Consider the following 1,050,390-nt stretch of genomic DNA (forward strand, 5'->3'; position numbering starts at 1 on the left):
CGGGCCCTCCACCCCCTCCTCTTTGCCTGTGGAACACACACTTCACGCTGGGCATGCAAAATGCAAGTCGAATACAATGCAAAATGCAAAACGCCAACCCAAAAAGAAAAAAAAAAAGGGAAGAAAAATACAAATAAAAAAAGGTTTGCCTCCTCTCACATACAAACACGAAAAACAGGAAATTGAATTTTCGACTTTGGCAAGTGTGCGTGCCAGGAAAGAGGAACCAAAGGACCTCCTAGCAGTACACACACACACACAAACACAAGTGTCGAGGAGGCACAAGTTGTTCCTGGGCTGCTGCTGCTACGGATCCTCCTGCTGTGGCAACTATTACGAACGCAGGACGAGAACTCCTGACACTGGCAGTGCCTCGTTTTGCATACCAAGCAACCAGGAGGAGCCATGAGGAGCCATGAGGAGCCATGAGGAGCCATGAGGAGCCAGGAGCAGCCAGGAGCAACCAGGAGTCCTGCCAACTTGTGCCAAACGGAAACGAAATATTTAACAACAATGCAAACACATGCAAACGTGCATTTTGTGTGCCTGTGTGCGTGTCTGTGTGTGCGTTGCATAATTGAGTGGGCGTGGCTATCCTCCCAAAGTTTAACTTTAATTTGCCAGCTTTCATCTGACTTTGTTGCCGGGGAGCGCGACCGAAACTAAGCTCAAATTAATGGCAAGCGCTGGCTGTGCCCCCCCGACCATTGCATGCCCCGAGGCAGCAACCGCTTAGAAGCCAGCTCAATGACTTATCATATACAAATTACAAGACTCCTCGCCCCCCCCGGTTCAGACTCTCTGCCACGCCCCTCTGTGAACGCAACGCCATTGGAGATGGCAGCTGCCTGAAATGCCAAGCGATTAGAGATGGGACGCAGAGAGTCGAAGGCGATGGCGATGTCGTGCCTTTGGAGATGGGTTTGAAGGGGGTTGAGAGGGATTTAAGTCTTCCTAAGCAGCTGCAGAAAGCCATTAGAGATGGGAGAAAGAGAGTCTTTCAATCGAAAAAGCCTTCCTAAGCAGCTGTAGGAATGTCAAACAATTAGGGATGGGAGGAAGAGAGACTATGGCGATGTCCTGCGTTTAGAGATGGGACTAAAGGAGATTTTGAGGGAATTTAGAGAGAATTTAGAGGGAATTTAGAGGGAATTTAGAGGGAATTTAGCCTTCCTAAGCATCTGCAGAAATGTCAAGCCTTTAGAGATGAAAGGAAGAGAGTCGATGGCGATGCCGTGCCTTTGGAGATGGCACTGAAAGAGTTTTGGAGGGAATTTTGAATGTTTTTCAATCAAAGAAGCCTTCCTTTCCTTTTTATGGAAGCTATAAAGAGGAAAGAGATCATTTCGTGCCTTTCTCTCTCTTATATAAAGCAGTTTTAGGTATCGTTCGATATTTTACTCGTATCGGCACGAAGCGAGTGAGGAGCGGGGGGTCTTCAGGGGCTTGCCCTTAGTATACATATATTTTTCTAGATTAATCATTCATGTTTAACCCTCCACAATCCTAGCTCTAAATATTCAAATAAACTAAGTTCCGATCACGCCAAATCCGAATCGCTCACGCTCGTATCTCTAATCCAAAAGAGAGACAGGGACACAGAGACAGTCAGACAAAAGTCAAAAAGTTACAATTTACAATTTACAATTTACGCTTGTAAATTGCTTTAAAAACTTCTTCCATTCGGTTGCTATCTGAAGCTACAATTTTACTAATTAACTCAACGCTCAAGTTTTTGGGTAAAGCCACGCCCACCCTCACCCTCACCCCTCACTGTGACCCCAGACATCCCCCTCGAGAAAATCGCGTCTGTTGCTAATTTCGCTAATCAAAGCGGGGAACCCCGCCCACCACCCCCCACAAAAAAGAAAAGCGATGAGGGAAAACATTACTTCGATTTTATTAAATGGGAAAACATGGGAAACACTCGAAGGAGGAAGTAGGAGACGGGGGTAGGGGTAGGGGAAAATTTCGAAAAAGGAAAAGCAATAATTTGCCAAAAAGGAAAACAACAATCATAACAGCAACAACAATAAATGTTTAACTTTTGTTAATGGAAAAGCGAACCGAAATGCTGAAAGGAAATGAGTTTTTCTTTGGGGTGATAATTAGCAGTGCTGTTTAAAGAACCCCCCCTCGCCCCCCCTGCCACCAAGCCCCTTCATACCACAACAAAAAAATAGGCAAGTAGGAAAGGAAAGAAGTTAATATCTCTGAAGGTCTCCCCTCCCCCACCCCTCCCGGTTATGGTTATTGCCAGGCCACGTGGCACCCTTGCCCCAAACCCACACACACATTCGTGTTCGTATAGCCGCACGCATCGGTGGCAAATGAAGAGCTCGCGGCATCAACTACCAAAAAGTCGATAATGTCGCGGCATGGCCACAGGAGCAACGGGCACAATACAGCCGGGGTCACAGGGCCAAAAAAAACCCAAGGCAGATGAAAAGCAGAGACCAAGAATGGCAAAAAAAAAAACAACAAGGGCAAAGCCACGACTTGGGGATACCCGGTATTTGGATGGGAAAAATATCAGAGGGGAGTAAAAAATACTTAAAGGAAATTTGGAGCTACTGCAGAGGGAAATTTTGGTAGAAAGGCATGACATAGGATCTTTCATGTCTGAGAATAAATTACTGAATATTTTTCCCGATTTTTTAAATATTTATAGCCCTATTTATAGCCTGCACTTCTTGTAGATTTTTAGTTTGCGGAATAAACACCTTTTTCAAGAATTTTCAGGACACCCAAAACAGAGGCTTTTCCGCAACAAAACTCTAATCAAATACAACACTCCCTCAAAATCCACGACTACACGGTATAAAGGGGGGGAGGCAAGGGGCAGGCAGGGCGCTACAACCTTCTGTGGAAAAACTAATAACCAAAAATTGGGTTCGCAACCGGAGGAAGCGTAGGATTCCGTATCGGACACTCTGGGGGGAGGGAGGGAGGTAGCTCCGGGTCGCTGGGTGGCTGGAAGCTGGCGACGAGCGCCAAAACTCATAAAATTCAAGCCATTGAGTTTTTGAAATCGCTTCGGGCTTCATTTCGATTGCCCCATTGCCAGTGCCATTCCACCACTCCTCCACTCCTCCACACCTCCGCTCTCCCCTTGGCCCATGTCTAACCATTCCGGTCGGTCTTTTGGCCTCTTGACTTTTTGTCCCTCTTGCTCGTTGTTTGGCCATTTAAATTCGTTACGTTTCGATTGCCGTGAATATGCAGTCAACTTTATAAAATTTATAGTTTAATCTGATAGATAGGAAATTGCTTTGTTTTGGCCCGGCCCAGCGGAAAGGGGATGGGGATGGGCAAGAGACAGTCGTCGCAAAAATATGAATGGGTGGTGGGTGGCTGGGTGGCTGGCAGCAACACTTTAAAGCTTTCGTCTGATCCGATAAAAAGATAAGAGTGCAAATTTATGCACGCAAATAAAGGGCCAACGAAGGCGCCGTGACATCAGACTTAGGCGCATTTCGAGGGCTGTCAATGGTTTCTGAGGGTAAGGGGATATATATTATAAAGGTTCTTCTATAAGAAAGTAGGGACTGGGATTAAAGACTTAACAATAGGAATTTCCCTAGAGTACATCCCTTTATCCAGGCTTTCCTGAGATGTGGCATAAAATGAAGATATTTCATAAACACTTAACCCCCCCCCCCCTAATCGATGGGGGGATAGCCCATGTGCTTTCCAGGCAATTGCCTAATTAAATTTTATATCGAATGTCGTAAAAGGAAATTTCAATAAGCACAGAAAGCCAGGAAGATTTGCATCTCTTGGGCTGCCCAGCGAGGCTTTAATAATATTTTGGGGGGGGCGATGGGGGGGCCAGACTCAGCAGTTAATAACACGGTCAAATGTTTGGCTTGGGACCAGGTCGGCATTAATATCATGCGGTTCATTGAACGGTGAGGGTGGGGGAGGGGGAGGAGGGGGAGGTAGACCGCTGTTCGCTTTCAATATCAAAAGTGGAAGTGGAAGTGCAGGAAAAACAGTGAACGCCACAGGACTCATCCAGTCGTAGGCAGTCGTCTTTGGCTGTTGACTTTTGCACCGGACACTGGAGGGTGGCGCGCGGGGGGGCGGGGGGGGGATGGACAGTTTGACAAGTGGCTTCGATGTTTGCTTAGCCTGCTCCTCGGTGCCAGTACAGGTTCAGGTCGGAGCGGAGCGGAACTGGACTTGTGACGACTCAACTTGTCATCGTCATCATTGGACTGGCCGTAGGTACATACATATACATATATACATATACTCTTTATGTATCTGTATATGTGGACATATATATGTCAATGACGCTGCTGCCAGTGCAGTGCTGTTTGTTCTTATCCTTTGGCACTCATATAAAGTTTGTTTGCGGATTTGTGCAGCGCAATATGTCATTGCTGGCTCTGGAGTCGGGTCTGGGGTAGGGGTAGGGTCTGGGGCTGGGTCTGGGGCTAGGGCTGGGGCTTGGCAAGTGGTGGAGAGACCAGCATCGACCACGCTTAATGGCAATGTACGTTCAAGTAAACACACAGGCACACAGACGACGACACACTTGTGCGGCTAAGAGGGTGGATCCAACAGAACACAATTTAGGGATAAGAAATTTGGAAAGTACAAAGTTTACAGTCTCATATGGATGGGACTCTTCCTGCGGATCAGGAATATATATATGCACCCTAGAATGCCATGGTCTCTGTCTTTGAAACACACCAAATTCGTAGCACCCTTCGTTTTAAATATCTTTTAAAATTATATAGACCTTTTGAAGGCTCTAGTCACAGAATATTTACTAGTAATTTACCTAGTAAAGCCTAGGAATATCTAGAATAAATACTAGTACTTTTCCTTACCCCTAAAAACCTTCGATACTTTCCTGGCAACCCTCGCCTGTGTACATATGCAGTTCAGTGTGCAGCGTCGACTAACAAATCCTTTTGGCATTATAAACATTATTAAAATTTCATGTTTCCTGCTACAAGCGACAGCCTCGCCATGCCCCCTGCCCCCCGCACCCCTCCCCCTCCCCGCCCACTCAAAACGCAAACGTAACGAAACATGAAACTCGAGGCAGGAAGGACGAGGCAGGCACATGAGTAGACGAGGCCAGGCTCTGAGCTTATGTGGCACACACAGATCCATCCTGACCATCATCTCATCTACTACCTCCCTCCCGCCCGCTCCACTCCCCCCCCCCTTGCCCTGTATGGCTGGTAAGACTGTCTAGCCTTACTTATTTGCAGCATGCTTCATGCTTTATGGTTACTTGGTCAAGGGCCTTTCATGCTCCCAAACACACACACACACACACACACACACACACCCGCACGCATCTTTACTTAAGCTCACACAGATACTAACAAACACACACACACATGAAATGCATGAAAATGTTGCGCCGTAAATCGTTAAAATGGTTTTTATTCAAGTAAATATATGCAAAAATGCTTTTGTTGGACTTTCGTGGAGCATTATGACGGAGGGGGGCTGGGGTGGAGGTCAGGCACTGTCTTTGGTAATATCCGGAATTTAATTTGCAAAATTTAACAATCCTCATAAAAGTTAAGAGAGAGACAGGAGAGAGAGAGTGAGTAAGAGAGAGAGAGCGGTAGAGGGAAGGTAAATATTTAATACCCGACTTTGTTTCATTTTATGACTCGTCTTCATCTGCGGCCTCAAATGGACCACATGGCGTATGAGGATGTGATATCCGAACGAGGGCTGTAGAGAGGAAACACAGTGAAGACTGTGATTAAGGGAAAAATGGGGGTTTAAGCAAATCAACAAATATTCTGGGGCCCATAGCCTTTTATTCAGGACATACCTTTAAAAAAATATAGTAGAAAATTCTTAGAAAATGTCCCTTCCCAAGTCCCCCCCAGGACTTCCCCTGTACTCCTTTTCCTGTGAATTATGAAATATTTTTACCAACGAAATCTAATATTTGAGCTCACAGAACTGGACCACGATCAAACAACTGTTTTTGGGTTCGCGTTGAAAGCCGTTTGACCTTTTGCGCTGCCTGGGGAGGGAGGGAGGGAGGGAGGAGTGGGGTTGCAAAACTTGGGCCAGAAACCTTTTAAACAGTTGGGGAAACTCCTCGGGTCATTGTTATGGCAACTTCTTCCATGCAATAGCTTTGCAATTTTCTTGCCAAACCCAAAGTTCAGCTGCGGCACCGACTCTGGGGCTAACTAGCTGGAGGGGGGGGGACAGGGGACGGGGGCTGGGAGCCTGGCTAAACCCAAACGCACTTAACACTTGCGACTGAGTTTTGCGTAACTTTTGCACCGGGAATCCAGCGAACTACTTTCCTACCTGAGCGAACAGGGAAAGGAGAAAGGAGCAGAGAGAAGTGGGGAACGGAGAAGAGAGAAGCGGGAGAGAGAGAGAGGCACTGAGAAATCTGCTTCAGTGCGTCACGTAGGCGCTTCAAAGTTTTCATTTTTGCAAAATTTACGATTTAACGTTAAAGTGGAGCAAAACAAAACCCAAACCCCACCCCACCCCACCCCACCCAGAGGTAAAAACTCCCTTATGTACTCGAAACAGAGATATATGTATATGCACTCGTATGTACGATGTACGATGTATATGTAAAGATGTACCATGTACTACTTAAAAGAATGGCAAACTTTGAACACGACCGAAATCCCACTAAGTAAGTGTTCGCCCAGCCCAGCCCAGGCCGATACCCAAACCCACTCCGGGAGGCGGGTTCTCTTTCCCGGGTCTGGATTGGGTTCAGCTGCACGTACTTTGGATTTTGTTGCGTCTCCTTCTTTATTGCACTTAAGATTTACTCATCAGCAGGTGTGCCCGTGTCGGATTCGGTTCGGTTGGGGTCGGTTATCCTCATGATGGCAAGCCGAAAACCAGAATCTACGATTGAATTTTCGACTGACTCTGAGCCCAGCAGCCCAGCAGCCCAGCGCCCGCTCCTCCTCCACTCTGCCCGGGTCTCGCAACGGCTTTTGCAATTTTTATGTGCAATTTTTTACATGTGAACCAAAGGCGGAATGAGAGTGTCGCTTGTGGCTCGTTAAAGACTGGGATGAGGCACGGGGTGCGGTCTTGCTCGGTAGCCAGAGAGTGGATTAGTTATTGGGCAACGTTTTCCACGGGATAGGAGGTGTATTTTGAGCTGAATATGATACACAATAGCCCAATTCCCTTTCTGCGATTTCTATGCCAAGGTTGGGATTCAGAGATTACGCTGTGCAACAGTGACTTTGTTTTTGGCAAGAAACAAAAATTGCGTTGTAGGTCTGAATGAGTAGATCATATCCTCATACTTGGAATTTACCATTTAACCCAAAAATTATTTTTAAAAATTCAAAGACCATGATTAAATGCATTTAATGGATCAAAAATAATATCGTAAGACCTTTCATATGATTTTCGTACACATTTCAATACAATGGCTGTACCAGAAGATACATATATACCATAGATATGTACCAAGATGAGTTTCCACCATTTTTAATCCCTCTCCAACTTTCCTTTTAATTTCTCCTTTAATTCCAAAAAATCTTTTACCCTCCCAATCCCCAAAATTCCCCTTTTTGCAAACCCAATACCTTACCTGAGAGAATGTCTCGAGGGTATCCCATGGTGCCACTCCCCGCCCCCCTTGGGGGCACACTTCGCCTATGATTTAGTGTGCACCACCTGCCGACTCATCGTGTTCCAGCCAGTTCCAAATCCGAACTCCTGAAATTCCAAGCTTCCGCAAATACAATTTAAATTTTTAAGCGGCATCTACTTTGGACACGCCTTGGCCTGCCCCGGGATTCGTGTCACGCAGCAGCCTCGACGGGTGGTGGCGTCATCAGCATGCCCCCTCCTCCTCGCGCCCATCTTCCCCAAATCATCTCCATCAGGACACATCCCCACATCAGCATTGAAGCATCAGCATGTTGTCCTTTGGCTTCGTTTTTCCCATTTTTTGTGGGTGTTGGAGTGGGAGGGGGGGAGCGCCCTTTGTTGAATGTTGCAATTTCAACCCGTTGATGGATTTGATGGTTTTTTCCCAGCACTCCCGCCCTCCTCCACGTGCCCTACATGCGCCCTGGCAGCGGCTGCAAAATCAGCGCAAATCAGTGACAAAAAGTGGGCCGCCGGTGGCCGGTGGGCGGGGGGCCAGGGGCCGGGGGCCGGGGGCCGGAACAAACGCAAATTGATGACACCCGCAGCGCTGTTGCTGCCTGTCTGCCTGTCTGTCATTGATACTTGCAAAAATGCTCCTTTACATGCCGCACGCACCCGCCGGCTCTCGAATGGCACTAAATTTGGTTGATTAGATGCCCGCAAAGAGCGAAACGGAAGGATTTCGATGGTCTCCAGTTTCAGCTCCAGCTCAGGGATATCACCATTTCCCTGTACCATGCATTCCGCATTTGGTTTGGCATTCCCCTTTACCCCAAATGCTGCATGCCACTCCGAACTCTCTGCAGAAATTTGTAAACTTATAAAATTCGATTTAATTGGTCGTTAAAACATGGTTCAAGTAATGTTCTTGTGGCCCTGTTCCTAACTTAATTCGTATATATAAGGAATTATTTGGCTTGGTTCTATCAGATATCCTATCAGATCACTCCATTAGCTCTGTTTCTTCGTTTGGAAGAAGAGTTTATAGACATGCACTTATGGACCACTCGGTGGTCTTGGTGGAAGGATCCCTAAGAGTTTCTTCTTTAAGGTATACGGATTGGGGAGGCTGTAGGCGAAAAGCTTGCAATTTTCTAATGATATCTCTTTCCACTAGCCTCCTTCTCCCTCTAGGACTTGTTTTTTTGAGCACAAACGTCATCGTTGGATCCCACCATCGAAACGAATGGAAAGACAAGCGTGGAACTCAAACAGTTGGAAAATTCCATCCAAAATTGATGCTCAAAACCGAAGAAACTAAACCTTAACGTATACAAAATCCATCCTGATCACTGTCCCACACCAATAGCTTTTTTTTTACATTTTTTCAAACGAAGCCTTCGTTTGTTTTTTAAGAATATAAACCCAAACGATCTAGACCCTCTCTAGACCATCATATTTTCCCATTTCTTTTTCATTTTTTATGGGAGCCCCAAAAATTAATACGTTACCCTATAGACTACCCTGTTTTTTGCTGTGTGTCCTGCCATCACAGGTCCTTTTTTTTGGGTCGAGCCTAATTGACAAATCTACGCTTAACAAGCAAACGCAGTCTGCTGCAGCACTCACACAGATACAAGCCGCACACAGATACAAACGCACACAGAAAGTTTGAGGGGGAGGAGGGGGGGAGGAGGTGGTGTGGTGGTGGGGTGGCAAATGCAAATTTCGAAACGACTGTGGGGCCTATAAATTAACACAAGTATTTTTACCTATGCCACACCCACCGATCCACCGATCCAAAATGCATGCTAACAACCACTTAGGGGGGTGCACACCCCCCCCCCCCTCCCCCCACCCCTCCAGGCCAGACCACATCCACACTTTTTGCGCCCCGTTTCCCACCGATGATGAACAACTATTAAAGAAATTACGAGCTGATTCAGTGCGAGAGGAGTTTTGGGAATTAAGGGTTGTGGCACGTGGAGGGGGAATGGGGGGGGGGGGGCTACGTTTTATTTGCAACAATTTGAGGCAAGTGGAAAATGCATGCGGGTGCGTTAAAAGTTGCCGAATGTCGAATTTTGTGTGTCTGTGTGTCTGATCCCAGATCCCAGTTGCCAGATCCCCAGGACTCCCGCATGCACAAAACTTTGCTGCGCGACAGCCTGTGTAAATAGTTGTCTACCGAGAGAGAGGTAGAGCGATGCCTAAAGAATGATATATACAGAGAGGGGGGTGGTAAGAGGGGGGTTGGCATGGAGGCTTAATAACCCCCCAGTGAGTCAGCCCCAATCAAAGTTGGGCGTATAATGATTGTGCCCACAAAAAGAGCCCCCGAAAAAGGAGGATAAAGTTTCTCGCACAAGCGGTTGCATTTTGCTTTGCCATCTTTGCATCTCCTTAACCAGCAGTTTTAATTTCGCCACAAGGCGGGGTGGGGCAGGGCGGGGCGGGGCGAGGCGAGCGCATCTTCAATGAAATTTTCAACAAATAAAATGCCTTCGTCTTCGACTTAATGATGTGGCGGCTAGCACTCCTTCGAGCCCCTCCATTCCTGACTTGCACTTAAATTAGTTTCAGCCAAAAGGAAAAAAAAAACGGAGGGGGGCAACAAGGAGGCCTCAACAAGGAGAGGAATGTCTACGGTGCGAGGGCCACAGACTGAATGATTCTCCGCTTAGGGATGGCAAAACGTATCGATATACAATATATATGTACGAGTAAGTCCAAGAATACAAAGGTAAAATTTATTGGAAAAAAGGTTAAATGACGCTACGTTTAAATCAGAAATTAAACGAGTCGTTGTTGGGTCGTAGGAAAAACCTGGCATTAAATAAAAAAAATAAAAATCGTACATTCTTTTTCTTGAGATTTAACCAGCAACTAAGCTTCGAATTGTAATCATTTTCGAATTACCTGTTTACATTTTCCCACTATTCCAATAGTGTATTCCATTCGCCGTATTCCTTCTTGCCGGTAGGAGGCATCTCCAGCACATTTTCATCTGGAATCAAAACCGAAATTTAGTTTTAGTCGAGTGCTTTGGAGAGCATTACGAAACATCCTTAGCCCATGCATCTTTAATAAATATCTTTTTCACTCCGAATGGTATATAAAATTATTACAAAATATACCACTCCTATATAGTATTTGCTACTAAATATTATTTTTATATTAATCTAAAGAGGCATTTTTTGTAATGTTTTTGAAAAAATTAATAAATAGCCTTTAAAAACGTGTCCTGGAAACCACAAACTTTCTTGCTATATTAACAATAAATCAATCTATGCAAAAAAAAAATTAGCGGTTTGATTTTTGAAAATTGTTGAACCTATTCAGTTGAGCGGCACTGTATATCAGAATAAGGTCTCTTTGCTAACATTGGTGATCCTTCTTATTATTTTCCCTCTCCCTCAGCTACACCACACGTAAATTTAACAATTTACTGCAATTCATAATAGTAAATGAGCGCTGAACAGCTAATGAGCTTTTTCACAAGCTTTGTCTAAAGAAGCTTCAACATAGTCGTATATATGTAGTACATATGTACATATGTATGTGTACATTTATGTTAAGCGAAAGCGAAAGCACGAGCAGGTCTGTTGTTTGTATGCCGATCGGCGCGCAAGACTAAAATGCAAGAGCTGTCGGACCGAAGAAGAAGAGCATCTGCTGCTAAGCCGAGCACGAATGAACATGATAGATAAGAGACAGAGCGCGAGCGCGGGAGAGCAACGAAATGCAATGCTTTAGCTGTAGAAACGAAACGAAGAAGGCTGGATAGAAAGAAGAACGAAAGAACGGTCGCTGCCGCACGTAAGCATAGCAATGCTTATCTACAGTGGGCAGTGCAAAGAGCGAACAATTAAAGGGATTTACGGTATTTGCACATAATCAGGGAAGGGGGAGGATATGTGGTGGGAGAGATATGAACAGTATGTTCAAAGTTCATGTCTGGAGTACTGTAAAAGTGCCACCAGCTGCTTATTGTAGTTCCCTGGTGGGATTCGGTTTATTATTATCTGTTTTCTTTTCCCTGACGCATATTTTTGGGATTATTTCGATGCAGCAAGCGCCTCACCGGTGCGTGCCTTGACTGCACCTTATAAATGCCAGAGTTCCTTCGAGATGGAATTCCCCATTTCGATTTCTTTTCTCATCCGAATCGAATGAACTTTGGCTTGCACTCCTGATGGGCATTGGAATTCGAGTATCTTTCGACTTTCCCCAATCTCCTGGTTGAGTCAGCTTAATGAATGCAAGCAGCCCTTTGGCCCAGCCCAATTCCAGTGTTCAGGCCAGAGCCAGAGCCAGCTCCGACCCCGTCCTGACCTGACCTGGCCTGGCCTGGCCTGGCCTAGCCCATGGCTGCAACTTAAATTGGAACTGCTTCCGGCGCGGCGGCTTTAAATACCGTTAGTCACGCACATAAGTTCGTTCTTCCGAAAAGCGAAAAGGTGTCTTTAACAGAAGTCCGCTTACATTGTCTCAGCGGCGGCGGCGGCGGCTATCATGCAATTGGCAAGAGGTCGAAAGGTTCATGGGGGTCGTGGGGCTCCTCCTTATCTCAGCCCCCCCCACACACCCCCCGCCCAGGGTACGATCCAATATGTCTGACTAACTGACTCAGCGCTTTGATTGCCGCCGTGCCGCCTCCATGTGGAGAGGAAGCAACTTTTCTTTTTGCCGCTGCTGGCCTGGCTGTTTGCTTCCGTTTGGCTGCCTCCTCCATCCTCCGTCCCGCAACTCATTCCGAAAACTTCAACTTTGGCTTAATTTCGCGCACGAAGTAATACGGAGAAAGACAGAGGAGAGACGGGAGAGGCCGTGCGGCACACGTGCGGCATGGCATCCCCAACACATTCCAACAACTGAAACTACATAATAAAACACTTGGTGCTAAGGTTAAATTCCTTTCGTGGTGCCAGGGAGTGTCCTCCCAGAGAAATTAAAACTAAAACGTTGCAACATTTTCGCGCGTTGTTTTCACTTTGTAGGGCTCCGTGTCTGTGTCCTGGCTGGCCTCGTCAATTATGGAGGAACCAGCTTGGCGGTGGTGTCCCCGCTCCCCTCTCCCTCCTCCCTCCACCCACCACCCTCCTGACTGCTGCTAAAGGTATGCTTTTAATTGTCCTCATCGTCATCGTCGTCGTCGCTCTAGTTGTTGTCGATATATTTAGCACAGACGCCTGCCCCCCCCCTCAAGATACTCCTGGCACAAATTGTTCTTGTTGTTGACTGCTTGTTTTGTAATAATTTAGAAACTTTCGCTGAATGTGTGCTTTTGCTTTTGTGGCATGTCTGCGAGTGGGTGCAAGCTCAGCGCAGTGGCACAGTGGTTGGGGCCCAGGCACTTGAATGGAGATCGAGGCAAGCCAAAGAGCTCTGGCCAAAGCCGATTAAAAGAGTTCAAAGAGTAGGATATAAGGCAGAGATACAGATATTTTCTTTATTAAATCATTAAAAAAAAACCCCCCTTCTTTCCATAAATTTGTCTACATCTCTTATTTTGCTCACGCTCTCTCGACAAGGTAATCCCCTTGCCATTTATAACCTCCTTCTTCCCCCCAGTTAAATCTCATTTGCCCTGCCCTGCCCCCAGTGTCAGCCCTTTTCCTTTGAGTGAATGCCTGCCAACTTATGGCACCCACTGTGGGGCTGTGGTGTTCCAGCATTCCTTTCCATCACTCATTTAATTCCGAAAGCCTTTTCCTTTTCCCTTTGCCTGTGCCTTTGCCTTTGAGATTTGCGTGTTTCGCTTAATGAAGAAGACAAATAATCGCGCAATTAAAGCCTTTTAGCTTTAAGCGCAAGTAAATAATTGCTGTGAGTGCAGAACGAGAACACGCACACCCACCCGCACACCCACCCACAGATAGAGCTACAGCTGAGGGCAGAGACAGTGTGGCACAGCTAAAGATACACCTACAGATACAGATACACTCCGTGTGCGCTGCACTAACAAATGGTAAATGTATTCAAACAACAAATCTTAATGGCACGCTAGAATGAATAGTAAACGAGCACAAGCCGTGGGTGGAGCATGGGGCAGGTGGCAGGTGGGCAGGAAGATAGCACAGAGTACCCCCCACACCCCCACTCCACCCCCCACCACCCTCCTGTTGACTTGACTCGGCTTCCGTGCAAAATTCTTAATTGCACCTGGTGTACGGCGCTTTCCGCTGACTGGAATATCTGGATAGCTGGTTGGATCCCGGATGGTGGGATGGTGGGATGGCGGACTCTTGATGGGTTAGATTAACTGCCTGACAAGTAAACCCACTTACACATACAGCTATACCACACACGCACACACACACACACACACACACACACACACACACACACACACACACACTCACACTTTGTAGCCGTTTCCGGCTGACTGTCAGTTGTACGAAGCAGTCCGTCAGTCAGAGATTCAGAGCTCGGGAGTTGGTGTAATTTTTTCACGGCTTATCCGGCCACCCCCCCGTCCTTGTCAGGCAGGGCAGGGTGCCCTCAAGTGCTCTCGACTCACGTGCTCAGCACTCGTAATTATTTTTCTTATTGTTCGAATTAAATGCTCAAGGATTTATAGGGCTTTTCCTTTTGCTGCTCCAGTCAAGATTTCTGCCAGACACACACACACACACATACACACACACATTGAAATAGTTATTAATTGTGGTCGGTCTGACGGCTAAAGGGTGTGTGTGCCCCCCCCACCCCCACGACCAATGAAAGATAGTTTTTCGTCTGCTTTCCTCTTGATTCTGTTTTGTGTTTGGGGATTTCTGGGCTCTTCGGTTTTTTGCATTGACACTTGGCATAATTATTGCATTCGGAAATTGAATTGCTCGAAAGGGAAATTGATTTTATAACCGAGGGAGAAGCCAGGCCGCCGCTAAGGAGAGCGACCCTAAGGATACCCTGGGAGAGGCCTCCGCAGAAGACTTTCCTCCTGGTGTTACCAACCCCCCCTGAGTGCCCCATATACCCCTGCACTCACCGAGGTATCCTGTGACAGGGAGCCCACTTATCAACGTCCCGTTGCGGGCGGAATTTTCGCATGCCAAAATATTGATAAATAAAATACAATTGGCAGGCAGGAATATTAATTATTTCAATGATTGCCAATTAAAGTGGACCCAAAGAATGTCCTGCGTTACCCGATCCGGCGGGTAACCCGTGGCCATAATTCAGAGCGGCTGGCGCCTACTTCTTTGTGTTAAAATTCAAATTTATTTCTGTTGCTCCCGAAATTGATAACAGAACTTTCTTCAGGTTTCCACATCGTTAGCTCGTTATGCAGCGGAAAGTTTTATATTTCAGCGCCGCACACACACACACACAAACACACACACACACACACTTGTACGTTCCACGCTCCACAAGAAAAGCGCGAAAATTGTTCCGAAAATTGTCATTGGGTTCTGGGAGTGCAGCTTCTGGTTTTGTGGTTGCTCCAGCGTCAAGTCATAAATTACAAAGCGAGTCATTGGAAAAGCAGTAGAGGGAGGAGCAGCAGGACCATCCAAGGAATAGGCAAAAGATTGCGCCAGCGAGAGAGAGAGAGAGAGAGACAGAGTCGAGTTTTCAGCTACTTTGCCGGCTACTTGTGGAAATTGTTAAATTTATGCATGCATTACTTGATTTGTTGTTCTTAGTTGCTGGCGACGTAATTTATTTGTTTGCTCTCGCTATCCTTCCAACCCCAAAACCCACAGCCGCTATCCCCCATCCCCCCAACCACCACTACATCCCCCTTAAAGTCTGCAGCACTTAACCAAAAGTCATATAAATGTTTATTAAAGCAAACAAATGTGTGTCCTCCTCCTCCTCCTCCTCTAGTGCTCTGGCGAAAGTTTAGTGAAAGCACTTGTACACTCAATTTGAAAATATGACAATGCTGTCTCTTTAGATATTCAATGCTTTTAACCCCAAGTGGAAGTCCAACAAAAGGCAGCTGCACACAAAGAACGGAGGATATGGGGGCACGGTGGGTGGTGGCCAGTTAGTAGCTCAACCCGAAAAAAGGCACAAGGTTAGCACTTTTCCTCGCCCCCCCAGCAAATAAAAGGGAAAAACTGAAGCTTGTCGAAGGAAACTTGTCATAAAAACCACACGGCGGCGACATCTGACTTTGGCTTCCATATGTGCGTAAATATCAACACGTCACTAAAACACACCGATAGGGCGGACCGCCATAGCCCCTTCCCCCCCGAAAGCCACCTGCCACCCAGCCAAATCCATGTTCATTTCAATTGAACGAAAGCGAAAAAGAACGACACAAAAGAAACACAAAGTCGAAGGTGGGAATACACTATTTATGGGTGGAGGGGGTATGTAAAATGGGGAAGCAAAGTACCTGTTCAGATATGTAGAGGAGCTTGAGTACTAGAAGAGGAACTACAGTACTCCTCTCTTCGCAGAGAAGAATTTTTGGCACTGATTTACCCTTCAGATGTTCGCCAGATTTCAAATGCAAGATTGTACCTTTCAGGACTATATTCTATGGCTATACCTTTCAGACATTGTTGCAGATAATATTTCATTCGAATAGAGCCATAATTTGAAGGAAGAGTGTCTATAGATATATCTTATCTAACAGATAAGTTGCTATCCAAGAATATGCGTATACTAAAGGGCAGAGCTCTTGCCCTCCGCATTTGCTTCGCTTGTGCGCCAACCCCCGGCTCACTCGCTTTACTCGTTTACGCCGATTTGAATAAAATATTGGAAATGTTGAGTATAAAGAGTATACATATTATAGTATAGAGAGATATGGGGTTTATGGGAGGTATGAGGTACAGACCCCAGAATTCCCATGCAGTATTTTTAGAATTTTGATATTGATTTCTTCAGATGTTCCCAAGATTTCAAATGCAAGACCATATTCTATGGATGTACACTTGTAACATTGGTTTGAGTGCACTGCACTGGTGCAGATAATTATGCGTCAACCCCTGGCTCACTCGCACACGCCGATTTCAATAAAATATCGGGAATAACGACTAAAATTTGTATAGAGAGTATATATAGTATAAAGAGTATATTTATTACATTATGTTATAGTGAGTCAAGGGGGTATAGGGGGGCTCCCCTTGGGGCCCCTTCCCTTCGTTGCCAACACCCGCTCTTTAGCGAAAGTACCCTCTTCGGAAGTGTATGCGCAAAAATGGAAATGAAATGCCAAAAATCGTGGCATCCAGTTTCATTTCAATGCCACAACTAATTCGCACACCATCGCATAACCGAACATGTGCTCTGTCAGGACTGTGCAGGACTATAGTTCTCCGCGTGTGTGTGTGTGTGTGTGTGTGTGTGGGGCTATTTGCAAGTGTGTGTGCATAAACATGAAGTAAACAGGATAATAGCAATAAAATATAAGCGCGCTCCCCTTCGGTGCTCTGCTCTGTGTGTCCCAGCATAAGTTTGAATGCCTTTGGCCTCAGCCATTTTTATGGCTCACTGGCGCGCTACTTCCCCTCTCCGCCCCTCCCCCTAGTGACTGGGGGCGGGGGGCGGGGTTCCTCCCCTGTTTTTGTGGCTGATTTTTGTTTATTTGCCCCTTCGCTTCGGTTAGTGGGAGCGGCAGCCAGCTTGTTGTTTTCTTTTGGCCATCATTTGATGTAGCGACTCCTTTTTTGACAGCAAAACTATGACGTAATATGGGAAATATGTTTACAGTTGGGTTTTGCTGGTTTGTGGGGTGGTTTGGGGGTTGGTGGTTGGGGATGCCAAATATTGATAGAGTGGGAAAATATTCTGTGCTTTGGTTATGGAAATTTATTAAAAATCTATGCCTGGCGGAAGTTAGTTTGGTTTTTTTTTTTTGTTCTGGTGTTATTGGTTTTCTTTCTATTGACTTTTGCTTTATGGAACAATGATTTAAGCTTCATTTGGGATTTATGTGTATTTGTTAGAACAGGACGGAGGGGCGGAGGGGGAAAATCCACAAAATCTCGAAGATTGGGGCTTAGATACATTTTGGCATGGCATTAATGCGTATCTATGATATATTATGCCCTGGAAAAATGCCACAAAATTAATTCCCCATTAAGATTTATGAATTTTTCAGTTTAATTAAATTCCTCAAAGGCTCTAACAATGGCCCAATAAAAAAGAGGGGGAGAGATCGTATATAATTGATCAAAAATAAATAGCCTTAATTGTTGTGTGGGACAAACAATAATGGAGCGGCTCATTTAGCACAAACTATAATTAATTGGCAATTAATTTAACAGTCCTCGTGCTGGTCCTGTTCCTTGTCCTTTCTGCTGCTGAAAGCTTATGCCATAATTTATGTTGTTAAATCTACACGAAAATTTATAATCAATAATGAATATTTAATTTCATCGAAAATGCACAAAAATACAATACAAAAATTTGTATATATTTCAAAATTGCGATTGAAAGCAGATGACTCATATAATTCAATATATAAATTTGTGGATATTCCCCAAGGGCCAAAAGGGCAAAAGGGGGGGCCATGAATTACGCTCTGCAGTGGGCACCATAAAAAAAGGGGGAACGAATGAGGGCCCAGAGAGCAAGGGTCGACGTTTTTGATACCCTTACAGATGGGCCTATGAAAAGGGCTTCAAACGGGCGGCAACTCTTTCAGAAATATTCCGGGCCCATCTAGTACCTCCTCCAAGTCCTGATACTCTCCTGCTCGAAGGGTATTTGCCACAACTGGGTGGCAAGGGCCAGCTGCATATGAAGCGGCAATATTTACTTTGGCTACATTTGCAAATGGAGCATTACGAAAATAAACAAATTTTCATAAATGACAAGTACAAAGGGGAGCTCTTGGCAGTGCCACAAAAGGATGCCCCACAATACACACACACACACATACACAGACACACACACAAGAGTGTCTGCGAATCTACGAAAAAAAATTTCAATTTAAACGATGTGCCAGGCCAATTGGTGGAATGGGAAAGCCATTCGAGTGGGGCCAGGCGAGCAGCTAGGTATTAGAGAGTACACTGAGAGAAATGCCCATCGAAATCCTTGGATTCCTTAGGGCCATAACCCACTTTATCCCCGCCAAGAGATCGCTTGCTGGTTTTTCTTTCTTAGTGTGTAGGGCGGGCGGGTTCAGAGGAGGCGTGGCTGGCTGCAATTGGGCCATGTAAATTGTCACAGCAGCCAGCAGCCAGCAGCCACCAGCAGGAGGCCACCTGACCAGGACGAATGGCAACTGGAAATCCTTGATAGTCGATATTATTTTTCTTACGGCGCTCCATTTGTTCCTTGCCTCCCATTTGTCAACTTTGCTCCGCACTCGAGTCCCGCCTTGGACCACCTTGCAGCATCCCCCGCCCAAATCGATTTCCATTTTATTGCCAAATAATGTTTTTGCCATAGATTGTGTCATGTTATTTATAGAGCCACACCCACAGCCCCTCAGCCCCCAGCCCCCAGACCAGACCAGACAAAAGGTATGAATCGCACGTCAGAAATGTTTTATTGGCTAACCATTTTTTATGCAATTCTATAATCAGACGCGCGATAAATTCGGCCTCACCTTCGCTTCCCTCCACTCCTCAAGGCGCCTCTTTAAGCCTTTCCGTCTGACTTATCACTACGACTTTGACTAATAGCGCCTGCCTGTAGCCCGAGACCTTTGGCTTTACGGACCCAAACACCTGGTTCAAACTAATTAAGCCTCTCGGCCCCCTGGTCTCCTGCCCGATTCCCGAACAATGGGCTCAGGAACATAAATCAATCAGGCACAAAACAACGGGCAAACTTGACGAGTTCCAAGGCGACCCTCAAAACAATCCAACGGACAATGATTAATCGCATTACGAGAAGCGCAATGGAATGCTCTATGCAATACCCTTTTACGTGGGAGGTATCTGAGAGGACTCAAGGGTCCTGAAAGAGAGCTCCCTAAGAGCAAGGAAAGAGCTTTGTAGATGTGATTCCTAGACCAAGAATTTTTGGAATTATTTCTGATAAAGATATCTGCTTGAATGCCTTAGAAACATTAAAATACAAATAGTTATAGAGTGTTTTCTCAGAGGGAAAGGTTCTTCCCAGGACTACCATTTCGCTCTAAGAATATCCAGGAATGATCCCTAGACATATCCCCTCATTTATCGGTATAATTCCTCTCCATTCTCTTGGCATATTTTTATTTCTTCAATAGCTTCCAAATATCTCAGAGTATCTGCAGTTCTCCAAGCTCTTCTCTCTCTCTCTCCCTTTCCCTCTCTCTCATTACGCTGATCCCTTTCCCCCCCCTCCGCATAGACCCTTTCAGATGTCATTCCGCTTTTTTGGCGCAGTCACGCTAATTAGTCCCAGACAAGGACGAGCTATCAAGCGGCCACGCCTAGGCCATTCCACTCCCAGCCCCAGTCCCAGCCCCTACCAGGCCACGCCCACTGTAAACATTTTAAAAATACATTTTACGAATTGTAAATAGCTTTAGTGCGCATAATTTTGTGGATTATGCTCACGCCCAGTGCTCAATCGCAGGACCCAGCCCATCCTTCGGCCACCGGCGATGCTGTGCAACGCCCAGGACTTGTTTACTCCTTTGCGCCCATGATAAATGCCTTGACATAAATCTCAGACAGAGCTGCAGTCGGGGGAAGGGCCACACGGCCGCAAGGAGAAACTTAAACTTGGCTCCAAGGATGGCTGAAAGGCTGAAAGGCTCACTGGCTGCCTGACTGGCTGCCTGACTGGCTGCCTGGCTGGCAAAAGTTAATCAACATTTCATTAATTAATTTCTTTAAAGATGTCGTTGGGCGATGGGACGATGTTGGCCAAAGAAAAATGGCCCGGCCAGACGATTTGGACGCTTCTTGGCGGCCGGGAAGGAGGCAGCGAGGGAGGGGGCAAATTATGTAAATTGGTTAAAAGCTTTTCCGGTTTTGAATTAGCAGCCTCATCAGTGGCCCAGGATATTCAGGATTCATTATTCGCCCCATTCACAGGCGTCGAGCTATACGACGAGTATTCCCCATTTAAGTTTGCTCCTTGGCTAATTAAATTGCAAGTGTCCGCAGTCCGGAGTCCGGAGTCCCAAGTCCGACTGTCGACTGCCGACTGCAGTTTCTCTCCGGTATCGATGCGGATGCCATGCTCTGCCGGCCTCTTCTCGCTTCTCTCTGCGGCATAAATGCAGTGGGATTTCATTAAATTTCATTAGGGAATGTGATTAGAGAAAGACATGACACAAAGGCCTAGGGGGCCCCGAGGCCAGTGCGGAGATCGGAGACACGAGACAAGGACATTCAAAGTGCATTTAATTAAGCAGCAGCCGGACAAGCGGAAGGTGGGCTGGCCGGACTCTGGGGGGCGGGGCAGGGGGGGGAGCCCGAACAAGAAATGAATCAAAACAATTGTAAATACTGCAACACAAAAGCAATTAGTGGCACACAAAGCGGAAGTGCAAAAAGTGAAGCTGTTGAAAATAACTCGACAGAAATACACAGAGAGAGAGAGAGAGAGAGAGAGAGAGAGCCGAAAAAAAGGAGTACGAAAAGGATGCTAGTCGGTAATGCGACTAGGGGATATCCTTTTCTAAAGGACATCAGGAAAATATCAGGGACGTGGCCATAAAGATCATCTATGAAGGATGATTATCTTGAAGATTCCATCTCTAATTTAGAGGAGATTTTTCAGACAATTTAGATTTATTGATCATTAAAAAAAATTAACTAATTTCTTAATTATTATTATTATTATTATGAATTATTATTATTTCCCGGATCACTCGCCCTTCTCCTTGCTTTTCACTGTAAAGAGAGATGTACGATGTGTAGGATTCTTAAATATAATGTAATAATAATAAAAATAATAATAATAATAATAATATTAAATAAAATAATAATTTGGGTGTAGGATTTTTAAAGGTATATTTAATAATTTTTTATTATTAGATATATTTATTAACAAATATTTAATAATAATAATTTTGGGGTAGGATTCTAAAAGATATATTTAATAATCCATAATTAATAATGATAAAAATAATAGTTTTGGTTTAGGTTTCTTGTATATAAATTAAATAATAAATATCTATTTAATATATAATTAAATATATAATAAATAATTATTTATAAAGGGGGGTATTTATCTTGAATAAATAATTATTTATTATACATTAAATTTAAAATTATAAAATTTAAATTTATCTTTTTTTTATTATTAAATATATCTACACCAAAATTATTATTATCATTAATAAATTATTATTAAATATATCTTTAAGAATCCTACACCAAAAAAATCCTGTAAATTATCGCATTATCACTAATTTCTATACCACTTAATGGTATTCCTTTTGTAGTCCTGTACTCCCCGTTACAAAAGCTCGTTTGGAATAACATGTACCATTGTTTCCCCTAATTCCAGGACATTCAAAAGACAACCAGAAACTGAGTGGGACACAGAGCAATGAGACAGGAATACAGCGAACTGCGGACAAGGAGAGGAGAGGGCCAGGCCAGGCCGGGGTCCACTGCAGAAGGCGCCAAAATAAACAAAGCGCATTGCCAGTCACCAGAGTTGATGAAAGACCCCACCACCACCACCACCCCCACCCAGACCCCGAACCGTGGAGCGGAGCGGAGGAGTGGTGTGGAGTGGCGCCTAGGCCGAACTGGATCCACAACTGAAAAGTGGCCAATGTAAATCTAATTAAAAGCAAAACAAAAGCCACTCTCAACATGCCACTCAAATTATAATGCATATAGCGTGGGCCCACTGCACTGGAACAGAGAGAGAGGGAGAGAGAGAGGGAGAGGGGGAGAGACCGGAAATGGCTGTGTGCGAGAGACACTGAGTGGATGCGGCCGCATCGTTTTCGTTAACCAAAATGAACAGTGGAACCAGTAGGACAGGCTTTTGGAAAAGTGTGAAAATCCAACACCAAGAGAGTCCTTGGAACTACAAGAATCGTCATCGTGGCGCCCCACCCACTGTGCCTTGTGCCTTGTGCAGTCGTGCCCTCTACCGACCCGAGTTCACACAATGAACCAGCGACAAATGCCAACACGGAAATGCATAGAATTTCACGGAGCGAGAGACGAGAGGCCTAGAAAGAAGTCCAGTGTCGGGGGGGGGATCCCCCCTCGATCCCCTGAAAGAACTTGGCACACGGAGCCAACGTTGTCGCATCGTTTGCCAAAATCCGCATTAAATTTATGCACTTTTGTTGTTACGAAGAAACGTAGCTATGTCCTTCCGTCCGTACGGGTATTTTTCCGTTAGTTCCGCAGCAATGTGGTGCCAAGCTTCAGTCCCTGCCCCTCCCCCAGCCACCCCATCCACGGATGATGATTGCATTGACGATGATGCTGCTGGCATCGCTGGCCGCCGCTCATCCGGCTCAGGTTTCTGGCACGGAGCCGTAGCCGGAGCCAAGAACTGAAATCAGCCAAAAGAAAAACAAACCCACACCCAGCCAAAGACATCCGGGCGTTGGCCATTTTGGCTGTGATTTTGCAATTAAATAGATTTCAACGGGGCGTGCCCCGACAGATACTTCTCCTTGCTGGATCCTGCATCCTGCATTCTCCTTTCGAGTTCAATGACAAATTCTTGGGCACATCTGCAAAGGACCATGGCTACGGAAACATTTCTGTTTGCAGTTCATTTGGCTTCTTTTTTTTCTCTCAACAAAATCTGATGTCATTTCGGGGCAATTTATTTGCAAGAAAACTACTTAAAATATTCATATGTACGTATTTTTCTTAATAGTTTTGCACTTTTCTTTCAGATTTGTTAACCCGCATTATATCTAAATATCTATGTAGAGAGGGGGGGCATAATTTATTAGCACTTTAATGCGACTTTTGAGACTTGGCAGAGGGACAAGAAATGTTTTGCAAAGATTACGTCTGCCTCTGACCAATAATAATTCATTGATGGGGCAAGTCCCTGTTCCTGTGCCTCTCTCTGGGTTCCCTCCCCAACCCTGGGTGGGCTCCTTGCCTGTCAATGGCTTGTGCGTGCCTTGATTGGCTTGTTTCCGATTGACAGTGGAATGAATACTCGTCTGTTGGTAATTTAAGATTCATTTGAGGCAAGAAAAGGGCACCCCCAAAGTGATTTAATATTTCATTCTGGCTCCCCCCAGCAGCCTGCCGTCTTATGTCGCCATGGAATCGCTGTTTGTCAGTGTCTTTGCTGGGGTTTGGTGTGCGGGGGTGGTGTGGGGGCTTTTTATTATGCTGCCAGGCGTATTGAAACATTTGAGTGAATTTATTAGCGACACACATATGACAGTTGACACATTGTGCAACTTCCTTCGGGGATGCCACTGCCTCCACTCTCCACCCTCCCTCTCTCTCCCTCTCCCCCTCTCCCTGTGTGTGTGTAGGTGCTTGTCGGTGGCATTAGATGACGCATAGCACGTGTTGGACGAGGCTGTTGTTTGCCATTTCCCCTCTCTGTCGCACCCTGTCAACATGGCTCACATAAATCGCAAATTATACACGCAGCCACGCCCACGCAACTGGGGGCGGATGGGCGGGGGCTTGGCTTTTGTGCAGTTTCTTTGTTTCGGTCTCCAATCCCCCGCCACCACCACCCCCCTCCCCCTCGTGTGCTGCATCAATGCGGCGGCTCTTTGGAAAATGCATTCGGAAATTCGAACGCTCAGCTTCACACATTGTCTGCGTTTTATTGCATTAGTCAGGCACCCCCCCTCCCACAGGCACCCTATGCTCCTGGGGGGGGGGCCCATATGATCTGGCGGCCCATTGTTGCGGCTTCTATTTCTGTTTTGCATTTGGGAGCCTCTGAAGAAGAAACAATTTAATGAACAAAACATGTTTGGCATGGCAAATCTTCTCATCTTTTTCCCCGAAAGGTATGACAGATGCGTGCACGATTCTGGTATTCAATAAGCCCACCCCCCCTTCCCCCCTCCTCCGAAAAACCCTTGCTTAAAATTCATTGTTTCATTTTTGCATAGTTTCCAGTTGGAGCAGGTCTTTGATGCCTTCTGTGGGGGGGCATAAAGCATGCCACAGATGACAGCGTCGCACAGTGCGTATGCGCAATATGGAATTGGCTTTATTGAAATTCACATGGAAAAAAGGGGGGAAAGGACAGCCAGTAGTACTTGGCTTACAGCTAGGAGCCATAAAAAGCAAAAAGGCAAAACAAAAAAGGAATAGAACCAACGAAAGCCGAAGCAAGAGGTACCCTAGAAGAGCCTTTGGCACCGAGGATATAGACATGGGATCGGTTCTGTGCCAAAAGCTATAGAATATACACGTTTCCGACTTCTATAATGGAAAGATCATCGCTTCCTGGAGTCCTTTAAGGAAGGTGCCATGGATAAATCTCCAATAGACACCGAATCTCTACCCTTTCCTTCGTTCCCAAAGGCACCACCACACAGCGACGGGCCCCTTGGCCATGGCCCTGCCCTGTGCCAAGCCCCAGTCCCGGGGTACATAGAGTGGGGGCTAAAATTGAGCACTTGAAATGCGTTGCAGCAGCGATTTGCTATCAATTTTAATATCACATAAAACTAGGGGCAATCCCGAAAGGCAACGCGAGCGTAAAACAACAGACCTAGACCAAGGGGGGGAGGTACTTGTGCCAGGGGTGGGGGCGGTTGCTTTCAACTATTGAAATTGTATCAAGTGCACATAAAACTCAAAAAGCCATGATGATGTAGCCAGGGTCTCCCTGCGGGAGGGGGGAGAGGGGGTAGGGCGAAGGCGACTGTGCAAGAGGGATCTCTGTGTCTCTGTGTCTGTGTGTGTGTGTGTGTGTGTGTGTGTGTGTGTGTGCAACTATTGTAAAACATTGACAATTTCCGTCACATCTCGGGGGGTAGTGCAAAATGGCAAATCAATAAAAACAAATTGAACTCGAATTCAATAAAAATGGTGGACAATTTTCAAAGAACGAAGCCAGTGGTACCCCCTCTTTGAGGGCGGGGAGATAAAGATATTTTGGGGATAAAGATATACATATGGGGAGGTTGTTGTAGTATCTACAAGATGGCATAAGATGTATCCCTTTTGTCTGGGCCCTGGCAAACTCTCTGCAAAAACCTATATACCCTTTGGACACTCCTTTGGATATCCCTGGGATAAAGCATAGGTTGAAGGGTTGCCAATCAGCAGCCAAAAGCAGCAGCAGCCATGGAGCGGCTACGTGGCACAAGGGTGGAGGATGGAGGATGGAGGATGGAGGCTGAACTAAGGCAAAACTTTAACAATGTTTTAAAAAGATATACTCCGCTGGACGTGATCCCCGCCAAAGCCAGCTCTCTCAATGGATTACGGCAATTGCAGTGGAAGTTCTCCAGCCACCCGAACCCGGAATGGCAGCGATGTCGATTCGAGGCGAGTCAAGTGCGACGCTGGCACAGACCTTTTCCGCCCACGCCCACACCCACGCCCACCCATTTCCTTCCGCCTTGTTGTGTGCAGCTAATAAAAGCCAAAATCAATGCCAGGCCCCAATGTGTGTGTCTCTGTGTCTCTGTGTGTGTGTGTGTGTCAAATGCGATAAAATTCGGTCAGCATAAGGTTCAAATACTTTTATAAGGTGCTGTTGAAATGTATTTGTTGATTGCTTGGGTTTGCTTGGCTTTTATTTGCCCTCTCCATCTCCATCTCCAACGTTGGGGCTCTTTGTATTTGCTTTTTGGCTCTCACTGTGGCTCAGGCTTTTTTGCGGTCAACTCGTTCGTAGCCAGGAAATTGCCAAACACATGCCCTGCTACTGCTCCATAACTAGCTCTAGAGCCAGCCTTCAATCCAAACAAACAAAAAAAAAAGGTCAAGTTAAGCGAATTGTGCTACCAAAGAAGGACCAAAGGACCCTCCTTTCCATAGGTGCCAGGCTGGGGCCAAACGAAAGGCTGAAGCATCAGATACCCTAGGACTAAGACAAAGCTTCAAAGAGAAGGATCCGTAGGGATCTAGGACCTCCCCCTATCCCAGCATACCCTTCTCTTGTAGGGTAGCATCAAAAACCCAAACCGCCGCCACTCATAAAAGGCAAAACCAGAGAGAAAAAAAGGATATGTAAAAACCACATCAATAAAGCACAATTTTTAATATAAATAACTAAAGTTTAATTTGGTTCAGGGGAGCCCCACCCCCCTCGCCCCCTCGCCACCCGTGTGGCCCACCACAAACCCAATTTCTGGTTTGATGAAATTTTTGGCCTGGTCAAAATAATTATTATTTCATTTGAATTTCAGCCCTGCATTACAACAGTCCCGGCAGCCGCTCCAGCCCTGAAATTAAGTAATTATGAATTACTCTACAAATCACTGAGAGTGGTCGATAAAATCGTACTTAGCGGATGACACGGACGACGCGACGTTGAAGCGAATTTGGTTTGTATTTTTAATTAGTAAATAGTTGTATAATTATTGAAATGGCAGGGCTCTGTGTGTGTTTTTAAATTGCAATTAGTCGAAATCGGAGAGCTATGGGGGATTCCAAAATGGAGGAGGAATTTCGAAATTGAGCATCATAGAAATTTAGGCATAAAAATGGGAAAAGCTTTGGATATTTCCTGTTTTAATAAAACTAGTAATTAGTAAATAAATCTTAGTCATAGGAACATTTTCCATAGCTCTTCTGAGCAGTGGGGGAAAACCCTTAAGAGCTTAAGATAGATCGGCCTTCATTGGTTGAAATCCTCCCCTTGATCCACCGATTGTGTACAGATAGCACAGCTTTAAGTGATCCCTTCCCCGTACTGTTTATGTGCCTCCTCCAGATAGTTAACTTTCCCTTTCCGCCTCCTCCCCCCCCAACCAATCACCACAAAAACTTTTGATTTATTCTCCCGTCCTCCATCTGCCAGCTCTTAAAGCAGCTCCATCCTATAGCCATATCCATAGCCATATCTCTCTCCTTACTTCACCTACATATTCTCTCTCTCTCTCTCTCTCTCTCGCACACACACACCCGCGCAAAAAATTCTGCGGGAAATGTCTTTTAAGTTTCATCTTCCCTTTGGTTTTTTTTTCTATATTTTTTTTGGGGGGGGGGGGGAGACTGAGCCCCGCAGACACATAAATAAAGTTGTCACACACACACACGCACACACACGCGCACAGTCAAGAGATAAAAAGCCAAAAAACTTGCTTAGCTTTTGACTGTATGTATATGTGTGTGTGTGTGTGTGTGTGTGTGTGTGTGTGTGTGTGTGTGTGTGTCTCCTTCTCTTTCTATGGCTCTGCCTCTGTCAGCCATCCGCTTTGGTCCCGCTCATTAAGTGCAGAAAAACGCCTTTTCACTGTCATTGATGTCATTCACGTGCTGCGTGCAAAGAAACCAACAAAAAAAAAAGCACAAGAAGAAAAAGGATCTAACCGAAACATAAGATACACTTTTGGTTTGGAATTTTAGAGGGAAGATGTATGATATTTCGAAGGAAAGACATTTTAAGCTGAAATTTTGAAGGCTGGGAGGGATCTCTTTCTTTAGAAACAAACAACAGTCTTTCCACTAGTACTTTTCCTATGGCAATTAGAAGATATAGGGGTTCCTATATACGGGGTACGAACATGGACTACATCTATACCTACTCCTCGTTTGATTCTTCTTTGGAATAAAACCCTGGAAATTCGACTTTTCCTTTCTGCTTTACAAAAACCTGAAAGTCTTTTCCCAAGGCCGCTATAAGATATAGGGGTTCCGATCTAGTTAGGAGACAGATATACGGACATGGCTATATCTACATCTAGTCTTCGATTGATTCTCCTTTTCTTTTCTTTTTTACAAATATCTGAATCTCTTCTCCCATGGCTGCTATAAGATATAGGGGTTCCGATCTCTTGATTGCTTCTCGATTCTAGAAATTCTTCCTTGCTCTTCCGCTTTCTACAAAAACCTAAACCCCCCCCCCAACAGTAAGGGTATCCAAGCTTGGAAAAAGAAAAGCCAGCAAAACCAAATGTCGCATGCATGAAAGAGACAGCCAGCCACAGAAGGTGGGTGGGCGCGAAAGAGACGGCCGTATAGAAGTAGAAGGAGCTGGGGATGGGGTGGGGTGGGGGAGGGGGGAGCGAGGGAGAGTCGCGACTTGCGACAGACATTCGAGTTTCTCGCTCATTAACCGCGCGCGTTGCTGACACGCTTGAGTTATTTTCAATTAAATGTCGATGAAAAACTCGCAACGCACACACATACACCCGCACACACGCATACATATACGGCTATCGAGGACATGGCTTTCTATATGCCGTGTGCGTGTGTATGGGTGAATGTGCATAAATTAAAACTCAACATCGTTCGCGCCATGTCCTCGATGGCCTGGCACTCATAACACACCCACTCAACGCCACGCCACGCCACGCCACAAAACTAGCACCACCGTGGCACCACAGCCCCACCATTGGGGAGCCCCACCATTGGGGAGCCACCGCCAAAACATTATTAAGAGCAATTGTCTCATCGCGAGACATGTGCAAATGAAACATTAATTAAATACAAATTTAAAGTCGTTCTGGCAGCTGCCTTTTGCCACGATTCCCGTTGGGAATGGAATGCACAAAAGGCAGGCTAATTGTTCTGCGGAAAATTCAATGGAAAATCGCAATAAATTTAAATTTAAATAAGGAAAACAACAAAAATATTAATGAAAAAAGTAATTAAGAGAATTTCTTAAACAGTTTTAGTTGGGAATTGGTTCTCATCCTTGCAGGACGGCCGCCTAATCGCCTGGGAACAAGGAGCCTGCCGTGACCATGCCCCCCCCACCTGGATCATGGTCTGTGGATACGCCCCGTCAGGCCACACAAGTCACATATCGTTCTGCATTTGTACCATTTTCTTGAATTTCTTGAGCTTGAAGTTCTGTGGCCTTAGATCAAGCTTCACTCTTTCAGCCCTTTCTGGTATCTCACGCTTAGACCTGCTTGTCCCCAAGAGGATGGTTCCATCTTGTCCATTGAGGATGGTTCGAATTCTTTAAAGTATTCCTTATGAAACGATAGCGATTCTAACGAGGATTCATAGCCACCCAGAGTCGCCTTTTCGGTGTTTCTAACACAACTTCCGATTGACTTTTACCTTCTAACAATTTCCCCAAACAAATCTTCTCAGTGCTTCTTGGCCGTGCCAGGCATTCGACTGCTAAAAGGTGTTCTATAGGCATGACCCCCATTGATCTACAGTCGGTGGGCATCTCCCTTGACTTACCTTAACTATTTGCTGAGCATTTTTTAATTATTTCAACATTTTTCAGGCCTTGCCTACAAGGCCATGGGCCTCTGCATTCACTAGAGTCTGATTTGAAGCCTCAAATCTTTCACGAATTCGATCACAATGAAATTCCAATTAATTTTGAATATAATTCCTCTGTCTTTGTATCTATTCTGTATCTGTTCGATTCCTAACCATTGATTGAGTCTCTCTGGCAGCAGTCCTCCAAAGACTTTTCAAGTCTTGAAAAAACAGAACCCCAACCGAAAAAAAAACAAATAAATCCTCTTCTACAATTATTTAACAACTCCCCCCTTCCCTCTTTGCAAGTTATGAATATCCCGAGTAGGTCAAAGAGCCTGTCAAAGACTTTTTTTTGGTCCACTTCCGCGATATTTCTGCACGTAATCGCTTTGCTGACAAGCTCTCTAATTGTAAAATTAACTACTTTAACTAGTTTCGCTTTTAGTTAGAATGCCACGCCCCTAACAAGCTGTAAATTATGAAATTAGCCAGAACACGTCCGTTATGGAGGAGAATACAAAAATAAAGTAATGGAGGGAGCGAGAGAGAGAGAGAGAGAGAGAAACCTGAACTGTGGCCGCCTTTTGCATGCGCGTAATTTATTTGTAAATTTCATGTAATATATGCCACGCACACAGCCATATAGATCTGCCATATACATATACATATATACAGATTATAATTGTGTGGGGGACAATCTCTGAGGGGGGCTTTTGTGTGGCGTGTAAGCCAATTAAATGGCCGTCGACGTGTTTTGTTTGTTTTACGAATTTTGATTTCGGCGGCATGCAACCAGCAACCAGCAACCAGGGACTAAAGTTCATTTTGTTTGCCATTTTACGTGGGGGCGCGTCTTTGCAACACACACACACAGGGACACACAGGGACACACACACACACACATAAGCAGTACCAAGAAAACAGGTTCAATTTAACGCTTGAGCTCCGTTTTTTTTTTTTTGACTTTTTGCTTTTTTTTTTGATACCCTCGAAAGGGGGGGCATACCAGTTTTTTAGGAGGATATCCCTTGGGTAGCTTTCGGTGATACCCTCTATGGGGCATCTATAGTTTTTTCTGTGGCTTCAAAAAGGTACTTAAACTTCGGCTTGCCGCATTTCTCTCTTTTTTTGGCTTTTTGGTTTGCGTTGATTTATGCAAAGCTCGGCCAGAGATAACGCGTTGCGGCTCAGGAGTGAGTGCCCCTGTGCCTGGCAGCTGGCTGGGTGCAGGGGGGGGGCAGGCATGGAGTGTGTGTGTGGGGGGGGGGGGGGGGGGGGGGGAGTGTGGAGAGGCCTTAAAGTCCTGAGCCTGCTGTTTGTTTGACCATGTTGTTAGGCTGTTGTGTTGTTTGGTGTGTGTTTGGCTTTTGTTTCCCGTGGAGCTGCCTCTGCGGCTGTCTTGATTGTTATCAGGGGCCTCCCGTTGGAGATTCGCGTTTTGTTTGTCCTGGTTTACGTATCTGTGTGTGTGTGTGTGTGTGTGTGTGTGTGTGTGTGTGTGAGTACTCGTGTTACCTTGTAAACAGAACCCTCATCATCATCATCCTCATCTTTGTTTAACATTCTGCCAGCCCTCAAGTGATCTTCCCACAGAGGGAGCGAGAAGTGATAAGATAATAGGAATTCCAAGGGTGTGGCAGTCTGGCGGCGGCGGAGTTTTGTTTGACTTGTCATTTCCCCAACGACGGACAGGACACCGCAGGAGCTGGAGGTGGAGCTGGCGATGGAGCTGGTTCTGATGGGCTCATGATTTCATTTAAATTTAAATCAGTCTAAAATTTCGGGGCATATTTTGTGAGTGGCATTCCCTGGGACTAAGCGGGGAAAAGGCTTCTTTAGGTAGATCTCCATCCCTCTTTGAAGGTATTTTCTTAGTCCTCTCGCACCTTTCCACCATCTCTAACAGATCATTCCTCACCTGGACCCTTTTTGCAGAGGGGGTTATAATAAAATCAAGTGGTGCTGTCGGTGCTGTGAGTGCTGTGAGTGCTGTGAGTGCTGTGCTTGCCCTTTATAAATGAGTGTGTTGAGTGCACTTTTGGAGCCCGGCTTCGGGGTAATTAAAAGTGCAACAAATGAAACAATTTATGGGCATTAAATCAATGCCAGCGCGTAATTATCTAGCACGTGGTTCCAGGCTCCAGGCTCCAGGAACGAAACAAAACCGAAAATAAAGCTGCCACAAAAGTGGCATAAATAAAAATAAAGCCCCGAAAACCACATTTTGGTATTATTTTTATTTTTGCCCTGGAAATTAAATGCCCAAAATAAAATGTACCACAGTGGTGGAGGGGTGGAGGGGAGGAGGGGAGGAGGGGAGACCTCCACTCGAGGCGGCATAATAGAAAGTAAGGCACAAAGTAGTAAAGGAAGCAATGTCGGTCGCTGGATGGCGCTGCTGGCTCTTCTGCTGGCTCTGCTTCGGGCTCTGTCTCTGGCTCGAGCACATTCTGTGTAAGTAATTTGCATACCGGATCAATCTTGAAAAATTAATGGCTTCCCAGACAGATAATGGTAGACCGCACACACACACACACTAACACATGGCAAAGGGAACAGCAACGAAGCGTGAGGCAAATGCTGAAATATTACGTATACGCAACGGGGCTGTCGCTGCCGCTGCCACAGCCACTGCCACTGCCACTGCCGCCCTTGCGGTTTTCAGCAATATTACATAGCGACCACAATGCAGCGTCGTCGTCGTCGTCGTTGTTCTCTCTAGGAGGCAGCCACCTCCTCCTCCTCCTCGTCGTCGTCGTCGTCGTCAACGTCACAGACGACAGACGAGAATGTCGAGTGCCATACCAACGTATTACTTGCCCCATACCCACCCCCACCCCCACCACTACCCCCACACCCTATTCCTTCCTGCGTTCGTGGTTCCTAGGTTTTGCCCCCGAAATTTCGAAATTTGTGGGTGCGTGGCGCGGCGTTGCCTTTGCATTTTGGTGGAATTGTCGGAAATGAGGCACCCATGTGTCACAGTTGGCACACACACGCCCCCCCATGCCTTCCTTCCTTCCTTCCTCGGGCACAACACTGCGTAAATCTTAATCCTTACACGCCTGGCAACACCCTGCCATCGCGATAATAGCCACAGAAACAGCAACAGCATTAAATGATACAGAGCGGAGCACAACATCATTCTAAATGAAGCCCCAAAAACGATGATAAGCAAATGTTTCACAGCAATTAGTTTAACAGAATTTTAGAGACCAAAGAAAGGCAAACCATCGAAAAGGAGCCAAAGATGGAAACAGTTCTAGATATTCCCCCCTTCGAGGGGGAAACTCCACCTAATTTGATCAACAACTTTCGCATATGAAACTTGGAATTTTCGTATTCCAATTGTCTTGGCCTCCAGGGGCTCAAGTTTGGCGGAGAAAAACCTGGGCTCCCCGTGCATTTCTGGCCCTCAACTTTGACGTGGCAAACTTTGGCAGGCCGATACCCAGAGCCCAGTTGCTCAATTAACATTGCAGCCATCAATTCTGCAACTGCCTAGCCCTGCCCCGCCCCGCCCTGCCACGTACTCCTCCGGGCTGCATTTACGCAGATAACTCATCAGACTAAGCCAAACAGATTCATCTAAAACTCCGCTAGCCACTTTCCTCCAAGGCGGGGCGGGGTGGGGCCCCTTACCAAACTTTGCACATAAATTCTGCGCAATTTATTCATGAAAAAAAAGGAAAGGAAAGGAAAATGGAAAATGGAGAGAGCGACTTCCAAAAGGTGCGTCACCCTCGCCTGCAGTGTCGAAAGTTTTTCCAAGTCCAAGTCCGAGACGAAGACGAAGACGAACAAGGACAACGACAACGACAGGACTGAAAAAAGGGACATCGCAGCAGTAGACAAGATTGATATAAGACTTTTTATATTGCGACATTTCAAAGCTCATTTCAGGACGGCAGCCTAAACAGGATAAAAGTTAAATATGCTAATGTGTTCAGCCTGTTTCAGCTCCTTGAGCAGATAGGACTCGCACAGAGAGACCTGCTCTGCTGGCGATTAGCGTGCTCTAAGCCAGGGGACGGGCAATTAGCCAGGCCAGGCCAGGCCAGGCCAGGCCAGGCCAGGTCGTAAAAACCAGTCCAAGGCTTTCAATTTGCAGAAAAACTGCACATCAAACAGGAACGGAAAGGACACATCCGCAGAGCCAGGAGAGCCAGGAGAGCCAGGAGAGCCAGGAACGCCGGAGAGCAGAGCAGTCAACCTAGCAACCACTTCACCTACTTCACGCTTGTTGGATTTAATTTTATTGTGGCATAACCTTTTGCTGACACAACTGCAAGCCGGATGGGGGGCAGGGCAAAGCATGGCTGAAGGGTTTTGCCAAGATGCCGGATGGATAGATGGATGCTCGGAGTCTCATCCACGGGGCGCGTGCTGGCAGCTGTTGCGCTTCGACCTCGCGACTGTTGCTCGCTTTGTTGTCGCCTTTCCACTGTAGCCGCCTTCACTCGCCTTCCTGTAGTAAAACTTATTTTATTGCGCTCTTATCATTAATTTTATGGGAAAGCGGCAACTGTGCAACATTAGCGGTAATTGGCAACAACGATTTGCCAGACAGGCAACAAAATGGCCCCGACCCCAAGACCCCCACGACCCCCACGACCCCGAGACACTCTTAACTCTATTTGTCACTTTCTCAAATGCCACGAATTATTAATTGAAATTAATGCCTGGAAGATGGCAAATCGCTGCTTATTTGGGCGAAATGGAGAATAAAAAATGGACAAAGAATGGCCTCTGGGAAGAGGCCTGAAAAATGGGGAAAAGATAGACCTGTGGCACCTGCCCCTCAATGTATCTCAATTGTGATTCGAATTCCATAAAAAATATAACATATTTTCATAGCAAAGCCTCCTGTTTAATCTTTCGTGGCGCAAATATTATTTTGGTGGAATTTTTCTGTATAAAATTCCATTTTTTGCAATTGAAATTCTTGTAAATTGCTGATTTTTTAGGAGAAATATGAAATAAATAATTGTCAAAGAATGGTTGTTAGAAACAACCCGGAAAAATTAGAAAAATATACAGAACAGAATACAAAATGGACAAAGAATGGACTTTGGGACAGCCCTGTAAATTGATGAAAAAATATACCTTTAGCACCTACCCCTCAATGTATCTCAATTGTGATTTGAATTCCCTTAAAAATATAAACTATTTTCATTACAAATCCTTCTTTTATATGCAGAAAACGTATTGAAATAATATCCTTCAATTATGTGTAATCTTTCGTATCGCAAATATTATTTTCGTGTGATTTTTCTGTATAAAATTCCACTTTTTTGCATTTGAAATTCTTGAAAATTTCTGCTTGTTTAGGAGAAATATGGAATAAATAATTGTCAAAGAATGGCCCTTAGAAACAGCCCGAAAAAATTAGAAAAAATATATACCTTTAGCACCTGCCCCTCAATGTTTCTTAACTGTGATTTAAATCCCCTAAGAAAGATATTCCATTTTCATTAAAAATCCTCTTCTTCTATTAAAATAATACCCATCAATTATCTTTAAACATTCGTGGTGCAAATATTAATTTCTTTCATTTTTTTTTATATAAAATTCCATTTTTTGCTATGGAAATTCTTGTAAATCTCTGGCCAAGAATTTATTAATTTCTCATTGGATTTCATAAAATGTAGATTTTTGTTTCATTTTGGCTGCAGCTCGAATTTTTTCAAGTATTCGCATATTCGTTTTAATTGAATCGCCTGCAAATTGGCCCAAAAACTGCCTCCGCATTGTTCGAATCGTTGCGAGGTTGCGAGGGCCTGCGGAAATTGCATTTCACTCGAACCGCCAGTCAGGCAGGAGGCTGCTGCAGGAAGGGTAACACGCGGCTGGTTTGTCCAGTGGGAGAGTACTGTGTGAGGGCCAGAAGGAGTGGAAGGAGCACTGGACTGCTGGTCCAGGCTCTGTTCGAGTGATGCTCATTAAGGAATTTCAATAAACGGGCAGCGCAGCGGCGGCGGCGGCATAGATCACTCAACGGTGGCACCAGCCCCAGGACATCCAAACCGAGTCCGAGCCCGAGCCCGAACCGAACCCAATCCAATCCCATGCTAATGCTACTGGTATCGGCTTCTATTACTGCCCTCTCTGCTGGTCTAGTCCTGCCAGTTGGCCATCTCCCGGTGTTGACGTTGATTGGCGTGTGTGCTTGGCGCGCGTTGTGGTTGCGGCGGTCCTGGCGTGTCGGATTCCATCCTTAAATTTCGTGGAAATTTTCGTTAGTTTATGACAAATGCGTTGGACAGTGAGGGATCCCCCACTCCTCCATGGGGATCCCGAAACAGTTTCGGTTTTTGTTGCTAATGACATCACGTGCTGGGGCATCCATCGTTTCCCCATCCATATATAGACGGCCCCGAATGGCAGCCGGCTGTCATCAATGGTGTACGCACATAAACAAAATACGTCAACTGTATACAATGTTCCACTTCTGGGATTTGCCCCAAAGCCCCACAGCCCCCCACCCCCCTCCATTCCACCCGTCTTCATTCCTGGGATGTCTGGCGATGCTGTTGACAGGCCGCTGCTTGCTCAAATGTTTGTTTAGACAGGGACATGGACATCCCTCGCTTCGCCCATCCTTTCGGACAGTTGAGCATCTGGTATGAGATTTTTTCATTAGTCCGTATCAGTCGCGTGTCGATATAATATCGTTCAAGTATTGAACATCTTCTTGGCGGCGAATATAAACAATGAGAGACAGTTGGAGAGAGTCTCTTCAGAGCTGACATCCACGATGAGTTGCAATCGAGTGCGGAAGCCAAGAATAGATTTTATTTTCGTAAAAGTCTGTAACTGAGAGGAGGAGGAGGAGGTCCTTGAGCCCTTATGGTACGGACCATCATATGTATCGGGTTTTCATTTAGTTCTTGGATCCATGGCCAGGTTTTCATTTGATTTTCGATTCATTTCAGTCCATAATTAGAGCGGGAGTATGGCCAAACCATAAGGAACTAACGCAAGGTGGTCCGCCCCCGCAAAGCGCTCTCTTTTCGGGTCTTATTTTTCTCAGAACTTCGTACTTTTCTCTCGCATCAAACAAGGCCTCAAAGCGCTCTCAGTAGAGCTCAGTAAATCGTAAAAAAGGCAACGAAAGAGAGCATTTCGTGGTGTAAAGCTCAGAAAACACTGAGAATAATACAAGGATCGATTGGCTCTGGGAGAGCTCTGAAAGTTTTTAGTTTTTAGTCGAATAAAATCCGGGAGAAACCAACAAAAACCATTGTCAACCGATAAGAATCAGCTGCTCCCTGATTGGATATACTTTCCCGCCTGTTTAGCTTTCTCCTGGCAGCCATCTTCCCGGAAAAAAACCTCCTCATTTGTTCCCATTCCCTGCAGGTGATGAAGCAGTTACGTTTCCACTTTAGGCCAGTTAAAACCTCTGCCAAAAATAACACCAGCCCCCCAGCCTTTCAACCTTTCAACCATTCAACCCTCCAACCACTCAATAACTCAATTTCTCAATTTTCTATAGAAAAAGGCACTGAGATTGCTTTGCTGCTGCCGTTGAAAGGCAGAAATCAATTTCTTTATCGGCCAGAACTAATATGTCAAATGTATAATTCGAAATGGGGGGACAGGCAGGACAGGCAGGACAGATATGAGGCTGGGTATGTCCTTAGCACAAAGGCGGGCAAACAAAGCAAAACAAATCGAACCTTGGAAAAAATCTCTTAGGTCAACGATTTCTTTCCTCCTCCTTGATCAGCTGATTGATTGGCAAAGGTCCTTGACGAGGCTGACGAGAGCCGTCTAAACATTTTGGGGTTTTCCTTTTTTTGAAGTGAGATTTCCTTATTCATTAGTTGCGCTTTTGGCACAAATTCATTTTTAATGACAGTCCGGGCCCGGCCTTCGCCTTGGCTTTTTACAACTCGACAGATTTTTGGTGGTCCAACCCACCCCCCACCACCATTCCATTGGCCATCTTTGGGAATCTGCCTTTGAGGAAGAACCTTTGGGCTCTCTTTAATGTATTTTTCATGAGTTTGTAAAGTGAAAAACTTTCGGATGCGTGTAAATAACTCATATTCATTGATATTCTGTCGTGTCTGAGGTTTCTCCTCCTCCGTCTCCGCCTCCTTTCTTCCGACTGGTCTTTTCTATAATTCATAGGCGGCCCTTGCTTCGTCCTCCACCGAGTCAATGACTTTGGTAATATTTCGCCGCAAGTCGCGTAATTGCCGGCGCAATGATAGAAGCGCCCAGCAACGTCCTGCTGTCGTGTCCTTAAAAATTACCCGGAGAGACCCACGTGCAGGCCTCATAAATATTTTCTAGGCAAAAGGAATTACAAAAAATACACAAAAATTACTGGGCACGGGGATACCCTCTAACCACCAAAAAGTCGAGCAGATAGCAGGCTGTGGAATTACCAAAACAAAGGATCTAAAAGCTGAGCATATAGCAGGCTCTGAAATCGAATAAAAGCATGTGTGAAAAATTTCGGCCGATGTGAGTACGGAAAAATTTATATATTTTCATTGTTTCTCGGAACCTCGACTGGGTAGCATCAATTTTTATTTTTGGAGAAAAAACTTGTTAGTGTTTTTTCAAAATTTTTACAAGTTAACTATGTGAGCTGCGGGCCGAAACAAACCGGGGTAAGTTGTCAAATTCCAATCGAAATGAACGCTCTAATAAAACAATTTTTTTCAGGGCGATTTGGTGGTACAAGCAGCAAATGCTGACAGGATTTGTTGCGGGACACTTGACACATCAACACTACAATCCATGGGCCATTATTGAAGAACAACCTTAGGCACAGCACTCTTCACACAAAACTAAGGCCAGCTTAGGCCATCAGAAGCAAAGTGAGTGGTAATTGGCGGAGAAGGGGTGTATTGGGTGTTAATTATGGGCTACTTACAGGTTGGACTTCTCCGATGGGACCCGTCTCCACGTGGCACGTGGAACGTGGCACGTGTCTTGAGATGAACGGATAGCATCCACACATAATTCAACCTGTTCTTGTCAGACGTTTAAATGTTTTAAAAATATAGAAACTTCCAACAATTTTATTAGCTTTTTTCTATGGGCTTGTGGGAGGGGACAGGTGGAACAGAAGGTCTTCCGCTGTCAGCGAAGAGCATTTCTGGTCTTTTTCTTAAGAAAAAAAATATATCAAGGGGCTGTAAAAATCCCATTTTCTCGGAATTTACACAAAAAACAAAGGCAATTCCAAAGGCAACTCAGTTTTTATTTTTTCAAAGAAATATTTTTGAAAGAAAGCCCAGTTTTCAGAGCCATCTAGATTGACTTTTGTACAACCAATGGTTCATCGAAAACGATAGAATTCCAGGCTGCTGTATAGAGTTCCAGGCCCTTGCTTGTGCTCTAAACGCGTGGCAGGCCTCATAAATATTTTCTAGGCAAAAGGAATTACAAAAAATACACAAAAAATGACTGGGCACGGGGATACCCTCTAACCACCAAAAAGTCGAGCAGATAGCAGGCTGTGGAATTACCAAAACAAAGGATCTAAAAGCTGAGCATATAGCAGGCTCTGAAATCGAATAAAAGCATGTGTGAAAAATTTCGGCCGATGTGAGTACGGAAAAATTTATATATTTTCATTGTTTCTCGGAACCTCGACTGGGTAGCATCAATTTTTATTTTTGGAGAAAAAACTTGTTAGTGTTTTTTCAAAATTTTTACAAGTTAACTATGTGAGCTGCGGGCCGAAACAAACACGGGGTAAGTTGTCAAATTCCAATCGAAATGAACGCTCTAATAAAACAATTTTTTTCAGGGCGATTTGGTGGTACAAGCAGCAAATGCTGACAGGATTTGTTGCGGGACACTTGACACATCAACACTACAATCCATGGGCCATTATTGAAGAACAACCTTAGGCACAGCACTCTTCACACAAAACTAAGGCCAGCTTAGGCCATCAGAAGCAAAGTGAGTGGTAATTGGCGGAGAAGGGGTGTATTGGGTGTTAATTATGGGCTACTTACAGGTTGGACTTCTCCGATGGGACCCGTCTCCACGTGGCACGTGTCTTGAGATGAGCGGATAGCATCCACACATAATTCAACCTGTTCTTGTCAGACGTTTAAATGTTTTAAAAATATAGAAACTTCCAACAATTTTATTAGCTTTTTTTCTATGGGCTTGTGGGAGGGGACAGGTGGAACAGAAGGTCTTCCGCTGTCAGCGAAGAGCATTTCTGGTCTTTTTCTTAAGAAAAAAAATATATCAAGGGGCTGTAAAAATCCCATTTTCTCGGAATTTACACAAAAAACAAAGGCAATTCCAAAGGCAACTCAGTTTTTATTTTTTCAAAGAAATATTTTTGAAAGAAAGCCCAGTTTTCAGAGCCATCTAGATTGACTTTTGTACAACCAATGGTTCATCCAAAACGATAGAATTCCAGGCTGCTGTATAGAGTTCCAGGCCCTTGCTTGTGCTCTAAACGCGTGGCAGGCCTCATAAATATTTTCTAGGCAAAAGGAACTACAAAAAATAGACAAAAAATGACTGGCCACGGGGATACCCTCTAACCCCCAAAAAGTCGAGCAGATAGCAGGCTGTGGAATTACCAAAACAAAGGATCTAAAAGCTGAGCATATAGCAGGCTCTGAAATCGAATAAAAGCATGTGTGAAAAATTTCGGCCGATGTGAGTACGGAAAAATTTATATATTTTCATTGTTTCTCGGAACCTCGACTGGGTAGCATCAATTTTTATTTTTGGAGAAAAAACTTGTTAGTGTTTTTTCAAAATTTTTACAAGTTAACTATGTGAGCTGCGGGCCGAAACAAACACGGGGTAAGTTGTCAAATTCCAATCGAAATGAACGCTCTAATAAAACAATTTTTTTCAGGGCGATTTGGTGGTACAAGCAGCAAATGCTGACAGGATTTGTTGCGGGACACTTGACACATCAACACTACAATCCATGGGCCATTATTGAAGAACAACCTTAGGCACAGCACTCTTCACACAAAACTAAGGCCAGCTTAGGCCATCAGAAGCAAAGTGAGTGGTAATTGGCGGAGAAGGGGTGTATTGGGTGTTAATTATGGGCTACTTACAGGTTGGACTTCTCCGATGGGACCCGTCTCCACGTGGCACGTGTCTTGAGATGAGCGGATAGCATCCACACATAATTCAACCTGTTCTTGTCAGACGTTTAAATGTTTTAAAAATATAGAAACTTCCAACAATTTTATTAGCTTTTTTTCTATGGGCTTGTGGGAGGGGACAGGTGGAACAGAAGGTCTTCCGCTGTCAGCGAAGAGCATTACTGGTCTTTTTCTTAAAGAATATATTCCAACCGGCTGTAAAAATCCCATTTTCTCGGAATTTACACAAAAAAACAAAGGCAATTCCAAAGGCAACTCAGTTTTTATTTTTTCAAAGAAATATTTTTGAAAGAAAGCCCAGTTTTCAGAGCCATCTAGATTGACTTTTGTACAACCAATGGTTCATCGAAAACGATAGAATTCCAGGCTGCTGTATAGAGTTCCAGGCCCTTGCTTGTGCTCTAAACGCGTGGCAGGCCTCATAAATATTTTCTAGGCAAAAGGAATTACAAAAAATACACAAAAATGACTGGGCACGGGGATACCCTCTAACCCCCAAAAAGTCGAGCAGATAGCAGGCTGTGGAATTACCAAAACAAAGGATCTAAAAGCTGAGCATATAGCAGGCTCTGAAATCGAATAAAAGCATGTGTGAAAAATTTCGGCCGATGTGAGTACGGAAAAATTTATATATTTTCATTGTTTCTCGGAACCTCGACTGGGTAGCATCAATTTTTATTTTTGGAGAAAAAACTTGTTAGTGTTTTTTCAAAATTTTTACAAGTAAACTATGTGAGCTGCGGGCCGAAACAAACACGGGGTAAGTTGTCAAATTCCAATCGAAATGAACGCTCTAATAAAACAATTTTTTTCAGGGCGATTTGGTGGTACAAGCAGCAAATGCTGACAGGATTTGTTGCGGGACACTTGACACATCAACACTACAATCCATGGGCCATTATTGAAGAACAACCTTAGGCACAGCACTCTTCACACAAAACTAAGGCCAGCTTAGGCCATCAGAAGCAAAGTGAGTGGTAATTGGCGGAGAAGGGCTGTATTGGGTGTTAATTATGGGCTACTTACAGGTTGGACTTCTCCGATGGGACCCGTCTCCACGTGGCACGTGGAACGTGGCACGTGTCTTGAGATGAGCGGATAGCATCCACACATAATTCAACCTGTTCTTGTCAGACGTTTAAATGTTTTAAAAATATAGAAACTTCCAACAATTTTATTAGCTTTTTTTCTATGGGCTTGTGGGAGGGGACAGGTGGAACAGAAGGTCTTCCGCTGTCAGCGAAGAGCATTACTGGTCTTTTTCTTAAAGAATATATTCCAACCGGCTGTAAAAATCCCATTTTCTCGGAATTTACACAAAAAAACAAAGGCAATTCCAAAGGCAACTCAGTTTTTATTTTTTCAAAGAAATATTTTTGAAAGAAAGCCCAGTTTTCAGAGCCATCTAGATTGACTTTTGTACAACCAATGGTTCATCCAAAACGATAGAACTCCAGGCTGCTGTATAGAGTTCCAGGCCCTTGCTTGTGCTCTAAACCAATATACCCTGTGGCCCCCCAAGTACTGCGCATAAATACAAAAAAAAAAATAAGTCAGAAATCTGTACGTCGCGTCGTTTGATATTTTTATGTGGCCCGCCCCTGGGGTGGCGTTTACCGTTTGTGCACACTCACTCCCCACTCCCCCACTCCACCCGGAGTCCTGCCCTGTGAGTTATTTATGAAAGTTCTGCCCTCTGCCAATGATCGTTAATCATAATCGACGCATAATATTCCGCCAGAGAGACGAAGCCAACGGAAATCGGAACTAATTTATGTGGAAATGAGTTAATTTCCTCTGGCTGAATTGTGATTTTGTAGCGATTTCATCGCTGCCCTGCCCTGCCAAAACTAATTACCAAGCACTTCTCTGGGCCCAAAATAGTCTTAAGATGAGGTTCTTGTTGATTCCGGGCAGATTTCAAGCAAAATTAAGTGGTAAGTGGCAAATAAGCAAATATCTGGCTGCCACATGGAGCTGGAGCCATGACTAATCAGAAATTCGGGCGCATTTGTCCATAACTAAACTAAAACAAACTCAACCGCCCTCACCTCAAAATCCCCTTTTTGAGGGATTATTATTATTTTTTTAGCTGAATATTTAATGTGTGTAATCCGCTTTACACTTTCGGCCATATTTGGCAGCAAACCAAACATTTACAGAATTATTCAAAAAAAAAAAAAACGTGAATATAAAAATGAAATAAAAATAAGTGACGTTTGTAAATAATTGACGAAAAAATGACAGCGACTGTTTCAAGAGAAAGTACAACGAAAATTGTACATATATACATATGAAAAGGTTGACAAATTTTCTAACGAAATCGAAAGAACAAATTGGTGAATAATTTCAACAAAACAAAAGACAATTCAGGTGAGTTCTAAGGCAGGATATATGGCAAATATTTCTTGCTATAAACAAAGAAATTTAATAAAAATATTCCAGACAGACAAAGTTTCAGGCCAGACAATAATTAAATGAAAACACACAAAATATATGTGGCAAGGATTTAATTAGAACAAAAATTTCATGTAAGATTTGTATTGAAAAAGGGTTAAAATAAAACATGCAAAGTTATGTTTTTGCCAATAAAAATAATTGGCTAAAATATATATCAAAAGGCTTGAGGAAGAATACAAATTTATTTACATAAAATAAGCAAAAACAAAAATAGTTGAATAAAAGAAAATTTAAGAAATTTTCCCATAAAAGAATTTTGTAGATAAAATATTTCGAAAAATAGAATTTAAGAAAGAAAATAAATTTATGAAAACTTTTCATGAATTAGGGAAAGATAAAAATTTATAAAAATTCCACCAGAAATGTTTAAAGCTTATTTGCGGGAATTCGGAAAAGTTTCTGCATTCTCATCCACAACCGCCTCCACCTCCACCTCCAGGACTCCGTCTGACGGATGTCCAAGGCCCAAGGTGTCCGAGGAGGCCAAAAGCTGTCAAAATAAAGTTTTACAATTCACGCGCATTACCACAGGCATCACCTCTGTCTCTGTCTCTGTCTTTGTCTCTGTCTCCGTCTCCTTCCCTCTGCTGCCTAATTTGTGCTGTTTGTTTGACATTTCAGGCGGAAACAGCCGCAACATGAGGCACTTGAACACAACAACAAGCGTCGCCTGTCAGTTGCCGGTCAGGTGAAAATGATGCCGTGAGCGAGTACATGAAAAATGTATAAAAAAAAAAGAAGATGGAGGGGAGCATGAGAGTGAGCATCCCTCCCCTAATGGAAATGTAATTGGCAATTGTAAAATTAAGCACGAAACAGCTTGAAGCTTGGGAATACAGGGAGTGCCCGGCCCAGCCCCAAAAAGGGACTTTAAAATGAAATCCTCCCCAGCCATTGAACCGGACTCTCGATTGACAGGGGATGGATCGAAAATCCTTTCCTGGATTTGTAATAAAAAAGTTTCCATAAACACCTGAGTCTCCATCCAAGTCGATGGCCAATTTTCAATTGATTTTCTTGGGCTCCAACGGCAGCGCCGTCTGGGCCTTGGCCTGGGGCTGGGGCTGGGGGGAGGCTCCTGCTTTACGTTGACAGATTGTATGCCATTTTTTGTGCCTGCAACAATATCGAAGGGGCAAAGTTTTTCGGGGCGAAAGCAGCTGAAACAAGCAGCTGAAAAAGTGCTAAAGAACTTTCGACAACTTGCTGGGGAAACTTTTTTTAGCCAGCCGTGTGACATTAGGTGAGAGGTGGCCGCGTTCTGTGGGCAGTCCTGGCCTGGCTCCTGCCACGCGGCTATAAATCACAATGTAATCATAAATCGCTGCCTGCCCATAAATTACAATAAGTAGAAACCGAATAAACAAATGACAAGCCAACAGGGAAAGAGTAATTTTTCTGTGAAACACTCGCCACAGGACATTCGCCAGCGCCATTTTCCGAGTGTCCTGCGGCGAGCAAATTGTTCTGAGGGCAACATCAATCTGCGAAATGGTGGGGCATTCACATGTGGGGAGCACGAGAGTCCCGCTAAAAGCCTTTCCTCTTGGATTTAGACGATTCATTCTCCCAAGAGTCTGCGAGGAGACGAGGTTTCATCAGGAATTTGTACTTTTAGGAGGTACTTTTCTACTGACCGTAGAAAACGTGTCGTGTAACCCCAACTTTAAGCAGCTTTCTGCCCCCAAAACATGACGGCTCTTTCCCACTCACTTAACCAAATTTAAGCAAAATAACAGAATGGCCAGCAACAATAAGAGACTGTGTGTGGCGGAACAGTTATTTTATTTTTTGCATAAACTAAGACACAGCAGGGCACAGCAGAGTCCCGCCCCCATCGTTTAGACCACTAGTCAACGCCTCGGGGCGAGGAGGGAGGGCGAGAGAGATTTCGGGGCCTGGCCTGGCCTTTCTCCTTGAAGTTTTCCAAGTGGCACTTTTGCTTTGTAATTTATGCAGCCTAAATGAAAAGCGTTTTTCCCCCTCAACATTTAATTAAGTTGAGGGGTGGGGCAGTAACCTGAAGGTGATGGAGAAGCTCAAGTAGTGCGGGCAGGGGGGAGGGGCAGGGGCAGGGGCTGGGTACGTGGAAAATGTTCAAAGTTAAACATGAGAATTAAAATGGGCAGGAATGTTCATTTTCTTTTCCTTTTTGCTGTTGTTGTTGGTAGTAGCTGTTTATTTAAATCGTTTTTCCGTTTGGCAAGTTATTTAGAAAGGCTCCCCAAATACACAGACACAGACAGAGAAGGCAGAGAAGGAGGACTCCGCAGGGGACACTTAAGAGATTGCTTCTGCTGATGCGCTGAGGCGATAAGCAACATCCAAGACTAATGGAAAGACCAATACAGGTCTTCTCTAAAATATAACTATGATTCAGCTTCCATCCAAGGATATCCCCCTCCATAAGAGGTAATAAATATTCGATGTGTAATTCTAGAAAATTATTGTCTGTTCTATGGTCCAGCCTAGAGTTGTCCCTGCCTGCCAGCAGATTCCCTGTGCGTTCAAAGGACTCTTCTCCGCCCAGGCCTACCCTGTACATTCCTTTAGTGGAAAACCAATCGAAATACCTTTGTAAAACCCTCGGGAATCCCCAAAAGTAAGGCCAATGACCACCTCAGGGGATTATCGTCGGGAGGAGCAGCAAAGAGCAACAAAAAATTGGGTCGTTGTTGCTGGTTTTAATGTGCCTCCATTGGCACACTCTGCCACACGCTTTGCTGTTATCAGCAGCGGCGTCAATGTTTGGTGATAACAGCTGAAGGCAGCGCAGCAGCAGCAGAATAAACAACAAAAAAGCCCTCGACTGCGACGCGGGCAGAACAATGAGCAGCGCTGCCGCGATGGGCATCAGCTAATGGGCAACGCCGCACAGTAATCTAACGGTATGCATGTAAGTGTGCGGGTGTTCGAGTGTTCGAGTGTGCGTTTGCGGGGGTGTATCTCTGTGTGTGCGTGCGTGTGTGTGTAAGTAGGGCTAAAGAATATGTGGAGCACGCTGCGCTTTGTCCAAGCTGCCGCGCTGTTCTTTCACGAGTTCCACCGTATTCCGGGTCCCCGTATCCGTGTCCGGGCAGCATCGGAATTTGACTTCGTTTCGGCTTGGTTCGTAGCAGCGCAGGCGCCTGAGCCGCGGCAGAGAAAGAGAGCCGGCACGTGAGAGATTGCATCTGGAGAGTGCCGGAACGTGCGAGATTGCACGCCAAGGGAGAGAGAGAGAGAGAGAGAGGAATGTACTGTTCTGATTCCATTTTTAGGTCTAACGGCAAGTGATGCTGCTTTTGGGGACTCTGTTAAGGCTTAACAGTGCTGAAACCCAGTGGCGGCGTACAGGCAAGGGGGGTTTAAGGGCATAGTACCCCTTAAGATTTTTAGAGAGTTTTGTATCTCATACAAGCTGGGTTTCTCTTCAGTTAGGCAGATAACTTCCCAGTAATTGGCCCAGTAAAATGTATTCCAAGACCAATTCCTTCTCCCCAATCTATGAAGCCTTTTCTATCACATTCCTTTACACAGCAACAAGCAGTGCACTCCTATCCGTGTTACAATTCCACAATTCCATTTCCCTAGCGCCCGACTGGAACAATGGCAATGGCAGCTCTCAGTTTCAACAGCACCACAAGAATCCATGGACAGTGCCGTCCGCCTGTGCATTCTACAAACAATTTTACACCCATTGCAGCAGCAGCAGCAGCGGCAGCGATGGCGGCAGAGGAAACAACAAAACTTCGGCCGACAAAATACCGATGCGCTACGCAAATTGCAGGCATCGACAACAAAAACGATGTTCGTCTCGCTTCGGGTGCGTCGTGGCCCGGCTGCTCTTTCTCTTTCTCTCACTCCCACTACGACTTTCAGTTCGCACGCTCTCCTTCTCTCTCTGGTTCGTTGGTGCTCGCGCTCTCTCTCTCGTTTAGCCGAGATTTTGAAGTTCGGCTGTTGTTGTTGTTGTTGCTGCTGCTTTTGGCTTATGCTGCTGCTTTGCTGCTGCTGCTTTTGCCTCTGCTCTGCTGCTGCTCTGCTCTGCTCTGCTGCTGCTGGTTCTGTTATGCTGCTGTTATGCCGCTGTTCGCCCTCTGCCGTTGCTGCTGTTGGTATTTCTTTCACTGCTGCTGCTGCTGCTGCTTCTTCCTCTGCTTCTTTGCCTCTGCCACGGGCACTGGCAATGCCACTGACTGCGAGTCCTGATGTTGGTCCTTTCGCCAGGCGCTCGTTTCAGTCGTCGTTGCGTGTTGTAGGTGGACTGGTCTGCTCTGCTCCGCTCTGCTCTGCCCAGCACTGCTGTTGCTCCACTGCATCTCTCTCCTACACACACACACACGCACACACACAAGCACACAACAGCAAAAATCTCGCGACGCGTGTCAGTCTTCGTTCTTCAGTTTACCGTTGTGTTAGCATGTGACGCGTAGTGCCACCACCACCACCATCGCCGCCGCCGCCGCCGCCATTCGGCAAGAGGCCTGCAGCAGAGGGCACTGAACCGATCCTGAAGGACAATCAAGCCTGATAGAATGACAAAAATCAGCATCAGCGATAGTTTTGCGAGAGGACCATCGACCATCCCGGAAATCCAGCCAGAAAATCAGTGTCAAAGTCGTCTCCTCCATCGGATCCACAGCCAAAAATCACCTCGAGGCTCATTTTTGATCCTGGAAAAGCCTCCATCCCAACTTCAACTCCAGCTTCAGCCAGCAGCATCCCCACACTCATAAATTTCCAACTCCAACTGCAACGCCAGGTGTCAAGTGCCATCGTGGATGTGTGTCAATTAAAATGTCTCGTCTCAGTGAGTCGCGTGCATGACCGTGTTTAATTTGCTGTACCTCTCATACATACACACTTGAAGAGATAACCCCCCCCCACCCAACCCAACACCCCACCACGCATAATGAACCACCAACAACCAACAACCAACAGAAATTTAATTACAAAAAAAAAAAACGCCCCAGAAGAGACCCACAATAAATATATTTAAACGAAAAAACAACCAACCAAAAACCAAACTAAACCAAAAACTACAAAAAAGAACTACTAGACTGGTAAGCTCATTAAATTACAAGAAATTACATTAAATTATCATAGAGATACATAGATATAGATAAAAAGTACCATCAATCTGTAGAGGTTGTTCTCATTTACGCCTACGAAATTTATGCGATTTAGTGCTTCGAAATAAGACCAATATAAATACGCCCAAAGCTCTAGAACTACAGGAGATTCTGTGTAGAAAACTTCCTATTAAAATACAATATATTTTTGAAGATTCCAAGATCCTCGCTCCAATTTGCTTCACACTGTTGTGGAGCGCTGAACGCTAAACGCTCTTCGGAGATAGTACACAAATCCCATGAAAACTGTTCTCCAACTCTAGATTTAGAGTCTTACAAGACTCTATTTAACCAAAGCAGAGCTGCACCAGAGTTAAAGACTCCAAATGAAAGCCTCATCCCAACATATTCACTACTCAAGACTCCTCGACTTCCTAGACCCTCTAGAAAAATCTCCCAAACCCTTTCAAACCTCCACTTTCCATCAAATGCCTTGAATTTGCGTTCCAGAACATCATCGGAAATCGCAGCTTGTTTGTTTTCCATCAAAATTGCATTTTATTAGCTGTGAATTGCACGTTACTGATGGATTTTATGGCTGCGGTTATGGCCTTTGGGCACCAAAATGCAAATTGCATTTTAATTAATTACGTTTACACTTTGGTCGGCAAATTCAATGAATTTTCCTCCAATTTTTTGCACAGCTTTTGTGTATGGATTTGGTTGTAGTTTTTCACTGAGAGCTTTGTTTAATGATTCGTACATTTTATGTATTTTTTGTGGCTGTCATTTTGTGGCAGACCAAACTTCCAGTTGGCTGATTTGTCCAGGACAAATGTGTCGATAGTTGGTTTGGATTTTAGAGAATATTAGAAAAATATTAAAAGCTTTAACTAATAATACATTAGGAGATACATCTAAAAATCAATAACGCCATTTAGGGAATTTACTAGATTTTTGTTGCCTTTTTTTATATTAATTTTAATTACTGTAAATTTTTACGGATATTGAGGAATATCTATGCAAACTTTCCATGTTTAGCCCCAAAGATACTCATCCGATTACTTCTACGAGTACCTTCCCGAACAAATTATTTCAAAATAAAACTCAAAAATCTACTCGAGCGCACGAATTACATTTCCTTCGCTGCACAGGAGACAGATTTCATTAGGCAGCAGACGCGCATATAAATCAGCTTAGAATGTGGCAATAAAAAGCGCGGAAAACTCCCATCTATCGCTGCTAGGATAAAAATTACAATGCATTACGCATACGCCAGGTGGGACAAATGGCCCAACGAGCATTGTTTTAAGGGGGTAACAAATGGACGACCGACTTTAATCAGTTGCCAGATCCTTGGCAGACATTTAATTGGGAAAATCAACGACATTGAATGTGGCAGCTCTCGAGTGTGACACATTCCACGGTAGGTTGAGCGCCTCGTCTATTTCTGTCAGTCTGTCTGTCATTTTATATAAAGAGAATTAGATGGGGCCTGGGTTCTGGCTGACAGACGGAAAGTCTGGCTCTGACGCTCTACAAGCGCGTGTTGAAATGTAAATAAAACAAAAGCCCAGAGAGATCCCTAAGAAATAGCTGGAGAGTGGAAAAACCAGTGGGAAAGCGGTAGGGAAAAAGCCCTATCTCAAACACACAAGAATGTATGTAAAATAATAAAAAGCGACATTTACGACATAACATGGCAGCATATTACACGGAAAACAGACTGCGAGTCCCCACTCCATGGAATGGAGCTCTAAAGTCCTGTCTTTTCATACGGGGAACACACTGCGTATACGTAACATTACAATGTTTCGCACTGATTGTTCTCTGTCGCTCTCGATCTCTCTCTCCCTCTCCCTCCCTGGGTTGCCATGCAAATGTACACAAAGTAATTATGTCTGTGTGAGGGTGCATCTGTGTGAGGGTGTATCTTGTAGTACTACTCAAATAATTGCCAAACCACACACAGACAGACACTCGCACACACACGCAGCTCTGCCCTGCGCTGCCTGCCAGGCAACAGAATGCCTTTTAAAAAGCATAAAAACAACAGGCTGGAAAAGTGTAGAACGAAAAGAGCGAATGGAAAATGCACTACCAAGAGATTCGGGATGAAACGATCCACACCTAAGTGGTATCTATCCCTCTAACCCTTGATCTAGGCCTCCCTTCGCTCCACGCCCTTGGTATCCAACGAATATCAAGGATATCTAGCGCTAGCCCGAGGCCAAAGCCAACATCATTTTCCAACGCATGGACACTCTTTGAGTGTATCCTGCTGCTGGTTTTGCAGCAACATTGTATCTTATTAACAAAACAACTTTGTAACGGCATGTGTTTCACACACACACACATCCATCCATAGCTGTGTGTGTGTGTGTGCCGCCTTGTTGCAAAAATATTCAAAGTATTGTCGGGTGTAATTTTGGGGATACTTTTCAGGACGATAGACAGCAGACGGGCAAATAACATGGAAAAGTTCCGTCAGGGCATACGCCATGAATTTTCATTTAATTAGGGCGTGCTTTCACATCCTCCAACCGCTCCGCCTCTCATCCTTTTGATGGCAAGGCAAACTTTGCTGGCAAAAAAAAAAGGAATATGCGTAAAGGAGAGTAAAAACCCTTTTTGCTTTATTGTTTGCTTGGGCCAACGGGGAGGCAAACACTTTCAAATGATTTCATTTTGCGTACAAACCACATAGACACAGACATTAGACGAGAGAGCCAGGCAAAAAGGGGGAAAGCCTGGGAAGCTGACCAATTTGTAGACGCTTCAAGGCTCCTTCTGCTTCTGGTCCGAGGGCTTCCTTTTCCATCATCGCCAACGCCGGCAAACGTCGGCTTCGACCACATCCTGGACAGACATTGGAACCAATTAATTTTAAATTGTTTTCGGGTCTGAAAGCTGTGGAGCTTTCCCCCCGGCCTTAGACTATTAATTTCCCAGGGTTTTCTGCTGCTTAAGTCCACTGTGGGACTTCTCTCCCCCCGTCCCGTGGGCTATCATAGACTCCTCCATTGGTGATTCCTTCATTTATTCTGCTATATTGACTCGTTCCTTGTCTGTACTTTTTATTATTTGATTATGCAGCTGCTTTTGTCTTAATAACGAGCGTTCAATTTCCAAAAGGTGTCGATGGGGCAAGCCTTTCTCTTTCTGCCTTCCCTTTTGGTTGTCTATTTTCAGGGCTAATTGAAGTCTGCAAGCCGCAAAAGGTCGTTACAAGTCTGGGGCCCTTACCGAAGACCCATAAAAGTAGGCAATACAATTTGCAACTTTCTTTTTTCCCTCACGTTACGCTCTTTGAAATTTTCACACATGATTTTTTCATAGACCAATTTGCACACATTATAAGTTTTTGGACCGCAAATTGCCACCAGGCCGCCAGGCCCTTGAGGGCCAAACAGCAGACAACAAGAAAAGTGCAGAAAACAGAGGAAACTTTTCGGCAATTTTCCCTTTGTGTGGAAAACGAAGGAGAGCGCAGAGGCTTTTCTTCTACTTTTTGTACAACCTAAATTTCTATTATGGCGTAAACAATTCCGCAAACAATTTTCTGTGCCACCACCAGCCACCCACACGGCCATAAGTCCATCAGGAAAAACTAACTAGATGGGAAATCCTTTTCTGCCATCAACGGTTTTAGAGAGGGACAGAGAGAGCCAGCAATTATTTGCTACTTTTGGCAGGGTTGCGTAAATGAAAGCTGGGAATTATCAGCAAACAAGCAGGACCTCAAAGGGAGACCAGATTAGGGAAAGCTCCACACACCCCACACACACCCACACACACTCAACGTAAATGTCTTTATATACTTTTCATGCTAGGGGGGGGGGGGGGGATGGGGGGGTAGCCCCAAACCACAAGACCATAAAATTAAACTAGTGCATAATTAAACACTCGCAATTAGGCGTAATTTACTTTGTCTGTGTGGGGTCCAAGGGTCTCTGTATTGGGGTTGTATCTTCCCCGAACCCTCTTCCCCACCCTTAGACCCTCTCAGACTTTCGCCACATTAGTTTTTAATTAAAAAATTTCCATCACACAAATTTGTGAGAACCTTTCGGAGGCCACTGCCACTGGCTCTGGCATTTTATTCGAGTATTTAATTGTGCCCCCCCCCCCCCCCCCCCCCCCTTCCCCAAACATAATTGTTTTTGGGGGCCAGAGCATCTATTTGGCTGTTGATTTTTGCGCTTAGATAAAAACCAAAACAAGGCGTTTCCCCGGGATAATCAGCAAAAGTCTAGTGAAAATTCCGGCCAAACAATTCCGGGGGAGTTGTAATAATTAATCCAACAGATTTACAGAACACAACTTTTGCCGGAGACTAGAATGCGGTTTCATTACTCAAAAAACTTGACTGCCAGCGAGAGGATCCGCCGGGGACTGGGGGGGGCGTTGAGGGAAAGAAAAGCTGGGGATTTTCTCAACCGACTTTGTTGTTCTTATTGCTTAATGCAAAGACAGCTTATTTTTTATGCAATGCTGCCACAAGAGCAAACAGCGCGGCATCTCGGCAGCTCGGCGAATCCTTGCCACAAAAAACAAACACGAAAACACACAGATACACACAGACACACACAGACACCGACTCTAATTGTAGTTGGTATGCAGACAGATCTCTCTCTGTCTTTCATTCATTCCAATTTCCAAGAAAATAAATCTCATTTCTGTGGCATCAGCGATGCCAAAAGCTGCTCCAAAGTCAAATATTTATGCACTGCACAGCACAGCACTGAGAGGGGTGGGGAGAGGGGAGGGGAGAGGGCGGGGTTGCCACGTAAACTAATTAATGGAAAAACAGCGCTGCAAAATGCGGAAAACATCTTGAGGTGCCTGAGCGCATCTAAGCCGATTTTCACATTGCAAAAACGGGGCTAAGCCTTTTGGGGCTTGGGCCTGGTCTGCGGACTACGGACTACGGACTGGGGCCTCTGGTGGCTTGACATTTTGCATTTTGCATAGCGAATTGTTTTTGGTCCAGCCTAATTGACAGCTGACAAGTTAATTAAGGTTAATTAGGATGCTAATTGATACGAATGGGTTGGGCTTGGGCCGATAGCCAGTTTAAGACTTGAATTAGGGACATCCGAGAGAGAGAGAGAGACGAAGAAATATGCGATTTAAGGATGAGAAATGTGTATAAAAAGGTTAAGATATCGATTTATAAATGACCTTTGGATGTATTTGCATATAAGATGTACGTTAGAGGGAGGAAAACCTGGGAAAATCGTTGCGTCAATGGAAGAGTATGCGGGCAACAAAATTTTGGGGCGGAAATGAGTAAAAAAAATATAAAGAACAAAATTTATAATAAAAAAAAAAAATCTTAAAAAAAAATATGTATACAAATCTTAAAAAAAAATATTTAGATTGCAAATAATCTCAAAAATCTTAAAAAAAAAAATATTTAGATTGAAAATAATCTCAAAAAAGATACGATTAAGGGCTTTAAATTAAAGAAAAAACGTATTTAAATTCAGGAACATGAATATAATTCTATATTTTTGTATAAAGTATCAAAAGTCGCAAGGATTGATGTATTTTTAAAGATTTTACAGGTGTTTAAGCTGAAAAGGGATGAACAAGTGCTCTCCACTGTATATATCGCCCTTATATCAGTCAATACGGCATCCCTAGATTATATTAATAAGCCATAATCCATGTACAGTCATCCTAGAATAATACCGAATATACGGCCACTGAGAAGAGGATGACGTACCGACTATATCGGCTCATGCTCCAAAAATAAAATATAATGTTGCGATTATATTCATTATCGCGATTAAGTGGCTGAAGTTTAGGCACTCGAATGATCATTCGAAAAGGCACCTCTAAGAAAAAAAGAAAGGAATTCGCGTTCGTAGAAATAAAGAGTACATCCAAGTAATACCTTCGTTTCCCTCTCACAGAATGAAGAGCTACGTTTTCCAAAGAAACACTCCTTAAGAGGAACATATATACGTATATATTCCCCTATTTTGTTGTACACAGAAACATTCAGAAAACTCTCTAAAAGCCGTTGGATTAAAAGCTTTTTCCCCCAGCAATAACTTTCCACAGACTGCATTTTAAATGCCAACTACTCCAAGAATTTTCAATTAAAATGTTTAACACAGCTTGCAACACTCAAAGGCAGCAGAAGGTTTCTCTTTTTTTTGGGGTGGGCGTAGGGGGGGTGCCCTGAGTGATGGCAGAGAGGTGGGAAATAAATAAGACCCCATTAGAGCCATCGATCAAGTGTGTGCTTATCACGATTGCCGCCATCGCTCGTTGGCATTTTATTTAAAGGATGTCTGTCGCTGTCGCTGTCTGTGTGTCGGTGTGTGTGTGTGGGTTTCGTGTTCCTGGCCATTTGTATTCGTGTTAAAATCGAATATTTTATCATTGGGCCAAACCTCAGAAAATGTAAATATTTGGCATAAACATTTAAAAGGCAATACGGCGGCGCAAGGATTTTCTTGAACACACCCAAAAAAAAAAAAGAAAAACGGAAGCCCCAAAACGTAACGAAAAAAAAAAAAAAATGTGTGTCTGCCTTTTTGGAATTTCAAAGCCCCCGCAGGCCTCACGGGCTAATAATCGAGCAGACGCCCCAGGGTCTTATGTACCACATAAAGGATGTGGTATATAGGCAGAAAAAAAAGGGAGAAAGGAGAAGCAACAGCAGGTTCAAAAGGTGGCCTGCCACCACCTGAGGGGCGGGTGGGGCTTGGGGGCTGTTCGGAGAAATTCAAACCTAATTTTCCGCATTTCTCTTTTTCACTGTCGCTACTTTTGTTTCTTCATTTTTCCCCGACCTGAATAAAAATGTCCTGGTTGTCGCTCTAGGCCACAGGCCCTCGCTCCCTCTCTCTTTCAGGGTTCGACGGGGTCGAGGGTCCAGAATTTTAACATAAATCACATAAATATGCAGCGCATGGAAATGGAACTTTGGGAGGGCGGTGGGGGGTTGAGGTAAAAAGAAATGGGATAAACAGGAAACATTGACGTGGATTTGTGCCAGAGCCACATCCTGTGCGGCGCCGTAAACGTGTTCTGCTTCTGGCTCAAACGGGATTAGCTTTTAATGCTTTTCGGTTATGTTATTTACAAATGGCTTTTCCACTGATTTTCTCCCTCTCTCCCCTCCCTTTTGCGGTAGAATTTAATATCCCCGCAAAAGTAGTGGCCATTAATCAAATTTGCTGCCCTGCTGGAATTTATTCAACAGCTTAGTGGTTATTTAATTTGATTTGTTAATCCGCGACGCGGGGCCCCACATAGGCTCCCCATGGAACGTCCTAGAATAATCTACCGTCGGTGAAAATATGGCCCCAATCAAGGCATAAACCCGGCCCCGACGTGTGCGAAATTCGAAAATTTATTTTTGTGCCTTAAGCCCGGCAATCGGATCGGCAGCTGTAGCAATCCTCTTTGACTCGCTTTTAAATATATATTTCCTTGCGAAATATCATAACATAAATATTTCCTGGGATTATTTCCACAATATTTCCCAACGAGTTGAACTTTATTTTTTCTATATGCCAGCGGGCATGCCGTGCAGGGGATGTCGTTGATGTCTTCATATATGTGCAGTCTGCAGTGTGTGCTGTCTGTCAGTTGCCTTCCTGCTTGACTGCATGTCCTGCGTCCTGTGTCCTTGCCACGCTTCAGCTGTCAGTCAAGCATTCAGCACACGCGACACAGCGCGAGATTCATAATTGTTGCGCAGACCCATTCTCATTCTCATTTCCATTCCCCATTCTGATGCCCATTCCCAGGACATCATCATCATCATCATCGTCGTTGTCGTCGTTGTCGTCGTCTCTCAGAGCAGCCATCATCATAACTTTAATACATTGTAATTATGTCAGCGTTTGTCTAGCAGCTGCAACGGCAATGGCAACGATGTTACGTATACGCAGTGCTGTGCAGTGCCGTGCCGTGCAGTGTAGGACAACAATTTGTGCCGCAATCTGTGCCAGAGAGCGGTGCCAGCTTCTCCGTCGTTGCCTCACTTAACGGCTTAATATATTGTTCCGGCAGATGCGATGCAATGCCCTGCCCTACCCTGCCCTGCCCTGCCCTGCCCTGCCATAATATCCATCCTCCACACAATGCCACCTCTCTCTCTCTCTCTCTCTCTCTCTCTCTCTCTCTCTCTCTCTCTCTCTCTCTCTCTCTCTCGCATGAGTGCACATGGCACATGGCACTCGCATGAGTTTTGAGAAAAATCATATAGACAGGGCCCGGATACGTTTTTTAGTGCGGAACACACTACCACTTTTATTTGGCCCCATTTCACATTACGATCCCTTCGAAGCCGCATCGGTGGAAAAGGTATCGTGGCCGCGTGTGTGCGACTATTCCTTCCGTAATTTAATTACAAACTTTACGCCATTAATTTAAAACTTTAGGCAAACTATCGAGCGCAGCTGCCGGCCCCATAGAGGACTCTCCGGCAGTCTTTAGTGCACCAAAAACAGGGTGCCACGCCACCCAGTCCATCCCGGACAACCACATGCTGTCACAGGCAGGACAATGGATGTGCCGCCTTGTCTGGTTTATGCTCGCAACATATTGAAAAGCCAACTGGCCATTTGTCAGCCAGGAAAAGCGCGCTTTCAACTTTTGTAATTAGATAGAGTGTGTGTGAGTGTGAGTGTGCGTGTGCGTGTGTGTGCCTGTGAGGTGGGGCGGTCGAGGGTCGCGGTCTCCTCCAAACAAACACCAAAGTTGCTCATATGTTGGGCGACCCGCTGCTGCTTATTAACCATCAAATTGAATTGAGGGGCGTTTCATTATTGAAATTGAAAAGTTTCCACAAACTTGCGGAAAATAACAGCCACCTCGAGTGCGTCTCTGAGTTAAAGGGCAACATTTTTAATAGATTTTAGTTGGGGAGGAGATACAGGTGATTGTGGTGGAGTGGCACAAGTATCCTATAGATATTTTTACGTTTGAAAGAGAGAGCAGTGGCGTAGTCATAGGAAGGACACCCATATTATTGTTGAATATTTTCACATAGAAAACATATTAAAATTAAATAAAATTAACTTCGATTTAAACATAAATGATTTTAAAAGTCTTTTTAGAAGGGCCCATATTTGATTTTACTATAAAAATACTTGGAAATATATATGTACATATATGTATTTATGTAATAAATTTGTAGGATTTAACTAAAATATGAAATATATTTCATTAAAATATGAACAATATTGAATTAAAATATGAAATATATTTAATACAAAAATAAATAAAATTAGAATATAAGATATATCGACTTAAAATATAAAATATATTAACATTAAATATGAAATCTATCTTATTTAAATATGAAATCATTTTAATCAAAAAATGAGCAATATTGAATTAAAATATAAAATATATTTAATTTAAATATAAAACATATTTAATTTATATATGAAATATATTTAATAAAAAAATAAATTAAATTAGAATATAATATATATTAAAATTAAATATGAAATAAATCTAAATAATATATGAAATATGTTTTATTTAAATATGAAATTAATTTTATTTATATATGAAATAAATGTATTTAAAATATGAAATAAATTTTGATGAAAATATGAAAAATATTTCGCGCCGCTTTCTCGACTTCGGGCTAACATTTTTCGGAATGAGTCGAGAAACCGGACCTTAGATGAAATATTTTCCCATTAATCTCCAAATACAAAAAAAAAAAACTTTAATCTGAATATTTTTCAATCTAGGGGCACAAATATTGCCATAAATATGAAATTATTCGGATCTCATTGCTTTTTTGTCTGTCTATAAAGAAACCTAGATCTTTCTCTCTCTCATCGATGGACATTCAAATCCCCCACAAAACGCAAAGCAAAAGCCTTGAAATTTCGATTATCCCCATTAACATTTCGACAACTTTTCTCTCAAGACCGCGCCTCTATTGGTTCTTGGCTTCTGGCATTCCAATCACATAATTTTGCACTTGAATAAATCCGTGTAGATGGTATCCCCTGGCCTGCTATTGCTTCCCCTTTTTTTTCATCAGCTAAAATCGCCTTGGCATCATTTTTCATATTCCCAGCAACGAATGTCAACTGGCGAAAAAAAAGTGCTTGAAATATGCAACAAGGAGTGGGGGGGGGGGAAACCCGGGCTAAGCGGAGGAGAAGCCAGTGCTGAAACGCTGCCGCTGGGAGTGCATTTTCCTCGGCTGTTATCAGAGGCAGCCGCCCGCCACCTGAGCGCACAATATTAATGGACTCTGGCTCCCAGGGCAGGGCAGGGCGGGGCAGGGCGGGGTCCTTGCAACCTCGTACTCCCACAAAATACGAGTATATATATGCATTTACCCGGAGAGTCTTCAGTTTTTTTCGGGTCTTGCTTATTATGTAAATTTAAAGTTCATATTTTTTGCCTGATTTATGTCTCTCTTTCGCTCGTTGGCTGGCAGTCGCTGGCTGGGAAAAATTTCATTAAAACTGCAAGGAAGCCACTCAGCCTGATTAAGTCTCCCTGCCCTCCCTGCCCTTCCACTCCGGCTGCTGCTCCTCCTTAAAAGCTCTCTCCTTGCCGTCTATATCTTTTATCTTGCCATAATGCCTGCCAATTGCATTTGCTTGTTATACGGCCAGGACCAAGTTGAAGCCAATGCGGCTTATCTACCTCTGGGCCCTCCCGCCCCCTCCTACGGCCTTCTGCCACTTTTCCTTATCGACATTCGCATCGGGGTCTTGTAATAAATCAACTCCAACTCCTACTCCTCCTACTCCCCGCTCTCCCTACATCTATCTGCTGTTAACCTTAGACGCATCATCTTGTCAATGTCGCTGGCAGGCAGACAACGCCATCTCTGAGCCATTTCTTGGATCCTTGGGCCCGACACATTTTCGACACATCATTTTCCATGTTCTAGGTGTCGACAGCGTAAAGGAGAAAAACGAGAAAACGGAGAAATTTCCATTATTTTTCCCCGTCACTGAGGACGGCTCCTCCTGCCCCTGCCCCTGCGACTTTCGTTTGAAGTGCAATATCATCAACTTAAGTAGACGGAATAGAGTTCATAAGTTGATGGCTGACATTGTTGGGGGCTTCGCTGTGGGGCTGCAACATTTGGCTAATGCTGCAACTTGTCGTACAAGAAACTTGATTAGCTTCCAAACTTCCCAAGAAACTTTGCCACTGCTGGAAAAAAAGAAAACTTTTTCGCAGCGATTCGCTTGGGCAATTAATTAAGCTCAAATAAAAAGATGAAAGACGAAAGACTGGGCACAAACTTTTGCCATTCTGCATTGATTAGAGGCCAATGGAGTTTAAATAAAAGACATCTTCTGCTTGGAATACCTTTCAAGGCATTTAAAGAATTAATAATTACCCTCCTCTGGGAAAGATGTGTGAAAGATGCTCTGTTTCGAAAGGAAAACCCCGGCCCTGCCTCCCGACTGATGAAGAAATGTCCCGGGAAAAGGCCTGCCGAGTGTCCCGGCATTGATAAGACCCCCTCAGAGCGCACCCATTCAGAGCTGGCCGAGCAGACAAACTAATTAAGGTTAGCAAAACTAATTAAGGCCTTAGTCGGACTCTACAGTCTCCCTTCTGCTATGCATATTAATAAGCCAGCTCTAATCGCATTAGAGGCTCTGTCTTGGCTCTGCATTTTGCAGTTTTCGGCAAATCAATCAGATAGAACGTTCCTTCTCCACTGCTGCAAGTTTTATGCCTGGCCTCGGACGAGGACCTCCACTGCTGATGCATTTAGCATGTTGTCAACTGTCCCTCTCTCCCTCTCTCTTCCTGCCTCTGCCTCGTGGACAGCTTTCTCGTCTCCAACGTAGGACTCCATCTGTCTCTGGCACTGCTCTACTCTACTCTACTCTACTCGTTTATTTAACACTGATTGCCAATGCAGACTGAGATTTTGGCAACATTGGGTCCCCGACCTCCTCCCTTTCAAGCCCTCTTGCCGTCTGTCTGTGTGGTCTCCCATGGAGTGCCACCGATATGGCCTCCACCCACAAGGGGGTGAGCACTTCTTGTGCCGTCTGGCCAATGAAAATATTATCTTTAAACGCTTTTGGCAGGGCAGAGTTCTCGAAGAGAGTTTTCAATTAAATTGAAATCCCTCAAAAAAGGAGAGGGAAACCCCCCCCTGCCCCATCAAACAACTGCCTAATTGACAGTCAGACATTTGAGAATATTAACTTTGATTTTTGTGGCTTTCGAAATACATGAATTTCCATTTAAAATAGAGTGGAAATTTAATAGGTTTTTTATTTGCATTTGGCAAATATTTCCAGGCCAAAAACAAAGGACACACTCCACGTCTGTCGACTATGGGCTACCCTGTGGCACACCCAAGCCCCCTGCTCCATTGGCATAATATTTCATCAAACAATGAGCCCAAAGCGAAACAGAATATTAATTAAAAGCTGCACAAAATGCATCGCATTAATTAACGTAATTTATAGGCCAGGTGCGGAATAAATTGCGTGTCCAAAAAAATATACATCAAGTATTTTATGCCATTTAAAGTAGAAATTTCAACCAGCCACAAACAAAAAAAAAAAACGATTGCATAATTTATGGAGAGTTCAAGCCACATTCCATCCATCGGATATGGCAAAAAACTTCCATTTAGAGGCGGAAAAAACTCAACTGTCAGATGTGTCTGGGCTATTAAATGGCAAAACCCCTCAAAGGTGGTGAAAAAGTAACTTTTCAATCAAGTTGATCCGGGTTCAGGTTCACGCCAGGCGGTCGTTTCTTCAGAGAGAGAGAGAGAGCGAAAAAAAGGACTTTGGAGGGGTTCAAATTACTGGCAGTTTCTGGGGCTTAAAGCGAAAGGGATGGATACCCTCTCAAGCTCCTGGAAAACATCTATTTGGAGAGCATAAATTTGTGCCAACTAATTGGGATCCCTTGGATCTCTAGGTGATGGGGTTTTCTGCTTCCTGGGGATCCCCCTCTTGCTGATGGAGTTTTCCTGGGGCTTCCTGGTTAATCGTAATAATCAATTGGCTCTGGCTCTGGCTCAAATCAAACTAAAAATGTTTGCACTTTTGGCCATGGCTGTCTTGCTGTTTCTTTTTGGCCAATTGTTATGCAAATAGCCAAATGCTTTTTCCACCTTTCGAGCACACAAAGGAGCACCCCAGGAGCCGGGGATAATGGAAAAGGAAACCAAAGTCCTGCTGATGAGATGGCGATGGACCAAATGCATAGAGACCGCACTAAATCAATATGGTCGTCGTGGCTGGTGGTCGGTGGTCGGCGGTCCTTTTGCATTATGCTCTCTGCTCTCTGCACTCCGCTCCTGCTCCTTCTTGGGGCTCCTGCTTCTGGTTCCGGTCCTTGTGGTCTCTCTCTCTCTGGTTCTCTTCCCAGGCAGGTAGTCGTTGTCGTCCTGGGGTCCTGGGGTCCTGCGGTCCTGTGGTCCTGGGCCACAAATCAACATTTGACTTTTGCATAAATTGCAAGAAGCAACAAAATTGCTGAAAAGAAGAAAAGTAATTTTCTCGCTTTCGTTTGCAGCTGCAGCACCACCCCCCCTCCCCCCGTCACCACCCTCCCCCCTTGTTGATGATACCACCAGCAGCAGCAGCAGCAGTCGATGCCCCTGGGAGCCTCCAGTGGTACAGTGCTCCAGCCTCCATCTGCGGCTTCTGCGGCTGTCTTGGCCACCTGCACATTTCGTTGTTTACTCATTTTTCCCCCTCACCCCACCCCACCCCGCATCTTAATAAGATGGGGCAGACTTCTAGGTAGCTGGGGGTCTGGGGATCCACCCCCCGCACCTTGGCCCAAGGATTGTTGATGCGGCTGCTGCTTCAATTCTGATGGAAAAGGGATCCGAAGGGCGTGGCAGGATAATGCGTATATGCTTCGATTTGCATTTCATTACCAGAGCCAGAGCCAGAGCCAGTTCCACTTCGGGTTCGATTTCGAGTTGATTGCAAGAAAATAAGGGAAAACAAAGGAGACAGACAGAGAGAGGGAGAGGGAGAAAGAAGATACTTAAGGTATCTACGGGTTTAAATGCTTTCAAGGCAAGGATATGCTGGGCATTGCTTCATTTACAACGATTTTTTGGCCTTTTTTGCACCTGTTGTATTCCTCTCGGAAAAACCCGAAAATAAAACCCCATAGCTGGTAGGGTGTGGAGTGGGGGGGCGGCGGCCCCCTTGGTAACCAGAGCCCAGCGATGCCCAACGAAAAGTCCGAGCACAATCTGTGCCAAAAAGCCGCTGCAAATGGAGCTGAAGCGATTCTGAATCGATGCGATGTGCAAATGGGCAGGGACAACAAGGAAAACAAGGACAACAAGGACACCAAGGACAAACAGAAAACAGGAAATGGACGTTGTGTGCTCAAGTTTGTTTCCGCTTTTCCTTCTTTTGAAATTCAATGCGATGCAATGGCCTGTTTTCCTTTTTTTTCTTTTTTTTTTTGCCTTTTGTCTTCTCTTCCGTGCAACCCAAAAAGGACAAAACGCATTGTGTGTGTGTAGGTGTGGGTGGGTGTGTGGGTGTCGAGGCGACTGTCCTGGCCAGAGCTCGAAACGAGTCCCCACTTCCACGTGCTTTTTGTTGTAGCTGCAAATGCAAATTTGTTCAAAGTTTATTGAGTGCACGTGACGGCAAACAAAAGTGCAAAAGTCCCCACCTCCCCCCCCATGGCCCCCTCCCCTGCTCTTTGGCCGCCTTTTTCGTTGTTGGCACCTCGAAAATTTTGAATTGCAAATTTCTTGAATTTTATTCCTTAAAAATTTCAAACTTTAATTTTTTTTAAACCTGTTTTTTTTTATGGCCGCTGTTTTAATGGCGGCCAATTTGCATAAATGAGGGGCCAGAAATATTCCTCATAAATTTAATTAGGGGTTTTCAGCTAATTCTGCAGGAAAATTCATAGAAAAATAAAAGCCAAAGGTTGAAAATTTATTGTTTTTTATGATATAATCACAGCAATTAAAAGAAAAACCATAGCTAATCCTTGAGCAATTTCTAAGAATAAAATTTCATTTAATTGGCTTAAGAAATCAATAGTTCGAACATCCTTTGCACAAAGTTTCCATTAAATTACACAAAAATTGTGGCAAAAATTGAATCTTGCAACCAACAAATCTATTTGCAGCGCTGCAGACCGAAAATCCCAATGGACAGGCAGGACAGAGCACTCACCAGAGATGGAGAAGGAGATGGAGGCCAAAACCTAACCCTGAAAATCAATAAAATGGTAAGTACTCGCTCAGAGTCTTTTTTTGGACTGCTTTTACGACTCAATACTTGGCCATTGACAACCCAACGACGAGGACGAGGACGACTTTTAACCCAGAGCTGCTCGAAATATGGAATATTATACTGGCTGGATGGCATCCTTGCGAGTCAAAGCAAGTATAATTTTAAAGCCACAAAGTCCTTGAATGCAGCAGGGAATGGGGAGTGGTGGGGGCGAAGTGCATCTGCGGCTGGGAATCCAAATTGCGCACAAGTCGAGCTGGAATTTGGGAATGGAGGAGGCAAAGGAGGAGGCGGTTGAGGACTCGGTGGAGTATTCGGCGGAGAAGGCATAGATAGAGCCCTGTAAATATGGCTAAAAGCGTACTAGAGAAAAATCGAATCGAGCAAGTGGAAAATCGAACAAATTCAGCTCCTACAACTCGTTGTTCCTCCCTCTCCCTCCTCCCTCTCCCACTCCCTCCTCCTGCTCTGCCCACCCCCTGACAGGGGTTTATCTTCTCTATTTTTGAAAGCTTAGTTCCTGCCTCTATTTTCGGTTGATTTCTGTTGAAATTTAATTACCAGCACCGATCCGATCCGCTCCGCTCCGCTCCGATCCGAGCCATTGACTCTGTCTGGAAAAATTTGTTGTAATTCAATTGCTGTGCCCCGATGTGGCCCCGGAAGTTGAAATTTCAATCAGCTGGGGCACAAAACGAAAATAATCTGCAATAAAAATGTTTTCCTTTAATAAAAATTCAATTTCCTTCAAGCGACACATGTTGCAAGAGTAGCAGTGGCAGCAGTGGCAGGATCTGGGTTCTATGGGGATTGTGGGAGGAAGTCCTGCTGCTGAAGCCACTGGCAGCCGGATGCAGTTAGGTAAAGGCAACGCAGCAGCAGCAGCAGCAGCAGACAGTCGGGATGGCAGGAGGCTAGCCCCCTCCCTGCTCTATGGGGCCACCCCTCCCCCCCGCCACCCTGTCTAGCCTTGGGGCTGGACCTTTGGCGCGGTTCGAGGGAAATGCGCGACTAGAAATGTCTTTCAATTTATAATGACAAAGTCGTCTTTCCTTTACCTCCAGCCCCCCCCCCCCCCCCTCTGTACGTCCCTCTCTCCTTTCGTGTGTTGTCTGTTGCATTCGCAATTCCGCATTAGTAACGGAAACGCTTGAGGCACAGTGGGTCCTGGGGATTGGAAAGTAGAGAAAACCTGCTAAAATCCAGAGCTTCGTTGGCTTCTTCCCGGCCCTGCCGTGGCGCCCTACTGCCCACTGTGCCCCTACCTTGTGCTGCACAGACATTGCGGAAATGCGGCTCACATTTTGCCATCGCTGGGGCCCGACAGTCAGAGATCGAGGCACGGTTCAGGGGGGGGGCGGCGCCCTGGCAGCAGACACATCGATGATTGCACATGGCTTAAAGAGCAACCAGGGCCCTGCCCTCCAACGTCGGCAGATACATCAATTGAAAATGAGGCAGGGGGAAGGGGGCAAGGACCAAGTCGAGGCGCATCTGCTGCAGACAGCAGGAAGCAGTCCTGAGAGAGAGAGAGAGAGAGAGAGATCCGCACAGGTCTGCTGGTCAACGGGGGGTCCTGCCTGAGTCCCATGCTCGCCTGGTCCTGACAGCAACTAAGCTCCAGCTGAGCAGGACTTTGGGCGACGAGCGAACATCTGTTGCGCAAAGTTTTCAATTTGTTCCGAGCGGAAAACCCCGTTTGGTGGCCATTAAAGAATACAAAATTTGTAGGGCCTTTGAAGGCCTGCAAAATGCGGTATCTTTCACCCGTTGAAGCCCTTGTGCTCTCCATTTTCTCGGTTTCCCAAGGACTTGTGCCATCAAGTTATCAAAGTTTCCATTTTCTGTAGAATCATCAGCATTTTTCTTGCCTTTCGGACTCTCCACTCCGCCGATAACTCAATTCTGTTGCGCAAATTTAGCTGAGACTGCAGATTATCTGCAGAATGTGTTCAATCTATGGCCAGCATCTGTCGGGCCATATGTCTCGACCATATATCACGTTCCTTGGCCTGTCCTCGAGGCGAAGGCAAACAAATAGCGCAATTTTCATTTGCTTTATCGCCGGCTGGAGTGGCTGTGTGGCACAGTGGACGAGCGTCCAATCATCCAAGCTCTAATACGTTTAGGCTGCTCATAATCACGCTCCAGCTATTCGAGATGGATTGGTGGAGGGATGGCCAAGGGAGAAGGGAGAAGGGGCTGCTGCTCCATCTTCATCGGTTTCATGGGACACCATCGTTTCAGTGATCCAGTCTTTGTTCTTATCGCATTATTACATTTCTATTTACTTTAGAGGCAATCAGGGGAGAGCTTTATCCCCTGCCTGTCCTCCTCTCTGGCTTATTTATAAGCGTTATTTGTCTTAGTGGCCCGCCAAACTAATAACTTTTTCCCCCATCCACCCCATTTCCCCCCTCCACCCTCCTTGTGGGTTTGTGGCCTCCGTTCTTTGGTTTATGCTTTCCGGCTGCTGCTGCACTTGGCAGACCGCCGTCCTGGCACTATCGCTGCTGTCCCGAGTCCTTATCAATGAGCAGGAACCACTTCCGCTCCACGTACACAAATCACACGTTCAACTTGAGTCCGGCCCCAGCTCCGGCCCCTGGCTTCCGGCTATTTAAATTGACATCCTGCTGCAGGTGGCTGTCTTCAGTTTCCTGTCCTTGGTCCTTGTTCCTTGGCGAATTCAATTTTCAGTATCATTAACACATTTAGTCAATAAGCTCTTGTCAATGGCCCTTGAGACGTTGTCGTCGTTGCTGGCTTTCACTGGCAGATTATTATTCATTTTTATGTAATTATCTGCTTACACAAGTGCCCCAGGGATCTGGGCCACAGTCCTCGGTCCAAGCGAAGCAAAAGAATGTACATTGTCTTGGGCAGCTTTTCCTGGTTCCCTTTTCTTTCTTTTTTGGGCAAAGGGCAACCCCCTGCTGGCGCTGTGTGTCCTGCACATGAAATTATCTATAACTGGCATTGGATAAAAGCATCCTGTTGTCCACACACACACACACACACTCGAGCCATGAATTATGGCCACAACGTGTGAGCCTCACTGTGGGCTCCTGTAGTTACACTTAAGAGCGTTTGCTTTGGTCCCGGGGCTTTGGGGTGGAGAGGATATAATAGGGTTCATGCTCGGTGGCACAGTGGTACAGAGATTTTGAGGACATTTTTAGAGCTCCTTTTGGCCACATTTATCTCGATTCGAGGGCCACTGTGCTCCATCAGGAGCAGCTGCAAAAAAAAAAAAAAAAAAGGGACAAACCATTTAAGTCCTCCGTATAGCTCTGTGTGTGTGTGTGTCCGTGTGTGTGTGTGTGTTAGTTTCATAATGTAACCGGATGTGCCAACACAATGCTCGCACATCCGCTTTGCCCCCACAACAGCACAACAGCTGTCACACACACACACACACACACACACACACACACACACACAGATATATACTCCTTGATATATGTACTAGATATATAGTTAAACGTGGCTGCGCTTTTGTTTGCACATCTTGAATCGTCGGACAGCAGGCGGGTGGTGGGGGGGGGGGGGCCTTTGTCCTGGGCCAGCCCAGATGATGACAGCAACGGGCGCATTATTAGAAGCACCAGAGCATATAATAGGGGCATTTCATAACAAGGAGGCGTGAGTCCACACAGACAAAGCCTCTGACATAATTATTAACTGCATGGATACGAGTCCGAGTAAATATCAGGCCACCCGCCTCCCCCCAAATGGCCAAAGATAACGAGGCCATTGTGTGGGGGAGTGGAGGAGTGGCACTGTGGGCACATTTGGCAGACATGTCACGTGCGAGGCGCATCATTTGGGTTTTAGGTTTTAGTTTTTGGGGGCGTCCCTGACCAAAACTTAATTGATTAAAAATAATATTCCAACAGCTTTCATCCTCCGTCTTCCATCTGTTCTTCGGCTCCTACATGAACCGCATTTTGATGAGCCTCATAATTATTGATGAAGGCCGCAGAGGAAAAGCAATTGTTTTCTCTATGTGTGGGGGGAGGGTGTGTGGGGGGGTGTGTGTGGGTGGAAAAGTTTCCATTTTAGTTGCCGGCTCTTTCATTAAGCTTTCTTCAGTTTTCTTCAGTTTTTTTTCTTCCTGTTTCCTCATCAACAACAATTTTTTAATTTACTGCAACATTTTGCTCGCTTTTTCCTCGCTTTTTCCTCGCTTTTTTCGTTAGCTGTTGCTAATTATAAACTTTTTTAAGTGGCTTATTGGGACTGTTGCGGTCCCGCCCGGCGGCAACTGCTCGTCAAGTGCTGTTCAAGTTCCGTTTTCTTTTTCCTTCTTTCCCCCAAGATGTTGCCGCTTTTCCCGTTTGCCTTGTGCCGAGAATTTCCCCCGGGGGGGGGCGGTAGCTGGCAAAAGACTTGGGCTTGGGGAAAATGTATTATTTAAAATGCGTGCTCTTGGGTGGTCCGATTCCCTCTTCTAGTAGTTTGTGGATTAGGGGGGGGGGGGGGGGAGGGTGGAAGGGGGGTGCCTCTTAGTATGCACACAGCGATAGCGATGGCGATAGCGATAGCGATAGCGACAGCCCAAGACGTTTATGTGCATTGATAATGAGCTGCGCTGGAAAGCAGGCAACGATTTTTGTATTCCTTTTGCGCTCGAAAGTAGGCAACGTTTTTAGGTATTCGGTATTTCAGGCAGGGAAAAGGGCTTGATGGTTGTAACAGGTAGAGGAATAGGGCTTAATGTTCCAAAAGATATAGTGATTCGATAGGCACTGACATAAGAGGCGCTGGTTCTAGGCTCTAAGTTTCCTCGAGGCACCAAATATTGCAGAAAGACTTCTGTTGAGCCACTGAGCTTCTTCAGAGGCTTCAATCGATTGAATCTAGTAATCAAAGCCACAAAAAGATCTCAATAAAGAACCTTGTTTGTTTTTATTTTCATTTGTAATGCCAGGGAGACAGGGCCCCTGTGCCAGACGAAGGAACGTTGAGAAAAAGGGGGTGACAGCGATTAAGGGCGTGGGGAGAAGCAACCAAGCTACAAGCTTCGCCTAGGCTTAGAGATCTGTTCTCTGCCAAGGCCAGACGCTTCGCCAAAACACTTCTATCACTGAAACCCTTGCCTCAAAGATATATTCCTTAAAAAATCAGATAAAATACTCCCTGTTCTCCTCTGCTCCCAACCCACCTATGATCTCCCCTTTTCCACCGAGTTACTCCTTTGTTTAAAGGGCATCCCTTAGTCGCAATACCAGCCATGGGCCCCATGTGCCCCTCCCCCGTTTCTTTTTGAGATCCTTTAAGCTGACATAAAAGTTTGATTAATGTTTTGGCAGACAGAAATTTATACAAATTCCGGTTTCTGTTCCATTTTTATGCATATGCTTCTCGCTGGGAGCTACTTGCCGTTGCCATTTCCGTTTTCGACTGCCATAAAAAGGCATTAAAAGCATAAACACATCCCCATGGTGGCAGGATCCCAGCCATCGTCTGGCTTCCACCGTTGGCCATTTTTAACAGGCAGCTCATAAATATAAAATTATACACAAATGGGCAACAAAAATCACATCAGGCATCAGACAGGGATGGGCGGGGGTGGAGTGCATTTTCCGGCTAAAAGTCAAAGCCAGGGTTGACCTTGCAACTTGTGTTCTTCTGCCAAAAGTGGTGGAGGAGGAGGAGGACGACGACAGACATAGTTGATTTGATGGATCACAATTCGATTTTTAGTAGACATTAAGCTGGATCGCGTGTGCACGCGCCACGCCCACAAGCACACACACACGGCGCGCACCTTTCCGCAGGGAGAGAGAGGGCGGGGGGTAAAATCAAACATGAAGGGGCGCCCCAGCATGTAGCAGGGACAGGGAGCAGCTGTCTTTGGCAGACGGCAAGATGGGGTGCGTCAAAGGAAATTTATGATGATAGATGGGGGCAGGATCCAGGGGATCCACGGGTGTTAACACTTCTCCTAAGCAAAAAAGACGAACGCTTAAAGCTGCATCAATAAATGAATTGTTTTTAGGGGGCATCGCATCGGATGGCATCAATATTCCACATGAAATATTCCATCATCGGGGAAATCCCAACTGGGGCGCCGGTTGCTGTAAATATTTAATATCCTTTTTGCACACGTTGATAAAGTGCGTGGCGTTGGCCAGATTAATCATATCCTGGCTCAGGATACCTGCAGCTGCTCCTGCCACTGCCACTGCCACTGCCTTTGTTCTTGGCCACATTTCCTTTTGCACATTATCAGCATAAATTCAAATAAAAAAAACAAGAGTAGCTGCTGTCTGTCGTCTGTCGTCCTCTGTGTAGCTAAATAAATGATGTTATAACAAAGACAGAGACAAGGAGAGAGTCCTGACAGGACACAGGGGCAGTGGCAGGAGCCTGGGCTTGGGCTTGGGCACCCAATCATATACATATATATATATATTGCCAGCATTGTCTCAACTTTGGCAATTTTTCTTTGGTTTCCCCGCCCCCCCCCCCCCCCCCCAGGATGACAACAGGACACGTACTCGTATCTTTCGGGGAGCAGCTGTCTGTCTATCTGTCGGAGACCAGACAACATGATGAAGCTCATCAAGGGCATAAAATTCCGACGGGTCTTAGGCAAATGGAGCAACAAAATGGCCGCCACAGCAGCAGCAACAGCAGCAAAGTCCTGCCGTGCCTGACGAAAATCCTGAGGCGTGATTGATTAATATTATTCTCGGCTAATCTAACTTAAATGGGAGGCCACAAGCACAGGCCCAGTCCCAGTCCCAGCCCCAGCAAGGCTTTTTTTCGGCTAAAAGAATGACTGACTGGCTGGCTGGCTGGAAATGTGCGTGAGTGCGACTCGTTGACTACGCTTCATACATAATAAACGCGCGGCGTGTTAAGTGCCCCGGCAGCAACAGCAAACAATCCTGCAGGAGTACATATATAATTTCATCTCATATTTATATGCACGAAAGGTAGACAATGTACGACTGTACGACTGCCCGAAATAACCTTGTTAGAATCAAATTTGTTATGCATAAAGGAATGGTAAGAGCCACAAGATGGGGCCTGGGACTGGGGCCGAAAGTTTTCTTTTGTCATCTTGTCAGAGAGAGAGAGAGAAAAAAAAGAGGCAAATTTTTGACATGAAAGTTAAGTGAATGTCCGTCGGTGACTCCTGGATGGAACTTAAAGAGTGGGACTTTCTGTGGCATCCAGAGGCGTTGCATCCACGGTCTCATGGGCTCATTGGCTCAATGGCTCTTTTCTGAGGGAAATAAATTTAATTAATCAATTTGCACGCGCACAAATTGCGGCTGACAGCGTTTGTCCCGAAGGCGACTGATTGGTTGCTTCATCGACCCGTGGCCTCGTTATTAATTAATGCAGAAAATGTTGGCCAAAAGGACTTCTCTTTTATTTTTGCTGTTTGCGAATTGAACAACTGTCAGCAACATGTTGCTGTTGTGGCAACCACCCACCGCCACACCCACCGCCACACCCACCGCCACACCCACCGCCTGTCTGCCCGCCTTCAAGGCCTGGCATTTGACAGTTGCCTCATTTACAATATTACTGCAATTTTCCACCTGAAGTTGTTGACTTAATTAAAATAATAAATAATGATTTTGGTTACGGCCAGCCGACCTCTCGGCTCGGGTCACTCAGATTAATCAAAGCCCTTTTTTCGGCTCTGCGGCGGCATCCATAATTCATTTTTGGGGGACATATGGCGTACCAAAATATTGTATATATATGGTAATATATAATATAATTAGGCAGCCAATTATTCCACCAAAAACTACATATATATATACAAATATTGTACAAAGGAATATATCAATAACGCCGAATAATTATTGAATGATTTCACATTTATTAATTGGCAAAAATAACTGGAACAAATGACTCCATAAATTCCAAGGTTTAATATTTTTAAATATAACTAACAACAAAAATAAATTCTATAAACAAATGTTTTCTCTTTTCATTATTTTTAGGTGCTAAAACCTATGAAAGTCGTTTCAACTGAATATTTGAAAGATAATTGAACAGAACACCCATCATTGGATTCAAAATTGGTGAGTTATCAATTAAATTCAATATATTTCCTCTATCTGTATAAATATCTAAATAAGCATCAAATAAACTGGTAAAAGGTATCGCTTGGCATCTTAATTTCTTGGGAAGTTTCCCTGGAAATGCAATACAAAGAAACAGCTTCGAGATTTAGCAGCTCCCGAAAATTCCCAAAAATATAACAAAAATTCCTAAATTTAAAGAAATTCCCAAAAATTGTTAAAACTACCAAAAATTTCCAAAAAACTCCCCAAAACCTCAACACCTCAAACCGAAAATATCTCAAAAATTCAAAAAGTTACCAAAAAGTGTCAAAACCATACCAAAAAATTTCCTAAAACACCCCGAAAAATCCAGAAAATTACAAAAATTATCAAAAAATGTCCAAACATTTCAAAAATTTCCAAAAACTCTCAAAAAAATCACAAAAATTCCTAGAACTAAAATTTCCAAAATTGGTAAAAGCAGTACCAAAAATTGTCAAGCATTTTCAAAAATCTCCCCAAAACTTCCTTAAAAATTTCAAAAATATCTCAAAATTCAAAAAGTTCCCGAAATTGTCAAAACTTACCAAAAATTTCCAAAAACTCCCCAAAAATTGCCAACAAATTTAAATAAATTCCCAAAAATTGTCAAATCTTGTCAAAACATTACCAAAAATTCTCAAAACTTACCAAAAACATGCCCAAGAAATCCCAAATATTACAAAAAATTGTCATAATAAAATAGTCAACTCAAATTTATATCTGAAATATCCCAAAACTATTCTCTTACTCCTATTTGATTAAACCCGAAGCACTGATAAATCGAATGTCCTTCGAATGTCTGCAAATTTGGAGGTCCACACACATGCCTTTTGGCTCACTTTTTGGGCTTTATTTGGCCAAATTATGGATGTGCTGTGGATTCCATATGAACAAATTAATCATTAATCCTCAATCACCAATTCCTCTCAATCGCCATACTGAAAGAACTCTTTTGCCACAAGATTCTCCCTTCACTGCACCAAAAATTCATTCCATTCAACTCGTGCCAACAATTTCTCTTCTCATCTTTATTTACTATAATTACGCTGGCCAAATATTGTCCAGAGATGCCGAAGAGCCGCCTCAATGGGGCATACCCCATCTCTCTTTGGGGATTTGGCAATGCAAATTTAATTCTGAATTCCTTTGGTGGGACCTCGCGCTCTCTCTCTCTCTCTCCCCCTCGTTCTGTTTTCAGGAATTTTTCAATTAATTTTCGCCACGAATACAGCCCAAGTCTGGCCTCTGATAAGCGTGGGGGGGCGTGGCAAGTATCTGCCACAGAAAAGTTATGATTCTTGCAACACCCCAAAGCCCCCTTCCCCCTGCCTTTGCCACCGCCTGCGCCTTCTCTTGGCCATAATTATTGTTTGCATTTGCTCGATGCGAAGTTTTTCATTAGTGACGCGAACAAACGAACCAGCAAGAAACGCAAGAAAAAGAGAAGAAAACAACACAACAGCAGAGCGGAGAAATAACAAGAAAGGAAGGGTAGATTCGAGGAGTCGAAGAAGGAGATACTCTTACAGATCGATCGGTGGTATGGGATGGTAAGGGATGATATGGGGCTGCCAGATCCCAGATCTTCTACGGTTCTTGCTCTCAAAAGGCATGGAAAACCCGTCCCTTAATCCCCCATCCAGCCTTTATACACCATAAAAGATCACAGAGGCTTACTTTCCCGCATGGCATTCATCTTGTGAGTCCCGTAAGACCCGTAAGACCCGTAAGACCCGTAATACCCACCGTAGAAGCCACCCCTCTGAAAATGGTACACAAATAATAATAAAGAAATGAAAATCGCACAAAGTTGAAAATCGTTGCTGAAAGGAGGGCGAGACGGGGGTGTGGCATGGATGAAGGCGTGCTCGGATCCGTGTTGCCGGTGGATCCGGGGCGCATTTGCAAACGTGCTGGTGGCATGCTTCATTGGCTTGTGCATTATTTGTGCAACCTGGGTTGCATCGTAAAAAATGCACGAGCAGCGCCTGAAAGTGCAGCTGCTTCCTCGCCCATCCACCAAAGGGCAAAGGGTACAGAGGTGGGGGTTCGGGAGGGCATGCTACGTGGCAGGGCGTGCCGACATGGACATGCGAGAACAAGCCACAGTATTTATGGTCCTGTGGCTGCCAGGGACACGGGCAACGAGTAATGTGTGTGTGTGCCCCCCTCCCCGCTCCAAGGGGGGGGGCTGAAGTTGGGTGGGAACTATGTGGAGGGCCTCGTCTGCCCATAAAACACAATCAAGCGTAAAAATACTGGGCGGGCACTTAACCCAGACAACACCAACAACGACAACCGCGACACGTCAACTTTTTGTACCTTTTTTTTTGTGTGTATAAATACCCTGTAATGGCTGGGTTCTAGGGTGTATTGGATGCTGCTCAACAGCCATGTCTTTGCTTCCCACCCATTACAGGGTATCCCCTTAGTTCGAATCCCTTAATCCACCTCTCTTCTAGTTGTTTTTCTTGGTTCCTGCTGGTGTTATGCCTGCTGCTGTCTCTGGGACGCCTTCGCTGATGTTTAAATATTTTAAAATGTTTGCTTAGCTCCGGGACTCCGGGCTGCCGTTGTTGTCGCTTATTTACTTATGCCAGTGTTGGCATTGCGTATTAAAATTGCATGATTTTAATTGCAATGCTTTTCCGCAGCGGCTGCAGTTAATGTTGCGCATACGCAGCGTTGGCCCGCCCGATTATCTGCGAGTCTGCACATAATGTTTGCCTTTGTAATTGAAAGAGGAGCACGAATGACCACGCCCACTCATGCACATATACATATACATATACATATCTGCTGTAAATCCATAGCTCTCCCTTTGCCCCTCCCTATGCCTCTTTCTGGTTAAATATTATCTTTGCCATTAGCCATGCTCTCAGCCTCCAATATAGCACTCATTTCCCCCACATTTTCATTTCGCGTACTGTTTATTTATTTGTTCTCTGAATGCAGCTGCTGCTGACGCTGACGCTGCCTCTAATCTACGTTATTTTCCCCATTTTCCCCACAAGGAAAAAGCTAAACAGCAACACGCATGGGGTGGAAAATAATTATCGATAGGAAGATGATATTAGGGTTGGTTTGGGCTTGTGAAGGAAATTCTGACTGGAATTAAATGGAGATTACAAATTCCTAAATAAATGATGATTATTTCCCTATTCATTTCCTGAGTCTTCTATTAATTAAAGGGTTCCCTAAAGTCAACCTTCCTTCTTCATTGATTTCCCAGCATTTAAGCCCCTGTATGACCTTTGAATAAATGTTTATATATATATATATATATATATATATTCTTTTTTTGTACGCCAAAGTCTATCCATAAATTCACCCCAATAAATGCCTGCCATTTATATGGGATTTCCTCTTTTTTTCCAATACCTTTTGACATTCTCCTTTGTGACTTTTCCATGCTCTGGCACATTGAATTTTCCATATAATTTTATGAAATTCGTTTCCAGAACATTTGCCTGGGAAACGCGCTTGACATTTGCCCGGGATTTTGAAAGCAATTAAATAATGTTTGCCTTCATTTTGGTCGGAAATGGCGAAAGACCCGCAACCAAAAAAACATTTAATTTAATTAAATAACAAACAAGATCAAACTCCACAGCAGGGGGGGTCAAAGAGCAGGGGAGGGGCAACGAGCAACCGAGTTAAGGAAGATGAAATAACAACAACAACCACAACAGAAAAAGGTATATGTTGATACCGATGTTTAGATGCCCTCTTCGTTGCAGGATAATTTCTTTGAAATTCTTAAGAAATCACAAAAAAACCCAAGAAATCGCAAAGAATCCTAAAAAAAAATTCCAAGAAATCCCAAGATCATATTATACTACTTTGCGGGTCCATAAAGAAAGACGTGAAGCTACAGATTCTTGAATTTGTTTGGCAAATCTTTCTCTGCGAAATTCATTCTTTTTTACGGATGTTTTCTTTAGCAGCTTTATGATAATCCGCTGTGGATGTTAAGGTATAATTTTTAATGAAAATTCAAGGTCAAAAGTTTGTTAGAAATATATTTCGAATATCTAGAAATATATTTAGAGTATCCAGAAATATGTTTAGAATATCCAGAAATATATTTAGAACATCTAGAAATATTTTTAGAATATCTAGAAATATATTTAGAATATCCAGAAATATATATTTATTACTAGTCTGCCGTTTGGACTGGAAATAGTCAGTCGGCGGAGCTCAAAGTTTGTCCGGAACGGCACCCAAATTCGCTCAGAAATAAAGCCTTCCTAAAATATATAAAAAAACTCCCAGTCTACGTTTCTCAATGCGGAATACCAACTTTAGAAATATAACAATATTTATTACCATGTCTTTTCCTTCGACGGATCCCTGATAGGCTTCGATCTTGGCAGATCCAAAGCAAAGAATCTGAATTTCCAAATCAGGAATATATATCTGCACCTCCTTAAGACTCCCTTCGCTTCCCTGCTCAAAATCCCCGAATACCCTTCTCCCAGTAGAGAGTAGAGCACCAAAGCCCCAGAGAAAGCAAACGAGACGTCGCTAATGGTAACTTTAAGGCTTTAAGGCTTACCGGAGAGTGTGTGTGTGTGGTGCGTGTGTGGAAAAGAGAGGACAACACTGGGAAGCTGGACGGGCATAAGGATGCGCATAATGTGCAAAGTTTGCGACGCAAACTAATTTCAAAGTAATTACGAAGCACAAAAGTGTTGATATTAGACTGCAGGCACCACTCGACTCGTCGCGGGTTGGGGCACGGGGTGGGGAGGGGGAGGGGGTACGGGCCAGCTGCAAAAACAACATGACAAAATGTCGTCAGCAGGCAGACAACAAAATCAACAAACGACGAACACCGACCAAAAAAAGAAAAAAAACCCAAAAAAAAAAAGAGAGGAAAACTTGCCGGCAAAACAGCTGCACAAATGCCCGCCCCTCCCCGCTCCCCACCCACCCCTTAAACAAGCAACGAATGCGCCCCGTCAGCGCAGCATCATCAAGTGCCGTTAGCCGACTTTTTGGCGCTGCCAACTTAACAGAAAGGAGAGCAAAAACCACCCAAAAAAAGAGAAGAGTGCAATGAAAACAGTACAGTGGCTATTCGGAAAGAGGGATGCCCACTGTGATCGTGGGATAAACTCCTATTTGGACACCCCCCCCCAAGCCCACAGTAAAGCGGGGTATCTGTGGGCCGTTAAAGAACCCCAAAATGCTGTCACAACTTTGGACTTTAATGTGCGGTTGGGGAGAAATTAAAGACAGCATTAGGGAGCCCCCATGGCAAGCCCCTGGCGATAGCCTAAGTAGCTTCTATGCGCCGCGGCCGGGCACAACAATTTTCTATTTATTTGTGTAATATTTTACAATTTCATAAAGTAAACGAAAAATTGCTGCCATCGGGAGGAGGAGGAGGAGTTGCTCCCCAAAGGCGCTAACAGGAAGACACAAATACACACACACACACACAGACACAGACACAGACTTGGCGGAAACGGAAGCTGGCAGAACAAGAAACGCCGAACGGGGGCAAAAACAAAAGGAAAATGTGGAAAAGCTTCAGCTGCAGAAAACAAAAGCTAGAACTCCGGCAACAGAAGTTGAAACAAGCAGCAGAAAATACACACCAACACACACACAGAGAAGCCCATACAAGGACTCACACACTTGTCGTCCTTTAATGCACTGTTTTTAAGTACATTTTGCTGTAGTTAATGTTTTTGTCCAAGTTTTACACGGTTTAGAGCTTCGACCAGCTGCCGCTTTATAGAGTGGATTCCTCAAACCAACTGCCCATCGATAAACCCACTCCATGTAGACCACAAAAACCTCTAAAACAAGATCTCCATCACACCTCAGGTGTGTGTCTCAGGTGTTCCTTGTGTAATTATTTAAAATCATCCATAAATATTTAGCAAAAAATTATTACACCACTTAGGAGGCCAAGCCAGGAACATATTCTGATTATTTTAGACAGCCCAACAGGACTCTGAGGACATCAGCAGCACATCTCTGGGCATTCTGGTCACGTTCATAAACAGGCATTTTATGTGAGGTCTGGAGGCAGCTGTTGCTGCTGTCTGTCCTTCGAGGGGCACAAAACCATAATGAAAATATTTACAAGATGAAAACTTGTTTTGGGGTTCGAGATCGTTGTGTGTGTGCACTAGTAGGACATAAAATTAGCATTTTTATGCCGGCCAGCACACAATTAGAAACAGTTGCTCTTCCGCCCAGCCTCTGGCCATTCGAAAGTTGATGTGCAACTCATGAGCGCTGTAAAACGGTCTACATAAAGTGAACTTTAATGGCAGTCGAGCAGGTGGACACAGGTTGCTTGCCTCACATTTACAAGGACATTAAATGGGCACCCAGACAGACTCCTCCACCATCTCCTGCAGGGCATTGCCAAAAAAAGGACCACGAGGGAGGAGACAACGAGGCTGGGCTTCCCTCCCCCCTTTTTGGACGTGTCAAACACCTCCTTAAACCAATAGTACCCTCCCCTGCTCTGTAGCTGCTTTTTAATGGCTTCGACTGCGCACACTTGGAGTGCCGTTAAGAGGGGGGCGATAAAATTCAGAGCGAGGCGTGGCAACGGCCACGGATGCTGCCGGAATGGACACGGAATGGTTACGGCCATGGTTACGGTTGTGTCTGACTGACCAAAGCCTGCAATTAAACTCACACCAGAGCGCACCACAGCGCACCACAGCACACACACAGATACACAGATACATATCCCATTTCATCCTGGTCGAAGCCGCTGCATTGAACTGCATCGCCCCCACCTGCCACGCCCCAGCTGGTGTGTTAATTGAGGTAAATTACGCCATTTTTATTCCTCTCTCTCTCTCTCTCGCTCTGTTTCTCCTCCCTTTTTTTGGCAGGAAACTCCAGGGCGCACCCCCCCTCCCTCCCAGGTTTATTCGGAAATTTATTTGTTTAATTGCATTATTTTTTTTGGCGCGTATAAAAAAAAAACATCTGCCATAAAATTGTTTTTATGGCCCTGGCATAAGCTGGAAATTTATTATTGTTGTTTGGCAACGCCATGAAACGGCTACGAGCCGCGGCGCTTAATGAAATTTCGTGATATATATACAAATATATATATTTTTTATTCTATGGCCATTATTTAGCACAATTTTCTAGGAATTTATTCAACAAATAAAAGACATTTTTGTGCGGCTTCAAGTCTCAATCAAGCCACACACAAAAGGCAGTAACTACTCGTAAATTCTACTCATTTCATTTGGCTTTGGCTTTGGTCTAAGGTTTCAATTGGTGCTGGGAAAAACTAGTTCAAAGCCTGGTAATCTCTGGCAGAGCTTAGCTCTCGTTTGGACAGATTTTTGGCGTGGCATGGAGCACCCAATCGGAATCGAAATCAGAATGCCAAAGCCCCGCAAAAACCATCTGAGCCACCCCCCAATCGGAGAGGATAAGATACGATAGGAGAGGCTCCTGCTGTCTCAAGCATTTAAGCCTAATTTCCAGGGGGTGGGGGTGGCTGAAGGATGCACAAAGAGAATGGGTAGCAGAGCAGGCCTCCAGGCAGGTCCTGGCAATTACAGTTAAGGCAATTTTCGCAACGTGTCGCTAGCTCTTTCAATCTCCCCCCGCCCTCCCCCTCCCCCACACAATCTACACTGGAAAAAAATGTACTAAATATAGATATTTCCATAGATCGAAATAAGTTCTTATATTTCTGATGGGAATTGTTGTTTTTTTGCACCTTTTTCCCCTTGAAACGTATGCCTGGTTTCCCCTCTTTTTTTGTGCCTTTTGCTGAGTGTAGAGGAAAGCCCCTAGAACAGACTCTAATCACATACCGACTGCAATCGGCTTTTGTGCTCGTGATGCTTTTGGGGCACAGATCCCCAGTCCGTGCCGCATCCTGTTGATGGCCTCGTTAGTTGCGACTTAGAACGAGCCGCAATACAATCAAACGGGCAGGCTCCAGCCCCCCCCCCGCAACACACACACACGGCAATAAAAATGAATGTCCTGGCCGAAAAAAGGAGGCCAACCAAATGCCATCAAGCCAAGGCTTTCAAGTTTTAGCTGCCATTTGCATTTAATGTGCAGTTTTTTTCCCCAAAAAAAAAGACGAAGAAAATTGAAAACTTTTTCCGGCAGACAAAAACTTTGGCAATTTAATTAAAGCGAAGCGAGAGGCAAGTCCTGATCAAGTCAAGACACCTTTTCGCGTGAACTTTGGCGTCGTTTATGGGGGGGGGGGGGTCCTCCTGGTGGCATGCAACTGGTTGCACGACATTTTATGGACCATTCAAAAGCGCTACAAAAATGAATCACTAGCGATAACAGTTAGGGGCGAAAACTTGCAGTTTCCTTGATTACAGACAAGTTGCAAGGAAGGGGCCAAAACGGTGGGGGGGGGGGGCGCAACGATTACTCATTCACATGACAACAAGAGGGATACGACGAGCGGGATACCCTCTAAAGAAAGGGTAGATGTCCCAGAAGTAGAAGAAGGACCTGTTCCAGGGTACACCCAGGACCTGGAGAAGGAGCCACCCAATGCTTGGATAGGATTTAAATCTTAACTGTCATTAGTGCCGCAGCAGAAGAGAGCACTCGGAAGCGTTTAAGTGCACTTGAGTGGATTTTAATGGACTCAACTGGTTAAGAGGCGAAGCAGGAGGCGAAGGATGCGAAGGAGGCGAAGCAGAAGGAGCTTCTCTTGTCACTCTAATCAAGCCTTTTGTCCCTGTATCTGCGATGTAGTGCGTAATGAGCAGAAGGCAGCACCCTCGCTGTCCCTCTGTGGCCTGCCACTTTGTGTGCAATCAAGTCGGAGATTGCAGCTCTCTCTCAGCCGTACAGTGTACAGTGTTTCATGGACCATTTAATAACCAAAAACATGGCTAATTAGGACGGGGTACTTGAGTGGCCAGGAGCCATTTCCATTTCCATTTCCATTCAGGAAATCAAAGCGCTGATGCGTGAGCCCCACCCTCCGTCCCAGGGATGGGATTCTCATGCAAATAAACAACAACTGGAACTGAAAGGAGGGGGGAGCACAACAATGACTGGCAAAAGTTGTAAATAGGCCAGGATTTCTTGTTACAAATGCTCCATTCAATACAGCAGAGCAGAGCAGAGCAGAACCCCGACTCGCCTCGACTCTCGCACTTCTATGGCCTACTTCATTAATATTTATACAAAAGCGAGACGAGACGAGAAGAGAAGTTTCCTTTCCTCAACGCACAACACAACAAAACACAAACACATCCCGATACGGCCCCATGCCCCCCCCCCTTCCCTTGCCCCACTTGTACTTCTGTAAATGGTTTCGCCCTGTGAATCTGTAATGGCCGTAAGGGAGGGGGAGGGGGAGGTGGAGGCGGTGGCGGCTTGGGGTTTGGCGTTTGTTAACTTCTGGCATCGTTTTCACTGTAATTGAACTATAAATAGGCAGAGCTGAACATTCATATCCTTGTTTGTTCGGGACTACAGTCGGCACTTTGCATACGATTCACGAGAAAAAACGAAGGAAGGGATTCGGGAGGGATTCGGAAAGCCGAATGTCTGCTAGTCGGATAAGTATAACAGATGCAAAAGATAAGATATAATATAATAATATATAGATTATTAATAATAATAATATTATTGGTAATAATAAAATAAAAATAATACAATAATACAATAATATAATAATATTACTATAATGATAATACAATAATAAATAGATAAATAAATAATAATAAAAATAATAATAAAATAATAATAAAAGTAATAATGATAATACAAAAAAAAAATAAAAATATAATGATAATAATATAATTATAATTTAAATATAATTATTAATATGATAATAATAATATAATAATAATAATATAATAATAATACTATAATGATAATAATAATAAATAGATAAATAAATAAATAATAATAAAATAAATAATAATATAATAAGAGTGACTATAATAATAAAATAAAAAATAATAATGATAATAATAATAAAATAATAATAAAGATAATAATAATAAAATAATAAAATGATAATAATAATATAAGAATAATAACTATTTTAATATAATAAAAATAATAATAATATATGTATATTGGATATAATATATCCAAATATTCTTTCCTAAAGAGAGTATAATTTTTTGCAGGATTTTTCCTCTATTCGAGGCCCATAGATTATGGCTTTTTTTTATAAAAAATTACAAATATGGCCAGTTCCTAGAGAGAAAATATCACTAATATAATTAAAAATGTACTTTAAATATAAATCAAAACATTAATCCATCTCCGAACCCCCCAATTAATGGCTCAACGAACGGGGAAAAATAAAATTAATCATTAAAGAATTGTAAATCAAATAAATAAATCAAAATTTTCGAATTAAGATTGTGTTTAGTTTGTATATATTTATATTTATATGCCAATTATTGGCACTTATTTATGGCCCATTGATACAATGCCATTATAGCCGGATGCGGCCCTGAAATGGAGACCTGCTTTAATCGAGGTCTTTTTGCTCTTCTTCTACCATATTTGCAGAGTCCTTCAAACACAGCCGCTCGGAATGGAATCAAAATGGAAATTTACCAATTTTTGGGGTAAGTTGACACAACGGCAACATGCAACAAACAAAGGCGAGAGCCTTTGCTCTCGAACAACAAACCACAAAATTTCAAATGCAGAAAATCGCTTTTCCAGCACACACAAAAGTTTCAAGTTGGCTGCACTTGTGTGTTTCGGAAAATTGATATATTTTTTGACTCAATGGAAATGGAAATGGAAATGTAATTAAAGCAGCTTATAAGTAACTTGCAACAGCCATCAGGCTGCCCCAAATATTTGCCCTGTCTGGCATCGGGGTTGTCCCCCCGCTCCGCCCCCTCCCCCTCCCTTCTTCGTGTCATTCAAATAAACAAACTTGCAAAATTTGTCCAAGCAGAAAATTAATTTCCAAAATTTCCATTAGGCGAACGGTGGAAATCGGGGGGAAAATCAAATCAATTTTGAAATGCTTAAATGCTTGTCCTTTCGTCCCCAAAATATACATACTATACGTCACAAAGGCTTAATCCTTCTCAAGGGACTTTCCAGATCTACTTCCCACTGCCTTAAACCCTTTGATGAGTGCTCTAGTGGTGCTCCTCTTGCCGCAAACTTCATTTTCCGGAGCCATTTGTGTCTCCGAGAGAAAGGGGGACCCCTCTCCCCCTCTGGTAGTGCTCCGAAAATGAAGTAAAAGCTCTTTTTATGGCGGGGCATGTTATCCTGTTGCTGTCCCGTTATCCTTTGGCTGTTTGCTCTATGCTCCGCTTCTAGCTATCCTTCTGGCCCCCCCTTGTTGTTGCAGCTGTACATCTTTGTTGATTTAGCCCCCATGTCGCCCTGCCCCCCTGCCACCGTGCCAAGCGCGTTGGAATTTTATTTGCCTGCAAATTGCCGCCCAGGACACTCGCTGCAAACTTTGTTTACATTTTTGCAGGTACCTTTTGCTCCTTGTAATATTATGCAATTAATTCGTTAGACGTTGCACATTTTTGGGGGGAAAAAAGAGCTTCCTTAAAGTATTTATTTGTATTCCCCTTCGCTTGGGGGGGTTTTTGCGGGCAAAGTAATATATTAACAAAAGCCGAAAGCCTGCATATGCTGCCCAGCATCAGAGAGTCCCTTCTTTATACCATTTCGAGAGCTGACCAGCTTGACTTTTTCCTACCATTTCCGTGTGCTGTTTGCTCAAGGATTTCCTTGTGGCTGGCCGCACAGCAAGGACATGCACAAATATGCATGAGCAGGTTTTTTGCACTCAAATGAGAGATCAGGAGCGGGGCAAAACTCTGATGGAAAGGCAATATTTTACAAGCCGAAAAAGAAGCCACAGCTAATCCTTTTACAAGGCGGCCAAGGACTGTAAATCCTCAGGAAAAAGTGCTCATGCATATTGCATAATAAACACACACGCAAGGACAAGGGACGAAGGACTATGCATATTTATACAGATTTATATCTGTGATTAAACAAAACAAAAGAGGATTTGGGGATCGTAGGTTAAATACCCTTCGAAAAAGGGTATTTCCTTGAATATCAATAGAAATAAATGTTAAAAGACTTTCCACAAGAACCCGACAACCGAAAACAAATACCAACAAGCCAGTGGCTCAATGGCGTTGCAGTTGCAGTTGCAGATACAGATACCGAGATACTGAGATACATTTACATCTAGAATTACATGCAGGGATTTGCATCCTTTTTTCTGGTCAGAATATTTGCATACAAAGCATTTGGATTTGACTTTTGCTGCCAGCAAACAAAAAATAAATGACAAATAAAATAAATTATATACAATGCAAATGGACAGATGGTCACAGGATAAGCTCCAGACAGCAGCCCCGGAGTCGGCATAGAAGGACACAACACAAAACAGCCCTCTACGTGACTACGACACGACCAATTAGTGTTTTGGCCTGTCCTGGGGGCAAATTAAAGACTTAAAGCATATGTAACCCCATGATAGAACGCCCCGCACGCCCTGCACGCCCTGTACTGGGCTCCCTGGCATGTCTGTAATTCAAAGCAGGCATTGAATTCAACACCTTTTATGAAGAGCCGTCCTGCCCGGCCCAACGATGCCCCTACAAAATCCAACCCGGGAGGATGGGGCACAAAGGAGCTGTGTGTGCCATTGTGGCAGCCTGTTTGTTATTTGATGACTATTTTAAGGACACTTTGCTGGGCGTCGTTTGGCCTAAGTGCCGGCTCACACAACAGCAGACACTCAGTCGCTCGTCGCTCGTCGCTGGCATAGAGGATGAAATGATAACAGGACTAGACACGGTAAAAGGAGTACGCAAATTTGATGAAACTCCCAAGAAAACTGCATTCGAGGAGGGGCGCTGAATGGGGGTTGTGTGTGGCTGATTGGAGAACACTTTAAGGGCCGTGCAATTTTCAGAAATATGAAGTCTTTTTATGGATGATCTGTACTCCAAAGAGCACAACTATAGCTTCCATCTCTATCGATCCAGCCTTCATTTCCATAGCTGTCTCTCTCTCTCTCTCTGAACACTTAATCACTCCATTAGGGTCTTACTGCCGTCCATCGGCAGGGGGTACGACAAATGAAATTTGCTCAACAGAAGCCCCAATGACAGGGGGGCCCGACTTCAAAGTGAATGAGAATCGCAACAACAACAAAAAAAAAAACTGATGAGGAAAATCCAACTTTTTGCAGAGACAGAAAGGAGGAAGAGTGACAGAGCAGGGGGAGGAAAGAGGTGGGGGTGGGAGCCAGGGAGAAGGTTAAAAAGTAAACAACCATTATGCACTCTACATAAATGGTGGGTGGCTGGGGGGTTGGGTGGTATGCTATCGAGAGGGTAAACGGCAGTTGGGCAGCATAAACACATTTTACGAGCCCACTCACACACACACACACACACACACACACACACACACACACACAAAGCGAGAAAAATAAACAATTTCATAAGATATGCGCAAAAAAAAAAAAGTGAAAGAAAAAAAAAACAGCCAGAAGAAAATGTTGGTAAAATATCTGAATATATATGGGAGAGCCCAAGGGGGGGGTAAAAGGACAACCGCAGGGAAAGAAAAAATGCAAAACAAACAGAAAAAAATATAGAGGAAGAAGGGGAAGGTGAGAGGGGCAGAGAGGGGGGCAGAGAGATAGAGCGGGAAAGGAGACCCAGGCGACGAGACACTTTGCCGCCAACGCAAACAAACCCCCACTCCAGTCCCCTGTCTCCAGTCCTTCAAAAGGAAAAGGTGGTGGCGGAGTCGCCTGAAAGCTCGGGGGGGTTGGGTGGGGGGGGCCACCGGAAACTGCCGGCGACGGCGACGGCAAAGGCGACATCGTTGGCCACTCAGCAACGTTTGACACTTGAAGCAAATGACAATGTGGCAAGGACAACGTAAGGACACTGCCAAAAAGGGGACAACAGGAGTCACCAAAAGAAAAAGAAGTACTACAAAAAATAAAAAAAAGTGAAAGCCTCGACCAGGGGGTACCCTACATATTCTTCGACTGTTTTTGTCTTTGATTTTGGGGAATTTATGGCATAATTTTTACCATAAATACATATAAATATATGTATATTTATAATGAATATAGTCTGAATGAGTTATTATTCATTAAAATATAATTTATTAAAAATATTTAAGAATCCCCAAAATATTCTGTATTCTGTAGATATCTCTTTTCCCGCCTGAAAGACTATTAAATAATTTTAAAAATAGTTCTGCCTGTTACATAAATCCCCAAAAATACCACATACCCCTCTACCCTCTCCACCACTTTCCCTTCTACTCACTAAAGGGTACACAAAAAGGACGAACTGGTATAAATATTTCAATTTTTATGCAAAAATTTCACTTATGTATATTACGCATACATTCTGTAGATACATTTATGTTCGTTAAGTAAAGATGAAATATTGAGCGACCATAAAATTAAGCACACACACACACATGCAAGCAAAAAGGCAAAAAAGAGTAAAAGGGAGGGTGGCAAATGATAGAAAGAGGGAGGGAGAGGACAGTTGGCATAACAAACTGCTGATAAAGCGGAAAACTCGCACGCGAACAGCGAGGAAAAACACTGGAAAAAGAAAAACATCTGCGGGAACAAACAGTCGTAAATAAATGGAAATACTGTCCAAGAGTTGTCGCCAAAGGGCGAAAATAAATTTTCAGTTTCAATTTCAATTCGATTTCGATTCTGTTTGGGCTTCCGTTTTTGGGTCTACGGTTATCTGAAGATACAATATATACTATATATCTATCGATAGAGGGCTAATTTACAGAAGGAATGCAGAGAGAGGGAGAGAGAGAGAGAGTGCCGCCAGCTTTTAAGGAATTAGGGGCATTCATTAGACCCCTCAATGCCTCCAATGGCGGGCCCTTTTTCTTCGAAAAAGAATATACTTTTACTCTTCCACTCCTATAGTACACCTCTGGCCTTCCAAAAGGCCCATCTGTGGGGATGAAACATCTCAGTATAGACTCGGAAAAGGTTTATTTGCCCTCCAGAAAGTAAATCATGGAAATGTCAGCTTTGGATCCGCTAATGTTCGGTATCTTTTCAGGTATTTGCATCAGTTGTTCGATTGGTGGTATTTTCCATATTCTTAGCCCCTCATTTACCGTATCAGCATTTGGCCACGCCGTTTGCTAGTCCTCGTCATGGCCACACCCACTCATATGCCATGCAATTGCCAATTCCCCTGTCAATCAGGACTCTAATACTGGAAGTTTTGCTTCTTTCTTTTGTTGAGCCTCAGCTGATGGTGGCCCTGCCCCAGTCCATGCCTCAGTCTTTGCGCCAGTCCCTGCCCCAGTCCCTGCTCCAGTCCCTGCTCCAGTCCCTGCTCCAGTCTTCGCGCCAGTCTTCCCGCCAGTCCCTGCCCCAGTCCTTGCCACCACTGCTTATCAATGAAGGCGCCAACTAAGACGCGCACTGAGTGGCCCTCTGCCCGGGAAGGACTGCCAGCCAGCCAGCCATCCAGCTAGACATTTGCAAGTGTATTTGGTTGTTGGCTCTTTGTTGTAACATTGACATTTACGCAACATGTCCCTGTTGCATGTTTGCAATTTGCATTTGCAAATAGTTGCAAAAACGAACATCAAATGTGGCCCTTGACGGGGGGATAGGGGGTGCGAATATCTATGGGTTTTTGGGTGCCACAGAGTGTGGCAGTGGCAGCTGTGGCACTTGGTTTAGCTGGCATTATTTCTCCTGACTTTCCCTTCGAAAGTTTGTAAATATGCATGCAAATTTTCCTCCATTTCTACCCCTCCACGCCCACCCCCACCCCCTTTTGTGTTTTTTTCGAGGATTTTCAATTTTGAATGCCTAGGGTCTGGAAAATGGTGGGTGGCACACCCACACACACATACAGACACAGACACACAGAGCAGTTTTAGTTACAGTTTCGGTTTCATGTTTGGCATGTTGCGGCAGCTCTTGTTGTTTGCCTCATGGCATGCATTTTGATAGTTTCGGTTGCCCCTTCAGACCATAGACGATCCCCCTCCCCTCCACCCCTTGTTGCATAATCAAAATGGGGATTTTTCATAAATGCAGATACAATATGGGGGCACGGGGCAGGGGGCAGGGAGGGGCGATATGTGGATACTGCAAGAGCTCTCAGATGAATTGGAATATTGGAATATTGGTTAGAGATTGTTATCTCTCGTGTAGTCTCTCCTGTAGTGCGTTTTTCTCGTATTTCTTGCTTGTGGCATTTTCCATTTTCCAATTTTTCATTCGAATCCCATCTGAACGTGGCGTTAATTTGCATTCTCATGTCTCCCCCACCCCCGCCCTCCCCCTCCTTTATTCTCTATTTCACTCCTGAATTAGCATATTGATCCCCAGTGCTGTGTGGCTGTGGCTGTGTGTGGCATGCCACACATTGTTTGCACTTCAATTAATGCCCACATTTTTCCAGGAAATATTATATATTTTGTTTGCTTTGTTCTGGTTTCTCTCTCAAACGGGAATATGTTTCGAAATGCCATTAGAAATGTTTGTTATGGTAATGGCATCTGCCTGAAATTGGTTGAAAATCGAGAAGAATGAATGAAGAAGAATATCTAGAAGAGCTCTGAAATATTTTCACTATTTTTTAGAGACAGATCATTAAACTAAAATTCTTATTTTAGCCGGAAAAATTGTATTAATTTGTAAGACTATTTCTTTGCATTTAATTATTATTAATTTATTATTAAATTTGTTTGGCTTGAAATTATCTTTTATCACTAAACATTTTCTGTTCAACGCATTGGAAAATTAAGAAATAAAAACTGTCCTTTTTAAGCAGGAAAAATTTAATTAATTTGTAAGACTTCCTTTAATTACAAATTTTTGGCTTCGAAATTATCTCCTTTTTAATAGACATTTTCTGTTCAACGAATTGGAAAATTAACAAATAAAAACTGTATTAGAAATCTGAATTTTGCTGACTCAAAATGGGTCTTATTTTAGGAAAAATTTTATTAATTTGTAGTACTATTTCTTTGCCTTTTCGAGTTCGAAATTATCTCCTTTTTGAATAGAAATTTTCCGTTCAACGAATTGGAAAATTAAAAAATAAAAGCTGCACTATTTTTGCTGACCCAAAATCATGGAAATCGTTTTTTAAATTCACAAGCTTTTCATTTAGAAATTCGCCAGCACTCACCCTCAATCAAGTGTTTCCACTTTTGCTAAATATTCTCAAAAATCAGAGTCAATCTCTCTCTCGCCCGACGATGACTGCAATTAAAAAACGGTTTGCCATCATTTTGGCGAATCACTTAAAATTATTAACAAACAAAGTTTCGAGACGGCTTGGCCTAAAAGCCTCGAGCCTGGTCCATTCAATATACAGGCCATGACGGTAGACGAAAATGAGGGAAAAAATCCAAGAAAGGCAGGAGAAAATCCAGATAAGAAAATCAGGAAAACCATCAGGGGGTTGGTGCTTGGGGTGGGGGTTGGTTTGGGGGGGGGGCAAAAGTGCAAATCAGGCAAGTTTTTCCGTCTCTCCTTCTTTTTGCTGACTTAACCACATACAAATGATGAAAATGAATGACTACATACACGAATGAATGAGTGAGTGAATGAATGAATGAGTGGGGCGAGTGAGTGTATGAGCGAGTGCATGAATAAATGTATGAAGTGATGTTTGCATGTGGAACGCGATGCTGAAAGCAGCTTACTCACGTTTGTGTAATCAGTGGGAATACCCAGGACCAAGCCCGAATCCGAACCCGAAAAGAAAAACCAAAACCAGGGGGGGCAAGGCTGAAGGAAAAGCGATGTTCATTTTGTCAGGGAAAGGCGGGCGGAAAGCCAGAAGGAAAGAGGGAAAGCAAGGCGAAATGGGAAGAGCAAAAGAATGCTTCAAGTTCAATATATAGACATGATGACATGGAAGCAGTCCAGTCATGCCTCCAGCTCCCTGCCCCGGCTCCCCCTGCTCCTCCTACCCATGCTCCTTCTGCTCCTGCTCCTCCTCCCTGCCCGTGCTCCTCTTTCTCTCTACCTTTGACTGACACGCCGTCGTTTGGCTGATGAAAATTCCATGTGACAATCGCTGTAAGCCATGTGGGTGGTGGTGGGGGGTGGGGGTGGCTCCCCTTGCTTAGGGCGTGGCCAGGCAAATACCTTCATTGTATGTCAACGTGTCAAAGTCAATTCGACTTGCGGTTGTCTTCCTTGTCGTTGACAATTTTCTTTCCTGCAATCCTGCAATCCGTCCACAGGACTTGCGCCAGGAGCTGTCTTAGATTGGCTTAACTTTTGGCCACAATGTTATGGTCGGGGCTTTAAGGCTTTTGCTCTCTAACTGCATTAGCCATGACTCAACAACAGGCACCCCCCGCTCACACACCCAAAGGCATTAAAACTACTTAACGAGCAATTAAAATCAAACCATTAAAAAACACAAAAAAAAAAAGAACAGAAAAAAAATGCAAGTCAATTGCATTTATCAAATGCTGCCAATTAGAGCAAGAGAAAGCGAACAAAAGAGCTGCAAAACTGAAGAATGGCAGGGGGGGGGGGGGGGGGGAGTGGGTCCTGGACTGGGTCTGGGCCAAAAACAAAAGGCTAGTCAGGGCACTAAAAATTTATGACAGCAACTAACCTCAAAAAGTGAATGGCAGGGGGAGGGAGGGGCACATTACGACCAGAAGCTCGGCCAAAGTTTGGGGGGGGGTACCCTTATCCTTACCCTCACTCGAAGGCCAATCCACACAGAGCTTTAATCTGGGGGGTACGATTAGAGTACGCTTTCGTGGGGAGTTATGGAAAGGTTAGGGTATTGGATAGTACGCTTTTTAATCGAGATCAATGAACAGGAGAGCAGAATCGAAAGGCAACAGAAACCCACGCTGTGACAGCTTACAGAAGGAAAGAGCGAGAAAGAGAAGGGCCGAGAATCTTGAGCCGAAGTAAGCGGCGAAGTCGAAGATAAGAAAAAGCCGAAGCCGACGACTTTAATCAAAGGTAGAGAGGGAGCAATAAAAGATTAGATTGTTTTTTGGTATTACGCATATTCCCGATAAGAAAATAACCGGAGAGCAGAATAGAGGCGGCAGCAGAAGACCAGAAAGGGAGTGGAAGCAAGAGAAAGATGAGATGAGCCATACAAAATATATATAAGCCGATCTCAAACGAAAGCTAGACCCGAATTGCCGAGTGTGATAAAGTTATACCTCAAATGGATAAAACATACTCCTGTGTCGTATAGTAAATATGTATGAATGTATATGCAATCACAGTAATCAAATCTTATCGAATCAGTAACCAGGAGAGCAGCAAGCCGTAGAAAGCTTTCATATGTCGACAGAGGGAGAGCTGAGAAAAGCTTTGATCAACAGAATGCAAGACACGAAGACATCTCTCGGCCGAAGGCCACAAGCCGAAGTACTCAGCCTCGTTTTAATGAAAGATGAGCCGAAATTTGTTTATCGTGAGCCGAGCACGAGCTAGAATTGAAGAGAGGACAAGGCAAGCCGAAGCTTAACAGGGGAAAAGCTTTTAGCTAGGGAGAGGGAGAGAGCGATAGAGATTGTGTTTGTTGGGAGAGTCAGAGTCAAAGCGCGCCACGTAGCCAGCAACCGAAAGCTTTTTAAGATAAGAAAGCAACAAAGCAAAGAATCTGCACGAAGGTTCTAGCTGAGGGGGGGGAGCATCAGGTGTGATAGAGGAAGGCAGGAAAAAATTCTGAGCACCGAGTATTTAATAATTTTTTGTTAGTATTTTGTATACTTATTTGTTTACATTGCCTTGTTTATCAGGAAATATTTACCAATTCGATTTATGTACGACACTATAAAACGATCATATGTGATGCTTACCCAAACAGCCAGAGGAAAAAGCCCTGAAAACAGAATAAATATACATTGATTTAAATATTTATGCCATTACATTTGCACCGAGAGTGCACATTTTTAAATATTTTGACACCAGTATACAAATATTTGATCTAAATACAATATTCAACATTTTAAATAATTTTCTTTTATCCTTAAATTAAATATATTTCATATTTAAATTAATATATATCCAATATATAATACATATTTAATAGAAAAGGTATATTTTTTTTGAAAGTGTTTTATATTTATATTAAATATGTATTATATTATTATTACATTAAATATTTATTATAGTATTATTATATTAAATATTTACTATATTATTATTAAATTAAATACTTGTTTTATTATTATTATATTAAATATTAATTATATTTAACATTATTCAATATTTATCATATTATTATTATATTCAATATTTAACATATTATTACTATATTTATATTAAAAGATATTAAATATAATTGTATATATTACATTTAATTTCTTTAGTTTGTATTTAAAACCCGAATATTTAATTTAAATGCGGGTGCTATATTTTTTCCAGTGTAGAAACTGTTTCCATTGTTGTATTTCTTTTGAAGCGAAAAAAAACCTTGTCACCCAAAAAGAGTATTTAAGCTTCTGCTGATGCGAAAATAATTTACAATTCTCGCCGGGTTTTTGTGGCTTTTGCCGTTGGCGCCAATGATGTCGAAAGTTGATTACGGTTTAATGGCCAAGGCGTTGCACAAAGTTTTTTGCCCCGCCATCAGGCAGGCATCTCTGCCCCCAAAAACACTCGCTCTCCCTCTCTCCCTCTATCCCCCCCTCTCTTTCGAGGAATAAAGCACATTTCTAATTATTTAATGGCTGCACTGCATGCAGTTTTGTTATGCAAATGGCCTCATGGCCTGCCAAATATTTACGACCTGGGGCGTTGCTGGTTGCAGTACATTTCCATAGATTTTTCTGTGCTTCTCTCTTGTTTTTTTGTTTATTTTGGAACGCAACTGCAAAGCGAAACTTTCCAATCATTATTGCAGCAAAAGAAGAGAGAGAGAGAGAGAGAAAGAGAGAGACGGCCACACACTTGGCTAGGCACGTAATGGCCTGCCTTTGTGCAGTGATACGTGCGAGGCAACCAACAATAAAAGAGAGAAAAAGGGAAAGAGAGACCGACGGAAACAAAGGGGCGCTAAAAAAGACCAAGCCACAGCCCATAACGGGTCTTAAAGTGCTCTGAAAGTAGGTGAAGAGCCATACAGGGGACGTGGGGGTGGGGGTGGTGGGGGGTTGTATATTACGACAAAGGCCAAAGGTTCCTCTCACTCTGTCTCTGTCTCTCTCTTCGCCCGGTAATCTCCATTGTTTTGCACTCGTTTCGGATTTTGTTTTATTGTTGTGCAAATTTTACACCCATTTTACTCGGCATTTGATCAGATTTGCACAAAAACTCCATATAAAATGGTATTTCCGTTCACGAAAGAACCTTAAACATTCGATTCGTTGAATTGCATGAAATATTCGTACAAATATATGTTTTCGTAGCGCACTTTTGTGGGCGGATCTGTCCCGTCAAAGCCAAACGCTAATTGAAATTCCTCCTCCTGAAAGCCGCACACAAAAAGAGCTTGTGGCACATGAGTACACACACACACACACACACACACACACACACACACACACAGCCACTCTTATGCTCGTCACATTCCCTCGTAAATGGTTATCGATGCATCCGGCAGCTGTGGCTACTTCCGCTCGACTGGACCCGCTTTCGATTCCGATTCGGATTCGGATTCCGATTCCGATTCCTCTGTGGGGCAGCCAGCATTCAATGAGCGCGACGGATTAGCTTCTCGCCGACCACAAAAAAGGAGAGGCGGAAAGGACATGAAGGGCGAAATGAGCCTGACAAAAGCGGCATGCGACAGAGTCCGTAATGATGCGGAAGTGGACAAAAGGCCAGGCCCCGCACAAAAGGCAGTGGCCTCGATGCCAATGGCAATGCGGGGGGGGTGGAGGGGGGAAAGGCATTCTAAAACTGCGGTCAATTGAAATGGCAATCAAGTTAGTGGGCACGTCCTCATCAAAAGGCCACAAGGACAGACAGACAGACAGACAGACAGACGGACGGATGGACAGCAAGGAAGAAAGAGACACCGCCACACAATGGCCGCATGGAGGACGAGGTACAGTGCCACAATTTGTGGAAAGTCACACCAGCCGAACAAAAGCCAAAGATTTGTCATCAATAAATACAAAGGACACGAAATTAGCGTTTGAGGAATGAGAAATGGAAATAAAATAAGGGAATCAGGACTTAAAAAAAGAAATTTAACCCAAAAACAATACTGAAGATGGGAGGATATGCTTTAAATATCCTGCAAATACTTTGCATCGCTGTTTGAAGCATTTACCCTCCACCAATTGAGTCTCTCTTCAAAAAAAAAACAAAACCACAAATAAAATTGAAGCCCAACCGAGAGAAAAATAGCATTAAATAAAATACTCTGTAGAGCAAAAGACTCAAATTAATAGTGTCTAGAGAGTGACTACTCTCCCGCACTCGAGGGGAGAGGGAATGGCCCCCCCCCCCCCTCTCGAGGGAAGAGCAGTGGAGGGGCACCCATTTTCCCGGCCAGACATCCTGGCATTTTGGAAAACGAGCGCCGGAAATGTCCAGCGGCAGCAGCACAAAAAAAAAAAAGAGAGAAAAACATAGAAAGCCAGAGGGGGGGAAAAACATCCCATTTGCGGTGAAACGTAGCCAGCTGTGGGGGTCAGAAACCATTGCCTACTTTCGGGCGTTTAGCACTGCTCAGCACTTTTCAATTTAGTTGCCATCGCCGTGGCAATTGCAACCCCGGACTTGCAACAGTGAAGAAGCTTCCTCCGTTTAGCCACCATTTGATGGCCCCTTTAAAGCTGTTTCAAGCCATTGCAGACAAATCCTTTGGCCATGACACACCCCCACCGCCCCCACCGCCCCCAGCACCGCCACCACCGCCACCGCCAAAAACAGCAAAAGACCAAAAACGCTTTGCGGTTTTCCAGCTGCCACTTCTTCTGCTTCTGCTTCGTCTTCTTCGCCGTCTTCTGGTTTTTCTCTGGTGTTCTGGTATTCTGGGAGGGGGGGGGGCTCTGCGGTGCCTGCCGCAGTTTTGTGGCAAACTTGCCAGCCAGCCCACCCGCTGCCACCATTCAAAGTGGTTTTGCTCGCCCCACGGACTCGGCTGTGTCTGTTCATGATTTATGTTGTCCCTGCTGCTCCGAGCTTCAAAATCTTTTGCTGCAAGTTTTTGTGAAGCGCGAAGAGTGCGGCAGCCGACAAGAAAGAGATGAAAACTCGACTTGTCAGTCAATGCAGTTTGCGGTAGTTGTTAGGGAGTTAACCTTTCACTGAGCCAACAACAGAAAAGTCAGCGCCAAAGCCAAGGATGTTCCGACTTGGGAATGCCCTTCAAAAAATATTCCAAAGGTAATTCAGGGGCTGTTAAAGATGTGTCTTATGCAGGGCTATAGATTGTTGGCCTCCTACGATCCAGCACGAAACGTGTAGCGTTTTCCCCAAAAAATCCCGAAAAATCCTAAACTTAAACTCTTCAACTCCTTGCCTCTTATGGCAGTCTCTTGTGGCTGTCCCTCTCCAGCCCACCAGACACCTTGAGACCTCTCTCCCTCCCCCAACCCCCAACTATTCCCACATTTGTTTGCCCAACTACTTTGAGCCAACCTAATGGGCTGGTGTCTTCGATGAGTTTATTTGTTTGCACAACTTTTGTCTTTGGCAAATTGTTTGCCTAGTCCTGGACAATTTAGTTACGAGAATTATCGTTCGGTTGTCAAGTGTGTGGACATGGCTTTCAGGACAACAAATTTGCCCAGGAGAAGTTTTTGAGACAGAGAGAGAGAGAGAGTGCTTGACACGCGGCCTACGAAAGTTGGTTAATTGAATTGACGCCCAGAAGGTGGTCCAAAATGTATTCCAGTGTATTTTTCTCTTTAATTGAATTAATCTGATATGCTCATTCGTCTAGGAAAGGCTTGAGATATTCCACACAACCCACACTGCGTATACGCAATGCACTCCTAAACTAATCCACATTTTACTCATTCCGCTCTGTTTCTTGCAGGACATCAGGCAAAAAAAAACCCCCTAGAAAAACCCCGGGAAAAAATAATCTGCAACTGGGGAAACTTTGCGGGCCACTTGGTATGTTAAATCTGCGTGAATTTATCAACTTTTCTAATTAAGCAGCACTGGAGGAGCACTGGAGGAGCACTCCACACGGGAGTACTTCCCCGTCTGGTCCTAAAATCTGTTTACATTTTGCCACATGAGAAATTGTTGGCCATGGAGGCCCCGGGCGGGGCACAGTCGGACATAACTTGTTAACGGTTTCACTTATGTAAGTTCATTAGCTGGCCAAACAGGTGGAGGAGGAGGAGGAGGAGGAGGAGGTAGCTGGCATCTGGCAATCAATCAAATCAGCAAATGACCGACGTTCTGGTGGATTTTGCGGCTCGCCTCTCGAGTGGAAATAAAGAGAAAATTAGAATGCACACACACACGGACACACACACACTGACACACAGTGCACCTGATGGGTTGGTCGATTGGCTGGTTGCACAGAGGTGTTGCATGAACAGATAGCCAACCGCAGGTCGGTTGCTTGGACAATGCCCGAGAGGGCTGAGCGCTGTCACGTGAGCGCCCGAGCAGGGCAATCAACGAATCAGGCAACCAATCAAGCGGCGTGTGACATGCAACTGAAGCGTGTACGTGCCCCAAGACCCCCGTTGCACAGTGGTGCATTCCACGAAGATTCCCCACAAGATCCCACAATCAAAGACTGATTATTCCACGGTGCTGCAATATAATGAAGAATGCAAGTGGTGGTCTCTTTTCCGGCACCACTGTGCCTCGTGTCTCCCACAGCTGGACACAGCTCTCTCTCTCTCTCTCCCTCTCTCTCTGGCATTGCATTATGGACTCAGTGAACGTGCGTCTGTCAAGTTGCCAGCTAGCAAGTTGCCACCTCCCTGGCTTACAGACCAGTCCTTGCCGGTCCATGCCATTCCGTCTATCCTGCAGTTTCACTTGGTTTCGCATGTCAGCACTCCTGGCCTGCCTCCTCCTGTCGGTTGTCCGTTTAGTGCTTGCGACACGTCAATGCTTTCATCATTTAATTAACTGTTTCGTGTGGCTAAATGGCCAGGTGAAGTTGGTAGGGATGGCTGCCTGAACGTGCCCGCAAGATGCAGGAGCCAGCAGGGGGTCCTTGGTGGCACACTTTGCATGTCAAATTTGATTGATCGCTCATCTGTGTGGCAGAGCGCCAGAGAGGGGTAGTTAAACGGGAAATTTAACTGTCAGTTATGCTCAGTCGTCCGAGCAAAGGATGCTCCATCGATGGATGCTAGTTGGTATTTCTTCTAAGGACTAAAAGTATATCTTTTGGGGGATTGTTTACTTGTTTAAATCCCTTCCCAAAGACCTCCTTCTGATATCCTCTTAAACTTTTTTCCCAAAGCCGAAAACTCCGAGAGAGAAAACCACTAAAAGCAAACCAGCAGACTATCAAATTAGTTGGATAAACTTGTTTGGCAAATAATTTATGGTTTCCGAACAAGTCTGAACAACAAAAGGAGGAGGTATCTGCCGTGTCCTTCCTGCCAGGCTCCTCCCTTACCTCTGGCCATATCCGTATCTTCTTTTGTACGGATTGAAAAGAAATCCAAAGCTGATTTATGTTTTTATTTTGTGCATTATTTGGGAGTTTATATTTAAAACATTAGACAACGTCAACGTCCACAGAGACAGAGACAGCGGCAGCGACAGCGACACTGAAGAGATAAAAAGAGCTGAAAGCAGCACAAATAAAACTGCAACTGCAGCAACAAAAATCCAAATAAATGTAGGTGGAAAAGCACTGCAAAACAGGGGGGGGAGAGGGGAGGGAGAGGTATGGGGTTTCATAGATAAAGCGTCGGGCAGCAAAGGGCAGACAGACAAATAAAGCGGAAATGTTAACATCAACGAATGGCGCCGGCAACAGAGATGGCGAGAGGGAGGAAGGGGGGGAAGGTAGAGAGGGAGGAAAAGACAAAGCGAGAAAACAGCAAGAGATGTATTTTTCAATTTTTGTTCAAAGAACTCGTGGAGTACACACTTATACCCTATAGATCGTATGGGGCCTAAAGATAGAGGTTTATATATCACATAAATCGGGGAGCGGGTCGTGAAGGAGCAGCTCCAAGGAGCCCTAGGAAACGAGCAAATCGAGTGGCAGGAATGGAGACTCAATGTAGGCCCTAGAAAGTGTCAAAAGGCTGCCCAAAAAGTGAGTAATAATGATGGAAATGGCATAGGTAAATGATAGGAAAGAAAAGGTGGAAATAAAGTGGAAAATTCTAGAGAAAAATGAAGAAAGAAGAAAGCAAAAGAGGTACAAAAACCATGAAAAAAGAGTGACAAATATCAAAAGAAATCAGAAAAAAATCCTGGAAGATCGGCGAGGAATTAGGCCTAAAACGAGTGCCTAGATTGGGTCAGATCTTGCCCCTTTTTTGGCACACTGCCAGTAAAGAAAACCCACAAAAAAGAAAGGGAATAAATCCTTAAACAACTAATAAAATTCTTGAAAAAAAGCCGAAAATACTTTCATCAAGATGCTCTTTGGCAAAATGTCACCTGCTTCGGCACACAATATCTCGGCTTCAGCTACAGAAAAATCTATAAATTTTTGTCTTTGCAAAATTTGAATCTGAGTGAAAATGATCGACTATTTTTTGTACCCAGAAGAACGCAAGTCGCTCGACAGTTGGCTCCTGAAACGAGGCATCAGACTGAACAGCCGCACTCGTAGCCTGTTCCGGGATCCACGACCCGTGGCCGGATTGGTGGCCAAGATATACAAGGATCTGGTGGATCTGAGCGTGTACAAGGCCTGCAGCAGCCATTCGATGTTCCTGAACAGCTGGAAAATATTCGAAATTCAAGTGTTGGACAAACTGAACATAGGGTTATCCGATGTGGATCTGGAGAACCTGGCACTGGGCACCAAGGGAGCCATCGATCAACTTCTCTATTGCATAATGTACACCGAAACCGAAACCCTCTGAAATGATCCGGCGCCGCATTTGAAAACTCGTATTAAAGCGTTTTCCATCATCAATTCTTTTGGGGTTCTTTTTGGCAGATTGGCAGAAAATTCCATTAATTCTTGTCTGGCCCGATCCCCCTCATTCCTCGCGAAAATCCTTTCCCTTCTCTAGTTTCCACCGACTACTGGGTATCCAAAGGTCGAGGCCCTGCTATTTGTTGTTTGTTGACTCCATTTCCGGGCAAGCACATGGGAGCAGATTTCCCCACTCGATTAGGCGTATAATTTATGTTGCAATTTACAGATATTTTCGGGAATTCCAATTGACTGCCACTCAGGCAGAGAGATTTATGTTGCACGAACAGCTCAAGAGGCAGGTGAGAAGTTGTTGCAAGTTGTTCTGTTGACACTAATGCCCCGGAGAGTGGCATAAGAAAGAGCAACTGCCTCTGCTCGGAGGCAGGAAAATGGTGAGAGGTGGCCAGGACAATGGCGCAGGACCCGAATGAAAGGAAAAGAATAGCAGTCTAGTTGGTGGGGTTGTGGGGGTCGTGGGGGGTGGGGTACAACACAAATGTCAAGTAAATAGTTGTTTGCTCAACAATTGGCAACAGGCTGCCTGAGAGAGATGCCCTTCAAGCAGAACAATTCCCTCCTCGAGGAATACAAATGTTCCTTTCATCCTGAATCTTGAATGTTGAGCGTTGAACGGTTCTCAGGCTCGTAAACGAAAACTTAGGACATTACCAGCAGAATAGGAAAACAATGAGCCACTGAAAGAAGCTGGTCTATGAAACAAAGGACAGGGAGAAGCAGTTAAGCTTTTTATAGAAATATTAAATATTTAGGGAACGACTTTGGGCAAATCCCCACTACAGAAAATGAAATGTAATAGTTTAATCTGTAATCCTTAATATTGCTATGGATATAGATACACTTTTGTAGGATTGGATGCCTTTTAATCGGCTGATTATTAACAATCTATCGACAGAAATATCCAACAGTCCAGGGTAGGCCAAGAAGGTATATCGATTGATAAAAAGATATGAATAAACCTGACTTGAAACTACTTTTGAAGAATTAATATCATGGTGCATTTATTTATGGAGTTACTTGTAAGGAAATCACTAAAGATCTCTACATGTACATATTTATAATCAAAGAACATATGAAAATATTTGTAAGATAGTCTGGAGCCAGCTCAAAAGATGCCCTATTGAAATTTATGTGTGTTGTTATTAACATTTTTATTTATTTTTGTATTTATATTTATATTTTTATTTATATTTGTATTCATGTGTTTATTTATATGAGTAGAAATATTTTTTTATATTTTTATTCATATTTTTATTCATTTATTTATTTATATTTTTTTGTATATTTGTATATTTCTTTTTGCACAAAATGGCCTATTTTACCAATACGAAAGCTCATTTAATTTTCTCTCGACTCTTCGTTGAACTAAAAAAAACCCCCAGAAACCCATCGAGTGTTCAGCGTTGGTATCCCATCAGCGGAAATGTCCAAACTTGTGACATGTCCATAAAGTCCTTGCCTTTAATCAGTTGTTCCTTCAGTGGAGGCGACAGTCGCTGTTAAAATTGACTTTTAATCCAATTATATATAGGATTTTGCAGCCCGTTCTGTTTGTCACAAACTTTTTCCATTTCAAATATACATCCAGCAAATGTCAGTGGAGATTTTTACTTTGTGTGTTTCAGGCATTTCTCTCCTTGTGTTCCGCTGAAGCGTGGCTATTTTAATACCGTTATCAGGTAACATGTATCTCTGATAGATTGTCCGCCGCCTGCTAGAACCCGATCTCCAATCCCCAATTCCTACCCGAATCCGAAACCATCCATTCAGCTTTAATTTGCCTGTCATTTCGCATTCCCTGCGAGGGTCTAAGCTGACATTTGGCCCAGCCAGCTGCCCCCCGCCGCCCCACCGCTTATAACCTTTTTCCCCTTCAGTTGGCTACATCTTCACACACCCCCTGGCCATCCCCCCTAGCCCCCCTGCCCAACAACTTTTAGCCAAGCTGCGCACAAAATTTCTGAAATGTAAGCGAAAAAGGGGCGAAAAAAAACTCCGTCACAGGTCGCCCAAGAAGGGGGGCGACGGGACCTGGGAGTCCACCGTGGAATGAAACTAATTACGTGGACGACTTTACACCCAGATAAGACTCGAATCACCAAAAATGAAATGAAATTTCTTTCGCCCTTCGAGCGGCGAAAAAAAATGCAGAAAAAAACACGATAAAATGGCGACTGCTGCCTCCATCCTGGAGGCATGCAAAATGTAATGTATCTAACGTCATTAGGCAGCAGAAAAGTGTGAAAGCCATCCACGCTACGACCACGACCACGAGGCAGGTTAATTACGCAACAAACAATAAATTACTGGCTCCACGGAAATGCACAAAAAAAAAGGGGGGAAAAAAAAGGAGAAGAACCAAAAAAGAAATAAATGATTTATAGGGTAGCGGACGTTTAGATACGCTTTCGTTTAAGGGACATTCCGAATGTTAAAGGCAAAAATTCTGTGGGCTAATCTGCGGGGCAATAAACGATGGGGAAAAAAAGTAAAATTCAATTTAATCTAAAATAAATTAGCATTATAAATTAATATTACAATTATTATTTTTGATTTTTATTGAACAATTATTATTATAATTATTATTTTTGATTTTTATTGTATAATTATTATTCTTGATTTTTATTGAATAATTATTATTTTTGGATCAAAACATTTATTTTATAATTGATGCTGATCAAGAATATATATAATTTAAGCGGGTCGGAAACGATTCCTTCTGGACGTTACACACATCCATTTTCACCACAAATCGAATATGCCCCAATACTCATTTTGAGTATCGGGTATAAAAAACATTCCTTTGATTCAGAATATGCTATGGTTTATGGCTATGGCTTCCTATACGCCCCACTCAATGCAGCGCAAATACCCTCTACAAAAAAAAGAAAAAAAAATATATATCTAATGGGAGATAAAAAAAATCTAGAAAAAGAAGAAATTAGCGAATCCCTTCGTTAACCCTAATCAGCTTAGAGGCACCCCCCACCGCCCCCTCTCTGTGTGCTCCCGTGCCCTGAAAGGATAATTAAATTTCTGTTTTCTCGTCAAATTCCAGGCAACATTGCGCATTCGCCATGTGTTGCATTTAGTTCCTGCAGCAGCCCCCCCCCTCCCCGCCCAGCCCCTCTACCATCTGCCAGTCTTGGCTGTCAGTCTTCTAAGCTGCGTCCTGCCTGTCGTCACTCAGTCGCCTCGTGTCCTGCTCCTTTCAGTCTGTCTGTCCTTTCTCTCTTTCTCTCTCTCTTTGCCTGTTTTCACTTAATTTCTTTTGCTATTTCTTTTTGCTTCATTCCTCCGCTGTCTTTGTTTTTGTGAACTCGTCAAGAAACGAAAGGAATTTTTTAATTATAAAATGTGTTTATCCGGAATTAATTGTTATTTTCCCTTTTTTTTTGTATTTATTTTTTATTTTTTACCAGCTGTCCGAAAAAAAAAGTAATTCAGCAAAATAACTCTCTCTCTATCGCGCTCTCTGGATCTCTCTTTCTCGTTTCGCTTTTGTTAAATTACCCACTTTTTAAGCTTTGACTTTTTGTCGTTTGGTGGCGGAAAATAACGGGAAACGCAAAAGGACTTTATATCTAAGAGGATTATAAACCTTTTGCTTGGGTACAAATTCTTTTGTGTATTATATTTTTTTAAATCCTGGAATGCAAAACTCGAGAAAGCATATTTTTCTTTTTTTTTCTGTAAATTTTAATTGAATTATTTTTAGAAGAAATTCCTTTGCATTTCTCATCAGATGTTTTTGCCTTTCGGCTGTGAAATTCTCAGTTGATTTTCTGATTTCCATAGAATAATTTGTTCAAAAATTCCATAATATTTCGAAATAGTTTTCTCTTCAAAAAGTATTGTTCTCTCCAGAAACATGGCGCAGAACCTAGCGACACGCAAGCCGTCGGTGCCGGGAAAACCCAAGACTCCGAAGATCAGCGACTTCTCGAAGACGGTGGCCGAATCGACTGCAGCCAAGGACAAGGTGCCCCAGAGCCAGAGCCAGAGCCAGTCGCTACAGCGGCAGCTGGTCTTTCGCAAGCCGACCCCGGAGACGGTCCAGGGCAAGAGCAAGCCCCAGGACTTCCAGGATCCCATGCAGTCGATCAGATTGACGCGATTGAAGCCTTCCGGGCACTGGCACTATCAAGACCTAGACGTAGCCACATACCAAAGCTCTGGTCTGCCCACTCCACTCAAGGCCCCAAGGAGCGCGACACCCGTGCCCAAGCCCCAAATTGTTTCGCCCAAAAAGTCCAAGGAATCAAAGGAGCCCCCGGTCCTGCCCCAGCCCAGGTCCAAGTCTCCCCATCGCGAACGGAACAACAAGACCAAGAACTTCTTCGACAAGTACCTGAAGTTTGCCTACGATCTGAGCACCCCCGAGGGTGTGCGCCAGCTGGAGGCGCACTTCTTCCCCGACCAATTGGCGGTGGAGCCCAGCACCAGCAAGGCCGTGGCCCCCGCTGCGACCCCCCCGGGCAATATCGTCGTCACCAAGCAACTGAATGCCACAAAGGCGGATCCACGTCCTGGCAGGGAGGAGCCGACCAAGTGCGACCATGCCATTGAGACGATTCTCGAGAAGAGCAAATTCTACTAGAAGTCGATTGCAAAATTTCCCAGTCACTAATGTTATTCTATAGAAAATTAAAGCCAACAAATTCAAGATTCGATTGGGCAGGGATTTGTGTGGGGGAAATACGTTTCATTACCCGGCGGTATTACGTACTCCACCAAAGGACTAATAAGCGTTAATAACAGCTTTAGTGAGTGTGTGGGAATTAAGAGAAAACAACAGCAAAGTAATTAAGGATTAGGCTGGCCGAATATGTAGATACCCCTTAAAGGAAATATAGGATATACGAGGGATAGGCCTGGGCTTTGATCTTATAAAAAACTTAAAAATAGAAGAAAATTCCTCCTTTTTTTTTGGGTTACAAATATCCGATCAAAATCATTATACCCCTTGCATACCCTCTACTCTCGCAAAAGACCATTTTGGCACACAGCTTAAATGCAATTTATTGTGTGGCATACAGCCATCCCGCTCTCTCTCGCACTCCCCCACTCGCTCTTTGTCTCTTTTCGCTGTATGCAAATGCTGTATGTATTATGCTTTGTTCAACACAAATGCACACCCACACACACACAAGCGCGCGTGAAAAAGTACCGCAAGCAAGCAGGCGGGCAACAAAAGCAACAAAAGCCACGCATTGGGCATTGTAAATCATAATCAAAACAATAGAACAAATGAAGCTAATGTGGCGCAAGCAGCAGCACCAGAATGAAAGCCATAGAGAGAGAGAGAGAGCGGAAGAGAGAGAGACGAAGAGAGATTGTGTGGGAGAAGGCGTGAATGAATGGAATAAGCCAGAGATAGTGGAGTGGGTGGCTAGGGTGTGGTCAGTAAAAAACCTTTAAAGTTGGCAAATTAAAATGCAGAAAATCTGTACAAATCAGACGAAATTTGGTGTAAATTTCCATATCGTTGTAGACTAGGAAATACCTGGGAAACAGGGGGTTTGATGGGTTTTATAGCAAATATATATACACTGCTTGTCAATAGGTTAGACGCACTTATGAAAAAATTCTTGAATTAATATGCAAAAATCTTCCTTTTTTAACGATTCATCAAGATTCTTCGAAAAAATAGAAAAAAAAAAATGTTCTTTGTCTAACCTATGACCTATGAGTGTATGTATTAATAAACCCCGAATAAACCAATCAAACAATCCACAAGGATCCACATTTAGAGTACCCAAAGAGTGATTTAAAAATCTATATATTTATAGACAGGGTAGCCTGTCATTTCTCTGTGTCGTGATTGTTAAATTGATTTACTGCATGCATATTTTATTCAATTAATATTGTTTAACAAAAATAAAATAATACCCGCCCACAACAATGGCCTGTAATTAGTGGGAATGGAATTGATTTATGCGTTTGCAGTCGGTATATTGATGCGATGCTGTCCGGCAGGCAGGGCAGCCGGCAACAAAACGTGCTTAATGAAATGCAAACAATATTCAATTTAATTCAATTCTGTGTATGTGTATGTGTATTTGTATGTGACGAGTGTGTGCTTATGTACAACGGCTGTATGTAGCTGGTTGACATCGGGTCAGATCTATTTTATCAAGTATTTGGTCCCCTTCAACCAGCTGTATCAGCGGTTGATTCCAACAAAAAACAAAAGGCGCCAACAAATAATAATAAGTGAAAAAACAATGATTTTTTTATACGAAAAAAAAAAAAAGAAAAATAAATTAATTAGTGAGCTGAATGCAAAATATTTTGGACTGCATTTAATCTTGGAAAATATTCATGGATCGAACAACAAAAAGAACAGAAAAACTTTCCGTTTAAAAAGCCAAGCGCCGCTGAATTCCTTCCCTATTTACATGGACCCCATTGTCATTTCCCGCTATTCGCAGGCATCGCCGTGCCGTGCCGTGCATTGCAGAGCCGCTCGCTGCTATGCAAAAAATCCACTCTCTCTCTCTCTCTCTCTCTCTCTCTCTTACAGCAGCTCCGAACGAGTGCAAAAGAGGGCTTCCTTTTTCCAAGGGGCTAGAATTTCCCTCCGCTGGTCCTTGGCATTGTGAAAGGAAAGGAATCCAAGGTGAAAGAATGTCGTTGAAGCGATTTTTGTACGAGACAGAAATGTGTTTTAATAGAAATTTCTAATGCCTTGATTTTATTCAGATCAAAGTTTAACAAGAGTTTAGGGCATATCCTGTTAATTTTACGACATGGGGACACTTGTAGGGCGGCAAGCGTTCCTGGAAATATGTCGCGATGGTCTCCAGCTCAATCTGGACGTCGGGCGAGGCAATGCAAACGACACAGAGTCGATTGCCCCACACCGAATCCGGGATGGCCATGCGAGAGGAGCACCTTCTCCACTTCCGAGGCGTTGACCTGGAGACCGCCGACGGTTATCACATCGCATCGTTGTAGTAGGCGCATATGTCGCCGGTGGGAATGAAGATCCCCTCCTGTGCATGTGCACCATCGGCAGGACCGGCAGCAAGGTGTCGCTGGGCCCCAGGCGCCAGGTGTTGATCAGGCAGTGGATCTGGGCGTCGACATTGCGGTGGCTGAGCAGCACCGGCTTGGGGCTGTGGCTCTCGTTGGACGTGGACGTGGACTTGTACAGCAGCATGGCTATGCTGTTCTCGTAGAAGTCATTGGGCAGCATGGCCTCTGGCATCAGAACGCCCGACTCTCCGCTGACCACCAGCTGCTGGGCGTACATCGATGTGGAGGAGATTTCCTTCACTGGAGGCACAAAGTCATGGTCCAGTACAATGGTGGCCGCCTTCAGGGTCTGGGCCAGTTCGTCGACAATGCTCGCGTTTTCGGGAGTGCCAAGGAACAGCTTTGCCTTACAGTCGATTGCCTGGAGACGCAACATCTCCAGGCTTGGGCTCGTACGCAGGGGCACTGCTACTTGGCCGGACATCCAGCAGCTCCACAGCATCACAATCCACATGGCATCGTTTGCACAGAAAAGTCCGACAGGCAACGAAGCGCCGCTGCCTGAAAGAACAAACTTTGAGGTGTGAGTGACCCACTCTTTAGGGGTCAGGGGTTCAATGTTCAATATCTACCGCATATATTGGAGATCTGTATGGATAGTCGCTTGGCCGCCATATACAGCTGGAAGTAGGTGTACTCGCCCACATTATCTCTAATGGCCAGATCGTCCGGATAGAGCATGGCCATCTTGAACGTTGGCAACAGCAATTTGCTGCCGCGCTTGAAGCTCTTTCGCAGAAGGAGGAAGTGTGTGGGAACTGGGAATATCGCTTGTGGAGCCACTCACGGGCGCCATCCCACACGCTGGCGGCAATCCCGCAACAAATTTGCGAACATTTTCCAAAAGTCCTTCACTCACAGCATTGTCTCGCGTTTCACACGATGTTCGAGATGTTGAAAAGGGTTAAAGCTACTATATAAACTTTTACGAATTTTTGTAATTTTCTGTTTTTTTTTTGTGTTTCATCTTAGATTATACCGATTTTGTAAATTGTATGTTTTGTGATTCGTTGCAAGTGTTTTACTACCCGACTATGGGAAATGATGGAGCTATTCTAGCAAACTGATGTATTGTAAATTCATGGCATACAATTTTGTTCTTTTTTTCGATTCCTAGAATTTGAAAATTAAAAAAAAATAAACGTAAAAGTAGGCTTTTCGTAGGATTTCTAAAGCACTGGCCCTGAGGGATGAGATAAACATAGAGGGAAGGAGAGGAGGGTCCACAGCCGCCAGTTATGATCTAATTTCAGTTCTTACCCGACTCTGCCTGTGAGCCTTTTCAAGCGCCCTTCGAGTACCGGCTGGAAAATGCAGCTAATTCGATGAAATTCAGCCGCCCAATACCCCCATTTCGATGTCGAATGCATTAAGACTAAGCGAATTAAGTATTTAATGTTTAAATACGTGAAATAGAGTGCATGTTGCACATTGTATTCTATGCAAATATTTGTGAGAATTTCTGGCAAAAGCAAATACAAGTAAATCAAACATTTTGCATTATTGAAAGGCATTCGACTCCTGGCCAGGAGCCAGGATGGCCAATATGAGCCTGGACATTGCTTGTGCTTTCAGTTGCAGTTCTATGAACGCGGCCATATCAAACAAAATGAATTTAATTAATTTTATAGCCTGAGAGGGGGGCTGGTTGGGGGGGCTGGGTGGGGAGGCTGGTTGGGGGGTCGGGGGCTGGGTGCCAACGGCCACTCAATTAGTTAACAAGCTGCGTTGGAATTTTCACTCTAATCAACTCGATTGGAGTCCGCTCAAGAGCTGCCCAGAAAATTTGGCAAATCAAGTGATATGTAAATATCGAACCAGAATTCATTCTCTTTTAAACAACAATTAATAAAATGAATCGGGGATAACAACGAATCGAATCGGAGCAGGAGAGGGTATATTTTAGGGGTCCAACATGGTTTGGCATATGGTAGGGTCCTGGTCTGGTCTGCTTTTAGCTGGTGCTACCCCACCCGCCGAAAAGGGTATTCCTGTAAACTGCATAATCCAATTGAAAATGTAAAGTTAAAGCCATGGGAGATAGAGTAGCAGCCAAAGGAGAAGAAAGAGAGAGAGAGAGAGAGAGAGAGAGAGCCGCTTGGAAAAACTTGATCAAAGACAACTTTGGCCTCGGGTCCATAAATTATTCAATTATGCGCAACCCGAAAGCAATCGAATCCAAATGAAACGAATCGAATCGAATCGAGCTGAATTGAAAGTTCAAATTGCATTGAATTTCAAAATGGTCAGGCGCTTAATCAAGGCCCCAACGAAATGGAGCAGAAGCACCAGGAAAAAAAAAAAACAAAAGTTGCTTTCTCTCTCGCAAGCGGAATTCAATTTAATGTAGATTTACATGCAGGCGAGGTCGAGGCAGTTTTTCTTTATTTTTCAATGAGAACGCTTGACAAATCACCGCACAGGAGGAGGGGACTGGCGGGGAGTGGCGGGGAGTGGAGGGGAGTGGCATGGAGGTGAGGGAGTCTGCCTGCCTGCGGCCGTGTCATGAAATGAAATCGACATGAAACCAACGTGACCAACGTCATTAATTATCGCCGGCAACGCTGTACCCTGCTAATTACGACATGGCCAGGCGCCTGGCCCCCCACCACCCCTCTAGCTCTCTGACCTCCCTGCCCTCCCCTCCCCCACCCGACACTGAGGTGAGTTTAAGTGCGCAATGGCGATGGCACGGAGATGGGTTCAGGATGTAGCCGTGCCCTGTCGCTGCCTGGCAACATGACGGCGCACATTTTGCATTTCGACCACGAATAAAAAGTGTGTGCGGCCTGCCGCAAATAAGTACAGTGTGCAATGGCCCCGCAGGGGGTCGGGGAGGCCTCAATGGGGTCCGAAAAACCAAAGTTAATTCGATGGAGGGGGCATACAGCCGCCGTTACTCACATTATTATGCATACGTTTCACCTTAAAAAGTGTCTGACTTCCTGTCCGTATTCCAGTCGGACAGCCCCAATGGTCTCCCTAATGGCTTTTCATTTTTTTACGTTCATCAGAGATGAAATAAAATTTTAAAATATTTAAATACACCCATGGCTCAAGGATGTTGGACAGAATAAAATAAATGTATTTATTAAAGGATTTATTGAAGGACCTATTTCATATTCAAAAAGTCAAGTTATTATTCATTTACTTATCACAACACTTGTACCCTCAAAGTGTGTCCTTATTGTCCTGCATTGCCTCTCAATTTGTTTAGGAAAATGCGGTGGAAGGAAGTGAAATTTGATGGAATGCTCAGGAACTCAATGGAGCGGGACAAAGACGACGAGCTGCTGACCGCACCATTCATTTTGTCATTTTACAAACGAGTCGCCGTAAAAGATAAGTTCCACCAAGTCCTTACGCTTCTTGAGCCACTGAAAAGCGAAAGGATACACACAACAGGCACTGCAGGAGCAGCAGTAAATGGGACAGCAACAGAGCTAGAAGAGAGGAAGAGAGTCCGAGACTTGGGATACCCTAAAAGAGTCACCCTTTCTTTAGGAGTTATATGATGAAGTCCTCCGATTTTCCAACAATTTCAGCCCATAATTCTCAGGGAAGATGTCTGGATGATCATCCAAGGTATAAGGAAAAAGTTTCATAAGTTCTTTGCTGATCAGGGAAAACTTCCTCCTCTGCCTTGCCCTGTAGTACCCTGTAGGGCAGGACGCACACAAATAGCAACAACTGGCAGTCGCTTTCCTCTCCGAGTGCGAGCAAGCGACCGCAGTGAAAGGCACAAAGGAGCCCCAGCCAGAGTTATTTCGCTGAAAAAGCCCTAAGCAAAAGCATCAAGAGGAAGAAGAAGAAGAAGAAGAAGAAGAAAGGGAGAGGATTATTTTTGGGGTTGGGTGGCGATTCTGATGGTTCTGCGGTTATGTCAATATGACGACAATAGGATTTGCTACGATAAGCTTCTCCTTGTGGTCCTTGATTCCTTAGTGGAGTGTGATAGGGACAGCGACTGTCGTCCATTCCCATCCAAGTGACGGTCCTGCACTGTACTGCTCTCCTGCCCAGCTCTGACGTCTGTGGAGCTCGTGGCTGATAAATGAAATTCGCAAAATAAATGCATTGAAGTGAGCTTAACTCGGCCTCAACTCAGTCAGTCGTCCCCCACGGCACCCCCACACTCCATCCTGAGTGTCGACGTCAGCAGTTCATAAATATTTTGCCTCATTTTGCCGAGAGTATTATTTTATTCCCACTTGTCAAAGCAAAGTGGAACACAATCCACACAATCCATACAATCCAACTACGAGTATAGCCTCCAGTTTGTTGTTCAAGGCCTGAACGGCACGGTACGGGATGGGACAGGGGAGCCTGGCTATTGCAGATATCGAGATGCGATAGAGACGATACAGATTGGCTTCAGATGTTTGCACGGCTTTTCTGTGGCTGTGACTCCACTTGTGCGATATTAATTACTTGTTCTTCAGTGGCCTTTTGCTTTCAGATATCATCGAAAGATTTGTTCCAAGTCCATTAGGGAAAGACCTATAGAGCGCACATTCACATCCATTTAACACATCACTTAATCAAGCTTAATGTTTCCTACAGTTCCTCTACATTGTCTAAAATTCAATTATCTAAATGAGCTTAAGGCCTCAGTAGCTATAGCTCCAACTTCTGTTAATATTTAGTTTTAACTAGCTATTATCATTATTTAATAATAATAATAATTATCTAAATAGAGCACAAAATAATAACAACCACAAGTTGTTTGTGTTTAAGTTGGGGTCAAATAAAAATCTCATTAATATTTCCAAATGGCTACAGATGACACTTTTTTTTATAATAAATTGCAAATCAAAAGATTCATCTTTTATGGTTGAATTTGTATATCCGATTCCGATTTCCGTTCCGCTCTCTCGCACAGATCAATTGATGGAATTTCAAGTATCCTTGAGTTTAATCCGATCAACTGTATTTCAAGAATGAGTGCACTTCCATTAAACAAATTTATAGAGAATTTTCAACAATTATCCTATGTGATACAGTGCGTTTCAAAGGTGTATCTACACTTATCTGCTATTAGTGCAGGTCTCTATTTATAGCACCATTCAAATAAAAAAAAAAACGAGCCATTAAATGGTTTCAAAAAAAAAAATAGTTCAAGAGGCCAATTAAAGTTATTAAAAGAACAAAGTTTAGCCTTAATTTCTTGTCCTAACATTTGAACCATATGGCAAGGAATTCCATCATCTTTATATTCATAGATCCTACTGTACCGATGGGTCATTAAAAGTGATGCTCGTCCACGTTTTACCGCTCACACGTACATATATGAATATCCGATAATTATCGTTTGTTTTGTCACTGGCAACATTCGCATTAATTGAAGTGCAGCATGAAATATTCCCCATTTAATGGCGAGCATTTAAAATAATTTTAAATGAACCGAACGCCGGCCATTCCAGCGTGCCAGAGCCATTAAAGAAATAATAAGTGGATGTAATTTATGGATTGAAGTTTTACACCACAAAATAAACATTACAAAAAAAATAATAGGGGGAACGTTGGGATTCGCAGCCACTGCCGCGACTCTACACTTATACCCGATACTCAGACAGTATGGCTCCCATTAACCAGAGGGCGTCTCTGAGATTTAGGCGCTCATCGGACAGACATGGTTATTAATGCTAATCAAGAATATAAATAATTTATGGGGTCAGAAAGGCTTGCTTCTGCATAAATCTAATAAAACCATACAATCGGGTACATACAAGTATCGGGTTTTAAAATCAAGTGCATATTCTCTTAAAATCATTGATAAGAAAAGAAAGGTATCAACAGTGGATAACGACATGATTTCTTTCGTATTTTTTCTCACTTACCCATAATCTTGTCCGTTTTTTACGATTCTGATGAAGAGAGTTGCAAAGCTTCGACAAAACCGCGCAGAAGCCGCAAGCGAAACGCACAAAATGATTTCCAATATGAGCGCAAAATTTAGTCATTTTATTAACATGTGGTGAGGTACAAGAGGGCCGAAGTTCGTGTAGACACACTAGACAGGAGAGAGTCAGATCAGCAGTCTTGGGAATGCCTCACCCTATTACGAACTTCACTTGGAACGAGTGCACTCATTCCTCTTTCGTTCTCTTCTTCATTGCATCACACTACAACTCTCCAATAATGGGAGTAGGAAAGGGACAAAACTTGACGAATTTTCAAGCACACACACACACCATAACGGAACAAAAACGCATTTTAGATTTTTACACATAAAAAAAAGAATTTATGTTTAAATAATATAATTATTTACATATACATATGTATGTATGTTATCAAACATTGCACATATATATCACACATTGCTGCACTTCTCCTTCGTAGATCTGCATCTTTGCCGCCATTTTGCCTCTATTGCGCCCCCGACCTTTATTAAACACATTTTCTTGCTCAAAAACACACTTTCTTATATAACCACAGAATCACTACACTAAACTTCACTTCACACACCTGCCCAACGTTTTTCCGGTAGGACTTTTCACCATTTTCCCAATTTCCACGGATAGAAACGCGGAGCTGACTTACAAACGCACGCTTGGGCCGGGTGAAAAAATTAAAGTGAGAGCGTCGCAAATGCGTTCATTCTTTGATCTCTCATTCTGCTGCCAAAGGCGTAGCTAGTATTTCGCAAAGGGGGACGTTATTGTTACGCGTTAGATAATGATGTTTCATTTAAATAGAAAAATTAATTCGGAATATCATATCAAATCAATTAAGCAAGAAACTTTTTTTTAAATATGCAGCGAAAATTATATACACATTTGTTTGCTACTATTAAGCATGCTGAAGGGTGGGCCGGCTTCTCCCTTCCACCCCCTTGGGTGCGCCATTGCCAGCTTTGAGTGAGAGCGATGCAAATGCGTTCATTCTATGCTCACCTACTCCTCTTCCTAATTGCCTTACTCCTCCCACGCTCTCTGCAGCAGCTTAGGCTCATGATGAAATTACACTCGCTCCAAACTTGAAACTCATTCTCTTCTCGGGTCTTTTTTTGCTCAGTACAACAGCTAGCTTGGTGCTTCTCTCTCCAACTCTTGGTGCTCTTAGCAGTGTAGAGCGTAATATAAAACTCAAAAGAAAACTAGCGGATAATATGATCAAAGAGTGACCAAAAGAGTGTGGGAGTGGGAGTGAGATGGAGAGATACAATGCGCGGTGTAGGTGCTGCTTATGGTGAAGTTAATTAATTGAATTAAATTAACTGAACTCTCTTTGCAGTAGCAGAGGAATAAGTTTAAACATCTGAAATATATTATGGTTTCGTTGTCTCCCTTTTTTCCATTTTGTTTTCGCCAAAGTAGCTAACAAGAGAGTGGGAGAGAGCGCAAATAGGAAGAGGAGGAGGAGATCGAAGAATGAATGCATTGCTGCGCTCTCACTTTCATTTTACCGTCGGTAAAACCGTGCGTTTGTAACTCAGCTCCGCGTTTAAATTCGAGAAAATGCGGAAAATAGTGAAAAATTCGAAGGGAAAATGTCGCACAGTTGTGTAAAGTGAAGTTTAGTGTAGTGATGCAGTGATTATATGATAAAATGTACAAAAAATGTGTTTAAGTGCAAGAAAATGTGTTGAACCAAGGGCGGGGCGGAGAAATAGGAAAAATGGCCACACAAATGCAGCTCAACGAAGGAGAAGTTCGGCAATGTGTGATATTTATATGTATTGTTTGTATATGTAGACAAGCACATAATTTTTGCATAATTTTGTTTTTCATTTGCCAAAATCTTTATTTATTGGTCTATTGGTCGTTTCGTTTTTTTTTTCGTTCGATCACGTGAGCTCCAGCAATGTGTGTGTGTGCGTGCTTGAAAATTCGTCAAGTTTTGTCCCTTTTCCACTCCCATTACTGGAGAGTAGTAGTGTGATGCAGTAAGGAAGAGAATCACAAGGGAATGAGTGCTCTCGTTTCAAGTGAAGTTTATGAAAGGGTGAGGCTTGAGTGAGAGAGAAGAAAGGAATTTGTTTTCTTTACTATTTATAATTTTTGTCTTTAAATTTAGTATAGGCACTTGATTTTTTGTTTGTTGCATATATTTTTTACGGCTATAATATTGCCTGGACATCTACATTCTTGCTGAGTTTGGCGAAGTCAAAGTCGGTCACTATGGCAATCTTCTCTAGTAAGTTAAATCCCGAAAATATTCCCTTGGGCTAGGGGTTTGAAGCTCTTCATCAGAGCAGCACAGCCCATTAGCTTGGAGTGCAATACCCATACGACGGCTCCTGAGAGCAAAGCCAAAATGGAGGGCTAACTTGAGTTTATGGCAGGATGTTCTTCGCAGGCGATTGCAATCTACGACATAAAGCTTCTGTTTCACATCCTACAGAAGCAGGTGTCCGGTCTGGCAGCTTTTAGACGTTTCCAAACCGATCAGCGGTTCCTGGGCAAGGACTTGCCGGATCCTGGCTGTGAATTCCAACAAAAAAAGGACTGCCCTTCACAGCCCAGGTCTTCGTTTTTCATGGTTCTTTCCTGGCCAAGCCAATCCCCCAGAAAACGGGGGAGTTGAGTGCCTTTTTACATCTGGGAAGAGTCCAAAAAGTCTAATGAATCCTTTTCTTTCGGGTGGGCTTGAGCATAGAAGAGAAATAAGAAAATATTTCCCATTTAAAGGGACAATTTCAGTTGATTTTAATTCAGATTTCCCCTTGTTTTTTTCCCAAGTGGAAAATCTCGGGCAAATAACTCACGGAAAGGACTTTGAAGAAATCTCTGCTCTCATGTCGTTTGCTTTTGCTTTTGCAGGTGATTTGGTTGTGGGAGTCCGGGCCTTAGGCTGGGAGTCTTCTAATATGGCCATATATCTTCTGCTGACATAACTTTTTATGCCCAAAAAGGACTAAAAGGACTAAGCGTCAGATGAGTGCGATGTCTCTGTCTTTGTCCCTGTCGCTGTCGCATTCCCTGTCGTGCCTGTCGCCAGGGGAGTGGGAGGGTGGGCGTTTCTGGGGCGAGAAGGACTTCCGGAAATACGCTTCACGTTTTACTGAATTTGAAAATTTGAAAATTATTCATGAGCATGTGGAAATTAAATTCAGGTCCACACAAAAGAGATTTATTTGCGCGCCTTTCTCCAGCTCTTCTATCCCATCTCTCTCTCTCTCTCTCTCTCTCTCTCTCTCTCTAGTTCGCTGTATATTTGTCTCTTTTGGTCTATGAAATGGAATGAAATGAAAAGGCACTAAGACCAGGGCCAACTGGCTATTTATCTGCCTGAAGCACTGTCTCCAGCTCCACCTCTGGGGCTCTTCTTTGTCGTTTCTTCGCCATCTTCATCTATTGCCTTCAATTTCTTGCTGGCCTTTTGTAATTTTTTTTCATACTCTTTCAAGGGCGAGTAATGGAAGATTTCGTGGCAGGGTAAAGTCTTCTAAAACTATTGCGACTTTAAGATCTAGTTTTTGAGTTAGAAAGTTATCGGTTAGCCATAGAAACTGGTTGGAAACTCCCAATAATATATTGTCCAGCATACTCCCAATTCTTTATCTAATAATTTCCATTTGAATTTCTTCTAGCCATCCCTTATGTGTACCCCAATCCACTGAACATCCATCTACTATTTCCAAAGCATCTAATATTTTTCCATACATTATATGCCCTAATCTGCTCAGCATCCATATATTATTCGCCCCACCCCAAGGGTATTCCAAACTTCGGCCAACCGCATCGAAACTCCGCCCCCCACTTACTATTTTTTTTTGGTATTTGTCCGACTTATCGCAAGTTTTCCATTATAAAATTAGGTCAGCTGCAAAAATAACTCAACTCAACTATTTTACCAGTCGGCTTTCCTTTTTTTTTCTACATTAAATATATAAGTTTTTTTTTTCTGCTGCGGTCGCCAGACAAATATTTAGTTGGCGGGGGGTGGGGGGCAAGGAAACGGGATCCGGAAAATGGAAAAAATGCTAATTTGTCAGTTTTACGCTGACATTGGTCCGAGTCGGAGTCCGAGTGGGATAGGACTCCCGGGTCTCAGATGGGACTGCCAAAGGAGGATGCCATCCTCAGGGCCATGGCCATTTGTTGTTGTTGTCACCCAATGCCATGCCCTGCCATACAATACCATTCCATACCGTTTTTGGGTGGGTTCCTTTGGTCTGTTGTCATAAAAATTGTTTCCATTACATTATGCTGATTTCGTGCATTTATTCGGGCCGACTGCCTGGCATGTCTCTTGGAGGGTATCTGCTTTGTGGCAACTTAATTTCCATTTTTTTGTAGATTCCGCTCTGGCCAGGCCAACTCCCATTCGTGTGTGTCCACTGTAGCCTGTGTGTTTGTGTACTTTGACCAAAAAGCAATTTTTATTTTCCTCATATCGGACACAGGAAAGTTCAGTTCAGATAGCGGGAGAAAGAAAACCCTGGTCAAACAATATAAATACGTTTTCTTTAAGCTTTTCATATTTTCCACTTGGACATGGATACCCTCTGATAGTTTATCCTGCTTGTCGATAATGGAGTGGTTTTTATACAGGTACAAATATGGCCAGCTAAGCATTTGATTTGATTTGTTTTGATTTAAGTGGCGGCCACTTATTTTTAGTTCAATCAAGTTCTCTGAAAACAAAAAATAAAAAAAATTTCAGAGACGTATCTATAATTAAGATCTGTTGAAAATAAAAGAAATTCGCAGAGAGAGACGTTTAAATATTATAAATAAACATTTTATGGGTCTTAAAATATTCGAAATAAATTTATAAGATACATATTAGTAGTTTGTGTTTGCAAATATAAATTATTCATGTTAAAAATATTGTTTATTTTTTTCAGGTCAAATAAAACTCTGGTCTTTCTGGAATAACTTTAAAATCTATGGAGCCAAGATATTAAAGGCAAAAAGGAGCTTGAAATATTCCTAATAAATTCTGTAAAAATGTAGCTGTAACCCCTTTGAACCGTTCAACCAGATTTTCCTTCATTGAAGTTTTCCCATACACACCTCTATCTTCAAAAAAAGACACATCGAACCGAACTCATCAACCGCCAGTCAAATAACCAGAGAGGAGCCACACGAGCAGCAACAACTAGGCGACAGCCGAAGGACGCGCGACATATCAATGCAACAGCCACAACAACAATAACAATAACCGTTAGAAGATGGGGAAACAGAGAGCGAACCACCAAGCACCGACGTTTTAGATACTCAGACATGGGTACGCCTGAGATATACGAAAACGGAGTGAGGCATTGTAAATGTGTAAATAGTCATCAGATTTCGTTAAAATAATATCAGAGATCACTAATAGGAGCTTACAAAAATTAAAAGTAGAAAAAATACATCTATACCTTGTTTTCAAGAGGTGTCCTGGACCAGGATATACTTTTATGAGCAATATTTTGAAAAAAATTGTTTTAAAATTTTTATTTATTTTCTTTTATAATAAAAATTGAAAATAAAAAGCATTTAACACACAGCTCCTGAATTATCATCAAAATCTACCCAAAAATTTTCGTAATTGTCTTTTTCTGAACCTCTTTTTGGACCTCATGAGACCTATTTATATACCCACCTACACAAATACTACAAGGTATATGCCAACAAAAGACTAACCTCAAGGGTATTATAGAGCTAACTTTAAAATTAAGGTATAACCAAACGGAAGAAGAAAAGAACTTGTTACTATCTTATCATCCCGATCAAGAAAAAGCCTTGTTATGTCGGAGAGTGTGCTGTTCTGCGTTAAAAAATCGAAGTACTCTACCTGCCAGGGTAAACAACAAGAACAAAAAAAAAACTGTCACTTTACGCTGATTGCATCAATTGAAGCTCCACTGTGGCGCACGTCCATTCATCATCCGGTTGCTTCATCAACATGAGATGACATGACAGCGTCGGTTGGGACGGCCCACGCCCCCTTCCCTAGATCCACGCATGGCCCAACTAAACGAAGGTTTCAACCAAGGCCTATTCGTATGAGGTGGGGGGATCCCAAGCGGGTAACCACCAAGGCAGATCGGATAAGGAAAGGGACAAAGGAACAGCTTGGCTACGGCGTAAATGCCTCACCTTACAAAAAATGCACCCTGGCTTCTACCAACTAAAAAAAAAAGTAGAAGAGAAATAAGAAAATAGGGGGGCAGGGAGTGGGAGTGGGCGTGGGCGTGGGCAAAAGTTTTCAACTTCATTTCGTGCTTGGGATGGACCGAGCGTTCGGGGGAGGGAGTGTGGGGGGGGGGGGGCGGGCACACACAAAGAAAAATAACGGATTCTTGGGCAAACAGAGGACTAAACGAATTTCGAAAATAAAATTACAACTTTTTCGTCCTGGACCGAAAGGGTGCGAGAGAATTTCAGTTCGTTTGCTGGTTTCCCCTCGTCCACCGACCGAAAAATAGAAGGAATCCTGAAATTAGTGCCCAAATGAATGGCGGCAGCGGATGCGCGCACGTCTCACTCGTGCCCCAATCCGCTTTCCCCTTCCCCATTTTTGTGACCATGGGTGTCAGTTCCTAGCAAAAGCTGGTTGTTACACGATGCGTTTTTTGCCGATGGTTCAGGCATCGGCACCAAGGCGATTCCGATGGCATAAACTCCAGACTATTCAATCTGTTTCATCTATTAGATAATGAAAAACATGCCCTAGAAAAAGGTATCGTGTGGGCACACCTTAAGGTGGAGTGAGAGCGACTGAGATTGGCCTGAGATTTTTTTGTGAAGCTAATTCCTGCATTACGATTCGTTAGAGCGGACTTTGGTGCAGGCTTTCAGACCAACAACAACACCAACAATTGGCCAAAAGTAATCAGGCAGGCGAAAATGAATGTGCCAGGAGTGGGCTAGCAAGCTCCTTTGCCCAGGGTCGTGATCCTTTTCGTTAGGGATGGCAAAATCTATCGATATTGAACGGATTTATAGATAGTATCTCCTCTAGGAACCTACAAAAGATTTTTTGTGCCAAATTAGATGCCCTTACAGCTTTTAGCATCTAAACGGCACACCCTTAACCGATCCTGTATCCTCTGAGAGATCTTCCTAGTTCTTCCTTTGGCCCCGCATGTGGGCCCATCTCTAATTAGCAGTCGAAAAGTTGAGCAGCTTAATTGCTTTCATTTGGCCTGGGCAACGACGCATCAATATGACGCTGATTTTTAATACAGTCGAGAAGGATACCTACCCTAAGGAGAGCGGCAGGGGAGGGGAGGAGTACACAAAAGTACAGACGAGAGGAGTGGAGCAGAGAGGAGTGGAGCAGTAGAGAGGACACCGGCGCTTTGATGGCTAGGAAGAAATTTTCCAGTGCACTTCACTTGGCAAACAATGATGCAAGAAATTGATTTTCAACAAGCTCAAGCTCAAGTGCGCTTCAACCAGCCACGCCCACACAAATGCAGCCCGCCTCTAGCCCCACACACAGCCCCATACACCCCCCGCACCACCCGCTCTGTGTACATTTGGCACTTGGGGGCGATGGCGGCAAAAGGCGGCTCCCTGACTCGTCTGACTTGATGATGAAACGTTGTCTAAGACAATTGCTTTTTGGTCCAAAGTGCAAGAAATAGATAAAATTAGTGAGGGGCGTGGCAGGGCAGCTCCTGCCCCAAGTGCTCCTTGACAATTGGAATGGAATGGAAAAAGGAGCAGCTCTCTGTCTCTCCGTCGAGTGGTGCTGCAATCTCGGTCTCAAGCCAAATCCCCAAGGGCCGAAATGAGAAAATCTTTTTTAAGATTATTTTCCAAATTTGATTAATTTTCTTTAAGGCGGCAAGAAATTAGCAAAAGGCTTCATGTGTGGCCGGCTCAAGGGACTCCCCTTAGGTCTTGGCCTGGGACTCTTTGGGAGATTGTGGATTGGGATCGAGGATCCAGTCGGGATCGTTAGGGGCTGGCCCCTTGAATTTGGCCTTCTTAATAATGTCCATCTGGTAGGGAACCTTCTTATAAAGAAAGAGGGCAACCGCCGTGCTGGAAAAAGGGAAACTAGAACAAGAACTCTGGGTTTCCATAGCTTTAGAACAGATTAACATACACATACATTCATGTGTGTATATGCGTGTGTGTTTCGCATTTAGTTTAATTGGATTTTTCCACATTTGTTGTTTCTGCGTGGCTTCCAATTTTCCGCCTCGTCAGGATTCTTTGGACTGCCCCTGCCTGCGCCTCCGCCTCCGCCCCCTTGTTTCTTCTTTGAGGAGCTCCATTTGCATAATGTGCAATTATTTATAAAAAAAAATTCTGTCTCGCTCTCTGCACTGCCTGCTCTCTCTCTCTCTGGCATTTACACGACTGCAACCCCTCTGGCGATGTTAATTAAAAATTATTGTAATTTTTTAACGCGAAATTATGCTCGAGCACTCGGCCCTGGCTCGGCATTTATTTATTGAAAGTGCACTTTTCTACCACGCAAGAAAAACAAAGCCACATGCCAGAGGTGCTGCTACCACACATTAAAATACCTCTAAAATGGTATAAAATGCCCAACCGATGAAAACTAATTTGAAACGGATGAAAATCCGCATGAAATGTGCTCCAGGAAGGTCTCACAGGACGAACCCGTGAAGAGGAAGAGAGCGAGAGAGATATTTGCTATTAAAAATCATACATAAAATAAAACACCACCTCCCTGAATTGAAAAGATATTAATGAACGAATCCTTGATACATATTTCAGAGCCTGAAATGGCCTGACGTACTAGAGCCCATGATTTCGCATGACATGCCAAAAAACATAGACTTAAATGACAGGCCAAAGCCTTGAAATGCCATCAAATTACAAACCCAACGAAAAGCTATGAATTATCATTTTCATATGGTGGAGAAAGCCAGCAAAATGTGCCGACAATCCACTTTGATCTGCCATAAATCTGATCAATTTTCAAACTTTAAACCCTAGAAATGGAAGTTGTGGCCTATTGTAGATCCCGCACCGGGCGGCCACTAATTAAAGGAGTCTGTGGGCTGTGGGAGTCCGGGTTGTACTCCAGGTGGCTGCTTTATGTCGGAAGCATTTTCGAATGCTTCAGAAAATATACACAAAGGCCTGCAGGGCAACAAAGGGTGCACACATCCACATCCACTCGCACATTTGCATCCACACTCTCGTTCATGGAAATTGTCATTATACAATGCAGCCGTGAATAATAGGCCCGACCCAGATGAGGTGCATTAACCAAATGAACCGCATCGCAAGCAATAACAATAACACACACACACACACACACACGGAAAACATCCGCCCAGAGATACACATCAGGCCCACACACAGATACAGCATTATATCCAGCATCTTGTATCAACAGCCGCCCACAAGGCGTATGCGTAATGCGAGCCTTCTGAAAGGAAAGGGGGAGGGTGCGCCCCAGAGAGATGGGAGATAAGAAGTGACGGATAATTAAAATAAATCAATTAAAACATTTGCTAATCGAATAAACCAAAGATAGACATTCAGTGTTTTATGAACTACTTTATTTATGGTTTTAAAAACAAAAATACACTCCACTTACGCCAAAAAGCATCGGCAATCGGTGCCCAATGGATGCTCCCTGCAGTCGTAGTGCATGCCCTTTGGGCAGCTGCGCTTGATCCTTTGAAGATGGAAAGGCTTGCACTCGCACAGTTTCTCGTCCTTCGTGTGGACGCATCTGAGCAGCGTGCTGCCCGGACATGTGCTCGGCCCATACCGCCTTATGCCGCTCCCCGAGGAGCAGCACAAGATGATGATAAGCCACACAACAACCGAATGCATTTCCCTCAACGATAATGGAAACACTGAAGTGCGAATCCGGCCATGGGGGCCCCCGTCTAATCCGCAACGAATTCGACCTCAAATGTGGCAAATGGGTGGAATTCCTGAATGCAGCTTCAAGCGGAAAGAGCTGGCCCAAAAGCCAAATTGGGCATGGGGCATTTCTTCTACACTTGACAAATATTTGGAGTCCTCCGAGTCCTCCATTTCAGACCAACAAAGGAAGGCTTCTGTCCTCTTTCTATGTATATTTTCTGCGAGTGTATCAAGTCAAGACCAATTAGTCCCGGCCGCCAGGCCTCTAGTTGGAAAATGAATACGCAAAAGCCTTGCAGATCGAGTCTGGCGTTGGGGTTGGGTCTGGGGCTGGGCTGCACTCGTTGCTGGTCAGATTGGGACATGCACAAATCGCATTTGATTCAATTGAAGCTCAAAATTATTGATTGAAAGGCAGCAGCTTGCAGCACCGACCACCGACCCCAGCCGCAGCGGAGTTTTCTTCCTGGCGGCTGCGGAAAATTGCTCGTTTGCACATGAGCTCAGCTGAAAATTGCAACGCGAGACACGTAGAAACGAACCCTAGCCAAATGATTGGCCGTGTCAGAAAAACTTATCACGAATCTCTGGAACGTCCGTTGCTGCTTTTCTCTCTCTCTCTCTCTCGCTTTCCCCCTGCCTGGCTGTTTATCAGACGAACTCTGCGTTTTCAATTACGCTGCAAGGATAATATGCCATAAACCAGAAACAGAGAGAACTTTGCCCCCATCTCTCGTGAAGTCTTCTGGAATTGACTGCCAGTTGAAGCGGTTATGGAGAGCAATCAAATAAAATCACAAAAAGTAGATGGATACCACAAAACTCTTTAAATAGGAGTCTAGGAGAATAATCTGGGAATAGAAGAGGGTATGCCTGGGAGGGAAATATATACATACTTCTTTGTTCCTGAAAGATGTTTGAATTTTTTAAATGTATTTTTTGGAATTTGGGAATTTTACAGAACCCACATTGTAGAGGCAATCGCTGCCACACATATCAAATACACGCCTCCTTCTATGCCCTCCCTCAATAGGAACGATCCACCGCCTAAGCCAGGCTCCTCTTGGACCGACTGAAAGACCCACAGAGAGCCTTAGAATACCAGAGACTCCCAAGTCCTCATTGGATTGTAAGTTACTTGTTAAATTCAATTGATCTTCGTTGAACTGCTTTAGATAACGCCTTTTAAAACCAAACCAAACGAAAAATAGCCCCCGTCATTACATCAAGTTCAAATCCATTTAGAGTCTTGAAAATCTCTCAAAAGCTGCTCACAATGGCATCGTTAATGGATCAATGGCTGCAATCAGCATCCCCATCCAGCAATCAATACCCGATGACTCCGATTGCAGGCAATCCAAGCTAAACCACAAACGGAGGCCACTCGACAGTCATCAAAGCTGTTATCTAATGGAATTCTTAAACTTCTGACCACCAGACGCACTCCACAGGGGGGTGGGAATGGGGTGCAAGGGGTGCAGGGGGTGCCATGGACGCTGCACAGCTTGGGCCATAATTAAACATGAAACGCATTATGGCGCTCTAATGGCTAATGATGGCGGGGTTGGCGGGTGAGAGAAGCCAATTTGCATTTTTGTTCCAAGGACTCAGAAGGGGAACGAGGGGTGTATTCCAGCAGGAGTTATACCGAAACTTAGCCCACAATAAGGGCTATTATTGCTTGTTTTATTTAGGTTTTTTTCTCTATAAATTCCCACCATATTTACTATATTTATCGGCTCTAGTATATAGCATCGATAGTCCCTTTCCGCCTGGACTGCAGCCTGCAATGGAATTGAAAATTAAGTCATTAAACTGGGAGGGAGTCCAGGCCAGCAGGAAGGAGATCCCGTCCAAAGATTAATGATTCTCAAAAGGAGGGAGATGGACAGCTGGACAGTTGGACAGCTGGACAGAGAGATCTGTGTGGTGTCCGGTTGGGGTGAGAATTTCCATGCAATTATTTCCATATCAACTTGAATGCTCCGTGAAAAGTCGCGCGCGGCGGAGAGCAATGAAAAACCGATTTGTTGCTGTGACAATTGTAATTTTTCACTCGCTTGATTTCATTGTTTGAGGGAAACTGATGCTGCCACAGCCACAGGACCACTTCCTCATCAGTGGCTTTCCGCGGCTCCGCAGATAATCAGAGGTTCGTTTCCTTCGGCTGTCCCTCCAGAACCCCTGGTTCTTTTCGTTGTGCATTTCATTTAAATGATTACGGTTTTTCATTTTCCCTTTTGCCCATTTATTTCCCCTCTCACTGTGTTTTCTTTCTTTGTTTTTTGCGACCGCCTGGCGACGCATCACGTGGAGGCATACATTTTTCATTGGCCGTCTTTTGGGTATATTTTTGGCACTCCATTGGCAGTCGGCGGGGCGGGGTTCCTGGGGATGACCAATTGGTTTTATGGGACGCCCATCCTCCACACTTTATGCCTCCCGTTAGCCTGTTTACGAGCCTTTTCTTTCCACTTCATTTTGTTAATCAATTTGTGTGTGTGTGTGTGTGTGTGTGTGTGTGTGTGTTGGTGGCTGACTAAAACAACATTTGCCTGCCCTCAAATGAAAGGGAAAAAGGCTGGGTTGCCGTCCCCCCCTCCCACAGAAGATAACTCAAACACAAAACTCTTTGTTTAAAGTAAAAGTTTCGAGTTAAATTTATAAAGTACTATTCTCCATAAAAGACAAAGGCACTGTTGGATATTATTTTAAAAATAATGATGCTGCTCGGAGCAGCTTTAGAAATGTAAAGATACTTTTGTGCCGAAGCTATCTAGTTTCAGAGTCTTTTTTTTATAGCAAAAAAAGGGGAAACTAAAGTTGTGTTATTATGCCATTTCTTCGGGTATGGAATTACACTTCAATAAATTCTAAATAATGATGGAACTTGCCTCAAAAATTCAACAAAAAGCTGGAAGGAAATTTAAGGGATCCACGCACATTTTTCTCCACCAAAACAGCCTCAGTTTAGGCCCGTCTACACATATTATTATAACAAAAAAAACTCTAAACTCAAAGTTTAATAAGAGCTTAATAAGTTGAACTATGTTTAAGCCACAAGTTTGATGGTGGGGAAAACTGTTTTATGCATGCAAAATAGTTGAATAGTTTTTCATTTTGCCACTAAAATTAGCTCTCCGCAAATTGAATACATCTAACCAGAATGGGAGTATATATATATATACATATATGGTAGCCCATGTAAAAAATAATTCGAGGATGCGGTCCAGTCCAGCCGCTGCACATGTCAATTATGCAAATTCGTTTTTCGCTTTTATGGCCACCACGAAATGTTCCCGAAAATGTTTTTATAAATTCATTAGAAAACTAGTCCTCCACTTCAGCTCTCCCTCTCCCTCTCTCTCTAGAGCTTTTCCTCTTGGTCACAAAAATGTTTACCTAATTTGATTTTCTTCTCAACAAAAAAAAAAAAGGGAAAAGGAGAAGCTGAAAAGATAGTTGCAGTTGGGGGAAAACTACAAAATGATAAGTTGAAAGTTTAGTTTGATTAGGCGGAAGACGAGAGTGTGTGTGTGTGTGTACACACGAATAAATGTAAGTAAAATTGAATAAAAACGGAGAGAGAGAGAGAAATATAAATATGGAAAATGGTAAATAGCAAGAAGACAGAATATGACACTTTATATCCTGTTTCCTCAGGACATATGCTATACAACCAGGGCGTAATGATATTCAAGGAAAAGGCTCATGGAAAAGGCTTTAAGAAAAATAGCTGGAACCCTCTGAATTTTATGGGCCATCTCCTGCTGCCCGAATTCATAGTTTTGTGAGTACAAAACCACCCCACAATAAGCCTTGGGATCTTTTATTAAGCCCGATCTAAATCGGTCAAGTTTTGCCTCCTAAATATTCCAAAATTTCAATTATTTAAACACCATCAGCATGCGCAAATAATGAATTAAATTTCAAATAAATTTCAATTACCAAAAAAGAGAAATAAAACAGCGACACCACAGCGTTGCAGGCCACCGACATGATCCAAAAATAATCTGCAAATGCAACATTTTTAAAATACTATCTTTTGCCCCCTCCACGCCTCCACGGCGGTCCCAGAGCCCAGAAGCCAGAAGCCCAGAACCCATCCAGAAAGAGAGTGCGGTCCCACTGATGGGGCATAGAGTAATATTTATTATCACAAAACATTTGTGCAAATGTCCTTCTCGCATAAGCAACGACGATGTCGGCCGGTCCTTCGAGAACATTTATCTTATTATCTTTGCAACAACAGCAACAATGTCGCATAAATAAGACTCAGTACAGTCCGGAACAAGAAGAGCAACAACAGCAACAATGAGATGATGAGCAACATTAGGCAAGGTCAAACAAAAGCCAGAGAAGGCTTCACCGAGGCTCAGACAAAAACCAAAAGTCAAGTCAGGCCAACAGACCGCAGAACAGAAACAGAAACAACAACAGCACGATACCCGTAAAAGGGCAACAGAAACAATAAAATACGAGTAAGAGAGCTATAGCCGATATTCAAGGGGCTATTTGGGATATAGGATACCCCTTTGTCAGATATATTTTCAGATGCAATCAATCTTTTGGTACGAGAGCAAAAGATACGCAATATTTGCATTTTACCTTGGAAAAGATTTACGTACATGTCTAAATAAATGCAATATGCATATACTTTTTTGCTTAGATTACAGGGCAGAACAAGTCGAAATTTTTGGCTAAAGCCTTGCTACCATGACAGCCAAGGCAGGGCCTTAGGCTGAGGCAGAGCCAGAGACAGGCCACAAAAGTTTCTCATTCGCCCCGTGTGCCTCTGGCCTCTCGCTCTCTTTCTCTTTCTCACTATTTGTGTGTGTGTTTTTCACACACAGATGGAAACTTTTTGCATGTGGAAAATTTTTTAATTGATTAAAGCCGCATTTGCATTGCGGCTTACAAGCAGCTTAACATTTTGCGTGCTCGTCCCCGTATTATTTTTGGGGCTTTCTCTACTTCAACCTTCTGTGTGCCGCCGGCCAACTTGCAATTGAAATTTGTTTGAATTGTGCATTTGGCATTTTGGCCAAATGGAACCATATAGTAATTAAAAATCTACCGAAAGTGTGCAGCGTCCCCTAAGCAAATGGATCAACAGAAAAAAATGTATACAATATTTACACAATTGTGGAAATGCTGAAAGTGATATTGTTAAGCCCATGACAGTGTTTTTGGCCATCAAAAATGGCGAGCATCTGTAAAAATAATGGATTATATTCGGGGATTTGCCGTGCGGTTTTTTGTATCCCTTTCGAAAGAATTTTCCGTTTCTATATGGTTTTATTTTGTGAGAAATTTGATATGCGCGTAAATTATTCAGAACAATTCATAATTCCATGAAAAACTATTAAATATCTCTTTGATTATTTACAGAAATTTATTCTCTTATTACAGACAAAAACTAAGAAAAAATGTTACGCTTTACTAATTTTATTCATCTGAATATCTGTATTTTTTTTAAAGAAATTCCTTTCATTTTCTTTCTTTAAATGTTTTAAAAATGCGAAAAATGTTTCGCTTCTCAAATAACTTTTCCATCAAATACTCGTATATTTTTGGTGGTAGCCAAATGTATCCTGAAACAGAACAAAACAGAAAAAAAGGGCAGGAAAAGGTAAAAGGGACAACAACAAAAATGGCAACCAAATTGCCCACGGGGATTGCAGTTAAGCAGGAGGGCAGATCCAGGGCGTGGAGTGCGGGGAGCACTCTCCCGGGTCCTCTGAACTGGGCCTAAGCCAATCTGCTGCAAATGGAAAAATAATAAAATCAAAAGGCCAGAAACCAAAGCCAACGCAAAACCAAAACCAATGCAAAACCCCAGCCAACGAGGCCGCCAGAGCCAGAAACTTTAGCAATAAGCCAAACAGAAAACTTGGACTCATAATCAGGCGGTAAAGGTCGAACATTTTCTTGCGGCTGCCAAAAATGGCTGGGAAAATTTAGCAAATAACAAAATAAGGGAAGACAGCAGGGAATGAGTCCTTTCCTTAACGATTTGCATTGATTTCTTTGAGCCTTTTGGGCTTGAGTACAGGAAAGGAATTGGGAGTACGTATATCATACATAATATGCGTAGGTAGAAAAGAAGAATAGGAATTATATGTGAGAATTATGTACATATGTATATTCGTGACGAAATCATCGCGATATCGCCCGAGATGTTCGAAAAAGTGCTGGAAAACGCAGCAAAAAGGGCACTTTTTATTGTGTCCCATAATGGCGGCCACTTGGTTGGCATTGGGTTTAAAAATTAGTCTGAATAAATTCGAAAAGACCAAATTAAATAAAAGTAACTCATATTCAAAAATCTGTTGTTTTCTTTCGGAGCTAGTTGACGTATAAGTAGGCCATATAATCTCGTATTTGGGCTGTTTGAGAAGGTATAAGTTTGGAAAAACCATATTATAATCCTACTTCCATACCTCTAATTAATCCACATTTAATCCAACTAATTCTTATAGCTATCATAAGATTGATTACATTTTTTGGTAGTGTAATAAAAAGTATCTCAGTCCTTTGAAGTTTCCTTTTCTTTATTTGCTGCTTGCTTGTGGAAAATTATTTAAAGTTTTGCTTGCCACATCATTAAAGTTGGCCAGAAATTGAAATGCTGTCTGGCAGCTATTTTGCTGTTGTTTTGTGCAAAAGTGGATCCTGCCAATGTTTATGCAATCCTGTGGCCCCACAGCGGCAACTGCAACCGCAACAGCAACAGCAACAACTAAAGCAGCAACAACATTAGCAACTGGAACAACAGGAATAACAACAACCAAGTCATTTTCTTGTAAAACATACAAAACATTTGGCCATTTTTGACTGCGCCTGTGCTCCACTTTATTCTGGTGCACAGCCCGATAGGGTATTACGATTTTGCACAGATATATGTCACGCAGAAATGAAGGTATAACCGATACTATCGGGCATAGGTATTGAAAAAAGACACTCGTTATGGAGAGTTTCTTTGGCTTCAGGGTTTGGACAGATTTTCAATTGGATTTTGGCTTGGATCGAATCCATATCGTCTCCCATTCGTAAAACATGGGGAGCCATTGGACCTGTAAGGGTATCGAAAGCCCTGCCCCACGTTGCTGTTTAACTTTGCTTTCTTGTTGTTGCTTTTGGCCATTGTTGTTGTTGGGCAATTTTGGTAGACAAGTTTTTGGCAGTTGTTGTTTTTCAATATTTGCTGCTGCTGGTATCGCCCTTGTTGTTGTATTTGTTGTATCTGCGGCTGCTTTGGCTGTCTGTGCTCCTTATCGACTGGGTCGAAGGGGTATATCCGGTTGTAACTGATGGCGGAAAAAAAACACAGATGTGCCATCAAAGGTGCACACAAAAACAGAGGGATATTTTACAACCAGTTAAAGTGTTTTATATTATTATTAAATTCTCCTATAAAAGATACTTATTAGTCGATTCCCCCGGGGTGCTCTTTCCTACTCTTTCCTATTACCCATTTCTTGTGTATTTTTTCTGGCGTCGATTTTTCCCCATTCAGCATTCGCACAATTTCCGCTGCCTGTCGTGTGTTTTGTGTTTTGCTCGCTTCGCTACTAATTTTTGCCGCATGTTCATGAACCAAAAAATGGCTGTTGCTCCCATTGCCCCAGGCCACTTCCTGTCCCCACTCCCCGGGAGCCAGTTTCCCAGTGCCTCGCATACACGGCGTATGCGTGTTGTTGAAGGTTGTTTCGTGTGGAAACCATAAAGAGGGGATTACGCGTCGATAGTAGCTTAGTTTTAATGCCCCTTTTTTCTGGCTGTATCTTTTCAAAGAAAGATGCATCTGCCAGGGTATCCAAAGCTTTGGATCATCCACCTGGCCTTCTATCTTGTTGTTGAAGTTTTTTCTCTTCTTGTTGGTGTTGTTGTGGAATTTTCTGGGTTTTTTTTCGTTGGTCGTTGTCCTGACAGTTGGCAGGGAAAATATTAACGATGCCAGACACACATACATTTAGATTTGTGCCTTTATGCTTTTCCTCTGCTTTCTTTCTTTTTCTTTTTTTTTTTTTTTTGTTGTGTTGTGAAAAATATTTACTATAGTTTTACCGTTATTCTCGGTTGGTTATGTTCCTGTTTTTTCCGTTGCCGTTCGCACAGTTTTCCAACTATTTTTCCGTAATTGCGGCGCATTGTCATTGCCATTAGCTCTCTCTCTCTCTCTCTCTCTCGTTCACATAGCACTGTCTCTTTCTGTATTTTTTTGTATGCATGATACACTCGTATATCCGTAGTTTTTTCTCCCACAATTTAAGAACTTTTGCTCATCTTTTTACAATATAATTGAATTTATTTTTGGGCAACGTGCGTTTCAAGTTAATTGGAAGCGAAATTGACGTAATGAAATTTGTTGGTTTTTAATTGAATGCGAATAAAATAAATAATAGATGGGAATATCATATCTCTTTTGTTTATAGATGTATGTTTTTTAATAAATACTAGACAAAAAATAACAGCATTTCCCTTCAATATAAAGAGAAGTCTTCAACAATCGTTTAGCATGACAAGAATATGTTCCATCTGACATCTTTTATATGGTCTGAATTTGTAGATATCCAGGTCTGAAATCTATGAAGACTTTAGTTAAGATTAAAACACACCTACAGGAACTGATTTAGGTCAATTTTTCCCCTTAAAAGGACGATGGAAATGCTCCTCTTTAAACTTTTTAACTTCCTTAAAACTCTCGGACCTTTCAAGAGATCTCCTATGACATCCTCGCTCATTAAAGGAAAATACTGAGTAACACTCTACCGCTCTGTCCCCCTCCCCCTCCCCCTGACCGCCATGTGCAGCTTCATCAGACAACGCACAGGAAGCTTCCAAGTAATTAAAAAATATACCCAAATTACAGGGAACAATGAGTGAGAACAACAAGGGGAAACGGCAACTGGCAAACGGCAATCATAATGATTGCACGAACGTAATGCAATTTAATGGCCAACAATGGAGGCGAGGACAGTGCCAACTGATGGGCGTAACCACACTCGGACGGGGCTTCAAGTGTTGCAGATATTGGTCAAAAGTGCCGCCAATACTGGGCCGGACATTGAACTGCAGTCGGAGGCGGAGGTGGGACAACAAAAGCCACAGCAGTGCCGAACCCGTTGAGAGATAAACGCCCACATGGACAGCAATCCAGTCCGGTTCGGTTCGGTCCAGTCCGGTCCGGACAGGATGAACTGATGGACGGACGGCGACAGAGTGCGTTCACATAATAATAATGGAAATAATTTAACTTATTGGATTTTAATGGGATTACACATGCGCAACATGCCCGCTGCGGGTATTAAAAGTTGGTCAGCTTCCCGGACACGGACACGGACCCGGAACGGGTCCTGGACCGGACTGTAATGGCCCTTGGCCAACTCCCGCCCAACGGAAATTCCGGCCAACCCATGATGATAATGATAATGATGATGTTGATGGGCCTCATCCACCCACAGAAGCGGGAGGGCTCTGATGCTGATTTCTGTGATTGCATCCTATTGATTTTTCGTTTGCAATTCAAAAATAAGTATATAATTTGAGCATAAAACATGGTAGTGCCTTCATTCATAGTCCATTTGAAAGCCTCACACCAAACTTTCACTCTCTGCTTTCACCCTTCACTTTCCTTTAAGAATCGTATTGTAAGAGCCTTTGGGAATGCCTCCTCAAAGACTGTTTTAAAATACCACAAACCAAAAACAGAATATCCTATAGGCTGCGTGATGTTAATCTCTGATTTCTGTGTGTGAAAAAAGGCCTTGAGTTTTTCCAACTACGTTTCATTTAAGCCCGGAGGCCCTTAGTCTGTTGGCTGACCTACTCCTGGCGGGCGGCTTTTCAAGCGTTTTCAGTTACCGTTCATTCGCCCTGGACCGAAAAAAGTTTTCCCCCCAGTCGGACGGATAGACAGACAGACAGTCAGTCAGTCGTCATCGGGAACACCACAGAGCAACAACTACAACTGTAATAACAACTGAAGCATCAGTACAGCACACCGCAGGAGCCACAGCTAACCACATCATTTCCAGGCGCAAACTGCCGCCGAGAGCCATGTCCGTGTCCGTGTCCGTGTTTCCCTGTCCATGTTCGCTGTCCTGTCCTGTGCGGCGTAGGATATTGCTGTTGATGACTTTGATATGTATACTCCTTGTATCTGTCTGTCTATGCTTCTGGCTCTCTTTCTCCTCTCCCCCCGTACTTTGCTCATTCTCCCGGATATAGACACACTATATCGGAGTGTGTGAGGATTTCGATTTCCATCTTAGGAAGTGCCATCCAAAGGTATCCGGAACACAAAAACAGGATGGAAACAGTATTGGGAAGTATCTAGGAAGGTATTTGCACCTATAGGTCTTTAGGTTTTGCGGATAATACCATACGGTACGAGGAATACCTCCCATTCTCTTCTTTCACCTCTAAAAAATATACAAATTTATTGATACAAATATATCTTGTAAATTTTGATGAAATTCAACACAGCCTTGGAGCAACATTCAATAGGTAATCTCTATCCGGATAGATACAAAAAACGATCACTACTCCGATCATTTAAAGTTGGCCAGGTCCTCGGACAACTCCTTCGTGTCCTTCGACTCTATGAGATGGCAGCCTAGACGACATTACTGCCATCATTTCCAGTGATAAAGGAATCCATGAAAATAGTGGCATCTGTGCCGCCTCGACTATCATCTTGCAGGACCAGAGGATGTGTCAAAGGATCTGCCAAACTTTAAAATGGCCATTCCGTCCAGCAAGAGGATGTTTCATACAAAAAAACAGAAGCAATGAGTTCCTGGAGGAACATGGGTTTGATTGCATTTTACCTACCTATTGAATACCCGTACACACCTGTACAAGCCCGACAAATTAATGTTGCTGTTCTGCAACTCGAAGATACTTAATAGCCATAAGGTTCCCAGTACAAAGGATGGACCGGCACCGTCTGCTAGTTGGTGGATAGTCTTTCCCTTCATGAATATATTTCAGGAGCACCTCTAGTCGAAAGATCCGACCCATGATGCAATTATACAAGGTGGTCTCGTCGGGAGCCGAAGTTCCTTCGTGTTGTCCCTTATCGTCAGTGCAGGCTTGCTTGTTGATGATGAAGGTTGTTCACGGACGAATTTTTTGATATATTCTTAACCCTTATGTCCCGACAACAACAAAATTATAAAAAGCATATAAAAAAAATACCACAGAATTAGAAGTACTCTTTATATATTATGTAAAAGAACATTTTAATATAACTAAAAATGTTGAAGAAAAATTATTAATGGCTGCATAAAATTTAAATATTAGTATATCAGTAAAATCATTTTATTTTAAAATTTTAAAACCCACGGGCCTGTTAAGGGTTAATCAACATCAACATATACCGTCTCACTCACACTCACTATACTACATATGTGCCCTTCACTCGCACTTATTGCTAGCATACGTTAAGGGACTAACTTTTGCCGACGAGACCACCTTGTATAATTGCATCATGATCCGACCTAGACCCGAGGCCTATCCAGGCTCAACTAAATAAATATTTATTTCCAAATAAATCTCAACAAAATGTCACTTTGAAAAGCATTCTATTCTCCCTCGAATTTGGATTTTATGTTTTGTTTTTGAATATAGCAACCCACTCTCACATCCCTGTCGGAATTTATATTCACGTCAAAGGAATGGGCATATTCCCACGAAATGATGTGTACAATCATCGAATGCATAATCCTATCATATCAATTTGTGTTCTGTGTGGAAAAGGGTAGTTGTTGTAGGTAATTCTCCCCCGTCCGCTGTTCATTATCAATCTGACCGACTTTTGTTTCTGGTTCCCCCTCCGGCGCCAATATATGTACATACGCACTGTTGGCTGCAGGCTCCAGTAAGCACTTGCCCATTATTTTTATTGCCTTGCCATTTTCTGACCGCATTTTAGCTTCATTTACAGTTATTTGCATTGCCCCACCTGCACGCGGGCCCACAATCCACACCACCACGCCCTGGGGCGTGCAACCGCAAATTCAATTTTGGTTTTAGAGCCGGCAAACATTTTGCAGCATGTTTATGTCCGTATGTCCGTGTGTCCGCTCTTCCATTGTTAGTTTGTTTGGCGCTGCCCCAAACCCACGCAGTGAGGACAGTGGAGCACCATCCTACGCGTTTTAATGCAATTTATGTGAAGTGTTTGGCCCCGGCCCCGACCCCGGCTCCAGCTCCGGTTGCCAATGTGACCACAAAACGATCTTTTGTGATATACATGTATAAAGTGCGCCGAGTGGGCCGTGCACCGTGCACCGTGGAGCGGGCAGACACTCGTCCAGCCGCAGGGGCAGTGCAGAAATTGGACTCTAGTTCGGTTTTCATTTAAACATGACCAGGCAGGCGCCAGCTGTCAGTCCGCCCGTGGCCATGTCCATGTCCGTGTCACAGTCGGGCAGATAATCATCGGGTCCAAGCGACAAACAATTTTGCAGTTTTGCATTGGGTCCTGTACACGTGGACTCGTATCCGATTTCATTAATAAGTGTCTGGCATTGGCGTACGAAAGGAAGGAAGAGCACGTTTTGAACTCCAAATTGTGGGAACTCCTTTGTGATTTTCCTTGTGGCTTTCCCTTAAACAATAATACATTTCTATTTGCCAATATATTTGCATATTTGATAATCTGCAGGAAAATCTACAAACCTCAGCAGACAGCGGTGTGGCTCTCGTGGCGCCATCGGATGTTCCACCAATCCGCCTACATTATGGGTAAATAGGGATTGTTTTAGGGTCTGTCTATTAATTAATTAATGGAAGTATTCTTCCGCTGGGGTTGGTATCTTGCATCTTCAACTCCTCCACCTCTTCTTACCGTTGTCTGAAGCAGGGGGGGCCCTGTATGTACACCTTTTGTTGGTATACAGATCCAGATTCTTGGTGGCCAGCAGCTGCTGACCTGAATGCATACCCTGTACCCCGACGCCCATGGGCGTCGTCAGGTTGCTGAAGGGTATGATGTCGTTTAATAAGCTGAAGTCTCCTCCAGGAATGATTGAAATGAAGCGGCAGACGCAGAGCGCCCTTTAGCAGCCGAATGTCAGCGTTTACATTGTTCTGGTGGATCATCGTTCTTCTACAAATCGAGACTATTCCACGTACTTGTCGGATCCTAGCATTATTCTCATTGTATTTTGTTTTGCTGTCCACGCATTCACTACAAGATTGTTCGCATTATCTTCCGTTGCCTTCTCTACTATTAACCGTTTGTTCACTGGCTGACCAACTGCTTTGTATGCTCATTCACGTCCCATTGCGGTGTAGGTGTCAGTGAGAGAGCGCTTAGGGAGAGAGACGACACGCTCAGAGAGGATCAAAAGCGACAAGATGAAGAGAGCGTTGAGCTTGTTCCTCTCCGACAATGTGCGTGGGCTAGAAAGAGAAAGAGCGATATGATAATTGCGTCGCAGAAAATGATTGTATTTGAAGAATGGTTCGGCAATGCTGTAAGAGTAGTATTTTATTGCATAGTTATAGTATACATATGTATGTATATTATTGGAGTCTGCCCACACAGTTGCCTCACGGAGCATCTCGCTGTTTTGCAATGGAAATAGATCCAATTTCGAATGAGAACCCGACATAATCTTATAAGCAAATTGGGATGATAGCTGCTGTCCCGAACATGGTAGATAATTGCACTGCAAGTACATGCTTCTAAATTAGATACATATATCTAATATATCTTTGTATACCTAAAGAAGTTTTGATAATAAAATGCCCTCAAATTACGCTGATTAACTGATTCTTTATTATTGTAGTGATAGTGCCGGCCGGCAATTGCATTGTTTGATGCGTGACTTTGTTAAGGGAGAAATATTGTTGGCTAAGTATTGAACAAGTGTGGGCGTGTGGATCAAGCGGTTGGATCCAAGAACTCGTGTAGCAGGGAATCTATGAATCCCTACTTTTTGTCAAATTTAATGATGCGCATGTCATCGGCGAGGGTCTCCAGATCCTCGGCATCGCGGCGGAAGCGATAGGTGCCAATGTCCTGGGAAGCGGACTCTGGCAGCTTTACGGTTATCCCCTTATATGAGAACTTGGCTTCACGGGTCTCCGGTACCTTGAGTCCCATCTCGTCATTGTATTCGTCGTCGTCGCCGATTTCGATGTGAGTGCTGTTCTGGACAGTGGGATCGCTCTCACCGTCCTGATTCCAACCATCGATCTCAATAGGCTGAACTCGATTGCCGTCCAAATCCAGCACAGAGCTGCTGTTGACAGTTGAATCAGAAGGACCTTCACCATCGCTAGCTGTGGGAGCCTGTGTCCCCTCGGCATCACCAGTGGCCTCAGGCGATGACTTTCCCTTGGCGTCCTCCGTGGTCACCGGATTTTTTGGGACAAAGGGGTGCTCCTTCTCGAGCAGCGTCTGCGATGTCAGAAAGCTGCGACGGAGCTGCAGGTCAGCTGGGAGACCTTGGTCCGACTGCTTGTGGCTCAGGAGGCCAGTGGCCAAGCGGGACATGGTGGCACGGTGCACGAGTATCTTGTTCCTCAATTTCAATAGATTGGCCTCCACATCCAACACAGAGCTGAATTTGGTGGTTGAATCAGAAGGGCCATCATCATCGCTAGCTGTGGGAGCCTGTGTCCCCTCGGCATCAGCAGTGGCCTCAGGCGATGACTTTCCCTTGGCGTCCTCCGTGGTCACCGGATTTTTTGGGACAAAGGGGTGCTCCTTCTCGAGCAGCGTCTGCGATGTCAGAAAGCTGCGACGGAGCTGCAGGTCAGCTGGGAGAGCTTGGTCCGACTGCTTGTGGCTCAGGAGGCCAGTGGCCAAGCGGGACATGGTGGCACGGTGCACGAGTATCTTGTTCCTCAATTTCAATAGATTGGCCTCCACATCCAACACAGAGCTGAATTTGGTGGTTGAATCAGAAGGGCCATCATCATCGCTAGCTGTAGGAGCCTGTGTCCCCTCGGCATCAGCAGTGGCCTCAGGCGATGACTGTCCCTTCGTCTCCGGCTTTTTTGGGACAAAAGGGTGCTCCTTCTCAAGCAGCATCTGCGACGTCACGAAGCTGCGTTGGAACTCCATGTTAGCCGTGCCAAGATCGTGAATGTTGAGAGCGTGGCCCGACTGGTTGCGGCTCAGGAAGCTAGTGGCCAAGCGGGACACGGAGAATTTGGTGGTAGAATCAGAAGGACCATCACCATCGCTAGCTGTGGGAGCCTGTGTCCCCTCGGCATCAGCAGTGGTCTCAGACGATGACTGTCCCTTGGTCTCTGGCTTTTTGGGGACAAAAGGGTGCTCCTTCTCAAGCAGCATCTGCGATGTGACGAAGCTGCGTCGGGAATCCAGACGAACCTTGCCAAGATTCTGCATTTTGATGGCAGCGACGGCGACACCGTCTGACAGCACCTGCGGCTTCTTGCGGCACATCAGGCCAGTGGCCATGCCACATTGCGAGTTCAAGCGGTTTATGACGGCCCGGTTAATGAGCATCTTGCATCTCAAATCGGGAAAATTACGAATCATTTCAAGCGTAACTATTTTCGACCGTTTCCAACTTTACAGGGACACAAAAAAAATGAGATATAAAATTTACTCGTTTTTTTACAAACAAAAATTGGAATCGGAAAGGGTCTTGACTTGCCGAAAATTAGGTTTAGACTGAGATTCTGTGGAAACTACAAACCAGTTCCCACAAAAATCGTGCGGAAAGTCGATTTCAAGGCCAAGTTGTTTTGAAAATTTACACAAATCTGAAACCAACAAAATGCAAGTCACAAAACCAAAGCAATCTTTGAAAAAGTATTCGTTTACATCGTAACTTAACAGAACAGACATTCCCTTGGGCTGGAACATGGTGATAGCTGACCACTCGGGATGCTTTTGTCGATTTCCCAAGCATCCACTGCACCTAAATTAATAAAACTTAGCTGAATAAATAAACATTTAAATGAATTCATTCATATGCAGCTTCAATATATACAATTTCTAGTCATAGTTCAATTCCATTCACAGAGATTCTGCAATCACATTATAGATTCGTATAGAATAATACAAAACATTATGTACCCCTAATTGGGGTAGCATAACAGTTGTTAGATGGTCATCATCGTTTGCGTTTGGCGGCATTTCCTATGGTCTTTGCCACCTTCCGCTTGCCTGTGGCCTCAGGCGAGTCCTCCTCCTTGCCGGTGCGCACTTCCCGATTCACTTTGTAGGCAGCACTCATCCGCTTGATGTTCTCCTTGTGCACCAGCTCGTGCTTAACGATGCGATGCGGATAGTCAACGCCCAGAACGCAGCCGTATTCCCGCTGGTCGGCCAGCGTGGCTTTCCAGGGTTCGTAGATGCAGCCATTCGGATACTTGGCCAGCTCTGGCACATACTTGCGTATGTAGTGGCCCTGGGGATCGGTTTTCTTGCCAAATGCAACGGGACTGTAGACCCGGAAATATTGGTGAAAGAAGGCCGATGCCGAGAGCCACATCCAGTTGCCGGCATTGAGGGCCCAGTCCTGATCCAACAGCAGCTGCTCGAACACACGCTGCCCTTCCTCCCAACTGATCCAGAGATCGCCGCGCGTCAGGAAGCAGGCCACTGCGTGTCGGGCCAGGTGGTGTATCCAGCCCTCCTGTCGCAACTGCCGCATAATGGCATCGATGAACGGGTAGCCCGTGCGTCCATGGGTCCAGGCCTCCAGATGGTCGGCCTGCTCCTGCCAGGGTATTTGCAGGCAGTACACATTCCCGAGCATTCGGTCGAAGTTGGGCTCGGCGGCAGCCACCGTGTAGTAGAACTCACGCCACAGGAGCTGTCCGATGAGGGAGACGGGCGGCTGAGAGTGCTTGGACTGCCTCTTGAGAATCGCCTTCAACTGCTGATGGAAGAGCCGCGCACTGAGGCACCCGAACTTCAGATACGGACTGAGCACTGTGGTGCTGGGCTCCAAAGAGTTGGGAGCCGTGTTCGGCTTCTCGAAGCGAGCCACCCAAAGCTCATCCCTCAGCGATTCTTTCATGCGCCTTAGACCCTCGGTTTCACCTGGATAATGTTTATCAAAATTGCGTTACTCTTCGTGAAATATAATGGTTTTCTTACCGCCAGGAAATTTATTGGGTCCCAGATCCTCTGGCCTCTTCACCAACTGCTCTAAAGTAGGACAATCGTAGGCATTGTCGTCCTGCTGCTCCACTTCATCCTTGGGTGGCAGAGCTTTCTTTGCCAATTGCTCCGGCAGCTCCAGAACCTTGGGAACCTTTAGCTGGTCCACCACACTCAAAAACTTTTGATATGTTATCGGAGCCTTGCCCATATTCTTTGCAATGACCAGCTCTGGATTGTAGATCGTATGGGAACAGTGAGTGTCCACCTTGATGCCCTCGGCCTTGGCCAACTTCTGGACAGCTGCATCGCGTTGTAGGGCGTAGGGCTCTATGTCTGTCTCAAAGGTCAGCAGTTCAACTCGCCAGCTTTTAAAGACACGGGGAAAAACATCCACGGGCTTGCCCCGCACTACAAACAAACGCGAGTTGAGCTTCCTTAGCTGCTGGTCCAGGTCGTGGAGAGTCTGTTGAAGGAAACGCCAGCGGTTGGCGCCCACCTGCATCCAATCGAGAATACCAGGATCCAGTATGAAAATGGGTCGCACATGGAATTTCTCAGGCGCAGCGTTGGCCGCCGAAAATATTTGCGTCAAGGCGGGATTATCGTGGACGCGGAGACCTTTGCGGAACCAGTGGACAAGTGTGGCATGCTTCGCATCCATGACAGCACGTCCCCAATGCTCTATAAGCGTATTTATCTGGATTTATTCTGAAAATTCAAACACACGGCCCGCGCCAGCTGTGAGAGAGAGCTGCCAACCTAACCCAATTTTAGTTATTTACACTAAAAAATCCTAACAAGTGCATAAATCGCATTTAAACTGTCATGAAAAATAAAATAAATTCATATTTAACCAAGGCATGAGAGACTATTAATTTAAAGTCGGTTGTAAGACATCTTGAAATAATTATATTCTGTAATCAGCTGTTGTTTAATAAAAATACAAAATTTCATAATACCCAACGTGTTGGCAGCTCCGTAAATTATTTGGTGCACAAGCACCGGTTGCCAATACAATTTATAAATATTTTTACACCAATAAAACAACTAAACTAGCTTTAATCGAACAGTTTGATAAGCTCTTAATAGTCGCCGGAGAGTGGTAAGTAGTGAAGTAATATTCAGACGAGGAGAGCATGCTCAATCAACACAAATTTCTCTGTTTTTGTTTGCGGCGTCAGGCAGTAGCCCCCTCGAAGAACACACAACACAAATAGGGGCAAAATGGATCTCCTCGACTCAATACTGAACGCCATGGATGCCCCTCCATCGGCAAGTGAGCAGCAGAAGACGCTTATCAAGAAGCAGCGGGAGCTGATGGAGCGCATGCAAAATAAACAGAAGGAGGAGCTGTCGAGATTCCGCAAGTATGTGGACGAGCGAATGGCCCGTTTTGCCAAGGACGATCGGGTGTGCATCGAGTTCCAGCCCCTGGATAAAGTGCACCGATCTGTCATTCACGAAATTGCGGAGAACGGTGGCTTCATAGCGATGAGCTTCGGCCAGGAGGATGTCGATCGCCATTCGGTGGTGTACAAGAAGGAGCATGCCCCCGGCGAGGATGAGGTGACGGCGCGTCGCAATGGCGATGGCTGGAACAAGGAGATAGCCAAAGAATACGCAGAACAAAGAAAAGAGCGCCTGGCTCAAGAGCAAAGCAACAAAAGGGCTTCCACAGCAGCAGCAGCAGCAGAGGCGGGCTGCTCCACAGACCCCGACAATACAGCGGGCGAGGTGAAGCCCATGACCAATTACAAAGCAAAGTATGCCCATCTGATAGGGGAATCGGCGGGCCTGCAGGCGGCAGGCAAAACAGAAACAAACCAAAGCTATGGCTTTGTGCCCAGTAAGAACAAGAAGGACATGCGCTCCATCGAACAAACTCTTGCCGACATACAGGCCAAGAAACGCCTAAAACTCCAGCAACAGCAACAGGAGCAGCAACAGCAGCAGCAACTAGAAGAAGAGGCCTTAGAAGTCAGCCAGTCAACGACGGAGGACCCACCTGCTGTTGATCATCAATGAAAGCAATACGATTACGTTTTAGTTCTGTTGGTTTTGATTAGTCACATGCAATGTCTCATCGACTGCCATGTAATAATAAGTAATAAGCAATGTAATTTGTTGGCTGATTAGGACGCAATAACTGAATGTTTTTAACGTTGTATATCAAGTGCAGAGTGTCCAATTCGCATTATCTATTTATATAATAAAAGCAACATTTTTAACTGTAGATCTATGAAATCTGTGTAGCGGCCGCTAAGGCTTAAAAAAGTATCAATTTTCAAGGAACTGATTTCGTTTTTGAGATCTATTCGTATCATTCAACTTGATTGATTGCCAATATTTTGAGAGGCTCTATCTCTCTCTTCTGTAAATCCTCTCGGACACCGTGGAGCATATAGAAATGCATAATGTTGGAAACATTCCTTCGAAATCGGTATGGTTCTGAAAATAGATAAAATATCTAAGCGGGTCTGAAGAAGAACCTAATAATATTCCAAGTATAGCCAATTGATTGTAATTCAAATTTAGTTTCGAGGCTAATTAAACTTCGATTCCCAACAACGGACTCGATGTTTTTAAATCGATATTGGCATTGACTTGATTGTATGGCTAGTGTTTCAACTATAGTGACTGAAACACGGTCCAGGTTGTGTAGGAAATTTACAGAAAAAATTAAATGTCTAAGGATCCTAACACTCCTTTTAAATCGAATAACAGAATCGAGGAATATGATTTCCGATTATGGAGAGAGACCACTTAACCCATTGTAGACCAGTGGATATTAAATATACTCCACGAAAATTATGAATTTTGTAAAATTTTAGCGCAGGTGAAGGATATCAAGGCCATCATTTTTTTAAGTAAAGAGAAAGGATGGATATACAACAAAAATTTACATAAGGCTTTATTATACGAAGTTAAATTCAAGTTGATAACCTGTTTAAAAAGCGGGGGTTAAGTAGGCTAAGTTTATTCAATGTATTGTTATCGAGCGGTCACACTGCACACCACGTGTCGGCACTCGGCGAAAAAAGATATGAATTTCAAAAATGAAATGTTTCATTTTAAGCATGGTTTAAAACCTTGGTGAAAGAAAGAAAAGGTAAGTTTTATGTAAAGAAGAGCATTCCTTGAAGACACCTTTAGATTGAGATATCTGACGTCCATGATGTTAGTTGGGAATACAAAAATTACTGTGCCATGCGGACAATTCTGTTTAACCACAACTAATCAAACATTAATTCTGTTTTGCAGATGTGTCAACCATTACAATCCAACGATTGAAGGAAATACTGCTGCAGTACCTGCGATTCCATTTGTAAGTGAACATTTTTAAGGACTGCACCACATCACGTTTTGATGTGATGATAAACTATGATAGGGACATCTGATGTCCATGACTGATTTATCTTGATAGTAGAACTGATTACTCAATCCATTTAGTCCATGCTGCTTTTTATAAACAAATTCTAATCCCAATAAATATTTATTTTACAGAGGAAAGTGTGATTTTCAATGGACACATCGTATCTTCCCTGTAAGTATTGCCCTATTTACACAATTTACTCCACTCTCTCTCTGATGATACCTTTGATAGGGACATCTGATGTCCATGATTGATTTATCATGATAGTAGAACTGATTGCACCATTATTTCTCTACACATGTACCCCTGTCATGAGATAATTCTCACTTATCCATATATTTCTTTTTTTACAGAGAACCGTGGCTGGACACATCCGCAGAACCGTCATATGCTTTGTAAGCAATTACATTTTAATAAATATATATTGATAACTTTTTGTGATGATACCTTTGATAGGGACATCTGATGTCTATGATTGATTTATCATGATAGTAGAACTGATTGTTCCACTCTTTATCTTTCAATATCCCTTTTATGAAAGATTCTAATCGAAATTCATTTCTTTACAGAGGATGGTTCTCTTCTCCATGGACACATCCATAGACTAAGCGGCTAAATCTGACTTGTAAGTATTGCCCTAAATTTAAAATTTACTCTACTCTTTTCCGGATGATAGCTTTGATAGGGACATCTGATGTCTATGACTGATTTATCTTGATATAAGAACTGATTACTCAATCTATTTAAGGCATATTCCTTTTATAAATAATGCTAATCCGAATACTTATTTCTTTTACAGGTGAAAAATGTGATTTTCAATGGACACATCCTAAGAATAGAAGGATTATATCTGCCTTGTAAGTATTGCCTTGTGTACACAATTCACTCTATTCTTTTTCTGATGATAAACTATGATAGGGACATCTGATGTCTATGACTGATTTATCTTTGATAGTAGAACTGATTGTACCACTCTTTGGCTCTCGATTTCCCTATCATGAGCAATTTGTACTTATCCAAATACCTATTTCTTTTACAGAAGACCGTGGTTGGAAGCATCCTGAGAACAGTCTGACTCCATGTGATTTGTAAGTGCATATATTTAAATACTACATAAATTATGATACCTCATGGTGATGATACTTTTGATAGGGACATCTGATATCTATGACTGATCTATCATGGTTTAACATTCTGAATATTTGTTTTGTCCAGTCGAAATGACAGTTGAAATTACAGTATTATTATAAAAAAATGTTTGCTTTTATTACAGACGGGCCGTAAAGGGAGAGATCATTGGGACTCTATTGATAGCTTCGATACCATCTGTAGATTGATGTTCTCGAATTAAGACATTACGAATTTCCCTTTCAGATGCTACTGGGCATGCACAAATATATTTCGTACAAATCAACAAATAAGTTTCATTTTTTTGGTCTCAATCGAAACGCGGGCTGTATTTTGAGTGCTGCCAACTCGCTACAACGAACAGCTGTTTGGCCATTCCCAACAGGTTGGCAGTCTGGGCGCCATCTGTTGGCAACAAGACTGATAAGGCAGCGTGAACGTCGCCGCTAAAATTGTGATCGATCGGGAGATCAAGATCAACCAGTTCACAAAAATCCAAATATGCTGCCCACCAAAACGGACTCCCGTCGACGTCTCAACGTTGGGGGCTCCGCCTCACCGTCTGGCGACTACATCAAGGTGATCGATGGACAGACCGAAACGGATGGATTTGTGAACGAGCAGTGGATGGAACCGGAGTTGATTGAGCCGACGCCATGGAAAACGATACTCATCATCCTCATCCTGTTCATAGGCGGCACAGTGCGTTAAATTTTCGCCCAGGGGCCTCCTTGAGGGCCTGTCCGGTGACTCATAGCCCCCTTCCTCTGTAACCCTGTCTTCTTTTGTTCTCAGATATGTATTTGCTTTGCCACCAATCTATGGATGGCGGATATCAATCGAGAGCGTAGTGACCGTGTATGGGCTTTGTCCATTATTGGAGCACTGACCATTATACCCGGCGGCTACTATATGTACGTGCTCTACTGCATTCTGCTGCATCGTCGTGGCTTCACCATGGACGATATTCGTCGACTGGGATAAGGGATCACATATTTGTGTTTGTTTTTTGTCGTACGTTTTGTCAAATACAGTTTTATTGCATTTACTTTACACTACAATTATTCACACATTTCATTGGCATAATTATCTTAGATCCTTCGAAAAGGGTAGCAACAATCCTTAATGTTTAGTTCTTTCTATATAAATCCATGTGTATTGCCCCCGCGTCAATTGATTTTTGCAGTAGTTTTGCATTTGCTTTTGCTTTTTGTATAAAAATATTTGTAAATACGAATTTTTTATCAAAATGTATAATGCTTGAGTGGTTTTTTTCGTGCGCGAAACATTTGCTATCTATATAAATACACCACATTGCAAGCCTAAAGCTGCATAACTCTTGATATATATATATATATATGGACTATACGATTTATATTATGGCCATTTTTCTCTATCAAGCATTTAGTTATGGTATATATGTATACGTTTTTTGTTTATGTTTTGAGCTTAATTATATACAATTTATGCGTATTTATTACTCGGTTTATAGTTTTGTTTCTCTTTACGAACAATTGCTTTTGATATTACCACAAGCCTAGGGGTATAACAGAGCGGGGGTCAAACTATATTTTGGGGCAGACATTACATATACACACACACACAAGAGACTCACGCACATAAATACATATATGTAGTAACGAAATTAAACTAGAGACATTAACAAGTGTTGTTTCCTTTCCAACTCTTTCGCCGCCTCACTGCTCAACAACGGTCACCTCTATGGGCGGTATAAACTTCCAAACATGCGCCTGCTGCTCATCATAGCTGGACGAGAACATATCTAATTGACCTCCGACAATATTTGTGGCGCTCGGACAGGAACGTGCTGACTGTTGTTGCTGTTGTTGCGGATTGGTGGAGCAGTCAATGCTGGCCTTAAAACGTCCAGGCGTAAAGAATATCACAGAGCAAGTGTGCTGCGTCTGCTCCTGCTTCTCCAGAATGGGGATTGCAATTCTAAAAAGGGAACTCAATCAATTACAAATTGATATATATTTATGTTTTGGTACTGACCTATTCGGCCCTGAGAAGGCCACGCGTGTCTCCAGACTGTAATTCTCCATTCCATTTAAATAGTCCTGATAGAACTTGATGCTCAACACCAGGTTCTTGAGCGGCTGCAGCGAATCATTGGTCAACTGAATGCTAAGCAGCACCCGCTGCCCTACCGTACACACAAGCTCGCTGTGCGGCTGCACGGGCGTGTCCTGAAAGCTAATAGCTATAAGAAAATAAGAAAAGTCAGAGATTTCAAAAAGAAATGTAGACTCCAGTATAACTTACACCACTGCAAGGGCGAGACAGCAGTGAGATCCACCATGGACTGCGACAAGACTATGCCCCGCAAGGAGGCAATGCCCGCAATATCGGTGCCAGTCAGCAGCCAATTGATTTTCACCCGCTCGGCTATATGCTCCGAGCAGAGTTTGCTCAGAGCATCGTTAAACGACAGCAGTTGCGTTCGAAAACAGAGTTCTGCAAAGGAATTTAATTGGGTTTTAATCTCACACAAGGGATATAGCACAATATATCAAACCTCTCTCTAGATTCTCCGCAACTTCGGCTGCCCGTGCCGCACACACTTGCTCCAGGGAGCAACGATCCACCGGTATGGGCACACGGCAGCTTTCTTTGGCCTCGATGAGTATATTCTTGTTGTCTGTGTAATTGAGCGACATCTCTTGAGCGGTTAGATTGGATATATCCAGCACCAGGTAGAACTGTGAAGCTCTAAAAAGGCAACAGGAAAATTATGAAAGCTCTTTTGATCGTTCCTCCCACTTACATTTCGGCTGGCAGGACATCCCAGCTGGTGATCTGTGCACTGGGCAGTAGCTCTAAATTAAAGGACACTGCACACTGGCGGCAGTATCCCGCCGTCAGAGCCTCCCCTCCTGAGTATTTCAAGCGGATCTGCGCCTCAACGTGCTGCGAATACTGCGAGCCAAGGCTGGAGGGTCCTGGCTGCAGGCTCAGTGCCGCCAGTGAAGGCTGCCCCCCGGACATGGTCGAACGGAAGCTGGATGTTTGCGGCTCCTGCCGACGATGCTGCGGTGAGCCAACTCTCGAGGGCAGGCTGGCATGACCTGAGACGGACATCAGTGAGGAGCAATAATCACCAGCCGCAGGAGCACTCGAATGCACCGAAGACGGAGGTGGCTGGGGGCAAACGAAATCCGCCTCGGCATACACTTCCACCACAAATTCAATGGAACCCTGCGGCGGAACGGGCAGCTTGGCCTGCAAGCAAAAGGGAATTAAGAATCAATCATCAGGGACCTCTCTTTCCCACTTGAAACTCACCAGCAATGCCTCTTCATCTATCCGAAAGATCTTCTTTTGCAGCTCCTGCTCTACATTGGAATTAATGTTCACCTCCAGATGTTCCAGCGGCAGGGTGGCGCTCTCATTGGTAATGGTTATGGTGCAGCTGGAGAACTCTCCGTTGTACAGCGTGAGGCTGGCCGAGGTGACGACAATATCCGCACTATTCAAATTACTAAATGTGGCCGTCTGTGGCAGCGAGGTCTTGACGGATATCCGCGGCAGGGCTGGTATCACCTCCACCAGATAGTTGGGCGGAAAGCTACGGCCGCGCATATGCTTCAGTCGACAGTTGGACTTGACGCCCAGCGTGTGCGTACTGTAACCCTGGAGATCCAGTTGCCCCGTCTCGATGGGCGTGCCATGCAACGGCACATAGGTGGGCACATGCGGCTGCAGGACAATGGTCTGGGGCAGGGACTCGAACACCACGCCATTCGTCAGCAGTCGCATATCGGTGACCGTCAGCTCGAATGGCAGGGGATTCCGCAAGCGCACACAGACCTCGCTCAGATCGTTTTGAACCCAAAAAAAAGCTGGAACCAAAGAATAGGATTGTAAGAGATCGATTCTACATCTATAATGCTCTGGCTTACCTATTTTATTCTTATCCTTCTTCTTGTCCCTTCTATCCACGGAATTAAAGTGTATGGGCGTGAACAGAAACGGCCCGCTGTCTGCCTTGGCCACCTTGATCCGCTGCGGCCGTAAATGGGGCGGCAAATCCTTGACCTGGAAGTCCAGGCAGTAGGGCAAATCTGTGAGATTGGCGGGTGGTATCACAGTGCCATTCTCCAGCACCAGCGGCACAGGCGAGCCCTCGCACTGGGCGCTCAGATTCTAAAACGGAATTTCATTAGATTTCCCTTAAGTAATAGGTATATTTATTGGACCCACTTGCAGTTGTACAGCCATTTCGCTTTGTTCTGTGGGTGACATGTTGTCCCATTGGGTCTGCAGTAGGAACGTCATATGCCGCGTGGCCAGGGCCGAGTGTCCCAGTCGCCGGGCAGCCGTGATGAGACTCTGAACCAAATCAATCTGCAGTGCCGGCCAGCCGGCAGCATTCTCCAACACTTCCAGCGGATCCAGACACAGCCGATATCCTGTAAAGCTGCCCAACATCAGGCGATAGCTTTGATTCCAGTCCGGCGCCTGGCTGCCCTGCTGGACATGCTTCAATGCCGCCAGACGCTGAAAGAAGGCCGCCTTCCGCTGGTATCCGATCTGCTGATACAGATCCGTAATGATCTCGAATCGCTTGACGCGCTCTGGCTCGCTCATGCTCAGATTGACGTACAGAATGTTCTGCAGGAACATGGCCACATCCAACGGACGATTCTGTTCGATGCAGATGCGCGAGGCCTTGAGCGCCGCCTCCGTTTCAATGGTGGCCGCATGCCGGTATTTGCTGTAGTTGATGATCGCCTTGCGATAGTAGCTGGTGATCTCCTCGGCCTTGAGTATGTTACCGGGCAGCTCCCCGTTGCGCTGGTTGCCCAGCGGCGCTGCCGATATTGTGGATGTGGAAGAGGTGGTCGTGGATGAAGTGGTTGGCGTGTCCGAGGCCGAGGAATTGTTGGCCGTCGTCGCCAGGGAAGATACCGATGAGCAGGAAGATGAGTTCGAGGTGAGCTTCTGTTGCTGCTGAACTGCTACTTCCCCATTGGCATTGGCGGCAGCGGTCGTCGTGGAGTCGGGTGCTGTCACCTTTTTGGTGGCATCGCTGGCTCGCCATTTCTCTGGCGTGTGCCTCAGCGGGGAGGTGCCTGCAAAACCCATAAAAAGGATTATATTTCTGACCTTTTGGAGTTGATTTCTCACTTACCCGCCTCCTGCAGCGACGAGTTCCTATGCAGCGTCTCAATCTCTCGCATTTGCGGATACAACAGCATGGCTGATGCCGCACACAGACCCTCCTCGGTGGCCCCCACCCACAGGGAATCGCCTACAGATCTCAACGTCTCGTTGGCATTATGATAGAGACTCAGTGCATCATCGACGAGGCCCGCTTGCAGCGACAAGTCAGCCAGATTCTTCATCACGCGCCCAACGCAACGTTTCCGATTGTTCCGCGACTCCATGTCCAGGCCCACAAAGTCACGCTTCTCGAAGGGGGCCAGCAACAGGCTCACCTTGTCTGCCTTCTCCCGTGAACGCTCCAGCCGCCGTGACTCCAGCACCCAAAATAGAGCGCTCACAAAGTCCCCAATGCGCGACTCCAGATCCGAACATGAATCCTGCTCGCGATAGAAGAACGCCTGAGATTTGAAGTTGGAGGGCGTCGTATAATCATCCTGCAAGAGACGTGAAGCCGTGGTCTTGTCTTCGCCAATGGTCTCCAGGACATTAGGATCGTCGGGTCCAAAGAAAATGGCACGGGATTCGTAGAGAGTGCTGCTATAGCGCACCTTCAGGGACTCGTGCTGGCGGCAGAGCTCATTCAACTCCGTCTGGTTGTCAAACTTGCCAATGGTGACGAGGCCCAGCAGGCGGCGATGTGTCTGAAAGTCGCCCCAATCATTATGCTCCACGGGATGATCATGGATGAAACGCACCCAAATCGTGCGTGTGTTTCCACTGGAATCTTTAAGAGAGCAAGCATTTATATACATTTCTAAGGGGAGGAGCCCTCAAGCACTTACCATTCACTTTGATGCTGTTGACACGTCGCACTTTCTCAAAGGCCCGCTGGAGGATGCGTGCCCGCGAGGGTCCCACACCTCGGAGCAGCACCAGGAGGGAGCTGTGGTGCAGGGCATTCTGTTCGTAGTCGGGTCGTGACATAACTGGCTCCACGCTACCATGAGACAGCATAAGACCGACCGTAGCACGCATTTACACACACACGGCGCTCGCTAGCTCGCTCGCAATACACTTCGCCAGTTGGCCGGGGTCTGGAATTTCACATTTGTTCTCCTGTATACGATTCGCATGCACACCCCTCCACACCGCACTGCTGCCTGTGATTAATGTGCCTCTCCTCAATTGATTTCCATTGTTTTGCATTGATATGTGGAGCCAAGTGGAGCAGCAGCAGCAGAAGCAGAAGCAGCAGAAAGGCGCCTCCCCCTTTTGAGGTGGTTTGCTGTTCGATGATGTTTCTGCTGCTTTCACCTCGAGAATTGCCTTTCTAGCACGTTTTCTGCTTGGGGTGCATGGATTATGCAGGTGGTACACCCCAGAATCCAGCTTCAATTTCTGTATAAATTGAATTTTAGTTGTGTTTTAATTTTAATTTTACAAAGAAGTTGTCCAATCAGTGCATTGTGGCTTAGTCCGGGTGAATGGCAAATTGCAGAGATTTCTAGCGGTCTGGTCACACTATTGCTATGAAAAATCTAAAAATTACACAAAAATACCGATATTGTCTTAAAAACTACACTGTGCTTCGATAAAAATATATATATCGATACATGGATATATTTAAGCCGCCTTATTGTTTATGCATAGTTAAATTATAATTTAACAATGAATTTACTGCCGAAAACACGCGAAGAGTTCGCGCAAACCGACTACTGGAACGAGTTCTTCAAAAAGCGTGGCGAAAAGGCTTTTGAATGGTAGGCAGACGGTGTTTTCCGAGGCAACAAAAAGCAACATGTGTTTTCTTTCTATTTCCTAGGTATGGAGAATATCTGGACCTGTGCGATCATATACACAAATACATCAAGCCGGTAGATAAGATTCTGATGCTAGGATGCGGCAACTCCAAGCTGAGCATGGATATGTATGACTCGGGATACAGGTACGAAACAGCCAGTACCTCTCTCTGTAAAATTATAACCCAAAGTTGCTTTTCTTCCGCAGGGATATAACGAATATTGATATCTCCCCGGTGGCTGTGAAGAAGATGTTGGAGCAAAATGCACGTACGCGTCCAGATATGAAGTTCCTGCAAATGGATGCCACAGCCATGACGTTTCCCGATGAGAGCTTCTCCGTGGCCTTGGATAAGGGCACACTGGATGCCCTGTTTGTGGACGATGCCCCAGAAACTAAAGCTGTGGTGGAGAACTATTTCAAGGAGATTCTACGCACCATGCGGTTCGTATGCTGGGCTTTAAAGCGATTCGGATATACCATCGTTTATTCCATTTTAGAAATGGCGGTCGCTATTTTTGCGTATCCTTGCTGCAGGAGCACATTCTCAACTTTCTGGTAGAGTTCCTACCCCGTCACAACTGCATGCTGCGCATTGTCCACTGTTTGGGTGTGGAGCAGGCCAACAAGGAGAAGAACGCCGACGATGCCATGAAGCTGCCCGTTTTCGTGGTCATTGCCACCAAATTCAAGAGTCTTCCAATGCCCGTTAGTAGATCCCAAATAATTCCATAGAATATTCCGTAACTCCCTCCGTTTTGTATAGATTTTGGAATTCGGTTTAGGTAACGATAAAATGCAAAGATTCACCGAGTCTTCGGAGCTAAGCAATGCCGTGCGTTCTGTGCAAAAGGCCGCCTTGGTGTTCAACGGACTGGCCCGCTCCAGCATTGCTGGTCACGATGAGGTGACCCTGGACCTGTATCGGCCCTCGGAGAACACCCCTCGCTATAGCATATACATTTTGGATCAGGCGGCAGCCAGAGGCCTGAACAAATATGCGGCATTTATTGTGCCGCAAGGCAGGGAGATTGAGTGGCTCTTTGGCACCCCCTCTGGACGCAAGAAGCTGCAGGCATCGGCCAAGATTCAACGTCTCGCGGTGGTTACGCTGCATCGCGACCAAGTCTACAACACGCTCGAGGAGGTCAAGGCAGAGCTGGGCGATACCGTATTCAGTCTGGCTCCATACGGACATAACGAACAGATCCCCTATCTGTCGCTGGGCAGCGATGTGGGCAAGCGGGAGACCCTGATCAGTGGCTTCTCCAAGATATCCGGCGAATTTCGCATCGAGGAAGTGGAGGCCGGTGGCAAAACGTTGCGTCGCCTGATATTCCTCAGCAATCAGTTTGTTGTGCAGTCGGAGGCCTTGGTGAAAACAAGTAAAACAGAAGAATTATCCCGTTTAAGAGATTTCTAATGTTCCTTATGTTTAATTTCAGTTAAAATCAAAGGCAAAAAAGAGCGCAAGAAGATAGACTTTGGTTATTTGGCCTGCCAGCATCATTTGTACATGTCCGTGGGCGTCCAACTGGCCACAACGCTGCAGAATCCCAAGAAGGATGTGCAAAAGGATGTTCTAGTCATTGGCCTCGGAGGCGGCGGCCTGTGCAGCTTCCTTCATGCCGCTCTACCGTAGGTTGACACAGTGCACATTCTACAAATTTTATAATTGAAATCTCTTTCCAGTCAATCGCGAATTACGGCTGTGGAGATAGACCCCATAATGCTGGAGGTGGCTGAGCAATATTTCGAGCTGAAGCAGGACAAACGCTTCCATGTGGTCATTGACGATGGTCTGGCCTTTGTGGAACGCTGTCGTAATGAAGGTACCTCTGATTTCCCCTGGCAAAGACGCCTCTCTAAAAGGAATATTCCCTTTTCAGATATACACTTTGATGCAGTCCTGTTCGATGTGGACAGCAAAGATCTCAGCCTGGGCATGAGTTGTCCCCCACAGGGCTTTCTAGCCCACGATGTACTCCTGCACATCAAGGAGATCATTGGACCCAAGGGTCTGTTCATGCTCAATCTGGTGTGTCGCGATGAGACCCTCAAAACGGAGGCCATTGTCAATTTGCAAAAGGTTTTCCCGGCCGTCTGCAGCTACAAACTGGAGGAGGACATCAACGAGGTGGTTTACTGTGCCAACGATGAGAAGTACAAAACTGTGGAGCACTGGCAGAAGGCCATGGGCACTGCGGGCCGTGGCCTAAACACGACCATCAAGGAGCACAAGCTGGCCAGCGAGGACCCCCTCGAAGTGGCCGAGTTTCTCAGTGAACTGAAGCTATAGAAAATGATTCGGTTTTTAAATAAATGTTAATTGTATTTTAGTTATAAATAAAAAACTAAACTATTAACTAATTGTATTGTAGAATTGCTAATAATAACAAGAGCTAAGTGTGGCAAAAAAGTATCGCAAAATGTTTTCGCTTTCAACTTAAAGTACGCTAAATCGTTGGATTTCGGATAGCAAGAATAACGAGGCTTGGAATATATCATCATATTTCATACATTATAAACTTAAGCTGGTAATTAAATTAATTCAGTTAAACGATTTCTTTCGTATCTTTTTTCGTTAGGTTTCGGTTTCTAGCAGCAAAGGCACACGCACCCGCACATCGTTGGATGCCTGAAAGGATTACAAAATATAATAAGTACTATACTTAAATTTGTTGTTGTTTCATTACAGTCACTTGCAGTTTAGTCTGCAACACAAAAAAGGAACTCTTCTTAAATGAAATTAGGGCCATACAAATATTTATTTTTTACAAACAATTACTTTAACCATTTTCTGGCTCTCTTCGTGGGAACTTCTTGGTGAACACAATTGAAAAGGGGGCAGGGTCTAGTGGCAATAAAAAACTCACTGGGACTTATAAAAATCAAAAATAAATCAAAAGACTTTGCGAAAGATATTATTGAAGGCGCGCTGCTTCTTCTTCGCGGTGGAGGTGGTGCTGCCGCCGCTGTTGCTGCCACTGCCGCTGGCACTGCAGCTGCTGCCATTGCCATTGCCATTGGGGGTAATGATGCTCTCCCCCGAGGAGCGTATGGCCTCGCCGAGTATGCGAAATGAGTTTTGTGTCGAGTTGGAGTTCGAATTGAGTGAGAAATTCACCTCCGACAGGGAGGAACTGTCCAGACTGGAGTTGGGCAGGCTCTTGGTCTGCTTTGAATGGTGATTCGGCTGCTGTTGCTGCTTCTCGTTGCGCTTCAGGCGATACCATTCCCAGGAGGTGGACTCGTGCACCGAATGGCTGTTCTTGATCCCGCCAAAACCATTGTAGTTCCCACCCTTGTTCTTGCTTTTGCTGAACGGCGACTTGAAGAAGCCCGGCGACGAGAGGCGTCGCGACGACTTCTTTGTTGCCTGCTTCTGGAGCTGCTCCAGCGGCTTCTGTGCTCCATCAACCGCGTCCAGTACGAGATATCCGGAGGGACCCTCTGGCATAAACTCGTTGTAGGCCAGATCGCTGGTGGGTATAAAGTTGGCCAAATCATCGTCGTCCAGCATCAGACTCTCATCGAAATCGCTCTGCGATGTCGGCTCCTCCTCGGCCAGCTCATTCCGCATCATGCTGGCCGGCGCTGACTCCTGTCGCTTGAGGGCCAACTGCTGCTGCAGGGACTTCTTTCTGCCGGCCTTGCTTCCCGCCGACGACGATGGCTGCTGCTTCTGGCTTTTCAGGGTATCTGCAAGAGGTTCTATCGATTAGGATTATTCTGCCTTGGATTGGAGTGGGATTCTTTGAGCTTACCTGCATCGAAGAACGTGTCCAGCTGCTCGGCGGCACAGGATGTCATCGCCGCCGCGTCCAGGCTGTTGTGCCACGAATGTTTCGCTCCCTTTCGGCGGTGCAGCGAAGCTCGTAGATTGGGGTTCCCAGTGATCATATTGGCCGCAATGTTGTTGTTGCTGCCATAGCACACGGATATCTTTCGCTGCCTGCTGGACAGATCCTGGCAGCCCCCCACCAGCTGACTATCGCCACAGTCCTTCAGTATGAGCATCGCCTCCTCGCTGGGTCTCCGCTGCTTGGGCGTGGACTGGTTGAGCATCTGTTCGTAGGATTTGCGGCGATCCAGCTTCGGCTTGGGCACCTTAGCATGGCTGGACGGCTGCTCCTCCTTGAGCTGCTGCGTCTGGCGGCGCAGCTTGCGGTAGTAGACAGTGCCCAGGACGAGCATCAGGAAGATGCACGTGCCCACAATGATGATGACCAGAATGCAGGCCTGCACCTGATAGCTCAGGGCACGTACCTCGCCGGCCAGCTCGGCGCTCTGCTGCTGGTAGAGCTGCTCCTGCTCGATGTACCGCCTGCTCTGGTCCTCCAGCGAGCGCACCGTCAGCGTCTGTTGCGTAAGCGTCTGCTGCAGCTCCTCCACCTGCTTCTTGTAGCGGCGCGACAGCTCCTCCAGATACTGCCCGGACAACGACATGTTCCTTTCGAGCGCCTATGGAAGACAGAACAAAAGAAGGAAAGGTTTTTATCGCGGCTTTGGATTTGGATGACGTCCGTCGGCAAGGCAGCGGTGGCCTCAACTTTCTGCTAAAATGCTGTATAAGCCCTGGGGCGGAGCCCCTGAACGGGAAGTGACTCTGCTGCCACTTGTAATGAGCAGCCAACACGCAAGTGGGCCCATAAACAAGTCAGGAACTGATTGGGTCAACAGGAAACGAAATAGGGGATACTCTTTTTTATCGGGGGAAAAAACTTCTGGAAGGTGGGCCCTATTTTGTTCTAAGGCAGCGGTGTGGAAGCTTCTTGAATTTGCATTAAAACAAGAGAACCCTTAGTGTTGACTCGAGACTCGAGTTCGCAGTCTTTAATCGTCATGCACATGACATGTATTTTGCTTTTGGATGCTCGGGCATTCTCCTTTAAAGCCTTGCGCTTGTGCAGCTCAAGAGGAATGTGACTCGGTTCCAATCTCGAGTCGAGTCATTAATCTACCTCGTCATGCACAAGAAATGTATTTTGTTTTTAAATCTCACAGAAATGAGAGGAAAGAAATGAAATATCCGTCTAGGACTCGTTTGGGCAAAGACGTGATCTTTTTAGGCCAGAGAACAGCCATAGATAGAGAGAGAGAGCGACTGTGACTTGTTCAAGGAATGAAGCGCGATTATTGGAATCGAATCTTATTGATTTTGCCATTCCCTCTAGACATACCCACACCTTTCCGGCTTACATTTCTGTAGGCAAAGACATGACTAAATAATGGCCCGACCCTTCGAATGCAGTTCTTGAAAATAACCTTCCCCAAGGCCTTCTCCCTTCTATCGATTTCACCGAATTCTGTAATAAATGTCGTACCCCTTTAAAGGGTATCATTTCGCTTTTTGTTTTCCTTCTAAAGCAAGGGCCTTCCATGGTCTTCCATGGCCTGTCTGCGTGGGTGGGTGGGGTGGGTTGTTTGTTTCGTCGTTTGTTTGCAGGTGCCACGCCAACTGGTGACGCACATGCCACAGGGCCTGGCTGCAGAATGGAGCTCGCTGTGGAGTTCTTTGCACTCACCTTGATGCGATTGGAGAGGCGTATGAAGACGCTCTCCGACTGCGCGCCATTTGTTAGTTTCTGTTGCAGATTCACATTGGATCCGATGCCTCCTGCTCCTGCTCCAGCTCCAACTCCAACTCCAACTCCAGCACCAGCACCAGCTCCGCCCAAATTGTTGCCATTTACATTCCCCGCAATGGCTGCTGCAGTGGCGACGGCTGCACTGCCTCCTGCGGTTATGGAGGCCACTGTGGTGGTCAGCAGATTGTCCAAGCTTTCCCAGTTGGCGGGACTGCCGTCCTCGATGGCCAGCTCTGCATTGGCCAGCGGCATTTCGCTGGAACTGGGTGCCAGGGTAGAGGTCTCCCAGTCGCTGGGCGACTCCACCAAAGTGGGTACGACAGGAGCGGCGACAGTTGGCTGTGGGGCCGCCACAGGCACTTCCAGATCCTCCAGTTCGTCGGACACATTGAAGATATTCACATCTGCGGGAGTGGAGTTCGTTGTGGAGGCTGTTGTGGTCGTTGAAGGATCTGGTTTCTCACGGATTGAAGGCATCTCTTGGCTGGCCACAGCCTCGGGCGTCACGATTTCCCCGCTTGGCGGGGATTCTTGTAGTTCTTCCCGAATCACCTCCTGCTGGCTGCTGGCCTCTCCCGCCGCTGTGGCATTCTCCTGCTCTTGTTCTGGGGGCGGCTTCAGTTGCGGGGCCTCCATCTGCTGCTGCTCCACTGTGATGTTCTGCTCTGCTTGCAGCAGCTTGCACATGGCACCCACATGCTCTGCCGGCAGCACACTCAGAAAGTAGCTCTGACGCTTGGCCAGCCCGCTGGCAGATGGGTTGCCCCTCAGACTGATGCCGTACTCCTCCAGGCACACGCGGCTCTGCAGAAGATCGGACCTCAGCTGGCTGTGATTGAGGAGGCCCTGCAGCTGCTGGAACTGGCACGAGAGCAGACTGTTGATCCTCTCGACCAGCGTACTGTTGCAGCTGGAGCAGCTGAATGCCCCGAGGGCGGGTGTTCTGCAGAGCAACGACTCTGGTGACCATTTCAAGGCCTTTGTGGGTTTCAGCAGCACCTCGCCGGCTTTCTTGACCATCTGGATGACCGCATCGGAGGCGCTTTGAAAGATGCCACCACCACCGCCGCCGGCTGTGGCCTTGTGGCTGCTGCCCTGCTCCTGGCCGCCGCCACCAAAGTCATCGTCAAAGTCGTCCAGCTCGTCGCTGGGCCGAATCTCCGTCTCGAAGGCCTCAAACTCGGAGGTGCCGAACACCCGGAACAGGGAAAGCGGGCAGAAATGCTCCTTGGAGTAGTGCGAATGGATGTCCACGCGCACGAACTTCCCAAACAAATGCGGATGCAGCTCGAACGTCTGCACCGTGCGCTTGTCCTCGGCCGCAAAGCGACCCACATTGCTCCAGTCGCGGGTGGGAAACCGCTTTGAAACGGCCACCGTAAAGTTCTTGGGCGACGAGCTGAACAGCTCGAAGTTGGCCAGATCCACCTTTTGGGCCTGGATGGCCTCGCACAGCTCCACCACGAACCAGATGCGACTGCCGCACTTGCTCAGCATGTACTCGTCGCTCGATTGGGTCAGCACGGCCCCCGTGTTGGTGGCGTCTCCGTTCGAGGCAATGATCTTGGCCCCACAGTCGGGCGAGGCGTAGTTCTTGGAGCGCAGCTTCAGCGTCGATGGCTTCCCACTCGCCGATCCGGTGTTGTTCCTCCGCTGGGCCGAGTTATTGGCCACCTGCTGTTCCAGCTCCATGGCCTGCTCGCGACTGGCCTCGGCCTCCATCTGTTTCTGCGCCCACTCGGAGAACACCGGCATGGGCACCTCTTCATTGGCTTTTGTGAGATTCGCCTTGGCCTCGGTGTCGTTTGCAGTTCCCTCTCCCTCTCCCGCTCCTTCTCCTGCTCCGCCAGTCTGCTGCTCATCGCTGGTCACATTACCAGTGCCACCGTCTCCTGGGGCGCCTACAGCCTCGGCTGAAGCAAGCAATCCATCCAGGTCGACGCCTCCCCCGGGATCATTGATTTTCGGCATTTGTTCATCTAAAGGGAAACAAAAATCTATTAGGTTGTTTAAGGACAATCAAAAGCAAAGGAATTTCAGATACAGAAAGATCCCAAGATAGTCTTGGAAGGTTGGAACAGATAAATAAATATCTATAAAATCGGTAAATATCGAGAAATCGAAGAGAAATAGATTTAGAACACAAAAAGATAAATATCGCTGAAATCGATCAAAATCTAGGATGCAATAAAGATGCTATTAAAGATTTATACTCCTTAGGTATTTCTCTGGAATTTCCCTCTCTTTGGAGCTTAATTTTCTTCAGTTATACACTCTTGAAACGCACTATACATAGTAGATCTGCATATATCGATAAATATCGTAAAATCGATGATGAAAGTCTAAGATCTTCGCTCCTTAAAGAAGTTACAAACAGATTTGTGTGGCCTTCCGCTCTTTTGAGCTTCATTTTCACTACCAAATAAACCTCTGAAACGCACTGTACATACATACGTGTACATTACCAAGATCTATGGCCTTACCCTTCTGAGGCACTTCCTTGGCAGCTTCAAACAGTGGCAGCAACGGTTGCTCCTCCTGCTCCTGCTGATGTTGTTGCTCCTCGCTCTTGTTGCTCGTCGGCGACTGTATCTCCTCGAGAATAACAGACTCCAGACGATTCTTGATACGATCCAGAGGCAGCTCCGTAACTGTGACAGTTGGCAGCTCCGTTATGATCTCTGGAAAGCTATAGAAAAAAACAATAAAACAATTAGTTATTAATGGAATATAGTAGATATAATACATATACAATATATAAGGATATATCCCACCTCATGAACACCGTTGATATGGCTATTATTTTCGAGAACCATATAATCCAGAAGAATATTAAAAACATGGTTAAGTTCGTTTTCAGCTTTTTCAACTCACAACAAATGAACTTCACAGCGAATTGTAGCAGCATTTTGTTACATTCGATTTGTGTGGGGGGCTTCGTGTTATACAATATTTATACAGAGATTATTATAGATCAGTACGTCGAGTACATCGAGAGCAACAACAGCTGTGACCATAAGAAAGATATACGTGGCCACGTCGGAACCTTTTGGGTGGATTGTAGGCGGCAGCAACTTACCCCCCGGTTAAAACCCTACTGGCGTAGTCTGGAGGCAGTGTCTGAGGTGTCAAACAAAAAGCCTCTAAATGACAATGGATTACCCAGTACTTGGCCAGAACAATAGGTCTAGGGGATGCTCTGCTTATGATGCAGAAATGATTCCTTTCGCATTTTATTCTTGGGGTTTCACGTGCCTCTATAAGTGAGTATTTTTCTTTTGCGTTACAATTCGGTGTTATTTGGAGTAGTATTTCGATTTGCTTGAGTACTAAATACTAGGGTACTAAGTCATTCAATTCTCTTTCGGGCTAGCCTTTGCCTGTGCCTCGACATCGTCTGTTCCTCAATGCATAGGACAGCGGAGTCGGTCCCCGGAATCTAGCAACGAAATACACAGTATTCGGGTTTCGGTAGAAGGCATCCCACAGTCGTAACTCCCAGTACCAAGTATTTGCCATAAAAACTACATAAATAAATGCCAGAGAGCTTCGGTTCAGCAGTTGAAACAGCTGTGAGTGACGTTCCACAGAACTCTGAACGGCAGAGAGCGGGCACTCTCGCGGAGCACTGACACGGCCCAGGAATGGCGTTCCATATTCAACGAGAAACACACATTCGTGATAACAATCGCAAATGAATAAATGTATTCACGAGTTGGTGTTCTTGAAGGGAAATCTCTGGGGTAAAACACACACAGTTCAAAGTGCTCTCAAATCTGATTACAGAAACGGAATTCCCGCCCATATTTCAAAACAAAAACATTTTGAATAAAGAAAATTATATTTCTTAACTTTGTAAAAGTATTTTGGTGGCAAAATTTCATGTGACAGTCGGTAGATTTGACAGGCCGCAATGTGAAAGCCATCAAACTAATTAAACAGACAGAAATAAGTGCATATAAGGATATACATTATAGATCTCTGATGCATCTACCGATCTGATCTGTGTCAAGTGCAATGAAAAAGTGCGTGCTAATTGGGGGCGTTTCGAGATTATAAATAAAACATTTGCTGATTTGCTGGCGAAATAAAATTGTGTCAAGATTGTAATTAATTTTTAATGCATTTTTTTTTCTCTGTTAAAACTGAAACTGGTCAGTGACCGACCGTCTTCCGACCAGAGAGCATTCTCCTACAATTAATTGTGACTTCGTGGGGGCACGAAGAATGTATCTTACAGATGCATATTCCACAGCTTCCATTATGGGCACAAATACTGGCATACATTATGTCATGGCTGCGCTTTATTGTTGCCAATAAAAACGCCTGAGCATTTGGATTTCCTGCTTTTTTATGAACAGAGAGACACAAAGTCGCAGAGAGGGAGATCTCTCTTCCTCAAATAGCGTCTGTACTCTCTTGGGGAATTTCCCATTTCCGTCACAAGTGTTAATATTGGATTGGAGATACATACTACGGATATTTGCACAGTCTGTTTAAATCTAGTTCAGAAACAGAAGAAAGAACAAGAGAACAAGAGGTTCTGCCACCCTTTGAGGTCCAACCATCATATTGTGATCCGATTGTGCTTAAATTTAGCTTATATTTGTAAATATTCCATGTTGTTTTTCAAACGATTGTTTCCCTGCGCGCTGTCAATGCCAATGACGTTGATTCGCTGTATAAATTTCCCATAAACGAACGCACACACACCGGTACACGATTTGGTGCTTTTTACAAGGAAATCCCGAACAGATGTAGATCTTGTCGTACAAATATTGTCTTACAAAACGTATTAATTTGGGGGCATGGGTTCGGGGTTTTAGATCAGTAGAGAAAAACATCTAAAGGAGCAGTGGGATTATACGTTTTATATACTTTTACTTACAAGAAGAAACTGTGCCAAAACAGAGAAAGAGAGAGATACATTGAAAGATTCATGGGAATGGCTATATCGACTTTTTTGGGTAGGAAATGCTCTAGCTCTAACGAGCGGCAGGTCTAGTCGAGGCTCTACATTTATACCCGATATTTAGCCAGAATTTGTGAGAGAGAGATAGCGCTACTCGCTCCTTCTGGCTATAATAATGATCCGATCTAAACCAGATTCGGTAATCTGGAAGATTTGGCCATTTTATATGATTTGGTTTTCTTGTAACTTTAAAATTGTGGATGCCACAAAATTTCGACACGTAAAATGCATTCAAATTTTAAGTTTTTCAAAATAGTTTTCTAAAAAATCATCTCAACGTCTTGACATTTCAAGAGTGAGCCGATCCCCCTTTTGACTTTGGCTGGTAAGTGGTTTGTGGACATTACGTATACGTAAATTTGAACTTTGTAAACTCTGAGATGTGACTACTTTACCCACAAAAATATGATTAAATTGTACTGCCCGTTCATCTGTTGAACAGGTCATGAATCGTTTCGTTTATCGCAAAGCACTTAAGAAATATTAAGCGATCTATCAATTAACGACAATTTAACGGGCTGATAAAACACACGCAACTCGAGCCATCATAAAAAGTGCTGGGCAAACAAATCTACAACTGCCGCTAGGCAACAACAACAAAACTAGTATCTAATAAAAAATATAAAAAATGCATTGAGCAGAAAATAAATTTCACTGCAGTGCGCTTTCAAAATGGAAAAAAAATACAAAAAAAAAAAACAAAATAAAAAATTTATTTTATTTGTATACAAAAAAATTATGAACAATAAATACATTTTGAGGAATGAAATATACGAAGAGTACATACTCCTGAGAGGTCAATAAAGGGTCAGTAAAATTGATTCAATCTAAACTCAGCCTTGGCTTTGCGCCTCACGTGGGCTCCCACTGTCGCCCTCTCACAATGCGGCTTAGCAGTTAAATGAAAATTTGCTCATATTTTTAAAGAGCCACCGAGCCACAACTCTCTTCCATGCAGTAAGAAAGGCAATAATAGGCAATATTTACAGAAAAATGGTATTTTCCTCACATTTTTACTTTGAAAATTCATAAAAATACATAGATATATGTATGTGTAAACCATATTTTGGGTGGACACATTCCTGATCCCAACTGCTCCTATCCTTCCCCACTCTCCCCTACTCAAGCGAATGCACACACAGGCGTGTGCCTGATGCGGCGCTTTGATACTCGACTCTAGTCTCTATTTGGATACGTCTCTATAAGGAGTGGTATTATGTCCAGCGGTATTATAATTACATTTTCCCAAGTTTTTCAGACTCTAAAATAATGTGTAAAGTGTTTTCTTTGTGTATGAGTCCTAGTAAAGCCCTAAATCACGTAGATGACTTCAGTTACCCTTGAATTATCCGATAAACATGTAATCTCCCAATCCCAATCAATGCTCAACTACGTGAACTCATCCTCCAGCAAAGAGTGCAATCAATTCGTTCAAAACCTGCTCTATATTTTGTGAGTTATGCGTGGAGGAGATGTGTGCATTCCATTCCACCAAACTATATATATATATAGACGACTATGTAGTATTATATATGGCCCAGCAGCAACAACTATGGCCCCAGCAACACCTTTTCTGCGGCATGCAACTTGAGATGACAACAAATACAAAAAAACTGATTCAACTTTTGAGTGGTCTTGGACCTCCACTTGCACCTCACAAATCTCTCATAACGTCAACACCACTGCGCGCCGGCCAGGCAAAGTGGTTCAAAAGTGGCTTCAAAATGTCGGCAAACTGGGGGGGAGGGGAATGGAAATTGTGTAGAGACAAGAAAAATGGGTTTCGAGGGACGACATGCAACAATTAGCGCATATTTGTATTCAGTTTTATTGCATAATAAACCAAGGAGCAGCACAAGTAGCTTTTACTCGGCTCTGCTTCAGTTTCAGCTTCAGCTCCAGCTCCAGTTTTTTGAAGTTTTTCTGATGTGTGTTTTCCGTGAAAAAGGGTCTCTAGAGAGCTAATTAAACGAAAATTTACATCTGCAAATTGCAAGAGCGCGACACGTCGGTGGGTCGGGTGTTTAGTTCCTCTTTCTCCATTCTCTAAGGTGCAGTAAAAAGTGTATCAAATGGGTGTTAGCCAGCACCTAGCACTGTGACTGCAGCCAAACATGTTAAATGTGTCCAATCCGTTGAAAGCTCTCTAGACTCTAGGCTCTAGCCAGAGATACTGCCCCATTCACAAGAAGTCTCCTCCAATGGAGGGAGCCCAAACGCACACATATGTACATATGTAAATTTGGCTGTTATACAAAAGTATTCTATAATAATTATTGGCCTGCATCGCAATTCATGTCACCGAACGCCCACACCACACCACAGACAAAAAATCCCCCATCCACATCCACATCCCCATCCGCGGCATTGCACTGCACCCGAAGAAGGAAACTACCCAGCAGCTGGGACTCTATATTGTATCTATATATGTATGTATCTGTAGTCTATGCATGTATTTATGACTTGTCTGCCAACCTCAAGTCTCAAAACAACAAAAATGAATGAAAGATAGCTTCAAAATAATCATTAAGGCAATGTTTAGATACTCTTTCCACTCGGAGGGGAATATTCAAATATTTAAAAAACTAGAAATAGCTAAACGAATACTTCAACAAGCCAGAAAAGTACTAGAAAAAGCACAAGAATACTATCAAAGTATGGTGTCATATCAAAAACCAATAAGCTATCTTTAAAATACCGGAAAATACTAGAAAAGTCTACAAGAACTCGAATTAATAAGGAAAATACTAAAATAAATACCGAAAAATACTAAACATATACAACAAAAATTCTATAAAAATGTCATTACAAAAATTTTAGGAAAATACAAATAAAAACAACTTGAAAAATACCATGAAAATGCTAGACAAAGATCTAAAAGTTAAAAGATACAAGTCTCTGATAAGAACCGAACATTCAACAGACAACTTCTTCCCATGATTGCTATACGACAGATGGAGATACGTTATCTTTCTTCAAAAAAGAGCAGACCATATCGGAGCTTTTATCTGGATAGGGGTATGTAGATTTTAAGAGTAAAATCAAGATCGAAGAAAATACATTCCACAAAAACCGATGGACAGAAAAACGAATAGGTCTAGGCACAGTATCGTCTCATTTCCCGATGAAGAAGTTCATTTACTAGTAGATTCTGCATGGCAGAAGTTTCATGTAGTAGTTGCTCTAGGAAGAAGTTTGTTTCATAATCAGAGAATCTTTTCTTTCCGCCTAACACACATCTCATCAAATGCATAGTACCCCCATTCGATCAGGGTATTGAAATGCAAACTGTCTGCCTGGGCAGTAAGGCAGTAAGCAGCAGCAGCAGCAGCAGCCGTGTACCATTTTTCAATGTATCTAACTACCATGTAAGGCATATTGGGTTAACCTGGAGCTGAAGCTGAAGCTGAAGCTCTGGCCGTTCCGTTCCGTTCCGGCACTTGAATTTTGCCTACAAGTTTGTCAGGAATTTCTGGCTTTTCTTTTGCTTGCATTTTGAATAAATTAATAAATGCAAAATATTTCAACAACGATGTGAAAATTGGTTTACATATTTTTATTTTTTGTCGTCGCACAGTGTGTGTGTTCGTTCCGGTGTGTGTGTGTGTGTAAAAAGTGAAAATATTTTGCGGGGGCAAACCGCTCCACATACAAAGCTTCGATTGAGGAAATCTTACTAGACGTAAGCAGCATTAAAAATCTGAAAGCCTCAACTCAAATTAAGTATCTGTAAGATTTCTAGAAAATATTTTTCTCTATTTTAGAAAAATTTCAAATAAATATAGGTAAAAAAAAAAATAAAGATGAAGGATATTCTTCGTAAGCAAACTTGACCGAATTATTTAAAAATACCGCTACAAACATATTCCAGAAAAAATAGAAAAAATACTAGAGCATAACTTTTGCCTTTTATGAAAAAAGTTGTGGCTGTTTGTAATTTTCTTCGCCTTTCCATGAGTGCGAGCTACTTTTAGAATCCTTTTTTTTCCTTAATCCTGGAGCGTATTCTCCATAATTTCACGAATCAATCACTAAGATAATCGGACAAAATATTTATAAATATGTATATAATTGATCCATACATTAGTCGTCATGCTGACTGCAATTTCCTGGAAATTTGACTTAAAACAATATAAATCGTAGCAAAATGATTATGGGAAAAGGTCGGAACTGGCTATATTTTCATTTAAATAATCATTTTTCACGGGGATCTACACACATACAATATATATGATAAATTATCACATATATGTATTTTTAAATAAAAATATTCCATATATAATGTAACGAATATTCAATTTAAAACAGAAAGAGTTAAAGAATAAGGGAATAAAATTTATCAAATTTTTGTTTGTATATTGCGAATAAACTGAAACTTTTTCTGATGGAATTTTTAAGATTAAATAAAATATTTATTAACATTAATTGCTCTAAGCTTCAGACATAAGGAAATATATTTAGTAAAGCATTTAGGCATCGTAATAAATTTAGTTAAATTATGTCTAATTAATCGTATCTCTCCGTCAAAAATCACAAAAAATAAGTTGAAGTTCAACAAAAGTAAAAATAGTTCCCAAAAAGAAAAAAACATTAAGTATTGTGAATTCTGAATGCAGTTTTCTGTGTCTCTACTTTCAGATAGATGTTTTATCTGGATTGCAGCCAAGTATTTAAAGCACAATGATTTTTTAATGTCTTTGTTGTTATGTTATTCTCGTTTTAACATTGAAATGTCTCAAGCCCATAAAACATCACCACAAAATCATAATTTCATATATAAAGATATATTCTATGAGGTATTTAGAACTGCAAAGAATGCAAGACAGGAAAATTCCTAAAAATTTCCATCATTCAATCACAGAAACATCATCAGTTCTAAGGCAAAAATCTCGCAAAGATCCCCTATTAAATCACAGAAAATAAAAACCAATCTCGTATTTACTCCCAATTTGTTGACTTTTCTTTCGGGGAAAAATTTGCACAACTTTAAGTGGATACAAATAGTGATTAAAGTGGAGCGACAACCGTGAGCAATTCGGCTGCTTTTTGCTTTTAATTGATGGACAAACTATGGGATATAAAGATACACATTTTGCTGTGGCTGGAAGTGGAGGTGGAGGTGGCATCCGGTTGGCCAGTTCTCCCTCAAATATTAACTGAACTTCGCTAAAACCACAATCAATATTTGCTAATGATAAACATCCATTCCGTTCCATGGACGGGGAAATAATTGCAATTAAGAGCTATCATTCGTATTTGTTCAATCGACTCGAGGAAATATAGTTCGATGGGTAGTGCCTTAAGCCCCGAAAAAAGTACATATCCTTCAGAGGTCACAGCTGTCGTTGTTGTGGCATAGTTGGTTGCTTTTCCCTTCAAGGACCTTACATTACAATTTAGCAAAAACAAAGTTTTAGTGCACTGCAGGCACACATGAGAGACACTCAAAAACACTCGCGCTTATTGATTTGATGCCACAAGGATACGGCTGTTCCTTTTTGCTATTGGGTCTATCGATAAGGAGGCGGCTCCTTGGTCACACACACACGCCGTTAGGAGGAGGCCACCACCAACCAGGGAGCGAGGCGAAGCGCACGATCGCACCACTGGAAATCGAAATGAGAACTGAAACGAACGTATTACAGACTCGAACTCTAGGTAATTGCGGCTCCCACGAGTGTGTGTGCAGATATATTTGCCATCTGAGACGTAGATACAGATACAAAAGAGAGCAAAACCAGCTCTGTGGACAAAGAGAGACAGACAGAGAGAGAGAGCATTACCTCAACAATCGAGAGACATCGACATCGTCATCGGCATCGGCATCGGCATGCACTTGCCGAACCGACTGCAGCGTCCGACTGCATTTTACCGGCAAACTTGTCGCACCGCTCTCTGTGGCATGTCTCTCCGCCTCTCTGCCTCTGGAATCGTGTTTTTGTGCATGTGTGAAAAACTAACGCCATGGCTCTGCTGCTGCTGCTGCTGTCTGCAAAATAAACCCAAATTGATGACCAGAAAGGAAAGCCAACAGCTCTGGAAGCGCTTAAGCCATGCAAATGCTGCTCCCAAAAGTGCCCCAAGTGGAGCGTCCATCAAAGAACCTCCTACCCTCTCAGGGGGGAAACAGTTTTCTGCAGTGAAATTCAAGTCTGTTTGAGTTTTCAGTGCGCTGATGATCAATCAATTAATTGGTAAGGAAGTTTTTAATTTCTAACGCTTGACAGATGTCGGGGAATAAGTTTGTAATTGGTTGAGACTTTAGAAATGTTTTATGGAATTTCGAACTATAGATTACTATATTTTTGATGCAAATTCAGTGACTATTCATTAGCCATAGAATAATACACTTAACAAATAAAAGCCCATTGTCAAGATGTGTTCTAAAGTCGTATTTCATTTAACTAGTTGTTATATAATTAATTTAAATATTAGAACAAATTGTTAATCGATTGTTAGGTGCTCAAAAATATTTTAAAAACATTTTCTAACTAAAAATTTCAATTATTTGTTGTACAGCCATGCATTTTCCCCGATCTGGGTCTGGAACTTCTGAAAAAGATTTGGTTTTCAGTAGATTTGGGACCGTAACAGTTTATATTTTTTAAGAACAATTTGCTTCCCAGGGATCTTTCTGCCTAGAAAATTGATACTTGTTCTAGGTATCCCTTATTTTATATCCATTATTTTATATGGATACGATCAGGGGTAGAGTTTGCATAGATTCTTAAAGAATATTAGCAGTTAAAATTAAATTCAAAAGAAATTAAGTTTTAATTAATTCTATTCTTCGAAAAATTAGCCAAATAAATGGGAAAAAATGTCAATTATTAGCTTTAGCATACACCTCTTTTGGCAAACGAAAAAAACGACTTTAAATTCATGATTTTCGAGTAATTTCAAGGCTCTTCGTGGGCGATCTCTTTCCATAATCCTTCTCTAACCCACAGTTAATTTTACAAATTTTAACATCCCTCGATTGATATGGAAAAACCTCTTTTCAGTGGCCTGTAAGACCAGTTCCTTTCAGTTTCTCGAAATATGAATACTACTCGTATATTCCCGCACATTTGATATTGTCTGCCGTTTATATTACCTCACATTTGATGTGTCATATATTAAGCCATAACAGATGATATATGGCTGCCCGGTGTACCGAGCCCCTATAAAATGGTCTGGTAAATTCCTACAGTTTTCATTCAGACAAACTTCCAGCCAAGATTCAAAGCCAAAGAAAGAAGCAAAAACGAATGTATATATTTTATATTTTTATTGGGAAAATGCAAATCCACCATATTTCCCACCCACAACGGTAAAGAAAGAAAAGCCACGTTTTTTTTCTCTCGTTTTCCTTATGGTTTTTGCATCTTTTTCTTCTGTCTGTTTGTGTGTGTGCCTTGTGCTTTTTGTGGGTTGAATGTGTTTTTTGTGAGTGTTCCTTGCTTGGGGGCACAGCTGCATTTTGGGTGGCAAAAGGTGTCGGAAACGGCTTTAGCCCCCACAATGAATGCAACAGCCACAGGAAGCCTGTCCGTCCGTCCGTCCGTCTGTCTGTCTGTCTCTGGGTTTGGCCTGGACTTTTGCCTTGTGACAGGTTTATGTCTAAATCTGTTAGCCAGCCTTCAGCCAGGACCCAGACCATTAGCATAAGGCGTGGGCCAGGCCCAGAAAAAATACAATAAAGGAATCGGTGGCTTCTGGAGTCGTAGCTATTGATACTCTTGGAAATGCAGATACAGGCAGACAAAATACCGAATCGCTTGTTCCTCTCATTCTAAACGAATGTATCCTTTCGCTTATGAGACATTTTTAAAAGGAGGCAACGTTTTTCCTTCGCCTTTGATTTGGAACCTAAGTTTTCCTTTCCTTTGCCACCTTTTTATCCATCTTTCTTGCTTCCTCTGTACCTGTTATTTGTAACGAATGTGTCCTTTTACTTATGGGGCATTTGCACAGCCAAAAAACGTATCACCGATTGAAACAACAACTCATGGAGCTCTGTTTTGATTTTCGATCCCAATCGATCATCTGTATGCCATAAAAATAGTGATTGAACCCTTAAAAATCCAACCTTTCGTGGAGCATATTCTCAAATCCATCCTATCTGTATTCATAGATCTATCTGCAGAACTATCAATCTTCTCTTCTATCAAAAAATATATTTCATGAAATGCCTTTTTGGAAAGGGTATCAAAATGAAATAGGAAATATCTTTATATAAATAAAATGTTTATGGCGGGTACAGTCCAGGACTGTATAATATGCTTTATGGTTTAGCAGATACCGATCGATGGCTGGCGAATGAAAACAGGGAAAATTAAGTCCATAAACTTAGGCAAATATTTCGACGGGAGGATAATTGCAAGTGCAACGGAAAGTGAAATTGTTAATCGTAAAATCACAGCAGCAGCGGCGGCACCAGCGACAACATGTGGGTTGTTGCGGCATGGGAGACAGATTGCAACACCGCTCGTGGGGCAAATAGGGTCCATAAAAATCGGATTTGCCTCCTAATCTGAAGAGAGTGAGAGAAAGAGGCTTTGGGAAAGGGAGATACGAGAGGCACATGCAACAGAGCCGCCATTTGTCTTTTGATGATGTTGTGGCAATTTGTTTCGACTCCTTTTTGTGTGCAACGTGCAACAGCAACAGCAAAAAGGTTACAACGGGCCAAAAGTGTCAATTGAATTGAACGATGCCAACTGCCATCGATGGCTGCCACAGCCGCAGCCGCAGCCACAGCTACAGCCTCCGCCTTCGCCCCTCCACCTCCGCTGCATGGATGTTGCCGCTGTGGCTGTAGCTGTAGCTGTGGCTCTGTTGCAGTTGCACTTGTTGCCTCTGCGCTATTGCCCGAGACAGCAAACGCCATTGAAAGATAAACACTTGTAATGCGAAAGTGTTTTCGAAGCCCCCAAGCAGCCAGTCGAAGCGCTTGCACAATGAGAGCCATGGCTCGTAGTAATACTCGTGTGGATCAGGCAGCAGCAGGCAGCACCATTGAGCACACACACGAGTTGTTAAGTGGTTGACGGAGGCATTGCCAAAGCCTTCCCAGTGGGTGGAGTGTGGAGGCTGTGGAGATGCTGTTACACGGGACAAAGAGGGGCTACGTTCGAGAGTATCGTTTGGGAAGAAAGTTTCAGTTGCACATCGCACAGCTCTCTGGGAGATTGTTGGGCGGATTCCAGTTCAGAGTTTAGGTCAAAGTAAAGCAATTGAACTTTGTGTAAAGGCAGGTGTTAGAGATAGCCGCCAGATGCATAATTAAGATACGTATCTTTGGCCGCTATCTACCGAATGATATTAAAGATACAAGTCTTTATCTGATGGTGGTATCTTAAAGATATCTGAATAGATTGTAGTGATATCTGATTCCAGTCGTTGGCTGATTATCCCAAAAAAGATGTTTTAAGCCAGCAACATCCACACTTGGGCCTGGGATTCTGAAGAGGTTTAAACGATCTTCTGCATACGAATTATGTATGTAGATCTAGAGATTTCCGATGAATATTAAAAAAAATTTTCAATGATTGAATAAACCCAAAAATGTCTGCCATTTAGCCTCTTTATAGAGTGTCCCCCACTAGGGATTTCTGATGTACAGCGTCTCCTTTCGCACAGATTCATCCAATTCTATCCTGTTACCATGTGCCACATTTCGAGTGGTATTTAAGCAATGAAACCATGGACATTATTATCCATATGATCTATGATCTTCTATGCTTGATACTTGAGTCGTTAATTCACAATTCATAGCCGCAACTCATCCAAAACTCCTGTCAATCTCTCATTTATTGATTAACATAGAGTGGGACAACATTTTTAAAGGGTCACCAATCCATGTATTCTGCAGAATTGCATTCGAAATTTTCAATATCGAAAAGAAATCGAATTCGAATGAATTCGTTTACTATGCTTGCAGGAGACGAAGACTCACGAAGGAAATATTTTGATACATATGACGGAGATTTGTAAAAATAAAGCGTATTGGTAGTCGTTGTAGTAGAGAATCAAGAAAGAGCTTCAATAGGCAAAGACGGAAACAACGCAGTAGTGTAAGCCGTTATTCTTTCAATTCGTATTTGCTGAGAGCGTGGCCTGTGAGCAAAAGAGAGGCATCTCAGCCGAGTGTGGGTCGGTTGTGCTGGTGTCTGTGATAATGAAATAGAAGGAAGATCAGAAAGGAATTGCTGAGAGAGAGAGAGAGAGAGAGAGAGAGAGAGAGAGAAGGCAATAGGATGATGCAATACGACAGTAAGTATTGCAGAAGATAAAAAAAAAGCTGGTACAAAAAGAGAGAGATGGAGATCAAAAACAAAACAGCGACTCACTGCTGCTCCACGCACCTAAAAATGCAGGCAGAAGAGGAAGGGCAGCCCTGCTGGACGTCCCCGAAATGTAAACGAAGATTCCACAAATGAGAGTTTCAGTGAGAGAGAGAGAGAATGAAGAATGAATGAGAGTGCCGTAAGAATACCGCTTGTTTCGAGCACCCACACCCACATACACATACACATGCACATACGGATATGGGTTTTCGTTTTGTTTTGTGCCATTATTGCAATTCAATTAATTTTTGACAAAAAAGTGGATCGATCACACACTCATCCACACATTGCATGTAGTTTGTTGTACTTTTGGGCGTCCCAAGAACAAATCGTAGGAGCAGTTGGGAGCAAGGACTATCTATGGCACTTCAAAACAGATTTCTACATTGAAAACAGCCTATAAGTCCTTGTGGATTTATCTTTGCCTTAGGATTCATAGAAATCCTAGATTTCATAATTAATTGCACTTATTTAATTAAAAATTCTTAACCGCTATCAATGGTAACTGCTAACTTAAGTATTCACTGCATTTCAATTATATTTGCCCCCAATTTCACTCCGAAAACCCATTCCGTTGCCTGCCCAGCCAAAGGCAATAAAAACCCCCCAAGTGAAGTAAAGTTTTTCCACTGAAAAGTTTCATATTAATTTGTTTAACAGCAGAAAAAAACACAACAAAAAAAAAACAACAACAAACAAACAAACAGAAATGTATAATAACTCAAACAGTCTGCAGGCAGCGGCAGCAGCTGCCTTCCCCCATCACTCTCTCCCTTCCCTCCTAACACCTACGCGGAGGTAAAACATTTTTCACTCCGCACGATGCCAAAACGTCTACACGTCCATGTCTCTGTCTCTGTCTCTGTCTACGTCTCTCTTTCTCATTTTCTATATCTCCGTGGCATTTTCGCCAGATAATCATTAACAAATAACAAATGCAAAGGAGACAAAAGGAAACAACAAAACATGAGAGGAAAAAATGCCGGCAAAAATGCAACAGCAAAAAGCCATGCAAAAACAAAAAAGAGCAACAAAATATAACCGGCTTCTTTTTTGTTGTTTTTTTTTTTTGTCTCTCTCAATTCCAGAGAGTTTTATTTTTATTTTCATTTTCATTTTCATTAGAGAGGCGCCTACGACTCGTGTCTGCTGCTAAATGAATCAGGGGAAAAAAATGAGAAAAATGCGAGAGGAATGCGAATGCCTTGAAACAAAATTAAAAACAAAACAAAAGACAGAAGACAAAAGACAGAAGTGAAGGCGTACGAACAGTGTGGGGTTAATCAATGCAGTTAGACGAGATTCGCGAGATCCAGTAATCGACCGATCAACGATAGACCATCAACGATCAACGCGATCAACAATCAGCGATCAAAATTGATTGACGAAAGTCAATGGGCGCACGCTCACAATCAATTAAGTATCTGGACATTTGAGGTGAGGCTCCGCTGCACTGCTCCTGCGCTCCACCGATCCGCTGTTTTGGGGAGGGGAGGGGATAAGATCATTATGGGAGGAGAGACTGGGGACTGGAGACTGCAGACTGGAGAGTGACTCCATCAGATCTCGTTGAGCGATCATTGACAGGCGAACAAGCATTTTTCTTGGCGATTGTGGAGGAGATTTGCATAAGCGTCAATTGGTTGGATCACCGCGAGATCTGTGGCCATTTTATGGGCATGTCCATTGAGGATCGGCGTACATGATAATGGCTTTTTGCCAAGTTTGATTACACTTACACCTAAACAAGATCATGATGCATTTGAAAGCCTAAACTGTAAAATCTTTTTAGAGAGTCCTTTACATCGAAAGTGAAAGTACGAGTGAGCCGTACGAAAAGAAAGATTCGCTAGTCCCCAATCACCTGCCAAGACCCACAACACACACACACATATGGTATGGGGGTATCTCTATAGTATGTGTGTATGTCTGGAAGGCTCCTCTCTCGCGCGAAATGGATTTTGATTCTGTCTACTGCGTTAAGAAAATTTATTTATGTCTAGTCTGTCAAGAGAGGGGCTGCTTTTTTTTCTGGCTGGGAAAATCGTTTCGGGGGAAAAGGAAAATGCAAAAAAATGAAAGTAAATTTCATACTGATAAAGCCATTTTCGGAGGGGGAGCCCAGACAGACGGGAGACACAAACATGACATCGAATCGAATCCAAAAACTCTGATTCGCTGCCATTTAACACTTTTACTCCCGTGCGATAAGCAAACATCGAAACCAAACCAAAAACCGAATCGAACTCAACCGAAAACCGATATCGAGCGATGCTCTCGAAAGCCTTTAAAGGATCTCCCCCTCCCCAAACGATTGCTGGCGTTGGCGTTTAGCGTTTTTTCTAGCGTTGCCATTCGATGGGGGGCACCCACAGAGCCTTTGAATCGTTAAAACTTGGTTTATTTCATTTCTAATGGATACCCTTTCCGGGGGTTCTGTATATCAGAGAAAAGGTACTTTTCTTAACCAAGATTAGCGTTTCCTGCATGAACGGAGCACTTGAACTTCCTATCTTTGTATTTTCTTTTCGGATTCTGGGGACCGGCTCGTATGGCGGAAAGTATCCTATCCATAATACCCCTTGGTGCAAGTGTATAGCCATCATCGGCGCGTTGAAGTTAGCTTTCATTAATGCCTTTTTTTTGTTGTTCGGTTTTTGGGATGAATGAAATGGCCGGCCACCAATAGATAGGCCCAGGCAGACAGTCTGCCGGCTAACTGACTGAATGACGGACGGACCGGACCGGAGGAGGAGGCATTTAGAAAGTACGCGCATTTGCCGTTCCACACAAAGAGAGGGAGCCCAGAGAGGAGCCACGCAGAGCAAGAGACAGGGAGAGAGAGAGAGAAAGAGAGAAAAAAGCGATCGAAGGAAGGGGGAAAATAAATTGAAAAACTGTAAAGCAAATTACCGGCAAAAGGCATTGTGACAAGACATCGCGTGGGTGTCCCACCGCCGCCGCCACCGCCACAGCAGCTACTAAGCTGCGAATGCAATGGAATGGAATTGCTATTGGATGCCGTTGCAGCAGCAGTCAGATCATGTCCAGAGACAGGGTATATAAGTCATACATATATATACATATGTATATGTATGCCCCGCGGTTACGACACACATGAATTATTATTTAGGATATTTTACCACACGTCGGCTTTTAAATGCTAAATCCTCATTTGCTTAGGGCTACCCATAAAATATCGTGCATGCTCGTACTCGTTCGGGGGTGTAGAGTAATTTCTGGCTCCAAAAACACAGTCAATGTTTAGCTATCATCCACCCCCGTTTCCAATGTCAAGACCATGTTTACAAAGCAAAAGATGAGGCGGCACATTAGACAGAAAAATTAAGCGAAAACTGTTCTCATTATGGGCAACAAGAACCTCAGCTAGAGATAAGATAGCTGAGGGTTTCCAGTAGACTAGACTAGAGGACATATCGCATTGCGGATTCTGAGCTCAAAAGTATCCATTTAGAGCATGTGGAAGGGGTTCTGTCTCAACACTTTTCAGCGATCATTTAACACCTTTCAATGTCAAGATCAGGCCTAAAATGCTGTACTATACCCACTAGAAATTCGAGAACTCACTTAGATGGCGCCTGGCACCTGTCAGCATGTCCATAAATAAACCCCACAATCATAGCAAACAATCCACTGAAATTAATCAATAACAAGAGCTCAGGCAGGCAGGCTGGGGGGAACTCTATCAATGAAAATGTTTACAACAAAAGACGCATGCGGATGTTATACTATACAAAAATATACCCTATAATCTACAGGGTAATACCACGCTGTGCGGTTAACAACAACAACAGATCGCAATTAGCAACAGTTTCCCGAGCATTTCCCCGTGAGACTGGAGTGCGTCGCGTGCAAATTTGTAAATACTCGTACGAGTAGAACTTTGTGAAAGGCGAAAGGCCTGGCCTGGCCTGGTCTGAGTGAACAAATACTCGTGTTTGTGTTTTCGAAACGAAAATGAAACTCGATGAGCGCTGAGCAACAACAATCGTGGGTATCCATAATTATAATATTGGACAGTGTATATTTTTAGAAAACAAAGGCAAAAACAATGCCAATATTGACCTTGCGAGTGAGTGAAAGGCACAAACCAATTGATCTTCCACTTTTGACGAGTTGCAGCATGTGAACGAACTCGGATGTGGGCATGATCGTGCGCGTAGCTCCGAGACGTGACAACAATAACAAAAAAGGCCGATAAGCGCCAGCGGCCCCTATGGCAACGAAATAGCTTTCAGAACTGATAAGCGCTGGCATAGTAGTACTTACTAGTGCTCGTCGATGAAGGCCAATGGTATGTTTTGTAGTACACACGCTTACATCGGAAATGAATGGCGATTTAATCGCCAGTCGTTCATGCGGCGTGGGGGGCTGGCTTCGTCACGGGAGAGTGAGAGTGAGAGAGATAGCAAAGAGATAGCTCAGAAATGCAGTTAATCTTGTTTGCTTGTTCTCTTGAGTACTGGCTAAACAGGGCAGCACCTGCTTGGCAGTACACGTGTCAGGGGGTGTCTCAAAATTAAGTACGATTCCGGTTCTGGAATGTTCTATGTATCGGTATTTATTTTTAGGTGCAATTTTTGGTTTAATTGTGATTGCATCAAACTTGTAGCATCAGGCAAATCAGATATCAATTACAAAATCTTCAAAATTCTCAAATTTCGCTTGTTACACTTTGGTGGCAAACATCAGCTGCATCGTTTAAACAGTACTTGTAGTCTCTCTCTCTCTTTGTGTTCTCCTCCTTGCACTTCCATCCGTTCAAGTTCAAGCAGCTCTCTCTCTCTCTGCCTCTCTGTCACTCTGTTGCTTTTCAGTCTATCCTTTTGCTAGCCTTCCGCTTCGCTCACTCGCAAACTCTCACTCTCTGACGCGTCACGGGCTCTCTTTGGGCATTTCTCACGTTCAAGTTCAAGCAAATATGTCACGTCAATTGGGAAATTACTTTTAAATTGATAACTAGCATGATTACGCCACAGGGGGTGGAGGTGGTGGAATACCTTCCCACACAGAGCGAGCACACGTCAGTGGGTCAGAGCTTATCAATTGCAAACGCACACACACATATGCACACCGAATGTCGATTGCACTTAAATATGCATAAATCAATAGGCACTTACCTCTCTCTCCCCTGCTGTTTCTGTGTCTGCTTCAGCCGCTGTTGCTGTTGCTGCTGCTGCTTTTCCTTTGGTGGCTCTAACTGTTCAGATTCACTAACACTATGCGGATTTCCAGCATTAATATAATTATAATTATTATTATTTAATTGATTATTTGGCACTTGGGCTGCCGCTTCACCAGGTAGCTCGTGCCTTTCATTAGCAGCTAAATTCAATTCACTAACGGGAACCGCACTAACATATTCACTATGGCTATTTACACTATGCGGCGGCGCTGATGCCGCCTCCAAGACTTTGCCACCATGCACTGACGTGTCTCTGCCAGAGGTGGTCGCCGCCGCCACCCCCTTTGCTTTTTTCGGTTTTTCACTAGTTCTTGGCCGATTGCCATAATCGGACTCCACTAGAGGCTCCCTATCTGCCGCCGCTGGATGTGTGTCGGCGGTTGTGGCAGCCACCTTTTTCAGTGTTCTGTCGGGTGGGGGCTCCGGCGTCACTGTGGCTGGCTTTGGTGGCGCCTCGGGCTGATGTCGGTGCTGGGCGCTGGCTTGTTCCGCTGCCGCAGCTGTGGCTGCATCTGCATCTGCTAACCCACCACCGCTCTTTGTGTCCACATCTGCTGCAGCCACATTGTCGTATAGCCAGAAACAGCAGCTGCAATCGGAAACAGGAACTCGAATTAGAGGAACGATCTTTTATTTTCTTTGGTCTACCGCTTTCTTACCTTAGTATTAAATTGATGTACATGAAGCGCACTAAATGCAGTCGTATGTGCATTTTATAAGCTGGCTTTTCCTTGTTTTCCGATTTTTCTTAACAGTTTTCGCACATACGATTTTCACGGCCCCAATCGAAATTCCTGTATTACCTAAGTATCTTCCGTCTACGAAGGCCGCGTTTGTTGACGTTCTTTTAATATCACTTAAAAGCATTAAATTATTTTTCCTAATTTTCCGTACCCCTAAAAATAATAATAAATAAGCTGCAAAAATTTTAACGCGCACGTAAAACAACAAAAAAAATCAGCGGTGTGCAATATGTTTATTAAGGAACTATCGATTGGCTTTTTGATAGATGACTATCGATAGTTTGCTTTGATGTGCATACCTTTTTAACAAAATACTCTGCAGCCTGTTGCCAACAAAATGTTGATGGGAATAACATAGGCCAAAAGAGTCGGCAAAAGAATCAGCTCATAGGCCAGTAGGTGGATAGCGTATAGAATATACGGCTATGAACTTTAATTTTCCAAACAAAACGCCTATAAGTTTTGCTCTTCGCAAAACAGTGCCGATACCAATCAATCCTATATATCGATATATTGATATATCAACTATTTAACATCCCTATAACAGAAAATTCCGATGCAGAAAAACAAAGAAAAATTATAAAAACAATTAGCTGCAAACATGTCGTTTCTGCGTGGCTCGGTCAGCTATGTGTGGTGCACCACCAGCGTGCTGGGCAAAGGCGCCACCGGCTCCGTTTTCCAGGTAAAAAACTGTCACTGTCGCTTCCAATGACTTTCCTATTGTTGACCCTCTTTTCCGCCATCTCACGCAGGGTGTGAACAAAATTACGGGCGAGTCGGTGGCCGTGAAGACCTTCAATCCGTACAGCCATATGCGGCCGGCGGATGTCCAGATGCGAGAATTCGAGGCCCTCAAGAAGGTGAACCACGAGAACATTGTCAAGCTGCTGGCCATCGAAGAGGATCAGGAGGGACGTGGCAAGGTGATCGTCATGGAGCTGTGCACCGGCGGCAGTCTGTTCAACATTCTGGACGACCCGGAGAACTGCTACGGCCTGCCCGAGCACGAGTTTTTGCTGGTCCTGGAGCATCTCTGTGCGGGCATGAAGCATCTGCGTGACAACAAATTGGTTCATCGCGATCTCAAGCCCGGCAACATTATGAAATTCATTTCGGAAGATGGCCAAACCATCTACAAACTGACGGACTTTGGTGCTGCCCGCGAACTGGAGGATAATCAGCCCTTTGCCTCGCTTTACGGCACCGAGGAGTACCTACATCCCGATCTCTACGAGCGTGCTGTTCTGCGCAAGTCCATCCAGCGCTCGTTCACCGCCAACGTGGATCTGTGGTCGATTGGTGTGACCCTCTACCATGTGGCCACTGGAAATCTGCCTTTCCGTCCCTTTGGCGGTCGCAAGAATCGCGAGACAATGCATCAAATCACCACCAAGAAAGCCTCGGGTGTCATTTCCGGCACACAGCTCTCGGAGAACGGACCCATTGAGTGGTCCACAACCCTGCCGCCGCATGCCCATCTGTCGCAGGGTCTCAAAACCCTGGTGACGCCCCTTCTGGCTGGCCTGCTGGAGGAGAATCGCGAAAAGACTTGGTCCTTTGACAGGTTCTTTCAAGAGGTTACACTCATCCTGCGGAAGCGGGTTATTCATGTTTTCTATACGAATCGAACGAGTTCCGTGGAGGTATTCCTGGAGCCTGAAGAGCAGATTGACAACTTCCGGGAACGCATCTTCCTGCAAACAGAGGTGCCCCTGGAGAAGCAGATCCTGCTGTTCAATAACGAGCATTTGGAGAAGAAGGTCACCCCCCGCACGATTGGTAAGCACAAAACGTTTCTGGGAGTCGCGTTCCATCTGCAATAAAATAATTCTGTTCCAGCTAAAGCATTTCCCACCACAACCACAGAGCAGCCCATATTCCTCTACAGCAACGATGATAACAATGTCCAGCTGCCACAGCAATTGGATTTGCCCAAGTTCCCAGTGTTCCCCCCAAATGTATCCGTGGAGAATGATGCCAGCCTGGCCAAGGCAGCTTGTAGCGTGGGCCACGAGTGCAAGCGACGGGTGGACATCTTCACCTCAATGGATATACTCATCAAGAAGGGTGTGGAGCATTTTGTAGAGATGCTCATCACCACAATTACCCTGCTACGGAAGTGAGTACTGGGAACATTGATCTTCTGTGAGTACTCTACTAACAATTCTTTTTATCTAAATGCAGAAAAACCGAGAGCTTTGACAACCTCCTATCCACTGTGATTGATTATGCCGATGTGGTCCAGAGCACGGCCAAGGTGAAGTGATTGGTTTTTGTCTGTTTGTGAATCCATTTATAAAAATATTACATCCTTCACGCAGACAAAGGGAGATCAGGAGCTGAAAATCCTGCTGAAGACATTGAAAAATGTAAAGAACGATTTTGATGGAGCCGCTGATGTCATCTCACAAATGCATAAGCATTTTGTCCAAGACGACGAGCTCAAGTGAGTTGGAGATATCATTTATCTGGCAGATTAAGAGTGTGTCCTGGGATATTTCTCTATAAATAGCGATCAATGGACCTCGTCGATGCATGGCAAGAAGTGTCCCTGCCGGACGAGGGCCAGCGCCCAGGCTAAATATCTTGTGGAGCGGCTGCGCGACTCCTGGCAGCATTTACTCCGTGATCGTGCCACCCGTACGCTTACGTACAACGACGAGCAGTTCCATGCGCTGGAGAAGATCAAAGTGGATCATAATGGCAAGCGGCTGAAGGCGTTGCTCTTGGATAATGTGAATCCAGCGGTGGCCCAGATAGCCGAGTGCCTGGCAGATTGGTATAAGCTGGCGCAGACGGTGTACCTGAAGACACAGATCCTCGAGAAGGATGTAAGGGATTGCGAGCGGAAGCTAAATGGCATACGCGATGAGCTGTATCACATCAAGACGGAACAGAATCTGGATGGGGACACAAATACCATGCACAACAATATACAGCTGCTCAAGATGAAGGAGCGGAACACGCTACGAGAGATGCAGCAGCATCAGCAGGAGGTGATGGCTGTCATGAGGAAAAACAGCGAACTAATCACATTTCTGAACAAATTGGGTATTGCAAATGGCAGCCTGGAAACAAGTTAGCTCTAAGTATTTAACAAAAACAAAATACATAAATCATAAGATTACTTAACATACCTGCCTATAAGGCTGTACTCCATATAGAAAACCAGAAGGGATATATTGGGCAACCCAAAGGGCCGTAGGTTATTCATCTAGCCAGGCTTATAATCAAGATTTATGTGGTTATGTGGACCCCCAATATCACACAAACGTATGCGATTGTATAAAAATAGATAATTGTGAAATGTACTTTGTAAAAGGATTTCCAAGGATCCAAGGATTTGAATTCCAGCCATGCAAAAAATCGTCCTTTACAGCCGCTCCGAACGAATCCAAAAGAGTGATTTCAAAAGGATGTTGCCGAGGCCTCTTTCTAAGGACCTATAAATTCCCTCCTCCCGTCCTTGGCATTGGGAAATCTTGGTAATCTAAGCTGAAAAAATGTCGTTGTAGCCATTTTTCATAAGAGCTCGCTGCTAGCCCGAAATGTGTTCCAACAGACGTTATAAATGACTTGACTTAAAGACAATCTCATAATCAGATCAAAGTTTAAACATAAAATCATTGCATGGCAGTTCCTGTTATTATTGTTTCGAGTTTTCTTGAATTTTTATGTCATGTTTTCAAAATTATTGTTTCCCACAACTTTTGGTCCGTGCCGTGTCCCATATACACATCTACACTGGGAATCGAAACTAGTTGACGACGAGCAGCTTTACGACATGGGGACACTTGAAGGGCGGCAAGCGTTCCTGGCAATATGTCTCGATGGTCTCCAGCTCAATCTGGACGTCGGGCGAGATAATGCAAACGACACAGATTCGATTGCCCCACACCGAATCCGGGATGGCCAGTATGGCCACGTCGTTGATTTTTGGATGCGAGAGGAGCACCTTCTTCACTTCCGAGGCGTTGACCTGGAGACCGCCGACGGTTATCACATCGCACGCCTTGCTAATGAAGTGAAAGTTGTCGTTGTAGTAGGCGCATATGTCGCCGGTGGGAATGAAGATCTCCTCTACTTCCATTCCGGCCGGGAGCTCCTCCACAGAAAGACGCCTGTAGGAAATCTCCAGTCCTCCGAGAACAGCAGCTTTGGCGGGATCAAAATTACGCACTGGAATACTGGAGGCCTCACTCAAAGGCCCTGTTTTCACAGGGCCAGCGACATGGCTCTGGCACTTGAAGATCTCTTCTCCCGTTGGACCCATCAGTCGGGCAGTGACCCCCTGGAGAGGAGAACCTAGCGTGCGCGGCTTGTAGTTGGATGAAACGAATCTGGCAGTTGGCTTGGGGACACCTTTTTGGGGAACCAATTTGGGCAGCTCCTTCGGACCCTCCTCGATGGTATGGCCCAGGACGAAGCCCGTCTCCAGCGTGCCGTAGTACTCCAAGATGTGATGGCCGGTGATATCGCGCCAGTAATTGAACACTGAATCCGGCAACAGAGCAAAGCCAGTGGCCATTAAACGCATCTTCTCGCTGCAGTGCTTCTTAATGTACTCGACCATGTGTTCGTCCTTGAGGAACATCTTTTGGTATTCGGCAATCAGTTGCTTGTACACGATGGGCTTGGCCAGGAAGCAGGTGCAGCGCTTCTTGCTCGACAGGTTGACGCCCAGCAGCGAATTCCAGATGCTGCTGGCGTTGCAGCCCGGCTCGAGTACGACATTGCCGCCAACATCTAGCACTGCCCCAATGGCGATGTGCATGTGCACCATCGGCAGGACCGGCAGCAAGGTATCGCTGGGCCCCAGGCGCCAGGTGTTGATCAGGCAGTGGATCTGGGCGTCGACATTGCGGTGGCTGAGCAGCACCGGCTTGGGGCTGTGGCTCTCGTTGGACGTGGACGTGGACTTGTACAGCAGCATGGCTATGCTGTTCTCGTAGAAGTCATTGGGCAGCATGGCCTCTGGCATCAGAACGCCCGACTCTCCGCTGACCACCAGCTGCTGGGCGTACATCGATGTGGAGGAGATTTCCTTCACTGGAGGCACAAAGTCATGGTCCAGTACAATGGTGGCCGCCTTCAGGGTCTGGGCCAGTTCGTCGACAATGCTCGCGTTTTCGGGAGTGCCAAGGAACAGCTTTGCCTTACAGTCGATTGCCTGGAGACGCAACATCTCCAGGCTTGGGCTCGTACGCAGGGGCACTGCTACTTGGCCGGACATCCAGCAGCTCCACAGCATCACAATCCACATGGCATCGTTTGCACAGAAAAGTCCGACAGGCAACGAAGCGCCGCTGCCTGAAAGAACAAACTTTGAGGTGTGAGTGACCCACTCTTTAGGGGTCAGGGGTTCAATGTTCAATATCTACCGCATATATTGGAGATCTGTATGGATAGTCGCTTGGCCGCCATATACAGCTGGAAGTAGGTGTACTCGCCCACATTATCTCTAATGGCCAGATCGTCCGGATAGAGCATGGCCTTCTTGAACGTTGGCAACAGCAATTTGCTGCCGCGCTCCTCCGCGTTGAAGCTCTTCCGCAACCTCTCAACGTAATCATCCTGCGCAGAAGGAGGACGTGCGTGGGAACTGGGAATATCGCTTGTGGAGCCACTCACCTTGTAGACCAGATTTAAGCAGAAATAACGCTGTGCCATCGGCCGCCATCCCACTCGCTGGCGGCAACCCCGCAACAAATTTGCGAACATTTTGAATTTCCTTTGTATTCTTTCGTTCAAAAAGTCCTTCACTCACAGCACTGTCTCGCGTTTCACACGATGTTCGAGATGTTGAAAAGGGATAAAGCTAAATTTTTGTGTAAATTTCTCTGTTGTTTTTACTAGTTTTTTTTTTTGTGTTTCAGCACAGATTTCACCGGTTTTGTAAATTGTATGTTTTGTGATTCGTTGCAAAAGTGTTTTACTACTCGGCTATGGGAAATGATTGATCAATTCTGACAATGTGAAGGATGTACTGATGTACGTGTGATTGTATACTCATGGAATACTACTATGTTCCTTTTTTGTTTAATTTCTAGAATATTGTTTGCAGTCCCAGTGAATTAGAGTAGAATATTACCATTTCCTGAGTGCTTTAGTATTTACTGCATTAATTTTCATTCAAATTTTATAGACGAAACATTTCACATTCAGGCATCCTTTTGAAAAATGAATCAGAACTTAACAATACTGTTTTAGCTGCAAATTTGTGCGCCACCACATCTCCAAGGAGTACATGATCGTGGGACGGCTGTGGGAAGGGAGTGCTCAACAAAATTAAGGGAATGAGATGATGATCCATAATTATAATCGTTGGAATCGTTAATGGATTTGAATGCCCGCCCTACTATCGTCCACATCTATATCGACTTATATATCGCTAACTATCCACAGAGCTAAATAATATTCCTATCGATTTTCGTATTTATATTTAAATAATGGATAAAACGACATTTTCAATACAATTGTAATACTATCCTTAAGAAACCCGAATATAGCACTTCATTTAAATACTTACCCTGACAGCTAGCACTTACTTATGTAAGAACTATAAACTATACAAAAATAGTTTTGTGACGTCTTGCATCCCACCTCACACGCCTTCATCACCCTGAACACTATCGTTAAGATTATCGATTACTCACAATAGTTTGACAGTCGCTCTCCGCACATCTTCATTTAGCACCGGCGTCATTGTTTTGGCTTCGTTTTGTTTTGTAATTTGTTTCTCATGAAATGAAATGATGCTATACTTTCTGGACAAAGTTTTCAACTGCCTGGATGAAGCCCTGCTCCGGCCACTAGCTTATGTTATAAATAAGTTCGTAACCGGCGTGTACTACTTTCTGTGGGGCAGCTACTTTCTCGGCTACTGTTTGGTGGCTGGCAGTACTCGGGCCTGGCATCTGATGATATACACTGGCTGCGAGCTCCAACGCTATTATAACTTGCTGTACAACAACTTCCTGGATTTGGCGGGCTATTTCTACGGCGGCACACGTGATGGACTTATAAATACCCGAGATTTTCTCCTATCCAGTGCCTTGTTCCTTTTGGGCCTGCTCGATGACCTGGGAAAAGTTGGTCTTTGGGTGATTCTGCTGCTACCGCGGGCAATTCTCACCATATTGGACTATATACTGGCCTTTGTGGTGCACTCAAACCAGGCCCGCTGCCTGAGATTGTTTAACAGTTTGTTCCGGATCTCGATTGGCGTCGTGCTGCTGCTGGTTCTCTACATGTTCCGGCGCTACGTGTACTTGCTACTCAACTACCAGCTGCAGCGGGCCCGCACAGAGATCTCAGAGAAAACGCAGAGCGCTTATCTGTGGACAGAGCGCCAGCTAAACCGAATAATGCGGAGTGGTTCTAGCAAGGCCAACGATGAAGCCCGACCAAGTAGCTGTGTGGTGTGCATGGAGCGCCGAACCAACATTGTGATCCTGCCCTGCCGTCATCTATGCCTGTGCGCAGAGTGCTCAGTGCAGCTGCAAAGGTACATGGACATGCGGGATCGCTGTCCCATCTGCCGAGAGTCCATTGATGTCTATATGCGCGTGTATATAAATTATTAAATTACACCGGAACACGACGAGTATGCTGTTGTTAGGTATTTATTGATTATTTTAAGTGAACAATTCCTCAGAAGCGTTAGCTAGCTGAGTGGTATCAAACATTGGAGTTATGATAGTTATTGAATTCATTAGCGGTAGCTGACCGAATATTATGAATGAGAATTAATTGATCGAGGCGAGCGATACGCTGCGCTTTATTTGGATTCAAACTTAAGACTAATTATTAATGAAATTAAAATCTATGATTGCAGCCGGCTTCGCGGACAGTGCTGCCGCGGCGCTGCCTTCGCTGCAGAGCGATCGCCGCCGTTCCAAGAACTTCAACGTCGCCTTGACTTTCGCCTTGTGGGTGGTGTTGAATTACTGCAGCTGCATCCGCCAAACCTATGACTCTGGTCGTGGACCTCGCTGATATGCTAGGTCAGCACACGCCCAGTGTCGGTGGTTAACTTGTATAAAGAGCTTCACTTTTTTATACCCGATACTCAAAATGAGTATTGGGGTATACTATATTTGTGGTAAAACTGGATGTGTGTAACGTCCAGAAGGAATCGTTTCCGACCCCATAAAGTATATATATTCTTGATCAGCATCAATAGCCGAGTCGATTGAGCCATGTCTGTCTGTCCGTCCGTCCGTCCGTCCGTCTGTCCGTCTATTAGACTATTAGACTATTAGAGCTAGAGCAACGATGTTTTGGATCCAGACTTCTGTGATATGTCACTGCTACAAAAATATTTCAAAACTTCGCCCGCCCACTTCCGCCCCCACAAAGGACGAAAATCTGTGGCATCCACATTTTTAAAGATACGATAAAACCAAAAACGCAGAATCGTAGAAGATGACTATATCTTCTACAGTGCAAAATCTGAACCAGATCGTATAATGATTATATCCAGAATCAAGAAAACAATTTCATTCTTTCTCGCTCTGTCTCTCTCTAACACACAGGTTTCATGGTCGGTTTTGCCAATTGCAAAATATGAGTTCAAGGATCTCAGAACCTATAAGAGCCAGAGCAACCAAATTTGGTATCCACACTCCTGTGATATCGGACCTTGACCGTTTCGTGTCCAAATTTCGCCACACCCCCTTCCGGAACGTTGTGGGTTGCTGCGGAGACCGCAACTCTACAGTTATACCCGATACTAAGTCAGTATGGCTCTCCTCCGGCAGACGCCGCTAATATTAAACGACACGACAAGGAGTGCGTGCGAGAGAGACAGAAAATCAGTCTGAGCGTGACGTCGGGCGCTGCGTAGCCACTGCAAATTGATTTGTTCCTTTTGGCTATAAAAATGATCTGATCTGATCCAGATTCAGCAATCTGATATATATGATCATTATCTATGATTCTGCGTTTTTAGTTTTCTCGTATTTTCAATATTGTGGATGCAACAGATTTTCGTCCTTTGTGGGGGCGGAAGGGGGTGGGGCGAAATTTTGAGATATTCGTTTTATAGTGAGATCTAACAGGAGTGCGGATACCAAATTTGGTTACTCTACCCTTAATAGTCTCTGAGATTTGTGAATATCCCCAGATTTTCATCCTTTGCGGGGGCGGAAGGGGGTGTGGCGAAATTTTGAAACAAACTCGTCTCGGTCCGATATATTAGGAGTGTGGATACCAAATTTGGTTGCTCTAGCTTTTATAGTCTCTGAGATCTAGGCGCTAATGTTTTACTCTAAGCAAAGCCGGCTATGCTACGTGTGTGTTAGAGAGAGACAGGGCGAGAAAAAATGAAATTGTTTTCTTGATTCTGGCTATAATAATTATACGATCTGGTTCAGATTTTGCACTTTAGAAGATATAGTCATCTTCTACGATTCTGCGTTTTTAGTTTTCTCGTATCGTCGAAATTGTGGATGCCACAGATTTTCGCACTTTGTGGGGGCGGAAGTGGGCGGGGCAAAGTTTTGAAATATTTTTGTAGCAGTGACATATCACAGAAGTCTGGATCCAAAACATCGTTGCTCTCGCTCTTATAGTCTTTGAGCACTAGGCGCTGAAGGGGACGGACAGACGGACATACGGACTGACGGACAGACGGACAGACGGACATACAGACATGGCTCAATCGACTCGGCTATTGATGCTGATCAAGAATATATATACTTTATGGGGTCGGAAACGACTCCTTCTGGACGTTACACACATCCAGTTTTACCACAAATCTAATATACCCCAATACTCATTTTGAGTATCGGGTATAACAAAAGAGCATTCGAATCCCAGATGATACAACACGAGAACTGTTTGTAACACGTTCTCGGAAAAAAATAAATTGATTTAGTTTTTATTTCAAACCAATTAGAATATACGATTTTTGTTGTATACATTTATGTAAATACGTTTTGGTTTGTATAACTAATTTGTTTAAAAGACTGATATAGAAAAAACGTTTCATGTTTTTATGTTTAGGCTTACATCTGTATTTAAATATAAATTTAATTCGAAATGAAATGATTTGCTTTGCTTTGTATTGAATTGAAGAGTTAATTGAATTGCCCGATACATAAATACATACATACATACATATTTACCTATATATAAATATATATTATATACTATATACATATGTATCTATACCATAACATTCATATGCATATTGTTTCCGATATTTAAGAGTTAAATGAAACGTACAAATTAGAATAAAATTACACAACGGGCTACATAACCATAACGCTTCTCTGTACTCATCTATATAGCATAAAATAACTGTTACACTATATGTATACTTATAGCATCTTTAGGTATTTCTTCTGGTACCGGTCTTTGCTAGTAGTAGGCGCACAAATAGGTTGAATATAGCTTAAGTTACTATCTCTGTTGTGTGTTGTGTGGTGTGGGTGAATCTCTATCTGAGGGTGTGTTTTGTGGATATATAGTCTGATCTGCACCAATAGACGCATTATGTATAATATTATCTTTCGAAAAACATCTAACTAATGCTTTAAATTTAATTTGTGCCAATTTGTTTTTTATATAAAGCTTGAGGCGCTGCTCCTAGTCTAAATCTGAACTCTTTTATAGTAAAATATATATGTATATATATTTCAAAATATATAGTGTGTAGGTGTATATATGTATATCATTTTCATAGTATGTTTAAAAAGTTTTCTTTTAAAATCGGTTCATCGAAAAATTTCACGTTTTACGGTTGGTTGCCATTTTTTTCTTCTTTTGGTTTTCTCTTTTGTAACTTTATCTCAAAAATATGAATCCACACATGACATTCACATATAGTAGTCCCATATGTATGCGTATGTATATATAAAATTACAAAAAGAACAATGAACCCAAAAAATATGTATTTGTATTTTCCGGTTATGGCTATATAGTATGTATATATGTCGCATTTGTGCCAGAAGTAACTGGTAAAAGTTGTTGTTTTTTCTTTCTATTCAAAATATATGTATTGTATGTTTTGTGTAGGTACAAAGTAGGTTCCTTATGACTATTATATATCATATATATGTTATTATATGTAAGTGTGTCTGTGGTGCATGATTGATATACATTGTTGTAACGGCTATAAAATGGCATCGTTTTGAGGGTTTCGAACCCGAACCTAACTTACATCGCTTTCAAACTGTATTGGTCACCTGTCAACTTGTTCCTGTGTTTTTGTCCTGTTTTATTCCCGTTCCTAACCGTTACAAGTTTAGTTTGTAGTTTTAGCTTTAGTTATAGTTTATTCAAAGTGCCGTCTGCTTATGAATTATTGCTCTAAATTTCTAAATTTTTCAACTTGATCAGTGATGTAAATGTATATAATATATATATGTATATGTAAGTTTATAGCTTCAGCTTAGCCGCATGCAGATCATTGTTTTTATTCTTAGTTTATCTTGGCCTAAGTTCTTCTTAAAGATGGTACAAAATCTACTTGTCTGAACATCATCGAACATCTGTCTCTTGTGCTACATGTACTGTAATAATTTATTAATGATCTATCTAAAATGTATATTTTATATAGGCATGCCAATCGGTTTCGTTTCGTATAAATTATATAGATAATAATAACACTTAACGGTTCTGTTTTGTGCACTCGAAAGCTTGAAGAGATATGTATGTTGCTCATATTCAAACAATTTCTTTTTTCCTTTTTTCAGTTAACATTTTAGTTCTATAAAAGTCTTGAATTTTACACATAGAAAATGTTTTCCTTTAATACAAACATTAATTGGAAAGTTGCTAAAGGCTGTACTTTGAAATTTCCTCGAAATATACTATTAAATATTTTTTGCTAGCTAACGATCTTTATTTTTTGTTTTGTTTTTGTTGTTATCAAAGAAAAGTTGTACGTATAAAATAAACCATACAAAAGTTAGACATAAAAATATATATATTTATGCATGTATTGTATATGTATTATAGACATAGACATACTATATATGTATTCAGAGTTGAGTTCAATGCCAATCTATCACAAAATCACATAGAGGGGGTTTCCTATCGAAATAACACACATATAGAGAGAGTGGCAAACGGATCGATCGATCCATTTGCCTTTTCTTTGAGAACTCAGTTGGAGTGGCTAAGATTAAATAAGGTTTTTTTATGTTTTTTTTTTCTCGTTTCTCGTTTGGAACGTACACACTATACACATATGGGTTTTGGGCTACGCTACCGAAATACTTAGGTTATGTTATATTCTAGAGATTAACAGATATATCCATTCTTATCGGCTAGATTTGTGTGTGTTTGTGTGCAACAACTCTCTGTGTCAGACACAATCATCACAAAAAGGTACTTAAACTCTCATTGTGCACTGATTGAGTGCATTGTTGATACATAACTTGAACCAAAGTATACCTAGTGCTATCCTATATATCTAAACCGTAAGCCTAAATTTGGGTTATACTTATTCTAGATTTTACAGAAATACTTGGTTAGGGTAATGGATGGGAATTATCTTAGCTAGAGGGCAAGCATGGCATTTCTATGATATGATCTGATAGTTGATTTTCACAAACTGGATGTTCTATCCTAAAAGAGGAAAACATTAAGAAAGCAAAACATGGTTATTGGTTTTTGAATTTTGTGAGAATTGTTCAATGTCTCAAATTTATGGCCATTCAACTATTATTTAGTATTATTTTCACTTATTCTGGAGGGACCTTTCTAAGGGCTCATCTATATATCCTACAAATAATAATCGCATAGCTCTAATTGTGGTTTTGTAACGCTTAAAACAATTGACTAGAAGGTAGCAAAAACAAAGGCAAAAGAGTGTACTGTCCAGTCCGTGTGTCCGTTTGTCGATTTGTCGGTCGGTTAACAATGAATGTTGAGCAAGCTCAGAGCTGAGTCGGAAGGGTTGTGCTGTGAAAGTGTTTGCCATTGAAGCCATTGAAGTCCGTGGGTCTTGTGCGTGCATGCCTATTGATTTTGACAGTTGAAATTAAACAATTTGAACAATTAACGTCAACAAGTTGTAATTTCCTTTGGGCGCTGACAAGTCACGAAGGAGCCAGCAATACACTCCGCTCCGTACGAAACTCTTTCAAATATTCATGTTCGTAATTATCCGAAGGGGATGATGGCTGTCTAACCATGTATCCTCGAACTATAGATATGGCCTGGGTCTGCTGCATACTTGCACTCACTGGGTTTTTTGTTTGTTTTTTTTTTTTTTTTCTTTTCTTCGATTTTTTTATTGGGGTTTCTACTAAAGCTAGTTATGGATTACCTAGTTCTTAGTGGGTCTAACTTAGGTCTAGGTTGAAGGAAGCAATGTTGTGATGTGGATTTGGACTGCCTAGAAGGGCAATGTGGTGACGAACATGTTCTCGATGAGGGCTGGCGCTGGCACCAGATCCTCCAGCTTCAGATAGAAGATGCGCTGCAATCCCTGAACGCTGAGGGATCGCAGCTCCGGAAGTTTCCCCAGAAGGCGGCTGAAGTAGTGCTGCTTCTTCTGGGCCTCGGCATTGTAGGTGACATGATCGCGCAGACTACCAATGATCTTCATCTGCAGCTGCTCCACCTTCTTCGGCTCACGCAGGCCATGCCGCTCTAAAGGGGTATCAAGGAAGATATATTTCAGTAAAGGACGATTCTCTTTGGGATTGAGTGGATGAGTGGATGCCTACCTGTGATCAGCGTGAGGGCACAGAGACAGGCAAAAGCTGATATGTCAATCTCCAGGCTGTGAAGACTCCGACTAAAGTCCATGATGTCGTTCAGCCACTCGCCGAAAGATCGCTGGCACTGACTGCGATGGAGCACGGTGCCGTTGCAGAAGATCATCTTGGTGTCGTCGCTGCGGGCGCGATAGGACAGACGCAGGACGAACAGCTCCAGGGAGGCCGACTGGAAGAGCAGCTCCTGATCCTCCGGCGTGAGATCCAAGTAGCCGGGTATCTTCTCCGCAAACTGTTTGATCACATCCACCGAACTGGTAAGCAGATGATAGAACTGCTGCACCTTGTCCGCCTCGCTCATCGACGGCTCCTCGTAATGGGTGTAGTCCAGGCACGAGGGATCGGGCGTGGTGTCCACATGGCTCCTCACCAGAGCCGTTATCAGGGAAATGGGTGGGGATGGCGGCGACTCCTGTGGCGATTTCGGCTTTGAGGGCAGACGACCGCGGCGTCCTTTGAGGGAGTCCGTGCGAACCACTTCCTTGACCATGCCAACGACCAGACACTTCTGGAAGCGACAGAACTGACATCGATTGCGTCTCCGCTTGTCCACCGGGCACATCTTGTCCGCCAAGCAGACGTACTTGGAGCCCTTCTGCACCGTCCGCTTGAAGAATCCCTTGCAGCCCTCGCAGGTCCGCACGCCATAGTGCTGACAGGCGGCGGTGTCCCCGCAGACGGCGCACAGCTGGGAGGCCGCTTGCAGCAGTCGTCCCGCCTGGAGATCTGCCCCTGCGGCACTTGCCGGAGAACTGGCCGACGAATTGGGCGCCGAACTCAACTGCAGAGGATGGGCGTGGGCATGGGCATGGGCGTGATGCCGCTGACCCAGCGTGATCTTGGCCAGCTTGGGGCTCTGGGCGGAGGTACCGGCGGGTGAGACTGTCCGCTGCACAGGCAACGAGGATCGACGCACTGGCGTCGGCCCCACTGAAGCAGAAATGGAGGCTGCTGCCGCCGCCTCCACAGCAGCTGTGGCCGCCGCCAGTTCCGAGATGGTGGGAAAGGTGGGCAACGAGTAGCGTTCTCCATTATGGGAATTGTAGTTCTGGGGGTTAAAGATTGGGGATAAAAGATATGATATGAGCGATACATGCTTAGAAATTGTATTGAAGATCTATAGATTTTGAAGGAATACGAAAATAAAATGTGGCCTTTGTTCACTTTGGATTTACTTTCGAAGAAAATTGAATTGTACTTGTCTTATGGGATCGAATTGGATCGTTTTCATTACTATACTTTTCATACTATAGGTATAAATATGCATCTATCTCGATAGATTGTCATAGAACCCTAATAATATTTCTTTCTGATGAGCTTAGGTAAATTTAGGACCGAACATATCATGGAATTGAGGGCTTACTTTCAGTCTAGTTATATGGTTTACTTACATGATAGTTTGGCTGCTGTTGCTGCTGTCCGTAGAAATTATCGGAAGCGGAGACACCATTGTACTCGTAGAGGGAGCTGGCCGAGGAGCTGGGCGAGAGATTGGCGCTGGCATTGACGGCATTGAAGTGTCCGTGGTAGTTGTAGCCACTGCTGCCGCCGTTGTTGTTGTTGTTGCTGCCACTGCTGCTGCTGTTGGGATGCGGATGTGAGTGCGACATCTGGGACTGGGACTGGGACTGTGTCTGGAGCGTATGGAGCTGCTGGAGCTGGGCGGGAGCTGGAGCCGGGCTGGCATTCCACCCGGACATAACGTCGGCGGCACTGGTCAGGGGGAAGCAGTCCTCGTCCATTTTGAGGGTCAGGACCTGATCGGTTGGCGTGGCAGCCGCCGTCGAGGAGGAGGAGGCCTGCTGGGGACTGCTGCCGCTGCTACTGGTGTACTTTAGGGAGTAGGTCTCCTGGAAGCTGGGCAGGCTGCTGCCGCAGGACAGAGGGCCACCGATGGGCGAGATCAGCTGGATTTGGCCGGAACCGGGTTGCCGCTGTTGCTCCTGTTGCTGCTGCTGCTGGGGCTGTTGCTGCTGCTGCTGCTGCTGCTGTTGGGCGTGGAGGGCTATGGCTGGATCACTGCTGGACCGAAGGCTGAGCAGGCAGAGCTGCTGCTCCTGCTCGGAGCTGAGCTGCTGCTCGGGAATGGAGGAGAGCCGCTTGTCCCGCAGACACGTGAGCTTGGTGAGGTTCTCGATGGAGCTGGTGAGATCCTCGCCAGATGGATTATCCGGATAGCCGCTGGTCGTCGGCGAGAGCAGCGAGTTGTTCGAGTCCGAGGGGAAGAAGAGATCCGAGAAGAGCTCACTGTGCGATCCGGCCACGTCGTTCAGGTTGCTGATCAACTGATCCTCCTCATGGGAGAGCAGTGACTCGGTCTTTAGCAGGTGTTGTTGGGAGTTTAGGATCTGCTGATGATGATGTTGTTGCTGCTGCTGCTGCTGTTGCTGCTGCTGATGTTGCAGATGTTGCTGTTGGAGATGATGATGTTGCTGCTGCTGCTGCTGAAGATGATGGTGTCCAGCTGCTGCTGCGGTTACCGACGACGTTGTGGTCGTCGTCGCGGATTGCGAGGAGAAATTATCAAAGGGCGACAGTGAACTAAAGGAGCTCTGCAACGAAAGACAGTCCACAGCCGACTAAATTAGTAACTGAATGAATCGCAGCCAGATAGCTAACGGAATAGGCTATGGATATGGGTATGCTCGTATGGATTGGTGGAGTCTAACTTTCCCTCAGGACATGCGCAATTCCTTGAGCAACTGCCATTGGTTCTATGCCCTGAGCCACCCTTAGGATAGCACTGAACAACTCTTTAGAATGTTTTCCCAATTGGTTATGGTCTGGCCAAAATGTTTTCCAAACACATATTTCTCCTAACAATAGACATCTAATTGTTTGCTTGGTGTTGTGGCTGGCTTTGGGCTGCCTTTGGGGTGTGTTATGAGTAAAGACAACTTGACTCCACTTAACTCTTCGCAGCTGGCAATTAGCATTTCCATTCATCTTTGGATTTGAATTTGGCTATGCATATGGACATGGGCAATTTGCATACCATTTTTGCACACTTTATGCTCAGGATGTTTTCTTTTTTTTTTCAAATAGATATCACAGCGGGATATGAGGATTGGAAATTGGCAATATTTATGGAGTTTCTGGGAGTGTAAATAAATTTAAATATTGTTTTCTTTTCCAGATGATCCTACCATGAATAGTTATGACTTTTTCCCATGATATCCCTGGAGTATATGTATAATTATATTTTATATATGACGATCTTACATTGGGTTGCAAAAGTAACATGCTTGTTGTCGCTGGGTTATTAAGCCTCACTTGGCTGATTTTTGTTGTATGGATTGCTGCTGCTGTTGTTGCAGTTGCACTCGCTGTTGTTCCCCCTGTTGTTGCTGTTGTTGTTGTTGCTGCGCCTGCTGTTGATGTTGCAGATGTTGCTGTCGTAGCCGGAGCTTCTGTAGTTTCTGTTGCGCTGTCAGTGTTGCTGTCAGTTTTCCCGACTTTCCGCTCGACGAGGAGTTTCGACTTGCGGGGCTGACTGGCTGCTGATGTGGCTCCTCCTGCGGTTACTGCTGCTCCTGCTGTTGCTGTTGCTGTTGCTGCACCTGCAACAAGGATACAAAAGGAAAAGGTCTTTAGCAATTTAGAATACTTTCGAAGTCAAGCAGGCGTGAATGCCATTGCGGCGGGTGTCTCTGGGGTGCGCTTAATGCTAAATGGTTGGTGAAATGCCACAGAAATATATCTGCCATGACTACTGTCTCAGATATGAGAAGATTCATAAGCTGCTGTTGCCACTGTTGCCGCTGTTTCTGCTGCTGCCGTTCGTTGCCCAATTGTCTTGCGTTCCACACGCAAGCCTCCTCCGTATCGAATGTCTTAATTAGAAATGCTCAAAACTCCACCGACTGTCCACATATATAAATATATAGACGTATAGGGAGTGGGGGAGCGATGCCTGCCACGACACCTCCCCATTGTGTCGCGCGGGGTTAGCATGAGGCAAGCTCACGTTGCAACCAAGAAACGAAGATGTTGCCAAAAAAAACAACAACAAAAAACTCACCCCAACCCCCCAGTAAAAAGCAACCTAAACGAAACGAGGATCACATCTCCATCTCTCGGTTAATGCGGCACATAAAATGTAATAAATTGTGTTGTCCGTTGTTGCACGTTCCCTGGCTCTGGGTTGGCTGCCCCATTGGCTCGGCCGGGGCATCGCGTTGTTCCCTGCCACGTTGCGGGTGTTCGCTGCTTTTTTTGTTTTTGTTGTTTTTTTGATTATAATAAATATTTTGGCTTATTCGCATTGCAAAATCCTCATCGAATCTGTGTGGCAGCGCGGTTCGTTTTGTGGCTTTGTGAAATCATTTTTCATAATTTGCATAATTTTGTGAAACGAAATTATTGAAAAATTGAAGAATAATTGAAGAGTATTCTCTTGTAACGATAATAGAAAGGGAGATATGTATGAGGATTGCAATTGGGAGCAAAAGGTAACAAAGGGAAACAAAAAGGGAGCAAAATTACACATTCCATCTTATAACTATTCTTCTATAAATTGTCTTTATCCTCCATATTTATGTATGGTTTGTATACAAATTTTCCTCTGCAAGTCCGCATATACATATCTCCACCAAGTAATAAACTGTCATCAAACCCATTAATTAAGCCAACCCATAATTATAGCCAAACTTCAACAAAACTATTTTTCACACATGGCGAATATCTACATACGAGTATATTGTATACCTACAATATTTCTCACTAATCAACTTTTGCTGTGTATTTAGTTATTTTTCACTGATTTTTTACCCCCGACTTTAGTTGACTTCTTGGCCGTCTGACTCTTTTGACACTTTTTATCTGCAAGAATTAGTTATAGCCCGACAAAAAGACGTAAAGAAACAACTAAAAAAACTGAAAAATAATAATCATGGCCCACCACCAGATTGTGGATTGTGGATTTCCTAACGTGTGTCTCTTGGCTTGAATTTGACAAATTAATAAATGATTTTGGTTGCTGTTTGGCTGTCGTGTCAGTTGTCGTAGACCCAACAAACACCGAAAAACCAGCAACAAACAACACAAAAACCGAGAAAAACGTGGACGCAGTTCATGGAGGGCAGTCGTAAAAAAAATATGAAAAAAAATATAGATAAATGTGTGTATATACAATTTATAAATATTCATGATAGGTGCATTTCAGAGTATTGAAATATTGCACAAATTTATGCTTGAGAGATTTGTCCTCTTTTATGGGAACGAAAAAAATATAAAATTATTGAAATTTTAGGATATTTTTGGGAATCTGCTTTTCTCTCCATCAAAAAACTATCAATAAATCCACTAAATGCCTGTATTTCAATGGATTCCCCAAGTTTAAGACAAGATAAACAAATTTCACTTAAAATATAACAACTTCCCATTTAACTCTTTAACAAAATGAGATATTATGGCTCTACATGATGTTGGTCAAACCATTAATCATCTTTCAACCAATTGAACAATTTTCTTTTGCAAAGAAAACCAATTATTTGGCCATAAAAAGATTACATATAGTACAATAATTGGTCGAACGTTTTTCAAAATAATCAGCATGTACAAAATCTGTGTAAAAGTAAACTTTTTCTTAAGGTAATAGGATAACGATCCTCGATAAAGGGATAAACATCAGAATTTAATTACATATAAAATGGCTTCTTAACTGATTCAAAAATTTTAATTATTTAAAAAAAATTATATAGAACAAAAAATATCTAAAGTGGTTAAAAACTTGCTTCTATCTTAGCTTTTAACTTATCTCTAGATCTTTCATGATCACTCGTTATCGCAATTACATTTTTCAAATTCTTAAATTACCTAGCCCCCTTAGATTTGACCCACAAGCGAAAAAAGAGCCAGTAAATTACTTGTAACATCTTCCACACACTCTAGAAAACGTTCTCCGACTCTACCAGAATTTCAAGTTTCCACCGGCGACAAATCGAAAAGGCATAACTTGCCTTATAGATGATTAAGCGCTGCATTTGGCAACCTCAAGCCAACTTCCATATGGAAAAAAAACTAATCATAAATGTTGTTCTATTGGGGTTCTGTTGTGGGGTGCCCCGGGCCCGTTTCCCCCATTTTTGGGTATGGCTATATGAGAGATGGCAGAGGCAGGTCGGCACTTTGGCACTTTGGCAGTGACAAATATTCAGACATTGTCGGCGTCTCAATCGCTTTGTAGAATGCCATCTCAAAACTATGTCAAATGTTGGATTGAATGCAAATGTGTCCCCCTCCATCCTCTGGCCGATGATATAACAGACTCGCAGAAGAATGGAGTGGAGCGGAGTGGAGCGGATCTTCTGCTGGATGAGCAATTAACTATAGGCTAGACCTGCTAGACAATAGACGGAGGAAAGGTCTGAGATTGCATAAATCAATCAAATTGTCTCTCACTCTCTGTGGCAGGAACCCTGAGTTGAGTAATAGATCCAATTTCGATATGAAAATTTTCGATTCGAGGACGGTTACAGAAATTGGGTTTTTCTTCTCCTTCTACAGTTTTCGGAGTCTGCTTTTTTCTGCTCAACTTTAAATACCAACCCCATTACCCATTACCCATTGGCCATTAAGCATTGCCGCATCAGCCCATCCGCCGTATCCGAGTGCAACTACAATGAACAACAACAATTGATGAAAATCGACAATTAATAGTGAAAGTCTAGTCTCCAGACGAACGGCCTCCTCCTCATCATCATCATCATCATCATCCGCCGCCTCCCCAACAACAACAACATCATCATCATCATCAAAGGTACTGCAGGAAGAGACTATACCCAAAAAAAACAAGCAGGGGGAGACTGGGGACTCCTCTATGTCTATTAGGCCAAACGTCGTCGTCGTCGTCGTCGTCTTCCACTGCGACTTTTGTCGCTGTCGTGGATTTCAAAGGCGATACCATCGAAGCCGCCGCTGCCGCCGCGCAGTCGCGAACGAAAACCTGCAACAAAATGAGGAGTAAACTCCTTTGGTGCCCACAGTCCAAAAAAAAAACAAAAAAAAAAAAAACTGTAGTGAACCGAACCTGAAACCCATTTGTATACTTCTCACAGATCTTCACACGAAGTCTGGCTGTGGCTGTGGCTTGTGTTGCACCCACTGACTCAATGACTGAGTGGCCAGGCCGTGCCACGGCTATACGGTATGGGTATGGGTTCCCTCTGACCCAACCGAACCAAGAAGAAGACGATCCAGACTCGCATTACCATTTCTTTGGGTCACTGCACAAGACGAGTGTACCCCGGCACCCTCCCAGCATTCAGTCTGTCAATTTCGGCAGATGCCTACATGTCCAAGTCCATCCATTGATCAGGCCATTGGCCAAAAGCAAGCCCCAGCCAAGACTCTGCCAACTCTGGCCAATGGAGTTCGCAGTTCAAAGTACAAGACTCTACCCGGAGCATGAACAAAAGCCTTGCAAAATAATATGTATTAACGATATTATATAAAAAAACAGACTCTGTTGGAAAAACAAAAAAAAATTAGCAAACTTATGCAATGGGCCAAGAAGACACGAGAAGAGGCAGAGCCCCAGAGCGACTCTGGGGAGGAATTGTGTATCTTTTTTTTGGGGATTTCTCTCTCTCTCTCTCCATTATAATAAATTTGTTAACGATGCCTCGTCTCGCAGAAGGAGGCCGAGAGATGAAAATCCCCCTCGCTCCAAAGGAAAAACCAAATAAAACAATTAGAAAACTGCAATTTTTCAGGGAAGAAGATGTACGAAAAATGCATCCACTGGAAGAAGAAAAACCCCAAAACCCAACCCGAATTTGCAATTTTTTTACAGATACTCGTATCGTTTTTTCTGCGGTTGTAAATTTTGCTTTGGGGCCATCAAACAAACACAATGGTCTAAAATGGGCAATCTTCAATGTTTATCGCGCACTCTTCCCGGTAGCTTTTTTGGCAGTAGCCGACGGTAGTTTTATTCGGGAATCTGTTTTTTTTTTATTTCTATTTTTATTTTCTTTGTTTGCGATTCGATGCCGAGCTTCATCTTCGATGAATTGCTTTCTAAATGACCCAAGGCCATATTGGGGCGAATGATATTTCATATTGATCTGGGAACAGCCCTAGCCTCTGTCTGTCCATCTGTCTGTCTTCGGTGGCATTGTTTCTGGCTTCTTGTGGCACACAAAAAGGGTGTGTACCAAAAACATTGTGAATGTGGGAGCAACAGCAAAAAGTCTTGAATCATTTGCCTAAGGAACTTGACTTTCGACATCAAGTGAATATGAAAATCAAATCATTAGTGGGTCATTTCTGGGAATCAGCTGATTATCTATCCATGAAGGGAATATGGAATGTTTCTTCATGCCTAACACTCCATCAAACACCCAACAGCTATTCCCAAACGCCCTGAAGGCATGTCTAATTAGTAGATCCCCACCCACAAATATATATAAAGCCACACGATAATGAAACCACCCAAGCACGATCATCGGAGGCTGAGAGAGACGAGACTCTTGGCGAATCAATTATGGCACCCACTAAACCAGCCAGCCCCCAGCCCCCAGCCCCCACTCTGTGGTCTTTGGTGGGGCCAATAGCCAGTTAAGTGTTGGTCGTATAAATCAAGTTATATGGAATCTTTGGGCAATTCTTGGCCATCGGCAGACATCGGCTGCGATGCCAGTGCTAAAAAGCACACACACGGTGTAACTATTAAAATCCTATAAATCCGTACAATTAAACGTAAGCGAAACTGTGTCAGCAGTGTCTCAATACTCGTACAAGTTGCAGATACAGATGGTGATGGCGATGGAGATGTAGATACAGATACATAGTGTATATAGAACTATCCATGGCAAAAGGTCAGTCAGAGTTAAACATCGAAAGTGTTTGGCTCCTCAACTATCAAGATGGACAACAACAACAGCCACAACATCATTAAAAGACAATAACAAGATTGTGTTCAAGAATTTCAATTGAATGAATGACTCAAAGCCATATCCAACAACAACAAAATCGAGTAAAAAAAGTTGAAATTGTCGCAACAATTCGTATAAATCTCTTTGCGCCACTTTGAATGCTAAGTAAACCACGAGACATCGTCATCGGTTTTTAATCGCTGCAAAAATCATCGAAGGCCATCTTGGACATTTCATGGCACCCCACAGATCCCCACCGATCCCCCTCCAGATCCCCTCGAGAGAGACCAAAACCAGAGACGACCATCCAAACGGATTGAAGTCATTTTTTGAGCGCATCTCAACCAGTTGCCCCCCAATCATGGATCTGTCTGAATGTATCTGTATCTGTATCTGTAGCTGTGTCTGTATGGGCAGTCACCTGTGTATTGGCCAATACTCGAGCTCGAACTCTTGCGTTGGCTCTGGCTCTGGCTCTGGTGGCACTTGTCGCCAACTGCAGCCAGCCTCAGGAACTTGCCCAAAAGCCGGCAATGGGTCAGAGAGCTCCACTCAGACCCAACCCAATGTCCACTTGATCATCCATTATGCAAAAAGCGGATTCATAAAAGTAAAAGCCAACGCCAGAGGCAGCGAGTAACCAAATCCCCTACAAGTTGCGGCCACAGGCTACTCAGCTAAAGTGAGATGTGTCGCCAAAGATATTTATTTGCATGAAATTCTAATAAAAGAATTTGCCGTTAAGGTGTTAGCCGCGGGGCCCAGTTGCCTCGGATTTGCTGCTTCTACTCATTCTGTAAACTGGTTTAATTGAATTGTTATATCATCAACAAAGCATCTGCATCAGCATCATCATCTCAATCGATGTACGGCTGCCTTCTTTTAATACTAAAAGATACTTCGGAGAGAGTGTGTTTTCTAAAATGAATCAAGTCGGCAAATGTCTCTAAAAATAGTATCTGGGTAATAAAGATATATTGCTTGTTCGAATTAAAGTATGCGTTTGGGACAAGGATACCTTCAGATGGATTGGAAACAATCGGAACAATGTGGATAGCAGATATATGAATGTATTTCAAAGGATCGAAAGGATGAAGTCGAATCTGTTAAATTTGCTGTTGGATTATAAGAAGATATAAAGGAAACCCAAATTGTATAATGTATCTGTATCTATATCTGTCGTTGTTGGAATCAAATATATATTAGAAAGGTCTATGCATGAGAATAGAAAACAGGAAAAAGGTGTCACCTTACAGAATAGAAAATTGATATTGATATTCATTTCCTCATCTATGTATCTAGGATACTTTTCATTTCCAATAATCCTTGAATTATTCAATCTTCCAATGCACGTAAGCCCGTAGATTTTTCCCTCCAAATATAGTACAGTTCAATCATGACTACAATGCTCTGCCCATTTAGAAGTCTCACCCTCCATCGACACTCCACTCCCTCACCCACAACCAAACCCAATGCTCAATCCGAAAACCCAATCCTCAATTCCCAATTGCCGAGCTTCAGACTCTTTCCCCCACATTTATTATACAGATTGAAGCCGCCTAATTTGCATCTTGAGCGGCGCCCCACCAAACTTGGGCTGCAGCTCGACTGAAGCTGCTGGCGGGTCAAAGGTGCACATGATGCTGCAGTGCATCAGTGTTGCTGGCGACTGCGACGGAGTCGGAGTCACTGCCTAGGCCTGAGCCTGAGCCGCTGCCACCGACTGATTGACATGACTGAGACAAAGATAAATAAGCTGCCAGTTTTGGAACGCCGCTTACATAATTACGGGCATGGAATGGAACTTTTTTTTTTTTGCTTCCTCGGCTTTCGGTTAGACAAAAAAGGTTTCTGTCTAAGCAAAAAAAATCAAAGATTTCTTGGCTCCGTTGCCAGGCGAGCATCCGACATGGAATCGAAGCCGGCAAAGAAGGTGCAGCTGATGCGAGAGGTGGGAAGCCACCTCTTGGCCGGCCACCAGCTCCTAAAGAAATAAATAAAAACCAGTAGGCAAAGCCGAAGCTTGGGGATACCCTTGCCATTCTAATCAAACTTTTTGGAGATTTGAATTATGGAAATTTCTCACAAAGATAGGATTTGCTACTATGACAGATATAAAATAGAGTCTTATAGTCTTGTCCTTGTCTTAACTTGAGAAGGATTTTCTTAAAATCCAGGGCGTAGCCTGCATTGGGGAATGGGCTGCAACGATTTATCAATCAAATGATTCTTTGAATCTATATTTTGTAGATGAAAGATCCCTCCTTCTTTGCATTGCCAAAGTATGGTAGCAATCACCATACCTTCTCTGCAAGGGTATGCACATTTTTGGCACAATTTCTTTTTTTTTGGTTTGCCAGCATCTTTGCTTGTTGCATTGTTGCATTTTTTTTTCGCTCCTACTGACTGAAATATCAGCGAGCTATCAAAACACGCGACGTTGACGTTGGCCAAGTATCTAATGGATATATAGATACACCGTATCCGACTGGCAGTGGAAGCCCCCTTTCAACCGAAACTTTGACTGGGATTGGTGCCAGCCCATTCCCTCCGCAGAGATTCCCTCTTCCTCCTGAGATTGGTACTCCCTTCCATGTCCCAGACTGGAACTGCTACTCCCTCACTTTGGAATCGTATTAGTGTTAATTTCGAGCTGCCTTCTACTCCTACCCTTTGTCCATTGTTGCACGTTTCGGAGTTTTTTTTGGTGTTTTCGCTTTCATTGGAAAAACAAACAGTTGGAGGAGGGCCGTGCAGCAGGGTAGGGTAGGGTAGGGGCAGGGGCAGGGGGATCATTGGTTCCCAAATCGATTACCCTGCCCCTGCGATCCAAGACAGAGCTCTCCGTGTTTTCCCAGCAGGTTGCAGCAGCCGGAGCAGCAGCAGCCACAAACACCAAAGGCAACATGCATTAAAACGCCAATATTACCTTTTGTCTTGCCTTCGTATCTGTATCTGTGAGATGTACCACCAATCCCAGCCTTAGACCCACTTCTCCGCTCCACTCCACTCTCCCCGCTGCTCTATCAAGCTGCAAATTGAGCCTAACCCATATATTTGTCGTTGGGGGCCTTATGAAGATTTGATTTAGTGTGAGCGCCTCGGCTCGACGCGACTCCACTCGACTTTGGGTACGGGAAAATTGTTCGTTTGCATATCTAAATTTGAGTTTTGTATCTGCCAGATACAATAGATTTATCTTTTTGGGAATTTGCTTACCTTTGGCTCAGGCACAGACTCAGGCACTGGCACAAGGCGGCTAATGGTTAATAAAGAGATTCTTGGGAAAATGTTTTTTTTGGGGGGAAGGTCTACCAACGGAAATTATTACAAAGTGGATTTTGAAGATGGGTGTTCGATGAATGGAAAATTTATCTGAAGAAGCGGAAGAATCAAAGGAATAAACTTAAGAAATATGTGAATAATATACTGGTGTAAAAATTCATCTCTAAAAGTGTCTAAATTTGTCTTTAAATTCTTAAGCAACAATTTCTAGTAATGTAATTCTTTAAGAGTTAAAAATTCATGTTTTATGCAATTTTAAGAGGGGAAACCCCTGGCCAAAACAGCATTTCAAAATGTGATCATCAATCCGTTAAGCTAATCCGCATCACCACAAATTCAATTTCAATATGTGACTTTAATTGAGCGCAATTAAAGCGTTCAATGTTGGGGAAATGTTAGGATCATCTAAGTACCATACCAAGACCATATGAGGACTCTCCAAACGAGCACCTGATCACCTGAACCCCCAGACAAACGGAAACTGAAACCGAAACCCATCCAACGATCCGAAAGTCTTTTTATTTTGCATGCCTCAACAAATTAATTGTGTAATTAAGATTCCCCTCCAACCAAATACGAAGAAAACCCAACGCATATGGAGTTGAAGATGGCTCTGGGTCTGGCTGTGGCTTTGGCTTTGGCTTCCTCATCGTCCTGCTAAAGTCGTGACTCTTCTGCAAAAAAGCCTTTGCTGTCTTTTTTTGTGTGTTTTCTTTTGGTTGCTGGTGAAATCAGTTTGCGATCTTTTCACAGCAATAATGCATATTAAAATGCCACGCTAATTGTTATTACAGGCAGACGACTACTCCATACCCTCGACTCCTCTTCCTCCGCGTGGTACTCCTACGCTTACTTCTCAGGTATCCTCTATACCATCCCAGAGTTTTGGACTGGCAATTAAGTAATAGACAAACAGAGTTTGGCATCGCTTCTTTCATTTGGCGGGGCTTGCGTGTTGCCAGTCAGTGGCAATGCAACACCAATGGATGCGATACAACAACAACAACAACAACAGCAACAACAATCGCTACAACAACAGCCCATTGGATGGACAAATTTTTATGCACAAGTGGAGTCCATAGCCAAGGCGTTACTGTCCGTGTCTCTGTCTATTAATTACTGCCAAAAAAGTTTGCAAAAATTGTCTTAAAAAAGGTAGAAATTTAGCAATAAAAAGTGTAAGAAATGGAAATGGTTTTATTTTTTGTGCAGAAGATTTCCTCAGGACTGTGAGAACTTATCTCACACAAAAAAAAAAGAATAAGGTTTAAGAAAAAAAAAAAATAGATTTCTCCGATTGTTTTATAGCACTGAGCTATTGCGTTCGGGGGAGCGTTGTCACGATGCTGTCCCCCTTTAGTTTTTGTTTTTGGCTGCAGTTCGCTTGGTGGTGTCTCCACTCGTAATCCCTGCCCTAAAAGCGAAACACACAACAATGAAAACTGACTTTGGCGCCCCCCACAACCGAACCCGACCCACACGACCATAATAAAACAATTATGACAAAAAACAAAACAACAGCAAAAGCAAAAGCAGAAAACCCCACAAAACTCCACTCGAGGCAGAGAGTAGAGCGACCTATCGATGGCAAAAAATTTATCACACCTTAGTTAACCTCAACACCTTGCCGTGCCTGAAACACCGAACACCAAACATCGATGGAGACGAAGACGAAGACGTGGAGCTGGAGCTGGAGACAAACGTGGCTGAGTGGAATGTGCGCCAGACAGATCCCCGAGTGCCACAGAGAAATATTGCAAACGTCTCGACTTTGACTTACACTGACTGCAATAAGTTAATAGTTCGAATTCGATTTCTTTCTGGGGGGTGGTGGGACGGGGGCTTCAAGCAGGAGAAGAAGAACTTGGAGCCAAACTTGGAGTTTTTCCTCTGGCTGGAAAACAAAGCTTGTCTAATGCCAAAAAAACGACAAACGAAAAGCGAAATATCGAAACGAAAACGGAGTTTGGCTTTTGGGTGCGTTCCGTGAACTCCACGATGTTTTTTGTGTGTCAGCCGGCGTGCCACAGACGCCGACAACCAGGCGAAACACCAGGCAACATCGGTCGGCCGCAGTCACAACTGGTGCTAATGATGTAGCCCGATCATCGTCATCATGATGATGATGATGATGATGATGCTGCTGATGCTTCGGGGCGCTTCGTGTGCTTCATTATTGATTTAATAACAGACCTGAAGACACGTTTAAGCTGCAGTCAGAGGCAGAGAGAGAGAGAGAGAGAGAGAGGAGCGAGAGCGTGTGCAGCAAGTTGCACTTCAGCTCAGAGTCAAGTTGTTGCCGGGCCTGCCTGACGATCCTCATGATGATGCTGATGCTGATGATGATGATGCCATGCATTCCACACCACACCAAAAATATCCAAAGACACCCATAGAAATAAATGAGCTAAAATTTAAACCAAGCCAAAAAAGACAGAGTCATGTCAATGTGGATGGCAAGGCGCTAAGGATGGTATGATATGGTATGGGCTGTGGATAGGATATGGATGTGGATATTAAGATGGGATGGGGTTCGATATAAATGAGGTGGGTGTGGGGGCATGTATGTGCCGAAGTTCGGAATGGGATATGCTTGGGCTGGCATATGGATGGTTAAAGATGGTGTGATGATGATGTTTGATCATCATGTTTATGCTTTATATCGCGACACACATACACCAAAAGCAAAGTGTGGCGTGGAGTTCAGTTTTTCTTGTGGGCGGCATCAAATCAAGATGGGTTTGGGATGGTTTGGGATGGTTTTCGTTGGGCATGTGAAGCAAAATGAAAGTGAAAGAGTTTTTTGGGTAATACCAAAAGCAAATATCTATGTAGATTTCGATGTAATGCTTATTAAAGCATAATAAGGAAGCACCCCGAAGGTCGTTTCATGGATCGTATTTGTAATTTTATGGGTTTTTATGGGTTTAAAGATGGTAAAGATACCCAAAAGGGCAGTACGTAACATTTTGGAGAGGGAGGACATATGATTATACAATGCTTAAACGTTGAACATAATAAAATAATAAGAATATAGGAAGTCTATATAATATTCAATAAAAGTTGCTCAAAGATAGTCATCTTTTGTTGGGGTTTCGGAAAATGTTATAGAATTAAACTTGATATTAGTCTTATTCTTAATTTCAAAGCGAATATATTTAACCACAGATCTTAGTCACTTACCCTTATATTAATATTTAAATTATGCTAAAATTCGCAATAAAATTAAAACATAATTAGCGCCATTTCCGAAAGACACACAAATCAGTAAAGCAAATTCCACTCCATGTTGTTTATGCAACAAACATTTTTAGATCTGTTAATTCTTCATTTTGATTAGCTTCAATCTAGAAATAGTTGAAAGGTAACCTGACACCGAAAAATAACAAAAAAAAACATTGCTCTACAAAAGAGCTCTGGCCCTGCTCTGGCCAGAAGAAATAATGATAATCTATGCGATGACAGCTCACTGAGCACGGGGTACGCGATGGACACGCAAAAATAAAGCTGTAAGAACGTAGCACCATTTTTTTTTTCTCTGTTTCGCTGTTGGTCAAAACCTGTTGACGATGATCTGATGCTGGGATCCATCCATGGGAAGCAAGAAGCCATTAAAATTGATTACAATTTAATGCCGATGCGACTGCTGCGGCTGCGGCTGCGCCGTCTGAGGCTTAATTTAGTCAAATCAACGCTTTTGTAGAAGAATGTCTCTAAATCTTCTATTTGTTTAGCGCACTTAGCAGCAGCGACCGACTGGCCAGCGTCTCGGAGTCAAAGTCGGATCGAGCTTCAACTGAAAGCAAAAGCAAAGCAAAAGCAGACCCGCAACAAAGCACAAGCAGATCGAAAAAGAATATAAATCACTGCGAAAACACAAGAGTCACAGTTATGAAGCAGCAAAAAAAAACCCAAGAATACAAGTGAGAAGGTCGTAGAGTAGATTTGACTATGGAATACCTAGCACTGCGGGCAAGTCCCCTGGAAAATAGAGAGCGATTGCTGTCTCTTTTAAACCTGCTTGCATTTCTGGAAGTACTCCAATATAGTACTCCAATTCTAGCCCTTATAAATATCCGATCCGAGGGTTTTTGGTAAATGGGTAGATACTGACTGAATGCACAACTTTGTTAAAATATAATACCATATCTTTAAAACGCTAAATACCATAGCGTTTACCATTCAAATCAAAACTATTTCAAACTTATTAATATTATGATCTTTTCCTCAAATGGTTCGATCTCCTATACAAAAAGTCTTCTGCCAGTCACCTTACCCTCCATAAAACATACCCACATCACTGCCCAAGTACAGGGTATCAGCACCAAAGAACAAGCGGCATCAGAAGCAACAGAAATGATGCGGCGCATGCGCAAAACATTCTTTGTTTTTACTTTTTTTGCTTTTACTCTGGCGTTGCTCTGCCGTTGCCTGCCGTCTGCGCTTTATATGGCGCGATTAAAATGCTGCGTTTGATTCTAAGTCGGTTCGGCTCGGAGCGGGATGGGGGGGTTGTGAGGGTGGGTGGGTCATAAATTCAGAGACTAACTATAGAAGCGGCCCCGCACTGCGTCCGCGCTAACCGGTTGGATCACTTTTACTCTCATCGTTAGGCGGATTCAGTCGCATCGCATCCATGGGTTCGATCCACTGGCACCGGCACCTCTCTCTCTCTCTGCCTCTCTATGTCTCTCTCTGAGTGTCTCTCTGTGCGCGTATGCAGTGTGTCATCAAGCTAATGCTGGGCCGTAAACCAATTTTAATTTATGCTAATTGTTCCAACCTGGCCAACGTCAATTGGGCGACAGCACGCGAGAAGATGTGGCCAAAATCGGATTCCGAAATCGCTATAATTGTTGCTCGGACTCTACTTAATTGGAAGTCACAATTTGTTAGACCTTCGCTGGTGCGGATGGATCGATGTAACCCAAAAAGAAAAACCAAATAAATCCGAAAAAAATAAAAACCGAAACCATTTTTTTGCACGCATTTCTTTCGCTTCGATCGGATTGATGCACAAGGTCGGCATCGGCATCGGCTTCGGTGTCGGTGTCTCTCTACCGCTCTTTGGGGGAAGCGGTGATCGATGCACAATTGGCGGCAAGTGATGGCTGCTGTGACGATCTGACGATCACCGATCGATCTAACAGCCAATCCAACAATCCAACAATCCGACAATCCCTGCGATCCACCGATCACCGATTATGCTGATTGGCACACTCACACACCGACACAGAGACACAGAGACACAGAGACTGGCAAATATAAAAACTTGCCCCATAATTCATCGCATTTTATTTTTATTGTACTTAGAGTCCCGCAGTCCCACAGATTTTATACGAGTATTGTGTATATTTTTCCTTCTTTCTGTGGCGTGTTAAATGCATAACAAGGTTCTTGTTTCATCCGTTAGATCCGCAATCGAAAACGGAATGACTTTTTCCCTCTATACACACGTTGGGGTCTATTTTTCTTCGCTTCTCTCCAGCCCATAAATCATTCAATGCTGTGGGAATCGAGTGCGCTGCGCGAGTATCCATAGCAGTGTGTTGTCTCTGGAGATGGCGAAAAGTTCAATGTTAAGCGGTGGGGGCCTCTGTGCTCGCGCGGAGACAAAAGAATTTGCCACAGTTCAAAGCATCATTCATTATCCAATTGCGATCGAGCAAAGACCGTTTAGACCGTTAACAGTTAACGGGGCAAGTCAGCCAGCCAGCCAGCACCGAGAGCCAAAAAGGTCTAAACAAATTGAATATCCAAAGAGCTCGAACCGAAACTGGGCGCGTTTCGGATCTGCTATTTGTCTTTGGCCATGTTTTGTTTGCCTTGCTTTTGGGTTCGGGTCGGGTCGATGGTTAGTTGGACTCGCTATTTATTGTGTTATTTTATGTGGTTCAAGGCTCCCTCGGCTCCAAGCACAGGAGCTCTAAGGATGTGGAAGTTGTGATGGTACTGGTGTTGAGGGGAGTGTCAGTCAGCTATCATCGAGGTACTCAATGTTCACTCATAGTCACAGCATTTCAGCTGAATTTACTGGTTACAGATAAATAATCGATAAATAATCAACAAGAATCAAGTTTGTTAAATAAAGGATATGGCTTGAAAATCTATCATGAAGGAATCGATAAATGTTTGACAAACATCGATAAATATGAAATATCAAATGGGAACCTCAAAAGAAGTCTTAAAGTCAAACTACAGATGTGAAACTATTAAAAAAGTAATTGTACATAAACCTACGATTAATAATCGATAACTGTGAAAGCATAACTCTTCAATAACTATTTATTTAGCATATTCATATAATTGAATACATTTTAATGTTAGCTAATCTAAGAGCCCATTAAATTTTTATTGATAAATTCTTATCAACTGTGGAATACATAACTGTCATATGGTTAATCGATTAATGGGATTTGCTCTCCATACCGAATGCACTGATTTGTCACTAGTCAGATATTAATAGCGCCATAACTTAGGCCAAAACCTGTAGCCCCCCGACAATTATTTAACTTTCAAATGAACATTGTGTTGGGGTTGGGGGGATGTCTGAAGAGAGTTAATTAAATCGATTGCAAAATGAATGTGTTAATTGACACAAAATGTGTGTGTCTTCCCAACTGAAGATCAGAGGAGGGAAGCGCTAGAACAATGCCAGAGGGAATACCCAGTACGACCCAGTAGCCGCCACCAAAGTACACCGATGGTCATAAAAGTGAAGGCTTCCGATGGCCGAAACTGCAGCTGAAGCACATCTGCAGGGGAATAGCTTCGAAGCTGTTTGCCATTTGGTCAGTCTGTTCGTGAAGTCTGAGAACTTTCAAGTCATATACACAGATACAGATACAGATGCAGATGCAGAAATACACGATGTACATATGGGTATGCTTAAATTTTTATTTGCTGTCTGGCACATCGCAATCGAGTTCGTTGACGGCTTTTAGCATCTGCAAAATGTAACTAAGCGCCGTGTTAGCTGCTTTTTTGCTCTTCGCTTACAGCCGCTTTAATTGAGTATATGAGAATGAGAATATTAGATTTTCAAGGCCAGTGTCCGCTGGCTTACTATAGTTTCGCAACGATGCTCGGCGACTGCTCACGAATGGAGCTGGGAGCTGGAGCTCGGAGCTGGAGATGTGGTGGGCGCCTCATCAAGTATCTAGAACACAATGCGGGCATTCGGACAGAAGTCCAAGGACCAGTAGCTTAGGTCAAAGGGGGGCACACAATGTGTTCAGTGACAACATTCAATGGTGGGAAAATGGAGCGGACTCTGGTGCTGTTTTCATAACGAAATTCTGAATCATTTTGCTGTAATCTCAGTATCCCTCTTTTATGTGGCACCTCTGTAAAAGACTGCATTTAATTTAAAATAAACTTTTTGTGCACCACACAAATGGCCTGGCCATAAGTTTTATTTAATTTTTTGCTTGGTCAAGTGTGGCTCTCATTCTCCACCGAGTGTTAATTTTTTGCTAAAAGCAACTCATTAGCCAACCATATTATGATGGATATAACAAAAAATTCATTAAACATTTTTATGATGCACCAAACAGTTAGACGGGGCACCGAGCGAGTAGCCGAGGACCATAAAAATGAAGATACAAGTGCAGATCGAGCTGCCCAGATACTGCTGAAAGATACAGACACAGATACACATTTCGGTTGACTTAATGTGTTCGCATAAATTAAACGCTTAATGGTGCCTGCAGATGACGCCCGGCGGCGCCCCACCACTGTATTTAGATCCTGTTCTGAATGGTTTATAAAGAGAGTGAAAGTAATACTCATAAAGTAGGTATCTTTTTATATATGAAGGAGTATTTAGTCGTTATCCTGTCTATATATCTTAACGAGCTCAATCTTCCCCGATCCCATGCATCTTTTATCGGCTTGCAAGCCAGTTTCATGCCACATTCCACCTATATAATATCTTCTTATCGATAGCAATCTTTCAAGACTGCTTCCTACAGACATGTGCGTTCCTAATCGATTCATTTATAACTGCATTTATCAGCATCTCTCCATTCGTTATGCCTGACAAACCCCCACCCGAAAACCAGACACAAATAAGAAGCATAACAGACACCTATGATCATATATAACAATTTAATATTCTCAAAAAACCAAACCTGTTCTTCTTTTATTAGAACTGGGTTTCCAAAGTGCAGGTTTGCTCTGCTCTCCGCCCAGACTGCAGACGGGTATCGGGTATTGGACCATATCTTAGGACAGATCGGATGTCATGATCCCAGAACTCATTTTAATCACAAAAGCATCGCCATAAAGCGAAAGCTTCGATCATAAAAATAAAAACAAAATAAAATTCTTTTCTTCGTATTCTAATTTCGTTCCGAGCAGAGCAGCTAATAATTGCTCAAGGTCATCGCAAAGTTTGAGTCACTATTCATAATAAAAGATACTTTTTTGTAGCTCTTAACTTTATTTTGTTGCTGTTGCTGGTCAGGAAATGCGCGCTGAAAATTTATGAATTCAAACGCACAGATACAAGTTTTCACAGAGCTCACAAAAGACTTTATGATTATTATAAGCAAATTATGAAACGTCTTATGTGGAGAGACAGAGAGATGGAGAGAGGGTAACAGATACTTCACTCTCTCTCCACTTCGGATCCGTTATTTTAATTGCAATGTTCTAAATTTTGAGCCACAAATTTATGGCACGCTCGAACAAACACGAAAAAACCGGCTAAAAACACACACAAAAATTATGGAAATTTAAAGAAGTATTTTATACATCTTATATGGCCAGGTAGATACATATATGTATGTCCATATATATACACGATTTCGATACAAATGATTGAGGAACGCGTTTTGCATTGAATGCTTGATGTCACTGCTGCCTGCCTGCCCGCCTGCCTGAGTATTTGACAATCTTGTCACAAACTCTCTCAAACTCCGTGTCTCTCAGTCTCAGTGTGCTTCTTCGTCTCCGATTCTCAGCTTGTGTTTGACTTGGTAATGAGACACGCTCGTTGTCGCTACTTCAATTAAGCCAATCTTGATGCCGTTGATGATTGTGTGCGATGGCATCTTCACTGTGATTTTTATGCAATTTGCAAGCACATATGAGTGTGTCTTTTTTGTTGTTTAATTTTTTGTTTGCTGGTTTGTTTGTTGTGTCTTCTAATTGCCAGATATGTTGGTGGCTACTGGAATCTGCCATCTGATAAATGTTCACGGACCATTTAATTGGCCATTTAATTGCCTGACAAACTGTTGTTGTTGTTGTTGTTGTTGATGATGGTTCTCCGCTGGCTTGTGTGTGCCACACGTGGTATACTCAATATTACGCATACGCAAAGAAAAAGAGAGAGAATCGGAGGAAACAGAAAACAGATAGTTTGTATTACCGTCTCGCTTCCGCTTTGACGTCATCAGTTCTATTTGGGACTCTTGGCAACAGCCGTGAAAATCCTCAAACCCGCCTCGAAACAGTCCTGCGTGGCTTTATCGATCGAATGTGAACCCAACGTCGAGTGCAGCCGCAGTCCAAAGCCAAGGACGTCATCAGTTTCAAGTGCGTGCTCTACATATATACATACATACATACATATATAAACCACGCCACGCCACAACACACCACATACCACATCCATGTATAGTATATATAGCTATACATGTTTTCTCAGCCTGACTTTGATTTGTGTTAACTTGCAAAGTGTTTGGGGTCTTTAATTATATGACTCTGGCACGAGCCGCCCCCCCCCCTCCCTCACCAACAGACGTCTGCTTGGGGTCTCACTTCTATAATTGCATGTGTTGTATGGTTTATGTTGCATGTCGGTGGCATGCCAGAGAAACAGGCAGTTCTTTGACGCACTTCCCTCTACTTAAGGCACATTTGATTAATCTATGAATTATTGAACGAAGCTCAAGTTCTATGGTGTTTTTGTTAGTTTCTGTTCACATATTGATTGGTAATGTGTGTGGTAACTTGGAATACAACATCACACGACAATAGGGAATATTCTATCTAATAGTATCTTTAGTATCTTTTGCATAATATTAATAGTTCAGAAATTGCATGATTTGTATCTCATGAGTAAAGCAATGCTTAGAAATAGGAAGCACGTGTTGTAGAGAACACCTCCTTTTGATAAACTTCTCCCTAAATCCGACCACTTTCTTGAACCAATCTGTTTACTGGCTTTAACTCTTTTGGTCAGACGAATCAATGAAGTAACTTCTGTGTGTATCTTCCTCAAGCGAACAATACAGTAACCGCTTCAGGGTCCTATCCCGCAATTTCGAATAGTTCTCTATATTTCATAATAAATTTACAGCATTCCTTAAATCTCCATTGAAATCCTTTTTTCTTTAATTTCCCCGTATTTAAGTATCCCATTAAATCACCTATGCATTTTTACTATCCCGATTTAGTGCGGTTCTCCAATTTTACTGGTAATTTCTCCATTTATATCCAATGTCAATTCCAGTTTAAATTCAAACACTGCTCTCAAGGTCCTTTGTGCCAAAGTGCCAACCATAAAAATGAAACAAACTCAAAGTTTTGTGCTAAAAGAGGGCGTGCTATATCTACAAACTGCAGTATAACCGTAGAGTGTGGGTCTGTCCCGTTCTTATTAGGGGGTATCTACAAGTGTGAAATCATCATGGGGCCAAACAGCACCAAAGAGAGAGACAGGAAGGAAGAGAGAGAGAGAGAGAGAAGGAGAGAGAGCGCGCAACCCAGCAACGACCTTGAAAGCAACTTATGCCACGTGAGAGTCGTGAGGCACTCTCCGGGCGCACTCCGTGGGGTGGTTGGCCCATGGGTTGGGGGTTGTTTCCACTCGCTTTCCTCGCAGCTGTTATACAGAGGAACGGGCCCCGACCTACAGCAGTACCCTCTCAATGACGACACAACGCGGCAAGCATGGCCTACCACAGAGGGTGGTATCTATATCTGTATCTTTAGCTCTGTTTGTAGGTGTGTGTCCATGTGTGTGTGCATCTGTATCTTTGTGTGTGTTTTTGTGATGATTACGCCATCAAAGTTTTTCTCTCTGGAAAGAGGGGCTCGGGTGGACTTCGATTTTTTTCCCTGCTACGTTTTATTTTTGCACGTGAGCTCTGCCTCCGCTTCCACTCTGTTTTTGTTTTTTTTTTTGTGGCTAAAAGGAGGAGCTTTTGTGTTTTGTTTTTGTATTTTTGTATGGCCCAAGGGGGAGGACGGCTTAAAAATAGTTAGAGCTAAAGGGCTTCGTTTTTTCATCTCGGGCAATTTCAGTTTGCTTTTTAGTTTTGGCTACTTTTGCAATTTTCATTTGCAATGAAAAAGTTTTACTGTGTGCTTTGATTTTTTGGCTGGAGTCTGCCCCAACACCTTGGCTCCCACTTGGCTTCGCTTCGCTTCGGTCTGGCCGGGTCGGGTCTGTGTCTTTCTGTGGGCTGTCTGTCTGCCAATCAAAGCAGATGCTGCTGGTGCCCCTCCATCGGCGGGGAGCTGCTTCGAGCATTGCAATTGCAAATCTGAGTCGCAGCCTCAGACTCCAACAACGGCTATGTCTGCGGCTGCGGCTGTGGCTTCAAGTGCGCCCAAGAAAACCAACGAGCAAACAAACAAGTTACGCGCCAAAACATGAAATAAACAAGCCAATTGACAATGTAACCGAAAAACTTGGGGAACCTGGGGGAAGAACTGAGGCAACGAAATGTAGATACTCTACAAAAGGGGTCGGCTATGCGGTTTTTCGAGTGTCATGAGCCCCTGTTTGAGACCAATTAGTCAGCGAAATTGATTCTTTGAGAGATAGAATCTTGAGAGGACTTTATGCCTGGTTAGTTGAAAAGATTTAAAGAATGGCGGTACTCCATCCCAATCCCCATATACCCCTCCTGTCATAGATATCCCACACGTTAAAAATCTTTCAAATTTGAGCCTCACTTAGACACAGCAACAACAATTTGTACAACGACTTGTTGTTATTTTTTCCCCCCTATTTTGTATGCGAATTTTCCTTTTAGACAAGAACTTGCAAAAGGCAGACATCAGACGGCAGATGAATCTTCTTGGCCAGACAGGTAGCAGGCAGGCAGCAAAAAGCAACAACTATTAGCAAACAATTTCTGTCTGATTACAAAACCAAAGATACACACGCACCCAGAGGGGGTAGTGGTTGGGGTAGGGGGAGGGGTAGGGGGAGGGGGAGGGAAAACTTGTTGGCTTCTTTTTTTCTTCCATTTGGCGAACACATTCGTCAAGGTGCCACCGCATAGGAAATCCAATGCGGCGAATACACAATAATTAAAATAATAAAATAAAATTAAACAAGCAAATATTATGGACAATAAATTTTCTTGCTCGATTCGACGCATAAATGTGTGTTTCGTTTTTGTTTCTGTTTTTTTTTTTAAATGCTTATTTTTTGTTGCTTCTATGCAATTTTCCGCAGAGGTTTTTCCTTTTGGTTATAATTCTTAACTTGTTTTTGGGAATTTTCTTGACTGATTGGAATTTATTGCCCGGCCTGTTCTCTGCTGAAAATTTGTTAAATGTTGTGTAATAGTTTTTACTATTTTTTTTTATAGAGTTTAATTACAGGCCGATAATTTGAATGGGTGCGGGGATTGGAGCATCAGAAGAGGATGGCAGATGGTAGATGATGGTGTAAATGATGGCAAAATATATTTAAATTTACTGGTATAAAAGGGAAGCTCTTGGCAAAAGTAGTGCGATCTTTTCGGATATTATTCAAGCAAAAGATATATTTATACATATCTATTGTACTTTTCCTGATTAAATGCTATTCTAACAAAGACTTGGCAATGACTGAGCCAAGGCAACCCAATAAATCTAAACGCCCAACGCCCCTCAACTGGGTCTGCTGCAAATACAAAAACCTCAAAAATCAAGACAAAGCCATCAAGCTCATCAAGTGCATGGCAAAATTAAGAAATAACCAAAAAGTGTACAATAAAAAGTAAGAAAAATAAGAAAAAAAAAAAAAAAGAAAAACAAGGCACCAACAAGAGGCCAACGGCCAGGCAATCCAATCAGTTTCAAATTAAGGTTTACATATTCGTATGCGAGTGCCCCCCAGCAACCCAGGCAGGCAGGCGGACAGTCGAACATTCGGACAGCCGGACAGGCAGTCAAAATTGACCAACAGCCAACAAAGTAACCAAAAATTCAAGAAGCCAAACAGAGATGCAGAGACTCCGAGTGAAAGAGTGTGAAGAGGTGCACGGGGTAAAGAGAGAAACCGTCTAAAGGAAAAAACCTGCTGTCTGTGATGTCGGCTGTCTGAACTCTGGCGACGCCTTTGCCAATGCATTCCCATGATGCCCCATGATGCTGATCAGCAGATGATGATAATGATGATGGTGGTGGTGGTGGTGGCGGCGGTCCCGTCTTGGCTCTAGCCTCAGACGGACAGCACGTTCTTGTTGCATGCCACAGTGTGACATCGCCCAATCGCCATGTGATTTGTGGACATTGCACTCGCATCGAGGTGTGCGGAAGGAATATACTTGGTGCGAATCGAGGAAAGGAAACGCAATTGAAATCGAAATCAAAACAAATGCAAGTGAGGAATGTGTTGGGGAATAGATAACGACTGGGAGGTACCCATTGAATTGGTAGAGAAGATCCTAAACACAGGCGATGAAAGGACTGAAATATGGAGGAGTATAGAGAAATATTTTATCTATAACTTATATTTCTTTATATTTCTGAAAATAATTGACTTGGAAGTTCAATGAATCGATATCCTATTTATCTAAGAATCCACCGAATATTCATCCGCTACAGGACCCCCTCCTGCACTCAGAGAAATAACAAAGTAAAAAGAAAACACAGCCATATTCAAAGAATAATTTCCCTAGATGTAGAATCTAAAGATTCCAGTAAACCCTCCAGTCTTTCTTTCAACTTTTACACTTGGAATCTATAGCCTTATATGTACATAAATATACGAGATTTACGATATTATCAACCCATTGCATTTCATGCCCCCAAGTCACAGGCAAAACTATGCGGAATTGAAAACCACTTGAAATTATTTCATCGACCCGAACCGAGATCTATTCTTGCTTCAGATAGAAAATACCTTTCCCTCTCTCTACACTTTTGGACATCGAGAGAAGTAGAGATCGGATGGGGAGTTGCGCTGGCTAATTACGCGGCAATTGTTTAAATTTAAAATAAAACAAACGAATTTAGAAATTATTTTAGCAATGCAGAAGAAAGCACTGCCCGACAGGAATTTACGCTTTCCGTATTTATTTTAGTTCATCAACAGATCGTGGCATCGTGTGAACCAATTGAAGAGCAGCACAGCAGCCCATCGCCTCGGATCCAACGATCCAACGGATTGAATCGGACGGCAATTAATAACGAAACAAGCACACAATCAATATAATAAATACAATTAATCCAGGCAAACTATAATTATTACGTAATTGAGGTTGGTTCCCCCCATTTGCAGCTCTTTTATTATCGTCGTATTTTTCGGCCAGATTTTTGTTTTTTCTGCGGCTATCGATTGTCTTGATAAGCAGACGAAAATGGCGGGGGGACTGGAACTGGAACTAATGCTGGTCTATGGGGGGAACTGCCTCTCGTTGCGGCTCTGACGTCCCCATGTCCAATGTCTTGGCCATCGATCAGCGATGAAGACAATAATGGCAACTCCCCTACATGCCCCTACCCATACCTGCCTCTGCCCCTGCCTCTGCCTCTCTTTTCGCGTGTAGTATCTCTCTGCATTTTGTTATAAAATTCGCATAAATCAACACAAATAATTAAGCAGTCGCTGGGCAATCTCCATGAGACGCTAATATCGAGAGTTTCTGAGAGTTTCTGTCCCATCAGACGTCCCAAGACGCGGGCTCCGGCCATCATCCCCGTCAAACACAAAGCAAAAAAAAAACCACCACCACCACAGCAACAAAACAAAAAATCAAATTAACAAATTCGCTTTTTTTTTATTGTGGTTTTTACTCATTGGCATAGTGCGAAAATGAAGAGCAAAAGTGCCAGACGAATGTGAATTAAATGCAAGTTGAGATAGGTTCGAGATACATTAGAGCCTGAACTCGGGTAAGGAACTAGGAAGCGATCAGCGCCAGAGATCAGTAAAATGGAATTCATATTTATCACAGCTTAATGGAGTATCGATAAAGATGGGACTTGTGAAATGTTATGGACTGTAACTAAATTAGATATTGATTCATATATCGCTTACAGTTCTGGGTAGGCAGATTTCTTCTTAATACAATTGATTCTCACTTTAATTTACTTCTAAGCCATTAAGAAAGATTTATTGTAACTTCTGTAGCATATTTGTAGTAACTTTAACATAATATGATGTCTATTTTCTATAAGATATCTACTACAAAATTATTCCATAGCGTTTGTAAAACGAAAATCGAAGGCAGAACTGTACAAATACTGGAAAGAGTTAGTCTTGGCTCAGAGTTCAGCCCTGTAGAGAGGTAAAAACGGCTGAAATGCTACAATTTTACAGCTCAAAGAATTCGTTCCGTATGGGCTTCTACATACAAATTTTACTACTAAACCTTTTTACCTCTTCTTGTATCCCTTTTATAGGCCTTCCTTGGTTTCTTTTTACTCTCTATTCCTTCAATTACACCTGACTTGTCTAACACCTTAGCATGTCTTCTCCTAAGCCAACTCCTTTCGTCCAAAAACTCATCATCTGTTCTATCAATCAAAGTTTACCCAATCTCCTTCTGTAATTCTTATACAAAACAAAAGCCACATAGCAATGACCCTTTTAGGCCAAACGTTTTGAACCAAGCTTCGCATAAACCTCAATGATGAAACAACCAACAAAAGCATTTAATTTTTATTTATCCTCAATCTCTGTCCCAGTCCCAGTCCAAAGCAAATGACCAATTAGAGGATCCCAAATTCCCATAAAACTAAGCATCGCATACTCGCAAGAACTGTTGGGCATATACACACAGATTTAATAGCATGTTAATCATGTTAGTGGGTCTAACACCTAAACACCGATACACCTGCTGCTGCCGCGTCGGGGTCTTTCAAGATAGAAGTAACAAACACTCCAGCGACAACAAACGCAGCTCTGGGATGGCCGACCATCGACTACTGGTCTTGGTAGTAGTCTGATAGTCTGGGCTCTATGCAAACCGGTGTTCGGGGAGAGCTCTAAGAGAGTGTGTGTGTGTGTGTGTGTGTGCGATGGCCACATCCACATTGAGGAGAGACCCCGGCAAACCAGCAGCCAACAATCAACAATGGCCATCCCGACAGCTGCCACAAAGATAACTCAAAACGCACGACGGATCGTGAATACTGCCTATACAATGGACTGCGTATCGTATCGGACGCGGACTTCGGAGTCGTCGGTAGCTGTAAGTAGAGATCTTTTGTTTTTTTCGATTTGGGGTGTCATAGATACGATACGAGCATTTTTGCATCATTTATCAAGTCTCATTTGGCTGGGGGTCAATCAGACGAGGACGATCCATAATGATCCCATCCGAAAAATCTGCATTGGATGGATTGGATTGTACGAGGCGCCTCATGTTGAAATGCAATTGGTTACGCCCAAAAAGAGATGTGGCCAGAGATGTTTCGAATGAATAAATAAAATCAGAAATAATATTTTCACACGCCCCATAGAGTGGATGGAAAGATAGATACAAAGAAGAGAGATGGATATGGGGGTAAACAAAACCCACAAAAAATACAAAACAAAAACCTGCAGATGAGGCTGATGACTCGTGATTATTTTAAAAGCATTTCGGCCACCTCATCCTACGGAAAACCCATCATCCATGCCCCGAACCATCTTCTCCGAACGACGTCATCAGCACGTGGCCTGGCCCCCCCGAAAACCCATATAATATGCATAATAAAACTAATTCTGATCTAATTATGATATATATAGAGATGCATCTGTCGCTGACGCAGTTGCTGGCTGGCTGTTAAAACTATTTCGTCATATATTTTTGTTCAAAATTTCGTGGCAGATGATGACGTTGCTGCACTCGTGCCGCGTGCAGCGTGCAGCGTGCAGCGTGCACCGCGTTTTCCTTCGGTTCGCAGGGGAAAATATTGTGTAAATTTTGTCCCGTGTAATCCGTTAAACCGGCTGTAACGTATTGCATTCGATTTCATGGCGTCGCTGGCGTCATGAGACTCGTAGCGTGCCCCAGCCCTTACCCCCAATCGGAGGGCCTAGACCTCACCTGGTCATATGTTCTGTGGGGTTCTTCAACGGCAATTTGTTTCGCTTTGGTTTGTCATCCGCTGTCGGGCGATTTTTTGGCGCCCATTGCCGCTTTACGAGTGTACATAGAATATATACCAAAATGTATAAATAGAGTGCTCATTTATGTGGTTTTTGCTTTGCTACTGCTAATAGACGTCTATAAGGAGACGCTGAAGGGTTTGTATGGGGGGTTCCTTAAAATTGCAATTAATACGCTTGTTTTTGGCAACGATTTGTTAAAGACTTTACTTAAATACTGTTAGATGATACAAGTACTGGAGTTCATTGAACTGTAGGCTGGTTTTAACGAAAAATGTGTTCACACTATTATTTTCCATTAAACAAAAAAAGTTGCCCAAAAGTTCCTAACAGCAAAACCAAATTTCTCAAATGTTACAGAGTATATCCTGACTATTATAACACACATTGAATAATCCACTGCTTTAGAAGCAGCTAACAACTGTCTAACCGATTTTGGCCACAACAAATGCATTGGTAATGCTTCTCAAGCCGTTTTAGCCACACACCAACAGCGATAAAGCGAGCTCAGTAAAATGGCCAAAAAATCATCCCAACCCCTGATTTACCCCCTCTGTGTGCCACAGAAAGCTGCCTTATATCTTCCTCTTTGTGTATGATTTTATATAACCTTTTGCGGAGGCTATTACAATTTTAGACAAACATTTGCAAACGCTGGTAGTGGTAGTTCCCTAAAAAAATACGACCTGCAAGGGTATCAACTGGTTCAAACCCACAAACGCATGAATTTCTTTCCTGCGGTATGAATGTATGTATTTCTGTTTTATACGGTTCTTGGATATTAATAAAAATGCATTGGCAATGCATATCCCTCGATATCTTTCGCTCTCTCTGTGTGTGTGTTTGTGTTAGTATTTTCTCTGTTTATTGGGCAGCTTATAAATTATTTTGCGTCAGGCTGTGTCCGCTGTACTATCCGCCGTTTGCTCTTCTGTCCGCTGCCGTCTGCTGCCACTGGGACGCTTTGCTGACGCTGGTAAACATGTGTATTACAGCGGCAACAAAAGCCAACACCAACAAAAACAACATAAAACGGCAACGCGCCAAAGCAGAGAGACAGAGAGACAACCCACACAAATGCAAACACTACACTCACATTTGTATTATTTGTTGAATATTTTCACCACTTTTTTATGATGCATTTTGAGCACTGTTGATGAAAATTTATGTCGTCATTGTCGTGCGTCGTGCCACGCCCCCCATTCCTCAGCCCAGCCTGTGGGACATGCCCTCAAACCATTTGGATTGAGCAAACCGTTTACCGAACGGCTGCTTCTTCTGCTTCTACTCGTATGGGGCAATGCGTATACGTGATATTGCGTATACGCGGCGTATGCGATTAGCAAAAACCCAGCACCGAAAAATAAAGGAAAATAAAAATAAAAAAAACCAATACATACACGTGTTTCCATTGGCATAAAAACTGGTGGTGCCACTGCCACTGCCACTGCTGTTGCTGTTGTTGGTGGGACTGCAGGAGGACGAGGAGCTGGATACGGAGGTGCAGGTGGATGTGGATGTGGAGGAGGAACTGCAGCAGGCCAAATGAGTGATATCACAGCCGTCGGGAAAGAGATTGCGGCAGGGATATATCAAAGGCGGCAAGGGTGGTGGCAACAGTTGGTGTTGGTGTTGGTGTGCCTGAGAGTGGTGTTGTTGGTGGTGATGGTGGTGGTGGTGCTGCTGCGGCTGCTGGTGCTGTTGATTGTTTAGATTCTGTCTATAGCAAGAGTTATTGTTGATCTCATGGTAGAGACTGCTCTCGTAGGGGGACAGGGCGTACAGCGAGGCTTCACATTTAATGGGCGGCTGCAGCAGCATCGATGCAGGCAGATCCTGATGGCTGTTGTTGTTGTTATTATTGGTATCGTTATTGCCGCCCTCTTGCTTCACCACAATCAGCGAGGCAAGACGATCGCGCATTATAGACCCCCGAAAGTCACAAAAAACTCAAAAGATGAAGCGTTCTCAGATGAGCAAAAGGTGCGTACGATAATGATGTGAGGATGGGAGATATCCACAACACAAAAAGATAGAGACATACACAAAAACACACAGATCACATGGACAACACGTTTATATATCACATATAATGTATGGGTAGGCACCTGTCTGGCGCCCTAGGCGGCGCTTGTGATCCAGCACGTCGGCCAATGCGGTTTTTGGGCGACCACCAAATTTGCCGAAAGAACGTTCCAAAGTTTCACTTTCAATGATGCGGGTGGTGGTTCGGCTGTTTTCCAGTTCCGTTTTGGCACAGCTCCTGGTTGTTATTATTCTTGTTGTCGCTATAATCAGGCCTGACTGTAGTCGTCATTTTTTGTTGGCTTCGTCCTTGCCACAGCTGTTCTTATGGTGTGTGTGTATGTGTGTCCTTAGACTTGAACTTGCTGAACAGTTCTCTCTGCTAAATTGCTTTTTGCGTTTCCTTTATTTCTGGACGTTGTTTTTTGTTTGTTGTATTTTTTTTTGGCGTTTGCGCAAAGCCCAAAGCAAACTAACGACGTAATGACTTACGCACGTTTCGGTTGTGTGTGTGTTTGTGTGTGTATATGTAAGGCGTAGTATGTGTATATGTATAGTAGTAGGAGGCACAAGGACGTTTCAAACACACACGGATAGAGAGCTTATTGTTCTGCAGCACGTGCTGCGAAATTATTCAAAACCTTTTTCCGAAAATGTCAGCAATGAATGTCTTTCCCAAACGTATTCCGAAACTATAAAACTGTTTTTCCATCGAGGAAATTATTACACATACGCCGAGTGGTCGACCGGCTTCCGTTTCCGCATAGAACGCATAGAAATTGAATAGAAAATCGAATTTGAAATTCAATATTCGAACAAATGAGAGACGAACGAAAACACCAACAACAACTTGTTGCAATCGCGAACCAGCACTTTCTTGTGGCTTTGTTTTGTTACCGTTAAATGTTAATACTGATCGCGTTGACAGGGAGAGAGAGACAATTAGAGAGAGAGGCTTTAAGTACCGTTAGTTAGAATTTTTAGTTAATAATATTTGTTTCGAGCTGCCGCCTGCTGATGCTGCTGCTGTTTCTGTTGTGTGCTGCCACTCTGAGAGTACAGTTGTTAACAATGCGGCGTCTGTGACGCGACTGAACTTATCTTTACGGTTACACGCGACTATATTCAAAGCAGCGGCGGCGGCAGCGTCGCTCTGCCTCAGCTGGCGTCTGTACACGCCGTTGTGCTCGCTCTCGGTGCTGCGCTTTTTCGTGTGTGTTTTGAGAGAGTGTAAGGGCAAGAGTGAGAGTGAGAGAGTGAGAGTGAGATAGCGCGAGGGGACACGACCTACCTTTTGTTGCCGTTTCGTTGGCCCGAAGTCTGTCGGCCAGGCTATTACGTCATTGGCAGGCATTACCAACCAAAAATACAACAACAAAAGCTTAGCTCGTGCGAGGAAAATCGATGACGTCGTTGTTAAGGCGCCTGCGCCGGCCCCCTTGCTGATTCACTTCTCTCCTTCCTTCTCGCACCGAATGCAGTGCACTGGGACAGTTTTTCCACAAGCAAAAAGGAAAAACGGAAATTATGTGCGTCATAAACCCGACACAGGCCATCTCTTTTCCGCATACACACAGCTGTTCTTCCTCATCTGCTGTTCTGCCTTTTACCTGTTCTGTTCTGCTTTCTCTTCTGGGCTCGGCCCTTTCTCTCTCTCTCTCTCTCTCTGTACTGTTCTCACGCCCACCTGGCAGCCTCCTGGCATCAGTGTGTAACTGTTCTTATTCTATGAGTGGGCTACATATAGATGAATGCCTCTCTGCATCTCATTTCACATTCCGCCGAGGGGGTAGGCCTGGCCCAGGACTTCCGCCTTGCCTGTGTGGGTGAATCATGGCAGCATGCTTTCATGAAATAAATACGTAAAAATATGTATTTCGCAGAAGATGTGGGTGCTAGTGCTACCAGGAGATAATTATTTGCACAACTTTTTGGAGAGCAACACAATTTCAAGGAAAATAAATTAGAAAGGAGGAGGATTTAATGTTGAAATCAAGGATGTCAAAGAAAAAGGGCTTAAAGTCTGAGTGGATACTTAACCCTGAAAGATTTGATTTGTATTTAAACGCTTCTGGCGAAGCTTTAAGTTTTAAAGAGCAAGGATTTAATGTGAACGCATATTTGGTGTTATGAAGCTATTATAGCCGGCTGCTATGAAGCTATTAATGGTGGCTGCTAGGAAACTTTTAATACTGTTTTTGAATCTATGAAGGTTTTCTTATATTAAATTACTATAAATAAACGTTCCTAATGAGGATTCGAGCAGGTACGAGAGGAATTAGTAAATACTGTATTAAACAAATACATTTAAATGGCTCTCTATCGGTCTATCCTCCACTCCTACTCTCCATTCTCTGTGCAAACCATTTATTTAGTTCAACTCGAAGTCAATTGCATTTTACACCAAATCTAAACCAATTCAAGATTCGTTAACCCTTTTACCAATTTATAACAAATTTGCTCCATTAAGCAGAGCACCCCATAAACATGATCACTCTCCAACGTGATAACCATTGCCCTTCCCTTTCCCATCAACCATCCCCCTTTCTTTCTTCTGAAAAAAGCAAAAGAGGTTGCACCACAAATCTGTTTTGGGCAAAATGCCAATAAACATGATCGAATTTTTCCCCCATTCGCCCTCGGAACACTGTCTGTCTCCCAATGCCCCTAATCCCCTCTTTCTGGTTTATATTTTTTTTGATTTTGATTTTTTCCCAGATCAGCCTGACATCTTCCCCTTCCGCTGATGCCATTGAGATCATCCTCTGCCCGAGATCGGCATCATCTGTGCCCGAATATTGGCGACTTCCCCATGTATCCCTGGTCTACGCCCTTCCCCAGATCACGCTATTTTCTACGCTGCTAACGATCCTCTACTCTTTTACTCATCTCCGGATTTCCACAGATCTCTGCCTCTTCTCTAAAGCACCAACTGATCTTCCTCTTCGCCCCCTAATTCCGTACAGAAAAGCAGAGAGGGAATTATTAATGCACTTTACCATTGACACCGGCGTTTTCAGCTCGTAAACAGCAGAAGCAGCGGCACAAATGCACTCACACCATCGCACAAAGCTTCTCTTCTCTCCAAAGCTCGGCTTCAGTCTCAACGCCGACTGCGCTGCCCAGCTCCACTGCCTGTGAGAGTGAGAGTTAAAGCGCGAGTCAGACTCGTCTTTGAGGCGGCGGCGGCTTAGTAGGTGAGGCCCGACGGCAGCTAAATTTTCGTTTTCATTCGGGTCTGTCCTCTCTCTCGCTACTATGTGCTGTTGTTGTAGGTGTCGTCCATGTTCGTGCTCGGGTTCGTGTGTTTGGTTGCATTCGCTGTGGCTATTTTTAGACAGGTTCCAAAGCCACGTTTTCTAACTGTTGTTAGCGTACGGGGGATCGAGCTTCAAGCTTGGGCTCAGCATCAGCCTCCCCGACAAAACGTGAGATCGCAGTCGGCCGGGCCGGGGCAGCGACTGAGACTGTGGCAGCGACTGCGACAGAGACACCGACTGAAGTTTTGGGCGCAGTGGGCTCTTCCTTTCGTTTTAGCTAGATTTTTTTCCCATAATGCATTTGGGGCCTGAGCTTCGTTCGGATCGGTCTTGGGCCTGGGGATCTGAGTGCGGGGGATGGGGACTGTGCTGTGGTATGGTGTGGTGTGGCTTCTCGTGTACATATATATTAGGTGGATTTTGGGAGCGACGCAAGTGGAACTGGTCTGTGGCAGGCACCATGCATGTACGATAGTACTGCCACTCCGCACATTGGTTCTGGATGTGCTGGGAATGTGGAAAAAAGGGAAGTAACTTTTATATGTTGCTAGGATATTCAGAAAGAAGTTTATAAATGATGTAGTAATATAAAAAGATTAAGTTAAAGTACGAAAGTAAGTAAAGATTAATTGTAGGCTGTTATAAGAGATTTCTCCCGAAAAATTGTGTTTCATAATAAAATAATATATAACTCCATTTGTTTTCTTCGTTTGTTTATTTATGCTAGGAAAATTTGAGGTTGGGATTAAAAATTGCAAGCCTCTGTGAATTGGATAGCACTATCTCTATACAAACTGTTCTACTGAGTGTTAATATTCCAAGTTACTAACAATCAAATATTAACTATTTAATAGAATAAAACATTCACTGTGTACCACTGTGCGTGCTGCTGTTTGCTGACCCGCTCGTGGCCCCAAAAAGTGCATGCAAACAGCTTCGCGTTGGAGTTTCTGCTGGTCTTGTTGTTGTTATACCCTATGCAGGGGGTATTATTATTTTGTTCAAAGGTTTTTGAATGCTTAAAAGAAAGCATTTTATTCATAGAGAATACAATTTATAGTAATTAGACGAGTTGTTGTAGCCATGGCTATAACATATATGCCCTCATAATTGATCAGAAACCTGTAAGCCCATAGAAACCATAGAAGTAAAATTAAATATAAAGTGCCTTGAAACCGATGAATCAATCTGTCAGGGTATCAGCTGTTTCGGCAACAGAGCCTATCCTTTCTTTCTTGTTGTGTTTACTATCGTTGTTGAGTTTCCTCCGAAGAGTGCCTGTTGTTGTAGTACTGTAGTTGTTGTTGTTACTGTTGAGCTGTGGTATTGTTGTTGCTGTTGGTTTTATTGGCTGTATTAAGCATGAGATGCCAAAGCCAAGCCAAGCCAAAGCCAAGCCAAAGCCAAGAGTTGAAGCCAAGAGTCGAAGGCAACTTTTGGCACTCCTTGCTTTTGTCTCTCTGCCTTTTGTCTATTATTTATTGTTGTTGCTGTTGTTTTTGTTGTTGTTGTTGTTGTTGTTGTAATTGTTGTTGCTTTTTGGGGCACTATGATGATATTCTAAATGTGCCGAGCCAAATTTGCTTCGTTTTGGCCAAGTCTACTTTGGTTTGGCTGGGCCTTAATGCATGTATCATTTTCGCATCGTTGCGCCGCGACTTCGTGAGTTTAATTTAAGGAATTTTTGCTCTTTTTGATTGCTATTTAGGCTTTGATTTCTGCTTGGAAATCCCCTCTCTCTCCCTCTGTCTTTTCCCCCTACCCACCTGTAAATTTCAATTAGCATGCGGCACTTTGGCATTGTTGTATTTTCTGTTGCTGCCGCATTTGCAACGGCGCCTCTTGGCTCATTTGCATAAATTGCTTTTGCGGATTCGCCAACCCTTTTTTACCCAAAAAAAAACAGAAAAAAAAACACAAAAACATTACTTTCGATGCGCCTCCTGGCCCCAGCCTTGCCCAGAAATGGTTTTGGTGGATGGGGACTTCCTCTATAAAGCCCAAAAACTCCATTGACTGCTTAGCCTGCAGGTGCATTTTGTGGCGAATTATTGTCATTATTTTTGTTGGCCTTTTTTCGGCTTAGTTTCTGACTTCGTTTTGCTATTAATATTTGTAACTTTACATAAATATATATGTAGATTTTTGGTTTTGCCAATTTTGTGCTATTTTGTGCCTAAATAACATTTTTTCGGTGGGGCTTAAACATGTCATAATATCATCAAGTATACGCCCCGTTCGGCATGGAGCACTTTTCCTCGCGGACTAAAGGCGCTCAGACGATGAGGCAATGCACAACATTTGCGGTCTTAAGTGGGGTATGTTCGATGGTTAGGGAGATGATTTACGGGATCACAAGTAAATTATTGGGTTACATACATATTTACTATTCGGGGGAAGTCTATGAGAAGAGTTTCTGTGGATGAAGTGAAAAGCGATCAAAGTTGGGATAAATAGGAAATTATTTTTCGATGAAATATGACTTTATCTTGTAGGCGATTCGGGTCAAATAAATTTTTAAAAATTATGGCCACAAATTCATAAAATCTTGGGGATAATAAGAAAGAGACTCAAACGAAAGTGTGTTTAAAATTTAGTAATCAAAAAAACAGATTTGATGGGTAGTATTAATTATAAGAAAGAGGAAAGGATGAACGAAAAATATATAAATAGAAAAATATATATATAGAACAATGGCAAAAATGCATGCAAGAATTCTATTACTTCCTACAAATCTAAACCTTTTGTTAAAAGGCTCTAAATATTATTAACAAAACTGAGGAAAATATCCTACTATTCCCTAATTATGGTAAACAAACGCTTATTAATATTGCTTTTATACTTCAAAGGAATTATTTAATCAAAAAAAATGTGAAATGGCGTACACAAATGAAAAAATATCTTACATGCCCATGCATGTCTTGTACCGATTTTCTCTACCGCCGCCATTCCTGTCTAAACCAAAAGACATATCGAACGCATTCCCATTATTCCTGTCGGCCGCAATGCGACCTTGAGATGTGCCGCAACCATCCACCATCCAGCTGACTCTGCTGTAATGGAATGTGTAATACCCTACGCAACAATCGACACCGAATGGACACGCAATCGACACACGCAACCCCAAACGGGGGAGCGATTCTCGTATGGTGGCTGTGGCCGGAAGCGCGGCATTGATTTTATTGTCTGCTTCCGTTGCGTCCTAACCGCGTCACGTCCTCTAACAAGCCTCACTTTGTCCTCACTGCCTTTCCGCCATGTTCGTCACACACGCCCCTAAGTAGGCAACACTTTGTCCTCTCTTTGTTTGTTTTTGTTTTGTTTGTGTGTGTGCTATCTGTCTCCCTCTCGCGCGCTCGCTTCCTTTGTGCGTATTTTGTTTAGTCGCCCATTAAATGGGTTCCGCCGGTATCTCTGTGCGGTTGCCGGCTATCAATGGAATGGAATTAACTGACGCACCTCCTGTTCCGTTTCAAGCCATTCGCATACGTATATAAAAATGTATCTGTGTCCTCTACATGACGTCGACCAAAATATTAGTCAGATACCAGATTCAAGCCCACAGAGAGGGAGACCTAGCCGGCGTTTGGCATTGTGTGTCTTTGACCTCAACGGGACAAGCCCAAAATAATAGATACGATACTGGAATGTATACGACGAGTATTAGTAGTAGCAGATAATGCGTGAAAAATCAATACCACTAGAGGAATGGGTGGGAATGTAGGGTATACATACATATATCCATGTATGTAGGTCTGTGACGGCTCAAAAGAAGGATGGAACTTGGTTAATAACTGGTCTGTGGCCTGTGGCTTGTGTGCCTAGTCGTAATTACTTTACCTAAGCCATTTCTAAACTGAATTATAGATGAGGACTATGATTTGGTCGGGTCGTCGTTGCTCTTGCTTTGGCAGGTACTTCTTCAAAGTGTGTTCACTTGAGGAACAAAGTTTGCGTTGTTTCATATGTGACACAAGCAAAAAAGATCTTTTGATAAGGGACCACTTAACAAACTATTTAAACTATTTGACAAACATCATTTGAGAGGCAAAAATACTTTAATAAACTCTGAAAAGTATGCTAAAATGTATGTATAATCGTACTGATTTCATTCAAGAAAAGGTTAAGTATTTAAATATAATGAAAAATAAAATATAATTTTTAATTAAGTTCCAAATAGTTGCCACGGTATTTATAGTTATGCTCCTAAAATCGTTTTTTATTTTAGGAGGAAAAGGATGACAGTATCAAAAACAATAGAACTCAAATGAATGTTCCCCTGTATTTACAAATTATTGCTTTAAAGTTAAATCTTTCATTTAGTCAATTACTTAATTATATCGCCCTTAAATACATAATTTCTTTGAATCGATTTCGTTTAAACGCTTTAACCCAACCCACTTGGTTCCATGTCATTTCATTCAACACCCAATATTCATAAATAAACGAGCTCAAGCACAGAATATGAATCTCATTAGCTCCGGCTCCGGCTCCATCTCCGTCCTCATCTCGGGCTCTGTCTACGTCTCCTTCTCAGGTTCCCCAATTAACTTTGCCGATTATCAATTTCCAGCGATAATTGGCAGGAATTATTTATAGCTGGCCGCACGGCGGTCGGCCACAGGCTGCTTTGGGGCGGCACGCAGCCAATGACGTCACTGTCGAAAGCGAGCACAGAAATCGATGCGAAACAAAGACGTCATCGAAGTGGGTGGCGCGTGGCCGTGACGCGGACATGCGCAGTGGAGCAGAGCCAGACGGCCAGACGGCCAGACACCCAAAGCCATGAATGAATGAATGAACGAATGTGTGGGTGTGGGTGTGTGTGAGTGGCAGGGTAGCACACCAGGCGGGGCAGTGGGGCATGAAACAGGTGAGTAGGCAGTAAACAGAGCAGCAGCAGCAGCAGCGGTGGCAGTGGCAGAGCCGTGGCAGAGGCAAAAACACCGGCCGGCGGCGCAGCGTATATTTTATCTTTCTCCCTCTCTCTCTCTGTCCTTTTCTATCTAGCCATCTCTCTTTCGGAATGTGTGGCCTTGATGACGCCCTTGATAAAAGCCGAGTGCCAGCTAGCCATCTCGCTCTCGTCTGACGTCACTTCACTTCACAACTGTACTGGAGGGGCGAGCAGTCGCCTTTCTATTTTGAGGCCTCCCTCAGGTGACGTCACGGTATCGTTACTGTCCGCCTGTGTGTGTTTGTGTGTGTGTGTGTGTGTGTGTGTGCACTCCATTGCACCGGAAATACACGGAAATAGCCAAAGGATAACGACACGTGCATGAGGCCTGCCTGACATTCCTCTACACGACTTTTCCGACAACTTTTCTCTCCATTTTTCATTGCGTGGAGTAAAAATAGTTGGGCAAAAGCCAGAACCAGAACCAAAACAGGCACTTGGCCATAAAACTGCAGCGTGACATAAATTCCACAAGAAAGTCAAGTGGTGATGTCGGAAAAACCGAAAGGAAACTTTATAAATAGAGTTTTAAATCGGTTAAACTGCCAGTTAAGTTATGGGAAAATATATATTTAGTTGAGTGGAGTAACGAAAACGGAATGTTTTTAGATCGCATATTGGATTGTAAGTGATTAATGGAGTGTTTCCGATTTATATTTCAGTTTATTTAAAGATATATGTATAATTCCTTCTTATACACACAATTCTGAGCCCAGTTAAGGTTTTACGGATATTATTATGATTAAATCACCACATGCTCGGCATTTCATAGGTACTTATAATAATTAATCTGTATATGATATTATAGTCATGGAAGAGACTCGTATATAGAACGTTACATTTATACGAGTAGAATACATTAATATTAGGGAAATCGTTTCGATCTCTACAGATGCAGATGATATCCGCCTCATTGGAGCACCGTCTTATTTGTAAATCACAATCAGCATTTGATTTATGCAGATGGCCGATGTTCTAAAGGTTGCCCAGGCAAATGGATTGAATAACTCGAGTTACCGTCAACCCGTCAACCCGCGGCCATGCGATACCGCCATACCCATCCACATCCACATTCCCACACCCAATCCCCGAGACCCGAGATCTAACAATGTTCTGAGAGATGCTCGCGACTCGAGTCTGGTGGGAGAAGCGAGAAGCGAGTGGGGGGCTGGTGTATGTGAGAATTGCCATAAATTAAATGGCCAGCACAATCTGTCAGTGATAAAGAGCACACGATGTTCTAGACAGAGCCACAGGCAGCTCCAATTGCTGGCCCCCTAACATGGAAGAAGATGCTGCTGCACTGAAAGAAATATCGTTGAACTTGGTACCATCAAACTTATAGTTGAGAGATTGTGCAGCTGAGGATAGCTTATGGAACTTTAAATGAAAGGATACTCTTCTCTCTGTAACAAATAGTGACCAAATTTTCATATTTCGAGCTTCTATGCTGGGTAATACTGCTCTAATACTGGGTAATTAGGAAACAATTTCTCTCAGTGCATATCTAATTCCAATTGTAGAGAGGTCTAATTGCTAGCTCCTAAGATAGAAAATGAAGTGACTACACTGAGAGAAATATCTATATCTGAAACCCCTAATCCCCAATGTTGGTTGAACAAAAGGTTCTCAATGAGCGCCCCCAACAAAAATACTTTGGCCAGAAAAACGATTACAATTTTATGAAAATTATAAATGAATAAAACAAATGGAACTGAAGAATTGAGTCCAACTCCATTTCAGAGTTTATCCATCAAGACTGGACTTCTAAAGCATTACCAAGTGCTTTGTTGGCATCCCAGGCTACGAAGATCGGGTTCCCATTTGGATGATTTTGCAGAGCTATCTCAAGTCCACCTGAAACGAATATAGAGAATGAATGTGCAATATTGTGCCGGATATTCTGTGCTGCTATGGACTTTTTTATAGTACCCTCAAACTGCCAGCAGATGATGATCGTTCGTGAAAGATTGCTCCTGCAATTGCATCCAGACAAAAACTAGACGCTCGTAGCTAGCTACGCCCGCATAGCACTTGTCAATGCCAAAGATGTCTTAGAGGATGAATTCACTTCGACTACGACTTCGATATACGACAACTAATGAGCGGCAATGGCGACTGCTATGGCGTCGGCAGTATTGCGAATGGTTACGTTTCAGTCATTGCTTAATTGTCATTGCTCAAGCAATTGCTTAATTTCCTCTTCCATCTGTTATCTATCATTGGATCTATCATTTTTATTTCTTTAATTTATTTAACTTTTTTGTAATTACGAATTTCTCAGACTTCTTCCAAAAATTTCTATAACTTGTTTGCATTCTCGCCCCCAAAATAGCTCTCAGTGTATGAAAATTGTTGCAGTCTCCACAAGATGCAACTGGTTGCATGTTTGGATGCAACTAAGTGGCATCTTTTGGTCCATGTCGACTTCTATTGGCCATTTTCTCACCTGCGGCGCTTGGACGACCGACCAAAGGCGACCTCGACCTGTCTCAAGCAAAGGCAATGTGATATGTTCTAACTGTATGTACGAGAACGTACTGTACTGTCTGTACTGTACGTGTGTGTGTGTGTGTGTGTGCGCGAGAGGTTCCACTGTATTATTTATTGACATTCAGTGTGGCAATAGTTGTGGCATGTTTTTATGTCTCTATATTCGAAAATTGCATAGATTTGTATCAATTGATAGCGCAGAACAGAAACCAGAGACATAAGACCAGAGACCGGAGATCGGAGACCCGAGACCCGACAGAACCCGGCGGACTACGAGGAGTAGGAGAACTTGGTCAGCAATTGAAAGGCACAACATGCAATCGCGTTGTCTGCCAGCGGCTTTTGTCAAATTGAAGGTAGCTTCCATATAACATACAAATATCCACACATATAGCCACATATATACGTGTATACGAGTACTTACATAGGTAACATGGAGATCCGCAATCCCCTTGGACCTGGGCCAGACCGAACCGAACCGAACCGACCAGGTCGGGGGCACCTTGACAAGCCTAAGCACGTCTTCGACTGGCAATTGGCCCGAGATGTTGGCTCAAAGATGCTGGCTGGAAGCTCACTTCGTGTGGCTTGGCTGATTGTTTTTTCTCGGCTCTCGGTTTCTACTTCTTGGATTCTACTTAGACCTCTGGTACTTGTGCAGCTCAAAGGTATATGCTATTTGTGTGAGTGTATGTAACAGATTGAAGAATCTTTCATATATTTAGTGAAGGGTACTCGTACTTCCCATCTAATAAGTGCAATTATTTCTTTATCCTAAATATGCCTTCTATCTATCATAAATAAATAATAAAATCAAAAATATTCATATTAAAATTAATATAAAATAAATCTATCACGATTAAGCAAAGGTTTATTATTTCAAATCAATGAAAATGCATTTCTTAAATATAAGTAATTCTTTTAGAACTGGAATAAAAAACCAAATAAATAAATAAAAATCTGTACGAGCTGCGAGAACCCTGAGACCATGAAAAAAATGTATGATTGGTACAGCTATTTCTATGATCTTGTGATCTGACAAGCATCTCAATCTAAAGGAGAACAAATTTCCATTTATAGGCATTCTTTGCGGAGAAAACCCAGGTATCCCCATGGTCGTTAGTTGTCATACAATAAATAACCATTGAAGCTTCGTTCCTATTCTTTTATTGTACTTTTTTCATTGAATTTTTTTGGCTATTCAGAATGCGCGGAATTAATTAAACGGCTTAAATAAGATGTACTAACAATTTGTTGCTAATGTGCCAATCATTCGCTTCTCCCCCAACGACTGCACCAAAAAGTTCATCCGAAGAACTAGGGAGTGTGCATCTTTGCAAATTAACTTTTGCATCACCAGCATCATCATCATCATGATCAGAAGCAGCAGTGCAGCAGCGATGCAACTGCAGCTCTGCAACATCATCGACAAGTCCCCAAAGTCGTGCATGAAAACATCTCCGAAGAATCATACAAATGCATTTGGATCTGCCCCAAACAGCATCAGAGAGCATCAACAGGCAACAAAAAGAAACGAAAATATTGTAATTTTAATATTAAATTAATGTTGGCAACTCTTAGTGGCAGTTGTTAGTGTTGCTGTTGCTGTTGCTGTTGCTGCTGCTGCTGCTGCTGTGTTGCCTGCCTGCCGCTGTTGTTGCAGCATGTGGCGTGCCACAAAATAATTTGGCGAATACAAAACAAAGTGGGTCGTTCACTGCATGGGCTGTGGGTGTCTCATAAACATTTATTTCTTTCTTGATTTTTGAGCAGGGCAATAAATGTTAACCGAAAATTAAAGAAATTAAGAGATTTTTTGTAACCTGTTGGGAGAATGTTTAACAAGCTAAGTTAAACTGAAACTGAAAGTATTAGGTATCCTTTTTAGTAAATAGGCGTGTACTAAGGAAGGTATAAGGAAAGTTCCCAGAACTGGAAATGGAAAAATAGTTTACGTAGGTTATTCCTTAAAAATATCGACCAATAATGTTCACAGATACTTTTAAATAAAAGAAAATATTATTATAGATCATATATGTAAATATGTTACATGTATGCCAATGAGGCAAGCCACCAAGAGAGAGATTATGTGTCCACCCCCGGCTCACTCGCTTGTCAAATATGGGACGACCACGAGATTCAAATATAATGGAGATATAAAAATATGCCATCGAGCACACATAATCCCTGGATTATAATATTCCTTAATATTCTTGAGTGGATCTACAAATAATAACACTTTAAGGGCACCCAAGGCAGGCTTTAAATAATAAGGTCAATCAAAAAATGCCAAAAATGGAAAGTATTCCCTTTTTATTTGTAGCGAATGAGGCAGGAATCTCCCTTAGGCTGGTTAACAATGGTCAAATTATAAAACCAAAACCGATTAGGTTAAAGATGTATGACCAAAACCATTTATACCTCTCCCTACATGCTTTTAGTGCACTTTTCCTGAAGGCCTTTTACTGCCTTTCTACTCATCGCGAAAAAAAAACATCGTAGCAAGCGAGATTCCCGCCCCTTTTGGAGGTTCTTCTCCAGCGTTAAGCGACACTAAAAGTTCATCCATTTGAGAGGTGTGTGCTAAGCGATAGCAAAAGCCATTTCCCATAATCGCAAGGCCCCCAAACAACAACAACAACGACAACAACACGAACGAACGACAACACGAATTTCTATGGGCATCGGAGGGGTAACAATTTTAAGGCTTGTCTCTTATGAAATAGCAGCAGAGATTTTTAAATAATTCACAGGCGTGATTGGACACGCTTCGAGTATACAATCTATCTATCTAGGAGCGGACAGAAAAAAACCCTCCCTATGAAGAGGGGATAGAAAACATTCGCCGCTTAATTTGCTCTTCTCATGCAAACTCTCCGCGGATCGAATGATGGCTGGAGAAGATGGTCGATGGCCCCAAATGTCAACGATTTGGACCAGTTAAAGTACACTAATTAGTCAGCTACTCGTACTCGCTGTTGAACATGGCAGACACCTGAACATGTCAAGGCATTGGTGCTCCATCCCCCCCAACCCCTAAGATCAGAGAGTCAAAGCGATTGCTGCCGACAACCATTTAAGGAGCAAGTCGAGGTCAGAGCCACAGCCAGAGACGGCCACCAACAATGTGGAAGCACGCAAGCCAGAGCCAGCGCTAGCACAGAGAGGAGAGAGATTGGATCGATGACTAACCAACGGACTGAACTGGACTGGACTGGCCACAGGTGAGTATTGGTAGCATGATATAGCCAACTGGTCTATGCTTCCTGCTGCTAACACAGACATCATCACAGCAAAAGTTCAACAATTGAATGCGAAATTTATTGCCAGCGATCTCTGAATCGAATCGAATCGAATTGAATCGCGGATTCCACAACCAGACCAAATATCGTTGGGGTATTGTTTTAATACGATTTTGGATTTCTATTTATTATTATTAAATGCCCAAGTGCCGCAGCACACGCTTGTCCCAACAATTATCCCATTGCTAATGGAGTATTGTGTGTATGATCATAAATATTGAGCACAGCACTTCCTTGTGGATCGACTGGATCATGACTAAGAGCGGAGGGATCCCATTGTCTCTTGCAAACCGATTGTTTCTATTCATGGACAAAGTTAAGCTTTACATTGTTCAAGGGCGCCAGATACTCGATGGACTGGAAGCGAAAAAAAGATGACAATATTTATGAAAAATCTGTGATGATCACACTACCCACCGTGAGCAGACTCTCCTTGATCTTAGTGCCCAGCACATTGATCACCAAATGGCGATGTGGTGAGGGCTTGGCCAGACAACCGATGGCATTGAGTACAAAATCATTGGTGATCTGGCTGCAATCCTTCAGGTCGATCAGCTTCAGTTGTCCGCACTTTCTCAGCAGACGCATCATACCCACGTCAGTGACGCGACCGCAGAAGGACATGCCAAAGGACTCGAGCACACCAAGATCGTTGAAGAGCTTGAAATGATCATCCTCCAGGACGTCATTGCTGCTCCAGCGCAGCTCCTGCAGCGAGTGCAGTTGTCCCAGGACCCGGGCATGCTCATTGCTGATCTCAAACTGGCCGGACAAATGCAGATGAGTGAGATTGCTGCCCATTTTTTTCTCTGCCAGCGTGGTCAGGAATCCGATGTTTAACTCATTGGAGCTCCCCCAGGTCTTGAGCGTGCAACGCTTTAGCTTCGGCAGTTGGGCAATCACCTCAAAGTGGGTGTCACAGCCGGAGAAATGGAGCTCCTCGAGGTTCACACAACACTCGGCTATCTTACCATACAGGCTATCGTTCATCACCTCAAAGCTGCAGTCATCCAGGTTCAGGAGACGCAATGTCCTTAGCGGTATGCCAAATGCCCAATAGTTCCAGAGCAAACAATTGCGCAGTATCAGCGTATGGAGCTTGGGGAAACCGCACAGATGTTCGCCTGGTGGCAAAACTTAAGTTAACAAACAACATAATCATAAAAAAGAAATCCCCCCACCCGTATAACAGCCATTGATCAGCTCAAAGTACTCCAGACCCTGATTGGGCTCTAAATCGAAGCTAAGTACATCCTCCGCATCCAAACAGTTGATGGTGATCCGCTTCAGGTGCTTCATTCGTGACATGATTGTCCGAAAGTGGAAGTCGTCGGTGACATTTGTATAGTAGATCTCCTCGAGATTAAAGCAATACTCTGCTATAAATTCCACCACCAGGGACTCCTTTTCGTACCAGTCACAGTTTACATGCAGCACTTTGATGAACGGCCCTGCCCACATAAAGAAATTGATCATCTCTGGCAGCTTCATCGTCTCCAAATCCTCCACATCGAGTGTTTGTCTCTGTTTGCGGGCCCACATTCGGAAGGCCTCACCGAGCTTAGGCGCCGTACAGGCCAGACGCACCCTATCCGTCAGACCGGTCAGATAATCGTACAACCTCAACATAATGTCCTGGTTTAAGTCCAATATGTGGGTCGAGCATCGGTACACAGACCGAAGGGGTGCGAGGCCGAAGTGTAATTCAACATCACCCATTTTGCCAAATGGGTTTATAACTTAAATTTTGATTCTTGGTACATTTTTGACACATACAATTTTGTATAGTATCTCAGGGGTGCTCTGATATCTCAGGGGTATTTTGTTCATATTATGTCGTGTAGGGATCCGGAAGGTGATGTGAACAAATCAGGATAATCATAACAAAAATCGCTATACCAATTTATGTTGTTTCTTAGATTCAATCGACAGACTGAGGAAGATTACGAGCATATGGAATATGTATAGAGTACACATTTGCACTTATGTTGACCTAAAAATGTGTATTAATAGATTTGAGTCGATTTATATTTATTTTATTTTATATTTAAGATTAAGTATATTTCCTATAAATATATTAAATGTACTGTTTAAGTGTTTTTTATTTATATTTAATATGGGCCGTATACCTTTCAATACATTTAAATTTAAATCAAAGTGAATTCTATTTAATTTGTGGAGCCTAAAAGTCAGCCCAAAACACTCTACAATTATCGGGTATAGAAGTGTAGTGTTTCCCTTGATTGGCCTTGCACTTCCTATGGCTGACAGTGACCGCTAGCAGTGTGCGACCGACCGTCCAGTGTCCGTCCAGCTGTGTGGCAATTTTTCGCATTCCTCCATAAACAAGTTTTTCTTTTTGTTTGACAACAATTAATTGCATAATTGCGTGAATAAATGCATAAATCAATTGCAATGATTGAGAAGTCGCTATTGTTGTGTGTCACACACAGAATATAATATGTATTTATATATCATAGAGACAGAGTTAGAGATATGTAATGTTGCAGTACGCCTCCTCATATATATTTATTTATTTTACCGGATATGTTTGAGGAATTAATTTTTTTCGGTTTGTTACTTTCCCCTATCGGGAATGTTTGTTGTTGTTTTTAATGCTTTGTTTAAAGCTGAATTAAACGCGCCTTACAGCTAATAGCAATGCTCTACAATTAAAGCTAAAATTGATATTCCATCTGGGAAATGGTTATGGGACCCGTAAGTATCTGAAAATATGGCAATTATCCTCTGACACTGCTGTACTGTACTTTTATCGAATTCAAATCGAGGCAATGATTCTTTGTTCTTAATTTAAGGTCGACTGAAATACAACTTAAGGAAGTGGAATCAGGAATCCATTGTTTCTATAATGTTCTTTTAGTTCTGTTATACTATTTTAATGTGTTCATAGATTATTTGTTGGTATATCCAAAAAAAAGCATACATTTGCAACTAGCAGGTATTGTGCATAATTGTTGGTTCTTCGATAATAATGGAGTTTATACGATTTGCTTCTATACTGTTACAGGTTGATGCGTTCTTCTATATTTTTGTCTATCTATCGTGTCGTAGATATTATATATATGTCTTCATGGGTTCACATACATATATAAACTGTTTAAACTACACACGTCGCTTTAGGAAAATTTCAGAATTGTAATATATTCTTAAAACATCTAAATGACATATGTTTAGGCTTCACATCTTATGGAACTCTTATACCAAACTAGAGATACAAATCAAAAGCGATACAGCTGGAAACCCCTTAGGGTACTAAAAAACTACCGTAATAACTGCCAACTGTCCTCCTACAACTTAAGGACACATTTCATACCAATATTTAAGTATTATTTAAACTAAAACTACACCTGTTTCGTACTGCCTTTTTCTTTACAGCGCCTGTTTTATTTATGTAGTAGAGTTCCCTAAATCCAATGTGTTAGTTGCATGGTGCCATCATTAGTTCGCTGTGTATCCATGATGCTCATCTGACGCACCAAGCGCTTCATAGACGGCCGATGAACGGGTCGACCACTTCCACTGGCCATGCCCTCCAATGGCGTGAGCTCATCAATAGAGCTCATGGGCGCCTGCTGGCGGACGCGACGATTGTCGCGCAACTCCAGCTCCACCTCCGCCTCGGAGGCAGTGTTGGATGAACCACCCAAAACATCCAGATTCTCATACGATGTGGGTTGGGAGAGCACAGTCCTTAATAGGTTATTAAAATAAGGTTAGTTTCAATATTAGCTTAGACTTCTTTTTTCTAACACTCACTGTTTTTGAGCGCATCTACAGCAATCCTTGAGCTGCCAGTCTTTGCCGAACTCTTCCCCCTCCTCAATGGTCTGCGGCAGACGATGATGCAGGGTCTCCGGCAATCGAAGACCCGTCATTCCGCCCAGCATGGAAACAAAACCCATGATAACCAGCGGCAACTTGAGGTTCTCCTTGCCCAGATATGTCACAAAGGGTATGACAATCAGACCCAATCCTCCAATATAACTGGAAGCTCCAATGCCTATGCCACGTACTTGTGTCGGATACAGTTCGCCAGCAAATGGATAGATGATTAGAAAGGAGGCCGAGAGCAAGGCCTTGGATACCAAATACAGATATAGAGTCTCATCGACAGCCTCATCGGGCAACATCACCGTTATCACGCATGCCACACCCCTGGAAAGGGAACCAATATAAGTAGCTACGGTTAAAAATGTCCCTACACATCCAGTCTTACCCCAATATCATGGACAAACTGAGTGGCCAACGTCTGCCCCAGGTGTCCATAAAGTACCAACAGCAGAGATAGCTAGGCAGCTCCACCACAGCCGACAGAAAGAAGCTCACATACTGATTGGTGCCCAGCGAGGGACCGTAATAGCTGAGGCCCAGATAGACCGTCTCATTGGCAAACCAACTCAACGTAATCAGTATTGTTTTCAGCCGCATATTGGGCGTACGACAGAGATCTCTCAGACCCACATTAGCCACCTTTTTCTTCTCTTTCTTGAGCTTGTCGCGGCGGATTTGTGCCTCCAGCTTGCTGTGCACTGCCTCCGGAAACTGTCGTCCATTCACTCTGGCCATGCGCTCCAGTATCGTGAGGGCCTCTTCCAGGCGGCCACGCATCAGAAGCCAACGGGGTGATTCCGGCATCACAAACATATAGAGGAAATAGGCATAGAAAGGCAGCGAGGTGATGTAAGAGAGGCGCACCCAATCCCGCTCCAGATAGGTGACAACGGAGAGCAGCATAATACCCGAGGTGTAAAAGGTGCAGGTCATAACAGTTACAAAGGAACGATAGTTCTCGCCCACCAACTCCAGAGCTGAAAGATAAGTCAACTGTTAGCTAAAATAAAGCTGAGTATTCCTGCACTTACATATGATAAAAGGTATCTGATAGACAGCCGGTATAGTCAGGCCCACAATGACGCGACTGCCAGCCCAAGTCCAGAAGTCCTTGCTCAGCGAAGTCATCAAACTACCCGCCAGCAAAGTGGCCAGGCAGGTGAAGTACGAAAGTCTCCTTCCAGCGCGATCATTAAGCAATCCAAAGAGATACACCCCCACGGGTCCACCAGTATTGAGTGCCGCCAAGCCAATGGTTGGATATATATCCTGATCGCACACTAAATCAAACTGTCGATAAACTGTCGGTTAGCATGGGTTAACTGATGGTTTAGGTGTGGTATCGTGCTTGGGAAATGTTTTCAAGCTTATTCCTAAATGAATTTTAATGTGGGTTCAGTCTGGATCTGTGCTCGCACATCAATCACAATGGAGGACCACACATTTGTGGTATTATATTCCCAGCCCTGACTGCACTTAACCACCGGCCAAGTGCTGTTTGGCTCCAGTGTGGTCAGGTCATTCTCATCTTCCAATGATTCGAGCAGTTGCGTCCAATTGACTCCGTACGTATGGCATTTGCTGTAGACCAGTTCATCGTTTTCCTTAAAAGAACAAGAATAAGGTCAGAAATGTATTCTTCTGGCTGTTAAACACATTTGCACAAAACTATTACATCCCTTAACTCTTCGAGTATCGTGTATAATTCATGTTTGTCTTCTTTTGTCGGAACTTGAACCGAATGACCAACACACACTCGTTTCTGACGTTGAAAATTTGTGGGAAAAATACCTCTATTCACGTTTGCCCTATTTCGTCATATCTATTATAACCTTGATTACTCATCGAACCACCCTCGTATCGACATTTTGTCACCCGACAAACGCATAATCAATGAGAGCTCAGCTCTGGGCTTGATTGCCAGACCTTTAGCACTCATATGGCTGCTCCACTCACTCACCAGTTCCTTGGGTATGGCCAGATATTTACGCTGCTCCAGCTGCATGTCCAGCAATTCGGGTATGCGACACCAATAGTCATCCGGAGTATCAGCCATAAACAGCTGATTGAAGGCACAAAAGCCGCAAGGAATGCAGGCGGGCAGGCAAATACCAAAGACCAGAAGCTTTTGATACTTGCCAAATTCACCAATGGTCGGCAGCAAATCATCCAAATCGAAGGCCTCCTGGAAGTACCAAGAAAAGTCGAATAAGTCGCGTTTAGAATTGGAGTTTTGGAATATATGATACGAACATCCACTGAGGGTTGGGTTTGGGGCTTCTGGCGTTGACGCAGCTCCGATAACTCATCGTATTCATCCACATCGCTGTCCACAGTCTCTGACATGGCCAAACTCTGAGCTGGAAATGTCTATTCGCACACTGAGTGGGCGCTCGAGAGCTTGCAGAAGCCATAGAACGGGGTACGGTTCTGTTCTGACACTTCTCAAGGGTTGAACAAATAGCAAAACAAAAAAGAGAGAGTGCGCGAGCTTGGGTTCCATTTTATATGTTATATATTTTGTTTATTCTTTAGTCGCAAGTTTTAAATTTAAATAGTTTAAACTAAAGTATTTTTAAATATTACACACACTTGAATTCAATCCTTGCTCGAATTATAGATAAGACGAGCCACTAATTACAGTTGTTAGGCTTTGATATTACAGAATAGAAATCGGTAGAGAAAGGCGGATTCAAGTACTTTCTTACAGTAGTACTTTCCTCTGTAAAAGTACGAAATATCTGGCTCTAAATTGAATACGGTTTTTGGAATCGATCGTTTGGGGGATATTGGACATGGCTAAACTTTAGATTCAGAGAAGGTGTGAAAACTATACAACAAATGTGGGGATTTCCATCACTTACAACATCATCGGTTTTTTACTTAAAGATTATTGCGCGCTTCGTTCCACTCTACGGGATTGGTTTTTTAGCCTGATACACAAGTACATGTGTACATGGATCGATCATAAATATAATAAACAGAAAACTGTCGCGTGCAGCAAGTAGGCGCACAGCGCAGAAATCACACACACACGCACATACATTAGGCTTAAGTGTAAATTTGTGGCTACTCAATACAAAAATACATTTGCACACAATTCTCATCATCATCCTCATTGTCATCCACATGCATTTAATTTAATCCACCTTGACCACGCTGTAGATCTTCCGTATGAACCAGAAGCACGCAAAGAAACCAATTGTGCCGGTAAGCAAAAAGAACAGGAATACCATAATGGCCGTATAGCCAAAGTACAGGAACGTCGAGGCACTATCCTTGATCGAGAGCTTCGTGATGAAGTAGTGACAGCAGTAGATGAACAGATAGACAGCCGTGAAACCCGATGTGAGAAAGGAGCGCCACCACCAATGATAATCCTCGGCACATAGATGGAAATAGCACAACAAAATGGTTGTCTCCGAGCACGTGATGACCAGTATAAGAAAGACCAGGAAGAGGAAACCAAACATATAGTACATCTGACTGGACCACAGTGAGCTCAGTATGAAGAAGAGCTGTATGAAAATGCAGCCAAAAGGCAGCACGCCGCCCATAACGATGCCGGGTATCGGTTGTGTGTAAATCGATTGATCGGGTATCTGTCGTGGTATCTGATTGGTGCGCACCGGATGCTCCAAAGCCTACAAAATACATTCAGAAATTAAGAATCAAAGTTTACGGTGTCTAATGAAATACTTACGCGTTTGCGGAAACCGAAATAGGCACCAACAAATGTCAGTGGCACTGAGACGCCAAACCAGAGGGCTAGCAGGGCAACCAATGTGCTAAATGGCACAGCACCCGAGCTATTCTCAAACCATAGCACCAGATTCATCACAAAGAACAGAGAGAAGACAACACTGTATGGAATATAGCAGATAAATAAGCAAAGGCATTACAGAATATCAGCCACTACTCACCCGGGACACACAATCGAGGTTAGAATCACATTACTCTTCCACTTGAGACCGCCAAAACTCTTGTAAATGCGCGCCGAGACATAACCAGCGGGTGTGCCCAACGAAACGAACAAAACCATCGAGCAGGTCATCAAAGCACCACGATTGGCCGGCGACAAGAAGCCCAGACAGGCAAAGGCCAATGTAATCATAGACATAACGAGCACCTGAATGCCAGAGCCCAGGAATACAGACAGAAGCATGCCCTTGCGTGGCGGCCTAAAGACATCGCCATGAACCAACTTCCAGCCGAACTCCTCTTGGGCATCCTCGCCGCTGTCCATCTGATTGTATCTGGCTATGTCCTTGTGCAGAGTGCGCAGCATTATCATTGCCACCATACCGCTCAAGAAGAGCACAATCACCAGGGAATTGAGGATGGAGAACCACTGGATATTCGTATGGGGCATGGACTCTAGAATGTAATCCCAGCGTGACGACCACTTAATGGCATCGTTTTTCACAAACTTGACGCTGTACGTGTACACAATGTTCAGCTGCTCGCCGGTCTTCAGTGAGGTTTCGCTTATGGCCAGCGGCTCGGTGCTCAGGCAGTTCGGAGCCTTCGGATCGGTGTGCTTGATCGATTTGGGTGTGACCTTTACGGAAATGATACGTCCACTGTTGCCAAAACCAATGCCCCAGTCCTCGAGTTGCCCACTGTGATAGGTGATCTCCAGATCCACATGATTGAAGGGATAGTAGTGCATGGGCTGATTGTAAATAGAGTTGATGGGACAGCCCTCGCCATCGGTGCGCACGAGGCAGCCCATGGGGAAGCCAGTGCCACAGTATTGTTTACCATTCTCCAACGGATAGCACCAGGTCACCGGCATATTGTCCACAATCCAATGATGTTGATAGTTCAGGCTGATGCCTTTCTTCAGGACCATCATGCGACGATTGCTGATGGGATCACCACCCTTGTACTCCTTGGTGCAGGCCTACAGTTTACACAGAAATCCTAGAGTTATCTTTGCATTCTAGATTTACGTGTCCTGTCTACTTACCACAGAACATTGCTGATTCTCCAGGAACTGGATTTTATAGGGACCCGGGCGTATTCGCTCGCCAAAGACCACCTGTCCCAGATTCTCCACGGGGGAGTTCTCCTCTTTGCCCAGACAGAAATCAAAATGATGATATTCATAGGGTATGACCGATTCCTCAGTATTTAGGCGATTAACATACAAGATAACATCCGACTGAAAGGAGAGTGTTATAAAAAATATAAATAATACATCAATCAAGAATGTGTCCATGCGGCAATTGATGAATTTACGAGAGTTTCTATTGAATGCTATCTGGGCTCTACTTTTATCTGCATACTATTGTTTGAAAGCGTACAAATGTGTGGCATACGATTATCAAGAACATAAGGCAGTACAAATAAGGTCTAGATCATCATAATGATATCTTTGAGCAACTGAGCCAACAAGACGGGTTTGATATTAGAGCAAAAGCAACGTCAATCGTAGGAGTCGACGTCAGCAGTATCCAGCGGACACCCGCAATGTTGGGACCTTATCAGAGTGCTTCCGCCGTTTCCACTACTACTACCATTGGTTGTATATTTATCAGCATTGCACTGCCCTTTCGCTAATTGTTAAGGCATGAATTAGAAACAGAAACACAAAAACACACAACCCACACACACACACACACAGCAGCGACACGGACACAGAGTGGGGTATGAGTATGCATATGTGTACATACCTTGCATGTCGTGGACACTTCGATTGTCTTACAAAAGTTAACCGGTGCCAGGCCGGGCAAATAGAAGGCGCCTCCAAGGGTCAACGTGTGCAGCAGCAGGAACAACAGAGCCAGGCCCCGTGGCGGACCAGAATGCAGGATCATCTTTGATGTGCGGCGAATTTTTCGAGAGAATTGCTTTGCCAATTTATGCAGTGTCGTGGCTGGTTAAAACACGTTGCACACTCACAGAGGGGGCAAGTGCAGCAACTGTTTTGCGTTTATTGCTGTGTGTTTTTCCAAATATTTCCAAATAATATTAACTTTTCCACTACGTTTCTTTTTAGGTCCGAACGTCAGCAGTGACTATCGATGATGATATCGATAACATGACAAATATACCAAAAAATACCTACTTATTTTACAAATAAACCGTATATATACTGACGGGTTATTCAAGTTCCTTCCTATTCCTCGTTTTCCGTCGAATATTACTAGCTGGCAATGACCCTCAGCTCTCAACTCATAATTTTATCCGATTATCAAATCGGTTTTCTACAAGACTGCTTAAATGTAAGTTTTCATCTTTATTGCATTGCGTATAAAATAAGGTTTGAGTAAAACCGGTCAACAAAAATGTCCACAAAATTTGCTACATATTAACTACATTTTCATGTAATTAATAACGGCGACACCTGAAGGGTGTCACAAATATACCAAAATATACCGTAAATACACTGACGAACTTTAGTTCTATTAGAACTAGTGGATTTAACATCATAATTTAGCATCAGTGTGTCGAAATAACGTTTCTTATAAATATTTTGGCTAGCATTTATGTTTTATTGAGTTTTTATTCTTCGTCGGTCCAAATTCAAATACAACTGCCAGCGTGTGAATAGCGTTTAGAGTTGCCATCTATTGCGAGGCTTCCATGTGTGTGGCGATTACTCAGAACCGGCCTGTTTCGCTTTCAATTCGTTTTAAGGCAGCCAAAAAACGAGCCATCTAACCATATTAATCCCCAACTTGACCGTTCACTTAAATACAATCCTAAGTAAGTGGATAACATCATTGGCTTGCATCCGCGCGTTTTCTGACAGGTTGGGAAGGTTGCAGAAGAGACAAAGGTGAATCGCGCAAAGCAACAGAAAAAAGTGAGTTTTTACTGCGTGTGTGCGTGTGTTTCGTGTAGAGCTGAAAGCGAAAAAATCAATTCGCTGACGTTCAAGGTGTTTGTGCAACCTTCCCCCGTCTAGTGTTCCAGCTACTCGAATGGTTTAATTAATTCGCTATTTTATCCGTTTTATAGTTGCTCTCGGACAATTGTCAAAAATTACGCAAAATTCCCACACATACACCCACACCTGACATCCCCCGCCCGACCCGACCGATTGCCTAGCCTCTCTAGACGTCTGCACGAAATAGAAAGTAATAAAGAAACAAAAAAAGAACCCAAAATGACTTCCGATATAACGCTGCAATTGATTGCTATTTTGGAGAAGACAGTGTCGCCAGGTGAGTGCACCCCCTTCCAATCACAATCCCTTTGGGCATAAATTTTCCATGGCCATTTTTATTGGTCGTTTTGTCTGTCGTTTGGCGGGAGGGACGCGCGCCGCGCGTTGTATGTTGCGCAGGGTTGCAACGCGGGTCTCGATAGCATATGTGTCGTTGCTAGGTGCACATGCATACCCACACACACACAGCCATTTATGAATGTACATATATATCTGGATATGTGTGTGTGCAATGATTAAGGATTTATAAACTGCCACGAACCTAACCTCAAACAGGGATAGGGAATGCAGATCCTACAAAGAGTCGGACCCCTGCCCAATCCACCAAGAAAAGGTTTCGCTGGGTGTATCTCATACATACACACATGCATGTGGGTATTGGGTGGGGGGAACAATTTTTTTTTTTTCCTACTCTACTACCCCGATAAGTCCCACAACCAGTTCTTCCGGTTGGTGATAAAAACAAAATGCTCTGCGCGAAGCCCCAGTACCCATTGTAAGACCCCGAACTAACCTATAAATACATGCATTGCCCTTATTTATGTAGACAAAAATGAACTCTTGTCGGCAAAGAACTTCTTGGAACAGGCAGCCGCCAGCAATCTGCCGGAGTTCCTTAAGGCACTGTCGGAGATTTTGGTCAATACGACAAACAGCGCCGTGGCACGCATGGCCGCTGGTCTTCAGCTCAAAAATCACTTGACCAGCAAAGATGAGAATGTACGGCAACAGCATCAGGAGCGTTGGCATCAGTTCCCCACCGAGATCCGGGAACTGATCAAGAATAATGTGAGTAAAGGAAATGATCGCCAATCAACAAATTTTAAAAATCCTTTATCTATAGATTCTTAATGCCTTGGGTACTGAGAATACGCGTCCCTCTTGTGCCGCGCAGTGCGTGGCCTATGTGGCTGTCATAGAGCTGCCCATCAATCGCTGGGGCATGGTCATCCAGACCCTGGTCAACAAGGTGGTCAGCGAAGGATCGAGCGAAATGCATCGCGAGTCTGCCCTGGAGGCCATTGGCTACATTTGCCAGGACATACGCTTTGGCGTGATGGAGAATCAATCGAATCAGGTGCTCACGGCCATCATTCATGGCATGCGCAAGGTCGAGCCAAGCAACCATGTCCGTCTGGCCGCCACCACGGCTCTGCACAACTCGCTCGAGTTCACCAAGGCCAATTTTGAGAAGGATATGGAGCGCAACTTCATCATGGAGGTGGTCTGCGAGGCCACCCAGTCCACGGACACTCAGATCTGTGTGGCCGCCCTTCAGTGTCTGGTGAAGATTATGACTCTGTATTATCAGTTCATGGAGCCCTATATGGCCCAGGCCCTCTTCCCAATAACGCTGGAGGCCATGAAGTCGGAGAACGATGCCGTTGCCCTTCAGGGCATTGAGTTCTGGTCTAACGTCTGCGATGAGGAGATCGATCTGGCGATTGAGAGCCAGGAGGCCACCGATCAGGGTCGTGCCCCAGCGCGTGTGTCCAAGCATTATGCACGCGGTGCTCTGCAGTTCCTTACGCCTGTACTGGTCGACAAGCTAACCAAACAGGATGAGTGCGATGATGAGGATACCTGGAGTCCGGCCAAGGCTTCGTCGGTGTGCCTCATAGTGCTGGCCACTTGTTGCGAGGACGAAATAGTGCCCCATGTGTTGCCGTTCATCCAGGAGAACATTGAATCGCAGAACTGGCGCTTCAGAGATGCCGCCGTCATGACCTTTGGCTCTGTGCTCAGTGGACTGGAGACCAATACGCTGAAGCCTTTGGTGGAGCAGGCCATGCCCACGCTGATACATTTGATGTATGATTCGAGTGTCATTGTGCGTGATACCACAGCCTGGACTTTTGGACGCATTTGCGATGTAAGTTCTTGGCTCCTTGGCCCCTCCTCCAATTCCGTTTTGCCACTAAATCTTCGACTTTCTCTCTCTTCTGTAGATCATTCCAGAGGCTGCCATCGACAAGACCTATCTACAGCCGCTGCTCGAGTGCTTTGTAAAGAGCTTAAAGTCGGAGCCTCGTGTGGCCGCCAATGTTTGCTGGGCATTCATTGGCCTCTCCGATGCCGCCTACGATGCGGCCTCCACCGGAGAGCGCGAGCGCGAGACACCCGAGACGTACGCGCTGTCGCCGTACTTTGAGTTTATTATCACACAGCTGCTGGAGACCACCGATCGTTCGGATGGGGCCCAAGCCAATCTGCGTGGAGCTGCCTATGAGGCTCTCATGGATATGATCAAGAATTCGCCCCTCGATTGCTATCTGGTGGTGCAGCGCACTACCATTGTGATCCTGGAGCGTTTGAACCAAGTCATGCAGATGGAGTCGCACATCAGCAATCACAGCGATCGCCATCAGTTTAACGATCTGCAGTCGCTGCTCTGCGCCACGCTGCAGAGTGTGCTGCGAAAAGTGCACGAAGAGGATGCCCCACAGATATCCGATGCCATCATGAGTGCCCTGTTCATGATGTTCCAGTCGAGTGCTGGCAAATCGGGAGGTGTGCAGGAGGATGCCTACCTGGCCGTGTCTACACTGGTGGAGCTTTTGGGCGTACAGTTTATGAAGTACATGCCGGCCTTCAAGGATGTCCTAATCATGGGCCTCAAGAACCATCAGGAGTATCAGGTATGCTGTGCCACTGTCGGCCTCACCGGCGATATTTGCCGCGCCCTCAAGGAGCAGATGGTCCCTTATTGCGATGAGATTATGTCCGTAATGATGACCAATCTGGCGGAGCCCACGTTGCATCGCACTGTCAAGCCGCAGATACTCACTGTCTTTGGCGATATGGCTCTCAGTATTGGAAGCCATTTCCTGAAGTATCTGAACGTGGTGTTGGAAATGCTGCGTGCCGCTTCCAATCTTCAGGTGAGAATTCATCGCCAGACTTATTTGAGAATAGATATAAACAGGTATATATTTAAAGACGGATGCCAGCAACTTTGACATGAACGAGTACATTGCCCACCTGCGCGAGAGTGTTCTCGAGGCATATACGGGCATCATTCAGGGCCTCAAGGGTCTCGATCAGACAGCCCATCCCGATGTGATGCACATGGAGCCGCATCTGATGCACATTATTGGCTTCATCAAGCGCATTGCCCAGGATGGCGAAGTATCCGACTCGATGATGGCCAGTGCTGCTGGTTTCATTGGCGATCTGTGCACTTCCTTTGGACCCCGTCTTCACACGCTGTTGGACGATGTCGTAATCACACAATTCCTGTCCGAGGGCAAGCGCTCCAAGGGTCAGCGCACGAAAATGTTGTGCTCGTGGGCCCTCAAGGAGATCAAGAAGATCAATAGCCAAGTCATCACACAGTGAACGTCTAACTAGAGGTTAATGTTTCCAACAATACCCACAATACAAGAATGAACTGGTAAGTAGATTCTGATCCGAATTCTCATCATTCACACATCATCCACACTCCGATGGACGACACACACATATACACACACACCGAAAAATGATTCAAAATTTTTTTAATTTGGCCTAAATTTCAGTCCAGTCCGAATAAATCTCTTCTTAACTACTAAGTTTTGTTTGTCCGATCTACAATATATATATTGTTGCTGTGCAACGTGTAAATGCTAAGACACATTGTTTATAAAACTAAATTAATTTTAAGTTGAAAGAATGGCCCGGCCCCCTCCGCTCTCCCAACCTAAATAGTGATTACAATTTTGTTAACCTACCAAACAGATTGCCCATTGACTTATTATTATTATTATCTATTATTGTGGCCGGAAGCAAAAAATGTGACAAATCTTTTGGGCATTCTGTTTGGAATGGCCCCCGATTTTAAGCATCACCAAAAGAGCTTATCAGAAGTTGTTAATCGAAATTATGTCAAGCCTAATTTAAGTGTGAAAATCGGTAAAATCAAGAACACAAAACACACATTAACTGCATTACAAATTCCTTGGAAACATTAACTTGTTGTTAGCGGCTATCAAAACAAAGCAAAAACAAAAACACACCCTAATTTATAAGACACCTATAATTATATGTAACCCAAAAAAACACCTTAGAAAAACTTAAAATTACAGCAAAAAAAAAAACAAAAACTTATGAATGCCTGTGTGAGAGAGATTTTGTGAGATATTGAAGAAACTGAATCTGATGTACGATTATGATTAGGTGAATGACGGATGATATATGATATATGCCTGTAATCGAGAGAGAGAGCGTATGTATTTGTCTACTTACAAGAGTCTGAGTGCCTGGCCAGTGTGCGAATCTGTCAAAATGCCTTATAACCTTCCTAGATCCCCATCGAAGACAGAAAATAAACCCCCAATTGTCATATTCAAGTGTGAATCTGTGATGGATGCTTCTGCAAATGGTATTTGTGATTGGGAAAATGGCTGAAAAACCTCTCCGCCCCTCCACCCTCACATTTTCTTTGGCGCGCGTGTGTTGGCGTGTGTTGTGTGATATTAAAAAAAGTAAGCGTAAGAGTTTTTCTAGTGAATGATTTTAGTCTTAAGCAAAAAACCAAACAAAAAAGATTTTAAACGGATTTCAATTTAAAATTTACACACAAAAAAACAACAAAAACAAAAATGAAAACGAAAAACAATTGTAAGACTCAAAGACGACTGAAAACAAAAAAGTAACGTGAAAAATAACTTAGTAACAATAATGGAAAAACGAAATACAAAAATGACTTAGGGACGTACAAAGCATGGGGCGTGGCGGCTTAGAAATACCATACCCTGAAATACAACAAAAACAAAATAGAACGCAAAACGTCTCAAGATAAACCTAGTTTAAACTTAATTTTTGATCAAAGTACAGTTAACATTATTTCGCTACGCTCCAGAAAAATATACCTTAACTTAATGCAATTTTGTACTATTTTTTGCTCGCATTAATTTCAACGAATGACGCTTATTTTGCCGGAACGACTTTAATTCTAATTTTTGTATTTCAATTGTGTAAAAAAAGCAATAACAACCAAGCAACTACCTGCAGCACACACAAACATATATATATATATATATATATATATATATATATATATATATATATATATAGATTAGATAAACGAAAGATACTAAAACTCAACGAGCAACGGACCAGGGTATACAACAACAACAACAAAAGCAAAAACTAAAAACTTAACGAAAACGAAAAACCCGTACTTTATATTTTACTTTACGTGTAGAAAACGCGCTGAAAGACAAATATACATTACATTTTACATACACAATCGACTGATAGGACGAAAACTAGGAGACGGAACCAAGTCCCTGTTTTTCCCCCATACGTAAGAAATAGACTAATAAATAAATTGCAAAATTATAGCTTAATTTGATAAATAGGTTCAGTAGTTGGAAGTTGCACTATAATCCTAACTTTAGTTCTTCTATTCACTGTTTATAGCTTTTATCAATTTTTTTATACTCAAAATTTTCTAAAAAGAAATACTATCTTTAATTTTCTACCACTTTTAGTTACACATACAAATATTTTTTTAAAGAAAGCTGCATGGCTACAAAAAATTTAATGACATTTATTTACCAAATTAAATTTCAAACTTATTTAAAAAATTCAATTGTAAATAAATTTTAATTATTTAACATATTTTTTGCTGTATTTCCTTAGCCCATGCAATTTAAAACTATCCTAAACACTAATATTAAATATTAAATTTTATAAATAACACATCCCCACAAAAAAAAAGTGTCGTGCGCGACTGACCAGAGTATCCTATCCCTATGTATTTCGGTGCCCTGAACACGAATCCAAGGTCAGATTTGCTCCATCCCGGCAGGTTTTTTTCTAGCCTCAAAAAACTAATTTGGTCAAAACATGGTGGAAACTCATTTGAAAAATTTATCGGATTTGCTTGAAACTCGTCAATGGGGGGCTTTTGGGGTCGCTGATTACGAATTTGATGTCAGTTTTCTTGTTTCGAGATGTATCGAGTTCTTTTCTCTTCAAAAGATCTATTTAAAAGGGAAAGATCTAGATGCAAGGCCGGAGAATTATTCGTTTTAAGTAAGTCCGGTCTTATTGGATCCGCCATTTTGAATTTTTGAAAACTGAATTTAAATTTTTAACTATTGCCTTCGGTCAGACGCGCACGACACTTTTTTTGTGAGGATGTGTAATTTATACAGAATGTTTTGGAATATCCGCTTTGGCAATCATGCCTTTATAAAGCCCGGACCTGATTCCGTTTCTATACAAAAACAACGACACTCACATACTTAGGACCATTTACCGTAAGTTCATTTACACTTCCATACATACAAACATAACCAGAAACTACCTTACTAAAAAGACGCGACTGTGAACGAGTAGAAAAATAACGAAGGAAAAAAGAAATCAAATGAAAAACTAACCGTTTAAAATCTTTTCCAAACATTTCATTACACTTACAATTAAAACTAAGTATAAAAGTGTGTCGAAAACTGAATGTAAAGCAAACTATTGTGTGGTTATATACCGTAGATAAGCATTAAATATTATCTGATTTGTAATTATAATGTGGAATTCATTAAACAAAGCTCAACTGGAATTAAACTTGAGCTTTTTTCAATGAACTCTCCCAAACAAATTGTCATTTCAAAAAAAAAATATCTAAAAGAAAAACAATTGGTAAATTTGCAATGGAAATATCGCACAGCCGTCCAAAAGAGAGCAAAAATATTTGAAAATTAAAAAAAAATACCTTTCAACATATCAAAAAGAAATTCATTATTAAATATTGAGTTTTTGAAATGACAACTTTTAGAATAACAACGATATCAACGAGACAATTTGAATTGCCAAAATTAAATACTTTAATATGTACTAAATTTAGCTATGAATGATAGATTATGAATTATGATTAAGATAAAGTATGATGACGAATGGTGGTGTATGTCTTTGTCTGCCACTTGAATGACTTTTGGATGATTCTGAATCTATTGAAGATGAGCCTCAGCCTGAGCTGAGCGAAGGCCGCCGCCGAGAGGATCTTGCACATTATGGCTGTGGTAAACAAAATGTAAGTGATGCATAGAATTTTTAAATTAAATTTATCAAAATAAGTTAGTTACAAAAACAAACAACCGATAAAAACCTGCGCACAAGCGTCCCACACATACAAAATATTTTGCTAATAATCATATTTCTTTTTTCTTTGCACATATTTTTCACAGGTGTTTTGATTAAGTATGACTTGATGAGTACTTGAGATGATAAATGATGCTTGTGCGTGCGTTGTATGAGGAAGAATTGATGATGAGAATTATGTGATGATTGACAAATGGTTGTTATGCAAAAGTAGTGTTGGGAAAGAGAAATAGTTTCGAGTGAATGGATGGTACATCACACCCAGTACTAGAGAAGCACTCATCTAGCACAAATTTCTAACTTTTATACATTACATATTAAATCTACATGCCTGTGCATATGCATAGATCTATTATAATGTAAGAACGTGTGTGCCCGTAACTGTGACTGAGTATTTCTGTATGTTATCATTCCAAAAACGAAAAAAACAACAAAAAAAAACCCAAAAACCGAAACCTCTTCAGAATTTCAAGAAGCTTGTAAAATTTTAATTTTCCCTCATTAGGCTTAAAACATATAAGCTAGGATAAGGGTTAAATGAGGGTTAAGATGCCAGGCTGCTCCAATTTTTTTGTTTGGAGAATGGACACTTTAGCCGTTTTATTAAATGTGTGAATAGGGTGTAGGTCGCGTCGTCTGTTCTACAAAAAAATGCCAATTGTGCTACAACTATAACTGTAAACATTGCCTGTGATTTGATAAACTGTGTATGTTAAGAATGTGTGTGTGCATGTTCGTGTGCGTGTACGGGTATGATATTGTGTGCAAGTATTGAAGTAAATAAAAAAAGCACCACGCGCAGCAGAGCAAAGTGAAATGTAAAGAAATTATGATATTTTTAATGTAAAAACATAAACTAATACTAATAAACTGTACACAACGGTAATTGTAAACGAAACGAAAACAAAAAAAAAATAAATTGAAAACGTAACATATGGTACTGATTTTATACTGAGAACTGAGACTTACTATTTATACAAATACGAAACGAAACACTTACTTAAGGACTTACAATGAATTACTTTACCCAGGACTATGCGACATATACAGAACGTACTACTACATACTACAAATAACGATGAAATTATAAAAGGTATGGACAACAGGCAAAAACAGCCAAGGAAAATTGAAAGGCGCCTACGAACCATTTGGAAAATGTGGATTTCGTCTTCAAGGTATGATAAGCAAAAGAGTTGCATTTTACATAGCATTCGTTGCATCACTTTTTTTTGGTCCGTTTGGCCTATTGTCCATAACCTCTGTTTCACAGCAATTTCCCAGCGGGCGGATTTTAATGAAACTGCCTGCAGCCCAAAACCAAATCAAACTAGTGAAATTTACATGAAACATACATACATAACCACTTATGCATTACATATACATTACATACATATGAGCATTATAATAAATGAATTGTATTAAATATATATATGACGATATATATTTAAACGAAACTAAGAGAAATCGAACTACTGGTAACGCTGACGCGCGGTGCTTTTTAGAGAATATTTCTGTGCTAATTCTGTATGCTAGTATAGCGAATAAGTAGGAACAGCGAGAGAGAGCGTGTACGAAAGCGATAAACGAAAAATCGGAATTTAAACGATAAGATAGTTTCTATTAAATTATACTGTATTATCACTCCTCCTCCCCCCCCAATCCCCAATAGTTCGGCACAAACCCGTTCATGAACAAATTGTATGACTGATAGTTTGTACGCGAAAAATTTAGTAAATTTAAACTGTGTTTTGTGTGCAAGAGCGAGAATAAAAGAATTTTGAATGCAAGAGCAACAAAACAATAGTCTTTTATTTAAAACAACAATCGGCGAAATCTTGGGGCGGCTCTCAATACGGATGTTAACAATAAACGGCACTTTGAAGCTTTCAACAAGAACTGTTATACAGCAGGCTAGAGCTTTGCCCGATCTGGCAACGTCAGCACTCCCGACTCCAACAATCTTTTCAGTTCTTCGGGTTTCAACTCCAGATCCCCTATCAGTTCTTCCTGCTTTGTGCTCTCTGCCTTGGGCAGCTTTCCAGGAGTACGACTCAGTCGTGGCGCTGGACGCGGTGCCACTGCATCACCGAGCAGCCCGAAGGATTGCCGCTCCTTATTGTGGGCATGTTGGTGGACTTTTGTATAGTCCAGCACGGGATAAACGCAAGCATCTATGTCTTCAAAGATCTTCGACCATTGCGCCTGGGTTTTTGTTAGAAATGCTTCCGTTAACAGCCGCCTGCCCCGCTCTTGATGCTCGTCTCCGAACTGCGGCAGATCCTCGGGCAGTTCCAATCGCTGCCTGAGAAGCTCAAAGAACTGCGGCTCCAGCGCGCCCACAGACATGTAGAGACCGTCCTTTGTTTCGTAGTTATCGTAGAAATATGCCCCGCCATCGAGGATGTTATCGCCACGCTGCTTTCCCCAAATATGAAGATCCCGCGACAGGAACAACCAGCTGGCCACATAGGCAGCTCCTTCGACCATGGCCGCATCCACGACCTGGCCACGCCCAGAGTTATGGCGCTCCAGCAGGGCCAGGCAAATGCCCAGGGCACACATCACACTGCCGCCCGCGAAGTCGGCCAAAAGATTAATCGGTGCGGTGGGCTTCTCGTGTCTGCGTCCCAGCATGGACAGAACGCCCGAAATGGCTGCATAGTTGAGATCGTGACCAGCGCGTGCCGCCAAACGTCCCTGCTGGCCAAATCCCGTCAGTCGGGCATAGATCAAACGCGGATTCTCTCCGCACAACTCGGCGGGAGCCAAGTGGAGCTTCTCCATGACGCCCGGTCGAAAGGGTTCGATGAGTACATCGCTTTTCTTGGCCAGGCGGCGCACCAGCTGCTGCCCCTCAGGATCTTTCATATTAACGCACATTGTGCGCTTGCCATGTTGCAGTACATCCAACTGATTATCGAGGATCTTTAAAAATGTTAAGATGTAGAAAGATCAATGATCGAATTGGAGTGTTTACCTTGTCAATGCGGGTGACGGTAGCCCCAAAATCGGTCAGGATTTTGCCACAGAGTGGACCAGGGGCTAGGCCAACGAATTCCAAGACTTTGATGCCTTTCAGCGGCATTTTTTAAAGGCTACAAATCTTAATTCAAGCAAACAAGTTGATTGCACTTTGGACGCCATTACAATAGTGCTGCCAACTTGGCCTTTTAAAATCTAATAATTGCATATGAATTGTAGTATATTTAAAAATTAAAATTAAATGTTACTGTCTTATGTGCCACTTTATGTAGATCAGCATTATTCAATATTTTATAGTCGTGTTCCTTAATTTTTTTGTGTGTTTTTGTTTAAATTTCCTAGTAAAAACAACTTTTTTAAGGTGGACAGCACTGATTTTTTACACATACAAATATTTTTTTAAAGAAAGCTGCATGGCTACACAAAATTTAATGACATTTATTTACCAAATTAAATTTCAAACTTATTTAAAAAATTCAATTGTAAATAAATTTTAATTATTTAACATATTTTTTGCTGTATTTCCTTAGCCCATGCAATTTAAAACTATCCTAAACACTAATATTAAATATTAAATTTTATAAATAACACATCCCCACAAAAAAAAAGTGTCGTGCGCGACTGACCAGAGTATCCTATCCCTATGTATTTCGGTGCCCTGAACACGAATCCAAGGTCAGATTTGCTCCATCCCGGCAGGTTTTTTTCTAGCCTCAAAAAACTAATTTGGTCAAAACATGGTGGAAACTCATTTGAAAAATTTATCGGATTTGCTTGAAACTCGTCAATGGGGGCTTTTGGGGTCGCTGATTACGAATTTGATGTCAGTTTTCTTGTTTCGAGATGTATCGAGTTCTTTTCTCTTCAAAAGATCTATTTAAAAGGGAAAGATCTAGATGCAAGGCCGGAGAATTATTCGTTTTAAGTAAGTCCGGTCTTATTGGATCCGCCATTTTGAATTTTTGAAAACTGAATTTAAATTTTTAACTATTGCCTTCGGTCAGACGCGCACGACACTTTTTTTGTGAGGATGTGTAATTTATACAGAATGTTTTGGAATATCCGCTTTGGCAATCATGCCTTTATAAAGCCCGGACCTGATTCCGTTTCTATACAAAAACAACGACACTCACATACTTAGGACCATTTACCGTAAGTTCATTTACACTTCCATACATACAAACATAACCAGAAACTACCTTACTAAAAAGACGCGACTGTGAACGAGTAGAAAAATAACGAAGGAAAAAAGAAATCAAATGAAAAACTAACCGTTTAAAATCTTTTCCAAACATTTCATTACACTTACAATTAAAACTAAGTATAAAAGTGTGTCGAAAACTGAATGTAAAGCAAACTATTGTGTGGTTATATACCGTAGATAAGCATTAAATATTATCTGATTTGTAATTATAATGTGGAATTCATTAAACAAAGCTCAACTGGAATTAAACTTGAGCTTTTTTCAATGAACTCTCCCAAACAAGTTGTCATTTCAAAAAAAAAATATCTAAAAGAAAAACAATTGGTAAATTTGCAATGGAAATATCGCACAGCCGTCCAAAAGAGAGCAAAAATATTTGAAAATTAAAAAAAAATACCTTTCAACATATCAAAAAGAAATTCATTATTAAATATTGAGTTTTTGAAATGACAACTTTTAGAATAACAACGATATCAACGAGACAATTTGAATTGCCAAAATTAAATACTTTAATATGTACTAAATTTAGCTATGAATGATAGATTATGAATTATGATTAAGATAAAGTATGATGACGAATGGTGGTGTATGTCTTTGTCTGCCACTTGAATGACTTTTGGATGATTCTGAATCTATTGAAGATGAGCCTCAGCCTGAGCTGAGCGAAGGCCGCCGCCGAGAGGATCTTGCACATTATGGCTGTGGTAAACAAAATGTAAGTGATGCATAGAATTTTTAAATTAAATTTATCAAAATAAGTTAGTTACAAAAACAAACAACCGATAAAAACCTGCGCACAAGCGTCCCACACATACAAAATATTTTGCTAATAATCATATTTCTTTTTTCTTTGCACATATTTTTCACAGGTGTTTTGATTAAGTATGACTTGATGAGTACTTGAGATGATAAATGATGCTTGTGCGTGCGTTGTATGAGGAAGAATTGATGATGAGAATTATGTGATGATTGACAAATGGTTGTTATGCAAAAGTAGTGTTGGGAAAGAGAAATAGTTTCGAGTGAATGGATGGTACATCACACCCAGTACTAGAGAAGCACTCATCTAGCACAAATTTCTAACTTTTATACATTACATATTAAATCTACATGCCTGTGCATATGCATAGATCTATTATAATGTAAGAACGTGTGTGCCCGTAACTGTGACTGAGTATTTCTGTATGTTATCATTCCAAAAACGAAAAAAACAACAAAAAAAAACCCAAAAACCGAAACCTCTTCAGAATTTCAAGAAGCTTGTAAAATTTTAATTTTCCCTCATTAGGCTTAAAACATATAAGCTAGGATAAGGGTTAAATGAGGGTTAAGATGCCAGGCTGCTCCAATTTTTTTGTTTGGAGAATGGACACTTTAGCCGTTTTATTAAATGTGTGAATAGGGTGTAGGTCGCGTCGTCTGTTCTACAAAAAAATGCCAATTGTGCTACAACTATAACTGTAAACATTGCCTGTGATTTGATAAACTGTGTATGTTAAGAATGTGTGTGTGCATGTTCGTGTGCGTGTACGGGTATGATATTGTGTGCAAGTATTGAAGTAAATAAAAAAAGCACCACGCGCAGCAGAGCAAAGTGAAATGTAAAGAAATTATGATATTTTTAATGTAAAAACATAAACTAATACTAATAAACTGTACACAACGGTAATTGTAAACGAAACGAAAACAAAAAAAAAATAAATTGAAAACGTAACATATGGTACTGATTTTATACTGAGAACTGAGACTTACTATTTATACAAATACGAAACGAAACACTTACTTAAGGACTTACAATGAATTACTTTACCCAGGACTATGCGACATATACAGAACGTACTACTACATACTACAAATAACGATGAAATTATAAAAGGTATGGACAACAGGCAAAAACAGCCAAGGAAAATTGAAAGGCGCCTACGAACCATTTGGAAAATGTGGATTTCGTCTTCAAGGTATGATAAGCAAAAGAGTTGCATTTTACATAGCATTCGTTGCATCACTTTTTTTTGGTCCGTTTGGCCTATTGTCCATAACCTCTGTTTCACAGCAATTTCCCAGCGGGCGGATTTTAATGAAACTGCCTGCAGCCCAAAACCAAATCAAACTAGTGAAATTTACATGAAACATACATACATAACCACTTATGCATTACATATACATTACATACATATGAGCATTATAATAAATGAATTGTATTAAATATATATATGACGATATATATTTAAACGAAACTAAGAGAAATCGAACTACTGGTAACGCTGACGCGCGGTGCTTTTTAGAGAATATTTCTGTGCTAATTCTGTATGCTAGTATAGCGAATAAGTAGGAACAGCGAGAGAGAGCGTGTACGAAAGCGATAAACGAAAAATCGGAATTTAAACGATAAGATAGTTTCTATTAAATTATACTGTATTATCACTCCTCCTCCCCCCCAATCCCCAATAGTTCGGCACAAACCCGTTCATGAACAAATTGTATGACTGATAGTTTGTACGCGAAAAATTTAGTAAATTTAAACTGTGTTTTGTGTGCAAGAGCGAGAATAAAAGAATTTTGAATGCAAGAGCAACAAAACAATAGTCTTTTATTTAAAACAACAATCGGCGAAATCTTGGGGCGGCTCTCAATACGGATGTTAACAATAAACGGCACTTTGAAGCTTTCAACAAGAACTGTTATACAGCAGGCTAGAGCTTTGCCCGATCTGGCAACGTCAGCACTCCCGACTCCAACAATCTTTTCAGTTCTTCGGGTTTCAACTCCAGATCCCCTATCAGTTCTTCCTGCTTTGTGCTCTCTGCCTTGGGCAGCTTTCCAGGAGTACGACTCAGTCGTGGCGCTGGACGCGGTGCCACTGCATCACCGAGCAGCCCGAAGGATTGCCGCTCCTTATTGTGGGCATGTTGGTGGACTTTTGTATAGTCCAGCACGGGATAAACGCAAGCATCTATGTCTTCAAAGATCTTCGACCATTGCGCCTGGGTTTTTGTTAGAAATGCTTCCGTTAACAGCCGCCTGCCCCGCTCTTGATGCTCGTCTCCGAACTGCGGCAGATCCTCGGGCAGTTCCAATCGCTGCCTGAGAAGCTCAAAGAACTGCGGCTCCAGCGCGCCCACAGACATGTAGAGACCGTCCTTTGTTTCGTAGTTATCGTAGAAATATGCCCCGCCATCGAGGATGTTATCGCCACGCTGCTTTCCCCAAATATGAAGATCCCGCGACAGGAACAACCAGCTGGCCACATAGGCAGCTCCTTCGACCATGGCCGCATCCACGACCTGGCCACGCCCAGAGTTATGGCGCTCCAGCAGGGCCAGGCAAATGCCCAGGGCACACATCACACTGCCGCCCGCGAAGTCGGCCAAAAGATTAATCGGTGCGGTGGGCTTCTCGTGTCTGCGTCCCAGCATGGACAGAACGCCCGAAATGGCTGCATAGTTGAGATCGTGACCAGCGCGTGCCGCCAAACGTCCCTGCTGGCCAAATCCCGTCAGTCGGGCATAGATCAAACGCGGATTCTCTCCGCACAACTCGGCGGGAGCCAAGTGGAGCTTCTCCATGACGCCCGGTCGAAAGGGTTCGATGAGTACATCGCTTTTCTTGGCCAGGCGGCGCACCAGCTGCTGCCCCTCAGGATCTTTCATATTAACGCACATTGTGCGCTTGCCATGTTGCAGTACATCCAACTGATTATCGAGGATCTTTAAAAATGTTAAGATGTAGAAAGATCAATGATCGAATTGGAGTGTTTACCTTGTCAATGCGGGTGACGGTAGCCCCAAAATCGGTCAGGATTTTGCCACAGAGTGGACCAGGGGCTAGGCCAACGAATTCCAAGACTTTGATGCCTTTCAGCGGCATTTTTTAAAGGCTACAAATCTTAATTCAAGCAAACAAGTTGATTGCACTTTGGACGCCATTACAATAGTGCTGCCAACTTGACCTTTTAAAATCTAATAATTGCATATGAATTGTAGTATATTTAAAAATTAAAATTAAATGTTACTGTCTTATGTGCCACTTTATGTAGATCAGCATTATTCAATATTTTATAGTCGTGTTCCTTAATTTTTTTGTGTGTTTTTGTTTAAATTTCCTAGTAAAAACAACTTTTTTAAGGTGGACAGCACTGATTTTTTACACATACAAATATTTTTTTAAAGAAAGCTGCATGGCTACACAAAATTTAATGACATTTATTTACCAAATTAAATTTCAAACTTATTTAAAAAATTCAATTGTAAATAAATTTTAATTATTTAACATATTTTTTGCTGTATTTCCTTAGCCCATGCAATTTAAAACTATCCTAAACACTAATATTAAATATTAAATTTTATAAATAACACATCCCCACAAAAAAAAAGTGTCGTGCGCGACTGACCAGAGTATCCTATCCCTATGTATTTCGGTGCCCTGAACACGAATCCAAGGTCAGATTTGCTCCATCCCGGCAGGTTTTTTTCTAGCCTCAAAAAACTAATTTGGTCAAAACATGGTGGAAACTCATTTGAAAAATTTATCGGATTTGCTTGAAACTCGTCAATGGGGGGCTTTTGGGGTCGCTGATTACGAATTTGATGTCAGTTTTCTTGTTTCGAGATGTATCGAGTTCTTTTCTCTTCAAAAGATCTATTTAAAAGGGAAAGATCTAGATGCAAGGCCGGAGAATTATTCGTTTTAAGTAAGTCCGGTCTTATTGGATCCGCCATTTTGAATTTTTGAAAACTGAATTTAAATTTTTAACTATTGCCTTCGGTCAGACGCGCACGACACTTTTTTTGTGAGGATGTGTAATTTATACAGAATGTTTTGGAATATCCGCTTTGGCAATCATGCCTTTATAAAGCCCGGACCTGATTCCGTTTCTATACAAAAACAACGACACTCACATACTTAGGACCATTTACCGTAAGTTCATTTACACTTCCATACATACAAACATAACCAGAAACTACCTTACTAAAAAGACGCGACTGTGAACGAGTAGAAAAATAACGAAGGAAAAAAGAAATCAAATGAAAAACTAACCGTTTAAAATCTTTTCCAAACATTTCATTACACTTACAATTAAAACTAAGTATAAAAGTGTGTCGAAAACTGAATGTAAAGCAAACTATTGTGTGGTTATATACCGTAGATAAGCATTAAATATTATCTGATTTGTAATTATAATGTGGAATTCATTAAACAAAGCTCAACTGGAATTAAACTTGAGCTTTTTTCAATGAACTCTCCCAAACAAATTGTCATTTCAAAAAAAAAATATCTAAAAGAAAAACAATTGGTAAATTTGCAATGGAAATATCGCACAGCCGTCCAAAAGAGAGCAAAAATATTTGAAAATTAAAAAAAAATACCTTTCAACATATCAAAAAGAAATTCATTATTAAATATTGAGTTTTTGAAATGACAACTTTTAGAATAACAACGATATCAACGAGACAATTTGAATTGCCAAAATTAAATACTTTAATATGTACTAAATTTAGCTATGAATGATAGATTATGAATTATGATTAAGATAAAGTATGATGACGAATGGTGGTGTATGTCTTTGTCTGCCACTTGAATGACTTTTGGATGATTCTGAATCTATTGAAGATGAGCCTCAGCCTGAGCTGAGCGAAGGCCGCCGCCGAGAGGATCTTGCACATTATGGCTGTGGTAAACAAAATGTAAGTGATGCATAGAATTTTTAAATTAAATTTATCAAAATAAGTTAGTTACAAAAACAAACAACCGATAAAAACCTGCGCACAAGCGTCCCACACATACAAAATATTTTGCTAATAATCATATTTCTTTTTTCTTTGCACATATTTTTCACAGGTGTTTTGATTAAGTATGACTTGATGAGTACTTGAGATGATAAATGATGCTTGTGCGTGCGTTGTATGAGGAAGAATTGATGATGAGAATTATGTGATGATTGACAAATGGTTGTTATGCAAAAGTAGTGTTGGGAAAGAGAAATAGTTTCGAGTGAATGGATGGTACATCACACCCAGTACTAGAGAAGCACTCATCTAGCACAAATTTCTAACTTTTATACATTACATATTAAATCTACATGCCTGTGCATATGCATAGATCTATTATAATGTAAGAACGTGTGTGCCCGTAACTGTGACTGAGTATTTCTGTATGTTATCATTCCAAAAACGAAAAAAACAACAAAAAAAAACCCAAAAACCGAAACCTCTTCAGAATTTCAAGAAGCTTGTAAAATTTTAATTTTCCCTCATTAGGCTTAAAACATATAAGCTAGGATAAGGGTTAAATGAGGGTTAAGATGCCAGGCTGCTCCAATTTTTTTGTTTGGAGAATGGACACTTTAGCCGTTTTATTAAATGTGTGAATAGGGTGTAGGTCGCGTCGTCTGTTCTACAAAAAAATGCCAATTGTGCTACAACTATAACTGTAAACATTGCCTGTGATTTGATAAACTGTGTATGTTAAGAATGTGTGTGTGCATGTTCGTGTGCGTGTACGGGTATGATATTGTGTGCAAGTATTGAAGTAAATAAAAAAAGCACCACGCGCAGCAGAGCAAAGTGAAATGTAAAGAAATTATGATATTTTTAATGTAAAAACATAAACTAATACTAATAAACTGTACACAACGGTAATTGTAAACGAAACGAAAACAAAAAAAAAATAAATTGAAAACGTAACATATGGTACTGATTTTATACTGAGAACTGAGACTTACTATTTATACAAATACGAAACGAAACACTTACTTAAGGACTTACAATGAATTACTTTACCCAGGACTATGCGACATATACAGAACGTACTACTACATACTACAAATAACGATGAAATTATAAAAGGTATGGACAACAGGCAAAAACAGCCAAGGAAAATTGAAAGGCGCCTACGAACCATTTGGAAAATGTGGATTTCGTCTTCAAGGTATGATAAGCAAAAGAGTTGCATTTTACATAGCATTCGTTGCATCACTTTTTTTTGGTCCGTTTGGCCTATTGTCCATAACCTCTGTTTCACAGCAATTTCCCAGCGGGCGGATTTTAATGAAACTGCCTGCAGCCCAAAACCAAATCAAACTAGTGAAATTTACATGAAACATACATACATAACCACTTATGCATTACATATACATTACATACATATGAGCATTATAATAAATGAATTGTATTAAATATATATATGACGATATATATTTAAACGAAACTAAGAGAAATCGAACTACTGGTAACGCTGACGCGCGGTGCTTTTTAGAGAATATTTCTGTGCTAATTCTGTATGCTAGTATAGCGAATAAGTAGGAACAGCGAGAGAGAGCGTGTACGAAAGCGATAAACGAAAAATCGGAATTTAAACGATAAGATAGTTTCTATTAAATTATACTGTATTATCACTCCTCCTCCCCCCCCAATCCCCAATAGTTCGGCACAAACCCGTTCATGAACAAATTGTATGACTGATAGTTTGTACGCGAAAAATTTAGTAAATTTAAACTGTGTTTTGTGTGCAAGAGCGAGAATAAAAGAATTTTGAATGCAAGAGCAACAAAACAATAGTCTTTTATTTAAAACAACAATCGGCGAAATCTTGGGGCGGCTCTCAATACGGATGTTAACAATAAACGGCACTTTGAAGCTTTCAACAAGAACTGTTATACAGCAGGCTAGAGCTTTGCCCGATCTGGCAACGTCAGCACTCCCGACTCCAACAATCTTTTCAGTTCTTCGGGTTTCAACTCCAGATCCCCTATCAGTTCTTCCTGCTTTGTGCTCTCTGCCTTGGGCAGCTTTCCAGGAGTACGACTCAGTCGTGGCGCTGGACGCGGTGCCACTGCATCACCGAGCAGCCCGAAGGATTGCCGCTCCTTATTGTGGGCATGTTGGTGGACTTTTGTATAGTCCAGCACGGGATAAACGCAAGCATCTATGTCTTCAAAGATCTTCGACCATTGCGCCTGGGTTTTTGTTAGAAATGCTTCCGTTAACAGCCGCCTGCCCCGCTCTTGATGCTCGTCTCCGAACTGCGGCAGATCCTCGGGCAGTTCCAATCGCTGCCTGAGAAGCTCAAAGAACTGCGGCTCCAGCGCGCCCACAGACATGTAGAGACCGTCCTTTGTTTCGTAGTTATCGTAGAAATATGCCCCGCCATCGAGGATGTTATCGCCACGCTGCTTTCCCCAAATATGAAGATCCCGCGACAGGAACAACCAGCTGGCCACATAGGCAGCTCCTTCGACCATGGCCGCATCCACGACCTGGCCACGCCCAGAGTTATGGCGCTCCAGCAGGGCCAGGCAAATGCCCAGGGCACACATCACACTGCCGCCCGCGAAGTCGGCCAAAAGATTAATCGGTGCGGTGGGCTTCTCGTGTCTGCGTCCCAGCATGGACAGAACGCCCGAAATGGCTGCATAGTTGAGATCGTGACCAGCGCGTGCCGCCAAACGTCCCTGCTGGCCAAATCCCGTCAGTCGGGCATAGATCAAACGCGGATTCTCTCCGCACAACTCGGCGGGAGCCAAGTGGAGCTTCTCCATGACGCCCGGTCGAAAGGGTTCGATGAGTACATCGCTTTTCTTGGCCAGGCGGCGCACCAGCTGCTGCCCCTCAGGATCTTTCATATTAACGCACATTTTGCGCTTGCCATGTTGCAGTACATCCAACTGATTATCGAGGATCTTTAAAAATGTTAAGATGTAGAAAGATCAATGATCGAATTGGAGTGTTTACCTTGTCAATGCGGGTGACGGTAGCCCCAAAATCGGTCAGGATTTTGCCACAGAGTGGACCAGGGGCTAGGCCAACGAATTCCAAGACTTTGATGCCTTTCAGCGGCATTTTTTAAAGGCTACAAATCTTAATTCAAGCAAACAAGTTGATTGCACTTTGGACGCCATTACAATAGTGCTGCCAACTTGGCCTTTTAAAATCTAATAATTGCATATGAATTGTAGTATATTTAAAAATTAAAATTAAATGTTACTGTCTTATGTGCCACTTTATGTAGATCAGCATTATTCAATATTTTATAGTCGTGTTCCTTAATTTTTTTGTGTGTTTTTGTTTAAATTTCCTAGTAAAAACAACTTTTTTAAGGTGGACAGCACTGATTTTTTACACATACAAATATTTTTTTAAAGAAAGCTGCATGGCTACAAAAAATTTAATGACATTTATTTACCAAATTAAATTTCAAACTTATTTAAAAAATTCAATTGTAAATAAATTTTAATTATTTAACATATTTTTTGCTGTATTTCCTTAGCCCATGCAATTTAAAACTATCCTAAACACTAATATTAAATATTAAATTTTATAAATAACACATCCCCACAAAAAAAAAGTGTCGTGCGCGACTGACCAGAGTATCCTATCCCTATGTATTTCGGTGCCCTGAACACGAATCCAAGGTCAGATTTGCTCCATCCCGGCAGGTTTTTTTCTAGCCTCAAAAAACTAATTTGGTCAAAACATGGTGGAAACTCATTTGAAAAATTTATCGGATTTGCTTGAAACTCGTCAATGGGGGCTTTTGGGGTCGCTGATTACGAATTTGATGTCAGTTTTCTTGTTTCGAGATGTATCGAGTTCTTTTCTCTTCAAAAGATCTATTTAAAAGGGAAAGATCTAGATGCAAGGCCGGAGAATTATTCGTTTTAAGTAAGTCCGGTCTTATTGGATCCGCCATTTTGAATTTTTGAAAACTGAATTTAAATTTTTAACTATTGCCTTCGGTCAGACGCGCACGACACTTTTTTTGTGAGGATGTGTAATTTATACAGAATGTTTTGGAATATCCGCTTTGGCAATCATGCCTTTATAAAGCCCGGACCTGATTCCGTTTCTATACAAAAACAACGACACTCACATACTTAGGACCATTTACCGTAAGTTCATTTACACTTCCATACATACAAACATAACCAGAAACTACCTTACTAAAAAGACGCGACTGTGAACGAGTAGAAAAATAACGAAGGAAAAAAGAAATCAAATGAAAAACTAACCGTTTAAAATCTTTTCCAAACATTTCATTACACTTACAATTAAAACTAAGTATAAAAGTGTGTCGAAAACTGAATGTAAAGCAAACTATTGTGTGGTTATATACCGTAGATAAGCATTAAATATTATCTGATTTGTAATTATAATGTGGAATTCATTAAACAAAGCTCAACTGGAATTAAACTTGAGCTTTTTTCAATGAACTCTCCCAAACAAATTGTCATTTCAAAAAAAAAATATCTAAAAGAAAAACAATTGGTAAATTTGCAATGGAAATATCGCACAGCCGTCCAAAAGAGAGCAAAAATATTTGAAAATTAAAAAAAAATACCTTTCAACATATCAAAAAGAAATTCATTATTAAATATTGAGTTTTTGAAATGACAACTTTTAGAATAACAACGATATCAACGAGACAATTTGAATTGCCAAAATTAAATACTTTAATATGTACTAAATTTAGCTATGAATGATAGATTATGAATTATGATTAAGATAAAGTATGATGACGAATGGTGGTGTATGTCTTTGTCTGCCACTTGAATGACTTTTGGATGATTCTGAATCTATTGAAGATGAGCCTCAGCCTGAGCTGAGCGAAGGCCGCCGCCGAGAGGATCTTGCACATTATGGCTGTGGTAAACAAAATGTAAGTGATGCATAGAATTTTTAAATTAAATTTATCAAAATAAGTTAGTTACAAAAACAAACAACCGATAAAAACCTGCGCACAAGCGTCCCACACATACAAAATATTTTGCTAATAATCATATTTCTTTTTTCTTTGCACATATTTTTCACAGGTGTTTTGATTAAGTATGACTTGTTGAGTACTTGAGATGATAAATGATGCTTGTGCGTGCGTTGTATGAGGAAGAATTGATGATGAGAATTATGTGATGATTGACAAATGGTTGTTATGCAAAAGTAGTGTTGGGAAAGAGAAATAGTTTCGAGTGAATGGATGGTACATCACACCCAGTACTAGAGAAGCACTCATCTAGCACAAATTTCTAACTTTTATACATTACATATTAAATCTACATGCCTGTGCATATGCATAGATCTATTATAATGTAAGAACGTGTGTGCCCGTAACTGTGACTGAGTATTTCTGTATGTTATCATTCCAAAAACGAAAAAAACAACAAAAAAAAACCCAAAAACCGAAACCTCTTCAGAATTTCAAGAAGCTTGTAAAATTTTAATTTTCCCTCATTAGGCTTAAAACATATAAGCTAGGATAAGGGTTAAATGAGGGTTAAGATGCCAGGCTGCTCCAATTTTTTTGTTTGGAGAATGGACACTTTAGCCGTTTTATTAAATGTGTGAATAGGGTGTAGGTCGCGTCGTCTGTTCTACAAAAAAATGCCAATTGTGCTACAACTATAACTGTAAACATTGCCTGTGATTTCATAAACTGTGTATGTTAAGAATGTGTGTGTGCATGTTCGTGTGCGTGTACGGGTATGATATTGTGTGCAAGTATTGAAGTAAATAAAAAAAGCACCACGCGCAGCAGAGCAAAGTGAAATGTAAAGAAATTATGATATTTTTAATGTAAAAACATAAACTAATACTAATAAACTGTACACAACGGTAATTGTAAACGAAACGAAAACAAAAAAAAAACAAATTGAAAACGTAACATATGGTACTGATTTTATACTGAGAACTGAGGCTTACTATTTATACAAATACGAAACGAAACACTTACTTAAGGACTTACAATGAATTACTTTACCCAGGACTATGCGACATATACAGAACGTACTACTACATACTACAAATAACGATGAAATTATAAAAGGTATGGACAACAGGCAAAAACAGCCAAGGAAAATTGAAAGGCGCCTACGAACCATTTGGAAAATGTGGATTTCGTCTTCAAGGTATGATAAGCAAAAGAGTTGCATTTTACATAGCATTCGTTGCATCACTTTTTTTTGGTCCGTTTGGCCTATTGTCCATAACCTCTGTTTCACAGCAATTTCCCAGCGGGCGGATTTTAATGAAACTGCCTGCAGCCCAAAACCAAATCAAACTAGTGAAATTTACATGAAACATACATACATAACCACTTATGCATTACATATACATTACATACATATGAGCATTATAATAAATGAATTGTATTAAATATATATATGACGATATATATTTAAACGAAACTAAGAGAAATCGAACTACTGGTAACGCTGACGCGCGGTGCTTTTTAGAGAATATTTCTGTGCTAATTCTGTATGCTAGTATAGCGAATAAGTAGGAACAGCGAGAGAGAGCGTGTACGAAAGCGATAAACGAAAAATCGGAATTTAAACGATAAGATAGTTTCTATTAAATTATACTGTATTATCACTCCTCCTCCCCCCCCAATCCCCAATAGTTCGGCACAAACCCGTTCATGAACAAATTGTATGACTGATAGTTTGTACGCGAAAAATTTAGTAAATTTAAACTGTGTTTTGTGTGCAAGAGCGAGAATAAAAGAATTTTGAATGCAAGAGCAACAAAACAATAGTCTTTTATTTAAAACAACAATCGGCGAAATCTTGGGGCGGCTCTCAATACGGATGTTAACAATAAACGGCACTTTGAAGCTTTCAACAAGAACTGTTATACAGCAGGCTAGAGCTTTGCCCGATCTGGCAACGTCAGCACTCCCGACTCCAACAATCTTTTCAGTTCTTCGGGTTTCAACTCCAGATCCCCTATCAGTTCTTCCTGCTTTGTGCTCTCTGCCTTGGGCAGCTTTCCAGGAGTACGACTCAGTCGTGGCGCTGGACGCGGTGCCACTGCATCACCGAGCAGCCCGAAGGATTGCCGCTCCTTATTGTGGGCATGTTGGTGGACTTTTGTATAGTCCAGCACGGGATAAACGCAAGCATCTATGTCTTCAAAGATCTTCGACCATTGCGCCTGGGTTTTTGTTAGAAATGCTTCCGTTAACAGCCGCCTGCCCCGCTCTTGATGCTCGTCTCCGAACTGCGGCAGATCCTCGGGCAGTTCCAATCGCTGCCTGAGAAGCTCAAAGAACTGCGGCTCCAGCGCGCCCACAGACATGTAGAGACCGTCCTTTGTTTCGTAGTTATCGTAGAAATATGCCCCGCCATCGAGGATGTTATCGCCACGCTGCTTTCCCCAAATATGAAGATCCCGCGACAGGAACAACCAGCTGGCCACATAGGCAGCTCCTTCGACCATGGCCGCATCCACGACCTGGCCACGCCCAGAGTTATGGCGCTCCAGCAGGGCCAGGCAAATGCCCAGGGCACACATCACACTGCCGCCCGCGAAGTCGGCCAAAAGATTAATCGGTGCGGTGGGCTTCTCGTGTCTGCGTCCCAGCATGGACAGAACGCCCGAAATGGCTGCATAGTTGAGATCGTGACCAGCGCGTGCCGCCAAACGTCCCTGCTGGCCAAATCCCGTCAGTCGGGCATAGATCAAACGCGGATTCTCTCCGCACAACTCGGCGGGAGCCAAGTGGAGCTTCTCCATGACGCCCGGTCGAAAGGGTTCGATGAGTACATCGCTTTTCTTGGCCAGGCGGCGCACCAGCTGCTGCCCCTCAGGATCTTTCATATTAACGCACATTGTGCGCTTGCCATGTTGCAGTACATCCAACTGATTATCGAGGATCTTTAAAAATGTTAAGATGTAGAAAGATCAATGATCGAATTGGAGTGTTTACCTTGTCAATGCGGGTGACGGTAGCCCCAAAATCGGTCAGGATTTTGCCACAGAGTGGACCAGGGGCTAGGCCAACGAATTCCAAGACTTTGATGCCTTTCAGCGGCATTTTTTAAAGGCTACAAATCTTAATTCAAGCAAACAAGTTGATTGCACTTTGGACGCCATTACAATAGTGCTGCCAACTTGGCCTTTTAAAATCTAATAATTGCATATGAATTGTAGTATATTTAAAAATTAAAATTAAATGTTACTGTCTTATGTGCCACTTTATGTAGATCAGCATTATTCAATATTTTATAGTCGTGTTCCTTAATTTTTTTGTGTGTTTTTGTTTAAATTTCCTAGTAAAAACAACTTTTTTAAGGTGGACAGCACTGATTTTTTAGTGCCCACTTCTTCGGAGCTTCTTCTTTCGAGCAGCCTGGCAGCCCTGCCCAGACTCATCAACGGAATGTCGGCGCAAAAGAGAAGCCGCAATAACATTTAATCAGAATTAAATTAATGAAATTTAGAGAGCTAAAGAAGCATAGGAAACCAAACGAAATTAACATTCCGCAATGCCACAGCAGAGACGCAAGGTAGCCTTTAGCGGCAAGAAGAAGAAGGATCAGATGTTGCAAAAACGCAACACAAAAGGTACGTCAACAATTCCCCCCCCCCCCCCCCCCCCCCCCACTGTTATTTGGTGGAGAAAAGAAATCAAATCCCACGAGCTACACCACACTAACGATGACATTGATTGCCGGCCAGGTCCGCCCAAGTATTTACGCAGTGCCCAGGAGTCCTACGAGGACAGCGATGTGCCCGAAACGACGCGCAAGCTCATGGAGCAGCCGTTCGCTCGGGGTGGAAATCGCAACAAGAACGTGAATCGTTACAATTTACAATTCTACCAGGAGGGCAAGAAGGAACTGGAGCAGCTGAAGCTGGAGGGCTTCAAGCCCCTGCAGTCACTCAGTCCCACGGAGCGCGAAATCGATGAGCGCTACTTTGCCGGCTGTGATTTTCCCCTGCGTCCGGCCTGGAGTTTGTCGAGCACCAAAGAACAGCTGGACCGCTGTGAGAATCGTTACTTTAAGGTAGGTCATGTATACTGGGATATTTGCGGCATTTCATTAAGGATTAATCCTAGGATTATGTGGACGGGCTGCAAAAGAAGCAACGCAGTGGTGACACCAAGGAACTCTCGCTGTTCGAACTGAATCTGGAAACGTGGCGTCAGCTCTGGCGTGTTCTTGAATTCTCGGACATACTGCTCATCATTGTGGATGTGCGGTATGCCACCCTGATGTTCCCACCCTCCCTGTACGACTACATCATCAACACACTGAAAAAGCATGCTATTGTGGTCTTCAACAAGGTTGATCTCGTCGAACCGCAGGTGGTTGTGGCCTGGCGTGCGTACTTTCAGGAGCGCTATCCCCAGCTGCCGATCGTTATGTTTGCCTCGTTCTTGCCACGTTCTCGCAAGGGCTGCCAGCGTGGTCCACAGGCCCACAAGCGCAGCATGGAGGGTGTCTACAACATCTATCGCGAGTGCCAGCGCTATGTCCAGTCGGAGGTGGATCTGTCCGCCTGGGAGCAGAAGATACGCGAGGATATGCGGAGCGATCAGCTGGACATTCTGGAAGATGTGGCAGCCGCCGTGGAAGGTGAGCTGAAGATCAGCAGCAGCATCGATACCACGCCCCATGAGCATGTCAAATATCACAGTGGCGTCCTTACCATCGGCTGCATTGGTTTTCCGAATGTCGGCAAGTCCTCGCTAATCAATGCCCTCAAGGGGCGCAAGGTGGTAAGCGTTAGTCGCACTCCCGGACATACCAAACACTTTCAGACCATATTCCTGACACCACTCGTACGGCTCTGCGACTGTCCCGGCCTAGTCTTTCCCTCGACTACGCCAAAGTGCCTGCAAGTGCTGCTTGGCAGCTTTCCCATCTCCCAGCTGTCTGTGCCCTATCGCTCCCTGAAGTTTCTCGGCGAGCATGTGAATCTGCCGCAACTGTTGCGTCTCCAATTGCCCGAAGACTATGACGAGTGGTCGGCTGTGGCCATTTCCGATGCCTGGGCCTACAAACGAGGATTCCTCACGGCTAAGGCGGCCAGGCCGGATCGCTATCGGGCCGCAAATCACATTCTGCGCATGTGCCTGGCCGGACAGCAGCAGCTGGTGCTGCAGTTCTATCCGCCAGGGTATGAGGCGCGCCGCGAGCACTGGCTGCAGCATCCCGATGTGCCGGAGGTTAAGAAGTACCAGCAAGTGGAGCTGCAAGATGAGCCAGAGAGCGAGACCAATGGCGATACCTCCTCCGTTTGCTCGGATAGTGAGAGACCACGAAAAGTCTCTATATGAAACCCTTATCTAAATTTCCTCTTTTCTAGCTGCTGATAGCGAGGACGAAGACAAGGACAGCTCCAACGATGAGACCAATGCCGACGAGGACTCGTGCGCCATCGAGGAGGATGAGGCACCACGTTCGCGCAATGTGTTTGCCCTACTCGAAGACGAATAATAATCCTTCGAACACACACACATAATTTATTTTTGATTATACATATATTTTTTGGTAATATACCATTCGACTAATGAACCACAATAAAATGGAATTAAATTATGCTCTGAGCCTCTTCCGCATTCAGATATCTTCGATTTCGTCGGACGAAAACGAATCGTCATCGAATTTCTCGTCCAATGAAAGCAGCAACTCGATTGCTCTGCAAAAGAAAATGAAATTCGAATGAGAAAATTTCTACAGAAGTGTTCTTTGGCAAAGACTATAAAACATCAAGATGTTGCATGAAACGGGCACGGGAACTGGTACTTAAATTATCTTTTGGGCTATCCTTCGGGGCATCACCAAAACCCCTGACAATCCCCCTATAGCTCTTTGGTGCCTCTTGAAACATCTTAATGATTGAATAGCCTTTGTCTTAGTTAATGCCATACTTGATCAATTGCTTCTCTTCGCCATTCTCTTCGATGGGGGCCGGACAGAGAGCCTTTTTCAGCAGCAATCTACCCAGATTTGTGCGCAGCTCAAGCACCACTTTGGCAGTCTCTGGATTGCATTCAAAACTGAAAAGAAATCAACATTAAAACTAGCCATTTATATGTAAAGATATCCCCACTCACAAGTATGTATTGGCCACGGATAGGTAGGGCACTCTGTCTTTGACACCCGCCTCGACGCCATCGCCAAAAATAATGAGAGCCATGGGAAAGACCATTGTGGAATCGAGTAAATACAGCGATGAGGACTTCTGTCGCTGGTAATACACAAAATAATCCGAGTCAAAGCTGGATTCCCCGCTGTTCACGGACGAAGGATGAAAATTCACACGCTTGCCGTCATGGCATTTTATGGACATGTTATGAACAGCACGCACTGAATTCCATATGGGAAGTGTCTGGCTGTTGGATAAATATGGTAAATTATAGTACTTTTATAGGATATAATTTGTACTACGTCCAAATATTATCAAAGTATTGAGTCCCGGTTCTCGGTCTCAGTGTCATGACCAAGCAACGCATATTGCTTTTGGTTTTTGGGACCGACCCGGCTGGCCAAGAAATTGCGATCTTGCGATCCGACATATTCATCTAAAGAGACAGAGTTGGTCTGTTGATCTTACCACCTGTATGCCATATTCGGATAGAGACCGGCTCCAATAATAGCCCTCACCAGAGGAATCTTGTCCGAATTAATGTTGGATGACTTGTCCAGTAAGCCGGGTGAACTAAGAAATCTACAAAGGAGAGAGAGAATTGGTAGGGGTATGCTATGCTGAAGGATTAAACCTTTTGACCTACTTGTAGTTGCACAGCAGTTGTGCAAACTGATTCTTCATGCGCTCCAGCTGCTGCAGCGTCATGTAGCTCAAATAATTCCTATAGCAGAAGTTGCGATCACCACGACTCTTGCGATACGAACAAATGGTGCTGTGCACCATCAGATGATCGCTGCGCATGTTGTTGGCCATCTGCCGTTTCACCTGACCCACACGGCTCTCCAGCCCCAAGGGCAAGTAGAACGGCGACTTGTAGGAGAGTGCCGCTGCCACCGAGGTGATGGGATCCAGGCAACAGAATAGGGCTGACATGAGCATCATTTTGCCCATTTGCGGATCGACGGGAAGCTTCGCCAAATGCACGCCCAGCGGTGTAAGAATGCCCTCTTTGTCCAGAGCACCAATGCTGAAAAAATCATTTAAATTCTGATGATCATTTGACTAGAAATTCATTCAAACTTACCGCATCAGGAGAAGAACACCGTTTTTGATGGCCTCCTGTTCGGGGGCACTGATGAGAGTGCCCAAAAATTCATAGGGATTATCAATGTGCAGCAGTTTCAGGCTCAAAATGATTGACTCCAGCTTGGAGCGCAGTATATCCGGTGTAGGTATATCGGCCATCTGATCCTCCCTGGCCCGACTGAACAGATTGTAGCAGATGCCCGGCCTTACACGTCCTGCACGACCCTTGCGCTGCTGGGTATTTGCCTTGCTCACCCACACTTCGTCCAGGCTCTGGATGTTGCTGGCAATGTCATAGTTGCTAGCCTTGGTGCGGCCGGAATTGATGACATACACCACATCATCAATGGTCACCGATGTCTCGGCTATAATGGTGGACATAATAACCTTACGCTTGCCGGCCGGAGGACGACGGAACACCGCCTGCTGCTCGACGGAGGGCATCAGGGAGTGCAGGGGATAAAGGACTAGACTTTGGCGCCAGCGTTGGCCCTTGAACGAACCCTGGGGGTTCTCCAGAGCTTTGTTCAGTTTGGAGATCTTGTCGAAGCCGGGCAGGAAGACCAGAATGGCACCCTCTGGCTCGTTCTCGCAGATGTAGTAGACCAGATCCGCGATGAAATCAATGTCCTCGCAGCCCTCCGACTCGGGCAGGCACAATTGGTCGAGAACCCTTCGATCGTACATGTGACGGACGCGACGCACATACGGCAGGATCATGGCTTCGTGCGCTATCAAGGACTCCATACGCTCCTGATTCGGTATTTTTTGAGTTGTGCGCAAATTTTCGAACTGATAGTTGGTGAGGGAGAGGACATCCTCCAGGTAGAGCATCCGGACGGGAAACATCACCCCCTCAATGCGGAACATGGGACAATTCTCAAAGTAGTCACAGAAATCCTGCTCTCGAACGGTGGCACTCATCAGAATCACCTTCAGGCTGGGTCTGTGCGGCAGGATGACCTTCAGCAGGCCCATTAGAATGTCCGTCTCCACGCTGCGTTCGTGTATCTCGTCCAGAATGAGCACACTGAGGCTGTGCATCAGGGGATCCGACTGGAGCTGCTGCAACATCCCTTGGCCGGCGGCTCTCCAGGCGTACCTGATAGCCCACCGAGAGGCCCAGGTTCTCGCCACGCTCGTAGCTCACTCGCTTGGCAATCGTGATGGCCGAAATACGACGCGGTTGTGTGCAAATAATGCGGCAGTCTGAGGCACAGCTCTTGACAATGCTGTGATCGAGCAGCAGTTGAGGGACCTGTGTGGTCTTGCCACAGCCGGTGCTGCCGACAATGAGAATGACTTGATTCTCCTGGACGGTGCGTATAATCTCCTTGGCATGCTTCATGGCCGGCAGCTGCTCACGTGCGTGCAGGCGCTCGCGCATATTTGGTGACTGGAGGCGCTCTCGATGCTCCTCCATTAATTTCGTGTCCAAATTCTGGTTGATGTAGTTCAAAGTGTTGTTCTCCTGCTTTTTCTCGGCAATGAACTGGTGAAAATTGACGCTCAGCAAGTGACGGAACTGCAGCTCGAATTGCGCATCCACATCCGAGTGCGAGTCGGATTTCCTGGGCGTCTTGTTGAAATTCTGCATGAATTCCTTGACGCGCTCCAGCGCGCCTCGTGGCACAGTGACACTGCATCCCATGTAGGCATGGAAGTCGAAATAGTAATCAAGATCCATTCAATCAGTTTAAATTTAATTTTAATTTAACAAATTAAACAACAAATCCTAACATCCAACAACCTGAAACTCAAATAGAAGAAGGCTGCCAGCCCGTTGAAAAAGTGGGACGGCCAGATGAGCAGATGTGGTAACACTAATTTATCAGCGATGCTCGAAAGAGCGACAAAAAATGTTAACATATTCTTTAAGAGGGTTCGCTTAATTTTACTAGGCAGCAAGACATGTATATTTGAATTAGCCAGATCTCCGGCGAATACATTTTTCTAGCAATCGATATTAGAAATAGCCAAAACTAGCTAATAGGTAGCCTGATTATAATGATTCAGTGGTATATATACTATATACTATATATATATTATATACTTTTCGGCCCAGTTTGACGTCGAATTTGAATTTTCGCTCCCTCAAATCGTACTTCCGTGTGTCTAAGGCGCCATTATATGCAGAAACTAGTCAGTCTCTGTTTTTAAACTATTTCAACGATATTTTGCATCTTTTGTCTTCTTACAGAGCTTAAGAAGAGGGATCGAGATTTTTATACAAGACACTAATCATATGCATGTATATGTCTAAGATATATCAATCTGAGAAAAGGTCTTTATTAATTACGTTTTAAAACAGTATCTTAATATAATATTAACGAAATAGGGTATACAAATGCTCATACTGTGGTTGACAACAAATGAGTCTGCAAGCACCAGCAACATTGACGTTACAACACTGCGAGTGTTGAACATTTTTGTTGAATCCGTGTTTTTGTTAAAACAAAAAACATGCAAGTACTTAAAAGTAATTAATCCTGATCAAAATTGATTCATCAATCATATAAAAGTATCTGGGCAAAACTGTGAGATATATATAGCTGGGAATATTCGACGGAAGATTAAAAACAGGAATTTGTCGTAATAACTGGTTGACAACAATAATTCACGGCAACACTAATTCTCATACCCTACGGAAAAGATATTATAGAATTGAGAAAATGTTTGTCATCCCAGGCTCCGAAGGTATCAGGATCTCGATAAATATATACAAGATACTAATAATATACATGAATATGTCTACAACATACCAATTTGAGAAAAGGTCTTTATAAATTGCGTTTCATCTTCATAAAAAATGAACGAAATAGGGTGTACAAAGGCATACAAAGGGTGAACATGTCTTCAAATACCAGGAACATTGCGACTGTCTTTTTGTTGAACTATTTTGTTTAAACCTTGTTTTAGCCAAAATACAATAAAAGCAAGGACTAAAAATTAACTTATCTTGTAGAAAATGTATTCATCCACGGCTTTAAATTATGTGGGCAGAACTAAGGGTTTTAGTTAGCCAGAATTATTCAACGGAATCTCTAAATTGAGCAATATGAACGAATCCTCTCCTTAACGGAGAATGATTAACCCCTTGTAAGCTAAGGGGCTATTTTAATATTCCACCGAAAATAATGAAAATTTAATCAATTTATCGTGTTTTTCTTACGTAGTAGTAGTAGAAGTAGCTGAACTATTTAAATGGAGGGGGCTGAAGATGGCTAAGTTCGTTTTTTCATCATAACGAGATGCTATATTGTTGTTGAGGAGCAAAAACAGCAATCGCCGTAGCAGGAAAACAAGTCAAGTATTTAAAACAAGACAGTCTAGTAGAAAATTGATTTATTAATCGGATAAAATTATGTTGGCAGTGCTGAGAGTTCTATCTAGCTAGTAATATCAAATCGAATATCAAAATCGAGGAATATTGGTGCAACTTGTGTTGCACTCCCCCACTGTTATTTGGTGGAGAAAAGAAATCAAATCCCACGAGCTACACCACACTAACGATGACATTGATTGCCGGCCAGGTCCGCCCAAGTATTTACGCAGTGCCCAGGAGTCCTACGAGGACAGCGATGTGCCCGAAACGACGCGCAAGCTCATGGAGCAGCCGTTCGCTCGGGGTGGAAATCGCAACAAGAACGTGAATCGTTACAATTTACAATTCTACCAGGAGGGCAAGAAGGAACTGGAGCAGCTGAAGCTGGAGGGCTTCAAGCCCCTGCAGTCACTCAGTCCCACGGAGCGCGAAATCGATGAGCGCTACTTTGCCGGCTGTGATTTTCCCCTGCGTCCGGCCTGGAGTTTGTCGAGCACCAAAGAACAGCTGGACCGCTGTGAGAATCGTTACTTTAAGGTAGGTCATGTATACTGGGATATTTGCGGCATTTCATTAAGGATTAATCCTAGGATTATGTGGACGGGCTGCAAAAGAAGCAACGCAGTGGTGACACCAAGGAACTCTCGCTGTTCGAACTGAATCTGGAAACGTGGCGTCAGCTCTGGCGTGTTCTTGAATTCTCGGACATACTGCTCATCATTGTGGATGTGCGGTATGCCACCCTGATGTTCCCACCCTCCCTGTACGACTACATCATCAACACACTGAAAAAGCATGCTATTGTGGTCTTCAACAAGGTTGATCTCGTCGAACCGCAGGTGGTTGTGGCCTGGCGTGCGTACTTTCAGGAGCGCTATCCCCAGCTGCCGATCGTTATGTTTGCCTCGTTCTTGCCACGTTCTCGCAAGGGCTGCCAGCGTGGTCCACAGGCCCACAAGCGCAGCATGGAGGGTGTCTACAACATCTATCGCGAGTGCCAGCGCTATGTCCAGTCGGAGGTGGATCTGTCCGCCTGGGAGCAGAAGATACGCGAGGATATGCGGAGCGATCAGCTGGACATTCTGGAAGATGTGGCAGCCGCCGTGGAAGGTGAGCTGAAGATCAGCAGCAGCATCGATACCACGCCCCATGAGCATGTCAAATATCACAGTGGCGTCCTTACCATCGGCTGCATTGGTTTTCCGAATGTCGGCAAGTCCTCGCTAATCAATGCCCTCAAGGGGCGCAAGGTGGTAAGCGTTAGTCGCACTCCCGGACATACCAAACACTTTCAGACCATATTCCTGACACCACTCGTACGGCTCTGCGACTGTCCCGGCCTAGTCTTTCCCTCGACTACGCCAAAGTGCCTGCAAGTGCTGCTTGGCAGCTTTCCCATCTCCCAGCTGTCTGTGCCCTATCGCTCCCTGAAGTTTCTCGGCGAGCATGTGAATCTGCCGCAACTGTTGCGTCTCCAATTGCCCGAAGACTATGACGAGTGGTCGGCTGTGGCCATTTCCGATGCCTGGGCCTACAAACGAGGATTCCTCACGGCTAAGGCGGCCAGGCCGGATCGCTATCGGGCCGCAAATCACATTCTGCGCATGTGCCTGGCCGGACAGCAGCAGCTGGTGCTGCAGTTCTATCCGCCAGGGTATGAGGCGCGCCGCGAGCACTGGCTGCAGCATCCCGATGTGCCGGAGGTCAAGAAGTACCAGCAAGTGGAGCTGCAAGATGAGCCAGAGAGCGAGACCAATGGCGATACCTCCTCCGTTTGCTCGGATAGTGAGAGACCACGAAAAGTCTCTATATGAAACCCTTATCTAAATTTCCTCTTTTCTAGCTGCTGATAGCGAGGACGAAGACAAGGACAGCTCCAACGATGAGACCAATGCCGACGAGGACTCGTGCGCCATCGAGGAGGATGAGGCACCACGTTCGCGCAATGTGTTTGCCCTACTCGAAGACGAATAATAATCCTTCGAACACACACACATAATTTATTTTTGATTATACATATATTTTTTGGTAATATACCATTCGACTAATGAACCACAATAAAATGGAATTAAATTATGCTCTGAGCCTCTTCCGCATTCAGATATCTTCGATTTCGTCGGACGAAAACGAATCGTCATCGAATTTCTCGTCCAATGAAAGCAGCAACTCGATTGCTCTGCAAAAAGAAAATGAAATTCGAATGAGAAAATTTCTACAGAAGTGTTCTTTGGCAAAGACTATAAAACATCAAGATGTTGCATGAAACGGGCACGGGAACTGGTACTTAAATTATCTTTTGGGCTATCCTTCGGGGCATCACCAAAACCCCTGACAATCCCCCTATAGCTCTTTGGTGCCTCTTGAAACATCTTAATGATTGAATAGCCTTTGTCTTAGTTAATGCCATACTTGATCAATTGCTTCTCTTCGCCATTCTCTTCGATGGGGGCCGGACAGAGAGCCTTTTTCAGCAGCAATCTACCCAGATTTGTGCGCAGCTCAAGCACCACTTTGGCAGTCTCTGGATTGCATTTAAAACTGAAAAGAAATCAACATTAAAACTAGCCATTTATATGTAAAGATATCCCCACTCACAAGTATGTATTGGCCACGGATAGGTAGGGCACTCTGTCTTTGACACCCGCCTCGACGCCATCGCCAAAAATAATGAGAGCCATGGGAAAGACCATTGTGGAATCGAGTAAATACAGCGATGAGGACTTCTGTCGCTGGTAATACACAAAATAATCCGAGTCAAAGCTGGATTCCCCGCTGTTCACGGACGAAGGATGAAAATTCACACGCTTGCCGTCGTCCGTGGACATGTTATGAACAGCACGCACTGAATTCCGTATGCGATGTGTCTTGCTGTTGGATAAATATGGTAAATTATAGTACTTTTATAGGATATAATTTGTACTACGTCCAAATATTATCAAAGTATTGAGTCCCGGTTCTCGGTCTCAGTGTCATGACCAAGCAACGCATATTGCTTTTGGTTTTTGGGACCGACCCGGCTGGCCAAGAAATTGCGATCTTGCGATCCGACATATTCATCTAAAGAGACAGAGTTGGTCTGTTGATCTTACCGCATGTATGCCATATTCGGATAGAGACCGGCTCCAATAATAGCCCTCAGCAGAGGAATCTTGTCCGAATTAATGTTGGATGACTTGTCCAGTAAGCCGGGTGAACTAAGAAATCTACAAAGGAGAGAGAGAATTGGTAGGGGTATGCTATGCTGAAGGATTAAACCTTTTGACCTACTTGTAGTTGCACAGCAGTTGTGCAAACTGATTCTTCATGCGCTCCAGCTGCTGCAGCGTCATGTAGCTCAAATAATTCGTATAGCAGAAGTTGCGATCACCACGACTCTTGCGATACGAACAAATGGTGCTGTGCACCATCAGATGATCGCTGCGCATGTTGTTGGCCATCTGCCGTTTCACCTGATCCACACGGCTCTCCAGCCCCAAGGGCGTGTAGAACGGCGACTTGTAGGAGAGTGCCGCTGCCGCCGAGGTGATGGGATCCAGGCAACAGAATAGGGCTGACATGAGCATCATTTTGCCCATTTGCGGATCGACGGGAAGCTTCGCCAAATGCACGCCCAGCGGTGTAAGAATGCCCTCTTTGTCCAGAGCACCAATGCTGAAAAAATCATTTAAATTCTGATGATCATTTGACTAGAAATTCATTCAAACTTACCGCATCAGGAGAAGAACACCGTTTTTGATGGCCTCCTGTTCGGGGGCACTGATGAGAGTGCCCAAAAATTCATAGGGATTATCAATGTGCAGCAGTTTCAGGCTCAAAATGATTGACTCCAGCTTGGAGCGCAGTATATCCGGTGTAGGTATATCGGCCATCTGATCCTCCCTGGCCCGACTGAACAGATTGTAGCAGATGCCCGGCCTTACACGTCCTGCACGACCCTTGCGCTGCTGGGTATTTGCCTTGCTCACCCACACTTCGTCCAGGCTCTGGATGTTGCTGGCAATGTCATAGTTGCTAGCCTTGGTGCGGCCGGAATTGATGACATACACCACATCATCAATGGTCACCGATGTCTCGGCTATAATGGTGGACATAATAACCTTACGCTTGCCGGCCGGAGGACGACGGAACACCGCCTGCTGCTCGCCGGAGGGCATCAGGGAGTGCAGGGGATAAAGGACTAGACTTTGGCGCCAGCGTTGGCCCTTGAACGAACCCTGGGGGTTCTCCAGAGCTTTGTTCAGTTTGGAGATCTTGTCGAAGCCGGGCAGGAAGACCAGAATGGCACCCTCTGGCTCGTTCTCGCAGATGTAGTAGACCAGATCCGCAATGAAATCAATGTCCTCGCAGCCCTCCGACTCGGGCAGGCACAATTGGTCGAGAACCCTTCGATCGTACATGTGACGGACGCGACGCACATACGGCAGGATCATGGCTTCGTGCGCCATCAAGGACTCCTTACGCTCCTGATTCGGTATTTTTTTCGTTGTGCGCAAATTTTCGAACTGATAGTTGGTGAGGGAGAGGACATCCTCCAGGTAGAGCATCCGGACGGGAAACATCACCCCCTCAATGCGGAACATGGGACAATTCTCAAAGTAGTCACAGAAATCCTGCTCTCGAACGGTGGCACTCATCAGAATCACCTTCAGGCTGGGTCTGTGCGGCAGGATGACCTTCAGCAGGCCCATTAGAAGGTCCGTCTCCACGCTGCGTTCGTGTATCTCGTCCAGAATGAGCACACTGAGGCTGTGCATCAGGGGATCCGACTGGAGCTGCTGCAACAGCACTCCCGTTGTGCAATACGTAATGGAGGCCCGATCCCTTGGCCGGCGGCTCTCCAGGCGTATCTGATAGCCCACCGAGAGGCCCAGGTTCTCGCCACGCTCGTAGCTCACTCGCTCGGCAATCGTGATGGCCGAAATACGACGCGGTTGTGTGCAAATAATGCGGCAGTCTGAGGCACAGCTCTTGACAATGCTGTGATCGAGCAGCAGTTGAGGGACCTGTGTGGTCTTGCCACAGCCGGTGCTGCCGACAATGAGAATGACTTGATTCTCCTGGACGGTGCGTATAATCTCCTTGGCATGCTTCATGGCCGGCAGCTGCTCACGTGCGTGCAGGCGCTCGCGCATATTTGGTGACTGGAGGCGCTCTCGATGCTCCTCCATTAATTTCGTGTCCAAATTCTGGTTGATGTAGTTCAAAGTGTTGTTCTCCTGCTTTTTCTCGGCAATGAACTGGTGAAAATTGACGCTCAGCAAGTGACGGAACTGCAGCTCGAATTGCGCATCCACATCCGAGTGCGAGTCGGATTTCCTGGGCGTCTTGTTGAAATTCTGCATGAATTCCTTGACGCGCTCCAGCGCGCCTCGTGGCACAGTGACACTGCATCCCAGCCGGATTTTTGGCTGCTCAATCATGTCCGGCCCGCCATCCTTTTTCATTTTCTCGCGCTCCTTCGCGCGCTGGCGACCGAGGTCGCGGTAATACATGCCAATTGCCTTGCCCTTCAGCCCGGGCGGACGATTGCCCTTGCGGGCATGGGAGTCGGAATCGCGATCACGATCCATTCAATCAGTTTAAATTTAATTTTAATTTAACAAATTAAACAACAAATCCTAACATCCAACAACCTGAAACTCAAATAGAAGAAGGCTGCCAGCCCGTTGAAAAAGTGGGACGGCCAGATGAGCAGATGTGGCAACACTAATTTATCAGCGATGCTCGAAAGAGCGACAAAAAATGTTAACATATTCTTTAAGAGGGTTCGCTTAATTTTACTAGGCAGCAAGACATGTATATTTGAATTAGCCAGATCTCCGGCGAATACATTTTTCTAGCAATCGATATTAGAAATAGCCAAAACTAGCTAATAGGTAGCCTGATTATAATGATTCAGTGGTATATATACTATATACTATATATATATTATATACTTTTCGGCCCAGTTTGACGTCGAATTTGAATTTTCGCTCCCTCAAATCGTACTTCCGTGTGTCTAAGGCGCCATTATATGCAGAAACTAGTCAGTCTCTGTTTTTAAACTATTTCAACGATATTTTGCATCTTTTGTCTTCTTACAGAGCTTAAGAAGAGGGATCGAGATTTTTATACAAGACACTAATCATATGCATGTATATGTCTAAGATATATCAATCTGAGAAAAGGTCTTTATTAATTACGTTTTAAAACAGTATCTTAATATAATATTAACGAAATAGGGTATACAAATGCTCATACTGTGGTTGACAACAAATGAGTCTGCAAGCACCAGCAACATTGACGTTACAACACTGCGAGTGTTGAACATTTTTGTTGAATCCGTGTTTTTGTTAAAACAAAAAACATGCAAGTACTTAAAAGTAATTAATCCTGATCAAAATTGATTCATCAATCATATAAAAGTATCTGGGCAAAACTGTGAGATATATATAGCTGGGAATATTCGACGGAAGATTAAAAACAGGAATTTGTCGTAATAACTGGTTGACAACAATAATTCACGGCAACACTAATTCTCATACCCTACGGAAAAGATATTATAGAATTGAGAAAATGTTTGTCATCCCAGGCTCCGAAGGTATCAGGATCTCGATAAATATATACAAGATACTAATAATATACATGAATATGTCTACAACATACCAATTTGAGAAAAGGTCTTTATAAATTGCGTTTCATCTTCATAAAAAATGAACGAAATAGGGTGTACAAAGGCATACAAAGGGTGAACATGTCTTCAAATACCAGGAACATTGCGACTGTCTTTTTGTTGAACTATTTTGTTTAAACCTTGTTTTAGCCAAAATACAATAAAAGCAAGGACTAAAAATTAACTTATCTTGTAGAAAATGTATTCATCCACGGCTTTAAATTATGTGGGCAGAACTAAGGGTTTTAGTTAGCCAGAATTATTCAACGGAATCTCTAAATTGAGCAATATGAACGAATCCTCTCCTTAACGGAGAATGATTAACCCCTTGTAAGCTAAGGGGCTATTTTAATATTCCACCGAAAATAATGAAAATTTAATCAATTTATCGTGTTTTTCTTACGTAGTAGTAGTAGAAGTAGCTGAACTATTTAAATGGAGGGGGCTGAAGATGGCTAAGTTCGTTTTTTCATCATAACGAGATGCTATATTGTTGTTGAGGAGCAAAAACAGCAATCGCCGTAGCAGGAAAACAAGTCAAGTATTTAAAACAAGACAGTCTAGTAGAAAATTGATTTATTAATCGGATAAAATTATGTTGGCAGTGCTGAGAGTTCTATCTAGCTAGTAATATCAAATCGAATATCAAAATCGAGGAATATTGGTGCAACTTGTGTTGCACTCCCCCACTGTTATTTGGTGGAGAAAAGAAATCAAATCCCACGAGCTACACCACACTAACGATGACATTGATTGCCGGCCAGGTCCGCCCAAGTATTTACGCAGTGCCCAGGAGTCCTACGAGGACAGCGATGTGCCCGAAACGACGCGCAAGCTCATGGAGCAGCCGTTCGCTCGGGGTGGAAATCGCAACAAGAACGTGAATCGTTACAATTTACAATTCTACCAGGAGGGCAAGAAGGAACTGGAGCAGCTGAAGCTGGAGGGCTTCAAGCCCCTGCAGTCACTCAGTCCCACGGAGCGCGAAATCGATGAGCGCTACTTTGCCGGCTGTGATTTTCCCCTGCGTCCGGCCTGGAGTTTGTCGAGCACCAAAGAACAGCTGGACCGCTGTGAGAATCGTTACTTTAAGGTAGGTCATGTATACTGGGATATTTGCGGCATTTCATTAAGGATTAATCCTAGGATTATGTGGACGGGCTGCAAAAGAAGCAACGCAGTGGTGACACCAAGGAACTCTCGCTGTTCGAACTGAATCTGGAAACGTGGCGTCAGCTCTGGCGTGTTCTTGAATTCTCGGACATACTGCTCATCATTGTGGATGTGCGGTATGCCACCCTGATGTTCCCACCCTCCCTGTACGACTACATCATCAACACACTGAAAAAGCATGCTATTGTGGTCTTCAACAAGGTTGATCTCGTCGAACCGCAGGTGGTTGTGGCCTGGCGTGCGTACTTTCAGGAGCGCTATCCCCAGCTGCCGATCGTTATGTTTGCCTCGTTCTTGCCACGTTCTCGCAAGGGCTGCCAGCGTGGTCCACAGGCCCACAAGCGCAGCATGGAGGGTGTCTACAACATCTATCGCGAGTGCCAGCGCTATGTCCAGTCGGAGGTGGATCTGTCCGCCTGGGAGCAGAAGATACGCGAGGATATGCGGAGCGATCAGCTGGACATTCTGGAAGATGTGGCAGCCGCCGTGGAAGGTGAGCTGAAGATCAGCAGCAGCATCGATACCACGCCCCATGAGCATGTCAAATATCACAGTGGCGTCCTTACCATCGGCTGCATTGGTTTTCCGAATGTCGGCAAGTCCTCGCTAATCAATGCCCTCAAGGGGCGCAAGGTGGTAAGCGTTAGTCGCACTCCCGGACATACCAAACACTTTCAGACCATATTCCTGACACCACTCGTACGGCTCTGCGACTGTCCCGGCCTAGTCTTTCCCTCGACTACGCCAAAGTGCCTGCAAGTGCTGCTTGGCAGCTTTCCCATCTCCCAGCTGTCTGTGCCCTATCGCTCCCTGAAGTTTCTCGGCGAGCATGTGAATCTGCCGCAACTGTTGCGTCTCCAATTGCCCGAAGACTATGACGAGTGGTCGGCTGTGGCCATTTCCGATGCCTGGGCCTACAAACGAGGATTCCTCACGGCTAAGGCGGCCAGGCCGGATCGCTATCGGGCCGCAAATCACATTCTGCGCATGTGCCTGGCCGGACAGCAGCAGCTGGTGCTGCAGTTCTATCCGCCAGGGTATGAGGCGCGCCGCGAGCACTGGCTGCAGCATCCCGATGTGCCGGAGGTCAAGAAGTACCAGCAAGTGGAGCTGCAAGATGAGCCAGAGAGCGAGACCAATGGCGATACCTCCTCCGTTTGCTCGGATAGTGAGAGACCACGAAAAGTCTCTATATGAAACCCTTATCTAAATTTCCTCTTTTCTAGCTGCTGATAGCGAGGACGAAGACAAGGACAGCTCCAACGATGAGACCAATGCCGACGAGGACTCGTGCGCCATCGAGGAGGATGAGGCACCACGTTCGCGCAATGTGTTTGCCCTACTCGAAGACGAATAATAATCCTTCGAACACACACACATAATTTATTTTTGATTATACATATATTTTTTGGTAATATACCATTCGACTAATGAACCACAATAAAATGGAATTAAATTATGCTCTGAGCCTCTTCCGCATTCAGATATCTTCGATTTCGTCGGACGAAAACGAATCGTCATCGAATTTCTCGTCCAATGAAAGCAGCAACTCGATTGCTCTGCAAAAAGAAAATGAAATTCGAATGAGAAAATTTCTACAGAAGTGTTCTTTGGCAAAGACTATAAAACATCAAGATGTTGCATGAAACGGGCACGGGAACTGGTACTTAAATTATCTTTTGGGCTATCCTTCGGGGCATCACCAAAACCCCTGACAATCCCCCTATAGCTCTTTGGTGCCTCTTGAAACATCTTAATGATTGAATAGCCTTTGTCTTAGTTAATGCCATACTTGATCAATTGCTTCTCTTCGCCATTCTCTTCGATGGGGGCCGGACAGAGAGCCTTTTTCAGCAGCAATCTACCCAGATTTGTGCGCAGCTCAAGCACCACTTTGGCAGTCTCTGGATTGCATTTAAAACTGAAAAGAAATCAACATTAAAACTAGCCATTTATATGTAAAGATATCCCCACTCACAAGTATGTATTGGCCACGGATAGGTAGGGCACTCTGTCTTTGACACCCGCCTCGACGCCATCGCCAAAAATAATGAGAGCCATGGGAAAGACCATTGTGGAATCGAGTAAATACAGCGATGAGGACTTCTGTCGCTGGTAATACACAAAATAATCCGAGTCAAAGCTGGATTCCCCGCTGTTCACGGACGAAGGATGAAAATTCACACGCTTGCCGTCGTCCGTGGACATGTTATGAACAGCACGCACTGAATTCCGTATGCGATGTGTCTTGCTGTTGGATAAATATGGTAAATTATAGTACTTTTATAGGATATAATTTGTACTACGTCCAAATATTATCAAAGTATTGAGTCCCGGTTCTCGGTCTCAGTGTCATGACCAAGCAACGCATATTGCTTTTGGTTTTTGGGACCGACCCGGCTGGCCAAGAAATTGCGATCTTGCGATCCGACATATTCATCTAAAGAGACAGAGTTGGTCTGTTGATCTTACCGCATGTATGCCATATTCGGATAGAGACCGGCTCCAATAATAGCCCTCAGCAGAGGAATCTTGTCCGAATTAATGTTGGATGACTTGTCCAGTAAGCCGGGTGAACTAAGAAATCTACAAAGGAGAGAGAGAATTGGTAGGGGTATGCTATGCTGAAGGATTAAACCTTTTGACCTACTTGTAGTTGCACAGCAGTTGTGCAAACTGATTCTTCATGCGCTCCAGCTGCTGCAGCGTCATGTAGCTCAAATAATTCGTATAGCAGAAGTTGCGATCACCACGACTCTTGCGATACGAACAAATGGTGCTGTGCACCATCAGATGATCGCTGCGCATGTTGTTGGCCATCTGCCGTTTCACCTGATCCACACGGCTCTCCAGCCCCAAGGGCGTGTAGAACGGCGACTTGTAGGAGAGTGCCGCTGCCGCCGAGGTGATGGGATCCAGGCAACAGAATAGGGCTGACATGAGCATCATTTTGCCCATTTGCGGATCGACGGGAAGCTTCGCCAAATGCACGCCCAGCGGTGTAAGAATGCCCTCTTTGTCCAGAGCACCAATGCTGAAAAAATCATTTAAATTCTGATGATCATTTGACTAGAAATTCATTCAAACTTACCGCATCAGGAGAAGAACACCGTTTTTGATGGCCTCCTGTTCGGGGGCACTGATGAGAGTGCCCAAAAATTCATAGGGATTATCAATGTGCAGCAGTTTCAGGCTCAAAATGATTGACTCCAGCTTGGAGCGCAGTATATCCGGTGTAGGTATATCGGCCATCTGATCCTCCCTGGCCCGACTGAACAGATTGTAGCAGATGCCCGGCCTTACACGTCCTGCACGACCCTTGCGCTGCTGGGTATTTGCCTTGCTCACCCACACTTCGTCCAGGCTCTGGATGTTGCTGGCAATGTCATAGTTGCTAGCCTTGGTGCGGCCGGAATTGATGACATACACCACATCATCAATGGTCACCGATGTCTCGGCTATAATGGTGGACATAATAACCTTACGCTTGCCGGCCGGAGGACGACGGAACACCGCCTGCTGCTCGCCGGAGGGCATCAGGGAGTGCAGGGGATAAAGGACTAGACTTTGGCGCCAGCGTTGGCCCTTGAACGAACCCTGGGGGTTCTCCAGAGCTTTGTTCAGTTTGGAGATCTTGTCGAAGCCGGGCAGGAAGACCAGAATGGCACCCTCTGGCTCGTTCTCGCAGATGTAGTAGACCAGATCCGCAATGAAATCAATGTCCTCGCAGCCCTCCGACTCGGGCAGGCACAATTGGTCGAGAACCCTTCGATCGTACATGTGACGGACGCGACGCACATACGGCAGGATCATGGCTTCGTGCGCCATCAAGGACTCCTTACGCTCCTGATTCGGTATTTTTTTCGTTGTGCGCAAATTTTCGAACTGATAGTTGGTGAGGGAGAGGACATCCTCCAGGTAGAGCATCCGGACGGGAAACATCACCCCCTCAATGCGGAACATGGGACAATTCTCAAAGTAGTCACAGAAATCCTGCTCTCGAACGGTGGCACTCATCAGAATCACCTTCAGGCTGGGTCTGTGCGGCAGGATGACCTTCAGCAGGCCCATTAGAAGGTCCGTCTCCACGCTGCGTTCGTGTATCTCGTCCAGAATGAGCACACTGAGGCTGTGCATCAGGGGATCCGACTGGAGCTGCTGCAACAGCACTCCCGTTGTGCAATACGTAATGGAGGCCCGATCCCTTGGCCGGCGGCTCTCCAGGCGTATCTGATAGCCCACCGAGAGGCCCAGGTTCTCGCCACGCTCGTAGCTCACTCGCTCGGCAATCGTGATGGCCGAAATACGACGCGGTTGTGTGCAAATAATGCGGCAGTCTGAGGCACAGCTCTTGACAATGCTGTGATCGAGCAGCAGTTGAGGGACCTGTGTGGTCTTGCCACAGCCGGTGCTGCCGACAATGAGAATGACTTGATTCTCCTGGACGGTGCGTATAATCTCCTTGGCATGCTTCATGGCCGGCAGCTGCTCACGTGCGTGCAGGCGCTCGCGCATATTTGGTGACTGGAGGCGCTCTCGATGCTCCTCCATTAATTTCGTGTCCAAATTCTGGTTGATGTAGTTCAAAGTGTTGTTCTCCTGCTTTTTCTCGGCAATGAACTGGTGAAAATTGACGCTCAGCAAGTGACGGAACTGCAGCTCGAATTGCGCATCCACATCCGAGTGCGAGTCGGATTTCCTGGGCGTCTTGTTGAAATTCTGCATGAATTCCTTGACGCGCTCCAGCGCGCCTCGTGGCACAGTGACACTGCATCCCAGCCGGATTTTTGGCTGCTCAATCATGTCCGGCCCGCCATCCTTTTTCATTTTCTCGCGCTCCTTCGCGCGCTGGCGACCGAGGTCGCGGTAATACATGCCAATTGCCTTGCCCTTCAGCCCGGGCGGACGATTGCCCTTGCGGGCATGGGAGTCGGAATCGCGATCACGATCCATTCAATCAGTTTAAATTTAATTTTAATTTAACAAATTAAACAACAAATCCTAACATCCAACAACCTGAAACTCAAATAGAAGAAGGCTGCCAGCCCGTTGAAAAAGTGGGACGGCCAGATGAGCAGATGTGGCAACACTAATTTATCAGCGATGCTCGAAAGAGCGACAAAAAATGTTAACATATTCTTTAAGAGGGTTCGCTTAATTTTACTAGGCAGCAAGACATGTATATTTGAATTAGCCAGATCTCCGGCGAATACATTTTTCTAGCAATCGATATTAGAAATAGCCAAAACTAGCTAATAGGTAGCCTGATTATAATGATTCAGTGGTATATATACTATATACTATATATATATTATATACTTTTCGGCCCAGTTTGACGTCGAATTTGAATTTTCGCTCCCTCAAATCGTACTTCCGTGTGTCTAAGGCGCCATTATATGCAGAAACTAGTCAGTCTCTGTTTTTAAACTATTTCAACGATATTTTGCATCTTTTGTCTTCTTACAGAGCTTAAGAAGAGGGATCGAGATTTTTATACAAGACACTAATCATATGCATGTATATGTCTAAGATATATCAATCTGAGAAAAGGTCTTTATTAATTACGTTTTAAAACAGTATCTTAATATAATATTAACGAAATAGGGTATACAAATGCTCATACTGTGGTTGACAACAAATGAGTCTGCAAGCACCAGCAACATTGACGTTACAACACTGCGAGTGTTGAACATTTTTGTTGAATCCGTGTTTTTGTTAAAACAAAAAACATGCAAGTACTTAAAAGTAATTAATCCTGATCAAAATTGATTCATCAATCATATAAAAGTATCTGGGCAAAACTGTGAGATATATATAGCTGGGAATATTCGACGGAAGATTAAAAACAGGAATTTGTCGTAATAACTGGTTGACAACAATAATTCACGGCAACACTAATTCTCATACCCTACGGAAAAGATATTATAGAATTGAGAAAATGTTTGTCATCCCAGGCTCCGAAGGTATCAGGATCTCGATAAATATATACAAGATACTAATAATATACATGAATATGTCTACAACATACCAATTTGAGAAAAGGTCTTTATAAATTGCGTTTCATCTTCATAAAAAATGAACGAAATAGGGTGTACAAAGGCATACAAAGGGTGAACATGTCTTCAAATACCAGGAACATTGCGACTGTCTTTTTGTTGAACTATTTTGTTTAAACCTTGTTTTAGCCAAAATACAATAAAAGCAAGGACTAAAAATTAACTTATCTTGTAGAAAATGTATTCATCCACGGCTTTAAATTATGTGGGCAGAACTAAGGGTTTTAGTTAGCCAGAATTATTCAACGGAATCTCTAAATTGAGCAATATGAACGAATCCTCTCCTTAACGGAGAATGATTAACCCCTTGTAAGCTAAGGGGCTATTTTAATATTCCACCGAAAATAATGAAAATTTAATCAATTTATCGTGTTTTTCTTACGTAGTAGTAGTAGAAGTAGCTGAACTATTTAAATGGAGGGGGCTGAAGATGGCTAAGTTCGTTTTTTCATCATAACGAGATGCTATATTGTTGTTGAGGAGCAAAAACAGCAATCGCCGTAGCAGGAAAACAAGTCAAGTATTTAAAACAAGACAGTCTAGTAGAAAATTGACTTATTAATCGGATAAAATTATGTTGGCAGTGCTGAGAGTTCTATCTAGCTAGTAATATCAAATCGAATATCAAAATCGAGGAATATTGGTGCAACTTGTGTAATTCGTCAGTATATTTACGGTATATTTTTAAAATTATATGGTATATTTTGATATATTTCTGAGGTTCGATAAATCCGATGAACCAGTCACACTGATCCTCTGTATGGCGCTGGCATTTTATAAATTTTTGCGTATTGTTGAGAGTAAAGGCCAACAAATTATCTGTTAAGTTGTTTATAACGATTCGCCAAGTGTGTGTTTGATTATACGGCACAGCGGAGCCAACAGTTGGTTGTATATTTCATGTGTGAGCTAAGGCGGAACAGCAACAGTGGTGGCCTAGCGATCAAAGTAAAAGCCAGCAATAAAAAGTAAGCAAAGCAAAAGGAAAACACCACTTGGCAAACACCAAATATTTTGGGTGTAGTGTACAAAAGTTGGTTAGTAATTACCAAGCAAAAGTGTTTTTTGTGTTTGAAGCGGTTTGCGCAGCTTAACGTTAGCGTCAACGTCGGCGTCGCCGCGTACAAACAGAAAGCAGGCAAAGCCGTTTGATTGTGTCTGTATGTTAGTGTGTGTTGGTGTGTTTATGTGTATGTGTGCCCCAAGGCATTATTTTTCTGTCTTATGACGTAAACAACCGAAAAAAATCAAAAGTGAGCAGCAGGCGACACAAATATATATATAAATATATAACGAAGGTGAGCGCATATGTATTTGAATTCTCGGTTTGTAAACGCTTTTTTGAACTGGCTCTTTCTTGGAATTCCAGGCATTGCCAGGCCCGTTTCAATTTTGGAATGGAAAAGAGGCTCCCTTTATCGTGCTAGGGTTTGTTTACATTTCGTCTAATGTTAGGGTACAACAGGGTATACCCATTTGGATGATGATTTTGATGTTTGATTAAAAGTTGGGGTCGTTGCCCGTCTGTCTGTCTGTTCACTGAATCATACATGTAGTTATAGAAATTTTGGTTCCGCAAGGGTAGCAAAAGACGTTTCTTTTTATTGTGCTTTGGTTTTGTGTCTGCTGCAGCGGCCTCTGAACTATTCACACAAACAAACACACACACACCAATGCAGAAAGTGCAGCCGTGTAAACAAACTAGAGAAAGAGATTCCACAGACGGAACGCAACCCCCCCTCTGCTGGACATGAGGCAATTGCAACAGCAACCGGCTCGGTCAAATTCTTAAGCAAAAGAAACTTGTTGAAAGCATTTCCTCCGCACATGCTTAGACATGAAAAGAAATTGTGCTTTGCTTTGCTTTGCCCTGGCATGAACTTGTCGCTCCACTCTGCCATTCGACGTGGACGCTCGAGCGCTGGCTTCCCACACTCTCTCACGCACACACAAACACACAGCCACACTTTGTCAAGCACATCATTCACATTGGCATTAAATGTGATTTAAGCTTGACAATTGTGAATGATTTGCGTACGTTTTGCACGCTTATAAAAGAGGAATGGAAGACCGGAACGAAGACTGGAATCAAGGCTCTAGATACCCTTGCAGCTGTGCGTTGCAAACTTCTAATAAAAGTCATAAGACAATGCGATTCAAGGGTATAAAAAGTGGAATCCGCCAAACCTGTTGATCGTCTCTACCTTTTTCTGCTACATCGACATACTTATATTTCTGCGTCGAACTCCGGTCCGATGATGTGATTCGATTCTATTAATGATTCATTAGATGGATGTGTTGTCTAAGCATTCGTTCCCAGTCGATCCTCGGGAATGGAGGCCAGCCACTTCAAATCTTAACAGCTTGCATTTTGGCCTAACCGCATGATTCACACAATAACCCATACAGACACACACGCACAAATATCAGCCATAAACATTCATATTTACCTCTCTCTCGAGTTAACACACGGTTTGCCCTCTCTCTGTACCCTGGATTCTTAGTAAAAAAAGAGTACATTGGTTTTATGTAGAAGGTAGCCTTTTGGTATAGATTGAGATTTATTTAAATAACAATGTCCAGGCATATCTCTTAAGAATCTTGACATACGTTTCTCACATCTATTTAATCACATTAAGGTCATCTATTATTAATAAGTAATGTAATCATAGGGTAAGCCATAGCCGAATAATCAGGGTGTAGCATAGTCTCTCCTGTTGAAATTTCCTATTTTGGTTCGACACGATTCCAATCATCATCACATCATTTTGTAAAATTAGTTTGCGCGATTATTAATGTGTGTATTTATCTAATTGCTTTGGTTTATTTTCGAGTTTTTGTTTTGTTTATGATTTTAATCGGCAGTTTTCACGCTTCGAATGAGCCACCGAAAGCCTGTGCATGTGCTCTCTGGTCCCATCCTCCCTCTCATTATTTACATGCTAATTGAAAATTCCACACTGAGATGCGAGATGTTCAGAGATCGAGGATGTGGTGGTGGGGGGACTGTGCCTCCCCAGATAATTGTAAATAAACCACAAACTGATAATGATTCCACTCCATTTCTCCCACATAATCGTACTCCATCATCGACCGTCCGTGCACCATCTCTCATCATCGATTGCATTCGTCGGAGAAAACCCATCATCAATCGGTTTCTGCAGCTCGACAAATTCAGTTCTCTTCTCTCTGTCTCTCTGTAACTAACTGTAAACGAAGAACAGCTGTGGGGACCTGCGCATGTCCCAAAAAAACAAAAACAAAAAGCAATAAATCCATTTGTCGGCAAAATGCGTCTCAAGAAGCTTGGGTCTGCACACGTTTTTCCTTACCAGAAATTAAATATTAATTGGTGACTATTTTAATAATTCCAGAATGTCTCGTCATGAGAAATCAAAGTCCACAGGTGGTGGCATACTGGAGACCTGGTTTGGACGACCGTCCAAGTCGAAAGGCAATAGCTTCAATAGCGGCACTCTGACTCACGGCGGACGGCCCACCTCTCTGGACAATGAGGGCGTGTTGAGCGTCGAGGATGTGGAGCATTACATTCAGGAGCTGAGCGAGGCTCAGGTGGATGCCAAGTTCTTGGAAATCATCGAGGATATGAATATACCCATGGACAAGCGGGAACCGCTGCTGGCCAAGTCCAAGGAGGAGCGTCAAAAGATGATACTCTGGCACCTAAAAGGTAAACGAATCGACTTTTCGTTTCACCCTTCCTATCCACCTTTCTCCCTTGTGTTGTGTGTGTTTCCAAGTTTATTGCATTCCATTCTGATAAGATTAGCCAAAAGACCTAGTGGTAACGGTATCTACGGGGGTCTCTACGGGTATTTGTACGTGTGGTTATCGGAGTGCGTGTTTGTATGCAGTCTGTCTGATTCTCGTGAAATTTCTCTGCTGTCTCTGCTGTTCTCTGTTTGTTTTACCTTTGTTTTATTTGCCAATTTGCTTCGTACTTGTCTCCAGTTGAATTTGTTTTTTTTTTACGAGATATCGCTATTTAGCGGCTTTTGTGATGAATATGATGTCAACGATCTGCTATTGGGAATGGTGCAATTTTTTGTCTATACAAAATAATGTCGCAGTTTTAAAAATATCTCGCTAAAAGTTGGCACAGATTCTGTATTTGGAAGAAGGTAGTATATAGAATAGAATCAGAACAATGTATCATCGTCAGGTGTATCATATATAGCATCAATCAATATTTTCTTTTTGGATTATCGGGCATTCTCTTTTGCACTTTTCAAGGACTTTTTAAAAGAGTATCAGTAGGCAGAAAAGCGATAGAAAACGAAAAAAGGCGGAAACGAGTATGGATATTGTATGCCATGGAAGATCTTTGGTAATTTTATAAGCGTGGATTAAATTTCTAGAAAAGCAAGAAAAGTCTAAAATTTCACATTAAATATTTCACACAGAAATTAGCTTATACATTCCATTAAAGTGTGATCACAAATGTCGAAAAATCTATAGTAAAAATAGCCCTGAAAGAATATCTACAGGTTCCATTCCCTATATAAGTGTTTAATCTAAGAAAGTCGAAAGGTTCCATTCCCTATACAAGTGTTTCCTTTAATTTGTAATCTTTTTTATACTTCATTTCCACTTTGAATCAATGTTGATCTGCTGTGTTTCCTTCATCAGTTTTCCCATTCTTCCTCTAAGCCAGCACAATTATGTATAAAACAAAAGCAATTACCACTGTAACGAACTCATTTCGTATCTTGAAGATATGTTCTCAATGCCAACATCAACAGAAAACTCTTTTCGTCTCGTCGCGTCTCGCTCCAGTTAATTGCCCATGTGGTGCCCATGGCCCATGGTCCATTATCAAGTTAGAGTCTCAAAGTAAACGCTCTCGACGCAATCAAAGTTGCTCTCTCTTATCGTTTGTAACGGTTACTTGTGCGCTAACCTTCACAGTAGTGTACTTCTTCTCATTCGTTTTTCCGCTCTCTCCCTTTTTTGTTTATCAAATATTATATACATATACCAAATATAGTCGTACTTTGGTTCTCGTATAAGCATACGAGCGAATGCGTGACATAAAGTCGTATGGAAAATATACATATTTTGAGCGTACGACGAAGACATTGAAAATTAAAAATGTACCCATGCATATTATACAATTTTAATTACGTCAAGTGTCAGGCGCGTGAATGTGGCATATACACTTGCTGCCGGGGCTGCTGCTCTGTGCTCTCCATGGGTGCTCGTAATCGAATGAGCAAGTGCATCCAAAATAGAGGGAGACTGAGGGAGAGAGACCAGACCAGACCAGAACAAGGTGAACCTCGCATATGACTGAATGATTTAGCATTGTGCTGACTTCTGTCTCTCTTCTGTCATCTCTGAATTTTCTCTCTGCTTGTACCCGGTATTTGGACAGTGAAAGGGTATATTTCATTCATTTAGGTTTATGTTACAGGCCGAAGAAAGCGTTTACCCATAATCCTAAAAGTTATTACATGAAATATTTCTGTAATATCGGAAGAATATACCAGAGACAGAAACACATCGAGTTTCACCACTACATCCGTTTTCGAAAATTTAAATAAAAAAGTTCTGTGGTATACAGAGAAAATACTTAAGAAAAGAATAGGAAAAATGTTTATTGAAGAAAACAAAATCTATTTGGCAGTACTGTCATCTCCTGTCCTCTCATTGTATAGGTGTTTTTGTTGTTATCGTTTTTTTAATCCTGGTAATACAAGCAATAATTATTGCTTCCTAGTTATTCCTAGTTAGCTAGTTCCTAGTTATTATGGCTTGCAATTGCTTCTTATTTGTTCTTCAACAGCAGACGCATTAGAGAAAATTTCAGAGCAGAATGGCTGATAATCGAAAAACAAAATATAAGTCGTGTGCATGACGAAGCCTCGTCATGAGTCTGGCCAATGAGGGGGATTTTTTTTAGATTAAATACTATGTACTATGTAGTAGGGTATCTTATATTCGAGAAATGCAACCGTAACTTTCTGAAAAAGTGAATATTTTTGTAGAATTTTTCCACCATAAAAATGCTATGCATATTTGAACGAGTATATGAAAACGTTAAGTAAATTTATGACAAAATCGGCTTAAAATAAATAATGATGATGATGCCAATAATCACCAGACTTGAGGTGGAGCTGCAGATCTACATGAAGTGTGGATGTGGGGATCTACAGGTCGAAAGGGGGGGGGATGGAATATTCAAGTAAACAATAAATAACCGAATATAAAGTAAACTTTTTCTTTATGGGTCGTGTTTATCGCGGCAGAACCATACCCCCCGGCCCGTACTGCCACCTGCCAACTGCCGCTTCTAGGCAGCCTCTGCCACTTGTTTGCGAAATGAACTGAAAGCTTAAAAAAACGGATTGACTGGAGTATGATGATGGCCAACAAACAGCTGAAATCCGTTCATTAACACGCTTCGGTTGGCTCTCGGAGTTAATTAATAAAACAGTTAGTGTGCGAGTACTTCGGGGGCTCTACTGGGGCCACTTGTATCCATATCAAGTGTGTGTGCTGCTGCTTTTGCTATGGGGGAGGGCCAATTTAAATGTTTTTTTTTTCGGATATTGCATATTTAGTGGAATGGTTGCGGTGGGTGTGGTGTTTAGGAGAAGGTCCCCTCTCTTCAAGGCTGATATTGTGGATTGTTCGAGGTTTAATTTGCCTAACAAGTTTCTTGCGATAACACAGTTACACAGTGGAGCTTCCACAGATGGAAGCTCTGCTAATAAGGATTATATTCTAGGGAAGTTTTATAGATTTAGTGTTCTCGAAATAGCATAGTCTTTCATGGTTAGATTTATACAGATTTATAGCTAGCTAAAATGCTAAGAAGACTAACTGATACCCATCACGATTAGTATTTTATGGGTATAACAGCTTAAATGTGTTTACGGTATGAAATACTATACAAAAATTCCCCCAAGGTGGATTCTGAGCGATACAATGCTTTCTATTTATTGTAAGAATCAATAAAAGATTGCATTTCGCGTGCATGTCGCGTAATTACATTGTATATAAATTATGACTTTCAGTTGGAATTTTTAGATTATTTTACGAGCCATAAAAAATTCCAAGATCAAGTTATGGTCTAGGTATGTATAAATAAAGCAAACAGAAGATGTTACTAGTAAAGTAATTATGATAGTTCTTATACGTAGTGTCGCGGTCGAGGCTCGGATCCGAGTTTCCAAATACATCGTGTGCATGCCTAAATTGAAAAAGCGTATACGGAATAGATAGCTAAAAGTTCTTATTATCAAGTTTCCACTTTACTTGAAGTGTGTTAAAAAAGTATGTCGTATACATTAGAGGGGGCCAAAAGATAAGGAGGAGTGAGTCACCCTATGATTATCACAATATACGAGTATGTCCTGTGGGAACGCAGTGGATCGAACTCTAAGAAGGACCAGAGGTATCTTCTGTACAAATATAAAGTTATTGCAACACAGATATTGATGCTCTAACTAGATATACATAGGTATGCATATAGATATACTCGTATTCTTATCAAATCAGTTATGATTCGGCAAAAATTGTGTGAAAGTATGAGGTCATTCGATTAATCATCCATTCCGTGCTAATGGGATTTAATTACGAGCTTTTTCTGATAAGATACGCAACCCACTCGATATTTTCTAAAGCCATACTAAACCAATATCTCTGTATCTGCATCTGTATCTTTATTCAACCAGGCAAAAACTCACTGGAGCGCAACACGCACTCCCGCTTCGAGAAGCCCATCGACTATGTGGAGTACCTGCAGAATGGGGAGCACAGCGAGCATAAGGTGTACCAGTGCGTGGAATCGCTGCGCGTGGCCCTCACCAGCAATCCCATCTCGTGGATCAAGGAGTTTGGGGAGGCGGGCATCGGACAGATCGAACAGCTTCTGTCGAGAGCTAAGAAGGATCGCACCTACGATCGCATCGAATTCGAGGCGATACGATGCCTCAAAGCGATCATGAACAACACGTGGGGTCTCAATGTGGTGCTCGTGCCCGATCAGCACAGTGTGGTCCTGCTGCTGGCCCAATCTCTGGATCCCCGCAAGCCGCAGACCATGTGCGAGGCCCTCAAGCTGTTGGCCTCCTTTTGCATCGTTTACGAGCGGAATGGCTACGAGAAGGTGCTGCGAGCCATCACCACGATAGCAGCCACATCGTACAAGTCCAGCGAACGCTTCCGACCGATTGTTGATGCACTGTTTGCATCGGACAAGCAGGATCCCAAGCGAGAGCTGGCCTGCCACAGTCTGATCTTCATCAATACGCTGACAAACACACCCACGGATCTGAACTTTCGCCTGCATCTGAGGTGCGAGATCATGCGTATGGGACTGTACGATCGTCTCGATGAGTTCAAGAAGATCGTGGAGACCAGCAACAATGAGGCCCTGCAGCAGCACTTTAAGTTCTTCAACGAGATTCGGGAGGATGACTTTGAGGAGTTCGTGCAGCGGTTCGATAATGTGACCTTCAACATGGACGATGCCCAGGACTGCTTCGATGTGCTGAAGAACCTCATCACGGACACCAACTCGGAGCCGTACTTCCTGTCCATTCTGCAGCATCTGCTGTACATCCGCGACGACTTTTACTTCCGACCCGCCTACTATCAACTGATCGAAGAGTGCATCTCGCAGATCGTCTTCCACAAGGGCTACAGTGATCCGAACTTTGCCAATCGCGACTTTAACATTGACACCTCGCTCCTGCTGGACGATATTGTGGAGAAGGCCAAGGCCAAGGAGTCGAAGCGCTCGGAGGAGTACGAGAAGAAAATCGAGGAGCTGGAGAGCGCCAAGCAGGAGGCGGAGGCCAAGGCCGCACATCTCGAGGAGAAGGTCAAGCTGATGGAGGCCAATGGTGTGGCCGCTCCATCGCCCAATAAGCTACCGAAAGTTAATATACCAATGGCGCCGCCACCACCTGGTGGAGGAGGAGCACCGCCACCGCCACCGCCGCCGCCTCCTATGCCGGGTCAAGCGGGAGGCCCGCCGCCACCACCGCCAATGCCTGGCATGGGAGGACCCAGACCTCCACCCCCGCCGCCTATGCCCGGAATGGGTGGTGGTCCACCGCCACCGCCCATGATGCCTGGCATGATGCGACCTGGAGGTCCACCTCCGCCCCCCATGATGATGGGGCCCATGGTGCCCGTCCTGCCGCACGGCCTGAAGCCCAAAAAAAAGTGGGACGTGCAGAATCCCATGAAGCGGGCCAACTGGAAGGCCATTGTGCCGGCCAAAATGTCCGAGAAGGCGTTCTGGGTCAAGTGCCAGGAGGATAAGCTGGCCCAAGATGATTTCCTCGCAGAACTGGCCATGAAATTCTCCTCAAAGCCCGTGAAGAAAGAGCAAAAGGATGCGGTGGACAAGCCGACAACGCTGACCAAAAAGACGATCGATCTGCGTGTACTCGACTTGAAATCCGCCCAGAATCTGGCCATACTGTTAGGTGGCTCCCTCAAGCATTTGTCATACGAGCAGATCAAGATCTGTCTGCTGCGCTGCGATACGGCCATAATGTCCTCCAATATACTGCAGCAGTTGATCCAGTATCTGCCGCCGCCAGAGCAGCTTAAGCGTTTGCAGGAGATCAAAACAAAGGGAGAACCACTACCGCCCGTTGAACAGTTTGCAGCAACCATAGGTAAGTGGGGATCTGCTTTAGAAGAACACAACCATCTAAGAATCATTCCGTTTTTTTAGGTGAAATCAAACGCCTGTCGCCGCGCCTTCACAACCTGAACTTCAAGCTGACTTACGCGGACATGGTGACGGATATCAAACCCGATATTGTGGCCGGTACTGCAGCCTGCGAGGAGGTGCGCAACAGCAAAAAGTTCTCCAAGATCCTGGAACTGATACTCCTGCTGGGCAACTACATGAACTCGGGCTCCAAGAACGAAGCTGCCTTTGGCTTTGAGATCAGCTACCTGACCAAATTGACCAACACCAAGGATGCGGAAAACAAGCAGACGCTGCTCCACTATCTGGCCGATCTCGTGGAAAAAAAATTCCCCGATGCCCTCAACTTTTACAGCGATCTGTCGCATTTGGACAGGGCGTCGCGTGTGAATATGGATGCCATACAGAAGGCAATGAGGCAAATGAATTCGGCGGTAAAGAATCTGGAAACGGATTTGCAGAACAACAAAGTCCCGCAATGCGATGATGACAAGTTTAGTGAGGTGATGGGTAATTTTGCCGAGGAATGCAGACAGCAAGTCGATGTATTGGGTATGTCTTGGGATTCCCTCCAATAACTTGTTCATAGATAATACAATTTCGTTCAATTTTCAGGCAAAATGCAACTGCAAATGGAGAAGCTTTATAAAGAACTGAGCGAGTACTATTCCTTCGATCCCATCAAGTACACCATGGAGGAGTTCTTTGCCGACATCAAGACCTTCAAGGATGCCTTCAAGTCGGCCCACAACGATATTGTGCGCGCTCGCGAGGAGCAGGAGAAGAAGCAGCGCATGCAGGAGGCTCGCGAACAGTCGGCCCGCGAACAAATGGCCCGACAACAGCAGAAGCGTGCTCTGGTCGACATGGATGCGGCCCACGCGCAGGAGGGCGTCATGGACAGCCTGCTGGAGGCGCTGCAAACGGGTTCGGCATTTGGCCAGCGCAATCGACAGGCGCGCAGACAACGACCCGCGGGGGCCGAGCGACGGGCACAACTCAGTCGAAGTCGATCCCGGACGCGAGTAAATAATGGCCAGCTAATGACCCGCGAGATGATATTGAACGAGGTGCTCGGCTCGGCGTAGTTTGGACACAGACACCCACCCACACACATACATAAGCAATTCCCCCTCCTCCCTCCTTCTCTGTACATATATAAATAGACATCTGTAGCGATCTAAGGGCCTAAGACATTAGCCATGTACATCTGTATCTGTATATCTGTGTATCCGTATCCGTATCTGTGTAGCCTTGTGTACATATCAATTCGATTGACATGTGTACGGGTGGAGTTAGCTAAAGCAAAGATATCTATTTTAACAAAGCCGCAAAGTACTAAATAAGCTCTGGGCGGTAGCACTCGTTGGAGAATCGATTTAAATGATGTGAAGCATTTCTGAAAGTTTTTCAAGTCACAAAATGGAAACATTTTTCTACATTAAACTAAGGGCTTGTACAAGGGCTATCTATACACTTGATTAGATATCTCTATTTGAGGATTTTTAACGAAAAGATAAATTTGTGTATTTTTACTATTCTAAAGAATAATTTAACATTTTTGTTTGATATGTGATCCATGAGGAATAAGAAGACGAAGAACTAAAATGAAAATAGTTAATTTTTGTTTCTATATAATTTCTAAAACAAATCTAATGCCTTTTTAAGACTGTCTTTTCACTACTTTTAAATCGAGAAATCTAAAGTTACGTTTTAATCTGTATCTAAAAAGTATTGTTTGCCTACTTTATTCAGTCTTTATTATGGAATGCAATTATTATTGAATCAAAGAACTAAAATGAAATTAAAATTACTTAAATCTATTTCCATATTGGCATCATTCTTTTAAACCTTTATAAATATCAGTTTTGTATGCAAATTAAAATCCAAATTCATTTAAATAAGTTAAATAACACTTTTGAGACCTGATTGAAAAATGAATTATTCATTTATTAAAATTAAATGGCCTGCCATATTAGTCCCAAAGTCTGAATCCAATTAAAGAGCAAAAATTAAGTTTATTAATCAATCAAATCAATCACAAATGATAACCTTGTATAAGACTGTATCCTACAATTGTACACAACTTTCTCAAGAAATGTTATGCCCATTCTAGTTCACAAATCAGCAAATGCCTCAAATCAAAATCAAACCAACTTTTGACTATCCCCAAAACGACAAAAAAATTATATATTTTTATACGCTTTTACTACTGAAACTGATAAATCGGTATATGTTGCCTGTTCTTATGCTAGAAACTGAGAGACCAGTCGGGGGGAAACTATCAACTACCTATCTTTATTTTGTGGTTCTTCCTGTCGTTCTGCTGTGGCATGTTTCTCCATCATTTTGCTGTGCACTTCGTTTTCGAGGCACTCGATGTGTGATGATATTTGAAAAGATGATATCTAAATGAAATGAAATTCCTTTTGTATTTAATTTGTTTTTAAGTGGAACTTTTTAAATCGTGTTTATTTTTACCTTTCGCGCTACACTTAACAAATTGTTAATTTTTTGTGACAATGATAATCGTAGAAATACATTTTGAAAAATAAAAAATAGATTTTACCAAAATCAACTATAATCCGTAGTGCAAAGAATGTTTTAATGATTAATTAAAGTCTGCAACTACTGTCTAGGAAAACCCTATTCCATTGGCTATCATTTCGAAATCCAAAAATACCTTTTGGGTTTTCCTCACAATTGTATTTCGTCGCGTTTCGTTCTTATTCGTTTTAATTTGTTTTATTAACAAAGATATTTTATCGCTAATGTCGCGGCACCTATAAAGCTCTATGGAGGTGCTGGAGGTAGTACGATTACCTTCTACAACGCACAAAATGCACTTGCCCTGTGGTTGGTGGGGGGACGGTGAGAGATGGAAGGAGTGTGCGGAGTGTGGGGTTGGTCGTGGCCAATGGCCATAAAACTCTCCAAAAACGTTAAACGAACCGACAAACAGCAAATGCCGCACGACAAAGCTATTCCATTCCATCTGTCATCGTCCATAGTCTGGCGACGGTAAATACGTTATTCGTTATACGTTCTACATATGTATATTCGTTATAATATCTGGTTGGGCTCTGGTTCGACAGTTGTGCCCTGGTCATATCTGGCTGGGACCTGATTGCCTCTCGAGTTTTATTTTTTTGGAGTCTGCTTTATGGGACATGCTTGGACATGGCGCTTGCTTTGCTTGCTTTATGGATTTATTAACATAATTGAAGAAAAATATATAAATATTTTTTTGAGTTCTTTACAATCTGTTCATGTTCCACAAGGGACAGATTCTAATTTATGATGATTGGATAGAGATGCATTAGAGTGTTTTAGAGATCATAGATGAGTTTTTATTGGAACTGGTAAGGGTTGAGTGTGGCATAATTTCCTGTGGATCGGTTATCACTTAGGATAGATCAATAGATTGATGGACCTGCATTAAAAGGATTTTTAATTCATGGAAATGATTCATAGTGAATCTTTTGATTTTTCGGAAACTATAAACTGAATGCTAGTATTCCTTAGATAGTTGTAATGAGTTAATCAATTTTCGAGCACCCAGACAAAAAGATTATTCAAATTTAAAACTTATATTAATTTGTAAGTGTTTTATATTTAGATTAAATATGGGCCGTGTTCAATTAAAGTTTATTTAATTTCACTATGTATGTATTTAAAAACCATTTTCCTCCGATTGTCGTAATTAGGGAAGAGGATTTCATAGCTTTCTAATAAACAATAGAAGGATTCTTTGATATACATATCTTAGAGATTTGAAGAAACCATTGGTTCATTCATATCTAAACTATAAGTTTAGCTGACATTTGTACCTCACTTCAGATAGGATAGAAGATAGAAGGATAGATAGAGAAAAAGTGAAATATTAATATATAAGGGATCTGATTAATATATCTACAGATCTATGCTGAAATTAGAACCATTTTGGCCAACGTATCTTAGGGTAGATGCAGGGAGTGGTTTTGATGACCTACTAATAAACAGAGGAGAAGGATTCTTTGATATATCTTAGAGATTTGAAGTAGGAGAGAACTAAGCAGAAAAACGTCTCAGTAATCATAAGGAAAATCGGATTAATATGTATATGTTTGTTCAAATATGCCGATAGCTACAGAGCTGAAGACGACCGTATAGGTCCTTCCTTGAGATCTTAATAAGACTCTGATTTATAAAAAGAGAAGCTAAATTAGGCGCTTATGTAAAGATGGATTAAAATAAGCCAGAAAAATATAAATAGTTGTTTAATAATACAAACTTAATTTAAATGGAGATGGTTTATATTTTGACATATATTTCTTTACACATCATAAGGAAAGTATAAGCAAATGGTAGACTCTGACACTAATCTATACAAAATTGATACATTAATAAATATTTATGAAGTATATGATGCTACTTTATGTTGAATATGATCTTTCGAAACGTTTGATTCAACTAGAATGAACTGGGCATATGTTTATGTACATACATACCTCCCTTTCGGATTAGCCTTTGTAAGCCCCTAATGACTTCCAGGTAACCTTCTACCTTGTTACATGACTTGCCCGTGCCTGACACAACCCAACCGAAACCGTTTTGAACCTCACCTCACAGAACCAGGCCCCTGCCCTACCCGTTGCCTGGCCCTGCCCACGCAGTAAATTCCTTCGAATTGTTGACGATATTTGCGAAAAAAAAAAAAGAAAGCAAAAATCTGGGCTGTGGCTGTGCCTAATTGTTGTGTGAACTTTATGATCTCAGCCCGATCAGATGCGTTCCCAACCCAACCCAAACGCAGCCCATCTATCTGTATCTGTATAAGCCTTGTTTGGTGTCCCCGAAACCGTTACGATCGCGTCCTCCTGCTCTAGGTCGCGTTCGCGCAATCATAAAACTTTGTGTTTTGTTACCGGCCCTTTCAATTGTTTTACAATGTTTTGTCTTTACGGGCACTAAGGGGTTTTTTGTTTGGACACGATGATCCTCGAACCGAACCAGTTTCTGGTAGATCACATCACTCTCCTTCGCCAGCGTTAATAAGTGAATTTTAAGTACATCCCATAACTCGCGAGGCCAACGGCTGTCGATGCTGTTGCTCCTGGTCCTGCTGCTCCTGACCATAGACCATCCTTGGTTCCATTGTCACAGCTGTATTCATTTCTAATTATTTGACGCGACATTTGCAGTTTTACGATCGGGGATCTTGAATGATCAATGAATGTATTTTTTATAAAGATCCTTCTCGAATTTCTGGAATTGCTTGGGATTACTCAATCGGCGTGAGTAAGGATCTTTTTGTGTTTGGGATTAGCGAGTGAGTTGACTTTTCTGAGGAAAACGATATAAGGATTAGCGGAAAACTGGTAGATTCGGTGGGGTTTTGTAACGGTTTTCTAGATCTAGATTTCCTTTAAAAGTTTGTGTAAGGTTTGATTGTTTTATATATAATTTCTTTAAACCTGTTACAGGAGGAGTGGAGGATGATCGGTATGAAACTAGCCCAAAGCATCCTCAGAAATATCATAATATTTTGTTATTTTTCATTTATAATATGTAATATAGTTATAGCCAGAACAACAAGGCCCCCAGATGGCATCTTGATGCCTTTAAACGATGGTATAGATTTAAAGAACATCTACTTTTGATGTTATCTAAATGCATTCTAATTTCTTAATTCGAATCTTTCTCCAGAATATTGAAACTTAAGTTAAAGAAGTTGGACTTTAGATATTCAAGAATCTAATGTTTAATTCGTTATATGTATGTAATGTATTGTAATTAAAAAAAAGAATTCAGTAAAATAAATAGTTTAATATTACTTTGATAATAGAATCTAACTAAATTGTTTAAAGATAAATGAAGATCTGTTGCACGTAGAATAAAGATCTCTTCAAAATAACATACGTTATTTTGGTCGTCAATTCAAATATACCTTTTTCTAAACCTTCAGAAGCTCTGCAAGAATCAATCTACTGAGTTAGAATACAATCTGTTCGATCCTCAGGTTAAAAGCACAATAACTATCGTATATTTAGACGATTAAGAATAGCTTCTTATCGAAGCCCTTCAGTTGCAGACCACCTTAACCCCCAGACAAGTACAAACGTGCCACCTTGTCAGTATCCTAGCCGATCCATAGGCAGTTCTCTGACTATAACAATTATAGGGCAATTAGAGCCCCAGTCATATACTCGTAGAGGCGCCCATATAAACGACAATTGCTTGACAAATAACAAATATCTGGACAATGGAGCAAACACTACGCCATATCAAATACGATAATACAAAAGTACTATATATAGAGAGTACAAGTATATGCCTATAAAACTCTCAAATCTGAACAGTAAAGCATTGATTGGCACTTGGGGGAGTGGTAAAAAAGAATAGGAAATCCCTTTCATCGGAGATGTTTGTTCAAGTCAAATAAAACTACATACAGCATAAATGAAATGAAATCCCCCTGGTTATAGTCGTAGAAATATGATTTTATAGCCACTAATTGCATAATACACAGCATGCAATTACTTAATTGGCCAACGGCAATTGCAATTAAAGTACAAATCGAATGCGGCTTGTAAAGTAAAAGGTGAAGAAAACCCCTTTTTCTTGAACCCATCCACAGACATGGCTTACACTGTTTTACCTGCCTTCAACACCGAGAGGCGTGGTCTACCTGCCAGCCATCGCAGGGCCAGAGCGAGACAGCAGCTGGGCCGAAGAGAAAGAGACCAAGCGGGCAACCAAACATAAGCCATCTTGAATTTCGAATCCGCAACGGAAATGAGGGTTAAAAAAATACCACCTTATGGCACAGTGCCTGGGTGTGAGCGGGACAACTGGTGTCTGTGGGCCGAAGTGTTGGGACGACTGCCTTTCCATGGGGTTTTTTATCAGTTGCGTTTGCTTTGCTTTCAGTTGCTCTTAACGTCGCAACACGGCAGCACGCAACGGAGAAATTAAATAACCACAAAGCCTGAGATACCAACCAGCGCGAAAGTGAGTGCAAAAATACCAACATTTACGCGGAAAAAATACTTCAAACCATAATCGATTAGCTCTGCAAATTGCAAGCTTGAGTGCGCGATCAGAGTGCGTGTGTGTGTGAGAGAGCGAAAGAGAGTGCAAAGGAAGATCAGCGAAAAAGTGAGACTCAAAGTGGAAGCTAACGGAATACGGATGCTCAAATAAACTTGAGAAAATGTGCAATTACTTGTAAAACAAAAACAGAACAAAAAGCATTTAGAAAACCTTTAAGGATTAAGTCAACCATACAGCTGGAGGACTCGTGACATCACAGCCGGTCCAGAGCAAGAACAACAATTGCGTTTAACCTCAAATTAAGAGAGGTCCAGTCGCCAAAATGGTTTCACACTACTACAATACACTGCCCTACACGCAAAAGCATAGTGCCGCCAATCTGGCCTATGCCTCCGCCGCCGGCCAGCCCTGGAACTGGACGCCCAACTATCACACGCCGCCGAATCATCAGTTCCTGGGTGATGTGGACTCCTCGCATGCGGCCCATCATGCCGCCGCTGCCCATCAGATGTACTACAACTCCCATCACATGTTCCACTCGGCGGCAGCGGCCGGGGATTGGCATTCACCCGCCTCCAGCTCGGCGGCGGCGGACAATTTCGTCCAGAATGTACCCGCATCGGCACACCAACTGATGCAGCAGCATCATGCCCATGTGGGAGGCGGTCTGGCCAGTGCCGGATCCAGCAGTTCCGCCAGCTCGGGCAGCAGTTCCGCCGGTGGACCGGGACCCACTGTGGGTGGCACGCAGCTGAACGAGACGAACAGCAGTCTGGGCGCCGAGGCACCGCCCAATCACTCCCAGCAGCAGCACCAGCAGCACATAGCCGAAGGACTGCCATCGCCACCGATTACCGTTTCGGGCAGTGAGATCTCCAGTCCTGGTGCACCCACATCGGCCTCGTCGCCGCATCACCATCTTGGCCACCATCTGAGTGGTCCTTCTGGCAACAACAACAACAGTCCATCCACCCACAACAACAACAACAGTGTCTCTGTAAATAACAACAACAATCGGACATCGCCACAGAAACCGCAGTACTACGAATGGATGAAGAAGCCCGCATATCCAGCGCAACCCCAACCCGGTAAGTGTTCATCAAAAGTTCATTTTTGTTAGATATAATTTTGATTGGATCTTGCTAAAAAAAATCCAGAATTTTCCGTCGGATATTGATTCGTTGTTTGTCCCAAAAAAGGGGAAATTTTAATAGAGAACTTTTTTTCTGTAAAAGTTTCAAAGGAAATAATCATACTATAGTCGTATAGGAGATCTGGAATTTCGCTTCTATAAAACCCACCTATAAGACACCTCCATTGCTTATCCCAAATTCTTAGTCATACATTAATCAATTTCTGTGTTTTGCCCTCTGAAATTCGGATGACCTTCACTGCTTCTTGGGGTTTCTCCCAAATCTCCCGGATACTCCTCGACACATTCCGAAGCACAGAGCTGTGCATTGTCTTTATGTCAAACTCCACCTTCAGCTCGTGCGGTTCGCGCTTTTCTCCATCTCCATGTATAAGTATCTCCGTCCCACACTGAAAGATGTATAATTTTATAAGAAATCGTTTACCTGCCATAGATCCACGTCCAATGGCCAATTAGCTCATAAAAATCAAAATTTTGTTCAAGCTTCATTTTTATGATATTCCATTCGGGCTGCCCCCAAAAGTCGAGGGCGAGAGATTGATCCTAAGAGACGCCTTGATTTATGTTCCTGGCACTCACGAAATGTGTGCTGCCAGCAGCTTGCTGTTTGTTTGTTTGTTTGTCTGTGGATTCTATTGACTAATTTCGTATCGTAAATCAATTTAACTATAAAACATACATACCATACCAAATGGTTTGATCATCTTCTCAAAATCTTTTAGTATTTAATGAAAAATATAAACAAAAGTTGGAAAAGGAGAGGTGAATGATAGTGAAGGTGGAGTACGAGTGAGGGAGAGAGAGAGCAGAATAATCTCACAGCAATTAGCATTGCGGGAGCTCTCTAATTGGAGTTTTTGAAGTGTGGAGAGATGTTGTGGGGTCTGTTTGTTAGTTTAGTTATGCCTTGGGAAAAGAATACAACGAATATTTCATAATAATGCAAATATTTGGTTGGGAAGAATAGATATTTCATGGGTAGAGCTACGCTACTTCCTTTTCGAGGAAGTTCTTCCTTGGTTTGTGAAAATCTCTTTCAGACCAACAATCAGGCGATGAAGGAGCGTACGGTTCCCCTCTTATTCGATTAGGATTACACCCAATTAGTCGTTACTCTTTCTTTAGCTTAATTTCGCTTCCAATTTACATTGATAGCTTGACTTAAGCAAAGGTAAAGCTCAAGCAGAGCGTTGCCATTCGATTTTACTATGGCTTATGGTCCCCTCTAGGTCTCTGTCCTCCTCTACCCACCAGCATTCCTCAATTTATATTCAAAGCTTAACTCTAGGAAAGCTCTGGCTCTGTCTTTAGTAGCTTTCCCTATATTACCATCCCTTTTCTTTCCCCCTGCTGCCGCCTGGTGATGCAAATTTTGTGCATATGCAGTTTTTGCTGTTATCTTTTCATGTTTTGTTTGTCTCCTTGTCCTCCCCCTCTTTACGAAACTTCGCCGCAAGCCGCAAAGCCACAGAAACAACAAGAGAGAGCAATGCAAATGTCAATGCACACACACGAAAGAGTGAGAAAGACTAAATACACACAAATGGAGAGACACACTCACACACGTGAACACGCTTACGATTTATGACCCGAGAGCGCATGTCAAGACGAACGACATCGACGACGATATCGACAATATCGACGATATCCATTAAGCCCATAAAATCTGTTGGTATGCAATTAACGTTTATGGCCTTTGCCCGTTGCCGTTTTTTTGTTGTCGGTTAATCCACCTGGTCAAGCCGACAAGGCAACTTAAGTTTACTTTATTTATTATTCAAAGAGTTGGCTGGGTATTATTGTCTGGGACCCCACTCTCTTTTGGTCTGAGTAATATTTTCTGATTACTGTTAAGGAAATCAATTAAAGAACACAGTCGAGTTTCGAGTACTTAAAATTACACAATTGCAGAGCTTCATCCTAGAGGTTAAAGCCAAAAATGATAAGACGAAAGCACAAAGAGTGCGAAGCGAAAAAAAAACTGAGAATAATAGAAGAGGAGTCCTTCTACATATGTACATATGGATCTACATTACAAATCTATGAACTTTAAATCTCTTTTACTTGATAGTAAAATTCTCATGTATACAATTCTCCAACAGTACCGTTTCACTAGTTTCTGTGATCTACCATATCTCTAATCTTAAATCTCCTTTAGCTGCATTTATTTTACATATTTTAGATGCTGTTCCTAGTCAGAGGACTACAACTGTAGCTCTGTAGAGAACAGGCCTATTTATTTTGTCGGGGCATGTGCCGGGGTACGTCACAGCGCGGCCCACTTGATTTTGGGGTGTGGCAATAAAACAATTCCTCTGGCTCTGCCCCTTGGTGGGGTGGCTGGTGCTGCCTGGCCTGATGCCTTGTACTTTTGTTTCAATGGCTGGCTGGCTGGCTGGCTGGCTGGCTGTAGCTGGTGGTGGTTCGGTTCTGGCAGGTTTTTCGCGATTAGATTAGTGAGGGGGAAATCAAATAAACGCCCGCCCTGTCAATAAGTCCTGGGCTCTCCTCTCACCGATGGTTACGAGTTCTATTTTCTGTTGCTTCAATAATATTTCGAGTGATATGGAAACGTGGCTACAGCGCTACGAGCGAGCGTTCTTTTTTGTCCCCCGGTGTTATCTGGGGGGAACGTCAAAAAGCATTGGTAGATAAGCTCGATTCCGTTGGGTTTGCGGCGAGCATATTGATTAAAACAATATAGGGCCATAAACCAATAAAAATTAGTATTACTTCCAATAAAAACTAAATAGCGACATTTACCATCAAATCTATGCAATCATTATTCAACGGCAAGAAATGGCAGTTTTTTCATCAGCATTTTATTTCGAAACATTTCTGGAATTTAATTCGGAGAATTTCGTAGAGTTCTTTGAAAATTTTGATTTTTGTTAGAGATACAATTTGTTCTATATGTATGTATTAGTAGGAATTCCTATTAAATGTACCCAAAGTTCTACTGGAAATCCAAATTTACTCTCTACTTTTATGAAAAGTTCATCAATCATTTTTCTAGTTCCCGATTTATTATTATTTAAAGCTTTCAAGTAAATGAATCATTTAACAATTGCAAATCATATATGACTATAATGGGTTATTAATATCCTCTGATATGATATGATATCTTTATGACTTTCTCCAGACGTACGTATGTTCCAGACACTTCATGATAATAGAGCTTTGATATCGTTCTTTCGAAATTTGAAGGAATTTGTATATTTGCCAGACAAAGAAATGGGCACCAAAATGCGTACATTGCATTTATAAAAAATCAGTGCCCATTTTTTATTCTACAGAATTTATAAAGATGGTACATCTATCATAACAAAATTTACATCTTTTACTAATATTTCCTTCCATAATCCTTCATTATATCATTTTTTCCTTTAATTATAAAGATTATATGTACATATGTAATCGTTTTCCTTCAGAAAAATTTATGCATATGCATATGTTCATTCTTATATTCTGCCATTTACAGAAATGGTTTCCTTAGAATATACTTCTGAATAAAGCATAGAAATTCTTTAAAATATCTATCTCCTGTACTCTATCTCTCCTTCATTAGAGGTTCATTGACAAAATCAGTCTATCTCACTCATTAAAACCAAGGAGTGGAGTTCCTACTAGAATTGTCTGTTCATTTCATCGTCATTGTCCATGTTTGGGGCATATAAAACAGCCTAATGCCACATGACACATTGAGATTTAATGTGTCAATATGCACAGAAAATTTATATCGCGCCACATAAATAATCGAAACAGAGACGAGACACAGAAAAGGTGAAAGGGAGAGAACCCCCCCGAAAAGAAGAGACTGTATGCCAGAGCATAGATTTATATAGCAGTACCACGATCTACTATGACACATCTGAAATTATTACAGCACCCAGAGATATGGATAGAGGATACCTACGGGTATTTTTTAGGGCGGGATGGTCTTAGCTGTGGAGCGCACACTCGTCCCTGATAAGCCATTAAAAATGGCCACTAGCTGCAGTTAGAAATTGGTTCGATTTGGGTTCGGTTTCGGATCGTTATCAGGCACTATCAACTATCAATGTTTGCTGATGACATTTACCCTTCCAGACCAGTCCAGTCCACCCCCTGCCACCCGTGTGTGTCAAAAACTGAAGTCAAATTTCAGTTTGAGGCTCATCTAGGTCTGGTGTTTCCTCGGGCATAATACTTTATGTATGTGATTGACATGATGGGATTAGCATAGAACTCTTCACTCGAATACGTACTCGTACGTACTCAATTTCTATTTCTCTTTCTCTATATCTCTCTCTGTTTGTCACGGACTTGTTACCATTGTGTCATTTACTTTGGGCTTAGTTCTTCAAATACAACACACAAAAAAAAAAAATAGTTTTTCGTGTGGTATTTGTATTGGCTCTGCTCTCTGATATAAGTAATAACCAGAAATTCTGTTGTGTTGTCCGCCAAAGCCCTCGGGACACACACACAGACATTTGTACATATCTATCTGTATCTGTATATAGTATATACGAATATATATGATGTTCAATTTATTTTGATATACCATTCAAGTGTATCGAGTTTATATTGGAGGCGCCCGGGATTTTTTAGAGCTTATTTTTGGTTTAGAAAGGGTTTACTGAAAAGAGGTGGTAAATAATATTGGTGGACTGTTGAAAATTTCGTGATTGTTATAAATGATGTATGAAAATATTTGAGGCAACAATTGGCAGAAATTATATTTGATTGGGGGATTGATTTGGTTTCTTAGCTTTCTTTATACCCATAAATCATATATTTTTTGATCTTAAGATCTTCCTTTTGTGTTTTGAGGAGAAGAGAAGTGAAGTCTCTTATACATTTTTTGATGATCCATCTATACTTTTCTTAAGGAATTTTCTCAGAGAACTGCAGTAATAGAACATTCCCATTGATCTACTAAGTTTAATTTTTTCATCAACTATTCTTCAGTGGCGGTTTTCTCTTTTTTCTTTATTTTTTTGCTATAAATTTAGTTGCTTAATTTCTGCCACATTTTATAGAGTACTCTTCTTTAGCCTTCTCTTATTAAATAGAAATATATGTTCTTCATATTTTTTTTTTTTGCCTTTATTACCTCCTTCTATCCATCTTTCATCCCTGTCTCCTATCACAATGATTCCTTAACCCATTTCGCATTCCATGCTTCCCCCTAAATAGATCTTACCAGTTCTGCCTCAAGTTGTGTGGGGCGGGTGGGTTTATCAATGGAACAGTAAACACGAGCAAGCGAACAGAAAATAGAAACTATAAATTAGAAGCTACATTTCCTGTTCAGTCATAAACCATAATATAATAATGAAAAAACGAGACTGGCCGGCAAAAAACCTTCTCCACCAAAACGCGACATCGAAATCCGATTGTCAATCAAAAATTCGTCGAGAGCTTCATTCGAACAGCGACGACGAGGACGATGACGATGACTGCCTGGATGACACCTGTTTATATCTCAGGGCATAAGTCAGAGCTGATTGAGTGATTGACTGACTGACTGACGACTGACTGAAAACGAAACCCAAACAAATTGTGATTTCATTTGGCGATTCTTTTTATGATATTATATAGGGGTTTACGATACGGTAGCAAAAAAGCGGAAAGAAAGATTTGCCATATTCATACGCGTGTACTCCGTGTAGTACTACTATATTGTGTGTGTGGGGTGGAGAGTGGAGGGAGGGGGGCACCCGTTAATCGCTTAACAATACAATAAAGTAGCAATAATTATAAAAAACTAAAATAAATGCTGCCTCCCCCATATAAATGAAATGACCCATAACCATGAATGAAATGAGAATATATATGATTGCCATATTTGTGATTTTTATTTCCAACTTTGATTAGGATGATTATACGCTTGATGAGGGGATTACTTATGCCTAGGCTTCCCCATTCGGTTCTCTCTTTCTTTCCGGGTAATTGTTCTACAACCTGTCCCCCACCCACTCACTATTCTGTGTGTGTGTGTTTGCCATGTGCAACATTTGCTCAGTTTCACCCCAGAGTTTAAACAAATATTGTTGCACGCTGACCCGAGCCGAGCCGAGCCAAGTCGTTTGTCTTGTTTTTTAACCCACTGAGATAACACTCTGCTCTGCTCTCTGGGAAGCTGGAGAGTAGCAAAGACACTTCTACTGGCCTCAGAACATTTATAGTTTACTTCCAGAATTGAGAGAATTTATTGCATATTAATTTTTTTATTGTATTTATGAGTATATATCGGTATATTATTGATCGAACAATCACGAGGGAATCGTTCGAAGCTAATTTGTAGAAAATGATTTTCCGATTCTTAAAAAGAATTAAATATGTGGACACAACATTTGTTAGAATATTTGGTTTGTATTCAAATTCTAAAAGACTCTAAGAACTAGAGCAAGCGAATTTTGTGTACAGACTCCTATTATATCAGGATTTCAGACCCTCAAATCTTGAATTTCTGTGGCCGGCATAATTTGAAAGAAATACGAAAACACCGAATCATAGACAACGATTGATGAAACTCATTGCAATCGGATCATTATTTTCTTTGTTTTGGGACATGAACCTAGAACTATTTGTTTCTCAATATAGTAGTTCTATGATAGTTCTATCTTTAAATTAATCCACGATCTAGAAAGAAAAAATCTAGGATTAACTTTAGGGGGTAAAAAATCTTTGAAAACATAAAAAAACGAATTCTTTAAAAATACTAGTTCTGAAAAACAAAACTTTACAAAGACGAAATCAAATATCACCAGAACTCCGATACAATTCTTTATATTCAGAGTTTTTGAAAATATACATACATTTCCTTTAATATCTACAAACATTTAGTGTACTCTTTTGATGAAATAATCTTATGCTAATTATTCTATATGTAATCCTTTTGGAAAACCCCTTGCAACATTTGGCAGACCTGTGCAGCACTCCCAATTTAGAGGATCTGAGCGAATTGCTGGACGCAAGCGGTAGGAGGCGGAGGATCCATAACAAATGGATCCCCAAAAACATTTCCCTCTAATTACTAAAAAGTTAACTTTCCTTTTTGAATGGTTTTTTGTTGTTGCGGTCTAATGCGATTTTTGTGTTTTGCGTTTTGCTGCATGCGATTTTTCTTGCATTTTTGTGGTTGGGGGATATCATAAATAATGGACCCTCCCCTCCCCACCTCTCTATACCATGTAGCCCAGCCCTCTCCTCCTCCCTGGCAGTATTCCTCTATATCATATATCCATAAATTTTATGGCATGCATCGTCGTCGTCGTGGCAGTTTTTCTTTCTTTTTTTCCTTTTGTGGCAAATAATTAACGTACATTTGAAAATAATTTTGTTGTGGCCCAAAGAAACGGTCCGCCCTGTAGCCCTCTAGGCTCTACTTCTCCTCCTTCTATCCCAGTCTCTGTCCCCCATCCTTTTCTCTCTTTCTATTACTGGCCTTTGGGTATTTATGGCTTTAATGGCGACTCATTCAGGCCATAAGCAGCAGGCCAACATTTTTCTGGTACGCCGATGGCTGCCATTTTATTTTGTTGGTCCCCCTCTCACGTATGGCTGTCTCTTTCGCTCTGGCTACCCCTCTCTCTTTCCCGCTTTAAGCCATAAATAAAACGAGCTCTAGAGCTGACTCAGAGACTCAGACTTCGGTTTGGAGTTGGAGTTTGAGTCGGAGCCATCGCTGCCATTGGCGTGCCTCGTCAAATCATTCCCCAACTCCATCGGCAACCCCTTCCGCCCCTTTGTACAGCTGCTGCCTGCCTCTCTTGGTTGCGTGCCACATTTGGCCGGGGCACGTACGCGAGCGGCATTCGTTTGTTGCACGCGATCTGATAATATTATTATTTCTTTTTCCTTTTTCGTTTTTTTCTGGTTGGAATTTATAATGCTGCGTGCCAGGGCGCGGTCTGCATCCGGCCAGGGATGGAGCAGTGCTGGGAGTGGTCTTAGAGAAGGGGGTCCTACATTTGCATATGTATGTGTAGCGTACATACATATACACACACACATATATCATATATGCATGCCATATAAAGTGTTTGCATGTCGCATGTTTCATCTTGATGGAAGTCATTTTGAATTTCTTTGTTTTATACTCCTCTGTGTGTGTGTGTGCTGGTTATTTATGATCCGTTCTATAATTCAGGTTACACTTTTTTCTTGACTGTAATTTGATGCCATTTGGTTGATTACCGAGAGCTGAATGTAAATATTTAAACTTAATTATTCGAAGTCGAATTTTATGTTCATATTGTGTCATATATATTTAATGGAGGTATAATGAAATAACACTAATTATATCTAGTTAATGATAGATATATGATAAAATATAATAATTACCATCCTTCCATAAATTCTCCAGGTATTTATAAAACCACAGTCTTATAGGAACCACACTGCTATTATGGTATTCAAAGGAAAAGCCATACTAAAGTTACATTTTAAAAATTTTTGTCCATACATTCTCTAGTAACTATCTTAAATAACGATAAACATTCTTCATTTCTTATTGTAAATGCTGTTTAATTTCCAAATGGTTTTTAAATCTAACATATTTCAACAAAATCCCTATGAACACTCACAAAAAGGATAGACCCTTGATACGACCCAAATCATTTACATATTTCTTATAATATGAAATAATATATGTTATTTTTATCCTCAAAGCTGATCCTTATTATATGCTATTTCATTATTTCCTCGACCACAATTACAACAATAAATTTCTCCAAAACAATTCCCATTACAAGGAACGACCATATAGCAAATGTCAGCCTAATTTACAAACCCCCCAGAAAACTGCAGCAAAATCTTTGCCATCTAAACCCTTGCCCAAAAACCCCAACCCCAAAGGGTAATATACGATTATGGTAGGCTCTCTCGAAACCCAGGAAGGAAACGAACAAAAGCCAAGAGAAGAGCAAGGAAAAAGGAAGAAAACGAAAAAAATAAACGTCAAATCGAATCAAATGATTTTATGATGTAATTTGAGCTAATATTTACGATATAAGAGCAGCTAAAACAGCAGCAAAATGCCAAATAAATGTTATTGTTATATTGTCGCTTGGGTGGTGTTGCTGCCGAGACAAACATATACCACTTCGCACTCTCTCTCTGTTCCTCTCCCACCCACATTTATGATGCTGCAGAGAGAGAGAGAGGGGAAATAGCAAAGAAAAGAGTGCAAAATTATTTGCCAGACTTTAAGTTCGAGCCAGAGAGGGAGATCTGAAGAGGGGGTTTACCCTCCCCACCAGGGAGGAAGAAGGCAGGCAGAGTGTCAGAAAAGTCAAGTGTTGCTGTGTTGTTCTGTCAATCCTCCGGGGTGCCATAGACGAAATTGCTCTTTCGGTTCGAAACAAAAGTTTTTGCCTGCAAAAAGCTTTAACGTTTCCATCCACCCGCCCCCCAAAACGTTTAAATCCGAACAGACCAGACCAGTATCGGAATACGAATACGGAATACTGGTGTAAGTCAGGTAACAAATGTCTCCCAAAAGAATTTTCACAGATCTGTCTGGCATGGCAAACGGGACAAAGATGTCACAGGGGCTACTCAACACCAGTGCTTATCCATTGCAAGTGACAAATTAACGCTCAGCGGGGGATGGGGCGGGACAAACCACCACCACATTGAAAGACCCTTAACGGTTAGCCGTAACTAACCGCAACAGTAACTGTTACATCCGCCGTAGCGTAACTGTATCTGTAACTGCAACTGTCCTTGTCCTTGGCCCGTGATTTCTCCCCGGGGAGCAGACCACATAATTGCCCAGCAATCAACAGCTGTTCCAATAGACAGGAACAGAGGTAGGCACGGCACCAACCTGATATAATTTATGGCCCAAATGATCTTTACTTTTGCTGTACTACTATTTCTGTATTTGCCATTGGCATGGCTCTTAAGTCGTGTTCTGTGCTGTTTAAACAATTCGCCTTTGTCGGCATTTGAAGTTATTGGAAGTTATGGGAATCGATCCATAAGCAATTGGACTCGATTGTTAGGATTGTTAATGTTTAAAGATGGCCCAGGCAGGAATTATAGAATACACTGGGAGATCCTTCAAGAGACATTCAAGAGATATTCTTAGCTGAAAGGAAAAAAGGATTATTTTAGAGCTGAATGTATGAATAGGAAGAGATATATCAGAATACATATATCAAAACATATAGAAGAGCCTCAAAACGAAAACAACATAGTACAAAACTCTGTAATGGTTACAATTATAGTTTTTACATACTTATCGGAACCGCAAAGAAAACTATTCTTTTCGATCTATAACTACTTTCTTTAGATATATATCCCCAATTTTCGCACAGTGCCTCATTCTGCACTAGCAATCAATAGAGAGAACCCAATCAACTATCCGAACCCCAACCCCTATATCATATTGTACGCACTCGATGAGTGGAGAACAACCATTAAGGCTTATCTGGACAAAGTTTCACTCCCTCCGATTCCCTACACCCGATCGAAAATCTACAGTTTGTAACTCCATTGATATTGATATAGACCTCAACCGGGATTAGGATAGTGCGTGTGTCGTCTGCACCCTAGAATGGGATCCAATTGGTTTTTGAACTATGCCGACGGGCAAAGCCCAGCCAAACTAATCTATCATTATATATATATAGAGAGAGAGAGAGGGGAATATATATACAGCAAACAAACTCCAGTCAATAGTATTAGAAGTTGAAGAAAATCAAACTTTCAATTAGGCAGAGCCTCGTATGGGTGTATCGAATACAGAGCTCCATTTGATATAAATTACGAACCTTCGTACACCACGCAGGCAGGCAGACATGACGAGGCCTCCAGTGACAAAGCCATAAAAAATGTCACACCTTGACGAACAATTTTTTATTTAATTACAAATAAATATATTTGTATGGCTAAAGCCAGGCAACATACTCGTTATAAATATATATGTTGTTAAGTATATCCCCTGGATATATATCAGAAAGATTTTGAAACGAAATTTATTTGTATAAATGACGAGGTTTTCATGATGTTTTTCCCTGCTCTTCTTGTGCTTTTTTTTTGCCATTCATTCATAATCTTATCTGATAAAGCCACAGAGCGTAAGAGTGTGTAGGAGTTAGGAAGATCTGAGTCCCCAGACAGTTGGCTTTAGACTAAGTATGGTAGGGGCAGACATTAGCATTAGCTCTACTTGATCTACATTCATGCATGGTGTTTGTTTGGCTTTGTTTATGGACCCCAATAAAACACTCAGTATTGTGGGTAGGGATATAGTGACTTTATAGTTTTATATACAATATACGTATACGTATACATATACATATACAAGTTTATTAGATTATGACTGTGAAGGTCAGTGGTGCCACCCACTCCATACCCCTTCGAGAGCGTGTGCTCCAGTTTGTCTCCTTCTAATTCTGTGCGGATTCCATTGTTTGCAATGCGTGGCTCTGGCTCCGTTTCAGGTGTGAGAAATTGGGACCTCAAAGTGGTAACTAGATAAAGCTCTTGTGTGCTCGTGGCAAAGATAGAGATAACCCCGTTGTGGTACAGCTACAGCGCCTCAAAGAGGTTACTACGACAAATCCATAGTAATGGGGTCGTATTGTGGTAAAAACTAGGGTGAAATTTGATTGACTATTTAGGAGAGAAGATCTTCTATGATCAGAAGAATTGATAAAGGAAAATACATAAGAAAATAAGGGGATATTGGAAAGCATTTTTGCAATGCGACTGTTTAAAAAGAGGATCTTAAAACCAGATTTAATTTTTAGATAATTTTTTTGTCGTAAGATGATCCTTTCGATAGAATAGAAAAATTAAGTTATTTACCAACTACTTACACAGTTTAAATAACAAAAAAAAGTATTGTGTAAAGTTCCTTCAACCTTCTAGAAATTTGCAAATCCAAGTGATAAATCGTCAAGTGGAGAGAGCACTTCCTTAACTATTCTTTACACTATATGTATGTAGTTTTTCTGCTTATCTTTCACTTTGATTTCAAGATCTTCAAGATCTTGTACCTCTTACGTAATAGCCCACACAATTCTATTTCCACCTTAGCTCCTATTAGGTTGCCCTCAGATTGCGAAATCATCCAAAAATATGTTTTATTTTCTAGAATTTACCCAGTAAATCCTCACCAAGTTGATAATATTGTTGATGTGCTGGTTTTTCCTTTTATTTGTGCACACTCTTCAGATCCGTCAAGTCTGTGTCTAAACACGTTCCGTTCTTTGTTTCGGGTTACGGTGGCGTTGGTGTTATCAGCCCCAGAGCGATGCCCTGCGCCCACTCAGAGAGCCGTGCCCACTTTATCATTAGATTTGGAGTACAAGAACACGCGCTAGATGAAAAATTGCAAAGCAGACTGGAAATTCTAAATTTATTAGATACTAGATTATGAATGTTGACATAACAGGAACTAAAAGGCTTAACATTATTCGTAGTTTTTGAGGGTTTCGTTCTTTTATAGTAGTACTTTTACTAGTATGAGGTATTACCACATTAGACCAAATAAACGAGCGCCGAGGGAGAGAGAGAGAGAGCGACTGTAATAAATTCACGTCTAAGCAAAGTGTAAAGAACAAATAAAAGAGCGAGAGCGAGCAGATAAGAGAGGAACAGCCACAAGAACAGACAGAGATAGCATCAGAGGAAAACAGTTTGGAAAAAGCGCTCAATTGAATCTCAGAGCTTTAAAGCACTGGGTTAAACGTGAGAGCAGCTTTGTCTACAAAGCTTAGTGTAGAGCCAGTCGAGCCATAACTTGGAATAAAAGAAAATACCAATATTCCACATAAAAATGCAGCCAAAGAAGCTTCTGTCAGGTTTTGCCACCTCGTCTCATGAAATACATTTCCTTATAAGTAAGATGATCGTTTACTTTTATATAGTGTTGAAATGTACATAATTCTTATACAAAATAGATTTAAGATCAAATTTTAGAGCATCCCTAATGTCTCTAACACCTTTGTATATATTTCTCTACAATCTTTCACCTTGTCTCCAACAAATGCTCGTTCTAGTACCACTGTGACGTTGCCTTTTTTTGTTTTTGTTGCTGGTTGAACTTTATCATCTGTGAAAATATTTGTTTGTTTGTCTGTTTGCTCGATTTTAATTGTAAGAAGAGAAGGTACCGTACCGTACGTATCGTACATAAAAAATTAGAGCAAAATCCCCATTCCAAAAATGTTGTTTGCCCAAGAATATGCCGGTTTGCTGGTGTTGGTGGTGTGCTTATCACGTAGGCACTCTTATGGCATGATCCCGTGGCCTTTTTCATGCCTATTTCTCATCTCCTAGTCTTGTTCTTCTCTCTCTCTATCTCCCGATACCCTTGCAGAGGGTATTATGAGTTTGAGCAAATGTTTGCAACAGGTCCAAAGTTTCAGTTTTAAAAATATGAATTTCCAAAAAAAAATTACAAATATCGAAATTAGATGCTTAGATGTCCCATCATATGATCCTCAAGGGTATCAAAAGTTTCGGCCTCTAAAGCTTCTCATCTTTTTCTTTTTTATTATTTGTGTATTTTTGTGGTTAATTCTAGTCTTCTTGCTCTGTCATTTATTTGAATTTTGATTGACTAATTGCGCTCAGCTCAGCTCAGCGCCAGGTAAACCTATCCTATACAATCCCCTTTTCCATTACCCAGAACTGACTCTGATGGTTGTCGGCTCTTTGTGAAATATTTTTCATGTTTACCGCTTCGACTGGGGGGCTGGGGGGTTTGTATGGTTGTTGCTGGGGGCCATGGCATGTGACAGCTTTCTATGGCTATCATAATTTAAATATTGTCATCTATTATAACAAGATGAGCCCCCGATGAGAATGAAGCATGTTTGTCCACCTGACGCCAGTCAGTCACTCTCCCCAGTCAGCCATCCGTCCATCCCAAGTGGAGTCTCGGTTGACATAGCCCCCGGATGGGTTGGCTGTTGGATGTGCCAGAAGTCAGGCAAAAGCTGACGACAGTCTCTTTTGATCTTTCATATTTTGCATGGTTTTCATTTCACTTTATTTCGCTTGATTTTGGATCTTTAAGGAATGTTTTAGAGGAACCTATAACTCCCGCATGATTATTATATTAAATTTCGAAATGTTTCAATTTTTTCTGACCGTAGTTCTAAATATTCTTTACAGGCAAAACCCGCACCAAGGACAAATATCGCGTGGTCTACACCGATTTCCAGCGCCTGGAGTTGGAGAAGGAGTACTGCACTTCCCGTTACATCACCATCCGCCGCAAGAGCGAACTGGCCCAAACCCTATCCCTGTCCGAGCGTCAGGTGAAGATCTGGTTCCAGAACCGTCGCGCCAAGGAGCGGAAACAGAACAAAAAGGGCAGCGACCCCAATGTGATGGGCGGGGTTCAGCACACGGACTACAGCCAACTGATGGACGCCAAGGCGAAACTGGAGCCGGGCCTGCACTTGCCGCACACTCTGCACTCGATGAATCCCATGGCCATGAACATACCCGCGATGCGCCTGCATCCGCACCTGGCGGCGCACAGTCATTCGCTTGCAGCTGCAGCGGCGCATTCCCATCAGCTCCAGCACAGTGCCCAGATGTCCGCTGCGGCGGTGGCCGGCGTCGGGGCGCTGTCGATGTGACATGATTATGAGGGGGCCACTGCTGCGGCGGCCGCTGCCTCTGCTGCCGATGGACATCATCCAAGAGCAGCGACGTCGGCGTCGACAGCAATGTGCTATAGCAACAATATCATCCACAACAACAGTTATATGGATCATCATCAGGAGCAGCATCCGCTAATGGGGGTGGGTGGTGGTGGTGTGAGCGGGCGGGGAGGAGATGGAGGTGGTGCCTACAGTGCTTCTGCTCTTGCAGTGGATTTGGCTTAACCCTTACGGTTGCACAGTTAGACTGTTTGTGACCCCAAGATAATGGGCGAATGTGAATGGGAGAAGGTAGTGTGGCGCAACGATGCCTTGGAATATTGCACGTTGTTAATTTTTGTGATTGTATATTCCTGGTGTTATAACGCTGCCCCACGCACACACGCACACAAAAACCCCTCCATAGCTGCTCTCCAGTTTAGTGTAAATTTGATAAACATACCTTTCCCCCACAATACGCACTTCTTGTATGTATTATGTTTGTTTTTTGTTCAAAAGTAATTTAAAGTAAATGTTTATCGTCTAAGTTTTAAATATCTATGAATCTAGTTCTTAAGTTCTTAAGCCCAGGAAAAACAAATTCACTTTAGCCGTCCCCCCGTTTAAAAAAGAGAGTTAATGCAGCAAGGGCAAGAAGAGAAATACTTAACATAATTTAGTACAAGATCGCACAAGAGATAAACCTGCAACTAATTATAAAGAAAACTTGATTCTTCACCCCGTGTAAATATCCAAATAGAAAAAGTGTTTTAACGTTTATTACTTTTATATCGTAATAACAATTAGCTTATAGTGTAATCTAAAATATACCTACGAGTACTACATTTAATGCATTATTTGAGCACAAAAGCAAAATTAAAACAAAATACAATAACATAAAATAAACAATCTAAATAAATGTAACTTTTTTGCCCACAAACAAATACATACACATATGTATGTAATACCATGTTCATATAATTTAATTAGTTCAATTATGGCGGCAATTAATTTATATCTGATGTTTGTATGTGTGTATATGTGCTTAGCTATTTAAATAAAATATGAACAAAAAAATACCAAGACAAGAACTTCATCTTTTTATTAAGGGTTAATTTGTGGGTTAATCATTCACAATGGTCGCAACGCGACGCTCCACCTACTGCCAGCAACAACAACAACAAAAACAACAACGACTACAGAAACGTCACGTCAATTGAGCAGCTTGTCAATTATTCTCCCTCCCCCGACTCTTCGTTGACGCTCTCAGCCATTGCTTGGCTCTCTGCAGCCACGCCACTATTGCCTGCTCACTTGCACTCAGGCATAACGTATAACAGCAGGGCAAGCGAGCTGTCATGCAGCTTTGTGGCCATTGACTTCGTGTCTCTTTATTTTGTTTGCAATTAAAGTTCATAAAAAGTCAATTAAACACACGTGGATTGCAGTTAATATATGGAGAGAGACTGTGCAAGTGTTTGTTGGTGGAAAAAGATGAAGTTAAGTTTATTTTTGAATGCAAAATATGCTGGTGCATCTAAAGCTACATACATATATACATATGTATGTATGTATGTATGTGTGGCTTATGTTCTGTGCCTTTGCTGTGTTTGCAAAGCTATAGCGCTTAAAAAAGTGGTCAACTTGGTTCATTTTGGTTTCTTATACATACTTTCGACTTTTTCAAACAATTTTAGGCCAGGAAAAGGAGGTGTTCGTTTTTTGTTGCTTTTTAAAATCGACTTCTACGAAGTAGAAGTTTCATTTCAACATGGATATATATATGTACATATGTACATACATATGTATGTATGTATGTGATTCTTTTAACAAAGTTTCAAGTTGATATTTTGATCAACATTGACTGTACTGAATTTTACTGTTTAATCTTTTGAGTGCAAAAGAAAAAGCGATGATCTTTCTCTAAAATATCAATAAATTAAACATTTATTGCACTTATGTATATGAAGCAAATTTCCATGAAATACCAAATAAATATATGTATATGTACATATGTAGTATATAAAGCAAATACCTTTCAAACCCATTTAATTGGCGCCCCATCGACCTGCCGTCACAACAAACAAGACGACGATCTGAAGTGCCAGACGACAACGACACCATCGATAGGACAGGATGGGTGTAGTGTTCCATTGGGTATGGGCAGCCGGAGGCTCTCAAGCGGTTGATTTATAGAGCACACGATTAGCAAAATCGGAAATGTCAAAGCCGAAAGTTAAATATACAACCTGTCCAGATTTTGATACCCGTGCAACAAAATTCAATACGTGCACTGGCCTGGGCCTGGGCCAAAAACGTTTTAAGATTAAAAACTCTGTCAGAGGCATACCGACGTAATGGAATGAGGGAATGGGTTTTTATTTTCGCTTTGGGGGTTACTCTGTTTGTACACATGGTACCGACAATATTTTGACTTTATGTAAGAGCGATGCGATGCAAAAACCCAGGGACAAGTAACCAGAAATGGACACAGAAAAAACCCACCGATACAGATGCAGATAAAGGAAGTGGAGGACGGCAACGTTTTTCGCACCTACATGCTAAAAAAAAAAAACAGAAAAATTTGGAACCGAAATTGGGACTGCAGTCGACGGAGCCCGGAGTGTGTGTTTGCATTTGTTTGTTACGCCAAATGCACATGCCGATTCGGGTGTATATCTGTATATCTGCTCCCCCGATGCTTGGGCAGAATTTTTGAGGAACTCAACCCGTTCCCGGTGCAGTTCTTGGTCGCTGGCCTTTGGTCAGTCTGCTGGAACGAAATGTTTGACTTTTGCCGACTCCCACAGACTGTTTGATGTCCCACTCCTGCACTCCTTGCACTCCTGACAGCCCCTTGTTTCCAGCTACTGCATTACACAGCAGGGCTGTGGCAAAATTACGGTGAATTCACAGCTTATGTTCTTCAGTGACCTGTCCGCCATTTTGCAAATGCCATGACATTCTCAAAAATGGATAAAAAGCAGCATCCTCATCCTCTCACTCACTCTCAAGTGATTTATGGTCGGCTGTATCTGGTTTCATGTGAAAGCAGTTGGCCATTGGACGGACCAAGAGCAAGAGCAAGATCAAATGCAGGAGCGGGGTTAACAGAGACCGTATGTGGGGGCTATAAAATGTACGGAGTGATCTTACTCAGATCACTCACGAACGGGGAATAACTTTTATGGCACGGATTACACTAAAAGAAAATACGAAAAGTATTTTTTTTGGAGTGAAAATTTGTTCAATTTGTATAAAATTCAATTGTTTCTAATAGAAAATTGTATAATCTTAGTTTTATTCTTAAATTGTTTAAATATGAAGGATGCTTTCCATAAATATTTTGAGAAAATGGATAATTTTTAAAACAAAAATTTGCACACCTTTCCATAATATTTTCATGATATTTTCTGTATGATTTTTCTCAGTGCGTGCACCAATATGGCTGCTAATAGGGTCCAGAGCAGAGTCTCGCATCCGTCCCCCCCTCCAGGCACCGCTTCTTCGTATCTTAATTGGCACCCATGGGGGGGAGGAGGAGACGGAGGATCGTGCAAAGCAGCAGCGACGACCCCTATGAACATTAAAAAGAAAGAGACCCAGAGTCCCGGCCTGGGACTGGGACTGGGTTTTGGGTCTCGGCAGCATAATGCCCAATCATCTTGACTTCTGCTTACAGCTGCTTGCTGCTGCTGGCCGTCCCATTGTCCTCGTCTTTGGATCATAAAAGTTTATGACATCCGACAAAAACTAACGAAACGTTCGAAAATTCAAACTTTTTGCTGTTAACGAAGAAGCCCCCGGTTGCGTCTCCACGCTGGGATATGCTGCCTGCCGATCAATTCCCAGTTGGCGTTGTATGTCTCTATTAGCGCTGGACAATGGAGGACGATGTGCAGCATCCAGCGGAGTGGATGTGGCTGCTGCAAAAGATTATAAATTGAATGCCATATAAGTCAGGCATCTCCATATATAGATATCTACACATATGTTCGATCCAATCAAGCTGAAACTATCCATACCCCCTCTCTGGTTACGCCTCTGTTCCCTCTTTTGTGCACACATCTTTGACTTTTATGTATTTATTGCTGTGAAAAAATGTTAATTCTTGAACGTTATACTTTTATTTGACTTTTATATTTTGATCTCTCACCCTGAGAGATCTCTCCATTTACCCGCCTCGTACATAGTTGACTCTTTCGATTGTGCGTCGTCGTCTAATGTATGTTGTATCCAAGAAGATGTATATCTGGTCGATTCGATTCTTTTCGTACTCCTCTACTTTACTCTACTATGTATTAATTGGACGTTGACCGCATAAAACGGAAAGTAAGCACCATAAATCAATCGTTGAAAAAGATTCGATGTGGAAAGGGTTTACAGACAGTTGGAAAGGCCTTTTATGGGAGAACCATTTTGATAGAAATTTCTTTAAAAATATTCAAAGTTTTATGCCAAATTTTTAAATCTAATCAGAACTGAAACTGATTTGATTCCAAAGAATTTTTAGTAGTACTCATTAGCAGTCATAAATAATTATAGCCAGTTTCATTTTGTATTATATAATTCTAAAATTAATTTATGTTCGTATTAGGGTATGCTTTCTTTAATCGATTTACCTCGCTTATCTGGGGAAGTCTGTCAAGCCATTTTCTGACTCATTCATAAGTTCTGAATAATCTATAAAAAAAAGAGAAGATCGTTATAATTTTTGTCGACATATGTATGTACACACATCGATATTTATGGCTGCATCTGAATTAACCGAATTGCCTTATGGATGCGACAGCAGCATTAGTGGATCTACAGTCTTCTCCCTTAATTTGTGTGTTTGGGAACCCGGTAGCACCGTCGATTGCTTTTATACGGACGCAGTGAATCGTTCCAAGTTGCTATTTGCCTTAGAAGCATCACCAAGGATGGTGGGAATCTATCCCAGTTCACCAAGGCATTGTGCACCACCTAACATCGTATTTCCCTGGCTCACGATATCAGCTTACAAAGTCGTCCCTCATTGTTTCATATTCTTTCTAAAACACAAACTTACTCAAATTTAGACAAATCTGTATATTTTTGTGGTTGAAACTCACTTTATATTTGTTAAATATATTTAAATATATAATATATAATAATAATAATATATAAATTTAAAAATAGGAAAATCACAAAAAACGGTAAGTATAAGCATGAGAATTATATTAAGAGACACATCCTTCCTTCAAAAATATGGGAATTAATTAATTGTAAGCCTCAATTATTGTCTGCATTAAACAATGCTTTAAGTGAAGATTCATTTTCTTAATTCTTAATTATTTATTTATTTCTGTTATTATTTATGAATTTATTATGGAGTCAGTAAAAGTCAGACATACATATGTATAACGTTAAATGTTAAATAAATTATGTTAAATCATCGTAAAGTATGTATCAAAACAATGCACAAAACAGACGCCAATTTATAAATCATAGACCATACGAATATACATCACCTCTTCTCGAGTCAAAATTTGCATATGCCTTCATATCTTACGATTTCAAAACAATTCCCAACCTTATCCGGTTATTGTTTTGGTATTTCTGGTTTTGTTAGTTTCAAGTTCAGATCGATCAGACGACTTGAGACTGGAGAGTGGCTTAAAACCGCCCCGGAGACAGTTTGTGTCCATTGTATGCGGGAGTTTGATTAACACCAAATTCATTGTCCCAGCAACGAAATGTTTATTAGTGACCATGCACTAATTAAACTCTTTCGTGTGATTTGTCGACTGTGGTTCAGCTCGGACTATCTGTTTGTCAGTTTGTCAGATTGTCACTGCAAATGAATCGCTGCTCTGTGGAGCAGAAGATCATAAATGCCGCTAAAAGGTGTGGGCGTGAAAAAAGAAAACAACAATTTGGCGTTTGTTTTGGGGCTTTGATTTGATTTGTTGATTGAATTGATTAGAGCCGTGCCCCAGAGTCGTCATGTGTGCATGTCTGTGCGTGCCAGTGTGTGTTTTTGATATTTTTTGGTTGTGGTGTGGTTGGCGAGGGTGTAATTAATCACAACACTCAAGTTCGTCATTTGACAAAAAGTGCTAACTACGCTAATAAAAGGAATTTACATAGAAAAACGCACAAAAGTTTATCTAAATCGAAACTGAATTGTCCGAGTCAAAGCGAGTTATAACACATAAATTTCAGAATATATTACTTCGCATAAAATCAAATGAAATATCCATAATTTCAGTTTTTGTGAGTTCTTTCCCGGTTTAAATTCAAAAATGGCGCCAGCTGCAATGTAACAGTGTACCACAAGCTAGTTGCAACAACACACAGTGACAGTGAAATTAAAAGAAATTAAATAGAAAAACATATCCCCAACTAAAAACTTTCAAGTAAATTGGCTTATTAATGATAATTAATATTCTGTAATATACTATCTTTCGCGTTAAATTCAAAATCAGCATTTGGCGGCATTATTAATTGTACTCCTCATCAAAAGCTAACTGCTACAGCACTTGCGCATATCAATAAATATGCATACGTTTTTTGTTTTGACATATTTTGTCTTTTAAACATTTTCGCGCAGTTCAGGGGTAAAGAGTTAGTGGTAATTTTCGTTCGAAGTAAGGAGGAAGGACATGAATAATTTATACACAGTATTATTTTTCGCTGTTTAATATAAGCTCTTCACCTGTTTAAATTAAGCGGGCTAAGTGGGTTAAGTTCGTTTTTCCGTCAGTATATTTTCGTTATATTTAAAAAATGAGACGGTATATTTTGTTTTATTTTTGAGGGTCGGACGGTATATTTCAACGAAAAGTCCGCGGTCGCACTATTGGTAACACTGACCGTTTCTGGTATTTTTAATTCTTTTCGATTTATCGTTATATCGATATATAATATAATGGTATATTTTGTCGATTTCATCAATATATTAATTTAATTTTCAACGTTATATAAAAATCCAATAAAAGCAATTATTTAAATTAAGCCAGTTAAGTAGAAAATTGATTCATTAATCGGTTTAAATTATGTGGGCTTGGCTAAATGTTCTATATAGCTATTAATATGCGACGGAATATCAAAATTGAGGAATATGTATAATAGAACTTTAGCTCGTCAGTATATTTAGGGTATATTTTTAAGGTAAGACGGTATGTTTCGGTATATTTCTGAGGGTCGGTCACTCTGCTCTACTTTTTTGATTGTCATTCAACAAAAATTTGTAAGTTTCGTTAAATTAATATAAAAACTGTTCAAAGTGAATACAAATTATAAGCAAAATGGTGAGTATTGTGGTGCGACTATATTGGAGGTATATTAACACAGTGCGAATGCGAACCGCGTAGAATCAGCAATCGTTGAAAGTGCAGCCTAGCGAATCGACGGTGCTCCATGCATCCGGCAAAGTGGGAATGCCCACGGAGGAGAACTGCTTTAATCAACTGTCCCATGTGCATCGTCTTCGCGACTCGGAGGCCAACTACAATGAGCACCAGTATTCCCTCAATATGCAGATGCTACGCAATCGCGAGGGTCTGGGTATTCCCTTGAAGATGGGCATGGAACGTCACTCCGCTCGCCAGGTGGGACGTCTGCCCTTCTTGCCCTCCAGGTGAGTGGTTGTCATAGGAAAATATGGGTCTTGTTGTAATGTGCTGCTTCTTTTAGCAACTTCATGGATGATGTGCTGACTGGACGCAATGATAGCATCAACTTTGAGGACTTTTTGGGTCTGCCAGAATACAACGAGCACATGCGTCAGCCACACGCCGTGGTGGAGAAATCTCTCGGCATCTACTAAATCCACGTACTCTTAAAACGCTTAGCGTCTAGCAAACATTCAAAACGATATAATTCAGAAAATAAATTAAATAAGTGGTCCCCGGGCTAACAGATGAAAGAACGTGCGATTCCCTTAATTTTTGAGCCAAATTCATTTATTTCTTCATCGCTGCAAGGTCAATATTTAGCTAGTTTCTTTAAACTTATACACTTTATTCAAACAAAACTAAACGCTAACTGAAATATTGGCAGAAAGGATTGTTTCTTGTACTCAGGAGATTCGTTAAAATTATAAATTGGATATAAAAACATTAGAGAAAGTACAATTAAAGATTTTTGTATAAATTAAACAAAAATATAGATTGTAAAATGGACGAATTCGTTTCGTAAAATAAGGCTTACATTTAGGACAAACCGAAGAATAAACGGAGGGCATTTTACTTAGGGAAACTCGAAGCATTTCAAAAACGATACTAAAAATGCATACATATATACATAAAGATAATCAAATTTGAATACAACAATAACTGATCAAATCAATATAGATAGTTTAAATACTCGACTTTGTTCAATTACTGGAATATTCTTCAGAGATTTATGTTGTAATTTTTTTTCGTTTCGTTATATGTATATGCAAGAAGACAATGCTGTAGCTTAGGCTGATTTCCGATTTTAGTAGATCCAATTCACGGGCACCCACTGATCTTCGTGGCTCATCTGATCGAGGGTCTCCACCACCTGTCGGAACGTCTCATCAAAGTCCTCGTTGATAATGACCATATCGAAGTATTTCTCGTACTTTCGCTGAACAAAGCTGCTCTCCTCGACGGTGGCAACCAGGTCGTCATCCTGCGGAGAGAACCGATACAAATCGTATGTGTTAAGCAATGTCTGGGTATTCAGGCAGATATCTAAGAGGGCTACTAGTGTGGCCTAGGGGTCGAGTGTGCACAAAAGCGGATGATCGTGTGTGTGTGTGTGTAATACAAGATTAATCCATTTTGTAAAGTGCACATATCTAGGGTGGGGGACTTTACCTCATAAAGCGATGCTAACGACTCGAGCGTACGTGCCCGCCTGGAGCTGAAGCGTATGGAACTTTGACGATCAAACTGTGGAAATGGAATAGGGTAACGAACAAAATTTAAAGGAGTCTATGGGTTGGGCACTACACTAAGGACATACGGATAGATTTCTATTGGAACCGGTGGCCCGACGATCGGCATAGATTGTCTTGAGCTGATCCATGCCTGGCGCCGCAACAAATATAACAAATGGCATCAGTTCCTGGCTATTGTGAAGAATCTTGAGTGCGTTTGGTGCACAGTCCAGGATGCACATGCGACCGCTATTGATTACATCCTTGATGGACTGCAAATGGGTGCCATACAGATTGCCATTGTGTTCGCCATACTCGAGGAACTCGTTCTGTTTGACGGCCTCCTCCATTTCCTCACGATCCATAAACCAATAGCTTGTACCATTCTCCTCTAAAGCGCGCTTCGGCCGACTTGTATCTGTTAAATAGGATGATATTTAATGCATTTTCTGTGCTCATTTAAGGGGCTGTATGACTTACGAGGAATAACTGCTCCAAACTTATCCACATCGCTGTTGATCAGGCGATTTTTGAGCGTGCGTCTGCCCACACCGGAGACGCCAATCAGTACCAGGGTTTTCCTGCGGAACGGCGGCATACGGGTGACCTCCTCATAGAGGAGAAGTTCCGCCTTATCGAACTCGCAATTGGCCACGGAACGGTACATGGTCTTTCGCTTTCGTTTGGAGATCTGCAACGAGAAAAATGGGATTAGATGGGGATTACTTTTTGGCTTTAATGAAGCACTTACCCTCGTGCCACAGATTCCAATTTTGTGCACATAGTCCGCCTCTGGTGCCACAAAGGCTTTACGCCTCTCCTCCAACTCTTGTGAGGGAATCAGACCAATTTTATCCGATTCCGCGGTTATATTCTTGGCCTGCCACCAATTGGGGTCCTTGACATTGATGATCTGCAAAATGTCACCCGATTTGAAGGGCAGTCCAATATCCCTGCATGGCAGTAAAGAATCCTCTGAGGGGTTATATGCAAACAAGGCACGCATATAGCACTGTGGATAAACAGATACATCAGATATTAATATAGGTTTGTCTAGTTTGTAAGTGTAGCTGAAGCCAAGATTTACTTACTTAGTTGCAAGTGATTCGAGAATTTTGAAGTGGGACTTTGTTCTAAGATTATTATTTATTCAATTATAATTTAGGAGTGTATGAGTGGAATGCTATATCATTCCTATATGTGACTATATGTTTATATTTTGATATTGCAAAAATTTATGGAATTTATGGTTTGTTCTCAAAATGCATTCAAAAATGTTTGGGGCATAAGAAATTATAGCAAAAATTGGGAGTAACACCTAAAGCAAAAAACTTCTTCAAAGCTAATCAAAAATCCATGCAAAAAAGCAGAAAATTCTTGGAGCAATCAAAGACAATATAAATACATAGTAAGATGAGGCCCTTACATTTTAATGGTTGTATGCAGCGATGTGTTTGAGATCGTAAAAATCTAAAAACAGACTCGATCCAGGCACCAAAAATGGTATACCATTAAAATGTATAGGCTACTATTTATTTTGTCTTTGGAGCAACTCTCCAATAAAACGGTAAATATTTAAAACAAATCCAAAACTTACCGTTAACTTCTTGCCCGTCTCAAGACCCGCGATGCCATTCTGTTTTACCTGACCCCCACTCACGGTATAGCGACCACTCTTGATCTCCTCATCCACATTGGGCCCAATTTTCAGGGTCAGATTCTCCTTGGCCCGAGAGACCTCCACCTGAAGCTCGTCGGGCGAATGCACTGGTGTCCCATTCACCTCCAGTATAACATCACCGACATGCAGCATGCTCTGTTTATCGATGACACCCCCAGCCAGTATCCGAGCGATAACCAGCTGCTTGTACTCGTCCATTTCGACGGTGAGGCCCAGGGGCTTACTGGGATCCCGACGCAGACCCACCATCTTGATGGTCTCCACTGGCATCTTGCTCTTTAGTATATCCTCCGTGTAGAGATACTTCCCAGATGGGCGTTGACTGGCTAGTTCTAGTTGGGTGGTTGAGCCGCCGACAGCTTTCAAACGTTGCTCGAACAAATACCCTATCTCATCGTGGGCGCGCAAGAGAGCCTAAGAAAGAAGAGAGGAAATTGTGAAAGAGAATGTGAGTATGAGGCAAATTGAGTGGAAACAAATAAGAAAGCAAGCTTAGCTTTGGGGGCAAATGCTTTTGGTACAGTCGACCTCCTTTACATTGCAAACACTTGATTAACTTAAGAACCCCTCTTGAAGGATATAGTACAGAAGCTACGAAAACATACAGGAGAAAAAACCTTTTCTTTTACTTACACGAAAATGAGGTTGGGCCAAAAGTTTAGCGAGTTCTCGCGACTCCAATCGCCTTGAGGGTGAAAATTTACGTATGATATCGTCACAGATCGGTTTGTTGTTGAGATGAGCGGGCAGAAAGACTGGCACTGGCTGTGGCTCTGTGGGATTTAGCTGTAAGAACCAGAATAATAAACAGAATAAGCATCAAACATTTGTCATGTACATCTAATTAAATTCTGACTGAGGCTGGGGCTGGGGCGTGCCTGCCCTAGGTCAAGTCGAGTCATATCGTCTTGTCTTGAATCCATCCATCCAGCCACTCCATCCCATTCACTTTGGGTTAATTGAGTGAGTGCGTTAATTGGTAAAAGTTCTTTTTTGGAGAGGCTCTCTGGCACTGTTTCCACCCTACCCCCATTTACCCCATTTGACCTTTTGTGTGTGTTTCGCAAAAGACAACGAAATATTTCGAGTCTTAGGTCAAAAATTGGGTCGCTCTTGCCTTTAATTTGGGTCGTCTGAGGTCTACGAATAAAAAGTGAATTTTCTGCTTTAATTGCACATAATTTCAATCTTCCGGCTTTGCCATTCTTTTGTACCCCTTTTTTTGATTTTTTGTTTTGGAATTTGCTTTCGTAGTCGGCGGCGCCTCCTTCTTGTCGTGTATATATTATTTTTCCCCCTTTTGCAGTTTCCGCCCACGCGTGGGGAAGACATGACGAGACGGCTCTGAGTCAACCTCATGCAATATTTATACGAATACGTATACGTCTGTGTCTCTCTATATATATATCTTTTCTCTTTCGCTGTTTCTCTTTTTCCACTAGATGATGGAAAATACCAGAAGTGTAGGGGGAGGACGTCTATAGAGCAGTTGATTATGTGGCGAAAGCTTGGTCAATTGCACTTGCTGAAAGTACATTCTTTCCATGAACTTTTATTGATTTTGTATTGAAAGAATACTTTCGTTTCACAACCTGCTTGAAACTACTTTACCAGATATTAGAATAATAATTTTTAATTATTTTTCTTTACGTATCCAAGAATATTCCTTCAACCTTCCATTGAATGGTACTTTATTATCCATCAACTGAAACCATTCCTCTCCTCGTCCAATCACCTTCTCCTTAGCTTCAAACCGAATGTCATATCACACTCTACCGATAAGGTTTAGTAATCTAACCCTTCCTCTTCTTATTCACTTCCACACTTCCTCCCTGGGATATTGGAATTGGCTTGACACCGTCGACTGCTGTTTATTTATTTAGACATTTTTGTCTGACGAAGATCATGTTTCGGTGCCCCAGCCTTCAGTATTTCAGCTCTTTAGCTCTTCTTCCGTGTGAAAAGACTGAAGAAGCCCCACCACACACAAAGACACGCGACAGATAATCCCCATCCTCGTGAACACCCACACAAACACAAGCACACGCACAGGCGACAATTGTCATTGATACTTTTCTGCATTTGCTGTACCGTTCCTCTTTCTGTCTGTGGTACCCTTTTCAAAAAAGGGTACCATGATTTTGAGTAGATGTTACCGATTATAAGAGTCTACTATATCTATTCTTGATCATCATTTAAGGCTTTTGAAGGGCGCAGTCTCTTAGTTTTGGATTTACACTCATTCGTATCTATTGTTGGTTAGCTCAACATCGGATAACAATATCATTCTGAATACCTCATCTAGACCTGATTAGATAGATCGATCTGGAATAATCGTTAAAAATGTCTTTGTTTGTGAAGATAATTCATAGCCATACGTTACATGTGTTTAGAATCGAAGACTATACCATAAATATAAGATATATATATATCATAAAAAAATCCTATCTGATATTTCGCTTTACAGATTAACCATTGAAACGAGATAATTTTTAGTATTTTATCAATCTATAATAATATTGGAAAAACGAATCTTTATGATAAGAAGTGTGTGCTTTCTGACGCATTAAAATTTCCAGATGTTAGTTTAAATTGCAGCTCTAATAGAAATGGAAATGCCATATATCTGAAAGAGTATCTAAAGCTTCGAATACCCTGTTTTGCTTGTTGCTTTTGTGCTTGTGGCTGTCTGTGGTGCCTTTTGTTGTTGTTGTTGTTGTTGTTGTTGTTGTTCCTGTTAGCCAGTAAAGGGCTTTCACCTCACCAAATGGGGTTTGTCATGACAACGACAACAGCGCAAATTGCTTTAAACAAAAAAATACACATCTTAACCGTTTCAACAGGTGCTTACTAATTAAGCAAATTGTTAATTAAACACACACCAAACACAACACACGTAAACAACAACGCCTCTCTCTCTGTCTCTTTTGGACAAGGCTAATGCTTGGGAAATTCGATCTACAGATGGGTATTTTTTTATTGAAATTTCCCTTGGGATCGCATTATTAATTGAAACACATTTATTCCATAAGTTTAATGGTTGATTGGAAGCGCCTTTCGTTTTTCAATTACACTTTTTTCCTTGACTTTTTCTTGGTTATTTTTCGGATAGAGGTAGAGCCACTCCCAAAACGCGCGAGCGGGAGCGCTTAAAGCCAAGAAGAGCACAAAAGCGCGGAGAGAGAGAGAGCATTGTGTATGTGCGTGTTGGTGTATGTTCAGGTGTGAGTATCTGTGTGAGAGTTGGATATTATTTTTTTTGGAAATGCCAAAACACAGTTAAGACTGCTGTTTGTTGGCCAGGTTACACAATTCTTGTCGCGGGGGGGATACACAGCGCGACTACGTCATCAATGTGCAAGTAAACTTGGCTAACAGAAAAGCTCTCGTTTCCAAGGCAGTAATTTGGACACAACAAAAGCAATCCGATTTGCTCTACTTTTCTATTTTAGTCGACTAAACGACTGTTTATTATTGATCTGTTGATGGAACTTGGATGAATTAACACCTTTTTCTTGGTTAAAACGCACAAATTTTAAATGAAATGAAGTCAGGACGCGTTCACAGAGAGAGAGAGAGAGAGCGAACTAACTGTTGCATATGCCGCCCCGTTTAAGCCACGCTCACACACACACACACACACTAGCTCAGCAAATGCTCACTGAATCGAACCAGCCCGAACCGGAACCCCAACGGACCGTAGCGCGCGCGTGTTTTGTGGATCCAACCTCACCTTAGTACTGCTTAAAAGTATCTGACTCACATGAGTTTCATTTGTACGGCACAGAGCTAGGGCTAGCGCTCGCTAGTATCCAAGTATCCAAGAGAACGGGAACGAGAGCTCGCTCTTGCCGTGTGCTTCGGTTTGATGGTGTGCGTAAAGCTCATGTTATCTTAGCCTACGTTACAACTGTACGCTTAGCAGAGACTAACACTGTTGTTTAACAGAGACTTTAAACAGCGCTCTTTCTCTCTAGCTCTCTCTCTTTCTATCTTTCTGAGAACAGTTTTAAGTACATTGTTAGCTTTAACAGTGACTTACGAGTAAGAACGAACGATGTGGTCGACTTTAAGATATTTACTAATTAGAACTATAATCAGAGGTACAACAGGCACGGGTTATGCAAACAAACTTCTTAATAAGAATATTCACTGATTGCCAAAATTATAATAAGTACTCCAATGTGCTATTCTTTTTTTTTGGATAAAGTTTGTATTTGATTGCTCTTGTGCTTAATACATTAATATATTTTATGCTATACATTTTTATTAAATCAATATACCCCTGAAGAGACCTGCGTAGCGATACGATCTGAACTTCTCTGTAAACTTTCTGCATTCGTGGTTTTTTAAATGATTCAATCTCAAATATACCATTCTGGGTAGCTTTCAATGACTTTAAAGCTATTCTTCTCTGCTCTTTCGTAGTTATCTGAAGATCTCACAGATTCTCACACTCTGCTAAGCTTTTACGCTCTCTCTCTCTCTCTCTCTCCATCTATGAATCTCTCTCAGCAAGCGAGCTGCATTAGTAGGCCAACAAGTTTGGGCTTTTTGTGCATCGTTGTACCCCGTATGGAAGAAGCAGGTAACATAAAGCCACCACAGGTATGTGTTATTTACGTTGAAATATGTTTTCAAACCGGTTTTCCCTTCAAACAAATACAGATACAAAGCTTCTTTGGGACGTTGGATATTAAAGAGTTGACTCCGCGACTTGTGCCGTATTTTATGTAATCTGCATAAAATAGGGGAGTGCTCGAGGAGTGTTGAGAGAGCAGCGATGGTAGGGGGAGTATTTGGTTTGGGTTTTCGGGTAAGTGACATTTCATATTTTCTTATCCCGTGACTTGTGGTTTTAATTACTTTCACTGGCCTTTCTCAACAGCCACAAACCGCAAAAGCAAAAGCTACAGCAACAAACTATTCCACCTAGGAAAATGTGGGATTCTAATTATCCGCGTCACGCGATGTCGCTTTTGATTATTTTTGTGGTTTTCTTAAAGCTGGTTTAAGGTTATGGTGAATTTGAGTATAGGTTTGGTTAAATGAGATGAGATATACCATTAAAAACCTCATTTAAGCATTAGGTAATCTTAGGGCGAAGGATTATGGAAAAAATAATCAATAATCCAGAGTTTAAAAATTGGATTCCCAACACAGGGAAAACAGATTTCTTGGGAGAACACCTTGGGTAGACATCTTTTAATATCTTTCAACGGAATATCTACTTATCCTTCTATCAATACACAGAGAAATTCTTCGACACGCAATAGTCCTGGAACTATAGGAAAACTTGCATACATCCATCGCCTTTATAGGGCATTCCCATTTCGGTTTTAGCCTTAGAAAAACATTTCTTTTATTGTTTTTCCCAGGCAATTCGCGTGTTTGCCGCATAAACAATCCAAAAATATTTACTATTTGATTAAGCTACCATTTTTATGCAGATTTTACTACGAAACTGGAAGGCATGACATTTGTTGGGCTCAGGCAAGTCCATTATATCACAATAAAGATCTAATAAAGACCCCATTCTGTGTAGCTCTAACTCATCTTCCGCCTCAACGGGGTCAAGTTTAGTGCGAAAATAAGTGTGAAAAGAAAAGCAAAGATGGTGTTAATGTGGGGCCATAAAAATACTCCAAGAATATGCGGATAAAAGAGAAGAGCTCAGAGTTGCCCCGACGGGGGATATCATTCACCCTTTAGCAGGTTATAAAGAGTCCACTGCGTTGGGGATAAATGATTTGGTAAAGCTATCAGCCATGGATATACCCCCTAAGGAAAATGATGTAATAAAGAAAGCACAGCACAGCACACCACACGCATACACACAGAGAACATACATAATATCTAGACCGAAAATCAGCATGCATTGCCATCGATAAAGTAAACAAAGATTGCCCCTGTACGGGGGCCTGTGTATGGGTGTGGAAATTGTATGGAAAAATGTGTGTGGAAAAAGAAGAAACGTATGCGCAATTTTCTTATTGAACAGATGCTCACTGGAAAACGGGTGTAACTGGGTCAGAAATAAATGTGATTCGTGTTCTGGTCCACTTACCATCAGCTCCTTGTGGGGCGTGTTGGGATTGCTGAGCAGCAGGCCCTTCAGAAAGATCTCATCGTGGTCGGAGAGGTCCGTGGAGTGCCGAAACGCGGCTAAGAATCGTAATCGTAAACCAATCGTAAATGACAATCGTTTCGACAGCTTAATGTACCGCTAAACCTACCGTTATCGGATGTATCATCGTCGCCGGCACTGACCCTATTGTTGCTGGCCAGAAGTTCAACCTTGTCCTGACGCGCCGCCCGACGGGACCGAGCACTCCAGCGCACCATTCTGGAGTCACCAACGAAGAGACACGAAGTGGCAGAGAGAAAGGGGGGAGAGTCGAGTCCAAAATAATGGCCACAAATGAATCAATTCGAAGGTTAAGGAACTCGAATTCGATTGTGTATTACAGGTTCTTCTTCAGGGGCATTCCGGCAGATATTTTTCAGCACACAACTTATTCCATTTATAGTCACTGGATGTTATTGTTTGGGCGCCACGCATCCGCTAACAACAAGTCGAAAATTGTTTGTCTTTTAATCTGCTTCAAGAAACCACTCTGAAAGCCAAGTTACTACGACCCGACAGCTGGGCAAGAGAGCGAGCGCCCAAATGAAAAATGATTGTAGACATTTTAACATTAACATGCAGCATTTGCAGATAGCTTTTTGGCTGCTGTTAAAAAAAGCTCGATTGTAAGCTTTTAGGCTCTGTTAACTTAGCTGAATTGCTTTTCGCATCTTTTAACTTTCAAGAAAAGCTTTTCGCCTTTTTCTTTTTTTCTTAACACAATTAAAATGAATATTAATAAATAATTCAAAAAAATAATAAGATCGGGTAAATTTGAAGTCTTTTTTGGAATGTTTGCTTGAACAAAATTCGTGTAGATGGCAGTTTGCACGCGACCATACAGTATTTCCATTTGTGTAGACCTCAAAACAGACGGGATATAATATATGAAGTTAACTCCCCATCTGTACCAAATGTTCCATCCTTACTCACGTATTCCTGGGGGCTCCCGTGTCGCAAGAGCGTATGTCAAGATCCGCCAATTATCGCAGACGTATTCCACAATCGGCATCCGCACTTGTCGATCATACGCTTTGGTAACGTAGAGATGATATGATTTTGAGCGGAGCCCAACCCCAAGGAGAACAACAACCGCCCCTACAACAATTGGGGCGGAACTGGCGCTCGCCAGACTCGTGACGCCAGGCGCATCCTGGAGAGAAGTGGGCGTGGCGGCAGCAGCGACGATAGAGGTGGAATCGACAATGCTAGAGCTATGTATGTACATATGTGCAGACAGTAATTTAATGGCATTCAATAACGCCTCCGTCGCCACGCAAACTGCAAGGTGTTTTTCAGCAGCTTGAACGCATAGGTTCATCTCCTATCAGGCCCGTTGGCCTTTTTTTCAACGTCGAATTCTTTTCTAATACATCGTTCTATTTAATTTCAGCATCAATTGAAGGTCTACAAAGTCTTTAAAATATTATATCTCTGGAACCCATGACCATGGATACAATATATCGGAGTTTCAGAAATGTCGTGAGGGAAATCAGGGATAGGATTCCGGGCCGTCTCGATTACGATGTTTAGGGAGAACGCGATTCAGAGCAGCCATCAAATCAGGGCTCGTATTTATGTATAGGCGCTAAACTAAGAAATTCCATGAAATTAAGCAGTTAGAAACAGCTTTTTTCCTGAAAAAAAAAATGGAAGCACTGGCTGCGGCTGCGCTCGGGATCTGTCTGCTGCGCTGCTTCTGTATTTGGATAAGCGCATGTACCAATAACAACGGCAGCATGTAGCTGCTCTCTTCTACTAGCGGCAGCGGTACTTTCTGTTTACATATTTAAATGTATATTTATGATTATATGCATATAAGTAAATAAATATAGCTGGAATTTGACTGCGACTGCGATTGGCTTCTCCCGGCAGCTCTGCCACCACCTAAAAGTTCAGCAATGGCAACGCTCTGATGCTGCTACTGAGGAATACATACATACATACAAGAGATGGTGCAAATTTCCAACACGCACGGCTTCAAATTTTCCGAACATGGTCCAACACGAAATAATTTAAATACTTTAAATTGTTTTCTCATGTTAAATTTCCCTCTCGCTCTGGCGCGTGCTGCAGAGGCACACCAGGTTTTCCGTTACTTTGTCTGGGCCCGTGATAGTGATGGACGAACCGCTTCTGCCTCTCACGTTTTCAGGCTTTTCAGAAATATAAATTCGGACACAAAATAATGCACGTAAAAAAGTGGATAACGAAAGTTTTTATATCACATTTTAAATAAATACCAATCCTTTTAGCAATCGGGTAAAATTATGATCAGATCTGAGGGTCCTAGCTGCTTGATATCAACATTTAAAAATTGTAATCTATGATTTTTTTTCTTTATTTCAATACCTTAAACTATCGAAATACACTATCGATAAAAACTACTCAGCAACATACGCAAAAACGAGTAATTCCGTTCTCTTTCTTCGCCAACTGTGAACAATTTCTGTCTAATAAAAATGGCTGTTATCCTCTCTTAGGCTTGCTTTTTCGCTCTCTCTTATTCGGTTAAGTCTCTCTATTTAAACGGTTGGCAACAATGAGCCCCATTCCAAGCACAAAAGTTGCGGCAACACCATTCATACCCTAGGGAAAAGCATATTATAGAATTGAGAAAATGTTTGTCATCCCAGGCTCCGTAGGTATCAGGATCGAGATAAATATATACAGGATACTAATAATGTACTTGAATATGTCTAAAGAATACCAATTTGAGAAAAGGTCTTTATAAATTACGTTTCATCTTCATAGAAAATTAACGAAATAGGGTGGACAAAGGCCTATACACGCATCATTAATTCAAATACCAGCAACTTTGCGACTGTTTCTTTTGTTGAACTATTTTGTTGAAACCGTATTTTAGTCAAAATAAAATACATTAAGGTAATTAAAAGAAACAATCTTGTAAAAAATGCATTTATCTATGGGCATCTATAGCTTGAAATATAGGCAATACCCGATTCGCCGCAGTTTCGCTTTTGCAACAATAAGTCTCATTCCATACACAAACATGTTGCTAATTCCATGCACACATACCCTGGGGGAAATGGATGATATAGAATTGCGGAAATGTGTGTCATTCCAGGCTCTAATTAATGCAGAAACTAGATAGTCTCTGTTTTAAACGATATTTTGCAGCTCATCGTCTGTCTACAGAGACCAAGAATTGGTATAGGGATCAGGATTTATTTACAAACACCTAATCGAATGCATGAATAGACCAAAAAAATGCAATCTAAGACAAAGTCTTTACTAATTACATTTGAAAGCAGGTTGGAAAACAGTATCTTTATATAATATTCACGAAATAGGGTATACAAACGCCCATACCCTGGTTGACATCAAATGAGTCTGCAAATACCAGCAACATTGACGTCACAACCTGCGACTATTGAACATTTTTGTTGAAATCGGGTTTTTGTCAAAATAAAAGATTTTCGAGTACTTAAAAGTAGTTAATCTTGATCAAAATTGATTCAGCAATCATATAAAATTATCTGGGCAAAACTGAGATATCTATATAGCTGGGAATATTCGACGGAAGAAAGATTAACCAAGAAATAGTCGTCATAACCGGTTGACAACAATGAGTCCCATTCCATGCACACATACCCTGGGGGAAATGGACGCCCGCCAATAACAACAACAGCTTCCTCCGATTGTTGTTTTGTGTCTCTCTCTTACCGTTACCGTGCAGTCGCGATGTAATAAATTGTAAAGCAGAATGTAAATATTGTGGAGACGAACATAAATCTTATGTTTCTCAAGCTCTGCTACCGCCTCGAATTTTTTTCTGACTTTAGAAAATTCCGTTGATACGCCACAAATTATATTGCTGTTTGAGCAAAAAAAAAAACTATTTTCAATATTATCAAATAAAATCGAATCTCGTTAAAACGCGTACACAGTCGTTTGTTTACGTTTAGACAAGAAAGGTGGACGACAATTTTGAAAACACGCGGGCAAATCGTTGTGGCCAAAAAAAACACATTTATCTCATTGTTTCAAATATTGCGTCTTTAATTGTGATTTCGTCAACAGAAATCAAAAGTCACAAAAATTAAAAAAAAAAAAATATATTCGCAAGCTCCACCATCAGCATCTTGGGGAAGCAAAAGACGCCCGCCAACAATAACAGCTTCCTCCGATTGTTGTTTTGTGTCTCTCTCTGTGTGTGTGCGTGTCGGCGTCGATGCTGCGAAACGTGAAATGCAAATTATTGCAATAGCAACAAACAACAATCACTGCAACAACAACGAAAACAAAACGGTTTCGCGTGTGCTGGAAAAATATTGAATTTGCAACAACAACAACAAGCAGAACAGCGTGGGAGAGGGAGACACGAAAATATTGCGCGCCAAAAGCGAGAGAAGTATTACACAAAAACAATATAAACCCAGAGAAGACCAATAGGGTAAAGCAACAACCAACAACAGGCAATAAAGAAGAAGAGAAGCTGTGCAGAGGGAGAACCTGAAAAGAAGAAAAACGCAGAAGCTGAGCAGAGCCCTGGAGCAGCGAGGTTAAAGAAAAAGCAAAATCTGGAAGCAGAAGCTGCGAAAAAAAAAAAACAGCTACAAACAGCGGGAAGTTGGAGCAGGACAGCATCAAAAGCAGCTGAGAGGACAAACAGCCACAACAAAAACGGGAAAACAAATCAAAACATCAGCAAGAGAGAGCGCAGGAATTCCATTCCAGTATCTCTCCCTTCCACCCATCGTAATTTATTTTATCCACCAGAGCACAAAAGGGAGGCGGAGAGGAGCCAAACACTTGAAGCATTTGGGCTCTGTGGTGAGTTTTTCCAATGGTTTTTCAATTATGGACCCTATCCTATCCTCCAGCTATTAGTCTCTCCACCCATACGTCCGTCTATCCCTTCAACCGTACGACCTTTCCATCTATCGGAACTTCAATTTATCCGTACACCCCATCCTTCTATCCGAAAGTCCATACATTCTTCCATATTCCCGCCCTGTTCCGTTCGTTTATTCAATGGCCTCCGGGCAAAAACATTTGGCAAAGTGCAAAAGTCAAGGCTCCTATTCAGGGTTTTTGATTTGCGCCGTTTTGACCTTTGGCAAAGCAGAAAGAGTGTAAAAAGAAATATAAAATTGAGTGTGCACAGACGACATCCCGAGTCCTTGACTGGCGACAGCGCTCCTGAAAATGCTGCACAGTGGTTGGTGTTGCACACAAAAATTGAGTAATTCCCAAGGCCCATATAATCAGCTGCACTTCCATGAGGAAATAGCAGGCATTACTTATGGGATTGGATTGTGCTTGGAAAAAATAGCGAAACAATGGGGTAACACAATGCTGATTAATGCACTGTGACGAAATTGGAAGAAATGTCGAATGAAGTCAGGTAGAAAACGGCCGAGATTTCCAGCAACCCCGAACGAGATTACGTGCCTTTTTTCCTGTTTATGTGACTGGCGGGGATCTTGATCGAATTACCTTGAGAATTGATCGTGTGTGGCGAAATGGAATGCGATTTTAGGCAGAACTTTGTTTTGGAAACCGGCTTGAACCAGGCATTTTTATTTCTTAGGAACTGCAAAAACCTGATGGATGGAAAGATCACAGCTTGTTGAGAAACCAAGAAGCATGATGCTGAATAATGAGGTTTGAGTCTTTTTCGTGAAATATGTAATTATTAAAGAATGCCAAAGTGCTTGAAAACGATATTCAAATATATTTGTTCTTATTTTCTAATACTTCTTAATAGGCTTTTCTTCTTTAAACCGGATTGATCTAATAATTCCAAACTTCTTGAAAATGCAGAACAGAAAAAAGATTATCCTAACAATCCTTAAACGGAGTGAGAAGAGATTTCCTGTTTCAAACCAGATTTTTTAAGAGTTTCCCATTCCTTAAAGGTTCCAAAACGGGTTGAACAAGGAATTCCCTATAGTCGCCGCATTTACTACTGAACCATGCCACAATGTATTTATCCTCCCTAATTGTCTGGCCTGCCTGTGTTGACACTTATACCATTATCAGCCATATACCACGCCATGTCGTCATCGTGCGCACTGCATGTGAAAGTAAAAGCTGATAAGAGAACACTTTATGAGTCGTCCGCATGTCCAAGCCCAGCCCGAAAAAAACCAATAAAATGGTATAAGAAATCGGGCAATTATGATTAGAGGCGAGACCCCATCCCCATTGCACAGATTAAATGGCAGCTTGGGGCACACTGTGCGGGGCAACGTCTGCTGCTTGTGACTCTCTGCTGCGCCCCGGTAATCAAACGTCTAGACAGTGTCCCATCGTTGTTGCAGCTTCTTTAGGAGACGTTCCCCGTTACCCCTTCTCCGTTCAATGTGCAGCCGTCGGCACGCCTCGCTATTCGACAGGCTGCTGCTGCACCCTTCATTCCCTTCATTCTGAAGCCTGCATCCTTTTTTCGCCCCTTTTCGCATCTCTGGCTCCTGCATACTTTTCCCCTCTCTCCATCCTGCTTCCAGCAACCGAAGCAACCCCCTACCAACAACAACAAACAACACCAGCAGCAAAAAGGGCTCCCTACTCCCGACTGTGCTCTCTCTCTCTCTCTCTTTCGCATATCTCTCTGTATACTCGCAAGACAAATACAACATACTCGTACATAATCCCGTTTTTATTGCGGCTGAGTGAGAAAAAGAAGCAAAGGATAAATAAGAAATAAAGGTATAGGGGTTTGATGAATTTGATACCCTTTCAAATGCATTTCGTATAAATTTTAGTTTTTTGGGAGATCTGCTCGAAGGATCGATATTAAACTGGAATTGGCAACATTTCCTTGGATTATTCTTACTTCTGCCTAAAAACATCTAGTCAGAAAGAATAGTACCCTCCTCTGCAAGGGTATATGTAAAAGTACCACAGTAGTCGTGTAGTGGTCCTTTGGTCTGGTTCTCATCTCTCTCGTTCCCTTTTCTCGGCGACGCGTGTGAACTCCACTCAACTCTCCCGACCCTGACTGGGCGGCCTGGCCATGCCACTCAATCATTATGAAAATAACGCTCGTAAATTACAAAACCATGGTTTTATTTGTCAAAATTTGAAACTTATTTGAACAGGCGCCAAGCAAAGGGCAGCAAGCAAAACAGCAGGCATCAGCAGCAGAGAGAGGAGAGCAGAGCACCGCAGTCCAGTTGTTCCCCAATCGAGTTTCTTCTCTGTGTGTGTTTGTATTCGAGTGTACGGTATATGTACGTGTACCGTTCTTTTCGTTTTGTTGTGCTTGTTTCGTCGTGTTCGTGATTAGCATGCTCATTCGCTCGTTTTTCTCACTCGCCCCCATGCAAGTGTATTGGTTCGAGTGAAAGAGCCCTGGTCTGGAATGGCCTGGCATCCAGGCATCACCGAGCCCTTTCGATTAACTCACTCGGCTTTCGCTCCACTCGTATCCCAATCAGCTCATATCTTTTCCATTCTTATGTATATTTTTATCAATGAATTTCTAATTACTGTACAATTGGTGTTTTTTTCGGATTATTAACCTCCAGTCCGTCCTTTGCATATCACATGGTTGTTGGCCATTTGGGTTGGCTTGGTTAATGATTGATAAAGTGTCCGGATGGTTACCAAATGTGGGGGAGTCTGTCCCCCAAAATGGTAGACCTGATTGCCGGCTATTAATCTCCGCTTGATTGATGGACCAGCCACAAAGCTTCTGGCACATGAATTTTTAAGTACAGAGGGAAATTTTTTCATACTTTGAATTCCCCAAAAAATTGAGGGGGAATTTAATGCATAAAAGGAGCTGAAAATTTAAAAAAACTCAACATTTTTTATTAAAATTTATTCCACAAAAAAAAGTGCAATATCAGTTGATAGTTTAGCATAATTTTGCGATCTTAGACAACAGATGGTTTTATGACAAACTTTGATTCAAAATATACCATTTATTATTATTTAGAAGTACAACTTGTAAGTAAACCTAATAGTTGATTTTACCTTAAAAACAGTTTACATTTTTGGGTAACGTGCAATTCCACAAAACCCAAAAGTTACCAGATGTTTTTATCCAAGAATAAAACTAAAAAGCTACAATCGTTTAAATTTTGAAGGTTTAAAAGTCAACTTTGAACAGATGTTTTTATTATAAAAGAATTCAAATGAAAAAAGGAATTGTAGCTTAACTCTATTTAAAGATTCACATTTGTTTTTTGAAGTTAACTTGAACTTATTCTTGAACAATTATTTATTCGAATTAAATGTATCGCATAATACAATTTTAATCAAAAGACTGAAATGGGGGCGTAATTTGTAAATCCCACAAAACATGAAGCAATTCAACAGATGTTTCTATAATAACTTGAACTAGACAATGAAATTGATTTAAATTTGCCCTATGGGAATTGTAAAACATTTTAATTTATCGCAATTGTTATTTATACGAATAGGCGCATACATATGTAGATGTATTTCCATTTAAGTGCTTTGTTTGCTCAAATTACGATTAGGTCAACTACATAGCATAGCATAGCACATGTACATATGTAAATGCCATTGGAGCACACAAGCATTCATTCATTCCCATTTCTGGTGTTTCTGCTTCCCATTTCTGGATTAGATTTGCAAAAAAAAAAACTATAGCAAGGCCACACAAAAAACTGAGCAATCAATGGAAACAAGAACAAAAAGTAAATCCAAATGGGTAAAAGTCTAAATAGATGTACCCTAACATTTACGGGAATACATGTGAAGCACTCTGGAAGATAACCCAATCAAACTTAAGCCATATTCCAGCATACTTAACGTGCAAGTGTTCTCCAAACAATCTTCTATGAATGACTTGGGTTAAGGTCTTTAAAAGGTCTTCCAAGGCAATGCATATCTTTGATAAATATGGATAAAAAGTTCTAGAATGGGTTAGAATTAGGAAAAGACATAGAGAACACTCTACGAAAGATAAGGAATACTCTTGGATCTCTATGTCATAAAACCTCTTTCTAGATCTCTTTGTCTATTATTATCCCATCACAATCCGATTTCCAGACACCCAACTCAATGCCACAGTTGACAATACCCTTTCTCTTCTCTAGAGTAAAATGGGAGCATGTAAAGGCCGCCGTCAAAACAGGCGTCGAGTGAATGAATGAAAAGTTTTTCTTCTTTTTTTGACTGTTGCCTTGAGAGGCGGGGGAGGGAGTGAAATAATTGTATCGTGGGGAGTGCGAATAAGGAGGGGCAGACGTTGTCGGCCATGTGCTTGATACGTAATCATCGCATTTTTGTTGTGAGACCGCAAATAGCCATTTGTTGTGTGTGGCAGTGTTTGTCGCCATATATGGTCATGTTTTGTGTAGAGTTTGTGCCGTGTAGTGGTTCGGTAGGTTGATAAGCCCAAGGCTTGAGCGGCTCCTGAATGAAGAGAGTGAGAGAGCCCCCGGCATTTCGGCTCCTGGTAAGGTGTGTTTGTGGAGAGTAACTTGAGATAGGGAGAGTATTGAATGCATATCTAATGCCTTTACCTATTAAAATTTAAACTCAAATAAATACACCTGAAGAAGAAAAGTGTAGAGAGACCGCCGCGTAAGAGCTAGAGCGAGTGGAGTGAGTGCACTGGAAAGCCTGATCTACTGGCGCTTGCATTATTTTGCCCAAAAGCGGATGAGCAACTGTGTGGCATGGGAGAGGAAGATACACGTACATACATTAGTCGCCTGTACTCGTAGTCAGTGATTGTAATTACGATTCCGGCTTATGCAATTCATCATTATGGCCACAGTTTTCGCCCAAGCGACAGACCCACTATGAAACAACAGCGAAATGCAATTGAATCGCGTTTGGAAATGAATGCCACCAGCAACAGCAACAGCAACAGCAGCACTAGCCCCAACCCCAACCCCATCGGAGGAGGCGCGGAACCCGAGTAACTCACAAAATATAAAAGTGAAAACTTGTTTTCCTTTCCAGCTACGAGAGTATTATTGTTTCTCGTTGTTTTCGCAGTTGTACTTTTTTTTTTGCTGTTTTTTTTTTTATTATGTCTTGCATTTGACTTTGACTTTTCAACCGAGGCGGCGTCAACAGTCGAATTGTCTTCTACTACTTCTTCTCCCTCGACTTCGTCCGCCTTTGTTTTTCTTGCGGTCGTCGTCGTCAGTCACAGTCAGATTCACAGTCACAGTCACAGTGTGTCGAAGGCATTGACTATGGAAATTGGTTACACCATGAAGTAGTGTGATATGGAAGTGAGTGATTGTCTGATTCATTCAAGGCTGATCAAAGTTACACTTTGCTGATTTTTGTAATAAAATAATAGAGTCGAGCTTCCATAGGTCGAACCTAAGAAATCGTTGGAAATCATGGAGATTTCTACTTATAGACGTAATTTGCTCCCTAAAAACAATGGGTATATGGTTTTTGAAGGTTTAAAGTTACATAAATCGGTATTATTTGATTAAAGAAATAAACCGGAAGAAAATTCTGAAACACCTCAGCATGAGTGTGATTTTCCGCTGCATTCAAAACGTAGCAGTATTTCCACAAAATTCACAGTTTACTGCAACCGTTATGCCTCGCACTGCACTTGCCCCTTTTACAGTGGGTGTTAATTGCATTAAAAGTGGTCATTAGATTATCGGGCGGCTGCTCCACACTGTGCAAAGGAGAGACCCCAAAAGCCACCACCAATATTTTGTGGTGACTGGCGGCGCTTTCGTTTTTCCCCCTCTCCCACCCCCTAATGCCGTTTGCCACCCCGCACGCATTTGCAACAACACCCCAATTTGGGCAGATGGTTGGGGGGCATGGCATCCAAGTAAATAAGCAATGAGTGCGATGGTGTGCTTGTGTGTGTGTCGAGTCGAAGGCTGTTGCTGTCTCTCTTGTCCCACCCCACAATAGCGAACGAGTGCAATGACGCGAGGCTCACAGAGCAGCAGAGAGTCAAGAGCAGAGGGCAGCGAGCGCCAGCAGCAGAGAGTCAAGAGCAGAGGGCAGCGCCACTCAAAGCAAGGTGTGTTAATAAAAGGTGCGATATTCCCCACTCCTTGAGTCACATTGAATATTGTACGAGACACTTTTTCACTCCCTCTGAGCCATCACACTCTTACTATCTGTGTGGTCTCTGTTCAAGAGCACCTTCTGTTAACGCTTCACCCGAAATGAGAATATGCCTTGTTTCAAAGCAGGAGAGCAGAGGGCGAGCAGCAAGACACAAACACACACGCACGCGACACCCCAACTCTGTTTGTGTGGGAGAGAGCTGAAAAGAGAGAGCAGAGCAGAGCAGTGGCGACTAATACTGTTTTTTCGATTTCGACTTCGTGCTGCACTTTTTGATGATTTCCTGTGAACATTTTGGATATTTCAACGTGAAGGAACTTGTTGCATGCGATTTCCACAGAGATAGCGAGCGAGTGAGAGAGTGTTTCTCTAGCAATTTAAGGTGTGACGTCAGCGAGCAAGAGATTTCATTGCGAGATGGAAAAAAGTAAGACTTTGATATTGACGGAGCCTTCAATTATAGAACAAATGCAATCTATAAATTTGATTGAATCAACTTTTGATAATCGAAAAACTGTCTAAATAAAAACAAAAGTGCTTTCTTTCTAAATTTATGGCATTTTAAAAGTAAAGCACTTTACAATCTCTAGAGATTTTAACGTGACACAGTTGGAAGACCAAAGGAATTCGGGAAGTTGTGTTGCTAAGAAAAACTACTAAATATAAATACATTTTGTTTGGTATTTTATTGAAATTACAGAAAGGAATTGACAGGTGTTTATTTTAAAAGTTATTTTTGAATTTTCTAATGGAAAAACTATGTACAAAAGAATGCGGTAAAGTGGAAACGTATCTAATATTTATTTTTGTTCAATTTATTGTACATAAATGGCAATAATGAATTTATTGCGATTTACAGGAGTTCGACTGCTGTTAAATGTTTGCTAGAATTTGGTGGAAATGGGTTTATTTGGCATCTTTTACGACTTCTCCATAAATCTTGTATGCAGATTAGTTCCCCTTTCTCTGATTCCTGTGCTGGCTGCCGTTCCGTTCCGTTTCCGGCACTGATTGATTTCTGTTTCTTAAACCGCGATATCAAATCAATCCGCACTGGAGTTTATTTTTGCCCACCGAAAGAAGAGTGAAAGACAGGTATTGTTTTTGTTTCTTTTGTGGCTCATTTAATTGTTTTTTTTTTGTCGATTGCAATCTGTGTGTGTGTGTGTTTTTATTTGTTAAGTGCTGCAATTTCTTCGAGTTATATAAATGCTGTATTTTGCCTTTTTCAAATGATTATTGTCTGCGAGCGCGTGAAATGTGTGTTTTCTGGTTATTCCTCGTCGACTGTTGCACGTTTTTTTTTTTGTTTGTTTGATTGGCTAATTTGATGTTTGTTGGTTGTTTTCGGCTCGTCAAGGCCGCCGCGTTTTGTTGTAATGCTCATTTACACGCATTATGGTTTAAGCCATTTCTTGTGTGAAATATTTTAAATGGGGTCTTCGGGGAGGCGACATGGCTCTTGCATTATGTCGAATGAATATTAACTAATCATTTTTATGAGGCTCTCCCCCTCCCCCAACCATTTGATAAACGACAGCAGAGGCATTCAAATTTAACGAGCCTCCAATTAAGCCATAAATTCAGTTTCCATTCATGGTTGAATTCTTCATTAAATTGCTTAAGTTTTATGACTGAATAAGGAATAAAACTGGATCTAATAGAGCCGTGATTTTTGATGGAATTCTTTGAGAATTTAATCTTTATAAAGACCTAATTAGCGACGGACTACTTAAAAAGTGAAATTAAATATTTTTGGCAGCTGATTTATGATTGAATTCTTAATGAATGATGTCATGCAATGAAAGCTACCTTTTATGAGTTTTTTAAACAAAGATATTCTTTGTAATTTATGATGAAATTGAGTGGATTTGATTAGTCATAAATCTGCGACCAGCAAAGATTGATATCTATAGATATGTGAAAACACAACAAGAATCCCTCCTACTGCGATCTCTTCTTTAATCCCAATGATCGAAAGGCAACAACAAATAGTGTAACCCTTCCATAAATGGCAGGAGAACCCATTAAAATTTAATGATTTGCAAAATTTGACGTGCATGCAATATTCCTCAAATTTCTTATAAATTCGTGCCTGAAATATTTAAGAATAAAATCCGTTGGCATGATGTATTGGCTATTTAAAGAAGCTTACTCAAAGATTTCTTTTCGATTTCTGATGAAATTGTTGCTAGATTATATTTATCTACAGTAATATACGTTCTAAGATCTAGAATGTTTTGAAATAAAACTTTAAGAATATTCACATAAGAAGAACACTAAAAACTATAATCGCTCTATTATATGTCTGAAAGATATAATGTATTTCCTAAAAAATTTAAATATTCCCGATCTAAAAAAGAAAATTGAAGGCCATGGCCATCTGTCCATACATACATATATCCAAAAAGTATACTTTTCAAATGTTTTAAGAAGATGAAATCTCCATCCATTATCTGTTCGAAATTACAGAAAATGTACATAGAAAAACATTTTCTCAAACGCATTGCAGTGCCCTCTGTACACTGTTAAATCATTGAGAATCCCATTATATGGCCTCCATAAACTAGCAATTTTGATGTGCTCCATTAGCCTTATAACAAACTAAAAACACACACAGAATAAATCACCCAAAATTTGTTTCAATGAGAATAGCATAAAATTTTATGATATTTACAAAACTCATTCAAAACTTTAGACATTTTGTGGAAAAAGAGCCAAGAGTTTGCTTATAGTTTCGCTTGCTCTTTTTTTATGATTTTCAAATACAACAGATAAACCACCGAAAAAAAATCTTTTTATCTGAGACTGACGTCTGGGTGGGGCATTCCTTATGCTCATTCATGGCCAAATATTTGCCTAAAACATAATCTGCTTAGAGATAATTTTACTAGACTCAAAGCCAAATGCTTTTCATAAAGTTCAAGTACGAAAAGAGCAATCATAAAATAAAATTTTATTAAAACTTATTGCTGTGGCAGGGGGAGTATTATTCTGATTGTTGTTGGGGTTCTCGTTGATAAGCGTTTTGCACCCGCATCAGCATTTTTGTGTGTGTTTCGGGCTTGATTAGCCCGATGCGGGATTTCGATTACGAAATTCTCTTAATGGACTTCTCCCTACCCCCAAACCCAAACCCATTTGGAACTATAAACCTACAAATTTTCTGTTTATTGTTCACAAAAATATTCTCGTTGCCAGAATTGTTTATGTTTATGTCGAATCGAATGTGGAATGCCACATGTGCCGCTTTCTGACTCTCGGTTTTCTGTATTTTTTTGTTTTATAAACAGATCGGCCGCGGCAGGCAGGCAGCGAAAAATATTCCATTTTAGAAATAAATGTTTTCTGTGTGGCGTTTTTGTTTTCTTGGAATCGCTCTTGGGGCAACAGCCAGTGTGTTGCATGCCTCTGGCTCTTCGTGGAAAGGTCAGTTTTGAGTTAGTTTTAGTTTCTCCCCGTTTATTCCCAGTACTCCATTAGAGGCCGCCGTTCCCCATGTCGAATGGCTTTCCCATTGCGCAATTTGAACTGTTTTTTCGGTTTTTGGACTTTGTAATCCTCTGTCCGGTTTTTGTTTCGTCGGATTTCTGTCCACTGGTCTTCACTGGTCTCCACTGGCACTTGTCAAGACCGGGGCCTAACCAAAGCAAAATATACTGAAATGCATTAAAACTTAGTACGGGTTATATAAGACGCTTATTATATACTCTTTCAGGTTTTTCGGGGGAGGGAGGGGAGCATGCATTAAAATGCGAAAAACATGTTTCCAAATATGATTTCCAAGATATGAGATATTGGAAAACACAGAGACGATTACTGGGTTAAGAGATGAGGCAATAAAATGTCATGGGATTTCGAATAAAATAAGAAGACTTTTCTGTAAAATATGAAGATGTCTTTTAAAATATCAAAGTAATTTCTAATACCAGTTTTCCTACGTAAATATGTGAATTTTCCCCATTTGAATAAAATTGTATATCTTTATATTTATATCATTTTACATTATTTTTTTTAAATACCTGGAAACAGAACAAAAAGAAAATATAAGCCCCATAGAAAATCTGTTCACTCATAAGATCTTTTACCCTTCCGTCTGTGCATTACAAAACCTCTATCGAAACAGGAACTACCCTCTGTAAGGGTATCAAAATTTCACGAATACTTAAAAAATAAAAATAAAAAAACCACGCACACAAATTAAACGGAAAATTGTTATTAAAAGCGCGTACAAGACGACAAACGATGTCGACGCGAAAAATTAGTGGCTCTGAATGAATGAATGTCTGAATGAGGGGCTGAAATGGACAGGCAGGGGTGGGGGGGCCACAGAGGGAAGTAGCTGATGGGACTGGGGACTGGGGATGGGGCTCTGGAGTGAAAGAGTGAAAGCCGGTAAGCCACTTTGCAGCACCGAATGACTTACATTGCCGAATGCTTTTTGCTGGCGACTCTCCCGACTCGCGACTCCCGACTTCCTGTGGTTGCATCTCCCGCTGGGTGATTGACCACAAACAGGGGCACCACCATCACCAGAAGGCAGGGAGTGGGTGGTGTGTTGCACGGGCACTGACAGGAGGGGAGGGACAGATTAGCTAATTTCATGAGTCACTCAACCAGGTTTCGCTGCCACAGAATATAATGAGCGGAGGGCTCACAACGACTAAACGGGGCCAATAAATGCTGGCACGCCATTAAAATTGAAAAAAAAGAAAAAAGAATAGTTTCATAGGCCGAAGGTGGATACCCTGAAAGATCTATTATATGATATAGGAAACTGATTTGTATAAACTTTGAAGTAAAAAAATACTATATGACAGCTCTATGGAGTTATCTTTAGAAAGCAGATCCTTTTCTATCGATTCTAACATGATATAGTGATAGTGACCACATCAAGGCTCTAATAATTTTGAATGGTTTTTGGAAACTTTCATGCAGATATTTATTTTTAAAACATTTCGCAAAATCATTGTATCATGTACAAGGGTATAACAAATGTAGGAATTCCTAGGGAAAACCTACATACAAGCGGGAAATGGAGAGGAAAAGGTAGGTAGATTATAGGAAATACTTTGGATTGCGTGTGGCAGCGGCGGCCTCCCTTTTGTTCTTGGGGGCGGCAGACAAACACCAGTCGAATGGGGCAAACACAAATAAATAGTAAATATAAAATTTCTATGACTAACACGCGCCTACAACGAATCGAAGGCCCTCAAAAAACCTTCAAGGGAAACATTTGAGGAGGGCAATGGCTGGAGGAGAGATGATTAGACAATCCACAATTACTTAGGATCCATGACATAAGTGCGAACGGTTCGGGGAGAGCAATTAGAGAATGTTGAACGTACATATTTTTAGAAGACACTTATACTTAGCAAGTATAATTGGGGCTTAAATTAGGTATAAATAAATTATGTATTAAAGGAAAATCGGTCATAGCTGACTCCATTGCCACGCACTCGAAATCCTTCTCTGTCTCTCTCTTCGTCGCTTAGTGGCGACATCTATCGTAGTGAGCGGGATATAAAAACTGGATTGTATTTCTATGTACATACATATGAATGTATTGGACCCTGCTTCCCCCTTCAAAGGTAGATGGTTGATTGAAGATGGTCATCCTTTATCGAGTCCACCACTTTTGCAGGTGCTTCAATAAAGCAAAAAAAACAATGACCTAAAAGATTAAAACCAAAGTTTGATTGAAAGTTAAACTTTGGCCAAAGCCACACAAAGTTTCTCCACAAAAGTTGGATCACGAAACCAAGTTTTAAACAAAAGAAAACTAAAGTTTTAAACAAGAATTCTTATCGGCTTTTATTGAAATTTTGTAAAACTATGATTGATTGTGTGGCTTCAATTTTCAGTATTCAGAATACTTTCCTCGTAGAGCAATCAAAAGGGAAAACAAAAAGAGGAATAATTACAAAAGCACACAAAATTCTTGTAGCTTTCCGCTGAGACAGCAGGCACTTTCAATTGTTGGTTTATTTATTGATCTGTTTTCCGTTCTGGCGGCGTAAATATTTGGTCTAGACACACACTCTACGAATATTTGCCAAACAACCAGATGATATGCGTACTTAGCAAAAGCCAACCCCCCATTTTGTTGGTTTTTTTGTGGCTAGACGAAATGAAACTATGCAAAATTCAAAGCCCTACCCTGAGAGTAGTCGGCCAAGGCAACCCCCTAACCCACAGGGAGTCGCTCTTGGTCTATACAACCCCATGGTAGGGCATAAGCCCATTAGCTTTATTGGAGTTCCCACAGACTATAACCCTTAGTAGAGTAGTGAGCTCCTTAATTTAACTAGAGTGTACATAAGACAAAAAAATAAATAAAATATGTAGAAAGCCCTTCTACTTGTTCTATTCCCCTTATGAAACCTGAGAAAAGCATCCCCATCCTTAACACTGCGAAGGACCTCAGACCTGGGGACCCTCAAGATCTAATAGCAATAATATCTTTCACTTATGCGTCATGCACACGACTTGTATTTGTTTTTCAGATGCTTGATCATTATATTTTACGCTGTTCTCTTGAGTATTAACCCTTAGCAGAAGGCTTTCTAGTGTAACCAGACCCAAAGCACTGATTGAAATCCTGTCAGTCCGCCCAAGACCTGTACCCTTGGTACTAGCGTAGGACCCCTAATGTCATACGCTAAGTCGGGACATTTTGTAATACAAAAACACCCCTCAGCCCTGAAAAGAGCCTCCTCTCTACGCTATCAGAACACCTAGTTCTAAGTAAAACACTCAACCCCCTAACCCCCAGAGGAGTCTCGCCTCAACCCAAAGCGGACCCTTCATATTCCTGTATCCCCAAACCCTAACTTTAGGGAGTTCGCTCCCCTCTGGATCCCAGCACATCCCTCAACCCCCAAGTATTCTACATCCCCCTGGCAACCCCCTTGGTGGAACAGCTGATGATTATGTTGCCCCAAAGTAAACCTCCATTCCGACGCCCCCCCTGACAAAAAGACGACACCTGACGAGCCCCCAACGACCACAAGAGCATCGTCGTCGTCGTCTGACTCTTGAGGAGGGGGGGAAATGTTTATGCATGATGTAGGGTAAGGGCCTTAGGGTACGTGTGTGCGGGGGTCGGAGACATTTTTGCGATTGTTGGTTCCGTTTGGGTTTTTGTCTACCATTTCTGCTATCCTGTTGAAAAATCAGGGAAATCTATTTATTGATGTTTTTCGCACAAAATGCCAGAGAGACAACTAAGAGCGAGAGAGAGTGAAAGAGAGAGATCCAAGGGTCGATGTTCGGCCATGACGTCAGAGGGTTTATCAGACAGAGAGAGAGAGAGAGAGAGACAGAGAGGGAGAGGCAACGAGAGTGCCAAAGGTAGGAGAGCTTTCGTTTAAAGCTTCTTTGCTTTGGTGCTTAATCTCTCTCCCGCTCTCTCTCTGTCTTTCTCTCTTTCAGCGTACGGCGTGCGCTCTCCTGCCAGACGGACGGCAGGCAGGTCCTTATTGCTGACGTCATTGCTCCCGTTTGATGGCAGCGACGACTCCTGTTGCTCCTGCTGCCGTGCGGCATGCAGGCTGCCTGCTGCCGCTTGCTGCTCGCCGGTTCATTTGAGGCGGAGTATTTGAGTTAGAGTTGTTGAATGGCGGGCTCCAAAAGCCCGCCCCTTCGAGCTGGGTGGCGGCACTCCAACCCAGCTACCGACCACTCCCCCCGCCACCTCTTTTGGAGTATGTTTTCTCCCGCAGGATAGGCTGCTCCTCCAAGAAGTTGCTCCACGTCTTGGCTGGCATCTTGAGTCAGGAAGTCCATGCCCAGCCTCCTGGGGGGGAGGCGAGGTGCTGGTCTCTCGGCGTTTTCCGCGTTTTTGTTGGTGTTTTTGTGTGTGGAGCGGCCATTTTCTCCATGGAGCCAATTAGCACCAGGCGAACAGGAGGCAGGAAACAGCAGCCAGCAGTGTGGCGCTCTTCAGAGGGAGGTAGGATGCTCACACAAAGAGCAGGTGCCGCCCCTACAGATTCCGGAAAAGCTCAAACGACACATAGAGACGGAGCGAGAGGGAGCGAGATGGATGCGACGGATGCTGTGTGTGTGTGGGTGGGTGGGGGCTGTAGGTGTCCTTCTGCCGTGCAGAAGCATATGCAGCAGCGCGTGCGGGGGTCAGGTCAAGGCCCAATGTGCCATATACATATGTGTGGGTATTGTTATATCTGCCACGCGATATTCTGTGGCTTCTGTTGATGGCAGAGAGAACAAAAGAGAGCTTTCACTTTCAGAAGAAGGATTTTCTAATCCATTTTGGTTGCCATTACGTATACGTATACGTATGCGTCGTGTACATATCTGGGTCAGCTGTTTGGCTTATGCAAGTCCAGTAGTCCCCAAAGCAACCCCTTGTTTGGGATGGGGATACATAGTGGCTGCAAATGAGGAAGCCTAAAATAGCAAAAAAGCCAAACGCGTTACGTGTTGGCGTTGCACTCTGCACAAAGTTGCAGCAGCTACAGCAGCAGCGGCAACAGCCACAGCGACATAGTGTGGCAGTGGCAGAGGCAACACAGCAATCGATTGCAGGGGTCTGGTTACAAGCATTTCGCAGCTCTGCTCACAGTTTTTAGCCGTTTGTTGCGTTGATAAGAACACAGGTCGAAAGCGAAAGGCAAAGCCAAAGACGCCCTGATGTGTGATGTGTGCAAAGAACTGTGTTAATAAGATGTGAGACACAAAAGAGCAGCAACGGCAGGCATTCAAGAAAACATAGCATTAATCGATTCTGCAGTTTGAAAATCGGAAAATGTTTCTATAGTGTCAACTCAGTGTCGAGTAAATCTTCAAGTGAAAAATCTCTAACACAAATCGAAGTAAAAAATCGAAACTCAACACAACCAAAGATGCAGCGACCAACACCGAATATCTCCACGAGCATTATGAGCCGCATGTCGGTCTTTGAAAGTGAGTCGAATCAGAAGTCCCTTCACACATTCACACATTCATGCATTAATTCATGGCTCTATTCAAACAATTCGTAAGTTGTCTTCGAATCAGCAAACACAAAAAGCGTCGGAAAAGAGTGAAATCTGGCATTCTTTTATGGTATTGTAAGGTGTGAGATGATTAAGTGCCTGAAGTGCGGCCAAATCTAGATGGAAAGTGTGGAAAATGTGTGGCTTATGTGAACGAAAAATGGACACACGTACGGTTGATAAGGTTGAACTGCTTTAAAGTTTCTGGGATTTGTTTGTTTGACGATGATGGGTTTTGGGATGCGGAGTTTGACTGCAAAGTTTCTTTGATAAATGTAGAATAGTTTCAGCAAGTGCTTGCACCAGTTACTCAAGGAATACAGGCGTACATTTAATTCTTTTAAATGTTGTACTTATGTAACAGCCAGAAACAAGAGTCGGCTGAATGCAGTGGGAGTCACTTCCTTGCTATCAACTGCTCTCATCGTATTCACATGACTCGGAACACAGATGCTCGACATGCACAAGCGAAAAGGGCAGAAAAGAGTGCCCGAGAATAGCAAAACCAACATACACTATCCATCTTCATTGACAACTACATACTTGGATATATCAGAGATCTAGAGTAAATATGTTCTTGAAGCACCCTGTACCCTGCCCGCATCCCGCATTCGTCTGCCACTGTTCCTTAACTGTTTTCGATTGAGTTCTAAACAAAGACACATTATATTTCTTGACAGAGACACATGCATAAAGTGTACAATGGAAAGTGAAACCCCCCTGCCTTTTGGCGACACACAGACCCAAAGAAAAGTTGCCCCAATGCCCTCTGATGAATATCATGTGGTTGGGCGCTAGTTAACCTCTCACGACAATGGTTCTCGTTTAAGTTTTTAACTGTACGACTGTCATGCCTTGTTGAGCCCTTAACCCGGTTATGCGAATGGAGTTTCCACTCGATTCTGTAGTAGAAAACTTTCATTTACCCAGTACTGGGCCGGGCACTTGATCATATTTCAGAGCCTCTTTTTGCCTATCATAAATTGTACACACAATGCAGTCGTCTCTAATGTTGGCTTGATTTATTGTACGAGTATGTGCCATAGTCTGGGGGTCACTCGGTGAAAACAAATTGCATATAATTAGCATGAGTGGAGTGTAGTGGAGTGTGGGCTTTCGTAGGGCTGGGTCCCTTATAGAGCGTCTCTTTCGTTTATTTCATTTGCGTTAATTTGATAGCCATACTCGGACCCAGACGAGGAAATACACCAACAGCGAATGCACATGGGCACCTCCACCCCACCTCATTAACCCACATGGGAGCAAGTCGCGCACAATTTTCTAACACGGCCTGGGCTCTGGAGATGGGGATGCCTGTGGATGGGGGGCCCATGTTTGTTGGCTAAACTAAACAGCCAGTCGAACCACTCGATTGCGCAAGTGAAAACTTGTTGGGGCGACGATGGACACCATAAGTGAAGTGAAGCCAGCCCCTGGCAGAGCCCCCCCTGGCGGACTGCCCGCAAGTGATAGAAAAATACACTCCCATAGGGGCATTCTGGGCACTTGCAGAGTTTTCAGAGATCAGTAGTTTGGCGGATATAGCCCTATGTGTACGCGTTTCCGCTTCACTTTTGTTGAGATTGATTTTTTTGCTTGCTAAGTTTAAGTGGAAAATTGTTATAGATTCTCCATGGATTAGCATTAGATCTAGAAATTCTCTTTCTAAGACAAGTGTTTGTTTTTTTATTGGTTCGTATTGCACTAGATACATTTACTAAGTACTAAGTACAAAAAATATGTTTAATATTATTTTTGTAGTGTTATAAATGTCCTTACATCTATCTTACATTGAACCTAAGAGTATAGAGTTTTATGATAAAGGACAACCTTTACGGATTTAGTTTAAACTCCACTTTTAGTGGGGTAACCTTTCTGTTTATAAAGATCTCTGAATAAAACTCAAGAGACAAAGATTTTATAGGCTTGTGCACGTCAGTGAGCAATCAAATTCAAATATCTTTTGGCCATTTTCCAAGGGTATACCAATCTTCAGCCACAATTTCTGTCTTTTTTCTGCGGAAACTAAGCACTCCATTGGGTCAATCCTTAGACAGTGAAGGGCCCAGACAGCCAGCGCTGTAAATGCAAATCCATAATGCAGAGAGTTGCCCGGCGAATGCAAATTTCCATTTGAAAAAAAGAAGAAAAATCAATCAATATGGATTTGCATACGATTTCCGATTGGGTCACATATGTATGTATGTATCGCTTGAATGGGACATGCAATAATTAGCATAATACACATGTCGTCATTAGGGTCTCGCGACAGATTAAAGGTTCGGGCTTTCAGGGTCATTAACCAGCCGCCAAACAAGAGATTTCGTTGTTCAAATGCTGAAAACAATGCGGAATGATGAACGAATGAATGAACCATAATTTGTTGGAATTGCCTGAAATGACTCTGATGAAATTTGATTGATTGATTGTCGAATGTGAACTTTGAGTTGGGATGATGATGTTGAAGGAGATGTGGAGATCGCAATTTACCCTTTGGTTAACCCCCCCCTTGGTGATCTTGGCGATGCCCGATACCCGATTCGTGTGAACTAGTTTTACAATTGAAATGTCTTTTGATTGGAGAAGGGAAACGCTTGAGATATACGGAATTTGTTCAGTTTATTGTTGTTCCATGAATTGAGTCATTACAGAAGGTTCTTTTGATATTAGATGAAATTAAGTGGTACACAAAACATAAAACGAAATGTTTCTTGATTGGCTACCATTATATGAAGACATTTGTTCATTTGAGTTCTTAATTTATTCCATATAAAAATCAAGTAAATGGAAGAATTTGTTCGGCCTTAATCCATTATGTACATCGATAGCCAAAAGATAAAAAATTAAATAATGTAGTGTCTGGTTTTAGACATTCACGATCCAAAATCCGTTTAATCTCTGATTTTGTATCTCCCTTAATTTATATGTGTTAGATTTAAATTTCTGGCACAATGCCGCCTGAGCTACTCCACTTGCAACAGCTTGGTTTTGGCACAGCTCTGACGGAGTTGGAGCTGGAGTTCCCTTACAATCTGCAGCATATTGGTTCATCTTTCGCCCCCGAAGCGCTTTCAGCAATGTCATTGCCCTTTCGACGGCTTCTCCTGTCTGCCTTTTTATGCGCTTTGCCTCTCTGTCTTTGTCCCTTATCATCGCCTATTAATCTAGTTTAGGTTTTGGGCTTTGGGCATTGGGCCATAGACTGTTGCCACTGCCACTGTGACTGCCACTGCGACTGCGACAGCGTCAGCGACTAACTAGTTCGCACTGCCGCCCCAAATGTGGGTTAATATGATGGGTGAACAAAAGAAGTTTGCTTGGGTGATGGCTCAGAAAAGAATTTACAAAAAAACTGAACACAACCGAAGAAAAGAAAAGAATCGGTGAAAAAAAACAAGAACAAGAAAATAACAAAAAAGAAAGAACTTTACCGCTGACTTGAATCGAGTTTCTGTTCGTGGGGTGCTCCGTCCCCTCTACTCACGTGGGTCATAACGTACTATACCCTTTCGGAGGGTACACTCAGGTGGTCTGCAGAAAAGGCAGTATTTTTTAGGTAAAAAACTGCAAATTATAGAAAAATAGAAGGGGTTAAACATACACTATGCTCTTATATAATAGATTCTGGATCAGATTTTCTATTTCTTAATGATGTTTAAGATCAGCTTTTGTATTTCTTAATGAAAATGAAATCGAAATGGAATTTAACAATCATTCGTAATAATAAACCCCTCAATAATTATTTTTGATACGAAACGAAGTAATATTTTTATTCAGAAATGTCATAAATGACCTTCCAAAGAAGCGAGGGTTGCAAAATAAGGCTCTTAAGGATTACCTAATCAGAATGTGATTATTTTATCTGCTGTTTAAACACTTTTTTATGCTCTAATAGATACATGCGTGTACACATAATCATCTATCATTGTCTTAATCCCTAAGAATTACAAACGGCAAGGGTATCTGTGTTTCGTCTCGCCGAAGAAAACTTTCATTCTTTTTTTACGGTTTTACAGAAAATTTCTGCCTTGTCGGCTCTCGAGCTGTTGTGTTTGGTTTTTTTTTGCCTGCTGTTTTTTTTGTAAGAACAAATTGACAATGACATGAATGAGAGGAAATATTTAACCTTAATAAACGGCTGAAGACGTTGCGCTTTAGACGTCTTTTGTTTGGTGTTTTTTTTTGTTGTCTGTTTGTGGTGGTACGATGTGGTATGCATTGTTGCAGCAGGCTGAACTGATTTATGGAAGGCCAAGTGGCAATTAAACTTTGGGTGCCCAGAGATAGTAGAGACTGTCCAGAGCTGTGGCTATAGAACGACAGTCCGAGTCCATTCACCATATTAATCTCTGGAACTCTTTTCGCTTTCAGATACCGCATTCAGGCACAGTTCGGCGGAGTCAGAGAACGAGGCCGGAACGACAATGATGTCGATGAGCAGCTCCCCACCGGCTACGCCAACGGGCGTACAGACCGACTCCGAGGGCCTTATATTGCCCAAAAAGCTGATCAATCCCTGCATTGAGAACACCGATCGCAAGGAGCTGCATCGAGAGCTGAAATTCAATGCCAGAATGTGAGTAAATCTATACGAATCGAATCCCTTTCAAACACTCTCTAATCTCTATAAATTTGTTTGCAGTGGCAAGAGTGTGCTCAACCAGAAATCGGAACTCCAGCGTGCCTACGACAAGCAGAAGGAGCGACATGCGGCCGCCGAGCATCATTCCCCCGATGCGGAACTGGTGGGCGGCATACCCGGCCTCAAGGGAGAGCTTGGACGGGTCATTTTGGAGCGGGCCCAGAAGCATGAGGCGGCGGCTCAGAAGCAGGATGCCGATGAGGCCGAGGATCGGCAGTATGTTAATCCCGAATATCTGAATGTACGCGCCAAACTGCGCACGGCGAATGGACCCAACTAGAGGATGCCCCTCTTGACCCCCGACTCATCATAATTAATTTGTAAAGAGAGAGATGTAACCAAATTGGAACGTAATAAGTTTAAATGTGTTGACTTTGTGAACTGTTTTCATTTTGATATTATGCAAAACTAGTTGTATCGTTTAAACCTAGACCTAAGCCATTGACTTTACTTTATTTTACTCTAGTGTTAGGTACTAATTTTAGTTATCGTTTATTGGACTAATTTCTCCCCCCCTTAATTTCGATGTGTGTGTATAAACCATTTGTATAAAGTTTTCGTTTCTTAAAGAAGTCTATTCTTCCAAAAAAAAAACAACAAAACAAAACAAACAAATATGTATCTAGTGTAGTTATATGTGAACGTATATGATGTATCTATATCTATATCTATATACTAGTGAGATCGAGATAGTGCTGTAAACAGGGCAAAACGTGTTAGATCGTAAGACAGAGATAGAGACCGACCCGGGAAGAATGATATTGATCTATATAGAACAAAAAACTATTTTATGTCAAAAAAAAAAAAAATACAGAACAAGCAAACAAAAATTTGATTACAGATTACAGAACTATATACAATATATATCTATATACAAATTTAGTTTCTGGAATTAATAAATTTTATTGTAGGTAAACAGTTACATAACAATTCGTTAAATTATTTTCGCATTTTTCTGGAAATTTTTATGAAAAATCCAACAGTAAAACTAACTAAAACTGAAAGAAAGATGATAAACTGATCTTTCTATATACTATTTCGTAAAATACCATCTTTTGGTTCCTTTCGACACACATATTCTGACAGATTCCTGCAAAAATGATACAGAAATAATTTATAGCTGAATTAAAGAATGTTTAAATACTACCCTCGAACATATTTCCGGTTCCATCTTTGCTTTGCCTGTCGGTATATTCATCTTCGAGATGATTCCTTTTTTTCATGCTTTCCTTTGCCTTTTTAATTTTAGATATTTATATTATAAGCCCAACAGTAATAACCTAAGAAATCTTTATAGCTTTGGTCCCTGCTTTGTTTAGGGTATAATCATTTCCGAGGTTTTTTTTTTTACTTTTTCTTCTTTTCTTTGCCTTTGGCTTTTTCCTTCAAGCTACTCTTTCTCGCTGCTTTTTCCTCCAGCTGCGTATGCGTGTGGTTTTTTTTTTTAGATTAAAGTTCAAAAAGATAAAGAGATATAGCTACCTTTCGAAGTTTTTCCAATTCTTCCTGCTCTTCTATGGCTATTTTTGCGCGCGTCTCTGCGATTTTCACATGAAACATTTGAACCTTCTCCTGATAACTCTTCAGATCGTCCTTGCACTTGTTCAACTTGTTCAGCGTGAACAGAACGTCATTCTCGGCACTCTCCATGTCCTCATCATAGGCATCCTGCATTAAATTGATGCGGTTCTTGTACTCTTCGATCAATGTCGAGTATTTTATGTAAGCAGACTTCCATACATTGGTATCCGTCATTGTCAGCTCTTGGAGTTTGTCCAGCTCATCTTGCATCACCTATGGATATATGATAAGGTGATTTTGTTTGAGTTTGCTCAAGATTACAGGGTTTTGTTTAGTTAGGAAAAGATAGAACCATACAAAGCTTGGCCTAGAACGTAGAACGGACCAATCTCTTATATGAGAAACGCTGAAAATTAGATCCAAAGTTGAATTATTGGATTTTTATAAGGTCAATTGAAACGGTAGTAATTTGTGGTCCCATATATATTTATATTAATAATAATGTGAATGTGGGACTTAAATTGGTTAATTAATGCAATCTATTTTCATCGGCATGAAATGACATGCGGGTAAGCTGTCATGTAAAATGATAATGTATATTGTGGAGTGTGGAAACAAAATACCTTATGGAGCTTAGTTCTCTTCTTCTTAATAATCGTATAGTCAAAAGAAATTCCATTTCGTGTTCAACAAACCTTTTCTTTAATTGCATCTTCAGTATACTTCTGCTCCACCTTGTCGCGGGCCCAATTAATCTGGTACCGTGTCTCAATAGGAAACTTGTCTATGTAATAAACAATCCCAAGTATTATTGGAATCTACGTGACGATGAAACACTCACAATCAGTAAAAAGTTCCTGTTCCTTTTTTAGCGCTCGACGTTTTGAAATCGATTGCGGATCGGCGGCCTTGCCCTGCCTAATCTTGATGAGTTCCAAGACGATATTATCGTGCTCGGTATTCATGGCCTCATATGGTTTGGCCAGTACCTCCATTATATCAACCTTAATGTCTCTGTCGGGGAAAAAGCAATAAATCTATGATATATGTAGGTAAATATATGAAGAATCATTTACAGACTCACCGCAACAAAGCCATAAAGCCCTGGCACAAATCACGATTCTCTATCAAATCTTCCTTCAAAGATATTATCAGACGAATAATCTCTCCCAGATCGACAAAAAACTTGAGAGCATCCAGTTGCTTTTCGGTTTTGCCAAACACCAAGGCATCCAAATACATGGTGTCCTCATTTTTTTTAAAACGCTCGTAATATTCACGACAGGACCAACCAAAAATGGTTTTTGATGGATTGGTTCCCTTTGGTGGAACGAATTGCATGATGACAATCTTCTTAATGAACTTATCCAGTAGATAGTTGATGGAGGAGTTGGCCAATCCTTCCAAAATCTTTTTCGAGCGGGCCTTGAGCAGTGCGTTTATGTCGACGGCCGCGGTCTTCGAGGTCTCACTAATTCCCGACGGTGGTTGATATGTCGTGGGCCGTACCTTTGTGGTTCGGCGTGTACTTATCATCATATACTCGAAGTCGAGTTTCTTCGTAGCGAAAAGACCTTTTGTCGGTATCCAATCTTCTTCAGTCACATTGCTTTCGTCCTCGGGTAAACTCTCATAGGGGGCCAGCAACGCCTTGAGATAGGCATCGCGACAGAGATGCGGCTCCGCCGGTGGCAGGGGAAAGAAACCCACCGGTGGAAAATCGTGTTTGAAAACGACTTGACCCTGCGAAGCCCTTGGGCTGCGATTCAATATACTGGTCATAATGCCGTCCAGTCTCTGTCTCTATATCTGTATGGGGTTCTATGGATTCAGTTCGAGTTATCGTTTTGGGGTAATGTTTGTTACTGGAAGTATTAAGATTTCTATGTCATTTGTCATTTCCTCAGTTTCGTTGAGGAATTGTCATTTAGTTTAACATTTCATTTGACCTCACTTCCATTCTCATTCCTTTTGAAACCACATCACAAATTTGGAAAAATTCATCAAACATTTGTAGTATCAAAAATTGTTTTCAATTGTTTTTAGTAAATCGAAATTAAACAATGTCAATCCCTAGATTAGCTGGGGAGGTACTACCCCAAGTGGCTGAAGAACAGGTAGGTGGTCAGGTCACATCATCTAAGTAAAATCCTTTTTAGCCGTGAATCGACCTCAGGCACGTCCGGATAATGCCCTTATCCGCATTGAACCGCGTCAGGTCGGGGACCTACAGGCTGTCGCTGTCCCGCCCACACCACCGGCAGCTTTGATGGGACCACTCGCCGTTGACGGTTCTGCTCCTGCGCTGCTGCCCATTCTGGACTATGTGCGTGAGCTGCTGGCCAATCCCTTTCCAAGAGAACCGGAGTCTACGGACTTAAGGCTGCACATCGCCTCCCACAGGCAGCGACTTCTGGAGAGCATTACTACCGTTGTGGGTATACTCCGTAATGTGATGTCGGCGATGGCACGGGATTCGCCCTTGAGTGCGGAAGAACGGAGCAACTTCCAGAAATTGCGCAGTCTGTACTTTTCGGCCTTCGATATAGGGAACTCTCTGCGTCGGACCATAGATGCGCCGGGACATACGGTTTATTCGTGGCCCCGGCACTATGTTGTTATGAGGCCTGGCTTAAACTCTCCCGATACGAGCTTCGGTGGTGGTTCCATGCTTTTTCCTTGGCGGAACCCTTATCTCTTCACACCCCATCTGGGTGCACATTACTTTGAGAGGGGCATGGAACAACGGGAGGCGCTCATGGAAAGGGAGTTCTGGGACGAAAACGATTATCTGGATGAGGCCTCAACTGGGCCACCCGAAAACGTGATGGAAGACCAGAACAATGGTACTTTGGAAGAACGTGGAGATGGTGCTCCTTCTCACAACAACCGAGACATTTAACAGTTTTTTCGATCCTGTGTACATACATCTATTGTAGTTTTTTCTCTAGTAAATCTCCTCCAGTTTTTGCAAAGATTCTATTGCAGCTTAGATTCCCCAACCCCAATGGCGAAATATCAGCGAAAACAAAACACTTGCATTCCCACAATTAGCATTGCATTCGCTGTAAGAAGCAACGGTAACTGCAGTTGCTCCAGACAGCAGGAAAGGCACGGTGGCTTTTCGGCCGAAGCTCTGACTACCCTAGCAGATCTATCAATCTAAATTCTATACAGCTCAAAATTACCTGTTTCTTGACAAAATATAAGGATCAAAGTCTCAGTTCAAGATATGTATGTATACATATGTATGGCGATAAATGTCGCTTATGATATGAGCGTTACAAAAATTTGGTACAAATCGAAATACCCTCTATAAAAGGGTAAAGAAACGACAACCAACATGTAAATTACGGCCCGTGGCTGATGTCAGTCAATTTTAACATTTTTACAAAGCGTCTTCAACAGAAGCGGCAGCGCTATTAACGTCGTCGTCAATTAGGCAACTGTAAATTAAACAGTGGCTGACTGCACAGAAAAAGAGAGAGCAGATTTGTGAAATGGGGGTATGATCACCAGGTAATACGTTGGATGCATTCAATACTCCTCTCTACAATTAAAAGTGGTGTTTTATTTACAGAAAATCCGGAAAGTAATCAATCGAGTTTTAGCTAAGAATATTACCTAGACCCAACTGCAGAGCCTACACAATATACCCCCTTGAAGCTAAAGTAAAGGGTAGGCAACATGCATATGCACATCAACTCCCACGCTCTCACACTCTCCCACTCGCTCCCTCTCTTCATAGACACACATACAGTGGTTTGAGCAGCTCTTGCTTTCCCTTTACGTTTCTCTCTCTTTGGCTGCCATCACTGTGACGTAGGCCCCCGCCGACCTGCGTTGGGGCGTTTCTCACTCTCCCATTCTCTCTCTCTGTCTCTCTCTCAAGCAGGCATAGACATGCACACTTGTGTCGTTTTCACTCGCTCGGTTGGGGTCTGCTGGCTGTCGGGGCCGTTCGCTTGCTGCGTGGCTCTGGCCGCCTGTTCCCTCGTATCGCGTAGAGGGACCTGCCTCAATGTTGCGCGTTCACTTTTAGGGAGCCTACACCGTAAAAATTAGCGCCGCTGTGGCGTTTTTTTTGTTTTTTCTGGATTTCCATCCAATCCCTCCCCCGAATTGGAGTTTGGGCACCTCCGTTTGGTGGCCTGTAGAGGCGCCGCTTCGAGTTTTGGCGCCTGCGTGGAGTGCAACGGTTTTGCAGCTTTGTCGCTTGCAGCTTAGTGGCGACTTTTGGACGACTCTGTAGCTGGGGCTATGAAGAAAGCAGAATGCGCCAGAAGGCTGGACGGATGGGAAGTTGCTTAGAAGCGCTGCCCAACCGCAAACGACCCGGGGGCCAGCACTGTGGTGGCTGTGTGGCCTTGACATTTGACTTCGACTCCTCCTTCTCCCTCCCCGACGAGTTGGATCAAGCCGTCGTGTGGCAATGCATGTCTGGCAAATGCCCTGAAAAAAATTGAGCATGTTTCATTCGTGCATTTAACAGAATTTGTTTGCTTTTAATTGAGAATAAAATTATAGCTCATAGAGCGAGTCAGCCCAACCAGAATGCCCACGAAACGGCTGAAGATAGGGATGGCGTCTGGGCGGCCTTGCACCATAATATCAGGATTTATTTTATTAAGGCTCTGCACCAGCCTGGGCAGATATTTCTTAAGGACATCAGCCGATGCTTCAAGACTGTCATTATTTGCGAATTTCATTTGGAATCATTCTGGATCTTAAATATTTTTTAACAACAGATTTGAATGCTTTTTCTTTTGCAGAAGCACTTTGCAGGGCCATTTTATTTGCACGATTTGCATCGGAAATTACGGCCAGGAGATATTTTCTCACAAATGTACTTTCTACTGCTCTTAGCACCCTCACCAAGCCTCACCTCAAGCCGTCGTGTGGCAATGCCATCGCGCAGCACGGTTGCTTTGGTACCGTTAGACGCTCGCTCTCATCTTTTGCGTTTGCTCTCTCTTTGCCAGTGGGTGTCACATCTTTTGCGTACTTGCTAGGCACTCTCTCTTGGCATTCTCTCTCTGGCGTTGGGTGTCATCCTTTGAAAATTTCTGAACGCTTGTTCGCAAAACCGCAGTCAGCGATGGCAATGCCAGCGGCAGCAGACGTAACGGTACATGCGACAGCCACCACGACGCTGCCAACGCCGACGACCGTCGCTACGGCCATCTGATAGACAGCTGTCTCCCGGTTACGTCAGTCAAACTGACGCATCGTGTTTTGGTAACAGGAAAGCATAAAAATACAGCAGACAATGCGACTGCTGCGAGTGCGGCTGGAGCGCGAAAGAAAAATCACCACAAAACAAAAGAATAAAAAGCAAACACACAGCACAAAGAAACAGCGGCGCAGAGCGTCACGACAAAAGCCACCCTCGCAACACACGATGTTGTTTGGTTTTTTTTTGTATTTTTCAAATTAGACAAAGTGCAGCACCAGCACTGTATCTGGCAAAACTCTCCAAAAGAACGGAAGACTGAGAGGAGTTAAACACTTTCCTTCCCTCTCCTCTCTTTAGCAGAAACCCCGCTCAAAATCTTGCAATCACAAAAGCAACAGCAACCACATAAAGTGAAATTCAGCTTTGGCAAACGGCACTTGGAATACCCTTGCAGACATATTGTTACCATCCACATCCGTTAAATGTACAGAATATGTATATCTGTATTAAGAGCTCGTAGGTGAGTCTTGGTCTAGTTCTCTGTATCGCAACCATCTGCCTAACATAATAGTACTATATTAAAGGGTATAAAAGCAACGACTATCGCCAGTACGAAACAATTCTTGCTGCTGCTTTCACACACACCAGACAGATACGATACCGAAATAAAAAAATCCAAAGTGAGCCGGCAGCGTCCGACTCTGGGCGCCTGCTGCTTTGCGGACAAAATTTGAGCAGATCCGCTCACAAAAAAAACGGCATTATGTACAAAAAACTATAAAATAGTGCTTGTGGTGGGGCTTTGTGGTCGGTCTGTGGTGCGATTTGCGGCCGGTAGGTTCCACAACGTTCCAACGGCGTGGGCTCCACAGCTGGCATGGTCTTGGGGCCGGAACATCCCATGCCACTTCCAATTGGAAATTTGCTCTCATGCGAGCGAGCGCAAACACAAATCGCATGGGAAAAGTCCCCAACTGGTATTTTGAGCAGGCGCACAGCTTGCCCCAGCTACAGGCCTCTCAAAGAGTTGGTTTTGCTCAGATAAGAAGCCAAAGCCAATGACAAAACAGAACGAGATAAGGCAGTATAGAGTGAGAGCAGAAGAGAGCGGCTATTGATGAGAGAAATGAGTAATGAGCAAAAGAAAACAAACACAGTCCCACCGAGAAAAGGGTCACACTAATCGATCGCGGGGGGTGATAACATTGGAATGGAAGAGCTCTGTTAAATATTACTACCACAAATAAGCTATTTATGGTATTTCATCAAATCTGAAACTTCTCTCTGACATTCAACTTTCCAGATAGCTCCAAAAACTGTCTCATCAAAAATTATTCAGCTTATCGCTTGTCAAACTTTTTTTATTAACTGATAATTATTTAGCGATATGGGGGAATTTCTATATAAAGGCTTTGCCTCGGAGTGTCCATTCAGTCGTACGGCAGTAGCAGCCAAGTATTCTAGTTTTACCCATTTAAATCTCACGGTAAGAGTTTTATAAAAGAGAGTTCGTAAGAGAACGAGAACGATCGCGAGAGCTTGCAATCAAAGCTTTCGTTTATTGGCCCCACCAAAATGTTCAGTATAATTCTGTCCCTGAGCGAGTACGATTTTCAAGTGTAACTCAATTATTAAACATTTACTGGTGCTTTTTGGGTAAAAACCAACAGCACTAAGAGAGTTTGAAAGAGAGTTCAAGTGTGTTCTTAAATGACATTGGGAATATGAGTGGAAGTGTAATTAATATCAACAGAGTCCAACCCGACCAAACTTTTCCACTACCTCATAGACAACGAGAGAAAAGAGCATCAAATTGTCAAACTGTTAAATGAATGTTGTGTCGTGGACAAGCGATTAAACGGCAACACACATTGTACATATTTATCTGTTCTTTTGGAATTTCACCATAAATTTAGGGGGGCCCAGGTCTCGTGAGATAGTGAGTGGAGGAAGCGCTTCAACATGGTATAACACTTTTGACTTTGGTCTTCTTCTCTGTGATAAATGTTATCAAAGGGTTTTGTTTTGCCCTTTCTAAAGGACATTTGCAATGTCAATTAATCTTTTATTTACCAAAAAGGTGGAAAATCAGTGGTTGGATTAACATTTAAGGCAGTATTATTTATGCTTTGGTGCCAAAAAGTATCATTAACATGAATTTGCATATGTATACATGGTAATCATACATACCGTACTTATATCTTTAAATTATCCTTTTCATTCTTTAGTTGCTTTTTGCTCTTCTTGTTATTTCCAGCCTGATAGTTTTCTGTCTCTGATTTTATTTTCTTAGAGCATTTCGTGTGAAACTTGAAATTGTAATTAATATTTTAAGAACAACAAAGAGAGCTCTTATTACCGAAAAGATGTTAATCCTAATTTATTAGCAACTAAACCCAAAAATAACTGAAATGTTCAGTTCCCTTCATTAAAAGTTTATTTTAAGGCAGGTAGAGGTAGAGGCTTCACTTCCATTCTCTCTTTTGGTCTGTCTCTTTCAAGACTCATTCATTCTTTCCCAAATGAAAACCTGTTCTTTGTCTTATATGTACCCTGTAGAAGAGAAATTAACAGAACAGCTGCTGTGGAGCTTAAGATTAGAGAGAGACTAAATTAAATCGAAAATGCTGAGCAGGTTCATTGGTGTATCAGCAACTATCATCAGCAGCAGATCTGGCAGCATTCTGTCCAGATCTCTCTATAAGTCGGGGTGCGTATGCCTCTTGATCAGTTTCTTTTCGAGACCGGCTCAGATCACACCGTTCAAGTGCTCGCTCTCGGCTAACCATGGCTTTCAAAGCTCAACTTTTACTCCCACTTCTTGTGGCCTTGTCAATAACCTGTAACAACGCTTCGTTTGTTCGCAGAGGCAGGAACCACACACAGACCATGTCTACAGGCAAGGCTTTTAAGGTGCTGATCACCCATCCCGAGGTGCCGCAGGAGGGCATCGATCTCTTGAAAGAGAACTGCGAGATTATCCAAGTCCAGAGTCTGCCCGTCAACCGGGCCGAGCTTCTGCAGAAGATCAGGGGCGTTGACGGTATTTTCTGGGGCGGACATGAAGCCCTCAATGCCGAGGCACTGGATGCTGCCGGTCCCCAATTGAAATCGATCTCCACCATGTCAGCGGGCATCGACTATGTGGATGTGGCGGAGGTGAAGAAGCGCAAGATTCCTCTGGGACACACCCCAACGGTCCTGAATACAGCGGTGGCTGATCTGGCTGTGGGCCTCTTGATCGCCGCTGGCCGCCGTTTCCATGAGGGACGCAAGAAGATCGAAACGTGAGTCCATACTGCATTTCCTTACCATTATATTCTACTCCAAGATCTTCCCGTTCCTTTTCAGCAATAACTGGGAGAACTATCATCTCAACTGGATGCTGGGTCAGGATATCCGTGACTCCACCGTTGGTTTCTACGGTTTCGGGGGCATTGGACAGGCTATCGCCAAGCGTCTGTCCGGCTTTGACATCGACCAAGTGCTGTACACCACCCGACGACGCGTGGACAAGGAGATCGAAAAGGAGTTGAATGCCAAGAAGGTGGACTTTGACACCCTCCTGGCCCAGAGTGACTTTGTGGTCATCGCTTCTCCCCTGACGGCTGCCACGCAGGGCGTGTTCAATGCTACCGCCTTCAACAAAATGAAGGAAACCGCAGTTCTGGTCAACATCGGTCGCGGCAGTAAGTTGTAGATCTCTTACAAACTTCTTTGAACGTTATATTTATTAAGTTGCTTTCTAGAAATTGTCAATCAGGATGATCTTTATGAGGCTCTGAAGTCCAACAAAATCTTTGCCGCTGGCCTGGATGTCACAGATCCCGAACCATTGTCTGCTAAAGACAAACTCCTGTCACTCGACAATGTTGGTAAGTTGAGCAATGGCAATAAAATAATTTTAGATTGTTGATATCAGTCAGCATCGGGTCTGATTGCGAGGTCCCCTGGTAGGAAGTATTGCTATCAATATTTTGATTCCGTCTTATCTGTGCAGTAGTTCACTGCGACTGAAGTATTTCTGAGAGATTTAAGTCATACGTGGGCGACGGTTTGGTAAGGTTTTATGAAGGTTATAAAGGAATCTTATGGTATGTTCAGATTCCCAAATAAAAGCAGTATTCAAAGACATTGTGGGAAAGATAATTACAAATGGGAAAACAAGACAAAGTCTCTGTACCTTTAAACCTCTATTATGTCGACCCCTTTAACCTGTCTTTAGTATTTTTTGTAGCGTAATCTTGCCAATTACTTGAGAAAGTCAAAACAAAACAAATACTCTTATCTCTATGGCTAAATTCCTTATCTAAAACAGCACCTCTAACCACTCGACATCTCCCTCTTTCTAACAGTTGTCCTGCCCCACATAGGCTCTGCCACGAAGCGAACCCGTGCCGAGATGGCCACCATTGCCGCCCACAATGTGCTCCGCGGATTGGTTGGAGAGCCCATGCTGTCGCCCGCGTACTAGGAAATGGAAATGTTAATGGACCGGGAACTAGAGTGGATTTCCACTCTCAGTAAACTCTGATTATTGTGCGGGCAACGAAGCCAGTGAAGTGTGAAAGGTTGCCAATGGCAAGGCCATGGTTCCAGATGTGAGAATAAAAATTATAATTAAAGCTACTAATGATGTGAAAAATGGCAACAGGCTTCAATACAATTAAGACATGAGAAATGGATGACTGGCATTGGGTTGCCTACCCATTATATTACAGAATTACGTAGCGATATATTCTACAACAACTTGTTAAACTTGGTTGAATTACGAGTGTCTTTAACATAGAAAAGGGGACTAATTGTAATACCCTCTTCAAAAAGTTTACATGAAATAGAATTTGAAATACTGAGCTTAATTTGAACAGCACTCTGAGAGGCAAAACTATTCCACAAAAAGCTTAACAGCACACACATTCAAAGTTTAAGAGAAAGAGCAGGCAGGGCTGAGTGCGAAAGCTTGAGTAATGTGTGGGTTGGGTTGGAGAAATTTTCATTGAGCATTTCGTTTTTGCCTCTCTTCGCGATTGTTCGTTGTCCATGTGAACCATGTCGACTGTTCGCGCCGCCACCGCCGCCGCCTTCAAGGTGCTCGTCTCGCATCCAAATGTGCCGGCGCCCGCCTTGGAGCTGCTACGTTCCCGCGGGGCAGAGACAATCATCTGCCAAAGTGTGCCGCCCTGCAGGGAGGAAATTCTCCAGAAGGTGAGCGGAGTGGATGCCATCTTTTGGGCGCACTATCAGCCACTGAATGCAGGAATACTGGATGCAGCTGGAGCACAGCTAAGGTGCGTCAGTACTATGTCATCAGGAATTGATTTTGCCGATGTGCCGGAGTTTAAGCGGCGCCAGATCCCATTGGGTCACACTCCTGGAGTGGTAAAGAACTCGGTGGCGGATCTTGCCATTGGCCTGATGATTGCAGCGGGTCGTCACTTTCATGCCGGTCGCAGCGATATCGAAAGGTGAGTGCAGTGCAGGCAACAGCTGATTGAGCTTTGTACTTGAGCTTTTGACTTAGCTTTTGTCATGGAAAAAGCAGTGGGGTATTGGCCTGCCAACTTGATTTGAGGATTTGAAATTCATTTTTTTAAGTGTCGTAGTAGCTACTCTTGATTCAAATTTTTAATACCCTCAGTTCCCAGTGGAAGACGGAACTGATTGACTGGCGCATGGGTCAGGAAATACGCGACTCTGTGATCGGTTTCTTTGGCTTTGGCGGCATTAGTCAGGCCATTGCCAAGCGTCTACAGTGCTGGGATGTGGCCAAAATCCTCTATCACACACGCACCCGCAAGGAAAACGACTGCGAATTCAAGGCTGAGCATGTATCCTTCGAGCGGCTCCTCCAGGAGAGCGACTTTCTGGTGGTGGCCGCACCCCTCACAGACGAAACGCGAGGAAAATTCGATGCGAAAGCCTTTGGACAGATGAAGTCTAACGCAGTGTTCGTAAATGTGGCCCGAGGGGGTAAGTAGCGGAACTCGAAGATCAGAAATAGTGTAATTTTCCCTCTTCTCAGGTCTCGTCATTCAAAGTGATCTGCACGAAGCACTCACCAAAGGGCAGATTTTTGCTGCGGGCTTGGATGTTACCACGCCCGAACCACTGCCTGCGGATGATCCCATCTTGAAGCTGCCTAATTGCAGTGAGACCTATTCAGATATATTTTGATATGGATTATTTTCTATCGTATCTTTCATTTGCAGTTATTCTTCCCCATCTGGGAACGCAGACAATGAAGACAACCATCGAAATGAGTCTTCTGGCGGCTAACAACATCCTCAATGCCCTCGAAGGAAGGCCTATGATTAGACCGGCATATTGAAATCCTACAGGAGGAAGTTTTCAGATACAAATTGAGATATTCGAATTCTGAAACAAGAACAAAAAACTTTATATCAGATCATGGTGATCAAATAATAGAGTAGGATGAAAAATCATACTTTATATTATGATTAGGATATTAAAATTTTACTCACTTACACGTCTGCCATATTGACATTCAGACACTCCGTCAATCAGGATGATCTCTATGAGCCTCTGAAATCCAACAAAACCTTTCCCGCTGGCTTGGATGTTACGAATCCCGAACCCCTGTCCCCCAAAGACATACTGCTGTCACTCGGCAATGGTGGTGGGTGGAAAAGGGGTGTGGTTTATAAAGGTTATGATCTTGTAGTCATCCAAGTATGGGCCATATGAACCCAAAGTTCTTATCATTCATATAGGCTATGCCAGCGAAAACCATGGCTGCCCACAATGTGCTCCGCGGATTGGTTGGAGAGCCCATGCTGTCGCCCTTTTACTAGAAAACGATCTATAAACTCTAATATAAACTACTTTATTCACTAGAATTGCCCTCCTTATCCACCAAAACATGGGGTAGGTATACAGGATCCCACTCATCCCTCTGCAGAGCCTTAAGGTACTTCCGCCGCTCCTCCAGCACTTTCTGCAGCATATCCACGCCCAGCTCATCTGCCTGGTGCTTCTGTGCGATCTCAAGGGCTCGTCTCCAGTTGTGCATGCGCAGGGCCAGACCCACAGCCTGCTGGTACTTTCGATTGTGGAGCAGGATTGTCTCCGCCTCCAACATCCTTCCCAGCATCAAGGAGTTCTCGGCCATCTGCTCGGCACTGGACGGGGTCAAAGTCTTTAGGTGCTGCAGATAGCTGACCTTGTCGATCTGCAGAGCAGCCGAGTAGGCCTCCTCGCTGAGCTGCAACTGGTGCTTCCTCGTGGCCACTGCGGCCAGAGTGGCCCACAGACTAGAATGCTGCCCCATCCGACAGATCTTCAGGGCCTGCTGCCACTGACCCTCGATGAGGGTGCGATGGAGCACTTCGCAGTAGATGCTCACGTTGACGGGGAGCAGGGCGCCGGCGCAGCGAAATGTGACAACGGCATCCTCGAAGCTGTCGATGGTAATGTGCTTACCGAATTCCCTGAAATGACAGGTAAGGCTTAGCTAGGGTTGAGAGGTTAGAGATCGTCCTGCAACTTACGTCGTATCCAGGGTAATGGTCGTCAGGGCTATAATAGTCGGATCAGAGGCCCCTTCTCCTGGGCAATACCAAATGCTGTAGCAGGAGTCATGCACTCCCACCAGGATATTCGTTTCGCTGGCCCACTTGATGGCCGTTAGCTGGGTTCCGATCTTGTAGATCTCATCCAGACGCTCTCCACTTAGATTCCGCGTCTCGCTGATGTACAGCTCTCGATTGCCATCAATGAAGGCCACGAATTGATCGTCCTGGCTGCCAGCGCGACAGGCGGCGATATCCGCCAACTGCTGCTTGGCTTTCAGAGAGTGCGGATCGTACTGCCTGGAGGCGCCAGGCATCAGGTCAAACAGATGCAGCAGACTCGTGTCGGAGTTGTCGCGAATCGCGAGGACATCGAGGCCAAGGGAGAGAGAGCGCCAGGTGAGCAGAGGGAGCTGGGCCTGAGAGCCGGGATAGCGGGGGTTCAAGTGCAGTCGACCTGTATAGGTATAGACCCAGATCGAGGAGGCATCCATTACCATGAAGTACCTGAAACAAAATTCCGGGAATTAGTTTCCAAAAAGGAATTATAAGAAGATGCTGAGTGACACACTTTTTTCCCAGTTCGATGACCCTTGTATCGTTCCTGCCATCGATGATGATCGGTGTATTGATGTGCTTCTCGTTGTAGATAAGGATCTGATGGGTGGTGGCCACCACCAAGTGTCCATAGCCAAGGCCAAAGTTGACAACTCTCTGAGGAAAGTCCAATACATCCTGACTGCCATTGGAAATGTCTCTGAGGGCAATGGACTTTCGACTGGTGCTGGTTGCCTTGAGATTCCTGGAGATGAGCTGCTGCTCCACCGCAAAGGCTACAATTAGCTGACCCGTGGAGGTGCCACAGGCCACCTGAGTACCATCCGAGGACCAGGCAAGGGTAAAGAAGGACCCCACACTGGGTGCTGTAAAGCGAGCACTGTTGTACGACCACTGAATAAGTGGAGAGAGTGAGAGATTAGATGTCTACTAAGAAGTGCTTTCTTATGGGACTCACCCCTGTGCTGTGGCACAGTTTCAGCATATTAAAAGTCCCCACCAGCAGGAACTCCTTCTCCGGATTGAAAGCCACACTTGTGATGGCGTACTCCTCCGCGGCGCTGGTAAAGAGATTTGCGCCCTGTGCATCCCAGATCTTAAAGCGAAAGTCCTCGCCTCCAGAGGCTATAATGTTGGACTGCGCGGACCAGCTCAAGGACAACACCAATCCATCATGAGCACGCCACTAAAAGAAGAAAGTATTGAGATGGGTCCACCTAATCTGAGATCCTTTTTCTGACATACCCTGATCGACTTGCTGTTGGCGGCCAGTGGTTTGATGGATATATGTCCGCCCTGGCAAAAGACAATCGATGTGGAATTCGGGGCCCACCGAGCACAACGGATCGCCTCCTCGTTCTGTACGACTGTGGAGCGCAGCATGCCAGATCGCGACCAGATCTTGATCACCCCATCCTCGCCTGCCGTAAGCAATCCAGCCCCATCAGGACTCCAGCGACCTGAACTGATGGCTGCACCATGTGCAGAGATGCTCCGCTCTACACGTGCGCTCTTGTTTAGGATAATGAATCGCCCATCGTTACTGCAGATGAGCAGGGTATCGCTGCCCTTGCCACCGCCGCTGCTGCGTCCACCCAGCAGCAGCCAATGAAGATCCGTTGGCACAAAGTCATCTGGCAGTTTGGCCACCTCCACCGAATCCCGGCTCACGTCGCTCCACTTGAATATCTGATGGTCATCGCTATGGGATTGTAAAGAAATCCATAAGATTGTAGACACGTAGTAGATAATTATAGTTTTTTTACCTCACAAAATAGATTTCCTCGTTGCTACTCCAGTCTACACAACTGAGGGGATAATTGGTTGCCTGTGGAGTGCTGTTCTCCGTGTTTTCTCCAGCCTTTATGGAGCCCTTCTTGCAGAACCGTGTTCTTAACTTCATTTTGGGAACATCTTTTGTGACTGAAAACAGAAATATATTTTTGTTTTGGTAAGCAAGTGAAAATGGTTGTCAGGGTGCAATGTTTGTTGACCATTTAGTTGCTATGGGCTACCGACCGGGGTTCATACATCGGCTGGTTTCTGCGCAGACTAAAATATTTTATCACAGACTAAAAGATTTCCTCTTTTTCCCTAACTTTATTTCTTTATTTTGTTAGTCCGCTGAGATCATCGTATACATATACAGATGTATGTAGCTTCAATATTTCTTAATTGGCTTAATTTCTGCAGAGGCATGTAATTACCAAATTCCGTTTCCGCTGTTGCCAGATTTGCTGTAAGCAAATGGCTTTAGATAAGGAGCGCTAGTAGTGAGTGAATAGTCGCATTTTAGATGTTGTCAAAACGACCAGCCTGTAATTATAGTTTATTATTTAGCGAGGCAAGCGAAACTGTTTTCAGCAGCAATTTGCGATAATCATTGCGATCGAGTGAGTCGCAGATGACATGGCAATTGTTTAGGCAAACAAGATTTGCTGACGGAAACGCTAAAACGTGACAAGATCTGATTGAACACGAAGGGCAAACATCATCGTGATGGACAGTGAAACTTTTAAGCTGTCCATAGAGCGAAACCATAAACAATAGCTTCTCTTTGTACTAATTACTTCCTTTTTCTTTTAATTACAGTCACTAAATGAGCTCCCAGCATAATGACCAACATAAAGTCTTGGTGCGCACGACTATACCTATCCCTCATCCTAATCGATTTCCAGAAAGGTTGTCCTGGCACAGGCTTCAATTATTTTCTAATTTGTTTGCAGTCATTAAAGGAAATTCATCAATAAATCGAATGAATCTGACTAATCATCCTTCAACGCACCCTCATGGCCCCGGTGCAAGTCCAATTTTATTGCGTTTGCATATCTGTTGAGCCCCATCTATCATGGCGCTGGGGTTGTCTCCACCTTTCGTGTTTGTCTATTTTGTCTATGGAGTGGAGTTTCTTTCTGTCCTTGTCAGACATGAGTTTGCGTTGTTTGAGTTCGAATCGAAGTAGTAGGCGTAGTTTATTGGATTTACTTGACACAATTGACACATTTCTTGTACAATGAACCTTTTCCGTTCAATTTTGTTCCGAGGGGGAGTACGATGACTTGTTTGGTGTGTTATTGGAATTGTGGTATATATATGAAGAGGGTGTTTATGGGGCTATACTTATTCCTTGAATAGGAGTCCAAGTCAGATATTTCTGCTTAATTTTCTAATTAGTTGGCTGGGCATTGAACTGGCTAGCCCTGGATTAGCCCTATAATTGGGATTAGACGAACATTGTTCCATAATTATAATATTTTTATTTACGTTGTGAAAAGTTATATAGATTCATATCAGAATATTGTCACTATCAGTACACTACAGCAGAAAATCTTAGGATTAATCTATATCTGTAATTAGGGAAGGATGGCGATAAAAGAATATGAAGAGGTTTCTCCCTGCAAAGTTAAAATCACAATGCAGCAGGGGCAAAAATGTCCTTAAGTCTTCTATCTTGATCTTTCGACTCCAGCTATTCGATGGTTGTTTCTTGTTTTTTGGGCGGTTTCGCCACTGGTTCCTTGGAGCATACGGCCACCTTTGGGTAGAGGGGTTCATCTGCATGTGGCAATACCTGATCAAATTGGGAGTGTCCTTCGGCTTCGGCCACCTTCGCCTTTCCTTTTTCATTTTAGTTTGGGCTGTGGAGAAGGGTCTATGTGGAATGGCCACAGCACGAGTGGAGATTTGCGGATTTATTTTGATGATCCAGTCGAGGGGCACCTCCTTCCTATTGAGCCATCCTCTTCGGACCACTGCATGGTCACCGGTCACCATGTCAGGTTTGGCTGTAGATTATATAAAAGCTTCTCTTCTTCTTTAAAGAGGGTGTGCTCTCTAAATCCGAAGAAATATTTTATGAGGTATCTTTTTATGCCCTTCTTGGGAAAACACTATCTTTGCTCGAACTATTTTATGTTTAACCAACTCTCGCCAACTCTGTTCCTTTCGTAATTTGGTCGTAAAATTTTTAAGACTCGGAAGACTAATCCAAGACCAAAAAATAACTTTATTCAAATCGAGGACACTCGCTCAAAAACAATCGCACTAGACGACAAAACACAAGTCCACCGCTCATGCACACTCAATCACTCTGCCACTCCACACTCCCTCTCTGAATGCAGTTGAAAACGCATAAAATATTTGCAACACATTTCGTGGCCCCTCCATTCCCCTCTTCTCTCCCTTCGTACGAGGTGCCACTAAGCGAAGTGCGTTGCCCAAGTGCCAACATAGCATTTCCTTATCAGAGACTTGCACTTGATTAGACGACGGGTGACGATGATGGCCAAATCGAACTCGGCATTCAATTGCTGGTGACGACTGTCTGCGGAGGAACGACGACCACGACGACGATGGCAGCCACAGCCACAGCCACAGCCATTAAGCGGCAAATGGTGTGGCAAAACGCACTGGCTAACCGCACAGTGGGACAATAACAGATTTATGCTGTATGCTGGTAAGTTTTACGTATGAATAGACTATAAAGTAAGCTAATAGCGAGAATACATTTATTCACGTATTCCTTTAAATAAGTTTCTCCAGTTTGCATTAGTTTGACCTTTTAAATGGACTGAAATCGGTTTTGACCGACCCACTTCCCGACATACACATTTTTGAAAAAATCGAATAATGGAAAATATTGTATGTGGAGTGCCAATTTGTAGCGAAAAACGTTTGACCATTTGAAGATCTTGCATATTATTTTGGAAAATAAACGGAATAACAGCCATTAATATTGTACCTGTAGACCTGTAAAATATCTCTTAATTACCACTCTAGCACCACTGTGCCGCCATTGAAACTGCAAGTGTTGGCGGCCACCATTAAAAATGTGCAGCCATATCGTCGAACAGTAAACTCGTAAACCCGACCCAGCCCCACGCTAGGCAGCTCCACTGTAATCCCCTCCCCGTCGCGTACTCTATCCCTTACCGCCCAACCTGTCGGCATTCATTCTCCGGTTGAATGAAACGCTTTCAACTGCTCTCTTTCAACCAGCGACAACACAGCCGATTCGACGATCTCTCGCGGCGACTCGTGTGCGTTGGGGTTGGGTTCGGTTTTGTTATTGGTTCAACTGTCGCGTCTGTCGGCATTCAATACTCAGTGCCCACTGTACACTGTACACTATTCAATGTTCAGTATTCAGTCCTCAGTTCGCGTTCGCTTCGGTTCAGTTTTGGTTTCTGTTTCAGTTCGCATTCAGTTTGTCAACGCGTCGCATGCGTGTTCTTTCGGGCAGTCGCATTCCCCATCGCCGTAGTGAATATTATTCGGGAAATTTCAACCCAAACCGAGCTGAAGAAGTGCTGTGCACCCTGGCTAGAGTGAGCTGTGTGTGAAGTGTATTACTGGAATATTCAGTTGAAAATTTTCGCTGTGAAAAACAAGAAAACATAAAAGAAAACTCCCTCCCAGGAACATGCCGTCCTACCGTTCAACAGGCTGCCTGATGCTGGCTGTTTTCTGCATGCTGCTCTGCCTCAATGCAGGTGGGTCTCAGTTGTACTCCTTTCGGTTCAGAGTCCTCCCAGATTTCCTGGACTTGCATGAAAGGGCAGCTAATTAAGTGGAGTCTGAGGGAGGTGTTATGTAGAGCGTTAAGTGCGTGGGCGTGAGTTTCCATTTAAATGTGCAACAAAAAGCTAAGCTCGAGTTCGCTGAACCATCACCGAAAGGGGTTCCGCAAAAGGGGAGCCAGTAAAAACCAAAAGAAATGGCTTAAAGGGAACTTTTTCATGCTTAAAGTCTTAGGGAGCTAAGGGGAACTTTTCTTCGCTTAAAGTCTGAGAAAGCCGTTTTAAAATCTATACGTATTCAAGTGCCTCCTCAAAAGGTCAAGTTTTCTGTGATTGAAGCCGTTTGGTTCAGCTTAATTACAAAGAAAATCGTTGAAAATATATACACAATCAATTGTTTTTCTCGGTCTGACCTCATTGATAAGATGTATGTGAATGGCATGTCTGAACTCCATTTACTTATTTTTGCATTATCATGGCAATTGTCTTGACAGTCTCAATAAGTACCCTGGCAATACCTGAAATGGTTGAGAGAGTGGGAGATATCTGCCATAGATTCACTTGTGATTTATTAGTATTACTCGCAGTGCACTCGCACTTGCACGCTGCTCATTTTCTGTTTATTTTTACCTCAAACGTTCGACGTTGAGCACAAATATTTCCACAACCTTAAAAACTGAACGGAATAACAAAAATATTATAAATAGCCAGGAAAAACAGAGAAGAAAATGTGAATGGAATGGCAAAGAGGTGCGGTGCAACTTTCCCAGAGAAATATATTTCTTGGCTGATCTTTCTTTCCCGGTTCTCAAATGGGTCACTAAACTGAACAAAACTAACCAATTGAAGGCCTAGAAAACTTTGTGAAGTTCCCTCGATGTGGATTTGTGGATATGCGTGCCACATATCGGGGGGCATGTCATCAACTAAGAGTTTATTTGTGTTTATGCTACACGGGCGTGCCGCGAGTAGGCGAAGCAGCTGCCAACTTTGAGTGGCATAAGCCGAAGTGTCCGGCCTCTCATGCTACTCGCACTCCACCATATAAAGTGACACAATAGATCCGAGTGGTGGATGATTTTATTGAGGGCAAGGAAGGGGAAGGATGGGTATTATGTGGAACGCAACTTGGACACTCATGCGACAGCCATAAAGAGGTAGAGAATGTTTTTAGATATAATCATTTTATAGCACCTGATATTTGTACTCGTGCAAGAAATAAGATAAAAAGATCCTCTGTAGATGGAAAGATATTACAGAATGTAGAACTCATGCAACCACCATAAAAAGTGACTCAACTCAACCATTAGACGATTATCTGCGAGCATGATACATGAGTTAAATGAATGGAAATTGTAAAAACTTAACAAAAGTACATAATTAACATATTCCAGAAAACATGCAATTATTTATACAATTCCGTACAACACATCTGTGTGTCAGAGCCCCAGACCCGATGAGGCATCTTCATCCTTAACCTTGAGATCACTCAGATAAATCTTCTCAATTAATAATTCGCTGCTGTTGTCGTTGCCTAATTAAATCCATTCAGTCGCTGTTGCTGATTCAGTGCAATTCACTTGCCATATTTACTATATAGACGATAATATGAAAGAAAACTGAACTGAACTGAAAACTGAAATCCCTCTGAAGGCACACCCACCCACAAAACTATTTAGAGAGCATGACAAAATGCCTGCCTTTCGTGTGCATTTTATAATTTCAAATAAACTTATTTTGTTGCAATGGAAAATTCTACTTTGATTTGTAATTGTAAGATATATGTACGATTTCCATATGGGATTGGCTGCCTCCAAGTTCCAAGTAGGGCTTTCGTAGGGCATTTGATTACGTAAAGGGGTTCAGGAATTTCATGGAAATACTCGTAGCATCTTGATTACCTAACGTAAGGGAGCCTGAGGAATTTCAAATTGTTATTTCAGATAGGAGTGGTTGGAATTTAAGGGTGTACTTTCGTTTACTTAAGAACGTAGGTGGCTCCAAGGGGGGAATTTGAAAGAGAAATAGTGCTACCTGGGGGTACACTTGGGTAGGTTCAGGTAGTTCCAAAAGAGATTTATAAAAGGAGTGCCCTAGAGATTACTCAGAGTAATGTTAGGGGGGATTCAGAAGCAAGCCCAAAAATCGTAGCTCTATTATTTCTTAGGAAATCTATTCGGTAGACCTCTGACATATCAATTAATTTGCATAGACATTCTCTTCACAGTCGCAGCACTCCTCTCATTCAGAGCTCTCCTAATTATTGAGGCATTCAGGCCAATTTTGATAAACGTTCGACGGGTTTTGCATTTGGCACTTGGCATTTTGCCAGTTGAATGAACTTCGGTTGCATGTCAGTCACAGTCACAGGCGAAGCGCAACTTTCTATCAAACCTGCTGCTGCTCTGCTCCCCCGTAATCTCTGTTGCATTTTAGGGCCACAAAGTTCCAGCTCCCATACCATCCCACACCACGCACACCCCCCTATCCCCGCCATACACTCGTACTCGTAAGTTGGCAAGTTTAATGGGGAATGATATGGAGCGGCGGGCACTTTGGAAGAGTTTCTTTTTTGAATGGGGGGAGTGGGAGTGGGAGTGGTATCCCTGATAATCAACATGCTTCTTCTGGGGCGCAGAGTCGTAGGGTTTGTGGATTTATGTATTATAGATGTACCGGGGCAGATCCCAAATGTTGCAAGTCGCGACTCTGTTGTCACTTGCCTCAAGTTGTGCTGCCTAATGGAAAAATTGCATGCGAACCCCGACATATGTGTGGGAAACGAAACTGTTCGCTTGCCCCATTGTGGCATGCACTTGTGTACGTACGCGTACGTCTGTGGCATATGCGGCAATTCCATATGCAGATATGGTAGCAGCTATAGGGCGAGGGCAATAAACTCCAGCGACGGCTTAGGCGCAGGTTTTCTGTGGCTTACGCAGAGCTAATGAACCCATGAAAGGGGAAAGAAATTGCCCAGAAAGTGGCTGTAATTAAACGGATTGGAGCGGTATACTACTGTCAAGGAATGGAAGGGTCATAGGATGTTGTAGGCATATTTCGGGCAGCCCTATTTTAAGGACAGTAACGAGTATATGTGGCTATGAGTGGGATTTGTGGACAGTAGTAAATAAATAATTAAATGCAATAAGAGCAGGCACATAAAACTTGAGTATAGTAATTACTGTCTAACCGCAAGGAATGATTAATGAAGGTAGGACAGTGTAGGGTATGTATTTTCATATTCCTATTGTTTCTTAGCGTAGAAGAAGAACAGAAATACTACCAGAAAGCTAAGTAAAGAGGGCATCAATAAGCACTAAACAGAGCCAAGCTTTTAAAATATATACATATCATTGGGAGAAAAAATAGATAATCCAGGAACATAATATTATATTGAAAAGCAAAAAGGGCAGAAAAAAATGACAGAAATATTAGGATATGGGATACTAGATAGGATAATATAATAAGGGATAATAAAATATTTTTATATTCGATTGAGGCATAGACTAACATAAAATGAATGTATGTACCTATTGGTGCGAGTATCTGTACGATTCTCAAACCTTTCCATACGCACATGCAGCTTATATAATATTGGGTAATACACATATCATTCACCCTGCTCAGTTTTCGCAAGTTATACGCCAGCTAACGATTTCGCGTGGTTGGATGGAAATGTTCGATCTGTCCCCAAAGCCCCCCGCTCCGCTCCAGTCCACTTCTCGCCGCTCCGCTCACTTTTCCATCGATGATTAGAGGCGAATTCCATTTGCCAAAAGTATCGGCGAAAACATCTCGTCCAACAAATACTTACGCACTTGCTAACTCGTATTCGGGCCCCGAATGTCTCTGACCATTTTTGGGACGCAGTTGCAACTGCCACAACATTTGGCATAATGCAACCGCCACAGCAGTCAGTGGTGGTGGCAAGCATATACTCGTACGCGTAGCTCTGGCAGGGGCACTGCCACAGGCCGCACAATATCAATTTTCAGTTTCAATAGAATTACAGTCATTACCATTAGTAAACTGCCACTGGCCCGTGCAGCGGACGGACGCGCAAATAAACAATTCTGCAAACGATCTGACAATTCAACTGTCAATTAATTTCAATATATTGTAAATGATTATAATTTCCATCCAAAGAGACTTCGTTTCAGTTTAGCAGTTTCTCCATTTCTCAGTTTTTCAGTGTTTCATTTTCTCATTTTTCTCAGATTTCTCAGTTCTCGATCCGAGCGAGTCTCGAACGCAAATTGTAATGTTTATGGCCAAATGCGGTCGCTGGCCGAAAACACGTTTCGGCCAAATGCGTTGTGCGAGTGCGAGTGCGTTGGCACACTTCTCCCCCGCTCCACGGACCCTCCTCGGACCGCTTATCTAGGCTTTCGCTTAAACGCGCCTCAAAGTGTTGGTTAAGTGCATTTAACCCGAACGTTAACGTTTGACGTTTAAATTGGCCACCGAAACGAGTTTTATTGTCGCCATCATAGCCATCATCATCATCATGATCATCGTCGTCATCCGTTCTCCAAGACCGCCAGAATCGATCGAACGGATTAATCAAATTATTATTTACACACTCTTCGCGTAGCCTAATCGCACGCATAAACTAGCCAAAGCCCAGGTTTTTGACACTTTTATAAGGCAGTTTTCCCATCGACTGTCGCATAAATAACTCCGCCGAAAGGCTCCCGGTGTCTAATTAATTTCGTCTTGGCGATATTTCAAAGAGCTCTCCGCCAGCGGCACACAGCACACAGCAGGAAGCGCTTTCAAAGTTGCATTATGGATCGATTCGATTCATTAGCTGATCGTTTCGGGATCATCTTTATCGCTAGAATGGCGAATGGGAAAGCGAAAATTACTTACTCACTTTACGATGATTTCATTGCGCAGAGATGCAGTTACGAAGAGCTAACAAGTGTTTTCTAATGGGTTGGAATGGGGTTTAATAAGACGCGATACTCCTAATGGTATGAAATACGAATAAGAAAGAGGCACAAAAGCCCTTTCAGTTATAGAACCTTTTATTAAAGGTCTTTGTTAAGCAAAAGCTTTTTCACGAGCTGTTGCTAATTAAAATCAAAAGGTAAAGGAGGTTTCATATAACATTTATGTATGTACTTTTTTGGTAAGCTGAAGCGAAAATATATAATATATATGTTGGTTGTATGAACGATCGGCGCAAAACTAAAATGCAAGGGCTGACCGGCCTAGAGAAGAAGAGAGCAAGAGTGGGCGAAAGATGCAGAGCGTCACAGCAGTTCGGGGCTGTTGCGAGAGAACTACTAGATGCCATAGCTGTAGAAACGAAACGAAGAAGGCAGGATAGAAAGACGAAAGAACGACCGCTGCAATGATTATCTACAGTGGGCACGTTTACTGGGAAACACGACAGTCTTCAGATGTAATTATTGATATCAGTCTGTAGGCAGTTCTATGGTTCTCTAACCTATTTCTTGTGCTTTCTTATTGATTTATTATATATCTTATGTGAAAATTCTGATTGCGATCTGTGCGGGTATTTATGTGTATAGCTTTCAATCTTCAAAGCATATCTCCGAACTTAAATCTAATGGAGAAGTTGAATATTGAATATTTCTAACCAGTTTTAATAGAAATACCTACAAATTGTAGCCGAAGATGAATCCTAAAATACCATTATTGGTTCAGGCTGAGAAATATATTTAAATTATCTGCGCATCCAAACCAACTTTATCTTCTGTAATTAATTGTAAAAATTCCTTCTCTTCCAGCTTCTGGGGTCCTCCGCTGCTGGCGTTGCTCGACGGACGTCTCGAACGGGGAGTTCTGCAACGATCCCTTCCAGCCGGACAGCATCTCGGAGCAGCAGCGCTACTGGAGCTACGTGAACTGCACCTACTCGGTGGGCGTCAAGTCGGTGAATGCGCGTCCCGTGTGCAAGAAACTGGTGCAGGAAGGTGAGATCAAAGACCAGTATTCCTCCTTCCCGATTCCTCAGGCATAACCAATTATTCAACCCGTTGCATTGTTGTGACCGCGTGTGCGGTCTTTGGACAGCTTTGGAGATTGGGAGATTGAGAGATCGAGAGGGAGAGGCACCCCCATCCCCGACCACTCACACCGGCTCACATGCGGCTCACACCCAGCTCTGGGACTGCGACTGCCACAAGAGACTCAAACGAGATTGAAATTTATTGCCCCGACAAAGTCCAAACAAGTGCAACAACCAGCGGACAATTGCAGGCCGCAGCTGCCACGCTGGCTGGGCGTTGATCGGGGGCGTGGCAAGTGGCAGGGGCAAGGCACATATCGGTGCGGTGCACTGCGGTGCAGAGCGACAGCCAACAAGTGGCGACACTTTGGCCCACAGAGTTGCATGTGCCGCTAATTTACGGCAAATTTATGGGGAGAGACACACGCGGCGTATGAGTGATATTTGCCGCGGTCTTAAGCTCGATTCGAGCCTGGGTCTATATTGTTGCTAGGCGTGTTTTATTGTTGCCCTGTGGCCAGAGCAAATTGTGCATTTGCATACGACAAGAAAGCACAGACACAGACGACAAAACCAAATCAAGATAGGACTACTGACAGACACATTCGGGGGACGACGATTTGTATACCCATGAAACCCAAGAAACAAACCCAAGACAGTTCCTCAGCCAGTTATCTTTAAATCTTAGGCAAACAACAAGATCCCCTTTGGAGTCTGAAACTCTTTCTTCTATTCGTGACATCTGCTCAAAATCATAATACCCTCTGCCAGGGTACTACAAAGCTAAAAAGCTGAAAATGAAACAAAAATTGAAATGGAAATCCGCACTGTTTGTCCAATTTGCCAAACGATCCGTATCGTTGCATTTTGATCTGAATTAGCTTTCGGGGCTAGGGCTGTCCCGAATCAGCATTCACCTGTGTCACGACAGCCGGTGGCACATAAACATGTCAAAAGCAGACGCGTCGGGCCTGGCCAGTAGGAATACGTTATGTGGGTCAACAAGCCGAACAATGAAATGCGAAAAAATGTTAACATTTAATGATGTAATAACAATTTGCAGTCTTTATGGCATTCAAATAAACAATAGATAAACAAATAACTATGGAGAGAAAAAAAATACAATTTTGTTGCAAAAATAAATAAATATAAATAAATCTAAATAAAAGTCGCTAAGCGTAAAATTACTCATAAATCTAAGGCAGTTTTTGGTGCCTTTTAGGCTTATGACGAATCAATTAAAATAAATTTTGTGGAGATGGTGAGTGGATGTTGTAGATTTTCGATTATACATTTATGGATATTTTGACAAATTTGTTTGTTCTGCTCTATATTTGTACAGAAGTTTCAATGGGTATGCTGTGATTTATCACAATAAATATACATTAAAGTCGCGCTTAGAAAAGATCATTAATTAGAGTCAAATTGGGTTCTACTTGTATGGATATTGAAATGTCGATAAATTACATATTTTATAAGAGATTAAAATCGAAGAATTAATTAATTAAAATGTACCATATCTCTATGCGACTATCGTAGTTCCCTTTAATGATATTCCACCCACTGAAAGATCTCCATATCTACCATTTATAAGCCACTTATTTCGCCATTTCAAATGTCTAAAAAGCGTTTAGCCATCATTGATCATTGATCCATAAGCATGACATCAACATCAACAACAAGTGCAGTGGCAGGGATTTCTCGGACAACATTTAAGCAATTTCTTATGGCCAATTAATGAACACCATTAAATTTTTGCAATCAAGCGTCTACAAATTGGCTCGGCGTATATTTGCAAGATATTTCAGTTGGCAGTTTGGCAATTAAAATTGCAATTGCAATTGCAGACTCTCGACTGCATTGGAAGCTGTCTCTGAGACTGAGTCTCTGAGTCTCAGTCTCATTCCCCAAAACTGAAACATGAGCAGCGCTTGTAATGCGAAAAATACATAATATACGATCGGAACGGACTCGGGGCTCGGGGCTAAAGGGGGGTGGTCGGGCAAAAATACATATAAATTAATTAAGTTGTTGCACAGCGTGAAGCGCTCAATTACGGGCCATAAGAAGACGGAACCCGGGCCGGACAACGCCAACGCGCGGGGGAACGCGGCAGCAGAATGTCTGAGAAAAATGCAACAAGGCGATGCAACATGTTGTTGCAGTAACGAGTATATGCGATCAATTTATATGCCGTTAAATTAATTGCCTCTGAAGCCATCGCCGAGACGAGTGGCAAGGCTTTTGGCCAAATGTCAAATTAAAAAAATGTATTCCATAATTTTACCCGCCAGTTTCCAAAAGGCCAAAATCTGAAGCCAAGCAATTAGCTGCCGGCTGTTGCGGTTGTACCAGTTGTCTGTTGGTTGTACGTCACTCGGCCAAAAATTTTGCAACTTGTTGCATTGCCATCAACACAAAAAAAGTTGATGGCTAGCTGGCAACCATTTTTGGCCACTAACAGCTTATTTCGTGCACTTTTCTCAGGGGAATTTTCAGAGCCAAAAGGGAGCGACATCTGGCAAAGTCTGATATATATGTTTCGTTGATGAGTTTGTTAGAAAATGATTTCAAATGTGAACTTTTGTAAGTGTATTCTGAATCTTTTACACCATTTTCAACTGCAGATCTGTTCCGTAGATCCTTATGATGTTTGTCTTTCCGTGAGGGTATACAAACTTCGTGGCAAGCAGCACTACTCTTTCGGGCTGGCTTTTCTTTTTTGTCTTTACTTTTTTCCTTATTTTTTGTATAAAAAATCCACAACAAGCCATAAATAATTAAATTAATTAAAATTTAAATTTATGACACTGTGTGTGCGGCAAACAATTTCAAGCATTTTTTGTCGATTTTTGCTGTTGTTGCTGATGTTTGCGGCAAGCGGAGCACGCGGCGTATGCGCAATGCGTCCCTATATGCGTATGGCCGCTGCATTCTGCGAGCCTTGTTTGATGCCGCGGCCGTGATAAGGCGACAATTGTCAACAATTTTATTAACCCATACTCGTGTGCATGTACGTGTGCATTTCATGACTTTCATGGCCCAGTGTCGCGCGGGTCCGTCCGCATCCGAGTCTGAGCCAATCACAAAAATGGTCAACGTTGACCATTTCAAGCGGCTTTTAAACTTCGATTTTGCTTTATTTCGTTTGAAATGTTTTCAGTATTTTGTCGTTTTGTTCTATTTGCACCACAGACACACATACGACATACGACTGCGCAGAGCTACACACGCAATGAAAAACGCAATTTGTTGTGGATTTTTTTTGTTTGTTTTTTGTGTGTGATTTGCTCTTTCTGGTTTTCATTTGCTGTTTGCTGTTTAATTGCAAATTGTCTCGTATCGCCGAGTTTCACGTTCGGTTTTTGGCAAATCGTGTGCGTTTCGCAGGCAGCCGCGTGGAACCTCTAGACATAGACATAGACACAGGCCTCATTTTGCAGTTGGAGCCGCGTTTTTCTGTGTTGGAACCCCAAGCAAATGTATGGCGAGCCTTGAACCTATTACTCAGGTTGTGGTCCGCCGAGATAAGGCATCGCAATGGCCCACTCAAATTACTTTCTTTGGCGAATGAGGAATTTCCAGACTTCAACTATTACTTTAAGTTGTACAGAATGCACATCTGACTATGTGGTGAAGTATAAATGAAGGTGACAGACGCAATCTGAAAGACAAAGATTTTGCTCACTTATGACATTTTTGGTCCAATTTCCAAGCATCTGACAAACTAAAGAACCCCCACGACAGTTTATGACTAGATACCCGTGCTATTCATCATTCCCTGGCATTTATCCAGCCATAATGACCACATCGAAGCCAGCCCCAGTTGACATGGGGCACTGGCACTGGCACTGGCACTGGCACTAGCACTTTGCCTCGTGGCCATTTCAAATGTCATTTTTGAGATTTTTTCATGGTTCGAGCAACAACCAGAATGGCAGAGAGTCAAGCCCACGCCAGGCACGTACACATAAATTAAATTTAATGCGCACACAGCTCTCCTCTGTACGTACCCCTCCCCCTGCAGTAGGCATTAATTAAAATGGTTTAATGAAAATATTTAAACTCTTCTCCTCTTCCCTTTTGCAGTGTACGGCAAGCGGGTGATTTCACGCTCATGTTTTTACGAGGATATGGACGATCCGGCAGACAAGTGCGCGATGGACCAGACCTCGTCCTACATCAAGACCGTCTACTGCCGCACCTGCACCACGGACGGCTGCAACGGATCCGGGGGCATAACGCCGCTGATGGCTCTCCTGCTGCTGCCCCTGCTGGCGGCCCTGAGGCAGCTGGTATGCAAATGAGATCCCCGGGAACCGTCTATGTTCTGGGAGGAGGACTTAATTACGGATGTGCAAACTAAATTTCCAGCCATTAGAAGATTTTCAGAATTTGCGCATGTTTGGGTTGCCCGGAACTAAGGGAATTTCTTCATCGAGTTTTTAGTCACTATGCCACATGCAACACACATACCACACACAGATTCACAAATGCACGCAGACGTAGAGAGTAGGGAGAGAGATGTATCTGTATCTCCAGCACATCAAGTCACATTCGTCATCATCAAGGACTGAATCATGTACAATACATGTCACATGGTCACCCTCTCAATCAATCAATCCCAACTATTGTATACACCTCGAATCGCATCACACACACTCTCACACAAACACCAACACTTAACTTTGTTGTAATATGTACATCTTTGTAATGCCTTTAATATTGTATTTGTAATTGAAAATGGAAAACGCGCACACACACTCGTCCGTCACGCGGTGTCTGTGTGTCACGTAAATAAATAAATCGTAATTAGATGGTACGAAATTTAAGGATTTTCCATGGGACTTTAAAGTTTTTGAATATAATTATAAACTTGTACTGCCGACAATGATAGCTCCAGTACTTTACATATATCTCACAACGTGACACCACGTTCCTTCGTTTATGTAAGAGGTAACCTCATTGTTTATAAAGAGATGAATAAAGATAAGGCTCATTTCAGACAGATCGTGGCATATAAGGGCATAACTTGGCATTAAGGGCTACCAAAATCCGGGAGCTCAACATGAATATACTTCAAACATCCCATTACCTTCCACTTACCTGTCTGATCCTACCCCGAAGCAGAGTTCAGTTAAGTTCTACCGAATTCCCATTCCCATTCAACAACTGCCAGATTCTGGGTCCTGTCATGGAAAGTGCTTCAACAAAGTCCCCCCAACACCAAGTCCAAGTCCACGACAAAAATGAAGATCCACTGCCGGTATGGAGCCGTCTTCTGAACCGCAACGCGGATGGTCGTAAGCGTAGTAACAACTACCGGACCGACCAGTACCAGGTGGAGATCTCCGACCGGCTGTGGTCGCTTTGGGGCAGTGCACAGGTCGTGGAGGATGTTTCAGATCTTCCTAGTACGTCTGGCGAACAAATTGTTTCGGGGACACAACTTCGTGGTAAGTCTGCCGAAACTCAAGTGGTTCCGGGACGGACTCTGGCCTGCTGTGTGATGGCCTGCTGTGCCAGCAACTTTCGGTCGTTGGACTTTTGGAGCTCGCATACGCTGGACAGGATCGTTGCCAATGGCCATAAGTACCACAATGCCAGCGCTGCGAGGATCAAGAGGCCGGAGGGGGCTGCAGAGCTGGTCCTGGAGAATTTGCTCACCGCCTGCTCAATGGACAGGCACCACTTCTGGGTGAACACTGAGAAGGTGATCACTGGGATACTATACAACAGGCACAAGAGCCTTGGGGCTGCACTCAGCATCTTCTTCAACCACCAGCAGAAGACGGGTATCCTGCAGCTCAAGAATAAGGCCCTGGCCTTTGGCTTCATCCCAGAAGCAGCGGCAGGTGGGGCCTTCTTCATGTTCCATTGCCAGGCCCAGGGCAAGCCCATCTTCAAGGACTCTGAGAGCGCTCCGTATGTGCTGCGGATGCGGCAACTGCAGCAGCTGCTCCATTGCATCCTGACCACACTAAACGAACGCACGTGGAACGTACCCTTCAAGATACACAAGGTGTCGTGTGTGGCCAGGAATCGATCGAGGTCGCGTGGCACATACTAGGCACGGTTGGGGGATTCGGTAGGAAACGGAAACAAATTAAAAACTATTTTTAAAAGTGATATGTTTTGGATTAAAATTCTATCTAGAATTTTGAATGTTAGATCCAGTTCCGTTCCCAGTCAATCGAACATTTACGTTTGAAATTCAGTAAAGAGCATCTTAGACTTAGAGTGTATTCCAAAATTATAACAATTACATTATTATCATTGTGTCAGATAAAGAATGGATGTGAATTAAGCAATGGAGATCAATGTGTATCTCGGACTACTCGCTTTCTCGTTTCGCTGACTTTATTTTTTGCTATTCCGTTGCTCCCATAAATTACCATCAATATTTAGGTGAGCGTAGCTTAGAGCAATCAGCAGTGACTAATCGTACCAATGATCTAAGTCAAGGAAAGCTTGAGTGTAATCTCAGATCAGATCCCAGTTATCCTCTGAATACACAAGTGACTCAATTCTTAACCATCCTCTCGTACACATGTACGACCGACTTGCCCTCCTTCTTTGCCCAATCAAATGCAATTTTGGAAAGCCAAATCAAAAGTAATTGTCTCACATCACTGCGCTTGACATGCATATATGTATGTATGGTTATGAGGATTATTTTTGCGTTATTGTTGTTAGGATTGGAAATGTATTGCATGGGGTCGGTGTTATGGAATATTGAGGATCTTTGAAGAGAGAGGGCGGGGCATGTGTATAGTATGTGTCTTATGTTTATGGTTTGGTTGTGGCACAGTGGGCATGCGTTTGTTAGATTGTTTAGTATTATAACTCTACAATTGTATTTACTATTAACGTTGTACGAAATATCGTAAGTATCGATCCGATAGTTCTAGTTCATCCGATAGTTCGCAGAACTAGAACTATGAGAGAACGAGTGATCGGAGCTGGGGTTTAATGAGCACTTTTGGCGGTATGGACAAGACGAGGAGGTTGAAAAGAATTAAGTAAAAATAAAATCATAAAAAGCACGAAACATCCGTGGACCTTTTGCGCCAATACGTTAGAGGATGTTTTATCCATGTAGTGGGCATTGGTGAATCTTGTGTGCCCTAGACTCAATCTGTTTAGGATGACTTGGTGTATTCTGTTAAGGTTGTTTAGGTTTTTGGAGCGAGGATGAGTGGAGGATAGATTGATAACTTGTTGGTACCAGGGGGAAGTCTTGGTGAGGAGGTCTGTTTGTTTCGATAGGAGGATTTTCTTAAGGAATAGTGAGATGTCGTTAGAATTATGATTGGGGGTATATATGAGGGGTTGTTTGGAGGTAGTTTTCGTTCTAGTGTTGGGTAAACATCGTTCAATTTACTGAATAAGTTCGTTCGTTCATTTTTATGCAGTGAACTAAGTCGTTCTTTTAGTTCGTTCCTTTTTGTTCATCTTATTCGTTCTTTTTCGTTCATCGTTCTTTTTTGTTCATCGTTCTTTTCCGTTCGTTCTTTTTTGTTCATCGTTCTTTTTTTTCATTGTCCCTTTAGTTCGTTCTTTTTTGTTCTTTGGCCTGTTTTGTTTATCGGTCTTTTTGTTCTTAGTTCAATTTTAAAGTCTCATATCTAGTTTTAAGCTTATATGTAAATAATGCACTACAATTCATTGACGTTTTAACTTCTTAAATTTATTTTAATTCGTACTTAGTACTTGATATCGTTAGGACACAACCAACAGTTTCAATTAAGTATCTCGTTTTCCATTTTTTATGTTTTAGAAGTCGGGGCTGAAAAACAATAATCAATTTTACTTATGTTGTCCATTATAATTTTAAAACCTATAAAATACACACCATTTTTAAGTATTTCACATATTATTATGTAAAAACATAAGGCTTTCAACCTTATTGGGCGTCAAAAGCGTTCGTCTTTTGCGGACTATTTCTTCTGCTGCAGAAAATAGGCGCTCACATGGCACCGACGTGGCCACCAAACAAAGACGTTTCAACGTATATTCGTATAGTCGTGGATATACATTTTTTCGCTGCGTCCACCAGATCAAAGGGTCCTGCTTTCTATTGATGTTCTCTTCTGCTAGGTATTTATCTACCTCTCTAATGGCAGCAGCCGTGTTACAGCTTGGCTTTGTTATTTGGTTATACTGCTTGTCATAGTCGTCCCAAATTCCACTTTTGGTTGGCGACGTTTAGACGGTTTCGATTTGTGAAGACAGATCATCAGCAACATTATCAACCAATCCCGTTTGAGCGATCTTACATTGTAGAGCTGCAACTGTTTTTTCATAGCATTCATCGGACCTAAAACACCGTTTTTTAAATCTTGGGTCTAGTATGGTGCTCTCTGCATACAAAATATTATTTTCCAAATCCCCAAAACGTACGGTCAACTTCTCTTTGAGTTTTTCTACGACTGCCCGTAGAAAATCATGTTTTGGAATAGCTTTGGCTATGGATTGATGCAGCAATGTGGCCATTATAATAACATTTGATAAGGTGACATTTTTCTCTGCTGAAATTTCAGTTGTTATTTCAGAAAATGGCTTCAGCACTGGCAATACACCATCAATAATTTCCCATTCTGCCTGGGTCAGTACTAGTTCAGGGCGTAGAAGGGAAATGACCACCATAACTCCATCTTTTAAAATAGACAAGCGCTGAAACATTTTGTATGTTGAGTTCCAACGTGTAGGCACATCTTGTGTCAGCTTAAGGTCGGGAAGATTTAATTGGCTATTAATTTCTTTGAGCTTCTTGAATCCGGATGAGCTGCGATTGAAAAATTCTACAATTGCCTTTGCTTTGACCCTTACACTGTCAATTGGTCCCAGTGCTTTCTGTACAATGATGTTCAAAGTGTGGGCAAAGCATGGAATATGGCGCCAATTTCCCAATTTTATCGCTGATACGATATTGGCAGCATTGTCTGATGCAATTGCAGTAATTTTATCTAAAATTTTCCAATCAGCTGCAACACTCTGAAGAAAAGAGCAAAGATTGAGGCTTGTGTGCCTCTCACCGAACGCTTCACAAGCTAGCATATGCGAAGATAGTTCCATATTCGTCTTGTCTATGAAGTGTGCGGTTACAGCTATGTAACTCTTATTGGTGAGCGATGTCCATCCATCAGTTGTGAGACAAACTCCAGATGCAGATGCTATCTTCTCTTTCACATTGGCAATTAACTCACTGTGTATATTTGGAAGTAGCACATTAGACAGCGTTTTACGTGTGGGCAACTTATATCCAGGGCAATTTGAAACGTCCTCTATCAGCTTCTTAAAATCCGGCTCCTCCACGATCCGGAGAGCATGATGGCCTTTGGAAATCATTCGCACTAACTGTTTGTCTAATTGCTCACTTTTACGCGCTGTCGGTGGCTTCTGAACAAATGCAGTTATTATACCCGATACTCAAAATGAGTATTGGGGTATATTAGATTTGTGGTAAATGTGGATGTGTGTAACGTCCAGAAGGAATCGTTTCCGACCCCATAAAGTATATATATTCTTGATCAGCATCAAGAAGGTTGTTCTGGAAGGTTTGTCATCTATGGACATATCGTTTTCTGCGGGTCCAGATAAGGTACCAAGTTGCATCTTAAAACACTGTGCCCAGTCCCTTTGCAAACCCTTGACCTTTCTCTTCAACCTCTCCTTGGAACAGTCTTGTCTCCCAGTAATTTGGAATGAGTCCTACATCATTCCGCTTCACAAAAAAGGTTCAAGATCAAACATTGAAAACTATCGTGGTATCGCAAAGCTTTCCGCCATCCCGAAGCTTCTTGAGTTCCTGGTCACCCGGCAACTGCAACATCTTTGTTGCAGCTTGATATCTCCGTCGCAACACGGTTTTTTCAGACATCGTTCAACATCGACTAACCTTCTTGAGTTTTCTAACCTAATCCACCGTGGTTTTCAAATTGGTTTGCAGACGGATGTAGTTTTTACGGACTTCAGCAAGGCATTCGATTCTGTGAACCATGCTCTGCTTATTCAAAAGCTCTCTTTATTAGGGTTCCCAACGAATCTTCTAGATTGGATTTTGTCCTATCTCTCTAACCGTACTCAACGTGTTTTGTTTTCTAACGTGTTGTCAAATACTGTTAATGTTACTTCAGGTGTGCCACAGGGAAGTCATCTGGGCCCGCTTCTGTTTATTTTATTTGTGAACGACCTTCCTCAAGTTATAACATACTCTACTACACTAATGTATGCTGATGATGTCAAAATCTGTCTTTCTTACTCTGATTGGTATTTGCACACACGCCTTCAACTTGATCTAAGTGAACTACTATTGTGGTGTTCAACTAATCTTCTTTTTCTGAACCTTTCCAAATGCAAACTTGTGACATTTTACCGTCGCGCTCCTCATTTTGTCTCATAGGTTCTAGGAAATCATGTCCTTGAGCGAATTTCGAGTTCAAATGACCTCGGAGTCCTTTTTGATCATAAGATGTGTTTCAACACCCATATAGCTGCAACTGTAAATAAAGCTAAGGGTGTTTTAGCGTTCATCAAGCGTTGGTCCAAGGAGTTTGACGACCCGTACGTTACGAAACAACTGTACATCTCGTTAGTACGTCCTATATTGGAGTATTGTTCTTGTGTGTGGAGCCCGCAGTATAAAGAGCAGCAGGCTGTTATTGAATCCGTGCAAAAGCAATTTTTAATTTTTGCCCTTCGGAACTTTAACTGGGACTCGGGTAGAATCTTGCCACCCTACCGGTCTAGGCTAAATCTTATTGACCTGCCGTCGTTGCACCATCGCAGAATATGCAATGGCGTAATGTTCGTGCACAAGCTCCTTCTTGGGACTGTTGACTCCCAAACTCTCTTGGGTCAGATTGACTTGGCCGTTCCATCCAGACCTACCCGTACTTTTAGGCCTATCCGTCTACCCATATGTAGGTCTAATTTTGCTGATCATGAACCTTTTAGGGTTTTATGCCATAATTATAACTCCCTCTGTCAAACCCTATCCCCTGAACTGTCTCTTAAACTAATTGCATGCAATATTTATAATCATTTAAATTTAGCTAACTTTTAACTTATCCTTTTCCGCCTTTAGTAACGAAGTACCATTATTAACAGATAATTTGTTAATTTAATTTAATAAATAAATAGCCGAGTCGATTGAGCCATGTCTGTCTGTCCGTCTGTCCGTCCGTCCGTCCGTCCGTCCGTCCCCTTCAGCGCCTAGTGCTCAAAGACTATAAGCGCTAGAGCAACGATGTTTTGGATCCAGACATCTGTGATATGTCACTGCTACAAAAATATTTCAAAACTTTGCCCCGCCCTTTTCCGCCCCCACAAAGGACGAAAATCTGTGGCATCCACATTTTTAAAGATACAATAAAACCAAAAACGCAGAATCGTAGAGGATGACTATATGTGCTAGAGTGTAAAATCTCAACCAGATCGTATAATTATTATAGCCAGAATCAAGAAAACAATTTCATTCTTTCTCGCTCTGTCTCTCTCTAACACACAGGTTTCATGGTCGGCTTTGCCAATTGCAAAATATGAGTTCAAGGATCTCAGAACCTATAAGAGCCAGAGCAACCAAATTTGGTATCCACACTCCTGTGATATCGGACCTTGACCGTTTCGTGTCCAAATTTCGCCACACCCCCTTCCGCCCCCGCAAAGGACGAAAATCTGGAGCATCAAAAAATCTCAGAGACTATTAAGGCTAGAGTAACCAAATTTGGTATCCGCACTTCTGTTAAATCTCACTATAAAACGTATATCTCAGAATTTCGCCCCACCCCCTTCCGCCCCCACAAAGAACGAAAATCTGTTGCATCCACAATATTGCACATTCGAGAAAACTAAAAACGCAGAATCATAGATAATGACTATATCTATCAGATTGGTGAATCTGGATCAGATCGGATCATTTTTGTAGCCAAAAGCAAGAAATCAATTTGCAGTGGCCACGCAGCGCCCGACGTCACGCTCAGACTGATTTTCTGTCTCTCTCGCACGCACTCTTTGTCGTGTGGTTCAATAGAACCGTTCGTCTGCCGCAGGAGAGCCATACTGACTTAGTATCGGGTATAACTGTAGAGTTGCGGTGTACGCAGCAACTCACAACGTTCCCCCTCGTTTCTTGCTGCGATGTTGTGGCGGCAGAATAACTGGCTTCAGTACTTCCTTGTCGTTCAATTTCATCGAGAGAAGCTGGGTGTTTCAACTTCAAATGCCGTGTTAAATTGCTCTGTGAACCTCCGGCTGTACTCAAATCCGACTTGCAGTACTTGCACTTTGCCTTTTTGTCATCTATGGCATCGAAGTGATTCCAAATTTACGTTTAAGCGACATTTCAAAACAGTTTAAATTTCTTTTCAACTTTCTTGCCAGAGTCCGCCACAACAAAATGGGAAAAGAGCTGCCATACCAACTCAAAAATAGCGAACAAAACGAAATGAGCAAAACAAAAAGAGCTGCCATACCAGCTCAAACATAGCGAACATGAGGAACAAAAACGAACGAAAACGAACGATGAACAAAAAAGAACGACAGATGAACAAAAAAGAACGATGAACAAAAAAGAACGAACGGAAAAGAACGATGAACAAAAAAGAACGATGAACGAAAAAGAACGAATAAGATGAATTTATTCAGTTCGTTCACTTCCATGAATAGTTCATTTTTGTTCGTTCGTTCATGAACGACCCAACACTATTTCGTTCCCTTTTATGTCAATTTGGCTAGGTATCCAGATAATTGTTATTTTTGGAAAGTACGAGGAATTGTTGGGATTGGGATACAGAATCCAAACAATTATTGAAATTTGATATCAGAGAGTCGTTGGATTCGTCCAAAAACGCACTAAACGCACTAAACGAATAAAGCGATTTCACGTTTTCTTGGTTTCGCGAAACGGTCTCACTGCCAAAGTGAAGCCCCAATTCGTGGGCTCTGCATATATTTTTAAAGAACTGCGTAATATATATAAACGATGTCCGAAGATAGCGACTATTTGTTTGCCCCCCGTCTAAGCTATGAACTGAACGGAGGGGACGCCACACAACATCAGAGTCAGCGAGTAAGTTTCAGCACAAAAAAACATTTACCAGAACTTCCTGAATACTCCCATTTGTACATGTGTGCTTAGGACTCCCAGCCATCAAAATCGGAAGCATCGGAAGAAGCTGACTATTTGTTGGCTGTCAAGCTTCAGTCCGAGGAACAAAATGAGGGCGCCGATGGCGACCTGGACGGCAGCATCCAGTTTGTTTATCCATCAAAAAAGGATGTAAAGGTTAGCAGCACTTCTTCAACGAGTTTCAATGTAAACAAGCATTTGAACCACCCTTAGAATACGTTGCCCAAGAGCTCGCCAAAGCCTAAGCCAGGCCGAACAAGTGCTGTGAGCAGAGCTGAGGACTACCTGAATCAGACCAGCAATCTGGTACATGACGACTGGGAGATTCTGGATTCCACGCCCAACATCTTCTCCATGTTCGTGCGCTTTGACGAAAAGTTCTTTCAGAGGCGTCTGGGCGCCGTCGTCCTGGAGTGGAGCAAGCGCATGTATACGTGTGCTGGGATTTGCTATCTTCGCAGCAACAGATACACCAAGGAGATTACAATCCGGCTAAGCGAGCCGCTTCTCAAGCTACGTCCTCGCAAGGACCTCGTAGAAACTCTTCTGGTGAGTCCCTTGCCTCCCCACGAACAAGTCTCCATGTTTTCCAACCACTCATCTCTTTTTCTGTGCAGCATGAAATGATCCATGCCTATTGCTTTATACAGAACATACGCGAGGGCAACGGCGGCCACGGTCCGAATTTCAAAAAAATCATGACTACCATAAACCAGGTGGCCGGGACTAACATCACCGTCTATCATACCTTTCACGATGAGGTGGAAATGTATAAGACTCACGTCTGGCGCTGCACGGGCATCTGTCAGAGCCGTCATCCTTTCCGCGGCTGGGTTAAACGCACCTCGAACCGCCCCCCAGGCCCCAATGATCAGTGGTGGGAGAAGCACACGCGCGATTGCGGCGGAACGTTTATGAAAGTTAGCGAGTATATCGTCAATCCGCCCGCCAAGAAGCAGGCCATCGACTCAAACGTAGCCAATGGTCTGCTATCCAACTTGGTCGGTAGCGTTCCGTCCACCTCGTACCCGGGACAGTCTCGCAATCCATTTGCCATGCCCACCAGCAGCAAGCCGCCGACCAAGTCCAATGTCGTGGACCAGAAGGAAAACAAAGCTAAAACGGCCAAAGAAAACCTCTTGACTGGCGAAGGCTACACTTTGTCCGGGTCCACAGCTGCGGGTGGCTCCACTACTAGAAATTCCGACTTCGTGCGTAATGTTTGGCAGAAGCGCTTTGAGAATAAGCCAACTAAAGAGGCGCAGGAAGAGACCGAGAAAAGCACTGGAAAGCGTCCCCATAGCTACGTTGATGGTAGTCCTATTCTGTCCTGGGAGTCATATGATGAGGACGTTTTGATTGCATATGATATTACGCCCACAGTTTTGATCCTGAGCAGCGATGACGAAAGGGACAATGATAACGAGGAAAAAAAGAAGACTGAAAACGAATACGTCAAGAACTCAACTTTATTTTCAAGTGGAATAAGCAGTCAGGAGAGGACGCGCAAGATCAAGGAAGAGGTAATGTTCGACGAGTCCCAGGATTTTGGCGAAGATGATATCGTTCTTATTGACGATGAGTACGATGACGAGCAGAACCTTGATAGCAGTCTTATAGCGGCCACTCAGTTGGCCGACCAGTCCGTCATAGACGACTTTTTTGGGGTGGATACCCTGCTGGCAGAGTTCCATCTGGAGAAAGATGCCGTGCCGACTACGTCGCGGGCCACGAAAGATTTAAACAACGATATTGTCATATGCCCTATCTGCTTTGGCAGAATTAAACGTTCGCAACTGTCGAATCATTTTGAAGGGTGCTTCATCACCAACAAAGAAGAACCGCCCTCCTTCAAGAAGAAGCTGCCAAAGACTAACAGGACGATGAACGCCCAGAGGCCATCGACAGCTATAACTTCAGGAAAAGGAAAGCGCTCAGCCACAGGGGGTAAACGAGCCTCCTCAAAGCAAGTATTGCGAAACGCTGGCTACACCGAGGAGGAGATGGCCCCGCTGAACTTGAGTAGCTCTAGTGATTCGGCCCAGAATGGGACAAGCGAGGAGGAAATGCCACCGCGCCAGATGCGTCAGCGGAATCTCTTTAAAAAGACTATTACATGCCCCAAGTGCGGCCTGGAATACCTCGGCCACCATATGGAGGCCCATTGCGTCCTCTGCGCCGGAAAGCGCCGCCGCTAATATACTTTGTTACCTAATAATATTCCATATATCTAATCTAATATTTCCATAAATCATACATTGAATGTTATGCTCCTTACTTAATTGGAACACATTTTTTTTTTTTTTTCGTTTTCTCCCTACGTTAAATAAATGAACAAAAGCATTAAGAGTTGTTAAAAGAGTCGTCCAAAGTAGCGAAGGTTGGGTCGGTTTTCGTAGCGGTTTGCCAGTCCCGGCCAATGTACGACGAACATGTCCACAATGGGCAGCAGGAGACGCCGAATCTGCAATACTGTGGATACAACAGATTTTCGTCCTTTGTGGGGTCGGAAAAGGGTTGGGCGAAATTTCGAGATATACGTTGTTAAGCTATTAAGCGTTTTTAATAACTGTTGCAATTTTTGAAGTTAAGGAAAGTCGATAGGTTCTATATAATTCACAATTTATTTGCATATGTAAACCAACTTATCGCGTATGTACATATGGGGACGATTTGGCGAACGATTGATGCGAGGATGTTAATCCAATAGCTGCGACGATTAGCTCAAGACTGACAATGCAAGGGCTGACGGGCCAAATTGCCGGGCCCTATGCAGCAAGCTTAGACGCGAGCGAGAGAGTAGGATAGCTCGGGGCCGCTGTTAAGCGGAGTATGAGAGACTGCAATATAAAGAGACGAAAGAATTCCGCTGCATGTACATATGCGATAGCAAATGATCTTTACAGTGGGGGCATTGGAAATGACAACAACAAAATGCATTTCCTTTGGGCCGCACCACTGGCAATAATTTACAATATTTAAGCTGCTTGACCCGACATACTCCCCCCGTTGGAAGCCTGACTTTCAACAGCATCTTTAAGGGGCAGCAGGTACAGCATGTTGACGGCGCGCTTGCTGATTCCAGATGACGTCTTCAGCACAGCAACTCGGGAAACGCCATCTCGTCCAGCAAAAGCTCGACCACTCTCGCCAGTGGCCAGTTCATGGGCGGAAGATTCTCATCCTTGACAATAACCAAATCTCCGACTGCTAAACTAGGCTTCGCAGTGCGCCACTTTTGAGCGCTGCTGCAGTGACGTAATGTACTCCTCCGTCCACCGGGACCAACAGAGCTGCTGCAGGTACGAAACGCGCTGCCAGCCGTCCAGGCGATCGAAGTTTAGCCGCATGACGTCGGGCTCAGCGAACAAATCAGGAGAGTCACCATTCAAAAAATGTGCTGGAGTTAGAACATCTAGATCTGCAACGTATTCTAAGGGTGATTCAAATGCTTGTTTACATTGAAACTCGTTGAAGAAGTGCTGCTAACCTTTACATCCTTTTTTGATGGATAAACAAACTGGATGCTGCCGTCCAGGTCGCCATCGGCGCCCTCATTTTGTTCCTCGGACTGAAGCTTGGCAGCCAACAAATAGTCAGCTTCTTCCGATGCTACATATGTATATGCTTATGTGTGGATCAGCCACCGCATCGAAGCGGAAATGAGTTGGCATTCAATTCGCAAAACATTCCTTAATTGCCGACCACGCAAAGGCTTCCTTTGGCTTTCTCTGTACGAGTATCTCCCTTTTGTATCGAACCTTTGACCCTAGCTAATTGAGCGTGGGATTTGCGGGGTATACGGATTTTAGGCGGAGACAAATTACTACAATGTTTTGGGTGCCGCCCATGTACGAGTAGCGTGATAATTCCATTATGATTTAATTAAAATCGCATGAAAATAGTAACGAAAATAAATAAAATTTGTCACATGTCACGAACAAAAAACCGAAAGCTGTCATAAAAAAGAAAAACACTTAAGAAATAAAAGTAAAATGAAATAAAATGTGATAAAATTCAGAGAAAAAATGGGTGGCAACTAAGCCACGAATAAACGTTTTGGCCATTTCAACTTGTCGCACGGCTTTTATTTGTTTTTTTTTTTGTTTGTTGCTTTTTTGTTGGCTGCAACTTACATATTTGCTCTGCTGCGAAAATGTCGTACAGAGTTTTCAATAAAACTGGCCATTTATCAACGGCAAGGGGAAACAGCAACAGCAACGGCATCGGCACAACGGCTTTTGAGAATCGACAATCGAATGTTGCGCATACGCCCCGTGGCCCGAGGGCAACCGTTGGCTGCTGGCTGCACATGCGCATGCTCGCTCTTCGACTCCAACGCTTATGATGTGATTCGAGTTCGAGCTCGGATTTGGATTTGAATTTGGATTTGATTTTCTATTGCTCAGGCCTTAACCTCAGCCCCGCCGATTCAGCCCCTGCCAATAATCGACATCCATTCGATCGAGCAAGTCGCATTTTTCACGCTTTGTCAACTTTGGCTGCTTTCTGCTTCAGGTAGCCGGCTCTGGTAGCCGGCTATGGCTCGAATATGGGGAGGAGTCTCTAGTGCCGCAGATTAGTGTCAAGATTTGCATACGAAATCGTATATCTGCTGCCAGGTGCGTGTGTGCTCCACACACAGCACGGCTTTGGCTCTGGCTATGGCTAATTTGGCAAGAGTGTGGCCAAATTTGGCTAATTCCGAATGAATGCAGTTGCCAACTGCCAAATGTGTGTCCTGCCCATGAATCATTCTCGCCAAACGACCTGAACGATGGTGATGTGAATCATTTGCTTGGAACATAAGGGGCAGATCTAGATATGTCACTACTGGCTAAATGCCTGACTGAACTCTTAAGCAAAGCCGACTTAACATGACCATAAAGTGGCGTAACTTATCAGGTGATTAGGTTCCATTAAAGGCAGCATTATCTACTGCTGATAAATCTCTTCCATTCAAACTATTTTTTATGGCTGATCCAACTCTTTGAATTTCTGGTGCACACTTTGATGGTTGGTTCCAACAACTTGCTGCGTTTCATAAGAGCTACCAAAAGAAACTTACAAGCCTCGTGATACTAAAAGGGTCTGCCTTGCCTAGATTGCTTTTTATTTAGCCGATGTATAGGTGAAATTATATCGATCCCCATCCCCTCTTATGGGATAAGTAAATATTTGCTCCACCTCTTCAAAATGTGTATTATCTGATAGAATTTGGAATTATTTTTTGCATCTATCTTTAGAAAACAGTTCAGATCTGAGAACCCATTCTGATAGGCTTCACCAAAAATGTACATATAAGCAAATCTCTTCTCTTCGTTCCCAATCGCAATCTATGTGGCTGCTCCCTAAAGCGGTAAGTAGATGGATAGCTTGGAATATTATTGTTGATATCAGATTATACATTTCCCCAGCTAAGATGTCAAGTGTGGCGGTGACCGTGATCATAAATCTGTCACGCATCTGCCACCATCTAGAAGATCATCAAGATTACTAAGAACCATAAATTATGAATATTTACTTGAATTAAGGGTTTTTACATCAAATTAAGAGTCGATAAATTTAGCATAATAATAATAATAATAATAATACGCAGAATCATAGATAATGACTATATCTATCAGATTGGTGAATCTGGATCAGATCGGATCATTTTTGTAGCCAAAAGCAAGAAATCAATTTGCAGTGGCCACGCAGCGCCCGACGTCACGCTCAGACTGATTTTCTGTCTCTCTCGCACGCACTCTTTGTCGTGTGGTTCAATAGAACCGTTCGTCTGCCGCAGGAGAGCCATACTGACTTAGTATCGGGTATAACTGTAGAGTTGCGGTGTACGCAGCAACTCACAACGTTCCCCCTCGTTTCTTGCTGCGATGTTGTGGCGGCAGAATAACTGGCTTCAGTACTTCCTTGTCGTTCAATTTCATCGAGAGAAACTGGGTGTTTCAACTTCAAATGCCGTGTTAAATTGCTCTGTGATCCTCCGGCTGTACTCAAATCCGACTTGCAGTACTTGCACTTTGCCTTTTTGTCATCTATGGCATCGAAGTGATTCCAAATTTACGTTTAAGCGACATTTCAAAACAGTTTAAATTTCTTTTCAACTTTCTTGCCAGAGTCCGCCACAACAAAATGTGAAAAGAGCTGCCATACCAACTCAAAAATAGCGAACAAAACGAAATGAGCAAAACAAAAAGAGCTGCCATACCAGCTCAAACATAGCGAACATGAGGAACAAAAACGAACGAAAACGAACGATGAACAAAAAAGAACGACAGATGAACAAAAAAGAACGATGAACAAAAAAGAACGAACGGAAAAGAACGATGAACAAAAAAGAACGATGAACGAAAAAGAACGAATAAGATGAACTTATTCAGTTCGTTCACTTCCATGAATAGTTCATTTTTGTTCGTTCGTTCATGAACGACCCAACACTATTTCGTTCCCTTTTATGTCAATTTGGCTAGGTATCCAGATAATTGTTATTTTTGGAAGGTACGAGGAATTGTTGGGATTGGGATACAGAATCCAAACAATTATTGAAAATTTGATATCAGAGAGTCGTTGGATTCGTCCAAAAACGCACTAAACGCACTAAACGAATAAAGCGATTTCACGTTTTCTTGGTTTCGCGAAACGGTCTTACTGCCAAAGTGAAGCCCCAATTCGTGGGCTCCGCATATATTTTTAAAGAACTGCGTAATATATATAAACGATGTCCGAAGATAGCGACTATTTGTTTGCCCCCCGTCTAAGCTATGAACTGAACGGAGTGGACGCCACACAACATCAGAGTCAGCGAGTAAGTTTCAGCACAAAAAAACATTTACCAGAACTTCCTGAATACTCCCATTTGTACATGTGTGCTTAGGACTCCCAGCCATCAAAATCGGAAGCATCGGAAGAAGCTGACTATTTGTTGGCTGTCAAGCTTCAGTCCGAGGAACAAAATGAGGGCGCCGATGGCGACCTGGACGGCAGCATCCAGTTTGTTTATCCATCAAAAAAGGATGTAAAGGTTAGCAGCACTTGTTCAACGAGTTTCAATGTAAACAAGCATTTGAATCACCCTTAGAATACGTTGCCCAAGAGCTCGCCAAAGCCTAAGCCAGGCCGAACAAGTGCTGTGAGCAGAGCTGAGGACTACCTGAATCAGACCAGCAATCTGGTACATGACGACTGGGAGATTCTGGATTCCACGCCCAACATCTTCTCCATGTTCGTGCGCTTTGACGAAAAGTTCTTTCAGAGGCGTCTGGGCGCCGTCGTCCTGGAGTGGAGCAAGCGCATGTATACGTGTGCTGGGATTTGCTATCTTCGCAGCAACAGATACACCAAGGAGATTACAATCCGGCTAAGCGAGCCGCTTCTCAAGCTACGTCCTCGCAAGGACCTCGTAGAAACTCTTCTGGTGAGTCCCTTGCCTCCCCACGAACAAGTCTCCATGTTTTCCAACCACTCATCTCTTTTTCTGTGCAGCATGAAATGATCCATGCCTATTGCTTTATACAGAACATACGCGAGGGCAACGGCGGCCACGGTCCGAATTTCAAAAAAATCATGACTACCATAAACCAGGTGGCCGGGACTAACATCACCGTCTATCATACCTTTCACGATGAGGTGGAAATGTATAAGACTCACGTCTGGCGCTGCACGGGCATCTGTCAGAGCCGTCATCCTTTCCGCGGCTGGGTTAAACGCACCTCGAACCGCCCCCCAGGCCCCAATGATCAGTGGTGGGAGAAGCACACGCGCGATTGCGGCGGAACGTTTATGAAAGTTAGCGAGTATATCGTCAATCCGCCCGCCAAGAAGCAGGCCATCGACTCAAACGTAGCCAATGGTCTGCTATCCAACTTGGTCGGTAGCGTTCCGTCCACCTCGTACCCGGGACAGTCTCGCAATCCATTTGCCATGCCCACCAGCAGCAAGCCGCCGACCAAGTCCAATGTCGTGGACCAGAAGGAAAACAAAGCTAAAACGGCCAAAGAAAACCTCTTGACTGGCGAAGGCTACACTTTGTCCGGGTCCACAGCTGCGGGTGGCTCCACTACTAGAAATTCCGACTTCGTGCGTAATGTTTGGCAGAAGCGCTTTGAGAATAAGCCAACTAAAGAGGCGCAGGAAGAGACCGAGAAAAGCACTGGAAAGCGTCCCCATAGCTACGTTGATGGTAGTCCTATTCTGTCCTGGGAGTCATATGATGAGGACGTTTTGATTGCATATGATATTACGCCCACAGTTTTGATCCTGAGCAGCGATGACGAAAGGGACAATGATAACGAGGAAAAAAAGAAGACTGAAAACGAATACGTCAAGAACTCAACTTTATTTTCAAGTGGAATAAGCAGTCAGGAGAGGACGCGCAAGATCAAGGAAGAGGTAATGTTCGACGAGTCCCAGGATTTTGGCGAAGATGATATCGTTCTTATTGACGATGAGTACGATGACGAGCAGAACCTTGATAGCAGTCTTATAGCGGCCACTCAGTTGGCCGACCAGTCCGTCATAGACGACTTTTTTGGGGTGGATACCCTGCTGGCAGAGTTCCATCTGGAGAACGATGCCGTGCCGACTACGTCGCGGGCCACGAAAGATTTAAACAACGATATTGTCATATGCCCTATCTGCTTTGGCAGAATTAAACGTTCGCAACTGTCGAATCATTTTGAAGGGTGCTTCATCACCAACAAAGAAGAACCGCCCTCCTTCAAGAAGAAGCTGCCAAAGACTAACAGGACGATGAACGCCCAGAGGCCATCGACAGCTATAACTTCAGGAAAAGGAAAGCGCTCAGCCACAGGGGGTAAACGAGCCTCCTCAAAGCAAGTATTGCGAAACGCTGGCTACACCGAGGAGGAGATGGCCCCGCTGAACTTGAGTAGCTCTAGTGATTCGGCCCAGAATGGGACAAGCGAGGAGGAAATGCCACCGCGCCAGATGCGTCAGCGGAATCTCTTTAAAAAGACTATTACATGCCCCAAGTGCGGCCTGGAATACCTCGGCCACCATATGGAGGCCCATTGCGTCCTCTGCGCCGGAAAGCGCCGCCGCTAATATACTTTGTTACCTAATAATATTCCATATATCTAATCTAATATTTCCATAAATCATACATTGAATGTTATGCTCCTTACTTAATTGGAACACATTTTTTTTTTTTTTTCGTTTTCTCCCTACGTTAAATAAATGAACAAAAGCATTAAGAGTTGTTAAAAGAGTCGTCCAAAGTAGCGAAGGTTGGGTCGGTTTTCGTAGCGGTTTGCCAGTCCCGGCCAATGTACTACGAACATGTCCACAATGGGCAGCAGGAGACGCCGAATCTGCAATACTGTGGATACAACAGATTTTCGTCCTTTGTGGGGTCGGAAAAGGGTGGGGCGAAATTTCGAGATATACGTTGTTAAGCTATTAAGCGTTTTTAATAACTGTTGCAATTTTTGAAGTTAAGGAAAGTCGATAGGTTCTATATAATTCACAATTTATTTGCATATGTAAACCAACTTATCGCGTATGTACATATGGGGACGATTTGGCGAACGATTGATGCGAGGATGTTAATCCAATAGCTGCGACGATTAGCTCAAGACTGACAATGCAAGGGCTGACGGGCCAAATTGCCGGGCCCTATGCAGCAAGCTTAGACGCGAGCGAGAGAGTAGGATAGCTCGGGGCCGCTGTTAAGCGGAGTATGAGAGACTGCAATATAAAGAGACGAAAGAATTCCGCTGCATGTACATATGCGATAGCAAATGATCTTTACAGTGGGGGCATTGGAAATGACAACAACAAAATGCATTTCCTTTGGGCCGCACCACTGGCAATAATTTACAATATTTAAGCTGCTTGACCCGACATACTCCCCCCGTTGGAAGCCTGACTTTCAACAGCATCTTTAAGGGGCAGCAGGTACAGCATGTTGACGGCGCGCTTGCTGATTCCAGATGACGTCTTCAGCACAGCAACTCGGGAAACGCCATCTCGTCCAGCAAAAGCTCGACCACTCTCGCCAGTGGCCAGTTCATGGGCGGAAGATTCTCATCCTTGACAATAACCAAATCTCCGACTGCTAAACTAGGCTTCGCAGTGCGCCACTTTTGAGCGCTGCTGCAGTGACGTAATGTACTCCTCCGTCCACCGGGACCAACAGAGCTGCTGCAGGTACGAAACGCGCTGCCAGCCGTCCAGGCGATCGAAGTTTAGCCGCATGACGTCGGGCTCAGCGAACAAATCAGGAGAGTCACCATTCAAAAAATGTGCTGGAGTTAGAACATCTAGATCTGCAACGTATTCTAAGGGTGATTCAAATGCTTGTTTACATTGAAACTCGTTGAAGAAGTGCTGCTAACCTTTACATCCTTTTTTGATGGATAAACAAACTGGATGCTGCCGTCCAGGTCGCCATCGGCGCCCTCATTTTGTTCCTCGGACTGAAGCTTGGCAGCCAACAAATAGTCAGCTTCTTCCGATGCTACATATGTATATGCTTATGTGTGGATCAGCCACCGCATCGAAGCGGAAATGAGTTGGCATTCAATTCGCAAAACATTCCTTAATTGCCGACCACGCAAAGGCTTCCTTTGGCTTTCTCTGTACGAGTATCTCCCTTTTGTATCGAACCTTTGACCCTAGCTAATTGAGCGTGGGATTTGCGGGGTATACGGATTTTAGGCGGAGACAAATTGCTACAATGTTTTGGGTGCCGCCCATGTACGAGTAGCGTGATAATTCCATTATGATTTAATTAAAATCGCATGAAAATAGTAACGAAAATAAATAAAATTTGTCACATGTCACGAACAAAAAACCGAAAGCTGTCATAAAAAAGAAAAACACTTAAGAAATAAAAGTAAAATGAAATAAAATGTGATAAAATTCAGAGAAAAAATGGGTGGCAACTAAGCCACGAATAAACGTTTTGGCCATTTCAACTTGTCGCACGGCTTTTATTTGTTTTTTTTTTTGTTTGTTGCTTTTTTGTTGGCTGCAACTTACATATTTGCTCTGCTGCGAAAATGTCGTACAGAGTTTTCAATAAAACTGGCCATTTATCAACGGCAAGGGGAAACAGCAACAGCAACGGCATCGGCACAACGGCTTTTGAGAATCGACAATCGAATGTTGCGCATACGCCCCGTGGCCCGAGGGCAACCGTTGGCTGCTGGCTGCACATGCGCATGCTCGCTCTTCGACTCCAACGCTTATGATGTGATTCGAGTTCGAGCTCGGATTTGGATTTGAATTTGGATTTGATTTTCTATTGCTCAGGCCTTAACCTCAGCCCCGCCGATTCAGCCCCTGCCAATAATCGACATCCATTCGATCGAGCAAGTCGCATTTTTCACGCTTTGTCAACTTTGGCTGCTTTCTGCTTCAGGTAGCCGGCTCTGGTAGCCGGCTATGGCTCGAATATGGGGAGGAGTCTCTAGTGCCGCAGATTAGTGTCAAGATTTGCATACGAAATCGTATATCTGCTGCCAGGTGCGTGTGTGCTCCACACACAGCACGGCTTTGGCTCTGGCTATGGCTAATTTGGCAATAGTGTGGCCAAATTTGGCTAATTCCGAATGAATGCAGTTGCCAACTGCCAAATGTGCGTCCTGCCCATGAATCATTCTCGCCAAACGACCTGAACGATGGTGATGTGAATCATTTGCTTGGAACATAAGGGGCAGATCTAGATATGTCACTACTGGCTAAATGCCTGACTGAACTCTTAAGCAAAGCCGACTTAACATGACCATAAAGTGGCGTAACTTATCAGGTGATTAGGTTCCATTAAAGGCAGCATTATCTACTGCTGATAAATCTCTTCCATTCAAACTATTTTTTATGGCTGATCCAACTCTTTGAATTTCTGGTGCACACTTTGATGGTTGGTTCCAACAACTTGCTGCGTTTCATAAGAGCTACCAAAAGAAACTTACAAGCCTCGTGATACTAAAAGGGTCTGCCTTGCCTAGATTGCTTTTTATTTAGCCGATGTATAGGTGAAATTATATCGATCCCCATCCCCTCTTATGGGATAAGTAAATATTTGCTCCACCTCTTCAAAATGTGTATTATCTGATAGAATTTGGAATTATTTTTTGCATCTATCTTTAGAAAACAGTTCAGATCTGAGAACCCATTCTGATAGGCTTCACCAAAAATGTACATATAAGCAAATCTCTTCTCTTCGTTCCCAATCGCAATCTATGTGGCTGCTCCCTAAAGCGGTAAGTAGATGGATAGCTTGGAATATTATTGTTGATATCAGATTATACATTTCCCCAGCTAAGATGTCAAGTGTGGCGGTGACCGTGATCATAAATCTGTCACGCATCTGCCACCATCTAGAAGATCATCAAGATTACTAAAAACCATAAATTATGAATATTTACTTGAATTAAGGGTTCTTACATCAAATTAAGAGTCGATAAATTTAGCATAAAATAATATCAATATATAGTATTCTGCAAATAATAAAATTTAAATAATTTGAATTTGAATTAAGCGCATAGAAAATATATTCGGCAGCAGCCCTGGTTTGACCAGAAAAAAAGAAATTTAGTTCCAATTATTACCGCCATATTCCATAGTGGCGCCTTTTTTGGCCAGAAAAAAACTCGGCCAGACGGCGCTACACCAGTCATCTTAGTTCAGTTAACAGCCAATACTTTTTGAGCTGGCGCATTTTGAAACGGAAACGGCCAATACCAAAAGAAACGACTGAAAAGGAATGCAACAAAGAATAAGAATGCGCCCCTCGTTGCGGAAACCACCCACACAGGAAGTACTTTTGCGGCCATTGAGGTCCAGCACGCTTCCCAATGATCATTGCTCCAATAGATCGGCCATCTATTCGGCGTTAGCATAGCATACATATAAAGCAAGTGTACTACTACAGTCGTTATTTGGTAAATAAAAGGATAGACCTCAAAACTTTACTATATACTTAGCCTCTTAAAAAAAATTCTCAAAAGTATACTGAATATTTTTTTATTAATCTTTTTACGAATAGTTTTTAACATATAAAAGATAATACCTCTTGAAAATTGAAATGCACTTCAATTCATTCCAAGCTGACTTGATAGATTGTAGCCCATAGATCTGCATATATTGTTTTTCAACTTCTTCCAGCCGATGCCAAGAACTGCATAGTCAATGGAGCTGCATAAAACTTCCTCCAAGAAAACAAAACTAAGCAAAAACCCATCCAAATAGTACTAGTGTCTGGCTAGCTGTCTGGCAGCGGCAGCATGGGGCATCCCCAAGAGTCGACGTCATCGTCGGGAGTCCACGGTAACAACAAACAGCGCTGCTGGCATCAGCATCAGCAGAGACATCCAACGCCGGCGCCAGCGCCGCAGTTGCTTGGTTGTGGGGCACTTTGACTGCGAAGCCTGCGAGTGGCAAGGCACAGTCGTTCCTCGGCCGAGCAACCGTTTGCATCGCGCGCGCAATTCCCGCAGCTCTCTCTCTCGCTGAGTCTCTCTCCGCTTTGAAGGATAAAAATACAGTGCAAAAAGGAGACCGGCGCCACAGAGTCGCCTATCAGTCCCGCAAGGATTCGCAGTTATCATTCCAGTTGCAGCTCCTTTAAGGAAGCCATGACGGCAGTGCCCATGAAAGCCCTCATCGCTGGGGTCTTCTTGCTGGCAAATGCCTGGCACATTTCAGGTGAGCAACAGAAACTGAAGCAGAGACCCTCAGGTGTTGCCGCTAAGTGTCGATCAGTACCAGAACATGGGCCATAATTTCTGTTTAAACATAATCCCGCAAGAACAGTACACATTTTTCATTAATTTCTGTTTACGTGTAATTCCATCTGCCCCCACAAGGCCGCCCCAGGTTGCGATTAGTTTGGATGGTGGTTGTGTCGACTGTGATGGTTTCCATATAGAGTCCATGAATGAAATTTTCCCAATTTTACCATTTTCCCCATCTCTCGATTTTGTTTATGTAGTGGCTGGGCTTCCTCTTTTCGTGCGATTCGTGCAAAAGTTTTTACGATTCTCCTTTGCGGTGTTTATGAAAATTCTTTCAGCTCTTCTGTCGGCACAATATTCTTACAACTTTCGCGTTCATTTAATTTCATTTAATTTCAGTTAGAATCTATACAATTTACTTCACACATTTCACCCAGAGGTTTTTATGCTTTTTGCGTTTTGCTCGAAGATTTATGAGCGACAGTTTTCCTCGAGCACTCAAAATGATAGAGGTGTCCGCTGTTTTTATCTGTCATAAACAAATTAATAGCGAATGGCGAATATAATGATATATTAATGGGGCAATATGTGTTTAGAGACATGGCTCTGTTTATTGTGACTGGGGAACACGTGTGGAGAGTGACAGCGGGTGGAAGATAATTGAAGATTCTCTAGAGGCTTGATTTGTTTCGGGCAGAGTAAACTGAAAGAGAAATATCAATGCATAGAGCATCTTTTATTGTTGATCCATAGATGTGATTGTTTATAAAGGAATTATGGCGGTACAACTAAACTGAAAGTTAAACATCATGAATTGAAGGTATCCGTAAACATATTCCCTATTTGCACAAATAAAGCATTACATTTTAAAACACAAAATTAAATTAAATATGTTTTTTATTAAGTTTTTTTACATCCATGGTTTCAATTCAAATTGAAAGAATGGGATGTGTTCGTTCTTAGATTTACGGAAGGCACTTAGAGTACTCAATTGCTAAACGTTACATTTTGAATGACATTCTACAGCAATTGATTAAGAAGTGGTACAAATTCTAAGTGCTTGAACCAAACTCATTTCTGATCTTCATAACTTAAATCTCTCATTAAATTAATCGTAATAATTTTTTCCATTCCCTTAAGCGTCTAGTCCCATCTTTACACCTTGTCACTATCAGCTTTTTCCGCAATTATTCTTTCGAAATAAGAGAAAAAAGGTGGGTCATTGCTTGCTTAATGAACATCGCTATATGCACAGTGATGTACTCGTACCTCGTATATATCTGCATATAGCATTTTCTGTTCAGTGATTTTCACGCGTTTTTCAGTGATTGGCAACCTGCATGGCATAAAAACCAAATATTTTCCCCGACTGCCACACGGCCAGACATTTGCACAATATTTATTTTGATATTTTTCGTTTGCTTGGTTTCACTTGGTTTCCCGAAAACAAAATCTATAAAATGCTGAATGCAAATTCCATAATTGGAATGCTGAATCGACTCTGATGAATGCATCGTGATTGGGCCATTAAATGGGGAATCGAAGCAGTGGCTGGGCCTGGGACTGGGGGCCCTCCTGTTGCTCTCAATTAGCCTTCCTTTATGTCCTGCAATTATCTAATTGCTTTGTTTTTGCCTCTGACTGCCTCTGCCTCTGGTGCGCCTTCAATCTGGACTCGGATCGAGAGTGCGCATGTCTGACTGGCGCCAGGATGGCGTCTGCTCCAGTTTCCAGCAGCGATTGACTTACTCCCGCTGTCTTCTTCAGCAGCATCCATATCTGGCATCTCCAACAGTGCCCAGTCCCCAGTGCCAGCGACAAAGTGCTCCTATAGAAACTATGTCACATTCTGGTGTCCTTCTTTGGGGGTTAGTTCTCTTTTGTTAGAGCCCCTGTTCAATGGCAGGAATTGCGTAACTTGCGCCAGCCGATAATGAGGATACGGCCAGGGAATGGGCATGGTACTCCCACAAAGGAAGTGACACACATCCGATCCGTATCAAATTATATTTGTTATTGTCTGGATACAATGTTTTTATGGGGGTGTTAAATTTACTTTCGCTTGAAACCCTGTTTACAGGGTAAATTCTGGGGCTTTGGGGGTGGATGGTGGTATCAGAAGGAACCATCGAGTATAGGGTTGCAGAAGAACTTCCTTCAGACAAGTCTCAACTTTCAATTACCCGAAACCGAAACCCGTTGCGAAACAAGAGGGAAGCCAAAGCAATGCCAAAGCAGTGGCATATGCGTGACCTTACCAAACGCTTAGAGAATGTTAAACAAAACCGTTAAAATCCGACCTTGAGCTGGCCATAATGTTGAGGCAGTAAAAAACAATCAATTACTCACACTATCACACCATAAAGGGGAAAACTCTCCGGCAATTACCTGAAATTGCATGGCAAATTCCAAAACAAAATACTTTGCAAGGCTCTGAAGGAGAGTCTGACAGTTGCTGGGCCTAGTTAATGCATATGTCCAGTCAATAGTGGGTGGAAAGCAGCACCTAAAGCAACCAAAACACCCAAGGAACTTCCATTCCAAGCAGCCCCGTCTGACATGCCAAGGACACACCAATTGGCGCTAGAGTTAAGACTGAATGGTGGACTTTGAGCGTCTACGTAATATCTTCCGCCAGGCTGTAATAATGTAATTTAGCGAAAACTTTACAAAAATGAAATACAAATGTTTTACAGTCAATATTTGACAGGCACTCCTCCTCGTTTGGTGTCAGGGACTGGATTGTGTGTTCAAGGCAGCTGTGGCAGAGGGGGCACGTGCCCAAGTGGCATATTTGCCTTCCAAACAAGGAAAACGGGGCTAGTCCTGCCAGTCTTGACCAGCAGGACATGCAAAAACGTTCTCAAGGACTCAACCCGATCTTGATTCACTGTCAGGCCAAATCACGCAAACTTCTCAAGCCAATTAGTGGGGGGCTTCTCCCTCTTCGGGCCCACTTTTGAATGAGTCTTGAATTAATTAATTCATTTGTCTAATCCTATAAATATTTGGAGAATTCTCATGTTTTGTGCGTGAAAAATAAATACATATACATATTCGAGGTGCGAATCCAACGCACCACGAAAACAAATTATAAAGAAAACCAAATAAACATTTGTTCGGGAATAAAAGAAATGATCATTATGGGGGATATATAAAGCTATATTTATGTGAGGAGATCAATCAGGGAAAGTTACGTGGGAAGAGGGGGATAATCGAAGAAATTTCAATGACTTATTGGAAGAGAAAAATGAAAGCATCGATAGTACAATTTGTGGCAAGGAAATTCGAACAAACCGAATAACCGAATAATGAAAAAACTGAGAACAAGAGGTTGATTGATTTGCTTTATAATTTATTAAATTATTTTGGAATATATAATAGACGAATATCGATAAGAAAGTACAATGGAATGAGGGGTATAGAAGTTATGAGAATGTTTAAGTCGAACTCTTCACAAAGGATCTAGACTAATCAATCAGATTACGACATACATATGTGTATGAATATGCCTAAAACATCACGCATATGGGAAATATTGATAAGGTTCTGAACAATAGGTACCATAAAGATGGATTTATTTCCACTTTATAACCTTTTTCTTAGTCAAATTAAAGTTGAATCTCTCACTTTCCCCATCACAGCTGCAATTTGCTGTCCCCTCCTCCTATAAGCCACGCCCCGCACCGCCCAAAATTGACGCACCATTTAGCCGCATTCTCAAAGTAACTTCAGTGAATCGCCGTCATTCAGAGACTTGATGGCGTATACGTAATAAAATTGGGCTATGGCGCCGCCCCGACTGTCCACGCACCACTCCACTGCCAGCAGTGGGCGGCACATGAACCCAGTGGCTGGCTGGCAACGATGACGATGATGATGTCAACATCGTTGTCGAAGAATCCTTCGACTCAGTGCCATGGATACACACAGAAACCGCCCCATATCGAATGGTGAAAGGAAACTGTGTCACCCTCGAGTATTTTTAGAACGCAAATAAAGTTCTCAGTTTGCCAAGAATGACCCTATGTCAGAGTGACCCTTTCAAAGGTCAACCGAAGTACGAGTGTGGCTTATTGAAATCCTCCTTCTATCTGTTTATGCCTTGCAGCCGGACATGAGCAGCAGCATCAGCGGCATCTGCAGTGCTGGCACTGCAGTTCGGACACCATTGGGGCAGAGGACTTCTGCGATGTGACCTTCCAGGAGGACAACATACCCACGGATCTCATCAAGGAGCGGAACATCAATCTGCTGAGGAGCTGCAATAGCACCATCAACTCGGATCACGAGCGGCCCGTCTGCCGCAAGACTGTGGAGGAGAGTAAGTCCATCGGAAGCCTTTGTCATGTAAACCCTATTATAACTCCAATCCCCTCTAGACAATGGCAAGATGATAACCAAACGCTTCTGCTACTACACCAACAAATCGGATCCCGTGGAGCTGTGCAACGTGACCAGTCCCGAGAAGAATGTGCGGCGGATATTCTGCGAGGACTGCCTCACAGATCGTTGCAACAGTGCCCCCGGATTGGTGGCGATTATGACGGCCATTCTTATGATACCCATCCTGGGTCTAGTCCCACAGCTGGCCATATAAATGAAGGACTGGACTGGACTGGGCTGAAGGAAGGTCCTTCTGTAGCATCTCTCTCTCTCTACCCTGTATTTTAGTTGGAACGTGATATTTTGCCTGGTCCATGGAGACGGGCTGTTGCTGATTAACGATTTAGTTAGTTTAATTTACTCTTTAGCCTAGATTTCCCTCAAATATTAAGTAATTATATTAAGTTCTTGTACGCGTATGATTTGCCTGGCTGAGTGTCAAAGTTAGCCAAGCTCAAAGCCCCCTCTAAAAGCCTTTCCACAAATAAATATAAATATCCCAAAAATACCCCTGATACCAGTAAAAGCAGTATACTATGTGAAACATATTTTAATGTAAAGCAAACACACACAAACAAACAAAACATTCTATGTAATTATCACAGTTGCAACAAAAAAAAATGATGACTCAAAAATTAACACAAAATACTCAAGCACACACTCACTCAAACACCGAATAAAGTTTACACAATTGAATCCTCCTCAGAGATAACCCAGGAGATCTATTATCGCGTCCAGCAGGCGCTGTTTGACGGCTTGATCGAGGGTCGCGTAGGGCTCCTCCATCTGCAGGCTCTGCCACATCTTTGCCATGTAGCTGCCGAACTCTGGCCTCTGTTGGCCACCGCTCTTGTAGCGCTCGTAGAGAAGCAGCTCCGAGTAGACCATCAGCTGGAAGGAGTCTTTGTTTCCCACCATATACAGCTGGTAGAGAAACGCAGCCATCGCGCTGGCCTTTTCCAGTCTGTACAGCCGCTTCAAGACGCTGCCGATGATTTTCTGCAGCTGTGCCGGCATGAAGAGACAGTGGAACCTCCGGGAGTGCCGCCCAATGGCCAGCTGCCACTTTCCCAGCTCGTGCTCGGGCGACTCCAGGGCTTGCTTAAAGAGCGCCGTGCTGTTTAGGGTCTCCAGATGCTCCCGGATGTGCTCGCGGAGGAGGTGCCCCTGCAGGTGCTGGCTGAGGGTGATGTTCTTGTCTTTGCTACACATCACATGTTGCATGGTCTCGTCCAGGTCCTCGATCTTGGCCACATCCCTCGGGTAGTCGGCCCGGAGCTTGCCCCAGGTGAACGCTGCCAGGGAGAGCTGCTCGTCTACGGTGCCATTGAGACCCTCGATGAGGGACAACATCCGCTTGTTGTCGTAGCAGACCACTTGGGTGCCCAGGGCCTCTATAATAGATGGCCCAAGAAGGAGGAGGAACAACGCAAGCGATTTACCGATCATCCCTCGTGTTTCAAAATAGAACTGAGCTCCGCGATTCTAAATCTCAAACGAGACCCGTTTTGGGTTATCAATAATCGCGGCTTATCAGCCAAGGTCTGCCCCCATCTCTCTCACTGAAAGTCAATACGTATCTCTCTCCCCTTCTCTTTTTGTATGTCAATCCGTATCTCTCACAGTGGGGATTGCTTCACAAATCCAAACTGACACTCGGATAGCCATAGAAGTTTAATCCAATTATGAGCCTTACATACGACTACGAAACAATGCAACCCTCGTGACTGGTTTCCTTCTTCCTACGTTATCCTTATTCGGCGAGGCCTCCCCTATCGCAGTCCTCAATCTCAAGCAGCGATGAGTGGCAGTGGCAGGAGGTTGCATACCATTCCTAATTAAATTTATGCAAATTGTCGGCTGTCCTTGTTCATTACTGTCGCCTTTGGGCATCCTGCTAGGCCTCTCTGTCCTCTTCTCCGCCTCATTAACCATCGATCTTGCTCAATAAGATAGGCAAATCAGTATTTTTTGTGGCCACATTGTTGTTTAAAGCTCAAATATTATTTCTCGATTTGAGCTCATTTTGAGCATATACAGTGGGCAAAAGTGAGTACATACTCATAATCACTGACTTTCGCCGCCCATAACAGCCCCACCAATAAAGCCATGCAAACCAAATTCCTTATATCGATACTTGTATTCTTAACAAATAAACAATAAATACGAGAACGAATAAGATATTTTCAAAGAATTAAAAATAAAAAACCAAAAAAACTCGCATGTACTCACTTTGGCACTTTTTATAAAAATAAAAGAAAATCATAATATTAACATTTTGTGCATAGACCCATGTTAGATATTACTATATTTGACATACATATATTATATTATTTATTATATTTGATCCGGTTCAACAGTCTGGATCCCCACGATCCTGGGAGAGTTGGTCCTGCAACGATCTGGCCCTATTTACCCGAGATGTAGCTTTCCCAAGATTTGGGTTTGCATTTCAATAGAATACTGGTTTTTTCTGCACGCTATATCTCTCGTTTGCAATGTTTTCCACTTGTTTATTTATTTATGCTAAGCTAAGTTATGATGAATAAAACTATTGAAAAATCATCCTTGCTGTATCCTTTTTTGTAGAAAATATAACGGCGAATATAGGGGAAAAAATAGCAGGGAAAATATAATATTTTGGATTGGGGAAAATGTCCTTGATCCTTGAAAAGGACTCCATTAAATCAGGGACAGTTTTTCGATCACAGGAAGCCTTTGCACGCCCAGATCGGCCCACAAATAACGGAGAAAACAAGAAAAGTTGCTATTGTCAATTGTTGTACAACAATCTTTTTCGTTGTACAAAAATTTTTTGTTGTTGTACAACAATAACTCCCAACAGGCAACCGCTCAAATGGCCATGAACGAGAATTTCAAAACTGGGATACCAGGCGAACAGAAATCAGCAGCAAGCAACTTTTGCGATTGAAAAAATGTCGTGGCATACTTTTGGGGTTTGAAAAACTGAAACGAAAAAATTAAATAAAATTTTTTTAATAAAACCAGCGACCTTCTGCTGATTTCTGTTCGCCTGGTATCCCAGTTTTCAAATTCTCGTTCATGCAATGTTTTCCACTTGTTTATTTATTTATGCTAAGCTAAGTTATGATGAATAAAACTATTGAAAAATCATCCTTGCTGTATCCTTTTTTGTAGAAAATATAACGGCGAATATAGGGGAAAAAATAGCAGGGAAAATATAATGTTTTGGATTGGGGAAAATGTCCTTGATCCTTGAAAAGGACTCCATTAAATCAGGGACAGTTTTTCGATCACAGCAAGCCTTTGCACGCCCAGATCGGCCCACAAATAACGGAGAAAACAAGAAAAGTTGCTATTGTCAATTGTTGTACAACAATCTTTTTTGTTGTACAAAAATTTTTTGTTGTTGTACAACAATAACTCCCAACAGGCAACCGCTCAAATGGCCATGAACGAGAATTTCAAAACTGGGATACCAGGCGAACAGAAATCAGCAGCAAGCAACTTTTGCGATTGAAAAAATGTCGTGGCATACTTTTGGGGTTTGAAAAACTGAAACGAAAAAATTAAATAAAATTTTTTTAATAAAACCAGCGACCTTCTGCTGATTTCTGTTCGCCTGGTATCCCAGTTTTCAAATTCTCGTTCATGCAATGTTTTCCACTTGTTTATTTATTTATGCTAAGCTAAGTTATGATGAATAAAACTATTGAAAAATCATCCTTGCTGTATCCTTTTTTGTAGAACATATAACGGCGAATATAGGGGAAAAAATAGCAGGGAAAATATAATGTTTTGGATTGGGGAAAATGTCCTTGATCCTTGAAAAGGACTCCATTAAATCAGGGACAGTTTTTCGATCACAGCAAGCCTTTACACGCCCAGATCGGCCCACAAATAACGGAGAAAACAAGAAAAGTTGCTATTGTCAATTGTTGTACAACAATCTTTTTTGTTGTACAAAAATTTTTTGTTGTTGTACAACAATAACTCCCAACAGGCAACCGCTCAAATGGCCATGAACGAGAATTTCAAAACTGGGATACCAGGCGAACAGAAATCAGCAGCAAGCAACTTTTGCGATTGAAAAAATGTCGTGGCATACTTTTGGGGTTTGAAAAACTGAAACGAAAAAATTAAATAAAATTTTTTTAATAAAACCAGCGACCTTCTGCTGATTTCTGTTCGCCTGGTATCCCAGTTTTCAAATTCTCGATTTTGGCCATTTGAGCGGTTGCCTGTTGGGAGTTATTGTTGTACAACAACAAAAATTCGTTGTACAACAATTGACAATAACAACTTTTGTTGTTTTCTCCAATATTTGTGGCCCGAACGGGACGACGGGACTTCCTGTGATCGGAAAAATGTGCCTGAATCGATGGAGTCCTTATCAAGGACCAAGGACATTTTCCAAAATCAGAAATACTAAATTTTCTGTGCTATTTTTTCCCCTTTTTTCCCCCTGTGCTATTTATATTTTCCCCAAAACACAATACAGCAAGGATGATTTTTCAATAGTTTTATTCATCATAACTTAGCTTAGTATAAATAAATAAACAAGTGGAAAACATTTGTATCTACTATCTAAATATATGGACGCGTCTATCCTTAAACCTAACAACAACTATATCTATCTAGAGTCTAGTACACCGCGTAGCCCCTCCCTTGGTTGCCATAGTCAAAGTCCTGGCTTGACGACGACGGCTGACGATGGCTTGTTAGGTTCGGATCTTGCAATGGGGGCGTTTCTGTCCTGCTGGGATATTATTCTGTCTGGCTGGAATAGGACTCGGTCTGTCTCGAATATGCCCAGGTATTCCTTGGATAGAACTCCTACTGCCGGGAGGAAATCGGATACGACTCGTTTTTTGCCAAAGCGTAGGAGGTCTTATGTATCCTCTGTGAAGGATCCTCTGTACAGGAATCTACGGAATGTAAGTTTTGTGAATTTTGTCAGATTTTGTACTACAACAACAAATAACACTCAACTTGCAGTTGCTCAAATGGCCGAAAACGTGAAAATTTCAGACCAAGGTACCAGGCGAACAGAAATCAGCAGAAGGGAACTTTGGCCAATGCCAAAAAATTTTGGTTGCGTACTTTTGGGGCTGTGAAGTTGCTTTCTGCTGATTTCTCTTGGCCTGATACCGAGATTTGAAATTTTCTCGTTTTCGGCCTATTGACGTCAGCTTTTCTTTGGGTATATCTCGGCTATGTTTGGGCATATCGGGGCGTGGCATGTCTTTTCGTGATCGGGAGAGTCCTGCCCGTCGACTGCCATCGGAAAAATGGACATCGATTTTTTACTAAACCTTTCGGCTAAACAACTAAAAACTGACGCTCACTTATACAGAAACATTTATACATTTTGAGTGCAGTTTTCTCTGAGCTAAAAACCACTCCATAGGGAGAAATCACATATACTAATTAGTGGGTTGATTCTGTCACTTGAATCGAATGCCATTGTTCGATAAGCAAACAACACATTTGAGGCTAGATGTTAATAGATCTGTTAACCTGAGTCATTACTCTGTGAGACCATGACATCAACCCCACTACACTCCCCGGTTAACTCTCAAAATATCTACATATATCGTAACTTGAGTATCTTTCCACGCGCTAGTCCCAATCATTACTGACACTTTTGAGATGCACTCGGGCATACAAATTGCCTTATTAAATGATCTTGGCTCTCAGATCTCTCCAGCCCTCATAAAGTACCACTCAAATAAAACAAATTGGTTAGAACTTCATAAAATAAAACCGGTTTCTCAAACACCAAACATCAACTGCACATCGAGCTGTAATTTCCACTCAAAACAACGCGTTTTTTGAGCCACACGTTGGGGTGCGACTGCGACGCAGTTGAGATGGGGCTTGTGCCGCTAAGGTTTGAAACGAACGGCAGAGTCAGACGTGCAGCAGACATCGTTGAAAGCGGTTCAGTTTTAAGAGTTTTCAAGAAAATATCAAATCAAGCGCTAACGAAAATGGTGTCCGCTCTGAAATGCAGTTTGGCCGTAGCGGTCATCATCAGCTTTGCCTGTTCGGGTGGGTAGAGTTGGGAGTGGAAGTGGAAGTGGAAGTGAATGCAAAGTGCAAACGGTCTCTGAAAAGGCCTTTGGAACGGTTCATTCAACATACCAAAAAATGAGTTCAAGGAGAACAAGCTAGAGAAGTTCTCTTGAAAAAGGAAACTGTAGAGTTCCTATAAAGTTGTAGAGGAAATACATATTGTCCAACAATATTTGGTAGCACAATAATGTAAAATAAAATCTTCATTAAAGATCCAATGAAAACACTTTCACTTGTATAATAACAGAAAAAATCTATTTCAAAGATAAAAGAATCTCTATAATGAAATGACTTCTCGAAAAAACCACTCCCCAAAATGTAGTTAAAATAAAAAAATGTATATTCAAAAGGTCATCACAGACCTGTTTCACAGTTCATTCCACAGTTTACTGTAAATCTATTGCTCTATCTTGAATAATCAACTATGTAATGCTACCTCCCTCCCCTCTCACAGCATATGCCATCAAGTGCTATCAGTGCGAGTCGCTGACCATGCCCAAGTGCGGCCTGAAGTTCGAAGCAGATGAGAGTCTCCTTATCGACTGTGCCCGGATCGGACCCCCGCGCTACCTGCAGAACTTCTTCCCCCTGCGCAACGCCACCGGATGCATGAAGAAGACCCTCGAAAGCGGTAAGTCAAACCATCCCCAAACTTAGCCCTTAAGCCGAAACCCTCAAAAGTTCACCCAAATATGTTGAGATCATCAGAGGAAATCGGTTCAGGTTTTCAGTTTCTGATGTCATGCGTAAATACGGGTATTTCTGTTGTTGCTTTCATGCTTTTTCTTTAGGTGTCTTTGTCTCTCACGTTTCTCTGTCTCTGTTTGTTACGTGTAATTACGTTGAAGTTGAAGCTTAATTTGGTTTTGTATGGAAATAATAATAATAATGACGTGATTGTGCTATGAATGAATGCCGCAAGATTCTCTGTCTCTGAAACATTTCAATTTGCATTTTTGAATATATTTGCAAGGAAAACGAATCAAAAGATTATTCAGTGGTAAATATTGTGATCATCCTATGCTCATATTTCAGTTTGACCAACTTATGAATAGAACTCTTAGCTGAGAGAAATGAACTGCATGTGGCGAATCAATTGGAAAATTCTTAGCAAAATTTAATTGATTGGAACGATGAGAAAACCGCTTAATCAGTCAGCTGGAAAATTTCAGAATTTACTTAACTTAATGCGACGCCTTGAGAGTGTTTTGTCTTGACTCGTCAGAGGGCTCAGTGGGGTTTCTTTAGTACAATTAGGTACAGTCGACAGTCTACTGTGGAGTCATAAATAAGTGTAAACAGCAATTAACAAGTGTTCCGTTTTCACGGTGAACAATCACTCCATTTACTGCCTGTGAAAGCTATTTGCCGACTTACTCATCCGTAATCAACATTCAACATTTTGCTCCCATTCCAGTGGTCGGACATCCGCAGATCGTGCGCAGCTGCTACTTCGGTGACGTCTCCAACATCCAGAGCGGCTGCCAGTCGGATCCTTCTCTGCCCTTCGTGAAGCAGCTGGGATGCGATGTCTGCACCAAGGACGAGTGCAACGCATCTGCTTCCCTGGCTCCCGTGGCCGGTGCCATCCTGCTCTTCTTCGGACTGGCTCGCCTGCTGGCATAGATCTTACCTCCATAGTTCTTAAGTCTCTTAATTCCTTTGATAGTAGTATGTGTATCTCTCTTGCTCATGGATCTTAAATTGTGAAATTTGTTGTTTAAATTTGATCTTATTTAAATGATAATAAAAGATGGAAGAAAGCGGGTCCTTGCTAATATCCAAATGAATTGTATGAGCCGCAAATGGAAACTGAAAGTGGGACATAGAACCATGTAAAACAACAGAATTGATCTTTACAAGATTTGTCTGGCTTCATTCACAACTATGGGGTAGAAACGAATGAGAGCTATTAAGCCACTTATTTACTGTAGTCAGAAGTAGTAATAGAAGAATTCTGCATAGTTTCTGTTGTATAAAGAGGGATATAGGAAATAAATAGTACCAAGTATTATTTAAACAATTATGGAACATATAAAAACTAATTTTCATATGATAAGATCGGATATCTCAGAAGAGGAGAAACATACAAAATTGCTTTTATTATGATTGTGTTTGTCAGTGTGAAGGCTGTGTACATACATACATCCGTACATATATCTAGGTTCATGATCATCATTATAAAATGTTTGTATTTAGGCTGTTCCATTGACGCTCATGACAGTCCCGTCCCCGTAAATCATACACTAATTCGATCAGATGTGTCTAATCACCTCAATTTTTATTTTTTCCATTTTCTGAGTAGCTTAAAGTTCTGACTCCTAACCAATCCCACTCAGAATGTACTTAAATAGAGGAAAAAACGTTGCCTTTGGGATGTATGATATAAGACACTCGAAGGTGTTGCTCAGATATATTCACACTCAGAATGTACGTGGGTAAATAATAGTTAAATTTCGCTATGGGATGTATAGAGTAAGTACCCCGGGAAATTCCGAGGAACAAGTGAAATAAAAAGTCTCTTATTTGCAGTACCTGAACCTTGTAGCCCAGCCCAAGTGGTAGCTTCAAACGAACCGAAGTGAGTAACGCTCCAATATTGTAAAACAATGGAAATAAGTAAAAAAAAAAAAAAACATCCGTAGACCTTCCCGAATCGCAATTTGTACGGATAATTCATCTCAGGCAAACGCTTGTCTGCCTGTTTAATCACATATAATTGAGTTCAATTTCATTTTGAAGTCAAGTTTCAGTTTCAGCTTCTGCTACCCTTCGGATTTGAGTTTATTAAGTGTTAAATGCGTTTCTGAAAAGTTCAAAAAACTCCAAGACCCCGAGACCACTTCCACTTCCCCAGATCAGAGAGTGTTCTTGATGCTGGGGGCTCACTCCGCCTGCGCTTTCGCCTCCGCCTCCGTCTCCGACTGCTCAATTAACCCAAACTCATTTGGCATAATTCGAAAAAAATTACTTAATTGAAGAAAATAGAAAATTATAATAAGACTTGTGGGAATGCCACTTAAAGAGGAGTTCTGTCCTCCCCTGCGCTCACAAGATTATGAAATTTCGTTCACAAAAAAACTTGGACTACAATAAATAAAACGATTAAAATCGAGAGAACTTCAATTGGAAACTGACAAGCGGACTTACCAGTCGGGGAGCTAGAAGATCGATTTTTATACGAGTAGAAATAAATGCAGACTGATGGAAATTTCAAGGAGAAACTCTTGACTTAGAGGATGTGGGAAAGGGATTGGGCTTAAATACTAACATACGGAAATATTGACTTTTAAATGAAGGAGGAGTGTCACAAATACATTAGAAGAGTGCGAAAGAATTCTGAAAAAAAGAATGGAAGACTTTCGGAACAAAGCTTGAGAAAATGGAAAAAGAATCTCGTAATGGTGTTCCAAATGAAACGATATCAAAAATATCTTTAAAGTCGAAGACTGGCTAAACTTAATTTCTATTGGTAAAACCTGTATGGATCTAGGAAGTGAGTATACAAATTTGAATGCACAGTTTTTAGATTCAAAAATGATCCCTCAGCTGCCATTGAGCATGGATCGAAAGATACCCAAGTGTGGGTATATATTAATTCGATTAGGTTAAATATATGGCATTTAGATGTCTTTGATGTATGACAGTTACAGATACTGTACCGACAGTGTTCTAACGGATTCGAAGCTCTCGATCTATCGGCGATATTCGCTGGCTGACAGCCTCTACAGTTGTTAATTGTTGCACATTTACACATCAATGAGAACTTGAAACCGGCATACTCATACTCATACTCATACTCACATAGTGAATAATTTGAGTATATTCCCAACTGCGCATTAGAATCGAAACGAAACGAATGAATGCTGGTCAAAGCGAACGATGACGTCGCGCTTACAGGGCATACAAATGGGTTCGCATAACGAAGCATAGAAAGCGTATAGGATAGGGCATAAATCAAGCTTACATAATACTCAAAAAGTATATTACAATATAAAAGAAAAAAGAAAACGAGTGTTATCAAGAGCTACGACATGGTATGGCGTGTCGGGTGCGTCTGAATTGTCTCAGGCGGAGAGTAGAAACACAAACTGAAAATAACTAAAACACTAAACGTCTCTGACATCACCCGAAACAAGTCGGCAAAAATTCTTCATACATATTTACATATGCACTACGAGTATATACGTTTATAAACATGGAGACGGTGTGAGTGTGTGTGTATGGTTTGTGTGTCACAAAACATTATGTAGCAGCCCGACTATAGAAATTTCGAAAACAGTATTCAACTAGCAGACACGCAACGAACATGAAATTCCACTCAAACTCAGGAACCGCCATGCGAGTGGAAGCTTTCGAGTGTACTCGAATGAGTGCGAGCGCGAGCATGGTCACTGGGGCTCGGGACGCGTCTTTTCGATGAGCCAGATATTAAACACTCGTCAGTCGCCGTACCGTCAAGGTCTGCCAGTCGCAATCGAAATATATACTCTTCAAATCAAGAATTTCCCCTGTCAGTGAAAATGGTGTCCAGTGTAAAGCTCTTCTTGGCCCTGACCATCTTGGCCACTCTGGCCTGCACGGGTAGGAAATCCCACTCCCCTAATCCCATTTGAATTGATCTCTAGAGATAGATCTCTTGTTCCAGGCTATGCCATCAAGTGCTACCAGTGCGAGTCGGTGACCAATCCCAAGTGTGGCGAAAAGTTCGAGTCGGACGACAGTCTGCTGCTGGACTGCGGCAAGATTGCCCCGCCACGCTTCCTGCAGAGCTTCTTCCCCGTCCGCAATGCCACCGGTTGCATGAAGAAGCTCATTGATACGGGTAAGTCTGCAACCAGCTACCAGCGATCACCAGTGACGTCACCCCTTGAACTCGTCTGCTGCCCACGCAGACGCAGAGTCCTCAGTTAACCAATTAGCTTGATTAACATTAATTAGAATCGAACCCATGGGCCTGGGGGCGTGACCAAAGCCTTTTATACGCAAAAAAAGCACGGCTAATACTATGATATGTGTGGGAATATAATTAGATAGGCTTATGGTAATGCCTAACTTCTTATTCAATTCTATCGCAGCCACGAATGATAGTTTGAATATCTATCTTGGTTGTTTGATAGTACGAATACGTATTCTAATAGAGACCTCAAGAGAAGTATTTCAATAGTATGTTCTTTGGAAACTTTTAAAGGTTTTTACTGAATAAAACGATGACAACATTCCACAAACAACTGAGAGGAAGATTTCCCGCAAAATTAAGAGACTTTACAATATATGCATGTACATTATCGTATATGTATGTTGTTTGCCTATAGATAAAGAGAATCTTTCCATTTGTTTACCATTTCCACATATTCAGTGTCATCTCATTGAGATTTCGGTTTATAAATAACTCATAAATACGAGTATCTCTCCTCTTTTTGATGTTTCCCTTTTCATTTCAATAAAACATATTTCCATAATCTTGCATTTACATTCAGAAACATTTCTCAACATTTTATAAGAGCTTAATGGCACGAAAGGCACATATATTTATGCCGCAAAGCCACACCCCATCCAGACCAATCCTACGCGCAGCAATCTGCTCATTTCATTATTAATTCAACAAGTGTTATTGAAATCATATTTGAGTTGCTGGCTTGGCATTTTAAGTCAGTTATTCGGATAGCCCAACGATTGTAGCGAATTAAAATTATTCCGAAATATAACGATTCGAATATTTTCTGAATATTTTATGGATCGGAATCGGAGTATTTATGCTTGCTGACCGCAACATCGCCTCGAATAATTGTTTGTTAATTACATTAACAGTCGACCTACGCCTCGTTTCCCAACCCCAGAACAATCGGGGGGGCTGAGACAGGGAGTGGCAGGAGCAATTAACTGACAGACGGGCACAAGTCACGGGTACACAAATTAGTCATAACTATGGACGAGTACTCATACATATCTGCCCTCTTAACGATGTTAAGGGAGGGAAAATATGCTAATTTGAATACATACTTGAGTGTAATTAAAACCTACAATTAAACAAAAAAATGCAAGGACAGGCACTACAAAAAAATTAATTAAATTTATATAAATATTACTTCTGATTACACTCTTTACTCTATATGAGTTTTTTGTTCTTGATGATCGGAAACGTTATATATTATATATATATGTACATATATGTATATACGATTCTGTATATAATTGAGATGCAGCGGAAAAACTGGGGTGTGGCTAAATGTATTTGATAAATAGGAATGGAAATGGAAATGATTTATCTGGGCAACTGAACGGACTAGAATACCTCACTTCGGTACTATATGTAGTCTCTTAAATAAACGATGTACACATAGCCACCCTCGACGAATATACATATACGGCATTCAATTGTAAATAATAATTGTTGCGGCTATAATTGTCTGATCGGGTAATCAAATTGCAGTTTATTTTCATCGAAACGATCGCAACCATAATGGAACATAACGTTAACGTGGAAAAGCAATATGATGAAAATTCTTAAGTAATTAATTTAAAATTCCAGCACGTACACAATATGTGAACAATTTGATGGATGTATATTGTATATACATCAATTTAGACTAAATAGTGCGGCACCTTTTAATTTCTTTATGGTTAAGCTTCAATGACCAGGCGAAATCTAGTAGTGAAATATTTCACATCACAACGATATCAATGTCTGAATCCGTATAAATGATTATCTAAACACACACCTTCTTTCTTTCTACAGTTCCCGGACACCCGCAGGTGGTGCGCAGCTGCTACTTCGGGGACATTAGCAACACCCAGACGGGTTGCACCTCGGACCCCTCCCTGCCCTTCGCCAAGCAGCTGAGCTGCGATGTCTGCACCAAGGACGAGTGCAACGGATCTGCCACCATCGCCCCCATTGCCGGAGCCATTCTGCTCTTTTTTGGCGTGGCTCGCCTGCTGGCCTAAGAGACCGGAGAGCCGCTCTCTCTTTCCATATCCGTAGTAGATGTTGTGCGCTTTTTTTGTTGAAAGCTTGTAATGGATCCGCTTGAATCTTTATCTTGAATCTGAATCTGGATTTATTGTTGTACACTCGTCGAACATTTTTTGTCCACACTCGAATCGCTTTATTTATTTAGAATAAAAATTTTGTTAATCGTACAACTTCTATTGCTATTGCTATTCTGGGAGACTGTGAAAAGAATGGGTGTAAATGGTTTGTATGGGTGAAAGTTTTCACAGATGTGATACCAATGGATAGTAAATGAATTTTTTTTTTTGATAGAATACTGGATAGTGGAAATCGATGAAATTTCGTAGAGGTATGATAGAAAATACGTACCAAAAAGTTTTCTCGTTGTTTTCAAGCTTTTTGCCTTAAACAAAAATTGTAAAGCATACTTTAAGGAAATGCATGGCTTGGCTGTGGATCATATGACCTGATACATCCATCTTCATTATATATGTAGGTACGACAGAATTCCACACTGCAATTCGAAATTCCTAAAAAAAATGGTTGGATATTATATATGATCGGTCCGAAGAAAAGTGCAGGGGCTTCCAATCTATAAAAGGACTCCGCACAAGGCCATTGTCGGCTGAAAGCTATGCCTCTGCTTCTGACATTTCGTTAAATCTTCCGGGCACCCGTTTGAATATTATGTCTAAATTCCATTCAATTTCGTTCTCTTCTGCCTCATGCTGCAGCCGGCCTTGCTCTTTGGAACTCTCTTTCCTGCCGATAATAGAACAGCAAGCCCAAGGTGCATAAATACAAGGTGAGGAATTAGCCTATATATTGTGCTCTTTGTGCGCTTATCTTGTCTATAGTCGCTTACGTAGTCACAGGGAAGATGATGTTTCGTGCAATGCTGCAATGCAATACTTTCAAGCCTTTATCGTCGCCATAAGGGCTCCCACCTTGTTCAAATACACCTTTTCTTCTGGTCCTCTCACCCAGTCTCTTCTTTCCACTCACTCCCACCCCCCCAAACATGTGGGGTACGAATTCCCCCCAGCCACTCGTTGGTAAAGCCAAAAGCAAAACGTTCATTAAAATTAGACAAATTAAAATGGTGAGCGATGACGCCAGACGAAATGGCCATAAAGTTTCTTCCGCACCAGCACTCAAAAAAGAGAGAAAGAGTGGCAGAGTGGCAGCGTGGCAGTGGGGCTGTGTGGCAGTGGGGGCTGTGTGGGAGACGGCAAAGAGATGCAGAAAGAAGAGGCAGAGAGACAAGGAGTTGAATTTGGAAATGCTTTTCGGCATTCTTTCAGTTCGAATTCGTTGGCGGCCGCGTCGACTGGCTGGCATTTAAGCGGGAAATTGAGGGAAAAGTTGATAGAAAAGAACAAAAAAAGGAAAGGAAAGCGAAGGAAAGACGCGTGTTTACGTTCGCGTAACGTGCCCCCTCTAACAGAATTATGTAGAAATAATTTATAGAACCAGAGAACACATTTCTTTATATTGTGGATATACATCTATTACGTATACGTATTGTATACATATGTGAACATGTTTTATATTTAAATCTCAAGTGGATCGTTCCAATAGCTATTGCCGTTCAGTCGCGGGCGACGCGTGAGAAGAGTTATCGTTAACAAATAAGCGTTCAACTTGAATTATTCTCCATAAAAGCCATCCAATAAAACACAATCCTAAGGAAACTTGCCCTCCGTCCCTGAGAAAAGTGGAAGGCAAAGTGCCTTTGCCTGCCTCCTGTCCGTCCCAACTACAACACTGTCTTTGCACTCCCACCAGTAAATATGCGGCAATATTTACTTCTGTTTGGCGCGCTGCTCTCTCTGCTGGCCTCAGGTTTGTTCCGCTTTTGTTTGGGTCTGCAGTTGGTTTTGGCTTTTGATACCCTTACGTAAGCTATCACAGACTTGACAGGGTGTTCAAAATGCAATCGATTGGCGTGTATCCTCCAAGAGATATATTGATGAAAGTTGGAAGCGTATCAGAACTATGATATGTAGACAAGTAGTACATGTTTGTGATACTCTTAGCACAAATCGTAAACTGTTAGTCGAACTGCAAGGGTATATAAGCTTCGGTTTCCCAACGAAACTCTCAGCTTGAATGCATTTTTCATTCGGACTTTTTTTTGGTTGGATTTATTTGATTTTCATTTTACTTTTGTGTTTGCTGCCTGTCTGTCTGTCTCCTGTGGTCTGATCTCATTTTGGCCATAAATAAGACGTAGCTTTTCATCTTTTCGTGTTTTCATCTTTCCAATGCCAATAGCTTACGCCATCAAGTGCTATGCCTGCGAGTCCGTCTACGAGGAGAGCTGCGGCGAGGACTTTGATGTCGAGAACCATTTCAAATACGACTGCGCCTTCATTGCGCCGCCCCGGTTCCTGGAGAGCGATCTGCTCAGCGTGAATGCCACGGCGTGTCTGAAGCGGGTCTTCAAGGGTGAGTATAGCTGCATGGGGACTGGAATTTGGGGGATTGCAAGAAAGAGTTGTCGTAGGAGTCTTAGGAATTAAAGAAACACATTGAATTTTTAGGAGTTGAACCATAATAATCTGTCCTGTGAGTTGGATTGATCTTTGATTCAGAGAAAATAAATAAATTATAAGGAAAATGTGTCTGTAATTAGTATCGGATAGGAATTCCTAGTATACATTTGCATCTGTTCCTGCACCGATTATTCGATGCTATTATTGAAAATAAGTAGAGAAATTGCACCAAAATAGTTTCTAAATGTTTCAAGATGTTTAACGCACGTAAAGATGATTTATGACAGTTTCATTGCTTTTAAGAAAATATATGATATATGCTTAAAAATTATTTATATAAGTTGAAAGAGATATAATGCATTTTCAGGTGATTTATGGCTATTTTCTTTGAGAATAATGACTTAAAGGAAAGTTTAGGGTAGTTTTATAATTATAGAACACTAAATAAAATTATTAAATTAATGATTGGTGATTAAATGAATCATGATTAATGATAGACTAAATATAGATGTAGTAAAAAGTTTCCTGCCTCTGAGAATTTATCACCGTAAATTTATTTAAAAGAAATACAAATCCAAAACATCCAAAGTCAGTCAGATACATATAGGATATACTGTCAAGAAATTTGTATCATTACAGCAAACTTTCTTCAAAATAAAGTCTGAATCATACCATACAAGATCACAATAAATAGATAGTTTGTCGCCACTTTGTTGATATAGAATGATACATATTTGAACGAACAGCTGTCGCACTATATCAAAAATTTTAATAGATTTCCCAGACGACGGCTGATGCTCATCTTTCGTTGATAGTTTTGGGGGCTCCATTTAGAATCAAACATGGATTAGGCAATTTAGCCCGAAAGTAGACTAATCCGAAAACCTATGTCTATTGTATGTTCCAACAGAAAATGGCGTACGCAAAATAGTGCGTGGCTGCTACTTTGGCGAGGTAAATGACACAGAATTGTGGTGCAGAATGGACCCTACTCTGGCGGCGGTGAAGAACGCCAGCTGTCATGTGTGCGACAACGAGAACTACTGCAATGGAGCGGAGGTCATTGGGGTCAATCGAGTGGAGACGTGGCGAATGATATCACTAATTGTGTTTCTTTTGGCCGCCCAACTAGCCTGAATGAAACCGAGATCCATTGAGAATACCTAGTCAAATTTAGTCATACCTTTGTATAGATTGTTTGCCACGTAAAAGAGTTCTTAGATGTGTAAGTTGATCCCCAGTTAATGTCACAATTTCAGCATTAATTAAGCTAATGGAAATATGAAGTATCCGCCCCATTGTGTTAACGTTCAACCAGTGCGTATGAGCCACACATTAGTCCGTTCTGCCGCCCAAATACGAGTATGAGCCGAAAAGATGGCAAACAACAATTCGGAGAGCGAAATACAAACTAATAAAAACTAATTTTACACAGAATGCCAAATTGTTTATTTGTTCAAATGCCACTAATGAACTTTTGCTTTGCCTGCCACCGATGGATGGATGGATAAATGATGGAGAAGGGCAGGAATGGCGGCATGCCCCTTCCACCTCACGGCTCCACCTCCATTCGACCCACAATGTCAACACGAATGCGGTCGGTATTTCGGCCCCCACTCCACTCCATGGGATATACTCGAAGGTACGCTCGTATAAATGCCAGGAAACCGAAATGAAATGAAATGAAAAAGAAATGAACAAGAAAATCTGTTTATGAAAATCACATTCTGAATGCGATTGTTTGCTCAGTTCTGTTTGGTTGCTGTTCAGTCTCAGTCTCAGTCTCATGTGTGCAACGGTTCGAGTCGGTAGTCGGTAGTCAATAGTCGGGTAGACACTAGCTGTAGACACTATATATAATGTGATTGCCATCGGCATCTGTGAAGACTGTGAAAAACATCTGTAGCACAGATCGCATCTGTATCCGTATCGTATCTATTGAATCACCTCAATACTCGAGCACAGCCCCATTAGCGCAGTGGACAGTGGCGAGTGGGGATCGTTCGGAACGGAACAATGCGTGTGTTTGTCGCTCTGTGGCTGCTCGTCACGCTGGTCAGCACAGGTGAGTCCCAGTCCCTCCTCCTCCTCCTCATCCTCCTTCTCTTGGTTGACACACATATTTACGCATGTCGTCATCGTCACCCCTCCTCTGGCGAATAGCTCTGGCGATTACCTGCTTCGAATGCGATTCCGTAAACGAGCCTGGGTGTGGGGAGAGCTTCTCGGGCGATGACATAGCCAAGACGGATTGTAATGCCGTCGAAGTCCTGGGCGACATGCGATCCTACAACCCCCAGGGCGTGGAACCCACTTGCCTGACCAAGTACTATGAGGGTAGTAAGTATACATATATGCACAATAAAACGTTCTACTCTACTTACATGTACATATATACATACCTAAGAATGATGCATTCCAATGTTTTATCGTTTATTGTTTGGCAGTGCCTGGAAGTTCGCGTTTCGTTCGGCGCTCTTGCTTCTTTGGCGATTCCTCGCCGGCGGGCTTCAGCTGCGATGAGTCCCCGGATCCGTTGGTGCCTTACCAGAGCTTCCTCGGCTGTACCCTCTGCAACAGCGATCTATGTAATGCAGCCGGATGCAAAGTCCCCTCCATGCTGCTATCTTTTGTTTTCTGTGCGTATGGATTACTATTGTTTCTCGCAAATTAATAAGAAAAAGGAGAAAAAAAACATAAGAAACTTTACCAAAACTCAAAAAATATAATGAACATAAGGATAATTATTTTGAAACTACAATCTTGTTTGAGAACTCCCTTGGAGAGACAATAGTATTTTGTTTGTTTTAATTTTCATTTATTTGATTTTGTTTCCGTTGTTTTTACACATCCACTAAAATGATTTAACATACATATATATTTATATAATAGTTATTCTTGTTTGTTTAATAATATAATTTATTGAATAAAAATTTACTCGTCTCCTACTATATATGTGTGTGTATGTAAGTAAGTGTCTGTCTGTGTGTGGATGTGTGTTTTGTAATTAGGATTTATCGATTAAAAATATGCATAAATTAAATAAAATAACATTTGAAAAAAAAAAAAACACACTTGTCACTCTTTCAATCAGCAATACACACTCAATTGATCTTTAAATATAATATTCATATATACTCTATTGTATATATTGTACGTAGGATGTACATTTAATTCCAGTTTTGCTGCATAAATTATTGTTTGGGTATGTGGGTACATAGATAACACACGATCACTGTAGCATGATTTATGGGGCTTAGGCTTAGCTGCTGGCTATATCCTATATCTATTCATTTCAGGGCTTGCAGGGCTACACATAAATAACATTCAAATATAAATATATATGTATATGGGTAATTATCTGTATAATATATAGGCATATATCAAATAGTATAAACTACACATTGAGAACAATTCAGATAGAAAACAGTTTTTATGTACAAAAGATTTAGTGTTTGCTTTACCAAATACTGTCCATGTAAGCGTTCCCTTAATCCCAGCAGAATCTCCGAGAATCCTCCGGGTGGGAGTGGAGCGACTGAGTCAATGCCACAAACAATCCGCTCCAAGCATTCCACCGTCTTAAGCTCTATAAACATTATCATATCATCGATCGATTGTGTAAGAATTAGTCAACCAAATAAAGTAATTCACATTCAGAAACAAGTAACAAACGGATTTCATTCTCTTATTTATCGCTTAGCATTAGCTCGTGTATCAACATCAGGGATCAACTTGTTCAACTATTTGCAGCTGGTATTTTGTAATGTATAGATCGGTTATTTTATTTCATAGGCCATATAATGCTGCGCTTACGTACATACACATATACAATTGAATCATAGTAACAACAACAACACAGAGAGTTTGTTTAAAACCTAAAGAACTATTCATATTTACTTGTAGCTTCCACTGCCACTCTCTCTCTCTCTCTCTACCTATGTATACCCCACAGATTGCATTAGATCTTGTATGGGGAAAGGATGGGGATCGGATTGGATTGTGGGGTATTGTGGAGTACCAGCCTCCACAATCGTTGTGGAGTGTTGCCTTGCCTGTCATTTGGTGCAATCTGTGGCCCATGTCTTCAATTTCCCTTCAATTTTCGTTCTGGCTTTTCCTTTTTTTAGTTGTAACAATTCGCTTGAGTAGTGCAATGATCGTTCCACTGATCCAACAGAGTCTGCAATCACTCAAAGTCAGATCAAGAGAGGCATACACAGGAAGAGACCTATCCCACACATCATATTCGTATTCGTATTTTCTTTCTTTCTTTTTCTTTAACATAAAAACTGACTAGAAAAGTGTGCAAAAATTTCGTGAGTGCGCGGGTGTTTGTGTGTCTGTGAGCAAAGAATTTCGTTGGCATTGAATATGGAATGGAATCTTAAAATAATTATTGAATTTCCATCGGTTTTGTTTATGCATTTCATTTCCATGTAGCCTTCAACTTGTAATACATTTCTTTCTACATTTTGTTTCCATTTTGAGATCAATTTGACATGAGTACGTGGGACGCTCTCTTACTCTCTCTGTGGACTTTAAGCAGATTACAGACTCTTTTGGCTAAGGACATTGGCTTTACATTTGTATCAATTGTGGGCTATATATCGTAATGTGGGTTCTAATATATGGTATATGTTGTATCTGAGCATATCATTTGTAGCTTTAATCGAAACATGGTTTGGGTTTTTCTTTATCTATATATATTTTTTTAGTTGCGACCAAATGGAGGAGTGAACCCTTCAGAGACACATTCGATTGGGTCGGTCTCAATGCAATTTATACAAGGTTTACATACACTTTCTATACACATAGCAATAATAATCTTAACAACATTAATAACGAATTCAGTCAAGTCAGTAAATTTGGTTGGTTTACAGAAAAAAGAAAAAATAAAATACATGCTAAACGAAATTATAATAAACAATAATAAACATTTCTTTTCCATTCTCCATTTTTCACTTTTCCATTTTTCATTTTCAAAATTATATAGGTTTATCCTTTTCAACATTTTTCATGGCTATAGAAATACGGATTTACATTTAGTTATACACATATTATATAGTAATTGTTTATGCATACGTATAGATATATGTTTATGTATAGTATATATTGTATATGTGTATAGGGGTTATTACTGTATAACAACTATTGTATTGTATTGTAATTTCAAAGCTTTGCGTTTTGAAACATGAACTCACAGAGTATTTCCATTATATAATATATAATTTGTATGTTTTTATCAATCAATTTTTCATTCATTTTGAAACATTTAACATTAACACGACGGCTAAACTGCTGCTTTCTGCCACTTTCGATAAATTTATTTATAAATAGGTTTTTATAAATGTTGAAACATTTTACGATCATCTTCTTTACGATCATCTTCCGCCAGGAGTTGCGGAAGGAAGTGTGTTTGTATTGAAATCTTTAGGTTTGAGTGGTTTTGGTGGTGGTGGTGGAGATGCATAAGGGTAGGTTTTGGCTGAGCACTTGATCGTCGGCGGGCAATATTGGTTGGATTGAACAGAGCTTGCGATGCCCCTTAGATGCCCACAAAGCCATAGACCTCCAGTACGCGGATCTCAAAATCACCGGATGGACAGAGCGGGGGATTGTTGAAGGTCTTGCAACCATCCGTTTTGCCAAAACGTATATTCTCGTCCATCCAGATGGCCTGACCCTCACTAAACAGGAAAGAGCACAGGAAAGAGAAGCCATATATTAGTGGGTGAAACAGGTACAGTATCGATTCAACGTCACGACTTACCCTCCACCGATTGTAATCATTTTGGAATCGGCTGCCATAAACAGCTCGGAACTGTGTCCCAGATCCTTGTCACCCTCAATTCCCACCCAGGGGTACTTGGCTCGCTCTGGATACAAGGAGAACAGGAAGGTTTCGCCGGTGCCAAAGTAGGCCTGCCGCTGGCCCTTGTCATCCTTGACATTTCTTTCGAACCACCGCGACGAGCAATAGGCGCCAAAGACCTGCGATTATAGAGAGGAGTTATTACAATCTATATCTTGTGTGTGGTTTTTCTTGAAACGTACCTCATTATTGCAAGTCTTGATCATCAGCAGCGTGGGCTCGTGCTGCTCCACCCGCACGTAGAATGTGGTGAGAGAGCAGCCGTGCTCTTCTGTGGTGTACAGCAGCACCGGTTGGTACATTGTTATCCGCACAGGCAGCCACGACCACAACGTGAATAACTAAAGGAGCACAGATATCATTTATCAGTTTTGTTATATTACCAAAAGAGCAGGTGTCTTTGTTGCTACAACTACTCGTACAAGTAACTGATTTAAGAGGGTAGCAATTAGCCAATGACAAAACAAAGTAAATACGTATCGTAGTAGGCGTAGTAGGGTATCAAAAAAGACGTGAAATAACATGAACTAAAAGGCCAAAAGCCAACGAAAACCAACTAAAAGCCAAAGTAACATATATATGTATATACGGGTAAAAGAACTCTCAACAGATCTATGGGGTAAGGGGGACTCTAAGGATGGTCTAAGAGGTATGACTACGGCGCAAGTTCAGCAGCAGCTCAAACTGTAGGCAGCAGCGTTGGTAGCAGCAGCAGCAGCAGCGCTTGTAAAACTTCGATAGTTTTTTTTTCTGATTTATGAATGGTTGATGAGATTTTGTCAGATGATCTATAGATGATCTCTATAGTCTAGGCAGGACAAAGACACTTTTACATAGACAAAACATTTGTCCAAAACATTTTCTAAGACGGCACGAAATTGAAATTTTTCGGATGGGAAGTACAAATGGAGGGAAATTGCATTCATATGGAAGGAGACATGGAGAGGGAAATGGCAAATGGAAAAGATATTGGAGTTTTTTGGAGGAGTGGGGGATTTGTTTTTTTTTTTCTCAATATGCAATGCAATGCTTACAAATTGTCTATCCGTCCAGGTTTTTATGAAATTCTTTGTGCCCGGCAAACCAAAATGCTATGAAAAAGATATATATAGATGGATATACATATATATTGCAAAACGAAAGAAACCAAAACAGAAAAAAAAAATAGGCGATATGTCGGATGTTGGGTGGGGTCTTGGGGTATAATAATGAAAACGATATGGGGGTAGATCATCTTCAAATCTTCTCCATTTAATAATCTCTAGCTTAAGTATTTCCCACTCTAGAAAATCAAATGGGGGCAAAAAAAAAACAACTAGCAAATATTGAAGTATAAAGATCAACTAAAATCATCATTAATTTCTATCAAATTGAAACCGAAATCATCTTAATTTTCTATCAAAATTGAAGTCAAAAACAGATTGATGAAAATTTCCAGCATTTCATGCATAGTTTTTGGAATATGGAATCATAAAGTGTGTGCACAAAAGCATTTAATAATTTAGCTATGCTTGGATATATATTTAGATAATAGATGTTTATAAAACGTTTCATATGTAATTGAAATGTTGTTGTGTGCTGGGAGGGTTCTCTGTAGAATGGAGTGGTTTTTGGATTGGTTTTTTGGAGTTTGACTTTGACTTTCACTTACATCTTCGTTCTTACAGACTTGACTTTTCAGATTGTGAATGGGATAGACGCCCATCGCGATAGCTCTATGACCGGGCGACTTTTCGCCCTATATATGGTAAATGGAATATATATTTATATATATATATATATGTGTGTATGCACCCAAAATGAAGACAAATGAACCCGCAGAAGTTAGTTGTTTTTTCATCGATATCGAATATGTGAATATACATTGATCAAAGCGTACGCAAATGTTATCAGATTTTGATTTTGATTTTTTGATTCATTCATTCGTTTGCCAAGGCAGCAAAAAAAGGGTACAAGAAAAATAGAAATAACATTTTTATAAAGATTTTTGTTCATATAAAGGAGCAGGATATACATATGTACTGCAGGATATTATATTGGTTTCTGGTTTTCTGGTTTATTTTGGTTTATGTATATTTCTGTTTTAGTGAGTATATTGTTTTTTGGAATATATTTTTAATAGAAAAGCTATGTTTGTATATAAAAAATATATATGTATATGTTTATAAAGCTGCATGTTGTATGGATGTGGGTATTATAATCATGAGTGGTTTTTTGTTTGTATGTTTTTGTGGCAGTGCTTTAGCTTTGATTTGATAAGTAAAACAGAACGAAACGAAAATTTAGTTCATTCAGCAAAAACAAAATGGAAATAAAATAACAAAAACAAAAGTCAAGTGGCAGCAGAACGAACACAAAACTCGAGTCGAATTTGTCAATTGCGGGAAAGTTTCCAGAGAGATATGACGATGCCTTTGGCATTGTATAACTCGGGGAAGTCTTTGGCTTTCAGATTAAACTAATCCTAAGATCTCCCACATATTGTACAATGTTCTCAAAACAATTGAAATTTGCATAATGATTTCTTTCTTTGTGATAAATGCAGTTGATATCGGTTATATGCTAATGCTATAACAGAAATCGTTCACTAAACGGAGATCCGAATGTATGCAGAAATCGTTTTTATCGATAAACGATCAATCGATATTCGAACACCTGCTTTTATACAATTTCCACTTTGAAAGCACTTTGTTTTGTCTTAGAAATACGACAACCATTATTTTTGTATGCCTCTGAAGTATAACATTTCTAGACGGGTATAACAGATATTAGCACATAACCGATATTCACGTATTCTTCGTATCCCTCATCTAAGCTTCATGCATTATCTTCGGTCTAAGACTTTTTGCTTCTCGACTCGAAGCATCGGTAAGCAATTTGATAGCTGAACAAATGAACTGAACTGAAACTCATTCAATAAACATTATCATACAATATGTATATGAAAAGAAATATGAACAACCGAACAAGAACAGAACAAGCAGATTCAATCCAACATCAGCAATTATATAATTATCATTATCAGTATGAGTATTTTGTATAATTTGGAATAATTTGCTTCTAGCCTCATACCAAGTTGCGACAGCTCTCGGAGTGCAGCTTCTGGTTTATGGATTTACATAAATATATTTTGGTTTTTTTGTTTTTTTTTTTGTTTGTTTGTTGGGGGCGTGCGTTCAAGTTGTTTCAGAAACATAACCAGAAGAAAAAAAAAAGATATATATAAAAAACAGATGGAAATAAGAGTTTACCATTAGACAAAAGTGTTTCGTATTTGTGCTGTGTAGTAGAGAGTATTTGTTTGGGGTTCCAGAGATAGTAGTACTAGGCCTAACATCTGGCTGGGCTATGGTTTCTCTTTGTTTCTTTGTATATTTGTATTTTGTGTGATGGTGGGTTTTGGTTTGGTTTGAGTGGGGGGCGGTAGGGTGCAGGGAAACTCTGGATTGGATTATGGATTACATACCTCACGGATGGTCAATGTATGCGACATCATCTGAATGTTCACCTGCGACTGACTAGTGGGCAGATTATCACTTGAACGCGATTTGATTAATTGCTTCGAACCGCTATTGAGCACGGAACGGCTTTTTAGTAGCATTTCAGTCTTGATAAATATTCTAGAAATATACTGGGTACTGCAAAATGGATAACAGGAATTATTTATAAGGTATTCTACTCTGTTTCAAGATCTACCATACCTCAGTCCCCTAATACTAAACGCGGCATGGAGAAGTTTCGCCGGCGACACTGGTATCTTCTTGCAGAACTTGATCAAAGCGTTGCCAATGTCATTTTTAATATTATCCGGACTCCATTCGTTGTTCGACTGGCACTCCTTGTGGAACAGATTGAGCACGACCAGGGCCACACGGTACAGGACCTTGATGCCCTCGTGGAAATAACAGTCCATGATCCGCACCAGATGCTGGAAGGGTAGACCGGCTAATATCCACCAGCACCAGTCCATGAACACGCGCTCCAGCTTCAGGCCCGGACAAATACGTTGGAAATACGAAATTGCACTTTTCTATTTTAAATACAAAATCATTTGATTAACGATTGATTGATTGACTGATTGGGCGATGATTGAGGTGAGTGTGCTTACCGTGTGCTTTTTGGCTATCTGCATCACCGTCTTCCAGGTGACCTCATGCTGTAGTTTGGTTTGATTGATGAATACCTTCTCCTTGCTACCCACCAGACCGGCGAGGCACATGTAGGCTTCCTCCTCTGCAAAGAAAAATCAAGAATTGGCGAATATTAAGAAAGCTGTTGGATCTGTGGATGATTATTATTAATCTTTTCATCCCATTTACTATGTGTTAAGGGATTATTTCGAAGGCCTATAATTGGTTGCAGTGATCTCTTAAACAATTATCCGTATAGCCCCATCTGTAGCTTCGTATTATCGATGATTGTTGACTCCTAAGCTTATAATAGAAATGGTTGTATTCAAACACATTCAATCACTTGTTATGGCTATAAATATATTCATATACTAAGTAAGATTTTATATTCAATAGACTGTGTCAACTGGTCAAGATCTAATCAAAGTTTTCTTAGCAACTATAAATGACAATCCTAGAACCTAAAGAACTTTCCAGATTCCATTTAAGATACTTCAGACTGTCATTTAAGAAAGTGTCACATCAAGATTCTTTAAAATGAAGCAGAAAATATCGCAACATATCCTATGTGAATCTCCTGCCCTATACATGGGGACAGCATAAGTGAACCCCTAACAGGATTGGGGGAATAATACCCATCTGGAGTCTTCTAAAATGTAAGTGGGAGCTACTGTCATCTCTCCCACATAACATTGATACTGCCGAAAATTGCAAAAACCGCAAACATTGCGTGTGCATGATACGGCACAATGATAAGTGATTTTTGTTGTTGGACTGTTTTTAAATTCAAAGAGTCAGCCCACCTGTGTTGTATATAATTCCCCTGCTAATCCCAATCTTAGGTGCCTTAGACCTTGTAATAATAACAATCATTAAAAAATGAAGATCATCGTAAAGGCTAAGAGGTTCCTTAAGAGTCTACAGAAGTTTTAAGTGTTGAAAATAACTTTTAATTGATTATGTGCCCAGGATTCAGCAAGCACTCAATGGTATAAATCCATCACACACTCAGCGAATGCTCTGTTTAAATATGATCCATCAAATCTAACCAATTTATCGCGTTGCATATGTAATAGATGGTAAACAATATGCCCTGGCAGTCAGTCAGTCTATCGAAGTGATCAAATTGCAGTTTTTCCTAACAATTATCAACCTTATGACTGGCCTAACCTCAACCACAATTTATCCAGCCTTCCACCTCTATAGAGCCCGCCCCACCCCCTCCATCAAACACTGTACAATAAAACCACATATACGACGGAGCGGGTTTCTAATTTAATTGTGGAACTACTGCAGCAGCAGAAGCAGCAGCAGCTCAAAGCTCAGGGCGATTGGGGATCCATCTCCCTCCAAGTGTTGATTGGATGAGAAGGAGGTGGCATATGGTATACGGTACATGGGATTGTGGTTCTGTCGCTGACTACGAGCAAATGCATTACCGCAATGACGCAGAGGAAAATTGAATTGAGAGCTTGCCTTGAGACTCTGTCTGGGATGCACTTTGACCAGCACATCACAAATGCCATTTTCCATCTCCATTTGCCCCTCTCTTCAATTGCGAAAAACCATAATTAGCAGGGTGGCAATTTGTACTCTGTGTACACTCGGATATAATACATGCAGTATGTGGTGCCTGATTATTTGATTACAAAATTAGATCAAATTATGCAATGGCGAGTGCTAAAAATAATTCCCATTCCGCAGAAGAGTTCGTGGGGGATTCATTAGCTGTATTATCTGATGTTTGTAAAAAGAACTTTGATTACAAATCAGCAATGTAAATGTGTAAACATTTCATATAAAAATTCAACCATCAATCATCGATTAGGGGGACTTTAAATTCAATTTAGATACTGAACCGAATTGAACCTTTCTTTTCTAGAGTGCAGATGATAAGGAGGAGGCGCCTCCATATTGATTTGTGCTGCCTGTGGCTTCTTCTTTGCATTACAAAGTTTAATTGCTTTCAAACGCTCGAGTAAACAAAAGTCGATCTGCCGCGCCGATGTCGTTATCAGCGGATTGTGCCGGGCAGGAACTTATCAGTGGATTACACTAGCCTAAGGCGGTTTGGCTTAGTTTATAAGAGATTGCTTTTAATTATAATTGGCTTTTCCGAAGCGTTCAGCGGAGAGCGGAAAGCGGAGTCCGGAGAGCAGCGTCCCCTGCGACCGCCCATTGAACTTTATCTGTTGCGGAAAGCCTCCAACCCAAGTTGGCAAACATTTGATAAGTTTATTAAATATCTTACGGGCAAGAGTGGGAGAGTGGGCATGACGCAGAGTCATATTCGCCGACTGCAGTATTCGGAACTGGCATTGGCATTGCAATGGCAATTGCAATGTGGGCATTAATCTGCAAACATTTGCATTCCACTGGCGACAGCTCAAATTTTAATGAACCATCATTATCAATAAGAAAGAGCAAACGAGAGCGGCAAGATCAAGCTAAAGTCAACGATTTCGAAGTGGAATAAGAATGAACGTCATAGTAGATATAGTAGTAGGACTTTAGGATACCCTACTCTAGCCAGCAAATACACATAATTACATCGCAGAACAGAGAACAAAGAAAGAGTAAAAGTATTGTAATCCTTTATCCTGAATAATAGCTTTATATGAAAATCTAGTAAATAGTAGCCCGGTATCTTTTGGTAAGAAAAAAAAACATCAGAAATCTACACAGAACTTTGTGTTCCTGCATCTCATATAAACTCCAAGATCCACTGACTGGCAGAAAAACTTGACTATATCGATCCTTTGCCCACAATCGCAATATACCCTAGAATAAAAGCCCCGACTACCGTGCATAGTAAAGTAAACAATTTAAAGTAGAAATTAATCAAAGAACTGTCTCGCACACACCAATGAGCCTCCAATTAGGCAATTAAGCTCTAGAAAAAATAATCACAATAAAACGCTAAACTATAAATCGCTAGGGTTTCCATATGTATTGTGTGTCCGATAAGGTTTTGAGCTACATTTAAGTGGGTTGTGTATACAAAATACAATGGCTACAGTGGCTAGCAAACATCCAAAGGTTGAACTGCCATCGGACAATGGAGCAGGGAGAGAGGGAGGCAGAAAAAGTGCCATTATTTATACGTTAGCGAGCACGTGCCGAGTTATTTATGAGGCAGTAGGTGAGAGACCAAAAGATACAGTCGTAAACCCGTCTAAAAATAGTATCACATCTAAGCAACCTCAAGTTAAGATAGAAGACAGAAAACAGGAATCAGCCGTTTCTGCCTTAATTAGCTCAACAAACTCAAACATAAACAATGCAAATATTTTCAAGACCGAAAGACGGACAGACGGGCCGCAGAAACACATAATAAATTTAAATAAAAGCGAAAATAACATTTTTTCAATTGCTAAATGGGGGGTAGACTGCAGAAGTCAGCAATGAAGACACCATTGAATGCCCTGCAAAAGAGCTTTAACACACAGACAGAAGAATGAGAGAGAGCTTTCCATCAAAATTGTGCGTAGCGGTGCAAAGCTCACTAATACATTAACGGATGGTCATTTGTTTGTATGGTTTACACTTTAATTTGTTTAGTTAGGTCATGGATGAATGGGGCTTAATCGCTATAGCATATACCACAGTGAAAGTTCTCCTCGGTCTAAGATCTGAGATGGGGATCTAAGGGAGAATTTAACCCTTACAGATGTTTACTATACCCGTAAATGCCTTGCGTCCAAATGGATTTCTTCACTCTACATATTCTCCTTTTTTTTACCACATCCCACCTGCTTCAAGGCTGACGTCAAAAAATAGCAAACCATCGAAATAGAAGTACATACTCGTGCTACACGTATATATAGAATATGCCATATATTTTAATCTGAATTGTGCGTGCCTCGAATCCCCAACTACACGTATTCGTATATATGTACATATGTAGATTTGATGATGAGTCGCAGCCACACTCCTCCATATAAGAACCGTGCAAAATAAATATGCATGAGGCGAGAATGTTTGGGCAGGGCACACACCCGCAACGCCACAAAACAGTGGGGGAGGCGGAACGACATGGAATGAGATAAACATTAGGAACAATGGAGGAACAGGCAATGGAATAGGCAAACAAAGCCGTCATAAACGAAAGAGTGTTCGTGTTTTGTTTCTATTCTGTGTTTTCAGTCTACGTTTTATGCGAATTTTATGCTCACGTGTTGTCGTCATTAGCTAAATCAAAGCAGAGCGGAGGAAAACGGAAACAAGAGAGAAGAGCAAAATTCTAGAAGCACATACATTAAGAGCTCTGTTTAGCCTAAAAGATTCTTTGGAGAAGAGATTTTATAGGGAAGAAAAATTATACACTCCCGACAATTGGTCTAAAATCAAAATTGTCTTATGACAGAAACTTTACAGCACAAGTTTAAGCTCTTTCTCTCTCTCTATTCTGAAAGCTCTTCCTTAAGCGAAACCTTACGATCTCCCTCTTTATATCCCGAAAGCTCTGCGGCCGAGAAAGCAATAACAAAGTTTAAGCTCTTTCTTTCCCTCTCTCTCTATTTTGAAAGCTCTTCCTTAAGCGAAACCTTACGATCTCTCTCTATATATCCCGAAAGCTCTGCGGCCGAGATTGCAATAACAAAGTACACGCCGTGTTTGGGTACAATACCGCAAAAATAAAATATGATGCCATTTATTTCTCAGTCAGAGAAATCCCTGATACTACTCTACTCTAGGGCGCACTCCTGTCCTGCCGTCACTGTATTATCAAGCACCTAAGAAAAGTGTGTCAGTAAACTACGAATTGAAGAGAACTCAAGTGGGAGATAGAGAGAGAGAGTAGAGCAATGGGGGAGAAGCCTTGAGAATCTTCCACCACCTCCTCCTTCGTTTGCCTTTCTGTTTACTTTAAGTGGGGTAAAGGCGAATCGAAATTCGCAAATTGCAGAAAGAGCCCCCCAATCGAATCGAAGCGAATCGAGTCGAGTCGTACATATGGCAATGACGTCAGAGGCAGCAAACAGAATGCAAACAGATAGAGACAGATACAAAGATACGTTTGCATATGGTACTACTATCTATATCACTTTAAACATTTGCTTATGTACCGGCGGCGTGGCGGCAGACTCTTGAACTTGAAAATGCACACAAATACACAAACAACAAAGAAGAAGGAGCGGAATATTCAATATGGAAATGCGTTGATTGAACATGCAGCTCATCGCCACTGCCATGCCACTGCCACTGCCATCTCATGCCCTGTCAGTTTTTCCATTCATTTCATTTTGATTCGTTTCGTTTGATTTCGATTTCGATTTTGGAATGTCCTTCATTTGGACACTTTATGAAGATTTTTATTTTTTGCAGCTGCCCATTCCGTTTCTGTTTCTTTTGATTCTGTTTATTCAACACAGTTTTGGGTTTACAATATGGAAAAAGATTTAAATTTTCAGTTTATGGTTGGAAAAATGGATGGAATATTCAAGGGAATATATAGATGATATATATTCAAGTACAAGGAAGACCTTTTAAGATTTTTGCTTCAGTTCGTCTGCCACTCTTCGGCTCTTTCAAAATTCTAAACACATCGGACATGAATGTCCGCTGTTTGGCCCTGAACTCTCTCTCTATGATGTGGGTCTGTAGGAGAAACACGTCGCAATGCCGCCATCAAATATGTGACGAATGCAGTCCGGCTCTCATCGAATATGCGATCGAAACGGAAATTATGGCTCACTAGAAAACGCTGCAGGTCCACGTGACAGCGTCAAGGAGTACATAATAAAATTCTCAGAAATAATAAATAAACAACTACAGTCGAACTTCCGTACAACAAAGTTTTCTATATAACAAATTTATTTCCAAAACACTGCAATGCTATATGCTGCAAAAATTGATTCTGTATTACGAATTTTAGGTATAACGACTTCCCCTTGAGTTTCGCTATATGGAAGTTCGACTGTACTAATATTGTTTACCATTCCTTTGACGGTATCCCTTTTTTAATATCTCTAAAGATTTTATGGCAGATTTATGAACCACAGAAATTTGGAATTCAGTTTAAATTGGATTGAATTGCATTTCTATAGCACGAATACATTCAGAGAACTTTGTTCTGTGTACAAAATACGAAATCATAATAGAGGGAGAGACAATACTCTGCCTTGAGATCTCGACCGGAATTGAATTTTAATGTCTGCCCCAGACAGACAGATAGACAGATAGATAGACAGATGGGAAAAGGGGCAGTAACAAAAATTTCGCTCAGTGTAAACAAACCTTCAGAATGACAAGTAAACGCCGCCGGGTCTGACCTCTCCCCCAATCGGCTTATCAGCAGAGAGAGGCTCTCCCCCCGCCAAAAGTAAGACGCATAAGCCTCCCTCCTGTATGTACATTAACACTATATATAGACCCAACGAAATTCGAGATAATTGGGAATAAATATGAGATAATAATGTTCATAATGGGAGGAGCGATACTTACAAACTTGAACGATCGCTCTCTTGCCTCTGTTGTTCTATGAATGGGGTCTGAACTGATCTGATCTTAGGCTTCAATAGCTGGCGATGGAATAGATTAGGGGCCTACCTATACGTTGCAATATCGATGAGGTCTGGGGGGTTATCATCGCTTATAGGCACATGACCAGCTGTCTGTTTAATCTGTATTTTAAACCTGGGAATCGCTTAAACAAAAGCTTCCGAAATGCATAGATCTCTGAAGGTTAAAGATGATTACCTTTCACTCCTCCTCTTCCTCCACCGTCTCCTCCGTTTTGTTACTTGGAAATTTCCACTAAATTCCCAAACAATTGTCTGGATTTTGCCAGAATTGCACACATCTATGTCCACACCTGACTGGATTTAACCAATTTCTGTTCAAATACTGTACTGTACTGTGCTGTATATATTAAATAGATTAAGCTACAAAGACTGAGTGCGCCCCCGACAATGCTGAGCAGCCTGATAATAAAGTAATACAAACAATTACAAAAAACAACAACAAAACATCCACCAAATGCGGAACTACGCGTACAGCAGACTGTTAGACGTTGATCATTTGACTACGGTCAAGAACGAGGTTCACTTGAAAAGGTTCACTGTTCACTGTGCGTTGCGTGATTGTATGTCTGGCAAGCAGTTGAACCTGTGCTTCCCTTTGACGACAACGGGATTTATTGAATAGAAAGAATCACAAACACAGTCCGATCCGATTGGCTCACTATTGCAATTTGGTTAAATTTCAAAAACTATTCGACTCCTCGACTAAAATCTGGATGTCCTTAATTATTTTCTCAATGAACTAAACTCAAAAAAAAAAAAGAATTTGCTCCGATAACTTTACCCATTCGATAAATTATTTTCTGAAAATGTTATATACGTGAAAAAATCACATATTCAAAAAACCTTCAGTATGTTCTTATATCCACTCCCTATCGATCGCTAACCTAATCTGCCCTAAAGCCATGAACTACACTGTACTGTCAAAAGTTGTACAAAAGGAAGAGAAAAAAAGACGAAATTTACATTTGTAATTACTCATATTTGATGGCCCGGCTCATTGCATGTTGGCCAAATCAATTAGCCACTAAATCACGATACATCAATTTGCAATGAGCTGCGATACTCGCACAGAGAATCTCCCATATTCCCCTCCAATATATAGAAATTAAGAGAGAGAGATAGATGTATAGTAAGAGTAGAGTGAGAGAAGGCAGGCGGCAGACTGAGTTGCCTTACAATTGTGCCACTTATTTGTGTATTTTGTTGAGGCGATAAAAATTACTTGAGCAAATATTGACACTTCACGTGTGTGGTGTGGAGTGGAGTGGATTGGTGTGGAGTACCCCCCTATCCTATAGATAGAACATCCAGAAAAACACAGAAACAAGTAATAATGTTATACTTATTTAAAATATAAGATTGCGCAGGTTTCTCATTGGAGGGATGGATACAAAATAAGGAGGACAAGGAATATAACTGTGCTCGAATCTCAATGCAAGATAGGAACATAATGATTCAAGTTTTATGTATACTATATATATATATATCTCTAAAATCCTGGACTCCGATTTACTCTACTATTGCTCCCCAACTCCCAATTAACGATAACTTACCCGACATGAAATGCAAAAGTATCGATGTAATGGGATACAATACTGGACTGTAGGTAATATCGGGGCAATCATAGCCCAACACATTCACAATGCGATCGGCAACGGCACGGCCCGTGCTGGTCAGGTGATAGGGCAAACAGTGTGTGGCATCCACAAAGGCGGGCAGCATAATCGGCTTCTCCGACAGCTCTGTGGTCCCAAAGACCTAGGAGATGACAAAAATTATATACCATTGATTATTTAGTTGGGGGGGATGGATTTCGCTGATTTACCTGATGGACCATCTCCCAGTAGAACCCATCGAGCATTTGCTGCTTGGTCAGGTGCTGGCCGCATAGCATCGGCCATAGCTGGGCACGTATGGGCGAGTTGATCGGCCAGGAGTTCTCTCTGAGTATGTTCTTTACGTCACGCTTCTTGCCCTGCTGCAGCAGCTGTTGGATTTCCGTGTAGGAGCGCAGTGCCGGCTCCTTGCCTGTAAATATAGATCGATTGTACGAATGCGATTAGCAAGGGTTTGATTACGGATTAAATACAGTAACATTTCAATTGATTAAACTACAAGCTAATTCCACTTAGGTTAGGTCATTACTCTACGGGCACTGAAGATCAGGCCATGGTCCTAAGAAGTGTTTGAGGCTGCCGTTTCAGCTGCCACTTGAGGGCCATCTAATCATATGACATTATTGTTATTGTTATTTGCTATTTGTTTTAGGGGGGGCTCTTGAGTGCACAGGAACCTTTCTTTCACTATCATCAAAGTCGCAACATGCACGCAGGCCACTGCTCAAGATATAAATACTCGTATATTCGATTCGCACCGATAAGTAGTTAAATTTCGCCTGTAAGAGCGGCGTGTACGTAATGTTCGAAATTACTCATTCGACAAGTGGTCAAAATAAAATACTTCAGAAAATGCATCTGATAAGTTTTGATACTGATATTGATAAAAAAAAAAAAAAAAAAAAAAAAAAAAAAAAAAAAAAAAAAAAAACACCAAACAGAATACTCCATGAAGTGCTCCACCAATGCGAGGGTTCACTGAAACTATAAATATTTTATGATAATTTTGGTTTGAAGCAAAAAATTTCTTGGGAAATCGTTTATCAGAAAAGAGTTTATAGGTTTTTCTACCATCACCCATAGGAGTACACGTAAAAATCATAAAATAAGTTGAAATGTTGAGCATTTGATATTGATAGGGCGTTATTTTCATGGATCAAAGTACAACTTTGTGAAATATTTCAAGCAAAAAGGAAAAGTATTTGGAATATTAGGATAATTCAGGCAAATATCAAATATCAACTGAGAAATAATGGGTAATGGGTGGGTAAATCCAAAAATATATAACCGATCGAAAATAAATTAATTCTAGAATTACTATTTGCTACCGAATTTATTGATTATTTAATGATTATCGATAATCAAGCCTCGTTTGGATTGATATCGGATCCGTTTATCCTCTTTAAGGCTAACATATATTCTTATTAATTATTAATTAATTTGTTAGAAATTAGAAACAATTAAATCAAAAGAGACGACTTATCGAATTATTAATCGATAAATTTCGAACTTTAGTTATTGTTATTTTTTATTGAAATTTCAATATGTGACTCATTTGAGATACTTCCTTCAGCTTGCAGTCAGAGTAAATCATTAGAAATATTTAATTATAGAAGAATTCATGTTATCGAATACCAAAGATCTATTCAAATGGAATTATCTGTCGTTCCTGACAGCCATTGTACCCTCTCTCCAAACGATATAGCAACCATATGACAACCGTAGATCGATGTTTGGGGTTTGTTTCTCTATCGCTCTGGTCAGCTGGTCAACAGCCATAAGTAGGACAACAGTTCCCCCACAATTCCCCCGATTACCCTTGAACTACGAGTACTACCCGGCCAATGCCACATTGAATCACATTCGGGGGGTGCGCTGTATCTGTAGCTGTGGCTGGCTGGCTGCCATATTGATTAGCTATCTGGACGGGGTAATTGATTGCAGCGCGCGGACAACTCTCATTACAGCAAACGACAGACAGCTGATCGATTTTTGCATGACGTTCCCCTCGGTATACGCCTCTCTCTCTCCCTCTCTACCTGCTATCTAACACCTGGTGTTATCACTCGCTACTGATAAGCATGGCAAACGGTAAACGCAGCGCCGGCCAGCGCCATATCAATATCAGTCATCAAAAAATCAGATACAAAGTTGGCAACCCTTTGATTTATTTACTCTTTCGGACTCTGTAGTTATTGGTTTTTGTTTTTTATAATGCAATTCTCGTTAGAAGCTGTATAAAATGTCATAAAAAATCATTTAGGGTAAATGCATTTGCAAATGATAAAAGAACGAACGATAAGATATAAGATAGGAAGGGGGATGGTGGATGTGGAGAGTGTTCATTGCTGTTTGAAATGCAATAACAATAAAAACTGGTATAATTGAATGAGCCATCCACTTATTCTTTCTCTCTCTAAGGTCCCCACAGCTTGTGTGGGTAATTAATCCCCTCCCATTTGTACGGCATCCAATCCACAGCGATCCATTTGCATTTTCAAGCAACAAATATGGAAATACTGGAACTGGAGACTGGAGACTGGGGGGGACTATATGTACATATGTATGTGTTGTGTCTATCTTATACAACATTCCACTCACAACAGATGCGGTAATTTTCCTATCAACGCAGCAATCAACTTTATTTGTTTTGTGGCAAAAAGTAAAACAAAAGCACACAAAATGCATTGGATGCATAATTGGATGTATTATGATGTTACACAGATCTAAATGGCTCTAATCGGTGTTTTTATTATTCACATATTGTAAATCCCAACAAAATGCTGCAATCCCTAATCAGACATAAAATGTTTTGTCATTAAATTTAGCAATTACTGAAACAGATCCAATCTGTATTAAATAGCTTTATTTCTTTCTTTTTTGTTGTTCAAACAAAATACTCGCGTATCATTCATTGTTGTTGTTTTTCTTAATTTGGTTTGGTAAAAAATTTTACACAACCATTTGATTGATTTTAATTTTTTGTTTAAATGATTTTTTCTTAATTTTTTTACTGCTTTTATTTTACTGTTTATATTTCCTTGAATTTACGGCAGCGTTAATTTTTTCCATTTGTGTTAAACATATTAAAATTTTGGTTTGTTTTGTATACATTTTATAATTTTTCTTTCTGTTTATGGATTGGAAACAATGATCGGATCGGGATCGGGACTTGTGTAAAGAGATTTCTGGATGTTTTACATACATCTGTAACCTTGGGATCCTTTTGTATTAATAATTGATCTGTTCTCTTCTCCATTATCAAATTTTATAATGCTTTAACTTTTTCTTTATATGTATATAATTTTTTTGTTTATCTTTTAGTTACTCTTTTCAACTTTTGAATCTTTATTTTTACCACTTTTCCCCATTTTACTTTGCAATTCTATCTCTGGCGTCATCTCGATCTTCCTAATTGTTATTTTGTTGAACTTTTCAGTTTCCGTTTAAAAAATTCTCAGTATCACAGTGAATCATTGATACAAAATGAAAAAAAAAATAAATCATTTTTTAGCGTTCATAATTAAATTAATATTGAAATATACCCTAATTAGCATTTACGTCTTTTGTAAATGAATGGAAAATGTATTTTAAAATAATTCGAATTGTATTTAATATTTCTAAAGGAATGTAATCAATATATTCCCTATATGCAATATAGGGATCATATTGTTCACTGTTCATCAAGTGAAATTATTTCAATTCCTTTCTTACAGACCTTTTTTTTCCCTGCAGGAAATATATGTATTCATCTTACTACACGGATCATTAGATAGCTAATTGAAATCGAAATACATGAAAACTAGCCTCTGATTTTGGTTTATCGCTTGTTCCTCTAATTCCATATGATTTCTTCTGGTTATAATTTAGCTAATTTCTGCGAATAATTACTGTCATTCCTCTGGATTCTGATTCTGTGGTAAATTTCCTTTCTAGGGATTACTTTAATTTCATTAAATTTTTGCACACCCGGTTCTAAATATTAACATAAATTTCCTGCTTTTTTGGCTACTTTTTAGTTTTAGTCTGGAGTTTTTATAGTCTGATCTCAACTCTCGGATGGATGATGTGTGGACTTTTATTACCTGGACTGAGCTGCCAGCACTGGCATTTGGTTGTGATATCATTCGAGCTGGCAGCTATGAAGAGCGGCAGCTCAAAGAACTTTTCGCACTCGGGATCGACGTAGACGCTGCTCCGACGGCTGCTGAACTGCTCCAAGTCTTTCAGGCCAAAGACTTTGCCAACCATCTTTTTTTGTTGTTGTAACGTTTGATGTTTCTTTTCTGTTTCTGCTTCTGTTTCTGTTTCCTTTCCGTTTGTGTTCCGTGTGTTTCTCTGTGTCTTTTCCGTTTCTGTTCTGTTTCTGTATTTCTGTTCTGTTCTGTTGTTCGATTTACAGTCTTGTTTTTTTGATCACTTGATTTTTTGGCATCGAGAACTTTTCGCGCACAACAACACCAGCAGCAACAACGACAACGACAGCGACCACCACATTTATGTAGATTTTGCCAGTCTCCTTCTCCTCAGCGTTCTCCTTCTTTTTCGTATCTTCTCGACTGCCTTTTATTGTTTTAATTTATTGCGATCTGCAATTTGCTTTTGTCGTTGTCATTCGTCGTGCCAGAAGCAGCACTTGAATTTAATTTGCAACACATTTAAATTTTCAATTCACATTTTTTTCTTCTTATTGTTTGGGTATTTCAAAATTAATTTCAATATTTTTACACATTTATCGACTGCGGGGAGGGTTGAAAGATATCGTTAAAAAGCGAAAGGTGCGAGCGAGACAGTCGCGTCTCGTCTCGTCTCCCTCTGTTGCCCTTTGGCAAGCAACAACAAAAATATACGGGGGGTTAGGCCTACGTGCGGAGCGTTCGAATGCGTTCAATGTTCTCATGGGGCGGCCCGGCGGACAGGCCGGTTTCATGCTGCTTTCTGAATGAAACCAAAAAGCTTAAATGGGGTGGTGGAGACAGCGAAAAAGAGAGCGCTAGTGCCTAGAGAGAGTGCAAGAAGGCGAGCGCGTAAAGCTTATTGCGCATGGAAGTGGGAGTGAGTGAGAGTGCAATAAAACGAGCGCGTAAATCAAAGCTTCACGCGCATCGTGTGGGCTTGGCAGAGAGCGAAAATGAGAGAGCATCACTAGAGTGAGAGAGTGCATGCGGTGCGCTACACTGAAAGACAAGAAAGAAAAGAGGCTGCTGGCAGATTGATCGTTTTTATTGCAGCTTTAAAAGTAATCCTATCTGTGGCGTTCCGATTAACATATTCTCAGGCCCAACCACATACCCCGGCTCTTCATTGTTTTCTTAATGTGTATTTTAAGTGTCCCAAAGAAATGCACGAGAAGGAATGTGGTATCGGGAGTGTGTGAGTGTGTGTGAGTGCAAGCAAATAAGCTTTTTACATCAAAAAGAGCGCGCCCTGTGACAGATCACAACCTGGTGGCGCGTGCAAGTTTTGTGTGAGCTTTTTACTGTTTATTGGTCTTTCTCTCTCTCTGCTTTATTCTATTTTCTGCCTATTTTTGTTGTTTTTTTTTCTTCTTTTGCGAGTGTGTTTTGTTTGTTTCGGATTCTCGGCAGCAGCGTAGCAGCGCTTGTCGGCGCCATAGAGCAAACAGCTGTTTTCTGTTGTGCTTTTTCTGATCTGATCTTATCGGCTCTCTCTGCTTTTTTCTCTTCCCATCTCTGCTTTGCCACAGGACAGAGGAGAGAGGGGGTTACGGTTTACCCAAATCTTAGTGTAAATAATTTTATAAATAGCTGGGAAATGTCGTAAGCAAATGCCCCGCTTGGAAAATCCCAGGAAATATTTCTTTGCTGTAACCATTTTCGCTGGCATTCTTTTCGTATACGTAATGTGCGTCTAGGGCTGCGCTGCCATATTATTTATGGGGGGAAAGTACACACATAAAATTTATGAGCATTTTTCTTTGGGTTTGCTGTAAAAATTGTAAAAATATTTGTGCGCCACGGCATGAAAAATTTCTACATTCCTCTACAGCACACCACTTCGACCGCCTCTGAAAGAAAATTTATGGGGAAACCTCAGTTGCGAGGAATTTTCCTTTTGAACAGGTGTTTGGGAGCCGAAGAGTTGCGTGTGAAAAGTGGGCTTTTTTGGGTGAATTTGGGGGTATGCCGGAAAGCAGACGAGACCCAAATTCAATTAGAATATTTTTTTTAAGATTCTAAAGGATTTCCTTGTGTATCTTTTCATTAGCAAAGTTGTAAAATGTATTGCTCATAAAGAAATAAATATCAATCATACAAAAATAATAATGTTCAAAGGTTTTCAAACGCCCAAAAATATAAAAAATCAAATAAAAAAATACTAACTCTAAGAGATCTCAATGTACTCAAATTACTGTATAATCTCAATAAACTATAATCTAAAAACTTTTCATATTAAAATATTTACACAAAAAAGTAGTATTTTAATACAAAAATACCAAACAATAGAAAACGAAATAACAAAAAATATAAAAATCCCATGTGTAAATTATGTGTAAATTTTTAATATTTTCCATTGATCTAGAGACCTATAGACCTCGTTTTGCGGTTGGAGATGTGCGCATGAGGAAACCCAAAACTCAATTTACCGAACAACAATTTCCAAACAACCTCTCACGTGAGAAGCTTCCTTCCTGCCTGCCGGCCCCCCTCTAATCGATACATAGCATCATAGCCATCATCTCAAACGCATTTCAACACAATTTTCGTTTCGTTTGTTTATTTATTTATATTTTTTCCTACACTGTTGATCTGTTGATCTTTTTTTAGCGTATACGAAAATTGATTTTTCACATGTTTCGTCAGGCGAAATAAAATTAAGTCAAAGCTAACGCGATTCTTGGCCATTTTGTACGGAACAGAAATGTTGAACGCAGACCAACGCGTGCCCAATGTGCCGGTGGCGGTGCCGATGGCAGATGAAAAGCGAATTTCCCGTGGCAGGGGCAAAAGATTAATTAACCAAAATTTTTTGAAAGAAAGAAAACCCAAAAACAAAATAAGCCTGATGACAATTATCCTCGACTTGGCTATATCGGATTCTGTTTTATATTCTCCGTCTTTTTTTGGGAAGGGAAATTTATGAGAAAGTGGAGGTTGCCAAGAATTCTGGCGACACTTAAGCGTTGCCCCATCAAACAAACACACCTCCGAAAGCTAATTTCAAAACTATATATATACATTAAAGTATATGGCAATCTGCGTTCTGTGAGTCCCCTAATTGGTCAATCATAAGTGATGTATGAATGTACAAGTCTGGGGAAATCAAGGAGCCCATAAAGATTCTACCAAAATACGCCATCATAGCACCTAATTGCACTCTAATTGGTATCAGTGAAGTGATCGTAAAACAATTATAGATAAAGACTTCCCAGGCCATATCTTTACGATCCAATGCTGACATCTTTGACTGGCTCAGTAGAATAATAATTCGAATGCATTTACATAAGAGTCCAGAAGATGTCAATTGATTCTTTGATTAATTTGAATAGTAATTGACGTAGTTTATTAATCAATTCGTGAGTTTCTTCTAATGCGATTGGCACGAATAACTTTAATAATCGTTAATTGTGGAATCTTGAACCTTTTGGATCCTATTATTAGATGATAAATTCCTACGAAGCGATTGGAAAACCAACGCAAAAGGCGCCGTAACGATTCTCAATAGAGATTTTGGCAAACAAATCTGTATATCTGTTTAGATTGTATGTAAAATAGAATCAAATTATTGTGACATGATCTAATGTGCAATTTTTAGTTGGCGGAAACAATAAAATTAAGCAGAATCGAAACGAATACGTATTGTACGTAGAAGGGGCAACACATTCTGGGCATGCAAATTGCAAATGCAATTTATTAGATTTTGTTCCCCTCTCTGACGGCATTTGTCACCGAATCGGGTGCCAACAATAGCAACAAAATGAAAAGCAGGCTATCTTCGGGGGTCGAACCTTTCAATACCCTGGCAGATCGATCGTTTCTGTGTTTCTGTGCATAGAAAATATAGATCAACGGATCTCACATGACGCTGATGTTATAAGAAAAGATTGCAAAGGAGAATGCGCAAGAATAGTACTAAAACAACATACATTGCGTGTGCATGACCAAACATATTGCTGCTCGATTCAAGACTGGGACTCGACTGGGATTGTTTTGTATTAATTATAATTTTATTGTTTACTAAAATTGCTTATATAGAAAGTCATCCGACTTGGATCAGAAATTTTCAGAGAAGCCAGTTTCTGTGGAATTTTCCAGATAGCATTAATATAAAAGGACTAATTTTTCATGGTATTCTGATATGATTCTGTTCAAAATACTAGAATACCCCCCAATAGGGTACAACAATTGCCGACTACAGCTAAATATAATTAGTCCCCCAAGGGAACGGAAACCCACGAAACAAGCAACGTTCAACCGATTCTCCTTTTGGCAAACAGTGCAGATTAATGTTGTTATTGCCGAGTGTTTGTTTGTTGTCTCTTGTTTTGATTTCCAAATTGTAGACGTATTTTTCGGTTTAATTGCATCAAACGGCCACAGCAGGCGTCATTGGATGTACGGGTGTGGTGTGAAAGGATTTTCAGAAGAAACTGTTGGGATTTGTCTAGGGGGAAAGACCTTCGAAAGGTGTAGAGGAAGCGTACGGCATAATTTGGTACAATTATTTCATTAATTGGGAAACAAGATGAATCAGGAAAGGCAAAGAATATTCCTAGGAATCATTTGCAGGCAGAAAGATGTCAAAGTTGTTCTATTAGAGGCGATTAGGAATCGATTTTGTGTATCGATTTGCACATCTATCGTTTATCAGTACCTGATAACCCAAAGATAACCCTTTCCCATGTTCCATTACAAAAATTGAACGCTTCGTTCTTAAAAGAATATTATTACTTTTCAAGGAGTGTAATTTTATTTATAAAAGCTGTTCTCGAGACTTGCAAATTAATTCGTTTATCGTTGAGTAATTTTGTAAAACAAATTTGAATATTTATCCAATTTATTTTTATAAATTTTGATTTACTTCAGATACAGATACAGATACGATATGTGATACATATGTACATAGGTAGTATTCACATCAATTTAGCTCTGGCTTGAGGCAGGCAACAGAGAACAGAGAACAGGGGGAATGGTCAACGAGCCTGCTTGCCGCTGCTGCTGCTGCTTCTGCGGCTTTGGGGGCTGTCAGATTGTTCAGATTGTTTAGCGAGTGCTATAAATATCTTTGACCGATCGTGAGTTTCCTATTTGTCAATTAGCAGCGTATTCGCTTCATATTTTCGTTGTATTTTGGACTATATTACGAGGGACGAGGCACATGACAGGCGCGACCTTTTTGATCTTTTTTTACGAGTACGCCTATATCTCTCAGCTGCTTTGGAGTGGGAGTGCCTGTAGAGGGGCAGGAAACGTGGTTGAATATTCGCAAATGAATATTAATTGAGATTCGATGGGGATCGTATAAAGTCCGCTTTAAGTGGGCGGTTGAGGGTGGTTCTCTTTGGCTCTCCGATTTGCCACGGATTTGCCACGAGTGGGGAATATGGCATATGGGAAATTAATCAACTTATTGCCGTGTTAATTGCATTTATTAGATGCCTGATTGGCGACTTTTTGAGCCTGGCACAGAATGTTGCTTTGTTTTTTGTTTTGTTTTTTTTTCAGATTTTCATTTGGGATGATTTTTTGCAGTCGCCTGCATTTGGCATTCGTTGAACAAAAACCCGTTTCATCGGTCAGCTTCTGTTATTGCACTTAACTAAAGTCATTTCGGAATTATATATTCAATTGATTCGATTCTCTTTATATGGCTTCTCCCTCTCTCTGTCTCTCTACAACACGTTTCTTTTATTATGGGCATAATTTTGCATTCAATTATTGTTTAAAGCACACACAAAAAACCCCTCTTCAATTCATTCAGTTTCCATTGTTTCGGCTATATTTTGCTCTAGAAAAGTTTTATGAAGAAAATCGTCTTTAACTGACAGATGTTCCCCCTGGAAAAGGTATGAACCCATATGGAGGCTAGAAACGCTGTAGTATCTGAAATTTATAAGATATTGAGCTGATATTCCATATATTTGTGCACAATGCTCTTATCGACCAATCTATGAAAAATCATCCTGATTGGATAAGTATTAGGCCTGAAAACAGTAAAATGTATTTGGTATATTTTAGTATCTTTCCAGAAAATCAACCAAAACTTGCAATGTACGTTCTGTGTATTTAGAGATCCTGTAAACTGGAAACTGTTTTTGGTATTTTCTAGTAATATAAGATTTTAGAGACCCATTTAGATCCATTTTTAATGCACAGTAAAGGCACACGAGTATTTCTGTTAGAGGGCGACAGCACTTGAGGCGCACACATGGCGTATGCGTAATCGAAAGCAACGCGCATTCATCAAGCATACGAGTACATATATTGTAGCAATGACTGACTGACTGCTTGATTGACTGACTGACTGACTGACCATTGAACGCAACGCACGAGACTATTTGCACACAACCAAAAACTGTGTATATAATCGTATACGTATATTTTTTTGTTGTTTTTGCTTATCGCACTCGGTATTTTCTTGTTTATTTTAGAGTTTGGCAGCTAGGCGTGATAATTAACGAGCCGTGATTTAAAAGTCGATTCGCTTTTAATGTGCATTTCAGATTGCAGTTTTTGGAGGCTGCCCCATACACACACACGCACACTCGCACACTGGCACGCACAAGTCTACATACACTCGAACACACACACTGTGGATTGTATTTGTATAGGCACACGCACTATATAAACATTTAAAGTAATTACGTTGACACGCGACTTGTTTCGAAAACTATTCCGAATTTCAATTGATCCGCCTGTCTGTCGGTAGGTCTGTTTTCTCACTTTTCCTTTTCCACCCTTTCCACTTTTATTTGTCGCCTTCTTTCTTTCTTTCGTGATTTGACAGTTGACAACTTTTTGGGCTTGGGGGCAGCACACGGCGGCTAGTGAGAGCGAGCAGTGCAGGAGTGCGACAGAAAGCGACCGCAACGCCCGAGGGTTGAACTGAGACTGTGACTGAGGCTGAGACTGAGGCAGAGGTTGAGCGAGCAAGCGAGCAAGCGATCATCGCCGTGTGTTCGGGAGGGGAGAGAGAGAAAAAACAGGTGAACGATGCAGCCGCGCGACACACTTCTCTGCGAGTGATGGATCTATCTGCAAAGCTCTTGCAAAAGCTCGCTAATTTAAAGCTCTCAACATGTTTCACCTAAAGTTTTTATTTGATTCACTCTCCAAAAGTTCGTTCAACTTCGTTCGGGCTGGATATTTTCGGGGGCGCGTCTAAGACGGGCTCTGAAACGTGGGGCGTGTTTTTGGGGAGTATAAGGTAGATTTAGCCCTAGTTCAGGAGCTTGGTTTAGCACTAGTATGCAAAGCTGTTTTATTAGGTTTAGAAGCTGTACAGTAGTCGATGAGTCAAAGGTAGACTTTGAGTTGTTCTGGTATTGCTTCGTCCAAGTCCAAACAGCATGTAGATCTTTGTAGTTCAGAGATTAAAACGTTAAGTAGTTCATGGTTTGGTTATGGGTGCACTTTCTGCAAGTACTGTATGCATAACAGCTGCCGGAACTGCTTTAAAAATTCCCTGCAATTAGCCTTCCAGCGGAGGTGTGTGCAATGCAAATGCCATACATACTCATATCAAACAAATCAAGCTATTTATTCAAATCGAAAATAATCATATTAATCGATTGATACTACGATTTTAATTGCTATTGAAATGAACCTCATACTCGTATTTACGTTTATTGTGTACTATAACTGACCTTTGCTTGTTTTTCTCTGTGAATTGTATCATCATGAGGTGATCTGAGGTGCGGTGAGATCAGAGAATGAAAAGAGTTGAGACTCAGGAAATCAAATTGAATGCGACTAGCTATTGGAGTGAAAAGGAAATACGAAAATGAAGACCGTTTGATAATTATAATTTCTCATAGCACTCATAGTTTTTTTTTTTTTTTGCATCAATATCTTAAACAGGCATCTGCTTTACTTATTAAGAATGATATATATTTTTTTTTCACTATTTGCCATCCATTTATTTACTCATATTGAGTAAATGCTTCTGGTGATCCGCAATCATCTCTTATGGGCTCAAAAATAAAATTTACAATTTTTAATTTTTTTACTCCAAAACGGTTCTCTAACAACTTATTCAAATTCTTAAAAATATCCTCAGTTTAAAATAAAATTAATTCCTCAATTTTAAATTAAAACCCACAACCGCCTTTATTTAATTTCCAACAGCCATCGGCAATATTATTTAGCCGACAGTGTGCCACACTAATGTCCCAAAATTACCATGCCACCGGCACAGGTAATTAACAAATTTAAAGCATACTTTCGGGCAGTTCATTAAAATACTGCTACCAGCAAGGCGAAAAGGCAATTATTATGTGAACATCGTGCTTAAAACGAATGAAAAATTAATTAAATGGGCGGAGAATGGGGCGGGGATGGAAGTGCAAATAAATATAAAGTTTTATGAACCAAAAGTAAAAGCAAAAGTGTGTTCAAAGCTGTCTAATTGCAGAGGAGCATTGCAAGCAAAAAATTGAAATGAATGAATGGGTGCTGGTGTGCCCCAACAAATGTTTCCCTGTTATCTCAACAGTGCGCAACGCAAACACTGTTATCGGTTGAATCTCATAAGAGAACGAGAGAGAGAGAGAGAGAGAGAGAGGAAGCACTGAAGACCAGAGAGTGAAAAATAGCGAGCGAGCAATCCGCCGGTAGATTTCTTTCCCTCTGCATTGCTTTAATGTTAAGAATTTTACTGTTACAATAACAACAAAAAGAACAGTTTTAATACCCTGTAATCAGGTAGGACAAGGGTGGAGCATACTATATCGTACATTTATGTAACAAGCAGAAGGTTTCTGAGGATTTATGGAGGAAGGAAAATTTTTTTATTTAAAATTGATCATTGACAGAATTTGCATTTAACAAATCAGAATAAAGGGCATCTCATAGTCTAAATATTGCCAGTGGCATTCCTATCTATTTCGCCTCTTTTTTGTTTCGTGTTTCGGCTTTTATCAACGCAGAGAAATTTTAAAATCAAAGAGCAAGTAAACAAAGCCAAAAAGATTACCTAGTGCGTGACGTTCGGCTGCTTAGTGACCTCAAAGAAATACGACACACGTATACGTACATAGTCGTACAAATATATGTATATATGTATACTCGTAGCATCTGTACATACTATATCTAATTAGAGGCGCCGCTGTTGACAGGAGGGGGCCATAAGAGCTAAAGAAAATAACATTAGAAAATCGTACAAGAAATTACATTTGAGGGGCACATTTCTGCCGATTGTTTGATGGATTTGCTCATTATTTTCATCGATTGTTTGATGGATTTAGAAACCTTTCTAAAGATTGGGGAATGTGTGCGTGACGTGCAGCGAATTCCAACAGATGTTCAAATATTTATTGATAACTTTCAATTGGATTTTATAGGTGTCTATTTTAATGGAAAGTCAACCATTTTTCGCGTCTATCTTCGTCAAATAAATGTGTGTCAATCAGACAAGGATTTCTTTGATAACTTTTATACAAAAAAAAAAAAGACCTTCCGCTTGGCCCTAATTACAAAAAAGAACAAACCGACGAGCATGCGATCTGTCGTCACGCAGAGTGTCGTGCTCGGGGGCGCACGACCATACAGACCGTCAGGCGGACAGGCGTACGACAGACCCCTCTCTCATTTATAATACTATACATCCACTGCCCGCCCTATCTCTTGTCACCTTCATTAACTTCCAACAGCCCAAAGCCGTCGTTGATTGTTTTATGCGACCCAAAGATCAAAAGAGACCCCAACGACATGTGGGCGTGTGATCTGTTGCTTTTTCGACAACGGATGAGATCCGATGGGCGTGCGCATCTGAATTATTGCGGATTTGATCTCTGAGCTCACAAAGAAAAAAAATACATAAAAATGCGATAGAATGGCAGGAACGTTCAAGAATCTCTGGTTAGATATTGGAAAAACTATTACAGTTTTAACAGATTGTGCAAATGTTTTGAGCAAAACTTAACACATGTTTCAATCCTTTTTCTTAAAGATCGTTGAAATGACAGCACAATGATTGATGATATAGTGATCGGATGTTGCAAAAACTGTGAGAAATAGTGCTCTGAAACTGGTTTCTGATTCAGCAATTTGTAATTTGTGTACAAAGTCGCAAACAGATCTTTACAAACTCTGAGAATATTCAGCATAAAAGCTACAGATGGTACCTCTGTACAAAAAGTATACCAAAGACTATTGAATATTTGATAAAAACAAATTCGCATGGCAAAAAATATTCCTTCAAGTATAATAATTTCCTAATTGTGTTAATCCAATCAAACACGAATAAACTCCGAAATAAAATCTAACCAAAATGAGAGAAAATTCAGTTAGCAACTCCCCCAAAAGACTGGCTGTCAGGGGGTTCTGTTCTGCGTTAACTTGAATTTTACTTTTATTTTGGTTCAGCGGTCAAATCGGTCAAAAGATTCGCCAAGAACAAAAAGATTCGCCAGCAAAAAATCCCAATGAATTATACATCAAGAATGTATAGCAAAAAACAAAAACAGAAATTTTGGTGACTATAAAATGTGCGAGCAAGTGACTTACATACATACATACATAAAAGATATGCAAAATGCAAAACAAAAAATTAAAAAAAATAATAATAATAAAAAAAAATTAACTGAAAAAATCCTCTTGAAAATTAATAAAAACAGAAATGGACTAAAAATAAAGACAAAACCAAAACAGAGAAGGAAACAAAGAGAAAACAAAACGAAACGAAATATAAATAAACAAAACCCGACACAGAAAAGCTAGCTTTAGGGGAGACGAAGCTGCAGATACCCTTCGAGATCGGTCGTTCCTAAGGATCATGGCTTGTTCACTTGGTCATTCACCAATATGATCGTCGGTTTCCAAGACCGACCAATGATCCTTCGTTCGATCTTTGCACAGTAAGCTAGAGATTGTTGAATTCAATTCGAGTATCTTCAGTAACAAGAACATTTTGTTTCACAAAGACTTCGCTTCAATATGATATAGTGATTCGATCTTGTCGGTTCTTACCTACATGTATAGGTCGTGGATCAATGAGATAGTCTGGTAGAGTTTCATCCAGATAGGTTTTAAACTAAGAGACAGACGCGAATATATAAATTCTTAGACGGTCCCTCTCTGCATTGCAAATATACATATATCTGCCGAAAATCCATAGTACCCTCTGTGAGCGTATAAATGCTGAAATAAATTCGCGAAAACCAGTTTGTGTCGGTTACAGAATGCTGAGAAAAATCTTTCGAGGCACACTTTTCGCATATTTTCAGAGGCAGCAGCACGTGCTTTCTGGCCAGGCAGATGGGGCAAGGTGTCCGCGAAGGGGCGTGTGCCAGAAGTTTTAAACAATTATTGGGACTATCGAAAATTTCTCATACACACACACACACAAAATATATATACTAATATATGTATGTATATATAGAAGATCGCCTGATTGCCAGTGGAAAATTTTTCATTCGAAATACAAATATTTCTAAGATTATTTTTTGGAAAAAACATTTTCCGATCGCACAAGTGGATCATAAAAAAATTCCTTTAAATTAAAATTTATGCCTCTAGTTTTTGTGTTTTTTTTTTTTTTTTTGCTTTGCCTAAAACATAATTTCATTTGGCATTAAATAGCAAAACAAAAACGTATTTTCCTAAGGGGTTGCACGTCAGCGGGGTAAGAATTGGGGAAGAATATTCTGTTTCCATTTCGCTTGCGTAAGCAAAAATGTTATTATTGCTAACAAACAACAAATAAATTCTCGACTTTAAGCCATCAAAATGATTATTTCTATCTGAGTTGTTGCTGCAGATGGCACGTGGCCTGTGCGACACGGAAAATACCACCAAAATATATCTACATATAGATATTTAAAATTAGCCAACGATGTACGACTATAGATAGATAGATACTATATATGTACGCTTCACAGATGCGATTGATCATGCTAGTTGACAGCCATCAGAGTCTTTTATTGGGTATCTGTTGTATTTCGTCTGTGGAGTGTTCTGTTTTGTTCATATTTTGCATTAAGTCAATTATTGAACACATTTAACATTCAATTAATCCAAGTAAACTTCTTCGTACGATTCTTATCAAGGCTTTCAAGACAAATACACTCCAGGAACCTTTTTTATGGTATCTATTCAGTTAGTTCATATTTCCAACAGACATACATATGTATGTGTATAGGGTTTGCGCATAAGAACTTTTTATGATTCCATTAAGAAGGGAATCCTTCATAAACCACTAAATTATATGGAAATTCTTTAGTTTCCTTTTCTGAAATTTCTTTCAACATATCTTGTAAATTCTTCGAACAATCAGTGATCCATAGTCTAATATTTTTAACATTATCATTGTTTTATTCCTTGTTTTATTTGAATTCATTTTATATTGTCAGACATCCATCAAAATATATACATATTTTAGCATATCTGCAACGCATATTCTTCTTGTTAAATTTAAGCGAAAATAAATACAAAATGCTGACGCCCCCAAAAATTTCCTGTGGAATAACATATTTTATCGCATTATTCCATTCCCAATCACATGCTCAGCAGCAGATTTAAATTGGGGGAAAAAACTTTTATCAGAAAGCCAGAAAACATAAGCAGAAAACCACAACAGGAGGAGGCAAAAGTGATGATGAAAATTGCATTTATTTATAAACAAATTAATTGGATGCCGGCCAAGAGTACCATAAAAACGTGAATATTTTTATTTGTTTGCCCACTCACAGCGGTCCCCGATCCACGATCCCCGAGAGAGAGAATCATCTGTGGAATCTTGGTGTCTATGTGTGCATCAAATATTAAATCTTACTTATGAAATATAGATAATATCGAAAAAGTATAGACCCAATGGAAATTCTAGTCAACCTACGCAGTGCCTCAAAGGGAACCCGTGGCGTGATTTTCTTCGAATAATAAATTTTCATTGGTTCGTTTCGCAAAGAACAAATTTCTTCCATATAATTCCATATATAATTGGGTTTTATCCATTTATCCATATGCACACACTCGTAATGGAACTGTGTGTGCACAAGGCTCATTATTTTGTAAATCAAAATCAAGGCCAATCTCGATGTCGATGTCGACAGGCGTCGCGAGGGAGGAATTCTGGCGTTATGGTTCCTAGGGGATATGGGAATACGTGGAGGATGGAGACGGTAGAGTGCCCCACTAATGGTTCGATTGGCTGGGATCGCCTGATTGCATTTGGAATTGAAATTGCATTTAGTGGCTTTTGCCATTTGGCATTCTGACAAGCGCGTTAGCCCACAGCGAGGGTGGTACGAGCAGTTACTTATGAAGGCGGAAATTCTTGGAAAAACTCGAAGAAGAGAGCCAGTGTGTACTCAATCGGGAAAGTTCTCTTGAGCTGATGCGTGTATTTTTAGTATTTTTATCCACTTAAACGATGTTGCAGTATATTTTCTGTATTTTCATCCCATCAAACATTTTAGTGTAGTATTTTGTATTAGTAAATGCAGTATGCAGTAAATTCAGTATTTTAATTTTCAGTCTTTGTGTCCGCTCTAGCGATATTTTGGTATATTTGTAGTATTTGTATGCTGTCAAATCTCTTGGCATAGTACTTTTATTTAGTAGATTCAGTTTTCTTTTTAGTATTTAATATTAATTAGAATCTCTTATGGAGGAATATGTTATTCTAGTTAGAGATGTCTTATCTTAATGATCTTTAAAAACATTCATGATGGTTGGTCAGGCTTTTCGGATCCCAAACAAGTAAAAGTATCCCCATCGCTATCTTCATTCTGCAATAAGACTTCCCTAACCCAAGACCCTTCTTTCGCCTCTCTTTCGAACCAATACTAAATCAAATCATACGAGTACGAGTACAAGTATATTCAATATCCATATTCATTCGCCCCACCATAAACCATAATCGAATGCAGCGTAAACAGAATTTTTGTAAAGCTGTTAAACGTAATTGGCTTTGATGGCATAACTCGCATGGAAATGCATCGAATTTGCAGTTTTTCTGGCAATCATAAGACGCAATTATATATCACTTTTGCTTTGGTTTTGCTATATATCGATAAACATGTGCAGATACATATCCATATATGTACCTATGTATGTATCTATTTGTCAATATTATTGTTTGTACAATTTGGGTCAACACTTGTTGGTGTCTTGTACCCTTTTCGAATCGTGTTATTTCCGAGATTGATAAGCTTTCGATTGTTTGATGTTTGGTTTAAGTGCGGAAATCCTCGGACACTGTTCACTGTGTAAATAAGGTTCGAGCAAGGGCAGAAATTTCGTTGTAAAAATCACATGTAAATTGCAATTTGCATTTTCAAAGAAAAATAAACAGAAATAATTCCATTTTCTGAAGGAAATTCTGATTGAAGAGCGAGAAGCGTAAACAAAAAGGAAAATTTACTTGAGGCACTTGTAGGGCAGACACAAAGCGATACTCTATAAACATAGAGGGTTTTCAGTATGATTTAAATATAATTTAAACAAAGTAGTCATCACTGATGCAGATTCTGGGACATTCAGACTATTCTGGACTGCTCAAATCCGGTTTATGGTGAATCCTTTTCAAATATAGCTTTGTTCCGAAAGACATTTATTTATTCGCTACTCGAGGGAAAGGACAAAATCCGAATAAAACCTCTAGATCTGGCAAGACTTTGTTTTTGTATATGGTGTTTTCCCGGATGGTTGATTGGTTCCTCTGGTTCTCAAAGAATTTTCACTCATTTAATATTCGGTTCATAAATACATTTGAAAATGGTTCGTATAAGGTCTAAAGAAGGGTGCTCGATTCCAAGCCAACATCATGTCTCATAAGTGTAATCTGCTCATATCTTTCATTCCTCAGGATTGCGTTTCATACCCACTGGAAATGAGTTTATCATCCTTTTTTGTACCAGTTCATGTTCAGCTAAATTAAAACCAACAGGAAATTGCTTAAGAAATCATAGGATAACTATTCTCCTTGTTCCCGTTCGATTAGGGACATTTCTTTCCATATAATCCAATACGAAATCCCGTCATTTATTTAAACTTTTTCGTTAACTGTACGACTCTGTATTTAAATGAAATATTTTTCTGCCCTGGGCGATGTTTACACAGAGCACAGAGCGGACTGCATTAATTTGACAGGCGGTTGCCGTCGGTTTCTTCATAAATAACTATAAATATTTGAATTTTATTTCATTTTACGCTTGCGTGCTGTAATAGCCACCAAAATCACAAAAAAAAAACTGCAAAGAAACTGCTGGTCCGAGAGATCTCTCGAAATGGTTCTCCAGCGAGAAATAAACCCGTTGGGCTTTCTGGCTTGGGGGCAGTCGACTGCAGAGTGGAAATATTATTATTGCCTTTGATTATTTTTGCAAATGCCTATAATTAATTTATATCTGTATTTGTTTGTTTGATTTTTGTTTTCTGCTCTTCTGATTAATGTACTCTAATTTTGCCCGAAACGCAATTAAAAAGAAAACAAATATTCCTTTCGGGAAAGATATAAATTAAAATTGTTCCCACACAATAACAAAAGAACATGTGCTCGAGGATCGTCTGTGGATCATATGATACGTGTGAATCTTTGGCGTGGGCACTACCTTCAGGTACCTGAAGAATCGCTGAAATATACGACCTCTTGAGGCGATTTTTTTGTTTTTGCACTAAGTTTTCCCAAAATAATCATTTAATTTTAATCACCAATTGTTTTTTGGCTTTTATTGGGATTTATGTCTTGTTTATTTGCATCAATTATTATTTATATCTTTTGCATTTGTAAACAAAAAAAGATATAAAATTGATGAGAGGAAGTGAAAGGGCTATCATAATTTCAATGATTCCGAAATTGTTTTTCGTTATTGTTATCCATAGAAATTTGTATTTATTTACAAGCAAATTTGTTAAGAATTGTCCATAATAAATGTAGCCTCTTGATACAAGTCCCAATCGGTAGTATAGAGTCACGATAATCACGAGATAAGCCTCATCAATAAACATCTCAAGTTCTTCATACTCTGATAATCCAAATCGTAATACTTATGTATGCAGTATGGAACCTTCACGAATTTCTTCGCGCGCTCCACAGTATTTTTATCCGAAGGCTCCAGGCAGTACACACACACACACACATGTGCAAATGTAAAGTACGACACCAATCATCAGAAATGTGGGCGCAAAAATAATCAAAACCCGACCCGTGATGCCGAAAGATGAGATGACACGAGCCACACGGCTCCGATGCAAATACATCGGAAACACTTTCAGTGGGCAAACGGCCAGAACAGATCCTCTCGCACTTGATGTCGTCTTGGAATCTGTTTCACACCTCGTTAAAATCTCAGTAACCTTTTTCAAGTCTTTTTTCAAACATGACCTAATTTTTTAGAGCACGACCTTTCCCAGGTGCCAGAAAGATGCACAAGCGTGCGTGGACGCAGCTGTGTGATCTATTTGTGGCCCGAGAATGCAAAAACAAATTTTTAAAAGCCCCCAGAAATATGGATATTATATAAAAACCAAAAAGAAGACTTTACTTACCGGTTGGCTTGGGCAGATTGTAAAAGTCAAGGGTTTTAATTTCCGAGGTCTCGACATGCGGCGCAAACCCCTCGTACAGATCGCTCTCCTCCACAATGCCGCTCAATTTGTCGGCCTGTGCAGAGGCGTCTCCACTCCGATGGTATGGCATCTTTTTGGCCAGATTTGCAGTCGTGTGTGTGCCCTCCTTTGGGTCACTTTCCGTCGCTGTCAACTTTTTGATTTGGGTTTTGGCTCAGAGACCACTCCAAGACCTTACACCTTACTTCGGGTTTCCGTTTCTGTTTGTGTTACTGTTTTGGGCAGGAGGCAGTTGATGAGTAAATCTCCTTCGATGTTTCTTTTATTGTTTGACTAGAAAACTTTTAGATATTTATACAATTTTGGTGTTCCTTTTGATTTGTTGAATTTGTTGTTCCTTGTTTTGATTTATAGAATTTGATGTTTTTTTTTTTCTTTTTAGTATTCAAGTTTTGATGTTGGTGTTTCTCAGCAAACTTATGGAGACAGAAATACTCCAATACGATGATGCCGCGCAGAATTCATTATAGTGAACGATTTAGGACAAATACAGCGAGAGCATAGCTGTGATATAATATAATCAAATCGAAGGTGTGGGCGCGCTTCCAAGTCTGCAAATAAACGTAAAAGAGAGGCGGAAATTTGTTTATTATTTCATTCCGATTGTTTTCCAATTGCATAAACAATCAACAATCAACTCTCGTAGTCAATCAACATCAATCAATTAGACAAGATATCATTTGTGGAAGGAAATCCTTGCCATTTAGAATACTGAATGTTTATCCACCGATCCGTAATCGGTTCAATGACATGACCCATCTACATACAAGTTAATTGTAGATAATGCTAAAGGCGCCATTGGCCCATAAAATACTTGGCCGGGCATTAATTGCGGGGCCAGTCATAAAAAAAAAAAACAACAGCCAACTGGTCAGATTTATAATATATATACATATACACTCGTACATTGTATGAGGTGGCTCTGACTTTGCTGAGGGTGGCCGCTGACAGCAGCACCAGCAACAGCAACGGCAGCAGCCGGTTTGATTTCTAATTAAACCAAACAAAAATCTGAGAATGAGAATGAGAAAAACCGGCACAAATATTTAATTTCGCCATAAAAATTCTCCTCACTTATAATATACTACGAATTGGTTAGCAATTTATTTAAATAAACAATTTCACGTGATTCTTTATTGTACATTTTGGTAAATTTCGTTGATATAAATCAGATAAGGACTGCGAGAAACAGCTTCAAATAAAGATGATGACAAGAGACGATGACATGAAAAATAAAAGATACTAGTATGAAATAATAATAATATATAATAATAAGGGTCTTTCCGCCAGAGTCTTAAGGCTTAGACGCATCAACGTCTATGCAGTCATTTGGCTTAAATAAATTCCAAATTAACTTTATATATATTTGAAATTACCCTACAAAATGTTGTAATATTAAATTAAAATAAAATACCCATCTATTCCGCCTGTGAAAAAGTTGCGTATACTTAATATTCCCCCAAATTATGCTCAAATTTTTCTTCCAGAATTTTTTACCGCATATCCACACCTGGTGCCAGTCTTTTAAGCTCCAGGCTATTTATCATAAAGCATTCGTGTGATATAACCAAAAACTTTGGTCTCAATTACCCCCCACCAAACACCACCCACCAACCACTCGACGCACGGCAATTACTCGGAAATGTTTTGCTGCTTTTGTCACAATTCGCATGCACAAAGTGAGCGCCCAAGAAAATGGGAAATTAAATTGCAAATTTCTAATGAAATGCTAAGTGCATACGCATTGAAAAATAAACAACAGAACAGTACGCCCAAGAAAAGTACCTCAAAAATAAACAACACCTGCAACAATTTTGCCACGTATTTATTTGTTCACGTGTTTTATTTTTTTCATTTTCATTTGACACTCTTAATGATTTTCCCCCGTCAACTGCAGGCTACTCGTAAAAAACGACAGAACCACATTTCACTTTGGGGCGCTTTGACGCTGGTCTAGGGGGCGACGGGAGGGGGTGGTGGGCTGGGGAGACAGACATGTCTGATAGATCGCTGCGTTTGCTTGATTTCTGATGTCCGATAGAAGGTGTCGCAGGCGGACGACGGCTGCCGTCACTTTAGTTTTGAGGCTAGAAGACAGGTTGTGTGTGTGTGAATGTGTGCGTATCCAAGGCGGTTCAAGAGTGTACTTTGCTATGCTAAGTAGATAAGAATATGTGTAGTACGAGTACTCGTGTTCATATGACTGAAATGACTTCTAATTAATATGGAACGTTGCTTGATGATGCACGATGTCAAAGTCAAAAGAAAACTTACAAACCTAGTGGGTTGCATTGTGTTTAAGAGTTTAGATTACATGAGAATCCTGAAAATATATTGTTTCTTCGAAAATTTAATAAAAAGTACGACAATGATGCTCCTAAAAAACATTATGATAGTTGCGGCCACCATTTTGTGTGGAAAAATATTGAGTTTGGGGTCACCACTTTTTCTATTCTACATATTATTCGTAAAATGTGATAACAAAGGAAATTGTTTGCTGGGGTGGCCATTATACTCATTTACTTCTTCGATTGGGGTCACCACTTTATGCAGAAGCATTTTTAAGGGTCACCAAGCCATGGACAAGATTTTGTTAGGGTCACCATTCCGTAAAGTTAAAATTTGTTCACTAAAGCCCCACATTTTCTTTAAAATGTAATCCCAAAATTAATTCGGAACGGGGTCACCAAAGTGCCTCTTCGATAGCAACCTATCTTATCCACTAATGAATTAATGCACCGAAGCGCCAACCGAAAAGCAAACCTTTTCTACTCCATGGACATGCCCTATCTGAATCACATAATAAGCCTGCAAATAGAGAACTCCCCTGCGGCTCCTCCTCGAAAGAAATATTAAAGCACTTAAGCCTCATTAATTGCCTAAACAGTTTCCATTTTGTTTTACATCGAATCTCAACTCAATTGAGAACTCGATTTGTTTCGTTTCGTTTCGCTTCGTTTCGATTCGGTTCGACTGGTGTTGATGTGCAATTCTCTCATATGTATGTCAATATTATGCTACGAGTGTGTCTAGTTTTCTCAAGGTGCCGCAGGTACACACACAAAATTAAAGTCAACAGGTATATATGTATATACTTATAAGCACGTATGTATGTATATAGAGTTATTAACTGTCTGAGAACGGGCAATAGCCCCTGGACTTGAGCGGACTTATCTAAATGTTAAAATACACCCAATTTAAGCTAATGAAATCAAACGGAGCGCAACTCAATTGAATTCAATTGGACAGTTTACAATGACTAACTTAACTAAACTGAAAATCGACACAAAACTAAGCACCTACCGACTGTGGGCTGTGGGACTACGACTGAGCACAGAACAGAAATGTTGCGCCATGAATCGATTAACTCTCTCGGGTCCAGCGGCTGCTAATTAAAACGTTTATGCTAATGGCCTGACACGATGTCATGTCGCAGTGTCGCGAGATGTCATCCAAAAGAAGCTGCGAAAAGCGGCGAATGTCACAGAAATATTGACATCCCGGAGGTCAAATGAGCCAAAAAATGACTACGGCAACTGCCTTTCAGTACAGACACGCACTGTAAGTCCCTCTCTGTTTCTCTCTCTCACTCTCTGTTTGTCTCTTGTTTACCTCCTCTCTTTTCTTTCTATTGGACTTTAGCGCAGATTAAACATGGCGTCTGCCGCGGGGCGAATGTCAGGCAGGCGAAACATGGCAGACATCAACAACTCAATTAGAGGCCCAAAATAGCTCGTTTTACGCTGAATAAGCATTTAAATCATGCCAAACAGGTGTTAAGCGTTTCTGGTGCTAATCATTGGACACAATGGGTTAATCGCCCCGACAATTGACAGACCAGACCCCGAAAGACATGCCACAAAATGTTGTGGGCGGCGTGGAGTGACGCAAGTGCAACAGAAACAACGTTTGGGTCAAGACTCGAGTCGAGTCGACTCTCGCGGCCACACACGTAATGCTTGCTGCAATTTGCGTCAGTTAGCAAAGAGGGGAAAACTTTTGAGGCTTCCAAGTAATTTTCCACTACACCAAAGCTCCACCACCCAAGTTATTAGCTTCAATGGGGACTTGGAGGCTCGGAGACTCGAAGACTCGGGTACTCGGGGTAAACTAAATTGTTTCTGTTCGTACTTCAGGCAGCCACAGAACACAAAAGTTAGTCCCCCGTTCGATAAGCATGGGATCATGATGGATTATAATAGAATCAAGTGTGGGCTGTGGGGAGGAAAGTAATCCTCATGAAAGGAACTCGAGATAACAAAGTTGTGCAACTAATTCAGTTTTAGGCGGGTTCTGCTTTCAACATCAAGACACACTCGGCCCTTGATTAAATATTGTCTAAATTGGAAGTATTCAATTGGAAACTAATTTATTTAATATTTAATAGCTCTTTAAATTTATGGATTCGTTTTAAATATACGAGTATGTTGGATCTTACTTATTTTAATATGACTAAAACCAATTTTTGGATGTGCTTTCCATCGATAAAGGATTGATACCATCGATAGTTTTCGATAATTTTGATCAATTCTAAAGATATCTCATATATATGTGAATAAATGATACATTTTATAACCGATAACGCCAATAAATTATCTATATACTACATATTAAAATCTATAAATTATAGATTTCTATAAATGTCAAATAACATCGATACATTTCGGTATTTCATCGTAAAATCATCGAATGACACGAAACAAACATTATTTATAATAAAAAGAAATAAGAAATTTGTATTAGGGAATATTTTTCCTCTAATAAAACCCATTTCTTAGTGGCAGAACCTTAAGTAAAGTAAGAAAACCAACAGCACCAAAATCCTTACTAAAGAAATTCTTTGAAGCGATGTTTACATAATGAAATTCTTTCTACGAGCATTGCACAAAACATCAAATAGTTATGAAAGTCAAAGTTATCAAGTCTCCTTGATGTCCTTAACAAGTAATTACAGTACCGAAACAAGTGACATTTTGTGAAATAATTGGGTCACCTGTTGGGGAGTGAAACGAACACGAGTTCCCTTGAGGGTTTCGCCTCCTATTTGCATATGATATGAGTGGGTGGAAATGGGTTTAGGCCACGCCTCAAGTGCGTTTCAAAACGAACTTTGAAACGTGTTACATGAAAAACTGGGCCAAGCAGCTGTTGGCTTTCTGCACGGAAAAGTCCTTCTCCTTGAGAGCGGCGAGTGCAATGACTTTGTCCAGTACAGCACTCCTTCTGCTTGGGTCCTATTCCTTAGAATTCCTCTCCCTCTCTATTCATTCTGAAAACTGTGTCAAATCGGTTCGCTGCGGGGAGTAGGACTTGGAGAAATTATGCCATTGCCTGGTCGCTTGGTAAGCCCTTAAAGTAAGGGACGGCATCGACATCACAAAATGTGGGACAACATAAAACCCATTGTGTGTGGGTGTGGGCAGATGTCTCCCTGCTACGCAAGTGAATGAATGTTTGAGCGAATGTTTGCGAGTCTGTGAGTGGGTGTGACAGGACATTTTGCGTCAGCAGCAGACTATAAAAAAATGACGAAAATTCTACCCTTTGAGTGTCGAGGCATGCAATACCCTTAGAAGATCCATTTAAGCACGCTCGAGTCGAGCATTATTGGTTTATTTTGTTTTTGCACTCTCGGGTCATCTCTTTTGCGTCTTTTCGCTTGTGCGTCTGAAACTTTCGACCTTTCTAAAGTTTCAGTGCTGTAAATAGCGTAGTACCCTCTGAAAAGGGTATGCGAAAACACGCACGAAGCTGGAATTGCGTTGTTGAAACTGGTATCCGGGGTGTGTGTGTGCGGCTCCAGTGAGCAGACTGGCTCCTAAATCAATGAATGAATAAAGTAACGCGTCAGTCGCACGCATGTGCAAAAGAGATGGTGATAGAATCAATTTAAGGCAGGGGGGAATAGCGAGGACACAGAGGGCAAGCAGAGGACATGGAGAAGCAGCAGCAGGAGGACAGGACAGGCGGAGGCCTGGAGCCAAGCGTGGAGCCTTAAGTGAGAATTGATTGGCAAGGAAATCAAGTTCCAGTTTGGCGCAAGGACAGCCACTTCTGCGACACTTGCCACACAGAGAATTTGTCAGGGCAGGCGGCAACAGGCAACAATTAAAACAGGGCCCGAAGCTGTTGACCTGATTTCCAGTATCTCCCCTTGCCCCTTCCCCCCTCCCATCTTTGCCCCCGTTTTGAATGTATTGTTGTTGTTGGCTGTTGTCTCTGCTGCCTGGCTTTTTGGCGGCAGACTTCGTGACGGCTGAAAATGCCAGCCGCAGCAGAGACTCGACTCGACTCCGCGAGGCACAGCTCATGGACACGCAAGGCTTTTTTATGGGCCTTATTTTGTGTGTACCGCACCCTATGGCCAGAGAGGGGTATAACCAAAAGGCAATCATTTCGGGGGGTGGCTAAGACTCGGTTTCATGGGAGTTTCTTAACTTCCGAAAGTGTATCTCAAGCGTCGCCGCATTCGAAATTCATTTTCCATAGAGTTTCTTCTCTGTGTGTTGTGGGTTTTTTTTTGGCAACACAAGGAAAAACCTGTACAATGCACTTGCCACAAAACACAATCGCAGCAGCTCTCATGCTCGACTTGGGGGTCATTGAACCTATAGAAAAAAAAAAACTGCAAACTGCAGCAGCAGCAACGGCAACAGCAGCATTTTTATTTCATAATCATTACATATAAGAGCTGTGGCAGCAGCAGTAGCAAAATCACGTGAAATGCGGGCCCTGAGCCGGAGGCAGGCATACAGATATTTATATGGCCATTTGGCCACGTCTCTTAGCCTCCTCGCTGCCTTGGATTTTGTCTCATAAGTCCCGGTCCCTGGCCTAGACAGAAGGCAAAAACCAACTGCCGCCAAATGACAAAGAAATAATAGAGGCAGGAGCGAGAGGAACTTGAAACCAAGAGATCCCAGAGATGGGCTAAGATAAAGTCTATAAAGAGGGCTTAAAATGGGGCCATAGATGCTGTCAAAAGATACAAAAAAAGATGTGTGCAAAGACTGGCCTAGAGAGCGAAGAGCGCCAACAGAACAGAGGCTGGCTAGAGAGGGGGAAGGAGGGAGCGTGAGAGTAGCGATGGGTTCAAAAATTGCCTGATGAAACTATGGATACAATGAGAAAATTGTCTAGAAATAGCAGTCCAACTATAACTAAAATAAGGGAGTCTGAAGGAATAAATGGACCCTGAAAAGGGTTGTAGATCCGCGGTGGGGCATGTCTGTATTTTGTTTTTGCATTCTCGGTTCTTCTCTTTTACACTTTTCGATACAGCATACTGCATACAGCGTTCCCTTGTAGATGGATTAGAAGAAATCGAACAGGAAATACTCTCATCTCTTTCTTGGGGAATTAATTCTATAAATCCACACAAAAATAGTGATCCCCACTCTCCATTTGATTACCGTACAGACAACCCTCGCGCTGATGACGAGGCGGCGTCACTCAATCGCAGGGAAACAAAGGCAACGACGTAACCGGTGGCCACTTGGCCTCCAGCCCCCCTCCAGCCACCTGCATGCAACCCAAACTCCCCAAAACGGGGACGGGCGGGCCCCCAAACTTCGACCAAATGTGTGTGTTATGTAAGCGCGCATTTTCAACATATTTCTTGCTTCTTTTTTCCAGACATTTTTCGCCTCTGCGCTTCGGTGGCGCAAAAGTTCGCAATGCAGCCCAGAAAATTGCAACCCAAAAAAATACGAAAAAAAAGGAAAAAATGTATGGAGAAAAGTGCAGCGTTTGGGCGTTCTGATGGCGGAGAGAATGTTGCTGCCTGCGCGTTTGCTGGTAAAATGGAGCAAAAAGTGAATCATCAGAATTTTTTTTATTTGGTAACCTACAATGTTTACTTTATCGTTTCAGCCGCCATACGCCTCACGGATGGATGGATGGCAATAGATTGGTACATTTTAAGGGGTATTTATATGTATGTGTCGTATTTGATGAGCAATACATAATATTTCAGCGTTACTCATACGACACGTGGATACGGCAAACGACTCAAACATACGTCTAGAAATGCCACGCCCTCCGTTAGAGTTTCTGTGAAATGATATGTTTCTCACCGATGATCTTTTTTTTGTACTCACACAATTCCCTGGGTGTTCTCATGTATATCCCACTGGAAGCACGATCAGACATATTCAAGGACATATTGTAATTTTGTTTCGATACACAAAAAAAGCCAAAAATAATAGATAATACTCGAAATTAGCCCCTAAAAAATAAACACTAATAAAAAAAAATAATAATACAAATCAAATAATACTAAATACTACCAAAAATAATAAAGAAAATACCAAAACTACTGAATAGTACCAAAAAAAAACCAGAAAATACCTTTAATATTCTAAGTAATACTAACCAAAAATGTTTAAAGCTATCAAAAAATACTAAATTCCACTCAAGAAATACTAAAAAATATCAACAAATACAGCTCAGAATTTTAATTTTAAATATTAACAAAAAACAAATACTAAATACGTATTAAGTATACAACAGAATGGCTCCATTTTCCACCAATCGAAGAGGAAAAACTTCAGATTTTGCATAGGCTTTGATTCGATTCGCAAGAAACGTTGGTGGAAAAAGTATCGTGTAACAAACAACAATGGCAGTGGTTTGGGTTTAGGTTTAAGCCTCTCAAATATCCATAAGCCCCGGAATAATTACTTAATTGCCGGCGACATTCGATGCTCGCCATATGTCCAGATGGCAATATTTCACCAAAAATACTCAAATTGTATACATTTTGTGGGTAATTTGCCACTATTCGACGGCACTTAATGTGCATGTAAAATGTGTTCTCTTTGGCCATCAAGAAAGGCCCCATACGAGGGGCCTGTCCTGGCCTGGCCTGGCCTGGTCAATGAAACTTTTATTGAGACATTCAGCTGTGAGAAGCAGAGCAGCAGCAGCAGTTCCATTCAAATTATGGCTAATTACATGGACAATTTAATAGATATTTTTCCCCATATGGTTGCTCCAGCAAAAAACAAAAACAAAGGCCAAAAAACAGAGCTCTCTGGCTGTGTTATATAATGCAAAACTAGTGTAGTCTGGCGCCAGGTCTGCTGCTACTACTGCTGTCAAATCCCTTTTGGGGCAGGGCCACACAGAACACAGCGGGAGGCGTTGACCAAACATCGGTTATGTAAAAAGCATTCTTGTTGCAACACCCAGGGGCCCAGAGTTCCAGAGGCCAGGCCACACTTTGAGTAAACAAATGTGTTTATCCAAAAACATTTAGAGTATAAATATGCTGTAAATATGAATATATGTTAGCAGAGAATTCCATGTTTTTGTAGAATGATTTTTTGGTTGAGCTTTAGAGTTGATAATACAATCGGTAATCTAAGTATATGTATAATCCTTGAAAACGTGGAAATGATAAGCAGACATACGCATGTATTAATTTCTATGACATTTCATATTCTCCAAGATTGGGAACAAATAATCCAAATAGTCTGAAAATAGAGATCTATATCATTCAACAATTTTTGGACCTTAGTCTTTACTCTTTTCCAGTTGCTAGAAATCTAGCTCGGATAAAATGGGAAAACTAGGAACATTTTTAAAACAATCGAATCTATGGGAAGCTTTCTTTCGCTCTCAGAAAATTGAGTATAATTCTTGGAAAATCTTTCCACCTCTTCTAGAGGCCGTTTAACACATTATCCCTTATCCGCTCTAGTTTTTATTCCCTGATTACAACATATAATTTATCCGAATGACCCCAAGACATTGGGATAATCAACCTTGACCCTTTCTATGCATCTTTTCTGCAATATTTTTCATATTCTATAGCACAACTATTCAGTATTTCTCGATTAAATCACACAACCTGTAACCGTGAACGATAAAAATCGTGCCAATTGTTTAGCCGTGCGACATAAGCGACATAAATTGTGGGCTTGGAACACGACACGCGTTGATGGCATAAAATATGCATACTACAATACACACAATATTTATGCCGATAAGATACGACGAGGGAGGAGGGAGGAGTAGGTAGCATTAAAAAAAAAATACGAATTTTGCTGATAACGCGGCGTACTATGTATTTTGTATTTTGATTTTGATTTTGAGCGAAGGAGAGAACTTGAAGCTTTGAGTATTTTTTTGGCAGGGCAGGCATTTTTTGATAACATTCGATGGATGATAGATGGAGGGAGGCAGCACTGTGTCACGAGCTGGAAGAGGCCATAACCATAGCGAGAGAATGCTACTACTACTATCAGTCGTAGCGACTAAAAATAGTTGCCTGACATTGGCGGCGGGTTGTAAATCTCAGCGGCAATGGCATGCCTCAATGGGATTGGGAGTGGGAGTGGGAGTGGGAATGGAAATGGGAATGGGAACGGGGGATTACTAGACAGAACTTCATCTCTGATTGAATGATTGCCTGATTGCCTGATGATTACCTGATGACTGCTTTAGCTTCTATCATCTTTTATGCATTCTCGAGTTTACTCTCAATATCTCAAGCAACACCGGTTCGATGCCATCATCATTGGCATCATAAATGTATTTGTATGTATTTGTTTTATATGGCAATATTTTCGCAAAACTCTGCCATCCGCCGCGTGACTCAGAGACACAGACACAGAGTCGCGGGGGGCTCATAAATGATTTTGGTGGGGTTTGCGATTGTCTGTACACTTGTTTTCGGCATTCCAGTGAACCCCTCCGAATGGTATTGGATATACCCAACCGAACCCAACCAAACCGATCGGTAGCGGCCAGCTGAGAGCGCGGCTCGAATCGGGTTTCGGTATTCGGTGTTCGGTATTCGGCTTTCGGTATTCAGCGTCACGTGCTTTTCGAGTTCGATTCGGCTTTATCGGCGCGTTTTTCGCTTACATTTTCTTCGTTTTGTTGTAAACAATGGGGAGGCTTGTTTCTAAATATTTATAGCTTGTTCATTTGCGTGCAATGCAAGTGGCTCTGAGGGCTCTGGGGGCTCTAAGGGGTCTCTGCTCTGTGTGTAATTCGGTATCTCTCGCCGCTTATTATACAATACCATTTTGGGTTATCCACGAGTTTTATTTACTTTTTTTCAGAGTTCATTTCGCGCTCTTCGGCTTATGGGGGGGGGGGGGGGGGGGAGGGGAGCGAGGGGGAGGGGTGTGTTTTTTCTTTACTTTTTTAACTGCTTAATACCGCCCTCTTATTGTGCGATCACGTTCCCCATGTGAGTGCGTGGGTCGACAGACTCTTGCTAATTTCATAGACATGCAAAAAAATCCAAGACGCTGACTCTTTGTCAGACTTTTGCGTCAATGGCGAGAATGAAAACATCCAGTAATGGAATATTTTACAAAGCAAATTATTTTTCTTTGGAGTCGACACTTATCCGATGTGGCCATAACAAGCGGATAAGCAGGGATAAGATTTTGCATCGAAAAAATAGATAAATTGGCTAAATGGAAAAAAATTTAATGGAATATTTTATATGGAATATTTTTTTTTTCTTTGAATGCAACACTTATCCGATGAAACCATATCACGCGGATAAGCAGAAATAACAATTCAATTGAATTATAAACTTAAATATCGTCATCAGTTTTCTAGCCATGGATATCACCGGATAACAAGTTTTGCATCTAAAAGACATTAAATGGTGTATTTTACAAAGTAAATGATTCTTAAGACTTATCCGATAGACTGGGATAACGATCACAATAGTTTTCTAACCGTTTAAATGCGTCTAAAATATTTTACGGAATATCCAAAGTCAATGAGATAGATACAAATTAGTTAACCTAGCTTATCCGAGTAAATAACTAACGGATAAACCCTTAATCAAAGCCAATTCAGCCATGAGAATCCAAAACCATTATGCCACTATTTTTAAAGGCCTCCCCCACACAGGGAGGCGAGAGGTGGAATCAAGCGTTAAGCTGGAACAAATTGAAAGCAGTAAAACGGTTTTCATGGCCCCATATTGCCTGCAATAGAAACGAAAGCAAAGCAGAAGCAGATGCTTGAATATTTTGTGACCATGAGTGACACTTCCGGAGGCATCAGAATTTGCATCCAACAGCGGCCACAAACAACGCCACCCCCTGCCGTAAAAGCCCCCAGCGAAATACGAACAAATATTAATTAAAACAAATCTCCGCTGACCTCTGCCCACGCAGCATTAAATTGAATTATTATCCCAACGGCAGTCCGGCAGTCCGGCAGTACAGCCGTACGGCCGTACAACAGCAGAACAGTAGGGCAAAAAAAAGGCGAATAATTGAATAACTCGACAATCGAAAGCGCTTCAAATTAGTCCCCGGGAAAATAAACAACGGGCATAAAATATGCAAGCGAAACAAAAAGGAAAAGAAAAGGAACCAGCAAAAAAAAGATTCAAAGACAAAAGACAAGAGACAAGAGAAGAATGCTTTAGTTCCGGGGGTATCGCTAGGGCGAGTACCCCTTAGTTCAGAGAGTTCCTGATTTTGGAATAGTTCTTCATAAGAACACAATTTCGAAACAAATTTTTGGTTGATACATTTTGCAAAAGGGGTCCATTAGGGGTCGATTAGTACAGCCTTATGTTTTCAGTCTCACTGAGAAAGGATAGATAGAGGGGATAAAGGATAATACAATAGATTTCAGATTTCTCCTCGCCTGGGAAATGGTTTTCTTCATTTTGGCTGTTGAAAATATAAATTTTAGACTGGTCTCTGAGTCCTGTTTGAGCACTAAATCCAAGAAAACGTATCTCCCTGACTTTCCCACGTATATACCCCACTCTATGCACTATATGATTACCAGGTAATACAACAGAAGACTGTGAGGCGTCGGAGGTGGAGGAGGTGAAGCCCAAGAATGTTTTTTTTTTCGCAAATCGTACAACTTGAATTCCGTTGATGGCTCCTACTGAAATATTTTCGTTTCGTTTCGTTTTGGGCTTTGCTTCGGTTTGGGGTTCAGTTTTCAATTCAATTAAACTTTTGGTTGGCGCACGGCACGGAGGAGGAGCTGTTCAGAACGCATTGCTCGGAACCTGGCGGGCGTCTGGACCTTTTTGTTGTTGTTTCTTCCATGTCTGTGTCTGTGTACGTAATTCACTTTATTCAAATATGTAGTATAATAAAATAAATGCCTGGGCCTGCCTGTATGCAAAATACAATAAGCAAAACAAGTAAACTACGGGGCTGGCTGGCTGGCTGGCTGCCTGGGCCATTGTCGAGCCAAAATCTGGTTGCTCTGCCGTTTGCTGGTTTGCCTCGAACCTCGCGTCTCGCGGATACCGATACAAAGGCTAAGGCTGGAGCTGGAGCTGGGGCTTGAGCCTGAGCCTGAGGGCAGTCTGGGGCTTTGTGCTGTGCGCCGGATGTTTTTTTCACAACCAAGTCCCCAACTACAACAGCAGCATTATGCGAATTGAACTTATCTTCAATGAAGAATGACAACGGCGACAACAGCAACGAGTGCCCAGGGATGAGAGAGAGAGAGAGAGGCTCTCGAGACTGCGGCTGGGGGTGTCGCAATGGATAAATGACGGGACAGTGCACTCTAGAGGCAGTCTCTAGTGGCTATCAGTCCGCTAAAGTATACACCCACAGCCACGCTATGCATTGCAGTGGATAAGAGTGATTCCAAGTAGATTCTCGAGGGATCTGAAGCTGAGCCTTGCATTATTGCACTCAAATTAAGTGCTCGGATAATAGCGGATAAGGTAAATGAGCATTAATTTTTATCTGGTGTGATTTTCATAGAATATTCAAATTATACGTCACAACAAAAGGTCAGGGATAAGCTATAAATAACATTAAATTGCTTAAGTGCAAACAAAGAAAAACAAATTAAAGTATCACAAGTGCTGGCATAAAAGGAAATAAAGGGAAAAGCGTATAGCGTATTTCAATTATCCGTCTCAATTGCAAGTAAAGGATAAGCAATGAATAACATTAAATAGTTTAGAAGCCGGATTTTTAGCTATCCCAGCCTTTAAATAACTCTCGGATAACAAGGGATAAGAAATTAAAGTATCAACTATCAATGATATATTCTTTTCATAGAGTATTTCTATTATCCGTGTCAATAGAAGATCAGGGATAAGCCCCAAAGTCAAGGTTAAGCTTTAAAAGCCTTAAAAATATTGATATTGAATTATCTTAGCTCTCGGATAACAAAGGAGAATAAAACAAAATAGCTACAAGAATTCAAATATTTAAATTGTAAAGTATTTTCTATTCCATATTAGTCTTGATTGGAAGGAACAGATAAACCTTAATAGATACAATTCAACTGATACAGAAATGACGCAAATTTTTGGAACAAACCATAAGGAATTCGCAGAAAATTCTTATCATTTAGCCATTTCGAAAGTTTCCCTTAGAAACGCATACTTAACCCACATCGATATGATTTACATACATTTACAGCACTTCCTACCAAATAAATGACACTGATAACTATATAACCAGATCTGGTCATTGATTTACAACTTATCCGGCTTACGAATCCAAGCACGGATAACGTTTACAGCACAGAGGCAGGCAGGCAGGCAGCAGGCAGGCACACATGAAGGTTATTTAATCATGGGGAAATGGACAAATATTTACCCCCCTGATCGCGCTCTCAGTTATTAGATTTTATTCATTAACGAAAATATATAGCTATAGGTATGCCACGATATATAACGATACACACACATACATTCATATACGAGTATTTAATATTTTGTTTTTTGTTTGTTGCAGCTGTGAAGTGAAGCCCAAGCCCCCCACCGAATGAAATTACTTGCACAAATTAATGCCGCAGACAGAACAGACACACACAAATTGATTGTTTGATATCTCGTCGAGGCATATGCTGTACACAGTTAGCTGTATCTGTATCTGCTGCTCTCTATATAGAGCATTTCTACTCGTATATGGTGGAGAGAACGCATTCATATCGCTTAAATTGCTTTCGGTCGCTTCGGTTTTATTTTAGTCTTTATTTTTTATGCTTGTTGGTGGGCGTCCGTTGTTTGTTTCGCTTCTCTGTTCTGTCATTAACACACATCGCGCGGATAAGTACTTGATTTAATAAATTTGATTAGGATTTACGACTCGGTCAAGAGTGTGTGTGGGGGTTTTCAATTTCAGACTGCAATAAAGGCAAAGCCAGCGATCCAGCGAGCCAGCAAGAGGCCAAGTGTGCGAAGTTTTTCCTGGTATCTGGGTATAATTTCATCATGTGTTCGTCTCCAATAACGTATTAGTAGAGCAGGCAAACTTGAAGATCAATTATTCAAAATTGTTACACAGATGTTCCTTATTTACTTATTTATTACATTACAGAGTAGGAAAACTTGTGGAATACTCTTTCAGGTTCAACGAATACATCATTTGAAGATCTTTTATACATCTTTTTTAAACTTTTTACAGATTTATTGTTCCTTTTTAATAATTCATCCAGCTTGGGTGTCTGTTCTCCCAGAGTCCTCAAAGTTTAGCCCCCAAAATCCTTTGAGCTGTTGGACAATACTACAGGATCAGCCTTCGGTCAGATTGTACTCGTATCTACCTTGCAGCATTATAGAAAACCGTGTAAATATTTGGTATTTTAATTCCATATAAATACACAAAAATCGGGGGCTTGTTTAGCTTTTCCACAAGGAAACTGTGCCAGGGAATAAATATATTCGCTTTCAATCTAAAAGACTATCCATGCATATACCCCTACATACATTCAGACAGCAACAGACCCAGAAACAAGTCTACATACATCTCGTACATCTGTATACTCGTACATCTATTCGTAGTCTCAGTTTTTCTATATAAATACTATTTTTTAACCAAAAGCTAAAGCAATTACAAGTACACATCCGCTAAAAAACATTTCAAGCCAACCGCAGTTGCAGAAACCAATTAATTTTCTGGTTATTTAACATAAACCCAGTTGCATGACAACCAAAATAAATTCAGAGTTTTTGTGCAACATTGTGGTGGCCACAAAGCGTGGCATGGCCATAAATATAAACAGAAGCACAAATGAGCCGAAAATTATTGATTTTCTCTCAAGAAATAGGGTTACCAGGCGATGGTTTGATTGTGGATTGTGGATCCTGTCGATGAGGTGGGTCAGTGCTTAGGTTGTCCTGAGTTGAATGAACCCTTTGGGCTTTGTCCGTCTCAGAGACATTGAGTTGTTTGTTGGATTTGCATTTGTATCCATCCATAATCCATAATCGCAAGTGAATCATCGAATAAATCACATTGTCATCGTCTAGGCAGTGGCACGTACACACAAATCAGAATCTCTGAATATTCGATATGGATAAATATGCCACTACTCGTAGATGGATTGAATGTGTTTGAGTGCCTGCCTGGCCTGGCCTGGCGACACGTTGACTCGATTGAAATCGATTGAGTCCGATTCTCGGTACTTTTCTGGTCTTTTTATTTCTTTTCTGCTTTTATTTCTGCCGGATCTGTCTGTAATTGCAAAAGTTTGTTTGTCGCTGCACGACTGAGAGTTTTTTTATTTTCATTTTGAAAGCATAACCGATTTGAAAAGTCGTTTTGCATAACTTCTCGACTGGCGGCGATTGACTCACGTGAGCGAACGATTTGCTGGGTCCCTGGTGACAGATAGACAGCCAGACAGATACAATTTGTCCATTGCCAATCGTCAAATGTATTAATGATAAAAACGAATATTCGTACGAGTATTCAAGCTCGATATCCGTTTATTTAATTGGGTCGCTGGCTGGGAAATCACAGATAAGATAAAACCAAAGCAAAAATTGAATTTTCTTTTTGGCGAATGCTTGTGTTTTGCCAAGAATTTCCCAAGAATTCTAATGTTTGTAAGGCCTTAATAAATATTGTCAATTCATAGTGATCGGATACAAATGATTGTTTTAACTGTGACTCATTTAAAGAATTATAACGAACACGAGGGTATATGTATTTACCAACGTCATATCTGATTGAAGTCAATCCCACAAAAACCCCAAGTTATATCTAAAAAAATGAGTCACAGGAGCCCGCTAAAACATCAATAGAATATAAATCTTAACATGCATTCGCGGATACCACAGAAACATAGAACCATCTTTATCTTATTTCGATTTCTTTGAAGATTATAAAATACAACATGAAATATCTGTAAAAATACTAAAGTTGTCAACAAATAACTCACGATATGGAAGCAAAAAAAACATTGCACCAATTTAGAATTCCCCCAAAAGCAAATCTAATAAATAACAAAACATCTCATCTTCACTTTAATCAAGGGTTAACCCCACTCTACCCGTCGAAACCCTTCTTTCCACTGCCATTATCTACCCAGAAGACATCGTTTTAGGGCCGTCATAAATTGTGCAAGGTTGGGGAGCCGAACATACTAAAAGTATTCTATCTAATCAGTTACGTTATGTATGACAAAAGCGGAAAAACCTAAAAAGAAAACCAAAGAGAAACTAAAAAGGTTCAACATGAATTTGGTATAAAACAAAATTATGTTTAGAACTGTGATTCATTTAAATTATTCATCCTTTTAAATGTTTGAACCTTTAATCCAATGATTGGCACAAAAATTATTATCAAAGAAATGGTTGGGTTAACATCGATGAACAAGTGATTCATGGAAGAAGCGAGAAGCACAGCACTCGAAGATAAGAAAAGAACCCAAAAACGAGACTGAAACAGGAAAGAGAGTGGATACCGAGGCTATTGATACCCTTGTAACTCTTTAACACTTGGGGATAGAAACCGAAAGACATATAATGTTGCCTGGTCCTGAACATTTATTTCAAAAATCCTTCCAAACACAGCAGCTTGTCAAAGTCTTCATACTGACTCCCTCCATAGGGTATCCAAAAGATGCAACGAAATATCAATTTCAGGCACAAGGAAAAGGAAAGGGAACGGGATAGAGCCATAGAGAGGAGGAAATGGAAAGAGATAGAACCATACAGAGTGGGAGATGGCCAGATAGGGAGACAGAGTGAGGCTGAAAAGAAGAGACTTTGGTGTTGCTTCCCTTACCTGTCAATTTTCGTTGTGTTTTTTTTTTGTGTTTTTTGTTGTTCTCCTTGTTTTCGCCTGAGGGCCACCGTGTCCCTTCGTTCGTTGATTATTTTTATCTTTTTTTATTCTCTCTCTCTCTCTCTTGTGTTCTGCTGCGTTTTGTTCTCCTTCTTTTTATTTTCACACACACACGCGGGTTTTTTGTTTTGCTTGCCTCGTTCGTTCGTTTCGTTCTTCGTGCTGTCACGTTTTCACTTTCACAGTTAAATTCTAAAGGAAAAGGGAAAAGCAAAAGAATTTATGCTCAAGTGCAGCCGGGGGCGGGGTACCAAGCACCTTGCACGGGGCTATGACTGCTCTTTGGCCTTTTGCACAAGTGTGGGTGGCACGAGAGAGTGTGACGTTAGTTGGCAGAGTGTTCGTACGGTTCGTACCAGTGCTGAGTGCTGCGACGACGGACCACCTTACACTGCCGAGCGTTGAAATTCGAATGAGCGCCAGCGATGGATGACGTTGGGTCCAGAGCGCGTGATACCGTTACCAGAGCGGGGGACAGCTAGAGAGAGCGCGAGCGCCAAGCAAGAGCGTGCGCAAGTGTCTGTGAGTGGAAGCCAGGGAGCCAAAGATGCGCAAAACGGTTCACAAAAGCAATTCATGGAAATTCAAATTTGGAAAATGAATTTACATTCCTGTAATGGAGTACAATAACCCGACACAATTAGTACGGTCAATCAATCAATTTTTGCCAAATAATTTATGTCACAATAAATGACACTTTCAAAAGACAGAGGAAGACTTCAGGATTCATGTAATTGAAACTTTCAGTTTGAAATATATATCTTTTTTTATCGTTCATCACAAACACAGGTAGGTCGGTCACGTAATTTGATTGCGGAACCAGTTTCGGTTCAGTGAGAGCGGGAGAGCAAACTGATCAGCAATCAATCGCTCTTCTCTTCGCACTATTTCAGGCCCTACTCTTCACATCCTCATACGCATGTATGTGTTCGGGTGCGATATTGATAAAATACAAATGCTAATTTTGCCGGCTAATTTATGTAAAAAAGCGATAATTTAAACATTTTTCGAATTGTTACGAGAAAACGCTTCTTAGATCGCTGCACAAGAGCAGCTGCATTTTAGATATCTATATTTTTGCACATAAATTGCAGAGCACTTCCTCCACACGTGGTTTTTCTCCTTCTTTAAGGCAACAAAAAATTGTAGGATTTTTGTTCTCTCATCTTCGCTCATTTGCTCTCTTTCCCACACTCTTCTCTCCCAATTGTGAACATTTTCGTACGTTTGTGTGTGTTCGTGTGAGTGCCGAAAAAGGAAAGAAAAATTATCACGAAAAAGATTCAATTTTTATATGGTTTAACACTTAATTTGAGCTTTTAGTTAGCGCATTTTTTATAGTTCTTCACACAAACAATTTAAACCATAAGCACTTGTCGAATATGTGTTTATATTCGTGTTCACAGCGCGACAAATCTGGTACGTTTATCTTCATATGCATTGGTATTTCTGTGGCTGTGTCAGGGCGCCCACAAGTGTGTGTGTGTGTGTGTGAAGACGGGCCTCCGAGAGCAACAGCATTAGAAGGCGACATTTGTTGGCCTAATTTCATGCGGATATTCCCGGAAACTGCATTTAATCCGCGAGCGTTTACCTCTGCTCACGTTTCAAATCCCTTTAACTTTTATTGAAGATATCGCAATTATTATTTATAAAATTTCTTCTTTTTGTTTTTTGTGCACTTTTTGCCGCGTTCGTACCGATGAAAAAACTTACTTAACCCACTTAACCCCCCTCAATTTAAACAGGTGAACAACATGATTTAAGCAGCGGAACCTACTTCTGTTTTTAAATTCTTCGTGTAGATCCATCTTTCCTTCTTACTTAGAAACAAAATCACCACGATATCTTTCACCTGAACTGCGCGAAAATACTTCAAAATTCATAATTTTCGTGAAGCGTATTTGAATACCCACTGGACTACAATGGGTTAATCGCTTATGTCCCATGATCAGAAATCATATTTCTTGATTTTGATATTCGATTTGATATTATCAACTAGCTAGGACCCTCAGCCCAGAACACATAATTTTACCCGATTGATGAGTCAATTTTCTACACGATTGGCTAATATTAAATACTTTCTGTTATTTGGTTATGTCTAAAATAAGGTGTGAGCAAGAGTCACCGCATAAAACGTAAGTGTGACGGAATGAAACGTGTGGGAAATGCTACGTATTAATGCTGAGTATGGACATTTGTATACCCTTTTTCTTCTTATTAATGCCAAAAACTGTTATCCAAGCTGCTTTTAAAAGTAATTAATAATTTTGTTTTCACAGATTGGCATGTTTTTGACCTATTCATGAAGTTAATTAGATTCCTGTTGATAAATCTCGATCCCGATATAGTATTCTCGCGACTGCAAGAAGACATATGTACGCAAACATTTTTTTCAGTTAGCTTTTAATAAATTTCGATTTGGACCCAGATCTTTGGGTATAGACTACAAATTCTATATCCTTATTCCTTCAAGGGTATTTCATATTTCGATAGTGAAGGTGCAAACAAATATCGTTATATTTGTGCAATAAACTGTGTAAAAATTAATTCAAATTATTTTGGTGTACTTTTTAAATTAAAAAAAACCGCTTTGGCATTGAAAATTATATTGTCTTTGTTCTTACAAGTTTACAACTATATCGAGTCTTAATCTCTGCGCTTTTTACATAGCATTTCAGTTAAATTGATAAAAGTTCTGGAAGCAATCTCTCAAATCGCATTTTGTTTCTTAGTTTTTAATTTTACTAATCGCTAAATATCAGGTTGCACATCTCATTGTTCTTCTGATTGAGGGCAAAAGTGCAGCCGGGCGTCCGATGGTTGATTGTGGAGTGGACATGTTTCGCATAAGACCGCCCCACTTCCTGCAGAAACACCGAACGAGTGCTGGTTTGCCTGGTAAACAGAGGGATGGGATTATATTTAAAATAAAGGAAATTTCGAGTATATTTCCGTGTAAAACTCACTTGAGTAGCTGTTCGGGTCGTTGCAGTTGCATGCACAGCTTGATGCCGCTGTAAAAGTCCAAATCCGCCTTCAGACTCAGTTTCGGTTCGTGCCTCAAAGTGAAATCCTGCACAAGTTTCGCATAGGTGAATCCCACAGCCACATGTCCCACGACAGCGCTGCCCGTGCTAAAAAGAAAAAAGAATCAGAAAATATTATAATCCTCAAAATTCCTTTTTAGATGTTCCTGCACTCACTTTTGCTGTATCTCCGTCTGTGCATTGCGATTCCACAAGCTGAATCCCACCTTTCCGTTGAGATCCACACTGCGGGCGCCGAGTACCCTCCAATGGAGGCTGGCACCCGATGCCAGGACAATGTAGTGCTCATGATCCTGGGCCAAAGTGGTGGCCTGATACGCAGGCGTCGAGTCCGAAGCCGTTCCGCCCCACACATGACCCATCAGCTCTGTTTGGCCGCTGAAAAAGATCAGTGGACGCAATTGAGAGCCCTGCACACTGATCTCCATGCCAGCGGTGACGCTCTCCCCGCTTTCCAGCTCATCATCGGCGGGAATGGGATCGCTCTCATCGCTAGCGTCGCCATCGCCCACCACCGCACCCAGACCGGCTGTGTAGATGCCCAGCTTAAAGCTGCTGGCCTGGGCATGGCCCGCCTGCAGTAGAAACTCCACTGAACCCCGCTTTAGGATGCCCTGCTGCACCTCCTGGGTGCTAAGCAGCGATTCGTTGAAGGCGGGCGACTGGGAGAGCTGTCGCCTGAGGACAGTGGTGAGGCCTGAAATGGGAACTTCCTTTAGCATTTTGGTCTTTGGATTTACTTTCGTTTCTTTACCTTTTTGTCCCATTACGTGGTAGTTGTTAACCTTAGACCGCTTGGCCAGCTCCTGCCTAAGGAGTCCCCTAAAACGTGGACACATCTCGGCCAGCATGCGCAGCTTCTGCAGCACATACTTTTTAATCTCAAACTGTCTGTCTGTTGAGGACAAATAGTCGAGGATGTGGCCCAGCTGCTCGGCCGAGGGTCGCAGGGCCAGCAGCACATCCAAAGCCAAGGTGCGAGCAGAGCTATCGAAGCGTCGTCGTCGCTGGTAGAAGATGCTCTCGAACTGCTGGCGATGCGAGACATTGAAACTTCTCGCAGGGAACGATTTCAGGGCCTGCAAAGCGGCCACCGCGAGATTGGGCTCCTGCCGTGTCTGAGCCTGTTCTAGCAGTGCCTCAATAGTGGCCACATCCTGGAGATTCTGCAGGGCGCGTATGTACAAAATGGGCTGCTTGGAGCCAAGTCCCTCCAGGAGGAAAGCGCGCACTTGCTGCAGCAGCAGATCGTTGCCATCGAAGCCACTCTGTCGCGTCAACGTGGCCAGCGTTTGGATGATACTTTCTCTCAGCGCTGACTGCTTGTTGGTGGCATCCACCTTCAGGAGGCCATACAAATGCTCGATGATTCGTCTTTCTGGATGCGTGGCCACGGCCAGCGATTGCAGATACTTCTCCAGAAGCTCCAGCTGCTCTGTATTGGTCGCTGCATCGCTGTAGAATTGACTGAAGGTGGCATTGTGGGCCTCGAAGGTCTGCACTGCTCCGAGCAGATCCACCAATTGGGGCAAGATTTTCGTGTGCTTCTGGAGCAGCTGTTTGAACTGAGGCTGCTTGGTGAGACGTGCCAGCGGCAGCAACTGGACGTACAGCAGGGCCAGCGAGGATTTTCCCACGTCATCGGCTTGCAGCTGATCTTCCGATTGTGCCAGCAGTTTTTCAAGCTGAAAATAAACAAAAAATAGACATTACCAATTGCTTCTTTAAAAAGGCTTAGCCCTTCTGCTCACATTTTGCTGCTTTAGCTCACTAATGCTACTGTCCACATCCGCCTCCAGCTGAAACACGCGATACCACTCCAATAGACTCTCAATGGCCGCCTCCAGGCTGGGTACATCAAGCTGTGGCACCTCTTCTGCTCCCTGGTACGCATGCTGTAAGAGAAGGCTGCTTTGTACAGTGCTTCCAGCATCTGGCTTGGCGGCCGGGGTCAGGCGGTGCGTCTCCACAGATTCGGCCCGCAGCAGGGCTCCATCTGCGGACAGCTCGTAGCTGACTTGCTCTTGGGACAGCTGAGATACGCCCAGAGCCTCTTCCGGATGGTAATTTACGCGCAGATCCCAGAGCGCGCAATCCATCTTGCTTTTTTCCACGCTCGTCGACGATTTAACATTGTACGCGACACGACAGTGGCCAGACACATCGAGCTCCTCGCTGCCCTCGAAGCGTAGCTGCAGCAGGGAGGCGATGCCCCGCTCCAGATTCAAAAGGGACTGATCCCGACCTGTGTGAGCAATCACTTGATGCGGCTGTCCCTGGACCAGGCTGATGTAGAAGGGTCTGTCGGGTATCTGGCTAATCGGACGCTCCACCTGATGGTCCAGGCCGGGCGCACTCACGCGACTCCCGCTGAAGGACACCTCCAGCAGCTGATCCTCGCCCTGGCTCCATACCGAATTGATCTTCAGTTCGGTCTCGAAGGTGTATCTCGTCTCCTCAGTGCCACTTAAGCCCTGGAGGCTCACAGTATTCTGCAGCTTGAAGATTTGCTGGCTGTTTGGAGGCACCAGTGCCGCTTGTACCACACCTGCGGGCGACAGTGAGGGGGAGCGGGAATGGGAGCATAGGAAAAGAAAGAAACACAATGGAACACGTCATTAGTGATAGAATTTGTATAACTTTCACCCAAGCAAAAGAGGAATAAGCTGATCAGAAATTTCAATTCCTATTCAACATGTGGCCTCCGGCTGAGGTTATCATCAACAAGTGGGCCCCCTCCGCCGCACAGTGGGTGGCTCTAGCGATTTTGTGGAATAAATCAACTCGGAAGAATTCCAGAAAGAGATAAGCAAGGAATGGGATGAGCAGATAGGAAGCAAAGGTCGTACAAATAACAAGAAGCGATGGAAAGATTGTAAATAGTTTTTGAATCTTTCTCCTAATCATAAAAATGCATTTCTACATTTTTAAGATTAGATTAAGATACGCTGCCAAGGTCGTTTCTTGTGATTTTTTTTTTTATATTTGTTAAACAAACAAATTGGACAGGATAAACACAAGATAGAATAAATATTTCAAAGGAAGATAAACTACATTTTTAAGAAACTGAATATCGAAGATGAAGAACATAAAAGTGGCAAGTGTGCTCTTCAAGACAGATAAAAAGTACGTTTCAGAATATTTAAACTTTTAAATAATACTCTACTCTTTGGATTTTTTAAAATTAAGAATTTTTCGAATGCAATTAAATCTAATCTAAGCTAATTTGTTCTGATCTTAACAGTTTCGTCGTTTCCTTACTTGCCTTTTCCATATTGGCCCACTGTGCAGAAACAGCTGCTCCAATTGAGAAGTGTGTCAGATAAACGGTCTTGGTCTTGGCTTTGAATGTATGAGTCGATAAATCTCTGAGGGAGAGCAATGTCAAAGTCTCTCTCTCTGTCCCCCAAAGTGAGTGGGTGAGAGAGTTCTTTGAGTAAAAACCGATACAAACAAACAAAGTTCATTCAACTTAAAGTTAAGCACTTTCTACGTGCTTTGCATATGCCAAAAACCCATTTAGTAACTAAATATTTGCTTTAAGAACCTTACCCAAACAGCAGACAGCGAAGACACCGATGAGGAGCAGAGATCGCAGATCTGGATTGTTCGTTTTCCTTTTAAATTTCTGCATACTTGTTGCTTTTTGTATTGCTTCACTTGGCACTTGAGTATTTCTAGGTGTTAAATCATTGATAAGACTAGTGTTAAGCCAACTTGGTGACTTTAAATCGGCGACCGCCCTTTACAGAAAACGAGAGAGAAATGTGTTCGCGACCGCGGGTACTGGTAGTCAGTGCTGCCATTTTAGCCTATTTAAGGCTAGATCTAGCTTATTTGAAAATGGATATGCTTGAATTATGAAAATTCCTATAGCCTTAAATCTAGCCATTTTTAATTTCACTAAAAAGTTCACTTAGTCCCTTGGAAAAGCACAGATGACACTATAAACTTTGGTCAGAAATATTTTATTGTTTGATGTATCTAGCACTACTGGTACTACCGGCTGAAACGAAGATGCACCAAAATTAGGCAAGCGCTTGCACAAAAATACCACCAGTGCTGAAAGTGCAGCTATTTTATAGCTTGTTCTGGCTATTTTCACAGTACGATATGTAGACATATTTGAAAATTGCTGTAAACTGTTACCTGTTGCTATTGCTACTAGCTATTCTCTTCTGTTGATAAAATTGAACTTATAAAGAAGTAAATACATCAAATTAATACTATGGTTGCTAGAGGACGGATAGTAATGTCCAATTTGTCAAAAAAATTTGATACATATGTACAAAAATTGATCTTCAAAAGAGGTGACTACATCTAAAGCAATATTTTTTTTAAATTCGGCTATTGAAAAAAACAGTTATTTTTCGTCTAAAATGTTGTCAGCACTGAAACACCTGCAGAAAAATACCACTGAAATTTGTGCTGTCCACTCAGCTGTTCTCTTTCAAATCAAAATCGGATTCCACTCCATAGATAATACATTTCATATCATCTTTTCCTCCCACGATGCGCCAAAATGACTTGTCATAATATTAATGATGGAATTGATGAACAGAACTTTGATTTTTAGCATTTTACTTGCCTAAATTCATATAAGTTGGCAGCTCTGTCCGCTGCGCTGAATTTTACACAAAAGTCTTTGTTTTTTTGAGAGGTCCGAATCCGGATTAATTTGATCAACTCTAGGCTGTACGGAGATAATATGCGGGCGTCTGTTATCACTCGCACTTGTGCCAGTGGAAGTCGCCAGCGAGCAGAACAGCTGCTGCCCAGAAACAAAAGCAAAAAGCGCAGCAGCGAGAGACCCGTCGAGCAATAACAATAGTCTAGATAGAATCGCAATCAGCAGAGCCACAGACCCACAGAAGTCACATTCATTCGGTGAGAGAAGGAGGCCTACTTAGAACTCGCCCACAGTACAATGAACCGCTCGTGAGACGGGAGCAATCACACCCAGAAGAGCATCAGACTTGAGCGGCGGAGCAACCAACAGGTGACCCTACCCTACCCCCAAGATGACGGCAAAGCAGGATCAGCAGCATGAGGATCTATGCCAGTTTTTGGCCTTACTGCCACCCGAACAGCGAAAAGTCTTTCAAGTGAGTTCCAAAAGTATTCTGATTCTTTTTTGTTATTTTAAATCCCTTTCAGGACTTTATCCAATGCCTCAATGGCATTTCAAGCGGATCTGTGCAGTCCTATCAAAGCCGATTGCAAGTATCACTCCACGATGCGCCATATCCCACGCTTCAGATACTGCAGATACTCCACGAAAGGTCAAAGTTGCACATTGGAAAGATCATTAGTGCGGTGCTCAATGAAATACTGGCAAACGATATCACATCACGTTCTCTTTGTGTGCTGGCAAACTTTCCGCCGAGCATTTTAGAGGCGGCTACTTTGCGGCAGAAGCTTATGACGCGTCTTGTGCATGAATCAGCCACCAGCGAGCACTTGATACTCGCCCTTTTGGCACGCCAGGACGAAGGACAGCTCCTGGACCAGCTGCTGCGTGAGCAACAGCAAGCCATTCGTCAGCAGTGCAGCGAGGGGCCACCCACAAGGCAGCTGGTTCTGTGGCTTGCACTTGACGAGCGGGAGAACTTTGTTCCGACGCTGTGCCGGCAGCTGAAGGACTTTGAGTGCTTGGCGGACAAAACCTTGAGAAATACTCTGCTGATCCTGAAATTGGCCAATGAATTTGCACTCGGACCGCAGACTGTGGACGAGTTGGGCTACCTTGACAAGGCTCTGGCCGCCTTTGATGTGGCTGCCGTTCCGGACGAACTTCAGCCCGTTCATCAGTTCTTCTATGCGGATTTCCAACGTCTGTCGGTGCTCTTGCAGTTCCTGCGCGAGCGAGAGGCCAGCAAATCGCTGAAAGTAGATGCCCTATTACGGGCCCCGGGCGTCCTTTCCCTGATTCATGACCACAACATCCGATGTGATAGCCAGGAGCTGTTCAAGCTGGTCGGCGACACCTACAAGTGGCAGCAGCAGACTCCTGAACTGAAATGCCTCCACCAGCAGGAGATGGAGACTCTCAGCTACTATACGGCTCTCGGCCACGTCTACAATCTGATATTGGACCAGGATGAGGGGTCCACCATCAAGTCGAACCTGCTGCAGCTATCCAGCCAGCTGCGGCAGATCCATCAACTGGGAACCCTGTGCTCCTTGCTCGAGGACATCTTTCTGCTCGTATTCCTGCGCTGGGAGCAGCTGGAGCAGACCACACAGCGTCGCTGCGAGAACAACAACGACAACGACGAGGAGGATGATGACGATGAGCAGTATGTGGATGACGAGGCACCCCACACGTCACCACGACAGGCCCACATGCCGACCCAAAGGATAAAGTATGGCTTCATCTGTAGAGCACCTTCCCTGCGAGTCCTTTTCACATTCCTCAAGAGCTTCGTCACCAAAAAGCTACACTCGCAGGACTACAAATGCGCCACCGACCATCAGCCGCGATTCCAGCGACTTGTGGATGCCATCAGCGAGGCCATTTGGAAGTTTGGTGTCCTCCAAAAGATCGAACAATCCTTGGCCCAGTCTGCTCCTTCATTGAGCTGCCTCCTGGAGCCGGAGCAACTGCTGCAGTTGGTCCAACTGCATAGCAGTGCCAGGGAGAAGGCTTCCAGCGATGATGAGAGCCGGGAGCGCAGCAATCATGCCTCCAGTCTGACGCGGCGCAAGGCTAGAAAACAGCGCCGGGCAGTTAGTTTTAGTGGGACTGCGGACATGGAACAGTATAAAGCTCGTGCGCAGATCCTGAGCGGAGACAGCAGCACAAAGAGAGGCGTCGCCCCTAATGAACGCTCCATTATTCCAAAAATGCTGAGCACGCCCGAACAGCTGGCCATCATGTCTCTGGCCTTGAAGAACTTTAAAGATGTCAAGCAGATCATAGAGGTAGGAGATCTTTTTTTTTATATCAGCGACTATAAAATTACCAAGATATAGCATCCAGAAAAAATTCCATTTGAATTCCGTTTTGACCTTCCTTCGTCTGTTCGTCAATGGTATGTATAATCTATGTTCCGTTTTGCAGACCTTTAGCCTGGAGCACAGCCAACTAAATCGAGAACTGCAGTTCATGGAGCAGCAGCAGCTTATCAAACAAAAGCTGGCCACCATTTATTCAAACTATCGGGCACTGGAGGCCAGGGCCGGCAGCCCTGCCGGCACCACTGTAGAGCAGATCCAGGGCGTGGCAGCCAAGGGATTTGAGCTGTCAAAGATCATCAGTGTGGTGGACAACTTCGCGCAGGCCCAAGCCCAGCGACTGCAGCAGAGCCCCGAGCTGAAGAGCCTCATCCATCGGCACAGCGGCCATGGACAGTATGGCTTCCTGCAGCAGTTTGAAGAGCGGAATCTCAATGCGTTGATCATTTGTGATCTGATCGTGAATCTGGGTTTCAATCGGGAGATTACCTGCAATCTGCTGCTGGTTATACGCCGCCAGCAGAAGCAGCCCGCGGCAGACGAGGCAGCAGCAACACCAGCATCCTCTGAAATTGGAGCCATGAATCTCTTGCAGAATTTGTGCGAATGCATGCGCCTGTTGGAGCGTGCTGGCCGCCAGCCGGCACTCAACGAACTGCTCTCCCTGCAATGCCAGCCCCTGCGACCGTCTGTGCTGGCTCTGCAGCTCCAACGGGAGACTGCTTTCTTTACCCTGTACGGCAAAAAATCCTCGGACTACGCCCATTCCTCGGAGCTGCGTGCCAATGGAGTGCATTTCCAGCAGCTTCGCTCGCGCCACAATTATTACGCTCGATTCTGCGGGTACATCCAGCAATTGGCACGTCTCCTGAAGCTGCGGGATCCCAATCTGGAGTACCACAACAGCCAGCTGCTAAGGAATGATCCCTACGATGTGATTGGAGAGCTCATCTACGAGTGTGACATCACTCCCCTGGAGATTGAGGGCAATGTGGCTGCTCTGCATCTGAATCTGGTGCATGTGATTGCTCTGAATATCTGCCCCCAAATGGGCGAGGGTCTGCGCAGCCGTAAACTGCCACGTGTGGTGTCTCCACAGAAGCAGGAGTCCATCCACAACTACATGGCACAGCACAACCAATTGCTGGCCCAACTGCTGATGACCGTGCAGCTCGGCCAGCAGCTGCCCGAGTCCAGCGAGGGAGGATTAGACTTTGCCTGCCTCTCGCAGCTCATGCGGCTGCCAGAACTGGAGATTCTGGCTACGATGCACGAGGGCAATCGGTTGCTGGCTGCCTTGAGTGCCTATAAACTGGATAGCCATACCCTGGCGGAGGTGGTGACCAGCAAGGAGCTACTGCTGCAGATTCTACTGCTTGGGATTGGTGGACAGGCGGGTGAGGAGTATATTTCTTGAAAAAGCCCTTTCCCTTTTACATTTCATTTCGGTCCTGTTTCAGAGTCTTCGGAGGAGCTTAAGTCCCGCATAGATCATCTCATACGGGATCTGATCGAAGAGGATCCTCGTAACATACAGCTGGTGGTGCACATGAATGACCTGGGCCAAAGGGCGCGTCTGCTGAAGCAGCACTTTACCAAGATACCCAGCAGCCAGCTGGCCAAAGAGCTGATCGAGCGTACGCTGCAGCATCGCAAGGCGGCGGATTCCATCCAACCGGCGCTGCGCAGCCAGCTGGAGCACACGCTGTCAGACATAACGATATATGCGCGCGTGTCGGCCCTGCTGCAATTCGAGAGCTGGCCACAGGCCTATGATTTTGGCCGGCAGACGCCGAATGTGATCTTCGAGCAGCTGCTGCAGCGACGTCGCTATGGCCTGTGTCTGGAGTGGTGCCGCGTGGTGTTTCATTCCGGATCGGAGGGGCAGCAGAGGGTTTGTCTGCTCACACTCTTGGATGCCCTGCTGGAGCTGCGGGATGGAGAGGAGCTGGACGCCTCATTACTGGGCATCGTCGAGATGTTTCCGCCCATGTCATTGGTCAATTTCCTGGACACGCACAAGGACAAATTCCGTTCGCTGGCACTGCTCCAATGGGTGATTGACTATCTCGAACACCATGCACGTGATCCGCGTCCTTATCGCAATTACCAGCTCTCCTTGGTGCTGCTCGGGCACATGGAAGGGGTCGAGCGTCAGCAGTTCTGGCGCCTGCTAAGGCATCCGCTGTTGATCGTCGAACAGCTGGTGATGAACGCCCGCTTTGAGCTGCTCTCGAAGCTCCTGGAAGCGGCACGAGACCGACTACAGCGTGAGAAGCCTTCGGGTCCGTGTCCCTACTGCTTCGAGAAGCGTGGACATGCGTACGATGTGCATTCGACAGCCACACAGCCGGGAAAGCTGCGCTTCCAGTTGGGTCAGGCCACATCGGAGGCGTTTATTCTGCTCAACTTTAACTCCTACCAGCAGGATCATTTTGTAGGCCCGGAGTGCCTGGACCTGCTGCTGAGGATCTATGCCAGCAAAGCGCTCGACTACCGTTCAGTGCCCTCCTCCTCCTCCGAACATAGCTCCCTGGGCACGGATCTGCAGCACTCTCTAGACTCGCTGTGCGGGGCTTTTGTGATGCCCAAGCAAGCGCCCGCACGACAACAGTGGACGCCAGATGAGGCAGCCAGCCATTGTATGTGCTGCCGAAGGGCAGCCTTTACCATGCTGATGAGGCGCCATCACTGCCGTCGTTGCGGGAGAGTTGTATGCTTTGCCTGCTCCGCACAACGCATGCGGATACCAGAGCTCTACGATGAGCTGGAGGTGCGCATCTGCAACGACTGTGCCAGTGCCATCAGCACCAACGCTAATGGAGAGGGAGATCAAAGCGCATCGTGGGAGCAAAGCACTGTGTCGGGCTGCTCTTCGCTGGTGGAGTCAAGCAAGTGGCGCCTTAGCGGCAACATCACCCACGACAAGCTAATGCGCGAGGAATTCTCCTACGAGCATGCCCCCAGCGTGGCCATGAGTCTGTCTATACTAAGACACCATCAGGATCAGAGGACATGCGTAGAGCTGTTGCTCTACCACTGTCGGAAGTTGGAGAAGCTGATTGACCCGAATCCAGAGGTGGACTACGAATTGGTGGCCAAAATGATCAATTGTCTGGCATTTGCAGCAAAGGTTTAATAGCGAGGATATTTTATGGAGTGAAAACTAAACCCTTATCAACTTTTTTGTAGGTTCGTGGCGCGCCCGGAGAGTTTGAAAATATACGCGAGCACTCGGAAATCATAATGGCTGTGGTGCAGCAGGGCTGTGAATCCCTCCTACCCGTTGGAGAACTCGGTAATCACAATTTACGCAAGCTAGCCGATGCCTTGGTCGAGGCCGAGCACTGGACCTTGGCGCTCGAAGTTCACCTCAAATGCGGTTTTGCCACAACGGGCGTGATGGCAGCCCACGGGCTGGCCTGTCTGCGTGCTGGCTGCTACGATGCGGGTAACTCTCATGATTCCACGTCCTCGTAGATGCCTGGTATATATTTACAGTATTATTCCACAGCTCGTGAGAAGTTTGGCCATTGTATGACGCGTCTGTCCAATGAGCAGCTCAATAGCTGCATCTACAAGAGCATATTCGGCACGGGAACGACTCAAACAGACCCCGTGCTGCTGCCGAGAAAGCGACCGCAGCGGGGGCCCGCTTTGCTGCAGGAGATCTTGCAGTTGATTGAAACGTTGCCACACAATCAGCCCCAGCCGGAGACCCTCCATCGAGCCTCGCTCATCCGCAATTCAAACACTTCGCTGGCCTCGCTCTTCACACGACGCCGCGAGCCCTACATTCAGCAGCGACCGCTCCAAGAACCCGCTTTGAATGTGATGAATGCTTTGGCCAATCTGAAGAACATTGCCAAGGGTCACTACGGGGGCCATGGCCATGCGGTGGTCAGCGATGAGAGTCGCCGCCAGGAACGTGGCTTTGAGGAATCCCTCCACTATGTCCTTACCTACGGCAGCCAAGGAGACATCCTGTCGTTCCTCATGCATCGCGAAGAGCTGCGCGCCGCCCTCCGCTACTGGCAGCAGCAGCAACTCGACACGGATCTGTTTATTCAGCACATTTTTCAGCTGCAATTGGCCACCGGCAGTCTACCTGCTTTGGTGGAGGAGCTGCAGCAATTGGATGATCCACAGTTGGGTGCCTGGCGGCGACCTTTGCTCCAGACCTGTCGCCATCTGGAGCAGCAGCAGCAATTGAATTCACTGTACCAGCTCCAGCTGCTGCTCAAGGATCCCATACGGGCGAGCATGACCTGCGTGAAGTTCTATCCACTGCAGTGCGAGAATTTCCAAAAGTTGCAGGCCAATGCCCAACACTTGCTGGCTGCGCACATGCATCTACAGGGAGAATTGGACCTCGCCGAGTGGGAGCACCTACAGAGACAGCAGCAGGGACGACGCGTGAGCGTCGTGAGCGCCCAAGGGAGCAGTGGCAGCAGCCATGGGGCCTGCTTTGCCATGCAGATGGATGCACGTGCACTTAACGGTCACATTAACACCATTCGACGGCAGATGGAGGTGGCCAAATTCCTGTCGCAGTGCGAGAGGGAACAGTCGCCCGACGAGCAGCCCCTGAGGACTCTGCAAATACTGAAACAGGTAACATAATCTTAAATCTGCCTTGAGGATTGCTAAAGTCCACTCTCTGACTGCAGATCCGTCTCGAGTCCAGTCGGGCTACGTTGCCTACTTTATTTGAGGGAGCAGCAGACAGAATTCAGCTGTGCATCCTGGTCCTCCTGTGCGGCAAGAATATTGACGAGGGTTTCGGACTGGCATACGGGTAGGTGTTTATGTTCATTCATAATGCAAATAAACCCATTCCATTCCATTGCAGCATCTTACAGGACTACAAACTGTCAGCCATGAAGGTGTTTGGAGCCACAGCCAAGTATTTGGCCCGGAATCAACGCCTCTCGGAGGTGGACCGTCTGCTGGACTGCATTGGGAGCAACAATGGTGGCGCCATCACCTCGGAATCCGACGAGATTCTCTCGATAGCCATCAATGCGGCCGTGCATAGCAATTTGCCTGAGACAAAGCAGACCCTGGACAGGCTAATCAAGCGCATCTCGAATGTGGAGCTCCGCATTTCCTCCTACATATACATTGGCCAGCTGAAGTCCGCCTACTTGCTGGCCAACAAGCACGAGCGACTGAGTGATATACGTAAAATTCGCTGGCAGGCCGAGCTCACCAATCAGATACACATCAAAAAGCTGTGCGACTTGAAGCTGCAACTAACTGTAGCGCCAAACTCGGCAGCCTCAACGTCAACGTCAGCTTCAGCGCCAAAGCCTCTGTGATAAAGTGATAAATAACCCCCCCTTCATTATACGTTATTAGTACCTATTTTTGGGATAGAATATAATAATTTGTAGTAGCTAACATTTACCCTAGATAAGTTTTAATCTTTCCAAAGTCCCATCCCATGGCATAGGCAGAGGCAGTGTCATGCTGCTGCTGTCCAGCAAGTATTCTCTCATCAAAACAACAGCTCAAAGACTTCCTTAAGTAACCAAATTATATTATTGTTTGTATTTTATTGTATTTATCTCAATTTTATCAAAGTTTTTTATTTTATTAAATCATGTTATATATTCCCACAATCCCAGTATCGCTACATCATCTGGAGATTCATTAGCAAGCAATAAGCGGAGATAGCCAGCTCTGATCTGGATTTATGCATTGGTTCCCAGCAAACTAAAATTTCATCAAGAAGTGTTGGAAGTTTTTCTCTGACTGTTTTAAGTTGAATAATAATTTTGTATTACGAGTATTCTGGAAAGTGACAAGTACAAACTTCAGACAGAGTGAAAGTATTGAGTGTTAAATTTATCGGCTACAAAGTAGTTATCAGAGGAAACGTCGCCCTTAGTGGCTTGCATCACATCGTTGAGGGCTGCAGCTAAGCTATCCAGGTTGGTGGGGCTCACTGAAGTGAGGTTCATGCGACCCGAGTTCGGGACATAGATGTGTCTGTCTTTCAGCTGGCGGATCTGAGAACGGCTTGGATTCCAATATAGATGATATCCGTTCTGTTTCACCAAGTTCTGCCAATTGCCGGGGGTCTTAAGTTCTGCTAGTTTCTTCCTTATCTCGCCGCGCATTCGAGAGACCCTCTGGTGCATGTCCTTTAGGGTTTGGCACCTGGAAACGGAAAATCTATACAAAATGGTTCCATTTGATGGTTCTCTATATATTCTTACCACTCTGAGCGGAGCTTCTCATCGGTCAGAATTTTGGCTACAATTCGACTAGCATGCACGGACGAGCACTCGGCATTTTTGTCCAACAGCATCGACTCAAATTGTCCACGAAAGGCATGCACTTGGGCAACGTTTGACAGCACCACCATCAAATGCCCAACTGTCTCGTCTGGGGGTGGAAACAGTGATTAATGAATAGGCTAGGCACTTGAGCTCTTCTTACTGTAGAGTCCAAAGTTCTTAACAAAAGACTGTGCACAGAGCACATCGATGGCGCAGTCGGAAAAGAATCGCACTGGCCAAGCATCCTCATTGGGATCGCCACTGGCCAGCCCAGGAGAGTCCAAGTGGATCAGGGGTAGCATTTTCTTGCACTTTACAATGTGGAAAAGCAGCTTCCATTCATCCACACTGGGATCCTGTCCGGTGGGATGCTGCGAACATGCATCTAAAACGACCACTGCCCCATCCGGCGATGTCATCAAATCGGCCACCAATCCGTAGATGTTCAGCTCGCCTCTTGCATCGGAGTAGTACTGATATCTTTGGCAATTGAAGCCCGCCTCCTTGAATATCTGCCAGTAGATGGGGTTGCAGGGACGGGCGAGCAGACAAACATCCCGTGTCGTCTTCTGGCGCAGAAACTGTGCGGCCAGGGCCAAGGCATCGATGCTGTTTTTTGTCTGTATGCCAACAACCTGACGAAAGAATATGCAATAAACACTCTAAAATCCATTCAGACAAGTCTGGCCTCTTTCTTCAGTGAAGAAACGATTAGCTTACTCGACCCACTGCTTGTGCTGGAGAAGACTTTCCGAGGACCATTTCAGTAGCTGCATGGAGGAAATCTGGATTCCCCAGTGGCGGAAGCGGTTCGCTCGAATTGAAATCATTGCAGACAATACTGATCTCAGCCTTTTTCACCGCCTGAAACGTCTGAGCCTTGCCAACCTCATTTCGATACACCTCATGTGCAAGATTCATCTTCCGCGGCGATGAATCCAGCTGGTAGTCTTGATTCAGGTTTTCCATCTCGGTGGGCGTGGCTCGTTTAAGGCAGGAAAATGGCGATAACCTTTCTCCATCATTTCGGCGTCTTCCTGTGGCAGCACTACGATGAATTGAGGACTTGCCAACGGTCTGCAGCAGAAGACTGGGCCACACGGATAAGATCGCACTCATTTTGAGTCAGTCAGCCAGAACAGCGATAAGGTCGAGATCGACTATTTTGAATTTAGTCCGTAGGTGGGAAAATCTAAACAATTGTGATGATAATACCAAAGGGTACTGAATAGTTGATAGTAGTAGATGGCTCCAACTCGGATTCAAGCTGACAATGTTGCATCGCAACACAGTCACAAATGCAAATCACGAGAAGTATGTACATCAAGGGGTTCAGGACCAGGAACCGGAGTTGGAGCAGGCACAGGTGCTAAAGCAGATGATTATCTGCTCTGAACGCGATACCGTTATCTATAACTATAACCCTGAGTGCTAGAGGTGCGGTTGGGCGCTAAGAAATCTCCACAATTATCTCTTCTTCCGATCCAGTACAAACCAAACGCCTAAGCATTATTGGTAATGTGGATAAAATTAATATGCTGAAAAATAGCAGCAATAGGGAACGCTTGCTTTTCTGGAAACTTAATACATTTATTCGATTAATTATAAAGTGAGTGGATATAGTGGAACCAAAACATTTTACATGGTGCAAATAAAATGATCCGCATCTATGCTCGAGTAGATATGGCCCTCCGAAATCATAAAGTCCAAAATGTTGCTAAAAATGACCAAAATACTTAGAAAAAACATCAAGGAAATGCGTAGAAAATGTTTGCTTACGTCAATTCGGAATCACTGATGTGCGAAAACTTGGCCTTCAGCTCCTTTCGATTGATTCCCTCCTCGGACATGTTGCTCTTGATGGCCTGGAACACCGCCTGCTGCTTGGGATCCAGCCCATTCACAATAGCCGTGCTCTGAGAGGCAGTGAAATCAGGGACCATGGCAGACGAACCGCCCTTGTTCTGGTAATCCTCCGCCTTGTAGCGGGCATTCAGAGCCTCAAGTAGGTGAGTGCACACCTCATTGGGATCCAGGACGGGCAGCAGCTTGAATACCATCAGCGATTTCTGGCCCGCCTGCGAGCGTGTGGTGCCATAGACTTTGACGTAGTTGTTTAGCATCACTTCCGGTGCCTTGAGGGCGTCGCCCTCCTCCAGCCAGTAGTGGGCATCGATGCGACCACTGTGGTCCTCCAGCGTATAGGTTATCTTGGTGGAAGAGGTCTCCACATTCCGAACAATTGCCACCAGACACGCCATGCCAAATTGCATGCCAAACAGCTCAATATTCCCTTCGGGCGCATCCACAATCTGCTTTATAAACAAAGGCACAATTCCCTAAGAGATTTGAGGCACATTAATACACGAATTCTAATTAATTGTGCTAAAATTCACTAACCTCTCCTTTTTGATTGCTGGCGGCGCCCGCCGGTGCCGTCTGTGTGGCATTGAAATCACCAACTGAAATACGAAATAAACCTTAAGTTGTTTTATTTCCTTAATGGATAGTATTTAACTTACACGAATCATTCATTTTGCTCAGGTTTTAATAGTTTTCTAATAATTTCACAAGTGAGGGCTCCGCAAACAACAAAATGCGCCAAAATGCACTGCAATAGTGTGACCGAGTGTCGAGACTAGAGAAATGGTTATTTTTTATATAAGCCGACAAGAGGAAAAACGCGCGTATTAGAGAAATACTGTTTGATACTAGATCTTTAATATTTTGTTTTCAATTAAATGAAATTTTTGAAATTCTTTATTGTAGTTGTGGCCCCTCTTTCGATTTTTTATTGTCCTTTCTACCTATCCTTTTTCTTTGTGGGAGTGACCCCCACTTTTGCAGATGGACAAATATCTTTGTTCAAGCACTGACCACAGTTGGGCTTCAATGGCGTGCAAACAGTTTGACCGAATCCCACAAACAAATGATTGACCTCCGCCCAGAGAGTGGAGGGTAACCAGCTCTCTAGAGCAACACGGGTCTGCTCCGGCTCCTTGGTGGGACGTGGTAGCCAGCCCAGTCGGTTGGATATACGATGGACATGGACATCGACGCCGATTCCAGTCAGCTTGTCCCAGGCAACGGCCATGCAGATGTGGGCCATTTTGGGTCCAACGCCGGGCAGGGCTATCAGCTCTTTGACATTGTTCGGAATATCCGAGTCGTACTTGTCGATCAGTATCTGTGTGGTTTGCTTAAGGTACTTGGCCTTGTTCTGAAATGGTTGTTCTTAAATGATAGAGATCTTCCAATGCGCTATAGGAGAGAACCTACCTTATAGAAGGACACGGGATGTAACAGGGTCTCCAGTTCACCAATTAGCATGTCCTTCAAGCTGTCGGGGGTAAGTGTGCGCGCCTTCAGGCGATTCATTGCCTCGTAGGTTGTTTGATCTTTCGTCTGACTGGAAAGCATCAAAGCCACCAATTTCTGGAATCGTTGTGTCTGTCAAGGCGAGAGGATGATACAGATGTGTGATGGAGAAGATGTAAATATGTGATACCTTAAAATCAGCAGTTGTGTCGGCACATTGATGACAGCCCATTGTGTCAACAGGGGCAGCATTTAGACTCCGCATGGAACGAATGTTCTCCAACTGACGATACCACATGGACTGGGGCGACACAACTTCTTGGTTTACCAGAGGATCAATTTCATTCTTTTGCTGTGGTTCAATCATCTTGACCTGCTCTTCTACTTTCTTCTGTTTCCTTGGTTCAACTTCTTTCTTGATCCTTGGCTTAGTGTCCTTCTTTATTGGAGCTTCGGTCTTAATGGAAGGCGTTTCTGCCCAACCCGAAGCCAAAGCGACAATCTTGCTATTATCCGCAAATGAACGCTTTTTCTTTTGGGGCACTCGAGAAGGAGTCAAAATCTCCTCCTTGGTGGCCGTTTTTCTGATGGCCTCGCCATTTAGTAAGCGCTGCTTTCGTGTTTGTATGGGAGAAAAATATAGGGGACCAGTGGACGGTGCGGCACCTCCTACCAGATCCTCAATATCCTGAGGACGATAAAATACGTCTTAACTTCGATTTCAATTCAAACTCTCCGCACTTACCCCCACACTGCCATTTTCCCTCTTAGTTATTGTTTTTGGCGAAATTACGGCACCCTGTCTGGCCAATTTGCTGGCCAATGTGAGTTTCTTGACATTTTTGGCCATATTGCGTGAGACTTGTGCGGGTTTTTTTATGTTCACTTAGATTTTTGTTTATAAAAAAGCATGTAGTGAGAGTGAGAAGGATATATGTATGTAAACAGTTTTAAATGCTAGCTACGCAGCAGCAGAGAAACGGTCATCAGCTGTGAAAGGCCACCGGTATTCGGTATATCGGTCTTAGTAGGTAGTTTTGCAATCTGGTCACACTCCTTGATTGTCTTGTTGATGTTTGTTTTTTTTTTTTTTTAGTTTTCAAAGTGACAGTTGTAATAAAAAGATTCATATTGAACGAACAGAACAAAAAAGAGCGGTACAGACAAACTTGGATGATATGTTCTAAGCGATACATAATATCGACCAGGAGAGAGCAGAATGTCTATCACCATGGTACGTACAGTGTGCTTTTACAGCTCAATGAAGAATGAATGAAGATCCATGAGTTATTCATTCTTTGCATCCTTTCGTTTGCTTTAATAGACGTTGTTTGTGAGCATTGTGGAGCATTAAAGTTTGCGACAAAAACGCCTGTATTTTGTTCATTGCTTTGCTTTGATATTTTTAGGATTTTGACGAGCCACGACCTAAGCGAAGAATTACCAGGGACATGAACTTGCCAAAGACGGATACGGATGAGTTTGTGGAATTGGGTCTGGACCCAATACAAGACATCCCAAACCCGCTCGAGGTGAATATAAGCATTTCTACCTTTTCAATGATTTTTTATTCTTTTTTATTAACCATATGCAGGGCTCTATCAGCCTGGTGAAGGCAAAGTTAGCTGCGGGCGAATACACCGTTCGGGAGCAACATGGCCGTAGCCAAGTGTGGGCGATTTTTGGAAAAATAATTGACAGCGAAGGAGTAGAAATAAATGGCATGGTCGTGTGTCGAACGTGTGGCAGTCTTATGAGGTATTATGGCAATACCTCGAATTTAGTTCGCCACAAGTGTTACAAAAAGTTTTCGGCAAATGAAAACAGCAAAAAAACACAAAAATCTAAAGTAGATTCAATCAGCCATACAGCACAAAAACCTACAGTAGATTTAGTCATCAATGAAGCACAAAAATCTGCTGGTGATTCAATCATCAATACAGAAAAGAGTCCTGTGATAGATGCCATCAGCATGGGCGAAATAACACTTGCGGTGACAAAGTGGTGCATCAAGAGCTGCCACTCATTTGATATATCTGCCGATGAAGGCCTGCATGATCTATTGCGTGTGTTTCTTAAAGCCTCGTCTCGATATGGACCTAACATTGACATAATGGAGAGCCTGCCGCATCCGACATCAGTCGCCCGGGCCGCTTCGGAGTCATTTGAGCAAGTGCTTTCCACAATTAAAGGAGAACTGGCTCAGATCAAAGAACAGGGCTTCAGTATTACGTCTGATATATGGACTGACATGTTCTTAAAGCGGTCCTACATTAGTGTGAGTATACACTATATACACGAGCACAAACTCTTCAACCGACTGTTGGCCATGCGTTCGATGGACGGAGAGTCGTTTACAGGTATTTACGAGTTATAAAGTCAGGCAATTTGAATATATTTACATATGTGTAACAATCGCAGACCAACAAATTCAGAAGGAAGTGGGGGACTGCCTACATGACTTCAATCTCGATTTGGCTGGAGCCATCATTGTGACGGATCGTAGTTCGGAAGTGTATTCTGCATTCAAACACTTTGATCACATTTATTGCATCAATCATTTATTGAATAACGTTGTGGAGAAATCATTCAGAGATGTCAAGGAACTGGAAGATATGAAGCTGCAAGCGACGGAACTCGTTAAATATCTGAAAATATTACTGGGAAATGTTAATCTAAAGTCAAGCCTACAAAGTGATTATCCCACTCGGTGGAATAGCATATTCTATACACTCAAGTCCATTGAAATTAAATGGCATCAGATTAACCTTATTTTAAGACAAACAAATCAATTGGACCGTATAAACAACTTGAATTTCTCTGACCTTAGTTCGGTTGTCGAAGTTCTGTCACATTTTGAAGAGGCTTCAAAATCCTTGCAAAAAGAACAGGAGCCCACACTACATTGTGTAATTCCTCACCTTAGGAATCTCAAGAAGGCATGCTACAGCCAGGCGACAGGTAGTAGCATAGGTCAAAAACTCAGACAATCTTTAAAAAGCGGACTGAAGGCGGTTATATCGGAAAATATTACAAAGTTCCATAGACTCGCGCTTTTTTTATTTCCCCCAACCAATCTGTTGTTATTATTCAACGAGGATGAAAAAGCACAAACCATGGACCATTGCAGAGAATTGATGAAGGAAATTATAGATAATTGCAACGAATACGCGGTAAAAGATGACGATGATAATATTTTTTCAGATTTTACCGTGCAATTTAATAACTCTGATGCAGGAGAAAAAATAGAAAGAGAAATTCGATTTTACATTAATTTTGGCACTAAGTTTAATACAACATTTTCCGTCTTGGATTGGTGGAAAACGAATCAAACGCATTTTCCCATAATGTATAAATTGGCCTGCAAAATTATGTCGATTCCAGCTAGCAGTTTCGCTGCAGAGAAAGTATTTTCAAAAGCCAGGAACTTGTTCTGCGAGAAAGGAAACTATATTGAAAACAATCCAAATATGTTCAACGAAATACTGTTGTTAAATGATAATTCCAAACTAATTAATAATTAGAATTTTACCCTAAGAAATGTTTGTTTAATTTATATATTTATTTATTATTTTAGTTTTAACATTTACCTTAAGAAGTGTACATATGTATATGTTACTTTTTTTTTTGCAAAAAACAATAGTTGAAAAAAAGTTGAGCAATTGGAAGGAATGAAATTGATTCATCAATAAATAATCAAAAGAAATTTATGTGGGCATGGCAAAATGTTTTATCTAGCTAGTAATATTCGATGGAATATCAAAATTGAATAATAGGAACGACTATCCACTTTCGTTTTTTTTTTGTTTGACCATTTTCGTTAAAAGCCTTTTTTTACGCAAAATCCAATAAAAGCAAGTATTTAAAACAACCCAGTCAAGTAGTAAATTGGTTCATTAGTTGGAGAAAATTATGTGGGCAGGGCTAAGAGATCTATAGAGCTAGTAATATTCCAAGGAATATCAAAATCGAGGAATATGTATAATAGAACTTGGATTCGTCAGTATATTCATGGTATATTTTTAAAATGACACGGTATATTTTGGTATATTTCTGAGGGTCGGGCGGTATATTATAGCGATAAGCCCGCGGCCACACTGATCCCTATAGAGCGCACGTTTTGTTTTGTTTCCTCAATTTCGGTGAAATACGAAATAAAAACCCACGAATATGGCTGCCAAACCAGCTAGCAGTGAGCTCAGCATGGAGAACATTTCACTAGAGGCCCTTTCGCTGAGCGAAGGCATCCAGGACTCGCCCGTCTGCATTATTGTGCTGGGCATGGCTGGTTCCGGCAAGACGACTTTCACGCGCAGCCTCATCCAGCACGCCCAGGAAAAGTTCAACCCGTATGTCGTCAACCTGGACCCCGCATGCCGCGAGGTGCCGTATGCGACGCACATCGACATCCGCGACACAGTAAACTACAAGGAGGTGATGAAGCAATATCAACTGGGACCCAATGGCGGTATAGTGACGGCCCTAAACATGTTTACCACCAAGATGGCCAAATTCGCAGAGCTGGTGCGTCGGGCCGGGCAGCGTGGCCACAAGTGGTGCATCATCGACACACCTGGCCAGATTGAAGTTTTCACCTGGTCGGCCTCGGGTAACATCATTACCGAAGGCTTGGCTACCATGTTCCCCACCATCATTGTGTATGTTATGGATGTGGTACGCTCCGCCTGTCCCACCACCTTCATGTCCAACATGCTCTACGCCTGCTCCATTCTCTACAAGACCCGGCTGCCCTTCCTTGTGGCCTTGAATAAGATTGACCTGAAGGACTGTAGCTTTGTTCAGGAATGGATGACGGACTTTGAGGCTTACCAGGATGCCCTCGAGCAGGAGCAGAGTTTCGTGAACAACCTCACACGCACCATGTCCCTCACTCTAGACACCTTCTACGAGAACCTGGTCACCTGCGGTGTCTCGGCCAAGACAGGCGTCGGCTTTGCCCAGCTCATAAAGCATGTCCTCGACTGCGTGACGGAATACGAGAAGGACTACAAGCCAGTGTACGAGAAGATGCGACTGGAGCGCCTTGCCGAGCAGCAAGCCATGCTACAGCCAGCTTCCACGGTTGAAGATTCGGGTACTGCAGTTCCCATGGGGCTGGACCTCAAGGATCCTCCTCCTTACTCTGGCAACAACATGTTCTTGATGGCCCCTGGCCTTGTGCCGCAGCAAATGGATTCTGAAGAGTTCGAAGATGATATGGAGACTGATGCCAAGGGCAACACGGAAGAGCAGAACTTTCAGACATTTGTCCAGAGTCACCTGACGGCCCAGAAAACCAAGCGCAACAAATTCATTCAGGAGCAGCAAAAGCCTTAACGTGATATGCAGAGTTGAATATAAATATTTTGTAGGACTTAACCATAACTTGTTGTTCCGAAGTGACCCCCAAACTGGAGGTGAGATAATATAATATAATATATTATATGTATAGAATGATAAAACATAGTGGATCCAAATCGATTTACTATAACTTTCAGCAGATTTGAATTCTCTTAAATATTGAATTTTGTTCATGGGCAATTGGAAATTTCCACCATCTTTGTTATGTCGCTATTGCTGAACTTCTGCTCGTCAACAGCACCAGCCACCAGCTCCTCGTCATTTTTAATTTTTTCAACCGACACCGCCTCTAGGATCAGGCGGTTCTGTCACATAAATGAGATGCTGACATTGAGGAACAAGATGCGATTCAGTTTCTTGGAAAACAGTTTGCCTTGAATAAAACTTGACCGAAAAACTGGTAACATATATACAGATTGTCACAAAAACCCCAGATCAACTAAACCGGCAAATTGGTAAAAGATAGAAAAATCATATTTATTTTTTCCGCTTCGATAAAAATTCCCCATTTCCTAGATATTTAAGCAAATTATAATGTTGCCCAAGACGCTGTTGACCTTCGGGCGCCGTCTCGTTCATCAGAAATATATTTTTAAGGGTCCCATACTCCGAGCCCTACGGGAACCCGAATGCAACTCAATTGAGGTACCGCAGGTAGAGGAAGATACCGCTACAGTGCAGCTGCCTGACTATATAGATCCAAAATGCCTCCAGCCCGTGACGGCTGGGAAAGGTGTGCGTCTAAAGAAAACTGTCAATGGGGAGCAGCATCAGGACGAGAAGCAGAAAAGCTATGACTACAAATATCACTCCTACTCTCTATACGATTTACACGAGGCCACAACGCGTTTGGCTGAGGAACAGTCGAAGAAGAAAGCCAAAAATTAGTAATTCTGTAAAGTTCAAAATGGTAGCCAACAAAAGTAGCGACCGGAAATCTAGGAAAATAATTCAATTCTGAAAGAATACACGCAACAGCTCTATTAAACTGAAAAATGGATTTTCGAAAACCAATTGCTTTTGATTTGTTTCAACTTTTGTTATTATTATTATTATGTTTTACCACTAGCCATACAGTATACTTACTGTACAGTATAGTACAGTAGTGCCCAATTTAATAGAGATTTTTTCTGACGATATGTATCAAACGTAAAAATAATATTTGTTGAATATGAAGTAGCCTTAGTAAATCCATTCAAAAGATTGTTGCACCCTCATATATTTTCCAAATCAGATCAGAGAAGCACGTAAACATGTACAAGTTTTTCTCTCGTCCTCAGCTCCGTCGCCAGTTTAGCGACAAGGCGAAGATGAGTAGCAAACTCTCAAATACCGAACGTCCACCTAAGGATCCCCCAGATGAGGGTTACGAGCCGACGAGTATCGATCATTATGGTATTCAAGTGCCGGACTATGTGAGACCAGCAGCCTTTCGTCAGTTTTGTGGACCTGATGAACAGTTGGGGCCAGGAGCAGGGAGAGGTTTAGAATACAAGAATGGCCAATATTTTGGCTACCATCGATTCTCTTTTGCTGAGCTGCAGAACCATGCCGTGGAGATGCGAGACGATCGTCGACTCAGAGGGGGAATACAGGACTCAATTGAAGCAGATGAGGAGGAGGAGTGCGATGACGTCAGTATGCAGAACATGAAGAAACTGGAATCGGAGTGCGAAAAGATAATCGCACAACAGGCCAAGGAGCTGGAAGAAGCCGAACAGAGGGCTAAGAAAAAGCAGGAGGAACTCTGCAAGGAGCAGGAAGAGAAGCAACGGTGCGAAAAGAAAGCGGAAAAAACAAAAGCTGTGAAGGTCAATGCATTGCTAGAGATGACAGATGAAGAGCTCAGAGAGTGGTGCGATAAGTCCCTCCAGGCACAACTGGTGGAGAAGAATCAAGGGAAAGAGAATAGCCAGACGGCTAAGTGCGAAGCAGAAGAAAAGCAGAAAATGGAAAAATGCGGGGAAGAAGAACAAAAGAAAGAGCAAGAGGAATTGCAGATGAAGTGTGAGGCGGAGCAAAAGAAGAAAAAAGACGAGGAGTTAAAACCTAAATGTGAAGTGGAAGAAAAGAATAACAAAGAAAAATGCAAGGAAGAAGAACAAAAGAAAGAGCAAAAGGAATTGCAGATGAAATGTGAGGCGGAGCATAAGAAAAAAGAAGATGAAGCTAAAAACGAAAATGAGGAGAAGCCCCCTTGTGGATCAGATGGGAGCAACAAAAACAAGACATAAATATAAAAAAAGCAAACAACAAAAAACAATCAAATTCCACTCATTCTGCAATTGTGTCGCAAAATTCATCGTTTCAATAATGCCGACTTCTAGATAACTCAAACGATAAGAAAATCGGTATAAACGTTAGAAGTGGTACGGATTTACATATAATGGCGATCATCAGCACACTCAGTAAAGACAAGAACCACACAAAACTCTCCACACTGGTTGGTGTCTTCGCTCAATCAGGCTCAACACCCATACAGTTTGAGAAGCACCCATCAAACGTATTCTTTCGTCATTAATCCGCCTTGAGTTTCAACTTCCACTGGCAATTTGAATTGTTAATAAATTCGCATAAAATCAGTCCATACGATTTCTCACAGCTGGGTATAACGGAAACCCCAAAACGGGGACGGGGTTGCTGCACAATTTCAGGGACAAATCCAACGCCCAGAGCAAAGCCGCCTTAGGGGTAGCGTGGCGAGAGTTCTGTGACGCCATACATTCATTCATTCCAGTATGGGAAGGTGCTAAGCTTAGGCATTACTTTTGCATTGATCTCTGTGAACCGATATGAAGAGTCATTGTTATCACGTGTACCGCGCTCTCTAATTAACGCTAGGAAATTCCCCGAACCTAATATAGTAGAGAGTGAGAAAGAGCGGATCTGTACTCAATTCTGTTTCGTATATCTCTTTTAATTGGAGTGTAATACAAAAATCAGTTTAACTTAGCTAGTGCTTTCCTCTGTATGAGTGTAAATCACATTTTATAATTAAAGAGCACTAGAGATAGATTTATGATCAATCTCAGTTTAAAATTTTCGGACGGAAACGGCTATATCGATTCGATTTTGTCTAAATTCCACTTTAAAATGTCTAAAATACTTTCATTCTGCTATCATCCTCTCCTATAAACAATATGTGGATGTACGCAATAAGCTTTCCAGTATATATATGTATAATAGCCCCAAAGAAGAGCTCTTTCCAAATGAATAGCGCTGAAGAAGGGAAACAAACCAAAGAAAAACCTCTGGCCACCGCCAAAAGCTGTTGGGCATCTCGTTTTGCAGGCATTTAAGCTGAAAATTGCTGTTAAAATATTTGCACAGGTTGCACAGGTATAGCTTGGGGCTATATATTCTACCCTAGCGGAAAGTATTTTGACTTTGAGCAGATTTTTGAAGGGCAGAGAAGAAATCATTATCATTAAAAATGAAAAATAATAGGGCGGAAAAAGTAGGCTTTGTAGATCACTATATCAAATGTCAATGTCACCAGTGGATATATTCTATATAGCTATATAATAAAGCCCTGCACGAGTACACACTAATTCGAGTTAACAGTTAGGAATCACACTGTGCACAGTATCAAAACATGATTCATGTATCCTTTTTACACTATAGTAAATAGTATATAACAACAGTTGCCATTGAATCTGCAAGGGTATCTATAGCTGTGGCTCCAAAGCTAGCCTTTCTTTCTTTCCGCTTTTTTTTTGTAGCAGGTATCTTTTCCAGCTGCACTGATGCGTCGCCAAATGTTTACCCTAGGCCCATAGCTGTTGCACGCTCTCTCGTTGCTGCACTTAGCTATGCAATTTTCTGAGCCACCGCCTGTAGAGTGGTGCTCTCCCTCTCCCTCTCTCAAGCTCCGATTCTGGCTGTATGCTCCGTAGCCTCTCTCTCTGTTTGGCATACAAAATGCATCTAATTTTGGGCCTAACGACAACTTGTCGCTTGTCATGGTCTCCCGGTCTGATCTATGTTGCTGTTGCATTCGTTGTTGCTGTTGCTGTTGCTGCTGGTGGCATGCCTCATCATCATTTGCAACTGCTGGCGGCAGCAGCTGCCTCACTTGGGGATCAACTGTTCAACTGTGCTTTATCTGTACAGCTTTTAGCTGCGCCTCGTAATCGCAGCTCATAGATCAAAAAGCGCCAGAGAACAACAGAAGAGCGAGACGTGTGGCTGCATCTCTTTTCCTTATGTGAACCAGGTCCAGTTCCCATCAGGCACTCGAGAGGCAGTCCAGTCAGGCAGGGGTTGATCACATTCCAACGCACAGCTGCTGTCGTTCCAGCCAGTGCTGTGGCCAGTGCCCACCCACGCCAATGGACAAAAAAAAAAAAGAAAACCAAACCGAGTTTGGGCCACGTTTTCCCACTGACCAAATGACAGGATTGCGGCCATTCCCACAGTCCATGCAACATTTTCCAGCCAATTCCGGCAAATGCAAATTAGCCATCTCATTTTCGCTCTGATTAAAGGTAATTTTCAAATTTCCCCAACAACCCTCTGCGACACCGGGAACGGACAGCAACAACAGCAGGCGGCAACTTTGGCACTGCCGGCAATTTCGATCTCGCCTGTCGTCCATTTAATGATTTCAAATCGGAGCAGCAGGCCCAGACCCAGGCCCAGGCCCAGGCCCAAGACCAGAAACTTGTTGGATGTCTGGTGGTGCACCATGTTGCGCGACCGGACCGGACAATGTCTAGGGGCCATTCCTGTGTCTCTCTGGTTCCAGCTGTGGCCGCGGGAAATAGGAAAATTGCCGAAACTAAAACCAGAACGCGTGCGCATTGAATTATGCAAAAATTTTAACCATTTGCCGCCAATCAATTTGTATTGCCTACCATCTGTGGGATTTTCCCCGCGCAAACCAGCATAATATTAGAACAATGGATGTGATTGGTTGGCCCCTAAATATGCCATTACATATCGGACATCTTTATCCTTAACTTACTTGGTAGCACGTGAGTATGGACATGGTTTACTTTGTTTCTTAAAATTAGAATTGGTTATCAAAGTAATCAGTCGAAAATGCATTATTCGGAAATATTTTGAATCGTGTGTGGTGAAGCTGTCATTAAAGAGTGAATGAACCTTCCATTTCTTTGATTTCACCAGTTTATTTAATGGTTTTGAAACTTTTTTGCCAAGTTTTGTTCAAAAGATATCACACACTCGTAGATTTTGGGGTAAAATATATATATTTCAGGAGTTGTTTTTGTGTTCTGCTGTTATATAAAGCATTAATGTTATATTATTGATTTTTTGATATTCGTTACATTTCGTTGGCTTACATTAAATCGGATCGTGTCGGATTGTGTGGGAAGATGGAGTTTTTGTGTGCATCATACTAAATTTCAAATTTAACTTTGAAAGAAAAACCAAAACCATCTTAACAACAAGGTCTTCTTAGGAATTTACAAATTACAATCTTCCATTTTAGGTTTAAGTGAATAATTGCTTCCACATCTCGATCTCCTCTCGCCCTGTACTTCTCAGTATTCTCTCTTGACCATAGATCAAAAGACACCGAATCGACTCGCCTTCCCTTAATTAAGTACACATTTCAATTGTAACTCGAGTACAGACTTATCAGCGCAAAAGGTGTCTCATAAATACACATACACGAACACTGGCATATGTATGCATGTGCTATGTGCCGCCGCCAAACAGGAAGCATCATCATTATCTGCCCCCATCCAGACGCCTTCCCTCCAGAGCAGTCGGGCGGAACTTGTCCAGAAGGGTACTCGCACTCGTACCCACAACAAACAGAAAAAAAAGGTTGTGCAGGAATTTATTTGATTCTTGCTTTGGCAGAGTGCAAAATTTTAAGCAAAACTACAAAATTTATGCATGACAAAACCATTCAAGCAGGAAAAGGGTAAAAGACGGGGGGAATTTCCCCTCGGCTGGGGAGGAACTCTCTCACACTTGCAGGGCCTGGGCCCCCGTCCATTGTAATGTGTTGTAATTTGTTGCTGTTGTAGTCGTTGTTAGTGCTTCCTCTTTGGCATACTTAGTGCTAAAAGAAAAATAAGAAAAAAAGTTAATTATCTTTTTTACCTCTCTCTCTCTGGCCTGCCTCTCTCTCTCTCTCTCTGGTCGTCTCTTGCCATGGGCATCGGCATGCCCAACAGCTCCATTGGGTTATTATCCATGGGTTTTGTGCTATTCTCCGGGAGATTGGTACTTTGTTCGTTTCTTCTCAGTGCTCAGTGCTGGCTTTTTTCTCCTCTCGCTCTGGCTCCATCCGCTGGTCTGGAACAGTGGAACGACTGGTTCATTGAACTGCTAATTGTGGGCACAAAATAAAAATAAAAAAAAGAACAGAACAGAATCGAGAACTCTAGGCGGTGTGAAAGGTGATTTTTCAAGGCTGCCACCATGTCCGGTACCTGGTGCCCCATCAGGTTCCCAGACCAGACCACACCACTCCTCCTCTCACTTCTTTTAATTCTGTAAACTTCCATTTTTGTTCGTTGCCTTTATTTTCCTATTGATTATTTTTGAAAGTCTCTTCTCTCTCTCTTGCATACATTCGAAAATTTATGAATTAGATGGTCTGAGGTTTGAGGAGTGTTTAAGGTGCTAATGAGTCCGGTTTAATAATTAATTTCCCACACACACAAAAAAAACAACAACAAAAATGTCCCTTTTGAGTAACCGATTTAATGCAGTTCACACATTAACACAATTATCAACGTTGGTTGCGATTGAGATTGATTGAGATGAGTCCCGCACCATAGATGCCACTAAGAGATCACGGGTTGTATTGAAAAACCCCGTGAATTCTTCCAGTGCCATTAACTGTGCCGGGATGTGGATACACTTATGAGTTTTTCACTTCTTATTTCACTTTTGTGACTAGTTTTGATTTAACTTTGATTTAAGGTAATCTACTCACCTGATACCCTTCGTTGCGTAGTACAAATCTGAAATATGTGGAGTAAAGTTCCCTTAAAATGGGAGCCATATAACAAAGTTAGACTATAATCTAGAAATTTCATCATCTGTCTTTCAGAGAATCTTCATCTATGTAGATTCTCTGGCTCCATTCTTTCACATTGTCTCAATTCTCCCACAAACAACTGATCTGAAAATCAAGGCCGGAATATCTTTCAAATAGTATCCCACGTTTGGGGCCTGGCCAGGCCCCGACTAGTTCACCTGCTTGGCGAACTTTTGATAAGATGGCTTTGATCTATCCCACGATTTAATCAAAAACGCAAATTTTTGTTGTTGTCTTTTTTTCCTTCTCTTCTGCGGCTACTCGCGGAAGTTGCTTCTGCCTCTACTGTGTAGATATAGTAGAGAGACTGCTTCTTCATTTTTTTTTTGTGCCTCTCTTGATTTCCATTCATTGGGGGCATGCGTGGGAAATCCATGTTGCATGTCTCTCTGGGGGCACCGACTGCGGTTGGCCGCATAATTTGCTGTGAAAATCATTTTGCGGCTGCGTGTTGCATAAAATTACAATTGAAATTTTTCTCTCTTCCTCCATCTAGACGGTCTCTTTTTCGTCGTCATCTTTCGTGTTTGTGGCGGAGACCAAGCCAATTAAAAATTATAATGGTGGATAAACTAATTAAGCAAAAAAAGTATTGAGAGCATTTCCATGCTCCAGTGGAAAAGTGGGAAAAAAATTCAGTCTTAGAGCCAACTTCATGGATCAGAACTACATATTATCTGGTATTATAAGAAATATATCCACATCCAGAGAAGCTTTTCAAGATCATTCGCGAATGGAAATGGTAAGCTGGAAATGGTTAATTTTTTCATTGAATAACTTTTGATTTGAGTTTAGAAGATCATCGCGATGAAGATCTTACCCCTAGACATGCTAGGCTACCCAGGAGGGGACTTCGGATCCCAAATTGACTTGTCGTTGCCCAAACAAATTGTAACATCAAATTGCTTTGGACATCTCTGACCCCTGGGACCTCTGTAATGATCCGGAGATCTCTGGGAAAACGTCGCCAGTCACGAAGAAAGCTCGGGTTTCATACCTCTCTCTCTCTCTCTGGTTTCGTTTCATTTGGGTTTTTGCTTTTCTATCCTCTAGTTTTTTTTTGTTTTAGGCCAATTTATGCAAATGCCAAATGCTGCTCCACTTGAGGTAATTGCCACTCGTTTTTTTTTCTCTCTGGTTTCGGTTTCTTTTTTTTTTGCTTATCAGGTAACGGTAAATCAGTACGTCTGTGGCATAGACATGCCGAGCATGCGCCGTGAGGCGACAGCCATCAATCAAATTGAGAGGCCGGCAATCAAATGCGAACGCAGGAAAGAGACGCCACAACCCAAACAGAAACAGAAACTGTTAAAAATCAACAGCTGCCTCTAGTTGCTCTCTCTCCCCAAGGGGGGTATCTTTTTTTTTTTTTTGTTTTTTTTTGCTATTAAGGATCAAGGAAATATAAAATATTTATTACAATTTTTAGTTTTCCTGCATTAATCAATTTCAAGCCCCCCTTAATGAAACAAAAAATATCCTGTCCACACCCCTGTCTAGGTGTATAATCGCGTGTGTCTCCATTGCCGATCTCAAACATGATTTTTAACGACAAATTTACGCGCTTAATCTCGACAACAAAATATGCAAATGTGAGCGGGACGAGGCGGCGGCTCGAGTAGGAGGATAAGCCAAGGAAAGGGTAAAGGAAAGAAAGAAGTTGTTTTTTTAACGATTCGCCATGTTCATTAGTGCCGACACTTGAGTACACACTCATACGAAGAGCCAGAGGTCCCCCGACCAACAGACAACCGACTCTTTAATGTTTAAGTGCGTTTCATTAATTGAAATGGTCAATTTGTAGTCGGAGATAAGAGAGGAAGTTGCTGGCAGAAGCAGGAGCAGAAGCAGCAAGTGGCTGATGCTGTTGAGGCAGTGGCAGTGGCAGTCCATCCTCGGCTGTGGCTGTGGCTGTGGCTGTTAGGTTGCATTGATATTTCCACGGAGGAGGAGTCGATCGGCTTGCCGTTGCCCTATATGGTAAGATTGTAAGAGGAGTTTGATAGTTCTCTGGTTTGTGGCGCCAGCAGACTTCCATTCATCAGGCGGCGGTGACAGCGGCATCTCGAATGCATATTAATAGGAATTCCATCCAGAACGAACTGGGAATACTCTCCTATGGAATGTTGATTGATGAATGTGTATAAAAGAAATAATTAAATATGAATTAAATTAACGGCAGTCGAAATTCTCTGTTATCGATACATTGATTGTCATTCTTGGCCACATCCGTTACAAACCTTATGGAAAAGCTCAGTAAAATCTGTGAAGAGCATGACACACATGGGACCCAAGAAACAACAACGACTGTGTACATCCACAAGTCATGGTCATGGCGACAAAAAAAAAAACAAAAACAACACATCGCCCAACGGTAAGCGGTCAACGGAAATCTCTCTCTCTTTCTGACTTTCCTGCCATCCCATCTTCCTCTCGCTACTTTTCTTTATATGGGTGAAGCTCTAACTGTTTATCTAGCGGATCGATTTAACTCTCTCTCTTGCTGTGTTCTGTTCTCTTTCTGCTACATCTCTTCTTTAAGTACTGGGCAAACAAGGCAGCACCTGCTTTACAGCATATCAAATAAATTTCATGCTGGATTTTAACCCTTTATAGTATAATAATCATAAGTTTGCTACAAATGCTGTTTGTTCCGTTTATCCAGTACCTAATAATCCCTCTTCTTTGTAGTCAAATGCTCTAACATAAAACCGAAATCTTATATTGTCTTGCTCTAATTGTCTAAGATGACAATGCTGATTGTAATCGGGAAAAAGATGATGGAGAAGGTGGAAAAATGGTGTCGGGTACGCCAACACAGGCCAGCGGCATAACGGTACAAAGAACGCACACTCAAACAAACACACGCCGAAACAATTGGTGTCCAGCTCAAAGTCGAACTCGAATTCGAACTCCAACTTCAACTGGAAACCAATTGGCATTTCAATCACGCATCAATCTGGCACGTTTTTATGATGCAGATCACAAGGCGAAGCGAAGCAGCACAGCACAGCACAGCACAGTCCCCAAACAACAACAATGTTGCTCATGATTATGATCATGATGATCATGATTATTATGTTGCTGTGGAATGAGGATGACGAACTGGACACAGCACGAGGCAGCAGCCGCAGCAGCAACAGACTGGACTTGACGTGAGACTCCTCCTATAGTATATTCCCTTTGCAGAGAGCAATACGATTTTAAACAGAATTTTGTAACAGAAAGGAAGAAACATCTTCCACCATAGTATACATTCGGGAATAACTTCAACAGTGAAACGATATATGTATGTACCAAAATGGTATGACTAGATCTGATGATCAAATCCGAATCACTACACTCCGACATCATAGGAATGATGGCTGCAAGAGTATCCCCAAGTTCGGTTCGTGTGGTAAGCCTTCCTTTCCTGCCTTTCTTGTTGAAAAATGAAATTTTTATTGGTCGGTTAAGTTTTCGTTACATTTCGAGGATTGTTATAAATTTCATTGATAATTGCCATATATTGATGGCATGATTATGTGCATGATTGTCTGATTGTTACTGTTACTGTTGTATCTTTCGGTTTGGTTTCTACGTGCGTGGCATATGCACTGCAAAAATTTCTCATTTTCTGTTGATCTTTCCTTCAGCCCCCCCCCATGCCTGCGTATACTGCTCCCCTTTGATACGATCCATGGCTCTGCAAAATTGTTTTCGACGAAAATTGTTGCACGAACCCCAAACGAGACACAGATGGAAATGGCAGGGGGAAATATCAATATGAAGGGGGAATATGTAACGAGGATATGTACATATCTGTATAAGTGGAAGTCATATATAGGTCAGCAGCCTCTTGATTGAGTTGCAACAAAAAAATTGATTTTTATCTCATGGTAATTTGAAATTTCTTTAATGGTACGATTCAATCAGGTCTCACGAGGTTCCCGTATCGGATTTTGTGAGCTAATTCTGCGAAAATGTAAAGCTTTACATTGCTACACTTTACAAGCTATCATCAGGGGATTATTCTCAAAAACAGTCTACTTAAAGCTATTTCGTGAATACCTATTTACATATTTTATTATTCAGTTAGCAACAGAAATGTCTGCAAATTTCACTTCACCTTTGAGTGAGTTTTTGGCCTTTTAGCTCCTCCAATTCCTAGTTCCCATGCCTCTCAATTTCTTGTTAATCATTCTGTCCGTCTGTCCGTCTGTATGTTTGTCCTCCCGTGTCTTTGGCTCATAAATTTAACCAGAAAAAAAGGCACAGACGAAAAAAAGACTCTCATAAGGTACAACTGTCAACGGACAATGTTTGGTGGTATGTTTGGTGGCCGCTTGGAAAGTCGAACCACACAAAACTGGACACCAAAAATGGCTTAATAGTTAAATTTAATGTTTGGCCATAACTAAAAGCTCAGGCTCAAGACAAACTGCCGTTCAATATGCAAATGTGGCACAGACAGACAGATAGATAGATAGAGAGAGAGGAAGAAGGAGTACGAGTAGCTGGAGCTACCAGTACACACAATCCCCAATCCACAATCCCAAATCTGTTTTTTTCCTTTCTTTCGTTCGTTTGTTGTTGGTTAAACAAGTCTGGTCGCCCCACTCCATTCTCCGAGGAGGTTCTTATCAGCTGCCCGAGCGGAGGCTATCAAAAATAATTGACAACTAAATGGACCATACAAAAGTCAATGGCGTGAAAAAGAGGCATTCAATGTGGCTGGGGAAATTGTCATTTGACAAAATCGTTAGCCCTGATAAGACAACTCAAGTTGGTCTTTGTGTGTGGGTCTCCTCTTCCACTCTTTGAGTGTGTGGGCTGTTTGTACTCGTACATAGTTCTACCCCTGATTTGGTCATGAGTGCTCGGGCTCAGGCTTAGGCTCGGTCTCGGGCACGGAGCGACTCGAGTTCGTGGCCTGAGTCTTTTGTGTTTCGACGCATTTCGTGAGCGCTGTGTGCTGTGTAGGGGCCCCCATCATGATTCACTGACCAAGCTGGTAGATCTCGGAGGAGTCGGACCGAATGACGAGCTGAGCGACTGGCACGACCACCGCAATTACATCCGGTAATTTAATGTAATTTTATATTTCATTTCAATCGCATGCGAGATAGCACAGCAGCAAACTGAAAACAAGTAAGGAATGCTATATTCGCTATTGCGACTATGGGATACCTACTAATCAGGTTTAGCAAAACAACAATCCTCTGGGTATTTCATTTGTTGTCGAAATATGGAAAGATATTGACACAGCATCTTTTTCTGGAATTATAGCTATTGCTCTAGGTTAAGAATGGAAAACCATCCATTCTACCTTCGTCACAGATTCAACGCAAAAACCATATACTCGTACCTTTGTACTTTTCCACGATTACCGATTATAATACAAGTGTCTATCCGCCGCTTAATCATAGCCTGACTACGCTGAGATTTTGTCAACATTCTCCACTAACGTGATTTCGCAAATTAACATTTAAATAATGGCCCAGACGTGCATCATCTGTTGATAAGAGTCTGGCCCAAGTCCGAGCTCTAACAGTCCCTAGCACATATGGTGGTCGGTCGGTCGGTCATAAAGGCCATACGTCTTCGAGGCGGCTTCGTTTGATAGCAAATGATTGATTACTTAATTTTCCTGTCAATCTTCTGAGAAACTTAGAAATTTGTCAACAGCTCCAAACGAACCAAAATGAGGGAAACATTTCTCAAATTTAACTTTTATTTTTTTTTTTTTCTATGATTAATTGCCTTTTTGTTTTTGTTTTGGGGAGTTGGAACGCTCAGACAATGGCTCAGAAAAGTATTTTTCGAGGCAGAAAAATATTTCATTAATTAGAATTTCGTTTGTGAGACCATTAAACTGGCCTAGGAACCAAGCCAGGCCAAGATTAATAAGCGGCAATTAACCAAAAGAAACAAAAATCAAACAAAAACTCAAAAAAACTGAAAAAAGAAAGAAAACAAAACTGTTAGAAAGAGGCGTTGCTCAACGGTTTAAAAACGCATTTGGATATCTTTATGTTTCTGTTTCTGTTGCTGTTTCTCATTTTTTCCTTTCCATTGTGTATTTCTGTTTTGGTTTGGTTTAATTATGCGTGGAGTTGTTTCAGTGCTTCTTTCCATTTTGATAAATTGGTTTGCTTTCAGTCCGCTTTGAGGTCAACTCGGGGTCGGGGTCGGGGTCGCTCATTAAGCCAGACCCAGAGCCTGGTCCAACGTATCAACTTACCCGAACAGGAAGCATTCGATGCGACGACCATTTCCAGTTCCAGTTCCTAGGCCCCATCACAGGCCAATTGATTGACAAGACGAGAGTCCACAGCATTTGTCTGCAAGAAAAGAATGGGGAATGGTAATTGACATAAGTATCAATGAATTCAGGCGAGGGTCGATACTTAAGTTGATCAAATAAGGTAACAATTAGTTGAGAAGAGCTGAAAAAATCTATATAATATTCTTATCATATAAGAAAGTATAACTACATATCTATATCTTTGATAGATTTCAATGCTCTTTGGTTGAGACTGATGTAACCCCATCGAACGACCCTCGGTGGTATCCTATCCGCTTACAGCTTACAGCTCCCATAACGACAGGAAACGAGAGCAACAAAAACTTGCCTCAATAAGTTGCCACAGCGTTACATGCGGCCTTACCTTACCCCTTTTTTTGCCATGCCCGATGCGATGCCAGATGCGTAGTCCAAAAACTGTGGACAAGAGGGTTGGGACCCTGAACTTAGCATCCAGTTTGACTGGAACTGGAAGCAAGTTAATTGAATTAAGGCTGTCCGCGAGTCACCCGTCCCCCAATCTACTGGCCGGACTACGCTCCTGCGTTGATTTATGTGAACAGATCTGGTAGGGTGGTGGTGGCTGACTGGCTGGCTGGGGCTGCAATTGACAATTGCTCGACTCGGGTCGACTCTGATCGGTTGGTTGACTCAATGGAATGCAGTCGGTGGTTGCAGCTGCAACGAGGCAGAGAGACGGAGAGCCAAAGAGCCATAGAGCCAGAGAAACAGAGAGGAGTTGTTGCCGACTGCCACATGCCATGCCACAAATGAAATGCCTGGCATTTCGTCTAGCTATCGGGAAAGTGTGGTACTGGTACCTCCAGTGGTAACCAGCCAGTGTTGAGTAAGTCACTTATTAAGTGTCATCTCCATGTCGCCAAAGGCGCCGCCTCGCGCCAAAATGCAAATGATAAACTGACAGCCTTATGACAGCATTAAGCAAATTGCTCGGCAGCCGCCCAGACGATAAGCAGACATCGGGGATATCGCCATAGGAATGGGCTCGCTCCGAATGGATGCAGATGCAGATGTGGCATGGGGCATGGGGCTGTGGCAGCGGCAGTGGCAGCGGCAGTGGCAGGCGCACAAGTCGAGTTAACGATTGGCTTAATAAAATGAAATATTAAATGCGATTAAAAACGCAAAGACGACGACAACGACAACAGCGAAGACGACAACGTGGAAGGCGACGATGCAATAAATATATTGGGAACAGGCCAAACAGCTACTGGACTTGTGTGTGGACACCAGACGCCGGACGTAGTAGCACAATTCCAGCTCCAGCTCCAGCTCCAATTCGAGTTTGGGCTCGGGTCGGGGTTGGGGTTGCCCCTCTCCGAAAGACATGATAAAAATGTGAAATGCATGCGTTCATTAAATTAATGCGCATGGGGCAAGGCAAGCAGCCATGGAGCCTGAGTCTGAGTCTGAGCCTGAGCAGATAATTAAATGCGTGTTTGTGGCATGGTCAGTGGGCAATGGGGCAAGGTGCTCGTAATGACATTAAATATGTTTAAACATGCATAAATAAAAGGAGGCCGGAGACCCCGATCCCAACCCGAACAACTTTACTTTAAGCTGATGTTTTAATCAGGGCGATTCTTAGACTGCAGCAGCAGCAGCAGCAGCCATAGCAGCAGGAGAGAGACGAGACGAGACTCGATCCCGACCCATTGGGGCCTAAGCTTGTTGCAACAACTGGTTGAATTAATGACGCAACACGAGCCTGGGCAACAGTCGCCTCCTCGAAGATTTACGACGATTCAAATTGCTTGGCGATAAATTGTAAAGTTAATCGCTTGTCAAAGTTTTCGCGGTCGCATTTATCTTCTCCCCTTCAGGTCGCTTCAGTAGCAGCTGCATCGAAATCCGTATTAGATAGCTGATAGTCGATAGCCGATAGCAGATAAAGATATAGACAAGATTTATGCATCACCAGAGAGCTGTGGCCTAGGTCTGCGGGCACTGCACGTTTTATAATTTGTTTTGATTGTTCAGACTATAGTCTTTGATTCTTTGATGCGGTTTCATTGGAATTTTATTGGTGACGTTATCAGTGGGGCTATAAGTCAGGCAAAACAAAGTACAATTGATGGATTGCTTGCTTTATCTTTGGTTATCTTTTGAGAAATCTAATGGAAATACTCCCATGTATTTCAATTCCAACTATCTTCTGAATAGTATAATGATTGGATCGAAAAACTTCCTCCAGGCCTGCAAAATTTATTGACTGATAAGACATGTGTCTTGTGCAACGTCACCGACTATCGAATGGGGAGGGGGGTCCCTCTCCTCTGCAACTCAACTCCAACTTCTACCACATTCCTCTTATCGTTTTCAGAGTAATTACAGTTGTTGACTGCTACTGCTCTGTCGTCCGCGTACTTGTCCGCTCTTGTCCGTTCTTGTCTGTTGTCTGTGCCTGTGCCTGTGCCTGTGCCAGTTCCAATTGAATCAACGAGGCGAGACAACAATTGTCCATTTCATGAATTGAAAGCGCCGCGCAGGTAAGACCCCTGCCCTCCCCTCGACTTGTTTGCTGTTTGGCTGTCCATTGTTTGGTTTTCCTTTCGGGTGGAAGCAGGCTGGGCTGCTGGAAAATGTCATTCAAGTTGCCAGGCAAGTTGACAAATTTGTCAACTGATATGGATATGGAAGCGTACTAGTCCTCTGAATCGAGGGGGGCTAAGGCCACGGCAAACATGTGTAGATTTATGGGTTAAAGCCCCTCTTCTTTCCTCTGATTGTTGTCTGCCATGGTTTGCATATGCATGAAGAGCTCCATGGCTCTGATCGGTGGAGAGGAGAACGTGAGGCGTGCGTGACACGAGTCACGAGTCACGAGTGTGGGATTCGTTAAAGATGAAATTTTGTTAAAGTGATACGAACATGAAATGCGTCTCATTACTTTGCTTTGCAGATACATTTTTTGGCATTAATTTTGGCCTTAAAGCTCTTTTTACAATACAAATTTCTTCGCTTTTCATTTCTGTTTCCTCTGAGAGCAGGAAAGGAAGGTACTAGGGCTGGTCCGATAGTTCCTTTTCCATCAAGCTTTTTATATTATCTTTCTATATTTACCTACCTCCCAAATGAGTTCTTCGTGACTTTACTGCCTATCACGCATCCATCTCCAATGCTTGGCATTGCCTACTGTTTCCTCTTCGGAAACCTCATGTTTATTTGCGGTTTAAGTGTTATTTGTTGATGGTGGCCCATGTCTATGTCTGTGCCACGTCTCAAGTTCAGTTCACACGCTTTCACTGGATTCGAAGCGTCAATTTGAATTTGATGTCAGTCAGGCAACACTTTGATAGATAAGGCCACAAGGAAAAGCCACACCGTCAAACCCTGCATAATTAGCAGGTCCACAAAACTCAAACTCAAACTGGAACTGGAACTGGAGTGAAGTGGTGTGGTGTGGTGGTTATCCATGTGGCCTAACACTCACTGTGGTACAACGTGGGTTATCTGGGGACCGCGTGGCTTCTGTGAAAACGGCTTCCACGTTTGATGGCGGCGGCGGCATGCCCAACAAATTGCCGCTAATGAGGCGCACCAATGTTGCCCCCGTTTAATTAAAACCATAAAAAGCATCGGCTGCGAGTTGGAGTTCGAGTTCGGCTTACCTCAGAGGTGCTCCGACTCTGGCTCTGCTCTGGTTCTCGTCAGCGGGGGGTTTGGCCTCTGGCTCCGATACGGTTCCGCTGAAAGGACTCCTGGGAATCATTGCAATCGCTGTATGCCTTTGATGATGTTGTTGTTATGGAGTGCCAAGAATTTGACTGCAAAGGAAATGCATTTTTTGTTTGAAAATGGGTTGTTACATGTGTAAGACGATTGCTTGATTAATTGGTGTATCCATCAAAGAAATGTTAGAAAACGAAAGGAAAGCGAAAAGAACCACTGGATTTCTTGAGCAATAAAATTCCCCCATGACTCTTGTTCTCTAATCAAACTCTAGCGAAATTCAATTTATTAATATATTATCAATCCCACATTCCATTCATTGATAGCTACACCCAAACTCCCAGGGAACCCACCTGCCTGCCTGCCTGCCCAATGTTTCTCCCCAAAATCTAATCGACACAACATTTTTCAGCCGAATTTTTCCACAGATAAATGTCGTTCCCAGGCAAGCAAAAAAATGCCAAGAGCTTGCCCCAGCATGGGCTTGTCAACAGCCACAATGAATCGTAAATCAATGAACGGTGCTCTTGTACGCACACAATTCACCCTCACTGTTCTTCTAGACGTTGGCCATTGGCCGGACGGCTGACCTGCCTCATAAAACATTGAAAATTATGATTTAACGCAAATTTTTGTAATTAATCTTGACAAATAAAGGCGGCCGGCGGGCAGTGCGGGTAACGTGGAGTGGTTTGTGGCAACTGGCAAGTGGCAAGTGGCATCTTCATCTTCATATGTTGCACGGCTCCTTTGGGTTGCGCGCGGGCATAAATCTTTTCTCCACTTCTAGACGAGGCTTGGGCTTGAGTCTGAGCTTGGGTTTGGGCTTGGGATTGGGCCTCACCTGATCATCATCATCATCATTATCCTTCATTACGTTGGCCGAACCGGTTGGAGGTTTCTTTTGCAACTTTATTTTTGTGTTTTTTTGCAAAAATATTTCATAATTGTGCCAAGCTATGCAGTTTTTTTCACTTTATTCTCTTCTTTTTTTTTGGTTAAAATATGGCCTTTTAAGAGGCAGAGACAAACAGAGACAGAGAGAGGGAGAGAGAGAGCGAGTGAGAGAGCGGGTGAGAGAGTGACCTTTGTGGAGACTCAATCTTAATTATACGTTTTTGGACCGGGGGGCTCACGACAAGCCCGATGACGACCAGTAGCAATTATTACCTGCAACACTCAACACTCATCATTCAGACACACACACATCCAGCCAGCCAACCAGCCAGTCAGCCAGCCAGCAGCAACAACAAGAAAGCAGAGAGCTGCAGAATGATATATGACCATATTGCGTATACGCCACCAGGGACAGCCGCAGAGATAGAGATTGAGATGGAGAGAGAGAACTAATTGCAGACAACCTGAAGCTGTCATTAAATCCAATGCAACATCATACTTAATCCCTCCCCAAAATACACCGACAACTTCCTACTCCCCAAAGATTTGAGTGCCCCACATGATACGCTTTTCCGAGTATGGCATGTTTGCCATAAAAACGACGGATCTTCCTAAGGGTATCCAAAGCTTCTGCTACCGAATCTAGCCTTCTTTTCTTCTTTGGAGTGTCTAATCTGATTTGCTGGAATTCAGCTTTTGAGCGGCTACCATACAATCTTTTGTGTACTATTAAAAATATTTTTATGATTTGTTGGCTCTCGCACGATGCGTCAGTGGTTTTTTTTTTTTTGGGCGCGAGGTCTGCTCGATTTTCGTTTATGTATTTGTTTTTTTTTTGTGGGGGTCTGGTCTGGTCTGTTCGTACTTTTCTTGTTTTGTCAGCAAAGTAAATAAAGTGAAATAAAAAACGTGACTGTTACGAAAAAGTCGTGTATGTGATTTTTGTTTTGTCTGTTATTTTCGTTTATTTTTGTTCAGATACTCGTATTGTACGTGTATTGCTTTTCTGGTTTCAAGTAGTTGACAGTGAGCGAGAGAGAGAGAGAGGTAGGGCCACAATGTACTCTACCTATAGTCATCCCGAGCCCCGAACAATGCGCACAATTTTCAATGCGTTGGCAAAGCGTTGGTTGGTTGGGCCCATTGTCTGACTGGCTCTAATTTTTGTATTTTTTTGCTTACTTTTTTGTATCTGCTGTGAGCTTGGTGTCGTGTCGAAATTTATATTAATTACTAAGGCACACACACGAAACCAAACCATCTTTTTTCTCTTCTTCATTAGCAGTTGAACAAAAGCTGATGAGCAGCTTAAAGGCCTACCTACCATCTCGGGAATGGGGGGTATCTATCTTCTTAAAGATAGAACAAAATTCTCATTCTTCATAGACTATAACCAGTTCTGTCTCGCAATCGATGAACTTCACAAATCAATCGAAACGGATCTCGACATTCACCAAGCATTCTACGAGTATGTATCTTTAATTATTGATGGCTTTAACAGACTAACCGCCATATTTACTATCTGCCAGATCTACCATTCTCTTTGCCTCTCTTTTGTTCGATAAGTTGCGCCACGCTCCACGTACAATCTCTTTTGGTGTTGTTTTTACAACCTTTGCTGTAAGTTATAGATTTTTAAGATTTTATTGGGTGATCTTTGATCTGACTGTTATCTGGATATCTAAGGTGTGTAGCCTTTGGTTGAATGGTTCGATCTTTTCAACCTGTAAGAGGGCATTTTCATTTTCCTTACAATGCTACTCCCCATATAGGATCCCCTGCCATTACCAACCAATTTCTTTTCTAAATTCTTTCCACAAACACTATTTTACCACCGAAGAGAGGCAATCAAAAGGCTGAAGATCAGCTTCTGCTGTGTACCAGACCCTGGTTTGGTTCTGGTTTGGTCTTTGGTCTTTTATAGTGAAGTGTAGTGTAGTCTAGTGGTTACTCCTCCACACAGCGATCACAATGACGGTGTTCTTCGGCCCCTCGAAATATCAGGCCGCCCATGTCCATATTTAGACAGCGCACAACGATCTCTATGGTCTCCGACTAGCCGGGAATTGCGCGGTTTTTCGAGTCTTGTTGCGTGGGTGCAGCCTTAGAGACTCAGAGACTCAGAGAGAGAGATATCAGAGCTCCTCGTACCAACCAAAAAGAAAGAAAAAAGGGGAAAAATACAACAGAAAGAAAACACAGCAATTTATGTTCGTTTGCCCGGCTTGACTTGACTTTGGTTGGTCTGGCTTTTAAGGCAGGGCCTGGGACTGACCAGATCGATCTCTACCTGTACCTCTACCTGAACCTGTACCGGTAGTCTCCTCCTCTTACTCCGCTTCGTGCCTCGCTCCCTCTATGTAGCAGTCTCTGTTTAATATTCGATAGTTAATCAATTAACTAACATAATTTCGTGCAAAACTAATTAACTACCTCTGGTCCGGACAAATGTTTGCTGTCAAGAGCATTTAGTGTCATTCATTTTGCGTTCAAGCGCGGCACGGTGCGGCGCCCACTTGGACACGGAAAAAACTTGTTTTCTGCCTCCCCGTATCGCATCCCATCCACCCATCCACCCATCCCAGCCACCCAGCAACTACTCATCCCGGACTAAACTCTGGATTTTAATTTGTTTGAATTTAATAAGTTTTCTCGAGAAAAGCAATAGGAAAACGTATCCGCCGCTTTTAGGGCGAAATCAAAAATCAATACATAATTCTTTTGACATGCCAATCGCACATTTGTGGCATGCAACCAGCAACCAGCAACTTGCAACAACAACATGTTTGCCCGACTCATTGAGATAAAAATGTGCAATGTGCCGGGGAGATCGATCCACCAGAGCCCCGGAGTGTGAGGCAGATAGGGCGGCAGATGGAGGCTGAAGCGGAGGCTTGCAACAAAACGACGACAAGGCAGGCAACATAGGCAACACTGGCGCAACAGTTGCAACCGTTCAAGCTGCACCTTCAACACACACCACACACCGTACACCAGTAGGAGAGCAGGAGGATACAAAAACAAAAAACAGGATGAAAAAAAAAACAAAAAGCTGACATCCCAACTTTGAGGCTAAGGAAAAAGTGAAATCTGCTAGAATTGATCTTGTGGGGAGTCGAAGTCATCGTCGTCGTCGGCGTCGTCGGTTGTTGGGTTCGTCGGTTGTGGTCGAGACTCCAATGGGCACCAAAAAAACTGGTTTACACATCTGGCAAAGAAGTTAGCCCAACGGCAGAAAAGCTAACCCATGAACAGTGGAACTGTGATTCCAGATGTGCCCTCAAATTGAAAGAAAAGGGTACCTTAAAATCAATGCAAAAGATTTACAAGACTTATAGAATTTTTGAATAATATTTATGGGCCATTTAGTGAGAAGATCCTCCCTGCATAAGTTCTAACTAAAAATCAAATCTTTTCTGTAATATTTGTCAAACTTTCATCTGCCTTTCGACCACTGTGGCTTGGGGTTAGCTCTTCTTCGGCGAGGTCTCAGTTGCAGTCTCTCAGCCAGAGCCTTTCATTCGCTGTCAGCATCAATTGAGCCAGCTCTACACCGCAAAAGCCTTGCCCTCGCCTTCGCCTTCGCCTTCTTCGCCCTCTGGTGCTCTCGTACACTCGTACTCTGGTACTCTGGCTGTAGAAGCATCTTCTGGGTCCTCTGGCAAGAGCCATTCAGAGCCAAGATATATGAGCCAGTGCTATGTTGTGACTGCTGCCCGCTGTGCACCTGTGCCCAAAGAAGAACTGGGGGATGAGGATGTGAGGATGAGCCTCTCAGCCTGCTCTGCTCTGCTCTGAAGGTGAGGCTGAAGATGTTGCGTTTGCTTGGAGATGAGCAGGCGGAATGGAATGGACTTTTAAATGTTGCCATTTGTTGCGTGAAAACGCAACCGGTAGCCCAAAAACGTTCAGGCATTGCCGATTGCCGTTGAGGAGGGTTCAGGTTTAGGTTCAGGTTTTGGGTTTTGAGTTTGAGTTTAAGTTCGAGTTCCTTTCAGCTATTAGGCAACGTTTTCTCATCACTGATCCTCAGTCTCCTCGTTGCATGCCCAGCGGCGATCATTAACGCCAACGGTTTTTGCGGCGCTTTGAACAACATTTTACAACTTCTCCCGAAAAGCAGAAGCAGCAGCAGCAACAGCAACAGCAGCCAGAGCACTAGCAACATCGACAAAAAGGTCAGCTACCGTCAGCAGAAACAAACATACGAGTACTGCTCGTATAAAAAAAATAACATAAAAATAAGATAGAGACAGGGACAGGGAGCAAAGAGAGAGAGAGAGACACTGCTGTTCTGGGGCCATTCCAGGAAACCCAACAACTTTTTTAAAAGTGCCCCGAACAGAAAACAGGGAAAACAGAACAAGTGACAAGCCACTTGAATGGGAAAGAAACCTTTGGCCAGTCAACCTAATAAAAATGTTGTGGCTGTGGCTATGGCTATGGCTGTGGCTGTGGCTGCGGCTGCGGCTGCTGTTGGGAACTGCCTGCCACTGGGGGGTTTAAGCGGAAGAGAGGTACGGCAGGCAGTCCGATTTTGGTCAACTTCCCAAAAACAGTTTTGGAATTAGCTTGAAAATAATGATGTAAGCAAATCCGTTTTGCTGAAATGGTAGCTCTTTCCAGAGACCAGAGACCAGAGACCATTTGTCAGCCCCGTCGGGCCAAACTGTCAGATCACCGAACATGACCACGAGTGGTCTGCCACGAGTGGCGAGTGGCCTAGGCCTAGGCCTATCCTATCATCAGCCAGATTATAAGTAGATTCTATGTCGGATTTGTGTGTGTTTAAGACGCTCTCAAAGTCGCTCTGTTGCATGCTGTTGATGATGTGGATGTGGCTGCTATTGCTGCTGCTGCAGAAGTCGCTGATGTGTTGACCCGCTGGCAATTATCACCCAGAGCCGCTGGGGCTGACAGGTGGCGGTATTCACACGGACCTCGAGTGGAGAGTGAACCCTGAGAGCCTCTCACACTCCACCAACTTGACTGCAATTAGACATGCACAACGGCCAGCGAGAGATAGAGAGGAAGCCAAGGATACCGACCATGGGAGCCAGCCATGCTGGCCCGGAGATTGCCGAGGAGCACTTAGGGGTCAACAGACCTCCGGCAGACTCTGTCGGTTCTGACTGCCCTGATGGATTGCCAGGGACTTGAGATATTCCACTCTCTTGGTATCTCTCCCGGTTCTGTTCGGTTCGGTTCCGTTCGGTTCGGCTTGGGTCGCTGCTGGCCCTCTCTGGTGGTTTGGCACATCACACAAATCACGCACTTTTTATTTGCCAGAGCGGATGAGGCGGCCTTTTAAGGCTGCATCATGAGTTTGCAAATTGTTGTTGCTGCCGGTTGGACTTGGTTTCCTGCTGCAACTTTATGGCAATGAGTATGGGGCATGTCGGTGCCACTGGCAGTGGCAGTGGCAAAGGCAGTGGCTGGTACTGGCACTGGTACTTGGTGGTGGTGGCTCTCTGCTCTGATCGCTCTGGGTCATTTTCTGTGTGAGGATGAAGATGAAGTCAAGGCAAATGCAACATGAAACCTGTGAGCGCAAGGAACATAAGGTGTCCCAGCAACAACTGCATGCCAGGCCCCACGAGATCATGAGAGGGAATCAATCGACTAAAGGTTACTCTAGCAATCATTAAATTACTGGATTTTCTAGGAATAGCCACTTTAAAATCACGTTTAAAAGAGAATATATATTTGCTTTAGTTCCCGATTTATAAGGATTTCATTGAAATGGTATCTCCAGAATGCGTTTAAAATTCGAAATCAATCAAGACGAGATTTAGCATCTATAAACGAGATTTTACTGTCTCTAGAATTTGTTTTTATATTACCATTTCCAAATGGGTTTACAATCCTCTGGCTATCCTCATATACCCTTCAAGACCTCTGCCTCTACCCTAACCGAAACCAGTTACTGCTCACTGCTTACTGCTTACTGCTTACTGTGCTCCTGTGGCATGCTGTAATTGATATTGCAACTGTATGCGTTGAGCGGGTCAGAAAGAGAAGAGAGAGAGATACATATAGATAGAAGGAGACGAGACGAGGCGATCGTTCGTGGGTTCTTTCGCCTGGCTGGCCGTCTTTCGCTGTTCGTCTTCGATCTGGCCCTGGTCCCGGTACACTGGTACTCTGGTACTGCCGGCACTCACACGTGTTGCTAATGAGACATAACTCAAGCATCAAGCATCAAGATCAGCTTTAGCTTTGCTCTGGCCTGGTCTGGCCTGGCCTGGCCCTGGTGTCTGTCTTGTGATAACCTAATAAAGTCATAGCAATTAAAGCTCTCTCAGATATATGTATATACATATATACACAGACTCTGTACAACTTGTTTGGCAATATCTGTCCCGAGCGGAGACTCAAAAATAAAAGTTGTCCAAAAAGCCAAAAAAATAAAATGATGTCACTCGATGCCCCCGATGCCTCGGCTCGCAATTATAGCCAACACTCCACGAGCACTGAGCAGCTCACTGAGGCTGCCTTTTATTATATCATTTTTTTTTGTTATAAACTTTACTCTTTTTTTTTTCCTTTGAGAGTGTTTTTGTAATATACTTCTTTTTTCTTTGTGGGCCGTGTTACCTTTTCTGTGGCTGTGTGTGTGTGTGGGGGGCATTCGTTTTAGGCTTTTGGAGATCTCGACTTCTTTTTAGGTCTTTTGAAAAATCATTATTTTAATCGTTTATTGACTTGTTTAAAGCGCCGGTAAATGTTTTCCATGCCATTCCGAATGCTCCTCCGAATGGCCTGCCCTGGCTACAAATTATGTGAAATGATTGGGCAGAAAATTGAGGGATTTGTTTCCCCGCTCCATTTCTGGGTTTGCAAGTTTTGACAGCGGGAATTATGGCCTCAAAATTATTAGCGGTTTTGGGCTTTGTGCGAACGTATGAGAAGAAAGCATTGTGCCGGTTATAGGGGGGGTTTTTTTTTCTTTGAGAAGGTTCTAAAGGGAAGCACCTCAGCTCTTAATTGTAGACATTTTTGTGCTGTTTAATATGGTTACAAGGGGGCACACACTTCGCAGTGTTTCCTGGATCTATAATTTTGATTTGTATCTTTTATAAGAAATGTTTAAACCACTCCTAAAAAGAAACCTTTTAAATCCACATCTCAAAACAGAACATCAAACATAAGAAATATCACACTGTTCCGAATAGTCGTTTGATTATAGAATTTACTTCTTATTTCAAGCCCAATCAAATTCTAGAAAATGTGCTAATCAAAAAGCTATCTCTCACTTGTGCCTATCTCCATCGTATATGTACCTACTTCCTTTGAACGAATTCTCCTACCCCGCGGTAACATATCTCTATCTAGGCCCTGCTGTTGCCAAGGTAAACTTTCGAAACCATTCGTTCGAGCTGATGCTATGAATGGAATCAACTGTGGCTAGATCAATTAGTTTTCAATTTTTCCCTCTCTTTTTTTTCTAGCTGTGCCACAATCGATTTCAATAGATTTTCTTCGGCTATGGCCGAGAGAGATCCATTAGGTTTTCCAGCCTATGGCCGCCACGCTCTCGGTCGTCGGTGATTAATGATGATGCACCCAATAATCATAAAACCAAAAAAATACAACAAAAACCAAAGAAAAAAACCAAACTCTATATAAATGTTTTTTAATGTTGAACTCACCTGCCCTTTTACAGGCCAAGGACATGAAAGCATCAAGCCTCGCGTCTCGTCTCGTCTCGTCGCCATCGTTTCGGTTGGTTATTTTTTGTCGACATTTTTACGATCATGGCTTTTGGGGTCTCTCGGTGAGGTGTACGAGGTATGGAATACAGCTATATGGGTATATACTCGTATACACGCGCTTCTATTAGACCTTTTGACTGTTGGCCACGCTAATTTGTGTCTAGTCTGGTCTCGTCTAGGCCACCTCTCTCTCTCTATCTCTCTCTATATATATATATATATATATATATCTTCATATCTGTATGGGACTCTGTCTCCAGTTCAGTTCCGTTCAGTGTTTTCAGCAGTTTTCAGCTATCTTTCCGCTGGAACTTTTCGTTGAAATTTGCAAGTGCTTACTAATAGAACGTTTTGTGAGTTGTGTTAATGAATTCGAGAGTTTTATTGACACTTTGCCGCTAGGTTTAGTTGGGGTTTTGTCTTTGCATTTTTCGCTCGCTGTTATTTCGTATCGGTATTAGTTGATAGATATGTCTTTTGGGTTTAAAGATATACGAGTGTATATGTATTATTTATAGGTGTGCGCCACGTTTCGTTTCTGATTGAAAATATTCTTTTGGGTTCTATTGTATTATCAGTTTATCAAACACTTTTTTTTGTTCTTTGGTATCTCTGCGATTGCTAGTTCTCTGGATGTGGGGTTCGGCTCTTGTTGCTGTTGTTGGGTGCGCGCTCTGCTCGTACGAACCGAGCGCGCCGCTGGCTGACGGTGCACTGATCAGATCGTCACAAACGTGGCCAACACGACAGGTAAGCAACGTACACAAAAGCAGTCAACAGCCAGCCAGCCACCAGGCCCCAGTCGAAGTCCGACAAACTCTCAACTCTGTAGAGTTCTCTTCAGGGCACTTTTGGATATGTATTTAAATATATATATATATATACATACATATATATATATATATATATGTATACTGTATACTGTGGGTATAGATTCCGCGTTTTGGTTTAGCTCGTTCGCCTTTGCGTTCCACTTTGCGACTTGCCAGCACTCGACGACGACAAGGGGTTTTTGTAACCTCGCAGCCAGCTTGCGACTCTCCAAATGTTCGCCGACACTCTAGTGGTCTCGCTCTGGCTGCTGCCGCGCAGCGAAGCGTATTAGCACAGGTGTAATTACCTGTTAGGCTCCCAGCTATAGCTATCTCTTTCGGCGGCCAGACAGAGAGAGAGAGAGAGAGAGCGAGAGCTTGAGCTCTTGATCGTGGTGCTCTCTTTAAGGTGAGGCCATCTCGCTTCCACAGTCGAAGAGAGCCACGCTCTTTGATCATAATGATCATGTCTGTCGCTGACTCACACGAAAGTTGGTCTTGTGAAAAAAGCTGCCTTCTCGTAGGTCTCTTCCGACTTTTTTCTGGAGAACTACTACTACTACTGCTGCTGCTGCTGCTACTGTCGTTGACATTTTCGTGGCAGAGGTGCCAGCGCTGGTCACACTTCCGCTCTCCGATCATTTTTTTTAATTTGTATGGACATTACCAAACCGTTTAAAGCAATCTTCTTAACAGCACCTATAACCGATCTGTGATCTGCAATCTCCTTATCATTATGAGCAGTTCCAACCGGAACTAGCTTCCTTTGGGCGCATTCCTTTGGGCCTTGCACAGGGCCCAATCGGATGTCCCAGCACGAGTCTAATGGGCCCTCAATCGATTAAAGGCTATTATCATTATGGAAATGGAATCCTTTACCCCAGAGACTGGTACCTTTTAATAGTTACGAACTTCCGTCGGTTGCTTGGAGAATGTTTTTGCAACTGCAGTCATGTGGAAATCTTTTAGAGCTACTGTTAGTTCTTGGGTCGGGGTGATCTATGCTTTGATTTCGTTGGAAATAACAACAAAAATAACAACTATAAACATGAAAACGAGGTGGTGTCTTTGTGACCGAAGATGGAGGTACGCTTGCTAAAAGATTAATCTCCTATTTTGTTCAAAAACGGCAGAATCATGTTAAATGAAGTTAAAAGTAAACCAGTGAATCTTTACCTTTACCTTTACCTTTAGGAAAACTATTTCGCTAAGGGACTTACCCGGTGCCAAGAGTATATCTACAGTGAAAGCCTTTTTAGCCGCGAATTTCCTTTTCCGGAAACTCCATTGGAAGTGGTCTTTTGACTTGAAAGTACTGGAACTTCGCTATCTGTGTATTTCAAACTTCTGTGCAGAATTATAATGCCCCCGGCAAGGGTATCAAAATACAGAGAAATAAAACAAAAACAAAAAAACAAAAAAAACTCCATTTGTCGTTTTTCATGCTGCTTAACGGAAGCAGCCGCAACCGTTAGACGAGCTGTTGCCAGCGATGCCAGCCAAATGCAATTAGTTGCAGCAACAAACTGCAGCTGCCACTGCCACAAGCTGCAAGCTGCAAGCAGCAAGCTGGGATGTGCCACTGACGCTGAGGATGGGCTGCAACAGTAACAGCAACCGCTGCAGAAGCTTCGGGCTGTTGGCTTTCCATTTGGCTAAGCAGCAGCCTAAATACGTTCTGCAAATGATCTCTGGCAAAATATAATAAAGGAAGTTGGCGAAAATACATTTATCCATCTAATGATGTGATCTCGATTCATCCTCTCTCTCAAAGAAATAGGCCAAATAGAAGAAGAGTCAAAATTAAGTGCAGCTTAAATTTACGAGTATATTCGTGTGCTATCAAAACTTTAACACAAAAAAATAGTAGATTTATTGTTTGAATTTCTCCTTTCAGGTTGAACAAATTAGGGGTAGGGGGCTTTCGTTGGCTATAAGCTTAAACGTTTTCAATACAAATATTTGAGGTGAAATATAAAATCCAAACAAATCACTGTGTTTAAAAAATGATTGCTTAAGACTTTATCTTCATTTAAACCTATAAATTCATCAAAGTTTTCGACTAAAAATTGGAGATCTACAAATACATTTTGGAAAATAAATTATTGAAAACCCAATAACCGTTGAAGAATATATTATAGCTATATATTCAATATATTATACTAAATTAAAGCAATTATTTTGAACTTAGATTAATCCAAAATAAAATATGGAATGAGTTTGAAATTAAACTTTAGATAATTTCGTAAATTTAAAAGCCAAACGGAATTGACTGGCACATCAGTGGCTGTCGCCATGCATTGTTCTAACAAAAAACTAAAAACATTTATAGAAATGTGTATTAGAGAAACAGCTAACATGATGAAAAAACGTAACTATTATTTTGGCCAGACAACAGACGACAGACAACAGCTAACAGCTCGTTGAATACCGGCACAAAAGTCGAACTATTCGCAGCTCATGTGTTTCAGTTGTATTTGTAATTCTCTTTTATTTTTCACATACTCATCGAACCGTGACGATGCGTTGTTGTTGTTGTTGTGTCGTTGTACCTGTACCTACTACTGTATAGGTATGGGTATGGGTATGGGTATACCTGAGTCTAACCCCCGCAGAAGCTGATGATCTAAGTGTAGAACATGCGATAATGTTTATGGCTGTCGGTTCTGTTCTACTCTCTTCGCATAGGGGTGCACCTCGGAACACGATTCGACTGTGGATAAATATACATATGCATACGAGTATATACATATGTATGTATGTACGAGTAGGTGGTGCGCCTGCATGACAACGTTGGACGGAGGTTGTATCGAAACGGTAGCCCCCCGAAAAAGGGATAATTAATTATGCCCGTGGGCTGCTGCTGGTGACATTATTCTTTTCACCTTTCGATAAGGAAATGACGAGGCGCAAAACAGTTTCAACAAAATGCTTCTGGCATGGATGCCCCATAGAAACTAGAGCCCCTTCCCCGCCTCCCATCTCGCTCTGTCTCTCCTTGCGGAAGTTCTCGTTTTTGTGAAAGAAGAAAATTTCCGCTTGTGAAATTATTTTTTCTGTCGCTTCAGCATATGACTGACACCCCAGTGGCAGTGCCAGTCCCAGTGTTAAAGCCATATAGATGATATAGTTTTTTCTATGAAATGAGTCAGCTGAGCCAACGGCGATTTGTTTCGGCTAATTGTGCAATTTTGTGATTTCGTTATTGTTTTTCTTTCTTTTTCTTTTCGCTGCTTTGTTGCAATCATTGGCCAAGACATTTAGCCAAATTGCATTTGGAAAAGCATTTGGGGAACGGAACTGTAAGTGTCTCGAGACTTTCACCATATGGATTGCTGGAAATCCTGCAAATGGTTCTCCCTCTCGCTCTCTGCCGAGTTTCTGGCACTGCAATTAACAGTCTAATGAACTTTCACCAAAACCAAAACCAAACCCCCGAACCCCAAAACCGAAAAAAAAGAAACAGGAAAATCATTTCCAGAACCCTACCTAACGGATGTGCCAAGTAGCGAGAGCACTGGGGGTTCGGGTCAAAAGCAATTGACCGCCCAGCAAGAAAAGCCAACACCGAAAAAAAGGGCCTAAAGCTTAATTTTGGATCAACACGGCAGAACAGTAGTCGTCGGAGCATTCGGGGTAAGAAATTGTGGAACTCTGAAAGGTACATATTGTCTGAGGACTTATTGATACCTTAGAGTGGTTAAGATTGTGCCAATGAATGGGAATAGAAACAAAAAAAACTAACCTTAAATACAATGAGATCTATAAAAGAGATCTGTGTGGATTGTAACACTCTGAAACCTTCAATTCGTTCAAAGAGCTATATAAATAAATGATCCAAGTTTCACTTCTCAGGTGAAAATCTGCCCTAGTACTAGCGTTCTTGCTCTAGCTAATGTTATGCTCCCACAAACGATCGCAAGTTTCTTTTACTAACCACCAAAGCTCCTCTTCTATTGAGTCAACTCCCTAGGACGGAAGCTACCCTAGCCCTTCTGCTTTTTGGCCAGTTACCTACTTTGTAGCCGACCAGTGGACCCTTCATTTATGTTCATAACGTAAGAACAAGCCGTCTTTGTATGCTGGAATACTAGAAGTAATAATAACAATAATAACCCACATGCCCGAGTACGGGACGGGAGCCATTTGACTTTAAGTGAAGTCATCAAAACACGCCGCATCAGCGACAAACCGAACTCTGAATTCTGTGAAACTTTTGCCAGAGAGCCCCGGACATACTAAAAACCCAAAATGAAAAAAACAGAGCGACAAAATATTACAGAACAGAACTGAAAAGAGGATTTCTTAATTATTCAAGAAGTGGAGCGGGAGGGAGACAACAACAAAATGCTGCGTTTAGGGTCGGTTCTTGTATTGGCCTCATCATAATTACAGGGCACTCTTCTACTTCTACTTTGATCCATAAGCCAGGCACAGACCTAGGGCCCTGGCCCCGGTCCAAGTCCGTTCTTCAGGGCAATGATATGTGTCGCGCTCTAGTGCCAGCAGCTCCAGTCCGGCAATTATTTTACGACCTAACTGAAAACTCAACCAGAGACCAGAGACCAAAAGAACAACTCATAGCGATTCAGTGAAAAGCATTTGGCTCGGCTCGTCTCTTTTTTGGGTTCTAGTTTTTACTATACGAGTAGTACTATATATGAAATTCTGGTTACGGACGGCTGCCTTTGACTGATCTACGATAGCGAAAAAAAAACAAAAAAGAAGATCTTTTTGAGCATGTCCGCCGGTCCGAGAGCGTAGTGTCGCACGTGTTTTCTTTTGGGGTGTCGCCGAAAGTGCCTACAAGTCGTTACAATTTTCCACGATTTAGTGGGACAGACCCCTTGCACAACCTCTTTGAGAGTACAGTTGCGCTCAGTGCTGTATGCAGCGGAGCCAAATGGTTCCATGCAACAACATATCAAACTCAACGGAGCAGAAAATCAAAAAAGTGCAAAAGGCAGAACCCATCAACAGGTTGCCACAGAGTGAGACAAAGAGGTTACCCCCATAGACATAGAGAGAAAGAGGGAGAGCAGAGCGCCCTACAAGTGTATGATAATAATTTAGACGCTTATCTCTTGATAGAGCTGGCCAACATGCAATATGGTGCCCGGATGAATCCAACTCCCGAGTCGGGCTCCACAGCCACGGCCACAGCAGAATGCAAACATTATTTTTCCGCTGCTTTAAATGGAAAATTGTGAAAGAATTATGTGTTAAACACGCAGCCGGGCCGCCGCAGAAGCAGCAGCAGCGGGCACAGCATTGGGTACAGTTACAACAAAATGTAAAGCACATTCTTGGCTAATGCGAAGGAACGAACACTGGACAACAAAAACGTACTTGGTTGAGTCTTCAAAGAACGTACGTATATGTAGGTGGAGAATGTAATTGTAAGGGAAATGCGAAGAAAAAGATGATTCCATCGAACATGATAGCCGATCAGGATAAGGTTCTTAAGCTTGCAGTGGAAATATTTTCGATAATATTTTAATATATTATGTTAGATGCTTTCAGGTTACGTTAAGTTTTACAGATTAAGTGACCGTAATCTTAAGCTTTACCTTTAGTTGTATCATATTTCGCCTTCTATTGTTTATTCCATTATAAGACCTAAAATTATAGGATCCAATTCGAATAATAGTAGTAGTATCTGCAAATAGTATTCTTTAGAAATGTATAACCAGGAGTTTTCTTTGATATAATAACTAAAATCTAATCAAAATGTTTATTATACAATAATTACCTTACTTTCATTTCAGTTTACCTCAACCCCAACCCCAAACGCAAACCATGTCCCAAGAAGCTTTCCCAAGACCTGTTGCCTGTTGGCTGGTGTAAGGAAGTGCAGATGGCGCCTTAGACATGACTTCAATTAAAGTGCAATAACAACTCTATTACTAGCGAATGGCTGTATCAATAAGAGTCTTCTTACAGTCGGACAGACGGGCAGGCAGTCGGCAGCTAGCCAGATGACGTGAGATATGAAGAGCTCTAAAACAATAAAAATCTGAAATCAATTTCTATAAAAGCAGCTCCAGCAGCAGTAGCATCACAATCGGCCGAGCAGATGGAGAAGCAATGATGCGTAAACGTGTTGGGGCCGAAGATGATGGGGGTTGATGGGAGGGGTGGGGGCCTCGGCTACCGGTTAAAGTCGATTCATGTTCCAAAAGGGGTCTCCAGTCCCGGTCTCTGTCCCTGTGTTCCTGTGGCGGAGCCGAACCAGGCTCACACCTTAAATGGCGACTGGGACAAGCTGCAGCTTCAAGAGCCTGTGATTATCTGAGAAAGAAGCGAGAAATATTTATGAACTGATGGCCCCAGTCATTGATGAGGATCCGATGCTGTCCGGAGTGCTGAATGGACTGCAATGATGCTATCACCAGGCCATCTAAGGGGAGTTTCTCTGTCTCTCTAGATCTACCTCCAACTCCATCTCCATCTCTAGCTCGAACTCCATCTCCAACTCCAGGTCCATAGGCCACAATGAGTTGATGGATAGTTGCGTAGCAGGAAGCACGCTCCAAGTAACTTATGAAAATGTATAAAGAAAAAAAGTAGTAATAATAAGAAAGAAACAAATCTTGGGACGGGGTTTCGGTGACCGAGCTCAACAGGTGTAATAATTGGAATCTGTTTTCCATCTGGCATCTCCATGGCGGCGTAGACCCTAATCATGGTGAGTGAGCGCGCGAGCCAAAAGGTACTAAATTCTGCAGATACTTTCCGGGCAGTCTTCCGACTTGCGGTTACGCTTCGTGGGCTGTGTCTAGGCATTAAACCAACCAGCAGCTGTAAAATTACATCAAATGTTTAACCAACCCCCAAGTGGGGGGAGCTCCATCTACTCAACCTCCGAGACAAATTTCTGGTATAGACCGCACAGAACTTTACTTTATTTTGAGTGATTACCAGAACCGTACCGAACCGCACTATCCTTGCAGGAGACTCAGACGAGAGTCTGACGCTTTCCCACGCTCAGAGCCACTGCTCCTGACCTGCCTCTAATTAAAGAGGCAGCCAAGCGTTGCCACATGTCACACCCAGTTCGCTGATGTTGCAGTTGCACTTTCCAGCTCTTCTCCTTATTTCTGTGTATTTTTTCGTGGATGACTTACGCATTACAAATGAAGCAAATGGGAATTTACATATCAATCCCCAAAACCTGCGCCTCATGCTGATAATTATCTTTGCACACCAAGTGCCAGGCTCTCGTTTTTTATTATTTTTTTTTTGCTATATCCCTCTCTTTCTCTGTCTCTTTCTGTTTGTAATTGAATTGGAGTGCAGCCGCGAAAAGGTCACAGACACTGCACATGGGCCAGCAAGCGGAGTCAGCAATAAGCCAAACACCAAGCTACAAAATATGGGATATACAAAAAGAAGTGCCGAATATCTTAATGTCGAGACACGGGAACCATGAGAAAATTGCATATTAAGTGAATGATAAATTTGTGGCAAATCTTGTAGATTGCAAAATATATTACAGAGTTCTCCTCCCTCTATTGTATCTGAATCAATACCAGATGCAATTGGAAACTTCCATTAAATATATTTACATATCATATCGTACATTTCCTTAGAAATGTTTGTTGTTGAATACTTTTCCTATGTGTGGAGACTAACTTGAACTTGAATGATTATTTGTTCATCTTGAAATAACACTCCTTCTGTCTAGTGTAATTAAAGCCAGTGACTTGGCGCGTGAGATCAGCCATGAATAAGGCAGGAGCCGCGGCCATAGCCATAGTTGTAGATGTATCTCTGGCTGGAGCTAGAGCTGGTGCTGTAGCTGGAGCCACCTGTGCGCACAAAAATAATGCAAATTATCAGCTGAAATTGCACGAATGGTCAGGTGCATCATCATAATGAAGAAACTTAGGACGAGGCAGAAGGCAGAAGCAGAAGCAGCTGGGGAAGATGGGCCAGAAGTCGCCGCTTCTTTCATAATTGAGTTGCAAATGTTTCGGGGAGTGTTGCCTGCAGAAGGGGTTAAAGAGTGGCACTTTTTGGCTTTTTGGTTCCCATGGCCGACAGAAAAGCGGGCTTAAACACTCCGTTTCATAGATAATCATCATAATTATCTGGCATACAATAAATATAATATCCTAGGCAAATTACAACAATTAGGCAGCTCCCAGCTCACAGTTGGAAAACACCCAAAAAAAACCCAGGGGGAAAGCAAATGATCGTTGGGCTGCCTGTATTTATATTCGAGTATAGTATATGTATCTCTCTCTCTGAATACAATGTATTGTATGATCTGCTCTGCAGTGGGCCACAATGATAGAGACAATGGCTGTGCGGCCGCATAATAGACATAATTTTCACACGCGTTTCATTTCGGGGAGAGCAGCCCAAATTAGGCAGAAAAACACTCTGCGGCGACGCGACGGGACCTGCCTGGCCAAAAAGAGTAAAACGCGAGCAAATGTTTAAGCCACAGCGGGGTAGGCAGGGAAGGGCCCACGAGGGCAGGGGCAGAAACATTTCAAAAAGGGGAAATATCATTCGGTAATTTCGGGTCGATTAGAAAGTTGATGTGAGCAAGGTTATGCCACAGTTACTTTAGGTTAGATTGCATAAGGGAGCTGCCTTAAAATGAATGAAATGGTGTATAAAATGGATAAATCGGTGTATGAATGTTCTTAGATATAAGAAAATTGTAAGAAAATCCTATCGGATAAAGCCATACCCAGAGAAAAAAGCCCTAAAATTGTAATAATCGTATTTATACTTGGATTTCAAAATGTATATCAAGAAATTTGCTTCGAAAGTGGAAATAAAGAATGATTCTTCAAGTTTGGCTTCTCTTTATTGTTATAAGATTATGCATTCTATATTTTAATTCAATAAAATCTCACTATTATCTCTTGTACTCAAAGTTCTTGGACAATTCCCTGTTTCTTATAACCCTCTACTCAACTATAGGAACTTCTCTGTCCACCCGCGCAGCTTCTAAAAATCCTCCTAGAATATACAGAGCTCCATTCTTCGTTTTTGTTGTTGCCGACGTGTTGCATGGCTATACGGACATTGGATGGCAACAGCCCACGACTAAGCCCAATGCCTCCAAAAGCGGAAACTCATTGGCAACGCTTCGTTGCGTCAATTTCTCGACGCGACTTTTTGGCCAACAGGTTGGCAAAACAATAACAAAAAAGATATTCACACTCGTACACCCGTACAAATAATACGAGTAGAGTACCCAAACCGAAAAGAAAGAAAACAAAAATCTGACGCCAAACCAAACCAAACCAAAATGGCAAAATGGCCGACAACAAAACAACAACTGAAAATGGGGAAAAAATTGTTTTAATATTTCAGTTACGCTCCGGCAAGCGACAACATCGCGATAGAGCCTCCCCGACTTTGACTTCTTGAATCGTATATACAGTATATATAGGAGTAAGAGTACTCAATCGTATGTGTGTTTTGGGGGCGGGGGATGATGGTATGATGATACTGGCACAATGGAAAAGGGTAAATCACAGAGGAGATCCAAACAGATGGAGATCTCGTGCCAAGCCAGACCAGACCGCAAGTACAGAGAGAATTGGGCTGCCGGTCAGTCCCCCGGAGCCATCGAGCGAACACCTGAGCATTTCTTTATGGATCTTGAGCAGAAAACCTATAGCGGCGTAACGTCATTAAAATTAGTGCTATGCTGAGCTGAATTTAACTTAAAGAATGAACATATCGGGCAGAGAGAGAGGGAGCCCATAGTCTGGTAAGATACGGAAACATACAAGTATAGGGAGGATAGGGGTAACACACGTTACAGATGGGGTTTTAGTCACGAACGCATATCGGTTATAGTTAGTCGCTTCGGTTGTTCGGTTCCTTGCTGGTTACGCTTCGTTGTCAGAGCCTAAGATGGCGTTGAATATTTCGGAAATGTGGAGGATGGTCCTATAATGGTGGGGGGTAGGAGGTAAGACCCACCCATAGGTAAAGCTCAGCAAGGGCTAGAGCGAGAGCAGCCATCCCATGTGGGAATGGGCAAACGTTGACTCTCAGGTAATTAGAGTCAGCAACAAAGGCCATAATTACCTTGTAACTAGGAATTATGAAAATATAATAAAAACTGAAAGACAGATGGACAGAGAGACACAGAGGGAGAGGAATGTAGTCTAGGGCCACGGCCACCCAACCACAGAGATCTGGTCTGTGCCGCCGCCACCTGACAGTAGTCAATCTTTAATGACTCTTATTTTTATTTTACATCTGACTTCTCCTCTTACCTTTTGGCATTAGAAGATTTCTCATGATTGTCTCCATTCAGCAGCACTCGTCTGCCGATATCTCTTTGGGTCAGGCCTAATCTCTGCTCTGATCCAAGTCGATTTCTTGTCTGCCCATTCAGATCTCTCAGTGCAGTGCAGGGCAATAAAAACGCAGCCACTCGTACTCGTGTACTCGTACTTCTCTCTGTTCGTTTTGGTTTCTTTTATTAGTTTTATGTGCTTGGGAAGAATGCCAATTGCCTTTGGACATGGGACAATATTATCGGCTTCTCGGGCTGGGCTGGGGAAGTGGAAAACCTCACTCAATGCCCATAGGCATTCCTCCTCTTCAATGTTTTTGCCCGATTTTATGAGCACTTTCCCCCTAGATCCTCCGTCATAGCCAGAGATAATAATGCAGCTGTACGTAATGAGTTCATCAATAGTCGAAAGAACAAGACTTTATTACAAAGACGAAGACAGGAAAATAATGTTTGATTAATCAAAAGATATGTGGAAATAGTCATATATGCTAGATGGGGAATATATAGACTGAATATATACATATCTATGATATTTACGAAATATATAATTGTTGCATTGGTTTTTTGGTTAAGGAAAATAAAACACGAAACGGTGGGGAGACTCTTAGTGATTCAAATTATGTTTTCATTACCTTTTAGATACTTTTATTAATAAATCTCTATGGGTACAGGGGTGTACTAATATAATATAGATAGCCCCCATTGTTTCTATCACTGCGAGAATTGAACAAAAATGTCTTTGCTACCGAAGTTCGATCCCCAGAATCCAATAACAAAATACAGGACGTGTGTAATTGCTGCTCGACTGGAGACTCCCTAAATTTCGTTGTTCCTAAATTGTATCTACTAGATTGAAGAAACTGGATGATCTATTCGATCAGTATTCTATCCAAAATAAAGAAAACGTGGATAGACGGTGGGCAGAAATATATTTTATAAGATGCATAAATGATACCTATGATTACATATTCTACCGATATTATAACACAGGCTTTTAGTAAGTAGCTCACTAGCTATGAGTTTGGAAGACTATTACTCGAACACTTGAAAGACGAGTACTGGGGAAAGTAATTTATAATATTTCCTTCTTCAATGTGTTCCAACCTGAGGACAGACATTTCTTGTCGTCCGAGGAGTCTTAAATATTTTAGCTGTAATTCAAACTAATAAAATTGATTGATAAGGTGGCTCCAGAGAGTCGATCCCCCATTAAAGTTAATTCCTTTGCCGATTTGCAACCCGATAACAGAGCCCTCAAGCCCTTGATAATGCAGAGATCCGACACAATATGATGGGAATGCAGCTCCAAAGATTATACCCACTCAGTTCAAACACCTCCGAAAATCCCCTTTTACAGATTAAGGCTTACACTGAGAGAAAAAAGTTAAATTTGTAGGGAATGTATTTAATTTAAATAAGAAGAAAGCTAAAACACTTCAATTTTAATATTTCCACACTCGGTTCCAAATTAATGGCATAAATATTTAAATCAAAGTGAAAATATTACAAAATCAGCGAGTTTTCCTCTACGTGTATGTATTATCAACGCCCTTATCAGCCTCAAGTCCCTTGCCATCGACGAGGGAACGTGAGACACACTCAGTATAGTCGGATCATTGCTGCAAAGCGGATGGCAAAAAAAATGCTGAATTTTCTTTGGTTTGTCGTGATTCTATCGGTGCTCCGGGTCTGCACTGCTGCGACCCCGGAATCTTACCTGCTGCAGACCTACAGGTGTGGTACAAAAGTGGTTTTAAAACAGATAGAAAATACATAAAACTATTGCTGCATATTGTATTTTTACATATTGTGATGTGTATGTGTTCTGAACAAATTGTATCAAGATAACATAGAAAAACAAATATGAGTAATTTTTAACCAGTTTCAAGTAGATATATATACATATAAATCCCGCCCTCAAACGTTAAGAAATATTTGTGATTTAATGGGGTTTAATATGGCTCATCTAATCAATCAAATATACGAATACTCGCACTGAAGAGCAAATAATTGAAAAACTCCATTCTCTAACGTTCTAATCTGAAATACGATAATGTGAATTCTCAACAGCTGGAATATCTTTAGTGTATTTTCAAGTATGCAGATCCTTGAGCCGTCGCCTTCAGTTAAAGACTTTCTAGTACTATATACAAGCATAAATATATGTACAAGTAAACGATTATACTTTTAAACCTTTATTATAAATACTTAAACATGTTAAGATTCCGACCACTAGCTAAACTAAGAATCTTATTTAGTATACGATTCAAAATCTCTCTCTTTTTGCAGTCTCCCCTCGGACCTAAACTTTATGCCCACCCTGGGCAATGGTCATCTGGGCTACACGGTCTTCGGGGATGCCATCTTTATGAACGGGGTATACAATGGGCCCGCAGGCAACAGCAAGCGCGCTCGCATACCCAATTGGCTGAATATCACGACGGAAGTTTGCGATCGTTTCGGTTGTGCCACAGACGCGGATGTGGCCGTGAATGGTACTAGCTATGAGATGAATCTGCGTGATGGCTACTTCCGTTCTATAACAACTTACAACACCCTGGGACTATCCATAGAGCAAAGAACGTATCCGCATAAGTTCTTCAATAGGGCCTTGGTCTATGAGGTGGTGGCCACCAGAAGCACCGCATATGGCACCAGAGCGAACTGTAAGTAAAAGCAAGGAAAGGAGGTAACACACTGCCTGATGAGGGGATTCTCTTTGTAGCACCTCAGTTCCTGAGACTTAGCCAACACCCTGGTAATGCCAGCGATGCCTTTGAGTTTGTGGTTGTTTCCAATGGAAGCAGTGCCAGCGGAGATTATCGTACCATTCGAGGTCGCACGGACATCATCGAATTCGAGCGGTTCCAACAACAACCGCAAGAGATCTACATAATTTTTAGCCAATCTCTGGAGGAGCCTCTGCAATTGGAGTGGCCCACTTGGCAGGCGGAAGTGCGTCATCGTATCATCATCTGCATAGATCGACAACAGAGTGTTGCCCTCAAGGAGCTGCAGGATGTTCTACAATTGAATGCCAACAGCATGCTGCAAAGACACACAGTCGCCTGGCACAACTTCTGGGACAGAGACTTCTCCATCGAACTGGTGGGCAATGTTCTGGAACTCTCGCAGATCATCAATGCTGGTATCTTCTACTTGGCCAGTTCGCTACCTTCCCTAAGCACCAATCAGGTCAACGAGCCCTTCTACGGCCTCAGCCCCACTGGCCTGGGACGTGGCAACCTCGAGGCGGACTATCAGGGTCACAACTTCTGGGACACGGAGATCTGGATGCTGCCGGTGGTCACTCATTTTGGCTTTGAGTATGGCAAGCAGGTGCTGGACTATCGCAGCAGGAAACTCGAGGCAGCCAAGTACAATGCACGTTCAAAAGGCTACAAGGGAGCCAGGTGAGAATTCAAAGATTTTGGTTCTCCGTTAACAGATCGGAATCATCACACTTCCTTTAGGTTTCCCTGGGAGAGCGCATATACGGGCACTGAGGTGACGAATCCCTGCTGCCCCGAGGTAGCCCAGCAGGAGATCCACATCTCGCCCGACATCTCATTTGCCCTACAAAAGTTTTTTGCCCACTCGGGGGACTACGCTTGGGTCTGCGATAAGGCCTGGCCGATTGCCGCCGAAGTGGCCGAGTTTCTGGTGAGCCGAGCTGCCTGTGAGGAATTCCGTCCAGTGTGCCACCTGCTGAATGTGATGGGACCCGACGAGGATCATCCGGATGTCGATGACAATGTCTATACGAATGCGGTGTCCAAAATTGCCCTGGAGTTTGCCGAATGGGCGGGCGAGATGTGCGGAAATGACAGTACTGAACTATTTGAGAAGTGGCGCCGTGTCAACGATCGCTTGTTGATTCTACACGACACTGCGCTAGACTATCATCCCCAGCATGTGGGCTATGTCGTGAACACCACCATCAAGCAGGCGGACACCATTCTGCTGGGATATCCCCTGCGATACGATATAAGGTAGAGTTGATCCTTAGTTCTAGAGAAGGTCTAGTGATAATCTTGTGATACCCTATACAGCACCACTCACCTGAACGACTTGAGGATTTATTCCAATGTGACCAGAGAATCGGGACCGGCCATGACCTGGTCCATGTTCGCCACCAACTATCTGACCAGCAGTGAGGAATGGCTTGGCCACGAGTATTTCGAACGGGGCTACAAGGACTACGTCCGTCCCGAGTTCAAGGTGTGGAGCGAGACACCGTTGGGCTTTGAGGGTTCCGCGAACTTCCTAACTGGCATCGGTGGCTTCCTTCAAGCCATGATTTACGGCTATGGTGGCGTCAACTTTGTCCGAGATAACAACAAGACCACGATGATTCTTCGTGTGGGCACGTCGCCACTGTATGTGGATGAGGTGCATGTGAACTATTTGCGCTATGCACGTAACACATGTCGCTGGGTCTTCGGGGATAGATTCTCCAATATGGACTGTGGCGTCAGATCGGGGGCTCAAGGCACCTTCGAGATGGTTCAGGGCAAGAAGAGAACATTGTTGGGAAGATCGTTCAATGGTGAGTCTATCATACAATTCAAAAGTGTAACTCCCTTAAAATTATGGAATCATTTGCAGTGACTCTCGTGAAAGGTGATGAGCCTGTGCATATCAGTTATTTGGAATAAATGAATATATTTTATTATGTGAATAAATATGAGGAGAACTACATATTTGGGTGCTGTGGTTGCATATTCGTGGGAATTCTAAATTAAAATATTTAGTATGACGTTTTTGGGAAGGATCTATTGCATTTGGTTATGGCTATCTTGGATTTGGTGGTTAAAACATCCCATGTGTGTCTGTGTGTTGGCCCCCTACTTAAACTTGGCTATCGATGAGCCACTTACGCCACCCGAATTCTTGCTGTTGCCACTGAGAACCACATAGGCGGTCTTGGTTTCTTTTTGCTTATGCTGCAACATGGTTAGAGTGCCCAGTGGGGTGTCCGTCGAGCTCATTGTCTTCATTAGCTATAGGAAAAATGATTTTATACATATATTATGAAGAGAGATTTATATTTAATGGTTGACTTACCCCATCTTGCTCCATTTTCTTCAAACGTTTCTCGATCTTGTTCTTTCCGGGCCCCTTGCCATGGAACTTATGTGACAGATAGCGGAACGCCTCTTTGAGGTTCAATATGCGGCCATTGTCATCAATGTAGTCCAACTTGACGTTGGGTTTAAAGGTCTCTTTATCCTTAAAGTCCATAATGGGTCCGCAGTGGAATCGATCACGACGGCCAACCTTTTCGTCTTCGCCAGCTGCTTTGTCCTCAATAGAATAGTTCTTAGCCTGCAGATGTGCCATTTTGGTGTTGCTGGGCCTGTTCTTTTCCTCCCTTTCAAGGTAACCCTTGGACAGGGCCAAGCGCAGGGCATTCGCCACACCAGCGCCCACATCAGGCTCCTCATCCAGAATGGCACGGTCCTCCAGATCATCGCCAAGATTGTCCAAATCAGCTGGCTGCATAACCTCATCGGGATTCACCGAATTCCATGTACCATGGCTCAGTGCTGGCTGATCATTGTGCGTATCCATATTATCGTCCAGCTGCTCGATCTTGTCAAAGTCCATCATATCATTGGAATCCTCGTTACGATTTCCGGCCATGCCATACGTGGGAATGTCTCCCAAGGTGCGGCAGAACTCAGCCGTGGCATTGAGCACGATGTGGCCATCCACACTGCTGAGCACCACACCCGAACTGGCGTCATCGATGATCTCGGGCTTGATATCCCGCTGAATGGACTCAAACTCAATGGGCAAGGATTTCTTGATGATGTTCTCCTTTTGCTTCAGCTTGCGGGCCTTGGATAGAACACGCTCGAGATCATCATCCTCATCGGCCTCATATTTAACCTCTGGCTTGGTCTCCTCCATATCAACATCTTCTGGATCGCGATGACGTCCCTGACGGCTACCGAAATTCGACATGCCTGATGTTCCGGCCTCAGCCAAAGGCTCGAGGTCTTCGGCTTTCAGTTTCTGACGAAGCTTCTTTACCTTTTTCTTTGGCTTCTTGAATCTAAAGGGAATGAGATTATTTTGGAATGAAGAAAGGTATATAATTATAAAAAAAAGTGTCAATCTTACTTGGCCAACTCCTCCACACTGAATGTATCCGATGCCAACTGCAAATTGGTATCCTCCAATGTTTCCAGACGTTTTCCAGCCAGCTTTGTTTTAATTTCCAATAGTCTGCGTCTGTTCTCACGATCCTCCTCGGAATTTTCGCCAATCACAAAGTTCTTGCGCTTCTTGGGCTGTCCCTCGATGTCCTCGTCATATTTCTCCAGCACGGAACGCTCAATGGGGTTGCCCAACTCGTCGTATTGCTCTTCATAGACATTGTAGCCATAGCTGAGGGGATTCTGTTTTTTGTTGACAACATTCTTCTTGTAGCGCTCATCGTCGAGCATGTTAACATTGACCAGCGTGTCGCCCTCTTCCTCATTGAGAACGTCTTGATCTTTGAGCGTTAGGATAACCGTGCGACCTTCCCCAAAGTCATCCATATCGTGCTCCACACGCAACCCCTTCAAATTGTTATCGCCATAGGCACGCTGACGGGCCTTTTGCTTCTCCTGCTCGACCATCTCTGGGATGCCAAAGGTCTCATCAAGCTCCTCCAACTCTTTGGCCTGGGGGAAAATATGATGATTTTTATTCGAATTACAAAAATTAATTGTAGATCTAATAAGGCTTACCTTCTTTTTTGCCTCTTCGCGTTCATTGACTACTCGCTTGTTCTTGTCCACCCACTTGGTGACATTATCCGTCTCCTCATCGGATTCCCCCAACGTTCTGATGCGTGCCAATCTCTCTTCCAAGAAACGTTTCTCCTTGCGCTGCTTAAGCTTCTCACGCAGCTTCTCCGCCTCTTTTTTCTCCTTTAGGTTGTCGGCCGGCTTGTGAAGGAACTCTCCCCACTCGTCCTTGTACGAGGAGAGATCGCTGTCCCCACCCGACTTTTTATTCTCGCTTGTCGAGGCAGGAGTCACCTTGCTGGTCCCACTCTCCACCTCGAGGGGCTTCAGACCTAGCTTGGCACGAAGTTTGTTGGTTTCCTGAACTGAGAGAACATCGCCAGCTCCATTTTCGGGTATGGGCGAATGGGAGCGTCCGAATGCCTCGCGTTCTCGGTTTGCTGGTCCAGAGGGCTTGCGTCCTGACTTGGACGGCGACTGAGATCGGGACCGTTCTCGGTTCCCTCTATCCCTCTCCCTGCCAGCACGCTTGCGAGCCTCTCGCTCGCGTTCGATTTCTCGCTCTCGACGCCCCTCATAGTCCGCGTGTCTGGATATTTGTGGCGGAGGTGGAGCGGACAGCTCACCATGCCGTTCGCGCTCACGGTCCCGATCACGCTCCCTTTCACGGTCCTTGGGGCGCTCCTTTTCGCGATTCCTGTCGCGTTCCCTTTCACGCTCCCGGTCACGGTCTCTTTCACGCTCCCTTTCCCGTTGCTGGTCTCTCTCGCGTCCAGCATCTCTATCTCGAGCAGATGCTCTTTCTCTGACAGGCGGCTCTGGCTCGCGCACCCTTTCCCTGGCGGATGTCTCCCTTACCTTGCTCTGCTCCACTGGCACCTCCACACAATCCGAGCCTGCAAAGAAGAGGTACAGGTTAGAACGGGCTATCACGATGCTGACGAATCGCTCTTCTTATATCAAATTTTTTGGCTTTCTTCTCTCCCACTCACAATCTGCGGCAGCAGCATCGGAGAACCTGCAAAAACAAGAAACGGAGAGAAGAACACCAAAATTTAGTACGTCCAGAACTAGGATAGTGCAGCACCAAGGCAATTGCCGGGCCCCAGGCAGTCCAACACAATCAAAGAATCGCTTTTCCAGTTGGGTCTGTCGGCCACGGCAATCGCCCTTGAGCTTGGTCTGCACCAGCATCCCATCCGGCCACACTTACTATCCGAATCGGACTCCTCCAAGGAGATAACCTCACTGGTACGCTCCAGCTCTTTGTGCTTGTGGTGCTTGTGACGGTGCTCCTTCTGCTTCTTGTGTTTGTGATGTGTCACATCCTCGTCTTCAGTGCCCCGTTCCTGGCGTTCCTCAGATCGCGAGCGATGCCTGGCCTTTTTATCCTTCTTGTGCTTTTTGCCAGACGACGACGAGCCCATTTTTTCTTTTCTGATTTTTTTTCACGAATTTCACAAAAAAAAGCTATATATATCAGAGTAGAGTGACCACAAATTGCTTGTTGAAAAAAACCCGGCACGCGATATTGAAATACCGAAAAATACTTTTAAAAAAGAGTACGATTGCTTCCTCTTCACTCGTTCGCCATTCACAACGCGTTCAAAACAAAGACAGCACGAGGACAACAATGGAGATCAGTAAAGTATGTTTAAAATCTATTATAAAGTAATGCGTACTCATAATTGCATTACCTCACTCCGCAGAAGTCGAAGAAATCAAAGAACGCGAAGAAAGACTCGACACTCACACTGAAGCTCACGGCACTCCAAAAAAAGAAAAAAGAGGTCGCACGCGTTCTCACCCTGAAACACGAAATCCTGTTCAAATCCTCTGTTTCCTATTTGGAGTACCTGGAGCTGCGCGCCGAAATAGAGCGTCTCAATGGCCTGAAGGATAACTTTACGCGACGCGTCGACAAATTAAAACAACAAGCTAAATAGTCTATAAATTCTTCGTAGTCGTGAGGGCTTTAATGCCTGTTGTAATGGTTAAAGAAACTTAATGTAGGAGAATTGTACACAATATAAGGCACATTTGATAATTGTCTTTACTTTTTAATAAAAGTACTAGATATTGTAGACGCTCTTCTTTAGGAACTCCTACTCCTTCACCAAAAAAGCGTTCCACATGCGGTTGAACTCCTCCTGGAATTGACAAGCCAAAATCTCGTCTGAGGTAATCGTGCAGTTCTCGAAATTTCCAACGAATCCATTATATGTCCAGTTGACAGAGCCGCTTATCAGGACGCTTCCGTAGGGCCGTGGCCATTTGCACTTCTTGAGTCCCAGAATCTCTTGCACCCGGGCCACGCCATCGATCACGCAGAACTTGTGGTGCATCATGACTTTGGTTGTGAAAGGTCCGCGCAGGGGTACACCGAGTTCAGCCAGTTTCAGTACCTTCGATTTACTGGAATAGGCCATTTCGTGATCGCTGATCATGCGAATGGACACTCCCCGATCCAGCGCGCGGTTTATGGCCAAGAATAAATCCGTAGAAGTGAATGTGTATATGCATATATCAATAGAGTATTGAGCCTCATCGATCAGCATAGTTATCTTCTCCAACTGTCTCAAGCTGCAGTGCTTGTTTCTGCATTGAAAAGTTTTGGGGGCTGATTGCGTACCCTGGTTCTGATGCTCCTTGTAACAAATTTCTCCCAGTTCATTGAAAAAGAGAACCTCGTGGACCCGACGTCGTCGCGTCTTGCTGCGTACATATTTTATTGCTTTCACTATTAGCTCCGCGGCTAAGCCGGTGCTTGCGAAAACCGTGACGGTGGCCACAATCGGATGACTCTCAAAAATCGCAAAAATGTTCATTTTTCAATACTTCTGATCTTTGAGCGGTCAAACAAAAAAACGATTTAGCGAAATGGGTCACACAAAAAAACGAAAGAGGATAGTCGTTCATATTGTTATATTTTTATATTCCGTTGAATAATTCTTTCTAACTAAAACCTTAAGTTTTGCCCACGTAATTTTAAGCCATTGATTAATCAATTTTCTACTTAACTGGCTAGTTTTTAGTCCTTGCTTTTATTGTATTTTGTCTAAAACAAGGTTTAAACAAACAAGTTCAACCAAAAAAAACAGTCGCAATGTCGCTGGTATTTGAAGATAAGATGCGTGTGTAGGCATTTGTACACCCTATTTCGTTAATTTTATATGTAGATCAAACGCAATTTATTAAGACCTTTTCTAAAATTGATATGTTTTTGACTTATTCATGTGTATTATTAGTATCTTGTATATATTTATCTCGATCCTGATACCTACGGAGCCTTGGAAGACAAACGTATTCACAATTATGTAACATCTTTTTCCCCAGGGTATGAAAATTAATGTTGCCGGGAATCATTGTTGTCAACCGGTTATTCACCAATAAATACTTGTTTATTATCTTCCGTCGAATATTCCCAGCTATATAGAACATTTAGCCATGCCCACTCAATTTTGTACGATTGATGAATCAATTCTATACATGATTGGCCTATTCGAAATACTTGCTTTTATTGGATTTCTATATAACGTTGAAAATGAAATTTAATAGATTGATGAAATTGGCTAAATATACCATTATATACCGATATACCGTAAATATACCGTCGGTTCAATTTTGACCTAAATTTTCAGGTTACCAAACCTGTAACCTGTAAGAGAATATGTGTAAACAAATTTCGGTTTTTTTTTTCATATAATCGTCATGGAAAACATTGAGATTTTGGATGCAAACGATCAGGAATTCATATTCATCACGAATTAGTATTTGATGTCCCCTTTCTGCTCAAGTTTTAGTTCATTAGCTTACATATAGATTTTTAATGGTGGGTTAAGGGTGTTAAGGCGAACTGTTTGTGGTTCATGAACCAAAAACAAATTCAAATAATTCCATTTTCCCTCTTTTTTAATTTATGATCAAATCGAAAAATGAAGTCTTCAACAATTTTGGCCACTGACACCAAGGAGTTGCTGGAAGCACGAGAAAGTGAACTGAAGAAGGTCCTGCAGTTGAAACTTTTGCTGGATGTATTGCGCCGCTTGGAGCCTGCAAATCAGAGCCCCGAAATTAAGCGAGCTCTCAAATTGGTGTCCATCGGGGAATTTGTCCGACTAGACGATAACGATCACGTACTTGGTAAGATCTGCTACAGTGATATCTTATTCTCTTGGTCATATTTATGCTTCTTTCCAGACCTACAGGACTACAAAATAATCCCGGCCCTCTCCTACACGGACCGCAAGGCCGTGCGCACCAATCTGACGGCCCAGCTGCAGGCCAAGCTCCTGCCCATTGCCGAGCTAGGGGATCAGATACGTGAGGAATTCCCTGAAGTATTCAGCAACGACTTGGAATTAGACCCAGGAAAAAAGGAGATCATCAGGCTGGAGGTAGAGCATCGCACCAGCATGGAGAAAAGGGGTCAGCTGCTCAGCCGCAAATGCGCCCTGCTCAATGATGCAGCCGACCTGAAGATGGGCACCCACCTGGTGAACGAGCTCCAACTTAAGCAGTCGTCGGCGAATGTGACGCAGACCAAGGCGGACCTGCTGTGCAGCTGGTTCATCCACGAAATTGCGTCGCGCACGGAGCACAGTGTGAAGGCTATCAAGGAGGTAGAAGCACATCTGGATGAGCTTCTTAGTGCCAAAAACAACCTCACCAGCACCGAAAGACGGTGAAAATAGATTAAGAGCATTATAAAATTAGTTTTAAATACATTGCAAATTGCCCAAGACAGGGCTGTTCCCCATCGGTGGCAGGTGGCAACGCTGTTGCACAGCCCAATAGTTGGCAAAGCGGCAACCAAACAATTTATAATCAGAAAAAAAAACTTAAAAACGCTTTGGACTCCTTGGCGGTGCTGGTGGATTCAATTGACCATGACCAGTCCTACTGAATCGGATCCCCAAGCAGAAGAACAGCCGGCAGATGAGGAAGCTGTGGCCACTGAGACACTGCCAGACGCTGCGCCCACTCCCTCAACGAATGGTGACGGCGGGAACGGATTGGGCGCAGAGGAGGAAAACGATGCCACCTCTCTTGACCGGGACGACTCCGCCAGCCTGTTTAGCAATACGACAACGACCACCAGGAGCAAGTCTCCGAACACGCGCAAGCTGAACCGTTTGTGCCGTCGCGTCAAGGCACCAAAAATGGTTCCACCGCTGTACAAGTACAGGTGAGCGGCTCTCGCCAGGTGTGACGCTTCGTGCGTGGTGTGACTACCTGCCTTTTGCAGCTCCTACGTGAGGGAGGACCACAATCACCAGATCTTTGGTGTCCAGTTCAATCCATTCCTAGAGAGGGGCCAGCCGCAGGTCTTTGCCACCGTGGGCAAGGATCGGGTGTCGATCTACGAGTGCGTCAAGAGGAACGAGGAGGAGGACACCAACGGTGGCCTGCGCCTCTTGCAGGTCTATGCTGATCCCGATGTGGGTAAATTTACATAAATAAATCTCCTGAACGTAAAGATTCGAACGCATTACCCTTTCCCTTTCAGACCGATGAAAGCTTCTATACGTGCGCCTGGTCGTATGACACCATCTCTGGCGACCCAGTGCTAGCCGCTGCTGGCTATCGCGGAGTCATACGCATCTTCAATCCCATAAAGCATCAATGCAGCAAGAACTACATAGGGCATGGCCATGCCATCAATGAGCTGAAGTTCCATCCGATTCGGCCTCAGCTGCTGCTGTCCGGCAGCAAGGATCACTCGCTTCGTCTGTGGAACATTCAGTCGGACGTTTGTGTGGCAGTGTTTGGCGGCGTTGAGGGACACCGCGACGAGGTGCTCTCGATTGATTTTGATCTGCGCGGGGATCGGATCATGTCCAGCGGCATGGACCACTCGCTGAAGCTGTGGCGCCTGGACAAGCCCGACATCAAGGAGGCTATCGAGCTGAGCTCAGATTTCATTCCCGGCAAGACGACAGCTCCATTTCCGACCATCAAGGAGCACTTTCCTGACTTTTCCACGCGCGACATCCATCGAAATTATGTGGACTGCGTCCAGTGGTTCGGCGACTTTGTCTTCTCCAAGTCCTGTGAGAACTCCATTGTCTGCTGGAAACCCGGCAAGCTGTCGGTCCCCTGGGACGAAATCAAACCGCAGGAGTCCGCCACCACAGTCCTCCATCACTTTGACTACAAAATGTGCGAGATTTGGTTCGTGCGCTTCGCCTTCAACTCGTGGCAGAAGGTTCTGGCCCTGGGCAACCAGCTTGGTACCACGTTCGTTTGGGAGCTCGACTGCAACGATCCGAACTTGACCAAGTGCAGCCAGCTGGTGCATCCGAAGAGCAACTCGACCATTCGACAGACATCCTTCTCCAAGGACGGATCCATTTTGATTTGTGTCTGTGACGACAGCACTGTCTGGCGCTGGGATCGGGGAAATTAGTTCTTGTAGCATTTATTTATTTATCTATACATAACTTATTTTATTTAAAAATATACACATATGTATTACATATATTGTAAGAACCCAGCTAACCATACGCTCACAAATCAAATGCGAGGATGGGATCTACAAGAAGTGTAACAATACAAAATGTATTATTTTACGCGACTTAATTCAGTTAACCTGACTTGGGTGGGTGGACTTAATTCAATTAATTTCGTTTTTTATACCCGATACTCAAAATGAGTATTGGGGTATATTAGATTTGTGGTGAAAATGGATGTGTGTAACGTCCAGAAGGAATCGTTTCCGACCCCATAAAGTATATATATTCTTGATCAGCATCAATAGCCGAGTCGATTGAGCCCTGTCTGTCTGTCCGTCCGTCTGTCCGTCCCTATTAGCGCCTAGTGCTCAAAGACTATAAGAGCTAGAGCAACGATGTTTTGGATCCAGACTTCTGTGATATGTCACTGCTACAAAAATATTTCAAAACTTCGCCCCGCCCACTTCCGCCCCCACAAAGGACGAAAACCTGTGGCATCCACAATTTTGAAGCCAAAAGAAACAAATCAATTTGCAGTGGCTACGCAGCGCCCGACGTCACGCTCAGACTGATTTTCTGTCTCTCTCGCACGCACCCTATGTCGTGTCGTTTAATATTAGCGGCGTCTGCCGGAGGAGAGCCATACTGACTTAGCATCGGGTATAACTGTAGAGTTGCGGTGTCCGCAGCAGCTCACAACGTTCCCCCTCGTTTTTTCTGATACTGCATCCCGCCAGAGAACGATTAGCCCATTGTCGACCAGAGGTTATTTATTTACACACACAAATCTTATTCAACTTGAAGAATTTTAACGCAGTTCAGGTGACAGATATCGTGAATTTTTTATAAGTAAAGAGCTAAGATAGGATGAATCTAATAGAAGAATTTAGAAACAGCATTATTTTCTGCTGTTTATTTCAAGTTGTTCACCTGTTTAAATGTAGGGGGCCAAGTGGGCTAAGTTCGGTTTTCCATAAGTATATTTACGAACGCGGCACAAAAAAAAAACAAAAACATAAATAATAGACTTTCTTGTTTGTTTAAAAGGTCATTAATGTATCCGGTCATTGCAGTGTTATTTCCTTTCGCTCCAGCATCGATCAAGTAACAATAAAAAATAAAAACAATTTAAAGATTGTTGATTGCAAAATCGTCAGATTTTTGCATTTATTTCAATTGGTTGTAAAATGCTGACTGACAGAGTGATAGCCACCAAGGAGGCTCTGGTTGTGGCTTTGGGCGAAAACTGGGAGCGCTATAGATCGAACATGAAGAATTGGTTTCGCAATCGCTGGAGCAAAGAGGAATTCGACTGTGAGTGCCGAAAGATCATGTCTCCGGACAAGTTGCATCTCCACAACCAGTTTCTGCTGGCGCTGCTCAACAAGATTGATGCCTTTGCCCCCGTGGAGACGACCCCACCTTTACAGGCCAGCAACAGCAACAGGAGCAAGCGGCGAAAGCGAAGCACGCGAACATTTGCGGAGCGTTTGAATTTCGAAATCTTGGAGGTGCTGGATTTTGTAGCCGAGGACAATATGCAAGTGATTCGACCACCGCCCACCGTAAGTGGCGAACAGCCGATGCAGCAACACCCGCCAACCCAACGATACTGCGCCCAGGAACTGTTCCTGCCCGATGCTGGCTTCATAATGGGCCGTTTCCTGATCGGTGCCTGGGAGATTGGCCTCGTCTCTGTGGACGACAACGTGGCCGAGTATGTGGCCATGGCTGTGCAAGTGCTGCTCAAGGATTTGCTGGGAACCATCATCAAGAAGCGTAAGCACTACAAAACCAGCGGTGAAGGCAACTTTTACTACGATGTGGGCGCCCCAATTCGAGATCCCGCCCTAAGGAACACTGTGACCCGCCAAAAGGTGGACGACAGTCCACTAGAGCTTGACAAGGAGCTAAATACGGCAAACTTTATGAGAAGGCAAAACGATGATGTTATCTTTCTCTCTGCCTGCGAAGAAGTGTAAGACGAGTTCTCCCCTTTCCACTATTGGCTCTACTTAACTTTTTCTCATTGACCATTTGCAGCCTGCCCAGCGAACGGACTCTCATCACCCTCAAGGATTGCCAGCTAGCCTTTCGGGATCGCAACTTGATTGGCTCCCACTCGGTGTACTCGATCAACATGGAGCGCCTCAACATGATGATGCATTAACTCAACCAAAGTATTATAGAAACCTATTTAAAATCAGTTCTATTCATGTAGGTGTAGCACAAAGGGTGCTCATGCAGGGTATATACACAGCTTATACTATTACGAAGAAGACTTTTAACAAAATTCGCGTGGCGGTGGATTGAAGGGCACGTGGCCTGGCAGAAACTGATCCGCCTTGAAGGCTTCAATTTCAGCTGGAGTCAAGGATTCCAAGAGGCTGTACACAGAACTTCCCCCTGGCTGTGATTGCTGCTGCTGCTGCTGTTGTTGTTGTTGTTGTTGATGCTGCTGCTGCATCAATTGATGTTGTTGTTGTTGCTGCTGCTGCATCATTTGTTGTTGTTGCTGTTGAAGAAGTTGCTGCTGCTGTTGGGAATTCACTTGCTGCATCATCTGTTGCGCCTGCTGCTGCTGCTGGTGCTGTTGAGGGAAGCCTACTGTTTGGGCCGATTGGGCAAACAATCCACTCGGCGGCTGCTGTGGCTGTTGAGCCACCTGGCCAAAGATCCCACCACTGGGATTGACTGCAGCTTGACCAAAGACACCTCCTGGCTGCTGCTGTTGAAAACCACCAAAAGGCATTTGGTTCGGGGGCTGGGCCTGCGCCTGAGCGAATATATTGCCTCCCTGAAAGGTCTGCGGTCCGGCTCCCTGCTGTTGCTGTTGTTGTTGCGGTTGTCCAAAAACACTTGTTGGTCCGGCCACGCTCCCGCCGCCGAATATGCTGTTTCCAGAGTTCGCCGAAACCATGGAGCCCCCAAAAAGGCTTTGTGTGTTATTGACTTGATTGCCAAGAGTCGGCTTGCTGAAGATGGATCCAGCGGTATTGGAAGCCGTAGCGGCAAATGGATTTTGGTTAGGAGCACTGGACACGGCGGAGGCACCTTCTGGAGCGTCGTAGATCTTGATCATTACATCGACCATCTGTGGGGTCACCTGGATCATGGTCTTCATCTTGTTGGTGGCCTCCATGACCTCCCGGTTGAACTGTTGATGGAACTGATCGAAGCTGTTCAGACGCTTCGCCTCGTAGCAGAGCAGGCGGACCTCCTCGAACGACTGGTCCTCGATGAAGTTGGGAATGTTCGCCTTATCCTTGAATGGGCCGTAAACAGAGAAAGGCCACATCTTCCCATTAATGCTGGCTTCCATGTCATTCTTCAGCACCACTCTAAAATAATCAAACATGTAATTTATTTATACATATATTGTGTCTGTTTCCATACTTGATGTCAAAATGTTCGTTGCTGCACTTGGTGCCAAAGCGGCAGGAGCCCTGCTGGAAGAACCGACAAACTACCATGCTTATGCTGTGAACTTTTTTAATTAATTTATAAGTTTATTAATTTATAAGCAAAACAAATACGCAATAGGGATGGGCAGAAAAGTGGCATTCACATGTTAGCGTTTGATATCGAAAAAACGGCACAGCAACAAGTCAAGGCACCTACGAACCTCACCTTTCATGAACAATATTCTGTACGCAATCAGGGTATATTTATTAATGCGGTGGGTTTCACCTGCCACGCATTAGGTTTTGTCAGTTTATTATTTTTGTATGGTATATTTTGGTATACATCTGAGGATCCGACGGTTTTCTTGCTACCACGTCTAGCTCACACATCTTGCAAAGTTGATCATTTTCATAGTGTTTCTAGTATTTTCAGACGCGTTATGGTTTCACCTTTTTTCCAATGTAAAAACCGTGTAGAGATACCACTTCGAGCCGTGTCCCAGGGCACATCAAATACTACGTGATCAGCATTGAATTCCTGATCGTTTGCCATCAAAATCTCAATTTTTTTAAATGTCGGAAAAAATGCATATCAAAAAGTAGATAACGGAGATTTTTCCCACTGGCGCTTCCATGGGGCTTATATGAAAAATAAACGGGCAAAAATACACATTTCAATTTCAGGTGTCGCCTTTGGTAATTACATAAAAATGTAGTTAATATGTTGCGAATGTGTAGTTAGCGTGTAGTAACCATGTATGGAAAACAATTTAGTTGAAATTGTTGTTGACCGGTTTTGCGCATTTGAAAGGCCTTGCCGCCCCAAGTATCTCAGAAATTGTTCGGACGCGGCCAAGCAAACACAGTGTCGAATTTTTCCTAAATTCAGAAAAGGAATCCAATTATTCGTGTGGCTATTTGCACCTAAAAAGAGTTATCAAATTTGATTCGGCGCGTATGGTTTTACGCCTGCGCTTCTTGTTTTTTGCGCAGTTTGTTATTGTTTTAATTCGTATGGATCATCAAAGTGGGTGGCATTCTCGCATCAAATGACACACACGGACACCGGCAGGAACGGCCGCCTAAGGCTAGGAATACCGCTTCCAAAAACGCGCTTCGATAGCTTGCAAATAAAATAAACGGCAAAACGCAGCAGGCAACAACGCGAACGCGTCTTTTTGTCTTGAAAAGGGCATTCGGGAAGGCAGGAAAATTCAAGCCAATAAAAGATACATACAAGAAAAAATGCAAAGAGTGCGCGAAAATTGAATGCGTGTGCGAGCGTGTTAGTGTGTGCTCGTGTGTGTCTGCAGCCATAAAACAAACAAATAAAACTAGTGTGAAAAATAATTTGTGTGTTTTGTGTTGTTTAAACAATTAGCCGCAAAAACCCTCGCGTCTCTCACTGTGTCCGTGTGTACGTGTGTGTGTATCCCTGGAATGCGGCAGTCGGCGGCGCATGCGCAAATATTTGTGATTTGTTTTTGTTTGCGCGCAGAAGCTAAAAGAGAGGGAGCGAGAGGCTGAGAGAGTGAAACGGGAAGCCAACATTGGAATACCACATCGATATCGATGGCCGTTTGCATAAGGTTAGTTATACTCTTTAGTTATGCTTCTATTTTCCAACCATCCCACGGGATGAAGCCCACGTAGCCCCCAGAGACCCTGCCCACTCGAAATTAACCCAATCCGCCCATGCCCTCTCCCTGGCTGATCCCGAAAATTGCTCTATTCTCTTGCGATGCACAGTGACGCCCACTTTGTCAGCGCAACGCCCACACTTTCCATTATATTTATTTCTTCTTTTGTCTTGTATTTTTTTTTTTCCAAACCCATTTTCCCTTCCTTTTCTCCACTTATCTTTGGACACTGACAATAAAGAAAAATGCAAGTAAAGAAAAATCAATTTCCCAAAAAAAAAAACAAGCAGGACAAAAACAAAGGGACGGGGGAGGTTAAAGAAGATGTGGAGAGAGAGAGAGGAAGAGAGATCTGAAGAGTGGTATCAGGATCGGTAGAGTGGATTGGAGTGGAGAATGAACGACAATAACATCAATTTTGAGGCATTTATATGCGCCAATAAATTTAACAAGAGAAACGGAGACTGCGATAGAGAGAGACAGGGAACGGGAATGGGCTGATTGTAGGAGGAGGAGGAGGGGGAGGCGGAGAGAGAGGATCAGGGAGAAGCATGGGGAGAAAACCCAACAAATAACAAGCAGAAAGATACACGACAACGTGCAACAATAAGACACAAGATCAAACAAAACCAGCAGCCTCTGCCGACGATGCAGCAACAGCAACAGGTAAAAGCAGCGACCGAGGCGCAGGCGCAGCATTGCAAGGTGTGCTAATAAAGAGGTGAGGCATTCCCAGGAAAGTGCCATCACAACAACAGCAAAATTTTTATCAGTTACAGTTTAATTTGATATACGCACTTAGTTCAAGAGAAATGATAATTAAGAAATAAGACAACTCGGGAGGGAAGGAATTCCTTACCTGATCAAATAATACACCTTGGCAGCATTTCGAAATGTGCAGCAAATCAATACGTATATGTGTGTGTGTGAGTGAAAGAGGCTGCATGCTGGAGGCTGTGCTGGCATGCGGGGGGCAGCAACAACCTGTTACATCGGCGCTGGGCCTCTCCGCACCGCTGCCTGAAATATGTAAAGTCAATTTCGTGTATCGGAAAACTGTAACTAATGCCAAAGCGTCAGCGCAGCAAACAACCAGCAGCACCCATGGGGCAGGGACAGGGGCACAGTTAGAGGCAGCCGCAGCAGCCTTAACCCATTAACGTAGATTGGGGAAATTAAAGCGAAATAAAGAGGTGTACTTATCAGAAGAATTGGGAATAAAGAACATTTTTAAGGTTCTACCCCTCTACCTTTGAGCCCAAATGGATTAATAGATTCTCTGCCTTTTTATCCCATTTACATACATGGAATGGATAGATCAAGCAGCAGTAAAGATCAGGAAAATTCTGGACTTTATAATAGGAGAAAACAAAGTTTTTTAAATCAAATTATAAAAATTTCCCACTGGCTGGGGCTAGTTAGTTACCCTGGAGATTCCGTGTCTAAATGAAAAAAGTAAAAAATATACATAGTACATATGTACAAATTTCCCTACGCAGGGCATCAATGGGTTAACAGGGGCCACTTCTCGGACCAAGTTCGTTGCACGCGGCGGAAAATAAAAGACAACAAAGTAAAAACGTTTTTGTCAATGAAAGAAGAAAACTTTCTTTTGGGCTTATCCACGCAAACATCGCCGACGGCTTTTGGCTCGGTCTGGGGGCCTCTCTTTCGCTCTCTCTGGCTCTCTCTTTCGCATACCAGTATACCCTTTGCAGAGGGTATTCTAATGTTACTGCCCAAAAGATATCAGAAAAGTATCTGAGTAAATAAATCATATACCATCTCCAATTATGAAATGATGTCTTCGTCCGTAAGGTTAGAAAAATCTTATACCGAGTTTGCGATAGGAACGAGTAGGGGAAATAATGTTGTTAATATTATTTTATATTACTTTCAACATAATTGAGTTAAAATTGTTTGCAATAGAAGAACTTTTGTATTATGTAAGCTCTTCAATGACGTAACGTCTCTAGTTCCGACGAACCAAAATCGAACCTAATGAATTGTGTCTTAGAATCCTTTTATATATGTATAATATTCCTATGGGGGCGTTCATTTCTTAAATTCCAACTCCAAAAATCGTATAGTGTCTGCAAGTGCATCCAACATTATAGCATTCTGTGCTTTAATGGGGCGGCGTTTTGGCTTTACGCGCCTGCTGTTTGCTGTTGCTGCTGCAGTATCAGGTCTCGGCCCTGTTCGGCCCCAGCTCCTTGGGGCTCTTCATGGTCCATTAAGACGATTTAGGTTGGCTTCTCTTTTTTGGGGCCGCCCGCTGCCGCTCCCAGTTGGAGGGCGTCACAGCTGCGTGGGAAGATTCCGTTGCTGGTTCGAGCTGTTGTCTCTGTTTGTCATTTCTGGCCTCCAGGTCTGATTGCCAGCCAGCCAGCCAATCTCTGGAGTGTAGTGTCCACGTTGCTGCAACAAGTGTCCCAGTTTATGGCTTCGGATGGCTAGAAGCCACAAAGAGCTACTACCACTAGCTGCTGGCTGCTAGAACTAGTTTAAGTTTCCTGTCGGAGCGGCTCACATAGTCACATAGTCACATACTTACATAGTTGCGCACGCTTTTTCCTTTAGGCCCGTTGCTGCCGTTTGTTGCGGTTGCCGCACCTTGGCCCCCACCACACCACACACCCCACTGACTGACTCTGACTCCCCCTCCCGATCAGCCGCCTGTTATTAACCGTTTGGCCACATTTTCTCACACAGAGAGCGCAGAAATGCTTCGCAGGCCACTCTCTGCCAATTGGCGCGCCTCTGGAAATGACAAACGGCCATGGGCATGGAGCAGTAGAAGAAGAGGCAGGCGGAAGAGGCAGGAGGTAGAGGAGAGTTAGTGTGGCAGGGAGATGCGACAGAGGAGAGGGGAAAAAAGCAGCGGGAGTCGACTCCAAATGGGAGCTGCACTAAATTACTGAAATCAAAAAATATTTCAAGTATTCCAGTCTGGAAAATTGATTTGGAATAACTGTATATTGAGATGGAACGAGTATTTCTTGGATGGGTGTAATCGAAACGGGACTAGCTGCACCGATCTAGCTCATCCAGTTATCGTTACAATCAAATTAACTACGATAGTTCGGCATTCTATGATTAGAAGAATGTTAAGATCAAGATCATAAATGCAAAGCTGAAATTTGTCTTTTTTTCAATCCAAGGTTATAGAAACATTCAGTAGCAGTCTGACTACTGACTGTAACTCATGGATATCCTTAATATCACAGAGTTCTTAAGAATCATCATGAGATCAAGAGATTCCGTCTTCTATTAGACAATCCCCTTGATTCGATGGTACAAGCAACCAAAATAGTTCGACAGATCATGCTCAAATCAGAGATCAAAACGATTGCATCTTCCATTAGATCATAAGTATATGAATTAAGCTGAAGCATTTTTCGTTCAACTTTCAGCCTGGAACAAGTTTATCAAAAGAGCAGAGCGCAGTGTGCTGTGCTGTGCTGTGCTTCACATCAAGTTCATTAGCCAAAAAGCCTAGCCAACCTTCCATTTGGTCTGCTGCCTCCTCCCATAACGGGCTGCCAACAGTTCTCCTTGCGGCCCAAAGAGTCTCACGTAACTGTAACTGATTTGACCTCCCATCACTTAGCTCAGCTACCAAAAAAGAACCTCCTCCATCCAAAGATTTCGCTGCCGTTCTTCCATTGTGAATGTTGTGGTTGTTGTGCGGTCGAAGGGAGGGGACGGACTGTTTGTTGTGACGGTTTTGATGCTTGGCTGGAAAAGCGGTGTGACCTCGACAACAAATTTCTATTGCATGCAATTTGGAATATCGCATGCGCAAATGAACATTAACACTTTTGGCCATGCGCAGAAGAAACAAAACACTGAAAACTTGTTTCTACAATACAAATGTAATGACATAAAGAAAAACAATCGTCATAAAGGAATAGAGATGGAGAATAGTGTATGAAACCGATTCGAAGATACTCTAACAAAGACAAGGATTCAATTCAATATTGCTCTGCGTCATGTACACGACATGTATGTTTTTTCTGTCAAGCATTCTCTTTTGCAATATCATAACTATCTAACGTTCTATTTTTGGGGGATTGGATTCTCTGATGAACACTCATTGAAGACTTCTGATGGCATCACCATCACTCCAATGCTGTGATTGTTTTTCGCTTGGTTAGGGTATAAAGCCATCAAAAACGGCAGCCAGGCCAGGGACCAACAAGAGAGAAAAAGTACGCTTAGAAATTAGAAAGTACGCGCGAGCGGTCTTGGGGAGAGGCTGGGGGGCCTAAAAACGTGGCAAGGCAAGGCGAGGCGCGGCGGTGGGTATATGTATGTGTGTGAGTATAACTCGATTTGTGACTGTCATAAATGGCGGAAATTGTGGGGCTCGAGACAAGGCGGCAGGCGGTGGTAGCGGCAGTGGCAGTGGCAGGCTGTTGGTGGCAGTCGGCCTCAACCGACTTGGGGCACTGTCTCTCCGGCTAGCTTTCTACGGCCTGCCGCCGGTCTTCAGCTTTAGAGCCTCGTCTTCTGGTTCGTTTTTTCCTCTTTCTTGACTATAATTTGTGCCATCAGCATTTTGTTGTCGTTATCGTTAGCAAAGCGAGCGAGTGACAGACAGACAGAGAGAGAGAGAGAGAGAGAGCAATGAAGCGTAAGTTTTGACATTTCACCAACTCTCTTTTCGCCTCTCTCTTTTAACATGCTCTCCATATTTAGCCAAGCAGAGAACGCGCTTAGTGCCATCATTTTGACAGATTTTTATTAATTCTTTCCCTTTTTTTCTGCGTACCGTACACTCTTTATGACTTACTCAAGGCTAGAACGCTTTTAGCCGAAGCTTAAATGCCCTTCTACGCACTTCCATCGCCCCTAAATGCACAAGAGGGAATCCCTGACAGAGCATGCAAGTAGTTTTCCGCGGGTGAGACTGGATATCGAGAATAAAGGAAACAACATGCATGTCGTGTGTTCGACTCGATTCGTGCCCACCCCTTGGCTTAAAGAATGAAGTAACGTTTTTCTTTGCTGAAAGGGTATTGGAAGCTGGGAGAACCGGCTCCGAGCGTTCCCTTCGAACTGCGTTTATTATTACACTTAATGTGACTTGATTTATAAACAAGAGCAGCAGCACAGCATCCACCGAAAGACGGCTACACCTCCTACTCCTGCCTCTCAATCGCCATCTCCCATCTGTTTGGAGAGACAAGCAACGACATGCCTGAGTGATCAAAAAAAAACAATATATGTATGTATTGGGTTACCACCCCACCCCAAAAACAAACTTCTGTTACCTCTTGTTACCTTTACTGCTATCCGAACTGTCTTTTAATTAGTTCATACACTTTGTATGTAAGGAAACTGCAACGCAATTTCTACACGTCTCGCCATCTCTCCATCTCTTTTTCACTCTCTCTCTCTCTCTTTCTCTCTCTTTGGTATATGCATAACACTTCCCTTCTACTTCCCTCCATCGGCCCATCCGTTCCTCCTTTTGATCGTGTCTTTCAATAAATCGTTCAATCCGGAAGTTTGTAGCGCGCTCACACAAAAGAAATACCGCGAACAGTCGCCTCCTCCCCGCCCAGTAAGCCGCTTTTGTGCCCAAGAAAGGAAATAGAATTTTCTTCCATTTGCTTCTTCCTTCTGGGCAATAGAGATTCTCAAAGTCATTTTAATGGTTTCCGCTTTTTATGGCATTGCTCGGGTATTATTATTGGTAAAAAATTAATAGAAATTTAATTGGATATGGGAGTGGGGTTCGGTTCGGTTGAAGAAAGATGAAGGGGAGGGGTTAGGGCATTTATTGCGCATGCGCGCCGCCATCTCTTCCTGTCTCTCTCTCTCTCTCTATCTCTCTCTCTCTCTGCCTCTATTGGAGGTCTTTATGGTTCGTTCACGGTTTGTTCTCACCCCCTCTCCCACTCTCCGCGCGTACATGTGTGGGAGTGGGAGAGGTTAAAGCGTGCTAATGCTTACATAATGCTTTGTTTTCGGTCGTTTTTAGTGTCTCTTTTCTTTTGGAGTATCGTTCGCTTCTCGTTCACGTACGGCGTAGTGTGTACGTGAGGGGTAGGCTTTGAAGAAAGTTGAGGACACTATAAATTATGTGATTTGGGTTCCATAATCTCCCCCGTATAGGGTACAAGATTGATATTTCGATCTAGTTTTATGGATTTATAGGCCCAGATATGGAATGATAAGCATAAATCAGTTTAGACTGTAATTTGTTTGGTTTTTACTGGATGGAAAAACTATTTGGGTTAATTTGGGATCATTTAAAGTAATTTTAGACCCTCTTTGTATGAGTTCTCAAGAAAAATATGATGCGAATATAAAGATAAAGTCTGCTTTTTGATTTTTTATATAGATTTTATATATAAATACTATATGAAGAGATAGAAAGAGAGACAGAAGAGATATTTTATGCTATAGATTGTATATCGATTTTAAAGGATTTCGATTTCTAGAGTCACTATCGGGAGTGAAATGCGGATATACATACCTCTATTTTGAGTGTATTTACCCGTACAATACATTAATGAAACATAAATCTAGGAAAATACGAAGTTTAAAGTCACAGATCGGAAGTTATTAACCCAAATTCCAATTAATTTTCAAACGAGTAAACAAATACCATAACCATAAATCTTTTTCAAGCTTTAAAAATTTCAAAACTTGAATCACTACAAATTTCAGCTCCTTAGAGACAAAATCCACCCACAGATGTGTAAATATATAATCCCCACAAAATCACACCATATAAAGCACGCGCTCTCCGTTCTCCCGCATTCTCCGAAAGCAGCTGCCGCCCACACACGTACAAAGTCCACGTTTAAGGAGTGTGAAGGGGCTCTCTAATAAAGTTATACAAAGAATGGACCACAACAAAAAATCGAAAGTAGCTGTCGAGCTATAGAAAAGAATTTCAGCAGCAGCAGCAGCCCAAAAATTAATGAAATGAAATCTCCGGCCAGACAAAAGGTAGAAACCAAACATTAGCATATATGAATTTATTCTACTTCATTATGTTTGGATGTTTGTGGAGTTAGGAACCACTTTACTGGATAGAGGTTTTAGGTGTGGGGCCACAATGAAACAACAATTTTACACCGAACGATGAACGATGAGAAATGCTTATTTTCTTTTGGATATTTTTTGATGAAGAATGTTTTGAGAACGCCCCAAGCCACATGATAATTAAATATTTGTACATATGAACTTTACTGGGTTACGGGGCCAAACAGCGATGGATAGAAATGGAGATGGAGTTGGAGTTGGAGTCGGGGCTGTGGAGTCTCTTTAGAGGTTTCTTCTTTGGAGATGCTTTGCTTTTTTTTTTGCTGCTTTTGGCAAGAGTTTTGCTAACAAGTTGATCCACTCATTTGATGTTGGCCTCAAGATAAATGTACAAGCGTCTGTACTCTACTCGTAGCTGTGGGTCTAGGAAATTTGCATATTTCAACAATTTGTTGCTTGTTCTTTGGATGTTGTAACTGTTTTGTGCCCCTTTTTGAGGGCGTGTTAATGGTGGGTTCGGTTCTTTGCCCAAGAGATTCTCATTCGGCGATAAATTCGAAAGTTACAAATAACCAAACCAAAACCCATTTGCTGTGTTTCAATCGTTAGGTTTGGGTTTATTTTTCGTGGGTTTCTGTTAATTTACATGCATAAATAATTTGCACAAAAGTTGAGAGTTTTTGCGGCATGAAATGGATAAGTTTATGTCTATCGACGGGCGGTCCTCTCCCGTCTACGTCTCCGTCGCCGGAGTGGAACTGTCGTCGTAAAAATCAAATATGCGCTGCAGACTTGACGCAAATGATACCCATAAACCATAAAACCATAAAGTTGAGAAATGGAAATTGTATTCGAACAGATTGAGGGATTGGCGAAGGTAGGGTTTTCGTTTGGTTTTCGATTAGTCCGGGTGTTGTCTGCGGGGAGTGTCACAAAAAGTTATTCCGGTTTGGATAAGGGAACCCACTAAGATGTAGAAGCTGTTATGGATTGGATATATGTAGCAATAATTTAATCTACATATTAATTTTGTTGAGTTTTGTCTTGTGCCTCGGCACAGGTTCAGGTTCAGCACATAATTAAGCAGTTTATAATCCAATAGACCCCCCTCCGGGTAGGGATCATTCGTTTGAAGTTTGCTAGAGAACTGGTTAATGGAGAAATTGAGGAAGATTATAATACAAAGAATCGGGAAATATAGAATGGTGTATTTTATATACTGATATATCATTAAGAAAGTTTTCTACAACGACGAATTTTATATACATAATAGACACAATATGCTTTCCCTGTATATCGTTTCTTTATAATCGTTACCTCTTATACTCGTTCCATGATATACATCATTTCTTTGATATACTTGTACTCGTTGTATAGTTTGCTCTTTAGATCATTTACTCATTGAATGAAACATTAGATGTACGATGTATTAACTGAGATACACCCTCGATATGTAACCCTGCATATATTATAAATATCGCCGTATTATACAGCCAGGCCAGTGTATCTACATTTTAAAGCTTTACTTTCATATCTGGTAATATTTATGTATGTGCACTTAATCCCACATATAACCCATCTTTAAAATCGTAAACTTTCTTATAAAATCTCTCCCCCACAAAACCCTACTCTTTAATCCATTGTGGCAAAGCCCGGCTTGGCGTAGTTTTCCCACAGCTTGTGCTCCACTTAAGGGGTTTTCATTAGGGAAAAGTCGCTGCATTTGTAATCAGTAATCCCAGTAATCCCCGCCCTCCCCTGGCACATTCTCACCGCAAAAGCTTGACTTATCGTTTAACCTTCGTTCGTTTATAATTTTTCCAGTTCTTCAAGCTTCTAGCTTCAGGCTTTTGTTTTTTTCGGTTTCTGCTCTGCCTTTTTTTATTTTTTTGTATTTTTTTGCATTGTTATTAAGTTTTTGTGTGTTGCCTACTGTGCTACACATGGCCTTTAATGACGGCTTGCTACGTTTATGGTTTACTATAAAAAAGGGCACCATACAAAACTTGTGGGTGGCCCCTAGATGTCTGTCTGTGTCTGGTCTTTGAAATTTATAGTAGAATAATATTTGATTTCGTTTAAGAATCAGAATCGTGGAGTATGCATTTCAAGCATATCAATTTACAGAACCGTGGCTAAAGTTCTCCCTCAGCATTTCCGAGAACTCTGGCGTGGATTGATAAATCTACTCGTAGAGTCAACGGAGTGTCACGTGCAATTTAATCGTCTTTTGATGGTTACAAATCTGCCTCAAAGATGAGCGGGCGCTGATAAATGGAACTTCCCGAAGAATACAGCGTGGAATCGTGTGAGTTTTTGTTTGGAGGTGTTTGAAAATACCCTGTAATCGCAGGATGGATTGTATTTGTAACAGGAAGCCCTAACGACCAAGTGCTTAATCTTAAAGGCATGACAGATCCAACAATCACAATATGTTGCATTTCCCGTACTTCTTGCATTTGTGGAAAGTACTCTCTTTACAAGCAAATCGTTTTAGTGGGTATCCCATAGTCGGGATCTGCTTTTTTTTCTTTCGGCTTTTGTCCCGCGCTCAATGGTTGTGTGCATCCTTTTGTCTCCGTCTTTCGGTTCAGGTGGGTTCATTCATGAAAATTTTGCGCCTCTCTTCCGCCACAGTCGAAGAGTCATCTGTCTGACTTAGCGTCGACTGGTGGACGGACAGTCGACGTTTGTCGTTTGTCATTCGATACAACCAATGAAGGCGTTTGATATTTATTTCGTTTTCCTTGGTTTGTTTTTGTGGAGCAGAGCAGAGCAAAGCAGAGCAGAGCATTTGAAAAACGATATATGGAGATGGTGGGGACGGCTAAAGCACGGATTGTATATGGGATACCTTATACCACGCGTTTTTTGGTGCGTGCAATGCAAATGCAATGGACCGTGGACCCCGGAGCTTTGGATCGGGTGATTGGCGGCAGAGAAGTCTGGTTTCTGATTCGGCTTTTCCGTTTTCCTCTCATTCTCATTTATTTATTTCTTTCTTTTTTCTGTGTGGGTGTGTGTGTTGCTGTGGGGGTTTTCTTGTCTCATTCAAGCGTCTCTGTGGATGTCTGCAGTTGAGTAGTGGGTGGCTTGGTGGCTAGCAGGGACGGAAGGAGGCACTAGTGGGGGGTTTTGCTATAATTGAATGAAATTTTCGGTAGAATGTGAGAGCTAGTTCCATCGGAAAAAAGCTCTCGCGGCATGGTTCCAATCTACAGCAGCGGTGGGGAGCAGTTATCAGCGAAACTCGATCAAATAGCCGAGTCATGCACACGACATGCATGTTGTTTTTGTACTATTCTCGGGCATTCCCTTTTGCAGCAATGTATAATGTCGAAGCGATGGGAGCACTCTCTTTTTGGGGCTCCCATCCATGGCTTATCCACTATGAAAGTTAAGCTTCATTTGACTGCGATCCGCATGTGCCATTTGATCATTTCGGTTCGGGTACCAGTCGCGCAGCCCTGGTCAGTCCTCTATGCCACTTCAATCTCCATCTGGTCGGCCAGTTATCGTCGTCGCCAGTCGTCGCCGAAGCTTTTGCCTTTTCAATACACATTTCATTGTCTGGGCGCGCGGTCAGTCGTTGGATTGTTGTTAAGTAAGTGTACTTAACCCACATGACTTGCGGTTTTCCTACGTGTACCGGGTATTTCTGGCCCCCCGATTCGCGCTCTGTTCGGGTCTTTCTCTCTCTCTCTGCTCGTATTCGGATTCGGAATCGGAGTCTGGGGGCCCTCTGTCTGTCTGTCATCACCTCCGAAAAAGCTGTCATTGCCTGGGATCTGATCACCGACGTGTGCGTGCGTGCCTGCTAAAGAGATTTCTTAACCTTGAGTGACTTTGAGCATTTTTCAACCATCCATTCCATCCATCCATACCTCGTATTTATTAACCAATTTTTGTGTTTTTTTTTTTTGGTTTATTAAATTACTGTTTGCACATGTGTGTCCGTCTATAGTGCTCCCTCCATATGCGTGTCTGTTTACCCCAATCCACGCTCATTTCCTTAATTAAACACTTGTTTCATGGTCTGTTGGGCCATTGCCTTAAAGATATGTACATTTACCGGGTACTCCTAGAGACAAGCAAATATGCCGACTCCTAAAATAATATTAAATTCAAGAGCAACAAAGAAAAATGGCAATTTACAGAAATAATTATGCTCGAACAGCAAAAAATAATAAATTAATAAAGATTATGTAAAAGTGATCAAAGCAATTTTTTGTATGGTTTGCGAAAATCAATCAAAAGTTCAAAAATAGTTGCTTAATCATTATATTTAGACTGCGTTTGTTGTTCAAAAAAGAAATGATGAAACTTAATGTACGAGTATGTGGGGTTTATATTATTATTTATCAGGTTTTCGGTTGTAGCCACTTTGCCTTTAGCCACAGAGATACGCAGAGCCTTGGTTCCTCCTGAAATGCCAATTTGGTGACAAACATTTCCCAAGGACTACTTTCACGACAGTTCTTTTATCCACTCGCTTCTATGATTCTCTCTGAGCGAGCCTATCCAATGCGCACTCTCACTCCAGGCGAGAATAACGGCCTGAAAATTAACAGAGAAGGCACATATGTAAGAGAAGAGTACACACAACTCATTCCACAGTCCTCTGATCAAACAAATTGGGAATAATCTTACGATCCGTACACATCAAACAAATCATCAAAACAGGAAACATTATCATTAAAAAACCTTAAGTAATATCAAATAAAATATTATTTATGGTTTATTTTGAAGTAAATTGGTTATTATATACCCTAGGCTGAGGATTTTAATGGAACAGAATATGAATACATCTAAAGAATGAAAACTAGATCTTCAATAGCGAATATCATCTGCAAAATTATTCATAAAAGAACTCCTACCTTTTCAAAGTCAGTCTCTGGTAACATTGTTTCCTCCACTCTCAGTGGAATCCCCTTCTTCGAAAATGATATCCCCTTGAGGTGCAGCCTATCAGGCGACTACCATCTACCATCTATAGCAAATAAATTCATGGCTAGACCCATTAAAAACTTATTATACTTTTTAGTATGCCACTCTTGTTTTATTGTCCATTGTCAAGTTAAGATCTGAAATAGAATTCCCAAAGCACCACCCACTGTGCATGGGAAAAGTAATTTTCATAATTTTGCACTCCAACACCTTTCCCACTCCCACTGCCCCAAAGAAGAGAAGATAAGAGAAGAAGAAGCCGCCTATGCCCCAGAGGGGGAATCTGTCTCTCGGCTCGTTATATCTTCAGATTAACATACAACCCATTCTTGTGGGGATGTTTTTCATCTGAAGCCTCATATTAAAATGCCACTAATTATGGCAATTTGTTATTGGCAAAGCACCAAAGCCGATGCCAACGCCTATGATCTCTCGGGTTCTCCTTCGCATCAACAATGCTAGACCATTAGCAAGATCAAAAGTTTATTAGCGAAAACAAAGAGGGGTAAAGACCTATGTAATAGACATAAGAGGTAAAACCTCACGCACAAGTAGGAAAAAGTAAAGGTAACACACAACAAATATAAAGGAAAAGAAAGGCGTTATTCGGTGGACAGTGCTTTGAATACCCTTAGAGATAGATCAATATTTTTGGGATTTTTCTATGTTTCTGGCCAGATTCTGGAAACATCTGTTCATTATCGTTCATACCCTCTGCAAGGGTATACTTGTACAAAATTCAGCATTAAGTGCGTCCAATACCGACATTCATCGCCCAAGGCCATACACGCTCTTACACGCGCATATTGAAATAAATTTTGTATTTATTTATTGTATTTCGATCCCCCCTAGTCCTCTACCCTTTAACCAGGTGATGATTTGCTATTTGCTGGCCTCGCTCCCAGTGGGAAAAGGGGAATTTCTGGTCTCTGGCCCACCTCTCAAAGATTTAAGGGGAGGCTTGGGAAAAAGGTTAAGTCGAAATCGGAGTTGGAGCATGTGTAGGTACATGTGCTACAAATTGAAGGCTTTTTATGGGTATACCCTTGCACAAGGGCTTTATATTGGTTGTGCCATAAATTTGGATTAGCTGAGGATTATGAGTCTTTAGTTTTAGGCATTTTATAGTCGTTAATTATGGAGTAGGCCTAGTCTGAACTCATACAATAAATGAAACCACATGCGTATATCACAGTCGTATAGGCCTGTTTTTTAAAGAACTCCTTGAAGAGGTATTTCGCACAAACCACTCAAGTAAAAGGAGCTGGGTTTTAAATGTATTATGATTATTCCAAAGTACTTTTCCAAATTCCAAATTCAGCATTCTCATAAAGGTAGGTAGATAATGAAATTGCGACTCAAGATATAAAATTGACTGTAAAAAAGAAAGGAATCCACTGAATCCTAAGTGATAGATAAAAGGGGACGCAGTATTTCAGACGCCTATCATATGCACGTTACCAAAACTATGATAAATTTTCCAAATGTATAAATAGCTGTGAAACCTCTTGTCCTTCTCCCTCCTTATAGGGTATCGCAAGTGTCTTATGCTGTTCTTAAACCCAAATTTCACTCCTTCATTTTAATGCGCTGCCCGCGAAGCTTTTCATTTGTTGTTTCCCCTCGTTTTCTCATGGCAATACCAAAAAAAGGGAGATTGGCTGGCAGGGGCCCAGGAGGAGACTCGAAGATTGGAGGGGTGGTGGAGCGGGGCCAGTTGAGGGTTAAGTATTGGCATTTCCGACTGGGAGAGACCCGAGCCGAGACTCGTCTTCATTGAAATCGAGCTGAGAGCTGCTGAGACGACTCTCGATCCCAGTTTCAGCTTTGCTTGCGGGGGGGACAGGGACAGGGACAGACACACGGCATGGCAATCAAAGGCAAAAAATCTACACCAACAGCACAGCAAAGCACAGCACAGCAACAACAATGAGAGCAATATTTGTGCTCATTAAGCGTAACTGACACACGAAGTTTTTTTGCTGTTGTTGTTGTTGTTTTTTTTGGAGGGTTTCTTCATTTCGCAAGTCGCCAAAAACTACGCCAACGGGACAGAGTTTTTTTTTGTTTTGTTCGGTTTTGTTGTTGCTGTGACTCAACGGATCTGGCCCTCCATTCTCTCTCTCTCTCTCTCTCTCTCTCTCTCTCTGTGAATCTCTCATGTCTTCTGGGAGAAGAGTAGATTTTTTTGCTGCTGCCAGCCGCCTTCTTGCATTGTTTTTAAACCCATTACTTGTAGAGCAATTCGAAGGGCATATCCGATACGGAGATGGAATAAATATACCCCTAAGAATAGGTTGTATTCTACAATTCTGCGCCTTTTTACATCCACAGTTCTGTAATGTGTATGAAGATCCCTGTCCCTACAAAAAAAAACCATCCCTCGAATTAAAGGTTTAGTTTCCACCATTAGACATTTGAATCATATTTGTTGTACGCATAAAATAGATCTTTACTCTGCCTATAAGGATAAAAGCTACCCACGTATTCTCTCTGGCATTACAGCCAAATCCCAAACAGATTGTTGCTCAAGTCTTTTAAAATTAGTTTCTACTGGATCGTTAAAAGATTACAAGTCACAAATATTTGAATATATTGCGGGGTATCCTTCAGTCATAAGACATTCCCCCCACCAATCCGTACTTGTTTTTGCAGTTTCTTTTGTGTGGGGCTCGGTTCGTTTTGCTTTTGGGCAATTTGCAGGCGGCTGCGGCCCCCCCAAACGGCCAGCGAGCGATTGCTATTATTTTGAGGTAATTCGATGATTTACAACTGTTGCCGTGTTTTGTAAGTTTTCTTTTCAGAATATGCCCACAGATCCCACTCTCTGTCCGTCTGTTTGTCCGCCTGTCCGGCAAACAACAATGAAGGGCCAGGCCTGAACCGGGGGCCAGGCCCTCACCGCATTCTTTTGTTATGTTGCCAATTCTTTTTTTTTCTCTTTTTTTTTTTGGTTTGGCCAAAAGGTTTTTCTTCTGCAATTTTGCATACCCGAAACATCTCAATGGGGATGTGGTTACCTTTGTGTAGCGTTTCTCATCTTTCGATTCGCGGGCAACTTACAATTCACACCTGTTGTCATTTTTCTTACCCCTCGATGGCCATTTGTAAGGGGAGAAGCACGCATTCGCGTTCCAGGGCTTGGGCTGATATGTAGCTGGCAAGTTGACAGCCTAAATAGCCCAAGAAAAAGGGTGAGGATCCCACTCTCTCTTTGCTCTGTGGTAAATGTGATCCAGATGTTCTCTTTTGTAGATTACACATAATTTCTAGAGCTTAAGAGCTGTCCTGGCTGGCTTGGCAGTTCTATTCTGGCTACAAGGACAAGTTCTATGTTAAAACATAGGTTCAGCCACAATGTGAGAGAGGGACTCGCAGGAGTAACAGCTGGAACAAATAATGAGTAACGAGCAAAACTTAAGCTCTACTTAGAGTGTAATGAATGATTAATATCCCAATTATAGGAGCACGTTCAGGTATGGTTTCTGCAGAAAAATCAGGATGCTTTCCTCGGAGACAGGATCAGGGATCGCCTTAAAAATCTATCCTAAAAAATGATATCGGCTCTCAGTTTTCCCTCTCACTAAACACTGAAAAACCACTTCAAACTAATTTTACCTAATTATTAGAAATTTATTGAACCAAAACAGATGTCAAAGAAAGTCCATTGTTTGTTGTTGTGGTTCTAATAAAGCCCACTCTATTCATTAAGCGAAAGAGTGGGCATCCAAATTAATAACATGTGAGTAGCAACATTTCAATTGCGCCTGCGCCGAGAGTCCCATCCATCAAACCATGAACTGAATTTCACTTTCGAGATACAAATGCGACGATAGACCGATTCGAGTCACTGCGATTTACTGCTGGTGCAGCGGTACTTAGTGGGCTTTCAGTTTTCAAACCAGACTGCGGAAGCCTACGTTTAAGTCAACACATAGAGACGCCATCTGGTGATTAGACGCTTCAGCGCCAACCCCATCCCCACCCATCCGGGAGAGCTAGAGCCTGGGAGACAATACGACCATACCATACAGTTTACATTACAATTCCCTACGTCAAATGGAGTTTTTGGCGCCGCTTCGTTGCATTTTCTCGAGCACAAGACACATGCACTGTGAAAAATTTCGTATTCACTTACACTAGAAAATATAAATAGTAGGAACTTCGTGATTCGATAAGGATTAGCCTGGAAGATCAGCTGTATGTCCAAAAATACCTAATTTACGTGCTGAAATGTACTAAATTTTAAAGAAAATATTACTCAAACAGCCCGTCCTGCTCTTTGATGTATTGCAAAAGAGAATGCGAATGAGTCCAAAAGCAAAGTACATGTCGTGTGCATTACTGGTGAACTTTTTCAAAAGGAAGTTTTGTTTAACATAGTCTGAGATCCACTCAGGGGATATCTGGATACTTTATCGATAGATTCTAGTCGGGCGAATACCTGGATCGAATACTCAAGTTTTTTCTCAGTGTTTTAGAGATAGAGAGGGCGGCGGCCGGCTCGTGTGGCATGTCATGGCTTCAGTGGTGCGACAAATGCTCATTTCACTTTCTATCAGCGTCTGGCGGCAGTCTAATGGAAGTTTAATTATGCTACAATGACGGCGTGCCCTCGGCTGTCGCATAAATTACATTGTACAATGCCTTGATTTATAGTTTTTTTCCATCCATCCACAATTTTTTTTTAATTTTTTTTGCTAATGCCTTGCCCATTTTTTATGTATTGCAGGTCTCTGAGGTCGTAGGCACCACTTAAAGACAACTAAAAGGAAACTAAAACGAAAAAAAAACAGAAAATATAAGACAAGGCAAACAAGGAACCGACTCAAAAATGTCCGGCAATCAACAGCAGCAACAAAACCAGCAGAAGACATTAACCACAACAACATTAACAGCAGCAGTAGCAGCAGCAGCAGCAGCAACAACAAACGGAACAACCACTTTGAACAATAATTTGATAAAAACAAATAGCGTTGACAAAATTATAAGCAAAACAGCGACGCAGGCAATTAGCAAGCAACAGCAGCAGCAGCAGCAGCAGCAGCAGCAGCAACAGCAGCTACCAAGACGCTCTTTGTTGCCACCAACAGCAGCAGCTACATTACAGCAGCAACAGCAGACAGTGCCACACTCAACGCAGCAACAAAGCGTAACGACAGCAGGAAAGAAGCAGCAGCAGCAACAGCAATCACATCAATTGCAGACTGTGGCCACAATCCATCAGCCACACTCCACGCAACAGCAACAGCAGCAGCAACATCATCATCAGACATTGACTTCTCGCTTGCCCATACAACAGCAATCCACTAAAGAATTGCCCAATCTTGCAACACATCAACAGCAGCAGCAGCAGCAGCAGCAGCAGCATCAGCATCAACGTCGCAGCTTCTACCAATTGCAGCAGCAGCAGCACTCCCTTCGCAGCCCAAACCTTAAGGCACCAGCACCCGCACACTCCATACCGCCTAGATACCAGCCACCGCCACAGCCAGGCACGGGGATACTGAAACCACATTTGCCCATTAAATATCCGCCGGATATACCCCAGCTATCCAACATCTACATACCAGACTCGCTCAAGCAACAGCAGCAACAGCAGCAGCATCCACAGCAAACACGCTATCTGCAACATCCGGCTGTTTTAAAGGGAGGAGCACAGGATATGCTGAAGTTTGTACGCAAGCCGGAACAGGAACATCCATCGCCAAATGCCTCGGTCACGTCCAGCGGCACTGGTATACCCACAGCCAATGGAGGCGGACGCCTGACGGTGGAACAGAATCGCCAGCTGCAGTCGCTGGTGAATGAGCTTCGCACCCTTAAGGAGCAGAATCAGCGGCTGCTGGATGACAACCAGGAGCTGAGGGATCTGTGCTGTTTCCTGGATGACGATCGGCAGAAGGGACGCAAGTTGGCCAGGGAATGGCAACGCTTTGGTCGTTACACGGCCAGTGTAATGCGCCAAGAGGTGGCTGCCTATCAGGTGAGTGAAAGCAGATCGAAAATCAATTGATCATGCCTAATGGGAATGTGTATTCTTTCAGAACAAACTACGTCAGTTGGATGACAAACAGCAAGAGCTAATCACCGACAATCTGGAGCTGAAAGAGCTCTGCCTGTACTTGGACGAGGAGCGTGCCCATGTGGCTGCCAATGCGCTGTGCGCCGGGTGTGGTGCGGCCACCAGGAATGCCCTGCGCGACGACGGCGACGGCTCCAGCTCCAGCACCCAAGCGGATGAGACCATCACAGCCTTGCGGAACTATGCTGAGCAGCGCCAACTCCCCCAGGTGAGCAGCCACATAAAGAAGCCGCCACCACCACCAGAATCATCTTATAATGTGACTCATATGCAGGATCTACGTCATGCTCACACGCTGAACGATCAGACGCTTCAGTATGTGCGCTCGCTGGAGCGACGCATCCAGCAGCTGGAGGAGGAACGCACCACGCCAACAGCCCACATGCAGCAGCCGACGCCCACGCCTCAGGCCGCCACACCAACGCCACAGCCAGCCACAGCCACAGCACCAGCCAAATCAGCGCCCTCGCCCCATCAGCAGGAGATCAACAGCAGCAGCCAGCAGCAGGCGGTGGCTGCAGCAGCGGCGGCCGCAGCGGCCATACAGCTGCCAGAACCGATAGCTGGCCGTCCGGAGGCGGTGGTGCGGGCCCTCCAAGTGCTGGAGGTGCGAGAGCAACTGGAACGCGACCGACTGGGAAATTTGGCTGGCAGTGCCCTCGATCAGATGGACGATGGCGAGAAGGCGCTGGTGCGCGAGATGTGCAACGTGGTCTGGCGCAAACTGGAGGGCAGTCCGCACGGACCCGCTGCCTTGGAGCCGCTCTAAGCACACCCACACAGAAACACACACAGAACCTAAACCGGGCTAACACTTAGACATAAGTAAACATTTAATCCTAACTTATCCGTAATATTTAATCCTAAAACATTGTACAAAGTTCAAACCACAACCTAAGCTTAAGACCCGAGAGACCACAAAAAAGCGAAAGAATACTCAAAAAAATGTTTCAGAGTACGCCATCAACGGATGCAAAATCATGGGATAGGTATATTGTGTTCCCCTAACAGTACTTGTATAGTGATTCAGCTTTGAAATCGAGCTTTAACTGGTCTTAAAGCTAACCGATTTGGATGCGAATCGATCGCACTGCTCTGCTCTGCTCTGCTCAACTCAACTGAAAGGATGACTTCACAAAATCAAATAATCAACTCCATTGTTGGTTATTTTCGATTTAGAGGAAACTTTCCAATGCCGATCATTTCATAGGATCACTTTTTTTAATTAATCTAAAGTAGCTACCCCGACGATGATGGTGATGATGTGGATGATGATCTGTTTTTCTGTTGATGGCCGTATTCTCATAACTATTTTTTTTTTATAATTATTGTAAACTTTGACTGTTATTTTTGAGGAAATACTAATGTCTTTGCTAAATCAAAATACAAAATGCAACAAATATTTCCATAAACAATTAACGATGATGCCATGGATTTACTTTGGATTCTTCTTCTGTGTTTTGTTTTGTTGTTCAGCTAATTCATGCACTGTCCGGCCGCGGTTTCGGTCGCGCCTGAGAGAATCATCAGGGTGTGAACATGTGGGTTTTAAATACTCATTAAATATGCAAGGCAACCTTTCTTTTGGCCGCTTTTGCTTTGACGCGGATTGGCTTAAACGAGGGGATAAGCATCGTATGAAAGCGTGTGAAAGGAACGGTAAGGAGATGTGTCAGTGATATGTACATATGTTGAAATGATAGCCAAATATGAGATGGGAGGTGCAATGTTAATGTGATCTATCAGACGATTATTGTATTGTCCGCAGACTTACAAAATTCCTCTAGCTACAGTTTTGTTCAAAATTTCAACCGGTGAAGCATAGAAGAATGAAGAGGATCTGGGGCAGCTTTCAGTCTTCTAAATTAAATAATTCTAGTCCTTAAAAAAGCATTAGGAGAAATAGTCAACTAAGGATAAGGTTATAACGGACCGTCTTCTAGCATTCTTGGAAAAGAAAGTTTGAAATAGGTATATACGAGGTATTCTAAATACTGGTAAAACATCCTCTGCGTAAGCATCGACTTTACGGTGCTTCGGTACGCCACGGATCTACCAGCGAGCCCCATAATGTAGCCCCACAAAATAAGAAATGGAATATTTAAGTAATGCACTTTGCAGAATATCTTGGGAAAGCCCATATATGAACAAACAAACAGTTAGTGTAGAAAAGTTTAAAAATTTCGAAAGGCCTGCCTGTGTGATCTGTGTTAAATACTTCTTCTGAAATCAAAGCATCTCTTTCAGCAGTCTGCACTCAATACTCGACACAGTTAGAGCAGTCAGTCCCAATGACCGAGTCAGCAAACAAAATGGAACATTACACCGCCGAAAATAGCAAGTAAGTAGAGATTATAGACGAGAAGACAGCCACAACTGGGTGAGCAGAGCAGAGAAAAGCAGTCCCGACCCGGGCAGAGACAGAAACCACAGAGACACAGCAGCATCCAAGCACCTGGAGATGTGGAGACGGGCGCACTTTTCATTCAACTTTGCAGCGAAACGCACGCGCTCAACAAAAAATACGGAGTGGTGAAGCAGAGCCTGTAGCAGAAGGAGTCCACAGCAGCTGAACACATGGCATGGACATGGAAGCCATAAAAATGCTGATGTCGCAAAGCGGAGATGCGAACAAGTCCAATTGCCATATAGCCGCGATATTACGAGGCAGCAGCCACAGCAGCGGCAGCAGTGAAAGAAAAAAGAAAGTTATTGCTGGAGCCGGTTGTGGCAGTGGTTCTACTGGCAACCTGCTGCAGCCATTCATTGCTACACTTTGCATATTGTTGGTGGATCGCCTGAGCCGCACTCCTGCATCGGCATCATCATTGGCGCCCGCCAATGAAACCGCCTGGCCACCCATGTATCATTATGATATTTGGAACGACAATCAAAATGAATCGGACACAAAGGAAGAGGGGGATGAGGTGACTGCCATTGAAATCCAGGAGCAAGTAGAGGTGGCGCAGCCAGCCATCCCCGAGCAGAGTCTCCATCAGAGTCTGGGAGGGAATAGCAGACATGGCAAGGGTACGTTAAAGACAATCCCAAGGTGCTTTCCCAATTGAATCTCTTTTTATATCCGCACCACAATAGTGATTCATCTGTTTCCTGTGCCCGTCGATGGGGAATGCCTGTCCAACGATGGTCGTCGCATGGGCAACTGCCTGAATGCTTACGAGTGCCGCCAAAAGGGTGGCCAGGCCCAGGGTGAATGTGCCATGGGATTCGGTGTCTGTTGTGTCTTTTTGGCCAGCTGCAATGTCACCATAACCAACAACATCACCTATATCGTCTCGCCTAGTTTTCCCAGTTTCATGCCCACAAATTTCAGTGGCTGCAGTCTAAAGGTCAAAATGATGAGCGATGATATCAGCCAGTTGAGGATCGACTTTCATCACTTTACGCTGGGACAACCGAATCGACGGACGGGCGTCTGTGAGGGCGATTTATTCAACATCAGTGGAGGGCCAGGCGGATCTATCTCCCTTTGCGGTCAGAATAGTGGACAGCATTGTGAGATGATCAGTATTCCTAGATGATGATATCCTCCCTAATCTCATTCCTTCTCCCCTTCAGTGTACTATGATGTTGGAGCTCGTGCCTCGCCACGTCAATCCACATTGTATGGCAGCCTACGTCCCGTTGATGCAGCCAATGTAAGCAGCCCGAGCAATGCCACTGGTGATCGCTTCATTGACATCAATCTCAACCTGTCCAATCGGTTTCTGCCACTCCGCATTTGGGAGATGAGCGTGGTGCAGATACCCTTCAGCCAGCGAGCTCCGGCGGGTTGTCTGCAGTACCACACGGGTATCGAGGGCGTCATGCAGACCTTCAACTTTGCCGAGAATGGAAGGCACCTGGCCAACCAGAACTATCGCATTTGTGTGCGCCAGGAGACGGATATGTGCTCGATTATATATCAGCCTTGCGATGAGCAGTCATTTCGGATTGGTGGAGGTGGGAGAATGGCTTCGGGAACAACAGCTTTCTCGTTGAATGACGACGGAATTGGGCCAGCTGCGAATCCTGATCCAGCTATGGCACAGTCCGATAATGCAGGTGGAGGAGGACCAGCTGCCCCAGCTAATGGAACGACTACATCGGCTCCAACGTCTACAAGCCTGATGCAGATGTTGGCTAGCATGGCCAACTCTACCACCACGACATTGATGTCGATGATGACGAGCAATTCTACTGCAGCGGCGTCATCGGGGACTAGTTCGACCACCAGCAGCAGCACAGAAGCCATGACCACGACGACAACAAGCACCACTCCGGCTCCTCTACGCTCCAGCACAGTGGCCGCCACCGAAGAGAGCACATCTTCCTCTGAGGCGCCAGCTTCTTCACCGGCCAGCGATGATGTGGAAGGTTCAGGTGGGGAGGATGGTGTCGACGATGACGGCGACAACGATGGTGGCTTCCTTTTCTTTAGAAGTCCTCCAACCACAGAAGAGCCCGGTTTTTCGCGACGTCCACGGCCGGTGGGCAGCAGGCCTAGTGGAGGATTCGATCTTTTCGGCTTCTTACGGAACGCTTTTGATTTGCAACTGCGACGGCGGCGTCGTCGCGAGGCCCGACAATTCTTCAGCACCTGCACGGATCGCATAACAATGCCCTGCATCATCGAAGACTTCATTGGTACTGGCCTGGGTCCCCTGCCCGGCTGTGAGCCCGTCCACTGTGGTGCCCAGTTCTGCTCATCGGGCATTCGGCCATGCCGCATCGAAAGTACCGTCACCCCCTTCTACATTGGCGTTCATTTTGGCGATGGCGTGAATGTGGGTAAGGCAAATGCTGAAGACAATGTTGGAGCCTGTCTGCGCTTCTCCCAGGTGCAGTGCATGTGAAGGAGCATATCATCAGAAAGGATGTGTAGCCACATTTCGTTTTAGAAAATGGTGCAAACTATTTAAAGAACACTTTTCCACAAAAAAAGGGATTGAGAATCGCTTAACACATAATTTACATATTTTTAATACAAAATTTGTTGCTATGTACGTTTGAAAATAAGCTTTTACAAATATATTTCATATATTTATTTTCTATTGTATACATCCATCAAGACTATGTGAGTTATGTGCACCATTTACGAGTACCGTACTGTACCCATGTTCAAGGAGTTGCCTCCAAGACGATATAATTTTACAAAATATTTGTATACATTCCCCCAGATCATTGAATATACATACGTGTTTACTACCGAAAATACTTAGGAAATATCTTACTACTGTTTCGAATTCTTATCTTTAACCTCTCCCTCGGTTCCCGGTGAATCATGCATCGTACATATTTCAATTTTCGACTCACCGACTGATAGCCTTTTTCATTTTGTTCATTTGTTAGTGTACTGTTATCAGAATTAATTTCCAAGAGTAATGCAAATAATATTGTGCAAATATAAATATAGATTCGTTTTCAGCGAATCAACAGAATGAGTATTTGAGATAATAAATGTGAGTTAGTATGTATCTGAATAGCCATAGCCGTTCTATACAATCATACCATACACACAACATGTATGTGTTTGTTTGTTATATCGGAATGCGTGGTTTGCCAACATAATAATAAGTAGACGTAGTAAGAAATAAAAAAACTATCAACACATAAAACCTATAAACGATGACTCGCTGGGCGATAATTCTTTGGACTTCAGCGGGAAATATCCATATACAAAAGACTTAAATGAAGAGAACTTTTTAGATAATACTTCTAGAAGTATTCGCCCGCCGCACGATATGCTCGCGGGCAATTTTGTTCGGCATATTTGGCATAGGCGTTGTTTGAACCAACCTTGATCGGTAGCTGATTCGAGTGCTTGTTCCATACATGCACCACATACGAGTCTTTGGTGCGGCCCATGGTCTCCTCCAGTTTTTCGGGCTCGAAGAAGTCCCGCCACTGCTTCCACGGCACAGCGTAAAAGGCGCCTCGCCCATACACCTTGAAGCCCAAGCAGCGTTTGCTATCCTCCTGCATCAAGGTGATATCCTTGGTGCCACAAATCTGCTGGGCCACGCGTGTTATCACGCCTGGGCCATTGTTTCCCCAATCTTCGCCTGCGAAATTGTGTTGAAAGTCGCGCAAACAGGACTCGGCAATCTCATGGCCAAAGCCAGTGGCAGCTAAGCTCATGACGCCAGCGGCAAGGTGAGTATTTGACTCGGCTCCTGTGTAATTGGGTGGCACATCCTCCATTTTCTGCAGCACGACCACATCCATGTCCAGATACAGGCCACCATAGCGATACAGTGTCAAGTAACGCAGGAAATCAGAGATGTGGGAAAACAAATATCTAAAAATATGAAGACGTTATTGAATTTTCGGATTCACGCTTCTGAGATACAGCTTACCGCGAACGAAACAGACTACCGTCCTTGAGCCATTCCTCGATGGGTGTGCCCGCAGCGTAGCGCCAGAGATTCAGATTCCTCAAATGGACATTGCTATAGCTTAAAATGGCATCGACAAGCGGCTGCTGGTTGCTGTTATTTCGCCCCTTGGGTGAAGGTCGGTAGGTGGGACCGGCGAACAAGACGAACACCTGGAAATTCGGATTATGCAATGCAGCAGATTCGATTGCGCAGGCTTGACGGGCGGTTAGCTCCAGCAATTTGTACTTTTTGTTCTCGGCCTGGTGGCAACTGGTTTCGTGAAAGAATATGCTCCGTCCAGGCGTGGGCCTGGGCTCCGCCTGCAGAACATCCTCTAGGCGGATGGGTGCCAGCGGATCTGCATCTGCACTAGACACTGTCGACTGTATTGCCTCTTCGATGTCCATGAAGCACTGCTGCAAATCATTTTGCCAATTGTATGTGAGGGCAATGCCACCTATCAGCATAACAATCAGTGCCACGAACAGCACTCGAAGTCTTCCGTTGTGCAAATAACGCGCCACCAGCAGCAAAGGCAGACGCAGGAGCATGGCGAGGGCAGGCGGGCTGGTTAAAAAATTGACACTCCTTAGAGATGTTATGGCCAAAGAAAAGGCAACAACTTGCTTACTCCGAGTGCGCGGTTACACTGCCATTGCTCTCAACATAATCCAATGCACTCTGGTGGGTAAGAAAACTCCGGAACGTCTGTTTTACAATGTTTTGCTAATATATGTAAATGCAAGCCGAGGGCGATAACGACACCTATGTATGTACATTACCTGTCAGTGATGCGCTGTTCGTTGTTTTCGAGCCAGATGTCTTAACGGTATATACGATACACGCAAACTGTACATAGATATGAGTTTACTTTCATTTCTCAATTAACCTGCCGGCCGCAAGATATGTATTCCTACAAGTTTGAAATTCTAATTAAATATCTTATCTTCATGTATATTCTCTCCGTCGCGAACATTCACAATTTTATCTTCGCTATATCATCGTCGTGCAAAGATAGAAGACCATCTCTAATTAAATTTGCATTTTGCGATATGTTATCGATAGCTGCGAAAAGAAACCCAGCGATATATCAAATGTGTGGAAAGCGGCGTTTTCATTGAATTTTTTTCATTTACTTCGATATAAAAATTCTACTGGCGACCGCATCGCATATGCAACGACCGGTAGACGTAGTACCGCTTAAATAAAATATAGAAAAATAGTGAAATGAATGTTCCTCCTAGCGCTGGCAATGGAGCAGCAGCGGTCGGCAGGGGAATGGGGTACACGCCGCCGGCTGCCATAGTGCCACAATTTCCCCCGCCCGGCTTTGCTGCTCCCCCACCGCCCGAACTGGCAGCGGCATTCGGTGTGATGGCCTCCAACACAGAGTGGACAGAGCACAAGGCCCCAGATGGACGCCCTTATTACTACAATCAAAATACAAAGCAAAGTTCGTGGGAGAAGCCCGAGGCTCTGATGACGCCCGCCGAACAGCTGCACAATCAGTGCCCCTGGAAGGAATACCGCTCTGATACGGGCAAAGTGTATTACCACAATGTGGCCACTAAGGAGACTTGCTGGGAGCCGCCGCCGGAATATGTAGACATGAAGGCAAAGGCTAAGGCGGAGGAGTAAGTACACTGGCTCCACAGCTATTGACTATTCTATTTACTCACCCTTGGCTCTCCCTTGGATTGGTTTCAGAGCTGCAGCTGCAGCCAAAGCGGTGGCAGCCATGACATCCTCCAGTTTGACGGGACTGCTTCCGCATGTTGCATTGGCAAGTATTTTGCCAGCTGCTTTGCCCGCAGACCCAAGGGTACCCACGCCCGAGATTCACTCGCCGCTTACGCCGAGCAGTAACGAGAACTCATCATCGGCTCTCGATCAGGCCATGGCAGCCACATTAGCCGACATCGAAGTGCCACAACCGAATGGTGAGTGCGTCTGACCCTAACGTAACTTCGGGACTGACTGCTCTATGGAATTATTTTAGCTAAAAAGGATGAAAAGTCATCGGATGGCAGTCCTCTGGTGTTTAAGGACAAGCGCGAGGCCATAGAAGCATTCAAGGACCTACTCCGGGACCGCAATGTGCCCTCAAATGCCAATTGGGATCAGTGTGTGAAGATAATATCAAAGGATCCGCGCTACAGCGCCTTTAAGAACCTCAACGAGCGCAAGCAAACGTTCAATGCCTACAAGACGCAGAAGGTGAAGGACGAGCGAGAAGAGTCGCGGCTGAAGGCCAAAAAGGCGAAAGAGGACCTGGAACAATTCCTTATGTCCAGCGATAAGATGAACTCCCAGATGAAGTATTTCCGCTGTGAGGAGGTCTTTGCAGGGAATCGGACATGGACCGTAGTGCCTGAAACGGATCGACGGGATATCTATGAGGATTGCATATTCAATCTTGGCAAAAGGGAGAAAGAAGAGGCGCGTGTCTTGAAGAAGCGCAATATGAAGGTGTTGGGCGAGCTTCTGGAGTCTATGACATCCATCAATCATGCCACCACCTGGTCCGAAGCTCAGGTTATGCTCCTAGACAATGCCGCATTCAAAAACGATGTGACCCTTTTGGGCATGGACAAGGAGGATGCTCTAATTGTTTTCGAGGAGCACATACGCACGCTGGAAAAGGAAGAGGAGGAGGAACGCGAGCGGGAGAAGAAGCGAATGAAGCGACAGCAGCGCAAGAATCGAGACTCCTTTCTGGCACTCCTCGACTCCCTTCACGAAGAGGGCAAACTCACCTCCATGTCGCTGTGGGTGGAGCTGTATCCCATCATATCCGCGGACCTACGCTTCTCGGCCATGCTCGGTCAGAGCGGATCAACGCCTTTGGACCTGTTCAAGTTCTACGTGGAGAATCTGAAGGCTCGGTTCCATGACGAACGGAAAATCATACGAGAGATTCTCAAAGAAAAGGCATTTGTGGTGCAGGCCAAGACATCATTCGAGGACTTTGCCACGGTGGTGTGCGAGGATAAACGTTCGGCCAGCCTGGATGCAGGCAACGTGAAGCTAACCTATAATTCTCTGCTAGAAAAGGTATGGAAATGGTAAGGATTAGCTTAGAATTCGCAATACAAACCCTTTTTTTTATAGGCGGAGGCCATTGAAAAAGAGCGCATGAAGGAAGAGGTGCGACGACTGCGAAAACTGGAGAATGAAATTAAAAACGAATGGCTCGAGGCGAATGTGTCTGTGGCCGAGACCTATGACAGCGCCAAGAAGCTGGTGGAGCACTTGGAGGCATTTGCTGTTTACGAGAAGGAAATCGGTGTTGAGAAAATCTGGGAAGACTTCATTAAGGAAAGCGAAGATGCCTGCAGCCATCATCATTCCCGGTCGCGTAAATCGAAAAAGAATAAGAAGCACAAAAAGCGAGTGAGATCTACATCAAGATCGGACATTGAAAATGAACTGGTTGAGGTGGAAAAGTCAAAACGAAGGCGGTCCAAATCCCGTTCCGTAAGTAGTTTGAAAAATTCCGAAACCCTTAATGGTTCTTACTTCTGGATCTACAGCATTCACTGAGCTCCATTGGCAGCATCGAGAGCGAAAAGCTGCTGAAGAAGAAAAAGAAACGCAAGAACAAACTGCGGGGCGTAAGTCATACACACCAATCTTCCCGTTTTGGAATCTAATTTTTTGGAATTTGTTTTCAGTCGTCATGTGAGTCAGATTTAGGTGGGAATCTGTCGCCTAGCTTGGCGCTCCTGCATACCGATTCAAACTCGCATTCGCCAGCCAAGAAGAAGAAAAAGGAAAAGCGTTCCAAAAAAGACAAAGAAGGCAAACGACACAACAGACACAATCGTTCCACGACACCACTCAGTCCTGTCCAGTCCATGGATTCGGGAGGCTCACGTAACGAGGAACTAACGTTAAGCGACGGCGAACTGGAATCAAAGCGGGCAGCACTCCTGGCACAACTCAATGAGCAGCTGGACGAATGACTGCCGCCAGCGTGTACCATCATAGACAGCGTGTGGGAAAACTCCTAATTTTCTAATTCGGGTGCAGCTGTGGCTCTTCCAACGCAAGCTTAAAATCTTTAATGGTGCACCTGCATCTATCCTTGCCTTCTCGAGCCCCAGTCCTGGTTTCTGGCCCCAGCACAAGTCACACAGCAAACACGTAATGTAATTTCTTAGAAGCAATAAGTTTGTTTGTATAAAAAACAAACAAAAGCATTAGAGTGTACACAGAAATGTTTAATTTATATTTAATAGATTTTGGTCTGTGTCCCTCCAACAGAATAAAACAAAACGAAGAATTTAAGGAATAAGAATGATGATGTGGCCTACTCTCGAGGGATGTGTGAGTTAATAGCCTATTCTTCAGACGGGCATTCGTACTGCTTAGTCCCTTAGTCCATACGTAAAAGAAAACAAAATATTAATTTTATAAAAGTCCCAATTCTCCGTCGTCGATCATGACTGGCCCGTTCCATGATAAGACGTTTACATTTTGAGAGTTACCCAGACCAAACCAATTTTAAAGATAAAATTCCTAAAAGTATTCACCTGCAGCATGATAGGCGCGTGGACAATTTTTCTCGGCATATTTGGCATAGGCACAGGTTGACCCAATCTTAATTGGTTGCTTTTCCGATTGGCTGTTCCAGACATGCACCGCATACGAGTCTTTGGTGCGGGCCAAGGTCTCCTCCAGTTTATGTGGATTAAAGAAGTTCAGCCACTTATCAGAGGTCACAGCGTAAAAGGCGCCTCTACCAAACACCTTAAAACCCAAGCAGCGTTTGCGATTCGTCTGCATCACTGAGATATTCTTGGTCCCGCAAATCTGTTGGGCCACGCGTGTTATCACCTCTGGGCCATTCTGCCCCCAAACATTGCCATCGAAATTTGTCTGAAAGTCGTGCAGACAAGAGGCGGCAATCTGATGACCAAAGCCACTGGCTGCTAAGTTCATGATGCCAGCGGCAAGGAAAGTATCGGACTCGGCTCCTGTGTAATTTGGTGGTATATCCTCCATACTTCGAAGCACGACCACATCCATGTCCAGATACAGGCCGCCATAGCGAAATAGGGTCAAAAAACGCAGAAAATCAGAGATGTGAGAGACCACATATCTGGAAATATGAACATGTTATTGCATTTTGGGAGGGACATCTCTCAGTTCCAAATTACCGCGAGCGAAACAGATTACCCTCCCTGAGCCATTCTTCCATAGGTGTGCCTGCAGCATATCTCCAGAGATTTAGACGCCGCAAACGGACATTGCTATAGCTTAAGATGGCATCGAAAAGAGGCTGCTGGATGCTTCTATTCCCTACGTTGGGGTCAACAACAAGACTGTATTTTCGGTCAACGAACAAAACGTATACCTGGAAATTCGGATTATGGAGTGCAGCAGATTCGATAGCACACGATTGACGGGCGGTTAGCTTCAGGATATTAAGATGTTTGTTTTTGGTATCATAGGAGCTCGTTTCGTGGAAAAATATGCTCTGTCCGGGCGTGGGCCTGGGCTCCGCCAGTAGAACATCGTCTAGACGGATGCTCGCCAGTGGCTCGCTAGATGCCGCTGTCGGCTCTGGGTCCTCTGCAGCACCCACTGTCGAGTGTGGCACCGACTCTGCTTCTGCCCCATTTGGCCAATTGTATGTGAGTGTAATGATACCTATCAGAGTCACAATCAAAGTAATGAACAACAAACGGAGTATTCCGTTGGTAAAATACCGCAGAATCATGTTGAAGGTTTTATGAAAATTGGCCACTCCTGTATAGATTGATGGACTATCTTGCAATACCTTGCTTACTTTGAGTTCGATAAACAACTTCTTTCAAATTTGGACAACAAAGTAATTTAGAAAACTTATAAACTTGAGTTCAGAACATTTCTATTTGTCCAAGGTTCTTCCTTGAAGGCCAAAATAAATAGTAAAGGCATAATACAATATTCGTCTTTCTTTCAACAGCCTCCTTTGGGAAATACAATTTTAAATTAGTAGTTGAATCGGATTCATAGATGTGTCAATTGTCTTCTTACTGGCGATAATACTAAAAGATGTATAAAATTTATTTCAAAGGCTTATAATTTGAGCTATTCTGAAGCTTCGAATATTTATCGGGTTTTTCCCAAAATTCAAGAGAGTGACCATTTTCACTGAGTGTGTCAATAAGGTACCTTTTCGTTCGTCTGTTCTTTCTTCTCTTCTAATTCGAATGTTTATTGCCTTATTCGTTCGACGGTTCACATGGCCCCTTTCGTCCTGCCTACATTGTTCGCTGTAATACACACAAATATATCAAAGCATACTTGATTATGATTGCACTTTAAATGATATTGTTCACTCATTAGGGTACTGATAGGTAGGTGAAAAATATTTACCTCTTCTATGGTTCTATGGTTCCCCGTATGGGAATCAAAATAATCCTTAGCTGGCTAAACTAACATATTTCTATCTTAAACATAAAAAAAATAACAAAGTTATACATGAAACAGAAGAAAATCTATAAGCAACTCTCTGATGGCTCCATTCCCCTGGCTAAAGTCAAATCGCATTCTAGCTGGCAGCGCATTGTGCTGGCGAAGAGTCCTATAGAGTTCATTATTGCCATAGTTGGTCCCGTAAAGATCAACCGCAAAGGGTGCATGTCTCCTTAGGCTTCTGACAGGCGTACTGAAGATAACGATCTGAGCCGCAATGGTCGTTCGAACGGGTGAAAAAAGAGAGTATAAGGAACATCAATTTATTGATGAAACAATTTTAAAAATTCATAAAATTCTCCTAGAAGTATTCACCCGCCGCATGATAGGCTCGTGGGCAATTTTGTTCTGCCAATTTGGCATAGGCGCTGCTTGAACCAACCTTGATTGGCACCTTTTTCGATTGCTTGTTCCACACATGCACCACATACGAGTACTTGGTGCGGGCCATGGTCTCCTCCAGTTTTTCTGGCTCAAAAAGGTCGCGCCACTGACGGGAATGCACAGGGCAGAAGGCGCCTCGCCCATACACCTTCAAGCCCATGCAGCCTTTGCGATCATCCTGCATCAGTGCGATGTAATCAGTGCCGCAAAGCTGTTGGGCCACGCGTGTAATAACCCCTGGGCCATTATAAGCCCATATACTACCATTGAAGTTTTGCTGAAAGTCGCGCAGGCAGAACTCGGCAATCTCATGACCTAATCCAGTGGCAGCTAAGTTCATGATGCCAGCGGTAAGCATTTGATCGGACTCGGCTCCTGTGTAATTGGGTGGCACATCCTCCATTTTCTGCAGCACGACCACATCCAAGTCCAGATACAGGCCGCCATAGCGAAATAGGGTAAAAAAACGCAGAAAATCAGAGATGTGGGAGACCACATATCTGGAAATATGAACATGTTATTGCATTTTGGGAGGGACATCTCTCAGTTCCAAATTACCGCGAGCGAAACAGATTACCCTCCCTAAGCCATTCTTCCATGGGTGTGCCTGCAGCATATCTCCAGAGATTTAGACGCCGCAAATGGACATTGCTATAGCTTAAGATGGCATCGAAAAGAGGCTGCTGGCTGCTGCTGTACTGCCCGTTGGGGGTTGCCCGGTATTTTGGGTCGGCGAACAAAACGAACACTTGGAAATTCGGATTATGGAGTGCAGCAGATTCGATAGCGCAGGCTTGTCGGGCTGTAAGCTTCAGTATATTAAGACGTTTGTTTTTGACATCATAGGAGCTCGTTTCGTGAAAGAATATGCTCTGTCCGGGCGTGGGCCTGGGCTCCGCCAGTAGAGCATCATCGAGGCAAATGCTCTCCTCGACTGCCGGCTGTGGGACCTCTGCATTTACAAGTATGAAAATCAGAGCCACGAAGAGTAAAAGTCTTCCGTTACGCAAATGAGGCGACATTCGTGGCAGGGCGAGAGTAGGCCAACTGGCTAACAATAAGATACTAAAATTTTGGCATTGGTGCAAGGAAAATGTTACTAACTGACTGACTTTTGACATTAGATAATGAAATATACAACCATTATGGTAAACTTCTCTTCCTTAAACGTAAAGAACACTACTCTTAAAATAATACAATAAAGGATTTGTCTTACCTTTCACAGCCTTCTTGGTGAAGGACTATGAGTAACTGATATATTAAATAGCTCATCCGGCAAACTAGTATGGAGTGGGGGTTGGCATTGGGAGCATGGTATGGTAGTAGCCCAAAGTAGCTTCAAAGTCTCTTTGATATAGCAACCAAAGATTGGAATAGATGGGGGATCATTCGTGAGATCATCGGATCATTCGGGGGAGAGCTTTAGATCTTCTTCCTGCATTCAGACTCCTTCTATCGATCTCTTACACTTAGGATATTTCCAAAGATAAAAAAATTTATATTCCCTTTTCCTATAGCCTTTGCTTTTTTATTTTTATAAGATCCTATGTATTTCTATATGGAATATCGCTGATGACAATTAGAGTTCCATTTGCTAAAAAACTCCAAATTTTTCAACCCATTAATTTTTACCATTTTCCCCTTACAGAAAAGCAGCTGCTGACGCTCTCACCTACACACAGGATCGTAAATGGCACACGATCGAAACAGAGAGGATTGGGGGAAGGATCCAAAAACTCTCGTACCATATGAAGCATTAAGGCGCTATAAGTGCCACCGGGGGTCTGTTGTTGTGGAACTCCAATTCCACAATTCACGCGGTTGCTGAGGGTCGAGACAAAGTGAGGAGATCCTGGCAGAAGGAAGAAGATCCTATCAGCTGATTGCTGAGTGTTTTAGCATTGTCGCCGAAATGATTTAAATCGAATATCGAACTGTCACAAGAGATCCAACGAAGAAATTAAAAATAAAGGAAGTTTTGTGGGGAATCAGCTCCATCGTTTTCCACCATTAAATATGGAAGGGCATACAAATCTCATTAGTTACTATTTTTAATGACATTCTTGAAGCACAAATGGAAAATTACTTTATATTGTAGAAGATTAAACTAAAACTTGAACTCCTTGTACTTCTTTGTGGCCTTTGCCGGATCCGTTTGCTGTCGCTTGCGCTTCGATTTCTGACGTGCCACATGTTCGGCTAACATATCTGATAGATCCTCCTTCTGCAGATGATTCTGTTGCTCGCGCATCTGTTGCTCGTATCGCTGGGCCATGGCATCATTGTCCATGTCCAATTCGCTGGGATCTAGGGCCAATTCCACTATGCCCTCACGATCCGTAGTGGTCCGAGCGGGAGGCTGTTTGTTGGCCGCATTACCACCACTAACGTCATAGACGTGCGTAGATCCCATCATGGAAGCGCCTATGCGGTCTGTGCGCTTCTCCGGCAGCACTTGATACAGCACGGGGGTTTCATTGCTAATCGAAAGGAAGAATATTATGAGATTAGTGAAGAGTCTGGTCTGGTTCTGGTCCAGCAGGATATTATCACTTACTCCTCCATTTCAGCTTCAATTTTCTTTTTACGTAGTTCAATGTTTTCGGGCGTCTCCATGCCGGCTGGCACACTGGTAAGCCCTGAAGGTGTCACAAGACCCTCGACTGGGGTAACAAGACCAGTTTCATCCTGCTGATCGCCGAGATCTTCACCATCTTCCTCCTCTTCTTCGGAGGACTCTTCAGATTCTGATTCCAGTTCGCCCCATTGGTTGCGCTCAATGTCAGCTTCATCGATGCCGTTCTAGAAGTGTTTAGGATTTCAAGATTAGATCAATACAAAAAAATGGAGAAAGGTTTCAATACTAACATCCAAGTCCAATATACTGGTACCAAATACATCACCATACAAGGGCTTTCCATTCTCATCGACAGGTGGTTTACCCCAGCCGCCTGCATGATAGCCAAACGATGTCCCCTCTGGAATGGGAGCATTGAGTCCAGGTATTTTCAGATTCGGATAGGACGGCGGCGGTCCGTATCGCTGCTGTGCTATCAACCATGGCGGTGGAATCTTGTGCGAGTTCGGTCCCACCGGCATGCCCAGAGCAATGCGCAGCTCTTCGGATAGATCGCCCGGTTTCTTCTCCTTTAGTCGTGTCTCAAATTCCTTGCCCTCGTAGTAGAGGTCGCCATGGATGGTCATGCGGGGTTTTGTTTGCCACTTAAAGAAGGCATCGTGAAGTTTTTGGTAATCAATGTCGATCTTGCCCATCTTTGGGCGGACACGTTCACGCATCTTTGCCTTCAGCGTCTTGGCATCTTCGCGCTCTTGTAGTGATTCTCGCATCTCCATGATGCCCGTCTTCTTGATAAAGGCTGGTAAATCGAATGGTGGCTTCTCGATGCCACGTTTCCCCTGAAGATATTTCCGCTTGAAGCACCAATGCCGAGGCACTTGCACTGTATTTCGGTAGGCCTTCAATTGGACCAGTAACTTGGGATCACGAGCCGTCACGTCGTGCATCTCAACGACATCGGGACGGGAAACTAATTGCTTAAGCTCCGCCACACTGAGACGCGTCAATTTCTTAAGCTTTCTTTTGGATAATTTCTCTTTGTCTTCCTTTGCGTCATCATCGTCGTCGCCATCATCGTCATCGTCGTCTTGCAGCTTGTCTGCGGCCTTTTTAGCCTTAGCCACGGTCTCCGAATCTAGGGCCAATTTGTCCTTTTCCACAGGCTTGGGTTTATTTTCCAACTTAAAGAGTTCAAAAACTCTGTAGAACTGGCGATACATGGGCGCCAGATCTGCGATGGTTATCTTCTCGGGCACATACCTATAAACAAATATAATTTAATTAGTTCCGGTAATATTTCAATCGAAAAAATCCACAACATACTCAATTGTTACGTCAAGTTTGCTGCCCTCCGCGATCTTCTTTTCTTTTTCTTTCTCATCGCTGCGATCCTTCTTTTTCCTGCTTCGGCTGTCTCTATGCTTGTCCTTTCTACTATCCTTGTCTGGCTTCTCCTGCTCTTCGTCACTGGCCGGAGCTTTAGCCTCCTCGGCCAATGGCTCTGTGGCCTCCTGATCTCCTCCTGCCTCATCTACGTGGGCCAACTGTTGTTGTCTCTCGTACTCCAGAAGCTGGCGTATTTTCCTATTCTGCTTCTTGCGGCGTTTCTTTTTTTTGTTCTTCTCCGCTTTGCTTTGCTTTCCCGTTTTATCACCTCCTATGCCGTTCACCTGGTTCACATCATCATCATCACTGTCCTCCCCCACATCGGCGTCATCGCCGTCCTGAAGGGCTCCCCCGCTGTTACCCAGGGAATCAGCATCCACGTCGAATTCGGCCACTCGTTGGTCTTTCAGGGCAAGCACGTCCTCCAGAGCCTTGGGCAAAACCAATTCAGCGGCCGGTTTCTCACCATCAACACTGTCCTCAGCAGCGTCGCCGGGTGCATCCACTTCACTGCCATTACCATTCCCATTGATCGCTGTCACTGCATTGTCGTCATGTTGTTGGTCGAGGCGGATGGACATCAGTGGCGCTGGCTGGTCGCCCTAATTGAGGAAACATTTATTGAGGGCATCTGTTTATGACAACAAACTCACTTCGTTGATCAATTGGTCCGCCATAAATTAAACAAATTTATCAGGCAAAATATTTCCTGCGAAAAAACAAGTTTTGGAGATGTGCGACACCAGGGTTGCAGCCAATGCAATCGATAGCCGCTATTTACTGGCACAATGCGTCCACGAATATCGATTGACAAACCAAAAAAAGCGTGCTTGCCAGCTGACGGAGGAATTGAATTTATAGGTAAATGTTTATAAATAAATATGCAACCATTTTTATTGTCTACGTTCTATTACAGTTCCGCGTTTGAAGGCCTTTACCATTGTCAGACAGAAAGAACCCAAAACGGGTGCCTCAAGCGTTTTAAAATGTTCAAATTCAATTTTGAAGTAGAAACTGAAGTAGAGCCAGAAGAAGCAGTTAAGAGTCCATTTACAGAGAATAGCGAACACAAAACTGAGCAGGAGGATTTAGGAATTGTCAAGGATATTGTGTGGTACGAGGCAGAACAAATTAAACCGACTAAAGCCGCGTTATCTCGCCTGGATCTGTACGAACTCAATGCCAAGGATCTGAAGGTAGGCAATACGGAAATACGGCATCTCATAGCCGGGTTTCTACTTGAGGACATAAAAAACCATGGAGATCTGGAGAGTCGCGACATTAAGAAGTCTGAGGAAAGTCATTCGGATTTAATAGCCGGAGTCTATGAAGGTGGTGCGAAAATATGGGAATGTACGGACGATCTATTGCTATATTTATCGGAGAACTATGACGACAGTTACTGGAAAGGCAAGAGAGTCCTGGACCTGGGATGTGGCTCTGGATTGTTGGGAATATATGCCCTACAATCTGGTGCAAAAGTTGACTTTCAAGACTATGTAAGTAAAACAAAAAAAAAAACAGCAACAGCAACTTCCACGAAATCATGTCATTTGATATCTTTAGAACAAGGATGTTTTGGAACAAATAACAATACCAAATGTTATGCTAAATGTGCAGTTGGATCTTTCGGATGATAACAAATTAGAATTTTTAGAGGAAAACACGAGTTTCTATTCCGGTGACTGGTCAAATTTTGCTCTTCTCACGTTGGACACAGAAAAGTACGATATGATCCTGACATCGGAGACAATATACAACATAGAGAATCAACAGAAGCTGTTGGACACCTTTAACAGTCGCCTGAGAGGCGATGGCATTGTTTTAGTTTCTGGAAAATCGCATTACTTTGGTGTGGGCGGTGGCCTTGAGCAGTTCGTAGATGTTATTAACAAGGGAAAAGCTTTTGAAAGCAAAAATGTGTGGACGGCGGACGAAAATCTAAAGCGGGGCATTTTAAAAATAAAATTTAAATAGTACCATAGTACCAACTATCGAAACAATCGTGACAGCGGATAGCGATTTATTTAACATGAATTACAGGGTGACCCGGGTGCAGACGATTTGTTGTTTTTGTTTACCAACTGTGTGAGTATTTTTCGCCGTCGATCAGATAAAAACATTAAAATGCTTCCCACAGGGAAGCTTATGTTCACTTGTACACTTAGATTCAGACTGCCAATTGGTCGTGAATTAATCTTATCTAAACTGTTTCTGTACACGCTGCCTGGACGCTGCCATTCTTGACGTTCAATCGCCGGTCTTTTTCGCCTAATCGATGTTCGTCATGTCTGCTGCTGATTTCATTGCAGCGGCGAGGAAAGCAGAGTCTGACGAAGCCCAACCCAAGAGGACTCTTTGCTGTTGCGAATATATTTCTCAAGCCAACAGCCAGAAGTCTCATCTCCTGGGATGCTGTTGTAATTGCGAGGACTTTGACTTGGTATGCACACGGTATGCAGACGGACCCCTTTAAACCACATTGAATTCTGTACAATGATCGTTTTGTGTTGATCGGATGGATCTGTAGATTAGTCACGTGCAGGCGCATTGATCGACGCAATATAGACGGCATGCTGATTGCTTTCCAAGACCGCCTGCGCCTGCCATGGCGCGGCGGGGCCAAACGGATTTCGCCGGCCGCTGTTGCCCCAGCCTTCATAATTCCGCTCATGCTGGGACTGGCCACCTTGAACTCCAAGACTGCTATAGTTCTCATGCTGACCATGGTGGGCTTCTCCATTTGGGGTCTTCAGCTGGCCAAGAAAACGGCCACACGGACCAATTTCTTTCTTAGCTGGACTGTGTTCTCCGTCTTTTACATGATCGTCATATTTGAGTGTCAGGTGCCATTGCTTGAGCTTGTGCCGGAGGAGAACTATTTCCTTATGTTTTTCACCTGTGCGGGCACATATTGTTTATATCGCACGCACCGCCTGGCTCCACTCAATCTAGTTTCGGCTCAGTATGGCACCACACCCAAGGACGAGCTACCCGGCATTGCAGAAGCATCAAGCGGCGAAGAGCAGGCGGAGGCGCAAACCACACTCCAGATGGAAAGCGTACTAGACCTGAACGATGAGGACGTCGTAGACATAGACACAGCGGAGCGTGCGGGTCTGTTGCATGGACAACCGAACATCTGTGAGAGTTGTCGGAAGGTGACGCCCAGACGGGCCTACCATTGCCAAGTGTGCGGCACGTGTGTAAAGAGGCGTTCCCATCACAGCTACTGGCTCAACTGCTGCATTGGCGAGCGCAATCATAGCTGGTATATATCAGGCCTATTCACATCCCTGGTCGCTTTGATATTGGGCGCTAATTTGACCCTAACTTCGATATGTCATCCCTTTCTGGTGTTGCGTCCATTCGGTTATGCCGTGCTCCTACCGGACGATTGCAGCGAAGTCTTCGAGAGTTTCGAGTGAGTACAGGACACATCTATGTAAACAATGACTATAGCTCTTTCCACAGATTGGGCATATCCTTTGTGGTGGCTTGCTATAGCCTACTCATTGCGAATTATATAACCTTCCTGCTGGCACGCCAGGCATTCTTGTGGTGGAATGATACCACTCTCCACGAATATAAACGCGCAGCCAACGCAGCAGCTGCCAATCGCAGTCGCATCTGGAGCAACTGGCGTGCCATTCTAAAGTGATCCAATTACCAAACCAAACAAAGCACAAAACTTATCGCCCAAATACTATAGTATTTCCACACACTCTCTCAATGTTCTTGGTAGTTGTAGTAGTAGTAGTGCTTTTAAGGCTCTTAAATCAAATATCCAAATCTATTCAACATAAATATAATTAAAAAACTAAAATTAAACTACCATAAACTATCCTCTCGGGGCTTGTAGTCTGGCAACAGCTCCCATATTTTCATGCGCCAGCGCTGGCGTCGCTCCTCCGTTTCCTTTTCTATTTTCAGTATCTGAGGTAGACGTTGCCAGCAGTCCAGAACCTTCCATTTCAGGTGCCTAGAAATGCAAACAATATAAAAGTTCCCTGAGGACTTTAAACACAGGAGGTTGGACATACCACTCGTGGTGGGAGATAGCCTGCTTCATCTTAGTGTCCTCAGCCATTCGACAGTGCGTGGTGTACTTGAGCCATCGGTCAAACCAGTGTTCGACGGTACGAAGAGCATGCCAGTCGATGGCCACCAGAATTTTGCTTTTTTCATTCTGCACGTACGCTATCCAGACATTGAGTGCGCGTCTCTTTAGAATGCGCTGCCAGCACTGCTCTGCCCGCACCATCTTCTCGCGCTGCCTGAATGCCGTGTACCCGCGCCAGAACTGGAAGGCATTCTTCTTGTACAATTGTCGTCGGAATTCCTCGGACTTGACCATATTCTCCCGCTTACGTTGCAGCAAACGCTTAAAGGCCGCCATGCCCACGCGGCGCAGCAACAGGCGGCGACTGAACTCTGTGGCCTTTCGTGTGTTCTCGATAAAACGCTGACGCTCACGCTCCTTCAACACCTTGGCCATTTTCTCTTGACGGCGTTTCTCCTTCAGTACCTCGATCCTCAGGCGTTTGGCCTCTTCGTCCTCTTGGCGCTGCAATGGGAATGTACAAGTATATAAGCAATATATGCTATAATTATTAAAGATTCATCCTACCTTGGCCTCCTCCAAGGCATGCTTGGTGGCCTCCCGCTCGGCCTCGGCCTGTGCTCGGCGCTGGCGTGCCTGCTCATGTCGCACACTCCTCTCCACGGCCCGTTCCTGCATGTGCTGCAAGAATCGGGGCTGCAGCAATGCCTTGCCCTGCAGCCTGGCCATTGCTTCATCATCGGCATCGCGGAGACTGCCAATCAACTGAAGGCACTTGGCCTTGGCCTTTGCCTTGGGATCGCCGCATCGAATGACTGTCTTCAGCTCCTGCTTTAGATCCTCGCGTGCCTCTTTGGCCTCGTCGCTGAGTTTGCTTAGCTTCAGCTGCATGATGAGACGTTCCTGACGCTCCAACTTGATCCTCTGCAGGTCAATGATATCCTGTTGCACCTTCAATCTTTTGGACAAATGAGATAAACCATTGATTGAAAGAGCAATAAGTGGAGGTCATACTTATTCTTGAACTGCTTGGCCATCTTGATAGCCTCCTGGCGCTGTTCCAGCGACTGCTGAGTGACCTTGTTGACCTCGCTGGACGTGTCCGCCTGCTGGGCCGTGCGTATTCGCTTTTTCTCCATCCGCACCTTGTCCAGAAAGGCGTTGATCTTTTGTACGCGATTATCTCGCGCTTGGCTCGCATGTCCCTGCTCTCGCTCGATCTTCTCAAGGGTTGTATAGTGTATCCACTTGAGGAAATATTTGCGCATCAGCACGATCTGTGTGACGGCCCTGGCCTGGAACAGTTGCTCGATTATCTTCTGCTTCTCATGGGTTGCGGCCAGGTCGGTCTCATCTTCACTGGCACTGGACGCCTCTTGGGTGGGCTCTGGTTGCTTCGGCTTAACCACCACCAGCACTTTGGGAAGCTCTATGCGGCGGATGAGTAAGGGTTCTAGCTCTGGTTCAGGCTCAGATTCCTCCACAGTTGCTATGGGAATGGGTGTAGGTGTCTTCTTCGGCGGCAGTTGGAACTGTACATGCTTCGTGGGTACCGCCAAGTCCTTTTCCTTTTCTTTTTGTTCTTCTGCCGCTTCCATTTGCAGTTCGTATAATGCCTCCTCAGCCAGATCGGATATGACCGAGTCAATGCCATCGCTTGTATTGGAGCAGGTGGAGGGTTCCCTCTGCAGTTTTGGTGGCGGCTGCTCTAACTGCTGCTCTAACTGCTGCTCCTGCAACTCTTCCTCGTGGCGTATTGTGCGAACGTGGAGCATCTGACGCTCGGCAGCAGCTCGCATTGGTTTGAAGAACTCCTCGGTGGAGGTCAGGGGACTTGGTGTACGGCAGCGCAGGAGAAGCTCCTTACTCTGATCCACATGAATTTGTTTGGCGAAATTTCGATACTCCAGGGAGTCCATGCACAAGGGTTTTACTTGCTCCACCCTAAAGTCGGGCAGTTCCTCGACCAGAGCCTCTTGCTCTAGCCACTCGTGGTCCACATCCGCCTCCCGTTCGGCCCCCAGCTCGTGGAGCAGGCTTGCGGTGGCCACACTCTTTGTGGTCGAGCATATCTGTGCCACCTGGCCCAAGGCCTGGACAGGAGTGCTATAGAAATCATCAATGTGCTGGGCGGCATGGGTCAAACTCTGCATCAGGGGACCGTTGTTCAGTTTGAAATCCGGCTTGGTGGGCGGCACTCGAATGGCCTTGTTCCTCTGGGGGTGCTGCCTGGCCAGCTGCTGGCGAAACTTTTGCAACTGATTGTTGATATAGCGCTGCTCCACCTCCAGATTGTGAGCCTTGGTGGACTCTAATGAGCTGCCATGGGCCAGGGTAGCTAGCGGCAGCTTGTGCGGTATTTTCTGAAACTGAAATATTCGAAAAAGAGACTCATTACTCTCCGGTATTCTATTATATGGAGAAGCATCCGTCTCACCATCTCATGGCGCATGTCCATGATCACACTGGGATTCAATTGCTTTCCCTGTTCGCCCTCTATCAGCAGTTTCTCGTGCCGCTTGCCCACGTAGTCCACTTCGATGAAACGACGCACTGCATCTGTCTTCAGGCCCAAAGAATTCGCATTTAGATGACGCTTGCGTATGCGATCCCAGCGTGTATCCTTGGACTTGGACTTTTCGCGACGTTTTGCATGAGACATCTTTTATTGAAATGTGAATTTTTATATATTTTCACAAAGTATAAATTTTCAGTTTTCTTTAGTTCGAATATGAAATGTGAAATAAAATTGATAGACAGGGTAAACAAGTTTCAAAAGTTGCCTTGGAAACAAGAAATTCTAACGGCCGGTTCGGCTGTCCCCATAACAATCGTTGGACCTATAAAAGTAATAACAATTGAATTGCATTCGAAGCACAGCATGATCCATTTTAATTAATAAAAAAAGTGTTCACATAAATGCCATAAATAGTAGATAAGTCGATAAGATAAACAAAAGATTTTGAGGACTTTGCAAGCTTAGTTTTAGCAGTTAATAATCATAACGGGGCGCGGATAGGTATCCGGTTAACCGGCAGCTGGATCCTTCTTGCTCTTTTCCTTCTTTCCCTTCTGTTTCTCGGCCGCGGCCAGCTCCAGATCGATGGGAGCGGGCTTGACAAACGGAATCTCATCTTGGAACTTAGCCGGCATGTATTTCTTGAGTGGTTCCGGCACCTTGATGCCCGTCTCTGTCTGATGCGTTTCCAGAATGGCGCAAATGACACGTGTGGCAGCGCACATTGTCGCATTCAACATGTGTACGTAGTCCACGGCGGCGTTCATCTTCTTGGTTTGGCCAAAGCGAACCAGCAGACGACGCGCCTGGTAGTCCAGGCAATTGGAGCAGGAGACGAGCTCTCTGTAGGCACCGCTGCCGCCAAACCAGGCCTCCAGATCTAACTTCTTGGAGGCGGCATGATTGAGGGCACCGGACACTATATTCACAACGCGATATGGAATACCCAGGGACTGACAGAACTGTTCGGCATTGCCAATCATCTCGTCCATCATCTCCCAGGATTTGTTGTCGTGTGGGGAAGTGAGCACAAACTGTTCGACCTTCTCAAACTGATGCACGCGGAATATGCCGCGAGTGTCGCGACCATGGGAGCCTACCTCCTGACGGAAACACGTGGACAAGCCGGCATATTTGATGGGTAGCGAAGCCTCCGGGAGCCATTCGTCGCGATGATAGGCGGCAATGGGCTGCTCAGAGGTGGCAATCAGATACTTCTCGTCGGTGCCAGCCTCCTCAGCTTTCTCGCTTCCCTTGCCAACCACCTTGTAGAGCTCCTCGTCGAACTGCGAGAGCTGGGCCACCTCTTGCATCACCTCCTTGCGCATAAAGAAGGGCGTATATAGGGGAACATAGTCCTTAGCGTACAGCGAGTGCAGGGCATGTTGAATGAGCGCCTGCTCAAGAAAGACAGCGGCACCGGTGAGGAAATAGCCGCGTCCCCCAGATACCACAGATCCTTTCTCGGCATTCATGCCATCAATCATTACAATCAGATCCACATGCGAGTACTTGCCACGCTTTTCGCAATCGCCAAAGGTCCTCTCGACGCGGTTCTCCTCTTCATCGTTGGACACAGGGACCGAATCGTGCAGGTGATTGCCGACCTCTCGTAAAGAGGTGTTTCTGGTCTGCTCCGCCAGCTCCAGGGACTTTTGGTTCTCCGTCATGGCATCGTCAATGAGCACGCGCAGCTGCTTGATCTGGTTGACCGTCAGCGGCTGAAGAGTTTCGGGAACAATCTCAGTTAGGCTTGTGGTTACCGCGGCAGGCAGCTCCTCGCTCATGGCACCCACTGGCTCCTTCTTCTTCATCTTCTCGCCAATCACCTTGCTGCACACATTCTTCACCTTGTTCAAGTTGTCGGCCCGATGACGGCACTGACGCCACTCGGTGTCTTTCTCAATCACAGTCTCCACCAGGGCTACATCTTTGAAGCGCTTCTTCTGGTTGTCGCGCACGGCATTGGGATTGCCGCCCTTGTCGCTGCGAAACAGATCCAAATCCAGCACCATATCTGATATGCTTTAACTTAGTTAGTTTTTCGATTCGGTCAGATTTTTGTCGGCGTTTTCACAACGTGGCTGAGTTTTTGCGTCAGCTGTGCAGTGCTGCAAAGTTCCCAAAACCGCGCACGCAAGCACTAAGTTGCAGAAGGTGACGCAAAGATTTCTTAAAATGATTTAATATACCTGAAACTGATATTGGCAATTAATGTTTTTACTTTATTTCCGACAGAATTGGAAAGTAATTAGTTGTCAAATGTTTTCGTTTTCCAAATTTCCAAATTAATTCTTTGCGTCACCTTTTTACAAATAGTGCAGGCGAACAGCTGTTCAACAACAGTCCAATAAAAAAAGAATCAACAAAAAGCCACTAATCAGAATCCAACCCAGTTCAACCTCCAATATGGACTTTATTGAGCAGGAAGTTAGTGATTTTCGATCTAGCTGTGAGAAGAAAGTGCCGCATAGTAGAATCATCATTTGTTCCAGCTCCCTGATAAGAGTTGACATCTATCCTGAACGACCAAATCGCTTGATGACTGTCTGCTTGCGGTTCCCTGAGGATTACCCAAAGAGTACACCCATTCTGGTCGAATTAAAGAGTCGGGCGTACTCGGAAAGGCTTCTCACCGAGCTGACCCGCCTAATTGATGACCATGCTCGGGATTATTTGGGAAAACCGCATGCTCTGCTGGTCGTGTCATTTGCCCAGCAATATCTATCGGATAATCCCTTGTGCGTGTGCCTCGACGAAATAAAGCAGTTGAGGGTGGATATCAAGACTCGAGTGGTCTGTCCCGAGCTCGCCGATGGAGAGTCTCCTCATGTGGAGAGTCAACTAAAGTTGCGGCAGAAGAACAACAGCGTCGAGTTGATAGCCAGAGGCGGGAAATATACCTACAGGGTTACGGCAGTCGTCCCCGACAGCTATCCTGTGCAATGTGTGGAGCTGAAAGGCCAGGAATCTAATTTGCCGGCAGTTCTCGTTCGCTACCTCAACGGACAGTCCAGGGAGATCGCCCGACAGTGTGTGGAACCTCCGCATCGCCTAAGCAAAGATGAGTTGGCCAACTTTCGCCCAGCCAAGAGCATGTATCGTTCACTAAAGTTCTGCCTGGAGGCCACCCGGGACTTTCATGTTGAACGTTGTCCCATTTGTGATAGCACTGTTTTGCCCAACAATCCGGCGGATGTTGAGCTGGAGGAAAATGCCGATTCCTACATCGAACGTGTGTACTGTGGTCACGTGTTTCATCAAGGCTGCCTTAAGCAATACCTGGCCGAGCCTCCATTCCCCCGAGGTGGGAAACTCTGTCCCGCCAAGCGACGCCACCCTAGATCTGATGCCCAAACCTACATGGGCAGCAGGGCGGGTTCGGTTCAGGGCGTTGCAGAGTCAGCAGCCAGCTCTAGGCATTTGGATAATGCTGTGTGTGGCATTAAGTTGGCCCACGATCGTTGGGTGGTTAACGTCAAAACGGCCGAGGCACGCTGGGCACAGAAACAGGCACGCCAGCGTGAGCTGGAGGAGGTGGTGGATTTTCTACAATAAACAAAAGATCAGCTAGAGTGCGTTGTTGAATTTGTATAGCTATGTATTTTGTGATGTCTTATCGAATAGGCTTATATTACTAGAAATGGAATAAATAAAATGATTATGAAGTGCGACTAGGTTGGTTAATTTTTTGAAATTATAAACTCTGTTTATAGAATGCCGAAGAAGTCAAAGAGTCGAGCCTTAGTATTAAGCTGAAATTCAAAAGTCTGTGATAATTTCATCATCCTCGTACCGCTTGATGGGATCTCCCTTGATTAGCGATGATATCAGGCTATGGACAGAAAGATAAACCAAATCGTTAGCTGTTACAAACTGAATGTCGAAATTTGTACTTACCAATACAACCCCACAAAGAACATGACAAAGTAGTAGCCCAAATAGATCATGCAGTTCCTTAAATGCACCTTTAACAATCCACGACTATGTATATCCACGGGGTCGTAGACGCCTAAACTATCCCGCCGCTGACGATGCAGCTCGTAAAATAGCCAAATGACCATGGGCAGATTTAGCAAAAACATTATCCAGTGTCCGCCCAGCAAGAGAAGGCCGCAAAGCAGGGCGTGGGAGCCAAATTTAGGTATTACCCAGAAATTTAGCCGTCGACAACACTCCTGGGCGTTCAAATAGTCGCACTCCAGGTCCGCCAATGTCAGAACCTGTATGAAATTGTTTGTTAATATTTTTCCATATATGAACATATAGATATTCAGCTAACATAATAGATTAGCAGCAGAAGTATGGCCCCATAGACCAGCAGGGTGATGCAGAAGATGGCTGTTTCGGGCAGAAACATAATTGCACTAAAGATTCACTTTTTCACTTATAAATAAAACTATTTATTTGTTTTTATTAAGGGGCAGTGTGACCGTCCGACCGTCAGAAATATACCGGAACATACGTCTCATATGAAAAATATACCGTAAATATACCAGTATAATTTTTGGTATTTTTTGGTATTTTAAAAATTACAAAATAATCAATAACGTAATCAATATCGATAATTTTATAATCATCGATATAAACCATCGATAGGAAACCATCGGTATAATTTTTTAATCAATAACAAAATCGATATTGAGAAACTGCCACCACCAGCGATTTCAGCTTTCACGACCTATCGAAGCACTGCCATCTCAAATGGATTTGTGGGGAGATTTTCCGTGGCGGCCATTTTGAAGACCAGCGGCGCCCTTTGGCGCAGTTGTGGCCTACTATTCCGCGCTGCCTCAGCCCCCAGACCACCCCGGAGCAACAATCCGACCACAGAGAAGACCCACACTGGCTACCGGCAACAACATTTTCCTAAAGCCAGCTGAGCAGTCAATGTGGCCGGCGCTGCCCTAGCCAAGCTCATCCAACTGGCATCCGCCCACACGAACCTGAAGCGCGTGACCCTGGAGTTGGGCGGAAAGTCCCCCAACATTATCCTTTCTGACTCTATCCGTGGAGACGGCCCAATTCGGCCTCTTCTTCAACATGGGCCAGTGCTGCTGTGCCGGCTCTCGCACCTTTGTGGAGGATAAGATCTACGACGAGTTCGTGGAGCGCAGTGCAGAGCGTGCCAAGAAGAGGACCGTGGGCAATCCCTTAGATCTGAACACCGAACAGGATCCCCAGATCAACCAGGAGCAGATGGATAAGATCCTTGGCATGATACAGCAGGGCGCCAAGCTGGTGGCCGGCGGTAGCCGTCCCAAAGGCCTTCCCGGCTACTTTGTCCAGCCAACGGTGTTCGCCGATGTCCGAGACAACATGCCCATTGCCCGCGAGAAGATATTCGGGCCCGTCCAGCAGCTGATTCGATTCAAGAAGCTCGACGGGGTCATCGAACGTGCCAACAACTCGGAGTACGTCCTTGCCGCCGTCTATCCACCGTATCTTTATACCGCGTGACCAATTTCTTCATATGGACTTCGTCCCACAGGACCGGGAAATAGTTTGCGACTGCAGCGACTTCATATTGGCCCTGCACCTGTCCGATATTACGCCGCACACATTTTGGGCTAAGCCCAGGTTGAAAATTGAAGGGACTACGACTTTTAGTCCTTCATATATCTCATTGCTGCCCAAAACGTGCACTTCTGTAGGGACCACCTGCAGGTACAGAAACTTGAATTTTGTGCCGTCCATATTTGCAGCTGCAATGGCCAAAGATTTCCAGCGGCTGAGGAGCACCTGTAAATATACTACTTAATACGATATAAAGAGACAGTTAAAAGGGAACTTACGTTGGGTACGCGCTTGAAATGAAACTCATCGAAAATGAGGACAAAAGGCTGCTCCCCGAAAAATTGCAAGTTTGACACCATGTTGATAAGCCCACAGTTCAGCTCTATCAAGTGGGACTGCCGCTCCACGTATCTGATGGCTCGCCGCACTTCGCGTACACGGACAGCCAATAGCGGGTGGCGTGTGAAAACCTCTTCCAAATTCATTTTACACCCGATTTAAGTGAACGCGGTCGCAGTCTAGTTGGAAATGGCGACAGTCAAAGTGTAGGTGTTCGTGTGGTCCAATCCCGAGGCGGCTCACAGTGGGCCAAAAAGGGTCAATCCTGTCCCGTTCTTTCCATGGGTCTTTTGTTTTGTTTCCAACAATATATATAATATTATATATATAATATATATTTTATCAAACTATAATATTATTTGTATTGTTATATATTATTATTACAGTTCACCGCAATAATGATCTTGGTTCTCCGCGATAATGAGCTTAAGCTTAAGCTGATAAAAATAACAATAAACAATTGAACGCTGATAATTATTTAAACAATAAGTTTGAGTGGAGTTTAGTGGAATATTGTTGTATTCTAAATGAAAATTGCATCTTAAACTCCACTCGAATTGAATTTTAGCTTGCCCATGTAATGCTGCTCTGTAATGTTACAGACCTACCCACATAATTTTATACGATTTATGAATCAATTTTTTACTTAACTGGCTTACTCTAAATACTTGCTTTTATTTTAGCGAAAAGTTCAAACAAAAAAAGGATTTAGCGAAATAGGTCACACAAAAAAACGAAAGAGGATAGTCGTTCATATTGCTCAATTTTTATATTCCGTTGAATAATTCTGGCTAACTAAAACCCTTAGTTCTGCTCACATAATTTTAGGCCATTGATGAATAAATTTTCTACAAGATTAACTGATAGCCGGAACGCATCCGGCGGTAACATGGTTTTATTTTAAAAACACCTGTCATCCGATTAAGCCAAGCTGAAACAAACCAGAAAGAGCGATTATTTTTACCAGGAATTTTTATTCATCTCAAATTCGAGCGCGATCTCTAGTAAAGTAATCAGTGCAAATGGATAAACTGTCATTGCCGAAATCTAATTGAAAAGTATTGTAAAATGGGGAGACGAAGATTTCTGCTGCTGGCAAGTTGCTTATACTATTGGTATCCGTAGACCATCTGGTGGATTTCCACATCTCTGAGCATCGTTAGGCGGTCGCCGTAACCGCTCTGCAGGAGTTGGTACTCCAGCTCATCGTCAACGGTTAGCACCTGGTGGAGGGGCAAAAATAGATGATTATCGGTGCGCTCGTACAGCTTGCGTGCATTCCAGCGAAAGAGTTCCACTTCTTTGATAAATTTCGAATGCTTCTTGAGAAACCGCTTCTTTACGTTTCCGGAATGAGAAAGATTGAGAAGGTTACGTTCCTCTACTAAGACATTAAATGCTTTCAGTAGACGCATCATAATGAAGCGACGATAGCGTCGCTTTACTTCCGAGATGGGTGTGTCGTTCTTCTCCTGCTCCCTGTCTATCTTTTTCGTGTAACTCCAAAACGTCATGAATAGGATGAGTGACACTTTAAAAGTCACAATGTAGAGCAAAGCAAACATGGGGCCCACTTTCGGGTCGGTTAGCTGCTTCTTCCACCACAGCAGATCGCAGTTGCTCTTCACGTAGCTATAGTCCAGAATCCCCACCAGCATCACGAACATAATGGTACACTTACTCAGGGTATCGTGGTTGTGGCGAAACAGGCAAATGATCTGCCGACACCACTCTTTGATAAAAACCATTCTGAAATGGACCTTAAGTTTTATTTTAGTGACCGAAAGCTAGTTACGAGGTAATGGTTCTTACCCACAATCGAAATTTTTCGGATTTAATTTAGATTTGAGTATTACAAAAATGTGTATATACAAATACATTGGACGAAATTTGTGTATGATCTATCAAAATTTAGTTTGATTTCAAAATCCTTTCAAAGTGGCAGGAAACTTTATAGTTGTTATGATGTTAGTACCTAAAGTACGAATACAAAATATCTGGCATGAAGTGGAATGGAGTGACATGGGACTCTTACCGAAATGACTATTCAAATAAAGTAATTCAGATGATGGTTCGTCCAAAATGAAGATGCTTTATTAAGAAATGAAATATATATTACACTGCAACGTATTCCCTTAATGTCGTACGAAAACCCAAGCCAAAGTCATGGGTGGAACTTTAAGTCGCTCTCAAACCGGAAGTACTTTTATCTGGTTATACTCTAAATAACAAAAATTACCACCCCATTGTAACACCCCTATCTTTGGGACGCACCAAGTAATTATTAAGATTGGTGTTTCTTCAAATATTCTCAAACACTCGAAAAAAGCCAAACGATATCTGTGAAACCTTCAAAAATAAAAGAACAATGAGTAGAGCTGCAGTATGAATGACTCTGATAACTCCAGATCTATTGTTCCACAGCTCAGTTTTTCTGGGTATAAAAACCACTGCCCAGAGAAACTTCCTCTTAGTCGTAATTCTGTGATTGATCCGTGGAAAGGTAGAGAAAAGTGAACACTAGGAACACAAGGAATAACTCACAGGTAGTCCTTGCAAAGGACTCAACCCAGCTGGTCCATGGATACAGGACTGTGCATCCTGGCGGCATCCCTACTCAGCAGTGTGATCTGCTACAGTGTGGAGCCAACACGTACCTGGGTGGCCGAGTAAGTGAAAGGATAACCAATTGGAGATCGTCTCTCAATCTTTGCGTTTCCAGCAACCCGAACTGGGGTCCCAAAAAGGCACACGACATTTGGTTCAGCCAAGTGAAGAAACCCTTTCCCAACTGTCCCGAGTACAAGTTTCCGATAAACACAGATGTGAACTGTGTGGAGACGCCGGAGGGCGGCGAGTGCGAAGTCAGTTGCATCGGCAAGAACCACTTCTATGGGGAGCGGCCGAACGTCCGCAAAATGATTCTTTCCTGCAGGCGCGGCACATGGGGCATTAAGAACGGAGCGCCCACGGCAAAGACCATACAGTACTGCGATGGTGCTTGCATCTGCCGCAACGGTGGCATTTGCAACGGCGAGAAGGTGTGCCACTGTCGCAAGGGCTACGGCGGAGTCAGCTGTGAGAAGAACAAGGAGTTCGCGTGTCCGGAAGAGCCGCCTCAGCTGCCCAGGAATTCGAAAACCGTTTGCCGTGGCGACACCTGTGAGGTACAGTGCTCCAGAGGATTTTCCCTCGCCGATGGCCGCAGTCGGGTTCTGCTGAAGTGTGAGGGTACCAAATACATTGATTTGGCTGGAGGCCACACCAAGATATCGGATTGCGAGGGTAAAGAAACAGCGGGCAACAGGCTCTCCCACTTAGACGGATTTTGTGAAAAACTCATAATTTTCCAGCAACATGTTCTCCGGTTTGCCTCAACGGCGGCAAGTGCATTGCGGCCAATGTCTGTGAATGTCCACCCAACCTCCGGGGCAAGCAGTGCCAGTATCCAGTCTCTAGCTGCAACATAACCACGTTCAATGGCAACTTTCAATGCGACCACGCCCCAGATCGCTCCGAGTGTAGGCTGACCTGCCCATCTTTACCCGGAGTCAGTGTCCAGGGTACGCTGCAGTCGCTATACGTCTGTGATTACAGCACTGGCCAGTTTCAGCCCACACCAGCGGTCAAGTGCATTTATCGTAAGTATTGCATTTTCTTATCAATATCAATATTTCTGTAACCGATAAGATAGTCGGAGTGTGAATGAAACTTTTATCTTTGCCTATTTACTGTATAATTTTACTGTATTTTTTATTTGAACAAAATATTTCTGTTTGGAACAGCTCCCAATAGAAACATTTCGCAGCACATCAGCACTTCCGACACGCAGACAAATGGAACAGTAACCATAACTGGTGGCCACGTCCTCCCATGGCCGGATAATTTGATCAGCATCTGTGACCAATATGGTCGTTACAACAACAGTAATGACTGGATCTCTGAGCGGCCAGATGTTGATGACATTGATGGGGCCGACAGATTGCGTCCGAAGCCCCTCAAGGATATTGTTGTGGCACCACAGCCGTCGGTTTGCAGTTCTTGGAATGGTCGAAATATACGAACCTTTGACGGATTGCTGTATAGGGTGCCACTGAACTGTGCCCACACTCTGGTCAGTGACAAGATCTATGGGGCATTCCATGTGTCCATTAAGAGCCCCTCAAGCACATCGCCACTGACTATTCAGATCCAATGGCAGTCCGTGCAATACACGCTGGAGAATCTCAGTAAGTGTGGATAAATATGCTCCCCAAAGAGGATTTTATATGAGATTATATTACAGATGGAAGTGTGACTCTTTCCACGCCCAGTAAGAAGCTTTCGCTGCCTGTCCAGGTGCTGGGCATGAAGATAGTGACGTTCGCTCAGCACATTGAAGTCGACCTTGAGTCGGTGGGTCTGCAATTAATCTGGGATCACCATCAGCAGCTCGCGGTGCACGCCAGTGTCGATCTCTGGCAAAAGTTGGGAGGTCTCTGTGGGCATCTCGATGGCAACTGTGACAATGATCTAATGAGCCGATCAGGCAGCGTGTCCAAGGCAATTCGCACTTTTACCGACAGTTGGCGCAATGCTGACCAAACGTGTGTCCTCGAGCCCGATGAGGATTTGGCTCAGTGCCACGGAGATCGCCATAAGAAGGCCGTCAGCAAGTGCAAGGATCTGCTGTACAATCTTAACCTAAAGTCCTGTCTGGAGCAGTTCAACCAGGAGACTCTGCTGCGTACCTGTATCAGTGACCAATGTGCCTGTGCTGATGGTCAGGACTGCAGCTGCAATCTCCTGCAGTCGCTGGTGGACGAGTGTCGGTTTGAGGGCCTTAAGCCAGCCAAGGATTGGCGCAATCTTCAGCTGTGTCCCATCAGCTGCAGCGGTGGTCGCATCTACCAGACGTGTGGTCCGCAATCGCAGCCCACCTGCGAGAATGAAGGAGTCAGTGCGCCCGGTGAATGCTTTGAAGGATGCTATTGCCCCGAAGGCAAGCTGCAGTACAGGGACACGTGCATCGAACGAAAGATGTGTCCCTGCGAGCTGCGGGGACGAGAGTTCCAGCCCGGGGAGAAGCACCAAAAGGACTGCAACACGTGCCTCTGCCAGTCGGGGAAGTGGCGGTGCACCGACAACAAGTGCGACAAACGCTGCTCGGCCTTTGGGGATCCCCACTATCGCACCTTCGATGGCAAACGCTACGATTTCCAGGGCCGCTGCCTCTACTACCTGCTCAAGACTTCCAGTCGTTCAGTGGAGGGCGAAAACATCAAGTGCTCTGGGGCCATCGATGAAGCTGTGGAGCCATCGCCCACTGGACACTCCTGCACCAGATCGATAGTTGTGCGTTTTACCCTCAGAGATGGCGGTCCAACGGTCATCAAGCTGGACCAGAAGCTCCATAGCTCTGTCAACGGTGAGGCTGTGACGCAGCTCCCACTGGAGCTGGGTAACTGTGAAGTGGTGCTTCGACTGGCCAGCCATCATTTCCTGACGGTCACCTTTGACGACGGCCTGGTGGTGTGGTGGAACGGCCAATCGACAGTTCACATTGATGCACCCTACAGCTACTTTGACAACACGGCCGGGCTCTGTGGCACGTTCAACGACAACACGAAGGACGACTTCCTCACGCCCGACGGTGACTACGAAGGCACCGCTGTGGCGTTTGCCAATAAATGGCGGACCAAGGAGATGTGCGCAGAGCCAGAGCCACCCGTGGCGCCCACACCCTGCTCCGAGAATCCCCAACAGCTAAAGGTAGCCGAAGAGATTTGCTCGCTGCTCAGATCCGATACCTTCTCGCCCTGCCACTGGGCTGTAGATCCTACCAGCCACTACGAGGACTGTATTGCCGATATATGTGCCGCCAAGGACTCCACCACAAGTCCGGCTACAACCAACAAGGCCTTGTGCGAGCTGCTTGCCGACTATGCCCATCTTTGCGTACGGAATGGCATTCGCACCAGCTGGCGGCAATCGATCAAACAGTGTTCAATCAAGGGTCCTCGGGTCCAGCAATTGTGGTAGATATATATACTATGAGTAATGGATGAGATATCCAATCCAAAGCCAAATGTCTTTTCTAGCACCTGTTTGGATGGCCTTTGGCAGTGCCAGGATGCGGACAAGGATGACTTAATCGTTTATCCGCCATTAGGCAACCTTCGCAAACAGTGTGCCAAGACTCCCTACGCCAAGTTCGTCTCCTGTGCCCCCAAAGAGCCCAGGACATGCAAGAACATGCATGACTTCAAGCCGGACACTGCCGCCTGTCGTCCCGGCTGTGTCTGTGACGATGGCTACGTGTACGATGTGACGCGCCAGCAGTGCGTGCCATCGGAGAAGTGCTCCTGCTACCATGCGGGACGGAGCTTTGATGACGGCGACACCTTCAAAGAGCTGTGCAATCTGTGCGTTTGCCAGGGTGGCTCCTGGAAGTGCAGCCGCAACGATTGCGAGTCCTCTTGCAGTATCTGGGGTGACTCTCACTTCAGCACCTTCGATGGTAAGGACTTTGACTTCCTGGGCGAGTGCGATTACATACTGTCCAAGGGCGTCAACGATCAGGGCCATGGCTTCTCCATTGTCATACAGAATGTACTGTGCGGCTCATCGGGTGTGACGTGCTCCAAGTCCTTGGAGATCAATTTGAGCGGCAAGGCAAGTGAGGGTAAGGGTCAGGGTCAGGAGCAGCTAAAGCTGAGCGCTGGCGGTATTTATGCAACGGATTCCAATACATCGACCATAGCAGGTTAGTACATATTGCATCGACAAACCATTTTATAAAATGTTGGGTTCTTTGGCCAAAACACATTTCTACTCCTTAAATATATGTTCTCTTGTAGGTCTTCGCAAGCAGATAAGCTCTCATTCCTCCAGCTCATTCCACATCTACAAGGCGGGAGTGTTTGTTGTCGTCGAGGTACTCTCCTTGCATCTGCAGATCAAATGGGACGAGGGGACCCGCGTCTATGTGAAGATTGGCAACGAGTGGCAGGGCCGGGTGGCCGGACTATGTGGCAACAACAATGGCAATAGCTTGGATGACTTCAAATCCCCATCGGGGGGACAGGAGACAGAGCCCACGCTCTTTGGTCACTCGTGGCGGACGCATCAGCAGTGCGTGCTGCCCCAACAACTGTTTGACTCGTGTCAGCGGAATCCACAGCGTCGTGCCTGGTCCGAGTTGCAATGTAGTGTCCTGAAGTCGCCCCTATTCGCAGCCTGCCATGTGGAGGTGCCGCTGGAGCGTTATCTGAAACGCTGCATCTTTGACACCTGTGCCTGCGATCAGGGTGGCGACTGCGAGTGCCTCTGCACGGCTGTGGCTGCCTATGCCGATGCTTGTGCCAAGAAAAGCATCAACGTGCGTTGGCGTACGCCCCACTTTTGTCGTGAGTACTACAGATCCTTCATCTTCCCTTGATATCCCATGCTAAGATCTTCCCCTTCCCGGTTAGCCATGCAATGTGATACCCATTGCTCGGACTACAGTGCCTGTACTCCAGCTTGTCCTGTGGAGACCTGCGATAATCTGCTAGATCAGGGAGATTCGGGGCGTTTGTGTCATCACGAGAACTGCGTCGAGGGCTGCCTGATCAAGCCCTGTCCGCCGGGTCAGATATATTTGAACGACACCCACACGGTGTGCGTGCCCAGGTCAGAGTGCAAGCCAGTGTGTCTGGTGCGGGAGGACATCACATACTACGAGGGCGACATCACCTACACGGATGACTGTGCCACCTGTCGCTGCTCCAAGAAGAAGGAGGTGTGTAGTGGCAAGCCCTGTCCACCCGTCGTAACCACTGAAGGACCATCTGTCACGGGCACAGGAACATTGCCAAATCAAGATCGGGGCAAGAACTGTGTGCGCGGCTGGTCGCGTTGGTTGGATCGTGGCTCGAGTGCTGGTGGCATTAATCTCAACGATGTGGAACCGCTGCCCAAGTTCGATCGCTTCGAGTCCATTTACGGCACCTGCGATCGGGAGTACATGACCAGCATCGAATGCCGCGTTAAGGACAACAAACAGTCGTACGACCTTGTGGATGATAATGTCGTCTGCAACCTGGATCGGGGTCTTGTCTGTGTGGGTAAATGCCACGACTACGAGATTCGAGTACATTGCCTGTGCGATGATGATGGATACACCACCGCTAAGCCCCCACCGCCGCCACCACCCACAGAGATCTGCGATCCATCGTTCCAGATGTTCAAGGAGTACCCTGGGGACTGCTACAAGTATCTGCGCTGCGAGCACATTCCTGGGAATACAAACTGGCACTGGGTGCCCGGTTCTTGTGGCACCAATCTGATGTTCAATACGGCCATCGGTGCCTGCGATCAGGTCTCAATAGTATCACGGATTAGGCCGCAGTGCCGCAAGATAACCGACCGTTGTCGCGACGATGAGGAGTGGAACGATTGCGCCAACCAATGCGAGCACACGTGCCACTTCTTTGGCCAGCAGTTGATTAAGCGAGGGCTCTGCAATCCCGCCGAACACTGCAAGGGCGGATGCGTGCCTAAGAAGCGGCCGGATTGTAGGGCCCTAGGTAAGTTCTGGCGCGATGAGAACACCTGTGTGGATCAGGATGACTGTCCTTGCCTGGACGATGACAATGATAAGTACGTGCAACCACATGGGATTATTATCAATGATCAGTTCGACTGTCAATGTGTGTTCAATCAATATGTGTGCGTCCCAAAAAAGACCACCACGGAGGCGCGTAAGTAAATATACTTACCCGGAATGAGGCACTTCATTGACATTTCCTTCTTCATTTTCAGCACCGATTGGAGGTCACACCACAACTACAGCATTACCTTTGATACCCACAACTCTTACTCCGCCTGTATTGTGCCCAACAAATAGGTACGTATAAGCAAAGACCATTACCAAGATTTTGCATGAGGCACCAAAAAGTTTTTCTTGGGCAGCTGAGTCGGTCCCCAGAATAATGCAGTGTTAAAACAGTGATACCTCTCTTTCTGTGCAGCATGGTTCGCTTCTTTACGAGGGAACCCTCTATAAGCGACAGTGCCTTCAGTGCTTCCAGCTCGCTGAGCAACAACCACGTGGCGCATTTGGCCCGTCTGCACCGTAAGCCCAAGCTCAATGCTGGGGCTTGGACACCGAAGATCAGCGATCAGTCGCAATATTTACAGGTGGACTTTGAGCGGCCGCAAGGCATCTATGGACTGCTCATTGCCGGCGATCCACACAACGACAACTATGTGACGCTCTTCAAGGTGCTGTACAGCCTGGATGGCGAGGGCTATCACGAACTGATCGATCAACGAGGAGAGCCACAGGTGCTGATAGGACCTAAGGATTCGCGTGTGGCCCGTGCGCATGTTTTCCAGCGCCCCATCGAGGCCAAGTCTGTGCGTCTCTATCCGCTGAGATGGCAGAATGCCATTGCCATACGCTTTGATCTACTGCTTTGCAACCATGTGCCAACCACCACAGCTCCAGTGCCCGATAGGACGACGCCTCTGCCGCCCACGAAGCCACCACTCGACAGGCTGATCTGTGACGACCCTCTCGGTGTGGACAACGGAGACCTACAGCCCCATCAAGTGACCGCGAGCAGTATTTGGCTATCCTCGCAGGTTGATAGCCAGGTGGGTCTCTTGGACCTGCTGCAGTTCCGCTCCCAGCTGGGCTGGCGTCCACTGGCCAACAAGCAGGACGAGTATGTGGACTTTGATTTCCTGGAGCCACGCAACGTGACAGCCGTACAGACACGGGGCGGAGTCCACGGCTGGGTCACCGCCTATCGCGTACTCTTCTCCCTGAACAGGCTGGTGTGGAACGAGCTGCCTGGACCGAATGGAGATGCTCATATCTTTGAAGGCAATCGGGATGCCCAGGGTATTCAAACGAATGGCTTTGTACGACCGCTGGTCACACGATATCTACGACTGGTGCCCACGGGATGGGAGAAGAACATCAACTGGCGCATTGAGCCGCTGGGCTGTTTCCTTCCTTACCGTAAGTCATAGAGATATACAATCATGATAAGCTCTTCATCAACTTCTTAATTATACAGCCAACACTACTAAGCCCATTATGCGACCCTGCACCGTCTGCAAGGGCATCGACCTGCCGTCTTTGACTGGAGGCGATTGCCCTTGCAGCGATGGTCTCTTTTGGACTGGCTCCAAGTGCATCGAACGTAATCTCTGCCCCTGCATCGACAACTTCACGCCGTAAGAATCTAATTGAGAGAGTGTGTCCTTCGTGGTCTAGCTGTTGTCTTTTATAGCTATCCCATTGGAACGAAATTCGAGAATAAAGACTGCGAGGAGTGCGTCTGTCTGTTGGGGGGAATCATCAGTTGCAAGCCACAGACCTGCCCACCCTGTCCGACCCACATGCGGCGTGTCCGCAATGGCTGCCACTGCGAGTGTCAGCTGTGCCCGCCCACCACGCGGCTATGCCCCACCAGCGGGGATTGTATTCCAAATGAATGGTGGTGCAATCACGTCCAGAATTGTGCCGATGATGAGGATGAGACATGTGATCCTGCACAGACAACGCTGCAGCCACGTAAGATTCAGACAGAGTTCCATTTTTAATCCGTGGCTAATGTTTTCCCTCTGTTCCGGCACAGCCACCACCAGAAAACCCCCTACAGAGTGTCCTGTTATCGAGTGTCCCCCCGGTTACACCGTCAAGATTAGGGGAAAAATACCAAAAGTATTATCCGAAATGCTCTTGACCTCTGTCTCTACAGAAAATTTTGACATCGATCAGGCCATCGAGCCATTGAAGGAGTGGCTATCGCAGCTGCAATCCTCGGATAACCCTGAGATTGCTTCAGTGGTCCGTAAAGTACTATCCTCTTTAACTGCCACTGAAGGGGAGGAGGCGGTGGTGAAGCCTCAAAGAGAGTCAGGTCTAACACTGGAACTGTTGGAGCTTAATGAATTGCCTTTGATTCCACAAAGGCCAGAGACAGAGGCCTCGACTGCATTGCCACTGGGAATCATTGAGCTTCTAAAGAAGATTGGCATTGCAGAACCCACGATTTCCGACTATTCGGATACGGATCAGGCAGGGGATGAGCTAGAGCTGGACTCGGAGACACTGTTGCTAGTAAATGGCGCACGTGGAACCAAAGATAGTTCAGAGTTGAGCTTGTACGGATACAACTTCCAGCTGCCACGAGAGCTGCAGGCTCTGATGGGTCTAACTCCTTACATTGCCACCAGAGATCTTAAGAATATGGAGCTTTGCGACGCCTTCTGCTGCCTGCCCCAGAGCAACCAGACTTGCATGGATCCCAAGTGTCCAGAGGGTTACGAACCAATCGTTGATACTGCCAGCATTGGAGCCGGAAAGTGTCCCATCTACACCTGCAGACGGTCACGGATACCAGACGATACGTGCGACATAACCGGACGTATTTTCAGCACTTTCGATGGTACCGTCTACAAGTATGACATCTGCAGCCACACCCTGGCCCGGGATACGGACGGTAATCGTTGGTCCATCAGCACACAGCTCCAGTGTGCCCCAGATCAGCCGAGCTGCGGGGCCAAAACTCTGATCATTAGCGACCAGCAGAGAGGTATTGCCATCAGCATTCTGCCCAACCAGCGGGTGATCTTCAACGGCTATGAGTTCAGTGTACGCGATTTGGCCTTGGTAAACGCCATCCGGCGATCCTTCGTCATTAGCCAGATAGGAGAGACCATTGTGGTCGTTTGTCGCCAACACAAGTTCTGGGTGCAGTATGCGGCCAGTGGGAACATAAGGATTGGTGTCTCCCAGGACCTGCTCGGCCGTGTGGATGGGTTGTGTGGCTTCTACAATGGTCGAAGTGATGATGATAAGCGTACCCCTCAAAGATTACATGTGATCAGCAGCACAGACTTTGGGGATGCCTGGTATGACCGCAAGGTGCCACTGGACAAGTGTCGGCCGCAGGTCTGCCCCGTGGATTTGCAGCAACGAGCCCTACAAATGTGCCAAGCAGTCAGGTACGAGTGCGATCCCTTGTTAATGTAGTCCATCTTTCTAGAATATCCTTTTCCTTCTTTATCCCTCCCAGACATCCCTCGTTTGGAGCCTGCAGCGTCTCGGTTAACATCCAGGACTTCCTCAGCCGGTGCGTGGAGAATACCTGCGAGTGCCTGAAGGCCAATGCCGGTGCCGAGGGCAGCTGTCGCTGCGACCTTCTGCAGCAATTCGTTGGTCAATGCCTGGCCGTCAATCGCCACTTGCAGCTGACTAGCTGGAGGAGTGTGCACCGCTGCAACCAGACCTGCCGTCCCCCTCTTATACACCACGATTGCTACAGGCAACGCTGCGAACAGCAGTGCGGCGACCTCCAGAGCGGCCAGACGGCCAGCGTTTGTCCATCCATACCAAGGACCTGCTTCTCTGGATGCTACTGCCCCGAGGGCACTGTGCGGCGAGGTGAAGAATGTGTACCCATCGAGGACTGCAAGGACTGCAAATGCACCTTGTTCGGGGCCAGCAAGTTTGTCACATACGACGGAAGCAGCTACAGCTTCAAGGGCAACTGCACCTATCTGGTTACCAGGGATCTGCTCCTGCCAGGCAGCTACCATTTCCAGGTCTATGCCACCATCAAGCCTTGCGGTCCCACGGAGACGGAGAGCTGTGTACAGGCGCTGCATGTGACTGCTGGAGAGCACACTCTCCACATCGAACGACACGCGCAGGATGTGAAGCTGTTGGCTGATGGCTACCAAGTCTCCCTGTGGCCTCATCAGTCCACCTGGCTGAAGGTGATTCAACAGAGGGAACAGCAACTGATTGTGCAACTACCACAAGCCAAGCTCGAGTTAATTGTGAATCTGAATACACTGCAGTTTCAGGTAAGCTCTATCGACTGTTCTCTATCCTACCTCAAGCTCATATCTCTGCCTCCTGTAGCTGAGTGTGCCTTCGGTACGGTATGGCAGTCGCATGGAGGGTCTGTGCGGCAACTGCAACGGCCTTAGCATAGACGATTTGCACATCAATCCCCTTAAGAAACCTACGGATCAGCGTCCCTTGGGGTTGATAGACTTTGTCACCAGTTGGCAGATAGACGAACCCCGGCTGGGCATTAACACGCGTCCCTGCCAGGGCCATCAGATCTGCAAAGCCCTGCCCCGGGAGCGCAATCTTTGCTATCACCTGATCGTACAGTCGGGCATCTTTGACCGTTGTCCTTTGCTCGTAGATCCGCTGGCATTCATTCAGGCCTGCCAGAAGGACACCTGCACTGCCACCACGGACAAGCAGGTGATCTGTGACGCTCTCAGTGCCTATGCAGCCGAGTGTAACGCTGCTGGCGTCTGTGTCGACTGGCGTCCCTTTGCCGAGTGCCCGGCACAGTGTCCGCCTGGATTGTCCTACAAGTCCTGCGATTGCGACGTCAACTGTGACACTGGGGTTGATCGTGTTGATCATAGCAATCTAGCGATCATTTTCAAGGGACGCTGCCTGCATACAGAACGTCATGAGGGCTGCTTCTGTCCCGATGACAAGGTACTTCACCACGGCAAATGCGTATCCCCCAGCAAGTGCATAGCCTGCGGCGACGGCCGTCACGTGGGCGACGTTTGGCAGCCGGATAAATGCACAAATTGCACTTGTCTCGCCAGCGGACAGGTCAGCTGTGAAAAGGAGCAGTGTGGTCGCGATACGGATCACATCTGCCAGAAGGGCTTTACTCAGGTGGTGCTGCAAAGGGATTACGAGTGCTGCCCCACTCGCATATGCGTGGGAGACATTGAAAAGCCTCCTGGACACGTTTGTGAGAAGCCCAAGTTGCCCGATTGCGGTCCAGACCAGCATCGAATTGTGGACAAGGATGTCAATGAATGTCCCATCTATATATGCGGTGGGTTTTTTTGTTTTCTGATATTTTAGTGTAATCATTTGTGTTCCCTTTATAGAATGCAAGCCCAAGGTTCAATGTGAGCCTACTTCTCCAGTGAAACTACGACCAGGAGAGAAACTGCAACCCGTAGACGACGGTTGCTGTCCCGGACAACGAGTTGTCTGTGTGCCCAGCAAGTGCCCGAAGCCGCCTGCAGTATGCGATGAGCATCACTATGAACTGATCTCACAGAAATTGCCCGGAGACTGCTGTGCCGTACACAAATGTGTGCCGCCCAAGGATAAGTGCCTGAGTCATCACGACAATGTGGTGCAGGCCCATCATACAGGCGACAAGTGGCAGGATCCGCTGGACCCGTGCGTCTCGTACGAGTGCGTGGTTATCGGCAATCTGTTGCAGACAGTGCACACCATTCTCAGCTGTGACAAAAAGTGTCCGCCTGGGTACACCTACGAGCACACGAATAGCGCCAAGTGTTGCGGCTCCTGCGTGCCAACGGGCTGCCATCACGATGGCAAACTGTACAAGCCAGACGAGCAGTGGAACAGCCTGGACAAGTGCATCACGTACACTTGCGTGTCCCTCGACGGTCAACTGATCAGACACGAGTCGCACGAGGCCTGTGCGGATGTCAGCCAGTGCCCGCTTGCGGATCTTGTGGATAATGGCGGCTGTTGCAAGCGGTGCAAGAGTAGGCCCCCGACGCTGGATAAAACAGGCTGTCAGGCCGTATCTCTGCCCCTTCAGCACACGGTTAGGCTGATCAGCTACAAGAGCCAGGATCATGGGCAATGCTACAACGAGCAACCGATCCAGGGTGTCACCCAGTGCGAAGGTGCCTGCGATTCGGCCTTCAAGTACAATCCGCTTTTGATCAAGTTTGAGGATAAGTGCAGCTGCTGTGCCGCCACGGGTTTGAGAACCGTCTTGGTGAAGGTAAAGTGTGCCGATGGAAACTATCTAGAACAGTCCCTGGAAGTGCCCACAGGCTGCAGTTGTGAACCGTGCAACAAACACCATTTGGCAAAAGTGCAGCCTGTTGAGGAAACGAAACCCGTGTCTGTGGGTGAGCTCTTGGACAAGGAGAAGGAGAACGATGATGAAGAGGAGCTCAATCTGCAAGACTTACTCGATCAAAGCGGTGGCGTAATTACGCGTTAACCGGAACCATCCATACCCGGATAATATTATAGATTAAAAAGTATCAAGCAAGACAAATAACTTAATAAAGGAGTTTTGTTTCACATTATGTATATGTGAACATTAGAATACTGGTTTTTCTGCACGCTATAACTCTGCTGAGTGCGGCATGTCTTTTCGTGATCGGGAGAGTCCTGCCAGTCGACTGCCATCGGAAAAAGGGACATCCATTTCTTCACGATTTTCGCAAAAAATCATGATGGTTACATCATTAAATTTTACAAAAGTCGGCCTCATTTTCAAAGTCGCGATTATGATGCCGTTTGATTCTCTAAGTCCTCGCGATCATGGGAGAGTTGGTCCTGCAGCGATCTGGCGCTATTTGACTGAGATATAGCTTTCCGAAATTAAAGAATTTTGCATTTCATTACAATACTGGCTTTTCTGCACGCTATAACTCTGCTCTCTTTTCGTGGTCCTGGGAGAGTTGGTCATGCAGCGATCTGGCTCATATCATTTTCATATCATTAAAATACTGTTACTTTATTTAACACTTCCTTTCATTTTAGCAGATCGCAACCTCCGGTTGCTAGGAATACCTTTTGCATGACGTGGTCACCGATTTGCCCACCATTGTTTACCAGGGGCATCAACCTTTTAGTCTTCCGGTCTTAAGAGCGAGTGTGCGCTCGATGACGGCTATCCACTCCAGGCGCCTCAACGGCTGACATCGTGAACATCCGCTGGCTCCTGCGTACGGGGACAAGATTCCTGTCCCCCATTACCGAGGCGTACTCGAGTCGGACAGAATCGTTTCCCAGCAGCACAGAAACGCTCCCCTGCAAGATCCGAACCCAACAAGCCATCGTCATCCTTCAACCTGGCCATCGACAACAAGGACTTTGACTGTGGCAATCAAGGGAAGGCTACGCGGGCTACTAGACTCTAGATAGATCTCGTTGTTGTTAGGTTTAAGGATATACGCGTCCAAATAATGAGATAGTAGATACAAATTTGTTCCACTTGTAAATTTATTTATACTAAGCTAAGTTATGATGAATAAAACTATTGAAAAATCATCCTTGTTGTATTCTGTTTTGGGGAAAATATAGCGAGGAATATAGGGAAAAAATAGCAGAGAAAATTTAATATTTTTGATTCTTTAAAAAGTTCTTGATCCTTGATAAGGACTCTATCAAATCAGGGACATTTTTTGGATCATAGGAAGCCATCGCACGCCCAGATCGGCCCACTAATAGCCCAGAAATACAATATGTATGGTTGATGTTCTTGGAGTTCTTACCGAAGGATCAGGAACATTTTTCTGATCACGGTGGGCCATGGCACGCCTCGATCGGGCCACAAATAAGGCAGAAATAAGATATATAGATCTGGGGAAAATATCCTTGATCCTTGGTCCTTTATAAGTTATCCTACAGATCAAGGATACAATTCCGAACACAGGAAGCTGTCGCACGTCCCGATTGGGCCTTAAATACCGGAGAAAACAATAAAAATAGTTGCTGTGAATTGTTGCACAACATACTTTTGTTGTTGTACAGCAACAACCCTCAACTTGCGACCGCTCAAATGGCCATAAACGAGAATTTCAAAACTGAGTACCAGGCGAACAGAAATCCGCAGAAGGTCGCTGGTTTTTTAAAAATTTGTTCTAATAGTTTTGTTCCTCCGGTTTAAACACCCCAAAAGTATGCAACACATTTTGTTAACGAATCCAGCAACTTTTGCGATTGAAAAAATGTCGTGGCATACTTTTGGGGTTTGCAAAACTGAAACGAAAAAATTAAATAAAATTTTTTTAATAAAACCAGCGACCTTCTGCTGATTTCTGTTCGCCTGGTACTCAGTTTTGAAATTCTCGTTTATGGCCATTTGAGCGGTCGCAAGTTGAGGGTTGTTGCTGTACAACAACAAAAGTATGTTGTGCAACAATTCACAGCAACTATTTTTATTGTTTTCTCCGGTATTTGAGGCCCAATCGGGACGTGCGACAGCTTCCTGTGTTCGGAATTGTATCCTTGATCTGTAGGATAACTTATAAAGGACCAAGGATCAAGGATATTTTCCCCAGATCTATATATCTTATTTCTGCCTTATTTGTGGCCCGATCGAGGCGTGCCATGGCCCACCGTGATCAGAAAAATGTTCCTGATCCTTCGGTAAGGACTCCAAGAACACCAACCATACATATTGTATTTCTGGGCTATTAGTGGGCCGATCTGGGCGTGCGATGGCTTCCTATGATCCAAAAAATGTCCCTGATTTGATAGAGTCCTTATCAAGGATCAAGAACATTTTAAAGAATCAAAAATATTAAATTTTCTCTGCTATTTTTTCCCTATATTCCTCGCTATATTTTCCCCAAAACAGAATACAACAAGGATGATTTTTCAATAGTTTTATTCATCATAACTTAGCTTAGTATAAATAAATTTACAAGTGGAACAAATTTGTATCTACTATCTCATTATTTGGACGCGTATATCCTTAAACCTAACAACAACGAGATCTATCTAGAGTCTAGTAGCCCGCGTAGCCTTCCCTTGATTGCCACAGTCAAAGTCCTTGTTGTCGATGGCCAGGTTGAAGGATGACGATGGCTTGTTGGGTTCGGATCTTGCAGGGGAGCGTTTCTGTGCTGCTGGGAAACGATTCTGTCCGACTCGAGTACGCCTCGGTAATGGGGGACAGGAATCTTGTCCCCGTACGCAGGAGCCAGCGGATGTTCACGATGTCAGCCGTTGAGGCGCCTGGAGTGGATAGCCGTCATCGAGCGCACACTCGCTCTTAAGACCGGAAGACTAAAAGGTTGATGCCCCTGGTAAACAATGGTGGGCAAATCGGTGACCACGGCATGCAAAAGGTATTCCTAGCAACCGGAGGTTGCGATCTGCTAAAATGAAAGGAAGTGTTAAATAAAGTAACTGTATTTTAATGATATGAAAATGATATGAGCCAGATCGCTGCATGACCAACTCTCCCAGGACCACGAAAAGAGAGCAGAGTTATAGCGTGCAGAAAAGCCAGTATTGTAATGAAATGCAAAATTCTTTCCTTTCGGAAAGCTATATCTCAGACAAATAGCGCCACATCGCTGCAGGACCAACTCTCCCATGATCGCGAGGACTTAGAGAATCAAACGGCATCAAAATCTCGACTTTGAAAATGAGGCCGATTTTTGTAAAATTGAATGATGTAACCATCATGATTTTTTGCGAAAATCGTGAAAAAATGGATGTCCCCTTTTCCGATGGCAGTCGACTGGCAGGACTCTCCCGATCACGAAAAGACATGCTGCACTCCGATCGGCTGACGGATAGCAGAAATATAGCCTACGGAAAAACCAGTATTCTAATGAAATGCAAAATTCTTTCCTTTCGGAAGGCTATATCTCAGTCAAATAGCGCCAGATCGCCAGGACCAACTCTCCCATGATCGCGAGGACTTAGAGAATCAAACGGCATCAAAATCTCGACTTTGAAAATGAGGCCGATTTTTGTAAAATTGAATGATGTAACCATCATGATTTTTTGCGAAAATCGTGAAAAAATGGATGTCCCTTTTTCCGATGGCAGTCGACTGGCAGGACTCTCCCGATCACGAAAAGACATGCTGCACTCCGATCGGCTGACGGATAGCAGAAATATAGCCTACGGAAAAATCAGTATTCTAATGAAATGCGAAATTCTTTCCTTTCGGAAGGCTATATCTCAGTCAAATAGCGCCAGATCGCTGCAGGACCAACTCTCCCATGATCGCGAGGACTTAGAGAATCAAACGGCATCAAAATCAAAATGTAAAATTTAATGATGTCCCTTTTTCCGATGGCAGTCGACTGGCAGGACTCTCCCGAACACGAAAAGACATGCCGAACCCGTATTCTATTGAAATGCAAAATCCAAATCTTCGAAAGGCTGTATCTCGACTATTTATGGGCTGACCGACTCTGGGAGTTCCAGAAAGTCCGTTTGTGACATGTTTGGTGCGATGAGTGCTAGTTATTACCAAATATTTCCTGAAGGGTTCCAATCAGAAGATTATTAAAAGATTCCAACTCCGATAGCCACGCTTGAATTTAACGGCCGATTGGTCGCAGTATCGATCCCATGCTATTCGCATCGAAACGTGTTCATTATGTCAACAGCTGTTTTTCAAATGTTTTTTGATGAGGAGCGGTCACACTATTTCTGTAATAAATAATAACAAATCGCTGGATTTTTATTTTGAAACAAGTTGTTTATATTTTCTTCTTGTTAGCTCAATTCCTGGCAATATGCAGTCTACTAGATATAATGGCGTCATCTGGATGCGGCAATGCGTGCTGCATGCCAGGCGAACCTACTCCGTCAGCGCAAACGTAACTTCCGCCGGTAACAACACAAAGGGGGAACATTTGCCGCCGGCGACGCCCACGAAATCCCTCGAGAAGATGCGTGGATGGCAACTGCACAGCTACGGCGATATTGACGAGCTGCTGCTTTCCGACATACTGAAGATCCCACAAATACGGAGCTCCAATGAATGCCTGGTGCGAGTACGGACAACGGCTGTGAATCCCATCGATCTGGCCATGCTCCGAGGCTATGGAGCTACAGTTCTGAACAAACTACGCTGCCAGCCGGGAGATGACATTGAGTTTCCGCTCACACTGGGCCGCGAATTCTGTGGAGAGCTGGTTCAGAAGGGAATGGGCGTGACATCCGATTCACTCAAACTGGGAGCGCGTGTCTGGGGAGTTGTGCCTGTGCATGACAGTCCTGGTGCTCATGCGGAGTATGTGGCTGTCCCGTCATACTGTGTAAGTGGTAAAAATATTTAAATGAAAAATTAATTTAAGATCCATCTTCATTTTCGTTTTTAGTTGGCTCCAGCACCCAAACAGCTAGACGACAGTGAAGCAGCCAGCGTGTTGTATGCAGGATTGACAGCCTGGTCGGGACTCTACATTTCTGGCGGCTTGGGTGGCCCGTGTGGTGCCACCACAGCTGCTGGCGGTGGTGCACATAAGCGCATACTAGTCTTGGGCGGCTCCGGCGGTGTTGGCACTTTGGCCATACAGATACTTAAGTCGCAAGGCGCTCAAGTGCTCGCCACCTGCAGTGAGAACGCCGTGGAAATGGTCCGCTGTCTGGGCGCCGATTTCGTCGTAGACTACAAGAGCAGCGATGCCATGGACGAGCTGTGCAAGTTTGCACCCTACGATATTGTTTTGGACTGTGCCGGACATGGAGGGGCGCATGCATCGGAATTGAAATTTGATTTCCGGCAGTACATTACCTTCTCGTCGCCACTGCTAGCCAACATTGACCAGCAGGGCCTAGGACTGGGTGCGATTAAGAATATGGTCGACCTGGTGCAGACCAATGTGAAATCCCTCGCGCAGCGAGGAGGAATGGTGAAGTGGGGCTTCTTCAATCCTGCTCCGCATGGGATTGCATTCTTGGAGCAACTGGTGCGGCAGCGAAAGGTGAGTGGCAGCCTCCAAGAAAGTCTATTTAGAAGACTAATAATATCCTTTGGTATGCTTCCAGTTGATCCCATTGATTGACAGCACTTTCAGCTTCGAGGAAATGCCAAAGGCCTTTGAGCGCATGAAGTGCGGACATTTGCGGGGCAAGATTGTGGTGAAGCTTTGAGGAGGGTCAACATGCGACTGATTGTTATTGCTGTTTCATTAAACATTTTCTGTTAGTTAATTAAAACATTTTGCCGGACAAACTGTGAAACTTTGACCAGACCAGTCGCTGGTGACGCAGATGTATTCAAACACCTATACCTATAACAAAGTGCATCACAGCCGCTTGCCCGCGGTTCAACGACTGTATTTCTGAGCCGAACGAACCACTGACGCATATCATTATACATATTATATAAAGTAATAGCAGATCTAAACGATAGGCACCCGACAAGGATCACCTTTAATTCACCGTGAAAAGCCGTACAGCCTCTGACAGTGGCTGTTATCGTCTGCGGATCTTCATCGTTCCGCCTGAAGGGCAATTGGTCGCTACTATATTCACCCCTTGGCACATCCAACTATCAGCGAATCACTCTGGAGAACATACTTCCGAGAGCTATGCCACTAGCTGATAATACGCACATGAGTGTGAGTCCATCATATACCTATTCTTGTACGACGCACGACACACGACTCTGTTCTGTGTAAATTTCCGCGACGTCTGCTTAGCGGGCTACCTGTCCCACTGGCCAATACCCCAAAATATCATTATCAGCTAATCATTATAAGGCAGAGAGACGGGGTGATGGCAAAGCACGCGGCATGCCCGGGCTAATCACATCGCTCTCATGTGTTAGCAACGTTCCAGAGCATCGCAAATGTGAGCTGTTCCCGTATGTCGCTATCGCCAAGGTCGAGGCTTTCCGAACAAAAACCAACAAAATAAACCGTATCATGGTCCCGCAATCATCCTTCGAAGCCGACGGCCGGCAAAGAAAGCGAAATGTGCACGCGTCTTTGTTTTGTTTTGTTTTGGTTTTATTAATAGTAGTTGATCTCTCAATTTGTTACCGGGCCCGTGGCCGTTGAAACGATTGGGAAAACTGAATGGCCTGTTGATGGTTTGCTCTAGAAACCTGCTTTAGATAAGAGTTAATCTTTCCGCTTAGCAATATATATTTTTTTTGTATGTATGAGAGACATCGCTACTGCAGTTGTGTTCTCAATCAAAAACGAATGACGAGACTTTAATGGCAAATATTTGATTTTTGCTTTTATACCATACATTGTTTGTTACAATTGTATACAATTGTTTCTTGGTTTCTGGAAACCTTATCAAATTATTGGTACAAAATCAGAATTTGTACTTTATTAATGATGAAAATGTCTGTATTTTTGCATAAAGATAGAGTACTAGATTACATCAAGAAACACACCTTTCTCATGGGTATTGGCTGTTCTAAGTACCGATCTTTAAAGTTGTATACTTTTCATTTATACCAAGACTACATTATGCGAATTACAACAATTATTTAATTTTACATTTATAATTTGTGGTAACATTTGAGATTTTATTTTTTAGTTCTTTTCTTGTTTTTTTTTTGGGTTTGAAATTGTGAAAAGTGACGTTTCTTCTATTAATCATATATGAGAATGCTGGTAGAGCGCTGCACTTCAATGCATAAATATTTATATTTTTGGAATAAGTGATTTTGTTAAAATTTAACAAAAATGGTGCTTTTTTAAAGAGACTTATGAATATATATGTAGAACTTTTCAAAATGAGTTTACAATTATGATTAGTTTGGTTTTTTTCCACGTCAACACTTGCTCTTCTATGACGCAATGAAATGGTCTTTTGTTGGGGTAGCACTACGAAGTCTTTGGGGATTATTTGTATTATGCTGAATAACCGTAGTAAGCTGCATATTTACATATATGCATATATATATGTACTATGTGCAGTGCTGATGCAATCCATTCTTAAATAAAACTAATATCAGCTTGAGGTTTGATCAAACTTTTCTTTTGGAAAATTATTCTGATTTGATTAATTGGAATTGGGTCTCGTACATAATTCATACACTCGTACTCGTACTCGGATTGCCTGTGATTTATATACAATACAGAGTCTACAATTAATTTGATTTAATTTGGTATTTTAAGTACATACAGAAGTGGAGGGAATGGAAATTAAACAAATAAACTCAGACATTGCCGTACATCCATCAGTCGAGGAGGCGAGTTTATTTTTATTTGGAAATAATCTCGAACACAGAGGCCTTTGTGATATCATACAGATATTTTCTCTATATACCATATATACAAATCAGACGTTAAATATTTAACAATTACAACATTACAACAATATTAAAATTTGTCGTGTATTTATAGATACGAATAATAATGGAGACTAAATCGGTGCTGCCCCAAATACTTGATTTCTTGAGCCGCCAGCCAAGCCTCAGTAAGTAAATGAGTATAACGATATATGTATGTATGTACTAAATTTGGAAGCGGGAATATCTCGTATTCGCAGGCGCCGATGTGGATCAAATGTGCAAAGCCCTCAAAAACGTATTGTTGGCCAAGCACATCGCTGCATTCGGGAGCACTGAGAAAGCCGTGCACTTTGCAATAGACTTGGGCGTAAATCTGGGCATCTTCTCGGTGACGGAAGAGAAGCTACCTTTTCTTCCGTTCAAATTGGGCAGGAGCAACCCCGTGGACAAGAAGACCCCAACATCTACTCTCTACAAGAACATACAAGTGACGGTGACATATGCACTTACATGCAGGTTGACTAACACTAACATTTTTCGATCGTTACAGCTGGCCAAATCTAAGCCCCGGGCGAAGGCGACCAAAGCGAAACCACGCGCAAAGGCGACCAAAGCCAAGCTACTGGCGAGGGCGTGCCAAGCCAAAGCCAAAGCCCGGGCGAAGGCGTCAAAAGCCAAACCCAAGCCCCGGGGTGCCGCCAAAGGCAAGCAGGGGGCCGGGCGACAAATGAGTTAACTAGGCGATGTCAACTGCTATGGCACACACTTGGACTAATTACCAGGGCATGGGCACGGGCACTCACTCACTCACTCGCGGATACACCTGTCCTGGTCAGCGTCGCAATTTCTATTTGATTTGGTTGGAGTTAGAGGCAGCGACAGCGGCAGCGGCAACAAAATTTTAGCATGAAAATGAATTATTCAGGGGGCTGGCTGGCGATTGGCGGTGGCGATTCTGGCGCAGTCATTATGAAATCGGGTATGCTTAGTATTTGGTATGGATATGGGTAATTACATATGCGCCTTTTGATGGCCACCCGGCCGGCGTCCTCCCCGCGAACCGAATGCATATAAAGAATACAGCAACTGCAGCCCTAGTTTCAGTCTGTCTGCGGACCAAGTCGGAGCTATACGTGCACACCAAAAGGATATACACCCAACCATCCACGCCACACGATATACATCCTGCCGTTGATCCTTTGTCCACACAACTGAGCTCACAAAGGTTACGCGATAGCAAGTGCACCGAAAGTGATAAAAGAGTTATATCTAAGGAGCGCTTCGTATTGGACAGTGATAGTGCAGTGCTGAAGTCTATTCGACAATTCGAACCGATCGTTCCACTAAAGTGATATAAGAAATGTGAGTCAAGTGCAAAGACAATGGAAAGTGGCGTGTTCAGACAGTCGACCTAATTTTTTGCCATAGTTCCCATCCACTGAGTGTTTCCACTGAAAAAGTTCTTGAAATATCGAATATATTCTGAGCATAAATGATCAGTTTTAAGGACTTTGCAGAAATGAATGGTGTTGGGAATTTGTCAGGTCTCTTAATCAATCTCAAACTTACGGAAATAATGACAATAAATGCTAAGAACCGATGCTTAATTGAGTTTTGATAGAATTCTTCTGAAGAAACCTAATTGTTGGCTTACAAATTAAAAATGAGCACAGAAAAATTTCGGTTTTTGAATTGTTTTCATGAAAATTTAAAGGAGTCGATGTAAAGAATTTCTCTAGGTATTTACTTCTTTGCATTAATCTTAGTCCTTCATACTAAAAACCAAAAAGGTTAAAGGAGTTAGGAGTAAGGAGTCCTTATTTAAAGACTAATAATGAGCTCTTAGCTCCTATTATCTCATATCATTTTAGAACAAAGTTCGAAAGGTTTGCAAATTAAATTTGATTAAAAACGAGGAAACACTAGAATTAGACATAAGAAGCCACAAATGACAACGGTAATGCTAATATAATATACGAGTATTCCAGCGAGCGTTGTTTTTAATTAAACTTTGAAATAATCGAATAAAGTACTTTTGGGAATCATGGGAATCATAATGTTTCACCAAAAGTCTGGCACGCGCCTCATCGGCATAGCAATTACAAGTATACGTATAGGAAAAATTCGATCAGAGTTGAGATCGTATCTGAGCTTATCGAGGCGATTCTGTCCGCTTCCACCTCCCCTATCTTTAGTGCATGGCACGCGGCCCAACGCTGGACGAATTTCGACTATCTGAGCAGCCAGTTCCCAGTAGCCAACGGACAACATGGCAACACGGAGTGGAGTCCCCCTCCATCTATGGTGGATTACGCCGAATCAGCGAATCATACGATCAATGCATACGAGTATACTCGTAGTTCCGATAAAGTAAAGGTGACTGCTGCTGCTGCAACAGTTCCTTATCAGCCACGCAGAGCGACAATATTCAAATCGATCCTAAGGCGTCGTACATTTCAGAATTAATTGCGACCAGCCAAGTGCCCAAGTGTCATTAATTGCCGACTGGGCATTGGCGATTGGTAAACCTTATCAAAACAGAGCAGAGCATCATTTGCAAAGGAAATGAATATTCAAATTCTCAAGATTTGCTTTACAAATCGTACATTGTCGGATGTTTCCTTTCCGATATCCCCCCTTTCCTTCGGCTTATAGATTTCTCCATTTCACTCATAGGTCTATCAATCTTTTTATGTACGAGTGGATTCAGTGTAGATACTATTAAAAAAAATTTTTGTGTTTACAGTGAAAGATCGCATAGGTTAAGAAAGGGGAGTCTATTATAATTAAAAGGCCTGATCGAACTTCGAACCACATAAATTTAACATACTTGTATCGGAATAGGCTTTTAATGAAATGAATCACTGCCGATATTTGCTGATAGATTCTTAATATATGTTCAGGAAGAATCCAAGGAATCTCTTTTTCAATGAAACTTTTAAGATTTCTATTTGTTTTTTTCGAAAGTGAAGGTTAAATTTTGTCAATTTGTATTTTGTTTGGTTATCACTTTTCAATTGACATTAGATCTACACAGATTGCTCTACAGCACTTTTATTCGCTTTGATTTAGCCAGTCATCTATTGCACAAACTTATACTATGAATATATTACATTCCAGGAGTGTTTTTTCTACACATTTTATTTCATTTAGGTGCTTGAACTTCTGCCTTTGTTGATCCCATGCTGATCTTATTGCCGATTTGTTCTGGCACACTTACTTTATAGAATGTTTTGTAATGTCTGGAACAGGGGACATGTTATTTTCAGATTTGAAGTTAAATTTATATTATTATTTCAATTAAAATACCATTCTTCTAAACAAACCTAATACCGAATCGTTATCAAATACCATAAATATTAAAATCAAAATTTTAGTGGCTTTTAAACTATAGCTTTTGGATATTCCGTCTGAAAAGGTTTCCGATTCGTTGTCTAGAACTTTGCAGGAGTTTGAATACAAATAATATTAATTAGAAAAGGCATCAAAATGATTTCTAGGTAATGTAAACAATTTTGATCTTAAGCCCTACCAAATATTATATCATTTTTAGAATGGAAACATTCCTTAAAATAATGTTTTTGATATGTTTTCAGTTTCTTAGCAGTTAGCTAGAGTTAGTTTTTACAGACCAAACATTATAATACCTCTCCAATAAATTTGATCTATAGACAGACTGAACTGCTGCCGAGCCTGATTAGCAGCCAAGGATCGAATAGCCACAGAAGATGCCCAACAAGAAGAAAGCGGAGGCGGAGACCGCAGCAGGTGGGGATGGCACGGACGTCGTGATCTCGGGGCTCTCGGGCAAACTGCCGGAGAGCAGCAACATCGAGGAGTTCAAGTACAATCTGCTCAACGGCATCGACATGGTCACAGACGATCCCAGGAGGTGGGAGGCAGGTGAGTGACCAACATCCTAGAGGAATTTTGCAGAATCAGATCCTGATCAAACCATCGATCATCGATCATCGATCATCAATAGGCATCTATGGACTGCCGGAGCGTATGGCCAAGATGAAGGACGAGGATCTGGAGAAGTTCGATGAGAATTTCTTCAGCGTGCACCAGAAGCAGGCCGAACTGATGGACCCCTGCATGCGCATGCTGCTGGAACTGACCCACGAGGCGATCATCGATGCGGGCATAAATCCAGCCCAGCTACGTGGCACCCGCACCGGCGTCTACATTGGTCTGTCCTTCGTGGAGACGGAGCACGAGATCCCCAACATGGAGCCGAGCACCATCAATGGCTACTGCCTCACGGGCTGTGCCCGCGCCATGTTCGCCAATCGCATCTCCTACACGTTCGACTTCAAGGGACCCAGCTTCATCGTGGACACCGCCTGCTCCAGTTCCCTGGTGGCGCTATCGCACGCCTACGCGGACATGCGAGCGGGCCGCTGCGACTATGCCCTCGTGGCGGGGGTCAATCTCATTCTGAAGCCGATCTTTGCGTTGCAGTTCCTGCGCCTGGGCATCGTCAGCCAGGATGGCGCCTGCAAGACTTTCGATGCCGCCGCCAATGGCTATGCCCGGGCCGACACCTGTGCTGTGGTCCTGCTCCAGCGTCGGGCCCAGGCCAAGCGCGTCTACGCCTCCATTCTGAATGTGCGCACGAACACGGATGGGTTCAAGGAGCAGGGTGTCACTTTCCCCGACGGCCGCATGCAGCAGGCGCTGCTGGAGGAAACATACAGCGAGATCGGGCTCAATCCCGATGACGTGGTCTACGTGGAGGCCCATGGCAGTGGCACCCCCGTAGGCGATGACCAGGAGGCCAATATGCTGAGCAATTTCTTCTGCCATCCCGCTCGACCCACTCCCCTGCTCATTGGCTCGGTGAAGTCGAATATGGGCCATGCGGAGCCTGCCTCGGGGGTGAGCGCTCTGGCCAAGATGATCATTGCCATGGAGGAGGGCATCCTGCCCAGCAATCTCCACTACCGTACACCCAATCCAGCCGTGCCAGCTTTGGTCGAGGGTCGCCTCAAAGTAGTGGACCGCAATATGTCCTGGCAGGGCGGCATTGTCGGCCTCAACTCCTTCGGCTTTGGCGGTGCCAATGCCCATGTCATCCTCCGGTCACATGGCAAGTCAAAGGCCCCCAGGTCAAGCCCCAAGTCCACCGCGGAGGAGCAGTGCCTCAAGCTGGTGGTCTGCTCGGGTCGGACGGAGCCAGCGGTGCAGCAGCTGCTGCAGGTGGCCACCGAGAAGCGACTCGACGACGAGTTCCTTGCCCTCATCAATGACATCCACTCCCATCCCATTCCGCTACATCCCTACCGTGGCTATGCCGTCCTGGGCCCCAGCGGTGCTCTCAAGGAGGAGATACTCCCCCATGAAGAAGAGTCCCGACCCATTTGGTTCGTCTACGCCGGCATGGGCAGCCAATGGGCCAGCATGGCCAAGGATCTCATGCAAATGGACGTGTTCCGAAAATCTATAGAGCATTGCGCCGAGGTGAGTGAAAGAAGCGATCCCCGATGATCATGAGAATTCATGAGAATTTTTTCTATGAACAAACGATCTGATGCTGAAAAGCAATCGATCACTGCACTGAAAATACTCTTAAATTACGATAAGTATTACCCATATATGGTCCTTCTGTTCTTAAACTGATCTTGGAAAAGTAATTCAGATCCGGTCGGCATTTCGACCTTGAACTTCTTCGTTTTCTTTAATCTTTCAAGTTCAATAGCATTACAAAGTGCGAACCACTTGGTAACAGTTCGTTGAATGTACCAGCGCGAATACCAGTATCTTTTAAGAAAGATTCTACAACACAAGAAAAAAGTTGTTCTATGGCGCAAAAGTCCCAAGAAAGAAAAACTCAGCAAATTTTAAGCCAGTACCGAAATCCCAAAACTACAGCCGCAATGGTGTATCTTCGATCTTCTTAGATCTTTCACAGTGGAGTGTATCCAATTCCCATTCGCTGTATTCAAGAAATCTTATGATAACATTAAATCCTTACCTGTCTTAAAATTCAGGTGCTTGTTCGGGTGGACTTCGATCTGATAGACGTCCTGACACGCTCCACAGAGCGCACCTTTGACAACATGCTGTACTCCTTCGTGTCCGTATCCGCTGTTCAGGTGGCACTGACTGATCTCCTCAAGACCCTGGGGATACAGCCGGACGGCATCATTGGGCACTCGGCGGGAGAGCTGGGAGCCGCCTACATGGATGGCTGCCTGACGGCCGAGCAGACGGTGCTGGCGGCCTACTGGCGTGGTCGGAGCGTGCTGGACACGCCTGGCCTGCCGCGTGGCAAGATGGCAGCCGTGGGCCTGAGCTGGGAGGAGATTGGCGGACACCTGCCGGCGGACTGCTATGCGGTGTGCCACAACAGCGAAGACAACTGCACGGTGTCTGGTCCCGTGGCATCCATGGACGCGGCCATCCTACAGCTGCAGGCGGAGGGAGTCTTTGTACGGGAGGTGGGTTCCGGCGGCTATGCATTCCACAGTCCATACATTGAGGGTGCTGCCCCGATGCTCCGCCGTAACTTGGAGCGACTCATCACGGAGCCGAAGCCACGCAGCCAACGATGGCTGAGCACAAGCGTCAAGGAGCAGGACTGGCAGACACCCGAAAGCCGTGAGGCCTCTGCCGGGTATTTCATCAACAACCTGATCTCGCCCGTGCTCTTCCTGCAGGCCATCCGCCACATACCCCAGAATGCGCTCATCGTGGAGATCGCTCCCCATGGCCTCTTCCGGGCCATCCTGCGCTCCTTGGGTCCGCAGATCGGCTACGTGAGTCTCATGCAGCGCGGCCATGCCAACAACTACGAGTTCCTCCTGAGCCAAGTGGGGCGTTTGTTTGCCTCCGGCGGACAGCCGCAGCTGCTGAAGATCTCACCCGAGATCAGCTACCCCGTGTCACGGGGTACGCCTATGCTGGGCTCCTTGGTGGGCTGGGACCACACCCAGAAGTGGAACTACCCGAAGTTCAAGGGCGGCCGGCAGTCGGGACAGCTGTGCGTGGAACTGGACCTGTCCAAGGAGGAGAACGCCTTTCTTGTGGGCCATACCATCGACGGAAGGATCCTGTTCCCGGCCACGGGCTACATGTCGCTCGCCTGGATGATGCTGGCCCAGCAGCAGGGGCTGGACTATCTGCGCACTCCGGTGCTTTTCGAGAATATTATCTTCCATCGGGCTACCATCCTGAATGCGGGCACCACCGTGAAGCTTGCCCTGAACTATTTTCCGGGCAGCAGCAGCTTCGAGATCTGTGAGGGCAGCAGCCTGGTGGCCTCCGGCAAGCTCCGGCTGGTCACGAACGTACAGCAGGAGCGGCTCACACTGCCCGCGCTACCCGGAACTGCGGGTTCCCAGAAGCTCTCCACGAATGACATCTACAAGGAGCTGCGTCTCAGGGGATACGACTACAGTGGCGTCTTTAAGGGCATCCTGGAGGCGGACATTGCGGCGGTGACGGGTCGTCTGCAGTGGGCGGAGAACTGGATCAGCTTCATGGACACCATGCTGCAGTTCCGCATCCTCAGCAACGACATCCGCGAGCTGTATGTGCCCACGGGCATCGAGAGAGTGCTCATTGACCCGCTCCATCACATGGAGCTGGTGAAGCGGCACCAGCAAAAGCTGCCCGTCTACTGGCACCGCAACATCTCTGTGGTCAAGTGCGGCGGTGTTGAGATCCACAAAATGAAGACCGCTCAGACCCAGCGGCGTTCCGGGGGTCAATCGGCGCCCACCCTGGAGCGCTACCGTTTCGTGCCCAATGTCCAGCATTTAAGCCAGCGCGAGGAGCAGCAGCGCTCTAGAAGCACGGCCCTGGCAGTGGCCATTCAGCTGATTGTCGAGAACAGTGCGTGTCCCATCAAACTGAAGGGCGTGGAACTGTCTCCGGACCCACTGCATGCCCTGGAGCTGTTGGAGCTGATTGAACGGGAGCCCATCCTCGTGGCAGATCTGTCTGTCATCAGTACATCCTCCACGGAATCCGAGCTCCAGGCACAGCTGAAGGAGGTGGGTGTGAAGGTAATAGTCAAGGATCTGTCAGCGGGTGCCGTGGAGCAGCAATGTCACTTTGTCCATGCTTTCGATCTGCTGACAAAGCACTCATTGAAGGAGATGCAAAACTGCGTGGAATCGCTCAAGGCAGAGGGTGGCTTCTTGCTCCTGGAGGAGACCGCCAGTGGGTACAATCTGACAGGAAAAGATAAGCTTACCAAGCTCCAACTGTTGCCAGTTTTGGAACACTTCTTTGGCACTGATCGTGTGCTGATCCTCGCCAGAAAGAGCCCATCCCACGAGTCCAGGCGATCGCTCGTGGTTCCCGTTACCAACACACACTTCAAGTGGATATCGGATCTCAAGAATGCCCTGGCCAAAGCCCAGGCCGAACAGAAGTGCCTCTATCTGGTGGCCCAAGGGGAACCTAGCTCTGGGGCACTAGGTCTGATGAACTGCCTCAAACGAGAGCAGGGCGGCAACTGGGCCCGCCTCTACCTTATGCTGGATGAGGGTCTGCCCCGGTTCTCGCTTGACACACCCTTCTACGCCGAGCAGCTGGCCAAGGATCTGGCTATCAATGTCTACAGGAAAGGCAGCTGGGGCAGCTTCCGTCACCTGAAGATCGACTCCCAGCAGCCCCTGCTGCCCGTGGAGCAGGCGTACGTGAACACACTGGTCAAGGGTGATCTCTCCTCGCTGCGTTGGATCGAGAGTCCGCGCACCAGCCAGCTGCCCGTCCAGACAGGATTCGAGCCATGCACCGTCTACTACGCGCCCCTCAACTTCCGGGACGTGATGCTGGCCTCCGGCAAACTGGGCGTGGATGCACTGCCCGGGGATCTGGCCTTCCAGGACTGTGTGCTGGGCCTGGAGTTTGCCGGACGCGACTCCCAAGGACGCCGCATCATGGCTATGGTCACGGCCAAGTCGCTGGCCACCAACTGCCTCGCGAATAGGAACCTCCTGTGGGAAATACCCCACAACTGGTCCATGGAACAGGCTGCCACCGTGCCAGTTGTGTATGCCACCGTCTATTATGCTCTGGTGGTGCGCGGACAGATGAAGAAGGGCGAGCGCATTCTCATCCATGCAGGATCCGGAGGTGTAGGCCAGGCAGCCATCTCGGTGGCCCTGGCTCATGGTCTGACTGTCTTCACGACCGTCGGCAGCAAGGAGAAGCGCGAGTTCCTGCTGAAGCGATTCCCCAAGTTGCAGGAGCGGCACATTGGCAACTCCCGTGACACCTCCTTCGAGCAGCTGGTAATGACAGTGACCCATGGCGAGGGCGTGGAGCTGGTACTCAACTCCCTCTCCGAGGAGAAGCTACAGGCCTCCATTCGCTGTCTGGCACTCAATGGACGCTTCCTGGAGATTGGCAAATTTGATCTAAGCAACAATACCCCGATGGGCATGTCGGTGTTCCTCAAGAACACCTCCTTCCACGGCATCCTGCTGGACAGCGTGATGGAGGGCGAGGATGAGATGCAGAGACTGGTGGCCAGGCTGGTAACCGAGGGTATCAAGAGCGGGGCTGTCCTCCCGCTGAACACCACTATGTTTGCGGACAAGGAGATCGAGAAGGCGTTCCGCTTCATGGCCTCCGGCAAGCACATCGGCAAGGTAGTCATCCAGGTGCGTCACGAGGAGGAGCAGAAATCCGCCCTGCCCAAACTGCGTCAGATCAATGCCATTCCCCGCTCCTACATGCACCCGGAGAAGAGCTACATCCTGGTGGGAGGTCTCGGAGGATTCGGCCTAGAACTGGCCCACTGGCTGGTCTCACGCGGTGCTCGTTTCCTCGTCTTGAGCTCCCGTTCGGGGGTGAAGACTGGCTATCAGGCATTGATGATCCGTCGCTGGCATGACCGCGGCGTCCAGGTGATGATCGATACCAACGATGTGACGTCTGCCGTGGGATGCCAGAGGCTGCTGGAGAGCAGCGACAAGTTGGCTCTGGTTGGGGGCATCTTCAACCTGGCTGCGGTACTTAGGGACGGACTCTTCGAGGACCAAACCTCGAAAAACTTTGAGCAGGTGACGGCGCCCAAGCTGCTGGCCACCCAGCACCTGGACAGACTCTCCCGGGGTATGTGTCCGGCCCTGGAGTACTTTATTTGCTTCTCCAGTTTGGCCTGCGGACGGGGAAATCTTGGACAGACCAACTACGGCCTCGCCAACTCCTCCATGGAGCGGATTTGCGAACAGCGCCAGAGCGATGGTTACCCTGGCACGGCCATTCAGTGGGGCGCCATCGGGGACACGGGCTTGATCATGGAGCACATGGGCAACAACGACACCGTCGTCGGAGGCACCCTGCCGCAGCGCATGAACAGCTGCCTGGAGACGATGGATTTGTTCCTGCAGCAGCCACATCCCGTGCTGGCTTCCATGGTGCTGGCCGAGAAGCGTAAGATGGAGCAGACAAATCGCCTCAGTCTGATCGCCACGATAGCCAACATCATGGGCTTGAGGGATGTGAAGAGCGTGCAGGACAAGACGACACTGTTCGACCTGGGCATGGACTCGCTGATGAGCACAGAGATCAAGCAGACCCTGGAGCGACATTTCGATCTGGTTTTGACGGCACAGGAGATCCGCCAGCTGACATTTAGCGCCCTCAAGCAGATCGATGCCCAAGAGCCCATCACAGCAGCCGGCTCCAACTCCAGTTCGGGCTCCAGCTCGACTGCCACAACTTCTGCAGAGCAGGCGGGACAGATAAAGGGACAGGGACAGAGCGATGAGACTCGCAAGGTATTCGCCAAGGAAGTATTACCCCAGGAGGTGCTCGTGCGTCTGCACTCGAAGGCGCCGGTGGCCAGCGAGGAGCCGGCCGTGTTCTTCCTCGCCCCCATCGAGGGCTTCACAATTGCTGTTGAGGCGCTGGCCTCCTCCCTCACCTGCCCCGCCTACGGCCTGCAGTGCACCGAACAGGTGCCCCTCGACTCCATCGAGGCCTGCGCGGCCTACTATCTGGGCCAGATCCAGCGACTACAGCCGCGTGGCCCTTACAACATAGTGGGGTATTCTTACGGCTGCCTCCTCGCGCATGCCATTGGCGTGGCCTTGGAGCAGCGGCGCTTCGGCGTCAAGGTCATCATGCTGGACGGTGCCCCCACCATAGCCAGCGGCTATGTGCAGGAGGCCAAGAAGCAGACCGATGACCTCAACCGACAGCAGTCCATGACGCTGGCCTACTTTGGGGCACTCCTTGCCGATGTGGACTACAATAAGGTGGGTTTTCGCTTGTATTTTTCCCTATCTTTATGATTTTATGATCTTTGTTCTGTGTGTAGCTTCTGCAGTTACTAGATGGCGTCAAGACGTGGCCATCGAAGCTGGACAAGTTGGCCGATACACTGTCCGGACACACGCAACAAACCAAAGAAGTGGTAAGTCCCCTATCAAAAGGTGTCTAAGGGTGTGTAGAATAGAACAGAATAGATTACGTATCAACAACATACTAATACCAATGTATTATTTATTCTTTGTGTAAAAAAGGTCAAAGAAAAAATAAGAAGATCAGGAAAACGATAATATGTATATCAATTTGATCTAAAAGAACTGAGGATGAATTAAAATTGCCAATATTGTAACTAGTTAAGTGAAAAGTATGTCAGTATTAGTAACTTAAGAGGAATATACATAGTTAGTGGTACATACATATGCATATATAGTATATAGTGTATATAATCCGAGAATAAGACCCTAATCGGTTCATGAAAGGAATAGATTTATTCGAGTAACATTTCACTGCTCACTGCTAAGCGGCTCAATAATATAGAATTATGCTATATTTCAATACTCTTCTTAACATTATTACTAGCATCCTTCGATGCGAATCAAATCGAAAATCAATCTTTATCATTAAGATTAGCCCTCAATAATGGAACAATGATCTTTCCCACTTGTTGTGAAGACAATACATTTTGATTGCATTGATTTAGCTTTGATTATATTTGATTTTGAATTGCTCATAGTCTCTTCGAACTCTTTCGTTATTCATTCATTATTTGTACATAGACATCTTCAAAAGTTCCTAGTATCAGACAGAGTTTTTGAGTACAGAATCTCAAGTATTTGCGTAAATATTTGTTTTTATAGGCAGCGGCTCCTCAAGTGTTTGTTTGTGTTTGGATTAAACACTTTTGGGCTTACAAGTATTTGAAATAATGTGTAAAAAAAATGTGTAATATGTAAGTGCCAGAGCCTCCTTTAATTGTAGATAAGAATGATTTTTGTAGATTGTAAATACGATAAATATTTGTAGTGAAAACAGCATACAGCATACTCCGATCTCATAGCGTAAGATTTAGAATTCGAAATATCTTTAATCCCAAGATAACTTTCGTCATTTCTGTACTCTATGTCGATAATTAGCCATTTCGATCCCATATTTATTCTATCGAACAGATCAAGAAAGCTGCCTGCATGTTCAAACAGAAGCTTTTGCTCTCGGAGAGCTACAAGGGAGCCAAGCAACTGCACAGCGACGTGGTCCTGATCAAATCCGCCGAGCACAATGCCATAATGGCCCAGGACTATGGGCTCAAGGAGGTAAGAATCGATAAAGCTGTACATTTTCTAGAAGAAATCCCTAAATTTCAGCGATTTACAGATTTGCAGCGCCCAGATCGATATGCATGTGGTGGAGGGCACACACAGGACGTTCCTCAAGGAGGCGCAGACGTTACAGATCCTCGAACGTGTGCTGAGGAAGCGGCTCTAGTTGGTAGCATCATGATTTACTCTGTAGCTGTTAATGTATCGTTATATACCAATAATACACGTAGCAATCTCCCGGATTGTATAAGTACTCCTACTAATGCGATTTTGTTTGGTTTGGTTTTTTCGGACACGCGACTGGGATCGTGGCGCTCGCATGATTTACGATGAATCACGATAGTCCGGCGGCAGCAGCAGCAGCGGCGGCGGCCTTTATATGACCCGTTAAACAAAATTCAATGTACCTTTCCATAATTGATAATAATTCCAATTCCTATTTACTACTCGAACATTTTAGGTTCTGTTCTATCTACAAAAAAATCTGCCCAGACGATTAACAGTCGCGCTATGTCTGCCCCTGTACATACTTATACATATTTGTATGGTAGGTATAAGAGAGAGTTTGTGTGTGTGTGTACTTACTTCTGCATGTATGCGAGAGTATATTTTGTATTTAGTAGCAACAAAAAAGTGGTCCGATTGCTGTCCTATGGCGGGAGAAATCAAAATTTGTACATCTTTATCACGCAGGCAACAGCTGACCGACCGGAGGAGACACTTATCGCTGTTAATTTCGAAATTAAATGCTGCACAAACTTAACTAAAAGCACGCAAATCATTTTACAGAGCAACAACAGAGCACAGCAGTGGCCCTACACACTCCGAAAGGTTAACCCCAGAGAGAGCACAAAAGCAGAGCTTATCTTCGCGCTGCTTCTGCTGCTCTCTTCTCTGGATGGCGATGCGAGCAGAAAAGCTCTCGCCTCGCCTCATATAAAAGGCGTCGCGCACCTGATGCCTGGACTATTCCCGTTTATTTTTTCGCTGCCAGTCGTGAACGAAACCGACAGAACACAGTTAGTTGTGTCGTGCTTTATTAACCGCTACGCTTCAAACACAGTGTGTCTTTCGCCTCCATTACACGGCCCCAGCCACAGTGCAAAACGAAGAGTGTAGCAAAATTATTTGCAAAAAACGCTAACGGTAACCGCCAACAAAACGGAAAGAGAACAATAGCAAAAGAAAAAGTGCTGTGTTTTGTATTGGTTAATTGCAAAAGTAGCGTAGCTAACGGTTTCGAAAGTCAGTCAGGACCAACTGCACCAAGAAGCCCAAAAGCCTACCCACTGCTCCAGAGCCTTTAGCCAGAAAAACAGCTGTCAAGAGGAATCGCCTGATTTTTAGGTATGTACAAAAAATAAAATGGCAGCCGCAGGAATAAAATTGGACTCCCGTCAAATGTGCTTGTGTGTGTGTGTGTGTGCGTGGGAACGAGTGCAAATAAAAATTCGTACGATTAATAGGAAATGAAACGTTCAAAAACTCGAATTTAGTGATGAAATAACGAGGAAAAAGCGTTTGAGTTACTTAAACCAAAAATTAGATATAGGTTCACCCTAAACTATGGATTCGTGAGAACTTCTCTTTTTTGTTCTACTCCAAATGATAGAAACTAGAATCAGCTAGAGATGCAAGAGAAACTCCATTATCTACGCTCTAGACTTTGCCGCAGAAACTGTTTTTGTAAAACTTTCGAACTGATATTTTCCAATGTATTTGCTAGCCTAGCCCCCGGCTAAAAATACAAATTACTAAATTGGAGAACATTTCCCGTTTGCTCGATTCGCACTTGGCATGCAACGTTTTGACCTTTAGGACCTTTAGGCTTTGGGCCAAACAGTGCCCAAAGTGTTATTCTAAACGCCCCCTCACTGAATGTACCCCCCAGACCACAACATTCCACAACGCTGCTACAAAAAATTACAGTTGCTAATTGACAGAGAGACATATACATGGCAAAGAAAGGCGTCCTATGATAGTTTATTGGCTTCTCGATAGGGTTTCGTCTTCTAATTGCAGACGGGAGAAGCAACCAAACTTGGATTTGTAAGATTTCCCATGAAAACTATTAGACAATCAAGCTGAATAAGACATAAAACAGAAAGAATTGCCAGTTTTTGGCGAACTAAGCTTCATATACCCTTTGTTGTTCTTCAATTCCTATTGAAAGAGAAATAATTTCGATTTGAATAATCAATTAGAATTCCGGAAACTATAACTTGTAAAGCCACATAAATAAATTCCAATTCTATATCAAAACTATATAATAAAAGATAACAATATGCAGAACATCATACAAGGGTATCAAAACAAAAGCAAATTGGATGATTGGAAAATTTCAAGTGTCTAATCTTTATCAGCTGTATTCATAAGCTTCCTGTTCTACACGCGTTTGGCGTCGGTCCAACAGTTCCGATCAGGTGCAGACTCGTTTGAGTAGGCAGCGCCACACCGCCTTATCAGCTCGGTTCGGAATCACCCCATGGCCCACCTCCCAGCTATCAGTTATCGCCGAAGTGCATAAACTTGAGACATAATCATCGTCTCCACCCCAAAAGTTTTAGTGGGTGAGATGAGAATGAGGGCTAATTATATGTAGATGGATAGATGGGTGCTGGGTGCTGGATATAGGGTGTATAGAGGTTCCAGTACACGTGCACTTGAGTCTCTGCCTTGCCCCACCCTGGCCAAAATCGATAACTGTGAAAATAGAACCGAGTGCATAAATAAACAATATAGAGTGCCCAAGACCCCTACCCCGATTCTAGGGAAGGGACACTGAGGAGGGGTGGTTTGTTTACATGTTTGCTTATCTAATGACGCAATTTTTAGCAGTATGGCCTGATGATGGGTGAAACCCACACACACACATATGTACATACACGAACACAGAGATAGTGGAGTCTGATGAATAGCGGAGAAATCAATACCGAAGAGAACGCTGGCAATAAAAGTAAAAGGATCTATAGAGGATGTTGGGTTGTAGCAGGCACAGCTAAAACAAAGCAAACAAATCGGGGAACAGACCAGCAACAAAAACTATGAAAGTAATACTTGAATGAACTTGAGAAATCACGCCACCTTATCTCACTAAACAAATGGTACACGCGTCCAGCTCATGTGTGTGTGTATATGTGTGCCGGTTGGCATGCAAAATTTCGCTCTGACATACAATTACTATGGCAACAAGAAATTAACTTCGACTACCGTAGCCTTTGATACCCTTTTCCATGGCAGTCATTCGATTTTGATGATATGTAATAGTATTTGTTATCTACACTTTAATACCTTCGCTTGGTATAAATATATTACGACTGCGCGCTATCCCATATGTTGTACTGTTCCCTACTAAGAAGATTCCATCTTCTAAGTGTTGCAGACCTCTAGTAAAAATCGTAATACCTGATGCAGGGGTATAAACATAAACATAGCATCGAAATGCTTTGGATGAGCAGAAAAAACGATAAGCTCTCTCTCTCGCTCGCTCACTATCACAGTACCTACCTACAAAAAGGTGAGTGTGCCGATTTGCCATCGTTTGCCGGCAGCAACATAGCATTTTCGGGCGTCCGCTGTTTCTTGTTCTTCCGCTTCTTCTAGCGACGCTCTGGGGGAGACCGACCGACCGCCAACAGAACTGCCTTCGTCACTTACTTCTTTCCCTTTTGTTGAATCATTCTTCTGCACATCGTACGAGTTTCTCGGCGAATGAGAAAGCAGCTTGTGTTTGTATTGTGCCTAGGGGGATTGATTGCGTGAGAAATATGAAGAGCGTAGAGAGAGGCAGAGGGAGCTGTGCCTATGTTAACGCAAAGCATGTTGCACTGTTACTGTTACTGCCACAAGTTGCCCCTGGCAGCTGCTGTTAGGCTGCGACATCGCATCATCACGCCACAACACTAGAAAGCCGCCCATAACAAACATGCAGCCCGGCCAGCCACATGCGCGTCAAAAGCTCCTCCAGAAATCACCTGATTTGTAATGTCTATACTAACTTTCCACTGCTTGCCTGCCTGCTTGCTGCCCAGAGTCTGCTGCTGCCTGCTGCCCGTCTGTCTGGCGACAGACACCGGTACCGGTACAACGGCTTGCGTCGGCGGCTGCTTCTGCGTTAGCTTCGGGGAGAGCGAGAGCGAGCTCTCAGCTGTCCAAAGCTTTCCATCGAAACGCCAAAGAGCTTTAACAGCGGCTGCAAAAACTTAACAGCTCTGCCCTGTTATGTAGGCACCACAGTTCTGCCGCCAGCTTTTGTGGAAAATTGAATAAATGTTAAGAGAAATAAAAATAAAAAAAACAGCATGACTCAGCAGGCTCTTTGTTAGACATTTAAAAACAGACTAAAAATAAATATTTCGAATTCTTCGAAGTCAAAAAATACCATTTAAACCCCTACTCTACCAATCAAAGGGTTGATATTGTATTAAATTGTTGCACCTTGTGGTATGCTATGCATTTTTCGTGAAATCAAATTTTGAAGGGAATGTAATGATTGAAGTATTGAGTTGAGCCTTCGAAAATTCACTCTTAGAGCGTCCCATATTCCATAAGCAAAGCCGGCGGCAAAGAGACTTTCTATACACGCCAAATAGATTTACATACTTGAACAAGTAGCTCTTGATTTCCTCAGTTTTGTAGACATTTTTTCTGAGATTAAAATGGCATCAGTTTACCAAAGACCTATCGCCTCATTTGCTCATATATACTCGTATTTACAGACGCCACACTCAAACCTGTTGCAAGCCGTGGACCAGAAGCATCCTGTTGCCTTTAAGAGCAATCATCAAAACCAGCAGCATCATTCTCCCAGTGGCCAAAATAACGGCAAAAGTGCCCGAGCCAATCGCCGTCGCCGTCGTCGCAACAAGCAGCAGCAGAATTCCCATCAACCTGACGCCTTTAAGGAGCCAGACGACACGCAGATAACACCGAGCACCTCCACCTCCCACTCGCACTCGCACACGCACAACCATACCCAGAACCAGGATCATAACCAGAACAAGGACAACGACAGCAATAGTAACAGCCCCAAGATGCCAGCCCGTTTTGCCGAAGAAGTAATCACCGCCGAGCCCGCCACGCGTGCCGCTCCCCAATTGGACCTGGGTGGCGGACACTATGTGCCGCGACAGCCCGTGCTGAACGATGAGGTGGCCATAACTGGCTTCTCTGGCCGCCTTCCCGAGAGCTCCAACATTGATGAGTTCAAGCAGAATCTCTTCAATGGCGTGGACATGGTCAACGATGATCCCAGACGCTGGGAGCGCGGTAAGTAGTCTCCCTTCCCAGCCCTAGATCTCTCAGCTAAAGGATGATCTCTAACACCGACAGGTCTCTATGGACTGCCCGATAGGATGGGCAAGATTAAGGAAAGCGATCTGGAGAACTTTGACCAGCAGTTCTTTGGCGTGCACCAGAAGCAAGCCGAATGCATGGACCCCCTGTTGCGCATGCTCCTCGAGCTGACCCACGAGGCGATCATTGATGCTGGTCTCAATCCCACCGATCTACGCGGCTCTCGCACTGGCGTCTACATCGGTGTCTCCACCTCGGAGACGGAGCAGCATTGGTGCTGCGATGCCGATCGCGTGAATGGCTATGGCCTCACGGGATGTGCCCGCGCCATGTTCGCCAATCGCATCTCCTTCACCTTCGATTTTAAGGGACCCAGCTACAGCATTGACACTGCGTGCTCCAGTTCCCTGTACGCCCTGGAGCAGGCGTTCTCCGATATGCGCGAGGGCAAGATCGACAATGCTATTGTGGCCGGAGCTGGGCTAATACTCAAGCCCACCATGTCGCTGCAGTTCAAACGCCTGAACATGTTGAGCCCGGACGGTAGCTGCAAGGCCTTCGATGAGTCCGGCAACGGCTATGTCCGTTCCGATGGCTGTGTGGTGCTGCTCCTGCAGCGCGTCTCCGAGGCAAAGCGCGTCTACGCCTCCATCCTGAATGTGCGCACCAACACGGACGGGTTCAAGGAGCAGGGCATCACCTATCCCATTGGCAGCATGCAGAACCGACTGATCCGCGAGACGTACGAGGAGATAGGACTCAGCCCCAACGACGTGGTCTATGTGGAGGCCCACGGCACTGGCACCAAGGTCGGTGATCCCCAGGAGGTCAACTCCATTACGGACTTCTTCTGCAAGAACCGCACCAGTCCCCTGCTGATCGGATCCGTCAAGTCGAACATGGGACACTCAGAGCCTGCCTCTGGTGTATGCTCCGTGGCCAAGATCCTGATTGCCATGGAGGAGGGCGTCATCCCAGCCAATCTGCACTTCAACAAACCCAATCCGGATCTGTATGGCCTGGTCGATGGCCGTCTCAAGGTGGTGGACAAGAACCTGCCCTGGAATGGCGGTATCATCGGTCTTAACTCCTTCGGCTTTGGTGGAGCCAATGCCCACGTCATCCTCAAGTCGAACCCCAAGCCCAAGGCTCTCACACCACGTGACAGCGGTCCGAAGGTGGTCCTGGCATCTGGCCGCACCTTTGAGGCTGTGGAGCAGCTGTTGGAGTCGGCCGCCGGCCATGCCGATGACGACGAGTACCTGCAGCTCCTGAACGACATCCACTCGAAGCCCATTCCGCTGCACTACTTCCGCGGCTACGGCGTGGTCAGCAGCAGCAAGGGCACCCTCCAGCGCGAGGTGCTGGAGTTCACGGACGAGAAGCGGCCCGTCTGGTATGTGTACTCGGGCATGGGCAGCCAGTGGGCCAGCATGGCCAAGGATCTGATGCAAATTGATGCCTTCGCGGAGACCATTCAACGCTGCGCGGATGTGCTGAAACCAGAAGGCGTCGATCTAATCGATGTGCTCACCCGCTCCACGGACAAGAGCTTCGAAAACATCTTGAACTCCTTCATCTCGATTGCCGCCATGCAGGTGGCCCTTACCGATCTGCTAAGCTCTTTGGGCATCCATCCCGACGGAATCGTTGGACACTCTGTGGGCGAGCTGGGATGTGCCTATGCCGACGGCTGCTTCACTCCTGAACAGACCGTGCTGGCTGCCTACTGGCGTGGCAAGAGCATCCTGGACACGCAGCTCTCTAAGGGCAAAATGGCAGCCGTGGGCCTTAGTTGGGAGGAGGCGCACAAGCGTGTGCCCGCCGACTGTTTCCCCGTGTGCCACAACAGCGAGGATAACTGTACCATCTCCGGACCGGAGGCCTCCATTGAGGCGCTGGTGGTCAAACTGAATGCCGAGGACGTCTTCGCGAAGGCCGTTAACTCCAGTGGCTATGCCTTCCACAGCAAGTACATTGCCGATGCCGGACCGAAGCTGCGTAAGAGCCTGGAGAAGATCATCCCAAATGCCAAGAACCGCACCGCTCGATGGGTAAGCACCAGCATTCCGGAATCGGCGTGGGGCACCCCAGTGGCCAAGCAGTCGTCGGCCGCCTATCATGTGAACAATCTGCTGTCGCCGGTGCTCTTCCACGAGGCCCTCCAGCATGTGCCCAAGAATGCCATCTCTATTGAGATTGCGCCGCACGGCCTGCTGCAGGCCATCCTCAAGCGCGCCCTGGGCCCAGAGGCTACCAATCTGAGTCTGGTGAAGCGCGGCCACGAGAACAACGTGGAGTTCTTCCTCACGAATGTGGGCAAGCTCTTCGCTGCCGGTGCCCAGCCGCAGGTTCTCAACCTGGTGCGTCCTATCAGCTATCCCGTGGGCCGTGGCACCCCCATGTTGAACTCGAAGATTGGCTGGGATCACACCCAGAAGTGGCTGGTGGCCAAATTCGGCAAGGAGACCTCCTCCGGGGAGACCATCGTTGAGGTGGATCTGTCCAAGGAGGACGACGCCTTCCTCGTCGGCCACACCATCGACGGAAGGATCCTGTTCCCGGCCACGGGCTACATGACGCTCGCCTGGATGACCTTTGCCAAGATGCGCGGCGGCGAGTTCCACAAGACGCCCGTCGTGATGGAGAACCTGGTATTCCACCGGGCCACCATCCTCAACAAGAACGCGGTCGTGAAGTTTGGCATCAATTTCTTCGACGGCACTGGAGCCTTTGAGATCTGCGAGAGCGGCAGCCTGGCCGTGTCCGGCAGAATCACCATCCCGGAGTCCATTGAGAACGAGGAGCTGCCGCTGGAGCCCCAAACGGCAAACAAGGCTGCCAAGGAGCTGGCCACCAATGATGTGTACAAGGAGCTGCGTCTGCGCGGCTACGACTACGGCGGAATCTTCCGTGGCATCGTCAAGTCGGACACGGTGGCCTCTGCCGGCCAGCTGCAGTGGGTGGACAACTGGATCAGCTTCATGGACACCATGCTGCAGTTCAGCATCCTCAGCAAGAACCTCCGTGAGCTCTATCTGCCCACGCGCATCGAGAAGGCCGTCCTGAATCCCGTGAAGCATCTGGAGCTGCTGGCTGCTCTCTCCGAGAAAGAGCAGACCGAAACGGGCCTTCCCGTCTCCTGGTACAGCGACATCAATGTGATCAAGAGCGGCGGCGTGGAGTTGCGTGGCCTCAAGGCCACTCTGGCCCAACGTCGTCCGGGCACCCAGGCCCCACCTACCCTGGAGCGTTACCACTTTGTGCCGCAGATCAACACGAGCGAGCTCCACGAGAACTCGGAGAAGGCGCGCCTGCACGCCCTGGATGTGGCCATCCAACTGATTATCGAGAACTCCAGCGGAGCCGTGAAGCTTAAAGGCGTGGAGCTGGCCAATGGCCGGAATCCGGATGTCCTGGTGGCCAATCGGCTGCTGCAGATCATCGAAGGAGAGCCCGTCCTCACCGGCGATGTGGCCGTGGTCACATCCAACAACAATGAGGAGACCATTACGGCCGCCCTGGGCGACTCGGGGGTGCGTGTTGTGTCCAAGGATGTGCTCGTGGAGCCCGTAGAGCAGAACTGTCACTTTGTCTTTGGCATCGATGTGCTGTCCCGGCCGGATACCAAGACCCTCGAGAATTCCATTGCCAGCATCCGCGAGACTGGCTTCCTTATCCTGGAGGAGACCGTAAACACCTACACGAAGACGGGACGTGCGCTCCTCGAGAAGTTTGGACTGGTGGTCGTGCAGGAGCAGAGTCTGGGTGCAACCCGCGTCCTGGTGCTGGCCCGCCGTGCCATCGATCTGAAGACACGCAAATCTGTGGTCGTGCAGGTCACCGAACAGAACTTCCAGTGGGTGGATGACCTCAAGGCGGCCCTTCTCACAGCCTCCACGGAGGAGCAGTACGTGTATGTGGTGTGCCAGGGTGAGGAGCTCTTCGGTGCCGTTGGCCTGATGACCTGCATCAAGAACGAGAACGGCGGCAAGCTGGCGCGCCTCGTGTTTGTCCAGGACGCCAAGGCGGAGAAGTTCTCCCTGACTGCGCCGCTCTACCGCAAGCAGCTGGAGAAGGATCTCATCTCGAATGTGCTAAAGGGCGGCGCCTGGGGCACCTTCCGCCACCTGAAGCTGGAGACCCAACAGGCCACACTCCAGGTGGAGCATGCCTACGTGAATGCTCTGGTCAAGGGCGACCTAGCGTCGCTCAAGTGGATCGAAGCGGCCAAGGGCGACACTGCCGTCGCAGCCGACAAGAACCTGGAGACCTGTACCGTCTACTATGCGCCGATCAACTTCCGTGACGTGATGCTGACATCCGGAAAACTGGCCGCCGATGCCCTACCCGGAGACCTCGCCGAACAGGACTGCGTTCTCGGACTGGAGTTTGCCGGACGCGACACACAGGGACGTCGCGTCATGGCCATGGTGCCGGCCAAGTCGCTGGCCACCACCTGTGTGGCCAGCAAGCGCATGATGTGGCAGATACCCGACAAGTGGACCATGGAGGAGGCCTCCACCGTTCCCTGCGTCTATTCCACCGTATACTACGCTCTGGTGGTGCGCGGACAGATGAAGAAGGGCGAGCGCATTCTCATCCATGCAGGATCCGGAGGTGTGGGCCAGGCAGCCATCTCGGTGGCCCTGGCTCATGGTCTGACTGTCTTCACGACCGTCGGCAGCAAGGAGAAGCGCGAGTTCCTGCTGAAGCGATTCCCCAAGCTGCAGGAGCGGCACATTGGCAACTCCCGTGACACCTCCTTCGAGCAGCTAGTGATGCGCGAGACCAAGGGACGCGGTGTGGATCTGGTGCTCAACTCCCTCTCTGAGGAGAAGCTGCAGGCCTCCATTCGCTGCCTGGGTCTCAATGGACGCTTCCTGGAGATTGGCAAATTCGATTTGAGCAACAACAGCCCCCTGGGCATGTCCGTGTTCCTCAAGAACACCTCCTTCCATGGCATCCTGCTGGACAGCGTGATGGAGGGCGAGGAGGAGATGCAGAACCAGGTCGTCACCCTAGTGGCCGAGGGCATCAAGAGCGGTGCTGTCCTGCCGCTGCCCACGACCGTCTTCAACGACCAGCAAGTGGAGCAGGCCTTCCGGTTCATGGCCTCCGGCAAGCACATCGGCAAAGTCGTGATCAAGGTGCGCGACGAGGAGGCCGGCAAGAAGGCTCTCAAGCCTAAGGCGCGTCTCATCAATGCCATTCCCCGCACCTACATGCACCCAGAGAAGAGCTACATCTTGGTTGGAGGTCTTGGCGGTTTCGGCCTGGAGCTGACCAACTGGCTGGTGTCCCGCGGTGCCCGCTTCATTGTGCTCACCTCTCGGTCGGGCGTGAAGACCGGCTACCAGGGTCTGATGATCCGTCGCTGGGAGGAGCGTGGCGTCAAGGTAGTGATCGATACGAGCGACGTGACCACCGCCGCTGGGGCCAAGAAGCTGCTGGAGAACAGCAACAAGCTGGCTTTGGTCGGAGGCATCTTCAATCTGGCTGCCGTGCTCAGGGATGCCTTGATCGAGGATCAGACGGCCAAGGACTTCAAGACGGTGGCCGATCCCAAGGTGACGGCCACCAAGTGGTTGGACCAATATTCGCGTAGCACGTGCACGGAGCTGGACTACTTTATCTGCTTCTCCAGTGTGTCCTGCGGCCGCGGCAACATCGGCCAAACGAACTACGGCCTGGCCAACTCTGCCATGGAGCGGATTTGCGAGCAGAGGCAGGTGAGCGGCTTCCCCGGCACAGCCATCCAGTGGGGAGCCATCGGAGATACCGGTTTGGTGCTGGAGAATCTCGGCGACAATGACACCGTCATCGGAGGCACCCTGCCCCAGCGCATGCCCTCCTGCCTGCAAACCATCGACCTGTTCCTGCAGCAGCCGCATCCCGTCGTGGCATCCATGGTGGTGGCCGAGAAGCGCAAATCCGACTCGTCGGCCGGCGTCAGCCTGATTGCGACCATCGCCAACATTTTGGGTCTGCGCGACACCAAGAATATCCAGGATGCCGCCTCCCTAGCTGATCTGGGCATGGACTCGCTGATGAGTGCCGAGATCAAGCAGACTCTGGAAAGGAACTTTGACATTGTGCTGTCCGCCCAAGAGATCCGTCAGCTGACATTTGGAGCTCTCAAGCAAATGGACGGTGGAGCCGATACGAAAACTGTAACAGCTTCGGCCGCCGCCGGTGCTGTTAATGGATCGGGTGCGCCAGCAGATGCCACCAGCATCACATCGAACCCGTCCTCGCGCACAACCAGCCCCCTGGGCGATGGAACGCAGGTGGTGTTCACCACGGCACTGATACCCACAGAGGCTATCGTGCGACTGGAGACGAAGGCGCCGGCCAACAGCAAGCAGACGCCCATCTACTTTATTTCGCCCATCGAAGGCTTTGCGTCCGCACTGGAGCCACTGGCCAAGCGACTGGAGGTGCCTGCCTATGGACTCCAGTTCACCGATGCCGTCCCCGTCGATTCCGTTGAGGCTGCGGCCAGGTTCTACATCCAACAGATCCGTACAGTCCAGCCCAAGGGACCCTACAAGCTAGCCGGATACTCGTTTGGCTGCCTGCTCACTTACGTTATGACCGCAATCCTGGAGGACACCAACGAAGTAGCCAACGTGATCATGCTGGACGGAGCGCCCACCTACGTCAACTGGTACACGAGCAGCTTCAAGCAGCGCTACACGGCCGACGACGCCAACAGCAACCAGAGCTACGGTCTGGCCTACTTTGGCATTGTCCTGGCCAACATTGACTACAAGGCGGTAAGTCCAGAGGAACACTAGATAATAGATGGAGGAATACTCATCCTTTCATTACCCTTTATAGCTGGTGCGACTGCTTCTGGTGATCCCCACATGGGAGGAAAAACTGGAGAAATTTGCCGAGCTTATGAGCTTGGAGATCACACAGCCCGTGGAGACGGTAAGAAAGCAGACACAGTTTTATAACCTGGGAACTTTTTAGAACTCTCTTTGTTTTTTCTTTTATCGGTCAACAGATCAGGAAGTCCGCTACTCTGTTCTACAAGAAACTGGAGCTGGCCGACAGCTACAAGCCGACGCTGAAGCTCAAGTCTAACGTCACTCTTGTCAAGCCCACAGAAAACTCTGCAAAGCTGGATGAGGACTATCGCCTAAAAGAGGTAGGTTTCCATACAACAATTGCAAACAAAATTGGGACACAAAATGTAACTTTTGATTTATCCTTTTAGGTCTGCACAAAACCCGTCGAAGTACACACTGTGGAGGGCAACCATCGCACGTTCCTCATAGAGGATCAGTCGCTGACGACCATCCAGAGCATACTGAAGCGTCTGTTCAAGTAGATCCAAGTAAAGGATTAGCATAAGAGTGTTGTGGATGTGGCAGACCAATAAACCACACCGCAGGCATCACCGCATCACACATCCAATACTCGTGTCCCACTCGCTGCAGCAAAGGAGCAATGTGGAGCCACAAAAATCTCTCACATCGCATCTAGTTAGCACCTATTTAGTGAATGAATTTACGTTGTTGAGTCGCAAGAAAACGCAAGCTCTCTCCCAATATCAGTAATCCAAGAATTAACCATTTACGCACAGCAACAAAAGATAAAACTAATCTCGGATCGGATGTTCCTTAAACCTTAACTGCCGTCTTGCAGCGCCTGTGGACGATAGGTCCAAAATTGCAGTCTACAGACGCTGCGATTCCGGGCAGTTGAGTGGATGGGATCCACCTTTAAATCACACTTAAAGCTATGTGCACAGAGTACAGTAGTACCCGCGACGCGACATTCCTTGAGAGCTGGCCACTAGATGTCCCCACACTTACCAAATATATCTTATATGCTCTATCTCTAACGTATATTCTAGTTTAAATTCCTAGCTCGTAAGCCTACAGTTTGTAGTCGCGCATGTAATGAAATTCATTCCTCGATCTAATCCCACACACGAGATTTGTTATCTTTCTCTTGATGTATAAAATAATCGCCCAAAAATTGATCACTCATGAATATTGTGGATATTAAAATTACACCATACTAAAGTTTAATGGAAATCGAATGCGTTTTATTCAGGGAATTTTCTGTATTTTCAGATGGGTGAGACCAGATATATTATTATATTTTACCACGCAATGACCAATATTCCAGCTATTTCCATACCGTGCCTCTGTCTGGGTACAAATACATATTGCACATATATGTATATCAATATTTAAATTCATTTGTGAGTGCATATACTTACGTGTGTAGACTGATTGCTGGCTGTCATCGGATTGGGTCGGATCGGAGTTTTAAAAGGCACAATAACCTTTTGTCAGCTGGCGATTGCGCCTGACCTAAAGCGAAAATCTCTTATCGAGTAGTCCATGTGGACTTAACAACGATTAAAAACGCCTGAAATTAATTAGATTTTCACAATAATTTCAGGTGCTTTCAAGCGACTATAATCGCGTATAAATTAGGCCGAAGGTTCTGGGGGACTTTAATCGTTCGACAGTTTAAAGCATATTTATGGGCTTGCGGAAAATGTATGCACAACAAAACAACATGAATAATAGTACGTACATTCTCGATCTACAACGGCCATCGGTGTTTGGTAACATTTGAAGCCATTTTTTCGCACCCAACGGAAACTAGACTAGTGGATTGTACTGTGGGAAAAAGTAGCTCGGAGAAATCCAACCTATTCATTCCTTCCTTTTGTTTTTTCGAAAACATCTATGGATTTGTGAATGCATTTAACCCATGCTTTTCTTTTAAAAATGCTTTTAAATTGCAATGTTTAAAAACACCTTTTATTTAAATCAAGTAGTCGCGTCTCCACATAACAAAATTATAACGATTTTTTACTTTTTCCAACAAAAAAAATCAAGTGGGCTCTCCATTTCTTGTGATTATTGTATTAGAAATGTTTCTTGAATTTTTGTCAAATGTGGACCAATAACTAATACAACGCAAATGAATTTGTCATTCTTTATTTATTCGTACTATACGTTTCTATTTGGACAGTTTAATGAACTCTTTTCCACACCACCAACATTTGGTAAAGATCTGGGCGCGTTTTTTTTTTACGTGGTATCCCCAGTAGGCCTACTCCACACTTCAAATCCGAGTCGTTTCCAAGTCGTCATCGGTTATATCTTAAAAATGGATTGCACAAAATGAAATGGAAAACGTATTTTCGCAGTTTTCTGAGGTGAAACAATTACCATTCGTTTTATGCTCCATTGTTTTGATCGCTGATTTTTTGTGGCTGGTTGGGTACTGCTGGACAATGGTGTACTGTTCCTGAGTTCTGTTTGCTGCTGTACTGCTCTTAATATTTTGTCCCTGCATCTGTATGCTCTGTACGACTCCGAAGACTGAAAAAATGTGCATTTTATGAAAAGAACACTATTTAAAAACATACAATTAAGACATACATACACTGTTGTAAAACTTAAAAATAAATTCACACTTTAGACTTAAAACTAATTACAAATATTTACATATTTACAAAACTGCTCCGATGTGTTTGTGTTGATGTCGTCGGGCTGACTCCCGTTGCTAGACTGATATTTTCCAGTATTCTTACACAAATCAAAATTTGAAAACTGTGGTTTCATCGGGCATGGGTTACTAGGTTTACTTTTTTGTTGGGAATATGTTTATTTGGGTTTTTGAGGAGAGCATTCTTCTACTATTTGGGAAATATGTCTCTAAGTATTGTTAGTCTCTGAGAACAGGTGTTTAAAAAAAATAGTCTGGATACCACATTTGACTGCTGTAGTTCTTGTAAATAGTTTTATTAAAATAAATATTCAAGATATGTATAATCGCGTCTAAAACTTCGACAAATAGCGACTCTTGAGCGATTTAAAACGCCTAAAATTAAATTTTCGTGCGTTTGAAATCCATGGCGACTTAAAACGCTTGCAATTCCAAACAAGATGTGACGCGACTATAAACGCTGGAAAGTGCGAACCCGCTCCGTTGGAGCGTCGGCATCGATAGCGAGTCATTGCTCGAGACTTTTATGACCCGGCAACGACGCCTGATTGGCCTTTATGTCTGTGTTTTTTCGCGATTCCTCGATAGGAGCACGTTTTAGACAATTGGAATTGGCCCAGAACGAGAGCGAGAACGATCCGAAAACGAGAACCGTGGGCGGACAAAGCGGAAAAATACACATGAAAATCGGTTTGGGCTGGGAATCATTTACATTAATTTCTAATCGCCGCCGTGGCGGAGCAAAGTGGCCCAGTCAAACAGCTTAACGGAGTGGTATATACATAGTAGAACTCATATTTATACCTCTCATATTCCTCTCGCCTGTAGCCTTATCAGCAGTGGGCACTGGCACAGCCACTGGCGATAACAGCACGCGCCCAGCCGCCGATTTGGGCGCCTACCTCTCTGTGCTATGCTATGCTGTGGAGTGGAGTAGTATAAATATTTGGCAACGTTCAGTTTCAGTTACTGAACAACGCGCGACGGAATCGGAGGAGTGGAGTCGTATGTAAATATCGTTACTCTATTGCGTCTTTAAGCTAATTAATAATATTAATAAATAATCCAGCAAAACTTAAAACAATCGGTGATCGGTGGTTTGCGTTGGTTTTTGGTGATCTTTGGACGCGTTTCATTTGCATATACTTAGGTCTGACCGATCTGACCGAAATCTGTATAGCGATTGACATTGGAATATCACGCTGCGCTGTCTGGCCGCGGCAGAAAAACCAAAAGCGCTACCAAATCCGAAATAGATCCCTAGTTGAAGTATGTTTATTTTGTGGTAGGTTAGTAATATTGTGACCGGCTTTAAAGGTGTTTCGTATAAACATTGTGCTGCTGCCTCGCCTGCCCCATAGTTTCCGAACTTTTTTCGGTTTTTCGATAGGCGTTATCATTAAAGTTGGTAAGATAAAACTGTAATTTGGCTATTGGTTAACTTTCTTAAAAGATTATTTCTTCGTGGCACTACTTGGGTTTTCCAAGATTGTTTCATTGAATTTTTTTTAAAGTGAATGCGTTTTGAAATCATTTATTGATAACTTTATGCCCTATTTTATTTGAGGTTTATTTCTATTATAGTTTGTTTCCAATTATGCTTGCCATAAAATATAAACTACGTTATTTGTTCGCATCTGATTTATGATCAAATGCCGGAATGCTGGAGCCAACAGGAGCTTAAGGGGCTCCTTTTTTCTTTGTTGTAAATGAATTAAAAATGGATTCAAAAAATTTTAAGATTGAACTAGCTTAGGAGGAGGAGAAAAACGAAAGCAATACCAAACTACAAATTCGACGGCTAAAGATATTGGTAAATAATAGCAGCAATAATTAATAAATATTTCTGGGTATGTCAAAGGTGATTATTATAGGATAATATATGATCGTTATCATTGTCAGGTACATTTTTAAAGAACAAAGATGAAGAAAGATACATAAAGGCAGACGAAAAGGGAAGAATGTGCAGGTAGGACTTGAGGGAACAGCAAAATTGTCCTGCCCCAGCTTGCTAACAAACATTACCCTATTGAACATTCTGCGATGCAATGAAAGTAGTTCTATAAGTTTTTCCTTAGATAGATAAGGTAGCCATGAGTGGATGTATATCCTTTAAAGCTTATCTCAAATATTCTATTATATTTTGGGATATTTTGTATATATGACCATATATATCGGCCTCCCGGCTTTGGGGATGTTTCCCAGTAAACAAACCGAAACTCTTCAACTACGCCTCGCATTGAATAGATCATTAAATTTGCCGCAGTGTTTGGTGATTGACCAAAACCGAGAGACAAGAACCCAGACACCTTCTTGAGTCTATTTTGGTTGGTACAATCTCAATCAGGGAAATTCAAGGTTAGACATTAAATAAGCATTAGGAATATTTTGGCAATCGGCAAACAAAAAAACCCCGATCGACTCATAAACTTACCCGTCCCGACTTATCTGTGCCACGTTTCCGATAATCAGACAAAGAGACCTTCAGTGGCACTCCAAATAGGCACACATCTGTTTGTTATTGAAGAACTCTTGCAGATGTGGCAGATCCATCCCCAAATCTAATCAGGGATCCCAATTGCAGTGAGCCGATATCCGAGAGACTAATTAGTTTCGTGAGAGATGGGAATTTTTGAATCAATTGCAATATAAATCTTCAGCTGTCAGCGAGCTGTTGATGCGCTGGCTAATTGAATTTATATATTTGCAAAAACGCATTGATCAGATCACATCGCAATATTCAATCAAATATTGTTATCTAAAATTAAGTATTCACGCATAAATTATCGATCCGATTTCCAGGGAAAGAAAAGCGTGTAGTGGCAGGCTGTCGGCTGTCCAGTTCCCAGGCTTAATTGAATATTTATAGACCTGCACTCGATGCAACTGAGTCGTTTTTATGAGTTATTAAGTGCGAATTGTTTCAAATTTTTACTAGCTTTCGACTGTTGGCCCCTGCCCCCATCTGACTCCAATTATAAAATAATCACAAAACAAAAAACACTGTTTACTGATTCAGTTTTGAGGCTTTAACCCCGATGCGCACATCGCCGACACAGTATCGAATACAAAGACCCAATATTGTGATCTAATTCTCACACTGAATAATTAATGGAACACAAGACATGCCATGCGCGGCTATCCAATGCAAATTAGGTAGATTTTACAGGAAACTGTTTTACAGATAACAACCTGAACTAACCTTGATCCGTCTCGTCTGTACTGGAATTTATGAATTGAACGTAATGCAGAGACACCTGCAAGACAGTTCCTAGTTGACCCACTACCAGGGCACTGGGTGCTAGTGCTGCCATATCCAAACGAAAAGCTGTCGCAACACATTTCACTCTGAATGAGAAAGCTCGCGGGAAAAATCATTTCAAAATTGTCCAAGAATAGAACAAAATTTCGGAAAGTTTCACAACTGCTGGACAAAAATCTCAAAAAAGATCGAGCAAAAACTAATCAAGAGAACGGTCGACACTCGAAGATCTGATTCAGAGAATCACAGATTTCTATCGCTATCAGCACTGAGCGCGTTTTATATTGAGCGCCAAGCTCGGACTAGTTGGATCTCGGGAGATTAGTGGCACACGGCTTTATCCAAAAAGCTGACTCGACGTCCCTCACAATTTCGAGCGGTATTGGGGCCGCCATATGAGTGCGAAATATGTCACCCTCTCCACTCAGACCGAGTCCGAGTCCGAGTCCGAGACCGAGTCCGAAACCTAAATCAGACGCGGTTCCAGCTTCCAGTTCAGTTTCTGCGGCCACTGGCGACTGACGAGCGATCAGAGGAACGCGTCTGCCCTGCCTGCCTGTCCTCTGCTGTACGGGAAGCGTGCAAAAGTTCAAACAACCGTACCGTGCCCGTGCTCCCGTACCCGTACGTATACCCGTACGTATACCCGTACAAATAAACTAGATTGCAACGGTGCCCGTGTATATCTGAGAGAGTGTGTATCTGTGTGTCTGTTTGTAATGTGCCTTTGTGTGGCTTAGTCTAGCGGATTTCTATAAGCATTTGTATATATAGTAGCGCCAGAAGTCGCTTACGCGCATTCGAACCTCAAACTTCTTCGAACCTCAACTTCCACAACTAACGGTCAAATGAAATCGAGCTCGAAACCGTAACCGTAACCGATATCGAAAATACGATAAGTCGCGCCGCTCATTTCCGGTGCGTGTGTGTTGTCTCCCAGTCTCCAGCGCTTGAGGAGAGATTTCGCTTTGGTTTTTGCGCAAAACCCAGATCCGAATTGATCCGAATCATAAATGTATGTTCCTTTAATTTAGGCGTGCGTTACAACAAACCCCCTCACCCAAGAAGAAAAAAAAAATAACCAAACGGGAAAACAAACATATAAAAAACCAAAAGCTCATCGCACTCTTGCTCTCTTTTGCACTCTCGGCTCGGCTCAGCTCACGCACCCACAACGCCGCAACGGCAGCAGCAGCAGAAAAGCAGAAGCAGAAGCAAAAAATACTGCTAATTTGAAACGGTAAACCAATGTTTTTGCTTTTGCATAAATTTATTACATTTCTAGTACCATAGTGTGAGTGTGACAGGAGGCGGGTGCGTGTGCGTATGCGTGTAGACGTGTGTATTTGTTTTGTTGTGTTTATCGCTGTCCACGCATTTTCCGCTCAGAGATGATGTTGTAATAAATTGTCAGTCGACAGCTGATAACGATTAATGATCCACGGAAGTTCTATCTAATCTGAGTAAATTGATTTGTACATTTTAAAAGTGATTTCAACGATTAGTGCATAAAATTATATTTGGTCGTGGCCCATTTCCATTCGTTTCTGCAAGAGGTTCTATGAAAATCTAAACACAATCAATAAAGTCGGGGTGAATTCCTATTAGAACTATTAGTGAAATTACATTCATTCACCTCAGAAGCGGCTAATAACAATCAAGAGAATACTTTTATAGATTGTGCTGGTTGAGGAAAACATAGGAGGGAAATAGTTCTATGATTTGTATCATATAAATAGAATCTGTGTCCATTAACTCAAATCAAATCTTTATAAAACAGGCACAATTAATTTTCATAGTTCGATAAGAACCTAATAGATATAATCTATAGCTCTATAAATATTCGTCTCCATATGCAGACGACCATAATATATTCTGGCTGAATGAGACCTTATAAAAGTATGTACATATACATACATACAAGTCGATAGATGTGCAAATAGATATCAGGAACGACACATTTTGGGTAACGACAGGAATTCAGATAGAATACAAACATTGAAATTAGATATATTTAACAATACTTTAGTTCATCGAATGATATTCTTCAGTTTGCCACAAAAGATGCTCGTTTTGTATCAAATGTTTGCCCGTTCTCTAATATTTCTTTGTGGAATTAGATCGCATAGAAGCGGTTATTCAATCTGACAATGACACCAAAGATAGCACTTAGATGCTGATAATGGCAAAAGTAAATATTGAACAAAACCAAGCTGTAAAAGATGTACTCTTTCCATTATCGCAGTCGGCACCTCGCAGACACCTGAAAATGCTTTCGAACAACAAATATTTTGAATCACTCGTGGAATCGTAAACGTTTAATCATTTCCAAATACATCAGCTAGACCGTAAAACGAGGCAATTCAGGAGATTGTAGTGTTTAGGATGGATGGCTCTTATCTTTCTATGCACAAGATACAGCTTGAGACTATATATTTGTTGGCAAACCTAATTAGCTTAGTCGGGAGACTTATCAAGAACCTTGCGAAAAATTGAGCTTGAGTCGTTGTCGTTGCTCAGCGTCCAATTTGGCATTTGAATTGTCACCCGTTCTTTGTCAATTATCTGACTTAATTGGAGTACAATGTACAGCAAAGAGGGACGATTTGGATGGGAATGGGGATGGGGATTGAAGGATGGGGATTGGAGGATGGGCCTTACTGACTTTGCATTGAAACGTCATTTGGCCCACTTGGGGAGTTTGAACTTGAAATCAGCCGCTGCTGAAAGCTCATTCTCTCCTCTAATCTGTATATGCGTATGCCAGATATAATTTACGAGTATATATAGTCATCCATCTATCTATGCAATCTATTGGATCCAACCATCAACATGCGGTACCTAAACGAGGAAGTCTTGCTGGGCGGCCGCTGCCTCAATGAACCACTCCGCGGGGCATCTATTTAGCCAGTGGGTCCACCACTTTGATTTAAATGTGAATGCGCTTGACCCAAACTGCAGTTGCTGCTGCAGCAGCCTCCCCAGCAGCTGAGACCTTCGCCGGAGGCCCCCAGCAAGTCGTGTGTTTAATTATCGCACATACGCCGCGTTGTCCAGACAAAAAAACAAAACCAAAAACGAAAACGAAAATCACAAACATCCTGCACTAATTCCAAGGGGGCGAGAGTTCCTCTTAATTAGCGGTAAAGCCATTCAGTCGATGCATAATTGAGAAGAGAGACAGACTGTCAAGTGAGCAATTGATGAAATAAATCACTGGCGAATATATTTCATTCACACGTAATGAAAATCATTCTGTAATATTAACGATTTTGTGGAATATTTTATACATAATTTATGTTCATTTTAGGCATTCTTTGAACACAATTCTCAGCTTTTTTTGATAAACTAACAAAATTGAATCAAACTGAAATGATTTTATGCTTGAACAAGGTTCTCACTCAAACGTTTTTGATAGTTGAACTCTATTAACAACCAGATCTACGAGTATTCAAATTAATTCGATTTGAAAATCTTTTAGGCATCAGAACTCATGGGAAGAGCTTTTCAGTCACTGGAAAAATTTGGTAGATATCTTCAATAGATGATCTTTTTCAATAACTGAACGTTTTTAATAGTCTGGCTCTTGTCTGGCTATACTCTCTTTTAAAAATAATATGAAATTATATGCCAAATTTTTAAATAAATTTCCTGATCATATCTGGACACTTAAACTGAATAATTTCTATAGCTCAAACACAACGAAAAAGAACAAAGTTAATGGGTTTGCTCACTTACATTCGACAGTGAGGAATATTCTAAATATAGAAGTTTAATCACATAATTAAAGCACTTTAGTTGAGGTATATTGGAATGGAATTCTTCGAATATTTCCTTACAAGTACATGAGATAAAAATAAAGCATCACCACCCATCCCTCCCCCACCTAGATATTGCATCATCATTTTCTTCAGTGCCTTTTCTTCCCTTTCCCACCCCCTGCTTGGCGTCTGCCCCTGACCTCTTCATAGGTGGGGAGGAGGAGTTCAAGATCGTGGGGCCACTGTCAATGTCTCCGCTGAGGCGTGTGCGGGATCACTTTCGCTTTTTGTTTCGGAGGCATTTTAGTTTTAATCAAAGCTCTTGGATGTGCCTAAATTGGATCTATTAAGTCACTTGAGATAAGTCAGGAGCGTCGGACTTAAGTGTCTGCTGGAGGGCCACTCAACGCACAGATTGTCACGTTGACGTTGAGCTATCAGTAAAAGAGCTTCGCTCTCAGGTGATCATCATAAATGCGGCATGTGGGATGTGGGACATCTGACATCTAAAAGGGCGCGAGGCAAACAGACTTTATATATCTTATGGTGGATATATATTTTATACTATATTCAGATATAATAAAGGATTTCCAAGCTTAGCACTATGATGAAATACGATTTGTATATATTTCCCTTCAGGTTACGATCAGGAGTATTTGGAAGGACATGGAAGGGTTGCCAAGGGAAACAATGAAACAAAAATAATAGTTGTAGAACCATCCATGGGATAAAATATCTTATATTATTGTAAAATGCTTTTAGATTAATAATATTTGTTGTATGTATTGCCTTTTCTTCAGTTAAAGTTCCCTTCATTTTCTAACAGAGAAAAAATGAGTGTTTCTTTTATAAGGTCATCACTTAAGTACTTTTTAGTTAATGTAGTTAAATAGGGACCCCTGTATACATGTAATCTAGTGATACGAGCTCTACAGTACATACTCATACCAACAACAAGACAATGCCTTTCTACTTGTCGGGTGCATACTGGAAACAGTCAGATTTGATAGGATGGGATGGCTGATGTGAATCTGATAAGCGCACATCTATGGGAACTATCTGTTCTATAAGCTATTTTACAGTACACTACCCATTAGGACTATTTTCTTTGCTTTGCTATACCATGTTTATGGGAAAACTAAATATTGATAAGGATAGCGCGGCCCCATCTTCTAACAATTCTTTACATTTCCATTTCCAGAGAGCCAATCGCCCGGTGGATGCGGATTTGAACGTTGATGTAAATGTGGACCTGGATTATGCAACAGCAGACAGTCGGTGGAGAGAGGGAGAGGTGACAGACTGTCCAGAGACAGACAGACAGACCGAGTAATTATCAGTGCCAGATTATTATCATCAGCAGCAGCAGCGATGCAACCACGGTAACACAGACCCGGAGAGGACCAGTCGGTGGCACTGAAGCGGGGCTCTCTCTCTCTCTCTCTCTGTCAGCCGGACGGAGCTGGCAATGAACACAATGCCCACGGCCTCATTCACAAACTGCCTAGCCCGAGACCATTGCGAAAACAGTTGAGCATTCGCCGCGTTCAGGTTGTGGTTGCGATTGCGGATACGCTTACGGCTGGAGCGCAGGACCAGCAAAGCCCGGCAAACATATCCGGAGTGGAAATTTTCAGCAATTAAAGCAATCAAAGCAACGCAACCCATCATCAGAGCAGAGCATATCAGATCAGAGGATCGGCTTGATTCGGCTCGGTTCAGCGATGCTGACTACAGACATGGGCACAGCGGCAGGGCCGACGCCGATCATCGTCAGCAGCAAGCCACAGAAATCTCATTGCCAATCCCCGGCGCTGGCGTCGGAGCAGCAGCTCTTACAGCACCATCAGCAGCAGCAGCAGCACCAGCATCCCCACCTGCCCATCCACTCACATGGCCATGTCCATGGCCAAGTCCATGGCCAGACAGCGATGCACTGCGAGAAGTACATGCCGGAAGCGCCGCGCCGGAACCTGCACGAGCTCCTGTTGGAGCTGCTGGACATGCTTCTCTCCTGCCTGGTGGTAACTATTAATTATTATTATTATTATTATTAGAATCAGAAAACAGTGTACACATACATATATCGCGATATCGAAAAATACTATAAAATATTATATGAAAATATTTCCATCTCTATGAATTTTTGGTGGCGCCCTGCGTTATTGCCTACTGGCGCGGCACCTGGGAGCTGATGGGAGTTTTCCTGTTCCCGAGCAGCCTGCCTCTCTCCGCGCTCTCCTCCTTTCTCATCGGCGGTGTGGGGCACTTCGTGTTCACCATCACCCAGAACTTCTTCAAGGAGCACATCCACCCGGACAAGCGACGCCTCACCTACTACGCTGTCTCGCGGCTCTACACCGCCGTCTTCGGGATTGTCTGTGTCAACATGTGGCGCGGCGCCTGGATGCTCTGCGACTGGCTGACCAGCGTGGACTCCCTCATCATCGTCTCTGTGGTGACGGCAATAGCCCTCATCTTCCTGGTCGCCACGCGCACCCTCCGCAACCTGGGCGCCGCCCCCTACACGGTAACAATGGACCACAAAACCGACTATTTCGAGGTGGACACCATGTTCAAAATACCCGTAAGTGAATCCTGAAAATACTTAAAATTCCATCCACACACAAACTCCCAGCTATCCCATCCGGATGCTCTTACAAAGAGCTGACAACGTAGAAGCCTGTTTTAGCAGTTCCACAGCTTTGATAGTTACACGGCAGCCACCGCTGGTCGTTTCATAGCAACCAGCATTGATTGTATCACAGCAGCCAACTTATAGTTGCAAAGCTTCTTACAATCGGACCTCGCTATATCGACTCGGCTATATGTACATGCTGATCAAGAATTTATATACTCTATGGAGTCCAAGATGGTTACTACTAGAAAATTTTATAATAAACACTTTGGGGGTATAACAAAAATTACGAAATATCATAAAAATGCAGTTTAATATGCTTCTTACTTATGTAAAGGTGTTACGATCGTACTTACGATCGTTAATTAAATATTTTATAGTCTGAATAAATTAGTTCATTAAATTAAAAAGGCAACTAAAAGGCTATTAATTCTTATGAAATGAATTGCCCGTGTTTTACGTATAGATACTACTCAAAGTACTCTATAGATAATCTGTTAAAAACGCCATATCATTAACATAAACATACCAGTATGTGTATCCCGGAAAGTATAGATTTGTGATTTGATCCTTAAATTGTGTTTCCCTTTTCTCGTTTCTTCTCCTGAAGGGTTTCCATCAACCTGGCCTGTATGTGCTGGACACACTCTTCTCGGTTTTTGTCATTGGCAGTCTGGTGGTAATAGCATGGCGCGGAGTCTGGGGCATCTTCGACTTGACGCTATTTCCCAAGGACAAGGCCAAGTCGGCATGGGGATCGCTGGTATGGCAAAACACTTCTTAGCCAAATCATTTTGCATCTGTCTAAGTGTTTTTTTCCTCTGTGCAGCTAATTGGATATCTGACCGTCTTTGTGACGTTTCTCATCCATCCCCTGATGCGGTACGTGTGTCGTCGGATAAGCGGCATCCTGAAGCTGATCATATGCGACATTTACTATCTGATGACCTTCTTTGGGGCGGTGAATGCATGGCGCGGTATCTGGAATCTACTCGATGTGTATCTATATCCAGGTAAAGGGATTTTTCCAAAGTAAAACTACATACCTTTGCTTAATCTGATCCTGTCATCCGTAGACAATCGACTGATGAGCTTCTGGCTAACACACATCATACCGTTCCTGCTGCTGGCCGCACTCAAATGCTCCAACTCCATCCTGGTGCGTGGGGTTTTCATTGATGCCGACGGAGCTGGCGCCGAGAGTGTCGACATTCCTATTAACTATGTGCGTCTACACTTCCTCCGAGAGCGACGCAAAAAGGCGCAATCATCATCATCAGCATCTCCTCCGCCGCCGCACTATTACCTGAAACCGGAGCACGCGACGCTCGGCAGGAGTGCGGAGAAGGATAAGGAGGCGCAGAGCAGCCTCATCGAGAAGCCACATGCCACCGTTCAGATCGTTTAGATCCGGATACGGACTTGTTTGTTACCGTTAAAATCGTTTCTATGTCTAGCTGTTAAACTAGTTGTACACTTAAAATGCCTAAGCCTAATCTTAAATCGCGCATAATTCACGTTTAACGAGCTTACTTAAGAGTCAGATGTGTAGCCCTAAGCCCTAGACTTAGGCCTAATCTTAGATGTTATCCTACTCATAATCCTTATCCTAACCAACTACCTACACCTGTAAAAAAGTTAACCAATAATGTCTTTGGGCAGTCACTTAGAAACTTGCCTTTTTCACTGCAGTTTCGACTTTACTATATATATATACATATCGTCCAAATATCACAAAGGTAGTGACGACAGCACCATCACACACGCTCCGATACGATTACGAATATAAATACTGTACATTATTCGTATTTTCATATAGCGCAAAATGAAATGAATAAATCTTTGTAAATATATGTATAAAGCAATGGGGGATGATCTTTCACTTAATAAATTAAAGGAGGTTATCTGCTGAAGATGAAATAAATGTTATGCTCATGCTTCTATAAGTCTAAGACCACATGGCATTAGTAGTCATCTAAGCAATCACCTATCAAAGACTATACAATTACCAAGATACAAGTACTGCATGAGGCGCCAAAAAGCTACTATGTCCAAGCAACTTATATGGTTTTGCTTCTATATAAAGAATTTAATATGACATGGTACTTTTTAGGTTTAGTTTGTTGAAATATTGAACTATAAAGATATTTTTAAAGTTCTTACCTCTCTTTTTCCACATTGGCTTACAAGACCAGAAATATATTCAAGGGAGACACACAGAACCATAGACAAGGATAGAATTTATAGCACGCAGACCTATAGTGACGTTATTCAATGAAAATTTCAATTTCCCTTTCTACAAACGACAATACAATGAAATAAAAATAATAAATTCGAATGCAGTCTGGTCGTATAAAAGTCTCAGGGCCCAACCGTTTCCCCAGCTATGAACTTGTCATTCCTGGCATCACTAAATATACAGAAAGCGAAATCAAAAAAAGGAAGGGGCTTCTAAAACCAAACCTTATTCTATACATTGTTCTGGGTCAAAAACGTTTGTCATCTTGAGGCAAATAAACGAAGAAATCGTTGATAAATTGAGCAACAAATCGGATAAATACCTTAATGGTGGCTTTTTGCTGAGATACATATATATGTATACTATATGTATATATATGTATGATAGTGGCTACGTGTGCCCTACACGTCTGATTTCTGACAGCCCAAATGCTTACGAGGACGATCTGGGGATAGATCTGAATGTACGGTTTTACGGTTTTCAGTTGATAAAGAAATCAGAGAAAAAATAAAGTTTTTTTTTTAATCTTAAACAGTACTTTTGTTGATATACAAATTTACTCATTTCATCAAAAAATCAGATATTTTACTTCTGTAGATTGACAGTAAAAGTAATTCGAAGATAAAGATGGAGTCACGTGAAATGGATCTATGATCATTTGGCTCTTACTTAGGATCCCCTGGAGTGAGAATATTCTACTATCTTAATCTTAAAAGACCTTTTACCTGCATTTTCTTTGTGTTCTGACTTTGGAGAACCCCTATAATGATAGATCTATAAAACTGAAGTAATTACACCTCCCATCCACTGGCAGTTTCGTGTAGCGCATCGAAGCACAGGTAGCAGCCGAAACAGTCAGCTGTCTGTGGGGCGCCTTCTTCAGAGATCTCTCCTCCGTGTGTCTATTGTCTTTGCTTAAAAATAATAGCAAGAACAAAAGCAACAGACAATCGGCAGCTAAAATAAATACGCAAATACAAATCGAAAACGCAAAATAGAAAGCAATTGATATGCTAGCAGAGCGCCAATTTGCAGCAACTTGGCATTTTAGTTTGAAATTTGCGACGGTTTGCTGAAAATCAACATCGCATGCAATCGCGGCGGATAAAATATTATAGCACGAGTACTACCGACTATATAAAATTCTGACAATTTTATTGACAATCAAATATTAAATGCCTGCATCTTTCCAATAGTTTGAAATTGATTTTGTATAGTTAAAGAAAAGGGAGAGTCGGAACCCATCCAAAAAAGAGTTTTAGATTTACATAACCCAAAAGTGCGCAGCAATTGGTAAAGTTTCAACGGTTTTCCGTGGAAATGGGCATTATTCCGGACATACGTCAGCTGGTGACACTGGACTTTGAGGTGTATGGACATGTACAAGGTGTGGCCAGGCAGGATCGGAGCAAGGGCAAAGTTCAAGGCTGCAGGCGCAGTGGCAGTGGTCAGTGGGAAGCGGTGGTACTCGTACCATATCCACCAGCTAAAAATAGACCCAAAGTAGCTGGCTGGTTACTTGGGGGCTGCCTGCCTCTGCGGCTGTCCTTGGCTTTGTTTCACGCCCCACGGCACTTTCACTAGAATATCTAGAATAATTGGGGAATCTGTATTATCGCCAGGTCTGAACCTAACGAAAGATACACGCGACCGCTGCACCAAGGCAGGCATCACTGGATGGGTGAAAAACAGCAAGCAGGGTACGATTGTCGGCAAAATGCAGGGCCCCAAGGATGAGGTGGACAAGATGTATGTAGCACATGCACTTTGATAATGATTTTCAAGTAATTCCATTGCTGAACTCCATTTAGGGTCACCTGGCTGTCTACCGAGGGTTCGCCGGGCTGCGAGATCCAACGCTGCGACCTGCGGAATCAGAGCAACCTCAACCGGCTGGATTACAAGGATTTTGCCATTAGGTTTTAGATGTGTTACAGTCCACGCCATGATGATGGTGTGGTGTGCAATTTTTCTGTTTGTTCTGTACACTATTTCGATAAGTTTGTAAATACGAGTAAATAATAAAAACGCTTAAGTCCCGACTCGGAATCAGCTTTGTCTTTGGGCAGTAAAACAGCGCGGTGCACATACGAGTTGAAATCTATTTAGTTTTCAATACAGAAGCGTAACGTAACACATCGTCGACTTATACTATATGCGTACACCTAGGGGCGTAGGGTCGCTTAGCAGGACTGGAAACGGCCGGCGGCCTTCATGCGCTCGAAGGATTTCTTGGCGTCGTACTTTCTGCAATTTAAATGAATTGTCAGATGTCACAGAGCAGATATACTATCTTGCAACTCACTGGTAGAACTCGGCGTAGGCGGCCTTCTTGGGATCGTTGATCAGCATCTTGTAGGCGACGGTTACGATGGCGGTCAGACCAAGGGACACGGCCAGATTACGCTTGATCGTGGCGTTGTGGAGGCCACGCAGGACTGGGCCGGCGGCGCTGGCGGCGGAGGTTGCTGGAGCGTTGGTCATCTTTCGACTGGCTGTAAGGAGAAAAAGTATTTGTATTGGACGTCAGTTACGTAATTTTCGCAGTGCCATTTTGCGCAGTGCTGTAGCACTAGCAGCATTGTGCCCACCAATAGCTTGCTATTAAATGAGAATTTAAATCAAATTAAAGGTATTTTTAGACCCTTTTTAAATAGTTGAAATGTAAAAAGAAAAACACTCACATTTGCAGAAAAATTTCGACTGGAGATATCGATAAAATATATACGGAACCGTAATGAACTTAACCCACTTAGGCCCCCTAAATATAAACAGATGAAAAACTTTAATTGAACAGAGGAAAATAATACTGTAAATACAATTTTTTTGTAGATTCGTTTTACTTCAAAAGAAAACTACGGTATCTTTTAGCTAAAACTCTTTAAGTTTCATGATATTCATGTGTGCATACCCTACAATGGTCTACAATGGGTTAATCGGGTTGCGTTCATGATCGAAGTCATATTCCTCGATTTTGGTATTCGATTTCATATAACTAGCTAAATAAGACCCTCAGCTCTGAAAACCTAATTTTATCCAATTAATGAATCAATTTTCTACACTATTGCCAGATTCGACGTACTCCTTTTTATTGGGTTGTGTTTAAAATAAGGTTTAAACCAAAAAGGGAAAACAAAAAATTAAACGTAAAATTCTTCGTCCTTACCAGGGATGAATCATCTACTTCATCCTAGTGCTGGAAAACGCAAAAGATAAAAACTAACTCGCCATACTATTAACAACTTATTTAAAATTATATAGAAATGTTTAATTTAATTTGAATAAATAAAATGACAATTAAAATTCCGTGTTTTGATTTATTATTTTACAGTGCTGGTCAGCAATCATATGTTATTTATGAAAATTGACTAAAAAACTCTAAAAAGGGGAAATTTAGGGTATTTTCGAAACAAGCCGATTGGCATCTCCGGCTGGAAAATAAAAATGGCTACCACAGAAGGCGAATGCAAATGGCGGTTGTTATTGTTCGTGGAATTTCTATAATTACGAAGTTTTTTTTACAAAATAAACAAGAAAAACACATTGCTACAGCAATTGCAATAAGCTGAAAAGCAACTACATATATTCAATTACATCCGTGTGCGGTTACCAAGTGTCCATTCGCTCGCGCTTCATGTGAAATTATGCTACAAATTTGCTACCAAACGCAGTCGTTGTAACAAGAAAAAATTTCAGGCGCCTATGAAAAGCAATATTATTAGTTTCAATGCATGCCATGAAAGACAGTGAAATCACAATAAATTGAATCAATTTGCTGTGAATGCTATCAACTATATTGTTAACATCGAGCTGTGCGATTTGTACACGGAAAAAGTTATTAAAGTGACGAAGGAAAATCGGAATCGGCAGCAGTAAAAGCAACACCAACGGAGCCCTGCCCGCGCCCCGCACGTTTTCAGTGTATGAGTGTGTGTGTGTGAACGAAAGTGTGTGTGTGTTGAGGCTACTATTAAAAAGTAGCAGGCAGTGGAAGAAAATGCCCAAAAACAAAGTTGCAAAGGTTAAATAAAGAAACTAAAAGAATGATTAGCTGGAGATGAGAGAGAGGATCCAATCCAGTGAAACCTAACAACAAATAGTGGCCCCCGCGAGAAGTAAGTGTGTGCAACGTGAGACGAGAGAGAGCGCGTGAGTTTTTGTGGAAACCAAAAAGGCAAGGCGACACATGCAACGTTGTCGTCCCAATTATCACCGCCGGTTATTGTGCGGCCAGGAGTCGTCCAGTGCACCAGAAATCAAAAATCTCTAGATCATCAGCAAAGACAATAGATTTGGTACCGCGTATCGGTACCAGAGCAAAAAAAGGAGTGTTACCAATTAATAATGCAAAAATGCAATTGTTTAAATGCAAAGGACGACGCTACATGAATTATCTGCATTTGCTGCAAATAATAGATTTCAGTTCGGGCGGGGATATGTGTTTTGTGTTCTACTCTTGCCGTTCGCGTTCTTCGACTTCGACACCCATTCGATACGACGACCGTTTGTGCTAAATGCGATATTTGAGCAGCATTCTACCAATTAAATCTACGACGCGTGCGATTGTCGTGTGATGATATGCCACTTAAACAGGTGAGTGTAGGGTATAGGTGGATGGATGAGAGGCATCTCGGCATTGTCGGTGTCGGTGGCGGTTGGGAGAAGCTTTTCCTTCACTCACTTTTTGCCGAACAGCTGATCTGTGATTATTGCACTGTTTGTGCGGTACATTTTCTGGAGGGGGGCAAAGGGTCATTCATTGAACACTTGCGTCACCCACGCAGGTCCCATTGAACAGCAGCAGAAACTAATTTGAACGTCATGCGTTCGGCGTGTGTGTGCTTCATTTTTTTTTTAGTGAGTTTATTGAGGCACTACCTACAACCACCCGCTCTGGCCCCCTGCCTTACTTCTAGCAAGTATTTTGGTTACCTTTTCCCCTCTTGCCCACACACACACACACGCACACCCTTCCAAGAGGCCAAGAGAAGAAAAATGGCGACGACGGGGTATCGATAACCAGAGAGACGACAAAAGAAAACGCGCTCCTTTGCACGCACGCATGTGAAAATGCAACCTGTGGCAAACCCCCCCACCCTGGCACAAAGGGGCCGTGGCACTTGCCGCACATTGAAAATTCATCAAGTTGAAGATTAGTGCAGAATTTGGTCACCCCTATTATTTTTTTAGCCATACCATCGTTCCGTTTAAATCCATAGATTATTCCTGTTGAATAAATTGTTGTTGGAATTTCCAATGAGTCTCGTATAGCCGTCCCGCTCCCACACCCCTGACACAGCCCAGCTACGAAGCAGCAGCACACAACAGAAAAGTCAAAACGTTTAATAACCCATTTCTTGCGGGCAGACGACCCGAGCAAAAATGCTTAAATAAATAATTCACTTTCGTGTGGGTATTAATTTTTAATAATTTTGTGAGAGCAGCAAAATGTGCTCTCTGCGTTTAACAGCTTTGTGTGCGTGTGTTTGTGTGCGTTGTGTGGAACCAGGGCTGCAACATCTCACGATAGTTAATATTCGATGGTTGCCTCTGTTCTTATCGATATATCAATCAACAATCCGAATCTGCTTCTTAATTTGTTAATTAAATGTAGTAAAAGCGTGAATTTAAATTTATTTTATGAACAAATTACAGCAGCTCGAACCGTCATCTGTGCGGATATCGGTGTCTATCCCGTGGGATGCAGCGCAGCGGCTACGTCAACTGGCAGCCGAGGGCAATCCCGCTCTGCGTGCCATCGGCATTCTGTCCGTGCAACCTGAAGGCGATTCTGTGATAACTTTGAAAGTTGGTGGACAAGATATTAAAATAACAAAAGGTACGTTTCAGCAGTGCATATTATTATATGCATATATCTTGGATGATCCGTCTAATCTTATGGTCTCTTCCCCTAGATAATGTTAATGATGTGTTAGGAGGAGGTGGTACAATTGAGGCGGCTGGCACGTCTTCCAACAAAAGTTTGGCGACGACGCATTTGTCGGCCCCGAATTTCGATGGTCCCAGCACGAGCAAGGCGGCGTCAGCCTTCTTGCAACAGCAGCAGCGGATCGTACAATTACCGCAAAATGTTTCAAACGATGCAATCTCAAATCAACAACAGCGGCGCCAGGGGCTGCCACAGCAGAAGATGCAACAGCAGCAGCAGCTACAACAACAACAACAACAACAACAACAACAGCAGCAGCTGCCGCCATCTACACCGCCCGTCTTCAAGTCCCCGAACACGGTGTGTCCCATGGAGGGGAAAGTACCTCTGCTGCTGCCCTCGCCATCGGGCACGCCCAATGTGCCAAGGGATTATCCCTTCGAGAGCATGCGACAGGCTCGTGTCCTGCAGGGTAGGGAGACATCGGTATCCGTCAGTGGGTTGGGACCGCCGCCGCCTCCGCCAAATGTGACGCTAAAAGTGTTGAAGAATCCTCCACAGAATGGGGAGCTTCAGCCCACAACGCCGCCAGGAACGGGTCCTCCAGGACTGGGACTGGGGCCGGGGTCGGGGCCGGGCAACAAATCTCAATTCATTCAACCACCGCCTCCGCCATACCCCGGTCTGGGAGCCACAGCAACAACCACTACCAACAACAGCTCTCCCATAGCCATAGCTGGTGCGAGTGCAAAGCAGCCTGCAATCGCAGTCGGAAATGCAAACGCATCTGCCTCCAGTCCATTACCTCCCCATCCGCAAGCGCATCCGCACCCGCCGCCTCCATCGGCAACGTCGACGGGCAGCAACAACATTGCCATATCGTCGCCGCTGCTGGTGAATCTGCTGCAGAACGACGGCAATGCCATGACGAATCCAAATCAAATGAAGTCGCCACTGCAATCGCCAATGATCAATATGAGTCCCAGTGGAGCGCAGATGATGAACTCACCGATGCGATCCTCTGGCCCGGCAACACCCAGCGATTTTATGATGAGCGATGTCCTCAGTCCTCAGATACCTTCATCTCCCACAGCACCGCAACAGTCGGCTACTGTCTCTTGCCCGCCAGTGATTATGCGGAGCATGCAGCAACAGCAGCAACAACAACAGCAGCAGCAACAGCAAGCGATGCTCAGTCCGAGTGGCAACAACGGCAATCATTTGTATCCGCAGCAGCCTATTCCCCAACACCGTTTTCCGCATCAAACGTCGCCACAGGGAATTGCACAATTGCACGCATTGCGGCAGCAACAATTTCCGCGCCTGCAGCAACAACAACAACAGCAGCAGCTTCAGGGCATGCAGCCGCAATTCATGCAGGCCTCGCCACAGCAACAGCAGCAGCAGTTCCAGACTGCGCCTGGTAAGTCCTGATACACTTTGAAACCCCAGCTGGAGATTTATACTTACATTTCGGGTATCCCTCCTCTCCACAGATTGCTTCAACAACATGGTGATGAGTCCCATGCCGCAACAACAACAACAACAACAGCTGAGGCAGCAGCAAATACGCCCTGGTGGACTACAACTGGCACCTCCGCCGCCACATCCGCAACAGCAGCAGCAACAGGCGCATCAGCGTCTCATGAGCATGCCTATGCAACCTCAAGCCTCGCCCCAGGCTCAGGCACAGCAGCAACAGCAGCAGCAGCAGTTCATGAGTGGCGCCTCGCCCCTTGGCCCAGCGCACTCACCCGCCTCCAGTCACCATTCGATGCACAGTCCGCTGATGGCAAACCATCAGCCATCTTCACAAATGATGTCGCCGGCGGCTGTGCCCAGGACGACCACTCCTGCACCTGGCCCCGTTCCCGCTTCGGCTCCGAATGAGCTTATGCAAAATGCACATCATGTACCTGCAACGCCACCGCCGGACTACAATCAGGCGGCGGCCAATTCACGCTGGCCGGCACTCAACAAGCCAATGGACTCGGTAACGAAGAGCAGTTTCCAGGAGTTTACGCGCTACCAGATGCAATACAATCTCCAGCAGCAGCAGCAGCAGGTTCATATGCCAGGACAGCAGCAGCAGCCGTCACAGCAGCAGTCGCAGCAACAACAGCTGCCACCGCCTCCATTGCCGACGCAACAGCAACAGCAGCTGCAGCTGCAGCAGCAACTGCAGCCGACACAGCAACCAGCCGGGTCACAGGGCACGCAGGGCCCACAGGTGGTGGATCCATTGATATCGCTTTCAGTGCTGGATGCCCTAACCACAAACGACTTGGACGCTTTACTGCCCACACTCAACTGTGATCTTGACTCGACGCTTAGTCTCGAAGATAAAAATGAGCTCGAATCATTACTGCAAGATGCCAAGGATCTGGACTTGGATTTGATTGAGGAGAATCTGTCGGCGGTGATGGATGTGGGAGATGCATTAAGCACGCTGCAAGAGCAGTCGCCAATGGAGCAGCAACAGCAGCAGCCGCAACAGCAGCAACAAGCTGTAATGCATCCCCAACAACAGCAGCAGCAGCAGCAAATAATTGGCATGCCCTATCAACAACAGCAGCAGCTACAGCAACAGATGATGATGCAACAACAGCAGAGACAGCAGCAGCAGCAACAGATGCCTCAGTTGCAGCAACAGCAGCGGCAGCACCAGCAGCAGGTCCAGCGACAAATGCAATTGCAACAGCAGCAACAACAGCAGCAGCAGCTACTGATTGCTCAACGCCAGCAACAACAACAACAACAGCAGCACCAGCAACAGTTGCAAGTCCAACAGCAGCAGCAAAGACCGCCACAGAAGCAGTTCATTATCAATCCACACACTGGCGACATGGAGCCGATGGCCAGCGATGACAGCGATACAGAGGCTGAGCAGGAAACGGCTCAGTTGCAATTCCGCAGCAGCATGTCTAGTGGATTGACCAACTTCAACTTCAATCCGGCCAACGCCATGCTCCTGCCCAACAATATCTTCTCCGAGGAGGATTCCAATTCCGCCCAGCAAATGCCGCTGGCGGGCACTGTCAGCAGTGATCAGGAGCGTTCCCGTGACTCGCTGGCATCCAACAAGTCGGCCGGCTCGAATCGGGCCAGAAAGGGACCGGGCCCGGCAGCCCTCAAGGCGAATCACAGCAATTTGGGAGGCGAAAGTTCGCCACGATCCAGCAATAGTTCTCCATTGATCGGATTGAACTCACCCCAATCGGTGGCTCCCAGCGGGGCCACGCCGGCGTCCAATAAGAAGGCTAAGCCGAATCTATTGCGGGGCAAGCTGCAGCAGGGAGTCAAGGAGCGCAAGGCTAAGGATACCACAGCGACGCCGAAACCCAAGAGAGAGCGGGCCAAGGGAAATGCCAAGACAAAGGCGGCGGAAGAGAAGCTCAAGCTGCGATTAAAGATTGACAAAGTGGAGCCGGGCATGGGCTACGATGGACAGATTATTGTCAATCAGCAGCAGACAGTTGTAAGCAACAATCATATGCAACAAGCACTGCCAATGCAGACACAGTTGCTGACGATGCCAACGCAACAGCAGCAGCAGCAACATCCGCTGCCGCAACAGCAACAGCAGCAACCCCAGCCTCAGCCTCAGCAACAACATCAACAGCAGCAGCCACAAACACATCTGCAGCAACATCATCCGGTGTACACCAACTTTCAACAGCAGCAGCAACAACAGCAACAGCAATCTGTACAAGGTCTCAACGAACCACGTGTGCCTCCCCTGCAGATTCGTTTGCGTGGAAAGAATCATGTTGTAGTTAAGAATACGCGCAAGGATCGCAAGAAGTTGCAGACGCCACTGGTAGGAGCCACACCACAGGATCTGAACCACATGACCGATGAGAGACAACTGAAGCGAAGCTACAGCGATCAGCCGCAACAACAGCAGCAGCAGCACCAACAATTACTCCTCGATGGTTTGGGGGATAACAAGACGGTAAAGCTGACGCCTCCGCCACATGTTAATGGGTTGCCCATTCTCATACAGAAAACCACACAGTCGACAGCTCCTTTGCAACAGCAACAGCTGCCAACGGGAGGCACCAAGACCACCACTATTGTGGCGGGAAAGAATGGTTTGACCATCAGTGCCATTGTTGAGGCGCACAAGGCTCAAGCCCAGGCCCAAGCACAGGCTCAAGCTCAGGTGCATGGCGATTCCCAGCTAATTGTAGGTTCCACGAATACGGGAACAACACCGACAACATCCACAACGCTGCAGCAGCAGCAGCTGAGCAAGATAGCCACATCGCTGCCCAGCAGCATCACTTTGAGTGCCATCAATAGCAGCAACAACAACAATAATATTAATGCTGGAGGTGGCGGCATCAACATCAACAACAATAACAACAACCGACTGCTGACCATGAAGAATCAGATCAAGACTGCGGCTACCATCACGCCCATTGTGGGTGGAAAGCCGATGACAAAAAACCATAAGCCGCCGCCATACATCACAGCCGTGCAACAGCTGCAGCTGCAGAAGCAACAGCAACAACAACAGCAGCAACAGCAGCAGCAACAACAACAGCAGCAGCAGCAGCGACAACTGGCGGCGGCCGTAACCATGTTGCCCAGTGCAACGACACTGAAGCGAGTCGAGAGTCGAGTCACCAAGGTCACAGCTCTACAGGTGACGACAACAACAGCAGAGGCGCCGAGCATATCATCCATACCATCATCTGCCACAAGCAATCTGACGAGCATGACGACCACAACTACGCAAACGATGAATCAGCTGATCTGTGATAGAAAGTTGCCAGTGGCAGCTGCGGCAACGGCAACGGGAACAGCAATGCCTGTGAGTACGGTCAACAATGTGGTGGTGGCGACTGTCAGTCAACAGCATCAGGCCCCAGCAGCAGTGAATAGCAGCGCCCTGTCCACATCAACCTCATCCTCATCCTGCTCATCGGTATCCTCTGCGACGATCATCAGTAGCTCTTCGACCTCTACCTCATCGCCGGCTGGCCTGCCCAGCACGCTGCGCAGCTCGCCGGCCAGCAATGGCAGTGGGACACCCGGACACGGCAACAATGGCGGTGGCGAGGATAGCGGCATCGAGTCTATGGATGCCCTGTCCGAGAAGAGTCCACACCAGCTCTCTTCGAGCAGTCCCATACAAGTCAGCAAGGCAGCCACAGCCACCATTGTTGCTGCTGCCTCCCAACAGCAGCAGCAGCAGCTGACGAGCAGCAGTTCTATAACAACCACAGCCACGGCGGTAACTAATGCTGCCACGATGGTCGCAACGACACCAACACCAACAGCAGCAGCACCGCGTCCCGGCGGTGTCTCTCTAACACAGCAACAAATGCAGCAGGCTGACGATGAAATTGAGAAGGCATTGGCCAAAATGGAGGGCGATTTTCCCGATGACCTCGAGAACATTGTCTCCAATGTGCTGAAGGAGGCGAGTGAATGTGCCAGTGCAGGCGGTGGCTATCATCTGAGCAGTTTGGAGAACTCCCTGCAGCCGACAGCGGCAGCAGCGTCGTCAGGAGTGCCAGTAGCAACGTCAGTAACAAGCAACGTCAAATTGAACGGAGAGCACAGTATACTCGAACACGATGATCTCATCAAGAAGCTCACAGACAGCAAGACGACACCAGCGCCGGCTGCAGCTGAGACCAAGGCGAAGGTGAAGCTGGAGGAGGTGCCGCCACTGTTGGCCATTAAAAAAGAGCCAGCCGGAGCTCAAACGCCCAAGACGGAATTGGTGAAAGTGGACCAGCCCAAGATGGCGGCAGAGGCGAAGCTGGATTTGAAAGTGGAGCCCAAGCTGGAGCTAAAAGTGGAGCCCAAGCTGGAGCTTAAAGTGGAGCCTAAGCTAGAGGAGAAGGCTCACGCTGAGATCAATGCCGCGGGAGGGGCTTCTCTGCAGCCCATTTCAATAGAGATACCAGCACAGATGGACGGCGAGACGCCGAGGATAAGGACACGGGCCAGCAGTCGCCTGGAGAGTCCGTTGGATGCTGCCCAAAAGACCAGTCCCGAGGCGGCAGCAACACCCATACCAGTGCCTGCCACGGCAAAGAACCTATCGCGATCCTCCTCCAATGCCAGTCCACGCGTCCTCACGCCTACGCCAGTCCACAACAACAACAACAACAACAATAATAGCAAGCGCCGCCGGCCGGAGTCGGAGTGTGGCAGCAGCAATGATGCCGCCGATGTTACCGAAAATAGCAGCAAGCGTGCTCGTGTGAGCCTTGGCGGAGGTGTGCCGGGAGTAGCCACAAATGCGGCCGAATTAGCGGTTGATCAAGCCACCGGAGCTCCAGCACTGCCCAAAAAGATTGAGATCGAGTCATCCGATTCGGATGAGCCGCTGATTGAGGTGGCCGGCAAGGTACGCAACTCCAAGGCGCAAGTGGAGGCCGATGCAGCAGCAGCAGCAGCGGCAGCCGTAGAGAAGCACGTTACGCGACGCAACGCTCAACAGCAGCAACAACCGCCGCACAGTAAGTACACTTTTAATTATTTAAAACAGAGCGAATGCCACAACAGAATCTCCCCCACAGAGCCCGCTAGCAACGGCTCATTTAGTGGCACGCCCCCGCTGGGCGCACCAAGAAGTGGTAAGGCTCAAACGGCAAGTTCCCCTGCCAGCAGCAATCACAATGCCAGCGGCAGCAGCAATTCGAGCAGCCCCAGTGTTCCCATATCAGTGGCAGGAGCAGCCGCAGCAGTAGCAACTGCAGCAGCATCATCGCCTGGTGGAGCTGTTCTGGCCACCAGCAGCAGCCAAAACAACAGCAACACAAATGTGGTACATGCTACACGTGGCGCCACAGCTGCAGCAGCCGGCGGGGGTTCTGCCAGTTCGCCCACGGACGAAAAGATTGGTACTCGGAGAAGCGTGAGGGCCAGCGCGGCTGCCAACAAGATCATATATAGTCGCAGCAATGCTGCCGCAGCTGCTGCTGCAGCCGCCGCTGCAGCCGAACCGAAGGGCACACCGATAAAGGCGGCCGTGGGGAATGCCAACAATGCCAGTGCGGCCACTGTGGAGAGCGTGGCGGAGGCCAGGCGAAAGACACGCAGTGCAGGTGAGTGTGGACCATTGGAGTCCCTTCATGAAAGCAAGTATTAACATGTTCCTTTCTTTTCTGGTTTTTCGCAGTCATTGGCGAGTCCATGCTGACCGAGGGACGCCGGAGAAGAACATCGCGTGACTACAAGTGACCAGAGTTTTGCGCCTTGGCTAAAGGCTTGAACCATCCGAGCGATCCACAAGATGACGATCTGATGGAGCTGTTCGAGCTGGGAACCGCCGATGAGCAGCTTGACATCAGCAGCTTCCCTTTAGCCCAGGCGCAAGACGATGGTGGCGATGAAGCCAATGAGTATGATAATTTGGCGAGAGCAGCCGGCGGCGGCGGCGGCTACATGGAAGAGGCTGATCACTTACTGTCCTACCACAGCAGCAGCAGTGCCGCGGATGTGGAGGTCGACATGGACGTGGATAACGATGCAGTTAGTTTGCTGATGCCAGAGCTCGACAGTGCCACGGATCTCGATTGTGGCAACTTTGTCGATTACGATGAGTTCAATCTGTGTCTGAACAACATACTCAGCGAGGAGGATGATGACAGCGGCGGTGGTGGTGGTGGCGTCGGCGGCGGCGGTGTTGTCGGTGGCAATGGCAATGGTGGCGGCATAGCCAGCAAGCATCAGCAATGGCGCGATGCCAGCGATGTGCTCAATATTGTGCAACTCAATAACGATCTGGGCCTGAGTTTCCAGGAGTTTGTCAGCGAAACGACGGCCGATGAGCAGCGGTCCGTCAGTAGCAGTTCGCCGCAACTGGCATAGTGGGCCGCCACTGTGCCACACATCCGTCAAATCCACTGCTACCTGTATATATCACACAGACACACGCACTGATACTGAACGCTTTCGTTTGTAATTTATAGTCGTAATTTTCGTTGAAGAATATAGTTTTTTGTATAGTTAGTGGTAGCCACAAGTTGCAATAATGTTGCATCTCATAGCGAGCAACATCACACACACACACCCAACACCCAACATCCAAATCGAAGTTAAAACAGACAGAAAAGATGCATAAGCCGAGCGTATCGTATATATGTTTTTCTGCTTTTCACTTTTTCTGTTTTTCTCCCTTACGATCAACTACTTTCAAGACCCGAGCTTAACGCTATTCCCATCATCTAGCACTATTTAACCCCCAGAACCACGATCCACCCATTGGAAATGAAATGATTTGCTAGTCAACGTGAAAACAGGCAATTTATGTATAGCTCTAGCTCCGAAGAGAGGAAATTTTGAACAAATTAGTTGAATATATACTTTACATACACTTGGGGGAGCTCCACTCCAACACACCCACACCCACACATTAAACTCAACAACGCGTAGCACACATATAAGTAACACTAGGCAAAAAAGTAGTTGGCAGAACGGAAGCTTCATCTACTCTTCACAACCCCACCAGCCAGCCCCTATGCATAGTTTTGATTTCCATTTAACCGAATCCGAATCCGTTTGTACATATCTATATATATTTTGTATTTTAGTTATTCTTGATGCAACATGAACACATTTCTAGCTTTTAGGTTGTCCTTACATTTACGCACTGCTGCTGGGAAAGAGCAGAGGTTTTGCATTAGGTTTTCTAATTTTTCTAACAATTAACATACGATTATGCATAGAGAGAGAGATGCAGTTGCAGAAGCAGAATACAGATCAGATATAGCCTATCTATACATATATATATATATAGTTTCTGTAAGCTTGCGTTGTTTCGAAAATTTGTTTTTTAGTTTTAAATGCTCTAGCGCCTAAGGACAGTAATAATTACGATATTTCTTTACAACCAACCAACCAAGCAACCCCCAATATATGCACATGGAACCGAAAACCCCTATGCAGTAAGTTAGTCAAAAATGTAAAAAGGCCAAGCACCACAAAAAAATTAATGAGAAAAACACACAAAAAACAGACAAAAAACAACAAAAAAAAGTACACGAACATGAACAAGAAAAAAAGCGGAAAAGCAAAATGAAAATTATGGAAAGCTAGTATTTGTCGTTTTGCAAAAGTGAATGAAAATATATATATATATATATATATATATATATATATACAGAAATCGTACCGTATATAATGTTATATATTTTGCATAAAACGTGAATAGCAAACGAGACGACACAAAAAATATAAAGTTGTATTGTATATAAGGCAGGCTCTATTTTTGCTAAATGTTATTTGAACAAATAGGGAAAACAAACAAAAAATAAATAAAAACAACTCAGTAAAGTAAATGAAGCAAATGCAAAAAGCGCTAGACACAAAGCAACAATTATATATATATATATATTTCTTCACACGCATATATATACTGTTCAATATTATTATTATCTTATATATATATATATATTGTATGATTGCTATATAAAATAGTTCTTTTGATACTTTGTACATGTTTTACTTTAAAGCAAGGCAAAAACGAAACAAAAAATAAGCATATGAAAAGCCCAATCCTTAGCATAGATACATATAGTACCGATAAACAAACAGAAAAACACACACACACGTATATATAGAAGGAGAATTCTTAACTGCATACCAGCCACAGGCCCCCGCCCCTCCCCCCAGAAGTATCCCGAGCTCCGTAATAAAAGCAGAGGAAAGGAACCTGAAGAAGCGTATTTAGTGAACATTATTTAGATATTTTCTGAAGACAGCCCCCCCGCCCAAGCAAAACTGCAATAAGCCCCGCTAAGCACAGCAGCAACAAAATGTTAATGGAAGTTGTATAAAACGTATAAATAATTTATATACCAGTACACACACAACCACACCCACACACATAAACAAATAAAAAATATATATATATATTTAAAAGCAAATGCAAAAAGTATAAAACAACCACAAGATGAACAACAACAACAAAAACGAAAGTGTCTTAAAACCGTAGTATTAGAAGTTTATTATTAATTTGTTTGTACTTTAAAGTAAAATATTTATAGAAAAAGAAAAAATACAAAGATTTAATATACACAGAAAATAAAAAAAAAACAAAAACCTGTCTTTTTCTTGGGTATTTGAGGAATTTCAGGAATCATCCAATGGAATACAAAAATAATTTCTTTTGAATAGTTTTGAAATCATGTCGTTATTGGGAATACATAAAACTTTTCGGGAACCGAAATATACCTTTCTAGGAAAACATTAAGATCATGTATAAATTTCCAACATTTATAGAAGAATAATACAGAAATTTCAATAGGTTTCTGTGGGGTATGAATATCATTCAGAGGTTCAACTCCACATTTAAAAGGACTGCTATTCCTTCAATGTTTTATAAAGATTGTTTTCCCTTCAAAGAGTACTCGTAAGTACTTTACTTTTCAATATGGATATATTGGAAATATAATGGAGTTTACTTCAATTTGTGATTATTTGAATAACTCCTCATCACCAGCATCAACTTATACCACGCTACATAAGGACCCATAAAAGATCATGCTCCCAAGCGAAAAATCTTTGTGAAATTCTTAAGAAGACCGACTGAAACCTGCTGGGAATTTAGCGGCCTAGCGGCAAACTCTCAACACTTTGTTGTCAAAAAAAAAGCTGTCTCGCATCCTTTCTCACGGCGCCGGCGCATAGCATAGATTGTCGGCTTCACGGGACCAAAAGGATGAACAGCAGCGACCAGCAGCAGCAGCTGCGGCCTGCCACGGGCTGGCAGTTGAGAGCGAGGGCCGCAGTGAGCAGCACGGCAAAGCGGAGCAGGCAGGAGAGACCCAGGAAAACGCAACACGTAACAGCGCCGCGACGAGGTGGTGGGGAGAGGGCACCACCAAGAGGCAGGGCAGGCAGCCAAAGAATAGGCGCATTCAGTGCTGTATACACAGGGAGGCTCCAGAAATAAAAGAAAAACTAAAACTAAAACGCCTGCCGCGCTTCAGAGTGAGTAAACCAAAGGATATATATCCTTAATAGAGTGAATGTATACAATTCTTGAGGTGCAAATCTATGTGAATATATATGGACATACGTGGCAACTACTAGCCATGCCATCAATGGTCTACCATTGTGCCACAGCTATAACTGTTCTCAAATGGTCTCTGAGGTGTTATGAATACTTTAAGTCGCTCGTGTCCAAATCCCAGTCCTGCCAACAAATGGCACTATTAAAAGAACCAACAAAAAAAGCACTGGCAGCAATAAAAACGCAAGGAAAAACAACAATAAAAAACTAGAAAAAAAAGAGAACAGCAGATAGAAAAGCAAATGTTGACGTTTAAGGATGACGTCCTACTTTTGGAGTGTTGCTGCTGCCAGCAGCGCCCTGTACTCTCTCCACGGCCATGCGTGTGCGTGCGGGCTGCTCCATTTGTGTGTGTGTGTGGAGGGGTATGACGTAGTTTCAAGTAAATACATACGTACATATTTATGTATTTTGGTGTGTACACACCAACAAGTGTCGCCTGGTGAAAGCGCAAAAAAAAAAAAAGGAAAGGAACCAGAGCGAAAGAGGAACAGAAAAAGAAAGGTTGCTTGGGGGCTGGCTGAAGCTTTTAATACCCTTGCAACAACCATCGTTCCCAGCATTGCAGTTGTATATGTAACATATATTCCGATTTCAGTTCAATTTGAGTTGGTTTTTCTAAATTCTAAAAATAATAGTGCTATAATTGGCATTGAAAGTACTACCAAAGATAATTCCGAAATCGCACGCCTCTAAAGAGCCAAATATCCCAATATTCACGAATTAATGAACAATATAAAACAGAGATTTAACATAGAATGGATTAGTTAATTAAAATTTGAGCTGGGTTACAGGACAGGTCATTCCTTACTTTAAAGTTTTTTCTTTGTTTGACGACGCGTTGCATAGAAATATAGACGGATATGGCATATCGATTCATCTGTTGATTCTTACAAAAAAAAATAGTATAATCTCAATTGCTTGTAGAAACTAAGAAAGGAACCCCAAATCTTATTACTTGAATTCCTTTAAACCTTTACTCGTTAAAGTACCCTAACTAAGTATTTTTCCTTTTGATGCCGCCTTCACAGACATCCCCAGTATTCCGTGGAACATGTAGTGGCCGCTGCAGGGCGGCGTTCTGCATTCATAAAATGATCATTCGCCTACGCTATGGGAGACGTCTGCAGACCTATCTGAAGATAGGTGCCTGTGTCCTGGTGGGCGTCTGCTACTTTGCCTTCCTCTTCCGCGAGTCCCTCAATGCCTACGAGCACCGGGAGCGTGCCACGGCCGCCGAACTGGAGGCGGACGCAGCGGAGCCCTCCAAGCAGCAGCTCAAGCTCAAGCGCCAGCAGATGCAGCGCCAACGACTGCTGGCGCAGCTGCAGGCGGCCCAGGCAGGCACCACTGGATCGAATGCCACTGGGAGCTCGGCTACCGCCGTTGCAGCTCCACTGCCACCGGCCAGCACCCTGAATCCCGTCTACGAGTACTCCGAGGAGCTGCACAGCAGCACCGAGCGGGAGCTGCAGAGGAGGCGCGAACACCTGGCCGCCGTCTGCGAGCGCTACAAGCTGCAGGAAAAGTACCCACCGAATCCCTGGGAGTTCTTTGTATCGCCGGGCCACAACAATCTCGTCTGGTTTGTGTTTGATCAGCCTCCTTGGCGATCCTGAAATACCTTCTAAATTCTCTGACCATTTCAGGTGCAATGTCTTCAAGGCGGCCAGCAGTACGTGGATGTATTACTTCAACGTATTAGGTAATTATCACTAGGTGTTTTGATTGATTGATTGATAAAACAACATACATTGCGTGCACATGAGGCGGAATTTTGATGCTCGACTGTCCCTTTATCCCTTTTGTTCCAGCTGGCTACGATGTGAAGTATCTGCAGAGGACAGAGACTCAGCCACTGGAGCTGGCGCGGAAGCGTTTCCCCCGACCGGAGCTGGCCGAGCTGATGGAACTATTGCCCAGTGCACTGTCCTTCCTGTTTGTGCGCGATCCCTTCGAAAGGATACTGAGCGCGTACCGCAACAAGCTGGAGGGCAATCGGAATACCTTTTACAAGGCCTTGGGCACGAAGATTGTCCACCGTTTCCGAAATCACAGCCAGGGCGGGCCCTGGCCCCGCTGCGGACCCACCTTCGAGGAGTTTGTGCGCTTCCTCATCGCCGAGCACACGGCGGGCAAGCGTTTCGACGAGCACTGGGCGCCCATCTACAGCTTCTGTACACCGTGCAGCGTCAACTTCACCATCATTGGGAAGACGGAGACGTTCCAGCGCGACTCGGAGTTCATCATACGGCAGGCGGGCCTGGAGACGCTGCTCCTGGGCCTGGGAAAGTTGCCGCAGCGAAAGCAGCGCAGGATCGGCAACCAGGCGCGCAGCGGCATCAAGTCGGAGGCCGTGGTCGAGCGCTACTTTGCCGATATCGATCGCTCAACGTTGGACCAATTGCTCAAGATATATCGCATCGATTTCGAGCTTTTTGACTACGACTACCGCAAGTACTACGACATGGTGCATCCCTGGAGCCTGGAGCAGAGCACAGCCGGCACGGCTGCAGCTGCAGCGGCTCCCGCCACGACCACGGCTGCGCCGGCGGTGGCGGCTGCAGGGGCCTCTGGCTCCACTCAGGGCTCAGCGGCGGCGTAGACTACAGAAGCTCAGTAGGATCCCTTGGATCCCGTAATCCCCCTCCCACATTGCGATGCGTCGTCAAACAATCTTATCATGTACCTTTTTACACAAGAAAACACGAAACAAACCACAAACCAAAACAGAACCCAACCGATGCTAACAAATCTACCAAAGTTTAAGGCCAAAATCAACGTTTTCCAAAAACGCAAAAAAAAACAAAACCAAAGAAACACCAAACAAAAAACTCTTGACCTCTCTTAGATAATGCCAAAAATACCAAAAAGGAATGTATTGTAGAAAGGAGAATGAAACTTAGTTAGAAACGAAAATGCATTTTGATGGATTTTGCCACCAAAATTCGTACACGAATCCCTTAAAAAACAAACAATTTTACAACTCCCACACGAGAAAGGATGGACCGTGGCGTGGCGTGGCGTGGCATGTGTTGTGTTGTAGCTAGTGTTTAAGTACCTACAATTTACAGTTGCACTTTCAACCAAAGAAAACAAAAATGATATATATATACTATATAGATAAACGATATATACAGACCTCTATACCAATATCGCGAACGCTATTCTTCAAGGCAAGGCTGGGAGAGTTATATACAACCACAAAGTGAGAGATCGTCTTAAACCAAAGGAAAAAATTCTGTATTTACATATATTTACAACCGAATCCCCCAAAAAAAACCAAATACCAAATACGAAAACCCTCAACAACCACAACATATGGTACTTACTATTCATAAGCTATTATACGTGCATATATATATGTACCTATACTCGTATATATGTATTAATGAAATTTATAAACAGGTCTTGATCTAAGTCTATAACTTTTGTGGACTAGATACATTTTTCCTAGGCTAATTACGAAACAATCCAATGAAATTCTTGGAAATCTTCATATGAAAATTATACCAAAGAAGTATAGAAAGTACGAGTATTTGAAATGACAAACAAACAAAAAAGAAAGAAATAAAAATGAGAATGGAAAACCAACAAGAAAAACTTTTCATGTGATGTTTAAGGATTTATTATTAAAATGACAGAGAATATTTAATTATTATACCTTTATTGTATTTCTAATAATGAATGATAAAAGACAAAACCAAATTAGTGACATACACACGATATTATTCTGAATAAACTTAAATTATCAATACTTTTTTTCGTTGTACAAATACAAACAACAAATCTATTAAGAATAAATATAATCTCTTTACCACTCAACAAGGCAATTGTTTTTGTTTTTTTTTTTTTTGTTTTTTAAGGAAAGTTACAAACATTAACCAATACTTAGATACTCGTAGGCCCAAGACAAAAAGAGAAATATAAAATCTATTAAATCCCTGAGATCCAGACTTTCATAAGTATTATTACAAACATTTCCCGCTGGTCGTCTATCTTCAAAAATTTGTTTCCACACTTTTAAAATATCAACATGTGAAATAGTAAAGCAGAAGAACAGACGAACAGATACAACAAGACAACGAAAATGTGCGTGTGAGCATGTCGCAATTGCATGAATTTTATTTAATTCATGCTTCCATCGTTCGAAGCAACAAAGAAGGCTCTGAAATAAATTTTCTAGCCTAGGAGCTATACCTTACATTCCATTTCATTTCAAAACTGAATATTGTCGAGAGCTTATCATACATTACAGTTCAGTTCCAGTTAACTTAAAAATTTTATGTTTCCAGTCAACAAATTGAATAATTCAAGCTCAGTTATGAGTAACAGGTGAGAGCACTATTCATCTTTTACTATCATTTTAATAACTTTTCTAAACAACAGCACAAATCAGAATGGACTGTGGATCCTTCAGTTAATCCAGAACCAAAAGCAGCCCATTACCTATGAGCGGATCATAGCCCTTATCGAAGAAGTAAAAAAAGAGCCGTTGGATACCCAGGAGAAAATAATAATAAACGCCACATTGCGAGCTGGCCTGCGACTTGGCTTTTTTCAACGCGTCGGTAAAAAGTTTTCAGTGCCAATACTCCATTAGAAAATGTCCAATTACTGTATGCAGCTCAAACTAAACCAAAATTAAAGCAGTTAATGTATCCATGCCGACAGATAGAATATCACTTTTCAAATAAACAATATGATTTATCACTTATCACTTATTGGTTATGGCGTGTATAGTTACACCTTTGGATACAAGTCTGTTTGTTCACCGGACTAGCTAATTCGCTTGAGGATTCACAGCTCGCGACCGCTTCTTATCGAACGCTTTTCAGAACTGATCTCAATTTCTGATCTCGTATCTTAGTGAAATCGAAGCCTATGCTTAAGCCAATCTTCTAGCATTTCAAGAGCGCAGTTCTATTAAGGTTTATTGTTGATGTTTACGTTAACAGATATTAGCAAGTGTGGCGGAGATGTTTACATTTACTGGAGTAGCGTGGGGTCTGGCTTATTAATGTTATTGATCGCTCATCGAGTGAGTCATTTGGTTTCGCTGGTCCCACAAGAGTTTTGATAATATTATAATTCTGCTTTTGTCAGGCCTGTCATTCTAACTTATAGTCATTTTATTCAAGCAAATCAAATAATTCTTTTGGCAGATCGATTTGGAGAACTTATTCTAAATAGGCCTTTAGTAATTTCATTAGTCGAAGAAAACTTTACGGACATTTTGAACAATTATGCTACGTGTAGGCCTAGACTTCAGTAAAAATGTCACAAGACTTGATAGATGCCTTTTACAAATATTAAATAATAACTTAAATAACTACCACTAATAGACTTACAAAAATACTGCCCTCAGCAGCATATCCTCAGTACGAGGCATATTTTGGGAAACAGAACTTCTTTCAGATTCTCAAAATGCTGCATGGTTAGCTTTTGAGATGGATGATATCATCTGATTATGTATGGTAAGATCCATCATCCATTTAAAACATAAGTACTGAAACTTTTTTTAGCTCGAATACAAAATGCACAAAATGCAATTCATTTTATTGTTGGACTTCTTAAAGATTTCAGTCACTGCCTACAAAAAAAAACTGTTCCATGTTTGAAGAAATTAAAGTGGTCAAAAACGAATATGGATTTCTTTCATCATTATTAAAATGTAGTTTTATTTTCATTGATCAACACAAACGAGTTATATATATGTATATATATATTTTTTTTTTTTCCATGTATATATTTAGTTGGTATAGATTCACATTATATCAATATAGTCATATAGATAGAGCTGCGTAAGCACAGTAATAGTAATAGTAATTGTAATAGTAATAGTAATAGTAATAGTAATAGTAATAATCATATGTATTTTCTTGTGTGTGTTTCATTCTCTTTCATTTCCTTTGTGTAGTGTGGCTTTAGCATATGGGTAAATAGTTATTTGTAGAGTTAATACAACTGCAAAGGTGAATGCACGCTCTCACATGGACTACACTGGCTGCTACAACACTAATACACATCTACAACAACTACAATATATAGTATATAGTATATGCATATCGAATTGAGTGTGTATTTCCTTTGTTTTTTTCTCAGAGTTTCTTAAACTTTGATAAAATTTAGTTACAGCGCTACAGCGCCCAAATAAAGCAGCAGCAAAACAATAAATAAATTGGGAACGACAAACATTTTGGGTAGGGAGACATTTTTAAAATTATTTATTGCTGAATATAGTCGAATATATTACGAATTCTTTTCAGATTTCTTGCATCTCTCAAGTTTTGAATGTGCTTCACGCGTTTCTCTCTTAAAGGTTAATGTATATGTTTTTTGCTTCACTACGCAATTAAATATAATATAGTATAAAATAAAATAAAATAAGCTTAGCTTGCAACTAAAATTATGTACACGATATCGTAGGAATACAGCATATAGCATAATTGTGTAATATGTACAATAGCAAAATACTTAGCAACGTTTGTTTGCCTACAAAATATATATCTTCAATCTTCAATCTGTGCATAAGGAAACTTTTTGGGACACATAAACGTGTTTTGGTGACCCCGACTCGCGTTGGTCACCAATCTCCTATATAGCGTATACGTTGAAAGAAAGAAATTCTTGTTGATCTTAGGGATTCATCGTTTAGCTCCGACTTAGACGAGATCTATATAGTTTTAACGCACAGATACATATAAATAGATACGCTTTGAGTACACGATTACAGAACAAACACAGATACATTTAAAGTTACAGATACAAACAGAGATAGAGATAGAATGGAGATAAAAATACATCTTTCGATAGATATAAACTCTTCTAATAGTCAACACTCTGGACACTCCCTGGACTCAGGTTAAACATTCCATTCCTTATATGTAGCTCTGGAGGTACTCTATATATAATCGTACTCAAAAATTGTGTGTGATTCGGTATGTGTGTGTCAGGAGAACAACTGGCGCCATGGAACTCTCTCCTCTCCTCTCGCTTCGTATCCGCTCTACTCTAAGCGCTCCGCAAAACTTAACCTCGACTCTGATTCAACCAGAGTCTCTGTCTCTTCGCTCTCTCTCCTCTGCCTTGCTTTCTTTTCTCCTGATCCTGATACTGCTCTTGCTCCCGTGCCTACTCTGCGAGTGTCATCATGCTCTTGATGCTGGCCACCTCAGACTCGAGGCGCTCCAGCTGCGTCTTCAGCATTTGATCGCGTTCGGCCGTCGATACGACAGCGCCGGCGGCCCCCTCCTTGGGGACCAGCAGCTTGCGCTGGAATTGCGCCGTCCACTCCGCACTGGCGATGGAGATTCCAGAGTCGCGTTCGTCGCTGGAGTTGTCGCCAGCATCGTTCCAGGCTGGCGGCGAGGCTCGGCTGCAGTTGGGCTCTTGCTTGATGTGCTGCAGGGAGAGCAGAGCTGTGGCCGCCGCATCCTTGTCGCCCAAGTGAGATTTGTGGCGCAGCTTGAGGGGCAGACAGTTGTTGGCATCGCTGTTGCCAACGCCATGGGGCGGACTGTTGCGCTGCAGCTGCAGGGGTGCCAGATGGGTGCCATGGACGTGCGGCTCGAGCTCCTGATCGTCGTCGCCGGAGCCGGCACCCGAAGAGCCGGACGAGAGGGCTGAAGAGGCGGGGGAAGATGTTGAGGATGTGGTGGAGGAGAGCATGTGCTCGTAGCTGGGAGAGCAGGCTCGTCGCGACAGGTTCAGCACGCTGGCTGCGGCTGAAACGGCAACAGAGGAGCTGCTGACCGCATCTACGGCGCTGCTGCTGACGGCTCCCTCCACGCTGTGGCTCCACGCGGCGGCTTCCAGGTGCTCCTTGTTAATGGCGGCCACATACGGACCCGGTGCGGGCACATACAGCGAAGCACCGGGTGGGGGAGGACCCTGTGCTCCCACGGCAGCGGCATTATAGAGGGCTCCGACAGCCACCGCCTTGCGGAGACTGTCCAGATCCTCGGGCCGCACATTGCGATTGAGCGCCTGCTGGAGCTGCACTTGCAGGCTGGCGATTGTGTTGGTGGGCGGGCGGTTGAGCGAGTCGATGGGCGGTGAGCTGCAGTCGGCACTGGGTGTGGGCTCCTGCTGTTGTTGCTGTTGCTGCTGCTGCTGCTGCTGCGGCTGCTGTGGCTGGTAGAGATGCTGGGGCTGGTGTTGGGGTTGGGGCACGACCAGCGTCTGCAGGTGTGATGGCGGCGGTGGTGGAGGCGCATGCTGAACATGATGGACGCTCTTGACAGGCGGCTCTACAGAGGACTGACGGCCATTGCCATTGGGGCCGTATATGAGAGGTGTCAGTGGAGCATTTTGTCCGTTGTAGCCACTGTGGGAGTGTCCGCTGGGCGAGGAGCCACCGTCATCGTTTGGCGACGAAGAGGACGAGGAGCCGCCGCCGCTCATCTTGGCGCGCTTTGTGTTGCTCAGGACCTGCTCGCTGGTGGGCAGCGAGGCGAGGATCTTCTCCACGCTCACCAGATTCTCGCCAGAGATGTTGAATTTGTCGCGTATGGCATCCAGCTGGGCCTTCAGCACGTGGTTCTCCTTGGTCAGCTCGATGACGCGCTGCTCGAGCACCATGTCATTGTAGCGACGCTTCTCCCGGCTCCGTTTGGCCGCCTCGTTGTTGCGCCGCCTGCGGTCCCAGTAGCTCTCGTCTTTTTTGTTGTCCGGCGTGAATTCCCGCTGCTTGCGCTGCGAGAAGAGCTCTTTCTGGGCGGCCGTCATGGCCGACTGCGGCCCGTTGCCGTTCGGTGAGTTCTTGCCCATCATGTTGTCGCCGTAGCCGTTGCCTTGGGAAAATTTGCCTAGACTGTCGGACATGCCGCTGTCATTGGACTGTGGACTGATGGATCCTCCGTACATGGACAGGGGATGCACTGCAAATGGGAATAGAAAGGAGAGATTAGTTAGATTGGAAATTGGCTTCTTGGTGTGCTGCTAGATGGACTTACAATTTGTGGCCTCGTTGGAGCTGCCGTTCATCGACAGCGTCGGGGAGATGTTCGTCATGCGGACGTTGTTCATCATGGAGATCGAGCTGGAGATGGCTTTGTTGTGGCTATTGGTGGGGGTGCCGCTGAGCACTTCGGGCATTGCAGCGTCCTTGTAGAGCTGCTTTCCTGGATCCCTCAGGGGCGTCAGGTGTGCTCCGCCCGCTGCTAGAGCTAGGGGATGGTGGTGGTGTGGGGCGTACGGGTAGTCCCCGCTGCTGCCACTCAGCTTGTGCTGGCTATAGTGTTGCAACTGCACTAGTTTCTGGTGCAGATGCTGTTGCTGTTGCGAATTGAGTTGCTGTGTGCGTGCAACTGGAATGAGAGAGTAAGGGAATAATTTATAAGTTAACATATTTATTACGGTATTTATTAATGAATATTTATTTTTGGATCATTCTATCTTTATAAAAAACACCCTCCTCTTTTTGACGCCTAAAAACAGGCTAACAAATTTGTAATCATCAATTCTATCCTTATCCATAGATCTTCTTGGCAAACAAAACACCATGGTGCCAATTTCAGGTCTCAAGATACCGGCTATCTCCTGTTTCTGTCAGAAACACACGGCCACTTATCACATATTTATGACATTTCTTTTATAATGTTATCTCCTCTAACCGTTATCGGGGGAGTTGGCAAGAGTTCCCACTCAATTCGAAAACCGTTGGGTCCGATGTGTCTAAAGCGATCTCTGCTGTTCTGGTCTGGTCTGGTCTGATGTCGAGGCAGACACAAATAACGGCAAACACTCACACGCAGACTTTCTTTGTTTGATGGTCCTTGCCCTTGCCCCCCAAAAACCCAACCCACAAAAAGGGGGGAGGAGAACCAACTCCACTCGAAAATTGCTTTCGTTTTTAGCACAAGCATTTACACAATGATTACGGGGAATGATGCAAGAATCGGCGAGAATTAGACGACACAGAGGGAGAGAGAGAGAGAGAACCAGCAACAAAGGCAGACTCACACACACACAGACACAGACGGCGGCGTCGGAACGTAAACAAGAAATCGCACGTCGGAGATTGGCGTTGGACTGTGTGTGCTCTCGGTCGCATCGTCTCACCCTCACCCTCACCGTGACCATCGAATTGGCATTTACAGTTCAATGTGCTCGCCATCACACACACCCATACACATGCACGACGCTTGTACAGCCAGTCACGTCAGCGGCCAGACGCTGTTAACGTCGACGCTGACGCCGCAGCTGCCGGCAGGCAACCCCTACGGCAACGGCACCCACCCACCCCCAAGAACCTCGCCGCAGCAGCAGAGAGCAAGCAACAGAGGAACGACTGCAGTCGCTGTCGTCTTCTCTGCTGCTGCTGCTGCTGCTGGCCTCTGCCTTGACAAAATTCACAAAAACAAAATGACTAAGCGTGCACGGCCATCCATGCTGACTCTCTCTCTCTATTTCTCCCTCCCGCTTTCATAAGAAATTGGCAAATTTTTGTTCTTTTTCCGATTAACTGGTAACTGTTCTTGTCCCGATTTGTTGTTGTTTGGTAACACCTACATTGCTGGGAATCCTTGTGGCTGTTCGTGGTATTATTCTGCTTGTAGGGGGTATCCAAATTGTTGCTGTTCTTCAGAATCAGCAGATTCTTGGTTGTTGCAGCCGCTTTGAAAAAGTTCACTTTTTGCTCCAGCGTGCACACAATCGACATAATGTTTCGAAAATATTTTTATCTCACTTTTCAGTTATTCTTTTCTTTTGTATTGTTCCGGTGGCAGATGCTTAATGATAGTTCCACTGATATTTGCATTCCAAAAATCGAAATTAATCCACAAATTAATCACTTTGTTTGTTCCACTTAGAACCACAAAAACTTTCTATGCACTTGGCTTTCGTTCTGGTTTTTTCTTTTTCTGATTTCTTTGACTTTCTGGCGGGGCCGTGTCTTGTTGCGGATCGCGCACTTGGCCGAATGCTTGTATTAACGGTTCTCGTTGACGTTTTCACTGCTGCTGCTAGTGGTTTTAACCGAAATCGCGAGAGCCCCACAACCGCTTTGGACGAACTCTGAAGCGCAATTGAATTTGTAAAAGCATTTCTCCGCTGTCGGTCGCCCGCTTCGACGGCGCTCGGTCACGTTGGGGCTGCACGCATTCGCTACACGCGACTCCGGTTGCCTCTCAAACAGGTCGCAACATGCTCGACCGCCTTTGGCGCATTCGGGCTGCTGGTAAAAGTGAAATTTTCCCATCATTGGGGGGCCATCGAACATGTTGCGTCCGGTGCTGCCTGTTGCGCGCGTTGCCAGCGATCACATTGCCGTTGTTGAGTAATCAGCCGTCCAAATCGTCTGAAATCGTTCTGAGCTGCAAATTTGAAACTAGAACGTGATTGCCCGGCCGCTTCTGGTTGCAGGGGGAAAATCGGGGGCGCTCTTGACGCTGCCATAGGTGACTGGAGGAGGTGCTGTTGGCCGCGTGAGCCACTCTGCGACAGAGACGGAGAATCCGACTGCTACCGCGACTGATTCTGGCAGTGTTTATGACAGAGTCTGTGTCTGTGTGTGAGCTTTAAGTTGCCATTGGTATTGGTGTGCCAGTTGTCGCGGCGGGGTGACGCAAGCGTCTTACACAAAAATATTCAGAGAACAAACACATGATTAGCAATCAAGAATGCAATTACAAACACAAATGCATATGCATATATGTATGTACCTTTGATGGAAGATAGATAGAAGGAGAGGAACGAACAGAGAACAAAAGAAAAGAAGATAGAGACAACAAACAGGCAAGGAAGCCAAAACAATAAGTTCTTTATGGAAACACTGATTGTCAGTATTAATTTAAAAATGGTAATTGGTTTCATCGGTTTAGAATAGAATATTTTTTTCATATAGGAATCTATTACTGTTGCCTCAAGGAACATAATCTACATTGAACTTTGATTGATTGTGCAATGATTTTCTACGATTTTCGTGAATTTTTAAAACAAGTATCGTCATCTTGTATACCCACAGATGTATTTCCACTGATTTCTAAGTATATCCTATCGAATTCGATCAAATGATCAATAATGAACACGTGTATAAAGGCATCCGGTACTATTGCCCGCACAGATCTACATAATAAAAATGGAAAAAAGCAGCATGCAATTAACAGCCATTCAAATATGGTTATATTTAGTATGTACTCCGTGGAGAGGGAAGTGCGCTCATTTGAACGATCACGTGGCCCCATTCGAGAAGGTAAACAGATACGAGTATACTCGTACTTGCAGTCAGAAGTATTACCACTCTGAGGTCTACTTGCATCCTGCTACCAAACTGTCTGCATGGCCGACCATTACAAAACGATTTTATACTTTTATATAAATCAATTAATAGACCCTTTGTCAGATAAGGTTATCTCTTGGGGACGGACAAGTAAGTTGCAATTCAAGACCCCAAGAGAAGCCAGACGACAATATCAAACAAAGACTCTCACATTTCAACCGGGAAGCAACGGGGAAGGAAGTGGAATTGTGGAAACATTATGTAAGTTCTGGGACGATACTCGACGACGACTGACTAACACTCGGCAATCAAATATAAGCAAATATGTGAGTATATACATATACCTTTGTGGGACACTATCAAAACAATGAATTCTATTGAATTCGAATTAAAAAAGTTCTCAAAGGTGATTACAAAACGCCTTCAACTAAAGCGATAACAGACACTGCAAAATGTTTGTCCATCAATGAAATAAAAAAGCCAAAGGGAACCAGAAAAGAAAAGCTCGTTTCTTGTACATTTTTTCAATCAAACTTTGCTGAAAAAATAGAAATATAAAAATATGTAGCTACAACTCTGGGAATCTTATTGGATTATCTTTTAGAAGCAAGCCTACAAAAAAAGAGAAAGAGCGAGGAAAAGGAAAAAATTATGATAAAAAGCATTGCATTGCATACAGCATATGTAAAGTAATTTTTTCTCCCGGTCTTTTCTGGGAACAGGAAGAGCATTCTTATTGGATGATATTTATGCTGTAAGAACAGTGCATATCAGTTCTGCGAAACAATTGTTGAGCTGGTAATATTATCAACCAGTTTTGTATATGAAAATCACTGAAAATTTTTGTATTTAGTGTATTAAAATAAAATTAATGGCATGCGAACAAAACTCTTTTGAATTATTTAGAAAAAATATTATTAATAGTAATTAACATATTTTGGGCATAAATAGATTTCTGAGAGTTTCAATGAAGATTTACAAGTTTATGTTTGTTTTATCACACAATAAAATTAAATAAATTAAAATTTGTGATAAAAAAATATTTTGAGCATTTTAAAAAACATGAACAAGGGGTATATGAGGCAAAATCATTGTGATCATATGGAGGATTTTGTCAAAATATATTTGAACCATGCATCACTGATTGAACTATAGAATCATCAATCAGTGAGCAATAAGTCACTAAAGAAAGAGGTTAGTGGTAAGATTAGTTGGACACGGTTCTTAGACTAATAGTTTCGACTGTTGTTGGAGATCCTTAATTTCCCCTGTCTTAACAGGATGTGGATTCAAGCTACCATATCCGTCTTGGTAATATCTCTTCTATCAATGGAATGGATGGACATGGAATCTAGTTTTAGAATTCAGCCAGAACTTACGAGTACTCAAGTCCGCCTTCCGTTTTTTCGTCACAGTCGTTCTACAGTCCCAGACAGCTCTGAGCAGCAAAACCAACAACATTTCCCCCATCCACCTGTTACCTAACACTCACTTGACCCCTTCCAGCCGGTTCCAGCTGGTTTTCCGTACTAACTAAATAATCTCAGACGAATTTCAAGCAGCTCTGCCGCCGCCGCTGCTAATCATGAACAAATCCCAGTTACGCGATCAAAGCGATATCCACGTGAGGCAGTGGATTCACGTGTACGAACCAATCGTGCTTAGTTTTGTACCCTACCTTGCCGCTGCTCCTCCAGGCCACCCACCCCTTTCAAGGTGCATTCCAAGTGTTCTAAGTAAGTATATTAGTGGTCTCCAAGCGACTAGTTCTGTTTTAATTTGAGATAAATCATTTGGAAAGATTATGCTAAATTGATTTTATTTCCTTAAATTTCCATTAAATACAAATTTTGTAGACCTTGTGAAATGTTAGTATAAGGATATAATGCTTGGAAAACATACGCAAATATACTCGAACACAAAATGAGTGATATATATTCTGGAGAACCTCCCATATTACACCCTTAACGATTAGTATTTATAGGCTCAAAGTGAGTATGCACTAACATTTTACCCAGGGAACATGGAAGAGCCTCGAATAAATCACCCACACTCACGCACGCACGCAAGCACGCACACAATCAGCGCTCTCCCATTGGCTGCAGGGAGAAAGAAATAATGGGAGAGTGAGAGAGAGAGTGCGAACAGTTACAACGCCAACGCAAGCGTTGACGCTGACGCTGACGTTGAACTACAGCCAGAAATAACGCCAAAAAAGGTTACGAAACGTCGCCGACAGCTGAAAGAACAACAACGTAATAGAAGCTATCGCCCCAGCATTCCCCCTGCCTTTCCACACACACCCACGGAGCAGAGACCCAGAGCAATATCCCCCCGCACCGCACCGCACCGCACCGCACCGCCCCGCACTGCACTGCACTGGCATCGGCAGTCAAGTTATAGCAACGCGACAGCTATTTATACCGAGAGGCGCGCGACGCTGACGCTCGCACCCGCCTCGGTCACGTGTTGGGGAATGTGCCCAGGCCCGGCAGCGACGTCAGCGGCAGCAGTGCAACGCTCCCGAGAGCGAAGCGGCCCGCCGCAGCAGCTCACATGTTGGCGACTTGAGTAGAGCTGCAATTTAACGTGTTTTCCACTTATTGCGCGATTCTTGAAGAACATTCCACGCTATTGTTGCCATTATGTGTCCACCACCCTGTGTCTTTCCATCCAATATAATATAGGTTATATTCTTCTTATTCCTTATTTTTTCCACTCTCTGGATGAGGGTGAGGGGTTGGTCCTTTCGCGAGCTTTTATTTCACATACCCGGTAGTAGTAAACTGTGAGGGTAGATTGGGTTCGCGTAGGGTAAGATTATTTCCGATATTCCCATAGAATATATATTCCCCACTCCAAATAAAGAAAAATCTGTGTCTATACTCAATTAAAGGCTTAGAGCTATTGATATTGGTATTATATACCCTCTGAATAGGGATAACTCTAACTTTCTATGCTTTTCATGTCTATATCCTTTTTTTTCACTCTGCTGGGCATTTCCTAGTCGGAATACCAACCAATACCATTCTTTCGCTACTTTTGCGTGTTGTTGAGGTAGTGAAAATGTACAATGGTTGAGTGGACAGATTGATTGCAGATGCTATGATGCGCTCTGTGGTAACGTGTTCTGTTTTTGTTGTTGTAATGCTATGTGGCCATATAACCTGCATTGGAGTGACAGTGCTGCAGATACATTGCCGGCTTTTTGGGAATAAAGTACGATAGGTCAGTGCAGTAGAAATCGAATTGAAGGTTGTTTCCCAGCGAAACGAGGCCAGTTCCTGCATGAATGCAAGCCATTTTAATGCATTCGAATCCTATGACCTAATAAGATTTATATGGCCCTGAATCGCAAGGAACTGCGGAGGTGTAGTGCCCACAAATGCACGCAATATTTTTTAATAATTTTCGCATACTTACAATTACTTGATTCAAAAGCTATTTCAAACAATTCATCCAAAAGTCTGTGAGATTTCCCCGATGATAAGGCTTATATAGAATATCGATTACACCCTAATTGAATTAAGTACTTCTTGTCATATAGGCTTATCTGTCAGATAGTGTTCGTATAGGTCGTTTAAGTATTGTCTAAAGCATATAATCCAGCGCTATGAACACAGTAAAGATAGTTAGCGAATTGATAAATCCCACCAAAATGGTAGTGTTATCTTCAGCTAAGTAGTTATCGCGCTAATTATGGTACTAAACAGTCTATAGCTCTTCCAGAATTTCTCAGATTTGAGGATGTATCCGTAGATGTTTAATTATTGATTCTATATCCACTAAAACTCAGTAAGTAATAGCGAGTTGAAGTATGCATAATTTCTATTTTCCAGTGCTATACATTTGCTATCAAATACATACCTACTTCTATAGCAATCACCTCCATACACATGCATAAATCCGCTGTGTAAATACACCTACAAATACACATATTGGAAATACATTTTTTAATGACATTGCATGCAATTCAATTTATTATTACAATCGTTGACTTACACTCGGTACACATACAAATTCGTTCTTTGTCCGGTTCTGATCTGATCAGCCGTTCGAAACACCCGCGGGGAAAATTATGTAACTTTTGCAATGTGATTTTGCACAGTCATTTCTGTTTAATTACAGAGCAAATATATTTGTCAAGTGCAAAAGGTTTTATTTACAAATTGCTGAACACATTTCAGAGCAGACTCCGAGACGAATTGCACTGCTCTCTCGTACGTAAATTTGTGTGGAATTCCAGGTGTGCGGAATGACCGATATGGTCTATAGAGAAACAAGGTGATACTGAATGTATTCAAAACAACTTTTAGAGGAATGGTATGTGCCCTGGCAAAAGCAGATGAAAATAATGAGTTCTTTCACCTGTTCTTACATTAAATAGTCGTATAAATGCAGGCAGTCCTTGCCATCTAACATATAATACTTCTTTGAGTTTTGAAAAAACTTTAATACAAAATAACCTCTTTTAATTCTTTTATCTGTAGTCCTATTAGGAACCCTACCTTCTATAAATATCCTCCAAATACCTGAAATAAAGTTTATCCTTTGCTCAGATACATATGAGTGTGTTACCATCTATTCATTTATAGAACTTGGCGTGCTTCCTGTATAAATTTTCCATTGCTCTGTGCTTACGACACACCAGTCCACGTCTCTTGACCTCGAAAGCGTGCCCAACAGCAGCAGCAGTGTTGCATCGACAGCTTCAACCTCATCATCATCATCATCGATGTTTCTGGACACTGGCCACTGGCCACTGGCTCTGTGTTTGGTCCGGCTGTGCAACGTGAGAAAATATGCCACAATCATTACCACAGCAACGCTGGACGTCACCACATCTCAAAGGCAGGCCCAGGCCCTTCCTACTGCCCTCATCCCCTACTACGGCCCACCCCATTGTCCAGGTAGCCCCCGTTTTCTAACAAACTGTGTTACGCTGGCACACAGACACAGAAGACAGACCAGACCAGACCAGACCCCGCGCCGTGCAACAACCAACCTGTTCGATGGACAAACGCTGGCTGCGCTGCTAGAAAAACGTGAGCAGCAAACGTGACTGTGCGAGTTCGAAGCGATTGCTAGCTGGCCTACTGAGCGGTCTATGTGTAGGGTTGCGATGTGGAGTGGGGTGGAGTGGAGAGAGGTGCAATGGAGCTTACACCATTCGCCCGGGATAGACCCGGAGCACGTTGCTTAAGTGGTGGTGGGCGGGGGGTCGGGACGTTATGGCACGGGACGGGTTCAGGTCGGGCACTCGAAAGTCACACTACTCCGTTGTGCCTATTACATGACACAGAAACAACAGAAACGACAGAAACAGCAGAAACGGGAGGCGAGGCGTACGATGAACGTCAAACGAGGCGCAACAGTTTTGCTGGGCCTGGACTTGGCAATCGATCCGGGACACCTGTAAGCGGCAACGTGATGAAAAGTGTGCTTAGAAAATATCATTATTATGTGCAGTCGGGAGCAGTGGCACATCATCATCATCATCATCGGCTTCACTCAAACCAACGGCCACAGCAGAGAGCAGAGAGAGAGAGCATCACTAGAGGGGCGCTTGCATCCCATACAAACACTTCTAGCGCGTGTATCTGTGTGTGTGCGGGGGCAGCGACGCCAACGTTTGGCCGCGTAATGAGTGCAAATGTGAATGAACTTCCCGCAGACGCACACGCAGGCCCTCACATCGCTCACTTACTCACTCTCTCACAGTCGCCCGTGGTCTTGCTCTTCCTCTGCCGAAAATCTCAGAAGCAACGCCAATAACAACAACAGCTATGTGTTGGCTGGCGTATGCCGGAGCTTACAACTTTCACACCGAACCTCGAAACGTCTCTCGGACACACACACACACACACACACACATACACTTGTGAAAGGCCGGAGATCCCCCAATTCCAAGCAACTTTTGATATCAGACCGTTCTTTAGTGGCGCAAACGAAACCGAAATTTATCTGTAAAGATATCCATAACGGTTTCCATTCGAGCCAAGAACTTTCTTTGGCCCCCTACCAACTTTTATATGTGTGGGTAGCATATCGTATAGTGCCGATCCAATTTAAACGTTTTATTGATCAGTTATTAAGAACCAAATAGGTTTTCTATGACCCATCCATATCTCTTCCATACACGATCTTTTGAAACAAGTAAAACGCACTTCCTGTTATTGAACTGATCCAAAAAAAACTGAAGATTAGCTAACATTTATACATTTGGTTGACAGCTCTAGAATATCAATTTGATTATTATTTAATAGTTCTCAAGAGTAATTTTTTGATGAAAGAACCAGTCGAGTATTATCAGGCCACCAGAAAGAAAGGGGTTGTTCAGAGACCGAGGTCTTAGATACCTTTGCAGATCGATTATTCCTTCATATGGTTATGATTTAATTCGATTTTAATATAATGTATGTTTATTCATTGGAAGGGTCTAGAAAATCAGACTAAAATCTTATCTCCCTTATATAAGAAAGTTTTGGGTCGTCGCCAGATATGTGCGCTGGGGGCTTGCCTCTAGTATAATATGTATAAAAGCCATATCTTATAATGATTATCACCATAGCATACAATTTTCCTTGGAAATTCTAATCATATAGAATTGTAATCAAATATTTAGTTATGAAACCAATTGGAACCAAACGTGCCCCCAATTTTCGAATGATTCACAGATAACTTTATAATTTGATATAAACAATTTATTTATTATTTTCAGGTCTATTGCGTATTGACCGGTGACACATTAACACACATGCACATCCATAGAAATGGGTATGGGTATATTTATGACTCTTATCACAGAACACAGCCATGAAAGCCATTTGGCTTTTTGCTTTCATCACTGGAACCCACAAGACAAAACAAAGGCAGCAGTTGAGAAATCACTTAACATAAGCGATAATGCCACATGGGGAAGCAAGCCTGTATGATGTTGGCCATAAAATTCTGAGGGATTTTAGGTTGGATTTTCCATCCATATAATACCAAAGACTGTGACAAACAATTTTGTTGGTATTATTTAAACTTTAAAGCTTTATCTTATACAAACTTTAAAATTTATTATATCTTGTGATCGTTTTGAACGATTCTGTAAGGACACAGTACTGATTTCAGCTTGGGGGACGGATTTTCTTTTTTATTTTATCTTCTTTTCTAGTTTTACAAGATTGTTCTACTCACAATAATTATTTGAGTTTAAATTATATATTAATTATAAAGTGTATATTTTTTTAATACATGTTGTTTTTTCTGTTCCCTGCTCCATGTATAATATTTTACCCAAAGAACTAATTCCAAATATATTGGAACAAAAAACTGATTAATTGTGATAAGCAGTAGAAATTAATCTGAGCAGCAAATGACATACATTATATATAATCCTCTGACTAAGATACTTTACCACAAGGCTTATACAACTGCACTGCCGCTGCTGCACCGTGGCAGAGGTGTCATACGGGCTTAAGAGGTACATAGTAATAGCAATAAGCACCAGCCAGCACCCGCCAGCACCCGCCAGCACCCGCAGTAGCAGCAGCAGTAGCAAACAGCAGCAGCGCAGCAAGAAAGAAAGACAGAAAGAAAGCTATCCACAGAGTGGGAGCAAAAGAGAAGCTGATAATACACACACACACACTCGCACCGAGCATGTGTGCGTGTGCTAAGTGCGTGTGTATGCACTGGCGTTGTGAAGAAATTTGGGTCTTGCTCTAGTTTTCACAACCAAAGTTCAATGATCGATTGCAAAGCCAAAAAAAAGCTCACTTATGAGTGAGAGAGTAAGAGAGAGAAAGAGAGAGAGTGGGAGATTGGGAGAGCATTGCTCTCTTGCGTTATGTTTTGCAGAACGAACACTCGGTCGGGCGGTCGGTCGGGCGGGCGGTCGGGTCGGGCGTCACATGTAGAAACGTCCATCGACTGACTGAAGCGACCGGGAGACAGACAGCTTTCTGCTGCTTTCTTTTTATCGTGCAAGTTTTGTTGTTGTTAAGTATCCGAAAGAAATTCGTCATATAATAACAATTTTATAATTTTTGTTGCCATCTCTGTGTGTGTGTGTGTGTGTGTGTGCATTCAACTTGATTTCATTTACGAGTTTGTTTTCATTATTTACGCCGTTTGTTGGCGTGTTGTTCCGTTGATAAACACTTTGTTTATGCCACACAGTCGAACGTCTCTAACTCGAACTTTCCTAATTGACTCCAAAACGGGGTGGCTCTAAAGCACTGAAGATCACTGATAAGAAATCTGTAAGAATATCCACTACTAAACCTGCCAGAAAAATTAGGGAAGTATGCATAAAAGGGAGCCGAGGGTTGCCCCTTAATGTGTAAATATTATCTAACAGGCTACCAATGGCTTCCTTATCGGATCATTATAGCTGTCAGTATAAGGAAAACCATATGCCAATACATTGCAGTTCCAAGTAATACTGGTATTAATCAGGCATTTTCCACAAAAATCTCTAGAGATTTCTGGAAGTTTAAGAGTTTTTAAAAGAAAGTTTTCGCCTGTTTTTGTCAATGCACAAAAAATATACTAAGTACAAATATAATAAGTAAAACAAGAAGATGGAATGCCTGTCTCAAAAAGGATTTTGAGAGCTGTGATCCACGGCACTACAACTTCTCATAGAATGCATATATCCTACATATGTATGTACATATAGCATACTTATCGTATATATCGCAGTAGATCAATAGAAAATGTATAATGTTGCTAATCCTTTCAAAAGTTTCACTTTTAAGTTCTACAATCAATCTTCGTACATCGTGTTTCTGTGACAGATCTTTTTCGTTCTGGTTAGAGAAGTTTGCCTGTGTTTTTGGTTAACGAAATTAGAATAATGAAAGCAAATACACAAAAACATACAAAAACACACAAACACACACTCTCAAACACTCGAAGCTTTGGCCCTGGCCGCGGCACAAGAATGGAAAGTCAATGCACGCAGCGACGTCAAAGCTCGGCAGAAGCAGCACAGCACAGCACAGCACCACAGCAGCAACAACAACAATTGTGTGGCTTTCTTTTTTTTCGTAATGAAATTATTAGAATTTCACATAATGCTATTTGTTGTCACTGTTGTTGTTGGTGTTGATTTTTTTGGGGTAAATCAAGTCCAAGCGAGTTTTTTCTTTCTAATTGGAAATTATTTGTTGCTTTGAGCTTCAAAAGTCTGTAGTCAGTAGCTTTTAGGTTTAGCTTTTGTCAACCTGTTATTCGGAGTGGATATGGGCAGGGGGGTATGGGCGGATAGCGTGTGTGTGTGCGCTTCTCGTTATAGAAATCTAACTGTTACCCAAAGCAATTAGTGCATTACACGCCGCTTAGAAGGTACGTAGGAAGAAGATCCGTAGAAAGATGGAGAAGATCTGAAATCGGATATGCCAACGAAAAATAGGGACTTTGTGGGAGAAATCAAAACTAACAGATGCTTAAGAACGAAAATTGGAAAACTTTACCATATTTGGGCTGGATTTTAGATTATGTGGGATAACACTGTGTTACAATTTGTTTGCTTTTGAGGAAAACTTCAACGAATGATTCTAAATTGTTTGCCTGTACGAGGCTTTGTTCTTCTGTGAATACATACCAGGTTCTTTTTACAGTAAAACTAAACAGAAATGTTCCTCTTAGTTAATTCTATATGTAGATTTTCTTGATGGCTGGATTCTTTATCCATGAATAAACCTCAAATAGCACTTACATAACCCTTTAATATTTACTGATGCATGTTCTCATATCAGAAAATGCTAATAGAACTTGTGAAACATCCCGTTCTACAGGTTTTACATGCTTGTAAATATTCTCTCGAGAACCAGATGCCAGATGCTCTGGCACATCTGGGCACAAGAGCAGGGTAAGAAAATGGCTGACGAATATCATGTAAAAAAGGACCCATAAAAGACTAGAACTGAGCAAAATCTGACTCCGGATACACACGGGATTCCTCAAAGGAGGAGAAGACCTTAATGGAACCTTGTGCTGGAGGCTTTCTGGAAGGCCGGCAGTGAGTCACAAACGGAGGAAAGAAGATATATGTAGGGGATATAACAAATATGTACATAGTTTCACTGAATTATTATCTCTGCAATAAAAAAATAAATATTATTAATAATTATTTGTTGTTATCAGTCACTCCTTAATACCTTAAACCCCATTTAACCCTCCCTCTTGCCAGCTATAAGAATTAGGCTAAAAATAGAAAAAATTCTAAGAAATCTCCCAAAAAAAGGGCGATAAGCAATTATGTAACTCCCACCTAACCGAACAAATTCTTCAGCCCAAGAAACCAATAAAGAAAAAAGAACAGTGAAAGAGTCCGATAAGTGGGGAAAAAGAGACTTCTGCCAACTAAACAAGTTTTCAGAATTGGGTAAACGACATGATTAGACAGGCAGTCGCATTTGTGCGAGCGAGAGAGAGTGTGTTACAATATTAGGCCACAATACCGTTAGGCCCATGGTACAGATCCGATCCCCGAGCAGATGGCAGACAGAACCCGAAAAAAGCCGAATACCGCAAGAGCAAACAGTGCTTAAGCCGATCTGATCTTAGAGGTTTGATGGAACACAGACACACACAGAGAGAGCGAAAGAGAGAGAGACGCAACATGCCTGCCCCCCCTCTTTTGTCTTATGTAATCAATTACAACAAGAATGATAATAAAGAAAGCACGAAACGGAACGTTGAGTCGAGCAGAGCGATCGCTGCGTTCTTACTTTCTCCCCAGAAGTGGGACAAGCAGAGGACGCCGGCAGAGACAGAGACTGAGACGGCGATTAACCAACAGTAAGACGTGAACAGAGAGAGAGAGAGAGAACGGACCATGTAATTATGAAACTTTCACGCAAGACACACAAACACAAGCACACGTATGCACACGTAAGCAGCGCTGTTCTGCTGCAACTTCTTTTGGGGGCCTTCTCTCGAACGCTTTTTCGTTCGTTTCCAGTTTAGAATTGGGTCAAATAACGGATTTGTTCGCTCTCGCTCTCTCTCTCTCTATCTCTGCCTCTGCCTCTCTCTTTCTCTTTGTTACTTTGTATGGTGCTGCGGCAAGATCAGCACAAGAACGTAACAAGCTGCGTCATCGCTTTACTCCACTCCACTCCAGCCCCAGTAACCGTGCCCCCCCCCCCCCCCCCCCCCCCCCCCCCCCCCCCCCCCCCCCCCCCCCTCCCACTGGAGACGCAACACACAAACCGAATTTCAAATTCAGAGCACAAGAAACCGGTTCGAGAGAGCGCAGCACAGTCTTGAAGCTCGGCTCAAGCTCAAGAGCTCAACCTAGTGGCCGGCTTTCATGCAGGTTCGTCTCGAACATGCTTGAGCTGTCACCGAACACCGGTTTAGAACGTTCACTCACGCCCCAACACAACACACCGCCGTTCCGTGGCTCATTAAAGCCGCTCGAGCCACATAAAAATCTTTTACTATTTTTTATTTTTATTGTTCAAGAAGAGAAAGTGTTACGCCAATTGATTGTTTAATTAATTTTCTTTCTGCTTCGGCCCTCTGCTGCTGGCTGGTTGGCGTCTTCTTCTGGCCCGCTCAAGTTCGGCCAGAAGCAACCACGTCCGTGTCCAAGAGCAATGTAGATGACCATGGCCCAGGGCAAACAAAAATGCATGAAAGCTAAATAGATATATTCGCAGTGCATAATACCCTGAGGTATAGCGAGGTCTAGATAGATTTTAATTTATAAATTCTTCTATTATATGTATATTTTAGATTAAGTTTTTATCGAATAAAAATTAGAAACCTTAGTTTTTTAGCTTGCAAAAATTCTTAGGAATACAGAGATTAGATCTCTGTTTCTTGGCAAAGTGTTAGTACCCCGCCCATGTTCAAAGGGTACAACAAGCGTGGCCCACTGTCAGAGTAAAAGTTTTGCACAATGCGCTTCATTTGTTGGCCATTTGACAACTTCTTTTGCTGCTTCTGTGGCTGCGCTGCTTTCATATGTGGCTCGCTGGCCTGCTCTTTGCTTCATTCTTTGGTTCGAGCGCCATTTGCAATTGTGTCTGTGTGCCTTTTTGTCTACGGACTAATGTGTCAACTGTACCACCGAGCGAACCAACTACTGCCGTACTGACTGTCGAACCCAATGAATTATGCATTCGGGCAAGTTACAACTTTCCAAATTGCTTTCGGATGGTATGGTCTTGTTGTTAGTGGCTGTGCTGTTGCTGTGTTGTTGCCAAATAGAAAACTCTAACCGCTTATTTGCACTTAGACTTTCGCGCGATCTTCAATTAAGATAAATGTCTTGCCTGCCCTGGTTGCAAATTAAAGAAATATTATACCTTGGGCCAAAGCCAAAAGCGTGTGGTCCGAACCGAGTATCAGAACCAAATCGTTATCTATTACAAGTATTTGTGTTATCCATTAAATATTCATTACTATTGGTATAACATAATCCATTGGTGGATCTAAGAAACTATGTATCAACTCTCTTATGCGGCAGTCTCTACGAAACATTCTGGAACCTTGGTTAGCTCTCTACGGGTCGTCGCCCTATAAGAGCTTTCACTATTGTGTGTATTGCAAGTGTGTAGAAGAAAATTGTAAACGTATTTGGTATTGCATTTACAAGAGAAGATCATCGTTTCTTTTGCTTATCGACTACTTTTTACACTCCACACTCCCAAAAAAAAAACCGTTACTAAACCCAATTAATTTAAAAGATACCCAGATATACGTATACGTAATATGTGCTATAACAACGGTACATAAAGCATACGCCCCATGGGTTATATAAAAACGTCGCTGTAAATTACAATTATATAACGCAAAAAGTGATAAAAAAGAGGAAGAGTACAAACACAAAGAAGAAACAAGAACAGCACACAAAGAATCCAAGAATCGCAGAGGGAGACGGGAACGGATCGTTGCAGCCAACAAAGAGCCCCACGTACACGAGGCCTTTCACAACAGGCGCAGCCGAAGTGTGATGGGGGCAGAGGGGCAGAGGGGCAGAGGAGGGAATATATCGAAGACCCAACCCCAACCTCAGTCGCAGTCGCAGTTGCAGTTGCAGTCCCCAAGTCTCTTCCCCAAACCCTCAAAATCCCGATGCCAGCGGATGTTGCGATTATTACGAAATAAACGAAGAATAAGAATGAAAACGAAATGCTTAAGAGAGAGAGAGAGAGGACCACAGACAGACACCACACACACACACACAGATGCAGCGAGTAGGCAGCAGAACGTTTTATATGTATTATATTATCCCTTTTATAGCAGAAAATGCCAACGGCGCAGGCAGGCAGCGTGCGCCCGAGCTCAGGCACAAGAGCAACAGCCACAGCAACAAATTCTTCAGAAATGCTAAATTTAGAGCGCCAACAGGGCCCCTCCAAGCCCCTCCCCCTTAAGTAGGTTGATTGGTCATATCTGTCGCCCCGCTCTTCCCCTCTCACTGTCTCTTTTGCTGCCTCTGCTTTCGTCAGTTAAGCAATTTGCGCAGTTGCAGACGATTACCAGCAACAACAACAAGAATACGAATAAGAACAAGGGTTCATACCAGCTCTGACGTTTGCTTGAACTTTAGCTTGCAACATGGTTGAACTTCTATCGCACACCAGACCAGAGCAGGCAATCGACCCCTTATTTCAACCAAAAACTGTCTCTTATCGCATTTGATGGTTGATTTTCTCTTTCCTCTGCTTCGTAAATCATATTTCTGTTCTACGGAGGCAGACAGCCACACAAATACAGTCCGTTTGATACCCTGCAGCCGAGCCATGTCCGTCTGTCTATTTATCAAGTTAATCTCTTAGTTTAGGGAGAAAATTTTAGTTTCAAAGCTTCAAGGTCATGGAGGCTGTGCACTCTGTACTTAGTACTATTATTTATTTTCAGCTTGTTGATGCAATATTTGCATATTGCTGAAAAAATTCGATTACGCAAAAAGCTCTCCCCGAACAACAGTTCTAAGAATTTTCACTCGTCAGCTTAATTGGCAATTTTCATTTTTGCTGAGTAATGGGAAATGCATGTGATGTCATGCGCAGGTTGAGAGACGATCGCTGCTGCGGGGGCATGGGTATGGGCTATGGGAAGACGGAAATCATTTTTATGGAAACTTTTCTCCTGTTTCTCGACTCCGAAAGATTACAAATCGTAAGATGAAATTACATCATTTTTAGTTAAGCGATTTACATACTATATAATCTTAATCAGCAAGTGGGTTCATTAGAGTGGTTCTAAACAAAAATAATAAGTAATTATATTAAGTGTGGAATGTCGTATTGGAATACTGTTACAGCTGGGAAAACTTCTCTTCGATTTTTCCTGAACAAAACCGAAAGAGCCTCTGGGGTTAAGGACCAGCCTAATCCAAATGCAATTCTGTCATAATACTTGAGTCTGTTTACAGCACAAACACGCACACAGAATGTGTGGAATGGGAGAGTAGGGGGGGAGTGGCGCAGTCATTGGCATGTATACATATCAATTTAATTGTAAGTATGCATAAATATTTCAACTGTTACGGGGGTGTGGGGTAGGCCACAATCCGCCATACTTAACGAGCCTTTTGCGTTGGAACAGATCCAGTCGAACGCACACACACACACACACAGACCGAGTAAGCGAAAGAGAGAGAGAGAGATGGAAAGACAGAAGTCCAGCCAGACAGACATTCCATTACATTACCCTGAATATTTTACATAGAACAAGAAGGGGGAAATCCAAGGAAGAAGCAGCAGCAAAGGGAGCAGCATCAGTCCAAGAGGTTCGATGCGACTACCCCACCAATTGCCAGCTGCGCATTTTTATAATGCACAAACACACACCCATACGCTGTGCTAATTTATACAACAATAATGCGAGAAAATTTTTTTTGTTCTTATTTTTGCGCCGCAGCCAAAATGATCTTATTGGAATACTCACACACACTCGCACACATGCAGAAAACATACACAGGCAGGCTGTCAGGCAGGGGCGCTGCAACCGAACCCAGCGAACGAACCAAGCGAACGAACGACTGATTTGTTCAGCCTTGAACTTCTGTTGGAGTGCATTAACTCTGCGGACAGCGCTGCTGGCTGCGCTGCGTTGCCTCTGCTTCGCTGCTCTGCTGCTGCTGCTGCTGCTGCTGCTCTCTCGCAGAACTTTTATAAATGGCACACATACGCAATGTGTGGCTATGTGTTTGGACAGAATGACAGAGTGAGGGAGAGGCAGACAGAGTGTGACTGTAACATGGTTTTGTTCTGTGGCATTCTCTCGGCCGGCTGTCTGATCTTGCTGTTTCCACTGTAACGGTGTGCGTGTCCTGATGTCACTGCAAGAGCATGTGTGTGTGTGTGTGTGTGTTTGTGCGCCTTTATGTAATCTAGAATGTGGTCTTATTTACACAGCAGCTGTATGAGGGAGATGGAATGAGAGTTCTCCTCTGCTGGCACCCCCATTGCAGGATTGTATTACATAAGCGACAGGCAGGCAGGGCAGGGCAGGGCAGGGCGATAAGTTTCGCTTTTTTATGCACATGTGGGCGTGGTAGCACACCACACATACAAACACAAACAAAGACCGAACACAAACACACGAACACAGGCACACTCCTTTTGTCTGTCGAGTATTTTGAACCTTCCAGGCGCTGGCCTTGAACCTACTACTGTCGATCGGAACGGACAACGACGGTGGCGGCGACGTCTCGGCTCTGCTCTGCTCTGCAGAGTGTTTGCAAAACAGATACCCCACACACACACACACACACGCAGAGCCCCTTATGAGTGGGGAGTTATAAAAACAACTTCAATTCAGTTTTATTTTTTTTTTGTGTACCCCTACATAGGGTATTACAATTTGAACGATGGATGTAGGGACAATGGAAGGAAGCATATTCTCAGTGTTTTTTTTTGTTTAAATAGTCCTAAAGCAGGAAATCTTTTAGAATGAAAGTCATATACATATATCATATATCTGCTATAGAACCGATCGATCTGCCAGGGTATCAAAAGCTTCGGCCCCCCCGTTGGCCAGGCCTTATATTTTCTCATTCTCATTCTTGTTTTCATTCTCTTTTGTTCTTGTTCTTGGCGAGTGCAAGTGAGCCCACAGTTGTTGGTTTTGCCATTCACATTGGGGACGAGACTCGTATTTGCCTGACCCCACACAACATTGCACGCACACACACACACACATGCACGTTTTTATATGCATCTCATTATGTGTGTGTGTTTGAGTCTGTCGCAAGACCTTGAGATCGTTTCTTGGCGTGTTGGGACCCCTCACACTTTTTTCTCCGCTCTGCTACCGCACCAGCCTCCCCCTAAACAGAGAAACAACTGTTTTTACACCCTGTACAGACATACCAGAACAAGTGTACCTGGTAACTTTTGTGGGGACAGATCCCTCATAAGCTACATCCATCCATCCATCTGTTGCAATTGAAGACCACAAGAGGTGGAGTAACCAAATATTTCTGCAGGAAAGACCGACCAGGGATGTGGTAGTCATAATTTAGAAGACGTGGTAGAGATATACCAAATTATCTATTGAAATGCAACCCTATCGGTTCATTCAGAAGAAGAAGCTAGTAATATGTAGTACGTTTTACAGTAAATGCTTCCAAATAGAGTTTTTTATCACCCAGAAAGTGTATGAAGCTCTTATCTAAAGTATTTGAAAAACTAGAGACAAGAAATTGCTCAACTTTGTTCTCGTTTGTATCCACAAATATCCTATTGGGTGTCGCAAATATTAGCCTAGCCTACAATTAGCTAATTTTCCACTTATAAATCTGAGCATATGGTTTACGATTATAGCGTTCTGCCTTGCTCTGTGTGTTCTTTCTGTTACCGACTTCAATATTTGATTTTCTGCCAGCTTATCTGCACCCAGGGCCACGCCAGTTGGTTGCTCTGGGTCTGGGTTTGGGCTACGGCTGTGGGTCCCTCTCTCTATGTATGTCGATTACGAATGCATTCCGCTTATCACTCTCGATAAGTGCCACCAATTTGTATATGCATATGTAAATGTGTACATGTGGAGTGCAGCCGTCAGCTGTGGCCTTTGTTTCAATATTTATCGAGTCATTCTGTTTATATACATTTGTATGTGTATGTGTATGTGGGTGGTGGAAATAATTCTAGATTTGATAAATGACGGAGTTTCAGGATTTCAGTGAAGTGAGCGACCGATAAGCAGGCAAAAATTCACATACTGACGCTTTCTTTCCACCATGTTTGACCGATTCGTTACCCAGAATTCGGGTTCAAGGATGTTGAAACAAAAGTGAACTGCGATTTCGGTTTTGTTTACGACTTCTATTGCATCACTTGGGTTCCATTTTGCGATTACATAGTACACATATTTTAATATGTATTTGCCTCTCTAATTGACGGTAATTGTTTCATTTCTGAGTCACATTTGAATCACGAAAACTGCACACAATAATCTTCAATCGATAATTCGTTTATAATCATCGTTTGGTTTAGTCGTCAAGCCTTAAGTTTTGATGATAAAAGTTGATCTGATGGGTGTGAAATATGTTATGTAACCGCTCTCAAGTCAAGACTCATGCGTAAGCGGATTTTAAACGGCTAAATCGATTAAGCTAGATTTGCTAAATGGTTATTAGCAGATTTATAGACATTCAAAATAAAATTTTAAATTAAGTTCTTTCAGAGAACTAAAATTCTTTAGTTTTCATATGTAAAAGATAAGAAGCAAGACATACATTTTCGCATGCTGCTGCATGATATATTCCGCATTATATAGGAAACATCATTTAATTAAGAAGATATACATATGTATGTAACCCTGTGAAAAAGAGCACATACAATGCCCTGAATCTCTGCTGATTCGCGTCTTTATTTTGTATCCCCTTTGGCATCCTCTCATTTATGAGCTCTACATTGAGATTTATGGGTTCATTAACGACAAGTAAACAATTCTTTAAATCTTGAAAATATAAAAAATATATGCCTGACCAAATGTGGTTCTACTTTCATCTGTAAGGTATTTTATTACTACGTGCATGAAGATGATGTTCAGCCGTTTTTCATTCAGATCGGCACAACGTGACTCAGTCACTTATAGGAACTACCGGAAATTTGTCATCGATATTTAAGTATACTTTTATAAACGGTTCATTAAGCTCAAAAGTCAATTTGTGTGGAATAGAGGAATACACAACTTTCTTGGGGTTCTTACGTCAGAACAAAAAATACAATTTCTATTTTTTTATTTACTCTGTGAGCTTAAAATTATAAGCAATATTATGGAAAATAAAACTAATATTCATTGTGTGATTTAAGGGGAGTTTAACGGATATGCACTGATGTCATAGGGAAAAACTAACCATAACTGATTAATAAATAAACTAACAAAGGGTTACGTGCAAATATATTATATATTTATAATAAAATTATGAGCAATAGGCATTTGCATAGACTCCAAAAGAGTAAAAGGGAAACTAACTTTGCAAAGGTAACGTTTTGCAGTGAAGGAAAAGAGATTTTTCCAGAAAATGAGAAAGGTAAAACCTGCTCAGACGCTTTAGATGAGCTCAAAAAAACGACGGGTAAATAGAAGTTTGTTTCCAATGAATAGTGGAAAAAATACATCTAAGTAAGTATTTATATACTTTTAGAAACTCTGCAACTGGAGAATGCATTTTATCGTGGTAAGACTAATAAAGATTAATAGAAAAACATTTGTTTAATCAAATTAATTCAAAACATTTTTTTAGATCAATTGAAAGCAGTGGTCCAAATGTTGGCGGATCAAACTGTTTTAATCATGCAGCTGGTCAAGCAGAAGACGAAAATGAGTCCCATTCGGAAACAGTTCCCAATAAAATGTGAGGAAAATTTAATAAAATTGGAAAAAGAATTAAAATGAAATAGGAACATTTATGTAAGTAAATCTAAACTCTAAATTGTAATTGACTTTTTTCTTTGTCTTATCTTCATACATATTTTAATGATTCAATTACAGATAACAGTAATGAAATCAATTAATCAGCCAGCTGGCGTTTTAACCAGCTTGCACTTTATTCTGAGTGAGGACATTGTTCTGGCATATAACGTCGATGGGGTCTAAGGGAAGACGGCCCTTAGGACCCACAAAGAATTTTTTGCAGCTTTGCTAGGTAAACTACCATTTAGACTTCTAGAGTTTAAAACATATATTAATTACAGAATGTATTCCGCCTGGAGATGAGCCCCCCGAACGCATTTTACGCAAGGCAATGCATAGGATGAAGAAGAGGGTATTTAAAAAGAAATGTCTTACAAAGAACCAGGAACAGGCTAAGCAGCATACAACTTAATATTATATTATATTAATATTATATCTATATTGTATATGCAGCTGCGATCTGTCTATATTATGTTGACATAGAACTTTATCCATTAAAGATATATCTCTGGTAGGATTTCAGAGAAATAAATAGTATTCACACAAAGTCTGTATCTGTAATCTATATTACATAGTGTTTCAAGTAAATAGGCAGATATACAACTATACATATAATATATATTCGTGTACAAGTTTACATACATATGTACATACATACATATACATACATATGAACGATGGCTAACCATTCCCCATCTCATTCTAGAATCAAGATTCCTCAGACGTTACAATCTGGTTTTCATACCCTCTGAAATGTATATGTAAATTCTGTTACACTCTCCCACACACACGCACACACACACACGTGCACACTTGCACTTGCTGTCTGTCTGGCTGGCCGTCTCATTCACTCTCCCTCTCTGCTCCTGTGAAACACTTGTCTGCCTCTCTCTCTCTTTCTGTTCCTGTCTGCGCTTTCTGTGGGAGGGGAGGGAGTCTGTTTGCTTGTAAATATCCGTTATATGCGAGTTGTTCTCGAATATGTACGAGAGGAGAGAGTGTGTGCATACTTGTGCGATGAAACAAAGAAACAACTTTTCTGTTGCACTGTTTGTTTCGAATATGTGTGTGTGCTGTGGCCGCCAACGCAACGTCGCGTCGTAGTTGTAATTGTTCTCGCTGTTTTTGTCGCTGTCAAGTCCAAGCCGTCCGACGACTTCCGCGTGCAAAAACGCGCGTAATCTCTCCATAGACGCAACACCCAGACATCAGAAGTTCTATATGCGTTCTAATGGCGCTGCTCTCACTCTTTCTCACTCTCTCTCTCGAGACAGAGAGACGCACCTGCACTTGTTTTAGTAGTTGGTTCGTTGTTTGTTTGCTTAGTGATTCGCTTTTATCTCAAGCACCGCGTAAAGTTTAAGGTTTATGAATGAAACGCAGATACAACTACAGAAACAGCTACAACAAACACGACACAATACTGCAAATAATCGAGTGAATGCCTCTATTAAACGTCCCAGCAAGGGCAGCGGGGAGTGTCGTCAGTCTGTGGCGTGAGTCAGTGGCGTGCTCGTGATAATCATCGCGACCGACGCGAAGAAAGACTGACAAGGAGAGCAGACAGAGAGTGAGAGAGAGATCAGAGTTGAGAGCGGCGCCGAAAATTTAGCGATAGGCTTTTGGTACCCTGTGTTGCTTGGGTACATTAGGCTATCATCGTTATTGGCCTAAGGCCTTTCCTTTAACAAACCAAAATATTAGAGCTATTGGTTTACCAAAATATAAAGTTTCCGAGTCTAGAAAGAATGTCTTCATCAGTCAACGGAGAACAAAATGTATATCTCCCGGGACACCTGACCTCCCTATATACATATTAGGGTTTTATACACACAGTATTATTGGAACTTTTATAAAATATTTGATTGTGAGGATTATATGTCTCCATGCTACGTTAAACAAATACAGGGTATTCCCTGCGTGTACTACTTGTCTTTTTGCTTACTTGTTTTTGTTGGATGAAATGTTTTGGCTTTTTGTTTTGATCGCGACGTTTTCGGTTGTTTCTTTTTATATTTGTTCCGGTCTCACGTGTTGTTGTTTATTGGGTTATTGCATATATTATATGCACAAATATATACATATAGTATGTAAAAACTATATATGGGGTTTATTTGCGTCTCTTTTAATTTACATTCACATATATGTTAACGTATGCATTACATACGTACAGACATACATTGTACATATATGAAGAATTGCATATTTTCAATTTCATTAATTGCGCCACAAATTACAAAAGAAAAGGCTAAAAGGCGCGGCACAGCACACTGCGCAGCAGTTCAGTTATGAAATTCTTGGCGTCGCCGCTGGCCGCGGCTTTCGTCGTTGGGTTTTTGGCCTTTTGTTTTTGAAATTTCACTTTTCGCTAGAATTTTCGAAGCAGACTTTAGTTTGTTTGTTTTTTTTTGTGGTTGTGGTTGTTGTTGTTGTTGTTGCCGCAGCGCCAAACCAATCGAAAATGAAATTGTTGCAGGCCGGTCGCAGTCGCAGCCGCAGCGCTGCTGCAGTCATCGCAGTCGACGTCAACGTTGCAGCAGCAGCGTACTCAAATGTTCTAAGAGAGAGAGAGAGAGAGAGCGGGAGAACAAAACGATCGAGAGCGAGCAAGTTTGAGCAAAGGAGAGCCAGACACAGAAGGCGCAGCTGTTGAAGCCTTTGGCGCATCGTAATTCTTCAAGCAGTACGAGGACAGACGACCCCTCTATACATACCCCCTCCACCCACACGATTTACATTGTCACGGGCGAACAAGTTCAATGCTAAGCTACAACATGTTGGCCATCGAACATGCTCGCGTTGCATGCTGCGGTTTGGCTCGCTGCTCTGTTGTACGACCCAGTTTATTCTTTGTTGCCGTTGCTTTTTTTGAACGCTGTTGTTTGTTGTTGCTGCTTTTGGTGTTCCCATCTCTTACCGTTGTTTGGTGTTCGTGTTCTTTAACGGGGGCCCCGCTTTCTCTTTTTATTTTGGCCAAGTCAATTGATATGCTGCGCTATGTTTTGATGTTTGATGTTGGGAGTCAGTCGCGGCAAACTAGCCCTCCTCCCCCCCCTTTTGTCGATCGTTCTCAAATCGTGCTTGATCTTAGCTTCAACCCGAAATCGAATACCAATTCATGTTCGCTATAATGGTTGAGGGCCCCAACACGAACGAGCAGACACAGCTTTGCATGAGTCAGGATTATTCACAGACACTCAAATGTATAGATGTGTGTTCTTCTTCAACCTCTCCATCCATACACTAGGTCCCATATTTAATCGTACACCCACATGAAATACGCCTAAATTCTGATAAGAGTTATTTATCAAGTACGTTAGTACCAAGGCACTCCACGAATTCTCCGATTAGTAAACTAGGGCTTTGAAAAATATTCTTATACATACATATGTATACATATGTGTAAAGACAATTTTGTTGGATTGGCTGTGGTTGCTGTTTGCGACTTTCCCTTTAGAGAATGTTGTACGCATTTTTCGAATACCATAACATTCTCAGTTATTTTTACTTTTCCTGATTTTCACAGAAATTAACTATTATTAAATTATCAGATAAATGCATTACGAGTATAGTAATAGAATCTGTTGCGTATGCCAACGACACGCTAAGTAAAAGACGAACGAACTTTGCTCTTAGGGGGGCGGGTGTACGAGTAAATGCTGGGCAGAGTGTACGTATACGCACACATTTGCTAGTTTAGCATCGTCCTTTATTGCGATGTTAAACTTTTCAAGGTTAAGTCTTTGGCTGGCGTCGACGGCGTGCAATGACATTTGGTCATGGTGTGGGCAAGGAGGAGGAGGAGGAGCGATGGGTAGGGTAGGGTAGGGCAGGGAGGGCAAAAGAGGGACCAGAAACATCACACGCCACGCACACAGACGCAACAAACAGTTCGTTCACTTGCCGGGAACTCCTTCTCTCTCTCTGCGTTCTCATATTTTTCACCCAAGCGTCTGCCGCAATTCCTGTGCGACCACAGTGGTTCGGAGCTGTAAATTATATGCACATAATTAATAAAAGAGCTACAAATGTGCCAAAAATTAACAAGTAAATTCTGTGTCAATTAGTAAGGGAGACGCGTCAATAAGGATGCATCGTATTTTACAGTCAAACTTCCTGAAAGCTAACATTCCAACTACGAATTTTCTCAAACCTGCACATTTGAAGCCACTGTGCCCACTCTCTCTCTCTCTCTCGTTCTATTCGGCTCTCCCAATTCCCTTTCCTTTCCTCCCGATAATAGTCTGCTCTGCTCTGCCCGTCTGGATGTTGTTGCTCACGTTCTCCCTGCCGGCTGCACGCTACGCTTTTCGGCTCTACAGTTTTCGAGCATCGTTCTGCCTTCGAGCAAGGACAATGCCGTTGCATACGTGATCGAACAAGTCGCAAAGACCGCTAGGCAGACGACGAAATTTCATTAGCATGGCCCGAGCTTACATAAGGCCGAGCACAGGAGAGCGGCAGGAAGAGGTCTCAGCAGCGCTGCCTGTTTGTGTGCGTTTGTGTGTGTGTGTAGGGGCGTCGTCTGCTGTTGCTCAGTGAAAGGGAAAGGTTATTAGACTCGTCCTGGGGACATGGTGGGGGCCCAGACATTGGCCGCTGCTGCTGCCTCTGCTGCTCCTTATTGTTATAATAACCTTTCGGTTTTCTGTTTTCGCTTTTCGGTTTTGGCGGAGGGATTTGTCGACGGAAGAGCATGGCATGGATGGTTGGATGGACGGACGTGGCAGGGGGATCCAGGACAGCATCTTGCGTGGGAGGATAGCAGGAGGGACTCGCACAGATAGGAGCAGAGTCACGAGGCGAGCCACGAGCAGGTCCCCGAAGGCGGAGGTCGGGCCCCAATACAGAGCAATGACAGTCGTCGACGTAGGTCGGCCGCATGACGAAGGCTCCCTCCCACTCGCTGTCACTTTCTTCCTCTCCCTCTATCTCTCTCTGTCTCTCTGGGATGGAGGAGCCGACGAACTCTCGGCCCAGTCAAAGGCTCAACATTTTTTTTTTTGGTATGTACATATATCACGGGCATTGACATTGACTTCAGAAACCTCCAGGCTGGCGTCAGCAAATGGCGTCTTTAGTTGAATGCACGAGGCGGCAGCACGCAGTAAGGTCACAGGGCATGGACCCGTGTCCCGGTCACAGTCCTCTAGGCCATAGCCACTGAAATCGAGTATTAGATAAACACCAAGTGCGGGACTAATTTCCAAAAAATCTACGAAAATAGAAAACCCAAAAAGAACTTTGCGTATTTGAGTGTAATAAAACCGTAAATTCAGTGGAAATCTTCTTCAAATTACGAAAGTTTTCTGAACCGCATTAGCCTTTAAGATTTTTTGGAAGAGCTTTCAGGAGCATTTTACGTTTTCCGAATTAAAGTGAACAATTTATTTCCATCAATTCGTTCAGAAAAAAACGGAATAGTTGTTGACTCGTTGAAATGTTAATGTTTGTTGTGTAACTATTGTGGGGGTCTGGGATTTTTCAAGACTCTTTTGTCCCAAATCCCGCTACTTGATCGTTTTATGAGTTTTTGCAGAGTTTGGTTTTTTGTTGAACAAAAATCCCAAAGAGATAATGTACATAAAATGATACAACTTCAAGTAATTAAATTAGTATAATCCCTGTTTCCGTAGGGATTACTTACACATTTCAATATCTATTGTGACAATGGTGCCAAGAAATTAAATGTGCTTTTATCAAATTGTTTATTGTCGGTGGGCGTCATCTACCGAATTAGTTTGATTATAGGGATACGATCAACTACCAATGTCATTCAAGGTAATGACTCACAAGTGGATTATTAAATTGAAATAGGTCATTGAAATGATCAATTTGGAAACAAAAATATTAGTTTTGCATTGAAAATATTACGAGTAGATTATCCGTATACTCATGATTCTATTCATGATTGAAAACTGCTGAAAACTGGAATTTCTATACACGAATGCACTTTCCCATAGGGCCTTTCCGACTGCGGGTTTATAGATAAATTTTCTTAACTTTAGCAGGGATATCAATTTTTTGCACCCAACAGATATTGTATTTACATCCTTTTGAATGAATGTGTTAAAAAATATTTTTTGTAAACAAGTTGCATCTTTTTCAGGATCCACTGGGACACAGGGAGTGGCTAATACGAGGCTATCCTAGAGATAGAGAGAGTAAATACGACTACGACTAGGGCAATGTACGCCCAAGGAAAACTACAATTTATATGAATATGAAATTAAAAATCTTCTGGAAGGATCCAATGCTCCAGAGTTTCTGAGGTCAAGTGCACTTTCCCCAAGCAATAGATTTTCAGTTTATTGCTGTTTTAAAGAGATTTTCCACAGATGTTTTCCTTGTAATAAATGGTAAAATTACAAGAACATTAAAAACTAATTTAACTAATTTTAGATCTTTTTTTTGTTTAACAAAAAATTTAAAAAACAATTCTTTCAAATTGCGCCTATGAAAGTTTTCAAACTTATATACAATTGTTTAATTAATCGAATAAAGGTAATTTATCTATAAAAAATTGCAATGGAAAAGCTCCTAAAACAGCTGTTAACTAAAAAGTAATTGCTATGCTAACACTTATGTCCGGCACTGTATGTAGTACACGTACAATCTATGTATAATCTCCCACAAATTCTTGTAAAGAGTTTCTCTAGTCAAATTTCCCAAAGACGAATTGCAAAAGACACAAACTCGGTTTGGTTTTCCTAACAGAAGAGAGAAAATGCTGGCAAAGATTTTATGAGGTCAAAACTCATGACAGTTGTGGCAGGCACGCTGTTGCATAGTGGTGCTGCTGCTGCACGTTAGCCCCGATTTGGCGAGTGGGAAAAAGAAAAGCTGCAGCGGCAGAGCCAGTGGCAGTAGCAGTGGCAGTGGCAGCATCGGCCCATGACAGTTGCAGTTGCAACTTTCTAATGCGGCAACAGGCAAACAGGCGATGTGCCGCAGCAGCAACTCAAAACGGATGTGGATCGTGGGGCGCATTATGTGTGCCACAATGCAACAGCAACAACAGCAGCATGCAACCATCTAGCAAGAGCAAGAAAGAAAAACGAATTTCTCCAAACTGCTTTCCACTGCAAATTACTTAACTATTTTCCCAGTTTTCGCTTTGTCGTACAATTTGCAAAGCAGTGGTTGTTGCATGTTGTTGCATATTAGCCAGAGCCAGAGCCAGCGCCAGAGCTAGAGCTGGAGCCACAGCCACAGCCACAGCCAGTGCCATGCCCACAACAAAAAAAGGGGCAGGCAACATGAGAAACAAGCTTGCAACCAACGGCAGTGAAAAGTTGGTCATGACAATCAAATGGCAAACAACGTGCAACATTCAAGGGGAGAGTATCTGTGTGAAGTGCATCTCTCTGGGTATGGGTGTGTATCTATGTGTGCGCACTGATGCATTCCGCCTGCTGCAACTGCAACTGCAATTTAGGTGAGCCTAGGGTCCCCTCTACTCCCTGACACGGCACTGAAAAGTGGGGGGGGAGAGCGAGTGGTGGTGGAAAGGACTGGAGGGACCCGTGGCACAAAGAACTCCACTTAGTCACTGGATGACTAACCGACTGGCTCGACCCTAAATTCCCAAATGAGTCAGGGTCTTCAGCTTTTGGCCCAGACATTAACGTACTGCAGACAGATGTAAAGTTTGAACACGTTCTTTTTGGGAAATGCAATCAATGGGATGGGAAAAAGTCATCATCATAGATGGGTTTGCACATAAGGAATGTGTCAGAAAATTATACAAATGTACGATAAGTTAAAGCTTTCTAAAACCCTTAAAAATAAATAAAAAAGGAATGTAATATAAAAGATGGATGCACCCAACGAATGTGTCAGAAAATTATACAAATTAAGGAGTACTTAGAGCTTTCCTAAGCCATAAATAAATATGTACTAAAAAAAAAATATAAAAATAAACAAATAAAATATTTTCATAAGGCATTTGCTTTTGGTAGTATTTAAGACTAAAAATAGTAGATCGAAAATATTTAATGTTAATGTTTAAATTTAACTTCTGAAAACATATTGAAGCACTTTAGGAGACCTAACAATATATACTTAACATACATACTATGTAGTTATAAGAAAATTATTGGAAATTGTTTCTTGAAATATTTAATGTTAAAGAATCGTTCTATAATAATAGATAATAATAATAAATAATAAACCCAGACTGAATATATTCACTGTTTCGAGTACCACAAAACATAACTTTTACTGCTTTGAATTACCAAAAAATATATGTTCAAAGAAAGAAAAATTATTTCTCCTTGGTGAAATCGTTTAATCCCAATAAATCTGTTTAAGCCACTTGCATTTGACCAACTTAATTGTCAAGACATACATATGTACACATACTTACGTATTTAAGTGCAATTATTTGTAGAAACTCTTCTCCTTAGCTGGGATTAGGATTTAGTGCACTGAAAAAATTTATAGCCGGGATTCTAAGGATTTTAATTTTTTTTGTATAATAATGTCCAAAAGCGAGGATATTAATTTATGAAATCTGCTTTAATATATAATTAATTGTAAATACTATTATTCAGTTAATTTAATTTCTAGTTAATATTATTTTCAAGGGATATTTTTCTTTTCTTCCACTGTATACCGCTAGCCCCTTTTATTGGAAAAAAGTTAAGTGTCTCCCCCGAGATAGCTTTTATATGGTCTATTAACTTTATTTCCTCTTTCTAATTCTATTTTATATATTTTCCTCTTTCTAATTCTATTTTATATATTTTTTCTGTTGGCTTGTTTTCGATGAGCGATTGAGATCTGTAGCCGCAGTCCCAGTCCCGTCCCAGTGGATCGTGCCCCAGTGATCTAATAAACACCGCATTGTCATTCGCTTCGCTTGGCATCTCTCTGCCACACGGCAAAACAAAACATACAGACACACTCGTAGATACAGATATAGAGAAAGAGACAACTTCATTTGTCACTCAATGCCCAAAGCCCGAACTGGGACACCATTCATTAATTTATCGCATGCAAAACAATCCGCCAAATACAGACAAATACACATAATGTGTATCTCTGTATGTGTGTGTGCGTTTGTGGCAGCTGCAATCGGTGGAAATGCAGCCGACACACAAAAAATAGAAAGTTTTTCTTCGTTTCGCACTGCATTTGCTGCAATTTTCTCTTTGCAATTTGATTAAATAAAAATATTGTGTAAAAGCCAAAGCCGTGCCAGTGTTGTGGCAGTGACGCAGGCAGCGCAACTTTCCAACTGCTGGCTGGCTTTGGAGCTGGCTGCCACGACTTCTAAGTCGGTTACTAGATGCAATAATAATTGCATTTGTCCCACTTTACTTTCACTTGGCCAACGTGCGGCAAATGCAACAAGCAACAAGCGACAGGCGCAGCAGGCAACAGGCAGCGGCGCAGGCGTCGACTTTGACTTTGCTTGTGCTTGTTGCATCTCTCTCTCTCTCTCTCTCTGTGTGTGTGTTGCATGAAAAGCTAGCTGCAACTTTTTCCAGTCGCTTGGTGGAAATTGTTTGCCGTTTGGCTCTGACTGGCAAAAAGGAAAAGTGGGTCAAGCGCACCATTGTTGCACTCGTCGTTAGATGCGATGCTGTCGCTGTGTTGCTGCTGCTGCTGCTGTTACTTGTTGCATGCCACCCCACTTAATTGACAATTGCCTGCCACAGAGCCAGAGTTTTGCTGTGGCATTTGATTTATGAAATTGGGTTAAAGCTGCTTTCCTTTTTCATACCCTGGCGGCCCAGGCACTGGCACAGGCACAGGCACACGGGTATTCTAATTTGGAGACGCACAAAGAAGGAAACGAAACATTTGTAATCCTTTCACACACTTTTATGCCTTTTAGGTATCTGCCGAGTGAAACATAGTAGTTTAGTTGGGTGTAGAAGGAGTCGGAGCCATAAACGCGATGCCCCCCATGTTCAATATGTTCAATCTGGCCGGATCGGAACGCTGCGCCAGTACTTCTTGCAGCGAGGACTGATCCATGAAGACCATCAGCATCAACAAGTGTCTTCTGTCCCTAGGCCGGGAACGTGGTCAACGCTTTGGATGCGGAGCAAACTCCTACCATCAGTCCATGCTGATACTTCTTCCAATGAAAAACAAGCCACTTTTAGCTAGTGGCCAACGAAACATGAAGAGTGGCCTGCTAAAGAAAGGGATTTAGAAATGATCCGTCGAGACGTGTCATACTCACCGGCCACGTCGATTGGGTTCAACAGGATGAAGTTCCTTTCGAGATCGGTCAAGATAGATGTAAAGTTGGTCGTTAATCAGATTCCCGCGGCAAGAGCCACTTTCGCCGCCGGCATTGCCAGTGGAGAGGCAGTCCCTGCGGCATTTGCACCTCCTTTGCCGGCGAACATATTTCTGGGCCGCTTTGCGGGACAGTACTTCTATTGAACCGTTCTTGTCGCTGCTCTCCGCTTCCTACACGTGTGAGGAAAGGTTATTTACATTAGCACTCAAGTACCTATTTGTATTTGAATATTCTTATCTGGATTTTGGAAAACCAATTGGATATTTGGACTATGCCTGTACGGTGACAGAAGGACTTAAGGTCCTCTTTGGCATTCACTGGGAAAGCCTCGTGGCTTACCTTCTCGTGGTCGGACTGCATCCGCTACTCCTTCTGGAGGGCTTCTGCTGGACTAGGGCTTTGAGTGTGTCTTCTTGCTGATTTTAGTAAGGCAGCGGAGGCGGTTGTTCCGGTTGTTGAGGCAGACCTTCTGCTGGAGATCGGCTAGTCAACTAAATTGTGTGGTAGACTAAAATCCGGATCGCAGTCTGTTGGTGGACTGAGACTGCTCTCATTTGCGCTTCATCGTCTGATGCTGCTTGTCGTGGAGGGTCCTGCAGGCGCAACATATCGCTCTTCATCCTCTTCGCCATTCGATTGATGCCGCGCCACCTTCCTGTGCACCTGATGATCGTGTATGGAATGGCCAGATCGCAAGGCATTGATCATGTTCCTGGCCTAGCACCAGGAAACACCAATTGATGATGATGATCTTCTTAAATCAGGCGACACTGGGAAAAGACGTGGCGCAGTGTTTCGAGCCTTCCAGTTTAACCAAATTAAACATGGAGGTTGTGGCGGATGTGGCTCCAGCTTCCTGGCCACCCTTGAAATTGGTTCCTCGGGACGAGGAACAGAGCCGCGCCTCAGATGATCCAGTCACCCCCCCTCCTGGTTGGAGCTGACCACCTCGCCGGAAGTCTGGTGGAATAAATAAGGATATAAAATCGGAGGTAAAACTTTTGTGAATTAATTTTCTTACCGATTCCAACAATTTTCCTGACAAGTAACGAAGTGTTGAATATAAACAGTGCTGTGAAGCTCTGTACTGTGTTGTTCTAACAGCTGAAGCCTGGCAGCTTGTGGCTGTGTTACTGTGTTACACAAATCAAATGCTGCAGTGCAAACGGATACTTGAAGTCGCCTCAACACTACTTTATCTGTAACAGTTTCGAGGGAATTGTGAAACGAGCAGTCACTATTGAAAATAGAAAAAAGTTGAAGCCGGTAACAAAATCTGTGCGGAATACAAAATAAACTGTAAATTTTAAATTTGTTTTCAGCCGTGATGCCGTGATTCAACGATGTTGAAGATTGTGTAATTTGTGTGGAGGCGATGCAAAATCCTTTCTCACCGCTCCTCTGCTCCTCTCCCCTAAAAGGCAAACAAAACCAAAACACGACACTCTTAAGCGACAAAACAGATATTCACCACACTCCGCCTCATTTTGACGTTGAGCAGCACTTCTTGTATTCAACACTTCGTAGCTTCGAGAAAATTCTCAGAACAGCTGGCAAGTAAATCGTTCGTTTTGGTAAGAAAATGAGTGGACAAAATAAAAAGGATGTTGTTTGAAAAAAGGTTTGATTTCAGCCGTGATCTACTAAAAAATATGGCGACTAATAAGAAGGACAAGCCAGCTGGAGCTGAGGAAGAAACTAAGACGGGCAGCGCTGATGACTTTTGCCCCATTTGCTATGGTCCGAAAGTGGAACCCGTGGCATTGCCCTGCAAACACACGTTCTGTAAGACTTGCATGGAATATCTGGTTAAACAGAGGTCTTACTATTTTGGTGAAATTATTTCTGATCCAGTCATGCGTTGTCCAGTGTGCCGCGACAGGTTTAGATCAAAGAGCGCTGTTGCCACTCCCCCCCAGCCATAGTTCTGAACACATATGTAAACACATACAAAGTACATATGTATGTATACTCACAAAAGCCAATTAAATTTTGATTAATAATTGTAAGCAGAGTGGTGTTTTTGTAGTGCTTTCCCGGTTCCTGGAAATCCTGGAACCCTTACCTGCCCATAAAGACAGAAGGACTGTGGGGCCATTTCCATTCCAGTTTGAAAGTGTCGGACTGGCCTGATATTTTTCAGATTTGATATCACCAAACCTTACATAGCCCCAAAATTTATCTCTACAAAACTAACCCTTAATCTCCTTTGGATCCACTGAAATCGAAAGAAACAACATAAGTAGACCCTACCGCCTTTGGACAGACAAAGAGATGATATATAAAATATTTACATATACATCTGTACATGTTTTTCCATGGTACTCTGGTAATCAAAAATGTATTCCCAGTTAGTAAAAGATTCGTTTCTTTTCGCCTGTGAAAAGAACAAAGTAAAAGGTGTCATATACCAAATGGATCTACAATTCAAAAGTATTCCAGCCTTAGTATATCCATTAGAGACCTAAGACATCCGAATTCCAACTGAGTTGCAATGGATTGATTGGATCGATGTAAAAAAGATTTAATTTCAATGAAAACTCAGTTCCAACTCATCCAACATCGGGGTTTTCGGGACCATGGCATGGGCCGATATTCCAATTCCTATTTCTCCAAACCATCTGATAAAAGGTTGTACCTTCTTCGAACCCAACATACATATATCCATGTCTGTGAATCCGTAGAAACCATCAATCTGCAAGTGTATAAAATAGCATATCAGTTCTTTCGATCCATGTGTGTTTTGGTTTGTTTTTGTGTTAACATTTCGTCAATTTATTTACTATCATTTAAAGTTCTTTATATATTACTCAATAGTACAGTAGATCGAACGATTCAATCTGATAATTGTGGGGGTTTTTATCGCTTTTTTCTTACTTTATTTTCTTTTTACATTTGCGCTTGTTGAAGTTTGCTGGACATATACATAAAAAATTACACTTTAGTAATTGTGTTTTTCACAAACTCATTTCAAAAGTCTTGGCTTTTGGGTCGAGTCTGTGGCTAAAATATTTACAGAATCTGAATGTTTGTTTAGCGTTCGTTTGATTGGTTTTTGGCATCGAAATAAAATAAATAGAGGGTTATTACACTTTAAACCTAAGCAATATAATGTGTGTTGCCTGCCAGAATTAGCCCTGGTGGGCTTTTAGCTTTTTTAAACAGTTTGTGGAAATGTTTTTCGTGGCCATCCACGAGAAGGGGTCCTATTTCATGTGTTTCAAAGGTTGACTTGAGTCAACAGGTTAAATGAAAATGTTTGTAGAGATAGAAATAAAACTAATATAATAGAGTGGAACGGCGAATGCTTGGTTATCGTCGATGCAGGATGTTGGAGAGAGTGCGTATCTGCTTCTGGAGCTCCGAGTCCATGCGATAGCACTCCTCCTCGATGATGTCGCGCATATCCCGCAGAGCGGGCAGCTTGTCTGCCTGCATATTGAGCAGCTCGCCAAAGAACTTCGACCAAACGTGCTTCTTGAGGTAGCGCGGCAGCTTCTGGCGTATGTCCCATGTGGCGCCGCGCTTCTGCGGCTGCATATACTCGCCGAACAGCATCACATGGACGGTGGCCGCAATGCAGAAGAGATCCGTTTCGTATGACCAGGGGCGACCCTCCTGCATCTCGATGCAGGTGAAGCTTTCGGTCTGCACAACCTTGCGGAACTTTGTGTGCTCTCTATCGGGAAAGAGCGACATGTCGATCGCACAACCAAAGTCTATGAGTCGCAGCGAGGGCAGCGGGCTGTCCACGCTGGGCACACGCATCAGCAGAAAGTTGTCCGGCTTTATGTCCGCATGGACGATGTGCTGGCGATGCAGATGATCGACAATGTTGCATATCTGCGCCGTGAAATGCATGACCAGGGACTCGTGCATCACTTTGGTGGTGGCCTGACGGATCTTGTTGTTGATGTCCAGCAGGGAGCCAAAGGGCGAGAATTCGGTGGCTATTAGGCTGGCATTCGGCGCAATTATCGCCGTTGAAATGTCCATCAGTCCCGGCAGCACCTCCGGCTCCTTGATGCGTTTCAGTACCTACAAAAAAACAACAGAATTTATGTGATCCATAAATGGTTTTGCTTTTGTATTCCCTTACCTGATCACATATGTAAATCTCCCAGGTGTTTGGTGGCTTCTGGTACTTGAGGGCCACCACATTGCCTGTCCGCGAGTCGGTGGCCTTGTACACGGAGCCAAAGGAGCCACGGCCCACCTCCTTGTCAATGTTGAACTGCACCCCCTCGAGGACGTTCAGGGTGCGCGTATTGGAAATTTTTGGCAGTGGCGTTTGTACGATCTTGTAGCTGGCATGGTCGTCATCGTCGCCGGGAAAATTCAGTTTGGTGAGGAAGGCCCGACACAGCTCGCTGTTGAACGGATCGATTGTCTCCTTGGCCAGATGCCGGGCTATGGTCTCTACGGCCTTCGACCGCCGGCGCTCCTGCGCTTCCGTGTCGTGCTGGGTGGCAAAGTACGAGTTCTCCTGGAACGTGGAAAAGTCCGCCAGTGTCGCCGTCGAGTTGCCATTGTTGTTTGTGTTGTAATTATTGTTGTTGTGCGTTTGCAGCGTCTTGTTGCCGGAGGCATTCGCCTGCGAGGTGTCGCGGAAGTGTAGGCGATCCACAGCCAGGGCCAGCGAATTGTTGGAGTTGTCCAGGGCCGTGGCGCTCGAGAAGGAGAAGTTTGCATTGTCATTGAAGGTAGCATTGTGTATGGGCAGGGCGGCACTGGCCGAGGCAGTGCCTGCATTCACAGCAGCAGCAGCCGAAGCAGATGCCGCATTTCCAGAGGCCACTCCGGCCACATCTGCTGCCGAGGAGGAGTTGCTGTTGCTGCACAGATCCGGCTGGAATTTGCTCCGCTTGACCTTGGCGCGGGACCGACGATAGCCATTCGCCTCGCTCTTCGGCGTCGATGTCTGCACATGCAGATATGGATGGAAATGATGGCCTCCGTTTCGCTGACGCTGGATGCCCGCTGTGGCTGTGGCTGCTGGTATTGGAGAGCAGGCGGGCTGGGGTTCCAGCGGCACATGAGGCTGTTGTGGATGTGGATGCTGGTGTTGCTGCTGCTGATGCTGTGGATGCTGCTGGTGGTAGATATTCTCGATGGTGTAGGCACTGTAGGTGCTGCTGCTCTCCAGCGTGCGCTCCTTCTTGAACTTGATCTTGATAGAGCGATTGTCCTGTTCGAAGGTTGTCTGCGCACTGAACTGCACTCCCCCATTGGTGTATCCTTCAGTCTGGTTGTCCTCCTCTTCATCGTCATCCTCCTCCTCTTCCTCTTCGGAGTCTTCTTCTTCCTCCTCCTCCTGCTCGCCTCCGTCCTCGTCTTCATCTGCTTCCTCCTCCTCTTCCGGAATCTCGCCTGCCTCCTCTTCGGCCGCTTTCTCATCGGCAGAGTCTGCCGCCGCACTGGTGCTACCTCTGTTCCCATAGAGCGCTCCATCCACGGCAGTCATGTAGTACGAAGCCTCCGACTCGTAGGAATCATAAAGTGTTTGCTGCTCCTGGTGCTCCTGCTGCACTTGTTGCACCGTCGGCTTTTGCTTGTCCTCCAGCATCTGTTGGTATTTGCGGGCGAGTATCTCCTCGGGACTGTACTCGATGCCAGCGCCTGGCGGATAAACCAATTGCTTGGCATAATGACAGACACGCGATGGATCGTCGGGCTCCTCCAGCGTGAGGGCTGGCTTCCACGTCTCATGATTATTCCGCCCATACGGATGGAAATTGCGCGGCAAACGTAGTCCGGCTACTTCAGAGATGGCAGGCGACGGAGACGGAGTTTCTGCTTCTGCATTCACGCTATTCCCATTGCCATTATGCTGCTGCTGTGGCTCCTGCGGCTGCGGCTGTGGGTGGTGCGGTTGTGGCTGCTGCTGTGGCTGTGGCTGGGACTGTGGCAAAGCCTGCTCCTGGGGTGGTTGAAAGTGCGCCTAAAAGTGCATTCACATGAGAATCTTTCACGAAAAAGGGACAAGTTTTTATACCAACCTGAGGCGCATACTCCGCCTGCTGCTGCTGCTGCGGAGGAACATGTGCTGTGGCAGGTGGAGGGACCTGCTGCTGCTGCTGCTGTTCGTAGCGCGGCTGATCCTGGTAGTGCGTCTGATATGCCGCCACCTGTTCCTGAGAATGAGCCGGAGGTGGCGGTGGCGGCTGTTGTGGCTGCTGTTGCTGTTGCGGATATTGCTGATAAACAGAGGCGTGCTGCTGTTGATATGGCGGCTGTGGACGTGGTTGTTGTGGCGCATAGCTTTGCGGCAGCTGCTGTGCGTAGTTGGCCAGCTGTTGCAAGGCATCCGGCTGCGGCTGTTGTGCCTGCACCTGCGCCTGCTGTTGCTGCTGCTGTTGTCGCTGATAATGCAATGATCGGGCGTAGGTAAACTTGGTGTGCGCATGTTGGAGCTCGGCATTGCTTTGGGCCTTCTCCTGGAAGGCCAGGTTAAATACAGCCTCGGCATCCTTGAACTGCTCCCGCGACTCATAGTAGCTGGCCCAGCCAATATAGAAGGCAGCCACTTGGCGCCCAGAGCCCCGCTGAAAGAGCACCTGATAGAAGTGCAGCGGATCCGTTTGCATGGCTATATACTTGAGCCACAGGCGCACCATGCGTGCGTCCTGCCTGTAGTATTCGCTGTGCTCGTACTCGGTCAGACAGCGCTCGAGGGTCTCGCGGAACTTGAGCTCCGGATCGCTGTGCGCAAGGTTCTCGTACCAGCATATGTAGTTGTACCAATGATCGAGGGGATCCGGTCCCTGGTACAGCGATATGGCGTGCTCCCAGGCCTGCTTATCTTTGAGGAAGCCATTCATCTCGTCCGGACTCGCCTGGCTACTCGCTTGAGTCTGACTATGGCTGGGGCCCGTCCGCATGTACGAGTGCATGGCCATTGCAATAAGAATGTGGTCACTGTTTGCCTAATCCCAATCCTGGTCCCGATCGGTGTCGGTGTCCTGCCTGCGGGCAGACCGAGGTTTCGTAATGAAAACAAAAAATTTATATCAACAGCAGAGAAGAACCACTCCGGATGCGAGGGGGTATCGGCCGTGCTATCGGAATACGAAACTCCAATGCAAAACGTTGCTCGCACATAAACCCTAATCACGTTTTTCCATTGCAACGCGGTTACTGCACCGAATTTCCATTAGTTTTTCGCTCTTTTGGCTACGAATCACAAAAATAAAATATATCTGCTTTTTATTTTTTTTTTTTTGGCTTGCAAATGGATGGTGCTGAAGAAACATCGATAGCACTATCGCCACTGCGCTCACAGTCACGTACACAAGTCGATATATCGCTTAAAGTCACGTTGATTGGTTTATTTTAAAGAGATAAACACCCATTTCGATCAAATGCATGTCTAAATTAATCATTTAAAATAAACTTGTACATACATATGTTGAAAAAGATTCAACGATGTTTCAGTTCTCTTCAACAATAAGTTGAAGTAGCAATATTATTTGTTCAAAAATATTCCAATTTATAAAGTAACTGTTTTAAAATTAAAATGCCTACATTGGTTTCAATTTAAACAAAAACTTAAAAGTAATAATATGCATTTTTTACAACAATTGCTTTAATTTAAATGTTGTATGATATATTTGTATCTGTCCGATAGCTGTGACTTCGATATGCGCGCCAGTGACGTGCCCCATTCCTAGCTGAATGACTGTTTTCTTTACTGCCCGTCAGAAGGCGCCACAGTGCTCGGCTATTACTGCATTATATTATTGTTTTTTTTTTTAATCAATCGCTAAGCCAAAATACTGCAACCAATAAGTGCTGTGTTTTCTGTTATTTGTTCCAAAGTGCATATCATAGTTTAGTGTAGAGTCCCCCGCCCTCCCACGCTCCAAAGCCAGACACGCGCTTGCCTTGTCCTCCTCCACCTCCACCTCCATCTTCCCCTACGATTACGCTTATAGTTTCGTCGACCCCTGGCCGTGGAAGTCCCCCCCGCCCAGGTGCAGTGGCAGCGGCAACGCAATAGCAGCGCTTTATCGATTTCACCGCAAGATTTTCCAAAAACGGCTACAAACTGCAGGCGCCCGCGTATCCCCCGCGATATAATGGAAGTGTCCTCCGATCCGTATGAACAGAAACTGTATCAGATGTTCCAGAGCTGCGAGACAACGCACTGCGGCCTGCTGGACGAGACCTCGCTGCTGAAGCTCTGCTCCCTGCTGGAGCTGCGCGACCAGGGGGCGGCATTGATCACCAGCCTGGCCGCCAGCTGTGGCGCCCACGAATTTGGTGTATCCTTCGGGCAATTCAAGGAGGCGCTACTTAATTTTCTTGGCGCAGAATTCGACAGCAGCACAGCGTCCCCGGGATTTATGGGTAAGGCCAAAATCAGTATCAGTTTTTGGGTATTTGGTACGCGGATTAGCAGCGGCGGCAGCTGGTGGCCGCGATCATAAAACCCATCGATGTAATCGCCACTTTTTACGATTAGCGGCCCGTATCCTACCTGCTGGTTTGTCCAAAGGATGCTTCAGGTAGCTGATTCTAACATATAAGAGCAGCTCTCATTCTGGCAGACACTTTAGTTCTTAATCAAAATGGGAACGCGCTTCTACTATCGCCGTGCTGGCGGCCACATCACAGATCCAATAATTGAAAAATTAGCCGCACGCTTTGGTAGAATCTAACAGCAGCCACACCTTCGTTTTGGCCTCAGTTTCTCATATATTTCTTTGTGTTTTTGTTCTTGTTTTAGAGCGCTCTCTGGTCATCAGTGATGAGCCCCTGGCCAGCACATATATTGAAAGTCCACCCGAATCCTCGGATCGCGAGGTCTCACCGAAACTGATTGTGGGAACGAAGAAATACGGACGCCGCTCGAGGCCACATCAGGGTGTAGGGCTCTATGAGCTGTCGGTGACGGATTCGGACAATACGGATGAGGATCAGCAACAGAAGCAGCAAACGAGTCTCAATGGCTGCGATGATCTGACCGTACAGGTGGGTCCCCCAATCTTTATTTCTAAACGATTTCTAGGCGATCTTCACGAGGGAAGGGTTTCCTGAGGGAGGACAATGGACCTATCAATGGATACGGATAAGAAATGGAAGACAAATGCATTGCAGAAATCATTTTTGAACGTGTAACCGTACCTTCCACAGCAGTTCCTTCCTTTTGGAGGGAAATCTGCCATTCTTCTGGGCTCAAATTGTCCTTCTATCGTTTTCGTTCATGCTCGTCACTAATGCCAACTTCTCTGCACACTTGTAGGTCCATCGTTCATCATCTCAGAGCGATCTCCCGGGCAGCCGGCGATTGCGTTCCGTCCACACCAGCGGCAGCAAGCTGAAGCGTTGCGCCTCGCTGCCCGCCCGCAAGAATCTGCAATCGAAGATGGGTGCAACAGCAGGAGCGGGTGTGACATCCCCCACGGCGGCCAGCAAGCTGAAACAGTTGGCCAAACAGAATCAGAATCAGCAGCAAAACAGCAGCAGCGTCGAATCTCTGGGTAAGTACGAGGAAGAGCATACACAATCGCCCCTGGCAGCCCCAGTCACTTTTGTTAGCCCAAAATGCCCAGAATTTATGACAAAAAGCAAAGACAAAAACACTACTTGTTGTTGTTGGTACACCCACCGCAGGCACCCACCTGCTGCCAGCCACTGCCACCGCACCGGCGTATGAGCACGGGAGATGCTATCACGGCGGCCGTTTGTTCTGCTGCAAAGGTTTGTGCCGCTCTCTCTATCACTCTCTCGAGGAGGAGCATTCTCCGCATCCACATCCAAATCCAATTCCAACCATTCGACTCCGGTATCTAATCGCACTCTACTATGTAGCCCGCACCGTTTAATTGTTGTATAATCACATAAATAGTCGTACTATATTGTATTTACCTTCACCTATCTATTACCAAAAAAAAAAAGAAAAAGTGTTGGAACTCCGCAGGGGACTTAATTTGGCAAAGACATTTAGATAGAATAGATAGTACAGATACAGATAGGACTCATACTTAAAGCGAATGCCGTACAAGAGAATACCCTAGATAGACCGCGAAAAGGAAACCACATACATGTCTTGTGCATGACGAGTCCTATTGTTGCTCAATTAGGGACGCAATTCTCATATATTTATAATATCTTGACGAACATAATGCCTTTAAAAGATCAGAACATAATGCCTTTAAAAGAAGGTACATTTTCTAGTTCCAAGCTGAATTTCTTTGTACAAAATTCGCTTGTGTTAAATTTTAACTGTTTGAGTCATTCGAAAAGAATTTGTCCGTTCGCTTATCTGAAATTTGCACCTCCCAATTTTGTCCTTGCAGAACTTGAGTATTAGGCTTCCTTTTGCACTATTTTTTCATGATTTCTATTTATTTCTATATGCCAAATTATTTCCACTGTCGGATCTTAAATAAAGTAAACTTTCGGCGCCTTCGCTTACACCATCACCACACCTACATCCGTGCCCTTTGCCTTCCCACTCCCTCTCCCACTCCCTCTCCCACTCCCCTACACCTCACCTGGTATCTTGGGCTATAAATGTGTACATAAATACTATATGTACGACTCGGTACATAATCTTATCATTATTGTTGCTGATTTGCTAATTGCCGTGAGAATTGCAGACATCGTGACGCCACAGCAGCTGGAGATGATTGGTGCGGAGAGCATAATCGATGCCTGGGATCAGGCCAACATCGTCAACAGTCGCGCCCTGCTGCATGCCCTGGGCTTCGACGAGGAGGAGGTCAATCTGATGCAGCTGACCAAAGTGTTGGAGGAGGAGTCCCGCAGTCCCATGGACCGGGATCCGCACACGAATACGCTGCGTGCCTTGGTGGCCCTGCAGTCGTCGGAGCTGGCCAACTATCGGCGAGCCTATCGCCAGCAGCACGAGGAAAACCTTAAGCTGCGCTCCGACAATAAGGCGGCCAACCAGAGGGTGGCTTTGCTGGCCGCCGAGGTGGACGAACGGCATGCTACGCTCGAGGATAACTCCAAGCAGCAGGTGCAACAGCTGGAGCAGCGGCATGCGAGCATGGTGCGTGAACTGACGTTGCGGATGAGCAACGATCGCGATCACTGGACGGCCATGACGGGGAAGCTGGAGGCGCAGCTAAAGAACCTCGAACAGGAGGAGATCAAGCTCAAGACGGAGCTGGAACTGGTGCGCATCGAGAACGCCGAACTGGAGGGGGATCAGCAGAAGGCGCATCTGCAAATGACTGATCTGCTCGAGCAGAACATCAAGCTGAACAACGAGCTGTCGGGTCGTCATCAACATGGCAGCAGCAGTCCCGAGCACAGTCCGCATAGCGGACGACGCGATAGCGTCGACAAGGCGGCCGCGGACGAGGAGGAGATGCTGCAGCTGATGGAGAAGTTGGCCGCCCTCCAAATGGAGAATGCCCAGCTGCGCGATAAGACTGACGAGCTGACCATCGAAGTTGAGAGCCTGACTCTGGAATTGACGCGCATTAAGACCAGAAACAAGAAGCAGGACCAAGACTCAGAGGCAGCGGCCGGTGGTGTGGCGGCCACAAAGCGACGCGGCGACTCCCCCAGCAAGACGCACATCACCGAGGAGAGTCCGCGTCTGGGCAAGCAGCGCAAGTGCACCGATGGGACTGGGGGCACTGGTGGCGGCGACTTAAGCGACAATAGCAACAGCAACAGCGGCGATTGGCTGGCACTCAACTCGGAGTTGCAGCGTAGCAAGAGCCACGACGAGGAGCTGGCCAGCCTGAAGCAACGCATTGCAGAATTGGAGGAGAAGTTGCAGGCGGCCACAGCCACAGGAGCCGCACCAGACAGCCGTTGCAAGGAGCTGGAGGGCAGTCTGGAGCAGATGCAGCGCGCATATGAGGACTGCGAGGATTACTGGCAATCGAAGTTGGGCGAAGAGCGTCAGATGTTCGAGAAGGAGCGCCAGATCTACGAGGATGAGCAGCAGGAGAGCGACAAAAAGTTCACCGAGCTGATGGAGAAGGTGCGCGAATACGAGGAGCAGTTCAGCAAGGATGGCCGCCTCTCGCCCATCGATGAGCGCGACATGCTCGAGCAGCAGTACACCGAACTGGAGGCCGAGGCCGCCCAGCTACGTTCCAGCACCGTGCGCATGCTGGAGGAGAAGTCCCAGGAGATTGGTACGCTGCAATGCGAGATCGAGGATCTGCGGCAACGACTCGGCGAGAGCGTGGAGATCCTTACCGGTGCCTGCGAACTGAATTCCGAATCGATTGCCCAACTGAGCGCCGATGCGGGCAAGAGTCCGGCCAGCTCCCCCATCAGCTACCTCTGGTTGCAGAGCACCATCCAGGAGCCGGCCAAGACTTTTGGACAAACAGCAGGGCCAGCAGATGATACCAGTGGCGGCAGTGCTCTCGATATGTTGGGTGGCTCACCTTCGCACAAGGCGACCAGTCGGTGAGTATTCCATGACCATCTCTGTCTGTCTCTCACGCTCTTTTCTCACCCTATTTCCTCATCCTGTATATATGTTTTATCACTCATTTTTAACCACATCTAAGCTTAAGCTAAACTAGTTCGTAATATATGTATGTGTTTGTCCAATAAATATAATTTATAATGCCGAAAGGTTGGGTGCCATATGATGGGGTTTTACATAAAAAATATTTTTGAAAAATTATTAGGAATTATCCACAGATTCTAGGCAGATTCATTTTATTTCAATAAAGTTTGAAAATGGCTAGCTTTTAAATAAATAAAATCATACAAAAAACAAAAACAAAGGAAAATGTAACAGCATATAAATGCAGCATTTTTTTTACAATGCTATTTTATTTTTATTTTTAAAGATTTTTAAACTAACTCTGGCTTAAGATCTTATGGTCCTTGCTTCTGGGGCCATCGAACCCTTTGATTTGTTGATACAACATTGTTATAAAATCCGTCATCGGTTAATATATTTTAAGCGAGAATAGGTTTTTTTTTCTAAAGTTTATGCAGTAATAAATTAGATATTTTGTTCTTTTTTCGGTTCAATGGTTACAGGAGCCACAATCCTATATCTTGCTCTCTCTATGAATAGTTCCTCTCTAGTTCTTAAGATTAATATAAATATTTTTTTAACATTCAGTAATGGTATATAGGATCGTTATCTTGGGGTTTGTTTACGATACAAATATATAGAAAGTAAACCTTAACAAAATATTAGATAAAATACTGGCCCAAGTCTAGAAAAATGCAATTACAAATTCTGCAAAGATATGAACTTTAGGAAAGACGAAGTTAAAGCATTTCTTGTGTTTGAAACATTTTTGAAGTAGCTAAAAATAAGCTATAATTAGTTATTCCGATCGATTGCATAGTATTTCCTTAAAAATGTCTCAAAATGGATATTTCCGAAATAAGCATCATATTTTATATTCTTGAACCGAATCAAGAGATTCTTATTGTCTGAGAGATCGAGTTGTGGCTGTAGACAAATTTCTGTGCCCAGATCCACCTTAAAAATGGATCCTTCCGACTTTCAAATATGCGAATTTCAATACTCCAAAAATCGGTATAAATATAGCCTATAAGTCTGCACAGTACATGCACATGCACTTGATATATTTTCTACGGTCTATGTGTATTTTCAAATTATCTAAAAATGTTCTCCAACAACAGGAACAACCTCACCACTTCGGAAACATCCATATTTAGTACGACACCGTTTGACAGCACATCTTCGGGTGGGTCGCCCACAAACAGTGGATCATCATCTGCTGCGCAACCGGGGCCGTCCGGACCGGCACCAATCAGCAAACCCAAGCGGTCGCAGAGCCCACAGCAGGCGCAGTCGGAGGGAGAGATAGCCGATTGCGAGACCTCTTCGACGGCATCCAACAAGAGCTTCGATACGCACAGCGTGGTGTCCAACAGCAAGGCTTCGTGCCTCAGCCACGAGAAGTGCAGCAGTCCCAATGTCCTGAAGGAGGAGCTGAAGCGCCTCAAGTTCTTTGAGCTGTCGCTGAAGGAGCAGATCAAGGATTTGAGCCTGCAACGTGACGGTTTGGTCATGGAACTGCAACAGTTGCAGGAGGCGAGACCTGTGCTCGAGAAGGCCTATGCGGTGAGCCATTGGAGCGGGGTAACCAAAGGATAAACTTGATGATTAAACGTTCAATTTATTACAGCGAACCACGCATCCAACGCTTCAGCAGCGACTGAACCAACTGGAGCTGCGAAATCGCCATCTGCAAAATGTGATCAAGCAGCAGCAGCAATACACCGAGTCCCTGATGCAGCGTGAGTGGCTCAGCTGGTATGGCAATAGAAAATACACAATTCTTATGGGGGTTTGTTCTTTCAGAATCCTGGCGTCAGCATCAAGTGGAGCTTAACGATTTGCATGGCCGCATCGAGGCGCAGGGCGTTATGCTGGCCGATCAGACGCAACGTCTGCAGAATGCCGATATTCTTGTCAAGGATCTGTATGTGGAGAATTCGCATCTGACCGCCACCGTGCAGCGCTTGGAGCAGCAGCGTGCGCGCGTGAATCTAATACACCAACAGCAGCAGCAGCAGCAACAGCAGCAGCAGCAGCGTCTAGTTGGTGCCGCCCTCGGCGGATTGCCAGGCATGCCTTAGTCGACACAAGAAGACAACCAATCAACCAATCAATAGAGAGACATCGAACTTGAACTCATGCACTCCGTATGCAGCGTATCGTTATGAATGTTATATATATATAGACTTAATTTAGTATCTGTTTTTTCGTGCTGCATTGTCGTTTGTAAATGAATGTTGTTTGACACGAAAGAGGCACAGCACATCGACAAAAACAAAAACAAAAACAATAACTCTAAACAAGTAACTAAAAAACTCACCCACGCGCAAAGAGGAACAATCTCCACACACTAATGTACCAATTTGTAACACAATAATCGACAAAAACTAAACGGAGAAACTATTTACGTGCGCGCGCGTATTCGTTTAATATACAATATATAGATATCGCTATATATTCTACTGCAATGTTGACTTTAATAATTGACTACGCAAAAATAGTTAACGTCTATTAACATATAATTATATTAGAAGAAAGAACAAAAACAGTATTTTAAATTTGTTATGCGTCTGAGAGAGAGTAGGCAAGCCACGTTTATCAAATGTTTATCACGTGCCCAATCCAAATGCATCGGAATTGTTGTTAATTTTATTGGTAGAACAAACAAACAAACAAAATGATCTATGATATTGATATAATATGTAACGAAAAAAGACCTGTACATCTGTAATCCATACCACACCTTATCTTACACAATTGAATGTATTTTGTATTTATGCGATTTAAGTTAGCCAATACTCTTCGATTGCTTTTGCGAACGCGAACATTTTGTTAAACATTTTTCAATCGCACCGCGGTTTATCCGTAGGGGAATGCAATATTCCCCCTGATCTAACTATGTAATACATATTTCGATTCAACACATTAGTAAATATTATGTATGCATGGCATGTGTGGTCAACGCTGCTTAACCCAATACTTTCGATCAAAATAGAAATTTACTTTTTAAAAGTATCAACAAAAAGTATCAAAAAATATAAAACCAAATATAAAATTATTTAAAAAACCTATTACGATTGAGTTTTTATAAAACAATAAGCTTCCAGTTCCCTTGGTGGTACATTTATGATTTACAAATTTAAATTTAAATTCGAAAGCAATGGAGTATTCTTGCTGCTAATCTACACAGGATCCGAGTGGCCTTCCAATATCCATGTATACTAGCTAATTCGTCAAATGATTCGAATGCGGTTTAGCTGTACAAATTTAAGCAAATGGATTGTACGCTGCCTTCGCTGAAAAATAAAAACCTTAAAATTTAGTTAAATTTACGGGGTATTGTCACATAATTTAATTGCAATTTTAAAGCAAAAATTGTGATGCTAAGATATTTTAAAAAACAAACGCAGATTACCGCCGAATTCGTTACGCATATGCATCATCGATGGGTAGAATCAAAAGTCGCGGTTCTATCTGGTCAAACTAAACTGATTAACCAACAGAAAAATATTAACAACTATAAAAGCAAGTGTTTAAAGTAAACCAGTCAATTAGAAAATAGGTTCATTAATTGGATAAAACTATGTGGGCAGGTCTGAAAGATCTATCTAGTTAGTAATATTCTACGGAATATCAAAAACGAGGAATATGTATTATAGAGTATGAATTCGTCAGTATATTTACGGTATATTTTGAAAATGAGACGATATATTTTAGTATATTTCTGAGGGTTGGACGGTATATTTTATTGATAAGTCGGTCACATATTACAATAGTAAATAATGTGCTGTTTTTCGTTTGTTTCTTGTGTATTTGTGGTTTTTGTGCATCTAATAAGTGGTGAGTCCCAAGTTGAAGACCATATAAGTGAAAGTAGTAATATTAAAGAACACCATGAGGCGGGAAAGCCCAGGGACGACATGTTTTTCATTGCTTGTTTGTTTGGCCATGTGTGTGTGCGTGCTACTGTGTGTGTATGCGGTTTGTTTTGTTATTCGATCCGTAAAATGGCATTAAGTTAATTAAATTAATGATTTGTGAAGGCACTCTGAGGCATAGACTGGCCAACCACAAAGAAATTGCAATAATTTGCTGCCAGAAAAGTTGCAGCACTTGCATGGCCTCACCATTAATGTTGTAATGGATACCAGGATACCAAAAATCATCCTAAGATTGACTGTAACTATATATTTTGTGTGTTTAAGGATATGCATTATGTTGCTAAATGCAATTATTTCATTGCACTTGATCAAAATTTGTTTGAAAACCATAGCTGCCATTTTGGACCGCGTTTTTTTCTCGTCCACCTGACAGCAACAGGCATTCCTGCAAAGTTCTGATTGGAAAAGGTTATTCCAACAAGTCTTGATACTAAATTCCAACTATACCATTATTGCCATTCATTATTATATATTTATATGGTGCTCCATATTTATTGATATCTATTCATAATTCAATTGCTTAAGCATAAATATATTTCCTGTTAATTATTTACTTTCCGTCCGCATGTATCGTGTATTCCAAAGAACCTACATCTACATTCTACATGCACTCTTATATTTTACATGCATTTTCTAGCATGTTTGAACAGAACATTATTTTGAAATGGCTATTCCCAAATATGCCAATACTACAATATATAGATCTACGTATATATATTTCTGATCTGCGTAAGGAAACAAACGAATTATTTTATTTTTAGATTGCAGTTTAACAAATGTGTCGTCAGGTGTCGCCACAGAGCCATGTCGTTCGCGTCTATATCTTTTATGTAAAATACCGTGCAACTATTTTTTATCGTTCGTTTGGCTCGAATATTTAATGTCTCCTTTGTCTGGGCGAGAAAATCTCCTTATCTCCTTGATAGGTGGGGACTATTTCGCAAACTAACATAAGAAAATGGGCATTAATGAATTCAAAATGTGGTTTTGTATGTAAGAGTATAATTCTTTCCCCTGATCGATTCTATGGGATATTCACAACAACATTTCATCCCACCCGTAGTACCAATTTCACTTTCACCTTCTGCTGTGTCCTCAACACTATGCCATTCTCGATTGTGAGATCCTCGAATCGTGTGACTGGAAGAATCTTAAAGTTCCTTAAAACAGCGGCCAGGAGTACTTTGATCTCCAGAATGGCAAACTTTTGTCCAATGCAGTTCCTCTGTCCGGCACTGAAGGGCACAAAGGCAAAGGGATGACGATCGATTGTGTTTTCGGGTAGGAATCGTTCTGGTTGGAACGCATTCGGGTTCGGAAAGTGACGCGGATCCCTCATGATGTCGTATATGTGGATGTTGATATGGGTATCCTTCGGCATTACCAGTCCATTCACGACACACTCCTCCGTACATTGACGACCAATGAAGGGAACCGAAGGAAACATGCGCAGGGATTCCTTGATCACGCACTCGAGGAATATCAGTTCATTGAACTGAAACACACTGATGGAGTCCGTGTCCTCGGGGAGGGCTGACACCTCCTCCAGGCACCTCTCCTGAATATCTTCGTGGAGGCCCAGCATCAGGAGAGTGAAGATGAGGCACGTGGAGGTGGTGTCGTAGCCCTCGAACATGAAGGTGTTCACCTCATCGCAGATGCCCTGATGATCAATCTGCCCATCCGCCTCAGCCGCCAGGAGGGTGTCCAGCATGGCGTACCGCTGCTTCTTCCCAAAATCATCCACGACTCCGAGTTCCTCGCGCTTGAAATCTCTCCGTCTACGCTCGATAATGCTGCTCGAGAAGTCGTGGGCTATCTTAAGACTATCTATGTGCTTCCGATAGTCGCCGTAAAGATAGAAGTACAAACTGTTGTACAGAAAAGGGTTGCAAATGCGTTGCAGGATAACTGCTTCGATGGCGTGGATCGATTCGCGGTATTGGAAACCCTCAGCCATATCATCCAGCTTGACGCCTAGGGCCGTCTCTATAATAGGAATATATTAAAACTATAAATAATTTAAAGAAATTATAGATACTAATAAAGTCAGAAAGTAATGATCTGCTTATTATACTGCCTCTTATCACCCGACAAACTACACTTTGCTTGATTTGAACTTGGACTCTGGGGAGCAATTTCCATCTTGAAATTGGACAGTCATGGTGATATATTATTTTATGGGGGTTCAAAGTTATTGTACTACAGTGCCATTAGGCAGCAGCAATTGCTTCATTCGTGGCGAATGGTCTCTGCTTGTGACATTCAAATCGAAGGTGTCCGTTCGCTTAGGGGATTTATCAAAACCCAAACGTATAAGAACTGTTTCTTCTGTTCCTTTCGGATTTTCCATTTGTTTCTCTGCACTTACCGCAAATATTATTCAAAGTAAACTGCGGAATGACCTGATTCAGTACCAGCACCTCGCTATCCACACTCTCATGCAGCACTTTGACCAGCTTGTGGCACTCTTCCCTGTAATAGACCTACGTTAAAAACGAACACCTCTCTCGCAGAATCAATCACTCACTTGAAAATGGCCAGAAAGGACTGTAGAACATTGAAATGAAAGGCTGGAGTCAAAGCCTTGCGCCTGGCGTGCCATTTCTGATCTGAAAGAAAAAAAAGGGATTTAATGAATGGTATAAAGAACAAAGACTGAAGAAGCATCACACACCTGTGCTGGTGAGCAGACCCTCGCCAAGGAACGGTCTTAGCAGATCATAAACAACGTTCTTTGTCAATAGCTTGGTGCTCTGGAATATCTCCTCGGCCTCCTCGGCTCGAATGACATTGTACATGGGCGAACCAAAGAAGTACCACAGATAGTTCCGTCCCCGGGCATTGGCACACGAGTCGCGCATAAAATTAAAGACGGTGGCTGAAAATATCAACTTCGCTGTCAGAGATGTCTCACGATTGGATGCTGTCTGTCCCACTTACACGGCGTAAAGTTGAGCAGATCAAAGTTGTTGCCGAACCGAGTCCGGCCCGGCATGACGGCTATCTTACTCTCCAGAGGACTGCCATCCTCTGCTTGCAATCGTTTGCATAGGCTCAGGACGAAGTACTTTCGGTTGAGACGCTGCAACAGGACACAGCAAAGGAGCACGATCAGCGGTACACCGAGTAGAAGTTCAAACATTATTTTCGCTTTCACAGACCAGGGGAGAGACTTGGGGCTCCCTCACAGATTAAGCTCTAATCTACAAATGGCTGTCGTCGATGAACGAATGTGTTTGCGAAATAAAAATAGAACATATACCTAGTATATAACATGTTTAAGTACGCCATGATCTAAATGATCTAGAAGGGTAGATCGGCTTCAATCATTTCTATGGCACTTTCAACTATAAATATTTATAATTGTAGCGTGATACATGCAGTCCACGTTTTCCAAATCCTTAAGTGGTAAAAAGTTTTGTAAGGATCGCGTAAAAAACTCCTCGTAAGCAGCAATTTTAATTTATATTTTTTGATGTAGAAAATTCATGTTGGGTTTTTCATGAACGTTTTGAAGAAAAATCATGCTGAGATCTTAGTGGTCCCTGCTATCTGAAGAAATTTTATGTTTTAGGGGCATTCGAAATTTAGATTAAGTTCTATTTGAAAGCATTTGATACATACATACTACATCACCAGTAATTCCGAATTGATAATCAGTTAAACGAAGAGCCAACAACCAGTACTGGTACTCCCAACATTCTTTGGTTTATTTTTGAGAGGTATAAAATAGTCTAGACATTAAAAGGGAATATAAATAGTAGTTGTTAGCACTGTAACACTTCTGTTTAAAAGGATTTGAATGAAGTTTGAATAAGACAAAATGTACTTTAATTATAATTCATTTATAATTAATTTTTGGTACTATCTTTGGCAATGAAGTTTTCGCAATTCTCCTCTACCTTCGCACCAACTTAACCTTTACATTCTGCTGTGTCCTCATCACAATGCCATTCTCAAAGGTTAGATCCTCCAATCGAGTGACTGGCAGAATCCTAAAGTTCCTCAAAACAGCGGTCAGGAGTACTTTGATCTCCAGAATGGCAAACTTTTGTCCAATGCAGTTCCTCTGTCCGGCACTGAAGGGCACAAAGGCAAAGGGATGACGATCGACTGTGTTTTCGGGAAGGAATCGTTCTGGTTGGAACTCATGCGGGTTCGGAAAGTGACGCGGATCCCTCATGATGTCATAGATGTGGATACTGATTTGCGTGTCCTTTGGCAAGATGAGGCCATTCACAACACACTCCTCCACACATGTACGACCAATGAAGGGAACCGAAGGAAACATGCGCAGGGACTCCTTGATCACGCACTCGAGGAATACCAGTTCATTGAACTGAAACACACTGATGGAGTCCGTGTCCTCGGGCAGGGCAGACACCTCCTCCAGGCACCTCTCCTGAACATCTTCGTGGAGGGCCAGCATCAGGAGAGTGAAGATGAGGCACGTGGAGGTGGTGTCGTAGCCCTCGAACATGAAGGTGTTCACCTCATCGCAGATGCCCTGATGATCGATCTGCCCATCCGCCTCAGCCGCCAGGAGGGTGTCCAGCATGGCGTACCGCTGCTTCTTCCCAAAATCATCCACGACTCCGAGTTCCTTGCGCTTGAACTGCTGTCGCTTGCGCTCGATGATGCGACTGGAGAAGTCGTGGACTATCCGCAGGTTCTGTACCTGCTTCCGGTAGTCGCCGATCAAGAAAAAGTACCAGTTGTAGAACATGAGCGGATTGCAGACGCGTTGAATCAGGACTTCTTCAATGGCATGGATGGCTCTTCGGTATTGATTGCCCTCCGACATGTCATCCAGCTTGACGCCCAGAGCGGTTTCTAAAACGAGAAAATAATTATATTGTATTTAAAGAACAAAGGTTCGCTTGGCGTTTGAACTTTGCAACAAGCAATAGCTGCAATTAGACAACGACCTACCGCAAATATTATTTAAAGTAAACTGCGGAATGGCCTGGTTAAGATCCAGTTCCCCGTCAACTTTTTTGTCTAGCACTTTGATCAACTTGTTGCATTCCTCTCTGTAATACATCGAAGATTAGACACCATATAGAAGTCTCGACTGATTAAGAACTCACTTGAAGATGGCCAGAAATGATTGCAGAACATTGAAATGAAAGGCGGGCGTCAATGCCTTGCGTCTGGAGTGCCATTTCTGATCTGTTGAAGATATTACAAATGGGTAAAAATAGGAGCTTTTCCGATACTATTCCACCACAAACCTGTGCTTATTAGAAGACCCTCTCCCAGGAAGGGTCTTAACAGTTCGTAGATCACATTCTTTGTTATCAGTTTGGTGCTCTGGAATATCTCCTCGGCCTCCTCGGCTCTAATAACATTGTACATCGGGGCAAACAGAAAGTACCACAAAAAGTTCCTGCCCTGAGCTTTGGCCGCGGAGTCTCGCAAAAAATTGAACAAACTGGCTGCAAGGAGAGTCCATTAGGTATCGCCTTATACAGCGGATATCATAGAAACTATCTCTAATTACAGGGTGTACAGTTGAGAACGTCCAGATTGTTGCCGAAACGCGTTGTGCCCGGCATTACGGCCACCTTGCTCTCCAGCGGACTGCCATCCTCGGTGCGCACTCGCCTGGTCAGCGAGAGGATAAAGTACGTCCGATTGAGCCGTTGGAGGAGCAGCCACACCCCCAACAGCAAGAGAGGAGTACCCAGCAAAGCGATCAACATGTTTCTGCTATAGTATATTCCCCGCCGATCCGATTCACGGCGCTTTTCACAGCCCACTGGGCCCCAGAATATTGTAGCTTTCAGATCCAGTCGCATGCTGATAGTCGCAATCAACAATTTTTTGTATACCTAGTATATTGCTTATATTATCAGCCTGTTGTATGGGTAATTTAATGCTCATGTAGATTATGATTACAATAGGATTTGCATTTTATGAAAGTCTATTGGATGTTCTGAAAGTTCATTCCTTCCTACACCAAAGTCTGTTTGGTATTATGTCGAAACTTTTAAAGACTATTTACGAGGTGTAAAGCAGTCGATCATTGCAGTTATTATCTGCAGCGTTTAATCTTTTTATATACTAATCTGAAATTATACGCGATTAAAAACGCGGCAAAGTTCAGTAAAATGTAGTAGATAAATACATATGTATTTAGTTTTTTTTAGGAAAGTAGCTGCTTAGCAAATACTCTTCATTCAGCATAATATTTATACAGGACATTGAACCTCAGTCACCTGAAACTTCCCGACTTCTTCAGTCAAATTTAGGCTTTGGAAGGAGTACAATTGATCTTATAGGAGATCAATAGCGGAGATCGAATCGATGTGCATCGTCCCACACACGATCACACACACGCATGTATTTTGTTTCTGGATTTTCGGGCATTCTCTTTTGCACATTTCGCTTGTGCGTCCGTGGGACGTTGTCGAAGAATAAATATCAGACCAGTATCAGCCAATCAATGTCACTTAACAAATGTGCCCTACCAGAATGTGGGATTTAGGAAGACGGGTATTAGTCAGGCATGACGTGTGATCCATAAATGATCATATATCAAATGCAATAATGAGTAGGTACAGGTAGATAATTACAATATGTATTTACCCGTATTTCGTATGGCACGCGATTAAAAACTTTCGTTACGTCAAAGTTCAAAATTCAATGAAAATTGGGACACTCAAATAATTGTTTCTCATTATGTTTTCAAACAATTAAATGTTTGACTAAAAAATGTACTACACTCTGAAGATTGCTGATCTAAATGATCTAGCTGAAAGTGTGTACGGAACATATAAAAAATACTACCCATTGCTGTATCCAATTATCATATCAAAACCAACAATATCTAATTGATTGCAGCTTTTAACAAATATCGAAACGACTTGGAAAGCATTTAAAGAATTCCACTAAGCGGCTCGATCATATAATTTCCTTTATACGAGTTCGAGTATATGACCATTCCAGATTAATAACAATTTCTTGGCTGTGCCTGGCAGAGATTTCCTCTCAGTCAATGCCGCATATTTTCCCATCGTTCCAACTATGGAACTGGCTACAAAAAAAAAAAGAAAAAGAAGAGAAAACCAAAGGAAAGAGGATAAAAAGCAGCCAGCAGCAATGTCGCATCAAAATGCCGCATTGATTAAAGTTTGATTAGCTTTGGACCGGGTAAGAGAGCGCATTTGGGCTTGAAGAATTAATTTGAGCCAAGTTTGTAATGCACGTACAGAAATGGCCAGCAGAGCAGTCTCAGAAGCAGTTGCAATAGAAGTAAATGTTGGAGAACAAAAAAGGAAAACGAGTATGAAGGCTACAGAGGAACCTAACAACTGTTAGGATACCTCCTACTTGGAAGCCTTTGCCTAGAGCCTAGCGAAAGAAGTGGATTTCGAAGGAGTTGATCCAGCTATTATAATAAATATGTATCCATCGGTGATAGTTTTTGGTAGCTAACCTGTAGCTAATAGCATTAGGAATAACTCAACTAGAAAGGAGAGGAATATCTATAAAACTCTGGCTTTTACTGGCTGTCTTTTACGATTAACCTGAGATAGAGTACAGGGGGACCACGGTCTTAAGCAATCTCGATCTTTGGAGCATTTGCGTTGATCTAAAGGATTCGTATAATATTGGAACGTCTAATAGTTACAAGTGAAGGTCTCTTAATGATGAAAGGCAGACAATATTAAGACCTATGGATGGTTCCATCTGGGATTCATACACATAGATTTCTTAAAACCCTCTTTGATGATGCGGAAAACATTGATTCGGTTTGCAAGGTTCAAATCGTACGAACATCATCGCTAGATCGTCAAATCTCGACAACTCTACTAAAAATATACTCTTGTACTCTCTGGAAAAAAGGGGTATCAAAATTAAATCACTGTAATTACATTTTCTGTGGAAAAGGCCCGGAGCCGGAGACGAACGCGCAAACATGTTGCCCGACGAGTGCGTGGCTGTGTTTGTGGGGACATTGGCGACGGCAATGACAAAAATAGTAGTCAACGTGCAACAGACGCAGCAGCAGCAGCAGCAGAAACAGCAGCAGCAACAATCACAGCAGCAGCAGCAGCAGCAACAACTGCATTTGGGCATGAAAAGTGCAGTGCCGGCAATTGGAAAAACTTGCCCTGGAAAGCGAGGCCTGTCTCTGTTTCTTGTTTTTATGAACAAATGTTATTGCAACAACAAACACAAATGTGCTATGCGGCAGGAACAGCAGTACTCCAGGAGCTGTAGCAGCAGTTGCAGGGGCTGTGTCAGTGGCAGGAGCAACATCAACAGCAAACAATACTCATTAAGATGCAAAAGACGTCGCTTGCCGCTTTTTAGAATTACTAATTGAATCGACGCGATCAGTGGCAATTGCAGCGGCATTGCAGCCACAACAGACTGCGGTGGCGGCTTCCAATGTTTGTTGTTTCAACTGTTTGTTGCACGATTGTTGATGTTGCTGCTGCCACTGTTGCCACTGTTGCAGTAGCAGCTTCCGCTGCGGTGTGAATATACAAACATACAGATTTTTATTTATTTATGTACGTGTCGATCTGCGGTTTGCCATTCTTGTAGGGCCCAAAGCTCTCCCTTCCATCTGAAACTGTATCTGGATCTGAAGCTGAGGCAAAACAGAGCATTATTGTTGATGCACATCTGGGCAATCCGCTTGGGGAAATCGCAAAACAAACAAAGACGGTGTCGGACCCCAAAGGCCTGCTGAGAATAAGGATTACTCAATTCTGAGAGGACTAATAAGAAAAATGTAGCCAATTATTCGAGGAATTCTGAAAGAATTGGTGAAGAAATATTGTTTTAAAAAATGGTACAAATGAGGGATAAGAACAGCGTTAATATTTTATGAATTCTGACAGAAAGTAAAGAAAATTTCTTTTATCAAAGAAATAATATGAGAGAGGCATAATTTCTGTTTTACTTATAGGTATTTATCAGTAGTTCCTTAGAGCACCTTTTGGTAACGGATTACCATATCACATCTTATCGGAATAGTTTTGAGTTTTTCCTTTCTTTGGCTGGAAATCATTTTCTCTAAGATTTAGAATATTATTATAGAATGTAATGTAATAATATGTATTATTAAATCTTGGGCTTATAAATGATTGATTTTTGAAACGTCTTCTTAAGAATATCAAATCCCATATCTGTATGACGTCCAAAACATTGAGATTTAGATCGATCGAGATCTCCAAAACGCACTGAGTTATAGGATGGATAATGGAAAGATGTTTCCTAAAACGGACTATGTATGCGATTATTTATGAATAGTCTACGGCGATCATTCCATAACCAGGTCATACTATCCCATCTTCTTTTTATTATCCTACTCCTATCTTTAATAGGAGTACTATTTAGGAGTGGCTACTTTGTATTTTTAGATTCATCTTGATTTTTAACCGTTTAACCTTTTTACCAATGTAATTACCAAAGAGTTCATCGCTCTTTTACTTGAAAAATTCCCAATGGAGTGGCCTTTCATGATTTGCATTTGCCAGAGCCTCTCATTCTCCTCCTCTCTCCAGAATCCTGTCAGATTCCGAACATTTTTTACCATTATTTTTTTTGTAAAGTGCAGCCAGAGATCTCTTTCCATCTTTCATGTTTTTCCGTGTTTGACCTTCCCTCCTGCTAGTGCCTGGCGGGTGTTTTGGGGGGAGGGTCGGTGGTGCCTAAGCACATAATCGTGTAGCAACATGTTGCTTGGGCGCGCTGCAACATTTTGTTTTGTGTGGCAACATGATTTTTCAATTATTGCATCGGCATGTAAAATTTGTTGTAAAGCGCTTGCATATTTACCTTAACACCTCGTCCATGTTGTTGTACCTCTTTTTTTCTCGTAATTTTTTGTTTTTGTTTTGGTTGCAGTGTTTTTTTGTTGTATTTATTTTTTGCGTGTGTTTGCTGACAGGCGATGGCGGCGGCGACAAAAACAACAGCAAAACAAGTAAGGATGCTTACAGCATTCGATATTACGACTAGGCGATACCTTAAATTTGGGTTTAGTTGGAATGCATTTAGTGGAAAATAATGGTGCTTACCAAATATAAGCCTCGAACGCCATGAGTAGCTAAAGATCCGTACCATAATCAAAGAAGGGAAAAGTATATGACCTCTCATAAAAACAAGGCCCCTATCTATCGCACCTATTCGCCTATCTGGATCCAATCGATGGTGATCCTCTGCTCTTATTGGTCTTGGAGGAGAAGTTAAAAATCATATTCATTCAGATATTATAGTCCCTAAAAGGCAGGTGGTCGTTGAAGAAGCAGGAAGCTTTCCTCCAGTGAAACATACTTCCATTCAAATGTATCCTTCGTACCCCACTCCTATAGGGTGTCAAGACAGCAACAAGAACAGCGGCGACGTTGACGCTTGTTAGCCATGTTGCCTGCCTGACACTTGTTGCACGGCCCCGGCCGGCCGGCCTGGCACGGCATTCTACCTCAGCAACCTTTTGCGGTTGCATTGCGCCCCAAAAGATCTGGTGGTGCCACAGTTGTTGTTGTTGTTGTTTTTGTTGCTTGGGCCCCAATGCTTGTTGCTGTTGCTGGTGGCTGCTGTCGTTGGCGTGTGTCTCTCGCTCCACTAAACTTTTAATTAAAATTTTGTCGTATCACAGTGGCTGGCTGCTTCCTTTTGTGGCTTGTTAATGTCACATGGGAGAGAACGCGATCGGCGGGACGGAGGGCGTGCAGCGCTGATTTTTATGCAAATTTTCCAGGTTTTTTTTTTTGGTTTCGGTCAGCGACTTGAGAGGCTTCCAGAGAGACTAGGGTTCGGGTTCGGGTTCGGGTTCGGGTTCGGGGGATCAGGTTCCCATGAAAAGTAGCGTTCATCATTAAGTTGTCATGACCATAATCATCTTTGGAGACCGCCATAAATGGTGGCGTCCCCTGTCCAAAGACCCAACGTTGGTATCCTCTCTATATGTCTCTCTCTTAAGCCATCCATCAATATGGCAATTGGCATTTCCTTTGGCAGAGAAAGAAAAAAGAAAAACGTTTATATTGATAAGAAAATTACCCAAGGCTCAAGTAAAAGAAGTTTTTCTTTCTGTTTCTTTTTTTGGAGTGGTGGCATGGTGGCATGCACACGAGATCTCTGGTTGCGGCAATTGGCCAAGATTTATTGACATAATGAAGACTAATTCGCGCGTCTGTGGCCGCACATTTTGACAATTATTTATGTTGTATTAAGTTGTTTGGCGGCTGCGCGTGTAACGATGTAATTAATTGCCATTGGATTAGAGGCAGCATCGACTGAGGAGACACCTGGTCACGCAGATAGCAGAGGCGGACGCAGAGGCCGATACCGAAGGCCAGACCACTACTTGGCCAAGAAAGCGGCGGCTCAAACCCATAAACAACCGAGTTTATGCTCAGACATCATCTATGGCGATCTAGGCGATCTGAAATGGAAGCACTTCAATTGGTCGTTCGACTTTAATGCGATTTTAAAGCGATTTAAATATGAATAACAAAGAATTTCATACACGTCCGAGCGCGTATCAGCAATTAATACTCTTCAAGCGAACTGGATCGGGAATGCTCAAGATTTGGTGTTGGTATATGGATTCCCTCGGACTACGCGTATAAGCTTCATCGGCACCTGAAAATCTAAAGAACTCATGGAAAAAACTATCGATAGTTGCAATTTCGATTACTGATAAATGTAAAGGAAAAAACGAAACAAATTTAAACAACCCAATTAAAAACCAAAATTCCAAAAGCGCAAAAGAAAACTGATTTCGCTCTTCAGGAAGGAAAACATCGTTTGATCTCATACAAAAAAACATGACAATTATAGGTTTATCTCTGATATCCTGCTGAAAGATTCATGTATTTTAAACGTTGGTCTAGGAAATACTCCATATAGACGAGGAGCCTATATTTAAAGTGCTCCCATTCATGCCACAAAACCCGTGAAGATTTACAAGGAAAGCGATCCTCATCTGGCGGAGCTCTACTGTGTCCAATGTCCAATTCCCGAACGGATACATAGCACAGGAAACGTAAGCGGGGGAATTGATCCTTACAGACTACGATAAGGCATTTTAGTGGGTTGGGGAGAGAGTTTTTCATAGCTGGTGGTACATAAAATAATACTGCTGTCCAATTAAATATATATAAAGAGTTTTCACATCCTTCTGAAACACTTAGAAACCAAATCGATTTTCCTCTGCTAATACTAATTCCTAACCGATTTAGGTATTAGCTTTTTAAGTGTCCTACCACTTTACGTACGTATTATTACTTTCAATTTAAATATGATTAAAAAATGCTGCTGCTGCCGGGAATCAATTAAAAAGCAAATTTCGCTTTTAAAAACCGCTTCGAATGGCCGTAGAGACCCATAAAAAAGTGTACACAGACTTCGGTCGATTCGAGACAAATTGAATTTCCTTTCACGGGATTTTTTGGTTTAATTTTGCTTTTTATTTTATTTGCGAGTTGCTTTTTATAGAGCAGCTACCATTATAATGTTTATGGGTCTAAGCTCATCAAAGTTTAAGCAGGCACTTTATAAGCAACTTATGATTATTTCCACCTTTTGTTTGTCAGATTTTTGGAGCTGCTGCAGAGACAACAACGAGTGTTGACAGCCCACCAAAAAGCGACCCCCTTTGGGTGGGGGACCAGTCTAGTTAGTTTTGCTTTAACAAGAAAATCGCACGAGACTCGTAAAGTTTCAGAGAGGGAGAGAGAGAGAGAGCGCGTCTCTTGAGGGATCAAACGGTTTTTGCCGCGCCAAAAACGCGCGCGACTCGCGTTCACTAATTGAGTGCGACAAGGCGTCGGGGTGTGGGGTGTGGGGGTCGCACGAAGCCCGGTGTGGCATGGTGTACTGCATGGGGCCCTTTGGCCGACATATCCTTGTGCAGCAACAAAAAAAATAAATAAAATTTATTACGTATGCTGCCCCATTCCCATTCGCAAAGCCACAGAGCACCACATATACATGAAGGACAATGCCGACCTGCTCGCCTCCACCTACCGCTTATATTTATTGCTTCCACGAATCGCGCGCGTCGGTTCCGAGAAATGTCTCTCTGGCTCATCCTCTGGCGATCCCCTCGCTACCCCCCTATGTCGGCTATCTGTCTGCTGGCCGGCGAGCGAGCGAGCGGCTTAACAAGTCGACACTTTTCTTCACACCTCTGCATAGTTGGGCCAAGAATTTACTTGGCCATATTAAGCTTAATGGCCGCCCGTTGCGATCGTCGAAGCGTTGTCCAAAGGTCCCCAGATCCGACCGGCACTGACCAGTGGCAGTTTTTGCTGGCAATGCGGTTATTAAATGCAAAAATTAAGATAAGCTTCAGAAGGGGTTTCTGGATCTGCATGCGGATCTGGATCTGGTCCCCCACGGCCGGCTGGCTGGCTGGCCACTCACCGCAGGTTAGCGTTAACGATGCCTCTGAAATTGGCAGTGGCCCGCAGCTAGACACTAGTTAGGGCAATGTCACGGCTAATTAGCAATAGAAAAACAGAAAAAGAAGTGCCTGCATTGGGGTGTCGAGTCGTTTACTTACCCTTGAACATCGAATGAACTTATGCCAGCCATGTGGATGCATGATGGATGATCTTTTTTGTTAAACCGCAGCTAAAAGAAGGATCATCTGTAGGATGTTTAGATTTTCAACAGCGTAAGAATAGCGGTTCCATTGAATGTGGTTCCACAGGAAAACTGGTTTCTAATCAATAATATTAGCATTAAAAAACATAGATTTACAATGTCTTTGGAAAACGTGTGTATCCTTTCGCTTATGGGAAATTTGTACAGCACATCAACCTCACTCTCATCATTCGAAAAAAGTGTACGAAATACCTCCTGCTGCCTGTTACATACCCCTTTACGAATACCATATACCCAAGTAATCTACGAATATCGGGGCATAAGCCGAGGGTATCCCTTCTCTAGGAAATATCCGACAGTCCGCCAACATTGGTTGGTTAATATTTTCTCCAGTCTCGCAGTCGTGGGCATAAATCGACTCACTTTATGCCATTGAAGAGCCCAGCGAAATAGGCCTGGCCGAAAGACAGAGGAGAGAGAGAGAAACTCTGGCAGCTGTGACGGTGACTGTGCCCATAGAGTGGGCTTTTTATAAGGCCAACGATCGTAAAAATACAAAATTTATATGCACTTAATTGCGGTCTCCTTTTGGGTCGACTCCCTGGCCAGGGAATGGTCTCGCTGGTTCAATAAAAGGCAACAATATTGTCCCCGCTTATGATGCACTGAATCAGCTTTGAATTGTCAAAGGAGAGGCGGATTAGTAGCAGAAAGGGGCAAGAGATGGTGGCAAGACTATGACTATGGCTTTTCTCTATCAAAGGAGACGTTGCCTTTTTTATGGATAGACGAAGTTTTCTCGTGCTGTAATTTTACAAGATTTTAAACTGATTCTAGATTGGGTAGAATACGCAATCTACAACGCAATCTCCTACTCGAAAAGAGATAAAAGATAGTTTTAAGCCTGCCATTCGATGGAGCGTTGATTTGTACAGTTGTCAACCGGAAGGCTAAGGAACCAACGGCACAAAAGTACAATAATTTAAATATCTATAGTACCAAAAAAACATCGATAGAGAATCGAGGGCTTAACAGTTTTCAGGAGAAAACCGAAACCATCCATTGAATCCTTTTAAAAAGTCGTCTCTCATATTTGTGGAGCTTCCATCCATGCCAGAAGGACGTAAGGCGTAAAGACGTTCATGGAAACTAATCGTCATCTTGCTTATCAAAATTTCCATAATACGAATACTGATTTCATTAGCTGTCGGGTCAGGCTTCACTGGATATGATTACTGCCTCCGATTCTAGATGCCCTGCCCCCAACTATTTATTTCCGCCGATTGCGATGTTGGAAGCCTGCCAGTCAGTGTGTTGCGCGGCAATTTAATTAAAAAGTTCCAACCACAATTTAATTAGAAGAGTCTGCACTTGTGAATGGCGTTTGAGGGGCATGGGAATGCTGCAAGCAAGGGGTTAATGACGCGTCCCAGTGGCGACACCTCATCAGACCAAGGCGGAGGCGCAGGCGAAGGCGGAGATGGAGGGATTGCCAATTGCCAGATATGACTTTAATTTCATTTAATTGGCAAATGGCCTGCAGAAATGCAGCTGGGAATGCTCATTACGAAACGGACTTTAATAAGATGGGAATGTTGATCCGAACCATTCGCTAACTGCATTCGCTAAGCATATTTCCTGTTGCCCAGAATTGGGCATGCTTGGGAAGCTACCCATCTTTCGTCTCAGCTTCATCATCCAGCTCCAAGGTCCGTCTCCGGCACCGGCATCGGCTTGGGTTGTTATAGGAAACTAATCAAGCGATTTGTTGCGCATGCGCGTGAAGCGCTAAAATGTGCAATTCTCTACCGCCAAACTCGAAAACCTTTTGCCATCTTAATAGCCTCCGCAGGCTTTCCGGGGCTAAGTCGGGGCTTTAAGCCCACCGAGATTTATGCCACCAAAGGGCGCAATATATTCCGATATGATTAATTGTGCGTCGCATTTTCGCATTCTCCTCATCCTAAGCCCCAGCTACAGCCCCAAGCTCCAGCTCCAGCTCCAGCACCAAGCTCCAGCGATGCAAAGACGGCGATAACAACGCCGCAAAATATTTCTCGATTCTCCACAGACCCTCTTCTCTTCCATAACTTTTGTGGGATGGCAGCGGACTGGACACGTACGAGAAATTTCGCGCTTTGCTGGAAGCCTCTCGGATGCTGAGATTCCTCAGAGAGGCCTCCTCGCAGCTCAGCTTTTATGCAAAAAGCAATTTATTTCCCTCTTTTTTTTTTGCCTCCTTTTGCCTGCCGCTCGCTCGCTCAATGCTCAATCTATGCGCAGAAATCTCACTCACTCGCCATTCGCTTAACCAGTCGTACACACACACACCCCCAGATGCTCACAGATGCACTCACACGCAGAGAGAGAGGTTGTTGTTGGCATGTACTGAGGATTCATGCAATCCGTGCCTCACTGTACCGTGCGGTAGATGACTGACAGTGATCAATATATCTGCATATGCATGGCTTACCTTCTCCAGGAACAGTGGAAAACAAGGACAAGGGAACAGGAAATCCTATTCGAAGCACCAAATTGACCAGGATACATCTTTGACCCTATAAAGTATATGCATATAGTACATACTTATTCTCAGTCTGTACAGATATTCCCCCCAACACTCACTCTTTTGGTACAACTGTTTTTACATAATCTAAAATGATTTGGTCAAAATGCAATTGTTAGTTCCATAGTTGACAGACCAATAAAATATATACATATATACGTGGATGGTTGGGATATATTGTGGGGATATTTTGCATATTTGGTTTACCTGTGAGCTTAAATTTTAAAAGATCTTTGAACTGCCATTCGAAAAATATCAAGGCTTAACGGTAGAGCGCTAAGATGGCTGCTACGAGACTGTAATACGGCTGCTATGAAATTCCTTAAGCTGAATGCTAAGAAATTATCAAAACCTAACTGCTATACAATTATAAAAGATGGTAGCTATTAAACTATTAAGTCTGGCTGCTTAGAAACTATATTAGATGGCTGGTTTAGAACTATAACAGCTGACTGCTATTAAACTACAAAAACAGGCAGCTATGACACTATAAAAACATGACTGCAGTAAAACTACTACAAAAACCCAGAATTCTGGCTGCTATGACACTGGCTGGCTGCTGTGTAACTATACAAGCTGCCTGCCGTCGAGCTCTATTTAATTTCATAGCCGCCAGCTTATCAAAGCACAGCAATTAGCTTATAGTTGGGTACAATTTAGTTTGTACTCCCATAGCAATCGCTATTACCTAAAATATACAGATTTTTGCTACTTTATCGATAAAGTCCAATTGATCCATTGAAATGAACTGGTCGATAAGAAATCGAAAAAACCAATACAAAAATCATGAAATACACTCGTAAATTGTTGCGATGGTCATGGAGGATTGTTATGCTCACAGCATTATATCATATTTTGAAGGTCAATTTAGTGGTTGTACAACATCAAGAGTAGCTGCTTCCTTACTGGTTAAATTTAAAATTTCAAGAATAGTTCTTTAGATCAATAGAAAATTGATTGTATTCATGGGTAGGACTGTATTCCTACATTAAACATTATCATCAACAATTGTTTCCATTATAATGGTAATGCATCGCCACATTACGCCTAAAGTATCTTTTCTTGTCTTGGCTGTCCCTACCCAAAAGAGCATTCCCAAATCGCAGTCTTTAAAACGCAGCTCTAACCAGACTTCGGGCTTTGGGCCACCCTGGGCCGCTCCTCTCAGGGTCTCGTTTAGGTTTTTTTAGTGCAAAGTCGTGTCTGATTTTGCATAAAATGTCGGGGACTCTCGACTAAAATTGAAATTGGAAATGGCAGTGCAAATGGAAATGGAAATGACTGAAATGCCGTCGTCAGTGTGTGGCAGTCGTCTGTCTTTTTTCTGGGTCTTCGGGGTTCGAGGGGTCTGTGGGGTTTTGGGCTTTGGCGAAGCTTCTTCCTGCCTGCGGCAATGTTTCCGTTGAACCCTAATCAGTGTGTCAATATATGCTCGGGGACTTTCGATCAAACATTTGCCAACGCTGTAAAGCGTAAACAAGTTTGAAGTTGAATTGTATCTCTCTGTTGCATGTATCTCAAGCAACCTGTATGACTTGTATCTGAACCGAGAGCGAGATAGGCAGATACATAGCACCCCCCACACGCACATCGAGCGACTCAACCAAAATTGAGTTGATTTTTATCGCTGTCACATTTATGACATTATCGGGGAATCGGTCAATATTAAAACGAACCCAGGGACCGACCGACCGACCGACCGACCGTACGAGTAGGCACGATCATTCGCCGCATGAGTGCAACACCTTCTCATAAGGGTACAGCGATTGTGTGTTTATTATGACTATTATTATTGACAGCCTATCGTAAATAACCCCAGCGCAGAGGCATAGGATAGGCAGGGAGAGCTCTGAGCTCTGAGCTCGATGGCTGTTTAAATTGAGCCTAACCACTCGAGTGCATTCATAACCCATAAAGATTAAAGTCTTAGCGATAGCCACACCACGGCACCCTGCCACATTTGCTGCTGCTATGGCCTTTGATTGTGGCTGTTGCATGCAGCATAATTAAATTTAGTAGAAAGATAGAGGGGCAGCACCCACCAACACACCAAAAAAAAAGAAGAAGAACTTTTGCTTATCACCATTTAATTTGTAAATGTCGATGGGCCGAAAGCGAAAAAAAAAAACAACAGAACCCAACCGAACCGCACCGAAAAAAAACCTAAAAATAAACTGGTTCTTAATTAAAACGACATTGTCGAGTTCTCTGTAAATAATCGTAACGAATCAAACGACAACATAAAAAAAGCAGAGGGAACACCGACCCAGAGAACCAGAATACGAGTATCATCAGAGACGAGCCCTGGACCAAAAACACAAAAAAAAAACCCTAAGCCCCAGAAACTACACCACGCAAAGGTCTCTTCTCTTATAATTTGAAACAATTTTTCTGCCGTTTCCCGACATTCAAACGAGAACTGGAGAACTGGGGATTGGGGATCACATGAGGAAGGTAGGTGTAGGGCCCTGGCTTTGGGCCAACATTTATTCTTGCCCTGTTTTTGGTTCTCTTTTTATCCGTCCGTTTCGCCGATTCTGGTGTTTGTGTCGCCTCCAACTGATTTATCGAGAGCTCTGGCACTTGAGACGTTTTTTAATTATATTTTTGGTCGCTTCAAATGACAAGAACTATTAATTTTTTCCATCCTCATTCGTTCGTCTTTGGGAGTCGTAAAAAAAGGCGTTAAAAGGCCGTGCAGGAAGACGAATCGTTGGCCATAAAAGGAAGGGGAGTTTTATGGGAATCAATTTTGACGCTGATCACTGAAAATTAAAGGAAATGAAACTATTTCGGTTCGGCAGTTCAAAAAGATATGGACTATAGAGATTAGACAAGGAGTTTGAGTGGAATGGGAGGAGAGAATGGGGGAATCTTATTTAATCTTTTGCTAAGATGAGGCTGTCTTTCTTTCAAATATATATTTGATTAAAATAATTAAATCAAAGTGTTGCTTAAATTACTATAGAAATCACCCATCTCTCACTTCCTAGTCATCCCTAAATATTGTCTATCTGAAACACATTTATCATATATTTTGTCACACTTTCAACCATTTGACATATCTTTCATCTATGCATATGCAATCTTAAATCATGAATTTCATTATGGGTTTATAAAGGGATGATTTTCACGTCTCAATAGGGAAAATCACACCATAAAGGGTTGCTATTATGTGTTGGAAGGGTTGGAAATATAATCAAAACAATTCCAGAACGTTCCCTTTGATTGCACACCCAAATGGGTTTAACATTATAGGCCATTCAATTTAAATTCTGTTCATATATATTTGCTTATCAATGCATCCTTTAACTTCCATAAAATGTTTCATCTGTTATACCCTTCTTGATGTAATGCCCTTTTATGTAATTTGGGATAATTGTGGCAGTCTAATTGATTCGGCAGCAGCAGCAGCTGCTGCTTCAGAATTCTCAGCCTTATTCGCGGATCCATTAAGAGTCGTTCCAGTCGGTCCAGTCCCGGAGACTGTGCGTGCCACGGCGACGTACCAGGCCGAAACAGTAGCCAACTGGCATGGAGTCAAGCCGCCACATAATCTGTCAAAAGGAAAAGTTCATAATAAATCAAATGTCACGTAAACAATATTATTAAAATGATGCAGTCAGCGACACGGCACTGGAGGACGGCACCCAGAACGATCCCCAGTCCGAGTCTCGCGACCGACCCAGACAACACTCATTAAATGAGAGCCTGCGGCGGGTAGAAGGGATCTTGGGTCTTGCATGCAAAGTGAAGCATTGGGGCAGCTTCCACTGGTGGTGGTGATGCAGGTTCTTCCAACCTGCAACCTCATCCTCCTGCTCCTCCACGTCTTCCCCACGTTGCTTATCTGCGGCTGCTGCTTCTGCTGCTGCTGCTGCGGTAAGCATAACGAGTTGGGGCATTTAAGCCCCAAGCCACACAAAAGTTACAAACTGCTATTCAGGTAGAAGCCCAGAAACGGAAAGAGCTACACTGCAAGAATTATGGTTGGAAGGTGAAACAAACATTAAGCAAGGAATATAAGAGTACTATAAGAAATAGTACATATGTTATGTTTATGTTTTAGGTTCAACCAAAGGGAAATACTTAGGATACATTTAAGTACAGATTTTAGAAGATTTGTAAGCCATGATTTTAATAAAAGTAAAATCGCAAACGAAAGCGCGAATTTTAATTGGGAAGCAGTCAGAAAAAAGCAATTCCAGTCGACAAAACTCCCTTCGAGCAGCAATGTGCCTTATCATGCACACGACATGTATTTTGACAAATGAATCGCGGTACAATGGGAGAAATGGGGGCAATGGAAAGAGCTGGGAGCAAGGACATGTGCCTTGTAGTGCCTAGATCAATACTCCCTTGTATCGACATTGCTTCACGATTGGAACTCTCAAGCTTGGGGAATCAATAATATCAGTTCAAGCTCAAGATCTGTCTTTCACGCTTTCCAAATTGAACACAATTCGAGTTCTAAGTACATTCTTTCCCTCAGTGTACGATTTTTGGTTAAAGCAGTGATGGGGCGAGGAGACGTGAAGATTGGCGAGTTTTTGTGCAGCTTCTGCGCGCATTTAGGACGATCGGTCCCGCGGGTTTTTTTTGTCAACGTCGCGTCGCGTCGTTCACATCCACGTCCAGGGCCAGGGCCAGAGCTGGACTGGGATCCCGAGAGCCGAGAGCAGCTTTGTGTCAAAAAGGCCGGTCCCAGAGCCGTGCCGCGCCGTGCCGTGCCGTGCCCGTCCTCAATTCCCGTCTGAGTTGCAGGTACGCGTTAATCACACTTTACGTTTGCCGTTTTCAGATTTTGTCCGCTGTTTTGTGGTGGCTATGGCTGTGGCTGTGGCTGTTGTTGAAATACATTTAAAATTCCAGCCACGTTTGGCGGCCAAGCGAATTGCCTTGGCATTAAATTAAAGGCTTTAGGGCTACCCCAGGCCCCAACCGAAGGTCCACCAAGGAGTAGAAGGAGTAGCAGCGGCAGCAGCAGGAGGCTGACTTTGTGGGCCTTTGGGGAATATGTCCAGGCTGCAAATTTCACACCTTTCGTAGTACAGTTGCAGGCCAGCGAGAGAGAGAGAGAGAAGATTTGGGAGAGAGAGAGAATGTATTAAGTGTAGGCGTGAACCTTTTAGGAACACCCGAATGGATCGTTTCGAACCCACCATTAAAGCGTAACGAATACCTTTCGTTTATGTAATTTGGTTTGTAATAAGTTGAAGCCGGGCTTGGACCAGGGACCTGGTCGTTGAACCATCATTGCCCATATCGAGACGGCAGCAGCAGCCCACTCTAATCGATAATTTATTGCAAAGCCAAGGGAACAATGCGCTCCAGTCCAGGCATCGAGCATCGGGCATCGGGGATCGGCTCTGGAATCAGCCAAGTCAAGTCCCCCGCTTGACCAGCCTAAGAAAAGCCTAAGCCTATGGGACTATGGGACTATGGAAAATGCGAGCTTGCGTTCTGTTTGGCTGCTTTTCTGTTTCGTTTTGTTCCTGTTGTGGCAGATGTGGATCTGGATCTGCTGGCCATACAGACAGAAAGAGAAACACGAAGCTGCTCTATGGCTCAGACTAATCTGCCAGAACATATCGCCAGGACCGACACAGACAAAGACACAGACCGACCCGGCTTAGGCCTCGTTCGTTCTCTCTCTCTCTTGGTTTCCTTTGCACTTCCTCGTCTCGTTGAATTTATGTTTAAGCATTTCATGGCATTGCCAGTCCTCCACGTACTGTTCTCGATATGAGATCTCATTGTACGGTCTAGGGATGGGCTGTGTGCGTGACACGCAATATTAAAACCGAATGAAAAGCGGGAGCTAGTGAGCCGGGGGTTGGCGCACAAGGCAAGCGAGTGCGTAGGGTGCTTGTAGCCTAGTATTTACAAAAAATACCTACTTATTTAAGAAAAGTTCCTAAAACTAGAACCTTAGGAATGATTACTCGAAAGGTTGCTATGATAGACCCCAGACATCCTTTCCATAAATGAAATGAGCTACAAAAGTTAATCAGATTGTCATACCATCTAAATCTAGCATTTACTAGCAAAAATCTTTAACCCAAATCAGAGTTTCAGCCATAATGAAGCCGCTCCTCTGAGCAAACCATAAATGAGCCTCCGATTGCATCGATTCAAGACATTTTTGGGTTTTAGCAATCCTGCTCGTGATATGTTTTTCTGGCCATCTCTATGGGCCCTGTTTACGTTTGCTTCTTCCTGCAGCTTTCGTTCGCAGCTTGGCCATAATATTTATGCCGTTTGTGTGCCCTTTGCTGCCTGGTGCTGCTGCCTGCCTGCCACAGACGACGTCTCTCCTGCAGCTCCATCTCCAGGCTGATGGCGGCTGCTGCTGCTGCTGAACGCTGGCTGTGGCTGTGGCTGGCTTTGTGCCTTCAGCTGGGTTGGTGTGAAATAATGATGCCGTTGCACAGATAAGGTGCCTTCTAAAAGTGGAGTTTCGTGCCTGCCCCATTGTGATTGGGGGATTGGGATTGTGTGCGATCGGGCCTTATAGAGTGGAAGCAGCAGCAGCAGCGGCAACAGCAGAAGAAGGAGACCGAGACGAAGATGGTGATGGAGAGCCAGGGCCAGGACCGGAGCCAGAGCCACAACCAGAACTGGAGACAGAGTCAGCAAAAATAACATAAATGGCTCGACGTCCGACGAGAATGGTAAATCTTGAGCTGTGCATCTTGGGATGCAATTTGAAATGTGCTTCGTTTGGGTTTCCTCTCCATTCGTTTCGCTCTTTTCGCTCTCCAGTGTCCGCTGTTCGCTGTTCGCTGTCTGGTGTCCGCTGTCCGTTGCAATTGCAAATTTCTTTTAATAAGCCTTTTGACGCCTCGATGCCAATGCCAATTGTAAATTGCATGGAACCGGCTCCAGAGGGGCAGCAGAGTCTCAAATTATATATACTTAGCGTTGGGGCCCTTCCGGTCCGATTGAAATAGCAGACCAAATGCTTGACGCAAACGGAGACGAGCATAATGAGGAGGCTCTGCCGCGGATAAGGACGAGGTGTAACCCTCATGCCCAGTGGAGGTCACAGTTGGCTCCGGTTCATACTTGCATAGAGCTCTACAGTACAGTACAGTGCGGGTCAGAATTTTAAGACTAAAGCAGTATACACAGAATCGGTTGTAGATGTTCGAAATCAAAGAAATCTACCATTTGCATATACAATGATCTGTTAATGAGTGAAGCTAGTGAGCCGGGGGTTGGCGCAGAACGATTTGTACTAGCCATAACCACTTTAAGAACAATATTTGTCACTCAAAATCTTCTGGTGGAATCGGATTATAATGTAGTTTGGAAACATGTAAAATCAAACCCTTCCCAAAAACCTCTAGGATGTAAACCCTTGTTGGCGTTATATATTCTCCCCCGAACGATCTGCCATTAAAGTACCGAAACCCACTGTACAATTACCGGGGGTACTTTGGGCAAAAGCAATGCGATTGCTAAATGGTGGAGAAGGAGCAGGCAGAGGAGGGTGTATCCATTTCTCATTTCGTTTTTAGCCCGATGCCTGATCATTTATCTTGTCAAAGCTAATTTAAAGTTGTGGATCCCCGCCCGTCTGCCCTCCATTGCTGCCCTCCTGCTGCCTTATTTCGCACGTGAAGTGTTAAAGAGCAACAGCAACTGCCACAGCAACAATGAACACTGAAACCCACACAGACAAAAGATCGCAATTTATTTCTTCCTGTGGCTCTGGGGGCTGTCGAAAAAAAGCTAAAGAAAAAAATCAACCAACAAAATATTCGTCAATTTTTGTGCAACGTCACGTAGGGCTTTTGTTGTTGTCGCGATTGTTATTTAGCTTTTTTTTTTTGTGTGTGTGGGGCAGCATTCACACCAATTTGAACAGTGTGGCAAGAGTTAGGGAATATATTTGGAGTACTACTCGTATATATTGTAGCTGTCATGGGGGGAAGGGGGTTGGTACATATAAAATGGGAACAATGTACTATAGATCGATTCGTTGGGGGTCTTTTTCTGCGATCTTTGGATGTGATATGACTTGTTCTCAAAGTTCATAAGAGAGTGGGACACTTTTTGTTTGTGTTTTCTGAGTATAACATAGATTCAATCGCTACGATTTATGATAATCTTTATATGCCTTTGCAGCCTAGAAGTATAGACTCGAAAGCACGTTGTTCTAGCATTAATAGTGAGGAAAAGCCAGGTGTTTAAATAGCTAAACTGCAAGCCAGGCGTTCAAATAGTCAAACGACATCAGCGCTTCAACCTTTTTCTTCATTCTGGCTATAATACTGATCCGATTGGGCCAGATTCGACCTACAATTCCATCCTGTTCTCCGCCTCAATAATCTATAGGATCATTCTTTATGATTCTGTAGTATAAATACTATAGTTCTTTTTAATAAACAGATCTTAACTATAACAGTAAAAGAAAATAATTCCAATTGATGTTTTATCACAAACGTTTTATCACTTTCCCTTTTGTAACATCTCCTTGTATTTTCTTGATTTTATAAAAGTGATATATTTTATGGGTAGTATTCTGCTTCATGGCCAAGAATTTTCCTTTGCCCACGGTCCGCGGTCCGCGGTCCACTGTCCCTAGAAGTTTCAGTTTTGTGATCTTGGCATTGCCATTGGAAATTGAAAATTGGCATTGCTTACTTATTCATGCGTCAAAAGCCGACCCTCGGCATCTTTTCGCAGCGACGCGTCACTGGGGGGAAGGACAAGTCCCATCGACTTGCTTTATGCGTCCATTGTGTGCCGTCTGGCCAAGACCAGACCCGGCCAGGCCAGGCCAGGCCAGGCCAGAGCAGCCCAGACATTGGGCATCGAGTAATGAGCTGCTGCTGTAGCTGCATGTGTCTAGCCATAGGACATGCCACCGCGAGTCAGCCAGTCACTCATCAATTAGACTTTTCCTCAAAAATCCACCCGAAAAGTGCAGTATGCAGCCCCAGACTAGTCTGCTCCTCTGTTGGCCTGTCTTTGTGGTCCATTGTGTTGGTATACCCTTGCAAACGGTACTATATTTCGTTCGTCGATCCTTGGCATTCAATGAAAGAGGCAGCAGCATTTCCTCTGGCCATGTGCCTGCTTAGAGATAGTTCCTCTTACTATATCTTTGCTTTCATCTACAGTATGAGAGGAACGATCTATCTGTAAGAAAAATTCAGAGATAATAAACAAATCCATTATCGAGGGTATCTAAATCTTCGGTCTCCCAGGCCTACCATTTCTCTCTGTCTTATTTCTTTTGGGGTAAGGAGAACATGATGTTCGACACCACAATTTGTGTTGTACTTCGTGTACTCGACATGGGGATCCAGAGAGGATTTGGCGGAGGAGCAGGAGGGCCGAGGACGTCGCGTCGCGTCGCGTCGCGTCTTTTGCATTGCAAAGTACAAATGGGGAACGACGCAGACGTCGCTGCTGTGCAACGACCCTGAGGAGCCGCCTCCAAATCGAGTTGGAGTCCCAGCAGCCGCAGCCGCAGCCGCAGCAGCATTGTTCAGCAGCTTCTGCGCCTGGCCTCGGTTCGTTCTGTGGCAATCAATTGTGGCATCTTCCTCTCTTTCTCTCTCTCTCTGTGGATGCGCGGCAGAGACCTCGTTTGGTAGCTGGATTCCCTCGGCTCTGGTTCGAGGTTTGGGGCTGGGGCTGGGACTGAGGCTGAGGCTGGAGCTGGTTGTTGGTAGGTGATATTCCCTTATCTGATGTGTCATTTCTCTGTGTCTGCTTCTGTGACTCTTTGCACGCGCATTGCGAGCCTTAATTTTTGGTCAACAGTTTTTTGCTTGTTAGCCAAGTTATGCGGCGATCGCAACGGCCCGGCCCGGCCACAGCCAGAGAGAGCAGAGAAAAAGCCACCAAGCCACCACAAAAAGGAAAAAGGAACGAGAAACCGTTTACCACATTGCCCAAATAATTGTCGTGTTAGCGGTGTTCGTCGCCATCCTCTTCCACTTTTTGCCAATTATGAGGCACGCTCCACGCGCCTCTTTCCTGGCCAAAATGTTGCAGCACGCCCACATTCTCACCATGACTCCCACACCCACTGTGATATGCCACCTTCCACCTCCCATAGCTGGCCTCTGTGGCCCCCAGGCCATAACCATGTTTTCCTCGGAAAGTCGGGCCATGCCACGGCGTCCCCCGCTATCAGGCGGCGGGCATCTGGCAAAAGTTCGGCTCTCCAGCTGAAGACCAGACCCCATTCCAATTCGCAGGAGTCGCAAGCAGCATTCGTGTTTATCAAAATGAAATGAAATGAAGATCTGCATAATATTTCCTGTTTGGTTTGGCAAATAATGGTGGCAATGCCAGAAATTGAGACAGGAATTCTCTCAGTCCATATGCGGGTTTCTTATAGGGATGGTACCAAATAATCGGGATATATTTAGTAGAATGTTATAGGATTTATTGTTATTTAAAGTGCAGCAAAAGCAGCAGGCAGGATATTTTTTAGTGAAGAAGTTCCAGAAATACGCATTTGATTGGTTTATAGTCTTTAATCGATATGAATCGATACAAAATCGATTCAGTGGCAATGTTAAATCGAAACATAAATGTTTTAAAATTATGTATATTCTTGCAAGAAATAATTCTATCGGACTAATCGAATTTATTAGATCGGTTTTAACAAATTCACTTTATAGGATTTATGAACTATCGAAGAGGACCTCTAATAAATCTTATACATGATTTCTGATTATGTTGATGTTAAAACAAGGATGCTATAATGATTGACCTGAGATTTCCAAACAGTCGGCTTCTTCGAAACCTATTCCTCTCCATTTGTTTTCTCTAGAGTCTCGTCCACATGATCATCGGTTATCCAGCTTCCGCATCGAATGCAAATTAGCCACAGCAGCAATATCTCTTCTATTTCTTCGATTCACTCAATGGCAACGTGTGGCAAATCATAAAACATTTCCACTCACAACAACCGCATTCGAATTTCAGTTTAGGTTCGGTTGTAGGCTCCCCATTGTTCCAATGGGTCCACCGTTCAGCCGTTCGGCCACAAAGAGCATTTCGTTGTCTAATCAAACGAAATCACATCGAATCGAGACTCAGCGATCGATCTTGTTCTACTTTTTGAGCTCAACCTTTTGTGTTTCTTATAGATTTTTTTTTTTGGGTTTTTTCAGTCGTAACGAATTTGTTGTTCCCGAGCGCATACCTCGAGGCCATTGGCATTGGTTAAAAAGCGATGTGCCATTGTGCCACAACAATTAACATTTCCAGATCGAGTGGGAGTTTGATATACTCCTCTCCATCTGGTATTTATTGATTTAGCATTGCTTTTAACAAATTTGTGGGCCAATTAAGAAGATGTCATTTGCCGGGGGATTAGCATTTAATGCGAATTTTAGCGATCGCGTAGGAGTCTAGTGTGGCATAACATTCACACAACATTCGGCTCGAGAGATCTCCCAGAGATATTTATGAGGGTGCGCGATCGTTAACGTTATTCATGGATCGATGTATCTGGTACAGCTTCTGCTGGTGCTGCTTCCTCTTCGCTTTAATGATATCGAATTTCACTTTGGCCAGCTACTATTTTAAATGATTATATTCGAAATATCAACAGGGGGTTCGGAGCCGTATTTAAATACTGTGCGATTTCTATTGCAGTATTAACACAATTCTTGTGAGGAATGCTGCTTCAGTTTGTTAAAAAACTCTACGGTATTTATTTTATTAAACCCGTATTTAATGAGTTTTTTAACATTTTGATACGCGGGAATCTTGTTGAGTATTTAATAGTCCCTGCTATTAATCCTTCTGCAGATCTATTCGTCTCTTTGGGTACCAATTGAAACCAAATGTCACACATTATCTCTGTGAAAAATGTGCACTCAAAATATAGGAAACACAAACCTATATTTCATCTTTAACATATTCATCCTTTCTGCTTAAGATCCGCAATGGAACAGGGTACTTTATTCATCTAATAATGAACTGGGAGAAAATTAAATCCTACTTTTAATCGAAATCCTTGGGACTTGGGACTAAAAACAAATCTCATAAAGAAATTGCGATATCTAAGATATATCTAGGAGTTTCACTCCACTTCCGGTATAGTACAGACTTAGGAGTATTTTACCAATAAAGTGTAAAAATATTCATATTCCTAGTTTATTATGAAAAGGTCATTAATTGGTAAACAGGTGCAAAAACAAGGGATTTTTCTACATAAATTTCAATGTATTTTTTGGAGACATCTATCTTTTGGAAGTGAATACAACCATGCCTATGTGTTGGATAATTGTAGACTCGACATTTTTGAAGAGATCTCTTAAATCGAAAAAAGCTCCCTGGCAGCTGTCGGCGAATGTTCGCTTCTGCTTTTTGGCCCTTGACTGGCAGACAGTCTTTGAAAGTGATACCATGACACGCACAGATACACACACATACACACACACACACAGGTCGACACAGTCACACACATAAAACACGTAAAGTTATAGTTCGGCGGGGACGACGGACGACGACGACGACGCGTCAAACACTCGAATGTGTCAGCCTTTAACACTTTTACAATTTGATTTGCGTTGTCTCTTTTCAAATGCGGCTGTCGTCTTCGCTTCTCCTCCGTCTTTGTGTTGTTTTTATTTTGGACATTCGCCTTGAAGGTTCCCTAAAAAAACACAGCCCAAGGGACAGGCAGGCAGTCGGGCGAACCAAAAGAAGCAGTAAAATATGTAGATGCTCAAAGAAACCAAAGAACACTAAAAAAAGCATGAGCCCCATTCCGTTTTCCAGAGCTCGTACTCTCTGGTTATCGGTGTGATCTGTGTGTGTGCTTCTTGGCATGCAAGACGACCGACCGACCACGAGACCCTTTTCGGGGGACGACGATGCCGCTATGTGGAGGTACATCCATATGTATGTGTGGAGGAGCCTCCTCGAGATTGAGATCGTCGCTGTCTTTATCATTGGGCATCTCTATCTTTGCCCCGGCGTGTTTGTGTGTCTGATTGTGTTTTAAGCTAGAGAGGTGCTCGTGACACGATTATCTGTGCTGATCATGTATCAGAAAATGTATATAACCATACCATCATAGCCTCTACTGTACATACATCCTCTGGAAGATGAGCATCAGTCTTGAGTCTTTAACTTTCTGATCATACGAGCCTATGCCCCCCTCACGTATCTAGTCCATCTCTGGTTGCTGTGTACCTTTGCCGCTGACACTTGCACATATTTTCATTTTTTGTTCTGTTCCTGGCTCTGCGGCTGCTGTCTTGTCTGGTGTTTTCCCAGCTGAAATTGTAGACAATACATTTATCCGAAATGCGCCTCTTCACACTTTGGCATTCAGCAGAGATAGTCGAGTCGAGCAAGATAGGGAGAGAGATTGAATTACATGCCAACGTGGCTGCTGACATATCATCAAGTAAGAGACCGACTGAGCATCCGTTGTACCATCCATCCACATCCCCATCCCCATCCCCATACCCATCCCCATCCATCAAAATTGCGTCTAAGCGCGCGGCTGCATCAATTTCAGCGCTTTTGGGTGACATTATTCAATTTAAGTGTTTTCTATAGAATCTTCCCCATAATGAGCATCATGACAGGAAATCTTCAATTACTGGTTGTGTGCCGCCGCCTCTTTGGATCTGTGGATCTGTGGATCCATGGATCCGTCGTCTCAGCGGCCTTTGAAATCGAGAACTGTGCAAAACTTTTCCAACGTCATAGGCAATGGTCTATGGCCAGAGAGACAACTCATCTCTCCGATGGCCGCCTGGTGGCATCTAGGACCACCCAAAATGTCCGACTGCGTAAAAGATGAAAAAAAAACCACACACACACACACACACACACACACACACACACATAAAGAGCTGAAAATTATGCGGCTGCCTTTTTCAATTACAAATCAAACGTCTGTCAAATGTTGGAAAATATTTGGAAAATACATGCGTACACATCTCTGATTATATAAATAATCATCATAAATGCATGACTGCGACTGTCAGAAAGAGGGGAGGGGGGGTCTAGGAGCACGAGGCACGAGGCTCGAGCTTGTGGCATGGGTGGCCCTGGGTGGGCATCGAGTTGCACATTCGTCTGAAATCGGAAAACCAACAAAGTCCAGGCACAAAGCCACAAATAATAACAAAAGACGGTTCGCCGAATTGCATTCTTGATGTTCTGTATTTACGGTATTTGATGATTGATTGGAAGAACTAATACGGCAACGATGTGTGCCTCGAAATAAAACTAGAATAATGTTGCAGGCAGAATATATCATTTACAAATTATAGTAGGTTAAATAGCAATAGAAATAGATTTACCCTAAACATTTTCAAATATTTTATAGGATGCATAAAGTACCTCTGGATTGAGGCATAGGAAATATAAAGAATTGTGTATAGCCTCTTAAAGTCACCACTCTTCTGAGCTAAGACTGACTATTCCCAGTCGGACCGCCATGAAATCAGCATGGCATCCCAATCTTAGGTCTACTTGATCTGCCAATTTATTCACAGTTCTAGAAGGCACACAGTTCAACGGATAGATACAAAATTTCCTGCAAAATATTGCCTGAAATACGTCTGTTGTAACGAATGTATGGATAATATTATTGATCAATAGATTGATGGTAAATACAGACATGCTCATAAATGGAGAGCTTGATAAATATTTATAGATCAAGAGTGATCGAAACAAAGATAGATAGCTCTATAGATATTGAATTCTAACCAAAGATACAAAGCTTAAAAGATAGAAGCATTCTTTCAAATTATGTATTTATCCATTAATGTATCATTCCTCTAGTGCCAGAAGAAGAAACAAATTGCTAAATGTGCATTAAAAATATGTGGATCAATCAACAAACCACTCCAAAAGCTTCTTCATTAGGCCAATCTCTGCTCTTCTCCATCTCTTCCTTGTGAGAGGTATTGAGTTATTTGAGAAAACAAAAGTGCGATTAATGATGGAACGATCTATTTTCATGGGGGGTTTCTCCGACGACTCTGTAGACAGCCCAGCATCTCTGCTGTAGACAAATTGATGTGATTTCAGCAATTTGTGGCCATTCTTTCCAGGCGAGAGATCATTATGGTGCATTTATGCCAGCCCAAATTGAAGTGAGGATCTCCCAGCCCAACACCTGGGAGCCACACCACGAACACTCACCTCACAGTACCCCATTGACAGTGCTATTATACGATGAGTTTTCATTTCTCATTTGGGTTCGTTTTTTCTTATTTTTTTTTTTTGTTTTTTGTTCTGGCGTGATCGGAAAGAAAATTAAGGCTGCATTGTGGAACCGAAGCGATATGATTAAGCAGAAAATGCTGGAGAGGATGAAGATGAAGATGATGGTGGGCTGTACGGCAAGGCCCAGCTGCAATCAGCGGGCCCAGCTTGTTGTAAACAAATTGAAGTGGCACTCATTCTCCTCCTTCTCGTTGGCCATTACGGATTGCACTCGGCTACGGTTTGGATGGTACCCCTAGGGACGGGGCGACACGGGACGTATGGATGGATGTACGTGCCTTCATTAGGCCATGCAGAGCGCGTAGGCCGAATGTGTAAACATATTCTGTGAGGGTCTTGGGGTCTGGGGTCTGGGGTCTGGGGTCTGGGGTCTGGGGTCTGGGGTCTGGGGGCATTGATTTCCATTCCGAATGCGTCTCGTGTGCTATGCGTAATTTTAATTGATTTCATTTACGCATTTTTGACTAATGTTCACACGCCCCCGAGGAGTCTCCGAGCGGCAGCGGGGTGCAGCTCATTTAGCATAGACTCGGCGCGTTGATGGACAGAATCAGAATCAGAATCCAACCCCAAAACGGCTGCTGCTGCACTCTGGCCACATTCGGCCCGGCCAGGAATGTTATTTTTGGACCCCTGTCCCACTCGCGCAGCCGCCGCGTCGCCCCGTCCCGGCCCGCCAACCCACTCAATGCATAATTTCCTAAAAAAAGAAAACCCAACAGAAATCCGTAAAATAATGTTCACTTTGATCTATTTTTAAGCAAAGACTGCAACTTTTTGCTGAATTTAGTTTAAGGCAAAAAAATATTAAACTTTTTAATTGCTAGAAAAGTGCCGGCACTCTGTCGGACGACCCAATTTCGGGAGTCTTTCCGCCTGGGCAATGGGGATACATTTTTGGGTGTATAGATGGGATTTGCGGTGGATAGGATCATGACTGAAATGGAAATTTGATCATTTTGTGATGGGCATTAATTTAACTATTTACGTTTGAATTTTAATTTTTTTCAATACATTTTAAGTCAGAAACTGAAGTCATAGGCTTATCGCGTCTTTTGATGCTTTATAGCGAAGGCTAATCGATAGACAGCAGACAGCTTTGTCATCGACCAAACTGTATTTTGATAACTGACAAAAAACACTTATAAATGTTTCTATAATCTTGTTCTACACTTACTGTGTTTAACCCTAAATAAGTCCCGCAATATGTTTTCAAAAGAAGTCGATCAAAAGGTCGACTTGATATTGGTGAAATATGTTTCCTGCATGTCGCGCGTCATACAGCAGCGCCCCATGGGAATTTTCATAAAAGAAACCACTATACATTTAAATAAAATATGATATTAATATTTATGCCATAAACTCCTCTAAAATTGAGGAAATATCAAAGAGGACTGACTATCTACTTCTCTTATCTGATGTTCATTCAACATCTATCATTTCATAAACGTTTCCCCTTTTTTTAAGTCTTTTGAAAGTTCCTCTTCATTTGCATAAAATATATGCAATTCTCCCACACTCTGTTAATGGCCCACCTCTGCAATCAAAAACTCCACCGACGTCACTTTTGATTTCCCCAATAGATAGTCTTGGCTTTTGGGGGGTTTCCTTTTACCCAGTTCTGCCATCAATCTCCGTGTTGACATGCCCCAAACCCTGAGCAAAACCGTGTGACTTAGTCACAAAAAAAAAAAAAACCTAACTTTAAACAAACCTCAGAGCTTGGTCGGGACCATCAATCAATCAGTCACTTAATATGAATATGAATATGAGCCCGAACCCGAACCCACACACTCATTGTGCGGTTTTTATCTGGCGAGCATTCGCTTACCATTCATCATTATTCGTGTATTTTGTTATCTGTGGCAGCAATGTTGGCAATGTTTTTGTTTTGCGGCTGGCTACTGCTGCAACTGCACTCGAGATTGGACAGGGAATGGAACTCTGGGGCACTTGAAAGAAAACAACAAAAATCAGCTAAGCAAAGTTCAAACAAGACCCCCCCCCTTGAATGTCGGGGCTACCCACCGACCACACCCAATTGATTCCCGCTCGCTGACTGAATGACCATCTGACTGGCGCGTCAGTGAATTCATTTGTAATGCAGCCGGCATTTGCTTTTATTTCCCCGTAATTGCGAATCTTTTGAAGCGATGCGAACGACGCTCTCGAACTATATCATCATCGTATGCATATTGATTGATTGCCGGGGCTATTTGCTAGGCAATTTGCACGTGCTCCAATTTGTGCTCAGGGGTTTGGTTGGTTGTTGTCGCCTTGCCGTGCTCTCTGCATATGAAATTAGTTACCCAGCACCTTTCCCCACACTGAAAGGAAAAACCTATCGACTGAATATTACAAAAATTGTAAAATATTAAATGAGATATCAAATATTTAATCCTGAAAAGGTTGCAGTATTCTGGTCATTCCAATACATATGTACATACCTCGATAAGAAATGGTTGAGGCATCCTGCATATCCAATGCTCAAAAACAAAACACATGTTGTGTGCATGACAAGACACATTGCTGTTTGACTCGAGACTGGGATCAAGGCTTGCACGAATGCAAAAACCAAACAAAATAAATGTCGTGTGCACTGCAAGATGCGAGATTCGACTCTTGCAGATTAATATTTTTGTTTTTGAATTGTTTTTTGATGCTGGAGCTGGATTTGGACCTAAGAAAAAGATATAGATTTTACTGAGACTAATGTGAAATATAAACAATCTGAATCTTTCTGCCGCTCATTTCACTTTGCCCAAGTTTTCTTTTCCTATCTCACGAGCATATTTCTCGTTTTGTTTTTCCCAGTGTATCGCTACCTTAGCCTTTCCTATCAGTTGATTGTTGTTTTGCTGCACCCACCTGGATTGTCACGTTTCTATTCTCTTTTGTTTTGTTCTTCGTTTGTGCTGTTTTGTGGTTTGTTTTGGTTTGGTTCTTGGAAAGACCCGTAACATTTTCCACCCACCATTCACAATCTTTGATAGATGGCTTGTGTAACTGCCAAGCGAAGCAAAGAGTGTCTGAGTGCGAAAAAAAAAACACGAAATTATCAGCCCCAACAACGCTTCAGGGGAATTACGTAGCTCAGTCTGCGAATGGAGTCGGCAAGTGCCAAGGCACTCAATCAATTAGCGATAGTCAAACACTCTCCTGGGGCACATGTTTGGGTCTTTATCAATTTTGGATTTGCATAGTCAGAGCACTGGGAGCCTGTGCAGTCCAAAGGCCTTAAATACTCTGTCAATGTTGCGGGAGCTTCAAATATTCTTTGGGGTTTTATGCGAGCTGGTATCATAGATATAATTCAACATGTACACATAATATGGACTTAACTTTGGGAACATTAATTGATAATTATTCCCTTTGGTCTTAAGAGAATTGGTATCCCAATAAATGAACGTTCTGTTCTTATATGGAGAGTCTTCTTTATAAATTACTTGTTGACCCGGCACACCATTTGCCGGACTTCAGAGAGAATGGTGCTAGTGTCTCAATTTCAGGTGGTGGTACTTTTCCGGATCAGCAAAACTTACCATCTGCCTCATGTTTGAATTGACACATCACAATGTAGATATTTTTTGTGCAATCAGCACTTTTGGATGAGCGGAATAATAGACTTGCGTCTATTAGATCAACTGAAAGTCGTTCATACACCTCGTAGCCTCTCGTAGCCCACCCCCATTCCATTGCAGTTTATTATCGGACTGGCACTCGCATAATTCATCGGACAGTATTTTGACAGATTTACGCTGAATTTTGCTGGCGATTTTCGTTGCATGCCACCCAGCGAGAGCGCGCGTTTTCAATTGCCCGTTGAGTGACACACATTTCCCTGTGTTGTGTGTCTCTGCCACTCGAAATGAGACGCATCATAAATAATAAATAATGTTTTGATAATTCCGCTCAGGCCGAACCACTTTTTCGCTTATCAAATGATGTATGAAGTTTGTTCATTAATTTTGGCAAATTTATCTGGGAAAAACTACGCTGTCTGCCTCTCTCTGCCTCCCAGACGTTGAATCGCCCCCTTCCGTTAAGACACAGAGTCTGAGCTGCTTCCGCTGACTGCCTTTCATGCTGCCAGACCATGAAAGTTTCCCAGTGGGAGCTCCGGGAGCCCCCAGCGTCAACGATTCGCACCTCAATGAAGTGGATGGCAAGTACCACAGCCGCAGAGTCCCCGTCTAGGCAGCAACGTGGGCCGACGAGTCGTCAGCGTCATCCTCGAAAGTCTGGGTTGCGTGCAGACGACAGAACTAGACGTAATCTCGGCAGGCCTGTCAAACAGTATCTTAAAGATGCGCGTAGACGTCTTTAAGTCGGCCGGGGGATGGAGACAGGGACTGCCGGCGGCAGCAGCAGGCAGACTGGTTTTTGAGGGAAGCGGCAAATTACAGCCTTTTGACCAAGTTTATGACACACGTTTAGCTGCCAGTCCGGGCATCCCACATGCAGTCAACTTGGCCCACGCTCATCCGCTCGAATACAGGAAGAATAGAGAAACCCCAACCCAACCGCCTCCCTATTGAACTTTCTGCAGCACTAATATCTTCACAGAGCCGGCCCTCTGCATTTCTATTTTCAATTAAGATCTCGTATTTCAGGCGCCCCACAATCCGACAATTGTTGTTGTTAAATTATTAATTGACATTTGCCTGGCGCCACAGAAGAGCAACTCAAGTGCGCCCAGTGCCAGTGCCAGTGCCAGGGTAGTGCTCCCCATGTCTCACTCCCGCTCTATTTCTGTCCACTCTTTCTCTCTGCTTACAAATTAGTTACACAGTTTTTCAATTTACTATATTTCTGAATGGGTTTCTTTGGTTCTTCTTTGTAGGTGAATTCAGTGCGAATGTTTGGCCAGACGACGAAGCCATTGCAGCCGCATTGAATGCAATGGAAATGGGACCGGGACCGAGCTTGGAGGGATTCGAAGCCATCACACACGACAAAGAGAAAGTCATGGAGATTGGTAAGTGTCAAATCCACAAGTGGTTGACTTAAAGTGGATGGAAGTTATCCTTCAGTGCGTTTGTGAAACATATAGAGAATTAAGGATGCAAAGTGGTATAAGTATATGTATATTTATATATTTTTGTATAAGTTATACAGGAAATCAATTAAATTAAAATTAAATAATGCAAGAAGGAAAACATGATTAGTAACATAGACCAACAAAAATAGATCTCGTTCTAGAATAAATAACATTTAGAATTGTTTTTGCAATTTTCCGCTAGACTCCGGAAATTCAACATCCTCGATAGTATAGTGGTCAGTATCCCCGCCTGTCACGCGGGAGACCGGGGTTCAATTCCCCGTCGGGGAGAGATGTGAAAATCCTTTTTTTTCTTCTTTTTTTATACCCGATATTCAAACGGTATAGTAGTAGCGTTTCCGATCACAAAATTTGCATAAAATCTTGATTCGATAGCCAAGTCTGTCTCTCCCTCCGTCTGCACACTCCCAGAGATACATCCAGCTGACGACAGTCATTACCCCGAATGTCAATAAACGTAAACACATCAAGAAACCTCCCCCCTAGCCGTTAACAACTTTTAAGGGTGATTCTAGCCCTGTCTAAATATTTTAAATACAAAATTAAATGAAAAACCAAACCCGTAAGTCCAGCGACAGCGCCTGTGGCAAGAACCAAACAAAAACCCAAAACTATAATCTAACGACTTTGAAGTGTAGCATTTGGCGGTCGGCTTTCAACATCCTCGATAGTATAGTGGTCAGTATCCCCGCCTGTCACGCGGGAGACCGGGGTTCAATTCCCCGTCGGGGAGAGAAATACAAAATTCTTTTTTTTTGCCTTTTGTACCCAGTATTCAAACGTTATAGAACGGTATAAAGAAGGAAGCATTTTAGAGCCCTTTATGTAACATATATTCATATATTCTTGATCAGCATCAATAGCTGAGTAGTTTGTCTGTCCCAAAAATACATCTGACGACACCCCTCAGGTACTTAAACCGTGTCAAACACAATTTGTAAACACACCAGGTATCTTCCCTTCGCCACTAACACCTTAGAGGGCGATTCTAGGCTTGTTTAAATATATTAAATACAAAACCAAACAAAAACCACAGGTACTAATGAAGAACAGAATTACAAGTCATTTCTAACGATTTTCAAGTGTAGCATTTGGCAAACTGCATTCAACATCCTCGATAGTATAGTGGTCAGTATCCCCGCCTGTCACGCGGGAGACCGGGGTTCAATTCCCCGTCGGGGAGAGATGTAAAACTCATTTTTTTTCTTCTAATTGTTTAAATTGTTTGTTTTAAGCAAATTTTTCTTTTACCTCACACAACTTTTGTAATCTATGTCAAAATACAAATAAGATATTTTGGTATTAGTTTCACATAGTATCCGTATTGTAACAAGTCGAGCCATCTGTTAGAAAATTAAGCATTTATTTGGAATTTGTTACTCCAACCAAAAATAAGTTTATTTTACCGATCGAAATTTCGCTGTTCGGTTCGAAGATGTCCCACTTTTTTGCTACCCCGATGTCTGTAGCAGTGCGCTTGCGTCCAATAAACAACCTGGAGTTGGAATGTAAAAGCAGCACTGCGGTGAAGCGAACACCGGACGGATTGCCCCATGTGTCTGTGGATTTCCATGGAAGCTTCGCTTTCAACTATGTTTTCGACCAAAGGGATACCCAGAAGGATCTTTTCGAGGCCTGTGTCCAGTCGAGGTTGAAGAGACTTCTTCAGGGATTCGACGTGACCATCTTGGCCTACGGCCAAAAGGGTTACGGCAAGACCTACACCATGGGCACGGACTTCAATGGTGTGATGGACGACAACGTGGGCTTGATTCCGCGAGCAGTGCACTACCTCTTCCAGTACATTGAAACTCTGAAGAAGTCGTACACTTTCCGTGTGAGCTGTTCCTTCGTGAAGATCTACCAGGAGCAGCTATTTGACCTCCTCTTGCCAAGAAATAATTTGAGCAGCCGCCTTGTGGGGCCCGGTCTGACAGAACTGGAGGTCAGCTCCGCCCAGGAGGTAACCGATCATCTGATGCGGGGCTTTGCCAAACGGGCAGTGAGCGAGAAGCCTTCCGAATCCCATTCCATATTGACATTAACATTGGTGGCCAGGAAGTTGGGTGGAGGAGCCCCTTCCTCTGAAACCACCACCAAGCTCAATTTTGTAGATCTGGCCGCTTCGGGATGCTGGAATTTAGGCACCAGTGACCGATCTAAGGAGGGTCTCGTGGCCCTTGGCAACGTGCTGAACACCTTGGCTTATGGGGAAATTGCGCCTGAATACATTCCCTACGGACAGTCGTTGCTGACGAGCCTTCTGCAGGACTCGTTGGGCGGCAGGTCCATTAGACTGCTTATTGCCTGCGTAAGTTCCGCCGACACCCATGTATCCCAGACTATGAGAACTTTTCGCTTTGCGGATCGGACTCTGCCAGTCATGAAAAAGCCAGGGCTGCGATTGGATCAACAGCATGAGGATGAGGTCAGTAGGCTGAAGGATATCATTCAGCAGCTGCACGGGGAGCTCTTGAGAGCAAAACAGGCGGTGGCTAAGCCGTATGATCGTCAGAGTTTGGAGGATCGGGCCAAGAACCTCGAGAAAAAGAACCTAAAGCTGCATCAGGAGCTGGAACAAATCCTAATCGATACACGCAATGCGGATGTGCGGGGCGGCATGCTCGCGAGGCACATCTCCCAATCAAAGACTCACGTTAGTCGGATAGTGAGAATGCTGGGATTACAGCGACAGGAGGAACCCGGTCCCCAATCGGTTCAGAGTGAGGGCAACCAGCTGTTGCAGACGCTTGTGGAACTCAATCGCATAGTATCGGACACCACTGGGCAGTTAAGGGCAAGGGACAATCTATATCTACAGACGCACAGCCAGCAGTCGTGGCAACAGTTCAACATCGGCGGTGAAGACTTTGGATTAGAAGCAAATGCTGCAGGACCAGAAGATCACGTTTCTACACAACAACAAGCAAATGACGAATACTACTATGACAGCGCCTGATGAAATTTAAGAACTATTTATCTTGGGTCAGGGCATATTTGATATGGTATCTAAATTAGGGTTATAAATAATTACAGTTTAACGCTTATGCGTTTCTAGTTCTAGTTTCCGATATGTACTGAATGGTTTTGGCTCAATTGTATCTATCAAATTCAACGAAACCCAAACAATTAAAAAAAAGAACATTAACAAAAAGCGAAGAAAAAAAAGAATCTTTACATCTCTCCCCGACGGGGAATTGAACCCCGGTCTCCCGCGTGACAGGCGGGGATACTGACCACTATACTATCGAGGATGTTGTGAGCGCCTCGCCAAATGCTGGACGTGAGAATCATTAGAATATAATTATGTTCTCCGTTTGGTTCTGGCCACAGTCGCGGGCCAATACTCGTGCATATGAACGTTTTAGTTTCCAATTTTTCCTGAATGGTTTTAGATTCATTTTTATTATAAAATTTAACAAAAAATTTGTCTTTACAGTGGACACGAAGCTTGTGAGACCGAAAAAGATAAAAAAAAATTACATAATTTAACAACAAAAAAAGAACTTATACATCTCTCCCCGACGGGGAATTGAACCCCGGTCTCCCGCGTGACAGGCGGGGATACTGACCACTATACTATCGAGGATGTTGTAAGCGTCTTGCCAAATGCTGCACTTGAAAATGGTTCGAATATACTCTTAGTTCTCTTTATCGTGTGGTTGTAGGCAGAGTAGCGGGACTTTCGGTTTTGGTTTTGCGTTTAATTTAGTATTTAATATATTTAGACAGGGCTCGAATCACCCTCAAAAGGTGTTAATGCCGGAGGGGGAGGATTCTTGATGTGTTTACAAATTATTTTTGACGCGTTTTAAGTCGCTTCGGGGCTGAGGACTGCCTGTATATGTGTGTATCTATGGGAGTGTGCAGGCATTTATGAGAGAGAGTGGGTAGATTTATGCGCAGCGCTGCGTGTAATTATAATTTATCGTTGTTGAAATTCCATAAAACTTTAACACCTCTCACCTTGGGACCGTGAAGTGCAGCAGAGAGGAGAACAGAGAAGAACAGAAACCGAAACGAACCCGGGAAGGAAACAAAATGAGCAAAGATGGTGGAAGAAGAGGGCCTGTTGCATGCTTAATTGCACTTCACTTTGATGAACAGTCATGGAATGGGGGGGCACCACTCGAGAGTGTTAATGATGCAACAGACTCAAAGAGACAGAGTTGCATTTGCACCTTGGCTGCAGCTTGCCAAGAGATTTGGTCTCGTTTTCGAGTCGATTGTTTTTCTGTATCTCTAAGATCCAAGGCATTGCAAAAGTGTGCAAGAATGGAACAAATTCCAAGCATTTTTCCACATGTTGCCGACAGCATGAAATGTCTTTCGGTTTATTTATACACACAATGAAAACTGTCGCCCACGTTGACACAAATTTCTTGTACTCTACGAAAATTTCCATGCTGCAGATACTCAGATACACACACGCAGAGACTCTGTTGTATCGGTGAGATGCCTGGACAGTAGTGCTGCTGCTACCAACAAAAAAAGACTTAAAAGAACAATCTGCTTTCTGTCTGCTTTGTTTTTGGGTCTCGGACTTTTGCTTTTGACTTTGATTTAAGGCCCAGCCACACTCCAAGTGACATCTACTCGAACCTTTTCTGTTCCAGTGAGGGACCTTGTCTTTTGTCTTCTCTTTTCGTTGATTTGGGAGCCTGTTGCGCACATCTGTTGGCCATGTTGAGAATACGAGTGACCTGCAGCAGAGCAGCAGAGAAGGTTCGTCCCTGTATCTGTATCTAATGTGAGTTCTAACAATAAACCCAAAGATACAGATTCGTTACAGATACAAACGATCCATTGGGCCCGCCACTCTGTCTGGCTGGGCCTGTTCTGTATATGTTTATTGTGTGGATTGTGGATAGGAAAGTGTTCCCCCTGCCTGTGCCGCCCGCCTTTCACACGAAATACTCGAAATATCCAGCATGGAATACATGGTTCTATTGTATATATATTGTATACAACAGAATAATGGGTATTTGCTCGATTCATTGCTGGAAATTCCACCCCCGCCTCCTGCTCCTCCCCCACCTCCCAGCACAGACAGTTCTTCAAACTCAAACAAATTTCAAAGCACAGTGCAGTGCTAATGGAACAGGTAAATTGGAGTCGAGTCGAGTCGGGAGTCTCGGTTAGGGGCTTTTTAGCACAGGTGCTAATTGGTCAATGCAGCAAATCCTCACGTTTATCTTTGGGTTTCCTCCATTACGCGTATTAGCACGAAGATCATCGTATGGAAATTTCGCGCTAGAAAGAGTTTCCGAATTTTTGCCTCTAATCAAATGCGTTCCACACAAGTCATGGACTCTGCGCATTCCACTTCACTCCACGTTGCATGCACCACTCCACTCCACTGCTGCAATACTTTGTTGGGTGAAAGACAAGTGAACAAATCCAATAAGATATAAGACGCATTGGGTACCCAGCGAAAGGATAGAATAGAAGATTGGGTTAAGAATAACTTTTTACGAATTTATGTCAAAAGTCATTTTTTGGAATAGACTTTCTGTAGGTCGCTTAGTTATAAAATCATATTTTTTTTAAGAATTTTGTATTCCTTAATTTTGTTATATGAAGGTCCCAAGGGTGTCTGGGTTTTTGTTGGGTCTAAGATTATGTTTGTGAATAAATCATCAGTTTTTTAGCGGTCTCCGATAATTTTCGAAGGATAGATTATCCGTGATTATATGTGCTTTCTATTATTTTTGAGCCAAAGCAAAGTTTTGCAAGTTGAAATTTTTTTTTTTATCACCATCAATTGATAATGTTTGTTGATCAGATATTCGTTGTGCATAAAGATCCAATTTATTGGAAAACCTTGAGTTTGGGTCAAATGTTCACAGTTTATCAGGGTCTCGAAGAATCATCGGGAGACTCTTAACTTATCGCTGAAAAATTATACCGATTCATGATTTCATCGAAGAGAAGCAATAAAACCAAGTTCTTTTTGAACATTTTGCACCTGCAAACTAATGGTTAATTTAAGAAATTATAAACATAAATCTGCAGAATGATTGTTGAATAATTCTACGAAATTTATTGCTGCCGCTGATTCCAATTAACCAATCGGGTCTGCAACATCTTGGTTCTACCAAAAATTTCCCCCTTCGGCTGAGATCAGATCAAGGGTATCTATAGAACCAACTTGATTTTCTGGTTCCCCCAAAACAGTGGCCCTCTGCTCGGCTGCAGTTTTCTGGTCTTTTGGTCTCTGGTGCAACACACAGTGCCGCGTCTGGCTGTGCACCGCATGACTCCTACACTTGAGAAATCACACCTCGGGGGCAATGGCAGGGGCAGAGCACCAGAAGAAGTGGCTGCCACAACAGCAACTACAAAATCTGGGCAGCCTAAGAGCTGAATGGAATGGGAGCTAAAAGGGCATCATCTATAGATTGGACTAGACAAAACCAGAGCAAAGCAGACCCAGACCGAGGCGGAGACGGAGGCGAAGGAGCAAAATGAATTATGGCCGCGGGCGTGATAATAAACGGGAGATCAGACCCCGGGTCTGGGGTTGGGAATGGGGCTTCGACTGCAGGAGGTTGAGGTTGAAGTTCGGGAGCCATTCTCTTGAGGGTTATCGCGCTGGCCATAAACCAAGCAAAAATAACTAGGAAAACTCTTTTCTCATTCTATTTGAAAGTTAAAACAATCAATATGATATTTGTGCAGTCTTTTAACGGGAAATGGCATTAAAAGATATATGTAAATATTATTTAGTACTTAAGGAGTACAATTGCGACCTGCGGATGGATATTAAGATCATATTAAGCTTTTATATTCTTTGAAGTACGGATCAGAGATATTACTGATGCGTTTTTAATGCCGAAAGTGCTCAGCGAGGCTGAAGGTCTAGGACTACCTGGTGGCTAGAAAGGAAGAAGTGCTAAGCGCTTCTGACACCAGGTACCCGGCTGCGAGGCGACACCACAAGGAGAAGCCTATCGTAGACCATAATTAGCCGCGACTACTGTGCGGCTAATGAAGGCGGAGAGGCTGGACATGGAAGAGGGAACCGCAGCCTAAATGATATCTTCAAGTACGAGCAAGAGTATCTCATGGATACGCTCGTGAGGGCAACAGCAAAAGGAGTCAGACTATTAGTTGGCAATGGTGTTGCTGCTAATCACTGGCTTGCGTTGCCTCGAATCGCTAACAAATTCGACCAAAACTGTTATTATTGTTGCATGCCCCCATATGCAAAAGGGCCCTGCAATTATGCACCCAGCCAGCCCCCAACAGTCCCCCTCTGTACTGCCTCTTCCTGGGGCACGTCCACATCTCCCCCATGCTGCCGTATCTAGATATGTCAGTTATAATAAGCAGCAGCGAAATACGAGCGCACAGACAACGGCCACGACGACGACGACGATGCTAACCAAAGATCAAGATACACACGCTCGCGAACACAGACACAGATGCATCCATACAGACATAGATACACCCATACTAAGGGGAGGCATAAAAAAACTTGAAATTCAACCAGAACGCTCTCTTGCTTTCGTTGTTGTCTCTCTCGGCTCTTGTCGGTTTTCCTCTATCGGCTGTTGCTGAGCAATGTTGCGAAGTCAGTGCAACTTGTGCCGCATCAAAATGTTGCCATTACACCGTTTACAGGGCGTGCTAGTAGGAAAACCAGGTAGCCAGATAGCTTAGCAACATTTCAGATGCTGCTGGGCGCTACCTCGTTGTACCAACACACCCTGCCACCGGCTCTCAGCAACATGTACCCCGTCGTATATACCCATATATATTCTTGTTGAGGAAAATATGCGCTGAATCTTTTTTTGAATCTTCGAAATTGCGGCCGCGTCGCTCCGTGTTCGAAATTTGCGTGTGTTGGGTAGGAAATTCGTGAGATCTTTGTGATATCACATAAAAAATATCGAAAATATATTATCAAACAAAAAAATATATAGTATATTTCTTTACCTGTTGCACATTCAGTGTTCTGATATGTGGTATGCGATTCGTGGCGTTTGTTTCTGGTGTTTACACTGGAGGGTGTATAATTAATACACACATGTTTACGGATAATATTATTAACTAAAAAATAAATGGAAAAACGTGTTTCAATCAAGTCTGTTTCAACAACAAATAATCAACAAAAGAACAGAAGAATATATCTATGTGGATATAAAAACTGATAAATAGTGTTTATGTTGTGCTAGTGCTGATCGATTAAAACCAAAAATAGTGCAAAACCTTCTTTGAGATCCAGCGCAATAACAAGAGAGGGGAACGAAAAGGGATTGAGGATTGAATTTCACCTGATTTGTATTGCCACCTTTCGTATATAATTATAATCAACGTGATCACGCGCTCACACCATCCGCACACACACACCGCACACACACACACCCACACGCACACACACACACACAAGAGGATACAACAACAACAACAACAACGTTTCCAACACCAGATGCAGCAACAACAACGTTAGCAACACTCCAGCTCCAACTCCAAGTCCAACAAAAGCTTCTTGCATCCGTCCCGCCCGTCCTCCAAGGATCAAGTTTGGCAAAACCCATAATTCTGCGTCGGCTCCATGGTGTCGCCGGCTTGACCGACGCCGTCGCCATAGCCCTCCGGCCCCCTCTGCTGGCTGCTCCTGGTCCCCCCCAACGGGGCGCTATAAACAAAACCCAAAAGAAGAGAGCATACGAATCCAGTTCTTCAGCGCACACAGATACCTCGTAGAGACAGCGAAAGAGAGATAGAGAGAGGGAGATCGTATTCCCCCCCTTGCCTCCCCCTTCTAGAGATCCACGATCTCGTGTGCTTTTGTTTTGCTTTTGTTGCTTCGGCTGCTTCGCGTTTATTGTTTTGTTGCACAGCCCCAGAAGAGCGGAGAGTGGAGAGTGGAGAAGAGAGTGTGGAAGGAAGACTCTGTGAAAGGAGCGGAGGAGAAGGAAGAACACAACACCAACAAAGTTGCATTGCAGCCGCTGCCACAGCCGCTGCCCCGCGCACCGTATAACAATCATCAGACATGGCGCCGAAATCCAGAAAGAAGAAGGCTCATGGTAAATATTAATATAACATTTCTTTGCTTTTTATACTCTCTCAAAACGAATGCCGGAGTTGTCGGAGTACGATACAATTGGTGGCATTCGTGCAACTTGAGCAATCTACAAATCTCCAATGATCTCTGCCAGAACGATGGGGTATATATGGATTCTATAGGAGAGAACTGAAAGAATGTAACTTTGGGAAGATATCCTCAGCCTGTGAAAGAGGAACAGTGTAACAATCTGAAAACAGTTGTCCTTAAATGTATGATACTATAACAAAACAAAAAACTGGCATCTATAATGCTCTCTAAGAATGTCCTCGAAATATTCGTTGCACCGTCTAGAAATTCCTGGAATAGATAGAAATCATTTTCTATACTTTTCTTATCCGTTTTGAAGATCTACGTCGATTGCTTCTATTGATTTCTTTCCTTTGATTAGTGTATCCCCTGTTCGTATTGGTTCTTATTTGTTTAGCCCGATTTGATTTTCCCTGGGGAATGGCTGGCTCTTGTTCTTGGCCATTTATAGTTTTATTTTGCGATTCTCTAAGAGATTTTCCCCCCAAAGCTTTCACTGGCTGCGGTGCCACAGAGAGGAAGACTGCCCTGCCTGGTCTTGGGCCGCTTATCTTGGCGCTGATCGGCCATGGCGGACAAGTTAGTGCCTTTATCATTGTACCATGATCATTGTCGTCTCATAAGTATGCAGCGCTCATATTACAAATCTTTGAGCATATCCTGTTGGCCGCCGACTCTATCCCCTGCCACTCTGAGGCACTCACTGCTTGTGTTTTCAATTGAAATTCGTTTGGTTTTTCGTTATGTTTCTAATTGCGTTTCGTTGTTCAGTTCGGTTCGGTTCTGTTTCGGGATCTTATTCTATGCCAAGTGTGGCTGGGACTGTGCCCTGACCATCCCATCGCCAGGAGATCCCATCGGCTTAAAATATGCGACGTCTCCGCCTGTCGTTGTCTCCTTTTTCCTCTGCTGAGTTTGCCCATGTTTTTCTTAATTTTTTATGACCCTCAAGCAGGTAGAATCCGGGAAAAAGATTGAAGAAACGAAAGAGACAGATCGAGAGGCAAGGGAGATACAATGGGGCCCGAAATAAAAAAAAAAGGAAAAGAACGAACAAAAAAGATCAGCTGTCAATTTTATGGGTGCCACAGTTCTTGTTCTCTTTCTCCACCTCCAGCTCTCCCTCTCTCTCTGGGGTGTTGCATGCCCATATTTTATGCCTTTTTTTGTGTGTGTGCCCAACATTGTTGTCATTTCATTTCATTTCATTTGCTTAGATTATTTTGATATGCATCTGAGCATTTGATTTGATTTTGGGACCTGGGATGGGCCCACGAACCGAATTTTATGACTGCGCGTGGGGATGGATTAGGGAATACACAAACAGATAATCCCCCATCATTCCTTAGATCTTTTAATAACATCGGAAAAGATGTTATTTAAATAAGAATTGTATGCAACAAGAAACTTGATTTCACTATCTCCCGTCACACTACGTTTACGTGTGACTGGAAACTACGTCAAGCGGCAGAAATGGTATAAATTCTAATTTGGTCAGAATTATTATAAGACATACTCGTAATACCAATACCTCTGGTTATATACCATATCTTCCCATTTTTTTTTATTGGAGTGAGGTCATTCCCTTATGATACATATTTTTTATCAGGGCAGACGACACGTCATACAATAAATATTTAAATGCGAAAGATGCCTAGTAAAACGTTATCATAAATTTGTATTGCCTCAAAATACCATTTCAATTGTGAATAATCTCGGATGAAAACGACTTAAAATCGTACTATATTTTTTCTTAATCTTTAGAAGTGTTTCTTTGTTTGAAACTAACAGAAAATTGAATCAGTTCTCTATGGATTTGTAAAGACTACATTTTCAGAGTTATTATAATTCAATTTTCTATATTTCATTCCTTTTGATCTGCATTTCATTCGTTTAAAAACGCCTTGAAGTCGCTTTGGCTTTCCGTCCAGGTGCAGGGCAGAGCAGAGAGCTGTCTGATTATATGATTTCCTTTGTGCAGTCACAGTCACAGTCGCAATCGCATTCCCAGTACCCAATCCTCAGTCCTCAGTTCTCAGTTCTCAGTCTCTCTTAATAATAAATTGGCCACGGGGGGTGTCGTCGTTCCCTGCCCCGTGGCCCTGCCCCGTTTTCTGGCTGTTCTTTTAGTCAGGCGGTCGGTTGCGCCCATGAAAAATCGCAACAAATGCCAAACAACAGACAAGATAAAACCCTCGAAAGCGCAACAAATACGAAAAACACCTTTTGATGTGGGCATTGTGCGCAAAGACAAAAGATATCAGGCATAGCACACACTTGCAGGGAAATCAGACAGAGTTTTCCTCGAAAATGCCCCGACAAGAAAGTCACTTTTTGATTGAAACTTTAGCTGTTCAGGACCGAAGAGAGCTCATAAGAGGCCCTGATATAGGGCGACATATGCTTGAATGAATGTAGTTCCACTTCTCTCATCACAAGTGCTGGACAGACGTCGATTCTACGTGACTGTGCTGTGCTGTGCTGTACGGGTATGGTATTAATGATCGAATGGAAGCACTCGAAATGTTGTTTCGTGGAATCACCTTCACAAAACAAAACTCTATGCTTTCTAAACTGATATGGAATTTGACGATAACAGCACTGTGATAGTGTGCAGGCGTATGCGCGTGCGTATCTGTGTGTGTTTATGGCAGACGCTAAATAGTACCAATTCCCAGGTATATGACCGACCGACTGGCCGCTGTTTAAGTTATAGGTTTGGTCGGGAACTACACCCTAATCTTATCAATTTTGTCGTCTGCCGCCGCTGCCGCCGCCGCCGCCGCCTGTTCACGTAAACAAACAAAATAAAAATATATATAGTTATAATAATAGTAAACGGAAAGGGAAACAAAAACAAGTCACAATGATATAAGCGTTATTTCGACTATGGTGATACCTGATATTTCTAGGCCTGATAGGAATATGCTAAAGAATGATTATTTTGGGCAGCATTTGCTCCATTGCAAAGGTGCAAATCAAACGCGTAGAATGTTGCTGTACCGTGTATAATAATATAGTAATATAACATACAAAAACCCGCTTAATTTTACGACCAAACGTGTGCCTGTGTACACATTTTCGAATGCATTTTAGTGGCATTTTTAGCCGCCTCAGCGCATAACTTACAGATCTCTCGGAGAGAGAGAGAGAGAGGCATGCCCCAGAAAAACAACAGTAACTGTACCCTTGTCGAACACATCTAAAACATATATATTATATTTCAAACTGACGTTTGTGCTGACCATTGACCGAATAGTTTGTGGCTTGCACTTTTCACACGCGCAAAATTTCCTCAGTGAAATTTCATTTATTTTTACTTTAATTTAAATGCCAACCTGTCGAATTATTTCTTTTTTCATCGGCCAAGACACGCAAAAGAGGTCATTGATTTGTCTTGGGGGGGCCCTCTCGGTGTGTGATCAGCAGAAACCCCGACTAGACGACGACGACGACGACGACGACGACGACTACACGACCACCAAAATCGCTCTAAATGCCGTCTGGTCGCGGTCGCGTCTTTAGGCGGAATCAGACAATTGGTTTCTGTCTGATCTGGCGACGCCGTAATAACTTCGAATCGGGGCTACGTGGCTTTCATTAAATCAGCTATAACTCTGACATTGGGCTGGCCTAAAGTCACATGAGGTTAAAGCCACACAAATACTAGAATAATAATTAAATCCCCCAGAAGATTAGCTAATGTTTCCACGAAGTGCAATCACAATTTAAACGCGTACTTTCCCCAATAAAACCTGACTAGAAATGAAATATAATAGGTTTTAATATGATTATTCTCTTTACTGTCCGACTAAAGTGTGAAAAATATCAGTTTTACTACTGAGAAAATTGTTGCATAAATTAGAAAAAACTTAAACGGTTGCAGAAAGATGGAAAAATTGAATTAGCTAGTGGAACTGGCAGTTACAGGCATATATTATATTTTAATGAATTGTTTGATTAATGAACCCACTTATTCTCATTAGAACCCGCAGCAGGTAAGGTTTATTCACACTTGTACCATTAAAAAGATGGAGATTTGATCTATAAGAGTTCGGTTCTCTTTTAGTTCTCTCTCTCTCTCTGAAAATTAAGGTCTTGTTTTATGTGAAGATCAAGATCTCCATTCATTATCGGATAAGTAGAAAATGTTTGCTTAGTTTTATTTTCTCGGTTCCGTTCCCTTGCGGTTCGAGTGCAGCGTCCGCATATCCTGTTCTGCGGATCAATCTCATTCCATCCCATTCCCAAGCGATCCGATCCGATCCGATCTGTCGCCAGCGTGTGGAACACACATGTGCGAGGAGAGCGCGTGAAAATGACGACTAAGGAGAGTCCCAGAGTATGGTTCTGCCTCTGGTGCTGTCCGTCTGCGGGGATGTGCGATGTGGGATGGTGGATGGTGGATGGGGGATGAGGATGAGCGTTCGTCGCTCTGCACCGAGGAGATGCGGATATGCTGAATGCTGAGTAGGCGGCAGCTGCTGCTGTTTGTCAAAACATTGGCATGGAATTTTGCTGTGAGGCGAGGCAAGTGAAATGAAATGTATCTGCCAGATACATATGCACATCTCTTTCGATGTCTGCTGGTGGGGCATATGTAAATGAAGTTTCCTGTCAGGCAAAAGAAACTCCATTAGCGGACAATAACAACAGCAGCATCCATGAATTCCCCTTAATTTCGTTGACGATTAATCAAAATCAAATAAATGCAAGTAACTTCGGATGGGTACTCCTCCATCTACTACTGCTGCTCCTCCCTCCTCCTCCTCCCTTTTCCTGAGCTCCGACCTGCTCCTGCTGGCTCTTTTGTTGATGGATTTCGTGATAAATGAAGTGAAATTTGAGGGAATTTATCTTGAAGATCCGTTGTTAAGGCTGTTCTTGGGTTGTTTTCTTTGTGTGGCATCTCCACAAACAAATGCGTTAAACGCTTCAAGCGATTATCTCTCAGACCTTAACTTTTGCATACATACATATGTACATATTAACGAGTATGTGTACAGTCGGTGGGTTCTTTCCAGTTAATGGAAACTTTGGTGCATTGCTAGCTTTGGTGAATGTAAATAGATGAGTACATCAGGGATTAAAACCTTCATTATCTTGTGTCTGTGTTAGATCTCCGTAGTGGTTCTATTTTTATGACCACCACTGCTCGCATGCCCCGTTATTTTTACGAGTGTGCTTTCGGCTTTTGATTTATGCAGAGGATTAACATTGATGCTATCGCTGCTCTGCTGCACTCTGCCTAGCTTTACGACTCTCGACACTGTCTATCTCAAGGTCACTGGCCATAATCTCCACACAACAGAGCTCTCCCATTAACAGTGAGCTGTTAAAATCGAACAGTGTTTACGGTCGCTAATGGAGCGAGACACGTTCTCGTATTTGCTTTGATGTCCGAAATTTCTATAACTTTTATTGTACTCCTCCTCTCCCCACCCATCATCTATTGTTGCTGGCGGATAAGTAAATGTGTCGCACCGACAGACAGCACGGCGGCATGTTTATTAGACTACAAACACAACAGCAACAACAACAACAACATGTGTACAGTGGCAGACAACTGTTAGCCGCACAATGGGAAAAACGAGAATCGCGTTTCGCAAATCGCACATCGCTAGCCAATGACAACGCACAATGGCACGTATTGCTCATTTGGGCGTATGTGCATGTCATATAAAGAACCAGTCGGCAAGATCTAGTCATTCGACTATGGGATACCTGAAAATCAGATCTAGTCTCACGATGAAATACAAATTCATAGAAAATTGCTGGGATTTTTCATTACCTTCGATGTAATATACAATATATCCCATTTCAAAGGTTTGTCAAGATGCATACAGGTAGATTAAAGCTCCAACTCCAACTCTATTAAGTATGATAGCACTACCCTTGACCTCGGTATCCAGGGATTCTAAAAGAATTTCAGAAAATGGAAAATGTAAAGCTTCTAGGGAAAAGCACCTTTCCTGTATACCCACATACCCTAGGTAAACATTCAATACCTGGTACAAAAGTATATATGTATATATCGATAAAAGATGTTTATATGTTTATATACATTTGCATATTTTTGGTTTATTATGTCGTACGTACATTTGTAGATGTTGTATTTTCCTCACATTTGGCCAGCACACGTCATGCTGTCGCCGGGACAGCCTTAAAAGGCAGCGTTCGGCACAACGACATTTGATTCATCATCAAGTGACCAAAAAGGGGGGAAAAAAAAAAATCATAAGACTAATTGCCAGGGAACAGTGAAACAGTCGAGTAGTCGAGCAGTCTGGGCCTAGAGTCGGCCAGCAACATGCTGCCACTATATCCGTGTACTATATGCATATGCATATAATAGAACGGGCAACATGTTGATAGTGGATCGGTTGGATTGGGCTGTGGCTGTGGCTGTGGATGTGACTGGGCTTTTGTGTATGCCGGGCGGGTTGTGCCCATAAATTGAATTGACATTTTGACGCGACTTGCATGGGTTGTTGTTGTTGTTGGCCGGACAGGGCCCACCCACATTGGCATAAATCTGGTATGCAAATTGGCAACATGGGCGACAATGTCTCTTTCGTTGGTCAATGATTCATCATCTGCCTGGACATCCGTTGCAGTTTGGGTTTCCTGTTCGAAGAAACAGGAAAAGAGAGGTGCCCAAACCTTGATAACTGATCGATCCTTGGGCAAGATCTGCACAAAATCCTCCACTTCTAGACAATTGCTGCGTCTCTCCGGTGTCTGGCAACAAATTGCAGATGCCAACAGAGCAGACAGCTTGACTTTATTTTTGTGTCGCCAAGCTATAGCCAGAATACGTATATACAGAGACCAGACAATGTCTGAATATATATATATGTATGTGTCCAAGTTTATTTTCAGCCAAATAGCATTTGGTATTTCGTCTGGCAGTCGCATACATTTCAAATTAGAAACAAAGAGAAAGAAACAGCCACAGGCAACAGGCAAGAGCCAACACAGTCTACGACTACGACTAATTAGCTGTTCTGTTGTTTTTATTTTAATTTTGACCCAGGCCAATATCGCCATACCCCATCTGTCCACCCGTCCATCCGTCCATCTGTCCATCGGCTACTGTGGATGCCTCCCGCAGTCGGCGGCGGAATCATCTCGTCAAATCTTGATTTTACTGACTTTTGGCTAACGCCTTCTCCTGATTAGCATTCGATTCCAATTTCAATTTGAATTTCGATTTTAATTCAGTGATCAGTGATCTGTGATCTCCGATCATCATCGCCCCAATATCAATATCAATATCAATGTCGTTGCTCCCTGCTGCTGCCCTGTTGCTGGTTTGCTCATTTCTCGATTTCTTGATAAAAAAAAATCGCCATAAAAATTGTATCAGCTGCTGCCGGTGCCAGTGCTGCCGTTGAATTATGCAAATCGAGTATTCGCAATCCATAAACAAGCCAATGCCCAAGATGGGGTTTTTTTTTTTTGTTTTTTGATTTTTTACTTCATTGGAATTGCAATGTCCGCCCATAAATGTCCGCTGGCCGATAAGATTTTTATGTTGAGCGTTGATTTTATTTGTGGTTTTAACTTTCCCAATACATTGATTACTTTCAATTGCTAATTTATGTCTGATTTTTAACCTTTTCTTTCCTCTCTGTTCCTCTCGTTTCAGGTAAGTTTGATCTCAAGATCAAAGCGAAGAGTGCACAAAAGAGAAGCTTAAAGATTAGAAGAGGGCCCCCAATGATTGGTAAAGTATTTGGGTTGAAAAATACAATAGATACAAGATGCTGAAGAGCTTAAATGAAACTTAAGATTAATGGGTTTTCAAAGTTTATAGAATTTTCATAATTTGTATAAAATTTATTTTGTACAATTAGTTTTCAATGGCAGCTCGTATGTGATTAGATTATCACACAGGCCACATTTTGAGATTTGTTTTTCCCATCTCTACAAATCGCCAGCGATTTGCGCGCGTTTTTAAACGCCTCTCTCATGGGTGGTCCAGCGGTCGCCAGTCGGACGCTGCACTTGCCAGCTGCTGCAATATTTCATATTTGAGAGTGCACTTGTGTACGTGTGTGTATATTTTTTGTAATTTTTTTTAATATTTTTGCGCTTGCAATTAAAAATCATTAAGCCAAATCAGCGCGGTCTGCCCGCCGGGCTCTCTAATTAAAGCTGATTGTGTTGATTTGCAAAGGGGAAAAAACTAAAAAAAAACTCACAAAAAAATGTAGGAAAATTATGCGAAAACGTACATGTGTGTATGTGTATGTGTATGAATGCTGCAATTGTTTTTAATTGCCAGAAAGAAGAGGCAAGGGGCGAGAGAGTCCATAAGCCAAAATTGTGTCGAGACATAAATCTGGCCATCTGCTCATTTGTAGAGAAAAACTTCTCCTAATCTTTTGCCTGGCCCGACCTGGGATTGGCTTTTGGAGGTTTGTTTTATTTCATTCATGATTTTCAAAGCACAAAAGTCCAAATAGAATTGGAAACACACGAAACAACAAAAAATGTAGAAATATAAATAGGCAGCACAGGCATTAATTATAGCCATTTATAAGGAAAAATCGTTTTAAAAGTTGTCATGCCCGAAAGCGTGTAGAGTGGTGTGTGGAGTGCCAGAGCCACAGAGGCACAGAGCCCCAGCCACAGCCTCAACAAAGGCTTGGCAACCGCAAATACAGCATACAGCATCGAGAAACCGAACCGAGAAACCCGTTTACCTTCGCCATCGGTTCTGTTTTTTATTAGGAAAACAAACGATTTCGTTTGGACTTTAACTTTTGGTTAGAGTCTATCCGATCACCCCCTACCTCTATCTCTGCTCTCAACCAATGATTAATCTGGTAGATTTGTATCCCCAAAAATTCACTCGGCATGGCCATGTCTGGATTTTGGGGAATTGCGATTCCCACAAGGATTTATAGAACATACAATTTATGACACCTAGGCGGGGGCCCTGATTTCCACGGAAAGTGACCCTCCAAGAGGATTTTAATTTACATAAATTTCTGGGAATATCAGAGGTGGCTTTTAAGCTATGCTATCCATAAGTTTTAGGCAAATTCCTCATGACAGTGTGAATTCTTTTGGGAATATAATTACTAAGCTGAATTTATTTATTATTTCTCGAGGCAGTGCGAATTCCATTTGGGCTTTAATTTCTAAGCTGAATATACGAGTATTCTATTGGTGTCTTTATTTGGTAACTAATTGAATTAGGTAGTGGACTGGATTCAGTTCTATAAATGGTTCTGCTCCATTTTCTTAATGAATATATCTGATAACTGGCCTAATTTTTGCTTTAACAGAAGCACTGACATTCTGATTTATTGGGAGGTTAATTTATAGGTGTACTCTGAGTTCCAAAAATGCTGACATACTTCTGAATATATTTCAGAGGCTTTTAGAGATGGGAAGTACAGGGATCCTGATGGATTTCATGCATCAGATTTTCGGAATTAGAGCGTAAAAATAGGACGCTCGATTGTCTTAATATATGATGGATTGCTGTTGGGCTTAGATGCATGAAAAATCCCTAATCATCGGCACTATGTGCCTATATATTTTAATTCATAAAAAGGGTGATTTTTTAAACCCATTAACCTTGTTCATTTACCGATTTTACAATTGACTCTACTTATTCAATTAATAACCAGATCTAATTGATAGCTACCATTATTTGATCATTTGTTCGCCACTCAATGGACAGGCGACCCATCACCTTTTGTTAATCCGTATAAATTTCAAATTGTTCATTGATTGCAATCAGTAATTATGGGATTTTTTCCGCTCTGCCACGATAATTGCCTCTTTTTATAGAACAAACTGTTTAGGATTTCAAACGATTAAAAATCAGAATTAAATCCATAATTTATCTACGGTTTAAATTCAAATTTTTGTTTATTATTAAACGCCTTTAGAGCCCCACACTTCTCAATTATTTAGTGTCTGTTTTCTAAGCTTTGATTATAATTTCTCCGGCCAACAATGGAGCGGCTAATTAGAGTCATAAAATTTCCTAAACTACATATAAATTTATATAAATATGTATGTACTCGTAGGTCTGTACATATGTATCTTATAACGTATGTTGTATATGGGGGCTATCTATAAGTCATTGTTCATTGGAGGGGGCGTGTATGCAAAATGCAAAATGGGTAGAAAACAATTAATTGCTATTGATTTACGGGGCGTATGCTTGATTTATTTAGCAATCGTTTGACCAAAAATGCCACGCGGTCATTCATTTTCTTTTTTTCTCTGTCTCTTTTTCACTGTTTTTTATATCCCGCACATATAAATGTATTTTATTTATTGCCCGCGCATGTGGGCTCCAAAGCCCTGGGGGTAAATAGATGATGACTTCATTGCCAATGTTGCAACATCATCATCCATCCAGCAATGGTACAATACGACCAGTAGCAGCATTAACAAATGTATAAAGTAATGGTCATGCTCCTGCTCGAAGGAAGGCAGTTCCTCTAGAAGGCTTTTGTCATTCAACGTTTAAGCGTGACTGGAAATATTGTCAATCAGTTGGGACTCAAGGGGCTCCCAGTTTTGTACCACAAATGAAAGGCCAGGGGCTATCCGTAGGGGTAGTTTCTTCAATATTTTTGCAACTTTTCATCGTACAGAATTTTACATTTTCATTAGCTTGCAATCCATAAAAGGGGGTGCTAGCAGCGGGTGTAGAATGAACAAAAAATATATTACTTCTAATATTTTTTCTAAAGAATACTACAATCTCGAGAAATAATTCATTTCATCATTTCAGCAAATCAACATAATTGTCTTTATTCACTTAATAATACCCTGTCAGAGCCGGTTTTAATAATGAATTTTGAATTGAGGCAAAATCTTAAATGTTATTAATGTGATTGCTTCTGTTGTTATATATTTTGTTTTAAAGACCATTCGATTGATACATTAGTAGGAGATTCCTGTAAACTAAAGTAAATAATATAAACAATTAGTATAGTTTGGGTTCTCACAATCCTAAACGCTTAACTACAGCATATACAAGTACCAGATAAGTGCCAGATCCTCAGTTGATGGTTCTATTATGGGTTCTGTAAGTGATTCTGTTAAGGGTTCTGTTGAGGGTTCTGTGAGGCCTTATGTTAGTTGATGCTACTGCTGTTGCCTTGATAGCCGCTGTATTTTTATGAGAAACTACTTTCTTGACACTTTCCTGTGTTTCCTGTCACTACGCTGACTGTCTGCTAATGTGACTGCTACTCCTACTCGAACTCTTGTTGCTGTTGCCAGCTCTTGTTATTTCTGTTACGAGTATACAATCTTCAGTCAATCCCCGTATAATTTATGCAGCACTCTATGCTTTGCATTTCAAGCAGTTTCCTCTCGGATCACATGCCACCAAAACAGGTATAGAAATCAATGTATAGACTGTATATGAATGTACATATATATATACTACATAAGATCGGTTCGGATTGGAGAGTGGAACGTTACTTTTGAACCCGGATGTGGCAGTGTGTGTGTGTGTGTCTCTAATGCGAATCAATTTGAGGCTAATGTAGATTGCTTTCGATTTATGCAGATTATGCAAAGGGCGTTCCAAATTGAACCATTCATTCTGGTCTTGTCTGAGAGAGCGCTCTGTCCGGGGCTGTAGGTGTAGGTTTTTTTGTCTGAGATTCGAATGGTTTCCAGTAGGGTGCCATCAACAGCATCCGGCTCTGCCCACGCACCATCGCAGGCCAGACAGACATTTTGTTCAGCATTTTGTTAAGCCAACTCTCTCTCTCTCTCTCTGTCTCCCTTTTGGTGTTACCAAAATTAGTCCCTCCATGGCCCACGCGGCGTGTTCTTTTTATCGCCTAGAAGTCGCACTCGCCTGCCTCGCTGTTTGGGCGTTTGCGATTTAATTAAAAATATGCGACACTTAATTAAAACGCATGCGACGAGAGACACTTGCAAATATTTAGAGAGACTGCAGCGCATTTTATTAAGAATTTTGACAGCATTTTGATTAAGAGCCAGGCCGCAGCCTCAGCCTCAGTGTCAGTCCCGGGCCGCAGTCGCAGCCTCAGCCTCAGGCACTTGGTGGCAGGTTGACGACGCTGAGATGCTGATGCTGAGGCTGGAATCTGAAGCCTGAATAACCGACGCCCACGATAACAATTTTACTTTTATTTTTTTTTTTGTATTTTTTTTTTTGCTTCTGCGGTGAACCGCTCAACGAGTTATGGGAAATAACTGGTTAGCTGATTTATCTATAAGCCAGCGTGGAAGACAAAACAAGTAAGAACGGTAGGGCTGTTGTTTAGACTATGGGATACCCTGTAAGCAGATTTATATTGAGTGGAAAATGCTCTAAACAGCTAAGAACTTGTACGGAAAACAATCAAAATGATATTAAAAGAGAAATGCTACTCCCGTTTGCAGGCCAGGAATCAGGCTTGTTATTTCTTCCCCAAGATATTAACTCTTCTTGAATTCCACAAAATTACCACATACCCTTGCCCACTACGTTTACAGGGTATCCGAAAAATTCAGCCATTCATGCCTCTTACAGCTGGCTAACAGCAAAAACATGTTTGTATTGGCTGTGACACGTTTTGAAAGTCAATTAAACGCTTGTAAAATGCATTTATGCAAATCGGAACGCATTTGGAATGTTAGTAGCGAAACAATGGCTGTTAAACCAATAACAGTCACTGCTCAACAGTGATGCAGTGATGCAACAGTGAGTTAACAGTGAGAGGAGAGGGACTGATTTGTATGGAAACACAATTCCTGTAAAGCCACTAAAGCAACAGTGCATTAACAGAAGGGTTCACAGCTCTGATCTGCAGCGAATGATAAGGGAGAAACAGTGCCTGCTGTTAAGCGGCTAACAGTGCTGTGCTGCAACAGTGCCTTAACAGATGCCGGATATGGCTGATCTGCTTGCTGTGGCCATCCCTTTGCCATCATAGAATCGCCGCAGGAGCCCGCTTTTACAAAGAAATGTTTATTAAACTTGAAGATTGGACTGTCGTAAGGAATGTCCTCTTATCTAACCCATTCTGGCTGCCCTAAACACAGCGGGCGAACAACAAAGAAAGCAGAAGTGGAAGTGCGCAAATGGCTTGATAAAATTTGGCAACCGCACAAACAATTGCTTCAGACACACATCTAAATTGGCCCCAAAAGAATTATAGCCAAGGCAAAACAAACAAACATTGGATGAATAGATGGATAAAAAGCCAACGTCAGAAAGTCACAAGTGCCGTGGACCCACACAAATAAATCTGCCAATAAAAATAAATCCATCTGGCAGATAGGATACACAGTACTGGCAATAGCAAAAGTACTTGTAGCAGGGCCGAAAGCCTGTAAAAAAGTCAAATGCCACCAAAGGCAATTCATTAGAGGACAGACAGAAATTATGCAAAACAAGAGAGGAAAAAACGACGCCCACTTTTTTGGATTTTAAAAAATATGTTGTGGTTTTTTTGATTTTTAAATAATAAATGACAACACGAGTAGGGATACGGGTACACGCCTCGGTCCGGCCTACGTTAAACAATAAAATTGAACATTATTATATAAAAACGTATCGTACAAAAACAAGCCATGAAAATGAAAACAGACGCCCACAGCGCCTCACGGGCTCTGAAAGGAAAATGATCGGCGGAAAACGTGCAGAAAGGCAGAGAAATAGGAAGTGGAAATAAGCGAATATTCTATACCCTTTCCGGGAGGGAGGTAGTCTCAAGAATAGAAAGTTTTCTAAGTAAAACTTACGAAGTTTTCCCCTCTTTGCTCTTTGCGACGAAAGCCTCGAAACGTCTTTTGTTTTTGCATTCGCGGGAACGAATAAGTCTCGGAGCAATGGCAGAAAAGAAAGCATAGAATCTTCAGCTTTACAAAAATGTACATTGGTCTTGTAGGCAACACTTCAGCCATGATCTTAACAAACTCTGAGATCTGTTCCGAGTGATGGAGAATGAAGATTAAGAGTGCTCCCTAAGTCGACTTGTTTTCGACTCACATTTTCCTCTGTGGGCTGGGTGGGTTCGTGTCTCGGCTGATCAGTCGCTCCACCGCAGACGTCACAGACTTGGATTCCTATTTGTTGTTGATTTGCCTGCCGTTTCCCCGCTGATTTTGTTTGGATTGAGTGCTTGCCGCTGTTTTGTTTAGATCATTGATGAGCTCACACCACCTGATCGCACTACGAGTACGAGTTGTGGCAGAGATAGAGATTTGTGTACCTATTACGAGTATATATAGCAATCCCATGACTCTGGGGATACTTTGCATATATCTCGAGATCTCGAGGTGGAAGTGGCATGCGAAAACATTCCACAGCAAACGAGGAAGAGCAAATGGTAGCTCAAGCTGCAGCATAGAATAGATATTTTTAGCGATGTTTTGCGGCACGATCACGACAGTGAGGCAGCAGGCGATCCACGCCCACATCCACATCTAAAGACCCAGCCCACAGCCCACAGACCCAGAGAAGAGAGCGGATGATGACGATGATGTGGATGTGGATGATGAACGGTCGGATTGTGGGGAAAACTACTGCACCCATCTTTAGGGGAGAGAGAGCGAGCGTTGGCAGCGGAAATCGTTAGCTGAATCATGCCATAAAATATTCGCCATATGCAACAGACGACAGTGCGTTGCAAAACTATAAAACCCAGCCAATTTATAGATCGTTGGTCTTGCACATTTCCAGCTGTAGATCGTCAAGGATCCTCCTCAAAAGTGTGCGATTGTCTTCGCTTTACTCTAGATCTGTTTCCCAGAGTAAATACTTTTGCAGCGCACTGTTAATGGCTTTGGCAGCAGCTGCTCTCGCAGTCCAAAGACTAATTAAAATTGCAATCCATATAAAGTAATTACGGAGCGGGTCAATGTCGGACTCTTGGCTGGAGTAGGGGGGAGGGGACTCCAAATGTGGGCCTGCTTCTACGCCAGAAAAGGCAATCAACGCGGTGGTTCGTTCTCTGCGGCTTTGATTGTAAATGGAGCTCTGAAATGAGACAGATTCCTGAGAAAAGTAACTGGCAGGAAAACGTTTTCCCAAGAAGTGTCAAAGAAATCACAAGAGTTTTCGTTCGACAAAGATTAGAAACCTAAAGATAAACAGATTGAGAAGAGAGGAAAAGAGTTCTGCGGCACCTGTGCTTGAATTAAGATACTTGTGGCACATATTCCGAGACCAGATAAGTTGTTCAAATTGTTCCACTTCTTATCATTGGAGCAAACATCATTGAACAAATTGAGTTAGTGTCAAATAAAGTACATTTGTTATCGAATTGGGTTGCTCTAAGCAATGGAAACACTTATCGAATTGGGTTAGCTGTTGGATTAAATAAGCAATCGATTTGAACTGGCAATCACACTGTAAAGCAATCGAATCCCTGAGATAAAGCGACATCTCTCTGCATGGAAAGGGAGAATCTCATTGGAAACTGTCACCTGAGATATCACCTCAAGAAATTTAAACTGTTCGAGATAGACGCCTGTAGATTCTGTGAATTGAAACAGGAAACATGGAAACACATTATGATGATGTGAATGCCCTGCACTCTATAAGGGGAGATCTCAATAGCAATGAGCAAATGAAACATAATCTAGTAGAAAGCCGGTCGATAAGATCAATAAATGTTCAAGCTGTACTTTTAAAAACTAAACTTCTTTTATATTTTACAGAGAGAAAAATGATATTATATCGAATTAAAGATATTGTTGATTGCATCGGAAAAGTTTATCTGATGTTCAAACCTTTGGAATTAGTAGTAGAACTATACGATCGGGATTAAATTATAATCTAGAAGTATAAACCGCTTAATTATTCAACTAAAACGAGTTGAACCCTTGAACCCAATCAAATGATTTTATTCAGAATAAATATGGACTAGTCAAAAAGGTTGTTGATTGATAGATAGATTGTTAATTGTTAGTTTTGTTAGCATTCAGAATTTGTTATTGAAATCAGACTGTGATTGAATATACGAATATTCGATTGATTAGATCTCCACAAGCTTCAATTATCGATCAAGATATGTGAGTTCTGATGGAGTTCTGTTCTTGCACCGACTATTTGTGTATCGATTATGATTTGAACGTTTATTTTTTATGATTTTCTGATGATGTTTGCCCTTGCCCTCATGTTTGGGGGCATCTTTCTGCAATTTCCTTTTCGTGTTTGAAAGAGTTTCACATAAAAATTGTTGTTTATTGCAACTCGGCTAACACACACACATGAACCACACTACTGACATGAGCAACCTGAAGATTGCTTTGTTCTGGGCCTTCAAGCAAGTTTTTGTTTTTCTTTTTTGTGGCCGTTGTGTTTGTCGGTTTTGTTGAGTGGCAAGCGCGTGCACTTGGCGCCAACTTGGAGCCGCCACATTGCCTTGCCCCTGAAGCAGCAGCAACAGCAGCAGCAGCGAAGAGGCAACAATTTGATTTCAAAGCGCAACGTCCCCAGATCCTCCCCAGCGCCTCCCCAGCTCCACCTCAGCGGCGACGTTGTCTGGCGGATGCCCTCGTCCGCGGCTCGTTTCATAATTTGGTTTCCTTCTCCTTCTGCTTTTGACTTTATTTTTTGTTGGTCGCTGCTGTGTACAAAAATTCATAATTTGTCTGCACCGCAAGGGGCTACTGTGCTACGTGGCCATCATTCCACTCCTTTTGCTGCTCCTTGTGGCAGCATCCAGAGACAGACACAGAGAGAGAGAGAGAGAGAGAGAGAGCGAGAGAGCGAGCAACAGGTATGGCAGATGTGAATAATAATATATGTATGAATGCGACAATGAAAGTTGAAATACAATTGAACATATATCTTTGGGCAGCAGTCACGTTTTCGCCTAGCCAAACGCCTCCCCTCCGACACCAGATACATTTGGCGCGATAAAAACAGCCAGCAAACCGCTCCGCTGCCGCTGTTGCTGCCGCCGCTTCTGCTGTGTTTCTCTCTCGGCAGCAGCTGTCGTTTGCTATTAAATTGTAATTAAATTATTATCTCGCAGAGGTACTGCCGTTGCGGCGGCTGCTGCCGATGGGAGGCGTGGTCAGATGCAAACAACATCCGCCAATTTGTTGATTTGTTTCGTATTTTGCATTCGCTCTGTTTCGCTATATGTAGATACAAAAGTATCTAGTGGCTGTGGCAGCCATTCTGCACAGCTGTGAGTGGCTGCGATTGGCATGCCGTCAAAGATCTGCAACAGCCTTGAAGACACGCGACTCGATCTCGGATTCGAGCTCGAATCTCGGGTATCCGTCAAATGCAATTGCCACCAAAAATGAAACTTGAAGAATGTCGTGTGTCTCATTGTTTGTGCCACAAAATGCCACAAACCATTAATCACTCCAAAATGTATCTTTTAACTGGTTTCTAGAGATCATTCTATGGTCGAATGGCCGATCTCATTTTTTTGTTTGGGAATGTGCGTTTTCGAGTCTTTTTGGTATCACGTAACAATCCCCGCCCCCCGCCCAGTGGAGGCATAAACAAATGGAATGATAGGAAACCTGAGAGCTTGTTTTCCAGCCCAGAATATTACGAATAAACAAACATAATCCAATACCAAATGCGAATCAGGTTAGCCAACGCTGCAAATGTATCTGCGACATCCGTTGGGGCTCTTTAAACGATTGCTGCACGAATGAGCGACTGAGCAGTTTACGACTTATAAATAGTCAATTGCGTTATAAAATAAAATGTCGGAAAATATGTTAAATACCCGCAGCCCGCACCCCGCACCCTCACAGACTCTGTCTTTAAGCCATAAAAAATATGGCCCATTCAGGCAGGGGGCGTGGGGGCATTAAATGCGTTTTTATGAATGGAACTGGAACGAGACGGACAAAACAGTGTCTGAATGCAATTAAATATTAAAGATATTGAGCAGGTCGGGGTCCGGGAACCAGCCATGGGAACCACAACCACTCATCCACCCACTCAACCACGCAGTCACCCAAATCGAACCGAAGCGAAAAATATTCACCGAAGAAAAGCTATAACTTGTGTGTACCCTTGCTTCATTGCATTGCCTTCAGTGTGCTGCAAATATCTCTAGTATCACAAGTGGCTGTAAGTCATGTGCCTTGGGAGAGTGCTGCTCCTAGTCCAGTGTCGCATGCGGCAAACGGTAATAAAACGCATTTGCCCAATACCCAACGCCCACCCATAACTGTTAAGCTGTGCCCCATGCATCCAAAGAGAGCACTGGAGTCCAGCGGCCACAGAGGCAGCCAAGCAGCTACCGATCGGCAACAGCGGCAGCCACTTGCAACGAGCTTGTAATTAGTTGCAGATTTGCCAGCGACCTGAATCAATTGCCCGAGTTACCGTTACCCTCCTCCCTCCTCCCTCCAGGCCCCACTCTTCATGCTCAAACGCATTTTCATGGTAGAGTGCCTCGCGGTTTGCCAGCGTTTTTAATCGCCAGCCGGACAGTTGGGGGCTTAACAATTGATTGATTCGGGGGGGATTATTACCGTAGTTTTGTAGTTTTGGTAAGGGACAGCCCACGCTTCAAGCTCAAGTGCATTTTAAGTGGCATCCAGCTGTAGTCAGCGTTTTGCTGGCACTTGTAATCTCTGCCTTATAATGGATTGACTCTACGGATCGACGTTACTGTATTGGCCGGGGATAATACTTAGCATCAGACAGCCCACGAGAACGATTTGCTTAGATAGTTAGTCCAACATTTACGGTCTTAAATTGATTGATACAGCGGGCTACCGTTGCAGCTGCATAAAAGATTATTGCTACGAGTATTCTCTGAAAATCATTGGGTGGACACTAATCGGCTTTATGATGGTAATTGATTGTGCAGTACCCACACTGGCTGTTGGCATGGATTTCCAGCAGCTCAGAGATCGTTTACATATATTGTTATTGAGAGAAGCTCAGCCATTGATTGGTTTTGCTATTATTTACATTCGCCATTCGGGCAGTAATCGGCTTTTGAAACGGATTGATTATGCAGATTGACATGTCAGATAGGTACAGGGTACTGGAATATATCTGATTCTTTGTGTTGGGAAGCATTCAAGGCATCGTTGATAGAATCATTTATGAGCTTATGCACAGGATCGCAGTCTAGAGTTGAACTGGTATTTTCCCCGACATGCACACGACATGTATTTGGGTCTTCTCACAGATTATCTTTTGTACTTTTCGCTTGTGCGTCAAAGAATAAATCTCGGAGAAATAGGAGCACCTCTTTTATAGGTTTAGGTTGAAGAATATATTCATTCCGGGGACTATTAATCATATCACTCTTAGGGTTTAGGTCTTCAGATATACTGGAGATTCTTTAGATATTATTTTTGAACGCATACTTATTCCCAAATCTGTACCTTTTGTCCACTTGCAGCCCGCTCCCTGACCTGCTACTGCGATGGCAGTTGTCCGGGCAACGTAAGCAATGGAACCTGCGAGACCCGACCCGGCGGCAGCTGCTTCAGTGCCGTCCAGGAGCTGTACGACGAGACGAGTGGAATGTACGAGGAAGAGCGCACATACGGCTGCATGCCACCCGAAGACAACGGCGGCCTTCTCATGGTAAGTTTTCCGGATATCTGAGGAGAAGAGTTCCTTAATTAATTGCTGGCTTTAACCATTACAGTGTAAAGTGGCCGCTGTACCGCACCTGCATGGCAAGAATATCGTTTGCTGCGACAAGGAGGACCTTTGCAACCGCGACCTGCATCCCACGTTCACGCCCAAGATGACAACGCCAGCCCCGGAGCTGCCTGTGAGCAGTGAGTCCGTGCACACGCTGGCCCTGTTCGCCTCCATCATTGTGTGCCTGTCCGTGTTCATGCTGATCGTGGCCACCCTCTGCCTGACCTACAAGCGGCGGGAGAAGCTGCGCAAGCAGCCCCGCCTGATCAACTCCATGTACAACTCGCAGCTGTCGCCCCTGTCGCAGCTGGTGGAGCAGAGCTCGGGCTCCGGGTCGGGTCTGCCGCTGCTGGTGCAACGGACCATCGCCAAGCAGATCCAGATGGTGCGGCTGGTGGGCAAGGGACGATACGGCGAGGTGTGGCTGGCCAAGTGGCGGGACGAGCGTGTGGCCGTGAAGACCTTCTTCACCACCGAGGAGGCCTCGTGGTTCCGCGAAACGGAGATCTACCAGACTGTGCTGATGCGCCACGAGAACATCCTTGGGTTCATTGCCGCCGACATCAAGGGCAACGGCAGCTGGACCCAGATGCTGTTGATCACCGACTACCATGAGATGGGCAGCCTGCACGACTACCTCTCCATGTCGGTGATCAATCCGCAGAAGCTGCAGCTCCTTGCCTACTCCCTGGCCTCGGGCCTGGCCCACCTGCACGACGAGATCTTTGGAACGCCCGGCAAGCCGGCCATCGCCCACCGGGACATCAAGAGCAAGAACATTCTGGTGAAGCGGAATGGACAGTGCGCCATCGCCGACTTTGGCCTGGCGGTCAAGTACAACTCGGAGCTGGACGAGATCCACATTGCGCAGAATACGCGCGTCGGCACGCGACGATACATGGCCCCCGAGGTGCTCAGCCAGGCCCTCAACGCGCAGCAGTTCGAGGAGTTCAAGCGGGCCGACATGTACTCGGTGGGCCTGGTGCTGTGGGAGATGGCGCGTCGGTGCTACACCCCCATTTCGGGCACCAAGACAACAACCTGCGAGGATTACGCCCTGCCGTACCACGATGTGGTGCCATCGGATCCCACGTTCGAGGACATGCATGCCGTTGTGTGCGTAAAGGGATTCCGGCCGCCGATACCGTCGCGCTGGCAAGAGGACGATGTCCTGGCCGCCATCTCCAAGATCATGCTGGAGTGCTGGCATCCCAATCCCACAGTGCGGCTGACGGCCCTGCGCGTCAAGAAGACCCTGGGTCGGCTCGAGGCGGACTGCCTCATCGATGTGCCCATGAAGATTGTCTAGGCCCTGAGTCCCTGTGGCCCTGTGGCCCTGTGCTGCCCCTTAGTGCATATATTAAATATGTCTTGTAGTCTCGTTCTAGGTTTGACCTAAGTTGCATTTAGTTTCTTCCTGTTTTTTCTGTTGTTTTCAATCGAAAGAAGAGTCTTGTGCCCTTCCTAGTTAGTCTCTAATTGTAAGCTGTCTCCAGGTGCAAGGATGGTTTTGTACTTGAGAGGATCCTTTCAGAGGTGCCTATTCTACGGTTACTTTAAGCGCCGCACTGATTGTAAGCTAGGAACTGTAGCGAGTATGTAATTTAAGATCTTTGTCAAATAAGTACCCCATGCAAAATCTTTGGTTAGAAAAATGCTTTAACTATTTGAGAAATATTATATGCACAGAAATACGACATATGTATAATCGGGATATGCGAAGAGAACGACAAAATTATCAAATTCGAAATTTACATCTAACATAATATTATAATAGTATCGTACGAGAGAGTATAGTTTATGTGCCAGCTCTTGTACGCAACTACCAAGATCCGAAGGTACTCCAGCATACATATATGTATATCTGTTCTGTTTGTATGTCTAGTGTTTAAGTGAAGTCTTTGCCGAATTGTGCAAGATACTAAGTGCTGCCTTATGTAAAATCCACAGAATTAGTTGCCTTAAGACAGAGTGTAAAGACAGAAGCCAGGAAGCGATGGCCTAAGCCCCCATTTATAAACACATACACACTATATAGTATATATAGCAATATTTAGGATATCTGAGTCGTGGTTCTTTTGGATTTTGTTTTGTAAATATGGCGCAGATGTTTATAGGCCGCTAATCATACATCATATATATTATATCGTTATAAGCGATGCTGTAAATACTATATATGTAGTATATGTATCTCTATCTCTATCTCTATCTCTATCCGTAACTGTTTAACTTATGTATGTCTTATCGAGTAACCTCTTGCTTAAGCTAGATCTAGACAGTAAACGCTATATCCCATAAGAGCAGAGTGTAAGCTATAATTAAAACTAGCTATATGTATCGATTGGATTCAGTTTCAGTTTCATTTTTCATTTTGTTTTGTTGAGTATTTGCGCGTAGACCTAAACAAGAACTAAAGTTTGTACGAAAGCGTTTAGTTAATTTATTTAAAAATAATAAAAAATTATTATTAAACCCAAAAGCTTGTTTCCACGTTGGTTTTATGTCAGCAAATAATGATTCCCTCTCCCCCTCTACTCGCCCGCCATCATCTCCATGAATTCTGAAAGAGGAAAAAGATCAAACGGATAAGTCCAGATATATCTGAAAAGATTATAGCGCTCTCTCTCAGTGCCCACCATCAAAGTCCACAGTGCCGGAACCGTCCGTGTCGATCTCGGCAATGATGCCATCGAGATCGCTGGAGGAGAGCTTGTCGTCGAGGGCGGCCAGGATCTCCTTGAGGGTGGAGGTGGTGATGTAACCATTGCCCTCGCGATCGTACAGACGGAAGGCCTCCTTCAGCTCCTTTTGAATGGCCTCGGCATCCTCCTCCTCGAGGAAATGGGCGGCAATGGCACAGAAGCCATCGAAATTCACCTTGCCCGTGTCCTCGGGATCGTTATCGTCGACCAGGGCCTGCAGTTCGCTCTCCTCGAACATCTGACCCATGCTGTTGAGGATCGTCTTCAGGCGCAGGGTCTCGATGAAGCCCGTCTTTTGTGTGTCGAACATTTGGAATGCCTTGCGCATGATGTCCATTTTCTCATCGTCCTCCTGCGGTAAGCGGAAAAGTTAGTCCGTTGCACGGCTGATTGCACAATCATGAACATAAACCGATAGATACCATTTTGTATCTGTGTGTGGGGCTGCTGGGCGCGGATCTCCGTGTGTATAGAACGTGTATCTCCTATTCCCGATCTCTGACTGAATGCTGCTGCGGCGGCGATCTGCGATCTGCTGTCCTAGAATGCGTTCCAACTGCGTTGGCCTGCGGGCGCGCACTAAACCGATCGTCTGGCCAAGATCATTATTTATAAACGGCATATTTTGCTTAGTGGAAGCGTCACGCAGCAGCAGCAGCGGCGGTGGCGGCAGAAGCCCACCTCAGCAGAGGCAGAAGGCAGCAGCAGCAGCAGCCGTGGCAGCGGCAGCGGCATCGGCATCGGCGGCAGAGGTGGGGCAGTAGCAGCCTCATCCATCCATCTGTCCATCCTTCAGAGGGGGTACTCGTACTTTCGGCTTTCGGCTTTTGGCGCAATACTTTATAACCAGCCATCGGAATGCGGCTGGGGCTGGGGATGGGATCGGTGGGGAGGGGGCTGGAGAGGGTGCAGCCGGAGACTGATTCTGGCCAGACGCAAAAATCTCAATCAGATCAAAGTGTTACAGGTGCACTGGGGGCCGGGGTTTTTGGTTGTGGTTTTTGGTGTCGGCTGATGTCTAAGGTCGGGCCAGAGCATCGACGACGTCATCTCGCTTCCATCATATTTTTTTCCGCTGGCAGCCGGAAAAACCGAGCGCACCGCAGCGCACGCCACAGTTATGCAAAGAGCAGCAGCACACACTCCTCTACACACTCACTACCGAATGTACATATGTAGATACATATGTACATTTGTATGTACTATCCATCCTCCCACATGCGGAGTGTGTGCGTCCGTCTGTCTGTCGGTCGGTCACTCAGTCACTAAAAATCGACTATAAACGTCTTCACAATCAGTCACAAAATCAGCGCGATTTTCTCACGGTAATTGTATTTTTAGTACTTTATAGCAATTTTTGTCCATATGATCGTGAGTGGGCCAGATGCCCACTGGTGGTGGTGGTGGTAGTTCCACAAGATCTCTGCTGGTGCGGGTTCTGCGGTTAACCGCCGCCCTGCTGTCCCACTACTGGGGCATGCTATGGTCTCTCTCTCTCTCTCTTTCGCAAATTGTTCTCTGGGCAAAAATGTTGATTTGGTTTTATATTTTTGCGTTAAAACAAACAAACAGGCATTCGGGCACTGGCAAATGGACATCAAGGAAGATGGACAGGCCGCCCAAGTCTGGCGGGTACGGGGATGGGAATGGAAACTTGGATGTTGGATACGAGTAGTTCTCTGTATCTGTGGGTAACCTTCCGGCGGCATTTTTTGGCAAAGGCAGCACCAACATCAGCATCAGCATCAGCAGCAGCAGCAGCAGAAACTTTTGATGGTCATTTGATTTTTATTATTTATGACAAAACGTGAAGCACTTTTGGAATGTGTCCCCAGACAGGAGGCACTACACCCGTTCAGCTGCGGGTGCACATGGGGGATACTGCGGCTCGATTGTTTTTACATATTTCAACGAAATTGTGTGTACTTTTCGTATTAGCCCCGGCAAAAATAGACCAAGTGGTGACCACGTCGGAGGCACAAGTTCTAATTTCGTTGCTGACATGAAATTTAAGGCAAGATTTACGATGTAATTACCAAAACAAATGGTATCCGCCAGGAGCGCACTCAATACCAGGTACACATGGTATCCTGGAAGAGGAAGCGGTACGTTAATCGATCAAAGAATTGCCATAATTTAAGGCTATAATTAGCCTTGTGAATGATCAGCTATCCGTATTTGCTTTAATAAGGCATTCTTTGAAGAAACACAATTTCATAAAGAGATCAAAGCATCATAAAAGATTCAAATTTAATTTAATTCTCATCAGATCTGACAAAAATTCAAAACTAGCCACGGGACAATCTTCCTAGGATCATAATTCTGATCCATTTAATATTTTTCGGTTATTAAATCGCCCCACATTGGGCCCCACCGCCAAACATGGCCGCGTGAAATTAATTACAAACGTTCCGCATATACATACGAGTTTGTATGTGCATACGTACGATTATGTATCGTCCGGCTGAACGAACCGAAATTGATTTAAATAGTTTATGCAACGCGGTGCATCTCGTCCGACTATCAGAGCTCTGCGAGATCTGGACGAAGTCGGGGAACGTGTCTCCGCTGTTGGCTGTTGTGCTCACCTTACTGAGGCCTCAATGAAACAACTACCTAACAGAAGGTATTTCACTGGCTAAAGAGAGTTACCCTTTGTCTGTAAAGGTGTTCCTAGAGGTATCCACCAATCCCGCAGAATTGCACAGTGGGACTTCTAGCCACCGCAAAAATGCAAAGTGATAACCATTTACAGCCAGAAGGAAAAGCCAGAAAACTATTGTGTTTCGTTCTCTTTTTCTCTACCAGCAAATCACATGGAGAGTGATCGAGGAAAAAAACCGAAATTTTCGGATCCAACACAGTAAAAACAACGTTCATTCCGCTGAGACGTTGATTGCTTGTTCATGCAGGACTCTAGTGCTTATTAATTGGGTTTGTTTCTTTTTCTACTACATTGATGCCTTTCTCAATCAGTTTGTCATTTGAGTAACATAATGAGACGACCAAGTTGATGGGGGAAAGAACCCGCTTCGAAGAAGCAGTGGGCATATGTTAGGTCTGCTTCTAATCTTTCTATTGGATCATTTCTTTTCAGTTCGAGAGTCTGCAGCTGAAGCTTATTAGGAAGGCACTGAAGTAAACTCTCAGGAACATTCTTCTGTCAGTCGCAGCTCTACTTACCACTTACCTTATTCTACCACTGTTGGGCGTTTTAATCGATGTCGGTCGTTTTTAAATTTGCCTCATTACTACACTTGAATGGAGGGTCATTCATGTTCTACCAGCAAACGTCTGAATCTTCTGAGTCTCCAGCTGCTGGGCATCCATTTGGGCCATCAACTGAAAGACCATGAGCAAGAGGGCTTTGCCAGGCACGTGAGATATACGGTAAGGTTTTTTTGATTTATAAAAATTAACACTTGTGCAACAGATATCTTCTCTCAAAAGGGTGACCTCCACAGCGCTTGAGGCAATGACAGCTATTGCTTGAACACCGGATTCGCCGAGTTCTAAGTATGCCAGAACCAAATTGACTTCATATCTGTCCATTGTATGCCCAACGATTCTGAATCTGTTGCTTAGAATTAATATTGTTACTATACTGCAGAACTCAGCCATTTGCGAATGAATGGAAGGAGTGCTTTAATGAATATCCTCAATTTCTGACAATATCATAGTATATACAATGCGAAAAACAATTAGATTTACTCGAATTTCCCAAAATTAAAAAGCATACATTAAATCTGAGGAAAGAGAATATTAAGGGAAATATACTGGCATGTGGTTGGGGATTCCAACACTGCCCATTATGAGTGGGTTTCTGTGTTTCCCACATGGCAATCAACAGGAGCAGCAGCAGAAGCTACAGAGTGTCAATCATGTCAGCAACTCGTTGGCCCAGATGACAGATGGCAAGCAAAGAGCTTCCTCCCCCCCATAGCCCCATTGTGCAATGGCTGCGTACGCCAGTCTGTGGGTGTACCGAGCATCTACCGAAAGCAATTTCACGCGCCTTGGCTGTATTTATTGCAAGCGAAAACATAATGGAATTTTCGGTTGCGAGGGGCGGCTGGTTAAAGCCAAAACCAAAGCGAAAGGCGGACCAATTCGAATCGAGTGAAACCAAGCAAGTGTGTGCATTCCGTAACTATGAAGCGACGACAGCTCCGGATGCAGTCAGTCGAGTCAGTCGGGCCCAAATCCAAATCAAAGCAGGCGAAAATGTTTGATCGATAAAAGTCCAACGATTGTTAGAAAGTCACAACTGTTGGGGCTGCTAATCACAACTCCGAAACAAAGTAAATATTTAGTAAGTAGCAAGCATTAGAGGAAGGCTGAACAAACGCAAACCCAGCGGATCTGAAGAGGAACCGAAACAGAACTGAGAGCTGGATCCTGGGACAGGACAGCAGCAATGGAGGAACTGCAGGATGCCAGCATTCACCACATGACAGCCAAAGTTATTTCGGCCATCAAAACCACCAAGTCCTACGAACCCATTTACAAGGAGCTGCAGCGCCTTGCCTGCAGTCCCAATGTGGATCCCATCGACATGCGCAATACTCTGGAGGATGCCATCAAGGGGGCCGGCCTGGAGACAGAGATACGCAACATTGTCTACAATCTGGTGCGCAGTCGTCTGTCCAAGCCAGACCCCACCGCCACCACCAAACAGCTATCGGTGAGTACTCAATGGCAAGACGTCCTATATTTTGTTCGTATAAGAGGGCCTTAAGATTTTATCTCTGAAGATTAAGAAAGGGCCAAGAGCTCTCATAATTTTAAGTGTTTAGAGGACTCTACAGACCGATCTATAAAGCCAAACGGCTCGCACAAACATGAAATATTGTTTGTACTTCTAGTAGGTATGTGAAAATATCATAAAGTATTTTTCCCCTTCTTACCACTACTAATCATTTTTTAAGCGTGATTTTAGTATTTTTGTATGAACAATATACAAATATCCCACATAAGATGTGAAAAACGTGTATACGAAAAGTTTGCATTTACATGCGCTTCGTTTCTCCGTCTTGCAGTCGAATATTGATTCCGCTCATCCAAAAGTGCTGATTGGTTCTATATCCAAACCAGCAATCTCCTGCTGAAAATTAGGTCGGACGAATGGGCGAAAATTAAGAAATTTCGAAGCTCGATACCAGGCGAATAGAAATCAGCAAAAAGTATCTGGCTTTTTTATACCTGATACTCAAAATGAGTTTACGGCGAATATTAGATTTGTGGGGAAGGTTGATAAGTGTAACGCCCAGAAGGAAGAATTTCCGGCCCCATAAAGTATATATATTCTTGATCAGCATCAATAGACGAGTCAATTGAGCCGTGTCTGTCTGTCCTATGATATCACACATCATCAATGACGGCCCAACAAAGGACGAAAATCTGTTGCATCCACAGTTTTCAAGATTTACTCTTTTCGAGTATCGGTTATACAAATAGTGAAACTGAATAGAATTCACTTGGTTTTAATTATAAAAATAATTATATTATATCAAATATTTTCATATTACTGTCAAAATGTAAGTGAAAACACTTCAGCTTTAATAATTCCACTCTCGGCGAAGATATAATGGCATAGATATATACTTATAATTCTGTTCCCAGGGCTTTTGTCTATGGGTGTAGACACTTGAAACATTCGCAAGCCCATTCAGCACCCCGGGGCAATGCTGTCAAGATGACGGCTCCTGAAGTATATCTGGCAATTGATGTAATCTTGATGGCCTTCTATTCCATTATATTTTACTTGTAGAAAACCACTTTAAGCGATCCCCTGGGCTATCTGAAAAGAGCCGGAGTACTGTGGGATCGACGGGTGCGCAAGAGCTTGAATGCCATGTGCACAGAGCTGAAGGTCCCGCTCCATGGACAGCCCCGCATCAGTGCGGATCGCGAGGACTTTATGGCCAAATGGAATGAGCTGAGCAACTACAGCATGGGTGAGAGTACAACCCAGATTTGTCTCCGATTTGATAAATTCATGAATTCCCATGGAATTTTCAGACCTAGCCAACTATCGACCTGTGTACGCGCCCAAGGATCTGCTAGAGGTGCTGCTCTCTCTGAAAGGACCCGCCAAGACCACTGAAAATACAGAGTAAGCAACTCCTCAAACCCAGCCCATCCTCAGTCGGTGCTATGCTCAGCGTTTCCTTATTCTTTAGCCAAATTCCTCAATGGGAGTTCTCGCACATTGCTCTGCCCGTGAAGAATCTCTTCGAGCTGCGGACCCACTTCGCGGATCTGCTGCGGGGTGACGGCTACCTGGGTATGCCGGACCTAACAACGCAGTGCCAGCGCATTCTGGAGACCCGACATGCGCCCATGTGCCAGCAATTCCTAAAGAAGGGCTGCACTCCGGCCCCGTATCGAGGTGCCCTCTGGGCGGCCGTGCTCGATAGCAAGCTGCATGACTACGTAAGGGATACCCAATCGTTTAAAGAAGAGAAATATATATATCTGATAATCTTTCTCCAGGACATAGAACACTGGCAGAAGTTGCGGAACACTGTTTGGACTACGGATCATATCGTGGACAAGCTGGTCTTCAAGGACATCCAGCTAACGGCTTCCAACGATGATCAGTATTTTGTGTTCGAGGATGTGCTCTACCAGGTGCTGCTCTGCTTCTCCCGCGACACGGACATTGGGAGCTGTGTGGACTACGAGGCGTTCCCGGTGAAGGGCAAGACGTACGAGGGCCCTCCCTCGGGCGTGGTGCCCTTCCACGGGATCTGCATGTTCGCCGCTCCGTTCTGCTATCTGTACGACTCGCCCGTCAATCTGTACTACACCTTCCGTGCGTTCTATATCCGATACTGCCACCGACTGACCACCATCAACACGCATCCCCAGGGCATTGTCAGCCTCTGCCTGCTGTTCGAGAAGCTGCTGCAGACCTATGAGCCCCAGCTCTGGTCGCACTTCCGTGAGCTTCAGATACAGCCGTGAGTCCAAGTTGGAGAATATTTCCTATCCTTTAAATAAACTGAACTCCTTCCAGTTTGCGAGTTGTTTTCAAATGGCTAATGCGCGCCTTTTCCGGACACCTGCCACCCGATCAGCTCCTGATCCTTTGGGACTTGGTGGGTAGTTCCCTAAACCACATTCCGATACAAGTCTTCAATTGCCGCTCCCTCATTTCAGATACTGGGTTTCGATAGCCTGGAGATTCTGCCACTCTTTGCCATTATTATCTTAAGCTTCCGCAAGGAGAGCCTCATGCAGGTGGCTTCCTTGGACAACATTGAGTCGATTCTGGCGGATCTGTCCTCGATCAAAGTGCTGCCCCTTGTTCAATTAGCCCTGAGTCGAGACTAGAGATTCGATTCGGGGTTTTGTTGTAGGTACAAAATTCTATGTAACTTTGAGTAATAATAATATACAATGATCGAATCGATCTAAAATCGATGGAGAAGGTTTATTTGCTCGCCCCAAAGTCCAGCCAGATGCCACCCTTCAGGGTGGCCATGAAGAAGGTGTCGTCGAGTTCGTTGTCCGATCGCGTCTTGGAATTGACCTTAATCTCAAAGTTCTGAACAATCTGGACCAAGGCAGCCTTGACTTGGGTGAGAGCGAACCGCATGCCTATAAACAGAAGGAGTGTGCTGCATTCTGATCTGCGGTTCATAATGAAAGGAGTACCCTGGACACACCTGGACAAACGCGTGGTCCATCGCCGAAGCCATAGTATACACCTGCTTCCCGATATTTGCGCACTCCACCATTGATTTCCAGGAAACGCTCCGGCTTGAACACCTCTGGATCCTCGTAGTACTCCGGATCGTGGTGCATCGAATGGGCTGGAATGATCACCACATCCCCGGGATGGACGCGCACGGTCACACCGTTCTTGTTCACAAAGTCGTAGGCCTCAGTCACTAATTTGCGGCCGGACAGGAGGGGCGCAAAAAGACGCAAGGTTTCTGGGAATTAAAAGATCATCCAAATAGAGGAGTAATGAAATTTAGTCAGTGGTTCGTTACCATGAATACAGGCATCGATGTAGGGCAGCTCGCTCAGCTGCTCAAAAGTTAGATCTCCCTTTCCAATCTCATCGCGCACCTTCCGCTGCTCCGCCGGATAGCGACCGAGCAGCAGTAGCGTGTGGGAGAGCACCAAAGCCGTGGTCTCGAAGCCGTCCGTGAGGAATGTCATCGTGTGTGATGTCAGCTCCGCGGTGTCCAGTCCCTTCTTCTCCTGCAGCTGCAGCATATAGTTGAGGAAGTCCTCGCGCTGTTGCTTAGGATTCTCTCGCCGCAAGATTATGCACTTTTCCATGATGTCGAAGAAGAATTGTTCCACCTCCTTGGCGAACAGCGGCACGCTGTAGATCTTTCGAATGGGTGGCCAGAGGTTCGCCGCCATCGTGTAGAAGATGAAGCCAAAGGACTGCTCGAACACGCGCTTGATCATGCCCACCAGCGGTGTGGGGGTTTCCGTGAAGCTCTGGGCGGAGATTCCCAGCACACAGTCGGACACCACCTCGGTGGTGTAGCACAGGCACAGGTCCTTTGCATTGATGCCATCGGAGGTGGCCATGCGCTGCTGACGTTTGATGTAATCCACAAAATGCTTGCACACGCTCTGCGACACTGGATAGACGGCTTTGACCTTTTTTTGTGAATAGAGAAAGGTTGCTCAAATTCAAATATACATATTTTTAAAACAAAGAGACCTCAATGTGTTCTAACGAAGATTGTAGAAAACTTAAACCTTGTCTCGAAATATCTTCAATTACAGCCATTGCATCGACGCGAAACAAAATTTCTACGAAGTTTATACAATTCTCTTGTTAACCCATGTCTTTTTTTTGGATACTGCGAGTGAAAAATTATGAAAGTATATACTGTATATACACATGCAGTATAAATAGTAAATACAACTTTGATAAGCGTAGGCATCCAGAAGTACGATTTGCTTTCGAATTCGGTTTCCCAAACTTTACAATTCTCGGAGAATCAACAACGTTCAATGGGCATCACAGTTTGCATACCTAATACCAAATTTTTGTATCTTTGAAAAGCTACATGATTCAGTTGTGCAATCAGTAGACTTACAGACAATTACAATACAAATAAACCCCCTTAATTATGTACATATTTAGCAGCACTATCTGGGCTCTACCTACCCGATTGGCAGAAAGTCCGGGTGTTATCTCAGCGCGCCTCTCCTTCCAATCCTCTCCTGTTAGTACGAACGGATTGTTGGCCAAGATCTTGTCCACCTTTTTGTTTGTCTATAGAGAAAGAAAGACTTGGGTTTAGCAAAACCTAACACCGATCAGATCCAATTTTACTTACAAACTTTCCAATTTCGTTGTCGTGGAAACTACGGAACTCGCCCGCAAAAATCTTGTGCGCATATTCCGGACACAGAATCATTAGCTGTGGGATCCGTGTGTTGAACACACCCACAACGCTTTCCGTGTTCTTGTACTGCCTGCAGATGGTGATCAAAATGATCACTAGATACTTGGGCTGATCATACCCTGCCTTACCGATAGATTTCATCAATGTCGTAGGCCATGTTCCGCTTCTGGGTGAACACGCTGGGAAAGCTGCCGACAAGGGGCCATGCCTTGGCTGTCTGGATGCCTCGTCTCTTCCAGTAGCCAAAGTTCCAGGTCAGGAAGATGTAGATCAAGGTCAGCAGGGCTGCCAGCAGCAGCAGTACGGCACAAATGGGACACATGATGCGATGCGACCGGTCGACAGCGCGAATGGAACTCAACTGAAGCTCAATTTAGCAGCCAGCCCAATGATTTCAATTGAACCTGATGTCAGTCGCAGCCTCGAGCACGGTGGGGTGGTGCAATCACTTGAATTCGACTAATAAATAAATTGATAGAACTGGCTATTTGACCGTTGCGATTCCGGGACGGGACCGAAAACATAGCCCCGACCACATTTCATTGTATGATAAGATTCGGTTATGTTATCAAGAACAAGGGCTAGTGCACTTATTCATTACTGGGTCACAGAGCACACATTAATGATGATAAAAATGTATAATAATATACCATATAGGGGGACTGTTCCCCTATACTCTCATTAATTACTGGAAGAAAGGGTGAGCCTATTTCTATTATCAGTAAAGTTAAAAGATCATTGATAAAGTAAAATAATATTGGAAAAATATTCCCATAGCCCCTATCTGTGAGAATTCACCTGTAAATGATATTAAAAGCCGGGGCATTACCAGATCCTTACTGGCATCGGAGTCCCTTCAAGTTTCTTAAAAAGCTCAGAGCACATCCGCTTCCACCACCGTATCCACGAGGGACTCCATCGGGTAGACCAGAATGGTGGACAAATTTTTCGAGTTAATCCACTTCTTTGGCATTAGCTGATCCATATTGTATTGTTTCATATTATTTACAATAAGCAAGCAATCCATGCCCTACAAAACCCCAGATGTCAAATTCGATGTTGTGTGAGAATACTGGAAAAATATGAGTATAGTCCGGAACGTGCGGAGTAAAACACAAAAAAAAAAATTTTTTAAATTCTAAATTTGCTTTCGGTTTGCGGTACATCGAACACAGTGTAAGCATAAATGGTATTGTGGTGGTAAAGTTTTTGTTTGTTTAAATTTTAACTTTTTCTAGGCGACTGATATCACCACATGTTACACGGCTCGACAATCGTCTGGGCAGTACACTACGTTTCCCGGGGAGTGACATGGATGCCACAAGATATGAAAAGACATAGTTGCACATTTTTGGTCGATGAATGAAGAAGCGCATGAAGTCATTGCATTAGTTACTCTACATTTATTTTGATACTAAAAATGATTATATTTTGATACTAAAAATGATTATATTTTGATACTAGAATACACAAAGATGTCTAATTATTTTTATTGACAACGAATGGGCCAAAAATATAAATTTAAATCATAGCATAGCAAACATAGCGCTATTCTGTAAAATCAAAATAAATTCATATAAGCTCGACGCGGACTGAGAAAACAAAAATTTTGTGCATAACAATAAATAAAATTGCATTTCTATTTACTTTTAGCGTTTCTTGGGTTCAGGATCAGGAGCAGGAACCGGAGCCGGAACTCCCCATTTGGTCAATTGGCAATTGAATTAGCAGCCGGACAATGGCACAGCAGAGGCGCGTCGCATCCATCCCAGGACACTGAACGAGTGTTGGACATTATACAGCGAATTCTTTGCGAAAAGAAACCTGCGCCATGCCCCAACATGATTCGTATGATAAGCACTTGTACCTGGTTGCATGTAATTCTCCCTGAAATAACCACACACCTCTATGTTTCATTTTGTATAAAAATATATAATTCTCAAGTTTATCAAAATATATTAACTTCATTGTCCTTTGTTTGCTTTGAACTAGAGATATGCCGACATGCATTCGAACAGTAGGAGCACAAGCACCTCGAGCTCTGCTGATACTATTGAAGAGATATGTTCAAGATACGCTCACTTCGAAGATCCTGACCCCAGACCCCTGACCCGATCCGATACCAGGAGGAAATGTGTTTACCTGTTTAAATAGTCAGCACATTAGTCTAATCGTAAATTAAGTTTATATTTTTCTTCAATAAAACGAACCTGTAGTTTTTTGTGTTGACTGTTACCAAACTTTTTTGTGTGCACCAGATCTACACAGGAATACGCCTTGAATTGTGTTAGTCGCTTAAATTGATGGGGGGGCTCTACAATGCTTATATTTTAGTCGTGTGAAATGTGCGGACCTGTCGGATGGCACAAAATCAGCGGTGCCGGATAAAAGATCGCCCAGCGATTCCGAGTATATGACCGATGAGACCACTGAAAATGACCGCGAAGCCGGGATCTCCTATGACGAATTTGTGCCCACGAGTCGCTCCTCAGTGCTGCCCGTCGGCGGGGCTCAGCATCAGCGCAATCGCGTGGCTGTGCCACGAATTCGCCATGTCCTCGTAAACCACAATTCGGTGGCGTCGGCCGCCAACACACCGTCAAAGCAGGCGGTCAATCAGGAGGAGAGGCCTCGATTTGGCAATCAATTGAAGCTCCCGTCGACACGTGAAAGTCGCATGTGGCCGAATCCACGATGAGATTATCTATCGAAATTGCTACTAAAATGTACCTATATTTTTGGAATTTGGAATTTTTATTTGCGTTTTATGTTTGATTTTATTTTATGTACCTTTATCTGTTTATCTCTGTTTCATTTATTTTCGATGTTGGCCCAATAAACATTTAAAAAATTAAAAAATTACGAGTATATGTCGTGTGTCAGATGTACCAGTAGAACGATTGAGAGAAATTATGCTTAAACTTATTTGAAAAAATTAATCCAAAATAAATATTTCTAAAAATTTTAAATTTTATTTTTGTGTGTTTAACTCCGGACGCTCCGAACTATACTGATATTTTTCCAGCAGTCTCGAATTTGACATTAGGGGTTTTTGGGAGCATGGATTGCTTGTTTCAGTTTTTTGTGAATTTTGCGTTGACTCGTTTTTGACAATTTTTCGACATCCCTAAAGTCTCAATTTGTGCTTCCGTACCTTTTTTTAGATGACTGACCTTGATAAACCGTATTTGATTATCCACTATAAATTGTCATATGAAGTCAGCGAGGACGAGTGGGAGGAAGATAGCGAGGAAGAGTGGGAGTGGGAGGATGAGAGTGATCTATACACCTTGCTAGACGGCGGGGGCAGCGAGAAATCAAGCGACTTTTTACGACGTTGGTCGAGAATTTTAACCGAACTTTGTATACATTCGGGGAATGTGTCCCAACTAAGATCTCTTTTAGCATTGAAGCATTCATATTTTAGATTTCATTATTGTTTTTACAAGTACATATTTCCGAAACAGTCTCTATTTGAAATAGTAAATTGAATTAGTAATGATTTAAATCAGCTTGGAAAACAGAGTTTTAATACTAATTAAAGTAAATAAGCGTAACATTTTATGCTCACTTACGTTTCACTTTATGCTCATTACAATACAATAGAAAGGCGTCCTCAAAATTGGCCAATCTTGTAGAAAAGTTATTCATCAATCAGATAAAATGATGTGTTTAGGGGTGTCGGTCAAAATCGAGGAATATGATTTCCATACATGGACAGAGAACGATTAACCCATTATCGACCAGCTTGTACTAAAATAAGCTCCACTGAAGTAGTTCAGCGTTTAGGTGGAAGATATCGTGGTTTTTTTGCAAGTAAAGGGGAAGGATAGGATGGATCTACAAAAATAATTTACAAACAGTATTATTTTCCGCGGTTAACCACTAACCATACAGTGTGGTTAGTGGTTTAACTCAAGTTGTTATACTGTTTAAATAAATGGCGCTTAAGTGGGATAAGTTTGGTTTTTCATCGGTATATTTGCGGTATTTCGGAGGGTTAGACGGTCACACTGCTGCTCTCCCCTGCAACGAAAAAAATGAGCCGTAATTTTCATGGGAAAAAACAGACAATACCTTGATGAACATTCGAACATACCTTGTTTCACTGCAATTTCACAGCAGGCGGATTTTGAATTTGAATGAAACGGCCTTGCAGCCCCCCATTTGGAACGAGTGGGGACAGTAGCCGTAGCCGTTACCATTAGCGTTTAGTCGTCATGTAAAAAATGCAGCAAAATGTAAATATTGTAGAAACGATTCGAAATCATAAATTTCAAAGAAATCGATTCACTGCCTTCGAAATGAGATATACTCTTTTGATTACGAAAACAGCTGGACTAAAGGAAAATCATGACGGATCTGTTCAATAGGTCGGCACGAAGAAGCTAAATGGTGCACGATCAGCTGTTCAACGAATCGTGGTAAGGTAAGGGTAGGTAGAGTGGTAAGGAGCAGCGAAGAGGAAGACAAACAGAATAGAAAAGTCCATCAGATCGATTGTCGGACCAGGTAACCCTGAACCTTTGTAACTGAAGAATTTCTGGCCTCCTAAATACGATAACACATGTGCCGAGCCATGGACTATGACCCGATCACGCATTAAATTAACTTTGTAAGGCGGATTAGCAGATCCCCTGATCATTCTTTAACTTTTTCCAGATCGAAAGCAGAAGTCACAGCATCAAACGTTCGGTGGCAAATGACACAAAGTGAGCCTCTTGTCCAACTCTGGACACTTCGACATTGACATGGCCTATAGCATACCCGCCATAGACAGCGGGGATGGTGTGTTATCAGCGGCCCCAGTGGCGAGGAATAGTGACATGAACAAGGACTCTATATCAGCCTCCTGGCGCTTTGACGGCCAAGAGGACTGCACGGTGGATCAAAAACTAATATTTATTAATTATTCTGCCAGGCTCCGATTATCACTATTACAAAGTTTTCCGATTTACTTTTGAAATCACATAAATTGGGGCTACCTTTTTCACAACGGCTTTTAATACAATTGCAATTGTTAATTGCAAAAGGAAAAAAATGGAAAAATATTGACACATTAACTTAAAATGATGTGCCTTCTTTATAAATAATTTTTTTATAAACCTCAAATTTGGCTCGGAAATAATTGTTTCTAATGTAACAGTTAGTAACAGTCTAATATAATAGTTATAGCATCAAAGATTACCCTATTTATTGGCTTACATTCGGGATTCAATAGACGCGTAACTCCGCCCTGCTTCCCAACTATGTGGAAGACGGTTTTGAAGCGGTCAAGTAGCCGATTCAAATTCAATAAAAATTCAAATTTAATAATACAAAAATATCTCGAACCCGTTTCTTTTCTTTTTTAATGCGTTCCAAATAATGCTATTTTCTTGCATTTTTGAATTTGCTTATCGAACTATAAATCAGCTGATCGATAGCCTCTTATCGATTTCCGATTTCAGTATTTCATTGCATGGGTGTGATTATTTTTATACGGTCACACTGCATGACGTTTGCATTGTGTAGTTATTTTTTTTTTGTTAGTTTTTGTTCGCTTTTATTTAACGTTTTCGGGAGCAGATTCGTCATCGTTCGCGTAGTGATTGTGTGGTGTTTCGGCCAAGCCTTGTTACCGTTTCGAGTGTGTGTGTTCATTCCGTCCTTACAATTTGGAGTTTGACCTTTCTTCCCCGCACGTCTTTGCTTCCGGGAAACTAGTGGAGTAAATTCGCTGCTTGTGAAATCCATAAAACATCAGTCTCAATCGGGGCCGCAGTCGCAGTCTCAATCATTCGCCTGTTGCGCCTGTTGGGGTGGAGCTCTCTCTTTCGCCTTTCTCTCTCACACACTCTGCGAGTTTCCCCCCCACCCCGTTCAGCTGTTGCGTTTGCGTGCGTGTAGGCCAGTGGCAGAAGAATTTTATGTCCATTTGGATGGTGGAAAAACTATAATACTTTGTGTCTCTGGGCCGATGTTTAGTGCGAGAAAATAGTGATATACGGCACGTGCAGGCCCCATCATTCATGCCGTAGAGCAGAGTTGTTCTGTCTGGGCCTGCTCCTCCTCTCCTCCGTTGCACAATTACTGTGTTTACACTGCCAACATCAACACAAGCACAAACAACAGTGCTACCAATACCAACACCAACAACATCAACAGTGTTGATTAGAAGGTAAGCAACAGTAAATACTTATGTTTTGCAGTTTATATAATTCCGTTTTCTTTCTTTCCGCTGATGCTTTTGCTTCTCTTTCTCTCTCATTCGGGCAACTTGTTTTACCCGTATGTATGTATGTATGTACATCTGTACATCTAAAAGATACATCTGTAGTATATATATAGATGTACATACATATGTATCTATGTGATGTACATACATACATATATACTCGTATTGCTATTAATTTACGCTTTCTGCTTGGCTGCTTCAATTAATTCTTTGGTTTAGTTTCTGCCTCCTGCCTGCTGCCCGATGCTCTTTTACATTTCGCTTAATTACCACACATACCCGTACGCCGTACCCCGTACCCTCTCATAAGTATCTATCGTTTTCGCAACAAGCAGCAGCGCGCTCTCGATCGTGGAAACGGAACTCATTAACCCCTTACATACCCCCCCTTCCTACCTCTTGAAAGCTCCGAAATGAAGTTTCTGGCTGGGCCTCGTCTGACCGTACCACGGTTTTCCGTGGATGTGTGTGCCCTTGCATGTAGTATGTGGATTCTGCGGTGCCCACAATTTATACCACAGATCCATTCAAATTGGGGAATGATATTCCTTCCAATTGGATGTTACATCCAGCGTTAAAGCTTCTGTCGCATTAACCATCAATATCTAAGGGTATCTTAAGCCTCGACCCTGAACCATCCATTTAAAATCGAAAAAATCCAAATACTATCATATACTATCATATATGTAGTATCTCCTATAGAAATAACCGATCTTTAAATGTATCTTTCCTTCTTTCTTTTTTCTTGCGGCTGTATTTAAATTTTATTTGTTCAATTGTGAAAATCGCAGTTTTAACAAAAATTGTGAAAGTTTTGGTTTTCCATAACTTGGGTTTTTCTCTCTCCCATGGAGAGGCATGAGCGAGCAGTAACCAGTAGCCATGTCTGCCATGCCATGCCATAATTAATGCAGCTAAGCGATTGCTTTCGGCTTCTTTTAAACAATAGGAGTTAATATTTTGACTGTAGAGATTGCATGGGAACCATTTAATGTTTACTTTACTAATTTTTTGGTAGTATTTGAACTCTTCTTTTTTATCTTTTAATTTGATAAAACAAATCTGTTAGAAACGAATAGATGACGAAATATTTTTCGTAGACTTGGGAACATGTACTATAGGTTGAAGACCTTTTATTGAACCCTGTACTGGAGTATAGAATGATCTTTCTTTGATTAGATTTGGGCTTTAACATTTGCACAATTTTCAAGGCCCTAATTCGAATATTTCTTAGCAAATGATAAAGATTAAACATTTATAAATAGCAAACGATTCAGCTACTGACCTATGATGTTCTTAGGTCTTCTATTCTGGGATCCACTCGTACAGTCAGCGATAAACGTCGATTAGGCAGTAAACCGAAATACTAATTTGAGAATGCGAGTTTCCGGTGTATTGTTTTCTAAGAAAAACATGAAATCTTGCTTTTTATGTTTTTTTTTTTCGGGTTGAAATTATTTGTTGTTGTTGTTTTACGGGCGTACCGGCTGAGAATGACCTGCTCGTCATGCACACGACATGCATTTTTTTCATTCACGTTCCCGGGCCCCGTTGGTATTCACGGCATGTTTTTTTTCAGGCTAGTCAGGCTTGTCCGATCGCTACTATAATATATACATAAATTTTATCTCCTGCAAGAACTTTTTTTTATTGATTTCTCCTTGATTTCCCCCCGCAGCTTCGTCTATATGCTGAGCATTGTCCAAAAGATGTTGTGATGGCAAAGATGGCATCGGGAGATCTTTCGCTGACCAGCACGAGCAGTCAAGAGGGTGAGTGGGTCCCTTGGTAATGATTTCTATAGCTGTATTCTTGGTTTTTCCCGCAGAAGAAAGCTCAGAGTATGTGGGCTATGACAACACACTCCGTCCGCCGTCCAACTCCAGCGGCAGCACCACGGCCGCCAATATGGCCAACAACAACGGCCCCACCAAGGACGTCAACATCAACAGCACAGCCATTGTGGGGGTGTCCGGCAGCGGGCACGGGAACGGAAAGAAGTACGAGCTGCTGCAGTCGCAGTACGAGGTGGCGGTACGGGAGCTGAGTACGCTACGGCAGCAGCACTCGCACACGAAGCGGCGCTGCGAGGAGCTGGCCACCGACCTCAATCTCTACCAGGAGCACTACGTGGCGGATAGCAAGAAGTTCACGGACATGGTGGAGGAGAGTGCGCGGCTCAAGCGCAAGCTGATCCTGCTGGAGAACCAGAGCCAGCAGAGCCAGAGCCAGAACCAGAACCAAAACCAGAATGGCAGCGCACAGGGAGCGTCTCAGGGTGCGGGCGGCAATCCGTATTACTTCGGGAAAGCGTCCTCCTGCGATGGCAGCTGCAGCGACAAGCTGGCGGAGCTGAAGAAGGAGCGCAGCATGCTGGTGGTGGAGCGGGAGAAGTACAAGAAGTCGTACATTGAGCTGGAGAAGGAGCGCAACTACTACCGGGAGCGTGGCGATGAGAACCAGACGCTGAAAGTGCTGCTGTCCAAGGAGACGAAGAACGTGGTCTCGCTCACCGAGGAGCTGAACCAGCTGCTCTCCGAGAAGGATAACGTGCTGCAGGAGACCCAGAAGATGTCCGACGACCTGGTGCTGGCCAACAAGGAGATCGAGCGTCTCAAGAAGGACGAGCAGCTGTGCCGTACCGAGATCAAGGCGCTGCAGCTGGCCAACGCCGAGCTAAAGAAGCGCGATCTGCTCAAGTCGCGTGAGAGCTCCTGGTCGAAGGAGTTCTCCTCCAGCAGCAAGGAGGACAGCAAGGAGCTGGAGAAGCTGCGCAAGAGCCTGGAGAAAGCCCTCTCCGAAGTGGATCGGGCCGGCCAGGACGCCGATGAGGCGAAGCGGGTGCGCGACTGGGCGATCTCGCAGCGCGAGAAGATCGTCCAGGAGCGCGACTCCGTGAAGACGCTCTGTGATAAGATGCGCCACGAGCGCGACAAGGCCATCTCCGACTCGCTGATGGCCATCCGCGACAGCGAGAAGATCAAGAAGCAGAAGGACGAGGCCCAGAAGAAAATCGACCTGCTGAAGGAGCAGCTGGAGAACCAGAACCTCGACAATTCCTCGCGCCGCAGCTTCCGCCTGAGCAGCTACGAGGGCGAGGACCTGCTCGAGATCGAGCTCTCCAACTATGACCATGCCGTCGATCTGGGCATCATCCTGGACGACAGCAACAAGCGGAAGCTCGTATGCGGCGTCACCAAGAGCTCGCCCGCCTTCGGCAAGCTCAAGATTAACGACGTTATCTGCAAGGTGAACAACATGGACTGTCAGTCCCTCTCCCGCCGCATGGTGCTCGACGAGATCCGCGCTTGTGCCCCGCGCAGCCTGCTACTCGTCTCCCGCACGCGCCACAGCAAGCGGCACCCGTACTCCGTGCAGCTAAAGACCCGCGACCGGGACACCCTGCACGGCCTGCAGCTGGACATGGGCGTGTTCATAGCTAAGATCGAGCAGAACTCGCTGGCCTTCTACGAGCCAGAGCTGGATGTGGGCGACCGCGTGCTGAGCATCAACAACAAGTCCATGGACTCGGTGCAGTCCATCGAGGAGGTGATGCAGCTGCTCAACGACTCGCGCAGCGACAGCCTCAACATATTTGCCCTCAAGTACGTGCAGGATCAGATGCAGGTGCAGCAGGGCGGCGAGGGCCACTGCCGCATGACCACATCCTCGGCTCAGACCGACTCCATAGACTCCATGCAGCAGCTGAGTGGTGGCGGTGGCGGTGGCGGTGGAAGTGGGGGTGGTGGTGTGACCAGTGCCAGCGGCGGTAGTGCCACCAAACATCCTTCGAAATTCGCAGACTTTTTCCTGCGAAAGCTTAAGTTCAGCAAGCCGGGCACACCGGACGATAACTTCGAGCAGGAGCACGATGATGCCATCGCCGCACTGGACTCGGTGCTCAGCGAGAACAGCTCGGAGAAGAGCAAGGAGAATCTCTTCAATCGCAAGAAGCGCACCAAGAAGGAGAAGGAGGCGGCCGCCAAGAGCATGGGCACCTGGCCGCGGGCCAGCATCTCGCACGACAATCCCACCGGCACCATCGGTCAACGGGGCGGCGAGAAGAAGCGCGCCCTCATGTCCCTCTTCACCGCCGGTCCCATTAACGTGGACAAGGACGATGATGTGGATGTCCATGCGGATGCTGTGGTGGGTCATGCGGCGCTCGACAAGCCGCTGCAGCAGCAGCTGCAGGATCTGCCGCCCCCACTCCCGCCACAGCTGTCCAAGCCGCTGGCGCACATCCGGAATGCCAATGGCAGCGCCATCAAATCGCATCCGAACCGCAACTCCAATCCCGTGAGCTCTGGGCCCTCGGCTCTGTTTCCTCCCTCCGTTGGGGGAGTGGGCGGCATGCCGGGGCATCCTGGGTATCCCTCTCATCCCCGCCACTCGCTCTACGGCGGCACCATTTCTGCCGCGGAGGAGCCCCAGAAGCCGCTGCAGCGTGCCGCTCCCCTTATGGGAGCCAATGCCCGGGTGAAGATGCCCTCGCAGGACCGCTACGGAGCCCGGCCGCACAGCAACCATCGCTTCTCGCTAAACATCACGCCCAGCGGGGACTTCTACCAGCCCAAGACGAGCGGCCAGCAGGCGCAGCAGCAGGTTATGAACCCCAGTGCCGGCGGAGGAGGCATGGGCATGGGAATGGGCATGGGGATGGGTATGGGATCCGGGACTGGGACTGGACCTGGGCCGGCGGCAGGGGAGTTTCCCGTGCGAAAGCAGCAGATCTTCGATGTGTTCCATCCGCCGCCTCTGCCCAAGACCAGTGCCAGCTCCAGCTCCAACTCCAATGCCGTCTTCATGCCCCTGAATCCGTCGCGGGGTGGCATGCCCTTGCATCCAGCCGGAAGCCAGCCGGCGGACGTGATTTCACTCAAGTCACAGAACTCCATCGAGTCGATACTGTCCGCCAAGAGTCCGCCCATTAGCGAGTACAGCGTTTATCCCAAACGGCATGTGCCCATGCCGCAGGCGGTCAAGCATGTGCCCAAGTATCCCAGCGACAGCGAGAGCATTGGCTCTGGCATCCTCGGGATCGGCACGGGCATCTACTCGCAGCAGGCCAGCCACATCTCGGGCAACCGACACACGCAGCTCTTTCCCACGTTCGCGCCCAGCGTCCAGGTTCTGCGCAACACGCGTCGCTCCAGTCCACTGACGCTGCCATCGCCGCCGCCACAGCCCCTGACCACGGTGGCCCAGCATGACAGCAGCAGTGCCATTGGCATACCCACAGACCTGGACTACCCGCATCCGCAGCAGCATCAGCATCATCATCAGCAGCAGCAACAACAACAGCACATGAATCCCCATCCACTGCCCCATGCGCTGCCGCCGTACCTGGACTACGGCCACCCGAGCCATCCCAGTCATGGCCCGTATCCGTATATGGGCGTAGGCGGAGGGGGTGGTGTCATCTACGAAGGCGGGACCTTCCCTCGGAAGAAGGACAACCAGAGACTGCGCATACCGTCCAACCCGAGCGTCGCCAGCAAGAGCAGCAGCATGGTGAAGAACAGCTCGGGCTCCATCGACCATCATTATGTCACAAGCATGGCTCCGGCCTCGTCGGCCTCCTCCTCGGACCGGGCGCCCGTCTCTCTGATGAGCACGGCCATCCATGCCAGCTTCGGGGTGAGTGTGCCCGGAGGGGGAGCGGCGAACGGGGGAGCAGGCGGCGGCGGAAGTGGCCGTGGCTCGCCCATGCCTCAGGTGCACGTGGAGGTGCTCAGCCATGGGGCTGGGAGCGGCAGCAAACGGAGCTCCAATGTGCCTGCGGATTTTCTCTGCCCTGGAGACCTTAGAAGAGTCACCATCGACAAGCGCGACAAGTCGCTCGGTATCACAATTCAGTGCAACAACAACGGGGGCGGCATCTTCGTGTCGACCGTGGCTGACAAGAGTACCGCGATGCGTGCCGGTCTCCAGGTGGGCGATCAACTCTTGGAAGTGTGCGGCATCAATATGCGGGCGGCCACGCAGGAGATTGCGGCCAATGTGCTGCGGCAGTGCGGCGACTCCTTCACCATGCTTGTCCAGTACAATCCGGAGAGTAAGCAGATCGAGGCGGCAGTCTCAATCACACCCAACCTAATCCCAATCTCTCCCTTTGCAGAGTTCCCTTCGATGGAGTACGAGATGGGCACGCACAATCTGGAACCAGAATCTCCCCTCAATCACTCGGGCTCGCCCACGCCGCGAAACTCGCCGCGTCCACCGGCCCGCAGTGTCCTGGCTCCGCTGCCCCTGCAGCCGCTCACCCTCCTGCCGTCGGCAGCGGTGTCGTCCGGTGGCTCGCGAGCACCGCTCTCCCACCAGTCCATCAAGGATCAAAGCTTCACCGATAGCCTGGAGAACCAGTCGGACATCAGCAGCAGCCAGGACATGCCCTCGTCGGCGGCCACCACAACGACGACCACAGCCTCGGCCACCTCGACCGTCTACGATGAGGACCCCAAGCCGGCATTGCCGCCGCCTCCCGTCTCCGTTCCAGCAGAGAGTACGTAGAGTCACTCCTATTCCTGTTTGACTAACCCATCAGGAAGCGTTTTCGGCTGCAAAATGTGTCGGGTTTTCGTTATTATTTCTCGAAGCTTCACTAATTTCATCAGCCTTGAAAATGTCTGGAGCCTGGAGTTCCTTGGATTTTTGGCGATGTGGAGGTTCTCTCACTCGACTCTCAAACGCAACTTATATTCATTGGAAAGTCTTCTGTCATTGAGCTTCATGGTTTTACGATCCTCTTTGAGTGAGTCTCACGTGCACAGCAATAGAACAGGCAAGGGACAAGAATAACGGACAGCGACACATAAGAGTACGACTGGGAAATACACAGCTATTTGAAGGATTCAGTTCCTGCACAGCCAACAAGTTCACTGAGTATTATAAGCTTACGATCCGACATGTTGTGCGTGGGAGGTTCAGGGAATCCAGAGTCTACTGTGAGATCTTCAAGATCTACAACTTACAAACACCCAATCCGTATTGTATGTGATACTAATTTGGATCCTTCTTCTTGCAGCTCTGCGGTACGTGACGCTGCACATGGACAAATCGAAGAACCTGGGCATCAAGCTGTTTGGCGGCAACAAGGTGGGCATATATGTGCACGACGTGGCGCCCGGCTCGCCCTCGGACCATGCCGGCATACGCAAGGGCGATCAGATTCTCGAGTACAATGGCGTAGACCTGAGCGGAGTCACCGCCGAGCAGGCGGCCAACGAGATCTCCAAGCTCACGGACACCGTCACCATGCTGGTGCAGAACAAGCTGCACAGTAAGCACTCCTCCACTCAACTGTGTGACCCCCTTATTAACTCCCATTTTCTTATCCGCGCAGCACTTAAGCAAATAAAAGACGAGCCGGGTGATTCGTTCTACATACGCGTTGGGTTTGATCGGATCGGAGAGCTGAACGAGGACGATTTGCGCTTTGTGAAGGATGAGGTGCTGTATGTGGACAATACGGTTTTCAATGGCACCTTTGGTCTGTGGAGAGCCTGGAAGCTGGACGCCATGGGGCATCGCAAGGAGTGCGGCATCATACCCAGTCAAATGAAGTGCGTAGCCGATTATCGCCGATTAATATCTTCCATAACTATATGTATGCCATCGGTATTGTCTTGCAGAGTGGAAGAGGAGCTGCGCTCGGGCGAGGTGGTCGACTGTGATACGGGTACCGCGCGACGCGGCAGCACCTCAGCTCGGCGTTCGTTTTTTCGTCGCAAGAAGAACCAGCGCAGCTCGTCCCGCGACTCCACGGAGATTGCCAGCTTCAGCAATACGCAGCTTAGCTTCTTTCCGGACCTAGGCCTACTCAACGACGATGGCGGGGCCCTGAGCTATCAGCGTGTGGAGCTCTTGGACTGTAAGTTGTCTTCCCACCTCTAAAAGGGGATCTAACATTGTCTTCATGTCACGTAGCGCCCACACGTCGTCCTGTACTGATCATTGGACCGTTGTCCGAGTGCCTGATGGATCGCCTCACCATTGACTTTTCCAACTTGTTCAAACTGTGCGAGGTGACGGCCATGGACTGCTCGCAAGAGGCCATGGAGGAGGGTCTCAAGGAGAACATCTTCGTGGACTATCGCCGGCGTGGCAACAAGTTCGAGTGCACCACCGTGGAGGCCATCAGCAATGCCTGCAAGAATGCAAGTGGACCACCCATAATTTTTCGGTTAGCTTTTGTAATGGTAGAGTTCTTCCCTTAGGATCGACGTCACTGCATCCTGGATGTGTCGATCTCGGCCGTTGAGCGGCTCCAGCGGCTGCAGATCTATCCGATTGTCCTTCTGCTGCGTTTCAAGTCCGCCAAGCAAATCCGCGATATCCGTGATTTTGGCACTGACAAAATCTCGGCCAAGGCGGCCAAGGAGATGTACGAGCGGGCCATGAAGCTAGAGACTGACTACAAGCAGTACATATCAGGTGGGATTCCAGAGTGTGTTCTTGCCTCCCCAACTTTGTGTGACTCTTGTTTGTTGTTGTTTCTTGCAGCCGTCATACCCGGCGTGAGCATCAAGCACATGTGCACTCAGATCAAGGATGCCGTCGACAAGGAGCAAGACAAGCTGCTCTGGGTGCCCGTCTCGAGTGGCTGATGCCAGCACGGATTTCACACATAGTTTCCTAGATTTAGTTTACGCTAAGTGCCCGAGCCTAGTATTTTGCAATGCGTATCAATATTATCAAGTTTGTATTCGTTTCGTTCAACGCAGAGTATTCTATGGTCGTCCGTCGATTTTCAACTGCAGCAAGGATGTTGCTGCATTTTAGGGCGCGGTATTTCTACTTGTTTCTTGTCTCCGTCAATTAATTTATGTACTATATCTATTTCTAGTTCGTTAGCTGTAGCCAAGTATGTTCTTTATGTTTGGTCTGTCTGTAAAGTTCTCTCCCTCTCTCTCTCTGAATCGGAAGGGGGTTGTCCACAATTTATATATCATGCTATTTATATAACTGGAAGGATGTCTGCAAGGCGTCCAAACTACATATGTAATTGCTCTACTTGTCTGTTTTTATGCAATCAAATTATTATTATGTATTTGTAAGTACATAAACCTTTATCCTATACACCTATGGACCAATCAAGTGGCAATAGAGAGTTTTGGCTTTAACCCGTTCAACTGTTCAACTGTTTAACTGTGTATATTAAATAGTCCCCCCTACTCCCCCTCTAATCGAATGCGATATATTTCGAGCTTTACTACTTATCTGTCGTGTGTGCCTCTGTCGATCCTGACAATCAGAACAGTCGGCTGCTAGTTGTGCAACATTAAAAGTTTTATTCGATGAACAATGTTATTGATTGATTGATTGATTGATTGATTGGGTGTTTACAAAATGACAAACAAAATAAAAACGCTATCACTAGCCGTAGGTGGTAATCGGTTAAGCTGTAATGAATTCAAATGATTGAAAAGAAACCAACCCTTTCTACACATAAATACAATTTATATAAATCTAATTTATCATACCCATATGTTGTATGCCTTAAACATTATAGATTATGTATATATATATTTATATATATATATATATCAACGTATTAAATACATTAAAGTCTATTTTATATATACATACATACGTAAGCATTCTACATATACAATCTATATATGATCGATCGCATACATTTTTGCAATAAATATTTTTCCAAAATGCCTCCGCTTCTTGCTCTATGTTCTAGAAAATGTTATGGCCACGGCTTTGATATATTCCCAATCAGTATATGGTTAGAATTATTGGTAACTTAACCTAAAGAGATATATATTTTACGAGTATAAATAAGTAAATTAAATACCATCGGACACGGCTCGAGGGCCGCGATATGTTCAAAAAGTATTTCAAGGTACATTCGCTCTTCAAATTGTTGGCTATATCGGGCATTATGTCGGCCTATATTTACAAAGACATAATGCCACGCTTAAACGATAGTCTTAATGCTATTATTATGCTAATAAAATGGGGGGTTAATGTAGCTCTTAGACTAGATAGAAAGTGAGACTGAAAGATCTTGCGGGGATGCTCTATATATATCTAAAAACCTATTCATCTACTGTACATTTAATGGATCTACTGTTTGCAGATTCCATCTCCAAGAACTACCCCTCGAAGAAGTCGAAATCATCGCGTGGTCTATACCACTCCTCGGTGGCATGGTCGTAGATGGCTCGCTGCACCTCCGCCTCTGCGGCTTCTATGGGGTCCGACCTCAGGTCCATCCGCTCCTGCGGTGCATCGAAGCTACTGTCGGAGCGCGGACTGCGGGAGGTGGCGCGGAACTCCATTGGTATGTTGTAGCACTTGCAGATGCAGCTGGAGGGGAATCGGAACCAGTCGGAGAAGATGCCGCGGCACTCGTTGTGCGGGTCGTAGGCGAGCAGACGGTGGAGGCGGTACTGCTGCTCGCAACGGCATCCATCCCGGCAGAACATCTGCTTGAACTCCTGGGTGCACTTCTCCCAATGGACGTACTGCTCGAACGGATACAGATTGAGCAGGGCCAGGACCTCGCCGCGTGTGTTGTTCGCCCAGAAGGGGGCCACCACCTCATCCTTCACCGGACAGGCATTGCTAATGAATGGAATTAAATTAGAGATAGGGATTAGCTTCATTCCAGATCAGACTTAAGATTGGACCTACACTCCGCGCATGTTGCTGCTCACCGCCACCGGCTCCTGCTTCATGGCATCCTGGAAGAGTTGACTTTCACGCACCAGTCCCGCTTTTGTTGCGGCTCCTGCCTGAGCTGGAAAAAGACCTGGACCTTGACCTGGACCTTGACCTGGACCTTGACCTGGACCTGGACCTTGACCTGCAGCTGGCGTTGGCGCTGATGTGGTGCTTGTGGTCAGTGGCCTACGCTGCTTTTCCGGACTGAAGCCTGTCGACGAGCCCGAAAAGAGGGCGGCAAAGCTAACGGGCGTGGTCACCGAAGGAGAGATCGCAGGCGAGGATTTGGTCGCATTGCGTCTGATCAGCACAGTGGCAGTGGTGGTTGGAGCCGCTGTGGTTGTCGTCGTGGGAACTGCCCTCAGAGTGGCCGATATGGTGGAGGGCTCTGCTGGCTTTCTTCTGCGACTGGCCGTGGCCGATGAGCTCTTGTTGGGCCCTGCGGTTGGCCTGAGAGTCGTGGGTGTCGGTGGATCCGCCTTCACCTCGCTGCTGAGATTCCGCAATCCCAACTGAGGCGATTCGATGATTTGGATGTTGTCTCCAGTGCCTGCACTGCCTGGCGACGGCGTGGTGCTGGTGGTCGTTGAGGTCGCAACCTCGTAGACACTATTCGAGTCCGGGTTTGGAACTACTGCGGGATTCTCAAGAGGTGGAGCAGCTGTTGTGCTCGTACTGGATGAAATCGAAGAGGATGTGGGGGCAGATGTGGTTGTGGTCGAGGTGGATGCTCTGTCGGTGGTACTGGTGGTGGGTGGAGCCTCCGTTGTTGTCGTTCCCCTTGTAGTCGTGGTCGTAGTTGTGGAAACGGGTCGGAAGTGCGGCTCCATGAGCACATCATTCCCTTTGTAGCTCACAAAGTCATCCCGATCACGATCACGATCCCTATCCCGATCGCGACCATGCATCAGATACTTGGCACTGCGACGTCCTCCGTCCTTACTATATCGCTCCGCCGCGTCCTCTATATCATCCTCATCCACCTCGTTGTTCTGGATCTCATCGCGCAGTATGGAGATGTGTCGCACATCCCCGTACATGCGCTTCATCAGTCCCTGGTTCTCATGCACGAACCGACGGACTGCATGCCAGGGATATGCGGTTCCGGGCAGGTGGCAGAAGGCCTGCTTCCCCAGATCGCAGGGAATGGACGCCAGCATTTGGGCCCGGCCGCGACGCGACATCTTGCCATTGGGAGTGCAAGAGTTGGCCGAGTCGAAGCCGAATCCTGTGGCGACAATGGGAAGGGCTACCATTACGATCAGCAATAGACAGAGGATGGCATCGTCCTGTGAGTGTGGAATATTTTAAAAGAAAATGAATACAAACTCTTTAATGTTACACTAAAAATGTATAGCAAAGTTTTTTGGATTTCAGATCGCCTTTACATTGATATCTTCAATATCTAACGGCTTTTTATAGTTATTTCTGCGAACAACGCCTAGAAATAAGTGAATTAATTCATTCAATCCTAGAATTGAATCCATATTTGATACATTCCATTGGTTTTGAATGCTCTGTTCAATAAATGTTGTGAATATATGAACATTTCTAAGAAGATACCCCTACAATGATATCCCACAGCTGTGCTCAGGTTTTTACATTCTGAAAACTTTTCTGAAGCCTTTTCCATGATGACTTCAAATTTGTTTGCTTTTGGATGGCCCAAACGATGCATCTGCTTGGCTGAAGAGGAAATCTTAATTGAAATGAGAATCGAGTGGATGTCGCTGATAAGCAAATGGCGTGACGCTAAAACTCTCTTTTTATTGGCCTGGGAAGTGGGAGAATGCCAGGGACTGGAGTCGAATGGGGGCTCAGTGCACCTGGCTCTCACTCGGGGCAAACAAATTGTCTCTGTCTGCCGTGACGCCGTCACGAGGCAGAGAGTCACTCCCAGAGCCGGTAGAAAATCAAATTTTACTTTCACGCAAAGCCAACTCTGGACAATCACAAGTCATAAAGATGATCGATGTGCATTTGCATGCCACTGCAACGGGCAACCGACAGACTGCATCTGGAGAGATAGATAGTTAGAGAGGGGGAGAGGGAGAGAGGGTGCGACTGGTTGCACCAACAAAGCGAGTGAGTGAGTGGCCACCGGGCAACCGGCGGAAGACGACCGACAGCTGGCCGGCCACTGCTGGCAGCCGGCAAAGTGAAATGCAAAGAGCAATCAAAAGCGAAATGGGTTACCCAAGTAAAAGTAAATTGCGGCACAGGCCGTCGCGTTGCCCGTACAAGTCCAACCGCAACGCCGCAACGTCGCGACGATGGAAAAGCCCAGGCATTTCCCCCTGCTGGCTGTGGAGGCCCTTTCAACTTTCCTTTTCTGTTGCACAATTGTTGGCAACGGTTCAGTCCTCGTTGGCCAGAGCCAAAGCCAAAGCCAAAGCCGCTTTATATAGGATAAATATGTAGGGACCAGGCCTGTCTCTCTCTCTCTCTCTCTCTCTCTGGGGGAACCGGTTCGTGGCCCAAAAATTGATATGCATTCAGTTATCGCCTATGCCCGGACTCGCATTCGTACTGGTATATATTATATGCCGCATATTGTATGTGAGTATCGATAGCCAATGATTCACTCGCCCTGCCGAAAAGAAAGTGTTCGGGTCCCTTGTGGCTTTCTTGGCGGATGTGGATCGATCCCAAAGTGCGAACTTTACACGCTTAAACACCACGCGATTGGGTTATGTCATCTGTCATCAGTCCTCCGGGGGCTTGGGGAAAATTCCAGCCTCCTGATTAGCATATATAAACACTTGACATTGGGTCAACACGATTGGGCTGGGTTGGGTTGAATCTATTTCGTAACAGTTTTCTGAACATTCGTTTCTTTGTTGAAGGGAACCATTAATGGGGAAACAGTTTCAGTTTTATTTGGGGCCAATTCGTTGTTGTTTTTATGGGACATAACAACAAATCTACTCATAGTGAATACACAGTAGTGGCAGATCACCAAACTAGCCTTTTGGGATCGACACCAGAGTACAAAGTGATCAGTAAGGGACAGCCCTTCGATTGGGATTATTCTTCCCAGAATGTGATTCAATAAACCGATCATCTATTGTAATTCTAATATGAATAATGGCATGCCACAGCCTGTCTGTGAAAAGCAATATGAATGGCAGACTATTATTCGCATTCCTTCCCACAATGTGGGGCAAATATTTATAATGAGCTTCTTTAGAGAACCACTTCAATCAAGTGATTTGCAGTACCTCCTCCACGTTGGGCAATTATAATGAGAAAGTGATCTGATCCAGTGATGATTGGATTATCGGGGATGAGACCGCAAGATGGGTGCGAAGCAAATGGCTCTAGCTCTGGCTCTGTCTCTCTTTCGAACTAATTTGTGTTGAAAACCGAATCAGGTCAAACCGACAAAGACAAATGCGAGTGCCGCCGTTGCCAGACCGCAAGATGATGAAGCCGAAGCCTGAAATGGAAAGCAGAATTACTTTCGCTTTGTTTGGCCAGGGTATCTGCGATCGGTGGTAGCATTATCGTAGTGTCGATTGTCATGTGCAGCAAGACAATTAAACTGAATCTCATGCAGCCGCGGGTGAGGCGACTCGAGTCGAGTCGAGTGGAGTGGAGGGGAGTGGAGTGGAGTGGAGTCGAAACGGGTCCATAGATCTATGGCTATGGGTATGGCTATGGCTATTCATTAACATTGTCATATTTCTTGGAAGCGGCATTGGCCAGAGGAGGCCAGAAGGAAATTGGAGCAAGTGCTGCTGCTGTGGCTGCTTCTGTGGCTGTCAGCAGTCCGAGTCGGTGAAACAAATCAATATGTCCAATCAGCCGTGAGAGCTCGCCAGTGCAGCATCAGTGCAGCATCAGTGCAGCATCAGTGCAGCAGTGCAAATGGGCATTAAGTCAACTCGCATCGAGGAAGACATTTGTCAATCGGAGACGCTGATGCCGAGCTGTCGCCAGAGAAATGTATTGCAACACTTTAATGTGTCAGCGACTTTCTACGAAAACCAACCAGATGGGGAGGACAAGGCAGCATCAATAGCAGCAGCAGCAGCAGCAGCAGCAGCAGCAGCAGCTCTCGGCACGAGGAGATGTTCCAGTGTATGTCTTCATTTCCCAAATACAATGTTGCCCCAAGTCTTTCCCGCAGCCTCTGTCTCTCTCTCTCTCTCTCTTTCTCTGTCTGTGCCTCACTCTCGCATTGCAACTTCGTCGACAGCTGCTAGAATGAATTATTTATAAATTCAATTGGCTCTGGAAATAAAGTTGATGTTACATTTAACCAAATTTGGTGGTGCGGCGGTTTCAGTGGCTGCTGCTGCTGCTGTGGATGCTGCCTCGCTGCCTTTGCTGCTAATTGCCAGCCAGCTGGCGAATGGTGAAATTTCCACAAGCCCCAAACAAAAGACTTAAGCGACAAACTCGCCTTTGCTGCAGCGCGTCTCCCATTCCCATTCCCATCCCTAGATCGATTGCATATTCATGGATCGCTAATTACTCGAATGAAATTTCACTTGTGGCCCCCACCACCGGAAAAGGCCAACCCCCCCGCCACCCGCCACCCCACACACAACCACGCTACCATAATTGGCAAGTGGCTGTTGTTTTTGGCATTCGCCTCTCTCTCTTTTTGGTCTTACCAACTATCGGGCCAAAATCCGACAAGTCAATCCCCAATAACCAAGGTGAGCCGGGGCCCACAGCCGGGGCCCCCGATTTGCTCTCGAAGAAAGTGAAACTTTTTTTATATTTCATTTCATTTTCGTCTCTCTTTGGGGCGTTTTTGTTGTTGTTGGCTATGGTTTTGTGATTGCGTAGTCATGCGTTGAAAACACACACACACACACGCACAAAAAATCGATACCAGAAGTTGTTAATATGCATAAAACGCTTAGAGCAGAGCTTATCGATTTCAACACATTTTGAGAAATGGAAACGGAGAAGACGTGTGACCATCTCTTAATTGCGTTTCATTTTCATCAATGATGGAACAGGGCCCAAAGCCAAAGCCACAGCCAATCAATCAGCTATTCTGATTGACACTGATACGAACATATTTAGAGCATAAGCTGTGGGATCGAGGAGTTCATGGTTAATTGAGTTTTCAGTTCAAACAAAATAAGTCTTAGCCGACAAATATTTATGGCTAGATGTTACCTCTATAATGAGTCGCATGAGCATAATGAGCATTTAAACGCTCGAATGATGCTCAAAAATTAACAAAATGCTGTGTGATTAGAGCATATCAGAACATATTAGAACATATCCTCAAAGGAAGCCTTTGATCGTTTTCACTCAATCTCTTCACCAAGCCATTGTATTTCTGTAAGAAATAGTTTTGCTGTCAGTTTGTGGTGATTATTTCTGTGCATTTCGATGCCAATGCAGTGTTCTGATAGTTTATAAGATGTAGGGATTAGGTAGATGGTTTCTGTCCAACTCCTCTGAAAATTATAATCGTATTCGATACTCGATTGCTTAACTTTTGGACACTTCTGGCTATGTAAACCCTTCAGGTTGGCAAACATTTCGCAGGCATAGACATAGAAATATTTACAACTACAGTTGCGAACCCCACTTACCGTTATTAGCTGTGTGATCCGAAACCGCCTATCCATTTGGGTGCGCTTCATTGTTCACTTTCACTCGATTGACACTATCCCAATGCCGAATGCCGAATGGCGAATGGCGAATGACGAATGGCAAACGCAAACTAATTGGCAAATAGAAATCTGTCAAGGATTTGGCAATGTTTCCACCTTGGACAAAGACACTACGCGACTACGAAACGGAACGCCCTATACGTCCGTCCGCCGATCAGCAGCTGACGAAAGTGTCGCACTCTCGGGATCACATTCAGATTCACATTCGGGATAACAATTAGTGGTAAAATCCATATTATCATTTGCCGACACACAGAGTTTTCAGCTTGGATGCAGTTTTCCGCGACCTCTGGTGCCCCGCTTTCGTGCTGGGCTCTGGCTCTGGCTCTGGCTTTTCCCAGTGTAAACGCTGCAAAACCGAGGAATGAAGGAAGCCAAGTCCCAGGCCGAAAATCAAAATCACGTTCACACGCTTCGCGCTCACGTTTGCAACTGCGACGACGACGAAGACGCCAAAGACAGTACCAGCTCCAGCTCCAGACCCCGTCCCAGAGACCAAAGCCAGAGACCAGACACCAGACCTCTCTCCCCTTTGCTCACGACAGAGAGCGATCGGTCGGGGCTCGGCTGCGCAAGCGAAAACGCTTTTTATTTTTTACGGCTCTGTTCGGTTTTTTTCTTTCTTCTGGTTTGGTTTTGTTTTCTGTTGTTTTTTGTTTGTGTCTTTCTTTCTTCGTTTTTTTGCGTTTGCAGGAAAACTTTTTCTTATTTATTATTCGAAGCGTCAGCGGCGTCGGCGTCGTCGGGTGGCGGAGTAAATGCAAACATTGAAAAACGACCGGGCGCGCGACCAACAGCTGAAGAATAAGGTTCTCATTACGACTAAGGGATACCTGGTACGTACCATCAAACCGGGCCACACTCAAGGAAGAATAAGTCAAGAATTTTATACAATTTGATAGATTTATCGAATGCTAGAACAATATCTTTAACAATATATGGCAGCCAGATTTCTAGGCATTCCTTAATGATTTTTTTTAAATATCGGTAGATAATACCATAGCCAAAGACTGATTAGATTTCATCCAACTCAATGCTCTACCAGCTGCGGTCAATCGCAGCTCTCTGGGTAAAGAAACTGCCACTGACCACCATTGACTATTTGGTGTAATTTTCTAGTGAAAATTAGGGCTGAGGATTACAAGTATCTCAAGGCAAATATCGTTCGTGTCAGACCCCTTAGATACTGCATATCGTGCATACCTCATTCCTGGGTTCTATCTTTCCCTTCGTTTACTATTGTTCTTAACTCTTCTTGCTCAAAGTTAAAAAGTGCCATCCATGATTACCAGCTAAAATTTGTGACCTTTCAAAGTTGGTAATTTTTTTGTCAGAAGATTTTCCTGTACGATTCGTGTAGTTTATCGGATAGCGGTAGGGATGTCTGGGAAAATAATGTGTCTACCCTTCTACTCTCCACGAGCACAGGGTATCCGAAGAGAATCAACAAAAATAAATACTACCAACAAGAAACAGCGCCACACGCAACGCCAACGAAGAGCGGCCGATGTTGGAGCCGAGTCCGAGACAGAGACAGAGGCAGAGGCAGAGGCAGAGACTGGCACTGAGACCCAAGAGACGATGATACGTCTTCGGGGCTGGCACTACGACGACGAGTGCGTCGTCTCGACTGCTTAGTAGGTCAGTAGTGGACCTGAACATTGTTGTTGCTTGGGTTTTTGTTTTGATTCATTTGCTGTGGATGTTGCCGTTGCTGCTGCTGCCGCTGCCGCAGATGTTGCTGCTGCTGCTGCTGGCGTTGCATGTTGCTGCTGGGGATTAGACGGTCAAAGCTTGTTTTGGCGCGCATCTTCAAGGCTTGATTGGGAGTGTTGCAGTTGGTCGAGGGCTGCTCTAAAGAGTTCTTAGAGTAGAGTAGCTCTGAGTAGAGCTGAGGAGAGAATCTCCTCACAATCACAGCCACTTTAACAGAGTATGGTATAGTTTTAGAGTTTTAGTTTTTGCTTAATTTAATTTTCTATATAGGAATTTAGAGGAATGAAATGCTGTGTTGCAGGCTTAACACTTGGCATATGAAAAAGCAAATTATATTCCATTCCAGTCTTGTCACAGACATTGTAAAGTCCTTTCGGAATTCTTCAAAACAAAGCCCCTTATTCCATGGAATATATAAGGACCAAAATTGATTCCTTTTGCTAATTCTTTCAGATCCCATAACTTATCGACTGGCCCTCGCTGGCGCCTGACTGGACAGAACTGTTGAAAGCCACTTGGTGGCCGGACTAACCTCAGTTTAATTATTGTTGTGTGTTTATTATGTCTTTCCCAGCCCCCCCTGTCACGCCCACAAGCCACGACAAGAACAGTATTGTTTTTTGCTGCCTTCTTTTTTTACTGTACTTATTTTTCCTTATTTTTTTTATTGGCCTACCACATGCCGCCACGAAGTTTCCCATTGAGTAGGTCTTTGGCCTGGGCACACGTCCACGACTTGGGGCGGGGATCGCGGGGGGGTTTCGAATGGGATGGAATGGGTGGTCCCCATGCCTGACGCTGGGCCCAAACTGGTTTCCTGCCAAATGTTTCCGATTGCGAAATACTTGCAACACTCACGAGTACTACAACAAATACTTGCTACAAATAAAACACGGCTTGCATGTGGACTTTGGATGGATTTTTTTTTTGAATTTGAACGCCCAAACTGTGTTTCGCCATTCCCGTTTGCTCCTGCAACTCAGAAAATTTTATTGGTGCACCAAGAAGTACGTAGATCGCGAGATCTGTGAGATTTTGCTGTTTTTGGGGTAGAACAAGTGAAAGTGTAAAAATAATAACTTTGGTTGCGGTTCACGGCACTTGGTTGCCTTAATCATGGGGCCCCATGACGTAGGTTCTACCTACGTTTGTACGTGCATACAGTGCGGTTCAGAAATGTAAGACACTTGAAAAGAGCGAATAAATGGGGCTGGGTCTCCTCCCGTGGATACTAGAAGCGATTAGTTCTCTGTAAGAAGGAAGAAAGATTATTAGCTCGAATGAATCCAGTTCAAGGCAGATCTTATGCCGAAAAAATCACTTTTAAATCCCTCGAAAGTACTGTCTTTTGAGTGTCCTCCAAGGAAAGCAATATAATTCGTATCTTTTACATTCTTTGGGAAACCCTCCTTCAGAGGACTAAAATAGAAAGGATATTGCATTCTTATCCTTTCGGATTGATAATGGATATCAGTGGTTTATCAGCTCCTATCTGATCTTACGAAACTTGATCCTCAATTGACGGCTAATTATGAGTATTTAGGGGCATTCAGCGCTATAGAAATAGTCGCTATTTTGCACTCGAAATAATGGCTTAAATATGCAATCAGAACAATCCCATTAGCGGCCACAACCACGCGTTCCATACCCATCCCCATCAGTGCTTCATCTCCCAGCGGGAAGCATCATCATCATCAGCTGCATCATCAGCTTCATCTTTAGTCTGCAATTATTGCTTGAGACGCCGAAATGTCTGCACCGAGCAGCAGCAGCAACAGCAGCAGCAGCTGGAGCTGGATGCTGTCTCATGGCGCGATGAAAGTGCCCCACTGGCTGTGGCAGAAGACAGTTTCCCATGCGACTCTGATTGGAACTGCAACTCGTGTTCATTATGGTTGGGGCAGGGGGAAATGCGACGCATGGCTTACAACAACATGAACAGTCAGAAAGAGGGAGAAAGAAAGAAAGAGAGAGAGAGAGAGAGACATACATGCGGACAGACTTCAAAGATAATATGTTTGAAATTTTAGCAAACAGACAAATAAACGTTCTACTTTCACCAAAGCAACAGCACCAGCAGCGGTACACAGGCTGGGCAGACAGCACATAGTGCAGGTTGCGGGTGTAGAGCAGAGAGGTGCTGCCATAAAACAGATGATTGGGGTGACAGAGAACACACAAAAAAAACATACGGAAAGCTGGTTCAATTTGAATTTTAACGGTCACAACAGTTGGCTGAGTGACATAGCAGCCGGCCCTTGAAATACTGCGAACGCGGCATTACACAGCACTCTTCCGCGGACGCCTTAGTGCGATATTTACGAACGCTTTACAGCACTGCTTGCTCAGCTGTTTAAACAACAGATGTTGAAAATTTTTTAAAACGTACACAAAAAACTAATGGAATTTGTAGATACAATGGATCTGGAGAATGAAAGGGTGCTCAAATTGATATTCCCCGATGGTGTGCCAGGTATGCTATCATATATGTACAGCTGTGACAGGAAATAAATTAAAGTTTCCACTTCCATTCGAGACAATCTGCGTGGCAATCCAGAATTGGATAATTATCTCGGGAAGCTGGGCACCTACAAGGTGGATCAGCTAAAAAAAGAGCAAACACGCCTGGCCGACGAGACCAAGACCATATTGGAGCAGACCCAGGACCTGGCCATCTCCAATTACAAGACTTTCATCACGACGGCGGAGAACTCGCGATCGATATTCAACGAATTCCAGAAGACGGAGGAGCAGGTGGGCACTCTGATTGACAAGCTTCCAGAGTTCAGTGGCAAGTGCGAGCAGTTCCTAAAGGACTCCGCGGAGCTGAACGAGCAGCGCCGCCTCAACTCCATCACTCTGCAGAAGAACTCCCAGCTGCTGGAGATCCTCGAGCTGCCGCAGCTGATGGAGCGCTGCATACGCGAAGGACGCTACGAGGAGGCCCTGGAGCTTGCCGCCTACGTGCAGAAGCTGGGCCAGCATCAGGGCCACATATCTGTGGTGAATGTAGGTTTTGTGTTCTCGATGAATCCCCGCCCAAAGAGGTTTATTACAAGCATTTACTTTACCCTTTCAGAGCATTGTGCGCGCCGTGGAGGCTTTGTGGCACACCATGCTGGTGCAGCTGGTGGCCCAGCTTCGTTCGGATTTGCAGCTGCCCAAGTGCCTGCAGATCGTCGGATACCTGAGGCGCATGCAGGCTTTCGGGGACAACGAGCTGAAGTTGAAGTTCCTGCAGGCTCGCGACTCCTGGCTTACCTCCTGCCTTGGGGCCATTCCCACAGCGGATGGTAAGATATCGAATGCATACCAAGAGATTCTCTGACTCATTGAGCGTCCCTACAGCCCAGCAGCATCTGACCAAGACCATTGAGATCACGCGCATCAATCTGTTCAACATCATCACCCAGTACCGGGCCATATTCCCCGAGGAAGGGAGCGCTGGCAAGGCGCAGGGCAGTAGTCTAAGGCCTTTGCAGGGCGTCAGCTGCAACGGCGATCGCCTCTTCCAGGCGTGGCTGCACAACAAAGTGGGTAATCGCATGGGAGACATTCTCCTGTTAATAATAATCTCTCGCTGTTTGCAGATTAATGCTTTCTTGGAGACCCTCGAAAAGGATCTGCATCGCGGCGTTGGATCCATTGAGACGGTTTTGGGCCAGTGCATGTACTTCGGGCTCTCTTTCAGCCGCGTCGGGGCCGACTTTCGGGCCCTAATGGCTCCCATCTTTGTGGGCGTGGTGCAGAGCAAGTTCGAGGCCAGCATTGAGCAGGTCAACGAGCACTTTGAGCAGGAGCTGGAGAGGTTCACGCTGATCAACAAGGTTACGCTCCACTCGCGCAAGCAGGTGGATCCCACCTCGCTCTCCGCCACCCAGAACGAGTCATTTGCGCCTCCAGAGACGCTCCTGGACTTCTACCCCCTAGCCGCCCTTTGCAACGGCTATCTGAATGCGCTGAACGAGCTGCGGCTCTGTGCCCCACTGGCGCTGGCCACAGACGTCACGCGTTGCTTGCAGCAGTCCCTGCAGTTGGTGGGCCAGCGAGTGCTCGCCTTCTACCGCCAGGAGCAGCAAGCCTTCACTGGAAACGAGCGCGAGAACTTCGTGAAGCTGTGCTCCTGCCTGGCCTACGACCTGGTGCCTTATGTCCAGCGCTGCATCCATGGCATCTTCCCGCCCCAGTCGCTCACCGTTCACCTGGGCATCAGCCTCCTGCAGCTGGAGCAGCAGCAGCTCACCTATCTGCAGCAGGCGCGCATCCTAGAGCCCCTCAAGCATCTCCTGCCCACCAAGGTGCTCGTCCAGTCACAGCCTGCCCAGGAACCAGCTCTGGAGGCAAAGCCCGTCCTCAACGTACCCGTTGCTGCCGAGGGATGAGTCATTCCCAACAACAAGTTCTAGGTTTAATCCATATTCCCATATTTATATATTGTTTGTCGTAATAGTATACATATTCATATATACATACACACGTACATGTGTTTACTGGAAATATTTGTAAAACTAAAGATGAAATCTTGAATAATAGCATGCCCTCGGGGGGTTTTATACATCTGCGAGTATATCGAAAAGAATTCTTAGTTGTGGAAAATTTTCCAAAAGGGGAATGGGGATATTCAATGCATGTCCCCGAAAGTAAATCAGCATTTTGCTGGAAGCTGTTAGAGTCCAACCCCATTCTGCTTCAGTCAAACAATTAAACATCTTTGTGTGTTTTAGTATCAAAATATAATCACGAGTAATATAATTATTAGTAGCAAAATATAATATTCCTATCCATTCACCCGATAACCACAGTATCTAATTTCCGATAGCAGAATCCTAGAAAGAAGATACATTTTATTTTAATTTGGCAAACCTAAAACCATTTATACTTAGTGTCAAAACAAAGTATTGGTTCTACTTGCGATTCTACTCGGAGCCCCCAGATTCATCAGATGCCCGTATTTATGTAGGTTTGTGTAGAAAAACTATCCGAAGAAGCCGTGTTGTACCTCATTGCGCCGCCACAGTTTACAGCCGTACGATTTGTAGTTTTCTTTTCGCCAGGTATTTATGAATATGGACCTAGAAAAAAGTTAAATTTGTATCTATTTATTCAACCTAAAAGCGAAATTTATGCTTACGTAGAGTGTCCGTATTTATGTAGGTTTGTGTAGAAAAGCGGTCAAATGAAGTATAATTGTATCTTCTTGTGCCAGCACAGTTTACAGCCGTATGTTTTGTATTTTTTTTTTTGCCAGGTATTTATGAATATGGACCTAGAAAAAAGTTAAATTTGTATCTATTTATTCAACCTAAAAGCGAAATTTATGCTTACTCTCTGCTTGCGGCTCTTGTGAAACAATCAACAGATGTGTCTTGGATGGATCTTGGAGAAGTATTTTTATGCCTTGTGTATCTTGGGGAAGTATTATTATTTTGTACGACTTTCACTTTATGCTTAACTTTAAAAACTAAAAAAAACTAATCACTTTTATGCTTAAACCTAATTGAAAAAAAAAAACCGAAAAAATATTTTACAAAATTTTGAAATTTAGAATTTTATTTTGATGTGTTTAACTTCCGACGCTCCGAACTATACTGATATTTTTCCAGTATTCTCACACGACGACGAATTTGACATCTGGGGTTTTGTGGGGCATGGATTGCTTGTTTCAGTTTTTCTTTTGAATTTTGCGTTGATTCGTATTTTTATGAACTGTGCATCCATGGCATCTTCCCGCCCCAGTCGCATATTCATATATACATACACACGTACATGTGTTTACTGGAAATATTTGTAAAACTAAAGATGAAATCTTGAATAATAGCATGCCCTCGGGGGGTTTTATACATCTGCGAGTATATCGAAAAGAATTCTTAGTTGTGGAAAATTTTCCAAAAGGGGAATGGGGATATTCAATGCATGTCCCCGAAAGTAAATCAGCATTTTGCTGGAAACTTTTAGAGTCCTACCCCATTCTGGTTCAGTCAAATAATTAAACATCTTTGTGTATTTTAGTATCAAAATATAATCACGAGTAATATAATTATTAGTAACAAAATATAGTATTGCCGTCGATTTCCTCATCAGCACTTGTACCCGATTAACCCAGTATTTCATTTCCGATAACTGAAAGCTAGAACGAAGATACATTTTAGACTAATTTGATAAACCTAAAACCATTTATGCTTACACTGTTTAGTCCACCGAATCCCAAACAAAGTATTGTTTCGCGACTACTACTACTACCCCCAGACCCATCAGATTGTATAAAGTCGTACGTTTGCGTAGTGTGTTTTTGGCCAGGTAAATATGAATGCGCACCTAGAAAAAAAATTAAGTTTTGATATATTTATTCAATCTAAAACCCAAACTTATGCTTACGTAGAGTGCCCATATTTATGTAGTTTTGTATCTTCTTGGGCCACCACAGCTTACAGCGGTATGTTTTGTAGTTTTTTTTTTTGGACGGGTAATTATGAATATGAAACTAGAAAAAAGTTAAATTTGTATCTATTCAACCTAAAAGCGAAATTTATGCTTACGTAGAGTGCCCATATTTATGTAGGTATGTGTAGAAAAGCGGTCAAATGAAGTATAATTGTATCTTCTTGGGCCACCAAGATTAAAGCCATACGTTTTGTAGTTTGTTTTTGGCCAGGTAATTATGAATATGAACCTAGAAAAAAGTTAAATTTTGATCTATTTATTCAACCTAAAACCCAAATTTATGCTTACTCTCGGCTTTCGGTTCTTGTGAAAAAATCAACAGATGTGTATCTTGGAGAAGTATTTTTGAGCCTTGTGTATCTTGGAGAAGTATTTTTGAGCCTTGTGTATCTTGGAGAAGTATTTTTGAGCCTTGTGTATCTTGGAGAAGTATAATTATGTTGTACACTTTATACTTAACTTTAAAAACTAAAAAAAAATAATCACTTTTATGCTTAAACCTAATTGAAAAAAAAAACCGAAATAAATATTTCTCAAAAATTTAGAAATTTAGAATTTTATTTTTATGTGTTTAACTTCCGACGCTCCGAACTATACTGATATTTTTCCAGTATTCTCACACGACAACGAATTTGACATCTGGGGCTTTGTGGGGCATGGATTGCTTGTTTCAGTTTTTCTTTTGAATTTTGCGTTGATTCGTATTTTTATGAACAGAGACATTATTCGGTAATAATTCCGTTTTACCGATAATTCAGGTCGATAAAGTCGCTTTCAAAAGTCGCTGGACATTTTTATCCTTAGAAGTTACTCAAGCAGTGAGCATCTTGAAGAAGAGGCCTAAAACATGTCCGATCGCTCCGTTGGCCCGTCTGTCGATGGTTACATAAACCATTTTCTGGTACAAATTATGTAGGATTGGGATTGGTATTGTTGCAAGCTCATTGGGATGTGAATTGGGGTAATATATAAAGAACTGAATTCTTTGGAGCACTACTTTCAAGTGTTGTTTAGTCTAGAGTCGTACATATATGGAGTGAAGGACTGATATGTCCACCCTTCGAAGCGTGAAACATTTTGCAAACCTTTTTGAAATATTCCGCTTGCTGGCGTTGAGAGACCGACCCATATAAGTACTTTTTGCCTCTATTTCGTTTTTTTTCTGTCAGCAATTTTTCAGGTGTTGCGAAATCGGCTTTCCCGGTTAACAGAATCAACTTGGTAACGGAATTAACAGGAACGAATGGCTGGCACAAAAACCAGCACAAACAGACCCGATCTATAGAGGGTGGGGGTTGGTGGGGTGCGGTCCGGATGCAAAATGCAAAATCGAATAATCGAAGGGCTCTCAAAAACGAAGGCAGCGAGCGTAAAGCGTGTAAAAAGCCTCCACAAACTCAATCAATCAACGGATGGAATAAAGCGCGTATACGCAGTGTTGTCCGTGCGATGCCAAAGTAACAAATGAACACACACACACAGTGCAAACATAGATACGTAGTACGTACGGACAAGGACACACACAGAGACAGACTCAGGTTGTTAGTCGCTTGTTTCGCACTGCTTGCCCAAATACCACAAAATCTATTTCGATTCGCAATCAAAATCCCAAATTCCATTTGTACTATGACGAGTCCAGGCCGGACTACGGCTGCCACTACGGCCGTACGAAAGGGGCATGGAATGGAATGCGTGCTCGTCGCGTGTGTGCGTGGAGTAGGCCGGCAATGGACGGGTACAGGGAAATCGTGGCCAACTTGTGCTTGAGTGCTTTCGTTTGTATTTAGTGGCGGACTTAAAAATACAGAAGCCTCCGACCAGATCCCGCTCCGGTTGCGTACACGGCTCTAGCTCCTGCCGTACCCATACCCCTGCCACCGGCTGCACCCACAAAGGCCGTGGCCACAAAACGCATCCGGCACTGACGTTGAACGATGAGCCGCCGCTGAATGTTGAGCGCTTTCTCTCTCTCTCTCTCTCTGTCTCTGTGTCTCTGTCTCTCTCTGCCATGTCCATTTCTCAGTCTCCAATGCCTTCTCTGGTTCCTGCTCCACTAGTTTTCGTCCATTCAGCTGCCATGTTTTCCAATTTTCGGCGCACTGCGTTGCATTCAGATTCATTCGATTGCAAGTTGCAACTAGAACCACAACAACAACAACAACAACAACAAAAACAACAGTAGCAGGAAAATCGTCGCTCGCTTTTCTCGAAATTTAGTCATTGTTCGCGAAATTGCTTATAAACGCGGCTCGTGTCCAGACCAATCCACTCCTTCCCGTAACCGCGCTCAATCTGACCCGCCATGTCGACGCTTTAGTCAGGATATAGACGGAGGTTAGAGAATTATCGGTACGGATGGACATACCTACGGTGGAGCTCCGCTTTGGCTTTGGCTTTGGCGTTGGCGTTGGCGTTGGCTTGGCGGTTGGACAACCGCAGAGAGCCGCTTTTTGATCGTCCGGCACTAAAGTAAAAATATTATTGCACTCCCGCGGAGGCCACCCCGTTCCCAGCCACGGTCCCATAGTGGGTCAAAAACACAACCAGGTCTACGCCAAGCCCCACCCTATCCGCTCTTCCACTGGGCAGCCTTTTGTGCCTCATCGCGAGTTCGGTTACTGGGAAATTTTGTGATTTTACAAAACGATTGAGTGGAAGAACCACTGAAGTTTACACCTCCAAAAATAAATGCAGACTTGTGCAGGTTTCAATGGAAACGATGGGAGCATCGTTAATTTCTTAGGAACCTAAAATATACAAAAAATTAGCTACGATAAAAAAAATGAATATAAGAATCAATAAAATGGCCGTGTACATGGCTTACCCCCCAAGAGGAGACCGGAGACTCGAGTGCGTCTTCTGCAGCACAGAAGGTCTCGATGTCTTGGCCGAGCTATCTGCCATGAAGGCTTTAATCATAGCCCCTCGGAAAGGTGATACCACTCTCTTAGGTAAAGAGATCCCAGTGAAAAACACTCAAAGCATTCGAAGAGTGGCATTTCGGTTAAACGGAATTATTACCGAATAATGTCTCTGTTCATAAAAATACGAATCAACGCAAAATTCAAAAGAAAAACTGAAACAAGCAATCCATGCCCCACAAAACCCCAAATGTCAAGTTCGTTGTCGTGTGAGAATAGTTGAAAAATATCATTATAGTTCGGAGCGTCGGAAGTTAAACACATAAAAATAAAATTCTAAATTTCTAAATTTTTGAGAAATATTTATTTCGGTTTTTTTTTTCAATTAGGTTTAAGCATAAAAGTGATTAGTTTTTTTTAGTTTTTAAAGTTAAGTATAAAGTGTACAACATAATTATACTTCTCCAAGATACACAAGGCTCAAAAATACTTCTCCAAGATACACAAGGCTCAAAAATACTTCTCCAAGATACACAAGGCTCAAAAATACTTCTCCAAGATACACATCTGTTGATTGTTTCACAAGAACCGAAAGCCGAGAGTAAGCATAAATTTGGGTTTTAGGTTGAATAAATAGATCAAAATTTAACTTTTTTCTAGGTTCATATTCATAATTACCTGGCCAAAAACAAACTACAAAACGTATGGCTTTAATCTTGGTGGCCCAAGAAGATAGAATTATACTTCATTTGACCGCTTTTCTACACATACCTACATAAATATGGGCACTCTACGTAAGCATAAATTTCGCTTTTAGGTTGAATAGATACAAATTTAATTTTTTTCTAGGTTCATATTTATAATTACCCGTCCAAAAAAAAAAACTACAAAACATACGGCTGTAAGCTGTGGTGGCCCAAGAAGATTCAAAACTACATAAATATGGGCACTCTACGTAAGCATAAATTTGGGTTTTAGATTGAATAAATATATCAAAACTTAATTTTTTTTCTAGGTGCGCATTCATATTTACCTGGCCAAAAACACACTACGCAAACGTACGACTTTATACAATCTGATGGGTCTGGGGGTTAGAAGTAGTCGCGAAACAATACTTTGTTTGGGATTCGGTGGACTAAACAGTGTAAGCATAAATGGTTTTAGGTTTATCAAATTAGTCTAAAATGTATCTTCGTTCTAGCTTTCAGTTATCGGAAATGAAATACTGGGTTAATCGGGTACAAGTGCTGATGAGGAAATCGACGGCAATACTATATTTTGTTACTAATAATTATATTACTCGTGATTATATTTTGATACTAAAATACACAAAGATGTTTAATTATTTGACTGAACCAGAATGGGGTAGGACTCTAAAAGTTTCCAGCAAAATGCTGATTTACTTTCGGGGACATGCATTGAATATCCCCATTCCCCTTTTGGAAAATTTTCCACAACTAAGAATTCTTTTCGATATACTCGCAGCTGTATAAAATCCCCCGAGAGAAAGGTATTCAAGATTTCATCTTTAGTTTTACAGATATTTCCAATGCAAACATGTATTATTTAAATAAAAGAATTTGTACGTTGTTCCAACCAACTCTGAGCCAAGCCAAGTCAATTTCTAATATAATCCTAGTATTATATAATATAAGCTTAAGAATTATATATTTTTATACAAAAAGAAACAAAGAGGTGTGTGATTATTTCATGGGGAATGGTATGCTACAAGGTTCTACACTGCGTATCGTACGAATCATCCTGGGACACAGCTCAGTTTTCATTTGCCAAAGGATTTGCCTGGGATGGATGCGACGCTGCTTATCGGGATAATTGCCAAATGACCAAATGGGGAGTTCCGGCTCCGATGGTTATGATGATATGCTATGATTTAGACTTATATTTTTTTTAGTCATCAAACACAAATAACATAAAATATAAAAAGGTAAAGCAAGCCTATTGATATACCCAAAATGTATTGAACTAACTGGCCCATTTGTTGTCAATAAAAATAATTAGACATCTTTGTGTATTCTAGTATCAAAATATAATCATTTTTAGTATCAAAATATAATAATTTTTAGTATCAAAATATAATCATTTTTAGTATCAAAATAAATAACAATCAGTTACTGCAAAGACTTCCAAGTGTACCCATTCATTGACGAAAAATGTGCATCTATTGGATTGCGAATAGTTTTTAATTTCCGATGTCCTTCGGAATCCATGCCTCCCCAGGAAGCGTGGTGTACTGCCCAGACGATTGTCGAGCCGTGTAGCAGCCGCCACGAAAAAGTTAAAAATTAAACCAAACAAAAACTTTACCACCACAACACTATGCTTACACTGTGTTCGATGTACCGCAAACCGAAAGAATTACGTGTGTGTACCTCTGTGTACGAGCGCAATCGCCGACCCTGAGCTCCGTTCTGATCTACGTAGAGATGGCAAAATCAACTGAAATGTTTCAAATGGTCAAAATTTTGATTTTTTTTTTTTTTTTTTTAAATTCATTTTTTGTTTTTTTTTTTTATGCTTTTTGTATAAAAAAAGAATCACTTTATGCTTAAACCTAATTGAAAAAAAAACCGAAATAAATATTTCTCAAAATTTAGAAATTTAGAATTTTATTTTTATGTGTTTAACTCCGGACGCTCCGAACTATACTGATATTTTTCCAGTATTCTCACACATCGAATTTGACATTTGGGGTTTTGTTGGGCATGGATTGCTTGCTCAATATTTACTTCGGGACTTCGGGGGGATATTTTATTGACCTGGGCAGTAGGCTGTGCTTGTTCACTCCGATCAAACACGAATCAGTCTTTATGATGGCCTATTCGATCAGCTAATGTCGGCATCCGTTCCTGGATGTGGTCGGTAATCTTTTAGCACGAATAAGAGTTATTGAAAAAGTGGAATTGCGACACTGCGTATCATACGAATCATGTTGGGGCATGGCGCAGGTTTCTTTCTGCCAAAGAATTCGCTGAATAATGTCCATCCCTTGTCCAGTGTCCTGGGATGGAGGCGACGCGACGCTGCTGTGCCATTGTCCGGCTGCTAATTTATCGGGATAATTGCCAAATGACCAAATGGGGAGTTTTATTACAGCTGCAGGAGTGGTGGAAGGAGCAGAGCCAAGAGCAGGAGCACGACTGATGAGCAAAGCACAAAAATTGCCAGACAACGGAACGGAATACCGACACCCCCACCCCATCCACCCCCAAAGGGAGAACTCATGTGGCACGTCTGGCTCTAGCTCTATCCGTACATCTGTATCTGTATCTCTGTATCTGTATTTGTATGTATATGTACATATCTATAGCTCTCTTGCTTATATGGCTTACCCTGCTCAACCTTTTGCCGTGGCTTCTCCCTTTCTGTGTATTTTTAATTGTAATTCATAAATTACATTATTTACCGACTCTGTGCGGAGTGCCGGGGGGGAAGAGGTGGGTTAGTTAATGATGCTGCCATTTGGGGATTGTTGCCCCGCACCCACACACACCCACACACACCCACACACACGTACACACGAGCTGGAAATCGATATCCCGAGGCACTGAATCCACAAAATGGCCTTCTCATAAATGTCAACTTTTGGGCCGTATTGTAAACTGTAAACGAAAGTGAATTGAATTTGGCACCTAACACCGCGTGCCGTGCCGTGCCGTGCCGTGCCGTGCCCTGCCCTTCCGAGGGTGGCGCAGAGTCAGTCGGATTCAATTTTGCACTGATTCAATTTGGATACTTTTACTTATTCTTTATGCAAAATTATTGCCGCAACGTATTGAGTCGGATCAGGGTCGGGTTTTGGGCCCAGGGAGGCCCAGGCCCTGCCTGGCAGGGTGGGGCTGTTCAACGAGTTGGAAAACACCCAGGGATTTCAGCAGAGACACCACCGAGCACCATGCCCCCCCCCAAGCACCGTGACTCCGCACTGAGACTCTCGCCGAGGCCTTTGCGTGTATGTAAATTCGCAAACAAATCACTCGAGCTCGGGAAATACCCTTAGGGGAATCCTTTAGTTATCCTTTAGCGATTTTTCAAATAAACATGCAACACATTTTTTAGAATCCCACCCCCCCGCCCCTCTCCACCCTTTGGAGACAAAGTTTGACGCGTTTTTTTTTTGTTGTCCTGGGGTATCAGATTTCCGCCAACTCGTTCGATCTCCCCTGCTGACGTGCATGATGATGATGACAATGCCAGAGTGCGCCTCGAGGACAATCGGCTGACATGTGGGAGCGTATACCGTTATGGGCCAGGCTAATGGCCTGCCGCGGGCCAAACGCCTCTGACTTTGACGGATTTTGCTCGCAAATTCGGTTTGATTTGCCTGATTAGCTTTTGGGGAATCCAGATCTCGCGAGGATGGAGCTAATCGCCTGGGAAGAGCCTAACGAAGGCACAATGACTCTCCAACCCAGCCCTTGCGGATTGGTTGCTGTGGATAACGATAGAGCTGAACAGGACACCAGTTTATTTATCTATCAAAAAGCTTATTAGCTACCGCGCAGGCTTCACGCAGGCTTCACGCAGGTCTTGCTGCACTCTTCTTGGGTCTCGAACTGATTTTCATTGCCGTTGCAGCCTCCATAGAAGAACACTTCGCATTCGTTTTCGGCTTTTTTGTAGGTATATCTGGGCAACACCATCCGACACAGTCCCTTCACACCCGGCGGCTGATCGCAAGGCAGTGCCTCGGCCACGTTGACAGCGCACGCTCCACACAGCATCCAGAAGAGGAGCAGCAGCTTCATTTTGGCTCAGGTTCGGCTTTGGGCAGATCCAATGATGAACTAATCAGTTTCCTGCTGTTTTCACTGGCTCTTGGCATACGGCAGAGCAAATCCATTTTGTAGGATTAGTTTCGGCTTTGCAGTGGAGTCGAGGGCCAGGCCTTAACACTCTGAAGGTTCTGGTATAATAGTAATTACATATGGTTATGGAACATACGAATATATTCAACCCAATCGATAATACGATAAAAGTTCTATAATACACGTGTTCGCTTAGAAGTTCCGCCTTCAATTTGTCATGGAAAATGGAGTATAATTCAAAGAATCATATATAATATAGCTGCTACGGCCGCGACTCTACATAATCTGTCAGTAGGGCTTCCCTCCGCCACACATTGGGAGCCCTGTTGAAAACCAAAGACCGATCCCAGCTACCAATAGAGATGACGAGTTGCTTATTCCTCCTGAAGGCATATTTCCTGATATATTTCCCCGGATAAGGGGGAAACCGGGTCTACAAATGTCTGAGGCCGAGCTTACTCCAGCCTGAAGTAGGTGCCTTACAAGATCTAGCAATCGTATGGTTCTGATGCCACTGCCACCGTTTCTTTCAGTGTAGCTTTGCTTGCCGTGAACCTCGGCATTCCATGACTTAATTAGCGAATGCCGTGTCTCGGTCGGAGGCGACAACGGCACAAAAGGATCTGCAATCAATATCCAAGTGCAAGTGGGGGAGGGCGGGCCACGCCCTGGAATGCACGTCATTATGACAATGGCGAGCCACCTCCTCCGCGGTGACCCCATTCACTTCTCCCCGCAAGCACGACTCCTTCTGGGGTTTCCTTCCACGGCAGCTGCGAGAGAGAAAAAAAAACTGTCGCGTTGCAACAAAGTTGAGTTAAAATCTGCTGCTCAGCCCCAGTCCCCCCCCTCTTCAGCTGCTGCTCGCCTGCTTGATAGTTTTTTGCAGCTTTTTCTCGGTTCTTTCTTGTTTTTATTTCACAATTTTTATTTCATACATATACACACAGATGTGGGAGTATCTGTGCATGTCTGTATATTATATTATTGCAACGCGAACCAATAACCATCGAGCGGGCAGCTGGAGACGCTGATGCTTCAGAATGCCATTGGCTCTGGCTGCCCATCCTCGTGCCGGACACAATGGCCACCCCCCCCCCCCCCCCTGCCCCCTGCCCCCCTGCCCATCCATTGACCTGATTCACCTGTCCGCACCCAGAGATATCTTACGGATGCGACTGGGAATACCAACAAAAAAATAGCTGGCAATGGCAATGTGGGTTGTCCTTCCCATTTCCCCATTTCACATTTCACATTTCCTTTTGTGTTGTGGTTATGATAGCGAAGGTGCCAGCAAGTCGAGCGGCAGACCACAGAGTCCGCCGCCTGCCGCCTGCCGCCCACATCCTTGGGTTACGGGATGGCAAGAGGTCATCCCGGGGGGGTCCTGCCAATATAATTTATTGAAGTTCTGGCATTTTTCAAAATGAAATTCTTTTTAACGATGATTGAACCTCGTACGTGGGTGTATGTGTGTCCCACTCTGTCCCTCTCTCTGCCTCTCTCTCTCTCTTTTACTCCCTCTCTGGAAAAAACTTGGATCCATTCCATTCTGATGGGTTTTGCACGTTTGGCCTGTCCATTGAACGCCATATTATTGGTCGATTGAAAAGTAAAACATTTTTTATTATCCGCACGTGTGCCGTGCCACCCACTGCCACACCCCTAACACAATGTACCGTTATATGACCAGGAGCAGAGAGAGAGAGAGAGGGGGCTGGGGAATCTAGGAGCAGGTTGTGGGTGTGGGCGTGCCTCTGACCACCTGTCGTCCGATGGGGCATCCATAAAACTTTCGACCCAACAACTACCCTTGGGTGAGCCGCCTCCAGTTACAGCTTTCTCTGAGCTCCTTTCTCTCGCTCTCTCTCTCTCTCTCTCTTTCTTTCGCTCTCTCTCTCTGTCTCTGTCTCGGCCAGGTGAGCTCATGGGTTTTATGATGCCCGACCCTCCCACAGCCCAGCCTCGACCCACTTTCGGTTCCTTCATATTTGATAAGCAAGTTGGTGGGTTTTTTTTCCTTTTTCTTTTCCTTTTTACTGTTGCGCCCCATCAATATCCTTCAACTGCTCGCCATCTCTCTCTCTTTCTTTATATTTCTCCCATTTCTCAATCTGTCTTTCTCTTTCTATCTCTATGTTTCTTTCTCTCCCTCTCTGTCCCTCTTTCTGTGTGGTTATAAAAATATTTCATTCAATTTTTTATTCCTGTTTGGCGCTTGCTTGGCCCTCTCGCTCGCTCTCGCTCTCACCTCACCTCACCTCACGCTCCTTTCTCTTTCTCTTCTCCACCTACTTCTTCCTCGTGCTCTTCCTTCTCCTTCTTCTGTCTCACTTGCACTGCTCCGTTTTTATGTCCAGCGATTTATTTTGCCGAGCCAGCGGACCACACGGTTTCTCATTTTTTTTGTTCCTTTTTCTCCTCCACTTTTGTTATTTTTGCTGTCTTTTCTCTCTCCGCCTTTCGGCGGCCACAGGTCGGCGGTGTCCTGTATACTCTCCCCCTCCCCACTACCACCTCCCCCCCTTCCTTGCAGCCGTCTTCGGCTTCATAATTTCCCGCCCTGTCCAGAGCATTGTCTGCTCTCTCTCTCTCTGCTTTCTCCTTCAGTGGGTGGGTGGCTAGGGGCCTGGTGGGTGGTCCAGGGTTGCCTGGGAAAAATAGCGCGTTTCCTCATCGAATATGTCTGTGGCCACTGCTCCTGCCTCAAGTCTCTTCTGGTCAAGTCGGGGCCTCGGGTGGGCTCGTTTTCCCTCGGTTCGGTTTGGTTGGGTTCGTTTAGGCCAGGTCCACTCCCTACCTACCTCCCTACCTCCCTGCTGGCCATGTTTGTTTGCACTTTTATAACAATGTTAGCCAGTCCGCGCTTAGGCCATATACTCTCCCTTCCACCGACTGTGGTTGATGTCATACCTCCACCACACTCGCATGGGGTGTCAAGATATACGAAGATATTTATAGCACATGCTAAGAACGTTGCGAATGTTGTCAGTTATGGAGCTCCTAAGTTTTAAACAATCTCTGAACAGCTCTCAGAAGTATAAAGAGAACGCCTCCTTGTTGAAACCATTTAATTAAGGAAGAATAAAAGATAAACATATCTACATGTATGCCAGCCAACCCCTGGCTCACTCGCTTCGCTTCTTCGGCTCATATGGGCACTCAAAGCTCACTTTACTGGCCCACGACCTGGTGCCATATGTCCAGAGCTCCATCCATGACATCTTACCGCCCCAGTCGCTCTCCGTTCACCTGGGCATCAGCCTCCTGCAGCTGGAACATTTTCCAAGAGGGGAATGGGGATATCCAACCCCATTCTGCTTCAGTCAAACAATTAAACATCTTTGTGTGTTTTAGTATCAAAATATAATCACGAGTAATATAATTATTAGTAGCAAAATATAATATTCCTATCCATTCACCCGATAACCACAGTATTTAATTTCCGATAGCCGAATCCTAGAAAGAAGATACATTTTATTTTAATTTGGCAAACCTAAAACCATTTATACTTACAGTGTCAAAACAAAGTATTGGTTCTACTTGCGATTCTACTCGGAGCCCCCAGATTCATCAGATGCCCGTATTTATGTAGGTTTGTGTAGAAAAACTATCAGAAGAAGCCGTGTTGTACCTCATTGCGCCGCCACAGTTTACAGCCGTACGATTTGTAGTTTTCTTTTCGCCAGGTATTTATGAATATGGACCTAGAAAACAGTTAAATTTGTATCTATTTATTCAACCTAAAAGCGAACTTTATGCTTACGTAGAGTGTCCGTATTTATGTAGGTTTGTGTAGAAAAGCGGTAAAATGAAGTATAATTGTATCTTCTTGTGCCACCACAGTTTACAGCCGTATGTTTTGTAGTTTTTTTTTTTGCCAGGTATTTATGAATATGGACCTAGAAAAAAGTTAAATTTTGATCTATTTATTCAACCTAAAAGCGAAATTTATGCTTACGTAGAGTGTCCGTATTTATGTAGGTTTGTGTAGAAAAGCGGTCAAATGAATTATAATTGTATCTTCTTGGGCCACCACAGTTTACAGCCGTATGTTTTGTAGTTTTTTTTTTGCCAGGTATTTATGAATATGGACCTAGAAAAAAGTTAAATTTTGATCTATTTATTCAACCTAAAAGAAAAATTTATGCTTACGTAGTGTCCGTATTTATGTAGGTTTGTGTAGAAAAGCGGTCAAATGAAGTATAATTGTGTCTTCTTGGGCCACCACAGTTTACAGCCGTATGTTTTGTAGTTTTTTTTTTACCAGGTATTTATGAATATGGACCTAGAAAAAAGTTAAATTTTGATCTATTTATTCAACCTAAAACCCAAATTTATGCTTACTCTCTGCTTGCGGCTCTTGTGAAACAATCAACAGATGTGTCTTGGATGGATCTTGGAGAAGTATTTGTATGCCTTGTGTATCTTGGGGAAGTATTATTATTTTGTACGACTTTCACTTTATGCTTAACTTTAAAAACTAAAAAAAAACTAATCACTTTTATGCTTAAACCTAATTGAAAAAAAAAAACCGAAATTAAAAACCGAAATAAATATTTTACAAAATTTTGAAATTAAGAATTTTATTTTTATGTGTTTAACTTCCGACGCTCCGAACTATACTGATATTTTTCCAGTATTCTCACACGACGACGAATTTGACATCTGGGGTTTTGTGGGGCATGGATTGCTTGTTTCAAATTTTCTTTTGAATTTTGCGTTGATTCGTATTTTTATGAACTGTGCATCCATGGCATCTTCCCGCCCCAGTCGCTCACCGTTCACCTGGGCATCAGCCTCCTGCAGCTGGAGCAGCAGCAGCTCACCTATCTGCAGCAGGCGCGCATCCTAGAGCCCCTCAAGCATCTCCTGCCCACCAAGGTGCTCGTCCAGTCACAGCCTGCCCAGGAACCAGCTCTGGAGGCAAAGCCCGTCCTCAACGTACCCGTTGCTGCCGAGGGATGAGTCATTCCCAACAACAAGTTCTAGGTTTAATCCATATTCCCATATTTATATATTGTTTGTCGTAATAGTATACATATTCATATATACATACACACGTACATGTGTTTACTGGAAATATTTGTAAAACTAAAGATGAAATCTTGAATAATAGCATGCCCTCGGGGGGTTTTATACATCTGCGAGTATATCGAAAAGAATTCTTAGTTGTGGAAAATTTTCCAAAAGGGGAATGGGGATATTCAATGCATGTCCCCGAAAGTAAATCAGCATTTTGCTGGAAGCTTTTAGAGTCCAACCCCATTCTGCTTCAGTCAAACAATTAAACATCTTTGTGTGTTTTAGTATCAAAATATAATCACGAGTAATATAATTATTAGTAGCAAAATATAATATTCCTATCCATTCACCCGATAACCACAGTATCTAATTTCCGATAGCCGAATCCTAGAAAGAAGATACATTTTATTTTAATTTGGCAAACCTAAAACCATTTATACTTAGTGTCAAAACAAAGTATTGGTTCTACTTGCGATTCTACTCGGAGCCCCCAGATTCATCAGATGCCCGTATTTATGTAGGTTTGTGTAGAAAAACTATCCGAAGAAGCCGTGTTGTACCTCATTGCGCCGCCACAGTTTACAGCCGTACGATTTGTAGTTTTCTTTTCGCCAGGTATTTATGAATATGGACCTAGAAAAAAGTTAAATTTGTATCTATTTATTCAACCTAAAAGCGAAATTTATGCTTACGTAGTGTCCGTATTTATGTAGGTTTGTGTAGAAAAGCGGTAAAATGAAGTATAATTGTATCTTCTTGTGCCACCACAGTTTACAGCCGTATGTTTTGTAGTTTTTTTTTTGCCAGGTATTTATGAATATGGACCTAGAAAAAAGTTAAATTTTGATCTATTTATTCAACCTAAAACCCAAATTTATGCTTACTCTCTGCTTGCGGCTCTTGTGAAACAATCAACAGATGTGTCTTGGATGGATCTTGCAGAAGTATTTGTATGCCTTGTGTATCTTGGGGAAGTATTATTATTTTGTACGACTTTCACTTTATGCTTAACTTTAAAAACTAAAAAAAACTAATCACTTTTATGCTTAAACCTAATTGAAAAAAAAAACCGAAATAAAAAACCGAAATAAATATTTTACAAAATTTTGAAATTTAGAATTTTATTTTTATGTGTTTAACTTCCGACGCTCCGAACTATACTGATATTTTTCCAGTATTCTCACACGACGACGAATTTGACATCTGGGGTTTTGTGGGGCATGGATTGCTTGTTTCAAATTTTCTTTTGAATTTTGCGTTGATTCGTATTTTTATGAACTGTGCATCCATGGCATCTTCCCGCCCCAGTCGCTCACCGTTCACCTGGGCATCAGCCTCCTGCAGCTGGAGCAGCAGCAGCTCACCTATCTGCAGCAGGCGCGCATCCTAGAGCCCCTCAAGCATCTCCTGCCCACCAAGGTGCTCGTCCAGTCACAGCCTGCCCAGGAACCAGCTCTGGAGGCAAAGCCCGTCCTCAACGTACCCGTTGCTGCCGAGGGATGAGTCATTCCCAACAACAAGTTCTAGGTTTAATCCATATTCCCATATTTATATATTGTTTGTCGTAATAGTATACATATTCATATATACATACACACGTACATGTGTTTACTGGAAATATTTGTAAAACTAAAGATGAAATCTTGAATAATAGCATGCCCTCGGGGGTTTTATACATCTGCGAGTATATCGAAAAGAATTCTTAGTTGTGGAAAATTTTCCAAAAGGGGAATGGGGATATTCAATGCATGTCCCCGAAAGTAAATCAGCATTTTGCTGGAAGCTTTTAGAGTCCAACCCCATTCTGCTTCAGTCAAACAATTAAACATCTTTGTGTGTTTTAGTATCAAAATATAATCACGAGTAATATAATTATTAGTAGCAAAATATAATATTCCTATCCATTCACCCGATAACCACAGTATCTAATTTCCGATAGCCGAATCCTAGAAAGAAGATACATTTTATTTTAATTTGGCAAACCTAAAACCATTTATACTTACAGTGTCAAAACAAAGTATTGGTTCTACTTGCGATTCTACTCGGAGCCCCCAGATTCATCAGATGCCCGTATTTATGTAGGTTTGTGTAGAAAAACTATCCGAAGATGCCGTGTTGTACCTCATTGCGCCGCCACAGTTTACAGCCGTACGATTTGTAGTTTTCTTTTCGCCAGGTATTTATGAATATGGACCTAGAAAAAAGTTAAATTTGTATCTATTTATTCAACCTAAAAGCGAAATTTATGCTTACGTAGAGTGTCCGTATTTATGTAGGTTTGTGTAGAAAAGCGGTAAAATGAAGTATAAATGTATCTTCTTGTGCCACCACAGTTTACAGCCGTATGTTTTGTAGTTTTTTTTTTGCCAGGTATTTATGAATATGGACCTAGAAAAAAGTTAAATTTTGATCTATTTATTCAACCTAAAACCCAAATTTATGCTTACTCTCTGCTTGCGGCTCTTGTGAAACAATCAACAGATGTGTCTTGGATGGATCTTGCAGAAGTATTTGTATGCCTTGTGTATCTTGGGGAAGTATTATTATTTTGTACGACTTTCACTTTATGCTTAACTTTAAAAACTAATCACTTTTATGCTTAAACCTAATTGAAAAAAAAAACCGAAATAAAAAACCGAAATAAATATTTTACAAAATTTTGAAATTAAGAATTTTATTTTTATGTGTTTAACTTCCGACGCTCCGAACTATACTGATATTTTTCCAGTATTCTCACACGACGACGAATTTGACATCTGGGGTTTTGTGGGGCATGGATTGCTTGTTTCAAATTTTCTTTTGAATTTTGCGTTGATTCGTATTTTTATGAACTGTGCATCCATGGCATCTTCCCGCCCCAGTCGCTCACCGTTCACCTGGGCATCAGCCTCCTGCAGCTGGAGCAGCAGCAGCTCACCTATCTGCAGCAGGCGCGCATCCTAGAGCCCCTCAAGCATCTCCTGCCCACCAAGGTGCTCGTCCAGTCACAGCCTGCCCAGGAACCAGCTCTGGAGGCAAAGCCCGTCCTCAACGTACCCGTTGCTGCCGAGGGATGAGTCATTCCCAACAACAAGTTCTAGGTTTAATCCATATTCCCATATTTATATATTGTTTGTCGTAATAGTATACATATTCATATATACATACACACGTACATGTGTTTACTGGAAATATTTGTAAAACTAAAGATGAAATCTTGAATAATAGCATGCCCTCGGGGGGTTTTATACATCTGCGAGTATATCGAAAAGAATTCTTAGTTGTGGAAAATTTTCCAAAAGGGGAATGGGGATATTCAATGCATGTCCCCGAAAGTAAATCAGCATTTTGCTGGAAACTTTTAGAGTCCTACCCCATTCTGGTTCAGTCAAACAATTAAACATCTTTGTGTGTTTTAGTATCAAAATATAATCACGAGTAATATAATTATTAGTAGCAAAATATAATATTCCTATCCATTCACCCGATAACCACAGTATCTAATTTCCGATAGCAGAATCCTAGAAAGAAGATACATTTTATTTTAATTTGGCAAACCTAAAACCATTTATACTTACAGTGTCAAAACAAAGTATTGGTTCTACTTGCGATTCTACTCGGAGCCCCCAGATTCATCAGATGCCCGTATTTATGTAGGTTTGTGTAGAAAAACTATCCGAAGAAGCCGTGTTGTACCTCATTGCGCCGCCACAGTTTACAGCCGTACGATTTGTAGTTTTCTTTTCGCCAGGTATTTATGAATATGGAACTAGAAAAAAGTTAAATTTGTATCTATTTATTCAACCTAAAAGCGAAATTTATGGCTACGTAGAGTGTCCGTATTTATGTAGGTTTGTGTAGAAAAGCGGTAAAATGAAGTATAATTGTATCTTCTTGTGCCAGCACAGTTTACAGCCGTATGTTTTGTAGTTTTTTTTTTGCCAGGTATTTATGAATATGGACCTAGAAAAAAGTTAAATTTTGATCTATTTATTCAACCTAAAACCCAAATTTATGCTTACTCTCTGCTTGCGGCTCTTGTGAAACAATCAACAGATGTGTCTTGGATGGATCTTGCAGAAGTATTTGTATGCCTTGTGTATCTTGGGGAAGTATTATTATTTTGTACGACTTTCACTTTATGCTTAACTTTAAAAACTAAAAAAAACTAATCACTTTTATGCTTAAACCTAATTGAAAAAAAAAAACAGAAATAAATATTTTACAAAATTTTGAAATTTAGAATTTTATTTTTATGTGTTTAACTTCCGACGCTCCGACCTATACTGATATTTTTCCAGTATTCTCACACGACGACGAATTTGACATCTGGGGTTTTGTGGGGCATGGATTGCTTGTTTCAAATTTTCTTTTGAATTTTGCGTTGATTCGTATTTTTATGAACTGTGCATCCATGGCATCTTCCCGCCCCAGTCGCATATTCATATATACATACACACGTACATGTGTTTACTGGAAATATTTGTAAAACTAAAGATGAAATCTTGAATAATAGCATGCCCTCGGGGGGTTTTATACATCTGCGAGTATATCGAAAAGAATTCTTAGTTGTGGAAAATTTTCCAAAAGGGGAATGGGGATATTCAATGCATGTCCCCGAAAGTAAATCAGCATTTTGCTGGAAGCTTTTAGAGTCCAACCCCATTCTGCTTCAGTCAAACAATTAAACATCTTTGTGTGTTTTAGTATCAAAATATAATCACGAGTAATATAATTATTAGTAGCAAAATATAATATTCCTATCCATTCACCCGATAACCACAGTATCTAATTTCCGATAGCCGAATCCTAGAAAGAAGATACATTTTATTTTAATTTGGCAAACCTAAAACCATTTATACTTAGTGTCAAAACAAAGTATTGGTTCTACTTGCGATTCTACTCGGAGCCCCCAGATTCATCAGATGCCCGTATTTATGTAGGTTTGTGTAGAAAAACTATCCGAAGAAGCCGTGTTGTATCTCATTGCGCCGCCACAGTTTACAGCCGTACGATTTGTAGTTTTCTTTTCGCCAGGTATTTATGAATATGGACCTAGAAAAAAGTTAAATTTGTATCTATTTATTCAACCTAAAAGCGAAATTTATGCTTACGTAGAGTGTCCGTATTTATGTAGGTTTGTGTAGAAAAGCGGTCAAATGAAGTATAATTGTATCTTCTTGTGCCAGCACAGTTTACAGCCGTATGTTTTGTATTTTTTTTTTTGCCAGGTATTTATGAATATGGACCTAGAAAAAAGTTAAATTTGTATCTATTTATTCAACCTAAAAGCGAAATTTATGCTTACTATCTGCTTGCGGCTCTTGTGAAACAATCAACAGATGTGTCTTGGATGGATCTTGGAGAAGTATTTTTATGCCTTGTGTATCTTGGGGAAGTATTATTATTTTGTACGACTTTCACTTTATGCTTAACTTTAAAAACTAAAAAAAACTAATCACTTTTATGCTTAAACCTAATTGAAAAAAAAAAACCGAAAAAATATTTTACAAAATTTTGAAATTTAGAATTTTATTTTGATGTGTTTAACTTCCGACGCTCCGAACTATACTGATATTTTTCCAGTATTCTCACACGACGACGAATTTGACATCTGGGGTTTTGTGGGGCATGGATTGCTTGTTTCAGTTTTTCTTTTGAATTTTGCGTTGATTCGTATTTTTATGAACTGTGCATCCATGGCATCTTCCCGCCCCAGTCGCTCACCGTTCACCTGGGCATCAGCCTCCTGCAGCTGGAGCAGCAGCAGCTCACCTATCTGCAGCAGGCGCGCATCCTAGAGCCCCTCAAGCATCTCCTGCCCACCAAGGTGCTCGTCCAGTCACAGCCTGCCCAGGAACCAGCTCTGGAGGCAAAGCCCGTCCTCAACGTACCCGTTGCTGCCGAGGGATGAGTCATTCCCAACAACAAGTTCTAGGTTTAATCCATATTCCCATATTTATATATTGTTTGTCGTAATAGTATACATATTCATATATACATACACACGTACATGTGTTTACTGGAAATATTTGTAAAACTAAAGATGAAATCTTGAATAATAGCATGCCCTCGGGGGTTTTATACATCTGCGAGTATATCGAAAAGAATTCTTAGTTGTGGAAAATTTTCCAAAAGGGGAATGGGGATATTCAATGCATGTCCCCGAAAGTAAATCAGCATTTTGCTGGAAGCTTTTAGAGTCCAACCCCATTCTGCTTCAGTCAAACAATTAAACATCTTTGTGTGTTTTAGTATCAAAATATAATCACGAGTAATATAATTATTAGTAGCAAAATATAATATTCCTATCCATTCACCCGATAACCACAGTATCTAATTTCCGATAGCCGAATCCTAGAAAGAAGATACATTTTATTTTAATTTGGCAAACCTAAAACCATTTATACTTACAGTGTCAAAACAAAGTATTGGTTCTACTTGCGATTCTACTCGGAGCCCCCAGATTCATCAGATGCCCGTATTTATGTAGGTTTGTGTAGAAAAACTATCCGAAGATGCCGGGTTGTACCTCATTGCGCCGCCACAGTTTACAGCCGTACGATTTGTAGTTTTCTTTTCGCCAGGTATTTATGAATATGGACCTAGAAAAAAGTTAAATTTGTATCTATTTATTCAACCTAAAAGCGAAATTTATGCTTACGTAGAGTGTCCGTATTTATGTAGGTTTGTGTAGAAAAGCGGTAAAATGAAGTATAAATGTATCTTCTTGTGCCAGCACAGTTTACAGCCGTATGTTTTGTAGTTTTTTTTTTGCCAGGTATTTATGAATATGGACCTAGAAAAAAGTTAAATTTTGATCTATTTATTCAACCTAAAACCCAAATTTATGCTTACTCTCTGCTTGCGGCTCTTGTGAAACAATCAACAGATGTGTCTTGGATGGATCCTGCAGAAGTATTTTTATGCCTTGTGTATCTTGGGGAAGTATTATTATTTTGTACGACTTTCACTTTATGCTTAACTTTAAAAACTAAAAAAAAACTAATCACTTTTATGCTTAAACCTAATTGAAAAAAAAAAACCGAAATTAAAAACCGAAATAAATATTTTACAAAATTTTGAAATTAAGAATTTTATTTTTATGTGTTTAACTTCCGACGCTCCGACCTATACTGATATTTTTCCAGTATTCTCACACGACGACGAATTTGACATCTGGGGTTTTGTGGGGCATAGATTGCTTGTTTCAAATTTTCTTTTGAATTTTGCGTTGATTCGTATTTTTATGAACTGTGCATCCATGGCATCTTCCCGCCCCAGTCGCTCACCGTTCACCTGGGCATCAGCCTCCTGCAGCTGGAGCAGCAGCAGCTCACCTATCTGCAGCAGGCGCGCATCCTAGAGCCCCTCAAGCATCTCCTGCCCACCAAGGTGCTCGTCCAGTCACAGCCTGCCCAGGAACCAGCTCTGGAGGCAAAGCCCGTCCTCAACGTACCCGTTGCTGCCGAGGGATGAGTCATTCCCAACAACAAGTTCTAGGTTTAATCCATATTCCCATATTTATATATTGTTTGTCGTAATAGTATACATATTCATATATACATACACACGTACATGTGTTTACTGGAAATATTTGTAAAACTAAAGATGAAATCTTGAATAATAGCATGCCCTCGGGGGTTTTATACATCTGCGAGTATATCGAAAAGAATTCTTAGTTGTGGAAAATTTTCCAAAAGGGGAATGGGGATATTCAATGCATGTCCCCGAAAGTAAATCAGCATTTTGCTGGAAACTTTTAGAGTCCTACCCCATTCTGGTTCAGTCAAACAATTAAACATCTTTGTGTGTTTTAGTATCAAAATATAATCACGAGTAATATAATTATTAGTAGCAAAATATAATATTCCTATCCATTCACCCGATAACCACAGTATCTAATTTCCGATAGCAGAATCCTAGAAAGAAGATACATTTTATTTTAATTTGGCAAACCTAAAACCATTTATACTTACAGTGTCAAAACAAAGTATTGGTTCTACTTGCGATTCTACTCGGAGCCCCCAGATTCATCAGATGCCCGTATTTATGTAGGTTTGTGTAGAAAAACTATCCGAAGAAGCCGTGTTGTACCTCATTGCGCCGCCACAGTTTACAGCCGTACGATTTGTAGTTTTCTTTTCGCCAGGTATTTATGAATATGGACCTAGAAAAAAGTTAAATTTGTATCTATTTATTCAACCTAAAAGCGAAATTTATGCTTACGTAGAGTGTCCGTATTTATGTAGGTTTGTGTAGAAAAGCGGTAAAATGAAGTATAATTGTATCTTCTTGTGCCACCACAGTTTACAGCCGTATGTTTTGTAGTTTTTTTTTTGCCAGGTATTTATGAATATGGACCTAGAAAAAAGTTAAATTTTGATCTATTTATTCAACCTAAAACCCAAATTTATGCTTACTCTCTGCTTGCGGCTCTTGTGAAACAATCAACAGATGTGTCTTGGATGGATCTTGCAGAAGTATTTGTATGCCTTGTGTATCTTGGGGAAGTATTATTATTTTGTACGACTTTCACTTTATGCTTAACTTTAAAAACTAAAAAAAACTAATCACTTTTATGCTTAAACCTAATTGAAAAAAAAAACCGAAATTAAAAACCGAAATAAATATTTTACAAAATTTTGAAATTTAGAATTTTATTTTTATGTGTTTAACTTCCGACGCTCCGAACTATACTGATATTTTTCCAGTATTCTCACACGACGACGAATTTGACATCTGGGGTTTTGTGGGGCATGGATTGCTTGTTTCAAATTTTCTTTTGAATTTTGCGTTGATTCGTATTTTTATGAACTGTGCATCCATGGCATCTTCCCGCCCCAGTCGCATATTCATATATACATACACACGTACATGTGTTTACTGGAAATATTTGTAAAACTAAAGATGAAATCTTGAATAATAGCATGCCCTCGGGGGGTTTTATACATCTGCGAGTATATCGAAAAGAATTCTTAGTTGGGAACATTATCCAAAAGGGGAATGGGGATATTCAATGCATGTCCCCGAAAATAAATCAGCATTTTGCTGGAAACTTTTAGAGTCCTACCCCATTCTGGTTCAGTCAAACAATTAAACATCTTTGTGTGTTTTAGTATCAAAATATAATCACGAGTAATATAATTATTAGTAGCAAAATATAATATTCCTATCCATTCACCCGATAACCACAGTATCTAATTTCCGATAGCCGAATCCTAGAAAGAAGATACATTTTATTTTAATTTGGCAAACCTAAAACCATTTATACTTACAGTGTCAAAACAAAGTATTGGTTCTACTTGCGATTCTACTCGGAGCCCCCAGATTCATCAGATGCCCGTATTTATGTAGGTTTGTGTAGAAAAACTATCCGAAGAAGCCGTGTTGTACCTCATTGCGCCGCCACAGTTTACAGCCGTACGATTTGTAGTTTTCTTTTCGCCAGGTATTTATGAATATGGAACTAGAAAAAAGTTAAATTTGTATCTATTTATTCAACCTAAAAGCGAAATTTATGCTTACGTAGAGTGTCCGTATTTATGTAGGTTTGTGTAGAAAAGCGGTAAAATGAAGTATAATTGTATCTTCTTGTGCCAGCACAGTTTACAGCCGTATGTTTTGTAGTTTTTTTTTTGCCAGGTATTTATGAATATGGACCTAGAAAAAAGTTAAATTTTGATCTATTTATTCAACCTAAAACCCAAATTTATGCTTACTCTCTGCTTGCGGCTCTTGTGAAACAATCAACAGATGTGTCTTGGATGGATCTTGCAGAAGTATTTGTATGCCTTGTGTATCTTGGGGAAGTATTATTATTTTGTACGACTTTCACTTTATGCTTAACTTTAAAAACTAAAAAAACTAATCACTTTTATGCTTAAACCTAATTGAAAAAAAAAAAACCGAAATAAAAAACCGAAATAAATATTTTACAAAATTTTGAAATTTAGAATTTTATTTTTATGTGTTTAACTTCCGACGCTCCGAACTATACTGATATTTGTCACGTGCAACCACGATGTAGGCGAGATGGTCCTCTCAGCTTGAAGCGGCACGCTGTCAATTTTCCGGCTACTGGCTCGTCGGCCACGAGTGTGGTGTTCTTGTTTATTTGCTCCTAAGCTGAGGCCTACCCTATTATTATTCTACATTTAATGCGTGTCAATAAGCCATATGAAACCGGACGGAAAGCACAACACCTAAAACGAAAGGCAATAACTGCACTGGTGAACGGACAACGAAAAGAATTCCTCAGCAGTTCATGAGGAGTGATGTTCGCCCACCCTACCTTGGTCTTGCTGTGCCCGATACCACATAATTTGTTACAAGACCACTTATATTATGCGAGACCTACAGGGGCTTGCTGCAGGAGATCAAACACTATTTCTTCTACTCAGACATTATAAACGTTTATTTATTTCTAATGACTAAAATTAGTGATCCCCAGTAATTTAATGTTCTCATTTGCCCTTCCCGAGTATTGGCTACGACTTAATTTTAAATAATTTGCGTAAAGTACTGTAAATAAATAAGAAGCTTAGGCTAGATATGAGAGAGAACAGATGATTTGAATAGGAGTGAAAAGAAAAGAAATGTAAGAAAATTTTATGTGAGCAATTGCTGGCATAGCGATCCACCAAAAGAGAAGGTGTAATGTACGAGAGGCGTAGGGAAAAGAATCAAGAGGTGACTTTCTGATGCCCTCTCTTTTCAACCCACTAATTGGGTGCGCTCCCGTGGCGAACTTTCATATTTTTATATATTTTTCGAACTTTCATATACATATTTTATTTATTCAATTGAACGACTTACAGGAACCTCCATCGACGAAGCGCTTCCGATTTGGGCCCCTGAAAAGTATGAAAAAAGAACACACACAATTCGCACACACAAAAAAATTGAGATGACGACCGAGTGGCTCAGGCAGATCGAGTTAATTTTAACGGTGATTGCCTGTCTCTTTTCTTCCCGTCCCTCACGCCGCCTTACATTCCTCTGCGCTCAGTCTTGCATTCCTATGTGCAGATTAGCGGCGCTTATCGGGCACCGGTATGTGGGGGCTCGCCCGCAGCGCAAAGTTAGGTGGAGAGAGATAGATAGGGATAGAGAGCTAAAGAAGCCTAAATGAGAGGGAGAATAAAATAACTCGGGTATTGATGCTTAGAGCATCTGACTACGATCCGTTATTTGTTTCTTATATTTGATTCTTTTTTTTTTGTTATTGTTATTTTGGGCGGGGCTGGCCTTCTATGAGAAATTTTCTAACTCGATCTGCCACTATTTGTCGCCACTGAAGAACACTTTTTTTTCTTTGCCTCCTCCCATGCGCACGGGGTATGGACGCATACGCGGAGCGATGAACAAGCCGACGCGGCTGCCGTCTGCCGGGCACTAGTTGGCCTCTCCTCTCTGGCTCGCCGAACTGCTCCAAGGCGACGACCCAAAGCTCCGGCGAATTTCTACGAATTTCAGCTGGCGGTCGTGGAAGACGAGCCTCCTCCAATTTAAGACCTATGGAAATTTGCACCCACAGAACACCTTTATACTCTTTCGCTAGGCTGTCTTTTTTTTTATTCCACAACTTACCCAAACGGGTGACCCGTCGAAAGGGTGTATCGAAGAGGTTTCACTAATCACCGTCTCACTTCCTGGCTACTTTTCACTAGTTATTGTATTTATATGGTTTTTCTCTTTTTTCTTTCTTTGAATATTCAACTACGGCTGACACTATAGAGGACACTTGGAGAACAAAATCCAATGCTGTCGACCAGGCTTGGAATCCCGCAATGGCGTCCAATGCCATCTATTTATAGCCGTTTATCTTGTCCGACTTCGACTTCGAACTCGCTCTCCTTTCGACGAGGAAGTCTGACCTGGCTCTGACCCACTCTTTGATCCCAGGCCCTCTTTGCCGACTGTTAAAGAGAGTTTGTCTTGCCTCTCGTTAGACGGTGCCTAATTTTCGGCGGACCCCAAAAACCCTAGGCCTCCTCACAGCAGCTACAAGCCTCACCGTACATATTTTTCCAGTATTCTCACACGACAACGAATTTGACATCTGGGGTTTTGTGGGGCATGGATTGCTTGTTTCAAATTTTCTTTTGAATTTTGCGTTGATTCGTATTTTTATGAACTGTGCATCCATGGCATCTTCCCGCCCCAGTCGCTCACCGTTCACCTGGGCATCAGCCTCCTGCAGCTGGAGCAGCAGCAGCTCACCTATCTGCAGCAGGCGCGCATCCTAGAGCCCCTCAAGCATCTCCTGCCCACCAAGGTGCTCGTCCAGTCACAGCCTGCCCAGGAACCAGCTCTGGAGGCAAAGCCCGTCCTCAACGTACCCGTTGCTGCCGAGGGATGAGTCATTCCCAACAACAAGTTCTAGGTTTAATCCATATTCCCATATTTATATATTGTTTGTCGTAATAGTATACATATTCATATATACATACACACGTACATGTGTTTACTGGAAATATTTGTAAAACTAAAGATGAAATCTTGAATAATAGCATGCCCTCGGGGGGTTTTATACATCTGCGAGTATATCGAAAAGAATTCTTAGTTGGGGAACATTATCCAAAAGGGGAATGGGGATATTCAATGCATGTCCCCGAAAGTAAATCAGCATTTTGCTGGAAACTTTTAGAGTCCTACCCCATTCTGGTTGAGTCAAACAATTAAACATCTTTGTGTGTTTTAGTATCAAAATATAATCACGAGTAATATAATTATTAGTAGCAAAATATAATATTCCTATCCATTCACCCGATAACCACAGTATCTAATTTCCGATAGCCGAATCCTAGAAAGAAGATACATTTTATTTTAATTTGGCAAACCTAAAACCATTTATACTTACAGTGTCAAAACAAAGTATTGGTTCTACTTGCGATTCTACTCGAAGCCCCCAGATTCATCAGATGCCCGTATTTATGTAGGTTTGTGTAGAAAAACTATCCGAAGAAGCCGTGTTGTACCTCATTGCGCCGCCACAGTTTACAGCCGTACGATTTGTAGTTTTCTTTTCGCCAGGTATTTATGAATATGGACCTAGAAAAAAGTTAAATTTGTATCTATTTATTCAACCTAAAAGCGAAATTTATGGCTACGTAGAGTGTCCGTATTTATGTCGGTTTGTGTAGAAAAGCGGTAAAATGAAGTATAATTGTATCTTCTTGTGCCACCACAGTTTACAGCCGTATGTTTTGTAGTTTTTTTTTTGCCAGGTATTTATGAATATGGACCTAGAAAAAAGTTAAATTTTGATCTATTTATTCAACCTAAAACCCAAATTTATGCTTACTCTCTGCTTGCGGCTCTTGTGAAACAATCAACAGATGTGTCTTGGATGGATCCTGCAGAAGTATTTTTATGCCTTGTGTATCTTGGGGAAGTATTATTATTTTGTACGACTTTCACTTTATGCTTAACTTTAAAAACTAAAAAAAACTAATCACTTTTATGCTTAAACATAATTGAAAAAAAAAACCGAAATTAAAAACCGAAATAAATATTTTACAAAATTTTTTTAAATTTAGAATTTTATTTTTATGTGTTTAACTTCCGACGCTCCGAACTATACTGATATTTTTCCAGTATTCTCACACGACGACGAATTTGACATCTGGGGTTTTGTGGGGCATGGATTGCTTGTTTCAAATTTTCTTTTGAATTTTGCGTTGATTCGTATTTTTATGAACTGTGCATCCATGGCATCTTCCCATATTTATATATTGTTTGTCGTAATAGTATACATATTCATATATACATACACACGTACATGTGTTTACTGGAAATATTTGTAAAACTAAAGATGAAATCTTGAATAATAGCATGCCCTCGGGGGGTTTTATACATCTGCGAGTATATCGAAAAGAATTCTTAGTTGTGGAAAATTTTCCAAAAGGGGAATGGGGATATTCAATGCATGTCCCCGAAAGTAAATCAGCATTTTGCTGGAAGCTTTTAGAGTCCAACCCCATTCTGCTTCAGTCAAACAATTAAACATCTTTGTGTGTTTTAGTATCAAAATATAATCACGAGTAATATAATTATTAGTAGCAAAATATAATATTCCTATCCATTCACCCGATAACCACAGTATCTAATTTCCGATAGCCGAATCCTAGAAAGAAGATACATTTTATTTTAATTTGGCAAACCTAAAACCATTTATACTTACAGTGTCAAAACAAAGTATTGGTTCTACTTGCGATTCTACTCGGAGCCCCCAGATTCATCAGATGCCCGTATTTATGTAGGTTTGTGTAGAAAAACTATCCGAAGAAGCCGTGTTGTACCTCATTGCGCCGCCACAGTTTACAGCCGTACGATTTGTAGTTTTCTTTTCGCCAGGTATTTATGAATATGGAACTAGAAAAAAGTTAAATTTGTATCTATTTATTCAACCTAAAAGCGAAATTTATGCTTACGTAGAGTGTCCGTATTTATGTAGGTTTGTGTAGAAAAGCGGTAAAATGAAGTATAATTGTATCTTCTTGTGCCAGCACAGTTTACAGCCGTATGTTTTGTAGTTTTTTTTTTGCCAGGTATTTATGAATATGGACCTAGAAAAAAGTTAAATTTTGATCTATTTATTCAACCTAAAACCCAAATTTATGCTTACTCTCTGCTTGCGGCTCTTGTGAAACAATCAACAGATGTGTCTTGGATGGATCTTGCAGAAGTATTTGTATGCCTTGTGTATCTTGGGGAAGTATTATTATTTTGTACGACTTTCACTTTATGCTTAACTTTAAAAACTAAAAAAACTAATCACTTTTATGCTTAAACCTAATTGAAAAAAAAACCGAAATAAAAAACCAAAATAAAAAACCGAAATAAATATTTTACAAAATTTTGAAATTTAGAATTTTATTTTTATGTGTTTAACTTCCGACGCTCCGAACTATACTGATATTTTTCCAGTATTCTCACACGACAACGAATTTGACATCTGGGGTTTTGTGGGGCATGGATTGCTTGTTTCAAATTTTCTTTTGAATTTTGCGTTGATTCGTATTTTTATGAACTGTGCATCCATGGCATCTTCCCGCCCCAGTCGCATATTCATATATACATACACACGTACATGTGTTTACTGGAAATATTTGTAAAACTAAAGATGAAATCTTGAATAATAGCATGCCCTCGGGGGTTTTATACATCTGCGAGTATATCGAAAAGAATTCTTAGTTGGGGAACATTATCCAAAAGGGGAATGGGGATATTCAATGCATGTCCCCGAAAGTAAATCAGCATTTTGCTGGAAACTTTTAGAGTCCTACCCCATTCTGGTTCAGTCAAACAATTAAACATCTTTGTGTGTTTTAGTATCAAAATATAATCACGAGTAATATAATTATTAGTAGCAAAATATAATATTCCTATCCATTCACCCGATAACCACAGTATCTAATTTCCGATAGCCGAATCCTAGAAAGAAGATACATTTTATTTTAATTTGGCAAACCTAAAACCATTTATACTTACAGTGTCAAAACAAAGTATTGGTTCTACTTGCGATTCTACTCGAAGCCCCCAGATTCATCAGATGCCCGTATTTATGTAGGTTTGTGTAGAAAAACTATCCGAAGAAGCCGTGTTGTACCTCATTGCGCCGCCACAGTTTACAGCCGTACGATTTGTAGTTTTCTTTTCGCCAGGTATTTATGAATATGGACCTAGAAAAAAGTTAAATTTGTATCTATTTATTTAACCTAAAAGCGAAATTTATGCTTACGTAGAGTGTCCGTATTTATGTAGGTTTGTGTAGAAAAGCGGTAAAATGAAGTATAATTGTATCTTCTTGTGCCACCACAGTTTACAGCCGTATGTTTTGTAGTTTTTTTTTTGCCAGGTATTTATGAATATGGACCTAGAAAAAAGTTAAATTTTGATCTATTTATTCAACCTAAAACCCAAATTTATGCTTACTCTCTGCTTGCGGCTCTTGTGAAACAATCAACAGATGTGTCTTGGATGGATCCTGCAGAAGTATTTTTATGCCTTGTGTATCTTGGGGAAGTATTATTATTTTGTACGACTTTCACTTTATGCTTAACTTTAAAAACTAAAAAAAACTAATCACTTTTATGCTTAAACCTAATTGAAAAAAAAAACCGAAATTAAAAACCGAAATAAATATTTTACAAAATTTTTTTAAATTTAGAATTTTATTTTTATGTGTTTAACTTCCGACGCTCCGAACTATACTGATATTTTTCCAGTATTCTCACACGACGACGAATTTGACATCTGGGGTTTTGTGGGGCATGGATTGCTTGTTTCAAATTTTCTTTTGAATTTTGCGTTGATTCGTATTTTTATGAACTGTGCATCCATGGCATCTTCCCGCCCCAGTCGCTCACCGTTCACCTGGGCATCAGCCTCCTGCAGCTGGAGCAGCAGCAGCTCACCTATCTGCAGCAGGCGCGCATCCTAGAGCCCCTCAAGCATCTCCTGCCCACCAAGGTGCTCGTCCAGTCACAGCCTGCACAGGAACCAGCTCTGGAGGCAAAGCTCGTCCTCAACGTACCCGTTGCTGCCGAGGGATGAGTCATTCCCAACAACAAGTTCTAGGTTTAATCCATATTCCCATATTTATATATTGTTTGTCGTAATAGTATACATATTCATATATACATACACACGTACATGTGTTTACTGGAAATATTTGTAAAACTAAAGATGAAATCTTGAATAATAGCATGCCCTCGGGGGGTTTTATACATCTGCGAGTATATCGAAAAGAATTCTTAGTTGGGGAACATTATCCAAAAGGGGAATGGGGATATTCAATGCATGTCCCCGAAAGTAAATCAGCATTTTGCTGGAAACTTTTAGAGTCCTACCCCATTCTGGTTCAGTCAAACAATTAAACATCTTTGTGTGTTTTAGTATCAAAATATAATCACGAGTAATATAATTATTAGTAGCAAAATATAATATTCCTATCCATTCACCCGATAACCACAGTATCTAATTTCCGATAGCAGAATCCTAGAAAGAAGATACATTTTATTTTAATTTGGCAAACCTAAAACCATTTATACTTACAGTGTCAAAACAAAGTATTGGTTCTACTTGCAATTCTACTCGGAGCCCCCAGATTCATCAGATGCCCGTATTTATGTAGGTTTGTGTAGAAAAACTATCCGAAGAAGCCGTGTTGTACCTCATTGCGCCGCCACAGTTTACAGCCGTACGATTTGTAGTTTTCTTTTCGCCAGGTATTTATGAATATGGACCTAGAAAAAAGTTAAATTTGTATCTATTTATTCAACCTAAAAGCGAAATTTATGCTTACGTAGAGTGTCCGTATTTATGTAGGTTTGTGTAGAAAAGCGGTAAAATGAAGTATAATTGTATCTTCTTGTGCCAGCACAGTTTACAGCCGTATGTTTTGTAGTTTTTTTTTTGCCAGGTATTTATGAATATGGACCTAGAAAAAAGTTAAATTTTGATCTATTTATTCAACCTAAAACCCAAATTTATGCTTACTCTCTGCTTGCGGCTCTTGTGAAACAATCAACAGATGTGTCTTGGATGGATCTTGCAGAAGTATTTGTATGCCTTGTGTATCTTGGGGAAGTATTATTATTTTGTACGACTTTCACTTTATGCTTAACTTTAAAAACTAAAAAAAACTAATCACTTTTATGCTTAAACCTAATTGAAAAAAAAAAACCGAAATAAAAAACCGAAATAAATATTTTACAAAATTTTGAAATTTAGAATTTTATTTTTATGTGTTTAACTTCCGACGCTCCGAACTATACTGATATTTTTCCAGTATTCTCACACGACGACGAATTTGACATCTGGGGTTTTGTGGGGCATGGATTGCTTGTTTCAAATTTTCTTTTGAATTTTGCGTTGATTCGTATTTTTATGAACTGTGCATCCATGGCATCTTCCCGCCCCAGTCGCTCACCGTTCACCTGGGCATCAGCCTCCTGCAGCTGGAGCAGCAGCAGCTCACCTATCTGCAGCAGGCGCGCATCCTAGAGCCCCTCAAGCATCTCCTGCCCAGCAAGGTGCTCGTCCAGTCACAGCCTGCACAGGAACCAGCTCTGGAGGCAAAGCCCGTCCTCAACGTACCCGTTGCTGCCGAGGGATGAGTCATTCCCAACAACAAGTTCTAGGTTTAATCCATATTCCCATATTTATATATTGTTTGTCGTAATAGTATACATATTCATATATACATACACACGTACATGTGTTTACTGGAAATATTTGTAAAACTAAAGATGAAATCTTGAATAATAGCATGCCCTCGGGGGGTTTTATACATCTGCGAGTATATCGAAAAGAATTCTTAGTTGTGGAAAATTTTCCAAAAGGGGGAGTGTCCGTATTTATGTAGGTTTGTGTAGAAAAGCGGTAAAATGAAGTATAATTGTATCTTCTTGTGCCAGCACAGTTTACAGCCGTATGTTTTGTAGTTTTTTTTTTGCCAGGTATTTATGAATATGGACCTAGAAAAAAGTTAAATTTTGATCTATTTATTCAACCTAAAACCCAAATTTATGCTTACTCTCTGCTTGCGGCTCTTGTGAAACAATCAACAGATGTGTCTTGGATGGATCCTGCAGAAGTATTTTTATGCCTTGTGTATCTTGGGGAAGTATTATTATTTTGTACGACTTTCACTTTATGCTTAACTTTAAAAACTAAAAAAAACTAATCACTTTTATGCTTAAACCTAATTGAAAAAAAAAAACCGAAATTAAAAACCGAAATAAATATTTTACAAAATTTTGAAATTTAGAATTTTATTTTTATGTGTTTAACTTCCGACGCTCCGAACTATACTGATATTTTTCCAGTATTCTCACACGACGACGAATTTGACATCTGGGGTTTTGTGGGGCATGGATTGCTTGTTTCAAATTTTCTTTTGAATTTTGCGTTGATTCGTATTTTTATGAACTGTGCATCCATGGCATCTTCCCGCCCCAGTCGCATATTCATATATACATACACACGTACATGTGTTTACTGGAAATATTTGTAAAACTAAAGATGAAATCTTGAATAATAGCATGCCCTCGGGGGTTTTATACATCTGCGAGTATATCGAAAAGAATTCTTAGTTGTGGAAAATTTTCCAAAAGGGGAATGGGGATATTCAATGCATGTCCCCGAAAGTAAATCAGCATTTTGCTGGAAGCTTTTAGAGTCCAACCCCATTCTGCTTCAGTCAAACAATTAAACATCTTTGTGTGTTTTAGTATCAAAATATAATCACGAGTAATATAATTATTAGTAGCAAAATATAATATTCCTATCCATTCACCCGATAACCACAGTATCTAATTTCCGATAGCCGAATCCTAGAAAGAAGATACATTTTATTTTAATTTGGCAAACCTAAAACCATTTATACGTACAGTGTCAAAACAAAGTATTGGTTCTACTTGCGATTCTACTCGGAGCCCCCAGATTCATCAGATGCCCGTATTTATGTAGGTTTGTGTAGAAAAACTATCCGAAGATGCCGTGTTGTACCTCATTGCGCCGCCACAGTTTACAGCCGTACGATTTGTAGTTTTCTTTTCGCCAGGTATTTATGAATATGGACCTAGAAAAAAGTTAAATTTGTATCTATTTATTCAACCTAAAAGCGAAATTTATGCTTACGTAGAGTGTCCGTATTTATGTAGGTTTGTGTAGAAAAGCGGTAAAATGAAGTATAATTGTATCTTCTTGTGCCACCACAGTTTACAGCCGTATGTTTTGTAGTTTTTTTTTTGCCAGGTATTTATGAATATGGACCTAGAAAAAAGTTAAATTTTGATCTATTTATTCAACCTAAAACCCAAATTTATGCTTACTCTCTGCTTGCGGCTCTTGTGAAACAATCAACAGATGTGTCTTGGATGGATCCTGCAGAAGTATTTTTATGCCTTGTGTATCTTGGGGAAGTATTATTTTGTACGACTTTCACTTTATGCTTAACTTTAAAAACTAAAAAAAACTAATCACTTTTATGCTTAAACCTAATTGAAAAAAAAAACCGAAATTAAAAACCGAAATAAATATTTTACAAAATTTTGAAATTTAGAATTTTATTTTTATGTGTTTAACTTCCGACGCTCCGAACTATACTGATATTTTTCCAGTATTCTCACACGACGACGAATTTGACATCTGGGGTTTTGTGGGGCATGGATTGCTTGTTTCAGTTTTTCTTTTGAATTTTGCGTTGATTCGTATTTTTATGAACAGAGACATTATTCGGTAATAATTCCGTTTTACCGATAATTCCAGTCGATAAAGTCGCTTACAAAGGACGCTGGACATTGTTATCCTCAGAAGTTACTCAAGCAGAGAGCATCTTGAAGAAGAGGCCTAAAACATGTCACGCAAGTCCCGACCACCGTGGACCCTGAGTGCGCGGAGAAATATCCTAAAGAACTTATGGACCGATCGCTCCGTTGGCCCGTCTTTCGGGTATTATTTAGCCTGGAGTCGTACGAGTATGTAACCCCATATGGGTTCCGTGGATAGTTACCAGTAGGTATACATATATCTGCTAGATATATAGGTAGCCGGGCAGAGAACACATTATGTGCAATCATAGGGATAATCCTCACAGAAGACGACTCCATTTGAGAGGGCATCGAATGGGGCACAAGACTATGAAAGACAATGCGGCATGAAAAGCAACCTGCAACTAATTAAGCTTACGACCAAATTGAATCAGCAAAATAAGAGCTTCTCAAATAAATATAACTATGTACATATGTATATGGCCAGTATATAGGTGCATACATATGTGCGTGTGTTTATGTCTCACAAAGTAATACAGAAACTTTTATACCCGAGTGTCAGAGTGTGCCGCTGCTGGTGGAAACAGAAACAGACCTTCAGCAGGGCTGTGGGACTCTCTGGGCCAGCTCTTGGCCAATTTATTTGGGCCATTAAAATTGTATGATAAAGCGGGGCCATTAATTGTGTTGCTTAATTTTCGTTTTAACGCATTTTATCAGGCCAACGGGGGCGGAGCTCTGCCCCGCATAGTGGACATGGAGGACCGTCTTACAGCCGGACTCTGGACTAATGTGCTTTTATTTGTGGCGGAAAGAAATCGATGGACTCTAGCCAAGCAGGCGCTGATACGAGGACACCAGGCAGGACACTTGCAACTGGCAATTATCGATTGTCCTGCGAATAATACTCGTGAGGATCGACTTTCTTGGTTGCAAATAGTTGAATAACGTGGAAGACGTCGCTTCGGACTTAAAGGGTAGCATACAATGGGGACCTACGACTATGAAGCTGTGTACACCTTTTTATAGATGCCTCCCCCTGAGCGCCGCAGAAATTGAATTTCATAAAGGATATTTCCAAGTCCATTACATATTTATACTGAGGCACAAAATGTGTGCGAGGCAATGACCATTGTCGAATCGCTAGAAGGGCATACGCACACTCGTACGGACGGGTTCTACGCTCATATCTTAACGGGTTTCCTTACACATACATATGTACATAAACATATATTCTCGTATATAGGCACATGCCATATATGGCTGTGGCTGTGGGGGTGGGGGGAGGAGGGCTCGAGTATATATGATTTTTATTGTTATTGTTTTGTCCCTTTTATGATGTTGCACGTATCGCAGTAACTTTCCCAGCATCTTGTGGGTGGACGGGCGGGGGCTACGTGTATCTGTGTCTTGGATGTATCCAAGATAAATACAAACACACACACACACACACATATAAATGGAAGAAAATTCGAAAGGAAAAGGAAAAAATGAAACAATAACGAAACGAGAGACGCAGTTGAAGTTGCTCCTGAAATAAGCTCTCGTACCATTGCCCCCACCCTCTGCCCAACCACCCACCCACCCACCCAAGCCCGCACACACACAGAGATATAGCCTTGTGTATACGGTTATAATTGGGTGGCATTGAGGGTGCCGCCACATCGCCCTCGGATATGCGTGGGGGGTGGCATCGCGCCTGACTTTGGATTTCACCCCCAAAAACAGTTTTCTTTTTGGTTATTTTTTCTTTGCTTTCCTTTCCTTTTCGTTGCTTTCCTCTTTGTTGATTTAAGCGACTCCCCTGCCCCAGCCCCTGCCCCTGCCCCAGCCCCTGCCCTGCCCAGCCCTTGCTATATGGCTCTATGTGTGCGATTTTAAGGGCTGCTCTTGTTTGCTGACGAGTCTCCCCCCCACAGCCCACCGCCCGCTCCGTTTCCGTTGTGTTTGTGGTTGTAATTTGAAGCCAGAAACAGCCGGGGGAGAGAGCACGGCAAGGGTTCGTTTCGGTCTCGCGAGGGGGGCTGGGGTCGTCATATGAAACGTTATGGATTATGATATATACACACATAACTTTATGCAACAAGCGCCGGCCGTTGCGCTCTGAGGCTGTCCTGTGGTTGGTCCTGCCACTGGTGGATCCATTTCCCGATTGGCTGAGGCTTCCACTTCCCCTTCAAATTCATAATTCCTGTGGTTGCTTTCATAATTCCACTCCAAATGGCTTTCGGGGCGAGTGCGTATGCGCAATATGCCATCAAGGCGGGACGGAATATGGGACGGGGCGTATAGTCTTTGCCCTTACCCCTAGAGGAGATTATATTCAACATATTCCAAGGTATAAATCTCAAGGATTCATTAATGATGAAATCTTGATATTCGATCTGCCAGGCATTTCTTTACCCCCAAAACCGGAGTCTCCCATTTCATTTTTATTGCTTTTTTTTTGGTGCTTTGCCTCATCGGATTATCCCCCCGGTCTGTGCATCCCCGTTGCTGTTGTTATTGGTTTCTCTTTTTTCACTTTTTATTCTCTTTGAGCTGGACACGGATTACACTTCGTCTTGGGGTCCGTATTCGTGACCCCCCCACCCCCCCAGAGTGCTGCTCACATGTGCATGACTTTCTTTTATATATATTTTTCTCCTTTTTTATTTGATGAAACTTCCGTTAGTTTTCCAGCATTTTTTTTTGCAAAAAAACGTAGATTTATTATAAGCGTTCTGTCGTATGTTTGCGAGAGAGATAGGTACAGTGTGAGAGTGAGAGGGGGAGAGAGAGTGAGTCTTGCGCGGCTACGTGACTCCACACAGATCTCCTCCGCCCACGTGACTCCATAGAGCACTCCCCCGCCCCCGTGACTGCATAGAGCACTCCCCCGCCCACGTGACTCCACTGAGCACTCCTCCTCTCACGTGACTCCATAGAGCACTCCTCCTCTCACATGACTTCATACAGCACTGCTCCGCCCTCCCTCCCTCTAGAGGTGTGCACTTTCCAGTGTTGGCTAACAATTAGAGGGTTCCTTGAAAGACAATTAGATATTTCTATACACCCACAATACCATATACCATATAAATCCGTCTTTTGTAGACTTTTCATCAGCATAATCGATCTTTTGGAGTATCTCTTATTCTTATTTAATTTCTTTTCCACATTTTGATGGCGGAAGTGCGAGTAGAGGCACAAAAACCTTTGGGAGCGAGGCAAAAACAAATTCGCCGCAAACTAAATGTGTTTGTGGCATTTGATATGCCCCCGGGCGTCCACGACAGTTGCAACACCCACCGTTGCCGCCACGGCCCCCCCCCCCCCCCCCTCAGGTGAGAGCCGCGAACAGAAGGAGGAGATGAAGCAGAAACAGAAGCAGAAGCGGAAGTAAGTGGAAAGCGGGAGCAAAAAAAATTAATTTTATCCTTTCCATTTCCGTTGTTGCTGTGTTTCGCCGTGTGCGGTTTCTCTCTCTCTGTCTCTCTCGCCCAGCATATGTGTGCGTGTGCGTGTGCTTGTGTGTGTGTGAATTTTCATCATACTAGCATGCGGCTACATCCGCTTCCTTTTTTATTGATGCTCCTCCTTGCTCTTCCACTCCGTTGTCTCCTCCACTTTTTGCATTATTTTAACGTGTGCTTTTCTCTCTCCTTCTCCAGCTCGGAATAGACCCCGTACTTGTGGGGATCTAGGGTATTACCGATTCGATTTGTAAGAGACTCGCTTTGCTCGTGCGTCGACCCCCGGCTCACTCGCTACGCTCGCTAGTGCATTTATGAGTAAAATATCGATGCCTCAAAGCTTTTCTATATAATAGAGACACTTCTCTATGATACTTCTATGATTTATCAGCTATAAAATATCTTTATCGATTATATATTTCACCAATAATGCAGAAATATATGGATATGTACTGGGTTTTTCTGCTTCTATTGTTTATAGAAATACTCCCAAGGTTTCTTAATAATACGAACTTTTTCCAATGTATATGTAATCCTGGAAACCAGAAGAATCTTTATAGAGGGTGTCCAAGTAATCGACAGGAGCTTTTATATTCGATTTTTTTCGCCTTTTGTTATAAATCTTGAGGTTGAGCACTCGACTGGACGCCATTTTTTATTTTTCACCTTCGGCATCCTCTCTCCCTCCTCCTCCTTCTCTACCCCCACCCAGCTGTCGCCCCAGGCAGATGGTCGAGCGTCGCTTATTTTTCAATTCTGTCAGTTCCGATGGTCAGAAAATGTCGCTGGGGAGCGCCGGCCTTTACTCAGATTGCAAAAGGTGTAGGCGGGGGGTGGCTTGGTGGCTTGGATGGATGGGGGATGGGGGATGGGGGTCCCACCCATAAGAGTATATGTTTTATCTGCGAAATAATTTATAGAAGACTCAACCCAAATGGACACGGCCAAAGGGTTCCATTTCCTTATTCGATTTCTCTACGTTTTGTGTTCAATACTTGCGGGTTTTTTTCCCCATTTTAGATACCGAAATTTGAGCAGGAAGTTAGGTTGTGGGTGGGGTTGGGGGTTCTCACACTTTTCGCAAAGAAACAATCTTTTGTTGTCAATGTGGGATACGGGATATGGGAAACAATCTCTTTTTATCTCTTTTGGGTGTACGGGAAGATGCGAAGAATTATGTATGTATGGGTTATACATATGAGATTTAATGCAATCAAGGAGTTTTGTATACCCCATGTATACCATATTTCAACGCATTACGAGCGTTGTATCTGTAAGGGTAACACCCTTCCAACGCTATTCTTTCTTTCATCAGATTTGCACAAAATACATGTCATGAGCATGATTAGCCTTGTCCTGGAAGACTGGAGAGTAATTAAACTGTTGTAGAATGTGCTTTAGAGATGATCATAGTTCTCCTTACCCTCCATTTGTGGTACCTTGCCTGACGAACAGCTTCTGTAGAGAGAGAGAGAGAGAGAGCACTGCGGCAAATGATATAACAGCTGAAGTTCTTGGCTGGAAATATTGAAAGCCTACCGGGATAAGTACTGTCTATACAAGCACCAAAATGAACAAAAGACTTTCAGGATGTAGCCACGACCTGTCTTCATCTACGACGCTCTTTCGTCACGCAACGTGGCAGGGATTCATCCGGCAAGGCAGGAATGGAACCCTTTTGGATGGCACGGCCTGGAGGTATAAAATTATGTGCGCAATGCTAAAATTTTAATTCCAAATTTGATTCCCAACTCCAGCAGGGCCACAGTTTTCTTAATTTTCCCCGGGATAAGTTTGCCGGAGCGTGTCGCATTCGAAGGGTTAGGTGGAGGGGGAGGCCCTATCGCGACAAAGACATCTCTGGGAAGGAAACATTTTTTGGCTTGTGCCAAAATTACATCAAAAAGCGCTGCCGGAATGTAGGCAGACGTGGGCCCAGGCTCGAAAACGTTGGGGGTGGAGATGGGATGGAATGCCTGGGCGTTGCCGACTCCAAAGGAGGTTTGTGTGAAGAAATGTCTGGATTCTTGTACGAAAGTTCCAGCATCAAGATGGGCGGGTGGTGGAGTGATTGCTATCTTCATAATGACTTTGAAGTGTCAAACAGTTTTCGGGAATTATCAGCGGCAAGGTGAAAATTAAAATGGTACCTTCGGATGGGACCAACGGGTAGGCAGACAGAAGATATAATTATAATTTAATTGAAATGAAATTGTCGCTTAAGTCAAGTGGGGATGGAGCCGCTTGATTGCCCCTGGGATGGGCTTGGAGATGGAAAACTTTGGACACCACAGAACCGAATCAGTTCCGAATATTACTTTGGCGTGGAATCCATAGAGGCAGCTTCGGGAAAGGCTTCCCAGAGTCCTCTAAAACAGCCGCAGGCCTTTGCTCCAGGCCCAGCCGAAAAGTTAGAATAAGTGAGTCAATAAAGGAGCAGACCCCGACAAGGACACAAACTATTTGCACACCAATTTAATATGCGGCACAGGCACGGGCAGGGGCACGGGCACAGCTCGGACGGCCAACTGTCGAAGTGGACACCATGAAGTTGCACAAACGCAGGGGGCCTGCCATAAACCCATGAACGAGAAAACAAAAAGGAAAGCAAGCTTTCGGCTGTCTTTCGACTAAAAGATACCCTCTACTTGGAGGCTCTTCCGCTTCTTGGACACTCATTTGTGACACCATCGCCATGAGATGTGGACACTGTTCCAAAGATCTACATAAATACAACATACCCCTGGATCTGTACGATTAGCGGGTAGAAAAACGGATAAGTTTTGCCCAGGTTCGAGCAATGTCCGAGGAAAATCAATTTAATTTTTACTCATGTTCATGGGATGAGTCCTTCAAGGACCGCCCGAGGTGGAAATTTCACTTAAGTCACTTTGAAATTTCGCAAGTTGCCATCGGAGTTAGCTTCAAAGTTACTGGTCAGTTGATTTTTCTTCGCCTCCACCCCCGAGGGAGGCACCACCCGATATTTACATTTTACCCCAAACCCAACATCAGGGGAAACCCTTCGCCGAACACGATCTGAAACATCGAACAGATGGAAACTTTCAGTCAATTTTTGAGGGGTTTTTTCCTTCCTTGATAGTCATGATTATTAATAGAAAGAGGGGCAACTTCCCTCAGACATACAAGCCAGGACCACCAGATTTCAATGAATATTTGCAGATGGCCAATGAACAGGGTTACCGTCGCCATAAGAGTATCTTGGACTTAATATTTTTGCATGTTCTCTTCGAGTCCTGAAAATACTATAGTCCCCAGTGCCATAACGAAAAACAAAATGGCTTGCTTGCAGTGTATGGGGAGCACGGAGATGAAATTGGAAAATCCGAACAAGAACAGGGTCGAAATGAAGAAGGGAGGTGGGGGTGGTGATGGGAGAGGCTGGGTGGGAAGGGCACTTACATGACATGACAATAACTTTGACTTGACCATTCGACCGTTTCTCATATCTGGCCATCCACTACCCAGCCCGTCTCCTTGATTGTTTGTGCTGTAGTCCTGTCGGAGGACAGACAGACAGAGAGAGACGGATGGCACAGGTGCACACACACCATACGTGTATGCACGAGTCGGACGAGTCCGTAATGCTCTTTTTTGGCTCTGATGCGATGCTTGAACAAAGAGAAATATTTATGCGTTGACCAACTTGACCAACTCTGTTCTCAGCCGAAGACCGACGGCCCTTGAATGCCAGAAATTCCCAATTCAAATCCAATTCGAAATCTAAGCTCCGCCAAAGAAGTGGCTCTCAGGACGGGGACAGAGACAGAGACACAGACAGAGACAGAGAAAGAGACAGAGAGGGTTGAGTCGATGCTGTCTTTATGATGAAAAATGTCCAAAATTACTTTTGCCAGCTTCTGGACCTTCTGGACTGCTGCGGCAGACACATGATGACCTTTTTGGGGCCGGCATGGTCGAAAGGGTCAGTCCGAGGCAGCTCGACTCGAGTTTCCCATTAATATTTAATAATGCGAATTGTTGATTGAAACATTTCGAATTTTCTATGACACTACTTGCAACAGCTCCTTGCCTTGCCTCTTCTCCTCTCTTCCCTTTCGACAGTTGGCTAAAAGGGAGACGTGATTTTATTTGTATATCGGAAATTAAATTGGAATTATTCAGTGAGGGCTCTTCGATGGTCTTCAAGAGTCTTCCATGCATCCAAGTCTTACATTTTTTGCTTGGTAGAATGTTTGCTACAGTCCAATCAAATACGTTTTGTCGGTGCCAATCATTTGACAGATAGCGACAGGCTTACCTCGTCGTCCAATGCAACAGATGATAGGGGAAATCCGCATCTCCAAGGAGCCTTGAATCGAGGGATCTCTCAGGAAGGTGTGGAAGATTTTGCAGGAGCTTAGACGCTTCCTTCTGCGCATTACACTCATCCTCTGTCCCCACATATGGAATACACCCCTATACTCTCTTTGAGAAACTCCTCCCCCATTCTTATTCAATAAAATAAACATTCATGTTTGTGTTTAGTATCAAAATATAATTATTAGTATCAAAATATAATTATTAGTATCCAAATATAATCATTTTGTGCTAACAATCCTTCAAAAAGTGATCATCAGCTAGAAAAAGGTTAAATTTAGATTAGTTTGATCAACATAAAACTATCTATGCTTACATTAATGCGTTAATGCGAGCGACTACCTTGAACCTCTCCTTCTTTTGTGGCCGGGGGAAATTAGATTTAATCCAGAATCTAGAAACAAATATACATTTTTGATGAATTTATTCAAAGTATAACCTAAATTTATGCTTACGTGGATTATGGCTGTTTTCAGATACAAGATACAGTGTACGGTGTTAGACTTGAATCTAGAAAAAAAAATACATTTTTGATGAATTTATTCAACGTATAACCTAAATGTATGCTTACGTGGATTGGGCTGCAGATACAAGATACAGTGTACGGTGTTAGACTACAGATACTACCGTCCTGTGCAGGACACCGCACCGATCGTGACGCTCCTCCAGAATCCCGACCCACAACGTGGCACCGGTAACCTTGCCGTCATGGGAGCTTTGGCCGCTAACTTACAAGTTGCGGGGCTCCAAATTAGGCGTACGCCGCCTCCGCGGCCACTTTAAACTACGCCTTTACTTTCCGCAGACGTACCCGGCTCGACCACCGTTTTTGATGTTCCTTACAAAGGTCTACCATTGCAACGTACACAACAGCGCTATCTGCGTGGGGGTGGACGGCCTGCTACGCCCAGACTTGAGATTCCACAAAGTCTGAATAATCCCACACTTTCCGAATTCTTCGGGCACCATGAGAACATACTAACATAATATACAATTTATATATGACTGAAATAAAGGCCCAGGCTGTGAGTTGTCTGATACAATGATAACAGATACGGAAACATGCTCGAGTCCATCGCCTTTGTTCAAACTTCACTTTTTAATTAACTATAGTAACACAAAACAAAACAAAAACACAACAAATCACTTTATGCTTAAAACTAAATGAAAACAAAAAAAAAACAGAAATATTTTACAAAATTTGAAAATTTGGAATTTTTATTTGTATGTGTTTTAATGTCGAGGCTCCGTACAATAATGAAAATTTTCCAGCATTCTCGCACAATATCGAATTTGAAATTGGGGCTGTTGTCGGGCATGGATTGCTGGGTTCATGTTTTTTTTTCGTTTCTTATTTTTTGGTTTTTTTGAAAATATTCCCACCAAAGTAGGCACAAAATTGTGTGTTAAACGTTTTAAAATATACCTTGTTGGGTATAACAAAACCTGAGGCCCTGAGGGTCCTCTAAGAATCGATATCGATTACGTACAAGGGGGGGCGGGAGGTAATGGAAATTAAATTGGAATTATTCAGTGAGGGCTCTTCGATGGTCTTCAAGAGTCTTCCATGCATCCAAGTCTTACATTTTTTGCTTGGTAGAATGTTTGCTACAGTCCAATCAAATACGTTTTGTCGGTGCCAATCATTTGACAGATAGCGACAGGCTTACCTCGTCGTCCAATGCAACAGATGATAGGGGAAATCCGCATCTCCAAGGAGCCTTGAATCGAGGGATCTCTCAGGAAGGTGTGGAAGATTTTGCAGGAGCTTAGACGCTTCCTTCTGCGCGTTACACTCATCCTCTGTCCCCACATATGGAATACACCCCTATACTCTCTTTGAGAAACTCCTCCCCCATTCTTATTCAATAAAATAAACATTCATGTTTGTGTTTAGTATCAAAATATAATTATTAGTATCAAAATATAATTATTAGTATAAAAATATAATTATTAGTATCCAAATATAATCATTTTGTGCTAACAATCCTTCAAAAAGTGATCATCAGCTAGAAAAAGGTTAAATTTAGATTAGTTTGATCAACATAAAACCATCTATGCTTACATTAATGCGTTAATGCGAGCGACTACCTTGAACCTCTCCTTCTTTTGTGGCTGGGGGAAATTAGATTTAATCCAGAATCTAGAAAAAAATATAAATTTTTGATGAATTTATTCAACGTAAAACCTAAATTTATGCTTACGTGGATTATGGCTGTTTTCAGATACAAGATACAGTGTACGGTGTTAGACTTGAATCTAGAAAAAAAAAAATACATTTTTGATGAATTTATTCAACGTATAACCTAAATGTATGCTTACGTGGATTGGGCTGCAGATACAAGATACAGTGTACGGTGTTAGACTTGAATCTAGAAAAAAAATACATTTTTGATGAATTTTTTCAACGTATAACCTAAATTTATGCTTACGTGTATTAGGCTGCAGATACAAGATACAGTGTACGGTGTTAGACTTGAATCTAGAAAAAAAAATACATTTTTGATGAATTTATTCAACGTATAACCTAAATGTATGCTTACGTGGATTGGGCTGCAGATACAAGATACAGTGTACGGTGTTAGACTTGAATCTAGAAAAAAAATACATTTTTGATGAATTTTTTTCAACGTATAACCTAAATTTATGCTTACGTGGATTAGGCTGCAGATACAAGATACAGTGTACGGTGTTAGACTTGAATCTAGAAAAAAAAATACATTTTTGATAAATTTATTCAACGTATAACCTAAATGTATGCTTACGTGGATTGGGCTGCAGATACAAGATACAGTGTACGGTGTTAGACTTGAATCTAGAAAAAAATACATTTTTGATGAATTTTTTTCAACGTATAACCTAAATTTATGCTTACGTGGATTAGGCTGCAGATACAAGATACAGTGTACGGTGTTAGACTTGAATCTAGAAAAAAAAAATACATTTTTGATGAATTTATTCAACGTATAACCTAAATTTATGCTTACGTGGATTGGGCTGCAGATAGAAGATACAGTGTACGGTGTTAGACTACAGATACTACCGATACGGAAACATGCCCGAGTCCATCGCCTTTGTTCAAACTTCACTTTTTAATTAACTATAGTAACACAAAACAAAACAAAAACACAAAAAACACAACAAATCACTTTATGCTTAAAACTAAATGAAAACAAAAAAAAAACAGAAATAAATATTTTACAAAATTTGGAAATTTGGAATTTTTATTTGTATGTGTTTTAATGTCGAGGCTCCGTACAATACTGAAAATTTTCCAGCATTCTCACACGATATCGAATTTGAAATTGGGGCTGTTGTCGGGCATGGATTGCTGGGTTCATGTTTTTTTTTCGTTTTTTATTTTTTGGTTTTTTTGAAAATATTCCCACCAAAGTAGGCACAAAATTGTGTGTTAAACGTTTTAAAATATACCTTGTTGGGTATAACAAAACCTGAGGCCCTGAGGGTCCTCTAAGAATCGATATCGATTACGTACAAGGGGGGGCGGGAGGTAATGGAAATCCGGGAGGTAATGGAAATTAAATTGGAATTATTCAGTGAGGGCTCTTCGATGGTCTTCAAGAGTCTTCCATGCATCCAAGTCTTACATTTTTTGCTTGGTAGAATGTTTGCTACAGTCCAATCAAATACGTTTTGTCGGTGCCAATCATTTGACAGATAGCGACAGGCTTACCTCGTCGTCCAATGCAACAGATGATAGGGGAAATCCGCATCTCCAAGGAGCCTTGAATCGAGGGATCTCTCAGGAAGGTGTGGAAGATTTTGCAGGAGCTTAGACGCTTCCTTCTGCGCGTTACACTCATCCTCTGTCCCCACATATGGAATACACCCCTATACTCTCTTTGAGAAACTCCTCCCCCATTCTTATTCAATAAAATAAACATTCATGTTTGTGTTTAGTATCAAAATATAATTATTAGTATCAAAATATAATTATTAGTATCAAAATATAATTATTAGTATCCAAATATAATCATTTTGTGCTAACAATCCTTCAAAAAGTGATCATCAGCTAGATAAAGGTTAAATTTAGATTAGTTTGATCAACATAAAACTATCTATGCTTACATTAATGCGTTAATGCGAGCGACTACCTTGAACCTCTCCTTCTTTTGTGGCCGGGGGAAATTAGATTTAATCCAGAATCTAGAAAAAAATATACATTTTTGATGAATTTATTCAACGTATAACCTAAATTTATGCTTACGTGGATTATGGCTGTTTTCAGATACAAGATACAGTGTACGGTGTTAGACTTGAATCTAGAAAAAAAAAAATAAATTTTTGATGAATTTATTCAACGTATAACCTAAATGTATGCTTACGTGGATTGGGCTGCAGATACAAGATACAGTGTACGGTGTTAGACTTGAATCTAGAAAAAAAATACATTTTTGATGAATTTTTTTCAACGTATAACCTAAATTTATGCTTACGTGTATTAGGCTGCAGATACAAGATACAGTGTACGGTGTTAGACTTGAATCTAGAAAAAAAAATACATTTTTGATGAATTTATTCAACGTATAACCTAAATGTATGCTTACGTGGATTGGGCTGCAGATACAAGATACAGTGTACGGTGTTAGACTTGAATCTAGAAAAAAAATACATTTTTGATGAATTTTTTTCAACGTATAACCTAAATTTATGCTTCCGTGGATTAGGCTGCAGATACAAGATACAGTGTACGGTGTTAGACTTGAATCTAGAAAAAAAAATACATTTTTGATGAATTTATTCAACGTATAACCTAAATGTATGCTTACGTGGATTGGGCTGCAGATACAAGATACAGTGTACGGTGTTAGACTTGAATCTAGAAAAAAAATATATTTTTGATGAATTTTTTACAAAGTATAACCTAAATTTATGCTTACGTGGATTAGGCTGCAGATACAAGATACAGTGTACGGTGTTAGACTTGAATCTAGAAAAAAAAATACATTTTTGATGAATTTATTCAACGTATAACCTAAATTTATGCTTACGTGGATTGGGCTGCAGATAGAAGATACAGTGTACGGTGTTAGACTACAGATACTACCGATACGGAAACATGCTCGAGTCCATCGCCTTTGTTCAAACTTCACTTTTTAATTAACTATAGTAACACAAAACAAAACAAAAACAGAACAAATCACTTTATGCTTAAAACTAAATGAAAACAAAAAAAAACAGAAATAAATATTTTACAAAATTTGGAAATTTTGAATTTTTATTTGTATGTGTTTTAATGTCGAGGCTCCGTACAATACTGAAAATTTTCCAGCATTCTCACACAATATCGAATTTGACATTGAGCTGTTGTCGGGCATGGATTGCTGGGTTCATGTTTTTTTTTTCGTTTTTTATTTTTTGGTTTTTTTTAAAATATTCCCACCAAAGTAGGCACAAAATTGTGTGTTAAACGTTTTAAAATATCCCTTGTTGGGTATAACAAAACCTGAGGCCCTGAGGGTCCTCTAAGAATCGATATCGATTACGTACAAGGGGGGGCGGGAGGTAATGGAAATCCGGGAGGTAATGGAAATTAAATTGGAATTATTCAGTGAGGGCTCTTCGATGGTCTTCAAGAGTCTTCCATGCATCCAAGTCTTACATTTTTTGCTTGGTAGAATGTTTGCTACAGTCCAATCAAATACGTTTTGTCGGTGCCAATCATTTGACAGATAGCGACAGACTTACCTCGTCGTCCAATGCAACAGATGATAGGGGAAATCCGCATCTCCAAGGAGCCTTGAATCGAGGGATCTCTCAGGAAGGTGTGGAAGATTTTGCAGGAGCTTAGACGCTTCCTTCTGCGCGTTACACTCATCCTCTGTCCCCACATATGGAATACACCCCTATACTCTCTTTGAGAAACTCCTCCCCCATTCTTATTCAATAAAATAAACATTCATGTTTGTGTTTAGTATCAAAATATAATTATTAGTATCAAAATATAATTATTAGTATCAAAATATAATTATTAGTATCCAAATATAATCATTTTGTGCTAACAATCCTTCAAAAAGTGATCATCAGCTAGAAAAAGGTTAAATTTAGATTAGTTTGATCAACATAAAACCATCTATGCTTACATTAATGCGTTAATGCGAGCGACTACCTTGAACCTCTCCTTCTTTTGTGGCCGGGGGAAATTAGATTTAATCCAGAATCTAGAAAAAAATATACATTTTTGATGAATTTATTCAACGTATAACCTAAATTTATGCTTACGTGGATTATGGCTGTTTTCAGATACAAGATACAGTGTACGGTGTTAGACTTGAATCTAGAAAAAAAAATACATTTTTGATGAATTTATTCAACGTATAACCTAAATGTATGCTTACGTGGATTGGGCTGCAGATACAAGATACAGTGTACGGTGTTAGACTACAGATACTACCGTCCTGTGCAGGACACCGCACCGATCGTGACGCTCCTCCAGAATCCCGACCCACAACGTGGCACCGGTAACCTTGCCGTCATGGGAGCTTTGGCCGCTAGCTTACAAGTTGCGGGGCTCCAAATTAGGCGTACGCCGCCTCCGCAAGGAGATGGCGAAAATGACGAGCGATCCGACGGACGGGTGCACGGTGGAGTTAGTGGACGACTGTATCTACGACTGGAAGGCCGTTAATCTCGGGCCCTTGGGCACGCCCTACGAGGGCGGCCACTTTAAACTACGCCTTTACTTTCCGCAGACGTACCCGGCTCGACCACCGTTTTTGATGTTCCTTACAAAGGTCTACCATTGCAACGTACACAACAGCGCTATCTGCGTGGGGGTGGACGGCCTGCTACGCCCAGACTTGAGATTCCACAAAGTCTGAATAATCCCACACTTTCCGAATTCTTCGGGCACCATGAGAACATACTAACATAATATACAATTTATATATGACTGAAATAAAGGCCCAGGCTGTGAGTTGTCTGATACAATGATAACAGATACGGAAACATGCTCGAGTCCATCGCCTTTGTTCAAACTTCACTTTTTAATTAACTATAGTAACACAAAACAAAAGAAAAACACAAAAAACACAACAAATCACTTTATGCTTAAAACTAAATGAAAACAAAAAAAAAACAGAAATATTTTACAAAATTTGGAAATTTGGAATTTTTATTTGTATGTGTTTTAATGTCGAGGCTCCGTACAATACTGAAAATTTTCCAGCATTCTCGCACAATATCGAATTTGAAATTGGGGCTGTTGTCGGGCATGGATTGCTGGGTTCATGTTTTTTTTTCGTTTTTTATTTTTTGGTTTTTTTGAAAATATTCCCACCAAAGTAGGCACAAAATTGTGTGTTAAACGTTTTAAAATATACCTTGTTGGGTATAACAAAACCTGAGGCCCTGAGGGTCCTCTAAGAATCGATATCGATTACGTACAAGGGGGGGCGGGAGGTAATGGAAATCCGGGAGGTAATGGAAATTAAATTGGAATTATTCAGTGAGGGCTCTTCGATGGTCTTCAAGAGTCTTCCATGCATCCAAGTCTTACATTTTTTGCTTGGTAGAATGTTTGCTACAGTCCAATCAAATACGTTTTGTCGGTGCCAATCATTTGACAGATAGCGACAGGCTTACCTCGTCGTCCAATGCAACAGATGATAGGGGAAATCCGCATCTCCAAGGAGCCTTGAATCGAGGGATCTCTCAGGAAGGTGTGGAAGATTTTGCAGGAGCTTAGACGCTTCCTTCTGCGCGTTACACTCATCCTCTGTCCCCACATATGGAATACACCCCTATACTCTCTTTGAGAAACTCCTCCCCCATTCTTATTCAATAAAATAAACATTCATGTTTGTGTTTAGTATCAAAATATAATTATTAGTATCAAAATATAATTATTAGTATCAAAATATAATTATTAGTATCCAAATATAATCATTTTGTGCTAACAATCCTTCAAAAAGTGATCATCAGCTAGATAAAGGTTAAATTTAGATTAGTTTGATCAACATAAAACTATCTATGCTTACATTAATGCGTTAATGCGAGCGACTACCTTGAACCTCTCCTTCTTTTGTGGCCGGGGGAAATTAGATTTAATCCAGAATCTAGAAAAAAATATACATTTTTGATGAATTTATTCAACGTATAACCTAAATTTATGCTTACGTGGATTATGGCTGTTTTCAGATACAAGATACAGTGTACGGTGTTAGACTTGAATCTAGAAAAAAAAAAATAAATTTTTGATGAATTTATTCAACGTATAACCTAAATGTATGCTTACGTGGATTGGGCTGCAGATACAAGATACAGTGTACGGTGTTAGACTTGAATCTAGAAAAAAAATACATTTTTGATGAATTTTTTTCAACGTATAACCTAAATTTATGCTTACGTGTATTAGGCTGCAGATACAAGATACAGTGTACGGTGTTAGACTTGAATCTAGAAAAAAAAATACATTTTTGATGAATTTATTCAACGTATAACCTAAATGTATGCTTACGTGGATTGGGCTGCAGATACAAGATACAGTGTACGGTGTTAGACTTGAATCTAGAAAAAAAATACATTTTTGATGAATTTTTTTCAACGTATAACCTAAATTTATGCTTACGTGGATTAGGCTGCAGATACAAGATACAGTGTACGGTGTTAGACTTGAATCTAGAAAAAAAAATACATTTTTGATGAATTTATTCAACGTATAACCTAAATGTATGCTTACGTGGATTGGGCTGCAGATACAAGATACAGTGTACGGTGTTAGACTACAGATACTACCGTCCTGTGCAGGACACCGCACCGATCGTGACGCTCCTCCAGAATCCCGACCCACAACGTGGCACCGGTAACCTTGCCGTCATGGGAGCTTTGGCCGCTAGCTTACAAGTTGCGGGGCTCCAAATTAGGCGTACGCCGCCTCCGCAAGGAGATGGCGAAAATGACGAGCGATCCGACGGACGGGTGCACGGTGGAGTTAGTGGACGACTGTATCTACGACTGGAAGGCCGTTAATCTCGGGCCCTTGGGCACGCCCTACGAGGGCGGCCACTTTAAACTACGCCTTTACTTTCCGCAGACGTACCCGGCTCGACCACCGTTTTTGATGTTCCTTACAAAGGTCTACCATTGCAACGTACACAACAGCGCTATCTGCGTGGGGGTGGACGGCCTGCTACGCCCAGACTTGAGATTCCACAAAGTCTGAATAATCCCACACTTTCCGAATTCTTCGGGCACCATGAGAACATACTAACATAATATACAATTTATATATGACTGAAATAAAGGCCCAGGCTGTGAGTTGTCTGATACAATGATAACAGATACGGAAACATGCTCGAGTCCATCGCCTTTGTTCAAACTTCACTTTTTAATTAACTATAGTAACACAAAACAAAAGAAAAACACAAAAAACACGACAAATCACTTTATGCTTAAAACTAAATGAAAACAAAAAAAAAACAGAAATATTTTACAAAATTTGGAAATTTGGAATTTTTATTTGTATGTGTTTTAATGTCGAGGCTCCGTACAATACTGAAAATTTTCCAGCATTCTCGCACAATATCGAATTTGAAATTGGGGCTGTTGTCGGGCATGGATTGCTGGGTTCATGTTTTTTTTTCGTTTTTTATTTTTTGGTTTTTTTGAAAATATTCCCACCAAAGTAGGCACAAAATTGTGTGTTAAACGTTTTAAAATATACCTTGTTGGGTATAACAAAACCTGAGGCCCTGAGGGTCCTCTAAGAATCGATATCGATTACGTACAAGGGGGGGCGGGAGGTAATGGAAATCCGGGAGGTAATGGAAATTAAATTGGAATTATTCAGTGAGGGCTCTTCGATGGTCTTCAAGAGTCTTCCATGCATCCAAGTCTTACATTTTTTGCTTGGTAGAATGTTTGCTACAGTCCAATCAAATACGTTTTGTCGGTGCCAATCATTTGACAGATAGCGACAGGCTTACCTCGTCGTCCAATGCAACAGATGATAGGGGAAATCCGCATCTCCAAGGAGCCTTGAATCGAGGGATCTCTCAGGAAGGTGTGGAAGATTTTGCAGGAGCTTAGACGCTTCCTTCTGCGCGTTACACTCATCCTCTGTCCCCACATATGGAATACACCCCTATACTCTCTTTGAGAAACTCCTCCCCCATTCTTATTCAATAAAATAAACATTCATGTTTGTGTTTAGTATCAAAATATAATTATTAGTATCAAAATATAATTATTAGTATCAAAATATAATTATTAGTATCCAAATATAATCATTTTGTGCTAACAATCCTTCAAAAAGTGATCATCAGCTAGATAAAGGTTAAATTTAGATTAGTTTGATCAACATAAAACTATCTATGCTTACATTAATGCGTTAATGCGAGCGACTACCTTGAACCTCTCCTTCTTTTGTGGCCGGGGGAAATTAGATTTAATCCAGAATCTAGAAAAAAATATACATTTTTGATGAATTTATTCAACGTATAACCTAAATTTATGCTTACGTGGATTATGGCTGTTTTCAGATACAAGATACAGTGTACGGTGTTAGACTTGAATCTAGAAAAAAAAAAATAAATTTTTGATGAATTTATTCAACGTATAACCTAAATGTATGCTTACGTGGATTGGGCTGCAGATACAAGATACAGTGTACGGTGTTAGACTTGAATCTAGAAAAAAAATACATTTTTGATGAATTTTTTTCAACGTATAACCTAAATTTATGCTTACGTGTATTAGGCTGCAGATACAAGATACAGTGTACGGTGTTAGACTTGAATCTAGAAAAAAAAATACATTTTTGATGAATTTATTCAACGTATAACCTAAATGTATGCTTACGTGGATTGGGCTGCAGATACAAGATACAGTGTACGGTGTTAGACTTGAATCTAGAAAAAAAATACATTTTTGATGAATTTTTTTCAACGTATAACCTAAATTTATGCTTACGTGGATTAGGCTGCAGATACAAGATACAGTGTACGGTGTTAGACTTGAATCTAGAAAAAATAAAATAAATTTTTGATGAATTTATTCAACGTATAACCTAAATGTATGCTTACGTGGATTGGGCTGCAGATACAAGATACAGTGTACGGTGTTAGACTTGAATCTAGAAAAAAAATACATTTTTGATGAATTTTTTTCAACGTATAACCTAAATTTATGCTTACGTGTATTAGGCTGCAGATACAAGATACAGTGTACGGTGTTAGACTTGAATCTAGAAAAAAAAATACATTTTTTATGAATTTATTCAACGTATAACCTAAATGTATGCTTACGTGGATTGGGCTGCAGATACAAGATACAGTGTACGGTGTTAGACTTGAATCTAGAAAAAAAATACATTTTTGATGAATTTTTTTCAACGTATAACCTAAATTTATGCTTCCGTGGATTAGGCTGCAGATACAAGATACAGTGTACGGTGTTAGACTTGAATCTAGAAAAAAAAATACATTTTTGATGAATTTATTCAACGTATAACCTAAATGTATGCTTACGTGGATTGGGCTGCAGATACAAGATACAGTGTACGGTGTTAGACTACAGATACTACCGTCCTGTGCAGGACACCGCACCGATCGTGACGCTCCTCCAGAATCCCGACCCACAACGTGGCACCGGTAACCTTGCCGTCATGGGAGCTTTGGCCGCTAGCTTACAAGTTGCGGGGCTCCAAATTAGGCGTACGCCGCCTCCGCAAGGAGATGGCGAAAATGACGAGCGATCCGACGGACGGGTGCACGGTGGAGTTAGTGGACGACTGTATCTACGACTGGAAGGCCGTTAATCTCGGGCCCTTGGGCACGCCCTACGAGGGCGGCCACTTTAAACTACGCCTTTACTTTCCGCAGACGTACCCGGCTCGACCACCGTTTTTGATGTTCCTTACAAAGGTCTACCATTGCAACGTACACAACAGCGCTATCTGCGTGGGGGTGGACGGCCTGCTACGCCCAGACTTGAGATTCCACAAAGTCTGAATAATCCCACACTTTCCGAATTCTTCGGGCACCATGAGAACATACTAACATAATATACAATTTATATATGACTGAAATAAAGGCCCAGGCTGTGAGTTGTCTGATACAATGATAACAGATACGGAAACATGCTCGAGTCCATCGCCTTTGTTCAAACTTCACTTTTTAATTAACTATAGTAACACAAAACAAAAGAAAAACACAAAAAACACGACAAATCACTTTATGCTTAAAACTAAATGAAAACAAAAAAAAAACAGAAATATTTTACAAAATTTGGAAATTTGGAATTTTTATTTGTATGTGTTTTAATGTCGAGGCTCCGTACAATACTGAAAATTTTCCAGCATTCTCGCACAATATCGAATTTGAAATTGGGGCTGTTGTCGGGCATGGATTGCTGGGTTCATGTTTTTTTTTCGTTTTTTATTTTTTGGTTTTTTTGAAAATATTCCCACCAAAGTAGGCACAAAATTGTGTGTTAAACGTTTTAAAATATACCTTGTTGGGTATAACAAAACCTGAGGCCCTGAGGGTCCTCTAAGAATCGATATCGATTACGTACAAGGGGGGGCGGGAGGTAATGGAAATCCGGGAGGTAATGGAAATTAAATTGGAATTATTCAGTGAGGGCTCTTCGATGGTCTTCAAGAGTCTTCCATGCATCCAAGTCTTACATTTTTTGCTTGGTAGAATGTTTGCTACAGTCCAATCAAATACGTTTTGTCGGTGCCAATCATTTGACAGATAGCGACAGGCTTACCTCGTCGTCCAATGCAACAGATGATAGGGGAAATCCGCATCTCCAAGGAGCCTTGAATCGAGGGATCTCTCAGGAAGGTGTGGAAGATTTTGCAGGAGCTTAGACGCTTCCTTCTGCGCGTTACACTCATCCTCTGTCCCCACATATGGAATACACCCCTATACTCTCTTTGAGAAACTCCTCCCCCATTCTTATTCAATAAAATAAACATTCATGTTTGTGTTTAGTATCAAAATATAATTATTAGTATCAAAATATAATTATTAGTATCAAAATATAATTATTAGTATCCAAATATAATCATTTTGTGCTAACAATCCTTCAAAAAGTGATCATCAGCTAGATAAAGGTTAAATTTAGATTAGTTTGATCAACATAAAACTATCTATGCTTACATTAATGCGTTAATGCGAGCGACTACCTTGAACCTCTCCTTCTTTTGTGGCCGGGGGAAATTAGATTTAATCCAGAATCTAGAAAAAAATATACATTTTTGATGAATTTATTCAACGTATAACCTAAATTTATGCTTACGTGGATTATGGCTGTTTTCAGATACAAGATACAGTGTACGGTGTTAGACTTGAATCTAGAAAAAAAAAAATAAATTTTTGATGAATTTATTCAACGTATAACCTAAATGTATGCTTACGTGGATTGGGCTGCAGATACAAGATACAGTGTACGGTGTTAGACTTGAATCTAGAAAAAAAATACATTTTTGATGAATTTTTTTCAACGTATAACCTAAATTTATGCTTACGTGTATTAGGCTGCAGATACAAGATACAGTGTACGGTGTTAGACTTGAATCTAGAAAAAAAAATACATTTTTGATGAATTTATTCAACGTATAACCTAAATGTATGCTTACGTGGATTGGGCTGCAGATACAAGATACAGTGTACGGTGTTAGACTTGAATCTAGAAAAAAAATACATTTTTGATGAATTTTTTTCAACGTATAACCTAAATTTATGCTTACGTGGATTAGGCTGCAGATACAAGATACAGTGTACGGTGTTAGACTTGAATCTAGAAAAAAAAATACATTTTTGATGAATTTATTCAACGTATAACCTAAATGTATGCTTACGTGGATTGGGCTGCAGATACAAGATACAGTGTACGGTGTTAGACTACAGATACTACCGTCCTGTGCAGGACACCGCACCGATCGTGACGCTCCTCCAGAATCCCGACCCACAACGTGGCACCGGTAACCTTGCCGTCATGGGAGCTTTGGCCGCTAGCTTACAAGTTGCGGGGCTCCAAATTAGGCGTACGCCGCCTCCGCAAGGAGATGGCGAAAATGACGAGCGATCCGACGGACGGGTGCACGGTGGAGTTAGTGGACGACTGTATCTACGACTGGAAGGCCGTTAATCTCGGGCCCTTGGGCACGCCCTACGAGGGCGGCCACTTTAAACTACGCCTTTACTTTCCGCAGACGTACCCGGCTCGACCACCGTTTTTGATGTTCCTTACAAAGGTCTACCATTGCAACGTACACAACAGCGCTATCTGCGTGGGGGTGGACGGCCTGCTACGCCCAGACTTGAGATTCCACAAAGTCTGAATAATCCCACACTTTCCGAATTCTTCGGGCACCATGAGAACATACTAACATAATATACAATTTATATATGACTGAAATAAAGGCCCAGGCTGTGAGTTGTCTGATACAATGATAACAGATACGGAAACATGCTCGAGTCCATCGCCTTTGTTCAAACTTCACTTTTTAATTAACTATAGTAACACAAAACAAAAGAAAAACACAAAAAACACGACAAATCACTTTATGCTTAAAACTAAATGAAAACAAAAAAAAAACAGAAATATTTTACAAAATTTGGAAATTTGGAATTTTTATTTGTATGTGTTTTAATGTCGAGGCTCCGTACAATACTGAAAATTTTCCAGCATTCTCGCACAATATCGAATTTGAAATTGGGGCTGTTGTCGGGCATGGATTGCTGGGTTCATGTTTTTTTTTCGTTTTTTATTTTTTGGTTTTTTTGAAAATATTCCCACCAAAGTAGGCACAAAATTGTGTGTTAAACGTTTTAAAATATACCTTGTTGGGTATAACAAAACCTGAGGCCCTGAGGGTCCTCTAAGAATCGATATCGATTACGTACAAGGGGGGGCGGGAGGTAATGGAAATCCGGGAGGTAATGGAAATTAAATTGGAATTATTCAGTGAGGGCTCTTCGATGGTCTTCAAGAGTCTTCCATGCATCCAAGTCTTACATTTTTTGCTTGGTAGAATGTTTGCTACAGTCCAATCAAATACGTTTTGTCGGTGCCAATCATTTGACAGATAGCGACAGGCTTACCTCGTCGTCCAATGCAACAGATGATAGGGGAAATCCGCATCTCCAAGGAGCCTTGAATCGAGGGATCTCTCAGGAAGGTGTGGAAGATTTTGCAGGAGCTTAGACGCTTCCTTCTGCGCGTTACACTCATCCTCTGTCCCCACATATGGAATACACCCCTATACTCTCTTTGAGAAACTCCTCCCCCATTCTTATTCAATAAAATAAACATTCATGTTTGTGTTTAGTATCAAAATATAATTATTAGTATCAAAATATAATTATTAGTATCAAAATATAATTATTAGTATCCAAATATAATCATTTTGTGCTAACAATCCTTCAAAAAGTGATCATCAGCTAGATAAAGGTTAAATTTAGATTAGTTTGATCAACATAAAACTATCTATGCTTACATTAATGCGTTAATGCGAGCGACTACCTTGAACCTCTCCTTCTTTTGTGGCCGGGGGAAATTAGATTTAATCCAGAATCTAGAAAAAAATATACATTTTTGATGAATTTATTCAACGTATAACCTAAATTTATGCTTACGTGGATTATGGCTGTTTTCAGATACAAGATACAGTGTACGGTGTTAGACTTGAATCTAGAAAAAAAAAAAAAAATTTTTGATGAATTTATTCAACGTATAACCTAAATGTATGCTTACGTGGATTGGGCTGCAGATACAAGATACAGTGTACGGTGTTAGACTTGAATCTAGAAAAAAAAATAAATTTTTGATGAATTTATTCAACGTATAACCTAAATGTATGCTTACGTGGATTGGGCTGCAGATACAAGATACAGTGTACGGTGTTAGACTTGAATCTAGAAAAAAAATACATTTTTGATGAATTTTTTTCAACGTATAACCTAAATTTATGCTTACGTGTATTAGGCTGCAGATACAAGATACAGTGTACGGTGTTAGACTTGAATCTAGAAAAAAAAATACATTTTTGATGAATTTATTCAACGTATAACCTAAATGTATGCTTACGTGGATTGGGCTGCAGATACAAGATACAGTGTACGGTGTTAGACTTGAATCTAGAAAAAAAATACATTTTTGATGAATTTTTTTCAACGTATAACCTAAATTTATGCTTACGTGGATTAGGCTGCAGATACAAGATACAGTGTACGGTGTTAGACTTGAATCTAGAAAAAAAAATACATTTTTGATGAATTTATTCAACGTATAACCTAAATGTATGCTTACGTGGATTGGGCTGCAGATACAAGATACAGTGTACGGTGTTAGACTACAGATACTACCGTCCTGTGCAGGACACCGCACCGATCGTGACGCTCCTCCAGAATCCCGACCCACAACGTGGCACCGGTAACCTTGCCGTCATGGGAGCTTTGGCCGCTAGCTTACAAGTTGCGGGGCTCCAAATTAGGCGTACGCCGCCTCCGCAAGGAGATGGCGAAAATGACGAGCGATCCGACGGACGGGTGCACGGTGGAGTTAGTGGACGACTGTATCTACGACTGGAAGGCCGTTAATCTCGGGCCCTTGGGCACGCCCTACGAGGGCGGCCACTTTAAACTACGCCTTTACTTTCCGCAGACGTACCCGGCTCGACCACCGTTTTTGATGTTGCTTACAAAGGTCTACCATTGCAACGTACACAACAGCGCTATCTGCGTGGGGGTGGACGGCCTGCTACGCCCAGACTTGAGATTCCACAAAGTCTGAATAATCCCACACTTTCCGAATTCTTCGGGCACCATGAGAACATACTAACATAATATACAATTTATATATGACTGAAATAAAGGCCCAGGCTGTGAGTTGTCTGATACAATGATAACAGATACGGAAACATGCTCGAGTCCATCGCCTTTGTTCAAACTTCACTTTTTAATTAACTATAGTAACACAAAACAAAAGAAAAACACAAAAAACACGACAAATCACTTTATGCTTAAAACTAAATGAAAACAAAAAAAAAACAGAAATATTTTACAAAATTTGGAAATTTGGAATTTTTATTTGTATGTGTTTTAATGTCGAGGCTCCGTACAATACTGAAAATTTTCCAGCATTCTCGCACAATATCGAATTTGAAATTGGGGCTGTTGTCGGGCATGGATTGCTGGGTTCATGTTTTTTTTTCGTTTTTTATTTTTTGGTTTTTTTGAAAATATTCCCACCAAAGTAGGCACAAAATTGTGTGTTAAACGTTTTAAAATATACCTTGTTGGGTATAACAAAACCTGAGGCCCTGAGGGTCCTCTAAGAATCGATATCGATTACGTACAAGGGGGGCGGGAGGTAATGGAAATCCGGGAGGTAATGGAAATTAAATTGGAATTATTCAGTGAGGGCTCTTCGATGGTCTTCAAGAGTCTTCCATGCATCCAAGTCTTACATTTTTTGCTTGGTAGAATGTTTGCTACAGTCCAATCAAATACGTTTTGTCGGTGCCAATCATTTGACAGATAGCGACAGGCTTACCTCGTCGTCCAATGCAACAGATGATAGGGGAAATCCGCATCTCCAAGGAGCCTTGAATCGAGGGATCTCTCAGGAAGGTGTGGAAGATTTTGCAGGAGCTTAGACGCTTCCTTCTGCGCGTTACACTCATCCTCTGTCCCCACATATGGAATACACCCCTATACTCTCTTTGAGAAACTCCTCCCCCATTCTTATTCAATAAAATAAACATTCATGTTTGTGTTTAGTATCAAAATATAATTATTAGTATCAAAATATAATTATTAGTATCAAAATATAATTATTAGTATCCAAATATAATCATTTTGTGCTAACAATCCTTCAAAAAGTGATCATCAGCTAGATAAAGGTTAAATTTAGATTAGTTTGATCAACATAAAACTATCTATGCTTACATTAATGCGTTAATGCGAGCGACTACCTTGAACCTCTCCTTCTTTTGTGGCCGGGGGAAATTAGATTTAATCCAGAATCTAGAAAAAAATATACATTTTTGATGAATTTATTCAACGTATAACCTAAATTTATGCTTACGTGGATTATGGCTGTTTTCAGATACAAGATACAGTGTACGGTGTTAGACTTGAATCTAGAAAAAAAAAAATAAATTTTTGATGAATTTATTCAACGTATAACCTAAATGTATGCTTACGTGGATTGGGCTGCAGATACAAGATACAGTGTACGGTGTTAGACTTGAATCTAGAAAAAAAATACATTTTTGATGAATTTTTTTCAACGTATAACCTAAATTTATGCTTACGTATATTAGGCTGCAGATACAAGATACAGTGTACGGTGTTAGACTTGAATCTAGAAAAAAAAATACATTTTTGATGAATTTATTCAACGTATAACCTAAATGTATGCTTACGTGGATTGGGCTGCAGATACAAGATACAGTGTACGGTGTTAGACTTGAATCTAGAAAAAAAATACATTTTTGATGAATTTTTTTCAACGTATAACCTAAATTTATGCTTACGTGGATTAGGCTGCAGATACAAGATACAGTGTACGGTGTTAGACTTGAATCTAGAAAAAAAAATACATTTTTGATGAATTTATTCAACGTATAACCTAAATGTATGCTTACGTGGATTGGGCTGCAGATACAAGATACAGTGTACGGTGTTAGACTACAGATACTACCGTCCTGTGCAGGACACCGCACCGATCGTGACGCTCCTCCAGAATCCCGACCCACAACGTGGCACCGGTAACCTTGCCGTCATGGGAGCTTTGGCCGCTAGCTTACAAGTTGCGGGGCTCCAAATTAGGCGTACGCCGCCTCCGCAAGGAGATGGCGAAAATGACGAGCGATCCGACGGACGGGTGCACGGTGGAGTTAGTGGACGACTGTATCTACGACTGGAAGGCCGTTAATCTCGGGCCCTTGGGCACGCCCTACGAGGGCGGCCACTTTAAACTACGCCTTTACTTTCCGCAGACGTACCCGGCTCGACCACCGTTTTTGATGTTCCTTACAAAGGTCTACCATTGCAACGTACACAACAGCGCTATCTGCGTGGGGGTGGACGGCCTGCTACGCCCAGACTTGAGATTCCACAAAGTCTGAATAATCCCACACTTTCCGAATTCTTCGGGCACCATGAGAACATACTAACATAATATACAATTTATATATGACTGAAATAAAGGCCCAGGCTGTGAGTTGTCTGATACAATGATAACAGATACGGAAACATGCTCGAGTCCATCGCCTTTGTTCAAACTTCACTTTTTAATTAACTATAGTAACACAAAACAAAAGAAAAACACAAAAAACACGACAAATCACTTTATGCTTAAAACTAAATGAAAACAAAAAAAAAACAGAAATATTTTACAAAATTTGGAAATTTGGAATTTTTATTTGTATGTGTTTTAATGTCGAGGCTCCGTACAATACTGAAAATTTTCCAGCATTCTCGCACAATATCGAATTTGAAATTGGGGCTGTTGTCGGGCATGGATTGCTGGGTTCATGTTTTTTTTTCGTTTTTTATTTTTTGGTTTTTTTGAAAATATTCCCACCAAAGTAGGCACAAAATTGTGTGTTAAACGTTTTAAAATATACCTTGTTGGGTATAACAAAACCTGAGGCCCTGAGGGTCCTCTAAGAATCGATATCGATTACGTACAAGGGGGGGCGGGAGGTAATGGAAATCCGGGAGGTAATGGAAATTAAATTGGAATTATTCAGTGAGGGCTCTTCGATGGTCTTCAAGAGTCTTCCATGCATCCAAGTCTTACATTTTTTGCTTGGTAGAATGTTTGCTACAGTCCAATCAAATACGTTTTGTCGGTGCCAATCATTTGACAGATAGCGACAGGCTTACCTCGTCGTCCAATGCAACAGATGATAGGGGAAATCCGCATCTCCAAGGAGCCTTGAATCGAGGGATCTCTCAGGAAGGTGTGGAAGATTTTGCAGGAGCTTAGACGCTTCCTTCTGCGCGTTACACTCATCCTCTGTCCCCACATATGGAATACACCCCTATACTCTCTTTGAGAAACTCCTCCCCCATTCTTATTCAATAAAATAAACATTCATGTTTGTGTTTAGTATCAAAATATAATTATTAGTATCAAAATATAATTATTAGTATCAAAATATAATTATTAGTATCCAAATATAATCATTTTGTGCTAACAATCCTTCAAAAAGTGATCATCAGCTAGATAAAGGTTAAATTTAGATTAGTTTGATCAACATAAAACTATCTATGCTTACATTAATGCGTTAATGCGAGCGACTACCTTGAACCTCTCCTTCTTTTGTGGCCGGGGGAAATTAGATTTAATCCAGAATCTAGAAAAAAATATACATTTTTGATGAATTTATTCAACGTATAACCTAAATTTATGCTTACGTGGATTATGGCTGTTTTCAGATACAAGATACAGTGTACGGTGTTAGACTTGAATCTAGAAAAAAAAAAATAAATTTTTGATGAATTTATTCAACGTATAACCTAAATGTATGCTTACGTGGATTGGGCTGCAGATACAAGATACAGTGTACGGTGTTAGACTTGAATCTAGAAAAAAAATACATTTTTGATGAATTTTTTTCAACGTATAACCTAAATTTATGCTTACGTGTATTAGGCTGCAGATACAAGATACAGTGTACGGTGTTAGACTTGAATCTAGAAAAAAAAATACATTTTTGATGAATTTATTCAACGTATAACCTAAATGTATGCTTACGTGGATTGGGCTGCAGATACAAGATACAGTGTACGGTGTTAGACTTGAATCTAGAAAAAAAATACATTTTTGATGAATTTTTTTCAACGTATAACCTAAATTTATGCTTACGTGGATTAGGCTGCAGATACAAGATACAGTGTACGGTGTTAGACTTGAATCTAGAAAAAAAAATACATTTTTGATGAATTTATTCAACGTATAACCTAAATGTATGCTTACGTGGATTGGGCTGCAGATACAAGATACAGTGTACGGTGTTAGACTACAGATACTACCGTCCTGTGCAGGACACCGCACCGATCGTGACGCTCCTCCAGAATCCCGACCCACAACGTGGCACCGGTAACCTTGCCGTCATGGGAGCTTTGGCCGCTAGCTTACAAGTTGCGGGGCTCCAAATTAGGCGTACGCCGCCTCCGCAAGGAGATGGCGAAAATGACGAGCGATCCGACGGACGGGTGCACGGTGGAGTTAGTGGACGACTGTATCTACGACTGGAAGGCCGTTAATCTCGGGCCCTTGGGCACGCCCTACGAGGGCGGCCACTTTAAACTACGCCTTTACTTTCCGCAGACGTACCCGGCTCGACCACCGTTTTTGATGTTCCTTACAAAGGTCTACCATTGCAACGTACACAACAGCGCTATCTGCGTGGGGGTGGACGGCCTGCTACGCCCAGACTTGAGATTCCACAAAGTCTGAATAATCCCACACTTTCCGAATTCTTCGGGCACCATGAGAACATACTAACATAATATACAATTTATATATGACTGAAATAAAGGCCCAGGCTGTGAGTTGTCTGATACAATGATAACAGATACGGAAACATGCTCGAGTCCATCGCCTTTGTTCAAACTTCACTTTTTAATTAACTATAGTAACACAAAACAAAAGAAAAACACAAAAAACACGACAAATCACTTTATGCTTAAAACTAAATGAAAACAAAAAAAAAACAGAAATATTTTACAAAATTTGGAAATTTGGAATTTTTATTTGTATGTGTTTTAATGTCGAGGCTCCGTACAATACTGAAAATTTTCCAGCATTCTCGCACAATATCGAATTTGAAATTGGGGCTGTTGTCGGGCATGGATTGCTGGGTTCATGTTTTTTTTTCGTTTTTTATTTTTTGGTTTTTTTGAAAATATTCCCACCAAAGTAGGCACAAAATTGTGTGTTAAACGTTTTAAAATATACCTTGTTGGGTATAACAAAACCTGAGGCCCTGAGGGTCCTCTAAGAATCGATATCGATTACGTACAAGGGGGGGCGGGAGGTAATGGAAATCCGGGAGGTAATGGAAATTAAATTGGAATTATTCAGTGAGGGCTCTTCGATGGTCTTCAAGAGTCTTCCATGCATCCAAGTCTTACATTTTTTGCTTGGTAGAATGTTTGCTACAGTCCAATCAAATACGTTTTGTCGGTGCCAATCATTTGACAGATAGCGACAGGCTTACCTCGTCGTCCAATGCAACAGATGATAGGGGAAATCCGCATCTCCAAGGAGCCTTGAATCGAGGGATCTCTCAGGAAGGTGTGGAAGATTTTGCAGGAGCTTAGACGCTTCCTTCTGCGCGTTACACTCATCCTCTGTCCCCACATATGGAATACACCCCTATACTCTCTTTGAGAAACTCCTCCCCCATTCTTATTCAATAAAATAAACATTCATGTTTGTGTTTAGTATCAAAATATAATTATTAGTATCAAAATATAATTATTAGTATCAAAATATAATTATTAGTATCCAAATATAATCATTTTGTGCTAACAATCCTTCAAAAAGTGATCATCAGCTAGATAAAGGTTAAATTTAGATTAGTTTGATCAACATAAAACTATCTATGCTTACATTAATGCGTTAATGCGAGCGACTACCTTGAACCTCTCCTTCTTTTGTGGCCGGGGGAAATTAGATTTAATCCAGAATCTAGAAAAAAATATACATTTTTGATGAATTTATTCAACGTATAACCTAAATTTATGCTTACGTGGATTATGGCTGTTTTCAGATACAAGATACAGTGTACGGTGTTAGACTTGAATCTAGAAAAAAAAAAATAAATTTTTGATGAATTTATTCAACGTATAACCTAAATGTATGCTTACGTGGATTGGGCTGCAGATACAAGATACAGTGTACGGTGTTAGACTTGAATCTAGAAAAAAAATACATTTTTGATGAATTTTTTTCAACGTATAACCTAAATTTATGCTTACGTGTATTAGGCTGCAGATACAAGATACAGTGTACGGTGTTAGACTTGAATCTAGAAAAAAAAATACATTTTTGATGAATTTATTCAACGTATAACCTAAATGTATGCTTACGTGGATTGGGCTGCAGATACAAGATACAGTGTACGGTGTTAGACTTGAATCTAGAAAAAAAATACATTTTTGATGAATTTTTTTCAACGTATAACCTAAATTTATGCTTACGTGGATTAGGCTGCAGATACAAGATACAGTGTACGGTGTTAGACTTGAATCTAGAAAAAAAAATACATTTTTGATGAATTTATTCAACGTATAACCTAAATGTATGCTTACGTGGATTGGGCTGCAGATACAAGATACAGTGTACGGTGTTAGACTACAGATACTACCGTCCTGTGCAGGACACCGCACCGATCGTGACGCTCCTCCAGAATCCCGACCCACAACGTGGCACCGGTAACCTTGCCGTCATGGGAGCTTTGGCCGCTAGCTTACAAGTTGCGGGGCTCCAAATTAGGCGTACGCCGCCTCCGCAAGGAGATGGCGAAAATGACGAGCGATCCGACGGACGGGTGCACGGTGGAGTTAGTGGACGACTGTATCTACGACTGGAAGGCCGTTAATCTCGGGCCCTTGGGCACGCCCTACGAGGGCGGCCAATTTAAACTACGCCTTTACTTTCCGCAGACGTACCCGGCTCGACCACCGTTTTTGATGTTCCTTACAAAGGTCTACCATTGCAACGTACACAACAGCGCTATCTGCGTGGGGGTGGACGGCCTGCTACGCCCAGACTTGAGATTCCACAAAGTCTGAATAATCCCACACTTTCCGAATTCTTCGGGCACCATGAGAACATACTAACATAATATACAATTTATATATGACTGAAATAAAGGCCCAGGCTGTGAGTTGTCTGATACAATGATAACAGATACGGAAACATGCTCGAGTCCATCGCCTTTGTTCAAACTTCACTTTTTAATTAACTATAGTAACACAAAACAAAACAAAAACACAAAAAACACAACAAATCACTTTATGCTTAAAACTAAATGAAAACAAAAAAAAACAGAAATAAATATTTTACAAAATTTGGAAATTTGGAATTTTTATTTGTATGTGTTTTAATGTCGAGGCTCCGTACAATACTGAAAATTTTCCAGCATTCTCACACAATATCGAATTTGACATTGGGGCTGTTGTCGGGCATGGATTGCTGTGTTCATGTTTTCTTTTTCGTTTTTTATTTTTTGGTTTTTTTGAAAATATTCCCACCAAAGTAGGCACAAAATTGTGTGTTAAACGTTTTAAAATATCCCTTGTTGGGTATAACAAAACCTGAGGCCCTGAGGGTCCTCTAAGAATCGATATCGATTACGTACAAGGGGGGGCGGGAGGTAATGGAAATCCGGGAGGTAATGGAAATTAAATTGGAATTATTCAGTGAGGGCTCTTCGATGGTCTTCAAGAGTCTTCCATGCATCCAAGTCTTACATTTTTTGCTTGGTAGAATGTTTGCTACAGTCCAATCAAATACGTTTTGTCGGTGCCAATCATTTGACAGATAGCGACAGGCTTACCTCGTCGTCCAATGCAACAGATGATAGGGGAAATCCGCATCTCCAAGGAGCCTTGAATCGAGGGATCTCTCAGGAAGGTGTGGAAGATTTTGCAGGAGCTTAGACGCTTCCTTCTGCGCGTTACACTCATCCTCTGTCCCCACATATGGAATACACCCCTATACTCTCTTTGAGAAACTCCTCCCCCATTCTTATTCAATAAAATAAACATTCATGTTTGTGTTTAGTATCAAAATATAATTATTAGTATCAAAATATAATTATTAGTATCAAAATATAATTATTAGTATCCAAATATAATCATTTTGTGCTAACAATCCTTCAAAAAGTGATCATCAGCTAGAAAAAGGTTAAATTTAGATTAGTTTGATCAACATAAAACTATCTATGCTTACATTAATGCGTTAATGCGAGTGACTACCTTGAACCTCTCCTTCTTTTGTGGCCGGGGGAAATTAGATTTAATCCAGAATCTAGAAAAAAATATACATTTTTGATGAATTTATTCAACGTATAACCTAAATGTATGCTTACGTGGATTGGGCTGCAGATACAAGATACAGTGTACGGTGTTAGACTTGAATCTAGAAAAAAAATACATTTTTGATGTATTTTTTTCAACGTATAACCTAAATTTATGCTTACGTGGATTAGGCTGCAGATACAAGATACAGTGTACGGTGTTAGACTTGAATCTAGAAAAAAAATACATTTTTGATGAATTTATTCAACGTATAACCTAAATTTATGCTTACGTGGATTGGGCTGCAGATAGAAGATACAGTGTACGGTGTTAGACTACAGATACTACCGATACGGAAACATGCTCGAGTCCATCGCCTTTGTTCAAACTTCACTTTTTAATTAACTATAGTAACACAAAACAAAACAAAAACACAAAAAACACAACAAATCACTTTATGCTTAAAACTAAATAAAAACAAAAAAAAAACAGAAATAAATATTTTACAAAATTTGGAATTTTTATTTGTATGTGTTTTAATGTCGAGGCTCCGTACAATACTGAAAATTTTCCAGCATTCTCGAACAATATCGAATTTGACATTGGGGCTGTTGTCGGGCATGGCTTGCTGGGTTCATGTTTTTTTTTCGTTTTTAATTTTTTGGTTTTTTTGAAAATATTCCCACCAAAGTAGGCACAAAATTGTGTGTTAAACGTTTTAAAATATACCTTGTTGGGTATAACAAAACCTGAGGCCCTGAGGGTCCTCTAAGAATCGATATCGATTACGTACAAGGGGGGGCGGGAGGTAATGGAAATTAAATTGGAATTATTCAGTGAGGGCTCTTCGATGGTCTTCAAGAGTCTTCCATTCATCCAAGTCTTACATTTTTTGCTTGGTAGAATGTTTGCTACAGTCCAATCAAATACGTTTTGTCGGTGCCAATCATTTGACAGATAGCGACAGGCTTACCTCGTCGTCCAATGCAACAGATGATAGGGGAAATCCGCATCTCCAAGGAGCCTTGAATCGAGGGATCTCTCAGGAAGGTGTGGAAGATTTTGCAGGAGCTTAGACGCTTCCTTCTGCGCGTTACACTCATCCTCTGTCCCCACATATGGAATACACCCCTATACTCTCTTTGAGAAACTCCTCCCCCATTCTTATTCAATAAAATAAACATTCATGTTTGTGTTTAGTATCAAAATATAATTATTAGTATCAAAATATAATTATTAGTATCCAAATATAATCATTTTGTGCTAACAATCCTTCAAAAAGTGATCATCAGCTAGAAAAAGGTTAAATTTAGATTAGTTTGATCAACATAAAACTATCTATGCTTACATTAATGCGTTAATGCGAGCGACTACCTTGAACCTCTCCTTCTTTTGTGGCCGGGGGAAATTAGATGTAATCCAGAATCTAGAAAAAAATATACATTTTTGATGAATTTATTCAACGTATAACCTAAATTTATGCTTACGTGGGATGAGCTGCAGATACAAGATACAGTGTACGGTGTTAGACTAGAATCTAGAAAAAAAAAATACATTTTTGATGAATTTATTCAACGTATAACCTAAATTTATGCTTACGTGGGATGGGCTGCAGATACAAGATACAGTGTACGGTGTAAGACTAGAATCTAGAAAAAAAAATAAATTTTTGATGAATTTATTCAACGTATAACCTAAGTGTATGCTTACGTGGATTGGGCTGCAGATACAAGATACAGTGTACGGTGTTAGACTAGAATCTAGAAAAAAAAAATACATTTTTGATGAATTTATTCAACGTATAACCTAAATTTATGCTTACGTGGATTATGGCTGTTTTCAGATACAAGATACAGTGTACGGTGTTAGACTTGAATCTAGAAAAAAAAAATACATTTTTGATGAATTTATTCAACGTATAACCTAAATGTATGCTTACGTGGATTGGGCTGCAGATACAAGATACAGTGTACGGTGTTAGACTTGAATCTAGAAAAAAAAATACATTTTTGATGAATTTATTCAACGTATAACCTAAATGTATGCTTACGTGGATTGGGCTGCAGATACAAGATACAGTGTACGGTGTTAGACTTGAATCTAGAAAAAAAATACATTTTTGATGAATTTTTTTCAACGTATAACCTAAATTTATGCTTACGTGGATTAGGCTGCAGATACAAGATACAGTGTACGGTGTTAGACTTGAATCTAGAAAAAAAAATACATTTTTGATGAATTTATTCAACGTATAACCTAAATTTATACTTACGTGGATTAGGCTGCAGATACAAGATACAGTGTACGGTGTTAGACTTGAATCTAGAAAAAAAATACATTTTTGATGTATTTTTTTCAACGTATAACCTAAATTTATGCTTACGTGGATTAGGCTGCAGATACAAGATACAGTGTACGGTGTTAGACTTGAATCTAGAAAAAAAATACATTTTTGATGAATTTATTCAACGTATAACCTAAATTTATGCTTACGTGGATTGGGCTGCAGATAGAAGATACAGTGTACGGTATTAGACTAGAGATACTACCGATACGGAAACATGCTCGAGTCCATCGCCTTTGTTCAAACTTCACTTTTTAATTAACTATAGTAACACAAAACAAAACAAAAACACAAAAAACACAACAAATCACTTTATGCTTAAAACTAAATGAAAACAAAAAAAAAACAGAAATAAATATTTTACAAAATTTGGAAATTTGGAATTTTTATTTGTATGTGTTTTAATGTCGAGGCTCCGTACAATACTGAAAATTTTCCAGCATTCTCACACGACATCGAATTTCACATTGGGGCTGTTGTCGGGCATGGATTGCTGGGTTCATGTTTTTTTTTTCGTTTTTTATTTTTTGGTTTTTTTGAAAATATTCCCACCAAAGTAGGCACAAAATTGTGTGTTAAACGTTTTAAAATATACCATGTTGGGTATAACAAAACCTGAGGCCCTGAGGGTCCTCTAAGAATCGATATCGATTACGTACAAGGGGGGCGGGAGGTAATGGAAATCCGGGAGGTAATGGAAATTAAATTGGAAATATTCAGTGAGGGCTCTTCGATGGTCTTCAAGAGTCTTCCATGCATCCAAGTCTTACATTTTTTGCTTGGTAGAATGTTTGCTACAGTCCAATCAAATACGTTTTGTCGGTGCCAATCATTTGACAGATAGCGACAGGCTTACCTCGTCGTCCAATGCAACAGATGATAGGGGAAATCCGCATCTCCAAGGAGCCTTGAATCGAGGGATCTCTCAGGAAGGTGTGGAAGATTTTGCAGGAGCTTAGACGCTTCCTTCTGCGCGTTACACTCATCCTCTGTCCCCACATATGGAATACACCCCTATACTCTCTTTGAGAAACTCCTCCCCCATTCTTATTCAATAAAATAAACATTCATGTTTGTGTTTAGTATCAAAATATAATTATTAGTATCAAAATATAATTATTAGTATCAAAATATAATTATTAGTATCCAAATATAATCATTTTGTGCTAACAATCCTTCAAAAAGTGATCATCAGCTAGAAAAAGGTTAAATTTAGATTAGTTTGATCAACATAAAACTATCTATGCTTACATTAATGCGTTAATGCGAGTGACTACCTTGAACCTCTCCTTCTTTTGTGGCCGGGGGAAATTAGATTTAATCCAGAATCTAGAAAAAAATATACATTTTTGATGAATTTATTCAACGTATAACCTAAATGTATGCTTACGTGGATTGGGCTGCAGATACAAGATACAGTGTACGGTGTTAGACTTGAATCTAGAAAAAAAATACATTTTTGATGAATTTTTTTCAACGTATAACCTAAATTTATGCTTACGTGGATTAGGCTGCAGATACAAGATACAGTGTACGGTGTTAGACTTGAATCTAGAAAAAAAAATACATTTTTGATGAATTTATTCAACGTATAACCTAAATTTATACTTACGTGGATTAGGCTGCAGATACAAGATACAGTGTACGGTGTTAGACTTGAATCTAGAAAAAAAATACATTTTTGATGTATTTTTTTCAACGTATAACCTAAATTTATGCTTACGTGGATTAGGCTGCAGATACAAGATACAGTGTACGGTGTTAGACTTGAATCTAGAAAAAAAATACATTTTTGATGAATTTATTCAACGTATAACCTAAATTTATGCTTACGTGGATTGGGCTGCAGATAGAAGATACAGTGTACGGTGTTAGACTACAGATACTACCGATACGGAAACATGCTCGAGTCCATCGCCTTTGTTCAAACTTCACTTTTTAATTAACTATAGTAACACAAAACAAAACAAAAACACAAAAAACACAACAAATCACTTTATGCTTAAAACTAAATGAAAACAAAAAAAAACAGAAATAAATATTTTACAAAATTTGGAAATTTGGAATTTTTATTTGTATGTGTTTTAATGTCGAGGCTCCGTACAATACTGAAAATTTTCCAGCATTCTCGAACAATATCGAATTTGACATTGGGGCTGTTGTCGGGCATGGCTTGCTGGGTTCATGTTTTTTTTTTCGTTTTTTATTTTTTGGTTTTTTTGAAAATATTCCCACCAAAGTAGGCACAAAATTGTGTGTTAAACGTTTTAAAATATACCATGTTGGGTATAACTAAACCTGAGGCCCTGAGGGTCCTCTAAGAATCGATATCGATTACGTACAAGGGGGGGGCGGGAGGTAATGGAAATCCGGGAGGTAATGGAAATTAAATTGGAATTATTCAGTGAGGGCTCTTCGATGGTCTTCAAGAGTCTTCCATGCATCCAAGTCTTACATTTTTTGCTTGGTAGAATGTTTGCTACAGTCCAATCAAATACGTTTTGTCGGTGCCAATCATTTGACAGATAGCGACAGGCTTACCTCGTCGTCCAATGCAACAGATGATAGGGGAAATCCGCATCTCCAAGGAGCCTTGAATCGAGGGATCTCTCAGGAAGGTGTGGAAGATTTTGCAGGAGCTTAGACGCTTCCTTCTGCGCGTTACACTCATCCTCTGTCCCCACATATGGAATACACCCCTATACTCTCTTTGAGAAACTCCTCCCCCATTCTTATTCAATAAAATAAACATTCATGTTTTTGTTTAGTATCAAAATATAATTATTAGTATCAAAATATAATTATTAGTATCAAAATATAATTATTAGTATCAAAATATAATTATTAGTATCCAAATATAATCATTTTGTGCTAACAATCCTTCAAAAAGTGATCATCAGCTAGAAAAAGGTTAAATTTAGATTAGTTTGATCAACATAAAACTATCTATGCTTACATTAATGCGTTAATGCGAGCGACTACCTTGAACCTCTCCTTGTTTTGTGGCCGGGGGAAATTAGATGTAATCCAGAATCTAGAAAAAAATATACATTTTTGATGAATTTATTCAACGTATAACCTAAATTTATGCTTACGTGAGATGGGCTGCAGATACAAGATACAGTGTACGGTGTTAGACTAGAATCTAGAAAAAAAAATACATTTTTGATGAATTTATTCAACGTATAACCTAAATTTATGCTTACGTGGGATGGGCTGCAGATACAAGATACAGTGTACGGTGTTAGACTAGAATCTAGAAAAAAAAAAAAAATTTTTGATGAATTTATTCAACGTATAACCTAAATGTATGCTTACGTGGATTGGGCTGCAGATACAAGATACAGTGTACGGTGTTAGACTTGAATCTAGAAAAAAAAATACATTTTTGATGAATTTATTCAACGTATAACCTAAATTTATGCTTACGTGGATTGGGCTGCAGATAGAAGATACAGTGTACGGTGTTAGACTACAGATACTACCGATACGGAAACATGCTCGAGTCCATCGCCTTTGTTCAAACTTCACCTAATTAACTATAGTAACACAAAACAAAACAAAAACACAAAAAACACAACAAATCACTTTATGCTTAAAACTAAATGAAAACAAAAAAAAACAGAAATAAATATTTTACAAAATTTGGAATTTTTATTTGTATGTGTTTTAATGTCGAGGCTCCGTACAATACTGAAAATTTTCCAGCATTCTCGAACAATATCGAATTTGACATTGGGGCTGTTGTCGGGCATGGCTTGCTGGGTTCATGTTTTTTTTTCGTTTTTTATTTTTTGGTTTTTTTGAAAATATTCCCACCAAAGTAGGCACAAAATTGTCTGTTAAACGTTTTAAAATATCCCTTGTTGGGCCCTGAGGGTCCTCTAAGAATCGATATCGATTATGTACACAAGGGGGGGGGGGGGGGGGGAAGGTAATGGAAATCCCGGTGTAACTTTTATTGGGGGCCAGGAGCAGAGCCAACAGCAAACAGCAGGATACCTTCCAATTGCAGTCACCCATCAGAAGGACATAACGATAATTAATAGAATTTGTTCAGGGAATACGTAATGAGGGCTCCTGTCCGGGCGGCCAATGCCCCACGATTTCCCTCCAGGATGTCCTCGAGGGTCGTGGCCGAGGGCGAGGGCGAGGACAAGTTCTGTTTTTATTATTTTTCGATTTGCAACGCATTCATTTGGATTTTGTTGTTTCATTATTAACATTTCCATCCGGTCTCCACCATTGGCATTTTCCCTCGTTTCCCTCTCGTTCTTTGCTTCGTTTTCCCCACATTTTTTTGTATTTATTTTTCTTTTATTTTCTCGCAAAACAAACTTGAATTTAAATGAGTAAAAGCAGCGGTGGGGGTGGGCCCTGTAAGTGTAATAAAAATTAACATTAATTCAGAAACAAGAAAATGGACAAAAATTCATATGACACGGGAGAAGGGACAGAGAAAGGGAGAGGGATAGACAGAGAGCGACATAGAGTGTTGTGTTGAGGAATTTTAACAAGAAAAATATGTAAATTGTCTTGTAATAAAACTGTCCAGCCCTCCATCCAGACTTATCTGCAAATATAAATTTTATGAAACATTCCCCCAAAGAAAAAATCGCAGCAAAGGAATTAATATGGGGAAAAAGCGAAAAAAAACGCGAGTGAGAAAAGAAGAAACAGCAAAGGAAAACAAAGTAGCGCCCCAAGAATGGGGATGGGGATGGGCATGGCGATGGGCGTGGCGATGGGCATGGCGATGGGGCTGGGGAGAACAAGTTATATCCCTGCAGGACATTATTTTAAATACTAATCCGCATCAGTTTTCATTTGAGTCCTCTGCCACAGCTCCGCAGAGATCCGTGCCCCAGGACAGGGCCCCACAGCCGTCTGGCTGCCATCTTGGTTTGGGGCCCGGGCGTCGTTACATAAATTCAGATGTTATCCCGAATGCGCAGCATGCACGTTATTAAAATAACGCCAGGCAGCCCCGCAGCGGGCCAGGCGACAGTCGGAGCCCAACAAAATGAAGGAAAATACCATCGCACGTCCCGGCTCCAGGTCCTGGCCCCGGTCCCGGTCCCGGTCCTGGCCATGCACGTAGCGCCAATTAGGGGCGGACTCAAGGATGCCTCCACTGAAACATATATTATCGATGGCTATCAGAGTCGTTTCGGTCATTTCTTGACACGGCCTCTGCCAGTCTGGGAAGCGTAGAGAGTTCTCCAAGAAGGGATATAAAGGTTGGCAAGGATCACACATATAGTGCTCGTAATGCTCGAAAGTAGTTCCTCTTAACGCTTACGAAACATCTTTGTGGAGTCCCTGATCTAAAACGTGGGCGAATGGGAAGAAATGACCCCAAAAAAAAGGGGAATAAATACTTCGAATGTAAAGATTATAAAGGTCCTTCAGTGAACACTTTGCACAGGGTCTGTATACCTCTCTAATAAGATCGTTTAATGGTCCAATGGAATACCCATTTCTCGATCTAGACTCCAACAATATCCTACATATAAGGGACTTCAGTGAACACTTTGATGAAGATCTGTATGCCTCCCTAATGGGCACATTCAATGATCTAATAGCATGTATATAGGTATGTATTTCTCGGCGATCTAGCCTCCCACTAATCACAATATCCCACATATAAGGCCCTTACTCAACACTCATCTAATATCGCTGCTACGATCGTTGGGACTGTACCTTTAGGACTTTGTGTCCTAAAGAGCAGCCTTGTGGCTGGTCATTTGTGGCCCTGTATTTGCATTCTATTTGTTTACGGGCTTGACCTCGCCCCCACGCCCCCATTACCAATCTTCTGAACGTGTTGTTGTTCCGCTGATAAAACAAAGCCCCAGAAACCAGGCCCCCCCAGTGCCCACGAAAGGGGACCACCAATTTATTCCTTTGTTCCGCCATTGGCGTTGCCTAATCCAAATTGTTGGTCAGCCAGGGGGTGCCCAGGGAGGGGGGTTCCACCTGAATTAGCAGCCGATAATTGCTGGGCCATATTTTGCGTAGCGCGCAATAAATGCAGCCAGTCCGCCGAGGGCTTGCTGCTGAGGTTTTTTGGGAACCAACCAACAATGGATGGGAATAGAACACCTAGTTTCCCGGGAGCTAATGTGTGTTGAAAGGATACATTAAAGGGTGCTCTCCTGTCCGGGGATCATAGCCGAAGATTCGCCTGTGCAAAGTCTTCTATTGGGGTTTCAGATCGCTCCAAAATGAAGGGTAAGGAAGACTAGTACTGATTGGTTTCCCAGCTCCATGGACAGACTGCCGCCAGAGATCCCTTCGGGACAGCGATGGTGTTGGGTTCTGGGCAAATTCCTGGTAAGTATGCACGATTTAAGGGCTTACTCTTTTAATTACTTTCGAATAACAGAAAAATACCATGCGATCTCATTGTGCAACCTTTTTTTGTTGCTCCTTTGGTGCTCCTTTCGGGGGAAGGAAACAAAGTAGACTGCCTGCTAGACCTAAAACCGAACCCAAGGAAGCCAAAAAGTAAATGAAAATGCAATTTTATTTATTGTTATGTACACATTTTTTTGTTGTGTTTGTTTGTGTTTTTCTCAGTTCGCGTCGAGCTTATGTAAATTTATTTATTTTGCGTAATTTTTCTTGTTTTTACAGAAGAATAAATTTGCCTTGTTGGGCCGCCGCCGACCCCAAACCCCCCCTCCCCCCCACCGTTCCTTGTGGGGAAAGGAAAAAATTTAATTAGAATAAAAAGAGCGAGGCAGCGGAACCAAAGGCGGCAAAGCAGAGACAAAGAGAGAGAGAGAGAGAGGGAGAGAGGGAGAGCAGGGGTAAAAAAATTAAAATGAAATGAGGAAAAAGGAAGTACAAAAAAAAAATGGATGGAAAAAAGCCGAATGCCAAGTACACGGCCGTAAGGAGGAGGAAGTATTTCCCGGCCACTTCCAGTACTCTCTTCGCTGTTCCCTTCGCTGTACATTTTGCTCCGTAATAAGGCAAAAGTTGTGCAATTTTCATGTGTAACTGACAGCCGACGCCAACATTTTGTAATGAGCCCAGAGGCTAGAGGCCAGAGGTCCGCGGCTCGGGAAGGCTCGGTCAAAGTGGACAAAGGTTGGCACTTGCCCGCCATGTCGCTCAGACTTTGACTTGAGGGAATGTGCCGCAGCTCCTTTTCCGCACTGGCTCGTAAATTATAAGCCATAAAAATTGTCCCTCAAAGGGACCCTTGCCCGACTGAGGAATACCCTAACAGACACTGAACGAAAGAAACGCCCTTCGACATGGATATACCCCTATCTTCCAGGCAGGAGGAGTGGTTGGGGCCCTGTCAGCAGGCCCGACTTAATTGCACACTTTGTTTATGACTTCATATGCCATATGCCCTCCGTCTGTACTCGTATCTGTCTGTCGCTCAATTATGGCCAGCTTTACGTCCCTTAGTTTGAGTTAAAATTTAATTACATTGTATTATGGAATTTATATGACAAGAGCCGGCACAGCACTCGGCACACAGCCCACATCCCATCCAGTGTGACAGAGTTGGAATGGGATTAATTATGATGTGTCCTAAGTTGCTGCTCGGCTCGGCTTAAATGAAATGTAATAATTTTTGTTGAGGGATTTTAATTTGGAATTTGAACATTCTACACATAATAAATTGTGTCGCCTCTCTGTGTGCCGTGTACGCATCATAAACATGGGTGTTGCCAAGGCTCGGATTCACAAGTGGTTCTGGCAGGTGTTCGCGAGGGTTGAAAGCCTACACTCTTGGCTCCACATCCTCTTGGAGTAGGTTTCGGCTTGCCCTGAAATGAGAGATGTTCGAAAATGTTTGCTAAATATTCACACATGTCCGTTACTCTCTCAAGAGCAAAATGTAACCAGGGGCAATCAAAGGGTTTCGGGGAGCACATTCTAAGGTTCTCCCTCTCTCCACTCCCTCTCTATCCTTACACTGACAGTGGACATGGGCCAGAAATAAAAACAGAGGCACATTTCTAGTGAATTTAGCAATAAATGGCATAATGAAGGAATTAATGAATGGACAAGGGCCGAGCCGAGCCGAGGACAGAGAGTGGAGAGTGGAGACTGGCGAGTGGAGAACGAGGGACAAACTTATGCAAATGCAAATGAAAATTAATTTAATCCACAGTACGAGTAAATTTTCCATTTTAATTTAATTACATGGACGCTGCCTACGTGAGCGACAGCTAACCGAATGCCCAAAAAAAGAAATCAAATAAAAAACGGACACTTTCGAGCAACCGTTTTTTTTTTCCTTGGCTTGGTGGGGAGGGGGGTGGAGCTTTTGGGGTCCTAACTATGAGATGCTCCTGTGTCCGCTTAAAGCCAACTGGGCAATTATTTTAAGCCGCATCGGTCATTTGGCTGCGAGGGAAATTATGAAGGTTTTCTCTGCCTTGGGGCTGGTAATTAATTGGGTTTGCCTCCTGCCCCTCCCCGGAGTGTTTGCTTATGAAATTAAAATGCAATTTTCATTAAATCGGAGCGGAGCGGCGCGGCGTGGTGCTTTATTTAATTATCCATTCTGTGCCTAAGAGAGCTCCTCGCTAATAGCGAAATAAGCCGAACAAAAAGAAATGAGACAGCCCTCTGGCCCCCACCAGGCAAAGGGCCAGCAAGTCCGACAAATTAATTAGCAAAAAAGCAATTATTCGTTCTCTGTTGTTCGCTCTCTGAGATCCATTTGCCATTTGCATTGAACCCAATCGAAGGAGTGCAAAAAGTCTTTCTCCATCATATTCTATGACTCACTGAAAAGTCACTCAATAATGGAAGGACGAATACATACATATCGCGAGTGTTTTCAAGGGAGTCCTCAACCCAGTACCCAGGTGGGAAATTCAAAAGGAGTATTGGGCAGAGCTCCTAAGAAGCAAGTCTGGTGTTTGGTGGTGACACTTGCCCGGGAGCAAAAGCCACAAACAGTTGAAAGACCACACAAATTGGTTCACTTTTATGCGTATATATGCATACATATATGTATTTGTATGTACTGTCCATCCATGTACATCCCCAAGTAAATACCCTCGCCCGTACTCTTGGAATTCCTGTTGGCCATTGGGGATGGCCGAGGCAATTGCAAAGTGGAAGCGACATTATGTAAGAAAAATGCTAAATAAGCGCTTAATGCATAATCTGTACGGAGGCACACACACACACACATAAAAACGTTGGGGTTACGTTCCGACGTGAAACCCCTTTCTGACCATCCACTGATCCACTGACAACGGTTGGTCCGAGCCCGGGCCCGGGCCCGGGCAGATATGGCCATAATGTATGACTGCCATTTTATATGCGCCTTTGAAAAATGTGCTGACACTTGGATGGGGAGTGGGAGCGGGACCAGGGCCTGGAGTTGGAGCAGGAGCGGTAGCTGCTGGAATGGGGACCTGGGGGCGTGGGCTGGACAGCAGAATGATGGCGCTGGTGCGAAAGGGTTGACCCCAAACGCAATTGACCACGTGTGCGTGTCCATTTTGGATGATGGGGCAGGGGGAGGGGCAGGGCGGACAGCGTTAGCTTCGGTGTTTTGGGGGGGGTAAAATCCTTTTATCATTTAAATGGCATATGGCAAAAGGCAGTTTGTATTTTTATAATCCCCCCAAGCCCCAATCCTTGCCACAGGCGGAAGGAGTGTAGAGTCCTTTCGGACCTGCCGTCAAGACATCACGACGAGCACGAGAACGCGGCGAGAACAAATCGCTTGAAATTTGTTCATGTCCATTGTCAAGCGGTTTCTGCCGTCTCACCTTCAGCAACCGCCCCCACCCCCCACACACACCGTGGGGAGTGGTTGAGTCCTTCCTGATCCTGTTCAGTCCATTTATTAATTTGCCTTAAATAACTGCACCCCTCCCTCCCTCCCACCCCATAGGGGGCGAACGTAATCCCTTTATTCCCTTTGCCCGGCCCAGCGATTTTGCGTTTTTCAATAAAAAGCAAAATGAACAATTTGCGGCACAGCAGGTGGAAATCGCCATTCCAGCAGGAGTCTGGAGGGTGGCAGGAGGCTGAGGCTGAGCGGCCCCCCGAGGCGGAGATTTTGTGTCACTTTCTGGCGTAATTTTAGACCCAACTCTGATTGGCGGCCATTCGAAATTTCGCTTGTGTACCGCCAGTCATGTGATTGATGGTCCGAACGTGATCTCGAAGCAATTTTTAGCTAAAGTTTTATGAATTTTAATGAAAAGTTACGGCGAGTTAGCGGCCAAGGGGTTGCTTTTACCATCCAGGCAAATGGTAGGGGGGGGGGGGGGGGGGGAGGTGTTGGCTGGACCAGGAAGAGCCTCAGAGATCTGGGAACTATTTGGCCACTAAATCAATGACATTAGTATCTTTAGTCGTGATCTTAGAAAAGAAATCCATATTTACAGTGCCGCTCAACTGAATAGGTTCAACAATTTTTCAAATAGGTCCTCCTTAAAGGTTTAAAGAGTTTTGAACATGTTTTTTAGCAATAATATATTATCTTTTGTTCACGTAAAAAAAAAACAAAACTTCATATATTCAATTGCTGCGATCAATTATGTGATAATTTTCCTTTTATATATATTTTAATGGTAAAACTAATATGGAAAAATTTGAAAAATAATTTCTGTGTTCCAAAGACTCGAATAAGTCGCAATCGAGTTGGAATTACGGTATTAATTAAATTAGGGTATTTAATGTCTTTAAAAGAGGTTTTGCTTCAACCCGACATTTCCTGCAGAATTTTTGTAGAATGCATGTAGCAAGTATGTAGAATCGATCGTCAATGTAGTAATAGGTGTATTTATGTATTGCATACTTTCAGGAAGCGCAACCAAACTCTCCGCGTGTAGAATTCATGTAGATTGATCATGTAGATTCATGTAGATCTGTGTGTAGATTCCTGTAGATCCATCCAGTGATCGAGGAATGAGCCTCCCTTCTGGGCCATAAAGTATGAAAATTCGTAAGCAGATCGAACTATTCAAAATATTATATATTCAAATTGTTTTAGCAAGAAAATATATTTGTTATGGCTTTTATTTACATTTCTAGGGAGTTTTAAGCTAATTTGGTTTCCAATTCCAAACAAAAATTGCCCTAAAATGTATATTTAGATCTATATTTTCACTTGACTTGAACTCAACAGATCTTGGAATCTAAAGGACGCCTGGATGGCCCACAATTCTCGCAGTCGACAGACATTCCACTCGCCAATCATAAATCAAAATCTGCCCACTTTGAGCCACGCAAACATCGTCAATTGTCTGTGTGATGTAACCCTTTGGGTGCGAGTGTCACATCCTTATCCTTCGAGAGCACACCCCCAGCTAAATATCAAAACAGATGCGGTGACATCGGACCCAAGTGATGCTGCCAACGCTGATGCACCTTGCCTTGGAATTGCCTTGACTAATGATGTGCCAACAAATTTAACGCAACCGGTTACCCGCTACCCGCTACCCGCTACCCGTTACCCGTTGCCTGTTTTCCGGCCATATCTGACTCGCGTTGACTCAATAAAAAAGATGACAAAGCGCCTAATTCACTTAACAACAGCCAGCAACAAATTTGACAATGAAAATCATATGTCATCATTATTAACAGTGAGATGGTTCCATTTTCCGGCACAATGGCCGCACATATGGCCCGCTTCCACTGCCACTGCCACTGCCACTCCGTGAAGCTAAGCGGATAATTTCCAAATAATATCATAATCATAAGCACAGAATAGGGGTGGTCTTTGCCACAGCAACCCTCTCGACGGGCTGATGGGGTGAGTTCTTGGCGGGAAGTCAACCTGCTGGCTGCGTTCGAAATTGCGCACTTCTGCCCTCACCTTGCGGGCAGGACGGGCCGGGCGGGGAAAGGGACTCTAAAATCTCCGCAATGAAAAGGGAAATTATGGTAAGTGAGAAAATGAAAATGAAAATATGTCAAAATGTCTGTTAACCCTCCGGAGCCGGAGCCGGAGCCGGGACCAGGGCAAGATATTCGTCCCCCTTTTTGCATATTAAATTAAAATAATGAAATTTTGAAACGCTTTTGAGATCTGTTATGGCTCTGCCGTTGTTTACATTGTACGGCAATAAAGGAGCGGACTCTCCGCTCCGGATGAGAGGACGGACACCCCGTAAGTCCCAAATAAAACAAAGCAATTGGAAAATTATGCACTTGTCCTCATCCTCATCCTTCGCCGAGTCCTCCTCGCCAGAAGTATGCTTTTAATAATCAGCAAAGTGTTCATCGCATCTGAGGGTTGGCTTCCTTCCGGCCTGGAGACGGGGGGGGGGGGGGGGGGGGGGGGGGGCCTGGTCGGAAGGAAGGGTTCGACCATTTGTGCTCGGGGATTAACATAAAATGGGAAAATATGCCAACCGGAATTAGAATGTAAAAAGTGAGCAAAGTTGCGGATTACGAGGCGAGTGGCTGCGTGGGAGGAGAGGGATCCGATGATGACTTTCGAGCTTGTGGGTAGGCATGGGGCATAGGCTCTTGAAACTTGACCACTTATTACGGGCTCCAAGGAATGTCTAGGCGGGGGAGAACACATACCGAAACCATTGGGAAAGAGAGGGAGAGAGAGAGAGTGTCGAACTTGGATCCCTTTAGGATGGATCACTCGAGGGACAGTGACAGTGAAGTCCCTCAGAGGCTGCCTGGTTAATTGAGTTTCCATCGTTGAATTCTAATTTGATAATCATACACCCGTTACTGCCATCTGCGATATCTGGCAGATACGCCTCCCGTTGGGCCACATCAGATCGAAATCTCATTCGATTAATTCAAGGCCAAAAATTATTCCATTAGGGCAAGCCCCCTGCGGCCAAAACATTAGGGAAACCGCCCCCCAAAAGGACGAAGGCTGGACCTCGACCCGGAGCTGGGAAGCTGCTCAAATCTACACTTGTCGAAATTCCCAAATGTCTACTTTTCAATGCGCTTAGCATTTTTAAGCTGCTTTTAATAAATTCGACACAAAATTGAATTTTCATAACGGTTGTGTCCTTTTCACACCACCAGTCGGCAGACCGGGGGGGGGGGAGGGCGGAGCGGGCAACGTGTGCGACAGTCACTTAAAAAGTGATTCATGGACACGGGCACAGTCACCCCGGTAAGTGAGTGCACGACCCGGGGTATGTCTTGCTTTCATCTCTTTGTGTGTGTTTTTTGTTGATATTTCTCGAAACTTTCGAGGCAGCTACTTTTTTTAATGATACTTTTTTTAGAGCCTTCAAATATTCTTTACTTTAACACAAAATGATGCATCTAAAATCATCTCTACAGATTCTTGTAAAGCCCTCCAGCCTTCCTACTTTCAGACTTATTTATAAAAAATATATTTTCTTGGTTTAATTTCTTTTATTGGCGCCATAATCTGTCTGCCAGTGAAATGCGGAAACATGGCTTTAAAAGGCGGGGGAATCCCCTGCCAAAAACACATTTCATCGTTCTGCTCTTAGCCGAGAATGGTATGGGCCTAGACATTATCCTTTCACGCGTGTATCCGCTGCCACGAGCACATCCGCGCCCGAACCATCGCACCATCGTTCCTAAGCTGGAATCAACCCTTGTACGATTTCGTGGGGTTAGATAATTATTGTTTGAGGCTAAGAATTACACTCTGAGGATTTCCACAACTTGTAAGGAGTAGAAAACGTGCTTAGAAGAGCTTGAAAACTAGAGGCATCGGTACTACGAAATAGTATGAGTATGAGTATGAGATACTTTGAAATGGATTTTTAATTATTCAACTATTCAAATTCGATTATTCGCACTGTTTTTAGGTGGACGTTATCCAAACGATTTGATGTCAAATAAATTCTCATAAATTGGCTTTCCCAAAGATTTCTAACTTTTTTCTTTGCGCCTCTTTCCAAATCGCATTTTTGTTTTCTTTTGTGTTGTAAAATGCTTTAATTTGAATATTTGATTTCTTAAGTTAATTCTTAAGCCCTTATGTTAGTGGCAATTACTTAGTTTATATTACTTTTGTGATAAGTACTTGGAAAACTGCTTGAAACGTGGTTTGAAACTGAGGAAAAGTGGAAATATAACTCCAAGTCTCGTCCAAAAGCAACATTTATATGGTGTCCATCAGGTTTTACCAGGCTCCAGATTCGTCTAATGATAGACGTACATAAATAGGTACCGCCAAAAACATTTTAATTAACTAAAAACCAAGTAGAATATGTAAATAACCTTTTTATAATGGAGAATCCATATTCTATACATATTTCCATTTCAATCAGAATCAGGTGGGATTATAGACATAACATCAAATCGAATCAAATGATTAAATACTTCGTAACCCCAGTAGTGGGTCGCCGCGTGGCTTTCATATTCCATGTACGAGCTTTCGAATAACCTGCACTCTTCAGGGTTTTTGCTTTCCCACCGAAATGAAGCACACATATGCCTGGGATTTCCCAATTAAACCTTAGGCCCTTCATTTGCCTATCGTCGTGTAAAACCCAAACGCAAATCGCCACGAATTTTGCATATAATTCTCCACTCACCCTCTTGGAGGCCCCTTATGGCTTGGACCCTTATGATATGCGTGGGTGGGTATATTATTCATGTGCATAATATATCTACATTTTAGCCACAAATACGAAAAGCCTTTGGCCAGGTTTCACCTTGCCGGCCGGGAGCGGGTCTTATCACGGTTCAAATGCTTTTGGGGGCTCGAGGTTGAGGCGGAGACAATTTATTCATTCAAGTCATAAACCAAAGTCATAGCCAAAGGTTTTATTGTTATTTCTCATAATCAAGTGGCGCAGAAACGTGCGCCCCGGAAAAGTGTGTGACATTTACAAGAAAAGCGATAAAATTATGAACAATTTTTACGTTCTATACGTACGTACGTACATACGTCTGTATGCGGCTCTGTGGAGCTGTGGAGCGGAGTCGAATGCGTGCACAGCATGCTCGTATATGGAGCGGACTCAATGAACATGTCATAAGTGGAACCGAACACGTTCGGCGACAGTTGGACTTGTTGTTCCAGGAATCACAGCCGCAGCACGCGTGTGCCTTCGAGATGGGGCCTAGAACTGGGCTTGGGACTGGGCTTGGGACTGCGACTGGGACTGGGACTTGGAGGGGGGTTGTCAGGGAATATGACGGCGGCTATCGTGACCCGTAAATCACACGTAGGTGAACGCATTACAATGTCAAAGACGAAATTAAAATGAAATTACATAAACCATGAAATGTAGCTCAGCGGCCCCCTGGAATCTCTAAACGGAAGGCCTGGGGGCTTTGGTTTCCTCCAACACCTATTCCGAGATTCCTTAATCGAATTTGCATTAAGCGATGAGCAGCTAATAATCTGTAAACCGAATTAAAAACAGCTCCCGGGGCGTCCAAGAGGAAAAAGCAAAGCAAAACCGCCGACCCCAAGGGTCGAGCCAACAAAAAGAAATGCCAAGAGATTAGCCCCCACAAAAAAAAAAAAACGAAAGAAACCCCACCCCGTGCACCCCTGAAAAATATTTCCAGCAAATTAAAGCTAATGAAAGTGCCTCCCCGTCCCCCCGTCCCCTCGTCGGACATCTTTGCCAAGTTCCAGGGCGGAAAGCCTTGGCTGCCACCTTAAGAAAAACTGACAGCCATAATTCATGACCGTCTGCGATGGGCGGGCACCGCCTCCCAGTCGCCGCCCCCACAGAGCACGTTGAAAAATGCCCGGCTCCGGCTCCGTCTCCGGCTAATGATAATGATAACAAACATGCCTCAAGTCCTCAAGTCACAAACTTTTTGACATGCCGCGCTTCGAGCTCCGCGTTTCCACCCCCCAACGCCACTCCACTCCCCTCCACTCCAGGATGTATATCCATATAATTCATTCCCTTGGCCGGGGCCGGGGCTGGGGCCGGGCTGGGGCCGTGCCGGGCCCATCCATCCATTTTGAAAATGTGAATTCTTGCGCATCATCATTGTTTGATGGCTCGTGCTTTATATATTCAGCGAAACTTTATTTTTCATTCCGTTTTGCATGTCGTGTTGTGGGGGGCGACTTTTCACTTTCTCGCTGGGAAATCGCTTGATAAATTGGGGTCGAAATCATTATAAGCTCCATCGTTGTGCTCCAACGCAGGGCCATTAATTTTTTTCGTGCCTCCCTTCTCGATGGCACAAGGTACAAGTACAATGCAATAATATCGGAATACATCTCAAGTTTCGACTTAATAAATCTAGCCAGTGCACAGCGGAAGATGGAGTCAAATTGATGATCCATCCCCCAGTTGGACGAGTATTGGAGTCGAATAAATTTTGAATAAGTTTGAGTGGGTTTCAATGGGGATATCTTAAAGGAGAGGTACATATATTTTATACGTACTATTTATTATTATTGCATTTATTTATTATTTATTTCCCATTAAAAAGGAGAATAATCCATAAGTGGATCGATATATCGATTGTAGGGCACATCTTTGGAAAAGTCTTATACGATTTTTACTAGTTTAGTAATATAAGAAAAATTTCGAATGAGAAGTCTTATCTGTGAAGAATACACCTCTTCTCCTCGCTACTTTTATAGGACACCTTATTAAAAACCCAACACGTTACAGATCTATTTTTTATTTATTTATTTTTTTTAACCAAAGTGTACTAAATGACCAAAATTATAGTACTTTAAATAATAATAAAATAAAATTATTTGGGGTAATATTTTTGTATGTTAATAAATGGGAATTAATTTATTAAATGAAATGTAATTAATAGAATGAGGAACTGCAATGATTATTAAAGAACTGTTGTATTAAGAAATATAAATAATATTGAATAAGGATTAGGTTAGTCCAGACGGTCCTCAGTGGGGCCACCCATAGGCCTTTAGATATCCGTATAGAATAAGGCTTAAGTTTAATAAAGAATATTTGAATATTTATCTGTGGAGATAATTTTGGTAAGAAGTTATTCAATAAATTAAAACACAAAAGTATAAGCTAGCCATAGGTTTTTTTCTGCTAAGCCCTGAAATAAAAAGTCTGGAGTGTTCATTTTTTCCCCCAATATATCCCCCAATATCCCCCTAGCAAATATCTTCGAAAGATATTAGCCGGAAATACTTAAAGACCGCATTTAATGTCTCATTCCGTTTCGGTTAACAGACGCGTAATCGAATCGCTTTTCAATTGATATTTTTTTCATTTTCATTTGAAATTCATCGCGCAACCGACTCCGAATTACATAAATCGAGTGCCAATCAAGCCAAAATAAATTATTAATTAATAAGTGAGCGTACAAGTGGAGCGGATCGACCGATCGACCGATCGATGCGGCATGTCCAAACAAACAAACAAACGACTTTGCGGTGCATCGAATATGGACTGAAAAAAGCCTAATTAAAAATTAGTGCAGTTTTTAATTAAGAGAAATACGAAAATGAGACTTCATAACCAGTTGCCAAATGCGGTGCAATAAAACAAAAACAGAGATTAAATAAATAAGCAGAAACACACACGCACACGCACGCACACACGGACAAAAAATTGAGCAAAAAAATTGAACTGAATACCGAGGCGACACATAAAGGCAACAGCGACATGAGCAACATCAGAAGCTCAAAGCTTAAAAAATTGATTAAAAAATTGTATAAATAGAGGGATACCCTGGAGGGCCTAAAAAAGAAGTTTCCCAGTGAAAAGATATATTCAAGGGAATATTAGAGTTCTTTTCCTCTTTATATTTGGGTCTCCAATCTCTGTTTCCTATGAAAACGTTATGCGGCGAGTGAGCCGGGGGTTGGCACGCGAAAGAATCGAGTGGGATACCATTCCTTAACCTTAAAACCCCACCGGAAGGCATCGTTTTCAGGGGATCAGTGGTTCATTCTCCGCCGCATAGAACGTAGAAGCTCAAGACACATCATTCCCTCTGCATGCCCAACTACAGGGTATACAAAAAAAAGGAAACCAGCAACAACCACAAGAAAGAACATAACGCGTTGACAAAACGCTGTCCGCTGCCATTTATGAAACCCATGTTGACATGCGCCGGGCACAGGCTGCCTGCAACGGGGCAACGTGGCAACGGGGCAACAATGATTGCAATAATTTCTGCCTCAGTCGCTGCCACCAGCCGCTGGCCAGCCGTTTTGGCCAGCAGCGACATTCTTGCCACAGGCCGCCGCCACTTTATGGTCATGCGCTGCGCCAACCCGCTCCAAATTCTTGGCCGAGACGTCGGCGTCGGCGTCGGCGGTGGGCAGCGGCAGTGGCAGCGGCAGCGGAGCGTGCCATAAATTGGCCAAATCAAATGCCAGCTCAGACTCCGATTCGGATCCGCGGACGGATTGCCGCTCGGTGGGATGTGATTTGGGTATCGCAACCGAGTGCCCCCCCCCGTCCCTGGGGAGGGCAAATGATTATTACAAAAGGCAACGCTCGCCAGTCGCCAGTCGGCAGCACAGAGTGGGTATTACTCCGAGTCCGAGTACGAGTACGAATACCCATATGGCAACTGTCACTTTTACAGCTGCCTGTTCGAATCGAGTTGAGTGTCCGAGGCTGCTGTGTGGTCGGCAACATCAAATCGCGATGCAATCGACTGATTGGGGCGCCCCACTGCCCCCACTGCCCAATACCCCTATTCTCCGAAGAGTACCCTCTGAAGACTGGACGGGAGACTAAGTGATGTGCACTCGAAGAAAAGCTTGTCCTCTGGGGTTGATCTCTAGGGTGTATAATTGTATTTCTCTCAATCCCAAGAGGCCCAAGATGTGCGAGAATCATAGAGAAAATTACCTAAAAGCCAACAAGAGCCTCAAGAACTTAAAGCCAGCCCGTTCCTTCGTCTCATCTTTGAGTTTAATTCAAGTATTGAATACTCCGCTCATCCGAAAGTGCTGATTGTTGCTTTGCCTATGGAATTTATATTCTTATTGATGTTTAAAATATCTTCTGTTCCGCCCAGAACCTTCTTTCCTTTCTTTAAGTGTAACCTTTGCTTCATCAGGTGCTGGGGAATTACACACAGTGCCAGTGTTGTCGCTCTCATCCAGCAAAACCACAAAATAAACGCAACGGAAACGCACCTAAGCCTCCCTGATGCCTGACGAGGCCTCTGGCAATTTACTTTGTACTCCCATCCGACACGAGGGAGAAAGGAACCCCCTCTACTGGTACTCCCTTTTTGACTAGCCCCCACTTTGATTTGTACAAAAATTTGGGCTAGAAAGAGGGTGTCTGTAGTCCTTCAGTGTCGTTTCTGGTTAAACCCATTGGCAATATGATTAGGACTGTCTTTCAATGGGTTGTTTGATTGAAAGGAACAGAGGAATCCGCTAAGGTAGGCAAATTCAGTTAAAATTAATTAGAATTTTGATCCATCAAGACCCAAAGAACTAAGTTATTATGGGAAAACTCCTCTCGATTGTGGACTCTTGTCAGATATTTCCAAATTGGGGGCTTAAAAGGCACTTTGATAACTATTTTAGTAGATTTTCTAGGCAATGTCTTGCCTAAAATCTCTTTTTCCGCCATCTCTGGCCATCTTTCTTGGCGGCCAGCCCATCTGCTGTTCAGTGATGTCTACGGCTAAATGCTTACAGATGATCAATGGACAAACCATTTAGCCGCTTAAATGTCCGAACAATGTGTTGAATCCCCCTTTTGGTAGCCTCAGATCGCACATTTAAAATAGCGAAAACACGGCAAATATTACAAATTAAGCAAAATTACTCGGAACAAATTTGGGAATGAGCCGTCATTTGTTTAATGACAGGTCACAGCGATGCCAGCGGTCAGTACTAGTACTGGCAACAAATTGATTGACGGCTGTCGGTCACAAATGGAAATGCCACGGCAACGGCAACGGCAGGCTGCAACTCTCGACTCCAAAGCCGACTCGGGTGCGGACGGCGTGACAATATTGACATAGTTGCGATCACAGTGGCATCTTGTGATATGTCCACTGGGATATGAGTGTTTTTTATAGCTGGGGACCCAAAGGGGACTGGGGACTGATGCAAAGTTTTGCCAGTTGCCCGACTGATCGCACTGATTTGACTTTATTGAATTGGGCAACGGCGATCGGTGCAAGCGCGGCGATTGGCAATAAATCAAAAACAAGTTCAAAATTTGTGTCACCTCAGCGTCCAAAACGGTCACCCCAATCGGTGACGCCAGCCAGCATCGATCTCGCCTCGTACGTGATCATTTTATTGAGCACATTTGACTATTATTAGGGAAATTTAACACACATGACGCGCTAAATACAGATTTGCCGAGACATGGACATGTGTTTCATGCAGTCTCCGACTCGGACTCGGACTCGTATTTATGGCAACATGATTTATAGGCCTGCGATCGGCTGCATTGCGCATACGCAGCGTTGCCGCAATCTGACAAATTTGGTTAAATTACGCGCTTGCATGAAGAACGTGCCGCACGCTGCATGCCCTACTTGCACTCCCACACCGAGCAGAGGATCACCTAAAGTCGTGATCACTTTCATTCCCAAAATGCAAAACTTTTTCGTGGATTCCAAGTCCCGAAAAATTGCTTGGAAAATCATATCTGTGACACCCACACCCGGCCAGGCGAATGCGGCCAACGGAAGTTGAATTCTTTATGGCTTAATGCTCGTTTAGACAACATTTTGGCAGCGACTAATCGAGCAAATAAAACAAGCCATATCTCTCTCAGTTTGCATAATATTAATACTCACACCAGACAGGTCTATCGCTGTCTCTGTCTCTTTCGCTGGCTCTGTCTCTGGCTCGGGGGACTGGGAGCCCCAGACTCGCCCGAGTTTGAGTTACGCGTCGATTGGTGTTTGTTTTGTCATTCAAATCGCCTTCTATGGGCCATTTGCATTTGGTCATTTGGTCATTTGGTTCCTTTGGCGTCGCCTTTTGTTTTCGTTCGATTTTATGAGCGTTATAAAAATGTTCGTGATGGATACACAAAAGCGATTAGGTTTATTTTTAATGTTTCAATTTTTTGTCGATTTGCCGTATGCCATTTCGGGACAAAATATTTCTTTTCTTTTTCCCCTCACGGAATACAAAATAAATACAAGATTTCAAACATTAAAAGGCGGTTGATCCATTCCATCGGTATTCAAAGGTTTTGGAGCTGATTGAATGAATTTTTGATGATTAATTGTTGGCTACGGTTTTATAGGGTCCCACTCTAGTGGCATTCCATGAATCTACTAGAGGATATATAATTACTGGGGTATTCTTCTAAAGGGTTCATTAAATAGACAGCCTTTTCATCTGTCATTCGAAAATATATACAATTTAAATCTCTTTAAGTTCGATTTTGCAAGTGGAGAACCATGAGGCATGAATCAGGTGCCTTAAATCCGTTTTAAAGAAAAAATACCCACAGGCGATCGCTGGAGCCTGTCCACCCACCTGGACTCGAAGGATTGGGAGCCAGAGCCACCGGAATCAAGATAAATCAGTGAAGCGGGAAACAATGTTTCGTCCCTGGGTCTGTGCCCCGCCAGACAATGGCGTCTGCGAGGGAAATTAATTTTAATTGCCGGAGGTGCGTGCGCACTACAATAATTGGCAGAGGCCAGAGGCCAAGTCCCAGCACTTGGGCCCCGGCAACAGACAAAGAAAGATGACACTTGAGACGGCGGAATCGGACAAAGAATGGCCATCGGATGGGGACATAATTCACAAGTGCAGGGAGAGAGGTGGAGAGGGGGGCGTAGAAACTTGCTAAATAATTTAAAAACTTTCCTGCACTCGTTGCATAATTGAATTAGATTAGTGGCAGAGAGAGAGAGAGAGCATCAAAACAAGTGTCAAAGCGGAAACGGAAGCGGTGCTCAGGGAGGAGGGGGGAGCGGGGAGCGGTGGAACTGAAGGGTGAAAAGATTTCTATAAGAATTTGATTTAGCAAAGCCCAGGCCGCACTAAAGGAGCGACTCGTGGGGGCGTGGCTGGGGCCAGCCACAAGGTTTTTCAAACTTTACTCATTTTCAAAATTACAATGTTGCCACAAGCGTGGCGCTTACCGCAGCAGCAGCGGCAGCAGCAGCGGAGGAGGCAGCTAGAAAAATCTAAACGTAAGCAAAGTCAATGGGAAAACTTGGCTTTCCAAGGGGAATGTGGACTGTGCTGAGGTTGGGGCCGCTTCTTTGATGATGACAAAGAGGCAGGAGATAACAGGCCAGGATAGCAAAGGATGCCGCATCCGCAAATACCCCCCACACACCCTCACACCCTTCCCTTCAGTAGGAACTTCCCTGCAGCGTCTTGGCAGACATTTTTCTACTGGCAAAAGTTTTGTTGGCTCAACCACTTGACGCTCGGTTACCTCAGCTTCCTGCCCCTCCCCCTCCCACCGTTGGGGCACTGCCTTTGAATGGAAAAATATTGCACGCATTTTCCCGGAAAGCGGAGGCAGCAGTCTTTCCTTCTTGGTGCTGCGGATGCTGCGGTAAATCAATTTCTGCAAATGAGATTTTTCAATTATAAATCAATTTTCGATTAAAATTACTTTTACGCATCTTCCTTTTAAGTTGGTCCTCCAACAACAGACAGGCCTTTGTGTGTGGCAAAAACTTTCTGCCACATAAGCGGGGGATCAGCAGAGACCCAGGGACTGGAGATACATTCAGGAGATACATAGAGGAATTATAGATGGGAAAAGAGGGACTAATGTGAGCTTGAAAAGTATATGATTCGGAAACGATAACATACATTTCTTTCTTTCAGAAAAGATATTTTTTTACAAAGTTTTGCAACTTTTAGAATTTTTAGAATTTTTGAAAGACTGAAATTCATAAATTTTTGGTGTTTGGAAAATCCTAGAAAAATCTAAAAAGTCTAAAAATTGCAAAACTTTCTAGAAAAATATCTTAATCATTAGTTTTTTTATTATAAATATTTCATTGAATTAAGGACACATTTTACTGTGGAGAAAAAGGATATATTTCTACAGAATTCTGCAAGATGGGAGCACAAAAAGAAGGCCCAATCGATCGACATGGTTCTCATTAAAATTCTTTAAATATTGAGCCCAAAAGCCGCCCGCACAATCGATGCAACACGACCCCAAAAGGGCTCTAGACTTGGGTGGACTGTCCCTCGTTTCATAGGTTTATAGAGTACTCAAAACGAGTCGCTAATATCCAGGAAATGTTAGACCTTGGTCACAGGGAAACCTCTTTTCCCAGACACTTTAAATAAACACTCAGGCTGGTTAGGTTTGGCCAAGACTGAAACTGAGCGACATTTGATCCGTGGCTGCGGTCTGCGGAGACAGAGCGATAAACTGAGCCAAGAATGCAGTTTGCTTTATTTGCGGCTCTTAATTAAATTGTGAATTATGGCCTTCGATTTGCCAAACGCCATAAAGGCCACAAAAATATGAGTCGCTGTGGCTGTGGCTGTGGCAGTGAGGAAAAGCCAGCAAAGTTTTGCTGACCATAAACGTGGCAATGAGGCTGGCATAAAGTTTTACGATGCCAGTGCCAGTGCCAGTGCAGAAAACCAAACCAAACCAAACCATCCATCAGAGCCATCAGAGCCGAGCATCGGCAAACGGCCGTTGAGTGGTGTATGAGTCGACATCGATCGATATTAAATTATAAACGAATGAATGAAGTTTTATGACAATGCACAGTTGGAGCCGGGCTTGGGGACTGGACTTGGAGTGGACTTGTCGCCAAGGTTACACGGCCCCGGCAGCGCCTGGCAGCGACTGCCAGGTAGACGACACACCATTTGATGGATCTCTGGGATCTCTGTGTGTCCGCTGAGTTATGAGCATTGGTCGAAAGATAATGATGCCGTTCGATTTTCATTTTGATTGCAGAACTGCAGCAGAGACACAGAGACACGGCCGGGCAACCCATAAATCGCAGCATGTGGCACAGCTCCGCAGCATCGTTTGGCGGGTCGCCTCCTGTCCGACATTCGTCATAAAGTCGTGGCCTGTATTTATGGTCCTTTGCAATTAATAAATTTTTGCATAGTCGGGCATAAATCGGCAGCTCGGGCGCATGTTTATGGGCGAGTGATAAACTCGTAGATGGCCAAAGGAATTTTCACTTATGACTGCGGTCCGCCGATAATGATTGATTTGGGCCAATAAAAAACGGGGGGGCGGAGAGAAAAGGGTTATTCACGGGCACACGTGCCAAAGGTCAATGCTAATGGCATCCCATTTCCATCTGAATCTCAAACCAGGGAGGGAAAACACTTGCCCGCCGATCAATCACAATTCCTGTCTCCATCCTAGACTCCGTTTCGATTTTTTCTTCTCTTTTTTTTTTTTGATAAATGTCACACGCCGCGTGTCAAATGCGTTTCTCAGCATCCCCCGGCCCCCAGGCGAGGGGAAAACTGTAGCATTTTCTTGGAATTCTGTGGCGTTGCAACATTCTCTCCCAAGGATATGCCGTTACGGCAGCAGCAAGAGCGTGTCCTGGCAGCCGCTCTTGGGGCCTGTCATTGTCCCAGAGCGATTTTTTGTTGAGGGGGAGATGGAGGCGGTGCAGATTTTATTTTACTTTTTCTTTTCGTTTTTTTCCCCCACCGTTTTTTGTTGGTGTCGAGCCAAGCCTTTAATTTATGCAGCCCTGGGGAGGTTTTGATTTTCATGCGATTCGTGGAGGGCTTGGAGCAGACAGCGCGCCCGACAATTGCCTCTAATTTTGGTGTGGGAGCCCCCCGCCCCACTCCCTTCCGTAATTGAGATCAGTGAGAGTCGTCTGGATGGTCCAATAAAGCAGATAAACAGGGAAGCTGGTCGTCTCATTAAAGTCCCATAAACAGCGGCGATTGGAAGAGTCTGAAAGCGGAGATCGAAGCCAAGTTCCTGTGGGTTCTCTTCCAGAACAGTCCCCAGCCTCGTCCCCAGGCTCCCACACACGGGGACACACATCGCCTGTCTGTCACATTAGCACATCATTCATAAGGACATGTGCCAGCCGAGACAAGGGGAAACAGCCACGATGATGACGATGACGATGCCGTCGACCTCCCTGGCGATGGATTTGCGTTTTCCGTTTGCCAAAATGTCAATAAACACCCGACAGTCGGACGGATGGACGCAGGACACAGATATTGACATTTATTTTTATATATTTTATTTTGTCGCTCCCTCAATCCCTCAGTCCCTCAGTGCCTCAGTGCCGCTGTGATGGCTCGGGGAGGACTTTCTTTCTTTCTTTCGTTTTTCGCTGCTGACAAAATTTTATGCGAATTGGTTTCACATTTTGAAATAGTTTCATAAAAAGCAAATGCCATGGGTACCCCCTCCCCCTCACCCTCCCCTGCCCAATCACACACCCCCCTTCCCCCCCTAGCCATGTCCCATTTCGATTCGAAGCTTGGGTGCTGCCAATGCGAGTGATTTCCATTTGACATTGATGATGTTTATTTATTTCGGTGAAAATGGAAAATATACCAAATATATGTGTATCTATATATGTGTGTATATCATTTTATGGCTGTGTTTGCAAGTGTGTTTTTTGGTACTTGTTATACCTGCTATTTTGGGGGAGAAAATAGGGGTATATTGGTTTCTTTGAAATCTTTTTAGACTGTATATTTTATGTAGTACTGTTGTTGCTCAGCTATAACGATAGATCTTACCATGTCCTACTGTTATATTTGTTTTTAGAATCTATATGAATTGGAGGTGGAAATTTGTGATTTTCAAGGGCATTTATACCCTTTTTGAAGAACTTGAGATGGTCTGAAAATGTAATTCTGAATATTTAAGGGGGATACATTTTTTCTTGTTTATTCTTAATTTATTTTGTAATTTGTATTTGATTATTTTTTTATTGTAATTAGTATTGTAATTTTTTTTTATTATAAGGGGGATCACTTTTTTTTTTGTTAATTCTTAATTTATTATGTAATTTTTATTAGATTATTTTTTTTTTATTTTTTTTTATTGTAATTAGTTTTTTTTTTTTTTTTATTATAAGGAGGATCACTTTTTTTTGTTTATTCTTAATTTATTATGTAATTTATATTTGATTATTTTTAAATTTAATAAGGATTGTATTTTGTATTTTTGATTATAAAATATTAACACAGATACAATTATGTTGTTTGCTTTTACTGTTAGAGCAATTTATACAACAGTCACAGAAAAATTATAATGATTAAAAAATAAAAATGCGTGTGATCAAGGTCGAAGATATCATCAAGGATGAGGATATTATTTGATAATGTTTTATACTCAAATAAAAAAAATTAGACAAAAAATCAAAAAAAAAATTTTAAAATTTAATTTTGAAGATTTAAGACCACTGTTGGGGAGTTTTATAAATTAAACTTAAAATTAAAAAATTATCTTTATCTTTTTGCCACTAAAATTAATTCCGATTCAGGTACGACTTCAACCAGAAGTCAGTTGAGTCTATCTGTACCTAAACCTGTATCTTGAAGGCCATAAGAGCACTCCTCTTAAGATTTCCATGTATTTTTGTATTCCTTTTAGATTCCCGACATTGAGAGAACTGTTGCCTGCTGATCCTTTTTCTCTCCATGCACATTAAATAAATCTCAAATAGATCCATAATACCCCTACCGATATTCCGATATTAACCCCGACCGATCCCAAAATTCTAGTGCGATAAATGGGATGCGAGGGACCTTCAGGGCTCGACAAGAACTAAAAGAATAATACTAGAACTGCTCTACAAAGGGGTATACCATAGTCGACTCTCTCCCTTTTTCTCGTATAATTTTCCTTTTCCGTGCATTGTTGTTGCTCTTGTTGATTATGTTTCTTCTTCTTGTTGCTATTTTGCTGTTTGTCGAGAGTCTATTTTGAAGTCGGTAGACATTGATGGCTCTTTGAGGGTGGGTATGGGGGGGGGGGGGGGGTGGTGGTCTCTGATGGTTTGGATTTCATTTTTTGCGCTCTGGGCGCACGACAAGTTTGACTTTTATATGAAAACGAGATGCCAGAGATTGATTACCCATGGAACTCGGCCAAATTTAACGCAATTGTGAGTGGTTTTGCATGTTTGGATACCAGAAAGTTTTCCTTTTTTGGTGGAGCCCATTGACAGAGGGCTGGGGGGGTGGGGTGGGTATACCTACGAATGGGACGCCTTTGTGGCCTTGTGAAAATATTTAAATACGAAATTGCAACCAATCAAACAATTTTCCAATCAAAAGCTTCTATTTTGGCAATTTTGAGAAGGACTTGTGCCAAATTTTAAGTTGCATAATTCAACAAAGGGCGCTTTTGGCATTTGGCCATCGCCAGCACCCACCATCTCCATGCTCCATGCTCCATGCTCCAAATGGATCCAACCACTCACCTGGCCTCTTCTGCCTTGTACCTGGGCACAAACAGATAGGCATCGTCAGGGAGATGGACATGGCATCATCGAGCGTAGCACCGGCTACGCAATTACCATGAACAACAACGGATGAGAGGGGGGGAGGGGGGTAGGTCCTGGTCCTCGTCCTGGTGCTCGTCTACACGGCCAGCAAAGTCGTAAATATTCCAAATGTCATTTTGAAATCCTAATTTACGCTTCGTCGATCTAAAATGCACATTTGCACCCAGGCCAAAGTCCCGGGTCCGCATCCACACACTCCGGTTGCAACGCACAACGGACGCACTGCAATTTGGGGAGCACCCCTCCCCCCCCCTCACTAACCACTGGGTGGAGAGAGGGATAGCATAGCGCTGCTCATCCTCGTCAGGATTGGCATGCCTCATCATCAGTTCGAGTTCGTTTTTGCAGCGCCATTTTGTATCGAAACATGCAATCAAAATTTTCAAATTTTCCCTCTGTCTGTGTGTCCGTGTGTGTGTGTGTGTGTGTGTGTGTGTGTGGGGGGGGGGCTGGATGTGTACACTGGCCAAACACCAACACACACCCACACAGAGACAGAGACTGTAACACACACATGGAATGAATTACAATCAGCACACAATTCAACGAAAAATGCCGTCCAATTTCTAAAATGTGCGCCGGCCGCTGCAGACCGACCACCACCCACACCCAACCCCACCCCCTATGCACCCATAACACCCCATTGCAGTGCTGTGGATACCCCATGGGGCGCGTTAGGAAAATTAGTGCCTTTTTGGGGCCCTGGGAAACGGGGATCGGGATACGGTACGGCACGGACCAAAAACAATATGTTTTCCAAACGGCATTTCCATTTATGTTGCATGTTGTGCACACATTTCCGCAAATGCATTGCCCCCCCTCCCACCACCCCCTATTCCATCCACATATTTGCGCTCCTTTCGGGACTGTAACAGAGTTGGGGTTTTGGGGTTTTTGTTTCCCGTCTGCACCCCCCGCCCACCACACAGGGGCTGAGTGCATTGTCTATTCCCTTTTTGTGGGGCCCAGATTGGAACGTTTTGCCGTATCCTGATGGCAGGCGGCTATCGGGCTCTCCAATTGATGCCAACAATCGAATGGTTAATCGGAAGTTGTTTGCCATTTGGGCCCATTCGCCATCCAAGTAAGTCCGATCGGGGGAGCAGGGCTCCCATTTGGGAATGGATGATACACGGATGCTACGGATTGGACGGACGGAGGAAATGTCGGTTGTCTTCTAGAACAAGCGGGAAGACAGGAGAGACTTTTTTGAGGAAATTTGGAAGAAATGGTTCCTGTATCTGAATTGTGCTATAAAGGATAGCCTGGAATGAAAAGATACACTTTGGGCCTCATAAGAACTAGTAAATATGATCTCTATTCCCATCCAAAGGCTTTCTTTATGTTCCACATAGAGCAGATATTGATTACAAGAGGATTTTAGTGGTTAGTTCTTAAGTTTCAAAGATTGTTGGACATATTTCAGCAAGTATTGATCTCAAACTGGGGGCAGTACCACTCTTCAATGGGTTGGGGAATGTGTCAGTCCTACATTCCAGTAAAAACCCAAAGATTCCCCCCAATGAGGCGACAATGAGGCGACGATGAGGCCTTTCATCAATCCAAAGTCTTACAAGTGCTCTCGGTGCCCCTTGGAATAGCTGTAGGCATCGTTTCTTGAGTCGTCCTTGGAAGACGGGGGTGCGGGGTGCTGCTGGCACACCAAGAATTCTATGACCTCCTTCTTGGTCTCCTCATGACGGGGCTCTTCAGCTCAACGGAACTCCAACGAGCCCTGAATCCAGCAACGGAATCCCTCTTTCCCTGCTCCAGTGGCTTGTCTTTGGCACAGACCGAGTACCAATTTTCAGGCGGGCATTCCCTTCCATAGACAGATCTAGAAATGCCTAAGACACTGCGTAATCAACGCTCCACACTTTCTCTTGGATCCTGGAATGCTGCAGCCCTCAGCCCTTAGCCAAAGCTCCAACAATCTCTGAAAATCAAAGACTTAACCACTCTAAAACGAATCGATTATTCAAATGATTTCCCCGTGGAGTCGATGAACTCCTTCGAAAGTTCTTCGCAGTCCATAAAAATGGAAAAACTAACGAGGTGTTGGCCATGTGTCATATGCCAATGGTGCCCCAACACCCGGCCGGGGATCTTTTCTTTTTAATGGAGCCAAAAGCCAATAAAGATGGAATTCCTTAATAATCAACAGCACTTAAATTAACAAATATTGAATTTCAATGTAAATAAATTAAATTTCAACAACAAAAAAAGACTCACAAAATCAGGGAAAGAAAAAGAAACACTCAAACACTCACAAATTTCGCCCGAAATCATAAAAACGCAACAAATTTTGATGAGACTGAGGAGATTGAGTGACTGCCAGACTGACAGACTGACAGAGGCCCCAACTGATGAATTAATTGAGTATAAAATGTTTGGGCCACAGAGAGGCTTGACAGACAATCGGGCAATATCATAAAAATTATACAGTAAGCGGGCTCTAAACAGGCCGATCTCCCCGGTCGGGGAGGGTCGGGGGGGAGGGTCGAGGGTATTTGGGAGAAATGTGTGTGGTGCGGTGTTGCTGGGCTTCCTGGAATGGCCATAAGAACTGTTTTATGCTAATGAAGCCGCGGGGTCGCCGCACTAAATCATGCTAATGGCGATGGCCCGATCGGTGGCTGGCTCTGCCCTGCCCCCGCCCCCCCTTAAAACCCTTTCTCTTCTTGTCTACTGGTTAAATTGATTAATTTAATGTAGACCTTGGCTGAACATATTTTCGCTTAATTTGATTTCCACTTCTACCCCCACCCCCCCTACTGTCCGGCACTTGTTCGTTCCGCTTGCCCTCGAGTGGCGCAATTTTTTACAGCCCCCGAGAACACAGAAAAAAGGGTTGCAAAAATGACTGTTACGTTTTTTTTTTTTGTAGATTTTTTGCGAATGTCACCAAATTTTCATTCGGGGGTTGACGGCAGTTATTGATCTGAATGAGGCATTGTCAATCTTGTTTGATGCATCACCGGAGGACGGGGGCCGGAGGGCCACAAGATTAATATTACTCCATATTCGTCTCGCGAAAGGGTTCTGTTCGAGCGAATTTCCGTGTCATCTGTCAGAGGATTTGATGCGCCCTCTCAGCGCTTCGGGAGGCTCGCGATTCGTGTCGCCTGTCGCCTGAGGACTTTCACTTCCATCTTTTTTTTTGAGGCACTTTTGGCAGACTTTGGTTCTGCTTCGACAGCTGTTTCTGGGGTGTGGAGTACCTGGTGGAAGATGTTATGACAGTTCCACCAAATAATTCCATTAAATGTGACAGAATTGCCACCAAAAAGAGGCATGGGAAATATACAAGGGCGCGGGGAGGGGTTCCTTCAGTCGTTGATGGCAAAAACAAACCAAAAATAGCTAGAATTTACGGACTGAAACATGGAAAAGCCAATAAAATCTGAATATAAATATAAATATAATATAATAATACAAAATAAATATATAATATAAAATATAAATATATAATATAAAATATAAATATATAATATAAAATAATAATAAAATAAAATAAATAAATATCAAAAATACAAATATATATTTACATATATGAAGATACCGCTAGGGGGCTATGGATATTTGGGCATGGAAGCCCTTGAATGGGTTCAAGAATTATGAATTATTATTATGAATTATTATTATGATTTATTATTATTATAAATTAATTCATTAAATTATTAAAAATTATTATTATTATAAATGTATATTATTATAAATTATTATTATTATGAATTATTATTATTATGAATTATTATTATTATTATTATGAATTATTATTATCATTTTTTCATTATGAATAATAATTATTGTTATTATTATTTTTATTTTTTTATTATTATGATGAATTATTATTATCATTTTTTTTTATTATGAATAATAATTTTATTTTTTTATTATTATTAATTTAATGAATATAATTGACTTACTCAGAACCGATGTAGCCTATTGTTGGCTAGATTTTGTTGTTCTACAGATCGACCGTGAATATCTTTAAGGTCTAATCTCTTTAATCAAGAAACATCCAGGCAGATACTTTTGTATCTGTCTCCTGCTTGTCTTGTCTCACAACAAATGGCCATAGTTTAGATTGAATCTGAAATGAAATGCAACGAATTTCTTTAAATAAATATATATGACATTTTGTTGGAGGAAAACAAAAGATGTTTCATGTTCAATAATATAACTTTTGTTTTCCTTTCCACAGCACATATTTTTGTAGATATTTGTGTTGTCAAGTAATTGAGTTTGCCGTTCGATTGACTGCCATTCGAGGGATTGTTGTGCCCTTGTCTTTCAGGCAAGATGCATAAATTGTAGGGCACCCACTTGAGAGGACTCTCGGGCTGTGCCCCGCCCCCCTCTCGGCAGTTGTTTGGACTCAACACATTTGTAACAATATTTGGGAACTAATTTTAGACACAGACCCAGTCGAATTGACAGCTCGAATATTTTAGGACAGATTTTTGACGTGCGCCCCGTGATTTGTCATTGACATCATTATGGACGCGGACGCGGATCTCCCTCGCCCAAAGCGCTGCAGACAAACGGGCTGCAACACTTCAGAGGAGAGGAATCAGAGTCTGATCGGAGTCGAAGTCGGGTACTTCATCTGTGCCGCTTGGATAAACAGAATAGATGGAACGATGGAACGTTGGAGGGTGGCCGGAGCCGCTGCCAGTTGGTTCGTCATGCGCCATGCGTCGCCACATTTTCTAATTGATTTTAAAATGTTTCAGTTTGTATAAATAATTGCGTTTTTGACATTCCCTCAGTCCCCCCACCCCCCACCAGCCATTCCATATTTAGGGGGGGCGGCCCCTCCGGGGGACTTAACTTAATTGCGCACCAGACGCAGTCCCCGAGGCCTCGAGAAGCTTACCCAAAACTCCATATTACAATAATTTAATTTATGCTTGCTATTTATTATTTTCTAAATTGTTTTGGAACGTGCCGCCGCCGCCACCGCCGCGGCGGCAGCCCTCGGGCTCCAATAAATTTCGTCAACTAATGATGGATCCTATTTTTGGCCCAAGAACAAGCTTCCGCCTCCGCCGCAGTGGTGGTGTGTGGCTCCGCGTGGCTCCCCAAAAATATTACCCGACTAATCCTTTCTCCCTGTAGGAACTGCGGATCGTCCCTGGGTTCATTTCGGGCCTTCTTCTGCTCTGGGATATATGGAAATAACTAATTAACAAATTAACTCGGAGACCGCGGATTTACTTTAATGGAAAGTATTTTCTTTTTTGGTTATTTAAAGCCATTTTTCGGTGAAGCGATAGGCCTGACCCTGGCCGCATTTGGTTGGAATTTATGGGAATATTTATTTAAAAAAAAGGAGACTGATTACGGAATACAAAATATGGCTTTTGAGATATTTTTAGACCCTCTAATCTTTCTGTTATATTTTTAAACCAATTCGCAAACCCAAAAGATTTTTAAGTACCTGTTTTCTATTTTATTTTTAATAAATTTAATGTTTTCCCCAAACGAATCAACGAATTTTTATGATATTATCAGAGTGTGGCTTGTTTTAAGGTGGATGGGCAGTGGGTGGTGGTTGGAGCTTGGAGAAAGGGGCTCAGTGCCTGCCATGGGGCACGTCCAGTGGGTGTTTTCTTCTTAAACGGCGGGTTTAAGTGTCCGTCTGGACGATCTAGGTATTCGATAATGTAATGCCAACACTTTAAACCCTTGAACTCTTTTTCCTATGAATATTTCTCGATATGGCCCTCTCTGTTAGCCCTCTCTTAGATCTAACTGCAGAACAAACCTATCCCAATCCGGTGAACCTCCCTCGCGTTGAAGGTACCAGCCACCAACCTGATGCTCATATTTAAACATTGCCTCGCACCTTCATCGAGCAAACGAGGACCGTGAAAAACCTCAGAGGGGGAGACACAGCGTCTGCTTGGTATCCCATTGCAACGCATCGATTTCATTCCGGGGATGATTTCGATTTCCATCTTAGGACGAGGAGGAGCTGGCTGGAGTCGAACAGTTTGTTGACCCAGCCAGAAGCCGAGGGCGGGCGGAGTCGGGGAGAAGATTCAATTGCCACCAGCGACACTTTACACCAGGCTTCCTTGTTTACATGCCGCCTCGATTTGTTGCAGGCTGCAGTGGGGAGAGACCCGGCGAGGCAGAGAGCAAGAGAAAGTGAAATCACTTGAAATGGTTTCGAAATGGGAATGAAGGGCCAACAGATGCGCAGGGCGAGGCATTCCTTCGGAGGGAGGGAGCTCTGAAAATGGAAAGATGTTTTCATAAATGCCTTCAAGTTGAAGTAATTTTTTTGCATTTACTTTGATTTGTGGCCAGCGTCTGGCAATGGAAAAAAAGAGAGAGAGAGACTTGCCAGGAGAAAGTGCCAGGAAAAGTCCCAGAATGTGACCCTAGGATACAAAATATCTGGAAATCTGGAAAGAGAGATTGACTCCGCCATTGATCAAATGGGTTCAAAGAGACTCCTTCTGGCCGTCGTATGCCGCTCTTCGAACCCAAAATTGCCCTTTGAAAAGTACAACTTCTTATTACTTCCGTCTGGGACCTCCTGCCTTTCATAGTAATTGCACATTAATGTGCAAATCTGCGTGAGCAAATCCTCAGCCAATATTTACATTGGGCCAAAATCATTTCATAACATCTATGAATGGGGGCAGGGGGAAGTGTAAACATAACGCCTTCCTGCCACGTGCCTCCAGCATTGGGCCACATATTAAATAATGGAATCGCTCATAAAATTATAGCCACACCGAGCAACCCCCTTCTGTTCGCCCCGGAGGGGTGCCGTTGCTACCCCACGAATTATGAAATTATTTTCCATAATGAGCGTTTCACCCCTCGCCGCGCCCCGCGCCCCGACCTCGCCTCGCGTGCTGCGTGTTCGACAAGAAGTCAGCGTTTTGTTAGATCTCGATCAAATCATATTCATACTCGCAGTCCGGAAAATGTTGGCCGCGTGCCGCTATTTAGCGTCGATTATCCTGCCAGCATATGCCCCATGTCTCGGGGTCCGGGGTCCGGGATCCGGGGTCGGGGCCCGTGTCTGGTGTCTGTCTGCGCCTTTTTGTATCCTGTTATGCCCTGTCATCGCCGCGTGCCCGTCTGCCCCCCCGAAGATGATTTCTCGCTTCCGCAATGAGACAAAAAAAAAAAAACAGTCTGATAAGCGGAAACATTTCGATCTTTTCGTATACTAGATTGAGTGGAAGTTTGCTTCCGGAAATGTTGGACCTATTTACTGGTAACTCTAGGCTTTCGAATTGGTTGGGTATTAGGTCACCGAATCACGGTCTGGGGAGGGGAATACGAAGGGAATAGGCTGAGGAATGCCAACTGAAACGGGTTGAAATACAAGGGGAGGATAATGAGTCAGGTCAGGTCGGCTTAAGGAGATGTTTTCTTAGAAAATTGGTTTTGTATTTTGATTCAATTTTGGTTTGGACCCAAGTCTATACGAATTATATCAGCAGGAAGGCAAAATGTAGAAGGCAGTCTTGTTAAAGTACCAAAGAAGCTTCTACCAAGCTGTCATAATGCTCAAAAAATGCTAAGGTAAAATCTATGTGAGTCCAAAAGCTAAAAATAGTCCACAAATCCCAAAACCTTTACATGCAGAATGTGTAAATATATTACGCCGAGCCTCAAGCCTAGACAGACATAAAAAAAGCCAATCCCAAGCCGTAGATCCTGGGATCGCTTCGAGAAAATTCGTTTGGAACACGTTCGTTCTAGAAATATATTTTGTTTAGTTACAGGCCCTGCGAATACCTTAAATAAATTGTGGGAATAATTACTAAATATATTAAAGGAATCCAAGCCAAGGAATCTTCAAACAAAACCTCAATGGCAGATATCCTCTCCAGACGATGAAGACGATTAAAAATGCTTCAAAAGCCATACAAAACTTCAACTTTGGGTCACTATATCTTAAAATATAACCACTCTAACGACATGCATCAAAAATCCAATGAAAGGTCATACAATTCTCTCTGAGATCCATGAGTTTTATTCCTATAAGCGCTGCAAATGCTGAGGGAAAATTAGAAAAATGCGCAAAGCTACAAATTCAAGGGGTTTAAATTAAAAAAAAAATATTGTTAAGGATTTTTACAAATTCTAAGTATGAGGAAGAGATCTACACAGGCCTACAGGCTAATTTTTTAGTCCTGCAAAGTAAAAAAATGCACCGCGATGATAATTATTATGATATTAGATGAAAATATTCCGCTCTTGGTCCGTACCAAAATATATTTATGGATATATATATATAAAACTATTAAATTTTCATGGTTCATAATTTGTTACGCTCCTTTGGCAGTCGACTTCGGCACCGCCCCTCAAACAGCTTCCCTAAACAGAGAAACAGAGAAACGACCTCCAGGGAATTGGCCCATTGTCCAGTCAGCCTTGAGACCGGTGTCTCTGCGCCTACTCCTTTGCTTAACCCGAACCCGAAATCGAACCCGAGAACGAAGGATGAAAAATTTCACGCTCAAATATTGAAAAATGATGGGTGTCAATATTTGCATATCATTCCCAGCCCAGCACAGCCCAGAGACGGACCCACGGTCAGAGCCAGAGCCAGAGCCTGACGTGATATGCGATCGGAGCGTGACGGTGGGTTTCCGGGAAGTGCCGGCGAGGCCCCGATAAGCCGGCGGAAAACGCAACGCCCTCCGGCACATCCTTTGGCAACAAAAGGGTAATGGCTGCAAATCCGTCGCGCCATATGCAAATCGCCTGAGAGCCCTTGATCTGGCCCGGGGATCCTTCCTGGGCTTAGGCCGTGCTTAATTAGTACGCAAAATATTTGCCTTAATTGTCGCAAAACAAGAGGCGAGGCCTGCCTGCCTGCCTGCCCAGAATTATAATCCCTTCGATCGGATTTTCCGGTCAGCAGGCCTACCTTGGGCCTACCTGGCGCGTCTCTGCTGAAGTTTGCACTAGTTTTCGCGCATGATCCTGAGGGATTCCGGTGATTGATCCTGTTTGCTGGATGTGCTGCGGTGACCCGACTCAAAGGGCAGATCCCCCCGGGCCATTGTGCCCAGCGCCGAAGTCCAGCTGGGAAGAAAGCAGTAGGATTAGAAGGAGTAGGGACAATTGTCTGGGCGTTGCTATTGAGACAGTTTACAGGACACTTAGCTCGGCTTAGCCGCTCTTCGCTCTCCTCTCCCCCTCGCTGTGACCCGATAGAAATACGAAATTGATTTGTCAGCAAACCGCACGAAATGCCAAAGCATTTCATTGACCACCTACCCAAGTGGTCCCCAGGACGAGGACTCTCAACCAGACCAGACCCGACTGCATACCGGAGGAGCAGGCAAGACCGAGAACTACCGCAGTGCCTCCTCGACAACTTCCACCGAAATATATAAATCAATCAATTAAACTTTTATAATGCCCAGCATGGAAAATATTTTCGTTGAAAAAAAGCCCCAAAACCCAAGTTCCAGTGGCGTCAGCGAGACCAGTCCTTGTACCCCGTACCAGCCCCCGTTCCAGCCCCCGTTCCAGCCCCCGGACCAGCCCCCGTTGGTAATTAAAATTTCAGCTAATATATCGAGAATGAGGCATGGTTTTTTTTTGTTTTGGCTGCAGCGTGCGACAAGCATATGACAGTTTGACAAACGGCAGACAGCCGCTGACGAGTCATCCTCCATCAGATCTTTGACTGCGACTCTGGTTGTGGCAGAACCCATCTTCATTCCAGCCTCGAAACATTAAAAGATGCTTTCTGGAATCCCGAGCATGTCCATTGGATGGGGACAAAAATCATATTAAGACGGGCACATTATAAAACAACATCCCAGCCTTCTCCTGGCTCTGCCTCGCATAACTTATTAAAAAAACAGGCACCAGAAATGCCCGAAAATTGTCTCTGGCGGGGCGCCACTTGGACAACGGGTTTCAAGGAATCTCTGAGAACCGCTGATGGGGCAGGGTTCGGCGCAGGGTCCGTGGATATATAGGGTCTTCTGTTCTGTTCCGTGGTGGGCGCCATTCATCGTCAAGAGTTCCCCGAATTGTTTTTCATTGAACTTTTGGCAAATTCTTCTTAAAGTAGATCAAATTCAGTTGATTCTCATTACAGGAATTATGACAAGAAGGAAGACGGAATTCAGAGCGTTTCCTGTTTAAGAAGTTAAGCGTTCTTTCGGGGTAATATCTCCCAGTAAACGATACGATTTTGTACACTTTTTGATACCCAAAACATTCCAATAGAATTCCCTCTACCCACCGATTCCATATACACCTTTTCCCGGCCTTCCTTTTGGATATCTAGGGACCTGTATGCCGACTAACGTTAATCTGGCATCTCGATTCCCGCTAACTCAATTAATAAAGTTTTCACAAGTCTGGATATACTTTTCCCCATAAACCGGGACTCTGTGGGATATCGGTTCCCAGTTTCCCAGTCGTTAAAGTGCCTCCCCCCCACCCCGTCTACGACTCCTTGGAGCCGGTGCCAGCCAGTGTTTCCACACAAATGCCATAAATCGAACAGATGACGATGCTGATCAGCCGCCGGATGAGGCCCGGGCCTGTGGCACGTTCTCCTGCCAACTCGTCGAAGGGTAATAAAAATTTTCAAAAATATCATAATTTTGTGTAATTTCCAACGAAGAATCGGGCCATTAAAGGGTTAGAATGAAACCGTAAAATGCAACAATAAATTATGGAAAAACTAACATCAATTAAAAGTCGTAAAGCCCCCAGAAGCAGCCGCCTCCGGGAGGAGGAGGAGGAGGTGCTAGGGAAATGCAGTAGCTTTTGGGAGGAAGGAAGGCAGGAAGGGGGCTGGGATAATGAACCGCAATCGGGTGATAGATAATAAAAGAGAGCTCGAAATAGACGGATCACTGATCATCGAAACACTCGTTAATATCGAACACACACAGAGAGAGGCCCAAGGAGAGCGGGAGGGAGAGCGGGAGGGAGAGCGGGAGGGAGGTGGCACTGCTTCAATAGAAAACCCATAAAATTTGGGAAAAATTGAAACAATTTTTAGAGAAAAGAAAAACAAATGCAACTGCCATAAAATCATGAAGAAATGAAAACGCAACACGTTTATGGATACACCAGGGATACGCTTTACGCTATATGTATCTCTCTCGTTCAGGTCGCGACCCCTGACCCGCGTCATAGGGTTGTGTGCTGTGCTCTCGTGGATTTTATGGCTTTACAAATGTTTCCGCAAAAGCAGCGGAGGAGATCATAAAAATTTGATTTTTCCTCTGGGAGCAGCTCATCCTTGGCCTTGGATTAGACGGGCGTTGGGCTGTGCCTGGGCCTGGGCCTATGTTTACCCATAATAAAATATAAATCGTCTGGTCTATATGTAGAGCAGACACCACAATGAGTGCGCGATCAGCGATCCACAATGGGCGACGGGGCGAGGTCGTAAACCCAGTAAAAACATTGTTACGACCCGCTCCTTTATCCTTTCGTCGAATGAAGCATAGATTCGGGATTCGGTGTGGATTTGGTGTACCTGTAATCCCCTTCCCGGCCCTCCGCCTCTGACACGCGCTCGTAAAACTCTCTCTCGATCGATGGATCTGATATCATTTGTTTATTTCCCGGAGACGGAGCCCCTGATCACTTCTCCCACTTTTTGGCATTCTTATCTGACCAAAAAGAGCTCACAAAATTTGTCTCTAATTGCGACTAATTTTCAAGATCCAATTTTTATGTCTCTCCGATGAGCTACTGTGGGACTTCTTCCTGGAAGAGTGTCCAACATCAGGTGTCCCTCGATTTGTACCAAAGGGAGGCCCACACTGGGATAAGATCCATTTTACTTCCAAGGACGGAGGCGGCCTGTTTTCAGTCTTTAATCCCTAAACACTTTGAGATGTAATCCCATTACCTTTCGCTCAATTAGAGTTGTTTAGGACTGGTTTTCAACCTCTTTAAACTCTGATTATCTCGAGTAAAGAATGTAAATATATTCCTGGGAAATCTCGTAAAAGAAAATAAGAAATTTAACTGGCGGAAAAGATTTTCCAGATTTTTTCTGATTTATCAGGTGAATTTTTGTACTACAAAAAGCATCAAAAGTGGTTCCAAAAAGCTCTCCATTCGTTTCAGAATGAATACTTAATTCTACAAAAATAATGTATAAAATAATCTGCCAAAAGATTCTACGATGCCACCCCAAAAACCCCTCTTTTTTTTACAAAATACCAACCCATGAAGGACCCCTCAAGGGCCACCCTCCTGCAGCTCAAGCTGTGAAAATTTAATAATTTTCAATTGCCCAATGCCATTTTTCCAGCCTAATGAAAGGCCCTTAACTTTGCAGACAAGTTAATTGACGGCATAATTCATTTTTTCTGCTTCAAAACGATTCTGGGTACATTTTTGTAGTGCAAAAATACACAAAAGATTGTCATTTGCCCTAGCCGTGCTCTTCTGATGATGTGCTCGACAATTTTTTGAAGTGATTTGTGCGGCTGGCCACAAGAAGCAATCGCAATCAAAACGAACGACACTCGAGTGGACTCGAATGGCGGCGAGGGGCTCGACAAATATAATTTTCGCAACGTTCAGCATTCAGCAAATAAATGCAACAAATGTGTGGCCATGAGAGGCGCGACGAAGGAAGGGAAGGGAAGGAAGGGAAGGGCGCGTTAAGTGAGTGCAATTGACAAAGGAAGCCAGCAATGAGAGGAGTGGAGTGAAGGAGCTCTCCAGAAATTATGCGTGCGTGAGGAGCGACGAAAGATGCACAGAGAGAAATTGTGGCAGGTCCCCCTGGTGGCATGAATCGCACAGATTTCAAGGGGGACTTTCCTGGCAATCAAATCAAATTATGTCAAACATTTGATTCGATTAAAGGGCAGGGTGAGGGACACCTGCGGCTGGACAGGACATCCGCAAAGGGCACGGCGCCAGGCACCCAAGGCCTCTCCTTATCGCCAGGAGAGTTATGAGTGGAACCAGACCCAAGACGGGCGGCGCCTCACGATCGCCTCCTCGACCTTTACCTGTTGTTTGAGTTCATAATTTTCGTTAGTTTTGTCGCCAATTGTCTGCCTTTCATTGACCAAACCCAAACCGAAGCCGAAGCCGAGAATCCACCGAATCAGAGCAGGTAAAAAAAAGGTTTTTCCTTTTCTGTTTTCGATTCTTTTTTAATTATTATTGCCCGACGTTTATTTGGTTTTTTTTTTGTTTTTCCTAAGACAAAGGGAAATCCTTTTTTAATATTCCCTAAAGAGAGAGCGAGAGAGAGAGGGGGGGGGGGGGGGGGGGATCCGGAGTGGAGTTGGGTTCGAGAACGGAGCAAATTTATGGCCAAGCCTCAGAGCTGTTGACATTTTCCTTATCTGTTTTCTTTTTGGGTTTTCCTGGGCTCGCAGTATCCTCCTCGCCTCTATCAATGAAATATTGATCGACTCTCAGGCCTCTGAGGGTCTATGAAGATATCATTATGCATCGATCCTCTCTCTCTCTTTCTGTCTCTCTCTCTTTCTGCTCCATTGATTTATATGCAATTATACCTGGCCCTGGCCCAGGCCCAATGTCCGGGGCATATTTAAATGTCGCTCTATAAAAATCTTTATCGACTCCCAGAGCTGTAAAACTTACGTTGATGTCTCTCTCTCTCTCTCTCCCGGGAGGCTTCAGCTCTTTTCTGAGTATATTAAAGGACTCCATAAATGTGTTTTCTGTATTTTTAATGGCCCGATGTCCACCCCGTTTCGAGAGATTTATGATCTTCGGTGGCTGTCCAAATCAGCATTCGACTACCGCCTCGATGGAGTGATTGACATGTGACTTGCCAGATAAATATATATCTTTTGGAGTTAAGGCAAAGGGTTCATTGCATTAAGGTGGACATCTTTTATAAAATATATCCAAAATTCGAGAAAAAACTACGTCTAAAAAATTCCCCCATTCCGTTTTCGTATAAACTAATCTCAGCTCCAATCTTGGGAACTTCAGAACCTGCATATACCGACCATAATTCCGTTTACGAGGCATGGTCCGAGTCCGAGGCTCATAAACCAAACATCAAACGTTTTCGAGGCGATTTAAATGAGTTCGCATTTTGATAGAAAATTTCTCAGTCGAACGGGTCTTGAATCCGTGATTAGACAAAGTGAAGGAGGGGGGAAGGGGGGAGTGGCAAAGGCGGCAAAAATGTTCAACATTAAAATCAAATAAAATTTTGTTCAAATTTTGTTAAAATTCCAAAACGGTAGCCCGATCCAAGCCATAAAACGCACCCCAGCACGAATGCCCCCCCTCCCCACCTAACTTTTCGATCACGTAGCCGCCTCCACCACCTACTTGCAACGTGGAGTGGCCACGCAGGCGCGGAGTTGGAGATGAACGCGTGATTAGAAGAGGGGTACTCCTCTCAGGGTCATGTATGGTATGTGGAATGTGCTTTAAAAAGCAATCCAACAACTCTTTTTAATTCCATTAAAAATGCTTTGAGATCTGTAAAAATATTTAGAAAATTCCAAACAGAAACATAAATATCGACAGAGTCTGGCAGAGTGGCTTACTATCCTTTCCGATCCTCAGGGACACCGATCACAGAGCCCAGCACCAGCTCTAAGGCTCTTCGCATATCCATATATCGTTGTGCATATTCCATGGAAATAACAATTAAGGAGACAGGCCTGGGACTGCTATAATTTTTATGAGCGACAAGTGTGAAAAGCGCGAGCGGCCAGAACAAACGGCCGAATCCGGTTGAATCCTTTGGCAGGACACGAACGCAAAGGAACGTGCCTGCAGCTCGGAAATTGCCGGAGTATGTGCCCCGCCAGTGACTCCAATAATTGTGGCATTACGAATGCTCGATGCATTTTCCCGCTTTTCCTGCTCGCCCTCGGGGGACTTTGAGGCCACCGCCTGGCAAGGACCGCCTCGTCTCTTAGCTCTGAGTGCGTTCCCTCATAAATCTGCCCGAGGAAACCGACCCACAGGCCAACGGAAGTAATTCCGTTTTTTTATTTTATTTTATTTCATTTCAGTTGCATTCAATTTCGTTTTTACTTTCTTTTCTGTTGTTTTCGTTTTGGATTTTAAATTAGGGCCACCAAAGGGACCGACGATATTGAAATTTGGTTTTCAGATTATCCAACGGAGATAAGGGGCAAAGGGTATCAGAACTGGGGTGACAAGACCCGAACCAAAACCAAAACCAAAAACCGATTGCATTTTTGATTATTTGTGTATTCGTGGCGACTGGCGGCGATCGATGGCAATGAATAATTGAAAGGGTGCCGGACCGGGGAAGGCTGATTCGAAACTGATTCAAAAATGCCAGCCAACGAGAGCCAATCGGAAAACTTCAAGGATAAAGATCTATCGAGCACTGAAGGAAATCGAGGCTTTGTGGCATAGTAGATTTCCTGATTTAGGGATCATAAATATTATATATTTTATAGGCTTTATTTGAGCAATATTTCTATTAAAGAATTGGCTCTGCCATGGAGGTGGAGTCATTCAGAACCTGCAGAACCAGCTTTAAACAGATTGCTTTTATGAGGAATTCCCTTGAATGATTTCTCGCCTTAATTAAGAGATTTAGCGAATCAAATATATAAGATATTCGCTCTATTGTTTTATGGTTATGAAGCTAATGGATATTGAGAATTCATGCATAGTCTCGGACCCCCATATCGCGACCATCTTGGGCGTTTAACGATGTTAGCCCGCCCCGCTCTCCCCGCAAGAAATCTGCATGGCCATAACAGAGTTTCCTCTGTGGCTGGAGAGCAGCCCTAACATGCCTGTTAATGCCCCTCTTTGCACATAATCGAAGACTGTTAAGGCGTATAAGAGTTGCCGAGAGAGAGTGCTGCAGTTAACATACACTGAGATAGAGAGTGCGACAGAAATAGACAGAAATGAGCGCAGAGAGCAGAGGCATACGCCAAGGGTTACACACACACGCGCGCGTGTGCGAGAGAGAGAGAGCGCGAGGCAGGCAACCTGTAAGAATCCAAAGAGCGAGAGGCGAAGAGCGGCGCGTTGTTGTTTTCGTTATGATTATGAGAGTCTATCAAAAACTTGTCTGCTGCTGCCGTCGTCGCTGCGTCTGTGTGTGTGTTTTGATGGCAGCGCAGATATGAAAAGGGCTGCCGCTGCGGCAATTCCTGTCTTGCCGTTGGTCGGCGCTGACGGCACGGCGACGGCGACGGCGCAAAATGAGCGAATATGAGCGTTATGAATTATGTATTTGGCTTGTACATAAACAAACCCCATCGCACACACACACACACACACACACAGAGACTGGAAATGGAGGCGGTGTTCCCGCTCCCTCGTGACCGTTCGCTGCGCTTCCGCTCTGCCGCTGCTCTGCTTTCTTACTGGTGCGCAAGGTGGCACGGAGATTGGCTTTCGACTTTTTTTTCTGCTCACAGTTTTTTTTTTTTTTTTTTCATTGTTTCTTTGGCCTTACTGCTATTTTTTGTGCTCTCCCTACTTTTAGTGTTTGTTTCTATCTTTCTGTTGCTTTGCTCTTCTATTTTCTGCGATCTCTCCGACTCTCCCTCTCTCTTTTCCCTTCTTCCACTGCCGTTACAATTTATGACAGCGCTGCCAGGAGCAAAGGCAGCGAGCCGTCAGCTTGGAAAGCTTTATTAATGCTTAGTTGTACTCCTTTTTCCATTCGTATTTATTACGGTTTTTTTCCTATTGGCCCAAGGAAGCCAGTCGATAAGTTAGAGAATTCTTTGCCCGCCCTGGAAGCCCCATTTGGACAAAGAATTTCTAGAATATAAATCGAAATTATGTATAGAAGCTTCATAAATATTTATCCATATGGGAAGTTCTTTTAGAGCCCACAAAATCATAAAAACCTTTAGCCTTAGCTGGGATTATTTCCCAACTTCGGCAGCTTTCATAAATACTCGCTTAAAGCCCAATTATCCTTAACATTCACAGATGAAAGGGGCATTAAAACTTACTAATTTGTTATATTATAAACCTCTTACTTGTTTAATTCCTAAATCAAGGTCTTTTGCTTGAATTTTTGAAAAACATTCCTTTCCCTCCATCATCCATGGATTAACATCTGTTTTTAGCCAAAGAATTGCTTTGTAATTTGTTTTTGATTGTTGGATTAATCAGAACCAGAAACAATTCATACCCATTCGATTAATCATAACTCAATTGTCATATGTTTCGAAAGGGATTTTATTTTTTATCGCCAGGTGTTTTTTCGGAGCCCATTTGTGGAGCAGGTACGAAAAATGCCCCCATCTAGAGCCCAGCTCCCACAGGTCTTTGCGGGAAAGAGAGGAGGCACAGAGAGAGAGAGAGAAAGAGCGAACATAAGCAATAAGAAAATAATTAAAGAAGTGGGAGTTGCCCAAAAGTCGAAAGAAACAACACAAAAAAAAAAACGAAACAGAAACAAAAAACGAATTTGATGAATGGCTCATAATATTCAACGAATACTCACACACACACAGGCACACACACACACACACACACACACATGTGCACGTCATGCACGACTGACGAATAAGCGAAGTCATCGAAAAATGGAGCGGGGGGCGGCTTGGCGGTGGGGGTGGGGGGTACGATACGAACAATAGCAAAGAACTGTAGAAAATCTTATAAAACCGAAATTAAAAAAGCAACAAAAACAAGGGGGGGGGGGGCGCTCATAACTGCGCCAAAGCGAGCGACAGAGAGGGATGGCCAGAGCGAGAGAGAGACCCGAGGCAGAGAGAGAGAGAGAGAGAGAGAGAGCGAGAGACCTCGCGCAACAAATGGCAGGCGCGCAGGCCTGAGTGCGAGCAGGCTGGCCTATGCTGTCGGAGAAGGTGATTGTGTGGGGTCTGGGTGGGGGGGGGCTTTGTATGAATTATGATAAATTATTAATCAAAGTGCGAGCGAGAGGGCAATAGCAAGAGAGAGAGACAAGCAGGGACCCTCTCAGGCCGGAAGGAAGTCGTGCTCTCGCCTGCTCCTTCGTGTGTCTTCTCCTTTTGTGTCTGTGTGTGTGGGTGTGTGTGGCTCATAATTTTTCGAACAAGTTTCATAAATGTCCCACTGTCCCACAGGTAAGCGCTGCAGCAGCAGCAGCGGCAGCGACGGTGACGCAGCGACTGCGACTGAGCATCTCGCATCCCGACCGAAACGCCAGGGTGTGAATGTGAGTGAGAGTGAGAGGGGCTGCTGCTGCTGCCGCTGTGCGGCCACGGGCAAGAGGTCGATGGCAACAGTAACAGTAACAGTTAGCCGAAGGCCCGACAGCGGGTGCGAGCGAGATAGCGCAATTTAATAAAAATTATGATGAGAGGGAAAACGCGCGCGCCGTCTGTGTGTGTGTGAGAGAGAGCGAGCGCATATGAAAAATTATATGAAATGTGAGAGGGAGAGCATATTCAATGAAATGCGAGAGAGAGGGAGAGGGAGCCGCCACCGTCCGAGTGTGTGTGTGTGTGTGTGTTTGTGCGGTGGGTTGGTTGAATGATTGTCAGGATGTGCGGCCGCTGTAATAACGCTCACACACACACAGAGGGAGGGAGAGAAAGAGAGAGAGAGCGCGCATATGTAATGCTGCTGGTGTTGGTGTCACGAAACCGGTCGCCGCGAGAGCCGAACCGGGAGCCGAACAGCCGAGCCGAGCCACCGATGGCCGTCTGGTCGTGCGGCGGTTATTGTTTGTGTCAGTTCGACGCGCCACATCGAACGAGCAACAACCGCTCAGATACAAAGATACGTTCGTTCGCAGCAGCAGCAGCCAACGACAGCGACAGCGACAGCGCCAGATTCCGAGAGCAACGTTGCGTATGCGTGACGCGTGAATCGCGTAGAGTTTTTCCCATTTTCGCCCCCCCCGCCCGCAAAACACACACACAAACCATCGAACGCGTAGTGCAGTGCGCTGACCATCCATCCATCCATCTATCCAGCGATGACAGTGCCCGGGCAGCTTTAGATCAGCGATCGGCCAGAGAGAGCGAGCGAGCGAGAGCGAAGCAGCAGCAGAGCCAGCGGCAAGGCGGTCTGCATTCATTCCGCCGACGGCAAAACGATAAAGTGATCCAAAGAACGCGGTTCATTCAGCGGTTTAACGGTTTAACGATCGCGATAACGGTGTAACAGTGTAACGGTGGACATGGAGCGGGTCGTCCTGCGCGCATGACAAACGAACAGCCGCCGAGATCCCCCCCGTCCTGGGCGAGGCCTGTCAAAGCGAAAGATCAAAATATTAGAGTCCCACCCCCCTTCCACGCCCCTCAAACCCCACCAAAACAAAACAAAAACAGTGCAATGATCAAAAGTTAACAAAATCAAGAAACAAAGGATACAAAGAGAAAGAGAAAGTAGAGCGAGAGCGGGAGAGAGAAGGAGAGAAAGTGCTTAGCAGTTAACGGTCGAAAAAGTTCTCTTGATGAAAAATCACCTGTCCAACGTGCTGTGTGCAATGCGTAGTGACTTCAAGGATAATCACCAGGAGACCATCAATAAAATGATACAATTTGGCACAGTGAAATATGGCATTGTCAAACAGCTGAAGGATCGCGCTCGAAGCGCCGACAAAGGTGAGCAGAAAAATATCAATTTAAATTATGTATAAAGTTGGTGGAAAAATAGGGCTTATAGGCTGACAGAAATTGTTTAGAATTTTATAGAAATTCTTATATATTTGTGGTGCAGAAAGAGCTGTCTTTGAAGGACCTCTTGGTGGGTCTGTGCCCTGGTTTTTACTCGGTTTTCTCGTCTCCTAAGAAGAGCTTTTTATGGCCAAAATATTCGAGATCTTGCTGGTATTATTTCCCCCCTATTTATCGATGAATGGTCCTCTATATTTCCCGTTCCCACAGCGGAAGCGGGTCTGTCATAATTTGATGGGCTTTGATTTCATCAAAGCAAAAAACACTTTAAATAAATATAATAAAGCAGAGAGGCAGATATATGCAAATGGAAGCCAAAGCTTTCAAAACCAATTAAGGAAACGCGCCTGCCGAGAGGCCTCCAAAATATCGAAACATTTTTCTGTGCCTTTCCCAAAAGTGGAGCCGAAGCCATATTTAAATCATATCGTTTTTAAGACGGTCCATTAAAACGAAATTGATTTTTGATTTATCATAAAAAACGAGATCGTGCAGCGTGGGGCAGGGAGACCCAAAGCCAATAGCAGATGAAACGAAAAACTGGAAATGCAAAATATAATTTATATACCCGAGCACCCGGACAGTGCGTAACATAATCATCAGACCACATAGATTTGTGCAGCATTTAAATTTAAATTTAAACTTAATATTTCCACCACTGCAGCCCACTCTCAAAATTATTAATGTTGGTGGCCCTCTTTTTGGGGCTCTTATCAGGCAAATGGAAAAACAGTTAAGGCCCGAAAAACCAGAAAAGACACATAATTAAAACACAAAAACAAAAGAGAAAAATGACAAATTTGTTAATTAAGTTTAAATGGTTCAGTTAGGCCGCCGAAATGGTTGGCTTTTAAATTATTTGTATATATTTTCCAATGATAAGAAACAACTTTCTAATTGTTGCATTGTGAGAAAATGATTAAATTAAATTAAATATTTATATTTAAATTTCTATTTGCCCGAAAAAAAAACTTAATTCTTTGAAGGAAAATGATTTAAAAAGAAATAAATTTAATAAGTAAATAAATAAATATCTTTTAGGTGAAAAAATGCAAAAAAAAAGAGCCCGAAATATGCTAAAAAATATCCCAAAGAAATATTTCTTTACTTACAAAATTTTTTGAATTGTCCAAAGTCCAGAGAATACGAAAGCATCGAAAATATTTTTAAAATAAAATATAAATAAAATAAAAATAAAATAGACATTTCCACCAAAGTCCAAAGAATTCGAAAACATGGAAAATATTTCAAATAAAATAGAAATAAAATAGTCATTTCCATATCCAAAATTTCAAGAAATAATTTTTATGAATTTATTTTTTTTTATTATAAATATTTTAAAGACAGTTTTTCCAATAAATGGCACACAATTTTTGTATCATATTTTATTTTTTGCTATAATGAAAACTAATCAGGGAAAAGCTGTACATAAAAAGCAGCATATACCCATACACACTTATGTTTTTATGTACATATGTATATTGTATACTGTATATGTGTGTTCCATAATTACAAATGAGTTGCCATTAAATTTGGAAAATTGCTGCCCATAAGCTTTAAAAAGGTGATAAACATTTTTTCCTTATGGATTCGTTTTTTATTTATACACCGCATACATATGACTGGGTATATATATACTATATGTATATAGCGATGGGCATTAATAAATGTTAACTCATTAGTGAGGTGCGGTGCGGTGCGGTGCGGGATAAAAAATTGAATTAATATCGCAAAAAAATGAAAATCGAAGCAGAAAGGCAGAGCGCGGATGCTCATTTCCATATGATTTATTTGGAGTACATATATATGCAGAGATCCCTTTATATACACGCCATATGCCATATGCTATATGGGAATGCTCATCAATTTATTTATTTTGCTATATTTTTTGTTTGTGTTGTCCCCTGCTCTTGTTTTGTAATCGAATCGAAGTCGCGCTCGCATAACTTAATGACATTAATTATTTAATTATTTTTATTTATGCGATTTTGCTGTCGATTACTCGGGGCACGGGGCACGGGGCTTGGGTCTCGGGCTCCAAAGTTCCAGTGCTGCTCCAGGGGGAAAATCAAATATTTATGCCTAAAACTTCGACATGAAACTCAATTGGAAGCCGCGCCGCGCGGCGACTTCTTCCCGACCTCTGGGCTCTGTTCGGGGCTATATATACGATATATATTATTCAATTATGCCGCCACTCTGTTGTTTTCTGGCCGTACTTTTGCATACATTTTTATGGTGTTTCCTTTTGGGTTTGGATTTGGTTTTTTTGCATTTTCCAATTGGCTGAACATTTGTTTCACCTCAGGCCATCGCTCGCGGTGGGTTTCGAGGCGATTTGCATATTGAATATGACGATGGAATAAAATCAGTCCAGAACAAAAGTCCAAGTCAATCGGAGGGTTTGGTGGACTCAAATCAAAGGGAAATACCCTACTCGGAGGTGGTTGAAAAATTTGCAAAAAACGAAATTCTGTTGAAAATATGTGCCAAAAAAGTTGACATTGGCTAATGTGGGGTCTTGCGGTAATTATGAATATTTGTGGGGCCAGGATTTATTCGCTTCACATGCGCATATCCGTAATTCATTCGAATTTAGCGAAAGAGACGCACAAGCGATTTATGGCCTGACTTAATCCACCTTTAAACTTGTACAATTTAATTTATATATACACACACATCGCCTATAACAATGGGAAATATAATTTCCTGGCCGTTTCACGATTTCATATTTATTTATCTGCCAGATACCAGATACACCAGATACAGCTAGAGAGCCAACAGTTGTCAGAGGCACAGTGGCAGCCGCCAATCGATTGGGGGATATATATAGATTTTGGTTAAATGCTTTTTGGACGCCCACGCGTCACAGGAACTACAAAAACTACACAAAAAAAATATCAAAATCAAATCGGGGGCTAAGGCATTGGCCTCTAACGAGGCCCCCCCTTACCCGTTTATTGTTATTGTAAATTTAACAATTTTATTACCAATTGCAAAATGACTTAACCAAGTTCGAGACAATTTTATGTCCGTCATAATTGCCAGTTGTTTTTATTTTTTATTCCGTGTTATATGCCGCCGCTGTTTGAAAGGTTTATGGTTAACATTATAATTAATTTCAATTAATTAAAATACACTTCAGTTATCGACAATCATAATCATAACTCCTCCCCGCCTCGAAGCGGTTTCGTTTTTGAACTTGCAAAAAAATGCAATTGCAGAAACAAAAATAAAAAATATAAATAAGAATTCCCGGTAAAAAAAAATGTATCTTTTGCCATAAGAATAACGAAAATAATATGAATGCGATCGATATGCAAATGGCGCTGATAGGCAGGCAGGCCTCTCCCCTCCTCCCTCTCTCCCTCTCCCACCATCTCCATCTCTGGCTTTGTATCTGTGTATCTTTTGTGGCAGAAACAGAAACAGAAACTCGCTCAACTCGTTTGATTTTCTGTGCAGAAATATGTTTTATTATATACCGTATAGCCATAGGGGGGGACTGGTTCGGCTCTCTGGATTTATCATAAATTATATTTTATGTGCGTGTGCGGCAAAAGTTGATTTTTTATTTGGGCTTTTGCTGGGTTTTTGCTGGTTTTTTTGGGTCCAATCTGTGACTGGGTTTTGGCTGTTAATTAAAGAGATTTCGCCAGACAACTGTTTCTTGGGGGCCCGGGCCCCCACAGTCTTTTCTTAGCAAAACATGAGTAATTTTTCACATAGATTGCGCCTCTTTTTTCTGATTCAGGCCCAAAAGCAGGCTGTCAACTGCTTTCTCTCGATGGCAACAAGTGGCGATCGACGGGAAGACTAATTGTGGCCACAAATAGTGGGGCAGAGGGGGGGAGGGGGGCTTGAACACATGCTGCAACAAGCAATGTAATTGAATTCAGTTGCAGCCACATTCGTGGCAGGCGATTAAGTCATATATGCCATAAGAAGAGGGGGGCAGGAGGGGGCATGGCCATATAGGCCTTTTCATAGAAACACTGGCTTGACTTCCACTCTTTCTGGCTCTTCTTTTTTTGCAGACACTGGCAGCGATCAGGAGGAGAATGGAGCCTGCTCGCCGCTGACCACGGCCACGGCCACGACCACGGCCAGTCCCAGCCGCAGTCCCGAGCCCGAGGACGATCAGGAGCAGCAGCTGAAACACACAGAGACCATCGAGGACAACAACAACAAGGTGCTGGTCATGACAAAGCCGAGCTCCGAGCCGGAGGCCCACTCCAGGCCCCAGTCACCGCTGGCCCTGACCAACACAGAAGAGGCGGCCACGGCGGCCAGTCCGGCGGCAGTGGCCCCCGAGAAGGACATCGAAGTGGATGTGGAGATGCCAGAGACAAGGACGGCGGCAGGAGAGGCTGTGGGGGCCACACCTGTGACCCTGGAGGCCATCCAGAACATGCAGATGGCCATTGCCCAGTTTGCGGCCAAGACGATTGCCAACGGGTCGACGGGGGCGGACAACGAGGCGGCCATGAAGCAGCTGGCCTTCCTGCAGCAGACGCTCTTCAATCTGCAGCAGCAGCAGCTCTTCCAGATCCAGCTGATCCAGCAGCTGCAGTCGCAGCTGGCCCTCAACCAGGCCAAGCAGACGGACACGGACGAGGCGGAGGCCCAGGATCAGGAGGAGGATGGGGATGCGGATGGCGATGCGGAGCCAGAGGAGCGCGACGATGGCGAGACGGACACGTACGAGGAGGAGGAGCGCATTGCCGACATGGAGCTGCGCCAGAAGGCGGAGGCCCGCATGGCCGAGGCCAAGGCCCGCCAGCATCTGATCAATGCGGGTGTGCCCCTCAGGGAGTCCTCGGGATCGCCCGCCGAGTCCCTGAAGCGCCGGCGAGAACAGGAGCAGGAGCAGGAGGAGGCTGCCGCTGCCGCGGCCATGAGGCGCCCGCTTACCAGCCGCCGCCTCAGCTCGGAGGCGGTCCAGCACAAGGAGAACGCCCAGGAGGCGCTGGCCAAGCTCAAGGACATGGAGAACATGCCGCTGCCGTTCGGCTCCGACCTGGCCTCGAGCATCATCACGAACCACGACGACCTGCCGGAGCCCAACTCGCTGGACCTGCTGCAGAAGCGCGCCCAGGAGGTGCTCGACTCCGCCTCGCAGGGCATCCTGGCCAACAACATGGCCGACGACTTCGCCTTCGACAAGGCCGGCGAGGGCAAGAGCCGCAACGAGCCGTTCTTCAAGCACCGCTGCCGGTACTGCGGCAAGGTCTTCGGCTCCGACTCCGCCCTGCAGATCCACATCCGCTCGCACACCGGCGAGCGCCCCTTCAAGTGCAACGTCTGCGGCAGCCGCTTCACCACGAAGGGCAACCTCAAGGTCCACTTCCAGCGGCACGCCCAGAAGTTCCCGCACGTGCCCATGAACGCCACGCCCATTCCGGAGCACATGGACAAGTTCCATCCGCCGCTGCTCGACCAGATGTCGCCCACGGACAGCTCGCCCACCCACTCGCCGGCGCCGCCCTCGGCTCCGTCCGGGAGCTCCGCTGCCGCCCCGCCGCCCCTGCCCCTGCCCCTGCCGTTCGCCTCGAGCCCCGCCTTCCCGGGCCTGCAGGGCCTCTACCGGCCACCCATGGAGATCCTCAAGTCGCTGGGCGCCGCCGCAGGCGGTCCGCATCCGTTCTTCCCCCAGATGCCGGGCCTGGGCGCCGCCCTGAAGCACTCCCACGCCCACTCGCACTCGCACTCGCACTCCCACGACATGCCCACGGATCTGCGCAAATCCTCGGGTCCGAGTTCGCCCCGCCCCCAGGAGGAGGAGGAGGAGGAGGAGGAGGACGAGGAGATGCTGTCCGGTCAGATGCCCGTCAAGACGGAGCTCATGGAGGAGGACAAGGAGGAGGAGGAGGCGAACGAGGAGCAGGACACCTCGGCCCACGATCGCTCGGAGACGGAGCCCGAGCCGGAGCCCCTGCCCCTGGAGGTGCGGATCAAGGAGGAGCGCCTCGAGGAGGAGTCGTCCGAGCAGCACCAGTCCCAGGACCACGAGGAGGAGCACCTGGAGGTGCGTCGCACGCCCTCGCCGCGCGTCCGATCCCCGCCAGTGAATCACCATCGCAGCCACCACCACGCCCATCACGGCCATCACGGGCATCACGGCTACCCGCCCGTGGTGCAGCCCATCCAGCCGCCGGCCATGATGCATCCACAGCCCTCGCCCGGATCCCAGTCGCACCTGGACCACCTGCCCACGCCCGGCCAGCTGCCGCCGAGCATGCCCCACCGGGAGGACTTCTTTGCGGAGCGTTTCCCCCTCAACTTCACGACCGGGAAGACGCTCTCGCCCGAGCACAACTCCCCCATCCGCTCGCCGGCCGCCGGCGGACCCCATCCGCACGGGCATCCGCACCACGGCCACATGGCGCGCTCGCCCTTCTTCAATCCCATCAAGCACGAGATGGCGGCGCTGCTGCCGCGGCCCCACAGCAACGACAACTCGTGGGAGAACTTCATCGAGGTGTCCAACACCTCGGAGACGATGAAGCTCAAGGAGCTGATGAAGAACAAGAAGATCAGCGACCCCAACCAGTGCGTGGTCTGCGACCGGGTGCTCTCCTGCAAGAGCGCCCTCCAGATGCACTACCGGACGCACACGGGCGAGCGGCCGTTCAAGTGCCGCATTTGCGGACGGGCCTTCACCACGAAGGGCAACCTGAAGACGCACATGGCCGTGCACAAGATCCGGCCGCCGATGCGCAACTTCCACCAGTGCCCCGTCTGCCACAAGAAGTACTCGAACGCCCTCGTCCTGCAGCAGCACATCCGCCTGCACACGGGCGAGCCCACGGACCTCACGCCCGAGCAGATCCAGGCGGCCGAGATCCGCGATCCGCCGCCCTCCATGATGCCGGGCCACTTCATGAATCCCTTCGCGGCGGCCGCCTTCCACTTTGGCGCCCTGCCGGGCGGACCGGGCGGCCCGCCGGGCGCCGGAGGAGCCCTCCACGGGGCGCACAACGGAGCCCTCGGCTCGGAGTCGTCGCAGGGGGACATGGAGGACAACATGGACTGCGGGGACGACTACGACGACGACGTGTCCTCGGAGCATCTGTCCAACAGTCACCTCGACCAGGAGGGCGGTGGATCCGGGGAGCGTCCGCGCTCGGGCGACGACTTCAAGTCGCTGCTGTTCGAGCAGAAGCTCCGCATCGACGCCACGGGCGTGGTCAACACCCATCCGCCCGCCCGGCCCCGCTCCTCCGCCTCCAGCAACGCCAACTCCGTGGGATCCGCCTCGGCGCCCACCAGCCCCACCTCCCAGTCGCACCTGGCCGCCAAGCCGAGCTCCTCGTCCACGCGGGCCAGCAGCCCGGCCCGCTCGGAGGCGTCGCAGGGCGCGCTGGACCTCACGCCCCGCGCGGCCCCACAGCCCCCGCCGGCGGCTTCCGCCTCCGCCTCCGCCTCCTCGTCCAGCTCCCGCTCGCCCCTGCTGCCCAAGGAGAAGCCCATCAGTCCGCCCGGCCTGCCGCAGTCGGCCCGGAGCCCGCCCAACGGACCTCCTCCACCGCCCTCGATGCTCTCCTGCTCGCCCCTGCCCCCGTCGGTGGCCATCGACTGCCTGCCCCCGGGGCTGCAGCACCACCTGCAGCAGCAGCACCAGCACCTCATGCAGCAGCAGGCGGCCGTGGCGGCGGCGGCGGCGGCCCAGCACCACCACCACCAGATGCAGCAGCACGCGGCCGCCCTGCACCAGCACCAGGAGCAGCTGCGTCGCGAGGCCCAGGAGGCGCAGCAGAAGGCGGCGGCAGCGGCTGCCGCAGCAGCCCAGCGCCAGACCTCGCCCCAGCCCCCGTCCCGCGGCGGCAGCGATGTGGCAGGAGCCGGAGTCGGAGTCGGGGTAGGGCCGGCGGGTCCGCCCAATCCCCTGATGGGCGCCCGTCCGCCCTTCGGCATGTTCCCCAATCTGCCGCTCTTCCCGCCCTCCACGACCCAGAACATGTGCAACGCGATGAACCAGATCGCCCAGTCCGTGATGCCGGCTGCGCCGTTCAATCCGCTGGCCCTCAGCGGCGTGCGGGGCAGCACCACCTGCGGCATCTGCTACAAGACATTCCCCTGCCACTCGGCCCTCGAGATCCACTACAGGAGCCACACCAAGGAGCGGCCCTTCAAGTGCAACATCTGTGATCGCGGCTTCACCACCAAGGTAAGTGGCGCTCTCTCTCGCTCTCTCTCTCCCCCTCTCTCGCTCATCCACCATCCATTGGGGGTTTGTGGGGTGGGTCCTACGGGCGGACTGTTAGCTAGACCCCCGACCTCAAGCAGAGACCTAATCGGAGCTTTCCTCTCTTCTTGTTCCTCTTCCAGGGCAATCTGAAGCAGCACATGCTGACACACAAGATCCGGGACATGGAGCAGGAGACCTTCAGAAATCGTGCAGTAAAGTATGTAAGTCTTCTAATATCCAATCCAATCCCCACAATCCCCACCAAAAGCACACCCTTGAACATTCGTTTCTCTTGATTTGCTACAGATCAAAGATCGGCTGTCTTTCCTCCCAAAAAGTCTGGCAATCAATTTCAGGAGCAAAGCCTCCTCGATTCAGTCAATGATATATCGATTGAGGATCAAAATCCATTCCTTGATCATCACTTTCGGATTATTTTTCTACTTACTTCTGCTGTTTCTTTCTCCTTCAAGACCAACGCAGATAACAGTCCAGAACACCTGCCTTCAGGCCATTTTCTAATGATAACTTTTGATCATCACTTTCGGATAATTCTTTCCCTTACTTTTTACGCATCTTTGCGCTCAAATCATGTTCAAGACCATCGCTGATAACAGTCGCAGAATATCACCTTTGTTTAACTTTTGATCATCATTTTCGGATTAATCTTCCCACTTACTTATTCTGTATCTTACCCCTTCGAGACCATCGCAGACAACAGTCTCAGAACACCATAAGAACTGCGTTTAGGCCATTTTCTTTTGATAACTTTCGATCATCACTTTCGGATTAATTTTCCCCTCACTTCTTTTGTATCTTCCCCCTTTAAACAGCCCCAGAGCAGCACAACTTTTGTATTCAAACTCCTTTTCTTCATTTTTCTTTCCTTCAATTAGTCACCCAATACCGATCACCCCTCCCCTCCCCTCCCCACCCAAGACCCCAAAAACACCCCTGATCATTTCCCTTTTACTTATGAATCTTTTTGCTCTGCTCTTATCTTTACAGATGAGTGAATGGAACTCTGATCGCGAATAAATAGACAGCACGATCACGATCGAGATCTAGATCGACGTCTAGATACTTTCCTCGAAGAAGGCTGTTCCAGAACCCGAACCAGCTCCAGATTCAGATTCAGTCAAGATGCAATCGATTCTCGCAATCAAATGATCTCAAAAACATAAAAGAGAGAGAGAGAGAGAGTGAGAGAGAGAGAGGGGCCGAGATGCTGGTGTATACAAATCTTTTATATTTATAAATTGTTGCCCACAAAAATATTATTTGGGAATGCGAATGCGAATTCATAAACAATGTTTTTATGATCCGGGGGCGCGCTAGATACCAATACAAATAAAAGCCGGCGATCATGAAACGTATCCAAAGATGCATCGAAAGCGATTTGTGTTCCAGAGCAAAAGACCTGGCGCCATGGAGCCCAAAAACTGCTTGGTATAGAGAGACTGATAGCGTTTCATGTTCCACCAAAAAAAAAAAAACAGATACTCCTCTCTGAGTATCTGAAGCGAAGGCGTAGAAAAATCAAAATTCGAATTTAAAGCAAAAAAACTTAAGGTATATGCAAATAGAAATATAATAGGTACCTACATATATATATATGATATATTGTAGTATGATAACCGAATCCCCCCTCACAGATACACAGCTACAGATACACAGCTACAGATACAGATACACGGTTAATCTATTTGGAATGTGCAATAAATATGACACGCTATAAATTTAGATGCTTTTGTTTCCTACTACTCGTAAATTAGTTTTTATTTTCCACTCCTTGTACATACCTATAAATAATAATCATATTTCAAGATCCCAAAAAATACAAAATACAAAAAAAAAATTAAGAATTATATATGAGAAATTGTGATATTAAATGTAAAAACAAAAACAAATAAAATACAAATTATTGATTGCTTTCCATATCACAGAACCACAAAAGATACAATATACTGTATCCAAGATTCATGGTTAATTTAGTCGTTAGACGAGACACAAAACCCCCCCTCCCCCCACCCCACCCTAGATATAAGTACACACCCCTAACTTATACACAGATACAAATGTATCTCACAATCTGTTCGTAAGCATAGTCTCATAATTTATTAAAACACCACAAAAATCCAAGTAAAATCGATTGAGAAAAGTGAAAAGAATAAACGTGAACGAATAAATATATATATGTACATGTATTTAAGTTATGAAAAATTATGAAATCCGTTGGTTTTCTTTCACGGGCCCCATGCCCGGGCCCTATCGCGATCGGGGGGTTCTGGGAAAAAACCAGATGGTCTCCGGTTTGTAATAAAAATGATTAGTCAAGTTTATTATCATCGTAATCTTTTAATTCGAAATCGAAACGGCATATCGACAGTCTCCCTCCCAGCGACCCGAAGAGACCCACGAAGAGACCTGATCTATAATGGAGCGAGCCCCGATCAGCAATGAAATATTTTTATTGCCTTTTAAATTGATATTTTACCTTCAACACAACAAATTTTTTGCTGCCTGCTTTCGATAGCGTTTTTTTTTTTCTTTTCTTGTTAACTCCATTCGATCCCCATCTCCGTCTCCATCCCGGTCTTGGTCTCCGTCTCCATCTCGGTTTCGACTTGGCTCTCTGGCATTTTAGTCGTTAATCAAAAAATTTCTCGTTGACAACGCTTTGTCATCTTTTTAATGACGGACACCCGCTGGGTTCTGAGTGTTCTCCACCATCTCCCCTTCTCCCCTTCTGTCGTTCTGTCCGCGTGATGGATGCTTGAACTGGTTTCGATTTGAAAATTTCATTTACATGTTGACATCGACCATAAAACAATGGAATGGATCTCGGATTTGATTAGAGGCCTTTCAAGGGGGGGGGGCGCTCTAAGGGGAGGGAAGGGGCTACCTGAAATAGCCATTGGTACAGCGTTTCGTAGGCAGACAGACCCATTTCCTGGGCTCTGAAGCCCTTCCTTGAAAGCCGCTCTAGCTGCAGGATTCCCCGCCTAAAAACATCTGCCCCAAACATGACACAGCTATGCCTTTGGTGAGTAATTAACACGGCTAATATGCCAGCTCGATGACTGGCCACCGATTGCCAACTGACAAACTGTCATCAAGCACACACAGACGGAGGAGTGCATCCATCAGCGCCTCGATGCGGTGCCTTCGCTGTAGGTAGCCCCCAGGTCTGTCAGCACCTTCCAGGACGGATCCCTTGACGGATCCCAAGAACAACCCCTGCGCCAAGGGTTGAGCCGAGCAGAGTTGAGTTATGGCTGGGTGTCTCACGATCCCTGTTTCGGGCCGTGTAATTGCCCCGCCAGCATTCCTGCAGTTTATTTACAGGTTTCTCAACAGTTTTGTCACACATGCCCGTCCCCCTTCCCCCCCGCTTTAGTTGTGTTTAGTTTAATTTTGGGCAATTTAATGGATTTACAGCACGATAGGGCAAACGTCTCCATTCCTGCTGCCGTTGCTGCTCCCCCATTAAATTTTACTGCCGCCGCTCCACGCACAAACTGCACAACAACCCAATCGTCTGATAACTATTAAGATAACTACTGCAGCCATATTCGGGCTGGGATTGGGCTACGAAATCCTTGAAACGGCGCTGCCAATAAATGCAAAAATCCTTACAAATAATATGAGAATGGTTATGGGCACTGTTTGGGCTTATCGCAGGCATAAAACTTACAGCAAACAAACAAACACCAACACCGAAAACAATCTAAACAAGAAAAATTGCACAAATTGCCGGGGCTTCTCGATTCTCGATTCTCGGTTTCATCGTCGTCTTCAGCCTCTGGTATCGTGTCGGACCCAACAACGTCATCATCCTCAGCGGCACAGTGGGCGCCATGCCCTTCGGCCTGGGCATAAATGGAGAACAGGATTTACATGGACTTGGTGTTGCAGATAATTAATTGAAGCTTCCCGACTTGTTTTTCGATCGTTTCCGCTTCAGTTTCGATATCGAATCAATTGATTGCAATTTATATGGAATTGAAGGGCGGCCTTAAAAAACATTTCACAAATCTAATTTATTTTATTTCATGAATGCCGCCTTGGATTTTTATTTAAAACAAAATCGGAATACTTTTTATTAATTCAGAAATTATTGAAATTTGTTGTATATGAGACATGTTACATTTTTGGGGGGTTTTTCGGGGATAAACCCCTTGGTAGTGGACTCCAAAATATTTTCTGATGCTTCAAGGCTGCTGTGATTCCTTTTTTTGTATAGAAAATATTCAAATAAATAATACATTTATGAATAAAACTAAAAATATGTACAAAATGTATGCGATTTTATTGAATAAATTCTTTGAAAATCTTTTTAAAAGGCCCTACAATTTTCACATCTCCCCAGAGGCCTGGCATTGCCATTAGCTTCCCTGGAAATTCCTTCAAAAATCCACAACAAAGTACAATTTCTATGCCCTAGTGAGCCTTGCCTGCCCCATGGTGCATCTAAGCAACACCTACTGCCAACAACAAAGGCCATAACAGCAGCAACACAAACACTTATGCAAACACCCAACACCCCCCCGGGGGGAAAAGAGGGGAATGGGGGGATGGGGAAAAGCCACTTGTATAGGAAAAATCTGACGATTTGTTTGCATTTTTATTATTTCCTGCTGATGCCGCAGCTGAAATTGTCACACAAAATAAAATCAAATGAAAGCAACAACAACTATCCGAAACCCGTGCCGTGCCGTACGTACTCCGTGCCTCGTGCAACACCCGCCTTAATGGTGTTTGAGTAGCCGTATCTGTGTATCGGCAAGTGTCACTTTGGCACATCATTTGGGTCCCCGGACACACAATGGCGGCCCCACCGTTTGAGCCGCCACCGCCGCCGCCAGAGTCAAAGACGGAGCATTTTGACGTCGGCAGATTCGGAGGAGAGGCTCTGCCGTCCGCGATTGAAGCTGGGCTTGAAGCTGGCCGCTGGCCGCTGCCCGGGCCCCGTCGCCTAGTCTTGGCATTTGACATGCGCTCGCATTTAGGCAACATTATGCACAGGATTAGTTGACAGCCAGCGGCTTCTGATGGGCAGGCCTCGGCTCTCCTCTGGTCACGTGCGTGCGGCCTTTGGGTGTGTCAATGTCTCGTGCCCGTCTCTGGGCCATCGACACCGTCATAATATTGTAGTGCCCGATTAATTGGCCCCTCACTCGCCTGCCATACGTCTGTGTATCTATGTATCTCTTTGCTTATGTTTGGGCGTTATTTGTCGATATTTTTGCGGCTTATTTGCGGTTTCTCGGCACACTTTTGGGCAGACAAGATGGTAAGCCAGGGATAAGCCTGAGAGCAGGGCTGCCAGTGCCAAGGGAGAGATAAGGGAGGTGTGGACTTTCGATGGGAACAAGCAGCAATATAGAAGCATATTTTGGGTGTCCTCCACAGATTTGTGCTTTGGATTGTCTTTTTAAAGGAATGTATCTATAACGAAGCTTAGGGATGTGTTCTAGCAGTCAATCTACACTTTAGGAAGACTAACGGCCATAGATTTCCATCGTCCAGGACTTTTTCAGGGTGGATTTTGGCAGGCTCTGCCCAAGAAAGCGTTCAGCTGCTGCTTTCCTCAACTGAAAAACCTTTTAAATATAATTTAATTCATAAAAACCCCTCTCGTTGAAACACTGCCTTACAGATCCCCTGGAAAATCGTTCCAGGGGCAGTAAAATATGATCAGCATCCTCGTGGGGCCCTCCTGGCTGCCATTACAACAAATGAGACTAGGGGACGGCCCGCTGGACAATCGATTGGATGGAACTCTGGCAACGCCTTGTTGGATAATTTTCTGTGCCGATTGACGCTGCAAATGATGAAGCATTAATCGGAGCCAAGCGGCACTGCCCCATGGGCGTGGACCGGCGAACGTCGAGTAATCTGCGAGAGAGACACACAGAGCCGAGTCGAGTTGGGAATTCTAAGCGGGATGTTGGCGCGATTTACTGCTTGGCTGCTTACCCCCATCGGCCGGGGGGGCGGGGTGGGGTTAGGGGAGGGGGTGTGAGGAATGGCCATGTGATTACATGAAAAACACTGAAAAGCGAGTCAACTTTCCAACCAATTTTTGCCAGGCGGCAGCGCAGCGCAGAGCGCAGACCAGAGACCAAAGTAGAAAATTACAACAGTTTATACGCTCGATACAGAGGGAGAAGGAGATAGAGATAGAGAGAGGGAGGGAGAGGGAGAGAGATGGAGTGGAGTGGAGACCATACAAGCAACAATCCCGCAATCCCAGCAGCAATTTTCAAAATTTCAATCCCACTGCTCGGTGGATGGTGCTTTTGGTACCCTTTCAAGGGGTCCTCTACTTTCGGGCAGGGGTTTGAAATGTGGCCTAGGCTGTATTATAGGGGATATAGGCTGCGATCTGGTAAGTATTGGTGGTATGAGCCACCATTTGGGCCTTGTATTTCCATATTCACGGGTTGGCAGCTGGCCGAAAAGTGTATCCAAAGAAGCCCCTACCATTTCAGTGGCTCCTCCAGTGATTTGTTTGTCGTTGTTGGGGCTTGGGGGCTGGCAAACGTGGCTGATGATGAGTGTGCTGCCGCCTCGATCTAATTTCTCATGCTGGAATCATCGATTCATCGTTTTGTGTTGCCCTGTAAATCAACGGGACAAAGCAGCCCCCCACCCCGCCATCCGCTCCTCAGGCCGGACTCCAATCAATCCGAGCCAAAGCAATCCAGTGCCCACAGTGCACTCCTGCCACCCACTGTCCAAATCTAAGCGCTTCAAATATATTTTCCCCCTCGTTTTGGGAGCAGAAACGCGGCATAATTGCCGTTTTGTTCGAAGAGGGGGAGGGGGAGAGGGAGGCTACAAATACAAATTGCACGTTTCAACCCATACATGCTGCTGTGTATGTGTCTCTCTCTCTCTTTCTCTTCCTCTCTGGCGAGTGTTTGGGTCAAATCAAAAAATCACAACAAAATTACTTGCCTGTCATGAAATTTGCCTCGATTTTGTTTCGGGTTTTATTTTGTTTCGAGTCTTCTTTTGCGGATGCAAAACGTTTTTGCTATTTTATTTTGTCTTCCTCGCTCTGGCATCCCCCTACCCCTCCTCCCCCTCCCCCTCCACCGAGCGAGCAGCAGAAGAGTGTAAAGTGTTCCTGTGCTTTGGAGGTTGTTTTTTCTTGTTTTTTCTTCTTGTTTTATTTTTTTTGCTATATGTATAATTTGAATTTACAGTCAGTGGGCCGCCTTCCGCTACGTCAAATCATTGCAGTGGACAGTGGGACCACGGCGGGTCGTAAAGGGGGGGAACAAAAAATATATTATCAAAGAAAGCTTCGCCAACAGGATGATTTCTACCCTAGAGACCTGGACAGATAATCGAACCAAATAAAATCCCCCATAAAATTCCTCAAAACATAATGTCGACCTTGAAGCCACTCATTTTTTGTTTAATCATTGTAACTAAATTTTTCTTTGACTGTTTTATAAGTTGTTCAAATAGTAACAGTAAGCAACATAATTTTTATCAGTAATATTATTTTGTAATCAAAAATACAAAATAAAATAAAAAAAATAAAAAAAAAAGTAACAGCAAGCAACATAATTGTATTTTATGTTTTACTATCTGTAATAATATATTTTATTCAAATACAGAACTACAAAAAATAAAAATAAAAAAAAATCGACTCAAATAGTTAAAAAAAAATACGTAAATATTTTCTTGGATTGTACATTTTTAAAGTAAATAAAAGGAAACATTTTTTGATTTTTTCTTCTAAATATTTTCTATGTTTTCTATGGTATTTTTTTTTTTTTTTTAATAATATATTAATTGAAATATAGGGCAATATTTACTCCATTAAATGTTTGCTCTACAAGCACAGACTTTTCTGTAAAAACAGCATTGCTTTGTGGAACATTTTGTGGTAAAAGAAACTGCTTTTTATATATCTAATATCTAATAATATCAATAATATCTACATATACTATATCCATTCAATATACTATCTATAATATGTTGCTCATACAAGAAAACGGCAAAGTTGGACCGTCTTTTAACCATTTGTGGTAAAAGAAACTGCTTTTTATATATCTAATATCTAATAATATCAATAATATCTACATATACTATATCCATTCAATATACTATCTATAATATGTTGCTCATACAAGAAAACGGCAAAGTTGGACCGTCTTTTAACCATTCTCCTTTCAATTTCAAATTTCAAATTTGTGATACTTTTTTCGAAGAATTTTCTTGGTTATCCAGGCGATTTTTTAATAGTATTCCAGGTGCAATATATAGAAATATTTACTCCATTGATTATTTGCTCTAGATGAACATATCTTTCTGTGGAAACAACATAGTTTTGTGGAACATTTTATGGGAAGAGAATCTGCTGCACATATATCCAAATAATATCTAAAATAATTCTAAGAAAGTCTCAGAGCGGGACTGTCTTTTAGGCGCTCTCTTGAGGCTTTTTACTAACAATTTGAGGCCACTTCCAAATCCACCCTGAAGAAAACGCATACCAAAGAAACGTATGGGCGTTACTCATCTTACAATGTGTATTATCCATGCTTTTAATATCCCACCTCAATGATAATTCCCATCTAGACGTTGAATGCACTATCCACTGGCCCGTGGGACACTAGCAGAGGGCTCTTACGGCCCACCCCCCGTCGATTTTTAACCGATTCTCTATTCAAATCGAGTCTCGTTCCACTGTGCAGTGATTTCCAATCAACGTGACGTATGAGTGTTTGGCTCGGAGTTTGCTGTGTGTCCAACTTTGTACTGGGTTTGGGTTTGGGTCTGAGATGGAGACTGGAGACTGGCGCTGACACTGGGGGTCTGATTGTGAGTTCGAGTCTCGAACTGGGGCTGCGGCTGCGGCTGCGGCTGGGGGCTGGTCGTCTGTTGGTTGATCGGTTCGCTGGTGGGTTTGCTGGTCGGTCCTGGGCCCGGTGCCGGGTGGAATATGCAATTATGTATTTTTAAGTTCATGTTTTTACATTTGCCTTTGCTCCGTCTCGCTTGCACTCGCTTGCTTTGCGCCCAATTGCTGTAAATATAAAATTGCAGCAATTTTCTATGACTCGCCTCGATTGGAGTCGACGACGCGAGCAGGGCCCTGCCACTTGGGTCTGATTGCCACTGCCCCGGCCCCACTGTGTGTGTGTGTGTGTGTGTGTGTGTGTGTGTGTGTGTGGGGAGTGCTGTGGTCTCTAACAACCGCCCTGTGGGTGGTAGCGGGCCCAGTTATTATGAATTGCTGCAGCAAATTGCCGGCAACCAGAAACGAGCAAAATGGTGACGGCTGGGGTTGGAGCTCTGGCGCTCTGGCGCTCCGATTATCGGAAATCGTGCGGCATTATGGAAGATGTCTGTCTAGCCAATGCCAGTGTGGCATGCGGCATGCGGCATGTGGCAGTGCCGAACCGAGCGCACCTCTTAATTGCCGCCACTGCACCGCCAACAAAAGGCACCACTGGGCCTAGACCCAGCCTCTGGTGCAGGTGTGTGTGGGGGGCCGGCAGTGGCTGCCACTTTTCGGGTGTCAACTACAAAATAACAACAAAATGTTTCGCGCTCTTATGAGTGCTGTTTCGGGCACCGCTTTCGAGAAACGTGATTGGACTTGTTTTGTTTTTCGCGAATCGCAATTCGGGTTTTTTTTTTCGATCAGTTGAGATCTCCAAGGAGTTTGGGGAGAGTTAAGGCGGGTATTTTCTATAACCAGAGATTTGTGGGGCTTTCATGGGATTTATGCAGATTTTCTCCGAGTGCCAGGCAGCAGGATGCATCTCTGCCGCTCTTCTACCTACATCCCTCTGCCTCTTCTCTTCACCCATCCAAAACTCCCCCTTAAAGAAGTCCAATCTTTCGCTGTGGCTCTCAAAAATGCAATGCATTGGGGCAGCCCCAAAAACGCTTTCAATCGATGCTCGCTAAATGGCTTTACATTTGCATTAGAAACCGTCAAGTGTCTGGACATCGCTCCCATGCAAATGGATCCGAAAGGAATTGAATTCAGAAATTTTCCACTTTGCGTTTCATTCACAAAAAATTGCAAAATCCCCACGTGCCGGCCTAGACCATTTTTTCCAGATAATTCCAATGTTCATCCATATGTAGATGCGAATGAACCTTCGGTCTGTCGGTCTGTCGGCCTGTCGGTCTATCGGTCTTTGGGTCTTTGGCTTTGTCGCTGAACTATTGGCACTTGCTCTGTGGCTGTGGCTGTGGCTGGGGCGAGTATCTGTATCTGTACCATCCAATATACAATTTAAATCAAACTTTGTCGTCTGCAGGGTATCCACAGATACATATGTATAACTCTCACTCCACATGGGTGCATTTAGTCGATCTGTGCACCGATTTTTATTGCCCTGCGCGAACTGTTGTTTGTTTTCATTATCGCTCGCTTTTCATCGAATTCGCTTCATTCTGGCATCGATATAATTTGCAATTACCATTAACCGATTCTGTAAATATTATGGGGCAAAACATGCTCCGGAATTCGGGCGATAATAATCGGTTGATTATACGATCGCAGCCCTTCAGCGGAATTCTACATTTCGTCGGGAAATGTGGGGGCAAAAAGTAGGTTTTCCAGTGTATTTCACAGATACACTCAGTCGACCTGCCCTAGAAAACAGGACAGAGAATCGCACCAAATAAGATCCCGCCTCAAAAATTCCTTAAAACATAATGTCTCAACCTTGACGCCTTGCAATTATAATTATTTTTATTTTAAGTCAGAAAGAAAAGAAAAATAGAGAAAAAATAGAAAAAAAAGAAAGAAAAAAATAGAAGAAAAAAGAAAGAGAAATAAATAAATAAAAAAAGGAAAAAAAGAAAAAAATAAAAATAGAGAAAACAAAAAAATTAAATTTAAAAAATAAAAAAATAAAAGAAAATAAAATAAAAAACAAGAAAAAAAATATATATAAAAAAGGGAAAAAAACAGAAAAATAAAAGAAAAAAAAAATAAAGAAAAAATATAAAAAAAGTTAAAAGAAAAAAGATAATAAAATAAAAGAAAATAAAGAAAAAATGGATAATCTTTCTATTCTATAAATCAATTGGGACTTGTCCCCTATTAAACGTATCTGTGTGTTCCTATAAGGAGAAATATCTGGCTATTTATTCCCCTTTCAACACTCTCTTGGATGCAGTGCTCCTCCTGTATCCATCTGTTCCTGTAGTTCTTCCACAAACCAAGATCTTCCTATCCATCTCTTGTTGGGACTGCCAGCATCCCAAGCCACTTCTTGGGACTACAAATTTGTGCCACAGGCTGGAGTCCGTCGCCATATCCGTAACTGAAACGAATCGAAATCGTTTGAATATGGAAATCAGAGGCTATCGATGGCCTCCTACTGGCCCCCTCCTGCTCCAAGTGCAACTCCAGATCCGATGCCCAATGTCCGCCGAGTTGTCGAAGCCAATGTTTTGCCTCGTTTTGCCTCGCTTTGTTTTTCTTTTAGGCTTTTGTGAACTTTTGTGTATTTGTATTTGGCCAAATGAATTGCACTTTGTCCACCTCCTGCCGCTCCTGCCCCTCGTTTGAACTCCCCACTCCTGTCCCCCTTTGATGCTGCGATAGTTGCCCCAGGAAGAGGGGGCGGGGGGCACTGGGGGCCGCGGCTGACGCCAGGGCCGATAACAAATCGCAGATACATAATTAAATTACAGCGTTTTAATTTCTGTAATTAGTCACGACTTTGCCGCCAACGAATGCACCCAAAAACAGGGCTCCAAGGCGGCGCCAAGAGGCCACCAGGAAGCCACCAAGAGACCGGGAGACCGGCAGATCGGTAGGCCGGCAGAGCAGATGGTGGCCCCCGAAATCAAAGTCCAATGTGGCTCAGGCTCTGGGTCTAGCCGATCCTCTGTTAGATCATCAAAATGATCTACTTTACACCGAGAGCGTGGGCCATAAATCGAGTCGAAGGCGAGCGAAAAAATACATATATGTATGCAAAATATTTGGACATTGCGTGTTTGGGGCAGAGACTGGTCATAGAGAGGGGGGTGGACGAGGGGTGTGGGGATGGATCTGAGGCAGCTGCTGACTGCGCGTGCGCATTCACATATAAATTAAACAAACGTCGCGCATTTCACACACGCCACTCGAAGGGGGGGGACGGGGGGACCTGGAACCCGGGACTGCCAACTTGATTCATGAAATATGCGCGCACCAAGAAGCAGCAGCAGCAGCAGCAACAAGTCACAGACCCGGCAAAAATACCATAAATAAATAAATGAAAACGAAGAAAAAACCAAGCAAGAAAAAACACCAAGAAATTGGCTCAAACCGTACAGAGAGAGAGACTCAGAGAGAAAGAGAAGCCCTGGCCACGTCGTGTAGACTCATTTAGACTCATTTGAATACCAAAATGCGGACACGAAGCGCCGTCCCCCAGCCCCAGCCCCAGACAGCAACAACAGCAACGACGACATTTTCTAGGCTTATTTATTTACGACTTTATTCGAGCTCCGCTTGAAGTGCATCCATCCCAGGGTCCGCAACGTTTTTTTTTATGATCTGTGCAGCTCCTCGAGCAGCAGCTGCCGCTGCCAGTTGACCACCAATGCAGAGATGCAGCTCCACAGATGCTCCACAGCTCCGTCTCCGGCTGCAGGTGGCCAGCGCCAAACCATTTGCATGGCTCTTTAATTTGAACTCCATTTTGCTGGCAATGTTCTTCAATTAGGGACCTGTGTTGGATCATTGATCAGCGAAGAGAAATCCTCTGCGGAATAGAGTCGTGAATAGAGTACGATTTGATGGCACACCAAGTGCCGGGAAAATCTGACAGGAAAAAGACTCGAGATGGCAACAAAGTTACAAGAGTTTGAAGTACGATCTGATGGATATGTCTTGTGATCGACTACCACAGAGGAATTATCGAAATGCTCGAAATTATGTATGTTTTGTACCCAGGAATACATTATAATTTCTATTTTCAAAATTCTACAATGAAAATTAATTTAAAGTTTTCAGAATATTCTTCGGCTGTTTATAATTTTTATCTAAATAAAATAAATATTTTTGAAATTTTGTTTACTATTTTCTATAATATATATTTTTTTTAAAACTTTAAATTAAATTATTTATTTTTATTATCCCCAATGTAACAATTATTTTTGAATTATTTGTATATTTCTTTAAAATATATTTTTTAATATTTTTTATAATTTTTAATTTAATTTTTCATAATTATTTTTATAATATAATAATTATTTTTCAACAAAAAAGAAAGAAGACTTTTCGATGATTTTTATTTTTTGCTCATAAATTAATTTCAATTGGAATATTAAAAAACAAATCATAGGGATTTGGGAGATTTTCTGTAATAGCTTCAATAAAAAGAAACAAAAATTCACGTCTACAAATTTCAAGGGGATTTACGGTTATGACCTAAAAATTGGATGAATGAATTAAATCAAAATATCATACAAAATATTGCCTTTTTATTTATTGAATTCAAAACTTGTGTTGTATTTTTCGTCTTGGAGCAATATTTTATTCTACTGAGGAGCTTTTCAAGCAGATGATTTTACAGCCACAAAAATAAAAGACAATCTTTCTTTATGGTCCCTGAATATATCCCCAAAACTCCCAGCTTAAAATGCAGAAAAATATGATACCAAATTTACGCTAGTAATTCCCTTTCTAACTATTCAAAAATATATACAAATACCAGTCTGATTTCGTATCTTTCTTGAACCTGCAGCCAAAGCACCGAGTTCCTGGTTCTGCTAATGATTTAAAGCACTGATAAATGGAGCAAAGCCCAACTGCATGCAGTCTGAAAAGTACCGAAAAGTATCCGCAAATGTACAAATATACACACTCCCACTTGCCACCCGTACATATCCTGGGGGGGGATATTTTGTGTATGAGTTGCTAAAGTTTTAAAAATAACGAAAATGCGAACTCAGCGCAAACTGGCATCAGGATATGAAGAAAGTGCAGTTTATATAAGTATTTTTTTGTTGTTTCATGTGTGGAAGTGTACGAGGCACATACTCAGGGGGAGTGGGGGGTACAGTGCGTTTCAGGGGTGTAAGGTGCTCACGAAATGAATGAAAATTAATCAAAGGAAATATGCTTAATATACTCGTATGGTCAGGAGTTTCTCGGGGAGGACCTATGGGAATCTGAATTCCGATTACAAGATTTCTTAGGATTTTAGGAAATTTTTTTGCGCTTTGTTTCCTGGTTTTAATAATAAAATTAATCTTAAATAATAATATAAATATAATCAAAAATAATATAAAAATAATAAATAATAATTTAAAAAAAATAATAATATAATAATAAAATAATTAATAATATAAAAATAATAAATAATAATAAAACAAAACATAATACAAAATTTAAAATAAATAATAATATAAAAATATTAAAGAATAATAATAAAACAAAAAATAATAAAATAATTAAAATAAATAATAATATATAAATATTAAAAAATAATAATAAAACGAAAAATAAAATAATATAAATAAAAAAAATGTATTCCCAATGAATATCAATTGGTGAGTGCATTACACTGCCGAAACCCACTGTATGTACCGCAAAAAACCTATACATATGTGCCAGTAAATAGGAGGTACATACATGTGCGTGTGTGTGTGCGTGTGTGTGTGCGTGTGTGTGTGCGTGTGTGTGTGCGTGTGTGTGTGCGTGTGTGTGTGCGTGTGTGTGTGCGTGTGTGCGTGCGTGTGTGTGTGTGTTGCACGATGAGGGGAATATATGTACTCGTAAAGGTCAAAAGTTTTTCGTTTGCAGTTGAAACTTTTTATGCAGCTCTTTCTTTATCAAGCGTGTTACAGCACACACACACACACACCGACACACACCGACACACACCGACACACACCAACACACACTACGTATACAGGCAGGACTCCAGGGTCCTTGCTGCTTAAGTGCGCTTCGACTTTGGCTTTCACGTCCGCCCATTCGAAAAAGGTAGTTTTCATATTTTTGGCGATAAGCAGCCATGTCCGACAGTGTGTGTGTGTGTGGGTCTGTATCTGTGTGCACTTAACAGGGCCACCGCCCACAAATACCCCCCGCCCCCCTCCCTCCCCACGGTATCCGCCATTAGCCAGGTGTAGTCCTCGGTAGGGGCCCCGGGCGGAAAAAAGTGGAGAGAATTTTCCGCAGCAAATGGCAAAGCATAAATTTATGTAAAAAGATCTGTGATTTATTGCCCCAGCGACGGGTAAAAGCAAAACTTTTATTTACCCTCCCCCCCCCTCCCTGCCAGGAGCCAGTAGCCAGGTTTAATTTATGGAATTTTAGTTTTAACGCCGACGAGCCACAACTTTGGCTCCCCCACAGAACATGGCTGTCCATTGTTCGCCCGGCCAGCCGCCCGTGCGTGTTCCTGCCCCCTGCCCACCGCCGTGCCCCCCGCCCCCACGTGAGTGGTGACCCCGACTGGCCGAAGCCGAGGCAAAGTTGAAAGTTTGCAACGCACATAAATCAGATGCACTTTCGGGCATTTCCGTGCACGAAAAAAAAGCAAGAAAGAAAAACGTCCAAGGACTCTCCTCGCGGCTGCACGGAAATTAGCTGGGGCTGGGGCTGTGGCTCCACCATCGATTGCAGTTATTGCAGTCATTTGTGGATCTATCTGGCGGTAGGAGCTTCCTTCCATCGCGTCTGACAAATTCCGAGTCATTTGCGTTAAGTATCCTTTTTTTTTTTTGCAAGGCCCCTGCACGGACGTGCGGGTCTAATGACGTACGGGCCAACGTCAAAATTCAATTAGTTCTGCGGAAGCTGAGCTCCACCCCCGTACCCCCCCTCTCCACCCATCATAAACGATGATGACGCTGGAGGGGGAGCATGAAATATAAAGCAATCTCCCTAATTGCCATTAGGTATTTCTCACGAGCTCTTCCTAATTGAGCGCCCCCCCCCCCCTCACCGCACTCATTTGAGGCCGCCCACCCCCCCGGAAAAGTGGCAGAGGAGTACCTTTACTTACCTCAAGTGAAAGCCAGTCGGCAAGCCGAAGCCATTCCCCTTGCACCATAAATTATCGACATAAGCCAGGGATCTCTCCCATCCGTATCTCATAGATACTTTCGCTCATATTTTGTGCGGCTAAGCTGGGGCCTGGCACAATGGCTGGGTCGATGGTCGATAGAACAGAAGCAATTTCCAAAACATCGAACTTGCCAAATCCCCTTTGATCCACCCCCCCCTCCCCGTCCCCCCGCATGTATGGATGTCATAAAAAATTAAGTGAATCCCGCACAGAGGACTAGATGAGAGCGGAGCGAAGTGGTGCCGCATCTGGTCAAATATTTGCACAGACAAAGGGATGCGCGGCCTCCACTTGGCCATAATTCCAACGCCTATCTCCCCCTCCCACCCGCCACCTTGATAAGTGTGCATTTAATTTTGTTTAAGTATATTTAAAAAAGAAAAAAAAAATGTATATGTACTCTCGAGCACTTGCTGACAGCCCAACGACACGCGACAAGTTTTTCAGCCGTTTTCCACCCTCGTGGAGGGTGGCTTTCGGGCTTTCGGCCTTCGGCTTTCGGCTTTCGGGCTTATGTTGTTGCAAATCAGAGAGTGACAAGATAATAAATAAATATCAAAATATGTCATAAGGAGATTTTCAACAGCCATCAGTGTTGGAGTGTTGTGTGGGTTATCCGTGGGACTGCCGACTGGTGCCGGGCCTGGTGCCGGGCCTGGTGCTGGGCCTGGTGGCTGTATTTGGGCTGGTGCTGCCGGTGCTGCCGGTGGTGGCGGTGGCTCTGCACTCAAACAGAAGGTGTGGTTGCCGAAACGGTTAACCGGTTACTGAAGTGCCTCTAGAGGGCAAAGGGGGCTGGCCTGAAGATACAGAACAATGTGGCACGGAATGTATCTTTAATCACGGTGAGAGTTTGCTCTTTAAGAGATGTTTTACCAGGGATATATCTCAACGATGATTATTTCGTTTTAGAAGGATGTTTATTGGATGCTTATGGCTTTAAGTGAAGTATTTCTTGCTTGGAGACCTGGCAATTTCCTTTAGTAAACCTCTCAGATGGTCTTTGAATGTATCTCTCAAGGCTCAAACATGGTCTATCACTGTGTCTGATAGTGCCTAAACCTAATAGATACTTCTAATCCTAACATTCCTCCACTTTTAAGCATTCCCATCCAATATTTGGCACCTCCGGCAGCCTCTATATCCCTCAAATGCTGACCAAAACTTCATTGGAAAGGAAATTTACCAAAAAAAAACCTCTCAGATGGTTCTTAAATGTATCTTTAACCCTAAACATGGTCTTTCCAGTATCTAACCACACGCCTGACAGTGCCTATCCTCAATAGATACTTATACTCTTAATATTCCTCCCCTTTTAAACACTCCCCTCCAATTTTTGGCACCTCTGACAGTCTCTAGATCTCCACAACTAGATTCTCCTCCCCCGAGAGTCCACTGCAACCTGTTATTGGTGGTTGGTTCTAAAAGAAATCCCTGCCTGTGAAATGCCACTCAGCTTAGGAGCTGCGTCCGTGGACCGTGTGTGTGGGACTCAAAAAAGGGGTTACCAGGGACAGGACCAGGCACAGGACCAGGAGCCACCCCAAGGACTGACACGAAATTGGAAATGCTTGTCATATCCTTCATTTATCTGTCTTTCGACATGTGGGGGGGAGGGAGAGGGGTTGCATTTCATAAATTATTTGTCACAATTAATTGAATTGTGTCGGAGGGGGTGTGGGTGGGTCAGCCCCCCCTCTGTAGTGCCCTCTGTAAAACTTTCGCTTGAAACTCTTGCACTTTTGCAGGAGTTTCTGTGCAACTTTTCTCACCACTAAATGAGCGACGGGCGGTACTGAGGATGCGCCACACTTTGTGTCACTGTCCTGTCTGTGTCCTGGCAAATAATTTGATGAGATACGACATATGTGCAAACAACTTTTGTGCGGTGCTTCATATAATTGAAAATCATATACGCACCGAACCCCGCAGTCAGCCCCCTCCCCTCCCCACTGCCCACTGCCACCACCCCATTCTGCGGGGCAATTTAGAGGCCAATATCCTGCTGTGAAATATGCGGTGATTTTTTCCCTTTGTTCCTGGGCTGCCGGGGGGTCCTGTCCTGCCTGGGCTCAGGCATTAGGCGTTGGATTTAGCGCTCAGAAATGATTTATGATTATGACAAATTGTTTGGCATTCAATGAGGGGGGGTTAGAGGGTGGTTGGGGGGGTGCCAGAGAAGCCTAGCAGCGATTGGAGCCTGCATCTGGATTGTATCTCGATCTGGGCACAACTTTAAGGTGGAAAATAATATGGAAAAGGTCTCCCAAAGCTGGCCAGTATCCCCCTTCTTATAACCAAGAACCCCTCAGAGCCTAGTACCCCAAAAAAGGATGATCTTTCACCTACCAATGAGGGCCCTTTTAACGAGTCTTGGGCCCCACCCCGATTTTCCTGGAAAAGAAATCAATGCAGCCGTCCAGTCGGGCATTTCTCTAGATGCAAAGTGAAATCTAGAGGCATGGAAATAAATCAGCATAAAACCCAATGCAGAGCCAGCTCCGTGCAATTAATGTTTGATAATAATCAAATAATTAACTTTCTTAATTGAAAACAATGAAAAGAGTTTTATTAGAGCCCGTACCCCGGGCCAAGGCGACGACAAGGGGCTGGCCATCCACCAGTGCCAGTGCTGGAGTATCTTTCACCTCCATCGGGCCATGTATGGGCCTCCGACGAGGGTGTCTATTAAATTTGAGGTTCTTTAAGAATGCATTAAAACAATGTCGGAAACAATGGACACCGGGGGCTGGGAGTACTAATAAAATGGTAAAATATTTACTTTTATCCGGGGAAAAATAATAAAAATCGATGCCATAAGGCCACAGGCCATAAAATGTGACAAGACATAAAGCAAATGTCTAAACACACAGACACAGCACTTGCTGTGGGACAGGATCGAAAAGACGGGGACGAAGGCTGGGCCATAAGGAAGCAGATACAATAAATTACTTGACGGAAGATATTGATAAGGTGGCACAGAGTCGAGCACAGAGCAGAGCCCACAGAGAGACACCCAGTTGATCCCATATCCATCCGTGTGTCTCAGTCGTGGCCTTGTCGCTTTTTATGGCCTCGTCTCCGTCGTCTCCGTCTCGACATTGTCGCCAAAGATGACGCATGTCCCACTCGCACACCGAACACGGGATGGCCAACCGGCAGGGCCCAAATGAAATGAGTTAAACGCGGCAGGTAGGCCGGTCTGCCCTGGCCGATAAGCACTTCGATAGACGTCCCTCCATAAGGAGTGGAAATTTGTCAAAGGCAGCCGTTTGGAGGATCTTGAGGGACTGCAAACAGAGTCAATCAATTCTCAAATGAGAAAAAGCAAGGGCCTGGCTTGGACTTTCACTATTTTTAGAGGTATTTCCATGGCAGGTTTGGAAGTAAACGGGGAATGTTAATAAAGGAATATTCATCGGATATGAAGGGCAAAGCAATGATTTAGATATCAAGAATATACGACTATTTACAATCAGCAGAGACAGCGGCCTAAATAGCATCTGTTTTACGTTTTATTCACAGAAAATCACTTGGAATTATTTTTGTGAACCACCTCTAAATATAGATATCATTCGGTCGAAAAATTCAAGCAGAAAATCACGTACAAAACTGCATTCAAAAGTCCCTTTTTTCTATGGATTTACCGCCTCGAACACACAATATAAACATATTATATTTTATTCACAGAAAATAACGACTTTGAAAACACTTGGAAGTATCTCTTAAGTATCTTCTCTAGATATCCGATATTATTTTGTAGGAAAAGGCCCTTATTTATAGGGATTTAAATAGGGAATTTAAGAGCCAAGGTACCTCCTCGAACACAATATTTATTCCACTTTAGGCATGATAAATATTTAATTTTAAATAGAAATATAAATAATATAAAGTTAAATATATTTAAAATTTAAATTTAAATATATTTAAAATTTAAATATAAAAATATAAATATTTTAATCACGATTTTGAAATCCCTTAAAATTATTCTTGAGTACTACCAATAATTGTGGCTATATTCTGTCGGAAAAGTCGAGAAAGGCTCTTATTTATATGGATCTAAATTAGGAATTCAAGGCCTGAAAATGGCCTGCAAATCAACACCTCCTCAAAGCACAATTTTTGTATTTTTTTTTATTTTAGCCATGATAAATGATTATTTTTAATCTAATATATGTATATACCGAACTATATTCTCTGTATATTAAAATAAATTATAATTAAATTCTCTATATTCCCTGCCTATTAAAATATACTATAATTAATTTAACAAGCCATAAATTGGCGTTTAATAATTTATATAAACACAAATCAAGTGGGAACTACTTTTCAGCGCAAACCAGTTTAAAGGCTGATCTTAGGGTTAAGCCTAGGCGCTAGAAAGTGGTTCTCTAGAGTGGAAAATAATAATAATAAACACATGTATTTTGTTCAATGAAAAGTAATATTCAAAAGGCATTTGGCATGAATGAGGGGGTGGAAACGGAGGAGGGGGAGATATGCATCGGGTCGAGACTTGTTTTCATAATCGTTGAATATGGATGGACTGGGGGGGCCTGGGATATTGACATTATGAATAGTTTTTAATGTCTATTCGGCGGCAAAAAACTCGTTTCAATCCGCAAAGGGCTAACCCGCTGAGAGAGAAGATTCTCCCAGAGATTCCTCGCTGTTGAAGGGCATAAAAATTCATGTCGCTGCCAGAGATCCGTGGACGATAAAACAAATTAGCACCTCAATCGGCAACGGCCTGGGAACGAGGCCCAAAGGCCCGGGGCTCTGAGCTTTGAGCGAGTTGTAATAAACTAATAATTTATAAATTCCGTTTGATATTCAGCAGGCATCGAGCTGCAGAAATAATTCCCATGAAACAGCCAGAGCTCCCGTGTTGGCCCGGTCCGGTCCGGTCCGGTCCGGTACGGAACATGCAAATACGGCGACAATTTCCCAGCACGTTCGCGCAGACTCAAACCCCATTAATTACGTCCGTATCGGCGGGGGCTGTACACGAAATTTTGCTTTATGGGGGCCCCCTCGCGAGCCCCCGAATCACAGGCCGATGGACATCCGATAGATACATAGATAGATAGATTGATAGATAAATAGAGGTTCAATTTTCCGTCATAAAAATCATTAGAAACGTGCTTGAAATCTGTGAAAACAGGCGACATATCACACCGTGTCGACGCCGTCTGCCGTCTGCACATGGACAGCCCCCCAGCCCACCCCCCGCTCCCCGCTTCGATCGTATCTCACGGATATGCCCCTGACACTTGAGCAATAATAATTGTCAAAGCTTTGACTCGCGTTGACTTATCGGACTGGAAGAGAGGTGTCCGCGCGAACCCAAAGGCCGCCGCTGGCGCCGTCGCCCCCATGGGCAGTCCTCAATACCAATTAGCGCCACTCGCAGGGCGGGGTGGAGGGGTGTCGAGGGGGGGGATCTGAACATATTTAAATTACCGTAAGTACAATATTTACCCACTCATAAAGGCCTCGCCCCCAATCGTTGGGCCATAAACACGCGTAGCCGATTGTCGATTCCCGTCGAACTTTCTCAGCGGCGGGGCTCTAAAATATTTATGGGCTTTCTGAATATGGCTTGGAATTTTCAATTACATTAATAGAATGCCCCAACAGGGGCTCTAAAGAGAGGGGGGCAGCGATAAAGAGCTGGAATCCGGGATCTAAGGCAAAAACTATCGAAATATCAAGTCCCTCCCCTCAAAATATATATTTTAAATATATTTCATGCGGAAACAGAGGTTCTATCTATTCGTTTCCTATTTGTGGAGACTTCTGTAGGCCTTGGGAAAATAAATTTAAAAAATTTTAAGAATTTTAACTAAATAAAAATGATTTATTTCGATTTTAGCCACATAAACTAACGTGGAAATACCCGTTTCATCGGGTTATGCTATAGATAGATATTCCAAAAATGTTGCAACATAAATTTCAGGCCCTCCAGCACATAAAATCATAAAAATATTAGCACCTATTTTCCTATTGGAAATTGGGATATTCCAAAGGCATAAAGTTTATGATATTTATGTTGTGCTTGGAGGGAAATGCAGTGGAAATTTAATAACGTAAACAGATTGCAGCATAGCAGAGGAGAGACCCAGTAGAAGTATCCACAAGATGGAGATGGAGATGCATCTGCCCCTTCAAATATTGTAAAAAATTATTGTTTACAGATAAAAAACAACACAAGTGCTGTCAGACGGGCTAAACCGGAGATACAATTTGTTTCCATCCATCGAGAGCTGTCTAAAGATGGGCATGGGGCATGGTCTGGGGCATGGACTGGGGCATGGGGGGGGGGGGGGGGCGCAAATGAATTGTATTGGCAGCTGGCAGACGGCGCGACGTCCAATAAATGCATTTATTATATATTTATGCCAATGTAGAGGCAGCACCAGACGAGAATCGACGCTAATTAATTGAACTTTTCATAAAAGTTTTAGCCGCGAAGCACAGATACTCCTCGTGCCACATGTGCACATTTGTATCTGCCACAGTGGCAGCAGCAGAGACTCCGCCGAAGCGAGCCAATGTCTCACTCGAGGAGGCCCGATGGCCGATGGCCGATGCTTGATTGCTAATTGCAAACGCGCTGCAGCTCTTTGGAGCGAGGGTTGCCAGAAGAGAGCCAAGAGATAGGCTTAAGGGGAATAGGAGGAGTCTTTGGGGGTCTATTTATACCAAAAGAAGCTTGAATAGGCCCTGCTTTGGCTGCTAGTCGTCTTTGAGTTACATCTCCTATTCTTTGAGGCCATATTCCTTGTAGATATATCACAAGATATAGATATAGACCCTCAGACACCATTAAAGACCTGCCCAATGCCCAACATCCACTCTTGAAACCTTCTAGGACCATCCCCCAGGCCCCTCCCAACTCTTCGATCCCGCCTCGGGGCACAGCCTACCCTCGTTTCGGCCACCAGTCGCTGTTGATTGCCGCGACACAAGTCGGACCTCCGGCGGCTGCCACTGGGGCAAGGCAACAACAAAATTCGTTGTAACAACAAGTAGATTTACAATTTGTGATACTTCCCCGTACTTCAACGACTAAATAAATATTCATCTATCGATGTGCCCTCAACAGCAGACAACGAAGAGAAAAAATCATGTCAGGCGTCAATTTGAAAATGTTTAAGTGATTTGTTTACACGCGGCAGCGTCTATTAACGAATTTATGTTAAACAAAGGGAAGTCGTTTGTTCAGAGACCATCCTCAGCCCCCACCCGGGCACTGGACAGCCCCGAGTTGCCCCAAACAACAGTCCCAGATACACAATACACTTCATAAAATATTAATCTGCTGATTTATGATTCCATTTTCGTTTTTTATTGCAGAACGGAGAGGAGACCCGAGAGGAGCAGCCTCTCTTGGCCTTTGTTTATGCCTAGTCGATCGATCGGTGCATCCCAAACAAGCGTAAACATTCGAGCAGGGGCTGCCAGGGAAGGGGAAGGGGGGAAACGTGTTTGGCCAAAGGTTTTTCCAGCGAACAGGCGGGAGACTAGAGGAATGCACAAGTAGAAAAAGGGGCTTCGAAGGGCTAGTGAAAGGAGGTCTGTTCTATGAGGCGGAAACTGGGGTATAAGAGGTAATGGTAGCCCCCTTTTAAGACCTCTAACACAAATATATTCATTCATTATCTCCCCTAAAAAGCTCTGTAAAGTCTAAGCACTATCTATATGGAAAAACACCCCAATAAGATACACATTCCTTGGCAAAAGCCTCCTCTTTAGAGGCCTGCTGTCCTGCTGCGATTTGCGATACATCTTCATTGGAGATCATCGCTGATCAAACGCCCAGACCGTGGTCTAAATTTAGTCAAGTTCACTTTGAACTTTTCAAGAGGGCAACCAAGCGGATCCCCCGTGGAGGCATGCGCCCAATGAGATATGAAATGATGACATGGAGATGCAGGAGATGCAGGAGATACAGGAGGCGGGGGGTTCATGGCCCGGTTTGAACTTCTGGGTTGCATAAATGGTAAATAGATGCCCCGAAAGTCCCACACATAAATCCAGGCATTTAGCACCAGCGACGGGCGTGCCTAATCCGAGTTTTCCTGGAGATAATTCATCTGCCAAATTGCCAGCGAATTACAAATTAATTTGGAGGCTCAAGGCGGCAGCCATGAAATTGCGTATTTCCAGCCAAATTGAATATTCAAAAATTGTTCCCAACAAAATAATAAATATCGCGAAACTAATTGAACGGCTCGGGGCCCCGGGACCGAGGACCGAGTCAATATTTGCATAAATTGGCAACGCTTCGTGGGCCTCACGTGCACGGGCGCCGGCGAACCGTCAAATGCAGACAATGACAATAAGTTCCTTCGGTTATCCCTTTGCCAGCAGGACGACACGGGAGAGAGAGAGAGATGCATCCCTTGTTTGCTTGCTTAAGCCATTCGGAATGGGTGTCCTTCGTGTCCTTCGTGCCCCTTTCGACGGGTGTAATTCTGCGGCAGCGTGACCAATTAATTTGATTGTAAAATGTGAAATTCGTATTTAAAATCAAATACAACAAAAATGACAACGCCTATGACGGGAATATTAAAAAGGACGCCCGTCCTGGGTCGAGAAGCCACCACCAGAAGCCACCCCAAGGACCCCGGAGATTCTGTCGCTACTTTAAAGTCACGCACGGAGTTTGCGCGATTTTTATGATAATTTCTCACAGCCATTGGGCCCCGTCCGTCCGTCCGTCCGTCCGTCCGTCCGTCCGCCATTGCTGTGGGATCCCATGGCCATGCCCAAGACAGGCGCTTAAAAAAAAGGATATTTTCCGCTTGACTTTCATTTCCTTTCTTTTTTGAATAACGACTCAAATGCGCAGGTCCTCTTCCGATCGAAAAAAGGGTCGCCCCTCCCTGTTTGATTCCCAGTTTTCCTCCTTTTATGTCTCGTCATCATCCTTTATTGGCGCAAAACTTTTAGGCATTTGCATATTTCGTGAAATTAAAGATTCGATAGATTAGCATAGCCCAAAGTCAGACCAGGGAAGTCCCTAACCTTGGCTCCAGCCAAAGATACTTCTGGGAAGAGACCAAAGGGAGTATTCTTGATGGGTAAATGGTGTGCTTAACCGGTTAAGCAGGGCTTCCATGGGACCTTAGAATCTCCTATTCTCCACCGCGGGTGAGTGTCGCTGAAGCTCGAGGCCTGTACTTGGTTTTCGGTCCCAGACTTGGCGAAAATTAAGCCCTAGATACTCAATTTGTTGTGGCATTGATTGTGGGAGAGAATCGAGCTTTATATCCAAGCAGCGGGCTTTGTTTTTGCCTTCTAGGGACCGACTTCAAGGCGTCGCCGAAGACTTCGCGTTGCCAAAAACTCTGTGGATTTCCTGTAGGATTTCTTGGACAGATGCGCGGGGCATAGCCCGCCCGTACCCCCACCCCACCACGAATCATGGCCCGAATATTCTATTCTATATATTTAGTAAACAATTTCATAAACCATAACAACCAAAAATACAGCTAATAGAATCCATTCAAGCTTTAAAGTCCCGTACAATTTCGGCAACAAGCAGCACAAAGTCGCGGCCACTGCAGTTGTGGCAAGGCCCAGCATCAGCCACTCGTGGTGGAGAAACGCCTCGCCACTCATCCCCAGGTCCAGGCACACCGAAAGGACTGCCCGGTGGATCAGGGGCTCCACACTGGCCCAGGCCCCGTAGACCACAAGGTCCAGCAGATCGTAGGCCACGATTGTCTCCACCAGGATCTCCATTTTGGCGGTCGTGTGGGGGGAGACGTCAATGCGCGAGGCCCACAGCAAGGTGGCCCCAGTTATGAGGCAGCGGGCCCAGCACGGGGCGGGCGACCACTTGGGTGGCTCGAAATATGACCAGCCCAAGGTGATGCGCAGAAGAACAGTCAGAGCAATCGACAGGATAGACACCATCTCGGAAGAGTTTCGCCAAACGAATGACTATAGAGACTGTAGACTGTTTGGGAAATGATTTTGAAGTAAGGAGAACCGACTACGTGGTGGCAAGGGGATCACTAGGGTCTTTCGAAAGGTGTTCCCTCTATCCTTAGAAGCCCTCTAAGCCCACCCACACCTTGTCGAGGCTTTGATTCCATTCCATTACACACAATATCATGTCGAGGCCACATAACAGAGAGTGGAACTACTTTCAGGGATTCCCGCTTATTGCCACATAACGAACAGGCAAGTCGTTTGCCTCGTCAACAGCTCTCGAGCAGGTCCTTCCTGCACACAAGGACCACGGAAAAGGCAGAAAGTTATGAGCCCTCGCCTTCAGGGAGGTGGAATAAAATTCACTTTATATGCAGCACAATAATATTTCCATTTGGCGAATTGCCCTAGATGCCACGCCCTCCCCCCAGAGGACTCCCAGGGGAGTTCTCCTGGTAGCTGAATTTTCATAGCATATGACTTTATGAAGAGACAAATTTTGTTTTCTTGTAAAGAAATCCGTTCTGGCACTTTCCCGGAAAATTGTTATGTGCTCTTCGTGACTGGCCGCCTGGACTTCCAGGTCTTCCAGGAACGACTTTAAAAAGCACCAGCCAGCCCTGGCTTTAAGGGTCAACCCTTCTCCGCACTCCAACCCTTCTCTCGGGGGCGGCAATTATGCCCCTGGCTTCGGCTTCGGCATCGGCATCGGTCATTAAATCATTCATTCCGGGCCATTTAATAATTTTCGCAACAAAGCTCGGGCCTCTCCGAAGGGATGGGGGGGGGCAGGGCATAATAATTCATTAGTGCCCGGACCTGCGCGCTCTCATAAATGCCCAGACAGGGCATTTGGGCCACAATGGGCCCAAAGCGGGCAGAAGGTCAAAAATGATAAACGGATATGGGCAGAGGATATTTTCTCGTTTCCTTTTCCGATTGTTGCGAGCCCTGGCATTGTCCTTGAATAATTGCAAGCCGCATTGAAGGAGTCTTCGGCCGGGATTCTCCTTTCAGGAGGACAACAACAATTGCAGGCCGAAAAAAAGTTTAAGCTGTCAATATTTTGACTTTTGCTGCCTGCTTTTGTGAAGTGGGCGTATAATTAATGGATCTACCCAGCCGATGGCCGATTGCCGATTCCCATCAATGGCAAAAAATATTGTGAATGGGGGGGCAAAAAGGGTTCGACCGGGGTTCGTCCGGGTTTCCCTTTATTTATGGCAAAATAAATTGAAATGTCAACCGGGTGGGTGGAATATCATATTCAGCAGCAAACTATGAGCCTCGCACATTGTGTCTGACGGCAATTTCATACTCCATATGGTAGAAGAGCCCCAGGGCAGGGACTGGGGCAGGGTCTGGGGCAGGGGCATGGGCAGGGGCTGGGGCAGGGGCAGGGGCAGGGGTTCCATTATGTTTATTGCGGCACGGACTCGCTCTCGGCCCTCGGTCAATGGAGTTCAATTACACTTTTGAAGAGGCCGCCATAAAAGACCCAGCACAATGGCATCTTCCGTCTTGAGGGTCCTGCCTGGAGTGTGGGGGGGTGGGATGGGGGGTGCCTTTAATGATGTGCAAAAGGGTTTGGCTTTGACTTTAGTTCATTATTGAAATTTCTTTTAGTTGGTGTTCTAGAAGATCGCAGGGTCCTTTGGGGTCTAAAATTACAGCAAATACAAGTGAAAGTAGCGACCACATTCGGTAGGGGACGATTAGCTTTCATTTGCCTTAATTTTCCACTCATTTTGCCCTTCTGTAGGCGACTCTTTCCCCCACTCTTTATGCCAGACAGTCTCCCGATATATCAAAATTTTATGATTTCGCTTCGACCTGGGAGCGGTGGGGCGCGGTGCCTGCCTGGAATTCGGGAGTTATGATATTAATTCATGATTATTATGGCTCCTCGGACTGCTACCGCCGATTGGTGCTGCCGACGTGAGGCGAAACCCCAATTTGTTTGAAAAAATATGAAATTTATTTTATGATTTGATGGCCCCTGATGTGTCGTGTTATGAGTGCGCCCCAAACACGACAGCCCGCACCTGTGGGGCATGTAATGAGGTTGTAATTTATGTGGACATAACTTAAACAAAACTGAAGAATATCCCCCCCTTAAAGGCCTTCAATCAGTGGCAGTTTTCAGTCAATCTAATCATTAATTCTAAAAGCCTGTAAATGGCATTCTTTGTGGGGAAATCTGTCGCTGGAGGAATACTTTTTACTTGTTTTCTGAAGAGTGAAAGGGCTTTGTGAGGTGCCTTTGGAAAGGTTTAAATTGCAGTAAATTCCCTGAAATTCTTACCGGTTTTTGGGCCTGAAGACCATCCATTTCTATCATAAGTTGTGCTCAATTTCCCCCCCAAACCCCTTTCAATCCATCACCACTAGAAATCTCCCCCTTTTTGCCTTCAATTCCAGGCTCTTTAAAGGGTTCTTGGTGTAAAAAATGGCCCCCCTTTTATGGCCATTTCCCCATCGGTTGGGGCTGTGAGTGATGTTCCATCCGCGACCTCATCCGACCTGGTTTTCCTGGCTTATAGATTTCACTTTGCGTTAGAGGAGTTTTGCATTCGTTTCGGGGCAATTCATTTTCAATTCTGGTTCTGTGGCGCGTACGTGTCTGCCACATGTGGCAATGGCGCGAATTATGAGGAATTGTGTCTAGGCTAGGCACTCGGCCAAAATGCAAATCGACGACACAATCCCCGGCCGGCCGGACTGGACTCCCTGGTGCGTGCCCATGTGGGGCCGTGGGGCTGCCTCATAAATATGCATTTCAGGGGCTCCACGGCTCCATTGTGCCGCCGGTGCCGCCGGTGGTGCTGCTGCTGGCCGCATATTAGTGGCAAATATTGCTGGCCACAATAAAAACCGCATTGTGAAAATGAAATTTTCATTTATGCGCTCGTTCTGCAGCGCAGCTGTTGATCAATGCCACAATAATCCGCAACACTCGGACGGACAGGCAGTACTCGTATTATAATGCAAAATAGATGACAATTATCGCGGCTGGTTGACTGGCCATCCAAAAGGGAGGGAGGGAGGGGGGCATTGGCTTCGGCTTCGGCCTGCAGCGGAGGGGAAATCAGGGAATGCAGGTTATTAAGTGGCATGATAGCGAATGAAGGCTGGGCAGCCATTCGAGGGAATGAATAAAAGCCTGGGAGGTGTTGAAAGCACAAAAGGATGCGTCCACCACTGATTGATGGAAGAAAGTGGAAGGCTGCAACGCCAACATTCAATTATTTTACAGGGAATTATTCGAAATAAGGTATTATTTGGGAATATGTTAAATCCCTTAAAATTCCTCGAATATATTGATGGAAAATTCAGTATAAAAAGATGTCTAAATTCGATAAATAAATATTCGAGTATATGCCCATTTATTTGTGGGCCTATCAAAGTGGCTATATTCGATGAAAAAAGGCATAACAAATATTAAAATTATTTAAGGATGATATTTAATCACTAAAAGTGTTGAATTTTTTAAAAACAAATATTTTGTGTAAACAGTTTCTTGACAGTGTCAAACAAAAGTAACTATTGTCCTGCGATGATCCCAACAGGATGATCTAAGGGGACCTCAACCCTAGAAAACCTGAACATACATATAATTAAACCAAATAATATCCTCATCAAAGTTCTTAACCTTGATGACACGATTTTTTTTGTAATCTTATTTTTTTTTTAATCTTATCTTTTTTGATCTTATTTTTTTTTTTTAAATCAATATAATTTTTCGTGTAAAATTGATATTATTTTATAATCAAAAATACAAAATACAATCCTAATTATAATAAAATAATTATCTATTGTTTTTGTTTATAGTTTGCTTATTACTTTTTCAGAAAAATACTTTGCAATTAATCACTTAATTTTTATGGACTAAAAATATTGCATAAATTTGAATTAAAGGCCATTATTTTTTTGTTATCTAAAGTCAACAAATTTAATTTATTTGCAGTGTGTAAAGAGTTTCTGGAAATACTGTATTTATGAACATTTATTTGTACGACAATGGGGAAATATTTATATTGGTTTTTATGACGATCGGCGCAAAATTTGAATGACCAATGCGGAACATCTTAGAAGAGAGCGGCAGGGGCCGCTGCTGCTGCGCTGCTGCTGCGCTGCCGCTCACCATTCAAAACACGCGTGTAACAGTGATCGGCACCAACACAATAACAAACACCAAAGGCACTGCAATAGAGCGAGAGTGGGTGAGAGAAGGAGGAAGCGTCAGAGCTTGCGGGTCTTCCTTTAAGCTCAGCCCTACTGAGAGCGCTTTGACGCCAAGCATGATGAGAGAGAGGGAGAGAGGAAGAACGAAACGAGAGCGCGTTGCGGGACTAGGGCTCGGGGCTGCTGCTTAAGCCGAGCACGAATGGACATGATAGCTAAAGAGAGAGAGCGCGAGAGAGCAACTAGATGCGATGCTTGAGCTTTAGAAACGAAGCGAAGAAGGCCGCTGCCGTGCGTGCAAATAGCGAATGATTAAAGGTCTCTTTATCCAACATGTTCATTCGTGCTCGGCTTGGCAGCTCCAGCACTGGCTATATTTTAAGTATTTGGCGACTGAATATCCATAACCCTCAATCCCCTATAGGCGCAGGGCGGGCGGGGGGGCCTTGTCTTTGTCTTTCTTTTCGGGTAAATAAATTGCCACCTTTTTTGTTTGCGCTGCCATTCAGAAATCATTCAAACAGCAATCAGTCTTTCGAGGGGTAACAACTTTTTGAATTGTGCACTCTCCCTCCCTCCCCTCTCTAGCTATCTCTCCCCTCTCCCTCTCTAGCCGAGGAGCTGCTGCAATGAGCAAATAAATTCACCGCATACAAAAATTTATAACGCCAACTTTTCTCATTAAATTTTATAAAAGGCGGCATATTTTAAACTTTTTCGACAATAACGGCATTATCTCACCTGGCAGAAAGAGAGAGAGAGAGAGAGCGGAGGGTGGGAGAGGGGGGGAGGGACACACAGGAGGAAACCCTGAGGCATTGCAGTAGTTGGCAGAGAAGCACTCAAGCGGCAACGAAACTTAATTTCTATTCATTTGCTAAAATTCATTCACAGTGGAAAAGAGAGCCAGCCAGAGAGTGCCAGAGAGAGAGAGGGGGGAAGCATGTGTGGGGGGTAGAAGTCATATTGGCAGCGGAAATGGAAGCAGAACTTTTGTCTTCACACTCGTGGATATAGTATCTATGTATCTAGGTATCTACGTGGCATAATACCACGGCACAGAATGGATGGAAATTAAGAAAACTAAAGGTAAGCAGATTAAAGAAGAGCCAGCAAGGGGGAGGGACTTTGGGGGGGGGGGGGGGGGGGAGGAAATAGTTTTCCAATTAAACTTTATCCTTTTGCTTTAATTTACCGGTTTCATGCCTTGTCGCCTCTTTCGACCGCAGAGCCAAACGAAACGAGTGCCAAAATCCCATTTTAAAGTTTTCCATTTCCCCCCACCCCTACCACCCCCTTAGCGTCGATTTCTTCTCGACTGTTTCCGATTCTACATTTCAAAAGTTTTGCGGGTCTCCTTCGTCAAGACCGAAACGAGGGATAAGCAGGGCCCCCCGCCCCCCCGCCACCATCCACCAAAAAACCCAAAGAAAGAGCCCAAAAGAACGTTCGGGCAAAAAAAAAAGAAGGGACCAAAAATTGTGAACATTTTTCTCCCAGAATTGTTTCATGTATTCCCAATATTAATTTGGTCAATTTATATTTTATTTGGAATTTTTAAATTGGTAACGTTTTTCGGGGCACATATCGCGCTGACCCATCAGAGCGCCCGTACCCAAGGATCACTCTCCCTCTCTCTCCCTCCCTCTCCCTCTCTCTCTCTGTCCCACTCTGTTCCTCTGCCTTTGTGTGTGTGCGTGTTAAGTGGCTCAAATGGATCGACCAGGCCCAAAGAGATTGTCATATTCTTCCACCTACTCCCTGGCACATATGGAAAAATATTGTTTCCTATATTTTGGGTTTCTTTGAAATTCACTTCGTTCTCTCTCTGTCGATCTCTGGACCCATTGTCACTGTCGTCTGCTTATGGTTATGATATTGTTGCCGCCTTCTGCTGGGTATCCATCCAACCGACTGACCGCAGTCCAGGTCTCAGTCCACAGACCCCAGACCCAAGTCCCTGGTCCCCGAGTCTCATCTGTGCTGTGCACAGTAGCATGCCAGATAAATCAATGTGTCAACACCTCTTTTTGTGCTGTCAGTTTTTTATGGTTTTCGATGATATTTCGCCTATTGTCAGGGACAGACGCACGCGGCGGCGGCGGCGACGGCGACGGCGGCCTCTTGACCAGTTTTGCCCGTCGCCTTCGTCGGCTGCCCATTTGGTTAAATCGCTTGAACATTGCGACTCAGAGTCGGAGCTGGAGAGTCGGAGAGTCGGAGAGTCAGCTGCTGACATGACCATCGCTCAGTGCTTTTTGTCTGCCTTTTAGCACAAGAATTATGGGTAGAGGCCAATGATGGAAACATTTCGAGCGATGCCAGGCATTCAGTGCCTCACAGCCTCACAGCCTCACAGCCACGAGTGCTGCAACTTGCAACTGGATCAATTTCAGTGGCGAAACGTTTAACGTGGCCCCGCTGTCGTTTTCCGTCAACTGCCGACGGTACCTGCCCCCCATCCCCAACCCCATCACCATCCCCTTTTGGGGCCATGAGGGGGTTTTGTTCTTGCTGTTTTCTGTTCTGCGGTGCTTGCGAAATTTGAATTGTCTGCTTTTTAGTGAAGATTTATGGCAGTCTCGTTAAATTTTAATATAAAATAAAAGTTTTTTAGAAAATCATGCGAACGTCAGACCAGAGACCAGGCCGGGCCAGAGACCAGGCCAGGAGTCCAGGAGCTGGACTCCACTCTAGACCACTCCAATCCACTTCGATTGACATGCAAAGCGAATTAGCTGGCCATAAATCGGAGCCAGCCCCAAGTGGAGTTAAAATATCTGCAATTATTACAAATTTACAAGTGACCAACCACTGGGAGTCGTAAAGTCCCCGATCCCCAGAGTCGGACCCACAGCTGACGTTGTGAGAATCGTTTGGCCGGCTGCCAAATGACCCTCGGGGCCAAGGCCCAGACATTCCAGCCGACGGACAGAACGAGGCTTGTTCTTTGACGGGGAGAACTCTGTTCTATTGGCGGATTGTAAAACAGAAGCAATGACCTGGGGATCAATGATCCAATTTGATCTCCAATCCCCCCTCCTCTCTGTGTGTCTCTCTCCCAAAAACAAAAAATAATTAGGCATTTAGCAGGAAATCCCGCAAAAAAACTCTGAGGATTGCCGGCGAAGGCGACGGCGAAGGCATCTCGAAAAAGTTCAAATAACTTGAGAATTGTAACAAATCATTGCCTCATAGCTGGGCCTCTGGCTGGCTGTCACCGCCGCCTGTCATTGGCCATAAATGCGAGCGTTTATGAAACATAATTTGATCGGAGCAAATGCCTCGGTGTCGGCACTGACGATCGCATTGACACCGACCCGACAAGATGTCCAGATAGCCAGAGGAGAGCCCAGAGGAAGCCGCCTTCCTGCGAGTAGAAGTGCGTGAGATGCGGCTTTGAAAGACCGCCCCGAGAGCGGGACCCCGAAAAACTGGCCTCAATGGAGTTGGCTTTCTTTCTTCTGGCCGCCCCAAAAACCCGATTGGAGAGCACTCGAAGCCCGTTTAGCGCTCATTTGCAGGGGGAGGGGAGGGGTTGTTGCCGATGTTGGGGCTGTCGTGTCGGCTCGTGTTGACGACGTCGACGACACATAAATTGCGATTAAAATGATTAATGGTCAACGCACGGCTCGGCGCAATGTTAATTGCCACCGCACCGAGTTTCGAGCTCCAAGCTCCCTGTCCAGTACCCCCTCGGAACCCCCCCCCCCAGATCCTCTCTAGACTCTAGAGACACTCTCCTGCCGCCACGGGTATTTGCATAAATTTGTTTTGACGCTTGTAATGAGCTGTTTGTGGCATTTCCACTGCCACTATCGAAGCGCTTTTATCGGGGCCCGAGCCCCAACAATAATTTCCATGTTCGGCCGCCGCTTCTTTTATTTTAATTCTTTGCTTCTTAACATATTTGAAATTATTATAAAGCCGCCTAATCACCGCCCAGCCATCGGCTTTCGACGGCGGCCAAAACGGAAGTCCAAGTTGGCCAAAACAATTTTGGGACGGGCCCCATTCGGGCCATAAATGAATGGGATTATTAAGTGCCAAGTGCCATGATGATTGCAAGATCTGATGGATGAGGGGTGAGGGTAAAGTGGCTGGGCAATGAGGTGGAGAAAGCAACGAGAAAGATATGGAAAGGTGTTTTTTTTTAAACGGAAGATTTGGGAATGGAAACTAAGCGAGTAAATTAAACATTTTTAGAGCTTAAAACGCGTTTTAAAAAATACAAAAATAAAATGAAAAATATATAGAAATCAATTAAAACAAAATAAAAATAAATAAAAATAAATAAAAATAAAACAAAATTAAAAAAAATAAAACAAAATAAAAATAAATAAAAGAAAATAGATAAAACAAAATAAAAATAAATAAAAGAAAATAGATAAAACAAAATTAAAATAAATAAAACACAAGAAAAATAAAAAACAAAAATAAATCAAAAGCACAAAAACAAACTAAAAAAACCAATAAAAAGAGAAATAAATTTAAAAAACAAATATATATAATAAAAAAATTTTAAAATAAAAAAGTATACATAAAAATATAACAACAAAATATATCAACAAATATAACAAAAACTATAAAAATATATACAGAAAAAAATATAAAAATATATAAAAAAATATAAAAATATGTAAAAAAATATAAAAATATATAAAAACATATAAAAATATATAAAAAAATATAAAAATATATAAAAAATATAACAAAATAAAAATAAATAAATTACCTATAAATTTCTTTAAAAAAAATTAAATTTTCACTCATTTTAGTATCTCAAAAATAATAATAAAGAAGCCTTTTGAATAGCCAAAGAAAAAAATAGTTTAAATATACATATGTACATAAATTGGGGTTAAATTATTAAAAACTCGTACCTTTGACATTCTTAGGATAATGCCTCTAAAGAACTTAAGTCCAAAAATGTTACCAAAGCTGAAGAAAAATTAAAAATGGCTCAATATATCTTCAGTTAGAGACAACGAATCGACACGAATAAAAAATCATATGAAAAATCCCACTATTCTCTTTTCGAACTATCATTTTTGATGTTTGGGCCTAATGGCAAAATTCCAAGTAAAAGTGAAGTTTGCTTTAAAAGTTTCCATTTTGTTTTAACTGCTGGAATACACAATTTTTGTATAAATATCTCTCCACCTCTTTGAGATTCTGAAGGCTCTGTTATTCATGAAAAAGTCTTCGTTTGAGACTCGTTCCTAGGTGGGCGTTGCTTTGAGTCTTTTGTGTGTTATGATCGCTTTGAAAATACATATCGCATCGATTCACAATTTGTCAATTTGACATCAAACATTTAGCCATTCAGTCGGAACACGATTGAGGCCTACAGCCGTCTTCCCCCGACCCCCCCGCAAACCGATCATGCCATTGATATGTAAAGCAGCATTTGTCCATATGGTTTATGGCCGCCAATGCCTCTATACCTATTCATCTCTAGGCCCCAATCTGTGGCTCTCTGCCTCTCGGGGGGAAACTGGGTGTGTTCCGCCAACCATTCTCGTTGCTCAGTCAATGGGGTGGGCTTGGGGGAGGGCATGGGGGGTTGGGGCTGGTGCTTAAACAATTGCAACAATGTAAATCAATCAACTTGCTGGCTGGCTATTGGGGAATTTGTATATTTAATTTAGTATTTCCGTTATTAAAATCGAAAATAAAATCGAAACCCACCTGCACAATAAATTTACAGGGGCTGCACCTTTGTCGCTGCCGTCGTTTCCTCTGTTTACACAAATCGAAATTTATAATCACAAAAAACAGCAAAATGAAACAATAATATTTGTTAACGCTCGACTAGAGACGCGCCCAATAATTTTATTGAATCCGAATCAGAGTCCCCGAGCGATTGTTATTTGAAAAACAAAAGTGGAAGCACAGATACAGATACAGATACAAATACAGCCGACAAACAGTAGCCGCCATAGGCCAAAGAGTTTTGGCTTTGAGTTCGATTCGTTTCGCCTGAATTTCGATTTTCATAAAATTAATGAATATTTAAATTGTGTTCTGTTCCATGCAAAATGCCGCCGGAAACGCGCTTTGCTAGATACAGCCACCTGTATCTGTATCTGTATCTGTTTATTATTGGACTGGCTTTTAGCCGGATGCGCACCCACACACAGACACCAGCAGATACATACATATATCTTTGTATCTTTGGATACCACAAACATGGAGACACTACGAGTCGCATTCTGATTTGGCAATGCTTCGGATCGGATTCATTCAGATTTCTCTCCCCTCTATTGCCCTCTCTTTCGACGCTTGTGTGTCCATCTCTTTCTTGAGATTTTTGGGGCTGGGTCGGACATTGATTTGTACAAATTGTGTGCTGGCCGCCGCCGCCGCCGCCGCCGCACATGAATGGGCTTCGATCACAATAAACAAACAGTTTCACAGATAATATTTTTGAAATTGTACAGATACGCACAGGTTGAGGCACGCACCCGCCTAATAGATCTCCTGCCTGGCGTTACCATCCCCCCACCCCCTCGACGCACCCTATCCGATCTGTAAACAGATATTTTCATTCATTGCTGCTCGACCGGACACACCGCCGCCCACGTCCACGCCCGGCCACCCAGACCAGAGTCCCGATTCCCGATTCCCGATCCCCAATCGCCAATCGCCAATCCATATTCCCTGTTCCACGATCTCTGATATCTGCAGATAGCCATCGTCCGACGATTTGTGACGTCAGCTGGCAACGGAGCACAGTGGTCCAGGGGCATACAAAGAGGGGAAGAAACGCTTGAGAAGCCCTTTAAAAAGATATAAAATAAAATAAACCTCAGTTAATTCTTCGTTTATTGAGTAATTTTAGTATTTTTAAGAGGTGCGGTATTTTTTTGGTATTTTTTACTTTGTACTCTTTGTAGTACGTTTACTGTTCTGAGATCATTCTTCGTTCGTTTAGTATGGTATTTATCAAATTTGTTTATACTATTTTTGAATTTTTGTTGTACTACTTTTACTGTTCCGAGATCATTATTCGAGCTTTTAGTATTTTGGAGAGATGCAGTATTTTTTTTGGATTTTTCAAATATTTGTATAGTATTTTTTGAATATTCTTTATAGTGTTTTTACTGATTTGAGATCATTCTTCGTTCATTTAGTATTTTCTACAGGTGCAGTGTTGTTATGGTATTTTTCAAATATTTTTATAGTATTTTTTGAATACTCTTGTACTGTTCTGAGATAATTCTTTGTTCTTTTAGTAATCTTAGTACTTTAGAAAGTTGCAGTATTTTTATGGCATTTTCAAATATGTTTATAGTATTTTTTGAATATTCTTTTTTCTTATTTCTTTTACTGTTCTGGGATCATTTTTTTGTTCTTTTAGTAGTTTTAGTATTTTCGGGAGTTGCAGTATTTTTATGTTATTTTTTCAAATATTTTTTCGAATATTCTAGGTAGTACTTTTACTGTTTAAAATTCATTATTCGATCTTTTAGTAATTTAAGTATTTTTGAGAATTACAGTATTTTAATGGTATTTTTTAAAAATTGTTATATTATTTCTTAAATATTCTTTGCAGTATTTTTACTGTTTCAGATCATTCTTCGACCCTTTAGTATTTCTGGTATATTTTATGTATATTTTTAAGCGTATTCCTCTACTTTTTTGCACCTCGAACCACTGTGCCTTGGCAGCTGTAAGTCACTCCAATTGGGTGCTGCCACTCCCGTTGGCCCTGGGGCACACGGGACAAGCGATGGCATAGATCAATTATTTGTCAGTCCGTTTCCCGATTTGTTTACTTATTTATGGCCGATCTCTTTATGAATGAATGAATAATTGGCGTCGTGGCAGTGGCCATTTGATGGATAAATACCTTTTCCATGACCCCCGAATACCCTCCCAGATAAGCCCCCAATCCCTAGCGATGAGTTATGCAAACTACGGTGCCCCTCGGGCCAGATGGGCTGGGATTGCAACAGCAGCAAGCCCGCGATCGGATCACCTGGGGGCATCACCGGGTGGATACTTTGTTTTATTCTGTTTACGACTCACCAGATGCCGATGCCGATGCCGATGCCGATGCCGATGCCGATGCCGACGCCTTGTTGACTATAATGAATGGGGAAGGCCTTTCAGTTTTGTTTTCCCGATGATCCACTGATCATTTTGTTTGTTCAAACAGCATTTCGCGATGACAGCGCAAGTATTTGCCCCTTTGATGTTCCTGAATGGACTGCTGCCCATATCGGATCGATATTAATTGCCAATAACGGATGATGGAAATGTTCGCGGAACGCGGGGGAATGCTCTCCATTTCCCAGAACCAAAAAATGCGAAAATATTTAATAGTTTTTCGGCCAAGCAGTGGAAAATTCCAAGGCAAATATTGGGGAAATTTTTAGACTAGAAAGGTAGGAAATCCCTGGGGAAAAGTATGGATTATGGGGACTATTTTGAGTGCCCTAAAGGAGATGGATACACAACTTTTAACCAAAGTTCTGCTTAATTTCTTTGGAGAAAAGTCTGCTCAACAAATGAAGACTTTGGCTGATCGTCCATCCCCAGTCTTCGGACTCCTCATAATCGTTTTTCCCCGTGCGAGGGGGTCTCCTCGCGTTCGGCTGACGAGTCTCTGACATTGAAATGAAAATTGCTGCCTGAATGTGTAACCGTACAGGCTGGCATCTAGTTGGCTGGCTTCTCTGGTCGTCGCCGTCGCGATGTTGTGACAATAATTGCCGCTAAGGCCCCGAAGCCAGCCTCATGATTAAAGACGGCCTCAAGGTGGCCACAGAATCTATTCTCCGGGCAGGGCAGGGCAGGGCAGGGGGGCATGCAGTAACTGGTGGATGGCCAAAAATTGTGGCTATTGTTTTGGAAGAGCAAACGTTGTCGCCGTGTCGCCAATGTCGCCAGAGTTGCCTTCGCCATCGCCTTGGGCTTCGCCTTCGCCTTCGCCTTCGATTGTCTTGTAGACGATGTTGTTCGAATGAAATTCACGGCTTGTATTCTGTTACGTTTGGGGCCGCCAGCTTTTTGCACTTGGATGTGCACTGCTGCTGTTGCAGTTGTTGCCGTTGCATCTGGTATTGTTCTTTGAGTCTGGGAAAGGCTGCTAGTCGGCTGCTAATGACAATCTCATAGACGTTTCCGCAGTTTGTCCAAGCTGTTTGTACTCTGTCCAAACGAACATGATTTGAAACACAATTTTTTGTTTGGTTTATTCCACTGGACGACGACGGTCTGGCTGTAACAGGAGCCGCGAGGCGGGTGCAACCTTTCAACCGTCTCCAGACGCTGCTGGCGCTTGGGGCAACACGCACCGACAATGACAATCGATTAGAGGCACAGTTGGTCATGTCCTGGCTGCTGCTATGCCGCCAGGTACCGGGCATGTCTGGAATTTCTACAAGCTGTGTAGCGCTGACAACCCAGCAGCAACAACTGTCGCCACTGCCACATGGCAACCTGTTGACCCGCCTAGACTTGGCCGACTTCAAAGTGTCCGGTCCATGCCCTTGCCCCAGGGCCAGGCGATGGCCAAAACAGTAGCCAAAGCAAAGTTGTGGCCAATGTTGCTGCTGTTCCTCCTGCTGTTCCTGCTGCTGTTGCTTGTTGTCGATGTCGCTTGCTCAACTTTGATTTGTGCCTATTTAAAAATTGTCTTTTTCTCAAATTTTCCTGTGTCTGGCCTTTGCCTTCCACCGATGCTGTTCGACCTCCTCCAGACACTGCCAACTTCTGCTACTGTGGTTATCGCCTCTGTAAATGTGTGAGGCCCCCCCCCCCCACAGCAAATATATATTCTCTAATAAATTTTGTACAAAACTGTTCTTGAAATATCCCAAAAATATGCCACAATCTTTAACAGTCGCCGATTGTAGGAAATGCCCCAAGGAGACATCAAACCATGTGAGATACGCAGATACTTTAATCTCCAGTTGGAGACGATGGAACGCTCATTACCTGCCTCTGTCGCTCTTCGGGAGCTTCTCCATCGCCGACTCCATCTCGTGTCCGTCTTGGCCAGTTTATGGCAGCCATAGTCGAGCCATGGCCGCCGGGTTGTAGCCGTTGTAGAGTTTCAACCATATTTAAATTATGGAAAACATAAGCGAGCATTTCTGAAGCGACGAACATGAACAAAATCAAAAATTCCAACAAGTTACAAAAATAACTTGCACCGGAGCCCACTTAAAGCCCTGCTTAAGGCGAGCTGCAACTACAGCAACAGAATGTTGCAACAACAACAACAACATGGCAGAGGGGCAGATGGGCAGAGGGGAAGGGAACACTGGCGAATGTCCAGAGAGGGAGAGGATCGGGCAGACAGAAACGCAGAAGAATTCGCATTCGCGCTCATTGCTACAGAGACAGAACAGAACAGGAGACGCTGCCAGCAAGAGGCACAACTCTCCTGGATCCTGCGGCCAGGAGCGGAGTCGCTTCAGTAGAGGGGCAGAGGGCCCGATTTGGGGCAACGAAATTGAAGCGGGGTAAGGCCTCTGTTGTGGGTCGTATATTGGGTAGGGAAAGCGGTTCTAGAGGGATTTTATTTATTTATTTCGTGATTAAATCCAACGCCAGAAAGTAAAAACATATATTTATTCAAAATCATTAAGAATTTGTGAATTAAGTTATTTACTTGAGTTTAATTTAGAATTTAACATTTTTTTTATATTTTTTATATGTTAATTATTTTTGATTTAATAAAACATTTTATTATATTTTTTGTTTTTAATTTATTTTATTTTTTATATAATTATTATTATTTTTATTTAATACTTTTATGCATTATTTTTATTTATTATTTTTATTAAATTTTGTACTAAACTTTTATTTATAATTTTGGTTTGTTTTTTTTTGTATTATATATTAATATTTTTTTTTAAAATAATTATTTATACTTTTTATTCATATTTATTATTTGTATTTATTATTTGTATTTATTATTTTTATTTAATGTTTTCATTTATTATTTTTTATTATTCTTATTTATTATTTTTTCTTATTATTTTTATTAAATATTGTTCAAAATTGTTATTTTTTATTTGTAAAAATTGATTTATTTGAATATTTTTAATTATTATATTTATTTAATATTTTCTTTTAATATTTATTGTTTTTATTATTTATTATTTTTATTTAATATTTTCATTTATTATTTTTTTAATTGATTAAAAAATTGAGCTGCGCTTCTAAGTGATTTAAGGATATGCGGAAGACTGAATAATTATTTTAAAAAAGGTGATATTTAATCACAAAAATGTTATATTCCGAAAGATTGTCTTTTAAATATTTGTATCTCAAATTGGAAGCCCGGGAACTCTTAGATTACTTGGATATTTGGGTTTGTGGCACCCTTCAAAAAGGTCTGATTATTCCCTAGTTTCCCTCACTAGACTTGACCCCTTGGCGCCCGAAAGTGCGCTCCTGTGCGCTCCCTCTGCCCGGCTTTGCCTACACTCGCGGCAACAAATGAAGCTAACAACTCGGACGGCGTCTGGCAGTCGTCGATGTCGCCGTCGTCGTCTCCGTCGGCATTGCGATTGGCTTTGGCTTTGGCCGTGGCTCGAACGGCAACAACAATTGCAAATAGCAACGGCCACGAAGGCAGCGGCAACGGCAACAACAAGCATGGCTGAAGAGCTTACAACGACAATTATAAAATGATGACAATACCAACAACATGCGATGATGGTAGAATCGTCCGAGGCCCAGTCTGGGGCCCAGTCTTGGGCCCAGTGAGCCTGCCTGCGCACGAAACTCTCACGATCTGGACGATTGGCATTGGGACTCGGACCTGGAGCCCATGGGGCGGGGGGCGGTGGGCGGTGGGGGAGGGGGCGACGGGTACACAGCTGCAATGCCGGGAATTCGCCGAAACAGCCCACGAACTGATCGTCGTCGCTGTTTCGCCAGCGACAAATGTGTTTTCGATTGGTTGGTGGCCCTTGTCCCTGTCCCTGGCCCCGTCCCTGTCCCTCCCCCCAAGACGGCGCCACAGGCGGCAATAATGTACACCAGAGCTCTAGTCCGCGGTGTGCCTCGTAAGTAACCACCTCCCGCCTCCTAGCTCTCCTCCCACCACAGAATTGTAGTCAAAAATCGAAAACTAAAATGGTTATCCCCGGCGTAGGGTAGATGGGGGCTTAGGAGGCCTTTTGGGAGCTTAAACCCTCCTCCTGGAGGTCCTTCCTACCAAATCCTTTCGATTCAGGCATGATCTATGCTCTAGAGCCCCTGGACTGTGTAAAGGGTATCCCGCAGTCCATCAGTCCCTCGCGCATCGACGCCTAGATAGCCTCCTAGTGGATCTTTCTCCAGCCCCCCCCCTGGGCCTGCCACTTGTTGCGATTAATCGCTAGATCGACGCTTTAGTTAATTTTTTCCCCAACCGCAGTCGCCAGGCGCCGCCGAGTGTGTGGGTGGCGACCAGGGCCCCAAGCCTGGGCCTGGGCCTGGGCCTGGAACTGGAAGTGGATCCCCCTTGGGGTCTGATCTCGTTTCTGTTAATTGCCACAACTTTTATGAGTCGCAATTGGGCTCCGGTGCAGACGGTGGCGCTTGCCCCATTTGCATATGTCTGCGTTTGGGGCCTGCTCGGAATTGTCCATTTTATAATTGGATAGTTTGTCACCGACTGGGGACTGGGGACTGGGGACTGGGAGGCAGGAGCACACGTAGGCGGGCCCAAAGCTCACTGAAGACTGCGTCTGAGATGGCCAGGTTAATATGCATATTAGCCAGGAAAGCCAACAGCCAACAGGTTCCTAAAGGAAACGTATGGGGGTATAAATGAAGAATTAAGATAGCTCTGAAGGCCTCCTCTGGCACTGAAAGGCCTTTGAATGCAGGGAGGGTTCTTCCCAGAGAGTTTATCAGCGGAATCCTTCTTATCGAAGGACCTCGCAGGTCCCTGTTCGATTACTTTATCGATCAAAAATCTTTGCAGAAAATTCATTCATGTTTTGCGCAACAATTAAAAAGTTTTCTTGGGCATTGAACTGTCAGAAACGTTAAGAAGAATGCTTATAACATATTTAACCAGCGATCGTTGCTACAGATACAGATACAGATACATATAAGGGATATTCCTTGGTATAATAATTGTATTTTATTTTATTTTTAATCCCTGAGATCGTCGCAGCAGACGACGATGTCCAATGTTATGTTGTCACGATATCAAAGCATTTTAATTGGCCGATTTATAGATTTAATTACGTATTCATGCGAAACATCGAATCCGTGATTCGTAAAAACACACACCGCGTCCCCGCCCGAGCAAAGATACAGATACAAAGATACAGAGAGAGCGGGAGAGCGAGAGAGGGCTCTGGGCCCAAGATCCAGAGCCTGATTTCTGCGCTGGCAACGCAGCAGATCTTTACGATTTCGAAACTCCTTCCGCGGGAGGAGACCTGAAAGCCCCTGAGGGCGGGGGGGAGTGGGCTAAAAGTTCTTGTGAAAGACTGAGGCTCGACGGTGGCGCGATTTCTCTCCGTGTAGATGCCATCTCCAGCTGAATCGAGCGCCACACGCCGTCGCAGGAATGGAAAGGCCCGAAACGAATGCCCATCCAAGTCCAAGTCCAAGTCCGACTGCGTTTGGCTCTTACATATTCATTTTGCGGTGAAGGCATAAAAACCATCATAACAAATTTGTATTCGTGGCAGATGTGGTGGGGGGGGGGGGGAAACCCCGCCCCCCTCCCCACTGCCGAAGGCGTGCGCAGAGCCATTTATGAAACCATTTCGGGGGCACATTTCATGCGCCGTTTTAATATCTTTATTGGTCATCATCATCGTTGTCATTAAAAATGAGAATAATAAAATCATAAACTCCGATTCGGCCACGATACGGAGCACTCGGACCGGACTGGCCGGAGAGCGGGCCAATTCCTGTCTTGATGATGTTGTGCAAAAAAGCGAAATTATTAAATTTTCTGTGTGTGTGCCTGCCTGGCATTTTTAATTTGGCCACGTAGCCAGCCCCCCACCTGGGGTCTGGGGACGGGCTGGGCCTCGGTCGGGGCCACTTAATTAGAATGAGTTCACTCGAGCTGGCCAGCGCAGAGAGTGGCCCATAATGTGGCCATAAATTATGCATAGCAAGTGCTTCGATCCATGCCGTAAAGCCCACGAAATTATTCAATATGACAGTCGTACATGACAGTTGATTTAAGAAATCCCATCATAAATGTCACAGGCCCATTGTCCGGCTCGTAGATCTTATCCGCAATCCCCCCCTCCCCACGGATGGGTACGGGGGAGAGGTACGTTTCTGGGGCATCTGTTGGCCATCGTGCCAGAAATATAATATGGAAAATACTTTCATGAGGCAGAGAAAAGCGTGCAATCGAATGCCAAAAAAAAGTTTGAAGCTTCCCAAAGATTGGGTATATTTTTTGGACCCACAAGTGAGTGCTTTCTCCGCCTTTTGGTTCTCCAAACAAACAGCAAACGAATCATCGAATCCTCGAACCCCTTTCTGTGGAACAAATGTGATACTTTCCGTTTTGACGAGGGGGGGGGGGGGGGGGGGGGCTCCATATCGTATGGCACGATGGGAATTTCAACAAATTGTGGCTTCGTGTTTTAGCCAGCATTTAAGCAAATTGACCGCATATCAATTATGATATTGAAATGCGCCAAGAAGCCCCCTTCAGAGCTCATTATGGAATAATTGTAGTCGACTGGGGTGACGGGGGATCGATTCGCACCACGGCGATCGATTTCAGGTGCATCCGGTTGAGGCGAAGGGCCACGCCCTGTCGCAGGGCCCAGGGCCCGGTCAGCGGTCACACGCAGAGTTTTGTATTCTTTTACGCTGCAATTGTTGCTTGCCCCCAATGGCCTTTTGTTTGCCAAGCACCTCGCATTCGGTGGCACCAGGAGCATACCCTCTTTTTGGCTTGGAATGAATCAAGTTCTTTGGGGATTGGCAGGAGGGTATCTTCCAGTCGTTAGGCCTCTGTTGTTGTTCTGAATTAACATATCATTCCACTCGGTGGAAGACCGACGTTTAATGTAAATCAGAGCGCACATTAATTTCACAACTTTGGGCTTCGGTTGGAGACGGGCTCTGACCGAGCAGGAAGTCGCACGATGAAAGCCCTGTAATTGAATATGACGACTGGTCGGTCCGGGGGTCGGGGGTCCGGGGTCGGGGGTCGGGGGCAGGTCAACTGGCAATTGTACTCGAACGAATGGGTTAAGCAGCGCGAATATTCCCAACGGAAATCAACATCTTTGATTTCAGCATATCAATTTCCCCGGACACGAAGGCGTGGCAGGGGCGGGGGAGGGGCCACTGTAAACAACGGACAACATCTAGTGTTTCCTCGAGGAGGAGGAGGTGGAGGTGGAGGAGGTCGTATTTGCAGAGCTGGCTTTGCCGTTCAAACATCTTGGCTTCTTGAAGTCCAAGTCCTGTGTGGCACGCAAATATTTGCCACACAAACAAAACACACACACACACACAATCGTACAGTATTTGTATCTTTTGTATGCCTGACATTTGTATATAATAATAATAAAAGATAGATTTTCTTTCTTGCCTCAACGAGGGCGGACGGAAAAGTCCTTTGAATTTTTCTCGATTTTTTAAATCTAAACAAAACTCTAGGATCCGCCCAAAAGCAGAATTTCTGCAAATATCTAAACAGAATATTGAGTATAAATATGCCCCAACCATTTTGTATTTATTGCATCTTCAATTGCTGTTTCAGGGGGCGGGCGGTGGGTGGGTGGCACTCATAAATGGCACTTGTCTGGCAATTCGAATTGTGGCCTGATTGCTTCATTGTGGCCTTTGTGCCGGGTGCCTGCAATAATAATATGCCACATCCACAGACATTTAAGCAGAGACAAACAAGTAGCAGCATATTATTTGCCGTCTCAAAGGGGGAGGGGGGGACCTGTCTGGCCAAAACATGCATTTAATGATAAACATCACAAAGGGCCATCTCCAGATCCATGCCAGGGATAATTTAGTGGCATTTACATTTGGTGGCACAAACGCAACTAGGGGAAGGGGGGTGGCAAGGGGGGGTGCGGGGCAGATGGAGCTAGTTTGCGGCTGTCGATATGCAAATTTTGATATTGATCCATTGATATAACAATCAATATTTAAATTGCCCCCCAATTCACTCGCTTTGATGATTTGACTTTGCTGTTTCTATACGTGTGTGTGTGTGTGTGTGTGTATCTGTGTGTGCCTGTGTGCCTGTGTGTGTGTCCATAAAGACACATTCCTGATTACATGCAACAACTGAGAACCCACAATTAGACAGTAAGCTGTCGATTGTACATGGATATTGCATATGGCCATGTCCGTGTTTCCAGCAAGTATTCGAGTAGATACATGTATCTATGTATCTATGTACTTGCCAGTGTGGCCTCCAGCCAGTAGGCGGATTGGAAATAAACATAACGATGGCCCACTAATTAGATGCGATGCCGAGCGATCTGCCATATTAAGCATTCCATGTAATTACTCGTAAATCTCTTGGACAATCATTTTGGGGGACTTAAGGAAAACATTGGGCAACCAAAGAGACACGATTTTTGTGTGGCATAAAGTCCTACATATACTAAAGCAAAAGTCTTCTAATTTTGTACAAAAATTAGTTGAATGACAATTTGTCTTTTTGTTTGAAGGCCTTGTGTTTGATTATAAGAAAATAATACAATTTTGTAAGCAAAAATTATTGACGTTGAAGTGGATTCTTGTCTTCTTTTGTTTTTATTTATTTTATTTTTTTTAATATTTTCTTATTATTTTTGTATTATTTATTATTGAATAAATTTTCAAAATTTAAATTCAGCAATTTGTAAAATAATTTTTGGCTCAATTTTAATTTAAATTAAAAGTAGGAAAATAGAAGTCTCAGCCGTGCTGTTTATTAGGGGATTTCATTCTAATAGATTGTTTTTTTTTGTACATGTCAGAGATGCCCGAGAATGATGGAGAAGGAAAAGTATAGCTTTAAGAAATAGCAACAATAAAGAAAGAACAGAACAGAAACTACGTTGTAGAGTTATGTCTGTTAGGCTTTCGATTCATATTTTTGACGAGAGCGAGGCTGGAGAGTTTTCTATTACGCCTTTAATTTGCATTTCTGTTGAGAGCGACGCAAAAAAGAGCCAAAGAGAGCCACGTCTCAGGCGAGCATGGCGCGCTGCTGTGGCATTTGAGAGAGCGAGATCGAAAAGGAATAGCGGAAGGAGAGCAAAAGAATGAGGCAATGCTGTGTCGGGTAAAGCGAGAGCACAGGAATGTGCTCGACAGCTTGCTCATAGATTTAACGAGAGGCAGAGAGAGAGAGAAAGCACCGCTACTTACTGCGCTCGAGGCTTGAGCAAAATGCAAGCAGAAGAAGAATAGTCCCTGTTCCTCTGCCACTGACATACACATACACACATACAAATACTTGTAGGAGTATTTTCTATAATTTCCGCAATAGAATTTCACTTTGTCAGACTTTAAATTTATTTTGTATTTAAAAAAACTCAATTTGTAATTGAAAAATCGGGCTTATTAGCCATTCGATTAGAGTATTTTTGTCAAAAAAACCCAATTCCTACATTTATTTATTCTTTTGGTAACAAACCAGTAGCTCTCCTCCCCCTTCCCCGCTGTGGACAAACCCGTCACTGTCATCGATTTTGCTATGGAATGGATATGGCTATAGATATGCTTACGCGCCACTGGTGGGGCCAAGAGGCAACCGCTGGGGGCAGCAAAGTAACAAAGTAATTATGAGAGTTTTGTCTAATAGGCTTAAAGACGGTGTGCCGGGAAAGCCAGAAAGAAGAGAGGGGCGGGGTGGGGAGGGGAGGGTCATGCTTGAGGAGCAACAGTCGAGAAACAGTAAACCGAACGGGGCGAAAAGCCCCCCGGGCCAAGTGGAAAAAGAAGGCCTGCAGAAGGAGCAAAGAAGTAAGACAGAAGAAGGGTTAATTAGAAGGATAATTAGTGCGTAATCCGATATGTCAACAGGCTGCAACGGGGGGGGGGGGGGGGGGGGGGGGGGGGGGGGGGGGGGAGTGTAATGAAATTTGGCGACGGAGCGGAAAGTTATTACAGGACAAAGACCCGGGGTAACCCCTCCCCCCTCCCCTAGCCAGTGGAGGACAAAGTTCAAATGCCCAGAAAATTATGATGTTAAGTCGCGTCTCCTTCTCAGCCCGAGACTCGAATTCCGTTTCTTGTTTATTTCTGGCCCCTTTTTTTGCCCCACGTCTGACGAAGTCACGACGACTTGACGATGTTTGTTTTTAGTGTCGCTTTAAATTATGCGCACACACATTCAAGGGAGCGGGGGGGGGGGGAGGAAACAAGGAGAAATGCCACGACTAAAGGATACCCAACAATCGGGGGACGGAATACCTATATCTCACCTCTATGGCTCAGAAAATCCCCCCCTTTCGCTGCTTCGAATATACCCTTTAAGCCCAGAGGAAACCCCAGGTATAATTATGAATAACCACGCTCGGCAGGTGGAGCCTGGAGCCCGCCGGGCATCCAGACAGAACCGAATCGATGCCGTTGCCCCCCTCGTGCTGTGCCGCTTTATGGCATTGGGCGCCACCCAATTAAAAGGCACTCGCCGGCCATTAAAAGCCAGGCCCGTACAGAGCCAGAGAACCAGAGATCCAGGAGAGGCTGCTGCTTCTGCTGCTGCTGCTGCCGGCCCTGTGCAACATTTCGCCGTATTTTTTTGCAATTAGAGAATTATTAAAGTGTCGTTAAACGGCCGGGGAGCCGCGCATATGAATCATGCACATTTTTATGACGACTGTCAGGGCTCGTGAGTATTTATGACCTCGCACAATGGCCCTAACAGCGATGCGGTGGAGTCGTGTCTGTGGTGGGGAGGGAGGGGGGGGGGGGGGGGGGGCAGAGGTATTCCGGGAACCAAACACTTGGGGGTGTATCGAGTGCATCTGCTGAGCCATCAGGAGTGTCTTTGAGTAATCAAATCTCGCTGGCAAATTACAGGAAGCAAAGATACTAAAGAAAGGTGTTTGGGTAGTCCACTAAATAATATTTAAAAAAATAATCAGTAAGATATTTTTAGCGAGGGATACAAAGGGATACGCTCTCTAACGTTTTATTCATATTTAAAATATATTTTAGAGCAGGAAAACTCAAATTTTCTTCCTCAAAGGTTTACAGGCCCTAAACAATTAATATAATTTTTTCCATCTCCCAAACATGTTGTTGAGTAAAGACCTCCTTGAAAGACACCTTCCCAGAGACAGAAAACTATTCGTAAATACCAGCACACATTCATATCTCCACAATCGCAATCTTAAAGCCATTTTCCCTGCGCTTTTCCCGACTTTCCTTTTATTTGCTCGACTTTTCCTCCACAAAAAGTATTTCGACAAATCGTGATTTACGTTCGAGCCGGAATAAAAGAAAAGAAAGTTGCACAAATATTGAAATATTATATCCATATTTATTGGAGCTGTCTCCGGAGTCCGCAGTCCGCCGGAGTCGAACACAAAACAAACGCAAAGCCAGCGAGGAAATTGAATCAATGAATTTAGTGCGACCATCAGCAGAAATTACTTTTATGATAAAAAAGATACTAAAGCCGGCAGCCAAAATAAAACCCATCCATCCGGGCCAGGGCCAGGGCCAGGGCCACCCCCTGGGCAAAAAAGGACAGACAGGACAAAGGAGCTGGCTGGATGGCTGGATGGCTGACTGGATGGCTATCTCATATCATAATAAGCGCTCATCAATTTCCATTAAATTTAATATGTCACACGGACCAAGGACGGTCGGGAGAGTGACCATTCGAGTGGACAGTGTCCAATCCTGTGCTGTCCCATCATCATCGTAAAAAGTGAACGAACCATAAAAAAGCTTTTTCATAATTTCCCTCAAGGAGGGAGTGCGAAGCGAGGCGGAAGTGCGCAAAAGCGGAAATAAAATATGATATGAGCTTGTAATAGATTTTTATCACTATTCGAGTGCAGAGCGTGGGGGGGAGGGGGGAGGGGCGAGGGGCGAGGGGGTGTGGTGCGGTCATTGAAACAAATGAGCGTGCTAAGTGAAAGTTTTGATTTATGCCGAAATAATATACGCCAGGGACTGACCTGCGAAATGGATAAGCATTATAGCCGGAAAAGAAACGAAACGAAAAGAAAAGAAAGAAAAAGAAAAATTGCAAACGAAAATTTGAGCCAAACATGCAAACCCAGAGGAAGACTTTTGTCCTGTCCGTCTGTCTGTCCAAGGCCTCAAGGGGCAGAGACCGAGAGCGAGTGTGGCAGCATTGACAGGGGCATTGAATGGCAAATGTGTTGCAAGAATGACAATTGGCTATAATTGAATTCCAGTTGGGCATCGATAAAAGTGCAATAGCCATGGCCCGAGCATGGCCAATGGCCATTTGTTGGCGTGTACCTATGACTCAGTCGGCAGATACTAGATACGTATCTCCTGGGTGGGCTACCTGCTGCTGGCAGATCAAAATTAATTAGCCGCACAACCAATGCTAATGCAGCGGCGACATTTTATCAGCGACTCCAGCTGCGTCCCGATTTTGCATTTTTCATACTTTCAATAATTGAGGGATCCCATAGCCGCCCCCCTGTCGGGCAGCCCCATTGGGAGCGGCAGCCAATAAAAGTTTAACGAGCATTACACACGATGGTCGGCACATAAAAAAAGCTCTCTGTCCCGTTTCCAAGGAATCATCATCGCTGGATGGATGGATGGATGGATGGATGTGGATATGTTCTGGGAGGAGGAATTGAGGTGAAATGTGTTTCCATAATTGATTAATTAATTAATTTTGAGGCCATTGCGAAACGATGGCGATATTTTCCAGACCATTCGAATCGATTTTTTATGCCCGCTGACAAGACAACAAAAAACACCATCAAAATAATTACAAAGAGAAGTAAAAAAGTATAAATTGTAAAGAATAATTTATCTCGCGTCTTTCCCACTTACCCATCATTTTGCTGCTAATCTTACGCTTCTGATGGAGAGAGTCACCGTACGAGTCGCGAAGTTACGACAAAACCGCACAGAAACCGTATCGAAACCGCACACGAAGCGCACAAAATGATTTCCAATAAGAGCACAAATATTACGCATATTAATATAAGGTGAGGCACTAGTGGGCGGCAGTTCGTGTAAAGACACTAAACAAGAGAGTCAGATCAGCAGCACTGGGTATTGCCTCACCCTTTCATGAAACTTCACTTGGAGCGAGAGCACTCATTCCTTTTCGATTCTCTTCTTCACTTTCGCATCATGGAGTGGGAAAGGGACAAAACTTGACGAATTTTCAAGCGCGCACACACACACACATATGTAGCTGGAATTCATGTGATCAAACGAAAAAAAAGAGACAAGGAAACAATAAAACATTTTTAGATTTTGGCACATCAAAAAAATACATTTTGCAAAAAAAAACATGATTTTCTACATATGTATGTACATATATAGCACACATTATACGTAAATATCACAAATTGGCGCACTTTTCCTTCGTTGAGCTGCATTTTTGTCGCCATTCTGCATTTTTCGTTGCCCCCGCCTCTGATCGAACACATTTTCTTGCCTTAAAACACATTTTCTTGCATTATAACACTTTTCTTGTACACCAACCTACACTACACACCTGCGCAGCATTTTTCCCGTTGGATTTTTCACCATTTTCCGGATTTTTACGAATTAAAACGCGGAGCTCACTTACGAACGCACGCTTCGAGCGGGAAAAATTTTTAAGTGAGAGCGCTGCAAATGCGTTCATTCTTTGATCTTCCTCTCCTCTCTCTCCCACGCACACTTCAGCTAATTTTGCAAGAACGAAACGAAAAAACGGGAGACAACGGGAAAATAACCATTATCGATTTTAGCACATAAAAAAAAGAAATTACATTTACATACATATGTACATATGTATATCACACACTTTACACAACTATAACAAATTGCCGCCCTTTTTCTTCGTCGTGCTGCATTTATGCCGCTTTTTTCCTCTTGTGCGCTAAAACACACTTTTTTATATAATCACTGCATCACTACACTAAACATCACTTCACACACCTGCGCGACATTTTTCCCGTCGAATTTTCCATCATTTTCCCAATTTTCCCGAATTAAAACGCTTTGCTGATTTACGAACGCACGCTTTGGCCGGTGAAAAAATTTCAGTGAGAGCGCTGCAAATGCGTTGATTCTATGCTCTGCCTCTCATCTTCATAATTGTTCTCACTCACACGCACACTTCACCAACTTTTGCTCGTGATGAAATTTTACAAGGTGGTATGCTAACTCTCGTTTGCTTTGTATGCGCTTTGACGCTTTGAGCAACATAAGACAAAAAAAGAGAGCACGATGCTACTCTCGGACTCTCGGACCACCTTGTATAATACTGCAAAGAGTGATCAAAAGAGTGTGGGAGTGGGAGTAAGATTGAGTGACTGGTGGGAGAGTTGCAGTGCAGAGTTAAGCATAAGCAAATGTACCCGAGAGAGCTTTGGAGTGAGAGCAAATGGGAAGATGAGATGGAGAGCATAGAATGCATATGGAGCGCTCTCACTTTCATTTTTCTCCCGCTCGACGTGCGTTTGTAAGTCAGCTCAGCGTTTTAATTCGGGAAAATCGGGAAAATGGTGGAAAATTCGACGGGAAAAATGTCGCGCAGGTGTGTGAAGTGATGTTTAGTGTAGTAATGCAATGATTAGATATAAAGGTACAAATAAATTTGTTTTAGTGCAAGAAAATGCGTCGGATCAAAGGGCGGGGGCGCACAAGAGGCAAAAAGGCGGCAGAAATGCAGCTCGACGAAGGAAAAGGGCGGCAATTTGTTATATTTATGTAAAGTGTGTGATATATACATACATATATACATATGTAAATGAACATATAATTTTTGTATAATTTCTTTTTTTATGTGCTAAAATCGATAATGGTTATTTTCCCGTTGTCTCCCGTTTTTTCGTTTCATTCTTGCAAAATTAGCTGAAGTGTGCGTGGGAGAGAGAGGAGAGGAAGATCAAAGAATGAACGCATTTGCAGCGCTCTCACTTAAAAATTTTTCCCGCTCGAAGCGTGCGTTCGTAAGTGAGCTCCGCGTTTTAATTCGTAAAAATCCGGAAAATGGTGAAAAATCCAACGGGAAAAATGCTGCGCAGGTGTGTAGTGTAGGTTGGTGTACAAGAAAAGTGTTATAATGCAAGAAAATGTGTTTTAAGGCAAGAAAATGTGTTCGATCAGAGGCGGGGGCAACGAAAAAGGCAGAATGGCGACAAAAATTCAGCTCAACGAAGGAAAAGTGCGCCAATTTGTGATATTTACGTATAATGTGTGCTATATATGTACATATGTAGAAAATCATGTTTTTTTTTGCAAAATGTATTTTTTTGATGTGCCAAAATCTAAAAATGTTTTATTGTTTCCTTGTCTCTTTTTTTCGTTTGATCACATGAGTTCCAGCTATGTGTGTGGGTGTGCGTGCTTGAAAATTCGTCAAGTTTTGTCCCTTTCCCACTCCATGATGCAAAAGTGAAGAAGAGAATCGAAAAGGAATGAGTGCTCTCGCTCCAAGTGAAGTTTCATGAAAGGGTGAGGCAATGCCCAGTGCTGCTGATCTGACTCTCTCATGTTTAGTGTCTTTACACGAACTGCCGCCCACTAGTGCCTCACCCTATATTAATATGCGTAATATTTGTGCTCTTATTGGAAATCATTTTGTGCGTTTCTGTTGCGGTTTCGGTGCGGTTTTGTCATAATTTCGCGACTCGTAGTACGGTGACTCTCTTCATCAGAATCGTAAGAATGGAATCTTATATGCGACAAGGGAAAATGTATGGGAACAGTATTATGGGTAAGTGAGAAAAGAGAATGCTGCTCTTTACTGTTTATTGCTTTGTATTCCTTCTAATAATTATATGCACTTGATTTTTTATTTGTTTACAGAGTCTATGGACTGGAACTCAAGGCCGTAGCTGCGACTCACAACGTTCCCCCTCGTTTCCTGTTCCTTTTTGGTATATTCTTGTGCATTTTTTGTTGATGCTAAAATGATGCACAGTCGAATATGGTAAGTTCTTACAAACGATCGCAAAATATGAAAATTCCTCTGACCCCTGATTATTTTATTCAGATTCCAAAAAAGATGCCTTTGTGATTCCATGGCTGGAGTCTGTTGGAAATAATTGCCCCGCGAATGCATCCATCAATCCGCGTATGCGAGTATAACAAATATGGATATGCAAATAACTCCTCGGGAGGGAAGACCCAGGAAGGAGAAGGAGAGGGAGTCGGACACATAACTAACTGGATTTCTCTCTGGGCTGTCGGTGGAAAAGGAAATGCAGCCCGATGGCGCGGGTTCTATTGCCGAGTGTGGGACAAAGATGAATCCGCGAGCGCAGAAATTGTGGCACTTGATATCCATAAATACGTCACAATGTGAAAGTCTCTGCAGTGGCAGTGGCACTGGCACTGGCAGTGGCAGCGGCATACAAACGGGTCTCAGTCTGTTTCTATTTATGCAAAATCGCGAAAGACATTGACTGTCTTTGGAAGTGGCTCTGAAGCAGCAGAAGAAGTTGCAACTGCTGCAAGTGTTGCCGGCAGTCGGCAGTCAGCAGTCAGCATTCGGCGGCATTCACTCTCTTATGAAATGGTTTTTGTCATTTATTTATCGCTTTTCCACACACAAATGAAATCTGATTGAAATGTGTCTGGTGGTGCCCCCACCAGCAGCTGGTTGGGATTTGGTGGGTTCCTGGAAGATCCGCCTAGAGCCTGGAGCAACGACTTTTTGCCTAATTTGGGCCCAAAGGCAGCAACATCAATTTGGCCAATTATATTGACACTTTCGCTCCGACCAACCGGGGAGGCGGCGAGGCGGCGAGGGACAACGGCAATCGGCATCAATCGACTCCAATCGCCGCTGCATGCAACATTCTACATTCAACACTCAACACTCATAGCCAGAACAATGTCCGACAAGCTGTGAGCTGCCAAGACTCGACTGAGAAATTGGCATATCTCCGCTTGACAATCAAATCTCGGCCTTAAATAGACGCAGTCCCAGTCCCAGTCCCAGTCCCAGCCCCAACGCCTCGGATGCAGATGGAGCTGGAGCCCAACCCGAACTGGAACTTGGAGCGTTCATCAATTCGCCGCCACCGCTGCCGCCGCCGCCGGCTGCCCCCGGCTTCGATGATGTCGCGATGACCAGGCCCAAAAAGTGCCGCGCCGCGCCGCGCCGCTCCGCAAAACGCAATCTCTGTGAGATCAGCCGCTGCCGCTTCGGCTAGAGATGCAACAATGGATGTGTGGCTGCAACTGCGGCAACTGCGGCGATCGTGACACAAGTGCGAGGCTGCAAGCAACGCCTCACTCAGGCCCCGGCTCTCGGCCAGGGCCAGGGCTATCAGAGGTGCCGCGGCAATTTTTCAACACCCTGCAGCACGAGGCAACCTCAGCGCGGTCCCAGATATTGCAATTCGGTTATAAAAATTCTAACTGGAGCAATTGCAGTCAGAGCTCAGAGGATCGCCTCGCCGATCGCCGATCGCCCGGGCCCGGGTCCGGCCTTTGGGGCAAGGTGGGTTACAAATTTGTTGCAAGTGACATTTACTCTGTTTTGCGCTCTGTCTGGCAGCCTCTTCATTTAGCCGCCAAATGGCCAAATGGCCAAATGGCGCACTCCGAGTCTTAGCCCCAGGGTCCCCAGTCCCAGTCCCAGCCACGATAATGATCGTGAGAGAATTCATTGCGCTGATTGTTGCGACTCTCTCGTTTCGTCTCGTCTCGAATGGAATTTTAATGCAATCGCCGAGTGCTAATTTGTGTTTGCTGTTAATTATTATGGGCCAGGCCAAGTCGGACGGAGAAAAACACACACAATCTAGAGCTAAAACGAAGACCAAGTGTAGGAGATGATCATGACCAGAAATGTTTTAGCTGAATATATTTTCCAAAATATTTATTAAGTCATTAAATTCCACTCAAAAATATAGAATATTATGTATTGTTTTTTCGCCTAAAATTAATGTATTTTTGTATAATTTCAATACCCTCTTTCAGGCCTCTCAAAACGATGATCTATTAGGCGACAGAGGCATGTGGTCCCATATCAAAGGTTGATCGATGGTAAGTATTCCATTTTCATTATTAAAGCTATTCGACCCGAACTTTCAGGCCCTCGAATTTTCAAACCCCTTGATCCTTCCCCGTTCTTTCTTCAGAAAATTCTAGGATTAAGGAGGAATTTTTAAATTAAATTTTTAATTAAATTTATTTCTTTGTAATATTCTTATTGGTTTGAGGCTATCACGAGGCATGAATGGGCTTGAATATGTTTTCTACATAGAGGGCGGCTTTGCTCTTTTATATAGGCTAAGGGTACCCCAAAAGGGGTACCAAGAAGACGAGAATTTTTGGTAACCGAGTCCAGCAAAAAGACATTAGAATTCCATATTTATCAACCAAAAAGCAGCTATTATCTGTCCAGAAAAATTAAAAATAATTTTTGCACAAACGAAAAAAGTGCATTAATGGAATAAAATATTTTAGGTGGGCTTAGAAATGTGTTTTTTTGTGCATTAATCGAATAAAATATTTCAAGGTGTGTCTAGAATTTTGTTATTTTGTGCACTAATCGATTAAAATATTTAAATGTGGCTAGAAATTTGTTCTTTTGGTGGGGCCGCTTACTCATCAGCCCGCCCTCGCATAATCATTTTATTATAAATTTCAATGGGAATATTTTTCTATTTTATTTATATATTTATTATACATTTTGTTCTATATTTTTCTTTGATCTTAAGCGTTCTTTGATGTTAGCCCCATTTCTCAAAGCCATAATTTTGCAATCCTTTCGTATGAAGTTCCCAGAGTTTTTAATACTTCAAAAGTGAAAATGGTTGGTTAGTTTTCCCCAAAATTATACACAATATTGTGTGTCCATCGCTCAGAAAAAAAGATGTGAGAAATCCGATTTCCAAACACTTGGAAATCCTGCTATTTAATACTAATGTCCGCTATCTCTGTCCAATCCGAACATGGGGCTGTGCGCCTTCTGGGGCCTCCATCCTAGATCCAACAAGACACACATCCGGGGGGAGGGGAAGGTGAGGGGTGAGGGGAAGGGGAGGGGGCTTTGCGCACAAAGTGTGCATAATAAAAATTTGAAGTCGCGCTAAATTGGGTGATAAAGTTGATCTGGGCACGATAAGGCCATTATAAATGCATTTAATGGCTAAATATTAAATGTATATTCGTGCTGTGCGACGACAACGACGATGAGGAGGAGATCTTGTCGAGATCCGATGCGATCCTCCGTCGTGCTCCGCTGAGTTCTGGGGCCTGCAGTGGGCTTGGGTCTGGGTCTGGGTCTGGGTCTTCGAGCTGGTGTCAGGTGACAGGGGCTGTGCGACTGGGGCTGTGGCTGTGGTCATGCCTGAATTTATGAAGTTGTTTGCGCTTATTAAATTTTAAGTTGAACACTTTTTCCGACGCCAGACATGCAACGCCACACTTGGCACTCGGCCGTGTTGCCACTTGCCACTTGCCACCAGTCTGGCAGTTGGCGACAACTTGGCGTTGCCTCGCGATGCACAGATAAGATTCGGTGACTGGGACTGGTTACCCCTTCCCCCCTTCCCACTGGATTAATTAGCCCCCCAGGCGCTTGAAATGTGTTGAAAGATATTTGATGAATGGATATTTAGCGTGTCGGGGCGCATTCGGAGGAGCTGTGGAATAGATCAGAGATCAGGAATGGCAGGGAGACGGAAAGGTAGTCCTCTTTCCCTTCTATTCATGAGCCTCCACTGCTGCCTTGTATCCA

General features: G+C 43.4%; 103 protein-coding genes, 25 long non-coding RNA genes, 11 other non-coding genes and 2 pseudogenes across 235 annotated transcripts; 75 read left to right on the forward strand and 66 right to left on the reverse strand.

Moving 5' to 3' along the window:
* The first annotated feature begins 38,262 nt into the window (after positions 1–38,262).
* On the forward strand, positions 38,263–38,795 carry LOC108163925. The gene is made up of 3 exons (XR_001775744.2): positions 38,263–38,380; positions 38,436–38,590; positions 38,649–38,795. It is a non-coding gene; the product is annotated as an uncharacterized LOC108163925 (long non-coding RNA).
* Positions 38,796–39,306: 511 nt separating this feature from the next.
* On the forward strand, positions 39,307–95,670 carry LOC108163927. 4 transcript variants are annotated; one of them, XR_004472878.1, is made up of 13 exons: positions 39,307–39,473; positions 39,529–39,683; positions 39,742–40,553; positions 40,609–40,763; positions 40,822–41,630; positions 41,686–41,840; positions 41,899–42,539; positions 42,612–42,807; positions 42,963–43,243; positions 63,499–63,600; positions 71,579–71,659; positions 82,199–82,257; positions 95,656–95,670. It is a non-coding gene; the product is annotated as an uncharacterized LOC108163927 (long non-coding RNA). The 4 variants fall into 4 exon arrangements; XR_004472879.1 differs by lacking the exons at positions 82,199–82,257; positions 95,656–95,670 and adding an exon at positions 71,738–71,752 and having other exon boundaries at positions 39,309–39,473; XR_001775746.2 differs by lacking the exons at positions 82,199–82,257; positions 95,656–95,670 and adding an exon at positions 71,717–71,731 and having other exon boundaries at positions 39,309–39,473.
* Positions 95,671–105,392: 9,722 nt separating this feature from the next.
* Positions 105,393–106,629, reverse strand: LOC108163922 (malonate--CoA ligase ACSF3, mitochondrial-like). Its single transcript, XM_033393010.1, has 3 exons — positions 106,625–106,629; positions 106,338–106,540; positions 105,393–106,266 (listed from the first exon to the last, which is right to left on the reverse strand). Exons 1-3 carry the CDS (start codon positions 106,627–106,629, stop codon positions 105,470–105,472), a joined length of 1,005 nt encoding a protein of 334 aa, XP_033248901.1. The 3' UTR covers positions 105,393–105,469.
* Positions 106,630–131,944: 25,315 nt separating this feature from the next.
* Positions 131,945–133,210, reverse strand: LOC117189011. Its single transcript, XR_004473068.1, has 3 exons — positions 133,016–133,210; positions 132,348–132,462; positions 131,945–132,247 (listed from the first exon to the last, which is right to left on the reverse strand). It is a non-coding gene; the product is annotated as an uncharacterized LOC117189011 (long non-coding RNA).
* A 2,070-nt stretch (positions 133,211–135,280) lies between these two features.
* On the reverse strand, positions 135,281–137,178 carry LOC108161289. Its single transcript, XM_033393232.1, has one exon. The coding sequence runs from the start codon at positions 137,035–137,037 to the stop codon at positions 135,457–135,459; it is 1,581 nt and encodes a 526-aa protein (XP_033249123.1). The 5' UTR covers positions 137,038–137,178; the 3' UTR covers positions 135,281–135,456.
* A 268-nt stretch (positions 137,179–137,446) lies between these two features.
* Positions 137,447–139,372, reverse strand: LOC108163502 (cryptochrome-2). The gene is made up of 2 exons (XM_017298827.2): positions 138,610–139,372; positions 137,447–138,552 (listed from the first exon to the last, which is right to left on the reverse strand). Exons 1-2 carry the CDS (start codon positions 139,274–139,276, stop codon positions 137,618–137,620), a joined length of 1,602 nt encoding a protein of 533 aa, XP_017154316.1. The 5' UTR covers positions 139,277–139,372; the 3' UTR covers positions 137,447–137,617.
* Positions 139,373–139,510: 138 nt separating this feature from the next.
* LOC108163503 (sperm-associated antigen 7) lies at positions 139,511–140,848 on the forward strand. The gene is made up of 2 exons (XM_017298828.2): positions 139,511–139,717; positions 139,797–140,848. Exon 2 carries the CDS (start codon positions 139,840–139,842, stop codon positions 140,638–140,640), a length of 801 nt encoding a protein of 266 aa, XP_017154317.1. The 5' UTR covers positions 139,511–139,717; positions 139,797–139,839; the 3' UTR covers positions 140,641–140,848.
* A 1,129-nt stretch (positions 140,849–141,977) lies between these two features.
* On the forward strand, positions 141,978–142,051 carry LOC117189203. The gene has a single exon (XR_004473259.1). It is a non-coding gene; the product is annotated as a small nucleolar RNA Me28S-Cm2645 (small nucleolar RNA).
* A 143-nt stretch (positions 142,052–142,194) lies between these two features.
* On the forward strand, positions 142,195–142,267 carry LOC117189205. Its single transcript, XR_004473261.1, has one exon. It is a non-coding gene; the product is annotated as a small nucleolar RNA Me28S-Cm2645 (small nucleolar RNA).
* Positions 142,268–142,346: 79 nt separating this feature from the next.
* LOC108163220 lies at positions 142,347–142,615 on the forward strand. The gene is made up of 2 exons (XR_001775643.1): positions 142,347–142,383; positions 142,558–142,615. It is a non-coding gene; the product is annotated as an uncharacterized LOC108163220 (long non-coding RNA).
* LOC117189202 lies at positions 142,420–142,492 on the forward strand. The gene has a single exon (XR_004473258.1). It is a non-coding gene; the product is annotated as a small nucleolar RNA Me28S-Cm2645 (small nucleolar RNA).
* Positions 142,616–142,648: 33 nt separating the features above from the next.
* On the forward strand, positions 142,649–142,721 carry LOC117189206. The gene has a single exon (XR_004473262.1). It is a non-coding gene; the product is annotated as a small nucleolar RNA Me28S-Cm2645 (small nucleolar RNA).
* A 66-nt stretch (positions 142,722–142,787) lies between these two features.
* On the forward strand, positions 142,788–144,177 carry LOC108163219 (transmembrane protein 230). The gene is made up of 4 exons (XM_017298373.2): positions 142,788–142,845; positions 143,028–143,076; positions 143,262–143,818; positions 143,912–144,177. Exons 3-4 carry the CDS (start codon positions 143,618–143,620, stop codon positions 144,098–144,100), a joined length of 390 nt encoding a protein of 129 aa, XP_017153862.1. The 5' UTR covers positions 142,788–142,845; positions 143,028–143,076; positions 143,262–143,617; the 3' UTR covers positions 144,101–144,177.
* Positions 142,881–142,955, forward strand: LOC117189201. Its single transcript, XR_004473257.1, has one exon. It is a non-coding gene; the product is annotated as a small nucleolar RNA Me28S-Cm2645 (small nucleolar RNA).
* On the forward strand, positions 143,119–143,190 carry LOC117189207. Its single transcript, XR_004473263.1, has one exon. It is a non-coding gene; the product is annotated as a small nucleolar RNA Me28S-Cm2645 (small nucleolar RNA).
* A 241-nt stretch (positions 144,178–144,418) lies between the features above and the next one.
* LOC108163218 (protein brunelleschi) lies at positions 144,419–149,740 on the reverse strand. Its single transcript, XM_017298372.2, has 10 exons — positions 149,089–149,740; positions 148,272–149,030; positions 147,341–148,212; positions 147,040–147,283; positions 146,423–146,979; positions 145,905–146,359; positions 145,656–145,849; positions 145,403–145,594; positions 145,133–145,340; positions 144,419–145,075 (listed from the first exon to the last, which is right to left on the reverse strand). Exons 1-10 carry the CDS (start codon positions 149,279–149,281, stop codon positions 144,814–144,816), a joined length of 3,936 nt encoding a protein of 1,311 aa, XP_017153861.1. The 5' UTR covers positions 149,282–149,740; the 3' UTR covers positions 144,419–144,813.
* Positions 149,741–149,847: 107 nt separating this feature from the next.
* Positions 149,848–152,468, forward strand: LOC108162888 (eEF1A lysine and N-terminal methyltransferase homolog). Its single transcript, XM_017297848.2, has 8 exons — positions 149,848–150,006; positions 150,069–150,191; positions 150,254–150,490; positions 150,547–150,754; positions 150,813–151,431; positions 151,492–151,684; positions 151,739–151,878; positions 151,936–152,468. The coding sequence occupies exons 1-8, from the start codon at positions 149,915–149,917 to the stop codon at positions 152,343–152,345; spliced, it is 2,022 nt and encodes a 673-aa protein (XP_017153337.1). The 5' UTR covers positions 149,848–149,914; the 3' UTR covers positions 152,346–152,468.
* A 167-nt stretch (positions 152,469–152,635) lies between these two features.
* On the reverse strand, positions 152,636–180,411 carry LOC108162886. Of its 8 annotated transcripts, XM_017297844.2 has the most exons (7): positions 176,806–177,103; positions 176,082–176,735; positions 158,121–158,326; positions 156,102–157,616; positions 155,575–156,041; positions 153,814–154,510; positions 152,636–153,760 (listed from the first exon to the last, which is right to left on the reverse strand). In XM_017297844.2, the coding sequence occupies exons 1-7, from the start codon at positions 176,856–176,858 to the stop codon at positions 152,949–152,951; spliced, it is 4,404 nt and encodes a 1,467-aa protein (XP_017153333.1). In that variant the 5' UTR covers positions 176,859–177,103; the 3' UTR covers positions 152,636–152,948. The 8 variants fall into 8 exon arrangements, with proteins under 8 accessions (XP_017153333.1, XP_017153332.1, XP_033249120.1 ...); XM_017297843.2 differs by having other exon boundaries at positions 155,575–157,616; XM_033393229.1 differs by having other exon boundaries at positions 152,636–153,748; positions 155,575–157,616; positions 176,806–177,102.
* LOC108163389 (serine/threonine-protein kinase TBK1) lies at positions 177,324–180,026 on the forward strand. Its single transcript, XM_017298645.2, has 6 exons — positions 177,324–177,574; positions 177,645–178,671; positions 178,732–179,011; positions 179,077–179,149; positions 179,214–179,338; positions 179,405–180,026. The coding sequence occupies exons 1-6, from the start codon at positions 177,491–177,493 to the stop codon at positions 179,973–179,975; spliced, it is 2,160 nt and encodes a 719-aa protein (XP_017154134.1). The 5' UTR covers positions 177,324–177,490; the 3' UTR covers positions 179,976–180,026.
* Positions 180,412–180,517: 106 nt separating the features above from the next.
* LOC108163390 (malonate--CoA ligase ACSF3, mitochondrial-like) lies at positions 180,518–182,902 on the reverse strand. Its single transcript, XM_017298646.2, has 3 exons — positions 182,524–182,902; positions 182,274–182,466; positions 180,518–182,202 (listed from the first exon to the last, which is right to left on the reverse strand). Exons 1-3 carry the CDS (start codon positions 182,611–182,613, stop codon positions 180,650–180,652), a joined length of 1,836 nt encoding a protein of 611 aa, XP_017154135.1. The 5' UTR covers positions 182,614–182,902; the 3' UTR covers positions 180,518–180,649.
* A 638-nt stretch (positions 182,903–183,540) lies between these two features.
* LOC108163391 (mitochondrial ubiquitin ligase activator of NFKB 1) lies at positions 183,541–184,988 on the forward strand. Its single transcript, XM_017298647.2, has 2 exons — positions 183,541–184,513; positions 184,730–184,988. Exon 1 carries the CDS (start codon positions 183,645–183,647, stop codon positions 184,476–184,478), a length of 834 nt encoding a protein of 277 aa, XP_017154136.1. The 5' UTR covers positions 183,541–183,644; the 3' UTR covers positions 184,479–184,513; positions 184,730–184,988.
* Positions 184,989–190,080: 5,092 nt separating this feature from the next.
* LOC108164056 (probable nuclear hormone receptor HR38) lies at positions 190,081–194,187 on the reverse strand. The gene is made up of 4 exons (XM_033393400.1): positions 193,851–194,187; positions 192,020–193,180; positions 190,578–191,676; positions 190,081–190,500 (listed from the first exon to the last, which is right to left on the reverse strand). The coding sequence occupies exons 1-4, from the start codon at positions 193,869–193,871 to the stop codon at positions 190,244–190,246; spliced, it is 2,538 nt and encodes an 845-aa protein (XP_033249291.1). The 5' UTR covers positions 193,872–194,187; the 3' UTR covers positions 190,081–190,243.
* A 42,014-nt stretch (positions 194,188–236,201) lies between these two features.
* Positions 236,202–237,910, reverse strand: LOC108164303. Its single transcript, XM_017299952.2, has 3 exons — positions 237,283–237,910; positions 236,519–237,225; positions 236,202–236,458 (listed from the first exon to the last, which is right to left on the reverse strand). The coding sequence occupies exons 1-3, from the start codon at positions 237,818–237,820 to the stop codon at positions 236,402–236,404; spliced, it is 1,302 nt and encodes a 433-aa protein (XP_017155441.1). The 5' UTR covers positions 237,821–237,910; the 3' UTR covers positions 236,202–236,401.
* A 622-nt stretch (positions 237,911–238,532) lies between these two features.
* LOC108164162 (carcinine transporter) lies at positions 238,533–242,333 on the reverse strand. The gene is made up of 7 exons (XM_017299768.2): positions 242,207–242,333; positions 241,914–242,138; positions 241,372–241,557; positions 240,985–241,243; positions 240,339–240,930; positions 239,879–240,277; positions 238,533–239,812 (listed from the first exon to the last, which is right to left on the reverse strand). The coding sequence occupies exons 1-7, from the start codon at positions 242,297–242,299 to the stop codon at positions 239,527–239,529; spliced, it is 2,040 nt and encodes a 679-aa protein (XP_017155257.1). The 5' UTR covers positions 242,300–242,333; the 3' UTR covers positions 238,533–239,526.
* Positions 242,334–242,973: 640 nt separating this feature from the next.
* On the reverse strand, positions 242,974–245,985 carry LOC108163553 (transmembrane 9 superfamily member 2). The gene is made up of 5 exons (XM_017298916.2): positions 245,632–245,985; positions 244,926–245,120; positions 243,877–244,859; positions 243,657–243,816; positions 242,974–243,597 (listed from the first exon to the last, which is right to left on the reverse strand). The coding sequence occupies exons 1-5, from the start codon at positions 245,773–245,775 to the stop codon at positions 243,094–243,096; spliced, it is 1,986 nt and encodes a 661-aa protein (XP_017154405.1). The 5' UTR covers positions 245,776–245,985; the 3' UTR covers positions 242,974–243,093.
* Positions 245,986–246,481: 496 nt separating this feature from the next.
* LOC108163245 (importin subunit beta) lies at positions 246,482–251,206 on the forward strand. 4 transcript variants are annotated; one of them, XR_001775646.2, is made up of 7 exons: positions 246,482–246,767; positions 246,923–247,128; positions 247,678–247,919; positions 247,975–249,003; positions 249,080–250,012; positions 250,071–250,524; positions 250,649–251,206. XR_001775646.2 is itself a non-coding variant. In XM_017298408.2 (6 exons), the coding sequence occupies exons 2-6, from the start codon at positions 247,071–247,073 to the stop codon at positions 250,467–250,469; spliced, it is 2,661 nt and encodes an 886-aa protein (XP_017153897.1). In that variant the 5' UTR covers positions 246,482–246,767; positions 246,923–247,070; the 3' UTR covers positions 250,470–251,206. The 4 variants fall into 4 exon arrangements, 3 of the variants coding, with proteins under 3 accessions (XP_017153897.1, XP_017153898.1, XP_017153899.1); XM_017298408.2 differs by having other exon boundaries at positions 250,071–251,206; XM_017298409.2 differs by having other exon boundaries at positions 246,482–246,667; positions 250,071–251,206.
* Positions 251,207–255,995: 4,789 nt separating this feature from the next.
* On the reverse strand, positions 255,996–257,373 carry LOC117189078 (alpha-methylacyl-CoA racemase-like). The gene is made up of 2 exons (XM_033394049.1): positions 257,191–257,373; positions 255,996–257,138 (listed from the first exon to the last, which is right to left on the reverse strand). The coding sequence occupies exons 1-2, from the start codon at positions 257,296–257,298 to the stop codon at positions 256,125–256,127; spliced, it is 1,122 nt and encodes a 373-aa protein (XP_033249940.1). The 5' UTR covers positions 257,299–257,373; the 3' UTR covers positions 255,996–256,124.
* A 286-nt stretch (positions 257,374–257,659) lies between these two features.
* On the forward strand, positions 257,660–260,719 carry LOC108162608. Its single transcript, XR_001775591.2, has 2 exons — positions 257,660–259,114; positions 259,269–260,719. It is a non-coding gene; the product is annotated as an uncharacterized LOC108162608 (long non-coding RNA).
* Positions 260,720–260,963: 244 nt separating this feature from the next.
* LOC117189077 (alpha-methylacyl-CoA racemase-like) lies at positions 260,964–262,336 on the reverse strand. The gene is made up of 2 exons (XM_033394048.1): positions 262,159–262,336; positions 260,964–262,106 (listed from the first exon to the last, which is right to left on the reverse strand). The coding sequence occupies exons 1-2, from the start codon at positions 262,264–262,266 to the stop codon at positions 261,093–261,095; spliced, it is 1,122 nt and encodes a 373-aa protein (XP_033249939.1). The 5' UTR covers positions 262,267–262,336; the 3' UTR covers positions 260,964–261,092.
* A 3,597-nt stretch (positions 262,337–265,933) lies between these two features.
* Positions 265,934–267,313, reverse strand: LOC117189079 (alpha-methylacyl-CoA racemase-like). The gene is made up of 2 exons (XM_033394050.1): positions 267,129–267,313; positions 265,934–267,076 (listed from the first exon to the last, which is right to left on the reverse strand). The coding sequence occupies exons 1-2, from the start codon at positions 267,234–267,236 to the stop codon at positions 266,063–266,065; spliced, it is 1,122 nt and encodes a 373-aa protein (XP_033249941.1). The 5' UTR covers positions 267,237–267,313; the 3' UTR covers positions 265,934–266,062.
* A 3,589-nt stretch (positions 267,314–270,902) lies between these two features.
* On the reverse strand, positions 270,903–272,280 carry LOC108162607 (alpha-methylacyl-CoA racemase). Its single transcript, XM_017297427.2, has 2 exons — positions 272,098–272,280; positions 270,903–272,045 (listed from the first exon to the last, which is right to left on the reverse strand). The coding sequence occupies exons 1-2, from the start codon at positions 272,203–272,205 to the stop codon at positions 271,032–271,034; spliced, it is 1,122 nt and encodes a 373-aa protein (XP_017152916.1). The 5' UTR covers positions 272,206–272,280; the 3' UTR covers positions 270,903–271,031.
* Positions 272,281–272,510: 230 nt separating this feature from the next.
* Positions 272,511–274,717, forward strand: LOC108162606 (guanine nucleotide-binding protein-like 1). The gene is made up of 4 exons (XM_033394047.1): positions 272,511–272,735; positions 272,850–273,178; positions 273,232–274,426; positions 274,485–274,717. Exons 1-4 carry the CDS (start codon positions 272,657–272,659, stop codon positions 274,613–274,615), a joined length of 1,734 nt encoding a protein of 577 aa, XP_033249938.1. The 5' UTR covers positions 272,511–272,656; the 3' UTR covers positions 274,616–274,717.
* Positions 274,641–278,128, reverse strand: LOC117189076 (annotated as a pseudogene).
* Positions 278,129–279,759: 1,631 nt separating this feature from the next.
* LOC117188725 (guanine nucleotide-binding protein-like 1) lies at positions 279,760–281,757 on the forward strand (the record flags this gene model as incomplete). The annotated part of the gene is made up of 3 exons (XM_033393011.1): positions 279,760–280,218; positions 280,272–281,466; positions 281,525–281,757. Coding segments are annotated over 3 exons (1,785 nt in total), but the record flags the coding sequence as incomplete, so codon positions are not given.
* LOC117189075 (ATP-dependent DNA/RNA helicase DHX36-like) lies at positions 281,681–285,332 on the reverse strand. The gene is made up of 6 exons (XM_033394046.1): positions 283,390–285,332; positions 282,949–283,332; positions 282,771–282,884; positions 282,277–282,549; positions 282,091–282,219; positions 281,681–281,857 (listed from the first exon to the last, which is right to left on the reverse strand). Exons 1-6 carry the CDS (start codon positions 285,249–285,251, stop codon positions 281,779–281,781), a joined length of 2,841 nt encoding a protein of 946 aa, XP_033249937.1. The 5' UTR covers positions 285,252–285,332; the 3' UTR covers positions 281,681–281,778.
* A 1,635-nt stretch (positions 285,333–286,967) lies between these two features.
* LOC117188726 (guanine nucleotide-binding protein-like 1) lies at positions 286,968–288,965 on the forward strand (the record flags this gene model as incomplete). Its single annotated transcript, XM_033393012.1, has 3 exons — positions 286,968–287,426; positions 287,480–288,674; positions 288,733–288,965. Coding segments are annotated over 3 exons (1,785 nt in total), but the record flags the coding sequence as incomplete, so codon positions are not given.
* LOC108162605 (ATP-dependent DNA/RNA helicase DHX36) lies at positions 288,889–292,540 on the reverse strand. Its single transcript, XM_017297425.2, has 6 exons — positions 290,598–292,540; positions 290,157–290,540; positions 289,979–290,092; positions 289,485–289,757; positions 289,299–289,427; positions 288,889–289,065 (listed from the first exon to the last, which is right to left on the reverse strand). Exons 1-6 carry the CDS (start codon positions 292,457–292,459, stop codon positions 288,987–288,989), a joined length of 2,841 nt encoding a protein of 946 aa, XP_017152914.2. The 5' UTR covers positions 292,460–292,540; the 3' UTR covers positions 288,889–288,986.
* A 1,743-nt stretch (positions 292,541–294,283) lies between these two features.
* LOC108163018 (protein diaphanous) lies at positions 294,284–305,851 on the forward strand. Of its 4 annotated transcripts, none has more exons than XM_017298056.2 (5): positions 294,284–294,860; positions 296,937–297,253; positions 301,263–303,221; positions 303,281–303,811; positions 303,875–305,851. In XM_017298056.2, the coding sequence occupies exons 2-5, from the start codon at positions 296,938–296,940 to the stop codon at positions 304,345–304,347; spliced, it is 3,279 nt and encodes a 1,092-aa protein (XP_017153545.1). In that variant the 5' UTR covers positions 294,284–294,860; position 296,937; the 3' UTR covers positions 304,348–305,851. The 4 variants fall into 4 exon arrangements, with proteins under 4 accessions (XP_017153545.1, XP_017153546.1, XP_017153543.1 ...); XM_017298057.2 differs by having other exon boundaries at positions 294,284–294,599; XM_017298054.2 differs by having other exon boundaries at positions 294,284–294,530.
* A 4,323-nt stretch (positions 305,852–310,174) lies between these two features.
* On the forward strand, positions 310,175–326,991 carry LOC108163564 (homeotic protein caudal). Its single transcript, XM_017298929.2, has 2 exons — positions 310,175–311,382; positions 325,572–326,991. Exons 1-2 carry the CDS (start codon positions 310,617–310,619, stop codon positions 326,042–326,044), a joined length of 1,239 nt encoding a protein of 412 aa, XP_017154418.1. The 5' UTR covers positions 310,175–310,616; the 3' UTR covers positions 326,045–326,991.
* A 6,219-nt stretch (positions 326,992–333,210) lies between these two features.
* LOC108163655 (proteasome maturation protein) lies at positions 333,211–333,964 on the forward strand. Its single transcript, XM_017299074.2, has 3 exons — positions 333,211–333,321; positions 333,385–333,650; positions 333,707–333,964. Exons 1-3 carry the CDS (start codon positions 333,319–333,321, stop codon positions 333,837–333,839), a joined length of 402 nt encoding a protein of 133 aa, XP_017154563.1. The 5' UTR covers positions 333,211–333,318; the 3' UTR covers positions 333,840–333,964.
* Positions 333,954–343,242, reverse strand: LOC108163654 (MAGUK p55 subfamily member 6). Its single transcript, XM_017299073.2, has 9 exons — positions 342,837–343,242; positions 342,668–342,765; positions 337,234–337,386; positions 336,517–337,014; positions 335,671–335,931; positions 335,400–335,610; positions 335,006–335,337; positions 334,858–334,932; positions 333,954–334,669 (listed from the first exon to the last, which is right to left on the reverse strand). Exons 1-9 carry the CDS (start codon positions 342,943–342,945, stop codon positions 334,493–334,495), a joined length of 1,914 nt encoding a protein of 637 aa, XP_017154562.1. The 5' UTR covers positions 342,946–343,242; the 3' UTR covers positions 333,954–334,492.
* Positions 343,243–347,148: 3,906 nt separating this feature from the next.
* Positions 347,149–368,187, forward strand: LOC108163478 (protein FAM107B). Of its 2 annotated transcripts, none has more exons than XM_017298784.2 (3): positions 347,149–347,524; positions 367,108–367,312; positions 367,379–368,187. In XM_017298784.2, exons 2-3 carry the CDS (start codon positions 367,161–367,163, stop codon positions 367,656–367,658), a joined length of 432 nt encoding a protein of 143 aa, XP_017154273.1. In that variant the 5' UTR covers positions 347,149–347,524; positions 367,108–367,160; the 3' UTR covers positions 367,659–368,187. The 2 variants fall into 2 exon arrangements, with proteins under 2 accessions (XP_017154273.1, XP_017154272.1); XM_017298783.2 differs by lacking the exon at positions 347,149–347,524 and adding an exon at positions 362,328–362,665.
* LOC108163476 lies at positions 367,932–370,780 on the reverse strand. The gene is made up of 6 exons (XM_017298780.2): positions 369,984–370,780; positions 369,741–369,913; positions 369,595–369,683; positions 368,861–369,172; positions 368,526–368,797; positions 367,932–368,468 (listed from the first exon to the last, which is right to left on the reverse strand). Exons 1-5 carry the CDS (start codon positions 370,679–370,681, stop codon positions 368,726–368,728), a joined length of 1,344 nt encoding a protein of 447 aa, XP_017154269.1. The 5' UTR covers positions 370,682–370,780; the 3' UTR covers positions 367,932–368,468; positions 368,526–368,725.
* Positions 370,781–370,859: 79 nt separating this feature from the next.
* On the forward strand, positions 370,860–371,874 carry LOC108163477. Its single transcript, XM_017298782.2, has 2 exons — positions 370,860–371,016; positions 371,076–371,874. Exons 1-2 carry the CDS (start codon positions 370,963–370,965, stop codon positions 371,799–371,801), a joined length of 780 nt encoding a protein of 259 aa, XP_017154271.1. The 5' UTR covers positions 370,860–370,962; the 3' UTR covers positions 371,802–371,874.
* Positions 371,875–375,488: 3,614 nt separating this feature from the next.
* Positions 375,489–378,720, forward strand: LOC108163763 (glyoxylate reductase/hydroxypyruvate reductase-like). Of its 2 annotated transcripts, none has more exons than XM_017299238.2 (5): positions 375,489–375,561; positions 376,943–377,362; positions 377,427–377,764; positions 377,825–377,950; positions 378,431–378,720. In XM_017299238.2, exons 2-5 carry the CDS (start codon positions 376,965–376,967, stop codon positions 378,547–378,549), a joined length of 981 nt encoding a protein of 326 aa, XP_017154727.1. In that variant the 5' UTR covers positions 375,489–375,561; positions 376,943–376,964; the 3' UTR covers positions 378,550–378,720. The 2 variants fall into 2 exon arrangements, with proteins under 2 accessions (XP_017154727.1, XP_017154726.1); XM_017299237.1 differs by lacking the exon at positions 375,489–375,561 and adding an exon at positions 376,685–376,785.
* Positions 378,721–379,073: 353 nt separating this feature from the next.
* On the forward strand, positions 379,074–380,562 carry LOC108163764 (glyoxylate reductase/hydroxypyruvate reductase). The gene is made up of 4 exons (XM_017299239.2): positions 379,074–379,540; positions 379,714–380,045; positions 380,098–380,223; positions 380,285–380,562. The coding sequence occupies exons 1-4, from the start codon at positions 379,125–379,127 to the stop codon at positions 380,401–380,403; spliced, it is 993 nt and encodes a 330-aa protein (XP_017154728.1). The 5' UTR covers positions 379,074–379,124; the 3' UTR covers positions 380,404–380,562.
* A 342-nt stretch (positions 380,563–380,904) lies between these two features.
* On the reverse strand, positions 380,905–398,355 carry LOC108161478 (intraflagellar transport protein 80 homolog). Its single transcript, XM_017295747.2, has 7 exons — positions 398,270–398,355; positions 383,428–383,584; positions 382,907–383,363; positions 382,620–382,847; positions 382,176–382,555; positions 381,584–382,111; positions 380,905–381,523 (listed from the first exon to the last, which is right to left on the reverse strand). The coding sequence occupies exons 2-7, from the start codon at positions 383,562–383,564 to the stop codon at positions 380,920–380,922; spliced, it is 2,334 nt and encodes a 777-aa protein (XP_017151236.1). The 5' UTR covers positions 383,565–383,584; positions 398,270–398,355; the 3' UTR covers positions 380,905–380,919.
* LOC108164105 lies at positions 386,807–397,995 on the forward strand. The gene is made up of 3 exons (XM_017299696.2): positions 386,807–387,153; positions 392,943–393,128; positions 397,253–397,995. The coding sequence occupies exons 1-3, from the start codon at positions 387,084–387,086 to the stop codon at positions 397,468–397,470; spliced, it is 474 nt and encodes a 157-aa protein (XP_017155185.1). The 5' UTR covers positions 386,807–387,083; the 3' UTR covers positions 397,471–397,995.
* On the forward strand, positions 398,201–399,460 carry LOC108164104. The gene has a single exon (XM_017299695.2). It carries the CDS (start codon positions 398,232–398,234, stop codon positions 399,231–399,233), a length of 1,002 nt encoding a protein of 333 aa, XP_017155184.1. The 5' UTR covers positions 398,201–398,231; the 3' UTR covers positions 399,234–399,460.
* Positions 399,461–405,916: 6,456 nt separating this feature from the next.
* Positions 405,917–408,644, forward strand: LOC117188940 (sprT-like domain-containing protein Spartan). Its single transcript, XM_033393595.1, has 4 exons — positions 405,917–406,235; positions 406,305–406,451; positions 406,509–406,844; positions 406,913–408,644. The coding sequence occupies exons 1-4, from the start codon at positions 406,149–406,151 to the stop codon at positions 408,491–408,493; spliced, it is 2,151 nt and encodes a 716-aa protein (XP_033249486.1). The 5' UTR covers positions 405,917–406,148; the 3' UTR covers positions 408,494–408,644.
* A 4,140-nt stretch (positions 408,645–412,784) lies between these two features.
* On the forward strand, positions 412,785–415,512 carry LOC108161288 (sprT-like domain-containing protein Spartan). The gene is made up of 4 exons (XM_033393576.1): positions 412,785–413,103; positions 413,173–413,319; positions 413,377–413,712; positions 413,781–415,512. Exons 1-4 carry the CDS (start codon positions 413,017–413,019, stop codon positions 415,359–415,361), a joined length of 2,151 nt encoding a protein of 716 aa, XP_033249467.1. The 5' UTR covers positions 412,785–413,016; the 3' UTR covers positions 415,362–415,512.
* A 4,190-nt stretch (positions 415,513–419,702) lies between these two features.
* Positions 419,703–425,088, forward strand: LOC108164216. Its single transcript, XM_017299849.2, has 3 exons — positions 419,703–419,966; positions 424,107–424,319; positions 424,378–425,088. Exons 1-3 carry the CDS (start codon positions 419,897–419,899, stop codon positions 424,593–424,595), a joined length of 501 nt encoding a protein of 166 aa, XP_017155338.1. The 5' UTR covers positions 419,703–419,896; the 3' UTR covers positions 424,596–425,088.
* Positions 424,917–425,857, reverse strand: LOC108164215. The gene has a single exon (XM_017299848.2). It carries the CDS (start codon positions 425,828–425,830, stop codon positions 425,084–425,086), a length of 747 nt encoding a protein of 248 aa, XP_017155337.1. The 5' UTR covers positions 425,831–425,857; the 3' UTR covers positions 424,917–425,083.
* Positions 425,858–430,267: 4,410 nt separating this feature from the next.
* LOC108164149 lies at positions 430,268–432,224 on the forward strand. The gene is made up of 3 exons (XM_017299754.2): positions 430,268–430,417; positions 430,896–431,072; positions 431,859–432,224. Exons 1-3 carry the CDS (start codon positions 430,357–430,359, stop codon positions 432,065–432,067), a joined length of 447 nt encoding a protein of 148 aa, XP_017155243.1. The 5' UTR covers positions 430,268–430,356; the 3' UTR covers positions 432,068–432,224.
* A 2,646-nt stretch (positions 432,225–434,870) lies between these two features.
* On the forward strand, positions 434,871–437,584 carry LOC108164148. Its single transcript, XM_017299752.2, has 3 exons — positions 434,871–435,025; positions 435,090–435,266; positions 437,181–437,584. Exons 1-3 carry the CDS (start codon positions 434,965–434,967, stop codon positions 437,387–437,389), a joined length of 447 nt encoding a protein of 148 aa, XP_017155241.1. The 5' UTR covers positions 434,871–434,964; the 3' UTR covers positions 437,390–437,584.
* A 1,117-nt stretch (positions 437,585–438,701) lies between these two features.
* LOC108161395 lies at positions 438,702–441,331 on the forward strand. The gene is made up of 3 exons (XM_017295643.2): positions 438,702–439,241; positions 439,674–439,847; positions 440,805–441,331. The coding sequence occupies exons 1-3, from the start codon at positions 439,190–439,192 to the stop codon at positions 441,029–441,031; spliced, it is 453 nt and encodes a 150-aa protein (XP_017151132.1). The 5' UTR covers positions 438,702–439,189; the 3' UTR covers positions 441,032–441,331.
* Positions 441,332–441,662: 331 nt separating this feature from the next.
* On the forward strand, positions 441,663–443,711 carry LOC108161383. The gene is made up of 3 exons (XM_017295631.2): positions 441,663–441,959; positions 442,058–442,234; positions 442,342–443,711. The coding sequence occupies exons 1-3, from the start codon at positions 441,911–441,913 to the stop codon at positions 442,566–442,568; spliced, it is 453 nt and encodes a 150-aa protein (XP_017151120.1). The 5' UTR covers positions 441,663–441,910; the 3' UTR covers positions 442,569–443,711.
* A 293-nt stretch (positions 443,712–444,004) lies between these two features.
* Positions 444,005–498,528, reverse strand: LOC108162822 (GTPase-activating protein skywalker). Of its 14 annotated transcripts, XM_033392664.1 has the most exons (14): positions 498,440–498,511; positions 497,202–497,456; positions 496,786–497,037; positions 478,712–479,343; positions 458,252–458,454; positions 457,980–458,184; positions 449,878–450,002; positions 449,471–449,799; positions 449,236–449,407; positions 448,842–448,871; positions 447,421–447,507; positions 445,952–446,110; positions 445,668–445,888; positions 445,443–445,584 (listed from the first exon to the last, which is right to left on the reverse strand). In XM_033392664.1, exons 4-14 carry the CDS (start codon positions 478,860–478,862, stop codon positions 445,443–445,445), a joined length of 1,824 nt encoding a protein of 607 aa, XP_033248555.1. In that variant the 5' UTR covers positions 478,863–479,343; positions 496,786–497,037; positions 497,202–497,456; positions 498,440–498,511. The 14 variants fall into 14 exon arrangements, with proteins under 14 accessions (XP_017153229.1, XP_017153237.1, XP_033248552.1 ...); XM_033392665.1 differs by lacking the exon at positions 497,202–497,456 and having other exon boundaries at positions 498,440–498,528; XM_033392666.1 differs by having other exon boundaries at positions 448,842–448,868; positions 496,786–497,456.
* A 909-nt stretch (positions 498,529–499,437) lies between these two features.
* LOC108163435 (microsomal triglyceride transfer protein large subunit) lies at positions 499,438–503,674 on the reverse strand. Its single transcript, XM_017298720.2, has 6 exons — positions 503,448–503,674; positions 501,647–502,443; positions 500,650–501,580; positions 500,052–500,592; positions 499,815–499,982; positions 499,438–499,743 (listed from the first exon to the last, which is right to left on the reverse strand). Exons 1-6 carry the CDS (start codon positions 503,527–503,529, stop codon positions 499,593–499,595), a joined length of 2,670 nt encoding a protein of 889 aa, XP_017154209.1. The 5' UTR covers positions 503,530–503,674; the 3' UTR covers positions 499,438–499,592.
* A 652-nt stretch (positions 503,675–504,326) lies between these two features.
* Positions 504,327–512,476, forward strand: LOC108162237 (zinc finger FYVE domain-containing protein 26 homolog). Its single transcript, XM_017296873.2, has 8 exons — positions 504,327–505,000; positions 505,053–506,819; positions 506,959–508,249; positions 508,313–509,985; positions 510,045–510,303; positions 510,367–511,466; positions 511,523–511,650; positions 511,705–512,476. The coding sequence occupies exons 1-8, from the start codon at positions 504,917–504,919 to the stop codon at positions 512,171–512,173; spliced, it is 6,771 nt and encodes a 2,256-aa protein (XP_017152362.1). The 5' UTR covers positions 504,327–504,916; the 3' UTR covers positions 512,174–512,476.
* A 136-nt stretch (positions 512,477–512,612) lies between these two features.
* LOC108162238 (aspartate aminotransferase, cytoplasmic-like) lies at positions 512,613–514,602 on the reverse strand. Its single transcript, XM_017296874.2, has 4 exons — positions 513,860–514,602; positions 513,300–513,774; positions 513,077–513,245; positions 512,613–513,017 (listed from the first exon to the last, which is right to left on the reverse strand). Exons 1-4 carry the CDS (start codon positions 514,256–514,258, stop codon positions 512,672–512,674), a joined length of 1,389 nt encoding a protein of 462 aa, XP_017152363.1. The 5' UTR covers positions 514,259–514,602; the 3' UTR covers positions 512,613–512,671.
* A 102-nt stretch (positions 514,603–514,704) lies between these two features.
* LOC108162243 (replication protein A 32 kDa subunit) lies at positions 514,705–515,768 on the reverse strand. The gene is made up of 4 exons (XM_017296879.2): positions 515,662–515,768; positions 515,540–515,601; positions 514,919–515,478; positions 514,705–514,856 (listed from the first exon to the last, which is right to left on the reverse strand). The coding sequence occupies exons 1-4, from the start codon at positions 515,672–515,674 to the stop codon at positions 514,778–514,780; spliced, it is 714 nt and encodes a 237-aa protein (XP_017152368.1). The 5' UTR covers positions 515,675–515,768; the 3' UTR covers positions 514,705–514,777.
* Positions 515,769–515,838: 70 nt separating this feature from the next.
* Positions 515,839–517,446, reverse strand: LOC108162239 (endonuclease III-like protein 1). Its single transcript, XM_017296875.2, has 4 exons — positions 517,203–517,446; positions 516,648–517,145; positions 516,419–516,589; positions 515,839–516,359 (listed from the first exon to the last, which is right to left on the reverse strand). Exons 1-4 carry the CDS (start codon positions 517,305–517,307, stop codon positions 515,943–515,945), a joined length of 1,191 nt encoding a protein of 396 aa, XP_017152364.1. The 5' UTR covers positions 517,308–517,446; the 3' UTR covers positions 515,839–515,942.
* Positions 517,447–520,545: 3,099 nt separating this feature from the next.
* On the forward strand, positions 520,546–522,828 carry LOC108162240 (GPN-loop GTPase 1). The gene is made up of 2 exons (XM_017296876.2): positions 520,546–522,273; positions 522,335–522,828. Exon 1 carries the CDS (start codon positions 520,628–520,630, stop codon positions 521,792–521,794), a length of 1,167 nt encoding a protein of 388 aa, XP_017152365.1. The 5' UTR covers positions 520,546–520,627; the 3' UTR covers positions 521,795–522,273; positions 522,335–522,828.
* LOC108162241 (vicilin-like seed storage protein At2g18540) lies at positions 521,792–524,400 on the forward strand. 2 transcript variants are annotated; one of them, XM_017296878.2, is made up of 2 exons: positions 521,792–521,874; positions 523,099–524,400. In XM_017296878.2, exon 2 carries the CDS (start codon positions 523,129–523,131, stop codon positions 524,050–524,052), a length of 924 nt encoding a protein of 307 aa, XP_017152367.1. In that variant the 5' UTR covers positions 521,792–521,874; positions 523,099–523,128; the 3' UTR covers positions 524,053–524,400. The 2 variants fall into 2 exon arrangements, with proteins under 2 accessions (XP_017152367.1, XP_017152366.1); XM_017296877.2 differs by lacking the exon at positions 521,792–521,874 and having other exon boundaries at positions 522,916–524,400.
* A 5,816-nt stretch (positions 524,401–530,216) lies between these two features.
* LOC108163832 lies at positions 530,217–548,309 on the reverse strand. The gene is made up of 3 exons (XR_001775729.2): positions 547,371–548,309; positions 538,761–538,916; positions 530,217–535,165 (listed from the first exon to the last, which is right to left on the reverse strand). It is a non-coding gene; the product is annotated as an uncharacterized LOC108163832 (long non-coding RNA).
* Positions 548,310–560,121: 11,812 nt separating this feature from the next.
* On the forward strand, positions 560,122–563,227 carry LOC108162922 (protein-glucosylgalactosylhydroxylysine glucosidase). The gene is made up of 6 exons (XM_017297904.2): positions 560,122–560,258; positions 560,814–561,190; positions 561,250–561,937; positions 561,998–562,516; positions 562,577–563,073; positions 563,133–563,227. The coding sequence occupies exons 1-6, from the start codon at positions 560,155–560,157 to the stop codon at positions 563,180–563,182; spliced, it is 2,235 nt and encodes a 744-aa protein (XP_017153393.1). The 5' UTR covers positions 560,122–560,154; the 3' UTR covers positions 563,183–563,227.
* On the reverse strand, positions 563,173–566,777 carry LOC108162921 (U4/U6.U5 tri-snRNP-associated protein 1). Its single transcript, XM_017297903.2, has 5 exons — positions 566,481–566,777; positions 565,268–566,163; positions 564,654–565,201; positions 563,592–564,585; positions 563,173–563,527 (listed from the first exon to the last, which is right to left on the reverse strand). The coding sequence occupies exons 1-5, from the start codon at positions 566,692–566,694 to the stop codon at positions 563,372–563,374; spliced, it is 2,808 nt and encodes a 935-aa protein (XP_017153392.1). The 5' UTR covers positions 566,695–566,777; the 3' UTR covers positions 563,173–563,371.
* A 44-nt stretch (positions 566,778–566,821) lies between these two features.
* LOC108162924 lies at positions 566,822–567,351 on the forward strand. The gene is made up of 2 exons (XM_017297906.2): positions 566,822–566,915; positions 566,977–567,351. The coding sequence occupies exons 1-2, from the start codon at positions 566,901–566,903 to the stop codon at positions 567,211–567,213; spliced, it is 252 nt and encodes an 83-aa protein (XP_017153395.1). The 5' UTR covers positions 566,822–566,900; the 3' UTR covers positions 567,214–567,351.
* On the reverse strand, positions 567,211–568,562 carry LOC108162923 (mitochondrial cardiolipin hydrolase). Its single transcript, XM_017297905.2, has one exon. It carries the CDS (start codon positions 568,093–568,095, stop codon positions 567,373–567,375), a length of 723 nt encoding a protein of 240 aa, XP_017153394.1. The 5' UTR covers positions 568,096–568,562; the 3' UTR covers positions 567,211–567,372.
* Positions 568,563–569,125: 563 nt separating this feature from the next.
* On the forward strand, positions 569,126–570,011 carry LOC108163739 (augmin complex subunit dgt2). The gene is made up of 2 exons (XM_017299198.2): positions 569,126–569,410; positions 569,468–570,011. The coding sequence occupies exons 1-2, from the start codon at positions 569,203–569,205 to the stop codon at positions 569,953–569,955; spliced, it is 696 nt and encodes a 231-aa protein (XP_017154687.1). The 5' UTR covers positions 569,126–569,202; the 3' UTR covers positions 569,956–570,011.
* On the forward strand, positions 569,962–571,844 carry LOC108161287 (polycomb protein esc; the record flags this gene model as incomplete). The annotated part of the gene is made up of 3 exons (XM_017295505.2): positions 569,962–570,455; positions 570,516–570,708; positions 570,777–571,844. Coding segments are annotated over 3 exons (1,587 nt in total), but the record flags the coding sequence as incomplete, so codon positions are not given.
* An 815-nt stretch (positions 571,845–572,659) lies between these two features.
* Positions 572,660–573,998, forward strand: LOC108163120 (transcriptional adapter 1). Its single transcript, XM_017298226.2, has 2 exons — positions 572,660–573,700; positions 573,766–573,998. The coding sequence occupies exons 1-2, from the start codon at positions 572,910–572,912 to the stop codon at positions 573,890–573,892; spliced, it is 918 nt and encodes a 305-aa protein (XP_017153715.1). The 5' UTR covers positions 572,660–572,909; the 3' UTR covers positions 573,893–573,998.
* On the reverse strand, positions 573,906–575,296 carry LOC108163119 (alpha-protein kinase 1-like). The gene is made up of 2 exons (XM_017298225.2): positions 575,119–575,296; positions 573,906–575,063 (listed from the first exon to the last, which is right to left on the reverse strand). The coding sequence occupies exons 1-2, from the start codon at positions 575,193–575,195 to the stop codon at positions 574,007–574,009; spliced, it is 1,134 nt and encodes a 377-aa protein (XP_017153714.1). The 5' UTR covers positions 575,196–575,296; the 3' UTR covers positions 573,906–574,006.
* Positions 575,297–575,935: 639 nt separating this feature from the next.
* LOC108163118 (mediator of RNA polymerase II transcription subunit 15) lies at positions 575,936–596,222 on the forward strand. Of its 2 annotated transcripts, none has more exons than XM_017298224.2 (4): positions 575,936–576,715; positions 593,451–594,704; positions 594,766–595,011; positions 595,078–596,222. In XM_017298224.2, exons 2-4 carry the CDS (start codon positions 593,553–593,555, stop codon positions 595,570–595,572), a joined length of 1,893 nt encoding a protein of 630 aa, XP_017153713.2. In that variant the 5' UTR covers positions 575,936–576,715; positions 593,451–593,552; the 3' UTR covers positions 595,573–596,222. The 2 variants fall into 2 exon arrangements, with proteins under 2 accessions (XP_017153713.2, XP_033248890.1); XM_033392999.1 differs by lacking the exon at positions 575,936–576,715 and adding an exon at positions 587,329–587,375.
* A 747-nt stretch (positions 596,223–596,969) lies between these two features.
* On the forward strand, positions 596,970–600,266 carry LOC108161987. Its single transcript, XM_017296453.2, has 3 exons — positions 596,970–597,833; positions 597,900–598,319; positions 598,383–600,266. Exons 1-3 carry the CDS (start codon positions 597,386–597,388, stop codon positions 599,657–599,659), a joined length of 2,145 nt encoding a protein of 714 aa, XP_017151942.1. The 5' UTR covers positions 596,970–597,385; the 3' UTR covers positions 599,660–600,266.
* LOC108161991 (lactosylceramide 4-alpha-galactosyltransferase-like) lies at positions 599,886–601,955 on the reverse strand. 2 transcript variants are annotated; one of them, XM_017296459.2, is made up of 3 exons: positions 601,815–601,955; positions 601,163–601,750; positions 599,886–601,104 (listed from the first exon to the last, which is right to left on the reverse strand). In XM_017296459.2, the coding sequence occupies exons 2-3, from the start codon at positions 601,732–601,734 to the stop codon at positions 600,522–600,524; spliced, it is 1,155 nt and encodes a 384-aa protein (XP_017151948.1). In that variant the 5' UTR covers positions 601,735–601,750; positions 601,815–601,955; the 3' UTR covers positions 599,886–600,521. The 2 variants fall into 2 exon arrangements, with proteins under 2 accessions (XP_017151948.1, XP_017151949.1); XM_017296460.2 differs by lacking the exon at positions 601,815–601,955 and having other exon boundaries at positions 601,163–601,805.
* On the reverse strand, positions 601,815–607,432 carry LOC108161990 (lactosylceramide 4-alpha-galactosyltransferase-like). Of its 4 annotated transcripts, XR_004473001.1 has the most exons (5): positions 607,208–607,431; positions 606,346–607,140; positions 605,719–606,287; positions 601,966–602,248; positions 601,815–601,891 (listed from the first exon to the last, which is right to left on the reverse strand). XR_004473001.1 is itself a non-coding variant. In XM_033393575.1 (4 exons), the coding sequence occupies exons 2-4, from the start codon at positions 606,906–606,908 to the stop codon at positions 605,526–605,528; spliced, it is 1,167 nt and encodes a 388-aa protein (XP_033249466.1). In that variant the 5' UTR covers positions 606,909–607,140; positions 607,208–607,430; the 3' UTR covers positions 604,883–605,525. The 4 variants fall into 4 exon arrangements, 1 of the variants encoding a protein (XP_033249466.1); XR_004473002.1 differs by having other exon boundaries at positions 606,346–607,431; XM_033393575.1 differs by lacking the exons at positions 601,815–601,891; positions 601,966–602,248 and adding an exon at positions 604,883–605,560 and having other exon boundaries at positions 607,208–607,430.
* On the forward strand, positions 602,275–605,473 carry LOC108161985 (pre-mRNA-processing factor 40 homolog A). The gene is made up of 6 exons (XM_017296451.2): positions 602,275–602,817; positions 602,891–603,123; positions 603,183–604,237; positions 604,295–604,660; positions 604,717–604,797; positions 604,858–605,473. The coding sequence occupies exons 1-6, from the start codon at positions 602,411–602,413 to the stop codon at positions 605,146–605,148; spliced, it is 2,433 nt and encodes an 810-aa protein (XP_017151940.1). The 5' UTR covers positions 602,275–602,410; the 3' UTR covers positions 605,149–605,473.
* Positions 607,433–607,897: 465 nt separating the features above from the next.
* On the reverse strand, positions 607,898–609,258 carry LOC108161994 (lactosylceramide 4-alpha-galactosyltransferase-like). Its single transcript, XM_017296462.2, has 2 exons — positions 608,591–609,258; positions 607,898–608,532 (listed from the first exon to the last, which is right to left on the reverse strand). The coding sequence occupies exons 1-2, from the start codon at positions 609,151–609,153 to the stop codon at positions 607,950–607,952; spliced, it is 1,146 nt and encodes a 381-aa protein (XP_017151951.1). The 5' UTR covers positions 609,154–609,258; the 3' UTR covers positions 607,898–607,949.
* An 807-nt stretch (positions 609,259–610,065) lies between these two features.
* Positions 610,066–612,742, reverse strand: LOC108161986 (splicing factor 3B subunit 2). The gene is made up of 5 exons (XM_017296452.2): positions 612,650–612,742; positions 611,934–612,598; positions 610,901–611,870; positions 610,590–610,834; positions 610,066–610,512 (listed from the first exon to the last, which is right to left on the reverse strand). Exons 1-5 carry the CDS (start codon positions 612,671–612,673, stop codon positions 610,140–610,142), a joined length of 2,277 nt encoding a protein of 758 aa, XP_017151941.1. The 5' UTR covers positions 612,674–612,742; the 3' UTR covers positions 610,066–610,139.
* A 25-nt stretch (positions 612,743–612,767) lies between these two features.
* On the forward strand, positions 612,768–613,996 carry LOC108161995 (histidine protein methyltransferase 1 homolog). The gene is made up of 3 exons (XM_017296464.2): positions 612,768–612,857; positions 612,913–613,495; positions 613,563–613,996. Exons 2-3 carry the CDS (start codon positions 612,983–612,985, stop codon positions 613,971–613,973), a joined length of 924 nt encoding a protein of 307 aa, XP_017151953.1. The 5' UTR covers positions 612,768–612,857; positions 612,913–612,982; the 3' UTR covers positions 613,974–613,996.
* Positions 613,997–614,065: 69 nt separating this feature from the next.
* LOC108161989 (palmitoyltransferase ZDHHC23) lies at positions 614,066–615,665 on the forward strand. Of its 3 annotated transcripts, none has more exons than XM_017296457.2 (4): positions 614,066–614,084; positions 614,309–614,450; positions 614,527–615,420; positions 615,471–615,665. In XM_017296457.2, exons 3-4 carry the CDS (start codon positions 614,570–614,572, stop codon positions 615,655–615,657), a joined length of 1,038 nt encoding a protein of 345 aa, XP_017151946.1. In that variant the 5' UTR covers positions 614,066–614,084; positions 614,309–614,450; positions 614,527–614,569; the 3' UTR covers positions 615,658–615,665. The 3 variants fall into 3 exon arrangements, with proteins under 3 accessions (XP_017151946.1, XP_017151945.1, XP_017151944.1); XM_017296456.2 differs by having other exon boundaries at positions 614,309–614,439; XM_017296455.2 differs by lacking the exon at positions 614,066–614,084 and having other exon boundaries at positions 614,101–614,450.
* A 95-nt stretch (positions 615,666–615,760) lies between these two features.
* Positions 615,761–618,721, reverse strand: LOC108161984 (uncharacterized abhydrolase domain-containing protein DDB_G0269086). Its single transcript, XM_017296450.2, has 5 exons — positions 618,497–618,721; positions 617,074–618,428; positions 616,627–617,017; positions 616,040–616,563; positions 615,761–615,978 (listed from the first exon to the last, which is right to left on the reverse strand). The coding sequence occupies exons 1-5, from the start codon at positions 618,719–618,721 to the stop codon at positions 615,828–615,830; spliced, it is 2,646 nt and encodes an 881-aa protein (XP_017151939.1). The 3' UTR covers positions 615,761–615,827.
* A 201-nt stretch (positions 618,722–618,922) lies between these two features.
* On the reverse strand, positions 618,923–620,696 carry LOC108161988 (serine--tRNA ligase, cytoplasmic). The gene has a single exon (XM_017296454.2). The coding sequence runs from the start codon at positions 620,590–620,592 to the stop codon at positions 619,087–619,089; it is 1,506 nt and encodes a 501-aa protein (XP_017151943.1). The 5' UTR covers positions 620,593–620,696; the 3' UTR covers positions 618,923–619,086.
* Positions 620,697–620,806: 110 nt separating this feature from the next.
* Positions 620,807–622,251, forward strand: LOC108161993. The gene has a single exon (XM_017296461.2). The coding sequence runs from the start codon at positions 620,987–620,989 to the stop codon at positions 622,133–622,135; it is 1,149 nt and encodes a 382-aa protein (XP_017151950.1). The 5' UTR covers positions 620,807–620,986; the 3' UTR covers positions 622,136–622,251.
* On the reverse strand, positions 622,154–623,009 carry LOC108161996 (protein cornichon homolog 4). Its single transcript, XM_017296465.2, has 3 exons — positions 622,860–623,009; positions 622,478–622,800; positions 622,154–622,412 (listed from the first exon to the last, which is right to left on the reverse strand). Exons 1-3 carry the CDS (start codon positions 622,935–622,937, stop codon positions 622,340–622,342), a joined length of 474 nt encoding a protein of 157 aa, XP_017151954.1. The 5' UTR covers positions 622,938–623,009; the 3' UTR covers positions 622,154–622,339.
* A 451-nt stretch (positions 623,010–623,460) lies between these two features.
* Positions 623,461–624,733, forward strand: LOC108161286 (annotated as a pseudogene).
* A 654-nt stretch (positions 624,734–625,387) lies between these two features.
* Positions 625,388–626,374, reverse strand: LOC108161433. Of its 2 annotated transcripts, none has more exons than XM_017295696.2 (2): positions 626,246–626,374; positions 625,388–626,182 (listed from the first exon to the last, which is right to left on the reverse strand). In XM_017295696.2, exons 1-2 carry the CDS (start codon positions 626,311–626,313, stop codon positions 625,543–625,545), a joined length of 708 nt encoding a protein of 235 aa, XP_017151185.1. In that variant the 5' UTR covers positions 626,314–626,374; the 3' UTR covers positions 625,388–625,542. The 2 variants fall into 2 exon arrangements, with proteins under 2 accessions (XP_017151185.1, XP_017151186.1); XM_017295697.2 differs by having other exon boundaries at positions 625,388–626,193; positions 626,246–626,351.
* An 898-nt stretch (positions 626,375–627,272) lies between these two features.
* Positions 627,273–639,564, forward strand: LOC108163659 (hemocytin-like). The gene is made up of 15 exons (XM_033393305.1): positions 627,273–627,718; positions 627,787–628,074; positions 628,219–628,662; positions 628,719–630,450; positions 630,514–631,178; positions 631,273–631,821; positions 631,888–633,156; positions 633,218–633,302; positions 633,427–634,424; positions 634,483–634,642; positions 634,699–634,982; positions 635,047–636,418; positions 636,490–637,282; positions 637,341–638,295; positions 638,351–639,564. The coding sequence occupies exons 1-15, from the start codon at positions 627,352–627,354 to the stop codon at positions 639,454–639,456; spliced, it is 11,067 nt and encodes a 3,688-aa protein (XP_033249196.1). The 5' UTR covers positions 627,273–627,351; the 3' UTR covers positions 639,457–639,564.
* Positions 639,565–641,839: 2,275 nt separating this feature from the next.
* Positions 641,840–661,027, reverse strand: LOC117188972. The gene is made up of 2 exons (XR_004473035.1): positions 660,333–661,027; positions 641,840–642,349 (listed from the first exon to the last, which is right to left on the reverse strand). It is a non-coding gene; the product is annotated as an uncharacterized LOC117188972 (long non-coding RNA).
* LOC108162265 (reticulon-4-interacting protein 1 homolog, mitochondrial) lies at positions 643,599–646,707 on the forward strand. The gene is made up of 4 exons (XM_017296914.2): positions 643,599–643,645; positions 643,714–644,254; positions 644,318–644,923; positions 644,988–646,707. The coding sequence occupies exons 2-4, from the start codon at positions 643,730–643,732 to the stop codon at positions 645,090–645,092; spliced, it is 1,236 nt and encodes a 411-aa protein (XP_017152403.1). The 5' UTR covers positions 643,599–643,645; positions 643,714–643,729; the 3' UTR covers positions 645,093–646,707.
* LOC108162268 lies at positions 647,209–648,803 on the forward strand. Of its 2 annotated transcripts, none has more exons than XM_033393733.1 (3): positions 647,209–647,381; positions 647,454–647,683; positions 647,747–648,803. In XM_033393733.1, the coding sequence occupies exons 1-3, from the start codon at positions 647,321–647,323 to the stop codon at positions 647,930–647,932; spliced, it is 477 nt and encodes a 158-aa protein (XP_033249624.1). In that variant the 5' UTR covers positions 647,209–647,320; the 3' UTR covers positions 647,933–648,803. The 2 variants fall into 2 exon arrangements, with proteins under 2 accessions (XP_033249624.1, XP_033249623.1); XM_033393732.1 differs by having other exon boundaries at positions 647,213–647,381; positions 647,454–647,689.
* On the forward strand, positions 648,469–660,010 carry LOC108162261 (fatty acid synthase). Its single transcript, XM_017296908.2, has 7 exons — positions 648,469–648,558; positions 650,868–651,099; positions 651,182–652,659; positions 653,190–658,418; positions 658,481–658,576; positions 659,598–659,741; positions 659,803–660,010. Exons 2-7 carry the CDS (start codon positions 650,925–650,927, stop codon positions 659,911–659,913), a joined length of 7,233 nt encoding a protein of 2,410 aa, XP_017152397.1. The 5' UTR covers positions 648,469–648,558; positions 650,868–650,924; the 3' UTR covers positions 659,914–660,010.
* A 1,977-nt stretch (positions 661,028–663,004) lies between the features above and the next one.
* Positions 663,005–663,977, reverse strand: LOC117188971. 2 transcript variants are annotated; one of them, XR_004473034.1, is made up of 3 exons: positions 663,746–663,976; positions 663,255–663,488; positions 663,005–663,191 (listed from the first exon to the last, which is right to left on the reverse strand). It is a non-coding gene; the product is annotated as an uncharacterized LOC117188971 (long non-coding RNA). The 2 variants fall into 2 exon arrangements; XR_004473033.1 differs by having other exon boundaries at positions 663,005–663,488; positions 663,746–663,977.
* A 488-nt stretch (positions 663,978–664,465) lies between these two features.
* LOC108162262 (fatty acid synthase) lies at positions 664,466–673,096 on the forward strand. Its single transcript, XM_017296909.2, has 5 exons — positions 664,466–665,015; positions 665,079–671,821; positions 671,886–671,981; positions 672,058–672,201; positions 672,271–673,096. Exons 1-5 carry the CDS (start codon positions 664,781–664,783, stop codon positions 672,382–672,384), a joined length of 7,332 nt encoding a protein of 2,443 aa, XP_017152398.1. The 5' UTR covers positions 664,466–664,780; the 3' UTR covers positions 672,385–673,096.
* A 905-nt stretch (positions 673,097–674,001) lies between these two features.
* LOC117188970 lies at positions 674,002–684,736 on the reverse strand. Of its 9 annotated transcripts, none has more exons than XR_004473030.1 (4): positions 674,539–674,553; positions 674,465–674,480; positions 674,252–674,404; positions 674,002–674,182 (listed from the first exon to the last, which is right to left on the reverse strand). XR_004473030.1 is itself a non-coding variant. In XM_033393734.1 (4 exons), exons 1-4 carry the CDS (start codon positions 674,645–674,647, stop codon positions 674,145–674,147), a joined length of 312 nt encoding a protein of 103 aa, XP_033249625.1. In that variant the 5' UTR covers positions 674,648–674,970; the 3' UTR covers positions 674,002–674,144. The 9 variants fall into 9 exon arrangements, 4 of the variants coding, with proteins under 4 accessions (XP_033249625.1, XP_033249626.1, XP_033249629.1 ...); XM_033393734.1 differs by having other exon boundaries at positions 674,469–674,480; positions 674,539–674,970; XR_004473032.1 differs by lacking the exons at positions 674,465–674,480; positions 674,539–674,553 and adding an exon at positions 684,722–684,736.
* Positions 675,445–686,045, forward strand: LOC108162263. 4 transcript variants are annotated; one of them, XM_017296911.2, is made up of 6 exons: positions 675,445–675,540; positions 682,756–683,578; positions 683,704–684,141; positions 684,803–684,955; positions 685,022–685,205; positions 685,269–686,045. In XM_017296911.2, exons 2-6 carry the CDS (start codon positions 683,279–683,281, stop codon positions 685,598–685,600), a joined length of 1,407 nt encoding a protein of 468 aa, XP_017152400.1. In that variant the 5' UTR covers positions 675,445–675,540; positions 682,756–683,278; the 3' UTR covers positions 685,601–686,045. The 4 variants fall into 4 exon arrangements, with proteins under 4 accessions (XP_017152400.1, XP_017152402.1, XP_017152401.1 ...); XM_017296913.2 differs by having other exon boundaries at positions 675,518–675,536; XM_017296912.2 differs by lacking the exon at positions 675,445–675,540 and adding an exon at positions 675,568–675,939.
* A 1,437-nt stretch (positions 686,046–687,482) lies between these two features.
* Positions 687,483–688,477, forward strand: LOC108162266 (acylphosphatase-2). The gene is made up of 3 exons (XM_017296916.2): positions 687,483–687,818; positions 688,054–688,180; positions 688,243–688,477. The coding sequence occupies exons 1-3, from the start codon at positions 687,752–687,754 to the stop codon at positions 688,355–688,357; spliced, it is 309 nt and encodes a 102-aa protein (XP_017152405.1). The 5' UTR covers positions 687,483–687,751; the 3' UTR covers positions 688,358–688,477.
* A 38-nt stretch (positions 688,478–688,515) lies between these two features.
* On the reverse strand, positions 688,516–689,192 carry LOC108162267 (cytochrome c oxidase subunit 6C-1). The gene is made up of 3 exons (XM_017296917.2): positions 689,116–689,192; positions 688,737–688,926; positions 688,516–688,678 (listed from the first exon to the last, which is right to left on the reverse strand). Exons 2-3 carry the CDS (start codon positions 688,913–688,915, stop codon positions 688,615–688,617), a joined length of 243 nt encoding a protein of 80 aa, XP_017152406.1. The 5' UTR covers positions 688,916–688,926; positions 689,116–689,192; the 3' UTR covers positions 688,516–688,614.
* Positions 689,193–689,877: 685 nt separating this feature from the next.
* On the forward strand, positions 689,878–699,556 carry LOC108162657 (nuclear receptor coactivator 6). The gene is made up of 6 exons (XM_017297491.2): positions 689,878–691,024; positions 692,087–692,270; positions 692,347–693,744; positions 693,818–698,803; positions 698,864–699,391; positions 699,466–699,556. The coding sequence occupies exons 1-6, from the start codon at positions 691,010–691,012 to the stop codon at positions 699,525–699,527; spliced, it is 7,173 nt and encodes a 2,390-aa protein (XP_017152980.1). The 5' UTR covers positions 689,878–691,009; the 3' UTR covers positions 699,528–699,556.
* Positions 699,557–699,565: 9 nt separating this feature from the next.
* LOC108162658 lies at positions 699,566–701,776 on the forward strand. The gene has a single exon (XM_017297492.2). It carries the CDS (start codon positions 699,591–699,593, stop codon positions 700,155–700,157), a length of 567 nt encoding a protein of 188 aa, XP_017152981.1. The 5' UTR covers positions 699,566–699,590; the 3' UTR covers positions 700,158–701,776.
* A 1,271-nt stretch (positions 701,777–703,047) lies between these two features.
* On the forward strand, positions 703,048–706,168 carry LOC108164309 (carbohydrate sulfotransferase 11). Its single transcript, XM_017299957.2, has 4 exons — positions 703,048–703,280; positions 704,394–704,947; positions 705,012–705,067; positions 705,177–706,168. The coding sequence occupies exons 2-4, from the start codon at positions 704,457–704,459 to the stop codon at positions 705,965–705,967; spliced, it is 1,338 nt and encodes a 445-aa protein (XP_017155446.1). The 5' UTR covers positions 703,048–703,280; positions 704,394–704,456; the 3' UTR covers positions 705,968–706,168.
* A 1,399-nt stretch (positions 706,169–707,567) lies between these two features.
* On the forward strand, positions 707,568–708,079 carry LOC117189056. The gene is made up of 2 exons (XR_004473116.1): positions 707,568–707,697; positions 707,752–708,079. It is a non-coding gene; the product is annotated as an uncharacterized LOC117189056 (long non-coding RNA).
* A 1,480-nt stretch (positions 708,080–709,559) lies between these two features.
* On the reverse strand, positions 709,560–736,456 carry LOC108163589 (myb-like protein I). Of its 2 annotated transcripts, none has more exons than XM_017298968.2 (3): positions 713,878–714,417; positions 712,320–712,673; positions 709,560–712,244 (listed from the first exon to the last, which is right to left on the reverse strand). In XM_017298968.2, exons 1-3 carry the CDS (start codon positions 714,026–714,028, stop codon positions 710,497–710,499), a joined length of 2,253 nt encoding a protein of 750 aa, XP_017154457.1. In that variant the 5' UTR covers positions 714,029–714,417; the 3' UTR covers positions 709,560–710,496. The 2 variants fall into 2 exon arrangements, with proteins under 2 accessions (XP_017154457.1, XP_033249846.1); XM_033393955.1 differs by lacking the exon at positions 713,878–714,417 and adding an exon at positions 736,416–736,456 and having other exon boundaries at positions 710,497–712,244.
* A 7,828-nt stretch (positions 736,457–744,284) lies between these two features.
* On the reverse strand, positions 744,285–745,859 carry LOC108163238. Of its 2 annotated transcripts, none has more exons than XM_017298399.2 (4): positions 745,753–745,859; positions 745,071–745,691; positions 744,669–744,901; positions 744,285–744,620 (listed from the first exon to the last, which is right to left on the reverse strand). In XM_017298399.2, the coding sequence occupies exons 2-4, from the start codon at positions 745,089–745,091 to the stop codon at positions 744,542–744,544; spliced, it is 333 nt and encodes a 110-aa protein (XP_017153888.1). In that variant the 5' UTR covers positions 745,092–745,691; positions 745,753–745,859; the 3' UTR covers positions 744,285–744,541. The 2 variants fall into 2 exon arrangements, with proteins under 2 accessions (XP_017153888.1, XP_017153889.1); XM_017298400.2 differs by having other exon boundaries at positions 744,285–744,617; positions 745,753–745,857.
* A 28-nt stretch (positions 745,860–745,887) lies between these two features.
* LOC108163239 lies at positions 745,888–746,740 on the forward strand. Its single transcript, XR_001775645.2, has 3 exons — positions 745,888–745,997; positions 746,054–746,305; positions 746,365–746,740. It is a non-coding gene; the product is annotated as an uncharacterized LOC108163239 (long non-coding RNA).
* Positions 746,741–747,641: 901 nt separating this feature from the next.
* Positions 747,642–751,984, reverse strand: LOC108163237. Its single transcript, XM_017298398.2, has 3 exons — positions 750,731–751,984; positions 748,831–750,672; positions 747,642–748,769 (listed from the first exon to the last, which is right to left on the reverse strand). Exons 1-3 carry the CDS (start codon positions 751,628–751,630, stop codon positions 748,044–748,046), a joined length of 3,468 nt encoding a protein of 1,155 aa, XP_017153887.1. The 5' UTR covers positions 751,631–751,984; the 3' UTR covers positions 747,642–748,043.
* Positions 751,985–752,415: 431 nt separating this feature from the next.
* LOC108163126 (blastoderm-specific protein 25D) lies at positions 752,416–759,976 on the forward strand. 3 transcript variants are annotated; one of them, XM_017298237.2, is made up of 8 exons: positions 752,416–753,080; positions 753,460–753,704; positions 753,976–754,213; positions 754,347–754,433; positions 755,336–757,136; positions 758,343–758,787; positions 758,852–758,963; positions 759,028–759,976. In XM_017298237.2, exons 1-8 carry the CDS (start codon positions 752,810–752,812, stop codon positions 759,303–759,305), a joined length of 3,477 nt encoding a protein of 1,158 aa, XP_017153726.1. In that variant the 5' UTR covers positions 752,416–752,809; the 3' UTR covers positions 759,306–759,976. The 3 variants fall into 3 exon arrangements, with proteins under 3 accessions (XP_017153726.1, XP_017153724.1, XP_017153725.1); XM_017298235.2 differs by lacking the exon at positions 754,347–754,433 and having other exon boundaries at positions 752,417–753,080; XM_017298236.2 differs by lacking the exons at positions 752,416–753,080; positions 754,347–754,433 and adding an exon at positions 753,282–753,380.
* LOC117188564 lies at positions 753,728–753,983 on the reverse strand. The gene is made up of 2 exons (XR_004472655.1): positions 753,858–753,983; positions 753,728–753,785 (listed from the first exon to the last, which is right to left on the reverse strand). It is a non-coding gene; the product is annotated as an uncharacterized LOC117188564 (long non-coding RNA).
* A 986-nt stretch (positions 759,977–760,962) lies between the features above and the next one.
* LOC108162467 (bone morphogenetic protein receptor type-1B) lies at positions 760,963–828,657 on the forward strand. Of its 3 annotated transcripts, XM_033392558.1 has the most exons (5): positions 760,963–761,064; positions 797,390–797,524; positions 814,366–814,443; positions 826,061–826,248; positions 826,313–828,657. In XM_033392558.1, the coding sequence occupies exons 1-5, from the start codon at positions 761,007–761,009 to the stop codon at positions 827,618–827,620; spliced, it is 1,767 nt and encodes a 588-aa protein (XP_033248449.1). In that variant the 5' UTR covers positions 760,963–761,006; the 3' UTR covers positions 827,621–828,657. The 3 variants fall into 3 exon arrangements, with proteins under 3 accessions (XP_033248449.1, XP_017152704.1, XP_017152705.1); XM_017297215.2 differs by lacking the exon at positions 814,366–814,443 and having other exon boundaries at positions 826,313–827,620; XM_017297216.2 differs by lacking the exons at positions 760,963–761,064; positions 797,390–797,524; positions 814,366–814,443 and adding an exon at positions 805,405–806,646.
* Positions 762,148–764,389, reverse strand: LOC108162470 (probable cytochrome P450 4ac1). The gene is made up of 5 exons (XM_017297218.2): positions 764,109–764,389; positions 763,843–764,046; positions 763,696–763,777; positions 763,537–763,640; positions 762,148–763,154 (listed from the first exon to the last, which is right to left on the reverse strand). Exons 1-5 carry the CDS (start codon positions 764,308–764,310, stop codon positions 762,214–762,216), a joined length of 1,533 nt encoding a protein of 510 aa, XP_017152707.1. The 5' UTR covers positions 764,311–764,389; the 3' UTR covers positions 762,148–762,213.
* LOC108162468 (probable cytochrome P450 4ac1) lies at positions 764,858–766,925 on the reverse strand. Its single transcript, XM_017297217.2, has 5 exons — positions 766,672–766,925; positions 766,403–766,606; positions 766,259–766,340; positions 766,101–766,201; positions 764,858–766,001 (listed from the first exon to the last, which is right to left on the reverse strand). Exons 1-5 carry the CDS (start codon positions 766,871–766,873, stop codon positions 765,067–765,069), a joined length of 1,524 nt encoding a protein of 507 aa, XP_017152706.1. The 5' UTR covers positions 766,874–766,925; the 3' UTR covers positions 764,858–765,066.
* LOC108162473 lies at positions 785,783–790,236 on the reverse strand. Its single transcript, XM_017297223.2, has 2 exons — positions 786,537–790,236; positions 785,783–786,462 (listed from the first exon to the last, which is right to left on the reverse strand). Exons 1-2 carry the CDS (start codon positions 787,026–787,028, stop codon positions 786,358–786,360), a joined length of 597 nt encoding a protein of 198 aa, XP_017152712.1. The 5' UTR covers positions 787,029–790,236; the 3' UTR covers positions 785,783–786,357.
* On the forward strand, positions 797,807–797,878 carry Trnad-guc. Its single transcript has one exon. It is a non-coding gene; the product is annotated as a tRNA-Asp (tRNA).
* Positions 798,270–798,341, forward strand: Trnad-guc. Its single transcript has one exon. It is a non-coding gene; the product is annotated as a tRNA-Asp (tRNA).
* On the forward strand, positions 798,720–798,791 carry Trnad-guc. Its single transcript has one exon. It is a non-coding gene; the product is annotated as a tRNA-Asp (tRNA).
* Trnad-guc lies at positions 800,791–800,862 on the reverse strand. Its single transcript has one exon. It is a non-coding gene; the product is annotated as a tRNA-Asp (tRNA).
* Trnad-guc lies at positions 801,126–801,197 on the reverse strand. Its single transcript has one exon. It is a non-coding gene; the product is annotated as a tRNA-Asp (tRNA).
* Positions 812,012–813,476, reverse strand: LOC108162476. The gene is made up of 3 exons (XR_004472672.1): positions 812,814–813,476; positions 812,506–812,631; positions 812,012–812,451 (listed from the first exon to the last, which is right to left on the reverse strand). It is a non-coding gene; the product is annotated as an uncharacterized LOC108162476 (long non-coding RNA).
* A 70-nt stretch (positions 828,658–828,727) lies between the features above and the next one.
* On the reverse strand, positions 828,728–829,602 carry LOC108162474 (troponin C). Its single transcript, XM_017297224.2, has 3 exons — positions 829,436–829,602; positions 828,948–829,365; positions 828,728–828,871 (listed from the first exon to the last, which is right to left on the reverse strand). The coding sequence occupies exons 1-3, from the start codon at positions 829,436–829,438 to the stop codon at positions 828,843–828,845; spliced, it is 450 nt and encodes a 149-aa protein (XP_017152713.1). The 5' UTR covers positions 829,439–829,602; the 3' UTR covers positions 828,728–828,842.
* A 3,603-nt stretch (positions 829,603–833,205) lies between these two features.
* On the forward strand, positions 833,206–836,441 carry LOC108162471 (TBC1 domain family member 19). Of its 2 annotated transcripts, none has more exons than XM_017297219.2 (7): positions 833,206–833,697; positions 834,784–834,970; positions 835,035–835,128; positions 835,196–835,448; positions 835,509–835,978; positions 836,035–836,116; positions 836,178–836,441. In XM_017297219.2, the coding sequence occupies exons 1-7, from the start codon at positions 833,431–833,433 to the stop codon at positions 836,349–836,351; spliced, it is 1,527 nt and encodes a 508-aa protein (XP_017152708.1). In that variant the 5' UTR covers positions 833,206–833,430; the 3' UTR covers positions 836,352–836,441. The 2 variants fall into 2 exon arrangements, with proteins under 2 accessions (XP_017152708.1, XP_017152709.1); XM_017297220.2 differs by lacking the exon at positions 833,206–833,697 and adding an exon at positions 834,638–834,723.
* On the reverse strand, positions 836,397–838,788 carry LOC108162472 (probable cytochrome P450 28d1). The gene is made up of 6 exons (XM_017297222.2): positions 838,531–838,788; positions 838,334–838,472; positions 838,162–838,269; positions 837,017–837,644; positions 836,687–836,956; positions 836,397–836,618 (listed from the first exon to the last, which is right to left on the reverse strand). The coding sequence occupies exons 1-6, from the start codon at positions 838,722–838,724 to the stop codon at positions 836,452–836,454; spliced, it is 1,506 nt and encodes a 501-aa protein (XP_017152711.1). The 5' UTR covers positions 838,725–838,788; the 3' UTR covers positions 836,397–836,451.
* A 166-nt stretch (positions 838,789–838,954) lies between these two features.
* LOC108162475 lies at positions 838,955–839,876 on the forward strand. The gene is made up of 3 exons (XR_001775576.2): positions 838,955–839,102; positions 839,180–839,578; positions 839,641–839,876. It is a non-coding gene; the product is annotated as an uncharacterized LOC108162475 (long non-coding RNA).
* Positions 839,877–843,873: 3,997 nt separating this feature from the next.
* LOC108163139 (disks large homolog 5) lies at positions 843,874–853,931 on the forward strand. The gene is made up of 10 exons (XM_017298252.2): positions 843,874–844,562; positions 846,298–846,391; positions 846,448–850,677; positions 850,741–851,124; positions 851,647–851,901; positions 851,965–852,184; positions 852,254–852,492; positions 852,549–852,778; positions 852,839–853,055; positions 853,125–853,931. Exons 2-10 carry the CDS (start codon positions 846,337–846,339, stop codon positions 853,226–853,228), a joined length of 5,934 nt encoding a protein of 1,977 aa, XP_017153741.1. The 5' UTR covers positions 843,874–844,562; positions 846,298–846,336; the 3' UTR covers positions 853,229–853,931.
* A 244-nt stretch (positions 853,932–854,175) lies between these two features.
* LOC108164298 (protein spaetzle 4) lies at positions 854,176–862,064 on the reverse strand. 2 transcript variants are annotated; one of them, XM_033392621.1, is made up of 3 exons: positions 861,789–862,064; positions 855,270–856,588; positions 854,176–855,200 (listed from the first exon to the last, which is right to left on the reverse strand). In XM_033392621.1, the coding sequence occupies exons 1-3, from the start codon at positions 861,789–861,791 to the stop codon at positions 854,729–854,731; spliced, it is 1,794 nt and encodes a 597-aa protein (XP_033248512.1). In that variant the 5' UTR covers positions 861,792–862,064; the 3' UTR covers positions 854,176–854,728. The 2 variants fall into 2 exon arrangements, with proteins under 2 accessions (XP_033248512.1, XP_017155433.2); XM_017299944.2 differs by lacking the exon at positions 861,789–862,064 and adding an exon at positions 860,864–861,457.
* A 2,933-nt stretch (positions 862,065–864,997) lies between these two features.
* Positions 864,998–867,456, forward strand: LOC108163462 (conserved oligomeric Golgi complex subunit 8). Of its 2 annotated transcripts, XM_033394100.1 has the most exons (6): positions 864,998–865,133; positions 865,197–865,669; positions 865,740–865,953; positions 866,009–866,193; positions 866,251–866,992; positions 867,395–867,456. In XM_033394100.1, exons 1-6 carry the CDS (start codon positions 865,061–865,063, stop codon positions 867,430–867,432), a joined length of 1,725 nt encoding a protein of 574 aa, XP_033249991.1. In that variant the 5' UTR covers positions 864,998–865,060; the 3' UTR covers positions 867,433–867,456. The 2 variants fall into 2 exon arrangements, with proteins under 2 accessions (XP_033249991.1, XP_017154247.2); XM_017298758.2 differs by lacking the exon at positions 867,395–867,456 and having other exon boundaries at positions 866,251–867,227.
* Positions 867,371–870,203, reverse strand: LOC108163464. Of its 7 annotated transcripts, none has more exons than XR_004473176.1 (8): positions 870,187–870,201; positions 869,390–869,521; positions 869,197–869,330; positions 869,036–869,141; positions 868,845–868,975; positions 868,140–868,787; positions 867,540–867,732; positions 867,371–867,486 (listed from the first exon to the last, which is right to left on the reverse strand). It is a non-coding gene; the product is annotated as an uncharacterized LOC108163464 (long non-coding RNA). The 7 variants fall into 7 exon arrangements; XR_004473175.1 differs by lacking the exon at positions 870,187–870,201 and adding an exon at positions 869,588–869,602; XR_004473180.1 differs by lacking the exon at positions 869,390–869,521 and having other exon boundaries at positions 870,187–870,203.
* Positions 870,204–870,507: 304 nt separating this feature from the next.
* On the forward strand, positions 870,508–873,289 carry LOC108163465. Of its 10 annotated transcripts, none has more exons than XR_004473181.1 (6): positions 870,508–870,558; positions 872,352–872,563; positions 872,623–872,756; positions 872,812–872,917; positions 872,978–873,106; positions 873,164–873,289. It is a non-coding gene; the product is annotated as an uncharacterized LOC108163465 (long non-coding RNA). The 10 variants fall into 10 exon arrangements; XR_004473183.1 differs by having other exon boundaries at positions 870,544–870,558; positions 872,384–872,563; XR_004473182.1 differs by lacking the exon at positions 870,508–870,558 and adding an exon at positions 870,587–870,601.
* Positions 873,290–873,986: 697 nt separating this feature from the next.
* Positions 873,987–874,625, reverse strand: LOC117189109. Its single transcript, XR_004473188.1, has 2 exons — positions 874,308–874,625; positions 873,987–874,213 (listed from the first exon to the last, which is right to left on the reverse strand). It is a non-coding gene; the product is annotated as an uncharacterized LOC117189109 (long non-coding RNA).
* A 1,806-nt stretch (positions 874,626–876,431) lies between these two features.
* LOC108163463 (kunitz-type serine protease inhibitor-like) lies at positions 876,432–876,771 on the reverse strand. Its single transcript, XM_017298759.2, has one exon. The coding sequence runs from the start codon at positions 876,726–876,728 to the stop codon at positions 876,489–876,491; it is 240 nt and encodes a 79-aa protein (XP_017154248.1). The 5' UTR covers positions 876,729–876,771; the 3' UTR covers positions 876,432–876,488.
* A 3,360-nt stretch (positions 876,772–880,131) lies between these two features.
* LOC117189106 lies at positions 880,132–886,015 on the reverse strand. 7 transcript variants are annotated; one of them, XR_004473164.1, is made up of 12 exons: positions 885,815–886,015; positions 885,621–885,755; positions 884,067–884,201; positions 883,817–884,007; positions 882,698–883,759; positions 882,506–882,638; positions 882,254–882,446; positions 881,136–882,200; positions 880,750–880,884; positions 880,555–880,690; positions 880,305–880,495; positions 880,132–880,247 (listed from the first exon to the last, which is right to left on the reverse strand). It is a non-coding gene; the product is annotated as an uncharacterized LOC117189106 (long non-coding RNA). The 7 variants fall into 7 exon arrangements; XR_004473163.1 differs by lacking the exons at positions 885,621–885,755; positions 885,815–886,015 and adding exons at positions 880,944–881,076; positions 884,261–884,396; XR_004473161.1 differs by lacking the exons at positions 885,621–885,755; positions 885,815–886,015 and adding an exon at positions 884,261–884,396.
* Positions 886,016–886,485: 470 nt separating this feature from the next.
* LOC117189107 lies at positions 886,486–890,623 on the reverse strand. 3 transcript variants are annotated; one of them, XR_004473169.1, is made up of 8 exons: positions 890,216–890,623; positions 890,022–890,156; positions 889,772–889,962; positions 888,820–889,714; positions 887,101–887,268; positions 886,907–887,041; positions 886,655–886,847; positions 886,486–886,601 (listed from the first exon to the last, which is right to left on the reverse strand). It is a non-coding gene; the product is annotated as an uncharacterized LOC117189107 (long non-coding RNA). The 3 variants fall into 3 exon arrangements; XR_004473168.1 differs by lacking the exons at positions 888,820–889,714; positions 889,772–889,962; positions 890,022–890,156; positions 890,216–890,623 and adding exons at positions 888,207–888,397; positions 888,457–888,591; positions 888,651–888,813 and having other exon boundaries at positions 887,101–888,149; XR_004473170.1 differs by lacking the exons at positions 886,907–887,041; positions 888,820–889,714; positions 889,772–889,962; positions 890,022–890,156; positions 890,216–890,623 and adding exons at positions 888,207–888,397; positions 888,457–888,591; positions 888,651–888,813 and having other exon boundaries at positions 887,255–888,149.
* Positions 890,624–890,897: 274 nt separating this feature from the next.
* LOC117189108 lies at positions 890,898–896,571 on the reverse strand. Of its 3 annotated transcripts, XR_004473171.1 has the most exons (10): positions 896,425–896,571; positions 896,231–896,365; positions 894,908–895,042; positions 894,658–894,848; positions 893,385–894,600; positions 893,065–893,309; positions 892,087–892,648; positions 891,668–891,997; positions 891,071–891,261; positions 890,898–891,013 (listed from the first exon to the last, which is right to left on the reverse strand). It is a non-coding gene; the product is annotated as an uncharacterized LOC117189108 (long non-coding RNA). The 3 variants fall into 3 exon arrangements; XR_004473173.1 differs by lacking the exons at positions 891,668–891,997; positions 892,087–892,648; positions 893,065–893,309; ... (3 more) ...; positions 896,231–896,365; positions 896,425–896,571 and adding exons at positions 891,321–891,455; positions 891,515–891,661; XR_004473172.1 differs by lacking the exons at positions 890,898–891,013; positions 891,071–891,261; positions 891,668–891,997; ... (3 more) ...; positions 894,658–894,848; positions 894,908–895,042 and adding exons at positions 895,808–895,923; positions 895,981–896,171.
* Positions 896,572–897,117: 546 nt separating this feature from the next.
* LOC117189105 lies at positions 897,118–901,849 on the reverse strand. The gene is made up of 11 exons (XR_004473160.1): positions 901,640–901,849; positions 901,446–901,580; positions 901,196–901,386; positions 900,340–901,138; positions 899,301–900,280; positions 899,107–899,241; positions 898,857–899,047; positions 897,735–898,799; positions 897,541–897,675; positions 897,291–897,481; positions 897,118–897,233 (listed from the first exon to the last, which is right to left on the reverse strand). It is a non-coding gene; the product is annotated as an uncharacterized LOC117189105 (long non-coding RNA).
* Positions 901,850–905,987: 4,138 nt separating this feature from the next.
* Positions 905,988–909,608, reverse strand: LOC108161663. The gene is made up of 4 exons (XR_001775498.2): positions 908,953–909,608; positions 907,069–907,221; positions 906,953–907,013; positions 905,988–906,893 (listed from the first exon to the last, which is right to left on the reverse strand). It is a non-coding gene; the product is annotated as an uncharacterized LOC108161663 (long non-coding RNA).
* A 411-nt stretch (positions 909,609–910,019) lies between these two features.
* On the reverse strand, positions 910,020–915,082 carry LOC117188844. Of its 7 annotated transcripts, XR_004472902.1 has the most exons (21): positions 914,883–915,073; positions 914,772–914,821; positions 914,661–914,710; positions 914,439–914,599; positions 914,328–914,377; positions 914,217–914,266; positions 914,099–914,153; positions 913,960–914,037; positions 912,858–913,903; positions 912,746–912,795; positions 912,636–912,685; positions 912,525–912,574; positions 912,414–912,463; positions 912,303–912,352; positions 912,193–912,242; positions 912,075–912,129; positions 911,936–912,013; positions 910,442–911,879; positions 910,326–910,380; positions 910,187–910,264; positions 910,020–910,130 (listed from the first exon to the last, which is right to left on the reverse strand). It is a non-coding gene; the product is annotated as an uncharacterized LOC117188844 (long non-coding RNA). The 7 variants fall into 7 exon arrangements; XR_004472903.1 differs by lacking the exon at positions 914,772–914,821 and having other exon boundaries at positions 914,883–915,080; XR_004472904.1 differs by lacking the exons at positions 914,439–914,599; positions 914,661–914,710; positions 914,772–914,821 and having other exon boundaries at positions 914,883–915,080.
* Positions 915,083–935,545: 20,463 nt separating this feature from the next.
* Positions 935,546–938,327, forward strand: LOC117188846. The gene is made up of 2 exons (XR_004472912.1): positions 935,546–935,700; positions 937,910–938,327. It is a non-coding gene; the product is annotated as an uncharacterized LOC117188846 (long non-coding RNA).
* On the reverse strand, positions 938,024–941,017 carry LOC117188845. 3 transcript variants are annotated; one of them, XR_004472909.1, is made up of 12 exons: positions 940,666–940,990; positions 940,555–940,604; positions 940,443–940,492; positions 940,332–940,381; positions 940,193–940,270; positions 939,070–940,136; positions 938,960–939,009; positions 938,849–938,898; positions 938,738–938,787; positions 938,627–938,676; positions 938,488–938,565; positions 938,024–938,431 (listed from the first exon to the last, which is right to left on the reverse strand). It is a non-coding gene; the product is annotated as an uncharacterized LOC117188845 (long non-coding RNA). The 3 variants fall into 3 exon arrangements; XR_004472910.1 differs by lacking the exons at positions 938,738–938,787; positions 938,849–938,898 and having other exon boundaries at positions 940,666–941,003; XR_004472911.1 differs by lacking the exons at positions 938,738–938,787; positions 938,849–938,898; positions 938,960–939,009 and having other exon boundaries at positions 940,666–941,017.
* A 27,698-nt stretch (positions 941,018–968,715) lies between these two features.
* On the forward strand, positions 968,716–969,578 carry LOC117188847. Its single transcript, XR_004472913.1, has 3 exons — positions 968,716–968,958; positions 969,024–969,250; positions 969,306–969,578. It is a non-coding gene; the product is annotated as an uncharacterized LOC117188847 (long non-coding RNA).
* Positions 969,579–983,214: 13,636 nt separating this feature from the next.
* On the forward strand, positions 983,215–994,562 carry LOC108163420 (homeotic protein spalt-major). 2 transcript variants are annotated; one of them, XM_017298688.2, is made up of 4 exons: positions 983,215–984,104; positions 988,214–992,346; positions 992,508–992,588; positions 993,376–994,562. In XM_017298688.2, exons 1-4 carry the CDS (start codon positions 983,954–983,956, stop codon positions 993,403–993,405), a joined length of 4,395 nt encoding a protein of 1,464 aa, XP_017154177.1. In that variant the 5' UTR covers positions 983,215–983,953; the 3' UTR covers positions 993,406–994,562. The 2 variants fall into 2 exon arrangements, with proteins under 2 accessions (XP_017154177.1, XP_017154179.1); XM_017298690.2 differs by having other exon boundaries at positions 992,508–992,584.
* The last annotated feature ends 55,828 nt before the right edge of the window (positions 994,563–1,050,390 follow it).

This window comes from Drosophila miranda, chromosome 4 (assembly GCF_003369915.1).
Source record: "Drosophila miranda strain MSH22 chromosome 4, D.miranda_PacBio2.1, whole genome shotgun sequence".
Taxonomy (NCBI): Eukaryota; Metazoa; Arthropoda; class Insecta; order Diptera; family Drosophilidae; genus Drosophila; species Drosophila miranda.

Bases quoted from the DNA above. Each gene is read 5' to 3' on its own strand.
- LOC108163922 (XM_033393010.1), bottom strand. The intron at 106,267-106,337 runs GTAGATATTGAA...TTGTTCTTTCAG, and splicing joins ACAGATCTCCAATATATGCG to GCAGCGGCGCTTCGTTGCCT.
- LOC108161289 (XM_033393232.1), bottom strand. From the start codon at position 137,037: ATGATTCGTAATTTTCCCGATTTGAGATGCAAGATGCTCATTAACCGG.
- LOC108163502 (XM_017298827.2), bottom strand. From the start codon at position 139,276: ATGGATGCGAAGCATGCCACACTTGTCCACTGGTTCCGCAAAGGTCTC. The intron at 138,553-138,609 runs GTAAGAAAACCA...AACATTATCCAG, and splicing joins ACCCAATAAATTTCCTGGCG to GTGAAACCGAGGGTCTAAGG.
- LOC108163503 (XM_017298828.2), top strand. From the start codon at position 139,840: ATGGATCTCCTCGACTCAATACTGAACGCCATGGATGCCCCTCCATCG.
- LOC108163219 (XM_017298373.2), top strand. From the start codon at position 143,618: ATGCTGCCCACCAAAACGGACTCCCGTCGACGTCTCAACGTTGGGGGC. The intron at 143,819-143,911 runs GTGCGTTAAATT...TTTTGTTCTCAG, and splicing joins TCCTGTTCATAGGCGGCACA to ATATGTATTTGCTTTGCCAC.
- LOC108163218 (XM_017298372.2), bottom strand. From the start codon at position 149,281: ATGCGTGCTACGGTCGGTCTTATGCTGTCTCATGGTAGCGTGGAGCCA. The intron at 148,213-148,271 runs GTAAGTGAGAAA...TGGGTTTTGCAG, and splicing joins CTCGTCGCTGCAGGAGGCGG to GCACCTCCCCGCTGAGGCAC. The intron at 145,076-145,132 runs GTCAGTACCAAA...TTCCCTTTTTAG, and splicing joins GCCTTCTCAGGGCCGAATAG to AATTGCAATCCCCATTCTGG.
- LOC108162888 (XM_017297848.2), top strand. From the start codon at position 149,915: ATGAATTTACTGCCGAAAACACGCGAAGAGTTCGCGCAAACCGACTAC. The intron at 150,755-150,812 runs GTTAGTAGATCC...CGTTTTGTATAG, and splicing joins TCAAGAGTCTTCCAATGCCC to ATTTTGGAATTCGGTTTAGG. The intron at 151,685-151,738 runs GTAGGTTGACAC...ATCTCTTTCCAG, and splicing joins TTCCTTCATGCCGCTCTACC to TCAATCGCGAATTACGGCTG.
- LOC108162886 (XM_017297843.2), bottom strand. From the start codon at position 176,858: ATGCACATACGACTGCATTTAGTGCGCTTCATGTACATCAATTTAATA. The intron at 154,511-155,574 runs GTGAGTGCAAAG...TGTCTTCCATAG, and splicing joins GCCTCTCCAATCGCATCAAG to GCGCTCGAAAGGAACATGTC. The intron at 153,761-153,813 runs GTAAGCTCAAAG...CCTAATCGATAG, and splicing joins GGACACGTTCTTCGATGCAG to AACCTCTTGCAGATACCCTG.
- LOC108163389 (XM_017298645.2), top strand. From the start codon at position 177,491: ATGTCGTTTCTGCGTGGCTCGGTCAGCTATGTGTGGTGCACCACCAGC. The intron at 178,672-178,731 runs GTAAGCACAAAA...ATTCTGTTCCAG, and splicing joins GGTCACCCCCCGCACGATTG to CTAAAGCATTTCCCACCACA. The intron at 179,150-179,213 runs GTGAAGTGATTG...TCCTTCACGCAG, and splicing joins TGGTCCAGAGCACGGCCAAG to ACAAAGGGAGATCAGGAGCT.
- LOC108163390 (XM_017298646.2), bottom strand. From the start codon at position 182,613: ATGTTCGCAAATTTGTTGCGGGGTTGCCGCCAGCGAGTGGGATGGCGG. The intron at 182,467-182,523 runs GTGAGTGGCTCC...CCTTCTGCGCAG, and splicing joins GCTTAAATCTGGTCTACAAG to GATGATTACGTTGAGAGGTT. The intron at 182,203-182,273 runs GTAGATATTGAA...TTGTTCTTTCAG, and splicing joins ACAGATCTCCAATATATGCG to GCAGCGGCGCTTCGTTGCCT.
- LOC108163391 (XM_017298647.2), top strand. From the start codon at position 183,645: ATGATGCTATACTTTCTGGACAAAGTTTTCAACTGCCTGGATGAAGCC.
- LOC108164056 (XM_033393400.1), bottom strand. From the start codon at position 193,871: ATGTTACTTTTGCAACCCAAT. The intron at 193,181-193,850 runs GTAAGATCGTCA...CTTTCGTTGCAG, and splicing joins TGTTACTTTTGCAACCCAAT to AGCTCCTTTAGTTCACTGTC. The intron at 190,501-190,577 runs GTAGGCATCCAC...ATACCCCTTTAG, and splicing joins TGCCCTCACGCTGATCACAG to AGCGGCATGGCCTGCGTGAG.
- LOC108164303 (XM_017299952.2), bottom strand. From the start codon at position 237,820: ATGGGTGATGTTGAATTACACTTCGGCCTCGCACCCCTTCGGTCTGTG. The intron at 237,226-237,282 runs GTGGGGGGATTT...TTTTGCCACCAG, and splicing joins GATCAATGGCTGTTATACGG to GCGAACATCTGTGCGGTTTC. The intron at 236,459-236,518 runs GTGGGTAGTGTG...TTTCGCTTCCAG, and splicing joins TCAAGGAGAGTCTGCTCACG to TCCATCGAGTATCTGGCGCC.
- LOC108164162 (XM_017299768.2), bottom strand. From the start codon at position 242,299: ATGTCAGAGACTGTGGACAGCGATGTGGATGAATACGATGAGTTATCG. The intron at 240,931-240,984 runs GTAAGTGCAGGA...CTTATCTTTCAG, and splicing joins TCAGATACCTTTTATCATAT to CTCTGGAGTTGGTGGGCGAG. The intron at 239,813-239,878 runs GTGAGTGTTAGA...TAACCTATTAAG, and splicing joins TGTAGATGCGCTCAAAAACA to GACTGTGCTCTCCCAACCCA.
- LOC108163553 (XM_017298916.2), bottom strand. From the start codon at position 245,775: ATGATCCTGCATTCTGGTCCGCCACGGGGCCTGGCTCTGTTGTTCCTG. The intron at 245,121-245,631 runs GTATGTACACAT...CTCTCCTTTCAG, and splicing joins AAGTGTCCACGACATGCAAG to TCGGATGTTATCTTGTATGT. The intron at 243,598-243,656 runs GTAAGTATTTCA...TGTATTTTGTAG, and splicing joins ATTTCGGTTTCCGCAAACGC to GCTTTGGAGCATCCGGTGCG.
- LOC108163245 (XM_017298408.2), top strand. From the start codon at position 247,071: ATGACTTCCGATATAACGCTGCAATTGATTGCTATTTTGGAGAAGACA. The intron at 249,004-249,079 runs GTAAGTTCTTGG...TCTCTTCTGTAG, and splicing joins CTTTTGGACGCATTTGCGAT to ATCATTCCAGAGGCTGCCAT. The intron at 250,013-250,070 runs GTGAGAATTCAT...ATATATTTAAAG, and splicing joins GTGCCGCTTCCAATCTTCAG to ACGGATGCCAGCAACTTTGA.
- LOC117189078 (XM_033394049.1), bottom strand. From the start codon at position 257,298: ATGCCGCTGAAAGGCATCAAAGTCTTGGAATTCGTTGGCCTAGCCCCT. The intron at 257,139-257,190 runs GTAAACACTCCA...ACATTTTTAAAG, and splicing joins CCGTCACCCGCATTGACAAG to ATCCTCGATAATCAGTTGGA.
- LOC117189077 (XM_033394048.1), bottom strand. From the start codon at position 262,266: ATGCCGCTGAAAGGCATCAAAGTCTTGGAATTCGTTGGCCTAGCCCCT. The intron at 262,107-262,158 runs GTAAACACTCCA...ACATTTTTAAAG, and splicing joins CCGTCACCCGCATTGACAAG to ATCCTCGATAATCAGTTGGA.
- LOC117189079 (XM_033394050.1), bottom strand. From the start codon at position 267,236: ATGCCGCTGAAAGGCATCAAAGTCTTGGAATTCGTTGGCCTAGCCCCT. The intron at 267,077-267,128 runs GTAAACACTCCA...ACATTTTTAAAG, and splicing joins CCGTCACCCGCATTGACAAG to ATCCTCGATAATCAGTTGGA.
- LOC108162607 (XM_017297427.2), bottom strand. From the start codon at position 272,205: ATGCCGCTGAAAGGCATCAAAGTCTTGGAATTCGTTGGCCTAGCCCCT. The intron at 272,046-272,097 runs GTAAACACTCCA...ACATTTTTAAAG, and splicing joins CCGTCACCCGCATTGACAAG to ATCCTCGATAATCAGTTGGA.
- LOC108162606 (XM_033394047.1), top strand. From the start codon at position 272,657: ATGCCACAGCAGAGACGCAAGGTAGCCTTTAGCGGCAAGAAGAAGAAG. The intron at 273,179-273,231 runs GTAGGTCATGTA...GATTAATCCTAG, and splicing joins GTGAGAATCGTTACTTTAAG to GATTATGTGGACGGGCTGCA. The intron at 274,427-274,484 runs GTGAGAGACCAC...CCTCTTTTCTAG, and splicing joins CTCCTCCGTTTGCTCGGATA to CTGCTGATAGCGAGGACGAA.
- LOC117189075 (XM_033394046.1), bottom strand. From the start codon at position 285,251: ATGGATCGTGATCGCGATTCCGACTCCCATGCCCGCAAGGGCAATCGT. The intron at 282,885-282,948 runs GTAGGTCAAAAG...TCTCCTTTGTAG, and splicing joins CAACTGCTGTGCAACTACAA to ATTTCTTAGTTCACCCGGCT. The intron at 281,858-282,090 runs GTATGGCATTAA...TTCTTTTTGCAG, and splicing joins GAAGAGAAGCAATTGATCAA to AGCAATCGAGTTGCTGCTTT.
- LOC108162605 (XM_017297425.2), bottom strand. From the start codon at position 292,459: ATGGATCGTGATCGCGATTCCGACTCCCATGCCCGCAAGGGCAATCGT. The intron at 290,541-290,597 runs GTAAGTTTGAAT...TGATTTTTTCAG, and splicing joins GGTGTTCTTCTCCTGATGCG to CATTGGTGCTCTGGACAAAG. The intron at 289,758-289,978 runs GTAAGATCAACA...TTTATCCAACAG, and splicing joins CCGAATATGGCATACATGCG to CAAGACACATCGCATACGGA.
- LOC108163018 (XM_017298054.2), top strand. From the start codon at position 294,463: ATGTGTGAGCTAAGGCGGAACAGCAACAGTGGTGGCCTAGCGATCAAA. The intron at 297,254-301,262 runs GTAAACGAATCG...TTATTCAACCAG, and splicing joins GATACTCTGGCACCTAAAAG to GCAAAAACTCACTGGAGCGC. The intron at 303,812-303,874 runs GTATGTCTTGGG...TTCAATTTTCAG, and splicing joins ACAGCAAGTCGATGTATTGG to GCAAAATGCAACTGCAAATG.
- LOC108163564 (XM_017298929.2), top strand. From the start codon at position 310,617: ATGGTTTCACACTACTACAATACACTGCCCTACACGCAAAAGCATAGT. The intron at 311,383-325,571 runs GTAAGTGTTCAT...TATTCTTTACAG, and splicing joins TCCAGCGCAACCCCAACCCG to GCAAAACCCGCACCAAGGAC.
- LOC108163655 (XM_017299074.2), top strand. The intron at 333,651-333,706 runs GTGAGTGGTTGT...TGCTTCTTTTAG, and splicing joins CTGCCCTTCTTGCCCTCCAG to CAACTTCATGGATGATGTGC.
- LOC108163654 (XM_017299073.2), bottom strand. From the start codon at position 342,945: ATGGTGCGCTGGAGTGCTCGGTCCCGTCGGGCGGCGCGTCAGGACAAG. The intron at 335,611-335,670 runs GTAAGTGCTTCA...TTCTCGTTGCAG, and splicing joins TTGGAATCTGTGGCACGAGG to ATCTCCAAACGAAAGCGAAA. The intron at 335,338-335,399 runs GTAAGTCATACA...CCTATTTAACAG, and splicing joins GTTTGGAGCAGTTATTCCTC to ATACAAGTCGGCCGAAGCGC.
- LOC108163478 (XM_017298783.2), top strand. From the start codon at position 362,605: ATGCAGCGACCAACACCGAATATCTCCACGAGCATTATGAGCCGCATG. The intron at 362,666-367,107 runs GTGAGTCGAATC...TTTCGCTTTCAG, and splicing joins CCGCATGTCGGTCTTTGAAA to ATACCGCATTCAGGCACAGT. The intron at 367,313-367,378 runs GTGAGTAAATCT...ATTTGTTTGCAG, and splicing joins CTGAAATTCAATGCCAGAAT to TGGCAAGAGTGTGCTCAACC.
- LOC108163476 (XM_017298780.2), bottom strand. From the start codon at position 370,681: ATGACCAGTATATTGAATCGCAGCCCAAGGGCTTCGCAGGGTCAAGTC. The intron at 369,684-369,740 runs GTGAGTGTTTCA...TTTATTACATAG, and splicing joins ACAGGAACTTTTTACTGATT to ACAAGTTTCCTATTGAGACA. The intron at 369,173-369,594 runs GTTTGTTGAACA...ATATATCCATAG, and splicing joins AAGATGCAATTAAAGAAAAG to GTGATGCAAGATGAGCTGGA.
- LOC108163477 (XM_017298782.2), top strand. From the start codon at position 370,963: ATGTCAATCCCTAGATTAGCTGGGGAGGTACTACCCCAAGTGGCTGAA. The intron at 371,017-371,075 runs GTAGGTGGTCAG...AATCGACCTCAG, and splicing joins CCCAAGTGGCTGAAGAACAG to GCACGTCCGGATAATGCCCT.
- LOC108163763 (XM_017299237.1), top strand. From the start codon at position 376,700: ATGCTGAGCAGGTTCATTGGTGTATCAGCAACTATCATCAGCAGCAGA. The intron at 376,786-376,942 runs GTGCGTATGCCT...GTTTGTTCGCAG, and splicing joins AGATCTCTCTATAAGTCGGG to AGGCAGGAACCACACACAGA. The intron at 377,951-378,430 runs GTAAGTTGAGCA...TCTTTCTAACAG, and splicing joins CCTGTCACTCGACAATGTTG to TTGTCCTGCCCCACATAGGC.
- LOC108163764 (XM_017299239.2), top strand. From the start codon at position 379,125: ATGTCGACTGTTCGCGCCGCCACCGCCGCCGCCTTCAAGGTGCTCGTC. The intron at 379,541-379,713 runs GTGAGTGCAGTG...TAATACCCTCAG, and splicing joins GGTCGCAGCGATATCGAAAG to TTCCCAGTGGAAGACGGAAC. The intron at 380,046-380,097 runs GTAAGTAGCGGA...CCCTCTTCTCAG, and splicing joins CGTAAATGTGGCCCGAGGGG to GTCTCGTCATTCAAAGTGAT.
- LOC108161478 (XM_017295747.2), bottom strand. From the start codon at position 383,564: ATGAAGTTAAGAACACGGTTCTGCAAGAAGGGCTCCATAAAGGCTGGA. The intron at 382,848-382,906 runs GTATGTCAGAAA...TTCTTCTTTTAG, and splicing joins CCAACAGCAAGTCGATCAGG to TGGCGTGCTCATGATGGATT. The intron at 381,524-381,583 runs GTAAGTTGCAGG...CTGTCATTTCAG, and splicing joins ACCATTACCCTGGATACGAC to GGAATTCGGTAAGCACATTA.
- LOC108164105 (XM_017299696.2), top strand. From the start codon at position 387,084: ATGCCGTCCTACCGTTCAACAGGCTGCCTGATGCTGGCTGTTTTCTGC. The intron at 387,154-392,942 runs GTGGGTCTCAGT...CTTCTCTTCCAG, and splicing joins GCTGCTCTGCCTCAATGCAG to CTTCTGGGGTCCTCCGCTGC. The intron at 393,129-397,252 runs GTGAGATCAAAG...TCCCTTTTGCAG, and splicing joins CAAGAAACTGGTGCAGGAAG to TGTACGGCAAGCGGGTGATT.
- LOC108164104 (XM_017299695.2), top strand. From the start codon at position 398,232: ATGAATATACTTCAAACATCCCATTACCTTCCACTTACCTGTCTGATC.
- LOC117188940 (XM_033393595.1), top strand. From the start codon at position 406,149: ATGTCCGAAGATAGCGACTATTTGTTTGCCCCCCGTCTAAGCTATGAA. The intron at 406,236-406,304 runs GTAAGTTTCAGC...ATGTGTGCTTAG, and splicing joins CACAACATCAGAGTCAGCGA to GACTCCCAGCCATCAAAATC. The intron at 406,845-406,912 runs GTGAGTCCCTTG...TTTTCTGTGCAG, and splicing joins ACCTCGTAGAAACTCTTCTG to CATGAAATGATCCATGCCTA.
- LOC108161288 (XM_033393576.1), top strand. From the start codon at position 413,017: ATGTCCGAAGATAGCGACTATTTGTTTGCCCCCCGTCTAAGCTATGAA. The intron at 413,104-413,172 runs GTAAGTTTCAGC...ATGTGTGCTTAG, and splicing joins CACAACATCAGAGTCAGCGA to GACTCCCAGCCATCAAAATC. The intron at 413,320-413,376 runs GTTAGCAGCACT...AATCACCCTTAG, and splicing joins CATCAAAAAAGGATGTAAAG to AATACGTTGCCCAAGAGCTC.
- LOC108164216 (XM_017299849.2), top strand. From the start codon at position 419,897: ATGACGGCAGTGCCCATGAAAGCCCTCATCGCTGGGGTCTTCTTGCTG. The intron at 419,967-424,106 runs GTGAGCAACAGA...TATGCCTTGCAG, and splicing joins AAATGCCTGGCACATTTCAG to CCGGACATGAGCAGCAGCAT. The intron at 424,320-424,377 runs GTAAGTCCATCG...AATCCCCTCTAG, and splicing joins CCGCAAGACTGTGGAGGAGA to ACAATGGCAAGATGATAACC.
- LOC108164215 (XM_017299848.2), bottom strand. From the start codon at position 425,830: ATGATCGGTAAATCGCTTGCGTTGTTCCTCCTCCTTCTTGGGCCATCT.
- LOC108164149 (XM_017299754.2), top strand. From the start codon at position 430,357: ATGGTGTCCGCTCTGAAATGCAGTTTGGCCGTAGCGGTCATCATCAGC. The intron at 430,418-430,895 runs GTGGGTAGAGTT...CCCCTCTCACAG, and splicing joins CATCAGCTTTGCCTGTTCGG to CATATGCCATCAAGTGCTAT. The intron at 431,073-431,858 runs GTAAGTCAAACC...CTCCCATTCCAG, and splicing joins GAAGAAGACCCTCGAAAGCG to TGGTCGGACATCCGCAGATC.
- LOC108164148 (XM_017299752.2), top strand. From the start codon at position 434,965: ATGGTGTCCAGTGTAAAGCTCTTCTTGGCCCTGACCATCTTGGCCACT. The intron at 435,026-435,089 runs GTAGGAAATCCC...CTCTTGTTCCAG, and splicing joins GGCCACTCTGGCCTGCACGG to GCTATGCCATCAAGTGCTAC. The intron at 435,267-437,180 runs GTAAGTCTGCAA...TTCTTTCTACAG, and splicing joins GAAGAAGCTCATTGATACGG to TTCCCGGACACCCGCAGGTG.
- LOC108161395 (XM_017295643.2), top strand. From the start codon at position 439,190: ATGCGGCAATATTTACTTCTGTTTGGCGCGCTGCTCTCTCTGCTGGCC. The intron at 439,242-439,673 runs GTTTGTTCCGCT...CAATGCCAATAG, and splicing joins GCTCTCTCTGCTGGCCTCAG to CTTACGCCATCAAGTGCTAT. The intron at 439,848-440,804 runs GTGAGTATAGCT...ATGTTCCAACAG, and splicing joins TCTGAAGCGGGTCTTCAAGG to AAAATGGCGTACGCAAAATA.
- LOC108161383 (XM_017295631.2), top strand. From the start codon at position 441,911: ATGCGTGTGTTTGTCGCTCTGTGGCTGCTCGTCACGCTGGTCAGCACA. The intron at 441,960-442,057 runs GTGAGTCCCAGT...TCTGGCGAATAG, and splicing joins CGTCACGCTGGTCAGCACAG to CTCTGGCGATTACCTGCTTC. The intron at 442,235-442,341 runs GTAAGTATACAT...ATTGTTTGGCAG, and splicing joins GACCAAGTACTATGAGGGTA to TGCCTGGAAGTTCGCGTTTC.
- LOC108162822 (XM_033392661.1), bottom strand. From the start codon at position 462,293: ATGGTTGGCAAAGTCTTTGGCCTGAAAGACTTGGAGCAGTTCAGCAGC. The intron at 449,800-449,877 runs GTAAGCACACTC...TATTTAAAATAG, and splicing joins AGATAGCCAAAAAGCACACG to AAAAGTGCAATTTCGTATTT. The intron at 447,508-448,841 runs GTATGAGGCTAG...TACCATATATAG, and splicing joins CCGAGAGCTGTCGCAACTTG to GGCGAAAAGTCGCCCGGTCA.
- LOC108163435 (XM_017298720.2), bottom strand. From the start codon at position 503,529: ATGCAGAAATTTAAAAGGAAAACGAACAATCCAGATCTGCGATCTCTG. The intron at 501,581-501,646 runs GTGAGCAGAAGG...GTTTATTTTCAG, and splicing joins GTGAGCTAAAGCAGCAAAAT to CTTGAAAAACTGCTGGCACA. The intron at 499,983-500,051 runs GTGAGTGCAGGA...TTTTCTTTTTAG, and splicing joins CAGACGGAGATACAGCAAAA to CACGGGCAGCGCTGTCGTGG.
- LOC108162237 (XM_017296873.2), top strand. From the start codon at position 504,917: ATGACGGCAAAGCAGGATCAGCAGCATGAGGATCTATGCCAGTTTTTG. The intron at 505,001-505,052 runs GTGAGTTCCAAA...AATCCCTTTCAG, and splicing joins AACAGCGAAAAGTCTTTCAA to GACTTTATCCAATGCCTCAA. The intron at 509,986-510,044 runs GTTTAATAGCGA...ACTTTTTTGTAG, and splicing joins GTCTGGCATTTGCAGCAAAG to GTTCGTGGCGCGCCCGGAGA.
- LOC108162238 (XM_017296874.2), bottom strand. From the start codon at position 514,258: ATGAGTGCGATCTTATCCGTGTGGCCCAGTCTTCTGCTGCAGACCGTT. The intron at 513,246-513,299 runs GTAAGAAGAGCT...TTCCACCCCCAG, and splicing joins TAAGAACTTTGGACTCTACA to ACGAGACAGTTGGGCATTTG. The intron at 513,018-513,076 runs GTAAGAATATAT...TTCCGTTTCCAG, and splicing joins GAGAAGCTCCGCTCAGAGTG to GTGCCAAACCCTAAAGGACA.
- LOC108162243 (XM_017296879.2), bottom strand. The intron at 515,479-515,539 runs GTTAGTGAATTT...CAAATCTCTTAG, and splicing joins CCAGCAATCAAAAAGGAGAG to GGAATTGTGCCTTTGTTTAT. The intron at 514,857-514,918 runs GTAAGCAAACAT...GGTCATTTTTAG, and splicing joins ATCAGTGATTCCGAATTGAC to CAACATTTTGGACTTTATGA.
- LOC108162239 (XM_017296875.2), bottom strand. From the start codon at position 517,307: ATGGCCAAAAATGTCAAGAAACTCACATTGGCCAGCAAATTGGCCAGA. The intron at 517,146-517,202 runs GTAAGTGCGGAG...TATCGTCCTCAG, and splicing joins GGGAAAATGGCAGTGTGGGG to GATATTGAGGATCTGGTAGG. The intron at 516,590-516,647 runs GTATCACATATT...TCGCCTTGACAG, and splicing joins ACACAACTGCTGATTTTAAG to ACACAACGATTCCAGAAATT.
- LOC108162240 (XM_017296876.2), top strand. From the start codon at position 520,628: ATGGCTGCCAAACCAGCTAGCAGTGAGCTCAGCATGGAGAACATTTCA.
- LOC108162241 (XM_017296877.2), top strand. From the start codon at position 523,072: ATGTACAAGTTTTTCTCTCGTCCTCAGCTCCGTCGCCAGTTTAGCGAC.
- LOC108162922 (XM_017297904.2), top strand. From the start codon at position 560,155: ATGGCAAAAAAAATGCTGAATTTTCTTTGGTTTGTCGTGATTCTATCG. The intron at 561,938-561,997 runs GTGAGAATTCAA...CACTTCCTTTAG, and splicing joins AAAGGCTACAAGGGAGCCAG to GTTTCCCTGGGAGAGCGCAT. The intron at 563,074-563,132 runs GTGAGTCTATCA...AATCATTTGCAG, and splicing joins GTTGGGAAGATCGTTCAATG to TGACTCTCGTGAAAGGTGAT.
- LOC108162921 (XM_017297903.2), bottom strand. From the start codon at position 566,694: ATGGGCTCGTCGTCGTCTGGCAAAAAGCACAAGAAGGATAAAAAGGCC. The intron at 566,164-566,480 runs GTAAGTGTGGCC...TCTTCTTTGCAG, and splicing joins GGAGGAGTCCGATTCGGATA to GCTCGGATTGTGTGGAGGTG. The intron at 564,586-564,653 runs GTAAGATTGACA...CATTCCCTTTAG, and splicing joins AGTGTGGAGGAGTTGGCCAA to ATTCAAGAAGCCAAAGAAAA.
- LOC108162923 (XM_017297905.2), bottom strand. From the start codon at position 568,095: ATGAACATTTTTGCGATTTTTGAGAGTCATCCGATTGTGGCCACCGTC.
- LOC108163739 (XM_017299198.2), top strand. From the start codon at position 569,203: ATGAAGTCTTCAACAATTTTGGCCACTGACACCAAGGAGTTGCTGGAA. The intron at 569,411-569,467 runs GTAAGATCTGCT...GCTTCTTTCCAG, and splicing joins CGATAACGATCACGTACTTG to ACCTACAGGACTACAAAATA.
- LOC108163120 (XM_017298226.2), top strand. From the start codon at position 572,910: ATGCTGACTGACAGAGTGATAGCCACCAAGGAGGCTCTGGTTGTGGCT. The intron at 573,701-573,765 runs GTAAGACGAGTT...GACCATTTGCAG, and splicing joins CTCTCTGCCTGCGAAGAAGT to CCTGCCCAGCGAACGGACTC.
- LOC108163119 (XM_017298225.2), bottom strand. From the start codon at position 575,195: ATGGTAGTTTGTCGGTTCTTCCAGCAGGGCTCCTGCCGCTTTGGCACC. The intron at 575,064-575,118 runs GTATGGAAACAG...TGATTATTTTAG, and splicing joins AACGAACATTTTGACATCAA to AGTGGTGCTGAAGAATGACA.
- LOC108163118 (XM_017298224.2), top strand. From the start codon at position 593,553: ATGTCCGGCAATCAACAGCAGCAACAAAACCAGCAGAAGACATTAACC. The intron at 594,705-594,765 runs GTGAGTGAAAGC...GTATTCTTTCAG, and splicing joins AAGAGGTGGCTGCCTATCAG to AACAAACTACGTCAGTTGGA. The intron at 595,012-595,077 runs GTGAGCAGCCAC...ACTCATATGCAG, and splicing joins AGCAGCGCCAACTCCCCCAG to GATCTACGTCATGCTCACAC.
- LOC108161987 (XM_017296453.2), top strand. From the start codon at position 597,386: ATGGACATGGAAGCCATAAAAATGCTGATGTCGCAAAGCGGAGATGCG. The intron at 597,834-597,899 runs GTACGTTAAAGA...GCACCACAATAG, and splicing joins GAATAGCAGACATGGCAAGG to TGATTCATCTGTTTCCTGTG. The intron at 598,320-598,382 runs GTGAGATGATCA...TCTCCCCTTCAG, and splicing joins TCAGAATAGTGGACAGCATT to TGTACTATGATGTTGGAGCT.
- LOC108161991 (XM_017296459.2), bottom strand. From the start codon at position 601,734: ATGCTCCTGCGTCTGCCTTTGCTGCTGGTGGCGCGTTATTTGCACAAC. The intron at 601,105-601,162 runs GTAAGCTGTATC...TCATATTTTTAG, and splicing joins GGTAGTCTGTTTCGTTCGCG to ATATTTGTTTTCCCACATCT.
- LOC108161985 (XM_017296451.2), top strand. From the start codon at position 602,411: ATGAATGTTCCTCCTAGCGCTGGCAATGGAGCAGCAGCGGTCGGCAGG. The intron at 604,661-604,716 runs GTAAGTAGTTTG...CTGGATCTACAG, and splicing joins GGCGGTCCAAATCCCGTTCC to CATTCACTGAGCTCCATTGG. The intron at 604,798-604,857 runs GTAAGTCATACA...ATTTGTTTTCAG, and splicing joins GCAAGAACAAACTGCGGGGC to TCGTCATGTGAGTCAGATTT.
- LOC108161990 (XM_033393575.1), bottom strand. From the start codon at position 606,908: ATGATTCTGCGGTATTTTACCAACGGAATACTCCGTTTGTTGTTCATT. The intron at 606,288-606,345 runs GTAATTTGGAAC...TCATATTTCCAG, and splicing joins GGTAATCTGTTTCGCTCGCG to ATATGTGGTCTCTCACATCT. The intron at 605,561-605,718 runs GTGAATACTTTT...GTATGGACTAAG, and splicing joins ACGCGCCTATCATGCTGCAG to GGACTAAGCAGTACGAATGC.
- LOC108161994 (XM_017296462.2), bottom strand. From the start codon at position 609,153: ATGTCAAAAGTCAGTCAGTTAGTAACATTTTCCTTGCACCAATGCCAA. The intron at 608,533-608,590 runs GTAATTTGGAAC...TCATATTTCCAG, and splicing joins GGTAATCTGTTTCGCTCGCG to ATATGTGGTCTCCCACATCT.
- LOC108161986 (XM_017296452.2), bottom strand. From the start codon at position 612,673: ATGGCGGACCAATTGATCAACGAA. The intron at 612,599-612,649 runs GTGAGTTTGTTG...TTCCTCAATTAG, and splicing joins CGGACCAATTGATCAACGAA to GGCGACCAGCCAGCGCCACT. The intron at 610,513-610,589 runs GTAAGTGATAAT...CCTTTCGATTAG, and splicing joins ATTGAAGCTGAAATGGAGGA to CAATGAAACCCCCGTGCTGT.
- LOC108161995 (XM_017296464.2), top strand. From the start codon at position 612,983: ATGTTCAAATTCAATTTTGAAGTAGAAACTGAAGTAGAGCCAGAAGAA. The intron at 613,496-613,562 runs GTAAGTAAAACA...TGATATCTTTAG, and splicing joins AAGTTGACTTTCAAGACTAT to AACAAGGATGTTTTGGAACA.
- LOC108161989 (XM_017296455.2), top strand. From the start codon at position 614,275: ATGTTCGTCATGTCTGCTGCTGATTTCATTGCAGCGGCGAGGAAAGCA. The intron at 614,451-614,526 runs GTATGCAGACGG...ATGGATCTGTAG, and splicing joins TTTGACTTGGTATGCACACG to ATTAGTCACGTGCAGGCGCA. The intron at 615,421-615,470 runs GTGAGTACAGGA...CTCTTTCCACAG, and splicing joins GAAGTCTTCGAGAGTTTCGA to ATTGGGCATATCCTTTGTGG.
- LOC108161984 (XM_017296450.2), bottom strand. From the start codon at position 618,721: ATGTCTCATGCAAAACGTCGCGAAAAGTCCAAGTCCAAGGATACACGC. The intron at 617,018-617,073 runs GTATGACCTCCA...TTTGTCCAAAAG, and splicing joins GCCAAGCAGTTCAAGAATAA to ATTGAAGGTGCAACAGGATA. The intron at 616,564-616,626 runs GTAGGATGAATC...TTCCCATTGCAG, and splicing joins ATGCCTTGGAGGAGGCCAAG to CGCCAAGAGGACGAAGAGGC.
- LOC108161988 (XM_017296454.2), bottom strand. From the start codon at position 620,592: ATGGTGCTGGATTTGGATCTGTTTCGCAGCGACAAGGGCGGCAATCCC.
- LOC108161993 (XM_017296461.2), top strand. From the start codon at position 620,987: ATGGACTTTATTGAGCAGGAAGTTAGTGATTTTCGATCTAGCTGTGAG.
- LOC108161996 (XM_017296465.2), bottom strand. From the start codon at position 622,937: ATGTTTCTGCCCGAAACAGCCATCTTCTGCATCACCCTGCTGGTCTAT. The intron at 622,801-622,859 runs GTTAGCTGAATA...AATTTCATACAG, and splicing joins TTCTGCTGCTAATCTATTAT to GTTCTGACATTGGCGGACCT. The intron at 622,413-622,477 runs GTAAGTACAAAT...TTCTGTCCATAG, and splicing joins TTCTTTGTGGGGTTGTATTG to CCTGATATCATCGCTAATCA.
- LOC108161433 (XM_017295696.2), bottom strand. From the start codon at position 626,313: ATGTATTTGTATATACACATTTTTGTAATACTCAAATCTAAATTAAAT. The intron at 626,183-626,245 runs GTAAGAACCATT...GGTCCATTTCAG, and splicing joins CCGAAAAATTTCGATTGTGG to AATGGTTTTTATCAAAGAGT.
- LOC108163659 (XM_033393305.1), top strand. From the start codon at position 627,352: ATGATTCTTTCCTGCAGGCGCGGCACATGGGGCATTAAGAACGGAGCG. The intron at 633,157-633,217 runs GTAAGTAAATAT...CTTCATTTTCAG, and splicing joins AAAGACCACCACGGAGGCGC to CACCGATTGGAGGTCACACC. The intron at 638,296-638,350 runs GTGGGTTTTTTT...TTCCCTTTATAG, and splicing joins ATGTCCCATCTATATATGCG to AATGCAAGCCCAAGGTTCAA.
- LOC108162265 (XM_017296914.2), top strand. From the start codon at position 643,730: ATGCAGTCTACTAGATATAATGGCGTCATCTGGATGCGGCAATGCGTG. The intron at 644,255-644,317 runs GTAAGTGGTAAA...TTTCGTTTTTAG, and splicing joins TGGCTGTCCCGTCATACTGT to TTGGCTCCAGCACCCAAACA. The intron at 644,924-644,987 runs GTGAGTGGCAGC...GTATGCTTCCAG, and splicing joins AACTGGTGCGGCAGCGAAAG to TTGATCCCATTGATTGACAG.
- LOC108162268 (XM_033393732.1), top strand. From the start codon at position 647,321: ATGGAGACTAAATCGGTGCTGCCCCAAATACTTGATTTCTTGAGCCGC. The intron at 647,382-647,453 runs GTAAGTAAATGA...TCGTATTCGCAG, and splicing joins GAGCCGCCAGCCAAGCCTCA to GCGCCGATGTGGATCAAATG. The intron at 647,690-647,746 runs GTGACATATGCA...CGATCGTTACAG, and splicing joins ACAAGAACATACAAGTGACG to CTGGCCAAATCTAAGCCCCG.
- LOC108162261 (XM_017296908.2), top strand. From the start codon at position 650,925: ATGCCCAACAAGAAGAAAGCGGAGGCGGAGACCGCAGCAGGTGGGGAT. The intron at 652,660-653,189 runs GTGAGTGAAAGA...CTTAAAATTCAG, and splicing joins CTATAGAGCATTGCGCCGAG to GTGCTTGTTCGGGTGGACTT. The intron at 658,419-658,480 runs GTGGGTTTTCGC...TTCTGTGTGTAG, and splicing joins CCGATGTGGACTACAATAAG to CTTCTGCAGTTACTAGATGG.
- LOC108162262 (XM_017296909.2), top strand. From the start codon at position 664,781: ATGCCAGCCCGTTTTGCCGAAGAAGTAATCACCGCCGAGCCCGCCACG. The intron at 671,982-672,057 runs GTAAGAAAGCAG...ATCGGTCAACAG, and splicing joins TCACACAGCCCGTGGAGACG to ATCAGGAAGTCCGCTACTCT. The intron at 672,202-672,270 runs GTAGGTTTCCAT...TTATCCTTTTAG, and splicing joins AGGACTATCGCCTAAAAGAG to GTCTGCACAAAACCCGTCGA.
- LOC117188970 (XM_033393734.1), bottom strand. From the start codon at position 674,647: ATGAAACCACAGTTTTCAAATTTTGATTTGTGTAAGAATACTGGAAAA. The intron at 674,183-674,251 runs GTAATTGTTTCA...TCCATTTTTAAG, and splicing joins AATGGAGCATAAAACGAATG to ATATAACCGATGACGACTTG.
- LOC108162263 (XM_017296911.2), top strand. From the start codon at position 683,279: ATGCTGACTACAGACATGGGCACAGCGGCAGGGCCGACGCCGATCATC. The intron at 684,142-684,802 runs GTAAGTGAATCC...CTTCTCCTGAAG, and splicing joins ACACCATGTTCAAAATACCC to GGTTTCCATCAACCTGGCCT. The intron at 684,956-685,021 runs GTATGGCAAAAC...TCCTCTGTGCAG, and splicing joins AGTCGGCATGGGGATCGCTG to CTAATTGGATATCTGACCGT.
- LOC108162266 (XM_017296916.2), top strand. From the start codon at position 687,752: ATGGGCATTATTCCGGACATACGTCAGCTGGTGACACTGGACTTTGAG. The intron at 687,819-688,053 runs GTGTGGCCAGGC...TATTATCGCCAG, and splicing joins GGTGTATGGACATGTACAAG to GTCTGAACCTAACGAAAGAT. The intron at 688,181-688,242 runs GTATGTAGCACA...AACTCCATTTAG, and splicing joins AAGGATGAGGTGGACAAGAT to GGTCACCTGGCTGTCTACCG.
- LOC108162267 (XM_017296917.2), bottom strand. From the start codon at position 688,915: ATGACCAACGCTCCAGCAACCTCCGCCGCCAGCGCCGCCGGCCCAGTC. The intron at 688,679-688,736 runs GTGAGTTGCAAG...TTTAAATTGCAG, and splicing joins GCCTACGCCGAGTTCTACCA to AAAGTACGACGCCAAGAAAT.
- LOC108162657 (XM_017297491.2), top strand. The intron at 692,271-692,346 runs GTACGTTTCAGC...CTCTTCCCCTAG, and splicing joins AGATATTAAAATAACAAAAG to ATAATGTTAATGATGTGTTA. The intron at 699,392-699,465 runs GTGAGTGTGGAC...GGTTTTTCGCAG, and splicing joins GCGAAAGACACGCAGTGCAG to TCATTGGCGAGTCCATGCTG.
- LOC108162658 (XM_017297492.2), top strand. From the start codon at position 699,591: ATGGAGCTGTTCGAGCTGGGAACCGCCGATGAGCAGCTTGACATCAGC.
- LOC108164309 (XM_017299957.2), top strand. From the start codon at position 704,457: ATGATCATTCGCCTACGCTATGGGAGACGTCTGCAGACCTATCTGAAG. The intron at 704,948-705,011 runs GTTTGTGTTTGA...TGACCATTTCAG, and splicing joins GGCCACAACAATCTCGTCTG to GTGCAATGTCTTCAAGGCGG. The intron at 705,068-705,176 runs GTAATTATCACT...CTTTTGTTCCAG, and splicing joins GTATTACTTCAACGTATTAG to CTGGCTACGATGTGAAGTAT.
- LOC108163589 (XM_017298968.2), bottom strand. From the start codon at position 714,028: ATGTCGATTGTGTGCACGCTGGAGCAAAAAGTGAACTTTTTCAAAGCG. The intron at 712,674-713,877 runs GTAGGTGTTACC...CTCTCATTCCAG, and splicing joins CCACAAGGATTCCCAGCAAT to TTGCACGCACACAGCAACTC. The intron at 712,245-712,319 runs GTAAGTCCATCT...TCCCATTTGCAG, and splicing joins CTCCAACGAGGCCACAAATT to TGCATCCCCTGTCCATGTAC.
- LOC108163238 (XM_017298399.2), bottom strand. From the start codon at position 745,091: ATGCAGTCCGACCACGAGAAG. The intron at 744,902-745,070 runs GTAAGCCACGAG...TCACACGTGTAG, and splicing joins TGCAGTCCGACCACGAGAAG to GAAGCGGAGAGCAGCGACAA. The intron at 744,621-744,668 runs GTGAGTATGACA...CCCTTTCTTTAG, and splicing joins GAACCCAATCGACGTGGCCG to CAGGCCACTCTTCATGTTTC.
- LOC108163237 (XM_017298398.2), bottom strand. From the start codon at position 751,630: ATGGCCATGCACTCGTACATGCGGACGGGCCCCAGCCATAGTCAGACT. The intron at 750,673-750,730 runs GTTGGTATAAAA...ATGCACTTTTAG, and splicing joins AGGCGGAGTATGCGCCTCAG to GCGCACTTTCAACCACCCCA. The intron at 748,770-748,830 runs GTAAGGGAATAC...GTTTTTTTGTAG, and splicing joins AGATTTACATATGTGATCAG to GTACTGAAACGCATCAAGGA.
- LOC108163126 (XM_017298237.2), top strand. From the start codon at position 752,810: ATGGAAGTGTCCTCCGATCCGTATGAACAGAAACTGTATCAGATGTTC. The intron at 753,081-753,459 runs GTAAGGCCAAAA...TTCTTGTTTTAG, and splicing joins AGCGTCCCCGGGATTTATGG to AGCGCTCTCTGGTCATCAGT. The intron at 757,137-758,342 runs GTGAGTATTCCA...CTCCAACAACAG, and splicing joins TCGCACAAGGCGACCAGTCG to GAACAACCTCACCACTTCGG.
- LOC108162467 (XM_033392558.1), top strand. From the start codon at position 761,007: ATGTGCTGTTTTTCGTTTGTTTCTTGTGTATTTGTGGTTTTTGTGCAT. The intron at 761,065-797,389 runs GTGAGTCCCAAG...TCTTCTTTGTAG, and splicing joins TTTTGTGCATCTAATAAGTG to GTGAATTCAGTGCGAATGTT. The intron at 814,444-826,060 runs GTAAAGTATTTG...GTCCACTTGCAG, and splicing joins AAGAGGGCCCCCAATGATTG to CCCGCTCCCTGACCTGCTAC.
- LOC108162470 (XM_017297218.2), bottom strand. From the start codon at position 764,310: ATGTTTGAACTTCTACTCGGTGTACCGCTGATCGTGCTCCTTTGCTGT. The intron at 764,047-764,108 runs GTAAGTGGGACA...TGATATTTTCAG, and splicing joins TCTGCTCAACTTTACGCCGT to CCACCGTCTTTAATTTTATG. The intron at 763,778-763,842 runs GTGTGTGATGCT...TTTTTCTTTCAG, and splicing joins GGGTCTGCTCACCAGCACAG to ATCAGAAATGGCACGCCAGG.
- LOC108162468 (XM_017297217.2), bottom strand. From the start codon at position 766,873: ATGTTGATCGCTTTGCTGGGTACTCCTCTCTTGCTGTTGGGGGTGTGG. The intron at 766,607-766,671 runs GTAATTAGAGAT...CTCTCCTTGCAG, and splicing joins CGTTCTCAACTGTACACCCT to CCAGTTTGTTCAATTTTTTG. The intron at 766,341-766,402 runs GTTTGTGGTGGA...TATCTTCAACAG, and splicing joins GGGTCTTCTAATAAGCACAG to ATCAGAAATGGCACTCCAGA.
- LOC108162473 (XM_017297223.2), bottom strand. From the start codon at position 787,028: ATGACACATCAGATAAGGGAATATCACCTACCAACAACCAGCTCCAGC. The intron at 786,463-786,536 runs GTAGGCCTGGGA...TTTTTCTTACAG, and splicing joins AAATAAGACAGAGAGAAATG to ATAGATCGTTCCTCTCATAC.
- LOC108162474 (XM_017297224.2), bottom strand. The intron at 828,872-828,947 runs GTGGGCACTGAG...TTCCTCTTTCAG, and splicing joins CGGCACTGTGGACTTTGATG to AATTCATGGAGATGATGGCG.
- LOC108162471 (XM_017297219.2), top strand. From the start codon at position 833,431: ATGGAGGAACTGCAGGATGCCAGCATTCACCACATGACAGCCAAAGTT. The intron at 834,971-835,034 runs GTGAGAGTACAA...TGGAATTTTCAG, and splicing joins GCTGAGCAACTACAGCATGG to ACCTAGCCAACTATCGACCT. The intron at 835,129-835,195 runs GTAAGCAACTCC...CTTATTCTTTAG, and splicing joins AAGACCACTGAAAATACAGA to CCAAATTCCTCAATGGGAGT.
- LOC108162472 (XM_017297222.2), bottom strand. From the start codon at position 838,724: ATGTGTCCCATTTGTGCCGTACTGCTGCTGCTGGCAGCCCTGCTGACC. The intron at 838,473-838,530 runs GTAAGGCAGGGT...CACCATCTGCAG, and splicing joins GACATTGATGAAATCTATCG to GCAGTACAAGAACACGGAAA. The intron at 837,645-838,161 runs GTAGGTAGAGCC...TCACAAAAAAAG, and splicing joins CCGGACTTTCTGCCAATCGG to GTCAAAGCCGTCTATCCAGT.
- LOC108163139 (XM_017298252.2), top strand. From the start codon at position 846,337: ATGGCAAAGATGGCATCGGGAGATCTTTCGCTGACCAGCACGAGCAGT. The intron at 851,125-851,646 runs GTACGTAGAGTC...TTCTTCTTGCAG, and splicing joins CGTCTCCGTTCCAGCAGAGA to CTCTGCGGTACGTGACGCTG. The intron at 852,493-852,548 runs GTAAGTTGTCTT...CATGTCACGTAG, and splicing joins GCGTGTGGAGCTCTTGGACT to CGCCCACACGTCGTCCTGTA.
- LOC108164298 (XM_017299944.2), bottom strand. From the start codon at position 860,914: ATGAAGCGCACCCAAATGGATAGGCGGTTTCGGATCACACAGCTAATA. The intron at 856,589-860,863 runs GTAAGTGGGGTT...CCACACTCACAG, and splicing joins GGATCACACAGCTAATAACG to GACGATGCCATCCTCTGTCT. The intron at 855,201-855,269 runs GTAGGTCCAATC...TCCATTCATTAG, and splicing joins AGCAGCAACATGCGCGGAGT to CAATGCCTGTCCGGTGAAGG.
- LOC108163462 (XM_017298758.2), top strand. From the start codon at position 865,061: ATGGAATTTGTAGATACAATGGATCTGGAGAATGAAAGGGTGCTCAAA. The intron at 865,134-865,196 runs GTATGCTATCAT...CTTCCATTCGAG, and splicing joins ATTCCCCGATGGTGTGCCAG to ACAATCTGCGTGGCAATCCA. The intron at 865,670-865,739 runs GTAGGTTTTGTG...TTACCCTTTCAG, and splicing joins GCCACATATCTGTGGTGAAT to AGCATTGTGCGCGCCGTGGA.
- LOC108163463 (XM_017298759.2), bottom strand. From the start codon at position 876,728: ATGAAGCTGCTGCTCCTCTTCTGGATGCTGTGTGGAGCGTGCGCTGTC.
- LOC108163420 (XM_017298688.2), top strand. From the start codon at position 983,954: ATGAAAAATCACCTGTCCAACGTGCTGTGTGCAATGCGTAGTGACTTC. The intron at 984,105-988,213 runs GTGAGCAGAAAA...CTTTTTTTGCAG, and splicing joins CGCTCGAAGCGCCGACAAAG to ACACTGGCAGCGATCAGGAG. The intron at 992,347-992,507 runs GTAAGTGGCGCT...TTCCTCTTCCAG, and splicing joins ATCGCGGCTTCACCACCAAG to GGCAATCTGAAGCAGCACAT.